This window comes from Carya illinoinensis, chromosome 14, assembly GCF_018687715.1.
Source record: "Carya illinoinensis cultivar Pawnee chromosome 14, C.illinoinensisPawnee_v1, whole genome shotgun sequence".
In the NCBI taxonomy this organism is placed as follows: Eukaryota; Viridiplantae; Streptophyta; class Magnoliopsida; order Fagales; family Juglandaceae; genus Carya; species Carya illinoinensis.
In genome coordinates, this window is record NC_056765.1 from 20,715,155 (window position 1) to 21,868,587 (window position 1,153,433).

At 39.5% G+C, this 1,153,433-nt stretch overlaps 1 non-coding gene across 1 annotated transcript; it reads right to left on the bottom strand.

The window, feature by feature from the left end:
• Nucleotides 1-52,669: 52,669 nt before the first annotated feature.
• Nucleotides 52,670-52,777, bottom strand: LOC122295320. Its single transcript, XR_006237975.1, has one exon. It is a non-coding gene; the product is annotated as a small nucleolar RNA R71 (small nucleolar RNA).
• Nucleotides 52,778-1,153,433: the final 1,100,656 nt, after the last annotated feature.

The following is a 1,153,433-nucleotide window of genomic DNA, read 5'->3' on the forward strand; positions in this document are numbered from 1 at the left end:
ATAGAGAACAAAGATTAATTTTAAATGTAAATTCAAGTGAAGCAAAGTGATTAACAGAAAAAGTACTCAAATTTAACAAACAGTAGAGCGTCGGGAATCCCTTGCACAAATCTGGTATTTTAATTATTCTTAATTCATTGGATAACTCAATTAGGAACTCAATTCCCTCAATTCCCAATCGGAAGGTATAGATTTATAAACTAGACTTAAATCAAATGAAACCCTTTGAAAAAACATTCATCACTTTTAAAAAACGTGAATTACTATCCCTATTGATAAAATCCAATACGACAATATACTCAGGAAGCGATATTGTAGCAAAAAAACTAAATCAATATAGATAAATAATTGATCCAAACATAATCAAAGAACTAATCCATTCAATAGAAAAAGCATGACTGAATCCATAAACAGAATAAATTCTATGATTATTCTGAGAAGAAAACATCAACGATGAATTGAGAATGATAAAACAAAAGAGTTTTAGAAATTGAAAATCAAATACATGAATTAAGAATAAATTAGAAATACCATCTAATGTGCAAGTTCATCCCTAACCCTACTTGAGAATTTAGTTACCCATAAATATAATGAACAACAAAAATCTCCAGAGAAAACTGAAGCGAACGGTGGCCATGGAAGTGATTTTCTCCTCTCTTCAGATCTGCCTCTTGTGCCTCCTCCTCCTCCCCATTTTGTGCTAATGATATGCTTATATAGGGTAAGAAAGAAACCCTAATGTCCTCATGATTTCTGCATAAAAAAATCGCCTAAATTTTAGGACTTATCTTGGCAGCCACGTACAGCCTTCAGGAGTTCGAATTTGGAAATCCTTATTAGAGATAAAGTTATATCCCTTTAGGATAACTTTCCAATGCATCAAGAATCACATCAATCCGATATATGAGTAAAAAGATACAGTCAAAACACTAAAGTATGTCCAGACTGTCTCCTAACGAATTTCGGACTTGGACTTCTTGTGGTTTCATTTTGTGATTTTTTTTTCTTTTTCTTTTCTTCCAAATTGCTCTTAAACCCCATGAATGTCCTCCTTTGAATTTGACTGGGCTTGACTTGCTCTTTTATAAACTCTGAAATTAGACATAAAAAAACTGCTTAGGAGTATCCCAACGTAAATAGAAATTCAATTTAAGAATACACATTAATTCCTATAATTTCTATTCACATTTTAGCATTTTAGTCCAATAATAGGGTATATAGAGTGCACTTTCGCACACTCATCAGTGCACCCAGGTTCTGACATGGCTTTGCTTATATTGACATGTGATGGATCAGGACTAATCTTCCAATTTAATCCAAGAATGATGAAAAACAAGTACAACAGCAATAAGGTCCAGATTGAAATGACTTGAAAGAATTAAAAATGAAATTAAACTCAAAACATGGTTTACAGATGACTAATTATCTCTAAGTTGATTAATGAGGTTGACTCAAGTTAGAAGTTTAACAGTGGCAAGATGGGCCCCTGAGGGGACTCTGGCGCTTCTTGGGCTTGAGGGAAACCAATGGAAGGGTTTATGCGGCTTCAATTGGGGGAATGAGATAAAAGACGGATTTTTTTGGTGCCAATTCATCCAAAGCTGGAACTGAAGTGGGATGGTAAAGGTGCAGTGTAAACGATGAATTTTCCCTTGAGGAAAAGGTCAAAAAGGACACTGCTAAGGGCGGAATTGTACGAATGCACATAAAGGTGCACCTAGCTTCCAATTCTCTGTGAATTGGAAATTGACTTAGCTTTGGTTCTATTGACATGTGATGGATCAAGGCTAATCTTTGTAAATCAATCTAAGAATGATATAAAACAACAATAATATCAAAAAGGTCCATATCGAAATGGCTAGAATGAATTTAAAAGGAAATTCAGCTTGAAACATAGTGTAGAGATGACTAATCATCTTTAAGTTGATTAATGCCCTTAAGTCAATTTAGAAACTTAACAATGGCTAGATGAGCACCTTAGGTGCGTGTGGCACTTCTTGGGCATGAGGGAAACCAATGGAATGGTGTGTGCTAGCTTCAATAGGAAGAATTAAGTGAAAGACAGATTTCATGGTGCCAATTGGTCCAAATCTACAACTAAACCAGGATGGCCCATGTGATGACCCGCTTTTGCGTGTATTTTCACTGAATGGTTGTTTTTAATTTAATTAATATATTGGTTTATTTATTTTAAATTATTGTGTTTTAAATTAGTTTTCGGCGGAACCGTTTTTGGTTTCCAGAGTGAGGACCGGACCTCATTTCTTTTTCCTTATCTTTTCTTTTCTTTTCTCTTTTTTCTTTTTCTTTTTCCTTTTTATTTCTTTTTCCTTATTTTTCTTTCTTTTCTTCTTCTTTCTTCTTCCTTCTCTCTCGCGTGCGCACAGCAGCCCCTTTTCTCTCCTTCCCGTCGCCGCCTGTTTGTCAGCCCGGTGCGCCGCCGTCCGGCCACCGTGTAGTACACCACCCCCACCATTCTCTTCCCCTCCCACCAGAGATCATCCCCACCAATTTTCAGAGTCATCGGACCAGCCGTTAACTGCCACAAGCCCCTGAAAGTACGGCACCTGCTCTGTTTTCCCCCTATCGCCGGTTGCTTTCGCAGCCCAGAACCGCCGCTCGCCGGTGGCATGGCCTACACCACCCATCCAATTTTCTTCCCCCCTCACTGGTGAACATCCCCACCAAGTTTCACCTCTATCTGAGCCACCGTTAGCCACCACGAGCTCCTCCAAGCCACACCGTTTTTCACCGATTTCGGCGCCGACACACCACCTCCGGCCACCATCTCTTCATAGCTTGTTCCTCTACCTCTTGCCGACCTAACCCACCTAATTTTGGCCCCAATCCGTTGCCGAAGCAGCTCCCACGAGCTCAACTCCGTTCAGCCCTTTTCGGCTTTCCTCCACCATTTCCACCACCACCCACGGCCAAAACTTGTTTCCCTTAACTTCATAAACATCTCAAGACCATTCTTTATCAATTTCGTGCCTTGGTTTGTCCCCGTTCAAAAGTGAGTAATTTATTACCCACAGCCACAGTGTAAATTATATTGTTATGTTACTTTTCCTCTGCCATTTGCAACGCCGCGAGCTTTCAAAAAATATCATATAGCGCTGTAAGTATCTTTCAAACTCTAATTTTAGATTTAAATGTATTTTGCTCTTACATTAAATAATTATCTGCTGGTTAGTTGATTCCGGACTGAGTCCGAGGAGTTCGGGAGTTGGATGGATGGAGGACGGAGTTGCTTGATTTATTGATTTATGGTTGGTTGGTTGTTTTGTGCATTGAAATTGTATTTACATGGTGCATGCATTTGCATTTTATTTTAATTGAGAAAAAAACCCTATTTTATTGGTGTAAATAGATTTCGGGTGCGTGTGTCTTACGAGCCCAAGCTGGGAAGGGTTATTATCTCGGTGGAGCTCCTCTAGTCACTCGGGAGAGTAATATACTGAGTAACATCCCCTGAGTTGTCACTGGGCGACAACGGGAGCGGGGCCTAGAGGATGCTCGGCTATGAACCCTCGGGGCGCGGAACTGGGCATCGCTCGTTTAGATGTCACACGCGTGGTCGTTACCTATGGTGTGGCACAGGAGCCAAGGTGTGTGGATGACCCCTAGGGGAGGTCATGGTACATACGGATTAATTGGTTAATGGTTTGAGTTGGATATGGGCCAAATATGACTTTTGGCGTGATATTTAAAAAGGATATGTTTTTGGGCCAAATGAGTTTTTTTTTAGCGTGCGTGGAAAAATTATGATTTTATGAGACATGTGCATTGCATTCTTTCATGCATGTTGTTTGAGTTAATATATTTTTATCTAGTGGTGTTTGGATTTTACTTACCTGCGGCACCATTTTTGGTACCGTAGATTTTGGTGCAGAGTTCGAGAAAAAGAGGATGAGGCTGAGCTCGAGGATGCGGCTCGCTCCGCTGGAGTGCTGAGTTAAATTCTATGCTTTGTAGTTAGTTTTTAAAACAATATTTGTGTTATGTAATATTTTATTATGTATGTTTTGAACAGTTTTGTATTAAATAAGAAAAAATTCTGGTACTTAGTTATGACTTTTGTTATCCGCTGCGTGTTTCTTCGTGCACATTCGTTGCTTTTACACACACTTGGTACTCGTCGATAGGGTGGTGACACGTGATGTCATCATCCGGATGTCTCGATTTTTTTGTGTCTGTGCGTGAGGATTTGGAGGCATCACAGCCCAGGTAGACTGTAAATGAGGAATTTTCCCTTGAGAAATTGGTCTAAAACGCCTAGACTAGGGGTAGATTTGTAGCAAGGCACATGAAGGTTCACCCAGGTTCTGACATGGCTTTGCTTATATTGACATGTGATGGATCAGGACTAATCTTCCAATTTAATCCAAGAATGATGAAAAAAGTACAACAACAATAAGGTCCAGATTGAAATGACTTGAAAGAATTAAAAATGAAATTAAACTCAAAACATGGTTTACAGATGACTAATTATCTCTAAGTTGATTAATGAGGTTGACTCAAGTTAGAAGTTTAACAGTGGCAAGATGGGCCCCTAAGGGGACTCTGGCGCTTCTTGGGCTTGAGAGAAACCAATGGAAGGGTTTATGCGGCTTCAATTGGGGGAATGAGATAAAAGACGGATGCCAATTCATCCAAAGCTGGAACTGAAGTGGGATAGTAAAGGTGCAGTGTAAACGATGAATTTTCCCTTGAGGAAAAGGTCAAAAAGGACACTGCTAAGGGCGGAATTGTACGAATGCACATGAAGGTGCACCTAGCTTTCGATTCTCTGTGAATTGGAAATTGACTTAGCTTTGGTTCTATTGACATGTGATGGATCAAGGCTAATCTTTGTCAATCAATCTAAGAATGATATAAAACAACAATAATATCAAAAAGGTCCATATCGAAATGGCTAGAATGAATTTAAAAGGAAATTTAGCTTGAAACATAGTGTAGAGATGACTAATCATCTTTAAGTTGATTAATGCCCTTAAGTCAATTTAGAAACTTAACAATGGCTAGATGAGCACCTTAGGTGCGTGTGGCACTTCTTGGGCATGAGGGAAACCAATGGAATGGTGTGTGCTAGCTTCAATAGGAAGAATTAAGTGAAAGACAGATTTTTTGGTTCCAATTCGTCCAAGTCTAGAACTGAACTAGGAGGGTCAAGGAGGGGTGTAAATGAAGAAGTTTCCCTTGAGAAAATGATCTAAAATGCCTCAGCTAGGAGTAGATTTGTTGTAATGCACATGGCGGTGCACCTAGGTTGCGATTGGCGATGACTTGGGAATTGACATGGCTTTGCTTCTATTGACTTGTGATGGATCAAGGCTAATCTTCTAAATCAATCTAAGAGTCATGTAAAGCAACAATAATATAAAAAAGGTACAGATCGAAATGGCTGGAATGAATTTATAGGGAAATTAAGCTCAAAACATAGTTTAGAGATAACTAATCATCTTTCAGTTGATTAATGCCCTTAAAGTCAAGTTAAAAACTTAACAATGGGTAGATAAGCACCTTAGGCATGTGTGGTACTTCTTGGACTTGAGGGAAACCAATGGAATGATGTGTTTGGGTTTCAATAGGATGAATGAAGTGAAAGATAGATTACTTGGTGCCAATTCGTCCAAAGCTAGAATTGAACTGGGAGGGTCAAGGAGGGGTGTAAATGAAGAAGTTTCCCTTGAGAAAATGGTCTAAAATGCCTCAACTAGGTGCAAATTTGTTGTACTGCACATGGTGGTGCCCTTAGGTTCCGATTGCCAATGACTTGGGAAATGACATGGCTTTACTTCTATTGACATGTGATGGACCAGGGCTAATCTTCTAAATCAATCTAAGAATGATATAAAACAAAAATAATATCAAATAGGTCTGGAACGAAATGACTAGAATGAATTTAAAAGGAAATTAAGCTCAAAACATGGTTTTGAAATGACTAATTATCTTTAACTTGACTAATGACCTTAAGACAAGTTAGAAGCCAAACGATGGCTAGATAAGCACCTTAGTGGCATGTGGCACTTCTTGGGCCTTAGGGAAACCAACGGAATGGTGATATGAACCCCAATCGGCTCGCTTTAAGACCCAACAACAATATTGTAAAGACAAACCCAAGAAAGCCAAAATCAAGTCAATGGATGGAGAATCTAGTCTCGATATGAACCCGTTTCAAGAACCTATCTCAAGAACCTGAATTACAAGAAGGAATGCCACAAAGGTTGTGATTTACTTTTGATAAATTCAAAAGTTCAACCAAGAACAAGAGGAGTAAACTCAACTCACAATGAACATTCAATATTGTCTAATCTCCTCACATGAGGCTACAAGTGGTTTAAATAAACAATTCCTAAAAATCCTAGTGAATAGTGCCACGAGCACTATAGCATGAATAGTGCTTAGCTACAGTACTTCTAAAACTCTAGTTCAAATAAAATAATAACTTTTCAAATAAGCCCTTAGCCAAAATACAAACCCTTCCCAAAAACCCTAGTTCATTAGAAATAAGACGTGTGTGTTGGACATCCCCCAAGCCTAATTATTCTAGATTAATTCTTATGACTAATAAAACAAGCCATTTTAATAAAATAAATAAGTCCAAGGCCTTCAATAACAATATGCCCAAGTCGTGTCTTCTATAGCATATCACGTGAATGAAAACTGTATCTTTTTCTTTCAAGCCCATCTAAATATTGGGCTCTTGCTAGACTCGATCCAAGTGGATTGCACCAATCATTGCATTGCTTCCTTGCTCCTCTTAGCTCTTGATTTTGTAATTCATCCTTAAAACTTGGTCTGCCTTAGGGCTCATCATTCCCCCTCTCCTCAAAAGGATTCAACCTCGAATCTCCACCTGGATCAAAGGAAAAAAGACCAGAAATATTGAAAGTAGCAGAAACATGGTACTTACCCAAAAGATCCACTTGATATGAATTATCATTAATTTTCTCAAGAATGTGAAAATGTCTATCCAAGCCACTCCTGTCATCAACAAGCAAAAACATCAATACTAACGGAGTAAATGAATTAAAACCATAGATAATTTCAAGATGATAATAAAAAATGACAGTATGCATGGTCCTATTACATGCAAACTCTAACAAGGGCAAACGATAATCCTGCAAATGTTCATGCAACAAGTCAATGAAAGGTAAATGATACTCCCATAAATGTTCATAAATCACATATAAAGTCTTCCTTACACCAAAATGATAACTCCGATTACATGCAACATCAATGAATGGCAAATAATATTCCCACAAGCATTTATACAACATGTCAATGAATGGCAAATGATACTGCCACAAACGTTCATGCAACACGTCAATGAATGGCAAATGATATGCCCAAAAGTTCTCAACACCTCTAAAATCTTTAGCACACCCAAGTTACCCACCCCCATGTCTATCACACACAAGCAACTCACACATAAAACTAATAGGCACACAAAGTCTTTTCTCTCTAAACAAGTACCAATCTAGTCTATATAAATATGCAAATAATGCTTTCTCACATACTCTATACACATTAGCCAAGCCATCATCATTAACAAATAATTTCTTATCATATTCAAGTCTCAATAACTTTGCATCTATAATGATGAAAAGGACATACCTTCCTGCTAAAGCATCAACCACAAAATTCTCCTTACCTTATGTGTACTTGATAACATAAGGCAAGGTCTCAATGAATTGCACACAATTGGCATGCATTCCATTCAACTTACCTAGTCCTTTCAAGTGCGTTAAGGACTCATGTTCTTCAAAGAAAGGTCCGGTAGGAATTGTCGCACCTGGCATAAAATCAATGTAATGCTCTACCTCTCTAATAGGTGGCAATCCACTAAACTCACCACTAGGAATCATGATCTCATAGCCCTACAATAAAGAGACAACAACACTAGGCAAAGGTTTGTCAAATTTTTAGTAGTAAAATTCGCCTTACTATAAAAACTCACTTTTCTCTTTGTTTTTCTTTCACTTTCTTCACTCTCTTTTTTCTTTTCACTCTCTTTTTTTCTTGAGGTTTTAGCCTCACCCTCATTTCTTCTCTCTCATTTTTCTCTCTCTCTCATTTTTGGTCTCACTATTTTTTTTCTTCCTCAATCTCATTCTCACTCTTTCTTTTTCGCTCGACCTCACTTTTACTCTCTCTTTTCTTATCAATCACAGTTTTTCTCTTTCTTTGTTGATCAACCTCAGTTTCACTCTTTCTTTTATGATCAATCTCACTTTCTCTCATTCCTTTTTAATCAACCTACTTTCACTCTTTCTTTTTTGATCAACCTTACTTTTCAACTTTAGTTAGTCCTCATGGACCTGTTTCAAGGTTAAAGGAGCAAGCTTGATTTTTTTGCAATCCTTTACACGTCTGTACATGTTCTTGACCCCATCATGGATTACCCTCCTATCATACTACCATGGCCTCCCTAACAAAAAATGGCAAGCATGCATATGCACTACATCGCAAAGTACCTCATCCTTGTACTTCCCAAGGATGGCTAGAAAAAATTAAAAAGGAAATTAAGCTCAAAACATGGTTTAGAGATGACTAATCATCTCTAAATTGATTAATGAGGTTGACTCAAGTTAGAAGTTTTAACAATGGCTAGATGGGTACCTGAGGGGACTGTGGCGCTTCTTGGGCTTGAGGGAAACAAGGGTGTATGCCGGCTTCAATTGGGGGAATGAAATAAAAGACGAGTTTCTTGGTGCCAGTTCATCCAAAGCTGGAACTAAACTCAAAGGGTAAAGGTGGAGTGTAAATGATGAATTTTCCCTTGAGGAAAAGGTCAAAAAGGACATGGCTAAGGGAGGAGTTGTACAAATGCACGTGAATGTGCCCCTAGCTTCCGATTCACTGTGAATTGGAAATTGACTTGCCTTTGGTTCTATTGACATGTGATGGATCAAGGCTAATCTTTGTAAATCAATCTAAGAATGATGTAAAACAACAAGAACATCAAAAAGGTCCAGATCGAAATGGCTAGAATGAATTTAAAAGGAAATTCACCTCGAAACATGGTTTAGAGATGACCAATCATTTTTAAGTAGATTAATGCCCTTAAGTCAGCTAGAAACTCAAAATGGCTAGATGAGCACCCTAGGCTTGTGTGGCACTTCTTGGGCATGAGGGAAACCAATGGAATGGTGTGTGCGGGCTTCAATAGGAAGAATTAAGTGAGAGACAGATTTCTTGGTGCCAATTCTTCCAAAACTAGAGCTGAACTAGGAGGGGGGTAAATGTAGAAGTTTCCCTTGAGAAAATGGTCTAAAATGCCTCAGCTAGGGGCAAATTTGTTGTAATGCACATGGCGGTGCACCTAGGTTCCGATTGGCGATGACTTGGGAATTGACATGGCTTTGCTTCTATTGACATGTGATGGAAAATGGCAAATCTTCTAAATAAATCTAAGAATGATGTAAAACAAAAATAATATCAAAAAGGTTTAGATCGAAATGGCTACAATAAATTTAAAGGGAAATTCAACTCGAAACATGGTTTAGAGATGACTAATCATCTTTCAGTTGATTAATGCCCTTAAGTCAAGTTAGAAACTTAACAATGGGTAGATGAACACCTTAGGCATGTGTGGCACTTCTTGGGCTTGAGGGAAACCAATGGAATGGTGTGTGCAGGCTTTAATAGGATGAATGAAATGAAAGATGGATTACTTGGTGCCAATATGTCCAAAGCTACAACTGAACTAGGAGGGTCAATGAGGGGTATAAATGAAGAAGTTTCCCTTGAGAAAATGGTCTAAAATGCCTCAGCTAGGTGTAGATTTGTTGTGTAATGCACATGGTGGTGCCCCTAGGTTCCGATTGGCGATGACTTGGGAATCGACAAGGCTTTGGTTCAATTGACATGTGATGGATCAAGGCTAATCTTCTAAATCAATCTAAGAATGATGTAAAACAACAATAATATCAAAAAGGTCCAGATCGAAAGCGCTAGAATACTTTAAAATGAAATCAGCTTAAAACATGGTTTAGAGATGACTAATAACCTTTAACTTGATTAATGACCTTAACTCAAGTTAGAAGCCTAACAATGGGTAGATAAGCACCTTAGTGGCATGTGGCACTTCTTGGGCTTGAGGGAAACCAATGGATCGGTGTATGCAGGCTTCAATAGGAAGAATGAAATAAAAGACGGGTTTCTTGGAGCCAATTTGTCCAAAGCTGGAACCATACCGGATGGTCCAAATATAGTGTAAATGAGGAATTTTTCTTTGAGAAATTGGTCTAAAAGGCCTCGGCTAGGGGTAGATTTGTAGCAAAGCACATGGAGGTGCACCCTAGTTCCGATTCACAATGATTTAGGCAGTGACATGGCTTTGCTTCTATTGACATGTGATGGATCTGGACTAATTTTCTAATTGAATAGGAAGAATGAAGTGATAGACAGATTTCTTGGTGCCAATTCGTCCAAAACTAGAACTAAAATAGGATGATCAAGGAAGGGTGTAATTGAAGAAGTTTCCCTTCAAAAAATGGTGTTAAATGCCTCAGCTAGGGGCAAATTTGTTACAATGCACATGGTGGTGCACCTAGGTTGCGATCGGCGATGACTTGGGAATTGACATGGCTTTGCTTCTATTGACATATGATGGACCAAGGCTAATCTTCTAAATTGATCTAAGAATGATGTAAAATAACAATAATATCAAAAAGGTCCGAATCAAAATGGCTAGAATGCATTTAAATGGAAATTAAGCTCAAAACATCTTTAAGTTGACTGATGCCCTTCAGTCAAGTTACAAACTTAACAATAGCCAGATGAGCACCTTAGGCACGTGTGATACTTCTTGGGCTTTAGGGAAACCAATGGAATGATGTGTGTGGGCTTCAACAAGAAGAATGAAGTAAAAGACGGATTTCATGGTGCCAATTGTAGCGAAGCACATGAAGGTGCTCCCAGGTTCCGATTCGCTGTGAATTGGGCAATGACATGGCTTTGCTTCTATTGACATGTGATGGATCAGGACTAATCTTCTAATTCAATCTAAGAATGATGAAAAACATGAACAACAGTAATAAGGTCCAGATCGAAATGAATAGAACAAATTAAAAAGGAAATTGAGCTCAAAACACAGTTTAGAGAAGACTAATAATCTCTAAGTTTATTAATGAGGTTGACTCAAGTTAGAAGTTCAACAATGGCTAGATGGACCTGAGGGGACTGTGGCGCTTCTTGACCTTGAGAGAAACCAATGGAATGGTGTGTGCTGGCTTCAATTGGGAGAATGAGATAAAAGACACCCTCTTGGTGTCAATTTGTCCAAAGCTAGAACTGAACTAGGAAAGTAAAGGTGGAGTGTAAATGATAAATTTTCACTTGAGGAAACGATCAAAAAGGACATAGCTAAGGGCGGAATTTTACGAATGCACATATAGGTGCACCTAGCTTTTGATTCGCTGTGAATTGAAAATTGACTTGGCTTTGGTTCTATTGACAAGTGATGGATCAAGGCTAATCTTCTAAATCAATCTAAAAATGACGTAATACAACAATAATATCGAAAAATTCTAGATCGAAATGGCTAGAATGAGTTTAAAAGGAAATTCAGTTCGAAATATGGTTTAGAAATGACTAATCATCTTTAAGTTGATTGATACCCTGAAGTCAAGTTAGAAACTTAACAATGGCTAGATGAGCACCTTAGGCACGTGTGGCACTTCTTGGGCTTGAGGGAAACCAATGGAATGGTGTGTGTGGGCTTCAATAGGAAGAATGAAGTAAAAGACGGATTCCATTGTGCCAATTGGTCTAAAGCTAGAACTAAACGAGATGGTCCAGGTAGAGTGCAAATGAGGAATTTTCCGTTGAGAATAATGGTCTACAAGGCCTTGGCTAGAGGCAGATTTGTTGCAAAGCATATGAAGGTGCACCCAGGTTCTGATTCGCTATTAATTGGCAATGACATGGCTTTGCTTATATTGACATGTGATGGATCAAGAAAAATATTTTAATTCAATCCAAGAATCATGAAAAACAAGAACAAAAGTAATAAGGCCCAGATCAAAATGGCAAGAAAGAATTAAACAGGAAAATAAGCTCAAAACACGGTTTAGAGATGACTAATCATCTCTAAGATGATTAATGAGGTTGACTCAAGTTAGAAGTTTAACAATGGCTAGATGGGCACATGAGGGGACTGTGGTGCTTCTTGGGCTTGAGGAAAACCAATGGAAGGTTGTATACCGTGATGCCCCCAATTCCCACGTACGGACACGTGGAAATCAAAGCGTCGAGATGATGACAACACGGGTCACCATCCTATCGCTAAGTGCCAAGTGTGTGTGTACATGCAACAAGTGTGCAATAAAACCACACAGCGGATAATAAAAGTCTTATAACTAAGTACCAGAATTTTTGTTTAATACAAACTCGTTTAAATCATACGTAATAAAATATTACAAGTCTCAAATATTGTTTCAAACCAAATTACAAACTATAAAAACTAATAGAGATAATTTTTTAAACATGAAAGATTTCGAATCAAAACTCTGGCAGAGCCGCCTCCTCAGGCTCAACCTCCTCCTCTTCCTCCACATCTGCATCAAAGTCTACAGTACCAAAATGGTATCGCGGGTAAGTAACATTCCAAACACCACAAGATAAAAACATATTAAACTCAACAATATGCATGAAAGAATGCCAAATGCACATATCCCATAAATCCACATTTTTCCATGCACCCCAAAAATCCCATTTGGCCACAAAAACATATTACCTTCTAACTCATGCCAAAAGTCACATTTGGCCCAAATCCAACTCAATTCAATATCCAATTAATCCGAATGCATCATGACCTTCCCTAGGGATCATCTACACACCTTGGCTCCCATCGTCACACCACGGGTAATGACCATGCGTGTGACTTCGTAACGAGCGATGCCCAGTTTCACGCCCATCGCGTAAGTTGCCAAGCATCCTCTAGTCCTCGCCAGCAAAGGGCCACGGAGTTGGTACAAGAGCGTTACCATCCTGCCCGCTCCCGTTGTCGCCCAGTGACAACCCAGGGGATGTCACTTAGTATATTACGCTCCCAAGTGATCAGAGGAGCACTACCGAGATAATGCCCCATCTCGGCTTGGGATCATGATATACACGCACCCAAAAATCTATTTACACTGATAAAACCAGTTTTTCTCAAATTAATACATGCACATGAATGCACCATGCAATGCACACCTCAAAACACAATTTAACCAACAATTCACAATATCAACAATAACCAAATAACTCCGTCTTCAATCCATCAGACCCCCGACTCCTCGAAGTCAGTCTGGAATAATCAACCAGTCAATGAATTTATTGAAAAAGCAATAATATATTTAAATCTAAAATAGAGTTTGGAAAATACTTAAAGCGCTATATGATAATTTTCGAAGGATCAAGGAGCTGTAAACGGCAGAGAAAAAGCAACGTAACAGTGTAAAATATACTGTGGCCGTGGGTTGTAAAATACTCACTTTCGAACAGGGACAAACCAAAACTTGGGATTGATAGGGAATGGCCTAGATGTGTTTATGAAGCTAATGGAAGTGAGAGTTGGCCGTGGGTGGTAGTGGAAATGGCGGTGGAAATGAAAAATGGCAAAAACAAGGATGAGCTCATGCGAGCTGCTCTGGCAACAGATTGGAACTGGAAATGAGTGGTTTAGGACGGCAAGAGGTAGGTGATGAAGTGGTGAAGAGATGGGAGCCGGAGGTAGAACGAAGGCGGCAGAACAACGACGGCAGAAAAGCACAAAAACCATGCGGAAAGGTGAGGCTCACAATGGCATGGGAGCGGCTAAATTTTGGTGGGGTGGTGCGCTGGCTGGAGGGGAGTCGACCGGTGGGGCCGGTGCACTACACGGTGGCTCGACGGCAGTGATTTGGGCTGGATGAAAAAATGGACAGAGAGGGAGGGGGAGGGGCTAGGTCGCGGGGGAGGGAAGCAAAAAAAGAAAGGAAAAAAAGAATGAAAAAGGAAAGAAGAAAAGAGAAAAGAAAAAGAAGAGAAAAAGAAAAAGGGAAAAAGAAAAAGGAAAGGAAAGAAGTGAGATCCAGGAATTGATCCAACGAAAATAACCTTAAAAGTTATGAAATGATTAAAATAATTTAAACACAACATCAAGCTAAAATATAATATTTAATTAGTATAAACTAACAACATAATTTCAAATCCAAAAACAAACTAAAATAAATTATACAGCAATTTAAAATCAAAACGATAATTAATATTAAGAAAGCTCCACAAAACAAATATTACAAATAAATAAATTCAATTAAAATACAATAATTTAAAATAAAAGAACTAATATATTAATTAAGTTAAAATACTCCTTCAATGAAAATATACGTAAAAACGGGATGTCACATATGTGGGCTTGATTGGGGAATGAGATAAAAGACAGGTTTCTTGGTGCCAATATCAAAATGAGGAATTTTCCCTTGAGAAATTGGTCTAAAAGGCATCTGCTAGGGGCAGATTTGTAGCGAAGCACATGAAGGTGCACCCAGGTTCGGATTCACTTTGATTTAGGCAATGACATGGCTTTGCTTCTATTGACATGTGATAGATTTGGACTAATCTTCTAATTCAATCTAAAAATGATGAAAAAAAAAAGAATAATAGAAATAAGGCACAGATTGAAATGGCTAGAAAGAATTAAAAAGGAAAATGAGCTCAAAACATGGTTTAGAGATGAATAATCATCTTTAAGCTGATTAATGCCCTTAAGTCAAGTTAGAAACATAACAATGGCTAGATGAGCATCTTAGGCACGTGTGGCACATCTTGGGCATGAGGGAAACCAATGGAATGTTGTTTTGTGTGGGCTTCAATAGGAAGAATGAAGTGAAAGATAGATTTCTTGGTGCCAATTTGTCCAAAACTAGAACTGAACTAAGAGGGGTGTAAATGAAGAAGTTTCCGTTGAGAAAATGGTCTAAAATGCTTTTAGCTAGAGGCAGATTTGTTTCAATGCACATGATAGTGCACCTAGGTTTCGATTGGCGATGACTTGGAAATTGACATGGCTTTACTTCTATTGTCATGTTATGGATCAAGGCTGATCTTCTAAATCAATCTAAGAAAGATGTGAAACAATAAAAAAATAAAAAAAGGTCCAGATCTAAAGGGCTAGAATACTTTGAAAGGAAATTTAGCTCAAAACATAGTTTAGAGATGACTAATAACCTTTAACTTGATTAATGACCTTAACACAAGTTAAAAGCTTAACAATGACTAGATAAGCACCTTAGTGTCATGTGGCACTTCTTGGGCTTGAGGGAAACCAAAGGAATGGTGTATGCAGGCTTCAATAGGAAGAATGAAATAAAAGACGGGTTTCTTGGAGTCAATTCGGCCAAAGTTGGAACTAAACCGGGATGGTCCAAGTAGAGTGTAAATGAGGAATTTTCCCTTGAGAAATTGGTCTAAAAGGCCTTGGCTAGGGGGAGATATGTAGCAAAGCACATGAAGGTGCACCCAGGTTCTGATCTGCTGTGATTTGGGCAATGACATGGCTTTGCTTCTATTGACATGTGATAGATTTGGACTAATCTTCTAATTCCATCTAAGAATAATGAAAAAAAAAAAAGAATAACATAAATAAGGCACAGATCGAAATGGCTAGAAAGAATTAAAAAGGAAATTGAGCTCAAAACATGGTTTAGAGATGAATAATCATATTTAAGCTGATTAATGCCCTTAAGTGAAGCTAGAAACATAACAATGGCTGGGTAAGCATCTTAAGCGCGTGTGGCACGTCTTGGGCATGAGGGAAACCAATGGAATGTTGTTGTGTGTGGTCTTCAGTACGAAGAATGAAGTGAAAGATGGATTTCTTGGTGCCAATTCGTCCAAAACTAGAACTGAACAAGGAGGGGTGTAAATGAAGAAGTTTCCATTGAGAAAATGGTCTAAAATGCCTCAGCTAGGGGCAAATTTGTTTCAATGCACATGATAGTGCACCTAGGTTTCGATTGGCGATGACTTGGGAATTGACATGGCTTTGGTTCTATTGACATGTGATGAATCAAGGCTAATCTTCTAAATGAATCTAAGATCTTCTAAATGAATCTAAGAATGATGTAAAACAAAAATAAAATAAAAAGGTCCAGATCTAAAGGGCTAGAATACTTTAAACTGAAATTTAGTTTGAAACATGGTTTAGAGATGACTACTCATCTTTAAATTGATTAATGGCTTTGGTTCTATTGACATGTGATGAATCAATGCTAATCTTCTAAATGAATTTAAGAATGATGTAAAACAACAATAAAATAAAAAAGGTCCAGATCTAAAGGGCTAGAATACTTTAAAATGAAATTTCGCTCTAAACATGGATTAGAGATGACTACTCATCTTTAAATTGATAAATTTGCTTGAGTTAAGTTAAAAACTTAACAATGGCAAGATGATCACCTTAGGTGCTTGTGACACCTCTTGGGCTCAAGGGAAACCACTAGAACACTGTATGTAGGCTTCAATAGGAAGAACGGTTTTCCTTGGAGACAATTTTTTGAAAACCTGAATTGAACTACTACGGCTAAGGGCAGAATTGTACGAATGCACATGAAGGTGCACGTAGCTTCCAATTCACTGTGAATTAGAAATTGACAAGGCTTTTGTTCTAGTGACGTGTAATAGGACAAGGCTAATCTTTTAAATCAATCTAAGAATGATGTAAAACAACAATAACATCAAAAAGGTCTAGATTGAAAGGGCAAGAATGAATTTAAAGAGAAATTAAGCTCGAAACATGGTTTAGAGATTACAAATCATCTAGAAGTTGATTAATGCGCTTAACTCAAGTTAGAAATTTAACAATGGCTAGATGAGCACCTTAGGCACATGGGGCACTTCTTAGGCTTGTGGGCAACCAATGAAATGTTGTGTGCGGGCTCCAATAGGAGGAATGAAGTGGAAGACCGATTTCTTGGTGCCAATTTGTCCAAAACTATAATTGAACTAGGAGGGTTAAGGAGAAGTGTAAATGAAGAAGTTTTCCTTGAGAAAATGGTCTAAAATGCCTCAGCTAGGAGCAAATTTGTTGTAATGCAAATGGTGGTGCACTAAGGTTATGATTGGTGATGACTTGGGAATTAACATGACTTTGGTTCTATTGACATGTGATGGATCAAGGGTAATATTCTAAATCAATCTAAGAATGATATAAAACAACAATAATATCAAGAAGGTCCAGATTGAAAGGGCTAGAATACTTTAAAATGAAATTATGCTCGAAACATGGTTTAGAGATGACTAATAACCTTTAACTTTATTAATGACCTCAACTCAAGTTAGAAGCCTAACAATGGCTAGATAAGCACCTTAGTGACTTGTGGCACTTCTTGGGCTTGAGGGAAACCAATGGAACGGTGTAAACAGGTTTCAATAGGAAGAATGAAATAAAAGACGTGTTTCTTGGAGCCAATTCGTCCAAAGCTAGAACTAAACCTAGATGGTCCAAGTAAAGTGTAAACGAGGAATTGTCCCTGGAGAAATTGGTCTAAAAGGCTTCGGCTAGGGACAGATTTGTAGCAACGCACATGAAGGTGACCCCAGGTTTCGATTCACTCTGATTTGGGTAATCACATGGCTTTGCTTCTATTGACATGTGATGGATATGGACTAATCTTCTAATTCAATCTAAGAATGATGAGAAAAAAGAATAACAGCAATAAGGTCCTGATCGAAATGGCTAGAAAAGATTAATAGGGAAATTAAGCTGGAAACACGGTTTAGAAATGACTAATCATCTTTAAGTTGATTAATGCCCTTAAGTCAAGGTAGAAACATAAGAATGGCTAGATAAGCACCTTAGGTGCGTGTGGCACTTCTTGGGCATGAGGGAAACCAATGGAATGTTTTGTGCGGGCTTCAATAGAAAGAATGAAGTGAAATATGGATTTCTTGGTGCCAATTTGTCCAAAACTAGAACTAAACTATGAGGGTCAAGGAGGAGTGTAAATGAAGAAGTTTCCCTTGAGGAAAAGGTATAAAAGGATACGGCCAAGGGCGGAATTGTACGAATGCACATGAAGGTATATCTAACTTCCGATTCGCTGTGAATTGGAAATTGCCATGGCTTTCATTCTAGTGACGTGTGATAGATCAATCTAAGAATGATGTTAAACAACAATAATATCAAAATGGTCCAGATCGAATGGGCAAGAATGAATTTAAAGGGAAAGTAAGCTCGAAACAAGGTTTAAAGATTACTAACCATTTTTAAATTGATAAATGCCCTGAAGTAAAATTAGAAATTTAAGAATGGCTAGAAGAGCACCTTAGGCGCTTGTGGCACTTCTTGGACTTGAGGGAAACCAATGGAACGGTGTCCGCGGAGTTCAATAGGAAGACTGAAGTAAAAGACAGATTTCTTGGTACCAATTCATCCAAAGCTAGAACTGAACTAGGAGGTCAAGGACGGGTGTAAATGAAGAAGTTTCCATTGAGAAAATGGTCTAAAATGCCTAAGCTAGGGTCAGATTTGTTGTAATACACATGATGATGCACCTAGGTTTAGATTGGCAATGACTTGGGAATTGACACGGCTTGGCTTGTATTGACATGTGATGGATCAAGTCTAATCTTCTAAATCAATCTAAATATGATGTAAAACAACAATAATATCAAAAAGGTCCAGATCGAAAGGTTTAGAATGAATTTAAAGGAAAATTAAGCTCAAAACATGGTTTAGAGATGACTAATAACCTTTAACTTGATTAATGACCTTAACTCAATTTAGAAGCCTAACAATGGCCAGATACGTACCATAGTGGCATGTGGCACTTCTTGGGCTTAAGGGAAACCACTGGAACGGTGTATGCAGGCTTCAATAGGAAGAGTGAAATAAAAGATGGGTTTCTTGGAGCCAATTCATTGAAAAAATTTCCCTTGAAGGAAAGGTTAAAAAGGACACAACTAAAGGCAGAATTGTACGAATGCACATGAAGGTGCACCTAGCTTCCAATTCATTGTGAATTGGAAATTGACATGGCTTTTGTTCTAGTGACTTGTGATAGGTCAAGGCTAATCTTCTAGATCAATCTAAGAATGATGTAAAACAACAATAATATCAAAATGGTCCAGATCGAAAGGGCAAGAATGGAATTTAAAGGGAAATTAAGCTCGAAACATGGTTTAGAGATTACAAATCATCCAAAAGTTGATTAATGTGCTTAAGTAAAGTTAGAAACTTAACAATGGCTAGATGAGCACCTTCGGTGTACGTGGCAGTTCTTGGGCTTTAGGGCAACCAATGGAATGTTGTGTGCGGGCTTTAATAGGAAGAATGAAGTGAAAGACCAATTTCTTGGTGCCAATTCGTCCAAAACTATAACTGAACTAGGAGGGTTAAGGAGGGGTGTAAATGAAGAAGTTTCCCTTGAGAAAATGGTCTAAAATGCCTTAGCTAGGAGCAAATTTGTTGTAATGCAAATGGTGGTGCACCAAAGTTACGATTGGTGATGACTAGGGAATTAACATGGCTTTGGTTCTATGGACATGTGATGGATCAAGGGCAATCTTCTAAATCAATCTAAGAATCATATAAAACAACAATAATATCAAAAAGGTCTAGATTGAAAGGGCTAGAATACTTTAAAATTAAATTCAACTCAAAATATGGTTTAAAGATGACTAGTAACCTTTAACTTGATTAATGACCTTAACTCAAGTTAGAAGCCTAACAATGGCCAGATAAGCACCTTAGTGGTTTGTCGCAGTTCTTGGGCTTGAGGGAAACCAATGGAACGGTGTATGTAGGCTTCAATAGAAAGAATGAAATAAAAGATGGGTTTCTTGGAGCCAATTCGTCCAAAGCTAGAACTAAACCTAGATGGTACAAGTAGAGTGTAAAGGAGGAATTTTCCCTTGAGAAATTGGTCTTAAAGGCTTCAGCTAGGGGTAGATTTGTAGCAAAGCACATGAAGGTGTGCTTAGCTTCCGATTTGCTGTGAAATGGAAATTGACATCACTTTGGTTCTAGTGACGTGTGATAGATCAAGGCTAGTCTTATAAATCAATCTAAGAATGATGTAAGACAACAATAATATCAAAAAGGTTCAGATCGAAAGGGCAAGAATGAATTTAAAGGGAAATTAAGCTCAAAACACGGTTTAGAGATGACTACTCATCTTCAATTTGATTAATGCATTTAAGACAAGTTAGAAACATAAGAATGCCTAGATGAGCACCTTAGGCACATGTGGCACTTCTTCGGCTTGAGGCAAACAAATGGAATGTTGTGTGTGGGCTTTAATAGCAAGAATGAAGTGAAAGATTTCTTGGTGCCAATTCATCCAAAACTAGAACTTAACTATGAGGGTCAAGGAGAGGGTGTAAATGAAGAAGTTTATCTTCAGGAAAAGTTCAAAAAGGACACGGCTACGGGCGAAATTGTATGAATGCACATGAAGGTGCACCTAGCTTCCGACTCGCTGTGAATTGGAAATTGACATGGCTTTGGTTCTATTAACCTGTGATGGATTAGGGCTAATCTTCTAAATCAATCTAAGAATGATGTAAAACAACAATAATATCAAAAAGGTCGAGACCAAAAGGGCAAGAATGAATTTAAAGGGTAATAAAGCTCAAAACATGGTTTAGAGATTATTAATAATCTTTTAGTTGATTAATGCGCTTAAGTCAAGTTAAAAGCCTAACAATGGCCAGATAAGCACCTTAGTGGCATGTGGCACTTCTTGGGCTTGAGGGAAACTAATGAAACGGTGTATGTAGACTTCAGTAGGAAGAATGAAATAAAAGATAGGTTTCTTAGAGTCAATTCGTCCAAAACTAGAACTGAACTACGAGGGTTAAAGAGGGGTATAAATGAAGAAGTTTCCCAAGAGAAAATGGTCTAAAATGCAAACGGTGGTGCACCAACTTTACGATTGGCAATGACTTGGGAATTGACATAGCTTTGGTTCTAAATCAATCTAAGAATGATGTAAAACAACAATAACATCAAAAAGGTCCAAATTGAAAGTGCTTGATTGAGCTGAAATATTGCATGTTTTAGCTATTTAAAACCAATGTATTTTAAATTCATCATGACATTATTATTGGTTTTAGATGGAAAAATAGTTAATAAGCATAAATACGAGTTGTGATTTTTAATTGATTAATATCATGTTTATGCTTAATTTTATAACTATAATTTAATGAGACAATATTTCCTCACATATATAGTTTATTTGTGATAATCTATTTTTTCCTTTTAATTTATTTTTGAGTGTTATTTTTATTGTTTGTGAATAAGTGACAACCATATGTGCATGATGCAGTGTAGGTGGTGATATTGAGTTGGAAGAAAGATAGAGAATGATGGTGAAGAAGTGAGTACGTGGTAACAAATAGGGCTGGACTCAAGAACCAAACATGAAGCACATGCAGCACTCAACAAAGCACACATGCAGTTCATTCGGACCCACTCACACACGCTGTACAGCAGCAAATTCGGACATTCCCAGCACACAGCCACTCACACCGGACACATGCAGGAAAGCGCGCAACACATGCTCAACAACCACACTCGGTGCAGCACTCACACATCAGCAGCACATGTTAGCTTTTTACTTTTTTTTTGGCTGGCAGACTTCACGGAAAGAGGCACTTCACGGAGCACAGGAGAAGAAAATGATTGGAGGTTTTCGTTTGAGTGGGCTGGTTTCACGGACGTTGCTTTGCTTTCATACGGGTTATTCTGGTTTTTCGGAAGAAGGGGAGCTCGGGCAGTAGGGTCTCTCGTTCATCACATGCAGCATTTCAACACATGACAGCAGGAACATCATTCGGATCACTCAACACATGCAGCAATCATCACTCGGACCACATTCAGCAACACTGCAGCAAACACATGCACGCATGACAGCAGATAAAGCAGAAGCAGAAGAAGCAATCATCACTCGGACACAACAGCACATGGAGACTCAAAAGAACACAACCTGCAGCAAGGACAACAACACATGCAGCAGGTCAGCAGAAGAAAGAAAAGTGCAGCACAGAAAGCACTCGGACAGAAAGATTCACACCAGCTCACATGCAGATGCAGCAGCTTTCGGACAGCTTCCAAAGTGCAGCAACCTGGACAGAAAACATACAAAAACAGATGCACATGCACACCAACTAACCAGACATCATGCAGACCATTCAAACACAGAAGCACATGAAAAAGCATCACCAAGACAGTAGCTTTCGGACAGCACATGACACCATGCAACAACATCATTCGGACATGCAGCAGACAGCAGCTTTGACAAGCACATGCAGTGCAGAAAACATTAAAACACAACCTGCAGCAGAAGATCACCACGGCTATAAAAGGAAGGTTTTTATTCAACAACAGGATTGGGGGCAGTAGCTTAGTTTAGGGGAGTCTTCGGCTAGGATGTTTTCTACGGCAGTAGCTTAGATTAAAATCTTTCTTTCTCTTTCATTTCGAGTAGCCTAGTTTAAAGTTTCTTATGCTTTTCGTTCAAACCAGGGGGCAGTAGCTTAGTTTAGTTTTTTTTATGCTTGTCATTCAGACTTTGAAGTCTTCGGGAGGGGAGCGGCAGTTTTAGTTTTTAAGTTGTTTTATTTTCTGTTTAGAAGCTAGTTGTTTCGGAGGGCAGTTTTGTTTTTAGTTTCTTATTTGTTTTACTTTCAATTAAAAGTAGTAGCAGCAAGTTCAGATTTTTGGATTGGAGAACGTAGTCTCGATTTCCAAACATCAAGCTTATTCCTTACAATTCCTGTTTTTATTTAAATTCAGTTTAATGTCTTTTACTTTTCCTTTCACCTTTAATTTCTGTCTATTTAAATTACTGTCATTTATTTTTCCTTGCACCTTTAATTCCTCTATTTAAATTAATGTCATTTATTTTTCTTGCTCCTTTAAATTTCAGTCTATTAATTTCAGCAATTTTAATTTACTTTCTTGCATTTTAATTCCTTACATTTCATCGCTGCACTTAAATCCAACAAACATGAATCTGGTTCACGACCAGTAAATTTTGATTTTCATTGCACTTTTCCATCCATTGTACATATCATCCTCTTATTTTCTCTTTGTGAAATTTTTCACATTTTTCTCAACAAGTTTAATTTTAAGCAACTTTCCCTGAGGAGACGATCTAGGAATTTATTCCTAATTATTACACGACATCCTCCTGCACTTGGGATAGCATTAGTGCTACTCATTTTTGAGTGAGTCAAGTTTTTGGCGCCGTTGCCGGGGAAAGTTGTCTAACTTAAATTTAAACTTGTTATTGTTTTTTATTTTTTTTTTACTCATCTCATTTGCATCAACCACTCATCTCCACCATATTAGAATGATGTATCAATTCATGCCAGTATTTCAAGAAGGTGGGTCTGAGCCAATCCAATCAACTAACTGGGTCAATCAAGCACAGAATCAGCACTTCTCCAACACATATAATCCGGGGTGGAGAAATCACCCAAATTTCTCATGGAGAAATGATCAGCCTGGTTGGTCCCCACCTCCTCAGCACCAGTATCCGCCATATCAAAATCCTCAGAGCTATCCTTATGTAGCTCATCCTGGATTTCAGCCTCATGTAGCTGCACAAAGTCCTCAGTCTTCATCATTTGCCAATAAAACTCTAGAAGACAGTATGGCACAGATGGCCAATACATTTCAGCAATTCATTCAGACCACCACAAATAATACTCAGGCCATAAATGAGTTGCATGGCACTGTTAATAAGATGAGCACAACCTTGAGCACCCTAGAAAAATGGAAATTTCCTGCACAGCCTCAACCTAATCCTCAAGTATATAGACAACAACAACATCAAGTGCAAAATGCCTCAGGAGACGTTGTTGAGACAGCAAAAGCTGTTCTTACTTTGAGAAGTGTGAAGGAAGTTCCCCGACCTGAGATGACCATAAACACAAAGGAAATTGCTCCTACGCCTAAAGATGTAGCAGAGACTGATGAAGCTGAAAAAGAACCAGAGGTGGCGAGACCAGAACAGAAGAAGCCTGTGAGTGCGGATGCTGAAACTAGTAAGGGATACCAACCTGTGGTACCCTATCCTCAAAGATTGGCAGCTGGCAAAAGTGGAGTTGTAAAAATTACCTTTGGGAACATGGCACTTAAGTTGAACGTTTTCAACACCTGCAAAATGCTAGCAAGTGGTTTGAATGCTGTGGAGAGTTTGACACCAACGAAGTTTATTTGCTCAAATTCTCCTTTCTCTCATAATGAAGATGATTTTAAATTTTTTGATTGTTTTGCAGATACTTCTTTACCACTTCAAGGGACGGAGAGAATGCCTTCTAAATGGTCCACCCAAAATAAACGTCGGTTTCTCTCCGAGCTGAGAAAACAGTTTCAAAAATTTTGCAAATCCCGATGGAGTGGGCTGTACATTGTAAATCCCAGGGAAGTGTCTTGATTTCCTTTTTCCTTCTTTACAGTTTTCTTTACTTGCTTTGTTTTTATTTGTTTGTTTGCTTTGATTTTATATTTCATGTTGATTGTTTGCTTTGCTTGTTGAGATCTGTGCACTTTATTTTCTTTAGTTCGATTCAATAAGGACTATGTCTCTCACTAGTTGGGGGGTGTGGAATGAATAAAACGGTGCGTTAGTAGACATTGTAGATAGTTTAATAAAAAAAAAAAATAATAGTTGGATCCGTCTGTGATCCGACAGGTGTGACTGTAGATAGTTGAAAAGAATAATGATCCATCCGTGATCTGACAAGTGGCTGGAGATTTGAAAGTTAAAAGAATAGTTGGATCCGTCCGTGATCTGACAAGAGTGGCTGGAGATTTGAAATCACCTGATGTTGTTGAAAAACGGGATTTGAGGCTCCGAGTTGTCATTTCACCGAAATCACATTGCTTTTTGACGTGGATGATAGCTCGTCTGGTTCTTTGCGCTATCTCTATAAAATCAATCCTGAGCTTCATCAAATCCGCATCAAGTTTTCATTCTCATCTCCATAAACTCATCTGCATTCTTCCAACTTTCTCGTCTTTAAGCCTTCTAGTCTTCTGTCAATGGCTCATTCCTCAAGCATCCCTCTAGATCAATCCATGAGGCCTTCTGCATCCCAACCGCCTGTTCTTTCTGCAGCCACCATAAGTGCCGTGCTGCAACTAGAAAACAATAGTATGGCTAATAGGTCGGACTCAGAAGCTATTTACGACCTGGTGAGTCTTGGGACTCGCTATTCATCCTCCATTGTGGCTTTTTCTCAAAGGGTACAAGCCAAAAACAATGAGGTTGAAAGGCTGAAAGAACAAATCGTTGTACTTCAACGAATTGCACAAGAGGCTCACATAAGGGAAGGAATAGAACGGCAGAAGAATAGACAGATGAAGTCTCTTTTAGATTCTTCATTCCGCTTGCCAGCTCCCATGGCTAAGGATGACCTGATGCTGTATGAAGAGCATGAGCGTCTCAAACTTGAGGCTAAAAACCTCAAGTTTATATAAAAAAAAAAAAAAAAAAAAAAAAAAACAAAAATTTCTTACTTGTTTTGTATTTTGTTTTGTATTTTGTTTATTTTGTTTTGTATTTTGTTTATTTTATTTTGTGTTGTTTTGTTTTTCCTTCTTTTGTTTTCTGTTATGTTTTTAACTTTGACAGAAATCTACTCCTTTTGTGCACTCGAATATCTCAAGTGAATTTGTTTCCTCTCTGTTTAATCATTTTCAATATCTGTTTAATCGAATATTCATTGCTGAACATTGAGGACAATGTCACATTTAGTTGGGGGGAGAGTTTTCTGTTAAAAATGTGTTAAAAAAAAATAAAAAAAAAAAAAAAAGATAAAAATACAAATTAAAAAAATATATATATATATAAAAATAAAAATAAAATTTGTGAGGTGCACGATTAACACACACTTCTGGCATGTTTGTTAGATTTGAGTATCTCGGTGGAGTAGTTGAGCGGAATTATTTTGTGAAGATTTATTTTCAACCTTAAGCATAGAACATGACTTATGATGCCTCATATCTTGTTGAGGAGTGACTTGAAACACCGGGATGCAATATTTACAAAAATGAGAATTAATATAATTTATATAGAATGAAGGGCAAGTTTTGAAAGAACATTTTGCACATGCTTACACTTGTAGTGTTCCTCATTAATGTTCATAGATTTAAAACAGGAGAAGTAAACTGCAGGACTACCGAGCCTTATATTAAAAAAAAAAAAAAAAAAAAAAAAAAAAAAAAAAAAGAAAAGGAAAGAAAACGAAAAGAAAAAAAAAACGAAAAAAAAAAAATATCATGTAAGTTTTCCTAAATAAAGGGCTAGAAACAGTTACCCAAAACTTTGGGGGTTGAATGATCAACCTTTAAACAGAGTTGGCGTGAAAACTGCTAGTCCCTTAGGCTTTGAGGTAGTTAGAATCAAAAATGATTAATCTTAAGGTTGAAAAATCTTATGATAAATCATGTTTATTAGTGAGGAACATACAGAGGTTTAGCCACACACACATATCTGAGTTCTAAGACATTTGCCCCAATTCTATGTGAACAATTACTGAGACTTTCCTTGTGGATACAACTCATGGTGTTGAGTAGTCACGAATTGATTTTTTGTGAGAATTCAGAATTATGTTTGATTGTTTTTGTTTGAATTTCGAGCTTTATGCAATATTCATCTAAATTAATTTTCACTATTTTGCTCAAGGATTAGCAAAAAGCTAGTTGGGGGGTGTGATTGAGCTGAAATATTGCATGTTTTAGCTATTTAAAACCAATGTATTTTAAATTCATCATGACATTATTATTGGTTTTAGATGGAAAAATAGTTAATAAGCATAAATACGAGTTGTGATTTTTAATTGATTAATATCATGTTTATGCTTAATTTTATAACTATAATTTAATGAGACAATATTTCCTCACATATATAGTTTATTTGTGATAATCTATTTTTTCCTTTTAATTTATTTTTGAGTGTTATTTTTATTGTTTGTGAATAAGTGACAACCATATGTGCATGATGCAGTGTAGGTGGTGATATTGAGTTGGAAGAAAGATAGAGAATGATGGTGAAGAAGTGAGTACGTGGTAACAAATAGGGCTGGACTCAAGAACCAAACATGAAGCACATGCAGCACTCAACAAAGCACACATGCAGTTCATTCGGACCCACTCACACACGCTGTACAGCAGCAAATTCGGACATTCCCAGCACACAGCCACTCACACCGGACACATGCAGGAAAGCGCGCAACACATGCTCAACAACCACACTCGGTGCAGCACTCACACATCAGCAGCACATGTTAGCTTTTTACTTTTTTTTTGGCTGGCAGACTTCACGGAAAGAGGCACTTCACGGAGCACAGGAGAAGAAAATGATTGGAGGTTTTCGTTTGAGTGGGCTGGTTTCACGGACGTTGCTTTGCTTTCATACGGGTTATTCTGGTTTTTCGGAAGAAGGGGAGCTCGGGCAGTAGGGTCTCTCGTTCATCACATGCAGCATTTCAACACATGACAGCAGGACCATCATTCGGATCACTCAACACATGCAGCAATCATCACTCGGACCACATTCAGCAACACTGCAGCAAACACATGCACGCATGACAGCAGATAAAGCAGAAGCAGAAGAAGCAATCATCACTCGGACACAACAGCACATGGAGACTCAAAAGAACACAACCTGCAGCAAGGACAACAACACATGCAGCAGGTCAGCAGAAGAAAGAAAAGTGCAGCACAGAAAGCACTCGGACAGAAAGATTCACACCAGCTCACATGCAGATGCAGCAGCTTTCGGACAGCTTCCAAAGTGCAGCAACCTGGACAGAAAACATACAAAAACAGATGCACATGCACACCAACTAACCAGACATCATGCAGACCATTCAAACACAGAAGCACATGAAAAAGCATCACCAAGACAGTAGCTTTCGGACAGCACATGACACCATGCAACAACATCATTCGGACATGCAGCAGACAGCAGCTTTGACAAGCACATGCAGTGCAGAAAACATTAAAACACAACCTGCAGCAGAAGATCACCACGGCTATAAAAGGAAGGTTTTTATTCAACAACAGGATTGGGGGCAGTAGCTTAGTTTAGGGGAGTCTTCGGCTAGGATGTTTTCTACGGCAGTAGCTTAGATTAAAATCTTTCTTTCTCTTTCATTTCGAGTAGCCTAGTTTAAAGTTTCTTATGCTTTTCGTTCAAACCAGGGGGCAGTAGCTTAGTTTAGTTTTTTTTATGCTTGTCATTCAGACTTTGAAGTCTTCGGGAGGGGAGCGGCAGTTTTAGTTTTTAAGTTGTTTTATTTTCTGTTTAGAAGCTAGTTGTTTCGGAGGGCAGTTTTGTTTTTAGTTTCTTATTTGTTTTACTTTCAATTAAAAGTAGTAGCAGCAAGTTCAGATTTTTGGATTGGAGAACGTAGTCTCGATTTCCAAACATCAAGCTTATTCCTTACAATTCCTGTTTTTATTTAAATTCAGTTTAATGTCTTTTACTTTTCCTTTCACCTTTAATTTCTGTCTATTTAAATTACTGTCATTTATTTTTCCTTGCACCTTTAATTCCTCTATTTAAATTAATGTCATTTATTTTTCTTGCTCCTTTAAATTTCAGTCTATTAATTTCAGCAATTTTAATTTACTTTCTTGCATTTTAATTCCTTACATTTCATCGCTGCACTTAAATCCAACAAACATGAATCTGGTTCACGACCAGTAAATTTTGATTTTCATTGCACTTTTCCATCCATTGTACATATCATCCTCTTATTTTCTCTTTGTGAAATTTTTCACATTTTTCTCAACAAGTTTAATTTTAAGCAACTTTCCCTGAGGAGACGATCTAGGAATTTATTCCTAATTATTACACGACATCCTCCTGCACTTGGGATAGCATTAGTGCTACTCATTTTTGAGTGAGTCAGTGCTAGAATACTTTAAAATGACATTCAGCTCAAAACATGGTTTAGAGATGACTAATAACCTATGACTTGATTAATGACCTTAACTCAAGTGGCACTAGATACATGCTTCAAAACATGCTTTAGATATGACTAATAACCTATGACTTGATTAATGACTTGATTAATGGCTCTAGATACGCACCTTAGTGGCATGTGGCATTATTTGGGCTTGAGAGAAACCAATGGAACGGTGTATGCATGCTTCAATAGGATGATTGAAATAAAAGACAGGTTTGTTGGAGCCAATTCATCCAAAGCTGGACCTAAGCCAGGATGGTCCATGTAGAGTGTAAATGAGAAATTTTCCATTGCGAAATTGATCTAAAAGGCCTCGGCTAGGGGCAGATTTGTAACAAAGCACATGAAGGTGACCCCAGGTTTCGATTCGCTGTGATTTGGGCAATGACATGGCCTTGCTTCTATTGACATGGACTAATCTTCTAATTCAATTTAAGAATGATGAAAAAAAGAATGACAGCAATAAGGTCCTAATCAAAATGGCTAGAAAGAATTAAAAAGGAAACTAAACTCAAAACATGGTTTAGAGATGAGTAATCATCTTTAAGTTGATTAATACCCTTAAGTCAAGTTAGAAACATAAGAATGGCTAGATGAGCACCTTAGGTCCATGTGGCACTTCTTGGGCATGAGGGAAACCAATGGAATGTTGTGTGCCGACTTCAACAGGAAGAATGAAGTGAAAGATAGATTTCTTGGTTCCAATTAGTCCAAAATGAGAACTGAACTATGAGGGTCAAGGAGGGGGTGTAAATGAAGAAGTTTCTCTTGAGAAAAAGGTCGAAAAGGACACAGCTAAGGTCGAAATTGTATGAATGCACATGAAGGTGCACCTAGCTTCCGTCTTGCTGTGAATTGGAAATGGACATGGCTTTGGTTCTATTGACATGTGATGGATCAGGGCTAATCTGCTAAATCAATCTAAGAATGATTTAAAACAATAATAATATCAAAAAGGTCCAGATCGAAATGCCTAGAACGAATTTAAAAGGAAATTAACCTTGAAACATAGTTTAGAGATGACTTCTCATCTTTAAGTTAATTAATGCCTTTAAGTCAAGTTAGAAACATAAGAACGGCTAGATGAGCACCTTAGGCGCGTGCAGCACTTCTTCGGCTTGAAGGAAACCAATGGAATGATGTTTGCGGGCTTCAATAGGAAGAATGAAGTGAAAGACGGATTTCTTGGTGCTAATTCGTCCAAAACCAAAACTGAACTATGAGGGTGAAGGAGGGGGTGTAAATCAAGAAGTTTCTCTTGAGGAAAAGTTTAAAAAGGACACGGCTAAGGGCGGAATTGTATGAATGCACATGAAGGTGCACCTAGCTTCCGACTCCCTGTTAATTGGAAATTGACATAGCTTTGGTTCTATTGACATGTGATGGATCATGGCTAATCTTCTAAATCAATCTAAGAATGACTTGAAACAATAATAATATCAAAAAAGTTCAGATTGAAATGGCTAGAATGAATTTAAAAGGAAATTAAGGTTGAAACATGGTTTAGAGATGACTACTCATCTTTAAGTTGATTAATTCCTTTAAGTCAAGTTAGAAACATAAAAATGGCTAGGTGAGTACCTTAGGCATGTGTGGCATTTCTTGGGCTTGAGGCAAACCAATGGAATATTGTGTGCGGGTTTCAATAGGAAGAATGAAGTGAAAGATGGATTTCTTGGTGCCAATTCGTCCAAAAAGTAGAACTGAACTATGAGGGCAAGGAGGGGGTGTAAATGAAGAAGTTTCTCTCGAGGAAAAGTTCAAAAAGGATGTAGCTATGGGCAGAATTGTACAAATGCACATGAAGGTGCACCTAGCTTCCGACTCTATGTGAATTGGTAATTGACGTGAGTTTGGTTCTATTGACACGTGATGGATCAAGGCTAATCTTTTAAATCAATCTAAGAATGACTTAAAACAATAATAATATCAAAAAGGTCCAGATGGAAATGGCTAGAATGAATTTAAAAGGAAACTAAGCTTGAAACATGGTTTAGAGATGACTACTCATTATTAAGTTGATTAATGCCCCTTAAGTCAAGTTAGAAACTTTTTTGTTTTTTTTTTTTTTGAAAATGATGTAAATTTCATTCAAAAATTACACATCAGTACAATCAAACACCACTACTTGATACATCACACAAACTCTATAACATCTCCCCAGACACAATGGTCTTAATACAACTAGGAACTTCTTCAATGTTATAGACGTCCTCCAAGCATTCCAATCCAGCCTTTGCAAGTTGATGTGCTGCACCATTAGCTGTCCTATACGTGTGTGAGACAGTCCAGGTTGAAGTTGAGTCCAGAATCCTTCTTGAGTCATCAACTAGACAGCCTCCCAAGCTCTAGTTAGGAGTGTGACCTTGGAGCATCTCAACTACTAAGTCAAGTTAGAAACTTAACAATGGCTAGATGAGCACATTAGGTGCATGTGGAACTTCTTGGGCTTGAGGGAAACCAATGGAATGGTTTGTGCGGTCTTCAATATGATGAAAGAAGTGAAAGACAGATTTCTTTCTGGCAATTCATCCAAAGCTAGAACTGAACTAGGAGGTCAAGGACGGGTGTACATGAAGAAGTTTCCATTGAGAAAATGGTCTAAAATACCTTAGCTAGGGGTAGATTTGTTGTAAAGCACATGATGGTGCACTTAGGTTACGATTGGCAATGACTTGGGAATTGACATGGCTATGCTTCTATTGACATATGATGGATCAAGGCTAATTTTCTAAATCAATCTAAGAATGATGTAAAACAACAATAATATCAAAAAGGTCCAGATCGAATGGTCTAGAAGGAATTTAAAGGAAAATTAAGCTCAAAACATGCTTTAGAGATGACTAATAACCTTTAACTTGATTAATGACCTTAACTCAAGTTGGAATCCAAACAATGGCTAGATAAGCACCTTAGTGGCATGTGGCACTTCTTGGGCATGAGGGAAACCAATGGAATGTTTTGTGCAGGCTTCAGTAGAAAGAATGAAGTGAAAGACGGATTTCTTGGTGCCAATTCGTCCAAAACTAGAACTAAACTACAAGGGTCAAGGAGGAGTGTAAATGAATAAGTTTCCCTTGAGAAAATGGTCCAAAATGCCTCAGCTAGGTGCATATTTGTTGTAATGCACGTGGTGGTGCACCGTTGACCACTCTAATCCTAAGTAAGCTATTGGAAAGACTGGTGGAAGTCTCATTTGTCAGTGTTCCTATCATAAGATGAATGTTTGTTTGTTGCTTGTACATAATTGCCTAATTTTCCATGAAAGTGTATGTGCACCCATTGTCAACTCTATAGAGAGAGCCCTTTCACGAAACACTATTATACTTGTGAGTTATGGAGTTGAACCTTTTGCTTGAGACGTTCTTGATGTTGCATGTGTCAAGGTTAGTGGTAAGATGGTTATGGCTTGGAGAACATACAGACACTCTGTGGATTGCTATAGATGGATTGATCATTGATGGGTTATTGGATTCCTTAGATTGTAAGGTTAGTGGTAAGATGGTTATGGCTTGGAGAACACACACACTCTATGGATTGCTATAAGTGGATTGATCATTGATAGGTTATTGGATTCCTTAGATTATTTTGATATGTGAATCTAGAAAGTGTGACTTGGTGGCCTTTGTGTGTGATTTTCTTTGGTCTCTTTCATCATTTTGACATGAAAATTACTAAGGACTAGCAATGAGTAAGTTGGGGTGTGACGCCCCCAGATTCCGTTTGGGATCAGACGGACATCCGACATGTCGGGACATACAACACCAGGTTACCTATACCCTTTCATGACATATAAGATGCAATGTTTCTAACGTGCATCTAGTATTATGCAATATTCGCAGTAATTTTTTTTGAGCAATACTATGTACCAAACTTATAATATCCCAAATAGTTAAATCGTAATCCAAGCATACTTAACAAAAATAAATATCCATGAGTCTTAGAAGACTGTAATTTCAAAAACATGGGAGGCCAGACTCCATATTTACATTACCAAAATATACTATTGAGGAAGTTCGTTGAATAACTCATGTAACTTGACTAGTGAGGCCAGAATACTGACCAAAAACTACCTATGGAAGTTGTAAGCTCCGCGTCATGTCTGCGGCGTCTAGTCAACCTCCTCCAGTCTACCAGTGTTTGCTCTCTGCTCTGATCCTGACACATCGCCTACCATTCAGGGGGAATGGTGGTTGGGACTACCACAGTGAGATTTGATTACAAATCTCAGTAAGTTAACAGGAAACTCCCACAAAGGTTAAAGATGCATGCATGGCAGTAAAAGCATGAATGCATAATTAAAGTCGTAAGTAAGCATAACATAACTTGATATATAGAATGGCATAACTGACATAACCTAAACTAAAATATGAATTGAACTTGACTTGACATGACATGAACTTGTTCTTAAAACATAACATGGACTAGCAACATAACAAGAATATAAGCTTGAAACATAACATGGACTTGAAACATAGCATGAACATGAACATACATAACATAAACATAAACTTGAACTTAACATAAACCTGAGCATAATATGACATAAATGTGAGCTTGAGATATAATGTGAGCATGAACGTAACATAACATGGACCTAAACTTGAACATAGCATGACATAAACGTGAACTTGAAACATAATGTGAATATAAACATAATATAACATGAACATGAGCTTGAACATAACTAAACGTGAACATAAAATGATATGAATATGAACTTGAAACTTAACGTGAACATGAACATAACATAACATGAACGTGAGCTTGAACATAACATAAACATGAACATAACATGATATGAACATGAACTTGAAACTTAACATGAATATGGACATAACATAACTTGAACGTGAACTTGAACATAACATAACAGCAGATTTTACTCCTTCACCATAGTACTCGACAGCGCATAGCCTTGACTGCAGTACCAGGCAGTACGTATCATCCTTCTGTAGTACGGCAGATTATACTCCTTCACTATAATACTTGGCAGCGCATAGCCTTGACCACAGTACCAGGAAATGCACATTATCCTTGATCGTAACATATTTCTTATTCTTAACTTCATGAGATAAACTTGGAATCTTGTTCACTAGAATTAATTAATAACGTGACCATATGGGTGCTACACAGGTCCCCTTAAGCCGTGTGTCCCTTCCGATTACCGCATCACAACACAGGTATCTACATCAGCTGTGAGTGTGTTAATAAGTACTCCACAGTTGTTGTGGCCCCAAGTATTCTACGTGTCACAATTGCTATGTCTCACGTAGTGTATGCTCTACAGTTGTTGTAGCTCCATACTTCATGCTCCACAGTTGTTGTGGCCCTATGAATTTTTTGTGCCACACTTGCTGTGAATACAAATTGTATATGGTTTTAATCCACTTACTCCTTTAGCATTGATGTTCTGTTTTATTGATCACAGGAGTGGCTTGGATAGACCTTTTCACATTTTTGAGAAAATTAATGATAATTCATACCAAGTGGATCTTCTAGGTAAGTACCATATTTCTGTTACTTTGAATGTTTCTGATCTTTTTTCCTTTGATCCAGGTGGAGATTCGAGGTTCAATCCTTTGAAGAGAGGGGGAATGATGGGCCCTAAGGCAGACCAAGTCTTAAGGATAAATTATAAAATCGAGAAGCTAAGAAGAGCAAGGAAGTAATGCAAGGATTGGTGCAATCCACTTGGGTCGAGTCTAGCAAGAGCCCTATATTCAAGATGGGCTTAAGAGAAGAATATCCAGTTTTCATCTATGTGATACTCTATGGAAGACACGACTTGGGCATATTGTTATTGAAGGCCATGTACTTGTTTATTTCATTAAAATGGCTTATTTTTTTAGTCATAGGAATTAATCTAGAATAATTAGGCTTGGGGGATGTCCAACCCACACGTCTTATTTCTAATGAACTAGGGTTTTTGGGAAGGCCTTGTATTTTGGCCAAGGGCTTATTTGGAAAATTATTATTTTATTTGAACCAGGGTTTTAGAAGAACTGTAGCGCAACACAGTTCATTAGGATTTTTAGGGATTGTTTATTTAAACCACTTGTAGCCTCATTTGAGTAGATTAGACATTATTGAAATTGATGAATTTTATTCATTGGGAGTTGAGTTTATCTCCTCCTGTTCTTGATTGAACGTTTGAACTTATCAAAAGTAAATCACAACCTTTGTGGCGTTCCTCCTTTGTAATCTAGGGTCTTGAGACGGGTTCTTTAACGTGTCTAGATTTTCATATAATCTAGGTTCTTGAAACAATTCCTCATTGGGTCAAGATTCCTCCATCCAATAAACTTGATATTGGCTTTCTTGGGTTTATTTTTCCAATATTGTTGTTGGGTCTCTGATGAAGCGCTAAAACTGCATGATTAAGTTACTTAAGTGAATAAATTGTTTAACCAAAAATGATTTAAGTACTTAATTATGTAGTAGATTATGATACTTGAGTCAATTGATAAATTCTAATATTTTTTGTGCGTAAAAAGAGTTATAATTCAATTGTTTCATGTCAAAATAAATATTTCAATTTTACTCTTCTCATATCATGTTTATACGTTGCAGGGCAATTATTTTTAGAAAAAACATATATGAGCTGCTGACACCCTGTTGAGTATAGAGAAATATTATCATAAAAAGGGCATTCTTGACAAGTTACAAATAAAGGCCGAAAGAAGCAATCACGCATGGAAGAAAAGGGCAAATTCAAATTTTTGCTATGGGATGATGGGATCTTCATGCAGCACTTGTTTTTGTTTTTACTGAGGAGTTTTTCTGGGTTATTTTCTTCAAGACCTAGCACTAGGCTGGATGTGCAACAGGAGATCAATAGCATCACATGGGACCAGCAGCTCACACATGCAATAAACCTGCAACAAAAAACACAGCAGACAGCACACACTCGGAAAGTAGGAGCAATGCAGCTCATGCATCATTTCGTTGGACACTTGGACGTGCAGCAGGTCAGCAAAACAGCTGGCCCTCAACTTTGACAGAAGATCACGCTGGCATCTATGAGCAGCACGTTGTAGACACTCGGACAGCAGTAGAATTATTTCTCTCTTTCTTTCCGGATAGCTGAACGTGCAGCAGCAGCAGAATTATTCTTCTTTCTGGATGGCTGAACTTGTAGCAATAGGAGATCACATGGGATCACGCATAGACAGACGGGCTCTTTACTTTTCAACTTGTTTTTATTCGGCTCGAGCTTGTCATTCCTTTGGGGAGTTCAGTAGCTTAGCTTGGAGTTGTTATTTTCTTTCTTTTGTTTCAAGCTTTTTTTTTTCCTACTCTTTTGGTTCTAGTTCGGCTACAGTTTTTATTTTCTCTTCTTTTTCATTTGGACGCAAGGCAGCAGTTTTTGTTTTCAAGCTTTATTTTGTTTTTGTTCCAGACCTGGTAGCAATAGAGTGGGCTGAGTTTTTATCATTCTTTCTTTTTCATTTTTAGACTAAAGAAGCGGCTGGTTTTGTCACTTACTTCATCTAGTTTTCATTCGTTTAGCTAGAAGCAGTAGAGTTTAGTTGGAGTTTATTTATTTTATTTTTTTTTCCTTCTGTTCAAACAGTAGGGTGGACGGCTTTTGTTTTCTCATTCGTTCTTAGCTAAAGTTTTGAGTTTCTTTTAGTTATTTCTTTTGCTGGAGAGCGTGAGTTTTCACTCCCGCTTGGTTTACTTATAGTTTTCCTCTTGCTTCTTGTAACTTGTTCTTAGTTTTGGGCTGAGTCTTTTTCATTTCTTTCTTTTTCTTGTAGCTGGAGGTGGCAGTTTTTGTTTTTACTCATTTTCTTACTTTTGTTTAGGAGGTAGGCGCAGCAGCTGGTTTGAATATTATTTCTTTTCCTTTTCGTGTTAGACGGACACATGAGTAGAGGTTTTATTTCTTGAAGGAGTAGCTTTCATTTCGTTTAGACCTAGACGGCTTCTTTCATTAATTTCCACTTCTTTTTTTGTTCTTCTTAGTTTTATTTTTTTTTGCTTTCGGCTGGTCTTTTTTTTTTTTTACTTTACGTTATTAGCCTTTTCTTGTTCGGTTCCCAGTTTTATTTCTTAGTTCTTAGTAATTTCTTTTTTTTTTCTTCTGGATTGTTGCGGAACGAGAGGCAGTTTCTTGTTCAGTTTCAGCTTGGTGTTTATTTCCATTTTGGGTTTCTGTCTCTCTTAGCTTTTGTTATGGCTTTACTTAGATTAATCTTTGTTGTTAGAATTATCATGTGTAGCTAATTTTTGAAGCTTGGGTTGTGGAATGAAGCTTGATTTGTTTTGGATTCTAGATCGATGGAATATTTCGTTGATAATTGTTGATTTCACTATGTTACTAGTCGGATTTAAATTGAAAATAGATTGCGGCTCTTGCTCTTGTTTTGTTGTTGACGTAAGGCACAACAAAAGCTTGAAAACTATCAAGGCCTCTCTCAGTTGTTTGTTAATGTGTATTTGACTAGTAAAGTAGAGAATCCCTTAGGAAAATATTGCAAAACTTGAGCTTAACTTTTTATCTTCCGATTATCAATGCCTTGATTGGGTTGTTAATCGAGAAAATTATCAAGAATCCAAAAATAAAGAGAGTCTCAAAGCCAACACAAGTGTTTGTTAATTTGCCTTTTTGATTAGAAACTTTAATTTCAACTTCGATTATTTTTTTTTGCATTGCATTTTAATTTTATTTTCATCTCTCATAGTCGACACATTCGTTACTCAAAAATCTTGTATACACTTTGATAACCCTTTGCCCTGTGGAATACGATCCTGGACTAATCCTTGATACAACTTGACACTTTTACACTTGGAAGCACATTCGAGACTGAGTCAGTCTCAAAGCAATTCGACTGATGTTCACATCAATTTCCAATTCACAGCGAGTTGGAAGCAAGGTGCACCTTCATGTGCATTCATACAATTCCGCCCTTAGTCGTGTTCTTTTCGGACTTTGTGATATTATTGTTGTTTTACAACATTCTTAGATTGATTCAAAAGATTTGACTTGAACCATCATAGGTTAATAGAAGCAAAACCATGTCAATTCCCAAGTCATCAACAATCGAAACCTAGGTGCACCATCATGTGCATTACAACAAATATGCCCCTAGCTGAGGCATTTTAGACCATTTTCTCAGTGGAAACTTCTTCATTTACACCCCTCCTTGACCTCCTAGTTCAGTTCTAGCTCTAGACAAATTGGCACCAAGAAATCTGTCTTCACTTCATTCATCATATTGTAGCCCACACACACCATTCCATTGGTTTCCCTTAAGTCCAAGAAGTTCCACATATGCCTAATGTGCTTATCTAGCCATTGTTAAGTTTCTAACTTGACATAAGCACATTAATCTACTTAAAGATGAATAGTAATCTCAAAATCATATTTTGAGATTAATTTCTCTTTAGATTCATTCTTGCCCTTTCAATTCGCACCTTTTTGATATTATTGTTGTTTTACATCATTCTTAGATTGATTTAGAAGATTAGGCTTGATCTATCACACGTCACTAGAACCAAAGCCATGTCAATTTTCAATTCACGGTGAATCGGAAGCTAGGTAAACCTCCATGCGCATTCATTCAATTATGCCCTTAGCCTTGTCCTTTTTGACCTTTTCCTCAAGGGAAACTTCTTCATTTACACACCTTCCTGACCCTCATAGTTCTCCCTGACCCTCATAGTTCAGTTCTAGGTTTGGATGAATTGGCACCAAGAAATCCGTCTTTCACTTCATTCCTCCTATTGAAACCTGCACACAACATTCCATTCGTTTTCCACAAGCCCAAGAAGTGCCACACATGCCTAAGGTGCTCATCTAGCCATTGTTAAGTTTCTAACTTGACTTAAGCGCATTAATCAACTTAAATATGATCAGTGATCTCTAAACCATATTTCGAGCTAAATTTTCCTTTAAATTCATTCTCGCCCTTTCGATTTGGAGCTTTTTCTTATTATTGTCGTTTTACATTATTCTTAGATTGATTTAGAAGATTACCTTGATCTATCACACGTCACTAGAACCAAAGCCATGTCAATTTCCAATTCATAGAGAGTTGAAAGCTAGGTGCACCTTCATGTGCATTCGTACAATTCCGCCCTTTGCCGTGTCCTTTTTGATATTATTGTTATTTTACATCATTCTTAGATTGATTTAGAAGATTTTTTTTGATCCATCACAGGTCAATAGAAGCAAAATCATGTCAATTCCCAAGTCATCGCCAATTGAAACCTAGGTACACCATAATGTGCATTACAACAAATCTTCCCCTACTGAGGCATTTTAGACCATTTTCTCAACAGAAACTTCTTCATTGACACCCCTCCTTGACCTCCTAGTTCAGTTCTAGCTTTGGGCGAATTGACACCAAGAAATCGGTCTTTCACTTCATTCATCGTATTGAAACCCGCACACACCATTCCATTGGTTTCCCTCAAACCCAAGAAGTTCCACATGCGCCTAATGTGTTCATCTAGCCATTGTTAAGTTTCTAACTTGACTTAAGGGCATTAATCAACTTAAAGATGAGTAGTCATCTCTAATCCATGCTTCAAGCTTAATTTCCTTTTAAATTCATTCTAGCCATTTCGATCTGGACCTTCCTGATATTATTATTGTTTTTACTCATTCTTCAATTGGTTTAGAAGATTAGCCTTGATCCATCACATGTCAATAGAACCAAAGTCATTTCAATTTCCTTTTCATAGTGAGTCGGAAGCTAGGTGCACCTTCATGTGCATTTGTACAATTATGCCCTTAGCCGTGTCCTGAAGGGCATACATGGCTACCAAGATAAGTCCTAAAATTTAGGCATTTTTTTATGCAGAAATTAAGAGGACATTAGGGTTCCTTTCCTTCCCTATATAAGCATATCATTAGCACGAAATAGAGAGAAGGGAGGCACAAGAGGCAGATTTGAAGAGAGGAGGAAATCACTTCCATGGCTGCCGTTCACTTCAGTTTTCTTTGGAAATTTTGGTCGTCCATGATGTTTATGGGTAACTAATTTCTCAAGTAGGATTAGGAATGAACTTGCACATTAGATGGTATTTCTAATTTATTTTTAATTCATGTATTTGATTTTCAATTGCTAAAACTCTTTTGTTTTATCATTCTCAATTCATCGTTGATGTTTTCTTCTCCGAATAATCATAGAATTGATTTTGTTTATGGATCAGTCATCTCTTTCTATTGAATGGATTAGTTCTTTGATTATGTTTGGATCAATTATTTATCTATATTGATTTAGTTTTTAGCTGTAATATCGCTCCCTGAGTATATTGTTGTCATTGAATTTTCTCAATAGTGATAGTAATTTACTTATTTTAAAGTGGTGAATGATTTTTCAAAGGTTATATTTGATTTAATTTTAGTTTATAAATCTATACCTTTCGGTTGGAAATTTCATGAGTTGAGTTCCTAATTGAGTTATCCAATGAATTAAGAAAAATTAAAATACCATATTTGTGCAACGGATTCCTGATGCTCTACTGTTCGTCAAATTTGAGGAATTTTTTCGTTAATCACTTTGCTTCACTTTAATTTGCAGTTAAAATTAATCTTTATTTTTCATTACTTATTTGATATTTTTCTTTGGTTTCTTTGTTTCTTTTGCTATTCTTTTAATTTGTCTCCCTGTGGAATCGACACCTCAAAGCTATGGTACAACTACTGCATTATTCTTTGAGTGTAATCAAATTTCAGTGCTGTTTCTAGGGAGACGGTAGAAAACTTGTGAGATAGTTTTTCTTCTCAGCAGTTTGTAAAGGCGGTAACTTCGTTCCCTCTTTTAGCTTGCTACATCTTTATTTTATTTTATTTTTCTTTTTGTAGTTTCTTTTTTTAGTGTTGCATTTTTTTGTACCTTGCGTGCACAAGTATAGAGATGCCTTGGGACGGTTCGCTTGTAAGCCTGTGTTAGAGTTTAATTTTTCTAATCATTTGTTTGATAATTTTTCTAATTATAAGGAAATGAGTGAACACGAAGATCAACCCACTAGGACCCTTCAGGATTACCTCCACCCTGCACACACAACCATAACATTATGAATCATGTTTCCAGCTAATACTTGCCAATTGGATTTAAAAACAGGGATGATACAGTTACTCCCTACTTTTCATGGCTTGGAAAATGAAAATCCATATGTGCACATTAGGGAGTTTGAGGAAGTAGTTGCGACCTTTCATAGTCAAAATACAACTGATGACATTGTGAAGACTTAAGTTCTTTCCTTTCTCTTTGAAGGATGGAGCTAAGAGTTGGCTATACTTATTGAGACCATGATCCATTGGGTCATGGAATGAGATGACTCTAGTCTTTTTTAATAAATACTTTTCCCAACATAAGACCAATGCTTTAAAAAGGCAAATCTCCACCGTTGCACAAAAGGATAGTGAGACTTTGTATCAATCTTGGGAGAAATTTAAGGAGCTATTGAGTATGTGTCCTCACCATGGATATGAGAATTGGCACTTAGTGAGCTATTTTTATGAGGGACTTACACCTAGAGAGCGTCAATTTGTGGAGATGATGTGTAATGGTGAGTTCTTATAGAAAGGTCCTGATGAGGCTATAGAATACCTCAATGAGCTTGCTGAAAAAGCTCACACTTGGACTGGACCTAGTGCTACTGAGAGCACAAATAGGTCACGACCTACAGGAAACCTAAATGGTGGTGGAATTTACCATCTCAGGGAAGAGGATAACCTAAAGGCTAAGGTTGAGATGCTAACTAGGGAGCTAGAGGTGTTGAAGAATAAAGACTTAAAGCTAATACACGTGGCTAATCATGCAGAGTCTTTTGGACCATGTTTTGTGTGTGCCGGGGTAGATCACCTTGCTCAAAAGTGTCCCACATTTGCTTAGATGAGAGGGATGTTGAACAATGTAATGCCTTAGGTATGTATAAGAAGCCTTTTACACCTTTCTCTAATACCTATAATCTGGGGTGGCGTAATCATCCCAATTTTAGTTGGAAATCTAAAACCAGCAGCCTACACAACCCCCTAGATCATATCCTGCACCTTCATCTTCTAGGAGCCTCTTAGAAGATACTTTACATGCTTTTATTGAGGCACAGAGTAAAGCTAATCAAAAGTTTGAATCTTTGATTATGCAGGTTGTTGAAGAAAACAAAGAGATAAAGAGTCATATATCCAAGATAATGAGCTCCTTGAGTGTGAATGAGTGTGGAAAGTTTTCTTCTCAAGCTCAATCCACATCCCAAGGTCAGCATATGGCACAAAGAAATTTAAAAGAGGTCGATGCCATTGTGACAAGAAGTGGTAAGTTGTGATGCCCCCAAATCCCCACGCACGGACACGGGGAAATCGAGACGTCCGGATGGTGACAACCCGGGTCACCACCCTTTCGACGAGTGCCAAATGTGTGCAAAAGCAAAAAATGTGCACGAAGAAAAGATGCAGCGGATAACGAAAGTCATATAACTAAGTACCAGATTTTTTTCTTAATATAAAACAAGCTGTTTAAAACTTACATAAATAAAATATTACAAAAACACAAATATAGTTTTAAACCACATTATAACACATAACTTCGATTCAAAACTCCGGCGGAGCCGCATCCTCAGGCTCAGCCTCCTCCTCCTCGATTCCTGCACCAAAATCTACAGAACCAAAAATGGTACCGCAGGTAAGTAAAATCCAAACACCACCAGATAAAAGCATATAGAACTCAAACAATATGCATGAAGTGATGCCAATGCGCAAACCCATAAAAACATATTTTCCACGCACGCCAAAAATCCCATTTGGCCCAAAACACATCCTTCCCAAATATCACGCCAAAAGTCATATTTGACCTTTATCCATCTCAAACCATTATCCATTTTATCCGTATGCACCATGACCTCCCCTAGGGGTCATCCGCACACCCTGGCTCCAGTGCCACACCGCAGAGTACCACCATGCATGTGACACCTCACGAGCGATGCCCAGTTCCGCGCCCCGCGCGTTCGTAGCCAAGCATCCTCTAGCCCTCACCAGCGAAGGGTCACGGAGTCGGTGTGTAGAACGATGCCCGATTAAGCGCCCGGCGCGTTTGTAGCCAAGCATCCCCTAGCCCCCGCTCCCGTCGTCGCCCAACGACAACCCAGGGGACATCACTCAGTTTATTCCACTCCCGAGTGACCAGAGGAGCTCCATCGAGATAATACCCCATCCCGGCTTGGGGTCGTGATACACACTCACCCGTAAGTCCACTTACGCCAATAAAACAGGCTTTTCTCAATTAAACAAAAACACACGTGCATGCACAATGTAAATGCTATATCAATGCACAAAAATAATCAACCAACATAAATCAATAAAACAAGCAACTCCGTCCTCCATCTATCCGACCCCCGAACTCCTCGGACTCAGTTCGGAATCAACCAACCAGCTGATAAAAATTATTGAATGAGCAATATATATATTTAAATCTGACAATAGGGTTTGGAAAATACTTACAGCGTTATATGGTATTTTGAGAAAGCTTGCGGCATTGCAAACGACGGAGAAAAAGCAACGTAATAGTGAAAATTCACTGTGGCCGTGGGTTGTAAAATATCCACTTTTGAACGGGGATAAACCAGGACTTGGGATTGATAGGGAATGGTCTAAGGATGACTATGAAGCTATTGGAAGTGGTGGTTGGCCGTGGGTGGCGGCGAAAATGGCGGAGAGAGGCCGGATTTCCCAAAAAGGAAAGCTAGCTCGTGGGAGCTGTTCCGGTGGCTATTAGGGGCCGAAAATGGATGGGTTAGGACGGCAAGGGACCGGTGATGAAGTGGTGAAGAAGTGGTGGCCGGAGGTGGAGCGACGGCGGCGAATCGGGGCAAAAACCGTGGGGGCTTCAAGGGCGTTTTCTGGCCAAACGGCTGGCCGGATGGGGCTGGGATTTGGTGGGGAGGTGCGCCGGAGGGAGAGGCTTCGACCGATGGGGGCGGTGTGCTGCACGGCGGCCGGACGGCGGTGGGTCGAGGGGTGAGGTGGTTTATGGCGTGGGAGAGGAGAGAGAGAGACGGAGTCGACGCGGGGAGGAAAGAAAAGAAGAAAAAGAAAAAGAAAGAAGAAAAAGAAAAGCGAAAAAAGGAAAAAGGAAAACGAGAAAAAAAGAGATGTAGGAAAGAGATGAGGTCCAATCCTCACTCTGGGAAAACAAAACAAAACCACCGAGAAAGAGATTAAAACTGCAAAACAACTAAAATAAATAAAACGCAACATCAAATAAATTAAAAACCAATTTTAAACGCAATAAATTAAAATAAATAAACTAATATATTAATTAAAATAAAAACAACCCTTCAGTGAAAATATGCGCAAAAGCGGGTCATCACATCCTCCCCCCTTAAAAACAAATTTCGTCCTCGAAATTTGCAAGATCAACCACCAACTTAAAACAAGCCACATAAAAACACATAAACTAGGTGTGACCAAGATTAAGATACATACCTTCATTATTCAAACAAGTACGGGTACTGCTCCCTTATGTCCGCTACTCGCTCCCAAGAGAAGTCTTGAGCTAACGGATCTCCCCAAGCCACCTTAACCAGAGGTATCGTCTTGGACCTCAACTGTTGCTCCTTCCAATCCATGATCTGCAACTGAACAACCTCATAAGTGAGATCCGGTTGCAACTGAATACCATCTGGGTCGACGAAGCGTGGCTCTTGCTGTCCAAAACTCTTCTTCAGGGATGACACGTGGATGATATCATGAATATCCCCAAAATATCCTGGCAAAGCAACTCTATAGGCGACGGACCCTACCTTCTCCAGAATCTGAAAAGGGCCGACATACCTCGGATCCAACTTCCTCTTCTTACCAAAACGCTTAACACCTCTCATGGGAGAGACTTTAAGGTAAACCCAATCACCAACTTCAAAAGATAACTCTCTCCTCCTAGTATCAACGTAACTTTTCTGGCGACTCTGAGCTGCTGCCATTTTATCTCTGATGATCCGGACTTGGCTTTGCATCTCCTGAATTATTTCGGGTCCAATTATCCTACTCTCCCCGACTTCATCCCAACACAAGGGCGACCTGCACTTTCTCCCATAAAGAGCTTCATAGGGAGCCATCTGAATGGTCGCATGGAAGCTACTATTATATGCAAACTTGATGAGCGGCAAATGGTTTTCCCAACTCCCTTGAAATTCCATGACACATGCTCGCAACATGTCTTCAAGGGTCTGAATTGTGCGCTCTGACTGGCCGTCTGTCTGCAGGTGATATGCAGTACTGAACTTCAACTTAGTACCCAAAGCTGCCTGCAAACTCTTCCAGAACTGCGACGTGAACCTCGGGTCTCGATCTGATACTATACTCTTTGGTATGCCGTGCAGCCGCACTATCTTCTTGACATACAAGCGGGTCAACTTACCCAAGGAATCGATGTTATTAAGAGGCAAGAAATGAGCGCTCTTCGTTAACCGGTCAACAATCACCCAAACAGAATTTTTCCCACTAGGCGTTCTCGGCAAACCCACTACAAAGTCCATCGTGATGTCATCCCATTTCCACTCAGGAATAGGAAGGGGTTGGAGCATACCTGCAGGTCTTTGATGCTCGGCCTTCACTTGACGGCATGTGTGGCATTTCTCAACATATATGGCAATATCCTTCTTCATTCCATCCCACCAGTAATTTTTCTTCAAGTCCCGATACATCTTTGTACTGCCGGTATGAACTGAATAAGGGGCCGCATGAACTTCTGCCATGATCCGCTCTTTGAATTCTAAATCTTTAGGGACCACTCTGCGATCTCGAAACCGAAGTATCCCATCGTTATCCATGCTATAATGCAACGGCCCTCGAGATTTTCTGACTCTTTTTCTGATATTCAGCAGCTTTGGATCCTTCCTTTGAAGAGTCTTCAATTCTTCAAAATCAGTTGCCTGAATATCAAGAACTGAAGATAAAATCTCTTCTTGCTGCGAACTCTCAATAAGGAGCCTTCTCATCCCACAAAAGCAACGAATCCAATTCTGACAGCTCGGCTTCATCTTCCAAGTGCGACTTTCAGCTCAAAGCATCAGCAACTATATTAGCCTTCCCCGGATGGTACTTGATCTCACATTGATAGTCACTGATTAGCTCTAGCCACCGCCTCTGCCTCATGTTCAGATTTTTCTGGGAAAACAAATGCTTCAAGCTCTTGTGATCAGTAAATACCTCGCAAGCCTCCCCATACAAGAAGTGTCGCAAGATCTTGAGAGCAAAAACAATCACAGCCAATTCTAAATCGTGCGTCGGATAATTCTTCTCATGGTCCTTTAGCTGATGAGATGCATAAGCAACAACCCGTCCTTTCTACATAAGGACACAACCCAAACCAAACTTAGACGCATCACTGAAGACTACGAATGGCTTATGCGGTTCTGGGAGCGCTAACACTGGTGCCGTCGTCAACCTGTTCTTTAATTCTTGGAGACTTCTCTCACACTTATCTGACCAAACAAATTCTGTATTCTTCCGAGTCAAAGCTGTGAGAGGTTCGGATAGGCGAGCAAAACCCTCCACAAATCTTTGGTAATATCCGGCGAGTCCCAAGAAACTCCGGATCTCGCGCACTGTAGTCGGGCGCTGCCATGACAAAATGGCTTCTACCTTACTAGGATCAACAGCCACTCTGTCTCGGAAAATTACATGCCCAAGAAATTTAACTTCTTCCAACCAAAATTCACACTTGCTAAGCTTGGCGTACAATTGGTGTTCTCTCAATTTCCCAAGTACCAGACGAAGATGATACACGTGCTCTTCAACATCTCGGGAATAAATCAGAATATCATCGATGAATACTACCACAAAGGAATCCAGATAAGGTCGAAATATTCGATTCATTAAATCCATGAAAGCAGCAGGGGCATTAGCTAACCCAAACGGCATCACCTTAAATTCATAATGCCCATACCTTGACCTGAAGGCAGTTTTAGGCATATCCTTGTCTCTGATCCTCAGCTGGTAGTATCCCGACCTCAGATCAATTTTAGAGAACACGACTGCTCCTTGAAGCTGATCAAATAAATCATCTATCCGCGGAAGAGGATATTTATTTTTGATGGTCACCTTGTTTAATTCCCGATAATCGATGCACATACGGAGGGTTCCATCTTTCTTCTTAACAAACAAAACTGGTGTACCCCACGACGACGTATTAGGCTGAATAAATCCCTTCTCTACCAGCTCTTGCAACTGAGTCTTCAACTCTTTTAATTCAGCCGGTGCCATGCGATAAGGAGCTTTATGCACAGGAGCCGCTCCAGGTTCCAAGTCTATAACAAATTCCATTTCCCGCACAGGGGGTAGTCCAGACAAGTCATCCACAAACACATCGGGGAATTCTTCCACAACTGAAATGTCTGACAAAGACATCTTCTCAGACGGCGTGGACACCATCTGAACCAAGAATGCATCCGTTCCCCATGCAATCTCCCTTCTTGCTTGAATTGCCAATATAATTATCGGCTTTTCTTTTAACTTACTCCTTGCAAATTCCAGACAATCACCATCTGGAAGCTGAAAGGTAATTATCCGACTTCTGCAATTAAAACTCGCAGAATATCAGTATAGCCAATCCATCCTGAGGATGATATCAAAACCCAACAACTTAAACACCACCAAATCAGCATCCAAAAACCTTCCCTCAAAATTTAACGGGCATCCCAAAGCAACCTTGGAACACCACACCATTTCACCATCGGGTAGAGCCACTACCATAGACTTTGGCAACGATTCCGTGACCAAATTACACACCCGAGCAAAAGTGAAAGATACACACGACTGTGACGCACCGGAATCAAACAAAGTTCAAGCATAAAACTCATGCAAACGGACTCTTCCTGAACCAAACACATTAACCCATGAAATCCAAAAAAGCAAAGGAGAAACCAAAAATACCAAAAATTAAATCCAACTTAAAGTTAAATTAATCCATACCTGTAATTACTCCAGCATCATGGGTCATTGGCGCCTCATCATCCACCTCTCCCGGTGTGACAGCATAAACCCGGGCTTGCACTGCTTGTCTTGGGTTGGTTCTTCCACCGTGTCTACCTCCACGGCTTCCTTGAACTCTGACGGGGCACTCCCGAGCAATATCTCCCACTTGGCCGCACCGGTAACACTGGGGTCCACTACTCAACCGACACTCCCCCTCATGAGCTCTATTACATGCTCCACAAATTGGCACCCGTCCTCCCACATGAACACCTGAGGACGTTTGAGGTCGAGTTCCGGTCCGCTGAACAAATTTCTGAGGCGAACCCGAGCTGCTTCCTTCACCAGAAAAACTCCGCCTCTTATGTCCTGGAGGGGAGCCCATACTCAGATTATTTTCTCGCTCCACAAGGGTGGCCACATCCACTAATTCCTGAAAGGTGGATATCCAATGGCTGACCACCATACGGCGTATATCAGGGCGTAGTCCCTCCTGAAAACGATCAGCTCGCATCTCCTCAGTGGCGATAAGGTGGGGAGTAAATCGCCCAAGTTCTATGAATCTCCGGGCGTACTGTTCCATTGTCACGCCCCCTTAGATCAAATTTGAGAACTCTCTTGCCTTCTGCTTCCTTACCGATGCGGGAAAGAAGCGGTCGTTAATTCCTTCTTGAAGCGCTGCCAGGTCACAGCAGCGAAAGATCCCAATTCTGATTCCACCATTACCCTCTTGGTATCCCACCAATCAGACGCGGTACCTTGCAATAGATAACTGGTGTAGAGCACCTATTGCGCCTCGGTGCATCCACACACCTCAAATGTTCTTTCCAGGTCTTTGATCCATGTTCCAGCTTGGAGTGGATCCTCTTCTCCAGTGAAGTGTGGAGTTCTATGCGCCAGGAAGCGCTCATAGATGCATCCGGCTTGCACCATGCTACTGGACCCTCCTGGGTACATCCAAGGCCCTCCCTGATATGGCTAAGGACCTCCTGGTTGTGGCCAAAACCCTCCTTGCTGTGGACAAGGCCCTCCTTGTGGTGGCCAGGGACCCCCTTGTGGTGGCCAGGGTCCTCCTTGTTGTAGCCAAGGCCCTATCTGTTGTGGCCTAATATTCTGCTGCATGAACTCCATCATCTGCCGTATTGCTTCGGCTATGGAGTCATCTCTTGAGGTATTGTCCCGTGGCTCCTGAGTAGATTTCCTTGGTCTCCCCATTTTTCCTGCCACAACACAACTCTTGACCCTCCTATAAGAAAACAAATAAAACCATCATAAAACCAACAAAAAAACAAAACCAACCCCACACAGCAAGAAACAAAAGAAACCAGCATGCAAAACATAACCAAATAAATAAAAACAAACAAACAAGTTCAAACAAATAAAGCAAATAAAACAAATTAAATAATTGTACTTAACATAATTTTAAAACACAACTTTAAAAGCATTCTGATACTACCTACGGGACATGTGGTTTTACCCAGAGCCAAACCGCTCTGATACCACCTGTGACGCCGCCAAATCCCCACGCACGGACACGGGGAAATCGAGACGTCTAGATGGTGACAACCCGGGTCACCACCCTTTCGACGAGTGCCAAATGTGTGCAAAAGCAACAAATGTGCACGAAGAAAACACAGCGGATAATGAAAGTCATATAACTAAGTACTAGAATTTTTTCTTAATATAAAACAAGCTGTTTAAAACTTACATAAATAAAATATTACAAAAACACAAATATAGTTTTAAACCACATTATAACGCATAACTTCGATTCAAAACTCCGGCGGAGCCGCATCCTCGGGCTCAGCCTCCTCCTCCTCGATTCCTGCACCAAAATCTACGGAACCAAAAATGGTACCGCAGGTAAGTAAAATCCAAACACCACCAGATAAAAGCATATAGAACTCAAACAATATGCATGAAGTGATGCCAATGCGCAAACCCATAAAAACATATTTTTCCACGCACGCCAAAAATCCCATTTGGCCCAAAAACACATCCTTCCCAAATATCATGCCAAAAGTCACATTTGACCTTTATCCATCTCAAACCATTATCCATTTTATCCGTATGCACCATGACCTCCCCTATGGGTCATCCGCACACCCTGGCTCCAGTGCCACACCGCAGAGTACCACCACGCATGTGACACCTCACGAGCGATGCCCAGTTCCGTGCCCCGCGCGTTCGTAGCCAAGCATCCTCTAGCCCTCACCAGCGAAGGGCCACGGAGTCGGTGCGTAGAGCGATGCCCGATTCCGCGCCCGGCGCGTTCGTAGCCAAGCATCCCCTAGCCCCCGCTCCCGTCGTCGCCAAGCGACAACCCAGGGGACATCACTCAGTTTATTCCACTCCCGAGTGACCAGAGGAGCTCCATCGAGATAATACCCCATCCCGGCTTGGGGTCGTGATACACACTCACCCGTAAGTCCACTTACGCCAATAAAACAGGCTTTTCTCAATTAAACAAAAATACACGTGCATGCACCATGTAAATGCTATATCAATGCACAAAAATAATCAACCAACATATATCAATAAGACAAGCAACTCCTTCCTCCATCCATCCGATCGCCGAACTCCTCGGACTCAGTCCGGAATCAACCAACCAGTAGATAAAAATTATTGAATGAGCAATATATATATTTAAATCTGAAAATAGGGTTTGGAAAATATTTACAGCGTTATATGGTATTTTTAGAAAGCTTGCGACGTTGCAAACGGCGGAGAAAAAGCAACGTAACAGTGAAAATTCACTGTGGCCGTGGGTTGTAAAATACCCACCATTGGACGGGGACAAACCAGGACTTGGGATTGATAGGGAATGGTCTAAGGATGATTATGAAGCTATTGGAAGTGGTGGTTGGCCGTGGGTGGCGGTAAAAATGGCGGAGGGAGGCCGGATTTCCCAAAAAGGAAAGCTAGCTAGTGGGAAATCCGGCATTGTTAAGTTTCTAACTTGACTTAAGGGCATTAATCAACTTAAAGATGAGTAGTCATCTCTAATCCATGTTTCAAGCTTAATTTCCTTTTAAATTCATTCTAGCCATTTCGATCTAGACCTTCTTGATATTATTATTGTTTTTACTCATTCTTCAATTGGTTTAGAAGATTAGCCTTGATCCATCACATGTCAATAGAACCAAAGTCATTTCAATTTCCATTTCATAGTGAGTCGGAAGCTAGGTGCACCTTCATGTGCATTTGTACAATTATGCCCTTAGCCGTGTCCTGAAGGGCATACATGGCTACAAAGATAAGTCCTAAAAATTAGGCATTTTTTTATGGAGAAATTAAGAGGACATTAGGGTTCCTTGCCTTCCCTATATAAGCATATCATTAGCACGAAATAGAGAGAAGGGAGGCACAAGAGGCAGATTTGAAGAGAGGAGGAAATCACTTCCATGGCTGCCGTTCACTTCAGTTTTCTTTGGAAATTTTGGTCGTCCATTATGTTTATGGGTAACTAATTTCTCAAGTAGGATTAGGGATGAACTTGCACATTAGATGGTATTTCTAATTTATTTTTAATTCATGTATTTGATTTTCAATTGCTAAAACTCTTTTGTTTTATCATTCTCAATTCATCGTTGATGTTTTCTTCTCCGAATAATCATAGAATTGATTTTGTTTATGGATCAGTCATCTCTTTCTATTGAATGGATTAGTTCTTTGATTATGTTTTTAGCTGCAATATCGCTCCCTGAGTATATTGTTGTCATTGAATTTTCTCAATAGGGATAGTAATTTACTTATTTTAAAGTGGTGAATGATTTTTCAAAGGTTATATTTGATTTAATTTTAGTTTATAAATCTATACCTTCCGGTTGGAAATTTCATGAGTTGAGTTCCTAATTGAGTTATCCAATGAATGAAGAAAAATTAAAATACCAGATTTGTGCAACGGATTCCTGATGCTCTACTGTTCGTCAAATTTGAGGAATTTTTTCGTTAATCACTTTGCTTCACTTTAATTTGCAGTGAAAATTAATCTTTATTTTTCATTACTTATTTAATATTTTTCTTTGGTTTCTTTGTTTCTTTTGCTATTCTTTTAATTTGCCTCCCTGTGCAATCAACACCTCAGAGCTATGCTACAACTACTGCATTATTCTTTGAGTGTAATCAAATTTCGGTGCTGTTTCTAGGGAGACGGTAGAAAAATTGTGAGATAGTTTTTCTTTTCAGCAGTTTGTAAAGGCGGTAATTTCGTTCCCTCTTTTAGCTTGCTACATCTTTATTTTATTTTATTTTTCTTTTTGTACTTTCTTTGTTTAGTGTTGCATTTTTTTGTACCTTGCGTGCACAAGTATAGATCTCCTTGGGACGGTTCACTTGTAAGCCTGCGTTAGAGTTTAATTTTTCTAATCATTTGTTTGATAATTTTTCTAATTATAAGGAAATGAGTGAACACGAAGATCAACCCACTAGAACCCTTCAGGATTACCTCCACCCTGCACACACAACGATAACATTATGAATCATGTTTCCAGCTAATACTCACCAATTGTATTTAAAAATAGGGATGATACAGTTACTCCCTACTTTTCATGGCTTGGAAAATGAAAATCCATATGTGCACATTAGGGAGTTTGAGGAAGTAGTTGCGACCTTTCATAGTCAAAATACAACTGATGACATTGTGAGACTTAAGTTCTTTCCTTTCTCTTTGAAGGATGGAGCTAAGAGTTGGCTATACTTATTGAGACCATGATCCATTGGGTCATGGAATGAGATGACTCAGGTCCTTTTTAATAAATATTTTTCCCAACATAAGACTAATGCTTTAAAAAGGCAAATCTCCACCTTTGCACAAAAGGATAGTGAGACTTTGTATCAATCTTGGGAGAAATTTAAGGAGCTATTGAGTATGTGTCCTCACCATGGATATGAGAATTGGCGCTTAGTGAGCTATTTTTATGAGGGACTTACACCTAAAGAGCGTCAATTTGTGGAGATAATGTGTAATGGTGAGTTCTTATAGAAATATCCTGATGAGGCTATAGAATACCTCAATGAGCTTGCTGAAAAAGCTCACACTTGGACTGGACCTAGTGCTACTGAGAGCACAAATAGGTCACGACCTGCAGGAAACGAAAATGGTGGTGGAATTTACCATCTCAGGGAAGAGGATAACCTAAAGGCTAAGGTTGAGATGCTAACTAGGGAGCTAGAGGTGTTGAAGAATAAAGACTTAAAGCTAATACACGTGGCTAATCATGCAGAGTCTTTTGGACCATGTTTTGTGTGTGCCGGGGTAGATCACCTTGCTCAAAAGTGTCCCACATTTGCTTAGATGAGAGGGATGTATGATGAACAATGTAATGCCTTAGGTATGTACAAGAAGCCTTTTACACCTTTCTCTAATACCTATAATCTGGGGTGGCGTAATCATCCCAATTTTAGTTGGAAATCTAAAACCAGCAGCCTACACAACCCCCTAGATCATATCCTGCACCTTCATCTTCTAGGAGCCTCTTAGAAGATACTTTACATGCTTTTATTGAGGCACAGAGTAAAGCTAATCAAAAGTTTGAATCTTTGATTATGCAGGTTGTTGAAGAAAACAAAGAGATAAAGAGTCATATATCCAAGATAATGAGCTCCTTGAGTGTGAATGAGTGTGGAAAGTTTTCTTCTCAAGCTCAATCCACATCCCAAGGTCAGCATATGGCACAAAGAAATTTAAAAGAGGTCGATGCCATTGTGACAAGAAGTGGTAAGTCCTTACACATCCCAACAAATGATAAGCCAGAGGATGTTGAGGAGAAACAAAGCAATGATAGTACGAGTTCCCCAAAAAACTGGAGGTAATCAAGAGTCCAATTAAGGTACCATTTCCTCAAGCTTTAAAATCTGGTATGCGAACTTTAGATTCTAGTAATGAAATCTTGAAGAACTTCAGGTAGGTAAAGATTAACCTTCCTCTTTTGCGTGTTATTAAACAAATTCCCACTTATGCAAAAGTTCTTAAAGATTTGTGTACAGTTAAGAGGAAGCATCATGTTAAGAAGACAACATTTTTGACAGACTAAGTTAGTGCTCTAATTGAGCAGTGAATTCCTCTTAAGTATAAGGATCCTAGTTGTCCAACGATTGCATGTACTATTGGGAATCATGAGTTTGGACAAACCTTGCTAGATTTAGGAGCTAGTGTTAATTTGATGCCTTATTCCATTTATTTGCAGCTTTGTTTGGGTGAAATTAAGCCTACTTTTGTTGTGTTTCAGTTGGCTGATCGTACAGTTAAGAAACCAAAAGGGATAGTTGAAGATGTTTTAATCCAAATTGACAAGTTTTATTATCTTGTTGATTTCTTAATTTTGGACACTCAATCAGTTGTTGAGTCTAACTCTAAGGTTCCTCTCATATTAGGTAGACCTTTCCTTGCTACTGCTAATGTACTTATAAATTGCAGGAATGGGTTGATGAAACTATCTTTTGGAAACATGACCATGGAGGTCAACATTTTTCATATTGAGAAACAGCCAAAAGATGACGAGTTCCACCAAACGTACATGATTGATGCACTCATAGACAAGGGAGTTCATATAGCACATGATTTTGATCCCCTTGAATATTCCCTTGTTAATTCTAAGTTTGATACTATTAGTAATTCATCTGATATTGTTGATATTTGTGTTGTTTTTGACAAAACTTAGGATTATGGAACACAGGCATGGCAACTGAAATTTGAGGAGTTGCCTAAGAAAAGTGAAAGACAGATTCCTGTAAGTATGAAAGCACCGAGAGTTAAATTGAAACCTTTACTTAAGTCTAAAATCTATAAAATTAAAATGAAAGAGTTTCATGGTAAAAAAATTCTTAGGAAAAGATTTGAGCGTAATGACCAAATATACTTGTATGATTTTGGACCTCACAAGCACCGAGGAAAACTTCGGTTTAGATGGACTGGCCCCTTTGTAGTGAAAAATATTTTTGAAAACGGGGTGGTAGAAATAGAGAATCCTAAGGATTTTTAGATCTTTAAAGTAAATGTTCAACGCCTTAAAGTATTAATTGATAAGCAAGTTCCAGAAGTGGAAGACGTTCCACTTGTGGATCCAGTCTATCAACCTTGACCACACCACCCAGGTATGTTTTTCTTTATTTATTTTGTTTTGCTTTGTTTTATTTTTGTTTTCTCTTATTTTCTTTCTTTTCCTTTTTGTTTGCTATTGTTTTCTTTGTTTTTGATTGCAAGACAATTTCATTTCGTCATTTTAGGTTACCATTTTTTGTGCTTAGCGAGCTACCATCGTCACTCATCAGGTGTATTCTACCATTTTTAGTTACTCCCCATTCAATTTTGATTCTTAAACATTGAGGATAATGTTTCATTTAAGTTGGGGGGTGGTGGTGCAAATTCAGTATTAAATGTTTGTTGAAACTTTGTGGCATATTTTTATGTGTCAATTTTTTTTAAATTGAGTCACACGTGCATCACTTTCACATATGTACTCATTCTCATTCATAGCCATCTTTGTGAATTTACCAAACCCACCATAATCATTTTTGCTGAAGCATTCACAGAACCCATAATGCACTTATCCAAGCTTTATGGTAAGATGGTGGTTTGACATATGTAGTTAGAGAACTCTTTTGTTTAAGTATTTATGTGAGTTTGGAGAGGATTGAGAGTGTAAAAATGTAGTAAATTGCGATAAGCATTTATTGATCTGTTGAATTGGGCACTTCTTTTGAGAATATCATGACATGGTTTGTGGTACGATGATGGATATACTTGGGATATGACGAAGGTCTACTTAGGATTAATGTTTGAGCCTTTCAAGCTATCCCTTTCCATCATAGACCCCCTAGTAGAAAATTTTGAGCCAATAAACACATGTAGCTTTTCCTTTCATATGCCCATATCATCCATGCCTCTCCACATTGGAGTATAACCTATACACTGATTTTCTTAGCCTTTTTACTTCCAAGTGTATATTAGGTATGGAATTTGTATTTTCTTTCTTTTATTTTATCATTTTCAATTAAAAAAAATAGAAGAAGACGACAGGAAAAAAGAGAAAAGTACAAGTTGCAAAGTGTTCAATTGAGTGGGCTCCGGAAAAAAGAAAGTTGGTAGAAATGGAAAGAATACAAAAATGGCATGTATTTGTCCATCAAATTGTTGAAAAAAAAAGAGAAGAGGAAGAAGAAGGAAAAGCATTATTATTTGATGATATGAAAAGTTGGAGAGTACATCAAGTGAGAAGTGTGGTCTATTGAGATATTTAATAAAATTCTCTTTGTATGTACTTGAAAGTTTTTGATTCCCTTTCATCCTAATTTTTTTCATATAGCCCTGAACCCAAGCCACATTACAACATTTTGTATTGACCGTTCTGATCCTAAGTAAGCTATTGGAAAGACTGGTGGAAGTCTCATTTGTTAGTGTTCCTATCATAAGATCAATGTTTGCTTGTTGCATGTACATAATTGCCTAATTTTCCATGAGAGTGTGTGTACACCCATTGCCAACTCCATAGAGAGAACCCTTACACGAAACACTATTATACCCATGAGTTATGAAGTTGAACGTTTTGCTTGAGACGTTCTTGATGTTCCATGTGTAAAGATTATTGGTAAGATGCTTATGGCTTGGAGAACACACACACACACTCTATTGATTGCTATAGGTGGATTGATCTTGATGGGTTATTGGATTCCTTAGATTGTTTTGATATGTGAATCTGGAAAATGTGACTTGATGACCTTTATGTGTGATTTTTATTGGTCTCTTTCGTTATTTTGACATGAAAATTGCTAGGGACTTGCAGTAAGTAAGTTGGGGGTGTGATGAGTGTTCGAAAGTGCACTCTAAATACCCTATTATTAGACTAAAATGCTAAAATTTGAATAGAAATCATAGGAATTAATGTGTATTCTTAAATTGAGTTTCTATTTACATTGGGATATTCCTAAGCAGTTTTTTATGTTTAATTTCAGAGTTTATAAAAGAGCAAGTCAAGCTAGTCAAATTAAAAGGAGGACATTCATGGCATTTGAGAGCAATTTGGAAGAAAAGAAACAGAAAAAAAATCACAAAATGAAACCACAAAAAGTCCAAGTCTGAAATTCACTAGGAGACAGTCTGGAGATACTTTAGTCCTTTGACAATATCTTTTTCCTCACATATTAGATTGATGAGATTCTTGATGTATTAGAGAGCTATCTTAAAGGGCCATAACTTTATCTCTAATAAGGAGTTCCAAATTTGAAATCTTAAAGGGCATACGTGGTTGCCAAGATAAGTCCTAAAATTTAGGCTTTGTTTATGTGGAAATTAAGAGGACATTAGGGTTTTTTTCCTACCCTATATAAGAATATCATTAGCACGAAATATAGGGAAGGGAGGCATAAGAGGTAGATCTGAAGAGAGAAGAAAATCACTTCCATGACCACCGTTTACTTCAGTTTTCTTTGGAAATTTTTGTTGTCCATTATGTTTATGAGTAACTAAATTCTCAAATAGGGTTAGGGATGAACTTGTACATTAGATGGTATTTCTAATTTATTTTAAACTCATGTATTTGATTTTCAATTGCTAAAACACTTTTGTTTTATCATTCGTAATTCATCGTTGATGTTTTCTTCTCTGAATAATCATAGAATTTATTCTATTTATGGATTTAGTCATGCTTTTTCTATTGAATGGATTAGTTCTTTAATTATGTTTGGATCAATTATTTGTCTATATTGATTTAGTTTTTTGCTGCAATATCACTCCCTGAGTATATCGTCGTCATTAGATTTTCTCAATAGGGATAATAATTGACGTATTTTAAAAGTGGTGAATGATTTTTCAAAGGGTTACATTTGATTTAATTTTGGTTTATAAATCTATACCTTTGGTTGGAAATTTCAGGAATTGAGTTCCTAACTGAATTATCCAATGAATTAAGAATAGTTAAAATACAGGATTTGTGCAAAGAATTCTCGATGCTGTACTGTTTGTAAAATTTGAATAATTTTTCCATTAATCACTTTGCTTCACTTTAATTTGTAGTTAAAATTAATCTTTGTTTTCCATTACTTATTTAATATTTTTCTTTGGTTTCTTTGTTCCTTTTGCTATTCTTTTAATTAGTTTCCCAGAGGAATCAACATCCCAAAGCACAACTACCGCGTTATTCTTTGGGCGTAATCAGTGCCACATGCCACTAAGGTGCTTATCAAAAGGCATTGTTAGGCTTCTAACTTGAGTTAAGGTCATTAATCAAGTTAAAGGTTATTAGTCATCTCTAAACCATGTTTGAGATAAATTTCATTTTAAAGTATTCTAGCCCATTCGATCTGGACCTTTTTGATATTATTGTTGTTTTACATTGTTCTTGGACTGATTTAGAAGATTAGCCTTGATCCATCACATGTCAATAGAACCAAAGCCATGTCAATTCCCAAGTCATCACCAATCGGAACCTTGGTGCATCACCATGTGCATTTTAGACCATTTTCTCAAGGGAAACTTCTTCATTTACACCCCTCCTTGACCCTCCTAGTTCAATTCTAGCTTTGGACGAATTGGCACCAAGAAATCTGTTTTTTACTTCATTCTTCCTATTGAACCCCACACACACCATTCCATTAGTTTCCCTCAAGCCCAAGAAGTGCCACACGTGCCTAAGGTGCTCATCTAGCCATTGTTAAGTTTCTAACTTGACTTAAGCGCATTAATCAACTTAAAGATGACTGGTAATCTATAAATCATGTTTTGAGCTTAACTTTCCTTTAAATTCATTCTTGGCCTTTCGATATGCACCTTTTTGATATTATTGTTGCTTCATTCTTAGATTGATTTCGAAGATTAGCCTTGATCTATCACACGTCACTAGAGCCAAAGCCATGTTAATTTCTAATTCACAGTGAATCAGAAGCTAGGTGCACCTTCATGTGTATTCGTACAATTCTGCCCTTAGCCTTGTCCTTTGTGACCTTTTCGTCAACGGAAACTTCCTCATTTACACACCTCCCTGACCCTCATAGGTCAGTTCTAGGTTTGGATGAATTGGCACCAAGAAATTCGTCTTTCACTTTATTCCTCCTATTGAAGCCCGCACACAACACTCCATTAGTTTCCCACAAGCCCAAGACGTGCCACACATGCCTAAGGTGCTCATCTAGCCATAGTTATGTTTCTAACTTGACTTAAGCGCATTAATCAACTTAAAGATGATCGGTAATCTCTAAACCATATTTCGGGCTAAATTTCCCTTTAAATTCATTCTCGCCCTTTCGATCTGGAGCTTTTTGTCATTATTGTTGTTTTACATCATTCTTAGATTAATTTAGAAGATTAGCCTTGATCTATCACACGTCACTGGAACCAAAGCCATGTCAATTTCCAATTCACAGCGAATCGGAAGCTAGGTGCACCTTCATGTGCATTCGTACAATTCTGCACTTAGCCATGTCCTTTCTGATATTATTGTTGTTTTACATCATTCTTGGTTTGATTTAGTAGATTTGCCTTGACCCATCACAGATCAATAGAAGCAAAACCATGTCAATTTTCAAGTCATTGACAATCGAAACCAAGGTGCACCATCATGTACATTACAACAAATCTGCCCCTAGCTGAGATATTTTAGACCATTTTCTCCAAGGAAACTTCTTCATTACACCCCTCCTTGACCTCCTAGTTCAGGTCTAGCTTTGGACGAATTGGCACCAAGAAATATGTCTTTCACTTCATTCATTGTATTGAAACCTGCACACACCATTCCATCGGTTTCCCTCAAACCCACAAAGTTTCACATGCGCCTAATGTGCTCATCTAGCCATAGTTAAGTTTCTAACTTGACTTAAGGGCATTAATCAACTCAAAGATGAGTAGTCATCTCTAATCCATGTTTCAAGCTTAATTTCCTTTTAAATTCATTCTAGCCATTTCGATTTGGACCTTTTTGATATTATTATTGTTCTAACTCATTCTTAGATTGATTTAGAAGATTAGCCTTGATCCATCACATGTCAATAGAACCAAAGCCATGTCAATTTCCAATTCACAATGAGTCGGAAGCTAGGGGCACCTTCATGTGCATTCGTACAATTCCGCCCTTAGCCGCACCCTTTTTGACCTTTTCCTCAAGGGAAACTTCATTTACACCCCCTCCTTGACCCTCATAGTTCAGTTATAGTTTCAGACAAATTGGCACCAAGAAATCTGTCTTTCACTTCATTATTCCTATTGAAGCACGGAAACAACATTTCATTGGTTTTCCTCATGCCCAAGAAGTGCCACACGCGCCTACGGTTCTCATCTAGCCATTCTTATGTTTCTAACCTGACTTAAGGGCATTAATCAACTTAAAGATGATTAGTCATCTCTAAACCATGCTTTGAGTTTAATTTCCTTTTTAATTCTTTCTAGCCATTCTGATCAGGACCTTATTGCTGCTATTCTTTTTTTTCATCATTCTTAGATTGAATTAGCCATATCCATCACATGTCAATAGAAGTAAAGCCATGTCATTGCCCAAATCACAGTGAATTAGAACCTGGGGTCACCTTCATGTGCTTTGCTACAAATTTGCCCCTAGCCGATGCCTTTTAGACCAATTTCTCAAGGGAAAATTCCTCATTTACACTCTACTTGGACCATCCCGGTTTAATTCTAGCTTTGGACAAATTGGCTACATGAAACCCATCTTTTATTTCATTCTTCCTATTAAAGCTTGCATACACCGTTCCATTGATTTCTCTCAAGCCCAAGTAGTGACACATACCACTAAGGTGCTTATCTGAAGCCATTGTTTGGCTTCTAACTTGAGTTAAGGTCATTAATCAAGTTAAAGGCTATTAGTCATCTCTAAACCATGTTTTGATCTAAATTTCATTTTAAAGTATTCTAGCCCATTCGATCTGGACCTTTTTTATATTATTGTTGTTTTACATCATTTCTTTGATCGATTTAGAAGATTAGCCTCAATCCACCACATGTCAATAGAACAAAGCCATGTCAATTCCCAAGTCATCGCCAATTGGAACCTTGGTGCACCACCATGTGCATTTTAGACTATTTTCTCAAGGGAAACTTCTTCATTTACACCCCTCCTTGACCCCCCTAGTTCAGTTCTAGCTTTGGAGGAATTGGCACCAAGAAATCCTTCTTTTACTTCATTCTTCCTATTGAACCCCGCACACACCTTTCGGTTGGTTTCCCTCAAGCCCAAGAAGTGCTAGACGCGCCTAAGGTGCTCATCTAGCCATTGTTAAGTTTCTAACTTGATTTAACCGCATTAATCAACTTAAAGATGACTAGTAATCTCAAAACCATGTTTTGAGCTTAATTTCCCTTTAAATTCATTCTTGCCCTTTCGATCAGCACCTTTTTTATATTATTGTTGTTTTACATCATTCTTAGATTTATTTATATGTATGTTATCATATATGCCATGCCATGCCATGCCATATCATTACATGTTTATCTATTATGCATGATTTATTCTGTCATGAATGCTTATCTAGTACACAATCTATTATGTCGCATATGGCTATATGTTACAAGTATGTCATATTATGTTATGTCATCTATTACATGTATGCCATGTCACGAAATATTTACTATTACATGTTATGCCATGTTATGAAATGTTGTCTGTTACATATTATGTCATACTACAAAATATTTCTATCTCAAGTAAGTCATGTCTCTCAAGTTACGTTCAAGCCATGTTATGTGACGTCAGGACTTATGTTCTTTCATATTCCAGTCACGTTTCATCTCGAATATAGTTGTGCATTTTGAGAACAGTTAAGTTTCAATTATCAATTAATTTGTACTACGGTCAAAAATGATATGTGCTGCCTAGTATTGCGATCAAGACTATGCGCTGCTGAGTACTAAGGTGAAGGAGTATGATCTTCCGTACATGTTCACGTTTATATCATGTTAAGTTTCAAGTTCATGTTCATATCATGTTATGTTCACGTTTATGTTAAGTTCAAACTCATGTTCATGTTCACGTTATGTTTTAAGTTCACGTTTACATCATGTTATGTTCAAGTTCACGTTCACGTTATGTTATATTCACGTTCACATTATTTCTCAAGCTCATGTTTATGTCATGCTATGCTCAGTTTTATGTTAAGTTCAAGTTCATGTTTATGTTATGTATGTTCTGTAACAGCCCTTTAGAAATTCAATAGTGGAATTTTTATAGACTTTATGTGACGCCCCCAAATCCCCACCCACGAACACGGAGAAATCAAGACGTCCGGATGATGACATCACAGGTCACCACCCTATCGACGTGTGCCAAGTGTGTGTATAAGCAACGAATGTGCACGAGAAACACGCAGCGGATAGCAAAGTCAATAACTAAGTACCATAATTTTTCTTAGTTTAATACAAAGCTGTTCAAAACATACATAATAAAATATTACAAATCACAAATATAGTTTCATAGCCAAATACAAAGCATAACCCAACTCAGAACTCCGGCAGAGCCGCATCCTCGGGCTCAGCCTCCTCCTCCTCGAACTTTGCACCAAAATCTACGGAACCAAAAATGGTGCCGCAGGTAAATAAAATCCAAACACCACTAGATGAAAAACATATTAACTCAAACAACATGCATGAAATAATGCGATGCACGTCCCATAAAACCATAATTTTTCCATGCACGCCAAAAACCCATTTGGCCCAAAAACATATCGCTTAAAATCAAGTATCGCCACTATCCCAGATAATGGCCCAAACCACCATTTTCCCAGAAAATGGATCAAAAGCCTCAACACATCCTCGCCATTTTCTGGAAAAATGGCCCGTATCCGAAAACCATAAAAACGATCCAATTATGGATGCACCATGATCTCCCCTAGGGATCATTCGCACACCCTGGCTCTATGCCACACCGCAGGTAATGACTACGAGTGTGACACCTAAACGAGCGATGCCCAGACTCGCGCCCAGCGCGTACATGGCCAGGCCATCCTCTAGTCCCCGCTACTCTAGGGACCACGGAGTCGACACGACAGGGTTACCGTATTGTGCGATCCGGTCGTCGCCCTGCGACAACTCAGGGGATGTCACTCAGTATTATCCACTCCTGAGTGACCAGAGGAGCTCTACCAAGATAATAACCCATCCCGGCTTGGGCTCGTGAAACACACGCACCCGAAAACTATTTACGCCAACAAAACATGATTTTCTCACTTAAAATAAAATGCACGTGTATGCAACATGTAAATGCAATCTCAATGCACAAAACATCCAACCAACCATAAATCAAAAAATCAAGCAACTCCGTCCTCAATCCATCTGACCCCCGAACTCCTCGGACTCAGTCCAGAATCAGCCAACCAACAGCACATATTTATTGTAAGAGTAAAATACATTTAAATCTAAAAGTAGAGTTTGGAAAATACTTACAGCGCTATATGGTATTTTTGAAAGCTCACTACGTTGTAAAATACCCACTTTTGAACGGGGACAAACCAAAGCTTGGGATTGATAGGGAATGGTCTAGGGATGTTTATGAAACTTAGGGAATTGGAGTTTGGCCGTGGATGGAGGCGAAAATAGCGGTAGGAGGCCAAAATACCCAAATCGGAAAGCTAGCTTGTGGGGACTGCTCCGGTGACGGATCGAGGCCGGAAATGGGTGGGTTAGGACGACAAGGATTTGATGATGAAGTGGTGAAGAGGTGGTGGCCAGAGGCGGAGCGACGGCGGCAAAACGGAGCAAAAGTCATTCGGCTTGATGGTGACTTTCCAGCTAAACGGCGGCTCCGTTGGTGGTGAAAATTTGTGGGGTGGTTCACCGGAGGGAGGGGAAGAGATTGGTGGTGGTGGTGTGGCACACGGCACCAATGAGCGGCGGTACTAGGTGGCTGGACAGAACGGCGTGAGGGATGAGAGAGAGAGAGAAAACGCACAGGAGGGGTCGACTCACGAGAAGAAAGGGAGGGGAAAAGAAAGAAAAAGAAAAAGAAAAAGAAAGAAAAGAGAAAAAGAGAAAAGGAAAAAAGAGAAAAGAAAAGATAGAGGAAAGAAATGAGGTCCAGTCCTCACTTTGGAAACCAAAACAGATCCGCCGAAAACGATATTAAAAACTGTAAAACGACTAAATAAATAAAACACAACATTAAATAAATTAAAAACCAATTAAAAACACAATAATTTAAAATAAATAAACCACTATATTAATTAAATTAAAAACAACCCCTCAGTGAAAATACACGTAAAAGTGGGTCATCACACTTATGGAGTTTTCACGAATCGACTAATCACAAAGGTTTTAATCTGTCAACACAGTCAATGTTATCACTCACTGTGGTGTCAGAAATGTGATTTTAATTGTTTGAGGTAGTTAGAAGTGTCAGAATATGTTATAGTCTATGCCACTAGACTCAGTTGAATATTTAGGATTTTATAGCACAATAATTCATTTTCATAATTTCGGATGAAACGACTGTTTGAAACTGTGAATTTATTTTTAGGGGTACTTCAGGGTTGAATTTTGGTAAAATATTTTTACTGTAGGTTAATATGAATATTTAGGATTTTTTAGTACTAAGTTTATTATGTATTTCTTTGGAGTAAATAGTAACCTCGATAAGCATACTAAGTGTAGTGTTTTCAAAATTACAGTGTGGAATGCCAAATTAGGTTAGAGAAGTTTTATTTGGCTACTTGGGAAGGTCTTAGCCACACATAGTGAATAGTATTAGACACTTGGCACAAAGAGGAACCATTAGAAGGATTTGTGAAGGAAATCAAGGTGTGAGATCATACCACCTAAGTAAAACTTTTTTTTATTTGATCTACCAATTTGAGCCAGATCAAAGAGGGTTTCAACCCTAGTGAAATCCTAAACTGTTGGAATTCAATTGAAACTCCAAAAGTTTGGTTGAAACTGAAACCCTAAACAGTTTCCCTAAACCCTAGAGTTGGCCTTCAAACCCTTTTTGATCTAATTTCTAGCATTGTGTTTAATCACTTGATTAAATCACTTCCACATGCAATTAATTTCTAAAATTCTTATTATGACATCATTATCCAACCTTTTAAACCTTGGAAATTTGTTTGGGCTAAGAAAAATTAGATTTGGGCTTGATAGCATCTCAAATCCTAACCAAAGCCTTTTTAAATCCCAAATTGAAGCCCACGTGATTGAGGCCCACCAAGGCCCACAAATTTGGCCACCTTGGGAAAGCTTATTGAAGAATTTTCCTCCCCCACATGTCAAAACATCCACTGGCCTCGGCTTCACCCAATAGTGCCTTGATGAGATGGAGAAACCCACCCCATCAACTCCCATACCTCATAGCTTCTACAAGCTGTCATTTGCCCCTCACTATTCTCCACTTGATGTCACATAGCCACCTCCAATTAAGGTCATTCAGGTCCATATATTCTCCCTACAGAAGCCTTGAGTCGTGCAACACACAATTCCTACCCTTTCATCACTCTTCATTCTATTATTAGAGAGAAACCCAAAAGAGCTCTCTCGCGCGGATTTTTGGGTCTTTTTGTGTGGAGCTTTTTGACCCTTTGTAAGTATTTTCACACGATGAATCCTCATAAAATTTGTTCTTCTTTGCGTCTAGTTTCCATATATATATATTATTCGTATCATTAAATGGTCATTTCGTTGGTCTAAAGTATTTTGAACCATGGAAAGGTCATTCTGGGCATGAAACTAGAGAGTATGTTATGTTTTGAAATTTTTGACCAGGCTAATGGACATATCTTGGTTCGAAACTTTTATGGAGTGTTGTTAGCATGTTTAAGAGTGTTCGTTGAATTTTTGTTGCATGAATAAAGCTTTTGATTATTTATTTTCTTAGATCTCGAAACTTGAAAACTGGAAGTGGAAAAACAATTTTTATTCGGAGAAAGTTTGAATATTTCATGGTTTGGTCTTACTCTAATGGCTTTGATATTTTTATATGATGATCCTAAGTCTCTTATTTTCATGTTAGGATGTTATTTCAAAGATATTTAGCATTACTTTCAAAGATATGATTTTTCTACGCAAGAGAATTTTGGTTAGGCCTAAGATTTGATGTTTCTAGGTTAGATCCATGTTTTATTAAGTTTTAGCCATGTGATTTTAAGCTTGATGGTTGGACATTCTTTAGGACACATTTTAAAACCATGTGATGCTTTATTTCAAAGATCTCAACTTCTTAAGCATTGATCAAGAGATTTATCAAAGCTAGTTGAGGAAAAAGTTTCTGTTGTTGGACTAAGTGTAAAACCAAAAACTCCAAGTGTTATTTTGTGACTATGGTGACTTTATTTTGATGATTTAAAGTATTTTTGATCTTAGTATGATGTTATGAATATGTTAGAAGTAAGATTTGATTTTTTTGGAATTCTTTGAGATGCTTTGATTTAGGGTAAAAGCTTGTGGCTCAAGTGTTTGGATCCTTTTACAAAAATTTTGGTGTTGATTATTAGCTTTTTCTAAATGGATGTTTTAAATATGGTTTTAAACTTAGGATAGGAAGATCCTTGTTGCAAAATTTTGGATTAAGCATGAGTTTTGAAGTTGGAAGGAATCGCAACAAAAATCAAGAGAAATGGCCTATGGATGTTTTGGCCATAGTGTGTTTTCCTTAGTTGTGATTTGTTTTATTTTTTTCTGAGTTGATATTTGAGTTTAGGACAAAATTTACATTAGGAATTTAAATTTTGAAAATTTTTGGAGTTAGGATGTGAAATCCTTAAGTTAGGGGTAAAACAGTCATTTTTCCACATGTAGATGGTAAAATGATAATTTTAATCTAAGTTGTCTCTTTTGCACATTTCTAATTGTTAGTAATTAAATTTCTAACTTTTAGAATATCTTCTTACAGTTCCTTGTGTTTCGCGCTTTGTATTTCCAGAAGGCGATAAACGAGGTAAGTTAGCTTCTAACTTATTATAAGTTTACTGCGTATGTATGATGGGTAAGGGATCTACAATTTATGTATGTATGTTATCATATATGCCATGTCATGCCACTTCATTACATGTTTATCTATTATGCATGATTTATTCTATCACGAATATTTATCTATTACACAATCTATTCTGTCATGTATTGTTATATGTTATAAGTATGCCATGTTAAGTATGCCATATGTTACATGTATGTCATATGATGTAATATTCACCATTGCAAGTATGTCATGCTAAGTAAAGAAGTCAGATCAAATTTATGTTAAGTCAAGTTTTAGATCACGTTCATGTTAAATTATTCATGTCAATCACGACCCTAAGTGCTAGGATGGGGTAATATCCTAGTGTAACTCCTTTGCTCATGCTAGAGTGTCTAAATAGGTGTGAAATTTTCTAGGTTGACAAAGTACAGTCAACAGGTTGTGAATGAGGCCTAATTAACTGGTCACCGGAGCGCGCCAAGCACTAACGCCAATGGTGCCATGTTTTATTTTACGTGTATTCCCAGCAAGTGTGGTGATTGAGCTTAAATATTGCATAGTTTAGCTATTTAAAACCAATGTATTTTAAATTCTTCGTGACACTATTATTGGTTTTAGATGGACAAATGGTTAATAAGCATAAATACGACTTGTGATTTTTAATTGATTGATATCATGTTTATGCTTAATTTTATAACTATGATTTAATTGGACAATATTTCCTCACATATATAATCTATTTTTTTTATAATCTAGTTTCTTTTAATTTGTATTTGAGTGCTATTTTTATCTCTTATTTTCAGCTCAAATAAAATTTACATGAAAGAAGCGGTAGCTTATTGATGGCTTCCGTTGGTGCAGCTAAAGTGGACTTGATTGAAAGTGCTTAATCCTCCAATGCTGAAAATGTGGTAGTTAATAGTCAAGCATAATCCAATAAAGTTGATGGCTTCGGTTGGTGCAGCTAATTTGGAGTAGAGTCTCGTTTAGTGTCTTGAGTGAGCTGTGCTTGAATGATTAGAAGAGAGAGTCAGCTGCTTTTGAAGTGTGAAGGTCAGTCATTTGATTTTTTTGGCTGGAGTTTGTTTTCATTGGAAGAAAGAGAGGTGCCGTGATTGAAGGGGAGTAAAGAGTGATAGTTGTTGGTGATTGTTTATGAGAAATCGGCTAGAATGAATTGGGATTAGAGGAAGGAGTTTGGCACCAACTTGAGGCAGCTATATATATATATTGTTGGACAGAGAAGAAAAGGTCAGTTGGTGAGTAGTAAGGGTAGAGAACGTGTAGGGAGTGAGAGGTTCCGTGCTTGACTTGGATTGGAGGTCATTGGAATTATTTTGGCTGAGTAGGCGAGGGAGGAAAGGAGAGTGTCGGCTGAGATTGATTTATTTGGAGGAAGTCATACGATGGAAAGTGTGAACATGAGGTCGGTTGGTGCAGCTAATGGACAAATTCAGATGATATTTTCATGTTGGCTTACTCTATTTAAGGGAGCCATTTAATTTTATATGGGTAACTTTTTATTTGGTTATAGGGAGGATTTGCAGGAGAGGTGTCCAGCTGCTTTTGAAGAGAGGTAGAGAGGGAGACGTGTAGGGAGTGAGAGGAGCTGTGCTTAACTTGGTTTGAATTTTCTTGGGGGAATTTTCTGGAGGTGGAAGTGAAAGAGGGTTACGTGGGGTACGGTTGGAGGTTGTACGTGGAAGGGGATTTATTTTCTTGGTGGGAGAGAAAGTAAATAGAGCAGGTTACGTGGGGGATGTAGGAGAGTTGAGGTGTGTTGGTCATTGAAAAGAGAGGGACATAGAGTTAGGATGATTGTAGAGGGAAGTAGAGAGGAGAGTCGGTGCTGGATTCATGAAATGAAAGAGAGAGTCGGTGCTGCTTTTGAAGAGAGAAGTCGGTGAAGAGAATGAAGAAAAGTCTGGAGATATTTTGCTGAAGCAGTTTTGTCCAGACGGAAGTTATTACTTCATTTTGTTTTTGTTCTTTTTTTTTTATGTTTTACGTTTAGGGAAGCTGGTTTTCGACTTTCCAGATTTTATTGCCTATAGTTATTTCTTAGTATTTCTTGTGTTTTATTTTTCTAATGAAGAATATTTATGTGATTTCTATAGTACTTGTAATAAATATGTTTGGTTAAATTTTCATACTAAGTGTGATGACCCGTTTTTACGTGTATTTTCACTGAAGGAGTTGTTTTTAATTTAAGTATATATTAGCTCTTTTGTTTTAAATTATTGTATTTTAAATTGGTTTTAATTTATTTGATGTTATGTTTAATTTATTTTAGTCGTTTTACGGTTTTTAAAATCGTTTTCGGTGGATCAGTTTTTGGATTCCGGAGTGAGGATTGGACTTCATTTCTTTTCCCTCATCTTTTCTTTTTCTTTTCTCTTTTCCTTTTTCTTTTTCCTTTTTCTTTCTTTTTCCTTCTTCTTCTTTGTTTTCTTCTTCTTTTCCTCCCTTCTCTCCCGTGTACGCCAAACAACCCTTTTTTCTCCTTATCGTCATCGGCCCTTTGACCGCCTAGTTCTCTGCCGTCCAGCCACCATCTCTTCACAGCTTCTTCCCCTATCTCTTGCTGACCTAACCCACCCATTTCCGGTCTCGATCCGATGCCGGAGCAGCTCCCACGAGCTCAACTCCGATTTGGGCTTTTTCCGCTTCCACCGCCGTTTCCTTTAGCTTCATAAACATCTCAAGACCAGTACCTATCAATTTCGTACCTTAGTTTGTCCCCGTTCGAAAGTGGGTAATTTATTACCCACAACCACAGTGTAATTTACACTGTTACGTTGCTTTTCCTGAGCCGTTTGCAACGCCGCAAGCTTTCAAAAAATATCGTATAGCGCTGTAAGTATTTTCCAAACCCTACTTTTAGATTTAAATATATTTTGCTCTTACAATAATTATTTGACTGCTGGTTGGTTGATTCCAGACTGAGTCCGATGAGTTTGGGGGTCGGATGGATTGAGGACGGAGTTGTTTGGTTGATGTTGTTATTTGTTTGAGATATTTGTGCCTTGATGTTTGTATTGTATAGTGCACACATGTTCATGTCTAAAAAGGGAAAATTGGGTTTTCGTGTAGTTGCATGCATGTATGTGTGTTTGTAAAATGAAAACTGGGCTTGTAAGTGAGAAATGATTTATGTATATGTGAAAGGTTGGATTGACTAGTTTGAGTCAGAGGCATGTGTAGGGATGGTGGTAAACAGGGACGATGGTAGAATCCCGCTTGTGATTCCCACCTATAGTGCACGCGTAGGGACAGTGGTGAGCAGGGATGGTGGTAGAGTCCCGCTTGCGATTCCCGCCTACAGTGCTCTGATGGTTTGGTTTTGTGCCATTATCAGGGATAATGGCAAGGTTATGTTTCTGGGCCAAATGGGATTTTTGGTGTGCGTGGAAATATGTGGTTTTTGTGGGACATGTGCATTTGCACTCGTCCATGCATATTGTTGAGTTCCTATGTTTTTATCTTGTGGCGTTTGGGTCTTACTTACCTGTGGTACCATTTTTGGTTCCGTAGATTTTGGTGTAGAGTTCGAGAATGAGGAGGAGGCTGAGCCAGAGGATGCAGCTCTGCCAGAGTTCTGAGTTGGAGTCTATGCTTTGTTGTTGGATTTGAACTATATTTGTGTTTTGTAATATTTTATTTTGTATGATTTGAACAACTTTGTATTAAACTAAGAAAAATTCTGGTACTTAGTTATATAACTTTACTATCTGCTGCTTGTTTCTTTGTGCACATTTGTTGCTTACACACACTTGGCACTCGTCGATAGGGTGGTGACCCGTGACGTCATCATTCGGAAGTCTCAATTTCCTAGTGTCCGTGCGTGGGGATTTGGGGGCGTCACAGGTGGTATCAGAGCGGTTTGGCTCTGGGTAAAACCACATATCCCGTAGGTAGTACCAGAATGTTTTTAAAGTTGTGTTTTAAAATTTATTTTAAGTTGGTTTTTGATTTGAATTGGTTTGAGCTTGCTTGCTTGTATTTATTTATTTATTTATTTATGTTATTGTATGCTGGTTTCTTTTTGTTTCTTGTTATGTGGTTTTTGGTTTTATGTTGTTGGTTTTATTTTTTTTCTTAAAAGGGGTCAAAGGTTGTGTTGTGGTAGGAAAATGGTGAGACCAAGGAAATATACTCAAGGGCCTCGGGACGATATATCGAGAGATGATTCCATAGCCCAAGCAATACGGAGGTGTGTGGTTGCACTGAGACTCAACAAGTACTCTATGCCAACTATCTGTTGCAAGGCACCACTTCTGAGTGGTGGGATACCAAGAGAGTAATGCTGGAATCAGAATTGGGATCTTTTGCCGCTGTAACCTAGCAGCGATTTAAGAAAGAGTTTAATGATCGCTTCTTTCCAGCTTCTGTAAGGCGGCAAAAAGCAAGAGAGTTCTCCAGTTTGGTCCAAGGGAGCATGACCGTGGAACAGTAGGCCCAGAGATTTATAGAACTTGGGCAATTTGCTCCCCACCTCATCGCCACAGAGGAAATGCGAGCTGAGCGTTTTCAGGAGGGTCTACGTCCTGATATACGCCGTATGGTGGTCAGCCACTGGATATCCACTTTTCAGGATTTAGTGGATGTGGCTACTCTTGTGGAGCGAGACAATAACTTGAGTATGGGCTCCCCTCCAGGACATAAGAGGCGGAGTTTTTCTGGTGAAGGAAGTAGTTCGAGTTCGCCTCAGAAGTTTGTTCAGTGGACCAAGACTCAACCATTAGGAGCCTCGGGAGTGCGTATGGGAGGACGAGTGCCAGTTTGTGGAAGATGTAATAGAGCTCACGGAGGCGAGTGTCGTCTGGGTAGTAACCAATGTTTTGAATGCGGTCAGACGGGGCATCTTGTTCCTGAATGCCCTATGTTGCGACTAAACTTTGACTCAAATTATTGAATCAAAAATCTAGTGCAGTTTTACCTGCAAGTATACAGGTGTTGTAGTATCTTACAGGATCGAATCCACAGGGATTGACTTTTGTGATAAATAAAAAAAAAATTTAGACGATGAAACAAAATTACGAAAAGAAACGTGCAATCAAATGAAGATTGATAAAATGAATCAAACTAGAATGATAAAATGAATGGAAAAAGACTAAGGTTTCGAGGATCCGTCTAATAATTTATGATATTGTTTCCGATTGATTTACTTCAATTAAACTAGAATAATGATTCCGTTTAATTGGAAGATTTAGCATTTAAGATAAAAAAAAAACAGATGCTTATGATTGAGCGTGAACGATTGATGATTAAAACATTTACAAAACTATTTGAATACCACAGGGATTCCTCAAGCATTCACTGAATTCGGAAATCACAATGAATCAAGACGAGTATATAGATAATCAAAATATCCAAATAAAATCTTTCAATCAATCAAGCTCGCAAAATGGATTTTACGTGGATTCGGAAACAATATTTAAATCATTAACCTTAGTATGAAAATTTAGCCAAACATACTCATTACAAATACTATAGAAATCACATAAGCATTCTCCATTAAATAACTTAACACAAGAAATACTAAGCAATAATTTAGAAACAAAAAAATCTGAAATCCAATTGATACAGAGGAATAAAGCTCACGATAAAAACAGAAATTGAAATTAAAAGATATTGATCAAGAAGAAGCTGCAGCCCCACCAGATGCCAAACGAAAAACATGAAGAAGCAAAAAATAAAACTCCACCCACTTCAACTCCACGTTAAACTCAAGCATCAATCTCATCATGTTCCTTTCTCTACCAAACTAAATCCCATCCAATTAGATTACTCCAACCGGCCTACACATCTCCAAGAAAGAAATAATTCCAGCCGTCTCCCCTTAATCTCTCTCAATCCGTGACTCTTCTCCCTCTCTTTCAACTGACCTACACGTCTCTCTCTCCCTCTCTTCACACGTCCTCAACTTCCTCTCTATCTCTTTTCGTCCAGCACACACTCTCACTTGGTTGAAAATTCTGCACCGACTCCTCTCTCCAATTCTCTCAACTCCCCACCTATCCCTTTCACTCTACACTTTAGCTAATTCCTTTCAACTCTTCTCTCTCTTTCCGTGTCTCTTCCCCCACTTAACTCTCTCCATCTCTCCTCCTGGTTCTTCAGAACTTGCCTCTTTTTATAGCAGAAAAATCAATAGCCGAACATCCACTTGCCTCTTGAAGAATCATTTAATTCCACTGGTTGGTCCCTCTCAAATCATGCACTGAATAATTAATCCCAGCCAACTACTCCACTTGCTGCCTCTTGAAGAATCATTTAAATTGAATCAATTTCCTTCAATTCCGGTTCCACGTTTCAAACAGCTCAAATGCACCAACTTTGCTTTCATTTATGAATCTACTTTCTCTTCTTTCTTCCAGCTCATCACCAACTTTGCTTTCACTTTAATCATGCACCGGCTCTCTTCTTTCTTCCAGACGTGGGATTATGTTTCAGCCAGCTCCTTCCTCTCCTCATCACTTCTTCCCCTCAATGATGAACCGACTTTTAATTTTTTTTTTTTCAATCATGCACAGCCCATGCTCCAATAGGGAAAAATTCAAAAGCAACCAATGTTTCTTTTCTTTTTTTATATATCTAATGTGCTTTCATGCATCCACTTGGTCTCCCTTTGTGGTCTCTTTTATTTATTCCATGGGGTCCCTCATTCTACATGTCTCACCAGCTCCAAACTCATGCACCGAATCTTCACAAGCTTGCATCCACCAACTGGTCCCTCATTCCAGCACAACTCCAGCTCCAAACTCATGCACCGATCGGCTGCTTCTCTCACATCCAAAAGAATAAATCCAATGAAATCAGAACACTTATACTTTCGGCTTCTAATCCCACCGACTTTTTTCTTTCAAACCATGCACAACACTAAGGCACCTCACTTCCTTCTTTTTCAGCACATGTCAACTCTTTGTATGACTTTAATGTTGCATCACCAAAATTTCAAGCCTCCTTGAGTTTTGTTCAACCATGAATCACATGCATCTTGAATAATCAAAGGAAGAAAATAACCATTGATTCTTCATTTTGTGTCTTCCTTTTCAGCTGCCAAGCTTCCTCTCAATTAGTATGCATTTTTTTTTTATCATAAGTTCCAACCGGATCTCTTTTGAATTTTATTTAAACTGAAAATAAGAAGAAAGAAATAACACTCAAAAAATAAATTATCAAAAACAGACTATATATATGTGAGGAAATATTGTCTCATTAAATCATATATATAAAATTAAGCATAAACATGATATCAGTCAATTAAAAATCACAACTCATATTTATGCTTATTAATCATTTTTTCATCTAAAACCAATAATAGTGTTACGAAGAATTTAAAATACATTGGTTTTAAATAGCTAAAACATGCAATATTTCAGCTCAATCACCCTAGTCGAGTTCAAGAAAGCCGTGGAGCTCGTCGCAGTGGTAGAGCTAACCAAAGGCAATTAGCTTGGGCTCGAATGTACGCAGTGACTCCTGGTACCATTGGAGGTGAGATTACGGAGACTCAGAATGCTGGAGTCATGGCAAGTATGGGTCTAATCTAATCCTTCGTGATGAATGCCTTGTGTGGTTTTGTTTTCTTTTATATATATATATATATATTATCGAGGCTTGGAGAGAATGGCATGATCTGGGTGATCTTTTAGGCAAGTAGAATAATTGAGTTCTTTAGTTCCGTGGAGTTTATGAAATGGTCTATAACGTAATAGATTGTAAGTTCAGCAAATTTCAAGGATAGATTGTATGAAGTTTCATTAAAGTTTTAAAGTTTGGGGCCTTATAGATTTTAGGAAAATAAGTTTATGGTAATTAAGGTTGTAGGTTCGACAAGCTTTGGGGGGGTGAATAATTAAATTTTGAGTTTTACAAGCTTTTAAGGTGAATGTTTTGGATTAAAGCCACCAATCTTGGGAATTTCAGAAAATGATTTATTACCTATTAATGTTTTAGAATTTGAAAGATTTGGGAGTTGATGTTTTATATAGTGGGATGTGAGTTCATTGATCTTAGAAGTTCCGAAAGACGATTCTTATTTGATTTAAGGTTTTAGAATTGTAGAGTTGAAGGACTGATTTACAATAAGAATTGAGTTCTTAGTTTTACAGACTTAGTGTTGTAGCTTGATTTTGTGAATAAGCAAGGTTGGTTACTCCAATTGGTGCTTGTTGACAAAGAGTCTCCTGGAGTGTGTCAAGCAGGACCAATGTCTGGGTTACTCAAGGAGTTTGCTGATGTTTTTGAGGAGCCTACAATCTAAGAATAATGTAAGACAACAATAATATCAAAAAGGTGCAGATGAAAGGGAAAGAATGAATTGAAAGGGAAATTTAGCTCAAAACATAGTTTAAAGATTACTAATCATCTTTAAGTTGATTAATGCGCTTTAGTCTAGTTAGAAACTTAACAATGGTTGGATGAGCACATTAGCCTCAGGTGGAACTCCTTGGGCTTGAGGGAAACCAATGGATTCATGTGGGCGGGCTTCAATGCGATGAATGAAGTTAAAGACAGATTTCTTGGTGCCAATTCGTCCAAACCAAGAACTGAACTACGAGGGTCAGGCAGGTGTGTACATGAAGAAGTTTCCCTTGAAGAAAAGGTCAAAAACGGCGAGGCTAAGGGCGGAATTGTACGAATGCACTTGAAGGTGCACATATATTCCGATTCGTAGTCAATTGGAAATTGACTTGGCTTTGGTCCTAGTGATGTGTGATACATCGAGGCTAATCTTCTAAATCAATCTAAGAATAATGTAAAACAACAATAACATCAAAAAGGTGCAAATGAAACGGAGAGAATGAATTTGAAGGGAAATTAAGCTCAAAACATGGTTTAAAGATTACTAATAATCTTTAAGTTTATTAATGCGCTTTAGTCTAGTTAGAAACTTAACAATGGCTGGATGAGCAAACTAGCCTCATGTGGAACTCCTTATGCTTGAGGGAAACCAATGGATTAATGTGGACGGGCTTCAATGCGATGAATGAAGTTAAAGACAGATTTCTTGGTGCCATTTGGTCCAAACCAAGAACTGAACTACGAGGGTCAGGGAGGTGTGTACACGAAGAAGTTTCCCCTGAGGAAAAGGTCAAAAACGGCGAGGCCAAGGGCGGAATTGTACGAATGCACTTGAAGGTGCTCATATCTTCCGATTCGTAGTCAATTGGAAATTGACATGGCTTTGGTCCTAGTGATGTGTGATACATCGTGGCTAATCTTCTAAATCAATCTAAGAATAATGTAAGACAACAATAATATCAAAAAGGTGCAGATGAAAGGGAAAGAATGAATTGAAAGGGAAATTTAGCTCAAAACATAGTTTAAAGATTACTAATCATCTTTAAGTTGATTAATGCGCTTTAGTCTAGTTAGAAACTTAACAATGGTTGGATGAGCACATTAGCCTCAGGTGGAACTCCTTGGGCTTGAGGGAAACCAATGGATTCATGTGGGCGGGCTTCAATGCGATGAATGAAGTTAAAGACAGATTTCTTGGTGCCATTTCGTCCAAACCAAGAACTGAACTACGAGGGTCAGGCAGGTGTGTACACGAAGAAGTTTCCCTTGAGGAAAAGGTCAAAAACGGCGAGGCTAAGGGTGGAATTGTACGAATGCACCTGAAGGTGCACATATCTTCCGATTCGTAGTCAATTGGAAATTGACTTGGCTTTGGTCCTAGTGATGTGTGATACATCGAGGCTAATCTTCTAAATCAATCTAAGAATAATGTAAAACAACAATAACATCAAAAAGGTGCAGATGAAACGGAGAGAATGAATTTGAAGCGAAATTAAGCTCAAAACATGGTTTAAAGATTACTAATCATCTTTAAGTTGATTAATGCGCTTTAGTCTAGTTAGAAACTTAACAATGGCTGGATGAGCAAACTAGCCTCATGTGGAACTCCTTGGGCTTGAGGGAAACGAATGGATTTATGTGGGCGAGCTTCAATACGATGAATGAAGTTAAAGACAGATATCTTGGTGCCATTTTGTCCAAACCAAGAACTGAACTATGAGGGTCAGGGAGGTGTGTACACGAAGAAGTTTCCCCTGAGGAAAAGGTCAAAAACGGCGAGGCTAAGAGCGGAATTGTATGAATGCACTTGAAGGTGCTCATATCTTCCGAGTCATAGTCAATTGGAAATTGACATGGCTTTGGTCCTAGTGATGTGTGATACATCGAGGCTAATCTTCTAAATCAATCTAAGAATACTGTAAGACAACAATAATATCAAAAAGGTGCAGGTGAAAGGGGAAGAATGAATTGAAAGGGAAATTTAGCTCAAAACATAGTTTAAAGATTACTAATCATCTTTAAGTTGATTAATGCGCTTTAGTCTAGTTAGAAACTTAACAATGGTTGGATGAGCGCATTAGCCTCATGTGGAACTCCTTGGGCTTGAGGGAAACCAATGGATTCATGTGGGCGGGCTTCAATGCGATGAATGAAGTTAAAGACAGATTTCTTGGTGCCATTTCGTCCAAACCAAGAACTGAACTACGAGGGTCAGGCAGGTGTGTACACGAAGAAGTTTCGCTTGAGGAAAAGGTCAAAAACGGCGAGGCTAAGGGCGGAATTGTACGAATGCACTTGAAGGTGCACATATCTTCCGATTCGTAGTCAATTGGAAATTGACTTGGCTTTGGTCCTAGTGATGTGTGATACATCGAGGCTAATCTTCTAAATCAATCTAAGAATAATGTAAAACAACAATAACATCAAAAAGGTGCAAATGAAACAGAGAATATGAATTTGAAGGGAAATTAAGCTCAAAACATGGTTTAAAGATTACTAATCATCTTTAAGTTGATTAATGCGCTTTAGTCTGGATGAGCAACTCAACAATGGCTGGATGAGCAAACTAGCCCCATGTGGAACTCCTTGGGCTTGAGGGAAACCAATGGATTTATGTGGGCGGGCTTCAATACGATGAATGAAGTTAAAGACGATGAATGAAGTTAAAGACAGATTTCTTGGTGCCATTTTGTCCAAACCAAGAACTGAACTACGAGGGTCAGGGAGGTGTGTACACGAAGAAGTTTCCCCTGAGGAAAAGGTCAAAAACGGCGAGGCTAAGAGCAGAATTGTATGAATGCACTTGAAGGTGCTCATATCTTCCGATTCGTAGTCAATTGGAAATTGACATGGCTTTGGTCCTAGTGATGTGTGATACATCGAGGCTAATCTTCTAAATCAATCTAAGAATAATGTAAGACAACAATAATATCAAAAAGGTGCAGGTGAAAGGGAAAGAATGAATTGAAATTGAAATTTAGCTCAAAACATAGTTTAAAGATTACTAATCATCTTTAAGTTGATTAATGCGCTTTAGTCTAGTTAGAAACTTAACAATGGTTGGATGAGCACATTAGCCTCATGTGGAACTCCTTGGGCTTGAGGGATACCAATGGATTCATGTGGGCGGGCTTCAATGCGATGAATGAAGTTAAAGATAGATTTCTTGGTGCCAATTCGTCCAAACCAAGAACTGAACTACGAGGGTCAGGCAGGTGTGTACACGAAGAAGTTTGCCTTGAAGAAAAGGTCAAAAACGGCGAGGCTAAGGGCGGAATTGTACGAATGCACTTGAAGGTGCACATATATTCCGATTCGTAGTCAATTGAAAATTGACTTGCCTTTGGTCCTAGTGATGTGTGATACATCGAGGCTAATCTTCTAAATCAATCTAAGAATAATGTAAAACAACAACAACATCAAAAAGCTGCAAATGAAACGGAGAGAATGAATTTGAAGGGAAATTAAGCTCAAAACATGGTTTAAAGATTACTAATAATCTTTAAGTTTATTAATGCGCTTTAGTCCAGTAAGAAACTTAACAATGGCTGGATGAGCAAACTAGCCTCATGTGGAACTCCTTATGCTTGAGGGAAACCAATGGATTAATGTGGGCGGGCTTCAATGCGATGAATGAAGTTAAAGACAGATTTCTCGGTGCCATTTTGTCCAAACCAAGAACTGAACTACGAGGGTCAGGGAGGTGTGTACACGAAGAAGTTTCCCCTGAGGAAAAGGTCAAAAACGGCGAGGCTAAGGGCGGAATTGTACGAATGCACTTGAAGGTGCTCATATCTTCCGATTCGTAGTCAATTGGAAATTGACATGGCTTTGGTCCTAGTGATGTGTGATACATCGAGGCTAATCTTCTAAATCAATCTAAGAATAATGTAAGACAACAATAATATCAAAAAGGTGCAGATGAAAGGGAAAGAATGAATTGAAAGGGAAATTTAGCTCAAAACATAGTTTAAAGATTACTAATCATCTTTAAGTTGATTAATGCGCTTTAGTCTAGTTAGAAACTTAACAATGGTTGGATGAGCACATTAGCCTCAGGTGGAACTCCTTGTGCTTGAGCGAAACCAATGGATTCATGTGGGCGGGCTTCAATGCGATGAATGAAGTTAAAGACAGATTTCTTCGTGCCATTTCGTCCAAACCAAGAACTGAACTACGAGGGTCAGGCAGGTGTGTACACGAAGAAGTTTCCCTTGAAGAAAAGGTCAAAAAGGGCGAGGCTAAGGGCGGAATTGTACGAATGCACTTGAAGGTGCACATATATTCCGATTCGTAGTCAATTGGAAATTGACTTGGCTTTCGTCCTAGTGATGTGTGATACATCGAGGCTAATCTTCTAAATCAATCTAAGAATAATGTAAAACAACAATAACATCAAAAAGGTGCAAATGAAACGGAGAGAATGAATTTGAAGGGAAATTAAGCTCAAAACATGGTTTTAAGATTACTAATAATCTTTAAGTTTATTAATGCGCTTTAGTCTAGTTAGAAACTTAACAATGGCTGGATGAGCAAACTAGCCTCATGTGGAACTCCTTATGCTTGAGGGAAACCAATGGATTAATGTGGGCGGGCTTCAATGCGATGAATGAAGTTAAAGACAGATTTCTTGGTGCCATTTTGTCCAAACCAAGAACTGAACTACGAGGGTCAGGGAGGTGTGTACACGAAGAAGTTTCCCCTGAGGAAAAGGTCAAAAACGGCGAGGCCAAGGGCGGAATTGTACGAATGCACTTGAAGGTGCTCATATCTTCCGATTCGTAGTCAATTGGAAATTGACATGGCTTTGGTCCTAGTGATGTGTGATACATCGAGGCTAATCTTCTAAATCAATCTAAGAATAATGTAAGACAACAATAATATCAAAAAGGTGCAGATGAAAGGGAAAGAATGAATTGAAAGGGAAATTTAGCTCAAAACATAGTTTAAAGATTACTAATCATCTTTAAGTTGATTAATGCGCTTTAGTCTAGTTAGAAACTTAACAATGGTTGGATGAGCACATTAGCCTCAGGTGGAACTCCTTGTGCTTGAGAGAAACCAATGGATTCATGTGGGCGGGCTTCAATGCGATGAATGAAGTTAAAGACAGATTTCTTCGTGCCATTTCGTCCAAACCAAGAACTGAACTACGAGGGTCAGGCAGGTGTGTACACGAAGAAGTTTCCCTTGAGGAAAAGGTCAAAAACGGCGAGGCTAAGGGTGGAATTGTACGAATGCACTTGAAGGTGCACATATCTTCCGATTCGTAGTCAATTGGAAATTGACTTGGCTTTCGTCCTAGTGATGTGTGATACATCGAGGCTAATCTTCTAAATCAATCTAAGAATAATGTAAAACAACAATAACATCAAAAAGGTGCAGATGAAACGGAGAGAATGAATTTGAAGCGAAATTAAGCTCAAAACATGGTTTAAAGATTACTAATCATCTTTAAGTTGATTAATGCGCTTTAGTCTAGTTAGAAACTTAACAATGGCTGGATGAGCAAACTAGCCTCATGTGGAACTCCTTGGGTTTGAGGGAAACGAATGGATTTATGTGGGCGAGCTTCAATACGATGAATGAAGTTAAAGACAGATTTCTTGGTGCCATTTTGTCCAAACCAAGAATTGAACTACGAGGGTCAGGGAGGTGTGTACACGAAGAAGTTTCACCTGAGGAAAAGGTCAAAAACGGTGAGGCTAAGAGCGGAATTGTATGAATGCACTTGAAGGTGCTCATATCTTCCGATTCGTAGTCAATTGGAAATTGACATGGCCTTGGTCCTAGTGATGTGTGATACATCGAGGCTAATCTTCTAAATCAATCTAAGAATAATGTAAGACAACAATAATATAAAAAAGGTGCAGGTGAAAGGGAAAGAATGAATTGAAATTGAAATTTAGCTCAAAACATAGTTTAAAGATTACTACTCATCTTTAAGTTGATTAATGCGCTTTAGTCTAGTTAGAAACTTAACAATGGTTGGATGAGCACATTAGCCTCATGTGGAACTCCTTGGGCCTGAGGGAAACCAATGGATTCATGTGGGCGGGCTTCAATGCGATGAATGAAGTTAAAGACATATTTCTTGGTGCCATTTCGTCCAAACCAAGAACTGAACTACGAGGGTCAGGCAGGAGTGTACACGAAGAAGTTTCCCTTGAAGAAAAGGTCAAAAACGGCGAGGCTAAGGGCGGAATTGTACGAATGCACTTGAAGGTGCACATATATTCCGATTCGTAGTCAATTGGAAATTGACTTGGCTTTGGTCCTAGTGATGTGTGATACATCGAGGCTAATCTTCTAAATCAATCTAAGAATAATGTAAGACAACAATAATATCAAAAAGGTGCAGATGAAAGGGAAAGAATGAATTGAAAGGGAAATCTAGCTCAAAACATAGTTTAAAGATTACTAATCATCTTTAAGTTGATTAATGCGCTTTAGTCTAGTTAGAAACTTAACAATGGTTGGATGAGCACATTAGCCTCATGTGGAACTCCTTGGGCTTGAGGGAAACCAATGGATTCATGTGGGCGGGCTTCAATGCGATGAATGAAGTTAAAGACAGATTTCTTGGTGCCAATTCGTCCAAACCAAGAACTGAACTACGAGGGTCAGGCAGGTGTGTACACGAAGAAGTTTCCCTTGAAGAAAAGGTCAAAAACGGCGAGGCTAAGGGCGGAATTGTACGAATGCACTTGAAGGTGCACATATATTCCGATTCGTAGTCAATTGGAAATTGACTTGGCTTTGGTCCTAGTGATGTGTGATACATCGAGGCTAATCTTCTAAATCAATCTAAGAATAATGTAAAACAACAATAACATCAAAAAGGTGCAAATGAAACGGAGAGAATGAATTTGAAGGGAAATTAAGCTCAAAACATGGTTTAAAGATTACTAATAATCTTTAAGTTTATTAATGCGCTTTAGTCTAGTTAGAAACTTAACAATGGCTGGATGAGCAAACTAGCCTCATGTGGAACTCCTTATGCTTGAGGGAAACCAATGGATTAATGTGGGCGGGCTTCAATGCGATGAATGAAGTTAAAGACAGATTTCTTGGTGCCATTTTGTCCAAACCAAGAACTGAACTACGAGGGTCAGGGAGGTGTGTACACGAAGAAGTTTCCCCTGAGGAAAAGGTCAAAAACGGCGAGGCTAAGAGCAGAATTGTATGAATGCACTTGAAGGTGCTCATATCTTCCGATTCGTAGTCAATTGGAAATTGACATGGCTTTGGTCCTAGTGATGTGTGATACATCGAGGCTAATCTTCTAAATCAATCTAAGAATAATGTAAGACAACAATAATATCAAAAAGGTGCAGGTGAAAGGGAAAGAATGAATTGAAATTGAAATTTAGCTCAAAACATAGTTTAAAGATTACTAATCATCTTTAAGTTGATTAATGCGCTTTAGTCCAGTTAGAAACTTAACAATGGTTGGATGAGCACATTAGCCTCATGTGGAACTCCTTGGGCTTGAGGGAAACCAATGGATTCATGTGGGCGGGCTTCAATGCGATGAATGAAGTTAAAGATAGATTTCTTGGTGCCAATTCGTCCAAACCAAGAACTGAACTACGAGGGTCAGGCAGGTGTGTACACGAAGAAGTTTGCCTTGAAGAAAAGGTCAAAAACGGCGAGGCTAAGGGCGGAATTGTACGAATGCACTTGAAGGTCCACATATATTCCGATTCGTAGTCAATTGAAAATTGACTTGCCTTTGGTCCTAGTGATGTGTGATACATCGAGGCTAATCTTCTAAATCAATCTAAGAATAATGTAAAACAACAATAACATCAAAAAGGTGCAAATGAAACGGAGAGAATGAATTTGAAGGGAAATTAAGCTCAAAACATGGTTTAAAGATTACTAATAATCTTTAAGTTTATTAATGCGCCTTAGTCTAGTTAGAAACTTAACAATGGCTGGATGAGCAAACTAGCCTCATGTGGAACTCCTTATGCTTGAGGGAAACCAATGGATTAATGTGGGCGGGCTTCAATGCGATGAATGAAGTTAAAGACAGATTTCTTGGTGCCATTTTGTCCAAACCAAGAACTGAACTACGAGGGTCAGGGAGGTGTGTACACGAAGAAGTTTCCCCTGAGGAAAAGGTCAAAAACGGCGAGGCCAAGGGCGGAATTGTACGAATGCACTTGAAGGTGCTCATATCTTCCGATTCGTAGTCAATTGGAAATTGACATGGCTTTGGTCCTAGTGATGTGTGATACATCGTGGCTAATCTTCTAAATCAATCTAAGAATAATGTAAGACAACAATAATATCAAAAAGGTGCAGATGAAAGGGAAAGAATGAATTGAAAGGGAAATTTAGCTCAAAACATAGTTTAAAGATTACTAATCATCTTTAAGTTGATTAATGCGCTTTAGTCTAGTTAGAAACTTAACAATGGTTGGATGAGCACATTAGCCTCAGGTGGAACTCCTTGGGCTTGAGCGAAACCAATGGATTCATGTGGGCGGGCTTCAATGCGATGAATGAAGTTAAAGACAGATTTCTTGGTGCCATTTCGTCCAAACCAAGAACTGAACTACGAGGGTCAGGCAGGTGTGTACACGAAGAAGTTTCCCTTGAGGAAAAGGTCAAAAACGGCGAGGCTAAGGGTGGAATTGTACGAATGCACCTGAAGGTGCACATATCTTCCGATTCGTAGTCAATTGGAAATTGACTTGGCTTTGGTCCTAGTGATGTGTGATACATCGAGGCTAATCTTCTAAATCAATCTAAGAATAATGTAAAACAACAATAACATCAAAAAGGTGCAGATGAAACGGAGAGAATGAATTTGAAGCGAAATTAAGCTCAAAACATTGTTTAAAGATTACTAATCATCTTTAAGTTGATTAATGCGCTTTAGTCTAGTTAGAAACTTAACAATGGCTGGATGAGCAAACTAGCCTCATGTGGAACTCCTTGGGCTTGAGGGAAACGAATGGATTTATGTGGGCGAGCTTCAATACGATGAATGAAGTTAAAGACAGATATCTTGGTGCCATTTTGTCCAAACCAAGAACTGAACTACGAGGGTCAGGGAGGTGTGTACACGAAGAAGTTTCCCCTGAGGAAAAGGTCAAAAACGGCGAGGCTAAGAGCGGAATTGTATGAATGCACTTGAAGGTGCTCATATCTTCCGAGTCATAGTCAATTGGAAATTGACATGGCTTTGGTCCTAGTGATGTGTGATACATCGAGGCTAATCTTCTAAATCAATCTAAGAATACTGTAAGACAACAATAATATCAAAAAGGTGCAGGTGAAAGGGGAAGAATGAATTGAAAGGGAAATTTAGCTCAAAACATAGTTTAAAGATTACTAATCATCTTTAAGTTGATTAATGCGCTTTAGTCTAGTTAGAAACTTAACAATGGTTGGATGAGCACATTAGCCTCATGTGGAACTCCTTGGGCTTGAGGGAAACCAATGGATTCATGTGGGCGGGCTTCAATGCGATGAATGAAGTTAAAGACAGATTTCTTGGTGCCATTTCGTCCAAACCAAGAACTGAACTACGAGGGTCAGGCAGGTGTGTACACGAAGAAGTTTCGCTTGAGGAAAAGGTCAAAAACGGCGAGGCTAAGGGCGGAATTGTACGAATGCACTTGAAGGTGCACATATCTTCCGATTCGTAGTCAATTGGAAATTGACTTGGCTTTGGTCCTAGTGATGTGTGACACATCGAGGCTAATCTTCTAAATCAATCTAAGAATAATGTAAAACAACAATAACATCAAAAAGGTGCAAATGAAACAGAGAATATGAATTTGAAGGGAAATTAAGCTCAAAACATGGTTTAAAGATTACTAATCATCTTTAAGTTGATTAATGCGCCTTAGTCTGGATGAGCAACTTAACAATGGCTGGATGAGCAAACTAGCCCCATGTGGAACTCCTTGGGCTTGAGGGAAACCAATGGATTTATGTGGGCGGGCTTCAATACGATGAATGAAGTTAAAGACAGATTTCTTGGTGCCATTTTGTCCAAACCAAGAACTGAACTACGAGGGTCAGGGAGGTGTGTACACGAAGAAGTTTCCCCTGAGGAAAAGGTCAAAAACGGCGAGGCTAAGAGCAGAATTGTATGAATGCACTTGAAGGTGCTCATATCTTCCGATTCGTAGTCAATTGGAAATTGACATGGCTTTGGTCCTAGTGATGTGTGATACATCGAGGCTAATCTTCTAAATCAATCTAAGAATAATGTAAGACAACAATAATATAAAAAAGGTGCAGGTGAAAGGGAAAGAATGAATTGAAATTGAAATTTAGCTCAAAACATAGTTTAAAGATTACTAATCATCTTTAAGTTGATTAATGCGCTTTAGTCTAGTTAGAAACTTAACAATGGTTGGATGAGCACATTAGCCTCATGTGGAACTCCTTGGGCTTGAGGGAAACCAATGGATTCATGTGGGCGGGCTTCAATGCGATGAATGAAGTTAAAGATAGATTTCTTGGTGCCAATTCGTCCAAACCAAGAACTGAACTACGAGGGTCAGGCAGGTGTGTACACGAAGAAGTTTGCCTTGAAGAAAAGGTCAAAAACGGCGAGGCTAAGGGCGGAATTGTACGAATGCACTTGAAGGTGCACTTATATTCCGATTCGTAGTCAATTGAAAATTGACTTGCCTTTGGTCCTAGTGATGTGTGATACATCGAGGCTAATCTTCTAAATCAATCTAAGAATAATGTAAAACAACAATAACATCAAAAAGGTGCAAATGAAACGGAGAGAATGAATTTGAAGGGAAATTAAGCTCAAAACGTGGTTTTAAGATTACTAATAATCTTTAAGTTTATTAATGCGCTTTAGTCTAGTTAGAAACTTAACAATGGCTGGATGAGCAAACTAGCCTCATGTGGAACTCCTTATGCTTGAGGGAAACCAATGGATTAATGTGGGCGGGCTTCAATGCGATGAATGAAGTTAAAGACAGATTTCTTGGTGCCATTTTGTCCAAACCAAGAACTGAACTACGAGGGTCAGGGAGGTGTGTACACGAAGAAGTTTCCCCTGAGGAAAAGGTCAAAAACGGCGAGGCCAAGGGCGGAATTGTACGAATGCACTTGAAGGTGCTCATATCTTCCGATTCGTAGTCAATTGGAAATTGACATGGCTTTGGTCCTAGTGATGTGTGATACATCGAGGCTAATCTTCTAAATCAATCTAAGAATAATGTAAGACAACAATAGTATCAAAAAGGTGCAGATGAAAGGGAAAGAATGAATTGAAAGGGAAATTTAGCTCAAAACATAGTTTAAAGATTACTAATCATCTTTAAGTTGATTAATGCGCTTTAGTCTAGTTAGAAACTTAACAATGGTTGGATGAGCACATTAGCCTCAGGTGGAACTCCTTGTGCTTGAGAGAAACCAATGGATTCATGTGGGCGGGCTTCAATGCGATGAATGAAGTTAAAGACAGATTTCTTGGTGCCATTTCGTCCAAACCAAGAACTGAACTACGAGGGTCAGGCAGGTGTGTACACGAAGAAGTTTCCCTTGAGGAAAAGGTCAAAAACGGCGAGGCTAAGGGTGGATTTGTACGAATGCACTTGAAGGTGCACATATCTTCCGATTCGTAGTCAATTGGAAATTGACTTGGCTTTGGTCCTAGTGATGTGTGATACATCGAGGCTAATCTTCTAAATCAATCTAAGAATAATGTAAAACAACAATAACATCAAAAAGGTGCAAATGAAACAGAGAATATGAATTTGAAGGGAAATTAAGCTCAAAACATGGTTTAAAGATTACTAATCATCTTTAAGTTGATTAATGCGCTTTAGTCTGGATGAGCAACTCAACAATGGCTGGATGAGCAAACTAGCCCCATGTGGAACTCCTTGGGCTTGAGGGAAACCAATGGATTTATGTGGGCGGGCTTCAATACGATGAATGAAGTTAAAGACGATGAATGAAGTTAAAGACAGATTTCTTGGTGCCATTTTGTCCAAACCAAGAACTGAACTACGAGGGTCAGGGAGGTGTGTACACGAAGAAGTTTCCCCTGAGGAAAAGGTCAAAAACGGCGAGGCTAAGAGCAGAATTGTATGAATGCACTTGAAGGTGCTCATATCTTCCGATTCGTAGTCAATTGGAAATTGACATGGCTTTGGTCCTAGTGATGTGTGATACATCGAGGCTAATCTTCTAAATCAATCTAAGAATAATGTAAGACAACAATAATATCAAAAAGGTGCAGGTGAAAGGGAAAGAATGAATTGAAATTGAAATTTAGCTCAAAACATAGTTTAAAGATTACTAATCATCTTTAAGTTGATTAATGCGCTTTAGTCTAGTTAGAAACTTAACAATGGTTGGATGAGCACATTAGCCTCATGTGGAACTCCTTGGGCTTGAGGGATACCAATGGATTCATGTGGGCGGGCTTCAATGCGATGAATGAAGTTAAAGATAGATTTCTTGGTGCCAATTCGTCCAAACCAAGAACTGAACTACGAGGGTCAGGCAGGTGTGTACACGAAGAAGTTTGCCTTGAAGAAAAGGTCAAAAACGGCGAGGCTAAGGGCGGAATTGTACGAATGCACTTGAAGGTGCACATATATTCCGATTCGTAGTCAATTGAAAATTGACTTGCCTTTGGTCCTAGTGATGTGTGATACATCGAGGCTAATCTTCTAAATCAATCTAAGAATAATGTAAAACAACAACAACATCAAAAAGCTGCAAATGAAACGGAGAGAATGAATTTGAAGGGAAATTAAGCTCAAAACATGGTTTAAAGATTACTAATAATCTTTAAGTTTATTAATGCGCTTTAGTCCAGTAAGAAACTTAACAATGGCTGGATGAGCAAACTAGCCTCATGTGGAACTCCTTATGCTTGAGGGAAACCAATGGATTAATGTGGGCGGGCTTCAATGCGATGAATGAAGTTAAAGACAGATTTCTCGGTGCCATTTTGTCCAAACCAAGAACTGAACTACGAGGGTCAGGGAGGTGTGTACACGAAGAAGTTTCCCCTGAGGAAAAGGTCAAAAACGGCGAGGCTAAGGGCGGAATTGTACGAATGCACTTGAAGGTGCTCATATCTTCCGATTCGTAGTCAATTGGAAATTGACATGGCTTTGGTCCTAGTGATGTGTGATACATCGAGGCTAATCTTCTAAATCAATCTAAGAATAATGTAAGACAACAATAATATCAAAAAGGTGCAGATGAAAGGGAAAGAATGAATTGAAAGGGAAATTTAGCTCAAAACATAGTTTAAAGATTACTAATCATCTTTAAGTTGATTAATGCGCTTTAGTCTAGTTAGAAACTTAACAATGGTTGGATGAGCACATTAGCCTCAGGTGGAACTCCTTGTGCTTGAGCGAAACCAATGGATTCATGTGGGCGGGCTTCAATGCGATGAATGAAGTTAAAGACAGATTTCTTGGTGCCATTTCGTCCAAACCAAGAACTGAACTACGAGGGTCAGGCAGGTGTGTACACGAAGAAGTTTCCCTTGAGGAAAAGGTCAAAAACGGCGAGGCTAAGGGTGGATTTGTACGAATGCACTTGAAGGTGCACATATCTTCCGATTCGTAGTCAATTGGAAATTGACTTGGCTTTGGTCCTAGTGATGTGTGATACATCGAGGCTAATCTTCTAAATCAATCTAAGAATAATGTAAAACAACAATAACATCAAAAAGGTGCAAATGAAACAGAGAATATGAATTTGAAGGGAAATTAAGCTCAAAACATGGTTTAAAGATTACTAATCATCTTTAAGTTGATTAATGCGCTTTAGTCTGGATGAGCAACTCAACAATGGCTGGATGAGCAAACTAGCCCCATGTGGAACTCCTTGGGCTTGAGGGAAACCAATGGATTTATGTGGGCGGGCTTCAATACGATGAATGAAGTTAAAGACGATGAATGAAGTTAAAGACAGATTTCTTGGTGCCATTTTGTCCAAACCAAGAACTGAACTACGAGGGTCAGGGAGGTGTGTACACGAAGAAGTTTCCCCTGAGGAAAAGGTCAAAAACGGCGAGGCTAAGAGCAGAATTGTATGAATGCACTTGAAGGTGCTCATATCTTCCGATTCGTAGTCAATTGGAAATTGACATGGCTTTGGTCCTAGTGATGTGTGATACATCGAGGCTAATCTTCTAAATCAATCTAAGAATAATGTAAGACAACAATAATATCAAAAAGGTGCAGGTGAAAGGGAAAGAATGAATTGAAATTGAAATTTAGCTCAAAACATAGTTTAAAGATTACTAATCATCTTTAAGTTGATTAATGCGCTTTAGTCTAGTTAGAAACTTAACAATGGTTGGATGAGCACATTAGCCTCATGTGGAACTCCTTGGGCTTGAGGGATACCAATGGATTCATGTGGGCGGGCTTCAATGCGATGAATGAAGTTAAAGATAGATTTCTTGGTGCCAATTCGTCCAAACCAAGAACTGAACTACGAGGGTCAGGCAGGTGTGTACACGAAGAAGTTTGCCTTGAAGAAAAGGTCAAAAACGGCGAGGCTAAGGGCGGAATTGTACGAATGCACTTGAAGGTGCACATATATTCCGATTCGTAGTCAATTGAAAATTGACTTGCCTTTGGTCCTAGTGATGTGTGATACATCGAGGCTAATCTTCTAAATCAATCTAAGAATAATGTAAAACAACAACAACATCAAAAAGCTGCAAATGAAACGGAGATAATGAATTTGAAGGGAAATTAAGCTCAAAACATGGTTTAAAGATTACTAATAATCTTTAAGTTTATTAATGCGCTTTAGTCCAGTAAGAAACTTAACAATGGCTGGATGAGCAAACTAGCCTCATGTGGAACTCCTTATGCTTGAGGGAAACCAATGGATTAATGTGGGGGGCTTCAATGCGATGAATGAAGTTAAAGACAGATTTCTCGGTGCCATTTTGTCCAAACCAAGAACTGAACTACGAGGGTCAGGGAGGTGTGTACACGAAGAAGTTTCCCCTGAGGAAAAGGTCAAAAACGGCGAGGCTAAGGGCGGAATTGTACGAATGCACTTGAAGGTGCTCATATCTTCCGATTCGTAGTCAATTGGAAATTGACATGGCTTTGGTCCTAGTGATGTGTGATACATCGAGGCTAATCTTCTAAATCAATCTAAGAATAATGTAAGACAACAATAATATCAAAAAGGTGCAGATGAAAGGGAAAGAATGAATTGAAAGGGAAATTTAGCTCAAAACATAGTTTAAAGATTACTAATCATCTTTAAGTTGATTAATGCGCTTTAGTCTAGTTAGAAACTTAACAATGGTTGGATGAGCACATTAGCCTCAGGTGGAACTCCTTGTGCTTGAGCGAAACCAATGGATTCATGTGGGCGGGCTTCAATGCGATGAATGAAGTTAAAGACAGATTTCTTCGTGCCATTTCGTCCAAACCAAGAACTGAACTACGAGGGTCAGGCAGGTGTGTACACGAAGAAGTTTCCCTTGAAGAAAAGGTCAAAAAGGGCGAGGCTAAGGGCGGAATTGTACGAATGCACTTGAAGGTGCACATATATTCCGATTCGTAGTCAATTGGAAATTGACTTGGCTTTCGTCCTAGTGATGTGTGATACATCGAGGCTAATCTTCTAAATCAATCTAAGAATAATGTAAAACAACAATAACATCAAAAAGGTGCAAATGAAACGGAGAGAATGAATTTGAAGGGAAATTAAGCTCAAAACATGGTTTTAAGATTACTAATAATCTTTAAGTTTATTAATGCGCTTTAGTCTAGTTAGAAACTTAACAATGGCTGGATGAGCAAACTAGCCTCATGTGGAACTCCTTATGCTTGAGGGAAACCAATGGATTAATGTGGGCGGGCTTCAATGCGATGAATGAAGTTAAAGACAGATTTCTTGGTGCCATTTTGTCCAAACCAAGAACTGAACTACGAGGGTCAGGGAGGTGTGTACACGAAGAAGTTTCCCCTGAGGAAAAGGTCAAAAACGGCGAGCCCAAGGGCGGAATTGTACGAATGCACTTGAAGGTGCTCATATCTTCCGATTCGTAGTCAATTGGAAATTGACATGGCTTTGGTCCTAGTGATGTGTGATACATCGAGGCTAATCTTCTAAATCAATCTAAGAATAATGTAAGACAACAATAATATCAAAAAGGTGCAGATGAAAGGGAAAGAATGAATTGAAAGGGAAATTTAGCTCAAAACATAGTTTAAAGATTACTAATCATCTTTAAGTTGATTAATGCGCTTTAGTCTAGTTAGAAACTTAACAATGGTTGGATGAGCACATTAGCCTCAGGTGGAACTCCTTGTGCTTGAGAGAAACCAATGGATTCATGTGGGCGGGCTTCAATGCGATGAATGAAGTTAAAGACAGATTTCTCGGTGCCATTTCGTCCAAACCAAGAACTGAACTACGAGGGTCAGGCAGGTGTGTACACGAAGAAGTTTCCCTTGAGGAAAAGGTCAAAAACGGCGAGGCTAAGGGTGGAATTGTACGAATGCACTTGAAGGTGCACATATCTTCCGATTCGTAGTCAATTGGAAATTGACTTGGCTTTGGTCCTAGTGATGTGTGATACATCGAGGCTAATCTTCTAAATCAATCTAAGAATAATGTAAAACAACAATAACATCAAAAAGGTGCAGATGAAACGGAGAGAATGAATTTGAAGCGAAATTAAGCTCAAAACATGGTTTAAAGATTACTAATCATCTTTAAGTTGATTAATGCGCTTTAGTCTAGTTAGAAACTTAACAATGGCTGGATGAGCAAACTAGCCTCATGTGGAACTCCTTGGGTTTGAGGGAAACGAATGGATTTATGTGGGCGAGCTTCAATACGATGAATGAAGTTAAAGACAGATTTCTTGGTGCCATTTTGTCCAAACCAAGAATTGAACTACGAGGGTCAGGGAGGTGTGTACACGAAGAAGTTTCCCCTGAGGAAAAGGTCAAAAACGGTGAGGCTAAGAGCGGAATTGTATGAATGCACTTGAAGGTGCTCATATCTTCCGATTCGTAGTCAATTGGAAATTGACATGGCCTTGGTCCTAGTGATGTGTGATACATCGAGGCTAATCTTCTAAATCAATCTAAGAATAATGTAAGACAACAATAATATAAAAAAGGTGCAGGTGAAAGGGAAAGAATGAATTGAAATTGAAATTTAGCTCAAAACATAGTTTAAAGATTACTACTCATCTTTAAGTTGATTAATGCGCTTTAGTCTAGTTAGAAACTTAACAATGGTTGGATGAGCACATTAGCCTCATGTGGAACTCCTTGGGCCTGAGGGAAACCAATGGATTCATGTGGGCGGGCTTCAATGCGATGAATGAAGTTAAAGACATATTTCTTGGTGCCATTTCGTCCAAACCAAGAACTGAACTACGAGGGTCAGGCAGGTGTGTACACGAAGAAGTTTACCTTGAAGAAAAGGTCAAAAACGGCGAGGCTAACGGCGGAATTGTACGAATGCACTTGAAGGTGCACATATATTCCGATTCGTAGTCAATTGGAAATTGACTTGGCTTTGGTCCTAGTGATGTGTGATACATCGAGGCTAATCTTCTAAATCAATCTAAGAATAATGTAAGACAACAATAATATCAAAAAGGTGCAGATGAAAGGGAAAGAATGAATTGAAAGGGAAATCTAGCTCAAAACATAGTTTAAAGATTACTAATCATCTTTAAGTTGATTAATGCGCTTTAGTCTAGTTAGAAACTTAACAATGGTTGGATGAGCACATTAGCCTCATGTGGAACTCCTTGGGCTTCAGGGAAACCAATGGATTCATGTGGGCGGGCTTCAATGCGATGAATGAAGTTAAAGACAGATTTCTTGGTGCCAATTCGTCCAAACCAAGAACTGAACTACGAGGGTCAGGCAGGTGTGTACACGAAGAAGTTTCCCTTGAAGAAAAGGTCAAAAACGGCGAGGCTAAGGGCGGAATTGTACGAATGCACTTGAAGGTGCACATATATTCCGATTCGTAGTCAATTGGAAATTGACTTGGCTTTGGTCCTAGTGATGTGTGATACATCGAGGCTAATCTTCTAAATCAATCTAAGAATAATGTAAAACAACAATAACATCAAAAAGGTGCAAATGAAACGGAGAGAATGAATTTGAAGGGACATTAAGCTCAAAACATGGTTTAAAGATTACTAATAATCTTTAAGTTTATTAATGCGCTTTAGTCTAGTTAGAAACTTAACAATGGCTGGATGAGCAAACTAGCCTCATGTGGAACTCCTTATGCTTGAGGGAAACCAATGGATTAATGTGGGCGGGCTTCAATGCGATGAATGAAGTTAAAGACAGATTTCTTGGTGCCATTTTGTCCAAACCAAGAACTGAACTACGAGGGTCAGGGAGGTGTGTACACGAAGAAGTTTCCCCTGAGGAAAAGGTCAAAAACGGCGAGGCTAAGAGCAGAATTGTATGAATGCACTTGAAGGTGCTCATATCTTCCGATTCGTAGTCAATTGGAAATTGACATGGCTTTGGTCCTAGTGATGTGTGATACATCGAGGCTAATCTTCTAAATCAATCTAAGAATAATGTAAGACAACAATAATATCAAAAAGGTGCAGGTGAAAGGGAAAGAATGAATTGAAATTGAAATTTAGCTCAAAACATAGTTTAAAGATTACTAATCATCTTTAAGTTGATTAATGCGCTTTAGTCCAGTTAGAAACTTAACAATGGTTGGATGAGCACATTAGCCTCATGTGGAACTCCTTGGGCTTGAGGGAAACCAATGGATTTATGTGGGCGGGCTTCAATGCGATGAATGAAGTTAAAGATAGATTTCTTGGTGCCAATTCGTCCAAACCAAGAATTGAACTACGAGGGTCAGGCAGGTGTGTACACGAAGAAGTTTGCCTTGAAGAAAAGGTCAAAAACGGCGAGGCTAAGGGCGGAATTGTACGAATGCACTTGAAGGTGCACATATATTCCGATTCGTAGTCAATTGAAAATTGACTTGCCTTTGGTCCTAGTGATGTGTGATACATCGAGGCTAATCTTCTAAATCAATCTAAGAATAATGTAAAACAACAATAACATCAAAAAGGTGCAAATGAAACGGAGAGAATGAATTTGAAGGGAAATTAAGCTCAAAACATGGTTTAAAGATTACTAATAATCTTTAAGTTTATTAATGCGCCTTAGTCTAGTTAGAAACTTAACAATGGCTGGATGAGCAAACTAGCCTCATGTGGAACTCCTTATGCTTGAGGGAAACCAATGGATTAATGTGGGCGGGCTTCAATGCGATGAATGAAGTTAAAGACAGATTTCTTGGTGCCATTTTGTCCAAACCAAGAACTGAACTACGAGGGTCAGGGAGGTGTGTACACGAAGAAGTTTCCCCTGAGGAAAAGGTCAAAAACGGCGAGGCCAAGGGCGGAATTGTACGAATGCACTTGAAGGTGCTCATATCTTCCGATTCGTAGTCAATTGGAAATTGACATGGCTTTGGTCCTAGTGATGTGTGATACATCGTGGCTAATCTTCTAAATCAATCTAAGAATAATGTAAGACAACAATAATATCAAAAAGGTGCAGATGAAAGGGAAAGAATGAATTGAAAGGGAAATTTAGCTCAAAACATAGTTTAAAGATTACTAATCATCTTTAAGTTGATTAATGCGCTTTAGTCTAGTTAGAAACTTAACAATGGTTGGATGAGCACATTAGCCTCAGGTGGAACTCCTTGGGCTTGAGCGAAACCAATGGATTCATGTGGGCGGGCTTCAATGCGATGAATGAAGTTAAAGACAGATTTCTTGGTGCCATTTCGTCCAAACCAAGAACTGAACTACGAGGGTCAGGCAGGTGTGTACACGAAGAAGTTTCCCTTGAGGAAAAGGTCAAAAACGGCGAGGCTAAGGGTGGAATTGTACGAATGCACCTGAAGGTGCACATATCTTCCGATTCGTAGTCAATTGGAAATTGACTTGGCTTTGGTCCTAGTGATGTGTGATACATCGAGGCTAATCTTCTAAATCAATCTAAGAATAATGTAAAACAACAATAACATCAAAAAGGTGCAGATGAAACGGAGAGAATGAATTTGAAGCGAAATTAAGCTCAAAACATTGTTTAAAGATTACTAATCATCTTTAAGTTGATTAATGCGCTTTAGTCTAGTTAGAAACTTAACAATGGCTGGATGAGCAAACTAGCCTCATGTGGAACTCCTTGGGCTTGAGGGAAACGAATGGATTTATGTGGGCGAGCTTCAATACGATGAATGAAGTTAAAGACAGATATCTTGGTGCCATTTTGTCCAAACCAAGAACTGAACTACGAGGGTCAGGGAGGTGTGTACACGAAGAAGTTTCCCCTGAGGAAAAGGTCAAAAACGGCGAGGCTAAGAGCGGAATTGTATGAATGCACTTGAAGGTGCTCATATCTTCCGAGTCATAGTCAATTGGAAATTGACATGGCTTTGGTCCTAGTGATGTGTGATACATCGAGGCTAATCTTCTAAATCAATCTAAGAATACTGTAAGACAACAATAATATCAAAAAGGTGCAGGTGAAAGGGGAAGAATGAATTGAAAGGGAAATTTAGCTCAAAACATAGTTTAAAGATTACTAATCATCTTTAAGTTGATTAATGCGCTTTAGTCTAGTTAGAAACTTAACAATGGTTGGATGAGCACATTAGCCTCATGTGGAACTCCTTGGGCTTGAGGGAAACCAATGGATTCATGTGGGCGGGCTTCAATGCGATGAATGAAGTTAAAGACAGATTTCTTGGTGCCATTTCGTCCAAACCAAGAACTGAACTACGAGGGTCAGGCAGGTGTGTACACGAAGAAGTTTCGCTTGAGGAAAAGGTCAAAAACGGCGAGGCTAAGGGCGGAATTGTACGAATGCACTTGAAGGTGCACATATATTCCGATTCGTAGTCAATTGGAAATTGACTTGGCTTTGGTCCTAGTGATGTGTGACACATCGAGGCTAATCTTCTAAATCAATCTAAGAATAATGTAAAACAACAATAACATCAAAAAGGTGCAAATGAAACAGAGAATATGAATTTGAAGGGAAATTAAGCTCAAAACATGGTTTAAAGATTACTAATCATCTTTAAGTTGATTAATGCGCCTTAGTCTGGATGAGCAACTTAACAATGGCTGGATGAGCAAACTAGCCCCATGTGGAACTCCTTGGGCTTGAGGGAAACCAATGGATTTATGTGGGCGGGCTTCAATACGATGAATGAAGTTAAAGACAGATTTCTTGGTGCCATTTTGTCCAAACCAAGAACTGAACTACGAGGGTCAGGGAGGTGTGTACACGAAGAAGTTTCCCCTGAGGAAAAGGTCAAAAACGGCGAGGCTAAGAGCAGAATTGTATGAATGCACTTGAAGGTGCTCATATCTTCCGATTCGTAGTCAATTGGAAATTGACATGGCTTTGGTCCTAGTGATGTGTGATACATCGAGGCTAATCTTCTAAATCAATCTAAGAATAATGTAAGACAACAATAATATCAAAAAGGTGCAGGTGAAAGGGAAAGAATGAATTGAAATTGAAATTTAGCTCAAAACATAGTTTAAAGATTACTAATCATCTTTAAGTTGATTAATGCGCTTTAGTCTAGTTAGAAACTTAACAATGGTTGGATGAGCACATTAGCCTCATGTGGAACTCCTTGGGCTTGAGGGAAACCAATGGATTCATGTGGGCGGGCTTCAATGCGATGAATGAAGTTAAAGATAGATTTCTTGGTGCCAATTCGTCCAAACCAAGAACTGAACTACGAGGGTCAGGCAGGTGTGTACACGAAGAAGTTTGCCTTGAAGAAAAGGTCAAAAACGGCGAGGCTAAGGGCGGAATTGTACGAATGCACTTGAAGGTGCACATATATTCCGATTCGTAGTCAATTGAAAATTGACTTGCCTTTGGTCCTAGTGATGTGTGATACATCGAGGCTAATCTTCTAAATCAATCTAAGAATAATGTAAAACAACAATAACATCAAAAAGGTGCAAATGAAACGGAGAGAATGAATTTGAAGGGAAATTAAGCTCAAAACGTGGTTTTAAGATTACTAATAATCTTTAAGTTTATTAATGCGCTTTAGTCTAGTTAGAAACTTAACAATGGCTGGATGAGCAAACTAGCCTCATGTGGAACTCCTTATGCTTGAGGGAAACCAATGGATTAATGTGGGCGGGCTTCAATGCGATGAATGAAGTTAAAGACAGATTTCTTGGTGCCATTTTGTCCAAACCAAGAACTGAACTACGAGGGTCAGGGAGGTGTGTACACGAAGAAGTTTCCCCTGAGGAAAAGGTCAAAAACGGCGAGGCTAAGAGCAGAATTGTATGAATGCACTTGAAGGTGCTCATATCTTCCGATTCGTAGTCAATTGGAAATTGACATGGCTTTGGTCCTAGTGATGTGTGATACATCGAGGCTAATCTTCTAAATCAATCTAAGAATAATGTAAGACAACAATAATATCAAAAAGGTGCAGGTGAAAGGGAAAGAATGAATTGAAATTGAAATTTAGCTCAAAACATAGTTTAAAGATTACTAATCATCTTTAAGTTGATTAATGCGCTTTAGTCCAGTTAGAAACTTAACAATGGTTGGATGAGCACATTAGCCTCATGTGGAACTCCTTGGGCTTGAGGGAAACCAATGGATTTATGTGGGCGGGCTTCAATGCGATGAATGAAGTTAAAGATAGATTTCTTGGTGCCAATTCGTCCAAACCAAGAATTGAACTACGAGGGTCAGGCAGGTGTGTACACGAAGAAGTTTGCCTTGAAGAAAAGGTCAAAAACGGCGAGGCTAAGGGCGGAATTGTACGAATGCACTTGAAGGTGCACATATATTCCGATTCGTAGTCAATTGAAAATTGACTTGCCTTTGGTCCTAGTGATGTGTGATACATCGAGGCTAATCTTCTAAATCAATCTAAGAATAATGTAAAACAACAATAACATCAAAAAGGTGCAAATGAAACGGAGAGAATGAATTTGAAGGGAAATTAAGCTCAAAACATGGTTTAAAGATTACTAATAATCTTTAAGTTTATTAATGCGCCTTAGTCTAGTTAGAAACTTAACAATGGCTGGATGAGCAAACTAGCCTCATGTGGAACTCCTTATGCTTGAGGGAAACCAATGGATTAATGTGGGCGGGCTTCAATGCGATGAATGAAGTTAAAGACAGATTTCTTGGTGCCATTTTGTCCAAACCAAGAACTGAACTACGAGGGTCAGGGAGGTGTGTACACGAAGAAGTTTCCCCTGAGGAAAAGGTCAAAAACGGCGAGGCCAAGGGCGGAATTGTACGAATGCACTTGAAGGTGCTCATATCTTCCGATTCGTAGTCAATTGGAAATTGACATGGCTTTGGTCCTAGTGATGTGTGATACATCGTGGCTAATCTTCTAAATCAATCTAAGAATAATGTAAGACAACAATAATATCAAAAAGGTGCAGATGAAAGGGAAAGAATGAATTGAAAGGGAAATTTAGCTCAAAACATAGTTTAAAGATTACTAATCATCTTTAAGTTGATTAATGCGCTTTAGTCTAGTTAGAAACTTAACAATGGTTGGATGAGCACATTAGCCTCAGGTGGAACTCCTTGGGCTTGAGCGAAACCAATGGATTCATGTGGGCGGGCTTCAATGCGATGAATGAAGTTAAAGACAGATTTCTTGGTGCCATTTCGTCCAAACCAAGAACTGAACTACGAGGGTCAGGCAGGTGTGTACACGAAGAAGTTTCCCTTGAGGAAAAGGTCAAAAACGGCGAGGCTAAGGGTGGAATTGTACGAATGCACCTGAAGGTGCACATATCTTCCGATTCGTAGTCAATTGGAAATTGACTTGGCTTTGGTCCTAGTGATGTGTGATACATCGAGGCTAATCTTCTAAATCAATCTAAGAATAATGTAAAACAACAATAACATCAAAAAGGTGCAGATGAAACGGAGAGAATGAATTTGAAGCGAAATTAAGCTCAAAACATTGTTTAAAGATTACTAATCATCTTTAAGTTGATTAATGCGCTTTAGTCTAGTTAGAAACTTAACAATGGCTGGATGAGCAAACTAGCCTCATGTGGAACTCCTTGGGCTTGAGGGAAACGAATGGATTTATGTGGGCGAGCTTCAATACGATGAATGAAGTTAAAGACAGATATCTTGGTGCCATTTTGTCCAAACCAAGAACTGAACTACGAGGGTCAGGGAGGTGTGTACACGAAGAAGTTTCCCCTGAGGAAAAGGTCAAAAACGGCGAGGCTAAGAGCGGAATTGTATGAATGCACTTGAAGGTGCTCATATCTTCCGAGTCATAGTCAATTGGAAATTGACATGGCTTTGGTCCTAGTGATGTGTGATACATCGAGGCTAATCTTCTAAATCAATCTAAGAATACTGTAAGACAACAATAATATCAAAAAGGTGCAGGTGAAAGGGGAAGAATGAATTGAAAGGGAAATTTAGCTCAAAACATAGTTTAAAGATTACTAATCATCTTTAAGTTGATTAATGCGCTTTAGTCTAGTTAGAAACTTAACAATGGTTGGATGAGCACATTAGCCTCATGTGGAACTCCTTGGGCTTGAGGGAAACCAATGGATTCATGTGGGCGGGCTTCAATGCGATGAATGAAGTTAAAGATAGATTTCTTGGTGCCAATTCGTCCAAACCAAGAACTGAACTACGAGGGTCAGGCAGGTGTGTACACGAAGAAGTTTGCCTTGAAGAAAAGGTCAAAAACGGCGAGGCTAAGGGCGGAATTGTACGAATGCACTTGAAGGTGCACATATATTCCGATTCGTAGTCAATTGAAAATTGACTTGCCTTTGGTCCTAGTGATGTGTGATACATCGAGGCTAATCTTCTAAATCAATCTAAGAATAATGTAAAACAACAATAACATCAAAAAGGTGCAAATGAAACGGAGAGAATGAATTTGAAGGGAAATTAAGCTCAAAACGTGGTTTTAAGATTACTAATAATCTTTAAGTTTATTAATGCGCTTTAGTCTAGTTAGAAACTTAACAATGGCTGGATGAGCAAACTAGCCTCATGTGGAACTCCTTATGCTTGAGGGAAACCAATGGATTAATGTGGGCGGGCTTCAATGCGATGAATGAAGTTAAAGACAGATTTCTTGGTGCCATTTTGTCCAAACCAAGAACTGAACTACGAGGGTCAGGGAGGTGTGTACACGAAGAAGTTTCCCCTGAGGAAAAGGTCAAAAACGGCGAGGCTAAGAGCAGAATTGTATGAATGCACTTGAAGGTGCTCATATCTTCCGATTCGTAGTCAATTGGAAATTGACATGGCTTTGGTCCTAGTGATGTGTGATACATCGAGGCTAATCTTCTAAATCAATCTAAGAATAATGTAAGACAACAATAATATCAAAAAGGTGCAGGTGAAAGGGAAAGAATGAATTGAAATTGAAATTTAGCTCAAAACATAGTTTAAAGATTACTAATCATCTTTAAGTTGATTAATGCGCTTTAGTCCAGTTAGAAACTTAACAATGGTTGGATGAGCACATTAGCCTCATGTGGAACTCCTTGGGCTTGAGGGAAACCAATGGATTTATGTGGGCGGGCTTCAATGCGATGAATGAAGTTAAAGATAGATTTCTTGGTGCCAATTCGTCCAAACCAAGAATTGAACTACGAGGGTCAGGCAGGTGTGTACACGAAGAAGTTTGCCTTGAAGAAAAGGTCAAAAACGGCGAGGCTAAGGGCGGAATTGTACGAATGCACTTGAAGGTGCACATATATTCCGATTCGTAGTCAATTGAAAATTGACTTGCCTTTGGTCCTAGTGATGTGTGATACATCGAGGCTAATCTTCTAAATCAATCTAAGAATAATGTAAAACAACAATAACATCAAAAAGGTGCAAATGAAACGGAGAGAATGAATTTGAAGGGAAATTAAGCTCAAAACATGGTTTAAAGATTACTAATAATCTTTAAGTTTATTAATGCGCCTTAGTCTAGTTAGAAACTTAACAATGGCTGGATGAGCAAACTAGCCTCATGTGGAACTCCTTATGCTTGAGGGAAACCAATGGATTAATGTGGGCGGGCTTCAATGCGATGAATGAAGTTAAAGACAGATTTCTTGGTGCCATTTTGTCCAAACCAAGAACTGAACTACGAGGGTCAGGGAGGTGTGTACACGAAGAAGTTTCCCCTGAGGAAAAGGTCAAAAACGGCGAGGCCAAGGGCGGAATTGTACGAATGCACTTGAAGGTGCTCATATCTTCCGATTCGTAGTCAATTGGAAATTGACATGGCTTTGGTCCTAGTGATGTGTGATACATCGTGGCTAATCTTCTAAATCAATCTAAGAATAATGTAAGACAACAATAATATCAAAAAGGTGCAGATGAAAGGGAAAGAATGAATTGAAAGGGAAATTTAGCTCAAAACATAGTTTAAAGATTACTAATCATCTTTAAGTTGATTAATGCGCTTTAGTCTAGTTAGAAACTTAACAATGGTTGGATGAGCACATTAGCCTCAGGTGGAACTCCTTGGGCTTGAGCGAAACCAATGGATTCATGTGGGCGGGCTTCAATGCGATGAATGAAGTTAAAGACAGATTTCTTGGTGCCATTTCGTCCAAACCAAGAACTGAACTACGAGGGTCAGGCAGGTGTGTACACGAAGAAGTTTCCCTTGAGGAAAAGGTCAAAAACGGCGAGGCTAAGGGTGGAATTGTACGAATGCACCTGAAGGTGCACATATCTTCCGATTCGTAGTCAATTGGAAATTGACTTGGCTTTGGTCCTAGTGATGTGTGATACATCGAGGCTAATCTTCTAAATCAATCTAAGAATAATGTAAAACAACAATAACATCAAAAAGGTGCAGATGAAACGGAGAGAATGAATTTGAAGCGAAATTAAGCTCAAAACATTGTTTAAAGATTACTAATCATCTTTAAGTTGATTAATGCGCTTTAGTCTAGTTAGAAACTTAACAATGGCTGGATGAGCAAACTAGCCTCATGTGGAACTCCTTGGGCTTGAGGGAAACGAATGGATTTATGTGGGCGAGCTTCAATACGATGAATGAAGTTAAAGACAGATATCTTGGTGCCATTTTGTCCAAACCAAGAACTGAACTACGAGGGTCAGGGAGGTGTGTACACGAAGAAGTTTCCCCTGAGGAAAAGGTCAAAAACGGCGAGGCTAAGAGCGGAATTGTATGAATGCACTTGAAGGTGCTCATATCTTCCGAGTCATAGTCAATTGGAAATTGACATGGCTTTGGTCCTAGTGATGTGTGATACATCGAGGCTAATCTTCTAAATCAATCTAAGAATACTGTAAGACAACAATAATATCAAAAAGGTGCAGGTGAAAGGGGAAGAATGAATTGAAAGGGAAATTTAGCTCAAAACATAGTTTAAAGATTACTAATCATCTTTAAGTTGATTAATGCGCTTTAGTCTAGTTAGAAACTTAACAATGGTTGGATGAGCACATTAGCCTCATGTGGAACTCCTTGGGCTTGAGGGAAACCAATGGATTCATGTGGGCGGGCTTCAATGCGATGAATGAAGTTAAAGACAGATTTCTTGGTGCCATTTCGTCCAAACCAAGAACTGAACTACGAGGGTCAGGCAGGTGTGTACACGAAGAAGTTTCGCTTGAGGAAAAGGTCAAAAACGGCGAGGCTAAGGGCGGAATTGTACGAATGCACTTGAAGGTGCACATATCTTCCGATTCGTAGTCAATTGGAAATTGACTTGGCTTTGGTCCTAGTGATGTGTGACACATCGAGGCTAATCTTCTAAATCAATCTAAGAATAATGTAAAACAACAATAACATCAAAAAGGTGCAAATGAAACAGAGAATATGAATTTGAAGGGAAATTAAGCTCAAAACATGGTTTAAAGATTACTAATCATCTTTAAGTTGATTAATGCGCCTTAGTCTGGATGAGCAACTTAACAATGGCTGGATGAGCAAACTAGCCCCATGTGGAACTCCTTGGGCTTGAGGGAAACCAATGGATTTATGTGGGCGGGCTTCAATACGATGAATGAAGTTAAAGACAGATTTCTTGGTGCCATTTTGTCCAAACCAAGAACTGAACTACGAGGGTCAGGGAGGTGTGTACACGAAGAAGTTTCCCCTGAGGAAAAGGTCAAAAACGGCGAGGCTAAGAGCAGAATTGTATGAATGCACTTGAAGGTGCTCATATCTTCCGATTCGTAGTCAATTGGAAATTGACATGGCTTTGGTCCTAGTGATGTGTGATACATCGAGGCTAATCTTCTAAATCAATCTAAGAATAATGTAAGACAACAATAATATCAAAAAGGTGCAGGTGAAAGGGAAAGAATGAATTGAAATTGAAATTTAGCTCAAAACATAGTTTAAAGATTACTAATCATCTTTAAGTTGATTAATGCGCTTTAGTCTAGTTAGAAACTTAACAATGGTTGGATGAGCACATTAGCCTCATGTGGAACTCCTTGGGCTTGAGGGAAACCAATGGATTCATGTGGGCGGGCTTCAATGCGATGAATGAAGTTAAAGATAGATTTCTTGGTGCCAATTCGTCCAAACCAAGAACTGAACTACGAGGGTCAGGCAGGTGTGTACACGAAGAAGTTTGCCTTGAAGAAAAGGTCAAAAACGGCGAGGCTAAGGGCGGAATTGTACGAATGCACTTGAAGGTGCACATATATTCCGATTCGTAGTCAATTTAAAATTGACTTGCCTTTGGTCCTAGTGATGTGTGATACATCGAGGCTAATCTTCTAAATCAATCTAAGAATAATGTAAAACAACAATAACATCAAAAAGGTGCAAATGAAACGGAGAGAATGAATTTGAAGGGAAATTAAGCTCAAAACGTGGTTTTAAGATTACTAATAATCTTTAAGTTTATTAATGCGCTTTAGTCTAGTTAGAAACTTAACAATGGCTGGATGAGCAAACTAGCCTCATGTGGAACTCCTTATGCTTGAGGGAAACCAATGGATTAATGTGGGCGGGCTTCAATGCGATGAATGAAGTTAAAGACAGATTTCTTGGTGCCATTTTGTCCAAACCAAGAACTGAACTACGAGGGTCAGGGAGGTGTGTACACGAAGAAGTTTCCCCTGAGGAAAAGGTCAAAAACGGCGAGGCCAAGGGCGGAATTGTACGAATGCACTTGAAGGTGCTCATATCTTCCGATTCGTAGTCAATTGGAAATTGACATGGCTTTGGTCCTAGTGATGTGTGATACATCGAGGCTAATCTTCTAAATCAATCTAAGAATAATGTAAGACAACAATAATATCAAAAAGGTGCAGATGAAAGGGAAAGAATGAATTGAAAGGGAAATTTAGCTCAAAACATAGTTTAAAGATTACTAATCATCTTTAAGTTGATTAATGCGCTTTAGTCTAGTTAGAAACCAAACAATGGTTGGATGAGCACATTAGCCTCAGGTGGAACTCCTTGGGCTTGAGGGAAACCAATGGATTCATGTGGGCGGGCTTCAATGCGATGAATGAAGTTAAAGACAGATTTCTTGGTGCCATTTCGTCCAAACCAAGAACTGAACTACGAGGGTCAGGCAGGTGTGTACACGAAGAAGTTTCCCTTGAGGAAAGGGTCAAAAACGGCGAGGCTAAGGGTGGAATTGTACGAATGCACTTGAAGGTGCACATATCTTCCGATTCGTAGTCAATTGGAAATTGACTTGGCTTTGGTCCTAGTGATGTGTGATACATCGAGGCTAATCTTCTAAATCAATTTAAGAATAATGTAAAACAACAATAACATCAAAAAGTTGCAGATGAAACGGAGAGAATGAATTTGAAGCGAAATTAAGCTCAAAACATGGTTTAAAGATTACTAATCATCTTTAAGTTGATTAATGCGCTTTAGTCTGGATGAGCAACTTAACAATGGCTGGATGAGCAAACTAGCCTCATGTGGAACTCCTTGGGCTTGAGGGAAACCAATGGATTTATGTGGGCGGGCTTCAATACGATGAATGAAGTTAAAGACAGATTTCTTGGTGCCATTTTGTCCAAACCAAGAACTGAACTACGAGGGTCAGGGAGGTGTGTACACGAAGAAGTTTCCCCTGAGGAAAAGGTCAAAAACGGCGAGGCTAAGAGCGGAATTGTATGAATGCACTTGAAGGTGCTCATATCTTCCGATTCGTAGTCAATTGGAAATTGACATGGCTTTGGTCCTAGTGATGTGTGATACATCGAGGCTAATCTTCTAAATCAATCTAAGAATAATGTAAGACAACAATAATATCAAAAAGGTGCAGGTGAAAGGGAAAGAATGAATTGAAATTGAAATTTAGCTCAAAACATAGTTTAAAGATTACTAATCATCTTTAAGTTGATTAATGCGCTTTAGTCTAGTTAGAAACTTAACAATGGTTGGATGAGCACATTAGGAGGATGTGGAACTCCTTGGGCTTGAGGGAAACCAATGGATTCATGTGGGCGGGCTTCAATGCGATGAATAAAGCTAAAGACAGATTTCCTGGTGCCAATTCGTCCAAACCAAGAACTGAACTACGAGGGTCAGGCAGGTCTGTACACGAAGAAGTTTCCCTTGAAGAAAAGGTCAAAAACGGCGAGGCTAAGGGCGGAATTGTACGAATGCACTTGAAGGTGCACATATATTCCGATTCGTAGTCAATTGGAAATTGACTTGGCTTTGGTCCTAGTGATGTGTGATACATCGAGGCTAATCTTCTAAATCAATCTAAGAATAATGTAAAACAACAATAACATCAAAAAGGTGCAAATGAAACGGAGAGAATGAATTTGAAGGGAAATTAAGCTCAAAACATGGTTTAAAGATTACTAATAATCTTTAAGTTTATTAATGCGCTTTAGTCTAGTTAGAAACTTAACAATGGCTGGATGAGCAAACTAGCCTCAAGTGGAACTCCTTATGCTTGAGGGAAACCAATGGATTAATGTGGGCGGGCTTCAATGCGATGAATGAAGTTAAAGACAGATTTCTTGGTGCCATTTTGTCCAAACCAAGAACTGAACTACGAGGATCAGGGAGGTGTGTACACGAAGAAGTTTCCCCTGAGGAAAAGGTCAAAAACGGCGAGGCTAAGGGCGGAATTGTACGAATGCACTTAAAGGTGCTCATATCTTCCGATTCGTAGTCAATTGGAAATTGACATGGCTTTGGTCCTAGTGATGTGTGATACATCGAGGCTAATCTTCTAAATCAATCTAAGAATAATGTAAGACAACAATAATATATAAAAGGTGCAGATGAAAGGGAAAGAATGAATTGAAAGGGAAATTTAGCTCAAAACATAGTTTAAAGATTACTAATCATCTTTAAGTTGATTAATGCGCTTTAGTCTAGTTAGAAACTTAACAATGGTTGGATGAGCACATTAGCCTCAGGTGGAACTCCTTGGGCTTGAGGGAAACCAATGGATTCATGTGGGCGGGCTTCAATGCGATGAATGAAGTTAAAGACAGATTTCTTGGTGCCATTTCGTCCAAACCAAGAACTGAACTACGAGGGTCAGGCAGGTGTGTACACGAAGAAGTTTCCCTTGAGGAAAGGGTCAAAAACGGCGAGGCTAAGGGTGGAATTGTACGAATGCACTTGAAGGTGCACATATCTTCCGATTCGTAGTCAATTGGAAATTGACTTGGCTTTGGTCCTAGTGATGTGTGATACATCGAGGCTAATCTTCTAAATCAATTTAAGAATAATGTAAAACAACAATAACATCAAAAAGTTGCAGATGAAACGGAGAGAATGAATTTGAAGCGAAATTAAGCTCAAAACATGGTTTAAAGATTACTAATCATCTTTAAGTTGATTAATGCCCTTTAGTCTGGATGAGCAACTTAACAATGGCTGGATGAGCAAACTAGCCTCATGTGGAACTCCTTGGGCTTGAGGGAAACCAATGGATTTATGTGGGCGGGCTTCAATACGATGAATGAAGTTAAAGACAGATTTCTTGGTGCCATTTTGTCCAAACCAAGAACTGAACTACGAGGGTCAGGGAGGTGTCTACACGAAGAAGTTTCCCCTGAGGAAAAGGTCAAAAACGGCGAGGCTAAGAGCGGAATTGTATGAATGCACTTGAAGGTGCTCATATCTTCCGATTCGTAGTCAATTAGAAATTGACATGGCTTTGGTCCTAGTGATGTGTGATACATCGAGGCTAATCTTCTAAATCAATCTAAGAATAATGTAAGACAACAACAATATCAAAAAGGTGCAGGTGAAAGGGAAAGAATGAATTGAAATTGAAATTTAGCTCAAAACATAGTTTAAAGATTACTAATCATCTTTAAGTTGATTAATGCGCTTTAGTCTAGTTAGAAACTTAACAATGGTTGGATGAGCACATTAGCCTCATGTGGAACTCCTTGTGCTTGAGGGAAACCAATGGATTCATGTGGGCGGGCTTCAATGCGATGAATGAAGTTAAAGACAGATTTCTTGGTGCCAATTCGTCCAAACCAAGAACTGAACTACGAGGGTCAGGCAAGTGTGTACACGAAGAAGTTTCCCTTGAAGAAAAGGTCAAAAACGGCGAGGCTAAGGGCGGAATTGTACGAATGCACTAGAAGGTGCACATATATTCCGATTCGTAGTCAATTGGAAATTGACTTGGCTTTGGTCCTAGTGATGTGTGATACATCGAGGCTAATCTTCTAAATCAATCTAAGAATAATGTAAAACAACAATAACATCAAAAAGGTGCAAATGAAACGGAGAGAATGAATTTGAAGGGAAATTAAGCTCAAAACATGGTTTAAAGATTACTAATAATCTTTAAGTTTATTAATGCGCTTTAGTCTAGTTAGAAACTTAACAATGGCTGGATGAGCAAACTAGCCTCATGTGGAACTCCTTATGCTTGAGGGAAACCAATGGATTAATGTGGGCAGGCTTCAATGCGATGAATGAAGTTAAAGACAGATTTCTTGGTGCCATTTTGTCCAAACCAAGAACTGAACTACGAGGGTCAGGGAGGTGGGTACACGAAGAAGTTTCCCCTGAGGAAAAGGTCAAAAACGGCGAGGCTAAGGGCGGAATTGTACGAATGCACTTGAAGGTGCACATATCTTCCGATTCGTAGTCAATTGGAAATTGACATGGCTTTGGTCCTAGTGATGTGTGATACATCGAGGCTAATCTTCTAAATCAATCTAAGAATAATGTAAGACAACAATAGTATCAAAAAGGTGCAGATGAAAGGGAAAGAATGAATTGAAAGGGAAATTTAGCTCAAAACATAGTTTAAAGATTACTAATCATCTTTAAGTTGATTAATGCGCTTTAGTCTAGTTAGAAACTTAACAATGGTTGGATGAGCACATTAGCCTCAGGTGGAACTCCTTGGGCTTGAGGGAAACCAATGGATTCATGTGGGCGGGCTTCAATGCGATGAATGAAGTTAAAGACAGATTTCTTGGTGCCATTTCGTCCAAACCAAGAACTGAACTACGAGGGTCAGGCAGGTGTGTACACGAAGAAGTTTCCCTCGAGGAAAGGGTCAAAAACGGCGAGGCTAAGGGTGGAATTGTACGAATGCACTTGAAGGTGCACATATCTTCCGATTCGTAGTCAATTGGAAATTGACTTGGCTTTGGTCCTAGTGATGTGTGATACATCGAGGCTAATCTTCTAAATCAATCTAAGAATAATGTAAAACAACAATAACATCAAAAAGGTGCAGATGAAACGGAGAGAATGAATTTGAAGTGAAATTAAGCTCAAAACATGGTTTAAAGATTACTAATCATCTTTAAGTTAATTAATGCGCTTTAGTCTGGATGAGCAACTTAACAATGGCTGGATGAGCAAACTAGCCTCATGTGGAACTCCTTGGGCTTGAGGGAAACCAATGGATTTATGTGGGCGGGCTTCAATACGATGAATGAAGTTAAAGACAGATTTCTTGGTGCCATTTTGTCCAAACCAAGAACTGAACTACGAGGGTCAGGGAGGTGTGTACACGAAGAAGTTTCCCCTGAGGAAAAGGTCAAAAACGGCGAGGCTAAGAGCGGAATTGTATGAATGCACTTGAAGGTGCTCATATCTTCCGATTCGTAGTCAATTAGAAATTGACATGGCTTTGGTCCTAGTGATGTGTGATACATCGAGGCTAATCTTCTAAATCAATCTAAGAATAATGTAAGACAACAACAATATCAAAAAGGTGCAGGTGAAAGGGAAAGAATGAATTGAAATTGAAATTTAGCTCAAAACATAGTTTAAAGATTACTAATCATCTTTAAGTTGATTAATGCGCTTTAGTCTAGTTAGAAACTTAACAATGGTTGGATGAGCACATTAGCCTCATGGGGAACTCCTTGTGCTTGAGGGAAACCAATGGATTCATGTGGGCAGGCTTCAATGCGATGAATGAAGTTATAGACAGATTTCTTGGTGCCAATTCGTCCAAACCAAGAACTGAACTACGAGGGTCAGGCAGGTGTGTACACGAAGAAGTTTCCCTTGAAGAAAAGGTCAAAAACGGCGAGGCTAAGGGCAGAATTGTACGAATGCACTAGAAGGTGCACATATATTCCGATTCGCAGTCAATTGGAAATTGACTTGGCTTTGGTCCTAGTGATGTGTGATACATCGAGGCTAATCTTCTAAATCAATCTAAGAATAATGTAAGACAACAATAATATCAAAAAGGTGCAGATGAAAGGGAAAGAATGAATTGAAAGGGAAATTTAGCTCAAAACATAGTTTAAAGATTACTAATCATCTTTAAGTTGATTAATGCGCTTTAGTCTAGTTAGAAACTTAACAATGGTTGGATGAGCACATTAGCCTCAGGTGGAACTCCTTGGGCTTGAGGGAAACCAATGGATTCATGTGGGCGGGCTTCAATGCGATGAATGAAGTTAAAGACAGATTTCTTGGTGCCATTTCGTCCAAACCAAGAACTGAACTACGAGGGTCAGGCAGGTGTGTACACGAAGAAGTTTCCCTTGAGGAAAAGGTCAAAAACGGCGAGGCTAAGGGTGGAATTGTACGAATGCACTTGAAGGTGCACATATCTTCCGATTCGTAGTCAATTGGAAATTGACTTGGCTTTGGTCCTAGTGATGTGTGATACATCGAGGCTAATCTTCTAAATCAATCTAAGAATAATGTAAAACAACAATAACATCAAAAAGGTGCAGATGAAACCGAGAGAATGAATTTGAAGCGAAATTAAGCTCAAAACATGGTTAAAAGATTACTAATCATCTTTAAGTTGATTAATGCGCTCTAGTCTAGTTAGAAACTTAACAATGGCTGGATGAGCAAACTAGCCTCATGTGGAACTCCTTGGGCTTGAGGGAAACGAATGGATTTATGTGGGCGAGCTTCAATACGATGAATGAAGTTAAAGACAGATTTCTTGGTGCCATTTTGTCCAAACCAAGAACTGAACTACGAGGGTCAGGGAGGTGTGTACACGAAGAAGTTTCCCCTGAGGAAAAGGTCAAAAACGGCGAGGCTAAGAGCGGAATTGTATGAATGCACTTGAAGGTGCTCATATCTTCCGATTCGTAGTCAATTGGAAATTGACATGGCTTTGGTCCTAGTGATGTGTGATACATCGAGGCTAATCTTCTAAATCAATCTAAGAATAATGTAAAACAACAATAACATCAAAAAGGTGCAAATGAAACGGAGAGAATGAATTTGAAGGGAAATTAAGCTCAAAACATGGTTTAAAGATTACTAATCATCTTTAAGTTGATTAATGCGCTTTAGTCTGGATGAGCAACTTAACAATGGCTGGATGAGCAAACTAGCCTCATGTGGAACTCCTTGGGCTTGAGGGAAACCAATGGATTTATGTGGGCGGGCTTCAATACGATGAATGAACTTAAAGACAGATTTCTTGGTGCCTTTTTGTCCAAACCAAGAACTGAACTACGAGGGTCAGGGAGGTGTGTACACGAAGAAGTTTCCCTTGAGGAAAAGGTCAAAAACAGCGAGGCTAAGGGCGGAATTGTACGAATGCACTTGAAGGTGCACATATCTTCCGATTCGTAGTCAATTGGAAATTGACTTGGCTTTGGTCCTAGTGATGTGTGATACATCGAGGCTTATCTTCTAAATCAATCTAAGAATAATGTAAAACAACAATAACATCAAAAAGGTGCAAAAGAAATGGAGAGAATGAATTTGAAGGGAAATTAAGATCAAAACATAGTTTAAAGATTACTAATCATCTTTAAGTTGATTAATGCGCTTTAGTCTAGTTAGAAACTTAACAATGGCTGGATGAGCAAACTAGCCTCATGTGGAACTCCTTGGGCTTCAGGGAAACGAATGGATTTATGTGGGCGAGCTTCAATACGATGAATGAAGTTAAAGACAGATTTCTTGGTGCCATTTCGTCCAAACCAAGAACTGAACTACGAGGGTCAGGCAGGTGTGTACACGAAGAAGTTTCCCTTGAGGAAAAGGTCAAAAACGGCGAGGCTAAGGGCGGAATTGTACGAATGCACTTGAAGGTGCACATATCTTCCGATTCGTAGTCAATTGGAAATTGACTTGGCTTTGGTCCTAGTGATGTGTGATACATCGAGGCTTATCTTCTAAATCAATCTAAGAATAATGTAAAACAACAATAACATCAAAAAGGTGCAAAAGAAATGGAGAGAATGAATTTGAAGGGAAATTAAGATCAAAACATAGTTTAAAGATAACTAATCATCTTTAAGTTGATTAATGCGCTTTAGTCTAGTTAGAAACTTAACAATGGCTGGATGAGCACCTTAGCCTCATGTGGAACTCCTTGGGCTTCAGGGAAACGAATGGATTTATGTGGGCGAGCTTCAATACGATGAATGAAGTTAAAGGCAGATTTCTTGGTGCCATTTCGTCCAAACCAAGAACTGAACTACGAGGGTCAGGCAGGTGTGTACACGAAGAAGTTTCCCTTGAGGAAAAGGTCAAAAACGGCGAGGCTAAGGGCGGAATTGTACGAATGCACTTGAAGGTGCACATATCTTCCGATTCGTAGTCAATTGGAAATTGACTTGGCTTTGGTCCTAGTGATGTGTGATACATCGAGGCTTATCTTCTAAATCAATCTAAGAATAATGTAAAACAACAATAACATCAAAAAGGTGCAAAAGAAATGGAGAGAATGAATTTGAAGGGAAATTAAGATCAAAACATAGTTTAAAGATTACTAATCATCTTTAAGTTGATTAATGCGCTTTAGTCTAGTTAGAAACTTAACAATGGCTGGATGAGCAAACTAGCCTCATGTGGAACTCCTTGGGCTTCAGGGAAACGAATGGATTTATGTGGGCGAGCTTCAATACGATGAATGAAGTTAAAGACAGATTTCTTGGTGCCATTTCGTCCAAACCAAGAACTGAACTACGAGGGTCAGGCAGGTGTGTACACGAAGAAGTTTCCCTTGAGGAAAAGGTCAAAAACGGCGAGGCTAAGGGTGGAATTGTACGAATGCACTTGAAGGTGCACATATCTTCCGATTCGTAGTCAATTGGAAATTGACTTGGCTTTGGTCCTAGTGATGTGTGATACATCGAGGCTTATCTTCTAAATCAATCTAAGAATAATGTAAAACAACAATAACATCAAAAAGGTGCAAAAGAAATGGAGAGAATGAATTTGAAGGGAAATTAAGATCAAAACATAGTTTAAAGATAACTAATCATCTTTAAGTTGATTAATGCGCTTTAGTCTAGTTAGAAACTTAACAATGGCTGGATGAGCACCTTAGCCTCATGTGGAACTCCTTGGGCTTCAGGGAAACGAATGGATTTATGTGGGCGAGCTTCAATACGATGAATGAAGTTAAAGGCAGATTTCTTGGTGCCATTTCGTCCAAACCAAGAACTGAACTACGAGGGTCAGGCAGGTGTGTACACGAAGAAGTTTCCCTTGAGGAAAAGGTCAAAAACGGCGAGGCTAAGGGCGGAATTGTACGAATGCACTTGAAGGTGCACATATCTTCCGATTCGTAGTCAATTGGAAATTGACTTGGCTTTGGTCCTAGTGATGTGTGATACATCGAGGCTTATCTTCTAAATCAATCTAAGAATAATGTAAAACAACAATAACATCAAAAAGGTGCAAAAGAAATGGAGAGAATGAATTTGAAGGGAAATTAAGATTAGAACATAGTTTAAAGATAACTAATCATCTTTAAGTTGATTAATGCGCTTTAGTCTAGTTAGAAACTTAACAATGGCTGGATGAGCACCTTAGCCTCATGTGGAACTCCTTGGGCTTCAGGGAAATGAATGGATTTATGTGGGCGAGCTTCAATACGATGAATGAAGTTAAAGACAGATTTCTTGGTGCCATTTCGTCCAAACCAAGAACTGAACTACGAGGGTCAGGCAGGTGTGTACACGAAGAAGTTTCCCTTGAGGAAAAGGTCAAAAACGGCGAGGCTAAGGGCGGAATTGTACGAATGCACTTGAAGGTGCACATATCTTCCGATTCGTAGTCAATTGGAAATTGACTTGGCTTTGGTCCTAGTGATGTGTGATACATCGAGGCTTATCTTCTAAATCAATCTAAGAATAATGTAAAATAACAATAACATCAAAAAGGTGCAAAAGAAATGGAGAGAATGAATTTGAAGGGAAATTAAGATCAAAACATAGTTTAAAGATAACTAATCATCTTTAAGTTGATTAATGCGCTTTAGTCTAGTTAGAAACTTAACAATGGCTGGATGAGCACCTTAGCCTCATGTGGAACTCCTTGGGCTTCAGGGAAACGAATGGATTTATGTGGGCGAGCTTCAATACGATGAATGAAGTTAAAGACAGATTTCTTGGTGCCATTTCGTCCAAACCAAGAACTGAACTACGAGGGTCAGGCAGGTGTGTACACGAAGAAGTTTCCCTTGAGGAAAAGGTCAAAAACGGCGAGGCTAAGGGCGGAATTGTACGAATGCACTTGAAGGTGCACATATCTTCCGATTCGTAGTCAATTGGAAATTGACTTGGCTTTGGTCCTAGTGATGTGTGATACATCGAGGCTTATCTTCTAAATCAATCTAAGAATAATGTAAAATAACAATAACATCAAAAAGGTGCAAAAGAAATGGAGAGAATGAATTTGAAGGGAAATTAAGATCAAAACATAGTTTAAAGATAACTAATCATCTTTAAGTTGATTAATGCGCTTTAGTCTAGTTAGAAACTTAACAATGGCTGGATGAGCACCTTAGCCTCATGTGGAACTCCTTGGGCTTCAGGGAAACGAATGGATTTATGTGGGCGAGCTTCAATACGATGAATGAAGTTAAAGACAGATTTCTTGGTGCCATTTCGTCCAAACCAAGAACTGAACTACGAGGGTCAGGCAGGTGTGTACACGAAGAAGTTTCCCTTGAGGAAAAGGTCAAAAACGGCGAGGCTAAGGGCGGAATTGTACGAATGCACTTGAAGGTGCACATATCTTCCGATTCGTAGTCAATTGGAAATTGACTTGGCTTTGGTCCTAGTGATGTGTGATACATCGAGGCTTATCTTCTAAATCAATCTAAGAATAATGTAAAACAACAATAACATCAAAAAGGTGCAAAAGAAATGGAGAGAATGAATTTGAAGGGAAATTAAGATCAAAACATAGTTTAAAGATAACTAATCATCTTTAAGTTGATTAATGCGCTTTAGTCTAGTTAGAAACTTAACAATGGCTGGATGAGCACCTTAGCCTCATGTGGAACTCCTTGGGCTTCAGGGAAACGAATGGATTTATGTGGGCGAGCTTCAATACGATGAATGAAGTTAAAGACAGATTTCTTGGTGCCATTTCGTCCAAACCAAGAACTGAACTACGAGGGTCAGGCAGGTGTGTACACGAAGAAGTTTCCCTTGAGGAAAAGGTCAAAAACGGCGAGGCTAAGGGTGGAATTGTACGAATGCACTTGAAGGTGCACATATCTTCCGATTCGTAGTCAATTGGAAATTGACTTGGCTTTGGTCCTAGTGATGTGTGATACATCGAGGCTAATCTTCTAAATCAATCTAAGAATAATGTAAAACAACAATAACATCAAAAAGGTGCAGATGAAACCGAGAGAATGAATTTGAAGCGAAATTAAGCTCAAAACATGGTTAAAAGATTACTAATCATCTTTAAGTTGATTAATGCGCTCTAGTCTAGTTAGAAACTTAACAATGGCTGGATGAGCAAACTAGCCTCATGTGGAACTCCTTGGGCTTGAGGGAAACGAATGGATTTATGTGGGCGAGCTTCAATACGATGAATGAAGTTAAAGACAGATTTCTTGGTGCCATTTTGTCCAAACCAAGAACTGAACTACGAGGGTCAGGGAGGTGTGTACACGAAGAAGTTTCCCCTGAGGAAAAGGTCAAAAACGGCGAGGCTAAGAGCGGAATTGTATGAATGCACTTGAAGGTGCTCATATCTTCCGATTCGTAGTCAATTGGAAATTGACATGGCTTTGGTCCTAGTGATGTGTGATACATCGAGGCTAATCTTCTAAATCAATCTAAGAATAATGTAAAACAACAATAACATCAAAAAGGTGCAAATGAAACGGAGAGAATGAATTTGAAGGGAAATTAAGCTCAAAACATGGTTTAAAGATTACTAATCATCTTTAAGTTGATTAATGCGCTTTAGTCTGGATGAGCAACTTAACAATGGCTGGATGAGCAAACTAGCCTCATGTGGAACTCCTTGGGCTTGAGGGAAACCAATGGATTTATGTGGGCGGGCTTCAATACGATGAATGAACTTAAAGACAGATTTCTTGGTGCCTTTTTGTCCAAACCAAGAACTGAACTACGAGGGTCAGGGAGGTGTGTACACGAAGAAGTTTCCCTTGAGGAAAAGGTCAAAAACAGCGAGGCTAAGGGCGGAATTGTACGAATGCACTTGAAGGTGCACATATCTTCCGATTCGTAGTCAATTGGAAATTGACTTGGCTTTGGTCCTAGTGATGTGTGATACATCGAGGCTTATCTTCTAAATCAATCTAAGAATAATGTAAAACAACAATAACATCAAAAAGGTGCAAAAGAAATGGAGAGAATGAATTTGAAGGGAAATTAAGATCAAAACATAGTTTAAAGATTACTAATCATCTTTAAGTTGATTAATGCGCTTTAGTCTAGTTAGAAACTTAACAATGGCTGGATGAGCAAACTAGCCTCATGTGGAACTCCTTGGGCTTCAGGGAAACGAATGGATTTATGTGGGCGAGCTTCAATACGATGAATGAAGTTAAAGACAGATTTCTTGGTGCCATTTCGTCCAAACCAAGAACTGAACTACGAGGGTCAGGCAGGTGTGTACACGAAGAAGTTTCCCTTGAGGAAAAGGTCAAAAACGGCGAGGCTAAGGGTGGAATTGTACGAATGCACTTGAAGGTGCACATATCTTCCGATTCGTAGTCAATTGGAAATTGACTTGGCTTTGGTCCTAGTGATGTGTGATACATCGAGGCTTATCTTCTAAATCAATCTAAGAATAATGTAAAACAACAATAACATCAAAAAGGTGCAAAAGAAATGGAGAGAATGAATTTGAAGGGAAATTAAGATCAAAACATAGTTTAAAGATAACTAATCATCTTTAAGTTGATTAATGCGCTTTAGTCTAGTTAGAAACTTAACAATGGCTGGATGAGCACCTTAGCCTCATGTGGAACTCCTTGGGCTTCAGGGAAACGAATGGATTTATGTGGGCGAGCTTCAATACGATGAATGAAGTTAAAGGCAGATTTCTTGGTGCCATTTCGTCCAAACCAAGAACTGAACTACGAGGGTCAGGCAGGTGTGTACACGAAGAAGTTTCCCTTGAGGAAAAGGTCAAAAACGGCGAGGCTAAGGGCGGAATTGTACGAATGCACTTGAAGGTGCACATATCTTCCGATTCGTAGTCAATTGGAAATTGACTTGGCTTTGGTCCTAGTGATGTGTGATACATCGAGGCTTATCTTCTAAATCAATCTAAGAATAATGTAAAACAACAATAACATCAAAAAGGTGCAAAAGAAATGGAGAGAATGAATTTGAAGGGAAATTAAGATTAGAACATAGTTTAAAGATAACTAATCATCTTTAAGTTGATTAATGCGCTTTAGTCTAGTTAGAAACTTAACAATGGCTGGATGAGCACCTTAGCCTCATGTGGAACTCCTTGGGCTTCAGGGAAATGAATGGATTTATGTGGGCGAGCTTCAATACGATGAATGAAGTTAAAGACAGATTTCTTGGTGCCATTTCGTCCAAACCAAGAACTGAACTACGAGGGTCAGGCAGGTGTGTACACGAAGAAGTTTCCCTTGAGGAAAAGGTCAAAAACGGCGAGGCTAAGGGCGGAATTGTACGAATGCACTTGAAGGTGCACATATCTTCCGATTCGTAGTCAATTGGAAATTGACTTGGCTTTGGTCCTAGTGATGTGTGATACATCGAGGCTTATCTTCTAAATCAATCTAAGAATAATGTAAAATAACAATAACATCAAAAAGGTGCAAAAGAAATGGAGAGAATGAATTTGAAGGGAAATTAAGATCAAAACATAGTTTAAAGATAACTAATCATCTTTAAGTTGATTAATGCGCTTTAGTCTAGTTAGAAACTTAACAATGGCTGGATGAGCACCTTAGCCTCATGTGGAACTCCTTGGGCTTCAGGGAAACGAATGGATTTATGTGGGCGAGCTTCAATACGATGAATGAAGTTAAAGACAGATTTCTTGGTGCCATTTCGTCCAAACCAAGAACTGAACTACGAGGGTCAGGCAGGTGTGTACACGAAGAAGTTTCCCTTGAGGAAAAGGTCAAAAACGGCGAGGCTAAGGGCGGAATTGTACGAATGCACTTGAAGGTGCACATATCTTCCGATTCGTAGTCAATTGGAAATTGACTTGGCTTTGGTCCTAGTGATGTGTGATACATCGAGGCTTATCTTCTAAATCAATCTAAGAATAATGTAAAACAACAATAACATCAAAAAGGTGCAAAAGAAATGGAGAGAATGAATTTGAAGGGAAATTAAGATCAAAACATAGTTTAAAGATAACTAATCATCTTTAAGTTGATTAATGCGCTTTAGTCTAGTTAGAAACTTAACAATGGCTGGATGAGCACCTTAGCCTCATGTGGAACTCCTTGGGCTTCAGGGAAACGAATGGATTTATGTGGGCGAGCTTCAATACGATGAATGAAGTTAAAGACAGATTTCTTGGTGCCATTTCGTCCAAACCAAGAACTGAACTACGAGGGTCAGGCAGGTGTGTACACGAAGAAGTTTCCCTTGAGGAAAAGGTCAAAAACGGCGAGGCTAAGGGCGGAATTGTACGAATGCACTTGAAGGTGCACATATCTTCCGATTCGTAGTCAATTGGAAATTGACTTGGCTTTGGTCCTAGTGATGTGTGATACATCGAGGCTTATCTTCTAAATCAATCTAAGAATAATGTAAAACAACAATAACATCAAAAAGGTGCAAAAGAAATGGAGAGAATGAATTTGAAGGGAAATTAAGATCAAAACATAGTTTAAAGATAACTAATCATCTTTAAGTTGATTAATGCGCTTTAGTCTAGTTAGAAACTTAACAATGGCTGGATGAGCACCTTAGCCTCATGTGGAACTCCTTGGGCTTCAGGGAAACGAATGGATTTATGTGGGCGAGCTTCAATACGATGAATGAAGTTAAAGACAGATTTCTTGGTGCCATTTCGTCCAAACCAAGAACTGAACTACGAGGGTCAGGCAGGTGTGTACACGAAGAAGTTTCCCTTGAGGAAAAGGTCAAAAACGGCGAGGCTAAGGGCAGAATTGTACGAATGCACTTGAAGGTGCTCATATCTTCCGATTCGTAGTCAATTGGAAATTGACATGGCTTTGGTCCTAGTGATGTGTGATACATCGAGGCTTATCTTCTAAATCAATCTAAGAATAATGTAAAACAACAATAACATCAAAAAGGTGCAAACGAAACGGAGAGAATGAATTTGAAGGGAAATTAAGCTCAAAACATGGTTTAAAGATTACTAATCATCTTTAAGTTGATTAATGCGCTTTAGTCTAGTTAGAAACTTAACAATGGCTGGATGAAAATGTCACATTTCATTCCATGTCATAAAATTGATGATACCACAAACATAGCTAACTTATTTTTCAGGGGGATAATGTGACTTCATGGTGTACCTAGGAGTATTGTTTCTAATACTCAGCTCTTATGCACTATTCTTCATAGGAATTTAAAAACTTGGGAGGATTGTTTGCCATTTAAAGAGTTTGCATATAATATGACCTTGCATACTACTACTTCATATTCTCCTTTTGAAGTTGTTTATGATTTTAATCCACATAATTATTTAACTCTGATACTTTTGTTTGTGGATGACAGAAGTAGCTTGGATGGACATTTCCAAATTCTTGATAAAATTAATGATATTTCATATCTCGTGGATCTTCGAGGTATGTATCATGTGTTTGCTATTTTCAATATTACTAATCTTTTTCCCTTTGATCCAGGTGGAGATTCGAGGTCGAATCCTTTTGAGGAGAGGGGGAATGATGGGCCCCAAGGCAGACCAAGTCTTAAGGATCAATTACAAGATTAAGAGCCACGAAGATTAAGGGAGCAATGCAAGAATTGGTGCAATCCAATTGGGATGAAACTAGCAAGAGCCCAACACACATGATCGGCTTGAAAGAATGAGAACCAGTTTTGATCCACTTGATCCAAGCTATGGAAGACACGACTTGAGCCGATTGTTATTAAAGACCATGGACTTATTTATTTCATTGAAATGACTTATTTTATTAGTCAAAGGAATTATTCTAGAATAATTGGGCTTGGGAGATGTCTAGCCCATATGTCTTATTTCTAATGAACTAGGACTTTTGGGAAGGCCTTTTATTTTGGCCAAGGGCATATTTGGAAAGTTATTAATTTATGTGAACTAGGGTTTTAGAAGTTACTGTAGCGCGGCACTGTTCACGCTACAGTCCCGCGGCACTATTCCTTTAGGGTTTTGGGAATTGTTTATTTAAGGCACTTGTAGCCTCATTTGAGATGTAAGACATTATTTTATTTCGAATTTTAATTGTGAGTGAGTTTTCTCCTCTTGTTCTTAATTGAACTCTTGAACTTATCAAAGGTAAATCGCAACCTTTGTGGCGTTCCTCCTCGTAATTTGGGTTCTTGAGACGGGATTTCAACGGGTCTAGATTTTGATATAATCTAGGTTCTTGAAACGAGTTCTCAACGGGTCTAAATTCTCCATCCATAGACTTGAGTTTGGCGTTCTTGGGTTTGTTTTTTTCCAATATTGTTGTTGGGTCTCAAAGCGAGTCGATTGGGGTTCACATCAAAAGCCATGTCAATTTGCAATTCACAGCGAATCGGAAGCTAGGTGCATCTTCGAGTGCATTCGTACAATTCCGCCCTTAGCCTTGTCCTTTTTGGCCTTTTCCTGAAGGGAAACATCTTGGTGTATACACCTGCCTGACCCTCGTAGTTCAGTTCTAAGTTTGGACGAAATGGCACCAAGAAATCTGTCTTTAACTTCATTCATCATATTGAAGCCCGCCCACATGAATCCATTGGTTTCTTTCAAGCCCAAGGAGTTCCACACGAGGCTAATGTGCTCATCCAACCATTGTTAAGTTTCTTACTAGGCTAAAGGGCATTAATCAACTTAAAGATCATTAGTAACCTATAAACCATATTTTGAGCTTAATTTCCCTTTCATTTGCATCTTTTTGATATTATTTTTGTGTTACATTATTCTTACATTGATTTAGAAGATTAGCCTCGATCTATCACACATCACTATGACCAAAGCCATGTCAATTCCAATTGACTGCGAATCGGAAGCTAGGTGCACCTTCAAGTGCATTCGTACAATTCCGCCCTTAGCCTTGTCCTTTTTTACCTTTTCCTCAAGGGAAACTTCCCGGTGTACACACCTCCCTGACCCTCGTAGTTCATTTCTGGGCTTGGACGAAATGGCACCAAGAAATCTGTCTTTAACTTCATTCATCGTATTGAAACCCGCCCACACGAATCCCTTGGTTTCCCTCAAGGCCAAGGAGTTCCACATGAGGCTAATGTGCTCATCCAACCATTGTTAAGTTTCTAACTAGACTAAAGCGCATTAATCAACTTAAAGATGATTAGTAATCTTTAAACGAGCTTAATTTCCCTTTCAATTCATTCTCTCCCTTTGATCTGCACCGTTTTGATATTATTCTTGTCTTACATTATTGTTAAACTGATTTAGAAGATTAGCCTGGATCTATCACACATCATTAGAACCAAAGCCATGTCAATTTCCAATTCACAGCGAATCGGAAGCTAGGTGCACCTTCGAGTGCATTCGTACAATTAGGCCCTTAGCCTTGTCCTTTTTGACCTTTTCCTAAAGGGAAACTTATTGGTGTACACACCTGCCTGACCCTCGTTGTTCAGTTCTATGTTTGGACGAAATGGCACCAAGAAATCTGTCTTTAACTTCATTCATCATATTGAAGCCCGCCCACATGAATCCATTGGTTTCCCCGAAACCCAAGGAGTTCCACACGAGGCTAATGTGCTCATCCAACCATTGTTAAGCTTCTTACTAGACTAAAGCGCATTCATCAACTTAAAGATGATTAGTAATCTATAAACCATATTTTGAGCTTAATTTCCCTTTCATCTACACCTTTTTGATATTATTGTTGTGTTACATTATTTTTACATTGATTTAGAAGATTAGCCTTGATCTATCACACATCACTAGGACCAATGCCATGTCCATTTCCAATTGACTGCGAATCGGAAGCTGGGTGCACCTTCAAGTGCATTCGTACAATTCCGCCCTTAGCCTTGTCCTTTTTGACCTTTTCCTCAAGGGAAACTTCCCGGTGTACACACCTCCCTGACCCTCGTAGTTCAATTCTGGGCTTGGACTAAATGGCACCAAGAAATCTGTCTTTAACTTCATTCATTGTATTGAAACCCGCCCACATGAATCCCTTGGTTTCCCCCAAACCCAAGGAGTTCCACACGAGGCTAATGTGCTCATCCAACCATTGTTAAGCTTCTTACTAGACTAAAGCGCATTAATAAACTTAAAGATGATTAGTAATCTTTAAACTATGTTTTGAGCTAAATTTCCCTTTCAATTCATTCTTTCCCTTTCATCTGCACCTTTTTGATATTATTGTTGTCTTACATTATTCTTAGATTGATTTAGAAGATTAGCCTCGATGTATCACACATCACTAGAACCAAAGCCATGTCATTTTCCAATTGACTACAAATCGAAAGATATGTACACCTTCAAGTGCATTCGTACAATTCCGCCCTTAGCCTAGCCGTTTTTGACCTTTTCCTCAGGGGAAACTTCTTCGTGTACACACCTGCCTGACCCTCGTAGTTCAGTTGTTGGTTTGGACGAAATGGCACCTAGAAATCTGTGTTTAACTTCATTCATCATATTGAAGCCCGCCCACATGAATCCATTGGTTTCCCCCGAACCCAAGGAGTTCCACACGAGGCTAATGTGCTCATCCAACCATTGTTAAGCTTCTTACTAGACTAAAGCGCATTCATCAACTTAAAGATGATTAGTAATCTATAAACCATATTTTGAGCTTAATTTCCCTTTCATCTACACCTTTTTGATATTATTGTTGTGTTACATTATTTTTACATTGATTTAGAAGATTAGCCTTGATCTATCACACATCACTAGGACCAATGCCATGTCCATTTCCAATTGACTGCGAATCGGAAGCTAGGTGCACCTTCAAGTGCATTCGTACAATTCCGCCCTTAGCCTTGTCCTTTTTGACCTTTTCCTCAAGGGAAACTTCCCGGTGTACACACCTCCCTGACCCTCGTAGTTCAATTCTGGGCTTGGACTAAATGGCACCAAGAAATCTGTCTTTAACTTCATTCATCGTATTGAAACCCGCCCACATGAATCCCTTGGTTTCCCCCAAACCCAAGGAGTTTCACACGAGGCTAATGTGCTCATCCAACCATTGTTAAGCTTCTTACTAGACTAAAGCGCATTAATCAGCTTAAAGATGATTAGTAATCTTTACACTATCTTTTGAGCTAAATTTCCCTTTCAATTCATTCTTTCCTCTTCATCTGCACCTTTTTGATATTATTGTTGTCTTACAACATTCTTAGATTGACTTAGAAGATTAGCCTCGATGTATCACACATCACTAGGACCAAAGCCATGTCATTTTCCAATTGACTACGAATCGAAAGATATGTGCACCTTCAAGTGCATTCGTACAATTCCGCCCTTAGCCTCGCCGTTTTTGACCTTTTCCTCAGGGGAAACTTCTTCGCGTACACACCACCCTCACCCTCGTAGTTCAGTTCTTGGTTTGGACAATATGGCACCAAGAAATCTGTCTTTAACTTCATTCATCGTATTGACGCCCGCCCATATAAATCCATTGGTTTCCCTCAAGCCCAAGGAGTTCCACATGAGGCTAGTGTGCTCATCCAGCCATTGTTATGTTTCTAACTAGACTAAAGCTCATTAATCAACTTAAATATGATTAGTAATCTTTAAACCATGTTTTGAGCTTAATTTCCCTTCAAATTCATTCTCTTCCTTTCATTTGCACCTTTTTGATGTTATTGTTGTTTTACATTATTCTTAGATTGATTTAGAAGATTAGCCTCGATGTATCACACATCACTAGGACCAAAGCCAAGTCAATTTCCAATTGACTACGAATCGGAAGATATGTGCACCTTCAAATGCATTCGTACAATTCCGCCCTTAGCCTCGCCGTTTTTGACCTTTTCCTCAAGGGAAACTTCTTCGTGTACACACCACCCTGACCCTCGTAGTTCGGTTCTTGGTTTGGACAAATTGGCACCAAGAAATCTGTCTTTAACTTCAGTCATCGTATTGAAACACGCACACACCAACGCATTGGCTTCCCTCAAGCCCAAGGAGTTCCACATGAGGCTAATGTGCTCATGAAACCATAGTTAATTTTCTAACTAGACTAAAGCGCATTAATCAACTTAAAGATGATTAGTAATGTTTAAACCATGTTTTGAGCTTAATTTCCCTTTAAATTCATTCTCTCCCTTCCATTTGCACCTTTTTGATGTTATTGTTGTTTTACATTATTCTTAGATTGATTTAGAAGATTAGTCTTGATCTATCACACATCACTAGAACCAAACCCATGTCAATTTGCAATTCACAGCGAATCGGAAGCTAGGTGCATCTTCGAGTGCATTCGTACAATTCCGCCCTTAGCCTTGTCCTTTTTGGCCTTTTCCTGAAGGGAAACATCTTGGTGTATACACCTGCCTCACCCTCGTAGTTCAGTTCTAAGTTTGGACGAAATGGCACCAAGAAATCTGTCTTTAACTTCATTCATCATATTGAAGCCCGCCCACATGAATCCATTGGTTTCCCTCAAGCCCAAGGAGTTCCACATGAGGCTAATGTGCTCATCCAACCATTGTTAAGTTTCTAACTAGACTAAAGCGCATTAATCAACTTAAAGATGATTAGTAATCTTTAAACTATGTTTTGAGCTAAATTTCCCTTTCAATTCATTCTTTCCCTTTCATCTGCACCTTTTTGATATTATTGTTGTCTTACATTATTCTTAGATTGATTTAGAAGATTAGCCTCGATGTATCACACATCACTAGGACCAAAGCCATGTCAATTTCCAATTGACTACGAATCGGAAGATATGTGCACCTTCAAGTGCATTCGTACAATTCCGCCCTTAGCCTCGCGTTTTTTGACCTTTTCCTCAGGGGAAACTTCTTCGTGTACACACCTCCCTGACCCTCGTAGTTCAGTTGTTGGTTTGGACAAAATGGCACTTAGAAATCTGTCTTTAACTTCATTCACCGTATTGAAGCCCGCCCACATGAATCCATTGGTTTTCCTCAAGCCCAAGGAGTTCCACATGAGGCTAATGTGCTCATGAAACCAATGTTAAGTTTCTAACTGGACTAAAGCTCATTAATAAACTTAAAGATGATTAGTAATCTTTAAACCATATTTTGAGATTAATTTCCACTTAAATTCATTCTCTCCCTTTCATTTGCACCTTTTTGATTTTATTGTTGTTTTACATTATTCTTAGATTGATTTAGATGATTAGTATTGATCTATCACACATCATTAGAACCAAAGCCATGTCAATTTGCAATTGACAGCGAATCGGAAGCTAGGTGCACCTTCGAGTGCATTCGTACAATTCCGCCCTTAGCCTTGTCCTTTTTGACCTTTTCCTCAAGGGAAACTTCTTGGTATATACACCTGCCTGACCCTCGTCGTTCAGTTCTAAGTTTGGACGAAATGGCACCAAGAAATCTGTCTTTAACTTCATTCATCATATTGAAGCCCGCCCACATGAATCCATTGGTTTCCCTCAAGCCCAAGGAGTTCCACACGAGGCTAATGTGCTCATCCAACCATTGTTAAGTTTCTTACTAGGCTAAAGCGCATTAATCAACTTAAAGATGATTAGTAACCTATAAACCATATTTTGAGCTTAATTTCCCTTTCATTTGCACCTTTTTGAGATTATTTTTGTGTTACATTAGTCTTACATTGATTTAGAAGATTACCTTAGATCTATCACACATCACTAGGACCAAAGCCATGTCAATTTCCAATTGACTGCGAATCGGAAGCTAGGTGCACCTTCAAGTGCATTCGTACAATTCCGCCCTTAGCCTTGTCCTTTTTGACCTTTTCCTCAAGGGAAACTTCCCGGTGTATACACCTCCCTGACCCTCGTAGTTCAATTCTGGGCTTGGACGAAATGGCACCAAGAAATCTGTCTTTAACTTCATTCGTCGTATTGAAACCCGCCCACATGAATCCATTGGTTTCCCTCAAGCCCAAGGAGTTCCACATGAGGCTAATGTGCTCATCCAACCATTGTTAAGTTTCTAACTAGACTAAAGCGCATTAATCAACTTAAAGATGATTAGTAATCTTTAAACTATGTTTTGAGCTTAATTTCCCTTTCAATTCATTCTCTCCCTTTGATCTGCACCGTTTTGATATTATTGTTGTCTTACATTATTGTTAAATTGATTTAGAAGATTAGCCTGGATCTATCACACATCACTAGAACCAAAGCCATGTCAATTTTCAATTCACAGCGAATCGTAAGCTAGGTGCACCTTCGAGTGCATTTGTACAATTCGGCCCTTAGCCTTGTCCTTTTTGACCTTTTCCTCAAGGGAAACATCTTGGTGTAGACACCTGCCTGACCCTCGTAGTTCAGTTCTAAGTTTGGACAAAATGGCACCAAGAAATCTGTCATTAACTTCATTCATCATATTGAAGCCCGGCCACATGAATCCATTGGTTTCCCTCAAGCCCAAGGAGTTCCACACGAGGCTAATGTGCTCATCCAACCATTGTTAGGTTTCTTACTAGGCTAAAGCGCATTAATCAACTTAACGATGATTAGTAACCTATAAACCATATCTTGAGCTTAATTTCCCTTTCATTTGCACCTTTTTGATATTATTTTTGTGTTACATTTTTCTTACATTGATTTAGATGATTAGCCTTGATCTATCACACATCACTAGGACCAAAGCCATGTCATTTTCCAATTGACTACGAATCGGAAGATATGTGCACCTTCAAGTGCATTCGCACAATTCCGCCCTTAGCCTCGCCGTTTTTGACCTTTTCCTCAGGGGAAACTTCTTCGCGTACACACCACCTTGACCCTCGTAGTTCAGTTCTCGGTTTGGACAAATTGGCACCAAGAAATCTGTGTTGAACTTCAGTCATCGTATTGAAACACTCACACACCAACGCATTGGTTTCCCTCAAGCCCAAGGAGTTCCACATGAGGCTAATGTGCTCATGAAACCATTGTTAATTTTCTAACTAGACTAAAGCGCATTAATCAACTTAAAGATGATTAGTAATGTTTAAACCATGTTTTGAGCTTAATTTCCCTTTAAATTCATTCTCTCCCTTCCATTTGCACCTTTTTGATGTCATTGTTGTTTTACATTATTCTTAGATTGATTTAGAAGATTAGCCGTGATCTATCACACATCACTAGAACCAAAGCCATGTCAATTTGCAATTCACAGCGAATCAGAAGCTAGGTGCATCTTCGAGTGCATTCGTACAATTCCGCCCTTAGCCTTGTCCTTTTTGGCCTTTTCCTGAAGGGAAACTTCTTGGTGTATACACCTGCCTAACCCTCGTAGTTCAGTTCTAAGTTTGGACGAAATGGCACCAAGAAATCTGTCTTTAACTTCATTCATCATATTGAAGCCCGCCCACATGAATCCATTGGTTTACCCCCAAGCCCAAGGAGTTCCACACGAGGCTAAGGTGCTCATCCAACCATTGTTAAGCTTTTTACAAGACTAAAGCGCATTAATCAACTTAAAGATGATTAGTAATCTATAAACCATATTTTAAGCTTAATTTCCCTTTCATCTACACCTTTTTGATATTATTGTTGTGTTACATTATTCTTACATTGATTTAGAAGATTAGCCTTGATCTATCACACATCACTAGGACCAATGCCATGTCAATTTCCAATTGACTGCGAATCGGAAGCTAGGTGCACCTTCAAGTGCATTCGTACAATTCCGCCCTTAGCCTTGTCCTTTTTTACCTTTTCCCCCAGGGAAACTTCTTGGTGTACACAACCTCCCTGACCCTCGTAGTTCAATTTTGAGCTTGGACGAAATGGCACCAAGAAATCTGTCTTTAACTTCATTCATCGTATTGAAACCCGCCCACATAAATCCATTGGTTTCCCTCAAGCTCAAGGAGTTCCAGATGAGGCTAATGTGCTCATGAAACCATTGTTAACTTTCTAACTAGACTAAAGCACATTAATCAACTTAAAGACGATTAGTAATGTTTAAACTATGTTTTGAGCTTAATTTCCCTTTAAATTCCATTCTCTCCCTTCCATTTGCACCTTTTTGATGTTATTGTTGTTTTACATTATTCTTAGATTGATTTAGAAGATTAGCCGTGATCTATCGCACATCACTAATCGGAAGCTAGGTGCACCATTGAGTGCATTCGTACGATTCTGCCCTTAGCCTTGTCCTTTTTGACCTTTTCCTCAAGGCAAACTTCTTGGTGTACACACCTGCTTGACCCTCGTAGTTCAGTTCTAGGTTTGGACGAAATGGCACCAAGAAATCTGTCTTCAACTTCATTCATTGTATTGAAGCCCGCCCACATAAATCCATTGGTTTCCCTCAAACCCAAGGAGTTCCACATGAGGCTAATGTGCTCATGAAACCATTGTTAACTTTCTAACTAGACTAAAGCGCATTAATCAACTTAAAGACGATTAGTAATGTTTAAACTATGTTTTGAGCTTAATTTCCCTTTAAATTCCATTCTCTCCCTTCCATTTGAACTTTTTTGATGTTATTGTTGTTTTACATTATTCTTAGATTGATTTAGAAGACTAGCCGTGATCTATCACACATCACTAATCGGAAGCTAGGTGCAGCTTCGAGTGCATTCGTACGATTCCGCCCTTAGCCTTGTCCTTTTTGACCTTTTCCTCAAGGGAAACTTCTTGGTGTACACACCTGCCTGACCCTCGTAGTTTAGTTCTAGGTTTGGAGGAAATGGCACCAAGAAATCTGTCTTTAACTTCATTCATCGCAATGAAGCCAGCCCACATGAATTCATTGGTTTTCCTCAAGCCCAAGGAGTTCCACATGAGGCTAATGTGCTCATGAAACCATTGTTAAGTTTCTAACTGGACTAAAGCGCATTAATCAACTTAAAGATGATTAGTAATCTTTAAACCATGTTTTGAGCTTAATTTCCCTTAAAAATCATTCTCTCCGTTTCATTTGCACCTTTTTGATGTTATTGTTGTTTTACATTATTCTTAGATTGATTTAGAAGATTAGCCTCGATGTATCACACATCACTAGGACCAAAGCCAAGTCAATTTCCAATTGACTACGAATCGGAAGATATGTGCACCTTCAAGTGCATTCGTACAATTCCGCCCTTAGCCTCGCCGTTTTTGACCTTTTCCTCAAGGGAAACTTCTTCGTGTACACACCTGCCTGACCCTCATAGTTCAGTTCTTGGTTTGGACGAAATGGCACCAAGAAATCTGTCTTCAACTTCATTCATCGCATTGAAGCCCGCCCACATGAATCCATTGGTTTCCCTCAAGCCCAAGGAGTTCCACATGAGGCTAATGTGCTCATCCAACTATTGTTAAGTTTCTAACTAGACTAAAGCGCATTAATCCACTTAAAGATTATTAGTAATCTTTAAACTATGTTTTGAGCTAAATTTCCCTTTCAATTCATTCTCTCCGTTTCATCTGCACTTTTTGATGTTATTGTTGTTTTACATTATTCTTAGATTGATTTAGAAGATTAGCCTCGATGTATCACACATCACTAGGACCAAAGCCAAGTCAATTTCCAATTGACTACGAATCGGAAGATATGTGCACCTTCAAGTGCATTCGTACAATTCCGCCCTTAGCCTCGCCGTTTTTCACCTTTTCCTCAGGGGAAACTTCTTCGTGTACACACCTGCCTGACCCTCGTAGTTCAGTTCTTGGTTTGGACGAAATGGCACCAAGAAATCTGTCTTCAACTTCATTCATCGCATTGAAGCCCGCCCACATGAATCCATTGGTTTCCCTCAAGCCCAAGGAGTTCCACATGAGGCTAATGTGCTCATCCAACTATTGTTAAGTTTCTAACTAGACTAAAGCGCATTAATCCACTTAAAGATTATTAGTAATCTTTAAACTATGTTTTGAGCTAAATTTCCCTTTCCATTCATTCTCTCCGTTTCATCTGCACTTTTTGATGTTATTGTTGTTTTACATTATTCTTAGATTGATTTAGAAGATTAGCCTCGATGTATCATACATCACTAGGACCAAAGCCAAGTCAATTTCCAATTGACTACGAATCGGAAGATATGTGCACCTTCAAGTGCATTCGTACAATTCCGCCCTTAGCCTCGCCGTTTTTCACCTTTTCCTCAGGGGAAACTTCTTCGTGTACACACCTGCCTGACCCTCGTAGTTCAGTTCTTGGTTTGGACGAAATGGCACCAAGAAATCTGTCTTTAACTTCATTCATCGCATTGAAGCCCGCTCACGTAAATCCATTGGATTCCCTCAAGCCCAAGGAGTTCCACATGAGGCTAAGGTGCTCAACCAACCATTGTTAAGTTTCTAACTAGACTAAAGCGCATTAATCAACTTAAAGATGATTAGTAATCTTTAAACTATGTTTTGAGCTAAATTTCCCTTCAAATTCATTCTCTCCCTTTCATCTGCACCTTTTTGATATTATTGCTGTCTTACATTATTCTTAGATTGAGTTAGAAGATTAGCCACGATGTATCACACATCACTAGGACCAAAGCCATGTCAATTTCCAATTGACTACGAATCGGAAGATATGAGCACCTTCAAGTGCATTCCTACAATTCCGCCCTAAGCCTCGCCGTTTTTGACCTTTTCCTCAGGGGAAACTTCTTCGTGTACACACCTCCCTGACCCTCGTAGTTCAGTTCTTGGTTTGGACCAAATGGAACCAAAAAACCTGTCCTTAAATTCATTCATCGTATTGAAGCCCGCCCACGTAAATCCATTGGTTTCCCTCAAGCCGAAGGAGTTCCACAAGAGGCTAGTTTGCTCATCCAGCCATTGTTAAGTTTCTAACTAGACTAAAGCGCATTAATCAACTTAAAGATGATTAGTAATCTTTAAACCTTGTTTTGAGCTTAATTTCCCTTCAAATTCATTCTCTCCGTTTCATTTGCACCTTTTTGATGTTATTGTTGTTTTACATTATTCTTAGATTGATTTAGAAGATTAGCCTCGATGTATCACACATCACTAGGACCAAAGCCAAGTCAATTTCCAATTGACTACGAATCGGAAGATATGTGCACCTTCAAGTGCATTTGTACAATTCCGCCCTTAGCCTCGCCGTTTTTGACCTTTTCCTCAAGGGAAACTTTTTCGTGTACACACCTGCCTGACCCTCGTAGTTCACTTCTTGGTTTGGACGAAATGGCACCAAGAAATCTGTCTTTAACTTCTTCATTCATCGCATTGAAGCCCGCCCACATGAATCCATTGGTTTCCCTCAAGCCCAAGGAGTTCCACAGGAGGCTAATGTGCTCATCCAACCATTGTTAAGTTTCTAACTAGACTAAAGCGCATTAATCAACTTAAAGATGATTAGTAATCTTTAAACTATGTTTTGTGCTAAATTTCCCTTTCAATTCATTCTTTCCCTTTCACCTGCACCTTTTTGATATTATTGTTGTCTTACATTATTCTTAGATTGATTTAGAAGATCAGCCTCCATGTATCACACATCACTAGGACCAAAGCCATGTCAATTTCCAATAGACTACGAATCGGAAGATATGAGCACCTTCAAGTGCACTCATACAATTCCGCCCTTAGCCTCGCCGTTTTTGACCTTTTCCTCAGGGGAAACTTCTTCGTGTACACACCTCCCTGACCCTCGTAGTTTAGTTCTTGGTTTGGACAAAATGGCACCAAGAAATCTGTCTTTAACTTCATTCATCGTATTGAAGCCCGCCCACATAAATCCATTGGTTTCTCCCTCAAGCCCAAGGAGTTCCACATGAGGCTAGTTTGCTCATCCAGCCCTTGTCAAGTTTCTAACTAGACTAAAGCACATTAATCAACTTAAAGATGATTAGTAATCTTTAAACCATGTTTTGAGCTTAATTTCCCTTCAAATTCATTCTCGCCGTTTCATTTGCACCTTTTTGATGTTATTGTTGTTTTACATTATTCTTAGATTGATTTAGAAGATTAGCCTCGATGTATCACACATCACTAGGACCAAAGCGAAGTCAATTTCCAATTGACTACGAATCGGAAGATATGTGCACCTTCAAGTGCATTCGTACAATTCCGCCCTTAGCCTCGCCGTTTTTCACCTTTTCCTCAAGGGAAACTTCTTCGTGTACACACCTGCCTGACCTAGTTAAGTTCTTGGTTTGGACGAAATGGCACCAAGAAATCTGTCTTTAACTTCATTCATCACATTGAAGCCCGCCCACATGAAGCCATTTGTTTCCCTCAAGCCCAAGGAGTTCGACATGAGGCTAATGTGCTCATCCAACCATTGTTAAGTTTCTAACTAGACTAAAGCGCATTAATCAACTTAAAGATGATTAGTAAGCTTTAAACCATGTTTTGAGCTTAATTTCGCTTCAAATTCATTCTCTCCATTTCATCTGCACTTTTTGATGTTATTGTTGTTTTACATTATTCTTAGATTGATTTAGAAGATTAGCCTCGATGTATCACACATCACTAGGACCAAAGCCAAGTCAATTTCCAATTGACTACGAATCGGAAGATATGTGCACCTTCAAGTGCATTTGTACAATTCCACCCTTAGCCTCGCCGTTTTTGACCTTTTCCTCAAGGGAAACTTCTTCGTGTACACACCTGCCTGACCCTCGTAGTTCAGTTCTTGGTTTGGACGAAATGGCACCAAGAAATCTGTCTTTAACTTCATTCATCGCATTGAAGCCCGCCCACGTAAATCCATTGGATTCCCTCAAGCCCAAGGAGTTCCACATGAGGCTAAGGTGCTCATCCAACCATTGTTAAGTTTCTAACTAGACTAAAGCGCATTAATCAACTTAGAGATGATTAGTAATCTTTAAACTATGTTTTGAGCTAAATTTCCCTTCAAATTCATTCTCTCCCTTTCATCTGCACCTTTTTGATATTATTGTTGTCTTACATTATTCTTAGATTGATTTAGAAGATTAGCCACGATGTATCACACATCACTAGGACCAAAGCCATGTCAATTTCCAATTGACTACGAATCGGAAGATATGAGCACCTTCAAGTGCATTCCTACAATTCCGCCCTTAGCCTCGCCGTTTTTGACCTTTTCCTCAGGGGAAACTTCTTCGTGTACACACCTCCCTGACCCTCGTAGTTCAGTTCTTGGTTTGGACCAAATGGAACCAAGAAACCTGTCCTTAAATTCAGTCATCGTATTGAAGCCCGCCCACATAAATCCATTGGTTTCCCTCAAGCCCAAGGAGTTCCACAAGAGGCTAGTTTGCTCATCCAGCCATTGTTAAGTTTCTAACTAGACTAAAGCGCATTAATCAACTTAAAGATGATTAGTAAGCTTTAAACCATGTTTTGAGCTTAATTTCGCTTCAAATTCATTCTCTCCGTTTCATCTGCACTTTTTGATGTTATTGTTGTTTTACATTATTCTTAGATTGATTTAGAAGATTAGCCTCGATGTATCACACATCACTAGGACCAAAGCCAAGTCAATTTCCAATTGACTACGAATCGGAAGATATGTGCACCTTCAAGTGCATTCGTACAATTCCGCCCTTAGCCTCGCCGTTTTTCACCTTTTCCCCCAGGGAAACTTCTTGGTGTACACAACCTCCCTGACCCTCGTAGTTCAATTTTGAGCTTGGACGAAATGGCACCAAGAAATCTGTCTTTAACTTCATTCATCGTATTGAAACCCGCCCACATAAATCCATTGGTTTCCCTCAAGCTCAAGGAGTTCCAGATGAGGCTAATGTGCTCATGAAACCATTGTTAACTTTCTAACTAGACTAAAGCACATTAATCAACTTAAAGACGATTAGTAATGTTTAAACTATGTTTTGAGCTTAATTTCCCTTTAAATTCCATTCTCTCCCTTCCATTTGCACCTTTTTGATGTTATTGTTGTTTTACATTATTCTTAGATTGATTTAGAAGATTAGCCGTGATCTATCGCACATCACTAATCGGAAGCTAGGTGCACCATTGAGTGCATTCGTACGATTCTGCCCTTAGCCTTGTCCTTTTTGACCTTTTCCTCAAGGCAAACTTCTTGGTGTACACACCTGCTTGACCCTCGTAGTTCAGTTCTAGGTTTGGACGAAATGGCACCAAGAAATCTGTCTTCAACTTCATTCATTGTATTGAAGCCCGCCCACATAAATCCATTGGTTTCCCTCAAACCCAAGGAGTTCCACATGAGGCTAATGTGCTCATGAAACCATTGTTAACTTTCTAACTAGACTAAAGCGCATTAATCAACTTAAAGACGATTAGTAATGTTTAAACTATGTTTTGAGCTTAATTTCCCTTTAAATTCCATTCTCTCCCTTCCATTTGAACTTTTTTGATGTTATTGTTGTTTTACATTATTCTTAGATTGATTTAGAAGACTAGCCGTGATCTATCACACATCACTAATCGGAAGCTAGGTGCAGCTTCGAGTGCATTCGTACGATTCCGCCCTTAGCCTTGTCCTTTTTGACCTTTTCCTCAAGGGAAACTTCTTGGTGTACACACCTGCCTGACCCTCGTAGTTTAGTTCTAGGTTTGGAGGAAATGGCACCAAGAAATCTGTCTTTAACTTCATTCATCGCAATGAAGCCAGCCCACATGAATTCATTGGTTTTCCTCAAGCCCAAGGAGTTCCACATGAGGCTAATGTGCTCATGAAACCATTGTTAAGTTTCTAACTGGACTAAAGCGCATTAATCAACTTAAAGATGATTAGTAATCTTTAAACCATGTTTTGAGCTTAATTTCCCTTAAAAATCATTCTCTCCGTTTCATTTGCACCTTTTTGATGTTATTGTTGTTTTACATTATTCTTAGATTGATTTAGAAGATTAGCCTCGATGTATCACACATCACTAGGACCAAAGCCAAGTCAATTTCCAATTGACTACGAATCGGAAGATATGTGCACCTTCAAGTGCATTCGTACAATTCCGCCCTTAGCCTCGCCGTTTTTGACCTTTTCCTCAAGGGAAACTTCTTCGTGTACACACCTGCCTGACCCTCATAGTTCAGTTCTTGGTTTGGACGAAATGGCACCAAGAAATCTGTCTTCAACTTCATTCATCGCATTGAAGCCCGCCCACATGAATCCATTGGTTTCCCTCAAGCCCAAGGAGTTCCACATGAGGCTAATGTGCTCATCCAACTATTGTTAAGTTTCTAACTAGACTAAAGCGCATTAATCCACTTAAAGATTATTAGTAATCTTTAAACTATGTTTTGAGCTAAATTTCCCTTTCAATTCATTCTCTCCGTTTCATCTGCACTTTTTGATGTTATTGTTGTTTTACATTATTCTTAGATTGATTTAGAAGATTAGCCTCGATGTATCACACATCACTAGGACCAAAGCCAAGTCAATTTCCAATTGACTACGAATCGGAAGATATGTGCACCTTCAAGTGCATTCGTACAATTCCGCCCTTAGCCTCGCCGTTTTTCACCTTTTCCTCAGGGGAAACTTCTTCGTGTACACACCTGCCTGACCCTCGTAGTTCAGTTCTTGGTTTGGACGAAATGGCACCAAGAAATCTGTCTTCAACTTCATTCATCGCATTGAAGCCCGCCCACATGAATCCATTGGTTTCCCTCAAGCCCAAGGAGTTCCACATGAGGCTAATGTGCTCATCCAACTATTGTTAAGTTTCTAACTAGACTAAAGCGCATTAATCCACTTAAAGATTATTAGTAATCTTTAAACTATGTTTTGAGCTAAATTTCCCTTTCCATTCATTCTCTCCGTTTCATCTGCACTTTTTGATGTTATTGTTGTTTTACATTATTCTTAGATTGATTTAGAAGATTAGCCTCGATGTATCATACATCACTAGGACCAAAGCCAAGTCAATTTCCAATTGACTACGAATCGGAAGATATGTGCACCTTCAAGTGCATTCGTACAATTCCGCCCTTAGCCTCGCCGTTTTTCACCTTTTCCTCAGGGGAAACTTCTTCGTGTACACACCTGCCTGACCCTCGTAGTTCAGTTCTTGGTTTGGACGAAATGGCACCAAGAAATCTGTCTTTAACTTCATTCATCGCATTGAAGCCCGCTCACGTAAATCCATTGGATTCCCTCAAGCCCAAGGAGTTCCACATGAGGCTAAGGTGCTCATCCAACCATTGTTAAGTTTCTAACTAGACTAAAGCGCATTAATCAACTTAAAGATGATTAGTAATCTTTAAACTATGTTTTGAGCTAAATTTCCCTTCAAATTCATTCTCTCCCTTTCATCTGCACCTTTTTGATATTATTGCTGTCTTACATTATTCTTAGATTGAGTTAGAAGATTAGCCACGATGTATCACACATCACTAGGACCAAAGCCATGTCAATTTCCAATTGACTACGAATCGGAAGATATGAGCACCTTCAAGTGCATTCCTACAATTCCGCCCTAAGCCTCGCCGTTTTTGACCTTTTCCTCAGGGGAAACTTCTTCGTGTACACACCTCCCTGACCCTCGTAGTTCAGTTCTTGGTTTGGACCAAATGGAACCAAAAAACCTGTCCTTAAATTCATTCATCGTATTGAAGCCCGCCCACGTAAATCCATTGGTTTCCCTCAAGCCGAAGGAGTTCCACAAGAGGCTAGTTTGCTCATCCAGCCATTGTTAAGTTTCTAACTAGACTAAAGCGCATTAATCAACTTAAAGATGATTAGTAATCTTTAAACCTTGTTTTGAGCTTAATTTCCCTTCAAATTCATTCTCTCCGTTTCATTTGCACCTTTTTGATGTTATTGTTGTTTTACATTATTCTTAGATTGATTTAGAAGATTAGCCTCGATGTATCACACATCACTAGGACCAAAGCCAAGTCAATTTCCAATTGACTACGAATCGGAAGATATGTGCACCTTCAAGTGCATTTGTACAATTCCGCCCTTAGCCTCGCCGTTTTTGACCTTTTCCTCAAGGGAAACTTTTTCGTGTACACACCTGCCTGACCCTCGTAGTTCACTTCTTGGTTTGGACGAAATGGCACCAAGAAATCTGTCTTTAACTTCTTCATTCATCGCATTGAAGCCCGCCCACATGAATCCATTGGTTTCCCTCAAGCCCAAGGAGTTCCACAGGAGGCTAATGTGCTCATCCAACCATTGTTAAGTTTCTAACTAGACTAAAGCGCATTAATCAACTTAAAGATGATTAGTAATCTTTAAACTATGTTTTGTGCTAAATTTCCCTTTCAATTCATTCTTTCCCTTTCACCTGCACCTTTTTGATATTATTGTTGTCTTACATTATTCTTAGATTGATTTAGAAGATCAGCCTCCATGTATCACACATCACTAGGACCAAAGCCATGTCAATTTCCAATAGACTACGAATCGGAAGATATGAGCACCTTCAAGTGCACTCATACAATTCCGCCCTTAGCCTCGCCGTTTTTGACCTTTTCCTCAGGGGAAACTTCTTCGTGTACACACCTCCCTGACCCTCGTAGTTCAGTTCTTGGTTTGGACAAAATGGCACCAAGAAATCTGTCTTTAACTTCATTCATCGTATTGAAGCCCGCCCACATAAATCCATTGGTTTCTCCCTCAAGCCCAAGGAGTTCCACATGAGGCTAGTTTGCTCATCCAGCCCTTGTCAAGTTTCTAACTAGACTAAAGCACATTAATCAACTTAAAGATGATTAGTAATCTTTAAACCATGTTTTGAGCTTAATTTCCCTTCAAATTCATTCTCGCCGTTTCATTTGCACCTTTTTGATGTTATTGTTGTTTTACATTATTCTTAGATTGATTTAGAAGATTAGCCTCGATGTATCACACATCACTAGGACCAAAGCGAAGTCAATTTCCAATTGACTACGAATCGGAAGATATGTGCACCTTCAAGTGCATTCGTACAATTCCGCCCTTAGCCTCGCCGTTTTTCACCTTTTCCTCAAGGGAAACTTCTTCGTGTACACACCTGCCTGACCTAGTTAAGTTCTTGGTTTGGACGAAATGGCACCAAGAAATCTGTCTTTAACTTCATTCATCACATTGAAGCCCGCCCACATGAAGCCATTTGTTTCCCTCAAGCCCAAGGAGTTCGACATGAGGCTAATGTGCTCATCCAACCATTGTTAAGTTTCTAACTAGACTAAAGCGCATTAATCAACTTAAAGATGATTAGTAAGCTTTAAACCATGTTTTGAGCTTAATTTCGCTTCAAATTCATTCTCTCCATTTCATCTGCACTTTTTGATGTTATTGTTGTTTTACATTATTCTTAGATTGATTTAGAAGATTAGCCTCGATGTATCACACATCACTAGGACCAAAGCCAAGTCAATTTCCAATTGACTACGAATCGGAAGATATGTGCACCTTCAAGTGCATTTGTACAATTCCACCCTTAGCCTCGCCGTTTTTGACCTTTTCCTCAAGGGAAACTTCTTCGTGTACACACCTGCCTGACCCTCGTAGTTCAGTTCTTGGTTTGGACGAAATGGCACCAAGAAATCTGTCTTTAACTTCATTCATCGCATTGAAGCCCGCCCACGTAAATCCATTGGATTCCCTCAAGCCCAAGGAGTTCCACATGAGGCTAAGGTGCTCATCCAACCATTGTTAAGTTTCTAACTAGACTAAAGCGCATTAATCAACTTAAAGATGATTAGTAATCTTTAAACTATGTTTTGAGCTAAATTTCCCTTCAAATTCATTCTCTCCCTTTCATCTGCACCTTTTTGATATTATTGTTGTCTTACATTATTCTTAGATTGATTTAGAAGATTAGCCACGATGTATCACACATCACTAGGACCAAAGCCATGTCAATTTCCAATTGACTACGAATCGGAAGATATGAGCACCTTCAAGTGCATTCCTACAATTCCGCCCTTAGCCTCGCCGTTTTTGACCTTTTCCTCAGGGGAAACTTCTTCGTGTACACACCTCCCTGACCCTCGTAGTTCAGTTCTTGGTTTGGACCAAATGGAACCAAGAAACCTGTCCTTAAATTCAGTCATCGTATTGAAGCCCGCCCACATAAATCCATTGGTTTCCCTCAAGCCCAAGGAGTTCCACAAGAGGCTAGTTTGCTCATCCAGCCATTGTTAAGTTTCTAACTAGACTAAAGCGCATTAATCAACTTAAAGATGATTAGTAAGCTTTAAACCATGTTTTGAGCTTAATTTCGCTTCAAATTCATTCTCTCCGTTTCATCTGCACTTTTTGATGTTATTGTTGTTTTACATTATTCTTAGATTGATTTAGAAGATTAGCCTCGATGTATCACACATCACTAGGACCAAAGCCAAGTCAATTTCCAATTGACTACGAATCGGAAGATATGTGCACCTTCAAGTGCATTCGTACAATTCCGCCCTTAGCCTCGCCGTTTTTCACCTTTTCCTCAAGGGAAACTTCTTCGTGTACACACCTGCCTGACCTAGTTCAGTTCTTGGTTTGGACGAAATGGCACCAAGAAATCTGTCTTTAACTTCATTCATCACATTGAAGCCCGCCCACATGAAGCCATTTGTTTCCCTCAAGCCCAAGGAGTTCGACATGAGGCTAATGTGCTCATCCAACCATTGTTAAGTTTCTAACTAGACTAAAGCGCATTAATCAACTTAAAGATGATTAGTAAGCTTTAAACCATGTTTTGAGCTTAATTTCGCTTCAAATTCATTCTCTCCGTTTCATCTGCACTTTTTGATGTTATTGTTGTTTTACATTATTCTTAGATTGATTTAGAAGATTAGCCTCGATGTATCACACATCACTAGGACCAAAGCCAAGTCAATTTCCAATTGACTACGAATCGGAAGATATGTGCACCTTCAAGTGCATTCGTACAATTCCACCCTTAGCCTCGCCGTTTTTGACCTTTTCCTCAAGGGAAACTTCTTCGTGTACACACCTGCCTGACCCTCGTAGTTCAGTTCTTGGTTTGGACGAAATGGCACCAAGAAATCTGTCTTTAACTTCATTCATCGCATTGAAGCCCGCCCACGTAAATCCATTGGATTCCCTCAAGCCCAAGGAGTTCCACATGAGGCTAAGGTGCTCATCCAACCATTGTTAAGTTTCTAACTAGACTAAAGCGCATTAATCAACTTAAAGATGATTAGTAATCTTTAAACTATGTTTTGAGCTAAATTTCCCTTCAAATTCATTCTCTCCCTTTCATCTGCACCTTTTTGATATTATTGTTGTCTTACATTATTCTTAGATTGATTTAGAAGATTAGCCACGATGTATCACACATCACTAGGACCAAAGCCATGTCAATTTCCAATTGACTACGAATCGGAAGATATGAGCACCTTCAAGTGCATTCCTACAATTCCGCCCTTAGCCTCGCCGTTTTTGACCTTTTCCTCAGGGGAAACTTCTTCGTGTACACACCTCCCTGACCCTCGTAGTTCAGTTCTTGGTTTGGACCAAATGGAACCAAGAAACCTGTCCTTAAATTCAGTCATCGTATAGAAGCCCGCCCACATAAATCCATTGGTTTCCCTCAAGCCCAAGGAGTTCCACAAGAGGCTAGTTTGCTCATCCAGCCATTGTTAAGTTTCTAACTAGACTAAAGCGCATTAATCAACTTAAAGATGATTAGTAAGCTTTAAACCATGTTTTGAGCTTAATTTCGCTTCAAATTCATTCTCTCCGTTTCATCTGCACTTTTTGATGTTATTGTTGTTTTACATTATTCTTAGATTGATTTAGAAGATTAGCCTCGATGTATCACACATCACTAGGACCAAAGCCAAGTCAATTTCCAATTGACTACGAATCGGAAGATATGTGCACCTTCAAGTGCATTCGTACAATTCCGCCCTTAGCCTCGCCGTTTTTCACCTTTTCCTCAAGGGAAACTTCTTCGTGTACACACCTGCCTGACCTAGTTCAGTTCTTGGTTTGGACGAAATGGCACCAAGAAATCTGTCTTTAACTTCATTCATCACATTGAAGCCCGCCCACATGAAGCCATTTGTTTCCCTCAAGCCCAAGGAGTTCGACATGAGGCTAATGTGCTCATCCAACCATTGTTAAGTTTCTAACTAGACTAAAGCGCATTAATCAACTTAAAGATGATTAGTAAGCTTTAAACCATGTTTTGAGCTTAATTTCGCTTCAAATTCATTCTCTCCGTTTCATCTGCACTTTTTGATGTTATTGTTGTTTTACATTATTCTTAGATTGATTTAGAAGATTAGCCTCGATGTATCACACATCACTAGGACCAAAGCCAAGTCAATTTCCAATTGACTACGAATCGGAAGATATGTGCACCTTCAAGTGCATTCGTACAATTCCACCCTTAGCCTCGCCGTTTTTGACCTTTTCCTCAAGGGAAACTTCTTCGTGTACACACCTGCCTGACCCTCGTAGTTCAGTTCTTGGTTTGGACGAAATGGCACCAAGAAATCTGTCTCTAACTTCATTCATCGCATTGAAGCCCGCCCACGTAAATCCATTGGATTCCCTCAAGCCCAAGGAGTTCCACATGAGGCTAAGGTGCTCATCCAACCATTGTTAAGTTTCTAACTAGACTAAAGCGCATTAATCAACTTAAAGATGATTAGTAATCTTTAAACTATGTTTTGAGCTAAATTTCCCTTCAAATTCATTCTCTCCCTTTCATCTGCACCTTTTTGATATTATTGGTGTCTTACATTATTCTTAGATTGATTTAGAAGATTAGCCACGATGTATCACACATCACTAGGACCAACGCCATGTCAATTTCCAATTGACTACGAATCGGAAGATATGAGCACCTTCAAGTGCATTCCTACAATTCCGCCCTTAGCCTCGCCCTTTTTGACCTTTTCCTCAGGGGAAACTTCTTCGTGTACACACCTCCCTGACCCTCGTAGTTCAGTTCTTGGTTTGGACCAAATGGAACCAAGAAACCTGTCCTTAAATTCAGTCATCGTATTGAAGCCCGCCCACATAAATCCATTGGTTTCCCTCAAGCCCAAGGAGTTCCACAAGAGGCTAGTTTGCTCATCCAGCCATTGTTAAGTTTCTAACTAGACTAAAGCGCATTAATCAACTTAAAGATGATTAGTAAGCTTTAAACCATGTTTTGAGCTTAATTTCGCTTCAAATTCATTCTCTCCGTTTCATCTGCACTTTTTGATGTTATTGTTGTTTTACATTATTCTTAGATTGATTTAGAAGATTAGCCTCGATGTATCGCACATCACTAGGACCAAAGCCAAGTCAATTTCCAATTGACTACGAATCGGAAGATATGTGCACCTTCAAGTGCATTCGTACAATTCCACCCTTAGCCTCGCCGTTTTTGACCTTTTCCTCAAGGGAAACTTCTTCGTGTACACACGTGCCTGACCCTCGTAGTTCAGTTCTTGGTTTGGACGAAATGGCACCAAGAAATCTGTCTTTAACTTCATTCATCGCATTGAAGCCCGCCCACGTAAATCCATTGGATTCCCTCAAGCCCAAGGAGTTCCACATGAGGCTAAGGTGCTCATCCAACCATTGTTAAGTTTCTAACTAGACTAAAGCGCATTAATCAACTTAAAGATGATTAGTAATCTTTAAACTATGTTTTGAGCTAAATTTCCCTTCAAATTCATTCTCTCCCTTTCATCTGCACCTTTTTGATATTATTGTTGTCTTACATTATTCTTAGATTGATTTAGAAGATTAGCCACGATGTATCACACATCACTAGGACCAAAGCTATGTCAATTTCCAATTGACTACGAATCGGAAGATATGAGCACCTTCAAGTGCATTCCTACAATTCCGCCCTTAGCCTCGCCGTTTTTGACCTTTTCCTCAGGGGAAACTTCTTCGTGTACACACCTCCCTGACCCTCGTAGTTCAGTTCTTGGTGTGGACCAAATGGAACCAAGAAACCTGTCCTTAAATTCATTCATCGTATTGAAGCCCGCCCACATAAATCCATTGGTTTCCCTCAAGCCCAAGGAGTTCCACAAGAGGCTAGTTTGCTCATCCAGCCATTGTTAAGTTTCTAACTAGACTAAAGCGCATTAGTCAACTTAAAGATGATTAGTAATCTTTAAACCTTGTTTTGAGCTTAATTTCCCTTCAAATTCATTCTCTCCGTTTCATTTGCACCTTTTTGATGTTATTGTTGTTTTACATTATTCTTAGATTGATTTAGAAGATTAGCCTCGATGTATCACACATCACTAGGACCAAAGCCAAGTCAATTTCCAATTGACTACGAATCGGAAGATATGTGCACCTTCAAGTGCATTCGTACAATTCCGCGCTTAGCCTCGCCGTTTTTGATCTTTTCCTCAAGGGAAACTTCTTCGTGTACACACCTGCCTGACCCTCGTAGTTCACTTCCTGGTTTGGACAAAATGGCACCAAGAAATCTGTCTTTAACTTCTTCATTCATCGCATTGAAGCCCGCCCACATGAATCCATTGGTTTCCCTCAAGCCCAAGGAGTTCCACATGAGGCTAATGTGCTCATCCAACCATTGTTAAGTTTCTAACTAGACTAAAGCGCATTAATCAACTTAAAGATGATTAGTAATCTTTAAATTATGTTCTGAGCTAAATTTCCCTTTCAATTCATTCTTTCCCTTTCACCTGCACTTTTTTGATATTATTGTTGTCTTACATTATTCTTAGATTGATTTAGAAGATTAGCCTCGATGTATCACACATCACTAGGACCAAAGACATGTCAATTTCCAATTGACTACGAATCGGAAGATATGAGCACCTTCAAGTGCATTCATACAATTCCGCCCTTAGCCTCGCCGTTTTTGACCTTTTCCTCCGGGGAAACTTCTTCGTGTACACACCTCCCTGACCCTCGTAGTTCAGTTCTTGGTTTGGACAAAATGGCACCAAGAAATCTGTCTTTAACTTCATTCATCGCATTGAAGCCCGCCCACATGAATCCATTGGTTTCCCTCAAGCCCAAGGAGTTCCACATGAGGCTAATGTGCTCATCCAACCATTGTTAAGTTTCTAGGTAGACTAAAGCGCATTAATCAACCTAAAGATGATTAGTAATCTTTAAACTATGTTTTGAGCTAAATTTCCCTTTCAATTCATTCTTTCCCTTTCATCTGCACCTTTTTGATATAATTGTTGTCTTACATTATTCTTAGATTGATTTAGAAGATTAGCCTCGATGTATCACACATCACTAGGGCCAAAGCCATCTCAATTTCCAATTGACTACGAATCGGAAGTTATGAGCACCTTCAAGTGCATTCATACAATTCCGCCCTTAGCCTCGCCGTTTTTGACCTTTTCCTCAGCGGAAACTTCTTCGTGTACACTCCTCCTTGACCCTCGTAGTTCAGTTCTTGGTTTGGACCAAATGGCACCAAGAAACCTGTCCTTAAATTCAGTCATCGTATTGAAGCCCGCCCACATAAATCCATTGGTTTCCCTCAAGCCCAAGGAGTTCCACAAGAGGCTAGTTTGCTCATCCAGCCATTGTTAAGTTTCTAACTAGACTAAAGCGCATTAATCAACTTAAAGATGATTAGTAAGCTTTAAACCATGTTTTGAGCTTAATTTCGCTTCAAATTCATTCTCTCCGTTTCATCTGCACTTTTTGATGTTATTGTTGTTTTACATTATTCTTAGATTGATTTAGAAGATTAGCCTCGATGTATCGCACATCACTAGGACCAAAGCCAAGTCAATTTCCAATTGACTACGAATCGGAAGATATGTGCACCTTCAAGTGCATTCGTACAATTCCACCCTTAGCCTCGCCGTTTTTGACCTTTTCCTCAAGGGAAACTTCTTCGTGTACACACGTGCCTGACCCTCGTAGTTCAGTTCTTGGTTTGGACGAAATGGCACCAAGAAATCTGTCTTTAACTTCATTCATCGCATTGAAGCCCGCCCACGTAAATCCATTGGATTCCCTCAAGCCCAAGGAGTTCCACATGAGGCTAAGGTGCTCATCCAACCATTGTTAAGTTTCTAACTAGACTAAAGCGCATTAATCAACTTAAAGATGATTAGTAATCTTTAAACTATGTTTTGAGCTAAATTTCCCTTCAAATTCATTCTCTCCCTTTCATCTGCACCTTTTTGATATTATTGTTGTCTTACATTATTCTTAGATTGATTTAGAAGATTAGCCACGATGTATCACACATCACTAGGACCAAAGCTATGTCAATTTCCAATTGACTACGAATCGGAAGATATGAGCACCTTCAAGTGCATTCCTACAATTCCGCCCTTAGCCTCGCCGTTTTTGACCTTTTCCTCAGGGGAAACTTCTTCGTGTACACACCTCCCTGACCCTCGTAGTTCAGTTCTTGGTGTGGACCAAATGGAACCAAGAAACCTGTCCTTAAATTCATTCATCGTATTGAAGCCCGCCCACATAAATCCATTGGTTTCCCTCAAGCCCAAGGAGTTCCACAAGAGGCTAGTTTGCTCATCCAGCCATTGTTAAGTTTCTAACTAGACTAAAGCGCATTAGTCAACTTAAAGATGATTAGTAATCTTTAAACCTTGTTTTGAGCTTAATTTCCCTTCAAATTCATTCTCTCCGTTTCATTTGCACCTTTTTGATGTTATTGTTGTTTTACATTATTCTTAGATTGATTTAGAAGATTAGCCTCGATGTATCACACATCACTAGGACCAAAGCCAAGTCAATTTCCAATTGACTACGAATCGGAAGATATGTGCACCTTCAAGTGCATTCGTACAATTCCGCGCTTAGCCTCGCCGTTTTTGATCTTTTCCTCAAGGGAAACTTCTTCGTGTACACACCTGCCTGACCCTCGTAGTTCACTTCCTGGTTTGGACAAAATGGCACCAAGAAATCTGTCTTTAACTTCTTCATTCATCGCATTGAAGCCCGCCCACATGAATCCATTGGTTTCCCTCAAGCCCAAGGAGTTCCACATGAGGCTAATGTGCTCATCCAACCATTGTTAAGTTTCTAACTAGACTAAAGCGCATTAATCAACTTAAAGATGATTAGTAATCTTTAAATTATGTTCTGAGCTAAATTTCCCTTTCAATTCATTCTTTCCCTTTCACCTGCACTTTTTTGATATTATTGTTGTCTTACATTATTCTTAGATTGATTTAGAAGATTAGCCTCGATGTATCACACATCACTAGGACCAAAGACATGTCAATTTCCAATTGACTACGAATCGGAAGATATGAGCACCTTCAAGTGCATTCATACAATTCCGCCCTTAGCCTCGCCGTTTTTGACCTTTTCCTCCGGGGAAACTTCTTCGTGTACACACCTCCCTGACCCTCGTAGTTCAGTTCTTGGTTTGGACAAAATGGCACCAAGAAATCTGTCTTTAACTTCATTCATCGCATTGAAGCCCGCCCACATGAATCCATTGGTTTCCCTCAAGCCCAAGGAGTTCCACATGAGGCTAATGTGCTCATCCAACCATTGTTAAGTTTCTAGGTAGACTAAAGCGCATTAATCAACCTAAAGATGATTAGTAATCTTTAAACTATGTTTTGAGCTAAATTTCCCTTTCAATTCATTCTTTCCCTTTCATCTGCACCTTTTTGATATAATTGTTGTCTTACATTATTCTTAGATTGATTTAGAAGATTAGCCTCGATGTATCACACATCACTAGGGCCAAAGCCATCTCAATTTCCAATTGACTACGAATCGGAAGTTATGAGCACCTTCAAGTGCATTCATACAATTCCGCCCTTAGCCTCGCCGTTTTTGACCTTTTCCTCAGCGGAAACTTCTTCGTGTACACTCCTCCTTGACCCTCGTAGTTCAGTTCTTGGTTTGGACCAAATGGCACCAAGAAATCTGTCTTTAACTTCATTCATCACATTGAAGCCCGCCCACATGAATCCATTGGTTTCCCTCAAGCCCAAGGATGATGTGAACCCCAATCGACTCGCTTTGAGACCCAACAACAATATTGGAAAAACAAACCCAAGAACGCCAAACTCAATTCTATGGATGGAGAATCTAGACCCGTTGAGAACTCGTTTCAAGAACCTAGATTATGTTAAAATCTAGACCCGATGAAATCCCGTCTCAAGAACCCAAATTACAAGGAGGAACGCCACAAAGGTTGTGATTTACCTTTGATAAGTTCAAGAGTTCAATTAAGAACAAGAGGAGAAAACTCACTCACAATGAAAATTCAATAAAAAATGTCTTACCTCTCAAATGAGGCTACAAGTGCCTTAAATAAACAATTCCCAAAACCCTAAAGGAATAGTGCCGCGGGTACTGTAGCGTGAACAGTGCCGTGCTACAGTAACTTCTAAAACCCTAGTTCACATAAATTAATAACTTTCCAAATATGCCCTTGGCCAAAATACAAGGCCTTCCCAAAAACCCTAGTTCATTAGAAATAAGACATATGGGCTAGACATCTCCCAAGCCCAATTATTCTAGAATAATTCCTTTGACTAATAAAATAAACCATTTCAATGAAATAAATAAGTCCATGGTCTTTAATAACAATCGGCTCAAGTCGTGTCTTCCATAGCTTGGATCAAGTGGATCAAAACTGGTTCTCATTCTTTCAAGCCCATCATGTGTGTAGGGCTCTTGCTAGTTTCATCCCAATTGGATTGCACCAATTCTTGCATTGCTCCCTTAATCTTCGTGGCTCTTAATCTTGTAATTGATCCTTAAGACTTGATCTACCTTGGGGCCCATCATTCCCCCTCTCCTCAAAAGGATTCGACCTCGAATCTCCACCTGGATCAAAGGGAAAAGAATTAGTAATATTGAAAATAGCAAACACATGATACATACCTCGAAGATCCACGAGATATGAAATATCATTAATTTTATCAAGAATTTGGAAATGTCCATCCAAGCTACTTTTGTCATCCACAAACAAAAGTATGAGAGTTAAATAATTATGTGGATTAAAATCATAAACAACTTCAAAAGGAGAATATGAAGTAGTAGTATGCAAGGTCCTATTATATGCAAACTCTTTAAATGGCAAACAATCCTCCCAAGTTTTTAAATTCTTCTGAAGAAGAGTGCATAAGAGCTGAGTATTAGAAACAATACTCCTAGGTACACCATGAAGTCGCACTATCCTCCTGAAAAATAAGTTTGCTATGTTTGTGGTATCATCAATTTTATGACATGGAATGAAATGTGACATTTTGCTAAATCTATGCCACGACTTGATCCAAGCTATGGAAGACACGACTTGAGACCCAACAACAATATTGGAAAAACAAACCCAAGAACGCCAAACTCAAGTCTATGGATGGAGAATCTAGACCCGTTGAGAACTCGTTTCAAGAACCTAGATTATGTTAAAATCTAGACCCGATGAAATCCCGTCTCAAGAACCCAAATTACAAGGAGGAACGCCACAAAGGTTGTGATTTACCTTTGATAAGTTCAAGAGTTCAATTAAGAACAAGAGGAGAAAACTCACTCACAATGAAAATTCAATAAAAAATGTCTTACCTCTCAAATGAGGCTACAAGTGCCTTAAATAAACAATTCCCAAAACCCTAAAGGAATAGTGCCGCGGGAACTGTAGCGTGAACAGTGCCACGCTACAGTAACTTCTAAAACCCTAGTTCACATAAATTAATAACTTTCCAAATATGCCCTTGGCCAAAATACAAGGCTTTCCCAAAAACCCTAGTTCATTAGAAAGAAGACATATGGGCTAGACATCTCCCAAGCCCAATTATTCTAGAATAATTCCTTTGACTAATAAAATAAACCATTTCAATGAAATAAATAAGTCCATGGTCTTTAATAACAATCGGCTCAAGTCGTGTCTTCCATAGCTTGGATCAAGTGGATCAAAACTGGTTCTCATTCTTTCAAGCCCATCATGTGTGTAGGGCTCTTGCTAGTTTCATCCCAATTGGATTGCACCAATTCTTGCATTGCTCCCTTAATCTTCGTGGCTCTTAATCTTGTAATTGATCCTTAAGACTTGATCTACCTTGGGGCCCATCAAAGGAGTTCCACATGAGGCTAGTTTGCTCATCCAGCCATTGTTAAGTTTCTAACTAGACTAAAGCTCATTAATCAACTTAAAGATGATTAGTAATCTTTAAACTATGTTTTGAGCTAAATTTCCCTTCAAATTCATTCTCTCCCTTTCATTTGCACCTTTTTGATATTATTGTTGTCTTACATTATTCTTAGATTGATTTAGAAGATTAGCCTCAATGTATCACACATCACTAGGACCAAAGCCATGTCAATTTCCAATTGACTACGAATCGGAAGATATGAGCACCTTCAAGTGCATTCCTACAATTCCACCCTTAGCATCGCCGTTTTTGACCTTTTCCTCAGGGGAAACTTCTTCGTGTACACACCTCCCTGACCCTCGTAGTTCAGTTCTTGGTTTGGACAAAATGGCACCAAGAAATCTGTCTTTAACTTCATTCATCGTATTGAAGCCCGCCCACATAAATCCATTGGTTTCCCTCAAGCCCAAGGAGTTCCACATGAGGCTAGTTTGCTCATCCAGCCATTGTTAAGTTTCTAACTAGACTAAAGCGCATTAATCAACTTAAAGATGATTAGTAAGCTTTAAACCATGTTTTGAGCTTAATTTCGCTTCAAATTCATTCTCTCCGTTTCATCTGCACTTTTTGATGTTATTGTTGTTTTACATTATTCTTAGATTGATTTAGAAGATTAGCCTCGATGTATCACACATCACTAGGACCAAAGCCAAGTCAATTTCCAATTGACTACGAATCGGAAGATATGTGCACCTTCAAGTGCATTCGTACAATTCCGCCCTTAGCCTCGCCGTTTTTGACCTTTTCCACAAGGGAAACTTCTTCGTCTACACACCTGCCTGACCCTCGTAGTTCACTTCTTGGTTTGGACGAAATGGCACCAAGAAATCTGTCTTGAACTTCTTCATTCATCGCATTGAAGCCCGCCCACATGAATCCATTGGTTTCCCTCAAGCCCAAGGAGTTCCACATGAGGCTAATGTGCTCATTCAACCATTGTTAAGTTTCTAACTAGACTAAAGCGCATTAATCAACTTAAAGATGATTAGTAATCTTTAAATTATGTTCTGAGCTAAATTTCCCTTTCAATTCATTCTTTCCCTTTCATCTGCACCTTTTTGATATAATTGTTGTCTTACATTATTCTTAGATTGATTTAGAAGATTAGCCTCGATGTATCACACATCACTAGGGCCAAAGCCATCTCAATTTCCAATTGACTACGAATCGGAAGATATGAGCACCTTCAAGTGCATTCATACAATTCCGCCCTTAGCTTCGCCGTTTTTGACCTTTTCCTCAGCGGAAACTTCTTCGTGTACACTCCTCCTTGACCCTCGTAGTTCAGTTCTTGGTTTGGACCAAATGGCACCAAGAAACCTGTCCTTAAATTCATTCATCGTATTGAGGCCCGCCCACGTAAATCCATTGGTTTCCCTCAAGCCCAAAGAGTTCCACATGAGGCTAGTTTGCTCATCCAGCCATTGTTAAGTTTCTAACTAGACTAAAGCGCATTAATCAACTTAAAGATGATTAGTAATCTTTAAACCATGTTTTGAGCTTAATTTCCCTTCAAATTCATTCTCTCCGTTTCATTTGCACCTTTTTGATGTTATTGTTGTTTTACATTATTCTTAGATTGATTTAGAAGATTAGCCTCGATGTATCACACATCACTAGGACCAAAGCCAAGTCAATTTCCAATTGACTACGAATCGGAAGATATGTGCACCTTCAAGTGCATTCGTACAATTCCGCCCTTAGCCTCGCCGTTTTTGACCTTTTCCTCAAGGGAAACTTCTTCGTGTACACACCTGCCTGACCCTCATAGTTCAGTTCTTGGTTTGGACGAAATGGCACCAAGAAATCTGTCTTTAACTTCATTCATCGCATTGAAGCCCGCCCACATGAATCCATTGGTTTCCCTCAAGCCCAAGGAGTTCGACATGAGGCTAATGTGCTCATCCAACCATTGTTAAGTTTCTAACTAGACTAAAGCGCATTAATCAACTTAAAGATGATTAGTAATCTTTAAACTATGTTTTGAGCTAAATTTCCCTTTCAATTCATTCTTTCCCTTTCATCTGCACCTTTTTGATATAATTGTTGTCTTACATTATTCTTAGATTGATTTAGAAGATTAGCCTCGATGTATCACACATCACTAGGGCCAAAGCCATCTCAATTTCCAATTGACTACGAATCGGAAGATATGAGCACCTTCAAGTGCATTCATACAATTCCGCCCTTAGCCTCGCCATTTTTGACCTTTTCCTCAGCGGAAACTTCTTCGTGTACACTCCTCCCTGACCCTCGTAGTTCAGTTCTTGGTTTGGACCAAATGGCACCAAGAAACCTGTCCTTAAATTCATTCATCGTATTGAAGACCGCCCACGTAAATCCATTGGTTTCCCTCAAGCCCAAGGAGTTCCACATGAGGCTAGTTTGCTCATCCTGCCATTGTTAAGTTTCTAACTAGACTAAAGCGCATTAATCAACTTAAAGATGATTAGTATTCTTTAAATTATGTTTTGAGCTAAATTTCCCTTTCAATTCATTCTTTCCCTTTCACCTGCACCTTTTTGATATTATTGTTGTCTTACATTATTCTTAGATTGATTTAGAAGATTAGCCTCGATGTATCACACATCACTAGGGCCAAAGCCATCTCAATTTCCAATTGACTACGAATCGGAAGATATGAGCACCTTCAAGTGCATTCATACAATTCCGCCCTTAGCCTCGCCATTTTTGACCTTTTCCTCAGCGGAAACTTCTTCGTGTACACTCCTCCCTGACCCTCGTAGTTCAGTTCTTGGTTTGGACCAAATGGCACCAAGAAACCTGTCCTTAAATTCATTCATCGTATTGAAGACCACCCACGTAAATCCATTGGTTTCCCTCAAGCCCAAGGAGTTCCACATGAGGCTAGTTTGCTCATCCTGCCATTGTTAAGTTTCTAACTAGACTAAAGCGCATTAATCAACTTAAAGATGATTAGTAAGCTTTAAACCATGTTTTGAGCTTAATTTCGCTTCAAATTCATTCTCTCCGTTTCATCTGCACTTTTTGATGTTATTGTTGTTTTACATTATTCTTAGATTGATTTAGAAGATTAGCCTCGATGTATCACACATCACTAGGACCAAAGCCAAGTCAATTTCCAATTGACTACGAATCGGAAGATATGTGCACCTTCAAGTGCATTCGTACAATTCCGCCCTTAGCCTCGCCGTTTTTGACCTTTTCCACAAGGGAAACTTCTTCGTCTACACACCTGCCTGACCCTCGTAGTTCACTTCTTGGTTTGGACGAAATGGCACCAAGAAATCTGTCTTGAACTTCTTCATTCATCGCATTGAAGCCCGCCCACATGAATCCATTGGTTTCCCTCAAGCCCAAGGAGTTCCACATGAGGCTAATGTGCTCATTCAACCATTGTTAAGTTTCTAACTAGACTAAAGCGCATTAATCAACTTAAAGATGATTAGTAATCTTTAAATTATGTTCTGAGCTAAATTTCCCTTTCAATTCATTCTTTCCCTTTCATCTGCACCTTTTTGATATAATTGTTGTCTTACATTATTCTTAGATTGATTTAGAAGATTAGCCTCGATGTATCACACATCACTAGGGCCAAAGCCATCTCAATTTCCAATTGACTACGAATCGGAAGATATGAGCACCTTCAAGTGCATTCATACAATTCCGCCCTTAGCTTCGCCGTTTTTGACCTTTTCCTCAGCGGAAACTTCTTCGTGTACACTCCTCCTTGACCCTCGTAGTTCAGTTCTTGGTTTGGACCAAATGGCACCAAGAAACCTGTCCTTAAATTCATTCATCGTATTGAGGCCCGCCCACGTAAATCCATTGGTTTCCCTCAAGCCCAAAGAGTTCCACATGAGGCTAGTTTGCTCATCCAGCCATTGTTAAGTTTCTAACTAGACTAAAGCGCATTAATCAACTTAAAGATGATTAGTAATCTTTAAACCATGTTTTGAGCTTAATTTCCCTTCAAATTCATTCTCTCCGTTTCATTTGCACCTTTTTGATGTTATTGTTGTTTTACATTATTCTTAGATTGATTTAGAAGATTAGCCTCGATGTATCACACATCACTAGGACCAAAGCCAAGTCAATTTCCAATTGACTACGAATCGGAAGATATGTGCACCTTCAAGTGCATTCGTACAATTCCGCCCTTAGCCTCGCCGTTTTTGACCTTTTCCTCAAGGGAAACTTCTTCGTGTACACACCTGCCTGACCCTCATAGTTCAGTTCTTGGTTTGGACGAAATGGCACCAAGAAATCTGTCTTTAACTTCATTCATCGCATTGAAGCCCGCCCACATGAATCCATTGGTTTCCCTCAAGCCCAAGGAGTTCGACATGAGGCTAATGTGCTCATCCAACCATTGTTAAGTTTCTAACTAGACTAAAGCGCATTAATCAACTTAAAGATGATTAGTAATCTTTAAACTATGTTTTGAGCTAAATTTCCCTTTCAATTCATTCTTTCCCTTTCATCTGCACCTTTTTGATATAATTGTTGTCTTACATTATTCTTAGATTGATTTAGAAGATTAGCCTCGATGTATCACACATCACTAGGGCCAAAGCCATCTCAATTTCCAATTGACTACGAATCGGAAGATATGAGCACCTTCAAGTGCATTCATACAATTCCGCCCTTAGCCTCGCCATTTTTGACCTTTTCCTCAGCGGAAACTTCTTCGTGTACACTCCTCCCTGACCCTCGTAGTTCAGTTCTTGGTTTGGACCAAATGGCACCAAGAAACCTGTCCTTAAATTCATTCATCGTATTGAAGACCGCCCACGTAAATCCATTGGTTTCCCTCAAGCCCAAGGAGTTCCACATGAGGCTAGTTTGCTCATCCTGCCATTGTTAAGTTTCTAACTAGACTAAAGCGCATTAATCAACTTAAAGATGATTAGTATTCTTTAAATTATGTTTTGAGCTAAATTTCCCTTTCAATTCATTCTTTCCCTTTCACCTGCACCTTTTTGATATTATTGTTGTCTTACATTATTCTTAGATTGATTTAGAAGATTAGCCTCGATGTATCACACATCACTAGGGCCAAAGCCATCTTAATTTCCAATTGACTACGAATCGGAAGATATGTGCACCTTCAAGTGCATTCGTACAATTCCGCCCTTAGCCTCGCCGTTTTTGACCTTTTCCTCAAGGGAAACTTCTCGGTGTACACACCTGCCTGACCCTCATAGTTCAGTTCTTGGTTTGGACGAAATGGCACCAAGAAATCTGTCTTTAACTTCATTCATGGCATTGAAGCCCGCCCACATGAATCCATTGGTTTCCCTCAAGCCCAAGGAGTTCCACATGAGGCTAATGTGCTCATCCAACCATTGTTAAGTTTCTAACTAGACTAAAGCGCATTAATCAACTTAAAGATGATTAGTAATCTTTAAATTATGTTTTGAGCTAAATTTCCCTTTCAATTCATTCTTTCCCTTTCACCTGCACCTTTTTGATATTATTGTTGTCTTACATTATTCTTAGATTGATTTAGAAGATTAGCCTTGATGTATCACACATCACTAGGACCAAAGACATGTCAATTTCCAATTGACTACGAATCGGAAGATATGAGCACCTTCAAGTGCATTCATACAATTCCGCCCTTAGCCTCGCCGTTTTTGACCTTTTCCTCAGGGGAAACTTCTTCGTGTACACACCTCCCCGACCCTCGTAGTTCAGTTCTTGGTTTGGACAAAATGGCACCAACAAATCTGTCTTTAACTTCATTCATCGCATTGAAGCCCGCCCAATGGAATCCATTGGTTTCCCTGAAGCCCAAGTAGTTCCACATGAGGCTAATGTGCTCATCCAACCATTGTTAAGTTTCTAAGTAGACTAAAGTGCATTAATCAACCTAAAGATGATTAGTAATCTTTAAACTATGTTTTGAGCTAAATTTCCCTTTCAATTCATTCTTTCCCTTTCAGCTGCACCTTTTTGATATTATTGTTGTCTTACATTATTCTTAGATTGATTTAGAAGATTAGCCTCGATGTATCACACATCACTAGGGCCAAAGCCATCTCAATTTCCAATTGACGACGAATCGGAAGATATGAGCACCTTCAAGTGCATTCATACAATTCCGCCCTTAGCCTCGCCGTTTTTGACCTTTTCCTCAGCGGAAACTTCTTCGTGTACACACCTCCCTGACCCTCGTAGTTCAGTTCTTGGTTTGGACCAAATGGCACCAAGAAACCTGTCCTTAAATTCATTTATCGTATTGAAGCCCGCCCACGTAAATCCATTGGTTTCCCTCAAGCCCAAGGAGTTCCACATGAGGCTAGTTTGCTCATCCAGCCATTGTTAAGTTTCTAACTAGACCAAAGCGCATTAATCAACTTAAAGATGATTAGTAATCTTTAAACCATGTTTTGAGCTTAATTTCCCTTCAAATTCATTCTCTCCGTTTCATTTGCACCTTTTTGATGTTATTGTTGTTTTACATTATTCTTAGATTGATTTAGAAGATTAGCCTCGATGTATCACACATCACTAGGACCAAAGCCAAGTCAATTTCCAATTGACTACGAATCGGAAGATATGTGCACCTTCAAGTGCATTCGTACAATTCCGCCCTTAGCCTCGCCGTTTTTGACCTTTTCCACAAGGGAAACTTCTTCGTGTACACACCTGCCTGACCCTCATAGTTCAGTTCTTGGTTTGGACGAAATGGCACCAAGAAATCTGTCTTTAACTTCATTCATCGCATTGAAGCCCGCCCACATGAATCCATTGGTTTCCCTCAAGCCCAAGGAGTTCCACATGAGGCTAATGTGCTCATCCAACCATTGTTAAGTTTCTAACTAGACTAAAGCGCATTAATCAACTTTAAGATGATTAGTAATCTTTAAACTATGTTTTGAGCTAAATTTCCCTTTCAATTCATTCTTTCCCTTTCACCAGCACCTTTTTGATATTATTGTTGTCTTACAGTATTCTTAGATTGATTTAGAAGATTAGCCTCCATGTATCACACATCACTAGGACCAAAGCCATGTCAATTTCCAATAGACTACGAATCGGAAGATATGAGCACCTTCAAGTGCATTCATACAATTCCGCCCTTAGCCTCGCCGTTTTTGACCTTTTCCTCAGGGGAAACTTCTTCGTGTACACACCTCCCTGACCCTCGTAGTTCAGTTCTTGGTTTGGACAAAATGGCACCAAGAAATCTGTCTTTAACTTCATTCATCGCATTGAAGCCCGCCCAATGGAATCCATTGGTTTCCCTCAAGCCCAAGGAGTTCCACATGAGGCTAATGTGCTCATCCAACCGTTGTTAAGTTTCTAAGTAGACTAAAGCGCATTAATCAACCTAAAGATGATTAGTAATCTTTAAACTATGTTTTGAGCTAAATTTCCCTTTCAATTCATTCTTTCCCTTTCATCTGCACCTTTTTGATATTATTGTTGTCTTACATTATTCTTAGATTGATTTAGAAGATTAGCCTCGATGTATCACACATCACTAGGGCCAAAGTCATCTCAATTTCCAATTGACGACGAATCGGAAGATATGAGCACCTTCAAGTGCATTCATACAATTCCGCCCTTAGCCTCGCCGTTTTTGACCTTTTCCTCAGCGGAAACTTCTTCGTGTACACACCTCCCTGACCCTCGTAGTTCAGTTCTTGGTTTGGACCAAATGGCACGAAGAAACCTGTCCTTAAATTCATTCATCGTATTGAAGCCCACCCACGTAAATCCATTGGTTTCCCTCAAGCCCAAGGAGTTCCACATGAGGCTAATTTGCTCATCCAGCCATTGTTAAGTTTCTAACTAGACTAAAGCGCATTAATCAACTTAAAGATGATTAGTAATCTTTAAACCATGTTTTGAGCTTAATTTCCCTTCAAATTCATTCTCTCCGTTTCGTTTGCACCTTTTTGATATTATTGTTGTCTTACATTATTCTTAGATTGATTTAGAAGATTAGCCTTGATGTATCACACATCACTAGGACCAAAGACATGTCAATTTCCAATTGACTACGAATCGGAAGATACGAGCACCTTCAAGTGCATTCGTACAATTCCGGCCTTAGCCTCGCCGTTTTTGACCTTTTCCACAAGGGAAACTTCTTCGTGTACACACCTGCCTGACCCTCATAGTTCAGTTCTTGGTTTGGACGAAATGGCACCAAGTAATCTGTCTTTAACTTCATTCATCGCATTGAAGCCCGCCCACATGAATCCATTGGTTTCCCTCAAGCCCAAGTGATGTGAACCCCAATAGACTTGCTTCGAGACCCAACAACAATACTGGAAAAACAACCCCAAGAAAGCCAAACTCAGGTATATGGATGGAGAATCTAGACCCAATGAGAACCCGTTCAAAGAACCTAGATTATATCAAAATCTAGACCCATTGAAGAACCCGTCTCAAGAACCTAGATTACAAAGAAAGAACGCCACAAAGGTTTTGATTTACCCTTGATAAGTTCAGAAGTTCAAGAAGAACAAGAGGAGGTCACTCAACTCTCAATCACAATTCCATATAGTCTGCCCCTCAAATGAGGTTACAAGTGGTTTAAATAGACAATCCCCAAAAACCCTAAGTAAACAATGCGTCGGGTACTGTAGCGTGAACAGTGCCATACGCCGCGCTACAGTTACTTCTGAAACCCTAGTAAGACATAAAATTTTAACTTTCCAAATAAACCCTTGGCCAAAAATACAAGGCCTTCCCAAAAATAACCCTAGTCCATTAGAAATAAGACATACGTGGGCCAAGCATCCTCAAGCGCACTTCTTCTAAACTAATAATAAAATACCGTTAAACAAATTGAAAGCCTTAACAACAATAGGCCCAATCTCTAAGTCATGTCTTCCATAGCTTGTATCAAGTGGATCAAAACGGGTTCTTTTTCCTTGAAGCCCATCTTGAGTGTTGGGCTCTTCCTAGCTTCATCCCAAGTGGATTGCACCAATCCTTGCATTGCTTCCGTGATCTTCTTGGCTCTTGATCTTGTAATTGGCCCATCTGGAATTTGCAAGGGATCTTTAAGGGTAGCTCCACCTTGGTTCCCATCACCAAGGAGTTCCACATGAGGCTAATGTGCTCATCCAACCATTGTTAAGTTTCTAACTAGACTAAAGCGCATTAATCAACTTAAAGATGATTAGTAATCTTTAAACTATGTTTTGAGCTAAATTTCCCTTTCAATTCATTCTTTCCCTTTCACCTGCACCTTTTTGATATTATTGTTGTCTTACATTATTCTTAGATTGATTTAGAAGATTAGCCTCCATGTATCACACATCACTAGGACCAAAGCCATGTCAATTTCCAATAGACTACGAATCGGAAGATATGAGCACCTTCAAGTGCATTCATACAATTCCGCCCTTAGCCTCGCCGTTTTTGACCTTTTCCTCAGGGGAAACTTCTTCGTGTACACACCTCCCTGACCCTCGTAGTTCAGTTCTTGGTTTGGACAAAATGGCACCAAGAAATCTGTCTTTAACTTCATTCATCGTATTGAAGCCCGCCCACGTAAATCCATTGGTTTCCCTCAAGCCCAAGGAGTTCCACATGAGGCTAGTTTGCTCATCCAGCCATTGTCAAGTTTCTAACTAGACTAAAGCACATTAATCAACTTAAAGATGATTAGTAATCTTTAAACCATGTTTTGAGGTTAATTTCCCTTCAAATTCATTCTCTCCGTTTCATTTGCACCTTTTTGATGTTATTGTTGTTTTACATTATTCTTAGATTGATTTAGAAGATTAGCCTCGATGTATCACACATCACTAGGACCAAAGCCAAGTCAATTTCCAATTGACTACGAATCGGAAGATATGTGCACCTTCAAGTGCATTCGTACAATTCCGGCCTTAGCCTCGCCGTTTTTGACCTTTTCCTCAAGGGAAACTTCTTCGTGTACACACCTGCCTGACCTAGTTCAGTTCTTGGTTTGGACGAAATGGCACCAAGAAATCTGTCTTTAATTTCATTCATCGCATTGAAGCCCGCCCACATGAATCCATTGGTTTCCCTCAAGCTCAAGGAGTTCGACATGAGGCTAATGTGCTCATCCAACCATTGTTAAGTTTCTAACTAGACTAAAGCGCATTAATCAACTTAAAGATGATTAGTAAGCTTTAATCCATGTTTTGAGCTTAATTTTGCTTCAAATTCATTCTCTCCGTTTCATCTGCACTTTTTGATGTTATTGTTGTTTTACATTATTCTTAGATTGATTTAGAAGATTAGCCTCGATGTATCACACATCACTAGGACCAAAGCCAAGTCAATTTCCAATTGACTACGAATCGGAAGATATGTGCACCTTCAAGTGCATTCGTACAATTCCGCCCTTAGCCTCGCCGTTTCTAACCTTTTCCTCAAGGGAAACTTCTTCGTGTACACACCTGCCTGACCCTCGTAGTTCAGTTCTTGGTTTGGACGAAATGGCATCAAGAAATCTGTCTTTAACTTCATTCATCGTATTGAAGCTCGCCCACATAAATCCATTCGTTTCCCTCAAGCCCAAGGAGTTCCACATGAGGCTAGTTTGCACATCCAGCCATTGTTAAGTTTCTAACTAGACTAAAGCGCATTAATCAACTTAAAGATGATTAGTAATCTTTAAACTATGTTTTGAGCTAAATTTCCCTTTCAATTCATTCTTTCCCTTTCATCTGCACATTTTTGATATTATTGTTGTCTTACATTATTCTTAGATTGATTTAGAAGATTAGCCTCGATGTATCACACATCACTAGGACCAAAGCCAAGTCAATTTCCAATTGACTACGAATCGGAAGATATGTGCACCTTCAAGTGCATTCGTACAATTCCGGCCTGAGCCTCGCCGTTTTTGACCTTTTCCTCAAGGGAAACTTAATTCGTGTACACACCTGCCTGACCTAGTTCAGTTCTTGGTTTGGACGAAATGGCACCAAGAAATCTGTCTTTAACTTCATTCATCGCATTGAAGCCCGCCCACATGAATCCATTGGTTTCCCTCAAGCCCAAGGAGTTCCACATGAGGCTAAGGTGCTCATCCAACCATTGTTAAGTTTCTAACTAGACTAAAGCGCATTAATCAACTTAAAGATGATTAGTAATCTTTAAACTATGTTTTGAGCTAAATTTCCCTTCAAATTCATTCTCTCCCTTTCATCTGCACCTTTTGGATATTATTGTTGTCTTACATTATTCTTAGATTGATTTAGAAGATTAGCCACGATGTATCACACATCACTAGGACCAAAGCCATGTCAATTTCCAATTGACTACGAATCGGAAGATATGAGCACCTTCAAGTGCATTCCTACAATTCCGCCCTTAGCCTCGCCGTTTTTGACCTTTTCCTCAGGGGAAACTTCTTCGTGTACACACCTGCCTGACCCTCGTAGTTCAGTTCTTGGTTTGGACGAAATGGCATCAAGAAATCTGTCTTTAACTTCATTCATCGCATTGAAGCCCGCCCACATGAATCCATTGGTTTCCCTCAAGCTCAAGGAGTTCGACATGAGGCTAATGTGCTCATCCAACCATTGTTAAGTTTCTAACTAGACTAAAGCGCATTAATGAACTTAAAGATGATTAGTAAGCTTTAATCCATGTTTTGAGCTTAATTTCGCTTCAAATTCATTCTCTCCGTTTCATCTGCACTTTTTGATGTTATTGTTGTTTTACATTATTCTTAGATTGATTTAGAAGATTAGCCTCGATGTATCACACATCACTAGGACCAAAGCCAAGTCAATTTCCAATTGACTACGAATCGGAAGATATGTGCACCTTCAAGTGCATTCGTACAATTCCGCCCTTAGCCTCGCCGTTTCTAACCTTTTCCTCAAGGGAAACTTCTTCGTGTACACACCTGCCTGACCCTCGTAGTTCAGTTCTTGGTTTGGACGAAATGGCACCAAGAAATCTGTCTTTAACTTCATTCATCGTATTGAAGCTCGCCCACATAAATCCATTCGTTTCCCTCAAGCCCAAGGAGTTCCACATGAGGCTAGTTTGCACATCCAGCCATTGTTAAGTTTCTAACTAGACTAAAGCGCATTAATCAACTTAAAGATGATTAGTAATCTTTAAACTATGTTTTGAGCTAAATTTCCCTTTCAATTCATTCTTTCCCTTTCATCTGCACATTTTTGATATTATTGTTGTCTTACATTATTCTTAGATTGATTTAGAAGATTAGCCACGATGTATCACACATCACTAGGACCAAAGCCATGTCAATTTCCAATTGACTACGAATCGGAAGATATGAGCACCTTCAAGTGCATTTGTACAATTCCGCCCTTAGCCTCGCCGCTTTTGACCTTTTCCTCAAGGGAAACTTCTTCGTGTACACACCTGCCTGACCCTCGTAGTTCAGTTCTTGGTTTGGACAAAATGGCACCAAGAAATCTGTCTTTAACTTCATTCATCGCATTGAAGCCCGCCCACATGAATCCATTGGTTTCCCTCAAGCCCAAGGAGTTCCACATGAGGCTAAGGTGCTCATCCAACCATTGTTAAGTTTCTAACTAGACTAAAGCGCATTAATCAACTTAAAGATGATTAGTAATCTTAAAACTATGTTTTGAGCTAAATTTCCCTTCAAATTCATTCTCTCCCTTTCATCTGCACCTTTTTGATATTATTGTTGTCTTACATTATTCTTAGATTGATTTAGAAGATTAGCCACGATGTATCACACATCACTAGGACCAAAGCCATGTCAATTTCCAATTGACTACGAATCGGAAGATATGAGCACCTTCAAGTGCATTCCTACAATTCCGCCCTTAGCCTCGCCGTTTTTGACCTTTTCCTCAGGGGAAACTTCTTCGTGTACACACCTGCCTGACCCTCGTAGTTCAGTTCTTGGTTTGGACGAAATGGCATCAAGAAATCTGTCTTTAACTTCATTCATCGTATTGAAGCTCGCCCACATAAATCCATTCGTTTCCCTCAAGCCCAAGGAGTTCCACATGAGGCTAGTTTGCACATCCAGCCATTGTTAAGTTTCTAACTAGACTAAAGCGCATTAATCAACTTAAAGATGATTAGTAATCTTTAAACTATGTTTTGAGCTAAATTTCCCTTTCAATTCATTCTTTCCCTTTCATCTGCACATTTTTGATATTATTGTTGTCTTACATTATTCTTAGATTGATTTAGAAGATTAGCCTCGATGTATCACACATCACTAGGACCAAAGCCAAGTCAATTTCCAATTGACTACGAATCGGAAGATATGTGCACCTTCAAGTGCATTCGTACAATTCCGGCCTTAGCCTCGCCGTTTTTGACCTTTTCCTCAAGGGAAACTTCTTCGTGTACACACCTGCCTGACCTAGTTCAGTTCTTGGTTTGGACGAAATGGCACCAAGAAATCTGTCTTTAACTTCATTCATCACATTGAAGCCCGCCCACATGAATCCATTGGTTTCCCTCAAGCTCAAGGAGTTCGACATGAGGCTAATGTGCTCATCCAACCATTGTTAAGTTTCTAACTAGACTAAAGCGCATTAATCAACTTAAAGATGATTAGTAAGCTTTAATCCATGTTTTGAGCTTAATTTCGCTTCAAATTCGTTCTCTCCGTTTCATCTGCACTTTTTGATGTTATTGTTGTTTTACATTATTCTTAGATTGATTTATAAGATTAGCCTCGATGTATCACACATCACTAGGACCAAAGCCAAGTCAATTTCCAATTGACTACGAATCGGAAGATATGTGCACCTTCAAGTGCATTCGTACAATTCCGCCCTTAGCCTCGCCGTTTCTAACCTTTTCCTCAAGGGAAACTTCTTCGTGTACACACCTGCCTGACCCTCGTAGTTCAGTTCTTGGTTTGGACGAAATGGCACCAAGAAATCTGTCTTTAACTTCATTCATCGTATTGAAGCCCGCCCACATGAATCCATTGGTTTCCCTCAAGCTCAAGGAGTTCCACATGAGGCTAATGTGCTCATCCAACCATTGTTAAGTTTCTAACTAGACTAAAGCGCATTAATCAACTTAAAGATGATTAGTAATCTTTAATCCATGTTTTGAGCTTAATTTCGCTTCAAATTCATTCTCTCCGTTTCATCTGCACTTTTTGATGTTATTGTTGTTTTACATTATTCTTAGATTGATTTAGAAGAGTAGCCTCGATGTATCACACATCACTAGGACCAAAGCCATGTCAATTTCCAATTGACTATGAATCGGAAGATATGAGCACCTTCAAGTGCATTTGTACAATTCCGCCCTTAGCCTCGCCGTTTTTGACCTTTTCCTCAAGGGAAACTTCTTCGTGTACACACCTGCCTGACCCTCGTAGTTCAGTTCTTGGTTTGGACGAAATGGCACCAAGAAATCTATCTTTAACTTCATTCATCGCATTGAAGCTCGCCCACATGAATCCATTGGTTTCCCTCAAGCCCAAGGAGTTCCACATGAGGCTAAGGTGCTCATCCAACCATTGTTAAGTTTCTAACTAGACTAAAGCACATTAATCAACTTAAAGATGATTAGTAATCTTTAAACTATGTTTTGAGCTAAATTTCCCTTCAAATTCATTCTTTCCCTTTCATCTGCACATTTTTGATATTATTGTTGTCTTACATTATTCTTAGATTGATTTAGAAGATTAGCCTCGATGTATCACACATCACTAGGACCAAAGCCATGTCAATTTCCAATTGACTACGAATCGGAAGATATGAGCACCTTCAAGTGCATTCGTACAATTCCGCCCTTAGCCTCGCTGTTTTTGACCTTTTCCTCAAGGGAAACTTCTTCGTGTACACACCTGCCAGACCCTCGTAGTTCAGTTCTTGGTTTGGACGAAATGGCACCAAGAAATCTGTCTTTAACTTCATTCATCGCATTGAAGCCCGCCCACATGAATCCATTGGTTTCCCTCAAGCCCAAGGAGCTCCACATGAGGCTAATGTGCTCATCCAACCATTGTTAAGTTTCTAACTAGACTAAAGCGCATTAATCAACTTAACGATGATTAGTAATCTTTAAACTATGTTTTCAGCTAAATTTCCCTTCAAATTCATTCTCTCCCTTTCATCTGCACCTTTTTGATATTATTGTTGTCTTACATTATTCTTAGATTGATTTAGAAGATTAGCCTCGATGTATCACACATCACTAAGACCAAAGCCATGTCAATTTCCAATTGACTACGAATCGGAAGATATGAGCACCTTCAAGTGCATTCCTAGAATTCCGCCCTTAGCCTCGCCGTTTTTGGCCTTTTCCTCAGGGGAAACTTCTTCGTGTACAAACCTCCCTGACCCTCGTAGTTCAGTTCTTGGTTTGGACAAAATGGCACCAAGAAATCTGTCTTTAACTTCATTCATCGTACTGAAGCCCGCGCACATAAATCCATTCGTTTCCCTCAAGCCCAAGGAGTTCTACATGAGGCTAGTTTGCTCATCCAGCCATTGTTAAGTTTCTAACTAGACTAAAGCGCATTAATCAACTTAAAGATGATTAGTAATCTTTAAAGCATGTTTTGAGCTTAATTTCGCTTCAAATTCATTCTATCCGTTTTGATGTGAACCTCAATCGACTCGCTTTGAGACCCAACAACAATATTGGAAAACAAACCCAAGAACGCCAAACTCAAGTCTATGGATGGAGAATTTAGACCCGTTGAAATCTCGTTCCAAGAACCTAGATTATATTAAAATCTAGACCCAATGAAATCCCATCTCAAGAACCCAAATTACAAGGAGGAACGCCACAAAGGTTGTGATTTACCTTTGATAAGTTCAAGAGTTCAATTAAGAACACGAGGAGAAAACTCACTCACAATGAAAATTCAATAAAAAATGTCTTCCCTCTCAAATGAGGCTACAAGTGCCTTAAATAAACAATTCCCAAAACCCTAAAGGAATAGTGCGGCGGGTACTGTAGCGTGAACAGTGCCGTGCTACAGTAACTTCTAAAACCCTAGTTCACATAAATTAATAACTTTCCAAATATGACCTTAGCCAAAATACAAGGCCTTCCCAAAAACCCTAGTTCATTAGAAATAAGACATATGGGCTAGACATCTCCCAAGCCCAATTATTCTAGAATAATTCCTTTTACTAATGAAATAAGTCATTTCAATGAAATAAATAAGTCCATGGTCTTTAATAACAATCGGCTCAAGTCGTGTCTTCCATAGCTTGGATCAAGTGGATCAAAACTGGTTCTCATTCTTTTAAGCCCATCATGTGTGTTGGGCTCTTGCTAGTTTCGTCCCAATTGGATTGCACCAATTCTTGCATTGCTCCCTTAATCTTCGTGGCTCTTAATCTTGTAATTGATCCTTAAGACTTGATCTGCCTTGGGGCCCATCATTCCCCCTCTCCTCCAAAGGATTCGACCTCGAATCTCCACCTGGATCAAAGGGAAAAAGATTAGTAACATTGAAAGTAGCAAACACATGATACATACCTCGAAGATCCACGAGATATGAAATATCATTAATTGTATCAAGAATTTGGAAATGTCCATCCAAGCTACTTCTGTCATCCACAAACAAAAGTATCAGAGTTAAATAATTATGTGGATTAAAATCATAAACAACTTCAAAAGGAGAATATGAAGTAGTAGTATGCAAGGTCCTATTATATGCAAACTCTTTAAATGGCAAACAATCCTCCCAAGTTTTTAAATTCTCATGAAGAACAGTGCATAAGAGCTGAGTATTAGAAACAATACTCCTAGGTACACCATGAAGTCGCACTATCCCCTTGAAAAATAAGTTAGCTATGTTTGTGGTATCATCAATTTTATGACATGGAATGAAATGTGACATTTTGCTAAATCTATGCACAACCACAAAAATAGAATCACTACCACTTTTAGTTGTACGCAGCCCCAAAACAAAGTCCATAGATATGCCTATCAATGGTTTACTAGGAACGGGTAAGGGTCTATATAACCAATGTGGCAAAACCTTAGACTTGGCCTTCCTACATGTAATGCACATGCCACAAATGCAATTGACGTCTCTTTTCATCTTAGGCCAAAAGAAATGTTCATCCAACAATTCAATGAATGACAAATGATACTCCCACAAACGTTCATGAAACACATCTAAGGTTTTCTTTGTACCAAAATGACCATTCCAATTATATGCAAATTCAATGAATGGTAAGTAATACTCCCACCAATGGTCATCCAACACGTCTAAAATCCTCTTTATATCAAAATTTTCCAACAGACCACATCCATGCACAAGCAACTCACGCATAAGATTAGTAGGCACACAAAATCTTTTCTCTCTAAACAAGTACCAATCTAATCTATATAAATGAGAAAACGATGCTTTCTTACGTACTCCATACACACTAGCCATGCCATCATCATTAACAAACAAGTTCTTATCATATTCAAGTCTCAATAACTTTGCATCTATAATGATGACAAGGACGTACCTTCTTGCATAAGCATCAACCACAAAATTTTCTTTACCTTGTGTGTACTTAGTTACATAAGGAAATGTCTCAATGAGTTGCACCCACTTGTCATGCATTCTATTCAACTTACAGTGTCCTTTCAAGTGCGTCAAGGACTCATGTTCTTCAAAGAAAGGTCGAGTAGGGATTGTCGCACTTGGCATAAAATCAATGTAATGCTCTATCTCTCTAATAGATGACAATTCACTAAACACTCCGCTAGGAATTACGACCTTATATCCCTGCAACAAAGAGATAACAATACTAGGCAAAGATTCATTAAATCCGTTAGTAGTAAAATTCGCTTTAGCATAAAAACTCACTTCTCTCTTTGTTTTTCTCTCACTTTCTTCACTCCAGCTTTTCTTTTCACTCTCATTTTTCTTTTCACTCTCTTTTTTTCTTTCACTCTCTTTTTCCTTTTCACTCTCTTTTTTCTTTTCACTCTCTCTCTTTGCTCCAGTCTCTTTATTCTTTTCACTCTCTATTTTTTCTTCACTCTCTTTGTTCTTTTCACTCTCTCCTTCTCTTGAGGTTTTGGCCTCACTATTTCTTTTTTGATCAACCTCACTTTTCAACTTCAGTTGGTCCTCAAGGACCTGTGTTGGAGTTAAAGGAGCAAGTTTGATTCTTTTTCCATCCTTTTCAAAACTGTACATGTTTCTAAACCCATCATAGATCACTCTCCTATCACACTGCCACGGCCTCCCCAACAAAATATGGCCAGCATGCATAGGCACAACATCACAAAGTACATCATCCTTGTACCTCCCAATTGAAAAAGAAACTAGCACTTGCTTATTTATCCTAACCTCCCCACAATCATTCAACCACTGCAACTTGTATGGTCTAGGGTGTTTCAAAGTAGGTAGATTCAATTTCTCAACTGAAGTAGTGCTAGCAACATTAGTACAACTCCCTCCATCAATAATCATACTACATACCTTATTGTTGATGTGGCATCTAGTACGAAAAATGTTCTCTCTTTGCTGCTCTATACCATCCATCTTAAATTCTGTATTGGGAGCACGCCTAACTAGAGACTCGCCATACTCTTCATTCTTATTGTACCTATTCTCAATACTAGGCTCACATCTCCTCCTATCTCTCCCACTTTGCAAATTTGTAATCAATGCACCTTGTTGTTCCATCTTATCCATCACTTCCCCCAACTTCAAATTTAACCTTTCAAACTTTTGTTGCATGGACTGCAACAAAAAGAATGAATTGTCTGACATCTCCTTTGGTTATGAGTCACTTTAATGAGACATTGTATGTGCTGCACAAAAAAAAATGTTAGTGGAAAAAGACCTCACACGCTCTCCCTCACGTGTTTACACTCAAATAATGGCACTCCACTCGTGTTTCACTCTTAATTGGCTTTTTCCCGATAATGATCTCACACTCTCTTGCCTTTTACCTCGAGTTTTCCCACTCAAGTTCTTTCAAAACTAATTGAACTAAATCAAGGCAATACAACCTTGTTTTATCCCAACTAATAATTAGATCCAAGAAACAAGAACAAGGGAAACACGGAATGAATAAAATGACAAGGGAATCAAGGAAATTATACGAATGGAAGAGTGACTGTAACACAAGATACCAACTAGAAAGAGGTAACAAGAGGTAATTCAGCCCCTTTAAAGACAAGACCCAATCAACAAATTTCTTTCTTTCTCTTTTATTGTAACTATATAGCAACCACTGAATATGCTACCTCTACTTTCCTTCTCTCTCCCTTTTTTTTTTTGAAATTTTTTTTTTTTTCGAATTTTTTTTTCTTTTCCTTTCTTTTCTTTTCTTTTCCTTTCCTTTCTTTTCTTTTCTTTTCTATTCCTTTCTTTTCTTTTCCTTTCTTTTCTTTTTCTTTTCTTTTCTCAAAAATTCAACCACAAACAGGAATATTCAATTGTGATAATCAAGCAATTGAATTCAAACACATACAAATTGGCAAGGAAATAGAAGGAAATCAATGAAACCCTAGATGGTGCAAATTTTGGCAGCCCTAGGAAAAACGAATTTTTGTGCTTTTTTTTTTTTTTTTGGGCAATTCTAGAACATTGAAGCCCTAGAATTAACAATACAATAAATAAAAAGATAGAATCAGACCTGATTGGAAACCTTGCTCTGAATACCAAATGATGTGAACCTCAATCGACTCGCTTTGAGACCCAACAACAATATTGGAAAACAAACCCAAGAACGCCAAACTCAAGTCTATGGATGGAGAATTTAGACCCGTTGAAATCTCGTTCCAAGAACCTAGATTATATTAAAATCTAGACCCAATGAAATCCCATCTCAAGAACCCAAATTACAAGGAGGAACGCCACAAAGGTTGTGATTTACCTTTGATAAGTTCAAGAGTTCAATTAAGAACACGAGGAGAAAACTCACTCACAATGAAAATTCAATAAAAAATGTCTTCCCTCTCAAATGAGGCTACAAGTGCCTTAAATAAACAATTCCCAAAACCCTAAAGGAATAGTGCCGCGGGTACTGTAGCGTGAACAGTGCCGTGCTACAGTAACTTCTAAAACCCTAGTTCACATAAATTAATAACTTTCCAAATATGCCCTTAGCCAAAATACAAGGCCTTCCCAAAAACCCTAGTTCATTAGAAATAAGACATATGGGCTAGACATCTCCCAAGCCCAATTATTCTAGAATAATTCCTTTTACTAATGAAATAAGTCATTTCAATGAAATAAATAAGTCCATGGTCTTTAATAACAATCGGCTCAAGTCGTGTCTTCCATAGCTTGGATCAAGTGGATCAAAACTGGTTCTCATTCTTTTAAGCCCATCATGTGTGTTGGGCTCTTGCTAGTTTCGTCCCAATTGGATTGCACCAATTCTTGCATTGCTCCCTTAATCTTCGTGGCTCTTAATCTTGTAATTGATCCTTAAGACTTGATCTGCCTTGGGGCCCATCATTCCCCCTCTCCTCAAAAGGATTCGACCTCGAATCTCCACCTGGATCAAAGGGAAAAAGATTAGTAACATTGAAAGTAGCAAACACATGATACATACCTCGAAGATCCACGAGATATGAAATATCATTAATTTTATCAAGAATTTGGAAATGTCCATCCAAGCTACTTCTGTCATCCACAAACAAAAGTATCAGAGTTAAATAATTATGTGGATTAAAATCATAAACAACTTCAAAAGGAGAATATGAAGTAGTAGTATGCAAGGTCCTATTATATGCAAACTCTTTAAATGGCAAACAATCCTCCCAAGTTTTTAAATTCTTATGAAGAACAGTGCATAAGAGCTGAGTATTAGAAACAATACTCCTAGGTACACCATGAAGTCGCACTATCCCCTTGAAAAATAAGTTAGCTATGTTTGTGGTATCATCAATTTTATGACATGGAATGAAATGTGACATTTTGCTAAATCTATGCACAACCACAAAAATAGAATCACTACCACTTTTAGTTGTACGCAGCCCCAAAACAAAGTCCATAGATATGCCTATCAATGGTTTACTAGGAACGGGTAAGGGTCTATATAACCAATGTGGCAAAACCTTAGACTTGGCCTTCCTACATGTAATGCACATGCCACAAATGCAATTGACGTCTCTTTTCATCTTAGGCCAAAAGAAATGTTCATCCAACAATTCAATGAATGGCAAATGATACTCCCACAAACGTTCATGAAACACATCTAAGGTTTTCTTTGTACCAAAATGACCATTCCAATTATATGCAAATTCAATGAATGGTAAGTAATACTCCCACCAATGGTCATCCAACACGTCTAAAATCCTCTTTATATCAAAATTTTCCAACAGACCACATCCATGCACAAGCAACTCACGCATAAGATTAGTAGGCACACAAAATCTTTTCTCTCTAAACAAGTACCAATCTAATCTATATAAATGAGAAAACGATGCTTTCTTACGTACTCCATACACACTAGCCATGCCATCATCATTAACAAACAAGTTCTTATCATATTCAAGTCTCAATAACTTTGCATCTATAATGATGACAAGGACGTACCTTCTTGCATAAGCATCAACCACAAAATTTTCTTTACCTTGTGTGTACTTAGTTACATAAGGAAATGTCTCAATGAGTTGCACCCACTTGTCATGCATTCTATTCAACTTACAGTGTCCTTTCAAGTGCGTCAAGGACTCATGTTCTTCAAAGAAAGGTCGAGTAGGGATTGTCGCACTTGGCATAAAATCAATGTAATGCTCTATCTCTCTAATAGATGACAATTCACTAAACACTCCGCTAGGAATTACGACCTTATATCCCTGCAACAAAGAGATAACAATACTAGGCAAAGATTCATTAAATCCGTTAGTAGTAAAATTCGCTTTAGCATAAAAACTCACTTCTCTCTTTGTTTTTCTCTCACTTTCTTCACTCCAGCTTTTCTTTTCACTCTCATTTTTCTTTTCACTCTCTTTTTTTCTTTCACTCTCTTTTTCCTTTTCACTCTCTTTTTTCTTTTCACTCTCTCTCTTTGCTCCAGTCTCTTTATTCTTTTCACTCTCTATTTTTTCTTCACTCTCTTTGTTCTTTTCACTCTCTCCTTCTCTTGAGGTTTTGGCCTCACTATTTCTTTTTTGATCAACCTCACTTTTCAACTTCAGTTGGTCCTCAAGGACCTGTGTTGGAGTTAAAGGAGCAAGTTTGATTCTTTTTCCATCCTTTTCAAAACTGTACATGTTTCTAAACCCATCATAGATCACTCTCCTATCACACTGCCACGGCCTCCCTAACAAAATATGGCCAGCATGCATAGGTACAACATCACAAAGTACATCATCCTTGTACCTCCCAATTGAAAAAGAAACTAGCACTTGCTTATTTATCCTAACCTCCCCACAATCATTCAACCACTGCAACTTGTATGGTCTAGGGTGTTTCAAAGTAGGTAGATTCAATTTCTCAACTGAAGTAGTGCTAGCAACATTAGTACAACTCCCTCCATCAATAATCATACTACATACCTTATTGTTGATGTGGCATCTAGTACGAAAAATGTTCTCTCTTTGCTGCTCTATACCATCCATCTTAAATTCTGTATTGGGAGCACGCCTAACTAGAGACTCGCCATACTCTTCATTCTTATTGTACCTATTCTCAATACTAGGCTCACATCTCCTCCTATCTCTCCCACTTTGCAAATTTGTAATCAATGCACCTTGTTGTTCCATCTTATCCATCACTTCCCCCAACTTCAAATTTAACCTTTCAAACTTTTGTTGCATGGACTGCAACAAAAAGAATGAATTGTCTGACATCTCCTTTGGTTATGAGTCACTTTAATGAGACATTGTATGTGCTGCACAAAAAAAAATGTTAGTGGAAAAAGACCTCACACGCTCTCCCTCACGTGTTTACACTCAAATAATGGCACTCCACTCGTGTTTCACTCTTAATTGGCTTTTTCCCGATAATGATCTCACACTCTCTTGCCTTTTACCTCGAGTTTTCCCACTCAAGTTCTTTCAAAACTAATTGAACTAAATCAAGGCAATACAACCTTGTTTTATCCCAACTAATAATTAGATCCAAGAAACAAGAACAAGGGAAACACGGAATGAATAAAATGACAAGGGAATCAAGGAAATTATACGAATGGAAGAGTGACTGTAACACAAGATACCAACTAGAAAGAGGTAACAAGAGGTAATTCAGCCCCTTTAAAGACAAGACCCAATCAACAAATTTCTTTCTTTCTCTTTTATTGTAACTATATAGCAACCACTGAATATGCTACCTCTACTTTCCTTCTCTCTCCCTTTTTTTTTTTGAAATTTTTTTTTTTTTCGAATTTTTTTTTCTTTTCCTTTCTTTTCTTTTCTTTTCCTTTCCTTTCTTTTCTTTTCTTTTCTATTCCTTTCTTTTCTTTTCCTTTCTTTTCTTTTTCTTTTCTTTTCTCAAAAATTCAACCACAAACAGGAATATTCAATTGTGATAATCAAGCAATTGAATTCAAACACATACAAATTGGCAAGGAAATAGAAGGAAATCAATGAAACCCTAGATGGTGCAAATTTTGGCAGCCCTAGGAAAAACGAATTTTTGTGCTTTTTTTTTTTTTTTTTGGGCAATTCTAGAACATTGAAGCCCTAGAATTAACAATACAATAAATAAAAAGATAGAATCAGACCTGATTGGAAACCTTGCTCTGAATACCAAATGATGTGAACCTCAATCGACTCGCTTTGAGACCCAACAACAATATTGGAAAACAAACCCAAGAACGCCAAACTCAAGTCTATGGATGGAGAATTTAGACCCGTTGAAATCTCGTTCCAAGAACCTAGATTATATTAAAATCTAGACCCAATGAAATCCCATCTCAAGAACCCAAATTACAAGGAGGAACGCCACAAAGGTTGTGATTTACCTTTGATAAGTTCAAGAGTTCAATTAAGAACACGAGGAGAAAACTCACTCACAATGAAAATTCAATAAAAAATGTCTTCCCTCTCAAATGAGGCTACAAGTGCCTTAAATAAACAATTCCCAAAACCCTAAAGGAATAGTGCCGCGGGTACTGTAGCGTGAACAGTGCCGTGCTACAGTAACTTCTAAAACCCTAGTTCACATAAATTAATAACTTTCCAAATATGCCCTTAGCCAAAATACAAGGCCTTCCCAAAAACCCTAGTTCATTAGAAATAAGACATATGGGCTAGACATCTCCCAAGCCCAATTATTCTAGAATAATTCCTTTTACTAATGAAATAAGTCATTTCAATGAAATAAATAAGTCCATGGTCTTTAATAACAATCGGCTCAAGTCGTGTCTTCCATAGCTTGGATCAAGTGGATCAAAACTGGTTCTCATTCTTTTAAGCCCATCATGTGTGTTGGGCTCTTGCTAGTTTCGTCCCAATTGGATTGCACCAATTCTTGCATTGCTCCCTTAATCTTCGTGGCTCTTAATCTTGTAATTGATCCTTAAGACTTGATCTGCCTTGGGGCCCATCATTCCCCCTCTCCTCAAAAGGATTCGACCTCGAATCTCCACCTGGATCAAAGGGAAAAAGATTAGTAACATTGAAAGTAGCAAACACATGATACATACCTCGAAGATCCACGAGATATGAAATATCATTAATTTTATCAAGAATTTGGAAATGTCCATCCAAGCTACTTCTGTCATCCACAAACAAAAGTATCAGAGTTAAATAATTATGTGGATTAAAATCATAAACAACTTCAAAAGGAGAATATGAAGTAGTAGTATGCAAGGTCCTATTATATGCAAACTCTTTAAATGGCAAACAATCCTCCCAAGTTTTTAAATTCTTATGAAGAACAGTGCATAAGAGCTGAGTATTAGAAACAATACTCCTAGGTACACCATGAAGTCGCACTATCCCCTTGAAAAATAAGTTAGCTATGTTTGTGGTATCATCAATTTTATGACATGGAATGAAATGTGACATTTTGCTAAATCTATGCACAACCACAAAAATAGAATCACTACCACTTTTAGTTGTACGCAGCCCCAAAACAAAGTCCATAGATATGCCTATCAATGGTTTACTAGGAACGGGTAAGGGTCTATATAACCAATGTGGCAAAACCTTAGACTTGGCCTTCCTACATGTAATGCACATGCCACAAATGCAATTGACGTCTCTTTTCATCTTAGGCCAAAAGAAATGTTCATCCAACAATTCAATGAATGGCAAATGATACTCCCACAAACGTTCATGAAACACATCTAAGGTTTTCTTTGTACCAAAATGACCATTCCAATTATATGCAAATTCAATGAATGGTAAGTAATACTCCCACCAATGGTCATCCAACACGTCTAAAATCCTCTTTATATCAAAATTTTCCAACAGACCACATCCATGCACAAGCAACTCACGCATAAGATTAGTAGGCACACAAAATCTTTTCTCTCTAAACAAGTACCAATCTAATCTATATAAATGAGAAAACGATGCTTTCTTACGTACTCCATACACACTAGCCATGCCATCATCATTAACAAACAAGTTCTTATCATATTCAAGTCTCAATAACTTTGCATCTATAATGATGACAAGGACGTACCTTCTTGCATAAGCATCAACCACAAAATTTTCTTTACCTTGTGTGTACTTAGTTACATAAGGAAATGTCTCAATGAGTTGCACCCACTTGTCATGCATTCTATTCAACTTACAGTGTCCTTTCAAGTGCGTCAAGGACTCATGTTCTTCAAAGAAAGGTCGAGTAGGGATTGTCGCACTTGGCATAAAATCAATGTAATGCTCTATCTCTCTAATAAATGACAATTCACTAAACACTCCGCTAGGAATTACGACCTTATATCCCTGCAACAAAGAGATAACAATACTAGGCAAAGATTCATTAAATCCGTTAGTAGTAAAATTCGCTTTAGCATAAAAACTCACTTCTCTCTTTGTTTTTCTCTCACTTTCTTCACTCCAGCTTTTCTTTTCACTCTCATTTTTCTTTTCACTCTCTTTTTTTCTTTCACTCTCTTTTTCCTTTTCACTCTCTTTTTTCTTTTCACTCTCTCTCTTTGCTCCAGTCTCTTTATTCTTTTCACTCTCTATTTTTTCTTCACTCTCTTTGTTCTTTTCACTCTCTCCTTCTCTTGAGGTTTTGGCCTCACTATTTCTTTTTTGATCAACCTCACTTTTCAACTTCAGTTGGTCCTCAAGGACCTGTGTTGGAGTTAAAGGAGCAAGTTTGATTCTTTTTCCATCCTTTTCAAAACTGTACATGTTTCTAAACCCATCATAGATCACTCTCCTATCACACTGCCACGGCCTCCCCAACAAAATATGGCCAGCATGCATAGGCACAACATCACAAAGTACATCATCCTTGTACCTCCCAATTGAAAAAGAAACTAGCACTTGCTTATTTATCCTAACCTCCCCACAATCATTCAACCACTGCAACTTGTATGGTCTAGGGTGTTTCAAAGTAGGTAGATTCAATTTCTCAACTGAAGTAGTGCTAGCAACATTAGTACAACTCCCTCCATCAATAATCATACTACATACCTTATTGTTGATGTGGCATCTAGTACGAAAAATGTTCTCTCTTTGCTGCTCTATACCATCCATCTTAAATTCTGTATTGGGAGCACGCCTAACTAGAGACTCGCCATACTCTTCATTCTTATTGTACCTGTTCTCAATACTAGGCTCACATCTCCTCCTATCTCTCCCACTTTGCAAATTTGTAATCAATGCACCTTGTTGTTCCATCTTATCCATCACTTCCCCCAACTTCAAATTTAACCTTTCAAACTTTTGTTGCATGGACTGCAACAAAAAGAATGAATTGTCTGACATCTCCTTTGGTTATGAGTCACTTTAATGAGACATTGTATGTGCTGCACAAAAAAAAATGTTAGTGGAAAAAGACCTCACACGCTCTCCCTCACGTGTTTACACTCAAATAATGGCACTCCACTCGTGTTTCACTCTTAATTGGCTTTTTCCCGATAATGATCTCACACTCTCTTGCCTTTTACCTCGAGTTTTCCCACTCAAGTTCTTTCAAAACTAATTGAACTAAATCAAGGCAATACAACCTTGTTTTATCCCAACTAATAATTAGATCCAAGAAACAAGAACAAGGGAAACACGGAATGAATAAAATGACAAGGGAATCAAGGAAATTATACGAATGGAAGAGTGACTGTAACACAAGATACCAACTAGAAAGAGGTAACAAGAGGTAATTCAGCCCCTTTAAAGACAAGACCCAATCAACAAATTTCTTTCTTTCTCTTTTATTGTAACTATATAGCAACCACTGAATATGCTACCTCTACTTTCCTTCTCTCTCCCTTTTTTTTTTTGAAAATTTTTTTTTTTTTCGAATTTTTTTTTCTTTTCCTTTCTTTTCTTTTCTTTTCCTTTCCTTTCTTTTCTTTTCTTTTCTATTCCTTTCTTTTCTTTTCCTTTCTTTTCTTTTTCTTTTCTTTTCTCAAAAATTCAACCACAAACAGGAATATTCAATTGTGATAATCAAGCAATTGAATTCAAACACATACAAATTGGCAAGGAAATAGAAGGAAATCAATGAAACCCTAGATGGTGCAAATTTTGGCAGCCCTAGGAAAAACGAATTTTTGTGCTTTTTTTTTTTTTTTTGGGCAATTCTAGAACATTGAAGCCCTAGAATTAACAATACAATAAATAAAAAGATAGAATCAGACCTGATTGGAAACCTTGCTCTGAATACCAAATGATGTGAACCTCAATCGACTCGCTTTGAGACCCAACAACAATATTGGAAAACAAACCCAAGAACGCCAAACTCAAGTCTATGGATGGAGAATTTAGACCCGTTGAAATCTCGTTCCAAGAACCTAGATTATATTAAAATCTAGACCCAATGAAATCCCATCTCAAGAACCCAAATTACAAGGAGGAACGCCACAAAGGTTGTGATTTACCTTTGATAAGTTCAAGAGTTCAATTAAGAACACGAGGAGAAAACTCACTCACAATGAAAATTCAATAAAAAATGTCTTCCCTCTCAAATGAGGCTACAAGTGCCTTAAATAAACAATTCCCAAAACCCTAAAGGAATAGTGCCGCGGGTACTGTAGCGTGAACAGTGCCGTGCTACAGTAACTTCTAAAACCCTAGTTCACATAAATTAATAACTTTCCAAATATGCCCTTAGCCAAAATACAAGGCCTTCCCAAAAACCCTAGTTCATTAGAAATAAGACATATGGGCTAGACATCTCCCAAGCCCAATTATTCTAGAATAATTCCTTTTACTAATGAAATAAGTCATTTCAATGAAATAAATAAGTCCATGGTCTTTAATAACAATCGGCTCAAGTCGTGTCTTCCATAGCTTGGATCAAGTGGATCAAAACTGGTTCTCATTCTTTTAAGCCCATCATGTGTGTTGGGCTCTTGCTAGTTTCGTCCCAATTGGATTGCACCAATTCTTGCATTGCTCCCTTAATCTTCGTGGCTCTTAATCTTGTAATTGATCCTTAAGACTTGATCTGCCTTGGGGCCCATCATTCCCCCTCTCCTCAAAAGGATTCGACCTCGAATCTCCACCTGGATCAAAGGGAAAAAGATTAGTAACATTGAAAGTAGCAAACACATGATACATACCTCGAAGATCCACGAGATATGAAATATCATTAATTTTATCAAGAATTTGGAAATGTCCATCCAAGCTACTTCTGTCATCCACAAACAAAAGTATCAGAGTTAAATAATTATGTGGATTAAAATCATAAACAACTTCAAAAGGAGAATATGAAGTAGTAGTATGCAAGGTCCTATTATATGCAAACTCTTTAAATGGCAAACAATCCTCCCAAGTTTTTAAATTCTTATGAAGAACAGTGCATAAGAGCTGAGTATTAGAAACAATACTCCTAGGTACACCATGAAGTCGCACTATCCCCTTGAAAAATAAGTTAGCTATGTTTGTGGTATCATCAATTTTATGACATGGAATGAAATGTGACATTTTGCTAAATCTATGCACAACCACAAAAATAGAATCACTACCACTTTTAGTTGTACGCAGCCCCAAAACAAAGTCCATAGATATGCCTATCAATGGTTTACTAGGAACGGGTAAGGGTCTATATAACCAATGTGGCAAAACCTTAGACTTGGCCTTCCTACATGTAATGCACATGCCACAAATGCAATTGACGTCTCTTTTCATCTTAGGCCAAAAGAAATGTTCATCCAACAATTCAATGAATGGCAAATGATACTCCCACAAACGTTCATGAAACACATCTAAGGTTTTCTTTGTACCAAAATGACCATTCCAATTATATGCAAATTCAATGAATGGTAAGTAATACTCCCACCAATGGTCATCCAACACGTCTAAAATCCTCTTTATATCAAAATTTTCCAACAGACCACATCCATGCACAAGCAACTCACGCATAAGATTAGTAGGCACACAAAATCTTTTCTCTCTAAACAAGTACCAATCTAATCTATATAAATGAGAAAACGATGCTTTCTTACGTACTCCATACACACTAGCCATGCCATCATCATTAACAAACAAGTTCTTATCATATTCAAGTCTCAATAACTTTGCATCTATAATGATGACAAGGACGTACCTTCTTGCATAAGCATCAACCACAAAATTTTCTTTACCTTGTGTGTACTTAGTTACATAAGGAAATGTCTCAATGAGTTGCACCCACTTGTCATGCATTCTATTCAACTTACAGTGTCCTTTCAAGTGCGTCAAGGACTCATGTTCTTCAAAGAAAGGTCGAGTAGGGATTGTCGCACTTGGCATAAAATCAATGTAATGCTCTATCTCTCTAATAGATGACAATTCACTAAACACTCCGCTAGGAATTACGACCTTATATCCCTGCAACAAAGAGATAACAATACTAGGCAAAGATTCATTAAATCCGTTAGTAGTAAAATTCGCTTTAGCATAAAAACTCACTTCTCTCTTTGTTTTTCTCTCACTTTCTTCACTCCAGCTTTTCTTTTCACTCTCATTTTTCTTTTCACTCTCTTTTTTTCTTTCACTCTCTTTTTCCTTTTCACTCTCTTTTTTCTTTTCACTCTCTCTCTTTGCTCCAGTCTCTTTATTCTTTTCACTCTCTATTTTTTCTTCACTCTCTTTGTTCTTTTCACTCTCTCCTTCTCTTGAGGTTTTGGCCTCACTATTTCTTTTTTGATCAACCTCACTTTTCAACTTCAGTTGGTCCTCAAGGACCTGTGTTGGAGTTAAAGGAGCAAGTTTGATTCTTTTTCCATCCTTTTCAAAACTGTACATGTTTCTAAACCCATCATAGATCACTCTCCTATCACACTGCCACGGCCTCCCCAACAAAATATGGCCAGCATGCATAGGCACAACATCACAAAGTACATCATCCTTGTACCTCCCAATTGAAAAAGAAACTAGCACTTGCTTATTTATCCTAACCTCCCCATAATCATTCAACCACTGCAACTTGTATGGTCTAGGGTGTTTCAAAGTAGGTAGATTCAATTTCTCAACTGAAGTAGTGCTAGCAACATTAGTACAACTCCCTCCATCAATAATCATACTACATACCTTATTGTTGATGTGGCATCTAGTACGAAAAATGTTCTCTCTTTGCTGCTCTATACCATCCATCTTAAATTCTGTATTGGGAGCACGCCTAACTAGAGACTCGCCATACTCTTCATTCTTATTGTACCTGTTCTCAATACTAGGCTCACATCTCCTCCTATCTCTCCCACTTTGCAAATTTGTAATCAATGCACCTTGTTGTTCCATCTTATCCATCACTTCCCCCAACTTCAAATTTAACCTTTCAAACTTTTGTTGCATGGACTGCAACAAAAAGAATGAATTGTCTGACATCTCCTTTGGTTATGAGTCACTTTAATGAGACATTGTATGTGCTGCACAAAAAAAAATGTTAGTGGAAAAAGACCTCACACGCTCTCCCTCACGTGTTTACACTCAAATAATGGCACTCCACTCGTGTTTCACTCTTAATTGGCTTTTTCCCGATAATGATCTCACACTCTCTTGCCTTTTACCTCGAGTTTTCCCACTCAAGTTCTTTCAAAACTAATTGAACTAAATCAAGGCAATACAACCTTGTTTTATCCCAACTAATAATTAGATCCAAGAAACAAGAACAAGGGAAACACGGAATGAATAAAATGACAAGGGAATCAAGGAAATTATACGAATGGAAGAGTGACTGTAACACAAGATACCAACTAGAAAGAGGTAACAAGAGGTAATTCAGCCCCTTTAAAGACAAGACCCAATCAACAAATTTCTTTCTTTCTCTTTTATTGTAACTATATAGCAACCACTGAATATGCTACCTCTACTTTCCTTCTCTCTCCCTTTTTTTTTTTGAAAATTTTTTTTTTTGAAAATTTTTTTTTCTTTTCCTTTCTTTTCTTTTCTTTTCCTTTCCTTTCTTTTCTTTTCTTTTCTATTCCTTTCTTTTCTTTTCCTTTCTTTTCTTTTTCTTTTCTTTTCTCAAAAATTCAACCACAAACAGGAATATTCAATTGTGATAATCAAGCAATTGAATTCAAACACATACAAATTGGCAAGGAAATAGAAGGAAATCAATGAAACCCTAGATGGTGCAAATTTTGGCAGCCCTAGGAAAAACGAATTTTTGTGCTTTTTTTTTTTTTTTTTGGGCAATTCTAGAACATTGAAGCCCTAGAATTAACAATACAATAAATAAAAAGATAGAATCAGACCTGATTGGAAACCTTGCTCTGAATACCAAATGATGTGAACCTCAATCGACTCGCTTTGAGACCCAACAACAATATTGGAAAACAAACCCAAGAACGCCAAACTCAAGTCTATGGATGGAGAATTTAGACCCGTTGAAATCTCGTTCCAAGAACCTAGATTATATTAAAATCTAGACCCAATGAAATCCCATCTCAAGAACCCAAATTACAAGGAGGAACGCCACAAAGGTTGTGATTTACCTTTGATAAGTTCAAGAGTTCAATTAAGAACACGAGGAGAAAACTCACTCACAATGAAAATTCAATAAAAAATGTCTTCCCTCTCAAATGAGGCTACAAGTGCCTTAAATAAACAATTCCCAAAACCACAAGGATGAAATGGCACCAAGAAATCTGTCTTTAACATCATTCATCGTATTGAAGCTCGCCCACATAAATCCATTTGTTTCCCTGAAGCCCAAGGAGTTCCAGATGAGGCTAGTTTGCTCATCCAGCCATTGTTAAGTTTCTAACTAGACTAAAGCGCATTAATCAACTTAAAGATGATTAGTAATCTTTAAACCATGTTTTGAGCTAAATTTCCCTTCAAATTCATTCTCTCCCTTTCATCTGCACCTTTTTGATATTATTGTTGTCTTACATTATTCTTAGATTGATTTAGAAGATTAGCCTCGATGTATCACACATCACTAGGACCAAAGCCATGTCAATTTCCAATTGACTACGAATCGGAAGATATGAGCACCTTCAAGTGCATTCCTACAATTCCGCCCTTAGCCTCGCCGTTTTTGACCTTTTCCTCAGGGGAAACTTCTTCGTGTACACACCTCCCTTACCCTCATAGTTCAATTCTTGTTTTGGACAAAATGGCACCAAGAAATCTGTCTTTAACTTCATTCATCGTATTGAAGCCCGCCCACATAAATCCATTGGTTTCCCTCAAGCCCAAGGAGTTCCACATGAGGCTAGTTTGCTCATCCAGCCATTGTTAAGTTTCTAACTAGACTAAAGCGCATTAATCAACTTAAAGATGATTAGTAATCTTTAAACCATGTTTTGAGCTTAATTTCGCTTCAAATTCATTCTCTCAGTTTCCTCTGCACTTTTTGATGTTATTGTTGTTTTACATTATTCTTAGATTGATTTAGAAGATTAGCCTCGATGTATCACACATCACTAGGACCAAAGCCAAGTCAATTTCCAATTGACTACGGATCGGAAGATATGTGCACCTTCAAGTGCATTCCTACAATTCCGGCCTTAGCCTCGCCGTTTTTGACCTTTTCCTCAGGGGAAACTTCTTCGTGTACACACCTCCCTTACCCTCGTAGTTCAGTTCTTGGTTTGGACAAAATGGCACCAAGAAATCTGTCTTTAACTTCATTCATCGTACTGAAGTCCGCGCACATAAATCCATTCGTTTCCCTCAAGCCCAAGGAGTTCCACATGAGGCTAGTTTGCTCATCCAGCCATTGTTAAGTTTCTAACTAGACTAAAGCGCATTAATCAACTTAAAGATGATTAGTAATCTTTAAACCATGTTTTGAGCTTAATTTCGCTTCAAATTCATTCTCTCCGTTTCATCTGCACTTTTTGATGTTATTGTTGTTTTACATTATTCTTAGATTGATTTAGAAGTTAAGCCTCGATGTATCACACATCACTAGGACCAAAGCCATGTCAATTTCCAATTGACTACAAATCGGAAGATATGAGCACCTTCAAGTGCATTTGTACAATTCCGCAGGGGAAACTTCTTCGTGTACACACCTCCCTGACCCTCGTAGTTCAGTTCTTGGTTTGGACAAAATGGCACCAAGAAATCTGTCTTTAACTTCATTCATCGCATTGAAGCCCGCCCACATGAATCCATTGGTTTCCCTCAAGCCCAAGGAGTTCCTGATGGGCCCCAAGGTGGACCAAGTCTTAAGGATCAATTACAAGATTAAGAGCTACGAAGATTAAGGGAGCAATGCAAGAATTGGTGCAATCCAATTGGGATGAAACTAGTAAGAGCCCAACACACATGATGGGCTTGAAAGAATGAGAACCAGTTTTGATCCACTTAATCCAAGCTATGGAAGACACGACTTGAGCCGATTATTATTAAAGACCATGGACTTATTTATTTCATTGAAATAACTTATTTTATTAGTCAAAGGAATTATTCTAGAATAATTGGGCTTGGGAGATGTCTAGCCCATATGTCTTATTTCTAATGAACTAGGGTTTTTGGGAAGGCCTTATATTTTGGCCAAGGGCATATTTGGAAAGTTATTAATTTATGTGAACTAGGGTTTTAGAAGTTACTGTAGCGCGGCACTGTTCACGCTACAGTACCCGCGGCACTATTCCTTTAGGGTTTTGGGAATTGTTTATTTAAGGCACTTGTAGCCTCATTTGAGAGGTAAGACATTTTTTATTGAATTTTCATTGTGAGTGAGTTTTCTCCTCGTGTTCTTAATTGAACTCTTGAACTTATCAAAGGTAAATCACAACCTTTGTGGCGTTCCTCCTTGTAATTTGGGTTCTTGAGACGGGATTTCATTGGGTCTAGATTTTAATATAATCTAGGTTCTTGGAACGAGATTTCAACGGGTCTAAATTCTCCATCCATAGACTTGAGTTTGGCGTTCTTGGGTTTGTTTTCCAATATTGTTGTTGGGTCTCAAAGCGAGTCGATTGGGGTTCACATCAGTTCCACATGAGGCTAAGGTGCTCATCTAACCATTGTTAAGTTTCTAACTAGACTAAAGCGCATTAATCAACTTAAAGATGATTAGTAATCTTTAAACTATGTTTTGAGCTAAATTTCCCTTCAAATTCATTCTCTCCCTTTCATCTGCACCTTTTTGATATTATTGTTGTCTTACATTATTCTTAGATTGATTTAGAAGATTAGCCTCGATGTATCACATATCTCTAGGACCAAAGCCATGTCAATTTCCAATTGACTACGAATCGGAAGATATGAGCACCTTCAAGTGCATTCCTACAATTCCGCCCTTAGCCTCGCCGTTTTTGACCTTTTGCTCAGGGGAAACTTCTACGTGTACATACCTCCCTGACCCTCGTAGTTCAGTTCTTGGTTTGGACAAAATGGCACCAAGAAATCTGTCTTTAACTTCATTCATCGTATTGAAGCCCGCCCACATAAATCCATTGGTTTCCCTCAAGCCCAAGGAGTTCCACATGAGGCTAGTTTGCTCATCCAGCCATTGTTAAGTTTCTAACTAGACTAAAGCGCATTAATCAACTTAAAGATGATTAGTAATCTTTAAACCATGTTTTGAGCTTAATTTCCATTCAAATTCATTCTCTCTGTTTCGTTTGCACCTTTTTGATGTTATTGTTGTTTTACATTATTCTTAGATTGATTTAGAAGTTAAGCCTCGATGTATCACACATCACTAGGACCAAAGCCATGTCAATTTCCAATTGACTACAAATCGGAAGATATGAGCACCTTCAAGTGCATTTGTACAATTCCGCCCTTAGCCTCGCCGTTTTTGACCTTTTCCTCAAGGGAAACTTCTTCATGTACACACCTGCCTGACCCTCGTAGTTCAGTTCTTGGTTTGGACGAAATGGCACCAAGAAATCTGTCTTTAACTTCATTCATCGCATTGAAGCCCGCCCACATGAATCCATTAGTTTCCCTCAAGCCCAAGGAGTTCCACATGAGGCTAATGTGCTCATCCAACCATTGTTAAGTTTCTAACTAGACTAAAGCGCATTAATCAACTTAAAGATGATTAGTAATCTTTAAACTATGTTTTGAGCTAAATTTCCCTTCAAATTCATTCTCTCCCTTTCATCTGCACCTTTTTGATATTATTGTTGTCTTACATTATTCTTAGATTGATTTAGAAGATTAGCCTCGATGTATCACACATCACTAGGACCAAAGCCATGTCAATTTCCAATTGACTACGAATCGGAAAATATGAGCACCTTCAAGTGCATTCCTACAATTCCGCCCTTAGCCTCGCCGTTTTTGACCTTTTCCTCAGGGGAAACTTCTTCGTGTACACACCTCCCTTACCCTCATAGTTCAATTCTTGTTTTGGACAAAATGGCACCAAGAAATCTGTCTTTAACTTCATTCATCGTATTGAAGCCCGCCCACATAAATCCATTGGTTTCCCTCAAGCCCAAGGAGTTCCACATGAGGCTAGTTTGCTCATCCAGCCATTGTTAAGTTTCTAACTAGACTAAAGCGCATTAATCAACTTAAAGATGATTAGTAATCTTTAAACCATGTTTTGAGCTTAATTTCGCTTCAAATTCATTCTCTCAGTTTCCTCTGCACTTTTTGATGTTATTGTTGTTTTACATTATTCTTAGATTGATTTAGAAGATTAGCCTCGATGTATCACACATCACTAGGACCAAAGCCAAGTCAATTTCCAATTGACTACGGATCGGAAGATATGTGCACCTTCAAGTGCATTCCTACAATTCCGGCCTTAGCCTCACCGTTTTTGACCTTTTCCTCAGGGGAAACTTCTTCGTGTACACACCTCCCTTACCCTCGTAGTTCAGTTCTTAGTTTGGACAAAATGGCACCAAGAAATCTGTCTTTAACTTCATTCATCGTACTGAAGTCCGTGCACATAAATCCATTCGTTTCCCTCAAGCCCAAGGAGTTCCACATGAGGCTAGTTTGCTCATCCAGCCATTGTTAAGTTTCTAACTAGACTAAAGCGCATTAATCAACTTAAAGATGATTAGTAATCTTTAAACCATGTTTTGAGCTTAATTTCGCTTCAAATTCATTCTCTCCGTTTCATCTGCACTTTTTGATGTTATTGTTGTTTTACATTATTCTTAGATTGATTTAGAAGATTAGCCTCGATGTATCACACATCACTAGGACCAAAGCCAAGTCAATTTCCAATTGACTACGAATCGGAAGATATGTGCAGCTTCAAGTGCATTCGTACAATTCCGCCCTTAGCCTCACCGTTTTTGACCTTTTCCTCAAGGGAAACTTCTTCGTGTACACACCTGCCTGACCCTCGTAGTTCAGTTCTTGGTTTGGACGAAATGGCACCAAGAAATCTGTCTTTAACTTCATTCATCGTATTGAAGCTCGCCCACATAAATCCATTCGTTTCCCTCAAGCCCAAGGAGTTCCACATGAGGCTAGTTTGCTCATCCAGCCATTGTTAAGTTTCTAACTAGACTAAAGCGCATTAATCAACTTAAAGATGATTAGTAATCTTTAAACTATGTTTTGAGCTAAAATTCAATTTCAATTCATTCTTTCCCTTTCACCTGCACCTTTTTGCTATTATTGTTGTCTTACATTATTCTTATATTGATTTAGAAGATTAGCCTCGATGTATCACACATCACTAGGACCAAAGCCATGTCAATTTCCAATTGACTACGAATCGGAACATATGAGCACCTTCAAGTGCATTCATACAATTCCGCCTTAGCCTCGCCGTTTTTGACCTTTTCCGCAGGGGAAACTTCTTCGTGTACACACCTCCCTGACCCTCGTAGTTCAGTTCTTGGTTTGGACAAAATGGCACCAAGAAATCTGTCTTTAACTTCATTCATCGCATTGAAGCCCGCCCACATGAATCCATTGGTTTCCCTCAAGCCCAAGGAGTTCCACATGAGGCTAAGGTGCTCATCCAACCATTGTTAAGTTTCTAACTAGACTAAAGCGCATTAATCAACTTAAAGATGATTAGTAATCTTTAAACTATGTTTTGAGCTAAATTTCCCTTTCAATTCATTCTTTCCCTTTCATCTGCACATTTTTGATATTATTGTTGTCTTACATTATTCTTAGATTGATTTAGAAGATTAGCCTCGATGTATCACACATCACTAGGACCAAAGCCACGTCAATTTCCAATTGACTACGAATCGGAAGATATGAGCTCCTTCAAGTGCATTCGTACAATTCCGCCCTTAGCCTCGCCGTTTTTGACCTTTTCCTTAAGGGAAACTTCTTCGTGTACACACCTGCCTGACCCTCGTAGTTCAGTTCTTGGTTTGGACAAAATGGCACCAAGAAATCTGTCTTTAACTTCTTTCATCGTATTGAAGCTCGCCCACATAAATCCATTCGTTTCCCTCAAGCCCAAGGAGTTCCACATGAGGCTACCTTGCTCATCCAGCCATTGTTAAGTTTCTAACTAGACTAAAGCGCATTAATCAACTTAAAGACGATTACTAATCTTTAAACCATGTTTTGAGCTTAATTTCGTTTCAAATTCATTCTCTCCGTTTCATTTGCACCTTTTTGATGTTATTGTTGTTTTACATTATTCTTAGATTGATTTAGAAGATTAGCCTCGATGTATCACACATCACTAGGACCAAAGCCATGTCAATTTCCAATTGACTACGAATCGGAAGATATGAGCACCTTCAAGTGCATTCGTACAATTCCGCCCTTAGCCTCGCCGTTTTTGACCTTTTCCTCAAGGGAAACTTCTTCGTGTACACACCTGCCTGACCCTCGTAGTTCAGTTCCTGGTTTGGACAAAATGGCACCAAGAAATCTGTCTTTAACTTCTTTCATCGTATTGAAGCTCGCCCACATAAATCCATTCGTTTCCCTCAAGCCCAAGGAGTTCCACATGAGGCTAGCTTGCTCATCCAGCCATTGTTAAGTTTCTAACTAGACTAAAGCGCATTAATCAACTTAAAGACGATTACTAATCTTTAAACCATGTTTTGAGCTTAATTTCGTTTCAAATTCATTCTCTCCGTTTCATTTGCACCTTTTTGATGTTATTGTTGTTTTACATTATTCTTAGATTGATTTAGAAGGTAAGCCTCGATGTATCACACATCACTAGGACCAAAGCCAAGTCAATTTCCAATTGACTACGAATCGGAAGATATGTTCACCTTCAAGTGCATTCGTACAATTCCGCCCTTAGCCTCGCCCTTTTTGACCTTTTCCTCAAGGGAAACTTCTTCGTGTACACACCTGCCTGACCCTCGTAGTTCAGTTCTTGGTTTGGACAAAATGGCACCAAGAAATCTGTCTTTAACTTCATTCATCGTATTGAAGCTCGCCCACATAAATCCATTCGTTTCCCTCAAGCCCAAGGAGTTCCACATGAGGCTAGTTTGCTCATCCAGCCATTGTTAAGTTTCTAACTAAACTAAAGCGCATTAATCAACTTAAAGATGATTAGTAATCTTTAAACCATGTTTTGAGCTTAATTTCGCTTCAAATTCATTCTCTCCGTTTCATTTGCACCTTTTTTATGTTATTGTTGTTTTACATTATTCTTAGATTGATTTAGAAGATAAGCCTCGATGTATCACACATAACTAGGACCAAAGCCAAGTCAATTTCCAATTGACTACGAATCGGAAGATATGTTCACCTTCAAGTGCATTCGTACAATTCCGCCCTTAGCCTCGCTGTTTTTGACCTTTTCCTCAAGGGAAACTTCTTCGTGTACACACCTGCTAGACCCTCGTAGTTCAGTTCTTGGTTTGGACGAAATGGCACCAAGAAATCTGTCTTTAACTTCATTCATCGCATTGAAGCCCGCCCACATGAATCCATTGGTTTCCCTCAAGCCCAAGGAGTTCCACATGAGGCTAATGTGCTCATCCAACCATTGTTAAGTTTCTAACTAGACTAAAGCGCATTAATCAACTTAAAGATGATTAGTAATCTTTAAACTATGTTTTGAGCTAAATTTCCCTTCAAATTCATTCTCTCCCTTTCATCTGCACCTTTTTGATGTTATTGTTGTCTTACATTATTCTTAGATTGATTTAGAAGATTAGCCTCGATGTATCACACATCACTAGGACCAAAGCCATGTCAATTTCCAATTGACTACGAATCGGAAGATATGAGCACCTTCAAGTGCATTCCTACAATTCCGCCCTTAGCCTCGCCGTTTTTGACCTTTTCCTCAGGGGAAACTTCTTCGTGTACAAACCTCCCTGACCCTCGTAGTTCAGTTCTTGGTTTGGACAAAATGGCACCAAGAAATCTGTCTTTAACTTCATTCATCGTACTGAAGCCCGCGCACATAAATCCATTCGTTTCCCTCAAGCCCAAGGAGTTCCACATGAGGCTAGTTTGCTCATCCAGCCATTGTTAAGTTTCTAACTAGACTAAAGCGCATTAATCAACTTAAAGATGATTAGTAATCTTTAAAGCATGTTTTGAGCTTAATTTCGCTTCAAATTCATTCTCTCCGTTTCATCTACACTTTTTGATGTTATTGTTGTTTTACATTATTCTTAGATTGATTTAGAAGATTAGCCTCGATGTATCACACATCACTAGGACCAAAGCCAAGTCAATTTCCAATTGACTACGGATCGGAAGATATGTGCACCTTCAAGTGCATTCCTACAATTCCGGCCTTAGCCTCGCCGTTTTTGACCTTTTCCTCAGGGGAAACTTCTTCGTGTACACACCTCCCTTACCCTCGTAGTTCAGTTCTTGGTTTGGACAAAATGGCACCAAGAAATCTGTCTTTAACTTCATTCATCGTACTGAAGTCCGCGCACATAAATCCATTCGTTTCCCTCAAGCCCAAGGAGTTCCACATGAGGCTAGTTTGCTCATCCAGCCATTGTTAAGTTTGTAACTAGACTAAAGCGCATTAATCAACTTAAAGATGATTAGTAATCTTTAAACCATGTTTTGAGCTTAATTTCGCTTCAAATTCATTCTCTCCGTTTCATCTGCACTTTTTGATGTTATTGTTGTTTTACATTATTCTTAGATTGATTTAGAAGTTAAGCCTCGATGTATCACACATCACTAGGACCAAAGCCATGTCAATTTCCAATTGACTACAAATCGGAAGATATGAGCACCTTCAAGTGCATTTGTACAATTCCGCCCTTAGCCTCGCCGTTTTTGACCTTTTCCTCCAGGGAAACTGCTTCATGTACACACCTGCCTGACCCTCGTAGTTCAGTTCTTGGTTTGGACAAAATGGCACCAAGAAATCTGTCTTTAACTTCATTCATCGCATTGAAGCCCGCCCACATGAATCCATTGGTTTCCCTCAAGCCCAAGGAGTTCCTGATGGGCCCCAAGGTGGACCAAGTCTTAAGGATCAATTACAAGATTAAGAGCTACGAAGATTAAGGGAGCAATGCAAGAATTGGTGCAATCCAATTGGGATGAAACTAGTAAGAGCCCAACACACATGATGGGCTTGAAAGAATGAGAACCAGTTTTGATCCACTTAATCCAAGCTATGGAAGACACGACTTGAGCCGATTATTATTAAAGACCATGGACTTATTTATTTCATTGAAATAACTTATTTTATTAGTCAAAGGAATTATTCTAGAATAATTGGGCTTGGGAGATGTCTAGCCCATATGTCTTATTTCTAATGAACTAGGGTTTTTGGGAAGGCCTTATATTTTGGCCAAGGGCATATTTGGAAAGTTATTAATTTATGTGAACTAGGGTTTTAGAAGTTACTGTAGCGCGGCACTGTTCACGCTACAGTACCCGCGGCACTATTCCTTTAGGGTTTTGGGAATTGTTTATTTAAGGCACTTGTAGCCTCATTTGAGAGGTAAGACATTTTTTATTGAATTTTCATTGTGAGTGAGTTTTCTCCTCGTGTTCTTAATTGAACTCTTGAACTTATCAAAGGTAAATCACAACCTTTGTGGCGTTCCTCCTTGTAATTTGGGTTCTTGAGACGGGATTTCATTGGGTCTAGATTTTAATATAATCTAGGTTCTTGGAACGAGATTTCAACGGGTCTAAATTCTCCATCCATAGACTTGAGTTTGGCGTTCTTGGGTTTGTTTTCCAATATTGTTGTTGGGTCTCAAAGCGAGTCGATTGGGGTTCACATCAGTTCCACATGAGGCTAAGGTGCTCATCTAACCATTGTTAAGTTTCTAACTAGACTAAAGCGCATTAATCAACTTAAAGATGATTAGTAATCTTTAAACTATGTTTTGAGCTAAATTTCCCTTCAAATTCATTCTCTCCCTTTCATCTGCACCTTTTTGATATTATTGTTGTCTTACATTATTCTTAGATTGATTTAGAAGATTAGCCTCGATGTATCACACATCTCTAGGACCAAAGCCATGTCAATTTCCAATTGACTACGAATCGGAAGATATGAGCACCTTCAAGTGCATTCCTACAATTCCGCCCTTAGCCTCGCCGTTTTTGACCTTTTGCTCAGGGGAAACTTCTACGTGTACATACCTCCCTGACCCTCGTAGTTCAGTTCTTGGTTTGGACAAAATGGCACCAAGAAATCTGTCTTTAACTTCATTCATCGTATTGAAGCCCGCCCACATAAATCCATTGGTTTCCCTCAAGCCCAAGGAGTTCCACATGAGGCTAGTTTGCTCATCCAGCCATTGTTAAGTTTCTAACTAGACTAAAGCGCATTAATCAACTTAAAGATGATTAGTAATCTTTAAACCATGTTTTGAGCTTAATTTCCATTCAAATTCATTCTCTCTGTTTCGTTTGCACCTTTTTGATGTTATTGTTGTTTTACATTATTCTTAGATTGATTTAGAAGTTAAGCCTCGATGTATCACACATCACTAGGACCAAAGCCATGTCAATTTCCAATTGACTACAAATCGGAAGATATGAGCACCTTCAAGTGCATTTGTACAATTCCGCCCTTAGCCTCGCCGTTTTTGACCTTTTCCTCAAGGGAAACTTCTTCATGTACACACCTGCCTGACCCTCGTAGTTCAGTTCTTGGTTTGGACGAAATGGCACCAAGAAATCTGTCTTTAACTTCATTCATCGCATTGAAGCCCGCCCACATGAATCCATTAGTTTCCCTCAAGCCCAAGGAGTTCCACATGAGGCTAATGTGCTCATCCAACCATTGTTAAGTTTCTAACTAGACTAAAGCGCATTAATCAACTTAAAGATGATTAGTAATCTTTAAACTATGTTTTGAGCTAAATTTCCCTTCAAATTCATTCTCTCCCTTTCATCTGCACCTTTTTGATATTATTGTTGTCTTACATTATTCTTAGATTGATTTAGAAGATTAGCCTCGATGTATCACACATCACTAGGACCAAAGCCATGTCAATTTCCAATTGACTACGAATCGGAAAATATGAGCACCTTCAAGTGCATTCCTACAATTCCGCCCTTAGCCTCGCCGTTTTTGACCTTTTCCTCAGGGGAAACTTCTTCGTGTACACACCTCCCTTACCCTCATAGTTCAATTCTTGTTTTGGACAAAATGGCACCAAGAAATCTGTCTTTAACTTCATTCATCGTATTGAAGCCCGCCCACATAAATCCATTGGTTTCCCTCAAGCCCAAGGAGTTCCACATGAGGCTAGTTTGCTCATCCAGCCATTGTTAAGTTTCTAACTAGACTAAAGCGCATTAATCAACTTAAAGATGATTAGTAATCTTTAAACCATGTTTTGAGCTTAATTTCGCTTCAAATTCATTCTCTCAGTTTCCTCTGCACTTTTTGATGTTATTGTTGTTTTACATTATTCTTAGATTGATTTAGAAGATTAGCCTCGATGTATCACACATCACTAGGACCAAAGCCAAGTCAATTTCCAATTGACTACGGATCGGAAGATATGTGCACCTTCAAGTGCATTCCTACAATTCCGGCCTTAGCCTCACCGTTTTTGACCTTTTCCTCAGGGGAAACTTCTTCGTGTACACACCTCCCTTACCCTCGTAGTTCAGTTCTTAGTTTGGACAAAATGGCACCAAGAAATCTGTCTTTAACTTCATTCATCGTACTGAAGTCCGTGCACATAAATCCATTCGTTTCCCTCAAGCCCAAGGAGTTCCACATGAGGCTAGTTTGCTCATCCAGCCATTGTTAAGTTTCTAACTAGACTAAAGCGCATTAATCAACTTAAAGATGATTAGTAATCTTTAAACCATGTTTTGAGCTTAATTTCGCTTCAAATTCATTCTCTCCGTTTCATCTGCACTTTTTGATGTTATTGTTGTTTTACATTATTCTTAGATTGATTTAGAAGATTAGCCTCGATGTATCACACATCACTAGGACCAAAGCCAAGTCAATTTCCAATTGACTACGAATCGGAAGATATGTGCACCTTCAAGTGCATTCGTACAATTCCGCCCTTAGCCTCACCGTTTTTGACCTTTTCCTCAAGGGAAACTTCTTCGTGTACACACCTGCCTGACCCTCGTAGTTCAGTTCTTGGTTTGGACGAAATGGCACCAAGAAATCTGTCTTTAACTTCATTCATCGTATTGAAGCTCGCCCACATAAATCCATTCGTTTCCCTCAAGCCCAAGGAGTTCCACATGAGGCTAGTTTGCTCATCCAGCCATTGTTAAGTTTCTAACTAGACTAAAGCGCATTAATCAACTTAAAGATGATTAGTAATCTTTAAACTATGTTTTGAGCTAAAATTCAATTTCAATTCATTCTTTCCCTTTCACCTGCACCTTTTTGCTATTATTGTTGTCTTACATTATTCTTATATTGATTTAGAAGATTAGCCTCGATGTATCACACATCACTAGGACCAAAGCCATGTCAATTTCCAATTGACTACGAATCGGAACATATGAGCACCTTCAAGTGCATTCATACAATTCCGCCTTAGCCTCGCCGTTTTTGACCTTTTCCGCAGGGGAAACTTCTTCGTGTACACACCTCCCTGACCCTCGTAGTTCAGTTCTTGGTTTGGACAAAATGGCACCAAGAAATCTGTCTTTAACTTCATTCATCGCATTGAAGCCCGCCCACATGAATCCATTGGTTTCCCTCAAGCCCAAGGAGTTCCACATGAGGCTAAGGTGCTCATCCAACCATTGTTAAGTTTCTAACTAGACTAAAGCGCATTAATCAACTTAAAGATGATTAGTAATCTTTAAACTATGTTTTGAGCTAAATTTCCCTTTCAATTCATTCTTTCCCTTTCATCTGCACATTTTTGATATTATTGTTGTCTTACATTATTCTTAGATTGATTTAGAAGATTAGCCTCGATGTATCACACATCACTAGGACCAAAGCCACGTCAATTTCCAATTGACTACGAATCGGAAGATATGAGCTCCTTCAAGTGCATTCGTACAATTCCGCCCTTAGCCTCGCCGTTTTTGACCTTTTCCTTAAGGGAAACTTCTTCGTGTACACACCTGCCTGACCCTCGTAGTTCAGTTCTTGGTTTGGACAAAATGGCACCAAGAAATCTGTCTTTAACTTCTTTCATCGTATTGAAGCTCGCCCACATAAATCCATTCGTTTCCCTCAAGCCCAAGGAGTTCCACATGAGGCTACCTTGCTCATCCAGCCATTGTTAAGTTTCTAACTAGACTAAAGCGCATTAATCAACTTAAAGACGATTACTAATCTTTAAACCATGTTTTGAGCTTAATTTCGTTTCAAATTCATTCTCTCCGTTTCATTTGCACCTTTTTGATGTTATTGTTGTTTTACATTATTCTTAGATTGATTTAGAAGATTAGCCTCGATGTATCACACATCACTAGGACCAAAGCCATGTCAATTTCCAATTGACTACGAATCGGAAGATATGAGCACCTTCAAGTGCATTCGTACAATTCCGCCCTTAGCCTCGCCGTTTTTGACCTTTTCCTCAAGGGAAACTTCTTCGTGTACACACCTGCCTGACCCTCGTAGTTCAGTTCTTGGTTTGGACAAAATGGCACCAAGAAATCTGTCTTTAACTTCTTTCATCGTATTGAAGCTCGCCCACATAAATCCATTCGTTTCCCTCAAGCCCAAGGAGTTCCACATGAGGCTAGCTTGCTCATCCAGCCATTGTTAAGTTTCTAACTAGACTAAAGCGCATTAATCAACTTAAAGACGATTACTAATCTTTAAACCATGTTTTGAGCTTAATTTCGTTTCAAATTCATTCTCTCCGTTTCATTTGCACCTTTTTGATGTTATTGTTGTTTTACATTATTCTTAGATTGATTTAGAAGGTAAGCCTCGATGTATCACACATCACTAGGACCAAAGCCAAGTCAATTTCCAATTGACTACGAATCGGAAGATATGTTCACCTTCAAGTGCATTCGTACAATTCCGCCCTTAGCCTCGCCCTTTTTGACCTTTTCCTCAAGGGAAACTTCTTCGTGTACACACCTGCCTGACCCTCGTAGTTCAGTTCTTGGTTTGGACAAAATGGCACCAAGAAATCTGTCTTTAACTTCATTCATCGTATTGAAGCTCGCCCACATAAATCCATTCGTTTCCCTCAAGCCCAAGGAGTTCCACATGAGGCTAGTTTGCTCATCCAGCCATTGTTAAGTTTCTAACTAGACTAAAGCGCATTAATCAACTTAAAGATGATTAGTAATCTTTAAACCATGTTTTGAGCTTAATTTCGCTTCAAATTCATTCTCTCCGTTTCATTTGCACCTTTTTGATGTTATTGTTGTTTTACATTATTCTTAGATTGATTTAGAAGATAAGCCTCGATGTATCACACATAACTAGGACCAAAGCCAAGTCAATTTCCAATTGACTACGAATCGGAAGATATGTTCACCTTCAAGTGCATTCGTACAATTCCGCCCTTAGCCTCGCTGTTTTTGACCTTTTCCTCAAGGGAAACTTCTTCGTGTACACACCTGCTAGACCCTCGTAGTTCAGTTCTTGGTTTGGACGAAATGGCACCAAGAAATCTGTCTTTAACTTCATTCATCGCATTGAAGCCCGCCCACATGAATCCATTGGTTTCCCTCAAGCCCAAGGAGTTCCACATGAGGCTAATGTGCTCATCCAACCATTGTTAAGTTTCTAACTAGACTAAAGCGCATTAATCAACTTAAAGATGATTAGTAATCTTTAAACTATGTTTTGAGCTAAATTTCCCTTCAAATTCATTCTCTCCCTTTCATCTGCACCTTTTTGATATTATTGTTGTCTTACATTATTCTTAGATTGATTTAGAAGATTAGCCTCGATGTATCACACATCACTAGGACCAAAGCCATGTCAATTTCCAATTGACTACGAATCGGAAGATATGAGCACCTTCAAGTGCATTCCTACAATTCCGCCCTTACCCTCGCTGTTTTTGACCTTTTCCTCAGGGGAAACTTCTACGTGTACACACCTCCCTGACCCTTGTAGTTCAGTTCTTGGTTTGGACAAAATGGCACCAAGAAATCTGTCTTTAACTTCATTCATCGTACTGAAGCCCGCCCACATAAATCCATTCGTTTCCCTCAAGCCCAAGGAGTTCCACATGAGGCTAGTTTGCTCATCCAGCCATTGTTAAGTTTCTAACTAGACTAAAGCGCATTAATCAACTTAAAGATGATTAGTAATCTTTAAACCATGTTTTGAGCTTAATTTCCCTTCAAATTCATTCTCTCCATTTCGTTTGCACCTTTTTGATGTTATTGTTGTTTTACATTATTCTTAGATTGATTTAGAAGATGAGCCTCGATGTATCACACATCACTAGGACCAAAGCCAAGTCAGTTTCCAATTGACTACGAATCGGAAGATATGTGCACCTTCAAGTGCATTCGTACAATTCCGCCCTTAGCCTCGCCGTTTTTGACCTTTTCCTCAAGGGAAACTTCTTCGTGTACACACCTGCCTGACCCTCGTAGTTCAGTTCTTGGTTTGGACGAAATGGCACCAAGAAATCTGTCTTTAACTTCATTTATCGCATTGAAGCCCGCCCACATGAATCCATTGGTTTCCCTCAAGCCCAAGGAGTTCCACATGAGGCTAATGTGCTCATCCAACCATTGTTAAGTTTCTAACTAGACTAAAGCGCAGTAATCAACTTAAAAATGATTAGTAATCTTTAAACTATGTTTTGAGCTAAATTTCCCTTCAAATTCATTCTCTCCCTTTCATTTGCACCTTTTTGATATTATTGTTGTCTTACATTATTCTTAGATTGATTTAGAAGATTAGCCTCGATGTATCACACATCACTAGGACCAAAGCCATGTCAATTTCCAATTGACTACGAATCGGAAGATATGAGCACCTTCAAGTGCATTCCTACAATTCCGCCCATAGCCTCGCCGTTTTTGACCTTTTCCTCAGGGGAAACTTCTTCGTGTACACACCTCCCTTACCCTCGTAGTTCAGTTCTTGGTTTGGACAAAATGGCACCAAGAAATCTGTCTTTAACTTCATTCATCGTATTGAAGCCCGCCCACATAAATCCATTCGTTTCCCTCAAGCCCAAGGAGTTCCCCATGAGGCTAGTTTGCTCATCCAGCCATTGTTAAGTTTCTAACTAGACTAAAGCGCATTAATCAACTTAAAGATGATTAGTAATCTTTAAACCATGTTTTGAGCTTAATTTCGCTTCAAATTCATTTTCTCAGTTTCATCTGCACTTTTTGATGTTATTGTTGTTTTACATTATTCTTAGATTGATTTAGAAGATTAGCCTCGATGTATCACACATCACTAGGACCAAAGCCAAGTCAATTTCCAATTGACTACGAATCGGAAGATATGTGCACCTTCAAGTGCATTCGTACAATTCCGCCCTTAGCCTCGCCGTTTTTGACCTTTTCCTCAAGGGAAACTTCTTCGTGTACACACCTGCCTGACCCTCGTAGTTCAGTTCTTGGTTTGGACGAAATGGCACCAAGAAATCTGTCTTTAACTTCATTCATCGGATTGAAGCTCGCCCACATAAATCCATTGGTTTCCCTCAAGCCCAAGGAGTTCCACATGAGGCTAAGGTGCTCATCCAGCCATTGTTAAGTTTCTAACTAGACTAAAGCGCATTAATCAACTTAAAGATGATTAGTAATCTTTAAACTATGTTTTGAGCTAAATTTCCCTTCAAATTCATTCTCTCCCTTTCATCTGCACCTTTTTTATATTATTGTTGTCTTACATTATTTTTAGATTGATTTAGAAGATTAGCCACGATGTATCACACATCACTAGGACCAAAGCCATGTCAATTTCCAATTCACTACGAATCGGAAGATATGAGCACCTTCAAGTGCATTCCTACAATTCCGCCCTTAGCCTCGCCGTTTTTGACCTTTTCCTCAGGGGAAACTTCTACGTGTATACACCTCCCTGACCCTCATAGTTCAGTTCTTGGTTTGGACAAAATGGCACCAAGAAATCTGTCTTTAACTTCATTCATCGTATTGAAGCCCGCCCACATAAATCCATTGGTTTCCCTCAAGCCCAAGGAGTTCCACATGAGGCTAGTTTGCTCATCCAGCCATTGTTAAGTTTCTAACTAGACTAAAGCGCATTAATCAACTTAAAGATGATTAGTAATCTTTAAACTATGTTTTGAGCTTAATTTCCCTTCAAATTCATTCTCTCCGTTTCGTTTGCACCTTTTTGATATTATTGTTGTTTTACATTATTCTTAGATTGATTTAGAAGATAAGCCTCGATGTATCACACATCGCTAGGACCAAAGCCAAGTCAATTTCCAATTGACTACGAATCGGAAGATATGTGCACCTTCAAGTGCATTCGTACAATTCCGCCCTTAGCCTCACCGTTTTTGACCTTTTCCTCAAGGGAAACTTCTTCGTGTACACAGCACCCTGACCCTCGTAGTTCAGTACTTGGTTTGGACGAAATGGCACCAAGAAATCTGTCTTTGACTTCATTCATCGTATTGAAGCTCGCCCACATAAATCCATTCGTTTCCCTCAAGCCCAAGGAGTTCCACATGAGGCTAGTTTGCTAATCCAGCCATTACTAAGTTTCTAACCAGACTAAAGCGCATTAATCAACTTAAAGATGATTAGTAATCTTTAAACCATGTTTTGAGCTTAATTTCGCTTCAAATTCATTCTCTCAGTTTCATCTGCACTTTTTGATGTTATTGTTGTTTTACATTATTCTTAGATTGATTTAGAAGATGAGCCTCGATGTATCACACATCACTAGGACCAAAGCCAAGTCAATTTCCAATTGACTACGAATCGGAAGATATGTGCACCTTCAAGTGCATTCGTACAATTCCGCCCTTAGCCTCGCCGTTTTTGACCTTTTCCTCAAGGGAAACTTCTTCGTGTACACACCTGCCTGACCCTCGTAGTTCAGTTCTTGGTTTGGACGAAATGGCACCAAGAAATCTGTCTTTAACTTCATTTATCGCATTGAAGCCCGCCCACAGGAATCCATTGGTTTCCCTCAAGCCCAAGGAGTTCCACATGAGGCTAATGTGCTCATCCAACCATTGTTAAGTTTCTAACTAGACTAAAGCGCATTAATCAACTTAAAGATGATTAGTAATCTTTAAACTATGTTTTGAGCTAAATTTCCCTTCAAATTCATTCTCTCCCTTTCATTTGCACCTTTTTGATATTATTGTTGTCTTACATTATTCTTAGATTGATTTAGAAGATTAGCCTCGATGTATCACACATCACTAGGACCAAAGCCATGTCAATTTCCAATTGACTACGAATCGGAAGATATGAGCACCTTCAAGTGCATTCCTACAATTCCGCCCTTAGCCTCACCGTTTTTGACCTTTTCCTCAGGGGAAACTTGTTCGTGTACACACCTCCCTTACCCTCGTAGTTCAGTTCTTGGTTTGGACGAAATGGCACCAAGAAATCTGTCTTTAACTTCATTCAACGTATTGAAGCTCGCCCACAGAAATCCATTCGTTTCCCTCAAGCCCAAGGAGTTCCACATGAGGCTAATGTGCTCATCCAACCATTGTTAAGTTTCTAACTAGACTAAAGCGCATTAATCAACTTAAAGATGATTAGTAATCTTTAAACTATGTTTTGAGCTAAATTTCCCTTCAAATTCATTCTCTCCCTTTCATTTGCACCTTTTTGATATTATTGTTGTCTTACATTATTCTTAGATTGATTTAGAAGATTAGCCTCGATGTATCACACATCACTAGGACCAAAGCCAAGTCAATTTCCAATTGACTACGAATCGGAAGATATGTGCACCTTCAAGTGCATTCGTACAATTCCGCCCTTAGCCTCGCCGTTTTTGACCTTTTCCTCAAGGGAAACTTCTTCGTGTACACACCTGCCTGACCCTCGTAGTTCAGTTCTTGGTTTGGACGAAATGGCACCAAGAAATCTGTCTTTAACTTCATTCAACGTATTGAAGCTCGCCCACAGAAATCCATTCGTTTCCCTCAAGCCCAAGGAGTTCCACATGAGGCTAGTTTGCTCATCCAGCCATTGTTAAGTTTCTAACTAGACTAAAGCGCATTAATCAACTTAAAGATGATTAGTAATCTTTAAACTATGTTTTGAGCTACAATTCAATTTCAATTCATTCTTTCCCTTTCACCTGCACCTTTTTGCTATTATTGTTGTCGTACATTATTCTTAGATTGATTTAGAAGATTAGCCTCGATGTATCACACATCACTAGGACCAAAGCCATGTCAATTTTCAATTGACTACGAATCGGAACATATGAGCACCTTCAAGTGCATTCATACAATTCCGCCCTTAGCCTCGGCGTTTTTGACCTTTTCCTCAGGGGAAACTTCTTCGTGTACACACCTCGCTGACCCTCGTAGTTCAGTTCTTGGTTTGGACAAAATGGCACCAAGAAATCTGTCTTTAACTTCATTCATCGTATTGAAGCCCGCCCACATAAATGCATTGGTTTCCCTCAAGCCCAAGGAGTTCCACATGAAGCTAGTTTGCTCATCCAGCCATTGTTAAGTTTCTAACTAGACTAAAGCGCATTAATCAACTTAAAGATGATTAGTAATCTTTAAACTATGTTTTGAGCTACAATTCAATTTCAATTCATTCTTTCCCTTTCACCTGCACCTTTTTGCTATTATTGTTGTCGTACATTATTCTTAGATTGATTTAGAAGATTAGCCTCGATGTATCACACATCACTAGGACCAAAGCCATGTCAATTTCCAATTGACTACGAATCGGAAGATATGAGCACCTTCAAGTGCATTTGTACAATTACGCCCTTAGCCTCGCCCTTTTTGACCTTTTCCTCAAGGGAAACTTCTTCGTGTACACACCTGCCTGACCCTCGTAGTTCAGTTCTTGGTTTGGACAAAATGGCACCAAGAAATCTGTCTTTAACTTCATACATCGCATTGAAGCCCGCCCACATGAATCCATTGGTTTCCCTCAAGCCCAAGGAGTTCCACATGAGGCTAAGGTGCTCATCCAACCATTGTTAAGTTTCTAACTAGACTAAAGCGCATTAATCAACTTAAAGATGATTAGTAATCTTTAAACTATGTTTTGAGCTAAATTTCCCTTCAAATTCATTCTCTCAGTTTCATCTGCACTTTTTGATGTTATTGTTGTTTTACATTATTCTTAGATTGATTTAGAAGATTAGCCTCGATGTATCACACATCACTAGGACCAAAGCCAAGTCAATTTCCAATTGACTACGAATCGGAAGATATGTGCACCTTCAAGTGCATTCGTACAATTCCGCCCTTAGCCTCGCCGTTTTTGACCTTTTCCTCAAGGGAAACTTCTTCGTGTACACACCTGCCTGACCCTCGTAGTTCAGTTCTTGGTTTGGACGAAATGGCACCAAGAAATCTGTCTTTAACTTCATTCATCGGATTGAAGCTCGCCCACATAAATCCATTGGTTTCCCTCAAGCCCAAGGAGTTCCACATGAGGCTAGTTTGCTCATCCAGCCATTGTTAAGTTTCTAACTAGACTAAAGCGCATTAATCAACTTAAAGATGATTAGTAATCTTTAAACCATGTTTCGAGCTTAATTTCCCTTCAAATTCATTCTCTCCGTTTCGTTTGCACCTTTTTGATGTTATTGTTGTTTTACATTATTCTTAGATTGATTTAGAAGATAAGCCTCGATGTATCACACATCACTAGGACCAAAGCCAAGTCAGTTTCCAATTGACTACGAATCGGAAGATATGTGCACCTTCAAGTGCAGTCGTACAATTCCGCCCTTAGCCTCGCCGTTTTTGACCTTTTCCTCAGGGGAAACTTCTTCGTGTACACACCTGCCTGACCCTCGTAGTTCAGTTCTTGGTTTGGACGAAATGGCACCAAGAAATCTGTCTTTAACTTCATTCATCGCATTGAAGCCCGCCCACATGATTCCATTGGTTTCCCTCAAGCCCAAGGAGTTCCACATGAGGCTAATGTGCTCGTCCAACCATTGTTAAATTTCTAACTAGACTAAAGCGCATTAATCAACTTAAAGATGATTAGTAATCTTTAAACCATGTTTCGAGCTTAATTTCCCTTCAAATTCATTCTCTCCGTTTCGTTTGCACCTTTTTGATGTTATTGTTGTTTTACATTATTCTTAGATTGATTTAGAAGATAAGCCTCGATGTATCACACATCACTAGGACCAAAGCCAAGTCAGTTTCCAATTGACTACGAATCGGAAGATATGTGCACCTTCAAGTGCATTCGTACAATTCCGCCCTTAGCCTCGCCGTTTTTGACCTTTTCCTCAAGGGAAACTTCTTCGTGTACACACCTGCCTGACCCTCGTAGTTCAGTTCTTGGTTTGGACGAAATGGCACCAAGAAATCTGTCTTTAACTTCATTCATCGCATTGAAGCCCGCCAACATGAATCCATTGGTTTCCCTCAAGCCCAAGCAGTTCCACATGAGGCTAATGTGCTCATCCAACCATTGTTAAATTTCTAACTAGACTAAAGCGCATTAATCAACTTAAAGATGATTAGTAATCTTTAAACCATGTTTCGAGCTTAATTTCCCTTCAAATTCATTCTCTCCGTTTCGTTTGCACCTTTTTGATGTTATTGTTGTTTTACATTATTCTTAGATTGATTTAGAAGATAAGCCTCGATGTATCACACATCACTAGGACCAAACCCATGTCAATTTTCAATTGACTACGAATCGGAACATATGAGCACCTTCAAGTGCATTCATACAATTCCGCCCTTAGCCTCGGCGTTTTTGACCTTTTCCTCAGGGGAAACTTCTTCGTGTACACACCTCGCTGACCCTCGTAGTTCAGTTCTTGGTTTGGACAAAATGGCACCAAGAAATGTGTCTTTAACTTCATTCATCATATTGAAGCCCGCCCACATAAATGCATTGGTTTCCCTCAAGCCCAAGGAGTTCCACATGAAGCTAGTTTGCTCATCCAGCCATTGTTAAGTTTCTAACTAGACTAAAGCGCATTAATCAACTTAAAGATGATTAGTAATCTTTAAACTATGTTTTGAGCTACAATTCAATTTCAATTCATTCTTTCCCTTTCACCTGCACCTTTTTGCTATTATTGTTGTCGTACATTATTCTTAGATTGATTTAGAAGATTAGCCTCGATGTATCAAACATCACTAGGACCAAAGCCATGTCAATTTCCAATTGACTACGAATCGGAAGATATGAGCACCTTCAAGTGCATTTGTACAATTCCGCCCTTAGCCTCGGCGTTTTTGACCTTTTCCTCAGGGGAAACTTCTTCGTGTACACACCTCGCTGACCCTCGTAGTTCAGTTCTTGGTTTGGACAAAATGGCACCAAGAAATCTGTCTTTAACTTCATTCATCGTATTGAAGCCCGCCCACATAAATGCATTGGTTTCCCTCAAGCCCAAGGAGTTCCACATGAAGCTAGTTTGCTCATCCAGCCATTGTTAAGTTTCTAACTAGACTAAAGCGCATTAATCAACTTAAAGATGATTAGTAATCTTTAAACCATGTTTCGAGCTTAATTTCCCTTCAAATTCATTCTCTCCGTTTCGTTTGCACCTTTTTGATGTTATTGTTGTTTTACATTATTCTTAGATTGATTTAGAAGATAAGCCTCGATGTATCACACATCACTAGGACCAAAGCCAAGTCAGTTTCCAATTGACTACGAATCGGAAGATATGTGCACCTTCAAGTGCATTCGTACAATTCCGCCCTTAGCCTCGCCGTTTTTGACCTTTTCCTCAAGGGAAACTTCTTCGTGTACACACCTGCCTGACCCTCGTAGTTCAGTTCTTGGTTTGGACGAAATGGCACCAAGAAGTCTGTCTTTAACTTCATTCATCGCATTGAAGCCCGCCCACATGAATCCATTGGTTTCCCTCAAGCCCAAGCAGTTCCACATGAGGCTAATGTGCTCATCCAACCATTGTTAAATTTCTAACTAGACTAAAGCGCATTAATCAACTTAAAGATGATTAGTAATCTTTAAACCATGTTTCGAGCCTAATTTCCCTTCAAATTCATTCTCTCCGTTTCGTTTGCACCTTTTTGATGTTATTGTTGTTTTACATTATTCTTAGATTGATTTAGAAGATAAGCCTCGATGTATCACACATCACTAGGACCAAAGCCATGTCAATTTTCAATTGACTACGAATCGGAACATATGAGCACCTTCAAGTGCATTCATACAATTCCGCCCTTAGCCTCGGCGTTTTTGACCTTTTCCTCAGGGGAAACTTCTTCGTGTACACACCTCGCTGACCCTCGTAGTTCAGTTCTTGGTTTGGACAAAATGGCACCAAGAAATCTGTCTTTAACTTCATTCATCGTATTGAAGCCCGCCCACATAAATGCATTGGTTTCCCTCAAGCCCAACGAGTTCCACATGAAGCTAGTTTGCTCATCCAGCCATTGTTAAGTTTCTAACTAGACTAAAGCGCATTAATCAACTTAAAGATGATTAGTAATCTTTAAACTATGTTTTGAGCTACAATTCAATTTCAATTCATTCTTTCCCTTTCACCTGCACCTTTTTGCTATTATTGTTGTCGTACATTATTCTTAGATTGATTTAGAAGATTAGCCTCGATGTATCAAACATCACTAGGACCAAAGCCATGTCAATTTCCAATTGACTACGAATCGGAAGATATGAGCACCTTCAAGTGCATTTGTACAATTCCGCCCTTAGCCTCGCCGTTTTTGACCTTTTCCTCAAGGGAAACTTCTTCGTGTACACACCTGCCTGACCCTCGTAGTTCAGTTCTTGGTTTGGACAAAATGGCACCAAGAAATCTGTCTTTAACTTCATACATCGCATTGAAGCCCGCCCACATGAATCCATTGGTTTCCCTCAAGCCCAAGGAGTTCCACATGAGGCTAAGGTGCTCATCCAACCATTGTTAAGTTTCTAACTAGACTAAAGCGCATTAATCAACTTAAAGATGATTAGTAATCTTTAAACTATGTTTTGAGCTAAATTTCCCTTCAAATTCATTCTCTCAGTTTCATCTGCACTTTTTGATGTTATTGTTGTTTTACATTATTCTTAGATTGATTTAGAAGATTAGCCTCGATGTATCACACATCACTAGGACCAAAGCCAAGTCAATTTCCAATTGACTACGAATCGGAAGATATGTGCACCGTCAAGTGCATTCGTACAATTCCGCCCTTAGCCTCGCCGTTTTTGACCTTTTCCTCAAGGGAAACTTCTTCGTGTACACACCTGCCTGACCCTCGTAGTTCAGTTCTTGGTTTGGACGAAATGGCACCAAGAAATCTGTCTTTAACTTCATTCATCGGATTGAAGCTCGCCCACATAAATCCATTGGTTTCCCTCAAGCCCAAGGAGTTCCACATGAGGCTAGTTTGCTCATCCAGCCATTGTTAAGTTTCTAACTAGACTAAAGCGCATTAATCAACTTAAAGATGATTAGTAATCTTTAAACCATGTTTCGAGCTTAATTTCCCTTCAAATTCATTCTCTCCGTTTCGTTTGCACCTTTTTGATGTTATTGTTGTTTTACATTATTCTTAGATTGATTTAGAAGATAAGCCTCGATGTATCACACATCACTAGGACCAAAGCCAAGTCAGTTTCCAATTGACTACGAATCGGAAGATATGTGCACCTTCAAGTGCATTCGTACAATTCCGCCCTTAGCCTAGCCGTTTTTGACCTTTTCCTCAAGGGAAACTTCTTCGTGTACCCACCTGCCTGACCCTCGTAGTTCAGTTCTTGGTTTGGACGAAATGGCACCAAGAAATCTGTCTTTAACTTCATTCATCGCATTGAAGCCCGCCCACATGAATCCATTGGTTTCCCTCAAGCCCAAGGAGTTCCACATGAGGCTAATGTGCTCGTCCAACCATTGTTAAATTTCTAACTAGACTAAAGCGCATTAATCAACTTAAAGATGATTAGTAATCTTTAAACCATGTTTCGAGCTTAATTTCCCTTCAAATTCATTCTCTCCGTTTCGTTTGCACCTTTTTGATGTTATTGTTGTTTTACATTATTCTTAGTTTGATTTAGAAGATAAGCCTCGATGTATCACACATCACTAGGACCAAAGCCATGTCAATTTTCAATTGACTACGAATCGGAACATATGAGCACCTTCAAGTGCATTCATACAATTCCGCCCTTAGCCTCGGCGTTTTTGACCTTTTCCTCAGGGGAAACTTCTTCGTGTACACACCTCGCTGACCCTCGTAGTTCAGTTCTTGGTTTGGACAAAATGGCACCAAGAAATCTGTCTTTAACTTCATTCATCGTATTGAAGCCCGCCCACATAAATGCATTGGTTTCCCTCAAGCCCAAGGAGTTCCACATGAAGCTAGTTTGCTCATCCAGCCATTGTTAAGTTTCTAACTAGACTAAAGCGCATTAATCAACTTAAAGATGATTAGTAATCTTTAAACTATGTTTTGAGCTACAATTCAATTTCAATTCATTCTTTCCCTTTCACCTGCACCTTTTTGCTATTATTGTTGTCGTACATTATTCTTAGATTGATTTAGAAGATTAGCCTCGATGTATCACACATCACTAGGACCAAAGCCATGTCAATTTCCAATTGACTACGAATCGGAAGATATGAGCACCTTCAAGTGCATTTGTACAATTCCACCCTTAGCCTCGCCGTTTTTGACCTTTTCCTCAAGGGAAACTTCTTCGTGTACACACCTGCCTGACCCTCGTAGTTCAGTTCTTGGTTTGGACAAAATGGCACCAAGAAATCTGTCTTTAACTTCATACATCGCATTGAAGCCCGCCCACATGAATCCATTGGTTTCCCTCAAGCCCAAGGAGTTCCACATGAGGCTAAGGTGCTCATCCAACCATTGTTAAGTTTCTAACTAGACTAAAGCGCATTAATCAACTTAAAGATGATTAGTAATCTTTAAACTATGTTTTGAGCTAAATTTCCCTTCAAATTCATTCTCTCAGTTTCATCTGCACTTTTTGATGTTATTGTTGTTTTACATTATTCTTAGATTGATTTAGAAGATTAGCCTCGATGTATCACACATCACTAGGACCAAAGCCAAGTCAATTTCCAATTGACTACGAATCGGAAGATATGTGCACCTTCAAGTGCATTCGTACAATTCCACCCTTAGCCTCGCCGTTTTTGACCTTTTCCTCAAGGGAAACTTCTTCGTGTACACACCTGCCTGACCCTCGTAGTTCAGTTCTTGGTTTGGACGAAATGGCACCAAGAAATCTGTCTTTAACTTCATTCATCGGATTGAAGCTCGCCCACATAAATCCATTGGTTTCCCTCAAGCCCAAGGAGTTCCACATGAGGCTAGTTTGCTCATCCAGCCATTGTTAAGTTTCTAACTAGACTAAAGCGCATTAATCAACTTAAAGATGATTAGTAATCTTTAAACCATGTTTCGAGCTTAATTTCCCTTCAAATTCATTCTCTCCGTTTCGTTTGCACCTTTTTGATGTTATTGTTGTTTTACATTATTCTTAGATTGATTTAGAAGATAAGCCTCGATGTATCACACATCACTAGGACCAAAGCCAAGTCAGTTTCCAATTGACTACGAATCGGAAGATATGTGCACCTTCAAGTGCATTCGTACAATTCCGCCCTTAGCCTCGCCGTTTTTGACCTTTTCCTCAAGGGAAACTTCTTCGTGTACACACCTGCCTGACCCTCGTAGTTCAGTTCTTGGTTTGGACGAAATGGCACCAAGAAATCTGTCTTTAACTTCATTCATCGCATTGAAGCCCGCCCACATGATTCCATTGGTTTCCCTCAAGCCCAAGGAGTTCCACATGAGGCTAATGTGCTCGTCCAACCATTGTTAAATTTCTAACTAGACTAAAGCGCATTAATCAACTTAAAGATGATTAGTAATCTTTAAACCATGTTTCGAGCTTAATTTCCCTTCAAATTCATTCTCTCCGTTTCGTTTGCACCTTTTTGATGTTATTGTTGTTTTACATTATTCTTAGATTGATTTAGAAGATAAGCCTCGATGTATCACACATCACTAGGACCAAAGCCAAGTCAGTTTCCAATTGACTACGAATCGGAAGATATGTGCACCTTCAAGTGCATTCGTACAATTCCGCCCTTAGCCTCGCCGTTTTTGACCTTTTCCTCAAGGGAAACTTCTTCGTGTACACACCTGCCTGACCCTCGTAGTTCAGTTCTTGGTTTGGACGAAATGGCACCAAGAAATCTGTCTTTAACTTCATTCATCGCATTGAAGCCCGCCAACATGAATCCATTGGTTTCCCTCAAGCCCAAGCAGTTCCACATGAGGCTAATGTGCTCATCCAACCATTGTTAAATTTCTAACTAGACTAAAGCGCATTAATCAACTTAAAGATGATTAGTAATCTTTAAACCATGTTTCGAGCTTAATTTCCCTTCAAATTCATTCTCTCCGTTTCGTTTGCACCTTTTTGATGTTATTGTTGTTTTACATTATTCTTAGATTGATTTAGAAGATAAGCCTCGATGTATCACACATCACTAGGACCAAACCCATGTCAATTTTCAATTGACTACGAATCGGAACATATGAGCACCTTCAAGTGCATTCATACAATTCCGCCCTTAGCCTCGGCGTTTTTGACCTTTTCCTCAGGGGAAACTTCTTCGTGTACACACCTCGCTGACCCTCGTAGTTCAGTTCTTGGTTTGGACAAAATGGCACCAAGAAATGTGTCTTTAACTTCATTCATCGTATTGAAGCCCGCCCACATAAATGCATTGGTTTCCCTCAAGCCCAAGGAGTTCCACATGAAGCTAGTTTGCTCATCCAGCCATTGTTAAGTTTCTAACTAGACTAAAGCGCATTAATCAACTTAAAGATGATTAGTAATCTTTAAACTATGTTTTGAGCTACAATTCAATTTCAATTCATTCTTTCCCTTTCACCTGCACCTTTTTGCTATTATTGTTGTCGTACATTATTCTTAGATTGATTTAGAAGATTAGCCTCGATGTATCAAACATCACTAGGACCAAAGCCATGTCAATTTCCAATTGACTACGAATCGGAAGATATGAGCACCTTCAAGTGCATTTGTACAATTCCGCCCTTAGCCTCGGCGTTTTTGACCTTTTCCTCAGGGGAAACTTCTTCGTGTACACACCTCGCTGACCCTCGTAGTTCAGTTCTTGGTTTGGACAAAATGGCACCAAGAAATCTGTCTTTAACTTCATTCATCGTATTGAAGCCCGCCCACATAAATGCATTGGTTTCCCTCAAGCCCAAGGAGTTCCACATGAAGCTAGTTTGCTCATCCAGCCATTGTTAAGTTTCTAACTAGACTAAAGCGCATTAATCAACTTAAAGATGATTAGTAATCTTTAAACCATGTTTCGAGCTTAATTTCCCTTCAAATTCATTCTCTCCGTTTCGTTTGCACCTTTTTGATGTTATTGTTGTTTTACATTATTCTTAGATTGATTTAGAAGATAAGCCTCGATGTATCACACATCACTAGGACCAAAGCCAAGTCAGTTTCCAATTGACTACGAATCGGAAGATATGTGCACCTTCAAGTGCATTCGTACAATTCCGCCCTTAGCCTCGCCGTTTTTGACCTTTTCCTCAAGGGAAACTTCTTCGTGTACACACCTGCCTGACCCTCGTAGTTCAGTTCTTGGTTTGGACGAAATGGCACCAAGAAGTCTGTCTTTAACTTCATTCATCGCATTGAAGCCCGCCCACATGAATCCATTGGTTTCCCTCAAGCCCAAGCAGTTCCACATGAGGCTAATGTGCTCATCCAACCATTGTTAAATTTCTAACTAGACTAAAGCGCATTAATCAACTTAAAGATGATTAGTAATCTTTAAACCATGTTTCGAGCCTAATTTCCCTTCAAATTCATTCTCTCCGTTTCGTTTGCACCTTTTTGATGTTATTGTTGTTTTACATTATTCTTAGATTGATTTAGAAGATAAGCCTCGATGTATCACACATCACTAGGACCAAACCCATGTCAATTTTCAATTGACTACGAATCGGAACATATGAGCACCTTCAAGTGCATTCATACAATTCCGCCCTTAGCCTCGGCGTTTTTGACCTTTTCCTCAGGGGAAACTTCTTCGTGTACACACCTCGCTGACCCTCGTAGTTCAGTTCTTGGTTTGGACAAAATGGCACCAAGAAATCTGTCTTTAACTTCATTCATCGTATTGAAGCCCGCCCACATAAATGCATTGGTTTCCCTCAAGCCCAAGGAGTTCCACATGAAGCTAGTTTGCTCATCCAGCCATTGTTAAGTTTCTAACTAGACTAAAGCGCATTAATCAACTTAAAGATGATTAGTAATCTTTAAACTATGTTTTGAGCTACAATTCAATTTCAATTCATTCTTTCCCTTTCACCTGCACCTTTTTGCTATTATTGTTGTCGTACATTATTCTTAGATTGATTTAGAAGATTAGCCTCGATGTATCAAACATCACTAGGACCAAAGCCATGTCAATTTCCAATTGACTACGAATCGGAAGATATGAGCACCTTCAAGTGCATTTGTACAATTCCGCCCTTAGCCTCGCCGTTTTTGACCTTTTCCTCAAGGGAAACTTCTTCGTGTACACACCTGCCTGACCCTCGTAGTTCAGTTCTTGGTTTGGACAAAATGGCACCAAGAAATCTGTCTTTAACTTCATACATCGCATTGAAGCCCGCCCACATGAATCCATTGGTTTCCCTCAAGCCCAAGGAGTTCCACATGAGGCTAAGGTGCTCATCCAACCATTGTTAAGTTTCTAACTAGACTAAAGCGCATTAATCAACTTAAAGATGATTAGTAATCTTTAAACTATGTTTTGAGCTAAATTTCCCTTCAAATTCATTCTCTCAGTTTCATCTGCACTTTTTGATGTTATTGTTGTTTTACATTATTCTTAGATTGATTTAGAAGATTAGCCTCGATGTATCACACATCACTAGGACCAAAGCCAAGTCAATTTCCAATTGACTACGAATCGGAAGATATGTGCACCGTCAAGTGCATTCGTACAATTCCGCCCTTAGCCTCGCCGTTTTTGACCTTTTCCTCAAGGGAAACTTCTTCGTGTACACACCTGCCTGACCCTCGTAGTTCAGTTCTTGGTTTGGACGAAATGGCACCAAGAAATCTGTCTTTAACTTCATTCATCGGATTGAAGCTCGCCCACATAAATCCATTGGTTTCCCTCAAGCCCAAGGAGTTCCACATGAGGCTAGTTTGCTCATCCAGCCATTGTTAAGTTTCTAACTAGACTAAAGCGCATTAATCAACTTAAAGATGATTAGTAATCTTTAAACCATGTTTCGAGCTTAATTTCCCTTCAAATTCATTCTCTCCGTTTCGTTTGCACCTTTTTGATGTTATTGTTGTTTTACATTATTCTTAGATTGATTTAGAAGATAAGCCTCGATGTATCACACATCACTAGGACCAAAGCCAAGTCAGTTTCCAATTGACTACGAATCGGAAGATATGTGCACCTTCAAGTGCATTCGTACAATTCCGCCCTTAGCCTAGCCGTTTTTGACCTTTTCCTCAAGGGAAACTTCTTCGTGTACCCACCTGCCTGACCCTCGTAGTTCAGTTCTTGGTTTGGACGAAATGGCACCAAGAAATCTGTCTTTAACTTCATTCATCGCATTGAAGCCCGCCCACATGAATCCATTGGTTTCCCTCAAGCCCAAGGAGTTCCACATGAGGCTAATGTGCTCGTCCAACCATTGTTAAATTTCTAACTAGACTAAAGCGCATTAATCAACTTAAAGATGATTAGTAATCTTTAAACCATGTTTCGAGCTTAATTTCCCTTCAAATTCATTCTCTCCGTTTCGTTTGCACCTTTTTGATGTTATTGTTGTTTTACATTATTCTTAGTTTGATTTAGAAGATAAGCCTCGATGTATCACACATCACTAGGACCAAAGCCAAGTCAGTTTCCAATTGACTACGAATCGGAAGATATGTGCACCTTCAAGTGCATTTGTACAATTCCGCCCTTAGCCTCGCCGTTTTTGACCTTTTCCTCAAGGGAAACTTCTTCGTGTACACACCTGCCTGACCCTCGTAGTTCAGTTCTTGGTTTGGACGAAATGGCACCAAGAAATCTGTCTTTAACTTCATTCATCGCATTGAAGCCCGCCCACATGAATCCATTGGTTTCCCTCAAGCTCAAGGAGTTCCACATGAGGCTAATGTGCTCATCCAACCATTGTTAAATTTCTAACTAGACTAAAGCGCATTAATCAACTTAAAGATGATTAGTAATCTTTAAACCATGTTTCGAGCTTAATTTCGCTTCAAATTCATTCTCTCCGTTTCGTTTGCACCTTTTTGATGTTATTGTTGTTTTACATTATTCTTAGATTGATTTAGAAGATAAGCCTCGATGTATCACACATCACTAGGACCAAACCCATGTCAATTTTCAATTGACTACGAATCGGAACATATGAGCACCTTCAAGTGCATTCATACAATTCCGCCCTTAGCCTCGGCGTTTTTGACCTTTTCCTCAGGGGAAACTTCTTCGTGTACACACCTCGCTGACCCTCGTAGTTCAGTTCTTGGTTTGGACAAAATGGCACCAAGAAATCTGTCTTTAACTTCATTCATCGTATTGAAGCCCGCCCACATAAATGCATTGGTTTCCCTCAAGCCCAAGGAGTTCCACATGAAGCTAGTTTGCTCATCCAGCCATTGTTAAGTTTCTAACTAGACTAAAGCGCATTAATCAACTTAAAGATGATTAGTAATCTTTAAACTATGTTTTGAGCTACAATTCAATTTCAATTCATTCTTTCCCTTTCACCTGCACCTTTTTGCTATTATTGTTGTCGTACATTATTCTTAGATTGATTTAGAAGATTAGCCTCGATGTATCAAACATCACTAGGACCAAAGCCATGTCAATTTCCAATTGACTACGAATCGGAAGATATGAGCACCTTCAAGTGCATTTGTACAATTCCGCCCTTAGCCTCGCCGTTTTTGACCTTTTCCTCAAGGGAAACTTCTTCGTGTACACACCTGCCTGACCCTCGTAGTTCAGTTCTTGGTTTGGACAAAATGGCACCAAGAAATCTGTCTTTAACTTCATACATCGCATTGAAGCCCGCCCACATGAATCCATTGGTTTCCCTCAAGCCCAAGGAGTTCCACATGAGGCTAAGGTGCTCATCCAACCATTGTTAAGTTTCTAACTAGACTAAAGCGCATTAATCAACTTAAAGATGATTAGTAATCTTTAAACTATGTTTTGAGCTAAATTTCCCTTCAAATTCATTCTCTCAGTTTCATCTGCACTTTTTGATGTTATTGTTGTTTTACATTATTCTTAGATTGATTTAGAAGATTAGCCTCGATGTATCACACATCACTAGGACCAAAGCCAAGTCAATTTCCAATTGACTACGAATCGGAAGATATGTGCACCGTCAAGTGCATTCGTACAATTCCGCCCTTAGCCTCGCCGTTTTTGACCTTTTCCTCAAGGGAAACTTCTTCGTGTACACACCTGCCTGACCCTCGTAGTTCAGTTCTTGGTTTGGACGAAATGGCACCAAGAAATCTGTCTTTAACTTCATTCATCGGATTGAAGCTCGCCCACATAAATCCATTGGTTTCCCTCAAGCCCAAGGAGTTCCACATGAGGCTAGTTTGCTCATCCAGCCATTGTTAAGTTTCTAACTAGACTAAAGCGCATTAATCAACTTAAAGATGATTAGTAATCTTTAAACCATGTTTCGAGCTTAATTTCCCTTCAAATTCATTCTCTCCGTTTCGTTTGCACCTTTTTGATGTTATTGTTGTTTTACATTATTCTTAGATTGATTTAGAAGATAAGCCTCGATGTATCACACATCACTAGGACCAAAGCCAAGTCAGTTTCCAATTGACTACGAATCGGAAGATATGTGCACCTTCAAGTGCATTCGTACAATTCCGCCCTTAGCCTAGCCGTTTTTGACCTTTTCCTCAAGGGAAACTTCTTCGTGTACCCACCTGCCTGACCCTCGTAGTTCAGTTCTTGGTTTGGACGAAATGGCACCAAGAAATCTGTCTTTAACTTCATTCATCGCATTGAAGCCCGCCCACATGAATCCATTGGTTTCCCTCAAGCCCAAGGAGTTCCACATGAGGCTAATGTGCTCGTCCAACCATTGTTAAATTTCTAACTAGACTAAAGCGCATTAATCAACTTAAAGATGATTAGTAATCTTTAAACCATGTTTCGAGCTTAATTTCCCTTCAAATTCATTCTCTCCGTTTCGTTTGCACCTTTTTGATGTTATTGTTGTTTTACATTATTCTTAGTTTGATTTAGAAGATAAGCCTCGATGTATCACACATCACTAGGACCAAAGCCAAGTCAGTTTCCAATTGACTACGAATCGGAAGATATGTGCACCTTCAAGTGCATTTGTACAATTCCGCCCTTAGCCTCGCCGTTTTTGACCTTTTCCTCAAGGGAAACTTCTTCGTGTACACACCTGCCTGACCCTCGTAGTTCAGTTCTTGGTTTGGACGAAATGGCACCAAGAAATCTGTCTTTAACTTCATTCATCGCATTGAAGCCCGCCCACATGAATCCATTGGTTTCCCTCAAGCTCAAGGAGTTCCACATGAGGCTAATGTGCTCATCCAACCATTGTTAAATTTCTAACTAGACTAAAGCGCATTAATCAACTTAAAGATGATTAGTAATCTTTAAACCATGTTTCGAGCTTAATTTCGCTTCAAATTCATTCTCTCCGTTTCGTTTGCACCTTTTTGATGTTATTGTTGTTTTACATTATTCTTAGATTGATTTAGAAGATAAGCCTCGATGTATCACACATCACTAGGACCAAACCCATGTCAATTTTCAATTGACTACGAATCGGAACATATGAGCACCTTCAAGTGCATTCATACAATTCCGCCCTTAGCCTCGGCGTTTTTGACCTTTTCCTCAGGGGAAACTTCTTCGTGTACACACCTCGCTGACCCTCGTAGTTCAGTTCTTGGTTTGGACAAAATGGCACCAAGAAATCTGTCTTTAACTTCATTCATCGTATTGAAGCCCGCCCACATAAATGCATTGGTTTCCCTCAAGCCCAAGGAGTTCCACATGAAGCTAGTTTGCTCATCCAGCCATTGTTAAGTTTCTAACTAGACTAAAGCGCATTAATCAACTTAAAGATGATTAGTAATCTTTAAACTATGTTTTGAGCTACAATTCAATTTCAATTCATTCTTTCCCTTTCACCTGCACCTTTTTGCTATTATTGTTGTCGTACATTATTCTTAGATTGATTTAGAAGATTAGCCTCGATGTATCAAACATCACTAGGACCAAAGCCATGTCAATTTCCAATTGACTACGAATCGGAAGATATGAGCACCTTCAAGTGCATTTGTACAATTCCGCCCTTAGCCTCGCCGTTTTTGACCTTTTCCTCAAGGGAAACTTCTTCGTGTACACACCTGCCTGACCCTCGTAGTTCAGTTCTTGGTTTGGACAAAATGGCACCAAGAAATCTGTCTTTAACTTCATACATCGCATTGAAGCCCGCCCACATGAATCCATTGGTTTCCCTCAAGCCCAAGGAGTTCCACATGAGGCTAAGGTGCTCATCCAACCATTGTTAAGTTTCTAACTAGACTAAAGCGCATTAATCAACTTAAAGATGATTAGTAATCTTTAAACTATGTTTTGAGCTAAATTTCCCTTCAAATTCATTCTCTCAGTTTCATCTGCACTTTTTGATGTTATTGTTGTTTTACATTATTCTTAGATTGATTTAGAAGATTAGCCTCGATGTATCACACATCACTAGGACCAAAGCCAAGTCAATTTCCAATTGACTACGAATCGGAAGATATGTGCACCGTCAAGTGCATTCGTACAATTCCGCCCTTAGCCTCGCCGTTTTTGACCTTTTCCTCAAGGGAAACTTCTTCGTGTACACACCTGCCTGACCCTCGTAGTTCAGTTCTTGGTTTGGACGAAATGGCACCAAGAAATCTGTCTTTAACTTCATTCATCGGATTGAAGCTCGCCCACATAAATCCATTGGTTTCCCTCAAGCCCAAGGAGTTCCACATGAGGCTAGTTTGCTCATCCAGCCATTGTTAAGTTTCTAACTAGACTAAAGCGCATTAATCAACTTAAAGATGATTAGTAATCTTTAAACCATGTTTCGAGCTTAATTTCCCTTCAAATTCATTCTCTCTGTTTCGTTTGCACCTTTTTGATGTTATTGTTGTTTTACATTATTCTTAGATTGATTTAGAAGATAAGCCTCGATGTATCACACATCACTAGGACCAAAGCCAAGTCAGTTTCCAATTGACTACGAATCGGAAGATATGTGCACCTTCAAGTGCATTCGTACAATTCCGCCCTTAGCCTAGCCGTTTTTGACCTTTTCCTCAAGGGAAACTTCTTCGTGTACCCACCTGCCTGACCCTCGTAGTTCAGTTCTTGGTTTGGACGAAATGGCACCAAGAAATCTGTCTTTAACTTCATTCATCGCATTGAAGCCCGCCCACATGAATCCATTGGTTTCCCTCAAGCCCAAGGAGTTCCACATGAGGCTAATGTGCTCGTCCAACCATTGTTAAATTTCTAACTAGACTAAAGCGCATTAATCAACTTAAAGATGATTAGTAATCTTTAAACCATGTTTCGAGCTTAATTTCCCTTCAAATTCATTCTCTCCGTTTCGTTTGCACCTTTTTGATGTTATTGTTGTTTTACATTATTCTTAGTTTGATTTAGAAGATAAGCCTCGATGTATCACACATCACTAGGACCAAAGCCAAGTCAGTTTCCAATTGACTACGAATCGGAAGATATGTGCACCTTCAAGTGCATTTGTACAATTCCGCCCTTAGCCTCGCCGTTTTTGACCTTTTCCTCAAGGGAAACTTCTTCGTGTACACACCTGCCTGACCCTCGTAGTTCAGTTCTTGGTTTGGACGAAATGGCACCAAGAAATCTGTCTTTAACTTCATTCATCGCATTGAAGCCCGCCCACATGAATCCATTGGTTTCCCTCAAGCCCAAGGAGTTCCACATGAGGCTAATGTGCTCATCCAACCATTGTTAAATTTCTAACTAGACTAAAGCGCATTAATCAACTTAAAGATGATTAGTAATCTTTAAACCATGTTTTGAGCTTAATTTCGCTTCAAATTCATTCTCTCAGTTTCGTCTGCACTTTTTGATGTTATTGTTGTTTTACATTATTCTTAGATTGATTTAGAAGATTAGCCTCGATGTATCACACATCACTAGGACCAAAGCCAAGTCCATTTCCAATTCACTACGAATCGGAAGATATGTGCACCTTCAAGTGCATTCGTACAATTCCGCCCTTACCCTCGCCGTTTTTGACCTTTTCCTCAAGGGAAACTTCTTCGTGTACACACCTGCCTGACCCTCGTAGTTCAGTTCTTGGTTTGGACAAAATGGCACCAAGAAATCTGTCTTTAACTTCATTCATCGCATTGAAGCCCGCCCACATGAATCCATTGGTTTCCCTCAAGCCCAAGGAGTTCCACATGAGGCTAAGGTGCTCATCCAACCATTGTTAAGTTTCTAACTAGACTAAAGCGCATTAATCAACTTAAAGATGATTAGTAATCTTTAAACTATGTTTTGAGCTAAATTTCCCTTCAAATTCATTCTCTCCCTTTCATCTGCACCTTTTTTATATTATTGTTGTCTTACATTATTCTTAGATTGATTTAGAAGATTAGCCACGATGTATCACACATCACTAGGACCAAAGCCATGTCAATTTCCAATTCACTACGAATCGGAAGATATGAGCACCTTCAAGTGCATTCCTACAATTCCGCCCTTAGCCTCACCGTTTTTGACCTTTTCCTTAGGGGAAACTTCTACGTGTATACACCTCCCTGACCCTCATAGTTCAGTTCTTGGTTTGGACAAAATGGCACCAAGAAATCTGTCTTTAACTTCATTCATCGTATTGAAGCCCGCCCACATAAATCCATTGGTTTCCCTCAAGCCCAAGGAGTTCCACATGAGGCTAGTTTGCTCATCCAGCCATTGTTAAGTTTCTAACTAGACTAAAGCGCATTAATCAACTTAAAGATGATTAGTAATCTTTAAACTATGTTTTGAGCTTAATTTCCCTTCAAATTCATTCTCTCCGTTTCGTTTGCACCTTTTTGATATTATTGTTGTTTTACATTATTCTTAGATTGATTTAGAAGATAAGCCTCGATGTATCACACATCGCTAGGACCAAAGCCAAGTCAATTTCCAATTGACTACGAATCGGAAGATATGTGCACCTTCAAGTGCATTCGTACAATTCCGCCCTTAGCCTCACCGTTTTTGACCTTTTCCTCAAGGGAAACTTCTTCGTGTACACAGCACCCTGACCCTCGTAGTTCAGTACTTGGTTTGGACGAAATGGCACCAAGAAATCTGTCTTTGACTTCATTCATCGTATTGAAGCTCGCCCACATAAATCCATTCGTTTCCCTCAAGCCCAAGGAGTTCCACATGAGGCTAGTTTGCTAATCCAGCCATTACTAAGTTTCTAACCAGACTAAAGCGCATTAATCAACTTAAAGATGATTAGTAATCTTTAAACCATGTTTTGAGCTTAATTTCGATTCAAATTCATTCTCTCCGTTTCATATGCACTTTTTGATGTTATTGTTGTTTTACATTATTCTTAGATTGATTTAGAAGATTAGCCTCGATGTATCACACATCACTAGGACCAAAGCCAAGTCAATTTCCAATTGACTACGAATCAGAAGATATGTGCACCTTCAAGTGCATTCGTACAATTCTGCCCTTAGCCTCGCCGTTTTTGACCTTTTCTTCAAGGGAAACTTCTTCGTGTACACACCTGCCTGACCCTCGTAGTTCAGTTCTTGGTTTGGACAAAATGGCACCAAGAAATCTGTCTTTAACTTCATTCATCGCATTGAAGCCCGCCCACATGAATCCATTGGTTTCCCTCAAGCCCAAGGAGTTCCACATGAGGCTAAGGTGCTCATCCAACCATTGTTAAGTTTCTAACTAGACTAAAGCGCATTAATCAACTTAAAGATGATTAGTAATCTTTAAACTATGTTTTGAGCTAAATATCCTTCAAATTCATTCTCTCCCTTTCATCTGCACCTTTTTGATATTATTGTTGTCTTACATTATTCTTAGATTGATTTAGAAGATTAGCCTCGATGTATCACACATCACTAGGACCAAAGCCATGTCAATTTCCAATTGACTACGAATCGGAAAATATGAGCACCTTCAAGTGCATTCGTACAATTCCGCCCTTAGCCTCGCCGTTTTTGACCTTTTCCTCAGGGGAAACTTCTTCGTGTACACACCTCCCTTACCCTCGTAGTTCAGTTCTTGTTTTGGACAAAATGGCACCAAGAAATCTGTCTTTAACTTCATTCATCGTATTGAAGCCCGCCCACATAAATCCATTGGTTTCCCTCAAGCCCAAGGAGTTCCACATGAGGCTAGTTTGCTCATCCAGCCATTGTTAAGTTTCTAACTAGACTAAAGCGCATTAATCAAGTTAAAGATGATTAGTAATCTTTAAACCATGTTTTGAGCTTAATTTCGCTTCAAATTCATTCTCTCAGTTTCATCTGCACTTTTTGATGTTATTGTTGTTTTACATTATTCTTAGATTGATTTAGAAGATTAGCCTCGATGTATTACACATCACTAGGACCAAAGCCAAGTCAATTTCCAATTGACTACGGATCGGAAGATATGTGCACCTTCAAGTGCATTCGTACAATTCCGCCCTTAGCCTTGCCGTTTTTGACCTTTTCCTCAAGGGAAACTTCTTCGTGTACACACCTGCCTGACCCTCGTAGTTCAGTTCTTGGTTTGGACGAAATGGCACCAAGAAATCTGTCTTTAACTTCATTTATCGCATTGAAGCCCGCCCACATGAATCCATTGGTTTCCCTCAAGCCCAAGGAGTTCCACATGAGGCTAATGTGCTCATCCAACCATTGTTAAGTTTCTAACTAGACTAAAGCGCATTAATCAACTTAAAGATGATTAGTAATCTTTAAACTATGTTTTGAGCTAAATTTCCCTTCAAATTCATTCTCTCCCTTTCATTTGCACCTTTTTGATATTATTGTTGTCTTACATTATTCTTAGATTGATTTAGAAGATTAGCCACGATGTATCACACATCACTAGGACCAAAGTCATGTCAATTTCCAATTCACTACGAATCGGAAGATATGAGCACCTTCAAGTGCATTCCTACAATTCCGCCCTTAGCCTCGCCGTTTTTGACCTTTTCCTCAAGGGAAACTTCTTCGTGTACACACCTGCCTGACCCTCGCACTTCAGTTCTTGGTTTGGACGAAATGGCACCAAGAAATCTGTCTTTAACTTCATTCATCGTATTGAAGCTCGCCCACATAAATCCATTCGTTTCCCAGAAGCCCAAGGAGTTCCAAATGAGGCTAGTTTGCTCATCCAGCCATTGTTAAGTTTCTAACTAGACGAAAGCGCATTAATCAACTTAAAGATGATTAGTAATCTTTAAACCATGTTTTGAGCTTAATTTCCCTTCAAATTCATTCTCTCCGTTTCGTTTGCACCTTTTTGATGTTATTGTTGTTTTACATTATTCTTAGATTGATTTAGAAGATAAGCCTCGATGTATCACACATCACTAGGACCAAAGCCAAGTCAGTTTCCAATTGACTACGAATCGGAAGATATGTGCACCTTCAAGTGCATTCGTACAATTCCGCCCTTAGCCTCGCCGTTTTTGACCTTTTCCTCAAGGGAAACTTCTTCGTGTACACACCTGCCTGACCCTCGTAGTTCAGTTCTTGGTTTGGACGAAATGGCACCAAGAAATCTGTCTTTAACTTCATTTATCGCATTGAAGCCCGCCCACATGAATCCATTGGTTTCCCTCAAGCCCAAGGAGTTCCACATGAGGCTAATGTGCTCATCCAACCATTGTTAAGTTTCTAACTAGACTAAAGCGCATTAATCAACTTAAAGATGATTAGTAATCTTTAAACTATGTTTTGAGCTAAATTTCCCTTCAAATTCATTCTCTCCCTTTCATTTGCACCTTTTTGATATTATTGTTGTCTTACATTATTCTTAGATTGATTTAGAAGATTAGCCACGATGTATCACACATCACTAGGACCAAAGTCATGTCAATTTCCAATTCACTACGAATCGGAAGATATGAGCACCTTCAAGTGCATTCCTACAATTCCGCCCTTAGCCTCGCCGTTTTTGACCTTTTCCTCAAGGTAAACTTCTACGTGTTCACACCTCCCTGGCCCTCGTAGTTCAGTTCTTGGTTTGGACAAAATGGCACCAAGAAATCTGTCTTTAACTTCATTCATCGTATTGAAGCCCGCCCACATAAATCCATTGGTTTCCCTCAAGCCCAAGGAGTTCCACATGAGGCTAGTTTGCTCATCCAGCCATTGTTAAGTTTCTAACTAGACGAAAGCGCATTAATCAACTTAAAGATGATTAGTAATCTTTAAACCATGTTTTGAGCTTAATTTCCCTTCAAATTCATTCTCTCCGTTTCGTTTGCACCTTTTTGATGTTATTGTTGTTTTACATTATTCTTAGATTGATTTAGAAGATAAGCCTCGATGTATCACACATCACTAGGACCAAAGCCAAGTCAGTTTCCAATTGACTACGAATCGGAAGATATGTGCACCTTCAAGTGCATTCGTACAATTCCGCCCTTAGCCTCGCCGTTTTTGACCTTTTCCTCAAGGGAAACTTCTTCGTGTACACACCGGCCTGACCCTCGTAGTTCAGTTCTTGGTTTGGACGAAATGGCACCAAGAAATCTGTCTTTAACTTCATTCATCGCATTGAAGCCCGCCCACATGAATCCATTGGTTTCCCTCAAGCCCAAGGAGTTCCACATGAGGCTAATGTGCTCATCCAACCATTGTTAAATTTCTAACTAGACTAAAGCGCATTAATCAAGTTAAAGATGATTAGTAATCTTTAAACCATGTTTTGAGCTTAATTTCGCTTCAAATTCATTCTCTCAGTTTCATCTGCACTTTTTGATGTTATTGTTGTTTTACATTATTCTTAGATTGATTTAGAAGATTAGCCTCGATGTATCACACATCACTAGGACCAAAGCCAAGTCAATTTCCAATTGACTACGAATCGGAAGATATGTTCACCTTCAAGTGCATTCGTACAATTCCGCCCTTAGCCTCGCCGTTTTTGACCTTTTCCTCAAGGGAAACTTCTTCGTGTACACACTTGCCTGACCCTCGCAGTTCAGTTCTTGGTTTGGACGAAATGGCACCAAGAAATCTGTCTTTAACTTCATTCATCGTATTGAAGCTCGCCCACATAAATCCATTCGTTTCCCTGAAGCCCAAGGAGTTCCAAATGAGGCTAGTTTGCTCATCCAGCCATTGTTAAGTTTCTAACTAGACTAAAGCGCATTAATCAACTGAAAGATGATTAGTAATCTTTAAACCATGTTTTGAGCTTAATTTCGCTTCAAATTCATTCTCTCCGTTTCATTTGCACCTTTTTGATGTTATTGTTGTTTTACATTATTCTTAGATTGATTTAGAAGATTAGCCTCAGTGTATCACACATCACTACGACCAAAGCCATGTCAATTTCCAATTGACTACGAATCGGAAGATATGAGCACCTTCAAGTGCATTCCTACAATTCCGCCCTTAGCCTCGCCGTTTTTGACCTTTTCCTCATGGGAAACTTCTTCCTGTACACACCTCGCTGACCCTCGTAGTTCAGTTCTTGGTTTGGACAATATGGCACCAAGAAATCTGTCTTTAACTTCATTCATCGTATTGAAGCCCGCCCACATAAATCCATTGGTTTCCCTCAAGCCCAAGGAGCTCCACATGAGGCTAGTTTGCTCATCCAGCCATTGTTAAGTTTCTAACTAGACTAAAGCGCATTAATCAACTTAAAGATGATTAGTAATCTTTAAACCATGTTTTGAGCTTAATTTCGCTTCAAATTCATTCTCTCCCTTTCATCTGCACCTTTTTGATATTATTGTTGTCTTACATTATTCTTAGATTGATTTAGAAGATTAGCCTCAATGTATCACACATCACTAGGACCAAAGCCATGTCAATTTCCAATTGACTACGAATCGGAAGATATGTGCACCTTCAAGTGCATTCGTACAATTCTGCCCTTAGCCTCGCCGTTTTTGACCTTTTCCTCAAGGGAAACTTCTTCGTGTACACACCTGCCTGACCCTCGTAGTTCAGTTCTTGGTTTGGACGAAATGGCACCAAGAAATCTGTCTTTAACTTCATTCATCGTATTGAAGCTCGCCCACATAAATCCATTCGTTTCCCTCAAGCCCAAGGAGTTCCAAATGAGGCTAGTTTGCTCATCCAGCCATTGTTAAGTTTCTAACTAGACTAAAGCGCATTAATCAACTTAAAGATGATTAGTAATCTTTAAACTATGTTTTGGGCTAAATTTCCCTTCAAATTCATTCTCTCCCTTTCATCTGCACCTTTTTGATATTATTGTTGTCTTACATTATTCTTAGATTGATTTAGAAGATTAGCCACGATGTATCACACATCACTAGGACCAAAGTCATGTCAATTTCCAATTCACTACGAATCGGAAGATATGTGCACCTTCAAGTGCATTCGTACAATTCCGCCCTTAGCCTCGCCGTTTTTGACCTTTTCCTCAAGGGAAACTTCTTCGTGTACACACCTGCCTGACCCTCGTAGTTCAGTTCTTGGTTTGGACGAAATGGCACCAAGAAATCTGTCTTTAACTTCATTCATCGTATTGAAGCTCGCCCACATAAATCCATTCGTTTCCCTCAAGCCCAAGGAGTTCCACATGAGGCTAGTTTGCTCATCCAGCCACTGTTAAGTTTCTAACTAGACTAAAGCGCATTAATCAACTTAAAGATGATTAGTAATCTTTAAACTATGTTCTGAGCTAAAATTCAATTTCAATTCATTCTTTCCCTTTCACCTGCACCTTTTTGCTATTATTGTTGTCTTACATTATTCTTAGATTGATTTAGAAGATTAGCCTCGATGTATCACACATCACTAGGACCAAAGCCATGTCAATTTCCAATTGACTACGAATCGGAAGATATGAGCACCTTCTAGTGCATTTGTACAATTCCGCCCTTAGCCTCGCCGTTTTTGACCTTTTCCTCAAGGGAAACTTCTTCGTGTACACACCTGCCTGACCCTCGTAGTTCAGTTCTTGGTTTGGACAAAATGGCACCAAGAAATCTGTCTTTAACTTCATTCATCGCATTGAAGCCCGCCCACATGAATCCATTGGTTTCCCTCAAGCCCAAGGAGTTCCACATGAGGCTAAGGTGCTCATCCAACCATTGTTAAGTTTCTAACTAGACTAAAGCGCATTAATCAACTTAAAGATGATTAGTAATCTTTAAACTATGTTTTCAGCTAAATTTCCCTGCAAATTCATTCTCTCCCTTTCATCTGCGCCTTTTTGATATTATTGTTGTCTTACATTATTCTTAGATTGATTTAGAAGATTAGCCACGATGTATCACACATCACTAGGACCAAAGCCATGTCAATTTCCAATTCACTACGAATCGGAAGATATGAGCACCTTCAAGTGCATTCCTACAATTTCGCCCTTAGCCTCGCCGTTTTTGACCTTTTCCTCAGGGGAAACTTCTACGTGTACACACCTCCCTGACCCTCGTAGTTCAGTTCTTGGTTTGGACAAAATGGCACCAAGAAATCTGTCTTTAACTTCATTCATCGTATTGAAGCCCGCCCACATAAATCCATTGGTTTCCCTCAAGCCTAAGGAGTTCCACATGAGGCTAGTTTGCTCATCCAGCCATTGTTAAGATTCTAACTAGACTAAAGCGCATTAATCAACTTAAAGATGATTAGTAATCTTTAAACTATGTTTTGAGCTAAATTTCCCTTCAAATTCATTCTCTCCCTTTCATTTGCACCTTTTTGATATTATTGTTGTCTTACATTATTCTTAGATTGATTTAGAAGATTAGCCACGATGTATCACACATCACTAGGACCAAAGTCATGTCAATTTCCAATTCACTACGAATCGGAAGATATGAGCACCTTCAAGTGCATTCCTACAATTCCGCCCTTAGCCTCGCCGTTTTTGACCTTTTCCTCAAGGTAAACTTCTACGTGTTCACACCTCCCTGGCCCTCGTAGTTCAGTTCTTGGTTTGGACAAAATGGCACCAAGAAATCTGTCTTTAACTTCATTCATCGTATTGAAGCCCGCCCACATAAATCCATTGGTTTCCCTCAAGCCCAAGGAGTTCCACATGAGGCTAGTTTGCTCATCCAGCCATTGTTAAGTTTCTAACTAGACGAAAGCGCATTAATCAACTTAAAGATGATTAGTAATCTTTAAACTATGTTTTCAGCTAAATTTCCCTGCAAATTCATTCTCTCCCTTTCATCTGCGCCTTTTTGATATTATTGTTGTCTTACATTATTCTTAGATTGATTTAGAAGATTAGCCACGATGTATCACACATCACTAGGACCAAAGTCATGTCAATTTCCAATTCACTACGAATCGGAAGATATGAGCACCTTCAAGTGCATTCCTACAATTCCGCCCTTAGCCTCGCCGTTTTTGACCTTTTCCTCAAGGGAAACTTCTTCGTGTACACACCTGCCTGACCCTCGTAGTTCAGTTCTTGGTTTGGACGAAATGGCACCAAGAAATCTGTCTTTAACTTCATTTATCGCATTGAAGCCCGCCCACATGAATCCATTGGTTTCCCTCAAGCCCAAGGAGTTCCACATGAGGCTAATGTGCTCATCCAACCATTGTTAAGTTTCTAACTAGACTAAAGCGCATTAATCAACTTAAAGATGATTAGTAATCTTTAAACTATGTTTTGAGCTAAATTTCCCTTCAAATTCATTCTCTCCCTTTCATTTGCACCTTTTTGATATTATTGTTGTCTTACATTATTCTTAGATTGATTTAGAAGATTAGCCACGATGTATCACACATCACTAGGACCAAAGTCATGTCAATTTCCAATTCACTACGAATCGGAAGATATGAGCACCTTCAAGTGCATTCCTACAATTCCGCCCTTAGCCTCGCCGTTATTGACCTTTTCCTCAAGGTAAACTTCTACGTGTTCACACCTCCCTGGCCCTCGTAGTTCAGTTCTTGGTTTGGACAAAATGGCACCAAGAAATCTGTCTTTAACTTCATTCATCGTATTGAAGCCCGCCCACATAAATCCATTGGTTTCCCTCAAGCCCAAGGAGTTCCACATGAGGCTAGTTTGCTCATCCAGCCATTGTTAAGTTTCTAACTAGACGAAAGCGCATTAATCAACTTAAAGATGATTAGTAATCTTTAAACCATGTTTTGAGCTTAATTTCCCTTCAAATTCATTCTCTCCGTTTCGTTTGCACCTTTTTGATGTTATTGTTGTTTTACATTATTCTTAGATTGATTTAGAAGATAAGCCTCGATGTATCACACATCACTAGGACCAAAGCCAAGTCAGTTTCCAATTGACTACGAATCGGAAGATATGTGCACCTTTAAGTGCATTCGTACAATTCCGCCCTTAGCCTCGCCGTTTTTGACCTTTTCCTCAAGGGAAACTTCTTCGTGTACACACCGGCCTGACCCTCGTAGTTCAGTTCTTGGTTTGGACGAAATGGCACCAAGAAATCTGTCTTTAACTTCATTCATCGCATTGAAGCCCGCCCACATGAATCCATTGGTTTCCCTCAAGCCCAAGGAGTTCCACATGAGGCTAATGTGCTCATCCAACCATTGTTAAATTTCTAACTAGACTAAAGCGCATTAATCAAGTTAAAGATGATTAGTAATCTTTAAACCATGTTTTGAGCTTAATTTCGCTTCAAATTCATTCTCTCAGTTTCATCTGCACTTTTTGATGTTATTGTTGTTTTACATTATTCTTAGATTGATTTAGAAGATTAGCCTCGATGTATCACACATCACTAGGACCAAAGCCAAGTCAATTTCCAATTGACTACGAATCGGAAGATATGTTCACCTTCAAGTGCATTCGTACAATTCCGCCCTTAGCCTCGCCGTTTTTGACCTTTTCCTCAAGGGAAACTTCTTCGTGTACACACTTGCCTGACCCTCGCAGTTCAGTTCTTGGTTTGGACGAAATGGCACCAAGAAATCTGTCTTTAACTTCATTCATCGTATTGAAGCTCGCCCACATAAATCCATTCGTTTCCCTGAAGCCCAAGGAGTTCCAAATGAGGCTAGTTTGCTCATCCAGCCATTGTTAAGTTTCTAACTAGACTAAAGCGCATTAATCAACTGAAAGATGATTAGTAATCTTTAAACCATGTTTTGAGCTTAATTTCGCTTCAAATTCATTCTCTCCGTTTCATTTGCACCTTTTTGATGTTATTGTTGTTTTACATTATTCTTAGATTGATTTAGAAGATTAGCCTCAGTGTATCACACATCACTACGACCAAAGCCATGTCAATTTCCAATTGACTACGAATCGGAAGATATGAGCACCTTCAAGTGCATTCCTACAATTCCGCCCTTAGCCTCGCCGTTTTTGACCTTTTCCTCATGGGAAACTTCTTCCTGTACACACCTCGCTGACCCTCGTAGTTCAGTTCTTGGTTTGGACAATATGGCACCAAGAAATCTGTCTTTAACTTCATTCATCGTATTGAAGCCCGCCCACATAAATCCATTGGTTTCCCTCAAGCCCAAGGAGCTCCACATGAGGCTAGTTTGCTCATCCAGCCATTGTTAAGTTTCTAACTAGACTAAAGCGCATTAATCAACTTAAAGATGATTAGTAATCTTTAAACCATGTTTTGAGCTTAATTTCGCTTCAAATTCATTCTCTCCCTTTCATCTGCACCTTTTTGATATTATTGTTGTCTTACATTATTCTTAGATTGATTTAGAAGATTAGCCTCAATGTATCACACATCACTAGGACCAAAGCCATGTCAATTTCCAATTGACTACGAATCGGAAGATATGTGCACCTTCAAGTGCATTCGTACAATTCTGCCCTTAGCCTCGCCGTTTTTGACCTTTTCCTCAAGGGAAACTTCTTCGTGTACACACCTGCCTGACCCTCGTAGTTCAGTTCTTGGTTTGGACGAAATGGCACCAAGAAATCTGTCTTTAACTTCATTCATCGTATTGAAGCTCGCCCACATAAATCCATTCGTTTCCCTCAAGCCCAAGGAGTTCCAAATGAGGCTAGTTTGCTCATCCAGCCATTGTTAAGTTTCTAACTAGACTAAAGCGCATTAATCAACTTAAAGATGATTAGTAATCTTTAAACTATGTTTTGGGCTAAATTTCCCTTCAAATTCATTCTCTCCCTTTCATCTGCACCTTTTTGATATTATTGTTGTCTTACATTATTCTTAGATTGATTTAGAAGATTAGCCACGATGTATCACACATCACTAGGACCAAAGTCATGTCAATTTCCAATTCACTACGAATCGGAAGATATGTGCACCTTCAAGTGCATTCGTACAATTCCGCCCTTAGCCTCGCCGTTTTTGACCTTTTCCTCAAGGGAAACTTCTTCGTGTACACACCTGCCTGACCCTCGTAGTTCAGTTCTTGGTTTGGACGAAATGGCACCAAGAAATCTGTCTTTAACTTCATTCATCGTATTGAAGCTCGCCCACATAAATCCATTCGTTTCCCTCAAGCCCAAGGAGTTCCACATGAGGCTAGTTTGCTCATCCAGCCACTGTTAAGTTTCTAACTAGACTAAAGCGCATTAATCAACTTAAAGATGATTAGTAATCTTTAAACTATGTTCTGAGCTAAAATTCAATTTCAATTCATTCTTTCCCTTTCACCTGCACCTTTTTGCTATTATTGTTGTCTTACATTATTCTTAGATTGATTTAGAAGATTAGCCTCGATGTATCACACATCACTAGGACCAAAGCCATGTCAATTTCCAATTGCCTACGAATCGGAAGATATGAGCACCTTCTAGTGCATTTGTACAATTCCGCCCTTAGCCTCGCCGTTTTTGACCTTTTCCTCAAGGGAAACTTCTTCGTGTACACACCTGCCTGACCCTCGTAGTTCAGTTCTTGGTTTGGACAAAATGGCACCAAGAAATCTGTCTTTAACTTCATTCATCGCATTGAAGCCCGCCCACATGAATCCATTGGTTTCCCTCAAGCCCAAGGAGTTCCACATGAGGCTAAGGTGCTCATCCAACCATTGTTAAGTTTCTAACTAGACTAAAGCGCATTAATCAACTTAAAGATGATTAGTAATCTTTAAACTATGTTTTCAGCTAAATTTCCCTGCAAATTCATTCTCTCCCTTTCATCTGCGCCTTTTTGATATTATTGTTGTCTTACATTATTCTTAGATTGATTTAGAAGATTAGCCACGATGTATCACACATCACTAGGACCAAAGCCATGTCAATTTCCAATTCACTACGAATCGGAAGATATGAGCACCTTCAAGTGCATTCCTACAATTTCGCCCTTAGCCTCGCCGTTTTTGACCTTTTCCTCAGGGGAAACTTCTACGTGTACACACCTCCCTGACCCTCGTAGTTCAGTTCTTGGTTTGGACAAAATGGCACCAAGAAATCTGTCTTTAACTTCATTCATCGTATTGAAGCCCGCCCACATAAATCCATTGGTTTCCCTCAAGCCTAAGGAGTTCCACATGAGGCTAGTTTGCTCATCCAGCCATTGTTAAGATTCTAACTAGACTAAAGCGCATTAATCAACTTAAAGATGATTAGTAATCTTTAAACCATGTTTTGAGCTTAATTTCACTTCAAATTCATTCTCTCAGTTTCATCTGCACTTTTTGATGTTATTGTTGTTTTACAGTATTCTTAGATTGATTTAGAAGATTAGCCTCGATGTATCACACATCACTAGGACCAAAGCCAAGTCAATTTCCAATTGACTACGAATCGGAAGATATGTGCACCTTCAAGTGCATTCGTACAATTCCGCCCTTAGCCTCGCCGTTTTTGACCTTTTCCTCAAGGGAAACTTCTTCGAGTACACACCTGCCTGACCCTTGTAGTTCAGTCCTTGGTTTGGACGAAATGGCACCAAGAAATCTGTCTTTAACTTCATTTATCGCATTGAAGCCCGCCCACATGAATCCATTGGTTTCCCTCAAGCCCAAGGAGTTCCACATGAGGCTAATGTGCTCATCCAACCATTGTTAAGTTTCTAACTAGACTAAAGCGCATTAATCAACTTAAAGATGATTAGTAATCTTTAAACTATGTTTTGAGCTAAATTTCCCTTCAAATTCACTCTCTCCCTTTCATTTGCACCTTTTTGATATTATTGTTGTCTTACATTATTCTTAGATTGATTTAGAAGATTAGCCACGATGTATCACACATCACTAGGACCAAAGTCATGTCAATTTCCAATTCACTACGAATCGGAAGATATGAGCACCTTCAAGTGCATTCCTACAATTCCGCCCTTAGCCTCGCCGTTTTTGACCTTTTCCTCAGGGGAAACTTCTACGTGTTCACACCTCCCTGACCCTCGTAGTTCAGTTCTTGGTTTGGACAAAATGGCACCAAGAAATCTGTCTTTAACTTCATTCATCGTATTGAAGCCCGCCCACATAAATCCATTGGTTTCCCTCAAGCCCAAGGAGTTCCACATGAGGCTAGTTTGCTCATCCAGCCATTGTTAAGTTTCTAACTAGACGAAAGCGCATTAATCAACTTAAAGATGATTAGTAATCTTTAAAACATGTTTTGAGCTTAATTTCCCTTCAAATTCATTCTCTCCGTTTCGTTTGCACCTTTTTGATGTTATTGTTGTTTTACATTATTCTTAGATTGATTTAGAAGATAAGCCTCGATGTATCACACATCACTAGGACCAAAGCCAAGTCAGTTTCCAATTGACTACGAATCGGAAGATATGTGCACCTTCAAGTGCATTCGTACAATTCCGCCCTTAGCCTCGCCGTTTTTGACCTTTTCCTCAAGGGAAACTTCTTCGTGTACACACCTGCCTGACCCTCGTAGTTCAGTTCTTGGTTTGGACGAAATGGCACCAAGAAATCTGTCTTTAACTTCATTCATCGCATTGAAGCCCGCCCACATGAATCCATTGGTTTCCCTCAAGCCCAAGGAGTTCCACATGAGGCTAATGTGCTCATCCAACCATTGTTAAATTTTTAACTAGACTAAAGCGCATTAATCAAGTTAAAGATGATTAGTAATCTTTAAACCATGTTTTGAGCTTAATTTCGCTTCAAATTCATTGTCTCAGTTTCATCTGCACTTTTTGATGTTATTGTTGTTTTACATTATTCTTAGATTGATTTAGAAGATTAGCCTCGATGTATCACACATCACTAGGACCAAAGCCAAGTCAATTTCCAATTGACTACGAATCGGAAGATATGTTCACCTTCAAGTGCATTCGTACAATTCCGCCCTTAGCCTCGCCGTTTTTGACCTTTTCCTCAAGGGAAACTTCTTCGTGTACACACCTGCCTGACCCTCGCAGTTCAGTTCTTGGTTTGGACGAAATGGCACCAAGAAATCTGTCTTTAACTTCATTCATCGTATTGAAGCTCGCCCACATAAATCCATTCGTTTCCCTCAAGCCCAAGGAGTTCCAAATGAGGCTAGTTTGCTCATCCAGCCATTGTTAAGTTTCTAACTAGACTAAAGCGCATTAATCAACTTAAAGATGATTAGTAATCTTTAAACCATGTTTTGAGCTTAATTTCGCTTCAAATTCATTCTCTCCGTTTCATTTGCACCTTTTTGATGTTATTGTTGTTTTACATTATTCTTAGATTGATTTAGAAGATTAGCCTCAGTGTATCACACATCACTACGACCAAAGCCATGTCAATTTCCAATTGACTACGAATCGGAAGATATGAGCACCTTCAAGTGCATTCCTACAATTCCGCCCTTTGCCTCGCCGTTTTTGACCTTTTCCTCAGGGGAAACTTCTTCCTGTACACACCTCGCTGACCCTCGTAGTTCAGTTCTTGGTTTGGACAAAATGGCACCAAGAAATCTGGCTTTAACTTCATTCATCGTATTGAAGCCCGCCCACATAAATCCATTGGTTTCCCTCAAGCCCAAGGAGTTCCACATGAGGCTAGTTTGCTCATCCAGCCATTGTTAAGATTCTAACTAGACTAAAGCGCATTAATCAACTTAAAGATGATTAGTAATCTTTAAACCATGTTTTGAGCTTAATTTCACTTCAAATTCATTCTCTCAGTTTCATCTGCACTTTTTGATGTTATTGTTGTTTTACAGTATTCTTAGATTGATTTAGAAGATAAGCCTCGATGTATCACACATCACTAGGACGAAAGCCAAGTCAATTTCCAATTGACTACGAATCGGAAGATATGTGCACCTTCAAGTGCATTCGTACAATTCCGCCCTTAGCCTCGCCGTTTTTGACCTTTTCCTCAAGGGAAACTTCTTCGAGTACACACCTGCCTGACCCTCGTAGTTCAGTTCTTGGTTTGGACGAAATGGCACCAAGAAATCTGTCTTTAACTTCATTTATCGCATTGAAGCCCGCCCACATGAATCCATTGGTTTCCCTCAAGCCCAAGGAGTTCCACATGAGGCTAATGTGCTCATCCAACCATTGTTAAGTTTCTAACTAGACTAAAGCGCATTAATCAACTTAAAGATGATTAGTAATCTTTAAACTATGTTTTGAGCTAAATTTCCCTTCAAATTCATTCTCTCCCTTTCATTTGCACCTTTTTGATATTATTGTTGTCTTACATTATTCTTAGATTGATTTAGAAGATTAGCCACGATGTATCACACATCACTAGGACCAAAGTCATGTCAATTTCCAATTCACTACGAATCGGAAGATATGAGCACCTTCAAGTGCATTCGTACAATTCCGCCCTTAGCCTCGCCGTTTTTGACCTTTTCCTCAGCGGAAACTTCTACGTGTTCACACCTCCCTGACCCTCGTAGTTCAGTTCTTGGTTTGGACAAAATGGCACCAAGAAATCTGTCTTTAACTTCATTCATCGTATTGAAGCCCGCCCACATAAATCCATTGGTTTCCCTCAAGCCCAAGGAGTTCCACATGAGGCTAGTTTGCTCATCCAGCCATTGTTAAGTTTCTAACTAGACGAAAGCGCATTAATCAACTTAAAGATGATTAGTAATCTTTAAACCATGTTTTGAGCTTAATTTCCCTTCAAATTCATTCTCTCCGTTTCGTTTGCACCTTTTTGATGTTATTGTTGTTTTACATTATTCTTAGATTGATTTAGAAGATAAGCCTCGATGTATCACACATCACTAGGACCAAAGCCAAGTCAGTTTCCAATTGACTACGAATCGGAAGATATGTGCACCTTCAAGTGCATTCGTACAATTCCGCCCTTAGCCTCGCCGTTTTTGACCTTTTCCTCAAGGGAAACTTCTTCGTGTACACACCTGCCTGACCCTCGTAGTTCAGTTCTTGGTTTGGACGAAATGGCACCAAGAAATCTGTCTTTAACTTCATTCATCGCATTGAAGCCCGCCCACATGAATCCATTGGTTTCCCTCAAGCCCAAGGAGTTCCACATGAGGCTAATGTGCTCATCCAACCATTGTTAAATTTCTAACTAGACTAAAGCGCATTAATCAAGTTAAAGATGATTAGTAATCTTTAAACCATGTTTTGAGCTTAATTTCGCTTCAAATTCATTCTCTCAGTTTCATCTGCACTTTTTGATGTTATTGTTGTTTTACATTATTCTTAGATTGATTTAGAAGATTAGCCTCGATGTATCACACATCACTAGGACCAAAGCCAAGTCAATTTCCAATTGACTACGAATCGGAAGATATGTTCACCTTCAAGTGCATTCGTACAATTCCGCCCTTAGCCTCGCCGTTTTTGACCTTTTCCTCAAGGGAAACTTCTTCGTGTACACACCTGCCTGACCCTCGCAGTTCAGTTCTTGGTTTGGACGAAATGGCACCAAGAAATCTGTCTTTAACTTCATTCATCGTATTGAAGCTCGCCCACATAAATCCATTCGTTTCCCTGAAGCCCAAGGAGTTCCAAATGAGTCTAGTTTGCTCATCCAGCCATTGTTAAGTTTCTAACTAGACTAAAGCGCATTAATCAACTTAAAGATGATTAGTAATCTTTAAACCATGTTTTGAGCTTAATTTCGCTTCAAATTCATTCTCTCCATTTCATTTGCACCTTTTTGATGTTATTGTTGTTTTACATTATTCTTAGATTGATTTAGAAGATTAGCCTCAGTGTATCACACATCACTACGACCAAAGCCATGTCAATTTCCAATTGACTACGAATCGGAAGATATGAGCACCTTCAAGTGCATTCCTACAATTCCGCCCTTAGCCTCGCCGTTTTTGACCTTTTCCTCAGGGGAAGCTTCTTCCTGTACACACCTCGCTGACCCTCGTAGTTCAGTTCTTGGTTTGGACAAAATGGCACCAAGAAATCTGTCTTTAACTTCATTCATCGTATTGAAGCCCGCCCACATAAATCCATTGGTTTCCCTCAAGCCCAAGGAGCGCCACATGAGGCTAGTTTGCTCATCCAGCCATTGTTAAGTTTCTAACTAGACTAAGGCGCATTAATCAACTTAAAGATGATTAGTAATCTTTAAACCATGTTTTGAGCTTAATTTCGCTTCAAATTCATTCTCTCCCTTTCATCTGCACCTTTTTGATATTATTGTTGTCTTACATTATTCTTAGATTGATTTAGAAGATTAGCCTCAACGTATCACACATCACTAGGACCAAAGCCATGTCAATTTCCAATTGACTACGAATCGGAAGATATGTGCACCTTCAAGTGCATTCGTACAATTCCGCCCTTAGCCTCGCCGTTTTTGACCTTTTCCTTAAGGGAAACTTCTTCGTGTACACACCTGCCTGACCCTCGTAGTTCAGTTCTTGGTTTGGACGAAATGGCACCAAGAAATCTGTCTTTAACTTCATTCATCGTATTGAAGCTCGCCCACATAAATCCATTTGTTTCCCTCAAGCCCAAGGAGTTCCAAATGAGGCTAGTTTGCTCATCCAGCCATTGTTAAGTTTCTAACTAGACTAAAGCGCATTAATCAACTTAAAGATGATTAGTAATCTTTAAACTATGTTTTGGGCTAAATTTCCCTTCAAATTCATTCTCTCCCTTTCATCTGCACCTTTTTGATATTATTGTTGTCTTACATTATTCTTAGATTGATTTAGAAGATTAGCCACGATGTATCACACATCACTAGGACCAAAGTCATGTCAATTTCCAATTCACTACGAATCGGAAGATATGAGCACCTTCAAGTGCATTCCTACAATTCCGCCCTTAGCCTCGCCGTTTTTGACCTTTTCCTCAGGGGAAACTTCTACGTGTACACACCTCCCTGACCCTCGTAGTTCAGTTCTTGGTTTGGACAAAATGGCACCAAGAAATCTGTCTTTAACTTCATTCATCGTATTGAAGCCCGCCCACATAAATCCATTGGTTTCCCTCAAGCCCAAGGAGTTCCACATGAGGCTAGTTTGCTCATCCAGCCATTGTTAAGTTTCTAACTAGAGTAAAGCGCATTAATCAACTTAAAGATGATTAGTAATCTTTAAACCATGTTTTGAGCTTAATTTCCCTTCAAATTCATTCTCTCCGTTTCGTTTGCACCTTTTTGATGTTATTGTTGTTTTACATTATTCTTAGATTGATTTAAAAGATAAGCCTCGATGTATCACACGTCACTAGGACCAAAAACCAAGTCAGTTTCCAATTGACTACGAATCGGAAGATATGTGCACCTCCAAGTGCATTCGTACAATTCCGCCCTTAGCCTCGCCGTTTGTGACCTTTTCCTCAAGGGAAACTTCTTCGTGTACACACCTGCCTGACCCTCGTAGTTCAGTTCTTGGTTTGGACAAAATGGCACCAAGAAATCTGTCTTTAACTTCATTCATCGCATTGAAGCCCGCCCAAATGAATCCATTGGTTTCCCTCAAGCCCAAGGAGTTCCACATGAGGGTAAGGTGCTCATCCAACCATTGTTAAGTTTCTAACTAGACTAAAGCGCATTAATCAACTTAAAGATGATTAGTAATCTTTAAACTATGTTTTGAGCTATATTTCCCTTCAAATTCATTCTCTCCCTTTCGTCTGCACCTTTTTGATATTATTGTTGTCTTACATTATTCTTAGATTGATTTAGAAGATTAGCCACGATGTATCACACATCACTACGACCAAAGCCATGTCAATTTCCAATTCACTACGAATCGGAAGATATGAGCACCTTCAAGTGCATTCCTACAATTCCGCCCTTAGCCTCACCGTTTTTGACCTTTTCCTCAGGGGAAACTTCTACGTGTACACACCTCCCTGACCCTCGTAGTTCAGTTCTTGGTTTGGACAAAATGACACCAAGAAATCTGTCTTTAACTTCATTCATCGTATTGAAGCCCGCCCACATAAATCCATTGGTTTCCCTCAAGCCCAAGGAGTTCCACATGAGGCTAGTTTGCTCATCCAGCCATTGTTAAGTTTCTAACTAGACTAAAGCGCATTAATCAACTTAAAGATGATTAGTAATCTTGAAACTATGTTTTGAGCTTAATTTCCCTTCAAATTCATTCTCTCCGTTTCGTTTGCACCTTTTTGATATTATTGTTGTTTTACATTATTCTTAGATTGATTTAGAAGATAAGCCTCGATGTATCACACATCGCTAGGACCAAAGCCAAGTCAATTTCCAATTGACTACGAATCGGAAGATATGTGCACCTTCAAGTGCATTCGTACAATTCCGCCCTTAGCCTCGCCGTTTTTGACCTTTTCCTCAAGGGAAACTTCTTCGTGTACACACCACCCTGACCCTCGTAGTTCATTACTTGGTTTGGACGAAATGGCACCAAGAAATCTGTCTTTGACTTCATTCATCGTATTGAAGCTCGCCCACATAAATCCATTCGTTTCCCTCAAGCCCAAGGAGTTCCACATGAGGCTAGTTTGCCAATCCAGCCATTACTAAGTTTCTAACCAGACTAAAGCGCATTAATCAACTTAAAGATGATTAGTAATCTTTAAACCATGTTTTGAGCTTAATTTCGCTTCAAATTCATTCTCTCCGTTTCATATGCACTTTTTGATGTTATTGTTGTTTTACATTATTCTTAGATTGATTTAGAAGATTAGCCTCGATGTATCACACATCACTAGGACCAAAGCCAAGTCAATTTCCAATTGACTACGAATCAGAAGATATGTGCACCTTCAAGTGCATTCGTACAATTCTGCCCTTAGCCTCGCCGTTTTTGACCTTTTCCTCAAGGGAAACTTCTTCGTGTACACACCTGCCTGACCCTCGTTGTTCAGTTCTTGGTTTGGACGAAATGGCACCAAGAAATCTGTCTTTAACTTCATTCATCGTATTGAAGCTCGCCCACATAAATCCATTCGTTTCCCTGAAGCCCAAGGAGTTCCAAATGAGGCTAGTTTGCTCATCCAGCCATTGTTAAGTTTCTAACTAGACTAAAGCGCATTAATCAACTTAAAGATGATTAGTAATCTTTAAACCATGTTTTGAGCTTAATTTCCCTTCAAATTCATTCTCTCCGTTTCATTTGCACCTTTTTGATGTTATTGTTGTTTTACATTATTCTTAGATTGATTTAGAAGATTAGCCTCAATGTATCACACATCACTACGACCAAAGCCATGTCAATTTCCAATTGACTACGAATCGGAAGTTATGAGCACCTTCAAGTGCATTCCTACAATTCCGCCCTTAGCCTGGCCGGTTTTGACCTTTTCCTCAGGGGAAACCTCTTCGTGTACACACCTCGCTGACCCTCGTAGTTCAGTTCTTGGTTTGGACAAAATGGCACCAAGAAATCTGTCTTTAACTTCATTCATCGTATTGAAGCCCGCCCACATAAATCCATTGGTTTCCCTCAAGCCCAAGGAGCTCCACATGAGGCTAGTTTGCTCATCCAGCCATTGTTAAGTTTCTAACTAGACTAATGCGCAGTAATCAACTTAAAGATGATTAGTAATCTTTAAACTATGTTTTGAGCTTAATTTCGCTTCAAATTCATTCTCTCCCTTTCATCTGCACCTTTTTGATATTATTGTTATCTTACATTATTCTTAGATTGATTTAGAAGATTAGCCTCGATGTATCACACATCACTAGGACCAAAGCCAAGTCAATTTCCAATTGACTACGAATCGGAAGAGATGTGCACCTTCAAGTGCATTCGTACAATTCCGCCCTTAGCCTCGCCGTTTTTGACCTTTTCCTCAAGGGAAACTTCTTCGAGTACACACCTGCCTGACCCTTGTAGTTCAGTCCTTGGTTTGGACGAAATGGCACCAAGAAATCTGTCTTTAACTTCATTTATCGCATTGAAGCCCGCCCACATGAATCCATTGGTTTCCCTCAAGCCCAAGGAGTTCCACATGAGGCTAATGTGCTCATCCAACCATTGTTAAGTTTCTAACTAGACTAAAGCGCATTAATCAACTTAAAGATGATTAGTAATCTTTAAACTATGTTTTGAGCTAAATTTCCCTTCAAATTCACTCTCTCCCTTTCATTTGCACCTTTTTGATATTATTGTTGTCTTACATTATTCTTAGATTGATTTAGAAGATTAGCCACGATGTATCACACATCACTAGGACCAAAGTCATGTCAATTTCCAATTCACTACGAATCGGAAGATATGAGCACCTTCAAGTGCATTCCTACAATTCCGCCCTTAGCCTCGCCGTTTTTGACCTTTTCCTCAGGGGAAACTTCTACGTGTTCACACCTCCCTGACCCTCGTAGTTCAGTTCTTGGTTTGGACAAAATGGCACCAAGAAATCTGTCTTTAACTTCATTCATCGTATTGAAGCCCGCCCACATAAATCCATTGGTTTCCCTCAAGCCCAAGGAGTTCCACATGAGGCTAGTTTGCTCATCCAGCCATTGTTAAGTTTCTAACTAGACGAAAGCGCATTAATCAACTTAAAGATGATTAGTAATCTTTAAAACATGTTTTGAGCTTAATTTCCCTTCAAATTCATTCTCTCCGTTTCGTTTGCACCTTTTTGATGTTATTGTTGTTTTACATTATTCTTAGATTGATTTAGAAGATAAGCCTCGATGTATCACACATCACTAGGACCAAAGCCAAGTCAGTTTCCAATTGACTACGAATCGGAAGATATGTGCACCTTCAAGTGCATTCGTACAATTCCGCCCTTAGCCTCGCCGTTTTTGACCTTTTCCTCAAGGGAAACTTCTTCGTGTACACACCTGCCTGACCCTCGTAGTTCAGTTCTTGGTTTGGACGAAATGGCACCAAGAAATCTGTCTTTAACTTCATTCATCGCATTGAAGCCCGCCCACATGAATCCATTGGTTTCCCTCAAGCCCAAGGAGTTCCACATGAGGCTAATGTGCTCATCCAACCATTGTTAAATTTCTAACTAGACTAAAGCGCATTAATCAAGTTAAAGATGATTAGTAATCTTTAAACCATGTTTTGAGCTTAATTTCGCTTCAAATTCATTCTCTCAGTTTCATCTGCACTTTTTGATGTTATTGTTGTTTTACATTATTCTTAGATTGATTTAGAAGATTAGCCTCGATGTATCACACATCACTAGGACCAAAGCCAAGTCAATTTCCAATTGACTACGAATCGGAAGATATGTTCACCTTCAAGTGCATTCGTACAATTCCGCCCTTAGCCTCGCCGTTTTTGACCTTTTCCTCAAGGGAAACTTCTTCGTGTACACACCTACCTGACCCTCGCAGTTCAGTTCTTGGTTTGGACGAAATGGCACCAAGAAATCTGTCTTTAACTTCATTCATCGTATTGAAGCTCGCCCACATAAATCCATTCGTTTCCCTCAAGCCCAAGGAGTTCCAAATGAGGCTAGTTTGCTCATCCAGCCATTGTTAAGTTTCTAACTGGACTAAAGTGCATTAATCAACTTAAAGATGATTAGTAATCTTTAAACCATGTTTTGAGCTTAATTTCGCTTCAAATTCATTCTCTCCGTTTCATTTGCACCTTTTTGATGTTATTGTTGTTTTACATTATTCTTAGATTGATTTAGAAGATTAGCCTCAGTGTATCACACATCACTACGACCAAAGCCATGTCAATTTCCAATTGACTACGAATCGGAAGATATGAGCACCTTCAAGTGCATTCCTACAATTCCGCCCTTAGCCTCGCCGTTTTTGACCTTTTCCTCAGGGGAAACTTCTTCCTGTACACACCTCGCTGACCCTCGTAGTTCAGTTCTTGGTTTGGACAAAATGGCACCAAGAAATCTGGCTTTAACTTCATTCATCGTATTGAAGCCCGCCCACATAAATCCATTGGTTTCCCTCAAGCCCAAGGAGTTCCACATGAGGCTAGTTTGCTCATCCAGCCATTGTTAAGATTCTAACTAGACTAAAGCGCATTAATCAACTTAAAGATGATTAGTAATCTTTAAACCATGTTTTGAGCTTAATTTCACTTCAAATTCATTCTCTCAGTTTCATCTGCACTTTTTGATGTTATTGTTGTTTTACAGTATTCTTAGATTGATTTAGAAGATAAGCCTCGATGTATCACACATCACTAGGACCAAAGCCAAGTCAATTTCCAATTGACTACGAATCGGAAGATATGTGCACCTTCAAGTGCATTCGTACAATTCCGCCCTTAGCCTCGCCGTTTTTGACCTTTTCCTCAAGGGAAACTTCTTCGAGTACACACCTGCCTGACCCTCGTAGTTCAGTTCTTGGTTTGGACGAAATGGCACCAAGAAATCTGTCTTTAACTTCATTTATCGCATTGAAGCCCGCCCACATGAATCCATTGGTTTCCCTCAAGCCCAAGGAGTTCCACATGAGGCTAATGTGCTCATCCAACCATTGTTAAGTTTCTAACTAGACTAAAGCGCATTAATCAACTTAAAGATGATTAGTAATCTTTAAACTATGTTTTGAGCTAAATTTCCCTTCAAATTCATTCTCTCCCTTTCATTTGCACCTTTTTGATATTATTGTTGTCTTACATTATTCTTAGATTGATTTAGAAGATTAGCCACGATGTATCACACATCACTAGGACCAAAGTCATGTCAATTTCCAATTCACTACGAATCGGAAGATATGAGCACCTTCAAGTGCATTCGTACAATTCCGCCCTTAGCCTCGCCGTTTTTGACCTTTTCCTCAGCGGAAACTTCTACGTGTTCACACCTCCCTGACCCTCGTAGTTCAGTTCTTGGTTTGGACAAAATGGCACCAAGAAATCTGTCTTTAACTTCATTCATCGTATTGAAGCCCGCCCACATAAATCCATTGGTTTCCCTCAAGCCCAAGGAGTTCCACATGAGGCTAGTTTGCTCATCCAGCCATTGTTAAGTTTCTAACTAGACGAAAGCGCATTAATCAACTTAAAGATGATTAGTAATCTTTAAACCATGTTTTGAGCTTAATTTCCCTTCAAATTCATTCTCTCCGTTTCGTTTGCACCTTTTTGATGTTATTGTTGTTTTACATTATTCTTAGATTGATTTAGAAGATAAGCCTCGATGTATCACACATCACTAGGACCAAAGCCAAGTCAGTTTCCAATTGACTACGAATCGGAAGATATGTGCACCTTCAAGTGCATTCGTACAATTCCGCCCTTAGCCTCGCCGTTTTTGACCTTTTCCTCAAGGGAAACTTCTTCGTGTACACACCTGCCTGACCCTCGTAGTTCAGTTCTTGGTTTGGACGAAATGGCACCAAGAAATCTGTCTTTAACTTCATTCATCGCATTGAAGCCCGCCCACATGAATCCATTGGTTTCCCTCAAGCCCAAGGAGTTCCACATGAGGCTAATGTGCTCATCCAACCATTGTTAAATTTCTAACTAGACTAAAGCGCATTAATCAAGTTAAAGATGATTAGTAATCTTTAAACCATGTTTTGAGCTTAATTTCGCTTCAAATTCATTCTCTCAGTTTCATCTGCACTTTTTGATGTTATTGTTGTTTTACATTATTCTTAGATTGATTTAGAAGATTAGCCTCGATGTATCACACATCACTAGGACCAAAGCCAAGTCAATTTCCAATTGACTACGAATCGGAAGATATGTTCACCTTCAAGTGCATTCGTACAATTCCGCCCTTAGCCTCGCCGTTTTTGACCTTTTCCTCAAGGGAAACTTCTTCGTGTACACACCTGCCTGACCCTCGCAGTTCAGTTCTTGGTTTGGACGAAATGGCACCAAGAAATCTGTCTTTAACTTCATTCATCGTATTGAAGCTCGCCCACATAAATCCATTCGTTTCCCTGAAGCCCAAGGAGTTCCAAATGAGTCTAGTTTGCTCATCCAGCCATTGTTAAGTTTCTAACTAGACTAAAGCGCATTAATCAACTTAAAGATGATTAGTAATCTTTAAACCATGTTTTGAGCTTAATTTCGCTTCAAATTCATTCTCTCCGTTTCATTTGCACCTTTTTGATGTTATTGTTGTTTTACATTATTCTTAGATTGATTTAGAAGATTAGCCTCAGTGTATCACACATCACTACGACCAAAGCCATGTCAATTTCCAATTGACTACGAATCGGAAGATATGAGCACCTTCAAGTGCATTCCTACAATTCCGCCCTTAGCCTCGCCGTTTTTGACCTTTTCCTCAGGGGAAGCTTCTTCCTGTACACACCTCGCTGACCCTCGTAGTTCAGTTCTTGGTTTGGACAAAATGGCACCAAGAAATCTGTCTTTAACTTCATTCATCGTATTGAAGCCCGCCCACATAAATCCATTGGTTTCCCTCAAGCCCAAGGAGCTCCACATGAGGCTAGTTTGCTCATCCAGCCATTGTTAAGTTTCTAACTAGACTAAGGCGCATTAATCAACTTAAAGATGATTAGTAATCTTTAAACCATGTTTTGAGCTTAATTTCGCTTCAAATTCATTCTCTCCCTTTCATCTGCACCTTTTTGATATTATTGTTGTCTTACATTATTCTTAGATTGATTTAGAAGATTAGCCTCAACGTATCACACATCACTAGGACCAAAGCCATGTCAATTTCCAATTGACTACGAATCGGAAGATATGTGCACCTTCAAGTGCATTCGTACAATTCCGCCCTTAGCCTCGCCGTTTTTGACCTTTTCCTTAAGGGAAACTTCTTCGTGTACACACCTGCCTGACCCTCGTAGTTCAGTTCTTGGTTTGGACGAAATGGCACCAAGAAATCTGTCTTTAACTTCATTCATCGTATTGAAGCTCGCCCACATAAATCCATTTGTTTCCCTCAAGCCCAAGGAGTTCCAAATGAGGCTAGTTTGCTCATCCAGCCATTGTTAAGTTTCTAACTAGACTAAAGCGCATTAATCAACTTAAAGATGATTAGTAATCTTTAAACTATGTTTTGGGCTAAATTTCCCTTCAAATTCATTCTCTCCCTTTCATCTGCACCTTTTTGATATTATTATTGTCTTACATTATTCTTAGATTGATTTAGAAGATTAGCCACGATGTATCACACATCACTAGGACCAAAGTCATGTCAATTTCCAATTCACTACGAATCGGAAGATATGAGCACCTTCAAGTGCATTCCTACAATTCCGCCCTTAGCCTCGCCGTTTTTGACCTTTTCCTCAGGGGAAACTTCTACGTGTACACACCTCCCTGACCCTCGTAGTTCAGTTCTTGGTTTGGACAAAATGGCACCAAGAAATCTGTCTTTAACTTCATTCATCGTATTGAAGCCCGCCCACATAAATCCATTGGTTTCCCTCAAGCCCAAGGAGTTCCACATGAGGCTAGTTTGCTCATCCAGCCATTGTTAAGTTTCTAACTAGAGTAAAGCGCATTAATCAACTTAAAGATGATTAGTAATCTTTAAACCATGTTTTGAGCTTAATTTCCCTTCAAATTCATTCTCTCCGTTTCGTTTGCACCTTTTTGATGTTATTGTTGTTTTACATTATTCTTAGATTGATTTAAAAGATAAGCCTCGATGTATCACACGTCACTAGGACCAAAAACCAAGTCAGTTTCCAATTGACTACGAATCGGAAGATATGTGCACCTCCAAGTGCATTCGTACAATTCCGCCCTTAGCCTCGCCGTTTGTGACCTTTTCCTCAAGGGAAACTTCTTCGTGTACACACCTGCCTGACCCTCGTAGTTCAGTTCTTGGTTTGGACAAAATGGCACCAAGAAATCTGTCTTTAACTTCATTCATCGCATTGAAGCCCGCCCAAATGAATCCATTGGTTTCCCTCAAGCCCAAGGAGTTCCACATGAGGCTAAGGTGCTCATCCAACCATTGTTAAGTTTCTAACTAGACTAAAGCGCATTAATCAACTTAAAGATGATTAGTAATCTTTAAACTATGTTTTGAGCTAAATTTCCCTTCAAATTCATTCTCTCCCTTTCGTCTGCACCTTTTTGATATTATTGTTGTCTTACATTATTCTTAGATTGATTTAGAAGATTAGCCACGATGTATCACACATCACTAGGACCAAAGCCATGTCAATTTCCAATTCACTACGAATCGGAAGATATGAGCACCTTCAAGTGCATTCCTACAATTCCGCCCTTAGCCTCACCGTTTTTGACCTTTTCCTCAGGGGAAACTTCTACGTGTACACACCTCCCTGACCCTCGTAATTCAGTTCTTGGTTTGGACAAAATGGCACCAAGAAATCTGTCTTTAACTTCATTCATCGTATTGAAGCCCGCCCACATAAATCCATTGGTTTCCCTCAAGCCCAAGGAGTTCCACATGAGGCTAGTTTGCTCATCCAGCCATTGTTAAGTTTCTAACTAGACTAAAGCGCATTAATCAACTTAAAGATGATTAGTAATCTTTAAACTATGTTTTGAGCTTAATTTCCCTTCAAATTCATTCTCTCCGTTTCGTTTGCACCTTTTTGATATTATTGTTGTTTTACATTATTCTTAGATTGATTTAGAAGATAAGCCTCGATGTATCACACATCGCTAGGACCAAAGCCAAGTCAATTTCCAATTGACTACGAATCGGAAGATATGTGCACCTTCAAGTGCATTCGTACAATTCCGCCCTTAGCCTCGCCGTTTTTGACCTTTTCCTCAAGGGAAACTTCTTCGTGTACACACCACCCTGACCCTCGTAGTTCATTACTTGGTTTGGACGAAATGGCACCAAGAAATCTGTCTTTGACTTCATTCATCGTATTGAAGCTCGCCCACATAAATCCATTCGTTTCCCTCAAGCCCAAGGAGTTCCACATGAGGCTAGTTTGCTAATCCAGCCATTACTAAGTTTCTAACCAGACTAAAGCGCATTAATCAACTTAAAGATGATTAGTAATCTTTAAACCATGTTTTGAGCTTAATTTCGCTTCAAATTCATTCTCTCCGTTTCATATGCACTTTTTGATGTTATTGTTGTTTTACATTATTCTTAGATTGATTTAGAAGATTAGCCTCGATGTATCACACATCACTAGGACCAAAGCCAAGTCAATTTCCAATTGACTACGAATCAGAAGATATGTGCACCTTCAAGTGCATTCGTACAATTCTGCCCTTAGCCTCGCCGTTTTTGACCTTTTCCTCAAGGGAAACTTCTTCGTGTACACACCTGCCTGACCCTCGTTGTTCAGTTCTTGGTTTGGACGAAATGGCACCAAGAAATCTGTCTTTAACTTCATTCATCGTATTGAAGCTCGCCCACATAAATCCATTCGTTTCCCTGAAGCCCAAGGAGTTCCAAATGAGGCTAGTTTGCTCATCCAGCCATTGTTAAGTTTCTAACTAGACTAAAGCGCATTAATCAACTTAAAGATGATTAGTAATCTTTAAACCATGTTTTGAGCTTAATTTCCCTTCAAATTCATTCTCTCCGTTTCATTTGCACCTTTTTGATGTTATTGTTGTTTTACATTATTCTTAGATTGATTTAGAAGATTAGCCTCAATGTATCACACATCACTACGACCAAAGCCATGTCAATTTCCAATTGACTACGAATCGGAAGTTATGAGCACCTTCAAGTGCATTCCTACAATTCCGCCCTTAGCCTGGCCGGTTTTGACCTTTTCCTCAGGGGAAACCTCTTCGTGTACACACCTCGCTGACCCTCGTAGTTCAGTTCTTGGTTTGGACAAAATGGCACCAAGAAATCTGTCTTTAACTTCATTCATCGTATTGAAGCCCGCCCACATAAATCCATTGGTTTCCCTCAAGCCCAAGGAGCTCCACATGAGGCTAGTTTGCTCATCCAGCCATTGTTAAGTTTCTAACTAGACTAATGCGCAGTAATCAACTTAAAGATGATTAGTAATCTTTAAACTATGTTTTGAGCTTAATTTCGCTTCAAATTCATTCTCTCCCTTTCATCTGCACCTTTTTGATATTATTGTTATCTTACATTATTCTTAGATTGATTTAGAAGATTAGCCTCAATGTATCACACATCACTAGGACCAAAGCCATGTCAATTTCCAATTGACTACGAATCGGAAGATATGTGCACCTTCAAGTGCATTCGTACAATTCCGCCCTTAGCCTCGCCGTTTTTGACCTTTTCCTCAAGGGAAACTTCTTCGTGTACACACCTGCCTGACCCTCGTAGTTCAGTTCTTGGTTTGGACGAAATGGCACCAAGAAATCTGTCTTTAACTTCATTCATCGTATTGAAGCTCGCCCACATAAATCCATTCGTTTCCCTGAAGCCCAAGGAGTTCCAAATGAGGCTAGTTTGCTCATCCAGCCATTGTTAAGTTTCTAACTAGACTAAAGCGCAGTAATCAACTTAAAGATGATTAGTAATCTTTAAACCATGTTTTGAGCTTAATTTCGCTTCAAATTCATTCTCTCCCTTTCATCTGCACCTTTTTGATATTATTGTTATCTTACATTATTCTTAGATTGATTTAGAAGATTAGCCTCAATGTATCACACATCACTAGGACCAAAGCCATGTCAATTTCCAATTGACTACGAATCGGAAGATATGTGCACCTTCAAGTGCATTCGTACAATTCCGCCCTTAGCCTCGCCGTTTTTGACCTTTTCCTCAAGGGAAACTTCTTCGTGTACACACCTGCCTGACCCTCGTAATTCAGTTCTTGGTTTGGACGAAATGGCACCAAGAAATCTGTCTTTAACTTCATTCATCGTATTGAAGCTCGCCCACATAAATCCATTCGTTTCCCTGAAGCCCAAGGAGTTCCAAATGAGGCTAGTTTGCTCATCCAGCCATTGTTAAGTTTCTAACTAGAGTAAAGCGCATTAATCAACTTAAAGATGATTAGTAATCTTTAAACCATGTTTTGAGCTTAATTTCGCTTCAAATTCATTCTCTCCCTTTCATCTGCACCTTTTTGATATTATTGTTGTCTTACATTATTCTTAGATTGATTTAGAAGATTAGCCTCAATGTATCACACATCACTAGGACCAAAGGCATGTCAATTTCCAATTGACTACGAATCGGAAGATATGTGCACCTTCAAGTGCATTCGTACAATTCCGCCCTTAGCCTCGCCGTTTTTGACCTTTTCCTCAGGGGAAACTTCTTCGTGTACACACCTGCCTGACCCTCGTAGTTCAGTTCTTGGTTTGGACGAAATGGCACCAAGAAATCTGTCTTTAACTTCATTCATCGTATTGAAGCTCGCCCACATAAATCCATTCGTTTCCCTGAAGCCCAAGGAGTTCCAAATGAGGCTAGTTTGCTCATCCAGCCATTGTTAAGTTTCTAGCTAGTGTAAAGCGCATTAATCAACTTAAAGATGATTAGTGATCTTTAAACCATGTTTTGAGCTTAATTTCCCTTCAAATTCATTCTCTCCGTTTCATTTGCACCTTTTTGATGTTATTGTTGTTTTACATTATTCTTAGATTGATTTAGAAGATTAGCCTCAATGTATCACACATCACTAGGACCAAAGCCATGTCAATTTCCAATTGAGTACGAATCGGAAGATATGTGCACCTTCAAGTGCATTCGTACAATTCCGCCCTTAGCCTCGCCGTTTTTGACCTTTTTCTCAAGGGAAACTTCTTCCTGTACACACCTGCCTGACCCTCGTAGTTCAGTTCTTGGTTTGGACAAAATGGCGCCAAGAAATCTGTCTTTAACTTCATTCATCGTATTGAAGCCCGCCCACATAAATCCATTGGTTTCCCTCAAGCCCAAGGAGCTCCACATGAGGCTAGTTTGCTCATCCAGCCATTGTTAAGTTTCTAACTAGACTAAAGCGCATTAATCAACTTAAAGATGATTAGTAATCTTTAAACCATGTTTTGAGCTTAATTTCGCTTCAGATTCATTCTCTCCCTTTCATCTGCACCTTTTTGATATTATTGTTGTCTTACATTATTCTTAGATTGATTTAGAAGATTAGCCTCAATGTATCACACATCACTAGGACCAAAGCCATGTCAATTTCCAATTGACTACGAATCGGAAGATATGTGCACCTTCAAGTGCATTCGTACAATTCCGCCCTTAGCCTCCCCGTTTTTGACCTTTTCCTCAGGGGAAACTTCTTCGTGTACACACCTGCCTGACCCTCGTAGTTCAGTTCTTGGTTTGGACGAAATGGCACCAAGAAATCTGTCTTTAACTTCATTCATCGTATTGAAGCTCGCCCACATAAATCCATTCGTTTCCCTCAAGCCCAAGGAGTTCCAAATGAGGCTAGTTTGCTCATCCAGCCATTGTTAAGTTTCTAACTAGTGTAAAGCGCATTAATCAACTTAAAGATGATTAGTGATCTTTAAACCATGTTTTGAGCTTAATTTCCCTTCAAATTCATTCTCTCCGTTTCATTTGCACCTTTTTGATGTTATTGCTGTTTTACATTATTCTTAGATTGATTTAGAAGATTAGCCTCAATGTATCACACATCACTAGGACCAAAGCCATGTCAATTTCCAATTGACTACGAATCGGAAGATATCTGCACCTTCAAGTGCATTCGTACAATTCCGCCCTTAGCCTCGCCGTTTCTGACCTTTTCCTCAAGGGAAACTTCTTCGTGTACACACCTGCCTGACCCTCGTAGTTCAGTTCTTGGTTTGGACGAAATGGCACCAAGAAATCTGTCTTTAACTTCATTCATCGTATTGAAGCTCGCCCACATAAATCCATTCGTTTCCCTGAAGCCCAAGGAGTTCCAAATGAGGCTAGTTTGCTCATCCAGCCATTGTTAAGTTTCTAACTAGAGTAAAGCGCATTAATCAACTTAAAGATGATTAGTAATCTTTAAACCATGTTTTGAGCTTAATTTCGCTTCAAATTCATTCTCTCCCTTTCATCTGCACCTTTTTGATATTATTGTTGTCTTACATTATTCTTAGATTGATTTAGAAGATTAGCCTCAATGTATCACACATCACTAGGACCAAAGGCATGTCAATTTCCAATTGACTACGAATCGGAAGATATGTGCACCTTCAAGTGCATTCGTACAATTCCGCCCTTAGCCTCGCCGTTTTTGACCTTTTCCTCAGGGGAAACTTCTTCGTGTACACACCTGCCTGACCCTCGTAGTTCAGTTCTTGGTTTGGACGAAATGGCACCAAGAAATCTGTCTTTAACTTCATTCATCGTATTGAAGCTCGCCCACATAAATCCATTCGTTTCCCTGAAGCCCAAGGAGTTCCAAATGAGGCTAGTTTGCTCATCCAGCCATTGTTAAGTTTCTAGCTAGTGTAAAGCGCATTAGTCAACTTAAAGATGATTAGTGACCTTTAAACCATGTTTTGAGCTTAATTTCCTTTCAAATTCATTCTCTCCGTTTCATTTGCACCTTTTTGATGTTATTGTTGTTTTACATTATTCTTAGATTGATTTAGAAGATTAGCCTCAATGTATCACACATCACTAGGACCAAAGCCATGTCAATTTCCAATTGAGTACGAATCGGAAGATATGTGCACCTTCAAGTGCATTCGTACAATTCCGCCCTTAGCCTCGCCGTTTTTGACCTTTTCCTCAAGGGAAACTTCTTCGTGTACACACCTGCCTGACCCTCGTAGTTCAGTTCTTGGTTTGGACAAAATGGCACCAAGAAATCTGTCTTTAACTTCATTCATCGTATTGAAGCCCGCCCACATAAATCCATTGGTTTCCCTCAAGCCCAAGGAGCTCCACATGAGGCTAGTTTGCTCATCCAGCCATTGTTAAGTTTCTAACTAGACTAAAGCGCATTAATCAACTTAAAGATGATTAGTAATCTTTAAACCATGTTTTGAGCTTAATTTCGCTTCAGATTCATTCTCTCCCTTTCATCTGCACCTTTTTGATATTATTGTTGTCTTACATTATTCTTAGATTGATTTAGAAGATTAGCCTCAATGTATCACACATCACTAGGACCAAAGCCATGTCAATTTCCAATTGACTACGAATCGGAAGATATGTGCACCTTCAAGTGCATTCGTACAATTCCGCCCTTAGCCTCGCCGTTTTTGACCTTTTCCTCAGGGGAAACTTCTTCGTGTACACACCTGCCTGACCCTCGTAGTTCAGTTCTTGGTTTGGACGAAATGGCACCAAGAAATCTGTCTTTAACTTCATTCATCGTATTGAAGCTCGCCCACATAAATCCATTCGTTTCCCTCAAGCCCAAGGAGTTCCAAATGAGGCTAGTTTGCTCATCCAGCCATTGTTAAGTTTCTAACTAGTGTAAAGCGCATTAATCAACTTAAAGATGATTAGTGATCTTTAAACCATGTTTTGAGCTTAATTTCCCTTCAAATTCATTCTCTCCGTTTCATTTGCACCTTTTTGATGTTATTGTTGTTTTACATTATTCTTAGATTGATTTAGAAGATTAGCCTCAATGTATCACACATCACTAGGACCAAAGCCATGTCAATTTCCAATTGACTACGAATCGGAAGATATGTGCACCTTCAAGTGCATTCGTACAATTTCGCCCTTAGCCTCGCCGTTTTTGACCTTTTCCTCAAGGGAAACTTCTTCGTGTACACACCTGCCTGACCCTCGTAGTTCAGTTCTTGGTTTGGACAAAATGGCACCAAGAAATCTGTCTTTAACTTCATTCATCGTATTGAAGCCCGCCCACATAAATCCATTGGTTTCCCTCAAGCCCAAGGAGCTCCACATGAGGCTAGTTTGCTCATCCAGCCATTGTTAAGTTTCTAACTAGACTAAAGCGCATTAATCAACTTAAAGATGATTAGTAATCTTTAAACCATGTTTTGAGCTTAATTTCGCTTCAGATTCATTCTCTCCCTTTCATCTGCACCTTTTTGATATTATTGTTGTCTTACATTATTCTTAGATTGATTTAGAAGATTAGCCTCAATGTATCACACATCACTAGGACCAAAGCCATGTCAATTTCCAATTGACTACGAATCGGAAGATATGTGCACCTTCAAGTGCATTCGTACAATTCCGCCCTTAGCCTCGCCGTTTTTGACCTTTTCCTCAAGGGAAACTTCTTCGTGTACACACCTGCCTGACCCTCGTAGTTCAGTTCTTGGTTTGGATGAAATGGCACCAAGAAATCTGTCTTTAACTTCATTCATTGTATTGAAGCTCGCCCACATAAATCCATTCGTTTCCCTGAAGCCCAAGGAGTTCCAAATGAGGCTAGTTTGCTCATCCAGCCATTGTTAAGTTTCTAACTAGAGTAAAGCGCATTAATCAACTTAAAGATGATTAGTGATCTTTAAACCATGTTTTGAGCTTAATTTCCCTTCAAATTCATTCTCTCCGTTTCGTTTGCACCTTTTTGATGTTATTGTTGTTTTACATTATTCTTAGATTGATTTAGAAGATTAGCCTCAATGTATCACACATCACTACGACCAAAGCCATGTCAATTTCCAATTGACTACGAATCGGAAGATATGTGCACCTTCAAGTGCATTCGTACAATTCCGCCCTTAGCCTCGCCGTTTTTGACCTTTTCCTCAAGGGAAACTTCTTCGTGTACACACCTGCCTGACCCTCGTAGTTCAGTTCTTGGTTTGGACGAAATGGCACCAAGAAATCTGTCTTTAACTTCATTCATTGTATTGAAGCTCGCCCACATAAATCCATTCGTTTCCCTCAAGCCCAAGGAGTTCCACATGAGGCTAGTTTGCTCATCCAGCCATTGTTAAGTTTCTAACTAGACTAAAGCGCATTAATCAACTTAAAGATGATTAGTAATCTTTAAACTATGTTTTGAGCTTAATTTCCCTTCAAATTCATTCTCTCCGTTTCGTTTGCACCTTTTTGATATTATTGTTGTTTTACATTATTCTTAGATTGATTTAGAAGATAAGCCTCGATGTATCACACATCGCTAGGACCAAAGCCAAGTCAATTTCCAATTGACTACGAATCGGAAGATATGTGCACCTTCAAGTGCATTCGTACAATTCCGCCTTTAGCCTCGCCGTTTTTGACCTTTTCCTCAAGGGAAACTTCTTCGTGTACACACCACCCTGACCCTCGTAGTTCAGTACTTGGTTTGGACGAAATGGCACCAAGAAATCTGTCTTTGACTTCATTCATCGTATTGAAGCTCGCCCACATAAATCCATTCGTTTCCCTCAAGCCCAAGGAGTTCCACATGAGGCTAGTTTGCTCATCCAGCCATTACTAAGTTTCTAACCAGACTAAAGCGCATTAATCAACTTAAAGATGACTAGTAATCTTTAAACCATGTTTTGAGCTTAATTTCGCTTCAAATTCATTCTCTCCATTTCATATGCACTTTTTGATGTTATTGTTGTTTTACATTATTCTTAGATTGATTTAGAAGATTAGCCTCGATGTATCACACATCACTAGGGCCAAAGCCAAGTCAATTTCCAATTGACTACGAATCAGAAGATATGTGCACCTTCAAGTGCATTCGTACAATTCTGCCCTTAGCCACGCCGTTTTTGACCTTTTCCTCAAGGGAAACTTCTTCGTGTACACACCTGCCTGACCCTCGTAGTTCAGTTCTTGGTTTGGACAAAATGGCACCAAGAAATCTGTCTTTAACTTCATTCATCGCATTGAAGCCCGCCCACATGAATCCATTGGTTTCCCTCAAGCCCAAGGAGTTCCACATGAGGCTAAGGTGCTCATCCAACCATTGTTAAGTTTCTAACTAGACTAAAGCGCATTAATCAACTTAAAGATGATTAGTAATCTTTAAACTATGTTTTGAGCTTAATTTCGCTTCAAATTCATTCTCTCTATTTCGTTTGCACCTTTTTGATATTATTGTTGTTTTACATTATTCTTAGATTGATTTAGAAGATAAGCCTCGATGTATCACACATCGCTAGGACCAAAGCCAAGTCAATTTCCAATTGACTACGAATCGGAAGATATGTGCACCTTCAAGTGCATTCGTACAATTCCGCCTTTAGCCTCGCCGTTTTTGACCTTTTCCTCAAGGAAAACTTCTTCGTGTACACACCACCCTGACCCTCGTAGTTCAGTACTTGGTTTGGACGAAATGGCACCAAGAAATCTATCTTTGACTTCATTCATCATATTGAAGCTCGCCCACATAAATCCATTCGTTTCCCTCAAGCCCAAGGAGTTCCACATGAGGCTAGTTTGCTCATCCAGCCATTACTAAGTTTCTAACCAGACTAAAGCGCATTAATCACCTTAAAGATGATTAGTAATCTTTAAACCATGTTTTGAGCTTAATTTCGCTTCAAATTGATTCTCTCCGTTTCATATGCACTTTTTGATGTTATTGTTGTTTTACATTATTCTTAGATTGATTTAGAAGATTAGCCTCGATGTATCACACATCACTAGGACCAAAGCCAAGTCAATTTCCAATTGACTACGAATCAGAAGATATGTGCACCTTCAAGTGCATTCGTACAATTCTGCCCTTAGCCTCGCCGTTTTTGACCTTTTCCTCAAGGGAAACTTCTTCGTGTACACACCTGCCTGACCCTCGTTGTTCAGTTCTTGGTTTGGACGAAATGGCACCAAGAAATCTGTCTTTAACTTCATTCATCGTATTGAAGCTCGCCCACATAAATCCATTCGTTTCCCTCAAGCCCAAGGAGTTCCACATGAGGCTAGTTTGCTCATCCAGCCATTGTTAAGTTTCTAACTAGACTAAAGCGTATTAATCGACTTAAAGATGATTAGTAATCTTTAAACTATGTTTTGAGCTTAATTTCCCTTCAAATTCATTCTCTCCGTTTCGTTTGCACCTTTTTGATATTATTGTTGTTTTACATTATTCTTAGATTGATTTAGAAGATAAGCCTCGATGTATCACACATCGCTAGGACCAAAGCCAAGTCAATTTCCAATTGACTACGAATCGGAAGATATGTGCACCTTCAAGTGCATTCGTACAATTCCGCCTTTAGCCTCGCCGTTTTTGACCTTTTCCTCAAGGAAAACTTCTTCGTGTACACACCACCCTGACCCTCGTAGTTCAGTACTTGGTTTGGACGAAATGGCACCAAGAAATCTATCTTTGACTTCATTCATCATATTGAAGCTCGCCCACATAAATCCATTCGTTTCCCTCAAGCCCAAGGAGTTCCACATGAGGCTAGTTTGCTCATCCAGCCATTACTAAGTTTCTAACCAGACTAAAGCGCATTAATCACCTTAAAGATGATTAGTAATCTTTAAACCATGTTTTGAGCTTAATTTCGCTTCAAATTGATTCTCTCCGTTTCATATGCACTTTTTGATGTTATTGTTGTTTTACATTATTCTTAGATTGATTTAGAAGATTAGCCTCGATGTATCACACATCACTAGGACCAAAGCCAAGTCAATTTCCAATTGACTACGAATCAGAAGATATGTGCACCTTCAAGTGCATTCGTACAATTCTGCCCTTAGCCTCGCCGTTTTTGACCTTTTCCTCAAGGGAAACTTCTTCGTGTACACACCTGCCTGACCCTCGTTGTTCAGTTCTTGGTTTGGACGAAATGGCACCAAGAAATCTGTCTTTAACTTCATTCATCGTATTGAAGCTCGCCCACATAAATCCATTCGTTTCCCTCAAGCCCAAGGAGTTCCACATGAGGCTAGTTTGCTCATCCAGCCATTGTTAAGTTTCTAACTAGACTAAAGCGCATTAATCAACTTAAAGATGATTAGTAATCTTTAAACTATGTTTTGAGCTTAATTTCCCTTCAAATTCATTCTCTCCGTTTCGTTTGCACCTTTTTGATATTATTGTTGTTTTACATTATTCTTAGATTGATTTAGAAGATAAGCCTCGATGTATCACACATCGCTAGGACCAAAGCCAAGTCAATTTCCAATTGACTACGAATCGGAAGATATGTGCACCTTCAAGTGCATTCGTACAATTCCGCCTTTAGCCTCGCCGTTTTTGACCTTTTCCTCAAGGGAAACTTCTTCGTGTACACACCACCCTGACCCTCGTAGTTCAGTACTTGGTTTGGACGAAATGGCACCAAGAAATCTGTCTTTGACTTCATTCATCGTATTGAAGCTCGCCCACATAAATCCATTCGTTTCCCTCAAGCCCAAGGAGTTCCACATGAGGCTAGTTTGCTCATCCAGCCATTACTAAGTTTCTAACCAGACTAAAGCGCATTAATCAACTTAAAGATGACTAGTAATCTTTAAACCATGTTTTGAGCTTAATTTCGCTTCAAATTCATTCTCTCCATTTCATATGCACTTTTTGATGTTATTGTTGTTTTACATTATTCTTAGATTGATTTAGAAGATTAGCCTCGATGTATCACACATCACTAGGGCCAAAGCCAAGTCAATTTCCAATTGACTACGAATCAGAAGATATGTGCACCTTCAAGTGCATTCGTACAATTCTGCCCTTAGCCACGCCGTTTTTGACCTTTTCCTCAAGGGAAACTTCTTCGTGTACACACCTGCCTGACCCTCGTAGTTCAGTTCTTGGTTTGGACAAAATGGCACCAAGAAATCTGTCTTTAACTTCATTCATCGCATTGAAGCCCGCCCACATGAATCCATTGGTTTCCCTCAAGCCCAAGGAGTTCCACATGAGGCTAAGGTGCTCATCCAACCATTGTTAAGTTTCTAACTAGACTAAAGCGCATTAATCAACTTAAAGATGATTAGTAATCTTTAAACTATGTTTTGAGCTAAATTTCCCTTCCAATTCATTCTCTCCCTTTCATCTGCACCGTTTTGATATTATTGTTGTCTTACATTATTCTTAGATTGATTTAGAAGATTAGCCAAGATGTATCACACATCACTAGGACCAAAGCCATGTCAATTTCCAATTCACTACGAATCGGAAGATATGAGCACCTTCAAGTGCATTCCTACAATTCCGCCCTTAGCCTCGCCGTTTTTGACCTTTTCCTCAGGGGAAACATCTACGTGTACACACCTCCCTGACCCTCGTAGTTCAGTTCTTGGTTTGGACAAAATGGCACCAAGAAATCTGTCTTTAACTTCATTCATCGTATTGAAGCCCGCCCACATAAATCCATTGGTTTCCCTCAAGCCCAAGTGATGGGCCCCAAGGCAGATCAAGTCATAAGAATCAATTACAAGATTAAGAGCCACGAAGATTAAGGGAGCAATACAAGAATTGGTGCAATCCAATTGGGATGAAACTAGCAAGAGCCCAACACACATGATGGGCTTGAAAGAATGAGAACCAGTTTTGATCCACTTGATCCAAGCTATGGAAGACACGACTTGAGCCGATTGTTATTAAAGACCATGGACTTATTTATTTCATTGAAATGGCTTATTTTATTAGTTAAAGGAATTATTTTAGAATAATTGGGCTTGGGAGATGTCTAGCCCATATGTCTTAATTCTAATGAACTAGGGTTTTTGGGAAGGCCTTGTATTTTGGCCAAGGGCATATTTGGAAAGTTATTAATATATGTGAACTAGGGTTTTAGAAGTTACTGTAGCGCGGCACTGTTCACGCTACAGTTCCCGCGGCACTATTCCTTTAGGGTTTTGGGAATTGTTTATTTAAGGCACTTGTAGCCTCATTTGAGAGGTAAGACATTTTTTATTGAATTTTCATTGTGAGTGAGTTTTCTCCTCTTGTTCTTAATTGAACTCTTGAACTTATCAAAGGTAAATCACAACCTTTGTGGCGTTCCTCCTTGTAATTTGGGTTCTTGAGACGAGATTTCATTGGGTCTAGATTTTAATATAATCTAGGTTCTTGAAACGGGATCTCAACGGGTCTAAATTCTCCATCCATAGACTTGAGTTTGGCGTTCTTGGGTTGGTTTTTTCCAATATTGTTGTTGGGTCTCAAAGCGAGTCGATTGGGGTTCACATCATTTGGTATTCAGAGCCAGGTTTCCAATCAGGTCTGATTCTATCTTTATTTATTGTATCGTTAATTCTAGAGCTTCATTATTCTAGGGTTGCACAAAAAAAAAAAAAAAATTGCAGAAATTCGAATTTCCTAGGGCTGCCAAATTATTCTATCTTTTGGGTTGAATGTTCATCATCATAGGGTGCCTAAATTCCTTGTTTGAGAGCTGCCAAAATTTGCACCATCTAGGGTTTGAAATTTCTAGGGTTTCATTGATTCCCTTCTATTTTCCTTGTCAATTTGTATGTGTTTGAATTCAATTGTTTGTTTATCACAATTGAATATTTCTGTTCGTGGTTGAATTGTTGAGAAAAGAAAAGAAAAAAAAAAGGAAGGGAAAGGAAAGGAAAGGAAAAGAAAAGAAAAGAAAAGAAAGGAAAAGAAAAGAAAAGAAAAAAAAAATAAAGGAAAAAAAAAAATTCGAAAAAAAAAAGGAAAAAAAAAAATTCGAAAAAAAAAAAAAAAAAAAAAAGAGAAAGAAAAGGATTTTTGGTATAGGTTGTTTGGAATAGTTTGGCTTATGAACTTGAGTGACTTGACATTGATTGAGCCATTTTTAAAGGGGCTAAATACATTTTTTTCTAGTTGGTGTCTTGTTTTGTAATTACTCTTTCCCTCGTATAATTTCCTTGATTCTCGTGTCATTGTTGTTCCTTCCGTGTTTCTCTTATTCTTGTTTCTTGGATCTAATTGCTAGTTGGGATTAAACAAGGTTGCTTTGTCTTGATTGTGTTCAATTAGTTCTGAAAGAACTTGAGTGGGAAAACTCTTGAGGTAAAAGGTAAGAGAGTGTGAGATCATTATCGGGAAAAAGCCAATTAAGAGTGAAACACGAGTGGAGTGCCATTATTTGAGTGTAAACACGTGAGGGAGAGCGTGTGAGGTCTTTTTCCACTAACATTCTTTTTTGTGCAGCACATACAATGTCTCATTAAAGTGACTCATAACCAAAGGGAATGTCAGACAATTCATTCTTTTTGTTGCAGTCCATGCAACAAAAGTTTGAAAGGCTAAATTTGAAGTTGGGGGAAGTGATGGATAAGATGGAACAACAAGGTGCATTGATTAGAAATTTGCAAAGTGGGAGAGATAGGAGGAGATGTGAGCCTAGTATTGAGAATAGGTACAATAAGAATGAAGAGTATGGCGAGTCTCTTGTTAGGCGTGCTCCCAATACAGAATTTAAGATGGATGGTATAGAGCAGCAAAGAGAGAACATTTTTCGTACTAGATGCCACATCAACAACAAGGTATGTAGTATGATTATTGATGGAGGGAGTTGTACTAATGTTGCTAGCACTACTTTAGTTGAGAAATTGAATCTACCTACTTTGAAACACCCTAGACCATACAAGTTGCAGTGGTTGAATGATTGTGGGGAGGTTAGGATAAATAAGCAAGTGCTAGTTTCTTTTTCAATTGGGAGGTACAAGGATGATGTACTTTGTGATGTTGTGCCTATGCATGCTGGCCATATTTTGTTGGGGAGGCCGTGGCAGTGTGATAGGAGAGTGATCTATGATGGGTTTAGAAACATGTACAGTTTTGAAAAGGATGGAAAAAGAATCAAACTTGCTCCTTTAACTCCAACACAGGTCCATAAGGACCAACTGAAGTTGAAAAGTGAGGTTGATCAAAAAAGAAATAGTGAGGCCAAAACCTCAAGAGAAGGAGAGAGTGAAAAGAACAAAGAGAGTGAAGAAAAAATAGAGAGTGAAAAGAATAAAGAGACTGAAGCAAAGAGAGAGAGTGAAAAGAAAAAAGAGAGTGAAAAGAAAAAAGAGAGTGAAAGAAAAAAAGAGAGTGAAAAGAAAAATGAGAGTGAAAATAAAAGCTGGAGTGAAGAAAGTGAGAGACAAACAAAGAGAGAAGTGAGTTTTTATGCTAAGGCGAATTTTACTACTAACGGATTTAATGAATCTTTGCCTAGTATTGTTATCTCTTTGTTGCAGGGATATAAGGTCGTAATTCCTAGCGGAGTGTTTAGTGGATTGTCATCTATTAGAGAGATAGAGCATTACATTGATTTTATGCCAAGTGCGACAATCCCTACTCGACCTTTCTTTGAAGAACATGAGTCCTTGACGCACTTGAAAGGACACTGTAAGTTGAATAGAATGCATGACAAGTGGGTGCAACTCATTGAGACATTTCCTTATGTAACTAAGTACACACAAGGTAAAGAAAATTTTGTGGTTGATGCTTATGCAAGAAGGTACGTCCTTGTCATCATTATAGATGAAAAGTTATTGAGACTTGAATATGATAAGAACTTGTTTGTTAATAATGATGATGGCATGGCTAGTGTGTATGGAGTACGTAAGAAAGCATTGTTTTCTCATTTATATAGACTAAATTGGTACTTGTTTAGAGAGAAAAGATTTTGTGTGCCTACTAGTCTTATGCGTGAGTTGCTTGTGCATGGATGTGGTCTGTTGGGAAATTTTGATATAAAGAGGATTTTAGACGTGTTGGATGACCATTGGTGGGAGTACTACTTACCATTCATTGAATTTGCATATAATTGGAATGGTCATTTTGGTGCAAAGAAAACTTTAGATGTGTCTCATGAACATTTGTGGGAGTATCATTTGCCTTTCATTGAATTATTGGATGGACATTTCTTTTGGCCTAAGATGAAAAGAGACGTCAATTGCATTTGTGGCATGTGCATTACATGTAGGAAGGCCAAGTCTAAGGTTTTGCCACATTGGTTGTATACACCTTTACCCGTTCCTAGTAAACCATTGGTAGGCATATCTATAGACTTTGTTTTGGGGCTGCGTACAATTAAAAGGGGTAGTGCGACTTCATGGTGTACCTAGGAGTATTGTTTCTAATACTCAGCTCTTATGCACTGTTCTTTATAAGAATTTAAAAACTTGGGAGGATTGTTTGCCATTTAAAGAGTTTGCATATAATAGGACCTTGCATACTACTACTTCATATTCTCCTTTTGAAGTTGTTTATGATTTTAATCCACATAATTATTTAACTCTGATACTTTTGCTTGTGGATGACAGAAGTAGCTTGGATGGACATTTCCAAATTCTTGATAAAATTAATGATATTTCATATCTCGTGGATCTTCGAGGTATGTATCATGTGTTTCCTATTTTCAATATTACTAATCTTTTTCCCTTTGATCCAGGTGGAGATTCGAGGTCGAATCCTTTTGAGGAGAGGGGGAATGATGGGCCCCAAGGCAGATCAAGTCTTAAGAATCAATTACAAGATTAAGAGCCACGAAGATTAAGGGAGCAATACAAGAATTGGTGCAATCCAATTGGGATGAAACTAGCAAGAGCCCAACACACATGATGGGCTTGAAAGAATGAGAACCAGTTTTGATCCACTTGATCCAAGCTATGGAAGACACGACTTGAGCCGATTGTTATTAAAGACCATGGACTTATTTATTTCATTGAAATGGCTTATTTTATTAGTTAAAGGAATTATTCTAGAATAATTGGGCTTGGGAGATGTCTAGCCCATATGTCTTAATTCTAATGAACTAGGGTTTTTGGGAAGCCCTTGTATTTTGGCCAAGGGCATATTTGGAAAGTTATTAATTTATGTGAACTAGGGTTTTAGAAGTTACTGTAGCGCGGCACTGTTCACGCTACAGTTCCCGCGGCACTATTCCTTTAGGGTTTTGGGAATTGTTTATTTAAGGCACTTGTAGCCTCATTTGAGAGGTAAGACATTTTTTATTGAATTTTCATTGTGAGTGAGTTTTCTCCTCTTGTTCTTAATTGAACTCTTGAACTTATCAAAGGTAAATCACAACCTTTGTGGCGTTCCTCCTTGTAATTTGGGTTCTTGAGACGAGATTTCATTGGGTCTAGATTTTAATATAATCTAGGTTCTTGAAACGGGATCTCAACTGGTCTAAATTCTCCATCCATAGACTTGAGTTTGGCGTTCTTGGGTTGGTTTTTCCAATATTGTTGTTGGGTCTCAAAGCGAGTCGATTGGGGTTCACATCACCAAGGAGTTCCACATGAGGCTAGTTTGCTCATCCAGCCATTGTTAAGTTTCTAACTAGACTAAAGCGTATTAATCGACTTAAAGATGATTAGTAATCTTTAAACTATGTTTTGAGCTTAATTTCCCTTCAAATTCATTCTCTCCGTTTCGTTTGCACCTTTTTGATATTATTGTTGTTTTACATTATTCTTAGATTGATTTAGAAGATAAGCCTCGATGTATCACACATCGCTAGGACCAAAGCCAAGTCAATTTCCAATTGACTACGAATCGGAAGATATGTGCACCTTCAAGTGCATTCGTACAATTCCGCCTTTAGCCTCGCCGTTTTTGACCTTTTCCTCAAGGAAAACTTCTTCGTGTACACACCACCCTGACCCTCGTAGTTCAGTACTTGGTTTGGACGAAATGGCACCAAGAAATCTATCTTTGACTTCATTCATCATATTGAAGCTCGCCCACATAAATCCATTCGTTTCCCTCAAGCCCAAGGAGTTCCACATGAGGCTAGTTTGCTCATCCAGCCATTACTAAGTTTCTAACCAGACTAAAGCGCATTAATCACCTTAAAGATGATTAGTAATCTTTAAACCATGTTTTGAGCTTAATTTCGCTTCAAATTGATTCTCTCCGTTTCATATGCACTTTTTGATGTTATTGTTGTTTTACATTATTCTTAGATTGATTTAGAAGATTAGCCTCGATGTATCACACATCACTAGGACCAAAGCCAAGTCAATTTCCAATTGACTACGAATCAGAAGATATGTGCACCTTCAAGTGCATTCGTACAATTCTGCCCTTAGCCTCGCCGTTTTTGACCTTTTCCTCAAGGGAAAATTCTTCGTGTACACACCTGCCTGACCCTCGTTGTTCAGTTCTTGGTTTGGACGAAATGGCACCAAGAAATCTGTCTTTAACTTCATTCATCGCATTGAAGCTCGCCCACATAAATCCATTCGTTTCCCTCAAGCCCAAGGAGTTCCACATGAGGCTAGTTTGCTCATCCAGCCATTGTTAAGTTTCTAACTAGAGTAAAGCGCATTAATCAACTTAAAGATGATTAGTAATCTTTAAAGCATGTTTTGAGCTTAATTTCGCTTCAAATTCATTCTCTCCGGTTCATATGCACTTTTTGATGTTATTGTTGTTTTACATTATTCTTAGATTGATTTAGAAGATTAGCCTCGATGTATCACACATCACTAGGACCAAAGCCAAGTCAATTTCCAATTGACTACGAATCGGAAGATATGTGCACCTTCAAGTGCATTCGTACAATTCCGCCCTTAGCCTCGACATTTTTGACCTTTTCCTCAAGGGAAACTTCTTCGTGTACACACCTGCCTGACCCTCGTAGTTCAGTTCTTGATTTGGACGAAATGGCACCAAGAAATCTGTCTTTAACTTCATTCATCGTATTCAAGCTCGCCCACATAAATCCATTCGTTTCCCTCAAGCCCAAGGAGCTACACATGAGGCTAGTTTGCTCATCCAGCCATTGTTAAGTTTCTAACTAGACTAAAGCGCATTAATCAACTTAAAGATGATTTGTAATCTTTAAACTATGTTTTGAGCTAAATTTCCCTTCAAATTCATTCTCTCCCTATCATCTGCACCTTTTTGATATTATTGTTGTCTTACATTATTCTGAGATTGAGTTAGAAGATTAGCCTCGATGTATCACACATCACTAGGACCAAAGCCATGTCAATTTCCAATTGACTACGAATCGGAAGATATGAGCACCTTCAAGTGCATTCCTACAATTCCGCCCTTAGCCTCGCCGTTTTTGACCTTTTCCTTAGGGGAAACTTCTTCGTGTACACACCTCCCTGACCCTCGCAGTTCAGTTCTTGGTTTGGACGAAATGGCACCAAGATATCTGTCTTTAACTTCATTCATCGTATTGAAGCTCGCCCACATAAATCCATTCGTTTCCCTCAAGCCCAAGGAGTTCCACATGAGGCTAGTTTGCTCATCCAGCCATTTACTAAGTTTCTAACCAGACTAAAGCGCATTAATCAACTTAAAGATGATTAGTAATCTTTAAACCATGTTTTGAGCTTAATTTCGCTTCAAATTCATTCTCTCCGTTTCATATGCACTTTTTGATGTTATTGTTGTTTTACATTATTCTTAGATTGATTTAGAAGATTAGCCTCGATGTATCACACATCACTAGGACCAAAGCCAAGTCAATTTCCAATTGACTACGAATCAGAAGATATGTGCACCTTCAAGTGCATTCGTACAATTCCGCCCTTAGCTTCGCCGTTTTTGACCTTTTCCTCAGGGGAAACTTCTACGTGTACACACCTGCCTGGCCCTCGTAGTTCAGTTCTTGGTTTGGACGAAATGGCACCAAGAAATCTGTCTTTGACTTCATTCATCGTATTGAAGCTCGCCCACATAAATCCATTCGTTTCCCTGAAGCCCAAGGAGTTCCACATGAGGCTAGTTTGCTCATCCAGCCATTTTTAAGTTTCTAACTAGACTAAAGCGCATTAATCAACTTAAAGATGGTTAGTAATCTTTAAACTATGTTTTGAGCTTAATTTCGCTTCAAATTCATTCTCTCCGTTTCGTTTGCACCTTTTTGATATTATTGTTGTTTTACATTATTCTTAGATTGATTTAGAAGATAAGCCTCGATGTATCACACGTCGCTAGGACCAAAGCCAAGTCAATTTCCAATTGACTACGAATCGGAAGATATGTGCACCTTCAAGTGCATTCGTACAATTCTGCCCTTAGCCTCGCCGTTTTTGACCTTTTCCTCAAGGGAAACTTCTTCGTGTACACACCTGCCTGACCCTCGTTGTTCAGTTCTTGGTTTGGACGAAATGGCACCAAGAAATCTGTCTTTAACTTCATTCATCGTATTGAAGCCCGCCCACATAAATCCATTGGTTTCCCTCAAGCCCAAGGAGTTCCACATGAGGCTAGTTTGCTCATCCAGCCATTGTTAAGTTTCTAACTAGACTAAAGCGCATTAATCAACTTAAAGATGATTAGTAATTTTTAAACTATGTTTTGAGCTTAATTTCCCTTCAAATTCATTCTCTCCGTTTCGTTTGCACCTTTTTGATATTATTGTTGTTTTACATTATTCTTAGATTGATTTAGAAGATAAGCCTCGATGTATCACACATCGCTAGGACCAAAGCCAAGTCAATTTCCAATTGACTACGAATCGGAAGATATGTGCACCTTCAAGTGCATTCGTACAATTCCGCCTTTAGCCTCGCCGTTTTTGACCTTTTCCTCAAGGGAAACTTCTTCGTGTACACACCACCCTGACCCTCGTAGTTCAGTACTTGGTTTGGACGAAATGGCACCAAGAAATCTGTCTTTGACTTCATTCATCGTATTGAAGCTCGCCCACATAAATCCATTCGTTTCCCTCAAGCCCAAGGAGTTCCACATGAGACTAGTTTGCTCATCCAGCCATTACTAAGTTTCTAACCAGACTAAAGCGCATTAATCAACTTAAAGATGACTAGTAATCTTTAAACCATGTTTTGAGCTTAATTTCGCTTCAAATTCATTCTCTCCATTTCATATGCACTTTTTGATGTTATTGTTGTTTTACATTATTCTTAGATTGATTTAGAAGATTAGCCTCGATGTATCACACATCACTAGGACCAGAGCCAAGTCAATTTCCAATTGACTACGAATCAGAAGATATGTGCACCTTCAAGTGCATTCGTACAATTCTGCCCTTAGCCACGCCGTTTTTGACCTTTTCCTCAAGGGAAACTTCTTCGTGTACACACTTGCCAGACCCTCGTAGTTCAGTTCTTGGTTTGGACAAAATGGCACCAAGAAATCTGTCTTTAACTTCATTCATCGCATTGAAGCCCGCCCACATGAATCCATTGGTTTCCCTCAAGCCCAAGGAGTTCCACATGAGGCTAAGGTGCTCATCCAACCATTGTTAAGTTTCTAACTAGACTAAAGCGCATTAATCAACTTAAAGATGATTAGTAATCTTTAAACTATGTTTTGAGCTAAATTTCCCTTCAAATTCATTCTCTCCCTTTCATCTGCACCGTTTTGATATTATTGTTGTCTTACATTATTCTTAGATTGATTTAGAAGATTAGCCAAGATGTATCACACATCACTAGGACCAAAGCCATGTCAATTTCCAATTCACTACGAATCGGAAGATATGAGCACCTTCAAGTGCATTCCTACAATTCCGCCCTTAGCCTCGCCGTTTTTGACCTTTTCCTCAGGGGAAACATCTACGTGTACACACCTCCCTGACCCTCGTAGTTCAGTTCTTGGTTTGGACAAAATGGCACCAAGAAATCAGTCTTTAACTTCATTCATCGTATTGAAGCCCGCCCACATAAATCCATTGGTTTCCCTCAAGCCCAAGGAGTTCCACATGAGGCTAGTTTGCTCATCCAGCCATTGTTAAGTTTCTAACTAGACTAAAGCGTATTAATCAACTTAAAGATGATTAGTAATCTTTAAACTATGTTTTGAGCTTAATTTCCCTTCAAATTCATTCTCTCCGTTTCGTTTGCACCTTTTTGATATTATTGTTGTTTTACATTATTCTTAGATTGATTTAGAAGATAAGCCTCGATGTATCACACATCGCTAGGACCAAAGCCAAGTCAATTTCCAATTGACTACGAATCGGAAGATATGTGCACCTTCAAGTGCATTCGTACAATTCCGCCTTTAGCCTCGCCGTTTTTGACCTTTTCCTCAAGGGAAACTTCTTCGTGTACACACCACCCTGACCCTCGTAGTTCAGTACTTGGTTTGGACGAAATGGCACCAAGAAATCTGTCTTTGACTTCATTCATCGTATTGAAGCTCGCCCACATAAATCCATTCGTTTCCCTCAAGCCCAAGGAGTTCCACATGAGGCTAGTTTGCTCATCCAGCCATTACTAAGTTTCTAACCAGACTAAAGCGCATTAATCACCTTAAAGATGATTAGTAATCTTTAAACCATGTTTTGAGCTTAATTTCGCTTCAAATTGATTCTCTCCGTTTCATATGCACTTTTTGATGTTATTGTTGTTTTACATTATTCTTAGATTGATTTAGAAGATTAGCCTCGATGTATCACACATCACTAGGACCAAAGCCAAGTCAATTTCCAATTGACTACGAATCAGAAGATATGTGCACCTTCAAGTGCATTCGTACAATTCTGCCCTTAGCCTCGCCGTTTTTGACCTTTTCCTCAAGGGAAACTTCTTCGTGTACACACCTGCCTGACCCTCGTTGTTCAGTTCTTGGTTTGGACGAAATGGCACCAAGAAATCTGTCTTTAACTTCATTCATCGTATTGAAGCTCGCCCACATAAATCCATTCGTTTCCCTCAAGCCCAAGGAGTTCCACATGAGGCTAGTTTGCTCATCCAGCCATTGTTAAGTTTCTAACTAGAGTAAAGCGCATTAATCAACTTAAAGATGATTAGTAATCTTTAAAGCATGTTTTGAGCTTAATTTCGCTTCAAATTCATTCTCTCCGTTTCATATGCACTTTTTCATGTTATTGTTGTTTTACATTATTCTTAGATTGATTTAGAAGATTAGCCTCGATGTATCACACATCACTAGGACCAAAGCCAAGTCAATTTCCAATTGACTACGAATCGGAAGATATGTGCACCTTCAAGTGCATTCGTGCAATTCCGCCCTTAGCCTCGACATTTTTGACCTTTTCCTCAAGGGAAACTTCTTCGTGTACACACCTGCCTGACCCTCGTAGTTCAGTTCTTGATTTGGACGAAATGGCACCAAGAAATCTGTCTTTAACTTCATTCATCGTATTCAAGCTCGCCCACATAAATCCATTCGTTTCCCTCAAGCCCAAGGAGTTCCACATGAGGCTAGTTTGCTCATCCAGCCATTGTTAAGTTTCTAACTAGACTAAAGCGCATTAATCAACTTAAAGATGATTTGTAATCTTTAAACTATGTTTTGAGCTAAATTTCCCGTCAAATTCATTCTCTCCGTTTCATCTGCACCTTTTTGATATTATTGTTGTCTTACATTATTCTTAGATTGATTTAGAAGATTAGCCTCGATGTATCACACATCACTAGGACCAAAGCCATGTCAATTTCCAATTGACTACAAATCGGAAGATATGAGCACCTTCAAGTGCATTCCTACAATTCCGCCCTTAGCCTCGCCGTCTTTGACCTTTTCCTTAGGGGAAACTTCTTCGTGTACACACCTCCCTGACCCTCGTAGTTCAGTTCTTGGTTTGGACGAAATGGCACCAAGAAATCTGTCTTTAACTTCATTCATCGTATTGAAGCTCGCCCACATAAATCCATTCGTTTCCCTCAAGCCCAAGGAGTTCCACATGAGGCTAGTTTGCTCATCCAGCCATTTACTAAGTTTCTAACCAGACTAAAGCGCATTAATCAACTTAAAGATGATTAGTAATCTTTAAACCATGTTTTGAGCTTAATTTCGCTTCAAATTCATTCTCTCCGTTTCATATGCACTTTTTGATGTTATTGTTGTTTTACATTATTCTTAGATTGATTTAGAAGATTAGCCTCGATGTATCACACATCACTAGGACCAAAGCCAAGTCAATTTCCAATTGACTACGAATCAGAAGATATGTGCACCTTCAAGTGCATTCGTACAATTCCGCCCTTAGCCTCGCCGTTTTTGACCTTTTCCTCAGGGGAAACTTCTACGTGTACACACCTGCCTGACCCTCGTAGTTCAGTTCTTGGTTTGGACGAAATGGCACCAAGAAATCTGTCTTTGACTTCATTCATCGTATTGAAGCTCGCCCACATGAATCCATTCGTTTCCCTGAAGCCCAAGGAGTTCCACATGAGGCTAGTTTGCTCATCCAGCCATTGTTAAGTTTCTAACTAGACTAAAGCGCATTAATCAACTTAAAGATGATTAGTAATCTTTAAACTATGTTTTGAGCTTAATTTCGCTTCAAATTCATTCTCTCCGTTTCGTTTGCACCTTTTTGATATTATTGTTGTTTTACATTATTCTTAGATTGATTTAGAAGATAAGCCTCGATGTATCACACATCGCTAGGACCAAAGCCAAGTCAATTTCCAATTGACTACGAATCGGAAGATATGTGCACCTTCAAGTGCATTCGTACAATTCTGCCCTTAGCCTCGCTGTTTTTGACCTTTTCCTCAAGGGAAACTTCTTCGTGTACACACCTGCCTGACCCTCGTTGTTCAGTTCTTGGTTTGGACGAAATGGCACCAAGAAATCTGTCTTTAACTTCATTCATCGTATTGAAGCTCACCCACATAAATCCATTCGTTTCCCTCAAGCCCAAGGAGTTCCACATGAGGCTAGTTTGCTCATCCAGCCATTGTTAAGTTTCTAACTAGAGTAAAGCGCATTAATCAACTTAAAGATGATTAGTAATCTTTAAAGCATGTTTTGAGCTTAATTTCGCTTCAAATTCATTCTCTCCGTTTCATCTGCACTTTTTGATGTTATTGTTGTTTTACATTATTCTTAGATTGATTTAGAAGATTAGCCTCGATGTATCACACATCACTAGGACCAAAGCCAAGTCAATTTCCAATTGACTACGAATCGGAAGATATGTGCACCTTCAAGTGCATTCCTACAATTCCGCCCTTAGCCTCGCCGTTTTTGACCTTTTCCTCAAGGGAAACTTCTTCGTGTACACACCTGCCTGACCCTCGTAGTTCAGTTCTTGGTTTGGACGAAATGGCTCCAAGAAATCTGTCTTTAACTTCATTCATCGTATTGAAGCTCGCCCACATAAATCCATTCGTTTCCCTGAAGCCCAAGGAGTTCCAAATGAGGCTAGTTTGCTCATCCAGCCATTGTTAAGTTTCTAACTAGACTAAAGCGCATTAATTAACTTAAAGATGATTAGTAATCTTTAAACCATGTTTTGAGCTTAATTTCCCTTCAAATTCATTCTCTCCGTTTCATTTGCACCTTTTTGATGTTATTGTTGTTTTACATTATTCTTAGATTGATTTAGAAGATTAGCCTCAATGTATCACACATCACTACGACCAAAGCCATGTCAATTTCCAATTGACTACGAATCGGAAGATATGAGCACCTTCAAGTGCATTTCTACAATTCCGCCCTTACCCTCGCCGTTTTTGACCTTTTCCTCAGGGGAAACTTCTTCGTGTACACACCTCCCTGACCCTCGTAGTTCAGTTCTTGGTTTGGACAAAATGGCACCAAGAAATCAGTCTTTAACTTCATTCATCGTATTGAAGCCCGCCCACATAAATCCATTGGTTTCCCTCAAGCCCAAGGAGTTCCACATGAGGCTAGTTTGCTCATCCAGCCATTGTTAAGTTTCTAACTAGACTAAAGCGCATTAATCAACTTAAAGATGATTTGTAATCTTTAAACTATGTTTTGAGCTAAATTTCCCGTCAAATTCATTCTCTCTGTTTCATCTGCACCTTTTTGATATTATTGTTGTCTTACATTATTCTTAGATTGATTTAGAAGATTAGCCTCGATGTATCACACATCACTAGGACCAAAGCCATGTCAATTTCCAATTGACTACAAATCGGAAGATATGAGCACCTTCAAGTGCATTCCTACAATTCCGCCCTTAGCCTCGCCGTTTTTGACCTTTTCCTTAGGGGAAACTTCTTCGTGTACACACCTCCCTGACCCTCGTAGTTCAGTTCTTGGTTTGGACGAAATGGCACCAAGAAATCTGTCTTTAACTTCATTCATCGTATTGAAGCTCGCCCACATAAATCCATTCGTTTCCCTCAAGCCCAAGGAGTTCCACATGAGGCTAGTTTGCTCATCCAGCCATTTACTAAGTTTCTAACCAGACTAAAGCGCATTAATCAACTTAAAGATGATTAGTAATCTTTAAACCATGTTTTGAGCTTAATTTCGCTTCAAATTCATTCTCTCCGTTTCATATGCACTTTTTGATGTTATTGTTGTTTTACATTATTCTTAGATTGATTTAGAAGATTAGCCTCGATGTATCACACATCACTAGGACCAAAGCCAAGTCAATTTCCAATTGACTACGAATCCGAAGATATGTGCACCTTCAAGTGCATTCGTACAATTCCGCCCTTACCCTCGCCGTTTTTGACCTTTTCCTCAGGGGAAACTTCTACGTGTACACACCTGCCTGACCCTCGTAGTTCAGTTCTTGGTTTGGACGAAATGGCACCAAGAAATCTGTCTTTAACTTCATTCATCGTATTGAAGCTCGCCCACATGAATCCATTCGTTTCCCTGAAGCCCAAGGAGTTCCACATGAGGCTAGTTTGCTCATCCAGCCATTGTTAAGTTTCTAACTAGACTAAAGCGCATTAATCAACTTAAAGATCATTAGTAATCTTTAAACCATGTTTTGAGCTTAATTTCCCTTCAAATTCATTCTCTCCGTTTCATATGCACTTTTTGATGTTATTGTTGTTTTACATTATTCTTAGATTGATTTAGAAGATTAGCCTCGATGTATCACACATCACTAGGACCAAAGCCATGTCAATTTCCAATTGACTACGAATCGGAAGATATGTGCACCTTCAAGTGCATTCGTACAATTCCGCCCTTAGCCTCGCCGTTTTTGACCTTTTCCTCAAGGGAAACTTCTTCGTGTACACACCTGCCTGACCCTCGTAGTTCAGTTCTTGGTTTGGACGAAATGGCACCAAGAAATCTGTCTTTAACTTCATTCATCGTATTGAAGCTCGCCCACATAAATCCATTCGTTTCCCTCAAGCCCAAGGAGCTCCACATGAGGCTAGTTTGCTCATCCAGCCATTGTTAAGTTTCTAACTAGACTAAAGCGCATTAATCAACTTAAAGATGATTAGTGATCTTTAAACCATGTTTTGAGCTTAATTTCCCTTCAAATTCATTCTCTCCGTTTCATTTGCACCTTTTTGATGTTATTGTTGTTTTACATTATTCTTAGATTGATTTAGAAGATTAGCCTCGATGTATCACACATCACTAGGACCAAAGCCATGTCAATTTCCAATTGACTACAAATCGGAAGATATGAGCACCTTCAAGTGCATTCCTACAATTCCGCCCTTAGCCTCGCCGTTTATGACCTTTTCCTTAGGGGAAACTTCTTCGTGTACACACCTCCCTGACCCTCGTAGTTCAGTTCTTGGTTTGGACGAAATGGCACCAAGAAATCTGTCTTTGACTTCATTCATCGTATTGAAGCTCGCCCACATGAATCCATTCGTTTCCCTGAAGCCCAAGGAGTTCCAAATGAGGCTAGTTTGCTCATCCAGCCATTGTTAAGTTTCTAACTAGACTAAAGCGCATTAATCAACTTAAAGATGATTAGTAATCTTTAAACCATGTTTTGAGCTTAATTTCCCTTCAAATTCATTCTCTCCGTTTCATTTGCACCTTTTTGATGTTATTGTTGTTTTACATTATTCTTAGATTGATTTAGAAGATTAGCCTCAATGTATCACACATCACTACGACCAAAGCCATGTCAATTTCCAATTGACTACGAATCGGAAGATATGAGCACCTTCAAGTGCATTCCTACAATTCCGCCCTTACCCTCGCCGTTTTTGACCTTTTCCTCAGGGGAAACTTCTTCGTGTACACACCTCCCTGACCCTCGTAGTTCAGTTCTTGGTTTGGACAAAATGGCACCAAGAAATCAGTCTTTAACTTCATTCATCGTATTGAAGCCCGCCCACATAAATCCATTGGTTTCCCTCAAGCCCAAGGAGTTCCACATGAGGCTAGTTTGCTCATCCAGCCATTTACTAAGTTTCTAACCAGACTAAAGCGCATTAATCAACTTAAAGATGATTAGTAATCTTTAAACCATGTTTTGAGCTTAATTTCGCTTCAAATTCATTCTCTCCGTTTCATATGCACTTTTTGATGTTATTGTTGTTTTACATTATTCTTAGATTGATTTAGAAGATTAGCCTCGATGTATCACACATCACTAGGACCAAAGCCAAGTCAATTTCCAATTGACTACGAATCAGAAGATATGTGCACCTTCAAGTGCATTCGTACAATTCCGCCCTTAGCCTCGCCGTTTTTGACCTTTTCCTCAGGGGAAACTTCTACGTGTACACACCTGCCTGACCCTCGTAGTTCAGTTCTTGGTGTGGACGAAATGGCACCAAGAAATCTGTCTTTGACTTCATTCATCGTATTGAAGCTCGCCCACATGAATCCATTCGTTTCCCTGAAGCCCAAGGAGTTCCACATGAGGCTAGTTTGCTCATCCAGCCATTGTTAAGTTTCTAACTAGACTAAAGCGCATTAATCAACTTAAAGATGATTAGTAATCTTTAAACTATGTTTTGAGCTTAATTTCGCTTCAAATTCATTCTCTCTGTTTCGTTTGCACCTTTTTGATATTATTGTTGTTTTACATTATTCTTAGATTGATTTAGAAGATAAGCCTCGATGTATCACACATCGCTAGGACCAAAGCCAAGTCAATTTCCAATTGACTACGAATCGGAAGATATGTGCACCTTCAAGTGCATTCGTACAATTCTGCCCTTAGCCTCGCTGTTTTTGACCTTTTCCTCAAGGGAAACTTCTTCGTGTACACACCTGCCTGACCCTCGTAGTTCAGTTCTTGGTTTGGACAAAATGGCACCAAGAAATCTGTCTTTAACTTCATTCATCGTATTGAAGCCCGCCCACATAAATCCATTGGTTTCCCTCAAGCCCAAGGAGCTCCACATGAGGCTAGTTTGCTCATCCAGCCATTGTTAAGTTTCTAAAAAGACTAAAGCGCATTAATCAACTTAAAGATGATTAGTAATCTTTAAACCATGTTTTGAGCTTAATTTCGCTTCAAATTCATTGTCTCCCTTTCATCTGCACCTTTTTGATATTATTGTTGTCTTACATTATTCTTAGATTGATTTAGAAGATTAGCCTCAATGTATCACACATCACTAGGACCAAAGCCATGTCAATTTCCAATTGACTACGAATCGGAAGATATGTGCACCTTCAAGTGCATTCGTACAATTCCGCCCTTAGCCTCGCTGTTTTTGACCTTTTCCTCAAGGGAAACTTCTTCGTGTACACACCTGCCTGACCCTCGTAGTTCAGTTCTTGGTTTGGACAAAATGGCACCAAGAAATCTGTCTTTAACTTCATTCATCGTATTGAAGCTCGCCCACATGAATCCATTCGTTTCCCTGAAGCCCAAGGAGTTCCACATGAGGCTAGTTTGCTCATCCAGCCATTGTTAAGTTTCTAACTAGACTAAAGCGCATTAATCAACTTAAAGATGATTAGTAATCTTTAAACCATGTTTTGAGCTTAATTTCCCTTCAAATTCATTCTCTCCGTTTCATTTGCACCTTTTTGATGTTATTGTTGTTTTACATTATTCTTAGATTGATTTAGAAGTTTAGCCTCGATGTATCACACATCACTACGACCAAAGCCATGTCAATTTCCAATTGACTATGAATCGGAAGATATGAGCACCTTCAAGTGCATTCCTACAATTCCGCCCTTACCCTCGCCGTTTTTGACCTTTTCCTCAGGGGAAACTTCTTCGTGTACACACCTGCCTGACCCTCGTAGTTCAGTTCTTGGTTTGGACAAAATGGCACCAAGAAATCTGTCTTTAACTTCATTCATCGTATTGAAGCCCGCCCACATAAATCCATTGGTTTCCCTCAAGCCCAAGGAGCTCCACATGAGGCTAGTTTGCTCATCCAGCCATTGTTAAGTTTCTAACTAGACTAAAGTGCATTAATCAACTTAAAGATGATTAGTAATCTTTAAACCATGTTTTGAGCTTAATTTCGCTTCAAATTCATTCTCTCCCTTTCATCTGCACCTTTTTGATATTATTGTTGTCTTACATTATTCTTAGATTGATTTAGAAGATTAGCCTCAATGTATCACACATCACTAGGACCAAAGCCATGTCAATTTCCAATTGACTACGAATCGGAAGATATGTGCACCTTCAAGTGCATTCGTACAATTCCGCCCTTAGCCTCGCCGTTTTTGACCTTTTCCTCAAGGGAAACTTCTTCGTGTACACACCTGCCTGACCCTCGTAGTTCAGTTCTTGGTTTGGACGAAATGGCACCAAGAAATCTGTCTTTAACTTCATTCATCGTATTGAAGCTCGCCCACATAAATCCATTCGTTTCCCTCAAGCCCAAGGAGCTCCACATGAGGCTAGTTTGCTCATCCAGCCATTGTTAAGTTTCTAACTAGACTAAAGCGCATTAATCAACTTAAAGATGATTAGTGATCTTTAAACCATGTTTTGAGCTTAATTTCCCTTCAAATTCATTCTCTCCGTTTCATTTGCACCTTTTTGATGTTATTGTTGTTTTACATTATTCTTAGATTGATTTAGAAGATTAGCCTCGATGTATCACACATCACTAGGACCAAAGCCATGTCAATTTCCAATTGACTACAAATCGGAAGATATGAGCACCTTCAAGTGCATTCCTACAATTCCGCCCTTAGCCTCGCCGTTTATGACCTTTTCCTTAGGGGAAACTTCTTCGTGTACACACCTCCCTGACCCTCATAGTTCAGTTCTTGGTTTGGACGAAATGGCACCAAGAAATCTGTCTTTGACTTCATTCATCGTATTGAAGCTCGCCCACATGAATCCATTCGTTTCCCTGAAGCCCAAGGAGTTCCAAATGAGGCTAGTTTGCTCATCCAGCCATTGTTAAGTTTCTAACTAGACTAAAGCGCACTAATCAACTTAAAGATGATTAGTAATCTTTAAACCATGTTTTGAGCTTAATTTCCCTTCAAATTCATTCTCTCCGTTTCATTTGCACCTTTTTGATGTTATTGTTGTTTTACATTATTCTTAGATTGATTTAGAAGATTAGCCTCAATGTATCACACATCACTACGACCAAAGCCATGTCAATTTCCAATTGACTACGAATCGGAAGATATGAGCACCTTCAAGTGCATTCCTACAATTCCGCCCTTAGCCTCGCCGTTTTTGACCTTTTCCTCAGGGGAAACTTCTTCGTGTACACACCTCCATGACCCTCGTAGTTCAGTTCTTGGTTTGGACGAAATGGCACCAAGAAATCTGTCTTTAACTTCATTCATCGTATTGAAGCTCGCCCACATAAATCCATTCGTTTCCCTCAAGCCCAAGGAGCTCCACATGAGGCTAGTTTGCTCATCCAGCCATTGTTAAGTTTCTAACTAGACTAAAGCGCATTAATCAACTTAAAGATGATTAGTGATCTTTAAACCATGTTTTGAGCTTAATTTCCCTTCAAATTCATTCTCTCCGTTTCATTTGCACCTTTTTGATGTTATTGTTGTTTTACATTATTCTTAGATTGATTTAGAAGATTAGCCTCGATGTATCACACATCACTAGGACCAAAGCCATGTCAATTTCCAATTGACTACAAATCGGAAGATATGAGCACCTTCAAGTGCATTCCTACAATTCCGCCCTTAGCCTCGCCGTTTATGACCTTTTCCTTAGGGGAAACTTCTTCGTGTACACACCTCCCTGACCCTCATAGTTCAGTTCTTGGTTTGGACGAAATGGCACCAAGAAATCTGTCTTTGACTTCATTCATCGTATTGAAGCTCGCCCACATGAATCCATTCGTTTCCCTGAAGCCCAAGGAGTTCCAAATGAGGCTAGTTTGCTCATCCAGCCATTGTTAAGTTTCTAACTAGACTAAAGCGCATTAATCAACTTAAAGATGATTAGTAATCTTTAAACCATGTTTTGAGCTTAATTTCCCTTCAAATTCATTCTCTCCGTTTCATTTGCACCTTTTTGATGTTATTGTTGTTTTACATTATTCTTAGATTGATTTAGAAGATTAGCCTCAATGTATCACACATCACTACGACCAAAGCCATGTCAATTTCCAATTGACTACGAATCGGAAGATATGAGCACCTTCAAGTGCATTCCTACAATTCCGCCCTTAGCCTCGCCGTTTTTGACCTTTTCCTCAGGGGAAACTTCTTCGTGTACACACCTCCCTGACCCTCGTAGTTCAGTTCTTGGTTTGGACAAAATGGCACCAAGAAATCAGTCTTTAACTTCATTCATCGTATTGAAGCCCGCCCACATAAATCCATTGGTTTCCCTCAAGCCCAAGGAGTTCCACATGAGGCTAGTTTGCTCATCCAGCCATTTACTAAGTTTCTAACCAGACTAAAGCGCATTAATCAACTTAAAGATGATTAGTAATCTTTAAACCATGTTTTGAGCTTAATTTCGCTTCAAATTCATTCTCTCCGTTTCATATGCACTTTTTGATGTTATTGTTGTTTTACATTATTCTTAGATTGATTTAGAAGATTAGCCTCGATGTATCACACATCACTAGGACCAAAGCCAAGTCAATTTCCAATTGACTACGAATCAGAAGATATGTGCACCTTCAAGTGCATTCGTACAATTCCGCCCTTACCCTCGCCGTTTTTGACCTTTTCCTCAGGGGAAACTTCTACGTGTACACACCTGCCTGACCCTCGTAGTTCAGTTCTTGGTTTGGACGAAATGGCACCAAGAAATCTGTCTTTGACTTCATTCATCGTATTGAAGCTCGCCCACATGAATCCATTCGTTTCCCTGAAGCCCAAGGAGTTCCACATGAGGCTAGTTTGCTCATCCAGCCATTGTTAAGTTTCTAACTAGACTAAAGCGCATTAATCAACTTAAAGATGATTAGTAATCTTTAAACTATGTTTTGAGCTTAATTTCGCTTCAAATTCATTCTCTCTGTTTCGTTTGCACCTTTTTGATATTATTGTTGTTTTACATTATTCTTAGATTGATTTAGAAGATAAGCCTCGATGTATCACACATCGCTAGGACCAAAGCCAAGTCAATTTCCAATTGACTACGAATCGGAAGATATGTGCACCTTCAAGTGCATTCGTACAATTCTGCCCTTAGCCTCGCTGTTTTTGACCTTTTCCTCAAGGGAAACTTCTTCGTGTACACACCTGCCTGACCCTCGTTGTTCAGTTCTTGGTTTGGACGAAATGGCACCAAGAAATCTGTCTTTGACTTCATTCATCGTATTGAAGCTCGCCCACATAAATCCATTCGTTTCCCTCAAGCCCAAGGAGCTCCACATGAGGCTAGTTTGCTCATCCAGCCATTGTTAAGTTTCTAACTAGAGTAAAGCGCATTAATCAACTTAAAGATGATTAGTAATCTTTAAAGCATGTTTTGAGCTTAATTTCGCTTCAAATTCATTCTCTCCGTTTCATCTGCACTTTTTGATGTTATTGTTGTTTTACATTATTCTTAGATTGATTTAGAAGATTAGCCTCAATGTATCACACATCACTAGGACCAAAGCCATGTCAATTTCCAATTGACTACGAATCGGAAGATATGTGCACCTTCAAGTGCATTCGTGCAATTCCGCCCTTAGCCTCGACATTTTTGACCTTTTCCTCAAGGGAAACTTCTTCGTGTACACACCTGCCTGACCCTCGTAGTTCAGTTCTTGGTTTGGACAAAATGGCACCAAGAAATCTGTCTTTAACTTCATTCATCGTATTGAAGCCCGCCCACATAAATCCATTGGTTTCCCTCAAGCCCAAGGAGCTCCACATGAGGCTAGTTTGCTCATCCAGCCATTGTTAAGTTTCTAAGTAGACTAAAGCGCATTAATCAACTTAAAGATGATTAGTAATCTTTAAACCATGTTTTGAGCTTAATTTCGCTTCAAATTCATTCTCTCCCTTTCATCTGCACCTTTTTGATATTATTGTTGTCTTACATTATTCTTAGATTGATTTAGAAGATTAGCCTCAATGTATCACACATCACTAGGACCAAAGCCATGTCAATTTCCAATTGACTACGAATCGGAAGATATGTGCACCTTCAAGTGCATTCGTACAATTCCGCCCTTAGCCTCGCCGTTTTTGACCTTTTCCTCAAGGGAAACTTCTTCGTGTACACACCTGCCTGACCCTCGTAGTTCAGTTCTTGGTTTGGACGAAATGGCACCAAGAAATCTGTCTTTAACTTCATTCATCGTATTGAAGCTCGCCCACATAAATCCATTCGTTTCCCTCAAGCCCAAGGAGCTCCACATGAGGCTAGTTTGCTCATCCAGCCATTGTTAAGTTTCTAACTAGACTAAAGCGCATTAATCAACTTAAAGATGATTAGTGATCTTTAAACCATGTTTTGAGCTTAATTTCCCTTCAAATTCATTCTCTCCGTTTCATTTGCACCTTTTTGATGTTATTGTTGTTTTACATTATTCTTAGATTGATTTAGAAGATTAGCCTCGATGTATCACACATCACTAGGACCAAAGCCATGTCAATTTCCAATTGACTACAAATCGGAAGATATGAGCACCTTCAAGTGCATTCCTACAATTCCGCCCTTAGCCTCGCCGTTTATGACCTTTTCCTTAGGGGAAACTTCTTCGTGTACACACCTCCCTGACCCTCGTAGTTCAGTTCTTGGTTTGGACGAAATGGCACCAAGAAATCTGTCTTTGACTTCATTCATCGTATTGAAGCTCGCCCACATGAATCCATTCGTTTCCCTGAAGCCCAAGGAGTTCCAAATGAGGTTAGTTTGCTCATCCAGCCATTGTTAAGTTTCTAACTAGACTAAAGCGCATTAATCAACTTAAAGATGATTAGTAATCTTTAAACCACGTTTTGAGCTTAATTTCCCTTCAAATTCATTCTCTCCGTTTCATTTGCACCTTTTTGATGTTATTGTTGTTTTACATTATTCTTAGATTGATTTAGAAGATTAGCCTCAATGTATCACACATCACTACGACCAAAGCCATGTCAATTTCCAATTGACTACGAATCGGAAGATATGAGCACCTTCAAGTGCATTCCTACAATTCCGCCCTTACCCTCGCCGTTTTTGACCTTTTCCTCAGGGGAAACTTCTTCGTGTACACACCTCCCTGACCCTCGTAGTTCAGTTCTTGGTTTGGACAAAATGGCACCAAGAAATCAGTCTTTAACTTCATTCATCGTATTGAAGCCCGCCCACATAAATCCATTGGTTTCCCTCAAGCCCAAGGAGTTCCACATGAGGCTAGTTTGCTCATCCAGCCATTGTTAAGTTTCTAACTAGACTAAAGCGCATTAATCAACTTAAAGATGATTTGTAATCTTTAAACTATGTTTTGAGCTAAATTTCCCGTCAAATTCATTCTCTCCGTTTCATCTGCACCTTTTTGATATTATTGTTGTCTTACATTATTCTTAGATTGATTTAGAAGATTAGCCTCGATGTATCACACATCACTAGGACCAAAGCCATGTCAATTTCCAATTGACTACAAATCGGAAGATATGAGCACCTTCAAGTGCATTCCTACAATTCCGCCCTTAGCCTCGCCGTTTTTGACCTTTTCCTTAGGGGAAACTTCTTCGTGTACACACCTCCCTGACCCTCGTAGTTCAGTTCTTGGTTTGGACGAAATGGCACCAAGAAATCTGTCTTTGACTTCATTCATCGTATTGAAGCTCGCCCACATAAATCCATTCGTTTCCCTCAAGCCCAAGGAGCTCCACATGAGGCTAGTTTGCTCATCCAGCCATTGTTAAGTTTCTAACTAGAGTAAAGCGCATTAATCAACTTAAAGATGATTAGTAATCTTTAAAGCATGTTTTGAGCTTAATTTCGCTTCAAATTCATTCTCTCCGTTTCATCTGCACTTTTTGATGTAATCGTTGTTTTACATTATTCTTAGATTGATTTAGAAGATTAGCCTCGATGTATCACACATCACTAGGACCAAAGCCAAGTCAATTTCCAATTGACTACGAATCAGAAGATATGTGCACCTTCAAGTGCATTCGTACAATTCCGCCCTTAGCCTCGCCGTTTTTGACCTTTTCCTCAGGGGAAACTTCTACGTGTACACACCTGCCTGACCCTCGTAGTTCAGTTCTTGGTTTGGACGAAATGGCACCAAGAAATCTGTCTTTGACTTCATTGATCGTATTGAAGCTCGCCCACATGAATCCATTCGTTTCCCTGAAGCCCAAGGAGTTCCACATGAGGCTAGTTTGCTCATCCAACCATTGTTAAGTTTCTAACTAGACTAAAGCGCATTAATCAACTTAAAGATGATTAGTAATCTTTAAACTATGTTTTGAGCTTAATTTCGCTTCAAATTCATTCTCTCTATTTCGTTTGCACCTTTTTGATATTATTGTTGTTTTACATTATTCTTAGATTGATTTAGAAGATAAGCCTCGATGTATCACACATCGCTAGGACCAAAGCCAAGTCAATTTCCAATTGACTACGAATCGGAAGATATGTGCACCTTCAAGTGCATTCCTACAATTCCGCCCTTACCCTCGCCGTTTTTGACCTTTTCCTCAGGGGAAACTTCTTCGTGTACACACCTCCCTGACCCTCGTAGTTCAGTTCTTGGTTTGGACGAAATGGCACCAAGAAATCTGTCTTTAACTTCATTCATCGTATTGAAGCTCGCCCACATAAATCCATTCGTTTCCCTCAAGCCCAAGGAGTTCCACATGAGGCTAGTTTGCTCATCCAGCCATTTACTAAGTTTCTAACCAGACTAAAGCGCATTAATCAACTTAAAGATGATTAGTAATCTTTAAACCATGTTTTGAGCTTAATTTCGCTTCAAATTCATTCTCTCCGTTTCATATGCACTTTTTGATGTTATTGTTGTTTTACATTATTCTTAGATTGATTTAGAAGATTAGCCTCGATGTATCACACATCACTAGGACCAAAGCCAAGTCAATTTCCAATTGACTACGAATCAGAAGATATGTGCACCTTCAAGTGCATTCGTACAATTCCGCCCTTAGCCTCGCCGTTTTTGACCTTTTCCTCAGGGGAAACTTCTACGTGTACACACCTGCCTGACCCTCGTAGTTCAGTTCTTGGTTTGGACGAAATGGCACCAAGAAATCTGTCTTTGACTTCATTCATCGTATTGAAGCTCGCCCACATGAATCCATTCGTTTCCCTGAAGCCCAAGGAGTTCCACATGAGGCTAGTTTGCTCATCCAGCCATTGTTAAGTTTCTAACTAGACTAAAGCGCATTAATCAACTTAAAGATGATTAGTAATCTTTAAACCATGTTTTGAGCTTAATTTCCCTTCAAATTCATTCTCTCCGTTTCATTTGCACCTTTTTGATGTTATTGTTGTTTTACATTATTCTTAGATTGATTTAGAAGATTAGCCTCTATGTATCACACATCACTACGACCAAAGCCATGTCAATTTCCAATTGACTACGAATCGGAAGATATGAGCACCTTCAAGTGCATTCCTACAATTCCGCCCTTACCCTCGCCGTTTTTGACCTTTTCCTCAGGGGAAACTTCTTCGTGTACACACCTGCCTGACCCTCGTAGTTCAGTTCTTGGTTTGGACAAAATGGCACCAAGAAATCTGTCTTTAACTTCATTCATCGTATTGAAGCCCGCCCACATAAATCCATTGGTTTCCCTCAAGCCCAAGGAGCTCCACATGAGGCTAGTTTGCTCATCCAGCCATTGTTAAGTTTCTAACTAGACTAAAGCGCATTAATCAACTTAAAGATGATTAGTAATCTTTAAACCATGTTTTGAGCTTAATTTCGCTTCAAATTCATTCTCTCCCTTTCATTTGCACCTTTTTGATATTATTGTTGTCTTACATTATTCTTAGATTGATTTAGAAGATTAGCCTCAATGTATCACACATCACTAGGACCAAAGCCATGTCAATTTCCAATTGACTACGAATCGGAAGATATGTGCACCTTCAAGTGCATTCGTACAATTCCGCCCTTAGCCTCGCCGTTTTTGACCTTTTCCTCAAGGGAAACTTCTTCGTGTACACACCTGCCTGACCCTCGTAGTTCAGTTCTTGGTTTGGACGAAATGGCACCAAGAAATCTGTCTTTAACTTCATTCATCGTATTGAAGCTCGCCCACATAAATCCATTCGTTTCCCTCAAGCCCAAGGAGCTCCACATGAGGCTAGTTTGCTCATCCAGCCATTGTTAAGTTTCTAACTAGACTAAAGCGCATTAATCAACTTAAAGATGATTAGTGATCTTTAAACCATGTTTTGAGCTTAATTTCCCTTCAAATTCATTCTCTCCGTTTCATTTGCACCTTTTTGATGTTATTGTTGTTTTACATTATTCTTAGATTGATTTAGAAGATTAGCCTCAATGTATCACACATCACTACGACCAAAGCCATGTCAATTTCCAATTGACTACGAATCGGAAGATATGAGCACCTTCAAGTGCATTCCTACAATTCCTCCCTTACCCTCGCCGTTTTTGACCTTTTCCTCAGGGGAAACTTCTTCGTGTACACACCTCCCTGACCCTCGTAGTTCAGTTCTTGGTTTGGACAAAATGGCACCAAGAAATCAGTCTTTAACTTCATTCATCGTATTGAAGCCCGCCCACATAAATCCATTGGTTTCCCTCAAGCCCAAGGAGTTCCACATGAGGCTAGTTTGCTCATCCAGCCATTGTTAAGTTTCTAACTAGACTAAAGCGCATTAATCAACTTAAAGATGATTTGTAATCTTTAAACTATGTTTTGAGCTAAATTTCCCGTCAAATTCATTCTCTCCGTTTCATCTGCACCTTTTTGATATTATTGTTGTCTTACATTATTCTTAGATTGATTTAGAAGATTAGCCTCGATGTATCACACATCACTAGGACCAAAGCCATGTCAATTTCCAATTGACTACAAATCGGAAGATATGAGCACCTTCAAGTGCATTCCTACAATTCCGCCCTTAGCCTCGCCGTTTTTGACCTTTTCCTTAGGGGAAACTTCTTCGTGTACACACCTCCCTGACCCTCGTAGTTCAGTTCTTGGTTTGGACGAAATGGCACCAAGAAATCTGTCTTTAACTTCATTCATCGTATTGAAGCTCGCCCACATAAATCCATTCGTTTCCCTCAAGCCCAAGGAGTTCCACATGAGGCTAGTTTGCTCATCCAGCCATTTACTAAGTTTCTAACCAGACTAAAGCGCATTAATCAACTTAAAGATGATTAGTAATCTTTAAACCATGTTTTGAGCTTAATTTCGCTTCAAATTCATTCTCTCCGTTTCATATGCACTTTTTGATGTTATTGTTGTTTTACATTATTCTTAGATTGATTTAGAAGATTAGCCTCGATGTATCACACATCACTAGGACCAAAGCCAAGTCAATTTCCAATTGACTACGAATCAGAAGATATGTGCACCTTCAAGTGCATTCGTACAATTCCGCCCTTAGCCTCGCCGTTTTTGACCTTTTCCTCAGGGGAAACTTCTACGTGTACACACCTGCCTGACCCTCGTAGTTCAGTTCTTGGTTTGGACGAAATGGCACCAAGAAATCTGTCTTTGACTTCATTCATCGTATTGAAGCTCGCCCACATGAATCCATTCGTTTCCCTGAAGCCCAAGGAGTTCCACATGAGGCTAGTTTGCTCATCCAGCCATTGTTAAGTTTCTAACTAGACTAAAGCGCATTAATCAACTTAAAGATGATTAGTAATCTTTAAACTATGTTTTGAGCTTAATTTCGCTTCAAATTCATTCTCTCTGTTTCGTTTGCACCTTTTTGATATTATTGTTGTTTTACATTATTCTTAGATTGATTTAGAAGATAAGCCTCGATGTATCACACATCGCTAGGACCAAAGCCAAGTCAATTTCCAATTGACTACGAATCGGAAGATATGTGCACCTTCAAGTGCATTCGTACAATTCTGCCCTTAGCCTCGCTGTTTTTGACCTTTTCCTCAAGGGAAACTTCTTCGTGTACACACCTGCATGACCCTCGTTGTTCAGTTCTTGGTTTGGACGAAATGGCACCAAGAAATCTGTCTTTAACTTCATTCATCGTATTGAAGCTCGCCCACATAAATCCATTCGTTTCCCTCAAGCCCAAGGAGTTCCACATGAGGCTAGTTTGCTCATCCAGCCATTGTTAAGTTTCTAACTAGAGTAAAGCGCATTAATCAACTTAAAGATGATTAGTAATCTTTAAAGCATGTTTTGAGCTTAATTTCGCTTCAAATTCATTCTCTCCGTTTCATCTGCACTTTTTGATGTTATTGTTGTTTTACATTATTCTTAGATTGATTTAGAAGATTAGCCTCGATGTATCACACATCACTAGGACCAAAGCCAAGTCAATTTCCAATTGACTACGAATCGGAAGATATGTGCACCTTCAAGTGCATTCCTACAATTCCGCCCTTAGCCTCGCCGTTTTTGACCTTTTCCTCAAGGGAAACTTCTTCGTGTACACACCTGCCTGACCCTCGTAGTTCAGTTCTTGGTTTGGACGAAATGGCTCCAAGAAATCTGTCTTTAACATCATTCATCGTATTGAAGCTCGCCCACATAAATCCATTCGTTTCCCTGAAGCCCAAGGAGTTCCAAATGAGGCTAGTTTGCTCATCCAGCCATTGTTAAGTTTCTAACTAGACTAAAGCGCATTAATCAACTTAAAGATGATTAGTAATCTTTAAACCATGTTTTGAGCTTAATTTCCCTTCAAATTCATTCTCTCCGTTTCATTTGCACCTTTTTGATGTTATTGTTGTTTTACATTATTCTTAGATTGATTTAGAAGATTAGCCTCAATGTATCACACATCACTACGACCAAAGCCATGTCAATTTCCAATTGACTACGAATCGGAAGATATGAGCACCTTCAAGTGCATTCCTACAATTCCGCCCTTAGCCTCGCCGTTTTTGACCTTTTCCTCAGGGGAAACTTCTTCGTGTACACACCTGCCTGACCCTCGTAGTTCAGTTCTTGGTTTGGACAAAATGGCACCAAGAAATCTGTCTTTAAATTCATTCATCGTATTGAAGCCCGCCCACATACATCCATTGGTTTCCCTCAAGCCCAAGGAGCTCCACATGAGGCTAGTTTGCTCATCCAGCCATTGTTAAGTTTCTAAGTAGACTAAAGCGCATTAATCAACTTAAAGATGATTAGTAATCTTTAAACCATGTTTTGAGCTTAATTTCGCTTCAAATTCATTCTCTCCCTTTCATCTGCACCTTTTTGATATTATTGTTGTCTTACATTATTCTTAGATTGATTTAGAAGATTAGCCTCAATGTATCACACATCACTAGGACCAAAGCCATGTCAATTTCCAATTGACTACGAATCGGAAGATATGTGCACCTTCAAGTGCATTCGTACAATTCCGCCCTTAGCCTCGCCGTTTTTGACCTTTTCCTCAAGGGAAACTTCTTCGTGTACACACCTGCCTGACCCTCGTAGTTCAGTTCTTGGTTTGGACGAAATGGCACCAAGAAATCTGTCTTTAACTTCATTCATTGTATTGAAGCTCGCCCACATAAATCCATTCGTTTCCCTCAAGCCCAAGGAGCTCCACATGACGCTAGTTTGCTCATCCAGCCATTGTTAAGTTTCTAACTAGACTAAAGCGCATTAATCAACTTAAAGATGATTAGTGATCTTTAAACCATGTTTTGAGCTTAATTTCCCTTCAAATTCATTCTCTCCGTTTCATTTGCACCTTTTTGATGTTATTGTTGTGTTACATTATTCTTAGATTGATTTAGAAGATTAGCCTCAATGTATCACACATCACTAGGACCAAAGCCATGTCAATTTCCAATTGACTACGAATCGGAAGATATGTGCACCTTCAAGTGCATTCGTACAATTCCGCCCTTAGCCTCGCCGTTTTTGACCTTTTCCTCAAGGGAAACTTCTTCGTGTACGCACCTGCCTGACCCTCGTAGTTCAGTTCTTGGTTTGGACGAAATGGCACCAAGAAATCTGCCTTTAACTTCATTCATCGTATTGAAGCTCGCCCACATAAATCCATTCGTTTCCCTCAAGCCCAAGGAGCTCCATATGAGGCTAGTTTGCTCATCCAGCCATTGTTAAGTTTCTAACTAGACTAAAGCGCATTAATCAACTTAAAGATGATTAGTAATCTTTAAACCATGTTTTGAGCTTAATTTCGCTTCAAATTCATTCTCTCCCTTTCATTTGCACCTTTTTGATATTATTGTTGTCTTACATTATTCTTAGATTGATTTAGAAGATTAGCCTCAATGTATCACACATCACTAGGACCAAAGCCATGTCAATTTCCAATTGACTACGAATCGGAAGATATGTGCACCTTCAAGTGCATTCGTACAATTCCGCCCTTAGCCTCGCCGTTTTTGACCTTTTCCTCAAGGGAAACTTCTTCGTGTACACACCTGCCTGACCCTCGTAGTTCAGTTCTTGGTTTGGACGAAATGGCACCAAGAAATCTGTCTTTAACTTCATTCATCGTATTGAAGCTCGCCCACATAAATCCATTCGTTTCCCTCAAGCCCAAGGAGCTCCACATGAGGCTAGTTTGCTCATCCAGCCATTGTTAAGTTTCTAACTAGACTAAAGCGCATTAATCAACTTAAAGATGATTAGTGATCTTTAAACCATGTTTTGAGCTTAATTTCCCTTCAAATTCATTCTCTCCGTTTCATTTGCACCTTTTTGATGTTATTGTTGTTTTACATTATTCTTAGATTGATTTAGAAGATTAGCCTCAATGTATCACACATCACTACGACCAAAGCCATGTCAATTTCCAATTGACTACGAATCGGAAGATATGAGCACCTTCAAGTGCATTCCTACAATTCCTCCCTTACCCTCGCCGTTTTTGACCTTTTCCTCAGGGGAAACTTCTTCGTGTACACACCTCCCTGACCCTCGTAGTTCAGTTCTTGGTTTGGACAAAATGGCACCAAGAAATCAGTCTTTAACTTCATTCATCGTATTGAAGCCCGCCCACATAAATCCATTGGTTTCCCTCAAGCCCAAGGAGTTCCACATGAGGCTAGTTTGCTCATCCAGCCATTGTTAAGTTTCTAACTAGACTAAAGCGCATTAATCAACTTAAAGATGATTTGTAATCTTTAAACTATGTTTTGAGCTAAATTTCCCGTCAAATTCATTCTCTCCGTTTCATCTGCACCTTTTTGATATTATTGTTGTCTTACATTATTCTTAGATTGATTTAGAAGATTAGCCTCGATGTATCACACATCACTAGGACCAAAGCCATGTCAATTTCCAATTGACTACAAATCGGAAGATATGAGCACCTTCAAGTGCATTCCTACAATTCCGCCCTTAGCCTCGCCGTTTTTGACCTTTTCCTTAGGGGAAACTTCTTCGTGTACACACCTCCCTGACCCTCGTAGTTCAGTTCTTGGTTTGGACGAAATGGCACCAAGAAATCTGTCTTTAACTTCATTCATCGTATTGAAGCTCGCCCACATAAATCCATTCGTTTCCCTCAAGCCCAAGGAGTTCCACATGAGGCTAGTTTGCTCATCCAGCCATTTACTAAGTTTCTAACCAGACTAAAGCGCATTAATCAACTTAAAGATGATTAGTAATCTTTAAACCATGTTTTGAGCTTAATTTCGCTTCAAATTCATTCTCTCCGTTTCATATGCACTTTTTGATGTTATTGTTGTTTTACATTATTCTTAGATTGATTTAGAAGATTAGCCTCGATGTATCACACATCACTAGGACCAAAGCCAAGTCAATTTCCAATTGACTACGAATCAGAAGATATGTGCACCTTCAAGTGCATTCGTACAATTCCGCCCTTAGCCTCGCCGTTTTTGACCTTTTCCTCAGGGGAAACTTCTACGTGTACACACCTGCCTGACCCTCGTAGTTCAGTTCTTGGTTTGGACGAAATGGCACCAAGAAATCTGTCTTTGACTTCATTCATCGTATTGAAGCTCGCCCACATGAATCCATTCGTTTCCCTGAAGCCCAAGGAGTTCCACATGAGGCTAGTTTGCTCATCCAGCCATTGTTAAGTTTCTAACTAGACTAAAGCGCATTAATCAACTTAAAGATGATTAGTAATCTTTAAACTATGTTTTGAGCTTAATTTCGCTTCAAATTCATTCTCTCTGTTTCGTTTGCACCTTTTTGATATTATTGTTGTTTTACATTATTCTTAGATTGATTTAGAAGATAAGCCTCGATGTATCACACATCGCTAGGACCAAAGCCAAGTCAATTTCCAATTGACTACGAATCGGAAGATATGTGCACCTTCAAGTGCATTCGTACAATTCTGCCCTTAGCCTCGCTGTTTTTGACCTTTTCCTCAAGGGAAACTTCTTCGTGTACACACCTGCATGACCCTCGTTGTTCAGTTCTTGGTTTGGACGAAATGGCACCAAGAAATCTGTCTTTAACTTCATTCATCGTATTGAAGCTCGCCCACATAAATCCATTCGTTTCCCTCAAGCCCAAGGAGTTCCACATGAGGCTAGTTTGCTCATCCAGCCATTGTTAAGTTTCTAACTAGAGTAAAGCGCATTAATCAACTTAAAGATGATTAGTAATCTTTAAAGCATGTTTTGAGCTTAATTTCGCTTCAAATTCATTCTCTCCGTTTCATCTGCACTTTTTGATGTTATTGTTGTTTTACATTATTCTTAGATTGATTTAGAAGATTAGCCTCGATGTATCACACATCACTAGGACCAAAGCCAAGTCAATTTCCAATTGACTACGAATCGGAAGATATGTGCACCTTCAAGTGCATTCCTACAATTCCGCCCTTAGCCTCGCCGTTTTTGACCTTTTCCTCAAGGGAAACTTCTTCGTGTACACACCTGCCTGACCCTCGTAGTTCAGTTCTTGGTTTGGACGAAATGGCTCCAAGAAATCTGTCTTTAACATCATTCATCGTATTGAAGCTCGCCCACATAAATCCATTCGTTTCCCTGAAGCCCAAGGAGTTCCAAATGAGGCTAGTTTGCTCATCCAGCCATTGTTAAGTTTCTAACTAGACTAAAGCGCATTAATCAACTTAAAGATGATTAGTAATCTTTAAACCATGTTTTGAGCTTAATTTCCCTTCAAATTCATTCTCTCCGTTTCATTTGCACCTTTTTGATGTTATTGTTGTTTTACATTATTCTTAGATTGATTTAGAAGATTAGCCTCAATGTATCACACATCACTACGACCAAAGCCATGTCAATTTCCAATTGACTACGAATCGGAAGATATGAGCACCTTCAAGTGCATTCCTACAATTCCGCCCTTAGCCTCGCCGTTTTTGACCTTTTCCTCAGGGGAAACTTCTTCGTGTACACACCTGCCTGACCCTCGTAGTTCAGTTCTTGGTTTGGACAAAATGGCACCAAGAAATCTGTCTTTAAATTCATTCATCGTATTGAAGCCCGCCCACATACATCCATTGGTTTCCCTCAAGCCCAAGGAGCTCCACATGAGGCTAGTTTGCTCATCCAGCCATTGTTAAGTTTCTAAGTAGACTAAAGCGCATTAATCAACTTAAAGATGATTAGTAATCTTTAAACCATGTTTTGAGCTTAATTTCGCTTCAAATTCATTCTCTCCCTTTCATCTGCACCTTTTTGATATTATTGTTGTCTTACATTATTCTTAGATTGATTTAGAAGATTAGCCTCAATGTATCACACATCACTAGGACCAAAGCCATGTCAATTTCCAATTGACTACGAATCGGAAGATATGTGCACCTTCAAGTGCATTCGTACAATTCCGCCCTTAGCCTCGCCGTTTTTGACCTTTTCCTCAAGGGAAACTTCTTCGTGTACACACCTGCCTGACCCTCGTAGTTCAGTTCTTGGTTTGGACGAAATGGCACCAAGAAATCTGTCTTTAACTTCATTCATTGTATTGAAGCTCGCCCACATAAATCCATTCGTTTCCCTCAAGCCCAAGGAGCTCCACATGACGCTAGTTTGCTCATCCAGCCATTGTTAAGTTTCTAACTAGACTAAAGCGCATTAATCAACTTAAAGATGATTAGTGATCTTTAAACCATGTTTTGAGCTTAATTTCCCTTCAAATTCATTCTCTCCGTTTCATTTGCACCTTTTTGATGTTATTGTTGTTTTACATTATTCTTAGATTGATTTAGAAGATTAGCCTCAATGTATCACACATCACTAGGACCAAAGCCATGTCAATTTCCAATTGACTACGAATCGGAAGATATGTGCACCTTCAAGTGCATTCGTACAATTCCGCCCTTAGCCTCGCCGTTTTTGACCTTTTCCTCAAGGGAAACTTCTTCGTGTACGCACCTGCCTGACCCTCGTAGTTCAGTTCTTGGTTTGGACGAAATGGCACCAAGAAATCTGCCTTTAACTTCATTCATCGTATTGAAGCTCGCCCACATAAATCCATTCGTTTCCCTCAAGCCCAAGGAGCTCCATATGAGGCTAGTTTGCTCATCCAGCCATTACTAACTTTCTAACCAGACTAAAGCGCATTAATCAACTTAAAGATGATTAGTAATCTTTAAACCATGTTTTGAGCTTAATTTCGCTTCAAATTCATTCTCTCCGTTTCATATGCACTTTTTGATGTTATTGTTGTTTTACATTATTCTTAGATTGATTTGGAAGATTAGCCTCGATGTATCACACATCACTAGGACCAAAGCCAAGTCAATTTCCAATTGACTACGAATCAGAAGATATGTGCACCTTCAAGTGCATTCGTACAATTCTGCCCTTAGCCTCGCCGTTTTTGACCTTTTCCTCAAGGGAAACTTCTTCGTGTACACACCTGCCTGACCCTCGTAGTTCAGTTCTTGGTTTGGACGAAATGGCACCAAGAAATCTGTCTTTAACTTCATTCATCGCATTGAAGCCCGCCCACATGAATCCATTGGTTTCCCTCAAGCCCAAGGAGTTCCACATGAGGCTAAGGTGCTCATCCAACCATTGTTAAGTTTCTAACTAGACTAAAGCGCATTAATCAACTTAAAGATGATTAGTAATCTTTAAACTATGTTTTGAGCTAAATTTCCCTTCAAATTCATTCTCTCCCTTTCATCTGCACCTTTTTGATATTATTGTTGTCTTACATTATTCTTAGATTGATTTAGAAGATTAGCCACGATGTATCACACATCACTAGGACCAAAGCCATGTCAATTTCCAATTCACTACGAATCGGAAGATATGAGCACCTTCAAGTGCATTCCTACAATTCCGCCCTTACCCTCGCCGTTTTTGTCCTTTTCCTCAGGGGAAACTTCTACGTGTACACACCTCCCTGACCCTCGTAGTTCAGTTCTTGGTTTGGACAAAATGGCACCAAGAAATCTGTCTTTAACTTCATTCATCGTATTGAAGCCCGCCCACATAAATCCATTGGTTTCCCTCAAGCCCAAGGAGTTCCACATGAGGCTAGTTTGCTCATCCAGCCATTGTTAAGTTTCTAACTAGACTAAAGCGTATTAATCAACTTAAAGATGATTAGTAATCTTTAAACTATGTTTTGAGCTTAATTTCCCTTCAAATTCATTCTCTCCGTTTCGTTTGCACCTTTTTGATATTATTGTTGTTTTACATTATTCTTAGATTGATTTAGAAGATAAGCCTCGATGTATCACACATCGCTAGGACCAACGCCAAGTCAATTTCCAATTGACTACGAATCGGAAGATATGTGCACCTTCAAGTGCATTCGTACAATTCCGCCTTTAGCCTCGCCGTTTTTGACCTTTTCCTGAAGGGAAACTTCTTCATGTACACACCACCCTGACCCTCGTAGTTCAGTACTTGGTTTGGATGAAATGGCACCAAGAAATCTGTCTTTGACTTCATTCATCGTATTGAAGCTCGCCCACATAAATCCATTCGTTTCCCTCAAGCCCAAGGAGTTCCACATGAGGCTAGTTTGCTCATCCAGCCATTACTAAGTTTCTAACCAGACTAAAGCGCATTAATCAACTTAAAGATGATTAGTAATCTTTAAACCATGTTTTGAGCTTAATTTCGCTTCAAATTCATTCTCTCCGTTTCATATGCACTTTTTGATGTTATTGTTGTTTTACATTATTCTTAGATTGATTTGGAAGATTAGCCTCGATGTATCACACATCACTAGGACCAAAGCCAAGTCAATTTCCAATTGACCACGAATCAGAAGATATGTGCACCTTCAAGTGCATTCGTACAATTCTGCCCTTAGCCTCGCCGTTTTTGACCTTTTCCTCAAGGGAAACTTCTTCGTGTACACACCTGCCTGACCCTCGTAGTTCAGTTCTTGGTTTGGACGAAATGGCACCAAGAAATCTGTCTTTAACTTCATTCATCGCATTGAAGCCCGCCCACATGAATCCATTGGTTTCCCTCAAGCCCAAGGAGTTCCACATGAGGCTAAGGTGCTCATCCAACCATTGTTAAGTTTCTAACTAGACTAAAGCGCATTAATCAACTTAAAGATGATTAGTAATCTTTAAACTATGTTTTGAGCTAAATTTCCCTTCAAATTCATTCTCTCCCTTTCATCTGCACCTTTTTGATATTATTGTTGTCTTACATTATTCTTAGATTGATTTAGAAGATTAGCCACGATGTATCACACATCACTAGGACCAAAGCCATGTCAATTTCCAATTCACTACGAATCGGAAGATATGAGCACCTTCAAGTGCATTCCTACAATTCCGCCCTTACCCTCGCCGTTTTTGTCCTTTTCCTCAGGGGAAACTTCTACGTGTACACACCTCCCTGACCCTCGTAGTTCAGTTCTTGGTTTGGACAAAATGGCACCAAGAAATCTGTCTTTAACTTCATTCATCGTATTGAAGCCCGCCCACATAAATCCATTGGTTTCCCTCAAGCCCAAGGAGTTCCACATGAGGCTAGTTTGCTCATCCAGCCATTGTTAAGTTTCTAACTAGACTAAAGCGTATTAATCAACTTAAAGATGATTAGTAATCTTTAAACTATGTTTTGAGCTTAATTTCCCTTCAAATTCATTCTCTCCGTTTCGTTTGCACCTTTTTGATATTATTGTTGTTTTACATTATTCTTAGATTGATTTAGAAGATAAGCCTCGATGTATCACACATCGCTAGGACCAACGCCAAGTCAATTTCCAATTGACTACGAATCGGAAGATATGTGCACCTTCAAGTGCATTCGTACAATTCCGCCTTTAGCCTCGCCGTTTTTGACCTTTTCCTGAAGGGAAACTTCTTCATGTACACACCACCCTGACCCTCGTAGTTCAGTACTTGGTTTGGATGAAATGGCACCAAGAAATCTGTCTTTGACTTCATTCATCGTATTGAAGCTCGCCCACATAAATCCATTCGTTTCCCTCAAGCCCAAGGAGTTCCACATGAGGCTAGTTTGCTCATCCAGCCATTACTAAGTTTCTAACCAGACTAAAGCGCATTAATCAACTTAAAGATGATTAGTAATCTTTAAACCATGTTTTGAGCTTAATTTCGCTTCAAATTCATTCTCTCCGTTTCATATGCACTTTTTGATGTTATTGTTGTTTTACATTATTCTTAGATTGATTTGGAAGATTAGCCTCGATGTATCACACATCACTAGGACCAAAGCCAAGTCAATTTCCAATTGACCACGAATCAGAAGATATGTGCACCTTCAAGTGCATTCGTACAATTCTGCCCTTAGCCTCGCCGTTTTTGACCTTTTCCTCAAGGGAAACTTCTTCGTGTACACACCTGCCTGACCCTCGTAGTTCAGTTCTTGGTTTGGACGAAATGGCACCAAGAAATCTGTCTTTAACTTCATTCATCGCATTGAAGCCCGCCCACATGAATCCATTGGTTTCCCTCAAGCCCAAGGAGTTCCACATGAGGCTAAGGTGCTCATCCAACCATTGTTAAGTTTCTAACTAGACTAAAGCGCAATAATCAACTTAAAGATGATTAGTAATCTTTAAACTATGTTTTGAGCTAAATTTCCCTTCAAATTCATTCTCTCCCTTTCATCTGCACCTTTTTGATATTATTGTTGTCCTACATTATTCTTAGATTGATTTAGAAGATTAGCCACGATGTATCACACATCACTAGGACCAAAGCCATGTCAATTTCCAATTCACTACGAATCGGAAGATATGAGCACCTTCAAGTGCATTCCTACAATTCCGCCCTTAGCCTCGCCGTTTTTGACCTTTTCCTCAGGGGAAACTTCTACGTGTACACACCTCCCTGACCCTCGTAGTTCAGTTCTTGGTTTGGACAAAATGGCACCAAGAAATCTGTCTTTAACTTCATTCATCGTATTGAAGCCCGCCCACATAAATCCATTGGTTTCCCTCAAGCCCAAGGAGTTCCACATGAGGCTAGTTTGCTCATCCAGCCATTGTTAAGTTTCTAACTAGACTAAAGCGCATTAATCAACTTAAAGATGATTAGTAATCTTTAAACTATGTTTTGAGCTTAATTTCCCTTCAAATTCATTCTCTCCGTTTCGTTTGCACCTTTTTGATATTATTGTTGTTTTACATTATTCTTAGATTGATTTAGAAGATAAGCCTCGATGTATCACACATCGCTAGGACCAACGCCAAGTCAATTTCCAATTGACTACGAATCGGAAGATATGTGCACCTTCAAGTGCATTCGTACAATTCCGCCTTTAGCCTCGCCGTTTTTGACCTTTTCCTGAAGGGAAACTTCTTCATGTACACACCACCCTGACCCGCGTAGTTCAGTACTTGGTTTGGACGAAATGGCACCAAGAAATCTGTCTTTGACTTCATTCATCGTATTGAAGCTCGCCCACATAAATCCATTCGTTTCCCTCAAGCCCAAGGAGTTCCACATGAGGCTAGTTTGCTCATCCAGCCATTGTTAAGTTTCTAACTAGACTAAAGCGCATTAATCAACTTAAAGATGATTAGTAATCTTTAAACTATGTTTTGAGCTTAATTTCCCTTCAAATTCATTCTCTCTGTTTCGTTTGCACCTTTTTGATATTATTGTTGTTTTACATTATTCTTAGATTGATTTAGAAGATAAGCCTCGATGTATCACACATCGCTAGGACCAAAGCCAAGTCAATTTCCAATTGACTACGAATCGGAAGATATGTGCACCTTCAAGTGCATTCCTACAATTCCGCCCTTAGCCTCGCCGTTTTTGACCTTTTCCTCAGGGGAAACTTCTTCGTGTACACACCTCGCTGACCCTCGTAGTTCAGTTCTTGGTTTGGACAAAATGGCACCAAGAAATCTGTCTTTAACTTCATTCATCGTATTGAAGCCCGCCCACATAAATCCATTGGTTTCCCTCAAGCCCAAGGAGTTCCACATGAGGCTAGTTTGCTCATCCAGCCATTGTTAAGTTTCTAACTAGACTAAAGCGTATTAATCAACTTAAAGATGATTAGTAATCTTTAAACTATGTTTTGAGCTTAATTTCCCTTCAAATTCATTCTCTCCGTTTCATTTGCACCTTTTTGATGTTATTGTTGTTTTACATTATTCTTAGATTGATTTAGAAGATTAGCCTCGATGTATCACACATCACTAGGACCAAAGCCAAGTCAATTTCCAATTGACTACGAATCGGAAGATATGTGCACCTTCAAGTGCATTCGTACAATTCCGCCTTTAGCCTCGCCGTTTTTGACCTTTTCCTCAAGGGAAACTTCTTCGTGTACACACCACCCTGACCCTCGTAGTTCAGTACTGGGTTTGGACGAAATGGCACCAAGAAATCTGTCTTTGACTTCATTCATCGTATTGAAGCTCGCCCACATAAATCCATTCGTTTCCCTCAAGCCCAAGGAGTTCCACATGAGGCTAGTTTGCTCATCCAGCCATTACTAAGTTTCTAACCAGACTAAAGCGCATTAATCAACTTAAAGATGATTAGTAATCTTTAAACCATGTTTTGAGCTTAATTTCGCTTCAAATTGATTCTCTCCGTTTCATATGCACTTTTTGATGTTATTGTTGTTTTACATTATTCTTAGATTGATTTAGAAGATTAGCCTCGATGTATCACACATCACTAGGACCAAAGCCAAGTCAATTTCCAATTGACTATGAATCAGAAGATATGTGCACCTTCAAGTGCATTCGTACAATTCTGCCCTTAGCCTCGCCGTTTTTGACCTTTTCCTCAAGGGAAACTTCTTCGTGTACACACCTGCCTGACCCTCGTTGTTCAGTTCTTGGTTTGGACGAAATGGCACCAAGAAATCTGTCTTTAACTTCATTCATCGTATTGAAGCTCGCCCACATAAATCCATTCGTTTCCCTCAAGCCCAAGGAGTTCCACATGAGGCTAGTTTGCTCATCCAGCCATTGTTAAGTTTCTAACTAGAGTAAAGCGCATTAATCAACTTAAAGATGATTAGTAATCTTTAAAGCATGTTTTGAGCTTAATTTCGCTTCAAATTCATTCTCTCCGTTTCATATGCACTTTTTGATGTTATTGTTGTTTTACATTATTCTTAGATTGATTTAGAAGATTAGCCTCGATGTATCACACATCACTAGGACCAAAGCCAAGTCAATTTCCAATTGACTACGAATCGGAAGATATGTGCACCTTCAAGTGCATTCGTACAATTCCGCCCTTAGCCTCGACATTTTTGACCTTTTCCTCAAGGGAAACTTCTTCGTGTACACACCTGCCTGACCCTCGTAGTTCAGTTCTTGATTTGGACGAAATGGCACCAAGAAATCTGTCTTTAACTTCATTCATCGTATTCAAGCTCGCTCACATAAATCCATTCGTTTCCCTCAAGCCCAAGGAGCTACACATGAGGCTAGTTTGCTCATCCAGCCATTGTTAAGTTTCTAACTAGACTAAAGCGCATTAATCAACTTAAAGATGATTTGTAATCTTTAAACTATGTTTTGAGCTAAATTTCCCGTCAAATTCATTCTCTCCCTTTCATCTGCACCTTTTTGATATTATTGTTGTCTTACATTATTCTTAGATTGATTTAGAAGATTAGCCTCGATGTATCACACATCACTAGGACCAAAGCCATGTCAATTTCCAATTGACTACGAATCGGAAGATATGAGCACCTTCAAGTGCATTCCTACAATTCCGCCCTTAGCCTTGCCGTTTTTGACCTTTTCCTTAGGGGAAACTTCTTCGTGTACACACCTCCCTGACCCTAGTAGTTCAGTTCTTGGTTTGGACGAAATGGCACCAAGAAATCTGTCTTTAACTTCATTCATCGTATTGAAGCTCGCCCACATGAATCCATTGGTTTCCCTCAAGCCCAAGGAGTTCCACATGAGGCTAAGGTGCTCATCCAACCATTGTTAAGTTTCTAACTAGACTAAAGCGCATTAATCAACTTAAAGATGATTAGTGATCTTTAAACCATGTTTTGAGCTTAATTTCCCTTCAAATTCATTCTCTCCCTTTCATCTGCACCTTTTTGATATTATTGTTGTCTTACATTATTCTTAGATTGATTTAGAAGATTAGCCTCGATGTATCACACATCACTAGGACCAAAGCCATGTCAATTTCCAATTGACTACGAATCGGAAGATATGAGCACCTTCAAGTGCATTCCTACAATTCCGCCCTTAGCCTCGCCGTTTTTGACCTTTTCCTTAGGGGAAACTTCTTCGTGTACACACCTCCCTGACCCTCGTAGTTCAGTTCTTGGTTTGGACGAAATGGCACCAAGAAATCTGTCTTTAACTTCATTCATCGTATTGAAGCTCGCCCACATAAATCCATTCGTTTCCCTCAAGCCCAAGGAGTTCCACATGAGGCTAGTTTGCTCATCCAGCCATTTACTAAGTTTCTAACTAGACTAAAGCGCATTAATCAACTTAAAGATGATTAGTAATCTTTAAAGCATGTTTTGAGCTTAATTTCGCTTCAAATTCATTCTCTCCGTTTCATCTGCACTTTTTGATGTTATTGTTGTTTTACATTATTCTTAGATTGATTTAGAAGATTAGCCTCGATGTATCACACATCACTAGGACCAAAGCCAAGTCAATTTCCAATTGACTACGAATCGGAAGATATGTGCACCTTCAAGTGCATTCCTACAATTCCGCCCTTAGCCTCGCCGTTTTTGACCTTTTCCTCAAGGGAAACTTCTTCGTGTACACACCTGCCTGACCCTCGTAGTTCAGTTCTTGGTTTGGACGAAATGGCTCCAAGAAATCTGTCTTTAACTTCATTCATCGTATTGAAGCTCGCCCACATAAATCCATTCGTTTCCCTGAAGCCCAAGGAGTTCCAAATGAGGCTAGTTTGCTCATCCAGCCATTGTTAAGTTTCTAACTAGACTAAAGCGCATTAATCAACTTAAAGATGATTAGTAATCTTTAAACCATGTTTTGAGCTTAATTTCCCTTCAAATTCATTCTCTCCGTTTCATTTGCACCTTTTTGATGTTATTGTTGTTTTACATTATTCTTAGATTGATTTAGAAGATTAGCCTCAATGTATCACACATCACTACGACCAAAGCCATGTCAATTTCCAATTGACTACGAATCGGAAGATATGAGCACCTTCAAGTGCATTCCTACAATTCCGCCCTTACCCTCGCCGTTTTTGACCTTTTCCTCAGGGGAAACTTCTTCGTGTACACACCTGCCTGACCCTCGTAGTTCAGTTCTTGGTTTGGACGAAATGGCACCAAGAAATCTGTCTTTAACTTCATTCATCGTATTGAAGGCCGCCCACATAAATCCATTGGTTTCCCTCAAGCCCAAGGAGCTCCACATGAGGCTAGTTTGCTCCTCCAGCCATTGTTAAGTTTCTAACTAGACTAAAGCGCATTAATCAACTTAAAGATGATTAGTGATCTTTAAACCATGTTTTGAGCTTAATTTCCCTTCAAATTCATTCTCTCCGTTTCATTTGCACCTTTTTGATGTTATTGTTGTTTTACATTATTCTTAGATTGATTTAGAAGATTAGCCTCAATGTATCACACATCACTAGGACCAAAGCCATGTCAATTTCCAATTGACTACGAATCGGAAGATATGTGCACCTTCAAGTGCATTCCTACAATTCCGCCCTTAGCCTCGCCGTTTTTGACCTTTTCCTTAGGGGAAACTTCTTCGTGTACACACCTCCCTGACCCTCGTAGTTCAGTTCTTGGTTTGGACGAAATGGCACCAAGAAATCTGTCTTTAACTTCATTCATCGTATTGAAGCTTGCCCACATAAATCCATTCGTTTCCCTCAAGCCCAAGGAGCTCCACATGAGGCTAGTTTGCTCATCCAGCCATTGTTAAGTTTCTAACTAGACTAAAGCGCATTAATCAACTTAAAGATGATTTGTAATCTTTAAACTATGTTTTGAGCTAAATTTCCCGTCAAATTCATTCTCTCCCTTTCATCTGCACCTTTTTGATATTATTGTTGTCTTACATTATTCTTAGATTGATTTAGAAGATTAGCCTTGATGTATCACACATCACTAGGACCAAAGCCATGTCAATTTCCAATTGACTACGAATCGGAAGATATGAGCACCTTCAAGTGCATTCCTACAATTCCGCCCTTAGCCTCGCCGTTTTTGACCTTTTCCTCAAGGGAAACTTCTTCGTGTACACACCTCCCTGACCCTCGTAGTTCAGTTCTTGGTTTGGACGAAATGGCACCAAGAAATCTGTCTTTAACTTCATTCATCGTATTGAAGCTCGCCCACATAAATCCATTCGTTTCCCTCAAGCCCAAGGAGTTCCACATGAGGCTAGTTTGCTCATCCAGCCATTTACTAAGTTTCTAACTAGACTAAAGCGCATTAATCAACTTAAAGATGATTAGTAATCTTTAAAGCATGTTTTGAGCTTAATTTCGCTTCAAATTCATTCTCTCTGTTTCATCTGCACTTTTTGATGTTATTGTTGTTTTACATTATTCTTAGATTGATTTAGAAGATTAGCCTCGATGTATCACACATCACTAGGACCAAAGCCAAGTCAATTTCCAATTGACTACGAATCGGAAGATATGTGCACCTTCAAGTGCATTCCTACAATTCCGCCCTTAGCCTCGCCGTTTTTGACCTTTTCCTCAAGGGAAACTTCTTCGTGTACACACCTGCCTGACCCTCGTAGTTCAGTTCTTGGTTTGGACGAAATGGCTCCAAGAAATCTGTCTTTCACTTCATTCATCGTATTGAAGCTCGCCCACATAAATCCATTCGTTTCCCTGAAGCCCAAGGAGTTCCAAATGAGGCTAGTTTGCTCATCCAGCCATTGTTAAGTTTCTAACTAGACTAAAGCGCATTAATCAACTTAAAGATGATTAGTAATCTTTAAACCATGTTTTGAGCTTAATTTCCCTTCAAATTCATTCTCTCCGTTTCATTTGCACCTTTTTGATGTTATTGTTGTTTTACATTATTCTTAGATTGATTTAGAAGATTAGCCTCAATGTATCACACATCACTACGACCAAAGCCATGTCAATTTCCAATTGACTACGAATCGGAAGATATGAGCACCTTCAAGTGCATTCCTACAATTCCGCCCTTACCCTCGCCGTTTTTGACCTTTTCCTCAGGGGAAACTTCTTCGTGTACACACCTGCCTGACCCTCGTAGTTCAGTTCTTGGTTTGGACAAAATGGCACCAAGAAATCTGTCTTTAACTTCATTCATCGTATTGAAGCCCGCCCACATAAATCCATTGGTTTCCCTCAAGCCCAAGGAGCTCCACATGAGGCTAGTTTGCTCATCCAGCCATTGTTAAGTTTCTAACTAGACTAAAGCGCATTAAGCAACTTAAAGATGATTAGTAATCTTTAAACCATGTTTTGAGCTTAATTTCGCTTCAAATTCATTCTCTCCCTTTCATCTGCACCTTTTTGATATTATTGTTGTCTTACATTATTCTTAGATTGATTTAGAAGATTAGCCTCAATGTATCACACATCACTAGGACCAAAGCCATGTCAATTTCCAATTGACTACGAATCGGAAGATATGTGCACCTTCAAGTGCATTCGTACAATTCCGCCCTTAGCCTCGCCGTTTTTGACCTTTTCCTCAAGGGAAACTTCTTCGTGTACGCACCAGCCTGACCCTCGTAGTTCAGTTCTTGGTTTGGACGAAATGGCACCAAGAAATCTGTCTTTAACTTCATTCATCGTATTCAAGCTCGCCCACATAAATCCATTCGTTTCCCTGAAGCCCAAGGAGTTCCAAATGAGGCTAGTTTGCTCATCCAGCCATTGTTAAGTTTCTAACTAGAGTAAAGCGCATTAATCAACTTAAAGATGATTAGTGATCTTTAAACCATGTTTTGAGCTTAATTTCCCTTCAAATTCATTCTCTCCGTTTCATTTGCACCTTTTTGATGTTATTGTTGTTTTACATTATTCTTAGATTGATTTAGAAGATTAGCCTCAATGTATCACACATCGCTAGGACCAAAGCCATGTCAATTTCCAATTGACTACGAATCAGAAGATATGTGCACCTTCAAGTGCATTCGTACAATTCCGCCCTTAGCCTCGCCGTTTCTGACCTTTTCCTCAAGGGAAACTTCTTCGTGTACACACCTGCCTGACCCTCGTAGTTCAGTTCTTGGTTTGGACGAAATGGCACCAAGAAATCTGTCTTTAACTTCATTCATCGTATTGAAGCTCGCCCACATAAATCCATTCGTTTCCCTCAAGCCCAAGGAGCTCCACATGAGGCTAGTTTGCTCATCCAGCCATTGTTAAGTTTCTAACTAGACTAAAGCGCATTAATCAACTTAAAGATGATTAGTGATCTTTAAACCATGTTTTGAGCTTAATTTCCCTTCAAATTCATTCTCTCCGTTTCATTTGCACCTTTTTGATGTTATTGTTGTTTTACATTATTCTTAGATTGATTTAGAAGATTAGCCTCAATGTATCACACATCACTAGGACCAAAGCCATGTCAATTTCCAATTGACTACGAATCGGAAGATATGTGCACCTTCAAGTGCATTCGTACAATTCCGCCCTTAGCCTCACCGTTTTTGACCTTTTCCTCAAGGGAAACTTCTTCGTGTACGCACCTGCCTGACCCTCGTAGTTCAGTTCTTGGTTTGGAGGAAATGGCACCAAGAAATCTGTCTTTAACTTCATTCATCGTATTGAAGCTCGCCCACATAAATCCATTCGTTTCCCTCAAGCCCAAGGAGCTCCATATGAGGCTAGTTTGCTCATCCAGCCATTACTAACTTTCTAACCAGACTAAAGCGCATTAATCAACTTAAAGATGATTAGTAATCTTTAAACCATGTTTTGAGCTTAATTTCGCTTCAAATTCATTCTCTCCGTTTCATATGCACTTTTTGATGTTATTGTTGTTTTACATTATTCTTAGATTGATTTGGAAGATTAGCGTCGATGCATCACACATCACTAGGACCAAAGCCAAGTCAATTTCCAATTGACTACGAATCAGAAGATATGTGCACCTTCAAGTGCATTCGTACAATTCGGCCCTTAGCCTCGCCGTTTTTGACCTTTTCCTCAAGGGAAACTTCTTCGTGTACACACCTGCCTGACCCTCGTAGTTCAGTTCTTGGTTTGGACGAAATGGCACCAAGAAATCTGTCTTTAACTTCATTCATCGCATTGAAGCCCGCCCACATGAATCCATTGGTTTCCCTCAAACCCAAGGAGTTCCACATGAGGCTAAGGTGCTCATCCAACCATTGTTAAGTTTCTAACTAGACTAAAGCGCATTAATCAACTTAAAGATGATTAGTAATCTTTAAACTATGTTTTGAGCTAAATTTCCCTTCAAATTCATTCTCTCCCTTTCATCTGCACCTTTTTGATATTATTGTTGTCTTACATTATTCTTAGATTGATTTAGAAGATTAGCCTCCATGTATCACACATCACTAGGAGCAAAGCCATGTCAATTTCCAATTGACTACGAATCGGAAGATATGTGCACCTTCAAGTGCATTCCTACAATTCCGCCCTTAGCCTCGCCGTTTTTGACCTTTTCCTTAGGGGAAACTTCTTCGTGTACACACCTCCCTGACCCTCGTAGTTCAGTTCTTGGTTTGGACGAAATGGCACCAAGAAATCTGTCTTTAACTTCATTTATCGTATTGAAGCTCGCCCACATAAATCCATTCGTTTCCCTCAAGCCCAAGGAGCTCCACATGAGGCTAGTTTGTTCATCCAGCCATTGTTAAGTTTCTAACTAGACTAAAGCGAATTAATCAACTTAAAGATGATTAGTGATCTTTAAACCATGTTTTGAGCTTAATTTCCCTTCAAATTCATTCTCTCCGTTTCATTTGCACCTTTTTGATGTTATTGTTGTTTTACATTATTCTTAGATTGATTTAGAAGATTAGCCTCAATGTATCACACATCACTAGGACCAAAGCCATGTCAATTTCCAATTGACTACGAATCGGAAGATATGTGCACCTTCAAGTGCATTCGTACAATTCCGCCCTTAGCCTCGCCGTTTTTGACCTTTTCCTCAAGGGAGACTTCTTCGTGTACGCACCTGCCTGACCCTCGTAGTTCAGTTCTTGGTTTGGACGAAATGGCACCAAGAAATCTGTCTTTAACTTCATTCATCGTATTGAAGCTCGCCCACATAAATCCATTCGTTTCCCTCAAGCCCAAGGAGCTCCATATGAGGCTAGTTTGCTCATCCAGCCATTACTAACTTTCTAACCAGACTAAAGCGCATTAATCAACTTAAAGATGATTAGTAATCTTTAAACCATGTTTTGAGCTTAATTTCGCTTCAAATTGATTCTCTCCGTTTCATATGCACTTTTTGATGTTATTGTTGTTTTACATTATTCTTAGATTGATTTAGAAGATTAGCCTCGATGTATCACACATCACTAGGACCAAAGCCAAGTCAATTTCCAATTGACTACGAATCAGAAGATATGTGCACCTTCAAGTGCATTCGTACAATTCTGCCCTTAGCCTCGCCGTTTTTGACCTTTTCCTCAAGGGAAACTTCTTCGTGTACACACCTGCCTGACCCTCGTTGTTCAGTTCTTAGTTTGGACGAAATGGCACCAAGAAATCTGTCTTTAACTTCATTCATCGTATTGAAGCTTGCCCACATAAATCCATTCGTTTCCCTCAAGCCCAAGGAGTTCCACATGAGGCTAGTTTGCTCATCCAGCCATTGTTAAGTTTCTAACTAGAGTAAAGCGCATTAATCAACTTAAAGATGATTAGTAATCTTTAAAGCATGTTTTGAGCTTAATTTCGCTTCAAATTCATTCTCTCCGTTTCAAATGCACTGTTTGATGTTATTGTTGTTTTACATTATTCTTAGATTGATTTAGAAGATTAGCCTCGATGTATCACACATCACTAGGACCAAAGCCAAGTCAATTTCCAATTGACTACGAATCGGAAGATATGTGCACCTTCAAGTGCATTCGTACAATTCCGCCCTTAGCCTCGACATTTTTGACCTTTTCCTCAAGGGAAACTTCTTCGTGTACACACCTGCCTGACCCTCGTAGTTCAGTTCTTGATTTGGACGAAATGGCACCAAGAAATCTGTCTTTAACTTCATTCATCGTATTCAAGCTCGCCCACATAAATCCATTCGTTTCCCTCAAGCCCAAGGAGCTACATATGAGGCTAGTTTGCTCATCCAGCCATTGTTAAGTTTCTAACTAGACTAAAGCGCATTAATCAACTTAAAGATGATTTGTAATCTTTAAACTATGTTTTGAGCTAAATTTCCCGTCAAATTCATTCTCTCCCTTTCATCTGCACCTTTTTGATATTATTGTTGTCTTACATTATTCTTAGATTGATTTAGAAGATTAGCCTCGATGTATCACACATCACTAGGATCAAAGCCATGTCAATTTCCAATTGACTACGAATCGGAAGATATGAGCACCTTCAAGTGCATTCCTACAATTCCGCCCTTAGCCTCGCCGTTTTTGACCTTTTCCTTAGGGGAAACTTCTTCGTGTACACACCTCCCTGACCCTCGTAGTTCAGTTCTTGGTTTGGACGAAATGGCACCAAGAAATCTGTCTTTAACTTCATTTATCGTATTGAAGCTCGCCCACATAAATCCATTCGTTTCCCTCAAGCCCAAGGAGCTCCACATGAGGCTAGTTTGTTCATCCAGCCATTGTTAAGTTTCTAACTAGACTAAAGCGAATTAATCAACTTAAAGATGATTAGTGATCTTTAAACCATGTTTTGAGCTTAATTTCCCTTCAAATTCATTCTCTCCGTTTCATTTGCACCTTTTTGATGTTATTGTTGTTTTACATTATTCTTAGATTGATTTAGAAGATTAGCCTCAATGTATCACACATCACTAGGACCAAAGCCATGTCAATTTCCAATTGACTACGAATCGGAAGATATGTGCACCTTCAAGTGCATTCGTACAATTCCGCCCTTAGCCTCGCCGTTTTTGACCTTTTCCTCAAGGGAGACTTCTTCGTGTACGCACCTGCCTGACCCTCGTAGTTCAGTTCTTGGTTTGGACGAAATGGCACCAAGAAATCTGTCTTTAACTTCATTCATCGTATTGAAGCTCGCCCACATAAATCCATTCGTTTCCCTCAAGCCCAAGGAGCTCCATATGAGGCTAGTTTGCTCATCCAGCCATTACTAACTTTCTAACCAGACTAAAGCGCATTAATCAACTTAAAGATGATTAGTAATCTTTAAACCATGTTTTGAGCTTAATTTCGCTTCAAATTGATTCTCTCCGTTTCATATGCACTTTTTGATGTTATTGTTGTTTTACATTATTCTTAGATTGATTTAGAAGATTAGCCTCGATGTATCACACATCACTAGGACCAAAGCCAAGTCAATTTCCAATTGACTACGAATCAGAAGATATGTGCACCTTCAAGTGCATTCGTACAATTCTGCCCTTAGCCTCGCCGTTTTTGACCTTTTCCTCAAGGGGAACTTCTTCGTGTACACACCTGCCTGACCCTCGTTGTTCAGTTCTTAGTTTGGACGAAATGGCACCAAGAAATCTGTCTTTAACTTCATTCATCGTATTGAAGCTTGCCCACATAAATCCATTCGTTTCCCTCAAGCCCAAGGAGTTCCACATGAGGCTAGTTTGCTCATCCAGCCATTGTTAAGTTTCTAACTAGAGTAAAGCGCATTAATCAACTTAAAGATGATTAGTAATCTTTAAAGCATGTTTTGAGCTTAATTTCGCTTCAAATTCATTCTCTCCGTTTCAAATGCACTTTTTGATGTTATTGTTGTTTTACATTATTCTTAGATTGATTTAGAAGATTAGCCTCGATGTATCACACATCACTAGGACCAAAGCCAAGTCAATTTCCAATTGACTACGAATCGGAAGATATGTGCACCTTCAAGTGCATTCGTACAATTCCGCCCTTAGCCTCGACATTTTTGACCTTTTCCTCAAGGGAAACTTCTTCGTGTACACACCTGCCTGACCCTCGTAGTTCAGTTCTTGATTTGGACGAAATGGCACCAAGAAATCTGTCTTTAACTTCATTCATCGTATTCAAGCTCGCCCACATAAATCCATTCGTTTCCCTCAAGCCCAAGGAGCTACACATGAGGCTAGTTTGCTCATCCAGCCATTGTTAAGTTTCTAACTAGACTAAAGCGCATTAATCAACTTAAAGATGATTTGTAATCTTTAAACTATGTTTTGAGCTAAATTTCCCGTCAAATTCATTCTCTCCCTTTCATCTGCACCTTTTTGATATTATTGTTGTCTTACATTATTCTTAGATTGATTTAGAAGATTAGCCTCGATGTATCACACATCACTAGGATCAAAGCCATGTCAATTTCCAATTGACTACGAATCGGAAGATATGAGCACCTTCAAGTGCATTCCTACAATTCCGCCCTTAGCCTCGCCGTTTTTGACCTTTTCCTTAGGGGAAACTTCTTCGTGTACACACCTCCCTGACCCTCGTACTTCAGTTCTTGGTTTGGACGAAATGGCACCAAGAAATCTGTCTTTAACTTCATTCATCGTATTGAAGCTCGCCCACATAAATCCATTCGTTTCCCTCAAGCCCAAGGAGCTCCACATGAGGCTAGTTTGTTCATCCAGCCATTGTTAAGTTTCTAACTAGACTAAAGCGAATTAATCAACTTAAAGATGATTAGTGATCTTTAAACCATGTTTTGAGCTTAATTTCGCTTCAAATTCATTCTCTCCGTTTCATTTGCACCTTTTTGATGTTATTGTTGTTTTACATTATTCTTAGATTGATTTAGAAGATTAGCCTCAATGTATCACACATCACTAGGACCAAAGCCATGTCAATTTCCAATTGACTACGAATCGGAAGATATGTGCACCTTCAAGTGCATTCGTACAATTCCGCCCTTAGCCTCGCCGTTTTTGACCTTTTCCTCAAGGGAGACTTCTTCGTGTACGCACCTGCCTGACCCTCGTAGTTCAGTTCTTGGTTTGGACGAAATGGCACCAAGAAATCTGTCTTTAACTTCATTCATCGTATTGAAGCTCGCCCACATAAATCCATTCGTTTCCCTCAAGCCCAAGGAGCTCCATATGAGGCTAGTTTGCTCATCCAGCCATTACTAACTTTCTAACCAGACTAAAGCGCATTAATCAACTTAAAGATGATTAGTAATCTTTAAACCATGTTTTGAGCTTAATTTCGCTTCAAATTGATTCTCTCCGTTTCATATGCACTTTTTGATGTTATTGTTGTTTTACATTATTCTTAGATTGATTTAGAAGATTAGCCTCGATGTATCACACATCACTAGGACCAAAGCCAAGTCAATTTCCAATTGACTACGAATCAGAAGATATGTGCACCTTCAAGTGCATTCGTACAATTCTGCCCTTAGCCTCGCCGTTTTTGACCTTTTCCTCAAGGGAAACTTCTTCGTGTACACACCTGCCTGACCCTCGTTGTTCAGTTCTTAGTTTGGACGAAATGGCACCAAGAAATCTGTCTTTAACTTCATTCATCGTATTGAAGCTTGCCCACATAAATCCATTCGTTTCCCTCAAGCCCAAGGAGTTCCACATGAGGCTAGTTTGCTCATCCAGCCATTGTTAAGTTTCTAACTAGAGTAAAGCGCATTAATCAACTTAAAGATGATTAGTAATCTTTAAAGCATGTTTTGAGCTTAATTTCGCTTCAAATTCATTCTCTCCGTTTCAAATGCACTTTTTGATGTTATTGTTGTTTTACATTATTCTTAGATTGATTTAGAAGATTAGCCTCGATGTATCACACATCACTAGGACCAAAGCCAAGTCAATTTCCAATTGACTACGAATCGGAAGATATGTGCACCTTCAAGTGCATTCGTACAATTCCGCCCTTAGCCTCGACATTTTTGACCTTTTCCTCAAGGGAAACTTCTTCGTGTACACACCTGCCTGACCCTCGTAGTTCAGTTCTTGATTTGGACGAAATGGCACCAAGAAATCTGTCTTTAACTTCATTCATCGTATTCAAGCTCGCCCACATAAATCCATTCGTTTCCCTCAAGCCCAAGGAGCTACACATGAGGCTAGTTTGCTCATCCAGCCATTGTTAAGTTTCTAACTAGACTAAAGCGCATTAATCAACTTAAAGATGATTTGTAATCTTTAAACTATGTTTTGAGCTAAATTTCCCGTCAAATTCATTCTCTCCCTTTCATCTGCACCTTTTTGATATTATTGTTGTCTTACATTATTCTTAGATTGATTTAGAAGATTAGCCTCGATGTATCACACATCACTAGGATCAAAGCCATGTCAATTTCCAATTGACTACGAATCGGAAGATATGAGCACCTTCAAGTGCATTCCTACAATTCCGCCCTTAGCCTCGCCGTTTTTGACCTTCTCCTTAGGGGAAACTTCTTCGTGTACACACCTCCCTGACCCTCGTACTTCAGTTCTTGGTTTGGACGAAATGGCACCAAGAAATCTGTCTTTAACTTCATTCATCGTATTGAAGCTCGCCCACATATATCCATTCGTTTCCCTCAAGCCCAAGGAGTTCCACATGAGGCTAGTTTGCTCATCCAGCCATTTACTAAGTTTCTAACCAGACTAAAGCGCATTAATCAACTTAAAGATGATTAGTAATCTTTAAACCATGTTTTGAGCTTAATTTCCCTTCAAATTCATTCTCTCCGTTTCATATGCACTTTTTGATGTTATTGTTGTTTTACATTATTCTTAGATTGATTTAGAAGATTAGCCTCAATGTATCACACATCACTAGGACCAAAGCCAAGTCAATTTCCAATTGACTACGAATCGGAAGATATGTGCACCTTCAAGTGCATTCGTACAATTCCGCCCTTAGCCTCGACCTTTTTGACCTTTTCCTCAAGGGAAACTTCTTCGTGTACACACCTGCCTGACCCTCGTAGTTCAGTTCTTGATTTGGACGAAATGGCACCAAGAAATCTGTCTTTAACTTCATTCATCGTATTCAAGCTCGCCCACATAAATCCATTCGTTTCCCTCAAGCCCAAGGAGCTACACATGAGGCTAGTTTGCTCATCCAGCCATTGTTAAGTTTCTAACTAGACTAAAGCGCATTAATCAACTTAAAGATGATTTGTAATCTTTAAACTATGTTTTGAGCTAAATTTCCCGTCAAATTCATTCTCTCCCTTTCATCTGCACCTTTTTGATATTATTGTTGTCTTACATTATTCTTAGATTGATTTAGAAGATTAGCCTCCATGTATCACACATCACTAGGACCAAAGCCATGTCAATTTCCAATTGACTACGAATCGGAAGATATGAGCACCTTCAAGTGCATTCCTACAATTCCGCCCTTAGCCTCGCCGTTTTTGACCTTTTCCTTAGGGGAAACTTCTTCGTGTACACACCTCCCTGACCCTCGTAGTTCAGTTCTTGGTTTGGACGAAATGGCACCAAGAAATCTGTCTTTAACTTCATTCATCGTATTGAAGCTCGCCCACATAAATCCATTCGTTTCCCTCAAGCCCAAGGAGTTCCACATGAGGCTAGTTTGCTCATCCAGCCATTTACTAAGTTTCTAACCAGACTAAAGCGCATTAATCAACTTAAAGATGATTAGTAATCTTTAAAGCATGTTTTGAGCTTAATTTCGCTTCAAATTCATTCTCTCCGTTTCATCTGCACTTTTTGATGTTATTGTTGTTTTACATTATTCTTAGATTGATCTAGAAGATTAGCCTCGATGTATCACACATCACTAGGACCAAAGCCAAGTCAATTTCCAATTGACTACGAATCGGAAGATATGTGCACCTTCAAGTGCATTCCTACAATTCCGCCCTTAGCCTCGCCGTTTTTGACCTTTTCCTCAAGGGAAACTTCTTCGTGTACACACCTGCCTGACCCTCGTAGTTCAGTTCTTGGTTTGGACGAAATGGCTCCAAGAAATCTGTCTTTAACTTCATTCATCGTATTGAAGCTCGCCCACATAAATCCATTCGTTTCCCTGAAGCCCAAGGAGTTCCAAATGAGGCTAGTTTGCTCATCCAGCCATTGTTAAGTTTCTAACTAGACTAAAGTGCATTAATCAACTTAAAGATGATTAGTAATCTTTAAACCATGTTTTGAGTTTAATTTCCCTTCAAATTCATTCTCTCCGTTTCATTTGCACCTTTTTGATGTTATTGTTGTTTTACATTATTCTTAGATTGATTTAGAAGATTAGCCTCAATGTATCACACATCACTACGACCAAAGCCATGTCAATTTCCAATTGACTACGAATCGGAAGATATGAGCACGTTCAAGTGCATTCCTACAATTCCGCCCTTACCCTCGCCGTTTTTGACCTTTTCCTCAGGGGAAACTTCTTCGTGTACACACCTGCCTGACCCTCGTAGTTCAGTTCTTGGTTTGGACAAAATGGCACCAAGAAATCTGTCTTTAACTTCATTCATCGTATTGAAGCCCGCCCACATAAATCCATTGGTTTCCCTCAAGCCCAAGGAGCTCCACATGAGGCTAGTTTGCTCATCCAGCCATTGTTAAGTTTCTAACTAGACTAAAGCGCATTAATCAACTTAAAGATGATTAGTAATCTTTAAACCATGTTTTGAGCTTAATTTCGCTTCAAATTCATTCTCTCCCTTTCATCTGCACCTTTTTGATATTATTGTTGTCTTACATTATTCTTAGATTGATTTAGAAGATTAGCCTCAATGTATCACACATCACTAGGACCAAAGCCATGTCAATTTCCAATTGACTACGAATCGGAAGATATGTGCACCTTCAAGTGCATTCGTACAATTCCGCCCTTAGCCTCGCCGTTTTTGACCTTTTCCTCAAGGGAAACTTCTTCGTGTACGCACCAGCCTGACCCTCGTAGTTCAGTTCTTGGTTTGGACGAAATGGCACCAAGAAATCTGTCTTTAACTTCATTCATCGTATTCAAGCTCGCCCACATAAATCCATTCGTTTCCCTCAAGCCCAAGGAGTTCCACATGAGGCTAGTTTGCTCATCCAGCCATTTACTAAGTTTCTAACCAGACTAAAGCGCATTAATCAACTTAAAGATGATTAGTAATCTTTAAAGCATGTTTTGAGCTTAATTTCGCTTCAAATTCATTCTCTCCGTTTCATCTGCACTTTTTGATGTTATTGTTGTTTTACATTATTCTTAGATTGATCTAGAAGATTAGCCTCGATGTATCACACATCACTAGGACCAAAGCCAAGTCAATTTCCAATTGACTACGAATCGGAAGATATGTGCACCTTCAAGTGCATTCCTACAATTCCGCCCTTAGCCTCGCCGTTTTTGACCTTTTCCTCAAGGGAAACTTCTTCGTGTACACACCTGCCTGACCCTCGTAGTTCAGTTCTTGGTTTGGACGAAATGGCTCCAAGAAATCTGTCTTTAACTTCATTCATCGTATTGAAGCTCGCCCACATAAATCCATTCGTTTCCCTGAAGCCCAAGGAGTTCCAAATGAGGCTAGTTTGCTCATCCAGCCATTGTTAAGTTTCTAACTAGACTAAAGTGCATTAATCAACTTAAAGATGATTAGTAATCTTTAAACCATGTTTTGAGTTTAATTTCCCTTCAAATTCATTCTCTCCGTTTCATTTGCACCTTTTTGATGTTATTGTTGTTTTACATTATTCTTAGATTGATTTAGAAGATTAGCCTCAATGTATCACACATCACTACGACCAAAGCCATGTCAATTTCCAATTGACTACGAATCGGAAGATATGAGCACGTTCAAGTGCATTCCTACAATTCCGCCCTTACCCTCGCCGTTTTTGACCTTTTCCTCAGGGGAAACTTCTTCGTGTACACACCTGCCTGACCCTCGTAGTTCAGTTCTTGGTTTGGACAAAATGGCACCAAGAAATCTGTCTTTAACTTCATTCATCGTATTGAAGCCCGCCCACATAAATCCATTGGTTTCCCTCAAGCCCAAGGAGCTCCACATGAGGCTAGTTTGCTCATCCAGCCATTGTTAAGTTTCTAACTAGACTAAAGCGCATTAATCAACTTAAAGATGATTAGTAATCTTTAAACCATGTTTTGAGCTTAATTTCGCTTCAAATTCATTCTCTCCCTTTCATCTGCACCTTTTTGATATTATTGTTGTCTTACATTATTCTTAGATTGATTTAGAAGATTAGCCTCAATGTATCACACATCACTAGGACCAAAGCCATGTCAATTTCCAATTGACTACGAATCGGAAGATATGTGCACCTTCAAGTGCATTCGTACAATTCCGCCCTTAGCCTCGCCGTTTTTGACCTTTTCCTCAAGGGAAACTTCTTCGTGTACGCACCAGCCTGACCCTCGTAGTTCAGTTCTTGGTTTGGACGAAATGGCACCAAGAAATCTGTCTTTAACTTCATTCATCGTATTCAAGCTCGCCCACATAAATCCATTCGTTTCCCTGAAGCCCAAGGAGTTCCAAATGAGGCTAGTTTGCTCATCCAGCCATTGTTAAGTTTCTAACTAGAGTAAAGCGCATTAATCAACTTAAAGATGATTAGTGATCTTTAAACCATGTTTTGAGCTTAATTTCCCTTCAAATTCATTCTCTCCGTTTCATTTGCACCTTTTTGATGTTATTGTTGTTTTACATTATTCTTAGATTGATTTAGAAGATTAGCCTCAATGTATCACACATCGCTAGGACCAAAGCCATGTCAATTTCCAATTGACTACGAATCAGAAGATATGTGCACCTTCAAGTGCATTCGTACAATTCCGCCCTTAGCCTCGCCGTTTCTGACCTTTTCCTCAAGGGAAACTTCTTCGTGTACACACCTGCCTGACCCTCGTAGTTCAGTTCTTGGTTTGGACGAAATGGCACCAAGAAATCTGTCTTTAACTTCATTCATCGTATTGAAGCTCGCCCACATAAATCCATTCGTTTCCCTCAAACCCAAGGAGCTCCACATGAGGCTAGTTTGCTCATCCAGCCATTGTTAAGTTTCTAACTAGACTAAAGCGCATTAATCAACTTAAAGATGATTAGTGATCTTTAAACCATGTTTTGAGCTAAATTTCCCTTCAAATTCATTCTCTCCGTTTCATTTGCACCTTTTTGATGTTATTGTTGTTTTACATTATTCTTAGATTGATTTAGAAGATTAGCCTCAATGTATCACACATCACTAGGACCAAAGCCATGTCAATTTCCAATTGACTACGAATCGGAAGATATGTGCACCTTCAAGTGCATTCGTACAATTCCGCCCTTAGCCTCGCCGTTTTTGACCTTTTCCTCAAGGGAAACTTCTTCGTGTACGCACCTGCCTGACCCTCGTAGTTCAGTTCTTGGTTTGGAGGAAATGGCACCAAGAAATCTGTCTTTAACTTCATTCATCGTATTGAAGCTCGCCCACATAAATCCATTCGTTTCCCTCAAGCCCAAGGAGCTCCATATGAGGCTAGTTTGCTCATCCAGCCATTACTAACTTTCTAACCAGACTAAAGCGCATTAATCAACTTAAAGATGATTAGTAATCTTTAAACCATGTTTTGAGCTTAATTTCGCTTCAAATTCATTCTCTCCGTTTCATATGCACTTTTTGATGTTATTGTTGTTTTACATTATTCTTAGATTGATTTGGAAGATTAGCGTCGATGTATCACACATCACTAGGACCAAAGCCAAGTCAATTTCCAATTGACTACGAATCAGAAGATATGTGCACCTTCAAGTGCATTCGTACAATTCTGCCCTTAGCCTCGCCGTTTTTGACCTTTTCCTCAAGGGAAACTTCTTCGTGTACACACCTGCCTGACCCTCGTAGTTCAGTTCTTGGTTTGGACGAAATGGCACCAAGAAATCTGTCTTTAACTTCATTCATCGCATTGAAGCCCGCCCACATGAATCCATTGGTTTCCCTCAAGCCCAAGGAGTTCCACATGAGGCTAAGGTGCTCATCCAACCATTGTTAAGTTTCTAACTAGACTAAAGCGCATTAATCAACTTAAAGATGATTAGTAATCTTTAAACTATGTTTTGAGCTAAATTTCCCTTCAAATTCATTCTCTCCCTTTCATCTGCACCTTTTTGATATTATTGTTGTCTTACATTATTCTTAGATTGATTTAGAAGATTAGCCACGATGTATCACACATCACTAGGACCAAAGCCATGTCAATTTCCAATTCACTACGAATCGGAAGATATGAGCACCTTCAAGTGCATTCCTACAATTCCGCCCTTACCCTCGCCGTTTTTGTCCTTTTCCTCAGGGGAAACTTCTACGTGTACACACCTCCCTGACCCTCGTAGTTCAGTTCTTGGTTTGGACAAAATGGCACCAAGAAATCTGTCTTTAACTTCATTCATCGTATTGAAGCCCGCCCACATAAATCCATTGGTTTCCCTCAAGCCCAAGGAGTTCCACATGAGGCTAGTTTGCTCATCCAGCCATTGTTAAGTTTCTAACTAGACTAAAGCGCATTAATCAACTTAAAGATGATTAGTAATCTTTAAACTATGTTTTGAGCTAAATTTCCCTTCAAATTCATTCTCTCCGTTTCGTTTGCACCTTTTTGATATTATTGTTGTTTTACATTATTCTTAGATTGATTTAGAAGATAAGCCTCGATGTATCACACATCGCTAGGACCAACGCCAAGTCAATTTCCAATTGACTACGAATCGGAAGATATGTGCACCTTCAAGTGCATTCGTACAATTCCGCATTTAGCCTCGCCGTTTTTGACCTTTTCCTGAAGGGAAACTTCTTCATGTACACACCACCCTGACCCTCGTAGTTCAGTACTTGGTTTGGACGAAATGGCACCAAGAAATCTGTCTTTGACTTCATTCATCGTATTGAAGCTCGCCCACATAAATCCATTCGTTTCCCTCAAGCCCAAGGAGTTCCACATGAGGCTAGTTTGCTCATCCAGCCATTACTAAGTTTCTAACCAGACTAAAGCGCATTAATCAACTTAAAGATGATTAGTAATCTTTAAACCTTGTTTTGAGCTTAATTTCGCTTCAAATTCATTCTCTCCGTTTCATATGCACTTTTTGATGTTATTGTTGTTTTACATTATTCTTAGATTGATTTGGAAGATTAGCCTCGATGTATCACACATCACTAGGACCAAAGCCAAGTCAATTTCCAATTGACTACGAATCAGAAGATATGTGCACCTTCAAGTGCATTCGTACAATTCTGCCCTTAGCCTCGCCGTTTTTGACCTTTTCCTCAAGGGAAACTTCTTCGTGCACACACCTGCCTGACCCTCGTAGTTCAGTTCTTGGTTTGGACGAAATGGCACCAAGAAATCTGTCTTTAACTTCATTCATCGCATTGAAGCCCGCCCACATGAATCCATTGGTTTCCCTCAAGCCCAAGGAGTTCCACATGAGGCTAAGGTGCTCATCCAACCATTGTTAAGTTTCTAACTAGACTAAAGCGCATTAATCAACTTAAAGATGATTAGTAATCTTTAAACTATGTTTTGAGCTAAATTTCCCTTCAAATTCATTCTCTCCCTTTCATCTGCACCTTTTTGATATTATTGTTGTCTTACATTATTCTTAGATTGATTTAGAAGATTAGCCACGATGTATCACACATCACTAGGACCAAAGCCATGTCAATTTCCAATTCACTACGAATCGGAAGATATGAGCACCTTCAAGTGCATTCCTACAATTCCGCCCTTAGCCTCGCCGTTTTTGACCTTTTCCTCAGGGGAAACTTCTACGTGTACACACCTCCCTGACCCTCGTAGTTCAGTTCTTGGTTTGGACAAAATGGCACCAAGAAATCTGTCTTTAACTTCATTCATCGTATTGAAGCCCGCCCACATAAATCCATTGGTTTCCCTCAAGCCCAAGGAGTTCCACATGAGGCTAGTTTGCTCATCCAGCCATTGTTAAGTTTCTAACTAGACTAAAGCGCATTAATCAACTTAAAGATGATTAGTAATCTTTAAACTATGTTTTGAGCTTAATTTCCCTTCAAATTCATTCTCTCCGTTTCGTTTGCACCTTTTTGATATTATTGTTGTTTTACATTATTCTTAGATTGATTTAGAAGATAAGCCTCGATGTATCACACATCGCTAGGACCAACGCCAAGTCAATTTCCAATTGACTACGAATCGGAAGATATGTGCACCTTCAAGTGCATTCGTACAATTCCGCCTTTAGCCTCGCCGTTTTTGACCTTTTCCTGAAGGGAAACTTCTTCATGTACACACCACCCTGACCCTCGTAGTTCAGTACTTGGTTTGGACGAAATGGCACCAAGAAATCTGTCTTTGACTTCATTCATCGTATTGAAGCTCGCCCACATAAATCCATTCGTTTCCCTCAAGCCCAAGGAGTTCCACATGAGGCTAGTTTGCTCATCCAGCCATTACTAAGTTTCTAACCAGACTAAAGCGCATTAATCAACTTAAAGATGATTAGTAATCTTTAAACCATGTTTTGAGCTTAATTTCGCTTCAAATTCATTCTCTCCGTTTCATATGCACTTTTTGATGTTATTGTTGTTTTACATTATTCTTAGATTGATTTGGAAGATTAGCCTCGATGTATCACACATCACTAGGACCAAAGCCAAGTCAATTTCCAATTGACTACGAATCAGAAGATATGTGCACCTTCAAGTGCATTCGTACAATTCTGCCCTTAGCCTCGCCGTTTTTGACCTTTTCCTCAAGGGAAACTTCTTCGTGTACACACCTGCCTGACCCTCGTAGTTCAGTTCTTGGTTTGGACGAAATGGCACCAAGAAATCTGTCTTTAACTTCATTCATCGTATTGAAGCTCGCCCACATAAATCAATTCATTTCCCTGAAGCCCAAGGAGTTCCAAATGAGGCTAGTTTGCTCATCCAGCCATTGTTAAGTTTCTAACTAGAGTAAAGCGCATTAATCAACTTAAAGATGATTAGTGATCTTTAAACCATGTTTTGAGCTTAATTTCCCTTCAAATTCATTCTCTCCGTTTCATTTGCACCTTTTTGATGTTATTGTTGTTTTACATTATTCTTAGATTGATTTAGAAGATTAGCCTCAATGTATCACACATCACTAGGACCAAAGCCATGTCAATTTCCAATTGACTACGAATCGGAAGATATGTGCACCTTCAAGTGCATTCGTACAATTCCGCCCTTAGCCTCGCCGTTTTTGACCTTTTCCTCAAGGGAAACTTCTTCGTGTACACACCTGCCTGACCCTCGTAGTTCAGTTCTTGGTTTGGACGAAATGGCACCAAGTAATCTGTCTTTAACTTCATTCATCCTATTGAAGCTCGCCCACATAAATCCATTCGTTTCCCTCAAGCCCAAGGAGCTCCACATGAGGCTAGTTTGCTCATCCAGCCATTGTTAAGTTTCTAACTAGACTAAAGCGCATTAATCAACTTAAAGATGATTTGTAATCTTTAAACTATGTTTTGAGCTAAATTTCCCATCAAATTCATTCTCTCCCTTTCATCTGCACCTTTTTGATATTATTGTTGTCTTACATTATTCTTAGATTGATTTAGAAGATTAGCCTCCATGTATCACACATCACTAGGACCAAAGCCATGTCAATTTCCAATTGACTACGAATCGGAAGATATGTGCACCTTCAAGTGCATTCCTACAATTCCGCCCTTAGCCTCGCCGTTTTTGACCTTTTCCTTAGGGGAAACTTCTTCGTGTACACACCTCCCTGACCCTCGTAGTTCAGTTCTTGGTTTGGACGAAATGGCACCAAGAAATCTGTCTTTAACTTCATTCATCGTATTGAAGCTCGCCCACATAAATCCATTCGTTTTCCTCAAGCCCAAGGAGCTCCACATGAGGCTAGTTTGCTCATCCAGCCATTGTTAAGTTTCTAACTAGACTAAAGCGCATTAATCAACTTAAAGATGATTAGTGATCTTTAAACCATGTTTTGAGCTTAATTTCCCTTCAAATTCATTCTCTCCGTTTCATTTGCACCTTTTTGATGTTATTGTTGTTTTACATTATTCTTAGATTGATTTAGAAGATTAGCCTCAATGTATCACACATCACTAGGACCAAAGCCATGTCAATTTCCAATTGACTACGAATCGGAAGATATGTGCACCTTCAAGTGCATTCGTACAATTCCGCCCTTAGCCTCGCCGTTTTTGACCTTTTCCTCAAGGGAAACTTCTTCGTGTACGCACCTGCCTGACCCTCGTAGTTCAGTTCTTGGTTTGGACGAAATGGCACCAAGAAATCTGTCTTTAACTTCATTCATCGTATTGAAGCTCGCCCACATAAATCCATTCGTTTCCCTCAAGCCCAAGGAGCTCCATATGAGGCTAGTTTGCTCATCCAGCCATTACTAACTTTCTAACCAGACTAAAGCGCATTAATCAACTTAAAGATGATTAGTAATCTTTAAACCATGTTTTGAGCTTAATTTCGCTTCAAATTCATTCTCTCCGTTTCATATGCACTTTTTGATGTTATTGTTGTTTTACATTATTCTTAGATTGATTTGGAAGATTAGCCTCGATGTATCACACATCACTAGGACCAAAGCCAAGTCAATTTCCAATTGACTACGAATCAGAAGATATGTGCACCTTCAAGTGCATTCGTACAATTCTGCCCTTAGCCTCGCCGTTTTTGACCTTTTCCTCAAGGGAAACTTCTTCGTGTACACACTTGCCTGACCCTCGTAGTTCAGTTCTTGGTTTGGACGAAATGGCACCAAGAAATCTGTCTTTAACTTCATTCATCGCATTGAAGCCCGCCCACATGAATCCATTGGTTTCCCTCAAGCCCAAGGAGTTCCACATGAGGCTAAGGTGCTCATCCAACCATTGTTAAGTTTCTAACTAGACTAAAGCGCATTAATCAACTTAAAGATGATTAGTAATCTTTAAACTATGTTTTGAGCTAAATTTCCATTCAAATTCATTCTCTCCCTTTCATCTGCACCTTTTTGATATTATTGTTGTCTTACATTATTCTTAGATTGATTTAGAAGATTAGCCACGATGTATCACACATCACTAGGACCAAAGCCATGTCAATTTCCAATTCACTACGAATCGGAAGATATGAGCACCTTCAAGTGCATTCCTACAATTCCGCCCTTACCCTCGCCGTTTTTGTCCTTTTCCTCAGGGGAAACTTCTACGTGTACACACCTCCCTGACCCTCGTAGTTCAGTTCTTGGTTTGGACAAAATGGCACCAAGAAATCTGTCTTTAACTTCATTCATCGTATTGAAGCCCGCCACATAAATCCATTGGTTTCCCTCAAGCCCAAGGAGTTCCACATGAGGCTAGTTTGCTCATCCAGCCATTGTTAAGTTTCTAACTAGACTAAAGCGCATTAATCAACTTAAAGATGATTAGTAATCTTTAAACTATGTTTTGAGCTTAATTTCCCTTCAAATTCATTCTCTCCGTTTCGTTTGCACCTTTTTGATATTATTGTTGTTTTACATTATTCTTAGATTGATTTAGAAGATAAGCCTCGATGTATCACACATCGCTAGGACCAACGCCAAGTCAATTTCCAATTGACTACGAATCGGAAGATATGTGCACCTTCAAGTGCATTCGTACAATTCCGCCTTTAGCCTCGCCGTTTTTGACCTTTTCCTGAAGGGAAACTTCTACGTGTACACACCTCCCTGACCCTCGTAGTTCAGTTCTTGGTTTGGACAAAATGGCACCAAGAAATCTGTCTTTAACTTCATTCATCGTATTGAAGCCCGCCCACATAAATCCATTCGTTTCCCTCAAGCCCAAGGAGTTCCACATGAGGCTAGTTTGCTCATCCAGCCATTGTTAAGTTTCTAACTAGACTAAAGCGCATTAATCAACTTAAAGATGATTAGTAATCTTTAAACTATGTTTTGAGCTTAATTTCGCTTCAAATTCATTCTCTCCATTTCGTTTGCACCTTTTTGATATTATTGTTGTTTTACATTATTCTTAGATTGATTTGGAAGATTAGCCTCGATGTATCACACATCGCTAGGACCAACGCCAAGTCAATTTCCAATTGACTACGAATCGGAAGATATGTGCACCTTCAAGTGCATTCGTACAATTCCGCCTTTAGCCTCGCCGTTTTTGACCTTTTCCTGAAGGGAAACTTCTTCCTGTACACACCACCCTGACCCTCGTAGTTCAGTACTTGGTTTGGACGAAATGGCACCAAGAAATCTGTCTTTGACTTCATTCATCGTATTGAAGCTCGCCCACATAAATCCATTCGTTTCCCTCAAGCCCAAGGAGTTCCACATGAGGCTAGTTTGCTCATCCAGCCATTACTAAGTTTCTAACCAGACTAAAGCGCATTAATCAACTTAAAGATGATTAGTAATCTTTAAACCATGTTTTGAGCTTAATTTCGCTTCAAATTCATTCTCTCCGTTTCATATGCACTTTTTGATGTTATTGTTGTTTTACATTATTCTTAGATTGATTTGGAAGATTAGCCTCGATGTATCACACATCACTAGGACCAAAGCCAAGTCAATTTCCAATTGACTACGAATCAGAAGATATGTGCACCTTCAAGTGCATTCGTACAATTCTGCCCTTAGCCTCGCCGTTTTTGACCTTTTCCTCAAGGGAAACTTCTTCGTGTACACACCTGCCTGACCCTCGTAGTTCAGTTCTTGGTTTGGACGAAATGGCACCAAGAAATCTGTCTTTAATTTCATTCATCGCATTGAAGCCCGCCCACATGAATCCATTGGTTTCCCTCAAGCCCAAGGAGTTCCACATGAGGCTAAGGTGCTCATCCAACCATTGTTAAGTTTCTAACTAGACTAAAGCGCATTAATCAACTTAAAGATGATTAGTAATCTTTAAACTATGTTTTGAGCTAAATTTCCCTTCAAATTCATTCTCTCCCTTTCATCTGCACCTTCTTGATATTATTGTTGTCTTACATTATTCTTAGATTGATTTAGAAGATTAGCCACGATGTATCACACATCACTAGGACCAAAGCCATGTCAATTTCCAATTCACTACGAATCGGAAGATATGAGCACCTTCAAGTGCATTCCTACAATTCCGCCCTCACCCTCGCCGTTTTTGACCTTTTCCTCATAGGAAACTTCTACGTGTACACACCTCCCTGACCCTCGTAGTTCAGTTCTTGGTTTGGACAAAATGGCACCAAGAAATCTGTCTTTAACTTCATTCATCGTATTGAAGCCCGCCCACATAAATCCATTGGTTTCCCTCAAGCCCAAGGAGTTCCACATGAGGCTAGTTTGCTCATCCAGCCATTGTTAAGTTTCTAACTAGACTAAAGCGCATTAATCAACTTAAAGATGATTAGTAATCTTTAAACTATGTTTTGAGCTTAATTTCCCTTCAAATTCATTCTCTCCGTTTCGTTTGCACCTTTTTGATATTATTGTTGTTTTACATTATTCTTAGATTGATTTAGAAGATAAGCCTCGATGTATCACACATCGCTAGGACCAACGCCAAGTCAATTTCCAATTGACTACGAATCGGAAGATATGTGCACCTTCAAGTGCATTCGTACAATTCCGCCTCTAGCCTCGCCGTTTTTGACCTTTTCCTGAAGGGAAACTTCTTCATGTACACACCACCCAGACCCTCGTAGTTCAGTACTTGGTTTGGACGAAATGGCACCAAGAAATCTGTCTTTGACTTCATTCATCGTATTGAAGCTCGCCCACATAAATCCATTCGTTTCCCTCAAGCCCAAGGAGTTCCACATGAGGCTAGTTTGCTCATCCAGCCATTACTAAGTTTCTAACCAGACTAAAGCGCATTAATCAACTTAAAGATGATTAGTAATCTTTAAAGCATGTTTTGAGCTTAATTTCGCTTCAAATTCATTCTCTCCGTTTCATATGCACTTTTTGATGTTAGTGTTGTTTTACATTATTCTTAGATTGATTTGGAAGATTAGCCTCGATGTATCACACATCACTAGGACCAAAGCCAAGTCAATTTCCAATTGACTACGAATCAGAAGATATGTGCACCTTCAAGTGCATTCGTTCAATTCTGCCCTTAGCCTCGCCGTTTTTGACCTTTTCCTCAAGGGAAACTTCTTCGTGTACACACCTGCCTGACCCTCGTAGTTCAGTTCTTGGTTTGGACGAAATGGCACCATGAAATCTGTCTTTAACTTCATTCATCGCATTGAAGCCCGCCCACATGAATCCATTGGTTTCCCTCAAGCCCAAGGAGTTCCACATGAGGCTAAGGTGCTCATCCAGCCATTGTTAAGTTTCTAACTAGACTAAAGCGCATTAATCAACTTAAAGATGATTAGTAATCTTTAAACTATGTTTTGAGCTAAATTTCCCTTCAAATTCATTCTCTCCCTTTCATCTGCACCTTTTTGATATTATTGTTGTCTTACATTATTCTTAGATTGATTTAGAAGATTAGCCACGATGTATCACACATCACTAGGACCAAAGCCATGTCAATTTCCAATTCACTACGAATCGGAAGATATGAGCACCTTCAAGTGCATTCCTACAATTCCGCCCTTACCCTCGCCGTTTTTGTCCTTTTCCTCAGGGGAAACTTCTACGTGTACACACCTCCCTGACCCTCGTAGTTCAGTTCTTGGTTTGGACAAAATGGCACCAAGAAATCTGTCTTTAACTTCATTCATCGTATTGAAGCCCGCCCACATAAATCCATTGGTTTCCCTCAAGCCCAAGGAGTTCCACATGAGGCTAGTTTGCTCATCCAGCCATTGTTAAGTTTCTAACTAGACTAAAGCGCATTAATCAACTTAAAGATGATTAGTAATCTTTAAACTATGTTTTGAGCTTAATTTCCCTTCAAATTCATTCTCTCCGTTTCGTTTGCACCTTTTTGATATTATTGTTGTTTTACATTATTCTTAGATTGATTTAGAAGATAAGCCTCGATGTATCACAGATCGCTAGGACCAACGCCAAGTCAATTTCCAATTGACTACGAATCGGAAGATATGTGCACCTTCAAGTGCATTCGTACAATTCCGCATTTAGCCTCGCCGTTTTTGACCTTTTCCTGAAGGGAAACTTCTTCCTGTACACACCACCCTGACCCTCGTAGTTCAGTACTTGGTTTGGACGAAATGGCACCAAGAAATCTGTCTTTGACTTCATTCATCGTATTGAAGCTCGCCCACATAAATCCATTCGTTTCCCTCAAGCCCAAGGAGTTCCACATGAGGCTAGTTTGCTCATCCAGCCATTACTAAGTTTCTAACCAGACTAAAGCGCATTAATCAACTTAAAGATGATTAGTAATCTTTAAACCATGTTTTGAGCTTAATTTCGCTTCAAATTCATTCTCTCCGTTTCATATGCACTTTTTGATGTTATTGTTGTTTTACATTATTCTTAGATTGATTTGGAAGATTAGCCTCGATGTATCACACATCATTAGGACCAAAGCCAAGTCAATTTCCAATTGACTACGAATCAGAAGATATGTGCACCTTCAAGTGCATTCGTACAATTCTGCCCTTAGCCTCGCCGTTTTTGACCTTTTCCTCAAGGGAAACTTCTTCGTGTACACACCTGCCTGACCCTCGTAGTTCAGTTCTTGGTTTGGACGAAATGGCACCAAGAAATCTGTCTTTAACTTCATTCATCGCATTGAAGCCCGCCCACATGAATCCATTGGTTTCCCTCAAGCCCAAGGAGTTCCACATGAGGCTAAGGTGCTCATCCAACCATTGTTAAGTTTCTAACTAGACTAAAGCGCATTAATCAACTTAAAGATGATTAGTAATCTTTAAACTATGTTTTGAGCTAAATTTCCCTTCAAATTCATTCTCTCCCTTTCATCTGCACCTTTTTGATATTATTGTTGTCTTACATTATTCTTAGATTGATTTAGAAGATTAGCCACGATGTATCACACATCACTAGGACCAAAGCCATGTCAATTTCCAATTCACTACGAATCGGAAGATATGAGCACCTTCAAGTGCATTCCTACAATTCCGCCCTTACCCTCGCCGTTTTTGACCTTTTCCTCAGGGGAAACTTCTACGTGTACACACCTCCCTGACCCTCGTAGTTCAGTTCTTGGTTTGGACAAAATGGCACCAAGAAATCTGTCTTTAACTTCATTCATCGTATTGAAGCCCGCCCACATAAATCCATTGGTTTCCCTCAAGCCCAAGGAGTTCCACATGAGGCTAGTTTGCTCATCCAGCCATTGTTAAGTTTCTAACTAGACTAAAGCGCATTAATCAACTTAAAGATGATTAGTAATCTTTAAACTATGTTTTGAGCTTAATTTCCCTTCAAATTCATTCTCTCCGTTTCGTTTGCACCTTTTTGATATTATTGTTGTTTTACATTATTCTTAGATTGATTTAGAAGATAAGCCTCGATGTATCACACATCGCTAGGACCAACGCCAAGTCAATTTCCAATTGACTACGAATCGGAAGATATGTGCACCTTCAAGTGCATTCGTACAATTCCGCCTCTAGCCTCGCTGTTTTTGACCTTTTCCTGAAGGGAAACTTCTTCATGTACACACCACCCTGACCCTCGTAGTTCAGTACTTGGTTTGGACGAAATGGCACCAAGAAATCAGTCTTTGACTTCATTCATCGTATTGAAGCTCGCCCACATAAATCCATTCGTTTCCCTCAAGCCCAAGGAGTTCCACATGAGGCTAGTTTGCTCATCCAGCCATTACTAAGTTTCTAACCAGACTAAAGCGCATTAATCAACTTAAAGATGATTAGTAATCTTTAAACCATGTTTTGAGCTTAATTTCGCTTCAAATTCATTCTCTCCGTTTCATATGCACTTTTTGATGTTATTGTTGTTTTACATTATTCTTAGATTGATTTGGAAGATTAGCCTCGATGTATCACACATCACTAGGACCAAAGCCAAGTCAATTTCCAATTGACTACGAATCAGAAGATATGTGCACCTTCAAGTGCATTCGTACAATTCTGCCCTTAGCCTCGCCGTTTTTGACCTTTTCCTCAAGGGAAACTTCTTCGTGTACACACCTGCCTGACCCTCGTAGTTCAGTTCTTGGTTTGGACGAAATGGCACCAAGAAATCTGTCTTTAACTTCATTCATCGCATTGAAGCCCGCCCACATGAATCCATTGGTTTCCCTGAAGCCCAAGGAGTTCCACATGAGGCTAAGGTGCTCATCCAACCATTGTTAAGTTTCTAACTAGACTAAAGCGCATTAATCAACTTAAAGATGATTAGTAATCTTTAAACTATGTTTTGAGCTAAATTTCCCTTCAAATTCATTCTCTCCCTTTCATCTGCACCTTTTTGATATTATTGTTGTCTTACATTATTCTTAGATTGATTTAGAAGATTAGCCACGATGTATCACACATCACTAGGACCAAAGCCATGTCAATTTCCAATTCACTACGAATCGGAAGATATGAGCACCTTCAAGTGCATTCCTACAATTCCGCCCATACCCTCGCCGTTTTTGACCTTTTCCTCAAGGGAAACTTCTTCGTGTACACACCTGCCTGACCCTCATAGTTCAGTTCTTGGTTTGGACGAAATGGCACCAAGAAATCTGTCTTTGACTTCATTCATCGTATTGAAGCTCGCCCACATAAATCCATTGGTTTCCCTCAAGCCCAAGGAGTTCCACATGAGGCTAGTTTGCTCATCCAGCCATTACTAAGTTTCTAACCAGACTAAAGCACATTAATCAACTTAAAGATGATTAGTAATCTTTAAACCATGTTTTGAGCTTAATTTCGCTTCAAATTCATTCTCTCCGTTTCATATGCACTTTTCGATGTTATTGTTGTTTTACATTATTCTTAGATTGATTTAGAAGATTAGCCTCGATGTATCACACATCACTAGGACCAAAGCCAAGTCAATTTCCAATTGACTACGAATCAGAAGATATGTGCACCTTCAAGTGCATTCATACAATTCTGCCCTTAGCCTCGCCGTTTTTGACCTTTTCCTCAAGGGAAACTTCTTCGTGTACACACCTGCCTGACCCTCGTTGTTCAGTTCTTGGTTTGGACGAAATGGCACCAAGAAATCTGTCTTTAACTTCATTCATCGTATTGAAGCTCGCCCACATAAATCCATTCGTTTCCCTCAAGCCCAAGGAGTTCCACATGAGGCTAGTTTGCTCATCCAGCCATTGTTAAGTTTCTAACTAGACTAAAGCGCATTAATCAACTTAAAGATGATTAGTAATCTTTAAAGCATGTTTTGAGCTTAATTTCGCTTCAAATTCATTCTCTCCGTTTCATCTGCACTTTTTGATGTTATTGTTGTTTTACATTATTCTTCGATTCATTTAGAAGATTAGCCTCGCTGTATCACACATCACTAGGACCAAAGCCAAGTCAATTTCCAATTGACTACGAATCGGAAGATATGTGCACCTTCAAGTGCATTCCTACAATTCCGCCCTTAGCCTCGCCGTTTTTGACCTTTTCCTCAAGGGAAACTTCTTCGTGTACACACCTGCCTGACCCTCGTAGTTCAGTTCTTGGTTTGGACGAAATGGCACCAAGAAATCTGTCTTTAACTTCATTCATCGTATTGAAGCTCGCCCACATAAATCCATTCGTTTCCCTGAAGCCCAAGGAGTTCCAAATGAGGCTAGTTTGCTCATCCAGCCATTGTTAAGTTTCTAACTAGACTAAAGCGCATTAATCAACTTAAAGATGATTAGTAACCTTTAAACCATGTTTTGAGCTTAATTTCCCTTCAAATTCATTCTCTCCGTTTCATTTGCACCTTTTTGATGTTATTGTTGTTTTACATTATTCTTAGATTGATTTAGAAGATTAGCCTCAATGTATCACACATCACTACGACCAAAGCCATGTCAATTTCCAATTGACTACGAATCGGAAGATATGAGCACCTTCAAGTGCATTCCTACAATTCCGCCCTTAGCCTCGCCGTTTTTGACCTTTTCCTCAGGGGAAACTTCTTCGTGTACACACCTGCCTGACCCTCGTAGTTCAGTTCTTGGTTTGGACAAAATGGCACCAAGAAATCTGTCTTTAACATCATTCATCGTATTGAAGCCCGCCCACATAAATCCATTGGTTTCCCTCAAGCCCAAGGAGCTCCACATGAGGCTAGTTTGCTCATCCAGCCATTGTTAAGTTTCTAACTAGACTAAAGCGCATTAATCAACTTAAAGATGATTAGTAATCTTTAAACCATGTTTTGAGCTTAATTTCGCTTCAAATTCATTCTCTCCCTTTCATCTGCACCTTTTTGATATTATTGTTGTCTTACATTCTTCTTAGATTGATTTAGAAGATTAGCCTCAATGTATCACACATCACTAGGACCAAAGCCATGTCAATTTCCAATTGACTACGAATCGGAAGATATGTGCACCTTCAAGTGCATCTGTACAATTCCGCCCTTAGCCTCGCCGTTTTTGACCTTTTCCTCAAGGGAAACTTCTTCGTGTACACACCTGCCTGACCCTCGTAGTTCAGTTCTTGGTTTGGACGAAATGGCACCAAGAAATCTGTCTTTAACTTCATTCATCGTATTGAAGCTCGCCCACATAAATCCATTCGTTTCCCTCAAGCCCAAGGAGCTCCATATGAGGCTAGTTTGCTCATCCAGCCATTGTTAAGTTTCTAACTAGACTAAAGCGCATTAATCAACTTAAAGATGGTTAGTAATCTTTAAAGCATGTTTTGAGCTTAATTTCGATTCAAATTCATTCTCTCCGTTTCATCTGCACTTTTTGATGTTATTGTTGTTTTACATTATTCTTAGATTGATTTAGAGGATTAGCCTCGATGTATCACACATCACTAGGACCAAAGCCAAGTCAATTTCCAATTGACTACGAATCAGAAGATATGTGCACCTTCAAGTGCATTCGTACAATTCTGCCCTTAGCCTCGCCGTTTTTGACCTTTTCCTGAAGGGAAACTTCTTCGTGTACACACCTGCCTGACTCTCGTTGTTCAGTTCTTGGTTTGGACGAAATGGCACCAAGAAATCTGTCTTTAACTTCATTCATCGTATTGAAGCTCGCCCACATAAATCCATTCGTTTCCCTCAAGCCCAAGGAGTTCCACATGAGGCTAGTTTGCTCATCCAGCCATTACTAAGTTTCTAACTAGAGTAAAGCGCATTAATCAACTTAAAGATGATTAGTAATCTTTAAAGCATGTTTTGAGCTTAATTTCGCTTCAAATTCATTCTCTCCGTTTCATCTGCACTTTTTGATGTTATTGTTGTTTTACATTATTCTTAGATTGATTTGGAAGATTAGCCTCGATGTATCACACATCACTAGGACCAAAGCCAAGTCAATTTCCAATTGACTACGAATCAGAAGATATGTGCACCTTCAAGTGCATTCGTACAATTCTGCCCTTAGCCTCGCCGTTTTTGACCTTTTCCTCAAGGGAAACTTCTTCGTGTACACACCTGCCTGACCCTCGTAGTTCAGTTCTTGGTTTGGACGAAATGGCACCAAGAAATCTGTCTTTAACTTCATTCATCGCATTGAAGCCCGCCCACATGAATCCATTGGTTTCCCTCAAGCCCAAGGAGTTCCACATGAGGCTAAGGTGCTCATCCAACCATTGTTAAGTTTCTAACTAGACTAAAGCGCATTAATCAACTTAAAGATGATTAGTAATCTTTAAACTATGTTTTGAGCTAAATTTCCCTTCAAATTCATTCTCTCCCTTTCATCTGCACTTTTTTGATATTATTGTTGTCTTACATTATTCTTAGATTGATTTAGAAGATTAGCCACAATGTATCACACATCACTAGGACCAAAGCCATGTCAATTTCCAATTCACTACGAATCGGAAGATATGAGCACCTTCAAGTGCATTCCTACAATTCCGCCCTTACCCTCGCCGTTTTTGACCTTTTCCTCAGGTGAAACTTCTACGTGTACACACCTCCCTGACCCTCGTAGTTCAGTTCTTGGTTTGGACAAAATGGCACCAAGAAATCTGTCTTTGACTTCATTCATCGTATTGAAGCTCGCCCACATAAATCCATTCGTTTCTCTCAAGCCCAAGGAGTTCCACATGAGGCTAGTTTGCTCATCCAGCCATTACTAAGTTTCTAACTAGAGTAAAGCGCATTAATCAACTTAAAGATGATTAGTAATCTTTAAAGCATGTTTTGAGCTTAATTTCGCTTCAAATTCATTCTCTCCGTTTCATCTGCACTTTTTGATGTTATTGTTGTTTTACATTATTCTTAGATTGATTTGGAAGATTAGCCTCGATGTATCACACATCACTAGGACCAAAGCCAAGTCAATTTCCAATTGACTACGAATCAGAAGATATGTGCACCTTCAAGTGCATTCGTACAATTCTGCCCTTAGCCTCGCCGTTTTTGACCTTTTCCTCAAGGGAAACTTCTTCGTGTACACACCTGCCTGACCCTCGTAGTTCAGTTCTTGGTTTGGACGAAATGGCACCAAGAAATCTGTCTTTAACTTCATTCATCGCATTGAAGCCCGCCCACATGAATCCATTGGTTTCCCTCAAGCCCAAGGAGTTCCACATGAGGCTAAGGTGCTCATCCAACCATTGTTAAGTTTCTAACTAGACTAAAGCGCATTAATCAACTTAAAGATGATTAGTAATCTTTAAACTATGTTTTGAGCTAAATTTCCCTTCAAATTCATTCTCTCCCTTTCATCTGCACCTTTTTGATATTATTGTTGTCTTACATTATTCTTAGATTGATTTAGAAGATTAACCACGATGTATCACACATCACTAGCACCAAAGCCATGTCAATTTCCGATTCACTACGAATCGGAAGATATGAGCACCTTCAAGTGCATTCCTACAATTCCGCCCTTACCCTCGCCGTTTTTGACCTTTTCCTCAGGGGAAACTTCTACGTGTACACACCTCCCTGACCCTCGTAGTTCAGTTCTTGGTTTGGACAAAATGGCACCAAGAAATCTGTCTTTAACTTCATTCATCGTATTGAAGCCCGCCCACATAAATCCATTGGTTTCCCTCAAGCGCAAGGAGTTCCACATGAGGCTAGTTTGCTCATCCAGCCATTGTTAAGTTTCTAACTAGACTAAAGCGCATTAATCAACTTAAAGATGATTAGTAATCTTTAAACTATGTTTTGAGCTTAATTTCCCTTCAAATTCATTCTCTCCGTTTCGTTTGCACCTTTTTGATATTATTGTTGTTTTACATTATTCTTAGATTGATTTAGAAGATAAGCCTCGATGTATCACACATCGCTAGGACCAACGCCAAGTCAATTTCCAATTGACTACGAATCGGAAGATATGTGCACCTTCAAGTGCATTCGTACAATTCCGCCTCTAGCCTCGCCGTTTTTGACCTTTTCCTGAAGGGAAACTTCTTCATGTACACACCACCCTGACCCTCGTAGTTCAGTACTTGGTTTGGACGAAATGGCACCAAGAAATCTGTCTTTGACTTCATTCATCGTATTGAAGCTCGCCCACATAAATCCATTCGTTTCCCTCAAGCCCAAGGAGTTCCACATGAGGCTAGTTTGCTCATCCAGCCATTACTAAGTTTCTAACCAGACTAAAGCGCATTAGTCAACTTAAAGATGATTAGTAATCTTTAAAGCATGTTTTGAGCTTAATTTCGCTTCAAATTCATTCTCTCCGTTTCATATGCACTTTTTGATGTTATTGTTGTTTTACATTATTCTTAGATTGATTTGGAAGATTAGCGTCGATGTATCACACATCACTAGGACCAAAGCCAAGTCAATTTCCAATTGACTACGAATCAGAAGATATGTGCACCTTCAAGTGCATTCGTACAATTCTGCCCTTAGCCTCGCCGTTTTTGACCTTTTCCTCAAGGGAAACTTCTTCGTGTACACACCTGCCTGACCCTCGTAGTTCAGTTCTTGGTTTGGACGAAATGGCACCAAGAAATCTGTCTTTAACTTCATTCATCGCATTGAAGCCCGCCCACATGAATCCATTGGTTTCCCTCAAGCCCAAGGAGTTCCACATGAGGCTAAGGTGCTCATCCAACCATTGTTAAGTTTCTAACTAGACTAAAGCGCATTAATCAACTTAAAGATGATTAGTAATCTTTAAACTATGTTTTGAGCTAAATTTCCCTTCAAATTCATTCTCTCCCTTTCATCTGCACCTTTTTGATATTATTGTTGTCTTACATTATTCTTAGATTGATTTAGAAGATTAGCCACGATGTATCACACATCACTAGCACCAAAGCCATGTCAATTTCCGATTCACTACGAATCGGAAGATATGAGCACCTTCAAGTGCATTCCTACAATTCCGCCCTTACCCTCGCCGTTTTTGACCTTTTCCTCAGGGGAAACTTCTACGTGTACACACCTCCCTGACCCTCGTAGTTCAGTTCTTGGTTTGGACAAAATGGCACCAAGAAATCTGTCTTTAACTTCATTCATCGTATTGAAGCCCGCCCACATAAATCCATTGGTTTCCCTCAAGCGCAAGGAGTTCCACATGAGGCTAGTTTGCTCATCCAGCCATCGTTAAGTTTCTAACTAGACTAAAGCGCATTAATCAACTTAAAGATGATTAGTAATCTTTAAACTATGTTTTGAGCTTAATTTCCCTTCAAATTCATTCTCTCCGTTTCGTTTGCACCTTTTTGATATTATTGTTGTTTTACATTATTCTTAGATTGATTTAGAAGATAAGCCTCGATGTATCACACATCGCTAGGACCAACGCCAAGTCAATTTCCAATTGACTACGAATCGGAAGATATGTGCACCTTCAAGTGCATTCGTACAATTCCGCCTCTAGCCTCGCCGTTTTTGACCTTTTCCTGAAGGGAAACTTCTTCATGTACACACCACCCTGACCCTCGTAGTTCAGTACTTGGTTTGGACGAAATGGCACCAAGAAATCTGTCTTTGACTTCATTCATCGTATTGAAGCTCGCCCACATAAATCCATTCGTTTCCCTCAAGCCCAAGGAGTTCCACATGAGGCTAGTTTGCTCATCCAGCCATTACTAAGTTTCTAACCAGACTAAAGCGCATTAGTCAACTTAAAGATGATTAGTAATCTTTAAAGCATGTTTTGAGCTTAATTTCGCTTCAAATTCATTCTCTCCGTTTCATATGCACTTTTTGATGTTATTGTTGTTTTACATTATTCTTAGATTGATTTGGAAGATTAGCGTCGATGTATCACACATCACTAGGACCAAAGCCAAGTCAATTTCCAATTGACTACGAATCAGAAGATATGTGCACCTTCAAGTGCATTCGTACAATTCTGCCCTTAGCCTCGCCGTTTTTGACCTTTTCCTCAAGGGAAACTTCTTCGTGTACACACCTGCCTGACCCTCGTAGTTCAGTTCTTGGTTTGGACGAAATGGCACCAAGAAATCTGTCTTTAACTTCATTCATCGCATTGAAGCCCGCCCACATGAATCCATTGGTTTCCCTCAAGCCCAAGGAGTTCCACATGAGGCTAAGGTGCTCATCCAACCATTGTTAAGTTTCTAACTAGACTAAAGCGCATTAATCAACTTAAGATGATTAGTAATCTTTAAACTATGTTTTGAGCTAAATTTCCCTTCAAATTCATTCTCTCCCTTTCATCTGCACTTTTTTGATATTATTGTTGTCTTACATTATTCTTAGATTGATTTAGAAGATTAGCCACGATGTATCACACATCACTAGGACCAAAGCCATGTCAATTTCCAATTGACTACGAATCGGAAGATATGAGCACCTTCAAGTGCATTCCTACAATTCCGCCCTTACCCTCGCCGTTTTTGACCTTTTCCTCAGGTGAAACTTCTACGTGTACACACCTCCCTGACCCTCGTAGTTCAGTTCCTGGTTTGGACAAAATGGCACCAAGAAATCTGTCTTTGACTTCATTCATCGTATTGAAGCTCGCCCACATAAATCCATTCGTTTCTCTCAAGCCCAAGGAGTTCCACATGAGGCTAGTTTGCTCATCCAGCCATTATTAAGTTTCTAACTAGACTAAAGCGCATTAACCAACTAAAAGATGATTAGTAATCTTTAAACGATGTTTTGAGCTTAATTTCCCTTCAAATTCATTCTCTCCGTTTCGTTTGCACCTTTTTGATATTATTGTTGTTTTACATTATTCTTAGATTGATTTAGAAGATAAGCCTCGATGTATCACACATCGCTAGGACCAAAGCCAAGTCAATTTCCAATTGACTACGAATCGGAAGATATGTGCACCTTCAAGTGCATTCGTACAATTCCGCCTTTAGCCTCGCCGTTTTTGACCTTTTCCTCAAGGGAAAGTTCTTCGTGTACACACCACCCTGACCCTCGTAGTTCAGTACTTGGTTTGGACGAAATGGCACCAAGAAATCTGACTTTGACTTCATTCATCGTATTGAAGCTCGCCCACATTAATCCATTCGTTTCCCTCAAGCCCAAGGAGTTCCACATGAGGCTAGTTTGCTCATCCAGCCATTGTTAAGTTTCTAACTAGAGTAAAGCGCATTAATCAACTTAAAGATGATTAGTAATCTTTAAAGCATGTTCTGAGCTTAATTTCGCTTCAAATTCATTCTCTCCGTTTCATCTGCACTTTTTGATGTTATTGTTGTTTTACATTATTCTTAGATTGATTTAGAAGATTAGCCTCAATGTATCACACATCACTACGACCAAAGCCATATCAATTTCCAATTGACTACGAATCGGAAGATATGAGCACCTTCAAGTGCATTCCTACAATTCCGCCCTTAGCCTCGCCATTTTTTACCTTTTCCTCAGGGGAAACTTCTTCGTGTACACACCTGCCTGACCCTCGTAGTTCAGTTCTTGGTTTGGACAAAATGGCACCAAGAAATCTGTCTTTAACTTCATTCATCGTATTGAAGCCCGCCCACATAAATCCATTGGTTTCCCTCAAGCCCAAGGAGCTCCACATGAGGCTAGTTTGCTCATCCAGCCATTGTTAAGTTTCTAACTAGACTAAAGCGCATTAATCAACTTAAAGATGATTAGTAATCTTTAAACCATGTTTTGAGCTTAATTTCGCTTCAAATTCATTCTCTCCCTTTCATCTGCACCTTTTTGATATTATTGTTGTCTTACATTATTCTTAGATTGATTTGGAAGATTAGCCTCAATGTATCACACATCACTAGGACCAAGGCCATGTCAATTTCCAATTGACTACGAATCGGAAGATATGTGCACCTTCAAGTGCATCTGTACAATTCCGCCCTTAGCCTCGCCGTTTTTGACCTTTTCCTCAAGGGAAACTTCTTCGTGTACACACCTGCCTGACCCTCGTAGTTCAGTTCTTGGTTTGGACGAAATGGCACCAAGAAATCTGTCTTTAACTTCATTCATCGTATTGAAGCTCGCCCACATAAATCCATTCGTTTCCCTCAAGCCCAAGGAGCTCCATATGAGGCTAGTTTGCTCATCCAGCCATTGTTAAGTTTCTAACTAGACTAAAGCGCATTAATCAACTTAAAGATGGTTAGTAATCTTTAAAGCATGTTCTGAGCTTAATTTCGCTTCAAATTCATTCTCTCCGTTTCATCTGCACTTTTTGATGTTATTGTTGTTTTACATTATTCTTAGATTGATTTAGAAGATTAGCCTCGATGTATCACACATCACTAGGACCAAAGCCAAGTCAATTTCCAATTGACTTCGAATCGGAAGATATGTGCACCTTCAAGTGCATTCCTACAATTCTGCCCTTAGCCTCGCCGTTTTTGACCTTTTCCTCAAGGGAAACTTCTTCGTGTACACACCTGCCTGACCCTCATAGTTCAGTTCTTGGTTTGGACGAAATGGCACCAAGAAATCTGTCTTTAACTTCATTCATCGTATTGAAGCTCGCCCACATAAATCCATTCGTTTCCCTCAAGCCCAAGGAGTTCCACATGAGGCTAGTTTGCTCATCCAGCCATTACTAAGTTTCTAACTAGAGTAAAGCGCATTAATCAACTTAAAGATGATTAGTAATCTTTAAAGCATGTTTTGAGCTTAATTTCGCTTCAAATTCATTCTCTCCGTTTCATCTGCACTTTTTGATGTTATTGTTGTTTTACATTATTCTTAGATTGATTTAGAAGATTAGCCTCGATGTATCACACATCACTAGGACCAAAGCCAAGTCAATTTCAAATTGACTACGAATCAGAAGATATGTGCACCTTCAAGTGCATTCGTACAATTCTGCCCTTAGCCTCGCCGTTTTTGACCTTTTCCTCAAGGGAAACTTCTTCGTGTACACACCTGCCTGACCCTCGTAGTTCAGTTCTTGGTTTGGACGAAATGGCACCAAGAAATCTGTCTTTAACTTCATTCATCGCATTGAAGCCCGCCCACATGAATCCATTGGTTTCCCTCAAGCCCAAGGAGTTCCACATGAGGCTAAGGTGCTCATCCAACCATTGTTAAGTTTCTAACTAGACTAAAGCGCATTAATCAACTTAAAGATGATTAGTAATCTTTAAACTATGTTTTGAGCTTAATTTCGCTTCAAATTCATTCTCTCCCTTTCATCTGCACTTTTTGATGTTATTGTTGTTTTACATTATTCTTAGATTGATTTAGAAGATTAGCCACGATGTATCACACATCACTAGGACCAAAGCCATGTCAATTTCCAATTCACTACGAATCGGAAGATATGAGCACCTTCAAGTGCATTCCTACAATTCCGCCCTTACCCTCGCCGTTTTTGACCTTTTCCTCAGGTGAAACTTCTACGTGTACACACCTCCCTGACCCTCGTAGTTCAGTTCTTGGTTTGGACAAAATGGCACCAAGAAATCTGTCTTTGACTTCATTCATCGTATTGAAGCTCGCCCACATAAATCCATTCATTTCTCTCAAGCCCAAGGAGTTCCACATGAGGCTAGTTTGCTCATCCAGCCATTATTAAGTTTCTAACTAGACTAAAGCGCATTAATCAACATAAAGATGATTAGTAATCTTTAAACTATGTTTTGAGCTTAATTTCCCTTCAAATTCATTCTCTCCGTTTCGTTTGCACCTTTTTGATATTATTGTTGTTTTACATTATTCTTAGATAGATTTAGAAGATAAGCCTCGATGTATCACACATCGCTAGGACCAAAGCCAAGTCAATTTCCAATTGACTACGAATCGGAAGATATGTGCACCTTCAAGTGCATTCGTACAATTCCGCCTTTAGCCTCGCCGTTTTTGACCTTTTCCTCAAGGGAAAGTTCTTCGTGTACACACCACCCTGACCCTCGTAGTTCAGTACTTGGTTTGGACGAAATGGCACCAAGAAATCTGTCTTTGACTTCATTCATCGTATTGAAGCTCGCCCACATAAATCCATTCGTTTCCCTCAAGCCCAAGGAGGTCCATATGAGGCTAGTTTGCTCATCCAGCCATTGTTAAGTTTCTAACTAGACTAAAGCGCATTAATCAACATAAAGATGATTAGTAATCTTTAAACCATGTTTTGAGCTTAATTTCCCTTCAAATTCATTCTCTCCGTTTCATTTGCACCTTTTTGATGTTATTGTTGTTTTACATTATTCTTAGATTGATTTAGAAGATTAGCCTCAATGTATCACACATCACTACGACCAAAGCCATATCAATTTCCAATTGACTACGAATCGGAAGATATGTGCACCTTCAAGTGCATCTGTACAATTCCGCCCTTAGCCTCGCCGTTTTTGACCTTTTCCTCAAGGGAAACTTCTTCGTGTACACACCTGCCTGACCCTCGTAGTTCAGTTCTTGGTTTGGACGAAATGGCACCAAGAAATCTGTCTTTAACTTCATTCATCGTATTGAAGCTCGCCCACATAAATCCATTCGTTTCCCTCAAGCCCAAGGAGCTCCATATGAGGCTAGTTTGCTCATCCAGCCATTGTTAAGTTTCTAACTAGACTAAAGCGCATTAATCAACTTAAAGATGATTAGTAATCTTTAAAGCATGTTTTGAGCTTAATTTCGCTTCAAATTCATTCTCTCCCTTTCATCTACACTTTTTGATGTTATTGTTGTTTTACATTATTCTTAGATTGATTTAGAAGATTAGCCACGATGTATCACACATCACTAGGACCAAAGCCATGTCAATTTCCAATTGACTACGAATCGGAAGATATGAGCACCTTCAAGTGCATTCCTACAATTCCGCCCTTACCCTCGCCGTTTTTGACCTTTTCCTCAGGTGAAACTTCTACGTGTACACACCTCCCTGACCCTCGTAGTTCAGTTCCTGGTTTGGACAAAATGGCACCAAGAAATCTGTCTTTGACTTCATTCATCGTATTGAAGCTCGCCCACATAAATCCATTCGTTTCTCTCAAGCCCAAGGAGTTCCACATGAGGCTAGTTTGCTCATCCAGCCATTATTAAGTTTCTAACTAGACTAAAGCGCATTAACCAACTAAAAGATGATTAGTAATCTTTAAACGATGTTTTGAGCTTAATTTCCCTTCAAATTCATTCTCTCCGTTTCGTTTGCACCTTTTTGATATTATTGTTGTTTTACATTATTCTTAGATTGATTTAGAAGATAAGCCTCGATGTATCACACATCGCTAGGACCAAAGCCAAGTCAATTTCCAATTGACTACGAATCGGAAGATATGTGCACCTTCAAGTGCATTCGTACAATTCCGCCTTTAGCCTCGCCGTTTTTGACCTTTTCCTCAAGGGAAAGTTCTTCGTGTACACACCACCCTGACCCTCGTAGTTCAGTACTTGGTTTGGACGAAATGGCACCAAGAAATCTGACTTTGACTTCATTCATCGTATTGAAGCTCGCCCACATTAATCCATTCGTTTCCCTCAAGCCCAAGGAGTTCCACATGAGGCTAGTTTGCTCATCCAGCCATTGTTAAGTTTCTAACTAGAGTAAAGCGCATTAATCAACTTAAAGATGATTAGTAATCTTTAAAGCATGTTCTGAGCTTAATTTCGCTTCAAATTCATTCTCTCCGTTTCATCTGCACTTTTTGATGTTATTGTTGTTTTACATTATTCTTAGATTGATTTAGAAGATTAGCCTCAATGTATCACACATCACTACGACCAAAGCCATATCAATTTCCAATTGACTACGAATCGGAAGATATGAGCACCTTCAAGTGCATTCCTACAATTCCGCCCTTAGCCTCGCCATTTTTTACCTTTTCCTCAGGGGAAACTTCTTCGTGTACACACCTGCCTGACCCTCGTAGTTCAGTTCTTGGTTTGGACAAAATGGCACCAAGAAATCTGTCTTTAACTTCATTCATCGTATTGAAGCCCGCCCACATAAATCCATTGGTTTCCCTCAAGCCCAAGGAGCTCCACATGAGGCTAGTTTGCTCATCCAGCCATTGTTAAGTTTCTAACTAGACTAAAGCGCATTAATCAACTTAAAGATGATTAGTAATCTTTAAACCATGTTTTGAGCTTAATTTCGCTTCAAATTCATTCTCTCCCTTTCATCTGCACCTTTTTGATATTATTGTTGTCTTACATTATTCTTAGATTGATTTGGAAGATTAGCCTCAATGTATCACACATCACTAGGACCAAGGCCATGTCAATTTCCAATTGACTACGAATCGGAAGATATGTGCACCTTCAAGTGCATCTGTACAATTCCGCCCTTAGCCTCGCCGTTTTTGACCTTTTCCTCAAGGGAAACTTCTTCGTGTACACACCTGCCTGACCCTCGTAGTTCAGTTCTTGGTTTGGACGAAATGGCACCAAGAAATCTGTCTTTAACTTCATTCATCGTATTGAAGCTCGCCCACATAAATCCATTCGTTTCCCTCAAGCCCAAGGAGCTCCATATGAGGCTAGTTTGCTCATCCAGCCATTGTTAAGTTTCTAACTAGACTAAAGCGCATTAATCAACTTAAAGATGGTTAGTAATCTTTAAAGCATGTTCTGAGCTTAATTTCGCTTCAAATTCATTCTCTCCGTTTCATCTGCACTTTTTGATGTTATTGTTGTTTTACATTATTCTTAGATTGATTTAGAAGATTAGCCTCGATGTATCACACATCACTAGGACCAAAGCCAAGTCAATTTCCAATTGACTTCGAATCGGAAGATATGTGCACCTTCAAGTGCATTCCTACAATTCTGCCCTTAGCCTCGCCGTTTTTGACCTTTTCCTCAAGGGAAACTTCTTCGTGTACACACCTGCCTGACCCTCATAGTTCAGTTCTTGGTTTGGACGAAATGGCACCAAGAAATCTGTCTTTAACTTCATTCATCGTATTGAAGCTCGCCCACATAAATCCATTCGTTTCCCTCAAGCCCAAGGAGTTCCACATGAGGCTAGTTTGCTCATCCAGCCATTACTAAGTTTCTAACTAGAGTAAAGCGCATTAATCAACTTAAAGATGATTAGTAATCTTTAAAGCATGTTTTGAGCTTAATTTCGCTTCAAATTCATTCTCTCCGTTTCATCTGCACTTTTTGATGTTATTGTTGTTTTACATTATTCTTAGATTGATTTAGAAGATTAGCCTCGATGTATCACACATCACTAGGACCAAAGCCAAGTCAATTTCAAATTGACTACGAATCAGAAGATATGTGCACCTTCAAGTGCATTCGTACAATTCTGCCCTTAGCCTCGCCGTTTTTGACCTTTTCCTCAAGGGAAACTTCTTCGTGTACACACCTGCCTGACCCTCGTAGTTCAGTTCTTGGTTTGGACGAAATGGCACCAAGAAATCTGTCTTTAACTTCATTCATCGCATTGAAGCCCGCCCACATGAATCCATTGGTTTCCCTCAAGCCCAAGGAGTTCCACATGAGGCTAAGGTGCTCATCCAACCATTGTTAAGTTTCTAACTAGACTAAAGCGCATTAATCAACTTAAAGATGATTAGTAATCTTTAAACTATGTTTTGAGCTTAATTTCGCTTCAAATTCATTCTCTCCCTTTCATCTGCACTTTTTGATGTTATTGTTGTTTTACATTATTCTTAGATTGATTTAGAAGATTAGCCACGATGTATCACACATCACTAGGACCAAAGCCATGTCAATTTCCAATTCACTACGAATCGGAAGATATGAGCACCTTCAAGTGCATTCCTACAATTCCGCCCTTACCCTCGCCGTTTTTGACCTTTTCCTCAGGTGAAACTTCTACGTGTACACACCTCCCTGACCCTCGTAGTTCAGTTCTTGGTTTGGACAAAATGGCACCAAGAAATCTGTCTTTGACTTCATTCATCGTATTGAAGCTCGCCCACATAAATCCATTCATTTCTCTCAAGCCCAAGGAGTTCCACATGAGGCTAGTTTGCTCATCCAGCCATTATTAAGTTTCTAACTAGACTAAAGCGCATTAATCAACATAAAGATGATTAGTAATCTTTAAACTATGTTTTGAGCTTAATTTCCCTTCAAATTCATTCTCTCCGTTTCGTTTGCACCTTTTTGATATTATTGTTGTTTTACATTATTCTTAGATAGATTTAGAAGATAAGCCTCGATGTATCACACATCGCTAGGACCAAAGCCAAGTCAATTTCCAATTGACTACGAATCGGAAGATATGTGCACCTTCAAGTGCATTCGTACAATTCCGCCTTTAGCCTCGCCGTTTTTGACCTTTTCCTCAAGGGAAAGTTCTTCGTGTACACACCACCCTGACCCTCGTAGTTCAGTACTTGGTTTGGACGAAATGGCACCAAGAAATCTGTCTTTGACTTCATTCATCGTATTGAAGCTCGCCCACATAAATCCATTCGTTTCCCTCAAGCCCAAGGAGGTCCATATGAGGCTAGTTTGCTCATCCAGCCATTGTTAAGTTTCTAACTAGACTAAAGCGCATTAATCAACATAAAGATGATTAGTAATCTTTAAACCATGTTTTGAGCTTAATTTCCCTTCAAATTCATTCTCTCCGTTTCATTTGCACCTTTTTGATGTTATTGTTGTTTTACATTATTCTTAGATTGATTTAGAAGATTAGCCTCAATGTATCACACATCACTACGACCAAAGCCATATCAATTTCCAATTGACTACGAATCGGAAGATATGTGCACCTTCAAGTGCATCTGTACAATTCCGCCCTTAGCCTCGCCGTTTTTGACCTTTTCCTCAAGGGAAACTTCTTCGTGTACACACCTGCCTGACCCTCGTAGTTCAGTTCTTGGTTTGGACGAAATGGCACCAAGAAATCTGTCTTTAACTTCATTCATCGTATTGAAGCTCGCCCACATAAATCCATTCGTTTCCCTCAAGCCCAAGGAGCTCCATATGAGGCTAGTTTGCTCATCCAGCCATTGTTAAGTTTCTAACTAGACTAAAGCGCATTAATCAACTTAAAGATGATTAGTAATCTTTAAAGCATGTTTTGAGCTTAATTTCGCTTCAAATTCATTCTCTCCCTTTCATCTACACTTTTTGATGTTATTGTTGTTTTACATTATTCTTAGATTGATTTAGAAGATTAGCCTCGATGTATCACACATCACTAGGACCAAAGCCATGTCAATTTCCAATTCACTACGAATCGCAAGATATGAGCACCTTCAAGTGCATTCCTACAATTCCGCCCCTACCCTCGCCGTTTTTGACCTTTTCCTCAGGTGAAACTTCTACGTGTACACACCTCCCTGACCCTCGTAGTTCAGTTCTTGGTTTGGACAAAATGGCACCAAGAAATCTGTCTTTGACTTCATTCATCGTATTGAAGCTCGCCCACATAAATCCATTCGTTTCTCTCAAGCCCAAGGAGTTCCACATGAGGCTAGTTTGCTCATCCAGCCATTACTAAGTTTCTAACCAGACTAAAGCGCATTAATCAACTTAAAGATGATTAGTAATCTTTAAACCATGTTTTGAGCTTAATTTCGCTTCAAATTCATTCTCTCCGTTTCATATGCACTTTTTGATGTTATTGTTGTTTTACATTATTCTTAGATTGATTTAGAAGATTAGCCTCGATGTATCACACATCACTAGGACCAAAGCCAAGTCAATTTCCAATTGACTACGAATCAGAAGATATGTGCACCTTCAAGTGCATTCGTACAATTCTGCCCTTAGCCTTGCCGTTTTTGACCTTTTCCTCAAGGGAAACTTCTTCGTGTACACACCTGCCTGATCCTCGTTGTTCAGTTCTTGGTTTGGACGAAATGGCACCAAGAAATCTGTCTTTAACTTCATTCATCGTATTGAAGCTCGCCCACATAAATCCATTCGTTTCCCTCAAGCCCAAGGAGCTCCATATGAGGCTAGTTTGCTCATCCAGCCATTGTTAAGTTTCTAACTAGACTAAAGCGCATTAATCAACTTAAAGATGATTAGTAATCTTTAAAGCATGTTCTGAGCTTAATTTCGCTTCAAATTCATTCTCTCCGTTTCCTCTGCACTTTTTGATGTTATTGTTGTTTTACATTATTCTTAGATTGATTTAGAAGATTAGCCTCGATGTATCACACATCACTAGGACCAAAGCCAAGTCAATTTCCAATTGACTACGAATCGGAAGATATGTGCACCTTCAAGTGCATTCCTACAATTCCGCCCTTAGCCTCGCCGTTTTTGACCTTTTCCTCAAGGGAAACTTCTTCGTGTACACACCTGCCTGACCCTCTTAGTTCAGTTCTTGGTTTGGACGAAATGGCACCAAGAAATCTGTCTTTAACTTCATTCATCGTATTGAAGCTCGCCCACATAAATCCATTCGTTTCCCTCAAGCCCAAGGAGCTCCATATGAGGCTAGTTTGCTCATCCAGCCATTGTTAAGTTTCTAACTAGACTAAAGCGCATTAATCAACATAAAGATGATTAGTAATCTTTAAACCATGTTTTGAGCTTAATTTCCCTTCAAATTCATTCTCTCCGTTTCATTTGCACCTTTTTGATGTTATTGTTGTTTTACATTATTCTTAGATTGATTTAGAAGATTAGCCTCAATGTATCACACATCACTACGACCAAAGCCATATCAATTTCCAATTGACTACGAATCGGAAGATATGTGCACCTTCAAGTGCATTCGTACAATTCCGCCTTTAGCCTCGCCGTTTTTGACCTTTTCCTCAAGGGAAAGTTCTTCGTGTACACACCACCCTGACCCTCGTAGTTCAGTACTTGGTTTGGACGAAATGGCACCAAGAAATCTGTCTTTGACTTCATTCATCGTATTGAAGCTCGCCCACATAAATCCATTCGTTTCCCTCAAGCCCAAGGAGTTCCACATGAGGCTAGTTTGCTCATCCAGCCATTGTTAAGTTTCTAACTAGACTAAAGCGCATTAATCAACTTAAAGATGATTAGTAATCTTTAAAGCATGTTCTGAGCTTAATTTCGCTTCAAATTCATTCTCTCCGTTTCCTCTGCACTTTTTGATGTTATTGTTGTTTTACATTATTCTTAGATTGATTTAGAAGATTAGCCTCGATGTATCACACATCACTAGGACCAAAGCCAAGTCAATTTCCAATTGACTACGAATCGGAAGATATGTGCACCTTCAAGTGCATTCCTACAATTCCGCCCTTAGCCTCGCCGTTTTTGACCTTTTCCTCAAGGGAAACTTCTTCGTGTACACACCTGCCTGACCCTCTTAGTTCAGTTCTTGGTTTGGACGAAATGGCACCAAGAAATCTGTCTTTAACTTCATTCATCGTATTGAAGCTCGCCCACATAAATCCATTCGTTTCCCTCAAGCCCAAGGAGCTCCATATGAGGCTAGTTTGCTCATCCAGCCATTGTTAAGTTTCTAACTAGACTAAAGCGCATTAATCAACATAAAGATGATTAGTAATCTTTAAACCATGTTTTGAGCTTAATTTCCCTTCAAATTCATTCTCTCCGTTTCATTTGCACCTTTTTGATGTTATTGTTGTTTTACATTATTCTTAGATTGATTTAGAAGATTAGCCTCAATGTATCACACATCACTACGACCAAAGCCATATCAATTTCCAATTGACTACGAATCGGAAGATATGTGCACCTTCAAGTGCATCTGTACAATTCCGCCCTTAGCCTCGCCGTTTTTGACCTTTTCCTCAAGGGAAACTTCTTCGTGTACACACCTGCCTGACCCTCGTAGTTCAGTTCTTGGTTTGGACGAAATGGCACCAAGAAATCTGTCTTTAACTTCATTCATCGTATTGAAGCTCGCCCACATAAATCCATTCGTTTCCCTCAAGCCCAAGGAGCTCCATATGAGGCTAGTTTGCTCATCCAGCCATTGTTAAGTTTCTAACTAGACTAAAGCGCATTAATCAACTTAAAGATGATTAGTAATCTTTAAAGCATGTTTTGAGCTTAATTTCGCTTCAAATTCATTCTCTCCGTTTCATCTACACTTTTTGATGTTATTGTTGTTTTACATTATTCTTAGATTGATTTAGAAGATTAGCCTCGATGTATCACACATCACTAGGACCAAAGCCATGTCAATTTCCAATTCACTACGAATCGCAAGATATGAGCACCTTCAAGTGCATTCCTACAATTCCGCCCCTACCCTCGCCGTTTTTGACCTTTTCCTCAGGTGAAACTTCTACGTGTACACACCTCCCTGACCCTCGTAGTTCAGTTCTTGGTTTGGACAAAATGGCACCAAGAAATCTGTCTTTGACTTCATTCATCGTATTGAAGCTCGCCCACATAAATCCATTCGTTTCTCTCAAGCCCAAGGAGTTCCACATGAGGCTAGTTTGCTCATCCAGCCATTACTAAGTTTCTAACCAGACTAAAGCGCATTAATCAACTTAAAGATGATTAGTAATCTTTAAACCATGTTTTGAGCTTAATTTCGCTTCAAATTCATTCTCTCCGTTTCATATGCACTTTTTGATGTTATTGTTGTTTTACATTATTCTTAGATTGATTTAGAAGATTAGCCTCGATGTATCACACATCACTAGGACCAAAGCCAAGTCAATTTCCAATTGACTACGAATCAGAAGATATGTGCACCTTCAAGTGCATTCGTACAATTCTGCCCTTAGCCTTGCCGTTTTTGACCTTTTCCTCAAGGGAAACTTCTTCGTGTACACACCTGCCTGACCCTCGTTGTTCAGTTCTTGGTTTGGACGAAATGGCACCAAGAAATCTGTCTTTAACTTCATTCATCGTATTGAAGCTCGCCCACATAAATCCATTCGTTTCCCTCAAGCCCAAGGAGTTCCACATGAGGCTAGTTTGCTCATCCAGCCATTACTAAGTTTCTAACCAGACTAAAGCGCATTAATCAACTTAAAGATAATTAGTAATCTTTAAACCATGTTTTGAGCTTAATTTCCCTTCAAATTCATTCTCTCCGTTTCGTTTGCACCTTTTTGATATTATTGTTGTTTTACATTATTCTTAGATTGATTTAGAAGATAAGCCTCGATGTATCACACATCGCTAGGACCAACGCCAAGTCAATTTCCAATTGACTACGAATCGGAAGATATGTGCACCTTCAAGTGCATTCGTACAATTCCGCCTTTAGCCTCGCCGTTTTTGACCTTTTCCTGAAGGGAAACTTCTTCATGTACACACCACCCTGACCCTCGTAGTTCAGTACTTGGTTTGGACGAAATGGCACCAAGAAATCTGTCTTTGACTTCATTCATCGTATTGAAGCTCGCCCACATAAATCCATTCGTTTCCCTCAAGCCCAAGGAGTTCCACATGAGGCTAGTTTGCTCATCCAGCCATTACTAAGTTTCTAACCAGACTAAAGCGCATTAATCAACTTAAAGATGATTAGTAATCTTTAAACCATGTTTTGAGCTTAATTTCGCTTCAAATTCATTCTCTCCGTTTCATATGCACTTTTTGATGTTATTGTTGTTTTACATTATTCTTAGATTGATTTGGAAGATTAGCCTCGATGTATCACACATCACTAGGACCAAAGCCAAGTCAATTTCCAATTGACTACGAATCAGAAGATATGTGCACCTTCAAGTGCATTCGTACAATTCTGCCCTTAGCCTCGCCGTTTTTGACCTTTTCCTCAAGGGAAACTTCTTCGTGTACACACCTGCCTGACCCTCGTAGTTCAGTTCTTGGTTTGGACGAAATGGCACCAAGAAATCTGTCTTTAACTTCATTCATCGCATTGAAGCCCGCCCACATGAATCCATTGGTTTCCCTCAAGCCCAAGGAGTTCCACATGAGGCTAAGGTGCTCATCCAACCATTGTTAAGTTTCTAACTAGACTAAAGCGCATTAATCAACTTAAAGATGATTAGTAATCTTTAAACTATGTTTTGAGCTAAATTTCCCTTGAAATTCATTCTCTCCCTTTCATCTGCACCTTTTTGATATTATTGTTGTCTTACATTATTCTTAGATTGATTTAGAAGATTAGCCACGATGTATCACACATCACTAGGACCAAAGCCATGTCAATTTCCAATTCACTACGAATATGAAGATATGAGCACCTTCAAGTGCATTCCTACAATTCCGCCCTTACCCTCGCCGTTTTTGACCTTTTCCTCAGGGGAAACTTCTACGTGTACACACCTCCCTGACCCTCGTAGTTCAGTTCTTGGTTTGGACAAAATGACACCAAGAAATCTGTCTTTAACTTCATTCATCGTATTGAAGCCCGCCCACATAAATCCATTGGTTTCCCTCAAGCCCAAGGAGTTCCACATGAGGCTAGTTTGCTCATCCAGCCATTGTTAAGTTTCTAACTAGACTAAAGCGCATTAATCAACTTAAAGATGATTAGTAATCTTTAAACTATGTTTTGAGCTTAATTTCCCTTCAAATTCATTCTCTCCGTTTCGTTTGCACCTTTTTGATATTATTGTTGTTTTACATTATTCTTAGATTGATTTCGAAGATTAGCCTCGATGTATCACACATCACTAGGACCAAAGCCAAGTCAATTTCCAATTGACTACGAATCAGAAGATATGTGCACCTTCAAGTGCATTCGTACAATTCTGCCCTTAGCCTTGCCGTTTTTGACCTTTTCCTCAAGGGAAACTTCTTCGTGTACACACCTGCCTGACCCTCGTTGTTCAGTTCTTGGTTTGGACGAAATGGCACCAAGAAATCTGTCTTTAACTTCATTCATCGTATTGAAGCTCGCCCACATAAATCCATTCGTTTCCCTCAAGCCCAAGGAGTTCCACATGAGGCTAGTTTGCTCATCCAGCCATTACTAAGTTTCTAACTAGACTAAAGCGCATTAATCAACTTAAAGATGATTAGTAATCTTTAAACTATGTTTTGAGCTTAATTTCCCTTCAAATTCATTCTCTCCGTTTCGTTTGCACCTTTTTGATATTATTGTTGTTTTACATTATTCTTAGATTGATTTAGAAGATAAGCCTCGATGTATCACACATCGCTAGGACCAACGCCAAGTCAATTTCCAATTGACTACGAATCAGAAGATATGTGCACCTTCAAGTGCATTCGTACAATTCTACCCTTAGCCTCGCCGTTTTTGACCTTTTCCTCAAGGGAAACTTCTTCGTGTACACACCTGCCTGACCCTCGTTGTTCAGTTCTTGGTTTGGACGAAATGGCACCAAGAAATCTGTCTTTAACTTCATTCATCGTATTGAAGCTCGCCCACATAAATCCATTCGTTTCCCTCAACCCCAAGGAGTTCCACATGAGGCTAGTTTGCTCATCCAGCCATTGTTAAGTTTCTAACTAGAGTAAAGCGCATTAATCAACTTAAAGATGATTAGTAATCTTTAAAGCATGTTTTGAGCTTAATTTCGCTTCAAATTCATTCTCTCCGTTTCATCTGCACTTTTTGATGTTATTGTTGTTTTACATTATTCTTAGATTGATTTAGAAGATTAGCCTCGCTGTATCACACATCCCTAGGACCAAAGCCAAGTCAATTTCCAATTGACTACGAATCGGAAGATATGTGCACCTTCAAGTGCATTCCTACAATTCCGCCCTTAGCCTCGCCGTTTTTGACCTTTTCCTCAAAGGAAACTTCTTCGTGTACACACCTGCCTGACCCTCGTAGTTCAGTTCTTGGTTTGGACGAAATGGCACCAAGAAATCTGTCTTTAACTTCATTCATCGTATTGAAGCTCGCCCACATAAATCCATTCGTTTCCCTGAAGCCCAAGGAGTTCCAAATGAGGCTAGTTTGCTCATCCAGCCATTGTTAAGTTTCTAACTAGACTAAAGCGCATTAATCAACTTAAAGATGATTAGTAACCTTTAAACCATGTTTTGAGCTTAATTTCCCTTCAAATTCATTCTCTCCGTTTCATTTGCACCTTTTTGATGTTATTGTTGTTTTACATTATTCTTAGATTGATTTAGAAGATTAGCCTCAATGTATCACACATCACTAGGACCAAAGCCATGTCAATTTCCAATTGACTACGAATCGGAAGATATGTGCACCTTCAAGTGCATCTGTACAATTCCGCCCTTAGCCTCGCCGTTTTTGACCTTTTCCTCAAGGGAAACTTCTTCGTGTACACACCTGCCTGACCCTCGTAGTTCAGTTCTTGGTTTGGACAAAATGGCACCTAGAAATCTGTCTTTAACTTCATTCATCGTATTGAAGCCCGCCCACATAAATCCATTCGTTTCCCTCAAGCCCAAGGAGCTCCACATGAGGCTAGTTTGCTCATCCAGCCATTGTTAAGTTTCTAACTAGACTAAAGCGCATTAATCAACTTAAAGATGATTAGTAATCTTTAAACCATGTTTTGAGCTTAATTTCGCTTCAAATTCATTCTCTCCCTTTCATCTGCACCTTTTTGATATTATTGTTGTCTTACATTATTCTTAGATTGATTTAGAAGATTAGCCTCAATTTATCACACATCACTAGGACCAAAGCCATGTCAATTTCCAATTGACTACGAATCGGAAGATATGTGCACCTTCAAGTGCATCTGTACAATTCCGCCCTTAGCCTCGCCGTTTTTGACCTTTTCCTCAAGGGAAACTTCTTCGTGTACACACCTGCCTGACCCTCGTAGTTCAGTTCTTGGTTTGGACGAAATGGCACCAAGAAATCTGTCTTTAACTTCATTCATCGTATTGAAGCTCGCCCACATAAATCCATTCGTTTCCCTCAAGCCCAAGGAGCTCCATATGAGGCTAGTTTGCTCATCCAGCCATTGTTAAGTTTCTAACTAGACTAAAGCGCATTAATCAACTTAAAGATGGTTAGTAATCTTTAAAGCATGTTTTGAGCTTAATTTCGATTCAAATTCATTCTCTCCGTTTCATCTGCACTTTTTGATGTTATTGTTGTTTTACATTATTCTTAGATTGATTTAGAGGATTAGCCTCGATGTATCACACATCACTAGGACCAAAGCCAAGTCAATTTCCAATTGACTACGAATCAGAAGATATGTGCACCTTCAAGTGCATTCGTACAATTCTGCCCTTAGCCTCGCCCTTTTTGACCTTTTCCTCAAGGGAAACTTCTTCGTGTACACACCTGCCTGACCCTCGTTGCTCAGTTCTTGGTTTGGACGAAATGGCACCAAGAAATCTGTCTTTAACTTCATTCATCGTATTGAAGCTCGCCCAGATAAATCCATTCGTTTCCCTCAAGCCCAAGGAGTTCCACATGAGGCTAGTTTGCTCATCCAGCCATTACTAAGTTTCTAACTAGAGTAAAGCGCATTAATCAACTTAAAGATGATTAGTAATCTTTAAACCATGTTTTGAGCTTAATTTCGCTTCAAATTCATTCTCTCCCTTTCATCTGCACCTTTTTGATATTATTGTTGTCTTACATTATTCTTAGATTGATTTAGAAGATTAGCCTCAATTTATCACACATCACTAGGACCAAAGCCATGTCAATTTCCAATTGACTACGAATCGGAAGATATGTGCACCTTCAAGTGCATCTGTACAATTCCGCCCTTAGCCTCGCCGTTTTTGCCCTTTTCCTCAAGGGAAACTTCTTCGTGTACACACCTGCCTGACCCTCGTAGTTCAGTTCTTGGTTTGGACGAAATGGCACCAAGAAATCTGTCTTTAACTTCATTCATCGTATTGAAGCTCGCCCACATAAATCCATTCGTTTCCCTCAAGCCCAAGGAGCTCCATATGAGGCTAGTTTGCTCATCCAGCCATTGTTAAGTTTCTAACTAGACTAAAGCGCATTAATCAACTTAAAGATGGTTAGTAATCTTTAAAGCATGTTTTGAGCTTAATTTCGATTCAAATTCATTCTCTCCGTTTCATCTGCACTTTTTGATGTTATTGTTGTTTTACATTATTCTTAGATTGATTTAGAGGATTAGCCTCGATGTATCACACATCACTAGGACCAAAGCCAAGTCAATTTCCAATTGACTACGAATCAGAAGATATGTGCACCTTCAAGTGCATTCGTACAATTCTGCCCTTAGCCTCGCCCTTTTTGACCTTTTCCTCAAGGGAAACTTCTTCGTGTACACACCTGCCTGACCCTCGTTGCTCAGTTCTTGGTTTGGACGAAATGGCACCAAGAAATCTGTCTTTAACTTCATTCATCGTATTGAAGCTCGCCCAGATAAATACATTCGTTTCCCTCAAGCCCAAGGAGTTCCACATGAGGCTAGTTTGCTCATCCAGCCATTACTAAGTTTCTAACTAGAGTAAAGCGCATTAATCAACTTAAAGATGATTAGTAATCTTTAAAGCATGTTTTGAGCTTAATTTCGCTTCAAATTCATTCTCTCCGTTTCATCTGCACTTTTTGATGTTATTGTTGTTTTACATTATTCTTAGATTGATTTAGAAGATTAGCCTCGATGTATCACACATCACTAGGACCAAAGCCAAGTCAATTTCCAATTGACTACGAATCAGAAGATATGTGCACCTTCAAGTGCATTCGTACAATTCTGCCCTTAGCCTCGCCGTTTTTGACCTTTTCCTCAAGGGAAACTTCTTCGTGTACACACCTGCCTGACCCTCGTAGTTCAGTTCTTGGTTTGGACGAAATGGCACCAAGAAATCTGTCTTTAACTTCATTCATCGCATTGAAGCCCGCCCACATGAATCCATTGGTTTCCCTCAAGCCCAAGGAGTTCCACATGAGGCTAAGGTGCTCATCCAACCATTGTTAAGTTTCTAACTAGACTAAAGCGCATTAATCAACTTAAAGATGATTAGTAATCTTTAAACTATGTTTTGAGCTAAATTTCCCTTCAAATTCATTCTCTCCCTTTCATCTGCACTTTTTTGATATTATTGTTGTCTTACATTATTCTTAGATTGATTTAGAAGATTAGCCACGATGTATCACACATCACTAGGACCAAAGCCATGTCAATTTCCAATTCACGACGAATCGGAAGATATGAGCACCTTCAAGTGCATTCCTACAATTCCGCCCTTACCCTCACCGTTTTTGACCTTTTCCTCAGGTGAAACTTCTACGTGTACATACCTCCCTGACCCTCGTAGTTCAGTTCTTGGTTTGGACAAAATGGCACCAAGAAATCTGTCTTTGACTTCATTCATCGTCTTGAAGCTCGCCCACATAAATCCATTCGTTTCTCTCAAGCCCAAGGAGTTCCACATGAGGCTAGTTTGCTCATCCAGCCATTATTAAGTCTCTAACTAGACTAAAGCGCATTAATCAACTTAAAGATGATTAGTAATCTTTAAACTATGTTTTGAGCTTAATTTCCCTTCAAATTCATTCTCTCCGTTTCGTTTGCACCTTTTTGATATTATTGTTGTTTTACATTATTCTTAGATTGATTTAGAAGATAAGCCTCGATGTATCACACATCGCTAGGACCAAAGCCAAGTCAATTTCCAATTGACTACGAATCGGAAGATATGTGCACCTTCAAGTGCATTCGTACAATTCCGCCTTTAGCCTCGCCGTTTTTGACCTTTTCCTCAAGGGAAAGTTCTTCGTGTACACACCACCCTGACCCTCGTAGTTCAGTACTTGGTTTGGACGAAATGGCACCAAGAAATCTGTCTTTGACTTCATTCATCGTATTGAAGCTCGCCCACATAAATCCATTCGTTTCCCTCAAGCCCAAGGAGTTCCACATGAGGCTAGTTTGCTCATCCAGCCATTGTTAAGTTTCTAACTAGAGTAAAGCGCATTAATCAACTTAAAGATGATTAGTAATCTTTAAAGCATGTTCTGAGCTTAATTTCGCTTCAAATTCATTCTCTCCGTTTCATCTGCACTTTTTGATGTTATTGTTGTTTTACATTATTCTTAGATTGATTTAGAAGATTAGCCTCGATGTATCACACATCACTAGGACCAAAGCCAAGTCAATTTCCAATTGACTACGAATCGGAAGATATGTGCACCTTCAAGTGCATTCCTACAATTCCGCCCTTAGCCACGCCGTTTTTGACCTTTTCCTCAAGGGAAACTTCTTCGTGTACACACCTGCCTGACCCTCATAGTTCAGTTCTTGGTTTGGACGAAATGGCACCAAGAAATCTGTCTTTAACTTCATTCATCGTATTGAAGCTCGCCCACATAAATCCATTCGTTTCCCTGAAGCCCAAGGAGTTCCAAATGAGGCTAGTTTGCTCATCCAGCCATTGTTAAGTTTCTAACTACACTAAAGCGCATTAATCAACTTAAAGATGATTAGTAATCTTTAAACCATGTTTTGAGCTTAATTTCGCTTCAAATTCATTGTCTCCCTTTCATCTGCACCTTTTTGATATTATTGTTGTCTTACATTATTCTTAGATTGATTTAGAAGATTAGCCTCAATTTATCACACATCACTAGGACCAAAGCCATGTCAATTTCCAATTGACTACGAATCGGAAGATATGTGCACCTTCAAGTGCATCTGTACAATTCCGCCCTTAGCCTCGCCCTTTTTGACCTTTTCCTCAAGGGAAATTTCTTCGTGTACACACCTGCCTGACCCTCGTAGTTCAGTTCTTGGCTTGGACGAAATGGCACCAAGAAATCTGTCTTTAACTTCATTCATCGTATTGAAGCTCGCCCACATAAATCCATTCGTTTCCCTCAAGCCCAAGGAGCTCCATATGAGGCTAGTTTGCTCATCCAGCCATTGTTAAGTTTCTAACTAGACTAAAGCGCATTAATCAACTTAAAGATGATTAGTAATCTTTAAAGCATGTTTTGAGCTTAATTTCGCTTCAAATTCATTCTCTCCGTTTCATCTGCACTTTTTGATGTTATTGTTGTTTTACATTATTCTTAGATTGATTTAGAAGATTAGCCTCGATGTATCACACATCACTAGGACCAAAGCCAAGTCAATTTCCAATTGACTACGAATCAGAAGATATGTTAACCTTCAAGTGCATTCGTACAATTCTGCCCTTAGCCTCGCCGTTTTTCACCTTTTCCTCAAGGGAAACTTCTTCGTGTACACACCTGCCTGACCCTCGTTGTTCAGTTCTTGGTTTGGACGAAATGGCACCAAGAAATCTGTCTTTAACTTCATTCATCGTATTGAAGCTCGCCCACATAAATCCATTCGTTTCCCTCAAGCCCAAGGAGTTCCACATGAGGCTAGTTTGCTCATCCAGCCATTACTAAGTTTCTAACTAGAGTAAAGCGCATTAATCAACTTAAAGATGATTAGTAATCTTTAAAGCATGTTTTGAGCTTAATTTCGCTTCAAATTCATTCTCTCCGTTTCATCTGCACTTTTTGATGTTATTGTTGTTTTACATTATTCTTAGATTGATTTAGAAGATTAGCCTCGATGTATCACACATCACTAGGACCAAAGCCAAGTCAATTTCCAATTGACTACGAATCAGAAGATATGTGCACCTTCAAGTGCATTCGTACAATTCTGCCCTTAGCCTCGCCGTTTTTGACCTTTTCCTCAAGGGAAACTTCTTCGTGTACACACCTGCCTGACCCTCGTAGTTCAGTTCTTGGTTTGGACGAAATGGCACCAAGAAATCTGTCTTTAACTTCATTCATCGCATTGAAGCCCGCCCACATGAATCCATTGGTTTCCCTGAAGCCCAAGGAGTTCCACATGAGGCTAAGGTGCTCATCCAACCATTGTTAAGTTTCTAACTAGACTAAAGCGCATTAATCAACTTAAAGATGATTAGTAATCTTTAAACTATGTTTTGAGCTAAATTTCCCTTCAAATTCATTCTCTCCCTTTCATCTGCACTTTTTTGATATTATTGTTGTCTTACATTATTCTTAGATTGATTTAGAAGATTAGCCACGATGTATCACACATCACTAGGACCAAAGCCATGTCAATTTCCAATTCACGACGAATCGGAAGATATGAGCACCTTCAAGTGCATTCCTACAATTCCGCCCTTACCCTCACCGTTTTTGACCTTTTCCTCAGGTGAAACTTCTACGTGTACATACCTCCCTGACCCTCGTAGTTCAGTTCTTGGTTTGGACAAAATGGCACCAAGAAATCTGTCTTTGACTTCATTCATCGTCTTGAAGCTCGCCCACATAAATCCATTCGTTTCTCTCAAGCCCAAGGAGTTCCACATGAGGCTAGTTTGCTCATCCAGCCATTATTAAGTCTCTAACTAGACTAAAGCGCATTAATCAACTTAAAGATGATTAGTAATCTTTAAACTATGTTTTGAGCTTAATTTCCCTTCAAATTCATTCTCTCCGTTTCGTTTGCACCTTTTTGATATTATTGTTGTTTTACATTATTCTTAGATTGATTTAGAAGATAAGCCTCGATGTATCACACATCGCTAGGACCAAAGCCAAGTCAATTTCCAATTGACTACGAATCGGAAGATATGTGCACCTTCAAGTGCATTCGTACAATTCCGCCTTTAGCCTCGCCGTTTTTGACCTTTTCCTCAAGGGAAAGTTCTTCGTGTACACACCACCCTGACCCTCGTAGTTCAGTACTTGGTTTGGACGAAATGGCACCAAGAAATCTGTCTTTGACTTCATTCATCGTATTGAAGCTCGCCCACATAAATCCATTCGTTTCCCTCAAGCCCAAGGAGTTCCACATGAGGCTAGTTTGCTCATCCAGCCATTGTTAAGTTTCTAACTAGAGTAAAGCGCATTAATCAACTTAAAGATGATTAGTAATCTTTAAAGCATGTTCTGAGCTTAATTTCGCTTCAAATTCATTCTCTCCGTTTCATCTGCACTTTTTGATGTTATTGTTGTTTTACATTATTCTTAGATTGATTTAGAAGATTAGCCTCGATGTATCACACATCACTAGGACCAAAGCCAAGTCAATTTCCAATTGACTACGAATCGGAAGATATGTGCACCTTCAAGTGCATTCCTACAATTCCGCCCTTAGCCTCGCCGTTTTTGACCTTTTCCTCAAGGGAAACTTCTTCGTGTACACACCTGCCTGACCCTCATAGTTCAGTTCTTGGTTTGGACGAAATGGCACCAAGAAATCTGTCTTTAACTTCATTCATCGTATTGAAGCTCGCCCACATAAATCCATTCGTTTCCCTGAAGCCCAAGGAGTTCCAAATGAGGCTAGTTTGCTCATCCAGCCATTGTTAAGTTTCTAACTACACTAAAGCGCATTAATCAACTTAAAGATGATTAGTAATCTTTAAACCATGTTTTGAGCTTAATTTCGCTTCAAATTCATTGTCTCCCTTTCATCTGCACCTTTTTGATATTATTGTTGTCTTACATTATTCTTAGATTGATTTAGAAGATTAGCCTCAATTTATCACACATCACTAGGACCAAAGCCATGTCAATTTCCAATTGACTACGAATCGGAAGATATGTGCACCTTCAAGTGCATCTGTACAATTCCGCCCTTAGCCTCGCCCTTTTTGACCTTTTCCTCAAGGGAAATTTCTTCGTGTACACACCTGCCTGACCCTCGTAGTTCAGTTCTTGGTTTGGACGAAATGGCACCAAGAAATCTGTCTTTAACTTCATTCATCGTATTGAAGCTCGCCCACATAAATCCATTCGTTTCCCTCAAGCCCAAGGAGCTCCATATGAGGCTAGTTTGCTCATCCAGCCATTGTTAAGTTTCTAACTAGACTAAAGCGCATTAATCAACTTAAAGATGATTAGTAATCTTTAAAGCATGTTTTGAGCTTAATTTCGCTTCAAATTCATTCTCTCCGTTTCATCTGCACTTTTTGATGTTATTGTTGTTTTACATTATTCTTAGATTGATTTAGAAGATTAGCCTCGATGTATCACACATCACTAGGACCAAAGCCAAGTCAATTTCCAATTGACTACGAATCAGAAGATATGTTAACCTTCAAGTGCATTCGTACAATTCTGCCCTTAGCCTCGCCGTTTTTGACCTTTTCCTCAAGGGAAACTTCTTCGTGTACACACCTGCCTGACCCTCGTTGTTCAGTTCTTGGTTTGGACGAAATGGCACCAAGAAATCTGTCTTTAACTTCATTCATCGTATTGAAGCTCGCCCACATAAATCCATTCGTTTCCCTCAAGCCCAAGGAGTTCCACATGAGGCTAGTTTGCTCATCCAGCCATTACTAAGTTTCTAACTAGAGTAAAGCGCATTAATCAACTTAAAGATGATTAGTAATCTTTAAAGCATGTTTTGAGCTTAATTTCGCTTCAAATTCATTCTCTCCGTTTCATCTACACTTTTTGATGTTATTGTTGTTTTACATTATTCTTAGATTGATTTAGAAGATTAGCCTCGATATATCACACATCACTAGGACCAAAGCCAAGTCAATTTCCAATTGACTACGAATCAGAAGATATGTGCACCTTCAAGTGCATTCGTACAATTCTGCCCTTAGCCTCGCCGTTTTTGACCTTTTCCTCAAGGGAAACTTCTTCGTGTACACACCTGCCTGACCCTCGTAGTTCAGTTCTTGGTTTGGACGAAATGGCACCAAGAAATCTGTCTTTAACTTCATTCATCGCATTGAAGCCCGCCCACATGAATCCATTGGTTTCCCTCAAGCCCAAGGAGTTCCACATGAGGCTAAGGTGCTCATCCAGCCATTGTTAAGTTTCTAACTAGACTAAAGCGCATTAATCAACTTAAAGATGATTAGTAATCTTTAAACCATGTTTTGAGCTTAATTTCGCTTCAAATTCATTGTCTCCCTTTCATCTGCACCTTTTTGATATTATTGTTGTCTTACATTATTCTTAGATTGATTTAGAAGATTAGCCTCAATTTATCACACATCACTAGGACCAAAGCCATGTCAATTTCCAATTGACTACGAATCGGAAGATATGTGCACCTTCAAGTGCATCTGTACAATTCTGCCCTTAGCCTCGCCGTTTTTGACCTTTTCCTCAAGGGAAATTTCTTCGTGTACACACCTGCCTGACCCTCGTAGTTCAGTTCTTGGTTTGGACGAAATGGCACCAAGAAATCTGTCTTTAACTTCATTCATCGTATTGAAGCTCGCCCACATAAATCCATTCGTTTCCCTCAAGCCCAAGGAGCTCCATATGAGGCTAGTTTGCTCATCCAGCCATTGTTAAGTTTCTAACTAGACTAAAGCGCATTAATCAACTTAAAGATGATTAGTAATCTTTAAAGCATGTTTTGAGCTTAATTTCGCTTCAAATTCATTCTCTCCGTTTCATCTGCACTTTTTGATGTTATTGTTGTTTTACATTATTCTTAGATTGATTTAGAAGATTAGCCTCGATGTATCACACATCACTAGGACCAAAGCCAAGTCAATTTCCAATTGACTACGAATCAGAAGATATGTTAACCTTCAAGTGCATTCGTACAATTCTGCCCTTAGCCTCGCCGTTTTTGACCTTTTCCTCAAGGGAAACTTCTTCGTGTACACACCTGCCTGACCCTCGTTGTTCAGTTCTTGGTTTGGACGAAATGGCACCAAGAAATCTGTCTTTGACTTCATTCATCGTATTGAAGCTCGCCCACATAAATCCATTCGTTTCCCTCAAGCCCAAGGAGTTCCACATGAGGCTAGTTTGCTCATCCAGCCATTACTAAGTTTCTAACCAGACTAAAGCACATTAATCAGCTTAAAGATGATTAGTAATCTTTAAACCATGTTTTGAGCTTAATTTCGCTTCAAATTCATTCTCTCCGTTTCGTATGCACTTTTTGATGTTATTGTTGTTTTACATTATTCTTAGATTGATTTAGAAGATTAGCCTCGATGTATCACACATCACTAGGACCAAAGCCAAGTCAATTTCCAATTGACTACGAATCCGAAGATATGTGCACCTTCAAGTGCATTCGTACAATTCTGCCCTTAGCCTTGCCGTTTTTGACCTTTTCCTCAAGGGAAACTTCTTCGTGTACACACCTGCCTGACCCTCGTTGTTCAGTTCTTGGTTTGGACGAAATGGCACCAAGAAATCTGTCTTTAACTTCATTCATCGTATTGAAGCTCGCCCACATAAATCCATTCGTTTCCCTCAAGCCCAAGGAGTTCCACATGAGGCTAGTTTGCTCATCCAGCCATTACTAAGTTTCTAACTAGACTAAAGCGCATTAATCAACTTAAAGATGATTAGTAATCTTTAAACTATGTTTTGAGCTTAATTTCCCTTCAAATTCATTCTCTCCGTTTCGTTTGCACCTTTTTGATATTATTGTTGTTTTACATTATTCTTAGATTGATTTAGAAGATAAGCCTCGATGTATCACACATCGCTAGGACCAACGCCAAGTCAATTTCCAATTGACTACGAATCAGAAGATATGTGCACCTTCAAGTGCATTCGTACAATTCTGCCCTTAGCCTCGCCGTTTTTGACCTTTTCCTCAAGGGAAACTTCTTCGTGTACACACCTGCCTGACCCTCGTTGTTCAGTTCTTGGTTTGGACGAAATGGCACCAAGAAATCTGTCTTTAACTTCATTCATCGTATTGAAGCTCGCCCACATAAATCCATTCGTTTCCCTCAAGCCCAAGGAGTTCCACATGAGGCTAGTTTGCTCATCCAGCCATTGTTAAGTTTCTAACTAGAGTAAAGCGCATTAATCAACTTAAAGATGATTAGTAATCTTTAAAGCATGTTTTGAGCTTAATTTCGCTTCAAATTCATTCTCTCCGTTTCATCTGCACTTTTTGATGTTATTGTTGTTTTACATTATTCTTAGATTGATTTAGAAGATTAGCCTCGCTGTATCACACATCACTAGGACCAAAGCCAAGTCAATTTCCAATTGACTACGAATCGGAAGATATGTGCACCTTCAAGTGCATTCCTACAATTCCGCCCTTAGCCTCGCCGTTTTTGACCTTTTCCTCAAGGGAAACTTCTTCGTGTACACACCTGCCTGACCCTCGTAGTTCAGTTCTTGGTTTGGACGAAATGGCACCAAGAAATCTGTCTTTAACTTCATTCATCGTATTGAAGCTCGCCCACATAAATCCATTCGTTTCCCTGAAGCCCAAGGAGTTCCAAATGAGGCTAGTTTGCTCATCCAGCCATTGTTAAGTTTCTAACTAGACTAAAGCGCATTAATCAACTTAAAGATGATTAGTAACCTTTAAACCATGTTTTGAGCTTAATTTCCCTTCAAATTCATTCTCTCCGTTTCATTTGCACCTTTTTGATGTTATTGTTGTTTTACATTATTCTTAGATTGATTTAGAAGATTAGCCTCAATGTATCACACATCACTAGGACCAAAGCCATGTCAATTTCCAATTGACTACGAATCGGAAGATATGTGCACCTTCAAGTGCATCTGTACAATTCCGCCCTTAGCCTCGCCGTTTTTTAGCTTTTCCTCAAGGGAAACTTCTTCGTGTACACACCTGCCTGACCCTCGTAGTTCAGTTCTTGGTTTGGACAAAATGGCACCAAGAAATCTGTCTTTAACTTCATTCATCGTATTGAAGCCCGCCCACATAAATCCATTCGTTTCCCTCAAGCCCAAGGAGCTCCACATGAGGCTAGTTTGCTCATCCAGCCATTGTTAAGTTTCTAACTAGACTAAAGCGCATTAATCAACTTAAAGATGATTAGTAATCTTTAAACCATGTTTTGAGCTTAATTTCGCTTCAAATTCATTCTCTCCCTTTCATCTGCACCTTTTTGATATTATTGTTGTCTTACATTATTCTTAGATTGATTTAGAAGATTAGCCTCAATTTATCACACATCACTAGGACCAAAGCCATGTCAATTTCCAATTGACTACGAATCGGAAGATATGTGCACCTTCAAGTGCATCTGTACAATTCCGCCCTTAGCCTCGCCGTTTTTGACCTTTTCCTCAAGGGAAACTTCTTCGTGTACACACCTGCCTGACCCTCGTAGTTCAGTTCTTGGTTTGGACGAAATGGCACCAAGAAATCTGTCTTTAACTTTATTCATCGTATTGAAGCTCGCCCACATAAATCCATTCGTTTCCCTCAAGCCCAAGGAGCTCCATATGAGGCTTGTTTGCTCATCCAGCCATTGTTAAGTTTCTAACTAGACTAAAGCGCATTAATCAACTTAAAGATGGTTAGTAATCTTTAAAGCATGTTTTGAGCTTAATTTCGATTCAAATTCATTCTCTCCGTTTCATCTGCACTTTTTGATGTTATTGTTGTTTTACATTATTCTTAGATTGATTTAGAGGATTAGCCTCGATGTATCACACATCACTAGGACCAAAGCCAAGTCAATTTCCAATTGACTACGAATCAGAAGATATGTGCACCTTCAAGTGCATTCGTACAATTCTGCCCTTAGCCTCGCCCTTTTTGACCTTTTCCTCAAGGGAAACTTCTTCGTGTACACACCTGCCTGACCCTCGTTGTTCAGTTCTTGGTTTGGACGAAATGGCACCAAGAAATCTGTCTTTAACTTCATTCATCGTATTGAAGCTCGCCCACATAAATCCATTCGTTTCCCTCAAGCCCAAGGAGTTCCACATGAGGCTAGTTTGCTCATCCAGCCATTACTAAGTTTCTAACTAGAGTAAAGCGCATTAATCAACTTAAAGATGATTAGTAATCTTTAAAGCATGTTTTGAGCTTAATTTCGCTTCAAATTCATTCTCTCCGTTTCATCTGCACTTTTTGATGTTATTGTTGTTTTACATTATTCTTAGATTGATTTAGAAGATTAGCCTCGATGTATCACACATCACTAGGACCAAAGCCAAGTCAATTTCCAATTGACTACGAATCAGAAGATATGTGCACCTTCAAGTGCATTCGTACAATTCTGCCCTTAGCCTCGCCGTTTTTGACCTTTTCCTCAAGGGAAACTTCTTCGTGTACACACCTGCCTGACCCTCGTAGTTCAGTTCTTGGTTTGGACGAAATGGCACCAAGAAATCTGTCTTTAACTTCATTCATCGCATTGAAGCCCGCCCACATGAATCCATTGGTTTCCCTCAAGCCCAAGGAGTTCCACATGAGGCTAAGGTGCTCATCCAACCATTGTTAAGTTTCTAACTAGACTAAAGCGCATTAATCAACTTAAAGATGATTAGTAATCTTTAAACTATGTTTTGAGCTAAATTTCCCTTCAAATTCATTCTCTCCCTTTCATCTGCACTTTTTTGATATTATTGTTGTCTTACATTATTCTTAGATTGATTTAGAAGATTAGCCACGATGTATCACACATCACTAGGACCAAAGCCATGTCAATTTCCAATTCACTACGAATCGGAAGATATGAGCACCTTCAAGTGCATTCCTACAATTCCGCCCTTACCCTCGCCGTTTTTGACCTTTTCCTCAGGTGAAACTTCTACGTGTACATACCTCCCTGACCCTCGTAGTTCAGTTCTTGGTTTGGACAAAATGGCACCAAGAAATCTGTCTTTGACTTCATTCATCGTCTTGAAGCTCGCCCACATAAATCCATTCGTTTCTCTCAAGCCCAAGGAGTTCCACATGAGGCTAGTTTGCTCATCCAGCCATTATTAAGTTTCTAACTAGACTAAAGCGCATTAATCAACTTAAAGATGATTAGTAATCTTTAAACTATGTTTTGAGCTTAATTTCCCTTCAAATTCATTCTCTCCGTTTCGTTTGCACCTTTTTGATATTATTGTTGTTTTACATTATTCTTAGATTCATTTAGAAGATAAGCCTCGATGTATCACACATCGCTAGGACCAAAGCCAAGTCAATTTCCAATTGACTACGAATCGGAAGATATGTGCACCTTCAAGTGCATTCGTACAATTCCGCCTTTAGCCTCGCCGTTTTTGACCTTTTCCTCAAGGGAAAGTTCTTCGTGTACACACCACCCTGACCCTCGTAGTTCAGTACTTGGTTTGGACGAAATGGCACCAAGAAATCTGTCTTTGACTTCATTCATCGTATTGAACCTCGCCCACATAAATCCATTCGTTTCCCTCAAGCCCAAGGAGTTCCACATGAGGCTAGTTTGCTCATCCAGCCATTGTTAAGTTTCTAACTAGAGTAAAGCGCATTAATCAACTTAAAGATGATTAGTAATCTTTAAAGCATGTTCTGAGCTTAATTTCGCTTCAAATTCATTCTCTCCGTTTCATCTGCACTTTTTGATGTTATTGTTGTTTTACATTATTCTTAGATTGATTTAGAAGATTAGCCTCGATGTATCACACATCACTAGGACCAAAGCCAAGTCAATTTCCAATTGACTACGAATCGGAAGATATGTGCACCTTCAAGTGCATTCCTACAATTCCGCCCTTAGCCTCGCCGTTTTTGACCTTTTCCTCAAGGGAAACTTCTTCGTGTACACACCTGCCTGACCCTCGTAGTTCAGTTCTTGGTTTGGACGAAATGACACCAAGAAATCTGTCTTTAACTTCATTCATCGTATTGAAGCTCGCCCACATAAATCCATTCGTTTCCCTGAAGCCCAAGGAGTTCCAAATGAGGCTAGTTTGCTCATCCAGCCATTGTTAAGTTTCTAACTACACTAAAGCGCATTAATCAACTTAAAGATGATTAGTAATCTTTAAACCATGTTTTGAGCTTAATTTCCCTTCAAATTCATTCTCTCCGTTTCATTTGCACCTTTTTGATGTTATTGTTGTTTTACATTATTCTTAGATTGATTTAGAAGATTAGCCTCAATGTATCACACATCACTACGACCAAAGCCATATCAATTTCCAATTGACTACGAATCGGAAGATATGAGCACCTTCAAGTGCATTCCTACAATTCCGCCCTTAGCCTCGCCATTTTTGACCTTTTCCTCAGGGGAAACTTCTTCGTGTACACACCTGCCTGACCCTCGTAGTTCAGTTCTTAGTTTGGACAAAATGGCACCAAGAAATCTGTCTTTAACTTCATTCATCGTATTGAAGCCCGCCCACATAAATCCATTGGTTTCCCTCAAGCCCAAGGAGCTCCACATGAGGCTAGTTTTCTCATCCAGCCATTGTTAAGTTTCTAACTAGACTAAAGCGCATTAATCAACTTAAAGATGATTAGTAATCTTTAAACCATGTTTTGAGCTTAATTTCGCTTCAAATTCATTGTCTCCCTTCCATCTGCACCTTTTTGATATTATTGTTGTCTTACATTATTCTTAGATTGATTTAGAAGATTAGCCTCAATTTATTACACATCACTAGGACCAAAGCCATGTCAATTTCCAATTGACTACGAATCGGAAGATATGTGCACCTTCAAGTGCATCTGTACAATTCCGCCCTTAGCCTCGCCGTTTTTGACCTTTTCCTCAAGGGAAACTTCTTCGTGTACACACCTGCCTGACCCTCGTAGTTCAGTTCTTGGTTTGGACGAAATGGCACCAAGAAATCTGTCTTTAACTTCATTCATCGTATTGAAGCTCGCCCACATAAATCCATTCGTTTCCCTCAAGCCCAAGGAGTTCCACATGAGGGTAGTTTGCTCATCCAGCCATTACTAAGTTTCTAACTAGAGTAAAGCGCATTAATCAACTTAAAGATGATTAGTAATCTTTAAAGCATGTTTTGAGCTTAATTTCGCTTCAAATTCATTCTCTCCGTTTCATCTACACTTTTTGATGTTATTGTTGTTTTACATTATTCTTAGATTGATTTAGAAGATTAGCCTCGATATATCGCACATCACTAGGACCAAAGCCAAGTCAATTTCCAATTGACTACGAATCAGAAGATATGTGCACCTTCAAGTGCATTCGTACAATTCTGCCCTTAGCCTCGCCGTTTTTGACCTTTTCCTCAAGGGAAACTTCTTCGTGTACACACCTGCCTGACCCTCGTAGTTCAGTTCTTGGTTTGGACGAAATGGCACCAAGAAATCTGTCTTTAACTTCATTCATCGCATTGAAGCCCGCCCACATGAATCCATTGGTTTCCCTCAAGCCCAAGGAGTTCCACATGAGGCTAAGGTGCTCATCCAACCATTGTTAAGTTTCTAACTAGACTAAAGCGCATTAATCAACTTAAAGATGATTAGTAATCTTTAAACCATGTTTTGACCTTAATTTCCCTTCAAATTCATTCTCTCCCTTTCATCTGCACCTTTTTGATATTATTGTTGTCTTACATTATTCTTAGATTGATTTAGAAGATTAGCCACGATGTATCACACATCACTAGGACCAAAGCCATGTCAATTTCCAATTCACTACGAATCGCAAGATATGAGCACCTTCAAGTGCATTCCTACAATTCCGCCCTTACCCTCGCCGTTTTTGACCTTTTCCTCAGGTGAAACTTCTACGTGTACACACCTCCCTGACCCTCGTAGTTCAGTTCTTGGTTTGGACAAAATGGCACCAAGAAATCTGTCTTTGACTTCATTCATCGTATTGAAGCTCGCCCACATAAATCCATTCGTTTCTCTCAAGCCCAAGGAGTTCCACATGAGGCTAGTTTGCTCATCCAGCCATTACTAAGTTTCTAACCAGACTAAAGCGCATTAATCAACTTAAAGATGATTAGTAATCTTTAAACCATGTTTTGAGCTTAATTTCGCTTCAAATTCATTCTCTCCGTTTCATATGCACTTTTTGATGTTATTGTTGTTTTACATTATTCTTAGATTGATTTAGAAGATTAGCCTCGATGTATCACACATTACTAGGACCAAAGCCAAGTCAATTTCCAATTGACTACGAATCAGAAGATATGTGCACCTTCAAGTGCATTCGTACAATTCTGCCCTTAGCCTCGCCGTTTTTGACCTTTTCCTCAAGGGAAACTTCTTCGTGTACACACCTGCCTGACCCTCGTTGTTCAGTTCTTGGTTTGGACGAAATGGCACCAAGAAATCTGTCTTTAACTTCATTCATCGTATTGAAGCTCGCCCACATAAATCCATTCGTTTCCCTCAAGCCCAAGGAGTTCCACATGAGGCTAGTTTGCTCATCCAGCCATTGTTAAGTTTCTATCTAGAGTAAAGCACATTAATCAACTTAAAGATGATTAGTAATCTTTAAAGCATGTTCTGAGCTTAATTTCGCTTCAAATTCATTCTCTCCGTTTCATCTGCACTTTTTGATGTTATTGTTGTTTTACATTATTCTTAGATTGATTTAGAAGATTAGCCTCGATGTATCACACATCACTAGGACCAAAGCCAAGTCAATTTCCAATTGACTACGAATCGGAAGATATGTGCACCTTCAAGTGCATTCCAACAATTCCGCCCTTAGCCTCGCCGTTTTTGACGTTTTCCTCAAGGGAAACTTCTTCGTGTACACACCTGCCTGACCCTCGTAGTTCAGTTCTTGGTTTGGACGAAATGGCACCAAGAAATCTGTCTTTAACTTCATTCATCGTATTGAAGCTCGCCCACATAAATCCATTCGTTTCCCTGAAGCCCAAGGAGTTCCAAATGAGGCTAGTTTGCTCATCCAGCCATTGTTAAGTTTCTAACTAGACTAAAGAGCATTAATCAACTTAAAGATGATTAGTAATCTTTAAACCATGTTTTGAGCTTAATTTCCCTTCAAATTCATTCTCTCCGTTTCATTTGCACCTTTTTGATGTTATTGTTGTTTTACATTATTCTTAGATTGATTTAGAAGATTAGCCTCAATGTATCACACATCACTACGACCAAAGCCATGTCAATTTCCAATTGACTACGAATCGGAAGATATGAGCACCTTCAAGTGCATTCCTACAATTCCGCCCTTAGCCTCGCCGTTTTTGACCTTTTCCTCAGGGGAAACTTCTTCGTGTACACACCTGCCTGACCCTCGTAGTTCAGTTCTTGGTTTGGACAAAATGGCACCAAGAAATCTGTCTTTAACTTCATTCATCGTATTGAAGCCCGCCCACATAAATCCATTCGTTTCCCTCAAGCCCAAGGAGCTCCACATGAGGCTAGTTTGCTCATCCAGCCATTGTTAAGTTTCCAGCTAGACTAAAGCGCATTAATCAACTTAAAGATGATTAGTAATCTTTAAACCATGTTTTGAGCTTAATTTCGCTTCAAATTCATTCTCTCCCTTTCATCTGCACCTTTTTGATATTATTGTTGTCTTACATTATTCTTAGATTGATTTAGAAGATTAGCCTCAATTTATCACACATCACTAGGACCAAAGCCATGTCAATTTCCAATTGACTACGAATCGGAAGATATGTGCACCTTCAAGTGCATCTGTACAATTCCGCCCTTAGCCTCGCCGTTTTTGACCTTTTCCTCAAGGGAAACTTCTTGGTGTACACACCTGCCTGACCCTCGTAGTTCAGATCTTGGTTTGGACGAAATGGCACCAAGAAATCTGTCTTTAACTTCATTCATCGTATTGAAGCTCGCCCACATAAATCCATTCGTTTCCCTCAAGCCCAAGGAGCTCCATATGAGGCTAGTTTGCTCATCCAGCCATTGTTAAGTTTCTAACTAGACTAAAGCGCATTAATCAACTTAAAGATGATTAGTAATCCTTAAAGCATGTTTTGAGCTTAATTTCGCTTCAAATTCATTCTCTCCGTTTCATCTGCACTTTTTGATGTTATTGTTGTTTTACATTATTCTTAGATTGATTTAGAAGATTAGCCTCGATGTATCACACATCACTAGGACCAAAGCCAAGTCAATTTCCAATTGACTACGAATCAGAAGATATGTGCACCTTCAAGTGCATTCGTACAATTCTGCCCTTAGCCTCGCCGTTTTTGACCTTTTCCTCAAGGGAAACTTCTTCGTGTACACACCTGCCTGACCCTCGTTGTTCAGTTCTTGGTTTGGACGAAATGGCACCAAGAAATCTGTCTTTAACTTCATTCATCGTATTGAAGCTCGCCCACATAAATCCATTCGTTTCCCTCAAGCCCAAGGAGTTCCACATGAGGCTAGTTTGCTCATCCAGCCATTACTAAGTTTCTAACTAGAGTAAAGCGCATTAATCAACTTAAAGATGATTAGTAATCTTTAAAGCATGTTTTGAGCTTAATTTCGCTTCAAATTCATTCTCTCCGTTTCATCTGCACTTTTTGATGTTATTGTTGTTTTACATTATTCTTAGATTGATTTAGAGGATTAGCCTCGATGTATCACACATCACTAGGACCAAAGCCAAGTCAATTTCCAATTGACTACGAATCAGAAGATATGTGCACCTTCAAGTGCATTCGTACAATTCTGCCCTTAGCCTCGCCGTTTTTGACCTTTTCCTCAAGGGAAACTTCTTCGTGTACACACCTGCCTGACCCTCGTAGTTCAGTTCTTGGTTTGGACGAAATGGCACCAAGAAATCTGTCTTTAACTTCATTCATCGTATTGAAGCTCGCCCACATAAATCCATTCGTTTCCCTCAAGCCCAAGGAGCTCCACATGAGGCTAGTTTGCTCATCCACCCATTGTTAAGTTTCTAACTAGACTCAAGCGCATTAATCAACTTAAAGATGATTTGTAATCTTTAAACTATGTTTTGAGCTAAATTTCCCGTCAAATTCATTCTCTCCCTTTCATCTGCACCTTTTTGATATTATTGTTGTCTTACATTATTCTTAGATTGATTTAGAAGATTAGCCTCGATGTATCACACATCACTAGGATTGGCCATGTCAATTTCCAATTGACTACGAATCGGAAGATATGAGCACCTTCAAGTGCATTCCTACAATTCCGCCCTTAGCCTCGCCGTTTTTGACCTTTTCCTTAGGGGAAACTTCTTCGTGTACACTCCTCCCTGACCGTCGTAGTTCAGTTCTTGGTTTGGACGAAATGGCACCAAGAAATCTGTCTTTGACTTCATTCATCGTATTGAAGCTCGCCCACATAAATCCATTCATTTCTCTCAAGCCCAGGGAGTTCCACATGAGGCTAGTTTGCTCATCCAGCCATTGTTAAGTTTCTAACTAGACTAAAGCGCATTAATCAACTTAAAGATGATTAGTAATCTTTAAACTATGTTTTGAGCTTAATTTCCCTTCAAATTCATTCTCTCCTTTTCGTTTGCACCTTTTTGATATTATTGTTGTTTTACATTATTCTTAGATTGATATAGAAGATAAGCCTCGATGTATCACACATCGCTAGGACCAAAGCCAAGTCAATTTCCAATTGACTACGAATCGGAAGATATGTGCACCTTCAAGTGCATTCGTACAATTCCGCCCTTACCCTCGCCGTTTTTGACCTTTTCCTCAAGGGAAACTTCTTCGTGTACACACCACCCTGACCCTCGTAGTTCAGTTCTTGGTTTGGACGAAATGGCACCAAGAAATCTGTCTTTAACTTCATTCATCGTATTGAAGCTCGCCCACATAAATCCATTCGTTTCCCTCAAGCCCAAGGAGTTCCACATGAGGCTAGTTTGCTCATCCAGCCATTGTTAAGTTTCTAACTAGACTAAAGCGCATTAATCAACTTAAAGATGATTAGTAATCTTTAAACCATGTTTTGAGCTTAATTTCCCTTCAAATTCATTCTCTCCGTTTCATTTGCACCTTTTTGATGTTATTGTTGTTTTACATTATTCTTAGATTGATTTAGAAGATTAGCCTCCATGTATCACACATCACTAGGACCAAAGCCAAGTCAATTTCCAATTGACTACGAATCAGAAGATATGTGCACCTTCAAGTGCATTCGTACAATTCTGCCCTTAGCCTCGCCGTTTTTGACGTTTTCCTCAAGGGAAACTTCTTCGTGTACACACCTGCCTGACCCTCGTAGTTCAGTTCTTGGTTTGGACGAAATGGCACCAAGAAATCTGTCTTTAACTTCATTCATCGTATTGAAGCTCGCCCACATAAATCCATTCGTTTCCCTCAAGCCCAAGGAGCTCCACATGAGGCTAGTTTGCTCATCCACCCATTGTTAAGTTTCTAACTAGACTCAAGCGCATTAAACAACTTAAAGATGATTTGTAATCTTTAAACTATGTTTTGAGCTAAATTTCCCGTCAAATTCATTCTCTCCCTTTCATCTGCACCTTTTTGATATTATTGTTGTCTTACATTATTCTTAGATTGATTTAGAAGATTAGCCTCGATGTATCACACATCACTAGGATTGGCCATGTCAATTTCCAATTGACTACGAATCGGAAGATATGAGCACCTTCAAGTGCATTCCTACAATTCCGCCCTTAGCCTCGCCGTTTTTGACCTTTTCCTTAGGGGAAACTTCTTCGTGTACACTCCTCCCTGACCGTCGTAGTTCAGTTCTTGGTTTGGACGAAATGGCACCAAGAAATCTGTCTTTGACTTCATTCATCGTATTGAAGCTCGCCCACATAAATCCATTCGTTTCTCTCAAGCCCAAGGAGTTCCACATGAGGCTAGTTTGCTCATCCAGCCATTGTTAAGTTTCTAACTAGACTAAAGCGCATTAATCAACTTAAAGATGATTAGTAATCTTTAAACTATGTTTTGAGCTTAATTTCCCTTCAAATTCATTCTCTCCGTTTCGTTTGCACCTTTTTGATATTATTGTTGTTTTACATTATTCTTAGATTGATTTAGAAGATAAGCCTCGATGTATCACACATCGCTAGGACCAAAGCCAAGTCAATTTCCAATTGACTACGAATCGGAAGATATGTGCACCTTCAAGTGCATTCGTACAATTCCGCCCTTACCCTCGCCGTTTTTGACCTTTTCCTCAAGGGAAACTTCTTCGTGTACACACCACCCTGACCCTCGTAGTTCAGTTCTTGGTTTGGATGAAATGGCACCAAGAAATCTGTCTTTAACTTCATTCATCGTATTGAAGCTCGCCCACATAAATCCATTCGTTTCCCTCAAGCCCAAGGAGTTCCACATGAGGCTAGTTTGCTCATCCAGCCATTGTTAAGTTTCTAACTAGACTAAAGCGCATTAATCAACTTAAAGATGATTAGTAATCTTTAAACCATGTTTTGAGCTTAATTTCGCTTCAAATTCATTCTCTCCGTTTCATCTGCACCTTTTTGATGTTATTGTTGTTTTACATTATTCTTAGATTGATTTAGAAGATTAGCCTCGATGTATCACACATCACTAGGACCAAAGCGTCAATTTCCAATTGACTACGAATCGGAAGATATGTGCACCTTCAAGTGCATTCCTACAATTCCGCCCTTAGCCTCGCCGTTTTTGACCTTTTCCTCAAGGGAAACTTCTTCGTGTACACACCTGCCTGACCCTCGTAGTTCAGTTCTTGGTTTGGACGAAATGGCACCAAGAAATCTGTCTTTAACTTCATTCATCGTATTGAAGCTCGCCCACATAAATCCATTCGTTTCCCTGAAGCCCAAGGAGTTCCAAATGAGGCTAGTTTGCTCATCCAGCCATTGTTAAGTTTCTAACTAGACTAAAGCGCATTAATCAACTTAAAGATGATTAGTAATCTTTAAACCATGTTTTGAGCTTAATTTCCCTTCAAATTCATTCTCTCCGTTTCATTTGCACCTTTTTGATGTTATTGTTGTTTTACATTATTCTTAGATTGATTTAGAAGATTAGCCTCCATGTATCACACATCAATACGACCAAAGCCATGTCAATTTCCAATTGACTACGAATCGGAAGATATGAGCACCTTCAAGTGCATTCCTACAATTCCGCCCTTAGCCTCGCCGTTTTTGACCTTTTCCTCAAGGGAAACTTCTTCGTGTACACACCTGCCTGACCCTCGTAGTTCAGTTCTTGGTTTGGACGAAATGGCACCAAGAAATCTGTCTTTAACTTCATTCATCGTATTGAAGCTCGCCCACATAAATCCATTCGTTTCCCTCAAGCCCAAGGAGCTCCATATGAGGCTAGTTTGCTCATCCAGCCATTGTTAAGTTTCTAACTAGACTAAAGCGCATTAATCAACTTAAAGATGATTAGTAATCTTTAAAGCATGTTTTGAGCTTAATTTCGCTTCAAATTCATTCTCTCCGTTTCATCTGCACTTTTTGATGTTATTGTTGTTTTACATTATTCTTAGATTGATTTAGAAGATTAGCCTCGATGTATCACACATCACTAGGACCAAAGCCAAGTCAATTTCCAATTGACTACGAATCAGAAGATATGTGCACCTTCAAGTGCATTCGTACAATTCTGCCCTTAGCCTCGCCGTTTTTGACCTTTTCCTCAAGGGAAACTTCTTCGTGTACACACCTGCCTGACCCTCGTTGTTCAGTTCTTGGTTTGGACGAAATGGCACCAAGAAATCTGTCTTTAACTTCATTCATCGTATTGAAGCTCGCCCACATAAATCCATTCGTTTCCCTCAAGCCCAAGGAGTTCCACATGAGGCTAGTTTGCTCCTCCAGCCATTACTAAGTTTCTAATTAGAGTAAAGCGCATTAATCAACTTAAAGATGATTAGTAATCTTTAAAGCATGTTTTGAGCTTAATTTCGCTTCAAATTCATTCTCTCCGTTTCATCTGCACTTTTTGATGTTATTGTTGTTTTACATTCTTCTTAGATTGATTTAGAAGATTAGCCTCGATGTATCACACATCACTAGGACCAAAGCCAAGTCAATTTCCAATTGACTACGAATCGGAAGATATGTGCACCTTCAAGTGCATTCCTACAATTCCGCCCTTAGCCTCGCCGTTTTTGACCTTTTCCTCAAGGGAAACTTCTTCGTGTACACACCTGCCTGACCCTCGTAGTTCAGTTCTTGGTTTGGACGAAATGGCACCAAGAAATCTGTCTTTAACTTCATTCATCGTATTGAAGCTCGCCCACATAAATCCATTCGTTTCCCTCAAGCCCAAGGAGCTCCACATGAGGCTAGTTTGCTCATCCACCCATTGTTAAGTTTCTAACTAGACTAAAGCGCATTAATCAACTTAAAGATGATTTGTAATCTTTAAACTATGTTTTGAGCTAAATTTCCCGTCAAATTCATTCCCTCCCTTTCATCTGCACCTTTTTGATATTATTGTTGTCTTACATTATTCTTAGATTGATTTAGAAGATTAGCCTCGATGTATCACACATCACTAGGATTGGCCATGTCAATTTCCAATTGACTACGAATCGGAAGATATGAGCACCTTCAAGTGCATTCCTACAATTCCGCCCTTAGCCTCGCCGTTTTTGACCTTTTCCTTAGCGGAAACTTCTTCGTGTACACTCCTCCCTGACCCTCGTAGTTCAGTTCTTGGTTTGGACGAAATGGCACCAAGAAATCTGTCTTTGACTTCATTCATCGTATTGAAGCTCGCCCACATAAATCCATTCGTTTCTCTCAAGCCCAAGGAGTTCCACATGAGGCTAGTTTGCTCATCCAGCCATTGTTAAGTTTCTAACTAGACTAAAGCGCATTAATCAACTTAAAGATGATTAGTAATCTTTAAACTATGTTTTGAGCTTAATTTCCCTTCAAATTCATTCTCTCCGTTTCGTTTGCACCTTTTTGATATTATTGTTGTTTTACATTATTCTTAGATTGATTTAGAAGATAAGCCTCGATGTATCACACATCGCTAGGACCAAAGCCAAGTCAATTTCCAATTGACTACGAATCGGAAGATATGTGCACCTTCAAGTGCATTCGTACAATTCCGCCCTTAGCCTCGCCGTTTTTGACCTTTTCCTCAAGGGAAACTTCTTCGTGTACACACCACCCTGACCCTCGTAGTTCAGTTCTTGGTTTGGACGAAATGGCACCAAGAAATCTGTCTTTAACTTCATTCATCGTATTGAAGCTCGCCCACATAAATCCATTCGTTTCCCTCAAGCCCAAGGAGTTCCACATGAGGCTAGTTTGCTCATCCAGCCATTGTTAAGTTTCTAACTAGACTAAAGCGCATTAATCAACTTAAAGATGATTAGTAATCTTTAAACCATGTTTTGAGCTTAATTTCGCTTCAAATTCATTCTCTCCGTTTCATCTGCACCTTTTTGATGTTATTGTTGTTTTACATTATTCTTAGATTGATTTTGAAGATTAGCCTCGATGTATCACACATCACTAGGACCAAAGCCATGTCAATTTCCAATTGACTACGAATCGGAAGATATGTGCACCTTCAAGTGCATTCCTACAATTCCGCCCTTAGCCTCGCCGTTTTTGACCTTTTCCTCAAGGGAAACTTCTTCGTGTACACACCTGCCTGACCCTCGTAGTTCAGTTCTTGGTTTGGACGAAATGGCACCAAGAAATCTGTCTTTAACTTCATTCATCGTATTGAAGCTCGCCCACATAAATCCATTCGTTTCCCTGAAGCCCAAGGAGTTCCAAATGAGGCTAGTTTGCTCATCCAGCCATTGTTAAGTTTCTAACTAGACTAAAGCGCATTAATCAACTTAAAGATGATTAGTAATCTTTAAACCATGTTTTGAGCTTAATTTCCCTTGAAATTCATTCTCTCCGTTTCATTTGCACCTTTTTGATGTTATTGTTGTTTTACATTATTCTTAGATTGATTTAGAAGACTAGCCTCACTGTATCACACATCACTACGACCAAAGCCATGTCAATTTCCAATTGACTACGAATCGGAAGATATGAGCTCCTTCAAGTGCATTCCTACAATTCCGCCCTTAGCCTCGCCGTTTTTGACCTTTTCCTCAGGGGAAACTTCTTCGTGTACACACCTGCCTGACCCTCGTAGTTCAGTTCTTGGTTTGGACAAAATGGCATCAAGAAATCTGTCTTTAACTTCATTCATCGTATTGAAGCCCGCCCACATAAATCCATTGGTTTCCCTCAAGCCCAAGGACCTCCACATGAGGCTAGTTTGCTCATCCAGCCATTGTTAAGTTTCTAACTAGACTAAAGCGCATTAATCAACTTAAAGATGATTAGTAATCTTTAAACCATGTTTTGAGCTTAATTTCGCTTCAAATTCATTCTCTCCCTTTCATCTGCACCTTTTTGATATTATTGTTGTCTTACATTATTCTTAGATTGATTTAGAAGATTAGCCTCAATGTATCACACATCACTAGGACCAAAGCCATGTCAATTTCCAATTGACTACGAATCATATGTGCACCTTCAAGTGCATCTGTACAATTCCGCCCTTAGCCTCGCCGTTTTTGACCTTTTCCTCAAGGGAAACTTCTTCGTGTACACACCTGCCTGACCCTCGTAGTTCAGTTCTTGGTTTGGACGAAATGGCACCAAGAAATCTGTCTTTAACTTCATTCAACGTATTGAAGCTCGCCCACATAAATCCATTCGTTTCCCTCAAGCCCAAGGAGCTCCATATGAGGCTAGTTTGCTCATCCAGCCATTGTTAAGTTTCTAACTAGACTAAAGCGCATTAATCAACTCAAAGATGATTAGTAATCTTTAAAGCATGCTTTGAGCTTAATTTCGCTTCAAATTCATTCTCTCCGTTTCATCTGCACTTTTTGATGTAATCGTTGTTTTACATTATTCTTAGATTGATTTAGAAGATTAGCCTCGATGTATCACACATCACAAGGACCAAAGCCAAGTCAATTTCCAATTGACTACGAATTAGAAGATATGTGCACCTTCAAGTGCATTCGTAGAATTCTGCCCTTAGCCTCGCCGTTTTTGACCTTTTCCTCAAGGGAAACTTCTTCGTGTACACACCTGCCTGACCCTCGTTGTTCAGTTCTTGGTTTGGACGAAATGGCACCAAGAAATCTGTCTTTAACTTCATTCATCGTATTGAAGCCCGCCCACATAAATCCATTGGTTTCCCTCAAGCCCAAGGACCTCCACATGAGGCTAGTTTGCTCATCCAGCCATTGTTAAGTTTCTAACTAGACTAAAGCGCATTAATCAACTTAAAGATGATTAGTAATCTTTAAACCATGTTTTGAGCTTAATTTCGCTTCAAATTCATTCTCTCCCTTTCATCTGCACCTTTTTGATATTATTGTTGTCTTACATTATTCTTAGATTGATTTAGAAGATTAGCCTCAATGTATCACACATCACTAGGACCAAAGCCATGTCAATTTCCAATTGACTACGAATCATATGTGCACCTTCAAGTGCATCTGTACAATTCCGCCCTTAGCCTCGCCGTTTTTGACCTTTTCCTCAAGGGAAACTTCTTCGTGTACACACCTGCCTGACCCTCGTAGTTCAGTTCTTGGTTTGGACGAAATGGCACCAAGAAATCTGTCTTTAACTTCATTCAACGTATTGAAGCTCGCCCACATAAATCCATTCGTTTCCCTCAAGCCCAAGGAGCTCCATATGAGGCTAGTTTGCTCATCCAGCCATTGTTAAGTTTCTAACTAGACTAAAGCGCATTAATCAACTCAAAGATGATTAGTAATCTTTAAAGCATGTTTTGAGCTTAATTTCGCTTCAAATTCATTCTCTCCGTTTCATCTGCACTTTTTGATGTAATCGTTGTTTTACATTATTCTTAGATTGATTTAGAAGATTAGCCTCGATGTATCACACATCACAAGCACCAAAGCCAAGTCAATTTCCAATTGACTACGAATTAGAAGATATGTGCACCTTCAAGTGCATTCGTAGAATTCTGCCCTTAGCCTCGCCGTTTTTGACCTTTTCCTCAAGGGAAACTTCTTCGTGTACACACCTGCCTGACCCTCGTTGTTCAGTTCTTGGTTTGGACGAAATGGCACCAAGAAATCTGTCTTTAACTTCATTCATCGTATTGAAGCTCGCCCACATAAATCCATTCGTTTCCCTCAAGCCCAAGGAGTTCCACATGAGGCTAGTTTGCTCATCCAGCCATTACTAAGTTTCTAACTAGAGTAAAGCGCATTAATCAACTTAAAGATGATTAGTAATCTTTAAAGCATGTTTTGAGCTTACTTTCGCTTCAAATTCATTCTCTCCCTTTCATCTGCACCTTTTTGATATTATTGTTGTCTTACATTATTCTTAGATTGATTTAGAAGATTAGCCTCAATGTATCACACATCACTAGGACCAAAGCCATGTCAATTTCCAATTGACTACGAATCGGAAGATATGTGCACCTTCAAGTGCATTCGTACAATTCCGCCCTTAGCCTCGCCGTTTTTGACCTTTTCCTCAAGGGAAACTTCTTCGTGTACACACCTGCCTGACCCTCGTAGTTCAGTTCTTGGTTTGGACGAAATGGCTCCAAGAAATCTGTCTTTAACTTCATTCATCGTATTGAAGCTCGCCCACATAAATCCATTCGTTTCCCTCAAGCCCAAGGAGCTCCACATGAGGCTAGTTTGCTCATCCAGCCATTGTTAAGTTTCTAACTAGACTAAAGCGCATTAATCAACTTAAAGATGATTTGTAATCTTTAAACTATGTTTTGAGCTAAATTTCCCGTCAAATTCATTCTCTCCCTTTCATCTGCACCTTTTTGATATTATTGTTGTCTTACATTATTCTTAGATTGATTTAGAAGATTAGCCTCGATGTATCACACATCACTAGGATTGGCCATGTCAATTTCCAATTGACTACGAATCGGAAGATATGAGCACCTTCAAGTGCATTCCTACAATTCCGCCCTTAGCCTCGCCGTTTTTGACCTTTTCCTTAGCGGAAACTTCTTCGTGTACACTCCTCCCTGACCCTCGTAGTTCAGTTCTTGGTTTGGACGAAATGGCACCAAGAAATCTGTCTTTGACTTCATTCATCGTATTGAAGCTCGCCCACATAAATCCATTCGTTTCTCTCAAGCCCAAGGAGTTCCACATGAGGCTAGTTTGCTCATCCAGCCATTGTTAAGTTTCTAACTAGACTAAAGCGCATTAATCAACTTAAAGATGATTAGTAATCTTTAAACTATGTTTTGAGCTTAATTTCCCTTCAAATTCATTCTCTCCGTTTCGTTTGCACCTTTTTGATATTATTGTTGTTTTACATTATTCTTAGATTGATTTAGAAGATAAGCCTCGATGTATCACACATCGCTAGGACCAAAGCCAAGTCAATTTCCAATTGACTACGAATCGGAAGATATGTGCACCTTCAAGTGCATTCGTACAATTCCGCCCTTAGCCTCGCCGTTTTTGACCTTTTCCTCAAGGGAAACTTCTTCGTGTACACACCACCCTGACCCTCGTAGTTCAGTTCTTGGTTTGGACGAAATGGCACCAAGAAATCTGTCTTTAACTTCATTCATCGTATTGAAGCTCGCCCACATAAATCCATTCGTTTCCCTCAAGCCCAAGGAGTTCCACATGAGGCTAGTTTGCTCATCCAGCCATTGTTAAGTTTCTAACTAGACTAAAGCGCATTAATCAACTTAAAGATGATTAGTAATCTTTAAACCATGTTTTGAGCTTAATTTCGCTTCAAATTCATTCTCTCCGTTTCATCTGCACCTTTTTGATGTTATTGTTGTTTTACATTATTCTTAGATTGATTTTGAAGATTAGCCTCGATGTATCACACATCACTAGGACCAAAGCCATGTCAATTTCCAATTGACTACGAATCGGAAGATATGTGCACCTTCAAGTGCATTCCTACAATTCCGCCCTTAGCCTCGCCGTTTTTGACCTTTTCCTCAAGGGAAACTTCTTCGTGTACACACCTGCCTGACCCTCATAGTTCAGTTCTTGGTTTGGACGAAATGGCACCAAGAAATCTGTCTTTAACTTCATTCATCGTATTGAAGCTCGCCCACATAAATCCATTCGTTTCCCTGAAGCCCAAGGAGTTCCAAATGAGGCTAGTTTGCTCATCCAGCCATTGTTAAGTTTCTAACTAGACTAAAGCGCATTAATCAACTTAAAGATGATTAGTAATCTTTAAACCATGTTTTGAGCTTAATTTCCCTTGAAATTCATTCTCTCCGTTTCATTTGCACCTTTTTGATGTTATTGTTGTTTTACATTATTCTTAGATTGATTTAGAAGACTAGCCTCACTGTATCACACATCACTACGACCAAAGCCATGTCAATTTCCAATTGACTACGAATCGGAAGATATGAGCTCCTTCAAGTGCATTCCTACAATTCCGCCCTTAGCCTCGCCGTTTTTGACCTTTTCCTCAGGGGAAACTTCTTCGTGTACACACCTGCCTGACCCTCGTAGTTCAGTTCTTGGTTTGGACAAAATGGCATCAAGAAATCTGTCTTTAACTTCATTCATCGTATTGAAGCCCGCCCACATAAATCCATTGGTTTCCCTCAAGCCCAAGGACCTCCACATGAGGCTAGTTTGCTCATCCAGCCATTGTTAAGTTTCTAACTAGACTAAAGCGCATTAATCAACTTAAAGATGATTAGTAATCTTTAAACCATGTTTTGAGCTTAATTTCGCTTCAAATTCATTCTCTCCCTTTCATCTGCACCTTTTTGATATTATTGTTGTCTTACATTATTCTTAGATTGATTTAGAAGATTAGCCTCAATGTATCACACATCACTAGGACCAAAGCCATGTCAATTTCCAATTGACTACGAATCATATGTGCACCTTCAAGTGCATCTGTACAATTCCGCCCTTAGCCTCGCCGTTTTTGACCTTTTCCTCAAGGGAAACTTCTTCGTGTACACACCTGCCTGACCCTCGTAGTTCAGTTCTTGGTTTGGACGAAATGGCACCAAGAAATCTGTCTTTAACTTCATTCAACGTATTGAAGCTCGCCCACATAAATCCATTCGTTTCCCTCAAGCCCAAGGAGCTCCATATGAGGCTAGTTTGCTCATCCAGCCATTGTTAAGTTTCTAACTAGACTAAAGCGCATTAATCAACTCAAAGATGATTAGTAATCTTTAAAGCATGTTTTGAGCTTAATTTCGCTTCAAATTCATTCTCTCCGTTTCATCTGCACTTTTTGATGTAATCGTTGTTTTACATTATTCTTAGATTGATTTAGAAGATTAGCCTCGATGTATCACACATCACAAGGACCAAAGCCAAGTCAATTTCCAATTGACTACGAATTAGAAGATATGTGCACCTTCAAGTGCATTCGTAGAATTCTGCCCTTAGCCTCGCCGTTTTTGACCTTTTCCTCAAGGGAAACTTCTTCGTGTACACACCTGCCTGACCCTCGTTGTTCAGTTCTTGGTTTGGACGAAATGGCACCAAGAAATCTGTCTTTAACTTCATTCATCGTATTGAAGCTCGCCCACATAAATCCATTCGTTTCCCTCAAGCCCAAGGAGTTCCACATGAGGCTAGTTTGCTCATCCAGCCATTACTAAGTTTCTAACTAGAGTAAAGCGCATTAATCAACTTAAAGATGATTAGTAATCTTTAAAGCATGTTTTGAGCTTAATTTCGCTTCAAATTCATTCTCTCCGTTTCATCTGCACTTTTTGATGTTATTGTTGTTTTACATTATTCTTAGATTGATTTAGAAGATTAGCCTCGATGTATCACACATCACTAGGACCAAAGCAAAGTCAATTTCCAATTGACTACGAATCGGAAGATATGTGCACCTTCAAGTGCATTCCTACAATTCCGCCGTTAGCCTCGCCGTTTTTGACCTTTTCCTCAAGGGAAACTTCTTCGTGTACACACCTGCCTGACCCTCGTAGTTCAGTTCTTGGTTTGGACGAAATGGCACCAAGAAATCTGTCTTTAACTTCATTCATCGTATTGAAGCTTGCCCACATAAATCCATTCGTTTCCCTCAAGCCCAAGGAGCTCCACATGAGGCTAGTTTGCTCATCCACCCATTGTTAAGTTTCTAACTAGACTAAAGCGCATTAATCAACTTAAAGATGATTTGTAATCTTTAAACTATGTTTTGAGCTAAATTTCCCGTCAAATTCATTCTCTCCCTTTCATCTGCACCTTTTTGATATTATTGTTGTCTTACATTATTCTTAGATTGATTTAGAAGATTAGCCTCGATGTATCACACATCACTAGGATTGGCCATGTCAATTTCCAATTGACTACGAATCGGAAGATATGAGCACCTTCAAGTGCATTCCTACAATTCTGCCCTTAGCCTCGCCGTTTTTGACCTTTTCATTAGGGGAAACTTCTTCGTGTACACTCCTCCCTGACCCTCGTAGTTCAGTTCTTGGTTTGGACGAAATGGCACCAAGATATCTGTCTTTAACTTCATTCATCGTATTGAAGCTCGCCCACATAAATCCATTCGTTTCCCTCAAGCCCAAGGAGTTCCACATGAGGCTAGTTTGCTCATCCAGCCATTACTAAGTTTCTAGCCAGACTAAAGCGCATTAATCAACTTAAAGATGATTAGTAATCTTTAAACCATGTTTTGAGCTTACTTTCGCTTCAAATTCATTCTCTCCCTTTCATCTGCACCTTTTTGATATTATTGTTGTCTTACATTATTCTTAGATTGATTTAGAAGATTAGCCTCAATGTATCACACATCACTAGGACCAAAGCCATGTCAATTTCCAATTGACTACGAATCGGAAGATATGTGCACCTTCAAGTGCATTCGTACAATTCCGCCCTTACCCTCGCCGTTTTTGACCTTTTCCTCAAGGGAAACTTCTTCGTGTACACACCTGCCTGACCCTCGTAGTTCAGTTCTTGGTTTGGACGAAATGGCTCCAAGAAATCTGGCTTTAACTTCATTCATCGTATTGAAGCTCGCCCACATAAATCCATTCGTTTCCCTCAAGCCCAAGGAGCTCCACATGAGGCTAGTTTGCTCATCCAGCCATTGTTAAGTTTCTAACTAGACTAAAGCGCATTAATCAACTTAAAGATGATTTGTAATCTTTAAACTATGTTTTGAGCTAAATTTCCCGTCAAATTCATTCTCTCCCTTTCATCTGCACCTTTTTGATATTATTGTTGTCTTACATTATTCTTAGATTGATTTAGAAGATTAGCCTCGATGTATCACACATCACTAGGATTGGCCATGTCAATTTCCAATTGACTACGAATCGGAAGATATGTGCACCTTCAAGTGCATTCCTACAATTCCGCCGTTAGCCTCGCCGTTTTTGACCTTTTCCTCAAGGGAAACTTCTTCGTGTACACACCTGCCTGACCCTCGTAGTTCAGTTCTTGGTTTGGACGAAATGGCACCAAGAAATCTGTCTTTAACTTCATTCATCGTATTGAAGCTTGCCCACATAAATCCATTCGTTTCCCTCAAGCCCAAGGAGTTCCACATGAGGCTAGTTTGCTCATCCAGCCATTGTTAAGTTTCTAACTAGACTAAAGCGCATTAATCAACTTAAAGATGATTAGTAATCTTTAAACCATGTTTTGAGCTTAATTTCGCTTCAAATTCATTCTCTCCGTTTCATCTGCACCTTTTTGATGTTATTGTTGTTTTACATTATTCTTAGATTGATTTTGAAGATTAGCCTCGATGTATCACACATCACTAGGACCAAAGCCATGTCAATTTCCAATTGACTACGAATCGGAAGATATGTGCACCTTCAAGTGCATTCCTACAATTCCGCCCTTAGCCTCGCCGTTTTTGACCTTTTCCTCAAGGGAAACTTCTTCGTGTACACACCTGCCTGACCCTCGTAGTTCAGTTCTTGGTTTGGACGAAATGGCACCAAGAAATCTGTCTTTAACTTCATTCATCGTATTGAAGCTCGCCCACATAAATCCATTCGTTTCCCTGAAGCCCAAGGAGTTCCAAATGAGGCTAGTTTGCTCATCCAGCCATTGTTAAGTTTCTAACTAGACTAAAGCGCATTAATCAACTTAAAGATGATTAGTAATCTTTAAACCATGTTTTGAGCTTAATTTCCCTTGAAATTCATTCTCTCCGTTTCATTTGCACCTTTTTGATGTTATTGTTGTTTTACATTATTCTTAGATTGATTTAGAAGACTAGCCTCACTGTATCACACATCACTACGACCAAAGCCATGTCAATTTCCAATTGACTACGAATCGGAAGATATGAGCTCCTTCAAGTGCATTCCTACAATTCCGCCCTTAGCCTCGCCGTTTTTGACCTTTTCCTCAGGGGAAACTTCTTCGTGTACACACCTGCCTGACCCTCGTAGTTCAGTTCTTGGTTTGGACAAAATGGCATCAAGAAATCTGTCTTTAACTTCATTCATCGTATTGAAGCCCGCCCACATAAATCCATTGGTTTCCCTCAAGCCCAAGGACCTCCACATGAGGCTAGTTTGCTCATCCAGCCATTGTTAAGTTTCTAACTAGACTAAAGCGCATTAATCAACTTAAAGATGATTAGTAATCTTTAAACCATGTTTTGAGCTTAATTTCGCTTCAAATTCATTCTCTCCCTTTCATCTGCACCTTTTTGATATTATTGTTGTCTTACATTATTCTTAGATTGATTTAGAAGATTAGCCTCAATGTATCACACATCACTAGGACCAAAGCCATGTCAATTTCCAATTGACTACGAATCATATGTGCACCTTCAAGTGCATCTGTACAATTCCGCCCTTAGCCTCGCCGTTTTTGACCTTTTCCACAAGGGAAACTTCTTCGTGTACACACCTGCCTGACCCTCGTAGTTCAGTTCTTGGTTTGGACGAAATGGCACCAAGAAATCTGTCTTTAACTTCATTCAACGTATTGAAGCTCGCCCACATAAATCCATTCGTTTCCCTCAAGCCCAAGGAGCTCCATATGAGGCTAGTTTGCTCATCCAGCCATTGTTAAGTTTCTAACTAGACTAAAGCGCATTAATCAACTCAAAGATGATTAGTAATCTTTAAAGCATGTTTTGAGCTTAATTTCGCTTCAAATTCATTCTCTCCGTTTCATCTGCACTTTTTGATGTAATCGTTGTTTTACATTATTCTTAGATTGATTTAGAAGATTAGCCTCGATGTATCACACATCACAAGGACCAAAGCCAAGTCAATTTCCAATTGACTACGAATTAGAAGATATGTGCACCTTCAAGTGCATTCGTAGAATTCTGCCCTTAGCCTCGCCGTTTTTGACCTTTTCCTCAAGGGAAACTTCTTCGTGTACACACCTGCCTGACCCTCGTTGTTCAGTTCTTGGTTTGGACGAAATGGCACCAAGAAATCTGTCTTTAACTTCATTCATCGTATTGAAGCTCGCCCACATAAATCCATTCGTTTCCCTCAAGCCCAAGGAGTTCCACATGAGGCTAGTTTGCTCATCCAGCCATTACTAAGTTTCTAACTAGAGTAAAGCGCATTAATCAACTTAAAGATGATTAGTAATCTTTAAAGCATGTTTTGAGCTTAATTTCGCTTCAAATTCATTCTCTCCGTTTCATCTGCGCTTTTTGATGTTATTGTTGTTTTACATTATTCTTAGATTGATTTAGAAGATTAGCCTCGATGTATCACACATCACTAGGACCAAAGCCAAGTCAATTTCCAATTGACTACGAATCGGAAGATATGTGCACCTTCAAGTGCATTCCTACAATTCCGCCGTTAGCCTCGCCGTTTTTGACCTTTTCCTCAAGGGAAACTTCTTCGTGTACACACCTGCCTGACCCTCGTAGTTCAGTTCTTGGTTTGGACGAAATGGCACCAAGAAATCTGTCTTTAACTTCATTCATCGTATTGAAGCTTGCCCACATAAATCCATTCGTTTCCCTCAAGCCCAAGGAGCTCCACATGAGGCTAGTTTGCTCATCCACCCATTGTTAAGTTTCTAACTAGACTAAAGCGCATTAATCAACTTAAAGATGATTTGTAATCTTTAAACTATGTTTTGAGCTAAATTTCCCGTCAAATTCATTCTCTCCCTTTCATCTGCACCTTTTTGATATTATTGTTGTCTTACATTATTCTTAGATTGATTTAGAAGATTAGCCTCGATGTATCACACATCACTAGGATTGGCCATGTCAATTTCCAATTGACTACGAATCGGAAGATATGAGCACCTTCAAGTGCATTCCTACAATTCTGCCCTTAGCCTCGCCGTTTTTGACCTTTTCATTAGGGGAAACTTCTTCGTGTACACTCCTCCCTGACCCTCGTAGTTCAGTTCTTGGTTTGGACGAAATGGCACCAAGATATCTGTCTTTAACTTCATTCATCGTATTGAAGCTCGCCCACATAAATCCATTCGTTTCCCTCAAGCCCAAGGAGTTCCACATGAGGCTAGTTTGCTCATCCAGCCATTACTAAGTTTCTAGCCAGACTAAAGCGCATTAATCAACTTAAAGATGATTAGTAATCTTTAAACCATGTTTTGAGCTTACTTTCGCTTCAAATTCATTCTCTCCCTTTCATCTGCACCTTTTTGATATTATTGTTGTCTTACATTATTCTTAGATTGATTTAGAAGATTAGCCTCAATGTATCACACATCACTAGGACCAAAGCCATGTCAATTTCCAATTGACTACGAATCGGAAGATATGTGCACCTTCAAGTGCATTCGTACAATTCCGCCCTTAGCCTCGCCGTTTTTGACCTTTTCCTCAAGGGAAACTTCTTCGTGTACACACCTGCCTGACCCTCGTAGTTCAGTTCTTGGTTTGGACGAAATGGCTCCAAGAAATCTGTCTTTAACTTCATTCATCGTATTGAAGCTCGCCCACATAAATCCATTCGTTTCCCTCAAGCCCAAGGAGCTCCACATGAGGCTAGTTTGCTCATCCAGCCATTGTTAAGTTTCTAACTAGACTAAAGCGCATTAATCAACTTAAAGATGATTTGTAATCTTTAAACTATGTTTTGAGCTAAATTTCCCGTCAAATTCATTCTCTCCCTTTCATCTGCACCTTTTTGATATTATTGTTGTCTTACATTATTCTTAGATTGATTTAGAAGATTAGCCTCGATGTATCACACATCACTAGGATTGGCCATGTGAATTTCCAATTGACTACGAATCGGAAGATATGAGCACCTTCAAGTGCATTCCTACAATTCCGCCCTTAGCCTCGCCGTTTTTGACCTTTTCCTTAGGGGAAACTTCTTCGTGTACACACCTCCCTGACCCTCGTAGTTCAGTTCTTGGTTTGGACGAAATGGCACCAAGAAATCTGTCTTTGACTTCATTCATCGTATTGAAGCTCGCCCACATAAATCCATTCGTTTCTCTCAAGCCCAAGGAGTTCCACATGAGGCTAGTTTGCTCATCCAGCCATTGTTAAGTTTCTAACTAGACTAAAGCGCATTAATCAACTTAAAGATGATTAGTAATCTTTAAACCATGTTTTGAGCTTAATTTCCCTTCAAATTCATTCTCTCCGTTTCATTTGCACCTTTTTGATGTTATTGTTGTTTTACATTATTCTTAGATTGATTTAGAAGACTAGCCTCAATGTATCACACATCACTACGACCAAAGCCATGTCAATTTCCAATTGACTACGAATCGGAAGATATGAGCTCCTTCAAGTGCATTCCTACAATTCCGCCCTTAGCCTCGCCGTTTTTGACCTTTTCCTCAGGGGAAACTTCTTCGTGTACACACCTGCCTGACCCTCGTAGTTCAGTTCTTGGTTTGGACAAAATGGCATCAAGAAATCTGTCTTTAACTTCATTCATCGTATTGAAGCCCGCCCACATAAATCCATTGGTTTCCCTCAAGCCCAAGGAGCTCCACATGAGGCTAGTTTGCTCATCCAGCCATTGTTAAGTTTCTAACTAGACTAAAGCGCATTAATCAACTTAAAGATGATTAGTAATCTTTAAACCATGTTTTGAGCTTAATTTCGCTTCAAATTCATTCTCTCCCTTTCATCTGCACCTTTTTGATATTATTGTTGTCTTACATTATTCTTAGATTGATTTAGAAGATTAGCCTCAATGTATCACACATCACTAGGACCAAAGCCATGTCAATTTCCAATTGACTACGAATCGGAAGATATGTGCACCTTCAAGTGCATCTGTACAATTCCGCCCTTAGCCTCGCCGTTTTTGACCTTTTCCTCAAGGGAAACTTCTTCGTGTACACACCTGCCTGACCCTCGTAGTTCAGTTCTTGGTTTGGACGAAATGGCACCAAGAAATCTGTCTTTAACTTCATTCAACGTATTGAAGCTCGCCCACATAAATCCATTCGTTTCCCTCAAGCCCAAGGAGCTCCATATGAGGCTAGTTTGCTCATCCAGCCATTGTTAAGTTTCTAACTAGACTAAAGCGCAAATCAACTCAAAGATGATTAGTAATCTTTAAAGCATGTTTTGAGCTTAATTTCGCTTCAAATTCATTCTCTCCGTTTCATCTGCACTTTTTGATGTTATCGTTGTTTTACATTATTCTTAGATTGATTTAGAAGATTAGCCTCGATGTATCACACATCACTAGGACCAAAGCCAAGTCAATTTCCAATTGACTACGAATTAGAAGATATGTGCACCTTCAAGTGCATTCGTACAATTCTGCCCTTAGCCTCGCCGTTTTTGACCTTTTCCTCAAGGGAAACTTCTTCGTGTACACACCTGCCTGACCCTCGTTGTTCAGTTCTTGGTTTGGACGAAATGGCACCAAGAAATCTGTCTTTAACTTCATTCATCGTATTGAAGCTCGCCCACATAAATCCATTCGTTTCCCTCAAGCCCAAGGAGTTCCACATGAGGCTAGTTTGCTCATCCAGCCATTACTAAGTTTCTAACTAGAGTAAAGCGCATTAATCAACTTAAAGATGATTAGTAATCTTTAAAGCATGTTTTGAGCTTAATTTCGCTTCAAATTCATTCTCTCCGTTTCATCTGCACTTTTTGATGTTATTGTTGTTTTACATTATTCTTAGATTGATTTAGAAGATTAGCCTCGATGTATCACACATCACTAGGACCAAAGCCAAGTCAATTTCCAATTGACTACGAATCGGAAGATATGTGCACCTTCAAGTGCATTCCTACAATTCCGCCGTTAGCCTCGCCGTTTTTGACCTTTTCCTCAAGGGAAACTTCTTCGTGTACACACCTGCCTGACCCTCGTAGTTCAGTTCTTGGTTTGGACGAAATGGCACCAAGAAATCTGTCTTTAACTTCATTCATCGTATTGAAGCTTGCCCACATAAATCCATTCGTTTCCCTCAAGCCCAAGGAGCTCCACATGAGGCTAGTTTGCTCATCCACCCATTGTTAAGTTTCTAACTAGACTAAAGCGCATTAATCAACTTAAAGATGATTTGTAATCTTTAAACTATGTTTTGAGCTAAATTTCCCGTCAAATTCATTCTCTCCCTTTCATCTGCACCTTTTTGATATTATTGTTGTCTTACATTATTCTTAGATTGATTTAGAAGATTAGCCTCGATGTATCACACATCACTAGGATTGGCCATGTCAATTTCCAATTGACTACGAATCGGAAGATATGAGCACCTTCAAGTGCATTCCTACAATTCTGCCCTTAGCCTCGCCGTTTTTGACCTTTTCATTAGGGGAAACTTCTTCGTGTACACTCCTCCCTGACCCTCGTAGTTCAGTTCTTGGTTTGGACGAAATGGCACCAAGATATCTGTCTTTAACTTCATTCATCGTATTGAAGCTCGCCCACATAAATCCATTCGTTTCCCTCAAGCCCAAGGAGTTCCACATGAGGCTAGTTTGCTCATCCAGCCATTACTAAGTTTCTAGCCAGACTAAAGCGCATTAATCAACTTAAAGATGATTAGTAATCTTTAAACCATGTTTTGAGCTTACTTTCGCTTCAAATTCATTCTCTCCCTTTCATCTGCACCTTTTTGATATTATTGTTGTCTTACATTATTCTTAGATTGATTTAGAAGATTAGCCTCAATGTATCACACATCACTAGGACCAAAGCCATGTCAATTTCCAATTGACTACGAATCGGAAGATATGTGCACCTTCAAGTGCATTCGTACAATTCCGCCCTTAGCCTCGCCGTTTTTGACCTTTTCCTCAAGGGAAACTTCTTCGTGTACACACCTGCCTGACCCTCGTAGTTCAGTTCTTGGTTTGGACGAAATGGCTCCAAGAAATCTGTCTTTAACTTCATTCATCGTATTGAAGCTCGCCCACATAAATCCATTCGTTTCCCTCAAGCCCAAGGAGCTCCACATGAGGCTAGTTTGCTCATCCAGCCATTGTTAAGTTTCTAACTAGACTAAAGCGCATTAATCAACTTAAAGATGATTTGTAATCTTTAAACTATGTTTTGAGCTAAATTTCCCGTCAAATTCATTCTCTCCCTTTCATCTGCACCTTTTTGATATTATTGTTGTCTTACATTATTCTTAGATTGAGTTAGAAGATTAGCCTCGATGTATCACACATCACTAGGATTGGCCATGTCAATTTCCAATTGACTACGAATCGGAAGATATGAGCACCTTCAAGTGCATTCCTACAATTCCGCCCTTAGCCTCGCCGTTTTTGACCTTTTCCTTAGGGGAATCTTCTTCGTGTACACACCTGCCTGACCCTCGTAGTTCAGTTCTTGGTTTGGACGAAATGGCTCCAAGAAATCTGTCTTTGACTTCATTCATCGTATTGAAGCTCGCCCACATAAATCCATTCGTTTCTCTCAAGCCCAAGGAGTTCCACATGAGGCTAGTTTGCTCATCCAGCCATTGTTAAGTTTCTAACTAGACTAAAGCACATTAATCAACTTAAAGATGATTAGTAATCTTTAAACTATGTTTTGAGCTTAATTTCCCTTCAAATTCATTCTCTCCGTTTCGTTTGCACCTTTTTGATATTATTGTTGTTTTACATTATTCTTAGATTGATTTAGAAGATAAGCCTCGATGTATCACACATCGCTAGGACCAAAGCCAAGTCAATTTCCAATTGACTACGAATCGGAAGATATGTGCACCTTCAAGTGCATTCGTACAATTCCGCCCTTAGCCTCGCCGTTTTTGACCTTTTCCTCAAGGGAAACTTCTTCGTGTACACACCACCCTGACCCTCGTAGTTCAGTTCTTGGTTTGGACGAAATGGCACCAAGAAATCTGTCTTTAACTTCATTCATCGTATTGAAGCTCGCCCACATAAATCCATTCGTTTCCCTCAAGCCCAAGGAGTTCCACATGAGGCTAGTTTGCTCATCCAGCCATTACTAAGTTTCTAACCAGACTAAAGCGCATTAATCAACTTAAAGATGATTAGTAATCTTTAAACCATGTTTTGAGCTTAATTTCCCTTCAAATTCATTCTCTCCGTTTCATTTGCACCTTTTTGATGTTATTGTTGTTTTACATTATTCTTAGATTGATTTAGAAGATTAGCCTCCATGTATCACACATCAATACGACCAAAGCCATGTCAATTTCCAATTGACTACGAATCGGAAGATATGTGCACCTTCAAGTGCATTCCTACAATTCCGCCCTTAGCCTCGCCGTTTTTGACCTTTTCCTCAGGGGAAACTTCTTCGTGTACACACCTGCCTGACCCTCGTTGTTCAGTTCTTGGTTTGGACGAAATGGCACCAAGAAATCTGTCTTTAACTTCATTCATCGTATTGAAGCCCGCCCACATAAATCCATTGGTTTCCCTCAAGCCCAAGGAGCTCCACATGAGGCTAGTTTGCTCATCCAGCCATTGTTAAGTTTCTAACTAGACTAAAGCGCATTAATCAACTTAAAGATGATTAGTAATCTTTAAACCATGTTTTGAGCTTACTTTCGCTTCAAATTCATTCTCTCCCTTTCATCTGCACCTTTTTGATATTATTGTTGTCTTACATTATTCTTAGATTGATTTAGAAGATTAGCCTCAATGTATCACACATCACTAGGACCAAAGCCATGTCAATTTCCAATTGACTACGAATGGGAAGATATGTGCACCTTCAAGTGCATTCGTACAATTCCGCCCTTAGCCTCGCCGTTTTTGACCTTTTCCTCAAGGGAAACTTCTTCGTGTACACACCTGCCTGACCCTCGTAGTTCAGTTCTTGGTTTGGACGAAATGGCACCAAGAAATCTGTCTTTAACTTCATTCATCGTATTGAAGCTCGCCCACATAAATCCATTCGTTTCCCTCAAGCCCAAGGAGTTCCACATGAGGCTAGTTTGCTCATCCAGCCATTACTAAGTTTCTAACCAGACTAAAGCGCATTAATACTCTTAAAGATGATTAGTAATCTTTAAACCATGTTTTGACCTTAATTTCCCTTCAAATTCATTCTGTCCGTTTCATTTGCTCCTTTTTGATGTTATTGTTGTTTTACATTATTCTTTGATTGATTTAGAAGATTAGCCTCAATGTATCACACATCACTACGACCAAAGCCATGTCAATTTCCAATTGACTACGAATCGGAAGATATGAGCACCTTCAAGTGCATTCCTACAATTCCGCCCTTAGCCTCGCCGTTTTTGACCTTTTCCTCAGGGGAAACTTCTTCGTGTACACACCTGCCTGACCCTCGTTGTTCAGTTCTTGGTTTGGACGAAATGGCACCAAGAAATCTGTCTTTAACTTCATTCATCGTATTGAAGCCCGCCCACATAAATCCATTGGTTTCCCTCAAGCCCAAGGAGCTCCACATGAGGCTAGTTTGCTCATCCAGCCATTGTTAAGTTTCTAACTAGACTAAAGCGCATTAATCAACTTAAAGATGATTAGTAATCTTTAAACCATGTTTTGAGCTTAATTTCGCTTCAAATTCATTCTCTCCCTTTCATCTGCACCTTTTTGATATTATTGTTGTCTTACATTATTCTTAGATTGATTTAGAAGATTAGCCTCAATGTATCACACATCACTAGGACCAAAGCCATGTCAATTTCCAATTGACTACGAATCGGAAGATATGTGCACCTTCAAGTGCATTCGTCCAATTCCGCCCTTAGCCTCGCCGTTTTTGACCTTTTCCTCAAGGGAAACTTCTTCGTGTACACAATTGCCTGACCCTCGTAGTTCAGTTCTTGGTTTGGACGAAATGGCACCAAGAAATCTGTCTTTAACTTCATTCATCGTATTGAAGCTCGCCCACATAAATCCATTCGTTTCCCTCAAGCCCAAGGAGCTCCACATGAGGCTAGTTTGCTCATCCAGCCATTGTTAAGTTTCTAACTAGAGTAAAGCGCATTAATCAACTTAAAGATGATTAGTAATCTTTAAACCATGTTTTGAGCTTAATTTCCCTTCAAAATCATTCTCTCCGTTTCATTTGCACCTTTTTGATGTTATTGTTGTTTTACATTATTCTTAGATTGATTTAGAAGATTAGCCTCAATGTATCACACATCACTACGACCAAAGCCATGTCAATTTCCAATTGACTACGAATCGGAAGATATGAGCACCTTCAAGTGCATTCCTACAATTCCACCCTTAGCCTCGCTGTTTTTGACCTTTTCCTCAGGGGAAACTTCTTCGTGTACACACCTGCCTGACCCTCGTAGTTCAGTTCTTGGTTTGGACAAAATGGCACCAAGAAATCTGTCTTTAACTTCATTCATCGTATTGAAGCCCGCCCACATAAATCCATTGGTTTCCCTCAAGCCCAAGGAGCTCCACATGAGGCTAGTTTGCTCATCCAGCCATTGTTAAGTTTCTAACGAGACTAAAGCGCATTAATCAACTTAAAGATGATTAGTAATCTTTAAACCATGTTTTGAGCTTAATTTCGCTTCAAATTCATTCTCTCCCTTTCATCTGCACCTTTTTGATATTATTGTTGTCTTACATTATTCTTAGATTGATTTAGAAGATTAGCCTCAATGTATCACACATCACTAGGACCAAAGCCATGTCAATTTCCAATTGACTACGAATCGGAAGATATGTGCACCTTCAAGTGCATTCGTACAATTCCGCCCTTAGCCTCGCCGTTTTTGACCTTTTCCTCAAGGGAAACTTCTTCGTGTACACACCTGCCTGACCCTCGTAGTTCAGTTCTTGGTTTGGACGAAATGGCACCAAGAAATCTGTCTTTAACTTCATTCATCGTATTGAAGCTCGCCCACATAAATCCATTCGTTTCCCTCAAGCCCAAGGAGCTCCACATGAGGCTAGTTTGCTCATCCAGCCATTGTTAAGTTTCTAACTAGACTAAAGCGCATTAATCAACTTAAAGATGATTTGTAATCTTTAAACTATGTTTTGAGCTAAATTACCCGTCAAATTCATTCTCTCCCTTTCATCTGCACCTTTTTGATATTATTGTTGTCTTACATTATTCTTAGATTGATTTAGAAGATTAGCCTCGATGTATCACACATCACTAGGATTGGCCATGTCAATTTCCAATTGACTACAAATCGGAAGATATGAGCACCTTCAAGTGCATTCCTACAATTCCGCCCTTAGCCTCGCCGTTTTTGACCTTTTCCTTAGGGGAAACTTCTTCGTGTACACACCTCCCTGACCCTCGTAGTTCAGTTCTTGGTTTGGACGAAATGGCACCAAGAAATCTGTCTTTGACTTCATTCATCGTATTGAAGCTCGCCCACATAAATCCATTCGTTTCTCTCAAGCCCAAGGAGTTCCACATGAGGCTAGTTTGCTCATCCAGCCATTGTTAAGTTTCTAACTAGACTAAAGCGCATTAATCAACTTAAAGATGATTAGTAATCTTTAAACTATGTTTTGAGCTTAATTTCCCTTCAAATTCATTCTCTCCGTTTCGTTTGCACCTTTTTGATATTATTGTTGTTTTACATTATTCTTAGATTGATTTAGAAGATAAGCCTCGATGTATCACACATCGCTAGGACCAAAGCCAAGTCAATTTCCAATTGACTACGAATCGGAAGATATGTGCACCTTCAAGTGCATTCGTACAATTCCGCCCTTAGCCTCGCCGTTTTTGACCTTTTCCTCACGGGAAACTTCTTCGTGTACACACCACCCTGACCCTCGTAGTTCAGTTCTTGGTTTGGACGAAATGGCACCAAGAAATCTGTCTTTAACTTCATTCATCGTATTGAAGCTCGCCCACATAAATCCATTCGTTTCCCTCAAGCCCAAGGAGTTCCACATGAGGCTAGTTTGCTCATCCAGCCATTACTAAGTTTCTAACCAGACTAAAGCGCATTAATACTCTTAAAGATGATTAGTAATCTTTAAACCATGTTTTGACCTTAATTTCCCTTCAAATTCATTCTGTCCGTTTCATTTGCTCCTTTTTGATGTTATTGTTGTTTTACATTATTCTTTGATTGATTTAGAAGATTAGCCTCAATGTATCACACATCACTACGACCAAAGCCATGCCAATTTCCAATTGACTACGAATCGGAAGATATGAGCACCTTCAAGTGCATTCCTACAATTCCGCCCTTAGCCTCGCCGTTTTTGACCTTTTCCTCAGGGGAAACTTCTTCGTGTACACACTTGCCTGACCCTCGTTGTTCAGTTCTTGGTTTGGACGAAATGGCACCAAGAAATCTGTCTTTAACTTCATTCATCGTATTGAAGCCCGCCCACATAAATCCATTGGTTTCCCTCAAGCCCAAGGAGCTCCACATGAGGCTAGTTTGCTCATCCAGCCATTGTTAAGTTTCTAACTAGACTAAAGCGCATTAATCAACTTAAAGATGACTAGTAATCTTTAAACCATGTTTTGAGCTTAATTTCGCTTCAAATTCATTCTCTCCCTTTCATCTGCACCTTTTTGATATTATTGTTGTCTTACATTATTCTTAGATTGATTTAGAAGATTAGCCTCAATGTATCACACATCACTAGGACCAAAGCCATGTCAATTTCCAATTGACTACGAATCGGAAGATATGTGCACCTTCAAGTGCATTCGTCCAATTCCGCCCTTAGCCTCGCCGTTTTTGACCTTTTCCTCAAGGGAAACTTCTTCGTGTACACACTTGCCTGACCCTCGTAGTTCAGTTCTTGGTTTGGATGAAATGGCACCAAGAAATCTGTCTTTAACTTCATTCATCGTATTGAAGCTCGCCCTCAAAAATCCATTCGTTTCCCTCAAGCCCAAGGAGTTCCACATGAGGCTAGTTTGCTCATCCAGCCATTACTAAGTTTCTAACTAGACTAAAGCGCATTAATCAACTTAAAGATGATTAGTAATCTTTAAACCGTGTTTTGAGCTTACTTTCGCTTCAAATTCATTCTCTCCCTTTCATCTGCACCTTTTTGATATTATTGTTGTCTTACATTATTCTTAGATTGATTTAGAAGATTAGCCTCAATGTATCACACATCACTAGGACCAAAGCCATGTCAATTTCCAATTGACTACGAATCGGAAGATATGTGCACCTTCAAGTGCATTCGTACAATTCCGCCCTTAGCCTCGCCGTTTTTGACCTTTTACTCAAGGGAAACTTCTTCGTGTACACACCTGCCTGACCCTCGTAGTTCAGTTCTTGGTTTGGACGAAATGGCACCAAGAAATCTGTCTTTAACTTCATTCATCGTATTGAAGCTCGCCCACATAAATCCATTCGTTTCCCTCAAGCCCAAGGAGCTCCACATGAGGCTAGTTTGCTCATCCAGCCATTGTTAAGTTTCTAACTAGACTAAAGCGCATTAATCAACTTAAAGATGATTTGTAATCTTTAAACTATGTTTTGAGCTAAATTTCCCGTCAAATTCATTCTCTCCCTTTCATCTGCACCTTTTTGATATTATTGTTGTCTTACATTATTCTAAGATTGATTTAGAAGATTAGCCTCGATGTATCACACATCACTAGGATTGGCCATGTCAATTTCCAATTGACTACGAATCGGAAGATATGAGCACCTTCAAGTGCATTCCTACAATTCCGCCCTTAGCCTCGCCGTTTTTGACCTTTTCCTTAGGGGAAACTTCTTCGTGTACACACCTCCCTGACCCTCGTAGTTCAGTTCTTGGTTTGGACGAAATGGCACCAAGAAATCTGTCTTTGACTTCATTCATCGTATTGAAGCTCGCCCACATAAATCCATTCGTTTCTCTCAAGCCCAAGGAGTTCCACATGAGGCTAGTTTGCTCATCCAGCCATTGTTAAGTTTCTAACTAGACTAAAGCGCATTAATCAACTTAAAGATGATTAGTAATCTTTAAACTATGTTTTGAGCTTAATTTCCCTTCAAATTCATTCTCTCCGTTTCGTTTGCACCTTTTTGATATTATTGTTGTTTTACATTATTCTTAGATTGATTTAGAAGATAAGCCTCGATGTATCACACATCGCTAAGACCAAAGCCAAGTCAATTTCCAATTGACTACGAATCGGAAGATATGTGCACCTTCAAGTGCATTCGTACAATTCCGCCCTTAGCCTCGCCGTTTTTGACCTTTTCCTCAAGGGAAACTTCTTCGTGTACACACCACCCTGACCCTCGTAGTTCAGTTCTTGGTTTGGACGAAATGGCACCAAGAAATCTGTCTTTAATTTCATTCATCGTATTGAAGCTCGCCCACATAAATCCATTCGTTTCCCTCAAGCCCAAGGAGTTCCACATGAGGCTAGTTGTCTCATCCAGCCATTACTAAGTTTCTAACCAGACTAAAGCGCATTAATACTCTTAAAGATGATTAGTAATCTTTAAACCATGTTTTGACCTTAATTTCCCTTCAAATTCATTCTGTCCGTTTCATTTGCTCCTTTTTGATGTTATTGTTGTTTTACATTATTCTTAGATTGATTTAGAAGATTAGCCTCAATGTATCACACATCACTACGACCAAAGCTATGTCAATTTCCAATTGACTACGAATCGGAAGATATGAGCACCTTCAAGTGCATTCCTACAATTCCGCCCTTAGCCTCGCCGTTTTTGACCTTTTCCTCAGGGGAAACTTCTTCGTGTACACACCTGCCTGACCCTCGTTGTTCAGTTCTTGGTTTGGACGAAATGGCACCAAGAAATCTGTCTTTAACTTCATTCATCGTAGTGAAGCCCGCCCACATAAATCCATTGGTTTCCCTCAAGCCCAAGGAGCTCCACATGAGGCTAGTTTGCTCATCCAGCCATTGTTAAGTTTCTAACTAGACTAAAGCGCATTAATCAACTTAAAGATGATTAGTAATCTTTAAACCATGTTTTGAGCTTAATTTCGCTTCAAATTCATTCTCTCCCTTTCATCTGCACCTTTTTGATATTATTGTTGTCTTACATTATTCTTAGATTGATTTAGAAGATTAGCCTCAATGTATCACACATCACTAGGACCAAAGCCATGTCAATTTCCAATTGACTACGAATCGGAAGATATGTGCACCTTCAAGTGCATTCGTCCAATTCCGCCCTTAGCCTCGCCGTTTTTGACCTTTTCCTCAAGGGAAACTTCTTCGTGTACACACCTGCCTGACCCTCGTAGTTCAGTTCTTGGTTTGGACGAAATGGCACCAAGAAATCTGTCTTTAACTTCATTCATCGTATTGAAGCTCGCCCACATAAATCCATTCATTTCCCTCAAGCCCAAGGAGCTCCACATGAGGCTAGTTTGCTCATCCAGCCATTGTTAAGTTTCTAACTAGAGTAAAGCGCATTAATCAACTTAAAGATGATTAGTAATCTTTAAACCATGTTTTGAGCTTAATTTCCCTTCAAAATCATTCTCTCCGTTTCATTTGCACCTTTTTGATGTTATTGTTGTTTTACATTATTCTTAGATTGATTTAGAAGATTAGCCTCAATGTATCACACATCACTACGACCAAAGCCATGTCAATTTCCAATTGACTACGAATCGGAAGATATGAGCACCTTCAAGTGCATTCCTACAATTCCGCCCTTAGCCTCGCCGTTTTTGACCTTTTCCTCAGGGGAAACTTCTTCGTGTACACACCTGCCTGACCCTCGTAGTTCAGTTCTTGGTTTGGACAAAATGGCACCAAGAAATCTGTCTTTAACTTCATTCATCGTATTGAAGCCCGCCCACATAAATCCATTGGTTTCCCTCAAGCCCAAGGAGCTCCACATGAGGCTAGTTTGCTCATCCAGCCATTGTTAAGTTTCTAACTAGACTAAAGCGCATTAATCAACTTAAAGATGATTAGTAATCTTTAAACCATGTTTTGAGCTTAATTTCGCTTCAAATTCATTCTCTCCCTTTCATCTGCACCTTTTTGATATTATTGTTGTCTTACATTATTCTTAGATTGATTTAGAAGATTAGCCTCAATGTATCACACATCACTAGGACCAAAGCCATGTCAATTTCCAATTGACTACGAATCGGAAGATATGTGCACCTTCAAGTGCATTCGTACAATTCCGCCCTTAGCCTCGCCGTTTTTGACCTTTTCCTCAAGGGAAACTTCTTCGTGTACACACCTGCCTGACCCTCGTAGTTCAGTTCTTGGTTTGGACGAAATGGCACCAAGAAATCTGTCTTTAACTTCATTCATCGTATTGAAGCTCGCCCACATAAATCCATTCGTTTCCCTCAAGCCCAAGGAGCTCCACATGAGGCTAGTTTGCTCATCCAGCCATTGTTAAGTTTCTAACTAGACTAAAGCGCATTAATCAACTTAAAGATGATTTGTAATCTTTAAACTATGTTTTGAGCTAAATTTCCCGTCAAATTCATTCTCTCCCTTTCATCTGCACCTTTTTGATATTATTGTTGTCTTACATTATTCTTAGATTGATTTAGAAGATTAGCCTCGATGTATCACACATCACTAGGATTGGCCATGTCAATTTCCAATTGACTACGAATCGGAAGATATGAGCACCTTCAAGTGCATTCCTACAATTCCGCCCTTAGCCTCGCCGTTTTTGACCTTTTCCTTAGGGGAAACTTCTTCGTGTACACACCTCCCTGACCCTCGTAGTTCAGTTCTTGGTTTGGACGAAATGGCACCAAGAAATCTGTCTTTGACTTCATTCATCGTATTGAAGCTCGCCCACATAAATCCATTCGTTTCTCTCAAGCCCAAGGAGTTCCACATGAGGCTAGTTTGCTCATCCAGCCATTGTTAAGTTTCTAACTAGACTAAAGCGCATTAATCAACTTAAAGATGATTAGTAATCTTTAAACCATGTTTTGAGCTTAATTTCGCTTCAAATTCATTCTCTCCCTTTCATCTGCACCTTTTTGATATTATTGTTGTCTTACATTATTCTTAGATTGATTTAGAAGATTAGCCTCAATGTATCACACATCACTAGGACCAAAGCCATGTCAATTTCCAATTGACTACGAATCGGAAGATATGTGCACCTTCAAGTGCATTCGTCCAATTCCGCCCTTAGCCTCGCCGTTTTTGACCTTTTCCTCAAGGGAAACTTCTTCGTGTACACACCTGCCTGACCCTCGTAGTTCAATTCTTGGTTTGGACGAAATGGCACCAAGAAATCTGTCTTTAACTTCATTCATCGTATTGAAGCTCGCCCACATAAATCCATTCATTTCCCTCAAGCCCAAGGAGCTCCACATGAGGCTAGTTTGCTCATCCAGCCATTGTTAAGTTTCTAACTAGAGTAAAGCGCATTAATCAACTTAAAGATGATTAGTAATCTTTAAACCATGTTTTGAGCTTAATTTCCCTTCAAAATCATTCTCTCCGTTTCATTTGCACCTTTTTGATGTTATTGTTGTTTTACATTATTCTTAGATTGATTTAGAAGATTAGCCTCAATGTATCACACATCACTACGACCAAAGCCATGTCAATTTCCAATTGACTACGAATCGGAAGATATGAGCACCTTCAAGTGCATTCCTACAATTCCGCCCTTAGCCTCGCCGTTTTTGACCTTTTCCTCAGGGGAAACTTCTTCGTGTACACACCTGCCTGACCCTCGTAGTTCAGTTCTTGGTTTGGACAAAATGGCACCAAGAAATCTGTCTTTAACTTCATTCATCGTATTGAAGCCCGCCCACATAAATCCATTGGTTTCCCTCAAGCCCAAGGAGCTCCACATGAGGCTAGTTTGCTCATCCAGCCATTGTTAAGTTTCTAACTAGACTAAAGCGCATTAATCAACTTAAAGATGATTAGTAATCTTTAAACCATGTTTTGAGCTTAATTTCGCTTCAAATTCATTCTCTCCCTTTCATCTGCACCTTTTTGATATTATTGTTGTCTTACATTATTCTTAGATTGATTTAGAAGATTAGCCTCAATGTATCACACATCACTAGGACCAAAGCCATGTCAATTTCCAATTGACTACGAATCGGAAGATATGTGCACCTTCAAGTGCATTCGTACAATTCCGCCCTTAGCCTCGCCGTTTTTGACCTTTTCCTCAAGGAAAACTTCTTCGTGTACACACCTGCCTGACCCTCGTAGTTCAGTTCTTGGTTTGGACGAAATGGCACCAAGAAATCTGTCTTTAACTTCATTCATCGTATTGAAGCTCGCCCACATAAATCCATTCGTTTCCCTCAAGCCCAAGGAGCTCCACATGAGGCTAGTTTGCTCATCCAGCCATTGTTAAGTTTCTAACTAGACTAAAGCGCATTAATCAACTTAAAGATGATTTGTAATCTTTAAACTATGTTTTGAGCTAAATTTCCCGTCAAATTCATTCTCTCCCTTTCATCTGCACCTTTTTGATATTATTGTTGTCTTACATTATTCTTAGATTGATTTAGAAGATTAGCCTCGATGTATCACACATCACTAGGATTGGCCATGTCAATTTCCAATTGACTACGAATCGGAAGATATGAGCACCTTCAAGTGCATTCCTACAATTCCGCCCTTAGCCTCGCCGTTTTTGACCTTTTCCTTAGGGGAAACTTCTTCGTGTACACACCTCCCTGACCCTCGTAGTTCAGTTCTTGGTTTGGACGAAATGGCACCAAGAAATCTGTCTTTGACTTCATTCATCGTATTGAAGCTCGCCCACATAAATCCATTCGTTTCTCTCAAGCCCAAGGAGTTCCACATGAGGCTAGTTTGCTCATCCAGCCATTGTTAAGTTTCTAACTAGACTAAAGCGCATTAATCAACTTAAAGATGATTAGTAATCTTTAAACTATGTTTTGAGCTTAATTTCCCTTCAAATTCATTCTCTCCGTTTCGTTTGCACCTTTTTGATATTATTGTTGTTTTACATTATTCTTAGATTGATTTAGAAGATAAGCCTCGATGTATCACACATCGCTAGGACCAAAGCCAAGTCAATTTCCAATTGACTACGAATCGGAAGATATGTGCACCTTCAAGTGCATTCGTACAATTCCGCCCTTAGCCTCGCCGTTTTTGACCTTTTCCTCAAGGGAAACTTCTTCGTGTACACACCACCCTGACCCTCGTAGTTCAGTTCTTGGTTTGGACGAAATGGCACCAAGAAATCTGTCTTTAACTTCATTCATCGTATTGAAGCTCGCCCACATAAATCCATTCGTTTCCCTCAAGCCCAAGGAGTTCCACATGAGGCTAGTTGTCTCATCCAGCCATTACTAAGTTTCTAACCAGACTAAAGCGCATTAATACTCTTAAAGATGATTAGTAATCTTTAAACCATGTTTTGACCTTAATTTCCCTTCAAATTCATTCTGTCCGTTTCATTTGCTCCTTTTTGATGTTATTGTTGTTTTACATTATTCTTAGATTGATTTAGAAGATTAGCCTCAATGTATCACACATCACTACGACCAAAGCCATGTCAATTTCCAATTGACTACGAATCGGAAGATATGAGCACCTTCAAGTGCATTCCTACAATTCCGCCCTTAGCCTCGCCGTTTTTGACCTTTTCCTCAGGGGAAACTTCTTCGTGTACACACCTGCCTGACCCTCGTTGTTCAGTTCTTGGTTTGGACGAAATGGCACCAAGAAATCTGTCTTTAACTTCATTCATCGTATTGAAGCCCGCCCACATAAATCCATTGGTTTCCCTCAAGCCCAAGGAGCTCCACATGAGGCTAGTTTGCTCATCCAGCCATTGTTAAGTTTCTAACTAGACTAAAGCGCATTAATCAACTTAAAGATGATTAGTAATCTTTAAACCATGTTTTGAGCTTAATTTCGCTTCAAATTCATTCTCTCCCTTTCATCTGCACCTTTTTGATATTATTGTTGTCTTACATTATTCTTAGATTGATTTAGAAGATTAGCCTCAATGTATCACACATCACTAGGACCAAAGCCATGTCAATTTCCAATTGACTACGAATCGGAAGATATGTGCACCTTCAAGTGCATTCGTCCAATTCCGCCCTTAGCCTCGCCGTTTTTGACCTTTTCCTCAAGGGAAACTTCTTCGTGTACACACCTGCCTGACCCTCGTAGTTCAGTTCTTGGTTTGGACGAAATGGCACCAAGAAATCTGTCTTTAACTTCATTCATCGTATTGAAGCTCGCCCACATAAATCCATTCATTTCCCTCAAGCCCAAGGAGCTCCACATGAGGCTAGTTTGCTCATCCAGCCATTGTTAAGTTTCTAACTAGAGTAAAGCGCATTAATCAACTTAAAGATGATTAGTAATCTTTAAACCATGTTTTGAGCTTAATTTCCCTTCAAAATCATTCTCTCCGTTTCATTTGCACCTTTTTGATGTTATTGTTGTTTTACATTATTCTTAGATTGATTTAGAAGATTAGCCTCAATGTATCACACATCACTACGACCAAAGCCATGTCAATTTCCAATTGACTACGAATCGGAAGATATGAGCACCTTCAAGTGCATTCCTACAATTCCGCCCTTAGCCTCGCCGTTTTTGACCTTTTCCTCAGGGGAAACTTCTTCGTGTACACACCTGCCTGACCCTCGTAGTTCAGTTCTTGGTTTGGACAAAATGGCACCAAGAAATCTGTCTTTAGCTTCATTCATCGTATTGAAGCCCGCCCACATAAATCCATTGGTTTCCCTCAAGCCCAAGGAGCTCCACATGAGGCTAGTTTGCTCATCCATCCATTGTTAAGTTTCTAACTAGACTAAAGCGCATTAATCAACTTAAAGATGATTAGTAATCTTTAAACCATGTTTTGAGCTTAATTTCGCTTCAAATTCATTCTCTCCCTTTCATCTGCACCTTTTTGATATTATTGTTGTCTTACATTATTCTTAGATTGATTTAGAAGATTAGCCTCAATGTATCACACATCACTAGGACCAAAGCCATGTCAATTTCCAATTGACTACGAATCGGAAGATATGTGCACCTTCAAGTGCATTCGTACAATTCCGCCCTTAGCCTCGCCGTTTTTGACCTTTTCCTCAAGGGAAACTTCTTCGTGTACACACCTGCCTGACCCTCGTAGTTCAGTTCTTGGTTTGGACGAAATGGCACCAAGAAATCTGTCTTTAACTTCATTCATCGTATTGAAGCTCGCCCACATAAATCCATTCGTTTCCCTCAAGCCCAAGGAGCTCCACATGAGGCTAGTTTGCTCATCCAGCCATTGTTAAGTTTCTAACTAGACTAAAGCGCATTAATCAACTTAAAGATGATTTGTAATCTTTAAACTATGTTTTGAGCTAAATTTCCCGTCAAATTCATTCTCTCCCTTTCATCTGCACCTTTTTGATATTATTGTTGTCTTACATTATTCTTAGATTGATTTAGAAGATTAGCCTCGATGTATCACACATCACTAGGATTGGCCATGTCAATTTCCAATTGACTACGAATCGGAAGATATGAGCACCTTCAAGTGCATTCCTACAATTCCGCCCTTAGCCTCGCCGTTTTTGACCTTTTCCTTAGGGGAAACTTCTTCGTGTACACACCTCCCTGACCCTCGTAGTTCAGTTCTTGGTTTGGACGAAATGGCACCAAGAAATCTGTCTTTGACTTCATTCATCGTATTGAAGCTCGCCCACATAAATCCATTCGTTTCTCTCAAGCCCAAGGAGTTCCACATGAGGCTAGTTTGCTCATCCAGCCATTGTTAAGTTTCTAACTAGACTAAAGCGCATTAATCAACTTAAAGATGATTAGTAATCTTTAAACTATGTTTTGAGCTTAATTTCCCTTCAAATTCATTATCTCCGTTTCGTTTGCACCTTTTTGATATTATTGTTGTTTTACATTATTCTTAGATTGATTTAGAAGATAAGCCTCGATGTATCACACATCGCTAGGACCAAAGCCAAGTCAATTTCCAATTGACTACGAATCGGAAGATATGTGCACCTTCAAGTGCATTCGTACAATTCCGCCCTTAGCCTCGCCGTTTTTGACCTTTTCCTCAAGGGAAACTTCTTCGTGTACACACCACCCTGACCCTCGTAGTTCAGTTCTTGGTTTGGACGAAATGGCACCAAGAAATCTGTCTTTAACTTCATTCATCGTATTGAAGCTCGCCCACATAAATCCATTCGTTTCCCTCAAGCCCAAGGAGTTCCACATGAGGCTAGTTTGCTCATCCAGCCATTACTAAGTTTCTAACCAGACTAAAGCGCATTAATACTCTTAAAGATGATTAGTAATCTTTAAACCATGTTTTGACCTTAATTTCCCTTCAAATTCATTCTGTCCGTTTCATTTGCTCCTTTTTGATGTTATTGTTGTTTTACATTATTCTTAGATTGATTTAGAAGATTAGCCTCAATGTATCACACATCACTACGACCAAAGCCATGTCAATTTCCAATTGACTACGAATCGGAAGATATGAGCACCTTCAAGTGCATTCCTACAATTCCGCCCTTAGCCTCGCCGTTTTTGACCTTTTCCTCAGGGGAAACTTCTTCGTGTACACACTTGCCTGACCCTCGTTGTTCAGTTCTTGGTTTGGACGAAATGGCACCAAGAAATCTGTCTTTAACTTCATTCATCGTATTGAAGCCCGCCCACATAAATCCATTGGTTTCCCTCAAGCCCAAGGAGCTCCACATGAGGCTAGTTTGCTCATCCAGCCATTGTTAACTTTCTAACTAGACTAAAGCGCATTAATCAACTTAAAGATGATTAGTAATCTTTAAACCATGTTTTGAGCTTAATTTCGCTTCAAATTCATTCTCTCCCTTTCATCTGCACCTTTTTGATATTATTGTTGTCTTACATTATTCTTAGATTGATTTAGAAGATTAGCCTCAATGTATCACACATCACTAGGACCAAAGCCATGTCAATTTCCAATTGACTACGAATCGGAAGATATGTGCACCTTCAAGTGCATTCGTCCAATTCCGCCCTTAGCCTCGCCGTTTTTGACCTTTTCCTCAAGGGAAACTTCTTCGTGTACACACCTGCCTGACCCTCGTAGTTCAGTTCTTGGTTTGGACGAAATGGCACCAAGAAATCTGTCTTTAACTTCATTCATCGTATTGAAGCTCGCCCACATAAATCCATTCGTTTCCCTCAAGCCCAAGGAGCTCCACATGAGGCTAGTTTGCTCATCCAGCCATTGTTAAGTTTCTAACTAGAGTAAAGCGCATTAATCAACTTAAAGATGATTAGTAATCTTTAAACCATGTTTTGAGCTTAATTTCCCTTCAAAGTCATTCTCTCCGTTTCATTTGCACCTTTTTGATGTTATTGTTGTTTTACATTATTCTTAGATTGATTTAGAAGATTAGCCTCAATGTATCACACATCACGACGACCAAAGCCATGTCAATTTCCAATTGACTACGAATCGGAAGATATGAGCACCTTCAAGTGCATTCCTACAATTCCGCCCTTAGCCTCGCCGTTTTTGACCTTTTCCTCAGGGGAAACTTCTTCGTGTACACACCTGCCTGACCCTCGTAGTTCAGTTCTTGGTTTGGACAAAATGGCACCAAGAAATCTGTCTTTAACTTCATTCATCGTATTGAAGCCCGCCCACATAAATCCATTGGTTTCCCTCAAGCCCAAGGAGCTCCACATGAGGCTAGTTTGCTCATCCAGCCATTGTTAAGTTTCTAACTAGACTAAAGCGCATTAATCAACTTAAAGATGATTAGTAATCTTTAAACCATGTTTTGAGCTTAATTTCGCTTCAAATTCATTCTCTCCCTTTCATCTGCACCTTTTTGATATTATTGTTGTCTTACATTATTCTTAGATTGATTTAGAAGATTAGCCTCAATGTATCACACATCACTACGACCAAAGCCATGTGAATTTCCAATTGACTACGAATCGGAAGATATGTGCACCTTCAAGTGCATTCGTACAATTCCGCCCTTAGCCTCGCCGTTTTTGACCTTTTACTCAAGGGAAACTTCTTCGTGTACACACCTGCCTGACCCTCGTAGTTCAGTTCTTGGTTTGGACGAAATGGCACCAAGAAATCTGTCTTTAACTTCATTCATCGTATTGAAGCTCGCCCACATAAATCCATTCGTTTCCCTCAAGCCCAAGGAGCTCCACATGAGGCTAGTTTGCTCATCCACCCATTGTTAAGTTTCTAACTAGACTAAAGCGCATTAATCAACTTAAAGATGATTAGTAATCTTTAAACCATGTTTTGAGCTTAATTTCGCTTCAAATTCATTCTCTCCCTTTCATCTGCTCCTTTTTGATATTATTGTTGTCTTACATTATTCTTAGATTGATTTAGAAGATTAGCCTCAATGTATCACACATCACTAGGACCAAAGCCATGTGAATTTCCAATTGACTACGAATCGGAAGATATGTGCACCTTCAAGTGCATTCGTACAATTCCGCCCTTAGCCTCGCCGTTTTTGACCTTTTACTCAAGGGAAACTTCTTCGTGTACACACCTGCCTGACCCTCGTAGTTCAGTTCTTGGTTTGGACGAAATGGCACCAAGAAATCTGTCTTTAACTTCATTCATCGTATTGAAGCTCGCCCACATAAATCCATTCGTTTCCCTCAAGCCCAAGGAGCTCCACATGAGGCTAGTTTGCTCATCCACCCATTGTTAAGTTTCTAACTAGACTAAAGCGCATTAATCAACTTAGAGATGATTTGTAATCTTTAAACGATGTTTTGAGCTAAATTTCCCGTCAAATTCATTCTCTCCCTTTCATCTGCACCTTTTTGATATCATTGTTGTCTTACATTATTCTTAGATTGATTTAGAAGATTAGCCTCGATGTATCACACATCACTAGGATTGGCCATGTCAATTTCCAATTGACTACGAATCGGAAGATATGAGCACCTTCAAGTGCATTCCTACAATTCCGCCCTTAGCCTAGCCGTTTTTGACCTTTTCCTTAGGGGAAACTTCTTCGTGTACACACCTCCCTGACCCTCGTAGTTCAGTTCTTGGTTTGGACGAAATGGCACCAAGAAATCTGTCTTTAACTTCATTCATCGTATTGAAGCTCGCCCACATAAATCCATTCGTTTCCCTCAAGCCCAAGGAGCTCCACATGAGGCTAGTTTGCTCATCCAGCCATTGTTAAGTTTCTAACTAGACTAAAGCGCATTAATCAACTTAAAGATGATTAGTAATCTTTAAACCCTGTTTTGAGCTTAATTTCCCTTCAAATTCATTCTCTCCGTTTCGTTTGCACCTTTTTGATATTATTGTTGTTTTACATTATTCTTAGATTGATTTAGAAGATAAGCCTCGATGTATCACACATCGCTAGGACCAAAGCCAAGTCAATTTCCAATTGACTACGAATCGGAAGATATGTGCACCTTCAAGTGCATTCGTACAATTCCGCCCTTAGCCTCGCCGTTTTTGACCTTTTCCTCAAGGGAAACTTCTTCGTGTACACACCACCCTGACCCTCGTAGTTCAGTTCTTGGTTTGGACGAAATGGCACCAAGAAATCTGTCTTTAACTTCATTCATCCTATTGAAGCCCGCCCACATAAATCCATTGGTTTCCCTCAAGCCCAAGGAGCTCCACATGAGGCTAGTTTGCTCATCCAGCCATTGTTAAGTTTCTAACTAGACTAAAGCGCATTAATCAACTTAAAGATGATTAGTAATCTTTAAACCATGTTTTGAGCTTAATTTCGCTTCAAATTCATTCTCTCCCTTTCATCTGCACCTTTTTGATATTATTGTTGTCTTAAATTATTCTTAGATTGATTTAGAAGATTAGCCTCAATGTATCACACATCACTAGGACCAAAGCCATGTCAATTTCCAATTGACTACGAATCGGAAGATATGTGCACCTTCAAGTGCATTCGTACAATTCCGCCCTTAGCCTCGCCGTTTTTGACCTTTTCCTCAAGGGAAACTTCTTCGTGTACACACCTGCCTGACCCTCGTAGTTCAGTTCTTGGTTTGGACGAAATGGCACCAAGAAATCTGTCTTTAACTTCATTCATCGTATTGAAGCTCGCCCACATAAATCCATTCGTTTCCCTCAAGCCCAAGGAGCTCCACATGAGGCTAGTTTGCTCATCCAGCCATTGTTAAGTTTCTAACTAGAGTAAAGCGCATTAATCAACTTAAAGATGATTAGTAATCTTTAAACCATGTTTTGAGCTTAATTTCCCTTCAAAGTCATTCTCTCCGTTTCATTTGCACCTTTTTGATGTTATTGTTGTTTTACATTATTCTTAGATTGATTTAGAAGATTAGCCTCAATGTATCACACATCACTACGACCAAAGCCATGTCAATTTCCAATTGACTACGAATCGGAAGATATGAGCACCTTCAAGTGCATTCCTACAATTCCGCCCTTAGCCTCGCCGTTTTTGACCTTTTCCTCAGGGGAAACTTCTTCGTGTACACACCTGCCTGACCCTCGTAGTTCAGTTCTTGGTTTGGACAAAATGGCACCAAGAAATCTGTCTTTAACTTCATTCATCGTATTGAAGCCCGCCCACATAAATCCATTGGTTTCCCTCAAGCCCAAGGAGCTCCACATGAGGCTAGTTTGCTCATCCAGCCATTGTTAAGTTTCTAACTAGACTAAAGCGCATTAATCAACTTAAAGATGATTAGTAATCTTTAAACCATGTTTTGAGCTTAATTTCGCTTCAAATTCATTCTCTCCCTTTCATCTGCACCTTTTTGATATTATTGTTGTCTTACATTATTCTTAGATTGATTTAGAAGATTAGCCTCAATGTATCACACATCACTACGACCAAAGCCATGTGAATTTCCAATTGACTACGAATCGGAAGATATGTGCACCTTCAAGTGCATTCGTACAATTCCGCCCTTAGCCTCGCCGTTTTTGACCTTTTACTCAAGGGAAACTTCTTCGTGTACACACCTGCCTGACCCTCGTAGTTCAGTTCTTGGTTTGGACGAAATGGCACCAAGAAATCTGTCTTTAACTTCATTCATCGTATTGAAGCTCGCCCACATAAATCCATTCGTTTCCCTCAAGCCCAAGGAGCTCCACATGAGGCTAGTTTGCTCATCCACCAATTGTTAAGTTTCTAACTAGACTAAAGCGCATTAATCAACTTAAAGATGATTAGTAATCTTTAAACCATGTTTTGAGCTTAATTTCGCTTCAAATTCATTCTCTCCCTTTCATCTGCACCTTTTTGATATTATTGTTGTCTTACATTATTCTTAGATTGATTTAGAAGATTAGCCTCAATGTATCACACATCACTAGGACCAAAGCCATGTGAATTTCCAATTGACTACGAATCGGAAGATATGTGCACCTTCAAGTGCATTCGTACAATTCCGCCCTTAGCCTCGCCGTTTTTGACCTTTTACTCAAGGGAAACTTCTTCGTGTACACACCTGCCTGACCCTCGTAGTTCAGTTCTTGGTTTGGACGAAATGGCACCAAGAAATCTGTCTTTAACTTCATTCATCGTATTGAAGCTCGCCCACATAAATCCATTGGTTTCCCTCAAGCCCAAGGAGCTCCACATGAGGCTAGTTTGCTCATCCACCCATTGTTAAGTTTCTAACTAGACTAAAGCGCATTAATCAACTTAGAGATGATTTGTAATCTTTAAACGATGTTTTGAGCTAAATTTCCCGTCAAATTCATTCTCTCCCTTTCATCTGCACCTTTTTGATATTATTGTTGTCTTACATTATTCTTAGATTGATTTAGAAGATTAGCCTCGATGTATCACACATCACTAGGATTGGCCATGTCAATTTCCAATTGACTACGAATCGGAAGATATGAGCACCTTCAAGTGCATTCCTACAATTCCGCCCTTAGCCTAGCCGTTTTTGACCTTTTCCTTAGGGGAAACTTCTTCGTGTACACACCTCCCTGACCCTTGTAGTTCAGTTCTTGGTTTGGACGAAATGGCACCAAGAAATCTGTCTTTAACTTCATTCATCGTATTGAAGCTCGCCCACATAAATCCATTCGTTTCCCTCAAGCCCAAGGAGCTCCACATGAGGCTAGTTTGCTCATCCAGCCATTGTTGAGTTTCTAACTAGACTAAAGCGCATTAATCAACTTAAAGATGATTAGTAATCTTTAAACCCTGTTTTGAGCTTAATTTCCCTTCAAATTCATTCTCTCCGTTTCGTTTGCACCTTTTTGATATTATTGTTGTTTTACATTATTCTTAGATTGATTTAGAAGATAAGCCTCGATGTATCACACATCGCTAGGACCAAAGCCAAGTCAATTTCCAATTGACTACGAATCGGAAGATATGTGCACCTTCAAGTGCATTCGTACAATTCCGCCCTTAGCCTCGCCGTTTTTGACCTTTTCCTCAAGGGAAACTTCTTCGTGTACACACCACCCTGACCCTCGTAGTTCAGTTCTTGGTTTGGACGAAATGGCACCAAGAAATCTGTCTTTAACTTCATTCATCCTATTGAAGCCCGCCCACATAAATCCATTGGTTTCCCTCAAGCCCAAGGAGCTCCACATGAGGCTAGTTTGCTCATCCAGCCATTGTTAAGTTTCTAACTAGACTAAAGCGCATTAATCAACTTAAAGATGATTAGTAATCTTTAAACCATGTTTTGAGCTTAATTTCGCTTCAAATTCATTCTCTCCCTTTCATCTGCACCTTTTTGATATTATTGTTGTCTTAAATTATTCTTAGATTGATTTAGAAGATTAGCCTCAATGTATCACACATCACTAGGACCAAAGCCATGTCAATTTCCAATTGACTACGAATCGGAAGATATGTGCACCTTCAAGTGCATTCGTACAATTCCGCCCTTAGCCTCGCCGTTTTTGACCTTTTCCTCAAGGGAAACTTCTTCGTGTACACACCTCCCTGACCCTCGTAGTTCAGTTCTTGGTTTGGACGAAATGGCACCAAGAAATCTGTCTTTAACTTCATTCATCCTATTGAAGCCCGCCCACATAAATCCATTGGTTTCCCTCAAGCCCAAGGAGCTCCACATGAGGCTAGTTTGCTCATCCAGCCATTGTTAAGTTTCTAACTAGACTAAAGCGCATTAATCAACTTAAAGATGATTAGTAATCTTTAAACCATGTTTTGAGCTTAATTTCGCTTCAAATTCATTCTCTCCCTTTCATCTGCACCTTTTTGATATTATTGTTGTCTTAAATTATTCTTAGATTGATTTAGAAGATTAGCCTCAATGTATCACACATCACTACGACCAAAGCCATGTCAATTTCCAATTGACTACGAATCGGAAGATATGTGCACCTTCAAGTGCATTCGTACAATTCCGCCCTTAGCCTCGCCGTTTTTGACCTTTTCCTCAAGGGAAACTTCTTCGTGTACACACCTGCCTGACCCTCGTAGTTCAGTTCTTGGTTTGGATGAAATGGCACCAAGAAATCTGTCTTTAACTTCATTCATCGTATTGAAGCTCGCCCACATAAATCCATTCGTTTCCCTCAAGCCCAAGGAGCTCCACATGAGGCTAGTTTGCTCATCCAGCCATTGTTAAGTTTCTAACTAGACTAAAGCGCATTAATCAACTTAAAGATGATTAGTAATCTTTAAACCCTGTTTTGAGCTTAATTTCCCTTCAAATTCATTCTCTCCGTTTCGTTTGCACCTTTTTGATATTATTGTTGTTTTACATTATTCTTAGACTGATTTAGAAGATAAGCCTCGATGTATCACACATCGCTAGGACCAAAGCCAAGTCAATTTCCAATTGACTACGAATCGGAAGATATGTGCACCTTCAAGTGCATTCGTACAATTCCGCACTTAGCCTCGCCGTTTTTGACCTTTTCCTCAAGGGAAACTTCTTCGTGTACACACCACCCTGACCCTCGTAGTTCAGTTCTTGGTTTGGACGAAATGGCACCAAGAAATCTGTCTTTAACTTCATTCATCCTATTGAAGCCCGCCCACATAAATCCATTGGTTTCCCTCAAGCCCAAGGAGCTCCACATGAGGCTAGTTTGCTCATCCAGCCATTGTTAAGTTTCTAACTAGACTAAAGCGCATTAATCAACTTAAAGATGATTAGTAATCTTTAAACCATGTTTTGAGCTTAATTTCGCTTCAAATTCATTCTCTCCCTTTCATCTGCACCTTTTTGATATTATTGTTGTCTTAAATTATTCTTAGATTGATTTAGAAGATTAGCCTCAATGTATCACACATCACTACGACCAAAGCCATGTCAATTTCCAATTGACTACGAATCGGAAGATATGTGCACCTTCAAGTGCATTCGTACAATTCCGCCCTTAGCCTCGCCGTTTTTGACCTTTTCCTCAAGGGAAACTTCTTCGTGTACACACCACCCTGACCCTCGTAGTTCAGTTCTTGGTTTGGACGAAATGGCACCAAGAAATCTGTCTTTAACTTCATTCATCGTATTGAAGCTCGCCCACATAAATCCATTCGTTTCCCTCAAGCCCAAGGAGCTCCACATGAGGCTAGTTTGCTCATCCAGCCGTTGTTAAGTTTCTAACTAGACTAAAGCGCATTAATCAACTTAAAGATGATTAGTAATCTTTAAACCATGTTTTGAGCTTAATTTCGCTTCAAATTCATTCTCTCCGTTTCATTTGCACCTTTTTGATGTTATTGTTGTTTTACATTTTTCTTAGATTGATTTAGAAGATTAGCCTCAATGTATCACACATCACTACGACCAAAGCCATGTCAATTTCCAATTGACTATGAATCGGAAGATATGAGCACCTTCAAGTGCATTCCTACAATTCCGCCCTTAGCCTCGCCGTTTTTGACCTTTTCCTCAGGGGAAACTTCTTCGTGTACACACCTGCCTGACCCTCGTTGTTCAGTTCTTGGTTTGGACGAAATGGAACCAAGAAATCTGTCTTTAACTTCATTCATCGTATTGAAGCTCGCCCACATAAATCCATTCGTTTCCCTCAAGCCCAAGGAGCTCCACATGAGGCTAGTTTGCTCATCCAGCCGTTGTTAAGTTTCTAACTAGACTAAAGCGCGTTAATCAACTTAAAGATGATTAGTAATCTTTAAACCATGTTTTGAGCTTAATTTCGCTTCAAATTCATTCTCTCCGTTTCATTTGCACCTTTTTGATGTTATTGTTGTTTTACATTATTCTTAGATTGATTTAGAAGATTAGCCTCAATGTATCACACATCACTACGACCAAAGCCATGTCAATTTCCAATTGACTACGAATCGGAAGATATGAGCACCTTCAAGTGCATTCCTACAATTCCGCCCTTAGCCTCGCCGTTTTTGACCTTTTCCTCAGGGGAAACTTCTTCGTGTACACACCTGCCTGACCCTCGTTGTTCAGTTCTTGGTTTGGACGAAATGGCACCAAGAAATCTGTCTTTAACTTCTTTCATCGTATTGAAGCCCGCCCACATAAATCCATTGGTTTCCCTCAAGCCCAAGGAGCTCCACATGAGGCTAGTTTGCTCATCCAGCCATTGTTAAGTTTCTAACTAGACTAAAGCGCATTAATCAACTTAAAGATGATTAGTAATCTTTAAACCATGTTTTGAGCTTAATTTCGCTTCAAATTCATTCTCTCCCTTTCATCTGCACCTTTTTGATATTATTGTTGTCTTACATTATTCTTAGATTGATTTAGAAGATTAGCCTCAATGTATCACACATCACTAGGACCAAAGCCATGTCAATTTCCAATTGACAACGAATCGGAAGATATGTGCACCTTCAAGTGCATTCGTACAATTCCGCCCTTAGCCTCGCCGTTTTTGACCTTTTCCTCAAGGGAAACTTCTTCGTGTACACACCTGCCTGACCCTCGTAGTTCAGTTCTTGGTTTGGACGAAATGGCACCAAGAAATCTGTCTTTAACTTCATTCATCGTATTGAAGCTCGCCTACATAAATCCATTCGTTTCCCTCAAGCCCAAGGAGCTCCACATGAGGCTAGTTTGCTCATCCAGCCATTGTTAAGTTTCTAACTAGACTAAAGCGCATTAATCAACTTAAAGATGATTTGTAATCTTTAAACTATGTTTTGAGCTAAATTTCCCGTCAAATTCATTCTCTCCCTTTCATCTGCACCTTTTTGATATTATTGTTGTCTTACATTATTCTTAGATTGATTTAGAAGATTAGCCTCGATGTATCACACATCACTAGGATTGGCCATGTCAATTTCCAATTGACTACGAATCGGAAGATATGAGCACCTTCAAGTGCATTCCTACAATTCCGCCCTTAGCCTCGCCGTTTTTGACCTTTTCCTTAGGGGAAACTTCTTCGTGTACACACCTCCCTGACCCTCGCAGTTCAGTTCTTGGTTTGGACGAAGTGGCACCAAGAAATCTGTCTTTGACTTCATTCATCGTATTGAAGCTCGCCCACATAAATCCATTCGTTTCTCTCAAGCCCAAGGAGTTCCACAAGAGGCTAGTTTGCTCATCCAGCCATTGTTAAGTTTCCAACTAGACTAAACCGCATTAATCAACTTAAAGATGATTAGTAATCTTTAAACTATGTTTTGAGCTTAATTTCCCTACAAATTCATTCTCTCCGTTTCGTTTGCACCTTTTTGATATTATTGTTGTTTTACATTATTCTTAGATTGATTTAGAAGATAAGCCTCGATGTATCACACATCGCTAGGACCAAAGCCAAGTCAATTTCCAATTGACTACGAATCGGAAGGTATGTGCACCTTCAAGTGCATTCGTACAATTCCGCCCTTAGCCTCGCCGTTTTTGACCTTTTCCTCAAGGGAAACTTCCTCGTGTACACACCACCCTGACCCTCGTAGTTCAGTACTTGGTTTGGACGAAATGACACCAAGAAATCTGTCTTTGACTTCATTCATCGTATTGAAGCTCGCCCACATAAATCCATTCGTTTCCCTCAAGCCCAAGGAGTTCCACAAGAGGCTAGTTTGCTCATCCAGCCATTACTAAGTTTCTAACCAGACTAAAGCGCATTAATCAACTTAAAGATGATTAGTAATCTTTAAACCATGTTTTGAGCTTAATTTCGCTTCAAATTCATTCTCTCCGTTTCATATGCACTTTTTGATGTTATTGTTGTTTTACATTATTCTTAGATTGATTTAGAAGATTAGCCTCGATGTATCACACATCACTAGGACCAAAGCCAAGTCAATTTCCAATTGACTACGAATCAGAAGATATGTGCACCTTCAAGTGCATTCGTACAATTCTGCCCTTAGCCTCGCCGTTTTTGACCTTTTCCTCAAGGGAAACTTCTTCGTGTACACACCTGCCTGACCCTCGTTGTTCAGTTCTTGGTTTGGACGAAATGGCACCAAGAAATCTGTCTTTAACTTCATTCATCGTATTGAAGCTCGCCCACATAAATCCATTCGTTTCCCTCAAGCCCAAGGAGTTCCACATGAGGCTAGATTGCTCATCCAGCCATTGTTAAGTTTCTAACTAGAGTAAAGCGCATTAATCAACTTAAAGATGATTAGTAATCTTTAAAGCATGTTTTGAGCTTAATTTCGCTTCAAATTCATTCTCTTCGTTTCATCTGCACTTTTTGATGTTATTGTTGTTTTACATTATTCTTAGATTGATTTAGAAGATTAGCCTCGATGTATCACATATCACTAGGACCAAAGCCAAGTCAATTTCCAATTGACTACGAATCGGAAGATCTGTGCACCTTCTAGTGCATTCGTACAATTCCGCCCTTAGCCTCGCCGTTTTTGACCTTTTCCTCAAGGGAAACTTCTTCGTGTACACACCTGCCTGACCCTCGTAGTTCAGTTCTTGGTTTGGACGAAATGGCACCAAGAAATCTGTCTTTAACTTCATTCATCGTATTGAAGCTCGCCCACATAAATCCATTCGTTTCCCTGAAGCCCAAGGAGTTCCAAATGAGGCTAGTTTCTCATCCAGCCATTGTTAAGTTTCTAACTAGAGTAAAGCGCATTAATCAACTTAAAGATGATTAGTGATCTTTAAACCATGTTTTGAGCTTAATTTCCCTTCAAATTCATTCTCTCCGTTTCATTTGCACCTTTTTGATGATATTGTTGTTCTACATTATTCTTAGATTGATTTAGAAGATTAGCCTCAATTTATCACACATCACTAGGACCAAAGCCATGTCAATTTCCAATTGACAACGAATCGGAAGATATGTGCACCTTCAAGTGCATTCGTACAATTCCGCCCTTAGCCTCGCCGTTTTTGACCTTTTCCTCAAGGGAAACTTCTTCGTGTACACACCTGCCTGACCCTCGTAGTTCAGTTCTTGGTTTGGACGAAATGGCACCAAGAAATCTGTCTTTAACTTCATTCATCGTATTGAAGCTCGCCCACATAAATCCATTCGTTTCCCTCAAGCCCAAGGAGCTCCACATGAGGCTAGTTTGCTCATCCAGCCATTGTTAAGTTTCTAACTAGACTAAAGCGCATTAATCAACTTAAAGATGATTTGTAATCTTTAAACTATGTTTTGAGCTAAATTTCCCGTCAAATTCATTCTCTCCCTTTCATCTGCACCTTTTTGATATTATTGTTGTCTTACATTATTCTTAGATTGATTTAGAAGATTAGCCTCGATGTATCACACATCACTAGGATTGGCCATGTCAATTTCCAATTGACTACGAATCGGAAGATATGAGCACCTTCAAGTGCATTCCTACAATTCCGCCCTTAGCCTCGCCGTTTTTGACCTTTTCCTTAGGGGAAACTTCTTCGTGTACACACCTCCCTGACCCTCGCAGTTCAGTTCTTGGTTTGGACGAAGTGGCACCAAGAAATCTGTCTTTGACTTCATTCATCGTATTGAAGCTCGCCCACATAAATCCATTCGTTTCTCTCAAGCCCAAGGAGTTCCACAAGAGGCTAGTTTGCTCATCCAGCCATTGTTAAGTTTCCAACTAGACTAAACCGCATTAATCAACTTAAAGATGATTAGTAATCTTTAAACTATGTTTTGAGCTTAATTTCCCTACAAATTCATTCTCTCCGTTTCGTTTGCACCTTTTTGATATTATTGTTCTCTTACATTATTCTTAGATTGATTTAGAAGATTAGCCTCAATGTATCACACATCACTAGGACCAAAGCCATGTCAATTTCCAATTGACAACGAATCGGAAGATATGTGCACCTTCAAGTGCATTCGTACAATTCCGCCCTTAGCCTCGCCGTTTTTGACCTTTTCCTCAAGGGAAACTTCTTCGTGTACACACCTGCCTGACCCTCGTAGTTCAGTTCTTGGTTTGGACGAAATGGCACCAAGAAATCTGTCTTTAACTTCATTCATCGTATTGAAGCTCGCCCACATAAATCCATTCGTTTCCCTCAAGCCCAAGGAGCTCCACATGAGGCTAGTTTGCTCATCCAGCCATTGTTAAGTTTCTAACTAGACTAAAGCGCATTAATCAACTTAAAGATGATTTGTAATCTTTAAACTATGTTTTGAGCTAAATTTCCCGTCAAATTCATTCTCTCCCTTTCATCTGCACCTTTTTGATATTATTGTTGTCTTACATTATTCTTAGATTGATTTAGAAGATTAGCCTCGATGTATCACACATCACTAGGATTGGCCATGTCAATTTCCAATTGACAACGAATCGGAAGATATGTGCACCTTCAAGTGCATTCGTACAATTCCGCCCTTAGCCTCGCCGTTTTTGACCTTTTCCTCAAGGGAAACTTCCTCGTGTACACACCACCCTGACCCTCGTAGTTCAGTACTTGGTTTGGACGAAATGACACCAAGAAATCTGTCTTTGACTTCATTCATCGTATTGAAGCTCGCCCACATAAATCCATTCGTTTCCCTCAAGCCCAAGGAGCTCCACATGAGGCTAGTTTGCTCATCCAGCCATTGTTAAGTTTCTAACTAGACTAAAGCGCATTAATCAACTTAAAGATGATTTGTAATCTTTAAACTATGTTTTGAGCTAAATTTCCCGTCAAATTCATTCTCTCCCTTTCATCTGCACCTTTTTGATATTATTGTTGTCTTACATTATTCTTAGATTGATTTAGAAGATTAGCCTCGATGTATCACACATCACTAGGATTGGCCATGTCAATTTCCAATTGACTACGAATCGGAAGATATGAGCACCTTCAAGTGCATTCCTACAATTCCGCACTTAGCCTCGCCGTTTTTGACCTTTTCCTTAGGGGAAACTTCTTCGTGTACACACCTCCCTGACCCTCGCAGTTCAGTTCTTGGTTTGGACGAAGTGGCACCAAGAAATCTGTCTTTGACTTCATTCATCGTATTGAAGCTCGCCCACATAAATCCATTCGTTTCTCTCAAGCCCAAGGAGTTCCACAAGAGCCTAGTTTGCTCATCCAGCCATTGTTAAGTTTCCAACTAGACTAAACCGCATTAATCAACTTAAAGATGATTAGTAATCTTTAAACTATGTTTTGAGCTTAATTTCCCTACAAATTCATTCTCTCCGTTTCGTTTGCACCTTTTTGATATTATTGTTGTTTTACATTATTCTTAGATTGATTTAGAAGATAAGCCTCGATGTATCACACATCGCTAGGACCAAAGCCAAGTCAATTTCCAATTGACTACGAATCGGAAGGTATGTGCACCTTCAAGTGCATTCGTACAATTCCGCCCTTAGCCTCGCCGTTTTTGACCTTTTCCTCAAGGGAAACTTCCTCGTGTACACACCACCCTGACCCTCGTAGTTCAGTACTTGGTTTGGACGAAATGACACCAAGAAATCTGTCTTTGACTTCATTCATCGTATTGAAGCTCGCCCACATAAATCCATTCGTTTCCCTCAAGCCCAAGGAGTTCCACAAGAGGCTAGTTTGCTCATCCAGCCATTACTAAGTTTCTAACCAGACTAAAGCGCATTAATCAACTTAAAGATGATTAGTAATCTTTAAACCATGTTTTGAGCTTAATTTCGCTTCAAATTCATTCTCTCCGTTTCATATGCACTTTTTGATGTTATTGTTGTTTTACATTATTCTTAGATTGATTTAGAAGATTAGCCTCGATGTATCACACATCACTAGGACCAAAGCCAAGTCAATTTCCAATTGACTACGAATCAGAAGATATGTGCACCTTCAAGTGCATTCGTACAATTCTGCCCTTAGCCTCGCCGTTTTTGACCGTTTCCTCAAGGGAAACTTCTTCGTGTACACACCTGCCTGACCCTCGTTGTTCAGTTCTTGGTTTGGACGAAATGGCACCAAGAAATCTGTCTTTAACTTCATTCATCATATTGAAGCTCGCCCACATAAATCCATTCGTTTCCCTCAAGCCCAAGGAGTTCCACATGAGGCTAGATTGCTCATCCAGCCATTGTTAAGTTTCTAACTAGAGTAAAGCGCATTAATCAACTTAAAGATGATTAGTAATCTTTAAAGCATGTTTTGAGCTTAATTTCGCTTCAAATTCATTCTCTTCGTTTCATCTGCACTTTTTGATGTTATTGTTGTTTTACATTATTCTTAGATTGATTTAGAAGATTAGCCTCGATGTATCACATATCACTAGGACCAAAGCCAAGTCAATTTCCAATTGACTACGAATCGGAAGATCTGTGCACCTTCTAGTGCATTCGTACAATTCCGCCCTTAGCCTCGCCGTTTTTGACCTTTTCCTCAAGGGAAACTTCTTCGTGTACACACCTGCCTGACCCTCGTAGTTCAGTTCTTGGTTTGGACGAAATGGCACCAAGAAATCTGTCTTTAACTTCATTCATCGTATTGAAGCTCGCCCACATAAATCCATTCGTTTCCCTGAAGCCCAAGGAGTTCCAAATGAGGCTAGTTTCTCATCCAGCCATTGTTAAGTTTCTAACTAGAGTAAAGCGCATTAATCAACTTAAAGATGATTAGTGATCTTTAAACCATGTTTTGAGCTTAATTTCCCTTCAAATTCATTCTCTCCGTTTCATTTGCACCTTTTTGATGATATTGTTGTTTTACATTATTCTTAGATTGATTTAGAAGATTAGCCTCAATTTATCACACATCACTAGGACCAAAGCCATGTCAATTTCCAATTGACTACAAATCGGAAGATATGTGCACCTTCAAGTGCATTCGTACAATTCCGCCCTTAGCCTCGCCGTTTTTGACCTTTTCCTCAAGGGAAACTTCTTCGTGTACACACCTGCCTGACCCTCGTAGTTCAGTTCTTGGTTTGGACGAAATGGCACCAAGAAATCTGTCTTTAACTTCATTCATCGTATTGAAGCTCGCCCACATAAATCCATTCGTTTCCCTCAAGCCCAAGGAGCTCCACATGAGGCTAGTTTGCTCATCCCGCCATTGTTAAGTTTCTAACTAGACTAAAGCGCATTAATCAACTTAAAGATGATTAGTAATCTTTAAACCATGTTTTGAGCTTAATTTCCCTTCAAATTCATTCTCTCCGTTTCATTTGCACCTTTTTGATGTTATTGTTGTTTTACATTATTCTTAGATTGATTTAGAAGATTAGCCTCAATGTATCACACATCACTACGACCAAAGCCATGTCAATTTCCAATTGACTACGAATCGGAAGATATGAGTACCTTCAAGTGCATTCCTACAATTCCGCCCTTAGCCTCGCCGTTTTTGACCTTTTCCTCAGGGGAAACTTCTTCGTGTACACACCTGCCTGACCCTCGTAGTTCAGTTCTTGGTTTGGACAAAATGGCACCAAGAAATCTGTCTTTAACTTCATTCATCGTATTGAAGCCCGCCCACATAAATCCATTGGTTTCCCTCAAGCCCAAGGAGCTCCACATGAGGCTAGTTTGCTCATCCAGCCATTGTTAAGTTTCTAACTAGACTAAAGCGCATTAATCAACTTAAAGATGATTAGTAATCTTTAAACCATGTTTTGAGCTTAATTTCCTTTCAAATTCATTCTCTCCGTTTCATTTGCACCTTTTTGATGTTATTGTTGTTTTACATTATTCTTAGCTTGATTTAGAAGATTAGCTTCAATTTATCAAACATCACTAGGACCAAAGCCATGTCAATTTCCAATTGACTACAAATCGGAAGATATGTGCACCTTCAAGTGCATTCGTACAATTCCGCCCTTAGCCTCGCCGTTTTTGACCTTTTCCTCAAGGGAAACTTCTTCGTGTACACACCTGCCTGACCCTCGTAGTTCAGTTCTTGGTTTGGACGAAATGGCACCAAGAAATCTGTCTTTAACTTCATTCATCGTATTGAAGCTCGCCCACATATATCCATTCGTTTCCCTCAAGCCCAAGGAGCTCCACATGAGGCTAGTTTGCTCATCCAGCCATTGTTAAGTTTCTAACTAGACTAAAGCGCATTAATCAACTTAAAGATGATTAGTAATCTTTAAACCATGTTTTGAGCTTAATTTCCCTTCAAATTCATTCTCTCCGTTTCATTTGCACCTTTTTGATGTTATTGTTGTTTTACATTATTCTTAGATTGATTTAGAAGATTAGCCTCAATGTATCACACATCACTACGACCAAAGCCATGTCAATTTCCAATTGACTACGAATCGGAAGATATGAGCACCTTCAAGTGCATTCCTACAATTTTGCCCTTAGCCTCGTCGTTTTTGACCTTTTCCTCAGGGGAAACTTCTTCGTGTACACACCTGCCTGACCCTCATAGTTCAGTTCTTGGTTTGGACGAAATGGCACCAAGAAATCTGTCTTTAACTTCATTCATCGTATTGAAGCCCGCCCACATAAATCCATTGGTTTCCCTCAAGCCCAAGGAGCTCCACATGAGGCTAGTTTGCTCATCCAGCCATTGTTAAGTTTCTAACTAGACTAAAGCGCATTAATCAACTTAAAGATGATTAGTAATCTTTAAACCATGTTTTGAGCTTAATTTCGCTTCAAATTCATTCTCTCCCTTTCATCTGCACCTTTTTGATATTATTGTTGTCTTACATTATTCTTAGATTGATTTAGAAGATTAGCCTCAATGTATCACACATCACTAGGACCAAAGCCATGTCAATTTCCAATTGACTACGAATCGGAAGATATGTGCACCTTCAAGTGCATTCGTACAATTCCGCCCTTAGCCTCGCCGTTTTTGACCTTTTCCTCAAGGGAAACTTCTTCGTGTACACACCTGCCTGACCCTCGTAGTTCAGTTCTTGGTTTGGACGAAATGGCACCAAGAAATCTGTCTTTAACTTCATTCATCGTATTGAAGCTCGCCCACATAAATCCATTCGTTTCCCTCAAGCCCAAGGAGCTCCACATGAGGCTAGTTTGCTCATCCAGCCATTGTTAAGTTTCTAACTAGACTAAAGCGCATTAATCAACTTAAAGATGATTTGTAATCTTTAAACTATGTTTTGAGCTAAATTTCCCGTCAAATTCATTCTCTCCCTTTCATCTACACCTTTTTTATATTATTGTTGTCTTACATTATTCTTAGACTGATTTAGAAGATTAGCCTCGATGTATCACACATCACTAGGATTGGCCATGTCAATTTCCAATTGACTACGAATCGGAAGATATGAGCACCTTCAAGTGCATTCCTACAATTCCGCCCTTAGCCTATCCGCTTTTGACCTTTTCCTTAGGGGAAACTTCTTCGCGTACACACCTCCCTGACCCTCGTAGTTCAGTTCTTGGTTTGGACGAAATAGCACCAAGAAATCTGTCTTTAACTTCATTCATCGTATTGAAGCCCGCCCACATAAATCCATTGGTTTCCCTCAAGCCCAAGGAGCTCCACATGAGGCTAGTTTGCTCATCCAGCCATTGTTAAGTTTCTAACTAGACTAAAGCGCATTAATCAACTTAAAGATGATTAGTAATCTTTAAACCATGTTTTGAGCTTAATTTCGCTTCAAATTCATTCTCTCCCTTTCATCTGCACCTTTTTGATATTATTGTTGTCTTACATTATTCTTAGATTGATTTAGAAGATTAGCCTCAATGTATCACACATCACTACGACCAAAGCCATGTCAATTTCCAATTGACTACGAATCGGAAGATATGAGCACCTTCAAGTGCATTCCTACAATTTCGCCCTTAGCCTCGTCGTTTTTGACCTTTTCCTCAGGGGAAACTTCTTCGTGTACACACCTGCCTGACCCTCGTAGTTCAGTTCTTGGTTTGGACAAAATGGCACCAAGAAATCTGTCTTTAACTTCATTCATCGTATTGAAGCCCGCCCACATAAATCCATTGGTTTCCCTCAAGCCCAAGGAGCTCCACATGAGGCTAGTTTGCTCATCCAGCCATTGTTAAGTTTCTAACTAGACTAAAGCGCATTAATCAACTTAAAGATGATTAGTAATCTTTAAACCATGTTTTGAGCTTAATTTCGCTTCAAATTCATTCTCTCCCTTTCATCTGCACCTTTTTGATATTATTGTTGTCTTACATTATTCTTAGATTGATTTAGAAGATTAGCCTCAATTTATCACACATCACTAGGACCAAAGCCATGTCAATTTCCAATTGACTACAAATCGGAAGATATGTGCACCTTCAAGTGCATTCGTACAATTCCGCCCTTAGCCTCGCCGTTTTTGACCTTTTCCTCAAGGGAAACTTCTTCGTGTACACACCTGCCTGACCCTCGTAGTTCAGTTCTTGGTTTGGACGAAATGGCACCAAGAAATCTGTCTTTAACTTCATTCATCGTATTGAAGCTCGCCCACATAAATCCATTCGTTTCCCTCAAGCCCAAGGAGCTCCACATGAGGCTAGTTTGCTCATCCAGCCATTGTTAAGTTTCTAACTAGACTAAAGCGCATTAATCAACTTAAAGATGATTAGTAATCTTTAAACCATGTTTTGAGCTTAATTTCCCTTCAAATTCATTCGCTCCGTTTCGTTTGCACCTTTTTGATATTATTGTTGTTTTACATTATTCTTAGATTGATTTAGAAGATAAGCCTCGATGTATCACACATCGCTAGGACCAAAGCCAAGTCAATTTCCAATTGACTACGAATCGGAAGATATGTGCACCTTCAAGTGCATTCGTACAATTCCGCCCTTAGCCTCGCCGTTTTTGACCTTTTCCTCAAGGGAAACTTCTTCGTGTACACACCACCCTGACCCTCGTAGTTCAGTACTCGGTTTGGACGAAATGGCACCAAGAAATCTGTCTTTGACTTCATTCATCGTATTGAAGCTCGCCCACATAAATCCATTCGTTTCCCTCAAGCCCAAGGAGTTCCACATGAGGCTAGTTTGCTCATCCAGCCATTACTAAGTTTCTAACCAGACTAAAGCGCATTAATCAACTTAAAGATGATTAGTAATTTTTAAACTATGTTTTGGGCTTAATTTCCCTTCAAATTCATTCTCTCCGTTTCGTTTGCACCTTTTTGATATTATTGTCGTTTTACATTATTCTTAGATTGATTTAGAAGATAAGCCTCGATGTATCACACATCGCTAGGACCAAAGCCAAGTCAATTTCCAATTGACTACGAATCGGAAGGTATGTGCACCTTCAAGTGCATTCGTACAATTCCGCCCTTAGCCTCGCCGTTTTTGACCTTTTCCTCAAGGGAAACTTCCTCGTGTACACACCACCCTGACCCTCGTAGTTCAGTACTTGGTTTGGACGAAATGACACCAAGAAATCTGTCTTTGACTTCATTCATCGTATTGAAGCTCGCCCACATAAATCCATTCGTTTCCCTCAAGTCCAAGGAGTTCCACAAGAGGCTAGTTTGCTCATCCAGCCATTACTAAGTTTCTAACCAGACTAAAGCGCATTAATCAACTTAAAGATGATTAGTAATCTTTAAACCATGTTTTGAGCTTAATTTCGCTTCAAATTCATTCTCTCCGTTTCATATGCACTTTTTGATGTTATTGTTGTTTTAAATTATTCTTAGATTGATTTAGAAGATTAGCCTCGATGTATCACACATCACTAGGACCAAAGCCAAGTCAATTTCCAATTGACTACGAATCAGAAGATATGTGCACCTTCAAGTGCATTCGTACAATTCTGCCCTTAGCCTCGCCGTTTTTGACCTTTTCCTCAAGGGAAACTTCTTCGTGTACACACCTGCCTGACCCTCGTTGTTCAGTTCTTGGTTTGGACGAAATGGCACCAAGAAATCTGTCTTTAACTTCATTCATCGTATTGAAGCTCGCCCACATAAATCCATTCGTTTCCCTCAAGCCCAAGGAGTTCCACATGAGGCTAGATTGCTCATCCAGCCATTGTTAAGTTTCTAACTAGAGTAAAGCGCATTAATCAACTTAAAGATGATTAGTAATCTTTAAAGCATGTTTTGAGCTTAATTTCGCTTCAAATTCATTCTCTCCGTTTCATCTGCACTTTTTGATGTTATTGTTGTTTTACATTATTCTTAGATTGATTTAGAAGATTAGCCTCAATTTATCACACATCACTAGGACCAAAGCCATGTCAATTTCCAATTGACTACAAATCGGAAGATATGTGCACCTTCAAGTGCATTCGTACAATTCCGCCCTTAGCCTCGCCGTTTTTGACCTTTTCCTCAAGGGAAACTTCTTCGTGTACACACCTGCCTGACCCTCGTAGTTCAGTTCTTGGTTTGGACGAAATGGCACCAAGAAATCTGTCTTTAACTTCATTCATCGTATTGAAGCTCGCCCACATAAATCCATTCGTTTCCCTCAAGCCCAAGGAGCTCCACATGAGGCTAGTTTGCTCATCCAGCCATTGTTAAGTTTCTAACTAGACTAAAGCGCATTAATCAACTTAAAGATGATTAGTAATCTTTAAACCATGTTTTGAGCTTAATTTCCCTTCAAATTCATTCTCTCCGTTTCATTTGCACCTTTTTGATGTTATTGTTGTTTTACATTATTCTTAGATTGATTTAGAAGATTAGCCTCAATGTATCACACATCACTACGATCAAAGCCATGTCAATTTCCAATTGACTACGAATCGGAAGATATGAGCACCTTCAAGTGCATTCCTACAATTCCGCCCTTAGCCTCGCCGTTTTTGACCTTTTCCTCAGGGGAAACTTCTTCGTGTACACACCTGCCTGACCCTCGTAGTTCAGTTCTTGGTTTGGACAAAATGGCACCAAGAAATCTGTCTTTAACTTCATTCATCGTATTGAAGCCCGCCCACATAAATCCATTGGTTTCCCTCAAGCCCAAGGAGCTCCACATGAGGCTAGTTTGCTCATCCAGCCATTGTTAAGTTTCTAACTAGACTAAAGCGCATTCATCAACTTAAAGATGATTAGTAATCTTTAAACCATGTTTTGAGCTTAATTTCCCTTCAAATTCATTCTCTCCGTTTCATTTGCACCTTTTTGATGTTATTGTTGTTTTACATTATTCTTAGATTGATTTAGAAGATTAGCCTCAATTTATCACACATCACTAGGACCAAAGCCATGTCAATTTCCAATTGACTACAAATCGGAAGATATGTGCACCTTCAAGTGCATTCGTACAATTCCGCCCTTAGCCTCGCCGTTTTTGACCTTTTCCTCAAGGGAAACTTCTTCGTGTACACACCTGCCTGACCCTCGTAGTTCAGTTCTTGGTTTGGACGAAATGGCACCAAGAAATCTGTCTTTAACTTCATTCATCGTATTGAAGCTCGCCCACATAAATCCATTCGTTTCCCTCAAGCCCAAGGAGCTCCACATGAGGCTAGTTTGCTCATCCAGCCATTGTTAAGTTTCTAACTAGACTAAAGCGCATTAATCAACTTAAAGATGATTAGTAATCCTTAACCATGTTTTGAGCTTAATTTCCCTTCAAATTCATTCTCTCCGTTTCATTTGCACCTTTTTGATGTTATTGTTGTTTTACATTATTCTTAGAATGATTTAGAAGATTAGTCTCAATGTATCACACATCACTACGACCAAAGCCATGTCAATTTCCAATTGACTACGAATCGGAAGATATGAGCACCTTCAAGTGCATTCCTACAATTCCGCCCTTAGCCTCGTCGTTTTTGACCTTTTCCTCAGGGGAAACTTCTTCGTGTACACACCTGCCTGACCCTCGTAGTTCAGTTCTTGGTTTGGACAAAATGGCACCAAGAAATCTGTCTTTAACTTCATTCATCGTATTGAAGCCCGCCCACATAAATCCATTGGTTTCCCTCAAGCCCAAGGAGCTCCACATGAGGCTAGTTTGCTCATCCAGCCATTGTTAAGTTTCTAACTAGACTAAAGCGCATTAATCAACTTAAAGATGATTAGTAATCTTTAAACCATGTTTTGAGCTTAATTTCGATTCAAATTCATTCTCTCCCTTTCATCTGCACCTTTTTGATATTATTGTTGTCTTACATTATTCTTAGATTGATTTAGAAGATTAGCCTCAATGTATCACACATCACTAGGACCAAAGCCATGTCAATTTCCAATTGACTACGAATCGGAAGATATGTGCACCTTCAAGTGCATTCGTACAATTCCGCCCTTAGCCTCGCCGTTTTTGACCTTTTCCTCAAGGGAAACTTCTTCGTGTACACACCTGCCTGACCCTCGTAGTTCAGTTCTTGGTTTGGACGAAATGGCACCAAGAAATCTGTCTTTAACTTCATTCATCGTATTGAAGCTCGCCCACATAAATCCATTCGTTTCCCTCAAGCCCAAGGAGCTCCACATGAGGCTAGTTTGCTCATCCAGCCATTGTTAAGTTTCTAACTAGACTAAAGCGCATTAATCAACTTAAAGATGATTTGTAATCTTTAAACAATGTTTTGAGCTAAATTTCCCGTCAAATTCATTCTCTCCCTTTCATCTGCACCTTTTTGATATTATTGTTGTCTTACATTATTCTTAGACTGATTTAGAAGATTAGCCTCGATGTATCACACATCACTAGGATTGGCCATGTCAATTTCCAATTGACTACGAATCGGAAGATATGAGCACCTTCAACTGCATTCCTACAATTCCGCCCTTAGCCTAGCCGCTTTTGACCTTTTCCTTAGGGGAAACTTCTTCGTGTACACACCTCCCTGACCCTCGTAGTTCAGTTCTTGGTTTGGACGAAATAGCACCAAGAAATCTGTCTTTAACTTCATTCATCGTATTGAAGCTCGCCCACATAAATCCATTCGTTTCCCTCAAGCCCAAGGAGCTCCACATGAGGCTAGTTTGCTCATCCAGCCATTGTTAAGTTTCTGACTAGACTAAAGCGCATTAATCAACTTAAAGATGATTAGTAATCTTTAAACCATGTTCTGAGCTTAATTTCCTTTCAAATTCATTCTCTCCGTTTCGTTTGCACCTTTTTGATATTATTGTTGTTTTACATTATTCTTAGATTGATTTAGAAGATAAGCCTCGATGTATCACACATCGCTAGGACCAAAGCCAAGTCAATTTCCAATTGACTACGAATCGGAAGATATGTGCACCTTCAAGTGCATTCGTACAATTCCGCCCTTAGCCTCGCCGTTTTTGACCTTTTCCTCAAGGGAAACTTCTTCGTGTACACACCACCCTGACCCTCGTAGTTCAGTACTTGGTTTGGACGAAATGGCACCAAGAAATCTGTCTTTGACTTCATTCATCGTATTGAAGCTCGCCCACATAAATCCATTCGTTTCCCTCAAGCCCAAGGAGTTCCACATGAGGCTAGTTTGCTCATCCAGCCATTACTAAGTTTCTAACTCGACTAAAGCGCATTAATCAACTTAAAGATGATTAGTAATTTTTAAACTATGTTTTGAGCTTAATTTCCCTTCAAATTCATTCTCTCCGTTTCGTTTGCACCTTTTTGATATTATTGTCGTTTTACATTATTCTTAGATTGATTTAGAAGATAAGCCTCGATGTATCACACATCGCTAGGACCAAAGCCAAGTCAATTTCCAATTGACTACGAATCGGAAGGTATGTGCACCTTCAAGTGCATTCGTACGATTCCGCCCTTAGCCTCGCCGTTTTTGACCTTTTCCTCAAGGGAAACTTCCTCGTGTACACACCACCCTGACCCTCGTAGTTCAGTACTTGGTTTGGACGAAATGACACCAAGAAATCTGTCTTTGACTTCATTCATCGTATTGAAGCTCGCCCAGAAAAATCCATTCGTTTCCCTCAAGCCCAAGGAGTTCCACAAGAGGCTAGTTTGCTCATCCAGCCATTACTAAGTTTCTAACCAGACTAAAGCGCATTAATCAACTTAAAGATGATTAGTAATCTTTAAACCATGTTTTGAGCTTAATTTCGCTTCAAATTCATTCTCTCCGTTTCATATGCACTTTTTGATGTTATTGTTGTTTTACATTATTCTTAGATTGATTTAGAAGATTAGCCTCGATGTATCACACATCACTAGGACCAAAGCCAAGTCAATTTCCAATTGACTACGAATCAGAAGATATGTGCACCTTCAAGTGCATTCCTACAATTCTGCCCTTAGCCTCGCCGTTTTTGACCTTTTCCTCAAGGGAAACTTCTTCGTGTACACACCTGCCTGACCCTCGTTGTTCAGTTCTTGGTTTGGACGAAATGGCACCAAGAAATCTGTCTTTAACTTCATTCATCGTATTGAAGCTCGCCCACATAAATCCATTCGTTTCCCTCAAGCCCAAGGAGTTCCACATGAGGCTAGATTGCTCATCCAGCCATTGTTAAGTTCCTAACTAGAGTAAAGCGCATTAATCAACTTAAAGATGATTAGTAATCTTTAAAGCATGTTTTGAGCTTAATTTCGCTTCAAATTCATTCTCTCCGTTTCATCTGTACTTTTTGATGTTATTGTTGTTTTACATTATTCTTAGATTGATTTAGAAGATTAGCCTCGATGTATCACACATCACTAGGACCAAAGCCAAGTCAATTTCCAATTGACTACGAATCGGAAGATCTGTGCACCTTCTAGTGCATTCGTACAATTCCGCCCTTAGCCTCGCCGTTTTTGACCTTTTCCTCAAGGGAAACTTCTTCGTGTACACACCTGCCTGACCCTCATAGTTCAGTTCTTGGTTTGGACGAAATGGCACCAAGAAATCTGTCTTTAACTTCATTCATCGTATTGAAGCTCGCCCATATAAATCCATTCGTTTCCCTGAAGCCCAAGGAGTTCCAAATGAGGCTAGTTTGCTCATCCAGCCATTGTTAAGTTTCTAACTAGAGTAAAGCGCATTAATCAACTTAAAGATGATTAGTGATCTTTAAACGATGTTTTGAGCTTAATTTCCCTTCAAATTCATTCTCTCCGTTTCATTTGCACCTTTTTGATGTTATTGTTGTTTTACATTATTCTTAGATTGATTTAGAAGATTAGCCTCAATTTATCACACATCACTAGGACCAAAGCCATGTCAATTTCCAATTGACTACAAATCGGAAGATATGAGCACCTTCAAGTGCATTCGTACAATTCCGCCCTTAGCCTCGTCGTTTTTGACCTTTTCCTCAAGGGAAACTTCTTCGTGTACACACCTGCCTGACCCTCGTAGTTCAGTTCTTGGTTTGGACGAAATGGCACCAAGAAATCTGTCTTTAACTTCATTCATCGTATTGAAGCTCGCCCACATAAATCCATTCGTTTCCCTCAAGCCCAAGGAGCTCCACATGAGGCTAGTTTGCTCATCCAGCCATTGTTAAGTTTCTAACTAGACTAAAGCGCATTAATCAACTTAAAGATGATTAGTAATCTTTAAACCATGTTTTGAGCTTAATTTCCCTTCAAATTCATTCTCTCCGTTTCATTTGCACCTTTTTGATGTTATTGTTGTTTTACATTATTCTTAGATTGATTTAGAAGATTAGCCTCAATGTATCACACATCACTACGACCAAAGACATGTCAATTTCCAATTGACTACGAATCGGAAGATATGAGCACCTTCAAGTGCATTCCTACAATTCCGCCCTTAGCCTCGCCGTTTTTGACCTTTCCCTCAGGGGAAACTTCTTCGTGTACACACCTGCCTGACCCTCGTAGTTCAGTTCTTGGTTTGGACAAAATGGCACCAAGAAATCTTTCTTTAACTTCATTCATCGTATTGAAGCCCGCCCACATAAATCCATTGGTTTCCCTCAAGCCCAAGGAGCTCCACATGAGGCTAGTTTGCTCATCCAGCCATTGTTAAGTTTCTAACTAGACTAAAGCGCATTAATCAACTTAAAGATGATTAGTAATCTTTAAACCATGTTTTGAGCTTAATTTCGCTTCAAATTCATTCTCTCCCTTTCATCTGCACCTTTTTGATATTATTGTTGTCTTACATTATTCTTAGATTGATTTAGAAGATTAGCCTCAATGTATCACACATCACTAGGACCAAAGCCATGTCAATTTCCAATTGACTACGAATCGGAAGATATGTGCACCTTCAAGTGCATTCGTACAATTCCGCCCTTAGCCTCGCCGTTTTTGACCTTTTCCTCAAGGGAAACTTCTTCGTGTACACACCTGCCTGACCCTCGTAGTTCAGTTCTTGGTTTGGACGAAATGGCACCAAGAAATCTGTCTTTAACTTCATTCATCGTATTGAAGCTCGCCCACATAAATCCATTCGTTTCCCTCAAGCCCAAGGAGCTCCACATGAGGCTAGTTTGCTCATCCAGCCATTGTTAAGTTTCTAACTAGACTAAAGCGCATTAATCAACTTAAAGATGATTTGTAATCTTTAAACTATGTTTTGAGCTAAATTTCCCGTCAAATTCATTCTCTCCCTTTCATCTGCACCTTTTTGATATTATTGTTGTCTTACATTATTCTTAGACTGATTTAGAATATTAGCCTCGATGTATCACACATCACTAGGATTGGCCATGTCAATTTCCAATTGACTACGAATCGGAAGATATGAGCACCTTCAAGTGCATTCCTACAATTCCGCCCTTAGCCTAGCCGTTTTTGACCTTTTCCTTAGGGGAAACTTCTTCGTGTACACACCTCCCTGACCCTCGTAGTTCAGTTCTTGGTTTGGACGAAATAGCACCAAGAAATCTGTCTTTAACTTCATTCATCGTATTGAAGCTCGCCCACATAAATCCATTCGTTTCCCTCAAGCCCAAGGAGCTCCACATGAGGCTAGTTTGCTCATCCAGCCATTGTTAAGTTTCTAACTAGACTAAAGCGCATTAATCAACTTAAAGATGAGTAGTAATCTTTAAACCATGTTTTGAGCTTAATTTCCCTTCAAATTCATTCTCTCCGTTTCGTTTGCACCTTTTTGATATTATTGTTGTTTAACATTATTCTTAGATTGATTTAGAAGATAAGCCTCGATGTATCACACATCGCTAGGACCAAAGCCAAGTCAATTTCCAATTGACTACGAATCGGAAGATATGTGCACCTTCAAGTGCATTCGTACAATTCCGCCCTTAGCCTCGCCGTTTTTGACCTTTTCCTCAAGGGAAACTTCTTCGTGTACACACCACCCTGACCCTCGTAGTTCAGTACTTGGTTTGGACGAAATGGCACCAAGAAATCTGTCTTTGACTTCATTCATCGTATTGAAGCTCGCCCACATAAATCCATTCGTTTCCCTCAAGCCCAAGGAGTTCCACATGAGGCTAGTTTGCTCATCCAGCCATTACTAAGTTTCTAACCAGACTAAAGCGCATTAATCAACTTAAAGATGATTAGTAATTTTTAAACTATGTTTTGAGCTTAATTTCCCTTCAAATTCATTCTCTCCGTTTCGTTTGCACCTTTTTGATATTATTGTCGTTTTACATTATTCTTAGATTGATTTAGAAGATAAGCCTCGATGTATCACACATCGCTAGGACCAAAGCCAAGTCAATTTCCAATTGACTACGAATCGGAAGGTATGTGCACCTTCAAGTGCATTCGTACAATTCCGCCCTTAGCCTCGCCGTTTTTGACCTTTTCCTCAAGGGAAACTTCCTCGTGTACACACCACCCTGACCCTCGTAGTTCAGTACTTGGTTTGGACGAAATGGCACCAAGAAATCTGTCTTTGACTTCATTCATCGTATTGAAGCTCGCCCACATAAATCCATTCGTTTCCCTCAAGCCCAAGGAGTTCCACAAGAGGCTAGTTTGCTCATCCAGCCATTACTAAGTTTCTAACCAGACTAAAGCGCATTAATCAACTTAAAGATGATTAGTAATCTTTAAACCATGTTTTGAGCTTAATTTCGCTTCAAATTCATTCTCGCCGTTTCATATGCACTTTTTGATGTTATTGTTGTTTCACATTATTCTTAGATTGATTTAGAAGATTAGCCTCGATGTATCACACATCACTAGGACCAAAGCCAAGTCAATTTCCAATTGACTACGAATCAGAAGATATGTGCACCTTCAAGTGCATTCGTACAATTCTGCCCTTAGCCTCGCTGTTTTTGACCTTTTCCTCAAGGGAAACTTCTTCGTGTACACACCTCCCTGACCCTCGTAGTTCAGTTCTTGGTTTGGACGAAATAGCACCAAGAAATCTGTCTTTAACTTCATTCATCGTATTGAAGCTCGCCCACATAAATCCATTCGTTTCCCTCAAGCCCAAGGAGCTCCACATGAGGCTAGTTTGCTCATCCAGCCATTGTTAAGTTTCTAACTAGACTAAAGCGCATTAATCAACTTAAAGATGATTAGTAATCTTTAAACCATGTTTTGAGCTTAATTTCCCTTCAAATTCATTCTCTCCGTTTCGTTTGCACCTTTTTGATCTTATTGTTGTTTAACATTATTCTTAGATTGATTTAGAAGATAAGCCTCGATGTATCACACATCGCTAGGACCAAAGCCAAGTCAATTTCCAATTGACTACGAATCGGAAGATATGTGCACCTTCAAGTGCATTCGTACAATTCCGCCCTTAGCCTCGCCGTTTTTGACCTTTTCCTCAAGGGAAACTTCTTCGTGTACACACCACCCTGACCCTCGTAGTTCAGTACTTGGTTTGGACGAAATGGCACCAAGAAATCTGTCTTTGACTTCATTCATCGTATTGAAGCTCGCCCACATAAATCCATTCGTTTCCCTCAAGCCCAAGGAGTTCCACATGAGGCTAGTTTGCTCATCCAGCCATTACTAAGTTTCTAACCAGACTAAAGCGCATTAATCAACTTAAAGATGATTAGTAATTTTTAAACTATGTTTTGAGCTTAATTTCCCTTCAAATTCATTCTCTCCGTTTCGTTTGCACCTTTTTGATATTATTGTCGTTTTATATTATTCTTAGATTGATTTAGAAGATAAGCCTCGATGTATCACACATCGCTAGGACCAAAGCCAAGTCAATTTCCAATTGACTACGAATCGGAAGGTATGTGCACCTTCAAGTGCATTCGTACAATTCCGCCCTTAGCCTCGCCGTTTTTGACCTTTTCCTCAAGGGAAACTTCCTCGTGTACACACCACCCTGACCCTCGTAGTTCAGTACTTGGTTTGGACGAAATGGCACCAAGAAATCTGTCTTTGACTTCATTCATCGTATTGAAGCTCGCCCACATAAATCCATTCGTTTCCCTCAAGCCCAAGGAGTTCCACAAGAGGCTAGTTTGCTCATCCAGCCATTACTAAGTTTCTAACCAGACTAAAGCGCATTAATCAACTTAAAGATGATTAGTAATCTTTAAACCATGTTTTGAGCTTAATTTCGCTTCAAATTCATTCTCGCCGTTTCATATGCACTTTTTGATGTTATTGTTGTTTTACATTATTCTTAGATTGATTTAGAAGATTAGCCTCGATGTATCACACATCACTAGGACCAAAGCCAAGTCAATTTCCAATTGACTACGAATCAGAAGATATGTGCACCTTCAAGTGCATTCGTACAATTCTGCCCTTAGCCTCGCCGTTTTTGACCTTTTCCTCAAGGGAAACTTCTTCGTGTACACACCTGCCTGACCCTCGTTGTTCAGTTCTTGGTTTGGACGAAATGGCACCAAGAAATCTGTCTTTAACTTCATTCATCGTATTGAAGCTCGCCCACATAAATCCATTCGTTTCCCTCAAGCCCAAGGAGTTCCACATGAGGCTAGATTGCTCATCCAGCCATTGTTAAGTTTCTAACTAGAGTAAAGCGCATTAATCAACTTAAAGATGATTAGTAATCTTTAAAGCATGTTTTGAGCTTAATTTCGCTTCAAATTCATTCTCTCCGTTTCATCTGCACTTTTTGATGTTATTGTTGTTTTACATTATTCTTAGATTGATTTAGAAGATTAGCCTCGATGTATCACACATCACTAGGACCAAAGCCAAGTCAATTTCCAATTGACTACGAATCGGAAGATCTGTGCACCTTCTAGTGCATTCGTACAATTCCGCCCTTAGCCTCGCCGTTTTTGACCTTTTCCTCAAGGGAAACTTCTTCGTGTACACACCTGCCTGACCCTCGTAGTTCAGTTCTTGGTTTGGACGAAATGGCACCAAGAAATCTGTCTTTAACTTCATTCATCGTATTGAAGCTCGCCCACATAAATCCATTCGTTTCCCTGAAGCCCAAGGAGTTCCAAATGAGGCTAGTTTGCTCATCCAGCCATTGTTAAGTTTCTAACTAGAGTAAAGCGCATTAATCAACTTAAAGATGATTAGTGATCTTTAAACCATGTTTTGAGCTTAATTTCCCTTCAAATTCATTCTCTCCGTTTCATTTGCACCTTTTTGATGTTATTGTTGTTTTACATTATTCTTAGATTGATTTAGAAGATTAGCCTCAATTTATCACACATCACTAGGACCAAAGCCATGTCAATTTCCAATTGACTACAAATCGGAAGATATGTGCACCTTCAAGTGCATTCGTACAATTCCGCCCTTAGCCTCGCCGTTTTTGACCTTTTCCTCAAGGGAAACTTCTTCGTGTACACACCTGCCTGACCCTCGTAGTTCAGTTCTTGGTTTGGACGAAATGGCACCAAGAAATCTGTCTTTAACTTCATTCATCGTATTGAAGCTCGCCCACATAAATCCATTCGTTTCCCTCAAGCCCAAGGAGCTCCACATGAGGCTAGTTTGCTCATCCAGCCATTGTTAAGTTTCTAACTAGACTAAAGCGCATTAATCAACTTAAAGATGATTTGTAATCTTTAAACTATGTTTTGAGCTAAATTTCCCGTCAAATTCATTCTCTCCCTTTCATCTGCACCTTTTTGATATTATTGTTGTCTTACATTATTCTTAGATTGATTTAGAAGATTAGCCACGATGTATCACACATCACTAGGACCAAAGCCATGTCAATTTCCAATTCACTACGAATCGGAAGATATGAGCACCTTCAAGTGCATTCCTACAATTCTGCCCTTAGCCTCGCCGTTTTTGACCTTTTCCTCAGGGGAAACTTCTACGTGTACACACCTCCCTGACCCTCGTAGTTCAGTTCTTGGTTTGGACAAAATGGCACCAAGAAATCTGTCTTTAACTTCATTCATCGTATTGAAGCCCGCCCACATAAATCCATTGGTTTCCCTCAAGCCCAAGGAGTTCCACATGAGGCTAGTTTGCTCATCCAGCCATTGTTAAGTTTCTAACTAGACTAAAGCGCATTAATCAACTTAAAGATGATTAGTAATTTTTAAACTATGTTTTGAGCTTAATTTCCCTAAAAATTCATTCTCTCCGTTTCGTTTGCACCTTTTTGATATTATTGTTGTTTTACATTATTCTTAGATTGATTTAGAAGATTAGCCTCGATGTATCACACATCACTAGGACCAAAGCCAAGTCAATTTCCAATTGACTACGAATCAGAAGATATGTGCACCTTCAAGTGCATTCGTACAATTCTGCCCTTAGCCTCGCCGTTTTTGACCTTTTCCTCAAGGGAAACTTCTTCGTGTACACACCTGCCTGACCCTCGTAGTTCAGTTCTTGGTTTGGACGAAATGGCACCAAGAAATCTGTCTTTAACTTCATTCATCGTATTGAAGCTCGCCCACATAAATCCATTCGTTTCCCTCAAGCCCAAGGAGCTCCACATGAGGCTAGTTTGCTCATCCAGCCATTGTTAAGTTTCTAACTAGACTAAAGCGCATTAATCATCCTAAAGATGATTTGTAATCTTTAAACTATGTTTTGAGCTAAATTTCCCGTCATATTCATTCTCTCCCTTTCATCTGCACCTTTTTGATATGATTGTTGTCTTACATTATTCTTAGATTGATTTAGAAGATTAGCCTCGATGTATCACACATCACTAGGATTGGCCATGTCAATTTCCAATTGACTACGAATCGGAAGATATGAGCACCTTCAAGTGCATTCCTACAATTCCGCCCTTAGCCTCGCCGTTTTTGACCTTTTCCTTAGGGGAAACTTCTTCGTGTACACACCTCCCTGACCCTCGCAGTTCAGTTCTTGGTTTGGACGAAATGGCACCAAGAAATCTGTCTTTGACTTCATTCATCGTATTGAAGCTCGCCCACATAAATCCATTCATTTCTCTCAAGCCCAAGGAGTTCCACAAGAGGCTAGTTTGCTCATCCAGCCATTGTTAAGTTTCTAACTAGACTAAACCGCATTAATCAACTTAAAGATGATTACTAATCTTTAAACTATGTTTTGAGCTTAATTTCCCTACAAATTCATTCTCTCCGTTTCGTTTGCACCTTTTTGATATTATTGTTGTTTTACATTATTCTTAGATTGATTTAGAAGATAAGCCTCGATGTATCACACATCGCTAGGACCAAAGCCAAGTCAATTTCCAATTGACTACGAATCGGAAGATATGTGCACCTTCAAGTGCATTCGTACAATTCCGCCCTTAGCCTCGCCGTTTTTGACCTTTTCCTCAAGGGAAACTTCTTCGTGTACACACCACCCTGACCCTCGTAGTTCAGTTCTTGGTTTGGACGAAATGGCACCAAGAAATCTGTCTTTAACTTCATTCATCGTATTGAAGCTCGCCCACATAAATCCATTCGTTTCCCTCAAGCCCAAGGAGCTCCACATGAGGCTAGTTTGCTCATCCAGCCATTGTTAAGTTTCTAACTAGACTAAAGCGCATTAATCAACTTAAAGATGATTTGTAATCTTTAAACTATGTTTTGAGCTAAATTTCCCTTCAAATTCATTCTCTCCCTTTCATCTGCACCTTTTTGATATTATTGTTGTCTTACATTATTCTTAGATTGATTTAGAAGATTAGCCTCAATGTATCACACATCACTAGGACCAAAGCCATGTCAATTTCCAATTCACTACGAATCGGAAGATATGAGCACCTTCAAGTGCATTCCTACAATTCTGCCCTTAGCCTCGCCGTTTTTGACCTTTTCCTCAGGGGAAACTTCTACGTGTACACACCTCCCAGACCCTCGTAGTTCAGTTCTTGGTTTGGACAAAATGGCACCAAGAAATCTGTCTTTAACTTCATTCATCGTATTGAAGCCCGCCCACATAAATCCATTGGTTTCCCTCAAGCCCAAGGAGTTCCACATGAGGCTAGTTTGCTCATCCAGCCATTGTTAAGTTTCTAACTAGACTAAAGCGCATTAATCAACTTAAAGATGATTAGTAATCTTTAAACTATGTTTTGAGCTTAATTTCCCTAAAAATTCATTCTCTCCGTTTCGTTTGCACCTTTTTGATATTATTGTTGTTTTACATTATTCTTAGATTGATTTAGAAGATTAGCCTCGATGTATCACACATCACTAGGACCAAAGCCAAGTCAATTTCCAATTGACTACGAATCAGAAGATATGTGCACCTTCAAGTGCATTCGTACAATTCTGCCCTTAGCCTCGCCGTTTTTGACCTTTTCCTCAAGGGAAACTTCTTCGTGTACACACCTGCCTGACCCTCGTAGTTCAGTTCTTGGTTTGGACGAAATGGCACCAAGAAATCTGTCTTTAACTTCATTCATCGTATTGAAGCTCGCCCTCATAAATCCATTCGTTTCCCTCAAGCCCAAGGAGCTCCACATGAGGCTAGTTTGCTCATCCAGCCATTGTTAAGTTTCTAACTAGACTAAAGCGCATTAATCATCCTAAAGATGATTTGTAATCTTTAAACTATGTTTTGAGCTAAATTTCCCGTCATATTCATTCTCTCCCTTTCATCTGCACCTTTTTGATATGATTGTTGTCTTACATTATTCTTAGATTGATTTAGAAGATTAGCCTCGATGTATCACACATCACTAGGATTGGCCATGTCAATTTCCAATTGACTACGAATCGGAAGATATGAGCACCTTCAAGTGCATTCCTACAATTCCGCCCTTAGCCTCGCCGTTTTTGACCTTTTCCTTAGGGGAAACTTCTTCGTGTACACACCTCCCTGACCCTCGCAGTTCAGTTCTTGGTTTGGACGAAATGGCACCAAGAAATCTGTCTTTGACTTCATTCATCGTATTGAAGCTCGCCCACATAAATCCATTCATTTCTCTCAAGCCCAAGGAGTTCCACAAGAGGCTAGTTTGCTCATCCAGCCATTGTTAAGTTTCTAACTAGACTAAACCGCATTAATCAACTTAAAGATGATTACTAATCTTTAAACTATGTTTTGAGCTTAATTTCCCTACAAATTCATTCTCTCCGTTTCGTTTGCACCTTTTTGATATTATTGTTGTTTTACATTATTCTTAGATTGATTTAGAAGATAAGCCTCGATGTATCACACATCGCTAGGACCAAAGCCAAGTCAATTTCCAATTGACTACGAATCGGAAGATATGTGCACCTTCAAGTGCATTCGTACAATTCCGCCCTTAGCCTCGCCGTTTTTGACCTTTTCCTCAAGGGAAACTTCTTCGTGTACACACCACCCTGACCCTCGTAGTTCAGTTCTTGGTTTGGACGAAATGGCACCAAGAAATCTGTCTTTAACTTCATTCATCGTATTGAAGCTCGCCCACATAAATCCATTCGTTTCCCTCAAGCCCAAGGAGCTCCACATGAGGCTAGTTTGCTCATCCAGCCATTGTTAAGTTTCTAACTAGACTAAAGCGCATTAATCAACTTAAAGATGATTTGTAATCTTTAAACTATGTTTTGAGCTAAATTTCCCTTCAAATTCATTCTCTCCCTTTCATCTGCACCTTTTTGATATTATTGTTGTCTTACATTATTCTTAGATTGATTTAGAAGATTAGCCACGATGTATCACACATCACTAGGACCAAAGCCATGTCAATTTCCAATTCACTACGAATCGGAAGATATGAGCACCTTCAAGTGCATTCCTACAATTCTGCCCTTAGCCTCGCCGTTTTTGACCTTTTCCTCAGGGGAAACTTCTACGTGTACACACCTCCCAGACCCTCGTAGTTCAGTTCTTGGTTTGGACAAAATGGCACCAAGAAATCTGTCTTTAACTTCATTCATCGTATTGAAGCCCGCCCACATAAATCCATTGGTTTCCCTCAAGCCCAAGGAGTTCCACATGAGGCTAGTTTGCTCATCCAGCCATTGTTAAGTTTCTAACTAGACTAAAGCGCATTAATCAACTTAAAGATGATTAGTAATCTTTAAACTATGTTTTGAGCTTAATTTCCCTAAAAATTCATTCTCTCCGTTTCGTTTGCACCTTTTTGATATTATTGTTGTTTTACATTATTCTTAGATTGATTTAGAAGATTAGCCTCGATGTATCACACATCACTAGGACCAAAGCCAAGTCAATTTCCAATTGACTACGAATCAGAAGATATGTGCACCTTCAAGTGCATTCGTACAATTCTGCCCTTAGCCTCGCCGTTTTTGACCTTTTCCTCAAGGGAAACTTCTTCGTGTACACACCTGCCTGACCCTCGTAGTTCAGTTCTTGGTTTGGACGAAATGGCACCAAGAAATCTGTCTTTAACTTCATTCATCGTATTGAAGCTCGCCCACATAAATCCATTCGTTTCCCTCAAGCCCAAGGAGCTCCACATGAGGCTAGTTTGCTCATCCAGCCATTGTTAAGTTTCTAACTAGACTAAAGCGCATTAATCAACTTAAAGATGATTTGTAATCTTTAAACTATGTTTTGAGCTAAATTTCCCGTCAAATTCATTCTCTCCCTTTCATCTGCACCTTTTTGATATTATTGTTGTCTTACATTATTCTTAGATTGATTTAGAAGATTAGCCTCGATGTATCACACATCACTAGGATTGGCCATGTCAATTTCCAATTGACTACGAATCGGAAGATATGAGCACCTTCAAGTGCATTCCTACAATTCCGCCCTTAGCCTCGCCGTTTTTGACCTTTTCCTTAGTGGAAACTTCTTCGTGTACACACCTCCCTGACCCTCGCAGTTCAGTTCTTGGTTTGGACGAAATGGCACCAAGAAATCTGTCTTTGACTTCATTCATCGTATTGAAGCTCGCCCACATAAATCCATTCGTTTCTCTCAAGCCCAAGGAGTTCCACAAGAGGCTAGTTTGCTCATCCAGCCATTGTTAAGTTTCTAACTAGACTAAACCGCATTAATCAACTTAAAGATGATTAGTAATCTTTAAACTATGTTTTGAGCTTAATTTCCCTACAAATTCATTCTCTCCGTTTCGTTTGCACCTTTTTGATATTATTGTTGTTTTACATTATTCTTAGATTGATTTAGAAGATAAGCCTCGATGTATCACACATCGCTGGGACCAAAGCCAAGTCAATTTCCAATTGACTACGAATCGGAAGATATGTGCACCTTCAAGTGCATTCGTACAATTCCGCCCTTAGCCTCGCCGTTTTTGACCTTTTCCTCAAGGGAAACTTCTTCGTGTACACACCATCCTGACCCTCGTAGTTCAGTTCTTGGTTTGGACGAAATGGCACCAAGAAATCTGTCTTTGACTTCATTCATCGTATTGAAGCTCGCCCACATAAATCCATTCGTTTCCCTCAAGCCCAAGGAGTTCCACATGAGGCTAGTTTGCTCATCCAGCCATTACTAAGTTTCTAACCAGACTAAAGCGCATTAATCAACTTAAAGATGATTAGTAATTTTTAAACTATGTTTTGAGCTTAATTTCCCTTCAAATTCATTCTCTCCGTTTCGTTTGCACCTTTTTGATATTATTGTCGTTTTACATTATTCTTAGATTGATTTAGAAGATAAGCCTCGATGTATCACACATCGCTAGGACCAAAGCCAAGTCAATTTCCAATTGGCTACGAATCGGAAGATATGAGCACCTTCAAGTGCATTCCTACAATTCCACCCTTAGCCTCGCCGTTTTTGACCTTTTCCTTAGGGGAAACTTCTTCGTGTACACACCTCCCTGACCCTCGCAGTTCAGTTCTTGGTTTGGACGAAATGGCACCAAGAAATCTGTCTTTGACTTCATTCATCGTATTGAAGCTCGCCCACATAAATCCATTCGTTTCTCTCAAGCCCAAGGAGTTCCACAAGAGGCTAGTTTGCTCATCCAGCCATTGTTAAGTTTCTAACTAGACTAAACCGCATTAATCAACTTAAAGATGATTAGTAATCTTTAAACTATGTTTTGAGCTTAATTTCCCTACAAATTCATTCTCTCCGTTTCGTTTGCACCTTTTTGATATTATTGTTGTTTTACATTATTCTTAGATTGATTTAGAAGATAAGCCTCGATGTATCACACATCGCTAGGACCAAAGCCAAGTCAATTTCCAATTGACTACGAATCGGAAGATATGTGCACCTTCAAGTGCATTCGTACAATTCCGCCCTTAGCCTCGCCGTTTTTGACCTTTTCTTCAAGGGAAACTTCTTCGTGTACACACCACCCTGACCCTCGTAGTTCAGTTCTTGGTTTGGACGAAATGGCACCAAGAAATCTGTCTTTAACTTCATTCATCGTATTGAAGCTCGCCCACATAAATCCATTCGTTTCCCTCAAGCCCAAGGAGCTCCACATGAGGCTAGTTTGCTCATCCAGCCATTGTTAAGTTTCTAACTAGACTAAAGCGCATTAATCAACTTAAAGATGATTTGTAATCTTTAAACTATGTTTTGAGCTAAATTTCCCGTCAAATTCATTCTCTCCCTTTCATCTGCACCTTTTTGATATTATTGTTGTCTTACATTATTCTTAGATTGATTTAGAAGATTAGCCACGATGTATCACACATCACTAGGACCAAAGCCATGTCAATTTCCAATTCACTACGAATCGGAAGATATGAGCACCTTCAAGTGCATTCCTACAATTCTGCCCTTAGCCTCGCCGTTTTTGACCTTTTCCTCAGGGGAAACTTCTACGTGTACACACCTCCCTGACCCTCGTAGTTCAGTTCTTGGTTTGGACAAAATGGCACCAAGAAATCTGTCTTTAACTTCATTCATCGTATTGAAGCCCGCCCACATAAATCCATTGGTTTCCCTCAAGCCCAAGGAGTTCCACATGAGGCTAGTTTGCTCATCCAGCCATTGTTAAGTTTCTAACTAGACTAAAGCGCATTAATCAACTTAAAGATGATTAGTAATCTTTAAACTATGTTTTGAGCTTAATTTCCCTAAAAATTCATTCTCTCCGTTTCGTTTGCACCTTTTTGATATTATTGTTGTTTTACATTATTCTTAGATTGATTTAGAAGATTAGCCTCGATGTATCACACATCACTAGGACCAAAGCCAAGTCAATTTCCAATTGACTACGAATCAGAAGATATGTGCACCTTCAAGTGCATTCGTACAATTCTGCCCTTAGCCTCGCCGTTTTTGACCTTTTCCTCAAGGGAAACTTCTTCGTGTACACACCTGCCTGACCCTCGTAGTTCAGTTCTTGGTTTGGACGAAATGGCACCAAGAAATCTGTCTTTAACTTCATTCATCGTATTGAAGCTCGCCCACATAAATCCATTCGTTTCCCTCAAGCCCAAGGAGCTCCACATGAGGCTAGTTTGCTCATCCAGCCATTGTTAAGTTTCTAACTAGACTAAAGCGCATTAATCAACTTAAAGATGATTTGTAATCTTTAAACTATGTTTTGAGCTAAATTTCCCGTCAAATTCATTCTCTCCCTTTCATCTGCACCTTTTTGATATTATTGTTGTCTTACATTATTCTTAGATTGATTTAGAAGATTAGCCTCGATGTATCACACATCACTAGGTTTGGCCATGTCAATTTCCAATTGACTACGAATCGGAAGATATGAGCACCTTCAAGTGCATTCCTACAATTCCGCCCTTAGCCTCGCCGTTTTTGACCTTTTCCTTAGGGGAAACTTCTTCGTGTACACACCTCCCTGACCCTCGCAGTTCAGTTCTTGGTTTGGACGAAATGGCACCAAGAAATCTGTCTTTGACTTCATTCATCGTATTGAAGCTCGCCCACATAAATCCATTCGTTTCTCTCAAGCCCAAGGAGTTCCACAAGAGGCTAGTTTGCTCATCCAGCCATTGTTAAGTTTCTAACTAGACTAAACCGCATTAATCAACTTAAAGATGATTAGTAATCTTTAAACTATGTTTTGAGCTTAATTTCCCTACAAATTCATTCTCTCCGTTTCGTTTGCACCTTTTTGATATTATTGTTGTTTTACATTATTCTTAGATTGATTTAGAAGATAAGCCTCGATGTATCACACATCGCTAGGACCAAAGCCAAGTCAATTTCCAATTGACTACGAATCGGAAGATATGTGCACCTTCAAGTGCATTCGTACAATTCCGCCCTTAGCCTCGCCGTTTTTGACCTTTTCCTCAAGGGAAACTTCCTCGTGTACACACCACCCTGACCCTCGTAGTTCAGTACTTGGTTCGGACGAAATGACACCAAGAAATCTGTCTTTGACTTCATTCATCGTATTGAAGCTCGCCCACATAAATCCATTCGTTTCCCTCAAGCCCAAGGAGTTCCACAAGAGGCTAGTTTGCTCATCCAGCCATTACTAAGTTTCTAACCAGACTAAAGCGCATTAATCAACTTAAAGATGATTAGTAATCTTTAAACCATGTTTTGACCTTAATTTCGCTTCAAATTCATTCTCTCCGTTTCATATGCAGTTTTTGATGTTATTGTTGTTTTACATTATTCTTAGATTGATTTAGAAGATTAGCCTCGATGTATCACACATCACTAGGACCAAAGCCAAGTCAATTTCCAATTGACTACGAATCAGAAGATATGTGCACCTTCAAGTGCATTCGTACAATTCTGCCCTTAGCCTCGCCGTTTTTGACCTTTTCCTCAAGGGAAACTTCTTCGTGTACACACCTGCCTGACCCTCGTTGTTCAGTTCTCGGTTTGGACGAAATGGCACCAAGAAATCTGTCTTTAACTTCATTCATCGTATTGAAGCTCGCCCACATAAATCCATTCGTTTCCCTCAAGCCCAAGGAGTTCCACATGAGGCTAGATTGCTCATCCAGCCATTGTTAAGTTTCTAACTAGAGTAAAGCGCATTAATCAACTTAAAGATGATTAGTAATCTTTAAAGCATGTTTTGAGCTTAATTTCGCTTCAAATTCATTCTCTCCGTTTCATCTGCACTTTTTGATGTTATTGTTGTTTTACATTATTCTTAGATTGATTTAGAAGATTAGCCTCGATGTATCACATATCACTAGGACCAAAGCCAAGTCAATTTCCAATTGACTACGAATCGGAAGATCTGTGCACCTTCTAGTGCATTCGTACAATTCCGCCCTTAGCCTGGCCGTTTTTGACCTTTTCCTCAAGGGAAACTTCTTCGTGTACACACCTGCCTGACCCTCGTAGTTCAGTTCTTGGTTTGGACGAAATGGCACCAAGAAATCTGTCTTTAACTTCATTCATCGTATTGAAGCTCGCCCACATAAATCCATTTGTTTCCCTGAAGCCCAAGGAGTTCCAAATGAGGCTAGTTTGCTCATCCAGCCATTGTTAAGTTTCTAACTAGAGTAAAGCGCATTAATCAACTTAAAGATGATTAGTGATCTTTAAACCATGTTTTGAGCTTAATTTCCCTTCAAATTCATTCTCTCCGTTTCATTTGCACCTTTTTGATGTTATTGTTGTTTTACATTATTCTTAGATTGATTTAGAAGATTAGCCTCAATTTATCACACATCACTAGGACCAAAGCCATGTCAATTTCCAATTGACTACAAATCGGAAGATATGTGCACCTTCAAGTGCATTCGTACAATTCCGCCCTTAGCCTCGCCGTTTTTGACCTTTTCCTCAAGGGAAACTTCTTCGTGTACACACCTGCCTGACCCTCGTAGTTCAGTTCTTGGTTTGGACGAAATGGCACCAAGAAATCTGTCTTTAACTTCATTCATCGTATTGAAGCTCGCCCACATAAATCCATTCGTTTCCCTCAAGCCCAAGGAGCTCCACATGAGGCTAGTTTGCTCATCCAGCCATTGTTAAGTTTCTAACTAGACTAAAGCGCATTAATCAACTTAAAGATGATTAGTAATCTTTAAACCATGTTTTGAGCTTAATTTCCCTTCAAATTCATTCTCTCCGTTTCATTTGCACCTTTTTGATGTTATTGTTGTTTTACATTATTCTTAGATTGATTTAGAAGATAAGCCTCGATGTATCACACATCGCTAGGACCAAAGCCAAGTCAATTTCCAATTGACTACGAATCGGAAGATATGTGCACCTTCAAGTGCATTCGTACAATTCCGCCCTTAGCCTCGCCGTTTTTGACCTTTTCCTCAAGGGAAACTTCTTCGTGTACACACCACCCTGACCCTCGTAGTTCAGTACTTGGTTTGGACGAAATGGCACCAAGAAATCTGTCTTTGACTTCATTCATCGTATTGAAGCTCGCCCACATAAATCCATTCGTTTCCCTCAAGCCCAAGGAGTTCCACATGAGGCTAGTTTGCTCATCCAGCCATTACTAAGTTTCTAACCAGACTAAAGCGCATTAATCAACTTATAGATGATTAGTAATTTTTAAACTATGTTTTGAGCTTAATTTCCCTTCAAATTCATTCTCTCCGTTTCGTTTGCACCTTTTTGATATTATTGTCGTTTTACATTATTCTTAGATTGATTTAGAAGATAAGCCTCGATGTATCACACATCGCTAGGACCAAAGCCAAGTCAATTTCCAATTGACTACGAATCGGAAGATATGTGCACCTTCAAGTGCATTCGTACAATTCCGCCCTTAGCCTCGCCGTTTTTGACCTTTTCCTCAAGGGAAACTTCTTCGTGTACACACCACCCTGACCCTCGTAGTTCAGTACTTGGTTTGGACGAAATGGCACCAAGAAATCTGTCTTTCACTTCATTCATCGTATTGAAGCTCGCCCACATAAATCCATTCGTTTCCCTCAAGCCCAAGGAGTTCCACATGAGGCTAGTTTGCTCATCCAGCCATTACTAAGTTTCTAACCAGACTAAAGCGCATTAATCAACTTAAAGATGATTAGTAATCTTTAAACTATGTTTTGAGCTTAATTTCCCTTCAAATTCATTCTCTCCGTTTCGTTTGCACCTTTTTGATATTATTGTCGTTTTACATTATTCTTAGATTGATTTAGAAGATAAGCCTCGATGTATCACACATCGCTAGGACCAAAGCCAAGTCAATTTCCAATTGACTACGAATCGGAAGGTATGTGCACCTTCAAGTGCATTCGTACAATTCCGCCCTTAGCCTCGCCGTTTTTGACCTTTTCCTCAAGGGAAACTTCCTCGTGTACACACCACCCTGACCCTCGTAGTTCAGTACTTGGTTTGGACGAAATGGCACCAAGAAATCTGTCTTTGACTTCATTCATCGTATTGAAGCTCGCCCACATAAATCCATTCGTTTCCCTCAAGCCCAAGGAGTTCCACAAGAGGCTAGTTTGCTCATCCAGCCATTACTAAGTTTCTAACCAGACTAAAGCGCATTAATCAACTTAAAGATGATTAGTAATCTTTAAACCATGTTTTGAGCTTAATTTCGCTTCAAATTCATTCTCTCCGTTTCATATGCACTTTTTGATGTTATTGTTGTTTTACATTATTCTTAGATTGATTTAGAAGATTAGCCTCGATGTATCACACATCACTAGGACCAAAGCCAAGTCAATTTCCAATTGACTACGAATCAGAAGATATGTGCACCTTCAAGTGCATTCGTACAATTCTGCCCTTAGCCTCGCCGTTTTTGACCTTTTCCTCAAGGGAAACTTCTTCGTGTACACACCTGCCTGACCCTCGTTGTTCAGTTCTTGGTTTGGACGAAATGGCACCAAGAAATCTGTCTTTAACTTCATTCATCGTATTGAAGCTCGCCCACATAAATCCATTCGTTTCCCTCAAGCCCAAGGAGTTCCACATGAGGCTAGATTGCTCATCCAGCCATTGTTAAGTTTCTAACTAGAGTAAAGCGCATTAATCAACTTAAAGATGATTAGTAATCTTTAAAGCATGTTTTGAGCTTAATTTCGCTTCAAATTCATTCTCTCCGTTTCATCTGCACTTTTTGATGTTATTATTGTTTTACATTATTCTTAGATTGATTTAGAAGATTAGCCTCGATGTATCACACATCACTAGGACCAAAGCCAAGTCAATTTCCAATTGACTACGAATCGGAAGATCTGTGCACCTTCTAGTGCATTCGTACAATTCCGCCCTTAGCCTCGCCGTTTTTGACCTTTTCCTCAAGGGAAACTTCTTCGTGTACACACCTGCCTGACCCTCGTAGTTCAGTTCTTGGTTTGGACGAAATGGCACCAAGAAATCTGTCTTTAACTTCATTCATCGTATTGAAGCTCGCCCACATAAATCCATTCGTTTCCCTGAAGCCCAAGGAGTTCCAAATGAGGCTAGTTTGCTCATCCAGCCATTGTTAAGTTTCTAACTAGAGTAAAGCGCATTAATCAACTTAAAGATGATTAGTGATCTTTAAACCATGTTTTGAGCTTAATTTCCCTTCAAATTCATTCTCTCCGTTTCATTTGCACCTTTTTGATGTTATTGTTGTTTTACATTATTCTTAGATTGATTTAGAAGATTAGCCTCAATTTATCACACATCACTAGGACCAAAGCCATGTCAATTTCCAATTGACTACAAATCGGAAGATATGTGCACCTTCAAGTGCATTCGTACAATTCCGCCCTTAGCCTCGCCGTTTTTGACCTTTTCCTCAAGGGAAACTTCTTCGTGTACACAGCTGCCTGACCCTCGTAGTTCAGTTCTTGGTTTGGACGAAATGGCAGCAAGAAATCTGTCTTTAACTTCATTCATCGTATTGAAGCTCGCCCACATAAATCCATTCGTTTCCCTCAAGCCCAAGGAGCTCCACATGAGGCTAGTTTGCTCATCCAGCCATTGTTAAGTTTCTAACTAGACTAAAGCGCATTAATCAACTTAAAGATGATTTGTAATCTTTAAACTATGTTTTGAGCTAAATTTCCCGTCAAATTCATTCTCTCCCTTTCATCTGCACCTTTTTGATATTATTGTTGTCTTACATTATTCTTAGATTGATTTAGAAGATTAGCCACGATGTATCACACATCACTAGGACCAAAGCCATGTCAATTTCCAATTCACTACGAATCGGAAGATATGAGCACCTTCAAGTGCATTCCTACAATTCTGCCCTTAGCCTCGCCGTTTTTGACCTTTTCCTCAGGGGAAACTTCTACGTGTACACACCTCCCTGACCCTCGTAGTTCAGTTCTTGGTTTGGACAAAATGGCACCAAGAAATCTGTCTTTAACTTCATTCATCGTATTGAAGCCCGCCCACATAAATCCATTGGTTTCCCTCAAGCCCAAGGAGTTCCACATGAGGCTAGTTTGCTCATCCAGCCATTGTTAAGTTTCTAACTAGACTAAAGCGCATTAATCAACTTAAAGATGATTAGTAATCTTTAAACTATGTTTTGAGCTTAATTTCCCTTCAAATTCATTCTCTCCGTTTCGTTTGCACCTTTTTGATATTATTGTTGTTTTACATTATTCTTAGATTGATTTAGAAGATTAGCCTCTATGTATCACACATCACTAGGACCAAAGCCAAGTCAATTTCCAATTGACTACGAATCAGAAGATATGTGCACCTTCAAGTGCATTCGTACAATTCTGCCCTTAGCCTCGCCGTTTTTCACCTTTTCCTCAAGGGAAACTTCTTCGTGTACACACCTGCCTGACCCTCGTAGTTCAGTTCTTGGTTTGGACGAAATGGCACCAAGAAATTTGTCTTTAACTTCATTCATCGTATTGAAGCTCGCCCACATAAATCCATTCGTTTCCCTCATGCCCAAGGAGTTCCACATGAGGCTAGTTTGCTCATCCAGCCATTGTTAAGTTTCTAACTAGAGTAAAGCGCATTAATCAACTTAAAGATTATTAGTAAGCTTTAAAGCATGTTTTGAGCTTAATTTCGCTTCAAATTCATTCTCTCCGTTTCATCTGCACTTTTTGATGTTATTGTTGTTTTACATTATTCTTAGATTGATTTAGAAGATTAGCCTCGATGTATCACACATCACTAGGACCAAAGCCAAGTCAATTTCCAATTGACTACGAATCCGAAGATATGTGCACCTTCAAGTGCATTCGTACAATTCTGCCCTTAGCCTCGCCGTTTTTGACCTTTTCCTCAAGGGAAACTTCTTCGTGTACACACCTACCTGACCCTCGTAGTTCAGTTCTTGGTTTGGACAAAATGGCACCAAGAAATCTGTCTTTAACTTCATTCATCGCATTGAAGCCCGCCCACATGAATCCATTGGTTTCCCTCAAGCCCAAGGAGTTCCACAAGAGGCTAAGGTGCTCATCCAACCATTGTTAAGTTTCTAACTAGACTAAAGCGCATTAATCAACTTAAAGATGATTAGTAATCTTTAAACTATGTTTTGAGCTAAATTTCCCTTCAAATTCATTCTCTCCCTTTCATCTGCACCTTTTTGATATTATCGTTCTTACATTATTCTTTGATTGATTTAGAAGATTAGCCACGATGTATCACACATCACTAGGACCAAAGCCATGTCAATTTCCAATTCACTACGAATCGGAAGATATGAGCACCTTCAAGTGCATTCCTACAATTCCGCCCTTAGCCTCGCCGTTTTTGACCTTTTCCTCAGGGGAAACTTCTACGTGTACACACCTCCCTGACCCTCGTAGTTCAGTTCTTGGTTTGGACAAAATGGCAACAAGAAATCTGTCTTTAACTTCATTCATCGTATTGAAGCCCGCCCACATAAATCCATTGGTTTCCCTCAAGCCCAAGGAGTTCCACATGAGGCTAGTTTGCTCATCCAGCCATTGTTAAGTTTCTAACTAGAGTAAAGCGCATTAATCAACTTAAAGATTATTAGTAAGCTTTAAAGCATGTTTTGAGCTTAATTTCGCTTCAAATTCATTCTCTCCGTTTCATATGCACTTTTTGATGTTATTGTTGTTTTACATTATTCTTAGATTGATTTAGAAGATTAGCCTCGATGTATCACACATCACTAGGACCAAAGCCAAGTCAATTTCCAATTGACTACGAATCAGAAGATATGTGCACCTTCAAGTGCATTCGTACAATTCTGCCCTTAGCCTCACCCTTTTTGACCTTTTCCTCAAGGGAAACTTCTTCGTGTACACACCTGCCTGACCCTCGTTGTTCAGTTCTTGGTTTGGACGAAATGGCACCAAGAAATCTGTCTTTAACTTCATTCATCGTATTGAAGCTCGCCCGCATAAATCCATTCGTTTCCCTCAAGCCCAAGGAGTTCCACATGAGGCTAGTTTGCTCATCCAGCCATTGTTAAGTTTCTAACTAGACTAAAGCGCATTAATCAACTTAAAGATGATTAGTAATCTTTAAACCATGTTTTGAGCTTAATTTCGCTTCAAATTCATTCTCTCCGTTTCATCTGCACTTTTTGATGTTATTGTTGTTTTACATTATTCTTAGATTGATTTAGAAGATTAGCCTCGATGTATCACACATCACTAGGACCAAAGCCAAGTCAATTTCCAATTGACTACGAATCGAAAGATCTGTGCACCTTCAAGTGCATTCGTACAATTCCGCCCTTAGCCTCGCCGTTTTTGACCTTTTCCTCAAGGGAAACTTCTTCGTGTACACACCTGCCTGACCCTCGTAGTTCAGTTCTTGGTTTGGACGAAATGGCACCAAGAAATCTGTCTTTAACTTCATTCATCGTATTGAAGCTCGCCCAGATAAATCCCTTCGTTTCCCTGAAGCCCAAGGAGTTCCAAATGAGGCTAGTTTGCTCATCCAGCCATTGTTAAGTTTCTAACTAGAGTAAAGCACATTAATCAACTTAAAGATGATTAGTGATCTTTAAACCATGTTTTGAGCTTAATTTCCCTTCAAATTCATTCTCTCCGTTTCATTTGCACCTTTTTGATGTTATTGTTGTTTTACATTATTCTTAGATTGATTTAGAAGATTAGCCTCAATGTATCACACATCACTAGGACCAAAGCCATGTCAATTTCCAATTGACTACAAATCGGAAGATATGTGCACCTTCAAGTGCATTCGTACAATTCCGCCCTTAGCCTCGCCGTTTTTGACCTTTTCCTCAAGGGAAACTTCTTCGTGTACACACCTGCCTGACCCTCGTAGTTCAGTTCTTGGTTTGGACGAAATGGCACCAAGAAATCTATCTTTAACTTCATTCATCGTATTGAAGCTCGCCCACATAAATCCATTCGTTTCCCTCAAGCCCAAGGAGCTCCACATGAGGCTAGTTTGCTCATCCAGCCATTGTTAAGTTTCTAACTAGACTAAAGCGCATTAATCAACTTAAAGATGATTTGTAATCTTTAAACTATGTTTTGAGCTAAATTTCCCGTCAAATTCATTCTCTCCCTTTCATCTGCACCTTTTTGATATTATTGTTGTCTTACATTATTCTTAGATTGATTTAGAAGATTAGCCTCGATGTATCACACATCACTAGGACCAAAGCCATGTCAATTTCCAATTGACTACGAATCGGAAGATATGAGCACCTTCAAGTGCATTCCTACAATTCCGCCCTTAGCCTCGCCGTTTTTGACCTTTTCCTTAGGGGAAACTTCTTCGTGTACACACCTCCCTGACCCTCGTAGTTCAGTTCTTGGTTTGGACGAAATGGCACCAAGAAATCTGTCTTTGACTTCATTCATCGTATTGAAGCTCGCCCACATAAATCCATTCGTTTCTCTCAAGCCCAAGGAGTTCCACATGAGGCTAGTTTGCTCATCCAGCCATTGTTAAGTTTCTAACTAGACTAAAGCGCATTAATCAACTTAAAGATGATTAGTAATCTTTAAACCATGTTTTGAGCTTAATTTCGCTTCAAATTCATTCTCTCCGTTTCATATGCACTTTTTGATGTTATTGTTGTTTTACATTATTCTTAGATTGATTTAGAAGATTAGCCTCGATGTATCACACATCACTAGGACCAAAGCCAAGTCAATTTCCAATTGACTACGAATCAGAAGATATGTGCACCTTCAAGTGCATTCGTACAATTCTGCCCTTAGCCTCGCCGTTTTTGACCTTTTCCTCAAGGGAAACTTCTTCGTGTACACACCTGCCTGACCCTCGTTGTTCAGTTCTTGGTTTGGACGAAATGGCACCAAGAAATCTGTCTTTAACTTCATTCATCGTATTGAAGCTCGCCCACATAAATCCATTTGTTTCCCTCAAGCCCAAGGAGTTCCACATGAGGCTAGATTGCTCATCCAGCCATTGTTAAGTTTCTAACTAGAGTAAAGCGCATTAATCAACTTAAAGATGATTAGTAATCTTTAAAGCATGTTTTGAGCTTAATTTCGCTTCAAATTCATTCTCTCCGTTTCATCTGCACTTTTTGATGTTATTATTGTTTTACATTATTCTTAGATTGATTTAGAAGATTAGCCTCGATGTATCACACATCACTAGGATCAAAGCCAAGTCAATTTCCAATTGACTACGAATCGGAAGATCTGTGCACCTTCTAGTGCATTCGTACAATTCCGCCCTTAGCCTCGCCGTTTTTGACCTTTTCCTCAAGGGAAACTTCTTCATGTACACACCTGCCTGACCCTCGTAGTTCAGTTCTTGGTTTGGACGAAATGGCACCAAGAAATCTGTCTTTAACTTCATTCATCGTATTGAAGCTCGCCCACATAAATCCATTCGTTTCCTTGAAGCCCAAGGAGTTCCAAATGAGGCTAGTTTGCTCATCCAGCCATTGTTAAGTTTCTAACTAGAGTAAAGCGCATTAATCAACTTAAAGATGATTAGTGATCTTTAAACCATGTTTTGAGCTTAATTTCCCTTCAAATTCATTCTCTCCGTTTCATTTGCACCTTTTTGATGTTATTGTTGTTTTACATTATTCTTAGATTGATTTAGAAGATTAGCCTCAATTTATCACACATCACTAGGACCAAAGCCATGTCAATTTCCAATTGACTACAAATCGGAAGATATGTGCACCTTCAAGTGCATTCGTACAATTCCGCCCTTAGCCTCGCCGTTTTTGACCTTTTCCTCAAGGGAAACTTCTTCGTGTACACACCTGCCTGACCCTCGTAGTTCAGTTCTTGGTTTGGACGAAATGGCAGCAAGAAATCTGTCTTTAACTTCATTCATCGTATTGAAGCTCGCCCACATAAATCCATTCGTTTCCCTCAAGCCCAAGGAGCTCCACATGAGGCTAGTTTGCTCATCCAGCCATTGTTAAGTTTCTAACTAGACTAAAGCGCATTAATCAACTTAAAGATGATTTGTAATCTTTAAACTATGTTTTGAGCTAAATTTCCCGTCAAATTCATTCTCTCCCTTTCATCTGCACCTTTTTGATATTATTGTTGTCTTACATTATTCTTAGATTGATTTAGAAGATTAGCCACGATGTATCACACATCACTAGGACCAAAGCCATGTCAATTTCCAATTCACTACGAATCGGAAGATATGAGCACCTTCAAGTGCATTCCTACAATTCTGCCCTTAGCCTCGCCGTTTTTGACCTTTTCCTCAGGGGAAACTTCTACGTGTACACACCTCCCTGACCCTCGTAGTTCAGTTCTTGGTTTGGACAAAATGGCACCAAGAAATCTGTCTTTAACTTCATTCATCGTATTGAAGCCCGCCCACATAAATCCATTGGTTTCCCTCAAGCCCAAGGAGTTCCACATGAGGCTAGTTTGCTCATCCAGCCATTGTTAAGTTTCTAACTAGACTAAAGCGCATTAATCAACTTAAAGATGATTAGTAATCTTTAAACTATGTTTTGAGCTTAATTTCCCTTCAAATTCATTCTCTCCGTTTCGTTTGCACCTTTTTGATATTATTGTTGTTTTACATTATTCTTAGATTGATTTAGAAGATTAGCCTCTATGTATCACACATCACTAGGACCAAAGCCAAGTCAATTTCCAATTGACTACGAATCAGAAGATATGTGCACCTTCAATTGCATTCGTACAATTCTGCCCTTAGCCTCGCCGTTTTTCACCTTTTCCTCAAGGGAAACTTCTTCGTGTACACACCTGCCTGACCCTCGTAGTTCAGTTCTTGGTTTGGACGAAATGGCACCAAGAAATTTGTCTTTAACTTCATTCATCGTATTGAAGCTCGCCCACATAAATCCATTCGTTTCCCTCATGCCCAAGGAGTTCCACATGAGGCTAGTTTGCTCATCCAGCCATTGTTAAGTTTCTAACTAGAGTAAAGCGCATTAATCAACTTAAAGATTATTAGTAAGCTTTAAAGCATGTTTTGAGCTTAATTTCGCTTCAAATTCATTCTCTCCGTTTCATCTGCACTTTTTGATGTTATTGTTGTTTTACATTATTCTTAGATTGATTTAGAAGATTAGCCTCGATGTATCACACATCACTAGGACCAAAGCCAAGTCAATTTCCAATTGACTACGAATCCGAAGATATGTGCACCTTCAAGTGCATTCGTACAATTCTGCCCTTAGCCTCGCCGTTTTTGACCTTTTCCTCAAGGGAAACTTCTTCGTGTACACACCTACCTGACCCTCGTAGTTCAGTTCTTGGTTTGGACAAAATGGCACCAAGAAATCTGTCTTTAACTTCATTCATCGCATTGAAGCCCGCCCACATGAATCCATTGGTTTCCCTCAAGCCCAAGGAGTTCCACAAGAGGCTAAGGTGCTCATCCAACCATTGTTAAGTTTCTAACTAGACTAAAGCGCATTAATCAACTTAAAGATGATTAGTAATCTTTAAACTATGTTTTGAGCTAAATTTCCCTTCAAATTCATTCTCTCCCTTTCATCTGCACCTTTTTGATATTATCGTTCTTACATTATTCTTTGATTGATTTAGAAGATTAGCCACGATGTATCACACATCACTAGGACCAAAGCCATGTCAATTTCCAATTCACTACGAATCGGAAGATCTGTGCACCTTCTAGTGCATTCGTACAATTCCGCCCTTAGCCTCGCCGTTTTTGACCTTTTCCTCAAGGGAAACTTCTTCGTGTACACACCTGCCTGACCCTCGTAGTTCAGTTCTTGGTTTGGACGAAATGGCACCAAGAAATCTGTCTTTAACTTCATTCATCGTATTGAAGCTCGCCCACATAAATCCATTCGTTTCCCTGAAGCCCAAGGAGTTCCAAATGAGGCTAGTTTGCTCATCCAGCCATTGTTAAGTTTCTAACTAGAGTAAAGCGCATTAATCAACTTAAAGATGATTAGTGATCTTTAAACCATGTTTTGAGCTTAATTTCCCTTCAAATTCATTCTCTCCGTTTCATTTGCACCTTTTTGATGTTATTGTTGTTTTACATTATTCTTAGATTGATTTAGAAGATTAGCCTCAATTTATCACACATCACTAGGACCAAAGCCATGTCAATTTCCAATTGACTACAAATCGGAAGATATGTGCACCTTCAAGTGCATTCGTACAATTCCGCCCTTAGCCTCGCCGTTTTTGACCTTTTCCTCAAGGGAAACTTCTTCGTGTACACAGCTGCCTGACCCTCGTAGTTCAGTTCTTGGTTTGGACGAAATGGCAGCAAGAAATCTGTCTTTAACTTCATTCATCGTATTGAAGCTCGCCCACATAAATCCATTCGTTTCCCTCAAGCCCAAGGAGCTCCACATGAGGCTAGTTTGCTCATCCAGCCATTGTTAAGTTTCTAACTAGACTAAAGCGCATTAATCAACTTAAAGATGATTTGTAGTCTTTAAACTATGTTTTGAGCTAAATTTCCCGTCAAATTCATTCTCTCCCTTTCATCTGCACCTTTTTGATATTATTGTTGTCTTACATTATTCTTAGATTGATTTAGAAGATTAGCCACGATGTATCACACATCACTAGGACCAAAGCCATGTCAATTTCCAATTCACTACGAATCGGAAGATATGAGCACCTTCAAGTGCATTCCTACAATTCTGCCCTTAGCCTCGCCGTTTTTGACCTTTTCCTCAGGGGAAACTTCTACGTGTACACACCTCCCTGACCCTCGTAGTTCAGTTCTTGGTTTGGACAAAATGGCACCAAGAAATCTGTCTTTAACTTCATTCATCGTATTGAAGCCCGCCCACATAAATCCATTGGTTTCCCTCAAGCCCAAGGAGTTCCACATGAGGCTAGTTTGCTCATCCAGCCATTGTTAAGTTTCTAACTAGACTAAAGCGCATTAATCAACTTAAAGATGATTAGTAATCTTTAAACTATGTTTTGAGCTTAATTTCCCTTCAAATTCATTCTCTCCGTTTCGTTTGCACCTTTTTGATATTATTGTTGTTTTACATTATTCTTAGATTGATTTAGAAGATTAGCCTCTATGTATCACACATCACTAGGACCAAAGCCAAGTCAATTTCCAATTGACTACGAATCAGAAGATATGTGCACCTTCAAGTGCATTCGTACAATTCTGCCCTTAGCCTCGCCGTTTTTCACCTTTTCCTCAAGGGAAACTTCTTCGTGTACACACCTGCCTGACCCTCGTAGTTCAGTTCTTGGTTTGGACGAAATGGCACCAAGAAATTTGTCTTTAACTTCATTCATCGTATTGAAGCTCGCCCACATAAATCCATTCGTTTCCCTCATGCCCAAGGAGTTCCACATGAGGCTAGTTTGCTCATCCAGCCATTGTTAAGTTTCTAACTAGAGTAAAGCGCATTAATCAACTTAAAGATTATTAGTAAGCTTTAAAGCATGTTTTGAGCTTAATTTCGCTTCAAATTCATTCTCTCCGTTTCATCTGCACTTTTTGATGTTATTGTTGTTTTACATTATTCTTAGATTGATTTAGAAGATTAGCCTCGATGTATCACACATCACTAGGACCAAAGCCAAGTCAATTTCCAATTGACTACGAATCCGAAGATATGTGCACCTTCAAGTGCATTCGTACAATTCTGCCCTTAGCCTCGCCGTTTTTGACCTTTTCCTCAAGGGAAACTTCTTCGTGTACACACCTACCTGACCCTCGTAGTTCAGTTCTTGGTTTGGACAAAATGGCACCAAGAAATCTGTCTTTAACTTCATTCATCGCATTGAAGCCCGCCCACATGAATCCATTGGTTTCCCTCAAGCCCAAGGAGTTCCACAAGAGGCTAAGGTGCTCATCCAACCATTGTTAAGTTTCTAACTAGACTAAAGCGCATTAATCAACTTAAAGATGATTAGTAATCTTTAAACTATGTTTTGAGCTAAATTTCCCTTCAAATTCATTCTCTCCCTTTCATCTGCACCTTTTTGATATTATCGTTCTTACATTATTCTTTGATTGATTTAGAAGATTAGCCACGATGTATCACACATCACTAGGACCAAAGCCATGTCAATTTCCAATTCACTACGAATCGGAAGATATGAGCACCTTCAAGTGCATTCCTACAATTCCGCCCTTAGCCTCGCCGTTTTTGACCTTTTCCTCAGGGGAAACTTCTACGTGTACACACCTCCCTGACCCTCGTAGTTCAGTTCTTGGTTTGGACAAAATGGCAACAAGAAATCTGTCTTTAACTTCATTCATCGTATTGAAGCCCGCCCACATAAATCCATTGGTTTCCCTCAAGCCCAAGGAGTTCCACATGAGGCTAGTTTGCTCATCCAGCCATTGTTAAGTTTCTAACTAGAGTAAAGCGCATTAATCAACTTAAAGATTATTAGTAAGCTTTAAAGCATGTTTTGAGCTTAATTTCGCTTCAAATTCATTCTCTCCGTTTCATATGCACTTTTTGATGTTATTGTTGTTTTACATTATTCTTAGATTGATTTAGAAGATTAGCCTCGATGTATCACACATCACTAGGACCAAAGCCAAGTCAATTTCCAATTGACTACGAATCAGAAGATATGTGCACCTTCAAGTGCATTCGTACAATTCTGCCCTTAGCCTCGCCCTTTTTGACCTTTTCCTCAAGGGAAACTTCTTCGTGTACACACCTGCCTGACCCTCGTTGTTCAGTTCTTGGTTTGGACGAAATGGCACCAAGAAATCTGTCTTTAACTTCATTCATCGTATTGAAGCTCGCCCGCATAAATCCATTCGTTTCCCTCAAGCCCAAGGAGTTCCACATGAGGCTAGTTTGCTCATCCAGCCATTGTTAAGTTTATAACTAGACTAAAGCGCATTAATCAACTTAAAGATGATTAGTAATCTTTAAACCATGTTTTGAGCTTAATTTCGCTTCAAATTCATTCTCTCCGTTTCATCTGCACTTTTTGATGTTATTGTTGTTTTACATTATTCTTAGATTGATTTAGAAGATTAGCCTCGATGTATCACACATCACTAGGACCAAAGCCAAGTCAATTTCCAATTGACTACGAATCGAAAGATCTGTGCACCTTCAAGTGCATTCGTACAATTCCGCCCTTAGCCTCGCCGTTTTTGACCTTTTCCTCAAGGGAAACTTCTTCGTGTACACACCTGCCTGACCCTCGTAGTTCAGTTCTTGGTTTGGACGAAATGGCACCAAGAAATCTGTCTTTAACTTCATTCATCGTATTGAAGCTCGCCCAGATAAATCCCTTCGTTTCCCTGAAGCCCAAGGAGTTCCAAATGAGGCTAGTTTGCTCATCCAGCCATTGTTAAGTTTCTAACTAGAGTAAAGCGCATTAATCAACTTAAAGATGATTAGTGATCTTTAAACCATGTTTTGAGCTTAATTTCCCTTCAAATTCATTCTCTCCGTTTCATTTGCACCTTTTTGATGTTATTGTTGTTTTACATTATTCTTAGATTGATTTAGAAGATTAGCCTCAATGTATCACACATCACTAGGACCAAAGCCATGTCAATTTCCAATTGACTACAAATCGGAAGATATGTGCACCTTCAAGTGCATTCGTACAATTCCGCCCTTAGCCTCGCCGTTTTTGACCTTTTCCTCAAGGGAAACTTCTTCGTGTACACACCTGCCTGACCCTCGTAGTTCAGTTCTTGGTTTGGACGAAATGGCACCAAGAAATCTGTCTTTAACTTCATTCATCGTATTGAAGCTCGCCCACATAAATCCATTCGTTTCCCTCAAGCCCAAGGAGCTCCACATGAGGCTAGTTTGCTCATCCAGCCATTGTTAAGTTTCTAACTAGACTAAAGCGCACTAATCAACTTAAAGATGATTTGTAATCTTTAAACTATGTTTTGAGCTAAATTTCCCGTCAAATTCATTCTCTCCCTTTCATCTGCACCTTTTTGATATTATTGTTGTCTTACATTATTCTTAGATTGATTTAGAAGATTAGCCTCGATGTATCACACATCACTAGGACCAAAGCCATGTCAATTTCCAATTGACTACGAATCGGAAGATATGAGCACCTTCAAGTGCATTCCTACAATTCCGCCCTTAGCCTCGCCGTTTTTGACCTTTTCCTTAGGGGAAACTTCTTCGTGTACACACCTCCCTGACCCTCGTAGTTCAGTTCTTGGTTTGGACGAAATGGCACCAAGAAATCTGTCTTTGACTTCATTCATCGTATTGAAGCTCGCCCACATAAATCCATTCGTTTCTCTCAAGCCCAAGGAGTTCCACATGAGGCTAGTTTGCTCATCCAGCCATTGTTAAGTTTCTAACTAGACTAAAGCGCATTAATCAACTTAAAGATGATTAGTAATCTTTAAACCATGTTTTGAGCTTAATTTCGCTTCAAATTCATTCTCTCCGTTTCATATGCACTTTTTGATGTTATTGTTGTTTTACATTATTCTTAGATTGATTTAGAAGATTAGCCTCGATGTATCACACATCACTAGGACCAAAGCCAAGTCAATTTCCAATTGACTACGAATCAGAAGATATGTGCACCTTCAAGTGCATTCGTACAATTCTGCCCTTAGCCTCGCCGTTTTTGACCTTTTCCTCAAGGGAAACTTCTTCGTGTACACACCTGCCTGACCCTCGTTGTTCAGTTCTTGGTTTGGACGAAATGGCACCAAGAAATCTGTCTTTAACTTCATTCATCGTATTGAAGCTCGCCCACATAAATCCATTCGTTTCCCTCAAGCCCAAGGAGTTCCACATGAGGCTAGATTGCTCATCCAGCCATTGTTAAGTTTCTAACTAGAGTAAAGCGCATTAATCAACTTAAAGATGATTAGTAATCTTTAAAGCATGTTTTGAGCTTAATTTCGCTTCAAATTCATTCTCTCCGTTTCATCTGCACTTTTTGATGTTATTATTGTTTTACATTATTCTTAGATTGATTTAGAAGATTAGCCTCGATGTATCACACATCACTAGGACCAAAGCCAAGTCAATTTCCAATTGACTACGAATCGGAAGATCTGTGCACCTTCTAGTGCATTCGTACAATTCCGCCCTTAGCCTCGCCGTTTTTGACCTTTTCCTCAAGGGAAACTTCTTCGTGTACACACCTGCCTGACCCTCGTAGTTCAGTTCTTGGTTTGGACGAAATGGCACCAAGAAATCTGTCTTTAACTTCATTCATCGTATTGAAGCTCGCCCACATAAATCCATTCGTTTCCCTGAAGCCCAAGGAGTTCCAAATGAGGCTAGTTTGCTCATCCAGCCATTGTTAAGTTTCTAACTAGAGTAAAGCGCATTAATCAACTTAAAGATGATTAGTGATCTTTAAACCATGTTTTGAGCTTAATTTCCCTTCAAATTCATTCTCTCCGTTTCATTTGCACCTTTTTGATGTTATTGTTGTTTTACATTATTCTTAGATTGATTTAGAAGATTAGCCTCAATTTATCACACATCACTAGGACCAAAGCCATGTCAATTTCCAATTGACTACAAATCGGAAGATATGTGCACCTTCAAGTGCATTCGTACAATTCCGCCCTTAGCCTCGCCGTTTTTGACCTTTTCCTCAAGGGAAACTTCTTCGTGTACACACCTGCCTGACCCTCGTAGTTCAGTTCTTGGTTTGGACGAAATGGTAGCAAGAAATCTGTCTTTAACTTCATTCGTCGTATTGAAGCTCGCCCACATAAATCCATTCGTTTCCCTCAAGCCCAAGGAGCTCCACATGAGGCTAGTTTGCTCATCCAGCCATTGTTAAGTTTCTAACTAGACTAAAGCGCATTAATCAACTTAAAGATGATTTGTAATCTTTAAACTATGTTTTGAGCTAAATTTCCCGTCAAATTCATTCTCTCCCTTTCATCTGCACCTTTTTGATATTATTGTTGTCTTACATTATTCTTAGATTGATTTAGAAGATTAGCCACGATGTATCACACATCACTAGGACCAAAGCCATGTCAATTTCCAATTCACTACGAATCGGAAGATATGAGCACCTTCAAGTGCATTCCTACAATTCTGCCCTTAGCCTCGCCGTTTTTGACCTTTTCCTCAGGGGAAACTTCTACGTGTACACACCTCCCTGACCCTCGTAGTTCAGTTCTTGGTTTGGACAAAATGGCACCAAGAAATCTGTCTTTAACTTCATTCATCGTATTGAAGCCCGCCCACATAAATCCATTGGTTTCCCTCAAGCCCAAGGAGTTCCACATGAGGCTAGTTTGCTCATCCAGCCATTGTTAAGTTTCTAACTAGACTAAAGCGCATTAATCAACTTAAAGATGATTAGTAATCTTTAAACTATGTTTTGAGCTTAATTTCCCTTCAAATTCATTCTCTCCGTTTCGTTTGCACCTTTTTGATATTATTGTTGTTTTACATTATTCTTAGATTGATTTAGAAGATTAGCCTCTATGTATCACACATCACTAGGACCAAAGCCAAGTCAATTTCCAATTGACTACGAATCAGAAGATATGTGCACCTTCAAGTGCATTCGTACAATTCTGCCCTTAGCCTCGCCGTTTTTCACCTTTTCCTCAAGGGAAACTTCTTCGTGTACACACCTGCCTGACCCTCGTAGTTCAGTTCTTGGTTTGGACGAAATGGCACCAAGAAATTTGTCTTTAACTTCATTCATCGTATTGAAGCTCGCCCACATAAATCCATTCGTTTCCCTCATGCCCAAGGAGTTCCACATGAGGCTAGTTTGCTCATCCAGCCATTGTTAAGTTTCTAACTAGAGTAAAGCGCATTAATCAACTTAAAGATTATTAGTAAGCTTTAAAGCATGTTTTGAGCTTAATTTCGCTTCAAATTCATTCTCTCCGTTTCATCTGCACTTTTTGATGTTATTGTTGTTTTACATTATTCTTAGATTGATTTAGAAGATTAGCCTCGATGTATCACACATCACTAGGACCAAAGCCAAGTCAATTTCCAATTGACTACGAATCCGAAGATATGTGCACCTTCAAGTGCATTCGTACAATTCTGCCCTTAGCCTCGCCGTTTTTGACCTTTTCCTCAAGGGAAACTTCTTCGTGTACACACCTACCTGACCCTCGTAGTTCAGTTCTTGGTTTGGACAAAATGGCACCAAGAAATCTGTCTTTAACTTCATTCATCGCATTGAAGCCCGCCCACATGAATCCATTGGTTTCCCTCAAGCCCAAGGAGTTCCACAAGAGGCTAAGGTGCTCATCCAACCATTGTTAAGTTTCTAACTAGACTAAAGCGCATTAATCAACTTAAAGATGATTAGTAATCTTTAAACTATGTTTTGAGCTAAATTTCCCGTCAAATTCATTCTCTCCCTTTCATCTGCACCTTTTTGATATTATTGTTGTCTTACATTATTCTTAGATTGATTTAGAAGATTAGCCACGATGTATCACACATCACTAGGACCAAAGCCATGTCAATTTCCAATTCACTACGAATCGGAAGATATGAGCACCTTCAAGTGCATTCCTACAATTCTGCCCTTAGCCTCGCCGTTTTTGACCTTTTCCTCAGGGGAAACTTCTACGTGTACACACCTCCCTGACCCTCGTAGTTCAGTTCTTGGTTTGGACAAAATGGCACCAAGAAATCTGTCTTTAACTTCATTCATCGTATTGAAGCCCGCCCACATAAATCCATTGGTTTCCCTCAAGCCCAAGGAGTTCCACATGAGGCTAGTTTGCTCATCCAGCCATTGTTAAGTTTCTAACTAGACTAAAGCGCATTAATCAACTTAAAGATGATTAGTAATCTTTAAACTATGTTTTGAGCTTAATTTCCCTTCAAATTCATTCTCTCCGTTTCGTTTGCACCTTTTTGATATTATTGTTGTTTTACATTATTCTTAGATTGATTTAGAAGATTAGCCTCTATGTATCACACATCACTAGGACCAAAGCCAAGTCAATTTCCAATTGACTACGAATCAGAAGATATGTGCACCTTCAAGTGCATTCGTACAATTCTGCCCTTAGCCTCGCCGTTTTTCACCTTTTCCTCAAGGGAAACTTCTTCGTGTACACACCTGCCTGACCCTCGTAGTTCAGTTCTTGGTTTGGACGAAATGGCACCAAGAAATTTGTCTTTAACTTCATTCATCGTATTGAAGCTCGCCCACATAAATCCATTCGTTTCCCTCATGCCCAAGGAGTTCCACATGAGGCTAGTTTGCTCATCCAGCCATTGTTAAGTTTCTAACTAGAGTAAAGCGCATTAATCAACTTAAAGATTATTAGTAAGCTTTAAAGCATGTTTTGAGCTTAATTTCGCTTCAAATTCATTCTCTCCGTTTCATCTGCACTTTTTGATGTTATTGTTGTTTTACATTATTCTTAGATTGATTTAGAAGATTAGCCTCGATGTATCACACATCACTAGGACCAAAGCCAAGTCAATTTCCAATTGACTACGAATCCGAAGATATGTGCACCTTCAAGTGCATTCGTACAATTCTGCCCTTAGCCTCGCCGTTTTTGACCTTTTCCTCAAGGGAAACTTCTTCGTGTACACACCTACCTGACCCTCGTAGTTCAGTTCTTGGTTTGGACAAAATGGCACCAAGAAATCTGTCTTTAACTTCATTCATCGCATTGAAGCCCGCCCACATGAATCCATTGGTTTCCCTCAAGCCCAAGGAGTTCCACAAGAGGCTAAGGTGCTCATCCAACCATTGTTAAGTTTCTAACTAGACTAAAGCGCATTAATCAACTTAAAGATGATTAGTAATCTTTAAACTATGTTTTGAGCTAAATTTCCCTTCAAATTCATTCTCTCCCTTTCATCTGCACCTTTTTGATATTATCGTTCTTACATTATTCTTTGATTGATTTAGAAGATTAGCCACGATGTATCACACATCACTAGGACCAAAGCCATGTCAATTTCCAATTCACTACGAATCGGAAGATATGAGCACCTTCAAGTGCATTCCTACAATTCCGCCCTTAGCCTCGCCGTTTTTGACCTTTTCCTCAGGGGAAACTTCTACGTGTACACACCTCCCTGACCCTCGTAGTTCAGTTCTTGGTTTGGACAAAATGGCAACAAGAAATCTGTCTTTAACTTCATTCATCGTATTGAAGCCCGCCCACATAAATCCATTGGTTTCCCTCAAGCCCAAGGAGTTCCACATGAGGCTAGTTTGCTCATCCAGCCATTGTTAAGTTTCTAACTAGAGTAAAGCGCATTAATCAACTTAAAGATTATTAGTAAGCTTTAAAGCATGTTTTGAGCTTAATTTCGCTTCAAATTCATTCTCTCCGTTTCATATGCACTTTTTGATGTTATTGTTGTTTTACATTATTCTTAGATTGATTTAGAAGATTAGCCTCGATGTATCACACATCACTAGGACCAAAGCCAAGTCAATTTCCAATTGACTACGAATCAGAAGATATGTGCACCTTCAAGTGCATTCGTACAATTCTGCCCTTAGCCTCGCCGTTTTTGACCTTTTCCTCAAGGGAAACTTCTTCGTGTACACACCTACCTGACCCTCGTAGTTCAGTTCTTGGTTTGGACAAAATGGCACCAAGAAATCTGTCTTTAACTTCATTCATCGCATTGAAGCCCGCCCACATGAATCCATTGGTTTCCCTCAAGCCCAAGGAGTTCCACAAGAGGCTAAGGTGCTCATCCAACCATTGTTAAGTTTCTAACTAGACTAAAGCGCATTAATCAACTTAAAGATGATTAGTAATCTTTAAACTATGTTTTGAGCTAAATTTCCCGTCAAATTCATTCTCTCCCTTTCATCTGCACCTTTTTGATATTATTGTTGTCTTACATTATTCTTAGATTGATTTAGAAGATTAGCCACGATGTATCACACATCACTAGGACCAAAGCCATGTCAATTTCCAATTCACTACGAATCGGAAGATATGAGCACCTTCAAGTGCATTCCTACAATTCTGCCCTTAGCCTCGCCGTTTTTGACCTTTTCCTCAGGGGAAACTTCTACGTGTACACACCTCCCTGACCCTCGTAGTTCAGTTCTTGGTTTGGACAAAATGGCACCAAGAAATCTGTCTTTAACTTCATTCATCGTATTGAAGCCCGCCCACATAAATCCATTGGTTTCCCTCAAGCCCAAGGAGTTCCACATGAGGCTAGTTTGCTCATCCAGCCATTGTTAAGTTTCTAACTAGACTAAAGCGCATTAATCATCACTTAAAGATGATTAGTAATCTTTAAACTATGTTTTGAGCTTAATTTCCCTTCAAATTCATTCTCTCCGTTTCGTTTGCACCTTTTTGATATTATTGTTGTTTTACATTATTCTTAGATTGATTTAGAAGATTAGCCTCTATGTATCACACATCACTAGGACCAAAGCCAAGTCAATTTCCAATTGACTACGAATCAGAAGATATGTGCACCTTCAAGTGCATTCGTACAATTCTGCCCTTAGCCTCGCCGTTTTTCACCTTTTCCTCAAGGGAAACTTCTTCGTGTACACACCTGCCTGACCCTCGTAGTTCAGTTCTTGGTTTGGACGAAATGGCACCAAGAAATTTGTCTTTAACTTCATTCATCGTATTGAAGCTCGCCCACATAAATCCATTCGTTTCCCTCATGCCCAAGGAGTTCCACATGAGGCTAGTTTGCTCATCCAGCCATTGTTAAGTTTCTAACTAGAGTAAAGCGCATTAATCAACTTAAAGATTATTAGTAAGCTTTAAAGCATGTTTTGAGCTTAATTTCGCTTCAAATTCATTCTCTCCGTTTCATCTGCACTTTTTGATGTTATTGTTGTTTTACATTATTCTTAGATTGATTTAGAAGATTAGCCTCGATGTATCACACATCACTAGGACCAAAGCCAAGTCAATTTCCAATTGACTACGAATCCGAAGATATGTGCACCTTCAAGTGCATTCGTACAATTCTGCCCTTAGCCTCGCCGTTTTTGACCTTTTCCTCAAGGGAAACTTCTTCGTGTACACACCTACCTGACCCTCGTAGTTCAGTTCTTGGTTTGGACAAAATGGCACCAAGAAATCTGTCTTTAACTTCATTCATCGCATTGAAGCCCGCCCACATGAATCCATTGGTTTCCCTCAAGCCCAAGGAGTTCCACAAGAGGCTAAGGTGCTCATCCAACCATTGTTAAGTTTCTAACTAGACTAAAGCGCATTAATCAACTTAAAGATGATTAGTAATCTTTAAACTATGTTTTGAGCTAAATTTCCCTTCAAATTCATTCTCTCCCTTTCATCTGCACCTTTTTGATATTATCGTTCTTACATTATTCTTTGATTGATTTAGAAGATTAGCCACGATGTATCACACATCACTAGGACCAAAGCCATGCCAATTTCCAATTCACTACGAATCGGAAGATATGAGCACCTTCAAGTGCATTCCTACAATTCCGCCCTTAGCCTCGCCGTTTTTGACCTTTTCCTCAGGGGAAACTTCTACGTGTACACACCTCCCTGACCCTCGTAGTTCAGTTCTTGGTTTGGACAAAATGGCAACAAGAAATCTGTCTTTAACTTCATTCATCGTATTGAAGCCCGCCCACATAAATCCATTGGTTTCCCTCAAGCCCAAGGAGTTCCACATGAGGCTAGTTTGCTCATCCAGCCATTGTTAAGTTTCTAACTAGAGTAAAGCGCATTAATCAACTTAAAGATTATTAGTAAGCTTTAAAGCATGTTTTGAGCTTAATTTCGCTTCAAATTCATTCTCTCCGTTTCATATGCACTTTTTGATGTTATTGTTGTTTTACATTATTCTTAGATTGATTTAGAAGATTAGCCTCGATGTATCACACATCACTAGGACCAAAGCCAAGTCAATTTCCAATTGACTACGAATCAGAAGATATGTGCACCTTCAAGTGCATTCGTACAATTCTGCCCTTAGCCTCGCCCTTTTTGACCTTTTCCTCAAGGGAAACTTCTTCGTGTACACACCTGCCTGACCCTCGTTGTTCAGTTCTTGGTTTGGACGAAATGGCACCAAGAAATCTGTCTTTAACTTCATTCATCGTATTGAAGCTCGCCCGCATAAATCCATTCGTTTCCCTCAAGCCCAAGGAGTTCCACATGAGGCTAGTTTGCTCATCCAGCCATTGTTAAGTTTCTAACTAGACTAAAGCGCATTAATCAACTTAAAGATGATTAGTAATCTTTAAACCATGTTTTGAGCTTAATTTCGCTTCAAATTCATTCTCTCCGTTTCATCTGCAATTTTTGATGTTATTGTTGTTTTACATTATTCTTAGATTGATTTAGAAGATTAGCCTCGATGTATCACACATCACTAGGACCAAAGCCAAGTCAATTTCCAATTGACTACGAATCGAAAGATCTGTGCACCTTCAAGTGCATTCGTACAATTCCGCCCTTAGCCTCGCCGTTTTTGACCTTTTCCTCAAGGGAAACTTCTTCGTGTACACACCTGCCTGACCCTCGTAGTTCAGTTCTTGGTTTGGATGAAATGGCACCAAGAAATCTGTCTTTAACTTCATTCATCGTATTGAAGCTCGCCCAGATAAATCCCTTCGTTTCCCTGAAGCCCAAGGAGTTCCAAATGAGGCTAGTTTGCTCATCCAGCCATTGTTAAGTTTCTAACTAGAGTAAAGCGCATTAATCAACTTAAAGATGATTAGTGATCTTTAAACCATGTTTTGAGCTTAATTTCCCTTCAAATTCATTCTCTCCGTTTCATTTGCACCTTTTTGATGTTATTGTTGTTTTACATTATTCTTAGATTGATTTAGAAGATTAGCCTCAATGTATCACACATCACTAGGACCAAAGCCATATCAATTTCCAATTGACTACAAATCGGAAGATATGTGCACCTTCAAGTGCATTCGTACAATTCCGCCCTTAGCCTCGCCGTTTTTGACCTTTTCCTCAAGGGAAACTTCTTCGTGTACACACCTGCCTGACCCTCGTAGTTCAGTTCTTGGTTTGGACGAAATGGCACCAAGAAATCTGTCTTTAACTTCATTCATCGTATTGAAGCTCGCCCACATAAATCCATTCGTTTCCCTCAAGCCCAAGGAGCTCCACATGAGGCTAGTTTGCTCATCCAGCCATTGTTAAGTTTCTAACTAGACTAAAGCGCATTAATCAACTTAAAGATGATTTGTAATCTTTAAACTATGTTTTGAGCTAAATTTCCCGTCAAATTCATTCTCTCCCTTTCATCTGCACCTTTTTGATATTATTGTTGTCTTACATTATTCTTAGATTGATTTAGAAGATTAGCCTCGATGTATCACACATCACTAGGACCAAAGCCATGTCAATTTCCAATTGACTACGAATCGGAAGATATGAGCACCTTCAAGTGCATTCCTACAATTCCGCCCTTAGCCTCGCCGTTTTTGACCTTTTCCTTAGGGGAAACTTCTTCGTGTACACACCTCCCTGACCCTCGTAGTTCAGTTCTTGGTTTGGACGAAATGGCACCAAGAAATCTGTCTTTGACTTCATTCATCGTATTGAAGCTCGCCCACATAAATCCATTCGTTTCTCTCAAGCCCAAGGAGTTCCACATGAGGCTAGTTTGCTCATCCAGCCATTGTTAAGTTTCTAACTAGACTAAAGCGCATTAATCAACTTAAAGATGATTAGTAATCTTTAAACCATGTTTTGAGCTTAATTTCGCTTCAAATTCATTCTCTCCGTTTCATCTGCACTTTTTGATGTTATTGTTGTTTTACATTATTCTTAGATTGATTTAGAAGATTAGCCTCGATGTATCACACATCACTAGTGATGTGAATCCCAATCGACTCGCTTTGAGACCCAACAACAATATTGGAAAACAAACCCAAGAACGCCAAACTCAAGTCTATGGATGGAGAATTTAGACCCGTTGAAATCTCGTTCCAAGAACCTAGATTATATTAAAATCTAGACCCAATGAAATCCCGTCTCAAGAACCCAAATTACAAGGAGGAACGCCACAAAGGTTGTGATTTACCTTTGATAAGTTCAAGAGTTCAATTATGAACACGAGGAGAAAACTCACTCACAATGAAAATTCAATAAAAAATGTCTTACCTCTCAAATGAGGCTACAAGTGCCTTAAATAAACAATTCCCAAAACCCTAAAGGAATAGTGCCGCGGTACTGTAGCGTGAACAGTGCCGCGCTACAGTACTTCTAAAACCCTAGTTCACATAAATTAATAACTTTCCAAATATGCCCTTGGCCAAAATACAAGGCCTTCCCAAAAACCCTAGTTCATTAGAAATAAGACATATGGGCTACACATCTCCCAAGCCCAATTATTCTAGAATAATTCCTTTGACTAATAAAATAAGTCATTTCAATGAAATAAATAAGTCCATGGTCTTTAATAACAATCGGCTCAAGTCGTGTCTTCCATAGCTTGGATCAAGTGGATCAAAACTGGTTCTCATTCTTTCAAGCCCATCATGTGTGTTGGGCTCTTGCTAGTTTCATCCCAATTGGATTGCACCAATTCTTGCATTGCTCCCTTAATCTTCATGGCTCTTAATCTTGTAATTGATCCTTAAGACTTGATCTGCCTTGGGGCCCATCACTAAATCAATCTAAGAATAATGTAAGACAACAATAATATCAAAAAGGTGCAGATGAAAGGGAAAGAATGAATTGAAAGGGAAATTTAGCTCAAAACATAGTTTAAAGATTACTAATCATCTTTAAGTTGATTAATGCGCGTTAGTCTAGTTAGAAACTTCACAATGGTTGGATGAGCACATTAGCCTCATGTGGAACTCCTTGGGCTTGAGGGAAACCAATGGATTCATGTGGGCGGGCTTCAATGCGATGAATGAAGTTAAAGACAGATTTCTTGGTGCCATTTCGTCCAAACCTAGAACTGAACTACGAGGGTCAGGCAGGTGTGTACACTAAGAAGTTTCCCTTGAGGAAAAGGGCAAAAAGGACAAGGCTAAGGGCGGAATCGTACGAATGCACTCGAAGGTGCACCTAGCTTCCGATTCGCTGTGAATCAGAAATTGACATGGCTTTGGTTCTAGTGATGTGTGATAGATCAGGGCAAATCTTCTAAATCAATCTTAGAATAATGTAAAACAACAATAACATCAAAAAGGTGCAAATGAAAGGGAGAGAATGAATTTAAGTGGAAATTAAGCTCAAAATATGGTTTAAAGATTACTAATCATCTTTAAGTTGATTAATGCGCTTTAGTCTAGTTAGAAACTTAACAATGGCTGGATGAGCACACTAGCCTCATGTGGAACTCCTCGGGCTTGAGGGAAACCAATGGATTTATGTGGGCGGGCTTCAATACGGTGAACGAAGTTAAAGACAGATTTCTAGGTGCCATTTTGTCCAAACCAACAACTGAACTACGAGGGTCAGGGAGGTGTGTACACGAAGAAGTTTCCCCTGAGGAAAAGGTCAAAAACGGCGAGGCTAAGGGCGGAATTGTACGAATGCACTTGAAGGTGCACATATCTTTCGATTTGTAGTCAATTGGAAATTGACATGGCTTTGGTTCTAGTGATGTGTGATACATCGAGGCTAATCTTCTAAATCAATCTAAGAATAATGTAAGACAACAATAATATCAAAAAGGTGCAGATGAAAGGGAAAGAATGAATTGAGAGGGAAATTTAGCTCAAAACATAGTTTAAAGATTACTAATCATCTTTAAGTTTATTAATGCGCTTTAGTCTAGTAAGAAGCTTAACAATGGTTGGATGAGCACATTAGCCTCGTGTTGAACTCCTTGGGTTTGGGGGAAACCAAGGGATTCATGTGGGCAGGTTTCAATACGATGAATGAAGTTAAAGACAGATTTCTTGGTGCCATTTCGTCCAAGCCCAGAGTTGAACTACGAGGGTCAGGGAGGTGTGTACACCGGGAAGTTTCCCTTGAGGAAAAGGTCAAAAAGGACAAGGCTAAGGGCGGAATTGTACGAATGCACTTGAAGCTGCACCTAGCTTCCGATTCACAGTCAATTGGAAATTGACATGGCTTTGGTCCTAGTGATGTGTGATAGATCAAGGCTAATCATCTAAATCAATGTAAGAATAATGTAACACAAAAATAATATCAAAAAGGTGCAAATGAAAGGGAAATTAAGCTCAAAATATGGTTTATAGGTTACTAATCATCTTTAAGTTGATTAATGCACTTTAGCCTAGTAAGAAACTTAACAATGGTTGGATGAGCACATTAGCCTCGTGTGGAACTCCTTGGGCTTGAGGGAAACCAATGGATTCATGTGGGCGGGCTTCAATATGATGAATGAAGTTAATGACAGATTTCTTGGTGCCATTTCGTCCAAACTTAGAACTGAACTACGAGGGTCAGGCAGGTGTCTACACCAAGATGTTTCCCTTGAGGAAAAGGTCAAAAAGGACAAGGCTAAGGCCCGAATTGTACGAATGCACTCGAAGGTGCACCTAGCTTCCGATTCGCTGTCAATTGCAAATTGACATGGCTTTGGTTCTAGTGAGGTGTGATAGATCCAGGCTAATCTTCTAAATCAATTTAACAATAATGTAAGACAACAATAATATCAAAACGGTGCAGATCAAAGGGAGAGAATGAATTGAAAGGGAAATTAAGCTCAAAACATAGTTTAAAGCTTACTAATCATCTTTAAGTTGATTAATGCGCTTTAGCCTAGTTAGAAACTTAACAATGGTTGGATGAGCACATTAGCCTCATGTGGAACTCCTTGGGCTTGAGGGAAACCAATGGATTCATGTGGGCGGGTTTCAATACGACGAATGAAGTTAAAGACAGATTTCTTCGTGCCATTTCGTCCAAGCCCAGAATTGAACTACGAGGGTCAAGGAGGTGTATACACCGGGAAGTTTCCCTTGAGGAAAAGGTCAAAAAGGACAAGGCTAAGGGCGGAATTGTACGAATGCACTTGAAGGTGCACCTAGCTTCCGATTCGCAGTCAATTGCAAATTGACATGGCTTTGGTTCTAGTGATGTGTGATAGATCAATACCAATCTTCTAAATCAATCTAAGAATAATGTAAAACAACAATAAAATCAAAAAAGCGCAAATGAAAGGGAGAGAATGAATTTAAGTGGAAATTAAGCTCAAAATATGGTTTAAAGATTACTAATCATCTTTAAGTTTATTAATGCGCTTTATTCCAGTTAGAAACTTAACAATGGTTTCATGAGCACATTAGCCTCATGTGGAACTCCTTGGGCTTGAGGAAAACCAATGGATTTATGTGGGCGGGCTTCAATACGGTGAACGAAGTTAAAGACAGATTTCTAGGTGCCATTTTGTCCAAACCAACAACTGAACTACGAGGGTCAGGGAGGTGTGTACACGAAGAAGTTTCCCCTGAGGAAAAGGTCAAAAACGGCGAGGCTAAGGGCGGAATTGTACGAATGCACTAGAAGGTGCACATATCTTCCGATTCGTAGTCAATTGGAAATTGACATGGCTTTGGTCCTAGTGATGTGTGATACATCGAGGCTAATCTTCTAAATCAATCTAAGAATAATGTAAGACAACAATAATATCAAAAAGGTGCAGATGAAAGGGAAAGAATGAATTGAAAGGGAAATTTAGCTCAAAACATAGTTTAAAGATTACTAATCATCTTTAAGTTGATTAATGCGCGTTAGTCTAGTTAGAAACTTAACAATGGTTGGATGAGCACATTAGCCTCATGTGGAACTCCTTGGGCTTGAGGGAAACCAATGGATTCATGTGGGCGGGCTTCAATGCGATGAATGAAGTTAAAGACAGATTTCTTGGTGCCATTTCGTCCAAACCTAGAACTGAACTACGAGGGTCAGGCAGGTGTGTACACTAAGAAGTTTCCCTTGAGGAAAAGGTCAAAAAGGACAAGGCTAAGGGCGGAATCGTACGAATGCGCTCGAAGGTGCACCTAGCTTCCGATTCGCTGTGAATCAGAAATTGACATGGCTTTGGTTCTAGTGATGTGTGATAGATCAGGGCAAATCTTCTAAATCAATCTTAGAATAATGTAAAACAACAATAACATCAAAAAGGTGCAAATGAAAGGGAGAGAATGAATTTAAGTGGAAATTAAGCTCAAAATATGGTTTAAAGATTACTAATCATCTTTAAGTTTATTCATGCGCTTTATTCCAGTTAGAAACTTAACAATGGTTTCATGAGCACATTAGCCTCATGTGGAACTCCTTGGGCTTGAGGAAAACCAATGGATTCATGTGGGCGGGCTTCAATACAGTGAATGAAGTTAAAGACAGATTTCTAAGTGCCATTTTGTCCAAACCAACAACTGAACTACGAGGGTCAGGGAGGTGTGTACACGAAGAAGTTTCCCCAGAGGAAAAGGTCAAAAACGGCGAGGCTAAGGGCGGAATTGTACGAATGCACTTGAAGGTGCACAAATCTTTCGTTTTGTAGTCAATTGTAAATTGACATGGCTTTGGTTCTAGTGATGTGTGATACATCGAGGCTAATCTTCTAAATCAATCTAAGAATAATGTAAGACAACAATAATATCAAAAAGGTGCAGATGAAAGGGAAAGAATGAATTGAGAGGGAAATTTAGCTCAAAACATAGTTTAAAGATTACTAATCATCTTTAAGTTTATTAATGCGCTTTAGTCTAGTAAGAAGCTTAACAATGGTTGGATGAGCACATTAGCCTCGTGTGGAACTCCTTGGGTTTGGGGGAAACCAAGGGATTCATGTGCGCGGGTTTCAATACGATGAATGAAGTTAAAGACAGATTTCTTGGTGCCATTTCGTCCAAGCCCAGAGTTGAACTACGAGGGTCAGGGAGGTGTGCACACCGGGAAGTTTCCCTTGAGGAAAAGGTCAAAACGGACAAGGCTAAGGGCGGAATTGTACGAATGCACTCGAAGGTGCACCTAGCTTCCGATTCGCTGTGAATTGGAAATTGACATGGCTTTGGTTCTAGTGATGTGTGATAGATCCAGGCTAATCTTCTAAATCAATTTAACAATAATGTAAGACAATAATAATATCAAAACGGTGCAGATCAAAGGGAGAGAATGAATTGAAAGGGAAATTAAGCTCAAAACATAGTTTAAAGATTACTAATCATCTTTAAGTTGATTAATGCGCTTTAGTCTAGTTAGAAACTTAACAATGGTTGGATGAGCACATTAGCCTCATGTGGAACTCCTTGGGCTTGAAGGAAACCAATGGATTCATGTGGGCGGGTTTCAATACGACGAATGAAGTTAAAGCCAGATTTCTTGGTGCCATTTCGTCCAAGCCCAGAATTGAACTACGAGGGTCAAGGAGGTGTATACACCGGGAAGTTTCCCTTGAGGAAAAGGTCAAAAAGGACAAGGCTAAGGGCGGAATTGTACGAATGCACTTGAAGGTGCACCTAGCTTCCGATTCACAGTCAATTGGAAATTGACATGGCGTTGGTCCTAGTGATGTGTGATAGATCAAGGGTAATCTTCTAAATCAATGTAAGAATACTGTAACACAAAAATAATCTCAAAAAGGTGCAAATGAAAGGGAAATTAAGCTCAAAATATGGTTTATAGGTTACTAATCATCTTTAAGTTGATTAACGCGCTTTAGCCTAGTAAGAAACTTAACAATGGTTGGATGAGCACATTAGCCTCGTGTGGAACTCCTTGGGCTTGAGGGAAACCAATGGATTCATGTGGGCGGGCTTCAATATGATGAATGAAGTTAAAGACAGATTTCTTGGTGCCATTTCGTCCAAACTTAGAACTGAACTACGAGGGTCAGGCAGGTGTATATACGAAGAAGTTTCCCTTGAGGAAAAGGTCAAAAAGGACAAGGCTAAGGGCGGAATTGTACGAGTGCACTCGAAGGTGCACCTAGCTTCCGATTCGCTGTCAATTGCAAATTGACATGGCTTTGGTTCTAGTGATGTGTGATAGATCAATACTAATCTTCTAAATCAATCTAAGAATAATGTAAAACAACAATAAAATCAAAAAGGTGCAAATGAAAGGGGGAGAATGAATTTAAGTGGAAATTAAGCTCAAAATATGGTTTAAAGATTACTAATCATCTTTAAGTTTATTAATGCGCTTTATTCCAGTTAGAAACTTAACAATGGTTTCATGAGCACATTAGCCTCATGTGGAACTCCTTGGGCTTGAGGAAAACCAGTGGATTCATGTGGGTGGGTTTCAATACGGTGAATCTTAAAGACAGATTTCTAAGTGCCATTTTGTCCAAACCAACAACTGAACTACGAGGGTCAGGGAGGTGTGTACACGAAGAAGTTTCCCCTGAGGAAAAGGTCAAAAACGGCGACGCTAAGGGCGGAATTGTACGAATGCACTAGAAGGTGCACATATCTTCCGATTCGTAGTCAATTGGAAATTGACATGGCTTTGGTCCTAGTGATGTGTGATACATCGAGGCTAATCTTCTAAATCAATCTAAGAATAATGTAAGACAACAATAATATCAAAAAGGTGCAGATGAAAGGGAAAGAATGAATTGAAAGGGAAATTTAGCTCAAAACATAGTTTAAAGATTACTAATCATCTTTAAGTTGATTAATGCGCGTTAGTCTAGTTAGAAACTTAACAATGGTTGGATGAGCACATTAGCCTCATGTGGAACTCCTTGGGCTTGAGGGAAACCAATGGATTCATGTGGGCGGGCTTCAATGCGATGAATGAAGTTAAAGACAGATTTCTTGGTGCCATTTCGTCCAAACCTAGAACTGAACTACGAGGGTCAGGCAGGTGTGTACACTAAGAAGTTTCCCTTGAGGAAAAGGTAAAAAAGGACAAGGCTAAGGGCGGAATCGTACGAATGCACTCGAAGGTGCACCTAGCTTCCGATTCGCTGTGAATCAGAAATTGACATGGCTTTGGTTCTAGTGATGTGTAATAGATCAGGGCAAATCTTCTAAATCAATCTTAGAATAATGTAAAACAACAATAACATCAAAAAGGTGCAAATGAAAGGGAGAGAATGAATTTAAGTGGAAATTAAGCTCAAAATATGGTTTAAAGATTACTAATCATCTTTAAGTTGATTAATGCGCTTTAGTCTAGTTAGAAACTTAACAATGGCTGGATGAGCACACTAGCCTCATGTGGAACTCCTCGGGCTTGAGGGAAACCAATGGATTTATGTGGGCGGGCTTCAATACGGTGAACGAAGTTAAAGACAGATTTCTAGGTGCCATTTTGTCCAAACCAACAACTGAACTACGAGGGTCAGGGAGGTGTGTACACGAAGAAGTTTCCCCTGAGGAAAAGGTCAAAAACGGCGAGGCTAAGGGCGGAATTGTACGAATGCACTTGAAGGTGCACATATCTTTCGATTTGTAGTCAATTGGAAATTGACATGGCTTTGGTTCTAGTGATGTGTGATACATCGAGGCTAATCTTCTAAATCAATCTAAGAATAATGTAAGACAACAATAATATCAAAAAGGTGCAGATGAAAGGGAAAGAATGAATTGAGAGGGAAATTTAGCTCAAAACATAGTTTAAAGATTACTAATCATCTTTAAGTTTATTAATGCGCTTTAGTCTAGTAAGAAGCTTAACAATGGTTGGATGAGCACATTAGCCTCGTGTGGAACTCCTTGGGTTTGGGGGAAACCAAGGGATTCATGTGGGCGGGTTTCAATACGATGAATGAAGTTAAAGACAGATTTCTTGGTGCCATTTCGTCCAAGCCCAGAGTTGAACTACGAGGGTCAGGGAGGTGTGTACACCGGGAAGTTTCCCTTGAGGAAAAGGTCAAAAAGGACAAGGCTAAGGGCGGAATTGTACGAATGCACTCGAAGGTGCACCTAGCTTCCGATTCGCAGTCAATTGGAAATTGACATGGCTTCGGTCCTAGTGATGTGTGATAGATCAAGGCTAATCATCTAAATCAATGTAAGAATAATGTAACACAAAAATAATATCAAAAAGGTGCAAATGAAAGGGAAATTAAGCTCAAAATATGGTTTATAGGTTACTAATCATCTTTAAGTTGATTAATGCGCTTTAGCCTAGTAAGAAACTTAACAATGGTTGGATGAGCACATTAGCCTCGTGTGGAACTCCTTGGGCTTGAGGGAAACCAATGGATTCATGTGGGCGGGCTTCAATATGATGAATGAAGTTAATGACAGATTTCTTGGTGCCATTTCGTCCAAACTTAGAACTGAACTACGAGGGTCAGGCAGGTGTCTACACCAAGATGTTTCCCTTGAGGAAAAGGTCAAAAAGGACAAGGCTAAGGGCCGAATTGTACGATTGCACTCGAAGGTTCACCTAGCTTCCGATTCGCTGTCAATTGCAAATTGACATGGCTTTGGTTCTAGTGATGTGTGATAGATCCAGGCTAATCTTCTAAATCAATTTAACAATAATGTAAGACAACAATAATATCAAAACGGTGCAGATCAAAGGGAGAGAATGAATTGAAAGGGAAATTAAGCTCAAAACATAGTTTAAAGATTACTAATCATCTTTAAGTTGATTAATGCTCTTTAGTCTAGTTAGAAACTTAACAATGGTTGGATGAGCACATTAGCCTCATGTGGAACTCCTTGGGCTTGAGGGAAACCAATGGATTCATGTGGGCGGGTTTCAATACGACGAATGAAGTTAAAGACAGATTTCTTGGTGCCATTTCGTCCAAGCCCAGAATTGAACTACGAGGGTCAAGGAGGTGTATACACCGGGAAGTTTCCCTTGAGGAAAAGGTCAAAAAGGACAAGGCTAAGGGCGGAATTGTACGAATGCACTTGAAGGTGAACCTAGCTTCCGATTCGCAGTCAATTGCAAATTGACATGGCTTTGGTTCTAGTGATGTGTGATAGATCAATACCAATCTTCTAAATCAATCTAAGAATAATGTAAAACAACAATAAAATCAAAAAGGTGCAAATGAAAGGGAGAGAATGAATTTAAGTGGAAATTAAGCTCAAAATATGGTTTAAAGATTCCTAATCATCTTTAAGTTTATTAATGCGCTTTATTCCAGTTAGAAACTTAACAATGGTTTCATGAGCACATTAGCCTCATGTGGAACTCCTTGGGCTTGAGGAAAACCAATGGATTCATGTGGGCGGGCTTCAATACGGTATATGAAGTTAAAGACAGATTTCTAAGTGCCATTTTGTCCAAACCAACAACTGAACTACGAGGGTCAGGGAGGTGTGTACACGAAGAAGTTTCCCCTGAGGAAAAGGTCAAAAACGGCGATGCTAAGGGCGGAATTGTACGAATGCACTAGAAGGTGCACATATTTTCCGATTCGTAGTCAATTGGAAATTGACATGGCTTTGGTCCTAGTGATGTGTGATACATCGAGGCTAATCTTCTAAATCAATCTAAGAATAATGTAAGACAACAATAATATCAAAAAGGTGCAGATGAAAGGGAAAGAATGAATTGAAAGGGAAATTTAGCTGAAAACATAGTTTAAAGATTACTAATCATCTTTAAGTTGATTAATGCGAGTTAGTCTGGTTAGAAACTTAACAATGGTTGGATGAGCACATTAGCCTCATGTGGAACTCCTTGGGCTTGAGGGGAACCAATGGATTCATGTGGCGGGCTTCAATGCGATGAATGAAGTTAAAGACAGATTTCTTGGTGCCATTTCGTCCAAACCTAGAACTGAACTACAAGGGTCAGGCAGGTGTGTACACTAAGAAGTTTCCCTTGAGGAAAAGGTCAAAAAGGACAAGGCTAAGGGTGGAATCGTACGAATGCACTCGAAGGTGCACCTAGCTTCCGATTCGCTGTGAATCAGAAATTGACATGGCTTTGGTTCTAGTGATGTGTGATAGATCAGGGCAAATCTTCTAAATCAATCTTAGAATAATGTAAAACAACAATAACATCAAAAAGGTGCAAATGAAAGGGAGAGAATGAATTTAAGTGGAACTTAAGCTCAAAATATGGTTTAAAGATTACTAATCATCTTTAACTTGATTAATGCGCTTTAGTCTAGTTAGAAACTTAACAATGGCTGGATGAGCACACTAGCCTCATGTGGAACTCCTCGGGCTTGAGGGAAACCAATGGATTTATGTGGGCGGGCTTCAATACGGTGAACGAAGTTAAAGACAGATTTCTAGGTGCCATTTTGTCCAAACCAACAACTGAACTACGAGGGTCAGGGAGGTGTGTACACGAAGAAGTTTCCCCTGAGGAAAAGGTCAAAAACGGCGAGGCTAAGGGCGGAATTGTACGAATGCACTTGAAGGTGCACATATCTTTCGATTTGTAGTCAATTGGAAATTGACATGGCTTTGGTTCTAGTGATGTGTGATACATCGAGGCTAATCTTCTAAATCAATCTAAGAATAATGTAAGACAACAATAATATCAAAAAGGTGCAGATGAAAGGGAAAGAATGAATTGAGAGGGAAATTTAGCTCAAAACATAGTTTAAAGATTACTAATCATCTTTAAGTTGATTAATGCGCTTTAGTCTAGTTAGAAACTTAACAATGGTTGGATGAGCACATTAGCCTCATGTGGAACTCCTTGGGCTTGAGGGAAACCAATGGATTCATGTGGGCGGGTTTCAATACGACGAATGAAGTTAAAGACAGATTTCTTGGTGCCATTTCGTCCAAGCCCAGAATTGAACTACGAGGGTCAAGGAGGTGTATACACCGGGAAGTTTCCCTTGAGGAAAAGGTCAAAAAGGACAAGGCTAAGGGCGGAATTGTACGAATGCACTTGAAGGTGCACCTAGCTTCCGATTCGCAGTCAATTGCAAATTGACATGGCTTTGGTTCTAGTGATGTGTGATAGATCAATACCAATCTTCTAAATCAATCTAAGAATAATGTAAAACAACAATAAAATCAAAAAGGTGCAAATGAAAGGGAGAGAATGAATTTAAGTGGAAATTAAGCTCAAAATATGGTTTAAAGATTCCTAATCATCTTTAAGTTTATTAATGCGCTTTATTCCAGTTAGAAACTTAACAATGGTTTCATGAGCACATTAGCCTCATGTGGAACTCCTTGGGCTTGAGGAAAACCAATGGATTCATGTGGGCGGGCTTCAATACGGTATATGAAGTTAAAGACAGATTTCTAAGTGCCATTTTGTCCAAACCAACAACTGAACTACGAGGGTCAGGGAGGTGTGTACACGAAGAAGTTTCCCCTGAGGAAAAGGTCAAAAACGGCGATGCTAAGGGCGGAATTGTACGAATGCACTAGAAGGTGCACATATTTTCCGATTCGTAGTCAATTGGAAATTGACATGGCTTTGGTCCTAGTGATGTGTGATACATCGAGGCTAATCTTCTAAATCAATCTAAGAATAATGTAAGACAACAATAATATCAAAAAGGTGCAGATGAAAGGGAAAGAATGAATTGAAAGGGAAATTTAGCTGAAAACATAGTTTAAAGATTACTAATCATCTTTAAGTTGATTAATGCGAGTTAGTCTGGTTAGAAACTTAACAATGGTTGGATGAGCACATTAGCCTCATGTGGAACTCCTTGGGCTTGAGGGGAACCAATGGATTCATGTGGCGGGCTTCAATGCGATGAATGAAGTTAAAGACAGATTTCTTGGTGCCATTTCGTCCAAACCTAGAACTGAACTACAAGGGTCAGGCAGGTGTGTACACTAAGAAGTTTCCCTTGAGGAAAAGGTCAAAAAGGACAAGGCTAAGGGTGGAATCGTACGAATGCACTCGAAGGTGCACCTAGCTTCCGATTCGCTGTGAATCAGAAATTGACATGGCTTTGGTTCTAGTGATGTGTGATAGATCAGGGCAAATCTTCTAAATCAATCTTAGAATAATGTAAAACAACAATAACATCAAAAAGGTGCAAATGAAAGGGAGAGAATGAATTTAAGTGGAACTTAAGCTCAAAATATGGTTTAAAGATTACTAATCATCTTTAACTTGATTAATGCGCTTTAGTCTAGTTAGAAACTTAACAATGGCTGGATGAGCACACTAGCCTCATGTGGAACTCCTCGGGCTTGAGGGAAACCAATGGATTTATGTGGGCGGGCTTCAATACGGTGAACGAAGTTAAAGACAGATTTCTAGGTGCCATTTTGTCCAAACCAACAACTGAACTACGAGGGTCAGGGAGGTGTGTACACGAAGAAGTTTCCCCTGAGGAAAAGGTCAAAAACGGCGAGGCTAAGGGCGGAATTGTACGAATGCACTTGAAGGTGCACATATCTTTCGATTTGTAGTCAATTGGAAATTGACATGGCTTTGGTTCTAGTGATGTGTGATACATCGAGGCTAATCTTCTAAATCAATCTAAGAATAATGTAAGACAACAATAATATCAAAAAGGTGCAGATGAAAGGGAAAGAATGAATTGAGAGGAAAATTTAGCTCAAAACATAGTTTAAAGATTACTAATCATCTTTAAGTTTATTAATGCGCTTTAGTCTAGTAAGAAGCTTAACAATGGTTGGATGAGCACATTAGCCTCGTGTGGAACTCCTTGGGTTTGGGGGAAACCAAGGGATTCATGTGGGCGGGTTTCAATACGATGAATGAAGTTAAAGACAGATTTCTTGGTGCCATTTCGTCCAAGCCAAGAGTTGAACTACGAGGGTCAGGGAGGTGTGTACACCGGGAAGTTTCCCTTGAGGAAAAGGTCAAAAAGGACAAGGCTAAGGGCGGAATTGTACGAATGCACTCGAAGGTGCACCTAGCTTCCGATTCGCAGTCAATTGCAAATTGACATGGCTTCGGTCCTAGTGATGTGTGATAGATCAAGGCTAATCATCTAAATCAATGTAAGAATAATGTAACACAAAAATAATATCAAAAAGGTGCAAATGAAAGGGAAATTAAGCTCAAAATATGGTTTATAGGTTACTAATCATCTTTAAGTTGATTAATGCGCTTTAGCCTAGTAAGAAACTTAACAATGGTTGGATGAGCACATTGGGCTCGTGTGGAACTCCTTCGGCTTGAGGGAAACCAATGGATTCATGTGGGCGGGCTTCAATATGATGAATGAAGTTAAAGACAGATTTCTTGGTGCCATTTCGTCCAAACTTAGAACTGAACTACGAGGGTCAGGCAGGTGTCTACACCAAGATGTTTCCCTTGAGGAAAAGGTCAAAAAGGACAAGGCTAAGGGCCGAATTGTACGATTGTAGACGAAGGTTCACCTAGCTTCCGATTCGCTGTCAATTGCAAATCGACATGGCTTTGGTTCTAGTGATGTGTGATAGATCCAGGCTAATCTTCTAAATCAATTTAACAATAATGTAAGAGAACAATAATATCAAAACGGTGCAGATCAAAGGGAGAGAATGAATTGAAAGGGAAATTAAGCTCAAAACATAGTTTAAAGATTACTAATCATCTTTAAGTTGATTAATGCGCTTTAGTCTAGTTAGAAACTTAACAATGGTTGGATGAGCACATTAGCCTCATGTGGAACTCCTTGGGCTTGAGGGAAACCAATGGATTCATGTGGGCGGGTTTCAATACGACGAATGAAGTTAAAGACAGATTTCTTGGTGCCATTTCGTCCAAGCCCAGAATTGAACTACGAGGGTCAAGGAGGTGTATACACCGGGAAGTTTCCCTTGAGGAAAGTTCAAAAAGGACAAGGCTAAGGGCGGAATTGTACGAATGCACTTGAAGGTGCACCTAGCTTCCGATTCGCAGTCAATTGGAAATTGACATGGCTTTGGTCCTAGTGATGTGTGATAGATCAAGGGTAATCTTCTAAATCAATGTAAGAATAGTGTAACACAAAAATAATCTCAAAAAGGTGCAAATGAAAGGGAAATTAAGCTCAAAATATGGTTTACAGGTTACTAATCATCTTTAAGTTGATTAATGCGCTTTAGCCTAGTAAGAAACTTAACAATGGTTGGATGAGCACATTGGGCTCGTGTGGAACTCCTTCGGCTTGAGGGAAACCAATGGATTCATGTGGGCGGGCTTCAATATGATGAATGAAGTTAAAGACAGATTTCTTGGTGCCATTTCGTCCAAACTTAGAACTGAACTACGAGGGTCAGGCAGGTGTATATACGAAGAAGTTTCCCTTGAGGAAAAGGTCAAAAAGGACAAGGCTGAGGGCGGAATTGTACGAATGCACTCGAAGGTGCACCTAGCTTCCGATTCGCTGTCAATTGCAAATTGACATGGCTTTGGTTCTAGTGATGTGTGATAGATCAATACTAATCTTCTAAATCAATCTAAGAATAATGTAAAACAACAATAAAATCAAAAAGGTGCAAATGAAAGGGAGAGAATGAATTTAAGTGGAAATTAAGCTCAAAATATGGTTTAAAGATTACTAATCATCTTTAAGTTGATTAATGCGCTTTAGTCTAGTTAGAAACTTAACAATGGCTGGATGAGCACACTAGCCTCATGTGGAACTCCTCGGGCTTGAGGGAAACCAATGGATTTATGTGGGCGGGCTTCAATACGGTGAACGAAGTTAAAGACAGATTTCTAGGTGCCATTTTTTCCAAACCAACAACTGAACTACGAGGGACAGGGAGGTGTGTACACGAAGAAGTTTCCCCTGAGGAAAAGGTCAAAAACGGCGAGGCTAAGGGCGGAATTGTACGAATGCACTAGAAGGTGCACATATCTTCCGATTCGTAGTCAATTGGAAATTGACATGGCTTTGGTCCTAGTGATGTGTGATACATCGAGGCTAATCTTCTAAATCAATCTAAGAATAATCTAAGACAACAATAATATCAAAAAGGTGCAGATGAAAGGGAAAGAATGAATTGAAAGGGAAATTTAGCTCAAAACATAGTTTAAAGATTACTAATCATCTTTAAGTTGATTAATGCGCGTTAGTCTAGTTAGAAACTTAACAATGGTTGGATGAGCACATTAGCCTCATGTGGAACTCCTTGGGCTTGAGGGAAACCAATGGATTCATGTGGGCGGGCTTCAATGCGATGAATGAAGTTAAAGACAGATTTCTTGGTGCCATTTCGTCCAAACCTAGAACTGAACTACGAGGGTCAGGCAGGTGTGTACACTAAGAAGTTTCCCTTGAGGAAAAGGTCAAAAAGGACAAGGCTAAGGCCGGAATCGTACGAATGCACTCGAAGGTGCACCTAGCTTCCGATTCGCTGTGAATCAGAAATTGACATGGCTTCGGTTCTAGTGATGTGTGATAGATCAGGGCAAATCTTCTAAATCAATCTTAGAATAATGTAAAACAACAATAACATCAAAAAGGTGCAAATGAAAGGGAGAGAATGAATTTAAGTGGAAATTAAGCTCAAAATATGGTTTAACGATTACTAATCATCTTTAAGTTGATTAATGCGCTTTAGTCTAGTTAGAAACTTAACAATGGCTGGATGAGCACACTAGCCTCATGTGGAACTTCTCGGGCTTGAGGGAAACCAATGGATTTATGTGGGCGGGCTTCAATACGGTGAACGAAGTTAAAGACAGATTTCTAGGTGCCATTTTGTCCAAACCAACAACTGAACTACGAGGGTCAGGGAGGTGTGTACACGAAGAAGTTTCGCCTGAGGAAAAGGTCAAAAACGGCGAGGCTAAGGGTGGAATTGTACGAATGCACTTGAAGGTGCACATATCTTTCGATTTGTAGTCAATTGGAAATTGACATGGCTTTGGTTCCAGTGATGTGTGATAGATCAAGGCTAATCATCTAAATCAATCTAAGAATAATGTAAGACAACAATAATATCAAAAAGGTGCAGATGAAAGGGAAAGAATGAATTGAGAGGGAAATTTAGCTCAAAACATAGTTTAAAGATTACTAATCATCTTTAAGTTTATTAATGCGCTTTAGTCTAGTAAGAAGCTTAACAATGGTTGGATGAGCACATTAGCCTCGTGTGGAACTCCTTGGGTTTGGGGGAAACCAAGGGATTCATGTGGGCGGGTTTCAATACGATGAATGAAGTTAAAGACAGATTTCTTGGTGCCATTTCGTCCAAGCCCAGAGTTGAACTACGAGGGTCAGGGAGGTGTGTACATCGGGAAGTTTCCCTTGAGGAAAAGGTCAAAAAGGACAAGGCTAAGGGCGGAATTGTACGAATGCACTTGAAGGTGCACCTAGCTTCCGATTCGCAGTCAATTGGAAATTGACATGGCTTTCGTCCTAGTGATGTGTGATAGATCAAGGCTAATCATCTAAATCAATGTAAGAATAATGTAACACAAAAATAATATCAAAAAGGTGCCAATGAAAGGGAAATTAGGCTCAAAATATGGTTTATAGGTTACTAATCATCTTTAAGTTGATTAATGCGCTTTAGCCTAGTTAGAAACTTAACAATGGTTGGCTGAGCACATTAGCCTCGTGTGGAACTCCTTGGGCTTGAGGGAAACCAATGGATTCATGTGGGCGGGCTTCAATATGATGAATGAAGTTAATGACAGATTTCTTGGTACCATTTCGTCCAAACTTAGAACTGAACTACGAGGGTCAGACAGGTGTCTACACCAAGATGTTTCCCTTGAGGAAAAGGTCAAAAAGGACAAGGCCAAGGGCCGAATTGTACGAATGCACTCGAAGGTGCACATATCTTCCGATTCGTAGTCAATTGGAAATTGACATGGCTTTGGTCCTAGTGATGTGTGATACATCGAGGCTAATCTTCTAAATCAATCTAAGAATAATGTAAGACAACAATAATATCAAAAAGGTGCAGATGAAAGGGAAAGAATGAATTGAGAGGGAAATTTAGCTCAAAACATAGTTTAAAGATTACTAATCATCTTTAAGTTTATTAATGCGCTTTAGTCTAGTAAGAAGCTTAACAATGGTTGGATGAGCACATTAGCCTCGTGTGGAACTGCTTGGGTTTGGGGGAAACCAAGGGATTCATGTGGGCGGGTTTCAATAGGATGAATGAAGTTAAAGACAGATTTCTTGGTGCCATTTCGTCCAAGCCCAGAGTTGAACTACGAGGGTCAGGGAGGTGTGCACACCGGGAAGTTTCCCTTAAGGAAAAGGTCAAAAAGGACAAGGCTAAGGGCGGAATTGTACGAATGCACTTGAAGGTGCACCTAGCTTCCGATTCGCAGTCAATTGCAAATTGACATGGCTTTGGTTCTAGTGATGTGTGATAGATCAATACCAATCTTCTAAATCAATCTAAGAATAATGTAAAACAACAATAAAATCAAAAAGGTGCAAATGAAAGGGAGAGAATGAATTTAAGTGGAAATTAAGCTCAAAATATGGTTTAAAGATTCCTAATCATCTTTAAGTTTATTAATGCGCTTTATTCCAGTTAGAAACTTAACAATGGTTTCATGAGCACATTAGCCTCATGTGGAACTCCTTGGGCTTGAGGAAAACCAATGGATTCATGTGGGCGGGCTTCAATACGGTATATGAAGTTAAAGACAGATTTCTAAGTGCCATTTTGTCCAAACCAACAACTGAACTACGAGGGTCAGGGAGGTGTGTACACGAAGAAGTTTCCCCTGAGGAAAAGGTCAAAAACGGCGATGCTAAGGGCGGAATTGTACGAATGCACTAGAAGGTGCACATATTTTCCGATTCGTAGTCAATTGGAAATTGACATGGCTTTGGTCCTAGTGATGTGTGATACATCGAGGCTAATCTTCTAAATCAATCTAAGAATAATGTAAGACAACAATAATATCAAAAAGGTGCAGATGAAAGGGAAAGAATGAATTGAAAGGGAAATTTAGCTCAAAACATAGTTTAAAGATTACTAATCATCTTTAAGTTGATTAATGCGAGTTAGTCTGGTTAGAAACTTAACAATGGTTGGATGAGCACATTAGCCTCATGTGGAACTCCTTGGGCTTGAGGGGAACCAATGGATTCATGTGGCGGGCTTCAATGCGATGAATGAAGTTAAAGACAGATTTCTTGGTGCCATTTCGTCCAAACCTAGAACTGAACTACAAGGGTCAGGCAGGTGTGTACACTAAGAAGTTTCCCTTGAGGAAAAGGTCAAAAAGGACAAGGCTAAGGGTGGAATCGTACGAATGCACTCGAAGGTGCACCTAGCTTCCGATTCGCTGTGAATCAGAAATTGACATGGCTTTGGTTCTAGTGATGTGTGATAGATCAGGGCAAATCTTCTAAATCAATCTTAGAATAATGTAAAACAACAATAACATCAAAAAGGTGCAAATGAAAGGGAGAGAATGAATTTAAGTGGAACTTAAGCTCAAAATATGGTTTAAAGATTACTAATCATCTTTAACTTGATTAATGCGCTTTAGTCTAGTTAGAAACTTAACAATGGCTGGATGAGCACACTAGCCTCATGTGGAACTCCTCGGGCTTGAGGGAAACCAATGGATTTATGTGGGCGGGCTTCAATACGGTGAACGAAGTTAAAGACAGATTTCTAGGTGCCATTTTGTCCAAACCAACAACTGAACTACGAGGGTCAGGGAGGTGTGTACACGAAGAAGTTTCCCCTGAGGAAAAGGTCAAAAACGGCGAGGCTAAGGGCGGAATTGTACGAATGCACTTGAAGGTGCACATATCTTTCGATTTGTAGTCAATTGGAAATTGACATGGCTTTGGTTCTAGTGATGTGTGATACATCGAGGCTAATCTTCTAAATCAATCTAAGAATAATGTAAGACAACAATAATATCAAAAAGGTGCAGATGAAAGGGAAAGAATGAATTGAGAGGAAAATTTAGCTCAAAACATAGTTTAAAGATTACTAATCATCTTTAAGTTTATTAATGCGCTTTAGTCTAGTAAGAAGCTTAACAATGGTTGGATGAGCACATTAGCCTCGTGTGGAACTCCTTGGGTTTGGGGGAAACCAAGGGATTCATGTGGGCGGGTTTCAATACGATGAATGAAGTTAAAGACAGATTTCTTGGTGCCATTTCGTCCAAGCCAAGAGTTGAACTACGAGGGTCAGGGAGGTGTGTACACCGGGAAGTTTCCCTTGAGGAAAAGGTCAAAAAGAACAAGGCTAAGGGCGGAATTGTACGAATGCACTCGAAGGTGCACCTAGCTTCCGATTCGCAGTCAATTGCAAATTGACATGGCTTCGGTCCTAGTGATGTGTGATAGATCAAGGCTAATCATCTAAATCAATGTAAGAATAATGTAACACAAAAATAATATCAAAAAGGTGCAAATGAAAGGGAAATTAAGCTCAAAATATGGTTTATAGGTTACTAATCATCTTTAAGTTGATTAATGCGCTTTAGCCTAGTAAGAAACTTAACAATGGTTGGATGAGCACATTAGCCTCGTGTGGAACTCCTTGGGCTTGAGGGAAACCAATGGATTCATGTGGGCGGGCTTCAATATGATGAATGAAGTTAATGACAGATTTCTTGGTGCCATTTCGTCCAAACTTAGAACTGAACTACGAGGGTCAGGCAGGTGTCTACACCAAGATGTTTCCCTTGAGGAAAAGGTCAAAAAGGACAAGGCTAAGGGCCGAATTGTACGATTGTAGACGAAGGTTCACCTAGCTTCCGATTCGCTGTCAATTGCAAATCGACATGGCTTTGGTTCTAGTGATGTGTGATAGATCCAGGCTAATCTTCTAAATCAATTTAACAATAATGTAAGAGAACAATAATATCAAAACGGTGCAGATCAAAGGGAGAGAATGAATTGAAAGGGAAATTAAGCTCAAAACATAGTTTAAAGATTACTAATCATCTTTAAGTTGATTAATGCGCTTTAGTCTAGTTAGAAACTTAACAATGGTTGGATGAGCACATTAGCCTCATGTGGAACTCCTTGGGCTTGAGGGAAACCAATGGATTCATGTGGGCGGGTTTCAATACGACGAATGAAGTTAAAGACAGATTTCTTGGTGCCATTTCGTCCAAGCCCAGAATTGAACTACGAGGGTCAAGGAGGTGTATACACCGGGAAGTTTCCCTTGAGGAAAGTTCAAAAAGGACAAGGCTAAGGGCGGAATTGTACGAATGCACTTGAAGGTGCACCTAGCTTCCGATTCGCAGTCAATTGGAAATTGACATGGCTTTGGTCCTAGTGATGTGTGATAGATCAAGGGTAATCTTCTAAATCAATGTAAGAATAGTGTAACACAAAAATAATCTCAAAAAGGTGCAAATGAAAGGGAAATTAAGCTCAAAATATGGTTTACAGGTTACTAATCATCTTTAAGTTGATTAATGCGCTTTAGCCTAGTAAGAAACTTAACAATGGTTGGATGAGCACATTGGGCTCGTGTGGAACTCCTTCGGCTTGAGGGAAACCAATGGATTCATGTGGGCGGGCTTCAATATGATGAATGAAGTTAAAGACAGATTTCTTGGTGCCATTTCGTCCAAACTTAGAACTGAACTACGAGGGTCAGGCAGGTGTATATACGAAGAAGTTTCCCTTGAGGAAAAGGTCAAAAAGGACAAGGCTGAGGGCGGAATTGTACGAATGCACTCGAAGGTGCACCTAGCTTCCGATTCGCTGTCAATTGCAAATTGACATGGCTTTGGTTCTAGTGATGTGTGATAGATCAATACTAATCTTCTAAATCAATCTAAGAATAATGTAAAACAACAATAAAATCAAAAAGGTGCAAATGAAAGGGAGAGAATGAATTTAAGTGGAAATTAAGCTCAAAATATGGTTTAAAGATTACTAATCATCTTTAAGTTGATTAATGCGCTTTAGTCTAGTTAGAAACTTAACAATGGCTGGATGAGCACACTAGCCTCATGTGGAACTCCTCGGGCTTGAGGGAAACCAATGGATTTATGTGGGCGGGCTTCAATACGGTGAACGAAGTTAAAGACAGATTTCTAGGTGCCATTTTTTCCAAACCAACAACTGAACTACGAGGGACAGGGAGGTGTGTACACGAAGAAGTTTCCCCTGAGGAAAAGGTCAAAAACGGCGAGGCTAAGGGCGGAATTGTACGAATGCACTAGAAGGTGCACATATCTTCCGATTCGTAGTCAATTGGAAATTGACATGGCTTTGGTCCTAGTGATGTGTGATACATCGAGGCTAATCTTCTAAATCAATCTAAGAATAATCTAAGACAACAATAATATCAAAAAGGTGCAGATGAAAGGGAAAGAATGAATTGAAAGGGAAATTTAGCTCAAAACATAGTTTAAAGATTACTAATCATCTTTAAGTTGATTAATGCGCGTTAGTCTAGTTAGAAACTTAACAATGGTTGGATGAGCACATTAGCCTCATGTGGAGCTCCTTGGGCTTGAGGGAAACCAATGGATTCATGTGGGCGGGCTTCAATGCGATGAATGAAGTTAAAGACAGATTTCTTGGTGCCATTTCGTCCAAACCTAGAACTGAACTACGAGGGTCAGGCAGGTGTGTACACTAAGAAGTTTCCCTTGAGGAAAAGGTCAAAAAGGACATGGCTAAGGCCGGAATCGTACGAATGCACTCGAAGGTGCACCTAGCTTCCGATTCGCTGTGAATCAGAAATTGACATGGCTTCGGTTCTAGTGATGTGTGATAGATCAGGGCAAATCTTCTAAATCAATCTTAGAATAATGTAAAACAACAATAACATCAAAAAGGTGCAAATGAAAGGGAGAGAATGAATTTAAGTGGAAATTAAGCTCAAAATATGGTTTAACGATTACTAATCATCTTTAAGTTGATTAATGCGCTTTAGTCTAGTTAGAAACTTAACAATGGCTGGATGAGCACACTAGCCTCATGTGGAACTTCTCGGGCTTGAGGGAAACCAATGGATTTATGTGGGCGGGCTTCAATACGGTGAACGAAGTTAAAGACAGATTTCTAGGTGCCATTTTGTCCAAACCAACAACTGAACTACGAGGGTCAGGGAGGTGTGTACACGAAGAAGTTTCGCCTGAGGAAAAGGTCAAAAACGGCGAGGCTAAGGGTGGAATTGTACGAATGCACTTGAAGGTGCACATATCTTTCGATTTGTAGTCAATTGGAAATTGACATGGCTTTGGTTCCAGTGATGTGTGATAGATCAAGGCTAATCATCTAAATCAATCTAAGAATAATGTAAGACAACAATAATATCAAAAAGGTGCAGATGAAAGGGAAAGAATGAATTGAGAGGGAAATTTAGCTCAAAACATAGTTTAAAGATTACTAATCATCTTTAAGTTTATTAATGCGCTTTAGTCTAGTAAGAAGCTTAACAATGGTTGGATGAGCACATTAGCCTCGTGTGGAACTCCTTGGGTTTGGGGGAAACCAAGGGATTCATGTGGGCGGGTTTCAATACGATGAATGAAGTTAAAGACAGATTTCTTGGTGCCATTTCGTCCAAGCCCAGAGTTGAACTACGAGGGTCAGGGAGGTGTGTACATCGGGAAGTTTCCCTTGAGGAAAAGGTCAAAAAGGACAAGGCTAAGGGCGGAATTGTACGAATGCACTTGAAGGTGCACCTAGCTTCCGATTCGCAGTCAATTGGAAATTGACATGGCTTTCGTCCTAGTGATGTGTGATAGATCAAGGCTAATCATCTAAATCAATGTAAGAATAATGTAACACAAAAATAATATCAAAAAGGTGCCAATGAAAGGGAAATTAGGCTCAAAATATGGTTTATAGGTTACTAATCATCTTTAAGTTGATTAATGCGCTTTAGCCTAGTTAGAAACTTAACAATGGTTGGCTGAGCACATTAGCCTCGTGTGGAACTCCTTGGGCTTGAGGGAAACCAATGGATTCATGTGGGCGGGCTTCAATATGATGAATGAAGTTAATGACAGATTTCTTGGTACCATTTCGTCCAAACTTAGAACTGAACTACGAGGGTCAGACAGGTGTCTACACCAAGATGTTTCCCTTGAGGAAAAGGTCAAAAAGGACAAGGCCAAGGGCCGAATTGTACGAATGCACTCGAAGGTGCACATATCTTCCGATTCGTAGTCAATTGGAAATTGACATGGCTTTGGTCCTAGTGATGTGTGATACATCGAGGCTAATCTTCTAAATCAATCTAAGAATAATGTAAGACAACAATAATATCAAAAAGGTGCAGATGAAAGGGAAAGAATGAATTGAGAGGGAAATTTAGCTCAAAACATAGTTTAAAGATTACTAATCATCTTTAAGTTTATTAATGCGCTTTAGTCTAGTAAGAAGCTTAACAATGGTTGGATGAGCACATTAGCCTCGTGTGGAACTGCTTGGGTTTGGGGGAAACCAAGGGATTCATGTGGGCGGGTTTCAATAGGATGAATGAAGTTAAAGACAGATTTCTTGGTGCCATTTCGTCCAAGCCCAGAGTTGAACTACGAGGGTCAGGGAGGTGTGCACACCGGGAAGTTTCCCTTAAGGAAAAGGTCAAAAAGGACAAGGCTAAGGGCGGAATTGTACGAATGCACTTGAAGGTGCACCTAGCTTCCGATTCGCAGTCAATTGGAAATTGACATGGCTTTGGTCCCAGTGATGTGTGATAGATCAAGGCTAATCCTCTAAATCAATTTAAGAATAATGTAACACAAAAATAATATCAAAAAGGTGCAAATGAAAGGGAAATTAAGCTCAAAACATGGTTTATAGGTTATTAATCATCTTTAAGTTGATTAATGCGCTTTAGCCTAGTAAGAAACTTAACAATGGTTGGATGAGCACATTAGCCTCGTGTGGAACTCCTTGGGCTTGAGGGAAACCAATGGATTCATGTGGGCGGGCTTCAATATGATGAATGAAGTTAAAGACAGATTTCTTGGTGCCATTTCGTCCAAACTTAGAACTGAACTACGAGGGTCAGGCAGGTGTATATACGAAGAAGTTTCCCTTGAGGAAAAGGTCAAAAAGGACAAGGCTAAGGGCGGAATTGTACGAATGCACTCGAAGGTGCACCTAGCTTCCGATTCGCTGTCAATTGCAAATTGACATGGCTTTGGTTCTAGTGATGTGTGATAGATCCAGGCTAATCTTCTAAATCAATTTAACAATAATGTAAGACAACAATAATATCAAAACGGTGCAGATCAAAGGGAGAGAATGAATTGAAAGGGAAATTAAGCTCAAAACATAGTTTAAAGTTTACTAATCATCTTTAAGTTGATTAATGCGCTTTAGTCTAGTTAGAAACTTAACAGTGGTTGGATGAGCACATTAGCCTCATGTGGAACTCCTTGGGCTTGAAGGAAACCAATGAATTCATGTGGGCGGGTTTCAATACGACGAATGAAGTTAAAGACAGATTTCTTGGTGCCATTTCGTCCAAGCCCAGAATTGAACTACGAGGGTCAAGGAGGTGTATACACCGGGAAGTTTCCCTTGAGGAAAAGGTCAAATAGGACAAGGCTAAGGGCGGAATTGTACGAATGCACTTGAAGGTGCACCTAGCTTCCGATTCGCAGTCAATTGGAAATTGACATGGCTTTGGGCCTAGTGATGTGTGATAGATCAAGGGTAATCTTCTAAATCAATGGAAGAATACTGTAACACAAAAATAATCTCAAAAAGGTGCAAATGAAAGGGAAATTAAGCTCAAAATATGGTTTATAGGTTACTAATCATCTTTAAGTTGATTAACGCGCTTTAGCCTAGTAAGAAACTTAACAATGGTTGGATGAGCACATTAGCCTCGTGTGGAACTCCTTGGGCTTGAGGGAAACCAATGGATTCATGTGGGCGGGCTTCAATATGATGAATGAAGTTAAAGATAGATTTCTTGGTGCCATTTCGTCCAAACTTAGAACTGAACTACGAGGGTCAGGCAGGTGTATATACGAAGAAGTTTCCCTTGAGGAAAAGGTCAAAAAGGACAAGGCTAAGGGCGGAATTGTACGAATGCACTCGAAGGTGCACCTAGCTTCCGATTCGCTGTCAATTGCAAATTGACATGGCTTTGGTTCTAGTGATGTGTGATAGATCAATACTAATCTTCTAAATCAATCTAAGAATAATGTAAAACAACAATAAAATCAAAAAGGTGCAAATGAAAGGGAGAGAATGAATTTAAGTGGAAATTAAGCTCAAAATATGGTTTAAAGATTACTAATCATCTTTAAGTTTATTAATGCGCTTTATTCCAGTTAGAAACTTAACAATGGTTTCATGAGCACATTAGCCTCATGTGGAACTCCTTGGGCTTGAGGAAAACCAATGGATTCATGTGGGCGGGTTTCAATACGGTGAATCTTAAAGACAGATTTCTAAGTGCCATTTTGTCCAAACCAACAACTGAACTACGAGGGTCAGGGAGGTGTGTACACGAAGAAGTTTCCCCTGAGGAAAAGGTCAAAAACGGCGAGGCTAAGGGCGGAATTGTACGAATGCACTAGAAGGTGCACATATCTTCCGATTCGTAGTCAATTGGAAATTGACATAGCTTTGGTCCTAGTGATGTGTGATACATCGAGGCTAATCTTCTAAATCAATCTAAGAATAATGTAAGACAACAATAATATCAAAAAGGTGCAGATGAAAGGGAAAGAATGAATTGAAAGGGAAATTTGGCTCAAAACATAGTTTAAAGATTACTAATCATCTTTAAGTTGGTTAATGCGCGTTAGTCTAGTAAGAAACTTAACAATGGTTGGATGAGCACATTAGCCTCATGTGGAACTCCTTGGGCTTGAGGGAAACCAATGGATTCATGTGGGCGGGCTTCAATGCGATGAATGAAGTTAAAGACAGATTTCTTGGTGCCATTTCGTCCAAACCTAGAACTGAACTACGAGGGTCAGGCAGGTGTGTACACTAAGAAGTTTCCCTTGAGGAAAAGGTCAAAAAGGACAAGGCTAAGGGCGGAATCGTACGAATGCACTCGAAGGTGCACCTAGCTTCCGATTCGCTGTGAATCAGAAATTGACATGGCTTTGGTTCTAGTGATGTGTGATAGATCAGGGCAAATCTTCTAAATCAATCTTAGAATAATGTAAAACAACAATAACATCAAAAAGGTGCAAATGAAAGTGAGAGAATGAATTTAAGTGGAAATTAAGCTCAAAATGTGGTTTAAAGATTACTAATCATCTTTAAGTTGATTAATGCGCTTTAGTCTAGTTAGAAACTTAACAATGGCTGGATGAGCACACTAGCCTCATGTGGAACTCCTCGGGCTTGAGGGAAACCAATGGATTTATGTGGGCAGGCTTCAATACGGTGAATGAAGTTAAAGACAGATTTCTAGGTGCCATTTTGTCCACACCAACAACTGAACTACGAGGGTCAGGGAGGTGTGTACACGAAGAAGTTTCCCCTGAGGAAAAGGTCAAAAACGGCGAGGCTAAGGGCGGAATTGTACGAATGCTGATGGGCCCCAAGGTGGACCAAGTCTTAAGGATCAATTACAAGATTAAGAGCTACGAAGATTAATGGAGCAATGCCAGAATTGGTGCAATCCAATTGGGATGAAACTAGCAAGAGCCCAACACACATGATGGGCTTGAAAGAATGAGAACCAGTTTTGATCCACTTAATCCAAGCTATGGAAGACACAACTTGAGCCGATTATTATTAAAGACCATGGACTTATTTATTTCATTGAAATGACTTATTTTATTAGTCAAAGGAATTATTCTAGAGTAATTGGGCTTGGGAGATGTGTAGCCCATATGTCTTATTTCTAATGAACTAGGGTTTTTGGGAAGGCCTTGTATTTTGGCCAAGGGCATATTTGGAAAGTTATTAATTTATGTGAACTAGGGTTTTAGAAGTTACTGTAGCGCGGCACTGTTCACGCTACAGTACCGCGGCACTATTCCTTTAGGATTTTGGGAATTGTTTATTTAAGGCACTTGTAGCCTCATTTGAAAGGTAAGACATTTTTTATTGAATTTTCATTATGAGTGAGTTTTCTCATCGTGTTCTTAATTGAACTCTTGAACTTATCAAAGGTAAATCACAACCTTTGTGGCGTTCCTCCTTGTAATTTGGGTTCTTGAAACGGGATTTCATTGGGTCTAGATTTTCATATAATCTAGGTTCTTGGAACGAGATTTCAACGGGTCTAAATTCTCCATCCATAGACTTGAGTTTGGCGTTCTTGGGTTTGTTTTCCAATATTGTTGTTGGGTCTCAAAGCAAGTCGATTGGGGTTCACATCAAATGCACTTGAAGGTGCACATATCTTTCGATTTGTAGTCAATTGGAAATTGACATGGCTTTGGTTCTAGTGATGTGTGATACATCGAGGCTAATCTTCTAAATCAATCTAAGAAGAATGTAAGACAACAATAATATCAAAAAGGTGCAGATGAAAGGGAAAGAATGAATTGAGAGGGAAATTTAGCTCAAAACATAGTTTAAAGATTACTAATCATCTTTAAGTTTATTAATGCACTTTAGTCTAGTAAGAAGCTTAACAATGGTTGGATGAGCACATTAGCCTCGTGTGGAACTCCTTGGGTTTGGGGGAAACCAAGGGATTCATGTGGGCGGGTTTCAATACGATGAATGAAGTTAAAGACAGATTTCTTGGTGCCATTTCGTCCAAGCCCAGAGTTGAACTACGAGGGTCAGGCAGGTGTGTACACCGGAAAGTTTCCCTTGAGGAAAAGGTCAAAAAGGACAAGGCTAAGGGCGGAATTGTACAAATGCACTTGAAGGTGCACCTAGCTTCCGATTCGCAGTCAATTGGAAATTGACATGGCTTTGGTCCTAGTGATGTGTGATAGATCAAGGCTAATCATCTAAATCAATGTAAGAATAATGTAACACAAAAATAATATCAAAAAGGTGCAAATGAAAGGGAAATTAAGCTCAAAATATGGTTTATAGGTTACTAATCATCTTTAAATTGATTAATGCGCTTTAGCCTAGTAAGAAACTTAACAATGGTTGGATGAGCACATTAGCCTCGTGTGGAACTCCTTGGGCTTGAGGGAAACCAATGGATTCATGTGGGCGGGCTTCAATATGATGAATGAAGTTAATGACAGATTTCTTGGTGCCATTTCGTCCAAACTTAGAACTGAACTACGAGGGTCAGGCAGGTGTCTACACCAAGATGTTTCCCTTGAGGAAAAGGTCAAAAAGGACAAGGCTAAGGGCGGAATTGTACGAATGCACTTGAAGGTGCACCTAGCTTCCGATTCGCATTCAATTGGAAATTGACATGGCTTTGGTCCTAGTGATGTGTGATAGATCAAGGCTAATCATCTAAATCAATGTAAGAATAATGTAACACAAAAATAATATCAAAAAGGTGCAAATGAAAGGGAAATTAAGCTCAAAATATGGTTTATAGGTTACTAATCATCTTTATGTTGATTAATGCGCTTTAGCCTAGTAAGAAACTTAACAATGGTTGGATGAGCACATTAGCCTCGTGTGGAACTCCTTGGGCTTGAGGGAAACCAATGGATTCATGTGGGCGGGCTTCAATATGATGAATGAAGTTAAAGACAGATTTCTTGGTGCCATTTCGTCCAAACTTAGAACTGAACTACGAGGGTCAGGCAGGTGTATATACGAAGAAGTTTCCCATGAGGAAAAGGTCAAAAAGGACAAGGCTAAGGGCGGAATTGTACGAATGCACTCGAAGGTGCACCTAGCTTCCGATTCGCTGTCAATTGCAAATTGACATGGCTTTGGTTCTAGTGATGTGTGATAGATTAGGGCAAATCTTCTAAATCAATCTAAGAATAATGTAAAACAACAATAAAATCAAAAAGGTGCAAATGAAAGGGAGAGAATGAATTTAAGTGGAAATTAAGCTCAAAATATGGTTTAAAGATTACTAATCATCTTTAAGTTTATTAATGCGCTTTATTCCAGTTAGAAACTTAACAATGGTTTCATGAGCACATTAGCCTCATGTGGAACTCCTTGGGCTTGAGGAAAACCAATGGATTCATGTGGGCGGGCTTCAATACGGTGAATGAAGTTAAAGACAGATTTCTAAGTGCCATTTTGTCCAAACCAACAACTAAACTACGAGGGTCAAGGAGGTGTGTACACGAAGAAGTTTCCCCTGAGGAAAAGGTCAAAAACGGCGAGCTAAGGGCGGAATTGTACGAATGCACTAGAAGGTGCACATATCTTCCGATTCATAGTCAATTGGAAATTGACATGGCTTTGGTCCTAGTGATGTGTGATACATCGAGGCTAATCTTCTAAATCAATCTAAGAATAATGTAAGACAACAATAATATCAAAATGGTGCAGATGAAAGGGAAAGAATGAATTGAGAGGGAAATTTAGCTCAAAACATAGTTTAAAGATTACTAATCATCTTTAAGTTTATTAATGCGCTTTAGTCTAGTAAGAAGCTTAACAATGGTTGGATGAGCACATTAGCCTCGTGTGGAACTCCTTGGGTTTGGGGGAAACCAAGGCATTCATGTGGGCGGGTTTCAATACGATGAATGAAGTTAAAGACAGATTTCTTGTTGCCATTTCGTCCAAGCCCAGAGTTGAACTACGAGGGTCAGGGAGGTGTGTACACCGGGAAGTTTCCCTTGAGGAAAAGGTCAAAAAGGACAAGGCTAAGGGCGGAATTGTACGAATGCACTTGAAGGTGCACCTAGCTTCCGATTCGCAGTCAATTGGAAATTGACATGGCTTTGGTCCTAGTGATGTGTGATAGATCAAGGCTAATCATCTAAATCAATGTAAGAATAATGTAACACAAAAATAATATCAAAAAGGTGCAAATGAAAGGGAAATTAAGCTCAAAATATGGTTTATAGGTTACTAATAATCTTTAAGTTGATTAATGCGCTTTAGCCTAGTAAGAAACTTAACAATGGTTGGATGAGCACATTAGCCTCGTGTGGAACTCCTTGGGCTTGAGGGAAACCAATGGATTCATGTGGGCGGGCTTCAATATGAAGAATGAAGTTAATGACAGATTTCTTGGTGCCATTTCGTCTAAACTTAGAACTGAACTACGAGGGTCAGGCAGGTGTCTACACCAAGATGTTTCCCTTGAGGAAAAGGTCAAAAAGGACAAGGCTAAGGGCCGAATTGTACGAATGCACTCGAAGGTGCACCTAGCTTCCGATTCGCTGTGAATTGGAAATTGACATGGCTTTGGTTCTAGTGATGTGTGATAGATCCAGGCTAATCTTCTAAATCAATTTAACAATAATGTAAGACAACAATAATATCAAAACGGTGCAGATCAAAGGGAGAGAATGAATTGAAAGGGAAATTAAGCTCAAAACATAGTTTAAAGATTACTAATCATCTTTAAGTTAATTAATGCGCTTTAGTCTAGTTAGAAATTTAACAATGGTTGGATGAGCACATTAGCCTCATGTGGAACTCCTTGGGCTTGAGGGAAACCAATGGATTCATGTGGGCGGGTTTCAATACGACGAATGAAGTTAAAGACAGATTTCTTGGTGCCATTTCGTCCAACCCCAGAATTGAACTACGAGGGTCAAGGAGGTGTATACACCGGGAAGTTTCCCTTGAGGAAAAGGTCAAAAAGGACAAGGCTAAGGGCGGAATTGTACGAATGCACTTTAAGGTGCACCTAGCTTCCGATTCGCAGTCAATTGGAAATTGACATGGCTTTGGTCCTAGTGATGTGTGATAGATCAAGGGTAATCTTCTAAATCAATGTAAGAATAATGTAACACAAAAATAATCTCAAAAAGGTGCAAATGAAAGGGAAATTAAGCTCAAAATATGGTTTATAGGTTACTAATCATCTTTAAGTTGATTAATGCGCTTTAGCCTAGTAAGAAACTTAACAATGGTTGGATGAGCACATTAGGCTCGTGTGGAACTCCTTGGGCTTGAGGGAAACCAATGGATTCATGTGGGCGGTCTTCAATATGATGAATGAAGTTAAAGACAGATTTCTTGGTGCCATTTCGTCCAAACTTAGAACTGAACTACGAGGGTCAGGCAGGTGTATATACGAAGAAGTTTTCCTTGAGGAAAAGGACAAAAAGGACAAGGCTAAGGGCGGAATTGTACGAATGCACTCGAAGGTGCACCTAGATTCCGATTCGCTGTCAATTGCAAATTGACATGGCTTTGGTTCTAGTGATGTGTGATAGATCAATACTAATCTTCTAAATCAATCAAAGAATAATGTAAACCAACAATAAAATCAAAAAGGTGCAAATGAAAGGGAGAGAATGAATTTAAGTGGAAATTAAGCTCAAAATATGGTTTAAAGATTACTAATCATCTTTAAGTTTATTAATGCGCTTTATTCCAGTTAGAAACTTAACAATGGTTTCATGAGCACATTAGCGTCATGTGGAACTCCTTGGGCTTGAGGAAAACCAATGGATTCATGTGGGCGGGCTTCAATACGGTGAATGAAGTTAAAGACAGATTTCTAAGTGCCATTTTGTCCAAACCAACAACTGAACTACGAGGGTCAGGGAGGTGTGTACACGAAGAAGCTTCCCCTGAGGAAAAGGTCAAAAACGGCGAGCTAAGGGCGGAATTGTACGAATGCACTAGAAGGTGCACATATCTTCCGATTCGTAGTCAATTGGAAATTGACATGGCTTTGGTCCTAGTGATGTGTGATACATCGAGGCTAATCTTCTAAATCAATCTAAGAATAATGAAAGACAACAATAATATGAAAAAGGTGCAGATGAAAGGGAAAGAATGAATTGAGAGGGAAATTTAGCTCAAAACATAGTTTAAAGATTACTAATCATCTTTAAGTTTATTAATGCGCTTTGGTCTAGTAAGAAGCTTAACAATGGTTGGATGAGCACATTAGCCTCATGTGGAACTCCTTGGGCTTGAGGGAAACCAATGGATTCATGTGGGCGGGCTTCAATGCGATGACTGAAGTTAAAGACAGATTTCTTGGTGCCATTTCGTCCAAACCTAGAACTGAACTACGAGGGTCAGGCAGGTGTGTACACTAAGAAGTTTCCCTTGAGGAAAAGGTCAAAAAGGACAAGGCTAAGGGCGGAATCGTACGAATGCACTCGAAGGTGCACCTAGCTTCCGATTCGCTATGAATCAGAAATTGACATGGCTTTGGTTCTAGTGATGTGTGATAGATCAGGGCAAATCTTCTAAATCAATCTCAGAATAATGTAAAACAACAATAACATCAAAAAGGTGCAAATGAAAGGGAGAGAATGAATTTAAGTGGAAATTAAGCTCAAAATATGGTTTAAAGATTACTAATCATCTTTAAGTTGATTAATGCGCTTTAGTCTAGTTAGAAACTTAACAATGGCTGGATGAGCACACTAGCCTCATGCGGAACTCCTCGGGCTTGAGGGAAACCAATGGATTTATGTGGGCGGGCTTCAATACGGTGAATGAAGTTAAAGACAGATTTCTAGGTGCCATTTTGTCCAGACCAACAACTGAACTACGAGGGTCAGGGAGGTGTGTACACGAAGAAGTTTCCCCTGAGGAAAAGGTCAAAAACGGCGAGGCTAAGGGCGGAATTGTACGAATGCACTTGAAGGTGCACATATCTTTCGATTTGTAGTCAATTGGAAATTGACATGGCTTTGGTTCTAGTGATTTGTGATACATCGAGGCTAATCTTCTAAATCAATCTAAGAATAATGTAAGACAACAATAATATCAAAAGGGTGCAGATGAAAGGGAAAGAATGAATTGAGAGGGAAATTTAGCTCAACACATAGTTTAAAGATTACTAATCATCTTTAAGTTTATTAATGCGCTTTAGTCTAGTAGGAAGCTTAACAATGGTTGGATGAGCACATTAGCCTCGTGTGGAACTCCTCGGGTTTGGGGGAAACCAAGAGATTCATGTGGGCGGGTTTCAATACGATGAATGAAGTTAAAGACAGATTTCTTGGTGCCATTTCGTCCAAGCCCAGAATTGAACTACGAGGGTCAGGGAGGTGTGTACACCGGGAAGTTTCCCTTGAGGATAAGGTCAAAAAGGACAAGGCTAAGGGCGGAATTGTACGAATGCACTTGAAGGTGCACCTAGCTTCCGATTCGCAGTCAATTGGAAATTGACATGGCTTTGGTCCTAGTGATGTGTGATAGATCAAGGCTAATCATCTAAATCAATGTAAGAATAATGTAACACAAAAATAATATCAAAAAGGTGCAAATGAAAGGGAAATAAAGCTCAAAATATGGTTTATAGGTTACTAATCATCTTTAAGTTGATTAATGCGCTTTAGCCTAGTAAGAAACTTAACAATGGTTGGATGAGCACATTAGCCTCGTGTGGAACTCTTTGGGCTTGAGGGAAACCAATGGATTCATGTGGGCGGGCTTCAATATGATGAATGCAGTTAATGACAGATTTCTTGGTGCCATTTCGTCCAAACTTAGAACTGAACTACGAGGGTCAGGCAGGTGTCTACACCAAGATGTTTCCCTTGAGGAAAAGGTCAAAAAGGACAAGGCTAAGGGCCGAATTGTACGAATGCACTCGAAGGTGCAGCTACCTTCCGATTCGCTGTGAATTGGAAATTGACATGGCTTTGGTTCTAGTGATGTGTGATAGATCCAGGCTAATCTTCTAAATCAATTTAACGATAATGTAAGACAACAATAACATCAAAACGGTGCAGATCAAAGGGAGAGAATGAATTGAAAGGGAAATTAAGCTCAAAACATAGTTTAAAGATTACTAATCATCTTTAAGTTGATTAATGCGCTTTAGTCTAGTTAGAAACTTAACAATGGTTGGATGAGCACATTAGCCTCGTGTGGAACTCCTTGGGCTTGAGGGAAACCAATGGATTTATGTGGGCAGGCTTCAATATGATGATGAATGAAGTTAAAGACAGATTTCTTGGTGCCATTTCGTCCAAACTTAGAATTGAACTACGAGGGTCAGGCAGGTGTATATACCAAGAAGTTTCCCTTGAGGAAAAGGTCAAAAAGGACAAGGATAAGGGCGGAATTGTACGAATGCACTCGAAGGTGCACCTAGCTTCCGATTCGCTGTCAATTCCAAATTGACATGGCTTTGGTTCTAGTGATGTGTGATAGATCAATACTAATCTTCTAAATCAATCTAAGAATAATGTAAAACAACAATAAAATCAAAAAGGTGCAAATGAAAGGGAGAGAATGAATTTAAGTGGAAATTAAGCTCAAAATATGGTTTAAAGATTACTAATCATCTTTAAGTTTATTAATGCGCTTTAGTCCAGTTAGAAACTTAACAATGGTTTCATGAGCACATTAGCCTCATGTGGAACTCCTTGGGCTTGAGGAAAACCAATGGATTCATGTGGGCGGGTTTCAATACGGTGAATGAAGTTAAAGACAGATTTCTAAGTGCCATTTTGTCCAAACCAACAACTGAACTACGAGGGTCAGGGAGGTGTGTACACGAAGAAGTTTCCGCTGAGGAAAAGATCAAAAACGGCGAGGCTAAGGGCGGAATTGTACGAATGCACTTGAAGGTGCACATATCTTCCGATTCGTAGTCAATTGGAAATTGACATGGCTTTGGTCCTAGTGATGTGTGATACATCGAGGCTAATCTTCTAAATCAATCTAAGAATAATGTAAGACAACAATAATATCAAAAAGGTGCGGATGAAAGGGAAAGAATGGATTGAAAGGGAAATTTAGCTCAAAACATAGTTTAAAGATTACTAATCATCTTTAAGTTGATTAATGCGCTTTAGTCTAGTTAGAAACTTAACAATGGTTGGATGAGCACATTAGCCTCATGTGGAACTCCTTGGGATTGAGGGAAACCAATGGATTCATGTGGGCGGGCTTCAATGCGATGAATGAAGAAGTTAAAGACAGATTTCTTGGTGCCATTTCGTCCAAACCTAGAACTGAACTACGAGGGGCAGGCAGGTGTGTACACTAAGAGGTTTCCCTTGAGGAAAAGGTCAAAAAGGACAAGGCTAAGGGCGGAATCGTACGAATGCACTCGAAGGTGCACCTAGCTTCCGATTCGCTGTGAATCAGAAATTGACATGGCTTTGGTTCTAGTGATGTGTGATAGATCAGGGCAAATCTTCTGAATCAATCTTAGAATAATGTAAAACAACAATAACATCAAAAAGGTGCAAATGAAAGGGAGAGAATGAATTTAAGTGGAAATTAAGCTCAAAATATGGTTTAATGATTACTAATCATCTTTAAGTTGATTAATGCGCTTTAGTCGAGTTAGAAACTTAACAATGGCTGGATGAGCACACTAGCCTCATGTGGAACTCCTCGGGCTTGAGGGAAACCAATGGATTTATGTGGGCGGGCTTCAATACGGTGAATGAAGTTAAAGACAGATTTATAGGTGCCATTTTGTCCAAACCAACAACTGAACTACGAGGGTCAGGAAGGTGTGTACACGAAGAAGTTTCCCCTGAGGAAAAGGTCAAAAACGGCGAGGCTAAGGGCGGAATTGTACGAATGCACTTGAAGGTGCACATATCTTTCGATTTGTAGTCAATTGGAAATTGACATGGCTTTGGTTCTAGTGATGTGTGATACATCGAGGCTAATCTTCTAAATCAATCTAAGAATAATGTAAGACAACAATAATATCAAAAAGGTGCAGATGAAAGGGAAAGAATGAATTGAAAGGGAAATTTAGCTCAAAACATAGTTTAAAGATTACTAATCATCTTTAAGTTTATTAATGCGCTTTAGTCTAGCAAGAAGCTTAACAATGGTTGGATGAGCACATTAGCCTCGTGTGGCACTCCTTGGGTTTGGGGGAAACCAAGGGATTCATGTGGGCGGGTTTCAATACGATGAATGAAGTTAAAGACAGATTTCTTGGTGCCATTTCGTCCAAGCCCAGAATTGAACTACGAGGGTCAGGGAGGTGTGTACACCGGGAAGTTTCCCTTGAGGAAAAGGCCAAAAAGGACAAGGCTAAGGGCGGAATTGTACGAATGCACTTGAAGGTGCACCTAGCTTCCGATTCGCAGTCAATTGGAAATTGACATGGCTTTGGTCCTAGTGATGTGTGATAGATCAAGGCTAATCATCTAAATCAATGTAAGAATAATGTAACACAAAAATAATATCAAAAAGGTGCAAATGAAAGGGAAATTAAGCTCAAAATATGGTTTATAGGTTACTAATCATCTTTAAGTTGATTAATGCGCTTTAGCCTAGTAAGAAACTTAACAATGGTTGGATGAGCACATTAGCCTCATGTGGAACTCCTTGGGATTGAGGGAAACCAATGGATTCATGTGGGCGGGCTTCAATGCGATGAATGAAGTTAAAGACAGATTTCTTGGTGCCATTTCGTCCAAACCTAGAACTGAACTACGAGGGGCAGGCAGGTGTGTACACTAAGAGGTTTCCCTTGAGGAAAAGGTCAAAGAGGACAAGGCTAAGGGCGGAATCGTACGAGTGCACTCGAAGGTGCACCTAGCTTCCGATTCGCTGTGAATCAGAAATTGACATGGCTTTGGTTCTAGTGATGTGTGATAGATCAGGGCAAATCTTCTAAATCAATCTTAGAATAATGTAAAACAACAATAACATCAAAAAGGCGCAAATGAAAGGGAGAGAATGAATTTAAGGGGAAATTAAGCTCAAAATATGGTTTAATGATTACTAATCATCTTTAAGTTGATTAATGCGCTTTAGTCTAGTTAGAAACTTAACAATGGCTGGATGAGCACACTAGCCTCATGTGGAACTCCTCGGGCTTGAGGGAAACCAATGGATTTATGTGGGCGAGCTTCAATACGGTGAATGAAGTTAAAGACAGATTTATAGGTGCCATTTTGTCCAAACCAACAACTGAAGTACGAGGGTCAGGAAGGTGTGTACACGAAGATGTTTCCCTTGAGGAAAAGGTCAAAAAGGACAAGGCTAAGGGCCGAATTGTACGAATGCACTCGAAGGTGCAGCTAGCTTCCGATTCGCTGTGAATTGGAAATTGACATGGCTTTGGTTCTAGTGATGTGTGATAGATCCAGGCTAATCTTCTAAATCAATTTAACAATAATGTAAGACAACAATAATATCAAAACGGTGCAGATCAAAGGGAGAGAATGAATTGAAAGGGAAATTGATGGGAACCAAGGCAGGCCTACTCTTAAAGATCCTTTGCAAGTTCCAGATGGGCCAATTACAAGATCGAGAGCCAAGAAGATCAAGGAAGCAATGCAAGGATTAGTACAAACCACTTGGGAAGAAGCTAGCAAGAGCCCAACACTCAGGATGGGCTTGGAAGAAGAAAAATCAGCTTTGATCCACTTGATCCAAGCTGTGGAAGACTTGACTTAGAAATATGGCCTTTAGATATTAAGGCTTTCAATTTGTTTAAAGGATTTTTATTATTAGTTTGAATAAGTGGGCTAGAGGATGCTTAACCCACATATGTCTTACTTATTTGAACTAGGGTTTAGTAGTACTGTAGCATGACACTGTTCACGCTACAGTACACGCGGCTACTGTTCCCCAAAGGGCATTTTTGAGAGAAAGGGTCTCAAATTTTAGTCTAGGGTTTTATCATGTTTTGGGGAGGGTATTTAAAGGATGTAATCTGCCATTTCAAGGCAGACATTATTTTATTTCGAATTTTAATTGTGAGTGAGTTTTCTCCTCTTGTTCTTAATTGAACTCTTGAACTTATCAAAGGTAAGTCACAACCTTTGTGGCGTTCCTCCTCGTAATTTGGGTTCTTGAGACGGGATTTCAACGGGTCTAGATTTTGATATAATCTAGGTTCTTGAAACGAGTTCTCAACGGGTCTAAATTCTCCATCCATAGACTTGAGTTTGGCGTTCTTGGGTTTGTTTTTTTCCAATATTGTTTTTGGGTCTCAAAGCGAGTCGATTGGGGTTCACATCATTTGGTATTCAGAGCAAGGTTTCCAATCAGGTCTGATTCTATCTTTTATTTATTACATCGTAAATTCTAGGGCTTCAATGTTCTAAGGTTCCCGAAAAAAAAAAGGTGCAGAAATTCGTTTTTCCTTAGGCTGCCAAAATTTCCACCATCTAGGGTTTGAAATTTGTAGGGTTTCATTGATTCCCTTCTATTTCGTTGTCAATTTTTATATGTTTGAATTCAATTGTTTGATTATCCCAATTGAATATTTCTGTTTGTGGATGAATTGTTGAGAAAAGAAAAGAAAAGAAAAGAAAGGAAAAGAAAAAAAAAATCGTCCAGAAAAAAAAAAAAAAAAAAAAAAAAAAAAAAAAAAAAAGGGTGTAGAAAAATCTCCAAAAATTTTTTTCTTGAGCCTTTCATCATAGGGGTTGTGTATCCTTCATTATAGTTGGTATCTTGTGTTACAGTCACTCTTCCATTCGTATAATTTCCGTGATTCTCGTGTCGTTTCTTTCCTTCCGTGTTTCTCTTGTTCTTGTTTCTTGGATCTAATTGCTAGTTGGGATTAAACAAGGTTGCTTTGTCTTGATTGAGTTCAATTAGTTCTGAAAGAACTTGAATGGGAAAACTCGAGGTAAAAGGCAAGAGAGTGTGAGATTATTATCGAAAAAAAAAAAAGCCAATTCAGAGTGAAACACGAGTGGAGTGCCATCATTTGAGTGTAAACACGTAAGGGAGCGTGTGAGGTCCTTTTTTTTTTCTGCTAACAGTTTCTTTTTGCTGCACATTACAATGTCTCACCGCAGTGGCTCATCACCCAAGGGGATAGCAGATAACTCATTTGTGTTGCAAGCCATGCAACAACAGTTTGAGCGGATGAATATGCTATTGGGACAAATGGAGGATAGGATGAATCAACAACAAGCAGAGATTAGAAATTTGCAAGGTGGGAGTAATCGGAGGCGACGTGAGCCTAGGGTTGAAAATGCATATGAGAATGAAGGAGATGATGAGGATGAGGAAGACCTAACATTTGAAATTGGGTTGGGTAGACATAGAGGAGTTAGGCGTGAAAGAGGATTTGAGGGGAATCTAGAGGGTCGGGTTGGTGTCGATAGAGACTTGGGGAGGATCAAAATGACAATACCATCTTTCCAAGGTAGAACTGACCCAGAGGTTTATCTAGAGTGGGAGAAAAAAATAGATTTGGTATTTGATTGTCATAATTACTCTGAGGAGAAGAAAGTAAAGTTGGCAGTAATTGAATTCACTGATTATGCTATTATTTGGTGGGATCAATTAGTGACCACTAGGAGGAGGAATCATGAGAGGCCTATAGAGACATGGGGAGAGTTGAAAGCTCTCATGAGGCGGAGATTTGTACCTAGTCACTACTATAGGGACCTTTATCAAAAGCTCCAAAATCTTACACAGGGGTCTAGGAGTGTGGAGGATTACCATAAGGAGATGGAGGTGGCTATGATTCGGGCTAATGTAGAGGAGGACCGGGAGGCCACCATGGCTAGATTTTTGAGTGGTTTGAATAGAGATATAGCCAATGTGGTTGAATTGCAACATTATGTGGAGATAGAGGACATGGTGCACATGGCTATGAAGGTGGAGAGGCAATTAAAGAGAAAAGGGACAGCAAGGTACACTTCGGTTCCTAGCACTACTTGGAAATCAAAGTGGGATAGGAATGATCCTGCTGAAGCAAAGAGAAAGATCGAACCACCTAAGGGCAAAGATGAGGGACCTAGCAGCAAAGCCAAGGTAGAATCTCAACCTTCAAGGAATAGAGATATTAAATGTTTTAAGTGTTTGGGTTCAGGGCACATTGCTTCTCAATGTCCAAATAGGCGAGTGATGATTATGCGTGACAATGGGGAGGTGATGACTGAGAGTGAGGATGATCGTGATGGAGTGCCCGAGTTGGTTGATGCTAGTGATGACGAAGGAGTGATATATGCTGTGAGTGAGTCTCTTGTTGCTAGGCATGCTCTCAACACACACATTAAGGTGGATGATGCCGAGCAACAGAGAGAGAACATTTTCCATACTAGATGTCATGTCAACAGCAAAGTATGTAGTATGATTATTGATGGAGGGAGTTGTACTAATGTGGCTAGCACTACTTTGGTTGAGAAATTGAATTTACCAACCTTAAAACACTCTAGACCATACAAATTGCAGTGGTTGAATGATTGTGGGGAAGTTAGGGTGGATAGACAAGTGTTAGTTCCTTTTTCAATTGGAAGGTATCAGGATGAGGTGCTTTGTGATGTTGTGCCTATGCATGCTGGCCATATTTTGTTGGGGAGGCCGTGGCAATATGATAGGAGGGTGACACATGATGGGTTCAAAAACATGTACAGCTTTGTAAAGGAGGGCAAAACAATCAAACTTGCTCCTTTAACTCCCAGCCAAGTCTATGAAGACCAATTGAAACTGAAAAGTGAGGCTGCTCAGAAAAGAAAGAGTGAAAATGAGAGTGATCAAAAAAGAAAGAGTGAAAATGAGAGTGATAAAAAAAGAATGAGTGAAAAAGAGATTGAGCAGAAAAGAAAGAGTGATAGTGAAAATGAGCACAACAAAAAGAGTGAAAATGAAAGTAGAGATGTGGCTGAGAGTAGAGAAAAAAGAGTAGAGCCACGAGAGAAAAAAGAAAGAGAGTCTGCAGAGAGAAAAGGAAAGACAAAAGTGAGTTTCTATGCCAGAGAGAGTGAGGTTAAGAGGGCTTTCTTCGCAGATCACCCTATGATTTTTCTTGTCTATAAAGAGTCTTATCTTACTCTTGATGACACTCACCAGTCTCTTCCTAGTTTGGCTATTTCCTTGTTGCAGGAGTTTGATGATGTATTCCCAGAGGAGATGCCTAATGAGTTGCCACCCATTAGAGGCATTGAGCATCAGATTGATTTTGTACCTGGAGCTGCTATTCCAAACCGACCAGCCTATAGGAGTAATCCAGAGGAGACAAAGGAGCTTCAGAGGCAAGTTGAGGACTTGATGAGCAAGGGCTATGTGAGGGAGAGCATGAGCCCATGTGCAATACCAGTGCTATTAGTGCCAAAGAAGGATGGGACGTGGAGAATGTGTGTTGATTGCAGGGCGGTCAACAATATTACGGTAAAGTATCGGCATCCCATTCCTAGATTAGATGATATGCTTGATGAATTGCATGGCTCTTGTATTTTTAGTAAAATTGATCTTAAAAGTGGGTACCATCAAATTAGAATGAAAGAGGGTGATGAATGGAAAACTGCTTTTAAGACTAAGTATGGCCTTTATGAATGGTTGGTTATGCCATTTGGACTTACAAATGCGCCCAGTACTTTCATGAGATTGATGAACCATGTCCTACGTGCATTCATTGGCAAGTTTGTGGTTGTGTATTTTGATGATATCCTAGTGTACAGCAAGGACTTAAATGAGCATATTGAGCATTTGAGATATGTGTTTGATGTGTTGAGATGTGAAAAGTTGTATGCTAATTTCAAGAAATGTACCTTTTGCATGGAAAGAGTTGTTTTTCTTGGATATGTTGTTAGTACAAAGGGTATTGAGGTGGATGAAGAGAAAGTCAAGGCCATCAAGGAGTGGCCAACGCCAAAGAGTATCACTGAGGTAAGAAGCTTTCATGGTTTAGCTAGCTTTTATCGGCGTTTTGTTAAAGATTTTAGCACCATTGCTGCACCACTCACTGAAGTCATTAAAAAGAATGTTGGGTTTCATTGGGGGGCTACTCAAGAGAATGCTTTTGCCACCATTAAAGAAAGGTTGTGCTCTGCACCTGTGCTAGCATTACCTGATTTTAACAAAGCTTTTGAGATTGAATGTGATGCCTCAGGTATAGGGATTGGAGCTGTTTTGATGCAGGATAGGCGGCCCATAGCTTTCTTCAGTGAAAAGTTAAGTGGGGCCTCACTCAAGTACCCTACTTATGACAAAGAGCTTTATGCTCTTGTTCGTGCATTGGAGACTTGGCAGCACTACCTATGGCCTAGGGAATTTGTGATCCACACCGATCATGAATCATTAAAGCATCTCAAGGGTCAAGGTAAGTTGAATAAAAGGCATGCTCGTTGGATGGAATACATTGAGACATTTCCATATGTCATCTGTTACAAGCAAGGTAAGGAGAACATTGTTGCTGATGCTTTATCTCGAAGGTATGTACTTCTTACTTCTATGAGTGCTAAGATGCTTGGGTTTGAATACGTAAAAGACCTATATGCCGATGACGCTGACTTCTTTAATGTGTACGTGGCATGTGATAAGGTGGCATTTGGTAAGTTTTACAAGCATGAGGGTTACTTGTTTAAAGAAAACAAACTTTGTGTGCCAGGTTGTTCCATGCGTGAATTACTAGTGCGTGAGGCACATGGTGGTGGATTAATGGGACACTTTGGTGTCAAGAAGACTTTGGATATTTTGCATGAACATTTCTTTTGGCCTAAGATGAAGAGAGATGTCATTCGCATTTGTGGCAGGTGCATTACATGTAGGAAGGCCAAATCTAAAGTGTTGCCACATGGGTTGTATACACCCTTACCTGTTCCTAGTGAACCATGGGTCGACATATCTATGGACTTTGTTTTGGGGCTACCTAGAACCAAAAGGGGTAGAGATTCTTTTTTTGTGGTTGTGGATAGATTTAGTAAAATGGCACATTTCATTCCATGCCATAAAACAGATGATGCCACAAACATAGCTGACTTGTTTTTCAGGGAGATAGTGCGACTCCATGATGTTCCCAGGAGTATTGTTTCTGATAGGGATGTTAAATTCCTTAGCTACTTTTGGAAGGTGTTGTGGGGGAAATTGGGTACCAAGCTCTTATTTTCCACTACTTGTCATCCGCAGACTGATGGTCAAACTGAAGTAGTTAATAGGACCTTAACTCAGCTTTTACGCACTGTTGTTCATAAGAATTTAAAAACTTGGGAGGATTGTTTGCCATTCATAGAGTTTGCATATAATAGGACCATGCATACTACTACTTCATATTCTTCTTTTGAAATTGTTTATGGATTCAATCCGCTTACCCCTTTAGATTTGATGCCTTTACCGGTTGATGGCAGGAGTAGCTTGGATGGACAAAAGAAGGCGGAGTTGGTGAAGTCACTCCATGAGAGGGTGCGGCTTCAAATTGCGCAAAAGAATGAAAGAGTTGCTTCCCAAGCCAATAAAGGGCGAAGGCGTGTCATCTTTGAACCTGGAGATTGGGTTTGGGTTCACATGCGCAAAGAAAGATTCCCAGCTCATCGGAGGACTAAGTTTCATCCTCGAGGAGATGGACCTTTCCAAATCCTTGAGAAAATTAATGACAATGCCTATAAAGTGGATCTCCCAGGTGAGTATAATGTGTCTGCTACTTTCAATGTTTCTGATCTTTCTCCTTTTGACGTAGGTGAAGATTCGAGGTCGAATCCTTTTGAGGAGAGGGGGAATGATGGGAACCAAGGCAGGCCTACTCTTAAAGATCCTTTGCAAGTTCCAGATGGGCCCAATTACAAGATCGAGAGCCAAGAAGATCAAGGAAGCAATGCAAGGATTAGTACAAACCACTTGGGAAGAAGCTAGCAAGAGCCCAACACTCAAGATGGGCTTGAAAGAAGAAAAACCAGCTTTGATCCACTTGATCCAAGCTGTGGAAGACTTGACTTAGAAATATGGCCTTTAGATATTAAGGCTTTCAATTTGTTTAAAGGATTTTTATTATTAGTTTTGAATAAGTGGGCTAGAGGATGCTTAACCCACATATGTCTTACTTATTTGAACTAGGGTTTAGAAGTACTGTAGCATGACACTGTTCACGCTACAGTACACGCGGCTACTGTTCACCAAAGGGCATTTTTGAGAGAAAGGGTCTCAAATTTTAGTCTAGGGTTTTATCATGTTTTGGGGAGGGTATTTAAAGGATGTAATCAGCCATTTCAAGGCAGACATTATTTTATTTCGAATTTTAATTGTGAGTGAGTTTTCTCCTCTTGTTCTTAATTGAACTTTTGAACTTATCAAAGGTAAATCACAACCATTGTGGCGTTCCTCCTCGTAATTTGGGTTCTTGAGACGGGATTTCAACGGGTCTAGATTTTGATATAATCTAGGTTCTTGAAACGAGTTCTCAACGGGTCTAAATTCTCCATCCATAGACTTGAGTTTGGCGTTCTTGGGTTTGTTTTTTTCCAATATTGTTGTTGGGTCTCAAAGCGAGTCGATTGGGGTTCACATCAGAAATTAAGCTCAAAACATAGTTTAAAGATTACTAATCATCTTTAAGTTGATTAATGCGCTTTAGTCTAGTTAGAAACTTAACAATGGTCAGGCAGATTTCTTAGTGCCATTTCGTCCAAACTTAGAATTGAACTACGAGGGTCAGGCAGGTGTATATACCAAGAAGTTTCCCTTGAGGAAAAGGTCAAAAAGGACAAGGCTAAGAAGTTTCCCTAGCTTCTGATTCGCTGTCAATTCCAAATTGACATGGCTTTGGTTCTAGTGATGTGTGATAGATCAATACTAATCTTCTAAATCAATCTAAGAATAATGTAAAACAACAATAAAATCAAAAAGGTGCAAATGAAAGGGAGAGAATGAATTTAAGTGGAAATTAAGCTCAAAATATGGTTTAAAGATTACTAATCATCTTTCAGTTTATTAATGCGCTTTAGTCCAGTTAGAAACTTAACAATGGTTTCATGAGCACATTAGCCTCATGTGGAACTCCTTGGGCTTGAGGAAAACCAATGGATTCATGTGGGCGGGCTTCAATACGGTGAATGAAGTTAAAGACAGATTTCTAAGTGCCATTTTGTCCAAACCAACAACTGAACTACGAGAGTCAGGGAGGTGTGTACACGAAGAAGTTTCCCCTGAGGAAAAGGTCAAAAACGGCGAGGCTAAGGGCGGAATTGTACGAATGCACTTGAAGGTGCACATATCTTCCGATTCGAAGTCAATTGGAAATTGACATGGCTTTGGTCCTAGTGATGTGTGATACATCGAGGCTAATCTTCTAAATCAATCTAAGAATAATGTAAGACAACAATAATATCAAAAAGGTGCAGATGAAAGGGAAAGAATGAATTGAAAGGGAAATTTAGATCAAAACATAGTTTAAAGATTACTAATCATCTTTAAGTTGATTAATGCGCTTTAGTCTAGTTAGAAACTTAACAATGGTTGGATGAGCACATTAGCCTCATGTGGAACTCCTTGGGCTTGAGGGAAACCAATGGATTCATGTGGGCGGGTTTCAATACGACGAATGAAGTTAAAGACAGATTTCTTGGTGCCATTTCGTCCAAACCTAGAACTGAACTACGAGGGGCAGGCAGGTGTGTACACTAAGAAGTTTCCCTTGAGGAAAAGGTCAAAAAGGACAAGGCTAAGGGCGGAATTGTACGAAAGCACTTGAAGGTGCACCTAGCTTCCGATTCACAGTCAATTGGAAATTGACATGGCTTTGGTCCTAGTGATGTGTGATAGATCAATGGTAATCTTCTAAATCAATGTAAGAATAATGTAACACAAAAATAATCTCAAAAAGGTGCAAATGAAAGGGAAATTAAGCTCAAAATATGGTTTATAGGTTACTAATCATCTTTAAGTTGATTAATGCGCTTTAGCCTAGTAAGAAACTTAACAATGGTTGGATGAGCACATTAGCCTCGTGTGGAACTCCTTGGGCTTGAGGGAAACCAATGGATTCATGTGGGCGGGCTTCAATATGATGAATGCAGTTAAAGACAGATTTCTTGGTGCCATTTCGTCCAAACTTAGAACTGAACTACGAGGGTCAGGCAGGTGTATATACCAAGAAGTTTCCCTTGAGGAAAAGGTCAAAAAGGACAAGGCTAAGGGCGGAATTGTACGAATGCACTCGAAGGTGCACCTAGCTTCCGATTCGCTGTCAATTGCAAATTGACATGGCTTTGGTTCTAGTGATGTGTGATAGATCAATACTAATCTTCTAAATCAATCTAAGAATAATGTAAAACAACAATAAAATCAAAAAGGTGCAAATGAAAGGGAGAGAATGAATTTAAGTGGAAATTAAGCTCAAAATATGGTTTAAAGATTACTAATCATCTTTAAGTTTATTAATGCGCTTTAGTCCAGTTAGAAACTTAACAATGGTTTCATGAGCACATTAGCCTCATGTGGAACTCCTTGGGCTTGAGGAAAACCAATGGATTCATGTGGGCGGGCTTCAATACGGTGAATGAAGTTAAAGACAGATTTCTAAGTGCCATTTTGTCCAAACCAACAACTGAACTATGAGGGTCAGGGAGGTGTGTACACGAAGAAGGTTCCCCTGAGGAAAAGGTCAAAAACGGCGAAGCTAAGGGCGGAATTGTACGAATGCACTTGAAGGTGCACATATCTTCCGATTCGTAGTCAATTGGAAATTGACATGGCTTTGGTCCTAATGATGTGTGATACATCGAGGCTAATCTTCTAAATCAATCTAAGAATAATGTAAGACAACAATAATATCAAAAAGTTGCAGATGAAAGGGAAAGAATGAATTGAAAGGGAAATTTAGCTCAAAACATAGTTTAAAGATTACTAATCATCTTTAAGTTAATTAATGCGCTTTAGTCTAGTTAGAAACTTAACAATGGCTGGATGAGCACATTAGCCTCGTGTGGAACTCCTTGGGTTTGGGGGAAACCCAGGGATTCATGTGGGCGGGTTTCAATACGATGAATGAAGTTAAAGACAGATTTCTTGGTGCCATTTCGTCCAAGCCTAGAATTGAACTACGAGGGTCAGGGAGGTGTGTACACCGGGGAGTTTACCCTGAGGAAAAGGTCAAAAAGGACAAGGCTAAGGGCCGAATTGTACGAATGCACTCGAAGGTGCAGCTAGCTTCCAATTCGCTGTGAATTGGAAATTGACATGGCTTTGGTTCTAGTGATGTGTGATAGATCCAGGCTAATCTTCTAAATCAATTTAACAATAATGTAAGACAACAATAATATCAAAAAGTTGCAGATGAAAGGGAAAGAATGAATTGAAAGGGAAATTTAGCTCAAAACATAGTTTAAAGATTACTAATCATCTTTAAGTTAATTAATGCGCTTTAGTCTAGTTAGAAACTTAACAATGGCTGGATGAGCACATTAGCCTCGTGTGGAACTCCTTGGGTTTGGGGGAAACCCAGGGATTCATGTGGGCGGGTTTCAATACGATGAATGAAGTTAAAGACAGATTTCTTGGTGCCATTTCGTCCAAGCCTAGAATTGAACTACGAGGGTCAGGGAGGTGTGTACACCGGGAAGTTTACCTTGAGGAAAAGGTCAAAAAGGACAAGGCTAAGGGCCGAATTGTACGAATGCACTCGAAGGTGCAGCTAGCTTCCAATTCGCTGTGAATTGGAAATTGACATGGCTTTGGTTCTAGTGATGTGTGATAGATCCAGGCTAATCTTCTAAATCAATTTAACAATAATGTAAGACAACAATAATATCAAAACGGTGCAGATCAAAGGGAGAGAATGAATTGAAAGGGAAATTAAGCTCAAAACATAGTTTAAAGATTACTAATCATCTTTAAGTTGATTAATGCGCTTTAGTCTAGTTAGAAACTTAACAATGGTTGGATGAGCAAATTAGCCTCATGTGGAACTCCTTGGGCTTGAGGGAAACCAATGGATTCATGTGGGCGGGTTTCAATACGACGAATGAAGTTAAAGACAGATTTCTTGGTGCCATTTCGTCCAAGCCAAGAATTGAACTACGAGGGTCAGGGAGGTGTATACACTGGGAAGTTTCCCTTGAGGAAAAGGTCAAAAAGGACAAGGCTAAGGGCGGAATTGTACGAATGCACTTGAAGGTGCACCTAGCTTCCGATTCGCAGTCAATTGGAAATTGACATGGCTTTGGTCTTAGTGATGTGTGATAGATCAAGGGTAATCTTCTAAATCAATGTAAGAATAATGTAACACAAAAATAATCTCAAAAAGGTGCAAATGAAAGGGAAATTAAGCTCAAAATATGGTTTATAGGTTACTAATCATCTTTAGGTTGATTAATGCGCTTTAGCCTAGTAAGAAACTTAACAATGGTTGGATGAGCACATTAGCCTCGTGTGGAACTCCTTGGGCTTGAGGGAAACCAATGGATTCATGTGGGCGGGCTTCAATATGATGAATGAAGTTAATGACAGATTTCTTGGTGCCATTTCGTCCAAACTTAGAATTGAACTACGAGGGTCAGGCAGGTGTCTTCACCAAGATGTTTCGCTTGAGGAAAAGGTCAAAAAGGACAAGGCTAAGGGCGGAATTGTACGAATGCACTCGAAGGTGCACCTAGCTTCCGATTCGCTGTGAATTGGAAATTGACATGGCTTTGGTTCTAGTGATGTGTGATAGATCCAGGCTAATCTTCTAAATCAATTTAACTATAATGTAAGACAACAATAATATCAAAACGGTGCAGATCAAAGGGAGAGAATGAATTGAAAGGGAAATTAAGCTCAAAACATAGTTTAAAAATTACTAATCGTCTTTAAGTTGATTAATGCGCTTTAGTCTAGTTAGAAACTTAACAATGGTTGGATGAGCACATTAGCCTCATGTGGAACTCCTTGGGCTTGAGGGAAACCAATGGATTCATGTGGGCGGGTTTCAATACGACGAAAGAAGTTAAAGACATATTTCTTGGTGCCATTTCGTCCAAGCCCAGAATTGAACTACGACGGTCAGGGAGGTGTATACACCGGGAAGTTTCCCTTGAGGAAAAGGTCAAAAAGGACAAGGCTAAGGGCGGAATTGTACGAATGCACTTGAAGGTGCACCTAGCTTCCGATTCGCAGTCAATTGGAAATTGACATGGCTTTGGTCCTAGTGATGTGTGATAGATCAAGGGTAATCTTCTAAATCAATGTAAGAATAATGTAACACAAAAATAATCTCAAAAAGGTGCAAATGAAAGCGAAATTAAGCTCAAAATATGGTTTATAGGTTACTAATCATCTTTAAGTTGATTAATGCGCTTTAGCCTAGTAAGAAACTTAACAGTGGTTGGATGAGCACATTAGCCTCGTGTGGAACTCCTTGGGCTTGAGGGAAACCAACGGATTCATGTGGGCGGGCTTCAATATGATGAATGAAGTTAAAGACAGATTTCTTGGTGCCATTTCGTCCAAACCTAGAACTGAACTACGAGGGTCAGGCAGGTGTATATACCAAGAAGTTTCCCTTGAGGAAAAGGTCAAAAAGGACAAGGCTAAGGGCGGAATTGTACGAATGCACTCGAAGGTGCACCTAGCTTCCGATTCGCTGTCAATTGCAAATTGACATGGCTTTGGTTCTAGTGATGTGTGATAGATCAATACTAATCTTCTAAATCAATCTAAGAATAATGTAAAACAACAATAAAATCAAAAAGGTGCAAATGAAAGGGAGAGAATGAATTTAAGTGGAAATTAAGCTCAAAATATGGTTTAAAGATTACTAATCATCTTTAAGTTTATTAATGCGCTTTAGTCCAGTTAGAAACTTAACAATGGTTTCATGAGCACATTAGCCTCATGTGGAACTCCTTGGGCTTGAGGAAAACCAATGGATTCATGTGGGCGGGCTTCAATACGGTGAATGAAGTTAAAGACAGATTTCTAAGTGCCATTTTGTCCAAACCAACAACTGAACTATGAGGGTCAGGGAGGTGTGTACACGAAGAAGGTTCCCCTGAGGAAAAGGTCAAAAACGGCGAAGCTAAGGGCGGAATTGTACGAATGCACTTGAAGGTGCACATATCTTCCGATTCGTAGTCAATTGGAAATTGACATGGCTTTGGTCCTAATGATGTGTGATACATCGAGGCTAATCTTCTAAATCAATCTAAGAATAATGTAAGACAACAATAATATCAAAAAGTTGCAGATGAAAGGGAAAGAATGAATTGAAAGGGAAATTTAGCTCAAAACATAGTTTAAAGATTACTAATCATCTTTAAGTTAATTAATGCGCTTTAGTCTAGTTAGAAACTTAACAATGGCTGGATGAGCACATTAGCCTCGTGTGGAACTCCTTGGGTTTGGGGGAAACCCAGGGATTCATGTGGGCGGGTTTCAATACGATGAATGAAGTTAAAGACAGATTTCTTGGTGCCATTTCGTCCAAGCCTAGAATTGAACTACGAGGGTCAGGGAGGTGTGTACACCGGGAAGTTTACCTTGAGGAAAAGGTCAAAAAGGACAAGGCTAAGGGCCGAATTGTACGAATGCACTTGAAGGTACAGCTAGCTTCCAATTCGCTGTGAATTGGAAATTGACATGGCTTTGGTTCTAGTGATGTGTGATAGATCCAGGCTAATCTTCTAAATCAATTTAACAATAATGTAAGACAACAATAATATCAAAAAGTTGCAGATGAAAGGGAAAGAATGAATTGAAAGGGAAATTTAGCTCAAAACATAGTTTAAAGATTACTAATCATCTTTAAGTTAATTAATGCGCTTTAGTCTAGTTAGAAACTTAACAATGGCTGGATGAGCACATTAGCCTCGTGTGGAACTCCTTGGGTTTGGGGGAAACCCAGGGATTCATGTGGGCGGGTTTCAATACGATGAATGAAGTTAAAGACAGATTTCTTGGTGCCATTTCGTCCAAGCCTAGAATTGAACTACGAGGGTCAGGGAGGTGTGTACACCGGGAAGTTTACCTTGAGGAAAAGGTCAAAAAGGACAAGGCTAAGGGCCGAATTGTACGAATGCACTCGAAGGTGCAGCTAGCTTCCAATTCGCTGTGAATTGGAAATTGACATGGCTTTGGTTCTAGTGATGTGTGATAGATCCAGGCTAATCTTCTAAATCAATTTAACAATAATGTAAGACAACAATAATATCAAAACGGTGCAGATCAAAGGGAGAGAATGAATTGAAAGGGAAATTAAGCTCAAAACATAGTTTAAAGATTACTAATCATCTTTAAGTTGATTAATGCGCTTTAGTCTAGTTAGAAACTTAACAATGGTTGGATGAGCAAATTAGCCTCATGTGGAACTCCTTGGGCTTGAGGGAAACCAATGGATTCATGTGGGCGGGTTTCAATACGACGAATGAAGTTAAAGACAGATTTCTTGGTGCCATTTCGTCCAAGCCAAGAATTGAACTACGAGGGTCAGGGAGGTGTATACACTGGGAAGTTTCCCTTGAGGAAAAGGTCAAAAAGGACAAGGCTAAGGGCGGAATTGTACGAATGCACTTGAAGGTGCACCTAGCTTCCGATTCGCAGTCAATTGGAAATTGACATGGCTTTGGTCTTAGTGATGTGTGATAGATCAAGGGTAATCTTCTAAATCAATGTAAGAATAATGTAAGACAAAAATAATCTCAAAAAGGTGCAAATGAAAGGGAAATTAAGCTCAAAATATGGTTTATAGGTTACTAATCATCTTTAGGTTGATTAATGCGCTTTAGCCTAGTAAGAAACTTAACAATGGTTGGATGAGCACATTAGCCTCGTGTGGAACTCCTTGGGCTTGAGGGAAACCAATGGATTCATGTGGGCGGGCTTCAATATGATGAATGAAGTTAATGACAGATTTCTTGGTGCCATTTCGTCCAAACTTAGAATTGATCTACGAGGGTCAGGCAGGTGTCTTCACCAAGATGTTTCGCTTGAGGAAAAGGTCAAAAAGGACAAGGCTAAGGGCGGAATTGTACGAATGCACTCGAAGGTGCACCTAGCTTCCGATTCGCTGTGAATTGGAAATTGACATGGCTTTGGTTCTAGTGATGTGTGATAGATCCAGGCTAATCTTCTAAATCAATTTAACTATAATGTAAGACAACAATAATATCAAAACGGTGCAGATCAAAGGGAGAGAATGAATTGAAAGGGAAATTAAGCTCAAAACATAGTTTAAAAATTACTAATCGTCTTTAAGTTGATTAATGCGCTTTAGTCTAGTTAGAAACTTAACAATGGTTGGATGAGCACATTAGCCTCATGTGGAACTCCTTGGGCTTGAGGGAAACCAATGGATTCATGTGGGCGGGTTTCAAGACGACGAAAGAAGTTAAAGACATATTTCTTGGTGCCATTTCGTCCAAGCCCAGAATTGAACTACGAGGGTCAGGGAGGTGTATACACCGGGAAGTTTCCCTTGAGGAAAAGGTCAAAAAGGACAAGGCTAAGGGCGGAATTGTACGAAGGCACTTGAAGGTGCACCTAGCTTCCGATTCGCAGTCAATTGGAAATTGACATGGCTTTGGTCCTAGTGATGTGTGATAGATCAAGGGTAATCTTCTAAATCAATGTAAGAATAATGTAACACAAAAATAATCTCAAAAAGGTGCAAATGAAAGCGAAATTAAGCTCAAAATATGGTTTATAGGTTACTAATCATCTTTAAGTTGATTAATGCGCTTTAGCCTAGTAAGAAACTTAACAGTGGTTGGATGAGCACATTAGCCTCGTGTGGAACTCCTTGGGCTTGAGGGAAACCAACGGATTCATGTGGGCGGGCTTCAATATGATGAATGAAGTTAAAGACAGATTTCTTGGTGCCATTTCGTCCAAACTTAGAACGGAACTACGAGGGTCAGGCAGGTGTATATACCAAGAAGTTTCCCTTGAGGAAAAGGTCAAAAAGGACAAGGCTAAGGGCGGAATTGTACGAATGCACTCGAAGGTGCACCTAGCTTCCGATTCGCTGTCAATTGCAAATTGACATGGCTTTGGTTCTAGTGATGTGTGATAGATCAATACTAATCTTCTAAATCAATCTAAGAATAATGTAAAACAACAATAAAATCAAAAAGGTGCAAATGAAAGGGAGAGAATGAATTTAAGTGGAAATTAAGCTCAAAATATGGTTTAAAGATTACTAATCATCTTTAAGTTTATTAATGCGCTTTAGTCCAGTTAGAAACTTAACAATGGTTTCATGAGCACATTAGCCTCATGTGGAACTCCTTGGGCTTGAGGAAAACCAATGGATTCATGTGGGCGGGCTTCAATACGGTGAATGAAGTTAAAGACAGATTTCTAAGTGCCATTTTGTCCAAACCAACAACTGAACTACGAGGGTCAGGGAGGTGTGTACACGAAGAAGTTTCCCCTGAGGAAAAGGTCAAAAAGGGCGAAGCTAAGGGCGGAATTGTACGAATGCACTTGAAGGTGCACATATCTTCCGATTCGTAGTCAATTAGAAATTGACATGGCTTTGGTCCTAATGATGTGTGATACATCGAGGCTAATCTTCTAAATCAATCTAAGAATAATGTAAGACAACAATAATATCAAAAAGGTGCAGATGAAAGGGAAAGAATGAATTGAAAGGGATATTTAGCTCAAAAGATAGTTTAAAGATTACTAATCATCTTTAAGTTGATTAATGCGCTTTAGTCTAGTTAGAAACTTAACAATGGCTGGATGAGCACATTAGCCTCATGTGGAACTCCTTGGGCTTGAGGGAAACCAATGGATTCATGTGGGCGGGCTTCAATGCGATGAATGAAGTTAAAGACAGATTTCTTGGTGCCATTTCGTCCAAACCTAGAACTGAACTACGGGTGATGGGCCCCAAGGCAGATCAAGTCTTAAGGATCAATTACAAGATTAAGAGCCACGAAGATTAAGGGAGCAATGCAAGGATTGGTGCAATCCAATTGGGACGAAACTAGCAAGAGCCCAACACACATGATGGGCTTAAAAGAATGAGAACCAGTTTTGATCCACTTGATCCAAGCTATGGAAGACACGACTTGAGCCGATTGTTATTAAAGACCATGGACTTATTTATTTCATTGAAATGACTTATTTCATTAGTAAAAGGAATTATTCTAGAATAATTGGGCTTGGGAGATGTCTAGCCCATATGTCTTATTTCTATTGAACTAGGGTTTTTGGGAAGGCCTTGTATTTTGGCTAAGGGCATATTTGGAAAGTTATTAATTTATGTGAACTAGGGTTTTAGAAGTTACTGTAGCGCGGCACTGTTCACGCTACAGTACCCGCGGCACTATTCCTTTAGGGTTTTGGGAATTGTTTATTTAAGGCACTTGTAGCCTCATTTGAGAGGGAAGACATTTTTTATTGAATTTTCATTGTGAGTGAGTTTTCTCCTCGTGTTCTTAATTGAACTCTTGAACTTATCAAAGGTAAATCACAACCTTTGTGGCGTTCCTCCTTGTAATTTGGGTTCTTGAGACGGGATTTCATTGGGTCTAGATTTTAATATAATCTAGGTTCTTGGAACGAGATTTCAACGGGTCTAAATTCTCCATCCATAGACTTGAGTTTGGCGTTCTTGGGTTTGTTTTCCAATATTGTTGTTGGGTCTCAAAGCGAGTCGATTGAGGTTCACATCAACGGGGGTCAGGCAGGTGTGTACACTAAGAAGTTTCCCTTGAGGAAAAGGTCAAAAAGGACAAGGCTAAGGGCGAAATCGTTCGAATGCACTCGAAGGTGCACCTAGCTTCCGATTCGCTATGAATCAGAAATTGACATGGCTTTGGTTCTAGTGATGTGTGATAGATCAGGGCAAATCTTCTAAATCAATCTTAGAATAATGTAAAACAACAATAACATCAAAAAGGTGCAAATGAAAGGGAGAGAATGAATTTAAGTGGAAATTAAGCTGAAAATATGGTTTAAAGATTACTAATCATCTTTAAGTTGATTAATGCGCTTTAGTCTAGTTAGAAACTTAACAATGGCTGGATGAGCACACTAGCATCATGTGGAACTCCTCGGGCTTGAGGGAAACCAATGGATTTATGTGGGCGGGCTTCAATACGGTGAATGAAGTTAAAGACAGATTTCTAGGTGCCATTTTGTCCAAACCAACAACTGAACTCTGAGGGTCAGGGAGCTGTGTACACGAAGAAGTTTCCCCTGAGGAAAAGGTCAAAAACGGCGAGGCTAAGGACGGAATTGTACGAATGCACTTGAAGGTGCACATATCTTTCGATTTGTAGTCAATTGGAAATTGACATGGCTTTGGTTCTAGTGATGTGTGATACATCGAGGCTAATCTTCTAAATCAATCTAAGAATAATGTAAGACAACAATAATATCAAAAAGGTGCAGATGAAAGGGAAAGAATGAATTGAAAGGGAAATTTAGCTCAAAACATAGTTTAAAGATTACTAATCAACTTTAAGTTTATTAATGCGCTTTAGTCTAGTAAGAATCTTAACAATGGTTGGATGAGCACATTAGCCTCGTTTGGAACTCCTTGGGTTTGGGGGAAGAAACCAAGGGATTCATGTGGGCGGGTTTCAATACGATGAATGAAGTTAAAGACAGATTTCTTGGTGCCATTTCGGCCAAGCCCAGAATTGAACTACGGGTCAGGGAGGTGTGTACACCGGGAAGTTTCCCTTGAGGAAAAGGTCAAAAAGGACAAGGCTAAGGGCGGAATTGTACGAATGCACTTGAAGGTGCACCTAGCTTCCGATTCGCAGTCAATTGGAAATTGACATGGCTTTGGTCCTAGTGATGTGTGATAGATCAAGGGTAATCTTCTAAATCAATGTAAGAATAATGTAACACAAAAATAATCTCAAAAAGGTGAAAATGAAAGGGAAATTAAGCTCAAAATATGGTTTATAGGTTACTAATCATCTTTAAGTTGATTAATGTGCTTTAGCCTAGTAAGAAACTTAACAGTGGTTGGATGAGCACATTAGCCTCGTGTGGAACTCCTTGGGCTTGAGGGAAACCAATGGATTCATGTGGGCGGGCTTCAATATGATGAATGAAGTGAAAGACAGATTTCTTGGTGCCATTTCGTCCAAACTTAGAACTGAACTACGAGGGTCAGGCAGGTGTATATACCAAGAAGTTTCCCTTGAGGAAAAGGTCAAAAAGGACAAGGCTAAGGGCGGAATTGTACGAATGCACTCGAAGGTGCACCTAGCTTCCGATTCGCTGTCAATTCCAAATTGACATGGCTTTGGTTCTAGTGATGTGTGATAGATCAATACTAATCTTCTAAATCAATCTAAGAATAATGTAAAACAACAATAAAATCAAAAAGGTGCAAATGAAAGGGAGAGAATGAATTTAAGTGGAAATTAAGCTCAAAATATGGTTTAAAGATTACTAATCATCTTTAAGTTTATTAATGTGCTTTAGTCCAGTTAGAAACTTAACAATGGTTTCATGAGCACATTAGCCTCATGTGGAACTCCTTGGGCTTGAGGAAAACCAATGGATTCATGTGGGCGGGCTTCAATACGGTGAATGAAGTTAAAGACAGATTTCTAAGTGCCATTTTGTCCAAACCAACAACTGAACTACGAGAGTCAGGGAGGTGTGTACACGAAGAAGTTTCCCCTGAGGAAAAGGACAAAAACGGCGAAGCTAAGGGCGAAATTGTACGAATGCACTTGAAGGTGCACATATCTTCCGATTCGTAGTCAATTGGAAATTGACATGGCTTTGGTCCTAGTGATGTGTGATAGATCAAGGCTAATCATCTAAATCAATGTAAGAATAATGTAACACAAAAATAATATCAAAAAGGTGCAAATGAAAGGGAAATTAAGCTCAAAATATGGTTTATAGGTTACTAATCATCTTTAAGTTGATTAATGCACTTTAGCCTAGTAAGAAACTTAAAAATGGTTGGATGAGCACATTAGCCTCGTGTGGAACTCCTTGGGCTTGAGGGAAACCAATGGATTCATGTGGGCGGGCTTTAATATGATGAATGCAGTTAATGACAGATTTCTTGGTGCCATTACGTCCAAACATAGAACTGAACTACGAGGGTCAGGCAGGTGTCTACACCAAGATGTTTCCCTTGAGGAAAAGGTCAAAAAGGACAAGGCTAAGGGCCGGATTGTACGAATGCACTCGAAGGTGCACCTAGCTTCCGATTCGCTGTGAATTCGAAATTGACATGGCTTTGGTTCTAGTGATGTGTGATAGATCCAGGCTAATCTTCTAAATCAATTTAACAATAATGTAAGACAACAATAATATCAAAACGGTGCAGATCAAAGGGAGAGAATGAATTGAAAGGGAAATTAAGCTCAAAACATAGTTTAAAGATTACTAATCATCTTTAAGTTGATTAATGCGCTTTAGTCTAGTTAGAAACTTAACAATGGTTGGATGAGCACATTAGCCTGCTGTGGAACTCCTTGGGCTTGAGGGAAACCAATGGATTCATGTGGGCGGGTTTCCATACGACGAATGAAGTTAAAGACAGATTTCTTGGTGCCATTTCGTCCAAGCCCAGAATTGAACTACGAGGGTCAGGGAGGTGTATACACCGGGAAGTTTCCCTTGAGGAAAAGGTCAAAAAGGACAAGGCTAAGGGCGGAATTGTACGAATGCACTTGAAGGTGCACCTAGCTTCCGATTCGCAGTCAATTGGAAATTGACATGGCTTTGGTCCTAGTGATGTGTGATAGATCAAGGGTAATCTTCTAAATCAATGTAAGAATAATGTAACACAAAAATAATCTCAAAAAGGTGCAAATGAAAGGGAAATTAAGCTCAAAATATGGTTTATAGGTTACTAATCATCTTTAAGTCGATTCATGCGCTTTAGCCTAGTAAGAAACTTAACAATGGTTGGATGAGCACATTAGCCTCGTGTGGAACTCCTTGGGCTTGAGGGAAACCAATGGATTCATGTGGGCGGGCTTCAATATGATGATGAATGAAGTTAAAGACAGATTTCTTGGTGCCATTTCGTCCAAACTTAGAACTGAACTACGAGGGTCAGGCAGGTGTATATACCAAGAAGTTTCCCTTGAGGAAAAGGTCAAAAAGGACAAGGCTAAGGGCAGAAGTGTACGAATGCACTCGAAGGTGCACCTAGCTTCCGATTCGCTGTCAATTGCAAATTGACATGGCTTTGGTTCTAGTGATGTGTGATAGATCAATACTAATCTTCTAAATCAATCTAAGAATAATGTAAAACAACAATAAAATCAAAAAGGTGCAAATGAAAGGGAGAGAATGAATTTAAGTGGAAATTAAGCTCAAAATATGGTTTAAAGATTACTAATCATCTTTAAGTTTATTAATGCGCTTTAGTCCAGTTAGAAACTTAACAATGGTTTCATGAGCACATTAGCCTCATGTGGAACTCCTTGGGCTTGAGGAAAACCAATGGATTCATGTGGGCGGGCTTCAATACGGTGAATGAAGTTAAAGACAGATTTCTAAGTGCCATTTTGTCCAAACCAACAACTGAACTACGAGGGTCAGGGAGGTGTGTACACGAAGAAGTTTCCCCTGAGGAAAAGGTCAAAAACGGCGAAGCTAAGGGCGGAATTGTACGAATGCACTTGAAGGTGCACATATCTTCCGATTCGTAGTCAATTGGAAATTGACATGGCTTTGGTCCTAATGATGTGTGATACATCGAGGCTAATCTTCTAAATCAATCTAAGAATAATGTAAGACAACAATAATATCAAAAAGGTGCAGATGAAAGGGAAAGAATGAATTGAAATGGAAATTTAGCTCAAAACATAGTTTAAAGATTACTAATCATCTTTAAGTTGATTAATGCGCTTTAGTCTAGTTAGAAACTTAACAATGGCTGGATGAGCACATTAGCCTCATGTGGAACTCCTTGGGCTTGAGGGAAACCAATGGATTCATGTGGGCGGGCTTCAATGCGATGAATGAAGTTAAAGACAGATTTCTTGGTGCCATTTCGTCCAAACCTAGAACTGAACTACGGGGATCAGGCAGGTGTGTACACTACGAAGTTTCCCTTGAGGAAAAGGTCAAAAAGGACAAGGCTAAGGGCGAAATCGTTCGAATGCACTCGAAGGTGCACCTAGCTTCCGATTCGCTGTGAATCAGAAATTGACATGGCTTTGGTTCTAGTGATGTGTGATAGATCAGGGCAAATCTTCTAAATCAATCTTAGAATAATGTAAAACAACAATAACATCAAAAAGGTTCAAATGAAAGGAAGAGAATGAATTTAAGTGGAAATTAAGCTCAAAACATAGTTTAAAGATTACTAATCATCTTTAAGTTGATTAATGCGCTTTAGTCTAGTTAGAAACTTAACAATGGCTGGATGAGCACACTAGCCTCACGTGGATCTCCTCGGGCTTGAGGGAAACCAATGGATTTATGTGGGCGGGCTTCAATACGGTGAATGAAGTTAAAGATAGATTTCTAGGTGCCATTTTGTGCAAACCAACAACTGAACTCTGAGGGTCAGGGAGCTGTGTACACGAAGAAGTTTCCCCTGAGGAAAAGGTCAAAAACGGCGAGGCTAAGGGCGGAATTGTACGAATGCACTTGAAGGTGCACATATCTTTCGATTTGTAGTCAATTGGAAATTGACATGGCTTTGGTTCTAGTGATGTGTGATACATCGAGGCTAATCTTCTAAATCAATCTAAGAATAATGTAAGACAACAATAATATCAAAAAGGTGCAGATGAAAGGGAAAGAATGAATTGAAAGGGAAATTTAGCTCTAAACATAGTTTAAAGATTACTAATCAACTTTAAGTTTATTAATGCGCTTTACTCTAGTAAGAAACTTAACAATGGTTGGATGAGCACATTAGCCTCGTTTGGAACTCCTTGGGTTTGGGGAAACCAAGGGATTCATGTGGGCGGGTTTCAATACGATGAATGAAGTTAAAGACAGATTTCTTGGTGCCATTTCGTCCAAGCCCAGAATTGAACTACGAGGGTCAGGGAGGTGTGTACACCGGGAAGTTTCCCTTGAGGAAAAGGTCAAAAAGGACAAGGCTAAGGGCGGAATTGTACGAATGCACTTGAAGGTGCACCTAGCTTCCGATTCGCAGTCAATTGGAAATTGACATGGCTTTGGTCCTAGTGATGTGTGATAGATCAAGGGTAATCTTCTAAATCAATGTAAGAATAATGTAACACAAAAATAATCTCAAAAAGGTGCAAATGAAAGGGAAATTAAGCTCAAAATATGGTTTATAGGTTACTAATAATCTTTAAGTTGATTAATGCGCTTTAGCCTAGTAAGAAACTTAACAATGGTTGGATGAGCACATTAGCCTCGTGTGGAACTCCTTGGGCTTGAGGGAAACCAATGGATTCATGTGGGCGGGCTTCAATATGATGAAAGAAGTTAATGACAGATTTCTTGGTGCCATTTCGTCCAAACTTTGAACTGAACTACGAGGGTCAGGCAGGTGTCTACACCAAGACGTTTCGCTTGAGGAAAAGGTCAAAAAGGACAAGGCTAAGGGCGGAATTGTACGAATGCACTCGAAGGTGCACCTACCTTCCGATTCGCTGTGAATTGGAAATTGACATGGCTTTGGTTCTAGTGATGTGTGATAGATCCAGGCTAATCTTCTAAATCAATTTAACAATAATGTAAGACAACAATAATATCAAAACGGTGCAGATCAAAGGGAGAGAATGAATTGAAAGGGAAATTAAGCTCAAAACATAGTTTAAAGATTACTAATCATCTTTAAGTTGGTTAATATGCTTTAGTCTAGTTAGAAACTTAACAATGGTTGGATGAGCACATTAGCCTCATGTGGAACTCCTTGGGCTTGAGGGAAACCAATGGATTCATGTGGGCGGGCTTCAATGCGATGAATGAAGTTAAAGACAGATTTCTTGGTGCCATTTCGTCCAAACCTAGAACTGAACTACGGGGATCAGGCAGGTGTGTACACTAAGAAGTTTCCCTTGAGGAAAAGGTCAAAAAGGACAAGGCTAAGGGCGAAATCGTTCGAATGCACTCGAAGGTGCACCTAGCTTCCGATTCGCTGTGAATCAGAAATTGACATGGCTTTGGTTCTAGTGATGTGTGATAGATCAGGGCAAATCTTCTAAATCAATCTTAGAATAATGTAAAACAACAATAACATCAAAAAGGTTCAAATGAAAGGAAGAGAATGAATTTAAGTGGAAATTAAGCTCAAAACATAGTTTAAAGATTACTAATCATCTTTAAGTTGATTAATGCGCTTTAGTCTAGTTAGAAACTTAACAATGGTTGGATGAGCACACTAGCCTCAAGTGGAACTCATCGGGCTTGAGGGAAACCAATGGATTTATGTGGGCGGGCTTCAATACGGTGAATGAAGTTAAAGACAGATTTCTAGGTGCCATTTTGTCCAAACCAACAACTGAACTACGAGGGTCAGGGAGGTGTGTACACGAAGAAGTTTCCCCTGAGGAAAAGGTCAAAAACGGCGAGGCTAAGGGCGGAATTGTACGAATGCACTTGAAGGTGCACATATCTTTAGATTTGTAGTCAATTGGAAATTGACATGGCTTTGGTTCTAGTGATGTGTGATACATCGAGGCTAATCTTCTAAATCAATCTAAGAATAATGTAAGACAACAATAATATCAAAAAGGTGCAGATGAAAGGTAAAGAATGAATTGAAAGGGAAATTTAGCTCAAAACATAGTTTAAAGATTACTAATAATCTTTAAGTTTATTAATGCGCTTTAGTCTAGTAAGAAGCTTAACAATGGTTGGATGAGCACATTAGCCTCGTGTGGAACTCCTTGGGTTTGGGGGAAACCAAGGGATTCATGTGGGCGGGTTTCAATACGATGAATGAAGTTAAAGACAGATTTCTTGGTGCCATTTCGTCCAAGCCCAGAATTGAACTACGAGGGTCAGGGAGGTGTGTACACCGGGAAGTTTCCCTTGAGGAAAAGGTCAAAAAGGACAAGGCTAAGGGCGGAATTGTACGAATGCACTTGAAGGTGCACCTAGCTTCCGATTCGCAGTCAATTGGAAATTGACATGGCTTTGGTCCTAGTGATGTGTGATAGATCAAGGCTAATCATCTAAATCAATGTAAGAATAATGTAACACAAAAATAATATCAAAAAGGTGCAAATGAAAGGGAAATTAAGCTCAAAATTTGGTTTATAGGTTACTAATCATCTTTAAGTTGATTAATGCGCTTTAGTCTAGTTAGAAACTTAACAATGGTTGGATGAGCACATTAGCCTCATGTGGAACTCCTTGGGCTTGAGGGAAACCAATGGATTCATGTGGGCGGGTTTCAAAACGACGAATGAAGTTAAAGACAGATTTCTTGGTGCCATTTCGTCCAAGCCCAGAATTGAACTACGAGGGTCAGGGAGGTGTGTACACCGGGAAGTTTCCCTTGAGGAAAAGGCCAAAAAGGACAAGGCTATGGGCGGAATTGTACGAATGCACTTGAAGGTGCACCTAGCTTCCGATTCGCAGTCAATTGGAAATTGACATGGCTTTGGTCCTAGTGATGTGTGATAGATCAAGGGTAATCTTCTAAATCAATGTAAGAATAATGTAACACAAAAATAATCTCAAAAAGGTGCAAATGAAAGGGAAATTAAGCTCAAAATATGGTTTATAGGTTACTAATCATCTTTAAGTTGATTAATGCGCTTTAGTCAAGTTAGAAACTTAACAATGGTTGGATGAGCACATTAGCCTCCTGTGGAACTCCTTGGGCTTGAGGGAAACCAATGGATTCATGTGGGCGGGTTTCCATACGACGAATGAAGTTAAAGACAGATTTCTTGGTGCCATTTCGTCCAAGCCCAGAATTGAACTACGAGGGTCAGGGAGGTGTATACACCGGGAAGTTTCCCTTGAGGAAAAGGTCAAAAAGGACAAGGCTAAGGGCGGAATTGTACGAATGCACTTGAAGGTGCACCTAGCTTCCGATTCGCACTCAATTGGAAATTGACATGGCTTTGGTCCTAGTGATGTGTGATAGATCAAGGGTAATCTTCTAAATCAATGTAAGAATAATGTAACACAAAAATAATCTCAAAAAGGTGCAAATGAAAGGGAAATTAAGCTCAAAATATGGTTTATAGGTTACTAATCATCTTTAAGTTGATTAATGCGCTTTAGCCTAGTAAGAAACTTAACAATGGTTGGATGAGCACATTAACCTCGTGTGGAACTCCTTGGGCATGAGGGAAACCAATGGATTCATGTGGGCGGGCTTCAATACGGTGAATGAAGTTAAAGACAGATTTCTAGGTGCCATTTTGTCCAAACCAACAACTGAACTACGAGGTTCAGGGAGGTGTGTACACGAAGAAGTTTCCCCTGAGGAAAAGGTCAAAAACGGCGAGGCTAAGGGCGGAATTGTACGAATGCACTTGAAGGTGCACATATCTCTCGATTTGTAGTCAATTGGAAATTGACATGGCTTTGGTTCTAGTGATGTGTGATACATCGAGGCTAATCTTCTAAATCAATCTAAGAATAACGTAAGACAACAATACTATCAAAAAGGTGATGATGAAAGGGAAAGAATGAATTGAAAGGGAAATTTAGCTCAGAACATAGTTTAAAGATTACTAATCATCTTTAAGTTTATTAATGCGCTTTAGTCTAGTAAGAAGCTTAACAATGGTTGGATGAGCACATTAGCCTCGTATGGAACTCCTTGGGTTTGGGGGAAACCAAGGGATTCATGTGGGCGGGTTTCAATACGATGAAGGAAGTTAAAGACAGATTTCTTGGTGCCATTTCGTCCAAGCCCAGAATTGAACTACGAGGGTCAGGGAGGTGTATACACCGGGAAGTTTCCCTTGAGGAAAAGGTCAAAAAGGACAAGGCTAAGGGCGGAATTGTACGAATGCACTTGAAGGTGCACCTAGCTTCCGATTCGCAGTCAATTGGAAATTGACATGGCTTTGGTCCTAGTGATGTGTGATAGATCAAGGGTAATCTTCTAAATCAATGTAAGAATAATGTAACACAAAAATAATCTCAAAAAGGTGCAAATGAAAGGGAAATTAAGCTCAAAATATGGTTTATAGGTTACTAATCATCTTTAAGTTGATTAATGCGCTTTAGCCTGGTAAGAAACTTAACAATGGTTGGAAGAGCACATTAGCCTCGTGTGGAACTCCTTGGGCATGAGGGAAACCAATGGATTCATGTGGGCGGGCTTCAACATGATGATGAATGAAGTTAAAGACAGATTTCTTGGTGCCATTTCGTCCAAACTTAGAACTGAACTACGAGGGTCAGGCAGGTGTATATACCAAGAAGTTTCCCTTGAGGAAAAGGTCAAAAAGGACAAGGCTAAGGGCGGAATTGTACGAATGCACTCGAAGGTGCACCTAGCTTCCGATTCGCACTCAATTCCAAATTGACATGGCTTTGGTTCTAGTGATGTGTGATAGATCAATACTAATCTTCTAAATCAATCTAAGAATAATGTAAAACAACAATAAAATCAAAAAGGTGCAAATGAAAGGGAGAGAATGAATTTAAGTGGAAATTAAGCTCAAAATATGGTTTAAAGATTACTAATCATCTTTAAAGTTGATTAATGCGCTTTAGTCTAGTTAGAAACTTAACAATGGCTGGATGAGCACACTAGCCTCATGTGGAACTCCTCGGGCTTGAGGGAAACCATTGGATTTATGTGGGCGGGCTTCAATACGGTGAATGAAGTTAAAGACAGATTTCTAGGTGCCATTTTGTCCAAATCAACAACTGAACTACGAGGGTCAGGGAGGTGTGTACACGAAGAAGTTTCCCCTGAGGAAAAGGTCAAAAACGGCGAGGCTAAGGGCGGAATTGTACGAATGCACTTGAAGGTGCACATATCCTTCGATTTGTAGTCAATTGGAAATTGACATGGCTTTGGTTCTAGTGATGTGTGATACATCGAGGCTAATCTTCTAAATCAATCTAAGAATAATGTAAGACAACAATAATATCAAAAAGGTGCAGATGAAAGGGAAAGAATGAATTGAAAGGGAAATTTAGCTCAAAACATAGTTTAAAGATTACTAATCATCTTTAAGTTTATTAATGCGCTTTAGTCTAGTAAGAAGCTTAACAATGGTTGGATGAGCACATTAGCCTCGTGTGGAACTCCTTGGGTTTGGGGGAAACCAAGGGATTCATGTGGGCGGGTTTCAATACGATGAATGAAGTTAAAGACAGATTTCTTGGTGCCATTTCGTCCAAGCCCAGAATTGAACTACGAGGGTCAGGGAGGTGTGTACACCGGGAAGTTTCCCTTGAGGAAAAGGTCAAAAAGGACAAGGCTAAGGGCGGAATTGTACGAATGCACTTGAAGGTGCACCTAGCTTCCGATTCGCAGTCAATTGGAAATTGACATGGCTTTGGTCCTAGTGATGTGTGATAGATCAAGGGTAATCTTCTAAATCAATGTAAGAATAATGTAACACAAAAATAATCTCAAAAAGGTGCAAATGAAAGGGAAATTAAGCTCAAAATATGGTTTATAGGTTACTAATCATCTTTAAGTTGATTAATGCGCTTTAGCCTGGTAAGAAACTTAACAATGGTTGGAAGAGCACATTAGCCTCGTGTGGAACTCCTTGGGCATGAGGGAAACCAATGGATTCATGTGGGCGGGCTTCAACATGATGATGAATGAAGTTAAAGACAGATTTCTTGGTGCCATTTCGTCCAAACTTAGAACTGAACTACGAGGGTCAGGCAGGTGTATATACCAAGAAGTTTCCCTTGAGGAAAAGGTCAAAAAGGACAAGGCTAAGGGCGGAATTGTACGAATGCACTCGAAGGTGCACCTAGCTTCCGATTCGCAGTCAATTGGAAATTGACATGGCTTTGGTCCTAGTGATGTGTGATAGATCAAGGGTAATCTTCTAAATCAATGTAAGAATAATGTAACACAAAAATAATCTCAAAAAGGTGCAAATGAAAGGGAAATTAAGCTCAAAATATGGTTTATAGGTTACTAATCATCTTTAAGTTGATTAATGCGCTTTAGCCTAGTTAGAAACTTAACAATGGTTGGATGAGCACATTAGCCTCCTGTGGAACTCCTTGGGCTTGAGGGAAACCAATGGATTCATGTGGGCGGGTTTCCATACGACGAATGAAGTTAAAGACAGATTTCTTGGTGCCATTTCGTCCAAGCCCAGAATTGAACTACGAGGGTCAGGGAGGTGTATACACCGGGAAGTTTCCCTTGAGGAAAAGGACAAAAAGGACAAGGCTAAGGGCGGAATTGTACGAATGCACTTGAAGGTGCACCTAGCTTCCGATTCGCACTCAATTGGAAATTGACATGGCTTTGGTCCTAGTGATGTGTGATAGATCAAGGGTAATCTTCTAAATCAATGTAAGAATAATGTAACACAAAAATAATCTCAAAAAGGTGGGAATGAAAGGGAAATTAAGCTCAAAATATGGTTTATAGGTTACTAATCATCTTTAAGTTGATTAATGCGCTTTAGCCTAGTAAGAAACTTAACAATGGTTGGATGAGCACATTAGCCTCGTGTGGAACTCCTTGGGCATGAGGGAAACCAATGGATTCATGTGGGCGGGCTTCAATATGATGATGAATGAAGTTAAAGACAGATTTCTTGGTGCCATTTCGTCCAAACTTAGAACTGAAATACGAGGGTCAGGCAGGTGTATATACCAAGAAGTTTCCCTTGAGGAAAAGGTCAAAAAGGACAAGGCTAAGGGCGGAATTGTACGAATGCACTCGAAGGTGCACCTAGCTTCCGATTCGCTGTGAATTGGAAATTGACATGGCTTTGGTTCTAGTGATGTGTGATAGATCAATACTAATCTTCTAAATCAATCTAAGAATAATGTAAAACAACAATAAAATCAAAAAGGTGCAAATGAAAGGGAGAGAATGAATTTAAGTGGAAATTAAGCTCAAAATATGGTTTGAAGATTACTAATCATCTTTAAGTTGATTAATGCGCTTTAGTCTAGTTAGAAACTTAACAATGGCTGGATGAGCACACTAGCCTCATGTGGAACTCCTCGGGCTTGAGGGAAACCAATGGATTTATGTGGGCGGGCTTCAATACGGTGAATGAAGTTAAAGACAGATTTCTAGGTGCCATTTTGTCCAAACCAACAACTGAACTACGAGGGTCAGGGAGGTGTGTACACGAAGAAGTTTCCCCTGAGGAAAAGGTCAAAAACGGCGAGGCTAAGGGCGGAATTGTACGAATGCACTTGAAGGTGCACATATCTTTCGATTTGTAGTCAATTGGAAATTGACATGGCTTTGGTTCTAGTGATGTGTGATACATCGAGGCTAATCTTCTAAATCAATCTAAGAATAATGTAAGACAACAATAATATCAAAAAGGTGCAGATGAAAGGGAAAGAATGAATTGAAAGGGAAATTTAGCTCAAAACATAGTTTAAAGATTACTAATCATCTTTAAGTTTATTAATGCGCTTTAGTCTAGTAAGAAGCTTAACAATGGTTGGATGAGCACATTAGCCTCGTGTGGAACTCCTTGGGTTTGGGGGAAACCAAGGGATTCATGTGGGCGGGTTTCAATACGATGAATGAAGTTAAAGACAGATTTCTTGGTGCCATTTCGTCCAAGCCCAGAATTGAACTACGAGGGTCAGGGAGGTGTGCACACCGGGAAGTTTCCCTTGAGGAAAAGGTCAAAAAGGACAAGGCTAAGGGCGGAATTGTACGAATGCACTTGAAGGTGCACCTAGCTTCCGATTCGCAGTCAATTGGAAATTGACATGGCTTTGGTCCTAGTGATGTGTGATAGATCAAGGCTAATCATCTAAATCAATGTAAGAATAATGTAACACAAAAATAATATCAAAAAGGTGCAAATGAAAGGGAAATTAAGCTCAAAATATGGTTTATAGGTTACTAGTCATCTTTAAGTTGATTAATGCGCTTTAGCCTAGTAAGAAACTTAACAATGGTTGGATTAGCACATTAGCCTCGTGTGGAACTCCTTGGGCTTGAGGGAAACCAATGGATTCATGTGGGCGGGCTTCAATATGATGAATGAAGTTAATGACAGATTTCTTGGTGCCATTTCGTCCAAACTTAGAACTGAACTACGAGGGTCAGGCAGGTGTCTACACCAAGATGTTTCGCTTGAGGAAAAGGTCAAAAAGGACAAGGCTAAGGGCCGAATTGTACGAATGCACTCGAAGGTGCACCTAGCTTCCGATTCGTTGTGAATTGGAAATTGACATGGCTTTGGTTCTAGTGATGTGTGATAGATCCAGGCTAATCTTCTAAATCAATTTAACAATAATGTAAGACAACAATAATATCAAAACGGTGCAGATCAAAGGGAGAGAATGAATTGAAAGGGAAATTAAGCTCAAAACATAGTTTAAAGATTACTAATCATCTTTAAGTTGATTAATGCGCTTTAGTCTAGTTAGAAACTTAACAATGGTTGGATGAGCACATTAGCCTCAGGTCGAACTCCTTGGGCTTGAGGGAAACCAATGGATTCATGTGGGCGGGTTTCAATACGACGAATGAAGTTAAAGACAGATTTCTTGGTGCCATTTCGTCCAAGCCCAGAATTGAACTACGAGGGTCAGGGAGGTGTATACACCGGGAAGTTTCCCTTGAGGAAAAGGTCAAAAAGGACAAGGCTAAGGGCGGAATTGTACGAATGCACTTGAAGGTGCACCTAGCTTCCGATTCGCAGTCAATTGGAAATTGACATGGCTTTGGTCCTAGTGATGTGTGATAGATCAAGGGTAATCTTCTAAATCAATGTAAGAATAATGTAACACAAAAATAATCTCAAAAAGGTGCAAATGAAAGGCAAATTAAGCTCAAAATATGGTTTATAGGTTACTAATCATCTTTAAGTTGATTAATGCGCTTTAGCCTAGTAAGAAACTTAACAATGGTTGGATGAGCACATTAGCCTCGTGTGGAACTCCTTGGGCATGAGGGAAACCAATGGATTCATGTGGGCGGGCTTCAATATGATGATGAATGAAGTTAAAGACAGATTTCTTGGTGCCATTTCGTCCAAACTTAGAACTGAACTACGAGGGTCAGGCAGGTGTATATACCAAGAAGTTTCCCTTGAGGAAAAGGTCAAAAAGGACAAGGCTAAGGGCAGAAGTGTACGAATGCACTCGAAGGTGCACCTAGCTTCCGATTCGCTGTGAATTGGAAATTGACATGGCTTTGGTTCTAGTGATGTGTGATAGATCAATACTAATCTTCTAAATCAATCTAAGAATAATGTAAAACAACAATAAAATCAAAAAGGTGCAAATGAAAGGGAGAGAATGAATTTAAGTGGAAATTAAGCTCAAAATATGGTTTAAAGATTACTAATCATCTTTAAGTTTATTAATGCGCTTTTGTCCAGTTAGAAACTTAACAATGGTTTCATGAGCACATTAGCCTCATGTGGAACTCCTTGGGCTTGAGGAAAACCAATGGATTCATGTGGGCGGGCTTCAATACGGTGAATGAAGTTAAAGACAGATTTCAAAGTGCCATTTTGTCCAAACCAACAACTGAACTACGAGGGTCAGGGAGGTGTGTACACGAAGAAGTTTCCCCTGAGGAAAAGGTCAAAAACGGCGAGGCTAAGGGCGGAATTGTACGAATGCACTTGAAGGTGCACCTAGCTTCCGATTCGCAGTCAATTGGAAATTGACATGGCTTTGGTCCTAGTGATGTGTGATAGATCAAGGGTAATCTTCTAAATCAATGTAAGAATAATGTAACACAAAAATAATCTCAAAAAGGTGCAAATGAAAGGCAAATTAAGCTCAAAATATGGTGTATAGGTTACTAATCATCTTCAAGTTGATTAATGCGCTTTAGCCTAGTAAGAAACTTAACAATGGTTGGATGAGCAAATTAGCCTCGTGTGGAACTCCTTGGGCGTGAGGGAAACCAATGGATTCATGTGGGCGGGCTTCAATATGATGAATGAAGTTAATGACAGATTTCTTGGTGCCATTTCGTCCAAACTTAGAACTGAACTACGAGGGTCAGGCAGGTGTCTACACCAAGATGTTTCGCTTGAGGAAAAGGTCAAAAAGGACAAGGCTAAGGGCCGAATTGTACGAATGCACTCGAAGGTGCACCTAGCTTCCGATTCGTTGTGAATTGGAAATTGACATGGCTTTGGTTCTAGTGATGTGTGATAGATCCAGGCTAATCTTCTAAATCAATTTAACAATAATGTAAGACAACAATAATATCAAAACGGTGCAGATCAAAGGGAGAGAATGAATTGAAAGGGAAATTAAGCTCAAAACATAGTTTAAAGATTACTAATCATCTTTAAGTTGATTAATGCGCTTTAGTCTAGTTAGAAACTTAACAATGGTTGGATGAGCACATTAGCCTCAGGTCGAACTCCTTGGGCTTGAGGGAAACCAATGGATTCATGTGGGCGGGTTTCAATACGACGAATGAAGTTAAAGACAGATTTCTTGGTGCCATTTCGTCCAAGCCCAGAATTGAACTACGAGGGTCAGGGAGGTGTATACACCGGGAAGTTTCCCTTGAGGAAAAGGTCAAAAAGGACAAGGCTAAGGGCGGAATTGTACGAATGCACTTGAAGGTGCACCTAGCTTCCGATTCGCAGTCAATTGGAAATTGACATGGCTTTGGTCCTAGTGATGTGTGATAGATCAAGGGTAATCTTCTAAATCAATGTAAGAATAATGTAACACAAAAATAATCTCAAAAAGGTGCAAATGAAAGGCAAATTAAGCTCAAAATATGGTTTATAGGTTACTAATCATCTTTAAGTTGATTAATGCGCTTTAGCCTAGTAAGAAACTTAACAATGGTTGGATGAGCACATTAGCCTCGTGTGGAACTCCTTGGGCATGAGGGAAACCAATGGATTCATGTGGGCGGGCTTCAATATGATGATGAATGAAGTTAAAGACAGATTTCTTGGTGCCATTTCGTCCAAACTTAGAACTGAACTACGAGGGTCAGGCAGGTGTATATACCAAGAAGTTTCCCTTGAGGAAAAGGTCAAAAAGGACAAGGCTAAGGGCAGAAGTGTACGAATGCACTCGAAGGTGCACCTAGCTTCCGATTCGCTGTGAATTGGAAATTGACATGGCTTTGGTTCTAGTGATGTGTGATAGATCAATACTAATCTTCTAAATCAATCTAAGAATAATGTAAAACAACAATAAAATCAAAAAGGTGCAAATGAAAGGGAGAGAATGAATTTAAGTGGAAATTAAGCTCAAAATATGGTTTAAAGATTACTAATCATCTTTAAGTTTATTAATGCGCTTTTGTCCAGTTAGAAACTTAACAATGGTTTCATGAGCACATTAGCCTCATGTGGAACTCCTTGGGCTTGAGGAAAACCAATGGATTCATGTGGGCGGGCTTCAATACGGTGAATGAAGTTAAAGACAGATTTCAAAGTGCCATTTTGTCCAAACCAACAACTGAACTACGAGGGTCAGGGAGGTGTGTACACGAAGAAGTTTCCCCTGAGGAAAAGGTCAAAAACGGCGAGGCTAAGGGCGGAATTGTACGAATGCACTTGAAGGTGCACCTAGCTTCCGATTCGCAGTCAATTGGAAATTGACATGGCTTTGGTCCTAGTGATGTGTGATAGATCAAGGGTAATCTTCTAAATCAATGTAAGAATAATGTAACACAAAAATAATCTCAAAAAGGTGCAAATGAAAGGCAAATTAAGCTCAAAATATGGTGTATAGGTTACTAATCATCTTCAAGTTGATTAATGCGCTTTAGCCTAGTAAGAAACTTAACAATGGTTGGATGAGCAAAGTAGCCTCGTGTGGAACTCCTTGGGCGTGAGGGAAACCAATGGATTCATGTGGGCGGGCTTCAATATGATGAATGAAGTTAAAGACAAATTTCTTGGTGCCATTTCGTCCAAACTTAGAGCTGAACTACGAGGGTCAGGCAGGTGTATATACCAAGAAGTTTCCCTTGAGGAAAAGGTCAAAAAGGACAAGGCTAAGGGCGGAATTGTACGAATGCACTCGAAGGTGCACCTAGCTTCCGATTCGCTGTGAATTGGAAATTGACATGGCTTTGGTTCTAGTGATGTGTGATAGATCAATACTAATCTTCTAAATCAATCTAAGAATAATGTAAAACAACAATAAAATCAAAAAGGTGCAAATGAAAGGGAGAGAATGAATTTAAGTGGAAATTAAGCTCAAAATATGGTTTAAAGATTACTAATCATCTTTAAGTTGATTAATGCGCTTTAGTCTAGTTAGAAACTTAACAATGGCTGGATGAGCACACTAGCCTCATGTGGAACTCCTCGGGCTTGAGGGAAACCAATGGATTTATGTGGGCGGGCTTCAATACGGTGAATGAAGTTAAAGACAGATTTCTAGGTGCCATTTTGTCCAAACCAACAACTGAACTACGAGCGTCAGGGAGGTGTGTACACGAAGAAGTTTCCCCTGAGGAAAAGGTCAAAAACGGCGAGGCTAAGGGCGGAATTGTACGAATGCACTTGAAGGTGCACATATCTTTCGATTTGTAGTCAATTGGAAATTGACATGGCTTTGGTTCTAGTGATGTGTGATACATCGAGGCTAATCTTCTAAATCAATCTAAGAATAATGTAAGACGACAATAATATCAAAAAGGTGCAGATGAAAGGGAAAGAATGAATTGAAAGGGAAATTTAGCTCAAAACATAGTTTAAAGATTACTAATCATCTTTAAGTTTATTAATGCGCTTTAGTCTAGTAAGAAGCTTAACAATGGTTGGATGAGCACATTAGCCTCGTGTGGAACTCCTTGGGTTTGGGGGAAACCAAGGGATTCATGTGGGCGGGTTTCAATACGATGAATGAAGTTAAAGACAGATTTCTTGGTGCCATTTCGTCCAAGCCCAGAATTGAACTACGAGGGTCAGGGAGGTGTGTACACCGGGAAGTTTCCCTTGAGGAAAAGGTCAAAAAGGACAAGGCTAAGGGCGGAATTGTACGAATGCACTTGAAGGTGCACCTAGCTTCCGATTCGCAGTCAATTGGAAATTGACATGGCTTTGGTCCTAGTGATGTGTGATAGATCAAGGCTAATCATCTAAATCAATGTAAGAATAATGTAACACAAAAATAATATCAAAAAGGTGCAAATGAAAGGGAAATTAAGCTCAAAATATGGTTTATAGGTTACTAGTCATCTTTAAGTTGATTAATGCGCTTTAGCCTAGTAAGAAACTTAACAATGGTTGGATGAGCAAATTAGCCTCGTGTGGAACTCCTTGGGCGTGAGGGAAACCAATGGATTCATGTGGGCGGGCTTCAATATGATGAATGAAGTTAAAGACAGATTTCTTGGTGCCATTTCGTCCAAACTTAGAGCTGAACTACGAGGGTCAGGCAGGTGTATATACCAAGAAGTTTCCCTTGAGGAAAAGGTCAAAAAGGACAAGGCTAAGGGCAGAATTGTACGAATGCATTCGAAAGTGCACCTAGCTTCCGATTCGCTGTCAATTCCAAATTGACATGGCTTTGGTTCTAGTGATGTGTGATAGATCAATACTAATCTTCTAAATCAATCTAAGAATAATGTAAAACAACAATAAAATCAAAAAGGTGCAAATGAAAGGGAGAGAATGAATTTAAGTGGAAATTAAGCTCAAAACATAGTTTAAAGATTACTAATCATCTTTAAGTTGATTAATGCGCTTTAGTCTAGTTAGAAACTTAACAATGGTTGGATGAGCACATTAGCCTCCTGTGGAACTCCTTGGGCTTGAGGGAAACCAATGGATTCATGTGGGCGGGCTTCAATACGGTGAATGAAGTTAAAGACAGATTTCTAAGTGCCATTTTGTCCAAACCAACAACTGAACTACGAGGGTCAGGGAGGTGTGTACACGAAGAAGTTTCCCCTGAGGAAAAGGTCAAAAACGGCGAGGCTAAGGGCGGAATTGTACGAATGCACTTGAAGGTGCACCTAGCTTCCGATTCGCAGTCAATTGGAAATTGACATGGCTTTGGTCCTAGTGATGTGTGATAGATCAAGGCTAATCATCTAAATCAATGTAAGAATAATGTAACACAAAAATAATATCAAAAAGGTGCAAATGAAAGGGAAATTAAGCTCAAGATATGGTTTATAGGTTACTAGTCATCTTTAAGTTGATTAATGCGCTTTAGCCTAGTAAGAAACTTAACAATGGTTGGATGAGCACATTAGCCTCGTGTGGAACTCCTTGGGCTTGAGGGAAACCAATGGATTCATGAGGGTGGGCTTCAATATGATGAATGAAGTTAATGACAGATTTCTTGGTGCCATTTCGTCCAAACTTAGAACTGAACTACGAGGGTCAGGCAGGTGTCTACACCAAGATGTTTCGCTTGAGGAAAAGGTCAAAAAGGACAAGGCTAAGGGCCGAATTGTACGAATGCACTCGAGGGTGCACCTAGCTTCCGATTCGCTGTGAATTGGAAATTGACATGGCTTTGGTTCTAGTGATGTGTGATAGATCCAGGCTAATCTTCTAAATCAATTTAACAATAATGTAAGACAACAATCATATCAAAACGGTGCAGATCAAAGGGAGAGAATGAATTGAAAGGGAAATTAAGCTCAAAACATAGTTTAAAGATTACTAATCATCTTTAAGTTGATTAATGCGCTTTAGTCTAGTTAGAAACTTAACAATGGTTGGATGAGCACATTAGCCTCATGTGGAACTCCCTGGGCTTGAGGGAAACCAATGGATTCATGTGGGCGGGTTTCAATACGACGAATGAAGTTAAAGACAGATTTCTTGGTGCCATTTCGTCCAAGCCCAGAATTGAACTACGAGGGTCAGGGAGGTGTATACACCGGGAAGTTTCCCTTGAGGAAAAGGTCAAAAAAGACAAGGCTAAGGGCGGAATTGTACGAATGCACTTGAAGGTGCACCTAGCTTCCGATTCGCAGTCAATTGGAAATTGACATGGCTTTGGTCCTAGTGATGTGTGATAGATCAAGGGTAATCTTCTAAATCAATGTAAGAATAATGTAACACAAAAATAATCTCAAAAAGGTGCAAATGAAAGGGAAATTAAGCTCAAAATATGGTTTATAGGTTACTAATCATCTTTAAGTTGATTAATGCGCTTTAGCCTAGGAAGAAACTTAACAATGGTTGGATGAGCACATTAGCCTCGTGTGGAACTCCTTGGGCATGAGGGAAACCAATGGATTCATGTGGGCGGGCTTCAATATGATGATGAATGAAGTTAAAGACAGATTTCTTGGTGCCATTTCGTCCAAACTTAGAACTGAACTACGAGGGTCAGGCAGGTGTATATACCAAGAAGTTTCCCTTGAGGAAAAGGTCAAAAAGGACAAGGCTAAGGGCAGAATTGTACGAATGCACTCGAAGGTGCACCTAGCTTCTGATTCGCTGTCAATTCCAAATTGACATGGCTTTGGTTCTAGTGATGTGTGATAGATCAATACTAATCTTCTAAATCAATCTAAGAATAATGTAAAACAACAATAAAATCAAAAACATGCAAATGAAAGGGAGAGAATGAATTTAAGTGGAAATTAAGCTCAAAATATGGTTTAAAGATTACTCATCATCTTTAAGTTGATTAATGCGCTTTAGTCTAGTTAGAAACTTAACAATGGCTGGATGAGCACACTAGCCTCATGTGGAACTCCTAGGGCTTGAGGGAAACCAATGGATTTATGTGGGCGGGTTTCAATACGACGAATGAAGTTAAAGACAGATTTCTTGGTGCCATTTCGTCCAAGCACAGAATTGAACTACGAGGGTCAGGAAGGTGTATACACCGGGAAGTTTCCCTTGAGGAAAAGGTCAAAAAGGACAAGGCTAAGGGCGGAATTTTACGAACGCACTTGAAGGTGCACCTAGCTTCCGATTCGCAGTCAATTAGAAATTGACATGGCTTTGGTCCTAGTGATGTGTGATAGATCAAGGGTAATCTTCTAAATCAATGTAAGAATAATGTAACACAAAAATAATCTCAAAAAGGTGCAAATGAAAGGGAAATTAAGCTCAAAATATGGTTTATAGGTTACTAATCATCTTTAGGTTGATTAATGCGCTTTAGCCTAGTAAGAAACTTAACAATGGTTGGATGAGCACATTAGCCTCGTGTGGAACTGCTTCGGTTTGAGGGAAACCAATGGATTCATGTGGGCGGGCTTCAATATGATGATGAATGAAGTTAAAGACAGATTTCTTGGTGCCATTTCGTCCAAACTTAGAACTGAACTACGAGGGTCAGGCAGGTGTATATACCAAGAAGTTTCCCTTGAGGAAAAGGTCAAAAAGGACAAGGCTAAGGGCGGAATTGTACGAATGCACTCGAAGGTGCACCTAGCTTCCGATTCGATGTGAATTGGAAATTGACATGGCTTTGGTTCTAGTGATGTGTGATAGATCAATACTAATCTTCTAAATCAATCTAAGAATAATGTAAAACAACAATAAAATCAAAAAGGTGCAAATGAAAGGGAGAGAATGAATTTAAGTGGAAATTAAGCTCAAAATATGGTTCAAAGATTACTAATCATCTTTAAGTTTATTAATGCGCTTTTGTCCAGTTAGAAACTTAACAATGGTTTCATGAGCACATTAGCCTCATGTGGAACTCCTTGGGCTTGAGGAAAACCAATGGATTCATGTGGGCGGGCTTCAATACGGTGAATGAAGTTAAAGACAGATTTCAAAGTGCCATTTTGTCCAAACCTACATCTGAACTACGAGGGTCAGGGAGGTGTGTACACGAAGAAGTTTCCCCTGAGGAAAAGGTCAAAAACGGCGAGGCTAAGGGCGGAATTGTACGAATGCACTTGAAGGTGCACATATCTTCCGATTCGTAGTCAATTGGAAATTGACATGGCTTTGGTCCTAGTGATGTGTAATAGATCAAGGCTAATCATCTAAATCAATGTAAGAATAATGTAACACAAAAATAATATCAAAAAGGTGCAAATGAAAGGGAAATTAAGCTCAAAATATGGTTTATAGGTTACTAATCATCTTTAAGTTGATTAATGCACTTTAGCCTAGTAAGAAACTTAAAAATGGTTGGATGAGCACATTAGCCTCGTGTTGAACTCCTTGGGCTTGAGGGAAACCAATGGATTCATGTGGGCGGGCTTCAATATGATGAATGAAGTTAATGACAGATTTCTTGGTGCCATTTCGTCCAAACTTAGAACTGAACTACGAGGGTCAGGCAGGTGTCTACACCAAGATGTTTCCCTTGAGGAAAAGGTCAAAAAGGACAACGCTAAGGGCCGAATTGTACGAATGCACTCGAAGGTGCACCTAGCTTCCGATTCGCTGTGAATTGGAAATTGACATGGCTTTGGTTCTAGTGATGTGTGATAGATCCAGGCTAATCTTCTAAATCAATTTAACAATAATGTAAGACAACAATAATATCAAAACGGTGCAGATCAAAGGGAGAGAATGAATTGAAAGGGAAATTAAGCTCAAAACATAGTTTAAAGATTACTAATCATCTTTAAGTTGATTAATGCGCTTTAGTCTAGTTAGAAACTTAACAATGGTTGGATGAGAACATTAGCCTCCTGTGGAACTCCTTGGGCTTGAGGGAAACCAATGGATTCATGTGGGCGGGTTTCAATACGACGAATGAAGTTAAAGACAGATTTCTTGGTGCCATTTCGTCCAAGCCCAGAATTGAACTACGAGGGTCAGGGAGGTGTATACACCGGGAAGTTTCCCTTGAGGAAAAGGTCAAAAAGGACAAGGCTAAGGGTGGAATTGTACGAATGCACTTGAAGGTGCACCTAGCTTCCGATTCGCAGTCAATTGGAAATTGACATGGCTTTGGTCCTAGTGATGTGTGATAGATCAAGGGTAATCTTCTAAATCAATGTAAGAATAATGTAACACAAAAATAATCTCCAAAAGGTGCAAATGAAAGGGAAATTAAGCTCAAAATATGGTGTATAGGTTACTAATCATCTTTAAGTTGATTAATGCGCTTTAGCCTAGTAAGAAACTTAACAATGGTTGGATGAGCACATTAGCCTTGTGTGGAACTCCTTGGGCTTGAGGGAAACCAATGGATTCATGTGGGCGGGCTTCAATATGATGATGAATGAAGTTAAAGACAGATTTCTTGGTGCCATTTCGTCCAAACTTAGAACTGAACTACGAGGGTCAGGCAGGTGTATATACCAAGAAGTTTCCCTTGAGGAAAAGGTCAAAAAGGACAAGGCTAAGGGCGGAATTGTACGAATGCACTTGAAGGTGCACCTAGCTTCCGATTCGCAGTCAATTGGAAATTGACATGGCTTTGGTCTTAGTTATGTGTGATAGATCAAGGGTAATCTTCTAAATCAATGTAAGAATAATGTAACACAAAAATAATCTCAAAAAGGTGCAAATGAAAGGGAAATTAAGCTCAAAATATGGTTTATAGGTTACTAATCATCTTCAAGTTGATTAATGCGCTTTAGCCTAGTAAGAAACTTAACAATGGTTGGATGAGCAAATTAGCCTCGTGTGGAACTCCTTGGGCGTGAGGGAAACCAATGGATTCATGTGGGCGGGCTTCAATATGATGAATGAAGTTAAAGACAGATTTCTTGGTGCCATTTCGTCCAAACTTAGAGCTGAACTACGAGGGTCAGGCAGGTGTATATACCAAGAAGTTTCCCTTGAGGAAAAGGTCAAAAAGGACAAGGCTAAGGGCAGAATTGTACGAATGCATTCGAAGGTGCACCTAGCTTCCGATTCGCTGTCAATTCCAAATTGTCATGGCTTTGGTTCTAGTGATGTGTGATAGATCAATACTAATCTTCTAAATCAATCTAAGAATAATGTAAAACAACAATAAAATCAAAAAGGTGCAAATGAAAGGGAGAGAATGAATTTAAGTGGAAATTAAGCTCAAAACATAGTTTAAAGATTACTAATCATCTTTAAGTTGATTAATGCGCTTTAGTCTAGTTAGAAACTTAACAATGGTTGGATGAGCACATTAGCCTCCTGTGGAACTCCTTGGGCTTGAGGGAAACCAATGGATTCATGTGGGCGGGCTTCAATACGGTGAATGAAGTTAAAGACAGATTTCTAAGTGCCATTTTGTCCAAACCAACAACTGAACTACGAGGGTCAGGGAGGTGTGTACACGAAGAAGTTTCCCCTGAGGAAAAGGTCAAAAACGGCGAGGCTAAGGGCGGAATTGTACGAATGCACTTGAAGGTGCACATATCTTCCGATTCGTAGTCAATTGGAAATTGACATGGCTTTGGTCCTAGTGATGTGTGATAGATCAAGGCTAATCATCTAAATCAATGTAAGAATAATGTAACACAAAAATAATATCAAAAAGGTGCAAATGAAAGGGAAATTAAGCTCAAAATATGGTTTATAGGTTACTAATCATCTTTAAGTTGATTAATGCGCTTTAGCCTCGTAAGAAACTTAACAATGGTTGGATGAGCACATTAGCCTCGTGTGGAACTCCTTGGGCATGAGGGAAACCAATGGATTCATGTGGGCGGGCTTCAATATGATGATGAATGAAGTTAAAGACAGATTTCTTGGTGCCATTTCGTCCAAACTTAGAACTGAAATACGAGGGTCAGGCAGGTGTATATACCAAGAAGTTTCCCTTGAGGAAAAGGTCAAAAAGGACAAGGCTAAGGGCGGAATTGTACGAATGCACTCGAAGGTGCACCTAGCTTCCGATTCGCTGTGAATTGGAAATTGACATGGCTTTGGTTCTAGTGATGTGTGATAGATCAATACTAATCTTCTAAATCAATCTAAGAATAATGTAAAACAACAATAAAATCAAAAAGGTGCAAATGAAAGGGAGAGAATGAATTTAAGTGGAAATTAAGCTCAAAATATGGTTTAAAGATTACTAATCATCTTTAAGTTGATTAATGCGCTTTAGTCTAGTTAGAAAATTAACAATGGCTGGATGAGCACACTAGCCTCATGTGGAACTCCTCGGGCTTGAGGGAAACCAATGGATTTATGTGGGCGGGCTTCAATACGGTGAATGAAGTTAAAGACAGATTTCTAGGTGCCATTTTGTCCAAACCAACAACTGAACTACGAGCGTCAGGGAGGTGTGTACACGAAGAAGTTTCCCCTGAGGAAAAGGTCAAAAACGGCGAGGCTAAGGGCGGAATTGTACGAATGCACTTGAAGGTGCACATATCTTTCGATTTGTAGTCAATTGGAAATTGACATGGCTTTGGTTCTAGTGATGTGTGATACATCGAGGCTAATCTTCTAAATCAATCTAAGAATAATGTAAGACAACAATAATATCAAAAAGGTGCAGATGAAAGGGAAAGAATGAATTGAAAGGGAAATTTAGCTCAAAACATAGTTTAAAGATTACTAATCATCTTTAAGTTTATTAATGCGCTTTAGTCTAGTAAGAAGCTTAACAATGGTTGGATGAGCACATTAGCCTCGTGTGGAACTCCTTGGGTTTGGGGGAAACCAAGGGATTCATGTGGGCGGGTTTCAATACGATGAATGAAGTTAAAGACAGATTTCTTGGTGCCATTTCGTCCAAGCCCAGAATTGAACTACGAGGGTCAGGGAGGTGTGTACACCGGGAAGTTTCCCTTGAGGAAAAGGTCAAAAAGGACAAGGCTAAGGGCGGAATTGTACGAATGCACTTGAAGGTGCACCTAGCTTCCGATTCGCAGTCAATTGGAAATTGACATGGCTTTGGTCCTAGTGATGTGTGATAGATCAAGGCTAATCATCTAAATCAATGTAAGAATAATGTAACACAAAAATAATATCAAAAAGGTGCAAATGAAAGGGAAATTAAGCTCAAAATATGGTTTATAGGTTACTAGTCATCTTTAAGTTGATTAATGCGCTTTAGCCTAGTAAGAAACTTAACAATGGTTGGATGAGCAAATTAGCCTCGTGTGGAACTCCTTGGGCGTGAGGGAAACCAATGGATTCATGTGGGCGGGCTTCAATATGATGAATGAAGTTAAAGATAGATTTCTTGGTGCCATTTCGTCCAAACTTAGAGCTGAACTACGAGGGTCAGGCAGGTGTATATACCAAGAAGTTTCCCTTGAGGAAAAGGTCAAAAAGGACAAGGCTAAGGGCAGAATTGTACGAATGCATTCGAAGGTGCACCTAGCTTCCGATTCGCTGTCAATTCCAAATTGACATGGCTTTGGTTCTAGTGATGTGTGATAGATCAATACTAATCTTCTAAATCAATCTAAGAATAATGTAAAACAACAATAAAATCAAAAAGGTGCAAATGAAAGGGAGAGAATGAATTTAAGTGGAAATTAAGCTCAAAACATAGTTTAAAGATTACTAATCATCTTTAAGTTGATTAATGCGCTTTAGTCTAGTTAGAAACTTAACAATGGTTGGATGAGCACATTAGCCTCCTGTGGAACTCCTTGGGCTTGAGGGAAACCAATGGATTCATGTGGGCGGGCTTCAATACGGTGAATGAAGTTAAAGACAGATTTCTAAGTGCCATTTTGTCCAAACCAACAACTGAACTACGAGGGTCAGGGAGGTGTGTACACGAAGAAGTTTCCCCTGAGGAAAATGTCAAAAACGGCGAGGCTAAGGGCGGAATTGTACGAATGCACTTGAAGGTGCACATATCTTCCGATTCGTAGTCAATTGGAAATTGACATGGCTTTGGTCCTAGTGATGTGTGATAGATCAAGGCTAATCATCTAAATCAATGTAAGAATAATGTAACACAAAAATAATATCAAAAAGGTGCAAATGAAAGGGAAATTAAGCTCAAAATATGGTTTATAGGTTACTAATCATCTTTAAGTTGATTAATGCGCTTTAGCCTAGTAAGAAACTTAACAATGGTTGGATGAGCACATTAGCCTCGTGTGGAACTCCTTGGGCATGAGGGAAACCAATGGATTCATGTGGGCGGGCTTCAATATGATGATGAATGAAGTTAAAGACAGATTTCTTGGTGCCATTTCGTCCAAACTTAGAACTGAAATACGAGGGTCAGGCAGGTGTATATACCAAGAAGTTTCCCTTGAGGAAAAGGTCAAAAAGGACAAGGCTAAGGGCGGAATTGTACGAATGCACTCGAAGGTGCACCTAGCTTCCGATTCGCTGTGAATTGGAAATTGACATGGCTTTGGTTCTAGTGATGTGTGATAGATCAATACTAATCTTCTAAATCAATCTAAGAATAATGTAAGACAACAATAATATCAAAAAGGTGCAGATGAAAGGGAAAGAATGAATTGAAAGGGAAATTTAGCTCAAAACATAGTTTAAAGATTACTAATCATCTTTAAGTTTATTAATGCGCTTTAGTCTAGTAAGAAGCTTAACAATGGTTGGATGAGCACATTAGCCTCGTGTGGAACTCCTTGGGTTTGGGGGAAACCAAGGGATTCATGTGGGCGGGTTTCAATACGATGAATGAAGTTAAAGACAGATTTCTTGGTGCCATTTCGTCCAAGCCCAGAATTGAACTACGAGGGTCAGGGAGGTGTGTACACCGGGAAGTTTCCCTTGAGGAAAAGGTCAAAAAGGACAAGGCTAAGGGCGGAATTGTACGAATGCACTTGAAGGTGCACCTAGCTTCCGATTCGCAGTCAATTGGAAATTGACATGGCTTTGGTCCTAGTGATGTGTGATAGATCAAGGCTAATCATCTAAATCAATGTAAGAATAATGTAACACAAAAATAATATCAAAAAGGTGCAAATGAAAGGGAAATTAAGCTCAAGATATGGTTTATAGGTTACTAGTCATCTTTAAGTTGATTAATGCGCTTTAGCCTAGTAAGAAACTTAACAATGGTTGGATGAGCACATTAGCCTCGTGTGGAACTCCTTGGGCTTGAGGGAAACCAATGGATTCATGAGGGTGGGCTTCAATATGATGAATGAAGTTAATGACAGATTTCTTGGTGCCATTTCGTCCAAACTTAGAACTGAACTACGAGGGTCAGGCAGGTGTCTACACCAAGATGTTTCGCTTGAGGAAAAGGTCAAAAAGGACAAGGCTAAGGGCCGAATTGTACGAATGCACTCGAGGGTGCACCTAGCTTCCGATTCGCTGTGAATTGGAAATTGACATGGCTTTGGTCCTAGTGATGTGTGATAGATCCAGGCTAATCTTCTAAATCAATTTAACAATAATGTAAGACAACAATAATATCAAAACGGTGCAGATCAAAGGGAGAGAATGAATTGAAAGGGAAATTAAGCTCAAAACATAGTTTAAAGATTACTAATCATCTTTAAGTTGATTAATGCGCTTTAGTCTAGTTAGAAACTTAACAATGGTTGGATGAGCACATTAGCCTCATGTGGAACTCCCTGGGCTTGAGGGAAACCAATGGATTCATGTGGGCGGGTTTCAATACGACGAATGAAGTTAAAGACAGATTTCTTGGTGCCATTTCGTCCAAGCCCAGAATTGAACTACGAGGGTCAGGGAGGTGTATACACCGGGAAGTTTCCCTTGAGGAAAAGGTCAAAAAAGACAAGGCTAAGGGCGGAATTGTACGAATGCACTTGAAGGTGCACCTAGCTTCCGATTCGCAGTCAATTGGAAATTGACATGGCTTTGGTCCTAGTGATGTGTGATAGATCAAGGGTAATCTTCTAAATCAATGTAAGAATAATGTAACACAAAAATAATCTCAAAAAGGTGCAAATGAAAGGGAAATTAAGCTCAAAATATGGTTTATAGGTTACTAATCATCTTTAAGTTGATTAATGCGCTTTAGCCTAGGAAGAAACTTAACAATGGTTGGATGAGCACATTAGCCTCGTGTGGAACTCCTTGGGCATGAGGGAAACCAATGGATTCATGTGGGCGGGCTTCAATATGATGATGAATGAAGTTAAAGACAGATTTCTTGGTGCCATTTCGTCCAAACTTAGAACTGAACTACGAGGGTCAGGCAGGTGTATATACCAAGAAGTTTCCCTTGAGGAAAAGGTCAAAAAGGACAAGGCTAAGGGCAGAATTGTACGAATGCACTCGAAGGTGCACCTAGCTTCTGATTCGCTGTCAATTCCAAATTGACATGGCTTTGGTTCTAGTGATGTGTGATAGATCAATACTAATCTTCTAAATCAATCTAAGAATAATGTAAAACAACAATAAAATCAAAAACATGCAAATGAAAGGGAGAGAATGAATTTAAGTGGAAATTAAGCTCAAAATATGGTTTAAAGATTACTCATCATCTTTAAGTTGATTAATGCGCTTTAGTCTAGTTAGAAACTTAACAATGGCTGGATGAGCACACTAGCCTCATGTGGAACTCCTAGGGCTTGAGGGAAACCAATGGATTTATGTGGGCGGGTTTCAATACGACGAATGAAGTTAAAGACAGATTTCTTGGTGCCATTTCGTCCAAGCACAGAATTGAACTACGAGGGTCAGGAAGGTGTATACACCGGGAAGTTTCCCTTGAGGAAAAGGTCAAAAAGGACAAGGCTAAGGGCGGAATTTTACGAACGCACTTGAAGGTGCACCTAGCTTCCGATTCGCAGTCAATTAGAAATTGACATGGCTTTGGTCCTAGTGATGTGTGATAGATCAAGGGTAATCTTCTAAATCAATGTAAGAATAATGTAACACAAAAATAATCTCAAAAAGGTGCAAATGAAAGGGAAATTAAGCTCAAAATATGGTTTATAGGTTACTAATCATCTTTAGGTTGATTAATGCGCTTTAGCCTAGTAAGAAACTTAACAATGGTTGGATGAGCACATTAGCCTCGTGTGGAACTCCTTCTGTTTGAGGGAAACCAATGGATTCATGTGGGCGGGCTTCAATATGATGATGAATGAAGTTAAAGACAGATTTCTTGGTGCCATTTCGTCCAAACTTAGAACTGAACTACGAGGGTCAGGCAGGTGTATATACCAAGAAGTTTCCCTTGAGGAAAAGGTCAAAAAGGACAAGGCTAAGGGCGGAATTGTACGAATGCACTCGAAGGTGCACCTAGCTTCCGATTCGATGTGAATTGGAAATTAACATGGCTTTGGTTCTAGTGATGTGTGATAGATCAATACTAATCTTCTAAATCAATCTAAGAATAATGTAAAACAACAATAAAATCAAAAAGGTGCAAATGAAAGGGAGAGAATGAATTTAAGTGGAAATTAAGCTCAAAATATGGTTCAAAGATTACTAATCATCTTTAAGTTTATTAATGCGCTTTTGTCCAGTTAGAAACTTAACAATGGTTTCATGAGAACATTAGCCTCATGTGGAACTCCTTGGGCTTGAGGAAAACCAATGGATTCATGTGGGCGGGCTTCAATACGGTGAATGAAGTTAAAGACAGATTTCAAAGTGCCATTTTGTCCAAACCTACAACTGAACTACGAGGGTCAGGGAGGTGTGTACACGAAGAAGTTTCCCCTGAGGAAAAGGTCAAAAACGGCGAGGCTAAGGGCGGAATTGTACGAATGCACTTGAAGGTGCACATATCTTCCGATTCGTAGTCAATTGGAAATTGACATGGCTTTGGTCCTAGTGATGTGTAATAGATCAAGGCTAATCATCTAAATCAATGTAAGAATAATGTAACACAAAAATAATATCAAAAAGGTGCAAATGAAAGGGAAATTAAGCTCAAAATATGGTTTATAGGTTACTAATCATCTTTAAGTTGATTAATGCACTTTAGCCTAGTAAGAAACTTAAAAATGGTTGGATGAGCACATTAGCCTCGTGTTGAACTCCTTGGGCTTGAGGGAAACCAATGGATTCATGTGGGCGGGCTTCAATATGATGAATGAAGTTAATGACAGATTTCTTGGTGCCATTTCGTCCAAACTTAGAACTGAACTACGAGGGTCAGGCAGGTGTCTACACCAAGATGTTTCCCTTGAGGAAAAGGTCAAAAAGGACAACGCTAAGGGCCGAATTGTACGAATGCACTCGAAGGTGCACCTAGCTTCCGATTCGCTGTGAATTGGAAATTGACATGGCTTTGGTTCTAGTGATGTGTGATAGATCCAGGCTAATCTTCTAAATCAATTTAACAATAATGTAAGACAACAATAATATCAAAACGGTGCAGATCAAAGGGAGAGAATGAATTGAAAGGGAAATTAAGCTCAAAACATAGTTTAAAGATTACTAATCATCTTTAAGTTGATTAATGCGCTTTAGTCTAGTTAGAAACTTAACAATGGTTGGATGAGAACATTAGCCTCCTATGGAACTCCTTGGGCTTGAGGGAAACCAATGGATTCATGTGGGCGGGTTTCAATACGACGAATGAAGTTAAAGACAGATTTCTTGGTGCCATTTCGTCCAAGCCCAGAATTGAACTACGAGGGTCAGGGAGGTGTATACACCGGGAAGTTTCCCTTGAGGAAAAGGTCAAAAAGGACAAGGCTAAGGGTGGAATTGTACGAATGCACTTGAAGGTGCACCTAGCTTCCGATTCGCAGTCAATTGGAAATTGACATGGCTTTGGTCCTAGTGATGTGTGATAGATCAAGGGTAATCTTCTAAATCAATGTAAGAATAATGTAACACAAAAATAATCTCCAAAAGGTGCAAATGAAAGGGAAATTAAGCTCAAAATATGGTGTATAGGTTACTAATCATCTTTAAGTTGATTAATGCGCTTTAGCCTAGTAAGAAACTTAACAATGGTTGGATGAGCACATTAGCCTTGTGTGGGACTCCTTGGGCTTGAGGGAAACCAATGGATTCATGTGGGCGGGCTTCAATATGATGATGAATGAAGTTAAAGACAGATTTCTTGGTGCCATTTCGTCCAAACTTAGAACTGAACTACGAGGGTCAGGCAGGTGTATATACCAAGAAGTTTCCCTTGAGGAAAAGGTCAAAAAGGACAAGGCTAAGGGCGGAATTGTACGAATGCACTTGAAGGTGCACCTAGCTTCCGATTCGCAGTCAATTGGAAATTGACATGGCTTTGGTCTTAGTGATGTGTGATAGATCAAGGGTAATCTTCTAAATCAATGTAAGAATAATGTAACACAAAAATAATCTCAAAAAGGTGCAAATGAAAGGGAAATTAAGCTCAAAATATGGTTTATAGGTTACTAATCATCTTCAAGTTGATTAATGCGCTTTAGCCTAGTAAGAAACTTAACAATGGTTGGATGAGCAAATTAGCCTCGTGTGGAACTCCTTGGGCGTGAGGGAAACCAATGGATTCATGTGGGCGGGCTTCAATACGGTGAATGAAGTTAAAGACAGATTTCTAAGTGCCATTTTGTCCAAACCAACAACTGAACTACGAGGGTCAGGGAGGTGTGTACACGAAGAAGTTTCCCCTGAGGAAAAGGTCAAAAACGGCGAGGCTAAGGGCGGAATTGTACGAATGCACTTGAAGGTGCACATATCTTCCGATTCGTAGTCAATTGGAAATTGACATGGCTTTGGTCCTAGTGATGTGTGATAGATCAAGGCTAATCATCTAAATCAATGTAAGAATAATGTAACACAAAAATAATATCAAAAAGGTGCAAATGAAAGGGAAATTAAGCTCAAAATATGGTTTATAGGTTACTAATCATCTTTAAGTTGATTAATGCGCTTTAGCCTAGTAAGAAACTTAACAATGGTTGGATGAGCACATTAGCCTCGTGTGGAACTCCTTGGGCATGAGGGAAACCAATGGATTCATGTGGGCGGGCTTCAATATGATGATGAATGAAGTTAAAGACAGATTTCTTGGTGCCATTTCGTCCAAACTTAGAACTGAATTACGAGGGTCAGGCAGGTGTATATACCAAGAAGTTTCCCTTGAGGAAAAGGTCAAAAAGGACAAGGCTAAGGGCGGAATTGTACGAATGCACTCGAAGGTGCACCTAGCTTCCGATTCGCTGTGAATTGGAAATTGACATGGCTTTGGTTCTAGTGATGTGTGATAGATCAATACTAATCTTCTAAATCAATCTAAGAATAATGTAAAACAACAATAAAATCAAAAAGGTGCAAATGAAAGGGAGAGAATGAATTTAAGTGGAAATTAAGCTCAAAATATGGTTTAAAGATTACTAATCATCTTTAAGTTGATTAATGCGCTTTAGTCTAGTTAGAAACTTAACAATGGCTGGATGAGCACACTAGCCTCATGTGGAACTCCTCGGGCTTGAGGGAAACCAATGGATTTATGTGGGCGGGCTTCAATACGGTGAATGAAGTTAAAGACAGATTTCTAGGTGCCATTTTGTCCAAACCAACAACTGAACTACGAGCGTCAGGGAGGTGTGTACACGAAGAAGTTTCCCCTGAGGAAAAGGTCAAAAACGGCGAGGCTAAGGGCGGAATTGTACGAATGCACTTGAAGGTGCACATATCTTTCGATTTGTAGTCAATTGGAAATTGACATGGCTTTGGTTCTAGTGATGTGTGATACATCGAGGCTAATCTTCTAAATCAATCTAAGAATAATGTAAGACAACAATAATATCAAAAAGGTGCAGATGAAAGGGAAAGAATGAATTGAAAGGGAAATTTAGCTCAAAACATAGTTTAAAGATTACTAATCATCTTTAAGTTTATTAATGCGCTTTAGTCTAGTAAGAAGCTTAACAATGGTTGGATGAGCACATTAGCCTCGTGTGGAACTCCTTGGGTTTGGGGGAAACCAAGGGATTCATGTGGGCGGGTTTCAATACGATGAATGAAGTTAAAGACAGATTTCTTGGTGCCATTTCGTCCAAGCCCAGAATTGAACTACGAGGGTCAGGGAGGTGTGTACACCGGGAAGTTTCCCTTGAGGAAAAGGTCAAAAAGGACAAGGCTAAGGGCGGAATTGTACGAATGCACTTGAAGGAGCACCTAGCTTCCGATTCGCAGTCAATTGGAAATTGACATGGCTTTGGTCCTAGTGATGTGTGATAGATCAAGGCTAATCATCTAAATCAATGTAAGAATAATGTAACACAAAAATAATATCAAAAAGGTGCAAATGAAAGGGAAATTAAGCTCAAAATATGGTTTATAGGTTACTAGTCATCTTTAAGTTGATTAATGCGCTTTAGCCTAGTAAGAAACTTAACAATGGTTGGATGAGCAAATTAGCCTCGTGTGGAACTCCTTGGGCGTGAGGGAAACCAATGGATTCATGTGGGCGGGCTTCAATATGATGAATGAAGTTAAAGATAGATTTCTTGGTGCCATTTCGTCCAAACTTAGAGCTGAACTACGAGGGTCAGGCAGGTGTATATACCAAGAAGTTTCCCTTGAGGAAAAGGTCAAAAAGGACAAGGCTAAGGGCAGAATTGTACGAATGCATTCGAAGGTGCACCTAGCTTCCGATTCGCTGTCAATTCCAAATTGACATGGCTTTGGTTCTAGTGATGTGTGATAGATCAATACTAATCTTCTAAATCAATCTAAGAATAATGTAAAACAACAATAAAATCAAAAAGGTGCAAATGAAAGGGAGAGAATGAATTTAAGTGGAAATTAAGCTCAAAACATAGTTTAAAGATTACTAATCATCTTTAAGTTGATTAATGCGCTTTAGTCTAGTTAGAAACTTAACAATGGTTGGATGAGCACATTAGCCTCCTGTGGAACTCCTTGGGCTTGAGGGAAACCAATGGATTCATGTGGGCGGGCTTCAATACGGTGAATGAAGTTAAAGACAGATTTCTAAGTGCCATTTTGTCCAAACCAACAACTGAACTACGAGGGTCAGGGAGGTGTGTACACGAAGAAGTTTCCCCTGAGGAAAAGGTCAAAAACGGCGAGGCTAAGGGCGGAATTGTACGAATGCACTTGAAGGTGCACATATCTTCCGATTCGTAGTCAATTGGAAATTGACATGGCTTTGGTCCTAGTGATGTGTGATAGATCAAGGCTAATCATCTAAATCAATGTAAGAATAATGTAACACAAAAATAATATCAAAAAGGTGCAAATGAAAGGGAAATTAAGCTCAAAATATGGTTTATAGGTTACTAATCATCTTTAAGTTGATTAATGCGCTTTAGCCTAGTAAGAAACTTAACAATGGTTGGATGAGCACATTAGCCTCGTGTGGAACTCCTTGGGCATGACGGAAACCAATGGATTCATGTGGGCGGGCTTCAATATGATGATGAATGAAGTTAAAGACAGATTTCTTGGTGCCATTTCGTCCAAACTTAGAACTGAAATACGAGGGTCAGGCAGGTGTATATACCAAGAAGTTTCCCTTGAGGAAAAGGTCAAAAAGGACAAGGCTAAGGGCGGAATTGTACGAATGCACTCGAAGGTGCACCTAGCTTCCGATTCGCTGTGAATTGGAAATTGACATGGCTTTGGTTCTAGTGATGTGTGATAGATCAATACTAATCTTCTAAATCAATCTAAGAATAATGTAAGACAACAATAATATCAAAAAGGTGCAGATGAAAGGGAAAGAATGAATTGAAAGGGAAATTTAGCTCAAAACATAGTTTAAAGATTACTAATCATCTTTAAGTTTATTAATGCGCTTTAGTCTAGTAAGAAGCTTAACAATGGTTGGATGAGCACATTAGCCTCGTGTGGAACTCCTTGGGTTTGGGGGAAACCAAGGGATTCATGTGGGCGGGTTTCAATACGATGAATGAAGTTAAAGACAGATTTCTTGGTGCCATTTCGTCCAAGCCCAGAATTGAACTACGAGGGTCAGGGAGGTGTGTACACCGGGAAGTTTCCCTTGAGGAAAAGGTCAAAAAGGACAAGGCTAAGGGCGGAATTGTACGAATGCACTTGAAGGTGCACCTAGCTTCCGATTCGCAGTCAATTGGAAATTGACATGGCTTTGGTCCTAGTGATGTGTGATAGATCAAGGCTAATCATCTAAATCAATGTAAGAATAATGTAACACAAAAATAATATCAAAAAGGTGCAAATGAAAGGGAAATTAAGCTCAAGATATGGTTTATAGGTTACTAGTCATCTTTAAGTTGATTAATGCGCTTTAGCCTAGTAAGAAACTTAACAATGGTTGGATGAGCACATTAGCCTCGTGTGGAACTCCTTGGGCTTGAGGGAAACCAATGGATTCATGAGGGTGGGCTTCAATATGATGAATGAAGTTAATGACAGATTTCTTGGTGCCATTTCGTCCAAACTTAGAACTGAACTACGAGGGTCAGGCAGGTGTCTACACCAAGATGTTTCGCTTGAGGAAAAGGTCAAAAAGGACAAGGCTAAGGGCCGAATTGTACGAATGCACTCGAGGGTGCACCTAGCTTCCGATTCGCTGTGAATTGGAAATTGACATGGCTTTGGTCCTAGTGATGTGTGATAGATCCAGGCTAATCTTCTAAATCAATTTAACAATAATGTAAGACAACAATAATATCAAAACGGTGCAGATCAAAGGGAGAGAATGAATTGAAAGGGAAATTAAGCTCAAAACATAGTTTAAAGATTACTAATCATCTTTAAGTTGATTAATGCGCTTTAGTCTAGTTAGAAACTTAACAATGGTTGGATGAGCACATTAGCCTCATGTGGAACTCCCTGGGCTTGAGGGAAACCAATGGATTCATGTGGGCGGGTTTCAATACGACGAATGAAGTTAAAGACAGATTTCTTGGTGCCATTTCGTCCAAGCCCAGAATTGAACTACGAGGGTCAGGGAGGTGTATACACCGGGAAGTTTCCCTTGAGGAAAAGGTCAAAAAAGACAAGGCTAAGGGCGGAATTGTACGAATGCACTTGAAGGTGCACCTAGCTTCCGATTCGCAGTCAATTGGAAATTGACATGGCTTTGGTCCTAGTGATGTGTGATAGATCAAGGGTAATCTTCTAAATCAATGTAAGAATAATGTAACACAAAAATAATCTCAAAAAGGTGCAAATGAAAGGGAAATTAAGCTCAAAATATGGTTTATAGGTTACTAATCATCTTTAAGTTGATTAATGCGCTTTAGCCTAGGAAGAAACTTAACAATGGTTGGATGAGCACATTAGCCTCGTGTGGAACTCCTTGGGCATGAGGGAAACCAATGGATTCATGTGGGCGGGCTTCAATATGATGATGAATGAAGTTAAAGACAGATTTCTTGGTGCCATTTCGTCCAAACTTAGAACTGAACTATGAGGGTCAGGCAGGTGTATATACCAAGAAGTTTCCCTTGAGGAAAAGGTCAAAAAGGACAAGGCTAAGGGCAGAATTGTACGAATGCGCTCGAAGGTGCACCTAGCTTCCGATTCGCTGTCAATTCCAAATTGACATGGCTTTGGTTCTAGTGATGTGTGATAGATCAATACTAATCTTCTAAATCAATCTAAGAATAATGTAAAACAACAATAAAATCAAAAACATGCAAATGAAAGGGAGAGAATGAATTTAAGTGGAAATTAAGCTCAAAATATGGTTTAAAGATTACTAATCATCTTTAAGTTGATTAATGCGCTTTAGTCTAGTTAGAAACTTAACAATGGCTGGATGAGCACACTAGCCTCATGTGGAACTCCTAGGGCTTGAGGGAAACCAATGGATTTATGTGGGCGGGTTTCAATACGACGAATGAAGTTAAAGACAGATTTCTTGGTGCCATTTCGTCCAAGCACAGAATTGAACTACGAGGGTCAGGAAGGTGTATACACCGGGAAGTTTCCCTTGAGGAAAAGGTCAAAAAGGACAAGGCCAAGGGCAGAATTGTACGAACGCACTTGAAGGTGCACCTAGCTTCCGATTCGCAGTCAATTAGAAATTGACATGGCTTTGGTCCTAGTGATGTGTGATAGATCAAGGGTAATCTTCTAAATCAATGTAAGAATAATGTAACACAAAAATAATCTCAAAAAGGTGCAAATGAAAGGGAAATTAAGCTCAAAATATGGTTTATAGGTTACTAATCATTTTTAGGTTGATTAATGCGCTTTAGCCTAGGAAGAAACTTAACAATGGTTGGATGAGCACATTAGCCTCGTGTGGAACTCCTTCGGTTTGAGGGAAACCAATGGATTCATGTGGGCGGGCTTCAATATGATGATGAATGAAGTTAAAGACAGATTTCTTGGTGCCATTTCGTCCAAACTTAGAACTGAACTACGAGGGTCAGGCAGGTGTATATACCAAGAAGTTTCCCTTGAGGAAAAGGTCAAAAAGGACAAGGCTAAGGGCAGAATTGTACGAATGCACTCGAAGGTGCACCTAGCTTCCGATTCGATGTGAATTGGAAATTGACATGGCTTTGGTTCTAGTGATGTGTGATAGATCAATACTAATCTTCTAAATCAATCTAAGAATAATGTAAAACAACAATAAAATCAAAAAGGTGCAAATGAAAGGGTGAGAATGAATTTAAGTGGAAATTAAGCTCAAAATATGGTTTAAAGATTACTAATCATCTTTAAGTTTATTAATGCGCTTTTGTCCAGTTAGAAACTTAACAATGGTTTCATGAGCACATTAGCCTCATGTGGAACTCCTTGGGCTTGAGGAAAACCAATGGATTCATGTGGGCGGGCTTCAATACGGTGAATGAAGTTAAAGACAGATTTCTTGGTGCCATTTTGTCCAAACCAACAACTGAACTACGAGGGTCAGGGAGGTGTGTACACGAAGAAGTTTCCCCTGAGGAAAAGGTCAAAAACGGCGAGGCTAAGGGCGGAATTGTACGAATGCACTTGAAGGTGCACATATCTTCCGATTCGTAGTCAATTGGAAATTGACATGGCTTTGGTCCTCGTGATGTGTAATAGATCAAGGCTAATCATCTAAATCAATGTAAGAATAATGTAACACAAAAATAATATCAAAAAGGTGCAAATGAAAGGGAAATTAAGCTCAAAATATGGTTTATAGGTTACTAATCATCTTTAAGTTGATTAATGCACTTTAGCCTAGTAAGAAACTTAAAAATGGTTGGATGAGCACATTAGCCTCGTGTGGAACTCCTTGGGCTTGAGGGAAACCAATGGATTCATGTGGGCGGGCTTCAATATGATGAATGCAGTTAATGACAGATTTCTTGGTGCCATTTCGTCCAAACTTAGAACTGAACTACGAGGGTCAGGCAGGTGTCTACACCAAGATGTTTCCCTTGAGGAAAACGTCAAAAAGGACAACGCTAAGGGCCGAATTGTACGAATGCACTCGAAGGTGCACCTAGCTTCCGATTCGCTGTGAATTGGAAATTGACATGGCTTTGGTTCTAGTGATGTGTGATAGATCCAGGCTAATCTTCTAAATCAATTTAACAATAATGTAAGACAACAATAATATCAAAACGGTGCAGATCAAAGGGAGAGAATGAATTGAAAGGGAAATTAAGCTCAAAACATAGTTTAAAGATTACTAATCATCTTTAAGTTGATTAATGCGCTTTAGTCTAGTTAGAAACTTAACAATGGTTGGATGAGCACATTAGCCTCATGTGGAACTCCCTGGGCTTGAGGGAAACCAATGGATTCATGTGGGCGGGTTTCAATACGACGAATGAAGTTAAAGACAGATTTCTTGGTGCCATTTCGTCCAAGCCCAGAATTGAACTACGAGGGTAAGGGAGGTGTATACACCGGGAAGTTTCCCTTGAGGAAAAGGTCAAAAAAGACAAGGCTAAGGGCGGAATTGTACGAATGCACTTGAAGGTGCACCTAGCTTCCGATTCGCAGTCAATTGGAAATTGACATGGCTTTGGTCCTAGTGATGTGTGATAGATCAAGGGTAATCTTCTAAATCAATGTAAGAATAATGTAACACAAAAATAATCTCAAAAAGGTGCAAATGAAAGGGAAATTAAGCTCAAAATATGGTTTATAGGTTACTAATCATCTTTAAGTTGATTAATGCGCTTTAGCCTAGGAAGAAACTTAACAATGGTTGGATGAGCACATTAGCCTTGTGTGGAACTCCTTGGGCATGAGGGAAACCAATGGATTCATGTGGGCGGGCTTCAATATGATGATGAATGAAGTTAAAGACAGATTTCTTGGTGCCATTTCGTCCAAACTTAGAACTGAACTACGAGGGTCAGGCAGGTGTATATACCAAGAAGTTTCCCTTGAGGAAAAGGTCAAAAAGGACAAGGCTAAGGGCAGAATTGTACGAATGCGCTCGAAGGTGCACCTAGCTTCCGATTCGCTGTCAATTCCAAATTGACATGGCTTTGGTTCTAGTGATGTGTGATAGATCAATACTAATCTTCTAAATCAATCTAAGAATAATGTAAAACAACAATAAAATCAAAAACATGCAAATGAAAGGGAGAGAATGAATTTAAGTGGAAATTAAGCTCAAAATATGGTTTAAAGATTACTAATCATCTTTAAGTTGATTAATGCGCTTTAGTCTAGTTAGAAACTTAACAATGGCTGGATGAGCACACTAGCCTCATGTGGAACTCCTAGGGCTTGAGGGAAACCAATGGATTTATGTGGGCGGGTTTCAATACGACGAATGAAGTTAAAGACAGATTTCTTGGTGCCATTTCGTCCAAGCACAGAATTGAACTACGAGGGTCAGGAAGGTGTATACACCGGGAAGTTTCCCTTGAGGAAAAGGTCAAAAAGGACAAGGCCAAGGGCAGAATTGTACGAACGCACTTGAAGGTGCACCTAGCTTCCGATTCGCAGTCAATTAGAAATTGACATGGCTTTGGTCCTAGTGATGTGTGATAGATCAAGGGTAATCTTCTAAATCAATGTAAGAATAATGTAACACAAAAATAATCTCAAAAAGGTGCAAATGAAAGGGAAATTAAGCTCAAAATATGGTTTATAGGTTACTAATCATCTTTAGGTTGATTAATGCGCTTTAGCCTAGTAAGAAACTTAACAATGGTTGGATGAGCACATTAGCCTCGTGTGGAACTCCTTCGGTTTGAGGGAAACCAATGGATTCATGTGGGCGGGCTTCAATATGATGATGAATGAAGTTAAAGACAGATTTCTTGGTGCCATTTCGTCCAAACTTAGAACTGAACTACGAGGGTCAGGCAGGTGTATATACCAAGAAGTTTCCCTTGAGGAAAAGGTCAAAAAGGACAAGGCTAAGGGCGGAATTGTACGAATGCACTCGAAGGTGCACCTAGCTTCCGATTCGATGTGAATTGGAAATTGACATGGCTTTGGTTCTAGTGATGTGTGATAGATCAATACTAATCTTCTAAATCAATCTAAGAATAATGTAAAACAACAATAAAATCAAAAAGGTGCAAATGAAAGGGTGAGAATGAATTTAAGTGGAAATTAAGCTCAAAATATGGTTTAAAGATTACTAATCATCTTTAAGTTTATTAATGCGCTTTTGTCCAGTTAGAAACTTAACAATGGTTTCATGAGCACATTAGCCTCATGTGGAACTCCTTGGGCTTGAGGAAAACCAATGGATTCATGTGGGCGGGCTTCAATACGGTGAATGAAGTTAAAGACAGATTTCAAAGTGCCATTTTGTCCAAACCAACAACTGAACTACGAGGGTCAGGGAGGTGTGTACACGAAGAAGTTTCCCCTGAGGAAAAGGTCAAAAACGGCGAGGCTAAGGGCGGAATTGTACGAATGCACTTGAAGGTGCACATATCTTCCGATTCGTAGTCAATTGGAAATTGACATGGCTTTGGTCCTCGTGATGTGTAATAGATCAAGGCTAATCATCTAAATCAATGTAAGAATAATGTAACACAAAAATAATATCAAAAAGGTGCAAATGAAAGGGAAATTAAGCTCAAAATATGGTTTATAGGTTACTAATCATCTTTAAGTTGATTAATGCACTTTAGCCTAGTAAGAAACTTAAAAATGGTTGGATGAGCACATTAGCCTCGTGTGGAACTCCTTGGGCTTGAGGGAAACCAATGGATTCATGTGGGCGGGCTTCAATATGATGAATGCAGTTAATGACAGATTTCTTGGTGCCATTTCGTCCAAACTTAGAACTGAACTACGAGGGTCAGGCAGGTGTCTACACCAAGATGTTTCCCTTGAGGAAAACGTCAAAAAGGACAACGCTAAGGGCCGAATTGTACGAATGCACTCGAAGGTGCACCTAGCTTCCGATTCGCTGTGAATTGGAAATTGACATGGCTTTGGTTCTAGTGATGTGTGATAGATCCAGGCTAATCTTCTAAATCAATTTAACAATAATGTAAGACAACAATAATATCAAAACGGTGCAGATCAAAGGGAGAGAATGAATTGAAAGGGAAATTAAGCTCAAAACATAGTTTAAAGATTACTAATCATCTTTAAGTTGATTAATGCGCTTTAGTCTAGTTAGAAACTTAACAATGGTTGGATGAGCACATTAGCCTCCTGTGGAACTCCTTGGGCTTGAGGGAAACCAATGGATTCATGTGGGCGGGTTTCAATACGACGAATGAAGTTAAAGACAGATTTCTTGGTGCCATTTCGTCCAAGCCCAGAATTGAAGTACGAGGGTCAGGGAGGTGTATACACCGGGAAGTTTCCCTTGAGGAAAAGGTCAAAAAGGACAAGGCTAAGGGCGGAATTGTACGAATGCACTTGAAGGTGCACCTAGCTTCCGATTCGCAGTCAATTGGAAATTGACATGGCTTTGGTCCTAGTGATGTGTGATAGATCAAGGGTAATCTTCTAAATCAATGTAAGAATAATGTAACACAAAAATAATCTCAAAAAGGTGCAAATGAAAGGGAAATTAAGCTCAAAATATGGTTTATAGGTTACTAATCATCTTTAAGTTGATTAATGCGCTTTAGCCTAGGAAGAAACTTAACAATGGTTGGATGAGCACATTAGCCTTGTGTGGAACTCCTTGGGCATGAGGGAAACCAATGGATTCATGTGGGCGGGCTTCAATATGATGATGAATGAAGTTAAAGACAGATTTCTTGGTGCCATTTCGTCCAAACTTAGAACTGAACTACGAGGGTCAGGCAGGTGTATATACCAAGAAGTTTCCCTTGAGGAAAAGGTCAAAAAGGACAAGGCTAAGGGCAGAATTGTACGAATGCGCTCGAAGGTGCACCTAGCTTCCGATTCGCTGTCAATTCCAAATTGACATGGCTTTGGTTCTAGTGATGTGTGATAGATCAATACTAATCTTCTAAATCAATCTAAGAATAATGTAAAACAACAATAAAATCAAAAAGGTGCAAATGAAAGGGAGAGAATGAATTTAAGTGGAAATTAAGCTCAAAATATGGTTTAAAGATTACTAATCATCTTTAAGTTGATTAATGCGCTTTAGTCTAGTTAGAAACTTAACAATGGCTGGATGAGCACACTAGCCTCATGTGGAACTCCTAGGGCTTGAGGGAAACCAATGGATTTATGTGGGCGGGTTTCAATACGACGAATGAAGTTAAAGACAGATTTCTTGGTGCCATTTCGTCCAAGCACAGAATTGAACTACGAGGGTCAGGAAGGTGTATACACCGGGAAGTTTCCCTTGAGGAAAAGGTCAAAAAGGACAAGGCCAAGGGCAGAATTGTACGAACGCACTTGAAGGTGCACCTAGCTTCCGATTCGCAGTCAATTAGAAATTGACATGGCTTTGGTCCTAGTGATGTGTGATAGATCAAGGGTAATCTTCTAAATCAATGTAAGAATAATGTAACACAAAAATAATCTCAAAAAGGTGCAAATGAAAGGGAAATTAAGCTCAAAATATGGTTTATAGGTTACTAATCATCTTTAGGTTGATTAATGCGCTTTAGCCTAGTAAGAAACTTAACAATGGTTGGATGAGCACATTAGCCTCGTGTGGAACTCCTTCGGTTTGAGGGAAACCAATGGATTCATGTGGGCGGGCTTCAATATGATGATGAATGAAGTTAAAGACAGATTTCTTGGTGCCATTTCGTCCAAACTTAGAACTGAACTACGAGGGTCAGGCAGGTGTATATACCAAGAAGTTTCCCTTGAGGAAAAGGTCAAAAAGGACAAGGCTAAGGGCGGAATTGTACGAATGCACTCGAAGGTGCACCTAGCTTCCGATTCGATGTGAATTGGAAATTGACATGGCTTTGGTTCTAGTGATGTGTGATAGATCAATACTAATCTTCTAAATCAATCTAAGAATAATGTAAAACAACAATAAAATCAAAAAGGTGCAAATGAAAGGGTGAGAATGAATTTAAGTGGAAATTAAGCTCAAAATATGGTTTAAAGATTACTAATCATCTTTAAGTTTATTAATGCGCTTTTGTCCAGTTAGAAACTTAACAATGGTTTCATGAGCACATTAGCCTCATGTGGAACACCTTGGGCTTGAGGAAAACCAATGGATTCATGTGGGCGGGCTTCAATACGGTCAATGAAGTTAAAGACAGATTTCAAAGTGCCATTTTGTCCAAACCAACAACTGAACTACGAGGGTCAGGGAGGTGTGTACACGAAGAAGTTTCCCCTGAGGAAAAGGTCAAAAACGGCGAGGCTAAGGGCGGAATTGTACGAATGCACTTGAAGGTGCACATATCTTCCGATTCGTAGTCAATTGGAAATTGACATGGCTTTGGTCCTCGTGATGTGTAATAGATCAAGGCTAATCATCTAAATCAATGTAAGAATAATGTAACACAAAAATAATATCAAAAAGGTGCAAATGAAAGGGAAATTAAGCTCAAAATATGGTTTATAGGTTACTAATCATCTTTAAGTTGATTAATGCACTTTAGCCTAGTAAGAAACTTAAAAATGGTTGGATGAGCACATTAGCCTCGTGTGGAACTCCTTGGGCTTGAGGGAAACCAATGGATTCATGTGGGCGGGCTTCAATATGATGAATGCAGTTAATGACAGATTTCTTGGTGCCATTTCGTCCAAACTTAGAACTGAACTACGAGGGTCAGGCAGGTGTCTACACCAAGATGTTTCCCTTGAGGAAAACGTCAAAAAGGACAACGCTAAGGGCCGAATTGTACGAATGCACTCGAAGGTGCACCTAGCTTCCGATTCGCTGTGAATTGAAAATTGACATGGCTTTGGTTCTAGTGATGTGTGATAGATCCAGGCTAATCTTCTAAATCAATTTAACAATAATGTAAGACAACAATAATATCAAAACGGTGCAGATCAAAGGGAGAGAATGAATTGAAAGGGAAATTAAGCTCAAAACATAGTTTAAAGATTACTAATCATCTTTAAGTTGATTAATGCGCTTTAGTCTAGTTAGAAACTTAACAATGGTTGGATGAGCACATTAGCCTCCTGTGGAACTCCTTGGGCTTGAGGGAAACCAATGGATTCATGTGGGCGGGTTTCAATACGACGAATGAAGATAAAGACAGATTTCTTGGTGCCATTTCGTCCAAGCCCAGAATTGAAGTACGAGGGTCAGGGAGGTGTATACACCGGGAAGTTTCCCTTGAGGAAAAGGTCAAAAAGGACAAGGCTAAGGGCGGAATTGTACGAATGCACTTGAAGGTGCACCTAGCTTCCGATTCGCAGTCAATTGGAAATTGACATGGCTTTGGTCCTAGTGATGTGTGATAGATCAAGGGTAATCTTCTAAATCAATGTAAGAATAGTGTAACACAAAAATAATCTCAAAAAGGTGCAAATGAAAGGGAAATTAAGCTCAAAATATGGTTTATAGGTTACTAATCATCTTTAAGTTGATTAATGCGCTTTAGCCTAGGAAGAAACTTAACAATGGTTGGATGAGCACATTAGCCTTGTGTGGAACTCCTTGGGCATGAGGGAAACCAATGGATTCATGTGGGCGGGCTTCAATATGATGATGAATGAAGTTAAAGACAGATTTCTTGGTGCCATTTCGTCCAAACTTAGAACTGAACTACGAGGGTCAGGCAGGTGTATATACCAAGAAGTTTCCCTTGAGGAAAAGGTCAAAAAGGACAAGGCTAAGGGCAGAATTGTACGAATGCGCTCGAAGGTGCACCTAGCTTCCGATTCGCTGTCAATTCCAAATTGACATGGCTTTGGTTCTAGTGATGTGTGATAGATCAATACTAATCTTCTAAATCAATCTAAGAATAATGTAAAACAACAATAAAATCAAAAAGGTGCAAATGAAAGGGAGAGAATGAATTTAAGTGGAAATTAAGCTCAAAATATGGTTTAAAGATTACTAATCATCTTTAAGTTGATTAATGCGCTTTAGTCTAGTTAGAAACTTAACAATGGCTGGATGAGCACACTAGCCTCATGTGGAACTCCTAGGGCTTGAGGGAAACCAATGGATTTATGTGGGCGGGTTTCAATACGACGAATGAAGTTAAAGACAGATTTCTTGGTGCCATTTCGTCCAAGCACAGAATTGAACTACGAGGGTCAGGAAGGTGTATACACCGGGAAGTTTCCCTTGAGGAAAAGGTCAAAAAGGACAAGGCCAAGGGCAGAATTGTACGAACGCACTTGAAGGTGCACCTAGCTTCCGATTCGCAGTCAATTAGAAATTGACATGGCTTTGGTCCTAGTGATGTGTGATAGATCAAGGGTAATCTTCTAAATCAATGTAAGAATAATGTAACACAAAAATAATCTCAAAAAGGTGCAAATGAAAGGGAAATTAAGCTCAAAATATGGTTTATAGGTTACTAATCATCTTTAGGTTGATTAATGCGCTTTAGCCTAGTAAGAAACTTAACAATGGTTGGATGAGCACATTAGCCTCGTGTGGAACTCCTTCGGTTTGAGGGAAACCAATGGATTCATGTGGGCGGGCTTCAATATGATGATGAATGAAGTTAAAGACAGATTTCTTGGTGCCATTTCGTCCAAACTTAGAACTGAACTACGAGGGTCAGGCAGGTGTATATACCAAGAAGTTTCCCTTGAGGAAAAGGTCAAAAAGGACAAGGCTAAGGGCGGAATTGTACGAATGCACTCGAAGGTGCACCTAGCTTCCGATTCGATGTGAATTGGAAATTGACATGGCTTTGGTTCTAGTGATGTGTGATAGATCAATACTAATCTTCTAAATCAATCTAAGAATAATGTAAAACAACAATAAAATCAAAAAGGTGCAAATGAAAGGGTGAGAATGAATTTAAGTGGAAATTAAGCTCAAAATATGGTTTAAAGATTACTAATCATCTTTAAGTTTATTAATGCGCTTTTGTCCAGTTAGAAACTTAACAATGGTTTCATGAGCACATTAGCCTCATGTGGAACTCCTTGGGCTTGAGGAAAACCAATGGATTCATGTGGGCGGGCTTCAATACGGTGAATGAAGTTAAAGACAGATTTCAAAGTGCCATTTTGTCCAAACCAACAACTGAACTACGAGGGTCAGGGAGGTGTGTACACGAAGAAGTTTCCCCTGAGGAAAAGGTCAAAAACGGCGAGGCTAAGGGCGGAATTGTACGAATGCACTTGAAGGTGCACATATCTTCCGATTCGTAGTCAATTGGAAATTGACATGGCTTTGGTCCTCGTGATGTGTAATAGATCAAGGCTAATCATCTAAATCAATGTAAGAATAATGTAACACAAAAATAATATCAAAAAGGTGCAAATGAAAGGGAAATTAAGCTCAAAATATGGTTTATAGGTTACTAATCATCTTTAAGTTGATTAATGCACTTTAGCCTAGTAAGAAACTTAAAAATGGTTGGATGAGCACATTAGCCTCGTGTGGAACTCCTTGGGCTTGAGGGAAACCAATGGATTCATGTGGGCGGGCTTCAATATGATGAATGCAGTTAATGACAGATTTCTTGGTGCCATTTCGTCCAAACTTAGAACTGAACTACGAGGGTCAGGCAGGTGTCTACACCAAGATGTTTCCCTTGAGGAAAACGTCAAAAAGGACAACGCTAAGGGCCGAATTGTACGAATGCACTCGAAGGTGCACCTAGCTTCCGATTCGCTGTGAATTGAAAATTGACATGGCTTTGGTTCTAGTGATGTGTGATAGATCCAGGCTAATCTTCTAAATCAATTTAACAATAATGTAAGACAACAATAATATCAAAACGGTGCAGATCAAAGGGAGAGAATGAATTGAAAGGGAAATTAAGCTCAAAACATAGTTTAAAGATTACTAATCATCTTTAAGTTGATTAATGCGCTTTAGTCTAGTTAGAAACTTAACAATGGTTGGATGAGCACATTAGCCTCCTGTGGAACTCCTTGGGCTTGAGGGAAACCAATGGATTCATGTGGGCGGGTTTCAATACGACGAATGAAGATAAAGACAGATTTCTTGGTGCCATTTCGTCCAAGCCCAGAATTGAAGTACGAGGGTCAGGGAGGTGTATACACCGGGAAGTTTCCCTTGAGGAAAAGGTCAAAAAGGACAAGGCTAAGGGCGGAATTGTACGAATGCACTTGAAGGTGCACCTAGCTTCCGATTCGCAGTCAATTGGAAATTGACATGGCTTTGGTCCTAGTGATGTGTGATAGATCAAGGGTAATCTTCTAAATCAATGTAAGAATAATGTAACACAAAAATAATCTCAAAAAGGTGCAAATGAAAGGGAAATTAAGCTCAAAATATGGTGTATAGGTTACTAATCATCTTTAAGTTGATTAATGCGCTTTAGCCTAGTAAGAAACTTAACAATGGTTAGATGAGCACATTAGCCTCGTGTGGAACTCCTTGGGCTTGAGGGAAACCAATGGATTCATGTGGGCGGGCTTCAATATGATGATGAATGAAGTTAAAGACAGATTTCTTGGTGCCATTTCGTCCAAACTTAGAACTGAACTACGAGGGTCAGGCAGGTGTATATACCAAGAAGTTTCCCTTGAGGAAAAGGTCAAAAAGGACAAGGCTAAGGGCAGAATTGTACGAATGCACTCGAAGGTGCACCTAGCTTCCGATTCACTGTGAATTGGAAATTGACATGGCTTTGGTTCTAGTGATGTGTGATAGATCAATACTAATCTTCTAAATCAATCTAAGAATAATGTAAAACAACAATAAAATCAAAAAGGTGCAAATGAAAGGGAGAGAATGAATTTAAGTTGAAATTAAGCTCAAAATATGGTTTAAAGATTACTAATCATCTTTAAGTTGATTAATGCGCTTTAGTCTAGTTAGAAACTTAACAATGGTTGGATGAGCACATTAGCCTCCTGTGGAACCCCTTGGGCTTGAGGGAAACCAATGGATTCATGTGGGCGGGTTTCAATACGACGAATGAAGTTAAAGACAGATTTCTTGGTGCCATTTCGTCCAAGCCCAGAATTGAACTACGAGGGTCAGGGAGGTGTATACACCGGGAAGTTTCCCTTGAGGAAAAGGTCAAAAAGGACAAGGCTAAGGGCGGAATTGTACGAATGCACTTGAAGGTGCACCTAGCTTCCGATTCGCAGTCAATTGGAAATTGACATGGCTTTGGTCTTAGTGATGTGTGATAGATCAAGGGTAATCTTCTAAATCAATGTAAGAATAATGTAACACAAAAATAATCTCAAAAAGGTGCAAATGAAAGGGAAATTAAGCTCAAAATATGGTTTATAGGTTACTAATCATCTTTAAGTTGATTAATGCGCTTTAGCCTAGTAAGAAACTTAACAATGGTTGGATGAGCAAATTAGCCTCGTGTGGAACTCCTTGGGCGTGAGGGAAACCAATGGATTCATGTGGGCGGGCTTCAATATGATGAATGAAGTTAAAGACAGATTTCTTGGTGCCATTTCGTCCAAACTTAGAACTGAACTACGAGGGTCAGGCAGGTGTATATACCAAGAAGTTTCCCTTGAGGAAAAGGTCAAAACGGACAAGGCTAAGGGCAGAATTGTACGAATGCATTCGAAGGTGCACCTAGCTTCCGACTCGCTGTCAATTCCAAATTGACATGGCTTTGGTTCTAGTGATGTGTGATAGATCAATACTAATCTTCTAAATCAATCTAAGAATAATGTAAAACAACAATAAAATCAAAAAGGTGCAAATGAAAGGGAGAGAATGAATTTAAGTGGAAATTAAGCTCAAAACATAGTTTAAAGATTACAAATCATCTTTAAGTTGATTAATGCGCTTTAGTCTAGTTAGAAACTTAACAATGGTTGGATGAGCACATTAGCCTCCTGTGGAACTCCTTGGGCTTGAGGGAAACCAATGGATTCATGTGGGCGGGCTTCAATACGGTGAATGAAGTTAAAGACAGATTTCTAAGTGCCATTTTGTCCAAACCAACAACTGAACTACGAGGGTCAGGGAGGTGTGTACACGAATAAGTTTCCCCTGAGGAAAAGGTCAAAAACGGCGAGGCTAAGGGCGGAATTGTACGAATGCACTTGAAGGTGCACATATCTTCCGATTCGTAGTCAATTGGAAATTGACATGGCTTTGGTCCTAGTGATGTGTGATAGATCAAGGCTAATCATCTAAATCAATGTAAGAATAATGTAACACAAAAATAATATCAAAAAGGTGCAAATGAAAGGGAAATTAAGCTCAAAATATGGTTTATAGGTTACTAATCATCTTTAAGTTGATTAATGCACTTTAGCCTAGTAAGAAACTTAAAAATGGTTGGATGAGCACATTAGCCTCGTGTGGAACTCCTTGGGCTTGAGGGAAACCAATGGATTCATGTGGGCGGGCTTCAATATGATGAATGCAGTTAATGACAGATTTCTTGGTGCCATTTCGTCCAAACTTAGAACTGAACTACGAGGGTCAGGCAGGTGTCTACACCAAGATGTTTCCCTTGAGGAAAAGGTGAAAAAGGACAACGCTAAGGGCCAAATTGTACGAATGCACTCGAAGGTGCACCTAGCTTCCGATTCGCTGTGAATTGGAAATTGACATGGCTTTGGTTCTAGTGATGTGTGATAGATCCAGGCTAATCTTCTAAATCAATTTAACAATAATGTAAGACAACAATAATATCAAAACGGTGCAGATCAAAGGGAGAGAATGAATTGAAAGGGAAATTAAGCTCAAAACATAGTTTAAAGATTACTAATCATCTTTAAGTTGATTAATGCGCTTTAGTCTAGTTAGAAACTTAACAATGGTTGGATGAGCACATTAGCCTCCTGTGGAACTCCTTGGGCTTGAGGGAAACCAATGGATTCATGTGGGCGGGTTTCAATACGACGAATGAAGTTAAAGACAGATTTCTTGGTGCCATTTCGTCGAAGCCCAGAATTGAACTACGAGGGTCAGGGAGGTGTATACACCAGGAAGTTTCCCTTGAGGAAAAGGTCAAAAAGGACAAGGCTAAGGGCGGAATTGTACGAATGCACTTGAAGGTGCACCTAGCTTCCGATTCGCAGTCAATTGGAAGTTGACATGGCTTTGGTCCTAGTGATGTGTGATAGATCAAGGGTAATCTTCTAAATCAATGTAAGAATAATGTAACACAAAAATAATTTCAAAAAGGTGCAAATGAAAGGGAAATTAAGCTCAAAATATGGTTTATTGGTTACTAATCATCTTTAGGTTGAATAATGCGCTTTAGCCTAGTAAGAAACTTAACAATGGTTGGATGACCACATTAGCCTCGTGTGGAACTCCTTGGGCTTGAGGGAAACCAATGGATTCATGTGGGCGGGCTTCAATATGATGATGAATGAAGTTAAAGACAGATTTCTTGGTGCCATTTCGTCCAAACTTAGAACTGAACTACGAGGGTCAGGCAGGTGTATATACCAAGAAGTTTCCCTTGAGGAAAAGGTCAAAAAGGACAAGGCTAAGGGCGGAATTGTACGAATGCACTCGAAGGTGCACCTAGCTTCCGATTCGCTGTCAATTCCAAATTGACATGGCTTTGGTTCTAGTGATGTGTGATAGATCAATACTAATCTTCTAAATCAATCTAAGAATAATGTAAAACAACAATAAAATCAAACAGGTGCAAATGAAAGGGAGAGAATGAATTTAAGTGGAAATTAAGCTCAAAATATGGTTTAAAGATTACTAATCATCTTTAAGTTGATTAATGCGCTTTAGTCTAGTTAGAAACTTAACAATGGTTGGATGAGCACATTAGCCTCCTGTGGAACTCCTTGGGCTTGAGGGAAACCAATGGATTCATGTGGGCGGGTTTCAATACGACGAATGAAGTTAAAGACAGATTTCTTGGTGCCATTTCGTCCAAGCCCAGAATTGAACTACGAGGGTCAGGGAGGTGTATACACCGGGAAGTTTCCCTTGAGGAAAAGGTCAAAAAGGACAAGGCTAAGGGCGGAATTGTACGAAGGCACTTGAAGGTGCACCTAGCTTCCGATTCGCAGTCAATTAGAAATTGACATGGCTTTGGTCCTAGTGATGTGTGATAGATCAAGGGTAATCTTCTAAATCAATGTAAGAATAATGTAACACAAAAATAATCTCAAAAAGGTGCAAATGAAAGGGAAATTAAGCTCAAAATATGGTTTATAGGTTACTAATCATCTTTAAGTTGATTAATGCGCTTAAGCCTAGTAAGAAACTTAACAATGGTTGGATGAGCACATTAGCCTCGTGTGGAACTCCTTGGGCTTGAGGGAAACCAATGGATTCATGTGGGCGGGCTTCAATATGATGATGAATGAAGTTAAAGACAGATTTCTTGGTGCCATTTCGTCCAAACTTAGAACTGAACTACGAGGGTCAGGCAGGTGTATATACCAAGAAGTTTCCCTTGAGGAAAAGGCCAAAAAGGACAAGGCTAAGGGCGGAATTGTACGAATGCACTCGAAGGTGCACCTAGCTTCCGATTCGCTGTCAATTCCAAATTGACATGGCTTTGGTTCTAGTGATGTGTGATAGATCAATACTAATCTTCTAAATCAATCTAAGAATAATGTAAAACAACAATAAAATCAAAAAGGTGCAAATGAAAGGGAGAGAATGAATTTAAGTGGAAATTAAGCTCAAAATATGGTTTAAAGATTACAAATCATCTTTAAGTTGATTAATGTGCTTTAGTCCAGTTAGAAACTTAACAATGGTTTCATGAGCACATTAGCCTCATGTGGAACTCCTTGGGCTTGAGGAAAACCAATGGATTCATGTGGGCGGGCTTCAATACGCTGAATGAAGTTAAAGACAGATTTCTAAGTGCCATTTTGTCCAAACCAACAACTGAACTACGAGGGTCAGGGAGGTGTGTACACGAAGAAGTTTCCCCTGAGGAAAAGGTCAAAAACGGCGAGGCTAAGGGCGGAATTGTACGAATGCACTTGAAGGTGCACATATCTTCCGATTCGTAGTCAATTGGAAATTGACATGGCTTTGGTCCTAGTGATGTGTGATAGATCAAGGCTAATCATCTAAATCAATGTAAGAATAATGTAACACAAAAATAATATCAAAAAGGTGCAAATGAAAGGGAAATTAAGCTCAAAATATGGTTTATAGGTTACTAATCATCTTTAAGTTGATTAATGCACTTTAGCCTAGTAAGAAACTTAAAAATGGTTGGATGAGCACATTAGCCTCGTGTGGAACTCCTTGGGCTTGAGGGAAACCAATGGATTCATGTGGGCGGTCTTCAATATGATGATGAATGCAGTGAATGACAGATTTCTTGGTGCCATTTCGTCCAAACTTAGAACTGAACTACGAGGGTCAGGCAGGTGTCTACACCAAGATGTTTCCCTAGAGGAAAAGGTCAAAAAGGACAACGCTAAGGGCCGAATTGTACGAATGCACTCGAAGGTGCACCTAGCTTCCGATTCGCTGTGAATTGGAAATTGACATGGTTTTGGTTCTAGTGATGTGTGATAGATCCAGGCTAATCTTCTAAATCAATTTAACAATAATGTAAGACAACAATAATATCAAAACGGTGCAGATCAAAGGGAGAGAATGAATTGAAAGGGAAATTAAGCTCAAAACATAGTTTAAAGATTACTAATCATCTTTAAGTTGATTAATGCGCTTTAGTCTAGTTAGAAACTTAACAATGGTTGGATGAGCACATTAGCCTCCTGTGGAACTCCTTGGGCTTGAGGGAAACCAATGGATTCATGTGGGCGGGTTTCAATACGACGAATGAAGTTAAAGACAGATTTCTTGGTGCCATTTCGTCGAAGCCCAGAATTGAACTACGAGGGTCAGGGAGGTGTATACACCGGGAAGTTTCCCGTGAGGAAAAGGTCAAAAAGGACAAGGCTAAGGGCGGAATTGTATGAATGCACTTGAAGGTGCACCTAGCTTCCGATTCGCAGTCAATTGGAAATTGACATGGCTTTGGTCCTAGTGACGTGTGATAGATCAACGGTAATCTTCTAAATCAATGTAAGAATAATGTAACACAAAAATAATCTCAAAAAGGTGCAAATGAAAGGGAAATTAAGCTCAAAATATGGTTTATAGGTTACTAATCATCTTTAAGTTGATTAATGCACTTTAGCCTAGTAAGAAACTTAAAAATGGTTGGATGAGCACATTAGCCTCGTGTGGAACTCCTTGGGCTTGAGGGAAACCAATGGATTCATGTGGGCGGTCTTCAATATGATGATGAATGCAGTGAATGACAGATTTCTTGGTGCCATTTCGTCCAAACTTAGAACTGAACTACGAGGGTCAGGCAGGTGTCTACACCAAGATGTTTCCCTAGAGGAAAAGGTCAAAAAGGACAACGCTAAGGGCCGAATTGTACGAATGCACTCGAAGGTGCACCTAGCTTCCGATTCGCTGTGAATTGGAAATTGACATGGTTTTGGTTCTAGTGATGTGTGATAGATCCAGGCTAATCTTCTAAATCAATTTAACAATAATGTAAGACAACAATAATATCAAAACGGTGCAGATCAAAGGGAGAGAATGAATTGAAAGGGAAATTAAGCTCAAAACATAGTTTAAAGATTACTAATCATCTTTAAGTTGATTAATGCGCTTTAGTCTAGTTAGAAACTTAACAATGGTTGGATGAGCACATTAGCCTCCTGTGGAACTCCTTGGGCTTGAGGGAAACCAATGGATTCATGTGGGCGGGTTTCAATACGACGAATGAAGTTAAAGACAGATTTCTTGGTGCCATTTCGTCGAAGCCCAGAATTGAACTACGAGGGTCAGGGAGGTGTATACACCGGGAAGTTTCCCTTGAGGAAAAGGTCAAAAAGGACAAGGCTAAGGGCGGAATTGTATGAATGCACTTGAAGGTGCACCTAGCTTCCGATTCGCAGTCAATTGGAAATTGACATGGCTTTGGTCCTAGTGACGTGTGATAGATCAACGGTAATCTTCTAAATCAATGTAAGAATAATGTAACACAAAAATAATCTCAAAAAGGTGCAAATGAAAGGGAAATTAAGCTCAAAATATGGTTTATAGGTTACTAATCATCTTTAAGTTGATTAATGCGCATTAGCCTAGTAAGAAACTTAACAATGGTTGGATGAGCACATTAGCCTCGTGTGGAACTCCTTGGGCTTGAGGGAAACCAATGGATTCATGTGGGCGGGCTTCAATATGATGATGAATGAAGTTAAAGACAGATTTCTTGGTGCCATTTCGTCCAAACTTAGAACTGAACTACGAGGGTCAGGCAGGTGTATATACCAAGAAGTTTCCCTTGAGGAAAAGGTCAAAAAGGACAAGGCTAAGGGTGGAATTGTACGAATGCACTCGAAGGTGCACCTAGCTTCCGATTCACTGTGAATTGGAAATTGACATGGCTTTGGTTCTAGTGATGTGTGATAGATCAATACTAATCTTCTAAATCAATCTAAGAATAATGTAAAACAACAATAAAATCAAAAAGGTGCAAATGAAAGGGAGAGAATGAATTTAAGTGGAAATTAAGCTCAAAATATGGTTTAAAGATTACTAATCATCTTTAAGTTGATTAATGCGCTTTAGTCTAGTTAGAAACTTAACAATGGTTGGATGAGCACATTAGCCTCCTGTGGAACTCCTTGGGCTTGAGGGAAACCAATGGATTCATGTGGGCGGGTTTCAATACGACGAATGAAGTTAAAGACAGATTTCTTGGTGCCATTTCGTCGAAGCCCAGAATTGAACTACGAGGGTCAGGGAGGTGTATACACCGGGAAGTTTCCCTTGAGGAAAAGGTCAAAAAGGACAAGGCTAAGGGCGGAATTGTATGAATGCACTTGAAGGTGCACCTAGCTTCCGATTCGCAGTCAATTGGAAATTGACATGGCTTTGGTCCTAGTGACGTGTGATAGATCAACGGTAATCTTCTAAATCAATGTAAGAATAATGTAACACAAAAATAATCTCAAAAAGGTGCAAATGAAAGGGAAATTAAGCTCAAAATATGGTTTATAGGTTACTAATCATCTTTAAGTTGATTAATGCACTTTAGCCTAGTAAGAAACTTAAAAATGGTTGGATGAGCACATTAGCCTCGTGTGGAACTCCTTGGGCTTGAGGGAAACCAATGGATTCATGTGGGCGGTCTTCAATATGATGATGAATGCAGTGAATGACAGATTTCTTGGTGCCATTTCGTCCAAACTTAGAACTGAACTACGAGGGTCAGGCAGGTGTCTACACCAAGATGTTTCCCTAGAGGAAAAGGTCAAAAAGGACAACGCTAAGGGCCGAATTGTACGAATGCACTCGAAGGTGCACCTAGCTTCCGATTCGCTGTGAATTGGAAATTGACATGGTTTTGGTTGTAGTGATGTGTGATAGATCCAGGCTAATCTTCTAAATCAATTTAACAATAATGTAAGACAACAATAATATCAAAACGGTGCAGATCAAAGGGAGAGAATGAATTGAAAGGGAAATTAAGCTCAAAACATAGTTTAAAGATTACTAATCATCTTTAAGTTGATTAATGCGCTTTAGTCTAGTTAGAAACTTAACAATGGTTGGATGAGCACATTAGCCTCCTGTGGAACTCCTTGGGCTTGAGGGAAACCAATGGATTCATGTGGGCGGGTTTCAATACGACGAATGAAGTTAAAGACAGATTTCTTGGTGCCATTTCGTCGAAGCCCAGAATTGAACTACGAGGGTCAGGGAGGTGTATACACCGGGAAGTTTCCCTTGAGGAAAAGGTCAAAAAGGACAAGGCTAAGGGCAGAATTGTATGAATGCACTTGAAGGTGCACCTAGCTTCCGATTCGCAGTCAATTGGAAATTGACATGGCTTTGGTCCTAGTGACGTGTGATAGATCAACGGTAATCTTCTAAATCAATGTAAGAATAATGTAACACAAAAATAATCTCAAAAAGGTGCAAATGAAAGGGAAATTAAGCTCAAAATATGGTTTATAGGTTACTAATCATCTTTAAGTTGATTAATGCGCATTAGCCTAGTAAGAAACTTAACAATGGTTGGATGAGCACATTAGCCTCGTGTGGAACTCCTTGGGCTTGAGGGAAACCAATGGATTCATGTGGGCGGGCTTCAATATGATGATGAATGAAGTTAAAGACAGATTTCTTGGTGCCATTTCGTCCAAACTTAGAACTGAACTACGAGGGTCAGGCAGGTGTATATACCAAGAAGTTTCCCTTGAGGAAAAGGTCAAAAAGGACAAGGCTAAGGGTGGAATTGTACGAATGCACTCGAAGGTGCACCTAGCTTCCGATTCACTGTGAATTGGAAATTGACATGGCTTTGGTTCTAGTGATGTGTGATAGATCAATACTAATCTTCTAAATCAATCTAAGAATAATGTAAAACAACAATAAAATCAAAAAGGTGCAAATGAAAGGGAGAGAATGAATTTAAGTGGAAATTAAGCTCAAAATATGGTTTAAAGATTACTAATCATCTTTAAGTTGATTAATGCGCTTTAGTCTAGTTAGAAACTTAACAATGGTTGGATGAGCACATTAGCCTCCTGTGGAACTCCTTGGGCTTGAGGGAAACCAATGGATTCATGTGGGCGGGTTTCAATACGACGAATGAAGTTAAAGAAAGATTTCTTGGTGCCATTTCGTCCAAGCCCAGAATTGAACTACGAGGGTCAGGGAGGTGTATACACCGGGAAGTTTCCCTTGAGGAAAAGGTCAAAAAGGACAAGGCTAAGGGCGGAATTGTACGAATGCACTTGAAGGTGCACCTAGCTTCCGATTCGCAGTCAATTGGAAATTGACTGCGAATGGTCTTTGTGATGTGTGATAGATCAAGGGTAATCTTCTAAATCAATGTAAGAATAATGTAACACAAAAATAATCTCAAAAAGGTGCAAATGAAAGGGAAATTAAGCTCAAAATATGGTTTATAGGTTACTAATCATCTTTAAGTTGATTAATGCACTTTAGCCTAGTAAGAAACTTAAAAATGGTTGGATGAGCACATTAGCCTCGTGTGGAACTCCTTGGGCTTGAGGGAAACCAATGGATTCATGTGGGCGGGCTTCAATATGATGATGAATGAAGTTAAAGACAGATTTCTTGGTGCCATTTCGTCCAAACTTAGAACTGAACTACGAGGGTCAGGCAGGTGTATATACCAAGAAGTTTCCCTTGAGGAAAAGGTCAAAAAGGACAAGGCTAAGGGCGGAATTGTACGAATGCACTCGAAGGTGCACCTAGCTTCCGATTCGCTGTCAATTCCAAATTGACATGGCTTTGGTTCTAGTGATGTGTGATAGATCAATACTAATCTTCTAAATCAATCTAAGAATAATGTAAAACAACAATAAAATCAAACAGGTGCAAATGAAAGGGAGAGAATGAATTTAAGTGGAAATTAAGCTCAAAATATGGTTTAAAGATTACTAATCATCTTTAAGTTGATTAATGCGCTTTAGTCTAGTTAGAAACTTAACAATGGTTGGATGAGCACATTAGCCTCCTGTGGAACTCCTTGGGCTTGAGGGAAACCAATGGATTCATGTGGGCGGGTTTCAATACGACGAATGAAGTTAAAGACAGATTTCTTGGTGCCATTTCGTCCAAGCCCAGAATTGAACTACGAGGGTCAGGGAGGTGTATACACCGGGAAGTTTCCCTTGAGGAAAAGGTCAAAAAGGACAAGGCTAAGGGCGGAATTGTACGAAGGCACTTGAAGGTGCACCTAGCTTCCGATTCGCAGTCAATTAGAAATTGACATGGCTTTGGTCCTAGTGATGTGTGATAGATCAAGGGTAATCTTCTAAATCAATGTAAGAATAATGTAACACAAAAATAATCTCAAAAAGGTGCAAATGAAAGGGAAATTAAGCTCAAAATATGGTTTATAGGTTACTAATCATCTTTAAGTTGATTAATGCGCTTAAGCCTAGTAAGAAACTTAACAATGGTTGGATGAGCACATTAGCCTCGTGTGGAACTCCTTGGGCTTGAGGGAAACCAATGGATTCATGTGGGCGGGCTTCAATATGATGATGAATGAAGTTAAAGACAGATTTCTTGGTGCCATTTCGTCCAAACTTAGAACTGAACTACGAGGGTCAGGCAGGTGTATATACCAAGAAGTTTCCCTTGAGGAAAAGGCCAAAAAGGACAAGGCTAAGGGCGGAATTGTACGAATGCACTCGAAGGTGCACCTAGCTTCCGATTCGCTGTCAATTCCAAATTGACATGGCTTTGGTTCTAGTGATGTGTGATAGATCAATACTAATCTTCTAAATCAATCTAAGAATAATGTAAAACAACAATAAAATCAAAAAGGTGCAAATGAAAGGGAGAGAATGAATTTAAGTGGAAATTAAGCTCAAAATATGGTTTAAAGATTACAAATCATCTTTAAGTTGATTAATGTGCTTTAGTCCAGTTAGAAACTTAACAATGGTTTCATGAGCACATTAGCCTCATGTGGAACTCCTTGGGCTTGAGGAAAACCAATGGATTCATGTGGGCGGGCTTCAATACGGTGAATGAAGTTAAAGACAGATTTCTAAGTGCCATTTTGTCCAAACCAACAACTGAACTACGAGGGTCAGGGAGGTGTGTACACGAAGAAGTTTCCCCTGAGGAAAAGGTCAAAAACGGCGAGGCTAAGGGCGGAATTGTACGAATGCACTTGAAGGTGCACATATCTTCCGATTCGTAGTCAATTGGAAATTGACATGGCTTTGGTCCTAGTGATGTGTGATAGATCAAGGCTAATCATCTAAATCAATGTAAGAATAATGTAACACAAAAATAATATCAAAAAGGTGCAAATGAAAGGGAAATTAAGCTCAAAATATGGTTTATAGGTTACTAATCATCTTTAAGTTGATTAATGCACTTTAGCCTAGTAAGAAACTTAAAAATGGTTGGATGAGCACATTAGCCTCGTGTGGAACTCCTTGGGCTTGAGGGAAACCAATGGATTCATGTGGGCGGTCTTCAATATGATGATGAATGCAGTGAATGACAGATTTCTTGGTGCCATTTCGTCCAAACTTAGAACTGAACTACGAGGGTCAGGCAGGTGTCTACACCAAGATGTTTCCCTAGAGGAAAAGGTCAAAAAGGACAACGCTAAGGGCCGAATTGTACGAATGCACTCGAAGGTGCACCTAGCTTCCGATTCGCTGTGAATTGGAAATTGACATGGTTTTGGTTCTAGTGATGTGTGATAGATCCAGGCTAATCTTCTAAATCAATTTAACAATAATGTAAGACAACAATAATATCAAAACGGTGCAGATCAAAGGGAGAGAATGAATTGAAAGGGAAATTAAGCTCAAAACATAGTTTAAAGATTACTAATCATCTTTAAGTTGATTAATGCGCTTTAGTCTAGTTAGAAACTTAACAATGGTTGGATGAGCACATTAGCCTCCTGTGGAACTCCTTGGGCTTGAGGGAAACCAATGGATTCATGTGGGCGGGTTTCAATACGACGAATGAAGTTAAAGACAGATTTCTTGGTGCCATTTCGTCGAAGCCCAGAATTGAACTACGAGGGTCAGGGAGGTGTATACACCGGGAAGTTTCCCTTGAGGAAAAGGTCAAAAAGGACAAGGCTAAGGGCGGAATTGTATGAATGCACTTGAAGGTGCACCTAGCTTCCGATTCGCAGTCAATTGGAAATTGACATGGCTTTGGTCCTAGTGACGTGTGATAGATCAACGGTAATCTTCTAAATCAATGTAAGAATAATGTAACACAAAAATAATCTCAAAAAGGTGCAAATGAAAGGGAAATTAAGCTCAAAATATGGTTTATAGGTTACTAATCATCTTTAAGTTGATTAATGCACTTTAGCCTAGTAAGAAACTTAAAAATGGTTGGATGAGCACATTAGCCTCGTGTGGAACTCCTTGGGCTTGAGGGAAACCAATGGATTCATGTGGGCGGTCTTCAATATGATGATGAATGCAGTGAATGACAGATTTCTTGGTGCCATTTCGTCCAAACTTAGAACTGAACTACGAGGGTCAGGCAGGTGTCTACACCAAGATGTTTCCCTAGAGGAAAAGGTCAAAAAGGACAACGCTAAGGGCCGAATTGTACGAATGCACTCGAAGGTGCACCTAGCTTCCGATTCGCTGTGAATTGGAAATTGACATGGTTTTGGTTCTAGTGATGTGTGATAGATCCAGGCTAATCTTCTAAATCAATTTAACAATAATGTAAGACAACAATAATATCAAAACGGTGCAGATCAAAGGGAGAGAATGAATTGAAAGGGAAATTAAGCTCAAAACATAGTTTAAAGATTACTAATCATCTTTAAGTTGATTAATGCGCTTTAGTCTAGTTAGAAACTTAACAATGGTTGGATGAGCACATTAGCCTCCTGTGGAACTCCTTGGGCTTGAGGGAAACCAATGGATTCATGTGGGCGGGTTTCAATACGACGAATGAAGTTAAAGACAGATTTCTTGGTGCCATTTCGTCGAAGCCCAGAATTGAACTACGAGGGTCAGGGAGGTGTATACACCGGGAAGTTTCCCTTGAGGAAAAGGTCAAAAAGGACAAGGCTAAGGGCAGAATTGTATGAATGCACTTGAAGGTGCACCTAGCTTCCGATTCGCAGTCAATTGGAAATTGACATGGCTTTGGTCCTAGTGACGTGTGATAGATCAACGGTAATCTTCTAAATCAATGTAAGAATAATGTAACACAAAAATAATCTCAAAAAGGTGCAAATGAAAGGGAAATTAAGCTCAAAATATGGTTTATAGGTTACTAATCATCTTTAAGTTGATTAATGCGCATTAGCCTAGTAAGAAACTTAACAATGGTTGGATGAGCACATTAGCCTCGTGTGGAACTCCTTGGGCTTGAGGGAAACCAATGGATTCATGTGGGCGGGCTTCAATATGATGATGAATGAAGTTAAAGACAGATTTCTTGGTGCCATTTCGTCCAAACTTAGAACTGAACTACGAGGGTCAGGCAGGTGTATATACCAAGAAGTTTCCCTTGAGGAAAAGGTCAAAAAGGACAAGGCTAAGGGTGGAATTGTACGAATGCACTCGAAGGTGCACCTAGCTTCCGATTCACTGTGAATTGGAAATTGACATGGCTTTGGTTCTAGTGATGTGTGATAGATCAATACTAATCTTCTAAATCAATCTAAGAATAATGTAAAACAACAATAAAATCAAAAAGGTGCAAATGAAAGGGAGAGAATGAATTTAAGTGGAAATTAAGCTCAAAATATGGTTTAAAGATTACTAATCATCTTTAAGTTGATTAATGCGCTTTAGTCTAGTTAGAAACTTAACAATGGTTGGATGAGCACATTAGCCTCCTGTGGAACTCCTTGGGCTTGAGGGAAACCAATGGATTCATGTGGGCGGGTTTCAATACGACGAATGAAGTTAAAGAAAGATTTCTTGGTGCCATTTCGTCCAAGCCCAGAATTGAACTACGAGGGTCAGGGAGGTGTATACACCGGGAAGTTTCCCTTGAGGAAAAGGTCAAAAAGGACAAGGCTAAGGGCGGAATTGTACGAATGCACTTGAAGGTGCACCTAGCTTCCGATTCGCAGTCAATTGGAAATTGACTGCGAATGGTCTTTGTGATGTGTGATAGATCAAGGGTAATCTTCTAAATCAATGTAAGAATAATGTAACACAAAAATAATCTCAAAAAGGTGCAAATGAAAGGGAAATTAAGCTCAAAATATGGTTTATAGGTTACTAATCATCTTTAAGTTGATTAATGCACTTTAGCCTAGTAAGAAACTTAAAAATGGTTGGATGAGCACATTAGCCTCGTGTGGAACTCCTTGGGCTTGAGGGAAACCAATGGATTCATGTGGGCGGGCTTCAATATGATGATGAATGAAGTTAAAGACAGATTTCTTGGTGCCATTTCGTCCAAACTTAGAACTGAACTACGAGGGTCAGGCAGGTGTATATACCAAGAAGTTTCCCTTGAGGAAAAGGTCAAAAAGGACAAGGCTAAGGGCGGAATTGTACGAATGCACTCGAAGGTGCACCTAGCTTCCGATTCGCTGTCAATTCCAAATTGACATGGCTTTGGTTCTAGTGATGTGTGATAGATCAATACTAATCTTCTAAATCAATCTAAGAATAATGTAAAACAACAATAAAATCAAACAGGTGCAAATGAAAGGGAGAGAATGAATTTAAGTGGAAATTAAGCTCAAAATATGGTTTAAAGATTACTAATCATCTTTAAGTTGATTAATGCGCTTTAGTCTAGTTAGAAACTTAACAATGGTTGGATGAGCACATTAGCCTCCTGTGGAACTCCTTGGGCTTGAGGGAAACCAATGGATTCATGTGGGCGGGTTTCAATACGACGAATGAAGTTAAAGACAGATTTCTTGGTGCCATTTCGTCCAAGCCCAGAATTGAACTACGAGGGTCAGGGAGGTGTATACACCGGGAAGTTTCCCTTGAGGAAAAGGTCAAAAAGGACAAGGCTAAGGGCGGAATTGTACGAAGGCACTTGAAGGTGCACCTAGCTTCCGATTCGCAGTCAATTAGAAATTGACATGGCTTTGGTCCTAGTGATGTGTGATAGATCAAGGGTAATCTTCTAAATCAATGTAAGAATAATGTAACACAAAAATAATCTCAAAAAGGTGCAAATGAAAGGGAAATTAAGCTCAAAATATGGTTTATAGGTTACTAATCATCTTTAAGTTGATTAATGCGCTTAAGCCTAGTAAGAAACTTAACAATGGTTGGATGAGCACATTAGCCTCGTGTGGAACTCCTTGGGCTTGAGGGAAACCAATGGATTCATGTGGGCGGGCTTCAATATGATGATGAATGAAGTTAAAGACAGATTTCTTGGTGCCATTTCGTCCAAACTTAGAACTGAACTACGAGGGTCAGGCAGGTGTATATACCAAGAAGTTTCCCTTGAGGAAAAGGCCAAAAAGGACAAGGCTAAGGGCGGAATTGTACGAATGCACTCGAAGGTGCACCTAGCTTCCGATTCGCTGTCAATTCCAAATTGACATGGCTTTGGTTCTAGTGATGTGTGATAGATCAATACTAATCTTCTAAATCAATCTAAGAATAATGTAAAACAACAATAAAATCAAAAAGGTGCAAATGAAAGGGAGAGAATGAATTTAAGTGGAAATTAAGCTCAAAATATGGTTTAAAGATTACAAATCATCTTTAAGTTGATTAATGTGCTTTAGTCCAGTTAGAAACTTAACAATGGTTTCATGAGCACATTAGCCTCATGTGGAACTCCTTGGGCTTGAGGAAAACCAATGGATTCATGTGGGCGGGCTTCAATACGCTGAATGAAGTTAAAGACAGATTTCTAAGTGCCATTTTGTCCAAACCAACAACTGAACTACGAGGGTCAGGGAGGTGTGTACACGAAGAAGTTTCCCCTGAGGAAAAGGTCAAAAACGGCGAGGCTAAGGGCGGAATTGTACGAATGCACTTGAAGGTGCACATATCTTCCGATTCGTAGTCAATTGGAAATTGACATGGCTTTGGTCCTAGTGATGTGTGATAGATCAAGGCTAATCATCTAAATCAATGTAAGAATAATGTAACACAAAAATAATATCAAAAAGGTGCAAATGAAAGGGAAATTAAGCTCAAAATATGGTTTATAGGTTACTAATCATCTTTAAGTTGATTAATGCACTTTAGCCTAGTAAGAAACTTAAAAATGGTTGGATGAGCACATTAGCCTCGTGTGGAACTCCTTGGGCTTGAGGGAAACCAATGGATTCATGTGGGCGGTCTTCAATATGATGATGAATGCAGTGAATGACAGATTTCTTGGTGCCATTTCGTCCAAACTTAGAACTGAACTACGAGGGTCAGGCAGGTGTCTACACCAAGATGTTTCCCTAGAGGAAAAGGTCAAAAAGGACAACGCTAAGGGCCGAATTGTACGAATGCACTCGAAGGTGCACCTAGCTTCCGATTCGCTGTGAATTGGAAATTGACATGGTTTTGGTTCTAGTGATGTGTGATAGATCCAGGCTAATCTTCTAAATCAATTTAACAATAATGTAAGACAACAATAATATCAAAACGGTGCAGATCAAAGGGAGAGAATGAATTGAAAGGGAAATTAAGCTCAAAACATAGTTTAAAGATTACTAATCATCTTTAAGTTGATTAATGCGCTTTAGTCTAGTTAGAAACTTAACAATGGTTGGATGAGCACATTAGCCTCCTGTGGAACTCCTTGGGCTTGAGGGAAACCAATGGATTCATGTGGGCGGGTTTCAATACGACGAATGAAGTTAAAGACAGATTTCTTGGTGCCATTTCGTCGAAGCCCAGAATTGAACTACGAGGGTCAGGGAGGTGTATACACCGGGAAGTTTCCCTTGAGGAAAAGGTCAAAAAGGACAAGGCTAAGGGCGGAATTGTATGAATGCACTTGAAGGTGCACCTAGCTTCCGATTCGCAGTCAATTGGAAATTGACATGGCTTTGGTCCTAGTGACGTGTGATAGATCAACGGTAATCTTCTAAATCAATGTAAGAATAATGTAACACAAAAATAATCTCAAAAAGGTGCAAATGAAAGGGAAATTAAGCTCAAAATATGGTTTATAGGTTACTAATCATCTTTAAGTTGATTAATGCACTTTAGCCTAGTAAGAAACTTAAAAATGGTTGGATGAGCACATTAGCCTCGTGTGGAACTCCTTGGGCTTGAGGGAAACCAATGGATTCATGTGGGCGGGCTTCAATATGATGATGAATGAAGTTAAAGACAGATTTCTTGGTGCCATTTCGTCCAAACTTAGAACTGAACTACGAGGGTCAGGCAGGTGTATATACCAAGAAGTTTCCCTTGAGGAAAATGTCAAAAAGGACAAGGCTAAGGGCGGAATTGTACGAATGCACTCGAAGGTGCACCTAGCTTCCGATTCGCTGTCAATTCCAAATTGACATGGCTTTGGTTCTAGTGATGTGTGATAGATCAATACTAATCTTCTAAATCAATCTAAGAATAATGTAAAACAACAATAAAATCAAAAAGGTGCAAATGAAAGGGAGAGAATGAATTTAAGTGGAAATTAAGCTCAAAATATGGTTTAAAGATTACTAATCATCTTTAAGTTTATTAATGCGCTTTAGTCCAGTTAGAAACTTAACAATGGTTTCATGAGCACATTAGCCTCATGTGGAACTCCTTGGGCTTGAGGAAAACCAATGGATTCATGTGGGCGGGCTTCAATACGGTGAATGAAGTTAAAGACAGATTTCTAAGTGCCATTTTGTCCAAACCAACAACTGAACTACGAGGGTCAGGGAGGTGTGTACACGAAGAAGTTTCCCCTGAGGAAAAGGTCAAAAACGGCGAGGCTAAGGGCGGAATTGTACGAATGCACTTGAAGGTGCACATATCTTCCGATTCGTAGTCAATTGGAAATTGACATGGCTTTGGTCCTAGTGATGTGTGATAGATCAAGGCTAATCATCTAAATCAATGTAAGAATAATGTAACACAAAAATAATATCAAAAAGGTGCAAATGAAAGGGAAATTAAGCTCAAAATATGGTTTATAGGTTACTAATCATCTTTAAGTTGATTAATGCACTTTAGCCTAGTAAGAAACTTAAAAATGGTTGGATGAGCACATTAGCCTCGTGTGGAACTCCTTGGGCTTGAGGGAAACCAATGGATTCATGTGGGCGGTCTTCAATATGATGATGAATGCAGTGAATGACAGATTTCTTGGTGCCATTTCGTCCAAACTTAGAACTGAACTACGAGGGTCAGGCAGGTGTCTACACCAAGATGTTTCCCTAGAGGAAAAGGTCAAAAAGGACAACGCTAAGGGCCGAATTGTACGAATGCACTCGAAGGTGCACCTAGCTTCCGATTCGCTGTGAATTGGAAATTGACATGGTTTTGGTTCTAGTGATGTGTGATAGATCCAGGCTAATCTTCTAAATCAATTTAACAATAATGTAAGACAACAATAATATCAAAACGGTGCAGATCAAAGGGAGAGAATGAATTGAAAGGGAAATTAAGCTCAAAACATAGTTTAAAGATTACTAATCATCTTTAAGTTGATTAATGCGCTTTAGTCTAGTTAGAAACTTAACAATGGTTGGATGAGCACATTAGCCTCCTGTGGAACTCCTTGGGCTTGAGGGAAACCAATGGATTCATGTGGGCGGGTTTCAATACGACGAATGAAGTTAAAGACAGATTTCTTGGTGCCATTTCGTCGAAGCACAGAATTGAACTACGAGGGTCAGGGAGGTGTATACACCGGGAAGTTTCCCTTGAGGAAAAGGTCAAAAAGGACAAGGCTAAGGGCGGAATTGTATGAATGCACTTGAAGGTGCACCTAGCTTCCGATTCGCAGTCAATTGGAAATTGACATGGCTTTGGTCCTAGTGACGTGTGATAGATCAACGGTAATCTTCTAAATCAATGTAAGAATAATGTAACACAAAAATAATCTCAAAAAGGTGCAAATGAAAGGGAAATTAAGCTCAAAATATGGTTTATAGGTTACTAATCATCTTTAAGTTGATTAATGCCCTTTAGCCTAGTAAGAAACTTAAAAATGGTTGGATGAGCACATTAGCCTCGTGTGGAACTCCTTGGGCTTGAGGGAAACCAATGGATTCATGTGGGCGGTCTTCAATATGATGATGAATGCAGTGAATGACAGATTTCTTGGTGCCATTTCGTCCAAACTTAGAACTGAACTACGAGGGTCAGGCAGGTGTCTACACCAAGATGTTTCCCTAGAGGAAAAGGTCAAAAAGGACAACGCTAAGGGCCTAATTGTACGAATGCACTCGAAGGTGCACCTAGCTTCCGATTCGCTGTGAATTGGAAATTGACATGGTTTTGGTTCTAGTGATGTGTGATAGATCCAGGCTAATCTTCTAAATCAATTTAACAATAATGTAAGACAACAATAATATCAAAACGGTGCAGATCAAAGGGAGAGAATGAATTGAAAGGGAAATTAAGCTCAAAACATAGTTTAAAGATTACTAATCATCTTTAAGTTGATTAATGCGCTTTAGTCTAGTTAGAAACTTAACAATGGTTGGATGAGCACATTAGCCTCCTGTGGAACTCCTTGGGCTTGAGGGAAACCAATGGATTCATGTGGGCGGGTTTCAATACGACGAATGAAGTTAAAGACAGATTTCTTGGTGCCATTTCGTCGAAGCCCAGAATTGAACTACGAGGGTCAGGGAGGTGTATACACCGGGAAGTTTCCCTTGAGGAAAAGGTCAAAAAGGACAAGGCTAAGGGCGGAATTGTATGAATGCACTTGAAGGTGCACCTAGCTTCCGATTCGCAGTCAATTGGAAATTGACATGGCTTTGGTCCTAGTGACGTGTGATAGATCAACGGTAATCTTCTAAATCAATGTAAGAATAATGTAACACAAAAATAATCTCAAAAAGGTGCAAATGAAAGGGAAATTAAGCTCAAAATATGGTTTATAGGTTACTAATCATCTTTAAGTTGATTAATGCGCATTAGCCTAGTAAGAAACTTAACAATGGTTGGATGAGCACATTAGCCTCGTGTGGAACTCCTTGGGCTTGAGGGAAACCAATGGATTCATGTGGGCGGGCTTCAATATGATGATGAATGAAGTTAAAGACAGATTTCTTGGTGCCATTTCGTCCAAACTTAGAACTGAACTACGAGGGTCAGGCAGGTGTATATACCAAGAAGTTTCCCTTGAGGAAAAGGTCAAAAAGGACAAGGCTAAGGGTGGAATTGTACGAATGCACTCGAAGGTGCACCTAGCTTCCGATTCACTGTGAATTGGAAATTGACATGGCTTTGGTTCTAGTGATGTGTGATAGATCAATACTAATCTTCTAAATCAATCTAAGAATAATGTAAAACAACAATAAAATCAAAAAGGTGCAAATGAAAGGGAGAGAATGAATTTAAGTGGAAATTAAGCTCAAAATATGGTTTAAAGATTACTAATCATCTTTAAGTTGATTAATGCGCTTTAGTCTAGTTAGAAACTTAACAATGGTTGGATGAGCACATTAGCCTCCTGTGGAACTCCTTGGGCTTGAGGGAAACCAATGGATTCATGTGGGCGGGTTTCAATACGACGAATGAAGTTAAAGAAAGATTTCTTGGTGCCATTTCGTCCAAGCCCAGAATTGAACTACGAGGGTCAGGGAGGTGTATACACCGGGAAGTTTCCCTTGAGGAAAAGGTCAAAAAGGACAAGGCTAAGGGCGGAATTGTACGAATGCACTTGAAGGTGCACCTAGCTTCCGATTCGCAGTCAATTGGAAATTGACTGCGAATGGTCTTTGTGATGCGTGATAGATCAAGGGTAATCTTCTAAATCAATGTAAGAATAATGTAACACAAAAATAATCTCAAAAAGGTGCAAATGAAAGGGAAATTAAGCTCAAAATATGGTTTATAGGTTACTAATCATCTTTAAGTTGATTAATGCGCTTTAGCCTAGTAAGAAACTTAACAATGGTTGGATGAACACATTAGCCTCGTGTGGAACTCCTTGGGCTTGAGGGAAACCAATGGATTCATGTGGGCGGGCTTCAATATGATGATGAATGAAGTTAAAGACAAATTTCTTGGTGCCATTTCGTCCAAACTTAGAACTGAACTACGAGGGTCAGGCAGGTGTATATACCAAGAAGTTTCCCTTGAGGAAAAGGTCAAAAAGGACAAGGCTAAGGGCGGAATTGTACGAATGCACTCGAAGGTGCACCTAGCATCCGATTCGCTGTCAATTCCAAATTGACATGGCTTTGGTTCTAGTGATGTGTGATAGATCAATACTAATCTTCTAAATCAATCTAAGAATAATGTAAAACAACAATAAAATCAAAAAGGTGCAAATGAAAGGGAGAGAATGAATTTAAGTGGAAATTAAGCTCAAAACATAGTTTAAAGATTACTAATCTTCTTTAAGTTGATTAATGCGCTTTAGTCTAGTTAGAAACTTAACAATGGTTGGATGAGCACATTAGCCTCCTGTGGAACTCCTTGGGCTTGAGGGAAACCAATGGATTCATGTGGGCGGGTTTCAATACGACGAATGAAGTTAAAGACAGATTTCTTGGTGCCATTTCGTCCAAGCCCAGAATTGAACTACGAGGGTCAGGGAGGTGTATACACCGGGAAGTTTCCCTTGAGGAAAAGGTCAAAAAGGACAAGGCTAAGGGCGGAATTGTATGAATGCACTTGAAGGTGCACCTAGCTTCCGATTCGCAGTCAATTAGAAATTGACATGGCTTTGGTCCTAGTGATGTGTGATAGATCAAGGGTAATCTTCTAAATCAATGTAAGAATAATGTAACACAAAAATAATCTCAAAAAGGTGCAAATGAAAGGGAAATTAAGCTCAAAATATGGTTTATAGGTTAGTAATCATCTTTAAGTTGATTAATGCGCTTTAGCCTAGTAAGAAACTTAACAATGGTTGGATGAGCACATTAGCCTCGTGTGGAACTCCTTGGGCTTGAGGGAAACCAATGGATTCATGTGGGCGGGCTTCAATATGATGATGAATGAAGTTAAAGACAGATTTCTTGGTGCCATTTCGTCCAAACTTAGAACTGAACTACGAGGGTCAGGCAGGTGTATATACCAAGAAGTTTCCCTTGAGGAAAATGTCAAAAAGGACAAGGCTAAGGGCGGAATTGTACGAATGCACTCGAAGGTGCACCTAGCTTCCGATTCGCTGTCAATTCCAAATTGACATGGCTTTGGTTCTAGTGATGTGTGATAGATCAATACTAATCTTCTAAATCAATCTAAGAATAATGTAAAACAACAATAAAATCAAAAAGGTGCAAATGAAAGGGAGAGAATGAATTTAAGTGGAAATTAAGCTCAAAATATGGTTTAAAGATTACTAATCATCTTTAAGTTTATTAATGCGCTTTAGTCCAGTTAGAAACTTAACAATGGTTTCATGAGCACATTAGCCTCATGTGGAACTCCTTGGGCTTGAGGAAAACCAATGGATTCATGTGGGCGGGCTTCAATACGGTGAATGAAGTTAAAGACAGATTTCTAAGTGCCATTTTGTCCAAACCAACAACTGAACTACGAGGGTCAGGGAGGTGTGTACACGAAGAAGTTTCCCCTGAGGAAAAGGTCAAAAACGGCGAGGCTAAGGGCGGAATTGTACGAATGCACTTGAAGGTGCACATATCTTCCGATTCGTAGTCAATTGGAAATTGACATGGCTTTGGTCCTAGTGATGTGTGATAGATCAAGGCTAATCATCTAAATCAATGTAAGAATAATGTAACACAAAAATAATATCAAAAAGGTGCAAATGAAAGGGAAATTAAGCTCAAAATATGGTTTATAGGTTACTAATCATCTTTAAGTTGATTAATGCACTTTAGCCTAGTAAGAAACTTAAAAATGGTTGGATGAGCACATTAGCCTCATGTGGAACTCCTTGGGCTTGAGGGAAACCAATGGATTCATGTGGGCGGGCTTCAATATGATGAATGCAGTGAATGATAGATTTCTTGGTGCCATTTCGTCCAAACTTAGAACTGAACTACGAGGGTCAGGCAGGTGTCTACACCAAGATGTTTCCCTTGAGGAAAAGGTCAAAAAGGACAACACTAAGGGCCGAATTGTACGAATGCACTCGAAGGTGCACCTAGCTTCCGATTCGCTGTGAATTGGAAATTGACATGGCTTTGGTTCTAGTGATGTGTGATAGATCCAGGCTAATCTTCTAAATCAATTTAACAATAATGTAAGACAACAATAATATCAAAACGGTGCAGATCAAAGGGAGAGAATGAATTGAAAGGGAAATTAAGCTCAAAACATAGTTTAAAGATTACTAATCATCTTTAAGTTGATTAATGCGCTTTAGTCTAGTTAGAAACTTAACAATGGTTGGATGAGCACATTAGCCTCCTGTGGAACTCCTTGGGCTTGAGGGAAACCAATGGATTCATGTGGGCGGGTTTCAATACGACGAATGAAGTTAAAGACAGATTTCTTGGTGCCATTTCGTCCAAGCCCAGAATTGAACTACGAGGGTCAGGGAGGTGTATACACCGGGAAGTTTCCCTTGAGGAAAAGGTCAAAAAGGACAAGGCTAAGGGCGGAATTGTATGAATGCACTTGAAGGTGCACCTAGCTTCCGATTCGCAGTCAATTGGAAATTGACATGGCTTTGGTCCTAGTGACGTGTGATAGATCAACGGTAATCTTCTAAATCAATGTAAGAATAATGTAACACAAAAATAATCTCAAAAAGGTGCAAATGAAAGGGAAATTAAGCTCAAAATATGGTTTATAGGTTACTAATCATCTTTAAGTTGATTAATGCGCATTAGCCTAGTAAGAAACTTAAAAATGGTTGGATGAGCACATTAGCCTCGTGTGGAACTCCTTGGGCCTGAGGGAAACCAATGGATTCATGTGGGCGGGCTTCAATATGATGAATGCAGTTAATGACAGATTTCTTGGTGCCATTTCGTCCAAACTTAGAACTGAACTACGAGGGTCAGGCAGGTGTCTACACCAAGATGTTTCCCTTGAGGAAAAGGTCAAAAAGGACAAGGCTAAGGGCGGAATTGTACGAATGCACTCGAAGGTGCACCTAGCATCCGATTCGCTGTCAATTCCAAATTGACATGGCTTTGGTTCTAGTGATGTGTGATAGATCAATACTAATCTTCTAAATCAATCTAAGAATAATGTAAAACAACAATAAAATCAAAAAGGTGCAAATGAAAGGGAGAGAATGAATTTAAGTGGAAATTAAGCTCAAAACATAGTTTAAAGATTACTAATCTTCTTTAAGTTGATTAATGCGCTTTAGTCTAGTTAGAAACTTAACAATGGTTGGATGAGCACATTAGCCTCCTGTGGAACTCCTTGGGCTTGAGGGAAACCAATGGATTCATGTGGGCGGGTTTCAATACGACGAATGAAGTTAAAGACAGATTTCTTGGTGCCATTTCGTCCAAGCCCAGAATTGAACTACGAGGGTCAGGGAGGTGTATACACCGGGAAGTTTCCCTTGAGGAAAAGGTCAAAAAGGACAAGGCTAAGGGCGGAATTGTATGAATGCACTTGAAGGTGCACCTAGCTTCCGATTCGCAGTCAATTAGAAATTGACATGGCTTTGGTCCTAGTGATGTGTGATAGATCAAGGGTAATCTTCTAAATCAATGTAAGAATAATGTAACACAAAAATAATCTCAAAAAGGTGCAAATGAAAGGGAAATTAAGCTCAAAATATGGTTTATAGGTTAGTAATCATCTTTAAGTTGATTAATGCACTTAGCCTAGTAAGAAACTTAACAATGGTTGGATGAGCACATTAGCCTCGTGTGGAACTCCTTGGGCTTGAGGGAAACCAATGGATTCATGTGGGCGGGCTTCAATATGATGATGAATGAAGTTAAAGACAGATTTCTTGGTGCCATTTCGTCCAAACTTAGAACTGAACTACGAGGGTCAGGCAGGTGTATATACCAAGAAGTTTCCCTTGAGGAAAATGTCAAAAAGGACAAGGCTAAGGGCGGAATTGTACGAATGCACTCGAAGGTGCACCTAGCTTCCGATTCGCTGTCAATTCCAAATTGACATGGCTTTGGTTCTAGTGATGTGTGATAGATCAATACTAATCTTCTAAATCAATCTAAGAATAATGTAAAACAACAATAAAATCAAAAAGGTGCAAATGAAAGGGAGAGAATGAATTTAAGTGGAAATTAAGCTCAAAATATGGTTTAAAGATTACTAATCATCTTTAAGTTTATTAATGCGCTTTAGTCCAGTTAGAAACTTAACAATGGTTTCATGAGCACATTAGCCTCATGTGGAACTCCTTGGGCTTGAGGAAAACCAATGGATTCATGTGGGCGGGCTTCAATACGGTGAATGAAGTTAAAGACAGATTTCTAAGTGCCATTTTGTCCAAACCAACAACTGAACTACGAGGGTCAGGGAGGTGTGTACACGAAGAAGTTTCCCCTGAGGAAAAGGTCAAAAACGGCGAGGCTAAGGGCGGAATTGTACGAATGCACTTGAAGGTGCACATATCTTCCGATTCGTAGTCAATTGGAAATTGACATGGCTTTGGTCCTAGTGATGTGTGATAGATCAAGGCTAATCATCTAAATCAATGTAAGAATAATGTAACACAAAAATAATATCAAAAAGGTGCAAATGAAAGGGAAATTAAGCTCAAAATATGGTTTATAGGTTACTAATCATCTTTAAGTTGATTAATGCACTTTAGCCTAGTAAGAAACTTAAAAATGGTTGGATGAGCACATTAGCCTCATGTGGAACTCCTTGGGCTTGAGGGAAACCAATGGATTCATGTGGGCGGGCTTCAATATGATGAATGCAGTGAATGATAGATTTCTTGGTGCCATTTCGTCCAAACTTAGAACTGAACTACGAGGGTCAGGCAGGTGTCTACACCAAGATGTTTCCCTTGAGGAAAAGGTCAAAAAGGACAACGCTAAGGGCCGAATTGTACGAATGCACTCGAAGGTGCACCTAGCTTCCGATTCGCTGTGAATTGGAAATTGACATGGCTTTGGTTCTAGTGATGTGTGATAGATCCAGGCTAATCTTCTAAATCAATTTAACAATAATGTAAGACAACAATAATATCAAAACGGTGCAGATCAAAGGGAGAGAATGAATTGAAAGGGAAATTAAGCTCAAAACATAGTTTAAAGATTACTAATCATCTTTAAGTTGATTAATGCGCTTTAGTCTAGTTAGAAACTTAACAATGGTTGGATGAGCACATTAGCCTCCTGTGGAACTCCTTGGGCTTGAGGGAAACCAATGGATTCATGTGGGCGGGTTTCAATACGACGAATGAAGTTAAAGACAGATTTCTTGGTGCCATTTCGTCCAAGCCCAGAATTGAACTACGAGGGTCAGGGAGGTGTATACACCGGGAAGTTTCCCTTGAGGAAAAGGTCAAAAAGGACAAGGCTAAGGGCGGAATTGTATGAATGCACTTGAAGGTGCACCTAGCTTCCGATTCGCAGTCAATTGGAAATTGACATGGCTTTGGTCCTAGTGACGTGTGATAGATCAACGGTAATCTTCTAAATCAATGTAAGAATAATGTAACACAAAAATAATCTCAAAAAGGTGCAAATGAAAGGGAAATTAAGCTCAAAATATGGTTTATAGGTTACTAATCATCTTTAAGTTGATTAATGCGCATTAGCCTAGTAAGAAACTTAAAAATGGTTGGATGAGCACATTAGCCTCGTGTGGAACTCCTTGGGCCTGAGGGAAACCAATGGATTCATGTGGGCGGGCTTCAATATGATGAATGCAGTTAATGACAGATTTCTTGGTGCCATTTCGTCCAAACTTAGAACTGAACTACGAGGGTCAGGCAGGTGTCTACACCAAGATGTTTCCCTTGAGGAAAAGGTCAAAAAGGACAACGCTAAGGGCCGAATTGTACGAATGCACTCGAAGGTGCACCTAGCTTCCGATTCGCTGTGAATTGGAAATTGACATGGCTTTGGTTCTAGTGATGTGTGATAGATCAATACTAATCTTCTAAATCAATCTAAGTATAATGTAAAACAACAATAAAATCAAAAAGGTGCAAATGAAAGCGATAGAATGAATTTAAGTGGAAATTAAGCTCAAAATATGGTTTAAAGATTACTAATCATCTTTAAGTTTATTAATGCGCTTTAGTCCAGTTAGAAACTTAACAATGGTTTCATGAGCACATTAGCCTCATGTGGAACTCCTTGGGCTTGAGGAAAACTGATGGGAACCAAGGCAGGCCTACTCTTAAAGATCCTTTGCAAGTTCCAGATGGGCCAATTACAAGATCGAGAGCCAAGAAGATCAAGGAAGCAATGCAAGGATTAGTACAAACCACTTGGGAAGAAGCTAGCAAGAGCCCAACACTCAAGATGGGCTTGAAAGAAGAAGAACTAGCTTTGATCCACTTGATCCAAGCTGTGGAAGACTTGACTTAAAAATATGGCCTTTAGATATTAAGGCTTTCAATTTGTTTAAAGGATTTTTATTATTAGTTTTGAATAAGTGGGCTTGAGGATGCTTAACCCACATGAGAATACCTTCCCGCCGGTCGGGCTGCCCAACCCCAAATAATAGCCCCCAACTAATAGCCCTCCACGTAAGTAGTCCAATTTACATATCCTGCACCCATCCTACAGAATACCAAAAACTCTACAAAAGCTTCCAAGTCTTCATCACGTCCTCCAAGTCCTCATCGTGTTCCAAATTGACCAGACCCAGAGACAAATCCCTTCATCTTTCTTCGTCTTCCACCCTTCGTCCTGTCCCCCTTCGTCTTCCACCCTGACCAAACCCAGCGAATACCTTGACGCGACAGACTGATTTCCTACTGAGCCACGACGGACTAAAAACCAAGGGTCATGAAGTCTTGAACGACGGACTGATTTCGAAAATGCCTTGCCAAGCTGTGACAGGTTGTTTCTTGCCGAGACCCGACAGATGGAGATTGACCCACCAAGCCGCGATGGACTGATTTGGCGACCCCCAATCACCCATCCCAAACCCAAGGTCTTGAACAACGGATTGATTTTGCGAGCCCTCCTTGTCGTTCGCTCTCACACTGCATGATTTTTGGTTATGACTTTCTCATAAGAGTTCTATGATTTTTGGGGGTTTTTTTGCCATTAACTTCATCCTGATTATGGCACCGAGTGCTGTTCTTTATGGTCTTGTCAGTGCCTTTTTTTTCGCCATTAACTTCATCCTGATTTTCTCCCCTTGTTCACCCTCGACATAGAGACCCCATAGCTCTTCTCTCCAGCCATCCATCACCTCTCAACGCCGCAAAGCTATAGAAATCCACCCACCGTCGTTATATTGGTGCTCATCTGGGGTCTTGTGCTCAAACCATAGATGTGGGTCTCCTCGAACCACAGCTAGGATGTTAAAGGGATCCCACTTACTAAGCAATATTGGACTATGGAGAAGAAAAAAGTATCACTTCGGTGATTCAAATTCGTAATTTTTGTAAAATAACCTACCTGAGAAACTAAAATATTATGTATTTTCAATTTGAAGAGTTTTATTTCAAGTTTATGGCAATCGATGATTTTTGTAAAATACAATACACGGACTGGTTGGGTAGGACGACGTACTGGTTGTGTTGAACTGCTAGCGATCTTCTGGTAGTGGTAGCAACGGCTGGTGGAAGTAACGAGCCCAACTTGTCAGGTAGAAGAGGGAAGGGGAAACAATTTGCTCGCATGGCTTTTAATTCTAGCTAGCAATCTCATGCGGTGCTCCTCATTGCTTTAACTTATGCAATGCTGAGATGGAACCTTATTATTGGAGGCTGTTAAAGGGCTAAAAACAGTTCGACCGTTCCAAAGCATTTCTCAACCCACATATGTCTTACTTAGTTGAACTAGGGTTTAGAAGTACTGTAGCATGACACTGTTCACGCTACAGTACACACGGCTACTGTTCACAAAGGGCATTTTTGAGAGAAATGGTCTCAAATTTTAGTCTAGGGTTTTATCATGTTTTGGGGAAGGTATTTAAAGGATGTAATCAGCCATTTCAAGGCAGACATTATTTTATTTCGAATTTTAATTGTGAGTGAGTTTTCTCCTCTTGTTCTTAATTGAACTCTTGAACTTATCAAAGGTAAATCACAACCTTTGTGGCGTTCCTCCTCGTAATTTGGGTTCTTGAGACGGGATTTCAACGGGTCTAGATTTTGATATAATCTAGGTTCTTGAAACGAGTTCTCAACGGGTCTAAATTCTCCATCCATAGACTTGAGTTTGGCGTTCTTGGGTTTGTTTTTTTTCCAATATTGTTGTTGGGTCTCAAAGCGAGTCGATTGGGGTTCACATCATTTGGTATTCAGAGCAAGGTTTCCAATCAGGTCTGATTCTATCTTTTATTTATTGCATCGTAAATTCTAGGGCTTCAATGTTCTAAGGTTCCAAAAAAAAAAAAAGGGTGCAGAAATTCGTTTTTCCTTAGGCTGCCAAAATTTGCACCAGCTAGGGTTTGAAATTTGTAGGGTTTCATTGATTCCCTTCTATATTTCCTTGTCATTTTTTATATGTTTGAATTCAATTGTTTGATTATCCCAATTGAATATTTCTGTTTGTGGATGAATTGTTGAGAAAAGAAAAGAAAAGAAAGGAAAGGAAAGGAAAAGAAAAGAAAAGAAAAGAAAGGAAAGGAAAAGAAAAGAAAAGAAAAGAAAAGAAAAAAAAAATCGTCCAAAAAAAAAAAAAAAAAAAAAAAAGAGGGGTAGAAAAATCCAAATTTTTTTTTCTTGAGCCTTTCATCATAGGGGTTGTGCATCCTTCATTATAGTTGGTATCTTGTGTTACAGTCACTCTTCCATTCGTATAATTTCCGTGATTCTCGTGTCGTTTCTTTCCTTCCGTGTTTCTCTTGTTCTTGTTTCTTGGATATAATTGCTAGTTGGGATTAAACAAGGTTGCTTTGTCTTGATTGAGTTCAATTAGTTCTTAAAGAACTTGAGTGGGAAAACTAGAGGTAAAAGGCAAGAGAGTGTGAGATTATTATCGAAAAAAAAAAAGCCAATTCAGAGTGAAAAACACGAGTGGAGTGCCATCATTTGAGTGTAAACACGTAAGGGAGCGTGTGAGGTCCTTTTTTTTCTGCTAACATTTTCTTTTAGCTGCACATTACAATGTCTCACCGCAGTGGCTCATCACCCAAGGGGATAGCAGATAACTCATTTGTGTTGCAAGCCATGCAACAACAGTTTGAGCAGATGAACATGCTATTGAGACAAATGGAGGATAGGATGAATCAACAACAAGCAGAGATTAGAAATTTGCAAGGTGGGAGACATCGGAGGCGACGTGAGCCTAGGGTTGAAAATGCATATGAGAATGAAGGAGATGATGAGGATGAGGAAGACCTAACATCTGAAATTGGGTTGGGTAGACATAGAGGAGTTAGGCGTGAAAGAGGATTTGAGGGGAACCTAGGGGGTCGGGATGGTGTCGATAGAGACTTGGGGAGCATCAAAATGACAATACCATCTTTTCAAGGTAGAACTGACCCAGAGGTTTATCTAGAGTGGGAGAAAAAAATAGATTTGGTATTTGATTGTCATAATTACTCTGAGGAGAAGAAAGTAAAGTTGGCAGTAATTGAATTCACTGATTATGCTATTATTTGGTGGGATCAATTAGTGACCACTAGGAGAAGGAATCATGAGAGGCCTATAGAGACATGGGGAGAGTTGAAAGCTCTCATGAGGCGGAGATTTGTACCTAGTCACTACTATAGGGACCTTTATCAAAAGCTCCAAAATCTTACACAGGGGTCTAGGAGTGTGGAGGATTACCATAAGGAGATGGAGGTGGCTATGATTCGGGCTAATGTAGAGGAGGACCGGGAGGCCACCATGGCTAGATTTTTGAGTGGTTTGAATAGAGATATAGCCAATGTAGTTGAATTGCAACATTATGTGGAGATAGAGGACATGGTGCACATGGCTATGAAGGTGGAGAGGCAATTAAAGAGAAAAGGGACAGCAAGGTACACTTCGGTTCCTAGCACTACTTGGAAATCAAAGTGGGATAGGAATGATCCTGCTGAAGCAAAGAAAAAGATCGAACCACCTAAGGGCAAAGATGAGGGACCTAGCAGCAAAGCCAAGGTAGAATCTCAACCTTCAAGGAATAGAGATATTAAATGTTTTAAGTGTTTGGGTTCAGGGCACATTGCTTCTCAATGTCCAAATAGGCGAGTGATGATTATGCGTGACAATGGGGAGGTGATGACTGAGAGTGAGGATGATCGTGATGGAGTGCCCGAGTTAGTTGATGCTAGTGATGACGAAGGAGTGATATATGCTGTGAGTGAGTCTCTTGTTGCTAGGCGTGCTCTCAACACACACATTAAGGTGGATGATGCCGAGCAACAGAGAGAGAACATTTTCCATACTAGATGTCACGTCAACAGCAAAGTATGTAGTATGATTATTGATGGAGGGAGTTGTACTAATGTGGCTAGCACTACTTTGGTTGAGAAATTGAATTTACCAACCTTAAAACACTCTAGACCATACAAATTGCAGTGGTTGAATGATTGTGGGGAAGTTAGGGTGGATAGACAAGTGTTAGTTCCTTTTTCAATTGGAAGGTATCAGGATGAGGTGCTTTGTGATGTTGTGCCTATGCATGCTGGCCATATTTTGTTGGGGAGGCCGTGGCAATATGATAGGAGGGTGACACATGATGGGTTCAAAAACATGTACAGCTTTGTAAAGGAGGGTAAAACAATCAAGCTTGCTCCTTTAACTCCAAGCCTACCTCTATGAAGACCAATTGAAACTGAAAAGTGAGGTTGCTCAGAAAGGAAAGAGTGAAAATGCGAGTGATCAAAAAAGAAAGAGTGAAAATGAGAGTGATCAAAAAAGAATGAGTGAAAAAGAGATTGAGCAGAAAAGAAAGAGTGATAGTGAAAATGAGCACAACAAAAAGAGTGAAAAAGAAAGTAGAGATGTGGCTGAGAGTAGAGAAAAAAGAGTAGAGCCACGAGAGAAAAAAGAAAGAGAGTCTGCAGAGAGAAAAGGAAAGACAAAAGTGAGTTTCTATGCCAGAGAGAGTGAGGTTAAGAGGGCTTTCTTCGCAGATCGCCCTATGATTTTTCTTGTCTATAAAGAGTCTTATCTTACTCTTGATGACACTCACCAGTCTCTTCCTAGTTTGGCTATTTCCTTGTTGCAGGAGTTTGATGATGTATTCCTATAGGAGATGCCTAATGAGTTGCCACCCATTAGAGGCATTGAGCATCAGATTGATTTTGTACCTGGAGCTGCTATTCCAAACCGACCAGCCTATAGGAGTAATCCAGAGGAGACAAAGGAACTTCAGAGGCAAGTTGAGGACTTGATGAGCAAGGGGTACGTGAGGGAGAGCATGAGCCCATGTGCAGTACCAGTGCTATTAGTGCCAAAGAAGGATGGGACGTGGAGAATGTGTGTTGATTGCAGGGCGGTCAACAATATTACGGTAAAGTATCGGCATCCCATTCCTAGATTAGATGATATGCTTGATGAATTGCATGGCTCTTGTATTTTTAGTAAAATTGATCTTAAAAGTGGGTACCATCAAATTAGAATGAAAGAGGGTGATGAATGGAAAACTGCTTTTAAGACAAAGTATGGCCTTTATGAATGGTTGGTTATGCCATTTGGACTTACAAATGCGCCCAGTACTTTCATGAGATTGATGAACCATGTCCTACGTGCATTCATTGGCAAGTTTGTGGTTGTGTATTTTGATGATATCCTAGTGTACAGCAAGGACTTAAATGAGCATATTGAGCATTTGAGATATGTGTTTGATGTGTTGAGATGTGAAAAGTTGTATGCTAATTTCAAGAAATGTACCTTTTGCATGGAAAGAGTTGTTTTTCTTGGATATGTTGTTAGTACAAAGGGTATTGAGGTGGATGAAGAGAAAGTCAAGGCCATCAAGGAGTGGCCAACGCCAAAGAGTATCACTGAGGTAAGAAGCTTTCATGGTTTAGCTAGTTTTTATCGGCGTTTTGTTAAAGATTTTAGCACCATTGCTGCACCACTCACTGAAGTCATTAAAAAGAATGTTGGGTTTCATTGGGGGGGTAGTCAAGAGAATGCTTTTGCCACCATTAAAGAAAGGTTGTGCTCTGCACCTGTGCTAGCATTACCTGATTTTAACAAAGCTTTTGAGATTGAATGTGGTGCCTCAGGTATAGGGATTGGAGCTGTTTTGATGCAGGATAGGCGGCCCATAGCTTTCTTCAGTGAAAAGTTAAGTGGGGCCTCACTCAAGTACCCTACTTATGACAAAGAGCTTTATGCTCTTGTTCGTGCATTGGAGACTTGGTAGCACTACCTATGGCCTAGGGAATTTGTGATCCACACCGATCATGAATCATTAAAGCATCTCAAGGGTCAAGGTAAGTTGAATAAAAGGCATGCTCGTTGGATGGAATACATTGAGACATTTCCATATGTCATCTGTTACAAGCAAGGTAAGGAGAACATTGTTGCTGATGCTTTATCTCGAAGGTATGTACTTCTTACTTCTATGAGTGCTAAGATGCTTGGGTTTGAATAGGTGAAAGACCTATATGCCGATGACGCTGACTTCTCTAATGTGTACGTGGCATGTGATAAGGTGGCATTTGGTAAGTTTTACAAGCATGAGGGTTACTTGTTTAAAGAAAACAAACTTTGTGTGCCAGGTTGTTCTATGCGTGAATTACTAGTGCGTGAGGCACATGGTGGTGGATTAATGGGACACTTTGGTGTCAAGAAGACTTTGGATATTTTGCATGAACATTTCTTTTGGCCTAAGATGAAGAGAGATGTCACTCGCATTTGTGGCAGGTGCATTACATGTAGGAAGGCCAAATCTAAAGTGTTGCCACATGGGTTGTATACACCCTTACCCGTTCCTAGTGAACCATGGGTCGACATATCTATGGACTTTGTTTTGGGGCTACCTAGGACCAAAAGGGGTAGAGATTCTATTTTTGTGGTTGTGGATAGATTTAGTAAAATGGCACATTTCATTCCATGCCATAAAACAGATGATGCCACAAACATAGCTGACTTGTTTTTCAGGGAGATAGTGCGACTCCATGGTGTTCCCAGGAGTATTGTTTCTGATAGGGATGTTAAATTCCTTAGCTACTTTTGGAAGGTGTTGTGGGGGAAATTGGGTACCAAGCTCTTATTTTCCACTACTTGTCATCCGCAGACTGATGGTCAAACTGAAGTAGTTAATAGGACCTTAACTCAGCTTTTACGCACTGTTGTTCATAAGAATTTAAAAACTTGGGAGGATTGTTTGCCATTCATAGAGTTTGCATATAATAGGACCATGCATACTACTACTTCATATTCTCCTTTTGAAATTGTTTATGGATTCAATCCGCTTACCCCTTTAGATTTGATGCCTTTACCGGTTGATGGCAGGAGTAGCTTGGATGGACAAAAGAAGGCGGAGTTGGTGAAGTCACTCCATGAGAGGGTACGGCTTCAAATTGCGCAAAAGAATGAAAGAGTTGCTTCCCAAGCCAATAAAGGGCGAAGGCGTGTCATCTTTGAACCTGGAGATTGGGTTTGGGTTCACATGCGCAAAGAAAGATTCCCAGCTCATCGGAGGACTAAGTTGCATCCTCGAGGAGATGGACCTTTCCAAATCCTTGAGAAAATTAATGACAATGCCTATAAAGTGGATCTCCCAGGTGAGTATAATGTGTCTGCTACCTTCAATATTTCTGATCTTTCTCCTTTTGACGTAGGTGAAGATTCGAGGTCGAATCCTTTTGAGGAGAGGGGGAATGATGGGAACCAAGGCAGGCTTACTCTTAAAGATCCTTTGCAAGTTCCAGATGGGCCAATTACAAGATCGAGAGCCAAGAAGATCAAGGAAGCAATGCAAGGATTAGTACAAACCACTTGGGAAGAAGCTAGCAAGAGCCCAACACTCAAGATGGGCTTGAAAGAAGAAGAACCAGCTTTGATCCACTTGATCCAAGCTGTGGAAGACTTGACTTAAAAATATGGCCTTTAGATATTAAGGCTTTCAATTTGTTTAAAGGATTTTTATTATTAGTTTTGAATAAGTGGGCTTGAGGATGCTTAACCCACATATGTCTTACTTAGTTGAACTAGGGTTTAGAAGTACTGTAGCATGACACTGTTCACGCTACAGTACACGCGGCTACTGTTCACAAAGGGCATTTTTGAGAGAAATGGTCTCAAATTTTAGTCTAGGGTTTTATCATGTTTTGGGGAAGGTATTTAAAGGATGTAATCAGCCATTTCAAGGCAGACATTATTTTATTTCGAATTTTAATTGTGAGTGAGTTTTCTCCTCTTGTTCTTAATTGAACTCTTGAACTTATCAAAGGTAAATCACAACCTTTGTGGCGTTCCTTCTCGTAATTTGGGTTCTTGAGACGGGTTTCAACGGGTCTAGATTTTGATATAATCTAGGTTCTTGAAATGAGTTCTCAACGGGTCTAAATTCTCCATCCATAGACTTGAGTTTGGCGTTCTTGGGTTTGTTTTTTTTCCAATATTGTTGTTGGGTATCAAAGGGAGTCGATTGGGGTTCACATCAAAAACCAATGGATTCATGTGGGCGGGCTTCAATACGATGAATGAAGTTAAAGACAGATTTCTAAGTGCCATTTTGTCCAAACCAACAACTGAACTACGAGGGTCAGGGAGGTGTGTACACGAAGAAGTTTCCCCTGAGGAAAAGGTCAAAAACGGCGAGGCTAAGGGCGGAATTGTATGAATGCACCTGAAGGTGCACATATCTTCCGATTCGTAGTCAATTGGAAATTGACATGGCTTTGGTCCTAGTGATGTGTGATACATCGAGGCTAATCTTCTAAATCAATCTAAGAATAATGTAACACAAAAATAATATCAAAAAGGTGCAAATGAAAGGGAAATTAAGCTCAAAATATGGTTTATAGGTTACTAATCATCTTTAAGTTGATTAATGCGCTTTAGCCTAGTAACAAACTTAACAATGGTTGGATGAGCACATTAGCCTCATGTGGAACTCCTTGGGCTTGAGGGAAACCAATGGATTCATGTGGGCGGGCTTCAATATGATGAATGAAGTTAATGACAGATTTCTTGGTGCCATTTCGTCCAAACTTAGAACTGAACTACGAGGGTCAGGCAGGTGTATACACCAAGAAGTTTCCCTTGAGGAAAAGGTCAAAAAGGACAAGGCTAAGGGCCGAATTGTACGAATGCAATCGAAGGTGCACCTAGCTTCCGATTTGCTGTGAATTGGAAATTGACATGGCTTTGGTTCTAGTGATGTGTGATAGGTCCAGGCTAATCTTCTAAATCTGTTTAACAATAATGTAAGACAACAATAATATCAAAACGGTGCAGATCAAAGGGAGAGAATGAATTGAAAGGGAAATTAAGCTCAAAACATAGTTTAAAGATTTACTAATCATCTTTAAGTTGATTAATGCGCTTTAGTCTAGTTAGAAACTTAACAAAGGTTGGATGAGCACATGAGCCTCATGTGGGAACTCCTTGGGCTTGAGGGAAACCAATGGATTCATGTGGGCGGGTTTCAATACGATGAATGATGTTAAAGACAGATTTCTTGGTGCCATTTCGTCCAAGCCCAGAATTGAACTACGAGGGTCAGGGAGGTGTGTACACAGGGAAGTTTCCCTTGAGGAAAAGGTCAAAAAGGACAAGGCTAAGGGCGGAATTGTACAAATGCACTTGAAGGTGTACCTAGCTTCCGATTCGCAGTCAATTGGAAATTGACATGGCTTTGGTCCTAGTGATGTGTGCTATATCAAGGCTAATCTTCTAAATCATTGTAAGAATAATGTAACACAAAAATAATATCAAAAAGGTGCAAATGAAAGGGAAATTAAGCTCAAAATATGGTTTATAGGTTACTAATCATCTTTAAGTTGATTAATGCGCTTTAGCCTAGTAAGAAACTTAACAATGGTTGGATGAGCAAATTAGCCTCGTGTGGAACTCCTTGGGCGTGAGGGTAACCATTGGATTCATGTGGGCTGGCTTCAATATGATGAATGAAGTTAAAGACAGATTTCTTGGTGCCATTTCGTCCAAACTCAGAACTGAACTACGAGGGTCAGGCAGGTGTGTACACCAAGAAGTTTCCCTTCAGGAAAAGGTCAAAAAGGACAAGGCTAAGGGCGGAATTGTACGAATGCACTCGAAGGTGCACCTAGCTTCCGATTCGCTGTGAATTGCAAATTGTGGTTCTAGTGATGTGTGATAGATCAAGACTAATCTTCTAAAGCAATCTAAGAATAATGTAAAACAACAATAAAATCAAAAAGGTGCAAATGAATGGGAGAGAATGAATTTAAGTGGAAATTAAGCTCAAAATATGGTTTAAAGATTACTAATCATCTTTAAGTTTATTAATGCGCTTTAGTCTAGTTAGGAACTTAACAAAGGTCTGATGAGCACATTAGCCTCATGTGGAACTCCTTGGGCTTGAGGAAAACCAACGGAGTCATGTGGGCGGGCTTGAATGCGATGAATGAAGTTAAAGACAGATTTGTTGGTGCCATTTCGTCCAAACCTAGAACTGAACTACGAGTGTCAGGCAGGTGTGTACACCAAGAAGTTTCCCTTGAGGAAAAGGTCAAAAAGGACAAGGCTAAGGGCGGAATTGTACGAATGCACTCGAAGCTGCACCTAGCTTGCGATTCGCTGTGAATTGGAAATTGACACGGCTTTGGTTCTAGTGATGTGTGATGGATCACGGCTAATCTTCTAAGTCAATCTAAGAATAATGTAAAACAACAATAACATCAAAAAGGTACGAATGGAAGGGAGAGAATGAATTTAAAGGGAAATTAACCTCAAAACATGGTTTAAACATTACTAATCATCTTTAAGTTGATTAATGCGCTTTAGTCTAGTTAGAAACTTAACAATGGTTTCATGAGCACATTAGCCTCATGTGGAACTCCTTGGGCTTGAGGGAAACCAATGCGTTGGTATGTGCGGGTTTCAATACGATGACTGAAGTTAAAGACAGATTTCTTGGTGCCATTTTGTCCAAACCAAGAACTGAACTACGAGGGTCAGGGACGTGTGTACACGAAGAAGTTTCCCCTGAGGAAAAGGTCAAAAACGGCGAGGCTAAGGGCGGAATTGTACGAATGCACTTGAAGGTGCACATATCTTCCGATTCGTAGTCAATTGGAAATTGACATGGCTTTGGTTCTAGTGATGTGTGATACATCGAGGCTAATCTTCTAAATCAATCTAAGAATAATGTAAGACAACAATAATATCAAAAAGGTGCAGATGAAAGGGAAAGAATGAATTGAAAGGGAAATTTAGCTCAAAACATAGTTTAAAGATTACTAATCATCTTTAAGTTGATTAATGCGCTTTAGCCTAGTAAGAAACTTAACAATGATTGGATGAGCACATTAGCCTCGTGTGGAACTCCTTGGGCTTGAGGGAAACCAATGGATTCATGTGGGCGGGCTTCAATATGATGAATGAAGTTAAAGACAGATTTCTTGGTGCCATTTCGTCCAAACTTAGAACTGAACTACGAGGGTCAGGCAGGTGTATATACCAAGAAGTTTCCCTTGAGGAAAAGGTCAAAAAGGACAAGGCTAAGGGCGGAATTGTACGAATGCACTCGAAGGTGCACCTAGCTTCCGATTCGCTGTCAATTGCAAATTGACATGGCTTTGGTTCTAGTGATGTGTGATAGATCAATACTAATCTTCTAAATCAATCAAAGAATAATGTAAAACAACAATAAAATCAAAAAGGTGCAAATGAAAGGGAGAGAATGAATTTAAGTGGAAATTAAGCTCAAAATATGGTTTAAAGATTACAAATCATCTTTAAGTTTATTAATGCGCTTTAGTCCACTTAGAAACTTAACAATGGTTTCATGAGCACATTAGCCTCATGTGGAACTCCTTGGGCTTGAGGAAAACCAATGGATTCATGTGGGCGGGCTTCAATACGGTGAATGAAGTTAAAGACAGATTTCTAAGTGCCATTTTGTCCAAACCAACAACTGAACTACGAGGGTCAGGGAGGTGTGTACACGAAGAAGTTTCCCCTCAGGAAAACGTCAAAAAGGAGAAGGCTAAGGGCGGAATTGTACGAATGCACTTGAAGGTGCACCTAGATTCCGATTCGCAGTCAATTGGAAATTGACATGGCTTTGGTCCTAGTGATGTGTGATAGATCAAGGCTAATCATCTAAATCAATGTAAGAATAATGTAACACAAAAATAATATCAAAAATGTGCAAATGAAAGGGAAATTAAGCTCAAAATATGGTTTATAGGTTACTAATCATCTTTAAGTTGATTAATGCACTTTAGCCTAGTAAGAAACTTAACAATGGTTGGATGAGCACATTAGCCTCTTGTGGAACTCCTTGAGCTTGAGGGAAACCAATGGATTCATGTGGGCGGGCTTCAATATGATGAATGAAGTTAATGACAGATTTCTTGGTGCCATTTCGTCCAAACTTAGAACTGAACTACGAGGGTCAGGCAGGTGTCTGCACCAAGATGTTTCCCTTGACGAAAAGGTCAAAAAGGACAAGGCTAAGGGCCAAATTGAACGAATGCACTCGAAGGTGCACCTAGCTTCCGATTCGCTGTGAATTGGAAATTGACATGGCTTTGGTTCTAGTGATGTGTGATAGATCCAGGCTAGTCTTCTAAATCAATTTAAGAATAATGTAAGACAACAAAAATATCAAAACGGTGCAGATCAAAGGGAGAGAATGAATTGAAAGGGAAATTAAGCTCAAAACATAGTTTAAAGATTACTAATCATGTTTAAGTTGATTAATGCGCTTTAGTCTAGTTAGAAACTTAACAATGGTTGGATGAGCACATTAGCCTCATGTGGAACTCCTTGGGCTTGAGGGAAACCAATGGATTCATGTGGGCGGGTTTCAATACGACGAATGAAGTTAAAGACAGATTTCTTGGTGCCATTTCGTCCAAGCCCAGAATTGAACTACGAGGGCCAGGGAGGTGTATACACCGGGAAGTTTCCCTTGAGGAACAGGTCAAAAAGGACAAGGCTAAGGGCGGAATTGTACGAATGCACTTGAAGGTGCATCTAGCTTCCGATTCGCAGTCAATTGGAAATTGACATGGCTTTGGTCCTAGTGATGTGTGATAGATCAAGGGTAATCTTTTAAATCAATGTAAGAATAATGTAACACAAAAATAATCTCAAAAAGGTGCAAATGAAAGGGAAATTAAGCTCAAAATATGGTTTATAGGTTACTAATCATCTTTAAGTTGATTAATGCGCTTTAGCCTAGTAAGAAACTTAACAATGGTTGGATGAGCACATTAGCCTCGTGTGGAACTCCTTGGGCTTGAGGGAAACCAATGGATTCATGTGGGCGGGTTTCAATACGACGAATGAAGTTAAAGATAGATTTCTTGGTGCCATTTCGTCCAAGCCCAGAATTGAACTACGAGGGTTAGGGAGGTGTATACACCGGGAAGTTTCCCTTGAGGAAAAGGTCAAAAAGGACAAGGCTAAGGGCGGAATTGTACGAATGCACTTGAAGGTGCACCTAGCTTCCGATTCGCAGTCAATTGGAAATTGACATGGCTTTGGTCCTAGTGATGTGTGATAGATCAAGGGTAATCTTCTAAATCAATGTAAGAATAATGTAACACAAAAATAATCTCAAAAAGGTGCAAATGAAAGGGAAATTAAGCTCAAAATATGGTTTATAGGTTACTAATCATCTTTAAGTTGATTAATGCGCTTTAGCCTAGTAAGAAACTTAACAATGGTTGGATGAACACATTAGCCTCGTGTGGAACTCGTTGGGCATGAGGGAAACCAATGGATTCATGTGGGCGGACTTCAATACGGTGAATGAAGTTAAAGACAGATTTCTAAGTGCCATTTTGTCCAAACCAACAACTGAACTACGAGGGTCAGGGAGGTGTGTACACGAAGAAGTTTCCCCTGAGGAAAAGATCAAAAACGGCGAGGCTAAGGGCGGAATTGTACGAATGCACTTGAAGGTGCACATATCTTCCGATTCGTAGTCAATTGGAAATTGACATGGCTTGGGTCCTCGTGATGTGTGATACATCGAAGCTAATCTTCTAAATCAATCTAAGAATAATGTAAAACAACAATAATATCAAAAAGGTGCAGATGAAAGGGAAAGAATGAATTGAAAGGGAAATTTAGCTCAAAACATAGTTTAAAGATTACTAATCATCTTTAAGTTGATTAATGCGCTTTAGTCTAGTTAGAAACTTAACAATGGTTGAATGAGCACATTAGCCTCATGTGGAACTCCTTGGGCTTGAGGGAAACCAATGGATTCATGTGGGCGGGCTTCAATGCGATGAATGAAGTTAAAGACAGATTTCTTGGTGCCATTTCCTCCAAACCTAGAGCTGAACTACGAGGGTCAGGCAGGTGTGTACACTAAGAAGTTTCCATTGAGGAAGAGGTCAAAAAGGACAAGGCTAAGTGCGGAATCGTACGAATGCGCTCGAAGGTGCACCTAGCTTCCGATTCGCTGTGAATCAGAAATTGACATGGCTTTGGTTCTAGTGATGTGTGATAGATCAGGGCAAATCTTCTAAATCAATCTTAGAATAATGTAAAACAACAATAACATCAAAAAGGTGCAAATGAAAGGGAGAGAATGAATTTAAGTGGAAATTAAGGTCAAAATATGGTTTAAAGATTACTAATCATCATTAAGTTGATTAATGCGCTTTAGTCTAGTTAGAAACTTAACAATGGCTGGATGAGCACACTAGCCTCATGTGGAACTCCTCGGGCTTGAGGGAAACCAATGGATTTATGTGGGCGGTCTTCAATACGGTGAATGAAGTTAAAGACAGATTTCTAGGTGCCATTTTGTCCAAACCAACAACTGAACTACGAGGGTCAGGGAGGTGGGTACACGAAGAAGTTTCCCCTGAGGAAAAGGTCAGAAACGGCGAGGCTAAGGGCGGAATTGTACGAATGCACTTGAAGGTGCACATATCTTTCGATTTGTAGTCAATTGGAAATTGACATGGCTTTGGTTCTAGTGATGTGTGATACATCGAGGCTAATCTTCTAAATCAATCTAAGAATAATGTAAGACAACAATAATATCAAAAAGGTGCAGATGAAAGGGAAAGAATGAATTGAAAGGGAAATTTAGCTCAAAACATAGTTTAAAGATTACTAATCATCTTTAAGTTTATTAATGCGCATTAGGCTAGTAAGAAGCTTAACAATGGTTGGATGAGCACATTAGCCTCGTATGGAACTCCTTGGGTTTGGGGGAAACCAAGGGATTCATGTGGGCGGGTTTCAATACGATGAATGAAGTTAAAGACAGATTTCTTGGTGCCATTTCGTCCAAGCCCAGAATTGAACTACGAGGGTCAGGGAGGTGTGTACACCGGGAAGTTTCCCTTGAGGAAAAGGTCAAAAAGGAGAAGGCTAAGGGCGGAACTGTACGAATGCACTTGAAGGTGCACCTAGCTTCCGATTCGCAGTCAATTGGAAATTGACATGGCTTTGGTCCTAGTGATGTGTGATAGATCAAGGCTAATCATCTAAATCAATGTAAGAATAATGTAACACAAAAATAATATCAAAAAGGTGCAAATGAAAGGGAAATTAAGCTCAAAATATGGTTTATAGGTTACTAATCATCTTTAAGTTGATTAATGCGCTTTAGCCTAGTAAGAAACTTAACAATGGTTGGATGAGCACATTAGCCTCGTGTGGAACTCCTTGGGCTTGAGGGAAACCAATGGATTCATGTGGGCGGGCTTCAATATGATGAATGAAGTTAATGACAGATTTCTTGGTGCCATTTCGTCCAAACTTAGAACTGAACTACGAGGGTCAGGCAGGTGTATACACCAAGAAGTTTCCCGTGAGGAAAAGGTCAAAAAGGACAAGGCTAAGGGCCGAATTGTAGGAATGCAATCGAAGGTGCACCTAGCTTCCGATTCGCTGTGAATTGGAAATTGACATGGCTTTGGTTCTAGTGATGTGTGATAGGTCCAGGCCAATCTTCTAAATCAGTTTAACAATAATGTAAGACAACAATAATATCAAAACGGTGCAGATCAAAGGGAGAGAATGAATTGAAAGGGAAATTAAGCTCAAAACATAGTTTAAAGATTTACTAATCATCTTTAAGTTGATTAATGCGCTTTAGTCTAGTTAGAAACTTAACAAAGGTTGGATGAGCACATTAGCCTCATGTGGAACTCCTTGGGCTTGAGGGAAACCAATGGATTCATGTGGGCGGGTTTCAATACGATGAATGAAGTTAAAGACAGATTTCTTGGTGCCATTTCGTCCAAGCCCAGAATTGAACTACGAGGGTCAGGGAGGGGTATACACTGGGGGAAGTTTCCCTTGAGGAAAAGGTCAAAAAGGAGAAGGCTAAGGGCGGAATTGTACGAATGCACTTGAAGGTGCACCTAGCTTCCGATTCGCAGTCAATTGGAAATTGACATGGCTTTGGTCCTAGTGATGTGTGATAGATCAAGGGTAATCTTCTAAATCAAAGTAAGAATAATGTAACACAAAAATAATCTCAAAAAGGTGGAAATGAAAGGGAAATTAAGCTCAAAATATGGTTTATAGGTTACTAATCATCTTTAAGTTGATTAATGCGCTTTAGCCTAGTAAGAAACTTAACAATGGTTGGATGAGCACATTAGCCTCATGTGGAACTCCTTGGGCTTGAGGAAAACCAACGGATTCATGTGGGCGGGCTTGAATGCGATGAATGAAGTTAAAGACAGATTTGTTGGTGCCATTTCGTCCAAACCTAGAACTGAACTACGAGTGTCAGGCAGGTGTGTACACCAAGAAGTTTCCCTTGAGGAAAAGGTCAAAAAGGACAAGGCTAAGGGCGGAATTGTACGAATGCACTCGAAGCTGCACCTAGCTTGCGATTCGCTGTGAATTGGAAATTGACACGGCTTTGGTTCTAGAGATGTGTGATGGATCACGGCTAATCTTCTAAGTCAATCTAAGAATAATGTAAAACAACAATAACATCAAAAAGGTACGAATGGAAGGGAGAGAATGAATTTAAAGGGAAATTAACCTCAAAACATGGTTTAAACATTACTAATTATCTTTAAGTTGATTAATGCGCTTTAGTCTAGTTAGAAACTTAACAATGGTTTCATGAGCACATTAGCCTCATGTGGAACTCCTTGGGCTTGAGGGAAACCAATGCGTTGGTATGTGCGGGTTTCAATACGATGACTGAAGTTAAAGACAGATTTCTTGGTGCCATTTTGTCCAAACCAAGAACTGAACTACGAGGGTCAGGGACGTGTGTACACGAAGAAGTTTCCCCTGAGGAAAAGGTCAAAAACGGCGAGGCTAAGGGCGGAATTGTACGAATGCACTTGAAGGTGCACATATCTTCCGATTCGTAGTCAATTGGAAATTGACATGGCTTTGGTTCTAGTGATGTGTGATACATCGAGGCTAATCTTCTAAATCAATCTAAGAATAATGTAAGACAACAATAATATCAAAAAGGTGCAGATGAAAGGGAAAGAATGAATTGAAAGGGAAATTTAGCTCAAAACATAGTTTAAAGATTACTAATCATCTTTAAGTTGATTAATGCGCTTTAGCCTAGTAAGAAACTTAACAATGGTTGGATGAGCACATTAGCCTCGTGTGGAACTCCTTGGGCTTGAGGGAAACCAATGGATTCATGTGGGCGGGCTTCAATATGATGAATGAAGTTAAAGACAGATTTCTTGGTGCCATTTCGTCCAAACTTAGAACTGAACTACGAGGGTCAGGCAGGTGTATATACCAAGAAGTTTCCCTTGAGTAAAAGGTCAAAAAGGACAAGGCTAAGGGCGGAATTGTACGAATGCACTCGAAGGTGCACCTAGCTTCCGATTCGCTGTCAATTGCAAATTGACATGGCTTTGGTTCTAGTGATGTGTGATAGATCAATACTAATCTTCTAAATCAATCAAAGAATAATGTAAAACAACAATAAAATCAAAAAGGTGCAAATGAAAGGGAGAGAATGAATTTAAGTGGAAATTAAGCTCAAAATATGGTTTAAAGATTACAAATCATCTTTAAGTTTATTAATGCGCTTTAGTCCACTTAGAAACTTAACAATGGTTTCATGAGCACATTAGCCTCATGTGGAACTCCTTGGGCTTGAGGAAAACCAATGGATTCATGTGGGCGGGCTTCAATACGGTGAATGAAGTTAAAGACAGATTTCTAAGTGCCATTTTGTCCAAACCAACAACTGAACTACGAGGGTCAGGGAGGTGTGTACACGAAGAAGTTTCCCCTGAGGAAAACGTCAAAAAGGAGAAGGCTAAGGGCGGAATTGTACGAATGCACTTGAAGGTGCACCTAGATTCCGATTCGCAGTCAATTGGAAATTGACATGGCTTTGGTCCTAGTGATGTGTGATAGATCAAGGCTAATCATCTAAATCAATGTAAGAATAATGTAACACAAAAATAATATCAAAAATGTGCAAATGAAAGGGAAATTAAGCTCAAAATATGGTTTATAGGTTACTAATCATCTTTAAGTTGATTAATGCACTTTAGCCTAGTAAGAAACTTAACAATGGTTGGATGAGCACATTAGCCTCTTGTGGAACTCCTTGAGCTTGAGGGAAACCAATGGATTCATGTGGGCGGGCTTCAATATGATGAATGAAGTTAATGACAGATTTCTTGGTGCCATTTCGTCCAAACTTAGAACTGAACTACGAGGGTCAGGCAGGTGTCTGCACCAAGATGTTTCCCTTGACGAAAAGGTCAAAAAGGACAAGGCTAAGGGCCGAATTGAACGAATGCACTCGAAGGTGCACCTAGCTTCCGATTCGCTGTGAATTGGAAATTGACATGGCTTTGGTTCTAGTGATGTGTGATAGATCCAGGCTAATCTTCTAAATCAATTTAAGAATAATGTAAGACAACAAAAAGATCAAAACGGTGCAGATCAAAGGGAGAGAATGAATTGAAAGGGAAATTAAGCTCAAAACATAGTTTAAAGATTACTAATCATCTTTAAGTTGATTAATGCGCTTTAGTCTAGTTAGAAACTTAACAATGGTTGGATGAGCACATTAGCCTCATGTGGAACTCCTTGGGCTTGAGGGAAACCAATGGATTCATGTGGGCGGGTTTCAATACGACGAATGAAGTTAAAGACAGATTTCTTGGTGCCATTTCGTCCAAGCCCAGAATTGAACTACGAGGGCCAGGGAGGTGTATACACCGAGAAGTTTCCCTTGAGGAACAGGTCAAAAAGGACAAGGCTAAGGGCGGAATTGTACGAATGCACTTGAAGGTGCATCTAGCTTCCGATTCGCAGTCAATTGGAAATTGACATGGCTTTGGTCCTAGTGATGTGTGATAGATCAAGGGTAATCTTCTAAATCAATGTAAGAATAATGTAACACAAAAATAATCTCAAAAAGGTGCAAATGAAAGGGAAATTAAGCTCAAAATATGGTTTATAGGTTACTAATCATCTTTAAGTTGATTAATGCGCTTTAGCCTAGTAAGAAACTTAACAATGGTTGGATGAACACATTAGCCTCGTGTGGAACTCCTTGGGCATGAGGGAAACCAATGGATTCATGTGGGCGGACTTCAATACGGTGAATGAAGTTAAAGACAGATTTCTAAGTGCCATTTTGTCCAAACCAACAACTGAACTACGAGGGTCAGGGAGGTGTGTACACGAAGAAGTTTCCCCTAAGGAAAAGGTCAAAAACGGCGAGGCTAAGGGCGGAATTGTACGAATGCACTTGAAGGTGCACATATCTTCCGATTCGTAGTCAATTGGAAATTGACATGGCTTGGGTCCTCGTGATGTGTGATACATCGAAGCTAATCTTCTAAATCAATCTAAGAATAATGTAAGACAACAATAATATCAAAAAGGTGCAGATGAAAGGGAAAGAATGAATTGAAAGGGAAATTTAGCTCAAAACATAGTTTAAAGATTACTAATCATCTTTAAGTTGATTAATGCGCTTTAGTCTAGTTAGAAACTTAACAATGGTTGAATGAGCACATTAGCCTCATGTGGAACTCCTTGGGCTTGAGGAAAACCAATGGATTCATGTGGGCGGGCTTCAATGCGATGAATGAAGTTAAAGACAGATTTCTTGGTGCCATTTCCTCCAAACCTAGAGCTGAACTACGAGGGTCAGGCAGGTGTGTACACTAAGAAGTTTCCATTGAGGAAGAGGTCAAAAAGGACAAGGCTAAGTGCGGAATCGTACGAATGCGCTCGAAGGTGCACCTAGCTTCCGATTCGCTGTGAATCAGAGATTGACATGGCTTTGGTTCTAGTGATGTGTGATAGATCAGGGCAAATCTTCTAAATCAATCTTAGAATAATGTAAAACAACAATAACATCAAAAAGGTGCAAATGAAAGGGAGAGAATGAATTTAAGTGGAAATTAAGCTCAAAATATGGTTTAAAGATTACTAATCATCTTTAAGTTTATTAATGCGCTTTAGTCCAGTTAGAAACTTAACAATGGTTTCATGAGCACATTAGCCTCATGTGGAACTCCTCGGGCTTGAGGGAAACCAATGGATTTATGTGGGCGGGCTTCAATACGGTGAATGAAGTTAAAGACAGATTTCTAGGTGCCATTTTGTCCAAACCAACAACTGAACTACGAGGGTCAGGGAGGTGGGTACACGAAGAAGTTTCCCCTGAGGAAAAGGTCAGAAACGGCGAGGCTAAGGGCGGAATTGTACGAATGCACTTGAAGGTGCACATATCTTTCGATTTGTAGTCAATTGGAAATTGACATGGCTTTGGTTCTAGTGATGTGTGATAGATCCAGGCTAATCTTCTAAATCAATCTAAGAATAATGTAAGACAACAATAATATCAAAAAGGTGCAGATGAAAGGGAAAGAATGAATTGAAAGGGAAATTTAGCTCAAAACATAGTTTAAAGATTACTAATCATCTTTAAGTTTATTAATGCGCTTTAGGCTAGTAAGAAGCTTAACAATGGTTGGATGAGCACATTAGCCTCGTATGGAACTCCTTGGGTTTGGGGGAAACCAAGGGATTCATGTGGGTGGGTTTCAATACGATGAATGAAGTTAAAGACAGATTTCTTGGTGCCATTTCGTCCAAGCCCAGAATTGAACTACGAGGGTCAGGGAGGTGTGTACACCGGGAAGTTTCCCTTGAGGAAAAGGTCAAAAAGGAGAAGGCTAAGGGCGGAACTGTACGAATGCACTTGAAGGTGCACCTAGCTTCCGATTCGCAGTCAATTGGAAATTGACATGGCTTTGGTCCTAGTGATGTGTGATAGATCAAGGCTAATCATCTAAATCAATGTAAGAATAATGTAACACAAAAATATTATCAAAAAGGTGCAAATGAAGGGAAATTAAGCTCAAAATATGGTTTATAGGTTACTAATCATCTTTAAGTTGATTAATGCGCTTTAGCCTAGTAAGAAACTTAACAATGGTTGGATGAGCACATTAGCCTCGTGTGGAACTCCTTGGGCTTGAGGGAAACCAATGGATTCATGTGGGCGGGCTTCAATATGATGAATGAAGTTAAAGATAGATTTCTTGGTGCCATTTCGTCCAAACTTAGAACTGAACTACGAGGGTCAGGCAGGTGCATATACCAAGAAGTTCCCTTGAGGAAAAGGTCAAAAAGGACAAGGCTAAGGGCCGAATTGTAGGAATGCAATCGAAGGTGCACCTAGCTTCCGATTCGCGGTGAATTGGAAATTGACATGGCTTTGGTTCTAGTCATGTGTGATAGGTCCAGGCTAATCTTCTAAATCAGTTTAACAATAATGTAAGACAACAATAATATCAAAACGGTGCAGATCAAAGGGAGAGAATGAATTGAAAGGGAAATTAAGCTCAAAACATAGTTTAAAGATTTACTAATCATCTTTAAGTTGATTAATGCGCTTTAGTCTAGTTAGAAACTTAACAAAGGTTGGATGAGCACATTAGCCTCATGTGGAACTCCTTGGGCTTGAGGGAAACCAATGGATTCATGTGGGCGGGTTTCAATACGATGAATGATGTTAAAGACAGATTTCTTGGTGCCATTTCGTCCAAGCCCAGAATTGAACTACGAGGGTCAGGAAGGTGTGTACACCGGGAAGTTTCCCTTGAGGAAAAGGTCAAAAAGGACAAGGCTAAGGGCGGAATTGTACGAATGCACTTGAAGGTGTACCTAGCTTCCAATTCGCAGTCAATTGGAAATTGACATGGCTTTGGTTCTAGTGATGTGTGATAGGTCCAGGCTAATCTTCTAAATCAGTTTAACAATAATGTAAGACAACAATAATATCAAAACGGTGCAGATCAAAGGGAGAGAATGAATTGAAAGGGAAATTAAGCTCAAAACATAGTTTAACGATTTACTAATCATCTTTAAGTTGATTAATGCGCTTTAGTCTAGTTAGAAACTTAACAAAGGTTGGATGAGCACATTAGCCTCATGTGGAACTCCTCGGGCTTGAGGGAAACCAATGGATTCATGTGGGCGGGTTTCAATACGATGAATGATGTTAAAGACAGATTTCTTGGTGCCATTTCGTCCAAGCCCAGAATTGAACTACGAGGGTCAGGGAGGTGTATACACCGGGAAGTTTCCCTTGAGGAAAAGGTCAAAAAGGACAAGGCTAAGGGCGTAATTGTACAAATGCACTTGAAGGTGCACCTAGCTTCCGATTCGCAGTCAATTGGAAATTAACATGGCTTTGGTCCTAGTGATGTGTGATAGATCAAGGGTAATCTTCTAAATCAAAGTAAGAATAATGTAACACAAAAATAATCTCAAAAAGGTGCAAATGAAAGGGAAATTAAGCTCAAAATATGGTTTATAGGTTACTAATCATCTTTAAGTTGATTAATGCGCTTTAACCTAGTAAGAAACTTAACAATGGTTGGATGAGCACATTAGCCTCGTGTGGAACTCCTTGGGCTTGAGGGAAACCAATGGATTCATGTGGGCGGGCTTCAATATGATGAATGAAGTTAAAGACAGATTTCTTGGTGCCATTTCGTCCAAACTTAGAACTGAACTACGAGGGTCAGGCAGGTGCATATACCAAGAAGTTCCCTTGAGGAAAAGGTCAAAAAGGACAAGGCTAAGGGCCGAATTGTAGGAATGCAATCGAAGGTGCACCTAGCTTCCGATTCGCTGTGAATTGGAAATTGACATGGCTTTGGTTCTAGTGATGTGTGATAGGTCCAGGCTAATCTTCTAAATCAGTTTAACAATAATGTAAGACAACAATAATATCAAAACGGTGCAGATCAAAGGGAGAGAATGAATTGAAAGGGAAATTAAGCTCAAAACATAGTTTAAAGATTTACTAATCATCTTTAAGTTGATTAATGCGCTTTAGTCTACTTAGAAACTTAACAATGGTTGCATGAGCACATTAGCCTCGTGTGGAACTCCTTGGGCTTGAGGGAAACCAATGGATTCATGTGGGCGGGCTTCAATATGATGAATGAAGTTAAAGACAGATTTCTTGGTGCCATTTCGTCCAAACTTAGAACTGAACTACGAGGGTCAGGCAGGTGCATATACCAAGAAGTTCCCTTGAGGAAAAGGTCAAAAAGGACAAGGCTAAGGGCCGAATTGTAGGAATGCAATCGAAGGTGCACCTAGCTTCCGATTCGCTGTGAATTGGAAATTGACATGGCTTTGGTTCTAGTGATGTGTGATAGGTCCAGGCTAATCTTCTAAATCAGTTTAACAATAATGTAAGACAACAATAATATCAAAACGGTGCAGATCAAAGGGAGAGAATGAATTGAAAGGGAAATTAAGCTCAAAACATAGTTTAAAGATTTACTAATCATCTTTAAGTTGATTAATGCGCTTTAGTCTAGTTAGAAACTTAACAAAGGTTGGATGAGCACATTAGCCTCATGTGGAACTCCTTGGGCTTGAGGGAAGCCAATGGATTCATGTGGGCGGGTTTCAATACGATGAATGATGTTAAAGACAGATTTCTTGGTGCCATTTCGTCCAAGCCCAGAATTGAACTACGAGGGTCAGGAAGGTGTGTACACCGGGAAGTTTCCCTTGAGGAAAAGGTCAAAAAGGACAAGGCTAAGGGCGGAATTGTACGAATGCACTTGAAGGTGTACCTAGCTTCCAATTCGCAGTCAATTGGAAATTGACATGGCTTTGGTTCTAGTGATGTGTGATAGGTCCAGGCTAATCTTCTAAATCAGTTTAACAATAATGTAAGACAACAATAATATCAAAACGGTGCAGATCAAAGGGAGAGAATGAATTGAAAGGGAAATTAAGCTCAAAACATAGTTTAAAGATTTACTAATCATCTTTAAGTTGATTAATGCGCTTTAGTCTAGTTAGAAACTTAACAAAGGTTGGATGAGCACATTAGCCTCATGTGGAACTCCTCGGGCTTGAGGGAAACCAATGGATTCATGTGGGCGGGTTTCAATACGATGAATGATGTTAAAGACAGATTTCTTGGTGCCATTTCGTCCAAGCCCAGAATTGAACTACGAGGGTCAGGGAGGTGTATACACCGGGAAGTTTCCCTTGAGGAAAAGGTCAAAAAGGACAAGGCTAAGGGCGTAATTGTACAAATGCACTTGAAGGTGCACCTAGCTTCCGATTCGCAGTCAATTGGAAATTAAGATGGCTTTGGTCCTAGTGATGTGTGATAGACCAAGGGTAATCTTCTAAATCAAAGTAAGAATAATGTAACACAAAAATAATCTCAAAAAGGTGGAAATGAAAGGGAAATTAAGCTCAAAATATGGTTTATAGGTTACTAATCATCTTTAAGTTGATTAATGCACTTTAGCCTAGTAAGAAACTTAACAATGGTTGGATGAGCACATTAGCCTCGTGTGGAACTCCTTGGGCTTGAGGGAAACCAATGGATTCATGTGGGCGGGCTTCAATATGATGAATGAAGTTAAAGACAGATTTCTTGGTGCCATTTCGTCCAAACTTAGAACTGAACTACGAGGGTCAGGCAGGTGCATATACCAAGAAGTTCCCTTGAGGAAAAGGTCAAGAAGGACAAGGCTAAGGGCGGAATTGTACGAATGCACTCGAAGGTGCACCTAGCTTCCGATTCGCTGTCAATTGCAAATTGACATGGCTTTGGTTCTAGTGATGTGTGATAGATCAATACTAATCTTCTAAATCAATCTAAGAATAATGTAAAACAACAATAAAATCAAAAAGGTGCAAATGAAAGGGAGAGAATGAATTTAAGTGGAAATTAAGCTCAAAATATGGTTTAAAGATTACTAATCATCTTTAAGTTTATTAATGCGCTTTAGTCCAGTTAGAAACTTAACAATGGTTTCATGAGCACATTAGCCTCATGTGGAACTCCTTGGGCTTGAGGAAAACCAATGGATTCATGTGGGCGGGCTTCAATACGGTGAATGAAGTTAAAGACAGATTTCTAAGTGCCATTTTGTCCAAACCAACAACTGAACTAAGAGGGTCAGGGAGGTGTGTACACGAAGAAGTTTCCCCTGAGGAAAAGGTCAAAAACGGCGAGGCTAAGGGCGGAATTGTACGAATGCACTTGAAGGTGCACATATCTCCCGATTCGTAGTCAATTGGAAATTGACATGGCTTTGGTCCTAGTGATGTGTGATACATCGAGGCTAATCTTCTAAATCAATCTAAGAATAATGTAAGACAACAATAATATCAAAAAAGTGCAGATGAAAGGGAAAGAATGGATTGAAAGGGAAATTTAGCTCAAAACATAGTTTAAAGATTACTAATCATCTCTAAGTTGATTAATGCGCTTTAATCTAGTTAGAAACTTAACAATGGTTGGATGAGCACATTAGCCTCATGTGGAACTCCTTGGGCTTGAGGGAAACCAATGGATTCATGTGGGCGGGCTTCAATGCGATGAATGAAGGTAAAGACAGATTTCTTGGTGCCATTTCGTCCAAACCTAGAACTGAACTACGAGGGTCAGGCAGGTGTACACTAAGAAGTTTCCCTTGAGGAAAAGGTCAAAAAGGACAAGGCTAAGGGCGGAATCGTACGAATGCACTCGAAGGTGCACCTAGCTTCCGATTCGCTATGAATCAGAAATTGACATGGCTTTGGTTCTAGTGATGTGTGATAGATCAGGGCAAATCTTCTAAATCAATCTTAGAATAATGTAAAACAACAATAACATCAAAAAGGTGCAAATGAAAGGGAGAGAATGAATTTAAGTGGAAATTAAGCTCAAAATATGGTTTAAAGATTACTAATCATCTTTAAGTTGATTAATGCGCTTTAGTCTAGTTAGAAACTTAACAATGGCTGGATGAGCACACTAGCCTCATGTGGAACTCCTCGGGCTTGAGGGAAACCAATGGATTTATGCGGGCGGGCTTCAATACGGTGAATGAAGTTAAAGACAGATTTCTAGGTGCCATTTTGTCCAAACCAACAACTGAACTACGAGGGTCAGGGAGGTGTGTACACGAAGAAGTTTCCCCCGAGGAAAAGGTCAAAAACGGCGAGGCTAAGGGCGGAATTGTACGAATGCACTTGAAGGTGCACATATCTTTCGATTTGTAGTCAATTGGAAATTGACATGGCTTTGGTTCTAGTGATGTGTGATACATCGAGGCTAATCTTCTAAATCAATCTAAGAATAATGTAAGACAACAATAATATCAAAAAGGTGCAGATGAAAGGGAAAGAATGAATTGAAAGGGAAATTTAGCTCAAAACATAGTTTAAAGATTACTAATCATCTTTAAGTTTATTAATGCGCTTTAGTCTAGTAAGAAGCTTAACAATGGTTGGATGAGCACATTAGCCTCGTGTGGAACTCCTTGGGTTTGGGGGAAACCAAGGGATTCATGTGGGCGGGTTTCAATACGATGAATGAAGTTAAAGACAGATTTATTGGTGCCATTTCGTCCAAGCCCAGAATTGAACTACGAGGGTCAGGGAGGTGTGTACACCGGGAAGTTTCCCTTGAGGAAAAGGTCAAAAAGGAGAAGGCTAAGGGCGGAATTGTACGAATGCACTTGAAGGTGCACCTAGCTTCCGATTCGCAGTCAATTGGAAATTGACATGGCTTTGGTCCTAGTGATGTGTGATAGATCAAGGCTAATCATCTAAATCAATGTAAGAATAATGTAACACCAAAATAATATCAAAAAGGTGCAAATGAAAGGGAAATTAAGCTCAAAATATGGTTTATAGGTTACTAATCATCTTTAAGTTGATTAATGCGCTTTAGCCTATTAAGAAACTTAACAATGGTTGGATGAGCACATTAGCCTCGTGTGGAACTCCTTGGGCTTGAGGGAAACCAATGGATTCATGTGGGCGGGCTTCAATATGATGAATGAAGTTAATGACAGATTTCTTGGTGCCATTTCGTCCAAACTTAGAACTGAACTACGAGGGTCAGGCAGGTGTATACACTAAGAAGTTTCCCGTGAGGAAAAGGTCAAAAAGGACAAGGCTAAGGGCCGAATTGTAGGAATGCAATCGAAGGTGCACCTAGCTTCCGATTCGCTGTGAATTGGAAATTGACATGGCTTTGGTTCTAGTGATGTGTGATAGGTCCAGGCTAATCTTCTAAATCAGTTTAACAATAATGTAAGACAACAATAATATCAAAACGGTGCAGATCAAAGGGAGAGAATGAATTGAAAGGGAAATTAAGCTCAAAACATAGTTTAAAGATTTACTAATCATCTTTAAGTTGATTAATGCGCTTTAGTCTAGTTAGAAACTTAACAAAGGTTGGATGAGCACATTAGCCTCATGTGGAACTCCTTGGGCTTGAGGGAAACCAATGGATTCATGTGGGCGGGTTTCAATACGATGAATGATGTTAAAGACAGATTTCTTGGTGCCATTTCGTCCAAGCCCAGAATTGAACTACGAGGGTCAGGAAGGTGTGTACACCGGGAAGTTTCCCTTGAGGAAAAGGTCAAAAAGGACAAGGCTAAGGGCGGAATTGTACGAATGCACTTGAAGGTGTACCTAGCTTCCAATTCGCAGTCCATTGGAAATTGAGATGGCTTTGGTTCTAGTGATGTGTGATAGGTCCAGGCTAATCTTCTAAATCAGTTTAACAATAATGTAAGACAACAATAATATCAAAACGGTGCAGATCAAAGGGAGAGAATGAATTGAAAGGGAAATTAAGCTCAAAACATAGTTTAAAGATTTACTAATCATCTTTAAGTTGATTAATGCGCTTTAGTCTAGTTAGAAACTTAACAAAGGTTGGATGAGCACATTAGCCTCATGTGGAACTCCTCGGGCTTGAGGGAAACCAATGGATTCATGTGGGCGGGTTTCAATACGATGAATGATGTTAAAGACAGATTTCTTGGTGCCATTTCGTCCAAGCCCAGAATTGAACTACGAGGGTCAGGGAGGTGTATACACCGGGAAGTTTCCCTTGAGGAAAAGGTCAAAAAGGACAAGGCTAAGGGCGTAATTGTACAAATGCACTTGAAGGTGCACCTAGCTTCCGATTCGCAGTCAATTGGAAATTAACATGGCTTTGGTCCTAGTGATGTGTGATAGATCAAGGGTAATCTTCTAAATCAAAGTAAGAATAATGTAACACAAAAATAATCTCAAAAAGGTGCAAACGAAAGGGAAATTAAGCTCAAAATATGGTTTATAGGTTACTAATCATCTTTAAGTTGATTAATGCGCTTTAGCCTAGTAAGAAACTTAACAATGGTTGGATGAGCACATTAGCCTCGTGTGGAACTCCTTGGGCTTGAGGGAAACCAATGGATTCATGTGGGCCGGCTTCAATATGATGAATGAAGTTAAAGACAGATTTCTTGGTGCCATTTCGTCCAAACTTAGAACTGAACTACGAGGGTCAGCCAGGTGCATATACCAAGAAGTTCCCTTGAGGAAAAGGTCAAGAAGGACAAGGCTACGGGCGGAATTGTACGAATGCACTCGAAGGTGCACCTAGCTTCCGATTCGCTGTCAATTGCAAATTGACATGGCTTTGGTTCTAGTGATGTGTGATAGATCAGTACTAATCTTCTGAATCAATCTAAGAAGAATGTAAAACAACAATAAAATCAAAAAGGTGCAAATGAAAGGGAGAGAATGAATTTAAGTGGAAATTAAGCTCAAAATATGGTTTAAAGATTACTAATCATCTTTAAGTTTATTAATGCGCTTTAGTCCAGTTAGAAACTTAACAATGGTTTCATGAGCACATTAGCCTCATGTGGAACTCCTTGGGCTTGAGGAAAACCAATGGATTCATGTGGGCGGGCTTCAATACGGTGAATGAAGTTAAAGACAGATTTCTAAGTGCCATTTTGTCCAAACCAACAACTGAACTACGAGGGTCAGGGAGGTCTGTACACGAAGAAGTTTCCCCTGAGGAAAAGGTCAAAAACGGCGAGGCTAAGGGCGGAATTGTACGAATGCACTTGAAGGTGCACATATCTCCCGATTCGTAGTCAATTGGAAATTGACATGGCTTTGGTCCTAGTGATGTGTGATACATCGAGGCTAATCTTCTAAATCAATCTAAGAATAATGTAAGACAACAATAATATCAAAAAAGTGCAGATGAAAGGGAAAGAATGGATTGAAAGGGAAATTTAGCTCAAAACATAGTTTAAAGATTACTAATCATCTTTAAGTTGATTAATGCGCTTTAATCTAGTTAGAAACTTAACAATGGTTGGATGAGCACATTAGCCTCATGTGGAACTCCTTGGGCTTGAGGGAAACCAATGGATTCATGTGGGCGGGCTTCAATGCGATGAATGAAGGTAAAGACAGATTTCTTGGTGCCATTTCGTCCAAACCTAGAACTGAACTACGAGGGTCAGGCAGGTGTACACTAAGAAGTTTCCCTTGAGGAAAAGGTCAAAAAGGACAAGGCTAAGGGCGGAATCGTACGAATGCACTCGAAGGTGCACCTAGCTTCCGATTCGCTATGAATCAGAAATTGACATGGCTTTGGTTCTAGTGATGTGTGATAGATCAGGGCAAATCTTCTAAATCAATCTTAGAATAATGTAAAACAACAATAACATCAAAAAGGTGCAAATGAAAGGGAGAGAATGAATTTAAGTGGAAATTAAGCTCAAAATATGGTTTAAAGATTACTAATCATCTTTAAGTTGATTAATGCGCTTTAGTCTTGTTAGAAACTTAACAATGGCTGGATGAGCACACTAGCCTCATGTGGAACTCCTCGTCCAAGCCCAGAATTGAACTACGAGGGTCAGGAAGGTGTGTACACCGGGAAATGAAAGGGAAATTTAGCTCAAAACACAGTTTAAAGATTACTAATCATCTTTAAGTTGATTAATGCGCTTTAGTATAGTTAGAAACTTAACAATGGTTGGATGAGCACATTAGCCTCCTGTGGAACTCCTTGGGCTTGAGGGAAACCAAGGGATTCATGTGGGCGGGTTTCAATACGATGAATGAAGTTAAAGACAGATTTCTTGGTGCCATTTCGTCCAAGCCCAGAATTGAACTACGAGGGTCAGGGAGGTGTGTACACCAGGAAGTTTCCCCTGAGGAAAAGGTAAAAAAGGACAACGCTACGGGCGGAATTGTACGAATGCACTTGAAGGTGCACCTAGCTTCCGATTCGCAGTCAATTGGAAATTGACATGGCTTTGGTCCTAGTGATGTGTGATAGATCAAGGCTAATCATCTAAATCAATGTAAGAATAATGTAACACAAAAATAATATCAAAAAGGTGCAAATGAAAGGGAAATTAAGCTCAAAATATCGTTTATAGGTTACTAATCATCTTTAAGTTGATTAATGCGCTTTAGCCTAGTAAGAAACTTAACAATGGTTGGATGAGCACATTAGCCTCGTGTGGAACTCCTTGGGCTTGAGGGAAACCAATGGATTCATGTGGGCGGGCTTCAATATGATGAATGAAGTTAATGACAGATTTCTTGGTGCCATTTTGTCCAAACTTAGAACTGAACTACGAGGGTCAGGCAGGTGTATACACCAAGAAGTTTCCCTTGAGGAAAAGGTCAAAAAGGACAAGGCTAAGGGCGGAATTGTACGAATGCAATCGAAGGTGCACCTAGCTTGCGATTCACTGTGAATTGGAAATTGACATGGCTTTGGTTCTAGTGATGTGTGATAGGTCCAGGCTAATCTTCTAAATCAGTTTAACAATAATGTGAGACAACAATAATATCAAAACGGTGCAGATCAAAGGGAGAGAATGAATTGAAAGGGAAATTAAGCTCAAAACATAGTTTAAAGATTTACTAATCATCTTTAAGTTGATTAATGCGCTTTAGTCTAGTTAGAAACTTAACAAAGGTTGGATGAGCACATTAGCCTCATGTGGAACTCCTTGGGCTTGAGGGAAACCAATGGATTCATGTGGGCGGGTTTCAATACGATGAATGAAGTTAAAGACAGATTTCTTGGTGCCATTTCGTCCAAGCCCAGAATTGAACTACGAGGGTCAGGGAGGTGTGTACACCGGGAAGTTTCCCCTGAGGAAAAGGTCAAAAAGGACAAGGCTAAGGGCGGAATTGTACGAATGCACTTGAAGGTGCACCTAGCTTCCGATTCGCAGTCAATTGGAAATTGACATGGCTTTGGTCCTAGTGATGTGTGATAGATCAAGGCTAATCATCTAAATCAATGTAAGAATAATGTAACACAAAATTAATATCAAAAAGGTGCAAATGAAAGGGAAATTAAGCTCAAAATATGGTTTATAGGTTACTAATCATCTTTAAGTTGATTAATGCGCTTTAGCCTAGTAAGAAACTTAACAATGGTTGGATGAGCACATTAGCCTCGTGTGGAACTCCTTGGGCTTGAGGGAAACCAATGGATTCATGTGGGCGGGCTTCAATATGATGAATGAAGTTAATGACAGATTTCTTGGTGCCATTTCGTCCAAACTTAGAACTGAACTACGAGGGTCAGGCAGGTGTATACACCAAGAAGTTTCCCTTGAGGAAAAGGTCGAAAAGAACAAGGCTAAGGGCCGAATTGTACGAATGTAATCGAAGGTGCACCTAGCTTCCGATTCGCTTTGAATTGGAAATTGACATGGCTTTGGTTCTAGTGATGTGTGATAGGTCCAGGCTAATCTTCTAAATCAGTTTAACAATAGTGTAAGACAACAATAATATCAAAACGGTGCAGATCAAAGGAAGAGAATGAATTGAAAGGGAAATTAAGCTCAAAACATTGTTTAAAGATTTACTAATCATCTTTAAGTTGATTAATGCGCTTTAGTCTAGTTAGAAACTTAACAAAGGTTGGATGAGCACATTAGCCTCATGTGGAACTCCTTGGGCTTGAGGGAAACCAATGGATTCATGTGGGCGGGTTTCAATACGATGAATGATGTTAAAGACAGATTTCTTGGTGCCATTTCGTCCAAGCCCAGAATTGAACTACGAGGGTCAGGGAGGTGTGTACACCGGGAAGTTTCCCTTGAGGAAAAGGTCAAAAAGTACAAGGCTAAGGGCGGAATTGTACGAATGCACTTGAAGGTGTACCTAGCTTCCGATTCGCAGTCAATTGGAAATTGACATGGCTTTGGTCCTAGTGATGTGTGATATATCAAGGCTAATCTTCTAAATCAATGTAAGAATAATGTAACACAAAAATAATATCAAAAAGTTGCAAATGAAAGGGAAATTAAGCTCAAAATATGGTTTATAGGTTACTAATCATCTTTAAGTTGATTAATGCGCTTTAGCCTAGTAAGAAACTTAACAATGGTTGGATGAGCAAATTAGCCTCGTGTGGAACTCCTTGGGCGTGAGGGAAACCAATGGATTCATGTGGGCGGGCTTCAATATGATGAATGAAGTTAAAGACAGATTTCTTGGTGCCATTTCGTCCAAACTTAGAACTGAACTACGAGGGTCAGGTAGGTGTGTACACCAAGAAGTTTCCCTTCAGGAAAAGGTCAAAAAGGACAAGGCTAAGGGCGGAATTGTACGAATGCACTCGAAGGTGCACCTAGCTTCCGATTCGCTGTGAATTGCAAATTGACATGGCTTTGGTTCTAGTGATGTGTGATAGATCAAGACTAATCTTCTAAATTAATCTAAGAATAATGTAAAACAACAATAAAATCAAAAAGGTGCAAATGAAAGGGAGAGAATGAATTTAAGTGGAAATTAAGCTCAAAATATGGTTTAAAGATTACTAATCATCTTTAAGTTTATTAATGCGCTTTAGTCTAGTTAGGAACTTAACAATGGTTTGATGAGCACATTAGCCTCATGTGGAACTCCTTGGGCTTGAGGAAAACCAATGGGAATTCTTCATGTGGGCGGGCTTCAATGCGATGAATGAAGTTAAAGACAGATTTCTTGGTGCCATTTCGTCCAAACCTAGAACTGAACTACGAGTGTCAGGCAGGTGTGTACACCAAGAAGTTTCCCTTGAGGAAAAGGTCAAAAACGACAAGGCTAAGGGCGGAATTGTACGAATGCACTCGAAGCTGCACCTAGCTTGCGATTCGCTGTGAATTGGAAATTGACATGGCTTTGGTTCTAGTGATGTGTGATAGATCACGGCTAATCTTCTAAGTCAATCTAAGAATAATGTAAAACAACAATAACATCAAAAAGGTACAGATGGAAGGGAGAGAATGAATTTAAAGGGAAATTAACCTCAAAACATGGTTTAAACATTACTAATCCTCTTTAAGTTGATTAATGCACTTTAGTCTAGTTAGAAACTTAACAATGGTTTCATGAGCACATTAGCCTCATGTGGAACTCCTTGGGCTTGAGGGAGACCAATGCGTTGGTGTGTGTGGGTTTCAATATGATGACTGAAGTTAAAGACAGATTTCTTGGTGCCGTTTTGTCCAAACCAAGAACTGAACTACGAGGGTCAGGGAGGTGTGTACACGAAGAAGTTTCCCCTGAGGAAAAGGTAAAAAACGGCGAGGCTAAGGGCGGAATTGTACGAATGCACTTGAAGGTGCACATATCTTCCGATTCGTAGTCAATTGGAAATTGACATGGCTTTGGTTCTAGCGATGTGTGATACATCGAGGCGAATCTTCTAAATCAATCTAAGAATAATGTAAGATAACAATAATATCAAAAAGGTGCAGATGAAAGGGAAAGAATGAATTGAAAGGGAAATTTAGCTCAAAACATAGTTTAAAGATTACAAATCATCTTTAAGTTGATTAATGCGCTTTAGTCTAGTTAGAAACTTAACAATGGTTGGATGAGCACATTAGCCTCATGTGGAACTCCTTGGGCTTGAGGGAAACCAAGGGATTCATGTGGGCGGGTTTCAATACGATGAATGAAGTTAAAGACAGATTTCTTGGTGCCATTTCGTCCAAGCCCAGAATTGAACTACGAGGGTCAGGGAGGTGTGTACACCGGGAAGTTTCCCCTGAGGAAAAGGTCAAAAAGGACAAGGCTAAGGGCGGAATTGTACGAATACACTTGAAGGTGCACCTAGCTTCCGATTCGCAGTCAATTGGAAATTGACATGGCTTTGGTCCTAGTGATGTGTGATAGATCAAGGCTAATCATCTAAATCAATGTAAGAATAATGTAACACAAAATTAATATCAAAAAGGTGCAAATGAAAGGGAAATTAAGCTCAAAATATGGTTTATAGGTTACTAATCATCTTTAAGTTGATTAATGCGCTTTAGCCTAGTAAGAAACTTAACAATGGTTGGATGAGCACATTAGCCTCGTGTGGAACTCCTTGGGCTTGAGGGAAACCAATGGATTCATGTGGGCGGGCTTCAATATGATGAATGAAGTTAATGACAGATTTCTTGGTGCCATTTCGTCCAAACTTAGAACTGAACTACGAGGGTCAGGCAGGTGTATACACCAAGAAGTTTCCCTTGAGGAAAAGTTCGAAAAGAACAAGGCTAAGGGCCGAATTGTACGAATGCAATCGAAGGTGCACCTAGCTTCCGATTCGCTGTGAATTGGAAATTGACATGGCTTTGGTTCTAGTGATGTGTGATAGGTCCAGGCTAATCTTCTAAATCAGTTTAACAATAGTGTAAGACAACAATAATATCAAAACGTTGCAGATCAAAGGAAGAGAATGAATTGAAAGGGAAATTAAGCTCAAAACATTGTTTAAAGATTTACTAATCATCTTTAAGTTGATTAATGCGCTTTAGTCTAGTTAGAAACTTAACAAAGGTTGGATGAGCACATTAGCCTCATGTGGAACTCCTTGGGCTTGAGGGAAACCAATGGATTCATGTGGGCGGGTTTCAATACGATGAATGATGTTAAAGACAGATTTCTTGGTGCCATTTCGTCCAAGCCCAGAATTGAACTACGAGGGTCAGGGAGGTGTGTACACCGGGAAGTTTCCCTTGAGGAAAAGGTCAAAAAGTACAAGGCTAAGGGCGGAATTGTACGAATGCACTTGAAGGTGTACCTAGCTTCCGATTCGCAGTCAATTGGAAATTGACATGGCTTTGGTCCTAGTGATGTGTGATATATCAAGGCTAATCTTCTAAATCAATGTAAGAATAATGTAACACAAAAATAATATCAAAAAGGTGCAAATGAAAGGGAAATTAAGCTCAAAATATGGTTTATAGGTTACTAATCATCTTTAAGTTGATTAATGCGCTTTAGCCTAGTAAGAAACTTAACAATGGTTGGATGAGCAAATTAGCCTCGTGTGGAACTCCTTGGGCGTGAGGGAAACCAATGGATTCATGTGGGCGGGCTTCAATATGATGAATGAAGTTAAAGACAGATTTCTTGGTGCCATTTCGTCCAAACTTAGAACTGAACTACGAGGGTCAGGTAGGTGTGTACACCAAGAAGCTTCCCTTCAGGAAAAGGTCAAAAAGGACAAGGCTAAGGGCGGAATTGTACGAATGCACTCGAAGGTGCACCTAGCTTCCGATTCACTGTGAATTGCAAATTGACATGGCTTTGGTTCTAGTGATGTGTGATAGATCAAGACTAATCTTCTAAATTAATCTAAGAATAATGTAAAACAACAATAAAATCAAAAAGGTGCAAATGAAAGGGAGAGAATGAATTTAAGTGGAAATTAAGCTCAAAATATGGTTTAAAGATTACTAATCATCTTTAAGTTTATTAATGCGCTTTAGTCTAGTTAGGAACTTAACAATGGTTTGATGAGCACATTAGCCTCATGTGGAACTCCTTGGGCTTGAGGAAAACCAATGGGAATTCTTCATGTGGGCGGGCTTCAATGCGATGAATGAAGTTAAAGACAGATTTCTTGGTGCCATTTCGTCCAAACCTAGAACTGAACTACGAGTGTCAGGCAGGTGTGTACACCAAGAAGTTTCCCTTGAGGAAAAGGTCAAAAACGACAAGGCTAAGGGCGGAATTGTACGAATGCACTCGAAGCTGCACCTAGCTTGCGATTCGCTGTGAATTGGAAATTGACATGGCTTTGGTTCTAGTGATGTGTGATAGATCACGGCTAATCTTCTAAGTCAATCTAAGAATAATGTAAAACAACAATAACATCAAAAAGGTACAGATGGAAGGGAGAGAATGAATTTAAAGGGAAATTAACCTCAAAACATGGTTTAAACATTACTAATCCTCTTTAAGTTGATTAATGCACTTTAGTCTAGTTAGAAACTTAACAATGGTTTCATGAGCACATTAGCCTCATGTGGAACTCCTTGGGCTTGAGGGAGACCAATGCGTTGGTGTGTGTGGGTTTCAATATGATGACTGAAGTTAAAGACAGATTTCTTGGTGCCGTTTTGTCCAAACCAAGAACTGAACTACGAGGGTCAGGGAGGTGTGTACACAAAGAAGTTTCCCCTGAGGAAAAGGTAAAAAACGGCGAGGCTAAGGGCGGAATTGTACGAATGCACTTGAAGGTGCACATATCTTCCGATTCGTAGTCAATTGGAAATTGACATGGCTTTGGTTCTAGCGATGTGTGATACATCGAGGCGAATCTTCTAAATCAATCTAAGAATAATGTAAGATAACAATAATATCAAAAAGGTGCAGATGAAAGGGAAAGAATGAATTGAAAGGGAAATTTAGCTCAAAATATAGTTTAAAGATTACAAATCATCTTGAAGTTGATTAATGCGCTTTAGTCTAGTTAGAAACTTAACAATGGTTGGATGAGCACATTAGCCTCATGTGGAACTCCTTGGGCTTGAGGGAAACCAAGGGATTCATGTTGGCGGGTTTCAATACGATGAATGAAGTTAAAGACAGATTTCTTGGTGCCATTTCGTCCAAGCCCAGAATTGAACTACGAGGGTCAGGGAGGTGTGTACACCGGGAAGTTTCCCCTGAGGAAAAGGTCAAAAAGGACAAGGCTAAGGGCGGAATTGTACGAATGCACTTGAAGGTGCACCTAGCTTCCGATTCGCAGTCAATTGGAAATTGACATGGCTTTGGTCCTAGTGATGTGTGATAGATCAAGGCTAATCATCTAAATCAATGTAAGAATAATGTAACACAAAATTAATATCAAAAAGGTGCAAATGAAAGGGAAATTAAGCTCAAAATATGGTTTATAGGTTACTAATCATCTTTAAGTTGATTAATGCGCTTTAGCCTAGTAAGAAACTTAACAATGGTTGGATGAGCACATTAGCCTCGTGTGGAACTCCTTGGGCTTGACGGAAACCAATGGATTCATGTGGGCGGGCTTCAATATGATGAATGAAGTTAATGACAGATTTCTTGGTGCCATTTCATCCAAACTTAGAACTGAACTACGAGGGTCAGGCAGGTGTATACACCAAGAAGTTTCCCTTGAGGAAAAGTTCGAAAAGAACAAGGCTAAGGGCCGAATTGTACGAATGCAATCGAAGGTGCACCTAGCTTCCGATTCGCTGTGAATTGGAAATTGACATGGCTTTGGTTCTAGTGATGTGTGATAGGTCCAGGCTAATCTTCTAAATCAGTTTAACAATAGTGTAAGACAACAATAATATCAAAACGTTGCAGATCAAAGGAAGAGAATGAATTGAAAGGGAAATTAAGCTCAAAACATTGTTTAAAGATTTACTAATCATCTTTAAGTTGATTAATGCGCTTTAGTCTAGTTAGAAACTTAACAAAGGTTGGATGAGCACATTAGCCTCATGTGGAACTCCTTGGGCTTGAGGGAAACCAATGGATTCATGTGGGCGGGTTTCAATACGATGAATGATGTTAAAGACAGATTTCTTGGTGCCATTTCGTCCAAGCCCAGAATTGAACTACGAGGGTCAGGGAGGTGTGTACACCGGGAAGTTTCCCTTTAGGAAAAGGTCAAAAAGTACAAGGCTAAGGGCGGAATTGTACAAATGCACTTGAAGGTGTACCTAGCTTCCGATTCGCAGTCAATTGGAAATTGACATGGCTTTGGTCCTAGTGATGTGTGATATATCAAGGCTAATCTTCTAAATCAATGTAAGAATAATGTAACACAAAAATAATATCAAAAAGGTGCAAATGAAAGGGAAATTAAGCTCAAAATATGGTTTATAGGTTACTAATCATCTTTAAGTTGATTAATGCGCTTTAGCCTAGTAAGAAACTTAACAATGGTTGGATGAGCAAATTAGCCTCGTGTGGAACTCCTTGGGCGTGAGGGAAACCAATGGATTCATGTGGGCGGGCTTCAATATGATGAATGAAGTTAAAGACAGATTTCTTGGTGCCATTTCGTCCAAACTTAGAACTGAACTACGAGGGTCAGGCAGGTGTGTACACCAAGAAGTTTCCCTTCAGGAAAAGGTCAAAAAGGACAAGGCTAAGGGCGGAATTGTACGAATGCACTCGAAGGTGCACCTAGCTTCCGATTCGCTGTGAATTGCAAATTCACATGGCTTTGGTTCTAGTGATGTGTTATAGATCAAGACTAATCTTCTAAATCAATCTAAGAATAATGTAAAACAACAATAAAATCAAAAAGGTGCAAATGAAAGGGAGAGAATGAATTTAAGTGGAAATTAAGCTCAAAATATGGTTTAAAGATTACTAATCATCTTTAAGTTTATTAATGCGCTTTAGTCTAGTTAGGAACTTAACAATGGTTTGATGAGCACATTAGCCTCATGTGGAACTCCTTGGGCTTGAGGAAAACCAATGGAATTCATGTGGGCGGGCTTCAATGCGATGAATGAAGTTAAAGACAGATTTCTTGGTGCCATTTCGTCCAAACCTAGAACTGAACTACGAGTGTCAGGCAGGTGTGTACACCAAGAAGTTTCCCTTGAGGAAAAGGTCAAAAACGACAAGGCTAAGGGCGGAATTGTACGAATGCACTCGAAGGTGCACCTAGCTTCCGATTCGCTGTCAATTGCAAATTGACATGGCTTTGGTTCTAGTGATGTGTGATAGATCAATACTAATCTTCTAAATCAATCTAAGAATAATGTAAAACAACAATAAAATCAAAAAGGTGCAAATGAAAGGGAGAGAATGAATTTAAGTGGAAATTAAGCTCAAAATATGGTTTAAAGATTACTAATCATCTTTAAGTTTATTAATGCGCTTTAGTCCAGTTAGAAACTTAACAATGGTTTCATGAGCACATTAGCCTCATGTGGAACTCCTTGGGCTTGAGGGAAACCAATGCGTTGGTGTGTGTGGGTTTCAATATGATGACTGAAGTTAAAGACAGATTTCTTGGTGCCGTTTTGTCCAAACCAAGAACTGAACTACGAGGGTCAAGGAGGTGTGTACACGAAGAAGTTTCCCCTGAGGAAAAGGTAAAAAAGGACAAGGCTAAGGGCGGAATTGTACGAATGCACTTGAAGGTGCACCTAGCTTCCGATTCGCAGTCAATTGGAAATTGACATGGCTTTGGTCCTAGTGATGTGTGATAGATCAAGGCTAATCATCTAAATCAATGTAAGAATAATGTAACACAAAAATAATATCAAAAAGGTGCAAATGAAAGGGAAATTAAGCTCAAAATATGGTTTATAGGTTACTAATCATCTTTAAGTTGATTAATGCGCTTTAGCCTAGTAAGAAACTTAACAATGGTTGGATGAGCACATTAGCCTCGTGTGGAACTCCTTGGGCTTGACGGAAACCAATGGATTCATGTTGGCGGGCTTCAATATGATGAATGAAGTTAATGACAGATTTCTTGGTGCCATTTTGTCCAAACTTAGAACTGAACTACGAGGGTCAGGCAGGTGTAAACACCAAGAAGTTTCCCTTGAGGAAAAGGTCGAAAAGGACAAGGCTAAGGGCGGAATTGTACGAATGCAATCGAAGGTGCACCTAGCTTCCGATTCGCTGTGAATTGGAAATTGACATGGCTTTGGTTCTAGTGATGTGTGATAGGTCCAGGCTAATCTTCTAAATCAGTTTAACAATAATGTAAGACAACAATAATATCAAAACGGTGCAGATCAAAGGAAGAGAATGAATTGAAAGGGAAATTAAGCTCAAAACATTGTTTAAAGATTTACTAATCATCTTTAAGTTGATTAATGCGCTTTAGTCTAGTTAGAAACTTAACAAAGGTTGGATGAGCACATTAGCCTCATGTGGAACTCCTTGGGCTTGAGGGAAACCAATGGATTCATGTGGGCGGGTTTCAATACGATGAATGATGTTAAAGACAGATTTCTTGGTGCCATTTCGTCCAAGCCCAGAATTGAACTACGAGGGTCAGGGAGGTGTGTACACCGGGAAGTTTCCCTTGAGGAAAAGGTCAAAAAGTACAAGGCTAAAGGCGGAATTGTACGAATGCACTTGAAGGTGTACCTAGCTTCCGATTCGCAGTCAATTGGAAATTGACATGGCTTTGGTCCTAGTGATGTGTGATATATCAAGGCTAATCTTCTAAATCAATGTAAGAATAATGTAACACAAAAATAATATCAAAAAGGTGCAAATGAAAGGGAAATTAAGCTCAAAATATGGTTTATAGGTTACTAATCATCTTTAAGTTGATTAATGCGCTTTAGCCTAGTAAGAAACTTAACAATGGTTGGATGAGCAAATTAGCCTCGTGTGGAACTCCTTGGGCGTGAGGGAAACCAATGGATTCATGTGGGCGGGCTTCAATATGATGAATGAAGTTAAAGACAGATTTCTTGGTGCCATTTCGTCCAAACTTAGAACTGAACTACGAGGGTCAGGCAGGTGTGTACACCAAGAAGTTTCCCTTCAGGAAAAGGTCAAAAAGGACAAGGCTAAGGGCGGAATTGTACGAATGCACTCGAAGGTGCACCTAGCTTCCGATTCGCTGTGAATTGCAAATTGACATGGCTTTGGTTCTAGTGATGTGTTATAGATCAAGACTAATCTTCTAAATCAATCTAAGAATAATGTAAAACAACAATAAAATCAAAAAGGTGCAAATGAAAGGGAGAGAATGAATTTAAGTGGAAATTAAGCTCAAAATATGGTTTAAAGATTACTAATCATCTTTAAGTTTATTAATGCGCTTTAGTCTAGTTAGGAACTTAACAATGGTTTGATGAGCACATTAGCCTCATGTGGAACTCCTTGGGCTTGAGGAAAACCAATGGAATTCATGTGGGCGGGCTTCAATGCGATGAATGAAGTTAAAGACAGATTTCTTGGTGCCATTTCGTCCAAACCTAGAACTGAACTACGAGTGTCAGGCAGGTGTGTACACCAAGAAGTTTCCCTTGAGGAAAAGGTCAAAAACGACAAGGCTAAGGGCGGAATTGTACGAATGCACTCGAAGGTGCACCTAGCTTCCGATTCGCTGTCAATTGCAAATTGACATGGCTTTGGTTCTAGTGATGTGTGATAGATCAATACTAATCTTCTAAATCAATCTAAGAATAATGTAAAACAACAATAAAATCAAAAAGGTGCAAATGAAAGGGAGAGAATGAATTTAAGTGGAAATTAAGCTCAAAATATGGTTTAAAGATTACTAATCATCTTTAAGTTTATTAATGCGCTTTAGTCCAGTTAGAAACTTAACAATGGTTTCATGAGCACATTAGCCTCATGTGGAACTCCTTGGGCTTGAGGGAAACCAATGCGTTGGTGTGTGTGGGTTTCAATATGATGACTGAAGTTAAAGACAGATTTCTTGGTGCCGTTTTGTCCAAACCAAGAACTGAACTACGAGGGTCAGGGAGGTGTGTACACGAAGAAGTTTCCCCTGAGGAAAAGGTAAAAAAGGACAAGGCTAAGGGCGGAATTGTACGAATGCACTTGAAGGTGCACCTAGCTTCCGATTCGCAGTCAATTGGAAATTGACATGGCTTTGGTCCTAGTGATGTGTGATAGATCAAGGCTAATCATCTAAATCAATGTAAGAATAATGTAACACAAAAATAATATCAAAAAGGTGCAAATGAAAGGGAAATTAAGCTCAAAATATGGTTTATAGGTTACTAATCATCTTTAAGTTGATTAATGCGCTTTAGCCTAGTAAGAAACTTAACAATGGTTGGATGAGCACATTAGCCTCGTGTGGAACTCCTTGGGCTTGACGGAAACCAATGGATTCATGTTGGCGGGCTTCAATATGATGAATGAAGTTAATGACAGATTTCTTGGTGCCATTTTGTCCAAACTTAGAACTGAACTACGAGGGTCAGGCAGGTGTATACACCAAGAAGTTTCCCTTGAGGAAAAGGTCGAAAAGGACAAGGCTAAGGGCGGAATTGTACGAATGCAATCGAAGGTGCACCTAGCTTGCGATTCGCTGTGAATTGGAAATTGACATGGCTTTGGTTCTAGTGATGTGTGATAGGTCCAGGCTAATCTTCTAAATCAGTTTAACAATAATGTAAGACAACAATAATATCAAAACGGTGCAGATCAAAGGAAGAGAATGAATTGAAAGGAAAATTAAGCTCAAAACATTGTTTAAAGATTTACTAATCATCTTTAAGTTGATTAATGCGCTTTAGTCTAGTTAGAAACTTAACAAAGGTTGGATGAGCACATTAGCCTCATGTGGAACTCCTTGGGCTTGAGGGAAACCAATGGATTCATGTGGGCGGGTTTCAATACGATGAATGATGTTAAAGACAGATTTCTTGGTGCCATTTCGTCCAAGCCCAGAATTGAACTACGAGGGTCAGGGAGGTGTGTACACCGGGAAGTTTCCCTTGAGGAAAAGGTCAAAAAGTACAAGGCTAAGGGCGGAATTGTACGAATGCACTTGAAGGTGTACCTAGCTTCCGATTCGCAGTCAATTGGAAATTGACATGGCTTTGGTCCTAGTGATGTGTGATATATCAAGGCTAATCTTCTAAATCAATGTAAGAATAATGTAACACAAAAATAATATCAAAAAGGTGCAAATGAAAGGGAAATTAAGCTCAAAATATGGTTTATAGGTTACTAATCATCTTTAAGTTGATTAATGCGCTTTAGCCTAGTAAGAAACTTAACAATGGTTGGATGAGCAAATTAGCCTCGTGTGGAACTCCTTGGGCGTGAGGGAAACCAATGGATTCATGTGGGCGGGCTTCAATATGATGAATGAAGTTAAAGACAGATTTCTTGGTGCCATTTCGTCCAAACTTAGAACTGAACTACGAGGGTCAGGCAGGTGTGTTCACCAAGAAGTTTCCCTTCAGGAAAAGGTCAAAAAGGACAAGGCTAAGGGCGGAATTGTACGAATGCACTCGAAGGTGCACCTAGCTTCCGATTCGCTGTGAATTGCAAATTGACATGGCTTTGGTTCTAGTGATGTGTTATAGATCAAGACTAATCTTCTAAATCAATCTAAGAATAATGTAAAACAACAATAAAATCAAAAAGGTGCAAATGAAAGGGAGAGAATGAATTTAAGTGGAAATTAAGCTCAAAATATGGTTTAAAGATTACTAATCATCTTTAAGTTTATTAATGCGCTTTAGTCTAGTTAGGAACTTAACAATGGTTTGATGAGCACATTAGCCTCATGTGGAACTCCTTGGGCTTGAGGAAAACCAATGGAATTCATGTGGGCGGGCTTCAATGCGATGAATGAAGTTAAAGACAGATTTCTTGGTGCCATTTCGTCCAAACCTAGAACTGAACTACGAGTGTCAGGCAGGTGTGTACACCAAGAAGTTTCCCTTGAGGAAAAGGTCAAAAACGACAAGGCTAAGGGCGGAATTGTACGAATGCACTCGAAGGTGCACCTAGCTTCCGATTCGCTGTCAATTGCAAATTGACATGGCTTTGGTTCTAGTGATGTGTGATAGATCAATACTAATCTTCTAAATCAATCTAAGAATAATGTAAAACAACAATAAAATCAAAAAGGTGCAAATGAAAGGGAGAGAATGAATTTAAGTGGAAATTAAGCTCAAAATATGGTTTAAAGATTACTAATCATCTTTAAGTTTATTAATGCGCTTTAGTCCAGTTAGAAACTTAACAATGGTTTCATGAGCACATTAGCCTCATGTGGAACTCCTTGGGCTTGAGGGAAACCAATGCGTTGGTGTGTGTGGGTTTCAATATGATGACTGAAGTTAAAGACAGATTTCTTGGTGCCGTTTTGTCCAAACCAAGAACTGAACTACGAGGGTCAGGGAGGTGTGTACACGAGGAAGTTTCCCCTGAGGAAAAGGTAAAAAAGGACAAGGCTAAGGGCGGAATTGTACGAATGCACTTGAAGGTGCACCTAGCTTCTGATTCGCAGTCAATTGGAAATTGACATGGCTTTGGTCCTAGTGATGTGTGACAGATCAAGGCTAATCATCTAAATCAATGTAAGAATAATGTAACACAAAAATAATATCAAAAAGGTGCAAATGAAAGGGAAATTAAGCTCAAAATATGGTTTATAGGTTACTAATCATCTTTAAGTTGATTAATGCGCTTTAGCCTAGTAAGAAACTTAACAATGGTTGGATGAGCACATTAGCCTCGTGTGGAACTCCTTGGGCTTGAGGGAAACCAATGGATTCATGTTGGCGGGCTTCAATATGATGAATGAAGTTAATGACAGATTTCTTGGTGCCATTTTGTCCAAACTTAGAACTGAACTACGAGGGTCAGGCAGGTGTATACACCAAGAAGTTTCCCTTGAGGAAAAGGTCGAAAAGGACAAGGCTAAGGGCAGAATTGTACGAATGCAATCGAAGGTGCACCTAGCTTGCGATTCGCTGTGAATTGGAAATTGACATGGCTTTGGTTCTAGTGATGTGTGATAGGTCCAGGCTAATCTTCTAAATCAGTTTAACAATAATGTGAGACAACAATAATATCAAAACGGTGCAGATCAAAGGGAGAGAATGAATTGAAAGGGAAATTAAGCTCAAAACATAGTTTAAAGATTTACTAATCATCTTTAAGTTGATTAATGCGCTTTAGTCTAGTTAGAAACTTAACAAAGGTTGGATGAGCACATTAGCCTCATGTGGAACTCCTTGGGCTTGAGGGAAACCAATGGATTCATGTGGGCGGGTTTCAATACGATGAATGATGTTAAAGACAGATTTCTTGGTGCCATTTCGTCCAAGCCCAGAATTGAACTACGAGGGTCAGGGAGGTGTGTACACCGGGAAGTTTCCCTTGAGGAAAAGGTCAAAAAGGACAAGGTTAAGGGCGGAATTGTACGAATGCACTTGAAGGTGTACCTAGCTTCCGATTCGCAGTCAATTGGAAATTGACAAGGCTTTGGTCCTAGTGATGTGTGATATATCAAGGCTAATCTTCTAAATCAATGTAAGAATAATGTAACACAAAAATAATATCAAAAAGGTGCAAATGAAAGGGAAATTAAGCTCAAAATATGGTTTATAGGTTACTAATCATCTTTAAGTTGATTAATGCGCTTTAGCCTAGTAAGAAACTTAACAATGGTTGGATGAGCAAATTAGCCTCGTGTGGAACTCCTTGGGCGTGAGGGAAACCAATGGATTCATGTGGGCGGGCTACAATATGATGAATGAAGTTAAAGACAGATTTCTTGGTGCCATTTCGTCCAAACTTAGAACTGAACTACGAGGGTCAGGTAGGTGTGTACACCAAGAAGTTTTCCTTCAGGAAAAGGTCAAAAAGGACAAGGCTAAGGGCGGAATTGTACGAATGCACTCGAAGGTGCACCTAGCTTGCGATTCGCTGTGAATTGCAAATTGACATGGCTTTGGTTCTAGTGATGTGTGATAGATCAAGACTAATCTTCTAAATTAATCTAAGAATAATGTAAAACAACAATAAAATCAAAAAGGTGCAAATGAAAGGGAGAGAATGAATTTAAGTGGAAATTAAGCTCAAAATATGGTTTAAAGATTACTAATCATCTTTAAGTTTATTAATGCGCTTTAGTCTAGTTAGGAACTTAACAATGGTTTGATGAGCACATTAGCCTCATGTGGAACTCCTTGGGCTTGAGGAAAACCAATGGGAATTCTTCATGTGGGCGGGCTTCATTGCGATGAATGAAGTTAAAGACAGATTTCTTGGTGCCATTTCGTCCAAACCTAGAACTGAACTACGAGTGTCAGGCAGGTGTGTACACCAAGAAGTTTCCCTTGAGGAAAAGGTCAAAAACGACAAGGCTAAGGGCGGAATTGTACGAATGCACTCGAAGCTGCACCTAGCTTGCGATTCGCTGTGAATTGGAAATTGACATGGCTTTGGTTCTAGTGATGTGTGATAGATCACGGCTAATCTTCTAAGTCAATCTAAGAATAATGTAAAACAACAATAACATCAAAAAGGTACAGATGGAAGGGAGAGAATGAATTTAAAGGGAAATTAACCTCAAAACATGGTTTAAACATTACTAATCCTCTTTAAGTTGATTAATGCACTTTAGTCTAGTTAGAAACTTAACAATGGTTTCATGAGCACATTAGCCTCATGTGGAACTCCTTGGGCTTGAGGGAAACCAATGCGTTGGTGTGTGTGGGTTTCAATATGATGACTGAAGTTAAAGACAGATTTCTTGGTGCCGTTTTGTCCAAACCAAGAACTGAACTACGAGGGTCAGGGAGGCGTGTACACGAAGAAGTTTCCCCTGAGGAAAAGGTAAAAAACGGCGAGGCTAAGGGCGGAATTGTACGAATGCACTTGAAGGTGCACATATCTTCCGATTCGTAGTCAATTGGGAATTGACATGGCTTTGGTTCTAGCGATGTGTGATACATCGAGGCGAATCTTCTAAATCAATCTAAGAATAATGTAAGATAACAATAATATCAAAAAGGTGCAGATGAAAGGGAAAGAATGAATTGAAAGGGAAATTTAGCTCAAAACATAGTTTAAAGATTACAAATCATCTTTAAGTTGATTAATGCGCTTTAGTCTAGTTAGAAACTTAACAATGGTTGGATGAGCACATTAGCCTCATGTGGAACTCCTTGGGCTTGAGGGAAACCAAGGGATTCATGTGGGCGGGTTTCAATACGATGAATGAAGTTAAAGACAGATTTCTTGGTGCCATTTCGTCCAAGCCCAGAATTGAACTACGAGGGTCAGGGAGGTGTGTACACCGGGAAGTTTCCCCTGAGGAAAAGGTCAAAAAGGACAAGGCTAAGGGCGGAATTGTACGAATGCACTTGAAGGTGCACCTAGCTTCCGATTCGCAGTCAATTGGAAATTGACATGGCTTTGGTCCTAGTGATGTGTGATAGATCAAGGCTCATCATCTAAATCAATGTAAGAATAATGTAACACAAAATTAATATCAAAAAGGTGCAAATGAAAGGGAAATTAAGCTCAAAATATGGTTTATAGGTTACTAATCATCTTTAAGTTTATTAATGCGCTTTAGCCTAGTAAGAAACTTAACAATGGTTGGATGAGCACATTAGCCTCGTGTGGAACTCCTTGGGCTTGAGGGAAACCAATGGATTCATGTGGGTGGGCTTCAATATGATGAATGAAGTTAATGACAGATTTCTTGGTGCCATTTCGTCCAAACTTAGAACTGAACTACGAGGGTCAGGCAGGTGTATACACCAAGAAGTTTCCCTTGAGGAAAAGGTCGAAAAGAACAAGGCTAAGGGCCGAATTGTACGAATGCAATCGAAAGTGCACCTAGCTTCCGATTCGCTGTGAATTGGAAATTGACATGGCTTTGGTTCTAGTGATGTGTGATAGGTCCAGGCTAATCTTCTAAATCAGTTTAACAATAATGTAAGACAACAATAATATCAAAACGGTGCAGATCAAAGGAAGATAATGAATTGAAAGGGAAATTAAGCTCAAAACATTGTTTAAAGATTTACTAATCATCTTTAAGTTGATTAATGCGCTTTAGTCTAGTTAGAAACTTAACAAAGGTTGGATGAGCACATTAGCCTCATGTGGAACTCCTTGGGCTTGAGGGAAACCAATGGATTCATGTGGGCGGGTTTCAATACGATGAATGATGTTAAAGACAGATTTCTTGGTGCCATTTCGTCCAAGCCCAGAATTGAACTACGAGGGTCAGGGAGGTGTGTACACCGGGAAGTTTCCCTTGAGGAAAAGGTCAAAAAGTACAAGGCTAAGGGCGGAATTGTACGAATGCACTTGAAGGTGTACCTAGCTTCCGATTCGCAGTCAATTGGAAATTGACATGGCTTTGGTCCTAGTGATGTGTGATATATCAAGGCTAATCTTCTAAATCAATGTAAGAATAATGTAACACAAAAATAATATCAAAAAGGTGCAAATGAAAGGGAAATTAAGCTCAAAATATGGTTTATAGGTTACTAATCATCTTTAAGTTGATTAATGCGCTTTAGCCTAGTAAGAAACTTAACAATGGTTGGATGAGCAAATTAGCCTCGTGTGGAACTCCTTGGGCGTGAGGGAAACCAATGGATTCATGTGGGCGGGTTTCAATATGATGAATGAAGTTAAAGACAGCTTTCTTGGTGCCATTTCATCCAAACTTAGAACTGAACTACGAGTGTCAGGCAGGTGTGTACACCAAGAAGTTTCCCTTGAGGAAAAGGTCAAAAACGACAAGGCTAAGGGCGGAATTGTACGAATGCACTCGAAGGTGCACCTAGCTTCCGATTCGCTGTCAATTGCAAACTGACATGGCTTTGGTTCTAGTGATGTGTGATAGATCAATACTAATCTTCTAAATCAATCTAAGAATAATGTAAAACAACAATAAAATCAAAAAGGTGCAAATGAAAGGGAGAGAATGAATTTAAGTGGAAATTAAGCTCAAAATATGGTTTAAAGATTACTAATCATCTTTAAGTTTATTAATGCGCTTTAGTCTAGTTAGGAACTTAACAATGGTTTGATGAGCACATTAGCCTCATGTGGAACTCCTTGGGCTTGAGGAAAACCAATGGAATTCATGTGGGCGGGCTTCAATGCGATGAATGAAGTTAAAGACAGATTTCTTGGTGCCATTTCGTCCAAACCTAGAACTGAACTACGAGTGTCAGGCAGGTGTGTACACCAAGAAGTTTCCCTTGAGGAAAAGGTCAAAAACGACAAGGCTAAGGGCGGAATTGTACGAATGCACTCGAAGGTGCACCTAGCTTCCGATTCGCTGTCAACTGCAAACTGACATGGCTTTGGTTCTAGTGATGTGTGATAGATCAATACTAATCTTCTAAATCAATCTAAGAATAATGTAAAACAACAATAAAATCAAAAAGGTGCAAATGAAAGGGAGAGAATGAATTTAAGTGGAAATTAAGCTCAAAATATGGTTTAAAGATTACTCATCATCTTTAAGTTTATTAATGCGCTTTAGTCCAGTTAGAAACCTAACAATGGTTTGATGAGCACATTAGCCTCATGTGGAACTCCTCGGGCTTGAGGGAAACCAATGGATTTATGTGGGCGGGCTTCAATATGGTGAATGAAGTTAAAGACAGATTTCTAGGTGCCATTTTGTCCAAACCAACAACTGAACTACGAGGGTCAGGGAGGTGTGTACACGAAGAAGTTTCCCCTGAGGAAAAGGTCAAAAACAGCGAGGCTAAGGGCGGAATTGTACGAATGCACTTGAAGGTGCACATATCTCTCGATTCGTAGTCAATTGGAAATTGACATGGCTTTGGTCCTAGTGATGTGTGATACATCGAGGCTAATCTTCTAAATCAATCTAAGAATAATGTAAGACAACAATAATATCAAAAGGGTGCAGATGAAAGGGAAAGAATGGATTGAAAGGGAAATTTAGCTCAAAACATAGTTTAAAGATTACTAATCATCTTTAAGTTGATTAATGCGCTTTAATCTAGTTAGAAACTTAACAATGGTTGGATGAGCACATTAGCCTCATGTAGAACTCCTTGGGCTTGAAGGAAACCAATGGATTCATGTGGGCGGGCTTCAATGCGATGAATGAAGGTAAAGACAGATTTCTTGGTGCCATTTCGTCCAAACCTAGAACTGAACTACGAGGGTCAGGCAGGTGTACACTAAGAAGTTTCCCTTGAGGAAAAGGTCAAAAAGGACAAGGCTAAGGGCGGAATCGTACGAATGCACTCGAAGGTGCACCTAGCTTCCGATTCGCTATGAATCAGAAATTGACATGGCTTTGGTTCTAGTGATGTGTGATAGATCAGGGCAAATCTTCTAAATCAATCTTAGAATAATGTAAAACAACAATAACATCAAAAAGGTGCAAATGAAAGGGAGAGAATGAATTTAAGTGGAAATTAAGCTCAAAATATGGTTTAGAGATTACTAATCATCTTTAAGTTGATTAATGCGCTTTAGTCTAGTTACAAACTTAACAATGGCTGGATGAGCACACTAGCCTCATGTGGAACTCCTCAGGCTTGAGGGAAACCAATGGATTTATGTGGGCGGGCTTCAATATGGTGAATGAAGTTAAAGACAGATTTCTAGGTGCCATTTTGTCCAAACCAACAACTGAACTACGAGGGTCAGGGAGGTGTGTACACGAAGAAGTTTCCCCCGAGGAAAAGGTGAAAAACGGCGAGGCTAACGGCGGAATTGTACGAATGCACTTGAAGGTGCACATATCTTTCGATTTGTAGTCAATTGGAAATTGACATGGCTTTGGTTCTAGTGATGTGTGATACATCGAGGCTAATCTTCTAAATCAATCTAAGAATAATGTAAGACAACAATAATATCAAAAAGGTGCAGATGAAAGGGAAAGAATGAATTGAAAGGGAAATTTAGCTCAAAACATAGTTTAAAGATTACTAATCATCTTTAAGTTTATTAATGCGCTTTAGTCTAGTAAGAAGCTTAACAATGGTTGGATGAGCACATTAGCCTCGTGTGGAACTCCTTGGGTTTGGGGGAAACCAAGGGATTCATGTGGGCGGGTTTCAATACGATGAATGAAGTTAAAGACAGATTTCTTGGCGCCATTTCGTCCAAGCCCAGAATTGAACTACGAGGGTCAGGGAGGTGTGTACACCGGGAAGTTTCCCTTGAGGAAAAGGTCAAAAAGGAGAAGGCTAAGGGCGGAATTGTACGAATGCACTTGAAGGTGCACATATCTTTCGATTTGTAGTCAATTGGAAGTTGACATGGCTTTGGTTCTAGTGATGTGTGATACATCGAGGCTAATCTTCTAAATCAATCTAAGAATAATGTAAGACAACAATAATATCAAAAAGGTGCAGATGAAAGGGAAAGAATGAATTGAAAGGGAAATTTAGCTCAAAACATAGTTTAAAGATTACTAATCATCTTTAAGTTTATTAATGCGCTTTAGTCTAGTAAGAAGCTTAACAATGGTTGGATGAGCACATTAGCCTCGTGTGGAACTCCTTGGGTTTGGGGGAAACCAAGGGATTCATGTGGGCGGGTTTCAATACGATGAATGAAGTTAAAGACAGATTTCTTGGTGCCATTTCGTCCAAGCCCAGAATTGAACTACGAGGGTCAGGGAGGTGTGTACACCGGGAAGTTTCCCTTGAGGAAAAGGTCAAAAAGGAGAAGGCTAAGGGCGGAATTGTACGAATGCACTTGAAGGTGCACCTAGCTTCCGATTCGCAGTCAATTGGAAATTGACATGGCTTTGGTCCTAGTGATGTGTGATAGATCAAGGCTAATCATCTAAATCAATGTAAGAATAATGTAACACAAAAATAATATCAAAAAGGTGCAAATGAAAGGGAAATTAAGCTCAAAATATGGTTTATAGGTTACATGGCTTTCATCTGCACCTTTTTGATATTATTGTTGTCTTACATTATTCTTAGATTGATTTAGAAGATTAGCCTCAATGTATCACACATCACTAGGACCAAAGCCATGTCAATTTCCAATTAACTACGAATCGGAAGATATGTGCACCTTCAAGTGCATCTGTACAATTCCGCCCTTAGCCTCGCCGTTTTTGACCTTTTCCTCAAGGGAAACTTCTTCGTGTACACACCTGCCTGACCCTCGTAGTTCAGTTCTTGGTTTGGACGAAATGGCACCAAGAAATCTGTCTTTAACTTCATTCATCGTATTGAAGCTCGCCCACATAAATCCATTCGTTTCCCTCAAGCCCAAGGAGCTCCATATGAGGCTAGTTTGCTCATCCAGCCATTACTAAGTTTCTAACCAGACTAAAGCGCATTAATCAACTTAAAGATGATTAGTAATCTTTAAACCATGTTTTGAGCTTAATTTCGCTTCAAATTCATTCTCTCCGTTTCATATGCACTTTTTGATGTTATTGTTGTTTTACATTATTCTTAGATTGATTTGGAAGATTAGCCTCGATGTATCACACATCACTAGGACCAAAGCCAAGTCAATTTCCAATTGACTACGAATCAGAAGATATGTGCACCTTCAAGTGCATTCGTACAATTCTGCCCTTAGCCTCGCCGTTTTTGACCTTTTCCTCAAGGGAAACTTCTTCGTGTACACACCTGCCTGACCCTCGTAGTTCAGTTCTTGGTTTGGACGAAATGGCACCAAGAAATCTGTCTTTAACTTCATTCATCGCATTGAAGCCCGCCCACATGAATCCATTGGTTTCCCTCAAGCCCAAGGAGTTCCACATGAGGCTAAGGTGCTCATCCAACCATTGTTAAGTTTCTAACTAGACTAAAGCGCATTAATCAACTTAAAGATGATTAGTAATCTTTAAACTATGTTTTGAGCTAAATTTCCCTTCAAATTCATTCTCTCCCTTTCATCTGCACCTTTTTGATGTTATTGTTGTTTTACATTATTCTTAGATTGATTTAGAAGATTAGCCTCAATGTATCACACATCACTAGGACCAAAGCCATGTCAATTTCCAATTCACTACGAATCGGAAGATATGAGCACCTTCAAGTGCATTCCTACAATTCCGCCCTTACCCTCGCCGTTTTTGACCTTTTCCTCAGGTGAAACTTCTACGTGTACACACCTCCCTGACCCTCGTAGTTCAGTTCTTGGTTTGGACAAAATGGCACCAAGAAATCTGTCTTTGACTTCATTCATCGTATTGAAGCTCGCCCACATAAATCCATTCGTTTCTCTCAAGCCCAAGGAGTTCCACATGAGGCTAGTTTGCTCATCCAGCCATTACTAAGTTTCTAACTAGAGTAAAGCGCATTAATCAACTTAAAGATGATTAGTAATCTTTAAAGCATGTTTTGAGCTTAATTTCGCTTCAAATTCATTCTCTCCGTTTCATCTGCACTTTTTGATGTTATTGTTGTTTTACATTATTCTTAGATTGATTTGGAAGATTAGCCTCGATGTATCACACATCACTAGGACCAAAGCCAAGTCAATTTCCAATTGACTACGAATCAGAAGATATGTGCACCTTCAAGTGCATTCGTACAATTCTGCCCTTAGCCTCGCCGTTTTTGACCTTTTCCTTAAGGGAAACTTCTTCGTGTACACACCTGCCTGACCCTCGTAGTTCAGTTCTTGGTTTGGACGAAATGGCACCAAGAAATCTGTCTTTAACTTCATTCATCGCATTGAAGCCCGCCCACATGAATCCATTGGTTTCCCTCAAGCCCAAGGAGTTCCACATGAGGCTAAGGTGCTCATCCAACCATTGTTAAGTTTCTAACTAGACTAAAGCGCATTAATCAACTTAAAGATGATTAGTAATCTTTAAACTATGTTTTGAGCTAAATTTCCCTTCAAATTCATTCTCTCCCTTTCATCTGCACCTTTTTGATATTATTGTTGTCTTACATTATTCTTAGATTGATTTAGAAGATTAGCCACGATGTATCACACATCACTAGGACCAAAGCCATGTCAATTTCCAATTCACTACGAATCGGAAGATATGAGCACCTTCAAGTGCATTCCTACAATTCCGCCCTTACCCTCGCCGTTTTTGACCTTTTCCTCAGGGGAAACTTCTACGTGTACACACCTCCCTGACCCTTGTAGTTCAGTTCTTGGTTTGGACAAAATGGCACCAAGAAATCTGTCTTTAACTTCATTCATCGTATTAAAGCCCGCCCACATAAATCCATTGGTTTCCCTCAAGCCCAAGGAGTTCCACATGAGGCTAGTTTGCTCATCCAGCCATTGTTAAGTTTCTAACTAGACTAAAGCGCATTAATCAACTTAAAGATGATTAGTAATCTTTAAACTATGTTTTGAGCTTAATTTCCCTTCAAATTCATTCTCTCCGTTTCGTTTGCACCTTTATGATATTATTGTTGTTTTACATTATTCTTAGATTGATTTAGAAGATAAGCCTCGATGTATCACACATCGCTAGGACCAACGCCAAGTCAATTTCCAATTGACTACGAATCGGAAGATATGTGCACCTTCAAGTGCATTCGTACAATTCCGCCTCTAGCCTCGCCGTTTTTGACCTTTTCCTGAAGGGAAACTTCTTCATGTACACACCACCCTGACCCTCGTAGTTCAGTACTTGGTTTGGACGAAATGGCACCAAGAAATCTGTCTTTGACTTCATTCATCGTATTGAAGCTCGCCCACATAAATCCATTCGTTTCCCTCAAGCCCAAGGAGTTCCACATGAGGCTAGTTTGCTCATCCAGCCATTACTAAGTTTCTAACCAGACTAAAGCGCATTAATCAACTTAAAGATGATTAGTAATCTTTAAACCATGTTTTGAGCTTAATTTCGCTTCAAATTCATTCTCTCCGTTTCATATGCACTTTTTGATGTTATTGTTGTTTTACATTATTCTTAGATTGATTTGGAAGATTAGCCTCGTGTATCACACATCACTAGGACCAAAGCCAAGTCAATTTCCAATTGACTACGAATCAGAAGATATGTGCACCTTCAAGTGCATTCGTACAATTCTGCCCTTAGCCTCGCCGTTTTTGACCTTTTCCTCAAGGGAAACTTCTTCGTGTACACACCTGCCTGACCCTCGTAGTTCAGTTCTTGGTTTGGACGAAATGGCACCAAGAAATCTGTCTTTAACTTCATTCATCGCATTGAAGCCCGCCCACATGAATCCATTGGTTTCCCTCAAGCCCAAGGAGTTCCACATGAGGCTAAGGTGCTCATCCAACCATTGTTAAGTTTCTAACTAGACTAAAGCGCATTAATCAACTTAAAGATGATTAGTAATCTTTAAACTATGTTTTGAGCTAAATTTCCCTTCAAATTCATTCTCTCCCTTTCATCTGCACCTTTTTGATATTATTGTTGTCTTACATTATTCTTAGATTGATTTAGAAGATTAGCCACGATGTATCACACATCACTAGGACCAAAGCCATGTCAATTTCCAATTCACTACGAATCGGAAGATATGAGCACCTTCAAGTGCATTCCTACAATTCCGCCCTTACCCTCGCCGTTTTTGACCTTTTCCTCAGGGGAAACTTCTACGTGTACACACCTCCCTGACCCTTGTAGTTCAGTTCTTGGTTTGGACAAAATGGCACCAAGAAATCTGTCTTTAACTTCATTCATCGTATTAAAGCCCGCCCACATAAATCCATTGGTTTCCCTCAAGCCCAAGGAGTTCCACATGAGGCTAGTTTGCTCATCCAGCCATTGTTAAGTTTCTAACTAGACTAAAGCGCATTAATCAACTTAAAGATGATTAGTAATCTTTAAACTATGTTTTGAGCTTAATTTCCCTTCAAATTCATTCTCTCCGTTTCGTTTGCACCTTTATGATATTATTGTTGTTTTACATTATTCTTAGATTGATTTAGAAGATAAGCCTCGATGTATCACACATCGCTAGGACCAACGCCAAGTCAATTTCCAATTGACTACGAATCGGAAGATATGTGCACCTTCAAGTGCATTCGTACAATTCCGCCTCTAGCCTCGCCGTTTTTGACCTTTTCCTGAAGGGAAACTTCTTCATGTACACACCACCCTGACCCTCGTAGTTCAGTACTTGGTTTGGACGAAATGGCACCAAGAAATCTGTCTTTGACTTCATTCATCGTATTGAAGCTCGCCCACATAAATCCATTCGTTTCCCTCAAGCCCAAGGAGTTCCACATGAGGCTAGTTTGCTCATCCAGCCATTACTAAGTTTCTAACCAGACTAAAGCGCATTAATCAACTTAAAGATGATTAGTAATCTTTAAACCATGTTTTGAGCTTAATTTCGCTTCAAATTCATTCTCTCCGTTTCATATGCACTTTTTGATGTTATTGTTGTTTTACATTATTCTTAGATTGATTTGGAAGATTAGCCTCGTGTATCACACATCACTAGGACCAAAGCCAAGTCAATTTCCAATTGACTACGAATCAGAAGATATGTGCACCTTCAAGTGCATTCGTACAATTCTGCCCTTAGCCTCGCCGTTTTTGACCTTTTCCTCAAGGGAAACTTCTTCGTGTACACACCTGCCTGACCCTCGTAGTTCAGTTCTTGGTTTGGACGAAATGGCACCAAGAAATCTGTCTTTAACTTCATTCATCGCATTGAAGCCCGCCCACATGAATCCATTGGTTTCCCTCAAGCCCAAGGAGTTCCACATGAGGCTAAGGTGCTCATCCAACCATTGTTAAGTTTCTAACTAGACTAAAGCGCATTAATCAACTTAAAGATGATTAGTAATCTTTAAACTATGTTTTGAGCTAAATTTCCCTTCAAATTCATTCTCTCCCTTTCATCTGCACCTTTTTGATGTTATTGTTGTTTTACATTATTCTTAGATTGATTTAGAAGATTAGCCTCAATGTATCACACATCACTACGACCAAAGCCATGTCAATTTCCAATTGACTACGAATCGGAAGATATGAGCACCTTCAAGTGCATTCCTACAATTCCGCCCTTAGCCTCGCCGTTTTTGACCTTTTCCTCAGGGGAAACTTCTTCTTGTACACACCTGCCTGACCCTCGTAGTTCAGTTCTTGGTTTGGACAAAATGGCACCAAGAAATCTGTCTTTAACTTCATTCATCGTATTGAAGCCCGCCCACATAAATCCATTGGTTTCCCTCAAGCCCAAGGAGCTCCACATGAGGCTAGTTTGCTCATCCAGCCATTGTTAAGTTTCTAACTAGACTAAAGCGCATTAATCAACTTAAAGATGATTAGTAATCTTTAAACCATGTTTTGAGCTTAATTTCGCTTCAAAATCATTCTCTCCCTTTCATCTGCACCTTTTTGATATTATTGTTGTCTTACATTATTCTTAGATTGATTTAGAAGATTAGCCTCAATGTATCACACATCACTAGGACCAAAGCCATGTCAATTTCCAATTGACTACGAATCGGAAGATATGTGCACCTTCAAGTGCATCTGTACAATTCCGCCCTTAGCCTCGCCGTTTTTGACCTTTTCCTCAAGGGAAACTTCTTCGTGTACACACCTGCCTGACCCTCGTAGTTCAGTTCTTGGTTTGGACGAAATGGCACCAAGAAATCTGTCTTTAACTTCATTCATCGTATTGAAGCTCGCCCACATAAATCCATTCGTTTCCCTCAAGCCCAAGGAGCTCCATATGAGGCTAGTTTGCTCATCCAGCCATTGTTAAGTTTCTAACTAGACTAAAGCGCATTAATCAACTTAAAGATGGTTAGTAATCTTTAAAGCGTGTTTTGAGCTTAATTTCGATTCAAATTCATTCTCTCCGTTTCATCTGCACTTTTTGATGTTATTGTTGTTTTACATTATTCTTAGATTGATTTAGAAGATTAGCCTCAATGTATCACACATCACTAGGACCAAAGCCATGTCAATTTCCAATTGACTACGAATCGGAAGATATGTGCACCTTCAAGTGCATCTGTACAATTCCGCCCTTAGCCTCGCCGTTTTTGACCTTTTCCTCAAGGGAAACTTCTTCGTGTACACACCTGCCTGACCCTCGTAGTTCAGTTCTTGGTTTGGACGAAATGGCACCAAGAAATCTGTCTTTAACTTCATTCATCGTATTGAAGCTCGCCCACATAAATCCATTCGTTTCCCTCAAGCCCAAGGAGCTCCATATGAGGCTAGTTTGCTCATCCAGCCATTGTTAAGTTTCTAACTAGACTAAAGCGCATTAATCAACTTAAAGATGGTTAGTAATCTTTAAAGCGTGTTTTGAGCTTAATTTCGATTCAAATTCATTCTCTCCGTTTCATCTGCACTTTTTGATGTTATTGTTGTTTTACATTATTCTTAGATTGATTTAGAGGATTAGCCTCGATGTATCACACATCACTAGGACCAAAGCCAAGTCAATTTCCAATTGACTACGAATCAGAAGATATGTGCACCTTCAAGTGCATTCGTACAATTCTGCCCTTAGCCTCGCCGTTTTTGACCTTTTCCTGAAGGGAAACTTCTTCGTGTACACACCTGCCTGACTCTCGTTGTTCAGTTCTTGGTTTGGACGAAATGGCACCAAGAAATCTGTCTTTAACTTCATTCATCGTATTGAAGCTCGCCCACATAAATCCATTCGTTTCCCTCAAGCCCAAGGAGTTCCACATGAGGCTAGTTTGCTCATCCAGCCATTACTAAGTTTCTAACTAGAGTAAAGCGCATTAATCAACTTAAAGATGATTAGGAATCTTTAAAGCATGTTTTGAGCTTAATTTCGCTTCAAATTCATTCTCTCCGTTTCATCTGCACTTTTTGATGTTATTGTTGTTTTACATTATTCTTAGATTGATTTAGAAGATTAGCCTCGATGTATCACACATCACTAGGACCAAAGCCAAGTCAATTTCCAATTGACTACGAATCAGAAGATATGTGCACCTTCAAGTGCATTCGTACAATTCTGACCTTAGCCTCGCTGTTTTTGACCTTTTCCTCAAGGGAAACTTCTTCGTGTACACACCTGCCTGACCCTCGTAGTTCAGTTCTTGGTTTGGACGAAATGGCACCAAGAAATCTATCTTTAACTTCATTCATCGCATTGAAGCCCGCCCACATGAATCCATTGGTTTCCCTCAAGCCCAAGGAGTTCCACATGAGGCTAAGGTGCTCATCCAACCATTGTTAAGTTTCTAACTAGACTAAAGCGCATTAATCAACTTAAAGATGATTAGTAATCTTTAAACTATGTTTTGAGCTAAATTTCCCTTCAAATTCATTCTCTCCCTTTCATCTGCACTTTTTTGATATTATTGTTGTCTTACATTATTCTTAGATTGATTTAGAAGATTAGCCACGATGTATCACACATCACTAGGACCAAAGCCATGTCAATTTCCAATTCACTACGAATCGGAAGATATGAGCACCTTCAAGTGCATTCCTACAATTCCGCCCTTACCCTCGCCGTTTTTGACCTTTTCCTCAGGTGAAACTTCTACGTGTACACACCTCCCTGACCCTCGTAGTTCAGTTCTTGGTTTGGACAAAATGGCACCAAGAAATCTATCTTTGACTTCATTCATCGTATTGAAGCCCGCCCACATAAATCCATTCGTTTCTCTCAAGCCCAAGGAGTTCCACATGAGGCTAGTTTGCTCATCCAGCCATTATTAAGTTTCTAACTAGACTAAAGCGCATTAATCAACATAAAGATGATTAGTAATCTTTAAACTATCTTTTGAGCTTAATTTCCCTTCAAATTCATTCTCTCCGTTTCGTTTGCACCTTTTTGATATTATTGTTGTTTTACATTATTCTTAGATTGATTTAGAAGATAAGCCTCGATGTATCACACATCGCTAGGACCAAAGCCAAGTCAATTTCCAATTGACTACGAATCGGAAGATATGTGCACCTTCAAGTGCATTCGTACAATTCCGCCTCTAGCCTCGCCGTTTTTGACCTTTTCCTGAAGGGAAACTTCTTCATGTACACACCACCCTGACCCTCGTAGTTCAGTACTTGGTTTGGACGAAATGGCACCAAGAAATCTGTCTTTGACTTCATTCATCGTATTGAAGCTCGCCCACATAAATCCATTCGTTTCCCTCAAGCCCAAGGAGTTCCACATGAGGCTAGTTTGCTCATCCAGCCATTACTAAGTTTCTAACTAGAGTAAAGCGCATTAATCAACTTAAAGATGATTAGGAATCTTTAAAGCATGTTTTGAGCTTAATTTCGCTTCAAATTCATTCTCTCCGTTTCATCTGCACTTTTTGATGTTATTGTTGTTTTACATTATTCTTAGATTGATTTAGAAGATTAGCCTCGATGTATCACACATCACTAGGACCAAAGCCAAGTCAATTTCCAATTGACTACGAATCAGAAGATATGTGCACCTTCAAGTGCATTCGTACAATTCTGCCCTTAGCCTCGCTGTTTTTGACCTTTTCCTCAAGGGAAACTTCTTCGTGTACACACCTGCCTGACCCTCGTAGTTCAGTTCTTGGTTTGGACGAAATGGCACCAAGAAATCTGTCTTTAACTTCATTCATCGTATTGAAGCTCGCCCACATAAATCCATTCGTTTCCCTCAAGCCCAAGGAGTTCCACATGAGGCTAGTTTGCTCATCCAGCCATTGTTAAGTTTCTAACTAGAGTAAAGCGCATTAATCAACTTAAAGATGATTAGTAATCTTTAAAGCATGTTCTGAGCTTAATTTCACTTCAAATTCATTCTCTCCGTTTCATCTGCACTTTTTGATGTTATTGTTGTTTTACATTATTCTTAGATTGATTTAGAAGATTAGCCTCGATGTATCACACATCACTAGGACCAAAGCCAAGTCAATTTCCAATTGACTACGAATCGGAAGATATGTGCACCTTCAAGTGCATTCCTACAATTCCGCCCTTAGCCTCGCCGTTTTTGACCTTTTCCTCAAGGGAAACTTCTTCGTGTACACACCTGCCTGACCCTCATAGTTCAGTTCTTGGTTTGGACGAAATGGCACCAAGAAATCTGTCTTTAACTTCATTCATCGTATTGAAGCTCGCCCACATAAATCCATTCGTTTCCCTGAAGCCCAAGGAGTTCCAAATGAGGCTAGTTTGCTCATCCAGCCATTGTTAAGTTTCTAACTAGAGTAAAGCGCATTAATCAACTTAAAGATGATTAGTAATCTTTAAAGCATGTTCTGAGCTTAATTTCGCTTCAAATTCATTCTCTCCGTTTCATCTGCACTTTTTGATGTTATTGTTGTTTTACATTATTCTTAGATTGATTTAGAAGATTAGCCTCGATGTATCACACATCACTAGGACCAAAGCCAAGTATTTTTCCAATTGACTATGAATCGGAAGATATGTGCACCTTCAAGTGCATTCGTACAATTCCGCCTTTAGCCTCGCCGTTTTTGACCTTTTCCTCAGGGGAAACTTCTACGTGTACACACCTCCCTGACCCTTGTAGTTCAGTTCTTGGTTTGGACAAAATGGCACCAAGAAATCTGTCTTTAACTTCATTCATCGTATTAAAGCCCGCCCACATAAATCCATTGGTTTCCCTCAAGCCCAAGGAGTTCCACATGAGGCTAGTTTGCTCATCCAGCCATTGTTAAGTTTCTAACTAGACTAAAGCGCATTAATCAACTTAAAGATGATTAGTAATCTTTAAACTATGTTTTGAGCTTAATTTCCCTTCAAATTCATTCTCTCCGTTTCGTTTGCACCTTTTTGATATTATTGTTGTTTTACATTATTCTTAGATTGATTTAGAAGATAAGCCTCGATGTATCACACATCGCTAGGACCAACGCCAAGTCAATTTCCAATTGACTATGAATCGGAAGATATGTGCACCTTCAAGTGCATTCGTACAATTCCGCCTCTAGCCTCGCCGTTTTTGACCTTTTCCTGAAGGGAAACTTCTTCATGTACACACCACCCTGACCCTCGTAGTTCAGTACTTGGTTTGGACGAAATGGCACCAAGAAATCTGTCTTTGACTTCATTCATCGTATTGAAGCTCGCCCACATAAATCCATTCGTTTCCCTCAAGCCCAAGGAGTTCCACATGAGGCTAGTTTGCTCATCCAGCCATTACTAAGTTTCTAACTAGAGTAAAGCGCATTAATCAACTTAAAGATGATTAGGAATCTTTAAAGCATGTTTTGAGCTTAATTTCGCTTCAAATTCATTCTCTCCGTTTCATCTGCACTTTTTGATGTTATTGTTGTTTTACATTATTCTTAGATTGATTTAGAAGATTAGCCTCGATGTATCACACATCACTAGGACCAAAGCCAAGTCAATTTCCAATTGACTACGAATCAGAAGATATGTGCACCTTCAAGTGCATTCGTACAATTCTGCCCTTAGCCTCGCTGTTTTTGACCTTTTCCTCAAGGGAAACTTCTTCGTGTACACACCTGCCTGACCCTCGTAGTTCAGTTCTTGGTTTGGACGAAATGGCACCAAGAAATCTATCTTTAACTTCATTCATCGCATTGAAGCCCGCCCACATGAATCCATTGGTTTCCCTCAAGCCCAAGGAGTTCCACATGAGGCTAAGGTGCTCATCCAACCATTGTTAAGTTTCTAACTAGACTAAAGCGCATTAATCAACTTAAAGATGATTAGTAATCTTTAAACTATGTTTTGAGCTAAATTTCCCTTCAAATTCATTCTCTCCCTTTCATCTGCACTTTTTTGATATTATTGTTGTCTTACATTATTCTTAGATTGATTTAGAAGATTAGCCACGATGTATCACACATCACTAGGACCAAAGCCATGTCAATTTCCAATTCACTACGAATCGGAAGATATGAGCACCTTCAAGTGCATTCCTACAATTCCGCCCTTACCCTCGCCGTTTTTGACCTTTTCCTCAGGTGAAACTTCTACGTGTACACACCTCCCTGACCCTCGTAGTTCAGTTCTTGGTTTGGACAAAATGGCACCAAGAAATCTGTCTTTGACTTCATTCATCGTATTGAAGCTCGCCCACATAAATCCATTCGTTTCTCTCAAGCCCAAGGAGTTCCACATGAGGCTAGTTTGCTCATCCAGCCATTATTAAGTTTCTAACTAGACTAAAGCGCATTAATCAACATAAAGATGATTAGTAATCTTTAAACTATGTTTTGAGCTTAATTTCCCTTCAAATTCATTCTCTCCGTTTCGTTTGCACCTTTTTGATATTATTGTTGTTTTACATTATTCTTAGATTGATTTAGAAGATAAGCCTCGATGTATCACACATCGCTAGGACCAAAGCCAAGTCAATTTCCAATTGACTACGAATCGGAAGATATGTGCACCTTCAAGTGCATTCGTACAATTTCGCCTTTAGCCTCGCCGTTTTTGACCTTTTCCTCAAGGGAAAGTTCTTCGTGTACACACCACCCTGACCCTCGTAGTTCAGTACTTGGTTTGGACGAAATGGCACCAAGAAATCTGTCTTTGACTTCATTCATCGTATTGAAGCTCGCCCACATAAATCCATTCGTTTCCCTCAAGCCCAAGGAGTTCCACATGAGGCTAGTTTGCTCATCCAGCCATTGTTAAGTTTCTAACTAGAGTAAAGCGCATTAATCAACTTAAAGATGATTAGTAATCTTTAAAGCATGTTCTGAGCTTAATTTCGCTTCAAATTCATTCTCTCCGTTTCATCTGCACTTTTTGATGTTATTGTTGTTTTACATTATTCTTAGATTGATTTAGAAGATTAGCCTCGATGTATCACACATCACTAGGACCAAAGCCAAGTCAATTTCCAATTGACTACGAATCGGAAGATATGTGCACCTTCAAGTGCATTCCTACAATTCCGCCCTTAGCCTCGCCGTTTTTGACCTTTTCCTCAAGGGAAACTTCTTCGTGTACACACCTGCCCGACCCTCATAGTTCAGTTCTTGGTTTGGACGAAATGGCACCAAGAAATCTGTCTTTAACTTCATTCATCGTATTGAAGCTCGCCCACATAAATCCATTCGTTTCCCTGAAGCCCAAGGAGTTCCAAATGAGGCTAGTTTGCTCATCCAGCCATTGTTAAGTTTCTAACTAGAGTAAAGCGCATTAATCAACTTAAAGATGATTAGTAATCTTTAAAGCATGTTCTGAGCTTAATTTCGCTTCAAATTCATTCTCTCCGTTTCATCTGCACTTTTTGATGTTATTGTTGTTTTACATTATTCTTAGATTGATTTAGAAGATTAGCCTCGATGTATCACACATCACTAGGACCAAAGCCAAGTCAATTTCCAATTGACTATGAATCGGAAGATATGTGCACCTTCAAGTGCATTCGTACAATTCCGCCTTTAGCCTCACCGTTTTTGACCTTTTCCTCAGGGGAAACTTCTACGTGTACACACCTCCCTGACCCTTGTAGTTCAGTTCTTGGTTTGGACAAAATGGCACCAAGAAATCTGTCTTTAACTTCATTCATCGTATTAAAGCCCGCCCACATAAATCCATTGGTTTCCCTCAAGCCCAAGGAGTTCCACATGAGGCTAGTTTGCTCATCCAGCCATTGTTAAGTTTCTAACTAGACTAAAGCGCATTAATCAACTTAAAGATGATTAGTAATCTTTAAACTATGTTTTGAGCTTAATTTCCCTTCAAATTCATTCTCTCCGTTTCGTTTGCACCTTTTTGATATTATTGTTGTTTTACATTATTCTTAGATTGATTTAGAAGATAAGCCTCGATGTATCACACATCGCTAGGACCAACGCCAAGTCAATTTCCAATTGACTACGAATCGGAAGATATGTGCACCTTCAAGTGCATTCGTACAATTCCGCCTCTAGCCTCGCCGTTTTTGACCTTTTTCCTGAAGGGAAACTTCTTCATGTACACACCACCCTGACCCTCGTAGTTCAGTACTTGGTTTGGACGAAATGGCACCAAGAAATCTGTCTTTGACTTCATTCATCGTATTGAAGCTCGCCCACATAAATCCATTCGTTTCCCTCAAGCCCAAGGAGTTCCACATGAGGCTAGTTTGCTCATCCAGCCATTACTAAGTTTCTAACCAGACTAAAGCGCATTAATCAACTTAAAGATGATTAGTAATCTTTAAACCATGTTTTGAGCTTAATTTCGCTTCAAATTCATTCTCTCCGTTTCATATGCACTTTTTGATGTTATTGTTGTTTTACATTATTCTTAGATTGATTTGGAAGATTAGCCTCGATGTATCACACATCACTAGGACCAAAGCCAAGTCAATTTCCAATTGACTACGAATCAGAAGATATGTGCACCTTCAAGTGCATTCGTACAATTCTGCCCTTAGCCTCGCCGTTTTTGACCTTTTCCTCAAGAGAAACTTCTTCGTGTACACACCTGCCTGACCCTCGTAGTTCAGTTCTTGGTTTGGACGAAATGGCACCAAGAAATCTGTCTTTAACTTCATTCATCGCATTGAAGCCCGCCCACATGAATCCATTGGTTTCCCTCAAGCCCAAGGAGTTCCACATGAGGCTAAGGTGCTCATCCAACCATTGTTAAGTTTCTAACTAGACTAAAGCGCATTAATCAACTTAAAGATGATTAGTAATCTTTAAACTATGTTTTGAGCTAAATTTCCCTTCAAATTCATTCTCTCCCTTTCATCTGCACCTTTTTGATGTTATTGTTGTTTTACATTATTCTTAGATTGATTTAGAAGATTAGCCTCAATGTATCACACATCACTACGACCAAAGCCATGTCAATTTCCAATTGACTACGAATCGGAAGATATGAGCACCTTCAAGTGCATTCCTACAATTCCGCCCTTAGCCTCGCCATTTTTGACCTTTTCCTCAGGGGAAACTTCTTCTTGTACACACCTGCCTGACCCTCGTAGTTCAGTTCTTGGTTTGGACAAAATGGCACCAAGAAATCTGTCTTTAACTTCATTCATCGTATTGAAGCCCGCCCACATAAATCCATTGGTTTCCCTCAAGCCCAAGGAGCTCCACATGAGGCTAGTTTGCTCATCCAGCCATTGTTAAGTTTCTAACTAGACTAAAGCGCATTAATCAACTTAAAGATGATTAGTAATCTTTAAACCATGTTTTGAGCTTAATTTCGCTTCAAAATCATTCTCTCCCTTTCATCTGCACCTTTTTGATATTATTGTTGTCTTACATTATTCTTAGATTGATTTAGAAGATTAGCCTCAATGTATCACACATCACTAGGACCAAAGCCATGTCAATTTCCAATTGACTACGAATCGGAAGATATGTGCACCTTCAAGTGCATCTGTACAATTCCGCCCTTAGCCTCGCCGTTTTTGACCTTTTCCTCAAGGGAAACTTCTTCGTGTACACACCTGCCTGACCCTCGTAGTTCAGTTCTTGGTTTGGACGAAATGGCACCAAGAAATCTGTCTTTAACTTCATTCATCGTATTGAAGCTCGCCCACATAAATCCATTCGTTTCCCTCAAGCCCAAGGAGCTCCATATGAGGCTAGTTTGCTCATCCAGCCATTGTTAAGTTTCTAACTAGACTAAAGCGCATTAATCAACTTAAAGATGGTTAGTAATCTTTAAAGCATGTTTTGAGCTTAATTTCGATTCAAATTCATTCTCTCCGTTTCATCTGCACTTTTTGATGTTATTGTTGTTTTACATTATTCTTAGATTGATTTAGAGGATTAGCCTCGATGTATCACACATCACTAGGACCAAAGCCAAGTCAATTTCCAATTGACTACGAATCAGAAGATATGTGCACCTTCAAGTGCATTCGTACAATTCTGCCGTTAGCCTCGCCGTTTTTGACCTTTTCCTCAAGGGAAACTTCTTCGTGTACACACCTGCCTGACTCTCGTTGTTCAGTTCTTGGTTTGGACGAAATGGCACCAAGAAATCTGTCTTTAACTTCATTCATCGTATTGAAGCTCGCCCACATAAATCCATTCGTTTCCCTCAAGCCCAAGGAGTTCCACATGAGGCTAGTTTGCTCATCCAGCCATTACTAAGTTTCTAACTAGAGTAAAGCGCATTAATCAACTTAAAGATGATTAGGAATCTTTAAAGCATGTTTTGAGCTTAATTTCGATTCAAATTCATTCTCTCCGTTTCATCTGCACTTTTTGATGTTATTGTTGTTTTACATTATTCTTAGATTGATTTAGAAGATTAGCCTCGATGTATCACACATCACTAGGAGCAAAGCCAAGTCAATTTCCAATTGACTACGAATCAGAAGATATGTGCACCTTCAAGTGCATTCGTACAATTCTGCCCTTAGCCTCGCCGTTTTTGACCTTTTCCTCAAGGGAAACTTCTTCGTGTACACACCTGCCTGACCCTCGTAGTTCAGTTCTTGGTTTGGACGAAATGGCACCAAGAAATCTGTCTTTAACTTCATTCATCGCATTGAAGCCCGCCCACATGAATCCATTGGTTTCCCTCAAGCCCAAGGAGTTCCACATGAGGCTAAGGTGCTCATCCAACCATTGTTAAGTTTCTAACTAGACTAAAGCGCATTAATCAACTTAAAGATGATTAGTAATCTTTAAACTATGTTTTGAGCTAAATTTCCCTTCAAATTCATTCTCTCCCTTTCATCTGCACTTTTTTGATATTATTGTTGTCTTACATTATTCTTAGATTGATTTAGAAGATTAGCCACGATGTATCACACATCACTAGGACCAAAGCCATGTCAATTTCCAATTCACTACGAATCGGAAGATATGAGCACCTTCAAGTGCATTCCTACAATTCCGCCCTTACCCTCGCTGTTTTTGACCTTTTCCTCAGGTGAAACTTCTACGTGTACACACCTCCCTGACCCTCGTAGTTCAGTTCTTGGTTTGGACAAAATGGCACCAAGAAATCTGTCTTTGACTTCATTCATCGTATTGAAGCTCGCCCACATAAATCCATTCGTTTCTCTCAAGCCCAAGGAGTTCCACATGAGGCTGGTTTGCTCATCCAGCCATTATTAAGTTTCTAACTAGACTAAAGCGCATTAATCAACTAAAAGATGATTAGTAATCTTTAAACTATGTTTTGAGCTTAATTTCCCTTCAAATTCATTCTCTCCGTTTCGTTTGCACCTTTTTGATATTGTTGTTGTTTTACATTATTCTTAGATTGATTTAGAAGATAAGCCTCGATGTATCACACATCGCTAGGACCAAAGCCAAGTCAATTTCCAATTGACTACGAATCGGAAGATATGTGCACCTTCAAGTGCATTCGTACAATTCCGCCTTTAGCCTCGCCGTTTTTGACCTTTTCCTCAAGGGAAAGTTCTTCGTGTACACACCTGCCTGACCCTCGTAGTTCAGTACTTGGTTTGGACGAAATGGCACCAAGAAATCTGTCTTTGACTTCATTCATCGTATTGAAGCTCGCCCACATAAATCCATTCGTTTCCCTCAAGCCCAAGGAGTTCCACATGAGGCTAGTTTGCTCATCCAGCCATTGTTAAGTTTCTAACTAGAGTAAAGCGCATTAATCAACTTAAAGATGATTAGTAATCTTTAAAGCATGTTCTGAGCTTAATTTCGCTTCAAATTCATTCTCTCCGTTTCATCTGCACTTTTTGATGTTATTGTTGTTTTACATTATTCTTAGATTGATTTAGAAGATTAGCCTCAATGTATCACACATCACTACGACCAAAGCCAAGTCAATTTCCAATTGACTACGAATCGGAAGATATGAGCACCTTCAAGTGCATTCCTACAATTCCGCCCTTAGCCTCGCCATTTTTGACCTTTTCCTCAGGGGAAACTTCTTCGTGTACACACCTGCCTGACCCTCGTAGTTCAGTTCTTGGTTTGGACAAAATGGCACCAAGAAATCTGTCTTTAACTTCATTCATCGTATTGAAGCCCGCCCAGATAAATCCATTGGTTTCCCTCAAGCCCAAGGAGCTCCACATGAGGCTAGTTTGCTCATCCAGCCATTGTTAAGTTTCTAACTAGACTAAAGCACATTAATCAACTTAAAGATGATTAGTAATCTTTAAACCATGTTTTGAGCTTAATTTTGCTTCAAATTCATTCTCTCCCTTTCATCTGCACCTTTTTGATATTATTGTTGTCTTACATTATTCTTAGATTGATTTAGAAGATTAGCCTCAATGTATCACACATCACTAGGACCAAAGCCATGTCAATTTCCAATTGACTACGAATCGGAAGATATGTGCACCTTCAAGTGCATCTGTACAATTCCGCCCTTAGCCTCGCCGTTTTTGACCTTTTCCTCAAGGGAAACTTCTTCGTGTACACACCTGCCTGACCCTCGTAGTTCAGTTCTTGGTTTGGACGAAATGGCACCAAGAAATCTGTCTTTAACTTCATTCATCGTATTGAAGCTCGCCCACATAAATCCATTCGTTTCCCTCAAGCCCAAGGAGCTCCATATGAGGCTAGTTTGCTCATCCAGCCATTGTTAAGTTTCTAACTAGACTAAAGCGCATTAATCAACTTAAAGATGGTTAGTAATCTTTAAAGCATGTTCTGAGCTTAATTTCGCTTCAAATTCATTCTCTCCGTTTCATCTGCACTTTTTGATGTTATTGTTGTTTTACATTATTCTTAGATTGATTTAGAAGATTAGCCTCGATGTATCACACATCACTAGGAACAAAGCCAAGTCAATTTCCAATTGACTACGAATCGGAAGATATGTGCACCTTCAAGTGCATTCCTACAATTCTGCCCTTAGCCTCGCCGTTTTTGACCTTTTCCTCAAGGGAAACTTCTTCGTGTACACACCTGCCTGACCCTCATAGTTCAGTTCTTGGTTTGGACGAAATGGCACCAAGAAATCTGTCTTTAACTTCATTCATCGTATTGAAGCTCGCCCACATAAATCCATTCGTTTCCCTCAAGCCCAAGGAGTTCCACATGAGGCTAGTTTGCTCATCCAGCCATTACTAAGTTTCTAACTAGAGTAAAGCGCATTAATCAACTTAAAGATGATTAGTAATCTTTAAAGCATGTTTTGAGCTTAATTTCGCTTCAAATTCATTCTCTCCGTTTCATCTGCACTTTTTGATGTTATTGTTGTTTTACATTATTCTTAGATTGATTTAGAAGATTAGCCTCGATGTATCACACATCACTAGGACCAAAGCCAAGTCAATTTCCAATTGACTACGAATCAGAAGATATGTGCACCTTCAAGTGCATTCGTACAATTCTGCCCTTAGCCTCGCCGTTTTTGACCTTTTCCTCAAGGGAAACTTCTTCGTGTACACACCTGCCTGACCCTCGTAGTTCAGTTCGTGGTTTGGACGAAATGGCACCAAGAAATCTGTCTTTAACTTCATTCATCGCATTGAAGCCCGCCCACATGAATCCATTGGTTTCCCTCAAGCCCAAGGAGTTCCACATGAGGCTAAGGTGCTCATCCAACCATTGTTAAGTTTCTAACTAGACTAAAGCGCATTAATCAACTTAAAGATGATTAGTAATCTTTAAACTATGTTTTGAGCTAAATTTCCCTTCAAATTCATTCTCTCCCTTTCATCTGCACTTTTTTGATATTATTGTTGTCTTACATTATTCTTAGATTGATTTAGAAGATTAGCCACGATGTATCACACATCACTAGGACCAAAGCCATGTCAATTTCCAATTCACTACGAATCGGAAGATATGAGCACCTTCAAGTGCATTCCTACAATTCCGCCCTTACCCTCGCCGTTTTTGACCTTTTCCTCAGGTGAAACTTCTACGTGTACACACCTCCCTGACCCTCGTAGTTCAGTTCTTGGTTTGGACAAAATGGCACCAAGAAATCTGTCTTTGACTTCATTCATCGTATTGAAGCTCGCCCACATAAATCCATTCGTTTCCCTCAAGCCCAAGGAGTTCCACATGAGGCTAGTTTGCTCATCCAGCCATTATTAAGTTTCTAACTAGACTAAAGCGCATTAATCAACATAAAGATGATTAGTAATCTTTAAACTATGTTTTGAGCTTAATTTCCCTTCAAATTCATTCTCTCCGTTTCGTTTGCACCTTTTTGATATTATTGTTGTTTTACATTATTCTTAGATTGATTTAGAAGATAAGCCTCGATGTATCACACATCGCTAGGACCAAAGCCAAGTCAATTTCCAATTGACTACGAATCGGAAGATATGTGCACCTTCAAGTGCATTCGTACAATTCCGCCTTTAGCCTCGCCGTTTTTGACCTTTTCCTCATGGGAAAGTTCTTCGTGTACACACCACCCTGACCCTCGTAGTTCAGTACTTGGTTTGGACGAAATGGCACCAAGAAATCTGTCTTTGACTTCATTCATCGTATTGAAGCTCGCCCACATAAATCCATTCGTTTCCCTCAAGCCCAAGGAGTTCCACATGAGGCTAGTTTGCTCATCCAGCCATTGTTAAGTTTCTAACTAGACTAAAGCGCATTAATCAACTTAAAGATGATTAGTAATCTTTAAAGCATGTTCTGAGCTTAATTTCGCTTCAAATTCATTCTCTCCGTTTCATCTGCACTTTTTGATGTTATTGTTGTTTTACATTATTCTTAGATTGATTTAGAAGATTAGCCTCGATGTATCACACATCACTAGGACCAAAGCCAAGTCAATTTCCAATTGACTACGAATCGGAAGATATGTGCACCTTCAAGTGCATTCCTACAATTCCGCCCTTAGCCTCACCGTTTTTGACCTTTTCCTCAAGGGAAACTTCTTCGTGTACACACCTGCCTGACCCTCATAGTTCAGTTCTTGGTTTGGACGAAATGGCACCAAGAAATCTGTCTTTAACTTCATTCATCGTATTGAAGCTCGCCCACATAAATCCATTCGTTTCCCTGAAGCCCAAGGAGTTCCAAATGAGGCTAGTTTGCTCATCCAGCCATTGTTAAGTTTCTAACTAGACTAAAGCGCATTAATCAACTTAAAGATGATTAGTAATCTTTAAAGCATGTTTTGAGCTTAATTTCGCTTCAAATTCATTCTCTCCGTTTCATCTGCACTTTTTGATGTTATTGTTGTTTTACATTATTCTTAGATTGATTTAGAAGATTAGCCTCGATGTATCACACATCACTAGGACCAAAGCCAAGTCAATTTCCAATTGACTACGAATCAGAAGATATGTGCACCTTCAAGTGCATTCGTACAATTCTGCCCTTAGCCTCGCCGTTTTTGACCTTTTCCTCAAGGGAAAGTTCTTCGTGTACACACCACCCTGACCCTCGTAGTTCAGTACTTGGTTTGGACGAAATGGCACCAAGAAATCTGTCTTTGACTTCATTCATCGTATTGAAGCTCGCCCACATAAATCCATTCGTTTCCCTCAAGCCCAAGGAGTTCCACATGAGGCTAGTTTGCTCATCCAGCCATTGTTAAGTTTCTAACTAGAGTAAAGCGCATTAATCAACTTAAAGATGATTAGTAATCTTTAAAGCATGTTCTGAGCTTAATTTCGCTTCAAATTCATTCTCTCCGTTTCATCTGCACTTTTTGATGTTATTGTTGTTTTACATTATTCTTAGATTGATTTAGAAGATTAGCCTCGATGTATCACACATCACTAGGACCAAAGCCAAGTCAATTTCCAATTGACTACGAATCGGAAGATATGTGCACCTTCAAGTGCATTCCTACAATTCCGCCCTTAGCCTCGCCGTTTTTGACCTTTTCCTCAAGGGAAACTTCTTCGTGTACACACCTGCCTGACCCTCCTAGTTCAGTTCTTGGTTTGGACGAAATGGCACCAAGAAATCTGTCTTTAACTTCATTCATCGTATTGAAGCTCGCCCACATAAATCCATTCGTTTCCCTGAAGCCCAAGGAGTTCCAAATGAGGCTAGTTTGCTCATCCAGCCATTGTTAAGTTTCTAACTAGACTAAAGCGCATTAATCAACTTAAAGATGATTAGTAATCTTTAAACCATGTTTTGAGCTTAATTTCCCTACAAATTCATTCTCTCCGTTTCATTTGCACTTTTTTGATGTTATTGTTGTTTTACATTATTCTTAGATTGATTTAGAAGATTAGCCTCAATGTATCACACATCACTACGACCAAAGCCATATCAATTTCCAATTGACTACGAATCGGAAGATATGAGCACCTTCAAGTGCATTCCTACAATTCCGCCCTTAGCCTCGCCATTTTTGACCTTTTCCTCAGGGGAAACTTCTTCGTGTACACACCTGCCTGACCCTCGTAGTTCAGTTCTTGGTTTGGACAAAATGGCACCAAGAAATCTGTCTTTAACTTCATTCATCGTATTGAAGCCCGCCCACATAAATCCATTCGTTTCCCTCAAGCCCAAGGAGCTCCACATGAGGCTAGTTTGCCCATCCAGCCATTGTTAAGTTTCTAACTAGACTAAAGCGCATTAATCAACTTAAAGATGATTAGTAATCTTTAAACCATGTTTTGAGCTTAATTTCGCTTCCAATTCATTCTCTCCCTTTCATCTGCACCTTTTTGATATTATTGTTGTCTTACATTATTCTTAGATTGATTTAGAAGATTAGCCTCAATTTATCACACATCACTAGGACCAAAGCCATGTCAATTTCCAATTGACTATGAATCGGAAGATATGTGCACCTTCAAGTGCATCTGTACAATTCCGCCCTTAGCCTCGCCATTTTTGACCTTTTCCTCAAGGGAAACTAGTTCGTGTACACACCTGCCTGACCCTCGTAGTTCAGTTCTTGGTTTGGACGAAATGGCACCAAGAAATCTGTCTTTAACTTCATTCATCGTATTGAAGCTCGCCCACAAAAATCCATTCGTTTCCCTCAAGCCCAAGGAGCTCCATATGAGGCTAGTTTGCTCATGCAGCCATTGTTAAGTTTCTAACTAGACTAAAGCGCATTAATCAACTTAAAGATGATTAGTAATCTTTAAAGCATGTTTTGAGCTTAATTTCGCTTCAAATTCATTCTCTCCGTTTCATCTGCACTTTTTGATGTTATTGTTGTTTTACATTATTCTTAGATTGATTTAGAAGATTAGCCTCGATGTATCACACATCACTAGGACCAAAGCCAAGTCAATTTCCAATTGACTACGAATCGGAAGATATGTGCACCTTCAAGTGCATTCCTACAATTCCGCCCTTAGCCTCACCGTTTTTGACCTTTTCCTCAAGGGAAACTTCTTCGTGTACACACCTGCCTGACCCTCATAGTTCAGTTCTTGGTTTGGACGAAATGGCACCAAGAAATCTGTCTTTAACTTCATTCATCGTATTGAAGCTCGCCCACATAAATCCATTCGTTTCCCTGAAGCCCAAGGAGTTCCAAATGAGGCTAGTTTGCTCATCCAGCCATTGTTAAGTTTCTAACTAGACTAAAGCGCATTAATCAACTTAAAGATGATTAGTAATCTTTAAAGCATGTTTTGAGCTTAATTTCGCTTCAAATTCATTCTCTCCGTTTCATCTGCACTTTTTGATGTTATTGTTGTTTTACATTATTCTTAGATTGATTTAGAAGATTAGCCTCGATGTATCACACATCACTAGGACCAAAGCCAAGTCAATTTCCAATTGACTACGAATCAGAAGATATGTGCACCTTCAAGTGCATTCGTACAATTCTGCCCTTAGCCTCGCCGTTTTTGACCTTTTCCTCAAGGGAAAGTTCTTCGTGTACACACCACCCTGACCCTCGTAGTTCAGTACTTGGTTTGGACGAAATGGCACCAAGAAATCTGTCTTTGACTTCATTCATCGTATTGAAGCTCGCCCACATAAATCCATTCGTTTCCCTCAAGCCCAAGGAGTTCCACATGAGGCTAGTTTGCTCATCCAGCCATTGTTAAGTTTCTAACTAGAGTAAAGCGCATTAATCAACTTAAAGATGATTAGTAATCTTTAAAGCATGTTCTGAGCTTAATTTCGCTTCAAATTCATTCTCTCCGTTTCATCTGCACTTTTTGATGTTATTGTTGTTTTACATTATTCTTAGATTGATTTAGAAGATTAGCCTCGATGTATCACACATCACTAGGACCAAAGCCAAGTCAATTTCCAATTGACTACGAATCGGAAGATATGTGCACCTTCAAGTGCATTCCTACAATTCCGCCCTTAGCCTCGCCGTTTTTGACCTTTTCCTCAAGGGAAACTTCTTCGTGTACACACCTGCCTGACCCTCCTAGTTCAGTTCTTGGTTTGGACGAAATGGCACCAAGAAATCTGTCTTTAACTTCATTCATCGTATTGAAGCTCGCCCACATAAATCCATTCGTTTCCCTGAAGCCCAAGGAGTTCCAAATGAGGCTAGTTTGCTCATCCAGCCATTGTTAAGTTTCTAACTAGACTAAAGCGCATTAATCAACTTAAAGATGATTAGTAATCTTTAAACCATGTTTTGAGCTTAATTTCCCTACAAATTCATTCTCTCCGTTTCATTTGCACTTTTTTGATGTTATTGTTGTTTTACATTATTCTTAGATTGATTTAGAAGATTAGCCTCAATGTATCACACATCACTACGACCAAAGCCATATCAATTTCCAATTGACTACGAATCGGAAGATATGAGCACCTTCAAGTGCATTCCTACAATTCCGCCCTTAGCCTCGCCATTTTTGACCTTTTCCTCAGGGGAAACTTCTTCGTGTACACACCTGCCTGACCCTCGTAGTTCAGTTCTTGGTTTGGACAAAATGGCACCAAGAAATCTGTCTTTAACTTCATTCATCGTATTGAAGCCCGCCCACATAAATCCATTCGTTTCCCTCAAGCCCAAGGAGCTCCACATGAGGCTAGTTTGCCCATCCAGCCATTGTTAAGTTTCTAACTAGACTAAAGCGCATTAATCAACTTAAAGATGATTAGTAATCTTTAAACCATGTTTTGAGCTTAATTTCGCTTCCAATTCATTCTCTCCCTTTCATCTGCACCTTTTTGATATTATTGTTGTCTTACATTATTCTTAGATTGATTTAGAAGATTAGCCTCAATTTATCACACATCACTAGGACCAAAGCCATGTCAATTTCCAATTGACTATGAATCGGAAGATATGTGCACCTTCAAGTGCATCTGTACAATTCCGCCCTTAGCCTCGCCATTTTTGACCTTTTCCTCAAGGGAAACTAGTTCGTGTACACACCTGCCTGACCCTCGTAGTTCAGTTCTTGGTTTGGACGAAATGGCACCAAGAAATCTGTCTTTAACTTCATTCATCGTATTGAAGCTCGCCCACAAAAATCCATTCGTTTCCCTCAAGCCCAAGGAGCTCCATATGAGGCTAGTTTGCTCATGCAGCCATTGTTAAGTTTCTAACTAGACTAAAGCGCATTAATCAACTTAAAGATGATTAGTAATCTTTAAAGCATGTTTTGAGCTTAATTTCGCTTCAAATTCATTCTCTCCGTTTCATCTGCACTTTTTGATGTTATTGTTGTTTTACATTATTCTTAGATTGATTTAGAAGATTAGCCTCGATGTATCACACATCACTAGGACCAAAGCCAAGTCAATTTCCAATTGACTACGAATCAGAAGATATGTTAACCTTCAAGTGCATTCGTACAATTCTGCCCCTAGCCTCGCCGTTTTTGACCTTTTCCTCAAGGGAAACTTCTTCGTGTACACACCTGCCTGACCCTCGTTGTTCAGTTCTTGGTTTGGACGAAATGGCACCAAGAAATCTGTCTTTAACTTCATTCATCGTATTGAAGCTCGCCCACATAAATCCATTCGTTTCCCTCAAGCCCAAGGAGTTCCACATGAGGCTAGTTTGCTCATCTAGCCATTACTAAGTTTCTAACTAGAGTAAAGCGCATTAATCAACTTAAAGATGATTAGTAATCTTTAAAGCATGTTTTGAGCTTAATTTCGCTTCAAATTCATTCTCTCCGTTTCATCTACACTTTTTGATGTTATTGTTGTTTTACATTATTCTTAGATTGATTTAGAAGATTAGCCTCGATGTATCACACATCACTAGGACCAAAGCCAAGTCAATTTCCAATTGACTACGAATCAGAAGATATGTGCACCTTCAAGTGCATTCGTACAATTCTGCCCTTAGCCTCGCCGTTTTTGACCTTTTCCTCAAGGGAAACTTCTTCGTGTACACACCTGCCTGACCCTCGTAGTTCAGTTCTTGGTTTGGACGAAAGGGCACCAAGAAATCTGTCTTTAACTTCATTCATCGCATTGAAGCCCGCCCACATGAATCCATTGGTTTCCCTCAAGCCCAAGGAGTTCCACATGAGGCTAAGGTGCTCATCCAACCATTGTTAAGTTTCTAACTAGACTAAAGCGCATTAATCAACTTAAAGATGATTAGTAATCTTTAAACTATGTTTTGAGCTAAATTTCCCTTCAAATTCATTCTCTCCGTTTCATATGCACTTTTTGATGTTATTGTTGTTTTACATTATTCTTAGATTGATTTAGAAGATTAGCCTCGATGTATCACACATCACTAGGACCAAAGCCAAGTCAATTTCCAATTGACTACGAATCAGAAGATATGTGCACCTTCAAGTGCATTCGTACAATTCTGCCCTTAGCCTTGCCGTTTTTGACCTTTTCCTCAAGGGAAACTTCTTCGTGTACACACCTGCCTGACCCTCGTTGTTCAGTTCTTGGTTTGGACGAAATGGCACCAAGAAATCTGTCTTTAACTTCATTCATCGTATTGAAGCTCGCCCACATAAATCCATTCGTTTCCCTCAAGCCCAAGGAGTTCCACATGAGGCTAGTTTGCTCATCCAGCCATTACTAAGTTTCTAACCAGACTAAAGCGCATTAATCAACTTAAAGATGATTAGTAATCTTTAAACCATGTTTTGAGCTTAATTTCCCTTCAAATTCATTCTCTCCGTTTCGTTTGCACCTTTTTGATATTATTGTTGTTTTACATTATTCTTAGATTGATTTAGAAGATAAGCCTCGATGTATCACACATCGCTAGGACCAACGCCAAGTCAATTTCCAATTGACTACGAATCGGAAGATATGTGCACCTTCAAGTGCATTCGTACAATTCCGCCTTTAGCCTCGCCGTTTTTGACCTTTTCCTGAAGGGAAACTTCTTCATGTACACACCACCCTGACCCTCGTAGTTCAGTACTTGGTTTGGACGAAATGGCACCAAGAAATCTGTCTTTGACTTCATTCATCGTATTGAAGCTCGCCCACATAAATCCATTCGTTTCCCTCAAGCCCAAGGAGTTCCACATGAGGCTAGTTTGCTCATCCAGCCATTACTAAGTTTCTAACCAGACTAAAGCGCATTAATCAACTTAAAGATGATTAGTAATCTTTAAACCATGTTTTGAGCTTAATTTCGCTTCAAATTCATTCTCTCCGTTTCATATGCACTTTTTGATGTTATTGTTGTTTTACATTATTCTTAGATTGATTTGGAAGATTAGCCTCGATGTATCACACATCACTAGGACCAAAGCCAAGTCAATTTCCAATTGACTACGAATCAGAAGATATGTGCACCTTCAAGTGCATTCGTACAATTCTGCCCTTAGCCTCGCCGTTTTTGACCTTTTCCTCAAGGGAAACTTCTTCGTGTACACACCTGCCTGACCCTCGTAGTTCAGTTCTTGGTTTGGACGAAATGGCACCAAGAAATCTGTCTTTAACTTCATTCATCGCATTGAAGCCCGCCCACATGAATCCATTGGTTTCCCTCAAGCCCAAGGAGTTCCACATGAGGCTAAGGTGCTCATCCAACCATTGTTAAGTTTCTAACTAGACTAAAGCGCATTAATCAACTTAAAGATGATTAGTAATCTTTAAACTATGTTTTGAGCTAAATTTCCCTTCAAATTCATTCTCTCCCTTTCATCTGCACCTTTTTGATATTATTGTTGTCTTACATTATTCTTAGATTGATTTAGAAGATTAGCCACGATGTATCACACATCACTAGGACCAAAGCCATGTCAATTTCCAATTCACTACGAATCGGAAGATATGAGCACCTTCAAGTGCATTCCTACAATTCCGCCCTTACCCTCGCCGTTTTTGACCTTTTCCTCAGGGGAAACTTCTACGTGTACACACCTCCCTGACCCTCGTAGTTCAGTTCTTGGTTTGGACAAAATGGCACCAAGAAATCTGTCTTTAACTTCATTCATCGTATTGAAGCCCGCCCACATAAATCCATTGGTTTCCCTCAAGCCCAAGGAGTTCCACATGAGGCTAGTTTGCTCATCCAGCCATTGTTAAGTTTCTAACTAGACTAAAGCGCATTAATCAACTTAAAGATGATTAGTAATCTTTAAACTATGTTTTGAGCTTAATTTCCCTTCAAATTCATTCTCTCCGTTTCGTTTGCACCTTTTTGATATTATTGTTGTTTTACATTATTCTTAGATTGATTTAGAAGATAAGCCTCGATGTATCACACATCGCTAGGACCAACGCCAAGTCAATTTCCAATTGACTACGAATCAGAAGATATGTGCACCTTCAAGTGCATTCGTACAATTCTGCCCTTAGCCTCGCCGTTTTTGACCTTTTCCTCAAGGGAAACTTCTTCGTGTACACACCTGCCTGACCCTCGTTGTTCAGTTCTTGGTTTGGACGAAATGGCACCAAGAAATCTGTCTTTAACTTCATTCATCGTATTGAAGCTCGCCCACATAAATCCATTCGTTTCCCTCAAGCCCAAGGAGTTCCACATGAGGCTAGTTTGCTCATCCAGCCATTGTTAAGTTTCTAACTAGAGTAAAGCGCATTAATCAACTTAAAGATGATTAGTAATCTTTAAAGCATGTTTTGAGCTTAATTTCGCTTCAAATTCATTCTCTCCGTTTCATCTGCACTTTTTGATGTTATTGTTGTTTTACATTATTCTTAGATTGATTTAGAAGATTAGCCTCGCTGTATCACACATCACTAGGACCAAAGCCAAGTCAATTTCCAATTGACTACGAATCGGAAGATATGTGCACCTTCAAGTGCATTCCTACAATTCCGCCCTTAGCCTCGCCGTTTTTGACCTTTTCCTCAAGGGAAACTTCTTCGTGTACACACCTGCCTGACCCTCGTAGTTCAGTTCTTGGTTTGGACGAAATGGCACCAAGAAATCTGTCTTTAACTTCATTCATCGTATTGAAGCTCGCCCACATAAATCCATTCGTTTCCCTGAAGCCCAAGGAGTTCCAAATGAGGCTAGTTTGCTCATCCAGCCATTGTTAAGTTTCTAACTAGACTAAAGCGCATTAATCAACTTAAAGATGATTAGTAACCTTTAAACCATGTTTTGAGCTTAATTTCCCTTCAAATTCATTCTCTCCGTTTCATTTGCACCTTTTTGATGTTATTGTTGTTTTACATTATTCTTAGATTGATTTAGAAGATTAGCCTCAATGTATCACACATCACTAGGACCAAAGCCATGTCAATTTCCAATTGACTACGAATCGGAAGATATGTACACCTTCAAGTGCATCTGTACAATTCCGCCCTTAGCCTCGCCGTTTTTGACCTTTTCCTCAAGGGAAACTTCTTCGTGTACACACCTGCCTGACCCTCGTAGTTCAGTTCTTGGTTTGGACGAAATGGCACCAAGAAATCTGTCTTTAACTTCATTCATCGTATTGAAGCTCGCCCACATAAATCCATTCGTTTCCCTGAAGCCCAAGGAGTTCCAAATGAGGCTAGTTTGCTCATCCAGCCATTGTTAAGTTTCTAACTAGACTAAAGCGCATTAATCAACTTAAAGATGGTTAGTAATCTTTAAAGCATGTTTTGAGCTTAATTTCGATTCAAATTCATTCTCTCCGTTTCATCTGCACTTTTTGATGTTATTGTTGTTTTACATTATTCTTAGATTGATTTAGAGGATTAGCCTCGATGTATCACACATCACTAGGACCAAAGCCAAGTCAATTTCCAATTGACTACGAATCAGAAGATATGTGCACCTTCAAGTGCATTCGTACAATTCTGCCCTTAGCCTCGCCGTTTTTGACCTTTTCCTCAAGGGAAACTTCTTCGTGTACACACCTGCCTGACCCTCCTAGTTCAGTTCTTGGTTTGGACGAAATGGCACCAAGAAATCTGTCTTTAACTTCATTCATCGTATTGAAGCTCGCCCACATAAATCCATTCGTTTCCCTGAAGCCCAAGGAGTTCCAAATGAGGCTAGTTTGCTCATCCAGCCATTGTTAAGTTTCTAACTAGACTAAAGCGCATTAATCAACTTAAAGATGATTAGTAACCTTTAAACCATGTTTTGAGCATAATTTCCCTTCAAATTCATTCTCTCCGTTTCATTTGCACCTTTTTGATGTTATTGTTGTTTTACATTATTCTTAGATTGATTTAGAAGATTAGCCTCAATGTATCACACATCACTAGGACCAAAGCCATGTCAATTTCCAATTGACTACGAATCGGAAGATATGTGCACCTTCAAGTGCATCTGTACAATTCCGCCCTTAGCCTCGCCGTTTTTGACCTTTTCCTCAAGGGAAACTTCTTCGTGTACACACCTGCCTGACCCTCGTAGTTCAGTTCTTGGTTTGGACGAAATGGCACCAAGAAATCTGTCTTTAACTTCATTCATCGTATTGAAGCTCGCCCACATAAATCCATTCGTTTCCCTCAAGCCCAAGGAGCTCCATATGAGGCTAGTTTGCTCATCCAGCCATTGTTAAGTTTCTAACTAGACTAAAGCGCATTAATCAACTTAAAGATGGTTAGTAATCTTTAAAGCATGTTTTGAGCTTAATTTCGATTCAAATTCATTCTCTCCGTTTCATCTGCACTTTTTGATGTTATTGTTGTTTTACATTATTCTTAGATTGATTTAGAGGATTAGCCTCGATGTATCACACATCACTAGGACCAAAGCCAAGTCAATTTCCAATTGACTACGAATCAGAAGATATGTGCACCTTCAAGTGCATTCGTACAATTCTGCCCTTAGCCTCGCCGTTTTTGACCTTTTCCTCAAGGGAAACTTCTTCGTGTACACACCTGCCTGACCCTCATTGTTCAGTTCTTGGTTTGGACGAAATGGCACCAAGAAATCTGTCTTTAACTTCATTCATCGTATTGAAGCTCGCCCACATAAATCCATTCGTTTCCCTCAAGCCCAAGGAGTTCCACATGAGGCTAGTTTGCTCATCCAGCCATTACTAAGTTTCTAACTAGAGTAAAGCGCATTAATCAACTTAAAGATGATTAGTAATCTTTAAAGCATGTTTTGAGCTTAATTTCGCTTCAAATTCATTCTCTCCGTTTCATCTGCACTTTTTGATGTTATTGTTGTTTTACATTATTCTTAGATTGATTTAGAAGATTAGCCTCGATGTATCACACATCACTAGGACCAAAGCCAAGTCAATTTCCAATTGACTACGAATCAGAAGATATGTGCACCTTCAAGTGCATTCGTACAATTCTGCCCTTAGCCTCGCCGTTTTTGACCTTTTCCTCAAGGGAAACTTCTTCGTGTACACACCTGCCTGACCCTCGTAGTTCAGTTCTTGGTTTGGACGAAATGGCACCAAGAAATCTGTCTTTAACTTCATTCATCGCATTGAAGCCCGCCCACATGAATCCATTGGTTTCCCTCAAGCCCAAGGAGTTCCACATGAGGCTAAGGTGCTCATCCAACCATTGTTAAGTTTCTAACTAGACTAAAGCGCATTAATCAACTTAAAGATGATTAGTAATCTTTAAACTATGTTTTGAGCTAAATTTCCCTTCAAATTCATTCTCTCCCTTTCATCTGCACTTTTTTGATATTATTGTTGTCTTACATTATTCTTAGATTGATTTAGAAGATTAGCCACGATGTATCACACATCACTAGGACCAAAGCCATGTTAATTTCCAATTCACTACGAATCGGAAGATATGAGCACCTTCAAGTGCATTCCTACAATTCCGCCCTTACCCTCGCCGTTTTTGACCTTTTCCTCAGGTGAAACTTCTACGTGTACATACCTCCCTGACCCTCGTAGTTCAGTTCTTGGTTTGGACAAAATGGCACCAAGAAATCTGTCTTTGACTTCATTCATCGTATTGAAGCTCGCCCACATAAATCCATTCGTTTCACTCAAGCCCAAGGAGTTCCACATGAGGCTAGTTTGCTCATCCAGCCATTATTAAGTTTATAACTAGACTAAAGCGCATTAATCAACTTAAAGATGATTAGTAATCTTTAAACTATGTTTTGAGCTTAATTTCCCTTCAAATTCATTCTCTCCGTTTCGTTTGCACCTTTTTGATATTATTGTTGTTTTACATTATTCTTAGATTGATTTAGAAGATAAGCCTCGATGTATCACACATCGCTAGGACCAAAGCCAAGTCAATTTCCAATTGACTACGAATCGGAAGATATGTGCACCTTCAAGTGCATTCGTACAATTCCGCCTTTAGCCTCGCCGTTTTTGACCTTTTCCTCAAGGGAAAGTTCTTCGTGTACACACCACCCTGACCCTCGTAGTTCAGTACTTGGTTTGGACGAAATGGCACCAAGAAATCTGTCTTTGACTTCATTCATCGTATTGAAGCTCGCCCACATAAATCCATTCGTTTCCCTCAAGCCCAAGGAGTTCCACATGAGGCTAGTTTGCTCATCCAGCCATTGTTAAGTTTCTAACTAGAGTAAAGCGCATTAATCAACTTAAAGATGATTAGTAATCTTTAAAGCATGTTCTGAGCTTAATTTCGCTTCAAATTCATTCTCTCCGTTTCATCTGCACTTTTTGATGTTATTGTTGTTTTACATTATTCTTAGATTGATTTAGAAGATTAGCCTCGATGTATCACACATCACTAGGACCAAAGCCAAGTCAATTTCCAATTGACTACGAATCGGAAGATATGTGCACCTTCAAGTGCATTCCTACAATTCCGCCCTTAGCCTCGCCGTTTTTGACCTTTTCCTCAAGGGAAACTTCTTCGTGTACACACCTGCCTGACCCTCGTAGTTCAGTTCTTGGTTTGGACGAAATGGCACCAAGAAATCTGTCTTTAACTTCATTCATCGTATTGAAGCTCGCCCACATAAATCCATTCGTTTCCCTCAAGCCCAAGGAGCTCCATATGAGGCTAGTTTGCTCATCCAGCCATTGTTAAGTTTCTAACTAGACTAAAGCGCATTAATCAACTTAAAGATGGTTAGTAATCTTTAAAGCATGTTTTGAGCTTAATTTCGATTCAAATTCATTCTCTCCGTTTCATCTGCACTTTTTGATGTTATTGTTGTTTTACATTATTCTTAGATTGATTTAGAAGATTAGCCTCGATGTATCACACATCACTAGGACCAAAGCCAAGTCAATTTCCAATTGACTACGAATCGGAAGATATGTGCACCTTCAAGTGCATTCCTACAATTCCGCCCTTAGTCTCGCCGTTTTTGACCTTTTCCTCAAGGGAAACTTCTTCGTGTACACACCTGCCTGACCCTCGTAGTTCAGTTCTTGGTTTGGACGAAATGGCACCAAGAAATCTGTCTTTAACTTCATTCATCGTATTGAAGCTCGCCCACATAAATCCATTCGTTTCCCTGAAGCCCAAGGAGTTCCAAATGAGGCTAGTTTGCTCATCCAGCCATTGTTAAGTTTCTAACTACACTAAAGCGCATTAATCAACTTAAAGATGATTAGTAATCTTTAAACCATGTTTTGAGCTTAATTTCCCTTCAAATTCATTCTCTCCCTTTCATCTGCACCTTTTTGATATTATTGTTGTTTTACATTATTCTTAGATTGATTTAGAAGATAAGCCTCGATGTATCACACATCGCTAGGACCAAAGCCAAGTCAATTTCCAATTGACTACGAATCGGAAGATATGTGCACCTTCAAGTGCATTCGTACAATTCCGCCTTTAGCCTCGCCGTTTTTGACCTTTTCCTCAAGGGAAAGTTCTTCGTGTACACACCACCCTGACCCTCGTAGTTCAGTACTTGGTTTGGACGAAATGGCACCAAGAAATCTGTCTTTGACTCATTCATCGTATTGAAGCTCGCCCACATAAATCCATTCGTTTCCCTCAAGCCCAAGGAGTTCCACATGAAGCTAGTTTGCTCATCCAGCCATTGTTAAGTTTCTAACTAGAGTAAAGCGCATTAATCAACTTAAAGATGATTAGTAATCTTTAAAGCATGTTCTGAGCTTAATTTCGCTTCAAATTCATTCTCTCCGTTTCATCTGCACTTTTTGATGTTATTGTTGTTTTACATTATTCTTAGATTGATTTAGAAGATTAGCCTCGATGTATCACACATCACTAGGACCAAAGCCAAGTCAATTTCCAATTGACTACAAATCGGAAGATATGTGCACCTTCAAGTGCATTCCTACAATTCCGCCCTTAGCCTCGCCGTTTTTGACCTTTTCCTCAAGGGAAACTTCTTCGTGTACACACCTGCCTGACCCTCATAGTTCAGTTCTTGGTTTGGACGAAATGGCACCAAGAAATCTGTCTTTAACTTCATTCATCGTATTGAAGCTCGCCCACATAAATCCATTCGTTTCCCTGAAGCCCAAGGAGTTCCAAATGAGGCTAGTTTGCTCATCCAGCCATTGTTAAGTTTCTAACTACACTAAAGCGCATTAATCAACTTAAAGATGATTAGTAATCTTTAAACCATGTTTTGAGCTTAATTTCCCTTCAAATTCATTCTCTCCGTTTCATTTGCACCTTTTTGATGTTATTGTTGTTTTACATTATTCTTAGATTGATTTAGAAGATTAGCCTCAATGTATCACACATCACTATGACCAAAGCCATATCAATTTCCAATTGACTACGAATCGGAAGATATGAGCACCTTCAAGTGCATTCCTACAATTCCGCCCTTAGCCTCGCCATTTTTGACCTTTTCCTCAGGGGAAACTTCTTCGTGTACACACCTGCCTGACCCTCGTAGTTCAGTTCTTGGTTTGGACAAAATGGCACCAAGAAATCTGTCTTTAACTTCATTCATCGTATTGAAGCCCGCCCACATAAATCCATTGGTTTCCCTCAAGCCCAAGGAGCTCCACATGAGGCTAGTTTGCTCATCCAGCCATTGTTAAGTTTCTAACTAGACTAAAGCACATTAATCAACTTAAAGATGATTAGTAATCTTTAAACCATGTTTTGAGCTTAATTTCGCTTCAAATTCATTGTCTCCCTTTCATCGGCACCTTTTTGATATTATTGTTGTCTTACATTATTCTTAGATTGATTTAGAAGATTAGCCTCAATTTATCACACATCACTAGGACCAAAGCCATGTCAATTTCCAATTGACTACGAATCGGAAGATATGTGCACCTTCAAGTGCATCTGTACAATTCCGCCCTTAGCCTCGCCGTTTTTGACCTTTTCCTCAAGGGAAACTTCTTCGTGTACACACCTGCCTGACCCTCGTAGTTCAGTTCTTGGTTTGGACGACATGGCACCAAGAAATCTGTCTTTAACTTCATTCATCGTATTGAAGCTCGCCCACATAAATCCATTCGTTTCCCTCAAGCCCAAGGAGCTCCATATGAGGCTAGTTTGCTCATCCAGCCATTGTTAAGTTTCTAACTAGACTAAAGCGCATTAATCAACTTAAAGATGATTAGTAATCTTTAAAGCATGTTTTGAGCTTAATTTCGCTTCAAATTCATTCTCTCCGTTTCATCTGCACTTTTTGATGTTATTGTTGTTTTACATTATTCTTAGATTGATTTAGAAGATTAGCCTCGATGTATCACACATCACTAGGACCAAAGCCAAGTCAATTTCCAATTGACTACGAATCAGAAGATATGTGCACCTTCAAGTGCATTCGTACAATTCTGCCCTTAGCCTCGCCGTTTTTGACCTTTTCCTCAAGGGAAACTTCTTCGTGTACACACCTGCCTGACCCTCGTAGTTCAGTTCTTGGTTTGGACGAAATGGCACCAAGAAATCTGTCTTTAACTTCATTCATCGTATTGAAGCTCGCCCACATAAATCCATTCGTTTCCCTCAAGCCCAAGGAGCTCCATATGAGGCTAGTTTGCTCATCCAGCCATTGTTAAGTTTCTAACTAGACTAAAGCGCATTAATCAACTTAAAGATGGTTAGTAATCTTTAAAGCATGTTTTGAGCTTAATTTCGATTCAAATTCATTCTCTCCGTTTCATCTGCACTTTTTGATGTTATTGTTGTTTTACATTATTCTTAGATTGATTTAGAAGATTAGCCTCGATGTATCACACATCACTAGGACCAAAGCCAAGTCAATTTCCAATTGACTACGAATCGGAAGATATGTGCACCTTCAAGTGCATTCCTACAATTCCGCCCTTAGTCTCGCCGTTTTTGACCTTTTCCTCACGGGAAACTTCTTCGTGTACACACCTGCCTGACCCTCGTAGTTCAGTTCTTGGTTTGGACGAAATGGCACCAAGAAATCTGTCTTTGACTTCATTCATCGTATTGAAGCTCGCCCACATAAATCCATTCGTTTCCCTCAAGCCCAAGGAGCTCCATATGAGGCTAGTTTGCTCATCCAGCCATTGTTAAGTTTCTAACTAGACTAAAGCGCATTAATCAACTTAAAGATGGTTAGTAATCTTTAAAGCATGTTTTGAGCTTAATTTCGATTCAAATTCATTCTCTCCGTTTCATCTGCACTTTTTGATGTTATTGTTGTTTTACATTATTCTTAGATTGATTTAGAGGATTAGCCTCGATGTATCACACATCACTAGGACCAAAGCCATGTCAATTTCCAATTCACTACGAATCGGAAGATATGAGCACCTTCAAGTGCATTCCTACAATTCCGCCCTTAGCCTCGCCGTTTTTGACCTTTTCCTCAAGGGAAACTTCTTCGTGTACACACCTGCCTGACCCTCGTAGTTCAGTTCTTGGTTTGGACGAAATGGCACCAAGAAATCTGTCTTTAACTTCATTCATCGTATTGAAGCTCGCCCACATAAATCCATTCGTTTCCCTGAAGCCCAAGGAGTTCCAAATGAGGCTAGTTTGCTCATCCAGCCATTGTTAAGTTTCTAACTAGAGTAAAGCGCATTAATCAACTTAAAGATGATTAGTAATCTTTAAAGCATGTTCTGAGCTTAATTTCGCTTCAAATTCATTCTCTCCGTTTCATCTGCACTTTTTGATGTTATTGTTGTTTTACATTATTCTTAGATTGATTTAGAAGATTAGCCTCGATGTATCACACATCACTAGGACCAAAGCCAAGTCAATTTCCAATTGACTACGAATCGGAAGATATGTGCACCTTCAAGTGCATTCCAACAATTCCGCCCTTAGCCTCGCCGTTTTTGACGTTTTCCTCAAGGGAAACTTCTTCGTGTACACACCTGCCTGACCCTCGTAGTTCAGTTCTTGGTTTGGACGAAATGGCACCAAGAAATCTGTCTTTAACTTCATTCATCGTATTGAAGCTCGCCCACATAAATCCATTCGTTTCCCTGAAGCCCAAGGAGTTCCAAATGAGGCTAGTTTGCTCATCCAGCCATTGTTAAGTTTCTAACTAGACTAAAGCGCATTAATCAACTTAAAGATGATTAGTAATCTTTAAACCATGTTTTGAGCTTAATTTCCCTTCAAATTCATTCTCTCCGTTTCATCTGCACTTTTTGATGTTATTGTTGTTTTACATTATTCTTAGATTGATTTAGAAGATTAGCCTCAATGTATCACACATCACTACGACCAAAGCCAAGTCAATTTCCAATTGACTACGAATCGGAAGATATGAGCACCTTCAAGTGCATTCCTACAATTCCGCCCTTAGCCTCGCCGTTTTTGACCTTTTCCTCAGGGGAAACTTCTTCGTGTACACACCTGCCTGACCCTCGTAGTTCAGTTCTTGGTTTGGACAAAATGGCACCAAGAAATCTGTCTTTAACTTCATTCATCGTATTGAAGCCCGCCCACATAAATCCATTCGTTTCCCTCAAGCCCAAGGAGCTCCACATGAGGCTAGTTTGCTCATCCAGCCATTGTTAAGTTTCTAACTAGACTAAAGCGCATTAATCAACTTAAAGATGATTAGTAATCTTTAAACCATGTTTTGAGCTTAATTTCGCTTCAAATTCATTCTCTCCGTTTCATTTGCACCTTTTTGATATTATTGTTGTCTTACATTATTCTTAGATTGATTTAGAAGATTAGCCTCAATTTATCACACATCACTAGGACCAAAGCCATGTCAATTTCCAATTGACTACGAATCGGAAGATATGTGCACCTTCAAGTGCATCTGTACAATTCCGCCCTTAGCCTCGCCGTTTTTGACCTTTTCCTCAAGGGAAACTTCTTCGTGTACACACCTGCCTGACCCTCGTAGTTCAGATCTTGGTTTGGACGAAATGGCACCAAGAAATCTGTCTTTAACTTCATTCATCGTATTGAAGCCCGCCCACATAAATCCATTGGTTTCCCTCAAGCCCAAGGAGCTCCACATGAGGCTAGTTTGCTCATCCAGCCATTGTTAAGTTTCTAACTAGACTAAAGCACATTAATCAACTTAAAGATGATTAGTAATCTTTAAACCATGTTTTGAGCTTAATTTCGCTTCAAATTCATTGTCTCCCTTTCATCGGCACCTTTTTGATATTATTGTTGTCTTACATTATTCTTAGATTGATTTAGAAGATTAGCCTCAATTTATCACACATCACTAGGACCAAAGCCATGTCAATTTCCAATTGACTACGAATCGGAAGATATGTGCACCTTCAAGTGCATCTGTACAATTCCGCCCTTAGCCTCGCCGTTTTTGACCTTTTCCTCAAGGGAAACTTCTTCGTGTACACACCTGCCTGACCCTCGTAGTTCAGTTCTTGGTTTGGACGACATGGCACCAAGAAATCTGTCTTTAACTTCATTCATCGTATTGAAGCTCGCCCACATAAATCCATTCGTTTCCCTCAAGCCCAAGGAGCTCCATATGAGGCTAGTTTGCTCATCCAGCCATTGTTAAGTTTCTAACTAGACTAAAGCGCATTAATCAACTTAAAGATGATTAGTAATCTTTAAAGCATGTTTTGAGCTTAATTTCGCTTCAAATTCATTCTCTCCGTTTCATCTGCACTTTTTGATGTTATTGTTGTTTTACATTATTCTTAGATTGATTTAGAAGATTAGCCTCGATGTATCACACATCACTAGGACCAAAGCCAAGTCAATTTCCAATTGACTACGAATCAGAAGATATGTGCACCTTCAAGTGCATTCGTACAATTCTGCCCTTAGCCTCGCCGTTTTTGACCTTTTCCTCAAGGGAAACTTCTTCGTGTACACACCTGCCTGACCCTCGTTGTTCAGTTCTTGGTTTGGACGAAATGGCACCAAGAAATCTGTCTTTAACTTCATTCATCGTATTGAAGCTCGCCCACATAAATCCATTCGTTTCCCTCAAGCCCAAGGAGTTCCACATGAGGCTAGTTTGCTCATCCAGCCATTACTAAGTTTCTAACTAGAGTAAAGCGCATTAATCAACTTAAAGATGATTAGTAATCTTTAAACTATCTTTTGAGCTAAATTTCCCTTCAAATTCATTCTCTCCCTTTCATCTGCACCTTTTTGATATTATTGTTGTCTTACATTATTCTTAGATTGATTTAGAAGATTAGCCACGATGTATCACACATCACTAGGACCAAAGCCATGTCAATTTCCAATTCACTACGAATCGCAAGATATGAGCACCTTCAAGTGCATTCCTACAATTCCGCCCTTACCCTCGCCGTTTTTGACCTTTTCCTCAGGTGAAACTTCTACGTGTACACACCTCCCTGACCCTCGTAGTTCAGTTCTTGGTTTGGACAAAATGGCACCAAGAAATCTGTCTTTGACTTCATTCATCGTATTGAAGCTCGCCCACATAAATCCATTCGTTTCACTCAAGCCCAAGGAGTTCCACATGAGGCTAGTTTGCTCATCCAGCCATTGTTAAGTTTCTAACTAGACTAAAACGCATTAATCAACTTAAAGATGATTAGTAATCTTTAAACCATGTTTTGAGCTTAATTTCGCTTCAAATTCATTCTCTCCGTTTCATCTGCACCTTTTTGATGTTATTGTTGTTTTACATTATTCTTAGATTGATTTAGAAGATTAGCCTCGATGTATCACACATCACTAGGACCAAAGCGTCAATTTCCAATTGACTACGAATCGGAAGATATGTGCACCTTCAAGTGCATTCCTACAATTCCGCCCTTAGCCTCGCCGTTTTTGACCTTTTCCTCAAGGGAAACTTCTTCGTGTACACACCTGCCTGACCCTCGTAGTTCAGTTCTTGGTTTGGACGAAATGGCACCAAGAAATCTGTCTTTAACTTCATTCATCGTATTGAAGCTCGCCCACATAAATCCATTCGTTTCCCTGAAGCCCAAGGAGTTCCAAATGAGGCTAGTTTGCTCATCCAGCCATTATTAAGTTTCTAACTAGACTAAAGCGCATTAATCAACTTAAAGATGATTAGTAATCTTTAAACCATGTTTTGAGCTTAATTTCCCATCAAATTCATTCTCTCCGTTTCATTTGCACCTTTTTGATGTTATTGTTGTTTTACATTATTCTTAGATTGATTTAGAAGATTAGCCTCCATGTATCACACATCACTAGGACCAAAGCCAAGTCAATTTCCAATTGACTACGAATCAGAAGATATGTGCACCTTCAAGTGCATTCGTACAATTCTGCCCTTAGCCTCGCCGTTTTTGACCTTTTCCTCAAGGGAAACTTCTTCGTGTACACACCTGCCTGACCCTCGTAGTTCAGTTCTTGGTTTGGACGAAATGGCACCAAGAAATCTGTCTTTAACCTCATTCATCGTATTGAAGCTCGCCCACATAAATCCATTCGTTTCCCTCAAGCCCAAGGAGCTCCACATGAGGCTAGTTTGCTCATCCACCCATTGTTAAGTTTCTAACTAGACTCAAGCGCATTAATCAACTTAAAGATGATTTGTAATCTTTAAACTATGTTTTGAGCTAAATTTCCCGTCAAATTCATTCTCTCCCTTTCATCTGCACCTTTTTGATATTATTGTTGTCTTACATTATTCTTAGATTGATTTAGAAGATTAGCCTCGATGTATCACACATCACTAGGATTGGCCATGTCAATTTCCAATTGACTACGAATCGGAAGATATGAGCACCTTCAAGTGCATTCCTACAATTCCGCCCTTAGCCTCGCCGTTTTTGACCTTTTCCTTAGGGGAAACTTCTTCGTGTACACTCCTCCCTGACCGTCGTAGTTCAGTTCTTGGTTTGGACGAAATGGCACCAAGAAATCTGTCTTTAACTTCATTCATCGTATTGAAGCTCGCCCACATAAATCCATTCGTTTCTCTCAAGCCCAAGGAGTTCCACATGAGGCTAGTTTGCTCATCCAGCCATTGTTAAGTTTCTAACTAGACTAAAGCGCATTAATCAACTTAAAGATGATTAGTAATCTTTAAACCATGTTTTGAGCTTAATTTCGCTTCAAATTCATTCTCTCCGTTTCATCTGCACCTTTTTGATGTTATTGTTCTTTTACATTATTCTTAGATTGATTTAGAAGATAAGCCTCGATGTATCACACATCGCTAGGACCAAAGCCAAGTCAATTTCCAATTGACTACGAATCGGAAGATATGTGCACCTTCAAGTGCATTCGTACAATTCCGCCCTTACCCTCGCCGTTTTTGACCTTTTCCTCAAGGGAAAATTCTTCGTGTACACACCACCCTGACCCTCGTAGTTCAGTTCTTGGTTTGGACGAAATGGCACCAAGAAATCTGTCTTTAACTTCATTCATCGTATTGAAGCTCGCCCACATAAATCCATTCGTTTCCCTCAAGCCCAAGGAGTTCCACATGAGGCTAGTTTGCTCATCCAGCCATTGTTAAGTTTCTAACTAGACTAAAGCGCATTAATCAACTTAAAGATGATTAGTAATCTTTAAACCATGTTTTGAGCTTAATTTCGCTTCAAATTCATTCTCTCCGTTTCATCTGCACCTTTTTGATGTTATTGTTCTTTTACATTATTCTTAGATTGATTTAGAAGATTAGCCTCGATGTATCACACATCACTAGGACCAAAGCGTCAATTTCCAATTGACTACGAATCGGAAGATATGTGCACCTTCAAGTGCATTCCTACAATTCCGCCCTTAGCCTCGCCGTTTTTGACCTTTTCCTCAAGGGAAACTTCTTCGTGTACACACCTGCCTGACCCTCGTAGTTCAGTTCTTGGTTTGGACGAAATGGCACCAAGAAATCTGTCTTTAACTTCATTCATCGTATTGAAGCTCGCCCACATAAATCCATTCGTTTCCCTGAAGCCCAAGGAGTTCCAAATGAGGCTAGTTTGCTCATCCAGCCATTGTTAAGTTTCTAACTAGACTAAAGCGCATTAATCAACTTAAAGATGATTAGTAATCTTTAAACCATGTTTTGAGCTTAATTTCCCTTCAAATTCATTCTCTCCGTTTCATTTGCACCTTTTTGATGTTATTGTTGTTTTACATTATTCTTAGATTGATTTAGAAGATTAGCCTCCATGTATCACACATCACTACGACCAAAGCCATGTCAATTTCCAATTGACTACGAATCGGAAGATATGAGCACCTTCAAGTGCATTCCTACAATTCCGCCCTTAGCCTCGCCGTTTTTGACCTTTTCCTCAGGGGAAACTTCTTCGTGTACACACCTGCCTGACCCTCGTAGTTCAGTTCTTGGTTTGGACAAAATGGCATCAAGAAATCTGTCTTTAACTTCATTCATCGTATTGAAGCCCGCCCACATAAATCCATTGGTTTCCCTCAAGCCCAAGGAGCTCCACATGAGGCTAGTTTGCTCATCCAGCCATTGTTAAGTTTCTAACTAGACTAAAGCGCATTAATCAACTTAAAGATGATTAGTAATCTTTAAACCATGTTTTGAGCTTAATTTCGCTTCAAATTCATTCTCTCCCTTTCATCTGCACCTTTTTGATATTATTGTTGTCTTACATTATTCTTAGATTGATTTAGAAGATTAGCCTCAATGTATCACACATCACTAGGACCAAAGCCATGTCAATTTCCAATTGACTACGAATCGGAAGATATGTGCACCTTCAAGTGCATCGGTACAATTCCGCCCTTAGCCTCGCCGTTTTTGACCTTTTCCTCAAGGGAAACTTCTTCGTGTACACACCTGCCTGACCCTCGTAGTTCAGTTCTTGGTTTGGACGAAATGGCACCAAGAAATCTGTCTTTAACTTCATTCATCATATTGAAGCTCGCCCACATAAATCCATTCGTTTCCCTCAAGCCCAAGGAGCTCCATATGAGACTAGTTTGCTCATCCAGCCATTGTTAAGTTTCTAACTAGACTAAAGCGCATTAATCAACTTAAAGATGATTAGTAATCTTTAAAGCATGTTTTGAGCTTAATTTCGCTTCAAATTCATTCTCTCCGTTTCATCTGCACTTTTTGATGTTATTGTTCTTTTACATTATTCTTAGATTGATTTAGAAGATTAGCCTCGATGTATCACACATCACTAGGACCAAAGCCAAGTCAATTTCCAATTGACTACGAATCAGAAGATATGTGCACCTTCAAGTGCATTCGTACAATTCTGCCCTTAGCCTCGCCGTTTTTGACCTTTTCCTCAAGGGAAACTTCTTCGTGTACACACCTGCCTGACCCTCGTTGTTCAGTTCTTGGTTTGGACGAAATGGCACCAAGAAATCTGTCTTTAACTTCATTCATCGTATTGAAGCTCGCCCACATAAATCCATTCGTTTCCCTCAAGCCCAAGGAGTTCCACATGAGGCTAGTTTGCTCATCCAGCCATTGTTAAGTTTCTAACTACACTAAAGCGCATTAATCAACTTAAAGATGATTAGTAATCTTTAAACCATGTTTTGAGCTTAATTTCGCTTCAAATTCATTCTCTCCGTTTCATCTGCACTTTTTGATGTTATTGTTGTTTTACATTCTTCTTAGATTGATTTAGAAGATTAGCCTCGATGTATCACACATCACTAGGACCAAAGCCAAGTCAATTTCCAATTGACTACGAATCGGAAGATATGTGCACCTTCAAGTGCATTCCTACAATTCCGCCCTTAGCCTCGCCGTTTTTGACCTTTTCCTCAAGGGAAACTTCTTCGTGTACACACCTGCCTGACCCTCGTAGTTCAGTTCTTGGTTTGGACGAAATGGCACCAAGAAATCTGTCTTTAACTTCATTCATCGTATTGAAGCTCGCCCACATAAATCCATTCGTTTCCCTCAAGCCCAAGGAGCTCCACATGAGGCTAGTTTGCTCATCCACCCATTGTTAAGTTTCTAACTAGACTAAAGCGCATTAATCAACTTAAAGATGATTTGTAATCTTTAAACTATGTTTTGAGCTAAATTTCCCGTCAAATTCATTCTCTCCCTTTCATCTGCACCTTTTTGATATTATTGTTGTCTTACATTATTCTTAGATTGATTTAGAAGATTAGCCTCGATGTATCACACATCACTAGGATTGGCCATGTCAATTTCCAATTGACTACGAATCGGAAGATATGAGCACCTTCAAGTGCATTCCTACAATTCCGCCCTTAGCCTCGCCGTTTTTGACCTTTTCCTTAGGGGAAACTTCTTCGTGTACACTCCTCCCTGACCCTCGTAGTTCAGTTCTTGGTTTGGACGAAATGGCACCAAGAAATCTGTCTTTGACTTCATTCATCGTATTGAAGCTCGCCCACATAAATCCATTCGTTTCTCTCAAGCCCAAGGAGTTCCACATGAGGCTAGTTTGCTCATCCAGCCATTGTTAAGTTTCTAACTAGACTAAAGCGCGTTAATCAACTTAAAGATGATTAGTAATCTTTAAACTATGTTTTGAGCTTAAGTTCCCTTCAAATTCATTCTCTCCGTTTCGTTTGCACCTTTTTGATATTATTGTTGTTTTACATTATTCTTAGATTGATTTAGAAGATAAGCCTCGATGTATCACACATCGCTAGGACCAAAGCCAAGTCAATTTCCAATTGACTACGAATCGGAAGATATGTGCACCTTCAAGTGCATTCGTACAATTCCGCCCTTAGCCTCGCCGTTTTTGACCTTTTCCTCAAGGGAAACTTCTTCGTGTACACACCACCCTGACCCTCGTAGTTCAGTTCTTGGTTTGGACGAAATGGCACCAAGAAATCTGTCTTTAACTTCATTCATCGTATTGAAGCTCGCCCACATATATCCATTCGTTTCCCTCAAGCCCAAGGAGCTCCACATGAGGCTAGTTTGCTCATCCAGCCATTGTTAAGTTTCTAACTAGACTAAAGCGCATTAATCAACTTAAAGATGATTAGTAATCTTTAAACCATGTTTTGAGCTTAATTTCGCTTCAAATTCATTCTCTCCCTTTCATCTGCACCTTTTTGATATTATTGTTGTCTTACATTATTCTTAGATTGATTTAGAAGATTAGCCTCAATGTATCACACATCACTAGGACCAAAGCCATGTCAATTTCCAATTGACTACGAATCGGAAGATATGTGCACCTTCAAGTGCATCGGTACAATTCCGCCCTTAGCCTCGCCGTTTTTGACCTTTTCCTCAAGGGAAACTTCTTCGTGTACACACCTGCCTGACCCTCGTAGTTCAGTTCTTGGTTTGGACGAAATGGCACCAAGAAATCTGTCTTTAACTTCATTCATCATATTGAAGCTCGCCCACATAAATCCATTCGTTTCCCTCAAGCCCAAGGAGCTCCATATGAGACTAGTTTGCTCATCCAGCCATTGTTAAGTTTCTAACTAGACTAAAGCGCATTAATCAACTTAAAGATGATTAGTAATCTTTAAAGCATGTTTTGAGCTTAATTTCGCTTCAAATTCATTCTCTCCGTTTCATCTGCACTTTTTGATGTTATTGTTCTTTTACATTATTCTTAGATTGATTTAGAAGATTAGCCTCGATGTATCACACATCACTAGGACCAAAGCCAAGTCAATTTCCAATTGACTACGAATCAGAAGATATGTGCACCTTCAAGTGCATTCGTACAATTCTGCCCTTAGCCTCGCCGTTTTTGACCTTTTCCTCAAGGGAAACTTCTTCGTGTACACACCTGCCTGACCCTCGTTGTTCAGTTCTTGGTTTGGACGAAATGGCACCAAGAAATCTGTCTTTAACTTCATTCATCGTATTGAAGCTCGCCCACATAAATCCATTCGTTTCCCTCAAGCCCAAGGAGTTCCACATGAGGCTAGTTTGCTCATCCAGCCATTGTTAAGTTTCTAACTACACTAAAGCGCATTAATCAACTTAAAGATGATTAGTAATCTTTAAACCATGTTTTGAGCTTAATTTCGCTTCAAATTCATTCTCTCCGTTTCATCTGCACTTTTTGATGTTATTGTTGTTTTACATTCTTCTTAGATTGATTTAGAAGATTAGCCTCGATGTATCACACATCACTAGGACCAAAGCCAAGTCAATTTCCAATTGACTACGAATCGGAAGATATGTGCACCTTCAAGTGCATTCCTACAATTCCGCCCTTAGCCTCGCCGTTTTTGACCTTTTCCTCAAGGGAAACTTCTTCGTGTACACACCTGCCTGACCCTCGTAGTTCAGTTCTTGGTTTGGACGAAATGGCACCAAGAAATCTGTCTTTAACTTCATTCATCGTATTGAAGCTCGCCCACATAAATCCATTCGTTTCCCTCAAGCCCAAGGAGCTCCACATGAGGCTAGTTTGCTCATCCACCCATTGTTAAGTTTCTAACTAGACTAAAGCGCATTAATCAACTTAAAGATGATTTGTAATCTTTAAACTATGTTTTGAGCTAAATTTCCCGTCAAATTCATTCTCTCCCTTTCATCTGCACCTTTTTGATATTATTGTTGTCTTACATTATTCTTAGATTGATTTAGAAGATTAGCCTCGATGTATCACACATCACTAGGATTGGCCATGTCAATTTCCAATTGACTACGAATCGGAAGATATGAGCACCTTCAAGTGCATTCCTACAATTCCGCCCTTAGCCTCGCCGTTTTTGACCTTTTCCTTAGGGGAAACTTCTTCGTGTACACTCCTCCCTGACCCTCGTAGTTCAGTTCTTGGTTTGGACGAAATGGCACCAAGAAATCTGTCTTTGACTTCATTCATCGTATTGAAGCTCGCCCACATAAATCCATTCGTTTCTCTCAAGCCCAAGGAGTTCCACATGAGGCTAGTTTGCTCATCCAGCCATTGTTAAGTTTCTAACTAGACTAAAGCGCGTTAATCAACTTAAAGATGATTAGTAATCTTTAAACTATGTTTTGAGCTTAAGTTCCCTTCAAATTCATTCTCTCCGTTTCGTTTGCACCTTTTTGATATTATTGTTGTTTTACATTATTCTTAGATTGATTTAGAAGATAAGCCTCGATGTATCACACATCGCTAGGACCAAAGCCAAGTCAATTTCCAATTGACTACGAATCGGAAGATATGTGCACCTTCAAGTGCATTCGTACAATTCCGCCCTTAGCCTCGCCGTTTTTGACCTTTTCCTCAAGGGAAACTTCTTCGTGTACACACCACCCTGACCCTCGTAGTTCAGTTCTTGGTTTGGACGAAATGGCACCAAGAAATCTGTCTTTAACTTCATTCATCGTATTGAAGCTCGCCCACATAAATCCATTCGTTTCCCTCAAGCCCAAGGAGTTCCACATGAGGCTAGTTTGCTCATCCAGCCATTGTTAAGTTTCTAACTAGACTAAAGCGCATTAATCAACTTAAAGATGATTAGTAATCTTTAAACCATGTTTTGAGCTTAATTTCACTTCAAATTCATTCTCTCCGTTTCATCTGCACCTTTTTGATGTTATTGTTGTTTTACATTATTCTTAGATTGATTTAGAAGATTAGCCTCGATGTATCACACATCACTAGGACCAAAGCCATGTCAATTTCCAATTGACTATGAATCGGAAGATATGTGCACCTTCAAGTGCATTCCTACAATTCCGCCCTTAGCCTCGCCGTTTTTGACCTTTTCCTCAAGGGAAACTTCTTCGTGTACACACCTGCCTGACCCTCGTAGTTCAGTTCTTGGTTTGGACGAAATGGCACCAAGAAATCTGTCTTTAACTTCATTCATCGTATTGAAGCTCGCCCACATAAATCCATTCGTTTCCCTGAAGCCCAAGGAGTTCCAAATGAGGCTAGTTTGCTCATCCAGCCATTGTTAAGTTTCTAACTAGACTAAAGCGCATTAATCAACTTAAAGATGATTAGTAATCTTTAAACCATGTTTTGAGCTTAATTTCGCTTCAAATTCATTCTCTCCCTTTCATCTGCACCTTTTTGATATTATTGTTGTCTTACATTATTCTTAGATTGATTTAGAAGATTAGCCTCAATGTATCACACATCACTAGGACCAAAGCCATGTCAATTTCCAATTGACTACGAATCGGAAGATATGTGCACCTTCAAGTGCATCTGTACAATTCCGCCCTTAGCCTCGCCGTTTTTGACCTTTTCCTCAAGGGAAACTTCTTCGTGTACACACCTGCCTGACCCTCGTAGTTCAGTTCTTGGTTTGGACGAAATGGCACCAAGAAATCTGTCTTTAACTTCATTCATCGTATTGAAGCTCGCCCACATAAATCCATTCGTTTCCCTCAAGCCCAAGGACCTCCACATGAGGCTAGTTTGCTCATCCAGCCATTGTTAAGTTTCTAACTAGACTAAAGCGCATTAATCAACTTAAAGATGATTAGTAATCTTTAAACCATGTTTTGAGCTTAATTTCGCTTCAAATTCATTCTCTCCCTTTCATCTGCACCTTTTTGATATTATTGTTGTCTTACATTATTCTTAGATTGATTTAGAAGATTAGCCTCAATGTATCACACATCACTAGGACCAAAGCCATGTCAATTTCCAATTGACTACGAATCGGAAGATATGTGCACCTTCAAGTGCATCTGTACAATTCCGCCCTTAGCCTCGCCGTTTTTGACCTTTTCCTCAAGGGAAACTTCTTCGTGTACACACCTGCCTGACCCTCGTAGTTCAGTTCTTGGTTTGGACGAAATGGCACCAAGAAATCTGTCTTTAACTTCATTCATCGTATTGAAGCTCGCCCACATAAATCCATTCGTTTCCCTCAAGCCCAAGGAGCTCCATATGAGGCTAGTTTGCTCATCCAGCCATTGTTAAGTTTCTAACTAGACTAAAGCGCATTAATCAACTTAAAGATGATTAGTAATCTTTAAAGCATGTTTTGAGCTTAATTTCGCTTCAAATTCATTCTCTCCGTTTCATCTGCACTTTTTGATGTTATCGTTGTTTTACATTATTCTTAGATTGATTTAGAAGATTAGCCTCGATGTATCACACATCACTAGGACCAAAGCCAAGTCAATTTCCAATTGACTACGAATCAGAAGATATGTGCACCTTCAAGTGCATTCGTACAATTCTGCCCTTAGCCTCGCCGTTTTTGACCTTTTCCTCAAGGGAAACTTCTTCGTGTACACACCTGCCTGACCCTCGTTGTTCAGTTCTTGGTTTGGACGAAATGGCACCAAGAAATCTGTCTTTAACTTCATTCATCGTATTGAAGCTCGCCCACATAAATCCATTCGTTTCCCTCAAGCCCAAGGAGTTCCACATGAGGCTAGTTTGCTCATCCAGCCATTACTAAGTTTCTAACTAGAGTAAAGCGCATTAATCAACTTAAAGATGATTAGTAATCTTTAAAGCATGTTTTGAGCTTAATTTCGCTTCAAATTCATTCTCTCCGTTTCATCTGCACTTTTTGATGTTATCGTTGTTTTACATTATTCTTAGATTGATTTAGAAGATTAGCCTCGATGTATCACACATCACTAGGACCAAAGCCAAGTCAATTTCCAATTGACTACGAATCGGAAGATATGTGCACCTTCAAGTGCATCTGTACAATTCCGCCCTTAGCCTCGCCGTTTTTGACCTTTTCCTCAAGGGAAACTTCTTCGTGTACACACCTGCCTGACCCTCGTAGTTCAGTTCTTGGTTTGGACGAAATGGCACCAAGAAATCTGTCTTTAACTTCATTCATCGTATTGAAGCTCGCCCACATAAATCCATTCGTTTCCCTCAAGCCCAAGGAGCTCCATATGAGGCTAGTTTGCTCATCCAGCCATTGTTAAGTTTCTAACTAGACTAAAGCGCATTAATCAACTTAAAGATGATTAGTAATCTTTAAAGCATGTTTTGAGCTTAATTTCGCTTCAAATTCATTCTCTCCGTTTCATCTGCACTTTTTGATGTTATCGTTGTTTTACATTATTCTTAGATTGATTTAGAAGATTAGCCTCGATGTATCACACATCACTAGGACTAAAGCCAAGTCAATTTCCAATTGACTACGAATCAGAAGATATGTGCACCTTCAAGTGCATTCGTACAATTCTGGGCTTAGCCTCGCCGTTTTTGACCTTTTCCTCAAGGGAAACTTCTTCGTGTACACACCTGCCTGACCCTCGTTGTTCAGTTCTTGGTTTGGACGAAATGGCACCAAGAAATCTGTCTTTAACTTCATTCATCGTATTGAAGCTCGCCCACATAAATCCATTCGTTTCCCTCAAGCCCAAGGAGCTCCAGATGAGGCTAGTTTGCTCATCCAGCCATTGTTAAGTTTCTAACTAGACTAAAGCGCATTAATCAACTTAAAGATGATTAGTAATCTTTAAAGCATGTTTTGAGCTTAATTTCGCTTCAAATTCATTCTCTCCGTTTCATCTGCACTTTTTGATGTTATCGTTGTTTTACATTATTCTTAGATTGATTTAGAAGATTAGCCTCGATGTATCACACATCACTAGGACCAAAGCCAAGTCAATTTCCAATTGACTACGAATCAGAAGATATGTGCACCTTCAAGTGCATTCGTACAATTCTGCCCTTAGCCTCGCCGTTTTTGACCTTTTCCTCAAGGGAAACTTCTTCGTGTACACACCTGCCTGACCCTCGTAGTTCAGTTCTTGGTTTGGACGAAATGGCACCAAGAAATCTGTCTTTAACTTCATTCATCGTATTGAAGCTCGCCCACATAAATCCATTCGTTTCCCTCAAGCCCAAGGAGCTCCAAATGAGGCTAGTTTGCTCATCCAGCCATTGTTAAGTTTCTAACTAGACTAAAGCGCATTAATCAACTTAAAGATGATTAGTAATCTTTAAACTATGTTTTGAGCTTAATTTCCCTTCAAATTCATTCTCTCCGTTTCGTTTGCACCTTTTTGATATTATTGTTGTTTTACATTATTCTTAGATTGATTTAGAAGATAAGCCTCGATGTATCACACATCGCTAGGACCAAAGCCAAGTCAATTTCCAATTGACTACGAATCGGAAGATATGTGCACCTTCAAGTGCATTCCTACAATTCCGCCCTTAGCCTCGCCGTTTTTGACCTTTTCCTCAAGGGAAACTTCTTCGTGTACACACCTGCCTGACCCTCGTAGTTCAGTTCTTGGTTTGGACGAAATGGCACCAAGAAATCTGTCTTTAACTTCATTCATCGTATTGAAGCTCGCCCACATAAATCCATTCGTTTCCCTCAAGCCCAAGGAGCTCCACATGAGGCTAGTTTGCTCATCCACCCATTGTTAAGTTTCTAACTAGACTAAAGCGCATTAATCAACTTAAAGATGATTTGTAATCTTTAAACTATGTTTTGAGCTAAATTTCCCGTCAAATTCATTCTCTCCCTTTCATCTGCACCTTTTTGATATTATTGTTGTCTTACATTATTCTTAGATTGATTTAGAAGATTAGCCTCGATGTATCACACATCACTAGGATTGGCCATGTCAATTTCCAATTGACTACGAATCGGAAGATATGAGCACCTTCAAGTGCATTCCTACAATTCCGCCCTTAGCCTCGCCCTTTTTGACCTTTTCCTTAGGGGAAACTTCTTCGTGTACACTCCTCCCTGACCCTCGTAGTTCAGTTCTTGGTTTGGACGAAATGGCACCAAGAAATCTGTCTTTGACTTCATTCATCGTATTGAAGCTCGCCCACATAAATCCATTCGTTTCTCTCAAGCCCAAGGAGTTCCACATGAGGCTAGTTTGCTCATCCAGCCATTGTTAAGTTTCTAACTAGACTAAAGCGCGTTAATCAACTTAAAGATGATTAGTAATCTTTAAACTATGTTTTGAGCTTAATTTCCCTTCAAATTCATTCTCTCCGTTTCGTTTGCACCTTTTTGATATTATTGTTGTTTTACATTATTCTTAGATTGATTTAGAAGATAAGCCTCGATGTATCACACATCGCTAGGACCAAAGCCAAGTCAATTTCCAATTGACTACGAATCGGAAGATATGTGCACCTTCAAGTGCATTCGTACAATTCCGCCCTTAGCCTCGCCGTTTTTGACCTTTTCCTCAAGGGAAACTTCTTCGTGTACACACCACCCTGACCCTCGTAGTTCAGTTCTTGGTTTGGACGAAATGGCACCAAGAAATCTGTCTTTAACTTCATTCATCGTATTGAAGCTCGCCCACATAAATCCATTCGTTTCCCTCAAGCCCAAGGAGCTCCACATGAGGCTAGTTTGCTCATCCACCCATTGTTAAGTTTCTAACTAGACTAAAGCGCATTAATCAACTTAAAGATGATTTGTAATCTTTAAACTATGTTTTGAGCTAAATTTCCCGTCAAATTCATTCTCTCCCTTTCATCTGCACCTTTTTGATATTATTGTTGTCTTACATTATTCTTAGATTGATTTAGAAGATTAGCCTCGATGTATCACACATCACTAGGATTGGCCATGTCAATTTCCAATTGACTACGAATCGGAAGATATGAGCACCTTCAAGTGCATTCCTACAATTCCGCCCTTAGCCTCGCCGTTTTTGACCTTTTCCTTAGGGGAAACTTCTTCGTGTACACTCCTCCCTGACCCTCGTAGTTCAGTTCTTGGTTTGGACGAAATGGCACCAAGAAATCTGTCTTTGACTTCATTCATCGTATTGAAGCTCGCCCACATAAATCCATTCGTTTCTCTCAAGCCCAAGGAGTTCCACATGAGGCTAGTTTGCTCATCCAGCCATTGTTAAGTTTCTAACTAGACTAAAGCGCGTTAATCAACTTAAAGATGATTAGTAATCTTTAAACTATGTTTTGAGCTTAAGTTCCCTTCAAATTCATTCTCTCCGTTTCGTTTGCACCTTTTTGATATTATTGTTGTTTTACATTATTCTTAGATTGATTTAGAAGATAAGCCTCGATGTATCACACATCGCTAGGACCAAAGCCAAGTCAATTTCCAATTGACTACGAATCGGAAGATATGTGCACCTTCAAGTGCATTCGTACAATTCCGCCCTTAGCCTCGCCGTTTTTGACCTTTTCCTCAAGGGAAACTTCTTCGTGTACACACCACCCTGACCCTCGTAGTTCAGTTCTTGGTTTGGACGAAATGGCACCAAGAAATCTGTCTTTAACTTCATTCATCGTATTGAAGCTCGCCCACATAAATCCATTCGTTTCCCTCAAGCCCAAGGAGTTCCACATGAGGCTAGTTTGCTCATCCAGCCATTGTTAAGTTTCTAACTAGACTAAAGCGCATTAATCAACTTAAAGATGATTAGTAATCTTTAAACCATGTTTTGAGCTTAATTTCACTTCAAATTCATTCTCTCCGTTTCATCTGCACCTTTTTGATGTTATTGTTGTTTTACATTATTCTTAGATTGATTTAGAAGATTAGCCTCGATGTATCACACATCACTAGGACCAAAGCCATGTCAATTTCCAATTGACTACGAATCGGAAGATATGTGCACCTTCAAGTGCATTCCTACAATTCCGCCCTTAGCCTCGCCGTTTTTGACCTTTTCCTCAAGGGAAACTTCTTCGTGTACACACCTGCCTGACCCTCGTAGTTCAGTTCTTGGTTTGGACGAAATGGCACCAAGAAATCTGTCTTTAACTTCATTCATCGTATTGAAGCTCGCCCACATAAATCCATTCGTTTCCCTGAAGCCCAAGGAGTTCCAAATGAGGCTAGTTTGCTCATCCAGCCATTGTTAAGTTTCTAACTAGACTAAAGCGCATTAATCAACTTAAAGATGATTAGTAATCTTTAAACCATGTTTTGAGCTTAATTTCCCTTTAAATTCATTCTCTCCGTTTCATTTGCACCTTTTTGATGTTATTGTTGTTTTACATTATTCTTAGATTGATTTAGAAGATTAGCCTCAATGTATCACACATCACTACGACCAAAGCCATGTCAATTTCCAATTGACTACGAATCGGAAGATATGAGCTCCTTCAAGTGCATTCCTACAATTCCGCCCTTAGCCTCGCCGTTTTTGACCTTTTCCTCAGGGGAAACTTCTTCGTGTACACACCTGCCTGACCCTCGTAGTTCAGTTCTTGGTTTGGACAAAATGGCATCAAGAAATCTGTCTTTAACTTCATTCATCGTATTGAAGCCCGCCCACATAAATCCATTGGTTTCCCTCAAGCCCAAGGACCTCCACATGAGGCTAGTTTGCTCATCCAGCCATTGTTAAGTTTCTAACTAGACTAAAGCGCATTAATCAACTTAAAGATGATTAGTAATCTTTAAACCATGTTTTGAGCTTAATTTCGCTTCAAATTCATTCTCTCCCTTTCATCTGCACCTTTTTGATATTATTGTTGTCTTACATTATTCTTAGATTGATTTAGAAGATTAGCCTCAATGTATCACACATCACTAGGACCAAAGCCATGTCAATTTCCAATTGACTACGAATCGGAAGATATGTGCACCTTCAAGTGCATCTGTACAATTCTGCCCTTAGCCTCGCCGTTTTTGACCTTTTCCTCAAGGGAAACTTCTTCGTGTACACACCTGCCTGACCCTCGTAGTTCAGTTCTTGGTTTGGACGAAATGGCACCAAGAAATCTGTCTTTAACTTCATTCATCGTATTGAAGCTCGCCCACATAAATCCATTCGTTTCCCTCAAGCCCAAGGAGCTCCATATGAGGCTAGTTTGCTCATCCAGCCATTGTTAAGTTTCTAACTAGACTAAAGCGCATTAATCAACTTAAAGATGATTAGTAATCTTTAAAGCATGTTTTGAGCTTAATTTCGCTTCAAATTCATTCTCTCCGTTTCATCTGCACTTTTTGATGTTATCGTTGTTTTACATTATTCTTAGATTGATTTAGAAGATTAGCCTCGATGTATCACACATCACTAGGACCAAAGCCAAGTCAATTTCCAATTGACTACGAATCAGAAGATATGTGCACCTTCAAGTGCATTCGTACAATTCTGCCCTTAGCCTCGCCGTTTTTGACCTTTTCCTCAAGGGAAACTTCTTCGTGTACACACCTGCCTGACCCTCGTTGTTCAGTTCTTGGTTTGGACGAAATGGCACCAAGAAATCTGTCTTTAACTTCATTCATCGTATTGAAGCTCGCCCACATAAATCCATTCGTTTCCCTCAAGCCCAAGGAGTTCCACATGAGGCTAGTTTGCTCATCCAGCCATTACTAAGTTTCTAACTAGAGTAAAGCGCATTAATCAACTTAAAGATGATTAGTAATCTTTAAAGCATGTTTTGAGCTTAATTTCGCTTCAAATTCATTCTCTCCGTTTCATCTGCACTTTTTGATGTTATCGTTGTTTTACATTATTCTTAGATTGATTTAGAAGATTAGCCTCGATGTATCACACATCACTAGGACCAAAGCCAAGTCAATTTCCAATTGACTACGAATCGGAAGATATGTGCACCTTCAAGTGCATCTGTACAATTCCGCCCTTAGCCTCGCCGTTTTTGACCTTTTCCTCAAGGGAAACTTCTTCGTGTACACACCTGCCTGACCCTCGTAGTTCAGTTCTTGGTTTGGACGAAATGGCACCAAGAAATCTGTCTTTAACTTCATTCATCGTATTGAAGCTCGCCCACATAAATCCATTCGTTTCCCTCAAGCCCAAGGAGCTCCATATGAGGCTAGTTTGCTCATCCAGCCATTGTTAAGTTTCTAACTAGACTAAAGCGCATTAATCAACTTAAAGATGATTAGTAATCTTTAAAGCATGTTTTGAGCTTAATTTCGCTTCAAATTCATTCTCTCCGTTTCATCTGCACTTTTTGATGTTATCGTTGTTTTACATTATTCTTAGATTGATTTAGAAGATTAGCCTCGATGTATCACACATCACTAGGACTAAAGCCAAGTCAATTTCCAATTGACTACGAATCAGAAGATATGTGCACCTTCAAGTGCATTCGTACAATTCTGGCCTTAGCCTCGCCGTTTTTGACCTTTTCCTCAAGGGAAACTTCTTCGTGTACACACCTGCCTGACCCTCGTTGTTCAGTTCTTGGTTTGGACGAAATGGCACCAAGAAATCTGTCTTTAACTTCATTCATCGTATTGAAGCTCGCCCACATAAATCCATTCGTTTCCCTCAAGCCCAAGGAGCTCCAGATGAGGCTAGTTTGCTCATCCAGCCATTGTTAAGTTTCTAACTAGACTAAAGCGCATTAATCAACTTAAAGATGATTAGTAATCTTTAAAGCATGTTTTGAGCTTAATTTCGCTTCAAATTCATTCTCTCCGTTTCATCTGCACTTTTTGATGTTATCGTTGTTTTACATTATTCTTAGATTGATTTAGAAGATTAGCCTCGATGTATCACACATCACTAGGACCAAAGCCAAGTCAATTTCCAATTGACTACGAATCAGAAGATATGTGCACCTTCAAGTGCATTCGTACAATTCTGCCCTTAGCCTCGCCGTTTTTGACCTTTTCCTCAAGGGAAACTTCTTCGTGTACACACCTGCCTGACCCTCGTAGTTCAGTTCTTGGTTTGGACGAAATGGCACCAAGAAATCTGTCTTTAACTTCATTCATCGTATTGAAGCTCGCCCACATAAATCCATTCGTTTCCCTCAAGCCCAAGGAGCTCCAAATGAGGCTAGTTTGCTCATCCAGCCATTGTTAAGTTTCTAACTAGACTAAAGCGCATTAATCAACTTAAAGATGATTAGTAATCTTTAAACTATGTTTTGAGCTTAATTTCCCTTCAAATTCATTCTCTCCGTTTCGTTTGCACCTTTTTGATATTATTGTTGTTTTACATTATTCTTAGATTGATTTAGAAGATAAGCCTCGATGTATCACACATCGCTAGGACCAAAGCCAAGTCAATTTCCAATTGACTACGAATCGGAAGATATGTGCACCTTCAAGTGCATTCCTACAATTCCGCCCTTAGCCTCGCCGTTTTTGACCTTTTCCTCAAGGGAAACTTCTTCGTGTACACACCTGCCTGACCCTCGTAGTTCAGTTCTTGGTTTGGACGAAATGGCACCAAGAAATCTGTCTTTAACTTCATTCATCGTATTGAAGCTCGCCCACATAAATCCATTCGTTTCCCTCAAGCCCAAGGAGCTCCACATGAGGCTAGTTTGCTCATCCACCCATTGTTAAGTTTCTAACTAGACTAAAGCGCATTAATCAACTTAAAGATGATTTGTAATCTTTAAACTATGTTTTGAGCTAAATTTCCCGTCAAATTCATTCTCTCCCTTTCATCTGCACCTTTTTGATATTATTGTTGTCTTACATTATTCTTAGATTGATTTAGAAGATTAGCCTCGATGTATCACACATCACTAGGATTGGCCATGTCAATTTCCAATTGACTACGAATCGGAAGATATGAGCACCTTCAAGTGCATTCCTACAATTCCGCCCTTAGCCTCGCCGTTTTTGACCTTTTCCTTAGGGGAAACTTCTTCGTGTACACTCCTCCCTGACCCTCGTAGTTCAGTTCTTGGTTTGGACGAAATGGCACCAAGAAATCTGTCTTTGACTTCATTCATCGTATTGAAGCTCGCCCACATAAATCCATTCGTTTCTCTCAAGCCCAAGGAGTTCCACATGAGGCTAGTTTGCTCATCCAGCCATTGTTAAGTTTCTAACTAGACTAAAGCGCGTTAATCAACTTAAAGATGATTAGTAATCTTTAAACTATGTTTTGAGCTTAATTTCCCTTCAAATTCATTCTCTCCGTTTCGTTTGCACCTTTTTGATATTATTGTTGTTTTACATTATTCTTAGATTGATTTAGAAGATAAGCCTCGATGTATCACACATCGCTAGGACCAAAGCCAAGTCAATTTCCAATTGACTACGAATCGGAAGATATGTGCACCTTCAAGTGCATTCGTACAATTCCGCCCTTAGCCTCGCCGTTTTTGACCTTTTCCTCAAGGGAAACTTCTTCGTGTACACACCACCCTGACCCTCGTAGTTCAGTTCTTGGTTTGGACGAAATGGCACCAAGAAATCTGTCTTTAACTTCATTCATCGTATTGAAGCTCGCCCACATAAATCCATTCGTTTCCCTCAAGCCCAAGGAGCTCCACATGAGGCTAGTTTGCTCATCCACCCATTGTTAAGTTTCTAACTAGACTAAAGCGCATTAATCAACTTAAAGATGATTTGTAATCTTTAAACTATGTTTTGAGCTAAATTTCCCGTCAAATTCATTCTCTCCCTTTCATCTGCACCTTTTTGATATTATTGTTGTCTTACATTATTCTTAGATTGATTTAGAAGATTAGCCTCGATGTATCACACATCACTAGGATTGGCCATGTCAATTTCCAATTGACTACGAATCGGAAGATATGAGCACCTTCAAGTGCATTCCTACAATTCCGCCCTTAGCCTCGCCGTTTTTGACCTTTTCCTTAGGGGAAACTTCTTCGTGTACACTCCTCCCTGACCCTCGTAGTTCAGTTCTTGGTTTGGACGAAATGGCACCAAGAAATCTGTCTTTGACTTCATTCATCGTATTGAAGCTCGCCCACATAAATCCATTCGTTTCTCTCAAGCCCAAGGAGTTCCACATGAGGCTAGTTTGCTCATCCAGCCATTGTTAAGTTTCTAACTAGACTAAAGCGCGTTAATCAACTTAAAGATGATTAGTAATCTTTAAACTATGTTTTGAGCTTAATTTCCCTTCAAATTCATTCTCTCCGTTTCGTTTGCACCTTTTTGATATTATTGTTGTTTTACATTATTCTTAGATTGATTTAGAAGATAAGCCTCGATGTATCACACATCGCTAGGACCAAAGCCAAGTCAATTTCCAATTGACTACGAATCGGAAGATATGTGCACCTTCAAGTGCATTCGTACAATTCCGCCCTTAGCCTCGCCGTTTTTGACCTTTTCCTCAAGGGAAACTTCTTCGTGTACACACCACCCTGACCCTCGTAGTTCAGTTCTTGGTTTGGACGAAATGGCACCAAGAAATCTGTCTTTAACTTCATTCATCGTATTGAAGCTCGCCCACATAAATCCATTCGTTTCCCTCAAGCCCAAGGAGTTCCACATGAGGCTAGTTTGCTCATCCAGCCATTGTTAAGTTTCTAACTAGACTAAAGCGCATTAATCAACTTAAAGATGATTAGTAATCTTTAAACCATGTTTTGAGCTTAATTTCGCTTCAAATTCATTCTCTCCGTTTCATCTGCACCTTTTTGATGTTATTGTTGTTTTACATTATTCTTAGATTGATTTAGAAGATTAGCCTCGATGTATCACACATCACTAGGACCAAAGCCATGTCAATTTCCAATTGACTACGAATCGGAAGATATGTGCACCTTCAAGTGCATTCCTACAATTCCGCCCTTAGCCTCGCCGTTTTTGACCTTTTCCTCAAGGGAAACTTCTTCGTGTACACACCTGCCTGACCCTCGTAGTTCAGTTCTTGGTTTGGACGAAATGGCACCAAGAAATCTGTCTTTAACTTCATTCATCGTATTGAAGCTCGCCCACATAAATCCATTCGTTTCCCTGAAGCCCAAGGAGTTCCAAATGAGGCTAGTTTGCTCATCCAGCCATTGTTAAGTTTCTAACTAGACTAAAGCGCATTAATCAACTTAAAGATGATTAGTAATCTTTAAACCATGTTTTGAGCTTAATTTCCCTTTAAATTCATTCTCTCCGTTTCATTTGCACCTTTTTGATGTTATTGTTGTTTTACATTATTCTTAGATTGATTTAGAAGATTAGCCTCAATGTATCACACATCACTACGACCAAAGCCATGTCAATTTCCAATTGACTACGAATCGGAAGATATGAGCTCCTTCAAGTGCATTCCTACAATTCCGCCCTTAGCCTCGCCGTTTTTGACCTTTTCCTCAGGGGAAACTTCTTCGTGTACACACCTGCCTGACCCTCGTAGTTCAGTTCTTGGTTTGGACAAAATGGCATCAAGAAATCTGTCTTTAACTTCATTCATCGTATTGAAGCCCGCCCACATAAATCCATTGGTTTCCCTCAAGCCCAAGGACCTCCACATGAGGCTAGTTTGCTCATCCAGCCATTGTTAAGTTTCTAACTAGACTAAAGCGCATTAATCAACTTAAAGATGATTAGTAATCTTTAAACCATGTTTTGAGCTTAATTTCGCTTCAAATTCATTCTCTCCCTTTCATCTGCACCTTTTTGATATTATTGTTGTCTTACATTATTCTTAGATTGATTTAGAAGATTAGCCTCAATGTATCACACATCACTAGGACCAAAGCCATGTCAATTTCCAATTGACTACGAATCGGAAGATATGTGCACCTTCAAGTGCATCTGTACAATTCCGCCCTTAGCCTCGCCGTTTTTGACCTTTTCCTCAAGGGAAACTTCTTCGTGTACACACCTGCCTGACCCTCGTAGTTCAGTTCTTGGTTTGGACGAAATGGCACCAAGAAATCTGTCTTTAACTTCATTCATCGTATTGAAGCTCGCCCACATAAATCCATTCGTTTCCCTCAAGCCCAAGGAGCTCCATATGAGGCTAGTTTGCTCATCCAGCCATTGTTAAGTTTCTAACTAGACTAAAGCGCATTAATCAACTTAAAGATGATTAGTAATCTTTAAAGCATGTTTTGAGCTTAATTTCGCTTCAAATTCATTCTCTCCGTTTCATCTGCACTTTTTGATGTTATCGTTGTTTTACATTATTCTTAGATTGATTTAGAAGATTAGCCTCGATGTATCACACATCACTAGGACCAAAGCCAAGTCAATTTCCAATTGACTACGAATCAGAAGATATGTGCACCTTCAAGTGCATTCGTACAATTCTGCCCTTAGCCTCGCCGTTTTTGACCTTTTCCTCAAGGGAAACTTCTTCGTGTACACACCTGCCTGACCCTCGTTGTTTAGTTCTTGGTTTGGACGAAATGGCACCAAGAAATCTGTCTTTAACTTCATTCATCGTATTGAAGCTCGCCCACATAAATCCATTCGTTTCCCTCAAGCCCAAGGAGCTCCACATGAGGCTAGTTTGCTCATCCACCCATTGTTAAGTTTCTAACTAGACTAAAGCGCATTAATCAACTTAAAGATGATTTGTAATCTTTAAACTATGTTTTGAGCTAAATTTCCCGTCAAATTCATTCTCTCCCTTTCATCTGCACCTTTTTGATATTATTGTTGTCTTACATTATTCTTAGATTGATTTAGAAGATTAGCCTCGATGTATCACACATCACTAGGATTGGCCATGTCAATTTCCAATTGACTACGAATCGGAAGATATGAGCACCTTCAAGTGCATTCCTACAATTCCGCCCTTAGCCTCGCCGTTTTTGACCTTTTCCTTAGGGGAAACTTCTTCGTGTACACTCCTCCCTGACCCTCGTAGTTCAGTTCTTGGTTTGGACGAAATGGCACCAAGAAATCTGTCTTTGACTTCATTCATCGTATTGAAGCTCGCCCACATAAATCCATTCGTTTCTCTCAAGCCCAAGGAGTTCCACATGAGGCTAGTTTGCTCATCCAGCCATTGTTAAGTTTCTAACTAGACTAAAGCGCGTTAATCAACTTAAAGATGATTAGTAATCTTTAAACTATGTTTTGAGCTTAATTTCCCTTCAAATTCATTCTCTCCGTTTCGTTTGCACCTTTTTGATATTATTGTTGTTTTACATTATTCTTAGATTGATTTAGAAGATAAGCCTCGATGTATCACACATCGCTAGGACCAAAGCCAAGTCAATTTCCAATTGACTACGAATCGGAAGATATGTGCACCTTCAAGTGCATTCGTACAATTCCGCCCTTAGCCTCGCCGTTTTTGACCTTTTCCTCAAGGGAAACTTCTTCGTGTACACACCACCCTGACCCTCGTAGTTCAGTTCTTGGTTTGGACGAAATGGCACCAAGAAATCTGTCTTTAACTTCATTCATCGTATTGAAGCTCGCCCACATAAATCCATTCGTTTCCCTCAAGCCCAAGGAGTTCCACATGAGGCTAGTTTGCTCATCCAGCCATTGTTAAGTTTCTAACTAGACTAAAGCGCATTAATCAACTTAAAGATGATTAGTAATCTTTAAACCATGTTTTGAGCTTAATTTCGCTTCAAATTCATTCTCTCCGTTTCATCTGCACCTTTTTGATGTTATTGTTGTTTTACATTATTCTTAGATTGATTTAGAAGATTAGCCTCGATGTATCACACATCACTAGGACCAAAGCCATGCAATTTCCAATTGACTACGAATCGGAAGATATGTGCACCTTCAAGTGCATTCCTACAATTCCGCCCTTAGCCTCGCCGTTTTTGACCTTTTCCTCAAGGGAAACTTCTTCGTGTACACACCTGCCTGACCCTCGTAGTTCAGTTCTTGGTTTGGACGAAATGGCACCAAGAAATCTGTCTTTAACTTCATTCATCGTATTGAAGCTCGCCCACATAAATCCATTCGTTTCCCTGAAGCCCAAGGAGTTCCAAATGAGGCTAGTTTGCTCATCCAGCCATTGTTAAGTTTCTAACTAGACTAAAGCGCATTAATCAACTTAAAGATGATTAGTAATCTTTAAACCATGTTTTGAGCTTAATTTCCCTTTAAATTCATTCTCTCCGTTTCATTTGCACCTTTTTGATGTTATTGTTGTTTTACATTATTCTTAGATTGATTTAGAAGATTAGCCTCAATGTATCACACATCACTACGACCAAAGCCATGTCAATTTCCAATTGACTACGAATCGGAAGATATGAGCTCCTTCAAGTGCATTCCTACAATTCCGCCCTTAGCCTCGCCGTTTTTGACCTTTTCCTCAGGGGAAACTTCTTCGTGTACACACCTGCCTGACCCTCGTAGTTCAGTTCTTGGTTTGGACAAAATGGCATCAAGAAATCTGTCTTTAACTTCATTCATCGTATTGAAGCCCGCCCACATAAATCCATTGGTTTCCCTCAAGCCCAAGGACCTCCACATGAGGCTAGTTTGCTCATCCAGCCATTGTTAAGTTTCTAACTAGACTAAAGCGCATTAATCAACTTAAAGATGATTAGTAATCTTTAAACCATGTTTTGAGCTTAATTTCGCTTCAAATTCATTCTCTCCCTTTCATCTGCACCTTTTTGATATTATTGTTGTCTTACATTATTCTTAGATTGATTTAGAAGATTAGCCTCAATGTATCACACATCACTAGGACCAAAGCCATGTCAATTTCCAATTGACTACGAATCGGAAGATATGTGCACCTTGAAGTGCATCTGTACAATTCCGCCCTTAGCCTCGCCGTTTTTGACCTTTTCCTCAAGGGAAACTTCTTCGTGTACACACCTGCCTGACCCTCGTAGTTCAGTTCTTGGTTTGGACGAAATGGCACCAAGAAATCTGTCTTTAACTTCATTCATCGTATTGAAGCTCGCCCACATAAATCCATTCGTTTCCCTCAAGCCCAAGGAGCTCCATATGAGGCTAGTTTGCTCATCCAGCCATTGTTAAGTTTCTAACTAGACTAAAGCGCATTAATCAACTTAAAGATGATTAGTAATCTTTAAAGCATGTTTTGAGCTTAATTTCGCTTCAAATTCATTCTCTCCGTTTCATCTGCACTTTTTGATGTTATCGTTGTTTTACATTATTCTTAGATTGATTTAGAAGATTAGCCTCGATGTATCACACATCACTAGGACCAAAGCCAAGTCAATTTCCAATTGACTACGAATCAGAAGATATGTGCACCTTCAAGTGCATTCGTACAATTCTGCCCTTAGCCTCGCCGTTTTTGACCTTTTCCTCAAGGGAAACTTCTTCGTGTACACACCTGCCTGACCCTCGTTGTTCAGTTCTTGGTTTGGACGAAATGGCACCAAGAAATCTGTCTTTAACTTCATTCATCGTATTGAAGCTCGCCCACATAAATCCATTCGTTTCCCTCAAGCCCAAGGAGTTCCACATGAGGCTAGTTTGCTCATCCAGCCATTACTAAGTTTCTAACTAGAGTAAAGCGCATTAATCAACTTAAAGATGATTAGTAATCTTTAAAGCATGTTTTGAGCTTAATTTCGCTTCAAATTCATTCTCTCCGTTTCATCTGCACTTTTTGATGTTATCGTTGTTTTACATTATTCTTAGATTGATTTAGAAGATTAGCCTCGATGTATCACACATCACTAGGACCAAAGCCAAGTCAATTTCCAATTGACTACGAATCGGAAGATATGTGCACCTTCAAGTGCATCTGTACAATTCCGCCCTTAGCCTCGCCGTTTTTGACCTTTTCCTCAAGGGAAACTTCTTCGTGTACACACCTGCCTGACCCTCGTAGTTCAGTTCTTGGTTTGGACGAAATGGCACCAAGAAATCTGTCTTTAACTTCATTCATCGTATTGAAGCTCGCCCACATAAATCCATTCGTTTCCCTCAAGCCCAAGGAGCTCCATATGAGGCTAGTTTGCTCATCCAGCCATTGTTAAGTTTCTAACTAGACTAAAGCGCATTAATCAACTTAAAGATGATTAGTAATCTTTAAAGCATGTTTTGAGCTTAATTTCGCTTCAAATTCATTCTCTCCGTTTCATCTGCACTTTTTGATGTTATCGTTGTTTTACATTATTCTTAGATTGATTTAGAAGATTAGCCTCGATGTATCACACATCACTAGGACCAAAGCCAAGTCAATTTCCAATTGACTACGAATCAGAAGATATGTGCACCTTCAAGTGCATTCGTACAATTCTGGCCTTAGCCTCGCCGTTTTTGACCTTTTCCTCAACGGAAACTTCTTCGTGTACACACCTGCCTGACCCTCGTTGTTCAGTTCTTGGTTTGGACGAAATGGCACCAAGAAATCTGTCTTTAACTTGATTCATCGTATTGAAGCTCGCCCACATAAATCCATTCGTTTCCCTCAAGCCCAAGGAGCTCCAGATGAGGCTAGTTTGCTCATCCAGCCATTGTTAAGTTTCTAACTAGACTAAAGCGCATTAATCAACTTAAAGATGATTAGTAATCTTTAAAGCATGTTTTGAGCTTAATTTCGCTTCAAATTCATTCTCTCCGTTTCATCTGCACTTTTTGATGTTATCGTTGTTTTACATTATTCTTAGATTGATTTAGAAGATTAGCCTCGATGTATCACACATCACTAGGACCAAAGCCAAGTCAATTTCCAATTGACTACGAATCAGAAGATATGTGCACCTTCAAGTGCATTCGTACAATTCTGCCCTTAGCCTCGCCGTTTTTGACCTTTTCCTCAAGGGAAACTTCTTCGTGTACACACCTGCCTGACCCTCGTAGTTCAGTTCTTGGTTTGGACGAAATGGCACCAAGAAATCTGTCTTTAACTTCATTCATCGTATTGAAGCTCGCCCACATAAATCCATTCGTTTCCCTCAAGCCCAAGGAGCTCCAAATGAGGCTAGTTTGCTCATCCAGCCATTGTTAAGTTTCTAACTAGACTAAAGCGCATTAATCAACTTAAAGATGATTAGTAATCTTTAAAGCATGTTTTGAGCTTAATTTCGCTTCAAATTCATTCTCTCCGTTTCATCTGCACTTTTTGATGTTATCGTTGTTTTACATTATTCTTAGATTGATTTAGAAGATTAGCCTCGATGTATCACACATCACTAGGACCAAAGCCAAGTCAATTTCCAATTGACTACGAATCAGAAGATATGTGCACCTTCAAGTGCATGCGTACAATTCTGCCCTTAGCCTCGCCGTTTTTGACCTTTTCCTCAAGGGAAACTTCTTCGTGTACACACCTGCCTGACCCTCGTTGTTCAGTTCTTGGTTTGGACGAAATGGCACCAAGAAATCTGTCTTTAACTTCATTCATCGTATTGAAGCTCGCCCACATAAATCCATTCGTTTCCCTCAAGCCCAAGGAGCTCCACATGAGGCTAGTTTGCTCATCCACCCATTGTTAAGTTTCTAACTAGACTAAAGCGCATTAATCAACTTAAAGATGATTTGTAATCTTTAAACTATGTTTTGAGCTAAATTTCCCGTCAAATTCATTCTCTCCCTTTCATCTGCACCTTTTTGATATTATTGTTGTCTTACATTATTCTTAGATTGATTTAGAAGATTAGCCTCGATGTATCACACATCACTAGGATTGGCCATGTCAATTTCCAATTGACTACGAATCGGAAGATATGAGCACCTTCAAGTGCATTCCTACAATTCTGCCCTTAGCCTCGCCGTTTTTGACCTTTTCATTAGGGGAAACTTCTTCGTGTACACTCCTCCCTGACCCTCGTAGTTCAGTTCTTGGTTTGGACGAAATGGCACCAAGAAATCTGTCTTTGACTTCATTCATCGTATTGAAGCTCGCCCACATAAATCCATTCGTTTCTCTCAAGCCCAAGCAGTTCCACATGAGGCTAGTTTGCTCATCCAGCCATTGTTAAGTTTCTAACTAGACTAAAGCGCATTAATCAACTTAAAGATGATTAGTAATCTTTAAACCATGTTTTGAGCTTAATTTCGCTTCAAATTCATTCTCTCCCTTTCATCTGCACCTTTTTGATATTATTGTTGTCTTACATTATTCTTAGATTGATTTAGAAGATTAGCCTCAATGTATCACACATCACTAGGACCAAAGCCATGTCAATTTCCAATTGACTACGAATCGGAAGGTATGTGCACCTTCAAGTGCATCTGTAAAATTCCGCCCTTAGCCTCGCCGTTTTTGACCTTTTCCTCAAGGGAAACTTCTTCGTGTACACACCTGCCTGACCCTCGTAGTTCAGTTCTTGGTTTGGACGAAATGGCACCAAGAAATCTGTCTTTAACTTCATTCATCGTATTGAAGCTCGCCCACATAAATCCATTCGTTTCCCTCAAGCCCAAGGAGCTCCATATGAGGCTAGTTTGCTCATCCAGCCATTGTTAAGTTTCTAACTAGACTAAAGTGCATTAATCAACTTAAAGATGATTAGTAATCTTTAAAGCATGTTTTGAGCTTAATTTCGCTTCAAATTCATTCTCTCCGTTTCATCTGCACTTTTTGATGTTATCGTTGTTTTACATTATTCTTAGATTGATTTAGAAGATTAGCCTCGATGTATCACACATCACTAGGACCAAAGCCAAGTCAATTTCCAATTGACTACGAATCAGAAGATATGTGCACCTTCAAGTGCATTCGTACAATTCTGCCCTTAGCCTCGCCGTTTTTGACCTTTTCCTCAAGGGAAACTTCTTCGTGTACACACCTGCCTGACCCTCGTTGTTCAGTTCTTGGTTTGGACGAAATGGCACCAAGAAATCTGTCTTTAACTTCATTCATCGTATTGAAGCTCGCCCACATAAATCCATTCGTTTCCCTCAAGCCCAAGGAGTTCCACATGAGGCTAGTTTGCTCATCCAGCCATTACTAAGTTTCTAACTAGAGTAAAGCGCATTAATCAACTTAAAGATGATTAGTAATCTTTAAAGCATGTTTTGAGCTTAATTTCGCTTCAAATTCATTCTCTCCGTTTCATCTGCACTTTTTGATGTTATCGTTGTTTTACATTATTCTTAGATTGATTTAGAAGATTAGCCTCGATGTATCACACATCACTAGGACCAAAGCCAAGTCAATTTCCAATTGACTACGAATCGGAAGATATGTGCACCTTCAAGTGCATCTGTACAATTCCGCCCTTAGCCTCGCCGTTTTTGACCTTTTCCTCAAGGGAAACTTCTTCGTGTACACACCTGCCTGACCCTCGTAGTTCAGTTCTTGGTTTGGACGAAATGGCACCAAGAAATCTGTCTTTAACTTCATTCATCGTATTGAAGCTCGCCCACATAAATCCATTCGTTTCCCTCAAGCCCAAGGAGCTCCACATGAGGCTAGTTTGCTCATCCAGCCATTGTTAAGTTTCTAACTAGACTAAAGCGCATTAATCAACTTAAAGATGATTAGTAATCTTTAAAGCATGTTTTGAGCTTAATTTCGCTTCAAATTCATTCTCCCCGTTTCATCTGCACTTTTTGATGTTATCGTTGTTTTACATTATTCTTAGATTGATTTAGAAGATTAGCCTCGATGTATCACACATCACTAGGACCAAAGCCAAGTCAATTTCCAATTGACTACGAATCAGAAGATATGTGCACCTTCAAGTGCATTCGTACAATTCTGCCCTTAGCCTCGCCGTTTTTGACCTTTTCCTCAAGGGAAACTTCTTCGTGTACACACCTGCCTGACCCTCGTAGTTCAGTTCTTGGTTTGGACGAAATGGCACCAAGAAATCTGTCTTTAACTTCATTCATCGTATTGAAGCTCGCCCACATAAATCCATTCGTTTCCCTCAAGCCCAAGGAGCTCCATATGAGGCTAGTTTGCTCATCCAGCCATTGTTAAGTTTCTAACTAGACTAAAGCGCATTAATCAACTTAAAGATGATTAGTAATCTTTAAAGCATGTTTTGAGCTTAATTTCGCTTCAAATTCATTCTCTCCGTTTCATCTGCACTTTTTGATGTTATCGTTGTTTTACATTATTCTTAGATTGATTTAGAAGATTAGCCTCGATGTATCACACATCACTAGGACCAAAGCCAAGTCAATTTCCAATTGACTACGAATCAGAAGATATGTGCACCTTCAAGTGCATTCGTACAATTCTGCCCTTAGCCTCGCCGTTTTTGACCTTTTCCTCAAGGGAAACTTCTTCGTGTACACACCTGCCTGACCCTCGTTGTTCAGTTCTTGGTTTGGACGAAATGGCACCAAGAAATCTGTCTTTAACTTCATTCATCGTATTGAAGCTCGCCCACATAAATCCATTCGTTTCCCTCAAGCCCAAGGAGCTCCATATGAGGCTAGTTTGCTCATCCAGCCATTGTTAAGTTTCTAACTAGACTAAAGCGCATTAATCAACTTAAAGATGATTAGTAATCTTTAAAGCATGTTTTGAGCTTAATTTCGCTTCAAATTCATTCTCTCCGTTTCATCTGCACTTTTTGATGTTATCGTTGTTTTACATTATTCTTAGATTGATTTAGAAGATTAGCCTCGATGTATCACACATCACTAGGACCAAAGCCAAGTCAATTTCCAATTGACTACGAATCAGAAGATATGTGCACCTTCAAGTGCATTCGTACAATTCTGCCCTTAGCCTCGCCGTTTTTGACCTTTTCCTCAAGGGAAACTTCTTCGTGTACACACCTGCCTGACCCTCATTGTTCAGTTCTTGGTTTGGACGAAATGGCACCAAGAAATCTGTCTTTAACTTCATTCATCGTATTGAAGCTCGCCCACATAAATCCATTCGTTTCCCTCAAGCCCAAGGAGTTCCACATGAGGCTAGTTTGCTCATCCAGCCATTACTAAGTTTCTAACTAGAGTAAAGCGCATTAATCAACTTAAAGATGATTAGTAATCTTTAAAGCATGTTTTGAGCTTAATTTCGCTTCAAATTCATTCTCTCCGTTTCATCTGCACTTTTTGATGTTATCGTTGTTTTACATTATTCTTAGATTGATTTAGAAGATTAGCCTCGATGTATCACACATCACTAGGACCAAAGCCAAGTCAATTTCCAATTGACTACGAATCGGAAGATATGTGCACCTTCAAGTGCATCTGTACAATTCCGCCCTTAGCCTCGCCGTTTTTGACCTTTTCCTCAAGGGAAACTTCTTCGTGTACACACCTGCCTGACCCTCGTAGTTCAGTTCTTGGTTTGGACGAAATGGCACCAAGAAATCTGTCTTTAACTTCATTCATCGTATTGAAGCTCGCCCACATAAATCCATTCGTTTCCCTCAAGCCCAAGGAGCTCCATATGAGGCTAGTTTGCTCATCCAGCCATTGTTAAGTTTCTAACTAGACTAAAGCGCATTAACCAACTTAAAGATGATTAGTAATCTTTAAAGCATGTTTTGAGCTTAATTTCGCTTCAAATTCATTCTCTCTGTTTCATCTGCACTTTTTGATGTTATCGTTGTTTTACATTATTCTTAGATTGATTTAGAAGATTAGCCTCGATGTATCACACATCACTAGGACCAAAGCCAAGTCAATTTCCAATTGACTACGAATCAGAAGATATGTGCACCTTCAAGTGCATTCGTACAATTCTGCCCTTAGCCTCGCCGTTTTTGACCTTTTCCTCAAGGGAAACTCCTTCGTGTACACACCTGCCTGACCCTCGTTGTTCAGTTCTTGGTTTGGACGAAATGGCACCAAGAAATCTGTCTTTAACTTCATTCATCGTATTGAAGCTCGCCCACATAAATCCATTCGTTTCCCTCAAGCCCAAGGAGCTCCATATGAGGCTAGTTTGCTCATCCAGCCATTGTTAAGTTTCTAACTAGACTAAAGCGCATTAATCAACTTAAAGATGATTAGTAATCTTTAAAGCATGTTTTGAGCTTAATTTCGCTTCAAATTCATTCTCTCCGTTTCATCTGCACTTTTTGATGTTATCGTTGTTTTACATTATTCTTAGATTGATTTAGAAGATTAGCCTCGATGTATCACACATCACTAGGACCAAAGCCAAGTCAATTTCCAATTGACTACGAATCAGAAGATATGTGCACCTTCAAGTGCATTCGTACAATTCTGCACTTAGCCTCGCCGTTTTTGACCTTTTCCTCAAGGGAAACTTCTTCGTGTACACACCTGCCTGACCCTCATTGTTCAGTTCTTGGTTTGGACGAAATGGCACCAAGAAATCTGTCTTTAACTTCATTCATCGTATTGAAGCTCGCCCACATAAATCCATTCGTTTCCCTCAAGCCCAAGGAGCTCCATATGAGGCTAGTTTGCTCATCCAGCCATTGTTAAGTTTCTAACTAGACTAAAGCGCATTAATCAACTTAAAGATGATTAGTAATCTTTAAAGCATGTTTTGAGCTTAATTTCGCTTCAAATTCATTCTCTCCGTTTCATCTGCACTTTTTGATGTTATCGTTGTTTTACATTATTCTTAGATTGATTTAGAAGATTAGCCTCGATGTATCACACATCACTAGGACCAAAGCCAAGTCAATTTCCAATTGACTACGAATCAGAAGATATGTGCACCTTCAAGTGCATTCGTACAATTCTGCCCTTAGCCTCGCCCTTTTTGACCTTTTCCTCAAGGGAAACTTCTTCGTGTACACACCTGCCTGACCCTCGTAGTTCAGTTCTTGGTTTGGACGAAATGGCACCAAGAAATCTGTCTTTAACTTCATTCATCGTATTGAAGCTCGCCCACATAAATCCATTCGTTTCCCTCAAGCCCAAGGAGCTCCATATGAGGCTAGTTTGCTCATCCAGCCATTGTTAAGTTTCTAACTAGACTAAAGCGCATTAATCAACTTAAAGATGATTAGTAATCTTTAAAGCATGTTTTGAGCTTAATTTCGCATCAAATTCATTCTCTCCGTTTCATCTGCACTTTTTGATGTTATCGTTGTTTTACATTATTCTTAGATTGATTGAGAAGATTAGCCTCGATGTATCACACATCACTAGGACCAAAGCCAAGTCAATTTCCAATTGACTACGAATCAGAAGATATGTGCACCTTCAAGTGCATTCGTACAATTCTGCCCTTAGCCTCGCCGTTTTTGACCTTTTCCTCAAGGGAAACTTCTTCGTGTACACACCTGCTTGACCCTCGTTGTTCAGTTCTTGGTTTGGACGAAATGGCACCAAGAAATCTGTCTTTAACTTCATTCGTCGTATTGAAGCTCGCCCACATAAATCCATTCGTTTCCCTCAAGCCCAAGGAGTTCCACATGAGGCTAGTTTGCTCATCCAGCCATTACTAAGTTTCTAACTAGAGTAAAGCGCATTAATCAACTTAAAGATGATTAGTAATCTTTAAAGCATGTTTTGAGCTTAATTTCGCTTCAAATTCATTCTCTCCGTTTCATCTGCACTTTTTGATGTTATCGTTGTTTTACATTATTCTTAGATTGATTTAGAAGATTAGCCTCGATGTATCACACATCACTAGGACCAAAGCCAAGTCAATTTCCAATTGACTACGAATCGGAAGATATGTGCACCTTCAAGTGCATCTGTACAATTCCGCCCTTAGCCTCGCCGTTTTTGACCTTTTCCTCAAGGGAAACTTCTTCGTGTACACACCTGCCTGACCCTCGTAGTTCAGTTCTTGGTTTGGACGAAATGGCACCAAGAAATCTGTCTTTAACTTCATTCATTGTATTGAAGCTCGCCCACATAAATCCATTCGTTACCCTCAAGCCCAAGGAGCTCCATATGAGGCTAGTTTGCTCATCCAGCCATTGTTAAGTTTCTAACTAGACTAAAGCGCATTAATCAACTTAAAGATGATTAGTAATCTTTAAAGCATGTTTTGAGCTTAATTTCGCTTCAAATTCATTCTCTCCGTTTCATCTGCACTTTTTGATGTTATCGTTGTTTTACATTATTCTTAGATTGATTTAGAAGATTAGCCTCGATGTATCACACATCACTAGGACCAAAGCCAAGTCAATTTCCAATTGACTACGAATCAGAAGATATGTGCACCTTCAAGTGCATTCGTACAATTCTGCCCTTAGCCTCGCCGTTTTTGATCTTTTCCTCAAGGGAAACTTCTTCGTGTACACACCTGCCTGACCCTCGTTGTTCAGTTCTTGGTTTGGACGAAATGGCACCAAGAAATCTGTCTTTAACTTCATTCATCGTATTGAAGCTCGCCCACATAAATCCATTCGTTTCCCTCAAGCCCAAGGAGCTCCATATGAGGCTAGTTTGCTCATCCAGCCATTGTTAAGTTTCTAACTAGACTAAAGCCCATTAATCAACTTAAAGATGATTAGTAATCTTTAAAGCATGTTTTGAGCTTAATTTCGCTTCAAATTCATTCTCTCCGTTTCATCTGCACTTTTTGATGTTATCGTTGTTTTACATTATTCTTAGATTGATTTAGAAGATTAGCCTCGATGTATCACACATCACTAGGACCAAAGCCAAGTCAATTTCCAATTGACTACGAATCAGAAGATATGTGCACCTTCAAGTGCATTCGTACAATTCTGCCCTTAGCCTCGCCGTTTTTGACCTTTTCCTCAAGGGAAACTTCTTCGTGTACACACCTGCCTGACCCTCGTTGTTCAGTTCTTGGTTTGGACGAAATGGCACCAAGAAATCTATCTTTAACTTCATTCATCGTATTGAAGCTCGCCCACATAAATCCATTCGTTTCCCTCAAGCCCAAGGAGCAACACATGAGGCTAGTTTGCTCATCCACCCATTGTTAAGTTTCTAACTAGACTAAAGCGCATTAATCAACTTAAAGATGATTTGTAATCTTTAAACTATGTTTTGAGCTAAATTTCCCGTCAAATTCATTCTCTCCCTTTCATCTGCACCTTTTTGATATTATTGTTGTCTTACATTATTCTTAGATTGATTTAGAAGATTAGCCTCGATGTATCACACATCACTAGGATTGGCCATGTCAATTTCCAATTGACTACGAATCGGAAGATATGAGCACCTTCAAGTGCATTCCTACAATTCTGCCCTTAGCCTCGCCGTTTTTGACCTTTTCATTAGGGGAAACTTCTTCGTGTACACTCCTCCCTGACCCTCGTAGTTCAGTTCTTGGTTTGGACGAAATGGCACCAAGAAATCTATCTTTGACTTCATTCATCGTATTGAAGCTCGCCCACATAAATCCATTCGTTTCTCTCAAGCCCAAGGAGTTCCACATGAGGCTAGTTTGCTCATCCAGCCATTGTTAAGTTTCTAACTAGACTAAAGCGCATTAATCAACTTAAAGATGATTAGTAATCTTTAAACTATGTTTTGAGCTTAATTTCCCTTCAAATTCATTCTCTCCGTTTCGTTTGCACCTTTTTGATATTATTGTTGTTTTACATTATTCTTAGATTGATTTAGAAGATAAGCCTCGATGTATCACACATCGCTAGGACCAAAGCCAAGTCAATTTCCAATTGACTACGAATCGGAAGATATGTGCACCTTCAAGTGCATTCGTACAATTCCGCCCTTAGCCTCGCCGTTTTTGACCTTTTCCTCAAGGGAAACTTCTTCGTGTACACACCACCCTGACCCTCGTAGTTAAGTACTTGGTTTGGACGAAATGGCACCAAGAAATCTGTCTTTAACTTCATTCATCGTATTGAAGCTCGCCCACATAAATCCATTCGTTTCCCTCAAGCCCAAGGAGTTCCACATGAGGCTAGTTTGCTCATCCAGCCATTACTAAGTTTCTAGCCAGACTAAAGCGCATTAATCAACTTAAAGATGATTAGTAATCTTTAAACCATGTTTTGAGCTTACTTTCGCTTCAAATTCATTCTCTCCCTTTCATCTGCACCTTTTTGATATTATTGTTGTCTTACATTATTCTTAGATTGATTTAGAAGATTAGCCTCAATGTATCACACATCACTAGGACCAAAGCCATGTCAATTTCCAATTGACTACGAATCGGAAGATATGTGCACCTTCAAGTGCATTCGTACAATTCCGCCCTTAGCCTCGCCGTTTTTGACCTTTTCCTCAAGGGAAACTTCTTCGTGTACACACCTGCCTGACCCTCGTAGTTCAGTTCTTGGTTTGGACAAAATGGCACCAAGAAATCTGTCTTTAACTTCATTCATCGTATTGAAGCCCGCCCACATAAATCCATTGGTTTCCCTCAAGCCCAAGGAGCTCCACATGAGGCTAGTTTGCTCATCCAGCCATTGTTAAGTTTCTAACTAGACTAAAGCGCATTAATCAACTTAAAGATGATTAGTAATCTTTAAACCATGTTTTGAGCTTACTTTCGCTTCAAATTCATTCTCTCCCTTTCATCTGTACCTTTTTGATATTATTGTTGTCTTACATTATTCTTAGATTGATTTAGAAGATTAGCCTCAATGTATCACACATCACTAGGACCAAAGCCATGTCAATTTCCAATTGACTACGAATCGGAAGATATGTGCACCTTCAAGTGCATTCGTACAATTCCGCCCTTAGCCTCGCCGTTTTTGACCTTTTCCTCAAGGGAAACTTCTTCGTGTACACACCTGCCTGACCCTCGTAGTTCAGTTCTTGGTTTGGACAAAATGGCACCAAGAAATCTGTCTTTAACTTCATTCATCGTATTGAAGCCCGCCCACATAAATCCATTGGTTTCCCTCAAGCCCAAGGAGCTCCACATGAGGCTAGTTTGCTCATCCAGCCATTGTTAAGTTTCTAACTAGACTAAAGCGCATTAATCAACTTAAAGATGATTAGTAATCTTTAAACCATGTTTTGAGCTTAATTTCGCTTCAAATTCATTCTCTCCCTTTCATCTGCACCTTTTTGATATTATTGTTGTCTTACATTATTCTTAGATTGATTTAGAAGATTAGCCTCAATGTATCACACATCACTAGGACCAAAGCCATGTCAATTTCCAATTGACTACGAATCGGAAGATATGTGCACCTTCAAGTGCATTCGTACAATTCCGCCCTTAGCCTCGCCCTTTTTGACCTTTTCCTCAAGGGAAACTTCTTCGTGTACACACCTGCCTGACCCTCGTAGTTCAGTTCTTGGTTTGGACGAAATGGCACCAAGAAATCTGTCTTTAACTTCATTCATCGTATTGAAGCTCGCCCACATAAATCCATTCGTTTCCCTCAAGCCCAAGGAGCTCCACATGAGGCTAGTTTGCTCATCCAGCCATTGTTAAGTTTCTAACTAGACTAAAGCGCATTAATCAACTTAAAGATGATTTGTAATCTTTAAACTATGTTTTGAGCTAAATTTCCCGTCAAATTCATTCTCTCCCTTTCATCTGCACCTTTTTGATATTATTGTTGTCTTACATTATTCTTAGATTGATTTAGAAGATTAGCCTCGATGTATCACACATCACTAGGATTGGCCATGTCAATTTCCAATTGACTACGAATCGGAAGATATGAGCACCTTCAAGTGCATTCCTACAATTCCGCCCTTAGCCTCGCCGTTTTTGACCTTTTCCTTAGGGGAAACTTCTTCGTGTACACACCTCCCTGACCCTCGTAGTTCAGTTCTTGGTTTGGACGAAATGGCACCAAGAAATCTGTCTTTGACTTCATTCATCGTATTGAAGCTCGCCCACATAAATCCATTCGTTTCTCTCAAGCCCAAGGAGTTCCACATGAGGCTAGTTTGCTCATCCAGCCATTGTTAAGTTTCTAACTAGACTAAAGCGCATTAATCAACTTAAAGATGATTAGTAATCTTTAAACCATGTTTTGAGCTTAATTTCCCTTCAAATTCATTCTCTCCGTTTCATTTGCACCTTTTTGATGTTATTGTTGTTTTACATTATTCTTAGATTGATTTAGAAGATTAGCCTCAATGTATCACACATCACTACGACCAAAGCCATGTCAATTTCCAATTGACTACGAATCGGAAGATATGTGCACCTTCAAGTGCATTCCTACAATTCCGCCCTTAGCCTCGCCGTTTTTGACCTTTTCCTCAGGGGAAACTTCTTCGTGTACACACCTGCCTGACCCTCGTTGTTCAGTTCTTGGTTTGGACGAAATGGCACCAAGAAATCTGTCTTTAACTTCATTCATCGTATTGAAGCCCGCCCACATAAATCCATTGGTTTCCCTCAAGCCCAAGGAGCTCCACATGAGGCTAGTTTGCTCATCCAGCCATTGTTAAGTTTCTAACTAGACTAAAGCGCATTAATCAACTTAAAGATGATTAGTAATCTTTAAACCATGTTTTGAGCTTAATTTCACTTCAAATTCATTCTCTCCCTTTCATCTGCACCTTTTTGATATTATTGTTGTCTTACATTATTCTTAGATTGATTTAGAAGATTAGCCTCAATGTATCACACATCACTAGGACCAAAGCCATGTCAATTTCCAATTGACTACGAATCGGAAGATATGTGCACCTTCAAGTGCATTCGTCCAATTCCGCCCTTAGCCTCGCCGTTTTTGACCTTTTCCTCAAGGGAAACTTCTTCGTGTACACACCTGCCTGACCCTCGTAGTTCAGTTCTTGGTTTGGACGAAATGGCACCAAGAAATCTGTCTTTAACTTCATTCATCGTATTGAAGCTCGCCCACATAAATCCATTCGTTTCCCTCAAGCCCAAGGAGCTCCACATGAGGCTAGTTTGCTCATCCAGCCATTGTTAAGTTTCTAACTAGAGTAAAGCGCATTAATCAACTTAAAGATGATTAGTAATCTTTAAACCATGTTTTGAGCTTAATTTCCCTTCAAAATCATTCTCTCCGTTTCATTTGCACCTTTTTGATGTTATTGTTGTTTTACATTATTCTTAGATTGATTTAGAAGATTAGCCTCAATGTATCACACATCACTACGACCAAAGCCATGTCAATTTCCAATTGACTACGAATCGGAAGATATGAGCACCTTCAAGTGCATTCCTACAATTCCGCCCTTAGCCCCGCTGTTTTTGACCTTTTCCTCAGGGGAAACTTCTTCGTGTACACACTTGCCTGACCCTCGTAGTTCAGTTCTTGGTTTGGACAAAATGGCACCATGAAATCTGTCTTTAACTTCATTCATCGTATTGAAGCCCGCCCACATAAATCCATTGGTTTCCCTCAAGCCCAAGGAGCTCCACATGAGGCTAGTTTGCTCATCCAGCCATTGTTAAGTTTCTAACTAGACTAAAGCGCATTAATCAACTTAAAGATCATTTGTAATCTTTAAACTATGTTTTGAGCTAAATTTCCCGTCAAATTCATTCTCTCCCTTTCATCTGCACCTTTTTGATATTATTGTTGTCTTACATTATTCTTAGATTGATTTAGAAGATTAGCCTCGATGTATCACACATCACTAGGATTGGCCATGTCAATTTCCAATTGACTACGAATCGGAAGATATGAGCACCTTCAAGTGCATTCCTACAATTCCGCCCTTAGACTCGCCGTTTTTGACCTTTTCCTTAGGGGAAACTTCTTCGTGTACACACCTCCCTGACCCTCGTAGTTCAGTTCTTGGTTTGGACGAAATGGCACCAAGAAATCTGTCTTTGACTTCATTCATCGTATTGAAGCTCGCCCACATAAATCCATTCGTTTCTCTCAAGCCCAAGGAGTTCCACATGAGGCTAGTTTGCTCATCCAGCCATTGTTAAGTTTCTAACTAGACTAAAGCGCATTAATCAACTTAAAGATGATTAGTAATCTTTAAACCATGTTTTGAGCTTAATTTCCCTTCAAATTCATTCTCTCCGTTTCATTTGCACCTTTTTGATGTTATTGTTGTTTTACATTATTCTTAGATTGATTTAGAAGATTAGCCTCAATGTATCACACATCACTACGACCAAAGCCATGTCAATTTCCAATTGACTACGAATCGGAAGATATGTGCACCTTCAAGTGCATTCCTACAATTCCGCCCTTAGCCTCGCCGTTTTTGACCTTTTCCTCAGGGGAAACTTCTTCGTGTACACACCTGCCTGACCCTCGTTGTTCAGTTCTTGGTTTGGACGAAATGGCACCAAGAAATCTGTCTTTAACTTCATTCATCGTATTGAAGCCCGCCCACATAAATCCATTGGTTTCCCTCAAGCCCAAGGAGCTCCACATGAGGCTAGTTTGCTCATCCAGACATTGTTAAGTCTCTAACTAGACTAAAGCGCATTAATCAACTTAAAGATGATTAGTAATCTTTAAACCATGTTTTGAGCTTACTTTCGCTTCAAATTCATTCTCTCCCTTTCATCTGTACCTTTTTGATATTATTGTTGTCTTACATTATTCTTAGATTGATTTAGAAGATTAGCCTCAATGTATCACACATCACTAGGACCAAAGCCATGTCAATTTCCAATTGACTACGAATCGGAAGATATGTGCACCTTCAAGTGCATTCGTACAATTCCGCCCTTAGCCTCGCCATTTTTGACCTTTTCCTCAAGGGAAACTTCTTCGTGTACACACCTGCCTGACCCTCGTAGTTCAGTTCTTGGTTTGGACGAAATGGCACCAAGAAATCTGTCTTTAACTTCATTCATCGTATTGAAGCTCGCCCACATAAATCCATTCGTTTCCCTCAAGCCCAAGGAGCTCCACATGAGGCTAGTTTGCTCATCCAGCCATTGTTAAGTTTCTAACTAGACTAAAGCGCATTAATCAACTTAAAGATGATTTGTAATCTTTAAACTATGTTTTGAGCTAAATTTCCCGTCAAATTCATTCTCTCCCTTTCATCTGCACCTTTATGATATTATTGTTGTCTTACATTATTCTTAGATTGATTTAGAAGATTAGCCTCGATGTATCACACATCACTAGGATTGGCCATGTCAATTTCCAATTGACTACGAATCGGAAGATATGAGCACCTTCAAGTGCATTCCTACAATTCCGCCCTTAGCCTCGCCGTTTTTGACCTTTTCCTTAGGGGAAACTTCTTCGTGTACACACCTCCCTGACCCTCGTAGTTCAGTTCTTGGTTTGGACGAAATGGCACCAAGAAATCTGTCTTTGACTTCATTCATCGTATTGAAGCTCGCCCACATAAATCCATTCATTTCTCTCAAGCCCAACGAGTTCCACATGAGGCTAGTTTGCTCATCCAGCCATTGTTAAGTTTCTAACTAGACTAAAGCGCATTAATCAACTTAAAGATGATTAGTAATCTTTAAACTATGTTTTGAGCTTAATTTCCCTTCAAATTCATTCTCTCCGTTTCGTTTGCACCTTTTTGATATTATTGTTGTTTTACATTATTCTTAGATTGATTTAGAAGATAAGCCTCGATGTATCACACATCGCTAGGACCAAAGCCAAGTCAATTTCCAATTGACTACGAATCGGAAGATATGTGCACCTTCAAGTGCATTCGTACAATTCCGCCCTTAGCCTCGCCGTTTTTGACCTTTTCCTCAAGGGAAACTTCTTCGTGTACACACCACCCTGACCCTCGTAGTTCAGTTCTTGGTTTGGACGAAATGGCACCAAGAAATCTGTCTTTAACTTCATTCATCGTATTCAAGCTCGCCCACATAAATCCATTCGTTTCCCTCAAGCCCAAGGAGTTCCACATGAGGCTAGTTGTCTCATCCAGCCATTACTAAGTTTCTAACCAGACTAAAGCGCATTAATACTCTTAAAGATGATTAGTAATCTTTAAACCATGTTTTGACCTTAATTTCCCTTCAAATTCATTCTGTCCGTTTCATTTGCTCCTTTTTGATGTTATTGTTGTTTTACATTATTCTTAGATTGATTTAGAAGATTAGCCTCAATGTATCACACATCACTACGACCAAAGCCATGTCAATTTCCAATTGACTACGAATCGGAAGATATGAGCACCTTCAAGTGCATTCCTACAATTCCGCCCTTAGCCTCGCTGTTTTTGACCTTTTCCTCAGGGGAAACTTCTTCGTGTACACACCTGCCTGACCCTCGTTGTTCAGTTCTTGGTTTGGACGAAATGGCACCAAGAAATCTGTCTTTAAATTCATTCATCGTATTGAAGCCCGCCCACATAAATCCATTGGTTTCCCTCAAGCCCAAGGAGCTCCACATGAGGCTAGTTTGCTCATCCAGCCATTGTTAAGTTTCTAACTAGACTAAAGCGCATTAATCAACTTAAAGATGATTAGTAATCTTTAAACCATGTTTTGAGCTTAATTTCGCTTCAAATTCATTCTCTCCCTTTCATCTGCACCTTTTTGATATTATTGTTGTCTTACATTATTCTTAGATTGATTTAGAAGATTAGCCTCAATGTATCACACATCACTAGGACCAAAGCCATGTCAATTTCCAATTGACTACGAATCGGAAGATATGTGCACCTTCAAGTGCATTCGTCCAATTCCGCCCTTAGCCTCGCCGTTTTTGACCTTTTCCTCAAGGGAAACTTCTTCGTGTACACACCTGCCTGACCCTCGTAGTTCAGTTCTTGGTTTGGACGAAATGGCACCAAGAAATCTGTCTTTAACTTCATTCATCGTATTGAAGCTCGCCCACATAAATCCATTCGTTTCCCTCAAGCCCAAGGAGCTCCACATGAGGCTAGTTTGCTCATCCAGCCATTGTTAAGTTTCTAACTAGAGTAAAGCGCATTAATCAACTTAAAGATGATTAGTAATCTTTAAACCATGTTTCGAGCTTAATTTCCCTTCAAAATCATTCTCTCCGTTTCATTTGCACCTTTTTGATGTTATTGTTGTTTTACATTATTCTTAGATTGATTTAGAAGATTAGCCTCAATGTATCACACATCACTACGACCAAAGCCATGTCAATTTCCAATTGACTACGAATCGGAAGATATGAGCACCTTCAAGTGCATTCCTACAATTCCGCCCTTAGCCTCGCTGTTTTTGACCTTTTCCTCAGGGGAAACTTCTTCGTGTACACACCTGCCTGACCCTCGTAGTTCAGTTCTTGGTTTGGACAAAATGGCACCAAGAAATCTGTCTTTAACTTCATTCATCGTATTGAAGCCCGCCCACATAAATCCATTGGTTTCCCTCAAGCCCAAGGAGCTCCACATGAGGCTAGTTTGCTCATCCAGCCATTGTTAAGTTTCTAACTAGACTAAAGCGCATTAATCAACTTAAAGATGATTAGTAATCTTTAAACCATGTTTTGAGCTTAATTTCGCTTCAAATTCATTCTCTCCCTTTCATCTGCACCTTTTTGATATTATTGTTGTCTTACATTATTCTTAGATTGATTTAGAAGATTAGCCTCAATGTATCACACATCACTAGGACCAAAGCCATGTCAATTTCCAATTGACTACGAATCGGAAGATATGTGCACCTTCAAGTGCATTCGTACAATTCCGCCCTTAGCCTCGCCCTTTTTGACCTTTTCCTCAAGGGAAACTTCTTCGTGTACACACCTGCCTGACCCTCGTAGTTCAGTTCTTGGTTTGGACGAAATGGCACCAAGAAATCTGTCTTTAACTTCATTCATCGTATTGAAGCTCGCCCACATAAATCCATTCGTTTCCCTCAAGCCCAAGGAGCTCCACATGAGGCTAGTTTGCTCATCCAGCCATTGTTAAGTTTCTAACTAGACTAAAGCGCATTAATCAACTTAAAGATCATTAGTAATCTTTAAACCATGTTTTGAGCTTAATTTCGCTTCAAATTCATTCTCTCCCTTTCATCTGCACCTTTTTGATATTATTGTTGTCTTACATTATTCTTAGATTGATTTAGAAGATTAGCCTCAATGTATCACACATCACAAGGACCAAAGCCATGTGAATTTCCAATTGACTACGAATCGGAAGATATGTGCACCTTCAAGTGCATTCGTACAATTCCGCCCTTAGCCTCGCCGTTTTTGACCTTTTACTCAAGGGAAACTTCTTCGTGTACACACCTGCCTGACCCTCGTAGTTCAGTTCTTGGTTTGGACGAAATGGCACCAAGAAATCTGTCTTTAACTTCATTCATCGTATTGAAGCTCGCCCACATAAATCCATTCGTTTCCCTCAAGCCCAAGGAGCTCCACATGAGGCTAGTTTGCTCATCCAGCCATTGTTAAGTTTCTAACTAGACTAAAGCGCATTAATCAACTTAAAGATGATTAGTAATCTTTAAACCATGTTTTGAGCTTAATTTCGCTTCAAATTCATTCTCTCCCTTTCATCTGCACCTTTTTGATATTATTGTTGTCTTACATTATTCTTAGATTGATTTAGAAGATTAGCCTCGATGTATCACACATCACTAGGATTGGCCATGTCAATTTCCAATTGACTACGAATCGGAAGATATGAGCACCTTCAAGTGCATTCCTACAATTCCGCCCTTAGCCTCGCCGTTTTTGACCTTTTCCTTAGGGGAAACTTCTTCGTGTACACACCTCCCTGACCCTCGTAGTTCAGTTCTTGGTTTGGACAAAATGGCACCAAGAAATCTGTCTTTGACTTCATTCATCGTATTGAAGCTCGCCCACATAAATCCATTCGTTTCTCTCAAGCCCAAGGAGTTCCACATGAGGCTAGTTTGCTCATCCAGCCATTGTTAAGTTTCTAACTAGACTAAAGCGCATTAATCAACTTAAAGATGATTAGTAATCTTTAAACTATGTTTTGAGCTTAATTTCCCTTCAAATTCATTCTCTCCGTTTCGTTTGCACCTTTTTGATATTATTGTTGTTTTACATTATTCTTAGATTGATTTAGAAGATAAGCCTCGATGTATCACACATCGCTAGGACCAAAGCCAAGTCAATTTCCAATTGACTACGAATCGGAAGATATGTGCACCTTCAAGTGCATTCGTACAATTCCGCCCTTAGCCTCGCCGTTTTTGACCTTTTCCTCAAGGGAAACTTCTTCGTGTACACACCACCCTGACCCTCGTAGTTCAGTTCTTGGTTTGGACGAAATGGCACCAAGAAATCTGTCTTTAACTTCATTCATCGTATTGAAGCTCGCCCACATAAATCCATTCGTTTCCCTCAAGCCCAAGGAGTTCCACATGAGGCTAGTTTGCTCATCCAGCCATTACTAAGTTTCTAACCAGACTAAAGCGCATTAATACTCTTAAAGATGATTAGTAATCTTTAAACCATGTTTTGACCTTAATTTCCCTTCAAATTCATTCTGTCCGTTTCATTTGCTCCTTTTTGATGTTATTGTTGTTTTACATTATTCTTAGATTGATTTAGAAGATTAGCCTCAATGTATCACACATCACTACGACCAAAGCCATGTCAATTTCCAATTGACTACGAATCAGAAGATATGAGGACCTTCAAGTGCATTCCTACAATTCCGCCCTTAGCCTCGCCGTTTTTGACCTTTTCCTCAGGGGAAACTTCTTCGTGTACACACCTGCCTGACCCTCGTTGTTCAGTTCTTGGTTTGGACGAAATGGCACCAAGAAATCTGTCTTTAACTTCATTCATCGTATTGAAGCCCGCCCACATAAATCCATTGGTTTCCCTCAAGCCCAAGGAGCTCCACATGAGGCTAGTTTGCTCATCCAGCCATTGTTAAGTTTCTAACTAGACTAAAGCGCATTAATCAACTTAAAGATGATTAGTAATCTTTAAACCATGTTTTGAGCTTAATTTCGCTTCAAATTCATTCTCTCCCTTTCATCTGCACCTTTTTGATATTATTGTTGTCTTACATTATTCTTAGATTGATTTAGAAGATTAGCCTCAATGTATCACACATCACTAGGACCAAAGCCATGTCAATTTCCAATTGACTACGAATCGGAAGATATGTGCACCTTCAAGTGCATTCGTCCAATTCCGCCCTTAGCCTCGCCGTTTTTGTCCTTTTCCTCAAGGGAAACTTCTTCGTGTACACACCTGCCTGACCCTCGTAGTTCAGTTCTTGGTTTGGACGAAATGGCACCAAGAAATCTGTCTTTAACTTCATTCATCGTATTGAAGCTCGCCCACATAAATCCATTCGTTTCCCTCAAGCCCAAGGAGCTCCACATGAGGCTAGTTTGCTCATCCAGCCATTGTTAAGTTTCTAACTAGAGTAAAGCGCATTAATCAACTTAAAGATGATTAGTAATCTTTAAACCATGTTTTGAGCTTAATTTCCCTTCAAAATCATTCTCTCCGTTTCATTTGCACCTTTTTGATGTTATTGTTGTTTTACATTATTCTTAGATTGATTTAGAAGATTAGCCTCAATGTATCACACATCACTACGACCAAAGCCATGTCAATTTCCAATTGACTACGAATCGGAAGATATGAGCACCTTCAAGTGCATTCCTACAATTCCGCCCTTAGCCTCGCCGTTTTTGACCTTTTCCTCAGGGGAAACTTCTTCGTGTACACACCTGCCTGACCCTCGTAGTTCAGTTCTTGGTTTGGACAAAATGGCACCAAGAAATCTGTCTTTAACTTCATTCATCGTATTGAAGCCCGCCCACATAAATCCATTGGTTTCCCTCAAGCCCAAGGAGCTCCACATGAGGCTATTTTGCTCATCCAGCCATTGTTAAGTTTCTAACTAGACTAAAGCGCATTAATCAACTTAAAGATGATTAGTAATCTTTAAACCATGTTTTGAGCTTAATTTCGCTTCAAATTCATTCTCTCCCTTTCATCTGCACCTTTTTGATATTATTGTTGTCTTACATTATTCTTAGATTGATTTAGAAGATTAGCCTCAATGTATCACACATCACTAGGACCAAAGCCATGTGAATTTCCAATTGACTACGAATCGGAAGATATGTGCACCTTCAAGTGCATTCGTACAATTCCGCCCTTAGCCTCGCCGTTTTTCACCTTTTACTCAAGGGAAACTTCTTCGTGTACACACCTGCCTGACCCTCGTAGTTCAGTTCTTGGTTTGGACGAAATGGCACCAAGAAATCTGTCTTTAACTTCATTCATCGTATTGAAGCTCGCCCACATAAATCCATTCGTTTCCCTCAAGCCCAAGGAGCTCCACATGAGGCTAGTTTGCTCATCCAGCCATTGTTAAGTTTCTAACTAGACTAAACCGCATTAATCAACTTAAAGATGATTTGTAATCTTTAAACGATGTTTTGAGCTAAATTTCCCGTCAAATTCATTCTCTCCCTTTCATCTGCACCTTTTTGATATTATTGTTGTCTTACATTATTCTTAGATTGATTTAAAAGAATAGCCTCGATGTATCACACATCACTAGGATTGGCCATGTCAATTTCCAATTGACTACGAATCGGAAGATATGAGCACCTTCAAGTGCATTCCTACAATTCCGCCCTTAGCCTAGCCGTTTTTGACCTTTTCCTTAGGGGAAACTTCTTCGTGTACACACCTCCCTGACCCTCGTAGTTCAGTTCTTGGTTTGGACGAAATGGCACCAAGAAATCTGTCTTTAACTTCATTCATCGTATTGAAGCTCGCCCACAAAAATCCATTCGTTTCCCTCAAGCCCAAGGAGCTCCACATGAGGCTAGTTTGCTCATCCAGCCATTGTTAAGTTTCTAACTAGACTAAAGCGCATTAATCAACTTAAAGATGATTAGTAATCTTTAAACCCTGTTTTGGGCTTAATTTCCCTTCAAATTCATTCTCTCCGTTTCATTTGCACCTTTTTGATATTATTGTTGTTTTACATTATTCTTAGATTGATTTAGAAGATAAGCCTCGATGTATCACACATCGCTAGGACCAAAGCCAAGTCAATTTCCAATTGACTACGAATCGGAAGATATGTGCACCTTCAAGTGCATTCGTACAATTCCGCCCTTAGCCTCGCCGTTTTTGACCTTTTCCTCAAGGGAAACTTCTTCGTGTACACACCACCCTGACCCTCGTAGTTCAGTTCTTAGTTTGGACGAAATGGCACCAAGAAATCTGTCTTTAACTTCATTCATCGTATTGAAGCCCGCCCACATAAATCCATTGGTTTCCCTCAAGCCCAAGGAGCTCCACATGAGGCTAGTTTGCTCATCCAGCCATTGTTAAGTTTCTAACTAGACTAAAGCGCATTAATCAACTTAAAGATGATTAGTAATCTTTAAACCATGTTTTGAGCTTAATTTCGCTTCAAATTCATTCTCTCCCTTTCATCTGCACCTTTTTGATATTATTGTTGTCTTAAATTATTCTTAGATTGATTTAGAAGATTAGCCTCAATGTATCACACATCACTAGGACCAAAGCCATGTCAATTTCCAATTGACTACGAATCGGAAGATATGTGCACCTTCAAGTGCATTCGTACAATTCCGCCCTTAGCCTCGCCGTTTTTGACCTTTTCCTCAAGGGAAACTTCTTCGTGTACACACCTGCCTGACCCTCGTAGTTGAGTTCTTGGTTTGGACGAAATGGCACCAAGAAATCTGTCTTTAACTTCATTCATCGTATTGAAGCTCGCCCACATAAATCCATTCGTTTCCCTCAAGCCCAAGGAGCTCCACATGAGGCTAGTTTGCTCATCCAGCCGTTGTTAAGTTTCTAACTAGACTAAAGCGCATTAATCAACTTAAAGATGATTAGTAATCTTTAAACCATGTTTTGAGCTTAATTTCACTTCAAATTCATTCTCTCCGTTTCATTTCCACCTTTTTGATGTTATTGTTGTTTTACATTATTCTTAGATTGATTTAGAAGATTAGCCTCAATGTATCACACATCACTACGACCAAAGCCATGTCAATTTCCAATTGACTACGAATCGGAAGATATGAGCACCTTCAAGTGCATTCCTACAATTCCGCCCTTAGCCTCGCCGTTTTTGACCTTTTCCTCAGGGGAAACTTCTTCGTGTACACACCTGCCTGACCCTCGTAGTTCAGTTCTTGGTTTGGACAAAATGGCACCAAGAAATCTGTCTTTAACTTCATTCATCGTATTGAAGCCCGCCCACATAAATCCATTGGTTTCCCTCAAGCCCAAGGAGCTCCACATGAGGCTATTTTGCTCATCCAGCCATTGTTAAGTTTCTAACTAGACTAAAGCGCATTAATCAACTTAAAGATGATTAGTAATCTTTAAACCATGTTTTGAGCTTAATTTCGCTTCAAATTCATTCTCTCCCTTTCATCTGCACCTTTTTGATATTATTGTTGTCTTACATTATTCTTAGATTGATTTAGAAGATTAGCCTCAATGTATCACACATCACTAGGACCAAAGCCATGTGAATTTCCAATTGACTACGAATCGGAAGATATGTGCACCTTCAAGTGCATTCGTACAATTCCGCCCTTAGCCTCGCCGTTTTTCACCTTTTACTCAAGGGAAACTTCTTCGTGTACACACCTGCCTGACCCTCGTAGTTCAGTTCTTGGTTTGGACGAAATGGCACCAAGAAATCTGTCTTTAACTTCATTCATCGTATTGAAGCTCGCCCACATAAATCCATTCGTTTCCCTCAAGCCCAAGGAGCTCCACATGAGGCTAGTTTGCTCATCCAGCCATTGTTAAGTTTCTAACTAGACTAAACCGCATTAATCAACTTAAAGATGATTTGTAATCTTTAAACGATGTTTTGAGCTAAATTTCCCGTCAAATTCATTCTCTCCCTTTCATCTGCACCTTTTTGATATTATTGTTGTCTTACATTATTCTTAGATTGATTTAAAAGAATAGCCTCGATGTATCACACATCACTAGGATTGGCCATGTCAATTTCCAATTGACTACGAATCGGAAGATATGAGCACCTTCAAGTGCATTCCTACAATTCCGCCCTTAGCCTAGCCGTTTTTGACCTTTTCCTTAGGGGAAACTTCTTCGTGTACACACCTCCCTGACCCTCGTAGTTCAGTTCTTGGTTTGGACGAAATGGCACCAAGAAATCTGTCTTTAACTTCATTCATCGTATTGAAGCTCGCCCACAAAAATCCATTCGTTTCCCTCAAGCCCAAGGAGCTCCACATGAGGCTAGTTTGCTCATCCAGCCATTGTTAAGTTTCTAACTAGACTAAAGCGCATTAATCAACTTAAAGATGATTAGTAATCTTTAAACCCTGTTTTGGGCTTAATTTCCCTTCAAATTCATTCTCTCCGTTTCATTTGCACCTTTTTGATATTATTGTTGTTTTACATTATTCTTAGATTGATTTAGAAGATAAGCCTCGATGTATCACACATCGCTAGGACCAAAGCCAAGTCAATTTCCAATTGACTACGAATCGGAAGATATGTGCACCTTCAAGTGCATTCGTACAATTCCGCCCTTAGCCTCGCCGTTTTTGACCTTTTCCTCAAGGGAAACTTCTTCGTGTACACACCACCCTGACCCTCGTAGTTCAGTTCTTAGTTTGGACGAAATGGCACCAAGAAATCTGTCTTTAACTTCATTCATCGTATTGAAGCCCGCCCACATAAATCCATTGGTTTCCCTCAAGCCCAAGGAGCTCCACATGAGGCTAGTTTGCTCATCCAGCCATTGTTAAGTTTCTAACTAGACTAAAGCGCATTAATCAACTTAAAGATGATTAGTAATCTTTAAACCATGTTTTGAGCTTAATTTCGCTTCAAATTCATTCTCTCCCTTTCATCTGCACCTTTTTGATATTATTGTTGTCTTAAATTATTCTTAGATTGATTTAGAAGATTAGCCTCAATGTATCACACATCACTAGGACCAAAGCCATGTCAATTTCCAATTGACTACGAATCGGAAGATATGTGCACCTTCAAGTGCATTCGTACAATTCCGCCCTTAGCCTCGCCGTTTTTGACCTTTTCCTCAAGGGAAACTTCTTCGTGTACACACCTGCCTGACCCTCGTAGTTGAGTTCTTGGTTTGGACGAAATGGCACCAAGAAATCTGTCTTTAACTTCATTCATCGTATTGAAGCTCGCCCACATAAATCCATTCGTTTCCCTCAAGCCCAAGGAGCTCCACATGAGGCTAGTTTGCTCATCCAGCCGTTGTTAAGTTTCTAACTAGACTAAAGCGCATTAATCAACTTAAAGATGATTAGTAATCTTTAAACCATGTTTTGAGCTTAATTTCACTTCAAATTCATTCTCTCCGTTTCATTTCCACCTTTTTGATGTTATTGTTGTTTTACATTATTCTTAGATTGATTTAGAAGATTAGCCTCAATGTATCACACATCACTACGACCAAAGCCATGTCAATTTCCAATTGACTACGACTCGGAAGATATGAGCACCTTCAAGTGCATTCCTACAATTCCGCCCTTAGCCTCGCCGTTTTTGACCTTTTCCTCAGGGGAAACTTCTTCGTGTACACACCTGCCTGACCCTCGTTGTTCAGTTCTTGGTTTGGACGAAATGGCACCAAGAAATCTGTCTTTAACTTCATTCATCGTATTGAAGCTCGCCCACATAAATCCATTCGTTTCCCTCAAGCCCAAGGAGCTCCACATGAGGCTAGTTTGCTCATCCAGCCGTTGTTAAGTTTCTAACTAGACTAAAGCGCATTAATCAACTTAAAGATGATTAGTAATCTTTAAACCATGTTTTGAGCTTAATTTCGCTTCAAATTCATTCTCTCCGTTTCATTTGCACCTTTTTGATGTTATTGTTGTTTTACATTATTCTTAGATTGATTTAGAAGATTAGCCTCAATGTATCACACATCACTACGACCAAAGCCATGTCAATTTCCAATTGACTACGAATCGGAAGATATGAGCACCTTCAAGTGCATTCCTACAATTCCGCCCTTAGCCTCGCCGTTTTTGACCTTTTCCTCAGGGGAAACTTCTTCGTGTACACACTTGCCTGACCTTCGTTGTTCAGTTCTTGGTTTGGACGAAATGGCACCAAGAAATCTGTCTTTAACTTCTTTCATCGTATTGAAGCCCGCCCACATAAATCCATTGGTTTCCCTCAAGCCCAAGGAGCTCCACATGAGGCTAGTTTGCTCATCCAGCCATTGTTAAGTTTCTAACTAGACTAAAGCGCATTAATCAACTTAAAGATGATTAGTAATCTTTAAACCATGTTTTGAGCTTAATTTCGCTTCAAATTCATTCTCTCCCTTTCATCTGCACCTTTTTGATATTATTGTTGTCTTACATTATTCTTAGATTGATTTAGAAGATTAGCCTCAATGTATCACACATCACTAGGACCAAAGCCATGTCAATTTCCAATTGACAACGAATCGGAAGATATGTGCACCTTCAAGTGCATTCGTACAATTCCGCCCTTAGCCTCGCCGTTTTTGACCTTTTCCTCAGGGGAAACTTCTTCGTGTACACACCTGCCTGACCCTCGTTGTTCAGTTCTTGGTTTGGACGAAATGGCACCAAGAAATCTGTCTTTAACTTCATTCATCGTATTGAAGCTCGCCCACATAAATCCATTCGTTTCCCTCAAGCCCAAGGAGCTCCACATGAGGCTAGTTTGCTCATCCAGCCATTGTTAAGTTTCTAACTAGACTAAAGCGCATTAATCAACTTAAAGATGATTTGTAATCTTTAAACTATGTTTTGAGCTAAATTTCCCGTCAAATTCATTCTCTCCCTTTCATCTGCACCTTTTTGATATTATTGTTGTCTTACATTATTCTTAGATTGATTTAGAAGATTAGCCTCGATGTATCACACATCACTAGGATTGGCCATGTCAATTTCCAATTGACTACGAATCGGAAGATATGAGCACCTTCAAGTGCATTCCTACAATTCCGCCCTTAGCCTCGCCGTTTTTGACCTTTTCCTTAGGGGAAACTTCTTCGTGTATACACCTCCCTGACCCTCGCAGTTCAGTTCTTGGTTTGGACGAAATGGCACCAAGAAATCTGTCTTTGACTTCATTCATCGTATTGAAGCTCGCCCACATAAATCCATTCGTTTCTCTCAAGCCCAAGGAGTTCCACAAGAGGCTAGTTTGCTCATCCAGCCATTGTTAAGTTTCTAACTAGACTAAACCGCATTAATCAACTTAAAGATGATTAGTAATCTTTAAACTATGTTTTGAGCTTAATTTCCCTACAAATTCATTCTCTCCGTTTCGTTTGCACCTTTTTGATATTATTGTTGTTTTACATTATTCTTAGATTGATTTAGAAGATAAGCCTCGATGTATCACACATCGCTAGGACCAAAGCCAAGTCAATTTCCAATTGACTACGAATCGGAAGATATGTGCACCTTCAAGTGCATTCGTACAATTCTGCCCTTAGCCTCGCCGTTTTTGACCTTTTCCTCAAGGGAAACTTCTTCGTGTACACACCTGCCTGACCCTCGTTGTTCAGTTCTTGGTTTGGACGAAATGGCACCAAGAAATCTGTCTTTAACTTCATTCATCGTATTGAAGCTCGCCCACATAAATCCATTCGTTTCCCTCAAGCCCAAGGAGTTCCACATGAGGCTAGATTGCTCATCCAGCCATTGTTAAGTTTCTAACTAGAGTAAAGCGCATTAATCAACTTAAAGATGATTAGTAATCTTTAAAGCATGTTTTGAGCTTAATTTCGCTTCAAATTCATTCTCTCCGTTTCATCTGCACTTTTTGATGTTATTGTTGTTTTACATTATTCTTAGATTGATTTAGAAGATTAGCCTCGATGTATCACATATCACTAGGACCAAAGCCAAGTCAATTTCCAATTGACTACGAATCGGAAGATCTGTGCACCTTCTAGTGCATTCGTACAATTCCGCCCTTAGCCTCGCCGTTTTTGACCTTTTCCTCAAGGGAAACTTCTTCGTGTACACACCTGCCTGACCCTCGTAGTTCAGTTCTTGGTTTGGACGAAATGGCACCAAGGAATCTGTCTTTAACTTCATTCATCGTATTGAAGCTCGCCCACATAAATCCATTCGTTTCCCTGAAGCCCAAGGAGTTCCAAATGAGGCTAGTTTGCTCATCCAGCCATTGTTAAGTTTCTAACTATAGTAAAGCGCATTAATCAACTTAAAGATGATTAGTGATCTTTAAACCATGTTTTGAGCTTAATTTCCCTTCAAATTCATTCTCTCCGTTTCATTTGCACCTTTTTGATGTTATTGTTGTTTTACATTATTCTTAGATTGATTTAGAAGATTAGCCTCAATTTATCACACATCACTAGGACCAAAGCCATGTCAATTTCCAATTGACTACAAATCGGAAGATATGTGCACCTTCAAGTGCATTCATACAATTCCGCCCTTAGCCTCGCCGTTTTTGACCTTTTCCTCAAGGGAAACTTCTTCGTGTACACACCTGCCTGACCCTCGTAGTTCAGTTCTTGGTTTGGACGAAATGGCACCAAGAAATCTGTCTTTAACTTCATTCATCGTATTGAAGCTCGCCCACATATATCCATTTGTTTCCCTCAAGCCCAAGGAGCTCCACATGAGGCTAGTTTGCTCATCCAGCCATTGTTAAGTTTCTAACTAGACTAAAGCGCATTAATCAACTTAAAGATGATTAGTAATCTTTAAACCATGTTTTGAGCTTAATTTCCCTTCAAATTCATTCTCTCCGTTTCATTTGCACCTTTTTGATGTTATTGTTGTTTTACATTATTCTTAGATTGATTTAGAAGATTAGCCTCAATGTATCACACATCACTACGACCAAAGCCATGTCAATTTCCAATTGACTACGAATCGGAAGATATGAGCACCTTCAAGTGCATTCCTACAATTTCGCCCTTAGCCTCGTCGTTTTTGACCTTTTCCTCAGGGGAAACTTCTTCGTGTACACACCTGCCTGACCCTCGTAGTTCAGTTCTTGGTTTGGACAAAATGGCACCAAGAAATCTGTCTTTAACTTCATTCATCGTATTGAAGCCCGCCCACATAAATCCATTGGTTTCCCTCAAGCCCAAGGAGCTCCACATGAGGCTAGTTTGCTCATCCAGCCATTACTAAGTTTCTAACCAGACTAAAGCGCATTAATCAACTTAAAGATGATTAGTAATCTTTAAACCATGTTTTGAGCTTAATTTCGCTTCAAATTCATTCTCTCCCTTTCATCTGCACCTTTTTGATATTATTGTTGTCTTACATTATTCTTAGATTGATTTAGAAGATTAGCCAGCCTCAATGTATCACACATCACTAGGACCAAAGCCATGTCAATTTCCAATTGACTACGAATCGGAAGATATGTGCACCTTCAAGTGCATTCGTACAATTCCGCCCTTAGCCTCGCCGTTTTTGACCTTTTCCTCAAGGGAAACTTCTTCGTGTACACACCACCCTGACCCTCGTAGTTCAGTTCTTGGTTTGGACGAAATGACACCAAGAAATCTGTCTTTGACTTCATTCATCGTATTGAAGCTCGCCCACATAAATCCATTCGTTTCCCTCAAGGCCAAGGAGTTCCACAAGAGGCTAGTTTGCTCATCCAGCCATTACTAAGTTTCTAACCAGACTAAAGCGCATTAATCAACTTAAAGATGATTAGTAATCTTTAAACCATGTTTTGAGCTTAATTTCGCTTCAAATTCATTCTCTCCGTTTCATATGCACTTTTTGATGTTATTGTTGTTTTACATTATTCTTAGATTGATTTAGAAGATTAGCCTCGATGTATCACACATCACTAGGACCAAAGCCAAGTCAATTTCCAATTGACTACGAATCAGAAGATATGTGCACCTTCAAGTGCATTCGTACAATTCTGCCCTTAGCCTCGCCGTTTTTGACCTTTTCCTCAAGGGAAACTTCTTCGTGTACACACCTGCCTGACCCTCGTTGTTCAGTTCTTGGTTTGGACGAAAGGGCACCAAGAAATCTGTCTTTAACTTCATTCATCGTATTGAAGCTCGCCCACATAAATCCATTCGTTTCCCTGAAGCCCAAGGAGTTCCAAATGAGGCTAGTTTGCTCATCCAGCCATTGTTAAGTTTCTAACTATAGTAAAGCGCATTAATCAACTTAAAGATGATTAGTGATCTTTAAACCATGTTTTGAGCTTAATTTCCCTTCAAATTCATTCTCTCCGTTTCATTTGCACCTTTTTGATGTTATTGTTGTTTTACATTATTCTTAGATTGATTTAGAAGATTAGCCTCAATTTATCACACATCACTAGGACCAAAGCCATGTCAATTTCCAATTGACTACAAATCGGAAGATATGTGCACCTTCAAGTGCATTCATACAATTCTGCCCTTAGCCTCGCCGTTTTTGACCTTTTCCTCAAGGGAAACTTCTTCGTGTACACACCTGCCTGACCCTCGTAGTTCAGTTCTTGGTTTGGACGAAATGGCACCAAGAAATCTGTCTTTAACTTCATTCATCGTATTGAAGCTCGCCCACATATATCCATTCGTTTCCCTCAAGCCCAAGGAGCTCCACATGAGGCTAGTTTGCTCATCCAGCCATTGTTAAGTTTCTAACTAGACTAAAGCGCATTAATCAACTTAAAGATGATTAGTAATCTTTAAACCATGTTTTGAGCTTAATTTCCCTTCAAATTCATTCTCTCCGTTTCATTTGCACCTTTTTGATGTTATTGTTGTTTTACATTATTCTTAGATTGATTTAGAAGATTAGCCTCAATGTATCACACATCACTACGACCAAAGCCATGTCAATTTCCAATTGACTACGAATCGGAAGATATGAGCACCTTCAAGTGCATTCCTACAATTTCGCCCTTAGCCTCGTCGTTTTTGACCTTTTCCTCAGGGGAAACTTCTTCGTGTACACACCTGCCTGACCCTCGTAGTTCAGTTCTTGGTTTGGACAAAATGGCACCAAGAAATCTGTCTATAACTTCATTCATCGTATTGAAGCCCGCCCACATAAATCCATTGGTTTCCCTCAAGCCCAAGGAGCTCCACATGAGGCTAATTTGCTCATCCAGCCATTGTTAAGTTTCTAACTAGACTAAAGCGCATTAATCAACTTAAAGATGAGTAGTAATCTTTAAACCATGTTTTGAGCTTAATTTCGCTTCAAATTCATTCTCTCCCTTTCATCTGCACCTTTTTGATATTATTGTTGTCTTACATTATTCTTAGATTGATTTAGAAGATTAGCCAGCCTCAATGTATCACACATCACTAGGACCAAAGCCATGTCAATTTCCAATTGACTACGAATCGGAAGATATGTGCACCTTCAAGTGCATTCGTACAATTCCGCCCTTAGCCTCGCCGTTTTTGACCTTTTCCTCAAGGGAAACTTCTTCGTGTACACACCTGCCTGACCCTCGTAGTTCAGTTCTTGGTTTGGACGAAATGGCACCAAGAAATCTGTCTTTAACTTCATTCATCGTATTGAAGCTCGCCCACATAAATCCATTCGTTTCCCTCAAGCCCAAGGAGCTCCACATGAGGCTAGTTTGCTCATCCAGCCATTGTTAAGTTTCTAACTAGACTAAAGCGCATTAATCAACTTAAAGATGATTTGTAATCTTTAAACTATGTTTTGAGCTAAATTTCCCGTCAAATTCATTCTCTCCCTTTCATCTGCACCTTTTTGATATTATTGTTGTCTTACATTATTCTTAGACTGATTTAGAAGATTAGCCTCGATGTATCACACATCACTAGGATTGGCCATGTCAATTTCCAATTGACTACGAATCGGAAGATATGAGCACCTTCAAGTGCATTCCTACAATTCCGCCCTTAGCCTAGCCGCTTTCGACCTTTTCCTTAGGGGAAACTTCTTCGTGTACACACCTCCCTGACCCTCGCAGTTCAGTTCTTGGTTTGGACGAAATAGCACCAAGAAATCTGTCTTTAACTTCATTCATCGTATTGAAGCTCGCCCACATAAATCCATTCGTTTCCCTCAAGCCCAAGGAGCTCCACATGAGGCTAGTTTGCTCATCCAGCCATTGTTAAGTTTCTAACTAGACTAAAGCGCATTAATCAACTTAAAGATGATTAGTAATCTTTAAACCATGTTTTGAGCTTAATTTCCCTTCAAATTCATTCTCTCCGTTTCGTTTGCACCTTTTTGATATTATTGTTGTTTTACATTATTCTTAGATTGATTTAGAAGATTAGCCTCGATGTATCACACATCACTAGGACCAAAGCCAAGTCAATTTCCAATTGACTACGAATCAGAAGATATGTGCACCTTCAAGTGCATTCGTACAATTCTGCCCTTAGCCTCGCCGTTTTTGACCTTTTCCTCAAGGGAAACTTCTTCGTGTACACACCTGCCTGACCCTCGTTGTTCAGTTCTTGGTTTGGACGAAATGGCACCAAGAATCTGTCTTTAACTTCATTCATCGTATTGAAGCTCGCCCACATAAATCCATTCGTTTCCCTCAAGCCCAAGGAGTTCCACATGAGGCTAGATTGCTCATCCAGCCATTGTTAAGTTTCTAACTAGAGTAAAGCGCATTAATCAACTTAAAGATGATTAGTAATCTTTAAAGCATGTTTTGAGCTTAATTTCGCTTCAAATTCATTCTCTCCGTTTCATCTGCACTTTTTGATGTTATTGTTGTTTTACATTATTCTTAGATTGATTTAGAAGATTAGCCTCGATGTATCACACATCACTAGGACCAAAGCCAAGTCAATTTCCAATTGACTACGAATCGGAAGATCTGTGCACCTTCTAGTGCATTCGTACAATTCCGCCCTTAGCCTCGCCGTTTTTGACCTTTTCCTCAAGGGAAACTTCTTCGTGTACACACCTGCCTGACCCTCGTAGTTCAGTTCTTGGTTTGGACGAAATGGCACCAAGAAATCTGTCTTTAACTTCATTCATCGTATTGAAGCTCGCCCACATAAATCCATTCGTTTCCCTGAAGCCCAAGGAGTTCCAAATGAGGCTAGTTTGCTCATCCAGCCATTGTTAAGTTTCTAACTAGAGTAAAGCGCATTAATCAACTTAAAGATGATTAGTGATCTTTAAACCATGTTTTGAGCTTAATTTCCCTTCAAATTCATTCTCTCCGTTTCATTTGCACCTTTTTGATGTTATTGTTGTTTTACATTATTCTTAGATTGATTTAGAAGATTAGCCTCAATTTATCACACATCACTAGGACCAAAGCCATGTCAATTTCCAATTGACTACAAATCGGAAGATATGTGCACCTTCAAGTGCATTCGTACAATTCCGCCCTTAGCCTCGCCGTTTTTGACCTTTTCCTCAAGGGAAACTTCTTCGTGTACACACCTGCCTGACCCTCGTAGTTCAGTTCTTGGTTTGGACGAAATGGCACCAAGAAATCTGTCTTTAACTTCATTCATCGTATTGAAGCTCGCCCACATAAATCCATTCGTTTCCCTCAAGCCCAAGGAGCTCCACATGGGGCTAGTTTGCTCATCCAGCCATTGTTAAGTTTCTAACTAGACTAAAGCGCATTAATCAACTTAAAGATGATTAGTAATCTTTAAACCATGTTTTGAGCTTAATTTCCCTTCAAATTCATTCTCTCCGTTTCATTTGCACCTTTTTGATGTTATTGTTGTTTTACACTATTCTTAGATTGATTTAGAAGATTAGCCTCAATGTAACACACATCACTACGACCAAAGCCATGTCAATTTCCAATTGACTACGAATCGGAAGATATGAGCACCTTCAAGTGCATTCCTACAATTCCGCCCTTAGCCTCGCCGTTTTTGACCTTTTCCTCAGGGGAAACTTCTTCGTGTACACACCTGCCTGACCCTCGTAGTTCAGTTCTTGGTTTGGACAAAATGGCACCAAGAAATCTGTCTTTAACTTCATTCATCGTATTGAAGCCCGCCCACATAAATCCATTGGTTTCCCTCAAGCCCAAGGAGCTGCACATGAGGCTAGTTTGCTCATCCAGCCATTGTTAAGTTTCTAACTAGACTAAAGCGCATTAATCAACTTAAAGATGATTAGTAATCTTTAAACCATGTTTTGAGCTTAATTTCCCTTCAAATTCATTCTCTCCGTTTCATTTGCACCTTTTTGATGTTATTGTTGTTTTACATTATTCTTAGATTGATTTAGAAGATTAGCCTCAATTTATCACACATCACTAGGACCAAAGCCATGTCAATTTCCAATTGACTACAAATCGGAAGATATGTGCACCTTCAAGTGCATTCGTACAATTCCGCCCTTAGCCTCGCCGTTTTTGACCTTTTCCTCAAGGGAAACTTCTTCGTGTACACACCTGCCTGACCCTCGTAGTTCAGTTCTTGGTTTGGACGAAATGGCACCAAGAAATCTGTCTTTAACTTCATTCATCGTATTGAAGCTCGCCCACATAAATCCATTCGTTTCCCTCAAGCCCAAGGAGCTCCACATGAGGCTAGTTTGCTCATCCAGCCATTGTTAAGTTTCTAACTAGACTAAAGCGCATTAATCAACTTAAAGATGATTAGTAATCTTTAAACCATGTTTTGAGCTTAATTTCCCTTCAAATTCATTCTCTCCGTTTCATTTGCACCTTTTTGATGTTATTGTTGTTTTACATTACTCTTAGATTGATTTAGAAGATTAGCCTTAATGTATCACACATCACTACGACCAAAGCCATGTCAATTTCCAATTGACTACGAATCGGAAGATATGAGCACCTTCAAGTGCATTCCTACAATTCCGCCCTTAGCCTCGTCGTTTTTGACCTTTTCCTCAGGGGAAACTTCTTCGTGTACACACCTGCCTGACCCTCGTAGTTCAGTTCTTGGTTTGGACAAAATGGCACCAAGAAATCTGTGTTTAACTTCATTCATCGTATTGAAGCCCGCCCACATAAATCCATTGGTTTCCCTCAAGCCCAAGGAGCTCCACATGAGGCTAGTTTGCTCATCCAGCCATTGTTAAGTTTCTAACTAGACTAAAGCGCATTAATCAACTTAAAGATGATTAGTAATCTTTAAACCATGTTTTGAGCTTAATTTCGATTCAAATTCATTCTCTCCCTTTCATCTGCACCTTTTTGATATTATTGTTGTCTTACATTATTCTTAGATTGATTTAGAAGATTAGCCTCAATGTATCACACATCACTAGGACCAAAGCCATGTCAATTTCCAATTGACTACGAATCGGAAGATATGTGCACCTTCAAGTGCATTCGTACAATTCCGCCCTTAGCCTCGCCGTTTTTGACCTTTTCCTCAAGGGAAACTTCTTCGTGTACACACCTGCCTGACCCTCGTAGTTCAGTTCTTGGTTTGGACGAAATGGCACCAAGAAATCTGTCTTTAACTTCATTCATCGTATTGAAGCTCGCCCACATAAATCCATTCGTTTCCCTCAAGCCCAAGGAGCTCCACATGAGGCTAGTTTGCTCATCCAGCCATTGTTAAGTTTCTAACTAGACTAAAGCGCATTAATCAACTTAAAGATGATTTGTAATCTTTAAACTATGTTTTGAGCTAAATTTCCCGTCAAATTCATTCTCTCCCTTTCATCTGCACCTTTTTGATATTATTGTTGTCTTACATTATTCTTAGACTGATTTAGAAGATTAGCCTCGATGTATCACACATCACTAGGATTGGCCATGTCAATTTCCAATTGACTACGAATCGGAAGATATGAGCACCTTCAAGTGCATTCCTACAATTCCGCCCTTAGCCTAGCCGCTTTTGACCTTTTCCTTAGGGGAAACTTCTTCGTGTACACACCTTCCTGACCCTCGTAGTTCAGTTCTTGGTTTGGACGAAATAGCACCAAGAAATCTGTCTTTAACTTCATTCATCGTATTGAAGCTCACCCACATAAATCCATTCGTTTCCCTCAAGCCCAAGGAGCTCCACATGAGGCTAGTTTGCTCATCCAGCCATTGTTAAGTTTCTAACTAGACTAAAGCGCATTAATCAACTTAAAGATGATTAGTAATCTTTAAACCATGTTTTGAGCTTAATTTCCTTTCAAATTCATTCTCTCCGTTTCATTTGCACCTTTTTGATATTATTGTTGTTTTACATTATTCTTAGATTGATTTAGAAGATAAGCCTCGATGTATCACACATCGCTAGGACCAAAGCCAAGTCAATTTCCAATTGACTACGTATCGGAAGATATGTGCACCTTCAAGTGCATTCGTTCAATTCCGCCCTTAGCCTCGCCGTTTTTGACCTTTTCCTCAAGGGAAACTTCTTCGTGTACACACCACCCTGACCCTCGTAGTTCAGTACTCGGTTTGGACGAAATGGCACCAAGAAATCTGTCTTTGACTTCATTCATCGTATTGAAGCTCGCCCACATAAATCCATTCGTTTCCCTCAAGCCCAAGGAGTTCCACATGAGGCTAGTTTGCTCATCCAGCCATTACTAAGTTTCTAACCAGACTAAAGCGCATTAATCAACTTAAAGATGATTAGTAATTTTTAAACTATGTTTTGAGCTTAATTTCCCATCAAATTCATTCTCTCCGTTTCGTTTGCACCTTTTTGATATTATTGTCGTTTTACATTATTCTTAGATTGATTTAGAAGATAAGCCTCGATGTATCACACATCGCTAGGACCAAAGCCAAGTCAATTTCCAATTGACTACGAATCGGAAGGTATGTGCACCTTCAAGTGCATTCGTACAATTCCGCCCTTAGCCTCGCCGTTTTTGACCTTTTCCTCAAGGGAAACTTCCTCGTGTACACACCACCCTGACCCTCGTAGTTCAGTACTTGGTTTGGACGAAATGACACCAAGAAATCTGTCTTTGACTTCATTCATCGTATTGAAGCTCGCCCACATAAATCCATTCGTTTCCCTCAAGCCCAAGGAGTTCCACAAGAGGCTAGTTTGCTCATCCAGCCATTACTAAGTTTCTAACCAGACTAAAGCGCATTAATCAACTTAAAGATGATTAGTAATCTTTAAACCATGTTTTGAGCTTAATTTCGCTTCAAATTCATTCTCTCCGTTTCATATGCACTTTTTGATGTTATTGTTGTTTTACATTATTCTTAGATTGATTTAGAAGATTAGCCTCGATGTATCACACATCACTAGGACCAAAGCCAAGTCAATTTCCAATTGACTACGAATCAGAAGATATGTGCACCTTCAAGTGCATTCGTACAATTCTGCCCTTAGCCTCGCCGTTTTTGACCTTTTCCTCAAGGGAAACTTCTTCGTGTACACACCTGCCTGACCCTCGTTGTTCAGTTCTTGGTTTGGACGAAATGGCACCAAGAAATCTGTCTTTAACTTCATTCATCGTATTGAAGCTCGCCCACATAAATCCATTCCTTTCCCTCAAGCCCAAGGAGTTCCACATTAGGCTAGATTGCTCATCCAGCCATTGTTAACTTTCTAACTAGAGTAAAGCGCATTAATCAACTTAAAGATGATTAGTAATCTTTAAAGCATGTTTTGAGCTTAATTTCGCTTCAAATTCATTCTCTCCGTTTCATCTGCACTTTTTGATGTTATTGTTGTGTTACATTATTCTTAGATTGATTTAGAAGATTAGCCTCGATGTATCACACATCACTAGGACCAAAGCCAAGTCAATTTCCAATTGACTACGAATCGGAAGATCTGTGCACCTTCTAGTGCATTCGTACAATTCCGCCCTTAGCCTCACCGTTTTTGACCTTTTCCTCAAGGGAAACTTCTTCGTGTACACACCTGCCTGACCCTCGTAGTTCAGTTCTTGGTTTGGACGAAATGGCACCAAGAAATTTGTCTTTAACTTCATTCATCGTATTGAAGCTCGCCCACATAAATCCATTCGTTTCCCTGAAGCCCAAGGAGTTCCAAATGAGGCTAGTTTGCTCATCCAGCCATTGTTAAGTTTCTAACTAGAGTAAAGCGCATTAATCAACTTAAAGATGATTAGTGATCTTTAAACCATGTTTTGAGCTTAATTTCCCTTCAAATTCATTCTCTCCGTTTCATTTGCACCTTTTTGATGTTATTGTTGTTTTACATTATTCTTAGATTGATTTAGAAGATTAGCCTCAATTTATCACAAATCACTAGGACCAAAGCCATGTCAATTTCCAATTGACTACAAATCGGAAGATATGTGCACCTTCAAGTGCATTCGTACAATTCCGCCCTTAGCCTCGCCGTTTTTGACCTTTTCCTCAAGGGAAACTTCTTCGTGTACACACCTGCCTGACCCTCGTAGTTCAGTTCTTGGTTTGGACGAAATGGCACCAAGAAATCTGTCTTTAACTTCATTCATCGTATTGAAGCTCGCCCACATAAATCCATTCGTTTCCCTCAAGCCCAAGGAGCTCCACATGGGGCTAGTTTGCTCATCCAGCCATTGTTAAGTTTCTAACTAGACTAAAGCGCATTAATCAACTTAAAGATGATTAGTAATCTTTAAACCATGTTTTGAGCTTAATTTCCCTTCAAATTCATTCTCTCCGTTTCATTTGCACCTTTTTGATGTTATTGTTGTTTTACATTATTCTTAGATTGATTTAGAAGATTAGCCTCAATGTATCACACATCACTACGACCAAAGCCATGTCAATTTCCAATTGACTACGAATCGGAAGATATGAGCACCTTCAAGTGCATTCCTACAATTCCGCCCTTAGCCTCGCCGTTTTTGACCTTTTCCTCAGGGGAAACTTCTTCGTGTACACACCTGCCTGACCCTCGTAGTTCAGTTCTTGGTTTGGACAAAATGGCACCAAGAAATCTGTCTTTAACTTCATTCATCGTATTGAAGCCCGCCCACATAAATCCATTGGTTTCCCTCAAGCCCAAGGAGCTCCACATGAGGCTAGTTTGCTCATCCAGCCATTGTTAAGTTTCTAACTAGACTAAAGCGCATTAATCAACTTAAAGATGATTAGTAATCTTTAAACCATGTTTTGAGCTTAATTTCCCTTCAAATTCATTCTCTCCGTTTCATTTGCACCTTTTTGATGTTATTGTTGTTTTACATTATTCTTAGATTGATTTAGAAGATTAGCCTCAATTTATCACACATCACTAGGACCAAGGCCATGTCAATTTCCAATTGACTACAAATCGGAAGAAATGTGCACCTTCAAGTGCATTCGTACAATTCCGCCCTTAGCCTCGCCGTTTTTGACCTTTTCCTCAAGGGAAACTTCTTCGTGTACACACCTGCCTGACCCTCGTAGTTCAGTTCTTGGTTTGGACGAAATGGCACCAAGAAATCTATCTTTAACTTCATTCATCGTATTGAAGCTCGCCCACATAAATCCATTCGTTTCCCTCAAGCCCAAGGAGCTCCACATGAGGCTAGTTTGCTCATCCAGCCATTGTTAAGTTTCTAACTAGACTAAAGCGCATTAATCAACTTAAAGTTGATTAGTAATCTTTAAACCATGTTTTGAGGAGCTTAATTTCCCTTCAAATTCATTCTCTCCGTTTCATTTGCACCTTTTTGATGTTATTGTTGTTTTACATTATTCTTAGATTGATTTAGAAGATTAGCCTCAATGTATCACACATCACTACGACCAAAGCCATGTCAATTTCCAATTGACTACGAATCGGAAGATATGAGCACCTTCAAGTGCATTCCTACAATTCCGCCCTTAGCCTCGTCGTTTTTGACCTTTTCCTCAGGGGAAACTTCTTCGTGTACACACCTGCCTGACCCTCGTAGTTCAGTTCTTGGTTTGGACAAAATGGCACCAAGAAATCTGTCTTTAACTTCATTCATCGTATTGAAGCCCGCCCACATAAATCCATTGGTTTCCCTCAAGCCCAAGGAGCTCCACATGAGGCTAGTTTGCTCATCCAGCCATTGTTAAGTTTCTAACTAGACTAAAGCGCATTAATCAACTTAAAGATGATTTGTAATCTTTAAACTATGTTTTGAGCTAAATTTCCCGTCAAATTCATTCTCTCCCTTTCATCTGCACCTTTTTGATATTATTGTTGTCTTACATTATTCTTAGACTGATTTAGAAGATTAGCCTCGATGTATCACACATCACTAGGATTGGCCATGTCAATTTCCAATTGACTACGAATCGGAAGATATGAGCACCTTCAAGTGCATTCCTACAATTCCGCCCTTAGCCTAGCCGCTTTTGACCTTTTCCTTAGGGGAAACTTCTTCGTGTACACACCTCCCTGACCCTCGTAGTTCAGTTCTTGGTTTGGACGAAATAGCACCAAGAAATCTGTCTTTAACTTCATTCATCGTATTGAAGCTCGCCCACATAAATCCATTCGTTTCCCTCAAGCCCAAGGAGTTCCACATGAGGCTAGTTTGCTCATCCAGCCATTACTAAGTTTCTAACCAGACTAAAGCGCATTAATCAACTTAAAGATGATTAGTAATTTTTAAACTATGTTTTGAGCTTAATTTCCCTTCAAATTCATTCTCTCCGTTTCGTTTGCACCTTTTTGATATTATTGTCGTTTTACATTATTCTTAGATTGATTTAGAAGATAAGCCTCGATGTATCACACATCGCTAGGACCAAAGCCAAGTCAATTTCCAATTGACTACGAATCGGAAGGTATGTGCACCTTCAAGTGCATTCGTACAATTCCGCCCTTAGCCTCGCCGTTTTTTACCTTTTCCTCAAGGGAAACTTCCTCGTGTACACACCACCCTGACCCTCGTAGTTCAGTTCTTGGTTTGGACGAAATGACACCAAGAAATCTGTCTTTGACTTCATTCATCGTATTGAAGCTCGCCCACATAAATCCATTCGTTTCCCTCAAGCCCAAGGAGTTCCACAAGAGGCTAGTTTGCTCATCCAGCCATTGTTAAGTTTCTAACTAGAGTAAAGCGCATTAATCAACTTAAAGATGATTAGTAATCTTTAAACCATGTTTTGAGCTTAATTTCGCTTCAAATTCATTCTCTCCCTTTCATCTGCACCTTTTTGATATTATTGTTGTGTTACATTATTCTTAGATTGATTTAGAAGATTAGCCTCAATGTATCACACATCACTAGGACCAATGCCATGTCAATTTCCAATTGACTACGAATCGGAAGATATGTGCACCTTCAAGTGCATTCGTACAATTCCGCCCTTAGCCTCGCCGTTTTTGACCTTTTCCTCAAGGGAAACTTCTTCGTGTACACACCTGCCTGACCCTCGTAGTTCAGTTCTTGGTTTGGACGAAATGGCACCAAGAAATCTGTCTTTAACTTCATTCATCGTATTGAAGCTCGCCCACATAAATCCATTCGTTTCCCCCAAGCCCAAGGAGCTCCACATGAGGCTAGTTTGCTCATCCAGCCATTGTTAAGTTTCTAACTAGACTAAAGCGCATTAATCAACTTAAAGATGATTTGTAATGTTTAAACTATGTTTTGAGCTAAATTTCCCGTCAAATTCATTCTCTCCCTTTCGTCTGCACCTTTTTGATATTATTGTTGTCTTACATTATTCTTAGACTGATTTAGAATATTAGCCTCGATGTATCACACATCACTAGGATTGGCCATGTCAATTTGCAATTGACTACGAATCGGAAGATATGAGCACCTTCAAGTGCATTCCTACAATTCCGCCCTTAGCCTAGCCGTTTTTGACCTTTTCCTTAGGGGAAACTTCTTCGTGTACACACCTCCCTGACCCTCGTAGTTCAGTTCTTGGTTTGGTCGAAATAGCACCAAGAAATCTGTCTTTAACTTCATTCATCGTATTGAAGCTCGCCCACATAAATCCATTCGTTTCCCTCAAGCCCAAGGAGCTCCACATGAGGCTAGTTTGCTCATCCAGCCATTGTTAAGTTTCTAACTAGACTAAAGCGCATTAATCAACTTAAAGATGATTAGTAATCTTTAAACCATGTTTTGAGCTTAATTTCCCTTCAAATTCATTCTCTCCGTTTCGTTTGCACCTTTTTGATATTATTGTTGTTTAACATTATTCTTAGATTGATTTAGAAGATAAGCCTCGATGTATCACACATCGCTAGGACCAAAGCCAAGTCAATTTCCAATTGACTACGAATCGGAAGATATGTGCACCTTCAAGTGCATTCGTACAATTCCGCCCTTAGCCTCGCCGTTTTTGACCTTTTCCTCAAGGGAAACTTCCTCGTGTACACACCACCCTGACCCTCGTAGTTCAGTACTTGGTTTGGACGAAATGGCACCAAGAAATCTGTCTTTGACTTCATTCATCGTATTGAAGCTCGCCCACATAAATCCATTCGTTTCCCTCAAGCCCAAGGAGTTCCACAAGAGGCTAGTTTGCTCATCCAGCCATTACTAATTTTCTAACCAGACTAAAGCGCATTAATCAACTTAAAGATGATTAGTAATCTTTAAACCATGTTTTGAGCTTAATTTCGCTTCAAATTCATTCTCGCCGTTTCATATGCACTTTTTGATGTTATTGTTGTTTTACATTATTCTTAGATTGATTTAGAAGATTAGCCTCGATGTATCACACATCACTAGGACCAAAGCCAAGTCAATTTCCAATTGACTACGAATCAGAAGATATGTGCACCTTCAAGTGCATTCGTACAATTCTGCCCTTAGCCTCGCCGTTTTTGACCTTTTCCTCAAGGGAAACTTCTTCGTGTACACACCTGCCTGACCCTCGTTGTTCAGTTCTTGGTTTGGACGAAATGGCACCAAGAAATCTGTCTTTAACTTCATTCATCGTATTGAAGCTCGCCCACATAAATCCATTCGTTTCCCTCAAGCCCAAGGAGTTCCACATGAGGCTAGATTGCTCATCCAGACATTGTTAAGTTTCTAACTAGAGTAAAGCGCATTAATCAACTTAAAGATGATTAGTAATCTTTAAAGCATGTTTTGAGCTTAATTTCGCTTCAAATTCATTCTCTCCGTTTCATCTGCACTTTTTGATGTTATTGTTGTTTTACATTATTCTTAGATTGATTTAGAAGATTAGCCTCGATGTATCACACATCACTAGGACCAAAGCCAAGTCAATTTCCAATTGACTACGAATCGGAAGATCTGTGCACCTTCTAGTGCATTCGTACAATTCTGCCCTTAGCCTCGCCGTTTTTGACCTTTTCCTCAAGGGAAACTTCTTCGTGTACACACCTGCCTGACCCTCGTAGTTCAGTTCTTGGTTTGGACGAAATGGCACCAAGAAATCTGTCTTTAACTTCATTCATCGTATTGAAGCTCGCCCACATAAATCCATTCGTTTCCCTGAAGCCCAAGGAGTTCCAAATGAGGCTAGTTTGCTCATCCAGCCATTGTTAAGTTTCTAACTAGAGTAAAGTGCATTAATCAACTTAAAGATGATTAGTGATCTTTAAACCATGTTTTGAGCTTAATTTCCCTTCAAATTCATTCTCTCCGTTTCATTTGCACCTTTTTGATGTTATTGTTGTTTTACATTATTCTTAGATTGATTTAGAAGATTAGCCTCAATTTATCACACATCACTAGGACCAAAGCCATGTCAATTTCCAATTGACTACAAATCGGAAGATATGTGCACCTTCAAGTGCATTCGTACAATTCCGCCCTTAGCCTCGCCGTTTTTGACCTTTTCCTCAAGGGAAACTTCTTCGTGTACACACCTGCCTGACCCTCGTAGTTCAGTTCTTGGTTTGGACGAAATGGCACCAAGAAATCTGTCTTTAACTTCATTCATCGTATTGAAGCTCGCCCACATAAATCCATTCGTTTCCCTCAAGCCCAAGGAGCTCCACATGAGGCTAGTTTGCTCATCCAGCCATTGTTAAGTTTCTAACTAGACTAAAGCGCATTAATCAACTTAAAGATGATTTGTAATCTTTAAACTATGTTTTGAGCTAAATTTCCCGTCAAATTCATTCTCTCCCTTTCATCTGCACCTTTTTGATATTATTGTTGTCTTACATTATTCTTAGATTGATTTAGAAGATAAGCCTCGATGTATCACACATCGCTAGGACCAAAGCCAAGTCAATTTCCAATTGACTACGAATCGGAAGATATGTGCACCTTCAAGTGCATTCGTACAATTCCGCCCTTAGCCTCGCCGTTTTTGACCTTTTCCTCAAGGGAAACTTCCTCGTGTACACACCACCCTGACCCTCGTAGTTCAGTACTTGGTTTGGACGAAATGGCACCAAGAAATCTGTCTTTGACTTCATTCATCATATTGAAGCTCGCCCACATAAATCCATTCGTTTCCCTCAAGCCCAAGGAGTTCCACAAGAGGCTAGTTTGCTCATCCAGCCATTACTAAGTTTCTAACCAGACTAAAGCGCATTAATCAACTTAAAGATGATTAGTAATCTTTAAACCATGTTTTGAGCTTAATTTCGCTTCAAATTCATTCTCGCCGTTTCATATGCACTTTTTGATGTTATTGTTGTTTTACATTATTCTTAGATTGATTTAGAAGATTAGCCTCGATGTATCACACATCACTAGGACCAAAGCCAAGTCAATTTCCAATTGACTACGAATCAGAAGATATGTGCACCTTCAAGTGCATTCGTACAATTCTGCCCTTAGCCTCGCCGTTTTTGACCTTTTCCTCAAGGGAAACTTCTTCGTGTACACACCTGCCTGACCCTCGTTGTTCAGTTCTTGGTTTGGACGAAATGGCACCAAGAAATCTGTCTTTAACTTCATTCATCGTATTGAAGCTCGCCCACATAAATCCATTCGTTTCCCTCAAGCCCAAGGAGTTCCACATGAGGCTAGATTGCTCATCCAGACATTGTTAAGTTTCTAACTAGAGTAAAGCGCATTAATCAACTTAAAGATGATTAGTAATCTTTAAAGCATGTTTTGAGCTTAATTTCGCTTCAAATTCATTCTCTCCGTTTCATCTGCACTTTTTGATGTTATTGTTGTTTTACATTATTCTTAGATTGATTTAGAAGATTAGCCTCGATGTATCACACATCACTAGGACCAAAGCCAAGTCAATTTCCAATTGACTACGAATCGGAAGATCTGTGCACCTTCTAGTGCATTCGTACAATTCCGCCCTTAGCCTCGCCGTTTTTGACCTTTTCCTCAAGGGAAACTTCTTCGTGTACACACCTGCCTGACCCTCGTAGTTCAGTTCTTGGTTTGGACGAAATGGCACCAAGAAATCTGTCTTTAACTTCATTCATCGTATTGAAGCTCGCCCACATAAATCCATTCGTTTCCCTGAAGCCCAAGGAGTTCCAAATGAGGCTAGTTTGCTCATCCAGCCATTGTTAAGTTTCTAACTAGAGTAAAGCGCATTAATCAACTTAAAGATGATTAGTGATCTTTAAACCATGTTTTGAGCTTAATTTCCCTTCAAATTCATTCTCTCCGTTTCATTTGCACCTTTTTGATGTTATTGTTGTTTTACATTATACTTAGATTGATTTAGAAGATTAGCCTCAATTTATCACACATCACTAGGACCAAAGCCATGTCAATTTCCAATTGACTACAAATCGGAAGATATGTGCACCTTCAAGTGCATTCGTACAATTCCGCCCTTAGCCTCGCCGTTTTTGACCTTTTCCTCAAGGGAAACTTCTTCGTGTACACACCTGCCTGACCCTCATAGTTCAGTTCTTGGTTTGGACGAAATGGCACCAAGAAATCTGTCTTTAACTTCATTCATCGTATTGAAGCTCGCCCACATAAATCCATTCGTTTCCCTCAAGCCCAAGGAGCTCCACATGAGGCTAGTTTGCTCATCCAGCCATTGTTAAGTTTCTAACTAGACTAAAGCGCATTAATCAACTTAAAGATGATTTGTAATCTTTAAACTATGTTTTGAGCTAAATTTCCCGTCAAATTCATTCTCTCCCTTTCATCTGCACCTTTTTGATATTATTGTTGTCTTACATTATTCTTAGATTGATTTAGAAGATAAGCCTCGATGTATCACACATCGCTAGGACCAAAGCCAAGTCAATTTCCAATTGACTACGAATCGGAAGATATGTGCACCTTCAAGTGCATTCGTACAATTCCGCCCTTAGCCTCGCCGTTTTTGACCTTTTCCTCAAGGGAAACTTCCTCGTGTACACACCACCCTGACCCTCGTAGTTCAGTACTTGGTTTGGACGAAATGGCACCAAGAAATCTGTCTTTGACTTCATTCATCATATTGAAGCTCGCCCACATAAATCCATTCGTTTCCCTCAAGCCCAAGGAGTTCCACAAGAGGCTAGTTTGCTCATCCAGCCATTACTAAGTTTCTAACCAGACTAAAGCGCATTAATCAACTTAAAGATGATTAGTAATCTTTAAACCATGTTTTGAGCTTAATTTCGCTTCAAATTCATTCTCGCCGTTTCATATGCACTTTTTGATGTTATTGTTGTTTTACATTATTCTTAGATTGATTTAGAAGATTAGCCTCGATGTATCACACATCACTAGGACCAAAGCCAAGTCAATTTCCAATTGACTACGAATCAGAAGATATGTGCACCTTCAAGTGCATTCGTACAATTCTGCCCTTTGCCTCGCCGTTTTTGACCTTTTCCTCAAGGGAAACTTCTTCGTGTACACACCTGCCTGACCCTCGTTGTTCAGTTCTTGGTTTGGACGAAATGGCACCAAGAAATCTGTCTTTAACTTCATTCATCGTATTGAAGCTCGCCCACATAAATCCATTCGTTTCCCTCAAGCCCAAGGAGTTCCACATGAGGCTAGATTGCTCATCCAGACATTGTTAAGTTTCTAACTAGAGTAAAGCGCATTAATCAACTTAAAGATGATTAGTAATCTTTAAAGCATGTTTTGAGCTTAATTTCGCTTCAAATTCATTCTCTCCGTTTCATCTGCCCTTTTTGATGTTATTGTTGTTTTACATTATTCTTAGATTGATTTAGAAGATTAGCCTCGATGTATCACACATCACTAGGACCAAAGCCAAGTCAATTTCCAATTGACTACGAATCGGAAGATCTGTGCACCTTCTAGTGCATTCGTACAATTCCGCCCTTAGCCTCGCCGTTTTTGACCTTTTCCTCAAGGGAAACTTCTTCGTGTACACACCTGCCTGACCCTCGTTGTTCAGTTCTTGGTTTGGACGAAATGGCACCAAGAAATCTGTCTTTAACTTCATTCATCGTATTGAAGCTCGCCCACATAAATCCATTCGTTTCCCTCAAGCCCAAGGAGTTCCACATGAGGCTAGATTGCTCATCCAGACATTGTTAAGTTTCTAACTAGAGTAAAGCGCATTAATCAACTTAAAGATGATTAGTAATCTTTAAAGCATGTTTTGAGCTTAATTTCGCTTCAAATTCATTCTCTCCGTTTCATCTGCACTTTTTGATGTTATTGTTGTTTTACATTATTCTTAGATTGATTTAGAAGATTAGCCTCGATGTATCACACATCACTAGGACCAAAGCCAAGTCAATTTCCAATTGACTACGAATCGGAAGATCTGTGCACCTTCTAGTGCATTCGTACAATTCCGCCCTTAGCCTCGCCGTTTTTGACCTTTTCCTCAAGGGAAACTTCTTCGTGTACACACCTGCCTGACCCTCGTAGTTCAGTTCTTGGTTTGGACGAAATGGCACCAAGAAATCTGTCTTTAACTTCATTCATCGTATTGAAGCTCGCCCACATAAATCCATTCGTTTCCCTGAAGCCCAAGGAGTTCCAAATGAGGCTAGTTTGCTCATCCAGCCATTGTTAAGTTTCTAACTAGAGTAAAGCGCATTAATCAACTTAAAGATGATTAGTGATCTTTAAACCATGTTTTGAGCTTAATTTCCCTTCAAATTCATTCTCTCCGTTTCATTTGCACCTTTTTGATGTTATTGTTGTTTTACATTATTCTTAGATTGATTTAGAAGATTAGCCTCAATTTATCACACATCACTAGGACCAAAGCCATGTCAATTTCCAATTGACTACAAATCGGAAGATATGTGCACCTTCAAGTGCATTCGTACAATTCCGCCCTTAGCCTCGCCGTTTTTGACCTTTTCCTCAAGGGAAACTTCTTCGTGTACACACCTGCCTGACCCTCGTAGTTCAGTTCTTGGTTTGGACGAAATGGCACCAAGAAATCTGTCTTTAACTTCATTCATCGTATTGAAGCTCGCCCACATAAATCCATTCGTTTCCCTCAAGCCCAAGGAGCTCCACATGAGGCTAGTTTGCTCATCCAGCCATTGTTAAGTTTCTAACTAGACTAAAGCGCATTAATCAACTTAAAGATGATTTGTAATCTTTAAACTATGTTTTGAGCTAAATTTCCCGTCAAATTCATTCTCTCCCTTTCATCTGCACCTTTTTGATATTATTGTTGTCTTACATTATTCTTAGATTGATTTAGAAGATAAGCCTCGATGTATCACACATCGCTAGGACCAAAGCCAAGTCAATTTCCAATTGACTACGAATCGGAAGATATGTGCACCTTCAAGTGCATTCGTACAATTCCGCCCTTAGCCTCGCCGTTTTTGACCTTTTCCTCAAGGGAAACTTCTTCGTGTACACACCTGCCTGACCCTCGTTGTTCAGTTCTTGGTTTGGACGAAATGGCACCAAGAAATCTGTCTTTAACTTCATTCATCGTATTGAAGCTCGCCCACATAAATCCATTCGTTTCCCTCAAGCCCAAGGAGTTCCACATGAGGCTAGATTGCTCATCCAGACATTGTTAAGTTTCTAACTAGAGTAAAGCGCATTAATCAACTTAAAGATGATTAGTAATCTTTAAACCATGTTTTGAGCTTAATTTCCCTTCAAATTCATTCTCTCCGTTTAGTTTGCACCTTTTTGATATTATTGTTGTTTAACATTATTCTTAGATTGATTTAGAAGATAAGCCTCGATGTATCACACATCGCTAGGACCAAAGCCAAGTCAATTTCCAATTGACTACGAATCGGAAGATATGTGCACCTTCAAGTGCATTCGTACAATTCCGCCCTTAGCCTCGCCGTTTTTGACCTTTTCCTCAAGGGAAACTTCCTCGTGTACACACCACCCTGACCCTCGTAGTTCAGTACTTGGTTTGGACGAAATGGCACCAAGAAATCTGTCTTTGACTTCATTCATCGTATTGAAGCTCGCCCACATAAATCCATTCGTTTCCCTCAAGCCCAAGGAGTTCCACAAGAGGCTAGTTTGCTCATCCAGCCATTACTAATTTTCTAACCAGACTAAAGCGCATTAATCGACTTAAAGATGATTAGTAATCTTTAAACCATGTTTTGAGCTTAATTTCGCTTCAAATTCATTCTCGCCATTTCATATGCACTTTTTGATGTTATTGTTGTTTTACATTATTCTTAGATTGATTTAGAAGATTAGCCTCGATGTATCACACATCACTAGGACCAAAGCCAAGTCAATTTCCAATTGACTACGAATCAGAAGATATGTGCACCTTCAAGTGCATTCGTACAATTCTGCCCTTAGCCTCGCCGTTTTTGACCTTTTCCTCAAGGGAAACTTCTTCGTGTACACACCTGCCTGACCCTCGTTGTTCGGTTCTTGGTTTGGACGAAATGGCACCAAGAAATCTGTCTTTAACTTCATTCATCGTATTTAAGCTCGCCCACATAAATCCATTCGTTTCCCTCAAGCCCAAGGAGTTCCACATGAGGCTAGATTGCTCATCCAGCCATTGTTAAGTTTCTAACTGGAGTAAAGCGCATTAATCAACTTAAAGATGATTAGTAATCTTTAAAGCATGTTTTGAGCTTAATTTCGCTTCAAATTCATTCTCTCCGTTTCATCTGCACTTTTTGATGTTATTGTTGTTTTACATTATTCTTAGATTGATTTAGAAGATTAGCCTCGATGTATCACACATCACTAGGACCAAAGCCAAGTCAATTTCCAATTGACTACGAATCAGAAGATATGTGCACCTTCAAGTGCATTCGTACAATTCTGCCCTTAGCCTCGCCGTTTTTGACCTTTTCCTCAAGGGAAACTTCTTCGTGTACACACCTGCCTGACCCTCGTTGTTCAGTTCTTGGTTTGGACGAAATGGCACCAAGAAATCTGTCTTTAACTTCATTCATCGTATTGAAGCTCGCCCACATAAATCCATTCGTTTCCCTCAAGCCCAAGGAGTTCCACATGAGGCTAGATTGCTCATCCAGACATTGTTAAGTTTCTAACTAGAGTAAAGCGCATTAATCAACTTAAAGATGATTAGTAATCTTTAAAGCATGTTTTGAGCTTAATTTCGCTTCAAATTCATTCTCTCCGTTTCATCTGCACTTTTTGATGTTATTGTTGTTTTACATTATTCTTAGATTGATTTAGAAGATTAGCCTCGATGTATCACACATCACTAGGACCAAAGCCAAGTCAATTTCCAATTGACTACGAATCGGAAGATCTGTGCACCTTCTAGTGCATTCGTACAATTCCGCCCTTAGCCTCGCCGTTTTTGACCTTTTCCTCAAGGGAAACTTCTTCGTGTACACACCTGCCTGACCCTCGTAGTTCAGTTCTTGGTTTGGACGAAATGGCACCAAGAAATCTGTCTTTAACTTCATTCATCGTATTGAAGCTCGCCCACATAAATCCATTCGTTTCCCTGAAGCCCAAGGAGTTCCAAATGAGGCTAGTTTGCTCATCCAGCCATTGTTAAGTTTCTAACTAGAGTAAAGCGCATTAATCAACTTAAAGATGATTAGTGATCTTTAAACCATGTTTTGAGCTTAATTTCCCTTCAAATTCATTCTCTCCGTTTCATTTGCACCTTTTTGATGTTATTGTTGTTTTACATTATTCTTAGATTGATTTAGAAGATTAGCCTCAATTTATCACACATCACTAGGACCAAAGCCATGTCAATTTCCAATTGACTACAAATCGGAAGATATGTGCACCTTCAAGTGCATTCGTACAATTCCGCCCTTAGCCTCGCCGTTTTTGACCTTTTCCTCAAGGGAAACTTCTTCGTGTACACACCTGCCTGACCCTCGTAGTTCAGTTCTTGGTTTGGACGAAATGGCACCAAGAAATCTGTCTTTAACTTCATTCATCGTATTGAAGCTCGCCCACATAAATCCATTCGTTTCCCTCAAGCCCAAGGAGCTCCACATGAGGCTAGTTTGCTCATCCAGCCATTGTTAAGTTTCTAACTAGACTAAAGCGCATTAATCAACTTAAAGATGATTTGTAATCTTTAAACTATGTTTTGAGCTAAATTTCCCGTCAAATTCATTCTCTCCCTTTCATCTGCACCTTTTTGATATTATTGTTGTCTTACATTATTCTTAGATTGATTTAGAAGATAAGCCTCGATGTATCACACATCGCTAGGACCAAAGCCAAGTCAATTTCCAATTGACTACGAATCGGAAGATATGTGCACCTTCAAGTGCATTCGTACAATTCCGCCCTTAGCCTCGCCGTTTTTGACCTTTTCCTCAAGGGAAACTTCCTCGTGTACACACCACCCTGACCCTCGTAGTTCAGTACTTGGTTTGGACGAAATGGCACCAAGAAATCTGTCTTTGACTTCATTCATCATATTGAAGCTCGCCCACATAAATCCATTCGTTTCCCTCAAGCCCAAGGAGTTCCACAAGAGGCTAGTTTGCTCATCCAGCCATTACTAAGTTTCTAACCAGACTAAAGCGCATTAATCAACTTAAAGATGATTAGTAATCTTTAAACCATGTTTTGAGCTTAATTTCGCTTCAAATTCATTCTCGCCGTTTCATATGCACTTTTTGATGTTATTGTTGTTTTACATTATTCTTAGATTGATTTAGAAGATTAGCCTCGATGTATCACACATCACTAGGACCAAAGCCAAGTCAATTTCCAATTGACTACGAATCAGAAGATATGTGCACCTTCAAGTGCATTCGTACAATTCTGCCCTTAGCCTCGCCGTTTTTGACCTTTTCCTCAAGGGAAACTTCTTCGTGTACACACCTGCCTGACCCTCGTTGTTCAGTTCTTGGTTTGGACGAAATGGCACCAAGAAATCTGTCTTTAACTTCATTCATCGTATTGAAGCTCGCCCACATAAATCCATTCGTTTCCCTCAAGCCCAAGGAGTTCCACATGAGGCTAGATTGCTCATCCAGACATTGTTAAGTTTCTAACTAGAGTAAAGCGCATTAATCAACTTAAAGATGATTAGTAATCTTTAAACCATGTTTTGAGCTTAATTTCCCTTCAAATTCATTCTCTCCGTTTCGTTTGCACCTTTTTGATATTATTGTTGTTTAACATTATTCTTAGATTGATTTAGAAGATAAGCCTCGATGTATCACACATCGCTAGGACCAAAGCCAAGTCAATTTCCAATTGACTACGAATCGAAAGATATGTGCACCTTCAAGTGCATTCGTACAATTCCGCCCTTAGCCTCGCCGTTTTTGACCTTTTCCTCAAGGGAAACTTCCTCGTGTACACACCACCCTGACCCTCGTAGTTCAGTACTTGGTTTGGACGAAATGGCACCAAGAAATCTGTCTTTGACTTCATTCATCGTATTGAAGCTCGCCCACATAAATCCATTCGTTTCCCTCAAGCCCAAGGAGTTCCACAAGAGGCTAGTTTGCTCATCCAGCCATTACTAATTTTCTAACCAGACTAAAGCGCATTAATCGACTTAAAGATGATTAGTAATCTTTAAACCATGTTTTGAGCTTAATTTCGCTTCAAATTCATTCTCGCCGTTTCATATGCACTTTTTGATGTTATTGTTGTTTTACATTATTCTTAGATTGATTTAGAAGATTAGCCTCGATGTATCACACATCACTAGGACCAAAGCCAAGTCAATTTCCAATTGACTACGAATCAGAAGATATGTGCACCTTCAAGTGCATTCGTACAATTCTGCCCTTAGCCTCGCCGTTTTTGACCTTTTCCTCAAGGGAAACTTCTTCGTGTACACACCTGCCTGACCCTCGTTGTTCAGTTCTTGGTTTGGACGAAATGGCACCAAGAAATCTGTCTTTAACTTCATTCATCGTATTGAAGCTCGCCCACATAAATCCATTCGTTTCCCTCAAGCCCAAGGAGTTCCACATGAGGCTAGATTGCTCATCCAGCCATTGTTAAGTTTCTAACTAGAGTAAAGCGCATTAATCAACTTAAAGATGATTAGTAATCTTTAAAGCATGTTTTGAGCTTAATTTCACTTCAAATTCATTCTCTCCGTTTCATCTGCACTTTTTGATGTTATTGTTGTTTTACATTATTCTTAGATTGATTTAGAAGATTAGCCTCGATGTATCACACATCACTAGGACCAAAGCCAAGTCAATTTCCAATTGACTACGAATCGGAAGATCTGTGCACCTTCTAGTGCATTCGTACAATTCCGCGCTTAGCCTCGCCGTTTTTGACCTTTTTCTCAAGGGAAACTTCTTCGTGTACACACCTGCCTGACCCTCGTAGTTCAGTTCTTGGTTTGGACGAAATGGCACCAAGAAATTTGTCTTTAACTTCATTCATCGTATTGAAGCTCGCCCACATAAATCCATTCGTTTCCCTGAAGCCCAAGGAGTTCCAAATGAGGCTAGTTTGCTCATCCAGCCATTGTTAAGTTTCTAACTAGAGTAAAGCGCATTAATCAACTTAAAGATGATTAGTGATCTTTAAACCATGTTTTGAGCTTAATTTCCCTTCAAATTCATTCTCTCCGTTTCATTTGCACCTTTTTGATGTTATTGTTGTTTTACATTATTCTTAGATTGATTTAGAAGATTAGCCTCAATTTATCACACATCACTAGGACCAAAGCCATGTCAATTTCCAATTGACTACAAATCGGAAGATATGTGCACCTTCAAGTGCATTCGTACAATTCCGCCCTTAGCCTCGCCGTTTTTGACCTTTTCCTCAAGGGAAACTTCTTCGTGTACACACCTGCCTGACCCTCGTAGTTCAGTTCTTGGTTTGGACGAAATGGCACCAAGAAATCTGTCTTTAACTTCATTCATCGTATTGAAGCTCGCCCACATAAATTTATTCGTTTCCCTCAAGCCCAAGGAGCTCCACATGGGGCTAGTTTGCTCATACAGCCATTGTTAAGTTTCTAACTAGACTAAAGCGCATTAATCAACTTAAAGATGATTAGTAATCTTTAAACCATGTTTTGAGCTTAATTTCCCTTCAAATTCATTCTCTCCGTTTCATTTGCACCTTTTTGATGTTATTGTTGTTTTACATTATTCTTAGATTGATTTAGAAGATTAGCCTCAATGTATCACACATCACTACGACCAAAGCCATGTCAATTTCCAATTGACTACGAATCGGAAGATATGAGCACCTTCAAGTGCATTCCTACAATTCCGCCCTTAGCCTCGCCGTTTTTGACCTTTTCCTTAGGGGAAACTTCTTCGTGTACACACCTGCCTGACCCTCGTAGTTCAGTTCTTGGTTTGGACGAAATGGCACCAAGAAATCTATCTTTAACTTCATTCATCGTATTGAAGCTCGCCCACATAAATCCATTCGTTTCCCTCAAGCCCAAGGAGCTCCACATGAGGCTAGTTTGCTCATCCAGCCATTGTTAAGTTTCTAACTAGACTAAAGCGCATTAATCAACTTAAAGATGATTAGTAATCTTTAAACCATGTTTTGAGGAGCTTAATTTCCCTTCAAATTCATTCTCTCCGTTTCATTTGCACCTTTTTGATGTTATTGTTGTTTTACATTATTCTTAGATTGATTTAGAAGATTAGCCTCAATGTATCACACATCACTACGACCAAAGCCATGTCAATTTCCAATTGACTACGAATCGGAAGATATGAGCACCTTCAAGTGCATTCCTACAATTCCGCCCTTAGCCTCGTCGTTTTTGACCTTTTCCTCAGGGGAAACTTCTTCGTGTACACACCTGCCTGACCCTCGTAGTTCAGTTCTTGGTTTGGACAAAATGGCACCAAGAAATCTGTCTTTAACTTCATTCATCGTATTGAAGCCCGCCCACATAAATCCATTGGTTTCCCTCAAGCCCAAGGAGCTCCACATGAGGCTAGTTTGCTCATCCAGCCATTGTTAAGTTTCTAACTAGACTAAAGCGCATTAATCAACTTAAAGATGATTTGTAATCTTTAAACTATGTTTTGAGCTAAATTTCCCGTCAAATTCATTCTCTCCCTTTCATCTGCACCTTTTTGATATTATTGTTGTCTTACATTATTCTTAGACTGATTTAGAAGATTAGCCTCGATGTATCACACATCACTAGGATTGGCCATGTCAATTTCCAATTGACTACGAATCGGAAGATATGAGCACCTTCAAGTGCATTCCTACAATTCCGCCCATAGCGTAGCCGCTTTTGACCTTTTCCTTAGGGGAAACTTCTTCGTGTACACACCTCCCTGACCCTCGTAGTTCAGTTCTTGGTTTGGACGAAATAGCACCAAGAAATCTGTCTTTAACTTCATTCATCGTATTGAAGCTCGCCCACATAAATCCATTCGTTTCCCTCAAGCCCAAGGAGTTCCACATGAGGCTAGTTTGCTCATCCAGCCATTACTAAGTTTCTAACCAGACTAAAGCGCATTAATCAACTTAAAGATGATTAGTAATTTTTAAACTATGTTTTGAGCTTAATTTCCCTTCAAATTCATTCTCTCCGTTTCGTTCGCACCTTTTTGATATTATTGTCGTTTTACATTATTCTTAGATTGATTTAGAAGATAAGCCTCGATGTATCACACATCGCTAGGACCAAAGCCAAGTCAATTTCCAATTGACTACGAATCGGAAGGTATGTGCACCTTCAAGTGCATTCGTACAATTCCGCCCTTAGCCTCGCCATTTTTTACCTTTTCCTCAAGGGAAACTTCCTCGTGTACACACCACCCTGACCCTCGTAGTTCAGTACTTGGTTTGGACGAAATGACACCAAGAAATCTGTCTTTGACTTCATTCATCGTATTGAATCTCGCCCACATAAATCCATTCGTTTCCCTCAAGCCCAAGGAGTTCCACAAGAGGCTAGTTTGCTCATCCAGCCATTGTTAAGTTTCTAACTAGAGTAAAGCGCATTAATCAACTTAAAGATGATTAGTAATCTTTAAACCATGTTTTGAGCTTAATTTCGCTTCAAATTCATTCTCTCCCTTTCATCTGCACCTTTTTGATATTATTGTTGTCTTACATTATTCTTAGATTGATTTAGAAGATTAGCCTCAATGTATCACACATCACTAGGACCAATGCCATGTCAATTTCCAATTGACTACGAATCGGAAGATATGTGCACCTTCAAGTGCATTCGTACAATTCCGCCCTTAGCCTCGTCGTTTTTGACCTTTTCCTCAAGGGAAACTTCTTCGTGTACACACCTGCCTGACCCTCGTAGTTCAGTTCTTGGTTTGGACGAAATGGCACCAAGAAATCTGTCTTTAACTTCATTCATCGTATTGAAGCTCGCCCGCATAAATCCATTCGTTTCCCTCAAGCCCAAGGAGCTCCACATGAGGCTAGTTTGCTCATCCAGCCATTGTTAAGTTTCTAACTAGACTAAAGCGCATTAATCAACTTAAAGATGATTTGTAATGTTTAAACTATGTTTTGAGCTAAATTTCCCGTCAAATTCATTCTCTCCCTTTCATCTGCACCTTTTTGATATTATTGTTGTCTTACATTATTCTTAGACTGATTTAGAATATTAGCCTCGATGTATCACACATCACTAGGATTGGCCATGTCAATTTCCAATTGACTACGAATCGGAAGATATGAGCACCTTCAAGTGCATTCCTACAATTCCGCCCTTAGCCTAGCCGTTTTTGACCTTTTCCTTAGGGGAAACTTCTTCGTGTACACACCTCCCTGACCCTCGTAGTTCAGTTCTTGGTTTGGTCGAAATAGCACCAAGAAATCTGTCTTTAACTTCATTCATCGTATTGAAGCTCGCCCACATAAATCCATTCGTTTCCCTCAAGCCCAAGGAGCTCCACATGAGGCTAGTTTGCTCATCCAGCCATTGTTAAGTTTCTAACTAGACTAAAGCGCATTAATCAACTTAAAGATGATTAGTAATCTTTAAACCATGTTTTGAGCTTAATTTCCCTTCAAATTCATTCTCTCCGTTTCGTTTGCACCTTTTTGATATTATTGTTCTTTAACATTATTCTTAGATTGATTTAGAAGATAAGCCTCGATGTATCACACATCGCTAGGACCAAAGCCAAGTCAATTTCCAATTGACTACGAATCGGAAGATATGTGCACCTTCAAGTGCATTCGTACAATTCCGCCCTTAGCCTCGCCGTTTTTGACCTTTTCCTCAAGGGAAACTTCCTCGTGTACACACCACCCTGACCCTCGTAGTTCAGTACTTGGTTTGGACGAAATGGCACCAAGAAATCTGTCTTTGACTTCATTCATCGTATTGAAGCTCGCCCACATAAATCCATTCGTTTCCCTCAAGCCCAAGGAGTTCCACAAGAGGCTAGTTTGCTCATCCAGCCATTACTAATTTTCTAACCAGACTAAAGCGCATTAATCAACTTAAAGATGATTAGTAATCTTTAAACCATGTTTTGAGCTTAATTTCGCTTCAAATTCATTCTCGCCGTTTCATATGCACTTTTTGATGTTATTGTTGTTTTACATTATTCTTAGATTGATTTAGAAGATTAGCCTCGATGTATCACACATCACTAGGACCAAAGCCAAGTCAATTTCCAATTGACTACGAATCAGAAGATATGTGCACCTTCAAGTGCATTCGTACAATTCTGCCCTTAGCCTCGCCGGTTTTGACCTTTTCCTCAAGGGAAACTTCTTCGTGTACACACCTGCCTGACCCTCGTTGTTCAGTTCTTGGTTTGGACGAAATGGCACCAAGAAATCTGTCTTTAACTTCATTCATCGTATTGAAGCTCGCCCACATAAATCCATTCGTTTCCCTCAAGCCCAAGGAGTTCCACATGAGGCTAGATTGCTCATCCAGACATTGTTAAGTTTCTAACTAGAGTAAAGCGCATTAATCAACTTAAAGATGATTAGTAATCTTTAAAGCATGTTTTGAGCTTAATTTCGCTTCAAATTCATTCTCTCCGTTTCATCTGCACTTTTTGATGTTATTGTTGTTTTACATTATTCTTAGATTGATTTAGAAGATTAGCCTCGATGTATCACACATCACTAGGACCAAAGCCAAGTCAATTTCCAATTGACTACGAATCGGAAGATCTGTGCACCTTCTAGTGCATTCGTACAATTCCGCCCTTAGCCTCGCCGTTTTTGACCTTTTCCTCAAGGGAAACTTCTTCGTGTACACACCTGCCTGACCCTCGTAGTTCAGTTCTTGGTTTGGACGAAATGGCACCAAGAAATCTGTCTTTAACTTCATTCATCGTATTGAAGCTCGCCCACATAAATCCATTCGTTTCCCTGAAGCCCAAGGAGTTCCAAATGAGGCTAGTTTGCTCATCCAGCCATTGTTAAGTTTCTAACTAGAGTAAAGCGCATTAATCAACTTAAAGATGATTAGTGATCTTTAAACCATGTTTTGAGCTTAATTTCCCTTCAAATTCATTCTCTCCGTTTCATTTGCACCTTTTTGATGTTATTGTTGTTTTACATTATTCTTAGATTGATTTAGAAGATTAGCCTCAATTTATCACACATCACTAGGACCAAAGCCATGTCAATTTCCAATTGACTACAAATCGGAAGATATGTGCACCTTCAAGTGCATTCGTACAATTCCGCCCTTAGCCTCGCCGTTTTTGACCTTTTCCTCAAGGGAAACTTCTTCGTGTACACACCTGCCTGACCCTCGTAGTTCAGTTCTTGGTTTGGACGAAATGGCACCAAGAAATCTGTCTTTAACTTCATTCATCGTATTGAAGCTCGCCCACATAAATCCATTCGTTTCCCTCAAGCCCAAGGAGCTCCACATGAGGCTAGTTTGCTCATCCAGCCATTGTTAAGTTTCTAACTAGACTAAAGCGCATTAATCAACTTAAAGATGATTTGTAATCTTTAAACTATGTTTTGAGCTAAATTTCCCATCAAATTCATTCTCTCCCTTTCATCTGCACCTTTTTGATATTATTGTTGTCTTACATTATTCTTAGATTGATTTAGAAGATAAGCCTCGATGTATCACACATCGCTAGGACCAAAGCCAAGTCAATTTCCAATTGACTACGAATCGGAAGATATGTGCACCTTCAAGTGCATTCGTACAATTCCGCCCTTAGCCTCGCCGTTTTTGACCTTTTCCTCAAGGGAAACTTCCTCGTGTACACACCACCCAGACCCTCGTAGTTCAGTACTTGGTTTGGACGAAATGGCACCAAGAAATCTGTCTTTGACTTCATTCATCATATTGAAGCTCGCCCACATAAATCCATTCGTTTCCCTCAAGCCCAAGGAGTTCCACAAGAGGCTAGTTTGCTCATCCAGCCATTACTAAGTTTCTAACCAGACTAAAGCGCATTAATCAACTTAAAGATGATTAGTAATCTTTAAACCATGTTTTGAGCTTAATTTCGCTTCAAATTCATTCTCGCCGTTTCATATGCACTTTTTGATGTTATTGTTGTTTTACATTATTCTTAGATTGATTTAGAAGATTAGCCTCGATGTATCACACATCACTAGGACCAAAGCCAAGTCAATTTCCAATTGACTACGAATCAGAAGATATGTGCACCTTCAAGTGCATTCGTACAATTCTGCCCTTAGCCTCGCCGTTTTTGACCTTTTCCTCAAGGGAAACTTCTTCGTGTACACACCTGCCTGACCCTCGTTGTTCAGTTCTTGGTTTGGACGAAATGGCACCAAGAAATCTGTCTTTAACTTCATTCATCGTATTGAAGCTCGCCCACATAAATCCATTCGTTTCCCTCAACCCCAAGGAGTTCCACATGAGGCTAGATTGCTCATCCAGACATTGTTAAGTTTCTAACTAGAGTAAAGCGCATTAATCAACTTAAAGATGATTAGTAATCTTTAAAGCATGTTTTGAGCTTAATTTCGCTTCAAATTCATTCTCTCCGTTTCATCTGCCCTTTTTGATGTTATTGTTGTTTTACATTATTCTTAGATTGATTTAGAAGATTAGCCTCGATGTATCACACATCACTAGGACCAAAGCCAAGTCAATTTCCAATTGACTACGAATCGGAAGATCTGTGCACCCTCTAGTGCATTCGTACAATTCCGCCCTTAGCCTCGCCGTTTTTGACCTTTTCCTCAAGGGAAACTTCTTCGTGTACACACCTGCCTGACCCTCGTTGTTCAGTTCTTGGTTTGGACGAAATGGCACCAAGAAATCTGTCTTTAACTTCATTCATCGTATTGAAGCTCGCCCACATAAATCCATTCGTTTCCCTCAAGCCCAAGGAGTTCCACATGAGGCTAGATTGCTCATCCAGACATTGTTAAGTTTCTAACTAGAGTAAAGCGCATTAATCAACTTAAAGATGATTAGTAATCTTTAAAGCATGTTTTGAGCTTAATTTCGCTTCAAATTCATTCTCTCCGTTTCATCTGCACTTTTTGATGTTATTGTTGTTTTACATTATTCTTAGATTGATTTAGAAGATTAGCCTCGATGTATCACACATCACTAGGACCAAAGCCAAGTCAATTTCCAATTGACTACGAATCGGAAGATCTGTGCACCTTCTAGTGCATTCGTACAATTCCGCCCTTAGCCTCGCCGTTTTTAACCTTTTCCTCAAGGGAAACTTCTTCGTGTACACACCTGCCTGACCCTCGTAGTTCAGTTCTTGGTTTGGACGAAATGGCACCAAGAAATCTGTCTTTAACTTCATTCATCGTATTGAAGCTCGCCCACATAAATCCATTCATTTCCCTGAAGCCCAAGGAGTTCCAAATGAGGCTAGTTTGCTCATCCAGCCATTGTTAAGTTTCTAACTAGAGTAAAGCGCATTAATCAACTTAAAGATGATTAGTGATCTTTAAACCATGTTTTGAGCTTAATTTCCCTTCAAATTCATTCTCTCCGTTTCATTTGCACCTTTTTGATGTTATTGTTGTTTTACATTATTCTTAGATTGATTTAGAAGATTAGCCTCAATTTATCACACATCACTAGGACCAAAGCCATGTCAATTTCCAATTGACTACAAATCGGAAGATATGTGCAGCTTCAAGTGCATTCGTACAATTCCGCCCTTAGCCTCGCCGTTTTTGACCTTTTCCTCAAGGGAAACTTCTTCGTGTACACACCTGCCTGACCCTCGTAGTTCAGTTCTTGGTTTGGACGAAATGGCACCAAGAAATCTGTCTTTAACTTCATTCATCGTATTGAAGCTCGCCCACATAAATCCATTCGTTTCCCTCAAGCCCAAGGAGCTCCACATGAGGCTAGTTTGCTCATCCAGCCATTGTTAAGTTTCTAACTAGACTAAAGCGCATTAATCAACTTAAAGATGATTTGTAATCTTTAAACTATGTTTTGAGCTAAATTTCCCGTCAAATTCATTCTCTCCCTTTCATCTGCACCTTTTTGATATTATTGTTGTCTTACATTATTCTTAGATTGATTTAGAAGATAAGCCTCGATGTATCACACATCGCTAGGACCAAAGCCAAGTCAATTTCCAATTGACTACGAATCGGAAGATATGTGCACCTTCAAGTGCATTCGTACAATTCCGCCCTTAGCCTCGCCGTTTTTGACCTTTTCCTCAAGGGAAACTTCCTCGTGTACACACCACCCTGACCCTCGTAGTTCAGTACTTGGTTTGGACGAAATGGCACCCAGAAATCTGTCTTTGACTTCATTCATCATATTGAAGCTCGCCCACATAAATCCATTCGTTTCCCTCAAGCCCAAGGAGTTCCACAAGAGGCTAGTTTGCTCATCCAGCCATTACTAAGTTTCTAACCAGACTAAAGCGCATTAATCAACTTAAAGATGATTAGTAATCTTTAAACCATGTTTTGAGCTTAATTTCGCTTCAAATTCATTCTCGCCGTTTCATATGCACTTTTTGATGTTATTGTTGTTTTACATTATTCTTAGATTGATTTAGAAGATTAGCCTCGATGTATCACACATCACTAGGACCAAAGCCAAGTCAATTTCCAATTGACTACGAATCGGAAGATCTGTGCACCTTCTAGTGCATTCGTACAATTCCGCCCTTAGCCTCGCCGTTTTTGACCTTTTCCTCAAGGGAAACTTCTTCGTGTACACACCTGCCTGACCCTCGTTGTTCAGTTCTTGGTTTGGACGAAATGGCACCAAGAAATCTGTCTTTAACTTCATTCATCGTATTGAAGCTCGCCCACATAAATCCATTCGTTTCCCTCAAGCCCAAGGAGTTCCACATGAGGCTAGATTGCTCATCCAGACATTGTTAAGTTTCTAACTAGAGTAAAGCGCATTAATCAACTTAAAGATGATTAGTAATCTTTAAAGCATGTTTTGAGCTTAATTTCGCTTCAAATTCATTCTCTCCGTTTCATCTGCACTTTTTGATGTTATTGTTGTTTTACATTATTCTTAGATTGATTTAGAAGATTAGCCTCGATGTATCACACATCACTAGGACCAAAGCCAAGTCAATTTCCAATTGACTACGAATCGGAAGATCTGTGCACCTTCTAGTGCATTCGTACAATTCCGCCCTTAGCCTCGCCGTTTTTAACCTTTTCCTCAAGGGAAACTTCTTCGTGTACACACCTGCCTGACCCTCGTAGTTCAGTTCTTGGTTTGGACGAAATGGCATCAAGAAATCTGTCTTTAACTTCATTCATCGTATTGAAGCTCGCCCACATAAATCCATTCATTTCCCTGAAGCCCAAGGAGTTCCAAATGAGGCTAGTTTGCTCATCCAGCCATTGTTAAGTTTCTAACTAGAGTAAAGCGCATTAATCAACTTAAAGATGATTAGTGATCTTTAAACCATGTTTTGAGCTTAATTTCCCTTCAAATTCATTCTCTCCGTTTCATTTGCACCTTTTTGATGTTATTGTTGTTTTACATTATTCTTAGATTGATTTAGAAGATTAGCCTCAATTTATCACACATCACTAGGACCAAAGCCATGTCAATTTCCAATTGACTACAAATCGGAAGATATGTGCACCTTCAAGTGCATTCGTACAATTCCGCCCTTAGCCTCGCCGTTTTTGACCTTTTCCTCAAGGGAAACTTCTTCGTGTACACACCTGCCTGACCCTCGTAGTTCAGTTCTTGGTTTGGACGAAATGGCACCAAGAAATCTGTCTTTAACTTCATTCATCGTATTGAAGCTCGCCCACATAAATCCATTCGTTTCCCTCAAGCCCAAGGAGCTCCACATGAGGCTAGTTTGCTCATCCAGCCATTGTTAAGTTTCTAACTAGACTAAAGCGCATTAATCAACTTAAAGATGATTTGTAATCTTTAAACTATGTTTTGAGCTAAATTTCCCGTCAAATTCATTCTCTCCCTTTCATCTGCACCTTTTTGATATTATTGTTGTCTTACATTATTCTTAGATTGATTTAGAAGATAAGCCTCGATGTATCACACATCGCTAGGACCAAAGCCAAGTCAATTTCCAATTGACTACGAATCGGAAGATATGTGCACCTTCAAGTGCATTCGTACAATTCCGCCCTTAGCCTCGCCGTTTTTGACCTTTTCCTCAAGGGAAACTTCCTCGTGTACACACCACCCTGACCCTCGTAGTTCAGTACTTGGTTTGGACGAAATGGCACCAAGAAATCTGTCTTTGACTTCATTCATCATATTGAAGCTCGCCCACATAAATCCATTCGTTTCCCTCAAGCCCAAGGAGTTCCACAAGAGGCTAGTTTGCTCATCCAGCCATTACTAAGTTTCTAACCAGACTAAAGCGCATTAATCAACTTAAAGATGATTAGTAATCTTTAAACCATGTTTTGAGCTTAATTTCGCTTCAAATTCATTCTCGCCGTTTCATATGCACTTTTTGATGTTATTGTTGTTTTACATTATTCTTAGATTGATTTAGAAGATTAGCCTCGATGTATCACACATCACTAGGACCAAAGCCAAGTCAATTTCCAATTGACTACGAATCAGAAGATATGTGCACCTTCAAGTGCATTCGTACAATTCTGCCCTTAGCCTCGCCGTTTTTGACCTTTTCCTCAAGGGAAACTTCTTCGTGTACACACCTGCCTGACCCTCGTTGTTCAGTTCTTGGTTTGGACGAAATGGCACCAAGAAATCTGTCTTTAACTTCATTCATCGTATTGAAGCTCGCCCACATAAATCCATTCGTTTCCCTCAAGCCCAAGGAGTTCCACATGAGGCTAGATTGCTCATCCAGACATTGTTAAGTTTCTAACTAGAGTAAAGCGCATTAATCAACTTAAAGATGATTAGTAATCTTTAAAGCATGTTTTGAGCTTAATTTCGCTTCAAATTCATTCTCTCCGTTTCATCTGCACTTTTTGATGTTATTGTTGTTTTACATTATTCTTAGATTGATTTAGAAGATTAGCCTCGATGTATCACACATCACTAGGACCAAAGCCAAGTCAATTTCCAATTGACTACGAATCGGAAGATCTGTGCACCTTCTAGTGCATTCGTACAATTCCGCCCTTAGCCTCGCCGTTTTTGACCTTTTCCTCAAGGGAAACTTCTTCGTGTACACACCTGCCTGACCCTCGTAGTTCAGTTCTTGGTTTGGACGAAATGGCACCAAGAAATCTGTCTTTAACTTCATTCATCGTATTGAAGCTCGCCCACATAAATCCATTCGTTTCCCTGAAGCCCAAGGAGTTCCACATGAGGCTAGATTGCTCATCCAGACATTGTTAAGTTTCTAACTAGAGTAAAGCGCATTAATCAACTTAAAGATGATTAGTAATCTTTAAAGCATGTTTTGAGCTTAATTTCGCTTCAAATTCATTCTCTCCGTTTCATCTGCCCTTTTTGATGTTATTGTTGTTTTACATTATTCTTAGATTGATTTAGAAGATTAGCCTCGATGTATCACACATCACTAGGACCAAAGCCAAGTCAATTTCCAATTGACTACGAATCGGAAGATCTGTGCACCTTCTAGTGCATTCGTACAATTCCGCCCTTAGCCTCGCCGTTTTTGACCTTTTCCTCAAGGGAAACTTCTTCGTGTACACACCTGCCTGACCCTCGTTGTTCAGTTCTTGGTTTGGACGAAATGGCACCAAGAAATCTGTCTTTAACTTCATTCATCGTATTGAAGCTCGCCCACATAAATCCATTCGTTTCCCTCAAGCCCAAGGAGTTCCACATGAGGCTAGATTGCTCATCCAGACATTGTTAAGTTTCTAACTAGAGTAAAGCGCATTAATCAACTTAAAGATGATTAGTAATCTTTAAAGCATGTTTTGAGCTTAATTTCGCTTCAAATTCATTCTCTCCGTTTCATCTGCACTTTTTGATGTTATTGTTGTTTTACATTATTCTTAGATTGATTTAGAAGATTAGCCTCGATGTATCACACATCACTAGGACCAAAGCCAAGTCAATTTCCAATTGACTACGAATCGGAAGATCTGTGCACCTTCTAGTGCATTCGTACAATTCCGCCCTTAGCCTCGCCGTTTTTGACCTTTTCCTCAAGGGAAACTTCTTCGTGTACACACCTGCCTGACCCTCGTAGTTCAGTTCTTGGTTTGGACGAAATGGCACCAAGAAATCTGTCTTTAACTTCATTCATCGTATTGAAGCTCGCCCACATAAATCCATTCGTTTCCCTGAAGCCCAAGGAGTTCCAAATGAGGCTAGTTTGCTCATCCAGCCATTGTTAAGTTTCTAACTAGAGTAAAGCGCATTAATCAACTTAAAGATGATTAGTGATCTTTAAACCATGTTTTGAGCTTCATTTCCCTTCAAATTCATTCTCTCCGTTTCATTTGCACCTTTTTGATGTTATTGTTGTTTTACATTATTCTTAGATTGATTTAGAAGATTAGCCTCAATTTATCACACATCACTAGGACCAAAGCCATGTCAATTTCCAATTGACTACAAATCGGAAGATATGTGCACATTCAAGTGCATTCGTACAATTCCGCCCTTAGCCTCGCCGTTTTTGACCTTTTCCTCAAGGGAAACTTCTTCGTGTACACACCTGCCTGACCCTCGTAGTTCAGTTCTTGGTTTGGACGAAATGGCACCAAGAAATCTGTCTTTAACTTCATTCATCGTATTGAAGCTCGCCCACATAAATCCATTCGTTTCCCTCAAGCCCAAGGAGCTCCACATGAGGCTAGTTTGCTCATCCAGCCATTGTTAAGTTTCTAACTAGACTAAAGCGCATTAATCAACTTAAAGATGATTAGTAATCTTTAAAGCATGTTTTGAGCTTAATTTCGCTTCAAATTCATTCTCTCCGTTTCATCTGCCCTTTTTGATGTTATTGTTGTTTTACATTATTCTTAGATTGATTTAGAAGATTAGCCTCGATGTATCACACATCACTAGGACCAAAGCCAAGTCAATTTCCAATTGACTACGAATCGGAAGATCTGTGCACCTTCTAGTGCATTCGTACAATTCCGCCCTTAGCCTCGCCGTTTTTGACCTTTTCCTCAAGGGAAACTTCTTCGTGTACACACCTGCCTGACCCTCGTTGTTCAGTTCTTGGTTTGGACGAAATGGCACCAAGAAATCTGTCTTTAACTTCATTCATCGTATTGAAGCTCGCCCACATAAATCCATTCGTTTCCCTCAAGCCCAAGGAGTTCCACATGAGGCTAGATTGCTCATCCAGACATTGTTAAGTTTCTAACTAGAGTAAAGCGCATTAATCAACTTAAAGATGATTAGTAATCTTTAAAGCATGTTTTGAGCTTAATTTCGCTTCAAATTCATTCTCTCCGTTTCATCTGCACTTTTTGATGTTATTGTTGTTTTACATTATTCTTAGATTGATTTAGAAGATTAGCCTCGATGTATCACACATCACTAGGACCAAAGCCAAGTCAATTTCCAATTGACTACGAATCGGAAGATCTGTGCACCTTCTAGTGCATTCGTACAATTCCGCCCTTAGCCTCGCCGTTTTTGACCTTTTCCTCAAGGGAAACTTCTTCGTGTACACACCTGCCTGACCCTCGTAGTTCAGTTCTTGGTTTGGACGAAATGGCACCAAGAAATCTGTCTTTAACTTCATTCATCGTATTGAAGCTCGCCCACATAAATCCATTCGTTTCCCTGAAGCCCAAGGAGTTCCAAATGAGGCTAGTTTGCTCATCCAGCCATTGTTAAGTTTCTAACTAGAGTAAAGCGCATTAATCGACTTAAAGATGATTAGTGATCTTTAAACCATGTTTTGAGCTTAATTTCCCTTCAAATTCATTCTCTCCGTTTCATTTGCACCTTTTTGATGTTATTGTTGTTTTACATTATTCTTAGATTGATTTAGAAGATTAGCCTCAATTTATCACACATCACTAGGACCAAAGCCATGTCAATTTCCAATTGACTACAAATCGGAAGATATGTGCACCTTCAAGTGCATTCGTACAATTCCGCCCTTAGCCTCGCCGTTTTTGACCTTTTCCTCAAGGGAAACTTCTTCGTGTACACACCTGCCTGACCCTCGTAGTTCAGTTCTTGGTTTGGACGAAATGGCACCAAGAAATCTGTCTTTAACTTCATTCATCGTATTGAAGCTCGCCCACATAAATCCATTCGTTTCCCTCAAGCCCAAGGAGCTCCACATGAGGCTAGTTTGCTCATCCAGCCATTGTTAAGTTTCTAACTAGACTAAAGCGCATTAATCAACTTAAAGATGATTTGTAATCTTTAAACTATGTTTTGAGCTAAATTTCCCGTCAAATTCATTCTCTCCCTTTCATCTGCACCTTTTTGATATTATTGTTGTCTTACATTATTCTTAGATTGATTTAGAAGATAAGCCTCGATGTATCACACATCGCTAGGACCAAAGCCAAGTCAATTTCCAATTGACTACGAATCGGAAGATATGTGCACCTTCAAGTGCATTCGTACAATTCCGCCCTTAGCCTCGCCGTTTTTGACCTTTTCCTCAAGGGAAACTTCCTCGTGTACACACCACCCTGACCCTCGTAGTTCAGTACTTGGTTTGGACGAAATGGCACCAAGAAATCTGTCTTTGACTTCATTCATCATATTGAAGCTCGCCCACATAAATCCATTCGTTTCCCTCAAGCCCCAGGAGTTCCACAAGAGGCTAGTTTGCTCATCCAGCCATTACTAAGTTTCTAACCAGACTAAAGCGCATTAATCAACTTAAAGATGATTAGTAATCTTTAAACCATGTTTTGAGCTTAATTTCGCTTCAAATTCACTCTCGCCGTTTCATATGCACTTTTTGATGTTATTGTTGTTTTACATTATTCTTAGATTGATTTAGAAGATTAGCCTCGATGTATCACACATCACTAGGACCAAAGCCAAGTCAATTTCCAATTGACTACGAATCAGAAGATATGTGCACCTTCAAGTGCATTCGTACAATTCTGCCCTTAGCCTCGCCGTTTTTGACCTTTTCCTCAAGGGAAACTTCTTCGTGTACACACCTGCCTGACCCTCGTTGTTCAGTTCTTGGTTTGGACGAAATGGCACCAAGAAATCTGTCTTTAACTTCATTCATCGTATTGAAGCTCGCCCACATAAATCCATTCGTTTCCCTCAAGCCCAAGGAGTTCCACATGAGGCTAGATTGCTCATCCAGACATTGTTAAGTTTCTAACTAGAGTAAAGCGCATTAATCAACTTAAAGATGATTAGTAATCTTTAAAGCATGTTTTGAGCTTAATTTCGCTTCAAATTCATTCTCTCCGTTTCATCTGCACTTTTTGATGTTATTGTTGTTTTACATTATTCTTAGATTGATTTAGAAGATTAGCCTCGATGTATCACACATCACTAGGACCAAAGCCAAGTCAATTTCCAATTGACTACGAATCGGAAGATCTGTGCACCTTCTAGTGCATTCGTACAATTCCGCCCTTAGCCTCGCCGTTTTTGACCTTTTCCTCAAGGGAAACTTCTTCGTGTACACACCTGCCTGACCCTCGTAGTTCAGTTCTTGGTTTGGACGAAATGGCACCAAGAAATCTGTCTTTAACTTCATTCATCGTATTGAAGCTCGCCCACATAAATCCATTCGTTTCCCTCAAGCCCAAGGAGTTCCACATGAGGCTAGATTGCTCATCCAGACATTGTTAAGTTTCTAACTAGAGTAAAGCGCATTAATCAACTTAAAGATGATTAGTAATCTTTAAAGCATGTTTTGAGCTTAATTTCGCTTCAAATTCATTCTCTCCGTTTCATCTGCACTTTTTGATGTTATTGTTGTTTTACATTATTCTTAGATTGATTTAGAAGATTAGCCTCGATGTATCACACATCACTAGGACCAAAGCCAAGTCAATTTCCAATTGACTACGAATCGGAAGATCTGTGCACCTTCTAGTGCATTCGTACAATTCCGCCCTTAGCCTCGCCGTTTTTGACCTTTTCCTCAAGGGAAACTTCTTCGTGTACACACCTGCCTGACCCTCGTAGTTCAGTTCTTGGTTTGGACGAAATGGCACCAAGAAATCTGTCTTTAACTTCATTCATCGTATTGAAGCTCGCCCACATAAATCCATTCGTTTCCCTGAAGCCCAAGGAGTTCCACATGAGGCTAGATTGCTCATCCAGACATTGTTAAGTTTCTAACTAGAGTAAAGCGCATTAATCAACTTAAAGATGATTAGTAATCTTTAAAGCATGTTTTGAGCTTAATTTCGCTTCAAATTCATTCTCTCCGTTTCATCTGCCCTTTTTGATGTTATTGTTGTTTTACATTATTCTTAGATTGATTTAGAAGATTAGCCTCGATGTATCACACATCACTAGGACCAAAGCCAAGTCAATTTCCAATTGACTACGAATCGGAAGATCTGTGCACCTTCTAGTGCATTCGTACAATTCCGCCCTTAGCCTCGCCGTTTTTGACCTTTTCCTCAAGGGAAACTTCTTCGTGTACACACCTGCCTGACCCTCGTTGTTCAGTTCTTGGTTTGGACGAAATGGCACCAAGAAATCTGTCTTTAACTTCATTCATCGTATTGAAGCTCGCCCACATAAATCCATTCGTTTCCCTCAAGCCCAAGGAGTTCCACATGAGGCTAGATTGCTCATCCAGACATTGTTAAGTTTCTAACTAGAGTAAAGCGCATTAATCAACTTAAAGATGATTAGTAATCTTTAAAGCATGTTTTGAGCTTAATTTCGCTTCAAATTCATTCTCTCCGTTTCATCTGCACTTTTTGATGTTATTGTTGTTTTACATTATTCTTAGATTGATTTAGAAGATTAGCCTCGATGTATCACACATCACTAGGACCAAAGCCAAGTCAATTTCCAATTGACTACGAATCGGAAGATCTGTGCACCTTCTAGTGCATTCGTACAATTCCGCCCTTAGCCTCGCCGTTTTTGACCTTTTCCTCAAGGGAAACTTCTTCGTGTACACACCTGCCTGACCCTCGTAGTTCAGTTCTTGGTTTGGACGAAATGGCACCAAGAAATCTGTCTTTAACTTCATTCATCGTATTGAAGCTCGCCCACATAAATCCATTCGTTTCCCTGAAGCCCAAGGAGTTCCAAATGAGGCTAGTTTGCTCATCCAGCCATTGTTAAGTTTCTAACTAGAGTAAAGCGCATTAATCAACTTAAAGATGATTAGTGATCTTTAAACCATGTTTTGAGCTTAATTTCCCTTCAAATTCATTCTCTCCGTTTCATTTGCACCTTTTTGATGTTATTGTTGTTTTACATTATTCTTAGATTGATTTAGAAGATTAGCCTCAATTTATCACACATCACTAGGACCAAAGCCATGTCAATTTCCAATTGACTACAAATCGGAAGATATGTGCACCTTCAAGTGCATTCGTACAATTCCGCCCTTAGCCTCGCCGTTTTTGACCTTTTCCTCAAGGGAAACTTCTTCGTGTACACACCTGCCTGACCCTCGTAGTTCAGTTCTTGGTTTGGACGAAATGGCACCAAGAAATCTGTCTTTAACTTCATTCATCGTATTGAAGCTCGCCCACATAAATCCATTCGTTTCCCTCAAGCCCAAGGAGCTCCACATGAGGCTAGTTTGCTCATCCAGCCATTGTTAAGTTTCTAACTAGACTAAAGCGCATTAATCAACTTAAAGATGATTTGTAATCTTTAAACTATGTTTTGAGCTAAATTTCCCGTCAAATTCATTCTCTCCCTTTCATCTGCACCTTTTTGATATTATTGTTGTCTTACATTATTCTTAGATTGATTTAGAAGATAAGCCTCGATGTATCACACATCGCTAGGACCAAAGCCAAGTCAATTTCCAATTGACTACGAATCGGAAGATATGTGCACCTTCAAGTGCATTCGTACAATTCCGCCCTTAGCCTCGCCGTTTTTGACCTTTTCCTCAAGGGAAACTTCCTCGTGTACACACCACCCTGACCCTCGTAGTTCAGTACTTGGTTTGGACGAAATGGCACCAAGAAATCTGTCTTTGACTTCATTCATCATATTGAAGCTCGCCCACATAAATCCATTCGTTTCCCTCAAGCCCCAGGAGTTCCACAAGAGGCTAGTTTGCTCATCCAGCCATTACTAAGTTTCTAACCAGACTAAAGCGCATTAATCAACTTAAAGATGATTAGTAATCTTTAAACCATGTTTTGAGCTTAATTTCGCTTCAAATTCATTCTCGCCGTTTCATATGCACTTTTTGATGTTATTGTTGTTTTACATTATTCTTAGATTGATTTAGAAGATTAGCCTCGATGTATCACACATCACTAGGACCAAAGCCAAGTCAATTTCCAATTGACTACGAATCAGAAGATATGTGCACCTTCAAGTGCATTCGTACAATTCTGCCCTTAGCCTCGCCGTTTTTGACCTTTTCCTCAAGGGAAACTTCTTCGTGTACACACCTGCCTGACCCTCGTTGTTCAGTTCTTGGTTTGGACGAAATGGCACCAAGAAATCTGTCTTTAACTTCATTCATCGTATTGAAGCTCGCCCACATAAATCCATTCGTTTCCCTCAAGCCCAAGGAGTTCCACATGAGGCTAGATTGCTCATCCAGACATTGTTAAGTTTCTAACTAGAGTAAAGCGCATTAATCAACTTAAAGATGATTAGTAATCTTTAAAGCATGTTTTGAGCTTAATTTCGCTTCAAATTCATTCTCTCCGTTTCATCTGCACTTTTTGATGTTATTGTTGTTTTACATTATTCTTAGATTGATTTAGAAGATTAGCCTCGATGTATCACACATCACTAGGACCAAAGCCAAGTCAATTTCCAATTGACTACGAATCGGAAGATCTGTGCACCTTCTAGTGCATTCGTACAATTCCGCCCTTAGCCTCGCCGTTTTTGACCTTTTCCTCAAGGGAAACTTCTTCGTGTACACACCTGCCTGACCCTCGTAGTTCAGTTCTTGGTTTGGACGAAATGGCACCAAGAAATCTGTCTTTAACTTCATTCATCGTATTGAAGCTCGCCCACATAAATCCATTCGTTTCCCTGAAGCCCAAGGAGTTCCAAATGAGGCTAGTTTGCTCATCCAGCCATTGTTAAGTTTCTAACTAGAGTAAAGCGCATTAATCAACTTAAAGATGATTAGTGATCTTTAAACCATGTTTTGAGCTTAATTTCCCTTCAAATTCATTCTCTCCGTTTCATTTGCACCTTTTTGATGTTATTGTTGTTTTACATTATTCTTAGATTGATTTAGAAGATTAGCCTCAATTTATCACACATCACTAGGACCAAAGCCATGTCAATTTCCAATTGACTACAAATCGGAAGATATGTGCACCTTCAAGTGCATTCGTACAATTCCGCCCTTAGCCTCGCCGTTTTTGACCTTTTCCTCAAGGGAAACTTCTTCGTGTACACACCTGCCTAACCCTCGTAGTTCAGTTCTTGGTTTGGACGAAATGGCACCAAGAAATCTGTCTTTAACTTCATTCATCGTATTGAAGCTCGCCCACATAAATCCATTCGTTTCCCTCAAGCCCAAGGAGCTCCACATGAGGCTAGTTTGCTCATCCAGCCATTGTTAAGTTTCTAACTAGACTAAAGCGCATTAATCAACTTAAAGATGATTAGTAATCTTTAAAGCATGTTTTGAGCTTAATTTCGCTTCAAATTCATTCTCTCCGTTTCATCTGCCCTTTTTGATGTTATTGTTGTTTTACATTATTCTTAGATTGATTTAGAAGATTAGCCTCGATGTATCACACATCACTAGGACCAAAGCCAAGTCAATTTCCAATTGACTACGAATCGGAAGATCTGTGCACCTTCTAGTGCATTCGTACAATTCCGACCTTAGCCTCGCCGTTTTTGACCTTTTCCTCAAGGGAAACTTCTTCGTGTACACACCTGCCTGACCCTCGTTGTTCAGTTCTTGGTTTGGACGAAATGGCACCAAGAAATCTGTCTTTAACTTCATTCATCGTATTGAAGCTCGCCCACATAAATCCATTCGTTTCCCTCAAGCCCAAGGAGTTCCACATGAGGCTAGATTGCTCATCCAGACATTGTTAAGTTTCTAACTAGAGTAAAGCGCATTAATCAACTTAAAGATGATTAGTAATCTTTAAAGCATGTTTTGAGCTTAATTTCGCTTCAAATTCATTCTCTCCGTTTCATCTGCACTTTTTGATGTTATTGTTGTTTTACATTATTCTTAGATTGATTTAGAAGATTAGCCTCGATGTATCACACATCACTAGGACCAAAGCCAAGTCAATTTCCAATTGACTACGAATCGGAAGATCTGTGCACCTTCTAGTGCATTCGTACAATTCCGCCCTTAGCCTCGCCGTTTTTGACCTTTTCCTCAAGGGAAACTTCTTCGTGTACACACCTGCCTGACCCTCGTAGTTCAGTTCTTGGTTTGGACGAAATGGCACCAAGAAATCTGTCTTTAACTTCATTCATCGTATTGAAGCTCGCCCACATAAATCCATTCGTTTCCCTGAAGCCCAAGGAGTTCCAAATGAGGCTAGTTTGCTCATCCAGCCATTGTTAAGTTTCTAACTAGAGTAAAGCGCATTAATCAACTTAAAGATGATTAGTGATCTTTAAACCATGTTTTGAGCTTAATTTCCCTTCAAATTCATTCTCTCCGTTTCATTTGCACCTTTTTGATGTTATTGTTGTTTTACATTATTCTTAGATTGATTTAGAAGATTAGCCTCAATTTATCACACATCACTAGGACCAAAGCCATGTCAATTTCCAATTGACTACAAATCGGAAGATATGTGCACCTTCAAGTGCATTCGTACAATTCCGCCCTTAGCCTCGCCGTTTTTGACCTTTTCCTCAAGGGAAACTTCTTCGTGTACACACCTGCCTGACCCTCGTAGTTCAGTTCTTGGTTTGGACGAAATGGCACCAAGAAATCTGTCTTTAACTTCATTCATCGTATTGAAGCTCGCCCACATAAATCCATTCGTTTCCCTCAAGCCCAAGGAGCTCCACATGAGGCTAGTTTGCTCATCCAGCCATTGTTAAGTTTCTAACTAGACTAAAGCGCATTAATCAACTTAAAGATGATTTGTAATCTTTAAACTATGTTTTGAGCTAAATTTCCCGTCAAATTCATTCTCTCCCTTTCATCTGCACCTTTTTGATATTATTGTTGTCTTACATTATTCTTAGATTGATTTAGAAGATAAGCCTCGATGTATCACACATCGCTAGGACCAAAGCCAAGTCAATTTCCAATTGACTACGAATCGGAAGATATGTGCACCTTCAAGTGCATTCGTACAATTCCGCCCTTAGCCTCGCCGTTTTTGACCTTTTCCTCAAGGGAAACTTCCTCGTGTACACACCACCCTGACCCTCGTAGTTCAGTACTTGGTTTGGACGAAATGGCACCAAGAAATCTGTCTTTGACTTCATTCATCATATTGAAGCTCGCCCACATAAATCCATTCGTTTCCCTCAAGCCCCAGGAGTTCCACAAGAGGCTAGTTTGCTCATCCAGCCATTACTAAGTTTCTAACCAGACTAAAGCGCATTAATCAACTTAAAGATGATTAGTAATCTTTAAACCATGTTTTGAGCTTAATTTCGCTTCAAATTCATTCTCGCCGTTTCATATGCACTTTTTGATGTTATTGTTGTTTTACATTATTCTTAGATTGATTTAGAAGATTAGCCTCGATGTATCACACATCACTAGGACCAAAGCCAAGTCAATTTCCAATTGACTACGAATCAGAAGATATGTGCACCTTCAAGTGCATTCGTACAATTCTGCCCTTAGCCTCGCCGTTTTTGACCTTTTCCTCAAGGGAAACTTCTTCGTGTACACACCTGCCTGACCCTCGTTGTTCAGTTCTTGGTTTGGACGAAATGGCACCAAGAAATCTGTCTTTAACTTCATTCATCGTATTGAAGCTCGCCCACATAAATCCATTCGTTTCCCTCAAGCCCAAGGAGTTCCACATGAGGCTAGATTGCTCATCCAGACATTGTTAAGTTTCTAACTAGAGTAAAGCGCATTAATCAACTTAAAGATGATTAGTAATCTTTAAAGCATGTTTTGAGCTTAATTTCGCTTCAAATTCATTCTCTCCGTTTCATCTGCCCTTTTTGATGTTATTGTTGTTTTACATTATTCTTAGATTGATTTAGAAGATTAGCCTCGATGTATCACACATCACTAGGACCAAAGCCAAGTCAATTTCCAATTGACTACGAATCGGAAGATCTGTGCACCTTCTAGTGCATTCGTACAATTCCGCCCTTAGCCTCGCCGTTTTTGACCTTTTCCTCAAGGGAAACTTCTTCGTGTACACACCTGCCTGACCCTCGTAGTTCAGTTCTTGGTTTGGACGAAATGGCACCAAGAAATCTGTCTTTAACTTCATTCATCGTATTGAAGCTCGCCCACATAAATCCATTCGTTTCCCTGAAGCCCAAGGAGTTCCAAATGAGGCTAGTTTGCTCATCCAGCCATTGTTAAGTTTCTAACTAGAGTAAAGCGCATTAATCAACTTAAAGATGATTAGTGATCTTTAAACCATGTTTTGAGCTTAATTTCCCTTCAAATTCATTCTCTCCGTTTCATTTGCACCTTTTTGATGTTATTGTTGTTTTACATTATTCTTAGATTGATTTAGAAGATTAGCCTCAATTTATCACACATCACTAGGACCAAAGCCATGTCAATTTCCAATTGACTACAAATCGGAAGATATGTGCACCTTCAAGTGCATTCGTACAATTCCGCCCTTAGCCTCGCCGTTTTTGACCTTTTCCTCAAGGGAAACTTCTTCGTGTACACACCTGCCTGACCCTCGTAGTTCAGTTCTTGGTTTGGACGAAATGGCACCAAGAAATCTGTCTTTAACTTCATTCATCGTATTGAAGCTCGCCCACATAAATCCATTCGTTTCCCTCAAGCCCAAGGAGCTCCACATGAGGCTAGTTTTCTCATCCAGCCATTGTTAAGTTTCTAACTAGACTAAAGCGCATTAATCAACTTAAAGATGATTTGTAATCTTTAAACTATGTTTTGAGCTAAATTTCCCGTCAAATTCATTCTCTCCCTTTCATCTGCACCTTTTTGATATTATTGTTGTCTTACATTATTCTTAGATTGATTTAGAAGATAAGCCTCGATGTATCACACATCGCTAGGACCAAAGCCAAGTCAATTTCCAATTGACTACGAATCGGAAGATATGTGCACCTTCAAGTGCATTCGTACAATTCCGCCCTTAGCCTCGCCGTTTTTGACCTTTTCCTCAAGGGAAACTTCCTCGTGTACACACCACCCTGACCCTCGTAGTTCAGTACTTGGTTTGGACGAAATGGCACCAAGAAATCTGTCTTTGACTTCATTCATCATATTGAAGCTCGCCCACATAAATCCATTCGTTTCCCTCAAGCCCAAGGAGTTCCACAAGAGGCTAGTTTGCTCATCCAGCCATTACTAAGTTTCTAACCAGACTAAAGCGCATTAATCAACTTAAAGATGATTAGTAATCTTTAAACCATGTTTTGAGCTTAATTTCGCTTCAAATTCATTCTCGCCGTTTCATATGCACTTTTTGATGTTATTGTTGTTTTACATTATTCTTAGATTGATTTAGAAGATTAGCCTCGATGTATCACACATCACTAGGACCAAAGCCAAGTCAATTTCCAATTGACTACGAATCAGAAGATATGTGCACCTTCAAGTGCATTCGTACAATTCTGCCCTTAGCCTCGCCGTTTTTGACCTTTTCCTCAAGGGAAACTTCTTCGTGTACACACCTGCCTGACCCTCGTTGTTCAGTTCTTGGTTTGGACGAAATGGCACCAAGAAATCTGTCTTTAACTTCATTCATCGTATTGAAGCTCGCCCACATAAATCCATTCGTTTCCCTCAAGCCCAAGGAGTTCCACATGAGGCTAGATTGCTCATCCAGACATTGTTAAGTTTCTAACTAGAGTAAAGCGCATTAATCAACTTAAAGATGATTAGTAATCTTTAAAGCATGTTTTGAGCTTAATTTCGCTTCAAATTCATTCTCTCCGTTTCATCTGCCCTTTTTGATGTTATTGTTGTTTTACATTATTCTTAGATTGATTTAGAAGATTAGCCTCGATGTATCACACATCACTAGGACCAAAGCCAAGTCAATTTCCAATTGACTACGAATCGGAAGATCTGTGCACCTTCTAGTGCATTCGTACAATTCCGCCCTTAGCCTCGCCGTTTTTGACCTTTTCCTCAAGGGAAACTTCTTCGTGTACACACCTGCCTGACCCTCGTAGTTCAGTTCTTGGTTTGGACGAAATGGCACCAAGAAATCTGTCTTTAACTTCATTCATCGTATTGAAGCTCGCCCACATAAATCCATTCGTTTCCCTGAAGCCCAAGGAGTTCCAAATGAGGCTAGTTTGCTCATCCAGCCATTGTTAAGTTTCTAACTAGAGTAAAGCGCATTAATCAACTTAAAGATGATTAGTGATCTTTAAACCATGTTTTGAGCTTAATTTCCCTTCAAATTCATTCTCTCCGTTTCATTTGCACCTTTTTGATGTTATTGTTGTTTTACATTATTCTTAGATTGATTTAGAAGATTAGCCTCAATTTATCACACATCACTAGGACCAAAGCCATGTCAATTTCCAATTGACTACAAATCGGAAGATATGTGCACCTTCAAGTGCATTCGTACAATTCCGCCCTTAGCCTCGCCGTTTTTGACCTTTTCCTCAAGGGAAACTTCTTCGTGTACACACCTGCCTGACCCTCGTAGTTCAGTTCTTGGTTTGGACGAAATGGCACCAAGAAATCTGTCTTTAACTTCATTCATCGTATTGAAGCTCGCCCACATAAATCCATTCGTTTCCCTCAAGCCCAAGGAGCTCCACATGAGGCTAGTTTGCTCATCCAGCCATTGTTAAGTTTCTAACTAGACTAAAGCGCATTAATCAACTTAAAGATGATTTGTAATCTTTAAACTATGTTTTGAGCTAAATTTCCCGTCAAATTCATTCTCTCCCTTTCATCTGCACCTTTTTGATATTATTGTTGTCTTACATTATTCTTAGATTGATTTAGAAGATAAGCCTCGATGTATCACACATCGCTAGGACCAAAGCCAAGTCAATTTCCAATTGACTACGAATCGGAAGATATGTGCACCTTCAAGTGCATTCGTACAATTCCGCCCTTAGCCTCGCCGTTTTTGACCTTTTCCTCAAGGGAAACTTCCTCGTGTACACACCACCCTGACCCTCGTAGTTCAGTACTTGGTTTGGACGAAATGGCACCAAGAAATCTGTCTTTGACTTCATTCATCATATTGAAGCTCGCCCACATAAATCCATTCGTTTCCCTCAAGCCCAAGGAGTTCCACAAGAGGCTAGTTTGCTCATCCAGCCATTACTAAGTTTCTAACCAGACTAAAGCGCATTAATCAACTTAAAGATGATTAGTAATCTTTAAACCATGTTTTGAGCTTAATTTCGCTTCAAATTCATTCTCGCCGTTTCATATGCACTTTTTGATGTTATTGTTGTTTTACATTATTCTTAGATTGATTTAGAAGATTAGCCTCGATGTATCACACATCACTAGGACCAAAGCCAAGTCAATTTCCAATTGACTACGAATCAGAAGATATGTGCACCTTCAAGTGCATTCGTACAATTCTGCCCTTAGCCTCGCCGTTTTTGACCTTTTCCTCAAGGGAAACTTCTTCGTGTACACACCTGCCTGACCCTCGTTGTTCAGTTCTTGGTTTGGACGAAATGGCACCAAGAAATCTGTCTTTAACTTCATTCATCGTATTGAAGCTCGCCCACATAAATCCATTCGTTTCCCTCAAGCCCAAGGAGTTCCACATGAGGCTAGATTGCTCATCCAGACATTGTTAAGTTTCTAACTAGAGTAAAGCGCATTAATCAAATTAAAGATGATTAGTAATCTTTAAAGCATGTTTTGAGCTTAATTTCGCTTCAAATTCATTCTCTCCGTTTCATCTGCACTTTTTGATGTTATTGTTGTTTTACATTATTCTTAGATTGATTTAGAAGATTAGCCTCGATGTATCACACATCACTAGGACCAAAGCCAAGTCAATTTCCAATTGACTACGAATCGGAAGATCTGTGCACCTTCTAGTGCATTCGTACAATTCCGCCCTTAGCCTCGCCGTTTTTGACCTTTTCCTCAAGGGAAACTTCTTCGTGTACACACCTGCCTGACCCTCGTAGTTCAGTTCTTGGTTTGGACGAAATGGCACCAAGAAATCTGTCTTTAACTTCATTCATCGTATTGAAGCTCGCCCACATAAATCCATTCGTTTCCCTGAAGCCCAAGGAGTTCCAAATGAGGCTAGTTTGCTCATCCAGCCATTGTTAAGTTTCTAACTAGAGTAAAGCGCATTAATCAACTTAAAGATGATTAGTGATCTTTAAACCATGTTTTGAGCTTAATTTCCCTTCAAATTCATTCTCTCCGTTTCATTTGCACCTTTTTGATGTTATTGTTGTTTTACATTATTCTTAGATTGATTTAGAAGATTAGCCTCAATTTATCACACATCACTGGGACCAAAGCCATGTCAATTTCCAATTGACTACAAATCGGAAGATATGTGCACCTTCAAGTGCATTCGTACAATTCTGCCCTTAGCCTCGCCGTTTTTGACCTTTTCCTCAAGGGAAACTTCTTCGTGTACACACCTGCCTGACCCTCGTAGTTCAGTTCTTGGTTTGGACGAAATGGCACCAAGAAATCTGTCTTTAACTTCATTCATCGTATTGAAGCTCGCCCACATAAATCCATTCGTTTCCCTCAAGCCCAAGGAGCTCCACATGAGGCTAGTTTGCTCATCCAGCCATTGTTAAGTTTCTAACTAGACTAAAGCGCATTAATCAACTTAAAGATGATTTGTAATCTTTAAACTATGTTTTGAGCTAAATTTCCCGTCAAATTCATTCTCTCCCTTTCATCTGCACCTTTTTGATATTATTGTTGTCTTACATTATTCTTAGATTGATTTAGAAGATAAGCCTCGATGTATCACACATCGCTAGGACCAAAGCCATGTCAATTTCCAATTGACTACGAATCGGAAGATATGAGCACCTTCAAGTGCATTCCTACAATTCTGCCCTTAGCCTCGCCGTTTTTGACCTTTTCCTCAGGGGAAACTTCTACGTGTACACACCTCCCTGACCCTCGTAGTTCAGTTCATGGTTTGGACAAAATGGCACCAAGAAATCTGTCTTTAACTTCATTCATCGTATTGAAGCCCGCCCACATAAATCCATTGGTTTCCCTCAAGCCCAAGGAGTTCCACATGAGGCTAGTTTGCTCATCCAGCCATTGTTAAGTTTCTAACTAGACTAAAGCGCATTAATCAACTTAAAGATGATTAGTAATCTTTAAACTATGTTTTGAGCTTAATTTCCCTAAAAATTCATTCTCTCCGTTTCGTTTGCACCTTTTTGATATTATTGTTGTTTTACATTATTCTTAGATTGATTTAGAAGATTAGCCTCGATGTATCACACATCACTAGGACCAAAGCCAAGTCAATTTCCAATTGACTACGAATCAGAAGATATGTGCACCTTCAAGTGCATTCGTACAATTCTGCCCTTAGCCTCGCCGTTTCTGACCTTTTCCTCAAGGGAAACTTCTTCGTGTACACACCTGCCTGACCCTCGTAGTTCAGTTCTTGGTTTGGACGAAATGGCACCAAGAAATCTGTCTTTAACTTCATTCATCGTATTGAAGCTCGCCCACATAAATCCATTCGTTTCCCTCAAGCCCAAGGAGCTCCACATGAGGCTAGTTTGCTCATCCAGCCATTGTTAAGTTTCTAACTAGACTAAAGCGCATTAATCAACTTAAAGATGATTTGTAATCTTTAAACTATGTTTTGAGCTAAATTTCCCGTCAAATTCATTCTCTCCCTTTCATCTGCACCTTTTTGATATTATTGTTGTCTTACATTATTCTTAGATTGATTTAGAAGATTAGCCTCGATGTATCACACATCACTAGGATTGGCCATGTCAATTTCCAATTGACTACGAATCGGAAGATATGAGCACCTTCAAGTGCATTCCTACAATTCCGCCCTTAGCCTCGCCGTTTTTGACCTTTTCCTTAGGGGAAACTTCTTCGTGTACACACCTCCCTGACCCTCGCAGTTCAGTTCTTGGTTTGGACGAAATGGCACCAAGAAATCTGTCTTTGACTTCATTCATCGTATTGAAGCTCGCCCACATAAATCCATTCGTTTCTCTCAAGCCCAAGGAGTTCCACAAGAGGCTAGTTTGCTCATCCAGCCATTGTTAAGTTTCTAACTAGACTAAACCGCATTAATCAACTTAAAGATGATTAGTAATCTTTAAACTATGTTTTGAGCTTAATTTCCCTACAAATCATTCTCTCCGTTTCGTTTGCACCTTTTTGATATTATTGTTGTTTTACATTATTCTTAGATTGATTTAGAAGATAAGCCTCGATGTATCACACATCGCTAGGACCAAAGCCAAGTCAATTTCCAATTGACTACGAATCGGAAGGTATGTGCACCTTCAAGTGCATTCGTACAATTCCGCCCTTAGCCTCGCCGTTTTTGACCTTTTCCTCAAGGGAAACTTCCTCGTGTACACACCACCCTGACCCTCGTAGTTCAGTACTTGGTTCGGACGAAATGACACCAAGAAATCTGTCTTTGACTTCATTCATCGTATTGAAGCTCGCCCACATAAATCCATTCGTTTCCCTCAAGCCCAAGGAGTTCCACAAGAGGCTAGTTTGCTCATCCAGCCATTACTAAGTTTCTAACCAGACTAAAGCGCATTAATCAACTTAAAGATGATTAGTAATCTTTAAACCATGTTTTGAGCTTAATTTCGCTTCAAATTCATTCTCTCCGTTTCATATGCACTTTTTGATGTTATTGTTGTTTTACATTATTCTTAGATTGATTTAGAAGATTAGCCTCGATGTATCACACATCACTAGGACCAAAGCCAAGTCAATTTCCAATTGACTACGAATCAGAAGATATGTGCACCTTCAAGTGCATTCGTACAATTCTGCCCTTAGCCTCGCCGTTTTTGACCTTTTCCTCAAGGGAAACTTCTTCGTGTACACACCTGCCTGACCCTCGTTGTTCAGTTCTTGGTTTGGACGAAATGGCACCAAGAAATCTGTCTTTAACTTCATTCATCGTATTGAAGCTCGCCCACATAAATCCATTCGTTTCCCTCAAGCCCAAGGAGTTCCACATGAGGCTAGATTGCTCATCCAGACATTGTTAAGTTTCTAACTAGAGTAAAGCGCATTAATCAAATTAAAGATGATTAGTAATCTTTAAAGCATGTTTTGAGCTTAATTTCGCTTCAAATTCATTCTCTCCGTTTCATCTGCACTTTTTGATGTTATTGTTGTTTTACATTATTCTTAGATTGATTTAGAAGATTAGCCTCGATGTATCACACATCACTAGGACCAAAGCCAAGTCAATTTCCAATTGACTACGAATCGGAAGATCTGTGCACCTTCTAGTGCATTCGTACAATTCCGCCCTTAGCCTCGCCGTTTTTGACCTTTTCCTCAAGGGAAACTTCTTCGTGTACACACCTGCCTGACCCTCGTAGTTCAGTTCTTGGTTTGGACGAAATGGCACCAAGAAATCTGTCTTTAACTTCATTCATCGTATTGAAGCTCGCCCACATAAATCCATTCGTTTCCCTGAAGCCCAAGGAGTTCCAAATGAGGCTAGTTTGCTCATCCAGCCATTGTTAAGTTTCTAACTAGAGTAAAGCGCATTAATCAACTTAAAGATGATTAGTGATCTTTAAACCATGTTTTGAGCTTAATTTCCCTTCAAATTCATTCTCTCCGTTTCATTTGCACCTTTTTGATGTTATTGTTGTTTTACATTATTCTTATATTGATTTAGAAGATTAGCTTCAATTTATCACACATCACTAGGACCAAAGCCATGTCAATTTCCAATTGACTACAAATCGGAAGATATGTGCACCTTCAAGTGCATTCGTACAATTCTGCCCTTAGCCTCGCCGTTTTTGACCTTTTCCTCAAGGGAAACTTCTTCGTGTACACACCTGCCTGACCCTCGTAGTTCAGTTCTTGGTTTGGACGAAATGGCACCAAGAAATCTGTCTTTAACTTCATTCATCGTATTGAAGCTCGCCCACATAAATCCATTCGTTTCCCTCAAGCCCAAGGAGCTCCACATGAGGCTAGTTTGCTCATCCAGCCATTGTTAAGTTTCTAACTAGACTAAAGCGCATTAATCAACTTAAAGATGATTTGTAATCTTTAAACTATGTTTTGAGCTAAATTTCCCGTCAAATTCATTCTCTCCCTTTCATCTGCACCTTTTTGATATTATTGTTGTCTTACATTATTCTTAGATTGATTTAGAAGATAAGCCTCGATGTATCACACATCGCTAGGACCAAAGCCATGTCAATTTCCAATTGACTACGAATCGGAAGATATGAGCACCTTCAAGTGCATTCCTACAATTCTGCCCTTAGCCTCGCCGTTTTTGACCTTTTCCTCAGGGGAAACTTCTACGTGTACACACCTCCCTGACCCTCGTAGTTCAGTTCTTGGTTTGGACAAAATGGCACCAAGAAATCTGTCTTTAACTTCATTCATCGTATTGAAGCCCGCCCACATAAATCCATTGGTTTCCCTCAAGCCCAAGGAGTTCCACATGAGGCTAGTTTGCTCATCCAGCCATTGTTAAGTTTCTAACTAGACTAAAGCGCATTAATCAACTTAAAGATGATTAGTAATCTTTAAACTATGTTTTGAGCTTAATTTCCCTAAAAATTCATTCTCTCCGTTTCGTTTGCACCTTTTTGATATTATTGTTGTTTTACATTATTCTTAGATTGATTTAGAAGATTAGCCTCGATGTATCACACATCACTAGGACCAAAGCCAAGTCAATTTCCAATTGACTACGAATCAGAAGATATGTGCACCTTCAAGTGCATTCGTACAATTCTGCCCTTAGCCTCGCCGTTTCTGACCTTTTCCTCAAGGGAAACTTCTTCGTGTACACACCTGCCTGACCCTCGTAGTTCAGTTCTTGGTTTGGACGAAATGGCACCAAGAAATCTGTCTTTAACTTCATTCGTCGTATTGAAGCTCGCCCACATAAATCCATTCGTTTCCCTCAAGCCCAAGGAGCTCCACATGAGGCTAGTTTGCTCATCCAGCCATTGTTAAGTTTCTAACTAGACTAAAGCGCATTAATCAACTTAAAGATGATTTGTAATCTTTAAACTATGTTTTGAGCTAAATTTCCCGTCAAATTCATTCTCTCCCTTTCATCTGCACCTTTTTGATATTATTGTTGTCTTACATTATTCTTAGATTGATTTAGAAGATTAGCCTCGATGTATCACACATCACTAGGATTGGCCATGTCAATTTCCAATTGACTACGAATCGGAAGATATGAGCACCTTCAAGTGCATTCCTACAATTCCGCCCTTAGCCTCGCCGTTTTTGACCTTTTCCTTAGGGGAAACTTCTTCGTGTACACACCTCCCTGACCCTCGCAGTTCAGTTCTTGGTTTGGACGAAATGGCACCAAGAAATCTGTCTTTGACTTCATTCATCGTATTGAAGCTCGCCCACATAAATCCGTTCGTTTCTCTCAAGCCCAAGGAGTTCCACAAGAGGCTAGTTTGCTCATCCAGCCATTGTTAAGTTTCTAACTAGACTAAACCGCATTAATCAACTTAAAGATGATTAGTAATCTTTAAACTATGTTTTGAGCTTAATTTCCCTAAAAATTCATTCTCTCCGTTTCGTTTGCACCTTTTTGATATTATTGTTGTTTTACATTATTCTTAGATTGATTTAGAAGATTAGCCTCGATGTATCACACATCACTAGGACCAAAGCCAAGTCAATTTCCAATTGACTACGAATCAGAAGATATGTGCACCTTCAAGTGCATTCGTACAATTCTGCCCTTAGCCTCGCCGTTTCTGATCTTTTCCTCAAGGGAAACTTCTTCGTGTACACACCTGCCTGACCCTCGTAGTTCAGTTCTTGGTTTGGACGAAATGGCACCAAGAAATCTGTCTTTAACTTCATTCATCGTATTGAAGCTCGCCCACATAAATCCATTCGTTTCCCTCAAGCCCAAGGAGCTCCACATGAGGCTAGTTTGCTCATCCAGCCATTGTTAAGTTTCTAACTAGACTAAAGCGCATTAATCAACTTAAAGATGATTTGTAATCTTTAAACTATGTTTTGAGCTAAATTTCCCGTCAAATTCATTCTCTCCCTTTCATCTGCACCTTTTTGATATTATTGTTGTCTTACATTATTCTTAGATTGATTTAGAAGATTAGCCTCGATGTATCACACATCACTAGGATTGGCCATGTCAATTTCCAATTGACTACGAATCGGAAGATATGAGCACCTTCAAGTGCATTCCTACAATTCCGCCCTTAGCCTCGCCGTTTTTGACCTTTTCCTTAGGGGAAACTTCTTCGTGTACACACCTCCCTGACCCTCGCAGTTCAGTTCTTGGTTTGGACGAAATGGCACCAAGAAATCTGTCTTTGACTTCATTCATCGTATTGAAGCTCACCCACATAAATCCATTCGTTTCTCTCAAGCCCAAGGAGTTCCACAAGAGGCTAGTTTGCTCATCCAGCCATTGTTAAGTTTCTAACTAGACTAAACCGCATTAATCAACTTAAAGATGATTAGTAATCTTTAAACTATGTTTTGAGCTTAATTTCCCTACAAATTCATTCTCTCCGTTTCGTTTGCACCTTTTTGATATTATTGTTGTTTTACATTATTCTTAGATTGATTTAGAAGATAAGCCTCGATGTATCACACATCGCTAGGACCAAAGCCAAGTCAATTTCCAATTGACTACGAATCGGAAGGTAAGTGCACCTTCAAGTGCATTCGTACAATTCCGCCCTTAGCCTCGCCGTTTTTGACCTTTTCCTCAAGGGAAACTTCCTCGTGTACACACCACCCTGACCCTCGTAGTTCAGTACTTGGTTCGGACGAAATGACACCAAGAAATCTGTCTTTGACTTCATTCATCGTATTGAAGCTCGCCCACATAAATCCATTCGTTTCCCTCAAGCCCAAGGAGTTCCACAAGAGGCTAGTTTGCTCATCCGGCCATTACTAAGTTTCTAACCAGACTAAAGCGCATTAATCAACTTAAAGATGATTAGTAATCTTTAAACCATGTTTTGAGCTTAATTTCGCTTCAAATTCATTCTCTCCGTTTCATATGCACTTTTTGATGTTATTGTTGTTTTACATTATTCTTAGATTGATTTAGAAGATTAGCCTCGATGTATCACACATCACTAGGACCAAAGCCAAGTCAATTTCCAATTGACTACGAATCAGAAGATATGTGCACCTTCAAGTGCATTCGTACAATTCTGCCCTTAGCCTCGCCGTTTTTGACCTTTTCCTCAAGGGAAACTTCTTCGTGTACACACCTGCCTGACCCTCGTTGTTCAGTTCTCGGTTTGGACGAAATGGCACCAAGAAATCTGTCTTTAACTTCATTCATCGTATTGAAGCTCGCCCACATAAATCCATTCGTTTCCCTGAAGCCCAAGGAGTTCCAAATGAGGCTAGTTTGCTCATCCAGCCATTGTTAAGTTTCTAACTAGAGTAAAGCGCATTAATCAACTTAAAGATGATTAGTGATCTTTAAACCATGTTTTGAGCTTAATTTCCCTTCAAATTCATTCTCTCCGTTTCATTTGCACCTTTTTGATGTTATTGTTGTTTTACATTATTCTTAGATTGATTTAGAAGATTAGCCTCAATTTATCACACATCACTAGGACCAAAGCCATGTCAATTTCCAATTGACTACAAATCGGAAGATATGTGCACCTTCAAGTGCATTCGTACAATTCCGCCCTTAGCCTCGCCGTTTTTGACCTTTTCCTCAAGGGAAACTTCTTCGTGTACACACCTGCCTGACCCTCGTAGTTCAGTTCTTGGTTTGGACGAAATGGCACCAAGAAATCTATCTTTAACTTCATTCATCGTATTGAAGCTCGCCAACATAAATCCATTCGTTTCCCTCAAGCCCAAGGAGCTCCACATGAGGCTAGTTTGCTCATCCAGCCATTGTTAAGTTTCTAACTAGACTAAAGCGCATTAATCAACTTAAAGATGATTAGTAATCTTTAAACCATGTTTTGAGCTTAATTTCCCTTCAAATTCATTCTCTCCGTTTCATTTGCACCTTTTTGATGTTATTGTTGTTTTACATTATTCTTAGATTGATTTAGAAGATAAGCCTCGATGTATCACACATCGCTAGGACCAAAGCCAAGTCAATTTCCAATTGACTACGAATCGGAAGATATGTGCACCTTCAAGTGCATTCGTACAATTCCGCCCTTAGCCTCGCCGTTTTTGACCTTTTCCTCAAGGGAAACTTCTTCGTGTACACACCACCCTGACCCTCGTAGTTCAGTACTTGGTTTGGACGAAATGGCACCAAGAAATCTGTCTTTGACTTCATTCATCGTATTGAAGCTCGCCCACATAAATCCATTCGTTTCCCTCAAGCCCAAGGAGTTCCACATGAGGCTAGTTTGCTCATCCAGCCATTACTAAGTTTCTAACCAGACTAAAGCGCATTAATCAACTTAAAGATGATTAGTAATTTTTAAACTATGTTTTGAGCTTAATTTCCCTTCAAATTCATTCTCTCCGTTTCGTTTGCACCTTTTTGATATTATTGTCGTTTTACATTATTCTTAGATTGATTTAGAAGATAAGCCTCGATGTATCACACATCGCTAGGACCAAAGCCAAGTCAATTTCCAATTGACTACGAATCGGAAGATATGTGCACCTTCAAGTGCATTCGTACAATTCCGCCCTTAGCCTCGCCGTTTTTGACCTTTTCCTCAAGGGAAACTTCTTCGTGTACACACCACCCTGACCCTCGTAGTTCAGTACTTGGTTTGGACGAAATGGCACCAAGAAATCTGTCTTTGACTTCATTCATCGTATTGAAGCTCGCCCACATAAATCCATTCGTTTCCCTCAAGCCCAAGGAGTTCCACATGAGGCTAGTTTGCTCATCCTGCCATTACTAAGTTTCTAACCAGACTAAAGCGCATTAATCAACTTAAAGATGATTAGTAATTTTTAAACTATGTTTTGAGCTTAATTTCCCTCCAAATTCATTCTCTCCGTTTCGTTTGCACCTTTTTGATATTATTGTCGTTTTACATTATTCTTAGATTGATTTAGAAGATAAGCCTCGATGTATCACACATCGCTAGGACCAAAGCCAAGTCAATTTCCAATTGACTACGAATCGGAAGGTATGTGCACCTTCAAGTGCATTCCTACAATTCCGCCCTTAGCCTCGCCGTTTTTGACCTTTTCCTCAAGGGAAACTTCCTCGTGTACACACCACCCTGACCCTCGTAGTTCAGTACTTGGTTTGGACGAAATGGCACCAAGAAATCTGTCTTTGACTTCATTCATCGTATTGAAGCTCGCCCACATAAATCCATTCGTTTCCCTCAAGCCCAAGGAGTTCCACAAGAGGCTAGTTTGCTCATCCAGCCATTACTAAGTTTCTAACCAGACTAAAGCGCATTAATCAACTTAAAGATGATTAGTAATCTTTAAACCATGTTTTGAGCTTAATTTCGCTTCAAATTCATTCTCTCCGTTTCATATGCACTTTTTGATGTTATTGTTGTTTTACATTATTCTTAGATTGATTTAGAAGATTAGCCTCGATGTATCACACATCACTAGGACCAAGGCCAAGTCAATTTCCAATTGACTACGAATCAGAAGATATGTGCACCTTCAAGTGCATTCGTACAATTCTGCCCTTAGCCTCGCCGTTTTTGACCTTTTCCTCAGGGGAAACTTCTTCGTGTACACACCTGCCTGACCCTCGTTGTTCAGTTCTTGGTTTGGACGAAATGGCACCAAGAAATCTGTCTTTAACTTCATTCATCGTATTGAAGCTCGCCCACATAAATCCATTCGTTTCCCTCAAGCCCAAGGAGTTCCACATGAGGCTAGATTGGTCATCCAGCCATTGTTAAGTTTCTAACTAGAGTAAAGCGCATTAATGAACTTAAAGATGATTAGTAATCTTTAAAGCATGTTTTGAGCTTAATTTCGCTTCAAATTCATTCTCTCCGTTTCATCTGCACTTTTTGATGTTATTGTTGTTTTACATTATTCTTAGATTGATTTAGAAGATTAGCCTCGATGTATCACACATCACTAGGACCAAAGCCAAGTCAATTTCCAATTGACTACGAATCGGAAGATCTGTGCACCTTCTAGTGCATTCGTACAATTCCGCCCTTAGCCTCGCCGTTTTTGACCTTTTCCTCAAGGGAAACTTCTTCGTGTACACACCTGCCTGACCCTCGTAGTTCAGTTCTTGGTTTGGACGAAATGGCACCAAGAAATCTGTCTTTAACTTCATTCATCGTATTGAAGCTCGCCCACATAAATCCATTCGTTTCCCTGAAGCCCAAGGAGTTCCAAATGAGGCTAGTTTGCTCATCCAGCCATTGTTAAGTTTCTAACTAGAGTAAAGCGCATTAATCAACTTAAAGATGATTAGTGATCTTTAAACCATGTTTTGAGCTTAATTTCCCTTCAAATTCATTCTCTCCGTTTCATTTGCACCTTTTTGATGTTATGGTTGTTTTACATTATTCTTAGATTGATTTAGAAGATTAGCCTCAATTTATCACACATCACTAGGACCAAAGCCATGTCAATTTCCAATTGACTACCAATCGGAAGATATGTGCACCTTCAAGTGCATTCGTACAATTCCGCCCTTAGCCTCGCCGTTTTTGACCTTTTCCTCAAGGGAAACTTCTTCGTGTACACACCTGCCTGACCCTCGTAGTTCAGTTCTTGGTTTGGACGAAATGGCACCAAGAAATCTGTCTTTAACTTCATTCATCGTATTGAAGCTCGCCCACATAAATCCATTCGTTTCCCTCAAGCGCAAGGAGCTCCACATGAGGCTAGTTTGCTCATCCAGCCATTGTTAAGTTTCTAACTAGACTAAAGCGCATTAATCAACTTAAAGATGATTTGTAATCTTTAAACTATGTTTTGAGCTAAATTTCCCGTCAAATTCATTCTCTCCCTTTCATCTGCACCTTTTTGATATTATTGTTGTCTTACATTATTCTTAGATTGATTTAGAAGATTAGCCACGATGTATCACACATCACTAGGACCAAAGCCATGTCAATTTCCAATTCACTACGAATCGGAAGATATGAGCACCTTCAAGTGCATTCCTACAATTCTGCCCTTAGCCTCGCCGTTTTTAACCTTTTCCTCAGGGGAAACTTCTACGTGTACACACCTCCCTGACCCTCGTAGTTCAGTTCTTGGTTTGGACAAAATGGCACCAAGAAATCTGTCTTTAACTTCATTCATCGTATTGAAGCCCGCCCACATAAATCCATTGGTTTCCCTCAAGCCCAAGGAGTTCCACATGAGGCTAGTTTGCTCATCCAGCCATTGTTAAGTTTCTAACTAGACTAAAGCGCATTAATCAACTTAAAGATGATTAGTAATCTTTAAACTATGTTTTGAGCTTAATTTCCCTTCAAATTCATTCTCTCCGTTTCGTTTGCACCTTTTTGATATTATTGTTGTTTTACATTATTCTTAGATTGATTTAGAAGATTAGCCTCGATGTATCACACATCACTAGGACCAAAGCCAAGTCAATTTCCAATTGACTACGAATCAGAAGATATGTGCACCTTCAAGTGCATTCGTACAATTCTGCCCTTAGCCTCGCCGTTTTTGACCTTTTCCTCAAGGGAAACTTCTTCGTGTACACACCTGCCTGACCCTCGTTGTTCAGTTCTTGGTTTGGACGAAATGGCACCAAGAAATCTGTCTTTAACTTCATTCATCGTATTGAAGCTCGCCCACATAAATCCATTCGTTTCCCTCAAGCCCAAGGAGTTCCACATGAGGCTAGATTGCTCATCCAGCCATTGTTAAGTTTCTAACTAGAGTAAAGCGCATTAATGAACTTAAAGATGATTAGTAATCTTTAAAGCATGTTTTGAGCTTAATTTCGCTTCAAATTCATTCTCTCCGTTTCATCTGCACTTTTTGATGTTATTGTTGTTTTACATTATTCTCAGATTGATTTAGAAGATTAGCCTCGATGTATCACACATCACTAGGACCAAAGCCAAGTCAATTTCCAATTGACTACGAATCGGAAGATCTGTGCACCTTCTAGTGCATTCGTACAATTCCGCCCTTAGCCTCGCCGTTTTTGACCTTTTCCTCAAGGGAAACTTCTTCGTGTACACACCTGCCTGACCCTCGTAGTTCAGTTCTTGGTTTGGACGAAATGGCACCAAGAAATCTGTCTTTAACTTCATTCATCGTATTGAAGCTCGCCCACATAAATCCATTCGTTTCCCTGAAGCCCAAGGAGTTCCAAATGAGGCTAGTTTGCTCATCCAGCCATTGTTAAGTTTCTAACTAGAGTAAAGCGCATTAATCAACTTAAAGATGATTAGTGATCTTTAAACCATGTTTTGAGCTTAATTTCCCTTCAAATTCATTCTCTCCGTTTCATTTGCACCTTTTTGATGTTATTGTTGTTTTACATTATTCTTAGATTGATTTAGAAGATTAGCCTCATTTTATCACACATCACTAGGACCAAAGCCATGTCAATTTCCAATTGACTACAAATCGGAAGATATGTGCACCTTCAAGTGCATTCGTACAATTCCGCCCTTAGCCTCGCCGTTTTTGACCTTTTCCTCAAGGGAAACTTCTTCGTGTACACACCTGCCTGACCCTCGTAGTTCAGTTCTTGGTTTGGACGAAATGGCACCAAGAAATCTGTCTTTAACTTCATTCATCGTATTGAAGCTCGCCCACATAAATCCATTCGTTTCCCTCAAGCCCAAGGAGCTCCACATGAGGCTAGTTTGCTCATCCAGCCATTGTTAAGTTTCTAACTAGACTAAAGCGCATTAATCAACTTAAAGATGATTTGTAATCTTTAAACTATGTTTTGAGCTAAATTTCCCGTCAAATTCATTCTCTCCCTTTCATCTGCACCTTTTTGATATTATTGTTGTCTTACATTATTCTTAGATTGATTTAGAAGATTAGCCACGATGTATCACACATCACTAGGACCAAAGCCATGTCAATTTCCAATTCACTACGAATCGGAAGATATGAGCACCTTCAAGTGCATTCCTACAATTCTGCCCTTAGCCTCGCCGTTTTTGACCTTTTCCTCAGGGGAAACTTCTACGTGTACACACCTCCCTGACCCTCGTAGTTCAGTTCTTGGTTTGGACAAAATGGCACCAAGAAATCTGTCTTTAACTTCATTCATCGTATTGAAGCTCGCCCACATAAATCCATTCGTTTCCCTCAAGCCCAAGGAGCTCCACATGAGGCTAGTTTGCTCATCCAGCCATTGTTAAGTTTCTAACTAGACTAAAGCGCATTAATCAACTTAAAGATGATTTGTAATCTTTAAACTATGTTTTGAGCTAAATTTCCCGTCAAATTCATTCTCTCCCTTTCATCTGCACCTTTTTGATATTATTGTTGTCTTACATTATTCTTAGATTGATTTAGAAGATTAGCCTCGATGTATCACACATCACTAGGATTGGCCATGTCAATTTCCAATTGACTACGAATCGGAAGATATGAGCACCTTCAAGTGCATTCCTACAATTCCGCCCTTAGCCTCGCCGTTTTTGACCTTTTCCTTAGGGGAAACTTCTTCGTGTACACACCTCCCTGACCCTCGCAGTTCAGTTCTTGGTTTGGACGAAATGGCACCAAGAAATCTGTCTTTGACTTCATTCATCGTATTGAAGCTCGCCCACATAAATCCATTCGTTTCTCTCAAGCCCAAGGAGTTCCACAAGAGGCTAGTTTGCTCATCCAGCCATTGTTAAGTTTCTAACTAGACTAAACCGCATTAATCAACTTAAAGATGATTAGTAATCTTTAAACTATGTTTTGAGCTTAATTTCCCTACAAATTCATTCTCTCCGTTTCGTTTGCACCTTTTTGATATTATTGTTGTTTTACATTATTCTTAGATTGATTTAGAAGATAAGCCTCGATGTATCACACATCGCTAGGACCAAAGCCAAGTCAATTTCCAATTGACTACGAATCGGAAGGTATGTGCACCTTCAAGTGCATTCGTACAATTCCGCCCTTAGCCTCGCCGTTTTTGACCTTTTCCTCAAGGGAAACTTCCTCGTGTACACACCACCCTGACCCTCGTAGTTCAGTACTTGGTTCGGACGAAATGACACCAAGAAATCTGTCTTTGACTTCATTCATCGTATTGAAGCTCGCCCACATAAATCCATTCGTTTCCCTCAAGCCCAAGGAGTTCCACAAGAGGCTAGTTTGCTCATCCAGCCATTACTAAGTTTCTAACCAGACTAAAGCGCATTAATCAACTTAAAGATGATTAGTAATCTTTAAACCATGTTTTGAGCTTAATTTCGCTTCAAATTCATTCTCTCCGTTTCATATGCACTTTTTGATGTTATTGTTGTTTTACATTATTCTTAGATTGATTTAGAAGATTAGCCTCGATGTATCACACATCACTAGGACCAAAGCCAAGTCAATTTCCAATTGACTACGAATCAGAAGATATGTGCACCTTCAAGTGCATTCGTACAATTCTGCCCTTAGCCTCGCCGTTTTTGACCTTTTCCTCAAGGGAAACTTCTTCGTGTACACACCTGCCTGACCCTCGTTGTTCAGTTCTTGGTTTGGACGAAATGGCACCAAGAAATCTGTCTTTAACTTCATTCATCGTATTGAAGCTCGCCCACATAAATCCATTCGTTTCCCTCAAGCCCAAGGAGTTCCACATGAGGCTAGATTGCTCATCCAGACATTGTTAAGTTTCTAACTAGAGTAAAGCGCATTAATCAAATTAAAGATGAATAGTAATCTTTAAAGCATGTTTTGAGCTTAATTTCGCTTCAAATTCATTCTCTCCGTTTCATCTGCACTTTTTGATGTTATTGTTGTTTTACATTATTCTTAGATTGATTTAGAAGATTAGCCTCGATGTATCACACATCACTAGGACCAAAGCCATGTCAATTTCCAATTGACTACAAATCGGAAGATATGTGCACCTTCTAGTGCATTCGTACAATTCCGCCCTTAGCCTCGCCGTTTTTGACCTTTTCCTCAAGGGAAACTTCTTCGTGTACACACCTGCCTGACCCTCGTAGTTCAGTTCTTGGTTTGGACGAAATGGCACCAAGAAATCTGTCTTTAACTTCATTCATCGTATTGAAGCTCGCCCACATAAATCCATTCGTTTCCCTGAAGCCCAAGGAGTTCCAAATGAGGCTAGTTTGCTCATCCAGCCATTGTTAAGTTTCTAACTAGAGTAAAGCGCATTAATCAACTTAAAGATGATTAGTGATCTTTAAACCATGTTTTGAGCTTAATTTCCCTTCAAATTCATTCTCTCCGTTTCATTTGCACCTTTTTGATGTTATTGTTGTTTTACATTATTCTTAGATTGATTTAGAAGATTAGCTTCAATTTATCACACATCACTAGGACCAAAGCCATGTCAATTTCCAATTGACTACAAATCGGAAGATATGTGCACCTTCAAGTGCATTCGTACAATTCTGCCCTTAGCCTCGCCGTTTTTGACCTTTTCCTCAAGGGAAACTTCTTCGTGTACACACCTGCCTGACCCTCGTAGTTCAGTTCTTGGTTTGGACGAAATGGCACCAAGAAATCTGTCTTTAACTTCATTCATCGTATTGAAGCTCGCCCACATAAATCCATTCGTTTCCCTCAAGCCCAAGGAGCTCCACATGAGGCTAGTTTGCTCATCCAGCCATTGTTAAGTTTCTAACTAGACTAAAGCGCATTAATCAACTTAAAGATGATTTGTAATCTTTAAACTATGTTTTGAGCTAAATTTCCCGTCAAATTCATTCTCTCCCTTTCATCTGCACCTTTTTGATATTATTGTTGTCTTACATTATTCTTAGATTGATTTAGAAGATAAGCCTCGATGTATCACACATCGCTAGGACCAAAGCCATGTCAATTTCCAATTGACTACGAATCGGAAGATATGAGCACCTTCAAGTGCATTCCTACAATTCTGCCCTTAGCCTCGCCGTTTTTGACCTTTTCCTCAGGGGAAACTTCTACGTGTACACACCTCCCTGACCCTCGTAGTTCAGTCCTTGGTTTGGACAAAATGGCACCAATAAATCTGTCTTTAACTTCATTCATCGTATTGAAGCCCGCCCACATAAATCCATTGGTTTCCCTCAAGCCCAAGGAGTTCCACATGAGGCTAGTTTGCTCATCCAGCCATTGTTAAGTTTCTAACTAGACTAAAGCGCATTAATCAACTTAAAGATGATTAGTAATCTTTAAACTATGTTTTGAGCTTAATTTCCCTAAAAATTCATTCTCTCCGTTTCGTTTGCACCTTTTTGATATTATTGTTGTTTTACATTATTCTTAGATTGATTTAGAAGATTAGCCTCGATGTATCACACATCACTAGGACCAAAGCCAAGTCAATTTCCAATTGACTACGAATCAGAAGATATGTGCACCTTCAAGTGCATTCGTACAATTCTGCCCTTAGCCTCGCCGTTTCTGACCTTTTCCTCAAGGGAAACTTCTTCGTGTACACACCTGCCTGACCCTCGTAGTTCAGTTCTTGGTTTGGACGAAATGGCACCAAGAAATCTGTCTTTAACTTCATTCATCGTATTGAAGCTCGCCCACATAAATCCATTCGTTTCCCTCAAGCCCAAGGAGCTCCACATGAGGCTAGTTTGCTCATCCAGCCATTGTTAAGTTTCTAACTAGACTAAAGCGCATTAATCAACTTAAAGATGATTTGTAATCTTTAAACTATGTTTTGAGCTAAATTTCCCGTCAAATTCATTCTCTCCCTTTCATCTGCACCTTTTTGATATTATTGTTGTCTTACATTATTCTTAGATTGATTTAGAAGATTAGCCTCGATGTATCACACATCACTAGGATTGGCCATGTCAATTTCCAATTGACTACGAATCGGAAGATATGAGCACCTTCAAGTGCATTCCTACAATTCCGCCCTTAGCCTCGCCGTTTTTGACCTTTTCCTTAGGGGAAACTTCTTCGTGTACACACCTCCCTGACCCTCGCAGTTCAGTTCTTGGTTTGGACGAAATGGCACCAAGAAATCTGTCTTTGACTTCATTCATCGTATTGAAGCTCGCCCACATAAATCCATTCGTTTCTCTCAAGCCCAAGGAGTTCCACAAGAGGCTAGTTTGCTCATCCAGCCATTGTTAAGTTTCTAACTAGACTAAACCGCATGAATCAACTTAAAGATGATTAGTAATCTTTAAACTATGTTTTGAGCTTAATTTCCCTAAAAATTCATTCTCTCCGTTTCGTTTGCACCTTTTTGATATTATTGTTGTTTTACATTATTCTTAGATTGATTTAGAAGATTAGCCTCGATGTATCACACATCACTAGGACCAAAGCCAAGTCAATTTCCAATTGACTACGAATCAGAAGATATGTGCACCTTCAAGTGCATTCGTACAATTCTGCCCTTAGCCTCGCCGTTTCTGATCTTTTCCTCAAGGGAAACTTCTTCGTGTACACACCTGCCTGACCCTCGTAGTTCAGTTCTTGGTTTGGACGAAATGGCACCAAGAAATCTGTCTTTAACTTCATTCATCGTATTGAAGCTCGCCCACATAAATCCATTCGTTTCCCTCAAGCCCAAGGAGCTCCACATGAGGCTAGTTTGCTCATCCAGCCATTGTTAAGTTTCTAACTAGACTAAAGCGCATTAATCAACTTAAAGATGATTTGTAATCTTTAAACTATGTTTTGAGCTAAATTTCCCGTCAAATTCATTCTCTCCCTTTCATCTGCACCTTTTTGATATTATTGTTGTCTTACATTATTCTTAGATTGATTTAGAAGATTAGCCTCGATGTATCACACATCACTAGGATTGGCCATGTCAATTTCCAATTGACTACGAATCGGAAGATATGAGCACCTTCAAGTGCATTCCTACAATTCCGCCCTTAGCCTCGCCGTTTTTGACCTTTTCCTTAGGGGAAACTTCTTCGTGTACACACCTCCCTGACCCTCGCAGTTCAGTTCTTGGTTTGGACGAAATGGCACCAAGAAATCTGTCTTTGACTTCATTCATCGTATTGAAGCTCGCCCACATAAATCCATTCGTTTCTCTCAAGCCCAAGGAGTTCCACAAGAGGCTAGTTTGCTCATCCAGCCATTGTTAAGTTTCTAACTAGACTAAACCGCATTAATCAACTTAAAGATGATTAGTAATCTTTAAACTATGTTTTGAGCTTAATTTCCCTACAAATTCATTCTCTCCGTTTCGTTTGCACCTTTTTGATATTATTGTTGTTTTACATTATTCTTAGATTGATTTAGAAGATAAGCCTCGATGTATCACACATCGCTAGGACCAAAGCCAAGTCAATTTCCAATTGACTACGAATCGGAAGGTATGTGCACCTTCAAGTGCATTCATACAATTCCGCCCTTAGCCTCGCCGTTTTTGACCTTTTCCTCAAGGGAAACTTCCTCGTGTACACACCACCCTGACCCTCGTAGTTCAGTACTTGGTTCGGACGAAATGACACCAAGAAATCTGTCTTTGACTTCATTCATCGTATTGAAGCTCGCCCATATAAATCCACTCGTTTCCCTCAAGCCCAAGGAGTTCCACAAGAGGCTAGTTTGCTCATCCGGCCATTACTAAGTTTCTAACCAGACTAAAGCGCATTAATCAACTTAAAGATGATTAGTAATCTTTAAACCATGTTTTGAGCTTAATTTCGCTTCAAATTCATTCTCTCCGTTTCATATGCACTTTTTGATGTTATTGTTGTTTTACATTATTCTTAGATTGATTTAGAAGATTAGCCTCGATGTATCACACATCACTAGGACCAAAGCCAAGTCAATTTCCAATTGACTACGAATCAGAAGATATGTGCACCTTCAAGTGCATTCGTACAATTCTGCCCTTAGCCTCGCCGTTTTTGACCTTTTCCTCAAGGGAAACTTCTTCGTGTACACACCTGCCTGACCCTCGTTGTTCAGTTCTCGGTTTGGACGAAATGGCACCAAGAAATCTGTCTTTAACTTCATTCATCGTATTGAAGCTCGCCCACATAAATCCATTCGTTTCCCTCAAGCCCAAGGAGTTCCACATGAGGCTAGATTGCTCATCCAGCCATTGTTAAGTTTCTAACTAGAGTAAAGCGCATTAATCAACTTAAAGATGATTAGTAATCTTTAAAGCATGTTTTGAGCTTAATTTCGCTTCAAATTCATTCTCTCCGTTTCATTTGCACTTTTTGATGTTATTGTTGTTTTACATTATTCTTAGATTGATTTAGAAGATTAGCCTCGATGTATCACATATCACTAGGACCAAAGCCAAGTCAATTTCCAATTGACTACGAATCGGAAGATCTGTGCACCTTCTAGTGCATTCGTACAATTCCGCCCTTAGCCTCGCCGTTTTTGACCTTTTCCTCAAGGGAAACTTCTTCGTGTACACACCTGCCTGACCCTCGTAGTTCAGTTCTTGGTTTGGACGAAATGGCACCAAGAAATCTGTCTTTAACTTCATTCATCCTATTGAAGCTCGCCCACATAAATCCATTCGTTTCCCTGAAGCCCAAGGAGTTCCAAATGAGGCTAGTTTGCTCATCCAGCCATTGTTAAGTTTCTAACTAGAGTAAAGCGCATTAATCAACTTAAAGATGATTAGTGATCTTTAAACCATGTTTTGAGCTTAATTTCCCTTCAAATTCATTCTCTCCGTTTCATTTGCACCTTTTTGATGTTATTGTTGTTTTACATTATTCTTAGATTGATTTAGAAGATTAGCTTCAATTTATCACACATCACTAGGACCAAAGCCATGTCAATTTCCAATTGACTACAAATCGGAAGATATGTGCACCTTCAAGTGCATTCGTACAATTCTGCCCTTAGCCTCGCCGTTTTTGACCTTTTCCTCAAGGGAAACTTCTTCGTGTACACACCTGCCTGACCCTCGTAGTTCAGTTCTTGGTTTGGACGAAATGGCACCAAGAAATCTGTCTTTAACTTCATTCATCGTATTGAAGCTCGCCCACATAAATCCATTCGTTTCCCTCAAGCCCACGGAGCTCCACATGAGGCTAGTTTGCTCATCCAGCCATTGTTAAGTTTCTAACTAGACTAAAGCGCATTAATCAACTTAAAGATGATTTGTAATCTTTAAACTATGTTTTGAGCTAAATTTCCCGTCAAATTCTTTCTCTCCCTTTCATCTGCACCTTTTTGATATTATTGTTGTCTTACATTATTCTTAGATTGATTTAGAAGATAAGCCTCGATGTATCACACATCGCTAGGACCAAAGCCATGTCAATTTCCAATTGACTACGAATCGGAAGATATGAGCACCTTCAAGTGCATTCCTACAATTCTGCCCTTAGCCTCGCCGTTTTTGACCTTTTCCTCAGGGGAAACTTCTACGTGTACACACCTCCCTGACCCTCGTAGTTCAGTCCTTGGTTTGGACAAAATGGCACCAAGAAATCTGTCTTTAACTTCATTCATCGTATTGAAGCCCGCCCACATAAATCCATTGGTTTCCCTCAAGCCCAAGGAGTTCCACATGAGGCTAGTTTGCTCATCCAGCCATTGTTAAGTTTCTAACTAGACTAAAGCGCATTAATCAACTTAAAGATGATTAGTAATCTTTAAACTATGTTTTGAGCTTAATTTCCCTAAAAATTCATTCTCTCCGTTTCGTTTGCACCTTTTTGATATTATTGTTGTTTTACATTATTCTTAGATTGATTTAGAAGATTAGCCTCGATGTATCACACATCACTAGGACCAAAGCCAAGTCAATTTCCAATTGACTACGAATCAGAAGATATGTGCACCTTCAAGTGCATTCGTACAATTCTGCCCTTAGCCTCGCCGTTTCTGACCTTTTCCTCAAGGGAAACTTCTTCGTGTACACACCTGCCTGACCCTCGTAGTTCAGTTCTTGGTTTGGACGAAATGGCACCAAGAAATCTGTCTTTAACTTCATTCATCGTATTGAAGCTCGCCCACATAAATCCATTCGTTTCCCTCAAGCCCAAGGAGCTCCACATGAGGCTAGTTTGCTCATCCAGCCATTGTTAAGTTTCTAACTAGACTAAAGCGCATTAATCAACTTAAAGATGATTTGTAATCTTTAAACTATGTTTTGAGCTAAATTTCCCGTCAAATTCATTCTCTCCCTTTCATCTGCACCTTTTTGATATTATTGTTGTCTTACATTATTCTTAGATTGATTTAGAAGATTAGCCTCGATGTATCACACATCACTAGGATTGGCCATGTCAATTTCCAATTGACTACGAATCGGAAGATATGAGCACCTTCAAGTGCATTCCTACAATTCCGCCCTTAGCCTCGCCGTTTTTGACCTTTTCCTTAGGGGAAACTTCTTCGTGTACACACCTCCCTGACCCTCGCAGTTCAGTTCTTGGTTTGGACGAAATGGCACCAAGAAATCTGTCTTTGACTTCATTCATCGTATTGAAGCTCGCCCACATAAATCCATTCGTTTCTCTCAAGCCCAAGGAGTTCCACAAGAGGCTAGTTTGCTCATCCAGCCATTGTTAAGTTTCTAACTAGACTAAACCGCATGAATCAACTTAAAGATGATTAGTAATCTTTAAACTATGTTTTGAGCTTAATTTCCCTAAAAATTCATTCTCTCCGTTTCGTTTGCACCTTTTTGATATTATTGTTGTTTTACATTATTCTTAGATTGATTTAGAAGATTAGCCTCGATGTATCACACATCACTAGGACCAAAGCCAAGTCAATTTCCAATTGACTACGAATCAGAAGATATGTGCACCTTCAAGTGCATTCGTACAATTCTGCCCTTAGCCTCGCCGTTTCTGATCTTTTCCTCAAGGGAAACTTCTTCGTGTACACACCTGCCTGACCCTCGTAGTTCAGTTCTTGGTTTGGACGAAATGGCACCAAGAAATCTGTCTTTAACTTCATTCATCGTATTGAAGCTCGCCCACATAAATCCATTCGTTTCCCTCAAGCCCAAGGAGCTCCACATGAGGCTAGTTTGCTCATCCAGCCATTGTTAAGTTTCTAACTAGACTAAAGCGCATTAATCAACTTAAAGATGATTTGTAATCTTTAAACTATGTTTTGAGCTAAATTTCCCGTCAAATTCATTCTCTCCCTTTCATCTGCACCTTTTTGATATTATTGTTGTCTTACATTATTCTTAGATTGATTTAGAAGATTAGCCTCGATGTATCACACATCACTAGGATTGGCCATGTCAATTTCCAATTGACTACGAATCGGAAGATATGAGCACCTTCAAGTGCATTCCTACAATTCCGCCCTTAGCCTCGCCGTTTTTGACCTTTTCCTTAGGGGAAACTTCTTCGTGTACACACCTCCCTGACCCTCGCAGTTCAGTTCTTGGTTTGGACGAAATGGCACCAAGAAATCTGTCTTTGACTTCATTCATCGTATTGAAGCTCGCCCACATAAATCCATTCGTTTCTCTCAAGCCCAAGGAGTTCCACAAGAGGCTAGTTTGCTCATCCAGCCATTGTTAAGTTTCTAACTAGACTAAACCGCATTAATCAACTTAAAGATGATTAGTAATCTTTAAACTATGTTTTGAGCTTAATTTCCCTACAAATTCATTCTCTCCGTTTCGTTTGCACCTTTTTGATATTATTGTTGTTTTACATTATTCTTAGATTGATTTAGAAGATAAGCCTCGATGTATCACACATCGCTAGGACCAAAGCCAAGTCAATTTCCAATTGACTACGAATCGGAAGGTATGTGCACCTTCAAGTGCATTCATACAATTCCGCCCTTAGCCTCGCCGTTTTTGACCTTTTCCTCAAGGGAAACTTCCTCGTGTACACACCACCCTGACCCTCGTAGTTCAGTACTTGGTTCGGACGAAATGACACCAAGAAATCTGTCTTTGACTTCATTCATCGTATTGAAGCTCGCCCACATAAATCCATTCGTTTCCCTCAAGCCCAAGGAGTTCCACAAGAGGCTAGTTTGCTCATCCGGCCATTACTAAGTTTCTAACCAGACTAAAGCGCATTAATCAACTTAAAGATGATTAGTAATCTTTAAACCATGTTTTGAGCTTAATTTCGCTTCAAATTCATTCTCTCCGTTTCATATGCACTTTTTGATGTTATTGTTGTTTTACATTATTCTTAGATTGATTTAGAAGATTAGCCTCGATGTATCACACATCACTAGGACCAAAGCCAAGTCAATTTCCAATTGACTACGAATCAGAAGATATGTGCACCTTCAAGTGCATTCGTACAATTCTGCCCTTAGCCTCGCCGTTTTTGACCTTTTCCTCAAGGGAAACTTCTTCGTGTACACACCTGCCTGACCCTCGTTGTTCAGTTCTCGGTTTGGACGAAATGGCACCAAGAAATCTGTCTTTTACTTCATTCATCGTATTGAAGCTCGCCCACATAAATCCATTCGTTTCCCTCAAGCCCAAGGAGTTCCACATGAGGCTAGATTGCTCATCCAGCCATTGTTAAGTTTCTAACTAGAGTAAAGCGTATTAATCAACTTAAAGATGATTAGTAATCTTTAAAGCATGTTTTGAGCTTAATTTCGCTTCAAATTCATTCTCTCCGTTTCATCTGCACTTTTTGATGTTATTGTTGTTTTACATTATTCTTAGATTGATTTAGAAGATTAGCCTCGATGTATCACATATCACTAGGACCAAAGCCAAGTCAATTTCCAATTGACTACGAATCGGAAGATCTGTGCACCTTCTAGTGCATTCGTACAATTCCGCCCTTAGCCTCGCCGTTTTTGACCTTTTCCTCAAGGGAAACTTCTTCGTGTACACACCTGCCTGACCCTCGTAGTTCAGTTCTTGGTTTGGACGAAATGGCACCAAGAAATCTGTCTTTAACTTCATTCATCGTATTGAAGCTCGCCCACATAAATCCATTCGTTTCCCTGAAGCCCAAGGAGTTCCAAATGAGGCTAGTTTGCTCATCCAGCCATTGTTAAGTTTCTAACTAGAGTAAAGCGCATTAATCAACTTAAAGATGATTAGTGATCTTTAAACCATGTTTTGAGCTTAATTTCCCTTCAAATTCATTCTCTCCGTTTCATTTGCACCTTTTTGATGTTATTGTTGTTTTACATTATTCTTAGATTGATTTAGAAGATTAGCCTCAATTTATCACACATCACTAGGACCAAAGCCATGTCAATTTCCAATTGACTACAAATCGGAAGATATGTGCACCTTCAAGTGCATTCGTACAATTCCGCCCTTAGCCTCGCCGTTTTTGACCTTTTCCTCAAGGGAAACTTCTTCGTGTACACACCTGCCTGACCCTCGTAGTTCAGTTCTTGGTTTGGACGAAATGGCACCAAGAAATCTATCTTTAACTTCATTCATCGTATTGAAGCTCGCCCACATAAATCCATTCGTTTCCCTCAAGCCCAAGGAGCTCCACATGAGGCTAGTTTGCTCATCCAGCCATTGTTAAGTTTCTAACTAGACTAAAGCGCATTAATCAACTTAAAGATGATTAGTAATCTTTAAACCATGTTTTGAGCTTAATTTCCCTTCAAATTCATTCTCTCCGTTTCATTTGCACCTTTTTGATGTTATTGTTGTTTTACATTATTCTTAGATTGATTTAGAAGATAAGCCTCGATGTATCACACATCGCTAGGACCAAAGCCAAGTCAATTTCCAATTGACTACGAATCGGAAGATATGTGCACCTTCAAGTGCATTCGTACAATTCCGCCCTTAGCCTCGCCGTTTTTGACCTTTTCCTCAAGGGAAACTTCTTCGTGTACACACCACCCTGACCCTCGTAGTTCAGTACTTGGTTTGGACGAAATGGCACCAAGAAATCTGTCTTTGACTTCATTCATCGTATTGAAGCTCGCCCACATAAATCCATTCGTTTCCCTCAAGCCCAAGGAGTTCCACATGAGGCTAGTTTGCTCATCCAGCCATTACTAAGTTTCTAACCAGACTAAAGCGCATTAATCAACTTAAAGATGATTAGTAATTTTTAAACTATGTTTTGAGCTTAATTTCCCTTCAAATTCATTCTCTCCGTTTCGTTTGCACCTTTTTGATATTATTGTCGTTTTACATTATTCTTAGATTGATTTAGAAGATAAGCCTCGATGTATCACACATCGCTAGGACCAAAGCCAAGTCAATTTCCAATTGACTACGAATCGGAAGATATGTGCACCTTCAAGTGCATTCGTACAATTCCGCCCTTAGCCTCGCCGTTTTTGACCTTTTCCTCAAGGGAAACTTCTTCGTGTACACACCACCCTGACCCTCGTAGTTCAGTACTTGGTTTGGACGAAATGGCACCAAGAAATCTGTCTTTGACTTCATTCATCGTATTGAAGCTCGCCCACATAAATCCATTCGTTTCCCTCAAGCCCAAGGAGTTCCACATGAGGCTAGTTTGCTCATCCTGCCATTACTAAGTTTCTAACCAGACTAAAGCGCATTAATCAACTTAAAGATGATTAGTAATTTTTAAACTATGTTTTGAGCTTAATTTCCCTCCAAATTCATTCTCTCCGTTTCGTTTGCACCTTTTTGATATTATTGTCGTTTTACATTATTCTTAGATTGATTTAGAAGATAAGCCTCGATGTATCACACATCGCTAGGACCAAAGCCAAGTCAATTTCCAATTGACTACGAATCGGAAGGTATGTGCACCTTCAAGTGCATTCGTACAATTCCGCCCTTAGCCTCGCCGTTTTTGACCTTTTCCTCAAGGGAAACTTCCTCGTGTACACACCACCCTGACCCTCGTAGTTCAGTACTTGGTTTGGACGAAATGGCACCAAGAAATCTGTCTTTGACTTCATTCATCGTATTGAAGCTCGCCCACATAAATCCATTCGTTTCCCTCAAGCCCAAGGAGTTCCACAAGAGGCTAGTTTGCTCATCCAGCCATTACTAAGTTTCTAACCAGACTAAAGCGCATTAATCAACTTAAAGATGATTAGTAATCTTTAAACCATGTTTTGAGCTTAATTTCGCTTCAAATTCATTCTCTCCGTTTCATATGCACTTTTTGATGTTATTGTTGTTTTACATTATTCTTAGATTGATTTAGAAGATTAGCCTCGATGTATCACACATCACTAGGACCAAAGCCAAGTCAATTTCCAATTGACTACGAATCAGAAGATATGTGCACCTTCAAGTGCATTCGTACAATTCTGCCCTTAGCCTCGCCGTTTTTGACCTTTTCCTCAAGGGAAACTTCTTCCTGTACACACCTGCCTGACCCTCGTTGTTCAGTTCTTGGTTTGGACGAAATGGCACCAAGAAATCTGTCTTTAACTTCATTCATCGTATTGAAGCTCGCCCACATAAATCCATTCGTTTCCCTCAAGCCCAAGGAGTTCCACATGAGGCTAGATTGCTCATCCAGCCATTGTTAAGTTTCTAACTAGAGTAAAGCGCATTAATGAACTTAAAGATGATTAGTAATCTTTAAAGCATGTTTTGAGCTTAATTTCGCTTCAAATTCATTCTCTCCGTTTCATCTGCACTTTTTGATGTTATTGTTGTTTTACATTATTCTTAGATTGATTTAGAAGATTAGCCTCGATGTATCACACATCACTAGGACCAAAGCCAAGTCAATTTCCAATTGACTACGAATCGGAAGATCTGTGCACCTTCTAGTGCATTCGTACAATTCCGCCCTTAGCCTCGCCGTTTTTGACCTTTTCCTCAAGGGAAACTTCTTCGTGTACACACCTGCCTGACCCTCGTAGTTCAGTTCTTGGTTTGGACGAAATGGCACCAAGAAATCTGTCTTTAACTTCATTCATCGTATTGAAGCTCGCCCACATAAATCCATTCGTTTCCCTGAAGCCCAAGGAGTTCCAAATGAGGCTAGTTTGCTCATCCAGCCATTGTTAAGTTTCTAACTAGAGTAAAGCGCATTAATCAACTTAAAGATGATTAGTGATCTTTAAACCATGTTTTGAGCTTAATTTCCCTTCAAATTCATTCTCTCCGTTTCATTTGCACCTTTTTGATGTTATGGTTGTTTTACATTATTCTTAGATTGATTTAGAAGATTAGCCTCAATTTATCACACATCACTAGGACCAAAGCCATGTCAATTTCCAATTGACTACCAATCGGAAGATATGTGCACCTTCAAGTGCATTCGTACAATTCCGCCCTTAGCCTCGCCGTTTTTGACCTTTTCCTCAAGGGAAACTTCTTCGTGTACACACCTGCCTGACCCTCGTAGTTCAGTTCTTGGTTTGGACGAAATGGCACCAAGAAATCTGTCTTTAACTTCATTCATCGTATTGAAGCTCGCCCACATAAATCCATTCGTTTCCCTCAAGCGCAAGGAGCTCCACATGAGGCTAGTTTGCTCATCCAGCCATTGTTAAGTTTCTAACTAGACTAAAGCGCATTAATCAACTTAAAGATGATTTGTAATCTTTAAACTATGTTTTGAGCTAAATTTCCCGTCAAATTCATTCTCTCCCTTTCATCTGCACCTTTTTGATATTATTGTTGTCTTACATTATTCTTAGATTGATTTAGAAGATTAGCCACGATGTATCACACATCACTAGGACCAAAGCCATGTCAATTTCCAATTCACTACGAATCGGAAGATATGAGCACCTTCAAGTGCATTCCTACAATTCTGCCCTTAGCCTCGCCGTTTTTGACCTTTTCCTCAGGGGAAACTTCTACGTGTACACACCTCCCTGACCCTCGTAGTTCAGTTCTTGGTTTGGACAAAATGGCACCAAGAAATCTGTCTTTAACTTCATTCATCGTATTGAAGCCCGCCCACATAAATCCATTGGTTTCCCTCAAGCCCAAGGAGTTCCACATGAGGCTAGTTTGCTCATCCAGCCATTGTTAAGTTTCTAACTAGACTAAAGCGCATTAATCAACTTAAAGATGATTAGTAATCTTTAAACTATGTTTTGAGCTTAATTTCCCTTCAAATTCATTCTCTCCGTTTCGTTTGCACCTTTTTGATATTATTGTTGTTTTACATTATTCTTAGATTGATTTAGAAGGTTAGCCTCGATGTATCACACATCACTAGGACCAAAGCCAAGTCAATTTCCAATTGACTACGAATCAGAAGATATGTGCACCTTCAAGTGCATTCGTACAATTCTGCCCTTAGCCTCGCCGTTTTTCACCTTTTCCTCAAGGGAAACTTCTTCGTGTACACACCTGCCTGACCCTCGTAGTTCAGTTCTTGGTTTGGACGAAATGGCACCAAGAAATTTGTCTTTAACTTCATTCATCGTATTGAAGCTCGCCCACATAAATCCATTCGTTTCCCTCATGCCCAAGGAGTTCCACATGAGGCTAGTTTGCTCATCCAGCCATTGTTAAGTTTCTAACTAGAGTAAAGCGCATTAATCAACTTAAAGATTATTAGTAAGCTTTAAAGCATGTTTTGAGCTTAATTTCGCTTCAAATTCATTCTCTCCGTTTCATCTGCACTTTTTGATGTTATTGTTGTTTTACATTATTCTTAGATTGATTTAGAAGATTAGCCTCGATGTATCACACATCACTAGGACCAAAGCCAAGTCAATTTCCAATTGACTACGAATCAGAAGATATGTGCACCTTCAAGTGCATTCGTACAATTCTGCCCTTAGCCTCGCCGTTTTTGACCTTTTCCTCAAGGGAAACTTCTTCCTGTACACACCTGCCTGACCCTCGTTGTTCAGTTCTTGGTTTGGACGAAATGGCACCAAGAAATCTGTCTTTAACTTCATTCATCGTATTGAAGCTCGCCCACATAAATCCATTCGTTTCCCTCAAGCCCAAGGAGTTCCACATGAGGCTAGATTGCTCATCCAGCCATTGTTAAGTTTCTAACTAGAGTAAAGCGCATTAATGAACTTAAAGATGATTAGTAATCTTTAAAGCATGTTTTGAGCTTAATTTCGCTTCAAATTCATTCTCTCCGTTTCATCTGCACTTTTTGATGTTATTGTTGTTTTACATTATTCTTAGATTGATTTAGAAGATTAGCCTCGATGTATCACACATCACTAGGACCAAAGCCAAGTCAATTTCCAATTGACTACGAATCGGAAGATCTGTGCACCTTCTAGTGCATTCGTACAATTCCGCCCTTAGCCTCGCCGTTTTTGACCTTTTCCTCAAGGGAAACTTCTTCGTGTACACACCTGCCTGACCCTCGTAGTTCAGTTCTTGGTTTGGACGAAATGGCACCAAGAAATCTGTCTTTAACTTCATTCATCGTATTGAAGCTCGCCCACATAAATCCATTCGTTTCCCTGAAGCCCAAGGAGTTCCAAATGAGGCTAGTTTGCTCATCCAGCCATTGTTAAGTTTCTAACTAGAGTAAAGCGCATTAATCAACTTAAAGATGATTAGTGATCTTTAAACCATGTTTTGAGCTTAATTTCCCTTCAAATTCATTCTCTCCGTTTCATTTGCACCTTTTTGATGTTATGGTTGTTTTACATTATTCTTAGATTGATTTAGAAGATTAGCCTCAATTTATCACACATCACTAGGACCAAAGCCATGTCAATTTCCAATTGACTACCAATCGGAAGATATGTGCACCTTCAAGTGCATTCGTACAATTCCGCCCTTAGCCTCGCCGTTTTTGACCTTTTCCTCAAGGGAAACTTCTTCGTGTACACACCTGCCTGACCCTCGTAGTTCAGTTCTTGGTTTGGACGAAATGGCACCAAGAAATCTGTCTTTAACTTCATTCATCGTATTGAAGCTCGCCCACATAAATCCATTCGTTTCCCTCAAGCGCAAGGAGCTCCACATGAGGCTAGTTTGCTCATCCAGCCATTGTTAAGTTTCTAACTAGACTAAAGCGCATTAATCAACTTAAAGATGATTTGTAATCTTTAAACTATGTTTTGAGCTAAATTTCCCGTCAAATTCATTCTCTCCCTTTCATCTGCACCTTTTTGATATTATTGTTGTCTTACATTATTCTTAGATTGATTTAGAAGATTAGCCACGATGTATCACACATCACTAGGACCAAAGCCATGTCAATTTCCAATTCACTACGAATCGGAAGATATGAGCACCTTCAAGTGCATTCCTACAATTCTGCCCTTAGCCTCGCCGTTTTTGACCTTTTCCTCAGGGGAAACTTCTACGTGTACACACCTCCCTGACCCTCGTAGTTCAGTTCTTGGTTTGGACAAAATGGCACCAAGAAATCTGTCTTTAACTTCATTCATCGTATTGAAGCCCGCCCACATAAATCCATTGGTTTCCCTCAAGCCCAAGGAGTTCCACATGAGGCTAGTTTGCTCATCCAGCCATTGTTAAGTTTCTAACTAGACTAAAGCGCATTAATCAACTTAAAGATGATTAGTAATCTTTAAACTATGTTTTGAGCTTAATTTCCCTTCAAATTCATTCTCTCCGTTTCGTTTGCACCTTTTTGATATTATTGTTGTTTTACATTATTCTTAGATTGATTTAGAAGATTAGCCTCGATGTATCACACATCACTAGGACCAAAGCCAAGTCAATTTCCAATTGACTACGAATCAGAAGATATGTGCACCTTCAAGTGCATTCCTACAATTCTGCCCTTAGCCTCGCCGTTTTTGACCTTTTCCTCAAGGGAAACTTCTTCGTGTACACACCTGCCTGACCCTCGTTGTTCAGTTCTTGGTTTGGACGAAATGGCACCAAGAAATCTGTCTTTAACTTCATTCATCGTATTGAAGCTCGCCCACATAAATCCATTCGTTTCCCTCAAGCCCAAGGAGTTCCACATGAGGCTAGATTGCTCATCCAGCCATTGTTAAGTTTCTAACTAGAGTAAAGCGCATTAATGAACTTAAAGATGATTAGTAATCTTTAAAGCATGTTTTGAGCTTAATTTCGCTTCAAATTCATTCTCTCCGTTTCATCTGCACTTTTTGATGTTATTGTTGTTTTACATTATTCTCAGATTGATTTAGAAGATTAGCCTCAATGTATCACACATCACTAGGACCAAAGCCAAGTCAATTTCCAATTGACTACGAATCGGAAGATCTGTGCACCTTCTAGTGCATTCGTACAATTCCGCCCTTAGCCTCGCCGTTTTTGACCTTTTCCTCAAGGGAAACTTCTTCGTGTACACACCTGCCTGACCCTCGTAGTTCAGTTCTTGGTTTGGACGAAATGGCACCAAGAAATCTGTCTTTAACTTCATTCATCGTATTGAAGCTCGCCCACATAAATCCATTCGTTTCCCTGAAGCCCAAGGAGTTCCAAATGAGGCTAGTTTGCTCATCCAGCCATTGTTAAGTTTCTAACTAGAGTAAAGCGCATTAATCAACTTAAAGATGATTAGTGATCTTTAAACCATGTTTTGAGCTTAATTTCCCTTCAAATTCATTCTCTCCGTTTCATTTGCACCTTTTTGATGTTATTGTTGTTTTACATTATTCTTAGATTGATTTAGAAGATTAGCCTCAATTTATCACACATCACTAGGACCAAAGCCATGTCAATTTCCAATTGACTACAAATCGGAAGATATGTGCACCTTCAAGTGCATTCGTACAATTCCGCCCTTAGCCTCGCCGTTTGACCTTTTCCTCAAGGGAAACTTCTTCGTGTACACACCTGCCTGACCCTCGTAGTTCAGTTCTTGGTTTGGACGAAATGGCACCAAGAAATCTGTCTTTAACTTCATTCATCGTATTGAAGCTCGCCCACATAAATCCCTTCGTTTCCCTGAAGCCCAAGGAGCTCCACATGAGGCTAGTTTGCTCATCCAGCCATTGTTAAGTTTCTAACTAGACTAAAGCGCATTAATCAACTTAAAGATGATTTGTAATCTTTAAACTATGTTTTGAGCTAAATTTCCCGTCAAATTCATTCTCTCCCTTTCATCTGCACCTTTTTGATATTATTGTTGTCTTACATTATTCTTAGATTGATTTAGAAGATTAGCCACGATGTATCACACATCACTAGGACCAAAGCCATGTCAATTTCCAATTCACTACGAATCGGAAGATATGAGCACCTTCAAGTGCATTCCTACAATTCTGCCCTTAGCCTCGCCGTTTTTGACCTTTTCCTCAGGGGAAACTTCTACGTGTACACACCTCCCTGACCCTCGTAGTTCAGTTCTTGGTTTGGACAAAATGGCACCAAGAAATCTGTCTTTAACTTCATTCATCGTATTGAAGCCCGCCCACATAAATCCATTGGTTTCCCTCAAGCCCAAGGAGTTCCACATGAGGCTAGTTTGCTCATCCAGCCATTGTTAAGTTTCTAACTAGACTAAAGCGCATTAATCAACTTAAAGATGATTAGTAATCTTTAAACCATGTTTTGAGCTTAATTTCCCTTCAAATTCATTCTCTCCGTTTCGTTTGCACCTTTTTGATATTATTGTTGTTTTACATTATTCTTAGATTGATTTAGAAGATTAGCCTCGATGTATCACACATCACTAGGACCAAAGCCAAGTCAATTTCCAATTGACTACGAATCAGAAGATATGTGCACCTTCAAGTGCATTCGTACAATTCTGCCCTTAGCCTCGCCGTTTTTCACCTTTTCCTCAAGGGAAACTTCTTCGTGTACACACCTGCCTGACCCTCGTAGTTCAGTTCTTGGTTTGGACGAAATGGCACCAAGAAATTTGTCTTTAACTTCATTCATCGTATTGAAGCTCGCCCACATAAATCCATTCGTTTCCCTCATGCCCAAGGAGTTCCACATGAGGCTAGTTTGCTCATCCAGCCATTGTTAAGTTTCTAACTAGAGTAAAGCGCATTAATCAACTTAAAGATTATTAGTAAGCTTTAAAGCATGTTTTGAGCTTAATTTCGCTTCAAATTCATTCTCTCCGTTTCATCTGCACTTTTTGATGTTATTGTTGTTTTACATTATTCTTATATTGATTTAGAAGATTAGCCTCGATGTATCACACATCACTAGGACCAAAGCCAAGTCAATTTCCAATTGACTACGAATCCGAAGATATGTGCACCTTCAAGTGCATTCGTACAATTCTGCCCTTAGCCTCGCCGTTTTTGACCTTTTCCTCAAGGGAAACTTCTTCGTGTACACACCTACCTGACCCTCGTAGTTCAGTTCTTGGTTTGGACAAAATGGCACCAAGAAATCTGTCTTTAACTTCATTCATCGCATTGAAGCCCGCCCACCTGAATCCATTGGTTTCCATCAAGCCCAAGGAGTTCCACAAGAGGCTAAGGTGCTCATCCAACCATTGTTAAGTTTCTAACTGGACTAAAGCGCATTAATCAACTTAAAGATGATTAGTAATCTTTAAACTATGTTTTGAGCTAAATTTCCCTTCAAATTCATTCTCTCCCTTTCATCTGCACCTTTTTGATATTATCGTTCTTACATTATTCTTTGATTGATTTAGAAGATTAGCCACGATGTATCACACATCACTAGGACCAAAGCCATGTCAATTTCCAATTGACTACGAATCGAAAGATCTGTGCACCTTCATGTGCATTCGTACAATTCCGCCCTTAGCCTCGCCGTTTTTGACCTTTTCCTCAAGGGAAACTTCTTCGTGTACACACCTACCTGACCCTCGTAGTTCAGTTCTTGGTTTGGACAAAATGGCACCAAAAAATCTGTCTTTAACTTCATTCATCGCATTGAAGCTCGCCCACATAAATCCATTCGTTTCCCTCAAGCCCAAGGAGTTCCACATGAGGCTAGTTTGCTCATCCAGCCATTGTTAAGTTTCTAACTAGACTAAAGCGCATTAATCAACTTAAAGATGATTAGTGATCTTTAAACCATGTTTTGAGCTTAATTTCCCTTCAAATTCATTCTCTCCGTTTCATTCGCACCTTTTTGATGTTATTGTTGTTTTACATTATTCTTAGATTGATTTAGAAGATTAGCCTCAATGTATCACACATCACTAGGACCAAAGCCAAGTCAATTTCCAATTGACTACGAATCGAAAGATCTGTGCACCTTCATGTGCATTCGTACAATTCCGCCCTTAGCCTCGCCGTTTTTGACCTTTTCCTCAAGGGAAACTTCTTCGTGTACACACCTGCCTGACCCTCGTAGTTCAGTTCTTGGTTTGGACGAAATGGCACCAAGAAATCTGTCTTTAACTTCATTCATCGTATTGAAGCTCGCCCACATAAATCCCTTCGTTTCCCTGAAGCCCAAGGAGTTCCAAATGAGGCTAGTTTGCTCATCCAGCCATTGTTAAGTTTCTAACTAGAGTAAAGCGCATTAATCAACTTAAAGATGATTAGTGATCTTTAAACCATGTTTTGAGCTTAATTTCCCTTCAAATTCATTCTCTCCGTTTCATTTGCACCTTTTTGATGTTATTGTTGTTTTACATTATTCTTAGATTGATTTAGAAGATTAGCCTCAATGTATCACACATCACTAGGACCAAAGCCATGTCAATTTCCAATTGACTACAAATCGGAAGATATGTGCACCTTCAAGTGCATTCGTACAATTCCGCCCTTAGCCTCGCCGTTTGACCTTTTCCTCAAGGGAAACTTCTTCGTGTACACACCTGCCTGACCCTCGTAGTTCAGTTCTTGGTTTGGACGAAATGGCACCAAGAAATCTGTCTTTAACTTCATTCATCGTATTGAAGCTCGCCCACATAAATCCATTCGTTTCCCTCAAGCCCAAGGAGCTCCACATGAGGCTAGTTTGCTCATCCAGCCATTGTTAAGTTTCTAACTAGACTAAAGCGCATTAATCAACTTAAAGATGATTTGTAATCTTTAAACTATGTTTTGAGCTAAATTTCCCGTCAAATTCATTCTCTCCCTTTCATCTGCACCTTTTTGATATTATTGTTGTCTTACATTATTCTTAGATTGATTTAGAAGATTAGCCACGATGTATCACACATCACTAGGACCAAAGCCATGTCAATTTCCAATTCACTACGAATCGGAAGATATGAGCACCTTCAAGTGCATTCCTACAATTCTGCCCTTAGCCTCGCCGTTTTTGACCTTTTCCTCAGGGGAAACTTCTACGTGTACACACCTCCCTGACCCTCGTAGTTCAGTTCTTGGTTTGGACAAAATGGCACCAAGAAATCTGTCTTTAACTTCATTCATCGTATTGAAGCCCGCCCACATAAATCCATTGGTTTCCCTCAAGCCCAAGGAGTTCCACATGAGGCTAGTTTGCTCATCCAGCCATTGTTAAGTTTCTAACTAGACTAAAGCGCATTAATCAACTTAAAGATGATTAGTAATCTTTAAACCATGTTTTGAGCTTAATTTCCCTTCAAATTCATTCTCTCCGTTTCGTTTGCACCTTTTTGATATTATTGTTGTTTTACATTATTCTTAGATTGATTTAGAAGATTAGCCTCGATGTATCACACATCACTAGGACCAAAGCCAAGTCAATTTCCAATTGACTACGAATCAGAAGATATGTGCACCTTCAAGTGCATTCGTACAATTCTGCCCTTAGCCTCGCCGTTTTTCACCTTTTCCTCAAGGGAAACTTCTTCGTGTACACACCTGCCTGACCCTCGTAGTTCAGTTCTTGGTTTGGACGAAATGGCACCAAGAAATTTGTCTTTAACTTCATTCATCGTATTGAAGCTCGCCCACATAAATCCATTCGTTTCCCTCATGCCCAAGGAGTTCCACATGAGGCTAGTTTGCTCATCCAGCCATTGTTAAGTTTCTAACTAGAGTAAAGCGCATTAATCAACTTAAAGATTATTAGTAAGCTTTAAAGCATGTTTTGAGCTTAATTTCGCTTCAAATTCATTCTCTCCGTTTCATCTGCACTTTTTGATGTTATTGTTGTTTTACATTATTCTTATATTGATTTAGAAGATTAGCCTCGATGTATCACACATCACTAGGACCAAAGCCAAGTCAATTTCCAATTGACTACGAATCCGAAGATATGTGCACCTTCAAGTGCATTCGTACAATTCTGCCCTTAGCCTCGCCGTTTTTGACCTTTTCCTCAAGGGAAACTTCTTCGTGTACACACCTACCTGACCCTCGTAGTTCAGTTCTTGGTTTGGACAAAATGGCACCAAGAAATCTGTCTTTAACTTCATTCATCGCATTGAAGCCCGCCCACCTGAATCCATTGGTTTCCATCAAGCCCAAGGAGTTCCACAAGAGGCTAAGGTGCTCATCCAACCATTGTTAAGTTTCTAACTGGACTAAAGCGCATTAATCAACTTAAAGATGATTAGTAATCTTTAAACTATGTTTTGAGCTAAATTTCCCTTCAAATTCATTCTCTCCCTTTCATCTGCACCTTTTTGATATTATCGTTCTTACATTATTCTTTGATTGATTTAGAAGATTAGCCACGATGTATCACACATCACTAGGACCAAAGCCATGTCAATTTCCAATTGACTACGAATCGAAAGATCTGTGCACCTTCATGTGCATTCGTACAATTCCGCCCTTAGCCTCGCCGTTTTTGACCTTTTCCTCAAGGGAAACTTCTTCGTGTACACACCTACCTGACCCTCGTAGTTCAGTTCTTGGTTTGGACAAAATGGCACCAAGAAATCTGTCTTTAACTTCATTCATCGCATTGAAGCTCGCCCACATAAATCCATTCGTTTCCCTCAAGCCCAAGGAGTTCCACATGAGGCTAGTTTGCTCATCCAGCCATTGTTAAGTTTCTAACTAGACTAAAGCGCATTAATCAACTTAAAGATGATTAGTGATCTTTAAACCATGTTTTGAGCTTAATTTCCCTTCAAATTCATTCTCTCCGTTTCATTTGCACCTTTTTGATGTTATTGTTGTTTTACATTATTCTTAGATTGATTTAGAAGATTAGCCTCGATGTATCACACATCACTAGGACCAAAGCCAAGTCAATTTCCAATTGACTACGAATCGAAAGATCTGTGCACCTTCATGTGCATTCGTACAATTCCGCCCTTAGCCTCGCCGTTTTTGACCTTTTCCTCAAGGGAAACTTCTTCGTGTACACACCTGCCTGACCCTCGTAGTTCAGTTCTTGGTTTGGACGAAATGGCACCAAGAAATCTGTCTTTAACTTCATTCATCGTATTGAAGCTCGCCCACATAAATCCCTTCGTTTCCCTGAAGCCCAAGGAGTTCCAAATGAGGCTAGTTTGCTCATCCAGCCATTGTTAAGTTTCTAACTAGAGTAAAGCGCATTAATCAACTTAAAGATGATTAGTGATCTTTAAACCATGTTTTGAGCTTAATTTCCCTTCAAATTCATTCTCTCCGTTTCATTCGCACCTTTTTGATGTTATTGTTGTTTTACATTATTCTTAGATTGATTTAGAAGATTAGCCTCAATGTATCACACATCACTAGGACCAAAGCCATGTCAATTTCCAATTGACTACAAATCGGAAGATATGTGCACCTTCAAGTGCATTCGTACAATTCCGCCCTTAGCCTCGCCGTTTGACCTTTTCCTCAAGGGAAACTTCTTCGTGTACACACCTGCCTGACCCTCGTAGTTCAGTTCTTGGTTTGGACGAAATGGCACCAAGAAATCTGTCTTTAACTTCATTCATCGTATTGAAGCTCGCCCACATAAATCCATTCGTTTCCCTCAAGCCCAAGGAGCTCCACATGAGGCTAGTTTGCTCATCCAGCCATTGTTAAGTTTCTAACTAGACTAAAGCGCATTAATCAACTTAAAGATGATTTGTAATCTTTAAACTATGTTTTGAGCTAAATTTCCCGTCAAATTCATTCTCTCCCTTTCATCTGCACCTTTTTGATATTATTGTTGTCTTACATTATTCTTAGATTGATTTAGAAGATTAGCCACGATGTATCACACATCACTAGGACCAAAGCCATGTCAATTTCCAATTCACTACGAATCGGAAGATATGAGCACCTTCAAGTGCATTCCTACAATTCTGCCCTTAGCCTCGCCGTTTTTGACCTTTTCCTCAGGGGAAACTTCTACGTGTACACACCTCCCTGACCCTCGTAGTTCAGTTCTTGGTTTGGACAAAATGGCACCAAGAAATCTGTCTTTAACTTCATTCATCGTATTGAAGCCCGCCCACATAAATCCATTGGTTTCCCTCAAGCCCAAGGAGTTCCACATGAGGCTAGTTTGCTCATCCAGCCATTGTTAAGTTTCTAACTAGACTAAAGCGCATTAATCAACTTAAAGATGATTAGTAATCTTTAAACTATGTTTTGAGCTTAATTTCCCTTCAAATTCATTCTCTCCGTTTCGTTTGCACCTTTTTGATATTATTGTTGTTTTACATTATTCTTAGATTGATTTAGAAGATTAGCCTCGATGTATCACACATCACTAGGACCAAAGCCAAGTCAATTTCCAATTGACTACGAATCAGAAGATATGTGCACCTTCAAGTGCATTCGTACAATTCTGCCCTTAGCCTCGCCGTTTTTCACCTTTTCCTCAAGGGAAACTTCTTCGTGTACACACCTGCCTGACCCTCGTAGTTCAGTTCTTGGTTTGGACGAAATGGCACCAAGAAATTTGTCTTTAACTTCATTCATCGTATTGAAGCTCGCCCACATAAATCCATTCGTTTCCCTCATGCCCAAGGAGTTCCACATGAGGCTAGTTTGCTCATCCAGCCATTGTTAAGTTTCTAACTAGACTAAAGCGCATTAATCAACTTAAAGATGATTTGTAATCTTTAAACTATGTTTTGAGCTAAATTTCCCGTCAAATTCATTCTCTCCCTTTCATCTGCACCTTTTTGATATTATTGTTGTCTTACATTATTCTTAGATTGATTTAGAAGATTAGCCACGATGTATCACACATCACTAGGACCAAAGCCATGTCAATTTCCAATTCACTACGAATCGGAAGATATGAGCACCTTCAAGTGCATTCCTACAATTCTGCCCTTAGCCTCGCCGTTTTTGACCTTTTCCTCAGGGGAAACTTCTACGTGTACACACCTCCCTGACCCTCGTAGTTCAGTTCTTGGTTTGGACAAAATGGCACCAAGAAATCTGTCTTTAACTTCATTCATCGTATTGAAGCCCGCCCACATAAATCCATTGGTTTCCCTCAAGCCCAAGGAGTTCCACATGAGGCTAGTTTGCTCATCCAGCCATTGTTAAGTTTCTAACTAGACTAAAGCGCATTAATCAACTTAAAGATGATTAGTAATCTTTAAACTATGTTTTGAGCTTAATTTCCCTTCAAATTCATTCTCTCCGTTTCGTTTGCACCTTTTTGATATTATTGTTGTTTTACATTATTCTTAGATTGATTTAGAAGATTAGCCTCGATGTATCACACATCACTAGGACCAAAGCCAAGTCAATTTCCAATTGACTACGAATCAGAAGATATGTGCACCTTCAAGTGCATTCGTACAATTCTGCCCTTAGCCTCGCCGTTTTTCACCTTTTCCTCAAGGGAAACTTCTTCGTGTACACACCTGCCTGACCCTCGTAGTTCAGTTCTTGGTTTGGACGAAATGGCACCAAGAAATTTGTCTTTAACTTCATTCATCGTATTGAAGCTCGCCCACATAAATCCATTCGTTTCCCTCATGCCCAAGGAGTTCCACATGAGGCTAGTTTGCTCATCCAGCCATTGTTAAGTTTCTAACTAGAGTAAAGCGCATTAATCAACTTAAAGATTATTAGTAAGCTTTAAAGCATGTTTTGAGCTTAATTTCGCTTCAAATTCATTCTCTCCGTTTCATCTGCACTTTTTGATGTTATTGTTGTTTTACATTATTCTTAGATTGATTTAGAAGATTAGCCTCGATGTATCACACATCACTAGGACCAAAGCCAAGTCAATTTCCAATTGACTACGAATCGAAAGATCTGTGCACCTTCATGTGCATTCGTACAATTCCGCCCTTAGCCTCGCCGTTTTTGACCTTTTCCTCAAGGGAAACTTCTTCGTGTACACACCTGCCTGACCCTCGTAGTTCAGTTCTTGGTTTGGACGAAATGGCACCAAGAAATCTGTCTTTAACTTCATTCATCGTATTGAAGCTCGCCCACATAAATCCCTTCGTTTCCCTGAAGCCCAAGGAGTTCCAAATGAGGCTAGTTTGCTCATCCAGCCATTGTTAAGTTTCTAACTAGAGTAAAGCGCATTAATCAACTTAAAGATGATTAGTGATCTTTAAACCATGTTTTGAGCTTAATTTCCCTTCAAATTCATTCTCTCCGTTTCATTCGCACCTTTTTGATGTTATTGTTGTTTTACATTATTCTTAGATTGATTTAGAAGATTAGCCTCAATGTATCACACATCACTAGGACCAAAGCCATGTCAATTTCCAATTGACTACAAATCGGAAGATATGTGCACCTTCAAGTGCATTCGTACAATTCCGCCCTTAGCCTCGCCGTTTTTGACCTTTTCCTCAAGGGAAACTTCTTAGTGTACACACCTGCCTGACCCTCGTAGTTCAGTTCTTGGTTTGGACAAAATGGCACCAAGAAATCTGTCTTTAACTTCATTCATCGCATTGAAGCTCGCCCACATAAATCCATTCGTTTCCCTCAAGCCCAAGGAGTTCCACATGAGGCTAGTTTGCTCATCCAGCCATTGTTAAGTTTCTAACTAGACTAAAACGCATTAATCAACTTAAAGATGATTAGTGATCTTTAAACCATGTTTTGAGCTTAATTTCCCTTCAAATTCATTCTCTCCGTTTCGTTTGCACCTTTTTGATATTATTGTTGTTTTACATTATTCTTAGATTGATTTAGAAGATTAGCCTCGATGTATCACACATCACTAGGACCAAAGCCAAGTCAATTTCCAATTGACTACGAATCAGAAGATATGTGCACCTTCAAGTGCATTCGTACAATTCTGCCCTTAGCCTCGCCGTTTTTCACCTTTTCCTCAAGGGAAACTTCTTCGTGTACACACCTGCCTGACCCTCGTAGTTCAGTTCTTGGTTTGGACGAAATGGCACCAAGAAATTTGTCTTTAACTTCATTCATCGTATTGAAGCTCGCCCACATAAATCCATTCGTTTCCCTCATGCCCAAGGAGTTCCACATGAGGCTAGTTTGCTCATCCAGCCATTGTTAAGTTTCTAACTAGAGTAAAGCGCATTAATCAACTTAAAGATTATTAGTAAGCTTTAAAGCATGTTTTGAGCTTAATTTCGCTTCAAATTCATTCTCTCCGTTTCATCTGCACTTTTTGATGTTATTGTTGTTTTACATTATTCTTATATTGATTTAGAAGATTAGCCTCGATGTATCACACATCACTAGGACCAAAGCCAAGTCAATTTCCAATTGACTACGAATCCGAAGATATGTGCACCTTCAAGTGCATTCGTACAATTCTGCCCTTAGCCTCGCCGTTTTTGACCTTTTCCTCAAGGGAAACTTCTTCGTGTACACACCTACCTGACCCTCGTAGTTCAGTTCTTGGTTTGGACAAAATGGCACCAAGAAATCTGTCTTTAACTTCATTCATCGCATTGAAGCCCGCCCACCTGAATCCATTGGTTTCCATCAAGCCCAAGGAGTTCCACAAGAGGCTAAGGTGCTCATCCAACCATTGTTAAGTTTCTAACTGGACTAAAGCGCATTAATCAACTTAAAGATGATTAGTAATCTTTAAACTATGTTTTGAGCTAAATTTCCCTTCAAATTCATTCTCTCCCTTTCATCTGCACCTTTTTGATATTATCGTTCTTACATTATTCTTTGATTGATTTAGAAGATTAGCCACGATGTATCACACATCACTAGGACCAAAGCCATGTCAATTTCCAATTGACTACGAATCGAAAGATCTGTGCACCTTCATGTGCATTCGTACAATTCCGCCCTTAGCCTCGCCGTTTTTGACCTTTTCCTCAAGGGAAACTTCTTCGTGTACACACCTACCTGACCCTCGTAGTTCAGTTCTTGGTTTGGACAAAATGGCACCAAAAAATCTGTCTTTAACTTCATTCATCGCATTGAAGCTCGCCCACATAAATCCATTCGTTTCCCTCAAGCCCAAGGAGTTCCACATGAGGCTAGTTTGCTCATCCAGCCATTGTTAAGTTTCTAACTAGACTAAAGCGCATTAATCAACTTAAAGATGATTAGTGATCTTTAAACCATGTTTTGAGCTTAATTTCCCTTCAAATTCATTCTCTCCGTTTCATTCGCACCTTTTTGATGTTATTGTTGTTTTACATTATTCTTAGATTGATTTAGAAGATTAGCCTCAATGTATCACACATCACTAGGACCAAAGCCAAGTCAATTTCCAATTGACTACGAATCGAAAGATCTGTGCACCTTCATGTGCATTCGTACAATTCCGCCCTTAGCCTCGCCGTTTTTGACCTTTTCCTCAAGGGAAACTTCTTCGTGTACACACCTGCCTGACCCTCGTAGTTCAGTTCTTGGTTTGGACGAAATGGCACCAAGAAATCTGTCTTTAACTTCATTCATCGTATTGAAGCTCGCCCACATAAATCCCTTCGTTTCCCTGAAGCCCAAGGAGTTCCAAATGAGGCTAGTTTGCTCATCCAGCCATTGTTAAGTTTCTAACTAGAGTAAAGCGCATTAATCAACTTAAAGATGATTAGTGATCTTTAAACCATGTTTTGAGCTTAATTTCCCTTCAAATTCATTCTCTCCGTTTCATTTGCACCTTTTTGATGTTATTGTTGTTTTACATTATTCTTAGATTGATTTAGAAGATTAGCCTCGATGTATCACACATCACTAGGACCAAAGCCAAGTCAATTTCCAATTGACTACGAATCGAAAGATCTGTGCACCTTCATGTGCATTCGTACAATTCCGCCCTTAGCCTCGCCGTTTTTGACCTTTTCCTCAAGGGAAACTTCTTCGTGTACACACCTGCCTGACCCTCGTAGTTCAGTTCTTGGTTTGGACGAAATGGCACCAAGAAATCTGTCTTTAACTTCATTCATCGTATTGAAGCTCGCCCACATAAATCCCTTCGTTTCCCTGAAGCCCAAGGAGTTCCAAATGAGGCTAGTTTGCTCATCCAGCCATTGTTAAGTTTCTAACTAGAGTAAAGCGCATTAATCAACTTAAAGATGATTAGTGATCTTTAAACCATGTTTTGAGCTTAATTTCCCTTCAAATTCATTCTCTCCGTTTCATTCGCACCTTTTTGATGTTATTGTTGTTTTACATTATTCTTAGATTGATTTAGAAGATTAGCCTCCATGTATCACACATCACTAGGACCAAAGCCATGTCAATTTCCAATTGACTACAAATCGGAAGATATGTGCACCTTCAAGTGCATTCGTACAATTCCGCCCTTAGCCTCGCCGTTTTTGACCTTTTCCTCAAGGGAAACTTCTTCGTGTACACACCTGCCTGACCCTCGTAGTTCAGTTCTTGGTTTGGACGAAATGGCACCAAGAAATCTGTCTTTAACTTCATTCATCGTATTGAAGCTCGCCCACATAAATCCATTCGTTTCTCTCAAGCCCAAGGAGTTCCACATGAGGCTGGTTTGCTCATCCAGCCATTACTAAGTTTCTAACCAGACTAAAGCGCATTAATCAACTTAAAGATGATTAGTAATCTTTAAAGCATGTTTTGAGCTTAATTTCGCTTCAAATTCATTCTCTCCGTTTCATCTGCACTTTTTGATGTTATTGTTGTTTTACATTATTCTTAGATTGATTTAGAAGATTAGCCTCGATGTATCACACATCACTAGTGATGTGAATCCCAATCGACTCGCTTTGAGACCCAACAACAATATTGGAAAACAAACCCAAGAACGCCAAACTCAAGTCTATGGATGGAGAATTTAGACCCGTTGAAATCTCGTTCCAAGAACCTAGATTATATTAAAATCTAGACCCAATGAAATCCCGTCTCAAGAACCCAAATTACAAGGAGGAACGCCACAAAGGTTGTGATTTACCTTTGATAAGTTCAAGAGTTCAATTAAGAACACGAGGAGAAAACTCACTCACAATGAAAATTCAATAAAAAATGTCTTACCTCTCAAATGAGGCTACAAGTGCCTTAAATAAACAATTCCCAAAACCCTAAAGGAATAGTGCCGCGGTACTGTAGCGTGAACAGTGCCGGGCTACAGTACTTCTAAAACCCTAGTTCACATAAATTAATAACTTTCCAAATATGCCCTTGGCCAAAATACAAGGCCTTCCCAAAAACCCTAGTTCATTAGAAATAAGACATATGGGCTACACATCTCCCAAGCCCAATTATTCTAGAATAATTCCTTTGACTAATAAAATAAGTCATTTCAATGAAATAAATAAGTCCATGGTCTTTAATAACAATCGGCTCAAGTCGTGTCTTCCATAGCTTGGATCAAGTGGATCAAAACTGGTTCTCATTCTTTCAAGCCCATCATGTGTGTTGGGCTCTTGCTAGTTTCATCCCAATTGGATTGCACCAATTCTTGCATTGCTCCCTTAATCTTCATGGCTCTTAATCTTGTAATTGATCCTTAAGACTTGATCTGCCTTGGGGCCCATCACTAAATCAATCTAAGAATAATGTAAGACAACAATAATATCAAAAAGGTGCAGATGAAAGGGAAAGAATGAATTGAAAGGGAAATTTAGCTCAAAACATAGTTTAAAGATTACTAATCATCTTTAAGTTGATTAATGCGCGTTAGTCTAGTTAGAAACTTCACAATGGTTGGATGAGCACATTAGCCTCATGTGGAACTCCTTGGGCTTGAGGGAAACCAATGGATTCATGTGGGCGGGCTTCAATGCGATGAATGAAGTTAAAGACAGATTTCTTGGTGCCATTTCGTCCAAACCTAGAACTGAACTACGAGGGTCAGGCAGGTGTGTACACTAAGAAGTTTCCCTTGAGGAAAAGGTCAAAAAGGACAAGGCTAAGGGCGGAATCGTACGAATGCACTCGAAGGTGCACCTAGCTTCCGATTCGCTGTGAATCAGAAATTGACATGGCTTTGGTTCTAGTGATGTGTGATAGATCAGGGCAAATCTTCTAAATCAATCTTAGAATAATGTAAAACAACAATAACATCAAAAAGGTGCAAATGAAAGGGAGAGAATGAATTTAAGTGGAAATTAAGCTCAAAATATGGTTTAAAGATTACTAATCATCTTTAAGTTGATTAATGCGCTTTAGTCTAGTTAGAAACTTAACAATGGCTGGATGAGCACACTAGCCTCATGTGGAACTCCTCGGGCTTGAGGGAAACCAATGGATTTATGTGGGCGGGCTTCAATACGGTGAACGAAGTTAAAGACAGATTTCTAGGTGCCATTTTGTCCAAACCAACAACTGAACTACGAGGGTCAGGGAGGTGTGTACACGAAGAAGTTTCCCCTGAGGAAAAGGTCAAAAACGGCGAGGCTAAGGGCGGAATTGTACGAATGCACTTGAAGGTGCACATATCTTTCGATTTGTAGTCAATTGGAAATTGACATGGCTTTGGTTCTAGTGATGTGTGATACATCGAGGCTAATCTTCTAAATCAATCTAAGAATAATGTAAGACAACAATAATATCAAAAAGGTGCAGATGAAAGGGAAAGAATGAATTGAGAGGGAAATTTAGCTCAAAACATAGTTTAAAGATTACTAATCATCTTTAAGTTTATTAATGCGCTTTAGTCTAGTAAGAAGCTTAACAATGGTTGGATGAGCACATTAGCCTCGTGTTGAACTCCTTGGGTTTGGGGGAAACCAAGGGATTCATGTGGGCAGGTTTCAATACGATGAATGAAGTTAAAGACAGATTTCTTGGTGCCATTTCGTCCAAGCCCAGAGTTGAACTACGAGGGTCAGGGAGGTGTGTACACCGGGAAGTTTCCCTTGAGGAAAAGGTCAAAAAGGACAAGGCTAAGGGCGGAATTGTACGAATGCACTTGAAGGTGCACCTAGCTTCCGATTCACAGTCAATTGGAAATTGACATGGCTTTGGTCCTAGTGATGTGTGATAGATCAAGGCTAATCATCTAAATCAATGTAAGAATAATGTAACACAAAAATAATATCAAAAAGGTGCAAATGAAAGGGAAATTAAGCTCAAAATATGGTTTATAGGTTACTAATCATCTTTAAGTTGATTAATGCACTTTAGCCTAGTAAGAAACTTAACAATGGTTGGATGAGCACATTAGCCTCGTGTGGAACTCCTTGGGCTTGAGGGAAACCAATGGATTCATGTGGGCGGGCTTCAATATGATGAATGAAGTTAATGACAGATTTCTTGGTGCCATTTCGTCCAAACTTAGAACTGAACTACGAGGGTCAGGCAGGTGTCTACACCAAGATGTTACCCTTGAGGAAAAGGTCAAAAAGGACAAGGCTAAGGCCCGAATTGTACGAATGCACTCGAAGGTGCACCTAGCTTCCGATTCGCTGTCAATTGCAAATTGACATGGCTTTGGTTCTAGTGAGGTGTGATAGATCCAGGCTAATCTTCTAAATCAATTTAACAATAATGTAAGACAACAATAATATCAAAACGGTGCAGATCAAAGGGAGAGAATGAATTGAAAGGGAAATTAACCTCAAAACATAGTTTAAAGCTTACTAATCATCTTTAAGTTGATTAATGCGCTTTAGTCTAGTTAGAAACTTAACAATGGTTGGATGAGCACATTAGCCTCATGTGGAATTCCTTGGGCTTGAGGGAAACCAATGGATTCATGTGGGCGGGTTTCAATACGACGAATGAAGTTAAAGACAGATTTCTTCGTGCCATTTCGTCCAAGCCCAGAATTGAACTACGAGGGTCAAGGAGGTGTATACACCGGGAAGTTTCCCTTGAGGAAAAGGTCAAAAAGGACAAGGCTAAGGGCGGAATTGTACGAATGCACTTGAAGCTGCACCTAGCTTCCGATTCGCAGTCAATTGCAAATTGACATGGCTTTGGTTCTAGTGATGTGTGATAGATCAATACCAATCTTCTAAATCAATCTAAGAATAATGTAAAACAACAATAAAATCAAAAAGGTGCAAATGAAAGGGAGAGAATGAATTTAAGTGGAAATTAAGCTCAAAATATGGTTTAAAGATTACTAATCATCTTTAAGTTTATTAATGTGCTTTATTCCAGTTAGAAACTTAACAATGGTTTCATGAGCACATTAGCCTCATGTGGAACTCCTTGGGCTTGAGGAAAACCAATGGATTTATGTGGGCGGGCTTCAATACGGTGAACGAAGTTAAAGACAGATTTCTAGGTGCCATTTTGTCCAAACCAACAACTGAACTACGAGGGTCAGGGAGGTGTGTACACGAAGAAGTTTCCCCTGAGGAAAAGGTCAAAAACGGCGAGGCTAAGGGCGGAATTGTACGAATGCACTAGAAGGTGCACATATCTTCCGATTCGTAGTCAATTGGAAATTGACATGGCTTTGGTCCTAGTGATGTGTGATACATCGAGGCTAATCTTCTAAATCAATCTAAGAATAATGTAAGACAACAATAATATCAAAAAGGTGCAGATGAAAGGGAAAGAATGAATTGAAAGGGAAATTTAGCTCAAAACATAGTTTAAAGATTACTAATCATCTTTAAGTTGATTAATGCGCGTTAGTCTAGTTAGAAACTTAACAATGGTTGGATGAGCACATTAGCCTCATGTGGAACTCCTTGGGCTTGAGGGAAACCAATGGATTCATGTGGGCGGGCTTCAATGCGATGAATGAAGTTAAAGACAGATTTCTTGGTGCCATTTCGTCCAAACCTAGAACTGAACTACGAGGGTCAGGCAGGTGTGTACACTAAGAAGTTTCCCTTGAGGAAAAGGTCAAAAAGGACAAGGCTAAGGGCAGAATCGTACGAATGCGCTCGAAGGTGCACCTAGCTTCCGATTCGCTGTGAATCAGAAATTGACATGGCTTTGGTTCTAGTGATGTGTGATAGATCAGGGCAAATCTTCTAAATCAATCTTAGAATAATGTAAAACAACAATAACATCAAAAAGGTGCAAATGAAAGGGTGAGAATGAATTTAAGTGGAAATTAAGCTCAAAATATGGTTTAAAGATTACTAATCATCTTTAAGTTTATTCATGCGCTTTATTCCAGTTAGAAACTTAACAATGGTTTCATGAGCACATTAGCCTCATGTGGAACTCCTTGGGCTTGAGGAAAACCAATGGATTCATGTGGGCGGGCTTCAATACAGTGAATGAAGTTAAAGACAGATTTCTAAGTGCCATTTTGTCCAAACCAACAACTGAACTACGAGGGTCAGGGAGGTGTGTACACGAAGAAGTTTCCCCAGAGGAAAAGGTCAAAAACGGCGAGGCTAAGGGCGGAATTGTACGAATGCACTTGAAGGTGCACAAATCTTTCGATTTGTAGTCAATTGGAAATTGACATGGCTTTGGTTCTAGTGATGTGTGATACATCGAGGCTAATCTTCTAAATCAATCTAAGAATAATGTAAGACAACAATAATATCAAAAAGGTGCAGATGAAAGGGAAAGAATGAATTGAGAGGGCAATTTAGCTCAAAACATAGTTTAAAGATTACTAATCATCTTTAAGTTTATTAATGCGCTTTAGTCTAGTAAGAAGCTTAACACTGGTTGGATGAGCACATTAGCCTCGTGTGGAACTCCTTGGGTTTGGGGGAAACCAAGGGATTCATGTGCGCGGGTTTCAATACGATGAATGAAGTTAAAGATAAATTTCTTGGTGCCATTTCGTCCAAGCCCAGAGTTGAACTACGAGGGTCAGGGAGGTGTGCACACCGGGAAGTTTCCCTTGAGGAAAAGGTCAAAACGGACAAGGCTAAGGGCGGAATTGTACGAATGCACTTGAAGGTGCACCTAGCTTCCGATTCGCAGTCAATTGGAAATTGACATGGCTTTGGTCCCAGTGATGTGTGATAGATCAAGGCTAATCATCTAAATCAATGTAAGAATAATGTAACACAAAAATAATATCAAAAAGGTGCAAATGAAAGGGAAATTAAGCTCAAAATATGGTTTATAGGTTACTAATCATCTTTAAGTTGATTAATGCGCTTTAGCCTAGTAAGAAACTTAACAATAGTTGGATGAGCACATTAGCCTCGTGTGGAACTCCTTGGGCTTGAGGGAAACCAATGGATTCATGTGGGCGGGCTTCAATATGATGAATGAAGTTAAAGACAGATTTCTTGGTGCCATTTCGTCCAAACTTAGAACTGAACTACGAGGGTCAGGCAGGTGTATATACGAAGAAGTTTCCCTTGAGGAAAAGGTCAAAAAGGACAAGGCTAAGGGCGGAATTGTACGAATGCACTCGAAGGTGCACCTAGCTTCCGATTCGCTGTGAATTGGAAATTCACATGGCTTTGGTTCTAGTGATGTGTGATAGATCCAGGCTAATCTTCTAAATCAATTTAACAATAATGTAAGACAATAATAATATCAAAACGGTGCAGATCAAAGGGAGAGAATGAATTGAAAGGGAAATTAAGCTCAAAACATAGTTTAAAGATTACTAATCATCTTTAAGTTGATTAATGCGCTTTAGTCTAGTTAGAAACTTAACAATGGTTGGATGAGCACATTAGCCTCATGTGGAACTCCTTGGGCTTGAAGGAAACCAATGGATTCATGTGGGCGGGTTTCAATACGACGAATGAAGTTAAAGACAGATTTCTTGGTGCCATTTCGTCCAAGCCCAGAATTGAACTACGAGGGTCAAGGAGGTGTATACACCGGGAAGTTTCCCTTGAGGAAAAGGTCAAAAAGGACAAGGCTAAGGGCGGAATTGTACGAATGCACTTGAAGGTGCACCTAGCTTCCGATTCGCAGTCAATTGGAAATTGACATGGCTTTGGTCCTAGTGATGTGTGATAGATCAAGGGTAATCTTCTAAATCAATGTAAGAATACTGTAACACAAAAATAATCTCAAAAAGGTGCAAATGAAAGGGAAATTAAGCTCAAAACATAGTTTAAAGATTACTAATCATCTTTAAGTTGATTAATGCGCTTTAGCCTAGTAAGAAACTTAACAATGGTTGGATGAGCACATTAGCCTCGTGTGGAACTCCTTGGGCTTGAGGGAAACCAATGGATTCATGTGGGCGGGCTTCAATATGATGAATGAAGTTAAAGACAGATTTCTTGGTGCCATTTCGTCCAAACTTAGAACTGAACTACGAGGGTCAGGCAGGTGTATATACGAAGAAGTTTCCCTTGAGGAAAAGGTCAAAAAGGACAAGGCTAAGGGCGGAATTGTACGAATGCACTCGAGGGTGCACCTAGCTTCCGATTCGCTGTGAATTGGAAATTGACATGGCTTTGGTTCTAGTGATGTGTGATAGATCCAGGCTAATCTTCTAAATCAATTTAACAATAATGTAAGACAATAATAATATCAAAACGGTGCAGATCAAAGGGAGAGAATGAATTGAAAGGGAAATTAAGCTCAAAACATAGTTTAAAGATTACTAATCATCTTTAAGTTGATTAATGCGGTTTAGTCTAGTTAGAAACTTAACAATGGTTGGATGAGCACATTAGCCTCATGTGGAACTCCTTGGGCTTGAAGGAAACCAATGGATTCATGTGGGCAGGTTTCAATACGACGAATGAAGTTAAAGACAGATTTCTTGGTGCCATTTCTTCCAAGCCCAGAATTGAACTACGAGGGTCAAGGAGGTGTATACACCGGGAAGTTTCCCTTGAGGAAAAGGTCAAAAAGGACAAGGCTAAGGGCGGAATTGTACGAATGCACTTGAAGGTGCACCTAGCTTCCGATTCGTAGTCAATTGGAAATTGACATGGCTTTGGTCCTAGTGATGTGTGATAGATCAAGGGTAATCTTCTAAATCAATGTAAGAATACTGTAACACAAAAATAATCTCAAAAAGGTGCAAATGAAAGGGAAATTAAGCTCAAAATATGGTTTATAGGTTACTAATCATCTTTAAGTTGATTAACGCGCTTTAGCCTAGTAAGAAACTTAACAATGGTTGGATGAGCACATTAGCCTCGTGTGGAACTCCTTGGGCTTGAGGGAAACCAATGGATTCATGTGGGCGGGCTTCAATATGATGAATGAAGTTAAAGACAGATTTCTTGGTGCCATTTCGTCCAAACTTAGAACTGAACTACGAGGGTCAGGCAGGTGTATATACGAAGAAGTTTCCCTTGAGGAAAAGGTCAAAAAGGACAAGGCTAAGGGCGGAATTGTACGAATGCACTCGAAGGTGCACCTAGCTTCCGATTCGCTGTCAATTGCAAATTGACATGGCTTTGGTTCTAGTGATGTGTGATAGATCAATACTAATCTTCTAAATCAATCTAAGAATAATGTGAAACAACAATAAAATCAAAAAGGTGCAAATGAAAGGGAGAGAATGAATTTAAGTGGAAATTAAGCTCAAAATATGGTTTAAAGATTACTAATCATCTTTAAGTTTATTAATGCGCTTTATTCCAGTTAGAAACTTAACAATGGTTTCATGAGCACATTAGCCTCATGTGGAACTCCTTGGGCTTGAGGAAAACCAGTGGATTCATGTGGCCGGGTTTCAATACGGTGAATCTTAAAGACAGATTTCTAGGTGCCATTTTGTCCAAACCAACAACTGAACTACGAGGGTCAGGGAGGTGTGTACACGAAGAAGTTTCCCCTGAGGAAAAGGTCAAAAACGGCGAGGCTAAGGGCGGAATTGTACGAATGCACTAGAAGGTGCACATATCTTCCGATTCGTAGTCAATTAGAAATTGACATGGCTTTGGTCCTAGTGATGTGTGATACATCGAGGCTAATCTTCTAAATCAATCTAAGAATAATGTAAGACAACAATAATATCAAAAAGGTGCAGATGAAAGGGAAAGAATGAATTGAAAGGGAAATTTAGCTCAAAACATAGTTTAAAGATTACTAATCATCTTTAAGTTGATTAATGCGCGTTAGTCTAGTTAGAAACTTAACAATGGTTGGATGAGCACATTAGCCTCATGTGGAACTCCTTGGGCTTGAGGGAAACCAATGGATTCATGTGGGCGGGCTTCAATGCGATGAATGAAGTTAAAGACAGATTTCTTGGTGCCATTTCGTCCAAACCTAGAACTGAACTACGAGGGTCAGGCAGGTGTGTACACTAAGAAGTTTCCATTGAGGAAAAGGTCAAAAAGGACAAGGCTAAGGGCGGAATCGTACGAATGCGCTCGAAGGTGCACCTAGCTTCCGATTCGCTGTGAATCAGAAATTGACATGGCTTTGGTTCTAGTGATGTGTGATAGATCAGGGCAAATCTTCAAAATCAATCTTAGAATAATGTAAAACAACAATAACATCAAAAAGGTGCAAATGAAAGGGAGAGAATGAATTTAAGTGGAAATTAAGCTCAAAATATGGTTTAAAGATTACTAATCATCTTTAAGTTTATTCATGCGCTTTATTCCAGTTAGAAACTTAACAATGGTTTCATGAGCACATTAGCCTCATGTGGAACTCCTTGGGCTTGAGGAAAACCAATGGATTCCTGTGGGCGGGCTTCAATACAGTGAATGAAGTTAAAGACAGATTTCTAAGTGCCATTTTGTCCAAACCATCAACTGAACTACGAGGGTCAGGGAGGTGTGTACACGAAGAAGTTTCCCCAGAGGAAAAGGTCAAAAACGGCGAGGCTAAGGGCGGAATTGTACGAATGCATTTGAAGGTGCACAAATCTTTCGATTTGTAGTCAATTGAAAATTGACATGGCTTTGGTTCTAGTGATGTGTGATACATAGAGGCTAATCTTCTAAATCAATCTAAGAATAATGTAAGACAACAATAATATCAAAAAGGTGCAGATGAAAGGGAAAGAATGAATTGAGAGGGAAATTTAGCTCAAAACATAGTTTAAAGATTACTAATCATCTTTAAGTTTATTAATGCGCTTTAGTCTAGTAAGAAGCTTAACACTGGTTGGATGAGCACATTAGCCTCGTGTGGAACTCCTAGGGTTTGGGGGAAACCAAGGGATTCATGTGCGCGGGTTTCAATACGATGAATGAAGTTAAAGACAGATTTCTTTGTGCCATTTCGTCCAAGCCCAGAGTTGAACTACGAGGGTCAGGGAGGTGTGCACACCGGGAAGTTTCCCTTGAGGAAAAGGTCAAAACGGACAAGGCTAAGGGCGGAATTGTACGAATGCACTTGAAGGTGCACCTAGCTTCCGATTCGCAGTCAATTGGAAATTGACATGGCTTTGGTCCCAGTGATGTGTGATAGATCAAGGCTAATCATCTAAATCAATGTAAGAATAATGTAACACAAAAATAATATCAAAAAGGTGCAAATGAAAGGGAAATTAAGCTCAAAATATGGTTTATAGGTTACTAATCATCTTTAAGTTGATTAATGCGCTTTAGCCTAGTAAGAAACTTAACAATGGTTGGATGAGCACATTAGCCTCGTGTGGAACTCCTTGGGCTTGAGGGAAACCAATGGATTCATGTGGGCGGGCTTCAATATGATGAATGAAGTTAAAGACAAATTTCTTGGTGCCATTTCGTCCAAACTTAGAACTGAACTACGAGGGTCAGGCAGGTGTATATACGAAGAAGTTTCCCTTGAGGAAAAGGTCAAAAAGGACAAGGCTAAGGGCGGAATTGTACAAATGCACTCGAAGGTGCACCTAGCTTCCGATTCGCTGTGAATTGGAAATTGACATGGCTTTGGTTCTAGTGATGTGTGATAGATCCAGGCTAATCTTCTAAATCAATTTAACAATAATGTAAGACAATAATAATATCAAAACGGTGCAGATCAAAGGGAGAGAATGAATTGAAAGGGAAATTAAGCTCAAAACATAGTTTAAAGATTACTAATCATCTTTAAGTTGATTAATGCGCTTTAGTCTAGTTAGAAACTTAACAATGGTTGGATGAGCACATTAGCCTCATGTGGAACTCCTTGGGCTTGAAGGAAACCAATGGATTCATGTGGGCGGGTTTCAATACGACGAATGAAGTTAAAGACAGATTTCTTGGTGCCATTTCGTCCAAGCCCAGAATTGAACTACGAGGGTCAAGGAGGTGTATACACCGGGAAGTTTCCCTTGAGGAAAAGGTCAAAAAGGACAAAGCTAAGGGCGGAATTGTACGAATGCACTCGAAGGTGCACCTAGCTTCCGATTCGCAGTCAATTGGAAATTGACATGGCTTCGGTCCTAGTGATGTGTGATAGATCAAGGCTAATCATCTAAATCAATGTAAGAATAATGTAACACAAAAATAATATCAAAAAGGTGCAAATGAAAGGGAAATTAAGCTCAAAATATGGTTTATAGGTTACTAATCATCTTTAAGTTGATTAATGCGCTTTAGCCTAGTAAGAAACTTAACAATGGTTGGATGAGCACATTAGCCTCGTGTGGAACTCCTTGGGCTTGAGGGAAACCAATGGATTCATGTGGGCGGGCTTCAATATGATGAATGAAGTTAATGACAGATTTCTTGGTGCCATTTCGTCCAAACTTAGAACTGAACTACGAGGGTCAGGCAGGTGTCTACACCAAGATGTTTCCCTTGAGGAAAAGGTCAAAAAGGACAAGGCTAAGGGCCGAATTGTACGATTGCAGACGAAGGTTCACCTAGCTTCCGATTCGCTGTCAATTGCAAATCGACATGGCTTTGGTTCTAGTGATGTGTGATAGATCCAGGCTAATCTTCTAAATCAATTTAACAATAATGTAAGACAACAATAATATCAAAACGGTGCAGATCAAAGGGAGAGAATGAATTGAAAGGGAAATTAAGCTCAAAACAAAGTTTAAAGATTACTAATCATCTTTAAGTTGATTAATGCGCTTTAGTCTAGTTAGAAACTTAACAATGGTTGGATGAGCACATTAGCCTCATGTGGAACTCCTTGGGCTTGAGGGAAACCAATGGATTCATGTGGGCGGGTTTCAATACGACGAATGAAGTTAAAGACAGATTTCTTGGTGCCATTTCGTCCAAGCCCAGAATTGAACTACGAGGGTCAAGGAGGTGTATACACCGGGAAGTTTCCCTTGAGGAAAGTTCAAAAAGGACAAGGCTAAGGGCGGAATTGTACGAATGCACTTGAAGGTGCACCTAGCTTCCGATTCGCAGTCAATTGGAAATTGACATGGCTTTGGTCCTAGTGTGTGATAGATCAAGGGTAATCTTCTAAATCAATGTAAGAATAGTGTAACACAAAAATAATCTCAAAAAGGTGCAAATGAAAGGGAGAGAATGAATTTAAGTGGAAATTAAGCTCAAAATATGGTTTAAAGATTCCTAATCATCTTTAAGTTTATTAATGCGCTTTATTCCAGTTAGAAACTTAACAATGGTTTCATGAGCACAGTAGCCTCATGTGGAACTCCTTGGGCTTGAGGAAAACCAATGGATTCATGTGGGCGGGCTTCAATACGGTATATGAAGTTAAAGACAGATTTCTAAGTGCCATTTTGTCCAAACCAACAACTGAACTACGAGGGTCAGGGAGGTGTGTACACGAAGAAGTTTCCCCTGAGGAAAAGGTCAAAAACGGCGATGCTAAGGGCGGAATTGTACGAATGCACTAGAAGGTGCACATATTTTCCGATTCGTAGTCAATTGGAAATTGACATGGCTTTGGTCCTAGTGATGTGTGATACATCGAGGCTAATCTTCTAAATCAATCTAAGAATAATGTAAGACAACAATAATATCAAAAAGGTGCAGATGAAAGGGAAAGAATGAATTGAAAGGGAAATTTAGCTCAAAACATAGTTTAAAGATTACTAATCATCTTTAAGTTGATTAATGCGAGTTAGTCTAGTTAGAAACTTAACAATGGTTGGATGAGCACATTAGCCTCATGTGGAACTCCTTGGGCTTGAGGGGAACCAATGGATTCATGTGGCGGGCTTCAATGCGATGAATGAAGTTAAAGACAGATTTCTTGGTGCCATTTCGTCCAAACCTAGAACTGAACTACAAGGGTCAGGCAGGTGTGTACACTAAGAAGTTTCCCTTGAGGAAAAGGTCAAAAAGGACAAGGCTAAGGGTGGAATTGTACGAATGCACTCGAAGGTGCACCTAGCTTCCGATTCGCTGTGAATCAGAAATTGACATGGCTTTGGTTCTAGTGATGTGTGATAGATCAGGGCAAATCTTCTAAATCAATCTTAGAATAATGTAAAACAACAATAACATCAAAAAGGTGCAAATGAAAGGGAGAGAATGAATTTAAGTGGAACTTAAGCTCAAAATATGGTTTAAAGATTACTAATCATCTTTAAGTTGATTAATGCGCTTTAGTCTAGTTAGAAACTTAACAATGGCTGGATGAGCACACTAGCCTCATGTGGAACTCCTCGGGCTTGAGGGAAACCAATGGATTTATGTGGGCGGGCTTCAATACGGTGAACGAAGTTCAAGACAGATTTCTAGGTGCCATTTTGTCCAAACCAACAACTGAACTACGAGGGTCAGGGAGGTGTGTACACGAAGAAGTTTCCCCTGAGGAAAAGGTCAAAAACGGCGAGGCTAAGGGCGGAATTGTACGAATGCACTTGAAGGTGCACATATCTTTCGATTTGTAGTCAATTGGAAATTGACATGGCTTTGGTTCTAGTGATGTGTGATACATCGAGGCTAATCTTCTAAATCAATCTAAGAATAATGTAAGACAACAATAATATCAAAAAGGTGCAGATGAAAGGGAAAGAATGAATTGAGAGGGAAATTTAGCTCAAAACATAGTTTAAAGATTACTAATCATCTTTAAGTTTATTAATGCGCTTTAGTCTAGTAAGAAGCTTAACAATGGTTGGATGAGCACATTAGCCTCGTGTGGAACTCCTTGGGTTTGGGGGAAACCAAGGGATTCATGTGGGCGGGTTTCAATACGATGAATGAAGTTAAAGACAGATTTCTTGGTGCCATTTCGTCCAAGCCCAGAGTTGAACTACGAGGGTCAGGGAGGTGTGTACACCGGGAAGTTTCCCTTGAGGAAAAGGTCAAAAAGGACAAGGCTAAGGGCGGAATTGTACGAATGCACTCGAAGGTGCACCTAGCTTCCGATTCGCAGTCAATTGGAAATTGACATGGCTTCGGTCCTAGTGATGTGTGATAGATCAAGGCTAATCATCTAAATCAATGTAAGAATAATGTAACACAAAAATAATATCAAAAAGGTGCAAATGAAACGGAAATTAAGCTCAAAATATGGTTTATAGGTTACTAATCATCTTTAAGTTGATTAATGCGCTTTAGCCTAGTAAGAAACTTAACAATGGTTGGATGAGCACATTAGCCTCGTGTGGAACTCCTTGGGCTTGAGGGAAACCAATGGATTCATGTGGGCGGGCTTCAATATGATGAATGAAGTTAATGACAGATTTCTTGGTGCCATTTCGTCCAAACTTAGAACTGAACTACGAGGGTCAGGCAGGTGTCTACACCAAGATGTTTCCCTTGAGGAAAAGGTCAAAAAGGACAAGGCTAAGGGCCGAATTGTACGATTGCAGACGAAGGTTCACCTAGCTTCCGATTCGCTGTCAATTGCAAATCGACATGGCTTTGGTTCTAGTGATGTGTGATAGATCCAGGCTAATCTTCTAAATCAATTTAACAATAATGTAAGACAACAATAATATCAAAACGGTGCAGATCAAAGGGAGAGAATGAATTGAAAGGGAAATTAAGCTCAAAACATAGTTTAAAGATTACTAATCATCTTTAAGTTGATTAATGCGCTTTAGTCTAGTTAGAAACTTAACAATGGTTGGATGAGCACATTAGCCTCATGTGGAACTCCTTGGGCTTGAGGGAAACCAATGGATTCATGTGGGCGGGTTTCAATACGACGAATGAAGTTAAAGACAGATTTCTTGGTGCCATTTCGTCCAAGCCCAGAATTGAACTACGAGGGTCAAGGAGGTGTATACACCGGGAAGTTTCCCTTGAGGAAAGTTCAAAAAGGACAAGGCTAAGGGCGGAATTGTACGAATGCACTTGAAGGTGCACCTAGCTTCCGATTCGCAGTCAATTGGAAATTGACATGGCTTTGGTCCTAGTGTGTGATAGATCAAGGGTAATCTTCTAAATCAATGTAAGAATAGTGTAACACAAAAATAATCTCAAAAAGGTGCAAATGAAAGGGAGAGAATGAATTTAAGTGGAAATTAAGCTCAAAATATGGTTTAAAGATTCCTAATCATCTTTAAGTTTATTAATGCGCTTTATTCCAGTTAGAAACTTAACAATGGTTTCATGAGCACAGTAGCCTCATGTGGAACTCCTTGGGCTTGAGGAAAACCAATGGATTCATGTGGGCGGGCTTCAATACGGTATATGAAGTTAAAGACAGATTTCTAAGTGCCATTTTGTCCAAACCAACAACTGAACTACGAGGGTCAGGGAGGTGTGTACACGAAGAAGTTTCCCCTGAGGAAAAGGTCAAAAACGGCGATGCTAAGGGCGGAATTGTACGAATGCACTAGAAGGTGCACATATTTTCCGATTCGTAGTCAATTGGAAATTGACATGGCTTTGGTCCTAGTGATGTGTGATACATCGAGGCTAATCTTCTAAATCAATCTAAGAATAATGTAAGACAACAATAATATCAAAAAGGTGCAGATGAAAGGGAAAGAATGAATTGAAAGGGAAATTTAGCTCAAAACATAGTTTAAAGATTACTAATCATCTTTAAGTTGATTAATGCGAGTTAGTCTAGTTAGAAACTTAACAATGGTTGGATGAGCACATTAGCCTCATGTGGAACTCCTTGGGCTTGAGGGGAACCAATGGATTCATGTGGCGGGCTTCAATGCGATGAATGAAGTTAAAGACAGATTTCTTGGTGCCATTTCGTCCAAACCTAGAACTGAACTACAAGGGTCAGGCAGGTGTGTACACTAAGAAGTTTCCCTTGAGGAAAAGGTCAAAAAGGACAAGGCTAAGGGTGGAATCGTACGAATGCACTCGAAGGTGCACCTAGCTTCCGATTCGCTGTGAATCAGAAATTGACATGGCTTTGGTTCTAGTGATGTGTGATAGATCAGGGCAAATCTTCTAAATCAATCTTAGAATAATGTAAAACAACAATAACATCAAAAAGGTGCAAATGAAAGGGAGAGAATGAATTTAAGTGGAACTTAAGCTCAAAATATGGTTTAAAGATTACTAATCATCTTTAAGTTGATTAATGCGCTTTAGTCTAGTTAGAAACTTAACAATGGCTGGATGAGCACACTAGCCTCATGTGGAACTCCTCGGGCTTGAGGGAAACCAATGGATTTATGTGGGCAGGCTTCAATACGGTGAACGAAGTTCAAGACAGATTTCTAGGTGCCATTTTGTCCAAACCAACAACTGAACTACGAGGGTCAGGGAGGTGTGTACACGAAGAAGTTTCCCCTGAGGAAAAGGTCAAAAACGGCGAGGCTAAGGGCGGAATTGTACGAATGCACTTGAAGGTGCACATATCTTTCGATTTGTAGTCAATTGGAAATTGACATGGCTTTGGTTCTAGTGATGTGTGATACATCGAGGCTAATCTTCTAAATCAATCTAAGAATAATGTAAGACAACAATAATATCAAAAAGGTGCAGATGAAAGGGAAAGAATGAATTGAGAGGGAAATTTAGCTCAAAACATAGTTTAAAGATTACTAATCATCTTTAAGTTTATTAATGCGCTTTAGTCTAGTAAGAAGCTTAACAATGGTTGGATGAGCACATTAGCCTCGTGTGGAACTCCTTGGGTTTGGGGGAAACCAAGGGATTCATGTGGGCGGGTTTCAATACGATGAATGAAGTTAAAGACAGATTTCTTGGTGCCATTTCGTCCAAGCCCAGAGTTGAACTACGAGGGTCAGGGAGGTGTGTACACCGGGAAGTTTCCCTTGAGGAAAAGGTCAAAAAGGACAAGGCTAAGGGCGGAATTGTACGAATGCACTCGAAGGTGCACCTAGCTTCCGATTCGCAGTCAATTGGAAATTGACATGGCTTCGGTCCTAGTGATGTGTGATAGATCAAGGCTAATCATCTAAATCAATGTAAGAATAATGTAACACAAAAATAATATCAAAAAGGTGCAAATGAAAGGGAAATTAAGCTCAAAATATGGTTTATAGGTTACTAATCATCTTTAAGTTGATTAATGCGCTTTAGCCTAGTAAGAAACTTAACAATGGTTGGATGAGCACATTAGCCTCGTGTGGAACTCCTTGGGCTTGAGGGAAACCAATGGATTCATGTGGGCGGGCTTCAATATGATGAATGAAGTTAATGACAGATTTCTTGGTGCCATTTCGTCCAAACTTAGAACTGAACTACGAGGGTCAGGCAGGTGTCTACACCAAGATGTTTCCCTTGAGGAAAAGGTCAAAAAGGACAAGGCTAAGGGCCGAATTGTACGATTGCAGACGAAGGTTCACCTAGCTTCCGATTCGCTGTCAATTGCAAATCGACATGGCTTTGGTTCTAGTGATGTGTGATAGATCCAGGCTAATCTTCTAAATCAATTTAACAATAATGTAAGACAACAATAATATCAAAACGGTGCAGATCAAAGGGAGAGAATGAATTGAAAGGGAAATTAAGCTCAAAACAAAGTTTAAAGATTACTAATCATCTTTAAGTTGATTAATGCGCTTTAGTCTAGTTAGAAACTTAACAATGGTTGGATGAGCACATTAGCCTCATGTGGAACTCCTTGGGCTTGAGGGAAACCAATGGATTCATGTGGGCGGGTTTCAATACGACGAATGAAGTTAAAGACAGATTTCTTGGTGCCATTTCGTCCAAGCCCAGAATTGAACTACGAGGGTCAAGGAGGTGTATACACCGGGAAGTTTCCCTTGAGGAAAGTTCAAAAAGGACAAGGCTAAGGGCGGAATTGTACGAATGCACTTGAAGGTGCACCTAGCTTCCGATTCGCAGTCAATTGGAAATTGACATGGCTTTGGTCCTAGTGTGTGATAGATCAAGGGTAATCTTCTAAATCAATGTAAGAATAGTGTAACACAAAAATAATCTCAAAAAGGTGCAAATGAAAGGGAGAGAATGAATTTAAGTGGAAATTAAGCTCAAAATATGGTTTAAAGATTCCTAATCATCTTTAAGTTTATTAATGCGCTTTATTCCAGTTAGAAACTTAACAATGGTTTCATGAGCACAGTAGCCTCATGTGGAACTCCTTGGGCTTGAGGAAAACCAATGGATTCATGTGGGCGGGCTTCAATACGGTATATGAAGTTAAAGACAGATTTCTAAGTGCCATTTTGTCCAAACCAACAACTGAACTACGAGGGTCAGGGAGGTGTGTACACGAAGAAGTTTCCCCTGAGGAAAAGGTCAAAAACGGCGATGCTAAGGGCGGAATTGTACGAATGCACTAGAAGGTGCACATATTTTCCGATTCGTAGTCAATTGGAAATTGACATGGCTTTGGTCCTAGTGATGTGTGATACATCGAGGCTAATCTTCTAAATCAATCTAAGAATAATGTAAGACAACAATAATATCAAAAAGGTGCAGATGAAAGGGAAAGAATGAATTGAAAGGGAAATTTAGCTCAAAACATAGTTTAAAGATTACTAATCATCTTTAAGTTGATTAATGCGAGTTAGTCTAGTTAGAAACTTAACAATGGTTGGATGAGCACATTAGCCTCATGTGGAACTCCTTGGGCTTGAGGGGAACCAATGGATTCATGTGGCGGGCTTCAATGCGATGAATGAAGTTAAAGACAGATTTCTTGGTGCCATTTCGTCCAAACCTAGAACTGAACTACAAGGGTCAGGCAGGTGTGTACACTAAGAAGTTTCCCTTGAGGAAAAGGTCAAAAAGGACAAGGCTAAGGGTGGAATCGTACGAATGCACTCGAAGGTGCACCTAGCTTCCGATTCGCTGTGAATCAGAAATTGACATGGCTTTGGTTCTAGTGATGTGTGATAGATCAGGGCAAATCTTCTAAATCAATCTTAGAATAATGTAAAACAACAATAACATCAAAAAGGTGCAAATGAAAGGGAGAGAATGAATTTAAGTGGAACTTAAGCTCAAAATATGGTTTAAAGATTACTAATCATCTTTAAGTTGATTAATGCGCTTTAGTCTAGTTAGAAACTTAACAATGGCTGGATGAGCACACTAGCCTCATGTGGAACTCCTCGGGCTTGAGGGAAACCAATGGATTTATGTGGGCGGGCTTCAATACGGTGAACGAAGTTCAAGACAGATTTCTAGGTGCCATTTTGTCCAAACCAACAACTGAACTACGAGGGTCAGGGAGGTGTGTACACGAAGAAGTTTCCCCTGAGGAAAAGGTCAAAAACGGCGAGGCTAAGGGCGGAATTGTACGAATGCACTTGAAGGTGCACATATCTTTCGATTTGTAGTCAATTGGAAATTGACATGGCTTTGGTTCTAGTGATGTGTGATACATCGAGGCTAATCTTCTAAATCAATCTAAGAATAATGTAAGACAACAATAATATCAAAAAGGTGCAGATGAAAGGGAAAGAATGAATTGAGAGGGAAATTTAGCTCAAAACATAGTTTAAAGATTACTAATCATCTTTAAGTTTATTAATGCGCTTTAGTCTAGTAAGAAGCTTAACAATGGTTGGATGAGCACATTAGCCTCGTGTGGAACTCCTTGGGTTTGGGGGAAACCAAGGGATTCATGTGGGCGGGTTTCAATACGATGAATGAAGTTAAAGACAGATTTCTTGGTGCCATTTCGTCCAAGCCCAGAGTTGAACTACGAGGGTCAGGCAGGTGTGTACACCGGGAAGTTTCCCTTGAGGAAAAGGTCAAAAAGGACAAGGCTAAGGGCGGAATTGTACGAATGCACTCGAAGGTGCACCTAGCTTCCGATTCGCAGTCAATTGGAAATTGACATGGCTTCGGTCCTAGTGATGTGTGATAGATCAAGGCTAATCATCTAAATCAATGTAAGAATAATGTAACACAAAAATAATATCAAAAAGGTGCAAATGAAAGGGAAATTAAGCTCAAAATATGGTTTATAGGTTACTAATCATCTTTAAGTTGATTAATGCGCTTTAGCCTAGTAAGAAACTTAACAATGGTTGGATGAGCACATTAGCCTCGTGTGGAACTCCTTGGGCTTGAGGGAAACCAATGGATTCATGTGGGCGGGCTTCAATATGATGAATGAAGTTAATGACAGATTTCTTGGTGCCATTTCGTCCAAACTTAGAACTGAACTACGAGGGTCAGGCAGGTGTCTACACCAAGATGTTTCCCTTGAGGAAAAGGTCAAAAAGGACAAGGCTAAGGGCCGAATTGTACGATTGCAGACGAAGGTTCACCTAGCTTCCGATTCGCTGTCAATTGCAAATCGACATGGCTTTGGTTCTAGTGATGTGTGATAGATCCAGGCTAATCTTCTAAATCAATTTAACAATAATGTAAGACAACAATAATATCAAAACGGTGCAGATCAAAGGGAGAGAATGAATTGAAAGGGAAATTAAGCTCAAAACATAGTTTAAAGATTACTAATCATCTTTAAGTTGATTAATGCGCTTTAGTCTAGTTAGAAACTTAACAATGGTTGGATGAGCACATTAGCCTCATGTGGAACTCCTTGGGCTTGAGGGAAACCAATGGATTCATGTGGGCGGGTTTCAATACGACGAATGAAGTTAAAGACAGATTTCTTGGTGCCATTTCGTCCAAGCCCAGAATTGAACTACGAGGGTCAAGGAGGTGTATACACCGGGAAGTTTCCCTTGAGGAAAGTTCAAAAAGGACAAGGCTAAGGGCGGAATTGTACGAATGCACTTGAAGGTGCACCTAGCTTCCGATTCGCAGTCAATTGGAAATTGACATGGCTTTGGTCCTAGTGATGTGTGATAGATCAAGGGTAATCTTCTAAATCAATGTAAGAATAGTGTAACACAAAAATAATCTCAAAAAGGTGCAAATGAAAGGGAAATTAAGCTCAAAATATGGTTTACAGGTTACTAATCATCTTTAAGTTGATTAATGCGCTTTAGCCTAGTAAGAAACTTAACAATGGTTGGATGAGCACATTGGGCCCGTGTGGAACTCCTTCGGCTTGAGGGAAACCAATGGATTCATGTGGGCGGGCTTCAATATGATGAATGAAGTTAAAGACAGATTTCTTGGTGCCATTTCGTCCAAACTTAGAACTGAACTACGAGGGTCAGGCAGGTGTATATACGAAGAAGTTTCCCTTGAGGAAAAGGTCAAAAAGGACAAGGCTGAGGGCGGAATTGTACGAATGCACTCGAAGGTGCACCTAGCTTCCGATTCGCTGTCAATTGCAAATTGACATGGCTTTGGTTCTAGTGATGTGTGATAGATCAATACTAATCTTCTAAATCAATCTAAGAATAATGTAAAACAACAATAAAATCAAAAAGGTGCAAATGAAAGGGAGAGAATGAATTTAAGTGGAAATTAAGCTCAAAATATGGTTTAAAGATTACTAATCATCTTTAAGTTGATTAATGCGCTTTAGTCTAGTTAGAAACTTAACAATGGCTGGATGAGCACACTAGCCTCATGTGGAACTCCTCGGGCTTGAGGGAAACCAATGGATTTATGTGGGCGGGCTTCAATACGGTGAACGAAGTTAAAGACAGATTTCTAGGTGCCATTTTTTCCAAACCAACAACTGAACTACGAGGGTCAGGGAGGTGTGTACACGAAGAAGTTTCCCCTGAGGAAAAGGTCAAAAACGGCGAGGCTAAGGGCGGAATTGTACGAATGCACTAGAAGGTGCACATATCTTCCGATTCGTAGTCAATTGGAAATTGACATGGCTCTGGTCCTAGTGATGTGTGATACCTCGAGGCTAATCTTCTAAATCAATCTAAGAATAATCTAAGACAACAATAATATCAAAAAGGTGCAGATGAAAGGGAAAGAATGAATTGAAAGGGAAATTTAGCTCAAAACATAGTTTAAAGATTACTAATCAACTTTAAGTTGATTAATGCGCGTTAGTCTAGTTAGAAACTTAACAATGGTTGGATGAGCACATTAGCCTCATGTGGAAGTCCTTGGGCTTGAGGGAAACCAATGGATTCATGTGGGCGGGCTTCAATGCGATGAATGAAGTTAAAGACAGATTTCTTGGTGCCATTTCGTCCAAACCTAGAACTGAACTACGAGGGTCAGGCAGGTGTGTACACTAAGAAGTTTCCCTTGAGGAAAAGGTCAAAAAGGACAAGGCTAAGGCCGGAATCGTACGAATGCACTCGAAGGTGCACCTAGCTTCCGATTCGCTGTGAATCAGAAATTGACATGGCTTTGGTTCTAGTGATGTGTGATAGATCAGGGCAAATCTTCTAAATCAATCTTAGAATAATGTAAAACAACAATAACATCAAAAAGGTGCAAATGAAAGGGAGAGAATGAATTTAAGTGGAAATTAAGCTCAAAATATGGTTTAACGATTACTAATCATCTTTAAGTTGATTAATGCGCTTTAGTCTAGTTAGAAACTTAACAATGGCTGGATGAGCACACTAGCCTCATGTGGAACTTCTCGGGCTTGAGGGAAACCAATGGATTTATGTGGGCGGGCTTCAATACAGTGAACGAAGTTAAAGACAGATTTCTAGGTGCCATTTTGTCCAAACCAACAACTGAACTACGAGGGTCAGGGAGGTGTGTACACGAAGAAGTTTCGCCTGAGGAAAAGGTCAAAAACGGCGAGGCTAAGGGCGGAATTGTACGAATGCACTTGAAGGTGCACATATCTTTCGATTTGTAGTCAATTGGAAATTGACATGGCTTTGGTTCCAGTGATGTGTGATAGATCAAGGCTAATCATCTAAATCAATCTAAGAATAATGTAAGACAACAATAATATCAAAAAGGTGCAGATGAAAGGGAAAGAATGAATTGAGAGGGAAATTTAGCTCAAAACATAGTTTAAAGATTACTAATCATCTTTAAGTTTATTAATGCGCTTTAGTCTAGTAAGAAGCTTAACAATGGTTGGATGAGCACATTAGCCTCGTGTGGAACTCCTTGGGTTTGGGGGAAACCAAGGGATTCATGTGGGCGGGTTTCAATACGATGAATGAAGTTAAAGACAGATTTCTTGGTGCCATTTCGTCCAAGCCCAGAGTTGAACTACGAGGGTCAGGGAGGTGTGTACATCGGGAAGTTTCCCTTGAGGAAAAGGTCAAAAAGGACAAGGCTAAGGGCGGAATTGTACGAATGCACTCGAAGGTGCACCTAGCTTCCGATTCGCAGTCTCAATTGGAAATTGACATGGCTTCGGTCCTAGTGATGTGTGATAGATCAAGGCTAATCATCTAAATCAATGTAAGAATAATGTAACACAAAAATAATATCAAAAAGGTGCAAATGAAAGGGAAATTAAGCTCAAAATATGGTTTATAGGTTACTAATCATCTTTAAGTTGATTAATGCGCTTTAGCCTAGTTAGAAACTTAACAATGGTTGGATGAGCACATTAGCCTCATGTGGAACTCCTTGGGCTTGAGGGGAACCAATGGATTCATGTGGCGGGCTTCAATGCGATGAATGAAGTTAAAGACAGATTTCTTGGTGCCATTTCGTCCAAACCTAGAACCGAACTACAAGGGTCAGGCAGGTGTGTACACTAAGAAGTTTCCCTTGAGGAAAAGGTCAAAAAGGACAAGGCTAAGGGTGGAATCGTACGAATGCACTCGAAGGTGCACCTAGCTTCCGATTCGCTGTGAATCAGAAATTGACATGGCTTTGGTTCTAGTGATGTGTGATAGATCAGGGCAAATCTTCTAAATCAATCTTAGAATAATGTAAAACAACAATAACATCAAAAAGGTGCAAATGAAAGGGAGAGAATGAATTTAAGTGGAACTTAAGCTCAAAATATGGTTTAAAGATTACTAATCATCTTTAAGTTGATTAATGCGCTTTAGTCTAGTTAGAAACTTAACAATGGCTGGATGAGCACACTAGCCTCATGTGGAACTCCTCGGGCTTGAGGGAAACCAATGGATTTATGTGGGCGGGCTTCAATACGGTGAACGAAGTTAAAGACAGATTTCTAGGTGCCATTTTGTCCAAACCAACAACTGAACTACGAGGGTCAGGGAGGTGTGTACACGAAGAAGTTTCCCCTGAGGAAAAGGTCAAAAACGGCGAGGCTAAGGGCGGAATTGTACGAATGCACTTGAAGGTGCACATATCTTTCGATTTGTAGTCAATTGGAAATTGACATGGCTTTGGTTCTAGTGATGTGTGATACATCGAGGCTAATCTTCTAAATCAATCTAAGAATAATGTAAGACAACAATAATATCAAAAAGGTGCAGATGAAAGGGAAAGAATGAATTGAGAGGGAAATTTAGCTCAAAACATAGTTTAAAGATTACTAATCATCTTTAAGTTTATTAATGCTCTTTAGTCTAGTAAGAAGCTTAACAATGGTTGGATGAGCACATTAGCCTCGTGTGGAACTCCTTGGGTTTGGGGGAAACCAAGGGATTCATGTGGGCGGGTTTCAATACGTTGAATGAAGTTAAAGACAGATTTCTTGGTGCCATTTCGTCCAAGCCCAGAGTTGAACTACGAGGGTCAGGGAGGTGTGTACACCGGGAAGTTTCCCTTGAGGAAAAGGTCAAAAAGGACAAGGCTAAGGGCGGAATTGTACGAATGCACTCGAAGGTGCACCTAGCTTCCGATTCGCAGTCAATTGGAAATTGACATGGCTTCGGTCCTAGTGATGTGTGATAGATCAAGGCTGATCATCTAAATCAATGTAAGAATAATGTAACACAAAAATAATATCAAAAAGGAGCAAATGAAAGGGAAATTAAGCTCAAAATATGGTTTATAGGTTACTAATCATCTTTAAGTTGATTAATGCGCTTTAGCCTAGTAAGAAACTTAACAATGGTTGGATGAGCAGATTAGCCTCGTGTGGAACTCCTTGGGCTTGAGGGAAACCAATGGATTCATGTGGGCGGGCTTCAATATGATGAATGAAGTTAATGACAGATTTCTTGGTGCCATTTCGTCCAAACTTAGAACTGAACTACGAGGGTCAGGCAGGTGTCTACACCAAGATGTTTCCCTTGAGGAAAAGGTCAAAAAGGACAAGGCTAAGGGCCGAATTGTACGATTGCAGACGAAGGTTCACCTAGCTTCCGATTCGCTGTCAATTGCAAATCGACATGGCTTTGGTTCTAGTGATGTGTGATAGATCCAGGCTAATCTTCTAAATCAATTTAACAATAATGTAAGACAACAATAATATCAAAACGGTGCAGATCAAAGGGAGAGAATGAATTGAAAGGGAAATTAAGCTCAAAACATAGTTTAAAGATTACTAATCATCTTTAAGTTGATTAATGCGCTTTAGTCTAGTTAGAAACTTAACAATGGTTGGATGAGCACATTAGCCTCATGTGGAACTCCTTGGGCTTGAGGGAAACCAATGGATTCATGTGGGCGGGTTTCAATACGACGAATGAAGTTAAAGACAGATTTCTTGGTGCCATTTCGTCCAAGCCCAGAATTGAACTACGAGGGTCAAGGAGGTGTATACACCGGGAAGTTTCCCTTGAGGAAAGTTCAAAAAGGACAAGGCTAAGGGCGGAATTGTACGAATGCACTTGAAGGTGCACCTAGCTTCCGATTCGCAGTCAATTGGAAATTGACATGGCTTTGGTCCTAGTGATGTGTGATAGATCAAGGGTAATCTTCTAAATCAATGTAAGAATAGTGTAACACAAAAATAATCTCAAAAAGGTGCAAATGAAAGGGAAATTAAGCTCAAAATATGGTTTATAGGTTACTAATCATCTTTAAGTTGATTAATGCGCTTTAGCCTAGTAAGAAACTTAACAATGGTTGGATGAGCACATTGGGCCCGTGTGGAACTCCTTCGGCTTGAGGGAAACCAATGGATTCATGTGGGCGGGCTTCAATATGATGAATGAAGTTAAAGACAGATTTCTTGGTGCCATTTCGTCCAAACTTAGAACTGAACTACGAGGGTCAGGCAGGTGTATATACGAAGAAGTTTCCCTTGAGGAAAAGGTCAAAAAGGACAAGGCTGAGGGCGGAATTGTACGAATGCACTCGAAGGTGCACCTAGCTTCCGATTCGCTGTCAATTGCAAATTGACATGGCTTTGGTTCTAGTGATGTGTGATAGATCAATACTAATCTTCTAAATCAATCTAAGAATAATGTAAAACAACAATAAAATCAAAAAGGTGCAAATGAAAGGGAGAGAATGAATTTAAGTGGAAATTAAGCTCAAAATATGGTTTAAAGATTACTAATCATCTTTAAGTTGATTAATGCGCTTTAGTCTAGTTAGAAACTTAACAATGGCTGGATGAGCACAATGGAACTCCTCGGGCTTGAGGGAAACCAATGGATTTATGTGGGCGGGCTTCAATACGGTGAACGAAGTTAAAGACAGATTTCTAGGTGCCATTTTTTCCAAACCAACAACTGAACTACGAGGGTTAGGGAGGTGTGTACACGAAGAAGTTTCCCCTGAGGAAAAGGTCAAAAACGGCGAGGCTAAGGGCGGAATTGTACGAATGCACTAGAAGGTGCACATATCTTCCGATTCGTAGTCAATTGGAAATTGACATGGCTTTGGTCCTAGTGATGTGTGATACATCGAGGCTAATCTTCTAAATCAATCTAAGAATAATCTAAGACAACAATAATATCAAAAAGGTGCAGATGAAAGGGAAAGAATGAATTGAAAGGGAAATTTAGCTCAAAACATAGTTTAAAGATTACTAATCATCTTTAAGTTGATTAATGCGCGTTAGTCTAGTTAGAAACTTAACAATGGTTGGATGAGCACATTAGCCTCATGTGGAAGTCCTTGGGCTTGAGGGAAACCAATGGATTCATGTGGGCGGGCTTCAATGCGATGAATGAAGTTAAAGACAGATTTCTTGGTGCCATTTCGTCCAAACCTAGAACTGAACTACGAGGGTCAGGCAGGTGTGTACACTAAGAAGTTTCCCTTGAGGAAAAGGTCAAAAAGGACAAGGCTAAGGCCGGAATCGTACGAATGCACTCGAAGGTGCACCTAGCTTCCGATTCGCTGTGAATCAGAAATTGACATGGCTTTGGTTCTAGTGATGTGTGATAGATCAGGGCAAATCTTCTAAATCAATCTTAGAATAATGTAAAACAACAATAACATCAAAAAGGTGCAAATGAAAGGGAGAGAATGAATTTAAGTGGAAATTAAGCTCAAAATATGGTTTAACGATTACTAATCATCTTTAAGTTGATTAATGCGCTTTAGTCTAGTTAGAAACTTAACAATGGCTGGATGAGCACACTAGCCTCATGTGGAACTTCTCGGGCTTGAGGGAAACCAATGGATTTATGTGGGCGGGCTTCAATACAGTGAACGAAGTTAAAGACAGATTTCTAGGTGCCATTTTGTCCAAACCAACAACTGAACTACGAGGGTCAGGGAGGTGTGTACACGAAGAAGTTTCGCCTGAGGAAAAGGTCAAAAACGGCGAGGCTAAGAGCGGAATTGTACGAATGCACTTGAAGGTGCACATATCTTTCGATTTGTAGTCAATTGGAAATTGACATGGCTTTGGTTCCAGTGATGTGTGATAGATCAAGGCTAATCATCTAAATCAATCTAAGAATAATGTAAGACAACAATAATATCAAAAAGGTGCAGATGAAAGGGAAAGAATGAATTGAGAGGGAAATTTAGCTCAAAACATAGTTTAAAGATTACTAATCATCTTTAAGTTTATTAATGCGCTTTAGTCTAGTAAGAAGCTTAACAATGGTTGGATGAGCACATTAGCCTCGTGTGGAACTCCTTGGGTTTGGGGGAAACCAAGGGATTCATGTGGGCGGGTTTCAATACGATGAATGAAGTTAAAGACAGATTTCTTGGTGCCATTTCGTCCAAGCCCAGAGTTGAACTACGAGGGTCAGGGAGGTGTGTACATCGGGAAGTTTCCCTTGAGGAAAAGGTCAAAAAGGACAAGGCTAAGGGCGGAATTGTACGAATGCACTCGAAGGTGCACCTAGCTTCCGATTCGCAGTCAATTGGAAATTGACATGGCTTCGGTCCTAGTGATGTGTGATAGATCAAGGCTAATCATCTAAATCAATGTAAGAATAATGTAACACAAAAATAATATCAAAAAGGTGCAAATGAAAGGGAAATTAAGCTCAAAATATGGTTTATAGGTTACTAATCATCTTTAAGTTGATTAATGCGCTTTAGCCTAGTTAGAAACTTAACAATGGTTGGATGAGCACATTAGCCTCATGTGGAACTCCTTGGGCTTGAGGGGAACCAATGGATTCATGTGGCGGGCTTCAATGCGATGAATGAAGTTAAAGACAGATTTCTTGGTGCCATTTCGTCCAAACCTAGAACTGAACTACAAGGGTCAGGCAGGTGTGTACACTAAGAAGTTTCCCTTGAGGAAAAGGTCAAAAAGGACAAGGCTAAGGGTGGAATCGTACGAATGCACTCGAAGGTGCACCTAGCTTCCGATTCGCTGTGAATCAGAAATTGACATGGCTTTGGTTCTAGTGATGTGTGATAGATCAGGGCAAATCTTCTAAATCAATCTTAGAATAATGTAAAACAACAATAACATCGAAAAGGTGCAAATGAAAGGGAGAGAATGAATTTAAGTGGAACTTAAGCTCAAAATATGGTTTAAAGATTACTAATCATCTTTAAGTTGATTAATGCGCTTTGGTCTAGTTAGAAACTTAACAATGGCTGGATGAGCACACTAGCCTCATGTGGAACTCCTCGGGCTTGAGGGAAACCAATGGATTTATGTGGGCGGGCTTCAATACGGTGAACGAAGTTAAAGACAGATTTCTAGGTGCCATTTTGTCCAAACCAACAACTGAACTACGAGGGTCAGGGAGGTGTGTACACGAAGAAGTTTCCCCTGAGGAAAAGGTCAAAAACGGCGAGGCTAAGGCGGAATTGTACGAATGCACTTGAAGGTGCACATATCTTTCGATTTGTAGTCAATTGGAAATTGACATGGCTTTGGTTCTAGTGATGTGTGATACATCGAGGCTAATCTTCTAAATCAATCTAAGAATAATGTAAGACAACAATAATATCAAAAAGGTGCAGATGAAAGGGAAAGAATGAATTGTGAGGGAAATTTAGCTCAAAACATAGTTTAAAGATTACTAATCATCTTTAAGTTTATTAATGCGCTTTAGTCTAGTAAGAAGCTTCACAATGGTTGGATGAGCACAATAGCCTCGTGTGGAACTCCTTGGGTTTGGGGGAAACCAAGGGATTCATGTGGGCGGGTTTCAATACGATGAATGAAGTTAAAGACAGATTTCTTGGTGCCATTTCGTCCAAGCCCAGAGTTGAACTACGAGGGTCAGGGAGGTGTGTACACCGGGAAGTTTCCCTTGAGGAAAAGGTCAAAAAGGACAAGGCTAAGGGCGGAATTGTACGAATGCACTCGAAGGTGCTCCTAGCTTCCGATTCGCAGTCAATTGGAAATTGACATGGCTTCGGTCCTAGTGATGTGTGATAGATCAAGGCTAATCATCTAAATCAATGTAAGAATAATGTAACACAAAAATAATATCAAAAAGGTGCAAATGAAAGGGAAATTAAGCTCAAAATATGGTTTATAGGTTACTAATCATCTTTAAGTTGATTAATGCGCTTTAGCCTAGTAAGAAACTTAACAATGGTTGGATGAGCACATTAGCCTCGTGTGGAACTCCTTGGGCTTGAGGGAAACCAATGGATTCATGTGGGCGGGCTTCAATATGATGAATGAAGTTAATGACAGATTTCTTGGTGCCATTTCGTCCAAACTTAGAACTGAACTACGAGGGTCAGGCAGGTGTCTACACCAAGATGTTTCCCTTGAGGAAAAGGTCAAAAAGGACAAGGCTAAGGGCCGAATTGTACGATTGCAGACGAAGCTTCACCTAGCTTCCGATTCGCTGTCAATTGCAAATCGACATGGCTTTGGTTCTAGTGATGTGTGATAGATCCAGGCTAATCTTCTAAATCAATTTAACAATAATGTAAGACAACAATAATATCAAAACGGTGCAGATCAAAGGGAGAGAATGAATTGAAAGGGAAATTAAGCTCAAAACATAGTTTAAAGATTACTAATCATCTTTAAGTTGATTAATGCGCTTTAGTCTAGTTAGAAACTTAACAATGGTTGGATGAGCACATTAGCCTCATGTGGAACTCCTTGGGCTTGAGGGAAACCAATGGATTCATGTGGGCGGGTTTCAATACGACGAATGAAGTTAAAGACAGATTTCTTGGTGCCATTTCGTCCAAGCCCAGAATTGAACTACGAGGGTCAAGGAGGGGTATACACCGGGAAGTTTCCCTTGAGGAAAGTTCAAAAAGGACAAGGCTAAGGGCGGAATTGTACGAATGCACTTGAAGGTGCACCTAGCTTCCGATTCGCAGTCAATTGGAAATTGACATGGCTTTGGTCCTAGTGTGTGATAGATCAAGGGTAATCTTCTAAATCAATGTAAGAATAGTGTAACACAAAAATAATCTCAAAAAGGTGCAAATGAAAGGGAAATTAAGCTCAAAATATGGTTTATAGGTTACTAATCATCTTTAAGTTGATTAATGCGCTTTAGCCTAGTAAGAAACTTAACAATGGTTGGATGAGCACATTGGGCCCGTGTGGAACTCCTTCGGCTTGAGGGAAACCAATGGATTCATGTGGGCGGGCTTCAATATGATGAATGAAGTTAAAGACAGATTTCTTGGTGCCATTTCGTCCAAACTTAGAACTGAACTACGAGGGTCAGGCAGGTGTATATACGAAGAAGTTTCCCTTGAGGAAAAGGTCAAAAAGGACAAGGCTGAGGGCGGAATTGTACGAATGCACTCGAAGGTGCACCTAGCTTCCGATTCGCTGTCAATTGCAAATTGACATGGCTTTGGTTCTAGTGATGTGTGATAGATCAATACTAATCTTCTAAATCAATCTAAGAATAATGTAAAACAACAATAAAATCAAAAAGGTGCAAATGAAAGGGAGAGAATGAATTTAAGTGGAAATTAAGCTCAAAATATGGTTTAAAGATTACTAATCATCTTTAAGTTGATTAATGCGCTTTAGTCTAGTTAGAAACTTAACAATGGCTGGATGAGCACACTAGCCTCATGTGGAACTCCTCGGGCTTGAGGGAAACCAATGGATTTATGTGGGCGGGCTTCAATACGGTGAACGAAGTTAAAGACAGATTTCTAGGTGCCATTTTTTCCAAACCAACAACTGAACTACGAGGGTCAGGGAGGTGTGTACACGAAGAAGTTTCCCCTGAGGAAAAGGTCAAAAACGGCGAGGCTAAGGGCGGAATTGTACGAATGCACTACAAGGTGCACATATCTTCCGATTCGTAGTCAATTGGAAATTGACATGGCTTTGGTCCTAGTGATGTGTGATACATCGAGGCTAATCTTCTAAATCAATCTAAGAATAATCTAAGACAACAATAATATCAAAAAGGTGCAGATGAAAGGGAAAGAATGAATTGAAAGGGAAATTTAGCTCAAAACATAGTTTAAAGATTACTAATCATCTTTAAGTTGATTAATGCGCGTTAGTCTAGTTAGAAGCTTAACAATGGTTGGATGAGCACATTAGCCTCATGTGGAAGTCCTTGGGCTTGAGGGAAACCAATGGATTCATGTGGGCGGGCTTCAATGCGATGAATGAAGTTAAAGACAGATTTCTTGGTGCCATTTCGTCCAAACCTAGAACTGAACTACGAGGGTCAGGCAGGTGTGTACACTAAGAAGTTTCCCTTGAGGAAAAGGTCAAAAAGGACAAGGCTAAGGCCGGAATCGTACGAATGCACTCGAAGGTGCACCTAGCTTCCGATTCGCTGTGAATCAGAAATTGACATGGCTTTGGTTCTAGTGATGTGTGATAGATCAGGGCAAATCTTCTAAATCAATCTTAGAATAATGTAAAACAACAATAACATCAAAAATGTGCAAATGAAAGGGAGAGAATGAATTTAAGTGGAAATTAAGCTCAAAATATGGTTTAACGATTACTAATCATCTTTAAGTTGATTAATGCGCTTTAGTCTAGTTAGAAACTTAACAATGGCTGGATGAGCACACTAGCCTCATGTGGAACTTCTCGGGCTTGAGGGAAACCAATGGATTTATGTGGGCGGGCTTCAATACAGTGAACGAAGTTAAAGACAGATTTCTAGGTGCCATTTTGTCCAAACCAACAACTGAACTACGAGGGTCAGGGAGGTGTGTACACGAAGAAGTTTCGCCTGAGGAAAAGGTCAAAAACGGCGAGGCTAAGGGCGGAATTGTACGAATGCACTTGAAGGTGCACATATCTTTCGATTTGTAGTCAATTGGAAATTGACATGGCTTTGGTTCCAGTGATGTGTGATAGATCAAGGCTAATCATCTAAATCAATCTAAGAATAATGTAAGACAACAATAATATCAAAAAGGTGCAGATGAAAGGGAAAGAATGAATTGAGAGGGAAATTTAGCTCAAAACATAGTTTAAAGATTACTAATCATCTTTAAGTTTATTAATGCGCTTTAGTCTAGTAAGAAGCTTAACAATGGTTGGATGAGCACATTAGCCTCGTGTGGAACTCCTTGGGTTTGGGGGAAACCAAGGGATTCATGTGGGCGGGTTTCAATACGATGAATGAAGTTAAAGACAGATTTCTTGGTGCCATTTCGTCCAAGCCCAGAGTTGAACTACGAGGGTCAGGGAGGTGTGTACATCGGGAAGTTTCCCTTGAGGAAAAGGTCAAAAAGGACAAGGCTAAGGGCGGAATTGTACGAATGCACTTGAAGGTGCACCTAGCTTCCGATTCGCAGTCAATTGGAAATTGACATGGCTTTGGTCCTAGTGATGTGTGATAGATCAAGGCTAATCATCTAAATCAATGTAAGAATAATGTAACACAAAAATAATATCAAAAAGGTGCAAATGAAAGGGAAATTAGGCTCAAAATATGGTTTATAGGTTACTAATCATCTTTAAGTTGATTAATGCGCTTTAGCCTAGTTAGAAACTTAACAATGGTTGGCTGAGCACATTAGCCTCGTGTGGAACTCCTTGGGCTTGAGGGAAACCAATGGATTCATGTGGGCGGGCTTCAATATGATGAATGAAGTTAATGACAGATTTCTTGGTGCCATTTCGTCCAAACTTAGAACTGAACTACGAGGGTCAGACAGGTGTCTACACCAAGATGTTTCCCTTGAGGAAAAGGTCAAAAAGGACAAGGCCAAGGGCCGAATTGTACGAATGCACTCGAAGGTGCACATATCTTCCGATTCGTAGTCAATTGGAAATTGACATGGCTTTGGTCCTAGTGATGTGTGATACATCGAGGCTAATCTTCTAAATCAATCTAAGAATAATGTAAGACAACAATAATATCAAAAAGGTGCAGATGAAAGGGAAAGAATGAATTGAGAGGGAAATTTAGCTCAAAACATAGTTTAAAGAGTACTAATCATCTTTAAGTTTATTAATGCGCTTTAGTCTAGTAAGAAGCTTAACAATGGTTGGATGAGCACATTAGCCTCGTGTGGAACTGCTTGGGTTTGGGGGAAACCAAGGGATTCATGTGGGCGGGTTTCAATAGGATGACTGAAGTTAAAGACAGATTTCTTGGTGCCATTTCGTCCAAGCCCAGAGTTGAACTACGAGGGTCAGGGAGGTGTGCACACCGGGAAGTTTCCCTTAAGGAAAAGGTCAAAAAGGACAAGGCTAAGGGCGGAATTGTACGAATGCACTTGAAGGTGCACCTAGCTTCCGATTCGCAGTCAATTGGAAATTGACATGGCTTTGGTCCCAGTGATGTGTGATAGATCAAGGCTAATCCTCTAAATCAATTTAAGAATAATGTAACACAAAAATAATATCAAAAAGGTGCAAATGAAAGGGAAATTAAGCTCAAAACATGGTTTATAGGTTATTAATCATCTTTAAGTTGATTAATGCGCTTTAGCCTAGTAAGAAACTTAACAATGGTTGGATGAGCACATTAGCCTCGTGTGGAACTCCTTGGGCTTGAGGGAAACCAATGGATTCATGTGGGCGGGCTTCAATATGATGAATGAAGTTAAAGACAGATTTCTTGGTGCCATTTCGTCCAAACTTAGAACTGAACTACGAGGGTCAGGCAGGTGTATATACGAAGAAGTTTCCCTTGAGGAAAAGGTCAAAAAGGACAAGGCTAAGGGCGGAATTGTACGAATGCACTCGAAGGTGCACCTAGCTTCCGATTCGCTGTCAATTGCAAATTGACATGGCTTTGGTTCTAGTGATGTGTGATAGATCCAGGCTAATCTTCTAAATCAATTTAACAATAATGTAAGACAACAATAATATCAAAACGGTGCAGATCAAAGGGAGAGAATGAATTGAAAGGGAAATTAAGCTCAAAACATAGTTTAAAGTTTACTAATCATCTTTAAGTTGAGTAATTCGCTTTAGTCTAGTTAGAAACTTAACAGTGGTTGGATGAGCACATTAGCCTCATGTGGAACTCCTTGGGCTTGAAGGAAACCAATGGATTCATGTGGGCAGGTTTCAATACGACGAATGAAGTTAAAGACAGATTTCTTGGTGCCATTTCGTCCAAGCCCAGAATTGAACTACGAGGGTCAAGGAGGTGTATACACCGGGAAGTTTCCCTTGAGGAAAAGGTCAAATAGGACAAGGCTAAGGGCGGAATTGTACGAATGCACTTGAAGGTGCACCTAGCTTCCGATTCGCAGTCAATTGGAAATTGACATGGCTTTGGTCCTAGTGATGTGTGATAGATCAAGGGTAATCTTCTAAATCAATGGAAGAATACTGTAACACAAAAATAATCTCAAAAAGGTGCAAATGAAAGGGAAATTAAGCTCAAAATATGGTTTATAGGTTACTAATCATCTTTAAGTTGATTAACGCGCTTTAGCCTAGTAAGAAACTTAACAATGGTTGGATGAGCACATTAGCCTCGTGTGGAACTCCTTGGGCTTGAGGGAAACCAATGGATTCATGTGGGCGGGCTTCAATATGATGAATGAAGTTAAAGACAGATTTCTTGGTGCCATTTCGTCCAAACTTAGAACTGAACTACGAGGGTCAGGCAGGTGTATATACGAAGAAGTTTCCCTTGAGGAAAAGGTCAAAAAGGACAAGGCTAAGGGCGGAATTGTACGAATGCACTCGAAGGTGCACCTAGCTTCCGATTCGCTGTCAATTGCAAATTGACATGGCTTTGGTTCTAGTGATGTGTGATAGATCAATACTAATCTTCTAAATCAATCTAAGAATAATGTAAAACAACAATAAAATCAAAAAGGTGCAAATGAAAGGGAGAGAATGAATTTAAGTGGAAATTAAGCTCAAAATATGGTTTAAAGATTACTAATCATCTTTAAGTTTATTAATGCGCTTTATTCCAGTTAGAAACTTAACAATGGTTTCATGAGCACATTAGCCTCATGTGGAACTCCTTGGGCTTGAGGAAAACCAATGGATTCATGTGGGCGGGTTTCAATACGGTGAATCTTAAAGACAGATTTCTAAGTGCCATTTTGTCCAAACCAACAACTGAACTACGAGGGTCAGGGAGGTGTGTACACGAAGAAGTTTCCCCTGAGGAAAAGGTCAAAAACGGCGAGGCTAAGGGCGGAATTGTACGAATGCACTAGAAGGTGCACATATCTTCCGATTCGTAGTCAATTGGAAATTGACATAGCTTTGGTCCTAGTGATGTGTGATACATCGAGGCTAATCTTCTAAATCAATCTAAGAATAATGTAAGACAACAATAATATCAAAAAGGTGCAGATGAAAGGGAAAGAATGAATTGAAAGGGAAATTTGGCTCAAAACATAGTTTAAAGATTACTAATCATCTTTAAGTTGGTTAATGCGCGTTAGTCTAGTAAGAAACTTAACAATGGTTGGATGAGCACATTAGCCTCATGTGGAACTCCTTGGGCTTGAGGGAAACCAATGGATTCATGTGGGCGGGCTTCAATGCGATGAATGAAGTTAAAGACAGATTTCTTGGTGCCATTTCGTCCAAACCTAGAACTGAACTACGAGGGTCAGGCAGGTGTGTACACTAAGAAGTTTCCCTTGAGGAAAAGGTCAAAAAGGACAAGGCTAAGGGCGGAATCGTACGAATGCACTCGAAGGTGCACCTAGCTTCCGATTCGCTGTGAATCAGAAATTGACATGGCTTTGGTTCTAGTGATGTGTGATAGATCAGGGCAAATCTTCTAAATCAATCTTAGAATAATGTAAAACAACAACAACATCAAAAAGGTGCAAATGAAAGGGAGAGAATGAATTTAAGTGGAAATTAAGCTCAAAATATGGTTTAAAGATTACTAATCATCTTTAAGTTGATTAATGCGCTTTTAGTCTAGTTAGAAACTTAACAATGGCTGGATGAGCACACTAGCCTCATGTGGAACTCCTCGGGCTTGAGGGAAACCAATGGATTTATGTGGGCAGGCTTCAATACGGTGAATGAAGTTAAAGACAGATTTCTAGGTGCCATTTTGTCCACACCAACAACTGAACTACGAGGGTCAGGGAGGTGTGTACACGAAGAAGTTTCCCCTGAGGAAAAGGTCAAAAACGGCGAGGCTAAGGGCGGAATTGTACGAATGCTGATGGGCCCCAAGGTGGACCAAGTCTTAAGGATCAATTACAAGATTAAGAGCTACGAAGATTAAGGGAGCAATGCCAGAATTGGTGCAATCCAATTGGGATGAAACTAGCAAGAGCCCAACACACATGATGGGCTTGAAAGAATGAGAACCAGTTTTGATCCACTTAATCCAAGCTATGGAAGACACGACTTGAGCCGATTATTATTAAAGACCATGGACTTATTTATTTCATTGAAATGACTTATTTTATTAGTCAAAGGAATTATTCTAGAGTAATTGGGCTTGGGAGATGTGTAGCCCATATGTCTTATTTCTAATGAACTAGGGTTTTTGGGAAGGCCTTGTATTTTGGCCAAGGGCATATTTGGAAAGTTATTAATTTATGTGAACTAGGGTTTTAGAAGTTACTGTAGCGCGGCACTGTTCACGCTACAGTACCCGCGGCACTATTCCTTTAGGATTTTGGGAATTGTTTATTTAAGGCACTTGTAGCCTCATTTGAAAGGTAAGACATTTTTTATTGAATTTTCATTGTGAGTGAGTTTTCTCCTCGTGTTCTTAATTGAACTCTTGAACTTATCAAAGGTAAATCACAACCTTTGTGGCGTTCCTCCTTGTAATTTGGGTTCTTGAAACGGGATTTCATTGGGTCTAGATTTTAATATAATCTAGGTTCTTGGAACGAGATTTCAACGGGTCTAAATTCTCCATCCATAGACTTGAGTTTGGCGTTCTTGGGTTTGTTTTCCAATATTGTTGTTGGGTCTCAAAGCAAGTCGATTGGGGTTCACATCAAATGCACTTGAAGGTGCACATATCTTTCGATTTGTAGTCAATTGGAAATTGACATGGCTTTGGTTCTAGTGATGTGTGATACATCGAGGCTAATCTTCTAAATCAATCCAAGAAGAATGTAAGACAACAATAATATCAAAAAGGTGCAGATGAAAGGGAAAGAATGAATTGAGAGGGAAATTTAGCTCAAAACATAGTTTAAAGATTACTAATCATCTTTAAGTTTATTAATGCACTTTAGTCTAGTAAGAAGCTTAACAATGGTTGGATGAGCACATTAGCCTCGTGTGGAACTCCTTGGGTTTGGGGGAAACCAAGGGATTCATGTGGGCGGGTTTCAATACGATGAATGAAGTTAAAGACAGATTTCTTGGTGCCATTTCGTCCAAGCCCAGAGTTGAACTACGAGGGTCAGGCAGGTGTGTACACCGGAAAGTTTCCCTTGAGGAAAAGGTCAAAAAGGACAAGGCTAAGGGCGGAATTGTACAAATGCACTTGAAGGTGCACCTAGCTTCCGATTCGCAGTCAATTGGAAATTGACATGGCTTTGGTCCTAGTGATGTGTGATAGATCAAGGCTAATCATCTAAATCAATGTAAGAATAATGTAACACAAAAATAATATCAAAAAGGTGCAAATGAAAGGGAAATTAAGCTCAAAATATGGTTTATAGGTTACTAATCATCTTTAAGTTGATTAATGCGCTTTAGCCTAATAAGAAACTTAACAATGATTGGATGAGCACATTAGCCTCGTGTGGAACTCCTTGGGCTTGAGGGAAACCAATGGATTCATGTGGGCGGGCTTCAATATGATGAATGAAGTTAATGACAGATTTCTTGGTGCCATTTCGTCCAAACTTAGAACTGAACTACGAGGGTCAGGCAGGTGTCTACACCAAGATGTTTCCCTTGAGGAAAAGGTCAAAAAGGACAAGGCTAAGGGCCGAATTGTACGAATGCACTCGAAGGTGCACCTAGCTTCCGATTCGCTGTGAATTGGAAATTGACATGGCTTTGGTTCTAGTGATGTGTGATAGATCCAGGCTAATCTTCTAAATCAATTTAACAATAATGTAAGACAACAATAATATCAAAACGGTGCAGATCAAAGGGAGAGAATGAATTGAAAGGGAAATTAAGCTCAAAACATAGTTTAAAGATTACTAATCATCTTTAAGTTGATTAATGCGCTTTAGTCTAGTTAGAAACTTAACAATGGTTGGATGAGCACATTAGCCTCATGTGGAACTCCTTGGGCTTGAGGGAAACCAATGGATTCATGTGGGCGGGTTTCAATACGACGAATGAAGTTAAAGACAGATTTCTTGGTGCCATTTCGTCAAAGCCCAGAATTGAACTACGAGGGTCAAGGAGGTGTATCCACCGGGAAGTTTCCCTTGAGGAAAAGGTCAAAAAGGACAAGGCTAAGGGCGGAATTGTACGAATGCACTTGAAGGTGCACCTAGCTTCCGATTCGCAGTCAATTGGAAATTGACATGGCTTTGGTCCTAGTGATGTGTGATAGATCAAGGGTAATCTTCTAAATCAATGTAAGAATAATGTAACACAAAAATAATCTCAAAAAGGTGCAAATGAAAGGGAAATTAAGCTCAAAATATGGTTTATAGGTTACTAATCATCTTTAAGTTGATTAATGCGCTTTAGCCTAGTAAGAAACTTAACAATGGTTGGATGAGCACATTAGCCTCGTGTGGAACTCCTTGGGCTTGAGGGAAACCAATGGATTCATGTGGGCGGGCTTCAATATGATGAATGAAGTTAAAGACAGATTTCTTGGTGCCATTTCGTCCAAACTTAGAACTGAACTACGAGGGTCAGGCAGGTATATATACGAAGAAGTTTCCCTTGAGGAAAATGTCAAAAAGGACAAGGCTAAGGGCGGAATTGTACGAATGCACTCGAAGGTGCACCTAGCTTCCGATTCGCTGTCAATTGCAAATTGACATGGCTTTGGTTCTAGTGATGTGTGATAGATCAATACTAATCTTCTAAATCAATCTAAGAATAATGTAAAACAACAATAAAATCAAAAAGGTGCAAATGAAAGGGAGAGAATGAATTTAAGTGGAAATTAAGCTCAAAATATGGTTTAAAGATTACTAATCATCTTGAAGTTTATTAATGCGCTTTATTCCAGTTAGAAACTTAACAATGGTTTCATGAGCACATTAGCCTCATGTGGAACTCCTTGGGCTTGAGGAAAACCAATGGATTCATGTGGGCGGGCTTCAATACGGTGAATGAAGTTAAAGACAGATTTCTAAGTGCCATTTTGTCCAAACCAACAACTGAACTACGAGGGTCAGGGAGGTGTGTACACGAAGAAGCTTCCCCTGAGGAAAAGGTCAAAAACGGCGAGCTAAGGGCGGAATTGTACGAATGCACTAGAAGGTGCACATATCTTCCGATTCGTAGTCAATTGGAAGTTGACATGGCTTTGGTCCTAGTGATGTGTGATACATCGAGGCTAATCTTCTAAATCAATCTAAGAATAATCTAAGACAACAATAATATCAAAAAGGTGCGGATGAAAGGGAAATAATGAATTGAAAGGGAAATTTAGCTCAAAACATAGTTTAAAGATTACTAATCATCTTTAAGTTGATTAATGCGCGTTAGTCTAGTTAGAAACTTAACAATGGTTGGATGAGCACATTAGCCTCATGTGGAACTCCTTGGGCTTGAGGGAAACCAATGGATTCATGTGGGCGGGCTTCAATGCGATGAATGAAGTTAAAGACAGATTTCTTGGTGCCATTTCGTCCAAACCTAGAACTGAACTACGAGGGTCAGGCAGGTGTGTACACTAAGAAGTTTCCCTTCAAGAAAAGGTCAAAAAGGACAAGGCTAAGTGCGGAATCGTACGAATGCACTCGAAGGTGCACCTAGCTTCCGATTCGCTGTGAATCAGAAATTGACATGGCTTTGGTTCTAGTGATGTGTGATAGATCAGGGCAAATCTTCTAAATCAATCTTAGAATAATGTAAAACAACAACAACATCAAAAAGGTGCAAATGAAAGGGAGAGAATGAATTTAAGTGGAAATTAAGCTCAAAATATGGTTTAAAGATTACTAATCATCTTTAAGTTGATTAATGCGCTTTTAGTCTAGTTAGAAACTTAACAATGGCTGGATGAGCACACTAGCCTCATGTGGAACTCCTCGGGCTTGAGGGAAACCAATGGATTTATGTGGGCAGGCTTCAATACGGTGAATGAAGTTAAAGACAGATTTCTAGGTGCCATTTTGTCCACACCAACAACTGAACTACGAGGGTCAGGGAGGTGTGTACACGAAGAAGTTTCCCCTGAGGAAAAGGTCAAAAACGGCGAGGCTAAGGGCGGAATTGTACGAATGCTGATGGGCCCCAAGGTGGACCAAGTCTTAAGGATCAATTACAAGATTAAGAGCTACGAAGATTAAGGGAGCAATGCCAGAATTGGTGCAATCCAATTGGGATGAAACTAGCAAGAGCCCAACACACATGATGGGCTTGAAAGAATGAGAACCAGTTTTGATCCACTTAATCCAAGCTATGGAAGACACGACTTGAGCCGATTATTATTAAAGACCATGGACTTATTTATTTCATTGAAATGACTTATTTTATTAGTCAAAGGAATTATTCTAGAGTAATTGGGCTTGGGAGATGTGTAGCCCATATGTCTTATTTCTAATGAACTAGGGTTTTTGGGAAGGCCTTGTATTTTGGCCAAGGGCATATTTGGAAAGTTATTAATTTATGTGAACTAGGGTTTTAGAAGTTACTGTAGCGCGGCACTGTTCACGCTACAGTACCCGCGGCACTATTCCTTTAGGATTTTGGGAATTGTTTATTTAAGGCACTTGTAGCCTCATTTGAAAGGTAAGACATTTTTTATTGAATTTTCATTGTGAGTGAGTTTTCTCCTCGTGTTCTTAATTGAACTCTTGAACTTATCAAAGGTAAATCACAACCTTTGTGGCGTTCCTCCTTGTAATTTGGGTTCTTGAAACGGGATTTCATTGGGTCTAGATTTTAATATAATCTAGGTTCTTGGAACGAGATTTCAACGGGTCTAAATTCTCCATCCATAGACTTGAGTTTGGCGTTCTTGGGTTTGTTTTCCAATATTGTTGTTGGGTCTCAAAGCAAGTCGATTGGGGTTCACATCAAATGCACTTGAAGGTGCACATATCTTTCGATTTGTAGTCAATTGGAAATTGACATGGCTTTGGTTCTAGTGATGTGTGATACATCGAGGCTAATCTTCTAAATCAATCTAAGAAGAATGTAAGACAACAATAATATCAAAAAGGTGCAGATGAAAGGGAAAGAATGAATTGAGAGGGAAATTTAGCTCAAAACATAGTTTAAAGATTACTAATCATCTTTAAGTTTATTAATGCACTTTAGTCTAGTAAGAAGCTTAACAATGGTTGGATGAGCACATTAGCCTCGTGTGGAACTCCTTGGGTTTGGGGGAAACCAAGGGATTCATGTGGGCGGGTTTCAATACGATGAATGAAGTTAAAGACAGATTTCTTGGTGCCATTTCGTCCAAGCCCAGAGTTGAACTACGAGGGTCAGGCAGGTGTGTACACCGGAAAGTTTCCCTTGAGGAAAAGGTCAAAAAGGACAAGGCTAAGGGCGGAATTGTACAAATGCACTTGAAGGTGCACCTAGCTTCCGATTCGCAGTCAATTGGAAATTGACATGGCTTTGGTCCTAGTGATGTGTGATAGATCAAGGCTAATCATCTAAATCAATGTAAGAATAATGTAACACAAAAATAATATCAAAAAGGTGCAAATGAAAGGGAAATTAAGCTCAAAATATGGTTTATAGGTTACTAATCATCTTTAAGTTGATTAATGCGCTTTAGCCTAGTAAGAAACTTAACAATGGTTGGATGAGCACATTAGCCTCGTGTGGAACTCCTTGGGCTTGAGGGAAACCAATGGATTCATGTGGGCGGGCTTCAATATGATGAATGAAGTTAATGACAGATTTCTTGGTGCCATTTCGTCCAAACTTAGAACTGAACTACGAGGGTCAGGCAGGTGTCTACACCAAGATGTTTCCCTTGAGGAAAAGGTCAAAAAGGACAAGGCTAAGGGCGGAATTGTACGAATGCACTCGAAGGTGCACCTAGATTCCGATTCGCTGTCAATTGCAAATTGACATGGCTTTGGTTCTAGTGATGTGTGATAGATCAATACTAATCTTCTAAATCAATCAAAGAATAATGTAAACCAACAATAAAATCAAAAAGGTGCAAATGAAAGGGAGAGAATGAATTTAAGTGGAAATTAAGCTCAAAATATGGTTTAAAGATTACTAATCATCTTTAAGTTTATTAATGCGCTTTATTCCAGTTAGAAACTTAACAATGGTTTCATGAGCACATTAGCCTCATGTGGAACTCCTTGGGCTTGAGGAAAACCAATGGATTCATGTGGGCGGGCTTCAATACGGTGAATGAAGTTAAAGACAGATTTCTAAGTGCCATTTTGTCCAAACCAACAACTGAACTACGAGGGTCAGGGAGGTGTGTACACGAAGAAGTTTCCCCTGAGGAAAAGGTCAAAAACGGAGAGCTAAGGGCGGAATTGTACGAATGCACTAGAAGGTGCACATATCTTCCGATTCGTAGTCAATTGGAAATTGACATGGCTTTGGTCCTAGTGATGTGTGATACATCGAGGATAATCTTCTAAATCAATCTAAGAATAATGTAAGACAACAATAATATCAAAAAGGTGCAGATGAAAGGGAAAGAATGAATTGAAAGGGAAATTTAGCTCAAAACATAGTTTAAAGATTACAAATCATCTTTAAGTTGATTAATGCGCGTTAGTCTAGTTAGAAACTTAACAATGGTTGGATGAGCACATTAGCCTCATGTGAAACTCCTTGGGCTTGAGGGAAACCAATGGATTCATGTGGGCGGGCTTCAATGCGATGAATGAAGTTAAAGACAGATTTCTTGGTGCCATTTCGTCCAAACCTAGAACTGAACTACGAGGGTCAGGCAGGTGTGTACACTAAGAAGTTTCCCTTGAGGAAAAGGTCAAAAAGGACAAGGCTAAGGGCGGAATCGTACGAATGCACTCGAAGGTGCACCTAGCTTCCGATTCGCTGTGAATCAGAAATTGACATGGCTTTGGTTCTAGTGATGTGTGATAGATCAGGGCAAATCTTCTAAATCAATCTTAGAATAATGTAAAACAACAATAACATCAAAAAGGTGCAAATGAAAGGGAGAGAATGAATTTAAGTGGAAATTAAGCTCAAAATATGGTTTAAAGATTACTAATCATCTTTAAGTTGATTAATGCGCTTTAGTCTAGTTAGAAACTTAACAATGGCTGGATGAGCACACTAGCCTCATGTGGAACACCTCGGGCTTGAGGGAAACCAATGGATTTATGTGGGCGGGCTTCAATACGGTCAATGAAGTTCAAGACAGATTTCTAGGTGCCATTTTGTCCAGACCAACAACTGAACTACGAGGGTCAGGGAGGTGTGTACACGAAGAAGTTTCCCCTGAGGAAAAGGTCAAAAACGGCGAGGCTAAGGGCGGAATTGTACGAATGCACTTGAAGGTGCACATATCTTTCGATTTGTAGTCAATTGGAAATTGACATGGCTTTGGTTCTAGTGATGTGTGATACATCGAGGCTAATCTTCTAAATCAATCTAAGAATAATGTAAGACAACAATAATATCAAAAAGGTGCAGATGAAAGGGAAAGAATGAATTGAGAGGGAAATTTAGCTCAAAACATAGTTTAAAGATTACTAATCATCTTTAAGTTTATTAATGCGCTTTGGTCTAGTAAGAAGCTTAACAATGGTTGGATGAGCACATTAGCCTCATGTGGAACTCCTTGGGCTTGAGGGAAACCAATGGATTCATGTGGGCGGGCTTCAATGCGATGACTGAAGTTAAAGACAGATTTCTTGGTGCCATTTCGTCCAAACCTAGAACTGAACTACGAGGGTCAGGCAGGTGTGTACACTAAGAAGTTTCCCTTGAGGAAAAGGTCAAAAAGGACAAGGCTAAGGGCGGAATCGTACGAATGCACTCGAAGGTGCACCTAGCTTCCGATTCGCTGTGAATCAGAAATTGACATGGCTTTGGTTCTAGTGATGTGTGATAGATTTGGGCAAATCTTCTAAATCAATCTTAGAATAATGTAAAACAACAACAACATCAAAAAGGTGCAAATGAAAGGGAGAGAATGAATTTAAGTGGAAATTAAGCTCAAAATATGGTTTAAAGATTACTAATCATCTTTAAGTTGATTAATGCGCTTTTAGTCTAGTTAGAAACTTAACAATGGCTGGATGAGCACACTAGCCTCATGTGGAACTCCTCGGGCTTGAGGGAAACCAATGGATTTATGTGGGCGGGCTTCAATATGGTGAATGAAGTTAAAGACAGATTTCTAGGTGCCATTTTGTCCAGACCAACAACTGAACTACGAGGGTCAGGGAGGTGTGTACACCAAGAAGTTTCCCCTGAGGAAAAGGTCAAAAACGGCGAGGCTAAGGGCGGAATTGTACGAATGCACTTGAAGGTGCACATATCTTTCGATTTGTAGTCAATTGGAAATTGACATGGCTTTGGTTCGAGTGATGTGTGATACATCGAGGCTAATCTTCTAAATCAATCTAAGAATAATGTAAGACAACAATAATATCAAAATGGTGCAGATGAAAGGGAAAGAATGAATTGAGAGCGAAATTTAGCTCAAAACATAGTTTAAAGATTACTAATCATCTTTAAGTTTATTAATGCGCTTTAGTCTTGTAAGAAGCTTAACAATGGTTGGATGAGCACATTAGCCTCGTGTGGAACTCCTTGGGTTTGGGGGAAACCAAGGCATTCATGTGGGCGGGTTTCAATACGATGAATGAAGTTAAAGACAGATTTCTTGTTGCCATTTCGTCCAAGCCCAGAGTTGAACTACGAGGGTCAGGGAGGTGTGTACACCGGGAAGTTTCCCTTGAGGAAAAGGTCAAAAAGGACAAGGCTAAGGGCGGAATTGTACGAATGCACTTGAAGGTGCACCTAGCTTCCGATTCACAGTCAATTGGAAATTGACATGGCTTTGGTCCTAGTGATGTGTGATAGATCAAGGCTAATCATCTAAATCAATGTAAGAATAATGTAACACAAAAATAATATCAAAAAGGTGCAAATGAAAGGGAAATTAAGCTCAAAATATGGTTTATAGGTTACTAATCATCTTTAAGTTGATTAATGCGCTTTAGCCTAGTAAGAAACTTAACAATGGTTGGATGAGCACATTAGCCTCGTGTGGAACTCCTTGGGCTTGAGGGAAACTAATGGATTCATGTCGGCGGGCTTCAATATGATGAATGAAGTTAAAAACAGATTTCTTGGTGCCATTTCGTCCAAACTTGGAACTGAACTACGAGGGTCAGGCAGGTGTCTACACCAAGATGTTTCCCTTGAGGAAAAGGTCAAAAAGGACAAGGCTAAGGGCGGAATTGTACGAATGCACTTGAAGGTGCACCTAGCTTCCGATTCGCAGTCAATTGGAAATTGACATGGCTTTGGTCCTAGTGATGTGTGATAGATCAATACTAATCTTCTAAACCAATCTAAGAATAATGTAAAACAACAATAAAATCAAAAAGGTGCAAATGAAAGGGAGAGAATGAATTTAAGTGGAAATTAAGCTCAAAATATGGTTTAAAGATTACTAATCATCTTTAAGTTGATTAATGCGCTTTTAGCCTAGTAAGAAACTTAACAATGGTTGGATGAGCACATTAGCCTCGTGTGGAACTCCTTGGGCTTGAGGGAAACAAATGGATTCATGTGGGCGGGCTTCAATATGATGAATGAAGTTGATGACAGATTTCTTGGTGCCATTTCGTCCAAACTTAGAACTGAACTACGAGGGTTAGGCAGGTGTCTACACCAAGATGTTTCCCTTGAGGAAAAGGTCAAAAAGGACAAGGCTAAGGGCCGAATTGTACGAATGCACTCGAAGGTGCACCTAGCTTCCGATTCGCTGTGAATTGGAAATTGACATGGCTTTGGTTCTAGTGATGTGTGATAGATCCAGGCTAAGCTTCTAAATCAATTTAACAATAATGTAAGACAACAATAATATCAAAACGGTGCAGATCAAAGGGAGAGAATGAATTGAAAGGGAAATTAAGCTCAAAACATAGTTTAAAGATTACTAATCATCTTTAAGTTGATTAATGCGCTTTAGTCTAGTTAGAAACTTAACAATGGTTGGATGAGCACATTAGCCTCATGTGGAACTCCTTGGGCTTGAGGGAAACCAATGGATTCATGTGGGTGGGTTTCAATACGACGAATGAAGTTAAAGACAGATTTCTTGGTGCCATTTCGTCCTAGCCCAGAATTGAACTACGAGGGTCAAGGAGGTGTATACACCGGGAAGTTTCCCTTGAGGAAAAGGTCAAAAAGGACAAGGCTAAGGGCGGAATTGTACGAACGCACTTGAAGGTGCACCTAGCTTCCGATTCGCAGTCAATTGGAAATTGACATGGCTTTGGTCCTAGTGATGTGTGATAGATCAAGGGTAATCTTCTAAATCAATGTAAGAATAATGTAACACAAAAATAATCTCAAAAAGGTGCAAATGAAATGGAAATTAAGCTCAAAATATGGTTTATAGGTTACTAATCATCTTTAAGTTGATTAATGCGCTTTAGCCTAGTAAGAAACTTAACAATGGTTGGATGAGCACATTAGCCTCGTGTGGAACTCCTTGGGCTTGAGGGAAACCAATGGATTCATGTGGGCGGGCTTCAATATGATGAATGAAGTTAAAGACAGATTTCTTGGTGCCATTTCGTCCAAACTTAGAACTGAACTACGAGGGTCAGGCAGGTGTATATACGAAGAAGTTTCCCTTGAGGAAAATGTCAAAAAGGACAAGGCTAAGGGCGGAATTGTACGAATGCACTCGAAGGTGCACCTAGCTTCCGATTCGCTGTCAATTGCAAATTGACATGGCTTTGGTTCTAGTGATGTGTGATAGATCAATACTAATCTTCTAAATCAATCTAAGAATAATGTAAAACAACAATAAAATCAAAAAGGTGCAAATGAAAGGGAGAGAATGAATTTAAGTGGAAATTAAGCTCAAAATATGGTTTAAAGATTACTAATTATCTTGAAGTTTATTAATGCGCTTTATTCCAGTTAGAAACTTAACAATGGTTTCATGAGCACATTAGCCTCATGTGGAACTCCTTGGGCTTGAGGAAAACCAATGGATTCATGTGGGCGGGCTTCAATACGGTGAATGAAGTTAAAGACAGATTTCTAAGTGCCATTTTGTCCAAACCAACAACTGAACTACGAGGGTCAGGGAGGTGTGTACACGAAGAAGCTTCCCCTGAAGAAAAGGTCAAAAACGGCGAGCTAAGGGCGGAATTGTACGAATGCACTAGAAGGTGCACATATCTTCCGATTCGTAGTCAATTGGAAGTTGACATGGCTTTGGTCCTAGTGATGTGTGATACATCGAGGCTAATCTTCTAAATCAATCTAAGAATAATGTAAGACAACAATAATATCAAAAAGGTGCGGATGAAAGGGAAAGAATGAATTGAAAGGGAAATTTAGCTCAAAACATAGTTTAAAGATTACTAATCATCTTTAAGTTGATTAATGCGCGTTAGTCTAGTTAGAAACTTAACAATGGTTGGATGAGCACATTAGCCTCATGTGGAACTCCTTGGGCTTGAGGGAAACCAATGGATTCATGTGGGTGGGCTTCAATGCGATGAATGAAGTTAAAGACAGATTTCTTGGTGCCATTTCGTCCAAACCTAGAACTGAACTACGAGGGTCAGGCAGGTGTGTACACTAAGAAGTTTCCCTTCAAGAAAAGGTCAAAAAGGACAAGGCTAAGTGCGGAATCGTACGAATGCACTCGAAGGTGCACCTAGCTTCCGATTCGCTGTGAATCAGAAATTGACATGGCTTTGGTTCTAGTGATGTGTGATAGATCAGGGCAAATCTTCTAAATCAATCTTAGAATAATGTAAAACAACAACAACATCAAAAAGGGGCAAATGAAAGGGAGAGAATGAATTTAAGTGGAAATTAAGCTCAAAATATGGTTTAAAGATTACTAATCATCTTTAAGTTGATTAATGCGCTTTTAGTCTAGTTAGAAACTTAACAATGGCTGGATGAGCACACTAGCCTCATGTGGAACTCCTCGGGCTTGAGGGAAACCAATGGATTTATGTGGGCAGGCTTCAATACGGTGAATGAAGTTAAAGACAGATTTCTAGGTGCCATTTTGTCCACACCAACAACTGAACTACTAGGGTCAGGGAGGTGTGTACACGAAGAAGTTTCCCCTGAGGAAAAGGTCAAAAACGGCGAGGCTAAGGGCGGAATTGTACGAATGCACTTGAAGGTGCACATATCTTTCGATTTGTAGTCAATTGGAAATTGACATGGCTTTGGTTCTAGTGATGTGTGATACATCCAGGCTAAGCTTCTAAATCAATTTAACAATAATGTAAGACAACAATAATATCAAAAAGGTGCAGATGAAAGGGAAAGAATGAATTGAGAGGGAAATTTAGCTCAAAACATAGTTTAAAGATTACTAATCATCTTTAAGTTTATTAATGCACTTTAGTCTAGTAAGAAGCTTAACAATGGTTGGATGAGCACATTAGCCTCGTGTGGAACTCCTTGGGTTTGGGGGAAACCAAGGGATTCATGTGGGCGGGTTTCAATACGATGAATGAAGTTAAAGACAGATTTCTTGGTGCCATTTCGTCCAAGCCCAGAGTTGAACTACGAGGGTCAGGCAGGTGTGTACACCGGAAAGTTTCCCTTGAGGAAAAGGTCAAAAAGGACAAGGCTAAGGGCGGAATTGTACAAATGCACTTGAAGGTGCACCTAGCTTCCGATTCGCAGTCAATTGGAAATTGACATGGCTTTGGTCCTAGTGATGTGTGATAGATCAAGGCTAATCATCTAAATCAATGTAAGAATAATGTAACACAAAAATAATATCAAAAAGGTGCAAATGAAAGGGAAATTAAGCTCAAAATATGGTTTATAGGTTACTAATCATCTTTAAGTTGATTAATGCGCTTTAGCCTAGTAAGAAACTTAACAATGGTTGGATGAGCACATTAGCCTCGTGTGGAACTCCTTGGGCTTGAGGGAAACCAATGGATTCATGTGGGCGGGCTTCAATATGATGAATGAAGTTAATGACAGATTTCTTGGTGCCATTTCGTCCAAACTTAGAACTGAACTACGAGGGTCAGGCAGGTGTCTACACCAAGATGTTTCCCTTGAGGAAAAGGTCAAAAAGGACAAGGCTAAGGGCGGAATTGTACGAATGCACTCGAAGGTGCACCTAGATTCCGATTCGCTGTCAATTGCAAATTGACATGGCTTTGGTTCTAGTGATGTGTGATAGATCAATACTAATCTTCTAAATCAATCAAAGAATAATGTAAACCAACAATAAAATCAAAAAGGTGCAAATGAAAGGGAGAGAATGAATTTAAGTGGAAATTAAGCTCAAAATATGGTTTAAAGATTACTAATCATCTTTAAGTTTATTAATGCGCTTTATTCCAGTTAGAAACTTAACAATGGTTTCATGAGCACATGAGCCTCATGTGGAACTCCTTGGGCTTGAGGAAAACCAATGGATTCATGTGGGCGGGCTTCAATACGGTGAATGAAGTTAAAGACAGATTTCTAAGTGCCATTTTGTCCAAACCAACAACTGAACTACGAGGGTCAGGGAGGTGTGTACACGAAGAAGTTTCCCCTGAGGAAAAGGTCAAAAACGGAGAGCTAAGGGCGGAATTGTACGAATGCACTAGAAGGTGCACATATCTTCCGATTCGTAGTCAATTGGAAATTGACATGGCTTTGGTCCTAGTGATGTGTGATACATCGAGGCTAATCTTCTAAATCAATCTAAGAATAATGTAAGACAACAATAATATCAAAAAGGTGCGGATGAAAGGGAAAGAATGAATTGAAAGGGAAATTTAGCTCAAAACATAGTTTAAAGATTACAAATCATCTTTAAGTTGATTAATGCGCGTTAGTCTAGTTAGAAACTTAACAATGGTTGGATGAGCACATTAGCCTCATGTGAAACTCCTTGGGCTTGAGGGAAACCAATGGATTCATGTGGGCGGGCTTCAATGCGATGAATGAAGTTAAAGACAGATTTCTTGGTGCCATTTCGTCCAAACCTAGAACTGAACTACGAGGGTCAGGCAGGTGTGTACACTAAGAAGTTTCCCTTGAGGAAAAGGTCAAAAAGGACAAGGCTAAGGGCGGAATCGTACGAATGCACTCGAAGGTGCACCTAGCTTCCGATTCGCTGTGAATCAGAAATTGACATGGCTTTGGTTCTAGTGATGTGTGATAGATCAGGGCAAATCTTCTAAATCAATCTTAGAATAATGTAAAACAACAATAACATCAAAAAGGTGCAAATGAAAGGGAGAGAATGAATTTAAGTGGAAATTAAGCTCAAAATATGGTTTAAAGATTACTAATCATCTTTAAGTTGATTAATGCGCTTTAGTCTAGTTAGAAACTTAACAATGGCTGGATGAGCACACTAGCCTCATGTGGAACACCTCGGGCTTGAGGGAAACCAATGGATTTATCTGGGCGGGCTTCAATACGGTGAATGAAGTTAAAGACAGATTTCTAGGTGCCATTTTGTCCAGACCAACAACTGAACTACGAGGGTCAGGGAGGTGTGTACACGAAGAAGTTTGCCCTGAGGAAAAGGTCAAAAACGGCGAGGCTAAGGGCGGAATTGTACGAATGCACTTGAAGGTGCACATATCTTTCGATTTGTAGTCAATTGGAAATTGACATGGCTTTGGTTCTAGTGATGTGTGATACATCGAGGCTAATCTTCTAAATCAATCTAAGAATAATGTAAGACAACAATAATATCAAAAAGGTGCAGATGAAAGGGAAAGAATGAATTGAGAGGGAAATTTAGCTCAAAACATAGTTTAAAGATTACTAATCATCTTTAAGTTTATTAATGCGCTTTGGTCTAGTAAGAAGCTTAACAATGGTTGGATGAGCACATTAGCCTCATGTGGAACTCCTTGGGCTTGAGGGAAACCAATGGATTCATGTGGGCGGGCTTCAATGCGATGACTGAAGTTAAAGACAGATTTCTTGGTGCCATTTCGTCCAAACCTAGAACTGAACTACGAGGGTCAGGCAGGTGTGTACACTAAGAAGTTTCCCTTGAGGAAAAGGTCAAAAAGGACAAGGCTAAGGGCGGAATCGTACGAATGCACTCGAAGGTGCACCTAGCTTCCGATTCGCTGTGAATCAGAAATTGACATGGCTTTGGTTCTAGTGATGTGTGATAGATTTGGGCAAATCTTCTAAATCAATCTTAGAATAATGTAAAACAACAACAACATCAAAAAGGTGCAAATGAAAGGGAGAGAATGAATTTAAGTGGAAATTAAGCTCAAAATATGGTTTAAAGATTACTAATCATCTTTAAGTTGATTAATGCGCTTTTAGTCTAGTTAGAAACTTAACAATGGCTGGATGAGCACACTAGCCTCATGTGGAACTCCTCGGGCTTGAGGGAAACCAATGGATTTATGTGGGCGGGCTTCAATATGGTGAATGAAGTTAAAGACAGATTTCTAGGTGCCATTTTGTCCAGACCAACAACTGAACTACGAGGGTCAGGGAGGTGTGTACACCAAGAAGTTTCCCCTGAGGAAAAGGTCAAAAACGGCGAGGCTAAGGGCGGAATTGTACGAATGCACTTGAAGGTGCACATATCTTTCGATTTGTAGTCAATTGGAAATTGACATGGCTTTGGTTCGAGTGATGTGTGATACATCAAGGCTAATCTTCTAAATCAATCTAAGAATAATGTAAGACAACAATAATATCAAAATGGTGCAGATGAAAGGGAAAGAATGAATTGAGAGCGAAATTTAGCTCAAAACATAGTTTAAAGATTACTAATCATCTTTAAGTTTATTAATGCGCTTTAGTCTTGTAAGAAGCTTAACAATGGTTGGATGAGCACATTAGCCTCGTGTGGAACTCCTTGGGTTTGGGGGAAACCAAGGCATTCATGTGGGCGGGTTTCAATACGATGAATGAAGTTAAAGACAGATTTCTTGTTGCCATTTCGTCCAAGCCCAGAGTTGAACTACGAGGGTCAGGGAGGTGTGTACACCGGGAAGTTTCCCTTGAGGAAAAGGTCAAAAAGGACAAGGCTAAGGGCGGAATTGTACGAATGCACTTGAAGGTGCACCTAGCTTACGATTCACAGTCAATTGGAAATTGACATGGCTTTGGTCCTAGTGATGTGTGATAGATCAAGGCTAATCATCTAAATCAATGTAAGAATAATTTAACACAAAAATAATATCAAAAAGGTGCAAATGAAAGGGAAATTAAGCTCAAAATATGGTTTATAGGTTACTAATCATCTTTAAGTTGATTAATGCGCTTTAGCCTAGTAAGAAACTTAACAATGGTTGGATGAGCACATTAGCCTCGTGTGGAACTCCTTGGGCTTGAGGGAAACTAATGGATTCATGTCGGCGGGCTTCAATATGATGAATGAAGTTAAAAACAGATTTCTTGGTGCCATTTCGTCCAAACTTGGAACTGAACTACGAGGGTTAGGCAGGTGTCTACACCAAGATGTTTCCCTTGAGGAAAAGGTCAAAAAGGACAAGGCTAAGGGCCGAATTGTACGAATGCACTCGAAGGTGCACCTAGCTTCCGATTCGCTGTGAATTGGAAATTGACATGGCTTTGGTTCTAGTGATGTGTGATAGATCCAGGCTAAGCTTCTAAATCAATTTAACAATAATGTAAGACAACAATAATATCAAAACGGTGCAGATCAAAGGGAGAGAATGAATTGAAAGGGAAATTAAGCTCAAAACATAGTTTAAAGATTACTAATCATCTTTAAGTTGATTATTGCGCTTTAGTCTCGTTAGAAACTTAACAATGGTTGGATGAGCACATTAGCCTCGTGTGGAACTCCTTGGGTTTGGGGGAAACCAAGGCATTCATGTGGGCGGGTTTCAATACGATGAATGAAGTTAAAGACAGATTTCTAGGTGCCATTTTGTCCAAACCAACAACTGAACTACGAGGGTCAGGGAGGTGTGTACACGAAGAAGTTTCCCCTGAGGAAAAGGTCAAAAACGGCGAGGCTAAGGGCGGAATTGTACGAATGCACTTGAAGGTGCACATATCTTTCGATTTGTAGTCAATTGGAAATTGACATGGCTTTGGTTCTAGTGATTTGTGATACATCGACGCTAATCTTCTAAATCAATCTAAGAATAATGTAAGACAACAATAATATCAAAAGGGTGCAGATGAAAGGGAAAGAATGAATTGAGAGGGAAATTTAGCTCAAAACATAGTTTAAAGATTACTAATCATCTTTAAGTTTATTAATGCGCTTTAGTCTAGTAGGAAGCTTAACAATGGTTGGATGAGCACATTAGCCTCGTGTGGAACTCCTCGGGTTTGGGGGAAACCAAGAGATTCATGTGGGCGGGTTTCAATACGATGAATGAAGTTAAAGACAGATTTCTTGGTGCCATTTCGTCCAAGCCCAGAGTTGAACTACGAGGGTCAGGGAGGTGTGTACACCGGGAAGTTTCCCTTGAGTCTAAGGTCAAAAAGGACAAGGCTAAGGGCGGAATTGTACGAATGCACTTGAAGGTGCACCTAGCTTCCGATTCGCAGTCAATTGGAAATTGACATGGCTTTGGTCCTAGTGATGTGTGATAGATCAAGGCTAATCATCTAAATCAATGTAAGAATAATGTAACACAAAAATAATATCAAAAAGGTGCAAACGAAAGGGAAATAAAGCTCAAAATATGGTTTATAGGTTACTAATCATCTTTAAGTTGATTAATGCGCTTTAGCCTAGTAAGAAACTTAACAATGGTTGGATGAGCACATTAGCCTCGTGTGGAACTCTTTGGGCTTGAGGGAAACCAATGGATTCATGTGGGCGGGCTTCAATATGATGAATGCAGTTAATGACAGATTTCTTGGTGCCATTTCGTCCAAACTTAGAACTGAACTACGAGGGTCAGGAAGGTGTGTACACGAAGAAGTTTCCCCTGAGGAAAAGGTCAAAAACGGCGAGGCTAAGGGCGGAATTGTACGAATGCACTTGAAGGTGCACATATCTTTCGATTTGTAGTCAATTGGAAATTGACATGGCTTTGGTTCTAGTGATGTGTGATACATCGAGGCTAATCTTCTAAATCAATCTAAGAATAATGTAAGACAACAATAATATCAAAAAGGTGCAGATGAAAGGGAAAGAATGAATTGAAAGGGAAATTTAGCTCAAAACTTAGTTTAAAGATTACTAATCATCTTTAAGTTTATTAATGCGCTTTAGTCTAGCAAGAAGCTTAACAATGGTTGGATGAGCACATTAGCCTCGTGTGGCACTCCTTGGGTTTGGGGGAAACCAAGGGATTCATGTGGGCGGGTTTCAATACGATGAATGAAGTTAAAGACAGATTTCTTGGTGCCATTTCGTCCAAGCCCAGAATTGAACTACGAGGGTCAGGGAGGTGTGTACACCGGGAAGTTTCCCTTGAGGAAAATGCCAAAAAGGACAAGGCTAAGGGCGGAATTGTACGAATGCACTTGAAGGTGCACCTAGCTTCCGATTCGCAGTCAATTGGAAATTGACATGGCTTTGGTCCTAGTGATGTGTTATCAGATCAAGGCTAATCATCTAAATCAATGTAAGAATAATGTAACACAAAAATAATATCAAAAAGGTGCAAATGAAAGGGAAATTAAGCTCAAAATATGGTTTATAGGTTACTAATCATCTTTAAGTTGATTAATGCGCTTTAGCCTAGTAAGAAACTTAACAATGGTTGGATGAGCACATTAGCCTCATGTGGAACTCCTTGGGATTGAGGGAAACCAATGGATTCATGTGGGCGGGCTTCAATGCGATGAATGAAGTTAAAGACAGATTTCTTGGTGCCATTTCGTCCAAACCTAGAACTGAACTACGAGGGGCAGGCAGGTGTGTACACTAAGAGGTTTCCCTTGTGGAAAAGGTCAAAAAGGACAAGGCTAAGGGCGGAATCGTACGAATGCACTCGAAGGTGCACCTAGCTTCCGATTCGCTGTGAATCAGAAATTGACATGGCTTTGGTTCTAGTGATGTGTGATAGATCAGGGCAAATCTTCTAAATCAATCTTAGAATAATGTAAAACAACAATAACATCAAAAAGGTGCAAATGAAAGGGAGAGAATGAATTTAAGGGGAAATTAAGCTCAAAATATGGTTTAATGATTACTAATCATCTTTAAGTTGATTAATGCGCTTTAGTCTAGTTAGAAACTTAACAATGGCTGGATGAGCACACTAGCCTCATGTGGAACTCCTCGGGCTTGAGGGAAACCAATGGATTTATGTGGGCGGGCTTCAATACGGTGAATGAAGTTAAAGACAGATTTATAGGTGCCATTTTGTCCAAACCAACAACTGAACTACGAGGGTCAGGAAGGTGTGTACACGAAGATGTTTCCCTTGAGGAAAAGGTCAAAAAGGACAAGGCTAAGGGCCGAATTGTACGAATGCACTCGAAGGTGCAGCTAGCTTCCGATTCGCTGTGAATTGGAAATTGACATGGCTTTGGTTCTAGTGATGTGTGATAGATCCAGGCTAATCTTCTAAATCAATTTAACAATAATGTAAGACAACAATAATATCAAAACGGTGCAGATCAAAGGGAGAGAATGAATTGAAAGGGAAATTGATGGGAACCAAGGCAGGCCTACTCTTAAAGATCCTTTGCAAGTTCCAGATGGGCCAATTACAAGATCGAGAGCCAAGAAGATCAAGGAAGCAATGCAAGGATTAGTACAAACCACTTGGGAAGAAGCTAGCAAGAGCCCAACACTCAGGATGGGCTTGGAAGAAGAAAAATCAGCTTTGATCCACTTGATCCAAGCTGTGGAAGACTTGACTTAGAAATATGGCCTTTAGATATTAAGGCTTTCAATTTGTTTAAAGGATTTTTATTATTAGTTTGAATAAGTGGGCTAGAGGATGCTTAACCCACATATGTCTTACTTATTTGAACTAGGGTTTAGTAGTACTGTAGCATGACACTGTTCACGCTACAGTACACGCGGCTACTGTTCCCCAAAGGGCATTTTTGAGAGAAAGGGTCTCAAATTTTAGTCTAGGGTTTTATCATGTTTTGGGGAGGGTATTTAAAGGATGTAATCTGCCATTTCAAGGCAGACATTATTTTATTTCGAATTTTAATTGTGAGTGAGTTTTCTCCTCTTGTTCTTAATTGAACTCTTGGACTTATCAGAGGTAAGTCACAACCTTTGTGGCGTTCCTCCTCGTAATTTGGGTTCTTGAGACGGGATTTCAACGGGTCTAGATTTTGATATAATCTAGGTTCTTGAAACGAGTTCTCAACGGGTCTAAATTCTCCATCCATAGACTTGAGTTTGGCGTTCTTGGGTTTGTTTTTTTCCAATATTGTTTTTGGGTCTCAAAGCGAGTCGATTGGGGTTCACATCATTTGGTATTCAGAGCAAGGTTTCCAATCAGGTCTGATTCTATCTTTTATTTATTACATCGTAAATTCTAGGGCTTCAATGTTCTAAGGTTCCCGAAAAAAAAAAGGTGCAGAAATTCGTTTTTCCTTAGGCTGCCAAAATTTCCACCATCTAGGGTTTGAAATTTGTAGGGTTTCATTGATTCCCTTCTATTTCGTTGTCAATTTTTATATGTTTGAATTCAATTGTTTGATTATCCCAATTGAATATTTCTGTTTGTGGATGAATTGTTGAGAAAAGAAAAGAAAAGAAAAGAAAGGAAAAGAAAAGAAAAGAAAAGAAAAGAAAGGAAAAGAAAAAAAAAATCGTCCAGAAAAAAAAAAAAAAAAAAAAAAAAAAAAAAAAAGGGTGTAGAAAAATCTCCAAAAAATTTTTTCTTGAGCCTTTCATCATAGGGGTTGTGTATCCTTCATTATAGTTGGTATCTTGTGTTACAGTCACTCTTCCATTCGTATAATTTCCGTGATTCTCGTGTCGTTTCTTTCCTTCCGTGTTTCTCTTGTTCTTGTTTCTTGGATCTAATTGCTAGTTGGGATTAAACAAGGTTGCTTTGTCTTGATTGAGTTCAATTAGTTCTGAAAGAACTTGAATGGGAAAACTCGAGGTAAAAGGCAAGAGAGTGTGAGATTATTATCGAAAAAAAAAAAAGCCAATTCAGAGTGAAACACGAGTGGAGTGCCATCATTTGAGTGTAAACACGTAAGGGAGCGTGTGAGGTCCTTTTTTTTTTCTGCTAACAGTTTCTTTTTGCTGCACATTACAATGTCTCACCGCAGTGGCTCATCACCCAAGGGGATAGCAGATAACTCATTTGTGTTGCAAGCCATGCAACAACAGTTTGAGCGGATGAATATGCTATTGGGACAAATGGAGGATAGGATGAATCAACAACAAGCAGAGATTAGAAATTTGCAAGGTGGGAGTAATCGGAGGCGACGTGAGGCTAGGGTTGAAAATGCATATGAGAATGAAGGAGATGATGAGGATGAGGAAGACCTAACATTTGAAATTGGGTTGGGTAGACATAGAGGAGTTAGGCGTGAAAGAGGATTTGAGGGGAATCTAGAGGGTCGGGTTGGTGTCGATAGAGACTTGGGGAGGATCAAAATGACAATACCATCTTTCCAAGGTAGAACTGACCCAGAGGTTTATCTAGAGTGGGAGAAAAAAATAGATTTGGTATTTGATTGTCATAATTACTCTGAGGAGAAGAAAGTAAAGTTGGCAGTAATTGAATTCACTGATTATGCTATTATTTGGTGGGATCAATTAGTGACCACTAGGAGGAGGAATCATGAGAGGCCAATAGAGACATGGGGAGAGTTGAAAGCTCTCATGAGGCGGAGATTTGTACCTAGTCACTACTATAGGGACCTTTATCAAAAGCTCCAAAATCTTACACAGGGGTCTAGGAGTGTGGAGGATTACCATAAGGAGATGGAGGTGGCTATGATTCGGGCTAATGTAGAGGAGGACCGGGAGGCCACCATGGCTAGATTTTTGAGTGGTTTGAATAGAGATATAGCCAATGTGGTTGAATTGCAACATTATGTGGAGATAGAGGACATGGTGCACATGGCTATGAAGGTGGAGAGGCAATTAAAGAGAAAAGGGACAGCAAGGTACACTTCGGTTCCTAGCACTACTTGGAAATCAAAGTGGGATAGGAATGATCCTGCTGAAGCAAAGAGAAAGATCGAACCACCTAAGGGCAAAGATGAGGGACCTAGCAGCAAAGCCAAGGTAGAATCTCAACCTTCAAGGAATAGAGATATTAAATGTTTTAAGTGTTTGGGTTCAGGGCACATTGCTTCTCAATGTCCAAATAGGCGAGTGATGATTATGCGTGACAATGGGGAGGTGATGACTGAGAGTGAGGATGATCGTGATGGAGTGCCCGAGTTGGTTGATGCTAGTGATGACGAAGGAGTGATATATGCTGTGAGTGAGTCTCTTGTTGCTAGGCGTGCTCTCAACACACACATTAAGGTGGATGATGCCGAGCAACAGAGAGAGAACATTTTCCATACTAGATGTCATGTCAACAGCAAAGTATGTAGTATGATTATTGATGGAGGGAGTTGTACTAATGTGGCTAGCACTACTTTGGTTGAGAAATTGAATTTACCAACCTTAAAACACTCTAGACCATACAAATTGCAGTGGTTGAATGATTGTGGGGAAGTTAGGGTGGATAGACAAGTGTTAGTTCCTTTTTCAATTGGAAGGTATCAGGATGAGGTGCTTTGTGATGTTGTGCCTATGCATGCTGGCCATATTTTGTTGGGGAGGCCGTGGCAATATGATAGGAGGGTGACACATGATGGGTTCAAAAACATGTACAGCTTTGTAAAGGAGGGCAAAACAATCAAACTTGCTCCTTTAACTCCCAGCCAAGTCTATGAAGACCAATTGAAACTGAAAAGTGAGGTTGCTCAGAAAAGAAAGAGTGAAAATGAGAGTGATCAAAAAAGAAAGAGTGAAAATGAGAGTGATAAAAAAAGAATGAGTGAAAAAGAGATTGAGCAGAAAAGAAAGAGTGATAGTGAAAATGAGCACAACAAAAAGAGTGAAAATGAAAGTAGAGATGTGGCTGAGAGTAGAGAAAAAAGAGTAGAGCCACGAGAGAAAAAAGAAAGAGAGTCTGCAGAGAGAAAAGGAAAGACAAAAGTGAGTTTCTATGCCAGAGAGAGTGAGGTTAAGAGGGCTTTCTTCGCAGATCACCCTATGATTTTTCTTGTCTATAAAGAGTCTTATCTTACTCTTGATGACACTCACCAGTCTCTTCCTAGTTTGGCTATTTCCTTGTTGCAGGAGTTTGATGATGTATTCCCAGAGGAGATGCCTAATGAGTTGCCACCCATTAGAGGCATTGAGCATCAGATTGATTTTGTACCTGGAGCTGCTATTCCAAACCGACCAGCCTATAGGAGTAATCCAGAGGAGACAAAGGAGCTTCAGAGGCAAGTTGAGGACTTGATGAGCAAGGGCTAGGTGAGGGAGAGCATGAGCCCATGTGCAATACCAGTGCTATTAGTGCCAAAGAAGGATGGGACGTGGAGAATGTGTGTTGATTGCAGGGCGGTCAACAATATTACGGTAAAGTATCGGCATCCCATTCCTAGATTAGATGATATGCTTGATGAATTGCATGGCTCTTGTATTTTTAGTAAAATTGATCTTAAAAGTGGGTACCATCAAATTAGAATGAAAGAGGGTGATGAATGGAAAACTGCTTTTAAGACTAAGTATGGCCTTTATGAATGGTTGGTTATGCCATTTGGACTTACAAATGCGCCCAGTACTTTCATGAGATTGATGAACCATGTCCTACGTGCATTCATTGGCAAGTTTGTGGTTGTGTATTTTGATGATATCCTAGTGTACAGCAAGGACTTAAATGAGCATATTGAGCATTTGAGATATGTGTTTGATGTGTTGAGATGTGAAAAGTTGTATGCTAATTTCAAGAAATGTACCTTTTGCATGGAAAGAGTTGTTTTTCTTGGATATGTTGTTAGTACAAAGGGTATTGAGGTGGATGAAGAGAAAGTCAAGGCCATCAAGGAGTGGCCAACGCCAAAGAGTATCACTGAGGTAAGAAGCTTTCATGGTTTAGCTAGCTTTTATCGGCGTTTTGTTAAAGATTTTAGCACCATTGCTGCACCACTCACTGAAGTCATTAAAAAGAATGTTGGGTTTCATTGGGGGGCTACTCAAGAGAATGCTTTTGCCACCATTAAAGAAAGGTTGTGCTCTGCACCTGTGCTAGCATTACCTGATTTTAACAAAGCTTTTGAGATTGAATGTGATGCCTCAGGTATAGGGATTGGAGCTGTTTTGATGCAGGATAGGCGGCCCATAGCTTTCTTCAGTGAAAAGTTAAGTGGGGCCTCACTCAAGTACCCTACTTATGACAAAGAGCTTTATGCTCTTGTTCGTGCATTGGAGACTTGGCAGCACTACCTATGGCCTAGGGAATTTGTGATCCACACCGATCATGAATCATTAAAGCATCTCAAGGGTCAAGGTAAGTTGAATAAAAGGCATGCTCGTTGGATGGAATACATTGAGACATTTCCATATGTCATCTGTTACAAGCAAGGTAAGGAGAACATTGTTGCTGATGCTTTATCTCGAAGGTATGTACTTCTTACTTCTATGAGTGCTAAGATGCTTGGGTTTGAATACGTAAAAGACCTATATGCCGATGACGCTGACTTCTTTAATGTGTACGTGGCATGTGATAAGGTGGCATTTGGTAAGTTTTACAAGCATGAGGGTTACTTGTTTAAAGAAAACAAACTTTGTGTGCCAGGTTGTTCCATGCGTGAATTACTAGTGCGTGAGGCACATGGTGGTGGATTAATGGGACACTTTGGTGTCAAGAAGACTTTGGATATTTTGCATGAACATTTCTTTTGGCCTAAGATGAAGAGAGATGTCATTCGCATTTGTGGCAGGTGCATTACATGTAGGAAGGCCAAATCTAAAGTGTTGCCACATGGGTTGTATACACCCTTACCCGTTCCTAGTGAACCATGGGTCGACATATCTATGGACTTTGTTTTGGGGCTACCTAGAACCAAAAGGGGTAGAGATTCTTTTTTTGTGGTTGTGGATAGATTTAGTAAAATGGCACATTTCATTCCATGCCATAAAACAGATGATGCCACAAACATAGCTGACTTGTTTTTCAGGGAGATAGTGCGACTCCATGATGTTCCCAGGAGTATTGTTTCTGATAGGGATGTTAAATTCCTTAGCTACTTTTGGAAGGTGTTGTGGGGGAAATTGGGTACCAAGCTCTTATTTTCCACTACTTGTCATCCGCAGACTGATGGTCAAACTGAAGTAGTTAATAGGACCTTAACTCAGCTTTTACGCACTGTTGTTCATAAGAATTTAAAAACTTGGGAGGATTGTTTGCCATTCATAGAGTTTGCATATAATAGGACCATGCATACTACTACTTCATATTCTCCTTTTGAAATTGTTTATGGATTCAATCCGCTTACCCCTTTAGATTTGATGCCTTTACCGGTTGATGGCAGGAGTAGCTTGGATGGACAAAAGAAGGCGGAGTTGGTGAAGTCACTCCATGAGAGGGTGCGGCTTCAAATTGCGCAAAAGAATGAAAGAGTTGCTTCCCAAGCCAATAAAGGGCGAAGGCGTGTCATCTTTGAACCTGGAGATTGGGTTTGGGTTCACATGCGCAAAGAAAGATTCCCAGCTCATCTGAGGACTAAGTTTCATCCTCGAGGAGATGGACCTTTCCAAATCCTTGAGAAAATTAATGACAATGCCTATAAAGTGGATCTCCCAGGTGAGTATAATGTGTGTGCTACTTTCAATGTTTCTGATCTTTCTCCTTTTGACGTAGGTGAAGATTCGAGGTCGAATCCTTTTGAGGAGAGGGGGAATGATGGGAACCAAGGCAGGCCTACTCTTAAAGATCCTTTGCAAGTTCCAGATGGGCCCAATTACAAGATCGAGAGCCAAGAAGATCAAGGAAGCAATGCAAGGATTAGTACAAACCACTTGGGAAGAAGCTAGCAAGAGCCCAACACTCAAGATGGGCTTGAAAGAAGAAAAACCAGCTTTGATCCACTTGATCCAAGCTGTGGAAGACTTGACTTAGAAATATGGCCTCTAGATATTAAGGCTTTCAATTTGTTTAAAGGATTTTTATTATTAGTTTTGAATAAGTGGGCTAGAGGATGCTTAACCCACATATGTCTTACTTATTTGAACTAGGGTTTAGAAGTACTGTAGCATGACACTGTTCACGCTACAGTACACGCGGCTACTGTTCACCAAAGGGCATTTTTGAGAGAAAGGGTCTCAAATTTTAGTCTAGGGTTTTATCATGTTTTGGGGAGGGTATTTAAAGGATGTAATCAGCCATTTCAAGGCAGACATTATTTTATTTCGAATTTTAATTGTGAGTGAGTTTTCTCCTCTTGTTCTTAATTGAACTTTTGAACTTATCAAAGGTAAATCACAACCATTGTGGCGTTCCTCCTCGTAATTTGGGTTCTTGAGACGGGATTTCAACGGGTCTAGATTTTGATATAATCTAGGTTCTTGAAACGAGTTCTCAACGGGTCTAAATTCTCCATCCATAGACTTGAGTTTGGCGTTCTTGGGTTTGTTTTTTTCCAATATTGTTGTTGGGTCTCAAAGCGAGTCGATTGGGGTTCACATCAGAAATTAAGCTCAAAACATAGTTTAAAGATTACTAATCATCTTTAAGTTGATTAATGCGCTTTAGTCTAGTTAGAAACTTAACAATGGTCAGGCAGATTTCTTAGTGCCATTTCGTCCAAACTTAGAATTGAACTACGAGGGTCAGGCAGGTGTATATACCAAGAAGTTTCCCTTGAGGAAAAGGTCAAAAAGGACAAGGCTAAGAAGTTTCCCTAGCTTCTGATTCGCTGTCAATTCCAAACTGACATGGCTTTGGTTCTAGTGATGTGTGATAGATCAATACTAATCTTCTAAATCAATCTAAGAATAATGTAAAACAGCAATAAAATCAAAAAGGTGCAAATGAAAGGGAGAGAATGAATTTAAGTGGAAATTAAGCTCAAAATATGGTTTAAAGATTACTAATCATCTTTCAGTTTATTAATGCGCTTTAGTCCAGTTAGAAACTTAACAATGGTTTCATGAGCACATTAGCCTCATGTGGAACTCCTTGGGCTTGAGGAAAACCAATGGATTCATGTGGGCGGGCTTCAATACGGTGAATGAAGTTAAAGACAGATTTCTAAGTGCCATTTTGTCCAAACCAACAACTGAACTACGAGAGTCAGGGAGGTGTGTACACGAAGAAGTTTCCCCTGAGGAAAAGGTCAAAAACGGCGAGGCTAAGGGCGGAATTGTACGAATGCACTTGAAGGTGCACATATCTTCCGATTCGAAGTCAATTGGAAATTGACATGGCTTTGGTCCTAGTGATGTGTGATACATCGAGGCTAATCTTCTAAATCAATCTAAGAATAATGTAAGACAACAATAATATCAAAAAGGTGCAGATGAAAGGGAAAGAATGAATTGAAAGGGAAATTTAGATCAAAACATAGTTTAAAGATTACTAATCATCTTTAAGTTGATTAATGCGCTTTAGTCTAGTTAGAAACTTAACAATGGTTGGATGAGCACATTAGCCTCATGTGGAACTCCTTGGGCTTGAGGGAAACCAATGGATTCATGTGGGCGGGTTTCAATACGACGAATGAAGTTAAAGACAGATTTCTTGGTGCCATTTCGTCCAAACCTAGAACTGAACTACGAGGGGCAGGCAGGTGTGTACACTAAGAAGTTTCCCTTGAGGAAAAGGTCAAAAAGGACAAGGCTAAGGGCGGAATTGTACGAAAGCACTTGAAGGTGCACCTAGCTTCCGATTCGCAGTCAATTGGAAATTGACATGGCTTTGGTCCTAGTGATGTGTGATAGATCAATGGTAATCTTCTAAATCAATGTAAGAATAATGTAACACAAAAATAATCTCAAAAAGGTGCAAATGAAAGGGAAATTAAGCTCAAAATATGGTTTATAGGTTACTAATCATCTTTAAGTTGATTAATGCGCTTTAGCCTAGTAAGAAACTTAACAATGGTTGGATGAGCACATTAGCCTCGTGTGGAACTCCTTGGGCTTGAGGGAAACCAATGGATTCATGTGGGCGGGCTTCAATATGATGAATGCAGTTAAAGACAGATTTCTTGGTGCCATTTCGTCCAAACTTAGAACTGAACTACGAGGGTCAGGCAGGTGTATATACCAAGAAGTTTCCCTTGAGGAAAAGGTCAAAAAGGACAAGGCTAAGGGCGGAATTGTACGAATGCACTCGAAGGTGCACCTAGCTTCCGATTCGCTGTCAATTGCAAATTGACATGGCTTTGGTTCTAGTGATGTGTGATAGATCAATACTAATCTTCTAAATCAATCTAAGAATAATGTAAAACAACAATAAAATCAAAAAGGTGCAAATGAAAGGGAGAGAATGAATTTAAGTGGAAATTAAGCTCAAAATATGGTTTAAAGATTACTAATCATCTTTAAGTTTACTAATGCGCTTTAGTCCAGTTAGAAACTTAACAATGGTTTCATGAGCACATTAGCCTCATGTGGAACTCCTTGGGCTTGAGGAAAACCAATGGATTCATGTGGGCGGGCTTCAATACGGTGAATGAAGTTAAAGACAGATTTCTAAGTGCCATTTTGTCCAAACCAACAACTGAACTACGAGGGTCAGGGAGGTGTGTACACGAAGAAGGTTCCCCTGAGGAAAAGGTCAAAAACGGCGAAGCTAAGGGCGGAATTGTACGAATGCACTTGAAGGTGCACATATCTTCCGATTCGTAGTCAATTGGAAATTGACATGGCTTTGGTCCTAATGATGTGTGATACATCGAGGCTAATCTTCTAAATCAATCTAAGAATAATGTAAGACAACAATAATATCAAAAAGTTGCAGATGAAAGGGAAAGAATGAATTGAAAGGGAAATTTAGATCAAAACATAGTTTAAAGATTACTAATCATCTTTAAGTTGATTAATGCGCTTTAGTCTAGTTAGAAACTTAACAATGGCTGGATGAGCACATTAGCCTCGTGTGGAACTCCTTGGGTTTGGGGGAAACCCAGGGATTCATGTGGGCGGGTTTCAATACGATGAATGAAGTTAAAGACAGATTTCTTGGTGCCATTTCGTCCAAGCCTAGAATTGAACTACGAGGGTCAGGGAGGTGTGTACACCGGGAAGTTTACCTTGAGGAAAAGGTCAAAAAGGACAAGGCTAAGGGCCGAATTGTACGAATGCACTCGAACGTGCAGCTAGCTTCCAATTCGCTGTGAATTGGAAATTGACATGGCTTTGGTTCTAGTGATGTGTGATAGATCCAGGCTAATCTTCTAAATCAATTTAACAATAATGTAAGACAACAATAATATCAAAAAGTTGTAGATGAAAGGGAAAGAATGAATTGAAAGGGAAATTTAGCTCAAAACATAGTTTAAAGATTACTAATCATCTTTAAGTTAATTAATGCGCTTTAGTCTAGTTAGAAACTTAACAATGGCTGGATGAGCACATTAGCCTCGTGTGGAACTCCTTGGGTTTGGGGGAAACCCAGGGATTCATGTGGGCGGGTTTCAATACGATGAATGAAGTTAAAGACAATTGGAAATTGACATGGCTTTGGTCCTAATGATGTGTGATACATCGAGGCTAATCTTCTAAATCAATCTAAGAATAATGTAAGACAACAATAATATCAAAAAGTTGCAGATGAAAGGGAAAGAATGAATTGAAAGGGAAATTTAGCTCAAAACATAGTTTAAAGATTACTAATCATCTTTAAGTTAATTAATGCGCTTTAGTCTAGTTAGAAACTTAACAATGGCTGGATGAGCACATTAGCCTCGTGTGGAACTCCTTGGGTTTGGGGGAAACCCAGGGATTCATGTGGGCGGGTTTCAATACGATGAATGAAGTTAAAGACAGATTTCTTGGTGCCATTTCGTCCAAGCCTAGAATTGAACTACGAGGGTCAGGGAGGTGTGTACACCGGGAAGTTTACCTTGAGGAAAAGGTCAAAAAGGACAAGGCTAAGGGCCGAATTGTACGAATGCACTCGAAGGTGCAGCTAGCTTCCAATTCGCTGTGAATTGGAAATTGACATGACTTTGGTTCTAGTGATGTGTGATAGATCCAGGCTAATCTTCTAAATCAATTTAACAATAATGTAAGACAACAATAATATCAAAACGGTGCAGATCAAAGGGAGAGAATGAATTGAAAGGGAAATTAAGCTCAAAACATAGTTTAAAGATTACTAATCATCTTTAAGTTGATTAATGCGCTTTAGTCTAGTTAGAAACTTAACAATGGTTGGATGAGCAAATTAGCCTCATGTGGAACTCCTTGGGCTTGAGGGAAACCAATGGATTCATGTGGGCGGGTTTCAATACGACGAATGAAGTTAAAGACAGATTTCTTGGTGCCATTTCGTCCAAGCCAAGAATTGAACTACGAGGGTCAGGGAGGTGTATACACTGGGAAGTTTCCCTTGAGGAAAAGGTCAAAAAGGACAAGGCTAAGGGCGGAATTGTACGAATGCACTTGAAGGTGCACCTAGCTTCCGATTCGCAGTCAATTGGAAATTGACATGGCTTTGGTCTTAGTGATGTGTGATAGATCAAGGGTAATCTTCTAAATCAATGTAAGAATAATGTAACACAAAAATAATCTCAAAAAGGTGCAAATGAAAGGGAAATTAAGCTCAAAATATGGTTTATAGGTTACTAATCATCTTTAGGTTGATTAATGCGCTTTAGCCTAGTAAGAAACTTAACAATGGTTGGATGAGCACATTAGCCTCGTGTGGAACTCCTTGGGCTTGAGGGAAACCAATGGATTCATGTGGGCGGGCTTCAATATGATGAATGAAGTTAATGACAGATTTCTTGGTGCCATTTCGTCCAAACTTAGAATTGAACTACGAGGGTCAGGCAGGTGTCTTCACCAAGATGTTTCGCTTGAGGAAAAGGTCAAAAAGGACAAGGCTAAGGGCGGAATTGTACGAATGCACTCGAAGGTGCACCTAGCTTCCGATTCGCTGTGAATTGGAAATTGACATGGCTTTGGTTCTAGTGATGTGTGATAGATCCAGGCTAATCTTCTAAATCAATTTAACTATAATGTAAGACAACAATAATATCAAAACGGTGCAGATCAAAGGGAGAGAATGAATTGAAAGGGAAATTAAGCTCAAAACATAGTTTAAAAATTACTAATCATCTTTAAGTTGATTAATGCGCTTTAGCCTAGTAAGAAACTTAACAGTGGTTGGATGAGCACATTAGCCTCGTGTGGAACTCCTTGGGCTTGAGGGAAACCAACGGATTCATGTGGGCGGGCTTCAATATGATGAATGAAGTTAAAGACAGATTTCTTGGTGCCATTTCGTCCAAACTTAGAACTGAACTACGAGGGTCAGGCAGGTGTATATACCAAGAAGTTTCCCTTGAGGAAAAGGTCAAAAAGGACAAGGCTAAGGGCGGAATTGTACGAATGCACTCGAAGGTGCACCTAGCTTCCGATTCGCTGTCAATTGCAAATTGACATGGCTTTGGTTCTAGTGATGTGTGATAGATCAATACTAATCTTCTAAATCAATCTAAGAATAATGTAAAACAACAATAAAATCAAAAAGGTGCAAATGAAAGGGAGAGAATGAATTTAAGTGGAAATTAAGCTCAAAATATGGTTTAAAGATTACTAATCATCTTTAAGTTTATTAATGCGCTTTAGTCCAGTTAGAAACTTAACAATGGTTTCATGAGCACATTAGCCTCATGTGGAACTCCTTGGGCTTGAGGAAAACCAATGGATTCATGTGGGCGGGCTTCAATACGGTGAATGAAGTTAAAGACAGATTTCTAAGTGCCATTTTGTCCAAACCAACAACTGAACTATGAGGGTCAGGGAGGTGTGTACACGAAGAAGTTTCCCCTGAGGAAAAGGTCAAAAACGGCGAAGCTAAGGGCGGAATTGTACGAATGCACTTGAAGGTGCACATATCTTCCGATTCGTAGTCAATTGGAAATTGACATGGCTTTGGTCCTAATGATGTGTGATACATCGAGGCTAATCTTCTAAATCAATCTAAGAATAATGTAAGACAACAATAATATCAAAAAGGTGCAGATGAAAGGGAAAGAATGAATTGAAAGGGAAATTTAGCTCAAAAGATAGTTTAAAGATTACTAATCATCTTTAAGTTGATTAATGCGCTTTAGTCTAGTTAGAAACTTAACAATGGCTGGATGAGCACATTAGCCTCATGTGGAACTCCTTGGGCTTGAGGGAAACCAATGGATTCATGTGGGCGGGCTTCAATGCGATGAATGAAGTTAAAGACAGATTTCTTGGTGCCATTTCGTCCAAACCTAGAACTGAACTACGGGTGATGGGCCCCAAGGCAGATCAAGTCTTAAGGATCAATTACAAGATTAAGAGCCACGAAGATTAAGGGAGCAATGCAAGGATTGGTGCAATCCAATTGGGACGAAACTAGCAAGAGCCCAACACACATGATGGGCTTAAAAGAATGAGAACCAGTTTTGATCCACTTGATCCAAGCTATGGAAGACACGACTTGAGCCGATTGTTATTAAAGACCATGGACTTATTTATTTCATTGAAATGACTTATTTCATTAGTAAAAGGAATTATTCTAGAATAATTGGGCTTGGGAGATGTCTAGCCCATATGTCTTATTTCTAATGAACTAGGGTTTTTGGGAAGGCCTTGTATTTTGGCTAAGGGCATATTTGGAAAGTTATTAATTTATGTGAACTAGGGTTTTAGAAGTTACTGTAGCGCGGCACTGTTCACGCTACAGTACCGCGGCACTATTCCTTTAGGGTTTTGGGAATTGTTTATTTAAGGCACTTGTAGCCTCATTTGAGAGGGAAGACATTTTTTATTGAATTTTCATTGTGAGTGAGTTTTCTCCTCGTGTTCTTAATTGAACTCTTGAACTTATCAAAGGTAAATCACAACCTTTGTGGCGTTCCTCCTTGTAATTTGGGTTCTTGAGACGGGATTTCATTGGGTCTAGATTTTAATATAATCTAGGTTCTTGGAACGAGATTTCAACGGGTCTAAATTCTCCATCCATAGACTTGAGTTTGGCGTTCTTGGGTTTGTTTTCCAATATTGTTGTTGGGTCTCAAAGCGAGTCGATTGAGGTTCACATCAACGGGGGTCAGGCAGGTGTGTACACTAAGAAGTTTCCCTTGAGGAAAAGGTCAAAAAGGACAAGGCTAAGGGCGAAATCGTTCGAATGCACTCGAAGGTGCACCTAGCTTCCGATTCGCTATGAATCAGAAATTGACATGGCTTTGGTTCTAGTGATGTGTGATAGATCAAGGCAAATCTTCTAAATCAATCTTAGAATAATGTAAAACAACAATAACATCAAAAAGGTGCAAATGAAAGGGAGAGAATGAATTTAAGTGGAAATTAAGCTGAAAATATGGTTTAAAGATTACTAATCATCTTTAAGTTGATTAATGCGCTTTAGTCTAGTTAGAAACTTAACAATGGCTGGATGAGCACACTAGCATCATGTGGAACTCCTCGGGCTTGAGGGAAACCAATGGATTTATGTGGGCGGGCTTCAATACGGTGAATGAAGTTAAAGACAGATTTCTAGGTGCCATTTTGTCCAAACCAACAACTGAACTCTGAGGGTCAGGGAGCTGTGTACACGAAGAAGTTTCCCCTGAGGAAAAGGTCAAAAACGGCGAGGCTAAGGGCGGAATTGTACGAATGCACTTGAAGGTGCACATATCTTTCGATTTGTAGTCAATTGGAAATTGACATGGCTTTGGTTCTAGTGATGTGTGATACATCGAGGCTAATCTTCTAAATCAATCTAAGAATAATGTAAGACAACAATAATATCAAAAAGGTGCAGATGAAAGGGAAAGAATGAATTGAAAGGGAAATTTAGCTCAAAACATAGTTTAAAGATTACTAATCAACTTTAAGTTTATTAATGCGCTTTAGTCTAGTAAGAATCTTAACAATGGTTGGATGAGCACATTAGCCTCGTTTGGAACTCCTTGGGTTTGGGGAAGAAACCAAGGGATTCATGTGGGCGGGTTTCAATACGATGAATGAAGTTAAAGACAGATTTCTTGGTGCCATTTCGGCCAAGCCCAGAATTGAACTACGGGTCAGGGAGGTGTGTACACCGGGAAGTTTCCCTAGAGGAAAAGGTCAAAAAGGACAAGGCTAAGGGCGGAATTGTACGAATGCACTTGAAGGTGCACCTAGCTTCCGATTCGCAGTCAATTGGAAATTGACATGGCTTTGGTCCTAGTGATGTGTGATAGATCAAGGGTAATCTTCTAAATCAATGTAAGAATAATGTAACACAAAAATAATCTCAAAAAGGTGAAAATGAAAGGGAAATTAAGCTCAAAATATGGTTTATAGGTTACTAATCATCTTTAAGTTGATTATTGTGCTTTAGCCTAGTAAGAAACTTAACAGTGGTTGGATAAGCACATTAGCCTCGTGTGGAACTCCTTGGGCTTGAGGGAAACCAATGGATTCATGTGGGCGGGCTTCAATATGATGAATGAAGTGAAAGACAGATTTCTTGGTGCCATTTCGTCCAAACTTAGAACTGAACTACGAGGGTCAGGCAGGTGTATATACCAAGAAGTTTCCCTTGAGGAAAAGGTCAAAAAGGACAAGGCTAAGGGCGGAATTGTACGAATGCACTCGAAGGTGTACCTAGCTTCCGATTCGCTGTCAATTCCAAATTGACATGGCTTTGGTTCTAGTGATGTGTGATAGATCAATACTAATCTTCTAAATCAATCTAAGAATAATGTAAAACAACAATAAAATCAAAAAGGTGCAAATGAAAGGGAGAGAATGAATTTAAGTGGAAATTAAGCTCAAAATATGGTTTAAAGATTACTAATCATCTTTAAGTTTATTAAAGTGCTTTAGTCCAGTTAGAAACTTAACAATGGTTTCATGAGCACATTAGCCTCATGTGGAACTCCTTGGGCTTGAGGAAAACCAATGGATTCATGTGGGCGGGCTTCAATACGGTGAATGAAGTTAAAGACAGATTTCTAAGTGCCATTTTGTCCAAACCAACAACTGAACTACGAGAGTCAGGGAGGTGTGTACACGAAGAAGTTTCCCCTGAGGAAAAGGTCAAAAACGGCGAAGCTAAGGGCGGAATTGTACGAATGCACTTGAAGGTGCACATATCTTCCGATTCGTAGTCAATTGGAAATTGACATGGCTTTGGTCCTAGTGATGTGTGATAGATCAAGGCTAATCATCTAAATCAATGTAAGAATAATGTAACACAAAAATAATATCAAAAAGGTGCAAATGAAAGGGAAATTAAGCTCAAAATATGGTTTATAGGTTACTAATCATCTTTAAGTTGATTAATGCACTTTAGCCTAGTAAGAAACTTAAAAATGGTTGGATGAGCACATTAGCCTCGTGTGGAACTCCTTGGGCTTGAGGGAAACCAATGGATTCATGTGGGCGGGCTTTAATATGATGAATGCAGTTAATGACAGATTTCTTGGTGCCATTTCGTCCAAACATAGAACTGAACTACGAGGGTCAGGCAGGTGTCTACACCAAGATGTTTCCCTTGAGGAAAAGGTCAAAAAGGACAAGGCTAAGGGCCGGATTGTACGAATGCACTCGAAGGTGCACCTAGCTTCCGATTCGCTGTGAATTCGAAATTGACATGGCTTTGGTTCTAGTGATGTGTGATAGATCCAGGCTAATCTTCTAAATCAATTTAACAATAATGTAAGACAACAATAATATCAAAACGGTGCAGATCAAAGGGAGAGAATGAATTGAAAGGGAAATTAAGCTCAAAACATAGTTTAAAGATTACTAATCATCTTTAAGTTGATTAATGCGCTTTAGTCTAGTTAGAGACCTAACAATGGTTGGATGAGCACATTAGCCTCCTGTGGAACTCCTTGGGCTTGAGGGAAACCAATGGATTCATGTGGGCGGGTTTCCATACGACGAATGAAGTTAAAGACAGATTTCTTGGTGCCATTTCGTCCAAGCCCAGAATTGAACTACGAGGGTCAGGGAGGTGTATACACCGGGAAGTTTCCCTTGAGGAAAAGGTCAAAAAGGACAAGGCTAAGGGCGGAATTGTACGAATGCACTTGAACTTGCACCTAGCTTCCGATTCGCAGTCAATTGGAAATTGACATGGCTTTGGTCCTAGTGATGTGTGATAGATCAAGGGTAATCTTCTAAATCAATGTAAGAATAATGTGACACAAAAATAATCTCAAAAAGGTGCAAATGAAAGGGAAATTAAGCTCAAAATATGGTTTATAGGTTACTAATCATCTTTAAGTCGATTAATGCGCTTTAGCCTAGTAAGAAACTTAACAATGGTTGGATGAGCACATTAGCCTCGTGTGGAACTCCTTGGGCTTGAGGGAAACCAATGGATTCATGTGGGCGGGCTTCAATATGATGATGAATGAAGTTAAAGACAGATTTCTTAGTGCCATTTCGTCCAAACTTAGAACTGAACTACGAGGGTCAGGCAGGTGTATATACCAAGAAGTTTCCCTTGAGGAAAAGGTCAAAAAGGACAAGGCTAAGGGCAGAAGTGTACGAATGCACTCGAAGGTGCACCTAGCTTCCGATTCGCTGTCAATTGCAAATTGACATGGCTTTGGTTCTAGTGATGTGTGATAGATCAATACTAATCTTCTAAATCAATCTAAGAATAATGTAAAACAACAATAAAATAAAAAAGGTGCAAATGAAAGGGAGAGAATGAATTTAAGTGGAAATTAAGCTCAAAATATGGTTTAAAGATTACTAATCATCTTTAAGTTTATTAATGCGCTTTAGTCCAGTTAGAAACTTAACAATGGTTTCATGAGCACATTAGCCTCATGTGGAACTCCTTGGGCTTGAGGAAAACCAATGGATTCATGTGGGCGGGCTTCAATACGGTGAATGAAGTTAAAGACAGATTTCTAAGTGCCATTTTGTCCAAACCAACAACTGAACTACGAGGGTCAGGGAGGTGTGTACACGAAGAAGTTTCCCTGAGGAAAAGGTCAAAAACGGCGAAGCTAAGGGCGGAATTGTACGAATGCACTTGAAGGTGCACATATCTTCCGATTCGTAGTCAATTGGAAATTGACATGGCTTTGGTCCTAAAGATGTGTGATACATCGAGGCTAATCTTCTAAATCAATCTAAGAATAATGTAAGACAACAATAATATCAAAAAGGTGCAGATGAAAGGGAAAGAATGAATTGAAATGGAAATTTAGCTCAAAACATAGTTTAAAGATTACTAATCATCTTTAAGTTGATTAATGCGCTTTAGTCTAGTTAGAAACTTAACAATGGCTGGATGAGCACATTAGCCTCATGTGGAACTCCTTGGGCTTGAGGGAAACCAATGGATTCATGTGGGCGGGCTTCAATGCGATGAATGAAGTTAAAGACAGATTTCTTGGTGCCATTTCGTCCAAACCTAGAACTGAACTACGGGGATCAGGCAGGTGTGTACACTAAGAAGTTTCCCTTGAGGAAAAGGTCAAAAAGGACAAGGCTAAGGGCGAAATCGTTCGAATGCACTCGAAGGTGCACCTAGCTTCCGATTCGCTGTGAATCAGAAATTGACATGGCTTTGGTTCTAGTGATGTGTGATAGATCAGGGCAAATCTTCTAAATCAATCTTAGAATAATGTAAAACAACAATAACATCAAAAAGGTTCAAATGAAAGGAAGAGAATGAATTTAAGTGGAAATTAAGCTCAAAACATAGTTTAAAGATTACTAATCATCTTTAAGTTGATTAATGCGCTTTAGTCTAGTTAGAAACTTAACAATGGCTGGATGAGCACACTAGCCTCACGTGGAACTCCTCGGGCTTGAGGGAAACCAATGGATTTATGTGGGCGGGCTTCAATACGGTGAATGAATTTAAAGATAGATTTCTAGGTGCCATTTTGTGCAAACCAACAACTGAACTCTGAGGGTCAGGGAGCTGTGTACACGAAGAAGTTTCCCCTGAGGAAAAGGTCAAAAACGGCGAGGGTAAGGGCGGAATTGTACGAATGCACTTGAAGGTGCAGATATCTTTCGATTTGTAGTCAATTGGAAATTGACATGGCTTTGGTTCTAGTGATGTGTGATACATCGAGGCTAATCTTCTAAATCAATCTAAGAATAATGTAAGACAACAATAATATCAAAAAGGTGCAGATGAAAGGGAAAGAATGAATTGAAAGGGAAATTTAGCTCTAAACATAGTTTAAAGATTACTAATCAACTTTAAGTTTATTAATGCGCTTTACTCTAGTAAGAAACTTAACAATGGTTGGATGAGCACATTAGCCTCGTTTGGAACTCCTTGGGTTTGGGGAAACCAAGGGATTCATGTGGGCGGGTTTCAATACGATGAATGAAGTTAAAGACAGATTTCTTGGTGCCATTTCGTCCAAGCCCAGAATTGAACTACGAGGGTCAGGGAGGTGTGTACACCGGGAAGTTTCCCTTGAGGAAAAGGTCAAAAAGGACAAGGCTAAGGGCGGAATTGTACGAATGCACTTGAAGGTGCACCTAGCTTCCGATTCGCAGTCAATTGGAAATTGACATGGCTTTCGTCCTAGTGATGTGTGATAGATCAAGGGTAATCTTCTAAATCAATGTAAGAATAATGTAACACAAAAATAATCTCAAAAAGGTGCAAATGAAAGGGAAATTAAGCTCAAAATATGGTTTATAGGTTACTAATAATCTTTAAGTTGATTAATGCGCTTTAGCCTAGTAAGAAACTTAACAATGGTTGGATGAGCACATTAGCCTCGTGTGGAACTCCTTGGGCTTGAGGGAAACCAATGGATTCATGTGGTCGGGCTTCAATATGATGAAAGAAGTTAATGACAGATTTCTTGGTGCCATTTCGTCCAAACTTTGAACTGAACTACGAGGGTCAGGCAGGTGTCTACACCAAGACGTTTCGCTTGAGGAAAAGGTCAAAAAGGACAAGGCTAAGGGCGGAATTGTACGAATGCACTCGAAGGTGCACCTAGCTTCCGATTCGCTGTGAATTGGAAATTGACATGGCTTTGGTTCTAGTGATGTGTGATAGATCCAGGCTAATCTTCTAAATCAATTTAACAATAATGTAAGACAACAATAATATCAAAACGGTGCAGATCAAAGGGAGAGAATGAATTGAAAGGGAAATTAAGCTCAAAACATAGTTTAAAGATTACTAATCATCTTTAAGTTGGTTAATATGCTTTAGTCTAGTTAGAAACTTAACAATGGTTGGATGAGCACATTAGCCTCATGTGGAACTCCTTGGGCTTGAGGGAAACCAATGGATTCATGTGGGTGGGTTTCAATACGACGAATGAAGTTAAAGACAGATTTCTTGGTGCCATTTCGTCCAAGCCCAGAATTGAACTACGAGGGTCAGGGAGGTGTATACACCGGGAAGTTTCCCTTGAGGAAAAGGTCAAAAAGCACAAGGCTAAGGGCGGAATTGTACGAATGCACTTGAAGGTGCACCTAGCTTCCGATTCGCAGTCAATTGGAAATTGACATGGCTTTGGTCCTAGTGATGTGTGATAGATCAAGGGTAGTCTTCTAAATCAATGTAAGAATAATGTAACACAAAAATAATCTCAAAAAGGTGCAAATGAAAGGGAAATTAAGCTCAAAATATGGTTTATAGGTTACTAATAATCTTTAAGTTGATTAATGCGCTTTAGCCTAGTAAGAAACTTAACAGTGGTTGGATGAGCACATTAGCCTCGTGTGGAACTCCTTGGGCTTGAGGGAAACCAATGGATTCATGTGGGCGGGCTTCAATATGATGAATGAAGTTAAAGGCAGATTTCTTGGTGCCATTTCGTCCAAACTTAGAACTGAACTACGAGGGTCAGGCAGGTGTATATACCAAGAAGTTTCCCTTGAGGAAAAGGTCAAAAAGGACAAGGCTAAGGGCGGAATTGTACGAATGCACTCGAAGGTGCACCTAGTTTCCGATTCGCTGTCAATTCCAAATTGACATGGCTTTGGTTCTAGTGATGTGTGATAGATCAATACTAATCTTCTAAATCAATCTAAGAATAATGTAAAACAACAATAAAATCAAAAAGGTGCAAATGAAAGGGAGAGAATGAATTTAAGTGGAAATTAAGCTCAAAATATGGTTTAAAGATTACTAATCATCTTTAAGTTTATTAGTGTGCTTTAGTCCAGTTAGAAACTTAACAATGGTTTCATGAGCACATTAGCCTCATGTGGAACTCCTTGGGCTTGAGGAAAACCAATGGATTCATGTGGGCGGGCTTCAATACGGTGAATGAAGTTAAAGACAGATTTCTAAGTGCCATTTTGTCCAAACCAACAACTGAACTACGAGAGTCAGGGAGGTGTGTACACGAAGAAGTTTCCCCTGAGGAAAAGGTCAAAAGCGGCGAGGCTAAGGGTGGAATTGTACGAATGCACTTGAAGGTGCACATATCTTCCGATTCGTAGTCAATTGGAAATTGACATGGCTTTGGTCCTAGTGATGTGTGATAGATCAAGGCTAATCATCTAAATCAATGTAAGAATAATGTAACACAAAAATAATATCAAAAAGGTGCAAATGAAAGGGAAATTAAGCTCAAAATATGGTTTATAGGTTACTAATCATCTTTAAGTTGATTAATGCACTTTAGCCTAGTAAGAAACTTAAAAATGGTTGGATGAGCACATTAGCCTCGTGTGGAACTCCTTGGGCTTGAGGGAAACCAATGGATTCATGTGGGCGGGCTTTAATATGATGAATGCAGTTAATGACAGATTTCTTGGTGCCATTTCGTCCAAACATAGAACTGAACTACGAGGGTCAGGCAGGTGTCTACACCAAGATGTTTCCCTTGAGGAAAAGGTCAAAAAGCACAAGGCTAAGGGCCGGATTGTACGAATGCACTCGAAGGTGCACCTAGCTTCCGATTCGCTGTGAATTGGAAATTGATATGGCTTTGGTTCTAGTGATGTGTGATAGATCCAGGCTAATCTTCTAAATCAATTTAACAATAATGTAAGACAACAATAATATCAAAACGGTGCAGATCAAAGGGAGAGAATGAATTGAAAGGGAAATTAAGCTCAAAACATAGTTTAAAGATTACTAATCATCTTTAAGTTGATTAATGCGCTTTAGTCTAGTTAGAAACTTAACAATGGTTTGATGAGCACATTAGCCTCCTGTGGAACTCCTTGGGCTTGAGGGAAACCAGTGGATTCATGTGGCTGGGTTTCCATACGAAGAATGAAGTTAAAGACAGATTTCTTGGTGCCATTTTGTCCAAGCCCAGAATTGAACTACGAGGGTCCGGGAGGTGTATACACCGGGAAGTTTCCCTTGAGGAAAAGGTCAAAAAGGACAAGGCTAAGGGCGGAATTGTACGAATGCACTTGAAGGTGCACCTAGCTTCCGATTCGCAGTCAATTGGAAATTGACATGGCTTTGGTCCTAGTGATGTGTGATAGATCAAGGGTAATATTCTAAATCAATGTAAGAATAATGTAACACAAAAATAATCTCAAAAAGGTGCAAATGAAAGGGAAATTAAGCTCAAAATATGGTTTATAGGTTACTAATCATCTTTAAGTCGATTAATGCGCTTTAGCCTAGTAAGAAACTTAAGAATGGTTGGATGAGCACATTAGCCTCGTGTGGAACTCCTTGGGCATGAGGGAAACCAATGGATTCATGTGGGCGGGCTTCAATATGATGATGAATGAAGTTAACGACAGATTTCTTGGTGCCATTTCGTCCAAACTTAGAACTGAACTACGAGGGTCAGGCAGGTGTATATACCAAGAAGTTTCTCTTGAGGAAAAGGTCAAAAAGGACAAGGCTAAGGGCGGAATTGTATGAATGCACTCGAAGGTGCACCTAGCTTCCGATTCGCTGTCAATTCCAAATTGACATGGCTTTGGTTCTAGTGATGTGTGATAGATCAATACTAATCTTCTAAATCAATCTAAGAATAATGTAAAACAACAATAAAATCAAAAAGGTGCAAATGATAGGGAGAGAATGAATTTAAGTGGAAATTAAGCTCAAAATATGGTTTAAAGATTACTAATCATCTTTAAGTTGATTAATGCGCTTTAGTCTAGTTAGAAACTTAACAATGGCTGGATGAGCACACTAGCATCATGTGGAACTCCTCGGGCTTGAGGGAAACCAATGGATTTATGTGGGCGGGCTTCAATACGGTGAATGAAGTTAAAGACAGATTTCTAGGTGCCATTTTTTCCAAACCAACAACTGAACTCTGAGGGTCAGGGAGCTGTGTACACGAAGAAGTTTCCCCTGAGGAAAAGGTCAAAAACGGCGAGGCTAAGGGCGGAATTGTACGAATGCACTTGAAGGTGCACATATCTTTCGATTTGTAGTCAATTGGAAATTGACATGGCTTTGGTTCTAGTGATGTGTGATACATCGAGGCTAATCTTCTAAATCAATCTAAGAATAATGTAAGACAACAATAATATCAAAAAGGTGCAGATGAAAGGGAAAGAATGAATTGAAAGGGAAATTTAGCTCAAAACATAGTTTAAAGATTACTAATCAACTTTAAGTTTATTAATGCGCTTTAGTCTAGTAAGAATCTTAACAATGGTTGGATGAGCACATTAGCCTCGTTTGGAACTCCTTGGGTTTGGGGAAGAAACCAAGGGATTCATGTGGGCGGGTTTCAATACGATGAATGAAGTTAAAGACAGATTTCTTGGTGCCATTTCGGCCAAGCCCAGAATTGAACTACGGGTCAGGGAGGTGTGTACACCGGGAAGTTTCCCTTGAGGAAAAGGTCAAAAAGGACAAGGCTAAGGGCGGAATTGTACGAATGCGCTTGAAGGTGCACCTAGCTTCCGATTCGCAGTCAATTGGAAATTGACATGGCTTTGGTCCTAGTGATGTGTGATAGATCAAGGGTAATCTTCTAAATCAATGTAAGAATAATGTAACACAAAAATAATCTCAAAAAGGTGAAAATGAAAGGGAAATTAAGCTCAAAATATGGTTTATAGGTTACTAATCATCTTTAAGTTGATTAATGTGCTTTAGCCTAGTAAGAAACTTAACAGTGGTTGGATGAGCACATTAGCCTCGTGTGGAACTCCTTGGGCTTGAGGGAAACCAATGGATTCATGTGGGCGGGCTTCAATATGATGAATGAAGTGAAAGACAGATTTCTTGGTGCCATTTCGTCCAAACTTAGAACTGAACTACGAGGGTCAGGCAGGTGTATATACCAAGAAGTTTCCCTTGAGGAAAAGGTCAAAAAGGACAAGGCTAAGGGCGGAATTGTACGAATGCACTCGAAGGTGCACCTAGCTTCCGATTCGCTGTCAATTCCAAATTGACATGGCTTTGGTTCTAGTGATGTGTGATAGATCAATACTAATCTTCTAAATCAATCTAAGAATAATGTAAAACAACAATAAAATCAAAAAGGTGCAAATGAAAGGGAAATTAAGCTCAAAATATGGTTTATAGGTTACTAATCATCTTTAAGTTGATTAATGCGCTTTAGTCTAGTTAGAAACTTAACAATGGTTGGATGAGCACATTAGCCTCCTGTGGAACTCCTTGGGCTTGAGGGAAACCAATGGATTCATGTGGGCGGGTTTCCATACGACGAATGAAGTTAAAGACAGATTTCTTGGTGCCATTTCGTCCAAGCCCAGAATTGAACTACGAGGGTCAGGGAGGTGTATACACCGGGAAGTTTCCCTTGAGGAAAAGGTCAAAAAGGACAAGGCTAAGGGCGGAATTGTACGAATGCACTTGAAGGTGCACCTAGCTTCCGATTCGCACTCAATTGGAAATTGACATGGCTTTGGTCCTAGTGATGTGTGATAGATCAAGGGTAATCTTCTAAATCAATGTAAGAATAATGTAACACAAAAATAATCTCAAAAAGGTGCAAATGAAAGGGAAATTAAGCTCAAAATATGGTTTATAGGTTACTAATCATCTTTAAGTTGATTAATGCGCTTTAGCCTAGTAAGAAACTTAACAATGGTTGGATGAGCACATTAACCTCGTGTGGAACTCCTTGGGCATGAGGGAAACCAATGGATTCATGTGGGCGGGCTTCAATATGATGATGAATGAAGTTAAAGACATATTTCTTGGTGCCATTTCGTCCAAACTTAGAACTGAACTACGAGGGTCATGCAGGTGTATATACCAAGAAGTTTCCCTTGAGGAAAAGGTCAAAAAGGACAAGGCTAAGGGCGGAATTGTACGAATGCACTCGAAGGTGCACCTAGCTTCCGATTCGCTGTCAATTCCAAATTGACATGGCTTTGGTTTTAGTGATGTGTGATAGATCAATACTAATCCTCTAAATCAATCTAAGAATAATGTAAAACAACAATAAAATCAAAAAGGTGCAAATGAAAGGGAGAGAATGAATTTAAGTGGAAATTAAGCTCAAAATATGGTTTAAAGATTACTAATCATCTTTAAGTTGATTAATGCGCTTTAGCCTAGTAAGAAACTTAACAATGGTTGGATGAGCACATTAGCCTCGTGTGGAACTCCTTGGGCTTGAGGGAAACCAATGGATTCATGTGGGCGGGCTTCAATATGATGAATGAAGTTAATGACAGATTTCTTGGTGCCATTTCGTCCAAACTTAGAACTGAACTACGAGGGTCAGGGAGGTGTGTACACGAAGAAGTTTCCCCTGAGGAAAAGGTCAAAAACGGCGAGGCTAAGGGCGGAATTGTACGAATGCACTTGAAGGTGCACATATCTTTCGATTTGTAGTCAATTGGAAATTGACATGGCTTTGGTTCTAGTGATGTGTGATACATCGAGGCTAATCTTCTAAATCAATCTAAGAATAACGTAAGACAACAATACTATCAAAAAGGTGATGATGAAAGGGAAAGAATGAATTGAAAGGGAAATTTAGCTCAAAACATAGTTTAAAGATTACTAATCATCTTTAAGTTTATTAATGCGCTTTAGTCTAGTAAGAAGCTTAACAATGGTTGGATGAGCACATTAGCCTCGTGTGGAACTCCTTGGGTTTGGGGGAAACCAAGGGATTCATGTGGGCGGGTTTCAATACGATGAATGAAGTTAAAGACAGATTTCTTGGTGCCGTTTCGTCCAAGCCCAGAATTGAACTACGAGGGTCAGGGAGGTGTGTACACCGGGAAGTTTCCCTTGAGGAAAAGGTAAAAAAGGACAAGGCTAAGGGCGGAATTGTACGAATGCACTTGAAGGTGCACCTAGCTTCCGATTCGCAGTCAATTGGAAATTGACATGGCTTTGGTCCTAGTGATGTGTGATAGATCAACGCTAATCATCTAAATCAATGTAAGAATAATGTAACACAAAAATAATATCAAAAAGGTGTAAATGAAAGGGAAATTAAGCTCAAAATATGGTTTATAGGTTACTAGTCATCTTTAAGTTGATTAATGCGCTTTAGCCTAGTAAGAAACTTAACAATGGTTGGATGTGCACATTAGCCTCGTGTGGAACTCCTTGGGCTTGAGGGAAACCAATGGATTCATGTGGGCGGGCTTCAATATGATGAATGAAGTTAATGACAGATTTCTTGGTGCCATTTCGTCCAAACTTAGAACTGAACTACGAGGGTCAGGCAGGTGTCTACACCAAGATGTTTCGCTTGAGGAAAAGATCAAAAAGGACAAGGCTAAGGGCCGAATTGTACGAATGCACTCGAAGGTGCACCTAGCTTCCGATTCGCTGTGAATTGGAAATTGACATGGCTTTGGTTCTAGTGATGTGTGATAGATCCAGGCTAATCTTCTAAATCAATTTAACAATAATGTAAGACAACAATAATATCAAAACGGTGCAGATCAAAGGGAGAGAATGAATTGAAAGGGAAATTAAGCTCAAAACATAGTTTAAAGATTACTAATCATCTTTAAGTTGATTAATGCGCTTTAGTCTAGTTAGAAACTTAACAATGGTTGGATGAGCACATTAGCCTCATGTGGAACTCCTTGGGCTTGAGGGAAACCAATGGATTCATGTGGGCGGGTTTCAATACGACGAATGAAGTTAAAGACAGATTTCTTGGTGCCATTTCGTCCAAGCCCAGAATTGAACTACGAGGGTCAGGGAGGTGTATACACCGGGAAGTTTCCCTTGAGGAAAAGGTCAAAAAGGACAAGGCTAAGGGCGGGATTGTACGAATGCACTTGAAGGTGCACCTAGCTTCCGATTCGCAGTCAATTGGAAATTGACATGGCTTTGGTCCTAGTGATGTGTGATAGATCAAGGGTAATCTTCTAAATCAATGTAAGAATAATGTAACACAAAAATAATCTCAAAAAGGTGCAAATGAAAGGGAAATTAAGCTCAAAATATGGTTTATAGGTTACTAATCATCTTTAAGTTGATTAATGCGCTTTAGTCTAGTTAGAAACTTAACAATGGCTGGATGAGCACACTAGCATCATGTGGAACTCCTCGGGCTTGAGGGAAACCAATGGATTTATGTGGGCGGGCTTCAATACGGTGAATGAAGTTAAAGACAGATTTCTAGGTGCCATTTTTTCCAAACCAACAACTGAACTCTGAGGGTCAGGGAGCTGTGTACACGAAGAAGTTTCCCCTGAGGAAAAGGTCAAAAACGGCGAGGCTAAGGGCGGAATTGTACGAATGCACTTGAAGGTGCACATATCTTTCGATTTGTAGTCAATTGGAAATTGACATGGCTTTGGTTCTAGTGATGTGTGATACATCGAGGCTAATCTTCTAAATCAATCTAAGAATAATGTAAGACAACAATAATATCAAAAAGGTGCAGATGAAAGGGAAAGAATGAATTGAAAGGGAAATTTAGCTCAAAACATAGTTTAAAGATTACTAATCAACTTTAAGTTTATTAATGCGCTTTAGTCTAGTAAGAATCTTAACAATGGTTGGATGAGCACATTAGCCTCGTTTGGAACTCCTTGGGTTTGGGGAAGAAACCAAGGGATTCATGTGGGCGGGTTTCAATACGATGAATGAAGTTAAAGACAGATTTCTTGGTGCCATTTCGGCCAAGCCCAGAATTGAACTACGGGTCAGGGAGGTGTGTACACCGGGAAGTTTCCCTTGAGGAAAAGGTCAAAAAGGACAAGGCTAAGGGCGGAATTGTACGAATGCGCTTGAAGGTGCACCTAGCTTCCGATTCGCAGTCAATTGGAAATTGACATGGCTTTGGTCCTAGTGATGTGTGATAGATCAAGGGTAATCTTCTAAATCAATGTAAGAATAATGTAACACAAAAATAATCTCAAAAAGGTGAAAATGAAAGGGAAATTAAGCTCAAAATATGGTTTATAGGTTACTAATCATCTTTAAGTTGATTAATGTGCTTTAGCCTAGTAAGAAACTTAACAGTGGTTGGATGAGCACATTAGCCTCGTGTGGAACTCCTTGGGCTTGAGGGAAACCAATGGATTCATGTGGGCGGGCTTCAATATGATGAATGAAGTGAAAGACAGATTTCTTGGTGCCATTTCGTCCAAACTTAGAACTGAACTACGAGGGTCAGGCAGGTGTATATACCAAGAAGTTTCCCTTGAGGAAAAGGTCAAAAAGGACAAGGCTAAGGGCGGAATTGTACGAATGCACTCGAAGGTGCACCTAGCTTCCGATTCGCTGTCAATTCCAAATTGACATGGCTTTGGTTCTAGTGATGTGTGATAGATCAATACTAATCTTCTAAATCAATCTAAGAATAATGTAAAACAACAATAAAATCAAAAAGGTGCAAATGAAAGGGAAATTAAGCTCAAAATATGGTTTATAGGTTACTAATCATCTTTAAGTTGATTAATGCGCTTTAGTCTAGTTAGAAACTTAACAATGGTTGGATGAGCACATTAGCCTCCTGTGGAACTCCTTGGGCTTGAGGGAAACCAATGGATTCATGTGGGCGGGTTTCCATACGACGAATGAAGTTAAAGACAGATTTCTTGGTGCCATTTCGTCCAAGCCCAGAATTGAACTACGAGGGTCAGGGAGGTGTATACACCGGGAAGTTTCCCTTGAGGAAAAGGTCAAAAAGGACAAGGCTAAGGGCGGAATTGTACGAATGCACTTGAAGGTGCACCTAGCTTCCGATTCGCACTCAATTGGAAATTGACATGGCTTTGGTCCTAGTGATGTGTGATAGATCAAGGGTAATCTTCTAAATCAATGTAAGAATAATGTAACACAAAAATAATCTCAAAAAGGTGCAAATGAAAGGGAAATTAAGCTCAAAATATGGTTTATAGGTTACTAATCATCTTTAAGTTGATTAATGCGCTTTAGCCTAGTAAGAAACTTAACAATGGTTGGATGAGCACATTAACCTCGTGTGGAACTCCTTGGGCATGAGGGAAACCAATGGATTCATGTGGGCGGGCTTCAATATGATGATGAATGAAGTTAAAGACATATTTCTTGGTGCCATTTCGTCCAAACTTAGAACTGAACTACGAGGGTCATGCAGGTGTATATACCAAGAAGTTTCCCTTGAGGAAAAGGTCAAAAAGGACAAGGCTAAGGGCGGAATTGTACGAATGCACTCGAAGGTGCACCTAGCTTCCGATTCGCTGTCAATTCCAAATTGACATGGCTTTGGTTTTAGTGATGTGTGATAGATCAATACTAATCCTCTAAATCAATCTAAGAATAATGTAAAACAACAATAAAATCAAAAAGGTGCAAATGAAAGGGAGAGAATGAATTTAAGTGGAAATTAAGCTCAAAATATGGTTTAAAGATTACTAATCATCTTTAAGTTGATTAATGCGCTTTAGCCTAGTAAGAAACTTAACAATGGTTGGATGAGCACATTAGCCTCGTGTGGAACTCCTTGGGCTTGAGGGAAACCAATGGATTCATGTGGGCGGGCTTCAATATGATGAATGAAGTTAATGACAGATTTCTTGGTGCCATTTCGTCCAAACTTAGAACTGAACTACGAGGGTCAGGGAGGTGTGTACACGAAGAAGTTTCCCCTGAGGAAAAGGTCAAAAACGGCGAGGCTAAGGGCGGAATTGTACGAATGCACTTGAAGGTGCACATATCTTTCGATTTGTAGTCAATTGGAAATTGACATGGCTTTGGTTCTAGTGATGTGTGATACATCGAGGCTAATCTTCTAAATCAATCTAAGAATAACGTAAGACAACAATACTATCAAAAAGGTGATGATGAAAGGGAAAGAATGAATTGAAAGGGAAATTTAGCTCAAAACATAGTTTAAAGATTACTAATCATCTTTAAGTTTATTAATGCGCTTTAGTCTAGTAAGAAGCTTAACAATGGTTGGATGAGCACATTAGCCTCGTGTGGAACTCCTTGGGTTTGGGGGAAACCAAGGGATTCATGTGGGCGGGTTTCAATACGATGAATGAAGTTAAAGACAGATTTCTTGGTGCCGTTTCGTCCAAGCCCAGAATTGAACTACGAGGGTCAGGGAGGTGTGTACACCGGGAAGTTTCCCTTGAGGAAAAGGTAAAAAAGGACAAGGCTAAGGGCGGAATTGTACGAATGCACTTGAAGGTGCACCTAGCTTCCGATTCGCAGTCAATTGGAAATTGACATGGCTTTGGTCCTAGTGATGTGTGATAGATCAACGCTAATCATCTAAATCAATGTAAGAATAATGTAACACAAAAATAATATCAAAAAGGTGTAAATGAAAGGGAAATTAAGCTCAAAATATGGTTTATAGGTTACTAGTCATCTTTAAGTTGATTAATGCGCTTTAGCCTAGTAAGAAACTTAACAATGGTTGGATGTGCACATTAGCCTCGTGTGGAACTCCTTGGGCTTGAGGGAAACCAATGGATTCATGTGGGCGGGCTTCAATATGATGAATGAAGTTAATGACAGATTTCTTGGTGCCATTTCGTCCAAACTTAGAACTGAACTACGAGGGTCAGGCAGGTGTCTACACCAAGATGTTTCGCTTGAGGAAAAGATCAAAAAGGACAAGGCTAAGGGCCGAATTGTACGAATGCACTCGAAGGTGCACCTAGCTTCCGATTCGCTGTGAATTGGAAATTGACATGGCTTTGGTTCTAGTGATGTGTGATAGATCCAGGCTAATCTTCTAAATCAATTTAACAATAATGTAAGACAACAATAATATCAAAACGGTGCAGATCAAAGGGAGAGAATGAATTGAAAGGGAAATTAAGCTCAAAACATAGTTTAAAGATTACTAATCATCTTTAAGTTGATTAATGCGCTTTAGTCTAGTTAGAAACTTAACAATGGTTGGATGAGCACATTAGCCTCATGTGGAACTCCTTGGGCTTGAGGGAAACCAATGGATTCATGTGGGCGGGTTTCAATACGACGAATGAAGTTAAAGACAGATTTCTTGGTGCCATTTCGTCCAAGCCCAGAATTGAACTACGAGGGTCAGGGAGGTGTATACACCGGGAAGTTTCCCTTGAGGAAAAGGTCAAAAAGGACAAGGCTAAGGGCGGGATTGTACGAATGCACTTGAAGGTGCACCTAGCTTCCGATTCGCAGTCAATTGGAAATTGACATGGCTTTGGTCCTAGTGATGTGTGATAGATCAAGGGTAATCTTCTAAATCAATGTAAGAATAATGTAACACAAAAATAATCTCAAAAAGGTGCAAATGAAAGGGAAATTAAGCTCAAAATATGGTTTATAGGTTACTAATCATCTTTAAGTTGATTAATGCGCTTTAGCCTAGTAAGAAACTTAACAATGGTTGGATGAGCACATTAGCCTCGTGTGGAACTCCTTGGGCATGAGGGAAACCAATGGATTCATGTGGGCGGGCTTCAATATGATGATGAATGAAGTTAAAGACAGATTTCTTGGTGCCATTTCGTCGAAACTTAGAACTGAACTACGAGGGTCAGGCAGGTGTATATACCAAGAAGTTTCCCTTGAGGAAAAGGTCAAAAAGGACAAGGCTAAGGGCAGAATTGTACGAATGCACTCGAAGGTGCACCTAGCTTCCGATTCGCTGTCAATTCCAAATTGACATGGCTTTGGTTCTAGTGATGTGTGATAGATCAATACTAATCTTCTAAATCAATCTAAGAATAATGTAAAACAACAATAAAATCAAAAAGGTGCAAATGAAAGGGAGAGAATGAATTTAAGTGGAAATTAAGCTCAAAATATGGTTTAAAGATTACTAATCATCTTTAAGTTGATTAATGCGCTTTAGTCTAGTTAGAAACTTAACAATGGCTAGATGAGCACACTAGCCTCATGTGGAACTCCTAGGGCTTGAGGGAAACCAATGGATTTATGTGGGCGGGTTTCAATACGACGAATGAAGTTAAAGACAGATTTCTTGGTGCCATTTCGTCCAAGCCCAAAATTGAACTACGAGGGTCAGGGAGGTGTATACACCGGGAAGTTTCCCTTGAGGAAAAGGTCAAAAAGGACAAGGCTAAGGGCGGAATTGTACGAACGCACTTGAAGGTGCACCTAGCTTCCGATTCGCAGTCAATTCGAAATTGACATGGCTTTGGTCCTAGTGATGTGTGATAGATCAAGGGTAATCTTCTAAATCAATGTAAGAATAATGTAACACAAAAATAATCTCAAAAAGGTGCAAATGAAAGGGAAATTAAGCTCAAAATATGGTTTATAGGTTACTAATCATCTTTAGGTTGATTAATGCGCTTTAGCCTAGTAAGAAACTTAACAATGGTTGGATGAGCACATTAGCCTCGTGTGGAACTCCTTGGGCTTGAGGGAAACCAATGGATTCATGTGGGCGGGCTTCAATATGCTGAATGAAGTTAAAGACAAATTTCTTGGTGCCATTTCGTCCAAACTTAGAACTGAACTACGAGGGTCAGGCAGGTGTATATACCAAGAAGTTTCCCTTGAGGAAAAGGTCAAAAAGGACAAGGCTAAGGGCGGAATTGTACGAATGCACTCGAAGGTGCACCTAGCTTCCGATTCGATGTGAATTGGAAATTGACATGGCTTTGGTTCTAGTGATGTGTGATAGACCAATACTAATCTTCTAAATCAATCTAAGAATAATGTAAAACAACAATAAAATCAAAAAGGTGCAAATGAAAGGGAGAGAATGAATTTAAGTGGAAATTAAGCTCAAAATATGGTTTAAAGATTACTAATCATCTTTAAGTTTATTACTGCGCTTTAGTCCAGTTAGAAACTTAACAATGGTTTCATGAGCAAATTAGCCTCATGTGGAACTCCTTGGGCTTGAGGAAAACCAATGGATTCATGTGGACGGGCTTCAATACGGTGAATGAAGTTAAAGACAGATTTCAAAGTGCCATTTTGTCCAAACCAACAACTGAACTATGAGAGTCAGGGAGGTGTGTACACGAAGAAGCTTCCCCTGAGGAAAAGGTCAAAAACGGCGAGGCTAAGGGCGGAATTGTACGAATGCACTTGAAGGTGCACATCTCTTCCGATTCGTAGTCAATTGGAAATTGACATGGCTTTGGTCCTAGTGATGTGTAATAGATCAAGGCTAATCATCTAAATCAATGTAAGAATAATGTAACACAAAAATAATATCAAAAAGGTGCAAATGAAAGGGAAATTAAGCTCAAAATATGGTTTATAGGTTACTAATCATCTTTAAGTTGATTAATGCACTTTAGCCTAGTAAGAAACTTAAAAATGGTCGGATGAGCACATTAGCCTCGTGTGGAACTCCTTGGGCTTGAGGGAAACCAATGGATTCATGTGGGCGGGCTTCAATATGATGAATGCAGTTAATGACAGATTTCTTGGTGCCATTTCGTCCAAACTTAGAACTGAACTACGAGGGTCAGGTAGGTGTCTACACCAAGATGTTTCCCTTGAGGAAAAGGTCAAAAAGGACAACGCTAAGGGCCGAATTGTACGAATGCACTCGAAGGTGCACCTAGCTTCCGATTCGCTGTGAATTGGAAATTGACATGGCTTTGGTTCTAGTGATGTGTGATAGATCCAGGCTAATCTTCTAAATCAATTTAACAATAATGTAAGACAACAATAATATCAAAACGGTGCAGATCAAAGGGAGAGAATGAATTGATAGGGAAATTAAGCTCAAAACATAGTTTAAAGATTACAAATCATCTTTAAGTTGATTAATGCGCTTTAGTCTAGTTAGAAACTTAACAATGGTTGGATGAGCACATTAGCCTCCTGTGGAACTCCTTGGGCTTGAGGGAAACCAATGGATTCATGTGGGCGGGTTTCAATACGACGAATGAAGTTAAAGACAGATTTCTTGGTGCCATTTCGTCCAAGCCTAGAATTGAACTACGAGGGTCAGGGAGGTGTATACACCGGGAAGTTTCCTTTGAGGAAAAGGTCAAAAAGGACAAGGCTAAGGGTGGAATTGTACGAATGCACTTGAAGGTGCACCTAGCTTCCGATTCGCAGTCAATTGGAAATTGACATGGCTTTGGTCCTAGTGATGTGTGATAGATCAAGGGTAATCTTCTAAATCAATGTAAGAATAATGTAACACAAAAATAATCTCAAAAAGGTGCAAATGAAAGGGAAATTAAGCTCAAAATATGGTGTATAGGTTACTAATCATCTTTAAGTTGATTAATGCGCTTTAGCCTAGTAAGAAACTTAACAATGGTTGGATGAGCACATTAGCCTCGTGTGGAACTCCTTGGGCTTGAGGGAAACCAATGGATTCATGTGGGCGGGCTTCAATATGATGATGAATGAAGTTAAAGACAGATTTCTTGGTGCCATTTCGTCCAAACTTAGAACTGAACTACGAGGGTCAGGCAGGTGTATATACCAAGAAGTTTCCCTTGAGGAAAAGGTCAAAAAGGACAAGGCTAAGGGCGGAATTGTACGAATGCACTCGAAGGTTCACCTAGCTTCCGATTCACTGTGAATTGGAAATTGACATGGCTTTGGTTCTAGTGATGTGTGATAGATCAATACTAATCTTCTAAATCAATCTAAGAATAATGTAAAACAACAATAAAATCAAAAAGGTGCAAATGAAAGGGAGAGAATGAATTTAAGTGGAAATTAAGCTCAAAATATGGTTTAAAGATTACTAATCATCTTTAAGTTGATTAATGCGCTTTAGCCTAGTAAGAAACTTAACAATGGTTGGATGAGCACATTAGCCTCGTGTGGAACTCCTTGGGCTTGAGGGAAACCAATGGATTCATGTGGGCGGGCTTCAATATGATGAATGAAGTTAATGACAGATTTCTTGGTGCCATTTCGTCCAAACTTAGAACTGAACTACGAGGGTCAGGCAGGTGTCTACACCAAGATGTTTCGCTTGAGGAAAAGGTCAAAAAGGACAAGGCTAAGGGCCGAATTGTACGAATGCACTCGAGGGTGCACCTAGCTTCCGATTCGCTGTGAATTGGAAATTGACATGGCTTTGGTTCTAGTGATGTGTGATAGATCCAGGCTAATCTTCTAAATCAATTTAACAATAATGTAAGACAACAATAATATCAAAACGGTGCAGATCAAAGGGAGAGAATGAATTGAAAGGGAAATTAAGCTCAAAACATAGTTTAAAGATTACTAATCATCTTTAAGTTGATTAATGCGCTTTAGTCTAGTTAGAAACTTAACAATGGTTGGATGAGCACATTAGCCTCATGTGGAACTCCTTGGGCTTGAGGGAAACCAATGGATTCATGTGGGCGGGTTTCAATACGACGAATGAAGTTAAAGACAGATTTCTTGGTGCCATTTCGTCCAAGCCCAGAATTGAACTACGAGGGTCAGGGAGGTGTATACACCGGGAAGTTTCCCTTGGGGAAAAGGTCAAAAAGGACAAGGCTAAGGGCGGAATTGTACGAATGCACTTGAAGGTGCACCTAGCTTCCGATTCGCAGTCAATTGGAAATTGACATGGCTTTGGTCCTAGTGATGTGTGATAGATCAAGGGTAATCTTCTAAATCAATGTAAGAATAATGTAACACAAAAATAATCTCAAAAAGGTGCAAATGAAAGGGAAATTAAGCTCAAAATATGGTTTATAGGTTACTAATCATCTTTAAGTTGATTAATGCGCTTTCGCCTAGTCAGAAACTTAACAATGGTTGGATGAGCACATTAGCCTCCTGTGGAACTCCTTGGGCTTGAGGGAAACCAATGGATTCATGTGGGCGGGTTTCCATACGACGAATGAAGTTAAAGACAGATTTCTTGGTGCCATTTCGTCCAAGCCCAGAATTGAACTACGAGGGTCAGGGAGGTGTATACACCGGGAAGTTTCCCTTGAGGAAAAGGACAAAAAGGACAAGGCTAAGGGCGGAATTGTACGAATGCACTTGAAGGTGCACCTAGCTTCCGATTCGCACTCAATTGGAAATTGACATGGCTTTGGTCCTAGTTATGTGTGATAGATCAAGGGTAATCTTCTAAATCAATGTAAGAATAATGTAACACAAAAATAATCTCAAAAAGGTGCGAATGAAAGGGAAATTAAGCTCAAAATATGGTTTATAGGTTACTAATCATTTTTAAGTTGATTAATGCGCTTTAGCCTAGTAAGAAACTTAACAATGGTTGGATGAGCACATTAGCCTCGTGTGGAACTCCTTGGGCATGAGGGAAACCAATGGATTCATGTGGGCGGGCTTCAATATGATGATGAATGAAGTTAAAGACAGATTTCTTGGTGCCATTTCGTCCAAACTTAGAACTGAAATACGAGGGTCAGGCAGGTGTATATACCAAGAAGTTTCCCTTGAGGAAAAGGTCAAAAAGGACAAGGCTAAGGGCGGAATTGTACGAATGCACTCGAAGGTGCACCTAGCTTCCGATTCGCTGTGAATTGGAAATTGACATGGCTTTGGTTCTAGTGATGTGTGATAGATCAATACTAATCTTCTAAATCAATCTAAGAATAATGTAAAACAACAATAAAATCAAAAAGGTGCAAATGAAAGGGAGAGAATGAATTTAAGTGGAAATTAAGCTCAAAATATGGTTTAAAGATTACTAATCATCTTTAAGTTTATTAATGCGCTTTTGTCCAGTTAGAAACTTAACAATGGTTTCATGAGCACATTAGCCTCATGTGGAACTCCTTGGGCTTGAGGAAAACTAATGGATTCATGTGGGCGGGCTTCAATACGGTGAATGAAGTTAAAGACAGATTTAAAAGTGCCATTTTGTCCAAACCAACAACTGAACTACGAGGGTCAGGGAGGTGTGTACACGAAGAAGTTTCCCCTGAGGAAAAGGTCAAAAACGGCGAGGCTAAGGGCGGAATTGTACGAATGCATTTGAAGGTGCACATATCTTCCGATTCGTAGTCAATTGGAAATTGACATGGCTTTGGTCCTAGTGATGTGTAATAGATCAAGGCTAATCATCTAAATCAATGTAAGAATAATGTAACACAAAAATAATATCAAAAAGGTGCAAATGAAAGGGAAATTAAGCTCAAAATATGGTTTATAGGTTACTAATCATCTTTAAGTTGATTAATGCACTTTAGCCTAGTAAGAAACTTAAAAATGGTTGGATGAGCACATTAGCCTTGTGTGGAACTCCTTGGGCTTGAGGGAAACCAATGGATTCATGTGGGCGGGCTTCAATATGATGAATGAAGTTAATGACAGATTTCTTGGTGCCATTTCGTCCAAACTTAGAACTGAACTACGAGGGTCAGGCAGGTGTCTACACCAAGATGTTTCCCTTGAGGAAAAGGTCAAAAAGGACAACGCTAAGGGCCGAATTGTACGAATGCACTCGAAGGTGCACCTAGCTTCCGATTCGCTGTGAATTGGAAATTGACATGGCTTTGGTTCTAGTGATGTGTGATAGATCCAGGCTAATCTTCTAAATCAATTTAACAATAATGTAAGACAACAATAATATCAAAACGGTGCAGATCAAAGGGAGAGAATGAATTGAAAGGGAAATTAAGCTCAAAACATAGTTTAAAGATTACTAATCATCTTTAAGTTGATTAATGCGCTTTAGTCTAGTTAGAAACTTAACAATGGTTGGATGAGCACATTAGCCTCATGTGGAACTCCTTGGGCTTGAGGGAAACCAATGGATTCATGTGGGCGGGTTTCAATACGACGAATGAAGTTAAAGACAGATTTCTTGGTGCCATTTCGTCCAAGCCCAGAATTGAACTACGAGGGTCAGGGAGGTGTATACACCGGGAAGTTTCCCTTGAGGAAAAGGTCAAAAAGGACAAGGCTAAGGGCGGAATTGTACGAATGCACTTGAAGGTGCACCTAGCTTCCGATTCGCAGTCAATTGGAAATTGACATGGCTTTGGTCCTAGTGATGTGTGATAGATCAAGGGTAATCTTCTAAATCAATGTAAGAATAATGTAACACAAAAATAATCTCAAAAAGGTGCAAATGAAAGGGAAATTAAGCTCAAAATATGGTTTATAGGTTACTAATCATCTTTAAGTTGATTAATGCGCTTTAGCCTAGTTAGAAACTTAACAATGGTTGGATGAGCACATTAGCCTCCTGTGGAACTCCTTGGGCTTGAGGGAAACCAATGGATTCATGTGGGCGGGTTTCCATACGACGAATGAAGTTAAAGACACATTTCTTGGTGCCATTTCGTCCAAGCCCAGAATTGAACTACGAGGGTCAGGGAGGTGTATACACCGGGAAGTTTCCCTTGAGGAAAAGGACAAAAAGGACAAGGCTAAGGGCGGAATTGTACGAATTCACTTGAAGGTGCACCTAGCTTCCGATTCGCACTCAATTGGAAATTGACATGGCTTTGGTCCTAGTGATGTGTGATAGATCAAGGGTAATCTTCTAAATCAATGTAAGAATAATGTAACACAAAAATAATCTCAAAAAGGTGCGAATGAAAGGGAAATTAAGCTCAAAATATGGTTTATAGGTTACTAATCATCTTTAAGTTGATTAATGCGCTTTAGCCTAGTAAGAAACTTAACAATGGTTGGATGGGCACATTAGCCTCGTGTGGAACTCCTTGGGCATGAGGGAAACCAATGGATTCATGTGGGCGGGCTTCAATATGATGATGAATGAAGTTAAAGACAGATTTCTTGGTGCCATTTCGTCCAAACTTAGAACTGAAATACGAGGGTCAGGCAGGTGTATATACCAAGAAGTTTCCCTTGAGGAAAAGGTCAAAAAGGACAAGGCTAAGGGCGGAATTGTACGAATGCACTCGAAGGTGCGCCTAGCTTCCGATTCGCTGTGAATTGGAAATTGACATGACTTTGGTTCTAGTGATGTGTGATAGATCAATACTAATCTTCTAAATCAATCTAAGAATAATGTAAAACAACAATAAAATCAAAAAGGTGCAAATGAAAGGGAGAGAATGAATTTAAGTGGAAATTAAGCTCAAAATATGGTTTAAAGATTACTAATCATCTTTAAGTTGATTAATGCGCTTTAGTCTAGTTAGAAACTTAACAATGGTTGGATGAGCACATTAGCCTCCTGTGGAACTTCTCGGGCTTGAGGGAAACCAATGGATTTATGTGGGCGGGCTTCAATACGGTGAATGAACTTAAAGACAGATTTCTAGGTGCCATTTTGTCCAAACCAACAACTGAACTACGAGGGTCAGGGAGGTGTGTACACGAAGAAGTTTCCCCTGAGGAAAAGGTCAAAAACGGCGAGGCTAAGGGCGGAATTGTACGAATGCACTTGAAGGTGCACATATCTTTCGATTTGTAGTCAATTGGAAATTGACATGGCTTTGGTTCTAGTGATGTGTGATACATCGAGGCTAATCTTCTAAATCAATCTAAGAATAATGTAAGACAACAATAATATCAAAAAGGTGCAGATGAAAGGGAAAGAATGAATTGAAAGGGAAATTTAGCTCAAAACATAGTTTAAAGATTACTAATCATCTTTAAGTTTATTAATGCGCTTTAGTCTAGTAAGAAGCTTAACAATGGTTGGATGAGCACATTAGCCTCGTGTGGAACTCCTTGGGTTTGGGGGAAACCAAGGGATTCATGTGGGCGGGTTTCAATACGATGAATGAAGTTAAAGACAGATTTCTTGGTGCCATTTCGTCCAAGCCCAGAATTGAACTACGAGGGTCAGGGAGGTGTGCACACCGGGAAGTTTCCCTTGAGGAAAAGGTCAAAAAGGACATGGCTAAGGGCGGAATTGTACGAATGCACTTGAAGGTGCACCTAGCTTCCGATTCGCAGTCAATTGGAAATTGACATGGCTTTGGTCCTAGTGATGTGTGATAGATCAAGGCTAATCATCTAAATCAATGTAAGAATAATGTAACACAAAAATAATATCAAAAAGGTGCAAATGAAAGGGAAATTAAGCTCAAAATATGGTTTATAGGTTACTAGTCATCTTTAAGTTGATTAATGCGCTTTAGCCTAGTAAGAAACTTAACAATGGTTGGATGAGCACATTAGCCTCGTGTGGAACTCCTTGGGCTTGAGGGAAACCAATGGATTCATGTGGGCGGGCTTCAATATGATGAATGAAGTTAATGACAGATTTCTTGGTGCCATTTCGTCCAAACTTAGAACTGAACTACGAGGGTCAGGCAGGTGTCTACACCAAGATGTTTCGCTTGAGGAAAAGGTCAAAAAGGACAAGGCTAAGGGCCGAATTGTACGAATGCACTCGAAGGTGCACCTAGCTTCCGATTCGTTGTGAATTGGAAATTGACATGGCTTTGGTTCTAGTGATGTGTGATAGATCCAGGCTAATCTTCTAAATCAATTTAACAATAATGTAAGACAACAATAATATCAAAACGGTGCAGATCAAAGGGAGAGAATGAATTGAAAGGGAAATTAAGCTCAAAACATAGTTTAAAGATTACTAATCATCTTTAAGTTGATTAATGCGCTTTAGTCTAGTTAGAAATTTAACAATGGTTGGATGAGCACATTAGCCTCATGTCGAACTCCTTGGGCTTGAGGGAAACCAATGGATTCATGTGGGCGGGTTTCAATACGACGAATGAAGTTAAAGACAGATTTCTTGGTGCCATTTCGTCCAAGCCCAGAATTGAACTACGAGGGTCAGGGAGGTGTATACACCGGGAAGTTTCCCTTGAGGAAAAGGTCAAAAAGGACAAGGCTAAGGGCGGAATTGTACGAATGCACTTGAAGGTGCACCTAGCTTCCGATTCGCAGTCAATTGGAAATTGACATGGCTTTGGTCCTAGTGATGTGTGATAGATCAAGGGTAATCTTCTAAATCAATGTAAGAATAATGTAACACAAAAATAATCTCAAAAAGGTGCAAATGAAAGGCAAATTAAGCTCAAAATATGGTTTATAGGTTACTAATCATCTTTAAGTTGATTAATGCGCTTTAGCCTAGTAAGAAACTTAACAATGGTTGGATGAGCACATTAGCCTCGTGTGGAACTCCTTGGGCATGAGGGAAACCAATGGATTCATGTGGGCGGGCTTCAATATGATGATGAATGAAGTTAAAGACAGATTTCTTGGTGCCATTTCGTCCAAACTTAGAACTGAACTACGAGGGTCAGGCAGGTATATATACTAAGAAGTTTCCCTTGAGGAAAAGGTCAAAAATGACAAGGCTAAGGGCAGAAGTGTACGAATGCACTCGAAGGTGCACCTAGCTTCCGATTCGCTGTCAATTCCAAATTGACATGGCTTTGGTTCTAGTGATGTGTGATAGATCAATACTAATCTTCTAAATCAATCTAAGAATAATGTAAAACAACAATAAAATCAAAAAGGTGCAAATGAAAGGGAGAGAATGAATTTAAGTGGAAATTAAGCTCAAAATATGGTTTAAAGATTACTAATCATCTTTAAGTTGATTAATGCGCTTTAGTCTAGTTAGAAACTTAACAATGGCTGGATGAGCACACTAGCCTCATGTGGAACTCCTAGGGCTTGAGGGAAACCAATGGATTTATGTGGGCGGGTTTCAATACGACGAATGAAGTTAAAGACAAATTTCTTGGTGCCATTTCGTCCAAGCCCAGAATTGAACTACGAGGGTCAGGGAGGTGTATACACCGGGAAGTATCCCTTGAGGAAAAGGTCAAAAAGGACAAGGCTAAGGGCGGAATTGTACGAACGCACTTGAAGGTGCACCTAGCTTCCGATTCACAATCAATTAGAAATTGACGTGGCTTTGGTCCTAGTGATGTGTGATAGATCAAGGGTAATCTTCTAAATCAATGTAAGAAGAATGTAACACAAAAATAATCTCAAAAAGGTGCAAATGAAAGGGAAATTAAGCTCAAAATATGGTTTATAGGTTACTAATCATCTTTAGGTTGATTAATGCGCTTTAGCCTAGTAAGAAACTTAACAATGGTTGGATGAGCACATTAGCCTCGTGTGGAACTCCTTGGGTTTGAGGGAAACCAATGGATTCATGTGGGCGGGCTTCAATATGATGAATGAAGTTAAAGACAGATTTCTTGGTGCCATTTCGTCCAAACTTAGAACTGAACTACGAGGGTCAGGCAGGTGTATATACCAAGAAGTTTCCCTTGAGGAAAAGGTCAAAAAGGACAAGGCTAAGGGCGGAATTGTACGAATGCACTCGAAGGTGCACCTAGCTTCCGATTCGATGTGAATTGGAAATTGACATGGCTTTGGTTCTAGTGATGTGTGATAGATCAATACTAATCTTCTAAATCAATCTAAGAATAATGTAAAACAACAATAAAATAAAAAAGGTGCAAATGAAAGGGAGAGAATGAATTTAAGTGGAAATTAAGCTCAAAATATGGTTTAAAGATTACTAATCATCTTTAAGTTTATTAATGCGCTTTTGTCCAGTTAGAAACTTAACAATGGTTTCATGAGCACATTAGCCTCATGTGGAACTCCTTGGGCTTGAGGAAAACCAATGGATTCATGTGGGCGGGCTTCAATACGGTGAATGAAGTTAAAGACAGATTTCAAAGTACCATTTTGTCCAAACCAACAACTGAACTACGAGGGTCAGGGAGGTGTGTACACGAAGAAGTTTCCCCTGAGGAAAAGGTCAAAAACGGCGAGGCTAAGGGCGGAATTGTACGAATGCACTTGAAGGTGCACCTAGCTTCCGATTCGATGTGAATTGGAAATTGACATGGCTTTGGTTCTAGTGATGTGTGATAGATCAATACTAATCTTCTAAATCAATCTAAGAATAATGTAAAACAACAATAAAATCAAAAAGGTGCAAATGAAAGGGAGAGAATGAATTTAAGTGGAAATTAAGCTCAAAACATAGTTTGAAGATTACTAATCATCTTTAAGTTGATTAATGCGCTTTAGTCTAGTTAAAAACTTAACAATGGCTGGATGAGCACACTAGCCTCATGTGGAACTCCTCGGGCTTGAGGGAAACCAATGGATTTATGTGGGCGGGCTTCAATACGGTGAATGAAGTTAAAGACAGATTTCTAGGTGCCATTTTGTCCAAACCAACAACTGAACTACGAGCGTCAGGGAGGTGTGTACACGAAGAAGTTTCCCTTGAGGAAAAGGTCAAAAACGGCGAGGCTAAGGGCGGAATTGTACGAATGCACTTGAAGGTGCACATATCCTTCGATTTGTAGTCAATTGGAAATTGACATGGCTTTGGTTCTAGTGATGTGTGATACATCGAGGCTAATCTTCTAAATCAATCTAAGAATAATGTAAGACGACAATAATATCAAAAAGGTGCGGATGAAAGGGAAAGAATGAATTGAGAGGGAAATTTAGCTCAAAACATAGTTTAAAGATTACTAATCATCTTTAAGTTTATTAATGCGCTTTAGTCTAGTAAGAAGCTTAACAATGGTTGGATGAGCACATTAGCCTCGTGTGGAACTCCTTGGGTTTGGGGGAAACCAAGGGATTCATGTGGGCGGGTTTCAATACGATGAATGAAGTTAAAGACAGATTTCTTGGTGCCATTTCGTCCAAGCCCAGAATTGAACTACGAGGGTCAGGGAGGTGTGTACACCGGGAAGTTTCCCTTGAGGAAAAGGTCAAAAAGGACAAGGCTAAGGGCGGAATTGTACGAATGCACTTGAAGGTGCACCTAGCTTCCGATTCGCAGTCAATTGGAAATTGACATGGCTTTGGTCCTAGTGATGTGTGATAGATCAAGGCTAATCATCTAAATCAATGTAAGAATAATGTAACACAAAAATAATATCAAAAAGGTGCAAATGAAAGGGAAATTAAGCTCAAAATATGGTTTATAGGTTACTAGTCATCTTTAAGTTGATTAATGCGCTTTAGCCTAGTAAGAAACTTAACAGTGGTTGGATGAGCAAATTAGCCTCGTGTGGAACTCCTTGGGCGTGAGGGAAACCAATGGATTCATGTGGGCGGGCTTCAATATGATGAATGAAGTTAAAGACAGATTTCTTGGTGCCATTTCGTCCAAACTTAGAGCTGAACTACGAGGGTCAGGCAGGTGTATATACCAAGAAGTTTCCCTTGAGGAAAAGGTCAAAAAGGACAAGGCTAAGGGCAGAATTGTACGAATGCATTCGAAGGTGCACCTAGCTTCCGATTCGCTGTCAATTCCAAATTGACATGGCTTTGGTTCTAGTGATGTGTGATAGATCAATACTAATCTTCTAAATCAATCTAAGAATAATGTAAAACAACAATAAAATCAAAAAGGTACAAATGAAAGGGAGAGAATGAATTTAAGTGGAAATTAAGCTCAAAACATAGTTTAAAGATTACTAATCATCTTTAAGTTGATTAATGCGCTTTAGTCTAGTTAGAAACTTAACAATGGTTGGATGAGCACATTAGCCTCCTGTGGAACTCCTTGGGCTTGAGGGAAACCAATGGATTCATGTGGGCGGGCTTCAATACGGTGAATGAAGTTAAAGACAGATTTCTAAGTGCCATTTTGTCCAAACCAACAACTGAACTACGAGGGTCAGGGAGGTGTGTACACGAAGAAGTTTCCCCTGAGGAAAAGGTCAACAACGGCGAGGCTAAGGGCGGAATTGTACGAATGCACTTGAAGGTGCACATATCTTCCGATTCGTAGTCAATTGGAAATTGACATGGCTTTGGTCCTATTTATGTGTGATAGATCAAGGCTAATCATCTAAATCAATGTAAGAATAATGTAACACAAAAATAATATCAAAAAGGTGCAAATGAAAGGGAAATTAAGCTCAAAATATGGTTTATAGGTTACTAATCATCTTTAAGTTGATTAATGCGCTTTAGCCTAGTAAGAAACTTAAAAATGGTTGGATGAGCACATTAGCCTCGTGTTGAACTCCTTGGGCTTGTGGGAAACCAATGGATTCATGTGGGCGGGCTTCAATATGATGAATGAAGTTAATGACAGATTTCTTGGTGCCATTTCGTCCAAACTTAGAACTGAACTACGAGGGTCAGGCAGGTGTCTACACCAAGATGTTTCCCTTGAGGAAAAGGTCAAAAAGGACAACGCTAAGGGCCAAATTGTACGAATGCACTCGAAGGTGCACCTAGCTTCCGATTCGCTGTGAATTGGAAATTGACATGGCTTTGGTTCTAGTGATGTGTGATAGATCCAGGCTAATCTTCTAAATCAATTTAACAATAATGTAAGACAACAATAATATCAAAACGGTGCTGATCAAAGGGAGAGAATGAATTGAAAGGGAAATTAAGCTCAAAACATAGTTTAAAGATTACTAATCATCTTTAAGTTGATTAATGCGCTTTAGTCTAGTTAGAAACTTAACAATGGTTGGATGAGCACATTAGCCTCCTGTGGAACTCCTTGGGCTTGAGGGAAACCAATGGATTCATGTGGGCGGGTTTCAATACGACGAATGAAGTTAAAGACAGATTTCTTGGTGCCATTTCGTCCAAGCCCAGAATTGAACTACGAGGGTCAGGGAGGTGTATACACCGGGAAGTTTCCCTTGAGGAAAAGGTCAAAAAGGACAAGGCTAAGGGTGGAATTGTACGAATGCACTTGAAGGTGCACCTAGCTTCCGATTCGCAGTCAATTGGAAATTGACATGGCTTTGGTCCTAGTGATGTGTGATAGATCAAGGGTAATCTTCTAAATCAATGTAAGAATAATGTAACACAAAAATAATCTCAAAAAGGTGCAAATGAAAGGGAAATTAAGCTCAAAATATGGTGTATAGGTTACTAATCATCTTTAAGTTGATTAATGCGCTTTAGCCTAGTAAGAAACTTAACAATGGTTGGATGAGCACATTAGCCTTGTGTGGAACTCCTTGGGCTTGAGGGAAACCAATGGATTCATGTGGGCGGGCTTCAATATGATGATGAATGAAGTTAAAGACAGATTTCTTGGTGCCATTTCGTCCAAACTTAGAACTGAACTACGAGGGTCAGGCAGGTGTATATACCAAGAAGTTTCCCTTGAGGAAAAGGTCAAAAAGGACAAGGCTAAGGGCGGAATTGTACGAATGCACTTGAAGGTGCACCTAGCTTCCGATTCGCAGTCAATTGGAAATTGACATGGCTTTGGTCCTAGTGATGTGTGATAGATCAAGGGTAATCTTCTAAATCAATGTAAGAATAATGTAACACAAAAATAATCTCAAAAAGGTGCAAATGAAAGGGAAATTAAGCTCAAAATATGGTTTATAGGTTACTAATCATCTTTAAGTTTATTAATGCGCTTTAGCCTAGTAAGAAACTTAACAATGGTTGGATGAGCACATTAGCCTTGTGTGGAACTCCTTGGGCTTGAGGGAAACCAATGGATTCATGTGGGCGGGCTTCAATATGATGATGAATGAAGTTAAAGACAGATTTCTTGCTGCCATTTCGTCCAAACTTAGAACTGAACTACGAGGGTCAGGCAGGTGTATATACCAAGAAGTTTCCCTTGAGGAAAAGGTCAAAAAGGACAAGGCTAAGGGCGGAATTGTACGAATGCACTTGAAGGTGCACCTAGCTTCCGATTCGCAGTCAATTGGAAATTGACATGGCTTTGGTCTTAGTGATGTGTGATAGATCAAGGGTAATCTTCTAAATCAATGTAAGAATAATGTAACACAAAAATAATCTCAAAAAGGTGCAAATGAAAGGGAAATTAAGCTCAAAATATGGTTTATAGGTTACTAATCATCTTCAAGTTGATTAATGCGCTTTAGCCTAGCAAGAAACTTAACAATGGTTGGATGAGCAAATTAGCCTCGTGTGGAACTCCTTGGGCGTGAGGGAAACCAATGGATTCATGTGGGCGGGCTTCAATATGATGAATGAAGTTAAAGACAGATTTCTTGGTGCCATTTCGTCCAAACTTAGAGCTGAACTACGAGGGTCAGGCAGGTGTATATACCAAGAAGTTTCCCTTGAGGAAAAGGTCAAAAAGGACAAGGCTAAGGGCAGAATTGTACGAATGCATTCGAAGGTGCACCTAGCTTCCGATTCGCTGTCAATTCCAAATTGACATGGCTTTGGTTCTAGTGATGTGTGATAGATCAATACTAATCTTCTAAATCAATCTAAGAATAATGTAAAACAACAATAAAATCAAAAAGGTGCAAATGAAAGGGAGAGAATGAATTTAAGTGGAAATTAAGCTCAAAACATAGTTTGAAGATTACTAATCATCTTTAAGTTGATTAATGCGCTTTAGTCTAGTTAAAAACTTAACAATGGCTGGATGAGCACACTAGCCTCATGTGGAACTCCTCGGGCTTGAGGGAAACCAATGGATTTATGTGGGCGGGCTTCAATACGGTGAATGAAGTTAAAGACAGATTTCTAGGTGCCATTTTGTCCAAACCAACAACTGAACTACGAGCGTCAGGGAGGTGTGTACACGAAGAAGTTTCCCTTGAGGAAAAGGTCAAAAACGGCGAGGCTAAGGGCGGAATTGTACGAATGCACTTGAAGGTGCACATATCCTTCGATTTGTAGTCAATTGGAAATTGACATGGCTTTGGTTCTAGTGATGTGTGATACATCGAGGCTAATCTTCTAAATCAATCTAAGAATAATGTAAGACGACAATAATATCAAAAAGGTGCGGATGAAAGGGAAAGAATGAATTGAGAGGGAAATTTAGCTCAAAACATAGTTTAAAGATTACTAATCATCTTTAAGTTTATTAATGCGCTTTAGTCTAGTAAGAAGCTTAACAATGGTTGGATGAGCACATTAGCCTCGTGTGGAACTCCTTGGGTTTGGGGGAAACCAAGGGATTCATGTGGGCGGGTTTCAATACGATGAATGAAGTTAAAGACAGATTTCTTGGTGCCATTTCGTCCAAGCCCAGAATTGAACTACGAGGGTCAGGGAGGTGTGTACACCGGGAAGTTTCCCTTGAGGAAAAGGTCAAAAAGGACAAGGCTAAGGGCGGAATTGTACGAATGCACTTGAAGGTGCACCTAGCTTCCGATTCGCAGTCAATTGGAAATTGACATGGCTTTGGTCCTAGTGATGTGTGATAGATCAAGGCTAATCATCTAAATCAATGTAAGAATAATGTAACACAAAAATAATATCAAAAAGGTGCAAATGAAAGGGAAATTAAGCTCAAAATATGGTTTATAGGTTACTAGTCATCTTTAAGTTGATTAATGCGCTTTAGCCTAGTAAGAAACTTAACAATGGTTGGATGAGCAAATTAGCCTCGTGTGGAACTCCTTGGGCGTGAGGGAAACCAATGGATTCATGTGGGCGGGCTTCAATATGATGAATGAAGTTAAAGACAGATTTCTTGGTGCCATTTCGTCCAAACTTAGAGCTGAACTACGAGGGTCAGGCAGGTGTATATACCAAGAAGTTTCCCTTGAGGAAAAGGTCAAAAAGGACAAGGCTAAGGGCAGAATTGTACGAATGCATTCGAAGGTGCACCTAGCTTCCGATTCGCTGTCAATTCCAAATTGACATGGCTTTGGTTCTAGTGATGTGTGATAGATCAATACTAATCTTCTAAATCAATCTAAGAATAATGTAAAACAACAATAAAATCAAAAAGGTACAAATGAAAGGGAGAGAATGAATTTAAGTGGAAATTAAGCTCAAAACATAGTTTAAAGATTACTAATCATCTTTAAGTTGATTAATGCGCTTTAGTCTAGTTAGAAACTTAACAATGGTTGGATGAGCACATTAGCCTCCTGTGGAACTCCTTGGGCTTGAGGGAAACCAATGGATTCATGTGGGCGGGCTTCAATACGGTGAATGAAGTTAAAGACAGATTTCTAAGTGCCATTTTGTCCAAACCAACAACTGAACTACGAGGGTCAGGGAGGTGTGTACACGAAGAAGTTTCCCCTGAGGAAAAGGTCAACAACGGCGAGGCTAAGGGCGGAATTGTACGAATGCACTTGAAGGTGCACATATCTTCCGATTCGTAGTCAATTGGAAATTGACATGGCTTTGGTCCTAGTGATGTGTGATAGATCAAGGCTAATCATCTAAATCAATGTAAGAATAATGTAACACAAAAATAATATCAAAAAGGTGCAAATGAAAGGGAAATTAAGCTCAAAATATGGTTTATAGGTTACTAATCATCTTTAAGTTGATTAATGCGCTTTAGCCTAGTAAGAAACTTAACAATGGTTGGATGAGCACATTAGCCTCGTGTGGAACTCCTTGGGCATGAGGGAAACCAATGGATTCATGTGGGCGGGCTTCAATATGATGATGAATGAAGTTAAAGACAGATTTCTTGGTGCCATTTCGTCCAAACTTAGAACTGAAATACGAGGGTCAGGCAGGTGTATATACCAAGAAGTTTCCCTTGAGGAAAAGGTCAAAAAGGACAAGGCTAAGGGCGGAATTGTACGAATGCACTCGAAGGTGCACCTAGCTTCCGATTCGCTGTGAATTGGAAATTGACATGGCTTTGGTTCTAGTGATGTGTGATAGATCAATACTAATCTTCTAAATCAATCTAAGAATAATGTAAAACAACAATAAAATCAAAAAGGTGCAAATGAAAGGGAGAGAATGAATTTAAGTGGAAATTAAGCTCAAAATATGGTTTAAAGATTACTAATCATCTTTAAGTTGATTAATGCGCTTTAGTCTAGTTAAAAACTTAACAATGGCTGGATGAGCACACTAGCCTCATGTGGAACTCCTCGGGCTTGAGGGAAACCAATGGATTTATGTGGGCGGGCTTCAATACGGTGAATGAAGTTAAAGACAGATTTCTAGGTGCCATTTTGTCCAAACCAACAACTGAACTACGAGCGTCAGGGAGGTGTGTACACGAAGAAGTTTCCCCTGAGGAAAAGGTCAAAAACGGCGAGGCTAAGGGCGGAATTGTACGAATGCACTTGAAGGTGCACATATCTTTCGATTTGTAGTCAATTGGAAATTGACATGGCTTTGGTTCTAGTGATGTGTGATACATCGAGGCTAATCTTCTAAATCAATCTAAGAATAATGTAAGACGACAATAATATCAAAAAGGTGCGGATGAAAGGGAAAGAATGAATTGAAAGGGAAATTTAGCTCAAAACATAGTTTAAAGATTACTAATCATCTTTAAGTTTATTAATGCGCTTTAGTCTAGTAAGAAGCTTAACAATGGTTGGATGAGCACATTAGCCTCGTGTGGAACTCCTTGGGTTTGGGGGAAACCAAGGGATTCATGTGGGCGGGTTTCAATACGATGAATGAAGTTAAAGACAGATTTCTTGGTGCCATTTCGTCCAAGCCCAGAATTGAACTACGAGGGTCAGGGAGGTGTGTACACCGGGAAGTTTCCCTTGAGGAAAAGGTCAAAAAGGACAAGGCTAAGGGCGGAATTGTACGAATGCACTTGAAGGTGCACCTAGCTTCCGATTCGCAGTCAATTGGAAATTGACATGGCTTTGGTCCTAGTGATGTGTGATAGATCAAGGCTAATCATCTAAATCAATGTAAGAATAATGTAACACAAAAATAATATCAAAAAGGTGCAAATGAAAGGGAAATTAAGCTCAAAATATGGTTTATAGGTTACTAGTCATCTTTAAGTTGATTAATGCGCTTTAGCCTAGTAAGAAACTTAACAATGGTTGGATGAGCAAATTAGCCTCGTGTGGAACTCCTTGGGCGTGAGGGAAACCAATGGATTCATGTGGGCGGGCTTCAATATGATGAATGAAGTTAAAGACAGATTTCTTGGTGCCATTTCGTCCAAACTTAGAGCTGAACTACGAGGGTCAGGCAGGTGTATATACCAAGAAATTTCCCTTGAGGAAAAGGTCAAAAAGGACAAGGCTAAGGGCAGAATTGTACGAATGCATTCGAAGGTGCACCTAGCTTCCGATTCGCTGTCAATTCCAAATTGACATGGCTTTGGTTCTAGTGATGTGTGATAGATCAATACTAATCTTCTAAATCAATCTAAGAATAATGTAAAACAACAATAAAATCAAAAAGGTGCAAATGAAAGGGAGAGAATGAATTTAAGTGGAAATTAAGCTCAAAACATAGTTTAAAGATTACTAATCATCTTTAAGTTGATTAATGCGCTTTAGTCTAGTTAGAAACTTAACAATGGTTGGATGAGCACATTAGCCTCCTGTGGAACTCCTTGGGCTTGAGGGAAACCAATGGATTCATGTGGGCGGGCTTCAATACGGTGAATGAAGTTAAAGACAGATTTCTAAGTGCCATTTTGTCCAAACCAACAACTGAACTACGAGGGTCAGGGAGGTGTGTTCACGAAGAAGTTTCCCCTGAGGAAAAGGTCAACAACGGCGAGGCTAAGGGCGGAATTGTACGAATGCACTTGAAGGTGCACATATCTTCCGATTCGTAGTCAATTGGAAATTGACATGGCTTTGGTCCTAGTGATGTGTGATAGATCAAGGCTAATCATCTAAATCAATGTAAGAATAATGTAACACAAAAATAATATCAAAAAGGTGCAAATGAAAGGGAAATTAAGCTCAAAATATGGTTTATAGGTTACTAATCATCTTTAAGTTGATTAATGCGCTTTAGCCTAGTAAGAAACTTAACAATGGTTGGATGAGCACATTAGCCTCGTGTGGAACTCCTTGGGCATGAGGGAAACCAATGGATTCATGTGGGCGGGCTTCAATATGATGATGAATGAAGTTAAAGACAGATTTCTTGGTGCCATTTCGTCCAAACTTAGAACTGAAATACGAGGGTCAGGCAGGTGTATATACCAAGAAGTTTCCCTTGAGGAAAAGGTCAAAAAGGACAAGGCTAAGGGCGGAATTGTACGAATGCACTCGAAGGTGCACCTAGCTTCCGATTCGCTGTGAATTGGAAATTGACATGGCTTTGGTTCTAGTGATGTGTGATAGATCAATACTAATCTTCTAAATCAATCTAAGAATAATGTAAAACAACAATAAAATCAAAAAGGTGCAAATGAAAGGGAGAGAATGAATTTAAGTGGAAATTAAGCTCAAAATATGGTTTAAAGATTACTAATCATCTTTAAGTTGATTAATGCGCTTTAGTCTAGTTAAAAACTTAACAATGGCTGGATGAGCACACTAGCCTCATGTGGAACTCCTCGGGCTTGAGGGAAACCAATGGATTTATGTGGGCGGGCTTCAATACGGTGAATGAAGTTAAAGACAGATTTCTAGGTGCCATTTTGTCCAAACCAACAACTGAACTACGAGCGTCAGGGAGGTGTGTACACAAAGAAGTTTCCCCTGAGGAAAAGGTCAAAAACGGCGAGGCTAAGGGCGGAATTGTACGAATGCACTTGAAGGTGCACATATCTTTCGATTTGTAGTCAATTGGAAATTGACATGGCTTTGGTTCTAGTGATGTGTGATACATCGAGGCTAATCTTCTAAATCAATCTAAGAATAATGTAAGACGACAATAATATCAAAAAGGTGCGGATGAAAGGGAAAGAATGAATTGAAAGGGAAATTTAGCTCAAAACATAGTTTAAAGATTACTAATCATCTTTAAGTTTATTAATGCACTTTAGTCTAGTAAGAAGCTTAACAATGGTTGGATGAGCACATTAGCCTCGTGTGGAACTCCTTGGGTTTGGGGGAAACCAAGGGATTCATGTGGGCGGGTTTCAATACGATGAATGAAGTTAAAGACAGATTTCTTGGTGCCATTTCGTCCAAGCCCAGAATTGAACTACGAGGGTCAGGGAGGTGTGTACACCGGGAAGTTTCCCTTGAGGAAAAGGTCAAAAAGGACAAGGCTAAGGGCGGAATTGTACGAATGCACTTGAAGGTGCACCTAGCTTCCGATTCGCAGTCAATTGGAAATTGACATGGCTTTGGTCCTAGTGATGTGTGATAGATCAAGGCTAATCATCTAAATCAATGTAAGAATAATGTAACACAAAAATAATATCAAAAAGGTGCAAATGAAAGGGAAATTAAGCTCAAAATATGGTTTATAGGTTACTAGTCATCTTTAAGTTGATTAATGCGCTTTAGCCTAGTAAGAAACTTAACAATGGTTGGATGAGCAAATTAGCCTCGTGTGGAACTCCTTGGGCGTGAGGGAAACCAATGGATTCATGTGGGCGGGCTTCAATATGATGAATGAAGTTAAAGACAGATTTCTTGGTGCCATTTCGTCCAAACTTAGAGCTGAACTACGAGGGTCAGGCAGGTGTATATACCAAGAAGTTTCCCTTGAGGAAAAGGTCAAAAAGGACAAGGCTAAGGGCAGAATTGTACGAATGCATTCGAAGGTGCACCTAGCTTCCGATTCGCTGTCAATTCCAAATTGACATGGCTTTGGTTCTAGTGATGTGTGATAGATCAATACTAATCTTCTAAATCAATCTAAGAATAATGTAAAACAACAATAAAATCAAAAAGGTGCAAATGAAAGGAAGAGAATGAATTTAAGTGGAAATTAAGCTCAAAACATAGTTTAAAGATTACTAATCATCTTTAAGTTCATTAATGCGCTTTAGTCTAGTTAGAAACTTAACAATGGTTGGATGAGCACATTAGCCTCCTGTGGAACTCCTTGGGCTTGAGGGAAACCAATGGATTCATGTGGGCGGGCTTCAATACGGTGAATGAAGTTAAAGACAGATTTCTAAGTGCCATTTTGTCCAAACCAACAACTGAACTACGAGGGTCAGGGAGGTGTGTACACGAAGAAGTTTCCCCTGAGGAAAAGGTCAAAAACGGCGAGGCTAAGGGCGGAATTCTACGAATGCACTTGAAGGTGCACATATCTTCCGATTCGTAGTCAATTGGAAATTGACATGGCTTTGGTCCTAGTGATGTTTGATAGATCAAGGCTAATCATCTAAATCAATGTAAGAATAATGTAACACAAAAATAATATCAAAAAGGTGCAAATGAAAGGGAAATTAAGCTCAAAATATGGTTTATAGGTTACTAATCATCTTTAAGTTGATTAATGCGCTTTAGCCTAGTAAGAAACTTAACAATGGTTGGATGAGCACATTAGCCTCGTGTGGAACTCCTTGGGCATGAGGGAAACCAATGGATTCATGTGGGCGGGCTTCAATATGATGATGAATGAAGTTAAAGACAGATTTCTTGGTGCCATTTCGTCCAAACTTAGAACTGAAATACGAGGGTCAGGCAGGTGTATATACCAAGAAGTTTCCCTTGAGGAAAAGGTCAAAAAGGACAAGACTAAGGGCGGAATTGTACGAATGCACTCGAAGGTGCACCTAGCTTCCGATTCGCTGTGAATTGGAAATTGACATGGCTTTGGTTCTAGTGATGTGTGCTAGATCAATACTAATCTTCTAAATCAATCTAAGAATAATGTAAAACAACAACAAAATCAAAAAGCTGCAAATGAAAGGGAGAGAATGAATTTAAGTGGAAATTAAGCTCAAAATATGGTTTAAAGATTACTAATCATCTTTAAGTTGATTAATGCGCTTTAGTCTAGTTAGAAACTTAACAATGGCTGGATGAGCACACTAGCCTCATGTGGAACTCCTCGGGCTTGAGGGAAACCAATGGATTTATGTGGGCGGGCTTCAATACGGTGAATGAAGTTAAAGACAGATTTCTAGGTGCCATTTTGTCCAAACCAACAACTGAACTACGAGGGTCAGGGAGGTGTGTACACGAAGAAGTTTCCCCTGAGGAAAAGGTCAAAAACGGCGAGGCTAAGGGCGGAATTGTACGAATGCACTTGAAGGTGCACAAATCTTTCGATTTGTAGTCAATTGGAAATTGACATGGCTTTGGTTCTAGTGATGTGTGATACATTGAGGCTAATCTTCTAAATCAATCTAAGAATAATGTAAGACAACAATAATATCAAAAAGGTGCAGATGAAAGGGAAAGAATGAATTGAAAGGGAAATTTAGCTCAAAAGATAGTTTAAAGATTACTAATCATCTTTAAGTTTATTAATGCGCTTTAGTCTAGTAAGAAGCTTAACAATGGTTGGATGAGCACATTAGCCTCGTGTGGAACTCCTTGGGTTTGGGGGAAACCAAGGGATTCATGTGGGCGGGTTTCAATACGATGAATGAAGTTAAAGACAGATTTCTTGGTGCCATTTCGTCCAAGCCCAGAATTGAACTACGAGGGTCAGGGAGGTGTGTACACCGGGAAGTTTCCCTTGAGGAAAAGGTCAAAAAGGACAAGGCTAAGGGCGGAATTGTACGAATGCACTTGAAGGTGCACCTAGCTTCCGATTCGCAGTCAATTGGAAATTGACATGGCTTTGGTCCTAGTGATGTGTGATAGATCAAGGCTAATCATCTAAATCAATGTAAGAATAATGTAACACAAAAATAATATCAAAAAGGTGCAAATGAAAGGGAAATTAAGCTCAAGATATGGTTTATAGGTTACTAGTCATCTTTAAGTTGATTAATGCGCTTTAGCCTAGTAAGAAACTTAACAATGGTTGGATGAGCACATTAGCCTCGTGTGGAACTCCTTGGGCTTGAGGGAAACCAATGGATTCATGTGGGTGGGCTTCAATATGATGAATGAAGTTAATGACAGATTTCTTGGTGCCATTTCGTCCAAACTTAGAACTGAACTACGAGAGTCAGGCAGGTGTCTACACCAAGATGTTTCGCTTGAGGAAAAGGTCAAAAAGGACAAGGCTAAGGGCCGAATTGTACGAATGCACTCGAGGGTGCACCTAGCTTCCGATTCGCTGTGAATTGGAAATTGACATGGCTTTGGTTCTAGTGATGTGTGATAGATCCAGGCTAATCTTCTAAATCAATTTAACAATAATGTAAGACAACAATAATATCAAAACGGTGCAGATCAAAGGGAGAGAATGAATTGAAAGGGAAATTAAGCTCAAAACATAGTTTAAAGATTACTAATCATCTTTAAGTTGATTAATGCGCTTTAGTCTAGTTAGAAACTTAACAATGGTTGGATGAGCACATTAGCCTCATGTGGAACTCCCTGGGCTTGAGGGAAACCAATGGATTCATGTGGGCGGGTTTCAATACGACGAATGAAGTTAAAGACAGATTTCTTGGTGCCATTTCGTCCAAGCCCAGAATTGAACTACGAGGGTCAGGGAGGTGTATACACCGGGAAGTTTCCCTTGAGGAAAAGGTCAAAAAAGACAAGGCTAAGGGCGGAATTGTACGAATGCACTTGAAGGTGCACCTAGCTTCCGATTCGCAGTCAATTGGAAATTGACATGGCTTTGGTCCTAGTGATGTGTGATAGATCAAGGGTAATCTTCTAAATCAATGTAAGAATAATGTAACACAAAAATAATCTCAAAAAGGTGCAAATGAAAGGGAAATTAAGCTCAAAATATGGTTTATAGGTTACTAATCATCTTTAAGTTGATTAATGCGCTTTAGCCTAGGAAGAAACTTAACAATGGTTGGATGAGCACATTAGCCTCGTGTGGAACTCCTTGGGCATGAGGGAAACCAATGGATTCATGTGGGCGGGCTTCAATATGATGATGAATGAAGTTAAAGACAGATTTCTTGGTGCCATTTCGTCCAAACTTAGAACTGAACTACGAGGGTCAGGCAGGTGTATATACCAAGAAGTTTCCCTTGAGGAAAAGGTCAAAAAGGACAAAAGGCTAAGGGCAGAATTGTACGAATGCACTCGAAGGTGCACCTAGCTTCCGATTCGCTGTCAATTCCAAATTGACATGGCTTTGGTTCTAGTGATGTGTGATAGATCAATACTAATCTTCTAAATCAATCTAAGAATAATGTAAAACAACAATAAAATCAAAAACATGCAAATGAAAGGGAGAGAATGAATTTAAGTGGAAATTAAGCTCAAAATATGGTTTAAAGATTACTAATCATCTTTAAGTTGATTAATGCGCTTTAGTCTAGTTAGAAACTTAACAATGGCTGGATGAGCACACTAGCCTCATGTGGAACTCCTAGGGCTTGAGGGAAACCAATGGATTTATGTGGGCGGGTTTCAATACGACGAATGAAGTTAAAGACAGATTTCTTGGTGCCATTTCGTCCAAGCACAGAATTGAACTACGAGGGTCAGGGAGGTGTATACACCGGGAAGTTTCCCTTGAGGAAAAGGTCAAAAAGGACAAGGCTAAGGGCGGAATTGTACGAACGCACTTGAAGGTGCACCTAGCTTCCGGTTCGCAGTCAATTAGAAATTGACATGGCTTTGGTCCTAGTGATGTGTGATAGATCAAGGGTAATCTTCTAAATCAATGTAAGAATAATGTAACACAAAAATAATCTCAAAAAGGTGCAAATGAAAGGGAAATTAAGCTCAAAATATGGTTTATAGGTTACTAATCATCTTTAGGTTGATTAATGCGCTTTAGCCTAGTAAGAAACTTAACAATGGTTGGATGAGCACATTAGCCTCGTGTGGAACTCCTTTGGTTTGAGGGAAACCAATGGATTCATGTGGGCGGGCTTCAATATGATGATGAATGAAGTTAAAGACAGATTTCTTGGTGCCATTTCGTCCAAACTTAGAACTGAACTACGAGGGTCAGGCAGGTGTATATACCAAGAAGTTTCCCTTGAGGAAAAGGTCAAAAAGGACAAGGCTAAGGGCGGAATTGTACGAATGCACTCGAAGGTGCACCTAGCTTCCGATTCGATGTGAATTGGAAATTGACATGGCTTTGGTTCTAGTGATGTGTGATAGATCAATACTAATCTTCTAAATCAATCTAAGAATAATGTAAAACAACAATAAAATCAAAAAGGTGCAAATGAAAGGGAGAGAATGAATTTAAGTGGAAATTAAGCTCAAAATATGGTTTAAAGATTACTAATCATCTTTAAGTTTATTAATGCGCTTTTGTCCAGTTAGAAACTTAACAATGGTTTCATGAGCACATTAGCCTCATGTGGAACTCCTTGGGCTTGAGGAAAACCAATGGATTCATGTGGGCGGGCTTCAATACGATGAATGAAGTTAAAGACAGATTTCAAAGTGCCATTTTGTCCAAACCAACAACTGAACTACGAGGGTCAGGGAGGTGTGTACACGAAGAAGTTTCCCCTGAGGAAAAGGTCAAAAACGGCGAGGCTAAGGGCGGAATTGTACGAATGCACTTGAAGGTGCACATATCTTCCGATTCGTAGTCAATTGGAAATTGACATGGCTTTGGTCCTCGTGATGTGTAATAGATCAAGGCTAATCATCTAAATCAATGTAAGAATAATGTAACACAAAAATAATATCAAAAAGGTGCAAATGAAAGGGAAATTAAGCTCAAAATATGGTTTATAGGTTACTAATCATCTTTAAGTTGATTAATGCACTTTAGCCTAGTAAGAAACTTAAAAATGGTTGGATGAGCACATTAGCCTCGTGTGGAAATCCTTGGGCTTGAGGGAAACCAATGGATTCATGTGGGCGGGCTTCAATATGATGAATGCAGTTAATGACAGATTTCTTGGTGCCATTTCGTCCAAACTTAGAACTGAACTACGAGGGTCAGGCAGGTGTCTACACCAAGATGTTTCCCTTGAGGAAAACGTCAAAAAGGACAACGCTAAGGGCCGAATTGTACGAATGCACTCGAAGGTGCACCTAGCTTCCGATTCGCTGTGAATTGGAAATTGACATGGCTTTGGTTCTAGTGATGTGTGATAGATCCAGGCTAATCTTCTAAATCAATTTAACAATAATGTAAGACAACAATAATATCAAAACGGTGCAGATCAAAGGGAGAGAATGAATTGAAAGGGAAATTAAGCTCAAAACATAGTTTAAAGATTACTAATCATCTTTAAGTTGATTAATGCGCTTTAGTCTAGTTAGAAACTTAACAATGGTTGGATGAGCACATTAGCCTCCTGTGGAACTCCTTGGGCTTGAGGGAAACCAATGGATTCATGTGGGCGGGTTTCAATACGACGAATGAAGTTAAAGACAGATTTCTTGGTGCCATTTCGTCCAAGCACAGAATTGAACTACGAGGGTCAGGAAGGTGTCTACACCGGGAAGTTTCCCTTGAGGAAAAGGTCAAAAAGGACAAGGCTAAGGGCGGAATTGTACGAATGCACTTGAAGGTGCACCTAGCTTCCGATTCGCAGTCAATTGGAAATTGACATGGCTTTGGTCCTAGTGATGTGTGATAGATCAAGGCTAATCATCTAAATCAATGTAAGAATAATGTAACACAAAAATAATATCAAAAAGGTGCAAATGAAAGGGAAATTAAGCTCAAGATATGGTTTATAGGTTACTAGTCATCTTTAAGTTGATTAATGCGCTTTAGCCTAGTAAGAAACTTAACAATGGTTGGATGAGCACATTAGCCTCGTGTGGAACTCCTTGGGCTTGAGGGAAACCAATGGATTCATGTGGGTGGGCTTCAATATGATGAATGAAGTTAATGACAGATTTCTTGGTGCCATTTCGTCCAAACTTAGAACTGAACTACGAGGGTCAGGCAGGTGTCTACACCAAGATGTTTCGCTTGAGGAAAAGGTCAAAAAGGACAAGGCTAAGGGCCGAATTGTACGAATGCACTCGAGGGTGCACCTAGCTTCCGATTCGCTGTGAATTGGAAATTGACATGGCTTTGGTTCTAGTGATGTGTGATAGATCCAGGCTAATCTTCTAAATCAATTTAACAATAATGTAAGACAACAATAATATCAAAACGGTGCAGATCAAAGGGAGAGAATGAATTGAAAGGGAAATTAAGCTCAAAACATAGTTTAAAGATTACTAATCATCTTTAAGTTGATTAATGCGCTTTAGTCTAGTTAGAAACTTAACAATGGTTGGATGAGCACATTAGCCTCATGTGGAACTCCCTGGGCTTGAGGGAAACCAATGGATTCATGTGGGCGGGTTTCAATACGACGAATGAAGTTAAAGACAGATTTCTTGGTGCCATTTCGTCCAAGCCCAGAATTGAACTACGAGGGTCAGGGAGGTGTATACACCGGGAAGTTTCCCTTGAGGAAAAGGTCAAAAAAGACAAGGCTAAGGGCGGAATTGTACGAATGCACTTGAAGGTGCACCTAGCTTCCGATTCGCAGTCAATTGGAAATTGACATGGCTTTGGTCCTAGTGATGTGTGATAGATCAAGGGTAATCTTCTAAATCAATGTAAGAATAATGTAACACAAAAATAATCTCAAAAAGGTGCAAATGAAAGGGAAATTAAGCTCAAAATATGGTTTATAGGTTACTAATCATCTTTAAGTTGATTAATGCGCTTTAGCCTAGGAAGAAACTTAACAATGGTTGGATGAGCACATTAGCCTCGTGTGGAACTCCTTGGGCATGAGGGAAACCAATGGATTCATGTGGGCGGGCTTCAATATGATGATGAATGAAGTTAAAGACAGATTTCTTGGTGCCATTTCGTCCAAACTTAGAACTGAACTACGAGGGTCAGGCAGGTGTATATACCAAGAAGTTTCCCTTGAGGAAAAGGTCAAAAAGGACAAGGCTAAGGGCAGAATTGTACGAATGCACTCGAAGGTGCACCTAGCTTCCGATTCGCTGTCAATTCCAAATTGACATGGCTTTGGTTCTATTGATGTGTGATAGATCAATACTAATCTTCTAAATCAATCTAAGAATAACGTAAAACAACAATAAAATCAAAAACATGCAAATGAAAGGGAGAGAATGAATTTAAGTGGAAATTAAGATCAAAATATGGTTTAAAGATTACTAATCATCTTTAAGTTGATTAATGCGCTTTAGTCTAGTTAGAAACTTAACAATGGCTGGATGAGCACACTAGCCTCATGTGGAACTCCTAGGGCTTGAGGGAAACCAATGGATTTATGTGGGCGGGTTTCAATACGACGAATGAAGTTAAAGACAGATTTCTTGGTGCCATTTCGTCCAAGCACAGAATTGAACTACGAGGGTCAGGGAGGTGTATACACCGGGAAGTTTCCCTTGAGGAAAAGGTCAAAAAGGACAAGGCTAAGGGCGGAATTGTACGAACGCACTTGAAGGTGCACCTAGCTTCCGGTTCGCAGTCAATTAGAAATTGACATGGCTTTGGTCCTAGTGATGTGTGATAGATCAAGGGTAATCTTCTAAATCAATGTAAGAATAATGTAACACAAAAATAATCTCAAAAAGGTGCAAATGAAAGGGAAATTAAGCTCAAAATATGGTTTATAGGTTACTAATCATCTTTAGGTTGATTAATGCGCTTTAGCCTAGTAAGAAACTTAACAATGGTTGGATGAGCACATTAGCCTCGTGTGGAACTCCTTCGGTTTGAGGGAAACCAATGGATTCATGTGGGCGGGCTTCAATATGATGATGAATGAAGTTAAAGACAGATTTCTTGCTGCCATTTCGTCCAAACTTAGAACTGAACTACGAGGGTCAGGCAGGTGTATATACCAAGAAGTTTCCCTTGAGGAAAAGGTCAAAAAGGACAAGGCTAAGGGCGGAATTGTACGAATGCACTCGAAGGTGCACCTAGCTTCCGATTCGATGTGAATTGGAAATTGACATGGCTTTGGTTCTAGTGATGTGTGATAGATCAATACTAATCTTCTAAATCAATCTAAGAATAATGTAAAACAACAATAAAATCAAAAAGGTGCAAATGAAAGGGAGAGAATGAATTTAAGTGGAAATTAAGCTCAAAATATGGTTTAAAGATTACTAATCATCTTTAAGTTTATTAATGCGCTTTTGTCCAGTTAGAAACTTAACAATGGTTTCATGAGCACATTAGCCTCATGTGGAACTCCTTGGGCTTGAGGAAAACCAATGGATTCATGTGGGCGGGCTTCAATACGGTGAATGAAGTTAAAGACAGATTTCAAAGTGCCATTTTGTCCAAACCAACAACTGAACTACGAGGGTCAGGGAGGTGTGTACACGAAGAAGTTTCCCCTGAGGAAAAGGTCAAAAACGGCGAGGCTAAGGGCGGAATTGTACGAATGCACTTGAAGGTGCACATATCTTCCGATCCGTAGTCAATTGGAAATTGACATGGCTTTGGTCCTCGTGATGTGTAATAGATCAAGGCTAATCATCTAAATCAATGTAAGAATAATGTAACACAAAAATAATATCAAAAAGGTGCAAATGAAAGGGAAATTAAGCTCAAAATATGGTTTATAGGTTACTAATCATCTTTAAGTTGATTAATGCACTTTAGCCTAGTAAGAAACTTAAAAATGGTTGGATGAGCACATTAGCCTCGTGTGGAAATCCTTGGGCTTGAGGGAAACCAATGGATTCATGTGGGCGGGCTTCAATATGATGAATGCAGTTAATGACAGATTTCTTGGTGCCATTTCGTCCAAACTTAGAACTGAACTACGAGGGTCAGGCAGGTGTCTACACCAAGATGTTTCCCTTGAGGAAAACGTCAAAAAGGACAACGCTAAGGGCCGAATTGTACGAATGCACTCGAAGGTGCACCTAGCTTCCGATTCGCTGTGAATTGGAAATTGACATGGCTTTGGTTCTAGTGATGTGTGATAGATCCAGGCTAATCTTCTAAATCAATTTAACAATAATGTAAGACAACAATAATATCAAAACGGTGCAGATCAAAGGGAGAGAATGAATTGAAAGGGAAATTAAGCTCAAAACATAGTTTAAAGATTACTAATCATCTTTAAGTTGATTAATGCGCTTTAGTCTAGTTAGAAACTTAACAATGGTTGGATGAGCACATTAGCCTCCTGTGGAACTCCTTGGGCTTGAGGGAAACCAATGGATTCATGTGGGCGGGTTTCAATACGACGAATGAAGTTAAAGACAGATTTCTTGGTGCCATTTCGTCCAAGCACAGAATTGAACTACGAGGGTCAGGAAGGTGTCTACACCGGGAAGTTTCCCTTGAGGAAAAGGTCAAAAAGGACAAGGCTAAGGGCGGAATTGTACGAATGCACTTGAAGGTGCACCTAGCTTCCGATTCGCAGTCAATTGGAAATTGACATGGCTTTGGTCCTAGTGATGTGTGATAGATCAAGGCTAATCATCTAAATCAATGTAAGAATAATGTAACACAAAAATAATATCAAAAAGGTGCAAATGAAAGGGAAATTAAGCTCAAGATATGGTTTATAGGTTACTAGTCATCTTTAAGTTGATTAATGCGCTTTACCCTAGTAAGAAACTTAACAATGGTTGGATGAGCACATTAGCCTCGTGTGGAACTCCTTGGGCTTGAGGGAAACCAATGGATTCATGTGGGTGGGCTTCAATATGATGAATGAAGTTAATGACAGATTTCTTGGTGCCATTTCGTCCAAACTTAGAACTGAACTACGAGGGTCAGGCAGGTGTCTACACCAAGATGTTTCGCTTGAGGAAAAGGTCAAAAAGGACAAGGCTAAGGGCCGAATTGTACGAATGCACTCGAGGGTGCACCTAGCTTCCGATTCGCTGTGAATTGGAAATTGACATGGCTTTGGTTCTAGTGATGTGTGATAGATCCAGGCTAATCTTCTAAATCAATTTAACAATAATGTAAGACAACAATAATATCAAAACGGTGCAGATCAAAGGGAGAGAATGAATTGAAAGGGAAATTAAGCTCAAAACATAGTTTAAAGATTACTAATCATCTTTAAGTTGATTAATGCGCTTTAGTCTAGTTAGAAACTTAACAATGGTTGGATGAGCACATTAGCCTCATGTGGAACTCCCTGGGCTTGAGGGAAACCAATGGATTCATGTGGGCGGGTTTCAATACGACGAATGAAGTTAAAGACAGATTTCTTGGTGCCATTTCGTCCAAGCCCAGAATTGAACTACGAGGGTCAGGGAGGTGTATACACCGGGAAGTTTCCCATGAGGAAAAGGTCAAAAAAGACAAGGCTAAGGGCGGAATTGTACGAATGCACTTGAAGGTGCACCTAGCTTCCGATTCGCAGTCAATTGGAAATTGACATGGCTTTGGTCCTAGTGATGTGTGATAGATCAAGGGTAATCTTCTAAATCAATGTAAGAATAATGTAACACAAAAATAATCTCAAAAAGGTGCAAATGAAAGGGAAATTAAGCTCAAAATATGGTTTATAGGTTACTTAATCATCTTTAAGTTGATTAATGCGCTTTAGCCTAGGAAGAAACTTAACAATGGTTGGATGAGCACATTAGCCTCGTGTGGAACTCCTTGGGCATGAGGGAAACCAATGGATTCATGTGGGCGGGCTTCAATATGATGATGAATGAAGAAGTTAAAGACAGATTTCTTGGTGCCATTTCGTCCAAACTTAGAACTGAACTACGAGGGTCAGCCAGGTGTATATACCAAGAAGTTTCCCTTGAGGAAAAGATCAAAAAGGACAAGGCTAAGGGCAGAATTGTACGAATGCACTCGAAGGTGCACCTAGCTTCCGATTCGCTGTCAATTCCAAATTGACATGGCTTTGGTTCTATTGATGTGTGATAGATCAATACTAATCTTCTAAATCAATCTAAGAATAATGTAAAACAACAATAAAATCAAAAACATGCAAATGAAAGGGAGAGAATGAATTTAAGTGGAAATTAAGCTCAAAATATGGTTTAAAGATTACTAATCATCTTTAAGTTGATTAATGCGCTTTAGTCTAGTTAGAAACTTAACAATGGCTGGATGAGCACACTAGCCTCATGTGGAACTCCTAGGGCTTGAGGGAAACCAATGGATTTATGTGGGCGGGTTTCAATACGACGAATGAAGTTAAAGACAGATTTCTTGGTGCCATTTCGTCCAAGCACAGAATTGAACTACGAGGGTCAGGGAGGTGTATACACCGGGAAGTTTCCCTTGAGGAAAAGGTCAAAAAGGACAAGGCTAAGGGCGGAATTGTACGAACGCACTTGAAGGTGCACCTAGCTTCCGGTTCGCAGTCAATTAGAAATTGACATGGCTTTGGTCCTAGTGATGTGTGATAGATCAAGGGTAATCTTCTAAATCAATGTAAGAATAATGTAACACAAAAATAATCTCAAAAAGGTGCAAATGAAAGGGAAATTAAGCTCAAAATATGGTTTATAGGTTACTAATCATCTTTAGGTTGATTAATGCGCTTTAGCCTAGTAAGAAACTTAACAATGGTTGGATGAGCACATTAGCCTCGTGTGGAACTCCTTCGGTTTGAGGGAAACCAATGGATTCATGTGGGCGGGCTTCAATATGATGATGAATGAAGTTAAAGACAGATTTCTTGGTGCCATTTCGTCCAAACTTAGAACTGAACTACGAGGGTCAGGCAGGTGTATATACCAAGAAGTTTCCCTTGAGGAAAAGGTCAAAAAGGACAAGGCTAAGGGCGGAATTGTACGAATGCACTCGAAGGTGCACCTAGCTTCCGATTCGATGTGAATTGGAAATTGACATGGCTTTGGTTCTAGTGATGTGTGATAGATCAATACTAATCTTCTAAATCAATCTAAGAATAATGTAAAACAACAATAAAATCAAAAAGGTGCAAATGAAAGGGAGAGAATGAATTTAAGTGGAAATTAAGCTCAAAATATGGTTTAAAGATTACTAATCATCTTTAAGTTTATTAATGCGCTTTTGTCCAGTTAGAAACTTAACAATGGTTTCATGAGCACATTAGCCTCATGTGGAACTCCTTGGGCTTGAGGAAAACCAATGGATTCATGTGGGCGGGCTTCAATACGGTGAATGAAGTTAAAGACAGATTTCAAAGTGCCATTTTGTCCAAACCAACAACTGAACTACGAGGGTCAGGGAGGTGTGTACACGAAGAAGTTTCCCCTGAGGAAAAGGTCAAAAACGGCGAGGCTAAGGGCGGAATTGTACGAATGCACTTGAAGGTGCACATATCTTCCGATTCGTAGTCAATTGGAAATTGACATGGCTTTGGTCCTCGTGATGTGTAATAGATCAAGGCTAATCATCTAAATCAATGTAAGAATAATGTAACACAAAAATAATATTAAAAAGGTGCAAATGAAAGGGAAATTAAGCTCAAAATATGGTTTATAGGTTACTAATCATCTTTAAGCTGATTAATGCACTTTAGCCTAGTAAGAAACTTAAAAATGGTTGGATGAGCACATTAGCCTCGTGTGGAAATCCTTGGGCTTGAGGGAAACCAATGGATTCATGTGGGAGGGCTTCAATATGATGAATGCAGTTAATGACAGATTTCTTGGTGCCATTTCGTCCAAACTTAGAACTGAACTACGAGGGTCAGGCAGGTGTCTACACCAAGATGTTTCCCTTGAGGAAAACGTCAAAAAGGACAACGCTAAGGGCCGAATTGTACGAATGCACTCGAAGGTGCACCTAGCTTCCGATTCGCTGTGAATTGGAAATTGACATGGCTTTGGTTCTAGTGATGTGTGATAGATCCAGGCTAATCTTCTAAATCAATTTAACAATAATGTAAGACAACAATAATATCAAAACGGTGCAGATCAAAGGGAGAGAATGAATTGAAAGGGAAATTAAGCTCAAAACATAGTTTAAAGATTACTAATCATCTTTAAGTTGATTAATGCGCTTTAGTCTAGTTAGAAACTTAACAATGGTTGGTTGAGCACATTAGCCTCCTGTGGAACTCCTTGGGCTTGAGGGAAACCAATGGATTCATGTGGGCGGGTTTCAATACGACGAATGAAGTTAAAGACAGATTTCTTGGTGCCATTTCGTCCAAGCACAGAATTGAACTACGAGGGTCAGGAAGGTGTCTACACCGGGAAGTTTCCCTTGAGGAAAAGGTCAAAAAGGACAAGGCTAAGGGCGGAATTGTACGAATGCACTTGAAGGTGCACCTAGCTTCCGATTCGCAGTCAATTGGAAATTGACATGGCTTTGGTCCTAGTGATGTGTGATAGATCAAGGCTAATCATCTAAATCAATGTAAGAATAATGTAACACAAAAATAATATCAAAAAGGTGCAAATGAAAGGGAAATTAAGCTCAAGATATGGTTTATAGGTTACTAGTCATCTTTAAGTTGATTAATGCGCTTTAGCCTAGTAAGAAACTTAACAATGGTTGGATGAGCACATTAGCCTCGTGTGGAACTCCTTGGGCTTGAGGGAAACCAATGGATTCATGTGGGTGGGCTTCAATATGATGAATGAAGTTAATGACAGATTTCTTGGTGCCATTTCGTCCAAACTTAGAACTGAACTACGAGGGTCAGGTAGCTGTCTACACCAAGATGTTTCGCTTGAGGAAAAGGTCAAAAAGGACAAGGCTAAGGGCCGAATTGTACGAATGCACTCGAGGGTGCACCTAGCTTCCGATTCGCTGTGAATTGGAAATTGACATGGCTTTGGTTCTAGTGATGTGTGATAGATCCAGGCTAATCTTCTAAATCAATTTAACAATAATGTAAGACAACAATAATATCAAAACGGTGCAGATCAAAGGGAGAGAATGAATTGAAAGGGAAATTAAGCTCAAAACATAGTTTAAAGATTACTAATCATCTTTAAGTTGATTAATGCGCTTTAGTCTAGTTAGAAACTTAACAATGGTTGGATGAGCACATTAGCCTCATGTGGAACTCCCTGGGCTTGAGGGAAACCAATGGATTCATGTGGGCGGGTTTCAATACGACGAATGAAGTTAAAGACAGATTTCTTGGTGCCATTTCGTCCAAGCCCAGAATTGAACTACGAGGGTCAGGGAGGTGTATACACCGGGAAGTTTCCCTTGAGGAAAAGGTCAAAAAAGACAAGGCTAAGGGCGGAATTGTACGAATGCACTTGAAGGTGCACCTAGCTTCCGATTCGCAGTCAATTGGAAATTGACATGGCTTTGGTCCTAGTGATGTGTGATAGATCAAGGGTAATCTTCTAAATCAATGTAAGAATAATGTAACACAAAAATAATCTCAAAAAGGTGCAAATGAAAGGGAAATTAAGCTCAAAATATGGTTTATAGGTTACTAATCATCTTTAAGTTGATTAATGCGCTTTAGCCTAGGAAGAAACTTAACAATGGTTGGATGAGCACATTAGCCTCGTGTGGAACTCCTTGGGCATGAGGGAAACCAATGGATTCATGTGGGCAGGCTTCAATATGATGATGAATGAAGTTAAAGACAGATTTCTTGGTGCCATTTCGTCCAAACTTAGAACTGAACTACGAGGGTCAGGCAGGTGTATATACCAAGAAGTTTCCCTTGAGGAAAAGGTCAAAAAGGACAAGGCTAAGGGCAGAATTGTACGAATGCACTCGAAGGTGCACCTAGCTTCCGATTCGCTGTCAATTCCAAATTGACATGGCTTTGGTTCTATTGATGTGTGATAGATCAATACTAATCTTCTAAATCAATCTAAGAATAACGTAAAACAACAATAAAATCAAAAACATGCAAATGAAAGGGAGAGAATGAATTTAAGTGGAAATTAAGATCAAAATATGGTTTAAAGATTACTAATCATCTTTAAGTTGATTAATGCGCTTTAGTCTAGTTAGAAACTTAACAATGGCTGGATGAGCACACTAGCCTCATGTGGAACTCCTAGGGCTTGAGGGAAACCAATGGATTTATGTGGGCGGGTTTCAATACGACGAATGAAGTTAAAGACAGATTTCTTGGTGCCATTTCGTCCAAGCACAGAATTGAACTACGAGGGTCAGGGAGGTGTATACACCGGGAAGTTTCCCTTGAGGAAAAGGTCAAAAAGGACAAGGCTAAGGGCGGAATTGTACGAACGCACTTGAAGGTGCACCTAGCTTCCGGTTCGCAGTCAATTAGAAATTGACATGGCTTTGGTCCTAGTGATGTGTGATAGATCAAGGGTAATCTTCTAAATCAATGTAAGAATAATGTAACACAAAAATAATCTCAAAAAGGTGCAAATGAAAGGGAAATTAAGCTCAAAATATGGTTTATAGGTTACTAATCATCTTTAGGTTGATTAATGCGCTTTAGCCTAGTAAGAAACTTAACAATGGTTGGATGAGCACATTAGCCTCGTGTGGAACTCCTTCGGTTTGAGGGAAACCAATGGATTCATGTGGGCGGGCTTCAATATGATGATGAATGAAGTTAAAGACAGATTTCTTGGTGCCATTTCGTCCAAACTTAGAACTGAACTACGAGGGTCAGGCAGGTGTATATACCAAGAAGTTTCCCTTGAGGAAAAGGTCAAAAAGGACAAGGCTAAGGGCGGAATTGTACGAATGCACTCGAAGGTGCACCTAGCTTCCGATTCGATGTGAATTGGAAATTGACATGGCTTTGGTTCTAGTGATGTGTGATAGATCAATACTAATCTTCTAAATCAATCTAAGAATAATGTAAAACAACAATAAAATCAAAAAGGTGCAAATGAAAGGGAGAGAATGAATTTAAGTGGAAATTAAGCTCAAAATATGGTTTAAAGATTACTAATCATCTTTAAGTTTATTAATGCGCTTTTGTCCAGTTAGAAACTTAACAATGGTTTCATGAGCACATTAGCCTCATGTGGAACTCCTTGGGCTTGAGGAAAACCAATGGATTCATGTGGGCGGGCTTCAATACGGTGAATGAAGTTAAAGACAGATTTCAAAGTGCCATTTTGTCCAAACCAACAACTGAACTACGAGGGTCAGGGAGGTGTGTACACGAAGAAGTTTCCCCTGAGGAAAAGGTCAAAAACGGCGAGGCTAAGGGCGGAATTGTACGAATGCACTTGAAGGTGCACATATCTTCCGATTCGTAGTCAATTGGAAATTGACATGGCTTTGGTCCTCGTGATGTGTAATAGATCAAGGCTAATCATCTAAATCAATGTAAGAATAATGTAACACAAAAATAATATCAAAAAGGTGCAAATGAAAGGGAAATTAAGCTCAAAATATGGTTTATAGGTTACTAATCATCTTTAAGCTGATTAATGCACTTTAGCCTAGTAAGAAACTTAAAAATGGTTGGATGAGCACATTAGCCTCGTGTGGAAATCCTTGGGCTTGAGGGAAACCAATGGATTCATGTGGGCGGGCTTCAATATGATGAATGCAGTTAATGACAGATTTCTTGGTGCCATTTCGTCCAAACTTAGAACTGAACTACGAGGGTCAGGCAGGTGTCTACACCAAGATGTTTCCCTTGAGGAAAACGTCAAAAAGGACAACGCTAAGGGCCGAATTGTACGAATGCACTCGAAGGTGCACCTAGCTTCCGATTCGCTGTGAATTGGAAATTGACATGGCTTTGGTTCTAGTGATGTGTGATAGATCCAGGCTAATCTTCTAAATCAATTTAACAATAATGTAAGACAACAATAATATCAAAACGGTGCAGATCAAAGGGAGAGAATGAATTGAAAGGGAAATTAAGCTCAAAACATAGTTTAAAGATTACTAATCATCTTTAAGTTGATTAATGCGCTTTAGTCTAGTTAGAAACTTAACAATGGTTGGATGAGCACATTAGCCTCCTGTGGAACTCCTTGGGCTTGAGGGAAACCAATGGATTCATGTGGGCGGGTTTCAATACGACGAATGAAGTTAAAGACAGATTTCTTGGTGCCATTTCGTCCAAGCACAGAATTGAACTACGAGGGTCAGGAAGGTGTCTACACCGGGAAGTTTCCCTTGAGGAAAAGGTCAAAAAGGACAAGGCTAAGGGCGGAATTGTACGAATGCACTTGAAGGTGCACCTAGCTTCCGATTCGCAGTCAATTGGAAATTGACATGGCTTTGGTCCTAGTGATGTGTGATAGATCAAGGCTAATCATCTAAATCAATGTAAGAATAATGTAACACAAAAATAATATCAAAAAGGTGCAAATGAAAGGGAAATTAAGCTCAAGATATGGTTTATAGGTTACTAGTCATCTTTAAGTTGATTAATGCGCTTTAGCCTAGTAAGAAACTTAACAATGGTTGGATGAGCACATTAGCCTCGTGTGGAACTCCTTGGGCTTGAGGGAAACCAATGGATTCATGTGGGTGGGCTTCAATATGATGAATGAAGTTAATGACAGATTTCTTGGTGCCATTTCGTCCAAACTTAGAACTGAACTACGAGGGTCAGGCAGGTGTCTACACCAAGATGTTTCGCTTGAGGAAAAGGTCAAAAAGGACAAGGCTAAGGGCCGAATTGTACGAATGCACTCGAGGGTGCACCTAGCTTCCGATTCGCTGTGAATTGGAAATTGACATGGCTTTGGTTCTAGTGATGTGTGATAGATCCAGGCTAATCTTCTAAATCAATTTAACAATAATGTAAGACAACAATAATATCAAAACGGTGCAGATCAAAGGGAGAGAATGAATTGAAAGGGAAATTAAGCTCAAAACATAGTTTAAAGATTACTAATCATCTTTAAGTTGATTAATGCGCTTTAGTCTAGTTAGAAACTTAACAATGGTTGGATGAGCACATTAGCCTCATGTGGAACTCCCTGGGCTTGAGGGAAACCAATGGATTCATGTGGGCGGGTTTCAATACGACGAATGAAGTTAAAGACAGATTTCTTGGTGCCATTTCGTCCAAGCCCAGAATTGAACTACGAGGGTCAGGGAGGTGTATACACCGGGAAGTTTCCCTTGAGGAAAAGGTCAAAAAAGACAAGGCTAAGGGCGGAATTGTACGAATGCACTTGAAGGTGCACCTAGCTTCCGATTCGCAGTCAATTGGAAATTGACATGGCTTTGGTCCTAGTGATGTGTGATAGATCAAGGGTAATCTTCTAAATCAATGTAAGAATAATGTAACACAAAAATAATCTCAAAAAGGTGCAAATGAAAGGGAAATTAAGCTCAAAATATGGTTTATAGGTTACTAATCATCTTTAAGTTGATTAATGCGCTTTAGCCTAGGAAGAAACTTAACAATGGTTGGATGAGCACATTAGCCTCGTGTGGAACTCCTTGGGCATGAGGGAAACCAATGGATTCATGTGGGCGGGCTTCAATATGATGATGAATGAAGTTAAAGACAGATTTCTTGGTGCCATTTCGTCCAAACTTAGAACTGAACTACGAGGGTCAGGCAGGTGTATATACCAAGAAGTTTCCCTTGAGGAAAAGGTCAAAAAGGACAAGGCTAAGGGCAGAATTGTACGAATGCACTCGAAGCTGCACCTAGCTTCCGATTCGCTGTCAATTCCAAATTGACATGGCTTTGGTTCTATTGATGTGTGATAGATCAATACTAATCTTCTAAATCAATCTAAGAATAATGTAAAACAACAATAAAATCAAAAACATGCAAATGAAAGGGAGAGAATGAATTTAAGTGGAAATTAAGCTCAAAATATGGTTTAAAGATTACTAATCATCTTTAAGTTGATTAATGCGCTTTAGTCTAGTTAGAAACTTAACAATGGCTGGATGAGCACACTAGCCTCATGTGGAACTCCTAGGGCTTGAGGGAAACCAATGGATTTATGTGGGCGGGTTTCAATACGACGAATGAAGTTAAAGACAGATTTCTTGGTGCCATTTCGTCCAAGCACAGAATTGAACTACGAGGGTCAGGGAGGTGTATACACCGGGAAGTTTCCCTTGAGGAAAAGGTCAAAAAGGACAAGGCTAAGGGCGGAATTGTACGAACGCACTTGAAGGTGCACCTAGCTTCCGGTTCGCAGTCAATTAGAAATTGACATGGCTTTGGTCCTAGTGATGTGTGATAGATCAAGGGTAATCTTCTAAATCAATGTAAGAATAATGTAACACAAAAATAATCTCAAAAAGGTGCAAATGAAAGGGAAATTAAGCTCAAAATATGGTTTATAGGTTACTAATCATCTTTAGGTTGATTAATGCGCTTTAGCCTAGTAAGAAACTTAACAATGGTTGGATGAGCACATTAGCCTCGTGTGGAACTCCTTCGGTTTGAGGGAAACCAATGGATTCATGTGGGCGGGCTTCAATATGATGATGAATGAAGTTAAAGACAGATTTCTTGGTGCCATTTCGTCCAAACTTAGAACTGAACTACGAGGGTCAGGCAGGTGTATATACCAAGAAGTTTCCCTTGAGGAAAAGGTCAAAAAGGACAAGGCTAAGGGCGGAATTGTACGAATGCACTCGAAGGTGCACCTAGCTTCCGATTCGATGTGAATTGGAAATTGACATGGCTTTGGTTCTAGTGATGTGTGATAGATCAATACTAATCTTCTAAATCAATCTAAGAATAATGTAAAACAACAATAAAATCAAAAAGGTGCAAATGAAAGGGAGAGAATGAATTTAAGTGGAAATTAAGCTCAAAATATGGTTTAAAGATTACTAATCATCTTTAAGTTTATTAATGCGCTTTTGTCCAGTTAGAAACTTAACAATGGTTTCATGAGCACATTAGCCTCATGTGGAACTCCTTGGGCTTGAGGAAAACCAATGGATTCATGTGGGCGGGCTTCAATACGGTGAATGAAGTTAAAGACAGATTTCAAAGTGCCATTTTGTCCAAACCAACAACTGAACTACGAGGGTCAGGGAGGTGTGTACACGAAGAAGTTTCCCCTGAGGAAAAGGTCAAAAACGGCGAGGCTAAGGGCGGAATTGTACGAATGCACTTGAAGGTGCACATATCTTCCGATTCGTAGTCAATTGGAAATTGACATGGCTTTGGTCCTCGTGATGTGTAATAGATCAAGGCTAATCATCTAAATCAATGTAAGAATAATGTAACACAAAAATAATATCAAAAAGGTGCAAATGAAAGGGAAATTAAGCTCAAAATATGGTTTATAGGTTACTAATCATCTTTAAGTTGATTAATGCACTTCAGCCTAGTAAGAAACTTAAAAATGGTTGGATGAGCACATTAGCCTCGTGTGGAAATCCTTGGGCTTGAGGGAAACCAATGGATTCATGTGGGCGGGCTTCAATATGATGAATGCAGTTAATGACAGATTTCTTGGTGCCATTTCGTCCAAACTTAGAACTGAACTACGAGGGTCAGGCAGGTGTCTACACCAAGATGTTTCCCTTGAGGAAAACGTCAAAAAGGACAACGCTAAGGGCCGAATTGTACGAATGCACTCGAAGGTGCACCTAGCTTCCGATTCGCTGTGAATTGGAAATTGACATGGCTTTGGTTCTAGTGATGTGTGATAGATCCAGGCTAATCTTCTAAATCAATTTAACAATAATGTAAGACAACAATAATATCAAAACGGTGCAGATCAAAGGGAGAGAATGAATTGAAAGGGAAATTAAGCTCAAAACATAGTTTAAAGATTACTAATCATCTTTAAGTTGATTAATGCGCTTTAGTCTAGTTAGAAACTTAACAATGGTTGGATGAGCACATTAGCCTCCTGTGGAACTCCTTGGGCTTGAGGGAAACCAATGGATTCATGTGGGCGGGTTTCAATACGACGAATGAAGTTAAAGACAGATTTCTTGGTGCCATTTCGTCCAAGCACAGAATTGAACTACGAGGGTCAGGAAGGTGTCTACACCGGGAAGTTTCCCTTGAGGAAAAGGTCAAAAAGGACAAGGCTAAGGGCGGAATTGTACGAATGCACTTGAAGGTGCACCTAGCTTCCGATTCGCAGTCAATTGGAAATTGACATGGCTTTGGTCCTAGTGATGTGTGATAGATCAAGGCTAATCATCTAAATCAATGTAAGAATAATGTAGCACAAAAATAATATCAAAAAGGTGCAAATGAAAGGGAAATTAAGCTCAAGATATGGTTTATAGGTTACTAGTCATCTTTAAGTTGATTAATGCGCTTTAGCCTAGTAAGAAACTTAACAATGGTTGGATGAGCACATTAGCCTCGTGTGGAACTCCTTGGGCTTGAGGGAATCCAATGGATTCATGTGGGTGGGCTTCAATATGATGAATGAAGTTAATGACAGATTTCTTGGTGCCATTTCGTCCAAACTTAGAACTGAACTACGAGGGTCAGGCAGGTGTCTACACCAAGATGTTTCGCTTGAGGAAAAGGTCAAAAAGGACAAGGCTAAGGGCCGAATTGTACGAATGCACTCGAGGGTGCACCTAGCTTCCGATTCGCTGTGAATTGGAAATTGACATGGCTTTGGTTCTAGTGATGTGTGATAGATCCAGGCTAATCTTCTAAATCAATTTAACAATAATGTAAGACAACAATAATATCAAAACGGTGTAGATCAAAGGGAGAGAATGAATTGAAAGGGAAATTAAGCTCAAAACATAGTTTAAAGATTACTAATCATCTTTAAGTTGATTAATGCGCTTTAGTCTAGTTAGAAACTTAACAATGGTTGGATGAGCACATTAGCCTCATGTGGAACTCCCTGGGCTTGAGGGAAACCAATGGATTCATGTGGGCGGGTTTCAATACGACGAATGAAGTTAAAGACAGATTTCTTGGTGCCATTTCGTCCAAGCCCAGAATTGAACTACGAGGGTCAGGGAGGTGTATACACCGGGAAGTTTCCCTTGAGGAAAAGGTCAAAAAAGACAAGGCTAAGGGCGGAATTGTACGAATGCACTTGAAGGTGCACCTAGCTTCCGATTCGCAGTCAATTGGAAATTGACATGGCTTTGGTCCTAGTGATGTGTGATAGATCAAGGGTAATCTTCTAAATCAATGTAAGAATAATGTAACACAAAAATAATCTCAAAAAGGTGCAAATGAAAGGGAAATTAAGCTCAAAATATGGTTTATAGGTTACTAATCATCTTTAAGTTGATTAATGCGCTTTAGCCTAGGAAGAAACTTAACAATGGTTGGATGAGCACATTAGCCTCGTGTGGAACTCCTTGGGCATGAGGGAAACCAATGGATTCATGTGGGCGGGCTTCAATATGATGATGAATGAAGTTAAAGACAGATTTCTTGGTGCCATTTCGTCCAAACTTAGAACTGAACTACGAGGGTCAGGCAGGTGTATATACCAAGAAGTTTCCCTTGAGGAAAAGGTCAAAAAGGACAAGGCTAAGGGCAGAATTGTACGAATGCACTCGAAGGTGCACCTAGCTTCCGATTCGCTGTGAATTCCAAATTGACATGGCTTTGGTTCTATTGATGTGTGATAGATCAATACTAATCTTCTAAATCAATCTAAGAATAATGTAAAACAACAATAAAATCAAAAACATGCAAATGAAAGGGAGAGAATGAATTTAAGTGGAAATTAAGCTCAAAATATGGTTTAAAGATTACTAATCATCTTTAAGTTGATTAATGCGCTTTAGTCTAGTTAGAAACTTAACAATGGCTGGATGAGCACACTAGCCTCATGTGGAACTCCTAGGGCTTGAGGGAAACCAATGGATTTATGTGGGCGGGTTTCAATACGACGAATGAAGTTAAAGACAGATTTCTTGGTGCCATTTCGTCCAAGCACAGAATTGAACTACGAGGGTCAGGGAGGTGTATACACCGGGAAGTTTCCCTTGAGGAAAAGGTCAAAAAGGACAAGGCTAAGGGCGGAATTGTACGAACGCACTTAAAGGTGCACCTAGCTTCCGATTCGCAGTCAATTAGAAATTGACATGGCTTTGGTCCTAGTGATGTGTGATAGATCAAGGGTAATCTTCTAAATCAATGTAAGAATAATGTAACACAAAAATAATCTCAAAAAGGTGCAAATGAAAGGGAAATTAAGCTCAAAATATGGTTTATAGGTTACTAATCATCTTTAGGTTGATTAATGCGCTTTAGCCTAGTAAGAAACTTAACAATGGTTGGATGAGCACATTAGCCTCGTGTGGAACTCCTTCGGTTTGAGGGAAACCAATGGATTCATGTGGGCGGGCTTCAATATGATGATGAATGAAGTTAAAGACAGATTTCTTGGTGCCATTTCGTCCAAACTTAGAACTGAACTACGAGGGTCAGGCAGGTGTATATACCAAGAAGTTTCCCTTGAGGAAAAGGTCAAAAAGGACAAGGCTAAGGGCGGAATTGTACGAATGCACTCGAAGGTGCACCTAGCTTCCGATTCGATGTGAATTGGAAATTGACATGGCTTTGGTTCTAGTGATGTGTGATAGATCAATACTAATCTTCTAAATCAATCTAAGAATAATGTAAAACAACAATAAAATCAAAAAGGTGCAAATGAAAGGGAGAGAATGAATTTAAGTGGAAATTAAGCTCAAAATATGGTTTAAAGATTACTAATCATCTTTAAGTTTATTAATGCGCTTTTGTCCAGTTAGAAACTTAACAATGGTTTCATGAGCACATTAGCCTCATGTGGAACTCCTTGGGCTTGAGGAAAACCAATGGATTCATGTGGGCGGGCTTCAATACGGTGAATGAAGTTAAAGACAGATTTCAAAGTGCCATTTTGTCCAAACCAACAACTGAACTACGAGGGTCAGGGAGGTGTGTACACGAAGAAGTTTCCCCTGAGGAAAAGGTCAAAAACGGCGAGGCTAAGGGCGGAATTGTACGAATGCACTTGAAGGTGCACATATCTTCCGATTCGTAGTCAATTGGAAATTGACATGGCTTTGGTCCTCGTGATGTGTAATAGATCAAGGCTAATCATCTAAATCAATGTAAGAATAATGTAACACAAAAATAATATCAAAAAGGTGCAAATGAAAGGGAAATTAAGCTCAAAATATGGTTTATAGGTTACTAATCATCTTTAAGTTGATTAATGCACTTCAGCCTAGTAAGAAACTTAAAAATGGTTGGATGAGCACATTAGCCTCGTGTGGAAATCCTTGGGCTTGAGGGAAACCAATGGATTCATGTGGGCGGGCTTCAATATGATGAATGCAGTTAATGACAGATTTCTTGGTGCCATTTCGTCCAAACTTAGAACTGAACTACGAGGGTCAGGCAGGTGTCTACACCAAGATGTTTCCCTTGAGGAAAACGTCAAAAAGGACAACGCTAAGGGCCGAATTGTACGAATGCACTCGAAGGTGCACCTAGCTTCCGATTCGCTGTGAATTGGAAATTGACATGGCTTTGGTTCTAGTGATGTGTGATAGATCCAGGCTAATCTTCTAAATCAATTTAACAATAATGTAAGACAACAATAATATCAAAACGGTGCAGATCAAAGGGAGAGAATGAATTGAAAGGGAAATTAAGCTCAAAACATAGTTTAAAGATTACTAATCATCTTTAAGTTGATTAATGCGCTTTAGTCTAGTTAGAAACTTAACAATGGTTGGATGACCACATTAGCCTCCTGTGGAACTCCTTGGGCTTGAGGGAAACCAATGGATTCATGTGGGCGGGTTTCAATACGACGAATGAAGTTAAAGACAGATTTCTTGGTGCCATTTCGTCCAAGCACAGAATTGAACTACGAGGGTCAGGAAGGTGTCTACACCGGGAAGTTTCCCTTGAGGAAAAGGTCAAAAAGGACAAGGCTAAGGGCGGAATTGTACGAATGCACTTGAAGGTGCACCTAGCTTCCGATTCGCAGTCAATTGGAAATTGACATGGCTTTGGTCCTAGTGATGTGTGATAGATCAAGGCTAATCATCTAAATCAATGTAAGAATAATGTAGCACAAAAATAATATCAAAAAGGTGCAAATGAAAGGGAAATTAAGCTCAAGATATGGTTTATAGGTTACTAGTCATCTTTAAGTTGATTAATGCGCTTTAGCCTAGTAAGAAACTTAACAATGGTTGGATGAGCACATTAGCCTCGTGTGGAACTCCTTGGGCTTGAGGGAAACCAATGCATTCATGTGGGTGGGCTTCAATATGATGAATGAAGTTAATGACAGATTTCTTGGTGCCATTTCGTCCAAACTTAGAACTGAACTACGAGGGTCAGGCAGGTGTCTACACCAAGATGTTTCGCTTGAGGAAAAGGTCAAAAAGGACAAGGCTAAGGGCCGAATTGTACGAATGCACTCGAGGGTGCACCTAGCTTCCGATTCGCTGTGAATTGGAAATTGACATGGCTTTGGTTCTAGTGATGTGTGATAGATCCAGGCTAATCTTCTAAATCAATTTAACAATAATGTAAGACAACAATAATATCAAAACGGTGCAGATCAAAGGGAGAGAATGAATTGAAAGGGAAATTAAGCTCAAAACATAGTTTAAAGATTACTAATCATCTTTAAGTTGATTAATGCGCTTTAGTCTAGTTAGAAACTTAACAATGGTTGGATGAGCACATTAGCCTCATGTGGAACTCCCTGGGCTTGAGGGAAACCAATGGATTCATGTGGGCGGGTTTCAATACGACGAATGAAGTTAAAGACAGATTTCTTGGTGCCATTTCGTCCAAGCCCAGAATTGAACTACGAGGGTCAGGGAGGTGTATACACCGGGAAGTTTCCCTTGAGGAAAAGGTCAAAAAAGACAAGGCTAAGGGCGGAATTGTACGAATGCACTTGAAGGTGCACCTAGCTTCCGATTCGCAGTCAATTGGAAATTGACATGGCTTTGGTCCTAGTGATGTGTGATAGATCAAGGGTAATCTTCTAAATCAATGTAAGAATAATGTAACACAAAAATAATCTCAAAAAGGTGCAAATGAAAGGGAAATTAAGCTCAAAATATGGTTTATAGGTTACTAATCATCTTTAAGTTGATTAATGCGCTTTAGCCTAGGAAGAAACTTAACAATGGTTGGATGAGCACATTAGCCTCGTGTGGAACTCCTTGGGCATGAGGGAAACCAATGGATTCATGTGGGCGGGCTTCAATATGATGATGAATGAAGTTAAAGACAGATTTCTTGGTGCCATTTCGTCCAAACTTAGAACTGAACTACGAGGGTCAGGCAGGTGTATATACCAAGAAGTTTCCCTTGAGGAAAAGGTCAAAAAGGACAAGGCTAAGGGCAGAATTGTACGAATGCACTCGAAGGTGCACCTAGCTTCCGATTCGCTGTCAATTCCAAATTGACATGGCTTTGGTTCTAGTGATGTGTGATAGATCAATACTAATCTTCTAAATCAATCTAAGAATAATTTAAAACAACAATAAAATCAAAAACATGCAAATGAAAGGGAGAGAATGAATTTAAGTGGAAATTAAGCTCAAAATATGGTTTAAAGATTACTAATCATCTTTAAGTTGATTAATGCGCTTTAGTCTAGTTAGAAACTTAACAATGGCTGGATGAGCACACTAGCCTCATGTGGAACTCCTAGGGCTTGAGGGAAACCAATGGATTTATGTGGGCGGGTTTCAATACGACGAATGAAGTTAAAGACAGATTTCTTGGTGCCATTTCGTCCAAGCACAGAATTGAACTACGAGGGTCAGGAAGGTGTCTACACCGGGAAGTTTCCCTTGAGGAAAAGGTAAAAAGGACAAGGCTAAGGGCGGAATTGTACGAATGCACTTGAAGGTGCACCTAGCTTCCGATTCGCAGTCAATTGGAAATTGACATGGCTTTGGTCCTAGTGATGTGTGATAGATCAAGGCTAATCATCTAAATCAATGTAAGAATAATGTAACACAAAAATAATATCAAAAAGGTGCAAATGAAAGGGAAGTTAAGCTCAAGATATGGTTTATAGGTTACTAGTCATCTTTAAGTTGATTAATGCGCTTTAGCCTAGTAAGAAACTTAACAATGGTTGGATGAGCACATTAGCCTCGTGTGGAACTCCTTGGGCTTGAGGGAAACCAATGGATTCATGTGGGTGGGCTTCAATATGATGAATGAAGTTAATGACAGATTTCTTGGTGCCATTTCGTCCAAACTTAGAACTGAACTACGAGGGTCAGGCAGGTGTCTACACCAAGATGTTTCGCTTGAGGAAAAGGTCAAAAAGGACAAGGCTAAGGGCCGAATTGTACGAATGCACTCGAGGGTGCACCTAGCTTCCGATTCGCTGTGAATTGGAAATTGACATGGCTTTGGTTCTAGTGATGTGTGATAGATCCAGCCTAATCTTCTAAATCAATTTAACAATAATGTAAGACAACAATAATATCAAAACGGTGCAGATCAAAGGGAGAGAATGAATTGAAAGGGAAATTAAGCTCAAAACATAGTTTAAAGATTACTAATCATCTTTAAGTTGATTAATGCGCTTTAGTCTAGTTAGAAACTTAACAATGGTTGGATGAGCACATTAGCCTCATGTGGAACTCCCTGGGCTTGAGGGAAACCAATGGATTCATGTGGGCGGGTTTCAATACGACGAATGAAGTTAAAGACAGATTTCTTGGTGCCATTTCGTCCAAGCCCAGAATTGAACTACGAGGGTCAGGGAGGTGTATACACCGGGAAGTTTCCCTTGAGGAAAAGGTCAAAAAAGACAAGGCTAAGGGCGGAATTGTACGAATGCACTTGAAGGTGCACCTAGCTTCCGATTCGCAGTCAATTGGAAATTGACATGGCTTTGGTCCTAGTGATGTGTGATAGATCAAGGGTAATCTTCTAAATCAATGTAAGAATAATGTAACACAAAAATAATCTCAAAAAGGTGCAAATGAAAGGGAAATTAAGCTCAAAATATGGTTTATAGGTTACTAATCATCTTTAAGTTGATTAATGCGCTTTAGCCTCGGAAGAAACTTAACAATGGTTGGATGAGCACATTAGCCTCGTGTGGAACTCCTTGGGCATGAGGGAAACCAATGGATTCATGTGGGCGGGCTTCAATATGATGATGAATGAAGTTAAAGACAGATTTCTTGGTGCCATTTCGTCCAAACTTAGAACTGAACTACGAGGGTCAGGCAGGTGTATATACCAAGAAGTTTCCCTTGAGGAAAAGGTCAAAAAGGACAAGGCTAAGGGCAGAATTGTACGAATGCACTCGAAGGTGCACCTAGCTTCCGATTCGCTGTCAATTCCAAATTGACATGGCTTTGGTTCTAGTGATGTGTGATAGATCAATACTAATCTTCTAAATCAATCTAAGAATAATGTAAAACAACAATCAAATCAAAAACATGCAAATGAAAGGGAGAGAATGAATTTAAGTGGAAATTAAGCTCAAAATATGGTTTAAAGATTACTAATCATCTTTAAGTTGATTAATGCGCTTTAGTCTAGTTAGAAACTTAACAATGGCTGGATGAGCACACTAGCCTCATGTGGAACTCCTAGGGCTTGAGGGAAACCAATGGATTTATGTGGGCGGGTTTCAATACGACGAATGAAGTTAAAGACAGATTTCTTGGTGCCATTTCGTCCAAGCCCAGAATTGAACTACGAGGGTCAGGGAGGTGTATACACCGGGAAGTTTCCCTTGAGGAAAAGGTCAAAAAAGACAAGGCTAAGGGCGGAATTGTACGAATGCACTTGAAGGTGCACCTAGCTTCCGATTCGCAGTCAATTGGAAATTGACATGGCTTTGGTCCTAGTGATGTGTGATAGATCAAGGGTAATCTTCTAAATCAATGTAAGAATAATGTAACACAAAAATAATCTCAAAAAGGTGCAAATGAAAGGGAAATTAAGCTCAAAATATGGTTTATAGGTTACTAATCATCTTTAAGTTGATTAATGCGCTTTAGCCTCGGAAGAAACTTAACAATGGTTGGATGAGCACATTAGCCTCGTGTGGAACTCCTTGGGCATGAGGGAAACCAATGGATTCATGTGGGCGGGCTTCAATATGATGATGAATGAAGTTAAAAGACAGATTTCTTGGTGCCATTTCGTCCAAACTTAGAACTGAACTACGAGGGTCAGGCAGGTGTATATACCAAGAAGTTTCCCTTGAGGAAAAGGTCAAAAAGGACAAGGCTAAGGGCAGAATTGTACGAATGCACTCGAAGGTGCACCTAGCTTCCGATTCGCTGTGAATTGGAAATTGACATGGCTTTGGTTCTAGTGATGTGTGATAGATCCAGGCTAATCTTCTAAATCAATTTAACAATAATGTAAGACAACAATAATATCAAAACGGTGCAGATCAAAGGGAGAGAATGAATTGAAAGGGAAATTAAGCTCAAAACATAGTTTAAAGATTACTAATCATCTTTAAGTTGATTAATGCGCTTTAGTCTAGTTAGAAACTTAACAATGGCTGGATGAGCACACTAGCCTCATGTGGAACTCCTAGGGCTTGAGGGAAACCAATGGATTTATGTGGGCGGGTTTCAATACGACGAATGAAGTTAAAGACAGATTTCTTGGTGCCATTTCGTCCAAGCCCAGAATTGAACTACGAGGGTCAGGGAGGTGTATACACCGGGAAGTTTCCCTTGAGGAAAAGGTCAAAAAAGACAAGGCTAAGGGCGGAATTGTACGAATGCACTTGAAGGTGCACCTAGCTTCCGATTCGCAGTCAATTAGAAATTGACATGGCTTTGGTCCTAGTGATGTGTGATAGATCAAGGGTAATCTTCTAAATCAATGTAAGAATAATGTAACACAAAAATAATCTCAAAAAGGTGCAAATGAAAGGGAAATTAAGCTCAAAATATGGTTTATAGGTTACTAATCATCTTTAGGTTGATTAATGCGCTTTAGCCTAGTAAGAAACTTAACAATGGTTGGATGAGCACATTAGCCTCGTGTGGAACTCCTTCGGTTTGAGGGAAACCAATGGATTCATGTGGGCGGGCTTCAATATGATGATGAATGAAGTTAAAGACAGATTTCTTGGTGCCATTTCGTCCAAACTTAGAACTGAACTACGAGGGTCAGGCAGGTGTCTACACCAAGATGTTTCCCTTGAGGAAAACGTCAAAAAGGACAACGCTAAGGGCCGAATTGTACGAATGCACTCGAAGGTGCACCTAGCTTCCGATTCGCTGTGAATTGGAAATTGACATGGCTTTGGTTCTAGTGATGTGTGATAGATCCAGGCTAATCTTCTAAATCAATTTAACAATAATGTAAGACAACAATAATATCAAAACGGTGCAGATCAAAGGGAGAGAATGAATTGAAAGGGAAATTAAGCTCAAAACATAGTTTAAAGATTACTAATCATCTTTAAGTTGATTAATGCGCTTTAGTCTAGTTAGAAACTTAACAATGGTTGGATGAGCACATTAGCCTCCTGTGGAACTCCTTGGGCTTGAGGGAAACCAATGGATTCATGTGGGCGGGTTTCAATACGACGAATGAAGTTAAAGACAGATTTCTTGGTGCCATTTCGTCCAAGCACAGAATTGAACTACGAGGGTCAGGAAGGTGTCTACACCGGGAAGTTTCCCTTGAGGAAAAGGTCAAAAAGGACAAGGCTAAGGGCGGAATTGTACGAATGCACTTGAAGGTGCACCTAGCTTCCGATTCGCAGTCAATTGGAAATTGACATGGCTTTGGTCCTAGTGATGTGTGATAGATCAAGGCTAATCATCTAAATCAATGTAAGAATAATGTAGCACAAAAATAATATCAAAAAGGTGCAAATGAAAGGGAAATTAAGCTCAAGATATGGTTTATAGGTTACTAGTCATCTTTAAGTTGATTAATGCGCTTTAGCCTAGTAAGAAACTTAACAATGGTTGGATGAGCACATTAGCCTCGTGTGGAACTCCTTGGGCTTGAGGGAAACCAATGGATTCATGTGGGTGGGCTTCAATATGATGAATGAAGTTAATGACAGATTTCTTGGTGCCATTTCGTCCAAACTTAGAACTGAACTACGAGGGTCAGGCAGGTGTCTACACCAAGATGTTTCGCTTGAGGAAAAGGTCAAAAAGGACAAGGCTAAGGGCCGAATTGTACGAATGCACTCGAGGGTGCACCTAGCTTCCGATTCGCTGTGAATTGGAAATTGACATGGCTTTGGTTCTAGTGATGTGTGATAGATCCAGGCTAATCTTCTAAATCAATTTAACAATAATGTAAGACAACAATAATATCAAAACGGTGCAGATCAAAGGGAGAGAATGAATTGAAAGGGAAATTAAGCTCAAAACATAGTTTAAAGATTACTAATCATCTTTAAGTTGATTAATGCGCTTTAGTCTAGTTAGAAACTTAACAATGGTTGGATGAGCACATTAGCCTCATGTGGAACTCCCTGGGCTTGAGGGAAACCAATGGATTCATGTGGGCGGGTTTCAATACGACGAATGAAGTTAAAGACAGATTTCTTGGTGCCATTTCGTCCAAGCCCAGAATTGAACTACGAGGGTCAGGGAGGTGTATACACCGGGAAGTTTCCCTTGAGGAAAAGGTCAAAAAAGACAAGGCTAAGGGCGGAATTGGACGAATGCACTTGAAGGTGCACCTAGCTTCCGATTCGCAGTCAATTGGAAATTGACATGGCTTTGGTCCTAGTGATGTGTGATAGATCAAGGGTAATCTTCTAAATCAATGTAAGAATAATGTAACACAAAAATAATCTCAAAAAGGTGCAAATGAAAGGGAAATTAAGCTCAAAATATGGTTTATAGGTTACTAATCATCTTTAAGTTGATTAATGCGCTTTAGCCTCGGAAGAAACTTAACAATGGTTGGATGAGCACATTAGCCTCGTGTGGAACTCCTTGGGCATGAGGGAAACCAATGGATTCATGTGGGCGGGCTTCAATATGATGATGAATGAAGTTAAAGACAGATTTCTTGGTGCCATTTCGTCCAAACTTAGAACTGAACTACGAGGGTCAGGCACCTGTATATACCAAGAAGTTTCCCTTGAGGAAAAGGTCAAAAAGGACAAGGCTAAGGGCAGAATTGTACGAATGCACTCGAAGGTGCACCTAGCTTCCGATTCGCTGTCAATTCCAAATTGACATGGCTTTGGTTCTAGTGATGTGTGATAGATCAATACTAATCTTCTAAATCAATCTAAGAATAATGTAAAACAACAATAAAATCAAAAACATGCAAATGAAAGGGAGAGAATGAATTTAAGTGGAAATTAAGCTCAAAATATGGTTTAAAGATTACTAATCATCTTTAAGTTGATTAATGCGCTTTAGTCTAGTTAGAAACTTAACAATGGCTGGATGAGCACACTAGCCTCATGTGGAACTCCTAGGGCTTGAGGGAAACCAATGGATTTATGTGGGCGGGTTTCAATACGACGAATGAAGTTAAAGACAGATTTCTTGGTGCCATTTCGTCCAAGCACAGAATTGAACTACGAGGGTCAGGAAGGTGTATACACCGGGAAGTTTCCCTTGAGGAAAAGGTCAAAAAGGACAAGGCTAAGGGCGGAATTGTACGAACGCACTTGAAGGTGCACCTAGCTTCCGATTCGCAGTCAATTAGAAATTGACATGGCTTTGGTCCTAGTGATGTGTGATAGATCAAGGGTAATCTTCTAAATCAATGTAAGAATAATGTAACACAAAAATAATCTCAAAAAGGTGCAAATGAAAGGGAAATTAAGCTCAAAATATGGTTTATAGGTTACTAATCATCTTTAGGTTGATTAATGCGCTTTAGCCTAGTAAGAAACTTAACAATGGTTGGATGAGCACATTAGCCTCGTGTGGAACTCCTTCGGTTTGAGGGAAACCAATGGATTCATGTGGGCGGGCTTCAATATGATGATGAATGAAGTTAAAGACAGATTTCTTGGTGCCATTTCGTCCAAACTTAGAACTGAACTACGAGGGTCAGGCAGGTGTATATACCAAGAAATTTCCCTTGAGGAAAAGGTCAAAAAGGACAAGGCTAAGGGCGGAATTGTACGAATGCACTCGAAGGTGCACCTAGCTTCCGATTCGATGTGAATTGGAAATTGACATGGCTTTGGTTCTAGTGATGTGTGATAGATCAATACTAATCTTCTAAATCAATCTAAGAATAATGTAAAACAACAATAAAATCAAAAAGGTGCAAATGAAAGGGAGAGAATGAATTTAAGTGGAAATTAAGCTCAAAATATGGTTTAAAGATTACTAATCATCTTTAAGTTTATTAATGCGCTTTTGTCCAGTTAGAAACTTAACAATGGTTTCATGAGCACATTAGCCTCATGTGGAACTCCTTGGGCTTGAGGAAAACCAATGGATTCATGTGGGCGGGCTTCAATACGGTGAATGAAGTTAAAGACAGATTTCAAAGTGCCATTTTGTCCAAACCAACAACTGAACTACGAGGGTCAGGGAGGTGTGTACACGAAGAAGTTTCCCCTGAGGAAAAGGTCAAAAACGGCGAGGCTAAGGGCGGAATTGTACGAATGCACTTGAAGGTGCACATATCTTCCGATTCGTAGTCAATTGGAAATTGACATGGCTTTGGTCCTCGTGATGTGTAATAGATCAAGGCTAATCATCTAAATCAATGTAAGAATAATGTAACACAAAAATAATATCAAAAAGGTGCAAATGAAAGGGAAATTAAGCTCAAAATATGGTTTATAGGTTACTAATCATCTTTAAGTTGATTAATGCACTTCAGCCTAGTAAGAAACTTAAAAATGGTTGGATGAGCACATTAGCCTCGTGTGGAAATCCTTGGGCTTGAGGGAAACCAATGGATTCATGTGGGCGGGCTTCAATATGATGAATGCAGTTAATGACAGATTTCTTGGTGCCATTTCGTCCAAACTTAGAACTGAACTACGAGGGTCAGGCAGGTGTCTACACCAAGATGTTTCCCTTGAGGAAAACGTCAAAAAGGACAACGCTAAGGGCCGAATTGTACGAATGCACTCGAAGGTGCACCTAGCTTCCGATTCGCTGTGAATTGGAAATTGACATGGCTTTGGTTCTAGTGATGTGTGATAGATCCAGGCTAATCTTCTAAATCAATTTAACAATAATGTAAGACAACAATAATATCAAAACGGTGCAGATCAAAGGGAGAGAATGAATTGAAAGGGAAATTAAGCTCAAAACATAGTTTAAAGATTACTAATCATCTTTAAGTTGATTAATGCGCTTTAGTCTAGTTAGAAACTTAACAATGGTTGGATGAGCACATTAGCCTCCTGTGGAACTCCTTGGGCTTGAGGGAAACCAATGGATTCATGTGGGCGGGTTTCAATACGACGAATGAAGTTAAAGACAGATTTCTTGGTGCCATTTCGTCCAAGCACAGAATTGAACTACGAGGGTCAGGAAGGTGTCTACACCGGGAAGTTTCCCTTGAGGAAAAGGTCAAAAAGGACAAGGCTAAGGGCGGAATTGTACGAATGCACTTGAAGGTGCACCTAGCTTCCGATTCGCAGTCAATTGGAAATTGACATGGCTTTGGTCCTAGTGATGTGTGATAGATCAAGGCTAATCATCTAAATCAATGTAAGAATAATGTAGCACAAAAATAATATCAAAAAGGTGCAAATGAAAGGGAAATTAAGCTCAAGATATGGTTTATAGGTTACTAGTCATCTTTAAGTTGATTAATGCGCTTTAGCCTAGTAAGAAACTTAACAATGGTTGGATGAGCACATTAGCCTCGTGTGGAACTCCTTGGGCTTGAGGGAAACCAATGGATTCATGTGGGTGGGCTTCAATATGATGAATGAAGTTAATGACAGATTTCTTGGTGCCATTTCGTCCAAACTTAGAACTGAACTACGAGGGTCAGGCAGGTGTCTACACCAAGATGTTTCGCTTGAGGAAAAGGTCAAAAAGGACAAGGCTAAGGGCCGAATTGTACGAATGCACTCGAGGGTGCACCTAGCTTCCGATTCGCTGTGAATTGGAAATTGACATGGCTTTGGTTCTAGTGATGTGTGATAGATCCAGGCTAATCTTCTAAATCAATTTAACAATAATGTAAGACAACAATAATATCAAAACGGTGCAGATCAAAGGGAGAGAATGAATTGAAAGGGAAATTAAGCTCAAAACATAGTTTAAAGATTACTAATCATCTTTAAGTTGATTAATGCGCTTTAGTCTAGTTAGAAACTTAACAATGGTTGGATGAGCACATTAGCCTCCTGTGGAACTCCTTGGGCTTGAGGAAAACCAATGGATTCATGTGGGCGGGCTTCAATACGGTGAATGAAGTTAAAGACAGATTTCAAAGTGCCATTTTGTCCAAACCAACAACTGAACTACGAGGGTCAGGGAGGTGTGTACACGAAGAAATTTCCCCTGAGGAAAAGGTCAAAAACGGCGAGGCTAAGGGCGGAATTGTACGAATGCACTTGAAGGTGCACATATCTTCCGATTCGTAGTCAATTGGAAATTGACATGGCTTTGGTCCTCGTGATGTGTAATAGATCAAGGCTAATCATCTAAATCAATGTAAGAATAATGTAACACAAAAATAATATCAAAAAGGTGCAAATGAAAGGGAAATTAAGCTCAAAATATGGTTTATAGGTTACTAATCATCTTTAAGTTGATTAATGCACTTTAGCCTAGTAAGAAACTTAAAAATGGTTGGATGAGCACATTAGCCTCGTGTGGAAATCCTTGGGCTTGAGGGAAACCAATGGATTCATGTGGGCGGGCTTCAATATAATGAATGCAGTTAATGACAGATTTCTTGGTGCCATTTCGTCCAAACTTAGAACTGAACTACGAGGGTCAGGCAGGTGTCTACACCAAGATGTTTCCCTTGAGGAAAACGTCAAAAAGGACAACGCTAAGGGCCGAATTGTACGAATGCACTCGAAGGTGCACCTAGCTTCCGATTCGCTGTGAATTGGAAATTGACATGGCTTTGGTTCTAGTGATGTGTGATAGATCCAGGCTAATCTTCTAAATCAATTTAACAATAATGTAAGACAACAATAATATCAAAACGGTGCAGATCAAAGGGAGAGAATGAATTGAAAGGGAAATTAAGCTCAAAACATAGTTTAAAGATTACTAATCATCTTTAAGTTGATTAATGCGCTTTAGTCTAGTTAGAAACTTAACAATGGTTGGATGAGCACATTAGCCTCCTGTGGAACTCCTTGGGCTTGAGGGAAACCAATGGATTCATGTGGGCGGGTTTCAATACGACGAATGAAGTTAAAGACAGATTTCTTGGTGCCATTTCGTCCAAGCACAGAATTGAACTACGAGGGTCAGGAAGGTGTCTACACCGGGAAGTTTCCCTTGAGGAAAAGGTCAAAAAGGACAAGGCTAAGGGCGGAATTGTACGAATGCACTTGAAGGTGCACCTAGCTTCCGATTCGCAGTCAATTGGAAATTGACATGGCTTTGGTCCTAGTGATGTGTGATAGATCAAGGGTAATCATCTAAATCAATGTAAGAATAATGTAACACAAAAATAATATCAAAAAGGTGCAAATGAAAGGGAAATTAAGCTCAAGATATGGTTTAAAGGTTACTAGTCATCTTTAAGTTGATTAATGCGCTTTAGCCTAGTAAGAAACTTAACAATGGTTAGATGAGCACATTAGCCTCGTGTGGAACTCCTTGGGCTTGAGGGAAACCAATGGATTCATGTGGGCGGGCTTCAATATGATGATGAATGAAGTTAAAGACAGATTTCTTGGTGCCATTTCGTCCAAACTTAGAACTGAACTACGAGGGTCAGGCAGGTGTATATACCAAGAAGTTTCCCTTGAGGAAAAGGTCAAAAAGGACAAGGCTAAGGGCGGAATTGTACGAATGCACTCGAAGGTGCACCTAGCTTCCGATTCACTGTGAATTGGAAATTGACATGGCTTTGGTTCTAGTGATGTGTGATAGATCAATACTAATCTTCTAAATCAATCTAAGAATAATGTAAAACAACAATAAAATCAAAAAGGTGCAAATGAAAGGGAGAGAATGAATTTAAGTGGAAATTAAGCTCAAAATATGGTTTAAAGATTACTAATCATCTTTAAGTTGATTAATGCGCTTTAGTCTAGTTAGAAACTTAACAATGGTTGGATGAGCACATTAGCCTCCTGTGGAACTCCTTGGCCTTGAGGGAAACCAATGGATTCATGTGGGCGGGCTTCAATACGGTGAATGAAGTTAAAGACAGATTTCTAAGTGCCATTTTGTCCAAACCAACAACTGAACTACGAGGGTCAGGGAGGTGTGTACACGAATAAGTTTCCCCTGAGGAAAAGGTCAAAAACGGCGAGGCTAAGGGCGGAATTGTACGAATGCACTTGAAGGTGCACATATCTTCCGATTCGTAGTCAATTGGAAATTGACATGGCTTTGGTCCTAGTGATGTGTGATAGATCAAGGCTAATCATCTAAATCAATGTAAGAATAATGTAACACAAAAATAATATCAAAAAGGTGCAAATGAAAGGGAAATTAAGCTCAAAATATGGTTTATAGGTTACTAATCATCTTTAAGTTGATTAACGCACTTTAGCCTAGTAAGAAACTTAAAAATGGTTGGATGAGCACATTAGCCTCGTGTGGAACTCCTTGGGCTTGAGGGAAACCAATGGATTCATGTGGGCGGGCTTCAATATGATGAATGCAGTTAATGACAGATTTCTTGGTGCCATTTCGTCCAAACTTAGAACTGAACTACGAGGGTCAGGCAGGTGTCTACACCAAGATGTTTCCCTTGAGGAAAAGGTGAAAAAGGACAACGCTAAGGGCCAAATTGTACGAATGCACTCGAAGGTGCACCTAGCTTCCGATTCGCTGTGAATTGGAAATTGACATGGCTTTGGTTCTAGTGATGTGTGATAGATCCAGGCTAATCTTCTAAATCAATTTAACAATAATGTAAGACAACAATAATATCAAAACGGTGCAGATCAAAGGGAGAGAATGAATTGAAAGGGAAATTAAGCTCAAAACATAGTTTAAAGATTACTAATCATCTTTAAGTTGATTAATGCGCTTTAGTCTAGTTAGAAACTTAACAATGGTTGGATGAGCACATTAGCCTCCTGTGGATCTCCTTGGGCTTGAGGGAAACCAATGGATTCATGTAGGCGGGTTTCAATACGACGAATGAAGTTAAAGACAGATTTCTTGGTGCCATTTCGTCGAAGCCCAGAATTGAACTACGAGGGTCAGGGAGGTGTATACACCAGGAAGTTTCCCTTGAGGAAAAGGTCAAAAAGGACAAGGCTAAGGGCGGAATTGTACGAATGCACTTGAAGGTGCACCTAGCTTCCGATTCGCAGTCAATTGGAAATTGACATGGCTTTGGTCCTAGTGATGTGTGATAGATCAAGGGTAATCTTCTAAATCAATGTAAGAATAATGTAACACAAAAATAATTTCAAAAAGGTGCAAATGAAAGGGAAATTAAGCTCAAAATATGGTTTATAGGTTACTAATCATCTTTTGGTTGAATAATGCGCTTTAGCCTAGTAAGAAACTTAACAATGGTTGGATGAGCACATTAGCCTCGTGTGGAACTCCTTGGGCTTGAGGGAAACCAATGGATTCATGTGGGCGGGCTTCAATATGATGATGAATGAAGTTAAAGACAGATTTCTTGGTGCCATTTCGTCCAAACTTAGAACTGAACTACGAGGGTCAGGCAGGTGTATATACCAAGAAGTTTCCCTTGAGGAAAAGGTCAAAAAGGACAAGGCTCAGGGCGGAATTGTACGAATGCACTCGAAGGTGCACCTAGCTTCCGATTCGCTGTCAATTCCAAATTGACATGGCTTTGGTTCTAGTGATGTGTGATAGATCAATACTAATCTTCTAAATCAATCTAAGAATAATGTAAAACAACAATAAAATCAAACAGGTGCAAATGAAAGGGAGAGAATGAATTTAAGTGGAAATTAAGCTCAAAATATGGTTTAAAGATTACTAATCATCTTTAAGTTGATTAATGCGCTTTAGTCTAGTTAGAAACTTAACAATGGTTGGATGAGCACATTAGCCTCCTGTGGAACTCCTTGGGCTTGAGGGAAACCAATGGATTCATGTCGGCGGGTTTCAATACGACGAATGAAGTTAAAGACAGATTTCTTGGTGCCATTTCGTCCAAGCCCAGAATTGAACTACGAGGGTCAGGGAGGTGTATACACCGGGAAGTTTCCCTTGAGGAAAAGGTCAAAAAGGACAAGGCTAAGGGCGGAATTGTACGAATGCACTCGAAGGTGCACCTAGCTTCCGATTCGCTGTCAATTCCAAATTGACATGGCTTTGGTTCTAGTGATGTGTGATAGATCAATACTAATCTTCTAAATCAATCTAAGGATAATGTAAAACAACAATAAAATCAAAAAGGTGCAAATGAAAGGGAGAGAATGAATTTAAGTTGAAATTAAGCTCAAAATATGGTTTAAAGATTACAAATCATCTTTAAGTTGATTAATGTGCTTTAGTCCTGTTAGAAACTTAACAATGGTTTCATGAGCACATTAGCCTCATGTGGAACTCCTTGGGCTTGAGGAAAACCAATGGATTCATGTGGGCGGGCTTCAATACGGTGAATGAAGTTAAAGACAGATTTCTAAGTGCCATTTTGTCCAAACCAACAACTGAACTACGAGGGTCAGGGAGGTGTGTACACGAAGAAGTTTCCCCTGAGGAAAAGGTCAAAAACGGCGAGGCTAAGGGCGGAATTGTACGAATGCACTTGAAGGTGCACATATCTTCCGATTCGTAGTCAATTGGAAATTGACATGGCTTTGGTCCTAGTGATGTGTGATAGATCAAGGCTAATCATCTAAATCAATGTAAGAATAATGTAACACAAAAATAATATCAAAAAGGTGCAAATGAAAGGGAAATTAAGCTCAAAATATGGTTTATAGGTTACTAATCATCTTTAAGTTGATTAATGCACTTTAGCCTAGTAAGAAACTTAAAAATGGTTGGATGAGCACATTAGCCTCGTGTGGAACTCCTTGGGCTTGAGGGAAACCAATGGATTCATGTGGGCGGTCTTCAATATGATGATGAATGCAGTGAATGACAGATTTCTTGGTGCCATTTCGTCCAAACTTAGAACTGAACTACGAGGGTCAGGCAGGTGTCTACACCAAGATGTTTCCCTTGAGGAAAAGGTCAAAAAGGACAACGCTAAGGGCCGAATTGTACGAATGCACTCGAAGGTGCACCTAGCTTCCGATTCGCTGTGAATTGGAAATTGACATGGTTTTGGTTCTAGTGATGTGTGATAGATCCAGGCTAATCTTCTAAATCAATTTAACAATAATGTAAGACAACAATAATATCAAAACGGTGCAGATCAAAGGGAGAGAATGAATTGAAAGGGAAATTAAGCTCAAAACATAGTTTAAAGATTACTAATCATCTTTAAGTTGATTAATGCGCTTTAGTCTAGTTAGAAACTTAACAATGGTTGGATGAGCACATTAGCCTCCTGTGGAACTCCTTGGGCTTGAGGGAAACCAATGGATTCATGTGGGCGGGTTTCAATACGACGAATGAAGTTAAAGACAGATTTCTTGGTGCCATTTCGTCGAAGCCCAGAATTGAACTACGAGGGTCAGGGAGGTGTATACACCGGGAAGTTTCCCTTGAGGAAAAGGTCAAAAAGGACAAGGCTAAGGGCGGAATTGTATGAATGCACTTGAAGGTGCACCTAGCTTCCGATTCGCAGTCAATTGGAAATTGACATGGCTTTGGTCCTAGTGACGTGTGATAGATCAACGGTAATCTTCTAAATCAATGTAAGAATAATGTAACACAAAAATAATCTCAAAAAGGTGCAAATGAAAGGGAAATTAAGCTCAAAATATGGTTTATAGGTTACTAATCAACTTTAAGTTGATTAATGCGCATTAGCCTAGTAAGAAACTTAACAATGGTTGGATGAGCACATTAGCCTCGTGTGGAACTCCTTGGGCTTGAGGGAAACCAATGGATTCATGTGGGCGGGCTTCAATATGATGATGAATGAAGTTAAAGACAGATTTCTTGGTGCCATTTCGTCCAAACTTAGAACTGAACTACGAGGGTCAGGCAGGTGTATATACCAAGAAGTTTCCCTTGAGGAAAAGGTCAAAAAGGACAAGGCTAAGGGTGGAATTGTACGAATGCACTCGAAGGTGCACCTAGCTTCCGATTCGCTGTGAATTGGAAATTGACATGGCTTTGGTTCTAGTGATGTGTGATAGATCAATACTAATCTTCTAAATCAATCTAAGAATAATGTAAAACAACAATAAAATCAAAAAGGTGCAAATGAAAGGGAGAGAATGAATTTAAGTGGAAATTAAGCTCAAAATATGGTTTAAAGATTACTAATCATCTTTAAGTTGATTAATGCGCTTTAGTCTAGTTAGAAACTTAACAATGGTTGGATGAGCACATTAGCCTCCTGTGGAACTCCTTGGGCTTGAGGGAAACCAATGGATTCATGTGGGCGGGTTTCAATACGACGAATGAAGTTAAAGAAAGATTTCTTCGTGCCATTTCGTCCAAGCCCAGAATTGAACTACGAGGGTCAGGGAGGTGTATACACCGGGAAGTTTCCCTTGAGGAAAAGGTCAAAAAGGACAAGGCTAAGGGCGGAATTGTACGAATGCACTTGAAGGTGCACCTAGCTTCCGATTCGCAGTCAATTGGAAATTGACATGGCTTTGGTCTTTGTGATGTGTGATAGATCAAGGGTAATCTTCTAAATCAATGTAAGAATAATGTAACACAAAAATAATCTCAAAAAGGTGCAAATGAAAGGGAAATTAAGCTCAAAATATGGTTTATAGGTTACTAATCATCTTTAAGTTGATTAATGCGCTTTAGCCTAGTAAGAAACTTAACAATGGTTGGATGAACACATTAGCCTTGTGTGGAACTCCTTGGGCTTGAGGGAAACCAATGGATGCATGTGGGCGGGCTTCAATATGATGATGAATAAAGTTAAAGACAAATTTCTTGGTGCCATTTCGTCCAAACTTAGAACTGAACTACGAGGGTCAGGCAGGTGTATATACCAAGAAGTTTCCCTTGAGAAAAAGGTCAAAAAGGACAAGGCTAAGGGCGGAATTGTACGAATGCACTCGAAGGTGTACCTAGCTTCCGATTCGCTGTCAATTCCAAATTGACATGGCTTTGGTTCTAGTGATGTGTGATAGATCAATACTAATCTTCTAAATCAATCTAAGAATAATGTAAAACAACAATAAAATCAAAAAGGTGCAAATGAAAGGGAGAGAATGAATTTAAGTGGAAATTAAGCTCAAAACATAGTTTAAAGATTACTAATCTTCTTTAAGTTGATTAATGCGCTTTAGTCTAGTTAGAAACTTAACAATGGTTGGATGAGCACATTAGCCTCCTGTGGAACTCCTTGGGCTTGAGGGAAACCAATGGATTCATGTGGGCGGGTTTCAATACGACGAATGAAGTTAAAGACAGATTTCTTGGTGCCATTTCGTCCAAGCCCAGAATTGAACTACGAGGGTCAGGGAGGTGTATACACCGGGAAGTTTCCCTTGAGGAAAAGGTCAAAAAGGACAAGGCTAAGGGCGGAATTGTATGAATGCACTTGAAGGTGCACCTAGCTTCCGATTCGCAGTCAATTGGAAATTGACATGGCTTTGGTCCTAGTGACGTGTGATAGATCAACGGTAATCTTCTAAATCAATGTAAGAATAATGTAACACAAAAATAATCTCAAAAAGGTGCAAATGAAAGGGAAATTAAGCTCAAAATATGGTTTATAGGTTACTAATCAACTTTAAGTTGATTAATGCGCATTAGCCTAGTAAGAAACTTAACAATGGTTGGATGAGCACATTAGCCTCGTGTGGAACTCCTTGGGCTTGAGGGAAACCAATGGATTCATGTGGGCGGGCTTCAATATGATGATGAATGAAGTTAAAGACAGATTTCTTGGTGCCATTTCGTCCAAACTTAGAACTGAACTACGAGGGTCAGGCAGGTGTATATACCAAGAAGTTTCCCTTGAGGAAAAGGTCAAAAAGGACAAGGCTAAGGGTGGAATTGTACGAATGCACTCGAAGGTGCACCTAGCTTCCGATTCGCTGTGAATTGGAAATTGACATGGCTTTGGTTCTAGTGATGTGTGATAGATCAATACTAATCTTCTAAATCAATCTAAGAATAATGTAAAACAACAATAAAATCAAAAAGGTGCAAATGAAAGGGAGAGAATGAATTTAAGTGGAAATTAAGCTCAAAATATGGTTTAAAGATTACTAATCATCTTTAAGTTGATTAATGCGCTTTAGTCTAGTTAGAAACTTAACAATGGTTGGATGAGCACATTAGCCTCCTGTGGAACTCCTTGGGCTTGAGGGAAACCAATGGATTCATGTGGGCGGGTTTCAATACGACGAATGAAGTTAAAGACAGATTTCTTGGTGCCATTTCGTCCAAGCCCAGAATTGAACTACGAGGGTCAGGGAGGTGTATACACCGGGAAGTTTCCCTTGAGGAAAAGGTCAAAAAGGACAAGGCTAAGGGCGGAATTGTACGAATGCACTCGAAGGTGCACCTAGCTTCCGATTCGCTGTCAATTCCAAATTGACATGGCTTTGGTTCTAGTGATGTGTGATAGATCAATACTAATCTTCTAAATCAATCTAAGAATAATGTAAAACAACAATAAAATCAAAAAGGTGCAAATGAAAGGGAGAGAATGAATTTAAGTTGAAATTAAGCTCAAAATATGGTTTAAAGATTACAAATCATCTTTAAGTTGATTAATGTGCTTTAGTCCAGTTAGAAACTTAACAATGGTTTCATGAGCACATTAGCCTCATGTGGAACTCCTTGGGCTTGAGGAAAACCAATGGATTCATGTGGGCGGGCTTCAATACGGTGAATGAAGTTAAAGACAGATTTCTAAGTGCCATTTTGTCCAAACCAACAACTGAACTACGAGGGTCAGGGAGGTGTGTACACGAAGAAGTTTCCCCTGAGGAAAAGGTCAAAAACGGCGAGGCTAAGGGCGGAATTGTACGAATGCACTTGAAGGTGCACATATCTTCCGATTCGTAGTCAATTGGAAATTGACATGGCTTTGGTCCTAGTGATGTGTGATAGATCAAGGCTAATCATCTAAATCAATGTAAGAATAATGTAACACAAAAATAATATCAAAAAGGTGCAAATGAAAGGGAAATTAAGCTCAAAATATGGTTTATAGGTTACTAATCATCTTTAAGTTGATTAATGCACTTTAGCCTAGTAAGAAACTTAAAAATGGTTGGATGAGCACATTAGCCTCGTGTGGAACTCCTTGGGCTTGAGGGAAACCAATGGATTCATGTGGGCGGTCTTCAATATGATGATGAATGCAGTGAATGACAGATTTCTTGGTGCCATTTCGTCCAAACTTAGAACTGAACTACGAGGGTCAGGCAGGTGTCTACACCAAGATGTTTCCCTTGAGGAAAAGGTCAAAAAGGACAACGCTAAGGGCCGAATTGTACGAATGCACTCGAAGGTGCACCTAGCTTCCGATTCGCTGTGAATTGGAAATTGACATGGTTTTGGTTCTAGTGATGTGTGATAGATCCAGGCTAATCTTCTAAATCAATTTAACAATAATGTAAGACAACAATAATATCAAAACGGTGCAGATCAAAGGGAGAGAATGAATTGAAAGGGAAATTAAGCTCAAAACATAGTTTAAAGATTACTAATCATCTTTAAGTTGATTAATGCGCTTTAGTCTAGTTAGAAACTTAACAATGGTTGGATGAGCACATTAGCCTCCTGTGGAACTCCTTGGGCTTGAGGGAAACCAATGGATTCATGTGGGCGGGTTTCAATACGACGAATGAAGTTAAAGACAGATTTCTTGGTGCCATTTCGTCGAAGCCCAGAATTGAACTACGAGGGTCAGGGAGGTGTATACACCGGGAAGTTTCCCTTGAGGAAAAGGTCAAAAAGGACAAGGCTAAGGGCGGAATTGTATGAATGCACTTGAAGGTGCACCTAGCTTCCGATTCGCAGTCAATTGGAAATTGACATGGCTTTGGTCCTAGTGACGTGTGATAGATCAACGGTAATCTTCTAAATCAATGTAAGAATAATGTAACACAAAAATAATCTCAAAAAGGTGCAAATGAAAGGGAAATTAAGCTCAAAATATGGTTTATAGGTTACTAATCAACTTTAAGTTGATTAATGCGCATTAGCCTAGTAAGAAACTTAACAATGGTTGGATGAGCACATTAGCCTCGTGTGGAACTCCTTGGGCTTGAGGGAAACCAATGGATTCATGTGGGCGGGCTTCAATATGATGATGAATGAAGTTAAAGACAGATTTCTTGGTGCCATTTCGTCCAAACTTAGAACTGAACTACGAGGGTCAGGCAGGTGTATATACCAAGAAGTTTCCCTTGAGGAAAAGGTCAAAAAGGACAAGGCTAAGGGTGGAATTGTACGAATGCACTCGAAGGTGCACCTAGCTTCCGATTCGCTGTGAATTGGAAATTGACATGGCTTTGGTTCTAGTGATGTGTGATAGATCAATACTAATCTTCTAAATCAATCTAAGAATAATGTAAAACAACAATAAAATCAAAAAGGTGCAAATGAAAGGGAGAGAATGAATTTAAGTGGAAATTAAGCTCAAAATATGGTTTAAAGATTACTAATCATCTTTAAGTTGATTAATGCGCTTTAGTCTAGTTAGAAACTTAACAATGGTTGGATGAGCACATTAGCCTCCTGTGGAACTCCTTGGGCTTGAGGGAAACCAATGGATTCATGTGGGCGGGTTTCAATACGACGAATGAAGTTAAAGAAAGATTTCTTCGTGCCATTTCGTCCAAGCCCAGAATTGAACTACGAGGGTCAGGGAGGTGTATACACCGGGAAGTTTCCCTTGAGGAAAAGGTCAAAAAGGACAAGGCTAAGGGCGGAATTGTACGAATGCACTTGAAGGTGCACCTAGCTTCCGATTCGCAGTCAATTGGAAATTGACATGGCTTTGGTCTTTGTGATGTGTGATAGATCAAGGGTAATCTTCTAAATCAATGTAAGAATAATGTAACACAAAAATAATCTCAAAAAGGTGCAAATGAAAGGGAAATTAAGCTCAAAATATGGTTTATAGGTTACTAATCATCTTTAAGTTGATTAATGCGCTTTAGCCTAGTAAGAAACTTAACAATGGTTGGATGAACACATTAGCCTCGTGTGGAACTCCTTGGGCTTGAGGGAAACCAATGGATGCATGTGGGCGGGCTTCAATATGATGATGAATAAAGTTAAAGACAAATTTCTTGGTGCCATTTCGTCCAAACTTAGAACTGAACTACGAGGGTCAGGCAGGTGTATATACCAAGAAGTTTCCCTTGAGAAAAAGGTCAAAAAGGACAAGGCTAAGGGCGGAATTGTACGAATGCACTCGAAGGTGCACCTAGCTTCCGATTCGCTGTCAATTCCAAATTGACATGGCTTTGGTTCTAGTGATGTGTGATAGATCAATACTAATCTTCTAAATCAATCTAAGAATAATGTAAAACAACAATAAAATCAAAAAGGTGCAAATGAAAGGGAGAGAATGAATTTAAGTGGAAATTAAGCTCAAAACATAGTTTAAAGATTACTAATCTTCTTTAAGTTGATTAATGCGCTTTAGTCTAGTTAGAAACTTAACAATGGTTGGATGAGCACATTAGCCTCCTGTGGAACTCCTTGGGCTTGAGGGAAACCAATGGATTCATGTGGGCGGGTTTCAATACGACGAATGAAGTTAAAGACAGATTTCTTGGTGCCATTTCGTCCAAGCCCAGAATTGAACTACGAGGGTCAGGGAGGTGTATACACCGGGAAGTTTCCCTTGAGGAAAAGGTCAAAAAGGACAAGGCTAAGGGCGGAATTGTATGAATGCACTTGAAGGTGCACCTAGCTTCCGATTCGCAGTCAATTGGAAATTGACATGGCTTTGGTCCTAGTGACGTGTGATAGATCAACGGTAATCTTCTAAATCAATGTAAGAATAATGTAACACAAAAATAATCTCAAAAAGGTGCAAATGAAAGGGAAATTAAGCTCAAAATATGGTTTATAGGTTACTAATCAACTTTAAGTTGATTAATGCGCATTAGCCTAGTAAGAAACTTAACAATGGTTGGATGAGCACATTAGCCTCGTGTGGAACTCCTTGGGCTTGAGGGAAACCAATGGATTCATGTGGGCGGGCTTCAATATGATGATGAATGAAGTTAAAGACAGATTTCTTGGTGCCATTTCGTCCAAACTTAGAACTGAACTACGAGGGTCAGGCAGGTGTATATACCAAGAAGTTTCCCTTGAGGAAAAGGTCAAAAAGGACAAGGCTAAGGGTGGAATTGTACGAATGCACTCGAAGGTGCACCTAGCTTCCGATTCGCTGTGAATTGGAAATTGACATGGCTTTGGTTCTAGTGATGTGTGATAGATCAATACTAATCTTCTAAATCAATCTAAGAATAATGTAAAACAACAATAAAATCAAAAAGGTGCAAATGAAAGGGAGAGAATGAATTTAAGTGGAAATTAAGCTCAAAATATGGTTTAAAGATTACTAATCATCTTTAAGTTGATTAATGCGCTTTAGTCTAGTTAGAAACTTAACAATGGTTGGATGAGCACATTAGCCTCCTGTGGAACTCCTTGGGCTTGAGGGAAACCAATGGATTCATGTGGGCGGGTTTCAATACGACGAATGAAGTTAAAGACAGATTTCTTGGTGCCATTTCGTCCAAGCCCAGAATTGAACTACGAGGGTCAGGGAGGTGTATACACCGGGAAGTTTCCCTTGAGGAAAAGGTCAAAAAGGACAAGGCTAAGGGCGGAATTGTACGAATGCACTCGAAGGTGCACCTAGCTTCCGATTCGCTGTCAATTCCAAATTGACATGGCTTTGGTTCTAGTGATGTGTGATAGATCAATACTAATCTTCTAAATCAATCTAAGAATAATGTAAAACAACAATAAAATCAAAAAGGTGCAAATGAAAGGGAGAGAATGAATTTAAGTTGAAATTAAGCTCAAAATATGGTTTAAAGATTACAAATCATCTTTAAGTTGATTAATGTGCTTTAGTCCAGTTAGAAACTTAACAATGGTTTCATGAGCACATTAGCCTCATGTGGAACTCCTTGGGCTTGAGGAAAACCAATGGATTCATGTGGGCGGGCTTCAATACGGTGAATGAAGTTAAAGACAGATTTCTAAGTGCCATTTTGTCCAAACCAACAACTGAACTACGAGGGTCAGGGAGGTGTGTACACGAAGAAGTTTCCCCTGAGGAAAAGGTCAAAAACGGCGAGGCTAAGGGCGGAATTGTACGAATGCACTTGAAGGTGCACATATCTTCCGATTCGTAGTCAATTGGAAATTGACATGGCTTTGGTCCTAGTGATGTGTGATAGATCAAGGCTAATCATCTAAATCAATGTAAGAATAATGTAACACAAAAATAATATCAAAAAGGTGCAAATGAAAGGGAAATTAAGCTCAAAATATGGTTTATAGGTTACTAATCATCTTTAAGTTGATTAATGCACTTTAGCCTAGTAAGAAACTTAAAAATGGTTGGATGAGCACATTAGCCTCGTGTGGAACTCCTTGGGCTTGAGGGAAACCAATGGATTCATGTGGGCGGTCTTCAATATGATGATGAATGCAGTGAATGACAGATTTCTTGGTGCCATTTCGTCCAAACTTAGAACTGAACTACGAGGGTCAGGCAGGTGTCTACACCAAGATGTTTCCCTTGAGGAAAAGGTCAAAAAGGACAACGCTAAGGGCCGAATTGTACGAATGCACTCGAAGGTGCACCTAGCTTCCGATTCGCTGTGAATTGGAAATTGACATGGTTTTGGTTCTAGTGATGTGTGATAGATCCAGGCTAATCTTCTAAATCAATTTAACAATAATGTAAGACAACAATAATATCAAAACGGTGCAGATCAAAGGGAGAGAATGAATTGAAAGGGAAATTAAGCTCAAAACATAGTTTAAAGATTACTAATCATCTTTAAGTTGATTAATGCGCTTTAGTCTAGTTAGAAACTTAACAATGGTTGGATGAGCACATTAGCCTCCTGTGGAACTCCTTGGGCTTGAGGGAAACCAATGGATTCATGTGGGCGGGTTTCAATACGACGAATGAAGTTAAAGACAGATTTCTTGGTGCCATTTCGTCGAAGCCCAGAATTGAACTACGAGGGTCAGGGAGGTGTATACACCGGGAAGTTTCCCTTGAGGAAAAGGTCAAAAAGGACAAGGCTAAGGGCGGAATTGTATGAATGCACTTGAAGGTGCACCTAGCTTCCGATTCGCAGTCAATTGGAAATTGACATGGCTTTGGTCCTAGTGACGTGTGATAGATCAACGGTAATCTTCTAAATCAATGTAAGAATAATGTAACACAAAAATAATCTCAAAAAGGTGCAAATGAAAGGGAAATTAAGCTCAAAATATGGTTTATAGGTTACTAATCAACTTTAAGTTGATTAATGCGCATTAGCCTAGTAAGAAACTTAACAATGGTTGGATGAGCACATTAGCCTCGTGTGGAACTCCTTGGGCTTGAGGGAAACCAATGGATTCATGTGGGCGGGCTTCAATATGATGATGAATGAAGTTAAAGACAGATTTCTTGGTGCCATTTCGTCCAAACTTAGAACTGAACTACGAGGGTCAGGCAGGTGTATATACCAAGAAGTTTCCCTTGAGGAAAAGGTCAAAAAGGACAAGGCTAAGGGTGGAATTGTACGAATGCACTCGAAGGTGCACCTAGCTTCCGATTCGCTGTGAATTGGAAATTGACATGGCTTTGGTTCTAGTGATGTGTGATAGATCAATACTAATCTTCTAAATCAATCTAAGAATAATGTAAAACAACAATAAAATCAAAAAGGTGCAAATGAAAGGGAGAGAATGAATTTAAGTGGAAATTAAGCTCAAAATATGGTTTAAAGATTACTAATCATCTTTAAGTTGATTAATGCGCTTTAGTCTAGTTAGAAACTTAACAATGGTTGGATGAGCACATTAGCCTCCTGTGGAACTCCTTGGGCTTGAGGGAAACCAATGGATTCATGTGGGCGGGTTTCAATACGACGAATGAAGTTAAAGAAAGATTTCTTCGTGCCATTTCGTCCAAGCCCAGAATTGAACTACGAGGGTCAGGGAGGTGTATACACCGGGAAGTTTCCCTTGAGGAAAAGGTCAAAAAGGACAAGGCTAAGGGCGGAATTGTACGAATGCACTTGAAGGTGCACCTAGCTTCCGATTCGCAGTCAATTGGAAATTGACATGGCTTTGGTCTTTGTGATGTGTGATAGATCAAGGGTAATCTTCTAAATCAATGTAAGAATAATGTAACACAAAAATAATCTCAAAAAGGTGCAAATGAAAGGGAAATTAAGCTCAAAATATGGTTTATAGGTTACTAATCATCTTTAAGTTGATTAATGCGCTTTAGCCTAGTAAGAAACTTAACAATGGTTGGATGAACACATTAGCCTCGTGTGGAACTCCTTGGGCTTGAGGGAAACCAATGGATGCATGTGGGCGGGCTTCAATATGATGATGAATAAAGTTAAAGACAAATTTCTTGGTGCCATTTCGTCCAAACTTAGAACTGAACTACGAGGGTCAGGCAGGTGTATATACCAAGAAGTTTCCCTTGAGAAAAAGGTCAAAAAGGACAAGGCTAAGGGCGGAATTGTACGAATGCACTCGAAGGTGCACCTAGCTTCCGATTCGCTGTCAATTCCAAATTGACATGGCTTTGGTTCTAGTGATGTGTGATAGATCAATACTAATCTTCTAAATCAATCTAAGAATAATGTAAAACAACAATAAAATCAAAAAGGTGCAAATGAAAGGGAGAGAATGAATTTAAGTGGAAATTAAGCTCAAAACATAGTTTAAAGATTACTAATCTTCTTTAAGTTGATTAATGCGCTTTAGTCTAGTTAGAAACTTAACAATGGTTGGATGAGCACATTAGCCTCCTGTGGAACTCCTTGGGCTTGAGGGAAACCAATGGATTCATGTGGGCGGGTTTCAATACGACGAATGAAGTTAAAGACAGATTTCTTGGTGCCATTTCGTCCAAGCCCAGAATTGAACTACGAGGGTCAGGGAGGTGTATACACCGGGAAGTTTCCCTTGAGGAAAAGGTCAAAAAGGACAAGGCTAAGGGCGGAATTGTATGAATGCACTTGAAGGTGCACCTAGCTTCCGATTCGCAGTCAATTAGAAATTGACATGGCTTTGGTCCTAGTGATGTGTGATAGATCAAGGGTAATCTTCTAAATCAATGTAAGAATAATGTAACACAAAAATAATCTCAAAAAGGTGCAAATGAAAGGGAAATTAAGCTCAAAATATGGTTTATAGGTTAGTAATCATCTTTAAGTTGATTAATGCGCTTTAGCCTAGTAAGAAACTTAACAATGGTTGGATGAGCACATTAGCCTCGTGTGGAACTCCTTGGGCTTGAGGGAAACCAATGGATTCATGTGGGCGGGCTTCAATATGATGATGAATGAAGTTAAAGACAGATTTCTTGGTGCCATTTCGTCCAAACTTAGAACTGAACTACGAGGGTCAGGCAGGTGTATATACCAAGAAGTTTCCCTTGAGGAAAAGGCCAAAAAGGACAAGGCTAAGGGCGGAATTGTACGAATGCACTCGAAGGTGCACCTAGCTTCCGATTCGCTGTCAATTCCAAATTGACATGGCTTTGGTTCTAGTGATGTGTGATAGATCAATACTAATCTTCTAAATCAATCTAAGAATAATGTAAAACAACAATAAAATCAAAAAGGTGCAAATGAAAGGGAGAGAATGAATTTAAGTGGAAATTAAGCTCAAAATATGGTTTAAAGATTACAAATCATCTTTAAGTTGATTAATGTGCTTTAGTCCAGTTAGAAACTTAACAATGGTTTCATGAGCACATTAGCCTCATGTGGAACTCCTTGGGCTTGAGGAAAACCAATGGATTCATGTGGGCGGGCTTCAATACGGTGAATGAAGTTAAAGACAGATTTCTAAGTGCCATTTTGTCCAAACCAACAACTGAACTACGAGGGTCAGGGAGGTGTGTACACGAAGAAGTTTCCCCTGAGGAAAAGGTCAAAAACGGCGAGGCTAAGGGCGGAATTGTACGAATGCACTTGAAGGTGCACATATCTTCCGGTTCGTAGTCAATTGGAAATTGACATGGCTTTGGTCCTAGTGATGTATGATAGATCAAGGCTAATCATCTAAATCAATGTAAGAATAATGTAACACAAAAATAATATCAAAAAGGTGCAAATGAAAGGGAAATTAAGCTCAAAATATGGTTTATAGGTTACTAATCATCTTTAAGTTGATTAATGCACTTTAGCCTAGTAAGAAACTTAAAAATGGTTGGATGAGCACATTAGCCTCGTGTGGAACTCCTTGGGCTTGAGGGAAACCAATGGATTCATGTGGGCGGTCTTCAATATGATGATGAATGCAGTGAATGACAGATTTCTTGGTGCCATTTCGTCCAAACTTAGAACTGAACTACGAGGGTCAGGCAGGTGTCTACACCAAGATGTTTCCCTTGAGGAAAAGGTCAAAAACGACAACGCTAAGGGCCGAATTGTACGAATGCACTCGAAGGTGCACCTAGCTTCCGATTCGCTGTGAATTGGAAATTGACATGGTTTTGGTTCTAGTGATGTGTGATAGATCCAGGCTAATCTTCTAAATCAATTTAACAATAATGTAAGACAACAATAATATCAAAACGGTGCAGATCAATGGGAGAGAATGAATTGAAAGGGAAATTAAGCTCAAAACATAGTTTAAAGATTACTAATCATCTTTAAGTTGATTAATGCGCTTTAGTCTAGTTAGAAACTTAACAATGGTTGGATGAGCACATTAGCCTCCTGTGGAACTCCTTGGGCTTGAGGGAAACCAATGGATTCATGTGGGCGGGTTTCAATACGACGAATGAAGTTAAAGACAGATTTCTTGGTGCCATTTCGTCGAAGCCCAGAATTGAACTACGAGGGTCAGGGAGGTGTATACACCGGGAAGTTTCCCTTGAGGAAAAGGTCAAAAAGGACAAGGCTAAGGGCGGAATTGTATGAATGCACTTGAAGGTGCACCTAGCTTCCGATTCGCAGTCAATTGGAAATTGACATGGCTTTGGTCCTAGTGACGTGTGATAGATCAACGGTAATCTTCTAAATCAATGTAAGAATAATGTAACACAAAAATAATCTCAAAAAGGTGCAAATGAAAGGGAAATTAAGCTCAAAATATGGTTTATAGGTTACTAATCATCTTTAAGTTGATTAATGCGCTTTAGCCTAGGAAGAAACTTAACAATGGTTGGATGAGCACATTAGCCTCGTGTGGAACTCCTTGGGCATGAGGGAAACCAATGGATTCATGTGGGCGGGCTTCAATATGATGATGAATGAAGTTAAAGACAGATTTCTTGGTGCCATTTCGTCCAAACTTAGAACTGAACTACGAGGGTCAGGCAGGTGTATATACCAAGAAGTTTCCCTTGAGGAAAAGGTCAAAAAGGACAAGGCTAAGGGCCAAATTGTACGAATGCACTCGAAGGTGCACCTAGCTTCCGATTCGCTGTGAATTGGAAATTGACATGGCTTTGGTTCTAGTGATGTGTGATAGATCAATACTAATCTTCTAAATCAATCTAAGAATAATGTAAAACAACAATAAAATCAAAAAGGTGCAAATGAAAGGGAGAGAATGAATTTAAGTGGAAATTAAGCTCAAAATATGGTTTAAAGATTACTAATCATCTTTAAGTTGATTAATGCGCTTTAGTCTAGTTAGAAACTTAACAATGGTTGGATGAGCACATTAGCCTCCTGTGGAACTCCTTGGGCTTGAGGGAAACCAATGGATTCATGTGGGCGGGTTTCAATACGACGAATGAAGTTAAAGAAAGATTTCTTCGTGCCATTTCGTCCAAGCCCAGAATTGAACTACGAGGGTCAGGGAGGTGTATACACCGGGAAGTTTCCCTTGAGGAAAAGGTCAAAAAGGACAAGGCTAAGGGCGGAATTGTACGAATGCACTTGAAGGTGCACCTAGCTTCCGATTCGCAGTCAATTGGAAATTGACATGGCTTTGGTCTTTGTGATGTGTGATAGATCAAGGGTAATCTTCTAAATCAATGTAAGAATAATGTAACACAAAAATAATCTCAAAAAGGTGCAAATGAAAGGGAAATTAAGCTCAAAATATGGTTTATAGGTTACTAATCATCTTTAAGTTGATTAATGCGCTTTAGCCTAGTAAGAAACTTAACAATGGTTGGATGAACACATTAGCCTCGTGTGGAACTCCTTGGGCTTGAGGGAAACCAATGGATGCATGTGGGCGGGCTTCAATATGATGATGAATAAAGTTAAAGACAAATTTCTTGGTGCCATTTCGTCCAAACTTAGAACTGAACTACGAGGGTCAGGCAGGTGTATATACCAAGAAGTTTCCCTTGAGAAAAAGGTCAAAAAGGACAAGGCTAAGGGCGGAATTGTACGAATGCACTCGAAGGTGCACCTAGCTTCCGATTCGCTGTCAATTCCAAATTGACATGGCTTTGGTTCTAGTGATGTGTGATAGATCAATACTAATCTTCTAAATCAATCTAAGAATAATGTAAAACAACAATAAAATCAAAAAGGTGCAAATGAAAGGGAGAGAATGAATTTAAGTGGAAATTAAGCTCAAAACATAGTTTAAAGATTACTAATCTTCTTTAAGTTGATTAATGCGCTTTAGTCTAGTTAGAAACTTAACAATGGTTGGATGAGCACATTAGCCTCCTGTGGAACTCCTTGGGCTTGAGGGAAACCAATGGATTCATGTGGGCGGGTTTCAATACGACGAATGAAGTTAAAGACAGATTTCTTGGTGCCATTTCGTCCAAGCCCAGAATTGAACTACGAGGGTCAGGGAGGTGTATACACCGGGAAGTTTCCCTTGAGGAAAAGGTCAAAAAGGACAAGGCTAAGGGCGGAATTGTATGAATGCACTTGAAGGTGCACCTAGCTTCCGATTCGCAGTCAATTAGAAATTGACATGGCTTTGGACCTAGTGATGTGTGATAGATCAAGGGTAATCTTCTAAATCAATGTAAGAATAATGTAACACAAAAATAATCTCAAAAAGGTGCAAATGAAAGGGAAATTAAGCTCAAAATATGGTTTATAGGTTAGTAATCATCTTTAAGTTGATTAATGCGCTTTAGCCTAGTAAGAAACTTAACAATGGTTGGATGAGCACATTAGCCTCGTGTGGAACTCCTTGGGCTTGAGGGAAACCAATGGATTCATGTGGGCGGGCTTCAATATGATGATGAATGAAGTTAAAGACAGATTTCTTGGTGCCATTTCGTCCAAACTTAGAACTGAACTACGAGGGTCAGGCAGGTGTATATACCAAGAAGTTTCCCTTGAGGAAAAGGCCAAAAAGGACAAGGCTAAGGGCGGAATTGTACGAATGCACTCGAAGGTGCACCTAGCTTCCGATTCGCTGTCAATTCCAAATTGACATGGCTTTGGTTCTAGTGATGTGTGATAGATCAATACTAATCTTCTAAATCAATCTAAGAATAATGTAAAACAACAATAAAATCAAAAAGGTGCAAATGAAAGGGAGAGAATGAATTTAAGTGGAAATTAAGCTCAAAATATGGTTTAAAGATTACAAATCATCTTTAAGTTGATTAATGTGCTTTAGTCCAGTTAGAAACTTAACAATGGTTTCATGAGCACATTAGCCTCATGTGGAACTCCTTGGGCTTGAGGAAAACCAATGGATTCATGTGGGCGGGCTTCAATACGGTGAATGAAGTTAAAGACAGATTTCTAAGTGCCATTTTGTCCAAACCAACAACTGAACTACGAGGGTCAGGGAGGTGTGTACACGAAGAAGTTTCCCCTGAGGAAAAGGTCAAAAACGGCGAGGCTAAGGGCGGAATTGTACGAATGCACTTGAAGGTGCACATATCTTCCGGTTCGTAGTCAATTGGAAATTGACATGGCTTTGGTCCTAGTGATGTATGATAGATCAAGGCTAATCATCTAAATCAATGTAAGAATAATGTAACACAAAAATAATATCAAAAAGGTGCAAATGAAAGGGAAATTAAGCTCAAAATATGGTTTATAGGTTACTAATCAACTTTAAGTTGATTAATGCGCATTAGCCTAGTAAGAAACTTAACAATGGTTGGATGAGCACATTAGCCTCGTGTGGAACTCCTTGGGCTTGAGGGAAACCAATGGATTCATGTGGGCGGGCTTCAATATGATGATGAATGAAGTTAAAGATAGATTTCTTGGTGCCATTTCGTCCAAACTTAGAACTGAACTACGAGGGTCAGGCAGGTGTATATACCAAGAAGTTTCCCTTGAGGAAAAGGTCAAAAAGGACAAGGCTAAGGGCCAAATTGTACGAATGCACTCGAAGGTGCACCTAGCTTCCGATTCGCTGTGAATTGGAAATTGACATGGCTTTGGTTCTAGTGATGTGTGATAGATCAATACTAATCTTCTAAATCAATCTAAGAATAATGTAAAACAACAATAAAATCAAAAAGGTGCAAATGAAAGGGAGAGAATGAATTTAAGTGGAAATTAAGCTCAAAATATGGTTTAAAGATTACTAATCATCTTTAAGTTGATTAATGCGCTTTAGTCTAGTTAGAAACTTAACAATGGTTGGATGAGCACATTAGCCTCCTGTGGAACTCCTTGGGCTTGAGGGAAACCAATGGATTCATGTGGGCGGGTTTCAATACGACGAATGAAGTTAAAGAAAGATTTCTTGGTGCCATTTCGTCCAAGCCCAGAATTGAACTACGAGGGTCAGGGAGGTGTATACACCGGGAAGTTTCCCTTGAGGAAAAGGTCAAAAAGGACAAGGCTAAGGGCGGAATTGTACGAATGCACTTGAAGGTGCACCTAGCTTCCGATTCGCAGTCAATTGGAAATTGACATGGCTTTGGTCTTTGTGATGTGTGATAGATCAAGGGTAATCTTCTAAATCAATGTAAGAATAATGTAACACAAAAATAATCTCAAAAAGGTGCAAATGAAAGGGAAATTAAGCTCAAAATATGGTTTATAGGTTACTAATCATCTTTAAGTTGATTAATGCGCTTTAGCCTAGTAAGAAACTTAACAATGGTTGGATGAACACATTAGCCTCGTGTGGAACTCCTTGGGCTTGAGGGAAACCAATGGATGCATGTGGGCGGGCTTCAATATGATGATGAATGAAGTTAAAGACAAATTTCTTGGTGCCATTTCGTCCAAACTTAGAACTGAACTACGAGGGTCAGGCAGGTGTATATACCAAGAAGTTTCCCTTGAGGAAAAGGTCAAAAAGGACAAGGCTAAGGGCGGAATTGTACGAATGCACTCGAAGGTGCACCTAGCTTCCGATTCGCTGTCAATTCCAAATTGACATGGCTTTGGTTCTAGTGATGTGTGATAGATCAATACTAATCTTCTAAATCAATCTAAGAATAATGTAAAACAACAATAAAATCAAAAAGGTGCAAATGAAAGGGAGAGAATGAATTTAAGTGGAAATTAAGCTCAAAACATAGTTTAAAGATTACTAATCTTCTTTAAGTTGATTAATGCGCTTTAGTCTAGTTAGAAACTTAACAATGGTTGGATGAGCACATTAGCCTCCTGTGGAACTCCTTGGGCTTGAGGGAAACCAATGGATTCATGTGGGCGGGTTTCAATACGACGAATGAAGTTAAAGACAGATTTCTTGGTGCCATTTCGTCCAAGCCCAGAATTGAACTACGAGGGTCAGGGAGGTGTATACACCGGGAAGTTTCCCTTGAGGAAAAGGTCAAAAAGGACAAGGCTAAGGGCGGAATTGTATGAATGCACTTGAAGGTGCACCTAGCTTCCGATTCGCAGTCAATTAGAAATTGACATGGCTTTGGTCCTAGTGATGTGTGATAGATCAAGGGTAATCTTCTAAATCAATGTAAGAATAATGTAACACAAAAATAATCTCAAAAAGGTGCAAATGAAAGGGAAATTAAGCTCAAAATATGGTTTATAGGTTACTAATCATCTTTAAGTTGATTAATGCGCTTTAGCCTAGTAAGAAACTTAACAATGGTTGGATGAGCACATTAGCCTCGTGTGGAACTCCTTGGGCTTGAGGGAAACCAATGGATTCATGTGGGCGGGCTTCAATATGATGATGAATGAAGTTAAAGACAGATTTCTTGGTGCCATTTCGTCCAAACTTAGAACTGAACTACGAGGGTCAGGCAGGTGTATATACCAAGAAGTTTCCCTTGAGGAAAAGGCCAAAAAGGACAAGGCTAAGGGCGGAATTGTACAAATGCACTCGAAGGTGCACCTAGCTTCCGATTCGCTGTCAATTCCAAATTGACATGGCTTTGGTTCTAGTGATGTGTGATAGATCAATACTAATCTTCTAACTCAATCTAAGAATAATGTAAAACAACAATAAAATCAAAAAGGTGCAAATGAAAGGGAGAGAATGAATTTAAGTGGAAATTAAGCTCAAAATATGGTTTAAAGATTACAAATCATCTTTAAGTTGATTAATGTGCTTTAGTCCAGTTAGAAACTTAACAATGGTTTCATGAGCACATTAGCCTCATGTGGAACTCCTTGGGCTTGAGGAAAACCAATGGATTCATGTGGGCGGGCTTCAATACGGTGAATGAAGTTAAAGACAGATTTCTAAGTGCCATTTTGTCCAAACCAACAACTGAACTACGAGGGTCAGGGAGGTGTGTACACGAAGAAGTTTCCCCTGAGGAAAAGGTCAAAAACGGCGAGGCTAAGGGCGGAATTGTACGAATGCACTTGAAGGTGCACATATCTTCCGATTCGTAGTCAATTGGAAATTGACATGGCTTTGGTCCTAGTGATGTGTGATAGATCAAGGCTAATCATCTAAATCAATGTAAGAATAATGTAACACAAAAATAATATCAAAAAGGTGCAAATGAAAGGGAAATTAAGCTCAAAATATGGTTTATAGGTTACTAATCATCTTTAAGTTGATTAATGCACTTTAGCCTAGTAAGAAACTTAAAAATGGTTGGATGAGCACATTAGCCTTGTGTGGAACTCCTTGGGCTTGAGGGAAACCAATGGATTCATGTGGGCGGTCTTCAATATGATGATGAATGCAGTGAATGACAGATTTCTTGGTGCCATTTCGTCCAAACTTAGAACTGAACTACGAGGGTCAGGCAGGTGTCTACACCAAGATGTTTCCCTTGAGGAAAAGGTCAAAAAAGACAACGCTAAGGGCCGAATTGTACGAATGCACTCGAAGGTGCACCTAGCTTCCGATTCGCTGTGAATTGGAAATTGACATGGTTTTGGTTCTAGTGATGTGTGATAGATCCAGGCTAATCTTCTAAATCAATTTAACAATAATGTAAGACAACAATAATATCAAAACGGTGCAGATCAAAGGGAGAGAATGAATTGAAAGGGAAATTAAGCTCAAAACATAGTTTAAAGATTACTAATCATCTTTAAGTTGATTAATGCGCTTTAGTCTAGTTAGAAACTTAACAATGGTTGGATGAGCACATTAGCCTCCTGTGGAACTCCTTGGGCTTGAGGGAAACCAATGGATTCATGTGGGCGGGTTTCAATACGACGAATGAAGTTAAAGACAGATTTCTTGGTGCCATTTCGTCGAAGCCCAGAATTGAACTACGAGGGTCAGGGAGGTGTATACACCGGGAAGTTTCCCTGGAGGAAAAGGTCAAAAAGGACAAGGCTAAGGGCGGAATTGTATGAATGCACTTGAAGGTGCACCTAGCTTCCGATTCGCAGTCAATTGGAAATTGACATGGCTTTGGTCCTAGTGACGTGTGATAGATCAACGGTAATCTTCTAAATCAATGTAAGAATAATGTAACACAAAAATAATCTCAAAAAGGTGCAAATGAAAGGGAAATTAAGCTCAAAATATGGTTTATAGGTTACTAATCAACTTTAAGTTGATTAATGCGCATTAGCCTAGTAAGAAACTTAACAATGGTTGGATGAGCACATTAGCCTCGTGTGGAACTCCTTGGGCTTGAGGGAAACCAATGGATTCATGTGGGCGGGCTTCAATATGATGAATGAAGTTAAAGACAGATTTCTTGGTGCCATTTCCTCCAAACCTAGAGCTGAACTACGAGGGTCAGGCAGGTGTGTACACTAAGAAGTTTCCATTGAGGAAGAGGTCAAAAAGGACAAGGCTAAGTGCGGAATCGTACGAATGCGCTCGAAGGTGCACCTAGCTTCCGATTCGCTGTGAATCAGAAATTGACATGGCTTTGGTTCTAGTGATGTGTGATAGATCAGGGCAAATCTTCTAAATCAATCTTAGAATAATGTAAAACAACAATAACATCAAAAAGGTGCAAATGAAAGGGAGAGAATGAATTTAAGTGGAAATTAAGCTCAAAATATGGTTTAAAGATTACTAATCATCATTAAGTTGATTAATTCGCTTTAGTCTAGTTAGAAACTTAACAATGGCTGGATGAGCACACTAGCCTCATGTGGAACTCCTCGGGCTTGAGGGAAACCAATGGATTTATGTGGGCGGTCTTCAATACGGTGAATGAAGTTAAAGACAGATTTCTAGGTGCCATTTTGTCCAAACCAACAACTGAACTACGAGGGTCAGGGAGGTGGGTACACGAAGAAGTTTCCCCTGAGGAAAAGGTCAGAAACGGCGAGGCTAAGGGCGGAATTGTACGAATGCACTTGAAGGTGCACATATCTTTCGATTTGTAGTCAATTGGAAATTGACATGGCTTTGGTTCTAGTGATGTGTGATACATCGAGGCTAATCTTCTAAATCAATCTAAGAATAATGTAAGACAACAATAATATCAAAAAGGTGCAGATGAAAGGGAAAGAATGAATTGAAAGGGAAATTTAGCTCAAAACATAGTTTAAAGATTACTAATCATCTTTAAGTTTATTAATGCGCTTTAGGCTAGTAAGAAGCTTAACAATGGTTGGATGAGCACATTAGCCTCGTATGGAACTCCTTGGGTTTGGGGGAAACCAAGGGATTCATGTGGGCGGGTTTCAATACGATGAATGAAGTTAAAGACAGATTTCTTGGTGCCATTTCGTCCAAGCCCAGAATTGAACTACGAGGGTCAGGGAGGTGTGTACACCGGGAAGTTTCCCTTGAGGAAAAGGTCAAAAAGGAGAAGGCTAAGGGCGGAACTGTACGAATGCACTTGAAGGTGCACCTAGCTTCCGATTCGCAGTCAATTGGAAATTGACATGGCTTTGGTCCTAGTGATGTGTGATAGATCAAGGCTAATCATCTAAATCAATGTAAGAATAATGTAACACAAAAATAATATCAAAAAGGTGCAAATGAAAGGGAAATTAAGCTCAAAATATGGTTTATAGGTTACTAATCATCTTTAAGTTGATTAATGCGCTTTAGCCTAGTAAGAAACTTAACAATGGTTGGATGAGCACATTAGCCTCGTGTGGAACTCCTTGGGCTTGAGGGAAACCAATGGATTCATGTGGGCGGGCTTCAATATGATGAATGAAGTTAATGACAGATTTCTTGGTGCCATTTTCTCCAAACTTAGAACTGAACTACGAGGGTCAGGCAGGTGTATACACCAAGAAGTTTCCCGTGAGGAAAAGGTCAAAAAGGACAAGGCTAAGGGCCGAATTGTAGGAATGCAATCGAAGGTGCACCTAGCTTCCGATTCGCTGTGAATTGGAAATTGACATGGCTTTGGTTCTAGTGATGTGTGATAGGTCCAGGCCAATCTTCTAAATCAGTTTAACAATAATGTAAGACAACAATAATATCAAAACGGTGCAGATCAAAGGGAGAGAATGAATTGAAAGGGAAATTAAGCTCAAAACATAGTTTAAAGATTTACTAATCATCTTTAAGTTGATTAATGCGCTTTAGTCTAGTTAGAAACTTAACAAAGGTTGGATGAGCACATTAGCCTCATGTGGAACTCCTTGGGCTTGAGGGAAACCAATGGATTCATGTGGGCGGGTTTCAATACGATGAATGAAGTTAAAGACAGATTTCTTGGTGCCATTTCGTCCAAGCCCAGAATTGAACTACGAGGGTCAGGGAGGCGTATACACCGGGGGAAGTTTCCCTTGAGGAAAAGGTTAAGGGCGGAATTGTACGAATGCACTTGAAGGTGCACCTAGCTTCCGATTCGCAGTCAATTGGAAATTGACATGGCTTTGGTCCTAGTGATGTGTGATAGATCAAGGGTAATCTTCTAAATCAAAGTAAGAATAATGTAACACAAAAATAATCTGAAAAAGGTGGAAATGAAAGGGAAATTAAGCTCAAAATATGGTTTATAGGTTACTAATCATCTTTAAGTTGATTAATGCGCTTTAGCCTAGTAAGAAACTTAACAATGGTTGGATGAGCACATTAGCCTCATGTGGAACTCCTTGGGCTTGAGGAAAACCAACGGATTCATGTGGGCGGGCTTGAATGCGATGAATGAAGTTAAAGACAGATTTGTTGGTGCCATTTCGTCCAAACCTAGAACTGAACTACGAGTGTCAGGCAGGTGTGTACACCAAGAAGTTTCCCTTGAGGAAAAGGTCAAAAAGGACAAGGCTAAGGGCGGAATTGTACGAATGCACTCGAAGCTGCACCTAGCTTGCGATTCGCTGTGAATTGGAAATTGACACGGCTTTGGTTCTAGTGATGTGTGATGGATCACGGCTAATCTTCTAAGTCAATCTAAGAATAATGTAAAACAACAATAACATCAAAAAGGTACGAATGGAAGGGAGAGAATGAATTTAAAGGGAAATTAACCTCAAAACATGGTTTAAACATTACTAATCATCTTTAAGTTGATTAATGCGCTTTAGTCTAGTTAGAAACTTAACAATGGTTTCATGAGCACATTAGCCTCATGTGGAACTCCTTGGGCTTGAGGGAAACCAATGCGTTGGTATGTGCGGGTTTCAATACGATGACTGAAGTTAAAGACAGATTTCTTGGTGCCATTTTGTCCAAACCAAGAACTGAACTACGAGGGTCAGGGACGTGTGTACACGAAGAAGTTTCCCCTGAGGAAAAGGTCAAAAACGGCGAGGCTAAGGGCGGAATTGTACGAATGCACTTGAAGGTGCACATATCTTCCGATTCGTAGTCAATTGGAAATTGACATGGCTTTGGTTCTAGTGATGTGTGATACATCGAGGCTAATCTTCTAAATCAATCTAAGAATAATGTAAGACAACAATAATATCAAAAAGGTGCAGATGAAAGGGAAAGAATGAATTGAAAGGGAAATTTAGCTCAAAACATAGTTTAAAGATTACTAATCATCTTTAAGTTGATTAATGCGCTTTAGCCTAGTAAGAAACTTTACAATGGTTGGATGAGCACATTAGCCTCGTGTGGAACTCCTTGGGCTTGAGGGAAACCAATGGATTCATGTGGGCGGGCTTCAATATGATGAATGAAGTTAAAGACAGATTTCTTGGTGCCATTTCGTCCAAACTTAGAACTGAACTACGAGGGTCAGGCAGGTGTATATACCAAGAAGTTTCCCTTGAGGAAAAGGTCAAAAAGGACAAGGCTAAGGGCGGAATTGTACGAATGCACTCGAAGGTGCACCTAGCTTCCGATTCGCTGTCAATTGCAAATTGACATGGCTTTGGTTCTAGTGATGTGTGATAGATCAATACTAATCTTCTAAATCAATCAAAGAATAATGTAAAACAACAATAAAATCAAAAAGGTGCAAATGAAAGGGAGAGAATGAATTTAAGTGGAAATTAAGCTCAAAATATGGTTTAAAGATTACAAATCATCTTTAAGTTTATTAATGCGCTTTAGTCCACTTAGAAACTTAACAATGGTTTCATGAGCACATTAGCCTCATGTGGAACTCCTTGGGCTTGAGGAAAACCAATGGATTTGATGGGCCCCAAGGCGGACCAAGTCTTAAGGATCAATTACAAGATTAAGAGCCACGAAGATCAAGAGAGCAATGCAAGAATTGGTGCAATCCAATTGGGATCAAGCTAGCAAGAGCCCAACACTCATGACGGGCTTGAAAGAAGGAGAACCAGTTTTGCTCCACTTGATCCAAGCTATAGAAGACACGACTTGGGCCTATTGTTATGGAAGGCCATGGATTTATTTATTTCATTAAAAGGGCTTAATTTATTAGTCAAATGAATTAATCAAGAATAATTGGGCTCCGGGGATGTCCAGCCCACACGTCTTATTTCTAATGAACTAGGGTTTGGGGAAGGCCTTGTATTTTGGCCAAGGGTTTATTTGGAAAGTTATAATTTTAGGTCTTACTAGGGTTTCAGAAGTTACTGTAGCGCGGCGTATGGCACTGTTCACGCTACAGTATCTGACGAATTGTTTACTTAGGGTTTTTGGGGATTGTCTATTTAAATCAATTGTAACCTTATTTGAGAGGCAGACTAGATGGAATTGTGATTGAGAGTTGAGTGACCTCCTCTTGTTCTTCTTGAACTTCTGAACTTATCAAGGGTAAATCAAAACCTTTGTGGCGTTCTTCCTTTGTAATCTAGGTTCTTGAGACGGGTTCTTCAATGGGTCTAGATTTTGATATAATCTAGGTTCTTTGAACGGGTTCTCATTGGGTCTAGATTCTCCATCCATATACCTAAGTTTGGCTTTCTTGGGGTTGTTTTCCAGTATTGTTGTTGGGTCTCAAAGCAAGTCTATTGGGGTTCACATCATTTGGTAATCAGAGCAAGGTTTTCCAATCAGGTGTAATTCTATTGGAGTGTCGTTTCATTGATTCTCTTCTATTTCCTTGCCAATTTTTATGTGTTTGAATTCAGTTGTTTGATTGTTGCAATTGAATATTGCTGTTTTTGACTGAAATAGTGAGAAAAGAAAAGAAAGGAAAAGAAAAGAAAAGAAAAGAAAAGAAAAGAAAGGAAAAGAAAAGAAAAGAAAAGAAAAGAAAAGAAAAGAAAGGAAAGGAAAAGAAAAGAAAAGAAAGGAAAGGAAAAGAAAAGAAAAGAAAAGAAAAGAAAGGAAAAGAAAAGAAAAATCGAAAAAAAAAAAAATCCGAATTTTTATTTTATTTCAAAGGGGCTGCATATATCTTTATAGTTGGTGTATTGTCTTGTGAGTACTCTTTCCCTTGTAGCATTTCCTTGAGTCTTGTGTCATTTTATTCTTTCAGTGTTTTCTCTTGTTCTTGTTTCTTGGACCTAATTACTAGTTGGAATAAGACAAGGTTGTATTGTCTTGATTTAGTTCAATTAGTTCTGAAAGAACTTGTGAGTGGGAAAACTCTTGAGGTAAAAGGCAAGAGAGTGTGAGATCATTATAAAAAAAAAAGCCAATTAAGTGTGAAACACGAGTGGAGTGCCATTATTTGAGTGTAAACACGTAAGATAGAGAGCGTGATGTCTTTTTCCACTAACATTCTTTTTTGTGCAGCACATACAATGACTCATTAAAGTGACTCATAACCAAAAGGGATGTCAAATAATTCATTTGTGCTGCAAGCCATGCAACAACAATTTGAGCGGTTGAACATGGTGTTGGGAGAAGTAAGGGATAGGATGGATCAACGAGGTGCAGTGATTAAAAATCTACAAAGTGGGAAAGATAGGAGGAGACATGAGCCTAGTATTGAGAATAGGTTCGATAAGAATGAAGAGTATGGCGAGTCCCTTGTTGTTAGGCGTGCTCCCAATACAGAATTTAAGATGGATGATATAGAGCAACAAAGAGAGAACATTTTTCATACTAGATGCCACATCAACAACAAGGTATGTAGTATGATAATTGATGGGGGAAGTTGTACTAATGTTGCTAGCACTACTTTAGTTGAGAAATTGAATTTACCTACCTTGAAACACCCTAGACCATACAAGTTGCAGTGGTTGAATGATTGTGGGGAAGTTAGGGTAAATAAGCAAGTGCTAGTTTCTTTTTCAATTGGGAAGTACAAGGATGAGGTGCTTTGTGATGTAGTGCCTATGCATGCTGGCCATATTTTGTTGGGGAGGCCGTGGCAGTGTGATAGGAGAGTGATCCATGATGGGTTTAGGAACATGTACAGTTTTGAAAATGATGGAAAAACAATCAAACTTGCTCCTTTAACTCCAACACAGGTCCATGAGGACCAACTCAAGTTGAAAAGTGAGGTTGATCAAAAAAGAAAGAGTAAAAGTGAGGTTGGGGAAGAAAGAAATAGTGAAACCTCAAGAAAAAGAGAGAATGAGTTGAAAAACAATTGTGAGGCTGAGAGTTCAAAAAAAGATGTTGAAAAAGGGATTGAAAGAAAGGAGAGTGTAAAGGAAAAAGAGAGTGAAAGAAATGAGGGTGATGTTAAAACCACAAGAAAAAAAAAGAGTGAAAAGAAAGATGAGAGCGAAGAAAGTGAGAGAAAAACAAAGAGAGAAGTGAGTTTTTATGCTAAGGCAAATTTTAATACTAACGGACTTAACAAATCTTTGCCTAGTGTTGTTATCTCTTTGTTGCAGGGATATGAGGTCATGATTCCTAGCGGTGTGTTTAGTGGATTGCCACCTATTGGAGAGATAGAGCAATACATTGATCTTGTGTCAGGTGTGACAATCCCTAACCGACCTTTATTTGAAGAGCATAAGTCCTTGACGCCCTTGAAGGGACAAGTTAGGTTGGATAGAATGCATGCCAAGTGGGTTCAATTCATTGAGACCTTTCCTCATGTGATTCAGTACACATATGGTAAGAGAAATCTTGTATTTGAAGCATTATCAAGAAGGTATATCCTTGTCTTCATTTTGGATGCAAAGTTATTGAGATTTCAATATGATAAGAACTTGTTTGTTAATGATGATGGCTTGGCTAGTGTGTATGGAGTACGTAAGAAAGCATCGTTTTCTCAATTATATAGACTAGATTGGTACTTGTTTAGAGAGAAAAGACTTTGTGTGCCTACTAGTCTTATGCGTGAGTTGCTTGTTTATGGATGTGGTCTGTTGAGAAATTTTGACATAAAGAGGACTTTAGACGTGTTGCATGACCATTGGTGGGAGTACTACTTGCCATTCATTAAGTTTGCAAATAGTTGGAGTGGTCACTTTGGTATAAAGAATATTTTAGACATAATGCATGAATATTGGTGGGAGTATTGTTTCCCATTCATTGAGTTTGCATATAGTTGGAGTGGTCATTTTGGTGTAAAGAAGAGTTTACGTGTATTACATGAAAACTTTTGGGAGTATGGTTTTACATGAAAACTTTTGGGAGTATGGTTTGCCATTCATTGAGATCGCATATAATTGGAATGGTCATTTTAGTGTAAGGAAGACTTTAAATGTGTTTTATGAACGTTTGTGGGAGTATCATTTTCCATTTATTGAATTGCTAAATGAACGTTTCTGGGAGTATCATTTTCCAATTATTGAATTGTTACATGAACGTTTGCGAGAGTATCATTTGTCATTTATAGAGTTTGCATATAATAGGATCATGCATAACGCTACTTCATATTGTCCTTTTGAAATTATTTATGGTTTTAATCCATTTATTTCTTTTGATTTAATGCATTTACCTGTTGATGACAGAAGTAGCTTGGATGGACATTTCCAAATTCTTGATAAAGTTAAAGATACTTCATATCTAGTGGATCTTCCAGGTAAGTATCATGTGTTTGCTATTTTCAATGTTACTGATATTTTTCCCTTTGATCCAGGTGGAGATTCGAGGTCGAATCCTTTTGAGGAGAGGGGGAATGATGGGCCCCAAGGCGGACCAAGTCTTAAGGATCAATTACAAGATTAAGAGCCACGAAGATCAAGAGAGCAATGCAAGAATTGGTGCAATCCAATTGGGATCAAGCTAGCAAGAGCCCAACACTCATGACGGGCTTGAAAGAAGGAGAACCAGTTTTGCTCCACTTGATCCAAGCTATAGAAGACACGACTTGGGCCTATTGTTATGGAAGGCCATGGATTTATTTATTTCATTAAAAGGGCTTAATTTATTAGTCAAATGAATTAATCAAGAATAATTGGGCTCCGGGGATGTCCAGCCCACACGTCTTATTTCTAATGAACTAGGGTTTGGGGAAGGCCTTGTATTTTGGCCAAGGGTTTATTTGGAAAGTTATAATTTTAGGTCTTACTAGGGTTTCAGAAGTTACTGTAGCGCGGCGTATGGCACTGTTCACGCTACAGTACCTGACGAATTGTTTACTTAGGGTTTTTGGGGATTGTCTATTTAAATCAATTGTAACCTCATTTGAGAGGCAGACTAGATGGAATTGTGATTGAGAGTTGAGTGACCTCCTCTTGTTCTTCTTGAACTTCTGAACTTATCAAGGGTAAATCAAAACCTTTGTGGCGTTCTTCCTTTGTAATCTAGGTTCTTGAGACGGGTTCTTCAATGGGTCTAGATTTTGATATAATCTAGGTTCTTTGAACGGGTTCTCATTGGGTCTAGATTCTCCATCCATATACCTGAGTTTGGCTTTCTTGGGGTTGTTTTCCAGTATTGTTGTTGGGTCTCAAAGCAAGTCTATTGGGGTTCACATCAGGATTCATGTGGGCGGGCTTCAATACGGTGAATGAAGTTAAAGACAGATTTCTAAGTGCCATTTTGTCCAAACCAACAACTGAACTACGAGGGTCAGGGAGGTGTGTACACGAAGAAGTTTCCCCTGAGGAAAACGTCAAAAAGGAGAAGGCTAAGGGCGGAATTGTACGAATGCACTTGAAGGTGCACCTAGATTCCGATTCGCAGTCAATTGGAAATTGACATGGCTTTGGTCCTAGTGATGTGTGATAGATCAAGGCTAATCATCTAAATCAATGTAAGAATAATGTAACACAAAAATAATATCAAAAATGTGCAAATGAAAGGGAAATTAAGCTCAAAATATGGTTTATAGGTTACTAATCATCTTTAAGTTGATTAATGCACTTTAGCCTAGTAAGAAACTTAACAATGGTTGGATGAGCACATTAGCCTCTTGTGGAACTCCTTGAGCTTGAGGGAAACCAATGGATTCATGTGGGCGGGCTTCAATATGATGAATGAAGTTAATGACAGATTTCTTGGTGCCATTTCGTCCAAACTTAGAACTGAACTACGAGGGTCAGGCAGGTGTCTGCACCAAGATGTTTCCCTTGACGAAAAGGTCAAAAAGGACAAGGCTAAGGGCCGAATTGAACGAATGCACTCGAAGGTGCACCTAGCTTCCGATTCGCTGTGAATTGGAAATTGACATGGCTTTGGTTCTAGTGATGTGTGATAGATCCAGGCTAATCTTCTAAATCAATTTAAGAATAATGTAAGACAACAAAAATATCAAAACGGTGCAGATCAAAGGGAGAGAATGAATTGAAAGGGAAATTAAGCTCAAAACATAGTTTAAAGATTACTAATCATCTTTAAGTTGATTAATGCGCTTTAGTCTAGTTAGAAACTTAACAATGGTTGGATGAGCACATTAGCCTCATGTGGAACTCCTTGGGCTTGAGGGAAACCAATGGATTCATGTGGGCGGGTTTCAATACGACGAATGAAGTTAAAGACAGATTTCTTGGTGCCATTTCGTCCAAGCCCAGAATTGAACTACGAGGGCCAGGGAGGTGTATACACCGGGAAGTTTCCCTTGAGGAACAGGTCAAAAAGGACAAGGCTAAGGGCGGAATTGTACGAATGCACTTGAAGGTGCATCTAGCTTCCGATTCGCAGTCAATTGGAAATTGACATGGCTTTGGTCCTAGTGATGTGTGATAGATCAAGGGAAATCTTTTAAATCAATGTAAGAATAATGTAACACAAAAATAATCTCAAAAAGGTGCAAATGAAAAGGAAATTAAGCTCAAAATATGGTTTATAGGTTACTAATCATCTTTAAGTTGATTAATGCGCTTTAGCCTAGTAAGAAACTTAACAATGGTTGGATGAGCACATTAGCCTCGTGTGGAACTCCTGGGGCTTGAGGGAAACCAATGGATTCATGTGGGCGGGTTTCATTACGACGAATGAAGTTAAAGATAGATTTCTTGGTGCCATTTCGTCCAAGCCCAGAATTGAACTACGAGGGTTAGGGAGGTGTATACACCGGGAAGTTTCCCTTGAGGAAAAGGTCAAAAAGGACAAGGCTAAGGGCGGAATTGTACGAATGCACTTGAAGGTGCACCTAGCTTCCGATTCGCAGTCAATTGGAAATTGACATGGCTTTGGTCCTAGTGATGTGTGATAGATCAAGGGTAATCTTCTAAATCAATGTAAGAATAATGTAACACAAAAATAATCTCAAAAAGGTGCAAATGAAAGGGAAATTAAGCTCAAAATATGGTTTATAGGTTACTAATCATCTTTAAGTTGATTAATGCGCTTTAGCCTAGTAAGAAACTTAACAATGGTTGGATGAACACATTAGCCTCGTGTGGAACTCCTTGGGCATGAGGGAAACCAATGGATTCATGTGGGCGGACTTCAATACGGTTAATGAAGTTAAAGACAGATTTCTAAGTGCCATTTTGTCCAAACCAACAACTGAACTACGAGGGTCAGGGAGGTGTGTACACGAAGAAGTTTCCCCTGAGGAAAAGGTCAAAAACGGCGAGGCTAAGGGCGGAATTGTACGAATGCACTTGAAGGTGCACATATCTTCCGATTCGTAGTCAATTGGAAATTGACATGGCTTGGGTCCTCGTGATGTGTGATACATCGAAGCTAATCTTCTAAATCAATCTAAGAATAATGTAAGACAACAATAATATCAAAAGGGTGCAGATGAAAGGGAAAGAATGAATTGAAAGGGAAATTTAGCTCAAAACATAGTTTAAAGATTACTAATCATCTTTAAGTTGATTAATGCGCTTTAGTCTAGTTAGAAACTTAACAATGGTTGAATGAGCACATTAGCCTCATGTGGAACTCCTTGGGCTTGAGGAAAACCAATGGATTCATGTGGGCGGGCTTCAATGCGATGAATGAAGTTAAAGACAGATTTCTTGGTGCCATTTCCTCCAAACCTAGAGCTGAACTACGAGGGTCAGGCAGGTGTGTACACTAAGAAGTTTCCATTGAGGAAGAGGTCAAAAAGGACAAGGCTAAGTGCGGAATCGTACGAATGCGCTCGAAGGTGCACCTAGCTTCCGATTCGCTGTGAATCAGAAATTGACATGGCTTTGGTTCTAGTGATGTGTGATAGATCAGGGCAAATCTTCTAAATCAATCTTAGAATAATGTAAAACAACAATAACATCAAAAAGGTGCAAATGAAAGGGAGAGAATGAATTTAAGTGGAAATTAAGCTCAAAATATGGTTTAAAGATTACTAATCATCTTTAAGTTGATTAATGCGCTTTAGTCTAGTTAGAAACTTAACAATGGCTGGATGAGCACACTAGCCTCATGTGGAACTCCTCGGGCTTGAGGGAAACCAATGGATTCATGTGGGCGGGTTTCAATACGATGAATGAAGTTAAAGACAGATTTCTTGGTGCCATTTCGTCCAAGCCCAGAATTGAACTACGAGGGTCAGGGAGGTGTGTACACCGGGAAGTTTCCCTTGAGGAAAAGGTGCACATATCTTTCGATTTGTAGTCAATTGGAAATTGACATGGCTTTGGTTCTAGTGATGTGTGATACATCGAGGCTAATCTTCTAAATCAATCTAAGAATAATGTAAGACAACAATAATATCAAAAAGGTGCAGATGAAAGGGAAAGAATGAATTGAAAGGGAAATTTAGCTCAAAACATAGTTTAAAGATTACTAATCATCTTTAAGTTTATTAATGCGCTTTAGGCTAGTAAGAAGCTTAACAATGGTTGGATGAGCCCATTAGCCTCGTATGGAACTCCTTGGGTTTGGGGGAAACCAAGGGATTCATGTGGGCGGGTTTCAATACGATGAATGAAGTTAAAGACAGATTTCTTGGTGCCATTTCGTCCAAGCCCAGAATTGAACTACGAGGGTCAGGGAGGTGTGTACACCGGGAAGTTTCCCTTGAGGAAAAGGTCAAAAAGGAGAAGGCTAAGGGCGGAACTGTACGAATGCACTTGAAGGTGCACCTAGCTTCCGATTCATAGTCAATTGGAAATTGACATGGCTTTGGTCCTAGTGATGTGTGATAGATCAAGGCTAATCATCTAAATCAATGTAAGAATAATGTAACACAAAAATAATATCAAAAAGGTGCAAATGAAAGGGAAATTAAGCTCAAAATATGGTTTATAGGTTACTAATCATCTTTAAGTTGATTAATGCGCTTTAGCCTAGTAAGAAACTTAACAATGGTTGGATGAGCACATTAGCCTCGTGTGGAACTCCTTGGGCTTGAGGGAAACCAATGGATTCATGTGGGCGGGCTTCAATATGATGAATGAAGTTAATGACAGATTTCTTGGTGCCATTTCGTCTAAACTTAGAACTGAACTACGAGGGTCAGGCAGGTGTATACACCAAGAAGTTTCCCGTGAGGAAAAGGTCAAAAAGGACAAGGCTAAGGGCCGAATTGTAGGAATGCAATCGAAGGTGCACCTAGCTTCCGATTCGCTGTGAATTGGAAATTGACATGGCTTTGGTTCTAGTGATGTGTGATAGGTCCAGGCTAATCTTCTAAATCAGTTTAACAATAATGTAAGACAACAATAATATCAAAACGGTGCAGATCAAAGGGAGAGAATGAATTGAAAGGGAAATTAAGCTCAAAACATAGTTTAAAGATTTACTAATCATCTTTAAGTTGATTAATGCGCTTTAGTCTAGTTAGAAACTTAACAAAGGTTGGATGAGCACATTAGCCTCATGTGGAACTCCTTGGGCTTGAGGGAAACCAATGGATTCATGTGGGCGGGTTTCAATACGATGAATGAAGTTAAAGACAGATTTCTTGGTGCCATTTCGTCCAAGCCCAGAATTGAACTACGAGGGTCAGGGAGGGGTATACACCGGGCGAAGTTTCCCTTGAGGAAAAGGTCAAAAAGGAGAAGGCTAAGGGCGGAATTGTACGAATGCACTTGAAGGTGCACCTAGCTTCCGATTCGCAGTCAATTGGAAATTGACATGGCTTTGGTCCTAGTGATGTGTGATAGATCAAGGGTAATCTTCTAAATCAAAGTAAGAATAATGTAACACAAAAATAATCTCAAAAAGGTGGAAATGAAAGGGAAATTAAGCTCAAAATATGGTTTATAGGTTACTAATCATCTTTAAGTTGATTAATGCGCTTTAGCCTAGTAAGAAACTTAACAATGGTTGGATGAGCACATTAGCCTCGTGTGGAACTCCTTGGGCTTGAGGGAAACCAATGGATTCATGTGGGCGGGCTTCAATATGATGAATGAAGTTAAAGATAGATTTCTTGGTGCCATTTCGTCCAAACTTAGAACTGAACTACAAGGGTCAGGCAGGTGCATATACCAAGAAGTTCCCTTGAGGAAAAGGTCAAAAAGGACAAGGGTAAGGGCCGAATTGTAGGAATGCAATCGAAGGTGCACCTAGCTTCCGATTCGCTGTGAATTGGAAATTGACATGGCTTTGGTTCTAGTGATGTGTGATAGGTCCAGGCTAATCTTCTAAATCAGTTTAACAATAATGTAAGACAACAATAATATCAAAACGGTGCAGGTCAAAGGGAGAGAATGAATTGAAAGGGAAATTAAGCTCAAAACATAGTTTAAAGATTTACTAATCATCTTTAAGTTGATTAATGCGCTTTAGTCTAGTTAGAAACTTAACAAAGGTTGGATGAGCACATTAGCCTCATGTGGAACTCCTGGGGCTTGAGGGAAACCAATGGATTCATGTGGGCGGGTTTCAATACGATGAATGATGTTAAAGACAGATTTCTTGGTGCCATTTCGTCCAAGCCCAGAATTGAACTACGAGGGTCAGGAAGGTGTGTACACCGGGAAGTTTCCCTTGAGGAAAAGGTCAAAAAGGACAAGGCTAAGGGCGGAATTGTACGAATGCACTTGAAGGTGTACCTAGCTTCCAATTCGCAGTCAATTGGAAATTGACATGGCTTTGGTTCTAGTGATGTGTGATAGGTCCAGGCTAATCTTCTAAATCAGTTTAACAATAATGTAAGACAACAATAATATCAAAACGGTGCAGATCAAAGGGAGAGAATGAATTGAAAGGGAAATTAAGCTCAAAACATAGTTTAACGATTTACTAATCATCTTTAAGTTGATTAATGCGCTTTAGTCTAGTTAGAAACTTAACAAAGGTTGGATGAGCACATTAGCCTCATGTGGAACTCCTCGGGCTTGAGGGAAACCAATGGATTCATGTGGGCGGGTTTCAATACGATGAATGATGTTAAAGACAGATTTCTTGGTGCCATTTCGTCCAAGCCCAGAATTGAACTACGAGGGTCAGGGAGGTGTATACACCGGGAAGTTTCCCTTGAGGAAAAGGTCAAAAAGGACAAGGCTAAGGGCGTAATTGTACAAATGCACTTGAAGGTGCACCTAGCTTCCGATTCGCAGTCAATTGGAAATTAACATGGCTTTGGTCCTAGTGATGTGTGATAGATCAAGGGTAATCTTCTAAATCAAAGTAAGAATAGTGTAACACAAAAATAATCTCAAAAAGGTGCAAATGAAAGGGAAATTAAGCTCAAAATATGGTTTATAGGTTACTAATCATCTTTAAGTTGATTAATGCGCTTTAGCCTAGTAAGAAACTTAACAATGGTTGGATGAGCACATTGGCCTCGTGTGGAACTCCTTGGGCTTGAGGGAAACCAATTGATTCATGTGGGCGGGCTTCAATATGATGAATGAAGTTAAAGACAGATTTCTTGGTGCCATTTCGTCCAAACTTAGAACTGAACTACGAGGGTCAGGCAGGTGCATATACCAAGAAGTTCCCTTGAGGAAAAGGTCAAAAAGGACAAGGCTAAGGGCCGAATTGTAGGAATGCAATCGAAGGTGCACCTAGCTTCCGATTCGCTGTGAATTGGAAATTGACATGGCTTTGGTTCTAGTGATGTGTGATAGGTCGAGGCTAATCTTCTAAATCAGTTTAACAATAATGTAAGACAACAATAATATCAAAACGGTGCAGATCAAAGGGAGAGAATGAATTGAAAGGGAAATTAAGCTCGAAACATAGTTTAAAGATTTACTAATCATCTTTAAGTTGATTAATGCGCTTTAGTCTAGTTAGAAACTTAACAATGGTTGGATGAGCACATTAGCCTCGTGTGGAACTCCTTGGGCTTGAGGGAAACCAATGGATTCATGTGGGCGGGCTTCAATATGATGAATGAAGTTAAAGACAGATTTCTTGGTGCCATGTCGTCCAAACTTAGAACTGAACTACGAGGGTCAGGCAGGTGCATATACCAAGAAGTTCCCTTGAGGAAAAGGTCAAAAAGGACAAGGCTAAGGGCCGAATTGTAGGAATGCAATCGAAGGTGCACCTAGCTTCCGATTCGCTGTGAATTGGAAATTGACATGGCTTTGGTTCTAGTGATGTGTGATAGGTCCAGGCTAATCTTCTAAATCAGTTTAACAATAATGTAAGACAACAATAATATCAAAACGGTGCAGATCAAAGGGAGAGAATGAATTGAAAGGGAAATTAAGCTCAAAACATAGTTTAAAGATTTACTAATCATCTTTAAGTTGATTAATGCGCTTTAGTCTAGTTAGAAACTTAACAAAGGTTGGATGAGCACATTAGCCTCATGTGGAACTCCTTGGGCTTGAGGGAAACCAATGGATTCATGTGGGCGGGTTTCAATACGATGAATGATGTTAAAGACAGATTTCTTGGTGCCATTTCGTCCAAGCCCAGAATTGAACTACGAGGGTCAGGAAGGTGTGTACACCGGGAAGTTTCCCTTGAGGAAAAGGTCAAAAAGGACAAGGCTAAGGGCGGAATTGTACGAAGGCAGTTGAAGGTGTACCTAGCTTCCAATTCGCAGTCAATTGGAAATTGACATGGCTTTGGTTCTAGTGATGTGTGATAGGTCCAGGCTAATCTTCTAAATCAGTTTAACAATAATGTAAGACAACAATAATATCAAAACGGTGCAGATCAAAGGGAGAGAATGAATTGAAAGGGAAATTAAGCTCAAAACATAGTTTAAAGATTTACTAATCATCTTTAAGTTGATTAATGCGCTTTAGTCTAGCTAGAAACTTAACAATGGTTGGATGAGCACATTAGCCTCGTGTGGAACTCCTCGGGCTTGAGGGAAACCAATGGATTCATGTGGGCGGGTTTCAATACGATGAATGATGTTAAAGACAGATTTCTTGGTGCCATTTCGTCCAAGCCCAGAATTGAACTACGAGGGTCAGGAAGGTGTGTACACCGGGAAGTTTCCCTTGAGGAAAAGGTCAAAAAGGACAAGGCTAAGGGCGGAATTGTACGAAGGCAGTTGAAGGTGTACCTAGCTTCCAATTCGCAGTCAATTGGAAATTGACATGGCTTTGGTTCTAGTGATGTGTGATAGGTCCAGGCTCATCTTCTAAATCAGTTTAACAATAATGTAAGACAACAATAATATCAAAACGGTGCAGATCAAAGGGAGAGAATGAATTGAAAGGGAAATTAAGCTCAAAACATAGTTTAAAGATTTACTAATCATCTTTAAGTTGATTAATGCGCTTTAGTCTAGTTAGAAACTTAACAAAGGTTGGACGAGCACATTAGCCTCATGTGGAACTCCTTGGGCTTGAGGGAAACCAATGGATTCATGTGGGCGGGTTTCAATACGATGAATGAAGTTAAAGACAGATTTCTTGGTGCCATTTCGTCCAAGCCCAGAATTGAACTACGAGGGTCAGGGAGGGGTATACACCGGGCGAAGTTTCCCTTGAGGAAAAGGTCAAAAAGGAGAAGGCTAAGGGCGGAATTGTACGAATGCACTTGAAGGTGCACCTAGCTTCCGATTCGCAGTCAATTGGAAATTGACATGGCTTTGGTCCTAGTGATGTGTGATAGATCAAGGGTAATCTTCTAAATCAAAGTAAGAATAATGTAACACAAAAATAATCTCAAAAAGGTGGAAATGAAAGGGAAATTAAGCTCAAAATATGGTTTATAGGTTACTAATCATCTTTAAGTTGATTAATGCGCTTTAGCCTAGTAAGAAACTTAACAATGGTTGGATGAGCACATTAGCCTCGTGTGGAACTCCTTGGGCTTGAGGGAAACCAATGGATTCATGTGGGCGGGCTTCAATATGATGAATGAAGTTAAAGATAGATTTCTTGGTGCCATTTCGTCCAAACTTAGAACTGAACTACAAGGGTCAGGCAGGTGCATATACCAAGAAGTTCCCTTGAGGAAAAGGTCAAAAAGGACAAGGCTAAGGGCCGAATTGTAGGAATGCAATCGAAGGTGCACCTAGCTTCCGATTCGCTGTGAATTGGAAATTGACATGGCTTTGGTTCTAGTGATGTGTGATAGGTCCAGGCTAATCTTCTAAATCAGTTTAACAATAATGTAAGACAACAATAATATCAAAACGGTGCAGGTCAAAGGGAGAGAATGAATTGAAAGGGAAATTAAGCTCAAAACATAGTTTAAAGATTTACTAATCATCTTTAAGTTGATTAATGCGCTTTAGTCTAGTTAGAAACTTAACAAAGGTTGGATGAGCACATTAGCCTCATGTGGAACTCCTGGGGCTTGAGGGAAACCAATGGATTCATGTGGGCGGGTTTCAATACGATGAATGATGTTAAAGACAGATTTCTTGGTGCCATTTCGTCCAAGCCCAGAATTGAACTACGAGGGTCAGGAAGGTGTGTACACCGGGAAGTTTCCCTTGAGGAAAAGGTCAAAAAGGACAAGGCTAAGGGCGGAATTGTACGAATGCACTTGAAGGTGTACCTAGCTTCCAATTCGCAGTCAATTGGAAATTGACATGGCTTTGGTTCTAGTGATGTGTGATAGGTCCAGGCTAATCTTCTAAATCAGTTTAACAATAATGTAAGACAACAATAATATCAAAACGGTGCAGATCAAAGGGAGAGAATGAATTGAAAGGGAAATTAAGCTCAAAACATAGTTTAACGATTTACTAATCATCTTTAAGTTGATTAATGCGCTTTAGTCTAGTTAGAAACTTAACAAAGGTTGGATGAGCACATTAGCCTCATGTGGAACTCCTCGGGCTTGAGGGAAACCAATGGATTCATGTGGGCGGGTTTCAATACGATGAATGATGTTAAAGACAGATTTCTTGGTGCCATTTCGTCCAAGCCCAGAATTGAACTACGAGGGTCAGGGAGGTGTATACACCGGGAAGTTTCCCTTGAGGAAAAGGTCAAAAAGGACAAGGCTAAGGGCGTAATTGTACAAATGCACTTGAAGGTGCACCTAGCTTCCGATTCGCAGTCAATTGGAAATTAACATGGCTTTGGTCCTAGTGATGTGTGATAGATCAAGGGTAATCTTCTAAATCAAAGTAAGAATAGTGTAACACAAAAATAATCTCAATAAGGTGCAAATGAAAGGGAAATTAAGCTCAAAATATGGTTTATAGGTTACTAATCATCTTTAAGTTGATTAATGCGCTTTAGCCTAGTAAGAAACTTAACAATGGTTGGATGAGCACATTAGCCTCGTGTGGAACTCCTTGGGCTTGAGGGAAACCAATTGATTCATGTGGGCGGGCTTCAATATGATGAATGAAGTTAAAGACAGATTTCTTGGTGCCATTTCGTCCAAACTTAGAACTGAACTACGAGGGTCAGGCAGGTGCACATACCAAGAAGTTCCCTTGAGGAAAAGGTCAAAAAGGACAAGGCTAAGGGCCGAATTGTAGGAATGCAAACGAAGGTGCACCTAGCTTCCGATTCGCTGTGAATTGGAAATTGACATGGCTTTGGTTCTAGTGATGTGTGATAGGTCGAGGCTAATCTTCTAAATCAGTTTAACAATAATGTAAGACAACAATAATATCAAAACGGTGCAGATCAAAGGGAGAGAATGAATTGAAAGGGAAATTAAGCTCAAAACATAGTTTAAAGATTTACTAATCATCTTTAAGTTGATTAATGCGCTTTAGTCTAGTTAGAAACTTAACAATGGTTGGATGAGCACATTAGCCTCGTGTGGAACTCCTTGGGCTTGAGGGAAACCAATGGATTCATGTGGGCGGGCTTCAATATGATGAATGAAGTTAAAGACAGATTTCTTGGTGCCATGTCGTCCAAACTTAGAACTGAACTACGAGGGTCAGGCAGGTGCATATACCAAGAAGTTCCCTTGAGGAAAAGGTCAAAAAGGACAAGGCTAAGGGCCGAATTGTAGGAATGCAATCGAAGGTGCACCTAGCTTCCGATTCGCTGTGAATTGGAAATTGACATGGCTTTGGTTCTAGTGATGTGTGATAGGTCCAGGCTAATCTTCTAAATCAGTTTAACAATAATGTAAGACAACAATAATATCAAAACGGTGCAGATCAAAGGGAGAGAATGAATTGAAAGGGAAATTAAGCTCAAAATATGGTTTAAAGATTACTAATCATCTTTAAGTTTATTAATGCGCTTTAGTCCAGTTAGAAACTTAACAATGGTTTCATGAGCACATTAGCCTCATGTGGAACTCCTTGGGCTTGAGGAAAACCAATGGATTCATGTGGGCGGGCTTCAATACGGTGAATGAAGTTAAAGACAGATTTCTAAGTGCCATTTTGTCCAAACCAACAACTGAACTACGAGGGTCAGGGAGGTGTGTACACGAAGAAGTTTCCCCTGAGGAAAAGGTCAAAAACGGCGAGGCTAAGGGCGGAATTGTACGAATGCACTTGAAGGTGCACATATCTCCCGATTCGTAGTCAATTGGAAATTGACATGGCTTTGGTCCTAGTGATGTGTGATACATCGAGGCTAATCTTCTAAATCAATCTAAGAATAATGTAAGACAACAATAATATCAAAAAAGTGCAGATGAAAGGGAAAGAATGGATTGAAAGGGAAATTTAGCTCAAAACATAGTTTAAAGATTACTAATCATCTTTAAGTTGATTAATGCGCTTTAATCTAGTTAGAAACTTAACAATGGTTGGATGAGCACATTAGCCTCATGTGGAACTCCTTGGGCTTGAGGGAAACCAATGGATTCATGTGGGCGGGCTTCAATGCGATGAATGAAGGTAAAGACAGATTTCTTGGTGCCATTTCGTCCAAACCTAGAACTGAACTACGAGGGTCAGGCAGGTGTACACTAAGAAGTTTCCCTTGAGGAAAAGGTCAAAAAGGACAAGGCTAAGGGCGGAATCGTACGAATGCACTCGAAGGTGCACCTAGCTTCCGATTCGCTATGAATCAGAAATTGACATGGCTTTGGTTCTAGTGATGTGTGATAGATCAGGGCAAATCTTCTAAATCAATCTTAGAATAATGTAAAACAACAATAACATCAAAAAGGTGCAAATGAAAGGGAGAGAGTGAATTTAAGTGGAAATTAAGCTCAAAATATGGTTTAAAGATTACTAATCATCTTTAAGTTGATTAATGCGCTTTAGTCTAGTTAGAAACTTAACAATGGCTGGATGAGCACACTAGCCTCATGTGGAACTCCTCGGGCTTGAGGGAAACCAATGGATTTATGTGGGCGGGCTTCAATACGGTGAATGAAGTTAAAGACAGATTTCTAGGTGCCATTTTGTCCAAACCAACAACTGAACTACGAGGGTCAGGGAGGTGTGTACACGAAGAAGTTTCCCCCGAGGAAAAGGTCAAAAACGGCGAGGCTAAGGGCGGAATTGTACGAATGCACTTGAAGGTGCACATATCTTTCGATTTGTAGTCAATTGGAAATTGACATGGCTTTGGTTCTAGTGATGTGTGATACATCGAGGCTAATCTTCTAAATCAATCTAAGAATAATGTAAGACAACAATAATATCAAAAAGGTGCAGATGAAAGGGAAAGAATGAATTGAAAGGGAAATTTAGCTCAAAACATAGTTTAAAGATTACTAATCATCTTTAAGTTTATTAATGCGCTTTAGTCTAGTAAGAAGCTTAACAATGGTTGGATGAGCACATTAGCCTCGTGTGGAACTCCTTGGGTTTGGGGGAAACCAAGGGATTCATGTGGGCGCGTTTCTATACGATGAATGAAGTTAAAGACAGATTTATTGGTGCCATTTCGTCCAAGCCCAGAATTGAACTACGAGGGTCAGGGAGGTGTGTACACCGGGAAGTTTCCCTTGAGGAAAAGGTCAAAAAGGAGAAGGCTAAGGGCGGAATTGTACGAATGCACTTGAAGGTGCACCTAGCTTCCGATTCGCAGTCAATTGGAAATTGACATGGCTTTGGTCCTAGTGATGTGTGATAGATCAAGGCTAATCATCTAAATCAATGTAAGAATAATGTAACACAAAAATAATATCAAAAAGGTGCAAATGAAAGGGAAATTAAGCTCAAAATATGGTTTATAGGTTACTAATCATCTTTAAGTTGATTAATGCGCTTTAGCCTATTAAGAAACTTAACAATGGTTGGATGAGCACATTAGCCTCGTGTGGAACTCCTTGGGCTTGAGGGAAACCAATGGATTCATGTGGGCGGGCTTCAATATGATGAATGAAGTTAATGACAGATTTCTTGGTGCCATTTCGTCCAAACTTAGAACTGAACTACGAGGGTCAGGCAGGTGTATACACTAAGAAGTTTCCCGTGAGGAAAAGGTCAAAAGGGACAAGGCTAAGGGCCGAATTGTAGGAATGCAATCGAAGGTGCACCTAGCTTCCGATTCGCTGTGAATTGGAAATTGACATGGCTTTGGTTCTAGTGATGTGTGATAGGTCCAGGCTAATCTTCTAAATCAGTTTAACAATAATGTAAGACAACAATAATATCAAAACGGTGCAGATCAAAGGGAGAGAATTAATTGAAAGGGAAATTAAGCTCAAAACATAGTTTAAAGATTTACTAATCATCTTTAAGTTGATTAATGCGCTTTAGTCTAGTTAGAAACTTAACAAAGGTTGGATGAGCACATTAGCCTCATGTGGAACTCCTTGGGCTTGAGGGAAACCAATGGATTCATGTGGGCGGGTTTCAATACGATGAATGATGTTAAAGACAGATTTCTTGGTGCCGTTTCGTCCAAGCCCAGAATTGAACTACGAGGGTCAGGAAGGTGTGTACACCGGGAAGTTTCCCTTGAGGAAAAGGTCAAAAAGGACAAGGCTAAGGGCGGAATTGTACGAATGCACTTGAAGGTGTACCTAGCTTCCAATTCGCAGTCAATTGGAAATTGACATGGCTTTGGTTCTAGTGATGTGTGATAGGTCCAGGCTAATCTTCTAAATCAGTTTAACAATAATGTAAGACAACAATAATATCAAAACGGTGCAGATCAAAGGGAGAGAATGAATTGAAAGGGAAATTAAGCTCAAAACATAGTTTAAAGATTTACTAATCATCTTTAAGTTGATTAATGCGCTTTAGTCTAGTTAGAAACTTAACAAAGGTTGGATGAGCACATTAGCCTCATGTGGAACTCCTCGGGCTTGAGGGAAACCAATGGATTCATGTGGGCGGGTTTCAATACGATGAATGATGTTAAAGACAGATTTCTTGGTGCCATTTCGTCCAAGCCCAGAATTGAACTACGAGGGTCAGGGAGGTGTATACACCGGGAAGTTTCCCTTGAGGAAAAGGTCAAAAAGGACAAGGCTAAGGGCGTAATTGTACAAATGCACTTGAAGGTGCACCTAGCTTCCGATTCGCAGTCAATTGGAAATTAACATGGCTTTGGTCCTAGTGATGTGTGATAGATCAAGGGTAATCTTCTAAATCAAAGTAAGAATAATGTAACACAAAAATAATCTCAAAAAGGTGCAAACGAAAGGGAAATTAAGCTCAAAATATGGTTTATAGGTTACTAATCATCTTTAAGTTGATTAATGCGCTTTAGCCTAGTAAGAAACTTAACAATGGTTGGATGAGCACATTAGCCTCGTGTGGAACTCCTTGGGCTTGAGGGAAACCAATGGATTCATGTGGGCGGGCTTCAATATGATGAATGAAGTTAAAGACAGATTTCTTGGTGCCATTTCGTCCAAACTTAGAACTGAACTACGAGGGTCAGGCAGGTGCATATACCAAGAAGTTCCCTTGAGGAAAAGGTCAAGAAGGACAAGGCTAAGGGCGGAATTGTACGAATGCACTCGAAGGTGCACCTAGCTTCCGATTCGCTGTCAATTGCAAATTGACATGGCTTTGGTTCTAGTGATGTGTGATAGATCAATACTAATCTTCTAAATCAATCTAAGAATAATGTAAAACAACAATAAAATCAAAAAGGTGCAAATGAAAGGGAGAGAATGAATTTAAGTGGAAATTAAGCTCAAAATATGGTTTAAAGATTACTAATCATCTTTAAGTTTATTAATGCGCTTTAGTCCAGTTAGAAACTTAACAATGGTTTCATGAGCACATTAGCCTCATGTGGAACTCCTTGGGCTTGAGGAAAACCAATGGATTCATGTGGGCGGGCTTCAATACGGTGAATGAAGTTAAAGACAGATTTCTAAGTGCCATTTTGTCCAAACCAACAACTGAACTACGAGGGTCAGGGAGGTGTGTACACGAAGAAGTTTCCCCTGAGGAAAAGGTCAAAAACGGCGAGGCTAAGGGCGGAATTGTACGAATGCACTTGAAGGTGCACATATCTCCCGATTCGTAGTCAATTGGAAATTGACATGGCTTTGGTCCTAGTGATGTGTGATACATCGAGGCTAATCTTCTAAATCAATCTAAGAATAATGTAAGACAACAATAATATCAAAAAAGTGCAGATGAAAGGGAAAGAATGGATTGAAAGGGAAATTTAGCTCAAAACATAGTTTAAAGATTACTAATCATCTTTAAGTTGATTAATGCGCTTTAATCTAGTTAGAAACTTAACAATGGTTGGATGAGCACATTAGCCTCATGTGGAACTCCTTGGGCTTGAGGGAAACCAATGGATTCATGTGGGCGGGCTTCAATGCGATGAATGAAGGTAAAGACAGATTTCTTGGTGCCATTTCGTCCAAACCTAGAACTGAACTACGAGGGTCAGGCAGGTGTACACTAAGAAGTTTCCCTTGAGGAAAAGGTCAAAAAGGACAAGGCTAAGGGCGGAATCGTACGAATGCACTCGAAGGTGCACCTAGCTTCCGATTCGCTATGAATCAGAAATTGACATGGCTTTGGTTCTAGTGATGTGTGATAGATCAGGGCAAATCTTCTAAATCAATCTTAGAATAATGTAAAACAACAATAACATCAAAAAGGTGCAAATGAAAGGGAGAGAATGAATTTAAGTGGAAATTAAGCTCAAAATATGGTTTAAAGATTACTAATCATCTTTAAGTTGATTAATGCGCTTTAGTCTAGTTAGAAACTTAACAATGGCTGGATGAGCACACTAGCCTCATGTGGAACTCCTCGGGCTTGAGGGAAACCAATGGATTTATGTGGGCGGGCTTCAATACGGTGAATGAAGTTAAAGACAGATTTCTAGGTGCCATTTTGTCCAAACCAACAACTGAACTACGAGGGTCAGGGAGGTGTGTACACGAAGAAGTTTCCCCCGAGGAAAAGGTCAAAAACGGCGAGGCTAAGGGCGGAATTGTACGAATGCACTTGAAGGTGCACATATCTTTCGATTTGTAGTCAATTGGAAATTGACATGGCTTTGGTTCTAGTGATGTGTGATACATCGAGGCTAATCTTCTAAATCAATCTAAGAATAATGTAAGACAACAATAATATCAAAAATGTGCAGATGAAAGGGAAAGAATGAATTGAAAGGGAAATTTAGCTCAAAACATAGTTTAAAGATTACTAATCATCTTTAAGTTTATTAATGCGCTTTAGTCTAGTAAGAAGCTTAACAATGGTTGGATGAGCACATTAGCCTCGTGTGGAACTCCTTGGGTTTGGGGGAAACCAAGGGATTCATGTGGGCGCGTTTCTATACGATGAATGAAGTTAAAGACAGATTTATTGGTGCCATTTCGTCCAAGCCCATAATTGAACTACGAGGGTCAGGGAGGTGTGTACACCGGGAAGTTTCCCTTGAGGAAAAGGTCAAAAAGGAGAAGGCTAAGGGCGGAATTGTATGAATGCACTTGAAGGTGCACCTAGCTTCCGATTCGCAGTCAATTGGAAATTGACATGGCTTTGGTCCTAGTGATGTGTGATAGATCAAGGCTAATCATCTAAATCAATGTAAGAATAATGTAACACAAAAATAATATCAAAAAGGTGCAAATGAAAGGGAAATTAAGCTCAAAATATGGTTTATAGGTTACTAATCATCTTTAAGTTGATTAATGCGCTTTAGCCTATTAAGAAACTTAACAATGGTTGGATGAGCACATTAGCCTCGTGTGGAACTCCTTGGGCTTGAGGGAAACCAATGGATTCATGTGGGCGGGCTTCAATATGATGAATGAAGTTAATGACAGATTTCTTGGTGCCATTTCGTCCAAACCTAGAACTGAACTACGAGGGTCAGGCAGGTGTATACACTAAGAAGTTTCCCGTGAGGAAAAGGTCAAAAAGGACAAGGCTAAGGGCCGAATTGTAGGAATGCAATCGAAGGTGCACCTAGCTTCCGATTCGCTGTGAATTGGAAATTGACATGGCTTTGGTTCTAGTGATGTGTGATAGGTCCAGGCTAATCTTCTAAATCAGTTTAACAATAATGTAAGACAACAATAATATCAAAACGGTGCAGATCAAAGGGAGAGAATGAATTGAAAGGGAAATTAAGCTCAAAACATAGTTTAAAGATTTACTAATCATCTTTAAGTTGATTAATGCGCTTTAGTCTAGTTAGAAACTTAACAAAGGTTGGATGAGCACATTAGCCTCATGTGGAACTCCTTGGGCTTGAGGGAAACCAATGGATTCATGTGGGCGGGTTTCAATACGATGAATGATGTTAAAGACAGATTTCTTGGTGCCATTTCGTCCAAGCCCAGAATTGAACTACGAGGGTCAGGAAGGTGTGTACACCGGGAAGTTTCCCTTGAGGAAAAGGTCAAAAAGGACAAGGCTAAGGGCGGAATTGTACGAATGCACTTGAAGGTGTACCTAGCTTCCAATTCGCAGTCAATTGGAAATTGACATGGCTTTGGTTCTAGTGATGTGTGATAGGTCCAGGCTAATCTTCTAAATCAGTTTAACAATAATGTAAGACAACAATAATATCAAAACGGTGCAGATCAAAGGGAGAGAATGAATTGAAAGGGAAATTAAGCTCAAAACATAGTTTAAAGATTTACTAATCATCTTTAAGTTGATTAATGCGCTTTAGTCTAGTTAGAAACTTAACAAAGGTTGGATGAGCACATTAGCCTCATGTGGAACTCCTCGGGCTTGAGGGAAACCAATGGATTCATGTGGGCGGGTTTCAATACGATGAATGATGTTAAAGACAGATTTCTTGGTGCCATTTCGTCCAAGCGCAGAATTGAACTACGAGGGTCAGGGAGGTGTATACACCGGGAAGTTTCCCTTGAGGAAAAGGTCAAAAAGGACAAGGCTAAGGGCGTAATTGTACAAATGCACTTGAAGGTGCACCTAGCTTCCGATTCGCAGTCAATTGGAAATTAACATGGCTTTGGTGCTAGTGATGTGTGATAGATCAAGGGTAATCTTCTAAATCAAAGTAAGAATAATGTAACACAAAAATAATCTCAAAAAGGTGCAAACGAAAGGGAAATTAAGCTCAAAATATGGTTTATAGGTTACTAATCATCTTTAAGTTGATTAATGCGCTTTAGCCTAGTAAGAAACTTAACAATGGTTGGATGAGCACATTAGCCTCGTGTGGAACTCCTTGGGCTTGAGGGAAACCAATGGATTCATGTGGGCGGGCTTCAATATGATGAATGAAGTTAAAGACAGATTTCTTGGTGCCATTTCGTCCAAACTTAGAACTGAACTACGAGGGTCAGGCAGGTGCATATACCAAGAAGTTCCCTTGAGGAAAAGGTCAAGAAGGACAAGGCTAAGGGCGGAATTGTACGAATGCACTCGAAGGTGCACCTAGCTTCCGATTCGCTGTCAATTGCAAATTGACATGGCTTTGGTTCTAGTGATGTGTGATAGATCAATACTAATCTTCTAAATCAATCTAAGAATAATGTAAAACAACAATAAAATCAAAAAGGTGCAAATGAAAGGGAGAGAATGAATTTAAGTGGAAATTAAGCTCAAAATATGGTTTAAAGATTACTAATCATCTTTAAGTTTATTAATGCGCTTTAGTCCAGTTAGAAACTTAACAATGGTTTCATGAGCACATTAGCCTCATGTGGAACTCCTTGGGCTTGAGGAAAACCAATGGATTCATGTGGGCGGGCTTCAATACGGTGAATGAAGTTCAAGACAGATTTCTAAGTGCCATTTTGTCCAAACCAACAACTGAACTACGAGGGTCAGGGAGGTGTGTACACGAAGAAGTTTCCCCTGAGGAAAAGGTCAAAAACGGCGAGGCTAAGGGCGGAATTGTACGAATGCACTTGAAGGTGCACATATCTCCCGATTCGTAGTCAATTGGAAATTGACATGGCTTTGGTCCTAGTGATGTGTGATACATCGAGGCTAATCTTCTAAATCAATCTAAGAATAATGTAAGACAACAATAATATCAAAAAAGTGCAGATGAAAGGGAAAGAATGGATTGAAAGGGAAATTTAGCTCAAAACATAGTTTAAAGATTACTAATCATCTTTAAGTTGATTAATGCGCTTTAATCTAGTTAGAAACTTAACAATGGTTGGATGAGCACATTAGCCTCATGTGGAACTCCTTGGGCTTGAGGGAAACCAATGGATTCATGTGGGCGGGCTTCAATGCGATGAATGAAGGTAAAGACAGATTTCTTGGTGCCATTTCGTCCAAACCTAGAACTGAACTACGAGGGTCAGGCAGGTGTACACTAAGAAGTTTCCCTTGAGGAAAAGGTCAAAAAGGACAAGGCTAAGGGCGGAATCGTACGAATGCACTCGAAGGTGCACCTAGCTTCCGATTCGCTATGAATCAGAAATTGACATGGCTTTGGTTCTAGTGATGTGTGATAGATCAGGGCAAATCTTCTAAATCAATCTTAGAATAATGTAAAACAACAATAACATCAAAAAGGTGCAAATGAAAGGGAGAGAATGAATTTAAGTGGAAATTAAGCTCAAAATATGGTTTAAAGATTACTAATCATCTTTAAGTTGATTAATGCGCTTTAGTCTAGTTAGAAACTTAACAATGGCTGGATGAGCACACTAGCCTCATGTGGAACTCCTCGGGCTTGAGGGAAACCAATGGATTTATGTGGGCGGGCTTCAATACGGTGAATGAAGTTAAAGACAGATTTCTAGGTGCCATTTTGTCCAAACCAACAACTGAACTACGAGGGTCAGGGAGGTGTGTACACGAAGAAGTTTCCCCCGAGGAAAAGGTCAAAAACGGCGAGGCTAAGGGCGGAATTGTACGAATGCACTTGAAGGTGCACATATCTTTCGATTTGTAGTCAATTGGAAATTGACATGGCTTTGGTTCTAGTGATGTGTGATACATCGAGGCTAATCTTCTAAATCAATCTAAGAATAATGTAAGACAACAATAATATCAAAAATGTGCAGATGAAAGGGAAAGAATGAATTGAAAGGGAAATTTAGCTCAAAACATAGTTTAAAGATTACTAATCATCTTTAAGTTTATTAATGCGCTTTAGTCTAGTAAGAAGCTTAACAATGGTTGGATGAGCACATTAGCCTCGTGTGGAACTCCTTGGGTTTGGGGGAAACCAAGGGATTCATGTGGGCGCGTTTCTATACGATGAATGAAGTTAAAGACAGATTTATTGGTGCCATTTCGTCCAAGCCCATAATTGAACTACGAGGGTCAGGGAGGTGTGTACACCGGGAAGTTTCCCTTGAGGAAAAGGTCAAAAAGGAGAAGGCTAAGGGCGGAATTGTATGAATGCACTTGAAGGTGCACCTAGCTTCCGATTCGCAGTCAATTGGAAATTGACATGGCTTTGGTCCTAGTGATGTGTGATAGATCAAGGCTAATCATCTAAATCAATGTAAGAATAATGTAACACAAAAATAATATCAAAAAGGTGCAAATGAAAGGGAAATTAAGCTCAAAATATGGTTTATAGGTTACTAATCATCTTTAAGTTGATTAATGCGCTTTAGCCTATTAAGAAACTTAACAATGGTTGGATGAGCACATTAGCCTCGTGTGGAACTCCTTGGGCTTGAGGGAAACCAATGGATTCATGTGGGCGGGCTTCAATATGATGAATGAAGTTAATGACAGATTTCTTGGTGCCATTTCGTCCAAACCTAGAACTGAACTACGAGGGTCAGGCAGGTGTATACACTAAGAAGTTTCCCGTGAGGAAAAGGTCAAAAAGGACAAGGCTAAGGGCCGAATTGTAGGAATGCAATCGAAGGTGCACCTAGCTTCCGATTCGCTGTGAATTGGAAATTGACATGGCTTTGGTTCTAGTGATGTGTGATAGGTCCAGGCTAATCTTCTAAATCAGTTTAACAATAATGTAAGACAACAATAATATCAAAACGGTGCAGATCAAAGGGAGAGAATGAATTGAAAGGGAAATTAAGCTCAAAACATAGTTTAAAGATTTACTAATCATCTTTAAGTTGATTAATGCGCTTTAGTCTAGTTAGAAACTTAACAAAGGTTGGATGAGCACATTAGCCTCATGTGGAACTCCTTGGGCTTGAGGGAAACCAATGGATTCATGTGGGCGGGTTTCAATACGATGAATGATGTTAAAGACAGATTTCTTGGTGCCATTTCGTCCAAGCCCAGAATTGAACTACGAGGGTCAGGAAGGTGTGTACACCGGGAAGTTTCCCTTGAGGAAAAGGTCAAAAAGGACAAGGCTAAGGGCGGAATTGTACGAATGCACTTGAAGGTGTACCTAGCTTCCAATTCGCAGTCAATTGGAAATTGACATGGCTTTGGTTCTAGTGATGTGTGATAGGTCCAGGCTAATCTTCTAAATCAGTTTAACAATAATGTAAGACAACAATAATATCAAAACGGTGCAGATCAAAGGGAGAGAATGAATTGAAAGGGAAATTAAGCTCAAAACATAGTTTAAAGATTTACTAATCATCTTTAAGTTGATTAATGCGCTTTAGTCTAGTTAGAAACTTAACAAAGGTTGGATGAGCACATTAGCCTCATGTGGAACTCCTCGGGCTTGAGGGAAACCAATGGATTCATGTGGGCGGGTTTCAATACGATGAATGATGTTAAAGACAGATTTCTTGGTGCCATTTCGTCCAAGCCCAGAATTGAACTACGAGGGTCAGGGAGGTGTATACACCGGGAAGTTTCCCTTGAGGAAAAGGTCAAAAAGGACAAGGCTAAGGGCGTAATTGTACAAATGCACTTGAAGGTGCACCTAGCTTCCGATTCGCAGTCAATTGGAAATTAACATGGCTTTGGTGCTAGTGATGTGTGATAGATCAAGGGTAATCTTCTAAATCAAAGTAAGAATAATGTAACACAAAAATAATCTCAAAAAGGTGCAAACGAAAGGGAAATTAAGCTCAAAATATGGTTTATAGGTTACTAATCATCTTTAAGTTGATTAATGCGCTTTAGCCTAGTAAGAAACTTAACAATGGTTGGATGAGCACATTAGCCTCGTGTGGAACTCCTTGCGCTTGAGGGAAACCAATGGATTCATGTGGGCGGGCTTCAATATGATGAATGAAGTTAAAGACAGATTTCTTGGTGCCATTTCGTCCAAACTTAGAACTGAACTACGAGGGTCAGGCAGGTGCATATACCAAGAAGTTCCCTTGAGGAAAAGGTCAAGAAGGACAAGGCTAAGGGCGGAATTGTACGAATGCACTCGAAGGTGCACCTAGCTTCCGATTCGCTGTCAATTGCAAATTGACATGGCTTTGGTTCTAGTGATGTGTGATAGATCAATACTAATCTTCTAAATCAATCTAAGAATAATGTAAAACAACAATAAAATCAAAAAGGTGCAAATGAAAGGGAGAGAATGAATTTAAGTGGAAATTAAGCTCAAAATATGGTTTAAAGATTACTAATCATCTTTAAGTTTATTAATGCGCTTTAGTCCAGTTAGAAACTTAACAATGGTTTCATGAGCACATTAGCCTCATGTGGAACTCCTTGGGCTTGAGGAAAACCAATGGATTCATGTGGGCGGGCTTCAATACGGTGAATGAAGTTCAAGACAGATTTCTAAGTGCCATTTTGTCCAAACCAACAACTGAACTACGAGGGTCAGGGAGGTGTGTACACGAAGAAGTTTCCCCTGAGGAAAAGGTCAAAAACGGCGAGGCTAAGGGCGGAATTGTACGAATGCACTTGAAGGTGCACATATCTCCCGATTCGTAGTCAATTGGAAATTGACATGGCTTTGGTCCTAGTGATGTGTGATACATCGAGGCTAATCTTCTAAATCAATCTAAGAATAATGTAAGACAACAATAATATCAAAAAAGTGCAGATGAAAGGGAAAGAATGGATTGAAAGGGAAATTTAGCTCAAAACATAGTTTAAAGATTACTAATCATCTTTAAGTTGATTAATGCGCTTTAATCTAGTTAGAAACTTAACAATGGTTGGATGAGCACATTAGCCTCATGTGGAACTCCTTGGGCTTGAGGGAAACCAATGGATTCATGTGGGCGGGCTTCAATGCGATGAATGAAGGTAAAGACAGATTTCTTGGTGCCATTTCGTCCAAACCTAGAACTGAACTACGAGGGTCAGGCAGGTGTACACTAAGAAGTTTCCCTTGAGGAAAAGGTCAAAAAGGACAAGGCTAAGGGCGGAATCGTACGAATGCACTCGAAGGTGCACCTAGCTTCCGATTCGCTATGAATCAGAAATTGACATGGCTTTGGTTCTAGTGATGTGTGATAGATCAGGGCAAATCTTCTAAATCAATCTTAGAATAATGTAAAACAACAATAACATCAAAAAGGTGCAAATGAAAGGGAGAGAATGAATTTAAGTGGAAATTAAGCTCAAAATATGGTTTAAAGATTACTAATCATCTTTAAGTTGATTAATGCGCTTTAGTCTAGTTAGAAACTTAACAATGGCTGGATGAGCACACTAGCCTCATGTGGAACTCCTCGGGCTTGAGGGAAACCAATGGATTTATGTGGGCGGGCTTCAATACGGTGAATGAAGTTAAAGACAGATTTCTAGGTGCCATTTTGTCCAAACCAACAACTGAACTACGAGGGTCAGGGAGGTGTGTACACGAAGAAGTTTCCCCCGAGGAAAAGGTCAAAAACGGCGAGGCTAAGGGCGGAATTGTACGAATGCACTTGAAGGTGCACATATCTTTCGATTTGTAGTCAATTGGAAATTGACATGGCTTTGGTTCTAGTGATGTGTGATACATCGAGGCTAATCTTCTAAATCAATCTAAGAATAATGTAAGACAACAATAATATCAAAAATGTGCAGATGAAAGGGAAAGAATGAATTGAAAGGGAAATTTAGCTCAAAACATAGTTTAAAGATTACTAATCATCTTTAAGTTTATTAATGCGCTTTAGTCTAGTAAGAAGCTTAACAATGGTTGGATGAGCACATTAGCCTCGTGTGGAACTCCTTGGGTTTGGGGGAAACCAAGGGATTCATGTGGGCGCGTTTCTATACGATGAATGAAGTTAAAGACAGATTTATTGGTGCCATTTCGTCCAAGCCCATAATTGAACTACGAGGGTCAGGGAGGTGTGTACACCGGGAAGTTTCCCTTGAGGAAAAGGTCAAAAAGGAGAAGGCTAAGGGCGGAATTGTATGAATGCACTTGAAGGTGCACCTAGCTTCCGATTCGCAGTCAATTGGAAATTGACATGGCTTTGGTCCTAGTGATGTGTGATAGATCAAGGCTAATCATCTAAATCAATGTAAGAATAATGTAACACAAAAATAATATCAAAAAGGTGCAAATGAAAGGGAAATTAAGCTCAAAATATGGTTTATAGGTTACTAATCATCTTTAAGTTGATTAATGCGCTTTAGCCTATTAAGAAACTTAACAATGGTTGGATGAGCACATTAGCCTCGTGTGGAACTCCTTGGGCTTGAGGGAAACCAATGGATTCATGTGGGCGGGCTTCAATATGATGAATGAAGTTAATGACAGATTTCTTGGTGCCATTTCGTCCAAACCTAGAACTGAACTACGAGGGTCAGGCAGGTGTATACACTAAGAAGTTTCCCGTGAGGAAAAGGTCAAAAAGGACAAGGCTAAGGGCCGAATTGTAGGAATGCAATCGAAGGTGCACCTAGCTTCCGATTCGCTGTGAATTGGAAATTGACATGGCTTTGGTTCTAGTGATGTGTGATAGGTCCAGGCTAATCTTCTAAATCAGTTTAACAATAATGTAAGACAACAATAATATCAAAACGGTGCAGATCAAAGGGAGAGAATGAATTGAAAGGGAAATTAAGCTCAAAACATAGTTTAAAGATTTACTAATCATCTTTAAGTTGATTAATGCGCTTTAGTCTAGTTAGAAACTTAACAAAGGTTGGATGAGCACATTAGCCTCATGTGGAACTCCTTGGGCTTGAGGGAAACCAATGGATTCATGTGGGCGGGTTTCAATACGATGAATGATGTTAAAGACAGATTTCTTGGTGCCATTTCGTCCAAGCCCAGAATTGAACTACGAGGGTCAGGAAGGTGTGTACACCGGGAAGTTTCCCTTGAGGAAAAGGTCAAAAAGGACAAGGCTAAGGGCGGAATTGTACGAATGCACTTGAAGGTGTACCTAGCTTCCAATTCGCAGTCAATTGGAAATTGACATGGCTTTGGTTCTAGTGATGTGTGATAGGTCCAGGCTAATCTTCTAAATCAGTTTAACAATAATGTAAGACAACAATAATATCAAAACGGTGCAGATCAAAGGGAGAGAATGAATTGAAAGGGAAATTAAGCTCAAAACATAGTTTAAAGATTTACTAATCATCTTTAAGTTGATTAATGCGCTTTAGTCTAGTTAGAAACTTAACAAAGGTTGGATGAGCACATTAGCCTCATGTGGAACTCCTCGGGCTTGAGGGAAACCAATGGATTCATGTGGGCGGGTTTCAATACGATGAATGATGTTAAAGACAGATTTCTTGGTGCCATTTCGTCCAAGCCCAGAATTGAACTACGAGGGTCAGGGAGGTGTATACACCGGGAAGTTTCCCTTGAGGAAAAGGTCAAAAAGGACAAGGCTAAGGGCGTAATTGTACAAATGCACTTGAAGGTGCACCTAGCTTCCGATTCGCAGTCAATTGGAAATTAACATGGCTTTGGTCCTAGTGATGTGTGATAGATCAAGGGTAATCTTCTAAATCAAAGTAAGAATAATGTAACACAAAAATAATCTCAAAAAGGTGCAAACGAAAGGGAAATTAAGCTCAAAATATGGTTTATAGGTTACTAATCATCTTTAAGTTGATTAATGCGCTTTAGCCTAGTAAGAAACTTAACAATGGTTGGATGAGCACATTAGCCTCGTGTGGAACTCCTTGGGCTTGAGGGAAACCAATGGATTCATGTGGGCGGGCTTCAATATGATGAATGAAGTTAAAGACAGATTTCTTGGTGCCATTTCGTCCAAACTTAGAACTGAACTACGAGGGTCAGGCAGGTGTGTACACGAAGAAGTTTCCCCCGAGGAAAAGGTCAAAAACGGCGAGGCTAAGGGCGGAATTGTACGAATGCACTTGAAGGTGCACATATCTTTCGATTTGTAGTCAATTGGAAATTGACATGGCTTTGGTTCTAGTGATGTGTGATAGATCAAGGGTAATCTTCTAAATCAAAGTAAGAATAATGTAACACAAAAATAATCTCAAAAAGGTGCAAACGAAAGGGAAATTAAGCTCAAAATATGGTTTATAGGTTACTAATCATCTTTAAGTTGATTAATGCGCTTTAGCCTAGTAAGAAACTTAACAATGGCTGGATGAGCACACTAGCCTCATGTGGAACTCCTCGGGCTTGAGGGAAACCAATGGATTTATGTGGGCGGGCTTCAATACGGTGAATGAAGTTAAAGACAGATTTCTAGGTGCCATTTTGTCCAAACCAACAACTGAACTACGAGGGTCAGGGAGGTGTGTACACGAAGAAGTTTCCCCCGAGGAAAAGGTCAAAAACGGCGAGGCTAAGGGCGGAATTGTACGAATGCACTTGAAGGTGCACATATCTTTCGATTTGTAGTCAATTGGAAATTGACATGGCTTTGGTTCTAGTGATGTGTGATACATCGAGGCTAATCTTCTAAATCAATCTAAGAATAATGTAAGACAACAATAATATCAAAAAGGTGCAGATGAAAGGGAAAGAATGAATTGAAAGGGAAATTTAGCTCAAAACATAGTTTAAAGATTACTAATCATCTTTAAGTTTATTAATGCGCTTTAGTCTAGTAAGAAGCTTAACAATGGTTGGATGAGCACATTAGCCTCGTGTGGAACTCCTTGGGTTTGGGGGAAACCAAGGGATTCATGTGGGCGCGTTTCTATACGATGAATGAAGTTAAAGACAGATTTATTGGTGCCATTTCGTCCAAGCCCAGAATTGAACTACGAGGGTCAGGGAGGTGTGTACACCGGGAAGTTTCCCTTGAGGAAAAGGTCAAAAAGGAGAAGGCTAAGGGCGGAATTGTACGAATGCACTTGAAGGTGCACCTAGCTTCCGATTCGCAGTCAATTGGAAATTGACATGGCTTTGGTCCTAGTGATGTGTGATAGATCAAGGCTAATCATCTAAATCAATGTAAGAATAATGTAACACAAAAATAATCTCAAAAAGGTGCAAACGAAAGGGAAATTAAGCTCAAAATATGGTTTATAGGTTACTAATCATCTTTAAGTTGATTAATGCGCTTTAGCCTAGTAAGAAACTTAACAATGGTTGGATGAGCACATTAGCCTCGTGTGGAACTCCTTGGGCTTGAGGGAAACCAATGGATTCATGTGGGCGGGCTTCAATATGATGAATGAAGTTAAAGACAGATTTCTTGGTGCCATTTCGTCCAAACTTAGAACTGAACTACGAGGGTCAGGCAGGTGCATATACCAAGAAGTTCCCTTGAGGAAAAGGTCAAGAAGGACAAGGCTAAGGGCGGAATTGTACGAATGCACTCGAAGTTGCACCTAGCTTCCGATTCGCTGTCAATTGCAAATTGACATGGCTTTGGTTCTAGTGATGTGTGATAGATCAATACTAATCTTCTAAATCAATCTAAGAATAATGTAAAACAACAATAAAATCAAAAAGGTGCAAATGAAAGGGAGAGAATGAATTTAAGTGGAAATTAAGCTCAAAATATGGTTTAAAGATTACTAATCATCTTTAAGTTTATTAATGCGCTTTAGTCCAGTTAGAAACTTAACAATGGTTTCATGAGCACATTAGCCTCATGTGGAACTCCTTGGGCTTGAGGAAAACCAATGGATTCATGTGGGCGGGCTTCAATACGGTGAATGAAGTTAAAGACAGATTTCTAAGTGCCATTTTGTCCAAACCAACAACTGAACTACGAGGGTCAGGGAGGTGTGTACACGAAGAAGTTTCCCCTGAGGAAAAGGTCAAAAACGGCGAGGCTAAGGGCGGAATTGTACGAATGCACTTGAAGGTGCACATATCTCCCGATTCGTAGTCAATTGGAAATTGACATGGCTTTGGTCCTAGTGATGTGTGATACATCGAGGCTAATCTTCTAAATCAATCTAAGAATAATGTAAGACAACAATAATATCAAAAAAGTGCAGATGAAAGGGAAAGAATGGATTGAAAGGGAAATTTAGCTCAAAACATAGTTTAAAGATTACTAATCATCTTTAAGTTGATTAATGCGCTTTAATCTAGTTAGAAACTTAACAATGGTTGGATGAGCACATTAGCCTCATGTGGAACTCCTTGGGCTTGAGGGAAACCAATGGATTCATGTGGGCGGGCTTCAATGCGATGAATGAAGGTAAAGACAGATTTCTTGGTGCCATTTCGTCCAAACCTAGAACTGAACTACGAGGGTCAGGCAGGTGTACACTAAGAAGTTTCCCTTGAGGAAAAGGTCAAAAAGGACAAGGCTAAGGGCGGAATCGTACGAATGCACTCGAAGGTGCACCTAGCTTCCGATTCGCTATGAATCAGAAATTGACATGGCTTTGGTTCTAGTGATGTGTGATAGATCAGGGCAAATCTTCTAAATCAATCTTAGAATAATGTAAAACAACAATAACATCAAAAAGGTGCAAATGAAAGGGAGAGAATGAATTTAAGTGGAAATTAAGCTCAAAATATGGTTTAAAGATTACTAATCATCTTTAAGTTGATTAATGCGCTTTAGTCTAGTTAGAAACTTAACAATGGCTGGATGAGCACACTAGCCTCATGTGGAACTCCTCGGGCTTGAGGGAAACCAATGGATTTATGTGGGCGGGCTTCAATACGGTGAATGAAGTTAAAGACAGATTTCTAGGTGCCATTTTGTCCAAACCAACAACTGAACTACGAGGGTCAGGGAGGTGTGTACACGAAGAAGTTTCCCCCGAGGAAAAGGTCAAAAACGGCGAGCCTAAGGGCGGAATTGTACGAATGCACTTGAAGGTGCACATATCTTTCGATTTGTAGTCAATTGGAAATTGACATGGCTTTGGTTCTAGTGATGTGTGATACATCGAGGCTAATCTTCTAAATCAATCTAAGAATAATGTAAGACAACAATAATATCAAAAAGGTGCAGATGAAAGGGAAAGAATGAATTGAAAGGGAAATTTAGCTCAAAACATAGTTTAAAGATTACTAATCATCTTTAAGTTTATTAATGCGCTTTAGTCTAGTAAGAAGCTTAACAATGGTTGGATGAGCACATTAGCCTCGTGTGGAACTCCTTGGGTTTGGGGGAAACCAAGGGATTCATGTGGGCGCGTTTCTATACGATGAATGAAGTTAAAGACAGATTTATTGGTGCCATTTCGTCCAAGCCCAGAATTGAACTACGAGGGTCAGGGAGGTGTGTACACCGGGAAGTTTCCCTTGAGGAAAAGGTCAAAAAGGAGAAGGCTAAGGGCGGAATTGTACGAATGCACTTGAAGGTGCACCTAGCTTCCGATTCGCAGTCAATTGGAAATTGACATGGCTTTGGTCCTAGTGATGTGTGATAGATCAAGGCTAATCATCTAAATCAATGTAAGAATAATGTAACACAAAAATAATATCAAAAAGGTGCAAATGAAAGGGAAATTAAGCTCAAAATATGGTTTATAGGTTACTAATCATCTTTAAGTTGATTAATGCGCTTTAGCCTATTAAGAAACTTAACAATGGTTGGATGAGCACATTAGCCTCGTGTGGAACTCCTTGGGCTTGAGGGAAACCAATGGATTCATGTGGGCGGGCTTCAATATGATGAATGAAGTTAATGACAGATTTCTTGGTGCCATTTCGTCCAAACTTAGAACTGAACTACGAGGGTCAGGCAGGTGTATACACTAAGAAGTTTCCCGTGAGGAAAAGGTCAAAAAGGACAAGGCTAAGGGCCGAATTGTAGGAATGCAATCGAAGGTGCACCTAGCTTCCGATTCGCTGTGAATTGGAAATTGACATGGCTTTGGTTCTAGTGATGTGTGATAGGTCCAGGCTAATCTTCTAAATCAGTTTAACAATAATGTAAGACAACAATAATATCAAAACGGTGCAGATCAAAGGGAGAGAATGAATTGAAAGGGAAATTAAGCTCAAAACATAGTTTAAAGATTTACTAATCATCTTTAAGTTGATTAATGCGCTTTAGTCTAGTTAGAAACTTAACAAAGGTTGGATGAGCACATTAGCCTCATGTGGAACTCCTTGGGCTTGAGGGAAACCAATGGATTCATGTGGGCGGGTTTCAATACGATGAATGATGTTAAAGACAGATTTCTTGGTGCCATTTCGTCCAAGCCCAGAATTGAACTACGAGGGTCAGGAAGGTGTGTACACCGGGAAGTTTCCCTTGAGGAAAAGGTCAAAAAGGACAAGGCTAAGGGCGGAATTGTACGAATGCACTTGAAGGTGTACCTAGCTTCCAATTCGCAGTCAATTGGAAATTGACATGGCTTTGGTTCTAGTGATGTGTGATAGGTCCAGGCTAATCTTCTAAATCAGTTTAACAATAATGTAAGACAACAATAATATCAAAACGGTGCAGATCAAAGGGAGAGAATGAATTGAAAGGGAAATTAAGCTCAAAACATAGTTTAAAGATTTACTAATCATCTTTAAGTTGATTAATGCGCTTTAGTCTAGTTAGAAACTTAACAAAGGTTGGATGAGCACATTAGCCTCATGTGGAACTCCTCGGGCTTGAGGGAAACCAATGGATTCATGTGGGCGGGTTTCAATACGATGAATGATGTTAAAGACAGATTTCTTGGTGCCATTTCGTCCAAGCCCAGAATTGAACTACGAGGGTCAGGGAGGTGTATACACCGGGAAGTTTCCCTTGAGGAAAAGGTCAAAAAGGACAAGGCTAAGGGCGTAATTGTACAAATGCACTTGAAGGTGCACCTAGCTTCCGATTCGCAGTCAATTGGAAATTAACATGGCTTTGGTCCTAGTGATGTGTGATAGATCAAGGGTAATCTTCTAAATCAAAGTAAGAATAATGTAACACAAAAATAATCTCAAAAAGGTGCAAACGAAAGGGAAATTAAGCTCAAAATATGGTTTATAGGTTACTAATCATCTTTAAGTTGATTAATGCGCTTTAGCCTAGTAAGAAACTTAACAATGGTTGGATGAGCACATTAGCCTCGTGTGGAACTCCTTGGGCTTGAGGGAAACCAATGGATTCATGTGGGCGGGCTTCAATATGATGAATGAAGTTAAAGACAGATTTCTTGGTGCCATTTCGTCCAAACTTAGAACTGAACTACGAGGGTCAGGCAGGTGCATATACCAAGAAGTTCCCTTGAGGAAAAGGTCAAGAAGGACAAGGCTAAGAGCGGAATTGTACGAATGCACTCGAAGTTGCACCTAGCTTCCGATTCGCTGTCAATTGCAAATTGACATGGCTTTGGTTCTAGTGATGTGTGATAGATCAATACTAATCTTCTAAATCAATCTAAGAATAATGTAAAACAACAATAAAATCAAAAAGGTGCAAATGAAAGGGAGAGAATGAATTTAAGTGGAAATTAAGCTCAAAATATGGTTTAAAGATTACTAATCATCTTTAAGTTTATTAATGCGCTTTAGTCCAGTTAGAAACTTAACAATGGTTTCATGAGCACATTAGCCTCATGTGGAACTCCTTGGGCTTGAGGAAAACCAATGGATTCATGTGGGCGGGCTTCAATACGGTGAATGAAGTTAAAGACAGATTTCTAAGTGCCATTTTGTCCAAACCAACAACTGAACTACGAGGGTCAGGGAGGTGTGTACACGAAGAAGTTTCCCCTGAGGAAAAGGTCAAAAACGGCGAGGCTAAGGGCGGAATTGTACGAATGCACTTGAAGGTGCACATATCTCCCGATTCGTAGTCAATTGGAAATTGACATGGCTTTGGTCCTAGTGATGTGTGATACATCGAGGCTAATCTTCTAAATCAATCTAAGAATAATGTAAGACAACAATAATATCAAAAAAGTGCAGATGAAAGGGAAAGAATGGATTGAAAGGGAAATTTAGCTCAAAACATAGTTTAAAGATTACTAATCATCTTTAAGTTGATTAATGCGCTTTAATCTAGTTAGAAACTTAACAATGGTTGGATGAGCACATTAGCCTCATGTGGAACTCCTTGGGCTTGAGGGAAACCAATGGATTCATGTGGGCGGGCTTCAATGCGATGAATGAAGGTAAAGACAGATTTCTTGGTGCCATTTCGTCCAAACCTAGAACTGAACTACGAGGGTCAGGCAGGTGTACACTAAGAAGTTTCCCTTGAGGAAAAGGTCAAAAAGGACAAGGCTAAGGGCGGAATCGTACGAATGCACTCGAAGGTGCACCTAGCTTCCGATTCGCTATGAATCAGAAATTGACATGGCTTTGGTTCTAGTGATGTGTGATAGATCAGGGCAAATCTTCTAAATCAATCTTAGAATAATGTAAAACAACAATAACATCAAAAAGGTGCAAATGAAAGGGAGAGAATGAATTTAAGTGGAAATTAAGCTCAAAATATGGTTTAAAGATTACTAATCATCTTTAAGTTGATTAATGCGCTTTAGTCTAGTTAGAAACTTAACAATGGCTGGATGAGCACACTAGCCTCATGTGGAACTCCTCGTCCAAGCCCAGAATTGAACTACGAGGGTCAGGAAGGTGTGTACACCGGGAAATGAAAGGGAAATTTAGCTCAAAACATAGTTTAAAGATTACTAATCATCTTTAAGTTGATTAATGCGCTTTAGTATAGTTAGAAACTTAACGATGGTTGGATGAGCACATTAGCCTCCTGTGGAACTCCTTGGGCTTGAGGGAAACCAAGGGATTCATGTGGGCGGGTTTCAATACGATGAATGAAGTTAAAGACAGATTTCTTGGTGCCATTTCGTCCAAGCCCAGAATTGAACTACGAGGGTCAGGGAGGTGTGTACACCGGGAAGTTTCCCCTGAGGAAAAGGTCAAAAAGGACAAGGCTAAGGGCGGAATTGTACGAATGCACTTGAAGGTGCACCTAGCTTCCGATTCGCAGTCAATTGGAAATTGACATGGCTTTGGTCCTAGTGATGTGTGATAGATCAAGGCTAATCATCTAAATCAATGTAAGAATAATGTAACACAAAATTAATATCAAAAAGGTGCAAATGAAAGAGAAATTAAGCTCAAAATATGGTTTATAGGTTACTAATCATCTTTAAGTTGATTAATGCGCTTTAGCCTAGTAAGAAACTTAACAATGGTTGGATGAGCACATTAGCCTCGTGTGGAACTCCTTGGGCTTGAGGGAAACCAATGGATTCATGTGGGCGGGCTTCAATATGATGAATGAAGTTAATGACAGATTTCTTGGTGCCATTTCGTCCAAACTTAGAACTGAACTACGAGGGTCAGGCAGGTGTATACACCAAGAAGTTTCCCTTGAGGAAAAGGTCGAAAAGAACAAGGCTAAGGGCCGAATTGTACGAATGCAATCGAAGGTGCACCTAGCTTCCGATTCGCTGTGAATTGGAAATTGACATGGCTTTGGTTCTAGTGATGTGTGATAGGTCCAGGCTAATCTTCTAAATCAGTTTAACAATAGTGTAAGACAACAATAATATCAAAACGGTGCAGATCAAAGGAAGAGAATGAATTGAAAGGGAAATTAAGCTCAAAACATTGTTTAAAGATTTACTAATCATCTTTAAGTTGATTAATGCGCTTTAGTCTAGTTAGAAACTTAACAAAGGTTGGATGAGCAGATTAGCCTCATGTGGAACTCCTTGGGCTTGAGGGAAACCAATGGATTCATGTGGGCGGGTTTCAATACGATGAATGATGTTAAAGACAGATTTCTTGGTGCCATTTCGTCCAAGCCCAGAATTGAACTACGAGGGTCAGGGAGGTGTGTACACCGGGAAGTTTCCCTTGAGGAAAAGGTCAAAAAGTACAAGGCTAAGGGCGGAATTGTACGAATGCACTTGAAGGTGTACCTAGCTTCCGATTCGCAGTCAATTGGAAATTGACATGGCTTTGGTCCTAGTGATGTGTGATATATCAAGGCTAATCTTCTAAATCAATGTAAGAATAATGTAACACAAAAATAATATCAAAAAGGTGCAAATGAAAGGGAAATTAAGCTCAAAATATGGTTTATAGGTTACTAATCATCTTTAAGTTGATTAATGCGCTTTAGCCTAGTAAGAAACTTAACAATGGTTGGATGAGCAAATTAGCCTCGTGTGGAACTCCTTGGGCGTGAGGGAAACCAATGGATTCATGTGGGCGGGCTTCAATATGATGAATGAAGTTAAAGACAGATTTCTTGGTGCCATTTCGTCCAAACTTAGAACTGAACTACGAGGGTCAGGTAGGTGTGTACACCAAGAAGCTTCCCTTCAGGAAAAGGTCAAAAAGGACAAGGCTAAGGGCGGAATTGTACGAATGCACTTGAAGGTGTACCTAGCTTCCGATTCGCAGTCAATTGGAAATTGACATGGCTTTGGTCCTAGTGATGTGTGATATATCAAGGCTAATCTTCTAAATCAATGTAAGAATAATGTAACACAAAAATAATATCAAAAAGGTGCAAATGAAAGGGAAATTAAGCTCAAAATATGGTTTATAGGTTACTAATCATCTTTAAGTTGATTAATGCGCTTTAGCCTAGTAAGAAACTTAACAATGGTTGGATGAGCAAATTAGCCTCGTGTGGAACTCCTTGGGCGTGAGGGAAACCAATGGATTCATGTGGGCGGGCTTCAATATGATGAATGAAGTTAAAGACAGATTTCTTGGTGCCATTTCGTCCAAACTTAGAACTGAACTACGAGGGTCAGGTAGGTGTGTACACCAAGAAGCTTCCCTTCAGGAAAAGGTAAAAAAGGACAAGGTTAAGGGCGGAATTGTACGAATGCACTCGAAGGTGCACCTAGCTTCCGATTCGCTGTGAATTGCAAATTGACATGGCTTTGGTTCTAGTGATGTGTGATAGATCAAGACTAATCTTCTAAATTAATCTAAGAATAATGTAAAACAACAATAAAATCAAAAAGGTGCAAATGAAAGGGAGAGAATGAATTTAAGTGGAAATTAAGCTCAAAATATGGTTTAAAGATTACTAATCATCTTTAAGTTTATTAATGCGCTTTAGTCTAGTTAGGAACTTAACAATGGTTTGATGAGCACATTAGCCTCATGTGGAACTCCTTGGGCTTGAGGAAAACCAATGGGAATTCTTCATGTGGGCGGGCTTCAATGCGATGAATGAAGTTAAAGACAGATTTCTTGGTGCCATTTCTTTCAAACCTAGAACTGAACTACGAGTGTCAGGCAGGTGTGTACACCAAGAAGTTTCCCTTGAGGAAAAGGTCAAAAACGACAAGGCTAAGGGCGGAATTGTACGAATGCACTCGAAGGTGCACCTAGCTTCCGATTCGCTGTCAATTGCAAATTGACATGGCTTTGGTTCTAGTGATGTGTGATAGATCAATACTAATCTTCTAAATCAATCTAAGAATAATGTAAAACAACAATAAAATCAAAAAGGTGCAAATGAAAGGGAGAGAATGAATATAAGTGGAAATTAAGCTCAAAATATGGTTTAAAGATTACTAATCATCTTTAAGTTTATTAATGCGCTTTAGTCCAGTTAGAAACTTAACAATGGTTTCATGAGCACATTCGCCTCATGTGGAACTCCTTGGGCTTGAGGGAAACCAATGCGTTGGTGTGGGTGGGTTTCAATATGATGACTGAAGTTAAAGACAGATTTCTTGGTGCCGTTTTGTCCAAACCAAGAACTGAACTACGAGGGTCAGGGAGGTGTGTACACGAAGAAGTTTCCCCTGAGGAAAAGGTAAAAAAGGACAAGGCTAAGGGCGGAATTGTACGAATGCACTTGAAGGTGCACCTAGCTTCCGATTCGCAGTCAATTGGAAATTGACATGGCTTTGGTCCTAGTGATGTGTGATAGATCAAGGCTAATCATCTAAATCAATGTAAGAATAATGTAACACAAAAATAATATCAAAAAGGTGCAAATGAAAGGGAAATTAAGCTCAAAATATGGTTTATAGGTTACTAATCATCTTTAAGTTGATTAATGCGCTTTAGCCTAGTAAGAAACTTAACAATGGTTGGATGAGCACATTAGCCTCGTGTGGAACTCCTTGGGCTTGACGGAAACCAATGGATTCATGTTGGCGGGCTTCAATATGATGAATGAAGTTAATGACAGATTTCTTGGTGCCATTTTGTCCAAACTTAGAACTGAACTACGAGGGTCAGGCAGGTGTATACACCAAGAAGTTTCCCTTGAGGAAAAGGTCGAAAAGGACAAGGCTAAGGGCGGAATTGTACGAATGCAATCGAAGGTGCACCTAGCTTGCGATTCGCTGTGAATTGGAAATTGACATGGCTTTGGTTCTAGTGATGTGTGATAGGTCCAGGCTAATCTTCTAAATCAGTTTAACAATAATGTAAGACAACAATAATATCAAAACGGTGCAGATCAAAGGAAGAGAATGAATTGAAAGGGAAATTAAGCTCAAAATATGGTTTAAAGATTTACTAATCATCTTTAAGTTGATTAATGCGCTTTAGTCTAGTTAGAAACTTAACAAAGGTTGGATGAGCACATTAGCCTCATGTGGAACTCCTTGGGCTTGAGGGAAACCAATGGATTCATGTGGGCGGGTTTCAATACGATGAATGATGTTAAAGACAGATTTCTTGGTGCCATTTCGTCCAAGCCCAGAATTGAACTACGAGGGTCAGGGAGGTGTGTACACCGGGAAGTTTCCCTTGAGGAAAAGGTCAAAAAGTACAAGGCTAAGGGCGGAATTGTACGAATGCACTTGAAGGTGTACCTAGCTTCCGATTCGCAGTCAATTGGAAATTGACATGGCTTTGGTCCTAGTGATGTGTGATATATCAAGGCTAATCTTCTAAATCAATGTAAGAATAATGTAACACAAAAATAATATCAAAAAGGTGCAAATGAAAGGGAAATTAAGCTCAAAATATGGTTTATAGGTTACTAATCATCTTTAAGTTGATTAATGCGCTTTAGCCTAGTAAGAAACTTAACAATGGTTGGATGAGCAAATTAGCCTCATGTGGAACTCCTTGGGCGTGAGGGAAACCAATGGATTCATGTGGGCGGGCTTCAATATGATGAATGAAGTTAAAGACAGATTTCTTGGTGCCATTTCGTCCAAACTTAGAACTGAACTACGAGGGTCAGGCAGGTGTGTACACCAAGAAGTTTCCCTTCAGGAAAAGGTCAAAAAGGACAAGGCTAAGGGCGGAATTGTACGAATGCACTCGAAGGTGCACCTAGCTTCCGATTCGCTGTGAATTGCAAATTGACATGGCTTTGGTTCTAGTGATGTGTTATAGATCAAGACTAATCTTCTAAATCAATCTAAGAATAATGTAAAACAACAATAAAATCAAAAAGGTGCAAATGAAAGGGAGAGAATGAATTTAAGTGGAAATTAAGCTCAAAATATGGTTTAAAGATTACTAATCATCTTTAAGTTTATTAATGCGCTTTAGTCTAGTTAGGAACTTAACAATGGTTTGATGAGCACATTAGCCTCATGTGGAACTCCTTGGGCTTGAGGAAAACCAATGGAATTCATGTGGGCGGGCTTCAATGCGATGAATGAAGTTAAAGACAGATTTCTTGGTGCCATTTCGTCCAAACCTAGAACTGAACTACGAGTGTCAGGCAGGTGTGTACACCAAGAAGTTTCCCTTGAGGAAAAGGTAAAAAACGACAAGGCTAAGGGCGGAATTGTACGAATGCACTCGAAGGTGCACCTAGCTTCCGATTCGCTGTCAATTGCAAATTGACATGGCTTTGGTTCTAGTGATGTGTGATAGATCAATACTAATCTTCTAAATCAATCTAAGAATAATGTAAAACAACAATAAAATCAAAAAGGTGCAAATGAAAGGGAGAGAATGAATTTAAGTGGAAATTAAGCTCAAAATATGGTTTAAAGATTACTAATCATCTTTACGTTTATTAATGCGCTTTAGTCCAGTTAGAAACTTAACAATGGTTTCATGAGCACATTAGCCTCATGTGGAACTCCTTGGGCTTGAGGGAAACCAATGCGTTGGTGTGTGTGGGTTTCAATATGATGACTGAAGTTAAAGACAGATTTCTTGGTGCCGTTTTGTCCAAACCAAGAACTGAACTACGAGGGTCAGGGAGGTGTGTACACGAAGAAGTTTCCCCTGAGGAAAAGGTAAAAAAGGACAAGGCTAAGGGCGGAATTGTACGAATGCACTTGAAGGTGCACCTAGCTTCCGATTCGCAGTCAATTGGAAATTGACATGGCTTTGGTCCTAGTGATGTGTGATAGATCAAGGCTAATCATCTAAATCAATGTAAGAATAATGTAACACAAAAATAATATCAAAAAGGTGCAAAAGAAAGGGAAATTAAGCTCAAAATATGGTTTATAGGTTACTAATCATCTTTAAGTTGATTAATGCGCTTTAGCCTAGTAAGAAACTTAACAATGGTTGGATGAGCACATTAGCCTCGTGTGGAACTCCTTGGGCGTGAGGGAAACCAATGGATTCATGTGGGCGGGCTTCAATATGATGAATGAAGTTAAAGACAGATTTCTTGGTGCCATTTCGTCCAAACTTAGAACTGAACTACGAGGGTCAGGCAGGTGTGTACACCAAGAAGTTTCCCTTCAGGAAAAGGTCAAAAAGGACAAGGCTAAGGGCGGAATTGTACGAATGCACTCGAAGGTGCACCTAGCTTCCGATTCGCTGTGAATTGCAAATTGACATGGCTTTGGTTCTAGTGATGTGTTATAGATCAAGACTAATCTTCTAAATCAATCTAAGAATAATGTAAAACAACAATAAAATCAAAAAGGTGCAAATGAAAGGGAGAGAATGAATTTAAGTGGAAATTAAGCTCAAAATATGGTTTAAAGATTACTAATCATCTTTAAGTTTATTAATGCGCTTTAGTCTAGTTAGGAACTTAACAATGGTTTGATGAGCACATTAGCCTCATGTGGAACTCCTTGGGCTTGAGGAAAACCAATGGAATTCATGTGGGCGGGCTTCAATGCGATGAATGAAGTTAAAGACAGATTTCTTGGTGCCATTTCGTCCAAACCTAGAACTGAACTACGAGTGTCAGGCAGGTGTGTACACCAAGAAGTTTCCCTTGAGGAAAAGGTAAAAAACGACAAGGCTAAGGGCGGAATTGTACGAATGCACTCGAAGGTGCACCTAGCTTCCGATTCGCTGTCAATTGCAAATTGACATGGCTTTGGTTCTAGTGATGTGTGATAGATCAATACTAATCTTCTAAATCAATCTAAGAATAATGTAAAACAACAATAAAATCAAAAAGGTGCAAATGAAAGGGAGAGAATGAATTTAAGTGGAAATTAAGCTCAAAATATGGTTTAAAGATTACTAATCATCTTTAAGTTTATTAATGCGCTTTAGTCCAGTTAGAAACTTAACAATGGTTTCATGAGCACATTAGCCTCATGTGGAACTCCTTGGGCATGAGGGAAACCAATGCGTTGGTGTGTGTGGGTTTCAATATGATGACTGAAGTTAAAGACAGATTTCTTGGTGCCGTTTTGTCCAAACCAAGAACTGAACTACGAGGGTCAGGGAGGTGTGTACACGAAGAAGTTTCCCCTGAGGAAAAGGTAAAAAAGGACAAGGCTAAGGGCGGAATTGTACGAATGCACTTGAAGGTGCACCTAGCTTCCGATTCGCAGTCAATTGGAAATTGACATGGCTTTGGTCCTAGTGATGTGTGATAGATCAAGGCTAATCATCTAAATCAATGTAAGAATAATGTAACACAAAAATAATATCAAAAAGGTGCAAAAGAAAGGGAAATTAAGCTCAAAATATGGTTTATAGGTTACTAATCATCTTTAAGTTGATTAATGCGCTTTAGCCTAGTAAGAAACTTAACAATGGTTGGATGAGCACATTAGCCTCGTGTGGAACTCCTTGGGCTTGACGGAAACCAATGGATTCATGTTGGCGGGCTTCAATATGATGAATGAAGTTAATGACAGATTTCTTGGTGCCATTTTGTCCAAACTTAGAACTGAACTACGAGGGTCAGGCAGGTGTATACACCAAGATGTTTCCCTTGAGGAAAAGGTCGAAAAGGACAAGGCTAAGGGCGGAATTGTACGAATGCAATCGAAGGTGCACCTAGCTTGCGATTCGCTGTGAATTGGAAATTGACATGGCTTTGGTTCTAGTGATGTGTGATAGGTCCAGGCTAATCTTCTAAATCAGTTTAACAATAATGTAAGACAACAATAATATCAAAACGGTGCAGATCAAAGGAAGAGAATGAATTGAAAGGGAAATTAAGCTCAAAACATTGTTTAAAGATTTACTAATCATCTTTAAGTTGATTAATGCGCTTTAGTCTAGTTAGAAACTTAACAAAGGTTGGATGAGCACATTAGCCTCATGTGGAACTCCTTGGGCTTGAGGGAAACCAATGGATTCATGTGGGCGGGTTTCAATACGATGAATGATGTTAAAGACAGATTTCTTGGTGCCATTTCGTCCAAGCCCAGAATTGAACTACGAGGGTCAGGGAGGTGTGTACACCGGGAAGTTTCCCTTGAGGAAAAGGTCAAAAAGTACAAGGCTAAGGGCGGAATTGTACGAATGCACTTGAAGGTGTACCTAGCTTCCGATTCGCAGTCAATTGGAAATTGACATGGCTTTGGTCCTAGTGATGTGTGATATATCAAGGCTAATCTTCTAAATCAATGTAAGAATAATGTAACACAAAAATAATATCAAAAAGGTGCAAATGAAAGGGAAATTAAGCTCAAAATATGGTTTATAGGTTGCTAATCATCTTTAAGTTGATTAATGCGCTTTAGCCTAGTAAGAAACTTAACAATGGTTGGATGAGCAAATTAGCCTCATGTGGAACTCCTTGGGCGTGAGGGAAACCAATGGATTCATGTGGGCGGGCTTCAATATGATGAATGAAGTTAAAGACAGATTTCTTGGTGCCATTTCGTCCAAACTTAGAACTGAACTACGAGGGTCAGGCAGGTGTGTACACCAAGAAGTTTCCCTTCAGGAAAAGGTCAAAAAGGACAAGGCTAAGGGCGGAATTGTACGAATGCACTCGAAGGTGCACCTAGCTTCCGATTCGCTGTGAACTGCAAATTGACATGGCTTTGGTTCTAGTGATGTGTTATAGATCAAGACTAATCTTCTAAATCAATCTAAGAATAATGTAAAACAACAATAAAATCAAAAAGGTGCAAATGAAAGGGATAGAATGAATTTAAGTGGAAATTAAGCTCAAAATATGGTTTAAAGATTACTAATCATCTTTAAGTTTATTAATGCGCTTTAGTCTAGTTAGGAACTTAACAATGGTTTGATGAGCACATTAGCCTCATGTGGAACTCCTTGGGCTTGAGGAAAACCAATGGAATTCATGTGGGCGGGCTTCAATGCGATGAATGAAGTTAAAGACAGATTTCTTGGTGCCATTTCGTCCAAACCTAGAACTGAACTACGAGTGTCAGGCAGGTGTGTACACCAAGAAGTTTCCCTTGAGGAAAAGGTCAAAAACGACAAGGCTAAGGGCGGAATTGTACGAATGCACTCGAAGGTGCACCTAGCTTCCGATTCGCTGTCAATTGCAAATTGACATGGCTTTGGTTCTAGTGATGTGTGATAGATCAATACTAATCTTCTAAATCAATCTAAGAATAATGTAAAACAACAATAAAATCAAAAAGGTGCAAATGAAAGGGAGAGAATGAATTTAAGTGGAAATTAAGCTCAAAATATGGTTTAAAGATTACTAATCATCTTTAAGTTTATTAATGCGCTTTAGTCCAGTTAGAAACTTAACAATGGTTTCATGAGCACATTAGCCTCATGTGGAACTCCTTGGGCTTGAGGGAAACCAATGCGTTGGTGTGTGTGGGTTTCAATATGATGACTGAAGTTAAAGACAGATTTCTTGGTGCCGTTTTGTCCAAACCAAGAACTGAACTACGAGGGTCAGGGAGGTGTGTACACGAAGAAGTTTCCCCTGAGGAAAAGGTAAAAAAGGACAAGGCTAAGGGCGGAATTGTACGAATGCACTTGAAGGTGCACCTAGCTTCCGATTCGCAGTCAATTGGAAATTGACATGGCTTTGGTCCTAGTGATGTGTGATAGATCAAGGCTAATCATCTAAATCAATGTAAGAATAATGTAACACAAAAATAATATATCAAAAAGGTGCAAATGAAAGGGAAATTAAGCTCAAAATATGGTTTATAGGTTACTAATCATCTTTAAGTTGATTAATGCGCTTTAGCCTAGTAAGAAACTTAACAATGGTTGGATGAGCACATTAGCCTCGTGTGGAACTCCTTGGGCTTGACGGAAACCAATGGATTCATGTTGGCGGGCTTCAATATGATGAATGAAGTTAATGACAGATTTCTTGGTGCCATTTTGTCCAAACTTAGAACTGAACTACGAGGGTCAGGCAGGTGTATACACCAAGAAGTTTCCCTTGAGGAAAAGGTCGAAAAGGACAAGGCTAAGGGCGGAATTGTACGAATGCAATCGAAGGTGCACCTAGCTTGCGATTCGCTGTGAATTGGAAATTGACATGGCTTTGGTTCTAGTGATGTGTGATAGGTCCAGGCTAATCTTCTAAATCAGTTTAACAATAATGTGAGACAACAATAATATCAAAACGGTGCAGATCAAAGGAAGAGAATGAATTGAAAGGGAAATTAAGCTCAAAACATTGTTTAAAGATTTACTAATCATCTTTAAGTTGATTAATGCGCTTTAGTCTAGTTAGAAACTTAACAAAGGTTGGATGAGCACATTAGCCTCATGTGGAACTCCTTGGGCTTGAGGGAAACCAATGGATTCATGTGGGCGGGTTTCAATACGATGAATGATGTTAAAGACAGATTTCTTGGTGCCATTTCGTCCAAGCCCAGAATTGAACTACGAGGGTCAGGGAGGTGTGTACACCGGGAAGTTTCCCTTGAGGAAAAGGTCAAAAAGTACAAGGCTAAGGGCGGAATTGTACGAATGCACTTGAAGGTGTACCTAGCTTCCGATTCGCAGTCAATTGGAAATTGACATGGCTTTGGTCCTAGTGATGTGTGATATATCAAGGCTAATCTTCTAAATCAATGTAAGAATAATGTAACACAAAAATAATATCAAAAAGGTGCAAATGAAAGGGAAATTAAGCTCAAAATATGGTTTATAGGTTGCTAATCATCTTTAAGTTGATTAATGCGCTTTAGCCTAGTAAGAAACTTAACAATGGTTGGATGAGCAAATTAGCCTCATGTGGAACTCCTTGGGCGTGAGGGAAACCAATGGATTCATGTGGGCGGGCTTCAATATGATGAATGAAGTTAAAGACAGATTTCTTGGTGCCATTTCGTCCAAACTTAGAACTGAACTACGAGGGTCAGGCAGGTGTGTACACCAAGAAGTTTCCCTTCAGGAAAAGGTCAAAAAGGACAAGGCTAAGGGCGGAATTGTACGAATGCACTCGAAGGTGCACCTAGCTTCCGATTCGCTGTGAACTGCAAATTGACATGGCTTTGGTTCTAGTGATGTGTTATAGATCAAGACTAATCTTCTAAATCAATCTAAGAATAATGTAAAACAACAATAAAATCAAAAAGGTGCAAATGAAAGGGATAGAATGAATTTAAGTGGAAATTAAGCTCAAAATATGGTTTAAAGATTACTAATCATCTTTAAGTTTATTAATGCGCTTTAGTCTAGTTAGGAACTTAACAATGGTTTGATGAGCACATTAGCCTCATGTGGAACTCCTTGGGCTTGAGGAAAACCAATGGAATTCATGTGGGCGGGCTTCAATGCGATGAATGAAGTTAAAGACAGATTTCTTGGTGCCATTTCGTCCAAACCTAGAACTGAACTACGAGTGTCAGGCAGGTGTGTACACCAAGAAGTTTCCCTTGAGGAAAAGGTCAAAAACGACAAGGCTAAGGGCGGAATTGTACGAATGCACTCGAAGGTGCACCTAGCTTCCGATTCGCTGTCAATTGCAAATTGACATGGCTTTGGTTCTAGTGATGTGTGATAGATCAATACTAATCTTCTAAATCAATCTAAGAATAATGTAAAACAACAATAAAATCAAAAAGGTGCAAATGAAAGGGAGAGAATGAATTTAAGTGGAAATTAAGCTCAAAATATGGTTTAAAGATTACTAATCATCTTTAAGTTTATTAATGCGCTTTAGTCCAGTTAGAAACTTAACAATGGTTTCATGAGCACATTAGCCTCATGTGGAACTCCTTGGGCTTGAGGGAAACCAATGCGTTGGTGTGTGTGGGTTTCAATATGATGACTGAAGTTAAAGACAGATTTCTTGGTGCCGTTTTGTCCAAACCAAGAACTGAACTACGAGGGTCAGGGAGGTGTGTACACGAAGAAGTTTCCCCTGAGGAAAAGGTAAAAAAGGACAAGGCTAAGGGCGGAATTGTACGAATGCACTTGAAGGTGCACCTAGCTTCCGATTCGCAGTCAATTGGAAATTGACATGGCTTTGGTCCTAGTGATGTGTGATAGATCAAGGCTAATCATCTAAATCAATGTAAGAATAATGTAACACAAAAATAATATATCAAAAAGGTGCAAATGAAAGGGAAATTAAGCTCAAAATATGGTTTATAGGTTACTAATCATCTTTAAGTTGATTAATGCGCTTTAGCCTAGTAAGAAACTTAACAATGGTTGGATGAGCACATTAGCCTCGTGTGGAACTCCTTGGGCTTGACGGAAACCAATGGATTCATGTTGGCGGGCTTCAATATGATGAATGAAGTTAATGACAGATTTCTTGGTGCCATTTTGTCCAAACTTAGAACTGAACTACGAGGGTCAGGCAGGTGTATACACCAAGAAGTTTCCCTTGAGGAAAAGGTCGAAAAGGACAAGGCTAAGGGCGGAATTGTACGAATGCAATCGAAGGTGCACCTAGCTTGCGATTCGCTGTGAATTGGAAATTGACATGGCTTTGGTTCTAGTGATGTGTGATAGGTCCAGGCTAATCTTCTAAATCAGTTTAACAATAATGTGAGACAACAATAATATCAAAACGGTGCAGATCAAAGGAAGAGAATGAATTGAAAGGGAAATTAAGCTCAAAACATTGTTTAAAGATTTACTAATCATCTTTAAGTTGATTAATGCGCTTTAGTCTAGTTAGAAACTTAACAAAGGTTGGATGAGCACATTAGCCTCATGTGGAACTCCTTGGGCTTGAGGGAAACCAATGGATTCATGTGGGCGGGTTTCAATACGATGAATGATGTTAAAGACAGATTTCTTGGTGCCATTTCGTCCAAGCCCAGAATTGAACTACGAGGGTCAGGGAGGTGTGTACACCGGGAAGTTTCCCTTGAGGAAAAGGTCAAAAAGTACAAGGCTAAGGGCGGAATTGTACGAATGCACTTGAAGGTGTACCTAGCTTCCGATTCGCAGTCAATTGGAAATTGACATGGCTTTGGTCCTAGTGATGTGTGATATATCAAGGCTAATCTTCTAAATCAATGTAAGAATAATGTAACACAAAAATAATATCAAAAAGGTGCAAATGAAAGGGAAATTAAGCTCAAAATATGGTTTATAGGTTACTAATCATCTTTAAGTTGATTAATGCGCTTTAGCCTAGTAAGAAACTTAACAATGGTTGGATGAGCAAATTAGCCTCGTGTGGAACTCCTTGGGCGTGAGGGAAACCAATGGATTCATGTGGGCGGGCTTCAATATGATGAATGAAGTTAAAGACAGATTTCTTGGTGCCATTTCGTCCAAACTTAGAACTGAACTACGAGGGTCAGGCAGGTGTGTACACCAAGAAGTTTCCCTTCAGGAAAAGGTCAAAAAGGACAAGGCTAAGGGCGGAATTGTACGAATGCACTCGAAGGTGCACCTAGCTTCCGATTCGCTGTGAACTGCAAATTGACATGGCTTTGGTTCTAGTGATGTGTTATAGATCAAGACTAATCTTCTAAATCAATCTAAGAATAATGTAAAACAACAATAAAATCAAAAAGGTGCAAATGAAAGGGAGAGAATGAATTTAAGTGGAAATTAAGCTCAAAATATGGTTTAAAGATTACTAATCATCTTTAAGTTTATTAATGCGCTTTAGTCTAGTTAGGAACTTAACAATGGTTTGATGAGCACATTAGCCTCATGTGGAACTCCTTGGGCTTGAGGAAAACCAATGGAATTCATGTGGGCGGGCTTCAATGCGATGAATGAAGTTAAAGACAGATTTCTTGGTGCCATTTCGTCCAAACCTAGAACTGAACTACGAGTGTCAGGCAGGTGTGTACACCAAGAAGTTTCCCTTGAGGAAAAGGTCAAAAACGACAAGGCTAAGGGCGGAATTGTACGAATGCACTCGAAGGTGCACCTAGCTTCCGATTCGCTGTCAATTGCAAATTGACATGGCTTTGGTTCTAGTGATGTGTGATAGATCAATACTAATCTTCTAAATCAATCTAAGAATAATGTAAAACAACAATAAAATCAAAAAGGTGCAAATGAAAGGGAGAGAATGAATTTAAGTGGAAATTAAGCTCAAAATATGGTTTAAAGATTACTAATCATCTTTAAGTTTATTAATGCGCTTTAGTCCAGTTAGAAACTTAACAATGGTTTCATGAGCACATTAGCCTCATGTGGAACTCCTTGGGCTTGAGGGAAACCAATGCGTTGGTGTGTGTGGGTTTCAATATGATGACTGAAGTTAAAGACAGATTTCTTGGTGCCGTTTTGTCCAAACCAAGAACTGAACTACGAGGGTCAGGGATGTGTGTACACGAAGAAGTTTCCCCTGAGGAAAAGGTAAAAAAGGACAAGGCTAAGGGCGGAATTGTACGAATGCACTTGAAGGTGCACCTAGCTTCCAATTCGCAGTCAATTGGAAATTGACATGGCTTTGGTCCTAGTGATGTGTGATAGATCAAGGCTAATCATCTAAATCAATGTAAGAATAATGTAACACAAAAATAATATCAAAAAGGTGCAAATGAAAGGGAAATTAAGCTCAAAATATGGTTTATAGGTTACTAATCATCTTTAAGTTGATTAATGCGCTTTAGCCTAGTAAGAAACTTAACAATGGTTGGATGAGCACATTAGCCTCGTGTGGAACTCCTTGGGCTTGAGGGAAACCAATGGATTCATGTTGGCGAGCTTCAATATGATGAATGAAGTTAATGACAGATTTCTTGGTGCCATTTTGTCCAAACTTAGAACTGAACTACGAGGGTCAGGCAGGTGTATACACCAAGAAGTTTCCCTTGAGGAAAAGGTCGAAAAGGACAAGGCTAAGGGCGGAATTGTACGAATGCAATCGAAGGTGCACCTAGCTTGCGATTCGCTGTGAATTGGAAATTGACATGGCTTTGGTTCTAGTGATGTGTGATAGGTCCAGGCTAATCTTCTAAATCAGTTTAACAATAATGTGAGACAACAATAATATCAAAACGGTGCAGATCAAAGGGAGAGAATGAATTGAAAGGGAAATTAAGCTCAAAACATAGTTTAAAGATTTACTAATCATCTTTAAGTTGATTAATGCGCTTTAGTCTAGTTAGAAACTTAACAAAGGTTGGATGAGCACATTAGCCTCATTTGGAACTCCTTGGGCTTGAGGGAAACCAATGGATTCATGTGGGCGGGTTTCAATACGATGAATGATGTTAAAGACAGATTTCTTGGTGCCATTTCGTCCAAGCCCAGAATTGAACTACGAGGGTCAGGGAGGTGTGTACACTGGGAAGTTTCCCTTGAGGAAAAGGTCAAAAAGGACAAGGTTAAGGGCGGAATTGTACGAATGCACTTGAAGGTGTACCTAGCTTCCGATTCGCAGTCAATTGGAAATTGACAAGGCTTTGGTCCTAGTGATGTGTGATATATCAAGGCTAATCTTCTAAATCAATGTAAGAATAATGTAACACAAAAATAATATCAAAAAGGTGCAAATGAAAGGGAAATTAAGCTCAAAATATGGTTTATAGGTTACTAATCATCTTTAAGTTGATTAATGCGCTTTAGCCTAGTAAGAAACTTAACAATGGTTGGATGAGCAAATTAGCCTCGTGTGGAACTCCTTGGGCGTGAGGGAAACCAATGGATTCATGTGGGCGGGCTACAATATGATGAATGAAGTTAAAGACAGATTTCTTGGTGCCATTTCGTCCAAACTTAGAACTGAACTACGAGGGTCAGGTAGGTGTGTACACCAAGAAGTTTCCCTTCAGGAAAAGGTCAAAAAGGACAAGGCTAAGGGCGGAATTGTACGAATGCACTCGAAGGTGCACCTAGCTTGCGATTCGCTGTGAATTGCAAATTGACATGGCTTTGGTTCTAGTGATGTGTGATAGATCAAGACTAATCTTCTAAATTAATCTAAGAATAATGTAAAACAACAATAAAATCAAAAAGGTGCAAATGAAAGGGAGAGAATGAATTTAAGTGGAAATTAAGCTCAAAATATGGTTTAAAGATTACTAATCATCTTTAAGTTTATTAATGCGCTTTAGTCTAGTTAGGAACTTAACAATGGTTTGATGAGCACATTAGCCTCATGTGGAACTCCTTGGGCTTGAGGAAAACCAATGGGAATTCTTCATGTGGGCGGGCTTCAATGCGATGAATGAAGTTAAAGACAGATTTCTTGGTGCCATTTCGTCCAAACCTAGAACTGAACTACGAGTGTCAGGCAGGTGTGTACACCAAGAAGTTTCCCTTGAGGAAAAGGTCAAAAACGACAAGGCTAAGGGCGGAATTGTACGAATGCACTCGAAGCTGCACCTAGCTTGCGATTCGCTATGAATTGGAAATTGACATGGCTTTGGTTCTAGTGATGTGTGATAGATCACGGCTAATCTTCTAAGTCAATCTAAGAATAATGTAAAAAAACAATAACATCAAAAAGGTACAGATGGAAGGGAGAGAATGAATTTAAAGGGAAATTAACCTCAAAACATGGTTTAAACATTACTAATCCTCTTTAAGTTGATTAATGCACTTTAGTCTAGTTAGAAACTTAACAATGGTTTCATGAGCACATTAGCCTCATGTGGAACTCCTTGGGCTTGAGGGAAACCAATGCGTTGGTGTGTGTGGGTTTCAATATGATGACTGAAGTTAAAGACAGATTTCTTGGTGCCGTTTTGTCCAAACCAAGAACTGAACTACGAGGGTCAGGGAGGCGTGTACACGAAGAAGTTTCCCCTGAGGAAAACGTAAAAAACGGCGAGGCTAAGGGCGGAATTGTACGAATGCACTTGAAGGTGCACATATCTTCCGATTCGTAGTCAATTGGAAATTGACATGGCTTTGGTTCTAGCGATGTGTGATACATCGAGGCGAATCTTCTAAATCAATCTAAGAATAATGTAAGATAACAATAATATCAAAAAGGTGCAGATGAAAGGGAAAGAATGAATTGAAAGGGAAATTTAGCTCAAAACATAGTTTAAAGATTACAAATCATCTTTAAGTTGATTAATGCGCTTTAGTCTAGTTAGAAACTTAACAATGGTTGGATGAGCACATTAGCCTCATGTGGAACTCCTTGGGCTTGAGGGAAACCAAGGGATTCATGTGGGCGGGTTTCAATACGATGAATGAAGTTAAAGACAGATTTCTTGGTGCCATTTCGTCCAAGCCCAGAATTGAACTACGAGGGTCAGGGAGGTGTGTACACCGGGAAGTTTCCCCTGAGTAAAAGGTCAAAAAGGACAAGGCTAAGGGCGGAATTGTACGAATGCACTTGAAGGTGCACCTAGCTTCCGATTCGCAGTCAATTGGAAATTGACATGGCTTTGGTCCTAGTGATGTGTGATAGATCAAGGCTCATCATCTAAATCAATGTAAGAATAATGTAACACAAAATTAATATCAAAAAGGTGCAAATGAAAGGGAAATTAAGCTCAAAATATGGTTTATAGGTTACTAATCATCTTTAAGTTGATTAATGCGCTTTAGCCTAGTAAGAAACTTAACAATGGTTGGATGAGCACATTAGCCTCGTGTGGAACTCCTTGGGCTTGAGGGAAACCAATGGATTCATGTGGGCGGGCTTCAATATGATGAATGAAGTTAATGACAGATTTCTTGGTGCCATTTCGTCCAAACTTAGAACTGAACTACGAGGGTCAGGCAGGTGTATACACCAAGAAGTTTCCCTTGAGGAAAAGGTCGAAAAGAACAAGGCTAAGGGCCGAATTGTACGAATGCAATCGAAAGTGCACCTAGCTTCCGATTCGCTCTGAATTGGAAATTGACATGGCTTTGGTTCTAGTGATGTGTGATAGGTCCAGGCTAATCTTCTAAATCAGTTTAACAATAATGTAAGACAACAATAATATCAAAACGGTGCAGATCAAAGGAAGAGAATGAATTTAAGTGGAAATTAAGCTCAAAATATGGTTTAAAGATTACTAATCATCTTTAAGTTTATTAATGCGCTTTAGTCTAGTTAGGAACTTAACAATGGTTTGATGAGCACATTAGCCTCATGTGGAACTCCTTGGGCTTGAGGAAAACCAATGGAATTCATGTGGGCGGGCTTCAATGCGATGAATGAAGTTAAAGACAGATTTCTTGGTGCCATTTCGTCCAAACCTAGAACTGAACTACGAGTGTCAGGCAGGTGTGTACACCAAGAAGTTTCCCTTGAGGAAAAGGTCAAAAACGACAAGGCTAAGGGCGGAATTGTACGAATGCACTCGAAGGTGCACCTAGCTTCCGATTCGCTGTCAATTGCAAACTGACATGGCTTTGGTTCTAGTGATGTGTGATAGATCAATACTAATCTTCTAAATCAATCTAAGAATAATGTAAAACAACAATAAAATCAAAAAGGTGCAAATGAAAGGGAGAGAATGAATTTAAGTGGAAATTAAGCTCAAAATATGGTTTAAAGATTACTCATCATCTTTAAGTTTATTAATGCGCTTTAGTCCAGTTAGAAACTTAACAATGGTTTGATGAGCACATTAGCCTCATGTGGAACTCCTTGGGCTTGAGGAAAACCAATGGATTCATGTGGGCGGGCTTCAATACGGTGAATGAAGTTAAAGACAGATTTCTAAGTGCCATTTTGTCCAAACCAACAACTGAACTATGAGGGTCAGGGAGGTGTGTACACGAAGAAGTTTCCCCTGAGGAAAAGGTCAAAAACAGCGAGGCTAAGGGCGGAATTGTACGAATGCACTTGAAGGTGCACATATCTCTCGATTCGTAGTCAATTGGAAATTGACATGGCTTTGGTCCTAGTGATGTGTGATACATCGAGGCTAATCTTCTAAATCAATCTAAGAATAATGTAAGACAACAATAATATCAAAAAGGTGCAGATGAAAGGGAAAGAATGGATTGAAAGGGAAATTTAGCTCAAAACATAGTTTAAAGATTACTAATCATCTTTAAGTTGATTAATGCGCTTTAATCTAGTTAGAAACTTAACAATGGTTGGATGAGCACATTAGCCTCATGTGGAACTCCTTGGGCTTGAAGGAAACCAATGGATTCGTGTGGGCGGGCTTCAATGCGATGAATGAAGGTAAAGACAGATTTCTTGGTGCCATTTCGTCCAAACCTAGAACTGAACTACGAGGGTCAGGCAGGTGTACACTAAGAAGTTTCCCTTGAGGAAAAGGTCAAAAAGGACAAGGCTAAGGGCGGAATCGTACGAATGCACTCGAAGGTGCACCTAGCTTCCGATTCGCTATGAATCAGAAATTGACATGGCTTTGGTTCTAGTGATGTGTGATAGATCAGGGCAAATCTTCTAAATCAATCTTAGAATAATGTAAAACAACAATAACATCAAAAAGGTGCAAATGAAAGGGAGAGAATGAATTTAAGTGGAAATTAAGCTCAAAATATGGTTTAGAGATTACTAATCATCTTTAAGTTGATTAATGCGCTTTAGTCTAGTTACAAACTTAACAATGGCTGGATGAGCACACTAGCCTCATGTGGAACTCCTCGGGCTTGAGGGAAACCAATGGATTTATGTGGGCGGGCTTCAATATGGTGAATGAAGTTAAAGACAGATTTCTAGGTGCCATTTTGTCCAAACCAACAACTGAACTACGAGGGTCAGGGAGGTGTGTACACGAAGAAGTTTCCCCCGAGGAAAAGGTCAAAAACGGCGAGGCTAAGGGCGGAATTGTACGAATGCACTTGAAGGTGCACATATCTTTCGATTTGTAGTCAATTGGAAATTGACATGGCTTTGGTTCTAGTGATGTGTGATACATCGAGGCTAATCTTCTAAATCAATCTAAGAATAATGTAAGACAACAATAATATCAAAAAGGTGCAGATGAAAGGGAAAGAATGAATTGAAAGGGAAATTTAGCTCAAAACATAGTTTAAAGATTACTAATCATCTTTAAGTTTATTAATGCGCTTTAGTCTAGTAAGAAGCTTAACAATGGTTGGATGAGCACATTAGCCTCGTGTGGAACTCCTTGGGTTTGGGGGAAACCAAGGGATTCATGTGGGCGGGTTTCAATACGATGAATGAAGTTAAAGACAGATTTCTTGGTGCCATTTCGTCCAAGCCCAGAATTGAACTACGAGGGTCAGGGAGGTGTGTACACCGGGAAGTTTCCCTTGAGGAAAAGGTCAAAAAGGAGAAGGCTAAGGGCGGAATTGTACGAATGCACTTGAAGGTGCACCTAGCTTCCGATTCGCAGTCAATTGGAAATTGACATGGCTTTGGTCCTAGTGATGTGTGATAGATCAAGGCTAATCATCTAAATCAATGTAAGAATAATGTAACACAAAAATAATATCAAAAAGGTGCAAATGAAAGGGAAATTAAGCTCAAAATATGGTTTATAGGTTACTAATGATCTTTCAGTTGATTAATGCGCTTTAGCCTAGTAAGAAACTTAACAATGGTTGGATGAGCACATTAGCCTCGTGTGGAACTCCTTGGGCTTGAGGGAAACCAATGGATTCATGTGGGCGGGCTTCAATATGATGAATGAAGTTAATGACAGATTTCTTGGTGCCATTTCGTCCAAACTTAGAACTGAACTACGAGGGTCAGGCAGGTGTATACACCAAGAAGTTTCCCTTGAGGAAAAGGTCGAAAAGAACAAGGCTAAGGGCCGAATTGTACGAATGCAATCGAAGGTGCACCTAGCTTCCGATTCGCTGTGAATTGGAAATTGACATGTCTTTGGTCCTAGTGATGTGTGATAGATCAAGGCTAATCTTCTAAATCAATGTAAGAATAATGTAACACGAAAATAATATCAAAAAGGTGCAAATGAAAGGGAAATTAAGCTCAAAATATGGTTTATAGGTTACTAATCATCTTTCAGTTGATTAATGCGCTTTAGCCTAGTAAAAAACTTAACAATGGTTGGATGAGCACATTAGCCTCGTGTGGAATTCCTTGGGCTTGAGGGAAACCAATGGATTCATGTGGGCGGGCTTCAATATAATGAATGAAGTTAAAGATAGATTTCTTGGTGCCATTTCATCCAAACTTAGAACTGAACTACGAGGGTCAGGCAGGTGTATACACCAAGAAGTTTCCCCTCAGGAAAAGGTCAAAAAGGACAAGGCTAAGGGCGGAATTGTACGAACGCACTTGAAGGTGCACCTAGCTTCCGATTCGCAGTCAATTGGAAATTGACATGGCTTTGGTTCTAGTGATGTGTGATAGATCAAGACTAATCTTCTAAATCAATCTAAGAATAATGTAAAACAACAATAAAATCAAAAAGGTGCAAATGAAAGGGAAAGAATGAATTGAAAGGGAAATTTAGCTCAAAACATAGTTTAAACATTACTAATCGTCTTTAAGTTGATTAATGCGCTTTAGTCTAGTTAGAAACTTAACAATGGTTGGATGAGCACATTAGCCTCATGTGGAACTCCTTGGGCTTGAGGGAAACCAAGGGATTCATGTGGGCGGGTTTCAATACGATGAATGAAGTTAAAGACAGATTTCTTGGTGCCATTTTGTCCAAACCAAGAACTGAACTACGAGGGTCAGGGAGGTTTTTACACAAAGAAGTTTCCCCTGAGGAAAAGGTCAAAAACGACGAGGCTAAGGGCGGAATTGTACGAATGCACTTGAAGGTGCACATATCTTCCGATTCGTAGTCAATTAGAAATTGACATGGCTTTGGTCCTAGTGATGTGTGCTACATCGAGGCTAATCTTCTAAATCAATCTAAGAAAAATGTAAAACAACAATAACATCAAAAAGGTGCAAATGAAAGGGAGAGAATGAATTTGATGGGAAATTAAGCTCAAAATATGGTTTAAAGATTACTAATCTGTAAGTAATCTTGGTGCCAATTCATTCAAACCAAGAACTGAACTACGAGGTTCAGGGAGGTGCGTACACGAAGAAATTTTCCCTGAGGAAAAGGGCAAGGCTAAGGGCGAAATAGTACGAATGCAGTTGAAGGTGCACATAGCTTCCTATTCGCTGTCAATTGGAAATTGACATGGCTTTGGTTCTAGTGATGTGTGATAGATCAGGGCAAATCTTCTAAATCAATCTAAGAATAATGTAAAACAACAATAACATCAAAAAGGTGCAAATGAAAGGGAGAGAATGAATTTAAGTGGAAATTAAGCTCAAAATATGGTTTAAAGATTACTAATCATCTTTAAGTTTATTAATGCGCTTTAGTCTAGTTAGAAACTTAACAATGGTTTCATGAGCACATTAGCCTCATGTGGAACTCCTTGGGCTTGAGGAAAACCAATGGAATTCATGTGGGCGGGCTTCAATGCGATGAATGAAGTTAAAGACAGATTTCTTGGTGCCATTTCGTCCAAACCTAGAACTGAACTACGAGTGTCAGGCAGGTGTGTACACCAAGAAGTTTCCCTTGAGGAAAAGCTCAAACACGACAAGGCTAAGGGTGGAACTGTACGAATGCACTCGAAGCTGCACCTAGCTTCCGATTTGCTGTGAATTGGAAATTGACATGGCTTTGGTTCTAGTGATGTGTGATAGATCACGGCTAATCGTCTAAGTCAATCCAAGAATAATGTAAAACAACAATAACATCAAAAAGGTATAAATGGAAGGGAGAGAATGAATTTAAAGGGAAATTAAGCTCAAAACATGGTTTAAACATTACTAATCATCTTTAAGTTGATTAATGCGCTTTAGTCTAGTTAGAAACTTAACAATGGTTTCATGAGCACATTAGCCTCATGTGGAACTCCTTGGGCTTGAGGGAAACCAATGTGTTGGTGTGTGCGGGTTTCAATACGATGACTGAAGTTAAAGACAGATTTCTTGGTGCCATTTTGTCCAAACCAAGAACTGAACTACGAGGGTCAAAGAGGTGTGTACACGAAGAAGTTTCCCCTAAGGAAAAGGTCAAAAATGGCGAGGCTAAGGGTGGAATTGTACGAATGCACTTGAAGGTGCACATATCTTCCGATTCGTAGTCAATTGGAAATTGACATGGCTTTGGTCCTAGTGATGTGTGATACATCGAGGCTAATCTTCTAAATCAATCTAAGAATAATGTAAGACAACAATAATATCAAAAAGGTGCAGATGAAAGGGAAAGAATGAATTGAAAGGGAAATTTAGCTCAAAACATAGTTTAAAGATTACTAATCGTCTTTAAGTTGATTAATGCGCTTTAGTCTAGTTAGAAACTTAACAATGGTTCGATGAGCACATTAGCCTGGAATCGTACGAATGCACTCGAAGGTGCACCTAGCTTTCGATTCGTAGTGAATCAGAAATTGACATGGCTTTGGTTCTAGTGATGTGTGATAGATCAGGGCAAATCTTCTAAATCAATCTAAGAATAATGTAAAACAATAATAACATCAAAAAGGTGCAAATGAAAGGGAGAGAATGAATTTAAGTGGAAATTAAGCTCAAAACATGGTTTATAGATTACTAATGATCTTTAAGTTGATTAATGCGCTTTAGTATAGTTAGAAACTTAACAATGGGTGGATGAGCACATTAGCCTCATGTGGAACTCCTTGGGCTTGAGGGAAACCAATGGATTCTTGTGGGCGGGCTTCAATACGATGAATGAAGTTAAAGACAGATTTCTTGGTGCCATTTCGTCCAAACCTAGAACTGAACTACGAGGGTCTGGGAGGTGTGTACACCAAGTAGTTTCCCTTGAGGGAATGGTCAAAAAGGACAAGGCTAACGGCGGAATTGTACGAATGCATTAAAAGTGCACATAGCTTCCGATCCACTGTGAATTGGAAATTGACATGACTTTGGTTCTAGTGATGTGTGATAGATCAAGCTAATCTTCTAAATCAATCAAAGAATAATATAAAACAACAACAATATCAAAAAGGTGTAGATGAAAGGGAAAGAATGAATTTAAAGGGAAATTAAGCTCAAAACATGGTTTAGAGGTTATTAATCATCTTTAAGTTGATTAATGCGCTTAAGTCTAGTTAGAAACTTAACAAACGCTAGATGAGCACATTAAGCGCATTTGGAACTTCTTGGGCTTGAGCGAAACCAATGGATTGGTGTGTGCGGGATTCAATACGATGAATGAAGTTAAAGATTGATTTTCTGGTGCCAGTTCGTCCAAACCTAGAACTGAACTACGAGGGTCAGGGAGGTGTGTACACCAAGAAGTTTCCAGTGAGGAAAACGTCAAAAAGGACAAGACTGGGGACGGGATTGCACGAATGCACTTGAAGGTACACCTAGCTTTCGAGTCGCTGTGAATTGAAAATTGACATGGGTTTGGTTCTAGTGATGTGTGATAGATCAAGGCTAATCTTATAAATCAATGTAAGAATAATGTAATACAACAATAATATCAAAAATGTGCAGATGAAAGGGAAATTAAGCTCAAAACATGGTTTAGAGATTACTAATCATCTTTAAGTTGATTAATGCAATTAAGCCTAGTTAGAAACTTAACAATGGTTAGATGAGCACATTACACTCATGTGGGACTTCTTGGGCTTGAGGGAAACCAATGGATTGGTGTGTGTGAGTTTCAATACGATGACTGAAGTTAAAGACAGATTTCTTGGTGCCAATTCGTCCAAACCTAGAACTGAACTATGAGGGTCAGGGAGGTCAGTACACGAAGAAGTTTCCATTGAGGAAAACGTCAAAAAGGAGATTGTACGAATGCACTTCAAGGTGTACCTAGCTTCCGATTCGCTGTGAATTGGAAATTGACATGGCTTTGGTTCTAGTTTTGTGTGATACATCAAGGCTAATATTCTTAATCAATCTAAGAAGAATGTAAAACAACAATAATATCAAAAAGGAGCAGACGAAAGGGAAAGAATGAATTTAAAGGGAAATTAAGCTCAAAATATGGCTTAGAGGTTGCTAACCATCTTTAAGTTGATTAATGCAATTAAGCCTAGTTAGAAACTTAACAGTGGTTAGATGAGCACATTACACTCATGTGGGACTTCTTGGGCTTGAGGGAAACCAATGGATTGGTTTGTGCGGGTTTCAATACGATGACTGAAGTTAAAGACAGATTTCTTGGTGCCAATTCGTCCAAACCAAGAACTGGACTACGAGGGTCAGGGAGGTGTGTACACGAAGAATTTTCCACTGAGCAAAAGGCCAAAAAGGGCAAGGCTAAGGGCGGAATTGTACGAAACCACTTGAAGGTGCATATATCTTCCGATTTGCTGTGAATTGGAAATTGACATGGCTTTGGTTCTAGTGATGTATGATAGATCATGGCTAATCTTCTAAATCAGTCTAAGAATAATACAAAACAACAATAATATCAAAAATCTGCATATGACAGGGGAAGAATCAATTTAAAGGGAAATTAAGCTCAAAACATGGTTTAGAGGTTACTAATCATCTTTAAGTTGATTAATGCAATTAAGCCTAGTTAGAAAGTTAACAATGGTTAGATGAGCACATTACACTCATGTGGTACTTCTTGGGCTTGAGGGAAACCTATGGATTGGTGTGTGCGGGTTTCAATAGGATGACTAAAGTTAACGACAGTTTTCTTGGTGCCAATTCGTCCAAACCAAGAACTGAACTACGAGGGTCAGGGAGGTGTGTACACGAAGAATTTGCCCTTGAGGAAAAGGTCAAAAAGAACAAGGCTAAGGACGGAATTGTACGAATGCACTTGAAGGAGCACCTAGCTTCCGATTCGCTGTGAATTGGAAATTGACATGGCTTTGGTTCTAGTGATGTGTGATAGATCAAGGCTAATCTTCTAAATCAGTCTAAGAATAGTACAAAACAACGATAATATCAAAAAGCTGCAGATGAAAGGGGAAGAATGAATTTAAAGGGAAATTAAGCTCAAAACATGGTTTAGACGTTACTAATCATCTTTAAGTTGATTAATGCAATTAAGCCTTGTTTGAAACTTAACAATGGTTAGATGAGCACATTGATTGAGCTGAAATATTGCATATTTTAGCTATTTAAAACTAATGTATTTTAAATTCATCATGACATTATTATTGGTTTTAAATGGAAAAATGGTGAAAGTGAATAAATCAAAGTTGTGATTTTAATTGATTAAAAGCATGAATTTCTGCTTGAATTCTACCAACTATTGATTACTGTGGATTCTAGTCCATAATTTTTCTTGCTTTCTATTATCATTTGTGTTTGTACCATTATTCTCCTTGTTGCTCTGTCTCTCTCTCTCTCTCTCCCCCAACTGCAAATACTTCTTTGGAAGCTGCAAAGTGAGGGAGACGTGCAGAGAGAGAGACATGGGTTTGTTAGATGATGTATGAAAAATCTCTCTATTTGTTTTTTCTTCAATGGAAGTACAAGGAAATATCTGACTTAACCAGGTAATTTCTAGGTGGATTTTTGCTTTGTTTTCTTGGGGGTCATTTTCTGTGCCAGTTAACTGAGGTTTGAAGATTGGCCACTAGTTAGTGGAAGTGGTGGGAATTGCGTACTATGAATATGATTTGAAGTTGGTTTTGCCTCCTGTGGCCCGAGGAGTCATTGCTTTTGCTTACCACACGGACACCATGCATGGGACCAACTTACACATGCAGCTCACATGCAATAAACGTGACAGCAGCCTCTCACACGATGCAACCATGCAGCAGAACAAACACATGTGTTCACTCGGACAGCAGCAAAGCAAAGCACTCACTCGGACATGCTTTGACAGCCAATCACACATGCAACATCATTCGGACAGCACTCAAACAAACCATGCACATGCAGACAGCAAGCAGCAGGAGAAGAAATGGACGATGCACATGCAGAACAGAAAAGCACTCGGACAGCAGCTACTACAGCAAAAGAAAGAAGACCACATGGACAGCACACATGCAGACATGCAACTCATTCGGACCATGCATGGGACCAACTTACACATGGACAGCAACCTGAACGTGCAGCAACCTGGACAGAAAGCATACAGCACATTGCAGACAAACACAGCAGCAAAGACACTCACACACCCTTCGGACAGCACTCACACATGCATGCACACATGTACACAACAGAAAGCAGACCAGCCTCAGTCGAACAGCACACAGCTGGACCCACAGCAGCTCACACATGTAGATCACTCGGATGTGCAGCAGCTACTGCAGCAAGGAAAAGTACACAGCCAGTTCACACATGCATGACAGCAGGAACACTCAGACAGCAGACCATTCACTCGGATGTGCAGCAGCTACTACAGCAATGAACCTGCAGCAAGGACAAGCACACATGCACATGCAGAACAGAAAGCATCATTCAGACACATGCAGAAAAGTGACACCAACTCACTCTAAAGCACACAGCCGGACAGCAGCCACTCACACACGCTGGATGTTGTTGGAAAGCAAGGGCATTTTAGACCTGAAGCACAGGAAGACAGCAGGTCTTATTCCCTTTGTCGGATCTACAACAGTACATGGATGTATACACTCGGACGAGCAGCAGGAGTGAATATTTAATCAGCTGGAGGCAGCAACACATGGGAGTTTTTTACTTACTTCTTTCCGTTTAGAAGCTAGAGAGAGTTATTGGTTTTTTTTTATTTTTCATTCGGCTACAGTTGAGCAACTAAGTTCTTGAAGTTGCACTTGTTTTCCCGTTTGAGTTTTCTTTCCATATATAGCCGTAGGGCAACCTTGAGTTTATTTTCCTTCTCTTCCGTTTAAATAGCAGAATTTTCATTTCATTTTCTTTGACTTTTCTTTCTTAATATAGATTGGCCAGTTTTTGTTTTTGCCTACAATGCTTTGTTGTTTTAAGAATTTTTATTAAGTATTAAGAATTGTTTTAGAATTTTATCTCATTAATTGTAATACCTTAATTTCTTTCAAGTGTTCTAGTTGGTTTCATGCAACAAGAGAATTGTTTTAGAAGTTTTTAATCAAGTATGCTAGTTTGTTCATGAAATAAAGGAATTGTTTTAGAAGTTTTTAATTAAGTGTACTAGTTTAATTTATTGCAAGAAGGGTTTGGTAGAGAGCTTTTGTTTTTGTTTTAGTTGGGTAATTTAATTGTTGTTTACTTATTTCATGTTATTTATTTTTATTGTTTCATTAAGCTTTCATTTTAATAGTGATTACAATTGTTATGGTTTAATTTGAGAATTTGTGATTTAGATACAATGATAAACCCTAGAATATTGGTTTTATGCATTTTCAATTTTCAATGCATGTTTTGTCAATTACTTTCTAATCTAGTTTAATTCTTAATTTAGTTTTATTAATCTCTGAATTTAATCTGTTAGTCATTTACATTCCAATCTGACAATCAAAAATCTAAAAATATGAATCTAGTCCATGACTAGTAACCTCTTCCATCCATTGTACATATCATTCTCTTGTTTTCTCTTTGTGAAGTTTTTCACATTTTTCAACAAGTTTAATTTTAAGTAACTTTCCCTGAGGAGACGATCTATGAATTTATTCCTAATTATTACACGACATCCTCCTGCACTTGGGATAGCATTAGTGCTACTCATTTTTGAGTGAGTCACACATTACACTCATGTGTTGAGAGTAGTATACACAGCTTGGAGATAGATAGCTCTCGTCTGTCTTTTCTTCGAGTGAGCCAGGTGACAAAATTGAAATCGAATCAGAAAACATGGCTACACCTCACCACGCACTCTTAAGGACTATTTGCAACCCACTCGTACCACTACTACTTCATGCATTGTTTTACCTGAAAATGCACCTAATTTCTCTATCAAGCATGGCATGGTGTCAGTGATACCTCAGTTCCACGGGATGGATTCTGAGAGTCCTTACCCCACTTGACAGATTTTGAGTTGGCTTGTGCTACTTTTATCACTAGGGCTGTTACTGATGAATTCATTAGACTTCGTTTATTTCCTTTCTCTTTAAAGGATAAAGCGAAGATTTGGTTTAACTCTTTGAGACCTAATTCTATTTCTAGTTGGTCTGACATGTAGCGTGATTTCTTACAGAAATTTTTTCCTTTTCAGAGAACTCAATTTTTGCAAGAGCAAATCAGCCAGTTCAATCAGAGACCTGATGAGACCTTTCAGGCTAGTTGGGAAAAGTTTAAGGATTTGGTGAACATTTGTCCACATCATAGTTTTGAATCTTGGAGGCTGGTGAGCTATTTTTACACTGGTCTCACCCCGGAATGCAAGCAGTTTGTTCAGACAATGTGCAATGGGGAGTTCTTCAGCAAAGAACCTGATGAAGCATTATCATTTTTTGACTACCTTGCTGAGAGCGCACAACAGTGGAACACTTGTACTAATCGAGTTCCATTAGCAGCACAGCCACTGAGGGCTATTTCTGGAGGGGGCAGATATGAGCTTAAAGAAGATACTGATGTTCAAGCCCGAATAGCTGCATTAACTAGAAGATTAGAGGTCATGGAAATAGAAAAAGTGAAGGCTGCAAAAGTAGTAGAGGCGTGTTCTATATATGTGCTGATTCAAACCATAAGACCCAAGACTGCCCGATTATGCCAGTATTTCAAGAAGGTGGGTCTGAGCCAATGCAATCAGCTAACTGGGTTAATAGAGCACAAAATCAGCCTTTCTCCAACACATATAATCTGGGGAGGAGGACTCACCCAAATTTCTCATGGAGAAATGATCAGCCTGGTCGATCCTCACCACCTCAGCAGCAGCCATTTAATCAGGGTGCTCCTCAGCACCAGTATCCGCCATATCAGAATCCTCAGAGCTATCCTTATGTAGCTCCTCCTGGATTTCAGCCTCATGTAGCTGCACAAAGTTCTCAGCCTTCATCATCTGCAAAGAAAACTCTAGATGACAGTATGGCACAGATGGCCAATACACTTCAGCAATTCATGCAGATTCAGGCCACCACAAATAATTAGAATATTCAGGCCATAAATGAGTTGCGTGGCACTATTAATAAGATGAGCACAACCTTGAGCACCCTAGAGAAAGGGAAATTTCCAGCACAGCCTCAGCCTAATCCTCAAGTATACAGACAACAACAACATCAAGTGCATAATGTCTCAGGAGACATTATTGAGACAGCGAAAGCTGTTCTTACTTTGAGAAGTGGGAAGGAAGTTCCCCGACCTGAGATGACCATAAACACAAAGGTAGTTGCTCCAACGCCTAAAGATGCAGCAGAGACAGATGAAGTTGAAAAAGAACCAGAGGTAGTGAGACCAAAACTGAAAAAGCTCATGAGTGCAGATGCTGAAACTAGTAAGGGATATCAACCTGTGGTTCCCTATCCTCAGAGATTGGCAGCTGGCCAAAAGAACAAGTATCACACGGAGATTCAAGAGATTTTCAAGCAAGTGAAGATCAATATTCCACTCTTGGATGCCATACAATAAGTGCCTTCATATGCAAAGTTTTTGAAGGACTTGTGCACGGTGAAGAGGAAGCTGAATGTAAAGAAGAAAGCTTTCTTAACGGAGCAAGTTAGTGCATTGATATTGAGCGAGACTCCTCAGAAGTTTGGAGATCCTGGCTCTCCCAACATTTCCATTATGATTGGTGAATCACGGATTGGGAGAGCTTTACTTGATTTGGGAAGTAGTGTGAACTTTCTACCGTTCTCAGTATATGAGCAGTTGGGATTGGGTGAGCTTAAAAAGACCTCCATCATGCTACAGTTGGCTGACAGATCAGTTAAAGTACCGAGGGGTATTGTAGAGGACGTGTTGGTCCAGCTGGACAAATTCTACTACCCAGTAGATTTTGTGGTTCTTGACATGCAGCAGCCGGTCTCCACTATTTACCAAGCTCCTGTCATCTTAGGAAGACCATTTCTAGCTACATCAAATGCATTGATCAATTGCAAAAGTGGAGTTTTGAAGATTACCTTTAGGAACATGGCACTGGAGTTGAACGTTTTCAACGCTTGCAAGATGCCAGCACATTTTGATGACACAAGCGATTTGAATGCTGTGGAAAGTTTGACACCAACAGATTTTATTTGCTCAACTTCTCCCTTCTCTGATGATGATTATATTTTTCAGACACCTGAATTTTTACTTGATGAGAAAATTGATCATATCAATGAAGATGACTTTGATTTTTTTGATTGTTTTGCAGATTCTTCATTACCACTTGAAATACAGTTTGCGGGAGCAAGATGGAAACCCCAGTTTGAAGCTCTACCACCACCAGACATGCTTAAATCTTCAGAGGAAGAAGTTCCCCAGTTGGAGCTGAAACCGCTTCCTCAAGATTTAAAGTATGTGTTCCTTGGTCCTGAAGAAGGCACTTTTCCGGTGGTGATTTCCTCAAAGCTAAATCAGAAGGATGAAGCCCAGTTGATTGAAGTATTAAGGAAGCATCGAGGCGCAATTGGTTGGACAATAGCTGACATCAAAGGCATTGATGCCGCTGTATGTACCCACAGAATCCATCTTGAAGACGATGCTAGACCGGTTCGTAATGCTCAACGTAGGCTCAATCCTACCATGAAGGAAGTTGTGAAAGAGGAGGTGCTTAAGCTACTCGCAGTAGGTATCATTTATCCCATCTCAGACAATAAGTGGGTAAGTCCAACTCAAGTGGTACCAAAGAAATCTAGTTTGACTGTCATAAAAAATGATAAAAATGAGTTGATTCCAACTAGAATGGTTACTGGCTGGAGAATGTGCATTGACTATAGAAAACTTAACTCAGCCAGTAGGAAGGATCATTTTCCTTTACCATTCTTGGATCAAATTTTGGAAAGAGTAGCTGGTAATGCATATTATTGTTTCTTGGATGGCTATTCTGGTTATTATCAAATTGCTGTAGCACCTGAGGATCAGGAGAAAACCACTTTCACCTGTCCTTTTGGCACTTTTGCTTTTACTAGAATGCCTTTTGGTCTGTGTAATGCTCCAGCTACTTTTCAGAGATGCATGATGAGTATTTTTTCTGATATGATTGATGACATTTGTGAAATATTTATGGATGATTTCTCTGTTTTTGGAAAATCCTTTGAGAGTTGTTTGCATAATTTGGCAGGTATTCTCCAGATATGTGAGGAAAAAAATCTTTTACTTAATTGGGAGAAATGCCAATTTATGGTTACTCAGGGCATTGTATTGGGGCATATTGTTTCTTCTGAGGGTATAAAAGTTGACAAGGCAACGATTGAATTAATATCTAAACTTCCTATCCCTAGGACAGTTAGGGATATTTGTTCTTTTCTTAGTCATGTTGGCTTTTATAGGCGGTTTATTCAAGGGTTTAGTTCTATTGCAAAACCTTTGTGCACTCTTCTACAAAATGATATTGAATTTGTTTGGACTGATGAGTGCCAAAAAGCCTTTGATACCTTGAAAAAGTCGCTTACCACTGCCCCTATTGTGCAACCCCCGCAGTGGGACCTTCCCTTTGAGATTATGACAGATGCTAGTGACTATGCCTTAGGAGCTATTTTGGGGCAGCGAGTGGATAACAGACCTTTTGTGATTTATTATGCCAGTAGAACTTTGAATGATACCCAGAAAAATTATACCACTACTGAAAAAGAATTGCTTGCAGTGATTTTTGCACTTGATAAATTCCGGGCTTATATTCTTGGTTCTCCTGTTACTGTTTTCACTGACCACTCTGCTCTTAAGTATTTGTTGGCTAAGAAAGATGCAAAACCACGCTTGATTCGCTAGATTCTATTACTTCAAGAGTTCAACATCAACATTAAGGACAAGAAAGGAGTTGAAAACGTGGTAGCTGACCACCTCTCTAGATTGTCATCATCTCCTTCTTCACATGTCAGCCTTTCTCTTGATGATAGTTTTCCGGATGAGCAACTGTTTGTGGTTGATAGAGCTCCCTGGTATGCTGACATAGTCAATTATCTGGTGACTAAGCGAATGCCTTCTGAATGGTCAACCCAAGATAAGCGTCGGTTTTTATCTGAGGTAAAACATTTCTACTTTGATGATCCTTATCTTTTCAAATATTGTTCGGACCAATTGATTCGGAGATGCATTCCTGATGATGAGTTTTCTTCGGTATTGAGATTTTGTCATATTGGTGCATGTGGTGGTCATTTTTCAGCAAATAAAACAGTGGCAAAAATTTTGCAAAGCGGTTTTTATTGGCCTTCCATGTTTAAGGACGCTTACAATTTTTGTAAGGCATGTGAGTCTTGTCAAAAGTTGGGAGCCATTAGCAAAAGAAACATGATGCCCCTTTCCCCCATTCTTATTTTAGAAATCTTTGATTGTTGGGGAATAGACTTCATGGGACCTTTTCCGGTTTCTTTTGGAAACACATATATTTTATTGGCTGTGGACTATGTTTCAAAGTGGGTTGAGGCAATCGCTTGCAAAACCAATGACCATCATGTTGTACTAAAGTTTTTACAATCTTTGTTTGCTCGATTTGGCATGCCCAAGGTTATCATTAGTGACGGGGGTTCTCATTTTTGCAATAAACCATTTTCTACACTTATGAAGAAATATGGTATCACACACAGAGTTTCTACCCCTTATCACCCTCAAACAAATGGGCAAGCTGAATTGGCAAACAGAGAGATAAAAATCATTCTGGAGAAAACAGTAAATCCTAATAGGAAAGATTGGTCGATTAAGCTTATTGATGCTTTGTGGGCTTATAGGACAGCTTTTAAAACAAATCTAGGGATGTCTTCCTATCGATTAGTTTATGGTAAAGCTTGTCATTTACCTGTTGACATTCAGCATCGAGCTCTTTGGGCCATAAAACATGTTAACATGTCACTTGATGAAGCTTCAGGGTTGAGAAAATTGCAGATCAATGAATTGGATGAAGCTCGTCGGAATGCTTATGACAACGCGCAACTGGCAAAGGAACGCATGAAAATTCTGCATGATCAGAAAATTCATCCAAAGCATTTCACACTTCGCCAGGAAGTTCTTCTTTACAACTCTCGCTTGCATATTTTTCCTGGAAAGTTGAAATCCCGATGGAGTGGGTCGTACATTGTAAAGACCGTTCATCCTCATGGCGCGGTAGACATTGTCAATCCGAAGAATGGTAATAGCTTCCCTGTCAACGGACAACGTCTAAAGTCATTTCTGAAGGTCTTTGATCCACATGAAGAGATCTTGCTTGTGCAAGACCCCAGGGGAGTTCTTTAAGTTGTTTTTCCTTCTTTACAGTTTTCTTTACTTGCTTTGTTCTTATTTGTTCTTTTGTTTTGATTTTATATTTCATGTTGATTGTTTGTTTTGCTTGCTTAGTTCTGTGCACTTTGTTTTCTTTCGTTCGATTCATTGAGGACTATATATCTCACTAGTTGGGGGGTAGCATGTGTGCACATAAGAAAAAAAAAATTGAAATTTAAGATTTGTGAAATTTGAGCATCTTGGTGGAGTAGTTGAGCTGGATCATTTGTGAAAAATTTATTTTCAAGCTTAAACATATAGCATAATTTTTGATGCATCATGTTTTGTTGATATGTGGCTTGAAACACCAGGATGTTATGCTTATTGAGATGAAACTTGATAAAATTTTTGTAGAACGAAAGACAAATTTTGAAGGACATTTTGCACATGCTTACGCTTGTAGTGTTCCTTATTTACCATTCATTGATTTAACACTGGAGAAATAAAAGGCAGGACTACCGAGCCATGCCAAAAAATTAAAAAAAAAATAAAAAATGAAAAGATTAAAAAAAAAAAGTGAGAGAAAAGGAATAAAGGCAACTTAGTGAACTTTCCTAAGTAAAAAGGGCTAGAAACAGTTACCCAAGACTTTGGGGGTTGAGTGTCCAACCTTTAAAAAACAGAGCTGGCGTGAAAACTGCTAGTCCCTTGGGCTTTGAGGTAGTTAGAATCAGCAACGATTAATCTTAAGGTTGAAAAATCCTATGACAAATCATGGCTAGTAATAAGGAACGCACAGCCAGTTTAGCTCCACACACACATTTGAGTTATGAGGAATTTGCCTCAATTCTACGTGAAAGATTGTTGAGATAGTCTGGATGGGTATAGCCCCTGGTGGTTTAGTGGTAACATGTCACTTTTGTGAGAATTCAGAATTATGTTTGATTGCTTTTGTTTGAATTTCGAGTTTTATGCAATGTTCATCTCAATTAATTTTCACTATTTTGCACAAGGATTAGCAAAATGCTAGTTGGGGGGTGTGATTGAGCTGAAATATTGCATATTTTAGCTATTTAAAACCAATGTATTTTAAATTCATCGTGACATTATTATTGGTTTTAAATGGAAAAATGGTTAAACTGAATAAATCAAAATTGTGATTTTAATTGATTAAAAGCATGAATTTCTGCTTGAATTCTACCAACTATTGATTACTGTGCATTCTAGTCCATAATTTTTCTTGCTTTCTATTATCATTTGTGTTTGTACCATTATTCTCCTTGTTGCTCTGTCTCTCTCTCTCTCCCCCAACTGCAAATACTTCTTTGGAAGCTGCAAAGTGAGGGAGACGTGCAGAGAGAGACATGGGTTTGTTAGATGATGTATGAAAAATCTCTCTATTTGTTTTTTCTTCAATGGAAGTACAAGGAAATATCTGACTTAACTAGGTAATTTCTAGATGGATTTTTGCTTTGTTTTCTTGGGGGTCATTTTCTGTGCCAGTTAACTGAGGTTTGAAGATTGGCCACTGGTTAGTGGAAGTGGTGGGAATTGCGTACTATGAATATGATTTGAAGTTGGTTTTGCCTCTTGTGGCCCGAGGAGTCATTGCTTTTGCTTACCACACGAACACCATGCATGGGACCAACTTACACATGCAGCTCACATGCAATAAACGTGACGGCAGCCTCTCACACGATGCAACCATGCAGCAGAACAAACACATGTGTTCACTCGGACAGCAGCAAACCAAAGCACTCACTCGGACATGCTTTGATAGCCAATCACACATGCAGCATCATTCGGACAGCACTCAAACAAACCATGCACATGCAGACAGCAAGCAGCAGGAGAAGAAATGGATGATGCACATGCAGAATAGAAACGCACTCGGACAGCAGCTACTACAGCAAAAGAAAGAAGACCACATGGACAGCACACATGCAGACATGCAACTCATTCGGACTATGCATGGGACCAACTTACACATGGACAGCAACCTGAACGTGCAGCAACCTGGACAGAAAGCATACAGCACATTGCAGACAAACACAGCAGCAAAGACACTCACACACCCTTCGGACAGCACTCACACATGCATGCACACATGTACACAACAGAAAGCAGACCAGCCTCATTCGGACAGCACACAGCTGGACCCACAGCAGCTCACTCGGATGTGCAGCAGCTGCTGCAGGAAGGAAAAGCACAGAGCCAGTTCACACATGCATGACACCAGGAACACTCAGACAGCAGACCATTCACTCGGATGTGCAGCAGCTACTACAGCAATGAACCTGCAGCAAGGACAAGCACACATGCACATGCAGAACAGAAAGCATCATTCGGACACATGCAGAAAAGTGACACCAACTCACTCTAAAGCACACAGCCGGACAGCAGCCACTCACACACGCTGGATGTTGTTGGAAAGTAAGAGCATTTCAGACCTGAAGCACAGGAAGACAACAGGTCATATTCCATTTGTCGGATCTACAACAGTACATGGATGTATACACTCGGACGGGCAGCAGGAGTGAATATTTAATCAGCTGGAGGCAGCAACACATGGGAGTTTTTTACTTACTTCTTTCCGTTTAGAAGCTAGAGAGAGTTATTGGTTTTTTTTTTTGGTTTTTCATTCGGCTACAGTTGAGCAACTAAGTTCTTGAAGTTGCACTTGTTTTCCCGTTTGAGTTTTCTTTCCTTATATAGCCGTAGGGCAACCTTGAGTTTATTTTCCTTCTCTTTCGTTTAAATAGCAGAATTTTCATTTCATTTTCTTTGACTTTTCTTTCTTAATATAGATTGGCCAGTTTTTGTTTTTGCCTACAATGCTTTGTTGTTTTAAGAATTTTTTTTAAGTATTAAGAATTGTTTTAGAATTTTATCTCATTAATTGTAATACCTTAATTTCTTTCAAGTGTGCTAGTTTGTTTCATGCAACAAGAGAATTGTTTTAGAAGTTTTTAATCAAGTATGCTAGTTTGTTTCATGAAATAAAGGAATTGTTTTAGAAGTTTTTAATTAAATGTACTAGTTTAATTTATTGCAAGAAGGGTTTGGTAGAGAGCTTTTGTTTTTGTTTTAGTTGGATAATTTAATTGTTGTTTACTTATTTCATGTTATTTATTTTTATTGTTTCATTAAGCTTTCATTTTAATAGTGATTACAATTGTTATGGTTTAATTTGAGAATTTGTGATTTAGATACAATGATAAACCCTAGAATATTGGTTTTATGCATTTTCAATTTTCAATGCATGTTTTGTCAATTACTTTCTAATCTAGTTTAATTCTTAATTTAGTTTTATTAATCTCTGAATTTAATCTGTTAGTCATTTACATTCCAATCCGACAATCAAAAATCTAAAAATATGAATCTAGTCCATGACTAGTAACCTCTTCCATCCATTGTACATCATCCTCTTGTTTTCTCTTTGTGAAGTCTTTCACATTTTTCAACAAGTTTAATTTTAAGTAACTTTCCCTGAGGAGACGATTTAGGAATTTATTCCTAATTATTACACGACATCCTCCTGCACTTGGGATAGCATTAGTGCTACTCATTTTTGAGTGAGTCACACATTACACTCATGTGGGACTTGTTGGGCTTGAGGGAAACCAATGGATTGGTGTGTGTGGGATTCAATACGATGACTAAAGTTAACGATAGTTTTCTTGGTGCCAATTCGTCCAAACCAAGAACTGGACTACGAGGGTCAGGGAGGTGTGTACACGAAGAATTTGCCCTTGAGAAAAAGGTCAAAAAGGACAAGGCTAAGGACGGAATTGTACGAATGCACTTGAAGGAGCACCTAGCTTCCTTTGGTTCTCGTGATGTGTGATAGATCAAGGCTAATCTTTATAATCAATCTAAGAATAATTTCAAACAACAATAACATCAAAAAGATGGAGATGAAAGGGAGAGAACGAATTTAAAAGGAAATTAAGCCCAAAAGATGGTTTAGAGTTTACTAATAATCTTTAAGTTGATTAATGCACATAAGTTTGGTTAGAAACTTAACAATGCCTAGATGAGAAGATTAGGCGCATGTGGAACATCTTGGGCATGAGGGAAACAAATCGATTGGGGTGTGCGGGCTTCAATACAGTGAATGAAGTTAAAGACAGATTTCTTGGTGCCAATTCGTCCCAACCTAGAACTGAACTACGAGGGTCAGGGAGGTGTGTACACGAAGAAGTTTCCATTGAGGAAAACGTCAAAAAGGACAAGGTTAAGGGTGGAATAGTATGAATGCACTTGAAGGCGCACCAAGCTTCCGATTCGCTGTGAATTGGAAATTGACATGGCTTTGGTTCTAGTGATGTGTGATAGATTAAGGCTAATCTTCTAAATCAATCTAAGAATGATATACAACAGTAATAATATCAAAAAGGTCCAGATGAAAGGGAAAGAATGAATTTAAAGGAAAATTAAGCTCAAAACATGGTTTAGAGGTTATTAATCATCTTTAAGTTGATTAATGCACTTAAGTCTAGTTAGAAACTTAACCAAGGCTAGATGAGCACATTAGGCGCATGTGGAACTTCTTGGGCTTGAGGGAAACCAATGGATTGGTGTGTGCGGGCTTCAGTACGATGAATGAAGTTAAAGATAGATTTCCTGCTGCCAATTCTTCCAAACCTAGAACTGAACTACGAGGGTCAGGGAGGTGTGTACACGAAGAAGTTTCCCTTAAGGAAATGGTCAAAAAGGACAAGGTTAAGGGTGGAATAGTACGAATGCACTTGAAGGCGCACCAAGCTTCCGATTCGCTGCGAATTGGAAATTGACATGGCTTTGGTTCTAGTGATGTGAGATAGATCAAGGCTAATCTTCTAAATCAATCTAAGAATAATTTAAAAGAACAATAATATCAAAAAGGTGCAGATGAAAGGGAAAGAACGAATTGAAAAGGAAATTAAGCTCAAAACATAGTTTAGAGATTACTAATCGTCTTTAAGTTGATTAATGCACTTAAGTCTAGTTAGAAACTTAACCAAGGCTAGATGAGCACATTAGGCGCATGTGGAACTTCTTGGGCATGAGGGAATCCAACTGATTGGTGTGTGCGGGCTTCAATATGATGAATGAAGTTAAAGACAGATTTCTTGGTGCCAATTCATTCAAACCTAGAACTGAACTACGAGGGTCAGGAGGTGCGTACGCGAAGAAATTTCCCCTGAGGAAAAGGGCAAGGCTAAGGGCGGAATTGTACGAATGCAGTTGAAGGTGCACATAGCTTCTGATTCGCTGTCAATTGGAAATTGACATTGCTTTGGTTCTAGTGATGTGTGATAGATCAAGGCTAATCTTCTAAATCATTGTAAGAATAATGTAACACAACAATAATATCAAAAAGGTGCAGATGAAAGGAAAATTAAGCTCAAAACATGGTTTATAGATTACTAATCATCTTTAAGTTGATTAATGCCCTTTGGTCTACTTAGAAACTTAACAATGGTTGGATGAGCACATTAGCCTCATGTGGAACTCCTTGGGCATGAGGGAAACCAATGGATTCATGTGGGCGGGCTTCAATACGATGAATGAAGTTAAAGACAGATTTCTTGGTGCCATTTCGTCCAAACCTAGAACTGAATTACGAGGAGGTCAGGTAGGTGCGTACACGAAGAAATTTCCCCTGAGGAAAAGGGCAAAAAGGGCAAGGCTAAGGGCGGAATTGTACGAATGCAGTTGAAGGTGCACATAGCTTCCGATTCGCTGTGAATTGGTAACTGACATGGCTTTCGTTCTAGTGATGTGTTATCAGATCAAGGCTAATCTTCTAATTCAATCTAAGAATAATATAAAACAACAATAATATCAAAAAGCTGCAGATAAAGGGGAAAGAATGAATTTAAAGGGAGATTAAGTTCAAAACATAGTTTAGAGATTACTAATCATCTTTAAGTTGATTAATGCGCTTAAGTCCAGTTAGAAACTTAACCAAGGCTAGATGAGCACATTAGGCGCATGTGGAACTTCTTGGGCTTGAGAAAAACCAATGGATTGGTGTGTGCGGGTTTCAATACGATGAATGAAGTTAAAGACAGATTTCTTGGTGCCATTTCGTCCAAATCTAGAACTAACCACGAGGGTCCGGGAGGTGTGTACACCAAGAAGTTTCCTTTGAGAAAATGGCCAAAAAGGACAAGGTTAAGGGTGGAATAGTACGAATGCACTTGAAGGCACACCAAGCTTCCAATTCGCTGTGAATTGGAAATTGACATGGCTTTGGTTCTAATGATGTGTGATAGATCAAGGCTAATCTTCTAAATCAATCTAAGAATAATGTAAAAGAACAATAATATTAAAAAGGTGCAGATGAAACGGAAAGAATGAATTTAAAGGGAAATTAAGCTCAAAACATAGTTTAGAGATTACTAATCATCTTTAAGTTGATTAATGCGCTTAAGTCTAGTCAGAAACTTAACAAAGGCTAGATGAGCACATTAGGCGCATGTGGAACTTCTTGGGCTTGGGTGACACCAATGGATTGATTGGTGTGTGCGGGTTTCAATACGATGAATTAAGTTAAAGATAGATTTCCTGGTGCCAATTCGTCCAAAGCTAGAACTGAACTACGAGGGTCAGGGAGGTGTGTACACCAAGAAGTTTCCCTTGAGGAAAAGGAAAAAAAGGACAAGGCTAAGGGCAGAATTGTACGAATGCACTTGATGGTGCACCTAGCTTTTGATTCGCTGTGAATTGGAAATTGACATGGCTTTGGCTCTAGCGATATGTGATAGATTAAGGCTAATCTTATAAATCAATGTAAGAATAATGGAACACAACAATAATATAAAAAAGGTGCAGATGAATGGGAAATTAAGCTCAAAACATGTTTAGAGATTACTAATCATCTTTAAGTTGATTAATACAATTAAGCCTAGTTAGAAACTTAAGAATGGTTAGATGAGCACATTACACTCATGTGGGACTTCTTGGCCTTGAGGGAAACCAAAGGATTGGTGTGTGCGGGTTTCAATACGATGACTAAAGTTAAAGGCAGATTTCTTGGTGCCAATTCGTCCAAGCCCAGAACTGAACTACGAGGGTCAGGGAGGTATGTACACAAAGAAGTTTCCCTAGAGAAAAAGGTCAAAAAGGACAAGGGTGAGGGCGGGATTGTACGAATGCACTTGAAGGTCCACCTAGCTTCTGATTCGCTGTGAATTGGAAATTGAGATGCCTTTGGTTCTAGTTTTGTGTGATACATCAAGGCTAATATTCTAAATCAATCTAAGAATAATGAAAAACAACAAGCATATCAAAAAGGCACAGACGAAAGGGAAAGCATGAATTTAAAGGGAAATTAAGTTCAAAATATGGCTTAGAGATTGCTAATCATCTTTTAGTTGATTAATGCAATTAAGCCTAGTTAGAAACTTAACAATGGTTAGATGAGCACATTACACTCATGTGGGACTTCTTGGGCTTGGGGGAAACCAATGGATTGGTGTGTGCGGGGTTCAATACGATGACTGAAGTTAAAGACAGATTTCTTGGTGCCAATTCCTCCAAATCAAGAACCGAACTACGAGGGTCAGGGAGGTGTGTACACGAAGAATTTTCCCAAGGAAAAGGTCAAAAAGGGCAAGGCTAAGGGCGGAATTGTACAAATGCACTTGAAGGTGCACATATCTGCCGATTCGCTGTGAATTGGAAATTGACATGGCTTTGGTTCTAATGATGTGTGATAGATCCAGGCTAATCTTCTAAATCAGTCTAAGAATAATATAAAACAACAATAATATCAAAAAGGTGCAGATGAAAGGGAAAGAATGAATTTAAAGGGAAATTAAGCTCAAAATATGGTTTAGAGGTTACTAATCATCTTTAAGTTGATTAATGCAATTAAGCCTAGTTAGAGACTTAACAATGGTTAGATGACCACATTACACTCATGGGGGACTTCTTGGGCTTGAGGGAATCCAACGGATTGGTGTGTGCGGGCTTCAATATGATGAATGAAGTTAAAGACAGATTTCTTGGTGCCAATTCGTCCAAACCTAGAACTGAACTACGAGGGTCAGGGAGGTGCGTACATGAAGAAATTTCGCCTGAGGAAAAGGGCAAAAAGCGCAAGGCAAAGGGTGGAATTGTACGAATGCAGTTGAAGGTGCACATAGCTTCCGATTCGCTGTCAATTGGAAATTGACATGGCTTTGGTTCTAGTGATGTGTGATAGATCAAGGCAATGTAAGAATAATGTAACACAACAATAATATCAAAAAGGTGCAGATGAAAGGAAAATTAAGCTCAAAACATGGTTTATAAATTACTAATCATCTTTAAGTTGATTAATGCCCTTTAGTCTAGTTAGAAACTTAACAATGGTTGGATGAGCACATTAGCCCCATGTGGAACTCCTTGGGCTTGAGGGAAACCAATGGATTTATGTTTGCCGGCTTCAATACGATGAATGAAGTTAAAGACAGATTTCTTGGTGCCATTTCGTCCAAGCCCAAAATTGAACTACGAGGGTCAAGGAGGTGTGTACACCAAGAGGTTTCCCTTGAGGAAAAGGTCAAAAAGGACAAGGCTAAGGGTTGAATTGTACGAATGCACTTGAAGGAGCACCTAGCTTCCGATTCATAGTCAATTGGAAATTGACATGGTTTTGGTCCTAGTGATGTGTGATAGATCAAGGCTAATCTTCTAAATCAATGTAAGAATAATGTAACACGACAATAATATCAAAAAGGTGCAGATGAAAGGGAAATTAAGCTCAAAACATGGTTTAGAGATTACTAATCATCTTTAAGTTGATTAATGCAATTAAGCCTAGTTAGAAACTTAACAATGGTTAGATGAGCACATTACACTCATGTGGGATTTCTTGGGCTTGTGGGAAACCAAAGGATTGGTGTGTGCGGGTTTCAATACGATGACTGAAGTTAAAGGCAGATTTTCTTGGTGCCAATTCGTCCAAGCTAATGGGCCCCAAGGCGGACCAAGTCTTAAGGATCAATTACAAGATTAAGAGCCTTGAAGATCAAAGGAGCAATACAAGAATTAGTGCAATCTAATTGAGATCAAGCTAGCAAGAGCCCAACACTCATGATGGGCTTGAAAGAAGGAGAACCAGTTTTGATCCACTTGATCCAGGCTATGGAAGACACGACTTAGGCTTATTGTTATTGAACGCCATGGATTTATTGATTTCATTAGAATGGCTTATTTTATTAGTCAAATGAATTGATCAAGAATAATTAGGCTTAGGGGATGTCTAGCCCACACGTCTTATTTCTAATGAACTAGGGTTTGGCGAAGGTCTTGTATTTTGGCCAAGGGTTTATTTGGAAAGTTATAAATTTATGTCTTACTAGGGTTTCAGAAGTTACTGTAGTGCGGCGTATGGCACTGTTCACGCTACAGTACCCGAGGCATTGTTTACTTAAGGTTTTTGGGGATTGTCTATTTAAACCAATTTTAACCTCATTTGAGAGGCAGACTATATGGAATTGTCATTGAGAGTTGAGTTATCTCCTCTTGTTCTTCTTGAACTTCTGAACTTATCAAAGGTAAATCAAAACCTTTGTGGCGTTCTTCCTTTGTAATCTAGGTTCTTGAGACGGGTTCTTCAATGGGTCTAGATTTTGATATAATCTAGGTTCTTTGAACGAGTTCTCATCAGGTCTAGATCCTCCATCCATATACCTGAGTTTGGCTTTCTTGGGGTTGTTTTTCCAGTATTGTTGTTGGGTCTCAAAGCAAGTCTATTGGGGTTCACATCGTTTGGTAATCAGAGCAAGGTTTCCAATCAGGTGTAATTCTATCTTTTATCTATTGCATCTTTAATTCTAGGGTTTCATTGTTCTAGGGTTGCAAAAAAAAAAAAGTGCAGAAATTCGTTTTTCCTAGAGCTGCCAGATTACTCTATCATTTTGATTTCATGTTTATCAACATTGGGTGACTAAATTGCTTGTTTGAGGGCTGCCAAAAGTTGCAGCATCTGTAGGGTTAGAAATTTCTGGGGTTTCTTGCATCTTTAAGTTTGTCAATTCCTTGGAGTGTCATTTCATTGATTCTCTTCTATTTCCTTGCCAATTTTTATGTGTTTGAATTCAATTGTTTGATTGTTACAATTGAATATTGCTGTTTTTGATTGAAATAGTGAGAAAAGAAAGGAAAAGAAAAGAAAAGAAAGGAAAGGAAAAGAAAAGAAAAAAAAAAGAAAAGAAAAAAAAATCGAAAAAAAAAATCCAAATTTTTATTTTATTTCAAAGGGGCTACATATATCATTATAGTTGGTATATTGTCTTGTGATTACTCTTTCCCTTGTATCATTTCCTTGAGTTTTGTGTCATTTTATTCTTTCAGTGTTTTCTCTTGTCTTGATTTAGTTCAATTAGTTCTGAAAGAACTTGAGTGGGAAAACTCTTGAGGTAAAAGGCAAGAGAGTGTGAGATCATTATCGGAAAAAAGCCAATTAAGTGTGAAACACGAGTGGAGTGCCATTATTTGAGTGTAAACACGTAAGATAGAGAGCGTTAGGTCTTTTTCCACTAACATTCTTTTTTGTGCAGCACATACAATGACTCTCATTAAAGTGACTCATAACCAAAAGGGATGTCAAATAATTCATTTGTGCTGCAAGCCATGCAACAAAAATTTGAGTGGTTGAACATGGTGTTGGGAGAAGTAAGGGATAGGATGGATCAACGAGGCGCAGTGATTAAAAATCTACGAAGTGGGAAAGATAAGAGGAGACATAAGCCTAGTATTGAGAATAGGTACGATAAGAATGAAGAGTATGACGAGTCTCTTGTTGTTAGGCGTGCTCCTAATACAGAATTTAAGATGGATGATATAGAGCAACAAAGAGAGAACATTTTTCATACTAGATGCCACATCAACAACAAGGTATGTAGTATGATAATTGATGGTGGAAGTTGTACTAATGTTGCTAGCACTACTTTAGTTGAGAAATTGAATTTACCTACCTTGAAATACCCTAGACCATACAAGTTGCAGTGGTTGAATGATTGTGGGGAGGTTAGGGTAAATAAGCAAGTGCTAGTTTCTTTTTCAATTGGGAAGTACAAGGATGAGGTGCTTTGTGATGTAGTGCCTATGCATGCTGGCCATATTTTGTTGGGGAGGCCGTGGCAGTGTGATAGGAGAGTGATCCATGATGGGTTTAGGAACATGTACAGTTTTGAAAATGATGGAAAAACAATCAAACTTGCTCCTTTAACTCCAACACAGGTCCATGAGAACCAACTCAAGTTGAAAAGTGAGGTTGATCAAGAAAGAAAGAGTAAAAGTGAGGTTGAGGAAGAAAGAAATAGTGAAACCTCAAGAAAAAGAGAGAATGAGTTGAAAAACAATTGTGAGGCTGAGAGTTCACAAAAAGATGTTGAAAAAGGGATTGAAAGAAAGGAGAGTGTAAAGGAAAAAGAGAGTGAAAGAAATGAGGGTGATGTTAAAACCACAAGAAAAGAAGAGAGTGAAAAGAAAGATGAGAGCGAAGAAAGTGAGAGAAAAACAAAGAGAGAAGTGAGTTTTTATGCTAAGGCAAATTTTAATACTAACGGACTTAACAAATCTTTGCCTAGTGTTGTTATCTCTTCGTTGCAGGGATATGAGGTCATGATTCCTAGCGGTGTGTTTAGTGGATTGCCACCTATTAGAGAGATAGAGCAATACATTGATCTTGTGCCAGGTGTGACAATCCCTAACCGACCTTTATTTGAAGAGCATAAGTCCTTGACACACTTGAAGGGACAAGTTAAGTTGGATAGAATGCATGCCAAGTGGGTTCAATTCATTGAGACCTTTCCTCATGTAATTCAGTACACATATGGTAAGAGAAATCTTGTATTTGAAGCATTATCAAGAAGGTATGTCCTTGTCTTCATTTTGGATGCAAAGTTATTGAGATTTCAATATGATAAGAACTTGTTTGTTAATGATGATGGCTTGGCTAGTGTGTATGGAGTACGTGAGAAAGCATCGTTTTCTCATTTATATAGACTAGATTGGTACTTGTTTAGAGAGAAAAGATTTTGTGTGCCTACTAGTCTTATGCGTGAGTTGCTTGTGCATGGATGTGGTCTGTTGAGAAATTTTGATATAAAGAGGACTTTAGACATGTTGCATGATCATTGGTGGGAGTACTACTTGCCATTCATTAAGTTTGCATATGGTTGGAGTGGTCACTTTGGTATAAAGAATATTTTAGGCATATTGCATGAATATTGGTGGGAGTATTGTTTTCCATTCATTGAGTTTGCATATAGTTGGAGTGGTCACTTTGGTGTAAAGAAGAGTTTACGTGTATTACATGAAAACTTTTGGGAGTATGGTTTGCCATTCATTGAGATCGCATATAATTGGAATGGTCATTTTGGTGTAAGGAAGACTTTAGATGTGTTTCATGAACGTTTGTGGGAGTATCATTTTCTATTTATTGAATTGTTCCATGAAAGTTTGTGGGAGTATCGTTTTCCAATTATTACACGAACGTTTGCGAGAGTATCATTTGTCATTTATAGAGTTTGCATATAATAGGATCATGCACACTGCTACTTCATATTGTCCTTTTGAAATTATTTATGGTTTTAATCCATTTATTTCTTTTGATTTAATGCATTTACCTGTTGATGACAAAAGTAGCTTGGATGGACATTTGCAAATTCTTGATAAAGTTAATGATACTTCATATCTAGTAGATCTTCCAGGTAAGTATCATGTGTTTGCTATTTTCAATGTTACTGATTTTTTTCCCTATGATCCAGGTGGAGATTCGAAGTCGAATCCTTTTGAAGAGAGGGGGAATGATGGGCCCCAAGGCGGACCAAGTCTTAAGGATCAATTACAAGATTAAGAGCCACGTAGACCAAGGGAGCAATACAAGAATTAGTGCAATCCAATTGGGATCAAGCTAGCAAGAGCCCAACACTCATGATGGGCTTGAAAGAAGGAGAACCAGTTTTGATCCACTTGATCCAGGCTATGGAAGACACGACTTGGGCTTATTGTTATTAAACGCCATGGATTTATTGATTTCATTAAAATGGCTTATTTTATTAGTCAAATGAATTGATCAAGAATAATTAGGCTTAGGGGATGTCTAGCCCACACGTCTTATTTCTAATGAACTAGGGTTTGGCGAAGGTCTTGTATTTTGGCCAAGGGTTTATTTGGAAAGTTATAAATTTATGTCTTACTAGGGTTTCAGAAGTTACTGTAGCGCGGCGTATGGCACTGTTCACGCTACAGTACCCGAGGCATTGTTTACTTAAGGTTTTTGGGGATTGTCTATTTAAACCAATTGTAACCTCATTTGAGAGGCAGACTATATGGAATTGTCATTGAGAGTTGAGTTATCTCCTCTTGTTCTTCTTGAACTTCTGAACTTATCAAAGGTAAATCAAAACCTTTGTAGCGTTCTTCCTTTGTAATCTAGGTTCTTGAGACGGGTTCTTCAATGGGTCTAGATTTTGATATAATCTAGGTTCTTTGAACGAGTTCTCATCAGGTCTAGATTCTCCATCCATATACCTGAGTTTGGCTTTCCTGGGGTTGTTTTTCCAGTATTATTGTTGGGTCTCAAAGCAAGTCTATTGGGGTTCACATCACAAGCCCAGAACTGAACTACGAGGGTCAGGGAGGTATGTACACGAAGAAGTTTCCTTTGAGGAAAAGGTCAAAAAAGACAACGCTGAGGGCGGGATTGCACGAATGCACTCGAAGGTCCACCTAGCTTCCGATTCGTTGTGAATTGGAAATTGAGATGGCTTTGGTTCTAGTTTTGTGTGATACGTCAAGGCTAATATTCAAAATCAATCTAAGAATAATGCAAAACAACAATCATATCAAAAAAGAGCAGACGAAAGGGAAAGAATGAATTTAAAGAGAAATTAAGCTCAAAATATGGCCTAGAGATTGCTAATCATCTTTAAGTTGATTAATGCAATTAAGCCTAGTTAGATACTTAACAATGGTTAGATGAGCACATTACACTCATGTGGGACTTCTTGGGCGGGGGGCAAACCAATGGATTGGTGTGTGCGGGGTTCAATACGATGACTGAAGTTAAAGACAGATTTCTTGGTGCCAATTCGTCCAAACCAAGAACTGAACTACGAGGGTCAGGGAGGTGTGTACACGAAGAATTTTCCCTTGAGGAAAAGGTAAAAAAGCTCAAGGCTAAAGACGGAATTGTACGAATGCACTTGAAGGAGCACCTAGCTTCCGATTCGCTGTGAATTGGAAATTGACATGGCTTTGGTTCTAGTGATGTGTGATAGATCAAGGCTAATCTTTATAATCAATCTAAGAATAATTTCAAACAGCAATAACATCAAAAAGGTGGAGATGAAAGGGAGAGAACGAATTTAAAAGGAAATTAAGCTCAAAACATAGTTTAGAGATTACTAATCATCTTTAAGTTGATTAATGCGCTTAAGTCTAGTTAGAAACTTAACAATGCCTAGATGAGCACATTACACTCATGTGGGACTTCTTGGGCTTGAGGGAAACCAAAGGATTGGTGTCTGCGGGTTTCAATCCGGTGACTGAAGTTAAAGGCAAATTTCTTGGTGCCAATTCGTCCAAGCCCAGAACTGAACTACGAGGGTCAGGGAGGTATATACACGAAGAAGTTTCCCTTGAGTAAAAGGTCCAAAATGACAAGTCTGAGGGCGGGATTGTACGAATGCACTTGAAGGTCCACCTAGCTTCCGATTCGCTGTGAATTGGAAATTGAGATGGCTTTGGTTCTAGTTTTGTGTGATACATCAAGGCTAATATTGTAAATCAATCTAAGAATAATGTAAAACAACAATCATATCAAAAAGGAGCAGACGAAAGGGAAAGAATGAATTTACAGGGAAATTAAGCTCAAAATATGGCTTAGAGATTGCTAATAATCTTTTAGTTGATTAATGGAATTAAGCCTAGTTAGAAACTTAACAATAGTTAGATGAGCACATTACACTCATGTGGGACTTCTTGGGCTTGGGGGAAACCAATGGATTGGTGTGTGCGGGGTTCAATACGATGACTGAAGTTAAAGACAGATTTCTTGGTGCCAATTCCTCCAAACCAAAAACTGAACTACGAGGGTCAGGGAGGTGTGTACCCGAAGAATTTTCCCGAGGAAAAGGTCAAAAAGGGCGAGGCTAAGGGCGGAATTGTACGAATGCACTTGAAGGTGCACATATCTTCCGATTCGCTGTGAATTGGAAATTGACATGGCTTTGGTTCTAGTGATGTGCGATAGATCCAACCTAATCTTCTAAATTAGTCTAAGAATAATATAAAACAACAAGAATATCAAAAAGCTGCAGATGAAAGGGAAAGAATGAATTTAAAAGGAAATTAAGGTCAAAACATGGTTTAGAGGTTACTAATCATCTTTATGTTGATTAATGCAATTAAGCCTAGTTAGAAACTTAACAATCATTAGATGAGCACATTACACTCGTGTGGGACTTCTTGGGCTTGGGGGAAACCAATGGATTGGTGTGTGCGGGGTTCAATACGATGACTGAAGTTAAAGACAGATTTCTTGGTGCCAATTCATCCAAACCAAAAACTGAACTACGAGGGTCAGGGAGGTGTGTACACGAAGAATTTTCCCGAGGAAAAGGTCAAAAAGGGAAAGGCTAAGGGCGGAATTGTACGAATGCACTTGAAGGTGCACATATCTTCCGATTCGTTGTGAATTGGAAATTGACATGGCTTTGGTTCTAGTGATGTGCGATAGATCCAAGCTAATCTTCTAAATCAGTCTAAGAATAATATAAAACAACAAGAATATCAAAAAGCTGCAGATGAAAGGTAAAGAATGAATTTAAAAGGAAATTAAGGTCAAAACATGGTTTAGAGGTTACTAATCATCTTTAAGTTGATTAATGCAATTAAGCCTAGTTAGAAACTTAACAATCATTAGATGAGCACATTACACTCGTGTGGGACTTCTTGGGCTTGAGGGAAACCAATGGATTGGTGTGTGCGGGTTTCAATACGATGACTGAAGTTAAAGACAGTTTTCTTGGTGCCAAAACATCCAAACCTAGAACTGAACCACGAGGGTCAGGGAGGTATGTACACGAAGAAGTTTCCCTTGAGGAAAAGGTCAAAAAGGACAAGGCTAAGGGCGGAATTGTACGACTGCACTTGAAGGTGCACCTAGCTTCCGATTCGCTATGAATTGCAAAATTGACATGGTTTAGAGATTACTAATCATCTATAAGTTGATTAATGCAATTAAGCCTAGTTAGAAACTTAACAATGGTTAGATGAGCACATTACACACATGTGGGACTTCTTGGGCTTGAGGGAAACCAATGGATTGGTGCACCTAGCTTCCGATTCGCTGTGAATTGGAAATTGACATGGCTTTGGTTCTAGTTTTGTGTGATAGATCAAGGCTAATATTCTAACTCAATCTAAGAATAATGTAAAACAATAATAATATCAAAAAGGACCAGACAAAAGGGAATGAATGAATTTAAAGGAAAATTAAGCTCAAAACATGGTTTAGAGGTTACTAATCATCTTTAAGTCGATTAATGCAATTAAGCCTAGTTAGAAACTTAACAATGGTTAGATGAGCACATTACACTCATATGGGACTTCTTGGGCTTGAGGGAAACCAATGGAATGGTGTGTGCAGGTTTCAATACGATGACTGAAGTTAAAGACAGATTCCTTGGTGCCAATTCGTCCAAACCTAGAACTGAACCACGAGGGTCAGGGAGGTATGTACACGAAGAAGTTTCCCTTGAGGAAAAGGTCAAAAAGGACAAGGCTAAGGGCGGAATTGTACGACTGCACTTGAAGGTGCACCTAGCTTCCGATTCGCTATGAATTGCAAAATTGACATGGCTTTGGTTCTAAACTTCTAGTGATGTGTGATACATCAAGGCTAATATTCTAAATCAATCTAAAAATAATTTAAAACAACAATAATATCAAAAAGCTGCAGATGAAAGGGAAATTAAACCCAAAACATGGCTTAAAGATTACTAATCATCTTTAAGTTGATTAATGCAATTAAGCCTAGTTAGAAACTTAACAATGGTTGGATGAGCACACTAGACTCATGTGGAACTTCTTGGGCATGGGGGAATCCAATGGATTGGTGTGTGTGGGCTTCAATATGATGAATGAAGTTAGAGACAGATTTCTTGGTGCCAATTCATTCAAACCTAGAACTGAACTATGAGGGTCAGGGAGGTGTGTACACGAAGAAGTTTCCCCTGAGGAAAAGGGCAAAAAGGGTATGGGCAGAATTGTACGAATGCAGTTGAAGGTGCACATAGCTTCCGATTTGCTGTCAATTGGAAATTGACATGGCTTTGGTTCTAGTGATGTGTGATAGATCAGGGCTAATCTTCTAAAGCAATGTAAGAATAATGTAACACAACAATAATATCAAAAAGGTGCAGATGAAAGGGAAATTAAACCCAAAACTTGGTTTATAGATTGCTAATCATCATTAAGTTGATTAATGCGCTTTAGTCTAGTTAGAAACTTAACAATGGTTGGATGAGCACATTAGCCTCGTGTGGATCTCCTTGGGCTTGAGGGAAACCAATGGATTCATGTGGGCGGGCTTTAATACGATGAATGGAAGTTAAAGACAGATTTCTTGGTGCCATTTCGTCCAAACCTAGAACTGAACTATGAGGGTCAGGGAGCTGTGTACACCAAAAAGTTTCTCTTGAGGAAAAGGTCAAAAAGGACAAGGCTAAGGGCGGAATTGTACGAATGCACTTGAAGGTACACCTAGCTTCCGATTCGCTGTGAATTGGAAACTGACATGGCTTTGGTTCCAGTGATGTGTGATAGATCAAGGCTAATCTTCTAAATCAATCTAAGAATAATGTAAAACAACAATAATATCAAAAAGGTGCAGATGAAAGGGAAAGAATGAATTTAAAGGGAAATTAAGCTCAAAACACGGTTTAAAGATTACTAATCATCTTTAAGTTGATTAATGCGCTTTAGTCTAGTTAGAAACTTAACAATGGTTGGATGAGCACATTAGCCTCATGTGGAACTCCTTGGGCTTGAGGGAAACCAATGGATTCATGTGGGCGGGCTTCAATACGATGAATGAAGTTAAAGATAGATTTCTTGGTGCCATTTCGTCCAAACCTAGAACTGAGCTACAAGGGTCAGGGAGGTGTGTACACCAAGAAGTTTCCCTTGAGGAAAAGGTCAAAAAGGATAAGGCTAAGGGAGGAATTGTACGAATGCACTATAAGGTGCACCTAGCTTCCGATTCGCTGTGAATTGGAAATTGACATGGCTTTGGTTCTAGTGATGTATGATAGATCAAGGCTAACCTTATAAATGAATGTAAGAATAATGTAACTCAACAATAATATCAAGATGGTGCAGATGAAAGGGAAATTAAGCTCAAAACATGGTTTAGAGATTTCTAATCATCTTTTAGTTGATTAATGCAATTAAGCCTAGTTAGAAACTTAACAATGGTTAGATGAGCACATTACACTCATGCAGAACTCCTTGGGCTTGAGGGAAAGCAATGGATTGGTGTGTGTGGGCTTCAATACGATGAATCAAGTTAAAGATAGATTTCCTGCTGCCAATTCGTCCAAACCTAGAACCGAACTACGAGGGTCAGGAAGGTGTGTACACAAAGAAGTTTCCCTTAAGAAAAATTTAAAAAAGGACAAGGCTAAGGGCGGAATTGTACGAATGCACTTGAAGGTGCACCTAGCTTCCGATTCGCTGTGAATTGGAAATTGACATGGCTATGGTTCTAGTGATGTGTGATACATCAAGGCTAATATTCTAAATCAATTTAAGAATGATGTAAAACAACAATAATTTCATAGTGGTGCAGATGAAAGGGAAAGAATGAATTTAAAGGGAAATTTAGTTCAAAATATGGCGTAGAGATTACTAATCATCTTTAAGTTGATTAATGCGCTTATGTCTTATGAGAAAATTAACAATGGCTAGATGAGCACACTAGACTCATGGGGAACTTCTTGGGCATGAGGGAATCCAATGGATTGGCGTGTGCGGGCTTCAATACGATGAATGAAGTTGAAGACCGATTTCTTGGTGCCAATTTGTCCAATCCTAGAGCTGAACTACGAGGGTCAGAGAGGTGTGTACACGAAGAAGTTTCCCCTGAGCAAAAGGTCAAAAAGGGCAAGGCTAATGGCGGAATTGTACAAATGCATTAAAGGTGCACATAGCTTCCTAGTCGCTGTAAATTGGAAATTGACATGACTTTGGTTCTAGTGATGTGTGATAGATCGAGGCTAATCTTCTAAATCAATCAAAAGAATAATATAAAACAATAACAATATCAAAAAGGTGCAGATGAAAGGGAAAGAATGAATTTAAAGGGAAATTAAGCTCAAAACATGGTTTAGAGGTTATTAATCATCTTTAAGTTGATTAATGCACTTAAGTCTAGTTAGAAACTTAACAAAGGCTAGATGAGCACATTAGGCGCATGTGGAACATCTTGGGCTTGAGCGAAACCAATGGATTGGTGTGTGCAGGCTTCAATACGATGAATGAAATTAAAGATAGATTTCCGGCTGCCAATTCGTCCAAACCTAGAACCAAACTACGAGGGTCAGGGAGGTGTGTACACAAAGAAGTTTCCCTTAAGGAAAAGTTCAAAAAGGACAAGGCTAGGGGCGGAATTGTACGAATGCACTTGACGGTGCACCTAGCTTCCGATTCGCTATGAATTAGAAATTGACATGGCTTTGGTTCTAGTGATGTGTGATACATCAAGGCTAATATTCTAAATCAATTTAAGAATAATGTAAAACAGCAATAATTTCAAAACGGTGTAGATGAAAGGGAAAAAATGAATTTAAAGGGAAATTAAGTTCAAAATATGGCTTAGAGATTACTAATCATCTTTAAGTTGATTAATGTGCTTATGTCTTGTGAGAAAATTAACAATGGCTAGATAAGCACACTGGACTCATGTGGAACTTCTTGGGCCTGAGAGAATCCAATGGATTGGCGTGTGCGGGATTCAATACGATGAATGAAGTTGAAGACAGATTTCTTGGTGCCAATTCGTCCAAACCTAGAGCTGAACTATGAGGGTCAGGGAGGTGTGCACACGAAGAAGTTTCCCCTGAGGAAAAGGTCAAAAAGGGCAAGGCTAACGGCGGAATTGTACAAATGCATTAAAGGTGAACATAGCTTCCGAGTCGCTGTGAATTGGAAATTGACATGACTTTGGTTCTAGTGATGTGTGATAGATCAAGGCTAATCTTCTAAATCAATCAAAAGAACAATATAAAACAACAACAATATCAAACAGGTGCAGATGAAAGGGAAAGAATGAATTTAAAGGGAAATTAAGCTCAAAACATGGTTTAGAGGTTATTAATCATCTTTAAGTTGATTAATGCACTTAAGTCTAGTTAGAAACTTAACAAAGGCTAGATGAGCACATTAGGCGCATGTGGAACTTCTTGGGCTTGAGCGAAACCAATGGATTGGTGTGCGCGGGCTTCAATACGATGAATGAAGTTAAATATAGATTTCCTGGTGCCAATTCGTCCAAACCTAGAACTGAACTACGAGGGTCAGGGAGGTGTGTACACGAAGCAGTTTCCCTTGAGGAAAAGGAAAAAAAAGACAAGGCTAAGGGTGGAATTGTACGAATGCACTTGAAGGTGCACCTAGCTTTCGATTCGCTGTAAATTGAAAATTGAAATGGCTTTGGTTCTAGTGATGTGTGATAGATCAAGGCTAATCTTATAAATCAATGTAAGAATAATGTAATACAACAACAATATTAAAAAGGTGTAGATGAAAGGGAAATTAAGCTCGAAACATGGTTTAGAGATAACTAATCATCTTTAAGTTGATTAATGCAGTTAAGCCTAGTTAGAAACTTTACAATGGTTAGATGAGCACATTACACTCATGTGGGACTTCTTGGGCTTGAGGGAAACCAATGGATTGGTGTGTGCGGCTTTCAATACGATGACTGAAGTTAAAGACAGATTTATTGGTGCCAATTCGTCCAAACCTAGAACTGAACTACGAGGGTCAGGGAGGTGTGTACACGAAGAAGTTTCCATTGAGGAAAACGTCAAAAAGGACAAGGCTGAGGGCGGGATTGTACGAATGCACTTGAAGGTGCACCTAGCTTCTGATTCGCTGTGAATTTGAAATTGACTTGGCTTTGGTTCTAGTTTTGTGTGATACATCAAGGCTAATATTCTAAATCAATCTAAGAATAATGTAAAACAACAATAATATAAAAAGGAGCAGACAAAAGGGAAAGAATGAATTTAATGGGAAATTAAGCTCAAAATATGGCTTAGAGATTGCTAATCATCTTTATGTTGATTAATGCAATTAAGCCTAGTTAGAAACTTAACAATGGTTAGATGAGCACATTACACTCATGTGGGACTTCTTGGTTTTGAGGGAAACCAATGGATTGGTGTGTGAGGCTTTCAATACGACGACTGAAGTTAAAGACAGATTTCTTGGTGCCAATTCATTCAAACCAAGAACTGAACTACAAGGGTCAGGGAGGTGTGTACATGAAGAATTTCCCCTGAGGAAAAGGTCAAAAAGGGCAAGGCTAAGGGCGGAATTGGACGAACGCACTTGAACGTGCACATATCTTCCGATTCGCTGTGAATTGGAAAATGACATGGCTTTGGTTCTAGTGATGTGTGATAGATCATGGCTAATCTTCTAAATTAGTCTAAGAATAATATAAAACAACAATAATATGAAAAAGCTGCAGATGAAAGGGGAAGAATGAATTTAAAGGGAAACTAAGCTCAAAACATGGTTTGGAGGTTACTAATCATCTTTAAGTTGATTAATGCAATTAAGCCTAGTTAGAAACTTAACAATGGTTAGATGAGCACATTACACTCATGTGGGACTTCTTGGGCTTGAGGGAAACCAATGGATTGGTGTGTGCGGGTTTCAATACGATGACTTAAGTTAAAGACAGTTTTCTTGGTGCCAATTCGTCCAAACCAAGAATTGAACTACGAGGGTCAGGGAGGTGTGTACACGATGAATTTTCCCTTGAGGAAAACTTCAAAGAGGACATGGCTAAGGACGGAATTGTACGAATGCACTTGAAGGAGCACCTAGTTTCCGATTTGCTGTGAATTGGAAATTGACATGGCTTTGGTTCTAGTGATGTGTGATACATCAAGGCTAATATTCTAAATCAATCTAAGAATAATGTAAAACAACAAAAATTTCAAAACGGTGCAAATGAAAGGGAAAGAATGAATTTAAAGGGAAATTAAGCTCAAAATATGTCTTAGAGATTATTAATCATCTTTAAGTTGATTAATGCTCTTAACTCTAGTTAGAAACTTAACAATGGCTAGATGAGCATACTAGACTCATGTGGAACTTCTTGGGCATGAGGGAATCCAATGGATTGGTGTGTGCGGGCTTCAGTACGATGAATGAAGTTAAAAACAGATTTCTTGGTGCCAATTCATCCAAACCTAGAGCTGAACTACGAGGGTCAGGGAGGTGTGTACACGAAAAAGTTTCCATTCAGGAAAACGTCAAAAAGGACAAGGCTAAGGGCGGGATTGTACGAATGCAGTCGAAGGTGCACCTAGATTCCGATTCTCTGTGAATTGGAAATTGACATGGCTTTGGTTCTAGTTTTGTGTGATACATCAAGGCTCATATTCTAAATCAATCTAAGAATAATGTAAAACAACAATAATATCAAAAAGGAGCAGACGAAAGGGAAAGAATGAATTTAAAGGGAAATTAAGCTCAAAAAATGGCTTAGAGATTACTAATCATCTTTAAGTTGATTAATGGAGTTAAGCCTAGTTAGAAACTTAACAATGGTTAGATGAGCACATTACACTCATGTGGGACTTCTTGGGCTTGAGGGAAACCAATGGATTGGTGTGTGCGGGTTTCAATACGATGACTGAAGTTAAAGACAGATTTCTTGGTGCCAATTCGTCCAAACCAAAAATTGAACTACGAGGGTCAGGGAGGTGTGTACACGAAGAATTTTCCCCTGAGGAAAAGGTCAAAGAGAGCAAGGCTAAGGGCGAAATTGTACGAATGCACTTGAAGGTGCACATATCTTCCGATTCGCTGTGAATTGGAAATTGACATGGCTTTGGTTCTAGTGATGTGTGATAGATCAAGGCTAATCTTCTAAATCAGTCTAAGAATAATATAAAACAACAATAATATCAAAAAGCTCTAGATGAAAGGGAAAGAATGAATTTAAGGGAAAATTAAGCTCAAAACATGGTTTAGAGGTTATTAATCCTCTTTAAGTTGATTAATGCAGTTAAGCCTAGTTAGAAACTTAACAATGGTTAGATGAGCACATTACACTCATGTGGGACTTCTTGGGCTTGAGGGAAATCAATGGATTGGTGTGTGCGGGTTTCAATACGATGACTGAAGTTAAACACAGTTTTCTTGGTGCCAATTCGTCCAAACCAAGAATTGAAGTATGAGGGTCAGGGAGGTGTGTGCACGAAGAATTTTCCCTGGAGGAAAAGGTCAAAAAGGACAAGGCTAAGGATGGAATTGTACGAATGTGCTTGAAGGAGCACCTAGCTTCTGATTCGCTGTGAATTGGAAATTGACATGGCTTTGGTGACTCACTCAAAAATGAGTAGCACTAATGCTATCCCAAGTGCAGGAGGATGTCGGGTAATAATTAGGAATAAATTCGTAGATCGTCTCCTCAAGGAAAGTTATTTAAAATTAAACTCGTTGAAAAAAATGTGAAAAACTTCACAAAGAGAAAACAAGAGGATGATATGTGCAATGGATGGAAGAGAGTACTAGTCATGGACTAGATTCATGTTTTTAGATTTTGATTGTCGGATTGGAATGTAAATGACTAATAGATTAAACTCAAAAATTAATAAAACTAAATTAAGAATTAAATTAAATTAGAAAGTAATTGAGAAAACATGAACTGAAAATTGAAAATGCCTAAAACCAAGATACTAGAATTCATCTTTGTATTTAAATCACAAATTCTCAAAATAACACATAACAATTGTAATCACTATTAAATGAAAGCTTAAATAAGTGAGAAAATTAAATAACATGAAATAAGTAAACAACAAATAATTACCTAAATTTCTAGGCCAAAAGAAATCTCAAAAGTATTCCATAAACTTTAAGCTGAAGTTAAATAAAAATAGAGAACGAAAAGTCTAAACGAAAACTCCCCTTCACCATTCAATTGAAATTTAAAGCAAAAAGGAATAACTTCTCATGTATCACTCTTGAAAATTAATCTCCAAACCTTTAATGAAAACTCTAGAACAATTCTTCTACTCCCCACGTATGATGTTTCAGAAAAATCAAAAACAAAAACAAAAGCTTACAACCAAACCTTTCTTGCAATAAATTAAGGTAACAAACTTAATGAGAACTCCTAGAACAATTCTTTTGTTGTATGGAACCAACTAGCATATTTAATTAAAACTTCTTAAATAATTCTTTTGTTGCATAAAACCAACTAGCATATTTAATTAAAACTTCTAAAACAATTCTTTTGTTGCATGAAACAAACTAGTAATGAAACAAACTAGCAATGAAACAAACTAGCACACTTAATAGAAATTAGGGTATTACACTTAATGAAAAAAAATTCTAGAACAATTCTTAATACACTTAATAAAAATTCTAAAACAACAAAGCTTTGAAGCCAAAAGGAAAAACTGCCGAACACAAGAAGGAGCCAACTCTTTCAAGAGCATAACAAAGAAATAACAAAGCAGAAAATTCTCCCGTGTAAGTTCAGACTGCACCCCTTTTATAGCCGAATAACTTGGCTAGTTGCCTCTTGCATTCACATTCAATTGCATTCACACTCCACTTGAATTCACACTCAATCTTGCATTCACACTTCACTTTTGCATTCACACTTTACTTTAAGAATAATTCCAGCCGACTCTTGCTTTATACAAGTCAAGCATGGCTCTCCTCTAATCATGCATCGACTTTGCTCCACTCCTTTTTCTCAATTAATTCCAGCACAACACTCACATGCACCGAATTTGCTTTCTTTCCTTTCTTGATTTTTCAGTTTCAGCACAACACTCACCCACCGACTTCTCTCAATTAATTCCAGCACATGACTCACATGCACCTCTATTCTCTTCTCATTGCCGTAAACATTGACCCAACTTGCATGTATTGTCTTGCTTTTTCATGCTTTCCATGTGATGCTTTGTTCTTTTAAAATTCAAAGCAATATGTACAGCCATGATACCATGCTTCCACCGTGTCCCTCCAGGTGCTGAAACCGAATCAATCAATTTATTTTCCAGCTATCTTTCTTCTCCAGCAGCTCTTGTCCAATTCGGTGGAAAGGCAGCAGCCTTTGATGACTTTTTCAATGTATAATTTCGATGGACAGCAGCTCAAATAGACCATCTTTTTTTTCATTTAATAACTGGACCTCTTTCTAGCTTTTCACATGTTTATGTAGCTCAAATGCACCGGTTCTCTTCACTTTAATGGGATCATGTTTCAGCCAATAACTTCCCTTTAATCATGCCGATTTCTCAGCTTCCAACCTTGCACATGTTTCAGCCAATTCATATGCATCAACTTCCTCTTCACTTGGATCACCATGCACATCACAATCGGGACACTTCCTTCTTTTTCTTCCGCCATGTGAATGGATTAAATCCATGTGATATGTAGCCACTTGGAAGACAATTTCTTTCCATGCCATGTGTATAGTACCTACAAGCCAAAATTCATTGTTTTGAGTTATGCATGCGTTAATGACTTCCAATCTATTCAAAAAGTTTAACATATGGATCACATACAAAATTTATCTCATACCAAGCTTTCTAAATAAGATAAAATATGCATATGAATAAACATTATCCAATTAAATCTCAAGTTATTAAATTAAGCATAAACTCATGCTATTAATCAATTTAAATCACAACTTGCATTCATTCTTATTAACCATTTTTCCATTTAAAACCAATAATATGTCATGATGAATTTAAAATATATTGGTTTTAAATGGCTAAAATATGCAATATTTCAGCTCAATCACACCCCCCAACTAGCTTTTTGCTAATCCTTGAGCAAAATAGTGAAAATTAATTGAGATGAATATTGCATAAGGATCGAAATTCAAACAAAAAACAATCAAACACAATTCTGAATTCTCACAAAAGTGACATGTTACTACTCAACCCCTACCAAGACTATCTTAACAATCTTTCACATAGAATTAAGGCAAATATCTCAAGACTTAAATGTGTGTGTGGAGTTAGACCGTTTGTGTGTTCCTCATTACTAGCCATGATTTGCCATAGGATTTTTCAACCTTAAGATTAATCCTTGCTGATTCTAACTACCTTAAAGCCCAAAGGACTAGCAGTTTTCACGCCAGCTCTGTTTTTAAAGGTTGGACACTCAACCCCCAAAGTCTTGGGTAACTGTTTCTAGCCCTTTTTACTTAGGAAAGTTCACTAAGTTGCCTTTATTCATTTTTTTTTTCAATCCTTTCTCTTTTCTTTTCTTTTCTTTTTCTTTTTGGCATGGCTCGGTAGTCCTGCAGTTTACTTCTCTAATGTTAAATCAATGAATGGTAAATAAAGAACACTACAAGCTTAAGCATGTGCAAAATGTCCTTCAAAATTTGCCTTTCGTTCTACAAAAATTTTATCAAATTTCATCTTAATAAGCATAACATCCTGGTGTTTCAAGCCAGATATCAACAAAATATGATGCATCAAAAATCATGCTCTATGTTTAAGCTTGAAAATAAATCTTCACAAATGATCCCGCTCAACTTCTCCACCAAGATGCTCAAATTTCACAAATCTCAAATTTCAAAATTTTTTTGTTTATATGTGCATACATGCTACCCCCCAACTAGTGAGATACATAGTTCTCAATGAATCGAACGAAAGAAAACAAAGTGCATAGAACTAAGCAAGCAAAACAAACAATCAAGATGAAATATAAAATCAAAGCAAAAGAACAAATAAAAACAAAGCAAGTAAAGAAAACTGTAAAGAAGGAAAAACAACTTAAAGCACTTCCCTGGGGTCTTGCACAAGCAAGATCTCTTCATGTGGATCAAAGACCTTCAGAAATGACTTTAGACGTTGTCCGTTGACAGTGAAGCTATTACCATTCTTCGGATTGACAATGTCTACTGTGCCATGAGGATGAACGGTCTTTACAATGTACGGCCCACTCCATCGGGATTTCAACTTTCCAGGAAAAATATGCAAGCGAGAGTTGTAAAGAAGAACTTCCTGGCCAAGTGTGAAATGCTTTGGATGAATTTTCTGATCATGCAGAATTTTCATGCATTCCTTTGCCAATTGCGCATTGTCATAAGCATTCCGACGAGCTTCATCCAATTCATTGATCTGCAATTTTCTCAACTCTGAAGCTTCATCAAGTGACATGTTAACATGTTTTATGGCCCAAAGAGCTCGATGTTGAATGTCAACAGGTAAATGACAAGCTTTACCATAAACTAATCGATAGGGAGACATCCCTAGATTTGTTTTAAAACTGTCCTATAAGCCCACAAAGCATCAATAAGCTTAATCGACCAACTTTCCTATTAGGATTTACTGTTTTCTCCAGAATGATTTTTATCTCTCTGTTTGCCAATTCAACTTGCCCATTTGTTTGAGGGTGATAAGGGGTAGAAACTCTGTGTGTGATACCATATTTCTTCACAAGTGTAGAAAATGGTTTATTGCAAAAATGAGAACTCCCGTCACTAATGATAACCTTGGGCATGCCAAATCGAGCAAACAAAGATTGTAAAAACTTTAGTACAACATGATGGTCATTGGTTTTGCAAGCGATGGCCTCAACCCACTTTGAAACATAGTCCACAGTCAATAAAATATATGTGTTTTCAAAGGAAACGGGAAAAGGTCCCATGAAGTCTATTCCCCAACAATCAAAGATTTCTAAAGTAAGAATGGGGGAAAGGGGCATCATGTTTCTTTTGCTAATGGCTCCCAACTTTTGACAAGACTCACATGCTTTACAAAAATTGTAAGCATCCTTAAACATGGAAGGCCAATAAAAACTGCTTTGCAAAATTTTTGCCACTGTTTTATTTGCTGAAAAATGACCACCACATGCACTCATATGACAAAATCTCAATACTGAAGAAAACTCATCATCAGGAATGCATCTCTGAATCAATTGGTTCGAACAATATTTGAAAAGATAAGGGTCATCAAAGTAGAAATGTTTTATCTCAGATAGAAACCGACGCTTATCTTGGGTTGACCATTCAGAAGGCATTCGCTCAGTCACCAGATAATTGACTATGTCAGCATACCAGGGAGCTCTATCAACCACAAACAGCTGCTCATCCGGGAAACTATCATCAAGAGGGAGGCTGACATGTGAAGAAGGAGATGATGACAATCTAGAGAGGTGGTCAGCTACCACATTTTCAACTCCTTTCTTGTCCTTAATGTTGATGTTGAACTCTTGAAGTAATAGAATCCAGCGAATCAAGCGTGGTTTTGCATCTTTCTTAGCCAACAAATACTTAAGAGTAGAGTGGTCAGTGAAAATAGTAATAGGAGAACCAAGAATATAAGCTCAAAATTTATCAAGTGCAAAAACCACTGCAAGCAATTCTTTTTCAGTAGTGGTATAATTTTTCTAGGCATCATTCAGGGTTCCACTAGAATAGTAAATCACACGTGGTCTATTATCCACACGCTGCCCCAAAACAGCTCCTAAGGCATAGTCACTAGCATCTGTCATAATCTCAAAAGGAATGTCCCACTGCGGGGGTTGCACAATAGGGGCAGTGGTAAGCGACTTTTTCAAGGTATCAAAAGCTTTTTGGCACTCATCAGTCCAAACAAATTCAATATCATTTTATAAAAGAGTGCACAAAGGTTTTGCAATAGAACTAAACCCTTGAATAAACCGCCTATAAAAGCCAGCATGACCAAGAAAAGAACGAATATCCCTAACTGTCCTAGGGATAGGAAGTTTAGATATTAATTCAATCTTTGCCTTGTCAACCTTTATACCCTCAGAAGAAACAATATGCCCCAAGACAATGCCCTGAGTGACCATAAATTGGCATTTCTTCCAATTAAGTAAAAGATTTTTTTCCTCACATCTTTGGAGAAAACGTGCCAAATTATGCAAACAACTCTCAAAGGATTTTCCAAAAACAGAGAAATCATCCATGAATATTTCACAAATATCATCAATCATGTTAGAAAAAATACTCATCATGCATCTCTGAAAAATAGCTGGAGCATTACACAAACCAAAAGGTATTCTAGTAAAAGCAAAAGTACCAAAAGGACAGGTGAAAGTGGTTTTCTCCTGATCCTCAGGTGCTACAGCAATTTGATAATAACCAGAGTAGCCATCCAAGAAATAATAATATGCATTACCAGCTACTCTTTCCAAAATTTGATCCAAGAATGGTAAAGGAAAATGATCCTTCCTACTGGCTGAATTAAGTTTTCTATAATCAATGCACATTCTCCAGCCAGTAACCATTGTAGTTGGAATTAACTCATTTTTATCATTTTTTATGACAGTCAAACTAGATTTCTTTGGTACCACTTGAGTTGGACTTACCCACTTACTGTCTGAGATGGGGTAAATGATTCCCACTGCGAGTAGCTTAAGCACTTCTTCTTTCACGACTTCCTTCATTGTAGGATTGAGCCTACGTTGACCATCACGAACCGGTCTAGCATCGTCTTCAAGATGGATTCTGTGGGTACATACAGCGGCATCAATGCCTTTGACGTCAGCTATTGTCCAACCAATTGCGCCTTGATACTTTCTTAATACTTCAATCAACTGGGCTTCATCCTTTTGATTTAGCTTTGAGGAAATCACCACCGGAAAAGTGCCTTCTTCAGGTCCAAGAAACGCATACTTTAAATCTTGAGGAAGCGGTTTTAGTTCCAACTGAGGACTTCTTCCTCTGAAGATCTAAGTATGTCTGGTGGTGATAGAGCTTCGAACTGGGGTTTCCATCTTGCTCCCGCAAATTGTACTTCAAGTGGTAAAGATGAATCTGCAAAACAATCAAAAAAATCAAAGTCATCTTCATTGATATGATCAATTTTCTCATCAAGTAAAAATTCAGGTGTCTGAAAAATATAATCATCATCAGATAAGGGAGAAGTTGAGCAAATAAAATCTGTTGGTGTTAAACTCTCCACAGCATTCAAATCACTCGTGTCATCAAAATGTGCCGGCATCTTGCAAGCGTTGAAAACGTTCAACTCAAGTGCCATGTTCCCAAAGGTAAGCTTCAAAACTCCACTTCTGCAATTGATCAAAGCATTTGATGTAGCTAGAAATGGTCTTCCTAGGATGACAGGAGCTTGATAAATAGTAGAGACCGGCTGCTGCATGTCAAGAACCACAAAATCCACAGGGTAGTAGAATTTGTCCACTTGGACTAACTCGTCCTCTACAATATCCCTCGGTACCTTAACTGATCTGTCAACCAGCTGTAGCATGATGGAGGTCTTTTTTAGCTCACCCAATCCCAACTGCTCATATACTGAGAATGGTAGCAAGTTCACATTACTCCCCAAATCAAGTAAAGCTCTCCCAATGCGCGATTCACCAATCATAATGGAAATGTTGGGAGAGCCGGGATCTCCAAACTTCTAAGGAGTCTCACTCAATATCAATGCACTAACTTGCTCCGTTAGGAAAGCTTTCTTCTTTACATTCAGCTTCCTCTTCACTGTGCACAAGTCCTTCAAAAATTTTGCGTATGAAGGCACTTGTTGTATGGCATCCAAGAGTGGAATATTGATCTTCACTTGCTTGAAAATCTCTTGAATCTCCGTGTGATACTTGTTCTTTTGGCCAGCTGCCAATCTCTGAGGATAGGGAACCACAGGTTGGTATCCCTTACTAGTTTCAGCATCTGCACTCACAGGCTTTTTCAGTTCTGGTCTCACTACCTCTGGTTCTTTTTCAACTTCATCCGTCTCTGCTGCATCTTTAGGCGTTGGAGCAACTACCTCTGTGTCTATGGTCATCTCAGGTTGGGGAACTTCCTTCCCACTTCTCAAAGTAAGAACAGCTTTCGCTGTCTCAATAATGTCTCCTGAGACATTATGCACTTGATGTTGTTGTTGTCTGTATACTTGAGGATTAGGCTGAGGCTGTGCTGGAAATTTCCCTTTCTCTAGGGTGCTCAAGGTTGTGCTCATCTTATTAATAGTGCCACGCAACTCATTTATGGCCTGAGTGTTCTGATTATTTGTGGTGGCCTGAATCTATAAGAATTGCTGAAGTGTATTGGCCATCTGAGCCATACTGTCATCTAGAGTCTTCTTTGCAGATGATGAAGGCTGAGAACTTTGTACAGCTACTTGAGGATGAAATCCAGGAGGATCTACATGAGGATAATAACTCTGAGGATTCTGATATGACAAATACTGATGCTGAGGAGCATCCTGATGGAATGGCTGCTGCTGAGGTGGTGGGGACCGACCAGGCTGATCATTTCTCCATGAGTAATTTGGGTGATTCCTCCACCCCGGATTATATGTGTTGGAGAAGGGCTGATTCTGTGCTCTATTGACCCAATTAGCTGATTGCATCAGCTCAGACCCACTTTCTTGAAATACTGGCATTGTCGGGCAGTCTTGGGTCTTATGGGTTGAATCAGCACATATAGAACATGCCTCTACTACTTTCACAGCCTTCACTTTTTCCATTTCCATGACCTCCAGTCTTCTATTCAATGCAGTTATTCGGGCTTGAACATCAGTGTCTCCCTTAAGCTCATATCTACCCCCTCCAGAAATAGCCCTTAGTGGCTGTGCTGTTAATGGAACTCGATTAGTACGAGTGTTCCACTGTTGTGCGCTCTCAGCAAGGTAGTCAAAAAATGATAGTGCTTCATCAGGTTCCTTGCTAAAGAACTCCCCATTGCACATTGTCTGAACAAACTGTTTGCATTTTGGAGTGAGACCAGTGTAAAAATAGCTCACCAACCTCCAAGATTCAAAACCATGATGTGGACAGATGTTCATCAAATCCTTAAATTTTTCCCAACTAGCCTGAAAGGTCTCATCAGGTCTCTGATTGAACTGACTGATTTGCTCTTGCAAAAACTGAGTTCTCTGAAAAGGAAAATTTTTTTGTAAGAATTCACGCTGCATATCAGACCAACTAGAAATAGAATTAGGTCTCAAAGAGTTAAACAAAATCTTAGCTTTATCCTTTAAAGAGAAAGGAAACAAACGAAGTCTAATGAATTCATCAGTAACAGCCCTGGTGATAAAAGTAGCACAAGCCAACTCAAAATCTGTCAAGTGCTGGTAAGGACTCTTAGAATCCATCCCGTGGAACTGAGGTATCACTGACATCATGCCATACTTAATAGAGAAATTAGGTGCATTTTCAGGTAAAACAATGCATGAAGGTGTAGTGGTACGAGTGGGTTGCAAATAGTCCTTAAGAGTGCGTGGTGCAGGTGCAACCATGTTTTCTGATTCAATTTCAATTTCGTCACCTAGCTCACTCAAAGAAAAGACAGACGAGCTATCTATCTCCAAGCTGTGTATACTACTCTCAACACTCGATGTGACTCTAAGCAACCTATTTGAAGTGTCTCTTACCCATGACATGAAATATCAATCTAATATGGTAGAGATGAGTACTTGATGCAAATGAGATGAGTAACCGGAGATAATATGGTAGAGAAAAATAAAATAAAATAACAAGTTTAAATTTGAGTTAAACAACTTTTCCCCAGCAACGGCGCCAAAAACTTGACTCACTCAAAAATGAGTAGCACTAATGCTATCCCAAGTGCAGGAGGATGTCGTGTAATAATTAGGAATAAATTCCTAGATCGTCTCCTCAGGGAAAGTTATTTAAAATTAAACTCGTTGAAAAAAATGTGAAAAACCTTGCAAAGAGAAAACAAGAGGATGATATGTGCAATGGATAGAAGAGATTACTAGTCATGGACTAGATTCATGTTTTTAGATTTTGATTGTCGGATTGGAATGTAAATGACGAATAGATTAAACTCAGAAATTAATAAAACTAAATTAAGAATTAAATTAAATTAGAAAGTAATTGACAAAACATGAACTGAAAATTGAAAATGCCTAAAACCAAGATTCTAGAATTCATCTTTGTATTTAAATCACAAATTCTCAAAATAACACATAACAATTGTAATCACTATTAAATGAAAGCTTAAATAAGTGAGAAAAATAAATAACATGAAATAAGGAAACAACAAATAATTACCTAAATTTCTAAGCCAAAAGAAATCTCAAAAGTATTCCATAAACTTTAAACTGAAGTTAAATAAAAATAGAGAACAAAAAGTCTAGACGAAAACTCTCCTTCACCATTCAATTGAAATCTAAAGCAAAAAGGAACAACTTCTCATGTATCACTCTTGAAAATTAATCTCCAAACCTTTAATGAAAACACTAGAACAATTCCTCTACTCCCCACGTATGACGTTTCAGAAAAATCAAAAACAAAAACAAAAGCTTACAACCAAACCTTTCTTGCAATACATTAAGGTAACAAACTTAATGAGAACTCCTAGAACAATTCTTTTGTTGTATGGAACCAACTAGCATATTTAATTAAAACTTCTAAAATAATTCTTTTGTTGCATAAAACCAACTAGCATATTTAATTAAAACTTCTAAAATAATTCTTTTGTTGCATAAAACCAACTAGCATATTTAATTAAAACTTCTAAAACAATTCTTTTGTTGCATGAAACAAACTAGTAATGAAACAAACTAGTAATGAAACAAACTAGCAATGAAACAAACTAGCACACTTAATAGAAATTAAGGTATTACACTTAATGAAAAAAAATTCTAGAACAATTCTTAATACACTTAATAAAAATTCTAAAACAACAAAGCTTTGAAGCCAAAAGGAAAAACTGCCGAACACAAGAAGGAGCCAACTCTTTCAAGAACATAACAAAGAAATAACAAAGCAGAAAATTCTCCCGTGTAAGTTCGGACTGCACCCCTTTTATAGCCGAATAACTTGGCTAGTTGCCTCTCACATTCACACTTCATTTGCATTCACACCTAATTTTGGCCGCCTCTTGCATTCACATTCAATTGCATTCACACTCCACTTGAATTCACACTCAATCTTGCATTCACACTTCACTTTTGCATTCACACTTCACTTTAAGAATAATTCCAGCCGACTCTTGCTTTATACAAGTCAAGCATGGCTCTCCTCTAATCATGCATCGACTTTGCTCTTCACTCTTTTTTCTCAATTAATTCCAGCACAACACTCACATGCATCGAATTTGCTTTCTTTCCTTTTTTTATTTTTCAGTTTCAGCACAACACTCACCCACCGACTTCTCTCAATTAATTCCAGCACATGACTCACATGCACCTCTCTATTCTCTTCTCATTGCCGTAAACATTGACCCAACTTGCATGTATTGTCTTGCTTTTTCATGCTTTCCATGTGATGCTTTGTTCTTTTAAAATTCAAAGCAATATGTACAGCCATGATGCCATGCTTCCACCGTGTCCCTCCATGTGCTGAAACAGAATTAATCAATTTATTTTCCAGCTATCTTTTTTCTCCAACAACTCTTGTCCAATTCGGTGGAAAGGCAGCAGCCTTTGATGACTTTTTCAATGTATAATTTCGGTGGAAAGCAGCTCAAATAGACCATCTTTTTTTTCATTTAATAACCGGACCTCTTTCTAGCTTTTCACGTGTTTATGTAGCTCAAATGCACCGGTTCTCTTCACTTTAATGGGATCATGTTTCAGCCAACAACTTCCCTTTAATCATGCCGATTTCTCAGCTTCCAACCTTGCACATGTTTCAGCCAATTCATATGCATCAACTTCCTCTTCACTTGGATCACCATGCACATCACAATCGGGACACTTCCTTCTTTTTCTTCCGTGGAATCCAGCTTGCCATGTGAATGGATTAAATCCATGTGATATGTAGCCACTTGGAAGACAATTTCTTTCCATGCCATGTGTATAGGACCTACAAGCCAAAATTCATTGTTTTGAGTTATGCATGCATTAATGACTTCCAATCTATTCAAAAAGTTTAACATTATGGATCACATACAAAATTTATCTCATACCAAGCTTTCTAAATAAGATAAAATATGCATATGAATAAACATTATCCAATTAAATCTCAAGTTATTAAATTAAGCATAAACTCATGCTATTAATCAATTTAAATCACAACTTGCATTCATTCTTATTAACCATTTTTCCATTTAAAACCAATAATAATGTCATGACGAATTTAAAATACATTGGTTTTAAATAGCTAAAATATGCAATATTTCAGCTCAATCATTTGGTTCTAGTGATGTGTGATAGATCAAGGCTAATCTTTATAATCAATCTAAGAATAATTTCAAACAACAATAACATCAAAAAGGTGGAGATGAAACGGAGAGAACGAATTTAAAAGAAAATTAGGTTCAAAAGATGGTTTAGAGATTAGTAATCATCTTTAAGTTCATTAATGCGCTTAAGTCTAGTTAGAAACTTAACAATGCCTAGATGAGCACTTCAAGGTGCACCTAGCTTCCGATTCGCAATGAATTACAAAATTGACATTGATTTGGTTTTAGTGATGTGTGATACATCAAGGATAATATTCTAAATCAATCTAAAAATAATGTAAAAAACCAATAATATGAAAAAGCTGCAGATGAAAGGGAAAGAATGAATTTAAAGGAAAATTAAGCTCAAAAAATGGCTTAGAGATTACTAATCATCTTTATGTTGATTAATGCGCCTAAACCATGTTAGAAACTTAACAAAGGTTGGATGAGCACATTAGCCTCATGTGGAACTCCTTGGGCTTGAGGGAAACCAATGGATTCATGTGGGCGGGCTTCAATATGATGAATGAAGTTAAAGACAGATTTCTTGGTGCCATTTCGTCCAAACCTAGAACTGAACTACGAGGGTTAGGGAGCTGTGTACACCAAGAAATTTCTCTTGAGGAAAAGGTCAAAAAGGACAAGGCTAAGGGCCCGGACTTTGTACGAATGCACTTGAAGGTGCACCTAGCTTCCGATTCGCTGTGAATTGGAAACTGACATGGCTTTGGTTCTAGTGATGTGTGATAGATCAAGGCTAATCTTGTAAATCAGTCTAAGAATAATATAAAACAACAATAATTTCATAGTGGTGCAGATGAAAGGGAAAGAATGAATTTAAAGGCAAATTAAGCTCAAAACATGGTTTAGAGGTTATTAATCATCTTTAAGTTGATTAATGCGCTTAAATGTAGTTAGAAACTTAACAAAGGCTAGATGAGCACATTAGGCTTGAGGGAAACCAATGGATTGGTGTGTGCAGGCTTCAATACGATGAATGAAGTTAAAGATAGATGTCCTGCTGCCAATTCGTCCAAACCTCGAACTGAACTGCGAGGGTCAGGGAGGTATGTACATGAAGAAGTTTCCCTTGAGGAAAAGGAAAAAAAGGACAAGGGTAAGGGCAAAATCGTACGAATGCACTTGAAGGTGCACCTAGCTTTCGATTCGCTGTGAATTGGAAACTGACATGGCTTTGGTTCTAGTGATGTGTGATAGATCAAGGCTAATATTCTAAATCAATTTAAGAATAATGTAAAACAACAATAATTTCATAGTGGTGCAGATGAAAGGGAAAGAAAGAATTTAAAGGGAAATTAAGTGCAAAATATGGCTTAGAGATTACTAATCAGCTTTAAGTTGATTAATGCGCTTATGTCTTGTGAGAAACTTAACAATGGCTAGATGAGCACACTAGACACATCTGGAACTTCTTGGGCATGAGGGAATCCAATGGATTGGCGTATGCGGGCTTCAATACGATGAATGAAGTTAAAGACAGATTTCTTGGTGCCAATTCATCCAAACCTAGAGCTGAACTACGAGGGTCAGGGAGGTGTGTACACGAAGAAGTTTCCCCTGAGGAAAAGGTCACAAAGGGCAAGGCTAATGGCGGAATTGTACGAATGCACTTGAAGGTGCACATATCTTCCGATTCACTGTGAATTGGAAATTGACAAGGCTTTGGTTCTAGTGATGTGTGATAGATCAATGCTAATTTTCTAAATCGGTCTCAGAATAATATAAAACAACAATAATACCAAAAAGCTGCAGATGAAAGGGAAAGAATGAATTTAAAGGGAAATTAAGCTCAAAACATGGTTTAGAGGTTACTAATCATATTTAAGTTGATTAATGCAGTTAAGCCTAGTCAGAAACTTTACAATGGTTAGATGAGCACATTACACTCATGTGGGACTTCTTGGGCTTGAGGGAAACCCATGGATTGGTGTATGCGGGTTTCAATACGATGACTGAAGTTAAAGACAGTTTTCTTGGTGCCAATTCATCTAAACCAAGAACTGAACTACGAGGGTCAGGGAGGTGTGTACACGAAGAATTCTCCCTTGAAGAAAAGCTCGAAAAGGACAAGGCTGAGGGCGGGGTTGTACGAATGCACTTGAAGGTGCACCTAGCTTCTGATTCCCTGTGAATTGGAAATTGACATGGCTTTGATTCTAGTGATGTGTGATAGATCAAGGCTAATCTTCTAAATCAATTTAAGAATAATATAAAACAACAATAATATCAAAAAGGTGCAGAGGAAAGCGGAAGAATGAATTCAAAGGGAAATTAAGCTCAAAACATGGTTTAGAGGTTACTAATAATCTTTAAGTTGATTAATGCAATTAAGCCTAGTTAGAAACTTAACAACGGTTAGATGAGCACATTACACTCATGTGGAATTTCTTGGGCTTGAGGGAAACAAATGGATTGGGGTGTGCAGGCTTCAATACGATGAATGAGGTTTAAGGCAGATTTCTTGGTGCCAATTCGTCAAAACCTAGAACTAAACTATGAGCGTCAGGGAGGTATGTACACGAAGAAGTTTCCCTTGAGGACAAGGTCAAAATGGACAAGGCTAAGGGCGAAATTGTACGAATGCACTTGAACGTGCTCATGGCTTCCGATTCGCTGTGAATTGGAAATTGACATGGCTTTGGTTCTAGTGATGTGTAATAGATCAAGACTAATCTTCTAAATCAATCAAAGAATAATATTAAACAACAATAATATCAAAAAGGTGCAGATGAAGGGGAAAGAATGAATTTAAAGGGAAATTAAGCTCAAAACATGGTTTAGAGGTTATTAATCATCTTTAAGTTTAATGCGCTTAAGTCTAGTTAGAAACTTAACAAAGGCTAGATGAGCACGTTAGGCGCATGAGGAACTTCTTGGGCTTGAGCGAAACCAACGGATTGGTGTGTGTGGACTTCAATACGATGAATGAAGCTAAAGATAGATTTCCTGGTGCCAAATCGTCCAAACCTAGAACTTGACTACGAGGGTCAGGGAGGTGTGTACACGAAGAAGTTTCCATTGAGGGAAACATCAAAAAGGACAAGGCTGAGGGCGGGATTGTACGAATGCACTTGAAGGTGCACCTAGCTTCAGATTCACTGTGAATTGGAAATTGACATTGCTTTGGTTCTAGTTTTGTGTGATACATCAAGGCTAATATTCTAAATCAATCTAACAATAATGTAAAACAACAATAATATCAAAAAAGCGCAGGCGAAAGGGAAAGAATGAATTTAAAGTGAAATTAAGCTCAAAATATGGCTTAGAGACTGCTAATCATCTTTAAGTTGATTAATGCAATTAAGCCTAGTTAGAAACTTAACAATGGTTAGATGAGCACATTACACTCATGTGGGACTTCTTGGGCTTGAGGGAGACCAATGGATTAGTGTGTGCGGGTTTCAATACGATGGCTGAAGTTAAAGACAGATTTCTTGGTGCCAATTCGTCCAAACCAAGAACTGAACTACGAGGGTCAGGGAGGTGTCTACTCAAAGAATTTTCCCCTAAGGAAAAGGTCAAAGAGGGCAAGGCTAACGGCGGAATTGTACGAATGCACTTGAAGGTGCACATATCTTTCGATTCGCTGTGAACTGGAAATTGACATCGCTTTGGTTCTAGTGATGCGTGATAGATCAAGGCTAATCTTCTAAATCAGTCTAAGAATAATATAAAACAACAATAATACTAAAAAGCTGCAGATGAAAGGGAATGAATGAATTTAAAGGCAAATTAAGCTCAAAACATGGTTTTAGAGGTTAATCTTTAAGTTGATTAATGCGCTTAAATGTAGTTAGAAACTTAACAAAGGCTAGATGAGCACATTAGGCTTGAGGGAAACCAATGGATTGGTCTGTGCGGGCTTCAATACGATGAATGAAGTTAAAGATAGATTTCCTGCTGCCAATTCGTCCAAACCTCGAACTGAACTGCGAGGGTCAGGGAGGTGTGTACATGAAGAAGTTTCCCTTGAGGAAAAGGAAAAAAAGGACAAGGGTAAGGGCAGAATCGTATGAATGCACTTGAAGGTGCACCTAGCTTTCGATTCGCTGTGAATTGGAAGCTGACATGGCTTTGGTTCTAGTGATGTGTGATAGATCAAGGCTAATATTCTAAATCAATTTAAGAATAATGTAAAACAACAATAATTTCATAGTGGTGCAGATGAAAGGGAAAGAATGAATTTAAAGGGATATTAAGTGCAAAATATGGCTTAGAGATTGCTAATCATCTTTTAGTTGATTAATGCAATTAAGCCTAGTTAGAAACTTAACAATGGTTAGATGAGCACATTACACTCATGTGGGACTTCTTGGGCTTGGGGGAAACCAATGGATTGGTGTGTGCGGGGTTCAATACGATGACTGAAATTAAGTGCAAAATATGGCTTAGAGATTACTAATCAGCTTTAAGTTGATTAATGCGCTTATGTCTTGTGAGAAACTTAACAATGGCTAGATGAGCACACTAGACCCATCTGGAACGTCTTGGGCATGAGGGAATCCAATGGATTGGCGTGTGCGGGTTTCAATACGATGAATGAAGTTAAAGACAGATTTCTTGGTGCCAATTCATCCAAACCTAGAGCTGAACTACGAGGGTCAGGGAGGTGTGTACACGAAGAAGTTTCCCCTGAGGAAAAGGTCACAAAGGGCAAGGCTAACGGCGGAATTGTACGAATGCATTAAAGGTGCACATAGCTTCCGATTCGCTGTGAATTCAAAATTGACATGGCTTTGGTTCTAGTGATGTGTGATAGATCAAGGCTAATCCTCTAAATCAATCAAAGAATAATATAAAACAAAAACAATATTAAAAAGGTGCAGATGGAAGGGAAAGAATGAATTTAAAGGGAAATTAAGCTCAAAACGTGGTTTAGAGGTTATTAATCATCTTTAAATTGATTAATGCGCTTAAGTCTAGTTAGAAACTTAACAAAGGCTAGATGAGGACACTAGGCGCATGTGGAACTTCTTGGGCTTCAGCGAAACCAACGGATTGGTATGTGCGGGCTTCAATACGATGAATGAAGTTAAGGATAGATTTCCTGGTGCCAAGTCGTCCAAACCTAGAACTGAACTACGAGGGTCAGGGAGGTGTATGCACGAAGAAGTTTCCCCTGAGGAAAAGGAAAAAAATGACAAGCCTAAGGGCGGAATTGTACGAATGCACTTGAAGGTGCACCTAGCTTTCAATTCGCTGTGAATTGGAAATTAACATGGCTTTGGTTCTAGTGGTGTGTGATAGATCAAGGCTAATCTTATAAATCAATGAAAGAATAATGTAATACAACAATAATATCAAAAAGGTGCAGATGAAAGGAAAATTATGCTCAAAACTTGATTTAGATATTACTAATCATCTTTAAGTTGATTAATGCAATTAAGCCTAGTTAGAAACTTAACAATGGTTAGATGAGCACATTACACTCATGTGGGACTTCTTGGGCTTCAGGGAAACCAATGGATTGGTGTGTGCGGGTTTCAATACGATGACTGGAGTTAAATACAGATTTCTTGGTGCCAATTCGCCCAAACCTAGAACAGAACTACGAGGGTCAGAGAGGAGTGTACACGAAGAAGTTTTCAATGAGGAAAACGTCAAAAAGGACAAGGCTGAGGGCGGGATTGTACGAATGCACATGAAGGTGCACCTAGCTTCAGATTCGCTGTGAATTGGAAATTGACATCGCTTTGATTCTAGTTTTGTGTGATACATCAAGGCTAATCTTCTAAATCAATCTAAGAATAATGTAAAACAACAATAATATCAAAAACGAGCAAACGAAAGGGAAAGAATGAATTTAAAGGGAAATTAAGCTCAAAATATGGCTTAGGGATTGCTAATCATCTTTAAGTTGATTAATGCAATTTAGCCTAGTTAGAAACTTAACAATGGTTAGATAAGCACATTACACTCATGTGGGACTTCTTGGGCTTGAGGGAGACCAATGGATTGGTGTGTGCGGGTTTCAATACGATGACTGAAATTAAAGACTGATTTCTTGGGGCCAATTCGTCCAAACCAAGAACTGAACTACGGGTCAGGAAGGTGTGTACACGAAGAATTTTTCCCTGAGGAAAAGGTCAAAGAGGGCAAGGCTAAGGGTGGAAGTGTACGAATGCACTTGAAGGTGCACATATCTTCCGATTCGCTGTGAATTGGAAATTGACAAGGCTTTGGTTCTAGTGATGTGTGATAGATCAATGCTAATCTTCTAAATCGGTCTCAGAATAATATAAAACAACAATAATACCAAAAAGCTGCAGATGAAAGGGAAAGAATGAATTTAAAGGGAAATTAAGCTCAAAACATGGTTTAGAGGTTACTAGTCATATTTAAGTTGATTAATGCAGTTAAGCCTAGTCAGAAACTTTACAATGCTTAGATGAGCACATTACACTCATGTGGGACTTCTTGGGCTTGAGGGAAACCGATGGATTGGTGTATGCGGGTTTCAATACGATGACTGAAGTTAAAGACAGTTTTCTTGGTGCCAATTCATCTAAACCAAGAATTGAACTACGAGGGTCAGGGAGGTGTGTACACGAAGAATTCTCCCTTGAAGAAAAGCTCGAAAAGGACAAGGCTGAGGGCGGGGTTGTACGAATGCACTTGAAGGTGCACCTAGCTTCTGATTCCCTGTGAATTGGAAATTGACATGGCTTTGATTCTAGTGATGTGTGATAGATCAAGGCTAATCTTCTAAATCAATTTAAGAATAATATAAAACAACAATAATATCAAAAAGGTGCAGAGGAAAGGGGAAGAATGAATTCAAAGGGAAATTAAGCTCAAAACATGGTTTAGAGGTTACTAATCACCTTTAAGTTGATTAATGCAATTAAGCCTAGTTAGAAACTTAACAACGGTTAGATGAGCACATTACACTCATGTGGGACTTCTTGGGCTTGAGGGAGACCAATGGATTGGTGTGTGCGGGTTTCAATACGATGAATGAAGTTAAAGACAGATTTCTTGGCGCTAATTCGTCCAAACCAAGAACTGAACTACGAGGGTCAGGGAGGTGTGTACACGAAGAAGTTTCCATTGAGGAAAACGTCAAAAAGGGCAAGGCTAACGGCGGCATTGTACGAATGCACTTGAACGTGCTCATGGCTTCCGATTCGCTGTGAATTGGAAATTGACGTGGCTTTGGTTCTAGTGATGTGTAATAGATCAAGACTAATCTTCTAAATCAATCAAAGAATAATATTAAACAACAATAATATCAAAAAGGTGCAGATGAAGGGGAAAGAATGAATTTAAAGGGAAATTAAGCTCAAAACAGGGTTTAGAGGTTATTAATCATCTTTAAGTTTAATGCGCTTAAGTCTAGTTAGAAACTTAACAAAGGCTAGATGAGCACATTAGGCGCATGAGGAACTTCTTGGGCTTGAGCGAAACCAACGGATTGGTGTGTGTGGACTTCAATACGATGAATGAAGTTAAAGATAGATTTCCTGGTGCCAAATCGTCCAAACGTAGAACTGAACTAGGAGGGTCAGGGAGGTATGTACACGAAGAAGTTTCCATTGAGGAAAACATCAGAAAGGGCAAGGCCAAGGGTGGAATTGTACGAATGCACTTGAATGTGCAGATAGCTTTCGATTCGCTGTGAATCGGAAATTGACATGGTTTTGGTTCTAGCGATGTGTGATAGATCAAGGATTCTAAATCAATCTAAAAATAATGTAAAACAACAATAATAACAAAAAAGTGCAGATCAAAGGGAAATTAAGCACAAAACATGGTTTAGAGATTACTAATCATCTTTTAGTCGATTAAAGCGCTTAAGTCTAGTTAAAAACTTAACAATGCCTAGATGAGCACATTAGGCGCATGTGGAACTTCTTGGGCTTGAGGGAAACAAATGGATTGGGGCGTTCAAGCTTTAATACGATGAATGATGTTAAAGACAGATTTCTTAGTGCCAATTCGTACAAACCTAGAACTGAACTACGAGGGACAGGGAGGTTTGTACACGAAGAAGTTTCCCTTGAGGAAAAGGTCATAAAGGACAAGGCTGAGGGCGAGGTTGTACGAATGCACTTGAAGGTGCACCTAGCTTCTGATTCCCTGTGAATTGGAAATTGACATGGCTTTGGTTCTACTTTTGTACGATACATCAAGGCTAATATTCTAAAATCAATCTAAGAATAATGTAAAACAACAATAATATCAAAAAGGTGCAGATGAAAGGGAAAGAATGAATTTAAAGGGAAATTCAGCTCAAAACAAGGTTTACAGGTTATTAATCATCTTTAAGTTGATTAATGCGCTTAAGTCTAGTTAGAAACTTAACAAAGGCTAGATGAGCACATTACGCGCATGTGGAACTTCTTGGGCTTGAGCGAAACCAATGGATTGGTGTGTGCGGGCTTCAATACGATGAATCTAGTTAAAGATATATTTCCTGGGGCCAATTCATCCAAACCTAGAACTGAACTACGTGGGTCGGGGAGGTGTGTACACGAAGTAGTTTCCCCTGAGGAAAAGGAAAACAATGACAATGCTAAGGGCAGAATTGTACGAATGCACTTGAAGGTGCACCTAGCTTTCGATTCACTGTGAATTGGAAATTGACATGGCTTTGGTTCTAGTGATGTGTGATAGATCAAGGCTAATCTTATAAATCAAAGTAAGAATAATGTAATACAACAATAAAATCAAAAAGGTGCAGATGAAAGGGAAATTAAGCTCAAAACATGGTTTAGAGGTTACTAATCATCTTTAAGTTGATTAATGCAGTTAAGCCTAGTTAGAAACTTAACAAAGGTTAGATGAGCACATTACACTCTTGTGGGACTTCTTGGGCCTGAGGGAAACGAATGCATTGGTGTGTGCGGGTTTCAATACGATGACTGAAGTTAAAGACAGATTTCTTGGTGCCAATTCGTCCAAACCTAGAACTGGACTACGAGGGTCAGGGAGGTGTGTACACGAAGAAGTTTCCATTGAGGGAAACGTCAAAAAGGACAAGGCTGAGGGCGGGATTGTACGAATGCACTTGAAGGTGCACCTAGCTTCGGATTCACTTTGAATTGGAAATTGACATTGCTTTGGTTCTAGTTTTGTGTGATACATCAAGGCTAATATTCTAAATCAATCTAAGAATAATGTAAAACAACAATAATATCAAAAAAGCGCAGGCAAAAGGGAAAGAATGAATTTAAAGTGAAATTAAGCTCAAAATATGGCTTAGAGACTGCTAATCATCTTTAAGTTGATTAATGCAATTAAGCCTAGTTAGAAACTTAACAATGGTTAGATGAGCACATTACACTCATGTGGGACTTCTTGGGCTTGAGGGAGACCAATGGATTAGTGTGTGCGGGTTTCAATACGATGGCTGAAGTTAAAAACAGATTTCTTGGTGCCAATTCGTCCAAACCAAGAACTGAACTATGAGGGTTAGGGAGGTGTCTACTCAAAGAATTTTCCCCTGAGGAAAAGGTCAAAGAGGGCAAGGCTAACGGCAGAATTGTACGAATGCACTTGAAGGTGCACATATCTTTCGATTCGCTGTGAACTGGAAATTGACATCGCTTTGGTTCTAGTGATGTGTGATAGATCAAGGCTAATATTCTAAATCAGTCTAAGAATAATATAAAACAACAATAATACTAAAAAGCTGCAGATGAAAGGGAATGAATGAATTTAAAGGGAAATTAAGCTCAAAATATGGCTTAGAGATTGCTAATCATCTTTAAGTTGATTAACGCAATTAAGCCTAGTCAGAAACTTAACAATGGTTAGATGAGCATCTAAATCAATCTAAGAATAATATAAAACAACAATAATATAAAAAAAGTGCAAATCAAAGGGAAATTAACCACAAAACATGGTTTAGAGATTACTAGTCATGTTTAAGTTCATTAATGTGCTTAACTCTAGTTAGAAACCTAACAATGCCTAGATGAGGAGATTACGTGCATGTGGAATTTCTTGGGCTTGAGGGAAACAAATGGATTGGGGTGTGCAGGCTTCAATACGATGAATGAGGTTTAAGGCAGATTTCTTGGTGCCAATTCGTCAAAACCTAGAACTAAACTATGAGCGTCAGGGAGGTATGTACACGAAGAAGTTTCCCTTGAGGACAAGGTCAAAATGGACAAGGCTAAGGGCGAAATTGTACGAATGCACTTGAAGGTGCACCTAGCTTCCGATTCGCTATGAATTGCAAAATTGACATAGCTTTGGTTCTAGTGATGTGTGATACATCAAGGCTAATATTCTAAATCAATCTAAAAATAATGTAAAACAACAGTAATATCAAAAAGCTACAGATGAAAGGGAAAGAATGAATTTAAAAGGAAATTAAGTTCAAAATATGGCTTAGAGATTACTAATAATCTTTAAGTTGATTAATGCGCCTAAACCTTGTTAGAAACTTAACAATGGCTGAATGAGCACACTAGACTCATGTGGAACTTCTTGGGCATGAGGGAATCCAATGGATTGGTGTGCGCGGGCTTCAATATGATGAATCAAGTTAAAGACAGATTTCTTGGTGCCAATTCATTCAAACCTAGAACTGAACTACGAGGGTCAGGGAGGTGCATACACGAAGACGTTTTCCCTGAGGAAAAGGGCAAGAAGGGCAAGGCTAAGGGTGAAATTGTACGAATGCACTTGAAGGTGCACATAGCTTCTGATTCGTTATCAATTAGAAATTGACATGGGTTTGGTTCTAGTGATGTGTGATAGATCAAGGCTAATCTTCTAAATCAATTTAAGAATAATGTAACACAACAATAATATCAAAAAGGTGCAGATGAAAGGGAAATTAAGCTCAAAACATGATTTATAGATTACTAATCGTCTTTAAGTTGATTAATGCGCTTTAGTCTAGTTAGAAACTTAACAATGGTTGGATGAGCACATTAGCCTCATGTGGAACTCCTTGGGCTTGAGGGAAACCAATGGATTGATGTGGGCGGCCTTCAATACGATGAATGAAGTTAAAGACAGATTTCTTGGTGCCATTTCGTCCAAACCTAGAACTGAAGTACGAGGGTCAGGGAGGTGTGTACACCAAGAAGTTTCCCTTGAGGAAAAGGTCAAAAAGGACAAGGCTAAGGGCGGAATTGTACGAATGCACTTGAAGGTGCACCTAGTTTCCGATTCGCTGTGAATTGGAAATTGACATGGCTTTGGTTCTAGTGATGTATGATGGATCAAGGCTAATCGTCTAGATCAATCTAAGAATAATGTAAAACAACAATAACATCAAAAAGGTGCAAATGAAAGGGAGAGAATGAATTTAAAGGGAAATTAAGCTCAAAATATGGCTCAGAGATTACTAATCATCTTTAAGTTGATTAATGCGCCGAAACCTTGTTAGAAACTTAACAATGGCTGAATGAGCACACTAGACTCATGTGGAACTTCTTGGGCATGAGGGAATCCAATGGATTGGTGTGTACGGGCTTCAATATGATGAATCAAGTTAAAGACAGATTTCTTGGGGCCAATTCATTCAAACCTAGAACTGAACTACGAGGGTCATGGAGGTGCATACACGAAGACGTTTTCCCTGAGGAAAAGGGCAAGAAGGGCAAGGCTAAGGGCGGAATTGTACGAATGCACTTGAAGGTGCACATAGCTTCTGATTCGCTGTCAATTGGAAATTGACATGGGTTTGGTTCTAGTGATGTGTGATAGATCAACGCTAATCTTCTAAATCAATGTAAGAATAATGTAATACAACAATAATATCAAAAAGGTGCAGATGAAAGCGAAATTAAGCTCAAAACATGATTTATAGATTACTAATCATCTTCAAGTTGATTAATGCGCTTTAGTCTAGTTAGAAACTTAACAATGGTTGGATGAGCACATTAGCCTCATGTGGAACTCCTTGGGCTTGATGGAAACCATTGGATTGATGTGGGCGGCCTTCAATACGATGAATGAAGTTAAAGACAGATTTCTTGGTGCCAATTCGTCGAAACTTAGAACTGAACTATGAGCGTCAGGGAGGTATGTACACGAAGAAGTTTCCCATGAGGACAAGGTTAAAAAGGACAAGGCTAAGGGCGAAATTGTACGAATGCACTTGAAGGTGCACCTAGATTCCGATTCGTTTTGAATTGCAAAATTGACATAGCTTTGGTTCTAGTGATGTGTGATACATCAAGGCTAATATTCTAAATCAATCTAAAAATAATGTAAAACAACAGCCATATCAAAAAGCTACAGATGAAAGGGAAAGAATGAATTTAAAAGGAAATTAAGCTCAAAATATGGCTTAGAGATTACTAATCATCTTTAAGTTGATTAATGCGCCTAAACCTTGTTAGAAACTTAACAATGGATGAATGAGCACACTAGACTCATGTGGAACTTCTTGGGCATGAGGGAATCCAATGGATTGGTGTGTACGGGCTTCAATATGATGAATCAAGTTAAAGACAGATTTCTTGGGGCCAATTCATTCAAACCTAGAACTGAACTACGAGGGTCATGGAGGTGCATACACGAAGACGTTTTCCCTGAGGAAAAGGGCAAGAAGGGCAAGGCCAAGGGCGGAATTGTACGAATGCACTTGAAGGTGCACATAGCTTCTGATTCGCTGTCAATTGGAAATTGACATGGGTTTGGTTCTAGTGATGTGTGATAGATCAACGCTAATCTTCTAAATCAATGTAAGAATAATGTAATACAACAATAATATCAAAAAGGTGCAGATGAAAGGGAAATTAAGCTCAAAACATGATTTATAGATTACTAATCATCTTTAAGTTGATTAATGCGCTTTAGTCTAGTTAGAAACTTAACAATGGTTGGATGAGCACATTAGCCTCATGTGGAACTCCTTGGGCTTGATGCAAACCAATGGATTGATGTGGGCGGCCTTCAATACGATGAATGAAGTTAAAGACAGATTTCTTGGTGCCAATTCGTCGAAACCTAGAACTGAACTATGAGCGTCGGGGAGGTATGTACACGAAGAAGTTTCCCATGAGGACAAGGTCAAAAAGGACAAGGCTAAGGGCGAAATTGTACGAATGCACTTGAAGGTGCACCTAGATTCCGATTCGTTTTGAATTGCAAAATTGACATAGCTTTGGTTCTAGTGATGTGTGATACATCAAGGCTAATATTCTAAATCAATCTAAAAATATTGTAAAACAACAGCCATATCAAAAAGCTACAGATGAAAGGGAAAGAATGAATTGAAAAGGAAATTAAGCTCAAAATATGGCTTAGAGATTACTAATCATCTTTAAGTTGATTAATGCGCCTAAACCTTGTTAGAAACTTAACAATGCATGAATGAGCACGCTAGACTCATGTGGAACTTCTTGGGCATGAGGGAATCCAATGGATTGGTGTGTGCAGGCTTCAATATGATGAATCAAGTTAAAGACAGATTTCTTGGTGCCAATTCATTCAAACCTAGAACTGAACTACGAGGGTCAGGGAGGTGCATACACGAAGCCGTTTTCCCTGAGCAAAAGGGCAAGAAGGGCAAGGCTAAGGGCTGAATTGTACGAATGCACTTGAAGGTGCACATAGCTTCTGATTCGCTGTCAATTGGAAATTGACATGGGTTTGGTTCTAGTGATGTGTGATAGATCAAGGCTAATCTTCTAAGTCAATGTAAGAATAATGTAACACAACAATAATATCAAAAAGGTGCAGATGAAAGGGTTAGATGAGCACATTACACTCATGTGGGACTTCTTGGGCTTGAGGGAAACTAATGGATTGGTGTGTGCGGGTTTCAATACGATGACTGAAGTTAAAGACAGTTTTCTTGGTGCCAATTCGTCCAAACCAAGAACTGAACTACGAGGGTCAGGGAGGTGTGTACGCGAAGAATTTTCCCTTGAGGAAAAGGTCAAAAAGGACAAGGCTAAGGACGAAATTGTACGAATGCACTTGAAGGAGCACCTAGCTTCCGATTCGTTGTGAATTGGAAATTGACATGGCTTTGGTTCTAGTGATGTGTGATCGATCAAGGCTAATCTTTATAATCAATCTAAGAATAATTTCAAACAACAATAACATCAAAAAGGTGGAGATGAAAGGGAGAGAATGAATTTAAAAGGAAATTAAGCAAAAAACATGGTTTAGAGATTACTAATTATCTTTAAGTTGATTAATGCACTTAACTGTACGAGGGTCAGGGAGGTGTGTACACGAAGAAGTTTCCATTGAGGAAAACGTCAAAAAGGACAAGGCTGAGGGTGGGGGTTGTACGAATGCACTTGAAGGTGCGCCTCGCTTCTTATTGGCTGTGAATTAGAAATTGACATGGCTTTGGTTCTAGTTTTGTGTGATAGATCGAGGCTAATATTCTAAATCAATCTAAGCATAATGTAAAACAACAATAATATCAAAAAGGAGCAGACGAGAGGGAATGAATGAATTTAAAGGGAAATTAAGCTCAAAACATGGTTTAGAGGTTACTAATCATCTTTAAGTTGATTAACGCAATTAAGCCTAGTTAGAAACTTAACAATGGTTAGATGAGCACATTACACTCATGTGGGACTTCTTGGGCTTGAGGGAAACCAATGGATTGGTGTGTGCGAGTTTAAATACGATGACTGAAGTTAAAGACAGATTTCTTGGTGCCAATTCGTCCGAACCTAGAACTGAACTAAAAGGGTCAGGGAGCTATGTACACGAAGAAGTTTCTCTTGAGGAAAAGGTCAAAAAGGACAAGGCTCAGGTCGGAATTGTATGAATGCACTTGAAGGTGCACCTAGCTGCCGATTCGCTGTGAATTGGAAACTGATATGGCTTTGGTTCTAGTGATGTGTGATACATCAAGGATAATATTCTAAATCAATCTAAGAATAATGTAAAATAACAATAATTTCAAAACGGTGCAGATGAAAGGGAAATTAAGTTCAAAATATGGCTTAGAGATTACTAATGATCTTTAAGTTGATTAATGCTCTTATGTCTTGTGAGAAACTTAACAATGGCTAGATGAGCACACTAGACTCTTGTGGAACCTCTTGGGCATGCGGGAAGCCAATGGATTGGTGTGTACGGGCTTCAATACGATGAAAGAAGTTAAAGACAGATTTCTTGGTGCCAATTCATCCAAACCTAGAACTGAACTACGAGGGTCAGGGAGGTGTGTACACGAAGAAGTTTCCCTTGAGGAAATGGTCCAAAAGGACAAGGTTAAGGGTGGAATAGTACGAATGCACTTGAAGGCGCACCAAGCTTCCGATTCACTGTGAATTGGAAATTGACATGGCTTTGTGTTCTAGTGATGTGTGATAGATCAAGGCTAATCTTCTAAATCAGTCTAAGAATAATATAAAACAACAATAATACCAAAAAGCTGCAGATGAAAGGGAAAGAAGGAATTTAAAGAGAAATTAAGCTCAAAACACGGTTTAGAGGTTACTAATCTTCTTGAAGTTGATTAATGCAGTTAAGCCTAGTTAGACACTTAACAATGGTTAGATGAGCACATTACACTCATGTGGGACTTCTTGGGCTTGAGGGAAACCAATGGATTGGTGTGTGCGGGTTTCAATACGATGACTGAAGTTAAAGACAGTTTTCTTGGTGCCAATTCGTCCAAACCAATAACTGAACTACGACGGTCAGGGAGGTGTGTACACGAAGAATTTTCCCGTGAGGAAAAGGTCAAAAAGGACAAGGCTAAGGATGGAATTGTACGAATGTGCTTGAAGGAGCACCTAGCTTCCGATTCGCTGTGAATTGGAAATTGACGTGGCTTTGGTTCTAGTGATGTGTGATAGATCAAGGCTAATCTTTATAATCAATCTAAGAATAATTTCAAACAACAATAACATCAAAAAGGTGGAAATGAAAGGGACAGAACGAATATAAAAGAAATTAAGCTCAAAACATGGGTTAGAGATTAATAATCATCTTTAAGTTGACTAATGCAATTAACGATGCCTGGATGAGCACATTAGGCTCTTGTGGAACATCTTGGGCATGAGGGAAACGAATGGATTGGGGTGTGCGGGCTTCAATACAGTGAATAAAGTTAAAGACAGATTTCTTGGTGCGAATTCGTCGAAACCTAGAACTAAACTACGAGGGTCAGGGAGGTGTGTACATGAAGAAGTTTCCATTGAGGAAAACGTCAAAAAGGACAAGGCAAAGGGTGGAATTGTACGAATGCACTTGAAGGTGCACATAGCTTTCGATTCGCTGCGGAAATTAACATGGCTTTGGTTCTAGTGATGGGTGATAGATCAAGGCTAATATTCTAAATCTATCTAAGAATAATGTAAAACAACAATAATATCAAAAAAGTGCAGATCAAAGGGAAATTAAGCACAAAACATGGTTTAGAGATTACTAATCATCTTTAAGTTGATTAATGCGCTTAAATCTAGTTAGAAACTTAACAATGCCTAGATGAGCACATTAGGCGCATGTGGAACTCATTGGGCTTGAGGTAAACAAATGGATTGGGGCGTGCAAGCATCAATACGATGAATGATGTTAAAGACAGATTTCTTGGTGCCAATTCGTCCAACCCTAGAACTAAACTACGAGGGTCAGGGACGTATGTACACGAAGAAGTTTCCCTTGAGGAAATGGTCAAAAAGGACAAGGCTGAGGGCGGGGTTGTATGAATGCACTTGAAGGTGCACCTAGCTTCTGATTCCCTGTGAATACGAAATTGACATGGCTTTGGTTCTAGTTTGGTATGATACATCAAGGCTAATATTCTAAATCAATCTAAGAATAATGTAAAACAACAATAGTATAAAAAAGGAGCAGACGAAAGGGAAAGAATGAATTTAAAGGGAAATTAAGGTCAAAACATGGTTTAGAGGTTACTAATCATCTTTAAGTTGATTAATGCAATTAAGCCTAGTTAGAAACTTAACAATGGTTAGATGAGCACATTACACTCTTGTGGGACTTCTTGGGCTTGAGAGAAACCAATGGATTGGTGTGTGCGGGTTTCAATACGATGAATGAAGTTAAAGACAGATTTTTTGGTGCCAATTTGTCCAAACCTAGAGGTGAACTACAAGCGTCAGGGAGGTGTGTAGACGAAGAAGTTTCCCCTGAGGAAAAGGTCAAAAAGGGCAAGCCTAATGGCGGAATTGTACGAATGCATTAAAGGTGCACATAGCTTCCGATTCGTTGTGAATTGGAAATTGACATGGCTTTGGTTCTAGTGATGTGTGATAGATCAAGGCTAATCCTCTAAATCGATCAAAGAATAATATAAAACAACAATAATATCAAAAAGGTGCAGATGAAAGGGAAAGAATGAATTTAAAGATAAATTAAGTTCAAAACATGGTTTAGAGGTTATTAATCATCTTTAAGTTGATTAATGTGCTTAAGTCTAGTTAGAAACTTAACAAAGTCTAGATGAGCACATTAGGCGCATGTGGAACGTCTTGGGCTTGAGCGAAACCAACAGATTGGTGTGTGCGGGCTTCAATATGATGAATGATGTTAAAGACAGATTTCTTGGTGCCAATTCGTCCAAACCTAGAACCAAACTACGAGGGTCAAGGAGGTGTGTACACGAAGAAGCTTCCCTTAAGGAAATGGTCAAAGAGGACAAGGCTTAGGGCGAAATTGTACGAATGCACTTGAGGGTGCACCTAGCTTCCGATTCGCTGTGAATTGGAAATTGACATGGCTTTGGTTCTAGTGATGTGTGATACATCAAGGCTAATATTCTAAATCAATCTAAGAATAATGTCAAATAACAATAATTTCAAAACGGTGCAGATGAAAGGGAAAGAATGAATTTAAAGGGAAACTAAGTTCAAAATATGGCTTAGAGATTACTAATCATCTTTATGTTGATTAATGCGCTTATGTCTTGTGAGAAACTTAACAATGGCTAGATGAGCACACTAGACTCATGTGGAACCTGTTGGGCATGAGGGAAGCCAATGGATTGGTGTGTACGGGCTTCAATACAATGAAAGAAGTTAAAGACAGATTTCTTGGTGCCAATTCGTCCAAACCTAGAACTGAACTACGAGGGTCAGGGAGGTGTGTACATGACTCGTGGTGAAATGTGCTTCCAAGTGTAGAAGTGTCAAGTTGTATCAAGGATTAGTCCAGGATCGTATGCCATAGGGACAATGGGTTATCAAAGCGTATAAGAGATTTGTGAGTAACAAATGGATCAAGTATGAGAGATGAAAATAAAATTCAAATGCAATGCAAAAAGATAATCGAAATTGAAATTAGAGTTTCTAAAAGAAAACAAATTAACGAACACTTGGGTTGGGTATGAGAGACTCTTTATTTCGGATTCTAGATAATTTTCTCGATTAACAATCCAGTCAAGGCATTGATAAACGGAAGATAAAAAGTTATGCTCAAGTTTTGCAATATTTTTTTTCTAAGGGATTCTCTACCTTATTAGCCAAACACACATTAACAAACAACTGAGAGAGGCCTTGATAGTTTTCAAGCTTTTGTTGTGCCTTACGTCAACAACAAAACAAGAGCAAGAGCCGCAATCTATTTTCAATTTAAATCTGACTAGTAACGTAGTAAAATCAACAATTAACAACAAAATATTGCATCGATCTAGAATCCAAAACAAATCAAGCTTCGTTCCACAACCCAAGCTTCTAAAATTAGCTACACATGATGTTTCTAGTGATAAAAATAAATCTAAGTTGAGTCATGACAAAATCTGAAAAAATATCCGAATGAGATAAATCCTAAAGATGTTGCCACTTCCTGCAGGAGAACAAACACTAAAATAAAAACTGAAACGTAAATTGCAGAAAATAGAATGAAGAGCAACCATGAAAAATAAAACGAAGAAATAGCTGAATAAAAATAAAGATACTGTCTGAAACGGAAATGAAATAAAAATAAAACTGCTGCAACACCGAATGAAAATGAAAGAAAGTAATAAACTCCAAGCTAAGCTACTGCTGTAGCCGAATGAAAAAACCAAAAGAAAGTGCAAGAAAGATAAACTCGCTGCGCAAAAACTAAAACAAAAGAAGGAAAATAAAAATACAAACTAAGCTACTCAACTCCTAGCTTAAACGAAAAAGAAAACACATGAAAGAAAATAAAAATCTAAGCTAAGCTACTCTACGAAATGAAAGAAAGAAAAAAAACTAAGAACTCCTAAACTAAGCTACTGAACTCCCCTTCCTGCTGCTGCTGCTTCCAGCTAAATAAATAGCTAATCTCCAGCTGCTGCACGTGCATGTTGCTGCCTCCCATTCTTCTCCTACTGCACATCCATGTACTGTTGTAGATCCGACAAAGGGAATAAGACCTGCTGTCTTCCTGTGCTTCCATAAGATTAATTGAAATAAATTGTGCAGAAGAACATGTGCGTCCAGCTGTCTTCCATCCCTCAGGTCTGAAATGCTCTTGCTTTCCAACAACATCCAGCGTGTGTGAGTGGCTGCTGTCCAGCTGTGTGCTTTTGAGTGAGTTGGTGTCACTTTTCTGCATGTGTGTTGCATGTTGGTCTGCATGTGTGCATTGCATGTTGGTCTGCATGTGTTCCTGCATGTGTCCGAATGAGTGGTTGCTGTCCATGTGATTTTTCTTGTGTAAATGGTCTGCATGTGCATTGTGAATGAGTGTTGTCCGAATGCTTTCTGCGGCTTGGTGTGATCCGAATGATTGGTTACTGTCATGCATGTGATGCTATTGATTTCCTGCTGCACCAGCTACTTGAAAAAGAGGGAACAAATCTGCTGCTGCATGTGCATGTTCTGTCAAAGCATGTCCGAATGGTCTGCTGCATGTGCATTGTGTTCTGCATATGTCCGAATGGTCTGCTGCATGTGCATTGTGTTTTGCATGAGTGCATGTGTTCCTGCATGCGTGAATGGTGTGGGTGCTGTCATGCGTGAGTTGCTGTCACGTTTTCTTTGCTGCAGGTTCATTGCATGTGTGAGTTTTTCTGCATGTGCTGTGTGAGTCAACTGCATGTGTGTGTTGCATGTGTGAGTCCGGTTGTATGCATGTGATGTCCGAGTGAGTTTCTTTTGCTTGTGTGCGTTGGTGTGGTTTATTGCATGTGAGGTGCTTGCAATGGTCAGCATGTGTAGTGAGTGCTGTCCGAATGAGGCTGGCCTGCATGTGTCCATTCACACTTGAATGATATCTTTGCTGTGTATTGCCCAAACTATCCATGTTATGAGAGGAATAAAAATGAAATATTTATTTTCATGTGAAACAATTGCATTATAAATCTTTTTGAGCACCAAAATTCCAGAATTTATCAATTGACTCAAGTAATGTGATCTATTGCATAATTAAGTACTTAAATCATTTTTTATTAAACAATTTGTTCGCTTAAGTAACTTAATCATGCAATTTTAGCGCTTCATCACTACACAAAGAAGTTTCCCTTAAGCAAATGGTCAAAAAGGACAAGGTTAAGGGTGGAATAGTACGAATGCACTTGAAGGCGCACCAAGCTTCCGATTCGCTGTGAATTGGAAATTGACATGGCTTTGGTTCTAGTGATGTGTGATAGATCAAGGCTAATCTTCTAAATCAGTCTAAGAATAATATAAAACAACAATAATACCAAAAAGCTGCAGATGAAAGGGAAAGAAGCAATTTAAAGGGAAATTAAGCTCAAAACATGGTTTAGAGGTTACTAATCTTCTTGAAGTTGATTAATGCAGTTAGGCCTAGTTAGACACTTAACAATGGTTAGATGAGCACATTACACTCATGTGGGACTTCTTGGGCTTGAGGGAAACCAATGGATTGGTGTGTGCGGGTTTCAATACGATGACTGAAGTTAAAGACAGTTTTCTTGGTGCCAATTCGTCCAAACCAATAATTGAACAACGAGGGTCAGGGAGGTGTGTACACGAAGAATTTTCCCTTGAGGAAAAGGTTAAAAAGGACAAGGCTAAGGATGGAATTGTACGAATGTGCTTGAAGGAGCACCTAGCTTCCGATTCACTGTGAATTGGAAATTGACATGGCTTTGGTTCTAGTGATGTCCGATAGATCAAGGCTAATCTTAATAATCAATCTAAGAATAATTTCAAACAACAATAACATCAAAAAGGTGGAAATGAAAGGGACAGAAAGAATTTAACAGGAAATTAAGCTCAAAACATTCGTTAGAGATTACTAATCATCTTTAAGTTGATTAATGCAATTAAGAATGCCTGGATGAGCACATTAGGCGCTTGTGGAACATCTTGGGCATGAGGGAAACGAATGGATTGGGGTGTGCGGGCTTCAATACAGTGAATGAAGTTAAAGACAGATTTCTTGGTGCGAATTCGTCCAAACCTAGAACTAAACTACGAGGGTCAGGGAGGTGTGTACACGAAGAAGTTTCCATTGAGGAAAACGTCAAAAAGGACAAGGCCAAGGGTGGAATTGTACGAATGCACTTGAAGGTGCACATAGCTTTCGATTCGCTGCGAATCGGAAATTGACATGGCTTTGGTTCTAGTGATGTGTGATAGATCAAGACTAATATTCTAAATCTATCTAAGAATAATGTAAAACAACAATAATATCAAAAAAGTGCAGATCAAAGGGAAATTAAGGACAAAACATGGTTTAGAGATTACTAATCATCTTTAAGTTGATTAATGCGCTTAAATCTAGTTAGAAACTTAACAATACCTAGATGAGCACATTAGGCGCACGTGGAACACGTTGGGCTTGAGGTAAACAAATGGATTAGGGCGTGCATGCCAATTCGTCCAAACCTAGAACTGAACTACGAGGGTCAGGAAGGTGTGTACACGAAGAAGCTTCCCTTGAGGAAATGGTCAGAAAGGACAAGGCTTAGGGCGAAATTGTACGAATACACTTGAAGGTGCACCTAGCTTCCGATTCGCTGTGAATTGGAAATTGACATGGCTTTGGTTCTAGTGATGTGTGATACGTCAAGGCTAATATTCTAAATCAATCTAAGAATAATGTAAAATAACAATAATTTCAAAACGGTGCAGATGAAAGGGAAAGAATGAATTTAAAGGGAAATTAAGTTCAAAATTTGGCTTAGAGATTACTAATCGTCTTTAAGTAGATTAATGCGCTTATGTCTTGTGAGAAACTTAACAATGGCTAGATGAGCACACTAGACTCATGTGGAACCTCTTGGGCATGAGGGAAGCCAATGGATTGGTGTGTACGGGCTTCAATACAATGAAAGAAGTTAAAGACAGATTTCTTGTTGCCAATTCGTTCAAACCTAGCACTGAACTACGAGGGTCAGGGAGGTGTGTACACCAAGAAGTTTCCCCTGAGGAAAAGGTCAAAAAGGGCGAGGCATACGATGAAAGAATTGTACGAATGCATTAAAGGTGCACATAGCTGCCGATTCGCTGTGAATTGGAAATTGACATGGCTTTGGTTCTAGTGATGTGTGATACATCAAGGCTAATCTTCTAAATCAATCAAAGAATAATATAAAACAACAATAATATCAAAAAGGTGCAGATGAAAGGGAAAAAATGAATTTAAAGGGAAATTAAGCTCAAAACATGGTTTAGAGATTACTAATCATCTTTAAGTTGATTAATGCGCTTAAGTCTAATTAGAAACTTAACAATGCCTGGATGAGCACATTAGGCGCATGTGGAACATCTTGGGCATGAGGGAAACAAATGGATTGGGGTGTTCGGGCTTCAATATAGTGAATGAAGTTAAATACAGATTTCTTGGTGCCAATTCGTCCAAACCTAGAACTGAACCACGAGGGTCAGGGAGGTGTGTACACGAAGAAGCTTCCCTTAAGGAAATGGTCAAAAAGGACAAGGCTCAGGGCAAAATTGTACGAATGCACTTAAAGGTGCACATAGCTTCCGATTTGCTGTGAATTGGAGATTGAAATGGCTTTGGTTCTAGTGATGTGTGATAGATCAAGGCTTATATTCTAAATCTATCTAAGAATAATGTAAAATAACAATAATTTCAAAACGGTGCAGATGAAAGGGAAAGAATGAATTTAAAGGGAAATTAAGTTCAAAATATGGCTTAGAGATTACTAATCATCTTTAAGTTGATTAATGCGCTTATGTCTTGTGAGAAACTTAACAATGGCTAGATGAGCACACTGGACTCATGTGGAACTTCTTGGGCATGAGGGAAGCCAATGGATTGGTGTGTGCGGGCTTCAATACGATGAATGAAGTTAAAGACAGATTTCTTGTTGCCAATTCGTCCAAACCTAGAACTGAACTACGACGGTCAGGGAGGTGTGTACACGAAGAAGTTTCCCTTCAGGAAATGGTCAAAAAGGACAAGGTCAAGGGTGGAATAGTTCGAATGCACTTGAAGGCGCACCAAGCTTCCGATTCGCTGTGAATTGGAAATTAACATGGCTTTGGTTCTAGTGATGTGTGATAGATCAAGGCTAATCTTCTAAATCAATCTAAGAATAGTATAATACAACAATAATATCAAAAAAGTGCAGACGAAAGGGAAAGAATGAATTGAAAGGGAAATTAAGCTCAAAACATAGTATAGAGATTACTAATCGTCTTTAAGTTGATTAATGCGCTTAACTCTAGTTAGAAACTTAACAATGCCTAGATGAGCACATTAGCCTCATGTGGAATTTCTTGGGCTTGAGGGAAACCAATGGATTGAGGTGTGCGGGCTTCAATACGATGAATGAGGTTTAAGACAGATTTATTGGGGCCATTTCGTCCAAACCTAGAACTGAACTACGAGGGTCAGGGAGGTGTGTACACGAAGAAGCTTCCCTTAACGAAATGGTCAAAAAGGACAAGGTTCAGGGCAAAATTGTACGAATGCACTTGAAGTTGCACCTAGCTTCCGATTCGCTGTGAATTGGAAATTGACATGGCTTTGATTCTAGTGATGTGTGATAGATCAAGGCTAATCTTCTAAATCAATTTAAGAATAATATAAAACAACAATAATATCGAAAAGGTGCAGATGAAAGGGAAAAAATGAATTTAAAGGGAAATTAAGCTCAAAACATGGTTTAGAGATTACTAATCATCTTTAAGTTGATTAATGCGCTTAAGTCTAGTTAGAAACTTAACAATGCCTAGATGAGCACATTAGGCGCATGTGGAACATCTTGGGCATGAGGGAAACAAATGGATTGGGGTGTGCGGGCTTCAATATAGTGAATGAAGTTAAAGACAGATTTCTTAGTGCTAATTCGTCCAAACCTAGAACTGAACCACGAGGGTCAGGGAGGTGTGTACACGAAGGAGCTTCCCTTAAGGAAATGGTCAAAAAGGACAAGGCTCAGGGCAAAATTGTACGAATGCACTTGAAGGTGCAGCTAGCTTCCGATTCGCTGTGCATTGGAGATTGACATGGCTTTGGTTCTAGTGATGTGTGATAGATCAAGGCTTATATTCTAAATCTATCTAAGAATAATGTGAAATAACAATAATTTCAAAACGGTGCAGATGAAAGGGAAAGAATGAATTTAAAGGGAAATTAAGTTCAAAATATGGCTTAGTGATTACTAATCATCTTTAAGTTGATTAATGCGCTTATGTCTTGTGAGAAACTTAACAATGGCTAGATGAGCACACTAGACTCATGTGGAACTTCTTGGGCATGAGGGAAGCCAATGGATTGGTGTGTGCGGGCTTCAATACGATGAATAAAGTTAAAGATAGATTTCTTGTTGCCAATTCGTCCAAACCTAGAACTGAACTACGACAGTCAGGGAGGTGTGTACACGAAGAAGTTTCCCTTCAGGAAATGGTCAAAAAGGACAAGGTCAAGGGTGGAATAGTTCGAATGCACTTGAAGGCGCACCAAGCTTCCGATTCGCTGTGAATTGGAAATTGACATGGCTTTGGTTCTAGTGATGTGTGATAGATCAAGGCTAATCTTCTAAATCAATCTAAGAATAATATAATACAACAATAATATCAAAAAAGTGCAGACGAAAGGGAAAGAATGAATTTAAAGGAAAATTAAGCTCAAAACATGGTTTAGAGGTTATTAATCATCTTTAAGTTGATTAATGCGCTTAAGTCTAGTTAGAAACATAACCGAGGCTAGATGAGCACATTAGGTGCATGTGGAACTTCTTGGGCTTGAGGGAAACCAATGGATTGGTGTGTGCGGGCTTCAATACGATGATTGAAGTTAAAGATAGATTTCCTGCTGCGAATTCGTCCAAACCTAGAACTGAACTACGACAGTCAGGGAGGTGTGTACACGAAGAAGTTTCCCTTCAGGAAATGGTCAAAAAGGACAAGGTTAAGGGTGGAATAGTTCGAATGCACTTGAAGGCGCACCAAGCTTCCAATTCGCTGTGAATTGGAAATTCACATGGCTTCGGTTCTAGTGATGTGTGATAGATCAAGGCTAATCTTCTAAATCAATCTAAGAATAATGTAAAGCAACAATAATATCAAAAAGGTGCAGATGAAAGGGAAAGAATGAATTGAAAGGGAAATGAAGCTCAAAACATAGTATAGAGATTACTAATCGTCTTTAAGTTGATTAATGCGCTTAACTCTAGTTAGAAACTTAACAATGCCTAGATGAGCACATTAGCCTCATGTGAAATTTCTTGGGCTTGAGGGAAACCAATGGATTGGGGTGTGCAGGCTTCAATACGATGAATGAGGTTTAAGACAGATTTCTTGGGGCCATTTCGTCCAAACCTAGAACTGAACTACGAGGGTCAGGGAGGTGTGTATACCAAGAAGTTTCCCTTGAGGAAAAGGTCAAAAAGGACAAGGCTAAGGGCGGAATTGTACGAATGCACTTGAAGGTGCACCTAGCTTCCGATTCGCTGTGAATTGGAAATTGACATGGTTTTGATTCTAGTGATGTGCGATAGATCAAGGCTAATCTTCTAAATCAATTTAAGAATAATATAAAACAACAATAATATCGAAAAGGTGCAGATGAAAGGGAAAAAATGAATTTAAAGGGAAATTAAGCTCAAAACATGGTTTAGAGATTACTAATCATCTTTAAGTTGATTAATGCGCTTAAGTCTAGTTAGAAACTTAACAATGCCTGCATGAGCACATTAGGCGCATGTGGAACATCTTGGGCATGAGGGAAACAAATGGATTGGGGTGTGTGGGCTTCAATATAGTGAATGAAGTTAAAGACAGATTTCTTAGTGCTAATTCGTCCAAACCTAGAACTGAACCAGGAGGGTCAGGGAGGTGTGTACACGAAGAAGCTTCCCTTAAGGAAATGGTCAAAAAGGGCAAGCCTCAGGGCAAAATTGTACGAATGCACTTGAAGGTGCAGCTAGCTTCCGATTCGCTGTGATTGGAAATTGACATGGCTTTGGTTTTAGTGATGTGTGATAGATCAAGGCTTATATTCTAAATCTATCTAAGAATAATGTAAAATAACAATAATTTCAAAACGGTGCAGATGAAAGGGAAAGAATGAATTTAAAGGGAAATTAAGTTCAAAATATGGCTTAGAGATTACTAATCATCTTTAAGTTGATTAATGCGCTTATGTCTTGTGAGAAACTTAACAATGGCTAGATGAGCACACTGGACTCATGTGGAACTTCTTGGGCATGAGGGAAGCCAATGGATTGGTGTGTGCGGGCTTCAATACGATGAATGAAGTTAAAGACAGATTTCTTGTTGCCAATTCGTCCAAACCTAGAACTGAACTACGACGGTCAGGGAGGTGTGTACACGAAGAAGTTTCCCTTCAGGAAATGGTCAAAAAGGACAAGGTCAAGGGTGGAATAGTTCGAATGCACTTGAAGGCGCACCAAGCTTCCGATTCGCTGTGAATTGGAAATTGACATGGCTTTGGTTCTAGTGATGTGTGATATATCAAGGCTAATCTTCTAAATCAATCTAAGAATAATATAATACAACAATAATATCAAAAAAGTGCAGACGAAAGGGAAAGAATGAATTGAAAGGGAAATTAAGCTCAAAACATAGTATAGAGATTACTAATCGTCTTTAAGTTGATTAATGCGCTTAACTCTAGTTAGAAACCTAACAATGCCTAGATGAGCACATTAGCCTCATGTGGAATTTCTTGGGCTTGAGGGAAACCAATGGATTGGGGTGTGCGGGCTTCAATACGATGAATGAGGTTTAAGACAGATTTCTTGGGGCCATTTCGTCCAAACCTAGAACTGAACTACGAGGGTCAGGGAGGTGTGTACACGAAGAAGCTTCCCTTAAGGAAATGGTCAAAAAGGACAAGGCTCAGGGCAAAATTGTACGAATGCACTTGAAGGTGCACCTAGCTTCCGATTCGCTGTGAATTGGAAATTGACATGGCTTTGGTTCTAGTGTTGTGTGATAGATCAAAGCTAATCTTCTAAATCAATCTAAGAATAATATAATACAACAATAATATCGAAAAAGTGCAGACGAAAGGGAAAGAATGAATTTAAAGGGAAATTAAACTCAAAAGATGGTTTCGAGGTTATTAATCAGCTTTAAGTTGATTAATGCGCTTAAGTCTAGTTAGAAACTTAACAAAGGCTAGATGAGCACATTAGGTGCATGTGGAACTTCTTGGGCTTGAGGGAAACCAATGGATTGGTGTGTGCGGGCTTCAATACGATGAATGAAGTTAAAGATAGATTTCCTGCTCCGAATTCGTCCAAACCTAGAACTGAACTACGACGGTCAGGGAGCTGTGTACACGAAGAAGTCTCCCTTCAGGAAATGGTAAAAAAGGACAAGGTTAAGGGTGGAATAGTTCGAATGCACTTGAAGGCGCACCAAGCTTTCGATTCGCTGTGAATTGGAAATTCACATGGCTTTGGTTCTAGTGATGTGTGATAGATCAAGGCTAATCTTCTAAATCAATCTAAGAATAATGTAAAGCAACAATAATATCAAAAAGGTGCAGATGAAAGGGAAAGAATGAATTGAAAGGGAAATTAAGCTCAAAACATAGTATAGAGATTACTAATCGTCTTTAAGTTGATTAATGCGCTTAACTCTAGTTAGAAACTTAACAATGCCTAGATGAACACATTAGCCTCATGCGGAATTTCTTGCGCTTGAGAGAAACCAATGGATTGGGGTGTGCGAGCTTCAATACGATGAATGAGGTTTAAGACAGATTTCCTGGGGCCATTTCGTCCAAACCTAGAACTGAACTACGAGGGTCAGGGAGGTGTGTATACCAAGAAGTTTCCCTTGAGGAAAAGGTCAAAAAGGACAAGGCTAAGGGCGGAATTGTACGAATGCACTTGAAGGTGCACCTAGCTTCCGATTCGCTGTGAATTGGAAATTGACATGGCTTTGATTCTAGTGATGTGTGATAGATCAAGGCTAATCTTCTAAATCAATTTAAGAATAATATAAAACAACAATAATATCGAAAAGGTGCAGATGAAAGGGAAAGAATGAATTTAAAGGGAAATTAAGGTCAAAACATGGTTTAGAGGTTATTAATCATCTTTAAGTTGATTAATGCGCTTAACTCTAGTTAGAAACTTAACGAAGGCTAGATGAGCACATTAGGCGCATGTGGAACTTCTAGGGCTGGAGGGAAACCAATGAATTAGTGTCTGCGGGCTTCAATACGATGAATGAAGTTAAAGATAGATTTCCTGCTGCCAATTCATCCAAACCTAGAACCAAACTACGAGGGTCAGGGAGGTGTGTACACGAAGAAGTTTCCCTTAAGGAAAAGTCCAAAAAGGGCAAGACTAAGGGCAGAATTGTATGAATGCATTTGAAGGTGCACCTACCTTCCGATTCGCTGTGAATTGGAAATTGACATGGCTTTGGTTCTAGTGATGTGTGATACGTCAAGGCTAATATTCTAAATCAATCTAAGAATAATGTAAAACAACAATAATTTCAAAACGGTGTAGATGAAAGGGAAAGAATGAATTTAAAGAGAAATTAAGTTCAAAATATGGCTTAGAGATTACTACTCATCTTTAAGTTGATTAATGCGCTTATGTCTTGTGAGAAACTTAACAATGGCTAGATGAGCACACTAGACTCATGTGGAACTTCTTGGGCATGAGGGAATCCAATGGATTGGCATGTACGGGCTTCAATACGATGAATGAAGTTAAAGACAGATTTCTTGGTGCCAATTCGTCCAAACCTAGAGCTGAACTACGAGGGTCAGGTAGGTGTGTACACGAAGAAGTTTCCCCTGAGGAAAAGGTCAAAAACGGCAAGGCTAATGGCGGAATTGTACGAATGCATTAAAGGTGGACATAGCTTCCGATTCGTTGTGAATTGGAAATTGACAAGGCTTTGGTTCTAGTGATGTGTGATAGATCAAGGCTAATCTTTATAATCAATCTAAGAATAGTTTCAAACAACAATAACATTAAAAAGGTGGAGATGAAAGGAAGAGAGAACGAATTTAAAAGGAAATTAAGCTCAAAACATGGTTTAGAGATTACTAATCATCTTTAAGTTGATTAATGCGCTTAAGTCTAGTTAGAAACTTAACAAAGGGTAGATGAGCACATTAGGCGAATGTGGAACTTCTTGGGCTTGAGGGAAACCAACGAATTGGTGTGTGCGGGCTTCAATACGATGAATGAAGTTAAAGATAGATTTCCTGGTGCCAATGTGTCCAAACCTAGAACTGAACAACGAGGATCAGGGAGGTGTGTACACGAAGAAGTTTCCCCTGAGGAAAAGGAAAAAAATGATAAGGCTAAGGGCAGAATTGTACGAATGCACTTGAAGGTGCACCTAGCTTTCGATTCGCTGTGAATTGAAAATTAACATGGCTTTGGTTCTAGTGATGTGTGATAGATCAAGGCTAATCTTATAAATCAACGTAAGAATAATGTAATACAGCAATAATATCAAAAAGGTGCAGATGAAAGGGAAATTAAGCTCAAAACATGGTTTAGAGATTACTAATCATCTTTAAGTTGATTAATGCAATTAAGCCTAGTTAGAAACTTAACAATGGTTAGATGAGCACATTACACTCATGTGGGACTTCTTGGGCTAGAGGGAAACCAATGGATTGGTGTGTGTGGGTTTCAATATGATGACTGAATGATGTGAACCCCAATAGACTTGCTTTGAGACCCAACAACAATACTGGAAAAATAACCCCAAGAAAGCCAAACTTAGGTATATGGATGGAGAATCTAGACCCGATGAGAACTTGTTCAAAAGAACCTAGATTATATCAAAATCTAGACCTATTGAAGAACCCGTCTCAAGAACCTAGATTACAAAGGAATAACGCCACAAAGGTTTTGATTTACCCTTGATAAGTTCAGAAGTTCAAGAAGAACAAGAGGAGATAACTCAACTCTCATTGACAATTCCATATAGTCTGCCTCTCAAATGAGGTTACAAGTGGTTTAAATAGACAATCCCCAAAAACCCTTAGTAAACAATGCGTGGGGTACTGTAGCGTGGGGTACTGTAGCGTGAACAATGCCATACGCCGCGCTACAGTTACTTCTGAAACCCTAGTAGGACATAAAATTATAACTTTCCAAATAAACCCTTGGCCAAAAATACAAGGCCTTCCCAAAAATAACCCTAGTCCATTAGAAATAAGACATACGTGGGCCAAGCATCCTCAAGCCCACTTCTTCTAAACTAATAATAAAATACCGTTAAACAAATTGAAAGCCTTAACAACAATAGGCCCAATCTCTAAGTCATGTCTTCCATAGCTTGTATCAAGTGGATCAAAACTGGTTCTTTTTCCTTGAAGCCCATCTTGAGTGTTGGGCTTTTCCTAGCTTCATCCCAAGTGGATTGCACCAATCCTTGCATTGCTTCCTTGATCTTCTTGCCTCTTGATCTTGTAATTGGCCCATCTGGAATTTGCAAGGGATCTTTAAGGATAGCTCCACCTTGGTTCCCATCATTCCCCCTCTCTTCAAAAGGATTCGACCTCGAATCTTCACCTACATCAAAAGGAGAAAGATCAGAAACATTGAAGGTAGCAGAAACATTATATTCACTTGGAAGATCCACTTTATATGCATTGTCATTAATTTTCTCAAGAATTTGGAAAGGTCCATCTCCTCGAGGATGCAACTTAGTCCGTCTACGGGCTGGGAATCTTTCTTTGCGCATGTGAACCCAAACCCAATCTCATGGTTCAAAGGTGACACGCCGTCGTCCTTTATTGGCTTGGGAAGCAAACCTTTCATTCTTTTGGGCAATTTGAAGCCGTACCCTCTCATGAAGTGACTTCACCAACTCTGCCTTCTTTTGTCCATCTAAGCTACTCCTGCCATCAATAGGCAAAGGAATCAAATCTAAAGGAGTAAGTGGATTAAAACCATAAACAATTTCAAAAAGAGAGTATGAAGTAGTAGTATGCATGGTCCTATTATATGCAAACTCTATAAATGGCAAACAATCCTCCCAAGTCTTTAAATTCTTATGAACAACAGTGCGTAAAAACTGAGTTAAAGTCCTATTAACTACTTCAGTTTGACCATCAGTCTGTGGGTGACAAGTAGTGGAAAATAAGAGTTTAGTACCTAATTTTCCCCACAACACCTTCCAAAAGTAGCTAAGAAATTTAACATCCCTATAAGAAACAATGCTCTTGGGCACCACATGGAGTCACACTATCTCTTTGAAAAACAATGCTTGTGGCATCATCTGTTTTATGGCATGGAATGAAATGTGTCATCTTGCTAAATCTATCCACAACCACAAAAATAGAATCTCTACCCCTTTTTGTCCTAGGCAGCCCCAAAACAAAGTCCATAGATATGTCTACCCATGGCTCACTAGGAACGGGTAAGGGTGTATATAACCCATGTGGCAAAACCTTAGATTTGGCCTTTGTACATGTGATGCACGAACAAAAGCATAAAGTTCTTTGTCATAAGTAGGGTACTTCAGGGATGCCCCACTTAGCTTCTCACTGAAGAAGGCAATCGGCCGCCTATCCTGCATCAAAACGGCTCCAATCCCTATCCTGAGGCATCACATTTAATCTCAAAAGCTTTGTTAAAATCTGGTAATGCTAACACAGGTGCAGAGCAAAACCTTTCTTTGATAGTGGCAAATGCATTCTCTTGATTAGCCCCCCAATGAAACCCAACATTCTTTTTAATGACTTCAGTGAGTGGTACAGCAATGGTACTAAAATCTTTAACAAAACGCCGATAAAAGCTAGCTAAACCATGAAAGCCTCTTACCTCAGTGACGCTCTTTGGTGTTGGCCACTCCTTAATGGCCTTGACTTTCTCTTCATCCACTTCAATACCCTTTGTACTAACAACATAATCAAGAAAAACAACTTCCTCCATATAAAAGGTACATTTCTTGAAATTAGCATACAACTTTTCACATCTCAACACATTAAACACATATCTCAAATGCTCAATATGCTCGTTTAAGTCCTTGCTGTACACTAGGATATCATCAAAGTATACAACCACAAACTTGCCTATGAACGCACGTAGGACATGATTCATTAATCTCATGAAAGTACTGGGCTCATTTGTAAGTCCACATGGCATAACCAACCATTCATAAAGCCCATACTTAGTCTTAAAAGCAGTTTTCCATTCATCACCCTCTTTCATTCTAATTTGATGGTACCTACTTTTAAGATCAATTTTACTAAAAATACATGAGCCATGCAATTCATCGAGCATATCATCTAATCTAGGAATGGGATGGCGATACTTTACCGTGATATTATTAACCGCCCTGCAATCAATGCACATCCGCCACGTCCCATCCTTCTTAGGCACTAGAAGCACCGGTACTGCACATGGGCTCATGCTCTCCCTCACGTATCCCTTGCTCATCAAATCCTCAACTTGCCTCTGAAGCTCCTTTGTCTCATCTGGATTACTTCTACAAGCTGGTCGGTTTGGAATAGCAGCCCCGGGCACGAAATCAATCTGGTGCTCAATGCCTCTAATGGGTGGCAACTCATTAGGCATTTCCTCTGGGAATACATCCTCAAACTCCTGCAACAAAGAAACAACCAAACTAGGAAGAGGTTGGTTAGTTTCATCAAGATTAAGATAAGACTCTTTATAGACAAGAACAATCATAGGGCGATCTGCTAAGAAAGCTCTCTTAACCTCACTCCCTCTTGCATAAAAACTCACTTTTGCCTTTCCTTTTCTCTTAGCAGACTCTTTTTCTTTTTCACTCTTTCTTTTTTGCTCAATCTCTTTTTCACTCTTTCTTTTTTTATCACTCTCATTTTCACTCTTTCTTTTTTGAGCAACCTCACTTTTCAGTTTCAATTGGTCCTCATAGACCTGTCTTGGAGTTAAAGGAGCAAGCTTGGTTGTTTTGCCCTCCTTTACAAAGCTGTACATGTTTTTGAATCCATCATGTATCACTCTCCTATCATACTGCCATGGTCTCCCCAACAATATATGGCCAGCATGCATAGGCACAACATCACAAAGCACTTCATCTTGATACTTCCCAATTGAAAAAGTAACTAACACTTGTCTATCCACCCTAACCTCTCAACAATCATTCAACCACTGCAGCTTCTATGGTCGAGAGTGTTTCAGGGTAGATAAATTCAATTTTTCAACTAATGTAGTGCTAGCAACATTAGTACAACTCCCCCCATCAATTATCATACTACATACCTTGCCATTGATGTGGCATCTAGTATGGAAAATGTTCTCCCTTTGTTGCTCTGCTTCATCCATCTTAATTTGTGTGTTGAGAGCACGCCTGGCAACAAGGGACTCACCTGTTACAGGGTAGTCTACTCCATCATCATCACTAACAACTCAGGTATCTCATCATGATCATCCTCACTTGCAGTCATCACCTCCCCATTGTCACGCATAATCATCACACGTTTGTTTGGACATTGAGAAGCGATGTGCCCTGAACCCAAACACTTAAAGCATTTAATATCTCTATTTCTAGAAGGTTGGGATGCCAACTTGGATTTGTTGCTAGTTCCTTCATCGTTTCCCTTAGGTGGTTCTGTCTTTGTCTTTGTTACAGCTCGATCATCTTTCTCCCACTTTGGTTTCCAAGGAGTGCTAGAAACTGAAGTGTACCTTGATGTCCCTTTCCTCTTTAATTGCCTCTCCACCTTCATAGCCATATGCATCATGTCTTTTATTTCTACATAATGTTGCAACTCAACCACATTGACTATCTCCCTATTCAAACCGTGCAAAAATCTAGCTATAGTGGCCTCCCTATCCTCGTCTACATTCGCCCGTATCATAGCCACCTCCATCTCCTTATGGTAGTCCTCCACACTCCTAAACCCCTGTGTAAGATTTTGTAATTTCTGGTAGAGGTCCCTATAGTAGTGGCTAGCTACAAATCTCCGCCTCATGAGAGCTTTCAACTCTCCCCATGTCTCGACAGACCTCTTATAATTCCTCCTCCTATTGGTCACTAATTGATCCCACCAAATGATAGTATAATCAGTGAACTAAATTACTGCTAACTTCACTTTCTTCTCCTCTGAATAGTTATGACACTCAAAGATCAACTTTATCTTCTTCTCCCACTCTAAATAAGCTTCAGGGTCAATTCTACATTGGAAAGATGGTATTTTCATTTTGATGCTCTCAAGGTCCCTATCTACTCCGTCACGACCCCGTGGGTTTCCCCTAAATCCTCTTTCACGCCTAACTCATCTATGCCTACCCAGCCCAACTTCAGAAATTAGATCTTCCTCATCCTCACCATCTCGTTTATCTTCATACTCATGTTCTCTTCTAGGTTCACGTCTACTCCTATCTCTCCCACCATGAAAATTTTTAATTACTTCATCGTGTTGATCCATCCTATCTCTCACTTCCCCTAACATCATGTTCAATCGTTCAAACTGTTGTTGCATAGCTTGCAACATAAAGGAGTTATCTGCCATCCTCTTTGGTGATGAGTCACTTTTATGAGACATCATACGCGCTGCACACAAAAAAATATTAGTGGAAAAGACCTCACACACTTCCTTACGTGTTTACACTCGAATAATAGCACTCCACTCGTGTTTCACTCTTAATTGGCTTTTTCCCGATAATGATCTCACACTCTCTTGCCTTTTACTTCAAGTGTTTTCCCACTCAAGTTCTTTCAGAACTAATTGAACTATATAAATCAAGACAATACAAACCTGCCTTATTCCAATCAGTAATTAGGTCCAAGAAACTCTTAACAAGAGAAAATACAGAAAGAATAAAATGACACAAGACTCAAGGAAATGCTACGAGGGAAAGAGTACTCACAAGACAATACACCAACTATAAAGATATATGTAGGCCCTTTGATGATAAAAAATTCGGATTCCTAGACTTTTTTTTTTTCGAATTTTTTTTTTCTTTTTTTTTCTTTCCTTTTCCTTTCCTTTCTTTTTCTTTTCCTTTCCTTTCTTTTCTTTTCTTTTCTATTCTTTTCTTTTCCTTTCTTTTCTTTTCTCATCGATTCAATCACAAACAGCAATATTCAATTGTAACAATCAAACAATTGAATTCAAACACATAAAAATTGACAAGGAAATAAAAGAGAATCAATGAAACGACACTCCAAGGAATTGACAAACTTAAAGATGCAAGAAACTCTAGAAATTTTCAACCTCTATATGGTGTAAATTTTGACAGTCCTCAAACAAGCAACTTAGCCAACCAATGTTAATAAACATGAAACCAAAATGAGAGGGTAATCTGCCAGCCCTAGGAAAAACGAATTTCTGCACTTTTTTTTTTTTTTTTGCAACCCTAGAACAATGAAACCCTAGAATTAAAGATGCAATAGATAAAAGATAGAATTACACCTGATTGGAAACCTTGCTCTGATTACCAAATGA